Here is a 1,066,807-nt window from a genome sequence, read left to right as displayed (position 1 = left end):
GTCTATCCTTGGATATCAACCTTCCTACAACTGGATTCGGCGAAGAACTGCTTCCCACAACCAACATAGAATTCTCCAAGAGGGGGAGCATGCTCATTGATGGGAGGAGAGTGAACCAGTCTAATCGCAAAAGCTCACCGAACCTTGCCCCGATCATGGATGAAGAAAGAAAGACGGGCGGAGAGCCCACTATCCCAGAAGCGACGGCGAGCGACGAACCATCGGCACCCGCAGCCGTAGCAAGGACTCCGAATGCCCGCCCTACGGGCAAGATCCTCTCCGCCGACGAAGAACTCTTGTCTGAAAAGGTCCGCGCATTCTACGCCGCCGGAACGGACGGTCAACTTGACACCGATTCCAACGTCAACTTGGCAGTGCGAATGGGAGCTCGATGGCAGTCGACACTGGCGACCGATGCCCGCAGTGTCAGCAATCCTTCCCTGTCACGCGCCACTTCCACCACGGATATTTTCGAAGAAGCCAACAACTCGAGGCAACCAAGCATGGCAACATCGACCTCTCATTCTTATCTGGTTCCAGATCGCGAGGAGAACGAGCTTGCAGGCGGCTTAGAGGACTGGAAGGATGTCGACAACGCCGATGTGGATCGCTACGGCTTTATCATCGCCAGGGCGACCACAACCGCTGACGGCACCGACGATGCCAAAGCGCAACGGCTGACCCGAGTATCAACCAGCTTACAGCTCGCCAGTGAGACGCCCCGGAGGAAGAACACTCTGCGCCGCACTCCGAGCAGTGCACACGGATCTCTGCGCTCGTTGCAGAGCAAACATGCGAGCCCCGAGAACACTCCACCTCGTCCCGTGAGCTCCCAGAGTGCCTATGCGCGCCCACAACGTCGGAATGCCTCGGGCAGGATCCCGATACCAGGCTCCAAGAACCGTCGTTTGATGGACTCGGCCATGGATATGCTGACGCTGCCAAACTCGGCACAATCGGTGGTAGAAAATGGCCACGTGCGCATAGACAATGCACGGGCGCGGCGGAAAGAGCTCGAGCGTGAGGCGAAATGGCGGCGAATGGCGAAAGCCAAAAGTCCCTCGAAGGACCCAAAAACGGGTCTACCACTGGTGGGCGCCGGCTCGGAGAGTGAATACACCTTTGACACGACAAATCCCAAGCTCGTCGAGCGAACATGGAAAGGCGTGCCTGACAAGTGGCGCGCAACCGCATGGCACAGTTTTCTCAGTGCGTCGGCTTCGAAGCGGAAAAACTGCCTCAGCGATGCCGACTTGATCTCCCTCTTTCATTCGTACCAGGACCAAGCAAGCCCGGATGACGTGCAGATCGACTTGGATGTGCCGCGGACCATATCTTCGCATATTATGTTTAGGAGAAGATACAGAGGCGGCCAGCGTCTTCTGTTCCGCGTCCTCCATGCTATGTCGCTTCACGTTCCATCAACTGGGTATGTCCAGGGCATGGCAGCCCTCGCGGTTACATTGCTAGCGTATTATGACGAAGAAAAAGCCTTTGTGATGCTGGTACGAATGTGGGAATTGCGTGGCTTGGGAGAACTATACAAATCCGGCTTTGGCGGGCTGATGGCGGCTCTGGACGATTTTGAAAAGGGATGGTTGGATCAAGGGGAAGTGGCGAGGAAATTGGAGTCGCTGAACATCGGGCCCACGGCGTACGGCACGAGGTGGTATCTCACTCTGTTCAACTATGCCATCCCCTTTCCGGCGCAGTTGAGGGTGTGGGATGTGTTCATGTTGCTGGGCGACGATATCACGCCGAGAGACTCATCTGCGATCCCTGCCCCGCAGCCCGGCACGTCGTCATCAAACGAAAACACCGACGTGGTTTCGTTTGGGACAACCTTGGACGTCCTCCACGCCGCGTCTGCGGCACTGATCGACGGCATGCGCGACATTCTTCTCGAATCCGACTTTGAAAACGCCATGAAGGTCATGACCAGCTGGATCCCCATCCAGGACGAGGATCTTTTTATGCGGATCGCACGAGCAGAGTGGAAGATCCATAATGCGAAGATAAAGGGACGGTGAAGGAGGAGAAAAGAAAAAGGTCAACGACAGGGGTTCAATTGGTAGGACGAAAGGAAAGGGGGAAAAATGAAAACATATGGAATGTGTATCTTGATTATCAGGACGGGGCGAGGATTCAATCAAACCCAAATCCAAGACGAGACACGCACGGCCTTCTAATTCATTCATAATTGCCATCTCCACCTCATGTCGAGACGGAAAAGCTAGCCAGCTAATCAAGATCTATTCTCGCCCAGCCAGCAGCTTCGGCTTCAGCTTCAACGAGATTTACCATGTTCGTTTCTTGAAGAGCACATGTCCAGAGAAGAAGGGGCGTATGATGGACTCGGAGTGAGTGAGTGAGTGAGTATATAACTACAGAGGACAGACAACACGGCATGGGTATGACATAGATTTCTTCTGTCCTGATATCGGAACAGGCTTTCCTTGGTATGCAAGTTCGAGTCGTGGGAGGAGGTACTGTATGTGTGGATTTACAGCTAGTCACCAGACGGGCTCGCTTGCTCTCTACCTGTCTTGTCTGCCCGTGTGCTGGCCTCTTATGTCTGTCGAATATATATATGTGAGTGACATATCGCTTCTCCCCCTCCCCCTTCGGTTTCCTGAAGACGAAAAAAAGGCATGTAGAACGGGGGTAAGTCCCAGACCTTGAGTCATTCATTCACTCGTACATAGTGGAGCTTTTGTTCGCTCTTCTTCTCGATCTCTATTCTCTTGACAATACTCGATCAGGCTCGACCAGACGAAGTACTTTTTCTCCTTCAGAAAGCAACTCGGACTTCCTACCATATCTTTTAACGTTACGATGGGAGACATCTCGAGCCGATTGTCGAGAGGGCGAGATCCTGCAAGTATCGCTACATATATATCTATATATAAAATATATTTGAATCAGTTCAAGGGCGTGAGTTCGAACACCAGGCTGGATCGATAAGAGTGCTCCTGTACACAAGGGGTGCCTTACTTCTGTAGAAGTCAAGCAGAAAGTATTTCTCTCTGTAAATACACATAGATATATAAGTCCACTTGCTCGCCACTCAGTCGGCCAGCGATGAATGGAAGATGGAGATTGATAGATTGATTACACCTCTCCATGCCTCCTGCTTGGTGTCCTCCGGGCGTGAACCGTACAAAATCAGCAGATGCATGGAGATATGGCTATATTCAGTAGGAGGTGAAATGGAAAGGTGATTCATCAACGATAGATTTCACCGACAAAGGAGCTCCCCATATTTGTCGTGTAAAAGCCATGAGGGTCAACTGAAAGACATCAGCGTAATCATACTCCTGAATGGCTGATAACATTCTCAGATGTTTTGTGCTTCCGGGACGAAGGGGCATTTGACCATTCCTGGGTTTGTAGTGTCAACAGGACTCGGCTGATAACATCACTTGTTGACTGTCAAAGCCCGCCGAGAATGTCAAGCTCTGTTTCTGTTCCGGTGCACGGTGAAGGCGCGACGAACGACACATTGCCTATGTGCTGAGCCAATTAGCTCTTCTGGTGCCACTTGACGATAAAAAGGCGCAGCATCACGGCGGCGATGCCTGCTTTGCCGCAGTCCACCAGCAAAGCGTAGTTATTATGTCATGAGGTGAAAGATTCGGTCAGTCATAGGCCCTTCCCAGGGGACGACAAGTCGACCATGCGAACCAAGGAAACCCTCTCTTTCTTCGTTGCTTCGCTTAAGAGATTGGGAAAACTCATGTTCCATCCGACCCTCCATCTCGTCTCAGGCTCTTAGATATGTGCCAAAGGGCTCAAATGCTGTGCCGCAGACTAGAGCTGGGTTCAGAGTAGGTGATTTACGTACATCCACTTTCCCACTGGCCATGATTCACCACACTTCCTCCCGTGGACATGGGTGAAAAACGTGCGACTGATCGACCGAGCCAAGCCAGGTGAAATTGAGAGCAAGCGAAAAGCAGGGTGAAGATCCCTTCCAAGGACCCAGTGATCAAGCCCAAATGGAGAGATTCTTTGCGCCTCCAATAAAAATGAGCGATGATTAAGCAAAAAGACAAATCCCCAGATGGCAGGAGAGGTGCAAACCACTGAGTCGGGACAGACCAGAATCAATGATGCTTGATCTGCGTGTCTGGGAAGCCGTGGTTGGCTGACAGTCAGGAAAGTGTGTGAGGCATGGTGACTCTGTGTGGAGGACAGCCCAGCGGCGGTTTCGTCCTCAGCTCCGTAATCCGTATTTGGGCTTTCAAAGCGACCGACTGAGCTTCGGATTGGATGGCTAAATAAGCCAATGCGGGATATTGTCCCAATCTGGAGCGCCTTACAGCCTGAATTGGGTGACTTCCGTCGTTGTCATGCTTTGGGGCGCGGAACACCAAAAGTCCGAAAGCATTTATCGGGGGTCCAAGGGTCTTTTGCATGGAGTTTGCAAATGGTGAAGTCAGTGGCTTGTTTCCGTTGAATGCTCGTCCCGGGTCGCTGCAGTGCTAGGCATCTTGAACAATGATCTGTGGCTTGAGGCCACAGCCACTGGGAAGCAAGTTGGGCAAGGGTACGAAACCCTAGCCGAAACTTATGCTCTCGCCAAGGTCAAATAGTCGGTTCGCTTCGAGAGAAAAAGAAAGGGTTCAAAGGCGGCAGCCTCTGATACTTTTTGGAACACCCGCAGCCTTGGAGCCTTCAGAAGGGACGATGATCTTCAATGCTTTGCATGGGACCGAATAAGCCTTCGCCTGCTACGCCGCCTTCGTCATACGTAGCAGCAGAAGGATAAATGTGGTTCTGCGCCGTACAGTTGACATGTAGGACAGCACGCTGCAAAGGTAACACCGCCTTGGCGAGCATGACGACAAATCGTGGTCAAGCTTCGGCGTGACGCAGGGACCGACGGAACTTGTCTGACGGTTCGTGAAGGGGATGCTTGCAATAACCTGAGCTACCTGAATGGGACGGAAAGTTCTCCCCTAGGCATCGTTTAGCTGACCGCAGAAGACCGCTCATTGCCATTTCGATAAACAAGCGTTCAAATAGGGGTTGAAGACGGCACCGTCGATCACTGCTCGCTTGCAAACATCGCGTGCTGGAATCCCTGCGGCCTCGTGCGACGATCAGTGTTAGAACTAGCACATGGCCAAGAGAGAATCGAGTGTTCCCGTTTTGTACGACCAGTTCAACGGGCGTGAGCGCAGCCCAATAAGGATTGGATCTGTGAAACGGTGGCCGATCACAAGTACGTCAAGCACGCGGCGCCGGGAGTTTGACGCGCAGATCCTCTGCACCATGACCTCTTAAGGCGCAGTCCTGGAGTCAATAACGTGGACGGGAGGACGATCTGTTGCCTTTTACGGGTGGCCGGCTTTGGCGTGCTTGCCAACAGGGAAAATGCCTGTGGCTTTGCTCGGTCTGACATGACTCGGCCAGGCGGTGAATCACGTTTCTTTCGTGCCTCTGCCCGCAACGGCAAAGAACGGACCTCCGTAGGGCCACCGGCAGAGGTCAATAGTCAGCTACCATTCTTGAAGGCGTATTGACTAAGGTCGTCAAAACCGAGTCGCAGGGAGGCGTTATTTGCGAGCTGTAGCTCAGGGAATCTGAAGGGGGCGGACAGCGGAGCTCGCCGTGCAGGATTGGGTTGTTGTTTGTTCCCTATCACTCTGTGCTGATCATCTGTGGACAGTCTACTGTAAGTAGTCCTAAGCGGCGGCTTCGCTTCCAACCCATCTTTAGTCGGCCGCTCAGACCATCCGTGCTGGAGAACGCCCGTTATTATTCGCGAATGCTGTGGGTGCCGGGCATTGCTCGAAGGAGTTCTGTTCGCTTGGAGAAATTGAAAGGACAGGGCGATCCTCAACTGGTTTGGGACATGGTGGAGGTCAGCCCAGCACGCATCCGGCCTAAGCTGGAGTGAATTCAGCCCGAATCGGGCCTGTCAGAGACGGCTCATGACGCCAACTGCTGAGAGTTTTCGCTGGGAGCTCCGGGCTTGACCGAAATGATCTCGGTTCGTTCTCCAAGTCGTCCGCGGTTACGGGTTCTTAAATTTCGAGTCCGCTGGCCTTTAGCTGCTTTTGTCGACGAAGTCCCCCTGCCGGGTTAAAGAAAGGCTTTCGAAAGTTTGGCTTTTCCACAATCTTGATTGGGCAAAACTCTCGAAACTTGGGCTGCCGGAATACGAGGTAGAGTTGCAGCAAACTGGAACAGGGTGCGAACTGGTGTTGGTGCCGTGAGGAGCCGATGTTTGCTACCGATCAAAGCAGCGTGCGAAAAGTGACAGGGAATGAAGCAATGGGCCATCTTGGTGACCCGGGCAGCGTAGTGTCACACCACTTCCGTTTTAACAGGAGCTGACAAAGGTCATATGCAAGAAGCAACGCTGTCCCAGGCTCTTTTGAGTATGTCATTTCAGCTGGTGCATGCTGCCGGAGAATTTGTTGTGATGGTGCATATGCCGGCCCTTCGATTTGCGCACAAGCGACACGGGAATGCAGGACGCCTACATTCAGACCATGCTTCTTCCGGTTGCTGGTTTGTGCTCGCTCGCCCTAAGCAACCAGGTTTCCTGTTATTTCAGGGATTTTACTCGCAACCACGGCTCTTGTCGTGTCTTCTATTGGTCTGCGAACAGGGATTGTCCCTGGGGTGTCCAGGGAAACGCTCCGACTTGAAGCTCAGTCTGCCCACGCAGCGCAAAGGTTGAGCGAACAAGGGTTCTGCCAGGCTTCTGAGTTGCGGCCAAGAGGCTGTGTTTGTAGCTACCTCAGGGGTCCTTCATTGTGGCTGTTGTATGGTGATTCTCCTCGCGTCTGGGCCTGCGAAAAAGGTGCAGTCTATGATCAGAGCTCCTCCACCCAGTGTTTCGCATTTGGAGCTCCTAAAGAATACCAAGACCCTCTGATTTGATTGTCCTGGCTCTTGCTTGCAAAGCTGGCCGATGAAGCGCTTGTAATTAGTGTGAAGGGAACCCAAGAAACCGTGGGCGACGGTTAAAGTTTGCGGTCATGGTGTAGGCAAGCAAGGACCAGGTAATTACCGCTTTGGCATTGATGCGTCTGAGAAGGGTAGCCGGTCTCCGGGTGAATACTCATGATTGAAGCTCTTTACGGGTGGTGGAATCCTTTCGCCTGTCGGCCCCAGTCAGCAACGCGGTTTCCACGACAAGCGAGACGAGCAAACAAATCAAGTGCTGATTATAGTGGTGTCGCATGCTTTTGTCAGGGTTCCAGAATGAACCACTTTCCTGGGGCCAAGCGGTGCTCTTCGAGAGATGCGAAAGGGGTGATGGTGGAGGGGAATGCGAAGCAGCACTTCGGAAGGCCACCTAAATGTTGCACCGAAGAACCCAAGATGGCAAAAGTGGAAAAGGTCATGATCGACATCAAAGAGCGCGTGGCTGCAAGGGGGGCATGTTCGTTCATGGAGGCCGCATGGCAAGCACGTTTGCGGGCGGCGGCAACGGCAACGTGGTTAAGGGCCCAGGGATGGCGGCTTTGGTGGGCTGGTGGGGGGCCCCCATTCCCTCAACGGCTAGTTAAAGGCTATAACGGGGAAGTACCTGGGTGATGATGACGGGCATTCCGAAAAGACCCTCGGCTAGGTACAAGACACTTGGAGTACTTCGGCTTTCGTAGGGGGCCGCGCTACCTAGGAAAAAGCATAGCACCTGCATTTCGGGGGTTCTCTAGGCATGGAAGATCCTCTCTTTGCCTGGTCTGGGTGGGCATCCAGATGGGCATGATGCAGTTTTCTCGCACAGCCGCCATAAGCCCGTAGGCAGGTCCCCCGAGGGATGCATGCCTGGGTCGCCAGAGCCCACACGACCGCCAGAAACCGCCCTTGGAGATTCCTTATGATTCGTGCTACCAAGACTAAGTTCAGCGTTGTTAAGTAGTCGGTGTCAACAGGCGACAGTCGACACACCCTGACAGGGGGGACGGAAGGGGGGTGACATTGCCACGAGGCAAAGACGCAATAATCGTGGGACGATCAGTCGTCGGAGTCATTGAGCACTGTGTCATGCCTGAAAAGTCGAAGCAGAGGCGGTCACGAATTCATTGAACGGACTTTTTGCTCGACGCAAAGTAATAATGCAGTGTCCCTTCTCTTTTGGGGTGTTTTCCTGTCCGACTCCGTAGGCAGACCGCGGAAGCTGAGGATGGGAGGGGCGTTGCCGTTGAGCCGGAAAAAAAAATCACTGCTTTACCGGAAAAGCAAAGAAGGGGGAAGGGCTTCTCGAAGCAATCAGATCTGGAAATGGAGACCGATCTGAGATGAAAGAGGAGGGACAATGGATGAAAAGGATGACAGCTGTGGCGGCAAGTGGCTCGGATGGTTGGTGGGATGAGGGCTGCGAAAAGTACGTACCAGTCAATGACTAGGCACAGCTACCTAGGTGGCTTTTATGCTACGAAAACTGCGAAAGCCGTATACGAGGCGTGTCCAGTTGCTGGAATCCGGACTTTGACAGACGGACTACACAAACTGAGGTAGTACAGCACGTAGTAGCAGCAGCAGATCTTGTTCCGGCCTGATCCCTGCGTGTTTTTCCTTCTTCTTGCCCTCTTTGTCTCTCTCTCTCGCTCGTTTCTTGAGGCTTGCGAGGCCCCCATATCCCGGACCTTGCTGCTGACCCTCCTCCCCCAAGCTCACAAGCTCGCTACGACTCCCTTGCTCCCTGCTCCCTGCTCCTGCTCCCCCCTACGCCCTTGTTCCAACTCTCATGCTGCTACTCACCGGTCTACCTTACCCAACGTGGCAAGACTCCATTCTTGTAACTTTTGTCTTCCCCTCCGGACTGTGGCTACTATTTCCCTTTGGGAAACTCGCACGCTGCTCCTCTAAAACGTCTCCCCTGCTGAGCCACCATTTTCTCTCCTCTTACTTCAAAGTATGTCTGGCCTTTTCTAGACCGACTAAAAATGCTAGTCCAGTTGGTCTCGAGTGCAGCAGCAATACCTTACAGCGAGCCGCCCAATACCAGTCCTCGTACGCTTCTCTTACAACTGCTGTCTTCCCCATCTTGCTCGAGTCCGCCTCATTTCCCAAACCCTTCCATACCTGGGATGCTTCAATCTATTCGTCCCTCTCAGTCCCGCCTCTCCCACTTTGATACGCCACTCCATCCTTCTCAGGGCAGATCCCGGTTCGTTACCTCAACCCTTCTCTCTAGCCTCCTCTGTCCTTCTCCTCCTCCTCCCCTCCACCCTCCAAGAGGGTCTCCATCCGTATCGTGCCTTTCGTAACACGCACTGGCAGCCCACCGAAGAAGCTCGCACCGGGCCCTATCACCAGCCCAAAACGGCCGTCTCTTTTCATTCTTGTGTATCAGAGAGTCCCTATCCTGTCGCTTTCGAACGGACCCTTACCTCGGACTGACCTCACCCCTTCACATCGCTTAACCTCTATTATTTCTCCGGTCCACTCGATCTTTGTTGTTCAACCTCTGGATTCAGGTACAAGACCCTGTTCTGACTTCGGTCCCTTTCTACTGTTGTATACTTCTGTCCGGTCTGGTCGGGTCTGGTCCCTGCTGCGGTCGCTCGAGCAAAGATCCCACTCCAAACACTTTGTCTCCATCGGCGGAAACGTAACCTCTTGTTCATCATCAAAGTCTAGTCTGGCCTCTGGCTCTTGCGACCTTACTCTCCAACCAAGTTTCTTCCAGTCGACGGGGCTCATGTCACTCTGGGGTTCTGGCGAAAAGCCCCAATTTCAACACCCTGGTAGACCGGATCCATCCACTACTACTTCCACCCCCCATAACTGCTTGGTCTTCCTCACTGTGGACAACTTGGACAGCCTCTGATCTAACAAGTGCCACCGCCGCCAATCCACGATTTTGTGGCTGCACGTCATTGCCGGTTTTCTCGTTCAACTCTATTTCCTGAGGGATATACAAATTTCAACCCGACCCCCAAGGGTGTGGACCAGACCAAAAAGCACAAGCACTACTACTACTGGCAGTCGTCTCTTGTCCTGAATGTCCGACAGCATACCAATCCATTGCGCGAACAGACCACTCGACAACCGCCTCCATGTTATTATCACTGGCCCCTCCTAACCATATGCAGCAGAACGACGTAAAGCCCCCCCATGACTATCCAATCTACCCTAAACCGACACCTTCGCGATACTCACCTCCACCCTCTCCTCGCAACTTACCTCCATTCTTAGAGGACTCGAGGATGAACAACTCTCACCGAGGGTTACCATTACCTGCTGGTCTCCCTGGTGCTCTCACTCTTCCCCCTCCAGATCGAGGTCATTCGACTGCTCCTCCACTCGGCCACCTCCCGGCTCCGCCTTCTCAGTGGGCTGGTCAGGATGAGTCGATGCGAAGCTGGCTTCATGCAAAGGCCGAGGAAGATCGCCGGAAGCAAGAGGAGGAGAAGACCCGGCAGGAAGGTCTGCGACTCGACCAAAGACGCATTGAGCAGGATATGCTGCGGGAATCACTCCAAGGAGGTATTCCCCCTCCGATGGTCCCTCTGATCTTTGCGGGAATTGGGGGAGGGAACCTCCCTGCTCACACTTTGGAGTGGGCGCAACAGTATCTGGCGAGCTTGACGATCCAGAACCAGCAACAACAGCAACAGATACAAGCCCAGCAGCAGCAAATTCATCAGCAGCAACTACAGCAGCAGCAGCAGCAGCAGATGTCGCCCGATATTCATCGAGATCGTATTATCCAGTCAAATCCCTACGCAGGGCACCAGCCTGTACAAGCACCTCCACCGCTTCCACCAGCACCTGCAAGCATACAGCCAAGCCAGGGTCGCAGTTCTATATCTGGGCCATCAACGGCCGCTCCGACCACACTCTCACGTCTCAACACCACCGATTTCATCCCTGTTTCGATACCAGGTCAGACGGGGCGACAGCCAGGCCATCCTCTGCAGCAAGCGCAGACTCCTGCAAGCGAGCAACCGTCTGGACCAGGTCTATTTTTCCACCACTGGACGCCCCCGAATCCGTCGTCTTCCTCGGCAGGAAATCAGCCTCCAACACCCTCAGGAAAGAGCACGCACGGGTCGCCGTTCTCACAGCACGCAGCATCACATCTACGGTCAGAGTACCAGAACTCGCCGAAGAAACGGAAGACAGTGAGCGGGCATGCCGTACCCGTACCTCCGACCTCTCAGCCATCGGACCCGTCGCAGCCCATGTCGTCTCGGTCGTCCAGAGAACGAGAAATGAGCCCGGGGCATCGTAATAGGGCGACGCGGCATTCACGGCAGAACAGTGATGCCTCATCCCGCGAACACGAAGTGGGCAGCCGCAACATTGCTCGACCAAGCAGTCGTCAACAGCGCAGGGATGAGCTCGGCGGCGGAGCGGGGTCCAGCCCAAGAAGGAAATTGACGGGGTCCTCCACCAGTGGCTCGAGCGAAGACAGTAATCCTGTTCGGTATGAGGGGTTAAAGCGTGAAACGCGGTAATAGCACGAGCTCCCTGGCAGGCTCGGAGATGAAGCGACCGACTACTTGGGGGCACTACAGTGACATGGCATTTCCAGGGTGCAGGTAGTGAAGCTTCTCGCTGGGGTGACGAGAACGAGCACACATCCCCGCGGTCAAGCTCCGGCTATGATTGCACGCTGTTGTTTGTGCGCACGCCGATTCCCGGGTCTCCGCTGGCAGAGACAATATTAAGAATACCAATTTGCTAATGTACCTTTCGCCTTCGACCGCCACCTCGCACTTGAGCTGAATTGGCGTTGAGATTTACTTATCTGCCAGGACACCAATACGTCTACCGTGATCAGACCGCCCAGCCATCAGCAGCTCCCAGGCAACCGGCAGATAGGTCAGACCATCTTACGAATGTTGTTCCATGCTTCCAGAGATCCTTCATCTCAGGTTTGACGTGGTTGCTCTTCTGCGACGACCTAGCTGACCGTTTAATGTCGCTTGAGGCGCTTGAGGCGTTGGGCTGGATTCGAGCACAGATTGAGTGGAGACTGGTGGTCGATTTGGCGCGACCGAATCTGGGAAGACGGTGCCCAAGCAGGCGTGGCTGTGTGGAGAGCAAGGCTCAGCAAGGTTGTCTGGGCGATTTGAGGCTGAATGATTGAGGGGTGATGGGGCACGGCACGACAGAGAATGATGAGCGGCATGGCATAAGCGAGAGTAGGCGACTGAGGGGGAAACGGAATGTGTTTCGAGGAAATGGCGCATCCTTCCGGAAGTTGCGCCGGCGACGATATGATTACGAGTGTTTGGGAGCAAGATTGGCCGACGGTGGGAGCTATCGAGGCTGAAACGCGACCGAGAGTATGTCACCGGCGAGATGGCATTTGGTGCATGGACGGTGGAGGCTCCACTGGAATTTCGGCCATCAGCCACATGTGAACGCCTTGCCGCCACGCACGGACAGGCTCCATGACGGATTGGGCGACTTGAAACACGGTATTTTGACGATTTTGATGACACCAGATGGATCAGGCAGGCAATTTGGGCGATTTGCGTCTAGACTTGGGGTTCGGTGGATGCATCACCCGTGCTGCGACAAGGACATGGGCCTTAGTGCCAGATGCTGTAATTGCGCGCCGGGCCGCATTTCTGGATTGGATCACAGGATATTGAGGATGTCAGGATGTCAGGTGGATACAAAGAGAGGCACCATGACCGTCTACTACTGTAGAGCCAGAGACTTGGCCAGAGCAGAGGAGCAAAGGAGCGCGGGAGGACAGCGAGATAGAGGGAGATTTGCCGAAGATTTTTTGGCCGGTTGAGGCAACAGACTGAGAATGATGAAACCCAGATGAACTGGAGTTGCCTGTATTATCGTAGGCGAAAGCCACCAGCTGAAAACCTGAAACGTGGTCAGTGGACGTTTCAAATTGGTGGAGAGTAGGTATGGAGTATTACGAGGTACCTGGGTAAACAACAACGATAAGCCTCTGACGCGCGTGGTACTTTTGGGGTGTGACGCTGCCTAAGCCGGTAAAGTGTGAGCGCCCAGAGGCCCTAGCGTCTGGGCTTGATGGGGCAACTTCGGAAGCCGGGAAGCGAAGTCGTTTCAGGTAGCGAGGTGCCAATTTATTAGGGACTTGGGGCCCAGAGATACATAGAAGGTACTCCGTACAGTACCTGCTACCACAGCCGCAAATTTCCCATGTCTCCCACACCCACCTCAGCTACCAAGCAACCTTCTTTGTGAGCATTGAGTAGCTTAAGCACTGTGTGTGCTCCATCCTGGTACTGAGTATTCCCAGAGGAATGAATATCAACCATGAAACCGGTGGTGGTGAGCCACAGTACCGTACCCAGTGCCCGTATGCCCACACACTCGTACCTGTAGAATCTCCTCCGTAGTAACAATTGGCCTTGTGCACACGCATCATACTATGCATATGTCACAGCCAGCCAGTCTGATCATTGCTGAGCTCCAAACTCAACCCAACCACAACTCGGCCCAGTCGGTGAGGCCGAGCTGAAATTCTCCTTCCCTTTGTGTCATTGCGCCTCTTGACCAGCTGAACTCGCACACCGCTTCCCTTTACACTTTGTGGCCATACCCGATGACTTCCTCCCAAATGGCCAAGGGCGTGACTACCTGTGGAAAGGATGGGCAACTGATGTGATGCTTGACTGGCTTCGTTGGAGAGCACTGAAGTTGTCAGCCAATGGCAAGTCGATGTTACACCTAACAGAGTGGCAAGAAACTCTCTGGTGCTGCAGCGACATACTGTCCCTCTCAACCGTCCCCGACCGTGAATGAATGAGTTGTTCCGATTCACGACCCAGTGCTCTCGTTACGATCTGATCGTCGATGTTCGTCTCGGTTGTTCCTCATTCCAGCCCCAGCACAGAAAGCCGACATAGACGACAGCCAATCACGAATCCCCGCGCCGAACGTCGCGCTCGCTCGACCATCACCACTACCAACTGTATGCCGCTCCGCTGAACTCTGTCTCAGCTGTCGAGGCCTCGTTACCCACGACCCTCCCCCAACCGACTCCTCCCTGTCAGCTGGGCATCGTCTCGGTGACTTCTGCCGCAGGCAAATACTCACTTCTCGTTCTGGAGTAAGTGGAAGAGCATCAGACCAGCCACATCAGTCAACGTTGCGGGACCGAGACCGACATACCGATCTGCTGTCACCTCTGCCTGATCCATGGGTCTGTTCGGGACAGCTGATGCTACCTCGACCGGCCTAGCCCTCCAGCTGAAGCTCCCGGCTTTGACTGCCTTCCCAGAGAGGAATCACAACCACTACTCGTCCTCCTGCGTGGAATAACTCTATCCTCTCTGCCACGTCTGCTTGAACAACGCCTTGAATACTTTGGGTTGCATTGCACTGTATTTCGAGATGACGCTGTCATGAGCAATCCCACGTTTCCTCGCCCAAAGGAAGTCAGGCGACCGCCAGCTATGAGGAGAGAAAGTTTCGCCTGCAGATCCCTCCATTGTCGTCGACCTCAGACGAATCATGGCTCTCGACTCTCCGGGCGAATAGGAAATTCTCCCTGTCCGCTACAGAGTGCCAGATCCACCTTCCAGAATGTGTCATGGAAGATCTCTAACAGCAAGATCGAGCCATGATGTACATTAAGACCCGGATTTCTGGAAGCGAGACAGCCCCGTCCCCAGCACCCATTGTTTGAACTGTCAAAATGTTCCACGATGGGGGCCGGTGTGGCTAGCTGAAAGTGCTGCGGATCGGGAGCTGTGAGCCAACCATCTTCCGTGCTCCCGCCCGCTGTGTGTTCCGTTACAATGAGGCACGCAACTGGGGACACATGATTGGTGCACAGACCACCAGGCTGTCTTTCTCAGGGGTCACAGAACGCATGATCTGGGTGGGTTGCTTGACGTGATCGGGCGATGCAAGCGGAGTCTCTCTGGCGACTTGTGTTAAAGTAAACGGGCAGCAACTCCACCCGTATCCAATGATGGAGGGCACCCAGTTCTGGCGTGCCTTGGGCGAGAATTGCTTTACAAAAAGGAGTGGGAAACAAATCTGGTTGGGTCACCCAGCACCGCCAGTGGATGACCGCCGAGAGCAACCCTTCAGCACCAGCCACATTAACGACTTGAGGCTGAAGGATCTTCCATGTCAACATACAAAGTAAGTCGTTGGGCGATCACCCCGTCATCCGCCTCAATCATTCCTTTCCATTCCTCCGGTAAGCCGCCGTCTCCTCCGTGTGCGACTGCGCATTCCTTTCTTTACCCTAGGCTTTTTACCTCGATGTTCTTACCCTGACTGTGCACGATATTCTCGAGATGACGCCGGAAACTCTCTGCGCTTGAAATGAGGATTGTTTCTCACAGAGCTGCGACGCCATGTGAAACTGGCACATCCTAAATACCTTTTCCAGAACAGCCGCGCACCTCAAGTCTGGCGGTGCAGTGACCTTTGTGAACCCTTAGGGATATTCCACGAGACAATGGCCGGCGGAATGATCGTGCGCCCTTCATCCGACCTCTCCCTCCTAGCTCGCTTTCCCTTCCTCGGCGTGGTCGCAGTCCTTGCGCACGATGTCCGCGATCACCTTTCGAGTTGCGCCGACCGGCGCTCGACGACGGCCGGAAGTCTCGTGGCGCCCACGCCTGCGTAGTCTACGGATTACAGCGTCTTCGGCCACACAGACTGATCACCGTCTCGACCCGCAGGTAAACAACTTGCCGTTAGAATTCAAGCCTTGCCTGCAGCATTCCCGCAGCCGCCACAATGTTGAACAATTTGGCTCTACCCACCCGGCCCAGGCAGGACTGAGCACTATCCAGCTGCGCAAGGGTTTTGGTTGATTCTATAACGCAATTGCAGCCTTCAAGTGCCAAAAGATTCTGAATCCTGCTTCAAAACATCGCCATGGCGTCTTCTCCAGCTGCACAGTAACGATGTGCTGGGGCTAAGCCTCACTCACTGTTTCTGCGCACTCGAACCACCGAGCCAGAAGCATTCAGCCCTCCCAAGAGTCCTGCCGAAAGGAATCTGCCACGGCGAATAGCTGAGGCGATGGCGCCTGGCTTCCAAAGTTGAAACTATACATTTTATTGCGCTTCGATCTGCTCTCTGCTATTTGTTCCGTTTGCAGCACAGGACTCCGCATTGACAAAACCCCAGATGATCAGGTGGCCTGCACCACTTGAACGATTGAGAGACAGAATCTTCTGATTGACTTTCTAGCAAGTCGCATGGCGTACTCATGGCAGCTGAGCCTCAGCCTCATATTGTTTGACATATTTGCCGCTGATTGGTGGGCTCAGCCAACCTTCAGCCGTCGCCACCAGCTTGTCTTTCGCCCCCAACTTTGGAGCTGCAGTCCAGCTGGTTCGATGTTCTTTCTCCCTTTACTTCTGCTTAAAGTTCTTGGAGCCAGAGAAACTCCTGCTATGACTAGCGGAAATAAGGACAAACGACCTCGGGCGCTGAAATTACGCCGTCGCTAAACACAGGTGATCAATCCGTGTTCAAGCCAAGATTATTGGCACTGGTGACTGCACTCTGTAGTGTTCCGGCTGGCTGAGGGTGCGCTTCACGCCTCGATCTAGTCAAGGATTACGACCTATACTGCTTCCGGGCCGATTGAACATGAACTTAGGACTTATAGGTATTTTAACCCGGCATACCAGCACTGCTCCATTCTCTCCTTCTTGTGTCCAATTCTCCCGATGAGCTGCACAGGTATGAAATCACTTCATGGTGTCCGTCCCAGGCATTGAGGGCGTGGTTGATCAACTGCCAGCGACATGTCAGAAGATTCGTGGCGCCATTCATGCCTGGGGAACAATTCGAGTACCTTTAGAGGAGCAAGTCTGCGTTGTGTCTCGTTACAGAGGGCCATCTTCGTCAGAGAAAATGGTGGAGAGAGGGAGAAGTTCGCTGGGAGTGCTTTGGTCTAGCAGGCTCTGCTACGCCAACAACGAAGGGTTTCCAAATCGCAGCCTGGAGGGGAGGAGCAGGAGAGGCAAAGGTCGAAAGAATCAAATCAACGACAAATTGATATCGAAGACCACCACCGATAGGATCCTTCAAATACGGCATCTTTATTAGCTAATACTGTAGTAGATAGCAATAGGGAATTGTAAACGAGACTCGTTTTCGTGGAGCATATGTGTGTTTTGGTTGATATATACGGCATCATGACCCGTATGATTCCCAGAAAAAGCGCACCGAAGAGGACGACGACGACGCCTGACAGCATGCAAAGCAGTGGTGCAGTGCGGTTCAGCACAGTGGGATAACCTTCCCTCCGTTTCCTTCCTTTCTCCTTTATTGACCCGATGGTGAGGATTGAAATAGAATGGAGGATGAAATGAGGGAAAAAAACAACAGCAGGCAGTTCCCCCGAATCGCGAAAAAAAGTTGAAGTGAGCCACATTTAGGGAGGGAGCATTTACCTCAACCCCTCTCTCCCACCCTCTCACCTCTCATCATCATTAACAAGATACCAGCCCCTGTAAAAGCGCGCTCTCTCTCTCTCTTTCTCTGTGTGTGTGTTACCCCCCCCCCCCCCTCCCTCTCCATCGGAAAGGTAGGTTGGGGGCGGAGGGGGGAAAGGAGGCCGCGTGTGCATTGAAACCGCTAAATCAGCCGAGCAAGGTCTTGAGGTTTGTCAAGGCCGCCTCCAGCAGCGCCGGCACGTACCCCTGACTTTTGGCGGCGTCAATGAGCTCCGTGACCTGAGGCACGACGTCCGGGTGGCCGAACTTCTCGCGCGCATATTGGCGGAACGCGGCCTCGATGCCACTGCCGCTGTCACCGTCGGTCTCCTCGTCGAACGCGCGCGGAATCACCTCGGAGAAGACGGTGCTGCCGCCCGCGGCGCCCGAGATGATGTTGAACCATTGCTTCTTCTGCTCCGGGCGCATCAGGTCCAGGGCGCGCGCGAACTGCGTCGTCTCGTACGCCGAGATCAGGTGGACCACGGCGTGCGCGGTGGCCAGTGTCCGGATCGTGCGCTGCTGCTGCTGCTGCTCTGATGTGCTGCCCGCCGGGTTCCCCGCCCGTTGCACCACCAGGCTTGCCCGGTCCGAGTCGAAGCCCAGGTAGTACTGCACGATGCAGCTGTCGTCGGCGGACGCGTGTGTCTTCATGACTTGCTTGATGACCTCGCTGGCCGCGTTGAGCAGCGGCAGCTCGACGCCCAGGCGCACCTCCTCGTCGCGGATGATGCCGACGTCCTTGTTGATGATGGCGGTCGCCGACGCCATGGGAGGGTCCGCGCTCAGCATGCGTGGGCCGCGGTTCTCGAACATCCAGCTCCACCCCAGCGGCATCTTGCCGGTCGCGGGGTCCTTGGTGGTCAGTGCGTCGTAGAACTTCTGCGTGTCGACGCCGCTGACCGCTGCCAGACCCATGATTTCCGATGCCGAGGGGATATGTATCCCGCACATGACCTGGTTCAGGGCCTTGGCCGACTGGCCCGCGCCCAAGCCGCCGGGGATGGGGAACAGCGTCTTGCCCTTGCTGGCGACGTTCTCGAGCACCGTCTTCGCATTGGGTTCCTGTAGGTTCTTCATATCGTCTGAAGACACCATGATCGTCAATGTGCCGTTGACAGATCGCGCCACACCGCCGGACACAGGAGCGTCGATCAAGCGCACATCCGGACGGTTGAATTCGCTGGTCAGCCGCTCACGTATAGTCGACGGCTGTGTTGGGGGGATCGTCGCGTGTATGATGACCGTGCAGTCCTTGGGGAGGGCATGCACCGCCCCGTTGTCGTCGAACAGGGCGGAGTGGACGTGGTGATGGTTGGCCACCATCAGACACACAACCACAGCATTTCTGACGGCTTCTGCCGGCGAGCTGGCCGTTTTGGCACGAGATTCGGGGATCTCGTCGCACGTCGCCCGCCAGCGGTCCAGCGTTGGTCCGTAAATATCGAAACCGGTCACTGGGAACCCCGTCCGGACCAGGTGCGTCGACATGGCGAAGCCCATGGCCCCGAGACCGATGAAACCCACTTGGGGGAATTGACTCGCTGTTGACATGACCGCCATTGCTGCCTGATGAGGATTCGGCAGTTCTCGAGTGACGAGAGGGAAGGATGCTGGTTAGATGATGGCGGCCTTGTCCTCTGACCAGGATTACGGAAATAGGGTGATATAGATGACGTCTAGGGGGTCAATTTCGACGGCGAAGTTTCGTATAAAGATTCAAACGGGATCTCAACAAAGGGAGCCACGTCTCGGTACGCACAGGTAGTCAAGATTGTCTTCAAATAAATACTTGCCGATACATGTTTTCCCATCCTTTCCCCTGCGGTTAAATGCCAATGGCCACTCGGTGCATGCCGGTGCAGAGACCGATGGGAGAGAGCACACCTAGGTGGAGATGCCTGCTGGAAGTGTGGAGGACGCTGGAGCTGCATCTTTCGGCTGTTGAGATTGTGGAGAGGAGGGAAGAAAATCCTGAGCGATGGCAAATGCCCGGCGGCGTCTCTCGGCAGCGATGCCGCGAAGTAGTGCACAGGGCACGTGATGAGGGGCCATGTGACGTGCACGTGATGGGTGTTGTCATTTGACCTGGGTCTGACATTTTCTCTCGTCTTTTGAAAGTGCCATCCAAGTTGCCTGGTTTTGCCTGGTAACAAGAACTTCACTTCTCATCCACCACGCTCGCTAAATATCACTTGCAGCTGCTTGTCTAGTCCAATTCCCTCAGCCAACATTCAGCGCAGCCACATATGCACCCAGGCGCTGCTGCGACAGAACTTGCAGCAGGCATTGGGCAAAGGTGAGGCTACTGTCTTTGCAAGCCATGGCGCCCCGCTTCGCAGTCCAGAGACTAGGAAGTGAGGTGCTCTCACACCCTCCCACGCCGGTTTGTGTAACCTACCGGCATTCTCCTGCAATGTCCTTCCCATCCGAGTACTCCTTGCCACGGCCGCGTGACGATGCTCAAGCTAGCCACCTCACTTCCAAAGTCTATGCGACTAGGCTCATCTACAGGTTCAATTGGCTTGATATTTCGAGCCTCACTAACCGGAGAGCTGTGCCCCTGCTCCAAAATAATAAAAAAAAGGCAGACCTCTGCAGCACGTTCTGACATGCAGCTCAGAACCCCTTTCCCGGGGCAACGTGCAGGACGGAGGATAGGATGGCGGAAATTGTACCGTCCAGCCTTGTCGGTTGCCTTGTACTCGTTCAAGTCAACTGGTCTATAACAAGGAGTTACTTCTCAGAGTGCACATTCTTCTTTTGCCACCGCTCCTAGTGTACCTCCTCCCTGAAGCAAGACACTCAAATTGATCTTTGGCACTACAGGCAATATGCCTAGCAACAACACGTCTAAGAAGATTGTCACTTATGTGAAATCCAAACACGCCGACACTCGGCCCAGTACCAGAAAGCATCATGACGACGACGACCGGTCACAGAGCGAGTACTCTTCTGTGGCACCGGCCTCAAACTACCGCAGTGAGGCGTACAAATCGCCCAAAGAGCCCCGGCGACAGGAGGACGAGGAAAGGTTAGGCTCATTGCCAATTGACACTCGATCCCAGCGCAGAGAGAACCTGTTTCGTCACGAATCAGAATCCTTTCGATCGACAGAAATGCCACCGCTCGTTCGCCTCGCAACTCTTCCTTACATGCCTGTATACGAGCATTGTGCGGTGCTACGCAACCACGGCATTTCGGTAAAGCTTGGGCCGGATCTATTTAGATCAATAGCTCAACAAGGCATCATTCAAGCTCCGCCAGTGAACCACAGTCATCATTGCAGCGCTCACAATGCTCCGCTTGATGTGCACAACCCATCCGCCCAGGAGAAGCAAGCCGTCACCGAAGCCATCGTTTTTATTGTCAGGGATTGTGGAGGAGAAGTTGAGATGCCCGGCTTCGATCCTCAGCCTGCCCAGCGATGCAGCAGTTGCTCCAGCCCTGTCTCTACCCCGACAAACAGCTCTGGACCTGTGCGAAGGGATATGGATGAGCACAGAAACGGACACCGCAACTCGTTTCAGAACAGTCATGGATCCCATCCCGGGGCTTACGACACAAACACTCAAGGCAACATCCCCATCGGCCTCGCTAGTCCCTACGAAGCTGCGAGGTCTGAGGCTCATTGGGATAGTCACGGGCGATGAGGCCGAGCCACAGACCGTTCGGGACTTGTTGGCGTTTCTCCAGGCTCCGGGCCGTCGTTGTCCTCATTTTGTACATTATTATGGCGTTATCCTGACGCCTGAGGTGGTCGACTGGCAGTCACAACGGTGTTGAACCAGTCATGGATCCATGGTGGACGTGTATTAGCACGCTGTTACGGGTGGTCATTTGGTCATGGGGACACTCTGTCTCCATGTTTTGACAGAGGACAACTTCTTGTTCCATATGTATTCTCAACAATCTATTAGTCTTTGACCAGCTCTTTCAGCCTGATGCTCGATCTCCAGACCCCTGTCGTGTGCTTAGTACATTGTGGGAAACAAGGGTGACCCTCGCCCAACGACGTCATCGCTACACTCGACCAACCATCCACGTCTCTTTGCACTTCCTTTCCACTACTCTCTTCATTTCACCTCCAACACCCGCTGGGCATCCCGTCATTTACGGGATTTGATTCGTCCTATCACCACCGTGGACCATTAATGTTCTCGTTGACATGGGTTGGCTGTGTAACCACACAGCTTGAATCCGAGGTGACGTACCAGCCACAACCAGGCTGCCCACCGTGCCACATGCCTCTGGTGTGCGCATGATGCCATCATACCATCCAGGTCCTGCCTGTGAAGGGTCTCTACACGCTGTTTGCCCTGATTTAAAGCATTAGGTTAATTATCTTTGCAAAACCTCTCATCCATCCATATTGTGTGCCAGCAACAAGTTGTACGACATCAACTCTTCAAGCTACCGTCGAGAAGGCTACATCATGGAAGGCGCAAAGAACTGGTACAACAAACAATACGAGTCCTGGGTGCCGTGGATCGAAGACAAAGTCCTCGGCTGGTTCGGCGAGAACAAGACCAGCTACGTCGCCAAAGGTACGACACAGCAGCAAGCCTCACGCAGCCAGCCCAGGCCGTCCTTCGCCATTCATGCGGCCTTCTGCTAACTAACCGCGATGTAGACAACCTCAACAAGACCAAAATCACCGGCGACGAGAACATCGATGCGATCCAGGACGACGTCAACAAGGGCGTTGGGGGACAGTTCGGCAAGGGTGGCTTGCTTGAAGGGGTGGGAAATCTGACGAGCAAAGAGGTGCTCAACCGGGGAGAAAGACAAGGAAAGAACGACAAGGGCGGATATGGACTGTGAGAAGAAAAGATGGAGGCGGATGGAACTTTGTGAAGCGCCAGAGGCTTGCGTACGGCGCCGTTCAGGATACCTGTACTCGGTTCTTGTCGGGAGTATAGTTCTGGGAAAGCCTGTCTTCTCTAGATGACTGTTCTAAATGTGATGATACCACGATATATCGACTTTGACGACCCGTTCATGATCAGACTGTTTGATGTTTGACTACATACCTCGTACGTTGATGATGGATCAAATTGTATTTTGTCTGACAAAATAAACCACCAAGTCATGGTGGTCCTCTGCCATTAATCCACGTCAGACGCAACACCTCCTTCCCACTTCTCTTCGTCGTTTGACACAACTAATTCCAGATGTCTGCCCCGACCTTCCTATTTTTTCTCCTTGCATGTGTCCATCCTCGACGCTGTGCATACTCTAAGCCTCCTCAGAATGAGAGAAGAGAAAAGGCTCATGGCCCGCATGGTAGGTAATAGGACCGCGTCTCGTCAACTCGGGAAGAAGAGAGCCGCGCTGCGATGTCTGTACGTTATGCTCCGGCCGCTGAGCATAACGCAACGACGCCCTTAGTCTTCCACAGGGCGACATAATGCACCTTGGGTACATGTATATGAATATATATATATGGAGGAGATTGTCGCTCGTGCAGTCCTCATTCTTGACTACTCTATCTACATCATCATCACCCACAGCTGAAAACCTCGACTGAATTCGCCTCTTTTCTTCTAACTGACCAATTCATATATATATATATACACACCATGTCTTCCACCACCATGACCACCCCAACAACAACAACAACTCTCCTCGACGGGCCCACACATTCGACAAGGCCGACCTACTTCTCCTCGTACGCCTTCGCGCTGCACTCCGTCCCAGCGGCGTACCTGCTCTCGGTGCCGCCCCATGCGTACCTGTTCACCAAGCTGATGGCGGCGTCGGGCTATGCGTACTCGAACCTGGTGCCGCGCGCGCAGTTGCCGACCCTGGCGCCCACGCTGCCCAAGGCCACGGCCGACATGCTCTGGCGCGCCCGCGGGTGCCATTTGAATGCCCTCGAGGGGTTCCCGCTGTTTGCGGCCGCGATGGTATGTACCTTCCCCCCCCCAAAGGAAGAAAGGAAGATGGACGATACTATTTACCACGTTCCTTTACTCCTTGGTTTTTTATCATATCATCCTTCCCTCTCCCTCCCTCCCTCCCTTCCTCTCGCGCCTACACTTGCGTTCTAACACCCATCTTTCTCTGTCCATCTACAGCTCGCAGGAACGCACGCCCGCCTCGACGCCCGAGAACTCAACACCTGCGCCGCCGAGTATCTCGTGGCCCGCACGCTCTACAGCGTCCTGTACATGACCGTGCGCAGCGAGCGGGCTAGCTACCTCCGCTCAGCCGTCTGGGCCTGGAGCGTGGGGATCCCTGTCTACGTGCTGTGGAAGGCCGGGAGGAGGTTGGTGGATGGGTCTGACGACGGGGTCGGCGATACGGAGAAGGAGAGTCTGTCATAGAACGAGAACTAAGACGGGACGGATACGGCCTGCCGAGAGAGGTTCGTTCGGTCGGTGGGAGCAGAAAAGGACCCAGAGGCTTTTCTGGACCAGGATGCCCGCGAGGTTGGGTCGAAGGTGTTAAACAACCAGGGGGGTGTGGCAGAAGGGTCAGATGGGGGACAACTACAGAAACGGCGGCAGAGGCAAGAAAATCTCTCATTGGCATTCGGGCATGGCCAAATACCTGTTCCTCTGGTACTAAAAGCCCTAGACGGCGCAGGAAAGTAGCTGCTCTCGCGTCGGACGATTTCCAATGTATATATATAATATAATAAACAACACACAAGAAAATGCTCAGGCTTGATGTTGGTGTCGCTAATCACTTTTCTTGTCCTTTTCAGATACTTCCCCAAGAGCCTGGGCACCCTTCTTACCCTTCTCCCTCTTTTCCCTCGCGTACCGGACACTCTTCGACCAGCCGGCCGTCACGGCGCCTTTGACGCTCTGCACCAGACTGGGCCACCGGATCGTACTCTCAATCACCTGTTTTACTTCTTCCCTCAGCCCTCCACCCTCGGTATCCTGAGCGATGCGTTGCTCAAAAGGCCCGCCTTCTCGCCGACGAATGCGATCTGGGTCTTCATCTTTGGTCTTTTCAAGCATTGTGTTGAATTCGCCTCGTGGGATTCTGAATTTGGATTGATATTCAAAGTACAATTTCTTTCGAAAGGCGTTGGGAAGACGGCGGACCATGTGCCCGCGGGTGACAGGGTCCATATTTTGAGCCAGCTTGGAATTGACCGTTGGGTCATCCAGCCAGTCTCGGTTCGAGCAGACGGGATCATTGAAAGAGATATTGGGAAGGTTGTCAATCAACGGTGCGTAAAGACGGCGGAAATTGGGCAACTGATGTTTGACAATGTTCTCAACCTTTCGAGGGTCATCTCCACCGATGCTCATTCGCGGATCGCCCATGTACGAAATCCCTGCGATGGTCGAGTACAATTCTTTTTCAGTGAACTCGGGTGGAAGAAGAAGCAATGCCGTGCGGACTGCGGCGATGAGGTTGACCTGATTTGCCAGGCGGACCGCAGGATTGTCCCGTAAGATCTTCACCGGCTTCTGCAGGCGGCCGGCGAGATATAGGGTGTCCCATTCCGACAAATCTCGGCAGAGAGTATCCAAGTTGACCACTCCGTACTTGATCAGAGTTCCATTGACGGTGACGTAAGGGTTAAAATACACCCCTGCCCCGAAGGACTCTTGAACTTTGGAGACAGCGTAGGATCCCAAGGAACCCACCCAACTGTAGTGGTCTCGGTGTTCTTGCAGATTTAAGGAGTGCCAGTGCTGGGAATACGAGACCCCGAAGATAAAATCAATCATTTTCTGGTTCCCATCCTGCACTTTGGCTACCGCTTCGGGAGGATTTGGGTGCAAGTTCTTGGAGCCTCCGCTTTTCCCGGCGCTCTGAGGAAAGACACCTGAGCCATAGGCAAAGGCGTAGCGAATGGGCGCCCGAAACTTCCACAGGATTTGTCTCAATGCCTCCTTAAACTCTTCATTGATGATGATGTGCTGATTGACACCGAAATCCTTACCAGGTAGCTCAGAGAACTTTGAAATGCTCAGGTCCGGATTTTCCTCCCAATCCGTTGGGGCCGAAGTCGAGGAGTGAGGTTTGGAGGAGCCACGAGAGGAAGGAGTCTGCTCGGAGGGTTCGGGGTTGCTGGTGGTCGACGGAGACGCACTGGGGCTCTGCTTTGCTTTGGAGGCATCAAATCCTGGAGGCGGAGCACTATCGCGGCCTCGTTCTGCCTCGACAGTGGCATACTGCCTGATGCCTAAGTTGAGAGGGAATCGCTGAGCTGCAGCGAGGATTGGGAGTCGAGGGGTGCCGTAAAGCTCTTGAAATCCCCTCTTGCCCAAGATGCTGGGCACGACCCGTAAGGTCATGTTTGAAGGACTGGGATCTTCTGCTCCAAGTATGCAACCATCGCTCGGATTGCTTGGGCTCACTGTAGCAAGTCACAAGTCATGTCGGCGTCCCATGGGCTGGAGGCTTCAAGCGCGCAGGAGAGCAGAAATGGGGTCTGCGCTGGCCGTAATATGACGCGACACATCCGGAAAGTCACGCGAGCGCGCACGTCATGCGCCAAGCCCAACGCGGCCAGATTCGGCAGAATCAACAAACACCGACAGCACAGCACAGCTTCAATGCACAGGTTCTGACCACTCCTGCAATCGATTTCAAGGCATGACCGACAATACAATGGAATACGCAACCTACGAGTCGCGGCTTGCGACTTTCGAGCCTCCGTCGAAACGATCAAAGCTTGGATGGCCGCATAAGACACCGACGCCGGATGAACTCGCGCGAGCTGGCTTCTACTACAAACCCTCCAGCGCCAGCAATGATAACACCATCTGCTACCTTTGTGAAAGACAACTCGACGGATGGGAGCCGGACGATGACCCAGTAGGAGAACATTTGAAACATTCAGGTGATTGCGGCTGGGCGTTATTGATGAGCACGGGACAAGATGCCAAACACGACATCAGCACAATGGAAGACCTTACGGGGCAGCTATTTGCAGACGCTCGCCGAGCCACCTTCGCCGTCGGCTGGCCGCACGAGTCAAAGAGAGGCTGGCGGTGTAAGATAGAGAAGATGGTGGAAGCCGGGTGGCACTTTGCGCCACTGCCAGAAAGCGAGGATTATGTATCTTGCGCGTTTTGCAAATTGTCTCTTGATGGCTGGGAACCGAAAGATGACCCTTTTGACGAGCACTATCGGCGATCTCCAGGTTGTCCCTTTTTCCATTTTGCAGGGACGACCGCGCCGTCTAAACGACCGAAAGCGAAGAAAGGGCGCACATCAAGAGCGTCGCGCTCATCCAAGGCCTCGACGCGGTTGTCGACACAGTCAAACACGCAAGACTTGACCACCCTATCAGAAGCTCCCAGCATCGCCAATGATTTGATACCAGATCTCGATGACTCGATAGATACTAGCACTATGTCGGCCATGTCGATCATGTCAACAGCCTCCACAGCAACAACTAAGGCCAAGCGAAAAGCTGCAGGCGGGCGAGCAAAGGCCACCAAGTCGAAGAGGACAAAGACCACCAAATTGACAAGAACGAAAAAAGATGAGCCTGAACCTGAACCTCAGGTGATAAACGAAGTAGAATTTCCGGCTGAAGTCGAACATGAGCAAATTGCGACCCAGGCTGAAGCTGTGGAACTCGAGGCAGAAGATCAAGAGCAGGAGCAACAAGCTCTACCCAGCCCAGAGCCCACTCCTCCCGCACAGGTCTCATATCCACTGCTTCATGAAAACAACTCTCCCCCGAGGATTTCCAACGAGCCTCGTCATCTAAGTCCTCTCGGCCCATTGCCTCAAGCATCGCCAACGCCCATCAAGACACGTCCATCCACATCTGGCGCGAAGACAGCGACACCGAAGCCTACCACCAACAAAAAGATTGAATCTTCTCATCCCGTATCCCCAACGCCAAAATCTACCAACAATGCTTCCCCTACTCCCTCTCCCTCGACTTCCGACATTGAAAACGCACCACCCTCTACGCGCCCTGCATCCCAACGCCCTCCTGTTCTTCCGAGCTCATCCACTCCCAGCCGCCGACCTCCAAATGCTTCCTCGTCTCCCAACGAAGGTGCCGAAATACCACAATGGACTCCACCGGATATTGAACTGATTTTCAATCCCACATCGCCACAGAAAGCTGATGTAGATATCCTCCTTGGATTGACGGGCTCCCAACTCTCCACCGACGAAAAGGACATGACCGTGCAGGAATGGATCGAATTCATTGCCAAGCAGACCGAGGAGGGACTGAGAGCGGAAGCGGAACGGGTGGTGGGAATCTTTGAACGCGAGGGTGAGAGGGCCATGCGGGTTCTCGACGGGATTGTCTGTGTTTGAACGATGTGGAACGGAGGAGAAACCGGATACTCTTTCTTTCCTCTTCTAACCGACGACGACGGGTTGGACGACACAGAAGACCAAGTCTTGATTTATGTGCTGCATGTTTTTCTACGAAGGCGACTGAGATCTTTGGGATCTCCCGAGGGCTATGGGGTTTCTGCTTGAATGGTGTTGCTCCCACACTATCACGTACTTTGTCAGCGTTACGGCAGGCACACGCGCCGCATGGAGTTTTGATGGATTTTTGTCTGCATACAAACATGCAATGCGATGTTGGATAGAAGCCATGCATGGCATGGCATAGGTAGATCCACGATGAATGCGGCCCGCGTTTCAGGGCCGCAAGTCGGAGGGAGCTGCAAAGAAAGAAAGAAAGCATTCCACGGATTGGAGTAGCACAGGAAGGACCATGAATGTGTCCGACCCAGTGCTTCACTCGGACTTAAAAAATCATATTCGAATTTTCTGGCTTAAATCTCTCCCTGAGGACTCTTTGTAGCAACTGCACATGCAATGCCTCGCCGCCACTCGTTCGTTCATTCGCTCATCACGCAAAAAGCATGTTTAAGACATATATGGCAATGGCGAACACGAACAACACAGTTGTCGGTCACGACAGCCGGTATATAGCATGAAAGTCTGAAGGACCTTGAGATCTTCTTCGTCGCCTTCTTCTGCGATACATCCAAGCACCACTGAAGGGGTGGATGGATGGATGTCACTCGTCCCGAACCCCTCCTGTCGGTTTACACAGCAATGTCCGCCCCGACAAAGTCCTTCTCCTCAATCAGCTGGCTCTTGGACTGTGTGTTCGTCCCGGACACTGCGGCGTCGAGGGAGCGGAAGTTGGCAAGTTCTTGCATTTTAGCTAGACCCCGTGATTAGCACGACTTTCGATCACTCGGGCGATCCCGTTTCACTCACTCTCGCTGACGGGGCTCGTGGTGAAAATGGCCTTCTCCCGCTCGCCCAGACTCGGGTAGATGCCCTCGTTGATCAATATCTCCGCGAGCGATCGCCTGTTCGCGTCCGTCGATTTCCCCTGAGCGATCAGCTCTTGACGCGCTCTCTCCAGACACTCGCGGTAGTATTCGGCGTGGTTGATGTTGCAGACCTGATCCCAACTGACGGATTTGTGGATGGGGCAGAAATGCCGCGAGCACAGCAGGCAGGTCTCGAGGTACTTGGTGGTGGGGGAGAAGTCGCCTGGGTTCTGCTCGTCGCAGAGGTAGCATTGTTTGACGAGAGCGGGTTTCTGAGGCCGCTCCTTTGCAGGTTCGCTTCTGGGAGCGGAGATGGTCGAGGTGGGCGCGCCGGGAGTGTTGATCACAATAGTGGGAGGTGCTGGCGCGGAGGCGGACATCTTGAATAGATTGTGCGAGCGTGGACTGTGTAGGTCAAGCAAGAGACCAAGGGTCGCGTACGTGGAATGAGGTTTCCGCTCCAGCAAGGACACAAGAGAAGGAATTCGAGAGGCGAGCTGGGCGATTTGTATAGTGGTAGGACCGTGGGGGAAAATACGAGGGATATAGCAGGCCTGACAAGCAGATTCCGAACTCGATCAGTGTCAATGTCTTACTCTTTTGGCTTTCGACAGAAGGGTGAGAGAGAGGTTGACTGGTGGTACAAAAATAAATAAAGTCAGCCTCTAGGCTCTATTTATTCGGTCCTCGGGCATCGTGCATGAAGCATGTTGGCTGGTTGCTGCTTCGTGTTCAGCTTTGACGAGGCCCGCATGCAGTCAGTGGCACAACGACAAGCCCCGCAAAAACTCGGTAGCTCAAGGCTCTAGGTTACGAATGTGGCTTGCCAAGGGGGGTCTGGCCCTGAGATGGTGAAGAGGAACCAAGAAGTATGGTGCGAGCGGCTGAGGCGGTTGGTGTTTCGGTGTCCGAGCAGGGTAGAGACAAACAATGGCCACGACGATGGGGGCACTGGGGGTTTGGGGCCCGGGACAGAGAGACAAATGGTGACATGCCGTTGGTCCTCCGCCCAGAAAGACCCTGATAGACAAGCGGCGGCCAAGGGAACGAGGTGGATGGCCTTGGATGAGATGGTGGTGTAGATGTTTGCTTTGCCTTGCGCAGGGGGAGGCCGCAGGGCGCAGGGGCGGGACTCATCATCATTGGAGGTCGGAGGTCGGCAGTTCTGTGGCGCCGACTCGCCGTCTGCATCCTACTGTACATGCGCATCCAGAGACCAGCTTCTGGTTTTCGCTTTTTCCCCTTGACAACCCCCTGGTTGCCCCCAATTGCCCCGCCTGCTGACGTCGTCGATGCCCCCAAGATCAGCAGGGACGCTTGCAAGTCGTCGATCCTGTCCCTGACCAGTGCACGTCACCCTTCGAGCTCCTACATACGGCATGCCTCGAACCCTGTGGGCATTACCGCAGAACGGCACGTTTCGTCTTCAGGTCCACAACCCATACCAGACAGATGATCTTTGAACAAGCACGGACTCTCAGACTCTCTTGCACACGGTGATGAATGGTGACACGACGCCTGTGAGAAGTTACTCAAAAAACCATCGTCGACAGTGTTGGGGAAAACATCGCTTACCACTCATAAACAGTGTTCCTGTCCGAGCGTCATGGATCACCGTCGTCATGACGGGCAACACCTCTCCCTCGGCGTCCTCGATGATTTTCGTCAGTTCATACTCATAACTGTCTGGGTTCTCTCGGTTCAACCTTCGAACCCGCCATACAGTTGCTGGGGGGCTCTTTGGGTTGAGCGGGTCGTCAAAGGCAGCCAGCGTTTTGACTGATTTGGGCAGAGTCGCGGCGAAGATGTCGCCATTGGCATCCTCGGAGAGGTTGTCGATGGGATAATCAAGGTCGATTTTGTGCACCTTGGCCACAGACCCATCCGGCTTCGGTTTGAAAACGGTGACGCCTCCCACGGCTGCGCTGGGCACGTAGACGAGGCCATCACTCCCGAGATGAAGTCCATTGGGGAACTTGAACCCTGAGGCGACCTTCTTGCACACACCGGCCGCAGTGCAATATGAGACGTCTCCCGTGCCGATGAAGGAAGAAATATGGTGTTGCTTCGCACCGAGTTAGTGAGAAAGACAAGACTGTGGCTCTGGACGGCTCCCTTACCAGGCCAACCTTGTGTGGACCGTGGTCATTCGTAAAGAAGAATCCACCATCTGGCATCACCGCGACGTTGTTGGGAGTCGCAATCTGGGAGTTCGCATACGTTTTGACATGTTTCATACTATAAGATTTCGGTGTCGTGGCGAAGACCTCGATGGTCGAGTTGGCCCCAACGACCGCATTGTCAAGTAGGTCTCCTGTTTCTGGATTGACCGAAGGTTGTGCATTGATCAACCACAGCTGGACATCCGAGCCATCTGCAGAGGTGGTGCCGGTCATGCCGATGAGGTGAATTCGACCGTCGCCATGTACGCCCGGAAACCCCTGCATCTTCAGTACACGGTAAGCGTAGCCTCCTGTTTCAGTGGGACTGTCAATATCTAAGGCGACGACATGGTCATGCAACGCTCGACCGGACGCATTGAGGCGATGGATACTGGCGACACTTCTTAACAGCCTTGTTCCCGGACCATAGCTGGGGACACCTACTTTGGCAGCCAGTCTTTCCTGGCCAGCGCGTCCGAGCACGCCAGATACAGTGTTCGGGACTTCTGGTCCAGCCACATGTCCTCGCAGGCCTGGATGTTCGGGTCGCCGCTGATGCGGTGGCATTGGTACGGGAATTCGGTGATGGGCTGCACCGTGCGACCCAGTCCCAGCCCGTTGAAGAGGGCATCGCGCAAGATCAGTTGCCAGAACACGGCGCAGAGGCCGAGCGAGATGGCGACCAGGGGGAGTTTGTTGGCCATCTCTCTATGGTCGAGGTATGCAGCCAGTATCGTTGTTTCCAAGCTGCACCTGCTATGGCTGGACGCGATTATCGAGTCATCTCTCGTTGGGAGGAGCCTCCTGTGAATGCAACGCCGGCACGAACCTGGTCTCGCAGCAGCAGCAGCAGCAGCAGCAGCAAGGACGTTCTGGATTCGTGAGACAGACGTGCCTAGGTAGTCTACAGGAGGTAATGCATGTACGAGGTATTCCATATGGGTTCGGGAATGGCAAATCCAAAGCCGAAGGTCAAACCCCACAGCCGACCGACCCCTCCTCCTCCTCCTCCACCCATCCTCTTCTTCTTGTCCTGTATGTATCTTTGTGGCCTGGCATTATTGCCTTGCGTTGGCTAGTGACCTTCCTCGGCTCTTGGGAGCTGAAATCAAGAGCTGCCCAGACATGTAAGTTCGAGAGCTTACCCACCTACACATGTATCTCGTCCACTGCGGCCTAAATCTGTATGACCTTCTCGGTCATGGTGAGTCCGAGTCACCACGAAGGGTGGTAAGTCAAGGGGATGTGACGACGGGCTGACAGGGTTCCCTTTTGATTTGCATCTGGACAAGGCCTAAATAATAGATGGTAATAATCAAGCGTACGGATATGGGTGAGGAGGGTGGGGTGTGGACAGTTCCACGATTATTAGCTGATTCGAATGGGGGCGGACAGAGTGGTTGTTGGTGGAGATATTCGTAGAGGATCTACTAAGTGGTTAGGATACAGATCAAAGTTGTATTCAGGAGATAGGTAGAGATAGGTAGTTTGGGGAGCCAAAACAATAACTGGTCAAGTCCGTCGAAAACGAAGATGTCATGGGCAAAGGGTCGACAAATATGGACTCATTCGTGGCCAAGGACATAATACATGTGAACAAAGACAGTTTATTTTCAAGTCATGAACGGGTATGGATAAAGACAACAACATCCCCACGAATTAACAGGTGCAAACCAGGTCTCGAACCACTTCGCGTTCGATCGCTGTTTGTTTTCTTCTTCTCACCGCCGAGCAAGTTGGGTCACCTCTTCTTCCCTCGCTCACTTCAAATACTCATCTCCAACCTCTTGAATCATGACATCAAACAGGGGCTTCGCGCTGAACCAACCGGCTCTCGGTGTGCCCACAGACTTGTAGGTAAACGCAGCATCCTCGTCATCAATCTTGACCGTAGTACCTCCACGACCGGCAGCAGCGGCATCGGCCATGAGCTGGGCATGGCAACACTTCTCCAGAGAGCAGAACCAGAACACAGCGGCCTCGATCGTCTGTCCGCATGTCAAAAGACCGTGGTTTTGCAGCAAGCACGCCTTCTTGTTTCCGATGGCACGGGCAATGTTTTCCCCTTCTTCCTTGGCCAGGACCACACCCTTGAATGAGTTGTACACCGCATGGTCGTTGTAGAATGCACAGCTGTCCTGCGTGATGATGTCAATTGGTCGACCCAGGGCGCAGAAGGCGCGGCCGTAGATGCTGTGAGAATGGGCGGCGCAGACGACATCGGGGCGAGCCTTGTGAACCGCGGCGTGAATCATGTAGGCGGCTTGGTTGAGCAGTCTGTTTGGTCCGCCGTCGATGACTTTTCCGTCGTGGTCAACGAGGATGAGGTCTGATTTCTTGATCTGCGAGAAGGCCAGGCCAAACGGATTGACCCAGAAGGTGGTGGGATCCACAGGATCTCTCAATGTAATGTGGCCTGCGACACCCTCATCGAATCCAAACTTGCCAAAGAGGCGGAATGCGAGCGCCAGACGGCCCTTGAGGTATTCTCTCTCCTCGTACTTGTCCGTGAATCGAGGTGGGGAGGGGAATTTCTGCATCTGCACTTCGGCATTGCCTTGCTTCAACTTGGGCTCATTGGGTGCGGTGCCTTCGGGTTGGGCGTCGGCTGTGTCGAACCCAGCAGCGGGGACATGGGAGGTCTCAGTGTATGTTGCGGTAGGAGGGGCCATGGTGACTGCGATGTGGTCTCTAGGTACGAATCTTCGCGTGAGGATATGTGCACAACACTACCGGATGGGCTTGAAGAGTTTTGCTGTAGAGCACGAGATGGGAAGAAAAGAAGGAATGATGGGAGAGATCCAGCAGGAAGGGCGCTGGGAGGGATTGTCCGTTGATATAACCGCGGGCAGATTGTGCTGGTCAGACAGGTGACTGGGGAGAGTGGAAAGTCACACGTGGGGAAAGTGCCGACGGGCGCTCAGTGGCAAAATATCCCAAACAGATAAACATCTTCGCCCATGGCATCTAATGGCGATGGGTGCCTCGGATTTGTGAGCTTATCCTCAGACTTCGGATGATCCCATGCAGCAGCACTCAACTTCGACGCCCTTCGGTCGATATTTGGAGGAGACTGCGGGGAGTCAGCAAAATGTCGCCCATGTCCCAAACACCCTTGGCTCGCCGGATAATACGCCGAGTCTAGCGAAAACACTCCTGAGCGAATGATAACACGGCAAATATCAGCTGGCCACGACTCTGCGTGAGGAGACATCCTTTTTGCTGCTGGGGGCCACCCGAGAGTCCGACGGAAGGGCGGCTGTTCGAGGCTTGGGTCGGTGTCTCAGAGAGTCCATCGAATTGCGCAACCAACGACGACAACGAAACAATTTGGAATAATGGTCAATGTTGCCCCAACCGAGGCATCAACTCATTGGTGGGCTATAGCTGGTGCTCCCGAACGTCTCGTTCAATGAAATTCCACCGCCTTTGCCTTTGTTTAACCGACTGGTTCACCTCGAAATGCTGGTCGCTGTTAAGACGACTCGCTTCTAGGATGCAGTTCGGCCGAGTCATGCCACGAACGGCAACTGTTGCGCAAGGGTTCAACATAAACAGGCCTGGTTATCGTCGGCTCAGACCAATATCATACTCTTCCTAACCCTCTGCTGGCGCTTGAGGTCGATGGTCAAAGCAAAATCTCCGAACTCCTGTTGCGTCTGCACATGCCTAATCTGGACCTTCATGTTTCTCAGAGACTTTGCACGCTTCAGTCCACTTCCAGGGATGGACACATGTGGCTTTTGGTCGTCAACAATGTCATGTAGCTTGAGATGTCGGGCGTCGATAGTCGAGGGTTTTGGCTTCTCGTATCCCCGTATTGATTACGGTCATTTGCGTAACCTTCGTCTAAGGCGGCCCAGTCTTTGGCAGCGCCATTCAATAGCCCATGGGCCAGAGCTCGATGCGGGAGTGCCTCTGACTCAGAATGTTGAGGGGCCTGAGGATAACACTTGAGATGTTTGAAAGAGACTGATCGATGAAATGTTTGCACGGACTCTCTTCGCTTGGCTATCTTTGCTGCCGGAGAAAGCTTCATCAGGATTTGCGGCATCTTGCCACACCAGGCAACAGACAAAAGCTTGATGGAGAGCATTCCAAACGCAATCCTGTAAGACTCAGCATCAATAGGACGGAATAACAGGCTGAAGAAAGTGGGAGGTAGCTCTCAATCACAACTTTTCAAGTGTAAGGCGGTATTGTCCAGAACTCTGCTCTGTATTGAACCATTGTACTTGGATTTTGAGTGTTGACCTCTATTCGAGCCTTCGTCCTTCCTGGGTTCCTGGCCGACGCCAAAGTGCTGGAAGGCCTCGTACATGAGAATCAATCTGGCCGTACCACAGGTGATCGATTAGCCTCTGGACTGCTGAGCAAGTCGTTGCTCTGCTTCGATCCGCAGCGTCGGAGGACGCGGTTGAGAAGCTCGTTCGACACACCAGGTTGTGTAGGCCACCTGATGCTGATCGAAGCTTGACGTCAATAAATAAAGTTTCTCATCACACTATCGATGACAAGCCTAGTGTTGATTCTTCGAAAGCATCTGTCCAATGGTTACAGATATTATGGAAGTGCACAGCACGAGGGGGAGCTGTCGACAGGAACAAAAGGAGAAATATTATTCCGAGGGTGCGATCCCCTATTGTCCGAAAGCAGTTAGAGGATCCGCTCCTGCAGGGTCCAATCGCCGCAGCTGTTCGCGAGTCCCGTAGAAATTTTGTATCGCAGTGTCGGAATCAGGTGCATCCATCGCTTTTCTTTACCCCCTTCACCATCTACACTCTTTCTCTTCTAACACATTTTCTCCTGTGTTGTCTGCGGAGGTCCTTCATTGCCCATTTTTCACTCGCGTTTTTGTTCTGTCATTTGCCTCCGCCATCATGTATGGCGCCGCACGGCAAGGGCGCCATGTCCTGAGAGCATTTCGAATCGTTCCATCCGTCTCGATATCCTCCCCACGGACACAATTTGTCCCTTCAAGCTTGCGGACTATTGTCGCCAGACCCCTCGGCGTCAGACACCTTTCATCCACATTCCATCGATGGCAACAAGCCCTTGCTGAAGACCATGCCCGTGCGGAAGATTTCGGCGCAGAGGACATCTCGGCCGTCAATCGAGAGTTCACCAAGTTTTCAGAGCTCGGAGATGCAGGCATCATTGACAAAAGAATCATTGAAAACCTGGTCAACAAGATGGGCATCCACACAATGACCGAAGTCCAGAGAATGACCATCAACGAATGTCTCGACGGCACGGATGTCATTGCTCAAGCACGTACCGGTACTGGCAAGACCTTGGCTTTTCTGATGCCTATCGTGCAACGTATGCTCCGAGAACCCGAGTTTGGGCGCCGACAACCCTCAATCGGAGACACAAGAGCCCTGATTATCTCCCCTACTCGCGAGCTGGCTGAGCAGATCGGAGAGGAGGCCAGGAAGATCGTCCGGGGCACTGGCGTCCAGGTACAATTGGCCGTCGGAGGTACGCAGAAACAATATCATCTTAAGCTTATGCAGAAGATGGGTTGCCACATCCTTGTCGGCACGCCGGGAAGAGTTAAGGATCTCTTGTCCGACCCTTATAATGGCCTGAGCCTGGAAAACATCCAGACTTTTGTATTGGATGAGGCCGATCGACTCCTCGATATCGGATTCGCCGACGAAATCAGAGAGATCCAGAGTTTCATGCCCAAACACACCCGTCAACATCGTCAGACTCTCATGTTCTCCGCCACCATGCCACGGAGTGTGGTGGGTCTGGTGAGAGAGACCATGAAGCCGGACTTCAAGTTTGTCAGGACTGTCGACCCGGAGGATGCCGCTACACACGAGTCCGTGCCACAACACATTGTCTTTCTACCGGGACTCCAAAATCAGATTCCAGCACTGACCGAGATCGCCTGGAACGCGATGGAGGCACATAAGAAGGACCCGGAAAATAATATGCCTTTCAAAGCGATCGCCTTTTTCAGGTCGCTGAACGAGGTCAAAATAGCATACGAAACCATGAAAAACTTGCGCGACCCGTCGACCAGAGGAGGAATGTTTGCTCCTCACCCACTCGCACCATGCAAGATCATTGAAATGTCATCTCAGCTGGACCAACGGCAAAGAACTGCGAATTCTCAAGCCTTCCGGAATGCTGACTGCGCGCTGATGATCTCGTCTGATGTCACAGCCCGAGGTATGGACTTTCCCAACGTGTCCCATGTCATTCAAGTGGGTGCACCTCATAGAAGAGAAGATTACGTCCACCGTCTGGGCCGGACTGGCCGTGCGGGCAAACCAGGCCAAGGCTGGCTTCTGCTACAAAACGACGAGAGGAATGATTACAGACAACTAGCCAACAGCATTCACGCCCACAATATCTACGAAGATACGAGCCTGGAGACGGCAAAACTGGACATGACTCAACCCTCGCAACTCTCACCACAAACGGCCAAGATCATGCAGATGGTGGAATCAGGTGTCAGACAAGTTTCCAGGCTTGACAAGGCAAAAGCGTACCAGAGCTTGTTGTCTGTGCTCAACCAGGCGGGCAATTCCTCGAGACAAGAGATCGTCAACCAAGTGAACGAGCTTGCGACCTATGGATGGGGCCTCGACTCTCCACTTTCGGTGACGAGAAGCTGGGCTGACAAGATAGGATACAGCGGTGTCCAAGGCCTTACTTTCCGAGAGGAAAGTGGTCCCGGTGGTTCGTTTGGCGGTGGCTCGAGACCGCGGTCTGGAGGTCGTCGTGACAGGTATGACGAACGCGATCCATTCGGACAAGGCGCCTCAGGCTCCGGGCGGGGCACATTCGGCCAAGACGGCTCATCATTCAACGATCGTGGCCGTGGCAGATTTGGTGGCGAGCGAAGGTCCCGTTAGGTGGCCTCTGGGGGTGGGCGATTAACTAGATGCCCAAGGGGAATTGTCAAGGCAAGATTGCTTGATGGACCACCCGATCTGACTCTACGGATCTTACCGGTATCGTCTGAGCCGATTCTGGATGGCTTCCTTCAGGTCCATCTGCTGATCGGTATTGATTGATGGTACTGCAAAGCCAGGCATTCTTCAGCCTGGGAGACCGGCGTCATTCTCCAAGCACCACCAACCCATGAAGATTGCGGTCCGAGGGACTCAATCCAGTGGGCTGGAGAGGGTTCTGGGACAGAAAGGGATGCCGATATTGACGACATTCCATGGAGACGACCGCGCATCCTATCAAAGCGACCGCCAAACGACTCACAGCTGAAGTCAATTTACTCGTCTTATATCTCTCAGCCCTCCTCGCCAGCAGCGACGCTTTTATGGCCTATCGACTTGTACATGCCTGTTTGAATACACATGGTGCGGTGTGGTTTTGTACATATACATAGACGGATGGATACCCCTTTCACACGTGTATCATTATGTGTGTTTCGAGTGGAGAAAAGGGGTTGCCTTGACTGCCCCCACGTGTCGTTCCATCGCATTTGCAACATTGTGGAATGGGCAGAAGGCGATATCTGGCTGGAATCAAGTTACCTGCCGGTCTGGCGGTAAGGGGTTTGCGACAATTGACATAATTACGACGAGCAAGACGAGAATATTAGGTCGAATACCCGGACTAGTCACGAAAACGGAAAGAATCTCCTCTACTCAGGACCATGAAGAGTTCCGAGCATCGGAACCTGTAGATAGAGGCTTTCGTGTTGCGTTGTCCCCTTGTGCGTTTCTACTCAATTCGCCCGTTGGCGTCCTGGAGATCATTGCTCACTAATAATAATGGGGTTTTGTAGGATTTTCAGGGAGCTAGACTGCGACATTACATTTCTCGCTCCCCGGCCAAGCTCCCGGCTCTGAAAGTCTCGTCGAAAGCCCATTTTCTGTCTTCCGCCGCTACTCGCTGCGTGTTTCTGCTTTCTGTACGAAAATGCACCCGCCTGGAACTGACAACTACTGACTGAACTGCAGCTGGCTGTCATCCATCCTGCTTGCTTCTTTTTCTCTCTCTCTGTTCGTGTCCTTTCCTAGCACTGGCCACGAGAATGAATGGAGAGGTTTAAGAAGAGAGGAAGATTCCTTCTCTAATGTGACCTCCGCCACTGCTCCATCTCCTGCTGATCGATCTCGCGCAGTTCGTTGACGTTGGCGACTTCGCCGGTGACGGCACCCTTGACCATCTCGACGCCGCGGCCAAGCATGGTGCCCTTGGGCAGCGCGTACGTGGCGGTCAGCGCCTTGACCTTGATGACGCCGATGCGGGGATCGTTCTCGCTGCCGTCGTGGGTGCCGTCGCCCAGGTCGCCGAGCCAGGTCTTGAGCGTGGGCGTGTAGTATTTCTGGACCGTGGCGCGGTCCGTGATGATGCTCGCCGTGCCCGAGATCGACGCCCAGCTGCCCGACGGGGTCAGGAACGAGATGTTGACGTGCTCATCCGACGACAGGTCCGAGGTCTTGCCCGACTCGGTGTTGGTGTGGAAGAGGAGATCGACGCCGCCAGATTCCTGCGAGCGGAGTAGAAAAAAAGAGGGTTAGCACGGAATGGTATTCATGCTCTTTTCCTCTTTCTTTCCTTGTTTCTTTTTCTTTTCACCTTCTTCCTTCGCTCGTCTGCTGGATGCTGACAGGGCCATATCGATCCATATGAAGACAGTAGGAAGGCGGGTGGTGAGGTATCCCGTCAGATGTGTGACATACCTGTGCAGCCAGAGCCATGCACCTCGAAACCAACAAACCCGAGTCCGCGATACGTGTGGTCATCATGCCGAACTTGGAGGACCTCACAAAGTCATTGAGGGCGTTGACCTTCTCTTCGAGACCGGGCTCGTCTTTGTTCTTGGCCTTGTACCTGTGTTTGCCATGGATATGGGTCAGTCTTTTGGTTTCGTCTGCAGGTAGCATAAGAGGCGATCAGGTAGGAGGGAGTCTTCCCAAAGGACGACATTGCCCGGCCGTGAAGGACATGTGAGGAGGAATGGGGCAAGGACATACGGATCGGATGCCATTTTGGATGGTTGGATGGATGGATGGATGGATGGATGGGATAGATGTGATCTCTAATATGAGAAATTCAGTTTACAGAACAGAAGAATTCTGGGATTGTTAGGACCATGTGAAGGGTATGGTGGCAAGCAAACCGAGGATGGACCTGAAAGAAATAGAGAATACTTCGGGCCAGGAGAGTGACGTCGATGAGGGTAAGGCAAGGAACATTACGTGCCACCATTGGTACCCGAAAGGTAGAGAGTTTGTCACTGAACACACAATGTGGGGTTACAGAAGCCATCAGATGCTCGATCGAGCCGAGGGGAGAGAATGAGGGCGCATGATGATGATCCAGGAACAATGTGTGCGTCACTCGTAGATGGGATTGCGATGTCGGTGATGCTGCCAAGCAGTTTGATCAATTGTCTCCTCTCTTCCTAACCTGGCTGAGGGAGAAGTTGCCATTCTACAAGGTGCCTTGCTGTTGATATGAGGATCGTGCTATGGATTGTTGGGTCCATGTTTCATCAAGTATTGCCTGTTGGTTGCAGATATGTCGGGTGTATCAATTGACGAGGCTGTGATGCTCCATGGAACTAATATCCAGCCAATGACGTCAGTAGTTCCGAGCTGATGCCACCGAGTGCCTCTACAGACTGCATTGCTTGTCCCACGAGATAAGCAGTCCAGCAGCGTAACAGGAGACGTTCACAGTCCTTGTGCCAATGTATGGCAATGTCCTGACGCTGGATGACAGTTTCGTACAGTTCAACCAGGGACCCGGGTCTCAATGTGGCATCATTCGTCACCAACCTCAGTCAGAGTCTTTAAATGCACCAGGTACTGTATCCATTGAGTGATCGACCGTGTTTCTGAAGTGAACGGTCGATCTGTGTCGTCGTCTTTGCATATTGTCAGTTCCTTAGTGTCCCTGTCTGATTTTCCGGCTGTTGGAAAGGGCAGAACTTCCACCAGGTCCGCAATAAACTCATCGAGCTGACTCGAATCGTTCGCCACTGGTGTGCGATGGTTCTTACTCTCGGACATACTTTTGATGTCGAGGACAACTTAGAGGCTGAATCCTGCAACAGCTTCGCGCCCCTGTATACAGCGGATTTGTAGAAGGCCGTTGACGACGCGGTCGAAGTTGATGCACTGAGCAAGTTGAGCAGTCGTTGAGACGGTTGCTTGCTATTGCGATCATGCCAGGTCTGATTTGTCGTAGAATCAGCATATAATGCATGCTTTCCATCCCATCCAGGTCAAGAGATAATCCCCAGTCGTCCCTCCCACTCATCCTCCCTTTTGACACCCTTCTCTTCCTTGGCCGCTCTCCTTTTCTCATTCCTCTTTCTTCTTTTCTCCTCCCTTTCTGCGGCGTCAATCTCTTCGGCCTTTTTGATTCTCGCCTGAATATCGACCTCGCCCAGCATTTTGACCTCTTCCTCATGTTGTCTCTTCCGAGCCTTGAGCATTTCTAACCTCTCCCTTACATCCTGTAACGTTGCTCTTTTCACTTGCCCGGACTGCCCCGTGTTGATCAGGTGCTGCTTCGAATTCAAATGTTCAATGTACTGCACGTTATCCTTGTATGTCAGGTCGCACGCCTCGCAGTAGAAGCCTGCGCCTTTTCCCCTCCTGCCAACTCCCGCACCGGCTGGCACAATCGTACTCTTTCCAACCATGCTCGCCACATCCAGCCTCGAGCCACGCGCGGTCGTAGAGTCCAAAGAGGAGAAGTCCACGGGCTTGTGCCATTTTTTGCCCTCGAGTTTGGCTTCGTAGCGCGCTTTGGCTTCTTCGCGACGTTCATCTTGCTCCTTTTTGGCCTTTGCTTCATATTCGGCGCGGTCCCAGGTACGGCGGAAGTCGGTATCGGAGGCGGCAGCAGTGCCGTAAGCGGACTTGCGGTCGCCCATGATGGCACCCCTTCGATGATGCAAAGGAGATGCTTCAAAAGTGCAGATATCTCAAGCTTGCGAGAAGACAGGGCGGTTCGTAGAGGGTAGTAAAAGGCAGATGCGGAGAAACACAAGATGCGAAATTTAGAGAGCTGCGATCGGAGGACATTTCCGTGCGGGAGGTGGATACACAATTACATGGTGGCACCCACCCAGCAAACTTGAAGATAGACCAGCAGCTACGATGAAAAGCCTTTCTCAGTAATTTAACAACGACTACAAAAATAAAAGCATCGGTTGTGATATCAAGCTAATTTGTATTTTTTAGCAAAAGCAGTGTTATCCTGACCATTACTGAGAGATTAGGGCAGAGCAGCCAAGGTGAGCTTGCCGTCCTGTCCAGCTACCTGGTTTCCACATCTGTTCCGCCGACTCCTTCGCAATTGTCATCAACAACGACACTCCTGCGCTCATCTGGAACAGATCGCCCATGCCACTTAGTAAGACACTGCTGGCGGCACGGCCCCGTCGTCAACGTGCGTTGATTAGTGCTTCGAAGTTCGTTTCATTCTCATCTTTGGATTGTTGAGGGATTTGCTCAGCTGCACCGAGTACTCAAACTTGCTTCTGCAGGACTTCACCATCTGCGGGCTTTTTCGGACCTTACTGGTGGAAATCACCCACAGTAGATGTACTGCATGGTGAGCTGCTTCAACGGATCGGCATTGTCGGTGATGGCGTATCCAATCTCGACCGGCAGGTTCATATTGGTCTCCGGACTGTCATCGATGTTCAAGACCTGCAATTGAGCCAAGAATGTGTTTTGGTCACCAGGGAAATCGGCCGGCCCTTTCACGATGAATTTGATGTCGCGGTAACCGTACCCCTCGGCGCTGATCGGTGTGAGAGTGTCAGGACAGAGATAGACGAAGTTGACGTCCTTGCTGATGGTCTGGGGAACGGACGACGAGGGTAAGGTGACATAGTTGTACAAAGCGTTGCAGGAGGTGCTGGTGTCGCCGACGGAGCCACGAGACTCGACATTGATGTTGACTTCCCAGGTCATTCCGCACGGTGGGCCGATTGGATTGGGACTGATATTGAAGGTGAGATCGTTGGTGGAAGCAGCTGAGCCAGAGGTTTCATTGCGGGCCACCAAGCTGACAAGAGGATCGACACCACTGGCAGGCCAGGGAATTGCCGTGGCATTACTAAGGACCAGAAACATAAAGAAAACAGAGAGCAGAAAGGGTTCCATGTTGCTGCCAAGTCAGTTGATGAGCTTGCAATTCCTCTGAGAGCAAATATTGTGTTGAGAAGCGTTTGAGCTCGGTGAGGGAAATGTGTGTTGCTGTCTAAAGACAAAAGTCGAGATCTGGACACTGGACTGAGTACATCTTATATCTGTGACCTGTCCTTGTAGACTGAACGTGAATTCCCCCACGTGTCAGTCTGTGCAGGCCAAGGTGACAAGGTGACACCGAGTACTTCACATGCCGACCGTGAAATCTTCACAAAGGATCACTTACACGTTAGTCAGGCCGGATGCGAACGTCCAGCCCAGGGGCAAGTGTCCCTTTCTTTCTTATCTGGCACTCTATGGTGAAGTCTGACCAAAGACCTATCTCACAAGGACCTGTCACGGTAACGCAATGCTTAAGCCTGCTATAGATAGCAAGTACATCGAGTCTAATATACCGTGACAATCAACTCAACTATAGCCGCTTACGCACTGAGAAGTGAGGCGAAATAGTGACCACCATTAGAGATATTGTCATAGCGACAGTCGAGCGACTATACATGACATTGTGGAGGAAGGAGGTCAATAGTAGAAGAGACGGAAGTCTACAAGTAGCCTTAAATTGAGAGCAAAGTTACTCAGGGTAGTCACTGGACAGCCCACGGGGTACTATATACTGAATTCTAAGCTGGGATATCGTGGGGAGCAGGGAATGACTAGTGACAAACCGAGCCAGGCACCAGGTACTGTACCTGTCCAGCTCGCCGGATTCCAGGGATTTGCACAGGTTAATTAAAGCACAAATAAAACGACGAGTCTTTTAAAATGAGTGTGCACCTGTCACCCATGGCGTACCGAGATCCACCTGGTGCCACCAGATCGGGTCCCTGTCACTAACCACCAGTCGCCCACCGTCCCGGGCTCTCGGCTATCAAGTATAAGTGAAGTCAGGCGTCACTGGCGTCTCCAGCCTTCACCAAGTGACAGGCTAGCGGGAGTCTCCGCATGCGCCAGGCACTGCGGAGAAGATACAAAAAGGTTGGAGATATTTTTCTTTTTTAATCAAGATTCGACTCACCAGTTCCTGGAACATCCGTTACAGCTTGACAAAAAGACAAGATGGCACCGAAAACTTCCCCGTTCGATCTCTCCAAATGCGCGAGACCCAACATCCTGAAATTGAAACCGTACCGTTGTGCGCGAGAGTATGTCTGTCCAGGCGCATCGCTGGCTGTTCACTGACTCACCTGCCCAGTGACTACAAAGACGACGGCACCAATGTCCTCCTTGATGCGAACGAGAACGCCTATGGCCCGGGGCTAGCTCTCGACAAGAATGGTGTGCATGGCAAGGATGACAATACGACGGTCGATTTCCTGGGTTTGAACAGATACCCCGATCCACACCAGGTCGAGCTGAAGGAGTTGTTCTGTCGTCTGAGAAACACACACACCCATACAGACAAACAGTTGAAGCCAGAGAATATGTTCTGCGGAGTCGGTTCAGATGAAGCCATCGACGCGCTGTTGCGCTGCTTCTGTGCGCCTGGAAAAGACAAGATTCTGACCTCTCCTCCCACGTACGGCATGTACGGAGTCAGCGCAGATGTCAATGATGTTGAGATCGTTGAAGTGCCCCTCGACCCCGAGAATGGCTTTTCACTGCGCCCCAAACAAATCTTGGACAAACTCTCCTCCGACCCTTCCATCAAGATGGTGTACGTCTGCTCTCCTGGAAATCCCACCGCCAGTCTCATTCCGAAGGAAGACATTCAACAGATCTTAGAGCATCCAACGTGGAATGGCATTGTCATTGTCGACGAGGCGTATATCGATTTCTCACCTGATGGGTCCAGCTTGGCGGAATGGGTGTTGGAGTGGCCGAACTTGGTGGTGATTCAGACATTGAGCAAGGCATTTGGCTTGGCCGGCATCCGTTTGGGAGCGGTCTTCAGCAGCCCAGAGATTGCAGCACTGCTCAACAACATCAAGGCACCATACAACATCTCAAGCCCAACTAGTGCCATCGCCATAGCAGCTTTGCAAGAAGAGAATCTGGCAGTCATGCGACAATACCGCGAGAAAATCATCCAGCAACGCGAACGACTCCTTCGAGAGCTCCCACGCATTCCAGGTGTTGGCCGTTTCCGCGGAGGGTCTGCTTCGAACTTCCTGCTGGTCGAGATCTTGGACAAACCGCGTGAGGAGGGTGGAAAACCCGACAATGCGACGGCTTTGAATGTTTACGAGACCATGGCGGGGCAACGTGGAGTGGTTGTTCGGTTCCGGGGAAAGGAATACGGGTGCACGGGCTGTCTGAGGATCACAGTGGGCACCGAGCAGGAAGTGGATCGCTTTCTGAAGGAGCTCAGATCTGTTTTGGGTCACATTTACTCGGCTGCATCGCAAGGCTCGAAGGTCAATGGCATCGACAAGGAGAGTCAGAGTGAGGGGGAACGCGAGATGGCCGCCAACAGTGTGATATCATAGGCGTCACGGTTCGTCCCTAGTGGATGCATACGGTGGGTGCACGGGCTTTTCTAGGGGCTGCCTGGCTTGTGGCTGCTTAGGGCGAGTGGGGGGGTGCTTAGACTTTTCTTTTTGGCAGATCCCAGGGCCGGAAGTGCCCATGAGCGGAAGGGGTCTTTTAGTGCCTTTCTCCCAATGGCATTGCCTAAACTTTCATAGCTATGCCCAAAACTGATAGAAAGAAACAATAACACCTTGTTTCTCCCTGGCCCTGTTACATCCTGCCAACACATCGCCCTCGACTCCTTCAGAGTAATCCAATCCAGCACCACACCGCCTCGCCTCTCTCACTCTCAAATTGCAGATTTGCTCCGATTCGCTTTGCAGCCTGGCGCTCGAGGTATTGCGCAGGAACACGGAACCACCCTCCCATATCTTTCGTCCCCCAACTTTCTGCCTTTTGTGTGCCTTGCGATAGGCCACACCCTGATCACAATTCTGATGCCCTATGCTAGTGACTGAGCGAATGATATGATGGACATGCTTTGAAGCGGTACAGCCACCGTAGCCACCTGCCTGTCACATCCTGCACCTTGATCTCATCATCCGCCCTGCGTCTACGTGGAGTCAGTTCCTCCCCCTCCGTCTCGAGCCTCCGAATTGCTGCCCTTCCCTCTCGACAGTCGCTACTTCGTCCCACTCTCGTCACTCCTCGGCTGCGGCTGAATTGTCAATAAGTCTGGTCGATTCACTCCTCCGTCACTCGGCCTTCGCCAGGATACGCAGACACTGGCGACCCTCGCTTTTGCGAAACCATGTTGATTGATTTGAAGAGAAGGCTGTTGATCGTCGCATTGCAATTGTGAGGAACCGTTGCCCGAAAGATATTGGTGAATCATGGTCAAGGCGGATGTGAAGCGGGATTACTACGCGGACTTGGACCTCCCTCCTACCGCCGATGCAGAGGAGATCAAAAGGCAATTTAGACTTCTGGGTAAGAGAAACGAACGGCGTCAACACCTGACTTGAACTCACAGCGCTATAGCGAAACAATATCATCCAGACCGAAACCCTGGCCATGAAGTCGAGGTCGTCCCGAAGTTTCAAGCCGTCCAAGCCGCCCACGAAATCCTGAGCGACCCGGTAGAGAAGGCTAAATATGATGCTGGTCGTGCGAGACTGGCTGCGAAGGCCGCTGCGACTGCCTCAACTGCGTACCCTCCCGATCCCTACGGTTTCTCTAGACCGAACAACGCCAAACAGACTCCTGCAACGAAACAGCAATTTCCTTTTCCCCCGCCTCCCAAGGCGGCGCAAAATCGTGCGCCGTTCGCTACGCCAAATCAGAAACAGCAGGCATCTTCCGGCGCCGACAAGTTTAATGCGTTTACTCGAGGAGTACCACAATCATGGGATCGGGCGAAATACGACGAGGCTCGAGCGGAGGCCGCAAGAGTGTTCCCTACCATGAGGCCTACATCCTCCGCTCAACCAGCGCCACCTCGCTCGACGCCGAGGCAGGCCCCTACTGCTCCCAAACCCCCTACCAGCTCGGAAATGCCATACGTCCCGAACATGCCGCCCACAGGTTTCCCGGGCTTATCGAGAACGGCGAGTTCAAGAAAGTCGGAGTACCACGGGGCAGACGCGTCGCAGTTTTCTCGTTCGGCTTTTTCTTACGTTCAAGGAACGCGTGGACAGCCTCCGTCGAATCCACATATCCATATGCCAGAGGGCCAGTCCATGCGGTCGCCTCCTGTTTCTCGAGCTCGGCCTGCGGTCAGTCCCCTGCGGCATGCCCGATCTTCCGACTATGACATGAGAAAAGATCTTGGAGGCCGTCCATCGGCAAGATATGCTGGCGCTGGCGGGGAACGAATCGACATCAACGGAGACGGTGTACATCGTTCGTCCAGTGTTCGCAATTCTCCAATTGATGATCGAGGGCCGTTCGGCAAGCCGTCGACTCGCTACGAGAGTGTTCCACGCCATCGGAGCGCTAGTCCCGGGATGCGAAAGACAGGGCGACATTCAGATTTCTCCGAGACTTCGTCGAGCGAGGAAGAATCACTGCATATGGACTCCAGGCCGAAGGCGGTCCCTCGGAGCCGACCACAAGTCAGAACAGGACCCAGCTTCAACGCAGACAACAACCCGGGCCTGACGGGTCAATATCCCAGTACTAACTATACTAGAATCGTCGATGACAGTCGTTATCAGTACCCTCCTCCCGAAGCGAAAGAACCGATCCGCAAACCGTTCCCGAGCATGGCGTCCCCGGATATGGAGGCACCCAAGGCCAATGTGTTGCATGGTGACGGAGGAGGTTCGGACAAACACAAGTATGCTCCCTTTTTCCTGGATTCCCGCACATGGTCCCGAGCAAATAGATGTGATGGTTCTGCCCAGAGAGGACATTCCTTCAATGGCTTTCCGTCGTGGGCAGTTCCGTCGACTGTTTTCCCGCAGACCACGCCTCCCCGGTCTCATAAGCAGAACGATGAAGCCCTCAAGGCCGGAGGTAGCCTTCATTTTGTTCAGTCGTGGAGCAATAAGACTAACCCAAGCGTCAGTAATGACCCAAACCAACCGAAAGTTCAGACGACATTTTCGGCGGCGGATTGGCACGATAAGGTGACAGCCGAAGACATCTTCCGGCCCGATGAGTCTCAAACGCGCAAGTCCCCCTCGAAACTGAATCGAAGCAGTAGTAAGCCCACATCGCGGGGAAGAGCACAGTCACGGTCCGCAGAGCACGATTCAACTCCTTCGTCAGAGATTCCCAATGGTCATGGAGAGGACAAGTCGAGCGCATTCCAACCTGGAAAGCTGGCGGATGATTGGGCTGCTAGAGCATCGGCGAAGCCAGGCCCTCGCAATCCGAGAGCAAGCCCCGCATCCGACACCACGGATGACTCGAGAGATCGTTACATTGTGGTGGAGGAAGATGCAATGGACGTCGACACGCCGCCAACAGCCCACAACATCAAGGTCCCAGCCTCGAATGGAATCAAACATCCAGTCAGTGCGGGACCGCCCCGTCCCGAACCGAAACGGCGGTCGACGAACGGGGGAGTAGACCTGAAGGAATTCACTCAACAAGCTCCATTTGCGCCAACGTCAGCCGGGCTCAAGGGCATGAAAGACGACCTCGAAACCTTCCTTCCGTTTGAGTCACGAGCGTCACAGGATGTCAACCTCAACCGTGCGACGACCGCACGCATCCGGGCGTTGAACCTTCCCAAACCACCCAAAGTGGTCACTCCGCCGGCCGAGGATCGGTTAGACAAGACCAATTTCGCGCAGTACGTCGAAAATATGGAGAACTACATGCGTGAGTGGAACAAATTCAACGCAAAGATGATTGAGCATTTCCGATCCCGGCAGGATCGGATCTGCGGCACGATGAGCCCGCACTGGATCTCGCAGCCGAGCGATGGGCCAGAAGCAGATGCTGTGGATGCCGATGGCTCTGGCGACACGAAGGCGGGCTATGGCGCGTATATGCAGTGGCTGCAGGACGACGCGCAATGTCGAAACTGGTGGGAAGAGGCCAACGAAAAGCATTTACAGTGTCTGGAAGACCTGGGAAGAGCTAGGCAGGCTGCGAAGCGCAAGCTGCGGACGTGACGACGATGGCACAAAGTTTCGGGCCATTGATACCCGCAATCTGAGGTCAATAGTGGCTTTTTGGAGCGAAGAAATCGGGCGCAGTGCGGATAAGATACCCTTTTGACCTTGTGGCGCCTTTTGTTGGCGTCGATAGTAGTGGGAGACGGCTGAGAACGCTTCTGAGACCGTAGTTTTTGGGAGATTCTGGATGTGTACTCGGTACCTCGTATGTATGGAGATCCCATGGTGTCTCACGTCGCTGGAATCTTGTGGTCGCCGGCAAGCTCGGACGACGGAGTAACATAAGCTTCTTCAAGCATGCGCCAAGTACGCCAAGCTTTTCGATGCTCACTCGGACAGTGCCATGGTCCGATGCTTGCTGATGCTTGCGTCCACTTGCTTATCTTATCTTGGCCTTGGATCCTGGGGCTGGAAACGGCAAGAGGGCGGACACACCACTTCGTCAACCTATCGCCGACGCCAATTGGAGCACCTCCTGGGAACAGAGTTCCCAGCTCACTGCATCGGATGACTGGCTAAATGTTGGATCGTCCAGTCAGGCCGCGCAATCCCGCCTGGTGGCATGGGTCCGAAACCTGGAATGTGCCAGGAGTTTAAATTGACAGCTCAGCTACCAGTTCACATTCAGCTCCCCTTTCTTTTTTCTTCTTCTCTCATAAGCTTCTTGAGGGAAAACCAGCCGTTTGTCTCGACAACACTCTCTTTTCCAACGATACTTGCTCGTCACGACAGACTATATACGTGTCACATATCCAGCACAATGGACGCCGAAAACCAGCAACAGAAAGTCCAGGCTCCTGAAGCCCAGGCCGGCGCTGACAGTGCCATCTCTCAGCAACCCGTGAGTGACAGATTTATCATGCATTGATCTCGCCTTCCTCCCTATTCACCTTCCGGTGGCTCTACCGCTGCCTTTTTGGATAACTCTGGGAAACTCATCTGCTGACGTGCCTCGTACACAGGCTGCTCGTGAATCCATGGATGCCAGCGGTGCCAGCAACAAAGTTGGTCTTCGAGGCGGTGGTGAGGGAGAGGACATTTGCTGTGGCCTGTATGTCTTTCTACTCCGTGCTTTGACTCTATCGCGATGTGCTCCAAATTGGACAGTTTTCCACTGACACATTTCATGCAGGTGCGCCGGGTTTTTGTGCTTCGAATGCTGCAAGGACTGCTGCTAGATGCGCTGCAATTTCACAGCCAACTGCAAGGCCGGAGAAGGCATGGAGACCAGTACCATGAAGCAACAATCCATCGATACCCCATAGTCCATTCAGCAAGCCCGTTCTCGCGCTGCTTGACAATTCAATCAACCTACAATTCAAACTTGTCTCTGACCGCTCCACCACGCAATGGTTGTGCATTGATATTTCCTTGTTGTGCTCGTGGGATCCTCATCCTTTTCGAAAATCTGTGACTACGTGGATTTTGTTCGTCTTTTTGCCGTAACGGGTAATCCCCACGGTGGTGATGTGACGCGACCTCCTTCTGAGCTAAGACCTAAGGAGGTGGCTGTGTTCGACGCTCCCTGCTCATTCCGAACTACGCCCTTTTGGATTGGCAAGATCCTACCTGCGCAAAATGTGAGACATGTCGCAAGGGGCGGGAAATCGTATGTTGGTCGTCTTCGTCTCGTATCCATGTTACCCTTTCGTTGTCCTCGTTTTGTTACCCTGCATGCCAGTTCCAGCGAGCAAGGTGGAGCTAAGAGATCTTGAGTGAACGGATACAGAACCATGTGTGCATCGTGACACTCTCGAAAAGTAGCAGCTGTGCCTGCTACGTACGCAATGTCTCTGCGGAATGCTGCTCTGTTAAACTCCTGGGATAGTGCATCTGTCCTGGGTTGAAGATGTACCACTGCTCGCATTACTTTCCATTCTCGGAGCTATCGGCTCAGTTTCCCTACAAGTCGAGTCTGTACCAGTATTAATACAATCATTACACAATCATTTCAATGGCAATATCTCGGTGAATCGGATTTCTCCCTCAACATCACCCCTGTCGCCCTCCTCACACGCAGGTCCCTGAAATCTCTCCACGCAACAGCTCGGAGCAGAATCATACTACTGCGTGTTCCTACAGGAGCTCGTCCATTGAGTGGACTTCAGCTGCTCTGGTACATATCGCCCTCGGCAATCCCAAGGTTCTAGGCTTCGAAGATGCGGGGGACGGTGGACGCCACGGCACGACCCCCCTGTCTTGGTCAATGACCTGCTCTACGTTCCTTGCGAGTCAAATATCGACATCTGTCTGCTCAGGTATTCTGACTCAAGGTCTGATGACTCGGGACCTGGATCGATTGGAAACTTGGCCTTCGATCAGCCACGCCAGTAACACACTTTGCTTGACCCCAGATTGTCTTTACCCCAGATGCTGGAGAATTGGATCCATTGTGGAGGTGGGCCTTGACTCGCAACTTCGTAGTCAATGGCCCATGCGAACCAGATCATTCTTCCGTTACCCCAGATGTCGGAGACTTGACCTTCACCTGAAGATAGGTACCCCATCAAGAATTCGGAGATCAGCATCTGGGAAAAAGACACGGACGGTTGTCAACAAATCTTGAGTAACAAATTGCTCAACAGGTTCCCTTACCCGAGGTGTACAACCCAACTCGACCCAGCTCAAAATGTTCAGGTATACCTATAAGTGGCAGTCGAATGCCTGCCTTGGTGGCAGAGCTTCCCCAACACTCCTGTTGTTGTACAACTGCTCGCGACGATGGTTCTAGGAATCACAAAACTTCTTTGGTCGAGCGGCAACTTTGCTGGTCACTCGCGGAAACGACTCAATGCCTACAATGCATGGATGATATTGTTTGTGTCTGTTGGCTCCCTCACTTATGGTTATACTGCAAATGTTATCAGCGCGACTCTCGGTCAGTCTCTTTCCTTGTGTAGCCCTGTAACAAACCTCGCCTGCTGACTGTGGTTCGCTTGCAGCGCAGCCAACATTCATCACCTACATGCATCTCGACACTCGACCAGATGCCACGGCTCTTCTCTCGGCCACCAATGGAGTATTCCAAACAGGCGGCGTGCTCGGAACACTCACCCTACCGTTCTTCAGCGACAAGTTCGGCAGGAAAGGTGGTCTCGCAATTGTCGGTTTCCGCCTGTCTTCCCTTTGAACAAAACGTTCTGTTAGGATGGCCGACTGACAAGCAGTCCAGAGTGCGATATTGTGCATCGTCTCTGGTGCTGTCCTCGCCGGTAGCGTCAACATGAGCATGTTCCTCGCATTTCGTTTTTTCGCCGGAGCAGGCGCATTCATGATCCTCGCCGCGGTGCCTATCTGGATGGCTGAGGTCGTCCCGCCCTACCTGCGAGGTGCGCTGGTGCAGCTCCACGCTGTCGTTCTCGTCATCGGGTACATGTGCGCCTCTTGGCTTGGATTTGGTATCTTTCATTGGGAAAACGGCGGATCTGCCACATGGCGGATTCCCTTCGCGGTCCAGTGTTTCTTCCCGCTGTGCTTGCTGGTGGGACTGTACTGGTGCCCTGAGAGTCGTGAGTGTCACTCTAAGGATCTACCTAGGCTCTGATGGAGAAAGAGACCGCTGATGTTGTCATATACAGCTCGCTGGCTTATTCTCAAGGGACGGACCGAGGAAGCGCGAGAGCTTCTGCTGCGTTTGCACGATGATCCGGACGATCCACATCACACCTTTGCTCGCACAGAATATCTCCAGATCACCAAACAGGTGATTCAGGTCCTTGATCGTTGTTCAGGACCGTTTCTGACTTCTATTCTCTTCTGTACAGCTCGCCATTGACCGTACCTTACCGAGCAGTTGGTTGCACATTATGAAGAAGCCATCCTTGCGCAAACGTGCCCTCATCACCATGGGCACCACTGGTTTTATCCAGTGCTCCGGCATTCTCGTTGTCAATAATTACGGTCAGTGGCTTCAGGTCAGCGTCACATATGGGTGAGTGTATGTGTTAACGCGGATCAAGGTCCGCTATTATACAAGAACCTGGGCTATGACACGGCCACGCAACTCTTGTATGGCGCGGCTTGGCTCACCTTTGCGCTGGGACTTGACCGTAAGCTACAGCAGAGACCACCCCATCCTCGATTACCCACTGACCAAATCTGCTTTTTGCAGTGATTGCCTGTTTCCTCAACGACCATTTCCCACGCAACAAGTTCCTTGCCACCGGCGTTCTCGGATGCATGATTGACTTGTCCGTCGTGGCCGCCATCGACGCCAACGTGCAGAAATTCATCGCCGACGGCAACACCGGCGCCCTTAAGGCCGGTGTCGCGTTCCTCTTCCTCATCGAGGTGCCCTACGACTTCTTCCTGAACGGCATGCAGTTCATCTACATCAGCGAAGTCTGGCCCATGCACCTGCGCGCCAAGGGCATGAGTCTGGGCGTGGCCATGATCTCGCTCATGAACATCGTCTGGCTCCAGTCCGCCCCGATCGCCTTCCAAAACATTGGGTGGTATTTCTACCTCTGCTTCATCATCCCGGGGACCATCGGTGCCGTCATCATGTGGTTCTTCTTCCCGGACACGCTGGGTCTGCCCCTGGAAGAAGTCGCCGCCATCTTCGGCGATCACGAAGAGGTCGCGGGCTACATGCGCGACATTCACATTACGGACGACGAGATCGACCATGTCGAGGGCTTTGGATCGGCTGTCGAGGGTGAGAAGAGCGGCGCCACTGCCCAGAAAATAGAACATGCAGCCTAGTCGTGAGCCTGACTTACCGCTTGCTGGTTGATCCCCCAGGGGAGCGAGAGGTGGCGGGTTACCAACAAATTGTTCCGGCCGAGATTCTGCCCGGCTGGGCGTCCATAGCTAAGCAAAGGAGGAAGGAAGAAAGGTATCCTAGTTAGGAGGTAGACAGACATCCTCCATTATGAGGAATGAACTCATCCAATCCAAACAAACACACAGCCACTGGGCTATAACAATGTTGTTATGAATCGATCTGAGGTGGGTCCGTTCCTGAGCAAACAGAAGGTATAGTGAGACATCTATTTGTCTAGTAATATCTGTTCTTGGCCTTGCGAGACACTCTAGATATACGTACAACGCAACGAATTCAACCGAAGGGCGGCAGTGGTGAGTTGGTGGCATTCAGTGCGTATGCGTGCTTGCTCGTCAGGCCATGGCCACCACGACCTCCCACGGTCTCAGCAAGATGGCCCAGCCTTTCTCACCGTCTTTGCGGACCGCATTGCCTTCCTCCCCGGTGCGCGTGTAATTGCGAAAGTCTTCCAGGATGGCGCCTCGCCTCAGCCCCGCGCCGTCAAACAACACGCCCTGTCCTGCCCCCGGAGGAGGTGTCCACCAGACGTCCTCGTCGGAGAAATTGGTCACGACGAGCCCGGTGGTGGCGGTCCTCGACTTGTTGTGGTGGACTTCTTCTGCGCCCGGGGCCGCCGCCGGCGCCGAATTGTCGGTCCGCACATACGCGACCACGGCCCCGCACTCGTCGTTGTCCACGTCCACGTCCAGCATCTGGAAGGCGCCGTAGACGAAGACGTCCGTGTGCCGCTTGCGCAGCGCGAGCACGCGCCGCCAGTAGTGGAATGCGCTGTCGTGGTCGGCGAGTTGCGCCGCGGCGTTCCACTCGGCGAAGTCCGGGTGGATGGACATCCAGGGCTTTGCATCCGGGGGCGCCGCGTCGGGGAGGAAGCCGGCGTAGGTGTCGGCGTCGGCGGTCCACTGCATCGGCGTCCGGGCGTTGTCGCGGCCGATGAGCCGGTACTGCCTCCTGTAGGCGGCTTGTTTCTCGGTGTCGTGCGGGAAGTCTCGGAGCACGGTCTGCCAGTGGTTGAGTGCCTCGATGTCCTTGTACTCATCCATCCCCCAGCTCTCCGGCACGTTGACCTGCGCCAGCTCTTGGCCCTGGTACACGAAGATGGTGCCGGACAGGAGCCCCATGTGTGCGGCGAGCAGCTTGGCCGATTTGGTGCGGTGGGCCTCACTGTCGTCGCAATACCGGGAGACCGAGCGTCCCTGGTCGTGGTTCTCCATGAACACGGCGTTCCAGCCGGCGTTCTGGAGCATGAACGATTGCCATTTCGACACGACGTGCTTCAAGGTCCGCGGGTCGAAGTCCCGGTGGTCCCACTTGATCCCGCCGGGCTGGACGTCCATGCCGACGATGTCGAATTGAAACACCATCGCGAGCTCGCCCCGGTCTTGTCCCACCGCCTTGAGGATTTCCCGGGTGTCCTCGACGCCGGGCATCTCGCCCACCGAGAACGCGTCGTATTGTCGGAGAATCGCCCCGATGTCGCGCAAGTATTCGTGCAGCCGCGGACCGCAGGCAAAGTATTTCGCACCCGACTGCAAGTACCCCGGCCGCGTGACCTCGCCGTCCGGGAGGTGCGGCTCTTTCGATATGAAGTTGATGACATCCATCCGGAAGCCGTCGACCCCGCGGTCCAGCCAGAATCGCATCATGGCATGGACTGCGTCCCGCACCGCCGGGTTCTCCCAGTTCAGGTCGGGCTGCGCACTTGCGAACAGATGCAGGTAGTATTCATTCGTGGCGTCGTCGAAGGTCCAGGCAGACCCAGAGAACGCCGATTCCCAATTATTGGGTGGGATGCGATTGCCGTTGTCGTCGAAGCGTGGCGGGCGCCAGATATACCAATCCCGGTATGGACTGTCTTTCGAAGAGCGCGATTGCTGGAACCACTCGTGTTGGTCGGACGTGTGGTTGACCACGAGATCCATCACGTACTTCATGCCACGATCGTGCAGGCCCTGGATCAGCTCATCGTGGTCCTCCATCGTGCCATACCCCGGATAAATGGCGCGGTAGTCAGAGATGTCATATCCCATGTCGACCTGCGGGGATTGGAGGATGGGACTGAGCCACACAATGTCCACCCCCAGGCTGGCAATGTAATCCAGCTTGGAGATGATGCCACGGAGGTCACCTTTGACCGTGCCCGTCGCCTCGTCCACCGTACAGTTGGCTGATTTGAAGGATGCCGGATAGATCTGATAGACCGAGGATTCTTTCCACCAAGCACGACGGAGAGGTGGCTTCTTCAGCACTGAGACTTGTGATGTATCTGCCATTGTGTCCTAGCCAAAGCACTCTCCTCCCACGGGGGGACAACGGTGCAATTCTTATGGAATGTCTAAAGTCAGCTCTTTCTTTGACATGCTGAAGACTCGATCTCTGGGAGGCTTTGTCAGAGTCGGGGGGGATTGCCCAAGACAGCGATCATGCCCTCGATATGCACAGGCACCCGAGGAAGTAAGTCGAGCAGCGAATGACACGTCATGTCACGCAGTCATGAATCAGAATCTGATACTTACTGGCTTGGACTGCCACCATTCGAAGCCGCCGCAAGGCGAAGCATGCAGGAATCTCCCTCGCCGCCGAGAATTTCTCCGAGCTCGAAGGATGATGAGGTCAGAGTATTTATACAGTATCTTCTCGGAGGAGCTTACCTCCGAGACTAATCACCCAGTGCCATTGAATGTACTCTCAGAGGTACGTACATACACTGGACGGCGGTCAATTGACCAGACATATGTAGCAGACGTCACCACTCCCTGTTTCTCGTGAGAGGCTCTGAGCATAATTGCTATATGGTAGTTGCTAAAGACAGGACAAGACAGGACAAGGGCATTACATTGCACTCCACACACATACAATAGAGTCCCATGGCTGGCTGGCTGGCTCTAATTATGGCTGTATACCATACTCTACGTAGGTAGGTAGGTAGATAGATAGATGCCAGGCTAAGGCCACGACATGAACCTCTGCCTGCCTGCCTGTCTGTCTGTCTGAGTTCGTCGCGTTTACTATCACCACCACTACCACTACCACTACCACCACCACCGTCATATCCAGGTCTTTCTTTCTTTCTTTTGGGGCCTCCCCGAATGGGCGATCATCTTCATTTTCATATGGAATCCGTTCCCCCATTCATTTTACACATCGATCGTAAACCCCCAGGGAGCGTGGAGAGCGTCGCGCCCGCGCAGATAGTTGGTGTCTGTCAGTTACTCATACTCTTGTCCTTTTTTTTCTTTTTCCTCTTTTCCTCCCCCTCTCCTCCTCTGAATCTCCTACTCGTCCCCTCCCGCACCCCCCGCCAATCCACTGCCGCCGACCTGCTTGGCGCTCTTCGCCCCGCAGATGTCGTCCACGCGCAACAGCAGACACGCGCTCTCCACCGCCGTCTTGATGCTCTGCAGCTTGACCGCCTGGGGCTCCCACACGCCGTACTCCTTCATGTCCACCACGTTGCCCGTGTCGCCGTCGACCCCAAAGGTCGACTTGCCCTCCGCCTGCTTGGCGCGGAGTTGGGTCAGGATGCGGATGGGGCTGGCGCCGGCGTTCTGGATCAGCGTCCGCGGGATGACTTCCATGGCGTCGGCCACGGCCCGGTACGGCCACTGCATCACGCCCTCGATGGACTTGGCCTTCTGGGCGAGCCGCACCGAGACCGCCATCTCGGTGGCGCCCCCGCCGGGCGAGAGACGTGGGTGGAACATGACGTTGCGCGCCACGGACATGGCATCCTGGAGGTTGCGTTCGATCTCGTTCAGGATGTCCTTCGACGGTCCCCGGAGCAGGATTGTACACGCCTTGGGGTTCTTGCATTTCGTGAGAAACGTAAAATACTCGTCGCCGATCTTTTCGATCTCAAACAGACCGCAACCCGTGCCCACGTCGGACTCGACCAGGTCGTCGACCCGGTTCACAATGGTGGCACCCACAGCCCGGGCAATGCGGTTGTTGTCCGTCTTCCGCACTCGTCGTAGTGCCGTGACGTTTGCCTTCTGGAAGTAATGCTGTGCCAGGTCCGACACGCCCTTCTCGGTGATGACCAGGTCAGGCTTGACCGCCAGAACGGCGTCGCACATCTTCTTGACCTGCTCCTCTTCGATCTGTAGAATCTTGTTCCACGAGTCCTCGTCCGTGATTTCAATGTTGGTCTGGGATTCGCCCTTCTTGTACTCGAGCGGGCAGTCTAGCAGCACGATCCGGGGGTTCTCTATCCGTCGCCGCATCGAGGCGTGTGTAATGTCCTTGTTCAACATGACTCCGTCCAACACTCTCGAGTCCTCGATTTCTCCCCCGGGGATCTTTTCCACTCGCGCGTATCGCTTGATGTCGATCTCCACGGGTCTCACAGGAGCCGGCGCGGCGGCGGATTTGGTGGCGCCGTTCGCTTGCGGGGCATTGGAGATAGACGTCTGGTCCTGGGAGACGGTCCGGACGGCGTTCAAGGCAAGGGAACACATGAGTTCCGAGTATCGGGAGATGGTCTTGGTGCCGATGGAGGATTCAATGAGCGAGATCATGGCCTTGTCGCTCGAGGTGTCGACGGGTACGGAGATCTCTTCGACGATGGCCAGCGCGTCCGCCAGCGCCTTTTTGAACGCCTGGATAATAACCACGGGGTGGATATTTCGTTCGAGTTGGGGGAGTGCTTGTGCAAGGATTTCGCCCGCTGTTCCACCGGATCTCGTCAGTACTGACCTGTTGGAGAATGAGAACAACAAGTATACCTAATATGATGACCGTCGTCGTGCCGTCGCCCACCTCCTCGTCCTGTGTCCGGCTCAGCTCGATCATACTCTTTGCCGCAGGGTGTGCGACCTCGATCTCGCGGAGGATGGCGTGGCCGTCGTTCGTGAGGACGATGCCGCCCATCGGATCAAGCAGCATCTTCAGCATCGCTTTGGGCCCGAGACATGATCTGATGATATCCGCCACCCTGTGTTGTGTTAACGACGATATTTTTCTTCCCTCCGTGGGGGATCCTCACGTCTTCGCAGCGGTGATGTTGGATATCTGCGCTTTTCGACCCACTTGTCTCTCGCCGTTCGCCGTGTCTGTCACACAGGTCAGCGTCCGGCCACGGCACCAGAATCAATAGAATCGGGGAGTCTCACTCATAACCACCACAGGCGCCTGCATCCTGCCTGCGGTCGAGGCCTGTGGCCCGGAAACAGATTTTTCAAGGAAATTCCACCTGCGACACCGGAAGAGGGGATCCCGAGAAGAGGAAGAGAAGACTGTCACAGGTCAAAGAGCTTGCAGAACGGTCACAATGAAATGGCCCTCCGTGTGTTGTGGAATGTGGCTAATACCCAATATGTGTGAATCGGCAACTTTTTGATAATTTACCACTGGTCAAGGCTGCGCTAGTCTAGATTCGGAGAACTGGGATACCCCTCAGCCTTGCGACTGTAGCCAATAGCAGCAGGCGGCACTTTCTATGACTGATCATGTGTGGCAGGAATATGCTTCCATCGTCCTACGTCCCCTCTGTGTCAAAGATATTACGTCTCACTGTGTCTGGGGCCAATCCTTTTATTATTTATACTACCCTTCCCGTCTCCCATGTTGCCGCTCGCCTTCCCCTCATAACTAATGCAGCAGAAGTCAATGACCCTGACTTTTGGACCTACCACCCCTATGTAGCGCACAAAAGAAATGAATTCCCCATCTTAATCCTCTCGAGGCTGTCCCCTCCAGGCAAGGGAGGCTGTCTCATAAGATGCATCTCCAGAGAGCAATGATGCGTTCGTGGGGTTTGTAGAGTGGTGGGCTCAAATCGGCTCCTCCCTCGGCTCGATCAAGATCTCATTCACCGCAACATGCTGGGGCTGTCTCAGAGCATAGACAATCGAATTGGCCACGTCTTCTGGATCCAAGATCTGCGCACCAGTCGGCTCCCCATATTTCTTGACGGCTTCAGCGTCCGTGGACATGCCGAAGAGGTCGGTGGCCGTGTTACCAGGCTGCACGCTCGTGACCCGCAACCCGGTCCCTGCGGTCTCTAAACGCAGGCTCTGCAGCGTGGCTTCGACAAAGAACTTGCTGGCCGAGTAGACACCGAGGCCAGGAAAGACCTTTCGGCCTGCGTCCGACGATATGGCGACAATGTGGCCACCACCGCGTGAGATCATGGACGGCACGACCGACGAAAGGCAATGGAGAAGCCCCTTGCAATTGACATCGACTGTACGGTCCCAGTCTTCAACGTGCGCATTTGCCATCATGGTATAATACATGACTCCAGCGCAAGAGATCAGGATGTCGACCGGCCCAAGCTCGTCAGTCGCTGCTTGGATAAGGTTCTCAACCTGCTTCCTGTCGGTCACGTCTGTCATTCGGACGATCACCCTGCCCTCACGGACCACGAGTCTGCTCTTCACAGCCTCGAGAGCGTCGGTGCGGCGAGCACCAAGAGCGAGGTGGAGGCCTTCGCGTGCCAGAGCAGCCGCAACGGCAGCGCCGATTCCGGATGAAGCGCCAGTGATGACAGCCACGCGACCGCTTAGGGGTCCTCTCCGTATGGGCTGTGCAGTGCCGCCGAGAGCGTGTTGGCGTGACGGCGGATGAGGCAGCCATCCTCGGGCAAACCAATGGCGGGCATACGTTTCGAGTAATACACTGTCAACCTTGGGTCGTTCAACAACGGCCCGCAAGGGCCTGGTGGCAGCGTTGTTCAGCACAACAATACCCCTCAAGAACTCGACGCTCGGCATGCCGCTGCGGAGGATATCAATAGTAAAGGCTCCGTCTCCACCTTTCAAGGTGCCTCTGTTCTGCTGCCATCGACCGACCCAATCGTCCCAGGGTAGTGGTTTTGTGGGGTATCCAAGCTCTTCGAGGTCTTTGAAGACTGACCGAGTTGGGACTGGATCAGGATCGCCGAGGTGAAAAACGACCTGCATGGTACTGATCTGATTCGAGAGATGAATGATGGCTTTGCTCACAAAGTCGACTGGCGTCATCTCAGCGCGCCAGCCTTCCACAACCGGAGCATATCCAAGATTGATGGATTCGACAAGGATCGCATTGAGCAGATCCCACGCGTTCCCTGCCCCTGTCGTACTGTGGCCGCTGATTGTCCCGGCTCGGTGCACCTTGACCGGCAAGCCTCGACGACCAGCTTCCAGCACAAGCTTCTCCGCCACCCACTTGGACTGACCATATCCGTCGGCCAGCTTTTCCGGCACATCGTCCACTTCCAACATGGCGTCTTCATTCCAGCCCTCTCGAGATGGCGGCAAAACACCATTTGTGGAGATGTACTGCACTGTGGCTCCAGCGCGACATGCCAGACGCAGGATTTCCCTTGTTCCGCCCACGTTAGCATCCCGGAGGGCAGCATACGGGTATACAAGATTGACGGTGGCGGCAGCGTGGAAGATAACTTGGACACGACCCGTGAGTTCTTCAAAGGCGTCCGGGGACAGACCTAGTCGAGGCCGGGATAAGTTGCCAGGGAGGATCTCGACGCGTTCCATGATTGAATCCCGCCACAATCCCAAATCGAGGAGGTGCCTTCGCATCCTTGCAATACCTTCTGGCAGGTCGGCTTCGGACGGATCCGGGAAGCGTACAAGGCACAATATCTTGGCCGACGTGCTTTCCAGCAGATCATTCAACAAGAATGCGCCTAAAAAGCCAGTGACACCGGTCAGTAAGATCGTATCTGCTTTGTTGGCGGCACATATAGTAGCATTCGTCGGCCGAATGTTGTCCTCCAGGGTGGAATCTTTCCGAAGGACGTCAGGGAGATGAGCTTGCACTGCTGCGGCGTGACCGTCTCTTACCGATCGCACCGTTTCCAGGTGGCCATTAAGAGTCGCCGGGTCGACGAGTCGTGCAAGAGGCACCTTGACGCCGAGAACTCGAGAGAACCGTGCAGACAAGTCTGCAAGCGTCAAGGAGTGACCGCCCAGGTCGAAAAAGCTATGCTCCGGCGTGATTGTGCTGCGTGAGATCTTGAGACTGGCCGCCCAGATTTCAGCTATGGCCTCAATGTCAATGGGATCTTGGTCTCCCTTGTGCCCATTCAGCGGCGTACTGCTGCCATTGACAGCTTTCGGACTTGGGGGTGGGGGAAGCCGTCTGAGATCGACCTTGCCAGACACTGCATTGGTCGGCAGCTCCTCGACTTCCACCCACAGGGCTGGAATCATATAGTGGGCCAGGTAGGGTGAGAGTGTCCGTCTTGCGGATGGGCTGTGACCCAATTCATTGACCTCCAACTCCGGGCGATCCGCAGAAGATTCCTTGTCGCGGACAACATATGCAACGAGTTGCCGTTCCAACGCCTCGCCATGAGCCGTGACGGCACAATGTCGAACAGCAAGGTGTTGGACAATGGCGTGCTCGACCTTTCCAGGCACGACGGAGTAGCCACGAAGCTTGATCATGGCTCCGACACGGCCGGTGATTTCCAGAAGGCCGGACGGGAGTATTCGTGCTTGATCTCCCGTTCGGTACATGCGTGCTCCCGGCGTTGAATCAAATGGGTCGGGGGTGAAGGCTTTGGCAGTTGTCTCGGGACGATTGATATAGCCACGGGCAAGGAGGGATCCGCCCACGAAAAGTTCACCACTTTCTCCAGCTCCCACCCTTTGGCCACTCTCGTCAAGAATGTAGGTGTGTTCTGCGTCTAGAGGAGGGCCGACCGGGCAGTAGTTTGCCTCGTCGTCCAGCATCTCGGCAATATCTCCACAGGCAATTTCGTGAGTCTCGCAGGCGCTATAGCAGTTGAGCAGGGTGGTGTTGGGGAGCGCCTTGATTGCTCGACGGGCCAGGTCGGTCGTCACGACCTCGCCATTAAGCCACAAGGTCCGCAGCTTCGGCAGACGAGCTCCGATCTTCGGATGGCGCGAGAGCACGGCGGCCAAGAGCGTCGGGGTCATGAGGGTTTCGGTGATGTTCTTGGAAGCGAGCAGGTCCACGAGCGCGGGAGGGTCATAACTGGCCTCGTCAGGCACTGCCACGACGGTTGCTCCTCGCAGCAAGGGACGTAGAATCTCCCAGATGAAAAAGACATTGCAAGCCACACGATCACCGGGCTGCAGATCGCGCACCCCGAACCGCAGGTTATACGAAAGGACTGGCGCTCGATGGGGGTTGGCAATCCCCTTCGGTTTGCCCGTTGTCCCTGAGGAGTAAGAGACGAAGGCGAGTCTGTCCAAGTCATCGTCCGCAGGGGCCGGAGGTAGGTCTTTCACATCTCCATTGGTGTCTGTCTGCTCCTCATCCAGCGTGATGAGAGGGATACCCTCCTTGATCTTACCAACCTCGGCCCGGTAGGTGACGACTACAGCTGGTTGGGCATCGTCAATCACGTCTGCTAGGAGTTCAGGAGGGTAAGCCAGCTCGAGGACGAGAAACGCCCCGCCCGCCCGGAGTGCGGCGAGACAGGCAATGACATAGTGGGCACTGCGTGGAAGCAGCACGCCTACCAGGCTGTCTCGGCCAACTCGGTGCTTGCGGAGGCGATTGGAGAGGTCTTCGACCGTTCGGTCCAGTTCGACATAGGTGTATGTCGATGTATCGTCCTCCAACGCCACTGCATTGGGCGTGGCTTGGGCCTGTTTCCGGAACAGGGCCGACAGGTCCTTATTGATGTCGATGACCGGCATGATGTTTTTGTCTCTTCTCACAGTTGTCCTTTTACAGGGTAGATGTTCCAACCCGAGCTAACCCTGGGTGGTTCCCATGGTGTTTTGTGTTGGTGGTGATGATGGGAAAAAGGAAAGAACAGACTCACCCTCTATCCCTCCCACCTCTTGGGGGCGTCACAGGATTTTCCGATGGATTTCTGTTGAGAGGGTCACCAGCATGTTCAGTGACCAATGGTGGTTCGGGATCCCGAAGACGTCATCGCGAAAACTTCGAGAGATGGGCTTGGATAGACGTTTGTAATTCGCCGAACCGGGGCGAGAGATCTGGCGATAGCCAATACCTCTATACTGCTTGTACTTGGCCGGATTGGCGTCCCGCAGTCTAGGCTTGCTGGGAAACTGTACAGGTAATACCTATTGTACCAATACTGGGCATCTGTGGGCAGCGAGGCTGCTCTAGTACTGTTTCGACCGGGACCGAGCACCTGGTTACACGGAACTTGTCGCTTCTACCGAGTAGGGTGTCACGGTACAGAATAGCGATTGGACAGGTGACACTGGGCAAAAGACCGAGATTACTCTCCCACAATGCCACCCGAGGGAACAAATCATCAACACATTTACTGCTCCACTATCCTTCGTCTTGGTCCATATCATCTCGGCTCCGCTTCCCACCCACGCCCTTTGCCGTCCGCTTGTGTCGCAGCGTTGCACCTTTCTTGCCCCGATTGTCATGCAGCTCCTTCATCTCCATTGCTGCCGCCCGTTGGGCGTCTCCTACTCGTTCTGCCAACACCATGACCTCTTCCTTGACTGTTTCGTACTCGTTCAATTTCTTGCCCAGTGCCCCCTCGATCCTCATCCACAGCTCCACATCATACTGAGTGACAAATGAAATCGCTTTGCCGCTCTTGCCCGCTCTCGCCGTACGCCCGACGCGGTGGATGTATGTTTTGCTATCGTGGGGAAGATCGAAGTTGACCACGAGATCAACGGATGGAATGTCGAGGCCACGCGACGCCACATCTGAAGCGACGAGCAGATTACGAGACTTTGCGCGGAACTTGTTGAGAGCGGCCAATCGCGCCTGTTGAGATAGCTGGCCGTGGATTGGAATTGCGGAGAAGCCCAGGGTCCGAAGTAGGATCGAGATTCGCTGTGCTTCGTTGACTGTGCGTGTAAAGATGATCCCTGTCTGGCCGGCAAGTTCGTTCAAAACATGTATGAGGTAAAGGTCTTTGTGCTTGTGGGGGATGAAGAGGTATGACTGGATCAGCGTCGACACGGTTTGGTATTTGTCCTGGGAGACCGCCACACGGAGGGGATTTGACAATGAAGCTCGTTGTAGGGATTCGACCTTGCTCGACATGGTAGCAGAAAACAGATACGTCTTTCTCCCTTCCCTTGGTAGGATCTTCAGGATCTTGTCCAGGATGGGCCCAAAGTCCAAGTCGAGCAGTCGGTCGGCTTCGTCCATGACCAGGTACTTTAACTGGCGCAGGGAGAATCCCTTTGTGTTTTCCAAATGGTCCAGCAGGCGGCCGGGCGTGGCAACAATGACATGGGGTTTCTTTCCTAGAGCAATCGATTGTGGAATCATATCCATTCCACCGACCAGCACAGCGCACCGGACGGCGATCAGCGAGCCTAGGGCTTCCACCGCCTGGGAGATCTGGTACGCTAGTTCTCGTGTCGGTGCCAGGATCAACGAATGGAGTTGTTGCGGTTTGTCCATGAGTGCTTGCAGGATAGGCAGGACAAATGCAGCCGTTTTGCCGCTGCCTGTCTCTGCCAGCCCGATGAGGTCACGACCTTGCAAAGCCAGCGGTATGGCTTCAGCTTGGATTGGAGTAGGCGCCTTGTACCCGAGTCTCTCGCATGCTTCGCACAGGGAGTCAATTATTCCCAGCTCTTTGAACGTCGTTGGTTTCGTGGACTTTGTGTGCATTTCTTCTTCTTCTTCTTCAGCATCGCTGGTCGGTGCGCTCTCGGACCCGACAGGCGACTTTGCAGACTGATCATCATTATCGGAGGAGGATTCATCGTGGCTCAACTTCCGTTTCTTGAGGGGCGGCATCTTTCTGGTGGAAGGGCGGACAGGAAAGGAAAGTTTCTGGGAGATAACGTTGAAAATGCAGCGGGAAATTTTGTCGCACAGATCAGAGGGCTTATCTTATCGCCTCGTGATCTACAGCCTTGTGCTTGTGGGCACGGGGCAAGGCCCTGATTCCGGCTCGGAAAATCTTCGGGACGGAAGTAAACAACTCGCCGACATCAAACTGACTGATGGAGGAGAAATTACCGCGTGGACAGCCAGTTGTGATTGCAGACGTTGTATCTCTTTGGCGATTGTGCCCTACGTCAATTTTCACTGCCCAATCACCAACGTGTGGCTGAATGTATACATCACCTAGAGGGTGGAAAACAGAGCAGATAAGATGTACGAATACAGTCCTCATTGACATGGACTCCAATGGAGACTCTCAATCTAGATCTCTCGAGAGAGCCACATGTCGAAAAAAGGAGTTGGGGGTGACTGGAACCTGAAACCATGAGGTGGACTTACAGTAACGGCCCTGCTTGCAAGCATCACCCGCGTTATGCCCGAGGGAGGCAGAGTTTCTCAACTCACCCAGAGAGAAGATTGTCTTTTCGATAATTGCTGATGTGACTACCATACCGATGCTATGTCAGGTTAACATCTACAGGAAGCACCCAGGGGTAGAGACAGTGATGTCATAATGGCCAGTGGGAGCAGGATCGACCAAAAGAAAATCATGTTACTTCTGGTCGGGAGATGCATTGGAAGATATAAGTTGACCGGCGCTGATGTGTTGCCACTGGGCATGACGGCGTGCGTTTTCTTGCCCTGCTATTCCCTCCGGGCCGAATGTGGCCTGCCACTGACTAAGGATGCGAGATCCAGAATCCTGAGGGCTCTTAATGCCCTCGATGAGACGTCGATGTCTCGCAGATCTGAGCACGTCATGGGGAAAAAGAAAAAGCACGACATGTCGCTGCCGCCGACAACAGATGGTGGGAAACTCTTGCTGGAGTTTTTGACGTCATTGTATATTAGTTTATGGCTTATGGTGGTGATCCAATACTGTTGTCTTCCCCAAGCCAAACTATTGTTGCGCGATGAGATAGGACATTCCACACCCGACCTCGCTTGCAAAGTACGAATCAACATCACATGGAGGACTGGTTCCCAAACAAAGAGACCGACTTTCGACTCGAGCACGATTTTTCGTCATACACTCACACACACATACACACGCTCAATCCCTCAGACTCTACAAATCACTCTTGGTGGGGGGCGCATTTTCGACCTGCACCGAGTGTCTCTTCTCGTCCATCTCGTGGTGTTGAGTGACGGTGGCGTCGAGACCCATCTCGGCCGCCAGGACGAGACCCTTGTTGGAGGCAGCCGCGCCGGCAACCAATGCCTGGTCGCCATCGAAGTGCTTGGCAATTTCTTCCACTGTAGAGAAAAAGAAAAATCAGCGGCAAGAACAGTGATATACCGGGGATGGAGGGCCACTTACGAGGCGTGTTGCGGGTCTCGACGTAGAAGAAGTAGACAATGGCCAGCTCGAAGCCGAGCCACACGCAGTAGAAGATGTAGTACTTCCACCCGATGTGGTCCAAGGCGATGGGATTGATGTACTGGTTGAAGAAGAGCGCGGCGTCAACCATCAAGAACATGACGGTCAACCCCTTGGCTCGGATGTTGTAGGGCAGGATTTCGGCTGTGTAACCGACCAACATGCCGGACCAGGCGATGTTGTACCAGAAGTAGTAGATGTAGATCATTCTAGTCGAGGCAGTCAGCGATAGTTCAGGGAGCCGCCACAGCAACAAAAGAATCACTCGCGACTTACCCGACAACGGCGTTGGCGGCGCCCTTGGAGCCAGAGATCGCATATCGGGCCGAGCAGATGGTCCAAACGATGAAGGTGATCAACATGCCGGTGGTAGAGATGAGGAAGAGCTTGCGACGGCCGACCTTGTCGACGAAGAAACAGGCAATGACGGCGATGAAGAGATTGAAGATTTGGAGAACGCCATTGATCAAGTTCTGGGTTAAGGTATCGGTGTAGCCAATGTTGTTGAGAATCTTCGGCTGACGTTAGCAAGGGATCTCTTCTGGCAGCAAGAAACGGCACGAGGGTGACGCTTACCTTGGTGATGTAGTATGAGACGAGACCGTTACCAGACCACTGGGAGAACAGACCGGCGGACAACAAGATGATGAGTCTGCGGCGGTTGCCCTTGGTCTTGACCAGCTCGAGCCACTGGTTTCCCTCGACTTCCTTCTCGAGTCTGATGGTGTCGCGGATTTCAACGAATTCCAGCTGGACCATCTCGTCGTTGCGGTTGCCGTTGGCATGGACGTTGTACAGGATGTTCAGACCCTTCTCTTCTTTGCCGTGCGCGATGAGCCATCTGGGAGACTCAGGCACGAACCAGATGAAGGTGATCTGAATCAAGGAGGGGGCGGCCTGGACGATGGTGGGGATACGCCACGCCCAGTTGTTGGTGATGTGGTCGGTTCCGTAGGTGAGCCACGCCGCGACAATGCTCCCGGCGTACCAGGTGGTGTTGTAGATGGTGGTGAAGATGGCTCGGTGCTGGGGGTGCACGAGTTCGGTGATCAACAGAGGAGAAGAGCCGTGGGCAATGGCGATACCGAAACCCAGCAGGAATCGGGCGCCCAAGAACATGCCAAAGCCCGCCGAGATGGACTGCAGCACCACCCCGACCAGCATGATCAGGCAGCCCACGAGGATACCCATTCGACGGCCCAGGAAATCGGCGACGTATGGCACAAAGGGAATGGCGGACAAGGAACCGATGGACATGATGGCGTTCAAGATACCAATCTTGCCGCCTTTCGGGTGATCGAAATGCTTTTGCCAGGGGGGAAGAGTCTGGAGACCGTTCATCATGGAGCCATCATAACTGGGATCACCAAAGTCAACACGCGGTCCTTTCTGGTCGTACCAGGCATATCATTGGCACACTCACCCGTTGGTGGCACTGGTCAGAACCACAAACATAAGACAGATATAGGTCTTTCTCAAGGCAGGATCCTTGTACCAGGTCACTGCGGGAAACTGGCGCCCTGCCAGTTCAAAGTATGCTTTCCCCATGCTGACAAGAAGACAGTGATGGCTGATGGGGATTTCTTGAACAAGGATGAACCAAGGACGTAGAGACAATATCTACGTGAAAGTCTTGATGAAGAAGGGAAAAGAAAAAAGGACAAAAGCAAGAGGGAGCATGGCAAATGCTTTATATATACAAGGTGGCATCGTCACGGTGCATGTTTTATCTCACACCTCAGGGCCGTATGGACGAAATGCTACCGCAGTACGTTTCGGGTGATAGCGTTCTAGAAAGTCTGCATTCAACAGCTGACCAGGGCTGCAGGAAGCCAATGACGGACTGGATCAGCCACCCAAATCTTGCCATATCGGTGGATCGATTCCTCCAAGAGACGGTCTGGGTTGTGGACGATCAAATCCGAGGCGAAAGGCTGGGTAAACAGGCCCGCCCACTGGCGGAGCGAGTCATGGTCTGAGAGCCTGATCGATATCGAGCCCGCAAGACCCGAGTCTGGATACCGAAAGCGACCAGGGGAGTTTTACCGGTCCGGCAGCCAGAAGCAGCATCGAGCCTCTCGGAATGGATCGAGAGACCGACAAAGAGAGCGACAGAGATTCAAGCCGGGGGGTCGGGAAGGGAGAGAAAACACATTGGGGGGGGTGTGGCTCTCTCCTGGATCCCGACCAACTGAAGGGACTTTGGTTTCTGATTGATCTAACGGCAAAATTATGGGCGAATTCACTGCTGAGCACATGTCCGAGTGGATTCAGGTGGGTGGATGGATGGGCGTGTGGAGGACGAGGAGAGGACGAGGAGAGAATGTGGGATTTCCAGGAAACAGACCCCATGTGGTGGCCGAACGGGATATTCGACGGGGGCGGCGGTGGAGGATCTTCGGGCAAACGAGGGCATAACAGCCAGGCCAGACGATCCAATTTATCCTATTACCCGGGCAGCACAGGAGAGGGAACGCCATCAATCAATTATTCCATGATCCATCCCTGGTATCGCCACCTGCCTGGAAAGGAGCTTCCTGTTCCGGAGACAGGATCAGACTTTTCTAGGCTCCATGCATCCATCCATGCATTCATCCACCCAACATCAGACTCGTGGGTTGCGCGATCGGCTACGTTCTGGGAAAGGAAGAGAGACTCCCTTCCAGATCGACATGGCCGGGGCGCCCCTAGGCTCGTCGTTTGCTATACACAGGACCCTCTCATCGGTAAGTACGCAGTGCAATATACTATAGCCAAATGAGGACTCGTCCTCCGGCCGGGAAAATAGGGAATGGAGATCGTCCACATGGGTATGGCCCCGGCAAAGAGCTAGCCAGAACATCATCCGCAGAAAAACGGATGGAACAATGAGTGACTGACTAAACGCCATCCATGCTCGCGAGGCTGCTTAGGTGCAGGTCAGGATGGGATCAGAAATAGCTACCACTATACTATACAAGGCTCTCCTCCCCAGTCTCAAAGCAAAATGAGCTGCATATACGGAGGTACCTCTATCCCCACCACAACCTCCAGCCCGGGGCATTGGTTCGTGAACCTGTTCCGGGGGAATTGGCGACTAGGTTTAGTTGCACTCCAGTGTCAACGGTGCCCGCATTCGCTACCTACCTCAACCTGCATGACTCCTGGCCATCGTCGCCGAACAAGGAAGGTCTATAATCGTGCCTCTCTCTTGTGTGACGACTACATCGCCGGCTACCTGATCACTTCTTCCCTCTCAAGGCCCTGTTGCGGGGTTCCGGTTGATATCAGAGAAATTGAACAATGGCGGCAGTATCCCCCATCTGTCCGTCTCCTCTGCCTGACGCGCCTGCTGGAGTCGGTGTAGTGAATATATGCCAATTTCGATCCCTGGTGAGTTGCTCCAGCGGTTATTTGCCGGTGTGGAATATAAAAAGGTTGCGGGGGAATGCAAAGGGTGCCGTGGTAATGCTGGTGGTTGAGCAAAGTGTAAGAGCTTCGTGCCGTTGAGCTGCTGTCTTGCGTCCTTCTTGTCCTTCGCTCCGCCCCGTGAAAACCAAACATGTCTCTTGCCAGGCTTGTCTCTGTTGTCTCTGCCCTCGCGGCCCTTGGTCTGGCGAACCCGACGTGGCAAGGATGGTCACCGCATGGAAACTATCCACCACCACCACCACCGCCGCCGCCGCCGCCGTCTCCTCCTCCTGCTTCTTCGCCAGTAGTGACGACAAGCTCATCAGCCGTACCACCGCCAGCAACCTCGTCCTGCGCTGGATACTTTGAACCGTTGGCACCTCCTTTCCTCAATGATCTAGCGCAAGCAGCCGGCAAGCTGTGGTTTGGCAGTGCGACCGACCAGCCTGTAGGTATTGGTGTGAGCAGAGAAAGAACGGCAGAACTGATAGAAACCACGCAGGGAACCGGTGAGGACACCAACATCCTCTATCAAGAGATCTTGAACGACACGCACATCTTCGGCCAGATCACCCCGGCCAACATGATGAAGTTCCAGCTGAGTGAACCGGAGCCAGGAATCTTCAACTTCACGGGCGGAGACATCAACGTAGCCCTTGCACAAGACCACGGAAAGTATTTGAGATGTCACAATCTGGTCTGGGTCAGCCAAGTTTCCGATTGGGTCTTGGACGGGAACTGGACTGCCGATGGACTCACGGCGGTCATGAAAAACCATATCCAGACCATGATCGCCCATTTTGGAGGCGCCTGCTACTCGTGGGACGTCGTCAACGAGGCCATTGCCGCCAACGGATCGTTTGCTGAAAGCATCTGGGTCGGTACTGGTGGTTTCATGTTGGGTCTGATCTGTGACTGACTCTCTGCAGTTCGACGTGATCGGTCCAGAGTACTTCTTCCTGGCGTATCAATTTGCCCGTAAGTCGTCCTGAACCAGCCTTGAGGAGCTGAGAGGCCGTGAGAAGGGACGTGCAGGGACTGACGACCGGCGCAGAGGAGGCCGTGGACGCCCTGCCAGCCGGCACACGCAAGCCAAAGCTGTACTATAACGATTTTGGGATCGAGTCTGGCAACAAGTCCGTGGCCGTGCTGGGCCTGATCCAACAGTTGCGAAACCAGGGCCTTCGCATCGACGGTGTCGGGCTCGAGAGCCATTTCGTCGTCGGTGAGACGCCCTCGCTGGAGGACCAGATCGCCACGAAACAGGCCTACATCGCGGCGGGCGTCGAGGTGGCCATCACCGAATTGGACATCCGTTTCGAGCAGGCCAATCTCACCAACGCCACGGCCTTTGCTCTCCAAGCAGAAGAGTACTACAACTCGACGGCCAGCTGTGTGCAGGTGGAGGGTTGCGTCGGGATCACGGTCTGGGACTTTGACGATCAATACAGGTACGTTACGGGTTGCACTTCCCCCCTTTTTACGGAGGAGAGAGGGTATCGCGAGGAGGAGGTGACTGACTCCACTCACTTGAACAGTTGGATCCCGTCGAGCTTTCCAGGGCAGGGCTTGGCCGACCTCTACAACGCTGACTTCAGGGTAAGCAAATCCTTCCCTTGAGTTCCCCTCGTACCGAGTACAGAGGATTGACTCCACTCGCTGTTGCCTGCCCCTGAGGCTGTTTCGTGTCGTTGTTATGCTGACGAGTGATGGTCACAGCGTAAACCGGCATACTACGCTGTAGGCGAAGCGTTGCAAGGTGTTCCGTGCACGGTGTGTTCGGCTTGATGCTTCCACACCGCCAGACACCGGGGAATGGTGTGGCCGTATCAGGGCGTCTCACACAGGACACCACGTGCAAGTACATACAAACTTACATATGACAACTAATACTCAACTGGAATGGTTCATGATTCCCCCGTCCGTCGTACGAGCTTAGGAGCCCCGTGGAGATGGGTCACTCCCAGCCCTCCTCCCTCCTCTCAGCTGGCCGCACCCACCGATCTTCTGTCCAGTAACGAATGACCCAACGATGTCTCAAATTTCGGTGACTTGTCCTGCAGGCGCCTAGTATTGTTGTCGTTCTCCATCTGTGTCACTTGCGTGATCTCGCCAAACCGCCTGAACCACGGCTTTTTTCTGGGCGGGTGAAGGGACCCAGCAAACCGGGAGTAGTCGCGAGAGCCGAAGATGAGCCGCTGGAATTCTCTAGCGCAGCACATCACACCTTGCGGGTTTCTCGTCCTCGCTCGTGGGTGACGAAGTCAGCCTGAGAGTGCGGGTGCATTGCGAGTAGGGGTGAACAAGCGTGTCCCTTGTACGTATGTCCTCCCGAACCCGAGCCCCGTGGGCAGGGTGGAGTGATGCACGCCTAGTTAACAAACACCACGGGGCGAATGGTTCAGTTGTTTGGTTGGTCACTTCAGGGCGCCCTCGACATCTCTTGCACACCTCCGCTCGGGGACGAGCGACGAGTCTGGAGTTCTGGGCACGGCACAGAGCTTCGTAAAGCTTCGATTCGACGTCAAGGACAGAAATGTCGATAGGGTATCGATCGAAGATGATGGGTTTGTTTTGCATTCATTGCCCTAGGGCTGTGACGAGGCTGCGATGTCCTTGCGAGCAAGAAGCATGCATGCATGCATGTCTGATCGCCTATCCGGCACCAGACTTCCTTCCCAGACCCTGGTCATTACTGGGGATGGTCGTGGGATAGATCATTGCGACGGATCATCAAAAGTGCGTTCCATCCGCCTCTTCCTGACCTGTCCCAAAAGAAAATGGCGCAAGTCTGGTCCCCTTTCACCGAAGCACCTCCGGGAGACTTGCAGAGGAGGAGTGGAGATGTCGATATGCTGCGATAGGCATGGTCCACGTACCATGCATAGCGATGAACCCTTTGATCATCGCACATTCAGGGTGCTTTCGAGGAAAGGCAAGCGAGGGCGAGAAACAGGCGAGTGGGTTGGCAGAACAAGTGGACACCGTCTCCCCAGCAGGGCCAGAGGCAGACTGTGAATTCAGCCAAATATGTCCCGCTGGCCAGTCCAGCCCAGTCCGGCCGGCCATCTCGTGGTCTGAGACCCGTTTCCTCCGAGGATCTGCTGATCTGCCCGCCTGCCTGCCTGGGTACCATCACGACTAACTGAATGACTGGTCCGAGCAAGCTTTTCTTCGTACATGCTCTGCATGGTCCAAGACGGGGCGGCCGGACTGGGCGCTCGTGGGATAGACAATGGAACAAAAGGACCGGCGATTGGAGCACGCGATCGCTCGTACGGATACGGGGTACGCTTGCGAAGAGTGGCGTGAACGTCGTCCCTATCTCTCTTGTTTGAGTCTGAAGAAGAGTTCACCGCCCCGGACGTGGAGTTAGGGAAAGAAATATTGGTTCCTCTCCACGAGAAGACCGACCGCAACAGGAACGACCAACTTTCCAGTCCGAGTAGAGCAAGCGCTCTTTTCACTTGACTCCCAGAATCCTTGAGTCCGACGGCCAACAGATATTACTACCACGGGTTACGGAATATACCTCTTCGATCCAGCTTTTTTTTTTGGCAGGTGGCTTCGTAACCACGTAGGCCGCCTCTTTTGTCTCAGAACAATAGCTCTACAGGCGGTCTTAGAGAGATATCGCTCACCCCTCCAATATCAAGCACAGATTTCGGCACAACAAGGCCGGTTCGAACAATCACAGATGCAGAATGTGAGCACCGGGCCCGCCAACGACATGACATACGGATGCCTTGTCAATTGGCACCTGGATCTACGGGCATCTTGAAGGTTCATGAAGATAAGGCGCGGTTTCATGATAACACTATTGCAGTCGTTGTATTGATGTCGATGGAAGACATCGTAGATCCCTTTGGTGCATTTGCACAGTCAATGGCATCGACCGGTCGCGAGGAAATAGCTGATACGGTTTCTGAAGTACGCAAAGCCAATATCTCTCGTTTCCGGTATCAGAAGGGTGGAATGCCTACGGCAATTTGAGCGGCCACAATTGGCCAGCATTGAGCCTCTATATCAGGCGAGCCTGCCGTTCGTGCCCTTGATGCAGCTAACTCCGGTCCTTTTGTAGAGAAATAGTGTCGATGCACGACGGTCGTCGCGCGGAGTCGGACAATATTCACCCATACCAAGAGGCAGATCTGTTCAATTGCTCGAAAATGCCATATATATCATATAACAAGCTTCGTTTATCAGCACCAGCAACTCCCACCGCGCTGCTAGGCCGTCCACAGGCTCCGACACGACCTGTGCTTGGACCAGAGCTTGTACTTAACCCATTATCTCGAGCACGAGCACTCACAGCTGGCTGGACATGGTCCATTCATTTTCACTGACCGAGATCGTCAGTGCCAGTCGCGGAAACAGCTGGCAAAGAGCCTCGGACAATTCACCGAGGCCAGACAGTGTTTGCTGCGTCCATGTCATCCCGCCACATCAACAGAGAAGCAAGACGATGGAATACAGGGCCGCCACATTGAAAAGGGCCCTTGAGGAGCTTGGTAGGAAGAACAAGACCTCCCACTGTCGGCGTTGCCCAAACGGCGATTTTCTCCGCGAGGTTGAGATCACAGTTGCCTCTGGACGTCGAGATCCGTCCACGCTTCTTCCATTCAAGGGGAGCGGATCAACAGCAGCCACAATCGTCCTAGATCTCCGGTGCCACTTTGCCTGGCCAAGAAAAGGAAAAAACATTTAGCCAGCTTGCTCAAGCTCTGTAAAGATGCGGAGATGGCTAGGGTGTCTGGAGGACCCGGAAGAGAGGTGCCCCGGGATCTTGGAAGCGAGTTGCTTGTTTCTGGCGCGGAGGCAAATCTTGAAGGCAATCAATCTCAGGTGCCGTAATGCCGTTGAGCCCCTTTTGGCAAATGGCTAGTGACTCTGATCTTTAACAATGCCAATAAGCTGCCGGCGTCATTCAGCCTAATTCCCAGTGTTGCTGGATCTGCACACGCATTAAGGTGCCGTCGTCATAGATTGTTCTTTTTTAACACCTCGAAAAGCCCCTCCACGGCAATATGCCAGATGTTTCTTCTACCGAATGGTCCTGTCGACTCAGTGGTCCAAAGGCGATGACCTTGTCTGCATTCAACCGGCATCGACGTGACCACCTCCGCAGTTTGACCAGTCATTGTGGGACAACAGCTGTTCGGACGCAATAGCTGCCTTCCTGACTTGGAATGGCCGTGTGAGGAGTATTGCTTCACGACCGGTGTCCGTCGTGAAATAGGATGAATTGGCGGATTTGTGCCTACGGACCGGCGGAAGCTGGTTTTCAGACGATGATGGAATGCGCTCTCGTCGAACTGAGTATGATTCTGGTAAGAAGACCATGCTGCCCTTGTTGCTGTGGCACCTTTTCTACCACTCTCTCTCCTCTAGCTGCTTGTTGAATCGAATCGACGTCCTGTGATGACCATGGCCTCGTTCTTTCGGGTGCTGTTGCCCGTGGCTTTGCTCGTTGGGCATGCCCTTGGCCATCCTCAGGATATCGCTCGCCGGGCTAACGTTGTCGTGTCTAATACTGGGAGTTCACTGACATATGTCTTTCAAAACAACCTCAATGCTTCAGACGACGTCAATCATGTCGGCGCTATCCTGCTTGACCCGATGCCAGCATCTGCCGGTTCGGCTGCTTGTCAGGCGTTGAGCGAGACTCTGTTGACTCAAGCGACCATTCAGAACTACAGCAGTGATTTCTCTTCCGCTTTATCATACCTGGCGTTCTCTGGGAGAGTGTCTCCAAATCAGGTGTACCACATTGCCGGTGGCGCTTTGCAGGTCTCCAGTCAAGCACAACTCTCCTTCCCTGCCATGGCACAGAACGACTCTGCGTTGCCTGTACTCTGCACCCAGTCAAGCAATGCAAGCCAGCCTCCAAACTCGACAGCAAATGCCTCAAATCAGGTCGTGGTCGCGGCAGCCGACAACACTTATATCGGCTATCGAAACCAGAAATCGTTTCGCTTCCTGGGCATCCGATATGCTGACCCGCCACAGCGATGGGTTTACTCCCACCTGTACACGGGAACTGGCAAAACGGTGAACGCCACTGCGTATGGCGCCCAGTGTTCTCAGCCGTTTGTCAATGGGACGAGTGAGGATTGCTTGTTCCTCAACATTCAAACCCCGTACATCCCCAAAGCTGGATCATCCGGGGGTCTGAGACCCGTCTTATGTGAGTCTTCCCTGTATTGAATGCCCCTAGATGGTGCAGCAAGGCTGACTGAACTAGTTTGGATCCACGGTGGAGGATTTACTGGAGGCACTGGAGCCGATCCGCTCAGTGATGGTGGCAACCTAGCTTCTCGAGAAGATATTGTGGTCGTGACCATCAACTACCGACTGTCAACGCTGGGCTTTCTCGCCATTCCCGGCACCAACATCAAAGGAAACTTTGGCATTGGAGACCAGATCGTCGCCTTGAACTGGACTGTCCAGAATGTTGCCAAGTTCGGCGGAGATCCGACCAAGATCACCATCATGGGCGAATCTGCTGGAGCCGGCTCAGTCCGAACCCTGCTCGGCAGTCCTCCTGCCATCGGGTTGTTCCAGGGCGCCGTCGCCATGTCCAACCTGGGCGGCGGGGTCACCCTCGGGCTTGAAGGCAACTACGGTACCACTTACTCGTCATACTACACTGTGAACGAGTCCTACACAGTGGCCGGACCTCAGATTTTCAACTCGTCAAATTGCACCCAGCAAACATTGAGCGGCAAGATCGCGTGTCTCAAGAAGGTCAATGCCACCGACCTGGTGAATTTCGAGACTGTGGCCAGATACGTGGTCCAAGACGGCACCATTGTCAACTCGTCTGAACTCAACGTGGTCAAAAGGAATGCGGGAAGTGCCTATGTCCCGATCATGTTTGGCAATGCTGCCAATGACGGCGCCTCGTTTTCCACCCTATCCCCGACTCCCGTGCACAACGAGACCGAAGGGCTGATGACTGGTCTGAGCATCAACGCCTCTTACGCGCAAGCCATCATAAAGTCGGGCCTGTTCCCCTACTACAACACAGGCAATATGACGTTCGACTCGTTCAACGTCACGCAGCGCGTCGCGACCGACACGACCTTCCGCTGCATCGATCAAGCGACCGTCTACGCCGGGGCCGAGACCGGGACGTTCCCTGCCGCGTACTACTACGAGTTCGAGCGCACGATCAACGGATACAACCCAGAGAACGTGCCGGGCGCCCCGGTCACGCCGGGCTATCCCAATGGCAACCCGAACCTTCCGTACTTCAAGCTGCACGGCGCCGACATGGACTGGGCGTTTGGCAACTTCTACGTGCCTCTGCGCGACGCCAACGACCTGTACTCCGTGCAGTTGGTCAGCGCATACTTTGCGGAGTTTGTGAAGAGCGGACAGCCGAATCCGCCCGTCCCTTACCTGCAGGCCAGAGGGTATTCCAAGACCTTGCAAGGCGTGCAGGAGTCCGGGCCGTGGGAGAAAGTGTCCAACGCCACGGGTCCCATCAAGCACTTCAACTACCCGTCTCCAAACGGTCCTTTTGTGGATTTGCCCCAGTGTGCGTGGCTCAACTATAGCATCAGCTACTATCTCGATCAGTAGATCAGAGATTACCCTGCAGGTATAGACCGAGGAATGAATGTAACGAATTTCAATAGGCCTTGGGTCAACAGTCTATCACAGGATCATGTGTAGTGTATGTACGCAGCCTCGTCCCGACGAAAGGAAAAAGGGGATAGCATAAGCCCACGAATGGGTCGCACATCATCAAGCCCATCCGGTTTATGTATCTGGACCCCATCTCCGCAATGTGTATTACATTACGAGACAACAGACGACCGGACATTATTGGATTGATTGGATTAGATCTGTGTAATGCCAAAGAGGCTATACGGCTAAAAGGCCGATCGATGGCGGTCATTGTGTGCCATTTCAACACCCACCTCCGCCGGTGTGTATATCAGGCGGGTGACCACCCCAAGGGGCATTTAGCCGGTCCGCTTTTCTCGCACCACAATGTACTCGGTAGAGAAGCCCGTCCGAGACTGAGAGATGATAGAAGACGCTCCTCACTGGCACAGGGCGCTTCAAAAGTTCTTTGTGTCCGTCCTCTGTTTTCTATTCGTTACATGCGTGCGGATCAAGAAAAGGTACTGGTACGAGGTACTAACTACTTCCTCTAACAACCCCCCCCTAAAACCCCTCCCTCCGGCCCAATGCTCAAGAAGTCAGAAAAGGCCTTCGTTTCGTCTCGTTACGCACATCTCTCCTTTTCCCTGACTTACCCCTCCTCTCCTTCTAATTACCCGGGAGAGCAATAAGGTAAAAAAGAAGCAAGGGACCGCTTGCCTTCGCAGCAAGAGTCAGAGTCAGAGTCAGAATCCACCTTTGATCCGTGGTTTACAACAGTAGTGCACACAGGATGGCGACAGGCTACCTCAAGGTCGATGGCGACAAGGTGGTGGATGGCAATGGGCAGCAGGTGGTGCTTCGAGGAGCGGCCATTGGAGGATGGATGAAGTAAGTCGGTCCTTTGCGAGAGTGAGAAAGGCCCGGGCCCCCCAAATGAAGAGGTGACCAGCTGATGATGTCCCTCCGCCCCTGTGGCAGCATGGAGAACTTCATCACAGGCTACCCGGGACACGAGTTCCAGCATCGAGCATCGATGAAGAAGGTGCTGGGAGAGGAGAAGGCCGACTTCTTCTTCGACAAGTGGCTCGAGTACCACTTCACCGAGGCCGACGCTCGCTTCTTCGCCAGCCTGAAGCTGAACTGCATCCGGCTCCCATTCAACTACCGGCACCTGGAAGACGACATGAACCCGCGAGTGCTGAAGGTGGCTGGATTCAAGCACCTCGACCGAGTGATTGATCTGGTGAGTCCATGGTTGGTATTGTTCTTATGGTTGGCTGGAGGGAAAAGGTGATGCGCCCGAGCTGGAAACTGATCTGTCTGTCACGAACCTCGCAGTGCGCAAAGCACCAGATCTACACGATCCTCGACATGCACACCGCGCCCGGCGGCCAGAACCCGGACTGGCACTCGGACAACCCGACCAACTACGCCGCGTTTTGGGACTACAAGGACCACCAGGACCGGACCATCTGGCTGTGGCAAGAGATCGCCAAAAGATACAGGGACAACACGTGGGTGGCCGGGTACAATCCGATCAACGAACCCTGCGATCCCGAGCACGTCCGCCTGCCGGTATTCTACAAACGCTTCGAGGCGGCGATCCGTGCCGTCGACCCCCATCACATCCTGTGGTTGGACGGCAATACCTTTTCGATGGAGTGGAAGGGTTTTGACGAGGTCTTGCCGAACTGTGTGTACGCGCTCCATGACTATTCGGTGCGTCCCTGAGGTCCAGGTTGAGAGTCGCTGTGCTTGTGCTGATGAGACGCAGATGATGGGCTTCCCGACTGGCGACCGCTACAAGGGCACCGAAGACCAGAATGGCAAGCTGGAGCGACAGTTCCTTCGGAAAGCCGAATTCATGCTTGAACACAAATGTCCCATATGGAACGGGGAATTCGGCCCCGTCTACGCGGACCCTGCCGAGGAACAAGACGCAGCAGGCATCAACCAGGATCGGTACAACATGCTCGGCCAACAGCTGAAGGTCTATGACAAGTTCAAGATCAGTTGGAGCATCTGGCTATACAAGGATATCGGTGTCCAGGGGATGATGCACACCAGCCGGAATTCCAAATGGAACCGAACCATCCAGCCCTTCCTGGACAAGAAGAAGGCGTATCGACTGGACGCGTGGGGAGTACACCACTCGGCCGAGGCGGAAGCCGCGTTGAATCCTCTTGTGCAGTGGATTGACAAGATCTGTCCGACGGCGAAGGATGCCTATCCAGGTCCATGGCAGACCGAGAGGCATGTCATGCGCGCCGTGATCCACACGTGGTTGAGCGCCCAGTTCTCAGACGAGTTTGCCAAACAGTTCGAGGGCATGGATTTCAAAGACCTGGACGAACTGGCGCACAGTTTCCACTTCGACGAGTGTGTCCAGCGAGAAGGATTGAACAAGATCTTGACTGAGCATGCTCCTCAATGAGGAGCAACTGACTCAAACTGAATCATCCACCTGCTGTGTGCTGCACAAGCCTCCAAGTCCTCCCGGCAAGCTCAAATACGGTGGCAAATCGATGCTGATTCATCAGTGGCAGACTTGGCGCGGTGTACGACTTCGAGGATCACCCGGCAAATGTTAGACATCAAGCGACGCAGATGTGAGATGAGACAGGCATTATCTGCTCGCGAAAAGAGGATATCAACCAGAATATCGGCGACCAATTAGGCATGCACAGATTGCAAAAGACAGGTTTGGGAGTGATCCTGCAGAGTCCTGCAGAGGTACTAGTATGGCGCAGGTCGCAAGAGTCTGGGCTGCTCAATATCAACATTCTCCAAAACGGGAGAAGGTCATGTCGCTCCACTGTTGCATGACCTGTGCACTCGGTAAGCTTGGTAGGGGGTTTCGTTCCTTGGACAATCGACAGTGGCCGGGACCACAGCGGTAGGTTGCACACCGAACTGTAGAGAACAGGCCTTTCTGGAAGATGGTGCTTGACTCCTGTTGAAACCTGTGATCATGGAACTTTTGCACTTGGGTAAACTCTGCTAGACATTAGAAGAATATCTCACCAGCTACAAGTCACTGACAGCTAACTTCAACGCTTTACTGCTGATTGGGCTGTTGGTGGCAAAGATTCCCACCTTGGGAGCAAGCAGTCAACGCACAAAGTCCGACGTGTCGGCACTTGTGGGCAGCTGAAAAGGTGGTGAGGTCGAGGAAAGTGTGCGTAGTATTGAGATCACGAGAATGCGACATGGGCCGAGCAGGATGTGGTTGGACAGCAGAGCAAAGGTGATGATGTAGTGGGATTTTGGTGGCGGAGGGTGGGGGGTTAGAGGCGGGTTAGTGAGGTCTGCTAACCAGGTAAATTGGCTGCGGTAGGGCGTTGTTTGGGGGCCCTCCCTTACCTGTGCTCGGTCGGTGCGAGGTACTCCCAGGTATGGGTTCTACCTACGACAGCCCGAAACTGCCTGGGACGGCGGTTGCCCCGCATCGTGCGCCCTAACTCCACGAGGAAGCTGCGAAGAAAGCAACTGGGAAAAGACGCACCCACACCCTCTCTCCCCTTTTCTCACTCATCTTAGCAAATCGCCATCCGCCCACCGTCTTCGAGCAGTACGTGCTGTCGAATCACTCTGAAGGCGGAAATTCAATCCATGGTAGACTTGGGCCATCACTCCGGGTTACACAGGACTCCGTATATACTCTATGCCACCAGTCACTCGCCGAGGCAATGCCTTTCAGCGGCAGAACGTTGCTGGTCGTGAGCCCCACCCTCTTATTGCGAGCATCCCTGCACGAGTCACCAGCCTCCAGGCGAAGCCAGTATCCTGCCAATGAAGAAGCCCGTCCTGGAGTCCTCTCCTACCCCGGCTTGCCTAATAGGCTTAACGGGGCGGGCCCCCAGCTTCCAAATGCCCTTAGCTACGGGTCTTCACCCAACACCGAAACCACACAGAAGAACGATTGCCCAGACCTTGCTTTTGACCAGCAGTCCTCGCCTACACGCCCCCAGCTTCTGCCAATCCCCCGCTGCATCCATGCTCATGGTCGAGGCTTAACTCGCCCATGTGCCGCCTCCTCTTCTGATCCTTCAATCATCTCATGTGAGCGAAAAAAATCTCCACACGCACGCTGCCCTTTCTGCTGCTTGCTGCCGCCCACCGCTTCTATCACGCCCGAGGATACGGGTCCTGTCTCCGGTCGCTTGCCGTCGACAACCACCTCGATGCTCTCAAACTGCGTATCTTCTCCTGAGAAACAACTAACCACCCGACAACGACGGTGCATTCCAGTTCTCGAGCTATGACAGTGGCTTTGTGCTGCTGTCGCCAGCGAAGCCCGCAGACATGCTCTCCCGCATTCCCCCACAAACCCACAACTCATACTCGGAATTTCACGACTACGCTCAAAGGTCCGACTTAATCACCCCCCAACCTCAGCAGCTCGCCTCCATGCTTCAAACCCAAACCAAACCATTCGATAATGAGAATCTACAAGCCGGTCGCAAGAGGAGGGAGTCGGAGCTCGATCAAAATGATTCCAATGATACCGCCGCGGTTCGACGAAGGATAAGTCGGGCATGCGATCAGTGTAACCAGTTGCGTACCAAATGTGACGGCAAACAGCCTTGTGCCCATTGTACCGACAATTCTCTTGTTTGCGAATATGCCCGCGCTCACAAGAAACGAGGGCGGGCTCCCAAGAAAGAGACGGATGCCACTGATGAGGCCAACTATATCAACTCTACTCAACCGTCTTCCAACAATGCGTCCTCTGTGCACCCATCGGCCGGACCTAGAAAGTATTCCACCCCTTCTTACAACGGTCGCGATGGCATGCTCGATGGGAATACCTTGCCCACCAACAACACACCCCCAAGTGCTGGGTTTGAAGCCAACCCTCATCAAGCCGCCTTCTTTACCAATTTTGATCCTTCTACGGGAGTGAGTATTTCTGCCCCGCGCCAGTTGCACGAAATGGATCAGTCTATGGTACCGCAAATCACGCAGAGTCAGGCCATTGATTTTGCCGTCCCCAACCAGGCGTATGCGCCGTCCACCCTCGACTCCATGCACGTGCAAGGGGCGGCACAAGGCTTTGGATTTCCGCTGGGAGACGATTACTCCGTCGCGTTCATGGGCAAAGCGCCGATGGTCGAGTCGCCGGATTGGCTTGCTCTCACATCGCCCATGTTCATCAACGACCCTTTACCAGCTCAGCCTCGCATCACAGATACGCTCAGATATCCCGTGCTTCGTCCGCTACTGCCTCATATTGAATCAATCATCCCCCAAGCTTTGGCGTGCGACCTGTTGGAACAGTATTTCACGAGTTCGACTTCGGCTTACCTGAGGCCCGCCAACCCGTACATATTAGGCTACATCTTCCGAAAGAAATCTTTCTTGCATCCTACCGATCCCAGGCCTTGTACCCCGGCACTCCTGGCCAGCATGCTCTGGATCGCGGCACAGACCAGCGATGCTGCTTTCTTAACAAGTCAGTTAGATGCCAGAGCTCGGATCTGTCAGCGACTGTTGGAGCTCACCATCAACATGCTCAAACCTCTTATTCACAGCCACCCCAACACCTCCGCCCCTACGCCAAACCCCAATTATCCGCAGATGGCGGCTAACGATGGTGGTCTGGGTGCTCTTGTCGTCCCAACACACTCAGGAGGTCACGGTGTCGATCGGGCACAGGTTGACAACCTTGCGACCTACATCCACCTGGCCACGGTGGTATCCGCAAGCGAACGGAAGGCAGCGAGTCTTCGGTGGTGGAATGCGGCTTGGTCCCTCGCTCGGGAAATTCGACTGGGTCGTGAGCTCCCTCCCAATCCACCGGAACAGGATGGCGAGGAGAACAACCCTGCGAGTAATCATGCCGACGGCCACTCGGGAGAGAATCGAAAGTCTTCCGTGGACGACACACGGCGCAACTCTATCGGCTATGTGTCGGAGGAAGAACGAGAAGAACGACGACGGACATGGTGGCTGTTGTACATGCAGGATCGGCATCTAGCGCTGTGCTACAATCGGCCCATGTTCTTCCTCAACAAGGAATGTGAGGGCCTGCTGCAGCCATTGGACGATGATGCTTTCCAGGCAGGCCGATTTGACAAGGCCTCGGATCCTGCACATCGGAGAAGAGGGTTGAACATTGAATGCACATCACATAGCGTGTTCGGCTATTTTCTGCCTCTCATGGTGATTCTGGGGGAGATCTTAGATCTCAATCATGCTCGCAACCGACCACGGTTTGGACCACGAGCTAATAAGGCTAAGAACTGGGACGACCACACAGACGAGATCACTCAACAACTGGAGTCGTATGGGCAGAGTCTGAAAGATTTTGAGGCGGCGGGCGGACATCTTCAAGATACCAGCCACAATGATGTGGTAACCCCATCAGTGGTATCGGCGGGAACAAATGAGTCCCACAGTGCTTCAGAGCTGGCGCTGCAGACCAAAACAGTGGTGGCATATGGGACACACATTATGCACGTGTTGCATATCCTCCTGACCGGCAAGTGGGACCCGATTGCATTGCTGGATGACAACGACCTCTGGATCTCTTCCCAGTCATTTGTGACTGCGACGGGACATGCGGTGAGTGCCGCCGAGGCAGTGGCCGAAATCATCGAAGATGATCCCGACCTGAGCTTCATGCCATTCTTTTTTGGGGTCTACCTGTTGCAAGGCAGTTTCTTGCTGTTGTTATTCGCCGATAAACTGCAAGGCGACGTCAGCCCCGATGTGGTCAAGGCTTGCGAGACGATTGTTCGAGCGCATGAGGCATGCGTGGCTACATTGGACACCCAATATCAGGTGAGTGAATTCCCCGACGCCCAAGGCGACGATGAGATGTACAGAGACTAACACCAAGGCCAGCGTAACTTCCGCAAAGTCATGCGATCGGCCCTTCAGCAAGTGCGAGGGCGTATTCCGGAGGATCTGGCCGAACAGCAGCATTGGAGACGCGAGGTGCTTGCTTTGTACAGGTGGACTGGTGACGGCACCGGCCTTGCATTATAAAGACAAACACACCAAAGCCCGGGGAGGCGAATGTACCTGAAATCGGGAGGATTCTTCTGCTTGTGTGTATGCCACCCAAAAGCAACTACTGCAGTGCGAGGCATGTTTGCAAATGTTTTGTTTACGACGAACGACACCATCCCCCCTCCACGACGGATGGGGGATTTGTTATGACGGGAGAAATTCACGATACGGAAATTGGACGTGGAAAACCCTTGGGTGATGGCGCGTCGTCGCCTGCCTCTGGGCTACGGTACTCGGTGATGTACTTCGGGACCTTCCTAGAGGCACAGGATCTGTATATCGGTGCGCCACGGTGTCGTGTGCGATAAGGTCGATTTCGTTGATAGCTCAGACACCCATATGTACCTATGTAAGCAAGCGGACGAGGCGAGATTTGTTTCTTATCCAAGGCTCTGACGAGTGGCGAATGATTGCCGGATCATGGAGTTCATTGGGCTTTCTCAAGGCACACAAATCAGGAGTAGTACCTGAGCACACGCTCGGCAACCTGAAGTTGTAAAGAAAAGAAAGCCAGGATCTGTGATTGAATGCTGCGCAAGGATGACGGCTGGCCCTGGTCTGCCCATGTAATATTACTCCGTACTATGGGGAGCACTCGTCAGCAAGGGGCAACGGATTGTACTCGGTACCTCGTATCTCCTACGCCACCAGGGGACGAGGCTGCTGCACGCACTGGTTGCCACTGAGACCCAGTGAGACCCAGTGAGTCCGGGAAACAATCAACATTTTCTGTTCCGGCCTTAGACAATCGGCATGCGTATGAGGCTGTTGCATTGTTTCACCCTGATCCTCTCTCCAGAGTCAAGTGAGCAGTTGCGTGGCAGACAGGGTTTGGGGCTGTCCAAGTGGCGCCCAGTGGGCGCTGAGGGAGCCGCAGACGCCCGTTTGATGCCCAAGTAGTGACTTTTTTTACTTGTAGAGAAGTCCGGATGGGCGGCTCATTTCAGTTAGGCAGTAGCCTAAGCCCGCCTAGGGTCCCCGACTATTGTTGTGGCGAGCTCCCGTGGGCCCTCCCCCCAAAAACCACGGCCCGCAGAGCGGATTGGCGTGGCTCAATTTGCCCAAGCCTGGGTGACATTTTATTGGAGGGTCGACGCCGCGAGCTTAGACAGTCCCCAAAACCTAACCAACGACTTCGCTAGCATCTCGCGCCGCAAGACTCCATCAAGCCCATCCACCTGATCCCGCCATTCGTCCCAGTCCATGCTCAATCTGGCCGATCCTCCATCACCATGGGCAAAGAACGAGGGGTGGAGAAAAGGTGCAAGATACCAGAGGAAGAGCAAGGACGAGGAGCAACAACAACAATAACACAAAGGAAGAGGATGGTGGAAGACTGTCAACAACAGACGAAACAGAGAGAGCAGATGCTTTGCCCCGTTCAAATACTGACCATGAATCATCGCCGGCGCCATCAGAGAGTCCATCGGTAAGAATGCGACAAGACACCATGTCTGCTCTGGCAGCCACACCAGTGTTCAAGCTCCAGGTCCAGGTCCAGCATCTTGGGTTCCGTCGCCAATGACCACTTGCCCCTCTCTCCCTGCGATTCCCAGACCACCATTATTTCCATCCACGGCAATCCTCCATCCTTCATCCATCCGTCGAGCCGTCTATCAATCGATCGGTCGTGCACACACGGCACCTCCTCTCCTTTCGTTTCTTTCCTTCCCATCACTCGTTCAACATCCAACAACTTCGCTCTTTGTCGTACCCATCGCGCCGTCTGGCGACCCGACGCCACTGTTCCCTCGCAATCGCTTCTGACTCCGTCCACCAGCTTCCTGGGTCGCAGGAATCCCCAGCCGAGAACGCCGCTTTGGGAATGACGATCGCACCGCCATTTCCACACCGCAATCACTGAGTCCCCTTTCCTGCATCCGAACACCGTTTCCAGTTCCCCTCGCAACAGATTGGGCGCCGGGCTTGCTGCAAGTTAGCGACGACGTCGTGCATCCGCGATTGAGATTTTGCGTAAAATCGGAGCAGCTTTCGCCTTTTTATTCTGTGCTCGCCTGAAGCGCGAGATCGTCCGGAGTCCTGGGGGGGCTGGGCCCGAACGCACGACTGTACCACTGGCTGTGCCACCACAACCACCAGCTGACCGGATAGCCTACAACGGACTCGGACGGAATCTTCTAACCAGCAGAGGCTCTCGTCCAACGCCAGCCATGCCGGCGATGGCTACCGTACATCCATCGGGTGGGTATCTTTTTCTTGTCTCAGTTGGGAAGCTTAGTTTGCAGAGGTCCAACGTTCTGTTTGGGCTTACCACTGTCATCTTCGCCAACCATTCCGTTGACTGACCTCACGGACCCATCTTTCTCAGCCCTGCCCTGCCATCTTCTGCTGTCATTATTTATTTGGTTTAATTCTTTTCTACCAGCTCTATCCATGTCTTCTCCGACATGCACTGACTTATGTATTTTATTTTCATGCAGACGAGTTTGATATGGCCAAGCTGCAAAAGACGCTGAAGCAACGACAGCGTCATGCAGCCCGAAACAGTGCCAACGTCACCAAGCTAACGCCCGCGGAAATTCGATCGCTTAATAATAGTGCCCTGGCTTCGAAGACAGGTAGTCAATCCAGTTCAAAATCGACATCAACTCAATCCCGATCGAGACGTTCAACCAATGCCACTCCTCCCGCCACTCCTGATGAGCTTCCTGCCTACGGAGCACAGACTCAGAGAAACGCGGTCTCGAGGAATAACAGCGTCAATATCCCGACCCCTCCTCACACACCCATTACCCATCGAAGATCGTCTCAATCAAGCACCCATGGCCACCATTACGGCCCTCACGTGGTCCATGGCCACGCCCATGGCATTATCCACGCCCCTCGACCTCGAGGATCTGCGCAAGCTGCATTCATGTCTGCGAATGGCTGGTCTTCCCGTCCATCAAGCTCTGGATCTTCGTCATACCGTGGGCTTCCCACCTATCGAGGTCCTGAGGTTACACGTACCGGATCCTTGACCATGCTCCAGCACCCGTCTCACCAGATCGTTTCTAATCCGCTTTCTTACTTTTCGAGACCGCGGCAAAGCCAGGTCAGCACGTCACCAGAGCATGGAAGGCATGAATCCCCAGATATCAGCATTTATCGCGCCCAAAGTCTACGGAACGTGCGATCCGATTCTGTGCCGACCGTCAGCGCTCCGTCATCGAGGCCTGCGAGTCCACCCAGGGTGACCGACTCACCCGTCTCGATGATTGTGGATGGAACGGACAAGTTCCCGGTCGTAGACGCGGCGGATGATCCGCACAATCAGCCCAAAGTTCAATTTGATGAAGAAATGGCTCCGAACGAATCTAACCTGGAAAGCGTGGACCCTCAGTCCAAGCAGGCGACCGATTTGCCCGTCGAACCAGGAAAGCAGATCGTTCAGCCCGAATCGCCAAAGAAGGAAAAGGAAAAGCAGAAGCGGTTCACGTTCCATGCGGCACTCTTTGGGGGAGATAAGAGCCACCAAGAGAGCGCGGAAAATGTAGGCAAACTCAAAAAAGGGCGAAGAAGGACTCTATCTTTCAGCAAAAATAGTGAGGCGGAAAAATCAGAGAACAAGACTGCGACACCGGCCGAGGCGAACGACGAAGTCAAAGTGGACGGCGCGACGATTGAAACCGAGGACTTTTTGACACATTCGGCAGTTCGTCCACTCTCACTGATCATTCCAAGCGAGTTTAAAGGGAAGGAAAAGGAAATCGTCTGTGCCCCAGTCTATGCTCGATGTGCCTGTTGTGGGAAGTTGAAACGGCCTTCAGGGTACTCCGGCGAACTCAGTCCGGTGCTGGAAAACGAGAATCTCCGAACCAACTTCAGCTTCGAGATTGAACGAACATCTGGTTCGTCTGAGAGACGAAGTTCCGATGCGAGCCGCCATAAATTTGTACCCATTATCCCGATGGAAGTCGGTGAAAACGAAACCCGCCAGGCGACGATTGAGCCATACACGGGTCCTTTCAACAGCCACACGGATGAGCATGAGCAAATATCGCAGACGGACATGAATATCGCTTCTTCGAGTCCAGTCAAGCAGCCTGTTGGGCACCTGAGTTCAAGTCCACGAAGAATGAAGAGGCACTCCACACCGGCTCGATTTACTAGGTTTGCCAGCTTGCATGGACGACGAAATGTGGATTCAACCGTGATCGCGGAAGAAGACGAGGAGGCTGAAGCGGAAGGGGAAGCGGCCGAACATCAACCTCTTATGAGCGAGGTGACGGGGCCTGAGACCCCTGGTATCGTCAATCAAATTGTCGCTGCCGCCGCCGCCGCAGATGAGGATGTGATTGCGAGCAGTCTACCACTGATTGAACCGATTTCATCAGCCGACCGAGCATTCATCGAATCAGTACCCAGGATGGCCACTCACGACGCTCAACTTCTGACCAGCGAGATTGTCGAGAGTATTCCTCTCAGAGGGTCGAGTTCACGATCAGGATCAGAGATGTTCTCCACACCCACCCGGGGCACCACCCCCGTGCCCGAGAATGCTACGGCCACGGAAGGCACTCCCATCCAGCCTGTCGCCGCGACTCAGGCTCAAGCCATGGTGCAGGAGAAGGTGGAATATAGTCCCAGCCCTCCCTCGATGGACGACACACCTACCTCAACCACTACCGCAACGACAACAACCATTGCTACGCCCTCCGATATTCAAAACCCGGCTTCACCGAAGTTCGCCCCGGAGTTTTCAGCCTCTTTCTTTGATTCACCCGATTTATCTCTTACTTCACAATTTGAACCAGGCACAAAGCCAGCTGGAATTGTTGGGAAGTCAGAGAAAGGAAAGGACAAGGCCACCGGAAAGAGGAAGTCAACTGCGACCGAATGGGTGGCCGAAATGATGACTGTGAATGCTTAGTTGGCGAGTTGGAGGCAGCAGTAGATTTCCCAATGGGGGAGCGGCTGGAAGACCTTTGTTGTTTCGAGACATGGGACACGAACTCATGAGAGACTGAATATGCATATATTTCGTAGACTACATATTAGCGATTTGACGTGGGACGGACCACTGGAGGATTGGAGATCAGCGATTTCAAGGCTAGTGGTCCATTTGGGTATATATGGGTAGATGCAGCAGCATCTCTTCAATCAAGACGTGACGACGAAGGACTGTGAGAGATATGGCGTCCGAGAAGGATTGAGAGACACATGCTGGTGTGGAATTGACGGCCATGTATGTGTGTATGAATATGTAATATAGGTATGTCTATCCGTGAAGCTCAAGTTGAACCACAAAGAGTTGGTGCCACGTCTATTGTATCTGTAGGATGCATGTACCGAGTATGATGTGCTGGCCTTCTCAGCCACATCCGCAAAGGCACTTGCCTCGCTGCCGTTTCAGCCTCACCGACTGAACAGCCTCCTCTCTAGTGTACTTTTTTGGCCCCCAGGGACAGAAGGCAGAGCGTGAAGCACTCCTCGAGCTTGACTTGAAGGATGCGACTCCCGCGTCAAACTCGCACGAATCAGTGAACGGGCACTCTGGGCTGGGACATGTGTCTCTTCAATAAGTTCCTGTATCATATGCCCCGTGTCTGAATCACTGACAAGGCCGTCGATGTGCCTGATGCATTCACCATCACTCCAGCACATCTGATACATGCGTACAGCCTGGGACTGTTGTCGATGCCTCCATCAAAAGGTCCTCGTACATCCACTAAGTTGACCAACACCAGAATCAGACACGTTGGTAGTCTAAATGGACGGCCTCAGCGACGCTGCCAGCCTCATCGCTGTCATTAAACTGTCATGTGAAGTGATCGGATTCGTCGGGACGGCAAGCGGAGCCACGAAGGAAAGGAAGCGCGTTCGCGAGGAGGTCCAAGCCTGCCAAACCATCCTCCAACAACTCAAAGATGAGGCTGACGAATCCGAAGAAGGGCAGACGTGGACGAAAATAATCAACGCTCTTGAGGAACTTCATGCGCCACTGGGTCGGCTCTCGATTGCTTTGAACCTCCTCAAAACGAGGCTGGAGCCCAGGTCCGGCCAGAGGATCCTCACATCCTTGAAATGGCCATTTCAGGAGAAAGAGGTGGCAAGGATCATCGACGCCATCGAACGAGAGAAAGCATTGTTGGGTTTGGCATTGATCAATGATTACCGGAGACTGATCCAAGATCTCCAGAAGAGCTCCAGAGAAAACACACGCCATGTCCTGGAGCTCATCGACGTAGTCAGAAGCAGCTCGCAGGGCACTGAGGGCCAGCTTGCCGAGTTGAGAGACGGCCTGGCCCGTATCGAAGTGCTGCAGGCTGATGTCAACGACGGCCTCGGTCGTCTGACCGGTCGAGATGATCGGCGAGAAGCTTCTGAAGAGCATAAGGCTGTCCTTGACTGGCTCACCACCGTCGACTATGCTTCTCAACAGAGCGACTTCATTAGTCGACGACAGCCGGGGACTGGACAGTGGCTTCTCGACTCGACAGAGTTCAAGACGTGGGTGGAGACCGACAGGCAGATATTGTTCTGCCCAGGTATTCCTGGCGCAGGGAAAACAATTCTTACATCAATCGTTGTCGAGTATCTCCACGACAAGTTTCGAGGGGCACATACCCATAATACCGACCATCACTCAGGCGGCAATATTGGTATTGCATATCTCTATTGCAACTTTCGGCGGCAATACGAACAGGAGGCCAGTGACCTGCTCGCGAGCCTACTCAAGCAGCTAAGCCAGGCGAGGTCGTCGTTGACAGAAAGTGTCAAGCAGCTCTATAGCCAACACAGACACAAGCGAACACGACCCTCATTCGACGAAATATCAAGAGCACTCCAATCTATTGCCAGCACGTTTCTCCGAGTCTTTATTATCGTCGACGCAATTGATGAGTGCCAAACAACTAATGGCAGCCAGACGAAGGTCTTAACAGAGGTTTTCAATATCCACGCAAGCTCCGGAGCCAACATCTTTGTGACCTCGAGATTTATTCCGGACATTACCAGAAAATTTGAAGCGGCTACCTCATTGGAGATTCGTGCCAGCGAGGAAGACGTGCGAAGATATGTTGACGGCCACATCTACCGACTCCCTGGATTTGTTAGCGGTAATCACGACTTACAAGAAGAAATCAAGACGGGGATTGTCCGGTCGGTAGGGGGAATGTACGTTAATATCACCCGGGATATGAATATACGCACTAAATCATACTCAGGTACCTCCTCGCTCAGCTCCATCTTGATTCCTTGGTCGGCAAGAGATCCCCCAAAGCTATTCGTGCAGCGTTGGCAAACTTATCCACAGGTCTGAAGGCACAGGTATATGATCTCGCCTATCAAAACGCCATGGAGCGCATCGAAGGTCAAGTAGCAGATCAAGCCCAGCTTGCCAAACAGGTTCTATCCTGGGTCACCTGCACAAAGCGACCGCTCACCACATTAGAACTGCAGCACGCTCTTGCAGTGGAAGTTGGCGAGGCTGAGCTAGACGAAGAGAACCTCCCCCAGATCGAAGACATGGTCTCTGTATGTGCTGGCTTGGTCACACTTGACAGAGAAAGTGGCATCATCAGGCTAGTGCATCATACGGCACAGGAATATTTCGAGCGGACCCAGAAGCACTGGTTTCCGGATGCTGAGGCTGAGATAACGACCTGCTGCGTCACGTACTTGTCCTTTGACGCCTTCACATCCGGCCACTGCGCAAGCGACGAAGCGTTCGAGGGGCGGTTGCGGTTATATCCATTCTATCGTTATGCAGCGCATTATTGGGGTATCCACGCCCGTCAGGTATCAACATGCTCCACGCTCCTGATCGATTTCCTGAGGGAAATATCGAATGTGGAAGCAGCCGCGCAAGGACTCTTCGCCGTCCGAGATTCGTGGGAACCGCAGTACAGCCAACGGGTCCCAAAACAGCCGCTGGGCCTCCATTTAGCAGCACACTTTGGAATCGAAGAAGCAACGGGTATCTTGCTGCAGCATTGCCAAAGTGTAGAGGCAACAGATGCGAGCGGCCGCAAGGCGCTGTCTTATGCCGCAACTGGTGGGCACGAGCCCACGGTGCAACTGCTGCTCGACAGGGGCGCCGACATCGAGGCAACAGATGACAACGGCCAGACGCCCCTGTGGTATGCTGCCAGGGCCGGGCACGAGGCAGTCGTCCGGCTGCTGCTCGAGAAGGGCGCCAACGTGGAGATTCAAGACCGTCACGGTATAACGCCACTACTCCTGGCCGCCGGCAGAGGGCATGAAGGCGTTGTACGGGTTCTGCTCGAAAAGGGTGCTACGGTCGAGATCAAGAACAATCCTGGGACGACGCCGCTCATGCTTGCCGCCGACCAAGGGCACACGACCATCGTGCATTTCCTGCTCGACAACGGCGCCGACATCGAGTTCAGAGACGCCGTGGGCATGACACCGCTGTCCTGGGCGGCCGAAGGCGGGCACGAAGACACCGTGCGGCTCCTCCTCGACAAAGGTGCCGACCTCGAAGCACGGGACCTGCACCGCAAGGTGCCGCTGTGGTACGCCGCCCGGGGTCGCCACGAGGCCGTCATGCGGTTGCTGCTCGAACGCGGCGCTGACGCCGAGCCACGCGACCACCCGGGTGCCATTCCCATGTGGTATCTCTGGCAGATCAGGGACAGGGTCATCGAGAAGCTCTGGCGCGAACATGGCCACACTTGAGTCGACCTTTGCTCATGCATGCGCACGCGCGCCGTGTGCTGAATCTGTTAAATGTATGTGTTCCATCGAAACAGTTGTTGGATTTAGGGCCAGCCATTGTGAAGGGGGCAGACAGAGAAGGGCGGAATAATGTGCTAGTATAGCTCTGAAACTGAAGGAAGGAAGGAAGGAAAGCGGTATTATGCATGGATAACTATTTATCTCTCTATCTATGCATATATATACATACAGGCGTGGGATGAGGTTCCATGTAGCGCAATGCAATGCAATGCAATGCATACCTGCGTCAGTCTTGACCAGCTTATACAGTACGTCTCTTTCCTTCCTTTCTTCCTCCTTCCTTCCTACCTGCCTGCCTGCCTGCCTGACAATGCCCCAATAAGCCCATACACGTAGATAGATAGATAGATAGATAGACAAATATCTTGTCTTTTTTCTTTCCTTTTTTCCCCAACTTCTTTCGCCTTCCGCTTCACTCCTCATGACGACTCACTCACTCACCCACTCACCCACTCGATCGACTAACCAACCTCTCAACCTCTCCTGTCATTTTTTCGTATGGGCGAATCCCAGCCCTGGGATTCCACCAAGGCCATCCGCCCATCATCTATCTATCTATCTATCTATCTACGGAGGCACTTGTTCGGACGCAAACCCCATAACACTGTCGGTCGATCGGTCCGCTGTGGGTGGTGTGTCCATCTGCCAGGTACGACAGGGCTTGGTGTAATACATAGAATAGACTTTGTGGTGTAGTTGAGCTAAAATCTCCTACGAGACACACATACACACACATCCAGAAATGCATGCATACACATGTATATGTATGTATGTGTGTGTGTAACCTAAGCAACCTCTGCTTCGTCGTCCCATTGAGCTTTCTCCGCCCTAACCCAATTCTCCTGTATCATCTCCCTCATATTCATATTGGCCGTCTCAGACAACACAGAAACCCCATGAAAACCCTGCCCAGGGGAGATCTGCTCTCTCCCCTTCTTCTTCGAGTACTGGCTAGACAAGAACCCAACTCGCCCAGATCCAACCGACCTCGCTGCCCAGGCCGAGCAGGAGGACGACGACGCACAAGACGAGCCCGACGCCGACGCGGCTCTGGGCGTCGCGGCGCCAGCTCAGCGTGTACTCTTGGCCCGCCACCGTGGTTTCGCCGTTGCCGTCCGCGGCGCTGCGGCCGGGGTACCCAAAAAGAACCCAGAATGTGGCAGTGAGGCAGGCCAGCAACAGGACGACGAGCGTGAAGAGCAAGATCGAGAGGAGGGAGAAGGTGTGGTGCAGGTGGATTGTGGGTGGGCCTTGGTGTTGTTTCTCTTGTCGTTGGAGAAGGCACGATGTGTGAGGATTGGTGGCAGACGGAGAGGAAGCGGAGGAGGAAGAAGAGGAAGAGAAGGGGATGTGAGATGAGGTCAGGGCCGCGAGGGATTGGGTCCGGTGGAACGACATCGCAGACGAAGGGGGTTGGAAGGGCATTCGCGGTAGAGACAACGAGGGTTGTTTTGCGGTCAGCCCTGTGCCTCCTACTGTGCCGACGACGCTGTTGAGACCGTGTGCCTGGCTGATCGGCGACAACTCGTTAGGGCCCACCACACCGTCACTGTTGTTCCGCGAATGCACGAACGAGAAGACCGGGCTTGTCGCAGTGGCGTCACCTTGAGGACTGTAGCCGTAGCCATATCCCTGCGCGTAGCCGCTTTGCTGCTGGGGCAAGTAGGACCTGCGGCTACGGCCGCGACGTGCTAGATCGTTGGCATTGCCGTTGTTGATGCTGTTGCTGGTGCCATGTGAGCCGAGGGATTGGTTGTTGCGGAGCCAGAGCAGCCACATCTTCCGCCGCCGGCCAACGCGAGGGTTGAGCAGATGCCGGACAAAATCTGCGCCGTCAAATTCGGCTCCGTTATGCTGCAGACCGTGCCAGAACGCCGCTCCGGTGCAAGGCTGCATGATCCCGGTGCTAGCACCCTCCAACGTCCTTGCGCAGAACCACCGTCTCCCCCACCCCATCAGCTTCGTCACGTAGCTGTCCCGCACGAGCGTGAACAGCTGCTCGTCGTCAAAGGTCGCCTTTTCAGACACCTCCACCTCCACAGTCACGCGGGCGGACGGGTGGCGGGCCAGACGCAGATCCAGGAACAGGATCTCAGGGGCAGACGGGGACGGGAAGCGGTCAGATTTGGCCGTGGGCGCCGGCACGGGAGTGGGCGAGAGGAGGGTCGGCTTGGTGGAGAATGGGATGTCGGGGGCGATGTCCCTTTTCTCGTCATCCTGGGAGTCCTGCACAGAAGTGCTGTTGTCGTTGGTCTCGCTCTCGGCGTCTTGTTCCGCCGACTTTTCGGTGTGGTGAGAAAGTGGCCTCGCTCGCTTCAGCTTGGGCGTCGTCTTGTTTCCCGTTCCTTGGGTTCGGGGACCGGCAATCTCATCAAGTTCTCCGATACTGCTGTGTCTTGCCGGGTAGGGGGTGCTGACGATACTCTCGCGGAACAGCTTGTGGTCGTGGGCTCCCTTATTGATGATCAGGTCTGTGGGCCGGATCATCACCCGACGTGCTGGGTTGCGCACCGGTGCGGAAATAGCACGGGAAAGCTTCCTGTCGTTCTCGGTGGGAGGATTGGAGCGAAGACCATCGGTGATGATAGAGGAAGGAGACACATAGGTAGTATTAGTGCTCCCGCCGGTCGAGTATGTTGCGTCGGAAGTCCGAGGAACCCGTACAGACCCAAACCCGCCAAATGGTGTGGGCAAAGTATCGAGCGCTTCAATACGGCTGGGAGTGTCTGGCCACTCGAGGATGGTTTCTTTCATCGTGTCACGCGGCTCGGTACTGACTTCGACAGGAAGTTGTGGGAGGGTGGTGAGATTGTCACCTGTTGATTGCGGCTCCTCTTGGCCTTCGAGCGCCTTGAGGGCTTCACTGGGACCACCTGAAACAACAGTCGTCTCGCTCTTCTCAACAGCTGGTGTCAGCTCGTAGAGATTTTTCAGTGCTTCACCCAAGGTCTGCGATACTTTTGCTATGGATGGTCCGTCATCCGTCGATATCGGGGTCGATTGAGGAGCGTACAGTTTGGGCACCGAGCCGCCAGAACTGTTGCTATGCTGCACAATATGCGGCTTGCTCACACGGACGCTGCTTGCTCTGTGGATGATCGGGCTGGTCGGGTCGAGCTCAGACGAACCGTTCGAATCCGAATCATACGTCGCTCGAGGCTCTTCATCTCGGCTGCTGGAAAGGATGGGAGGAGTGTCCCCGATCGAGTGGAGCTGCCTGGTCACCGGGTCGTAGAATGGGTCTGTTGGGCTTGAATTTGTTGTGTCCTTCGATTGCCTCTTCAACTTTGATTTCTTCTTGAGGAAGCTCCTTCTCTTGTGTGACGGTGACGATGACGAGGGGGGTTCCAAAAAGGCATCAGATATCTCCGATTCTGTGGTGGTTCTGGACCAGCGACTGACCTCTTTGGGAGGCGTATGTGGTCGGTCCTGGGACGGTCGCACGAGGCGAGCAACCCCTCCGCGCCAGCCAGAAGTCGGCGAGCGTGATCTCGGCATATCGGTGGCAGACATTTCGTTGGTCTTTTTGGCCGTGGTGGCTTTTGATCCCTCTTTGTTAGTCTTCGGAGTCGCTCGATGGATAACGACTGGTTGCCAGGCAAAGACTCGAATCGGGCTCGAAGGATTGAGGACCATGAGTAATGAATGTCCACCACTAGAACGATGTCGAGGAGTTCGAATTTAGTATCATCGCTGGAGGCTGTTTTAAGCGCCGCCATCTTGGGTGGTTGCTTGCGGTGAGCGCTGTTGAAAGAATATTTTTCCGCTTGCGGTAAACTCTCAAGACCGTCGATGAGGATTTCAGAATCCGGCGTAGTCTGGATAACTTGACTGCTTCGGATAGAACAAAGAGAGCAGTCAATCGGATTCTTTCTGCTAACATGACGGGAGCGCCGGCAAACCTGTTTGCAGGTCCAATCTCTGACGGTGACACAGGATGGCTTCATCGAGCCGCATTCCAGCCTCAGCCCCGGAACTTGCCTTGGCAGTACGGGCAGACATCGAAGTGGTCGAATAGCGCTTGACTCAAGCTTGGACCATCGGCGCATTCCAGCTTGCCAGGGTCGAGGAATTGCCTACCGCATTTAGAACAATAAACGGAAATTCCAGGCTCTTGGATGGCAACGAAGGAAAGACTGCACCGACTGAAATGATGGCCCCGATTGCACCTTGCTCGACTTGGGTCTGCTGAAAATGGTATGATGTCACCGCAGAGCTCGCAAAATTCGTCAGCCAGAACGGTATTTTCGCCGCCCGATCCAGTAGTTGCGGCATGGTCTGTGTCATTATCAGACGGTCGCTGATCAAAGCTACTGGGGTTTTGACCGGAAACTTTCGTCGGAAGTAGATTCAGCAGATCATCTGCCCATTGGGTGAGTGACGAGAAACTTGTGGAATCCAGTTTGATCAGGGCAGCGGCGGTCCGCACAATATGTTTATCCAGGTCGGTTTTCACCAAACCAAGTGGCAAGTCCCTCAGAAACTCAAGAATGCGCTTCTGCACCTCTGACGGAGTTTCTGAGCTGTTATCCGACGTCAGTGGCTCGTGCAGGCGCATGAACACCACTGTCGTCCGTTGGCTTGAAGGGATGCCGTACTCAATCATGTCTGAAGGGTGCAGTGAGATGCATGCCGCTGCAAGAGTACGGTCGGGAGAGAATACAGCACCCCAATAGTGTATGCGAATCCTACCCCCGAGCCCAAAGTTGCGGTCGAAATCTGAACGAGGTTTCTGAATTGCCGAATCAAATTGGCTCTGGTTGGGCATTTCCGAGTACGAGAAGCTCGACGCTGACTTTAAAGGTGTAACCGAAAGCGCCAGCTCACGTTGATTTCTGCTATTGGCTTCATCCATCCACTTGACTCGTAGGGACAGATACTCCGCCTCACTGCACTGGCCAAAGCTTACCTTGACATCCAGAGCTGCTGTTCCTGAGGGCTTACTTAGGTCATCTTCGAATCGCCATTTGCTTGTCTCCAAATTCGAGATGGGTGAGGATCGAGCCAGAATGGTTCGCAGACCGAGCCTTTTCATTGCACTTGCATCCAAGTGCTGGAGACCGGGGAATCTGTACTGCGCCAGAAGCTTGCATGACCAATCTCCGTATATAGCGCCGTTGGTTTTGTAAAGGTGAAAGAACAGGACCGTGAAATCATCATCGGCCAAAGCCACGAGTTGAGAGCCCCACCTGAATCCCTTGGACAGCGAGAGGGCCGGTAGCCAGTGGAAGGCTCGCACTCGTCGCTTTTCTCGGGGATTATTGAGCTGCTCGTCACTAGGAAGATATTGATTGATAATCGCCGTTCGCTGCCAAACCCCAAGTCTCCCATTCGACTCCCAGAGCGAGAGGATGAGATTTGACGTCAAAACAGCAAGGACACTTCTTCTGTAAATACCCAGTCCGGCTGGAGACCATGAAAGTGACACAACTGTAGACTCAGACAGTTCCTCTCCTACGGAAAACTGCGTAATAGTGGCCAATTCCTGAAAAGGCCATTCGGACGGCTCGAACTGGTTGACGCGGAGAGTAAATGTGTGCCACTGCTTGTGCCCTGGATCACCCAGAGAGCGGGATGCATCGCGAGGCGTTAAGATATGCACCAGCTCACCTGCAGCGACTGCCAAATCCTCGGGTGACCAAGTCAGCGCATTTTTGCAAGTTGGCCAGTAGGGCAGAGTGACGGGCTCCAGATGGCCTCTGAGAGTTTCCATTCAAGAAGGAAACTTAGATTGGCTGACTGCAGCCGAGCGGTGAAGGCCTTGCTGCACAGGGAGAAGCGAGGAAGTGGCTCAGTCTGACTGGCTTGCCAACTCGAGATTTTGTGGACGACGAAAGCAGGTGTCGGCGTCAGCTTGGCGAAGGTGTCTTGTCCGAAGGGAATCCTGGCATAAATTTCACGGATAGAACGGCATGTGCATCTTCATTGCGAGAAACAGAGTCATCAAGTCGTACAAAGACATTCGAAAAGAACTGTCCGGAGACCAAAACCGTTAGCATGAAGACTGGAACGCCAAGAGATCTCAGCCTTGCACGTGGTTAGTTTGGCGAAGGCAAGGCTGGCGAGGAGAGATTAACGCGGCTCCCCGATTTCCGAGAAGTAATTCTGGGGGCAAGCCTACTACCACATGCGGTAGCTCGGCAAGTCAAAGAAAGGAGACCGTGAACACCGTGGGAGCCCTTGGTGGTGGAGCTAGAGGGCTCATTGTCGTGGGGAGACATCTAATTTGCTCCTCCTGGCGATGAAACGGTTCTCGTAAGGGAGAACTTAGCTGCCGGGCCTGAATACTCCTGTCAGCACGGGAGACTTGAGACTGGGAGCAAGGAGGAGCAGGAGAGATGTGGTCATACTGTGTGCCTGTTGAAGCCGTTGTCTGGTGATGATATGGCTTCGACGCGATGCGGCGAAGGATCTGGTGCTGCACATTGGGATCCAAGGTTTACGATGTTTCAAAATTCGGCGCGTGTTATTGGCGGGTTTGTGTAGTGGCGGATGATTAAACGGGAATCCACTCGGTATTGAGATGGTATTGATGAACACCAGATTAACCATACGAGCACGTGATCTCGCCTACCGGAGGGCATCTTGCGTCAGGCGGCACCAAGCTATCCCCGATGCAGCTCTTAGCGCCACTACGGACATACCAATCTTAGCAAGGCGGCGTCAGGGGCTGTATCAGGGGAACACTGCGGATACCCCGTGGCTGTACTGCTCGCGTTCCAAAATTGGAGACACCGGGGCCCACTATTTATCTCTTTTAGGTATGACGGTGTTATGATTGACAGCCACTAGTTTTGCCTAACGTGGGCTAATGGATTGTCTCGTCCATTTTCAACGCTGATGCTGGGGGGGCTGAGGGCCACCTCCTGGGCAGCCAGCCCTGGTAGCCACGGACAAGGTCTGACTTTCTGTGCTCCCAGTCCTGATTGCCAAACTGCGCCCTCCTGAACGCACCTATCAGAGGGTCGAGATTGGTTGTCCTGAGTAATTGCCCAGTGGGCGGCCCAGCCCAGCTCTGGCTTTTCCCTTATGGCTGGCTCTAGGCAATATATGCCCGACTCCCTGACGCCCACATTTCCCACCCCGGTCCCCTTTTGTTGTCCTCCTTTATCTATTCATCACTTCCCTTCGTTTGGTTTCTGCTTCTCTTGCAATTGTCAGTTGCAGGGCAGTTCCCCTTTTTGTTCTTGTTGCCTCCCATGGCGGCCTCTATCTCGCCGTCGGTCATCATGACCCAGATCTCCAGCTATCTCAATGCCAACGAGACCTCCAACGTTCTTTTCCAGTCGCAACAGGCGGTCAATGCCATTGGGACCTACAAATGGTTCATTGGTACTGGCATTTTCGTCCTGGTCACCACTATCCAGATCATTAAATATATGCTCCGGGACCGTCCTCCCCCAGGACTGAAGCTCATTCCGGGCCCTACAAGCACAATCCCTTATATCGGACGTGTCCACGATGTCGACCCAATGGCACCTTGGTTTGCCATGAAGAAGTTCTGTGACGAATATAATGGTATTTTCCGCTCCACCATCTGTGGTGAGATGCATATCTGGGTCGGTGATGCGAAGATCGCCTACGACTTGCTCTGCAAGAAGGCCAGAATCTACTCTTCTCGCCCCATGGTGCCTGCTGTCCCAGGAAGTGATTCTCAAGGACAATACCTGCCCCTTTTGGCGCATGACGGTAAGTCTAGAAGTGCACCGAGTCATCGAGGGGTTTCAATTCTAACGCTCAATGCAGACCACTGGCGCAACCAACGCAAGTTCGCCCACACTGTCCTGACCCAGGGCTTCAACCAGAAGTACTATGGCTATGTCAGCCACGAATGCAAGCGATTCATGTACAAACTCCTCATGGACCCCAAGGACCACTTCGCTTTGACCGATCGATTCTGCGGTCGCATCAGTGCTCGTCTCGGTTACGGTAGCCCGGCCTCTGCCGCTGCCCACTGCAAGAACGCCGGCGAATTCATTCCTCAGATTTCCCCCTCAGGTCCCATCACCAACCTTCTGCCTTTCTTGGGCAGCCTCCCCGAATGGCTGAACCCATCGATCAAGCGCGTGCGTGAGCGACGTGAAAAGGAAGAGAAGCTCTGGAAGGGTCTCATGAAGCAGGTCCGCCTGGAAATGGACCAAGGTATCGCCCCCATCAGCTACGCCCGTACCTACTTTGAGCGTAAGGAAGCCGAGGGTGGCAACCGATCCTTCGGTTTCGACGACCACGAGGCTGCCTACGCTGTTGGTATGTTGGTGACTGTCGCTATCTTCACCATTGGTGGCCCTCTGTACTGTTTCTTCCTCGCCATGGTCCTGCACCCCGAATGGCAAGAGAAGGTCCGCAAGGAATACGACGAAGTCATTGGTGACCGTGTCATTGAGGTCTCGGATGCCCCCAATCTTCCCGTTCTCCGTGCTGCTATTAAGGAGTGCGTCAGATGGCGACCACCAGTCCCATTGGGTGTGCCCCGTCTTCTCGAAGAGGATGATGAATGGAACGGCTACTACCTTCCCAAGGGTGCCGTTATCCACGCTGTCGATCTCGCACTTGCCCGCAACCCTGAGCTCTACCCTGACGCCGAGGAGTTCAAGCCCGAGCGATGGCTGGAGAAGGAATACCCCACCTACAAGGAGCCTCTTACGGAACATCCCAGACTCATGGGCCACCATGGTTTCGGAATGGGTCGTCGCATGTGCCCCGGTATTGAAGTCACTGAGGCCGAGTTGCTCGTCGCTTGCGGCAGCATTGTCGGCTGCTTCGAACTGAAGCCATACCTCGATGCGAATGGTCAACCCAAGTGGCCTGATTCGAATGCTTTTACCCCTAATTTGATTGGTGGTCCCCTGCCTTTCGAGATGGATGTCAAGGTCCGAAGCCCCGAAAAGGCTGCTCGCATCAAGGCTTGGTATGAGGAGAGTGTTGCAGATGAGGCTGCCGGAAAGATCGCCGCTGGCTTGTGAAGAGGTGATTGATAATCTATATCATATGCAAGGGCAGCCTTAGCAGTCCTTGGTGATATTCGGCTCACTTTCGATTAAATGCAAGGCGTTGTTGGGAAATCCAATTTCAGACATGTGTTGGATATTTGAGGCCGCTGGCATACTTGCGCGCTGATGAGAATGACTCGACGCTCAACGCTTCGTTGGACAATGTACAGATACTGTCTGAGATCTCGTGGAGTGAGATGTGTTGGGAGCAGGAGTAAGCAAGTTCGCAATTTTTTGGGTAGAAGCAATTTAACGACCATGTAATCTGCACCATTTAACTATTCCATTCTACTTCACGTCACAGTACAGTACGTACAAGGAGCACAGCAGCTTCAAATTATTCTATCTGCCGAGTGCTTCTTGCTCTGCTGCTGATCGAAACCCTCGTTCATGGCCACGTTCGTCGGGTGCCAGTCACTGTCGGTAAGCATCCATCCTCTTTGCCAGGGGTCAACGTGTCGAAGTCTGGATCTTCTGCCCACCCTCAACACTGACAATCAATCTTTTCGCGTGGCTTCCGTTGATAGCTTTGGCCGGCTAACCTCGACCTTCCTCAACGCTTCAAGTGCACAACGAAGGGTACCTTGTAACTCTGCATCATGATTGAGCACTGGCCAGTTCTGGACTCCTTGAAGTCCCCGCAAGGGATCGTCACCTCTCAATGGCGATTTGTCAAGATCCGTCAAGCCTTCCGTCAAGGTGTCGCCGCGTGCAACGCTCTCCAAACGATTGCGCTATCTAGACTACAATCCATTCCCCTACGGTGGCTACAGACCTAATGTAAAATTGAGTCCTTGGATTTTCAATCACTCATGGGCAGCTGGGGGAGTTTCTGTCGTCCCTTTAGATTCCATTTGTTGTCGATACAATCGTCTGGTTCTTCAAGTCGTGGAACTTCAATCGCTCTCCTGCAATATTACCCAAGATATCTGAACGCCGTAAGAGCAGACCCGTCCTCAATTGCTCAAAATGAGCGTTTAGGATGGGATGGAAGTCCCTCTCCGTCATGACAGCAGCGGAGGCGACGGGACTTACACTAATGAGAAAACACACGACTCGAAACTCATCTCAGCTACGGACGAAGAGTTTCTGTCCGACAGCAGCGGACAAGAAAGTCACCATGGACTGTCTGGTGACACCGCTCAGGATATCAGGGATATGTTCAGATTCGGCAAGCGCCAGGAATTCAACCGAAACTTTTCTCTCATTTCAACACTTGGATTTATATCGATGTGAGTCGAGTAGAGTGTTCGTCGATCTTACTCGTAAACACTTCTCGATATGTCATCGTTGGCCCTGTCCTTTGTGAATGCGCTTCGTTTCATGTATTCAGCTCAGCCAGTGAGCTAATATCAATATCAATCACTAGATACACGGCCACATGGAAGTTTGTCTTTCTAAGCTCTTAGCTTTCTGGTCACGATTAAACCACTCTGAGGTAGGTGACATGCCTCGAAGTTCACAGAATATAAGCACGGCTGACTTGCACCCTTCTTCTGAATAGCCATGTGTCCCAAGAACGGCGCAAAAGATGTATTCGGGACCTTTATCGATAATAGAGGCTGGGGAAACGTCGGAACTGCGTGTGATGTCTCACCAAGTCACTATCTCATATTGCAACTTGGTTAAGCACGTATCATATGGTACGAACCTCTAATCAAGTCTGATTGCCTGTTGTCGGGTCGGATAACGCATGCCGTATCCCAGAGAAAGTCGCGGATGCCTTGTTGAACGTTCCACGCCCAATGTGGTCGAGTTACCTTTTGGACCTCTCCATGGGAATCATAACGCGAATCACGATGCTGCTCTGTATTGGAACACTCGATGACGCGATCAACGCCGGGAACACCCTATCTACAGCTCTTCCTCAACACGGGGTCGAATGCTGTCGCTTACGTGCTGTCCCTTTTGCTCCTGGTGCTCATCTTCAGTTGCGGTGTCACCGCGCTTGCAACGACCAGCCGCGAGGTCTTTACATTTTCACGAGGCCACGAATTCCCCTTCTCACGACGGCTGAGTAAGATCGAACGAAGGCGAAACATCCCATTCAATGTAGTTTACGCCACCTCTTCTGGTCAACGGTGCTCTGCGTTGTCATCATTGGCTCAACAACTGCATAACTATACATTCTAAGGATAGGGCTTTGGAGAAGTCATTGTATTTTCCCTGCAATGCCAGAAGGCTAACGAGGACTTGCAGGTTCAACATTATAGTCTCTCTCACCTTACTGGCTTTGCTGAGCACGTACATGGTCTCGATTGGATGTGTTTGTCTCAAGCTGATACGAGGGGAGCCACTGCCAGCGGCGCGGTGGAGTCTGGGACGCTATGGGGCTTGTCATCAACATGTTGGCTTTCCTTTATTGCGGCTTCACCATCGTCTTCTGCTATTTTCCATCAGCCTCACCGGTCGACACGAGCATGGCAAACTGGACGCCGGCAGTATGGGCAGGAGTGATGTTCCTCAGCGTACTGTCCTATCTCCTGCATGAAAGACATCACTTCAAGCCACCAGTTGTCTTTGTAGAGGGTAAAAGAACCGGGGGCTTCCAGGCAACTGAATGATTCAAGGACGGGACAGGTCATATTGCTGGGGTTGGGTGCAAAAGATTACATTCTCAATGAGCTCCGCTAAAGCCTTTCCTGACCGCCTTCTCGACCTCACTTCCCGCTGTGACTATCGCTAACGAGGTTATTTTGTCGATGAAAGAACATCGAGACAGTCTTGGCCTGCTTGAGCTGAAGCCGACAGACAACCCGCTCCGTGGCGAGAGCATAGGAAGCCCAAGGTCAGTCGAGCAAGGCTTCTACCCGCCTCATTTCTAGGCTCCTTGGCGTCCGCCCTTCCGTAGCGAAGGGTGTTCCGCTGACATGGAGCTGTGGCAATGGCAAAGCGAGAGGGCAATCAGCTGAACTATGGGAAGTAAAGAGTCTGGCGGAAACTCCTTCCTCCTTCCACGCTGCATCTGCGCCGAGATGCCCAGACGCCCAGAGTCTTGGCAGCTGAAGTCTTCTTTCCTCCGCCTTTTGAGCTTGAAGACGCTTTACTTCTTCTTGATCCAACAAGACATAGACCAAGCCATTTTTTCGAAGTCCTAAGCGAGGCCGTTCCAGGAAGTCCCGGGCCAGGTAACCTTGTCGTGCTTCTTGAAAAAGAGACTCTCTATTCACATAATTTGTGGGCTCGATCTCGCACTATGAGCCTCCTCTTCTTTGTCTGACCCAGACCCCGTATTTCCGGACGAGGCCTTTGACTTTGGCCAGATCAAGGTCAAAAAACTCACATGCAATCAGCGTGGGAGTCTAGTCTCGATACATGATTTAATTGTGTGCCCAATCAAGCGATTCGGCCAGCCTAGAGTGACCTGTTTGGTTGGAAAGGTTTCGTGTTGAGCCTCGTATCAATTGGGGTCCAGACTTGGATCCACCAATCCGGGCCAATACATTGTCGCCGCTAGAGTCGAGCCATGGGCTACCTGGCACTGCTTGTCGTCGCCTAGACGTCCAGCAGTGACAGCGCAATCGCGAGTCCATTGGGGCCATCTCTTCGTGTTCGTGCCACTTACACAACGGCTCTGGTCTTGGAGGCTGGTAGCTTTTCTGAGACGGTTCGAGTGCAAGGTAAGGGCCTGCTTGCCCCGGCTGTGCAGGTCAATCACGAGCCATCCCGGCCTCGTGGTCAAGGGTATATCGAACCCGACCGCCGCAGGGCTGCAGATCTCCTCTTTTCCATTTCGGTTTTCCTCTCTTCCTTCATACAGGACAGGGCGCTGCCCTCAAAATTTGAGTTGCTGATACCAGTATCGAATACCTGTTGGCCGTCACGATGGGGTTGGGAACGGCTTCTCTTTTATGTTTGCTTGCTTTACCCTCTGTGGCACTCGCGCAATCCGTGGTCTACACCACCGATTTAAACGGAAATGCATACACAACCACAGTGTACACTTCAGGTAGCACTTATGATGGAGCAACCACCACCTCCGGTTATTCAGCCCCGAGCTATGTCCCTGCTATCCAGACCGTACCATTCACAGGCCAGGCATTGCTCGTTGGAACGTATGTTAACGTGTCCGCGCTATTGGGGGTATCCGTGTTGATCTTTCTTGATCAGGTGCAACATTGCTCGATTCACCCTCCTAACATTCCCTGACGGCAGCTCGGTCGAAGTTCCACTTGTGGGATGTTCCGACGACCGGCCAGAATGCTGTCCATCATTGAATTTCACACATTCCGAGCCAGAAGAGACGGGTTCTGCTGCTTCGTCGGCCACAGATGAGGGAGACGAACATGAGTCCAGCACGTCCTGGACAGGCACGACTCCCAGTCCGACTCCAACGGGAATCATCTCCATGCTGAGCAATGCCCCACTTACTATTTGTCCAAGGTATCATCAATTCTCGAAGTCATAGGGCGGAAGGATGTCATCTGATTCTTTGCTTACAGTGATATGGTTGACATCGACCCAGTCTGCTGGTGAGTCCCGGGCCTTTTCACTACTGTCCCTTCATCGTGTGGTATGTACTGAACGAATCTCCTAGTCCAAGTGGCTTCACCACTTATGGCGAAAGCATCATCGGCAACCTCCCTTGCGTAAGTACACTCACGACGACGATCTCGCCCGATTCGGCCGTGCTGGCATCCATAACCTCGATGGTATCAGCTTCCTTGGCCGCCCAGTCGACGGTGTCAACCCCGACTGTAAATGTCATCGTGAATCAGTAAGCTCAACCTCGATTCACGGATTCTCCAGAACCGGCCTGCTGTATTGGAACTAATGTAATTTCCAGAGTGTGGGCATTGGGCCTTCCTTGCGCTGACGACGAAGATGAAGAAGACCACACTCATTTAAGCACGGGCGCCAAAATTGGGATCGGGGTCGGGGTCGGTGTCGCCGGTCTTCTCCTCATCGGCTTGTTCTGGGCGTGTCTCGCCGTCCGCCACCGCCGGCGGGCAAAGATGCGGAAACTCGAAGCTGCCAACACCGCCGCTGGTGGCCCGATTCGTCCTGAGTCGACGGCGTATGCCGCCGCACAGGAGAACCCCAAACACATGTCCGTGGCGACGACCATGGCCCCGTCTCCCTCAGTAGGCAGCCCGCACATGATGCAGCAACAATACGGCTCGCCCACGCACGGCTTCAGCCCAGCGTTCGGGTACGCGGCGCCGCAGCAGGGCCAGCCGCCGCAGATGATGCAGGTACAGGACCCCTACGGTCATCCGTATGGCATCCAAGCTATTCCCGAAGGATACCCACCCATGGGCTACCCGCAATCCCACTCCCCACCGCCGCCATTCTACCCCTCCGGCGGCGGCGGCGGCAGTTACAGCCAGGCCGGGCCGTACAAAGACGCGCTGCCCGCCGAGGTCGCGGGGGACGAAGTCCGCCATTTCTCACCTCAATCGCACCGTGAGAGCATGGGCTTCTCGGCCAGCGACACCCGCAGCCAGGTTACGTCGACCACCGCGGTGGGCAGCTCGCAACCCGGCGCGGAGCCGCAGAAACCGCCTGCAGAACTGAGTTAGCAGGGCGAGAAGCTGTGCAATATGGAAAGAAAAAAAAAGAGAAAATGAGAGAATGAGAAAAACAGAGCGAACATTTCGCGCTGTACCAGGATGGAGGTACGGATACGTCGAGAGATGTCCGTTAGCCGGATGGTCGATGTAGTTTGTGTGTGTTTTTGGGGCCAGGAGCCAGCGGGCAGGCAGGCAGGCAGGCAGGGGACCAAATGCCTCAAAAATAGAGGGAACAAAGGGGAAAGGAGGAAGGGGGGTAAGAGTCAAGAGAAGGAAAGGCAAAGGCCAAGGAAAAAGGAAGATTTGACCAGATATCAACAATACGACTCTTTCTTTCGTTCGTAGTGAATTTCGAATGGTGTTTCAAAACATCGTATACATGGATGGTAACTGGATCTACACGCGGAAATAACGGCAGCGACTCCAGTTCTGTATCACGGTAAAGGAAACTTGTTGTGGTCCTGCAATGCTATGCAATTCCCCGATCAACCCATCAAATTGTGTTCGTGAAGAATTATCATTAAACACGTCAGACCGTACATGAAGCTTTGCCCTAGGGCTCATGCTTTGGGGCTCTTCTGCCCTCCGCCGCACCAGCACCGTTGTTCCCCTTCCCTTTCTACCTGAACCACGACATCCATTTTTCTCTGGCGTAAATACATCGAGACCCGCTCCCTGACATCCTCCAGGTCTGCATTCTGTGAGGCGATGATGTGGATCACACCCAACACCGTAGGGTCGGAACTTTCGCCGTCACACTTCTTGCCATCACTATCCTTATGAGAGTGAGAATGCGCGTGTGAGTGGTCGTCGTGTGCATGGGAATGGCCATGATGGTGGTGATGACCGGGCTCCTTCTTGATATCTTCGAGCCAGAATTTCGGCACCGTGTAGCCTACCACGCCGCGAATTTCGGCCACACCACTGAGAATGTCTCGAAGATTGTATTCGATGTCGGAGTTGAGTGACAAAAGGAGGATCTTGGTCGTCGCGGTGACGAGGGGGATGGTGGATGCAAAGATGAGAACCGCAATGATACATGATGCGAGGGGATCAAACCCGCTCCAGCCGGTCCAGCGGACAAGAAGCGTTGAACCCACGACCGCCAAAGAGCCGAGCGCGTCCGCCATGATGTGGAGATAGATCCCTTGCATGTTTTCCCCACCATGGTGGTGGTCGCTTGCTGCTCCTCGTTTGTTTTTCATTGGCGAAGCCGACGCCGTCATGGGAGCTCCGACTATTTCGTGGTGGCTGTGATCGTGTTTATGTCCATGATCATGATCATGGTCGTGGTCGTGGTCGTGGTCGTGGTCGGTGTCGTGATGGGAGTGGCCATGGCTGTGTCCTCCATGACTATGCCCGTGCCCGTGGTCGTGAGCGCCATGAAAAGCAAAAATGCCGACCAGGTTCACAAACAATCCGATCGTGCTGACCACAAGCAGCTCCGCAGTTCGACTGACATCGGCACCGGAGAACAATCGTTCGATCGCCTCGTAGACAATCTCAATGCTGATCAGCATTAAGAAAATGCCATTGCCTAACCCTGCCAGGGTGTCAATCTTCCCGTACCCATATGGAAATTTGAGACTGGGCGGCCATTTGCTCATGACTGCAGCGCACACTCCGACCAGCAAGGCCACGCAGTCAAAGAACATATGGATGCTGTCGCTGATCAAGCCCAGAGAGCCCGTAAGAATGCCATATGTCGACTGAACCAGCATAAAACAGAGGTTCAAGATCATGAAGTAAAAAATCCGCCGGGACTCGTCGTCTTCAAGTATCCCATGTAGTAATGAGTAGTTCTCGGTCGAGTGTAGTAAGAATTGCGTGGGTTTGGAGAAATTCCTCTTGAAAGTCGGCCTTCGCGCTACGGCAGGGGATGGGTATGAGGTCTTCTCTGTATCCCTTCTCTTTGGCGAAAACTGCGGACCCGAGAGGTCACGCGAGGGGGCAGGGCTGACACGTCGGTGCTCGTGAAAATGAGTGTTTACGGGAGGTAAACGGTTCACGCTCATGGCGGCCTCATTCTGCTGAATGATCGATTCGGAGGGAATTCGTGTCAAGGGGAAGGGGGCTGTGAGGCGGCTTCCTGTCCGACTTCGTTGGTGAGAGCGTGTATTCAAGCTCGGATTCGAATGTAGAGGAGAGTGGGAGTGGGAGTGAGAGTGGGAAGGACCATGAGGATGCCCATGCTTGCAGTTGTCGGCAGCAACGGGCAAAGTGAAAGTGGCGCTCATGGTCCTCTCATAGGGTCCCGAAGGTCGAGGGGACACTTTGATCGAGGCTCAGCAGACACACTCGTTGTAGCCTCTGCAGGCAAGACTCGACAGACGAGGTGTCAGTGATATTGCCGTCTTGACAGGTAGCAAAGGGTTGTTGACGCGACCAAGCTGATTTCCGTCGTCCGATACCTCGATAGGCGCAGGCGGGGAGGGGGGAAATAGAGAGAGAGGTGGTCTGGGGAAAGAGATTACAAGGATAGCTGTGTACACATTTCTTGTCTAGTCTGCTGCCCCTGGCCGACCGTGTCAGTGGGCAGCAGTAGCAACAGTGGCAGCAGCAGCATCATATTTCAAGGGGTAGCAAACTCCCAAGGGGTGGAGTCTTTAGGAAAGGCGTATCCCGCCTGATGGATCTTGTGCATTTCGCAGCTCGGGCATGCAACTTCTCTTGCTTCCCATGATTGGCTGCGGTCCAGGCGAGGATGCCCCCTTTTTCGGCCTCTCGAATCTTTCAAGCCTCTTTTCCACCCTCGAGTCTAAACCACTTCCATCAATCTGACCACCCTGGACAATCTGACTGGTCGACGTCATTGTTCTTTGACTTCTGGTGCTCTGATGCAGCACGAAAGAAACAGCAATACCTCCCAAGAGGATGCTATTGACCATCTTGGTGGCCATATCCACCCTTGTCACCGTACTGTTACTGCTGTTGCCATCTCCGAGGCAGGCTGATGATCCACAATGTTCGGTTCAGGTCGTGGTGCTGGGCGATCTGGGCCGTAGTCCCCGGATGCAGTATCATGCTCTGAGCATCGCGACCCACGGTGGTCGTGTCCAGCTTGTTGGCTATAGAGGTGAGGAGTAGAACTGTTCGACAGCTACTTCTGGCATCAGTCTAATTGCATGTGGTCCAGAGACTGATCCATTGCCTGAGCTCGTCGCCCATACTCGTGTCACGCTTGTTCCATTAACACCAGCTCCTCGATGGCTTCAAACCGGCAACAAGCTGCTGTTTCTCGCAGTTGGACCCCTGAAAGTCCTCCTGCAGACATGGACGCTTTGGAACACCTTGAGCTACACTACTACCGCTTCTAAATGGATGCTGGTCCAGGTTCATTTGTCCTGCGTCCTTGTTTGTGGGCTATACTAATGATTTCATCTCCAGAATCCGCCCTCGATACCTACTTTACTGGTTGTTGCGATTGTGTGTTTCTTTCGACGAACCCGGCTCATCGTCGACTGGCATAATTTTGGGTATTCCATCCTGGCTCTAAAGCTCGGTGCAGATCATCCGCTGGTCAGGATATCCAAGTCGTATGAAGTCAGTCTGGCGAAAGCAGCGACCACAAATTTTACCGTCACAGATGCAATGGCTCGAGTTTTGAAATCCAACTATAAGATCACTGCTCCGATCTTAACCTTGCATGACCGCCCAGCAGAGTTGTATCAGCCTCTAACAGCTTCGAAGCGGCTGGCCTTCTTACAGCGTTACCCCCTCACTCAGGACCATTTTAATGCAATCGTCGAGTCAAAGGTCAGACTGCTCGTCTCTTCGACCTCTTGGACAGCGGACGAGGACTTTGGTCTTCTCCTGGATGCTCTCTGTAGCTACTCTGCCAGCGCCGCCTCGACGCACCCACAGCTTCCAAAACTTGTCGTTGTGATTACAGGAAAGGGCCCTCAAAAGCAATTCTACCTCGACAAGATTCGAGAGCTGCGGTCAACACAAGCTCTCGATATGGTGAGCATCTACACCGATTGGCTTAGCTTCGAGGATTACGCTCTTCTATTGGGATCTGCAGATCTCGGTGTGTCCCTCCATACCAGCAGTAGCGGAGTAGACCTGCCCATGAAGGTGGTTGACATGTTCGGTGCTGGTCTGCCCGTCGCGGGCTGGAGCAGGTTTGCTGCATGGCCAGAGTTGGTGACGGAAAACGTCAATGGCAAAGGCTTCGGCAGCTCGGAAGAACTAGCAGACATTCTTCGTGAATTATTTGATCCCGGTTCACGACAGCTCGCAAGACTAAAGGAGGGGGCCATAAAGGAGAGTCAACGTCGATGGAATTCCGAATGGGATCCTGTGGCTGGCAAGCTCTTCGGTCTGGCGGATTGATCCCATGATACGTCCAGTCTGGGACAAGGCATGCTCGATGTAACGAAATCCTGTGGGATTGACAAGGAGTGTTGTCAGGAGGACAATTTAGCACACACTGCGCTTAGAATGAGGCTCGGTTCATGACCACATGTTGCTGGCTACGAGGCTCAAACGTCAATGGCTTCGGCTCCTTGCGTCGTTGAAGCAAGTATAGCCCAGACGACTGGGCGGAGAAGCATCGTCCGTGTTTTGGCTCTGATCAGTATATTATGACATTGGCAACAACGAAGTACGGGCTTCGATAGGCTTTGACCCAGTGCGTTTCCTTTCCACGTTCCAAGCTCATCGAGAGACAGATCTGGTCAGTACCCGCGTCGCTAGTCTAGATTTGGTTGATACCTGGTCAAGTCCTCCTCCATCTTTTGCTTGCTTTTGGGTCAAATCCAAACGATGCCTGGTCATGATGTATTGGGTGAGCAGTCGGTTGCTGGTATTAGTTATAGGAGCATCCGAGAATCCATTTTGACGTGAGGATGGGTTGCTGCTGCAGCCAACGATGAAGTTGGTGGTTAAAGCGGCAATGCGCACCACATGTGTTTAGGAGCGTTTTGCCATTTTCTGCCCCGTATCATACTGCATCTCACTTGCACACAAACAACTTCTTCAACGGTCAGCAGTCAGATCAGATAGCAGGGAGCATGACAACTTCATCCCAGTTGACACTGTCTGACATATGCAGGCCCAGGAGAAGTTGAGACTAATGAGGTAACATCCAAGTGTGAGCATATCCGACTGTGAAGACGGCATTCGAAAACGCCGCAAAGATTCCCCCTTCACCATGACGAACCCGTTGAAGCAAGAAATTAGAACTGCAGACGTCTACACAAAGCAAGTAGCAGATCGTGGAAATGGCATTTTCGCAGCACACGACATCGCACCCAGGTCAGAGGTTATCTTCGTTGCCCGTCCGTTGATGGTGGCACTGTCGACTTCAGAACTCCAAAACCGCTGTTATTATTGCTATAGCTCACCGGGGGACTTGGACTACTCTCCTGAAGCCGCCAATAACCAGGCGTTGAAGGCTTGCAGCGGATGCAAAGTGGTTAAATTCTGTGACAAGGTAGGTCTGACGTCTTCCTACGGGGATGAGTTCAGGGGTCGGAGGCTCTAATTCCAAGTGCAGAGGTGCCAGGCTCGGGCATGGTCAGAGTATCATCGGTTAGAGTGTAAGCTCTACGGCAGACTGCAGCCGAAAATCCTTCCAACCACAGCCAGAGCCATCATTCGATTGCTGAAGCAGCACAGGGCCAATCTTCTTCCTCATTCTGAGTGGGATCAGCTTCTGGCGCTGGAGAGTCATCAGGAAGACCTGCTCAAAGCTGGAGGCGAGCGTTGGCAAGACGCCTTCATCGCGATGAAGGGCATCAAATCCTATTGTGGTACCGAACACAGCGAGGCGACAATACTGCGAATAACCTGTATGGTAAGCATGCCCCTACCCGTCGTTCAACAAATGACGACTGAGAACTCTCAAGTTGCTTATCAACTCTTATACTATCACAAACCCGACATTCGACTCTTTTGGGCTCATTCTCCATCCCAGACCAGCTCTTCTGAATCACTCATGTGATGCCAATGCGTTTCTAAGATTCGACATCCCGGCATGGAGCGATCAAGAGGGCTTTCCACCCTACGGAAGCATATCTGTGCATGCCCTGAGGCCAATTGCCAAAGATGAAGAAGTTACGGTTTCATACGTTGATCCGACCTTTCCCCGTGACAAAAGGCAAGAAGAACTGAAGGCTCGGTATTTCTTCACTTGCAGCTGTAGCTTGTGCGCTAGAGGTCGAGACTCTCCTCTCGACAGGTTTCACCAGCCTACACGTGCCATGACGACAGATACAACACAGCCAGCAATTAACGCCATAATTTCTGAAACCGGTGACCTGGTGGAGCAGTTTCTCATGAGCCAAAATTCTTACCGTGGACGTGAGCACACCCAAATTGATACCATCAAACAGCTCATGCACCGCCTGGCTCAGACGAAAAGCTGGCCGCTGCATCGGTACCCTTGGCCTCAGCTGCGGCAGCAGTTGCTCCTTGGACTGATCGCTTCTCAGAGGTTTTCTGAGGCCCTGTTACAGTCGGCGGTGTTTGTCAGAGGAGTTCATCCTGCTTTGTTCGAGCAAGAGCACTATCCAATGCGAGTCGTGCAGATGTGGACGCTCTGGATTTTGTGTCGGCAATGCCTGTTGGCTCTCATGCTGCGAGGGCGGTCGCCGCACAACATCCAACTCGACCCCCAGATGCTCGGGTTCTTGAGCTGTGCCCTGATTGACGACATTCGCAGAATCATGAGCCAAGGGACCAAATGGGGCGGAAAGCTGGAAAAGAAGTTTGATCGGGGGTTTCAGGATCTGAGGAATGAAGGTCGCTTCTGGGACGCATACCAGCAAAACAAGGCAGAGACACGCAAAATGGTTTTTTCGTGGATTGATGATCAAGTCAGGACTCTATTACAGCAGGAGGGTGTCTCCCAAGATATCATCGACTCGGCCGTTGAACCACAAGGCTGAGTGTTTGGCCCCCAAGCTGGAGGGATTGGGGGCTGTGCATCTGAAACATCCATGGAAGCGATCGACGCCAGAGCTTGAAGCTCCCTCGCCGATCAATGCTGGTGCCTGGGAGAGCAAACTACCTCGACTTATTCATTCCCTCCGTATTCCATACCTTCCGACCGCTATCAAGTCCAGGCTCCCAATAGCTGTTGAAGAACAATGGATTTCCATAACGCCCAAGAATCCGCGGAATCCGTATCCGGCGCCTTTTTCCGCAACGCTTCGGCATCCCGCGTCGACACGGATGCGGTCATCTTTGACACCATCTCGAATGCCCATCCCGGCATTCCCATCACCATCGTCCCCGAATTCAATTGTAACTTGAAAGCGTACGCCGCAGCAGGGCAGGCGTCAATCGAAGTGCTCCAACAAAACAACATCGACCCCAAAATCTGGCCGGACTCGCTCAGATGGACCTTCTTCGTCCCGCCAAGCAGGCGCATGGACGGCGGCAATGGTATTGTCGCCGAGGAGGCCTTCTTCGAGAGCTACATCTACAAGTGGGAGCATCTGACATTTCTCGTGTACTTTGCCGATGGTAGAGACGGATCCATGTCGTATCCGCAGATTCGGAACCAGTATATCCTGGGCGACAAGGCCGCAGCGCAAACGTTGGTGGCCACCGTGGGACGCTGGGGATCTGTCTTGCACGACGAGATTTGGGTCTTCAACCAGGGATACTGGCAGAAGGATCCTCTCCTGTACCGGAGCATTTTGAAATCTCGCTGGGAGGATGTGATTCTCGACAAGAAATTCAAGGATGACCTCCGAGATACTGTGCAACGGTTCTTCGATTCGAGGGATGAGTACAGCCGCCTCCGCGTCCCCTGGAAACGCGGCGTCATCTTTTATGGTCCTCCAGGGAATGGCAAGACTATTTCGATCAAGGCCACTATGCACTCTCTGTACAGCCGGGACCCGCCCGTACCGACACTCTATGTCAAGTCCCTAGTCAGCTTCTTCCCGCCCGAATACAGCATCGACACAATCTTCCAGAAGGCCCGACAGGAGGCACCCTGCTACCTGGTCTTCGAAGATCTCGACAGCCTCGTCACCGACCGAGTGCGCAGCTTCTTCCTCAACGCGGTGGACGGCCTCTCTGAAAACGACGGCATCTTCATGATCGGCAGCACCAACCACCTGGAGAGATTGGATCCGGGTATTGCCAAGCGCCCGTCCCGGTTCGATAGGAAGTATCTGTTCGACAACCCCAACTTCCAGCAGCGCGTCAAGTATTGCCAGTTCTGGCAGAAGAAGTTGAGCGACAACAAGGACATTGAGTTCCCGGACGAGATCTGTACCGCCGCCGCCAAGATCACCGATGACTTTTCCTTCGCGTATATCCAGGAGGCGTTTGTGTCTGCGCTGCTGGAAATTGCGCAGGACAAGGACAGCGACTGCGCAGGAAAACTATCTGTGACAGACGCTAGGATGGTGGAAGAGCTGCAGGAACAGTGGGATCTATTGGAGATCGAAAGCGAAGACTCCATGGTGTCAGCAAAGAAGGAAAAGGACTTGGATGACTATCTTCTGTGGAGAAAGCTGAAGCAACAAATCGATCTCTTGAGGAAGCAGATTTCGAAGGACAACCCGGCCACTGTGCAGGAGACTTAGCCCCTAAGTCAATGGAACTGCCTCAACCAACTTCTGTAACAACTTGTTCAGATACGGCTCAGGGCTCTCGAAGACGCTTGCGACGGAGCTGTCTCCTCTGCCCCAAAGCTTTGCAACTTACAAAAGAGAACCGCGTCCAAAAAGGTTGAAGAGGATTACCTCCAGACTAGTAATTTGACTATTGATTGCAAGGGATATCGCTCTTGATCTGTCGGGATAAGGATATGGAGAAAAAGGATAAAGAGAAGTGGAAGTTGACTTCAAAGTGGACGATTGGTAAAGTCGAACGTGCTTGACATGCCTCTGCCGATGAGGTCGATATCAAGACTGTGAATACTGTTGGATTGAGTCCGTATATCTGTCTGGCTCTATGCAGATACCCCTGTGGTTCTCTCAGTTAAACTCCAATGCAAAAATGCACGTGAAAAATAGCCAGCTGGCCAGGACAGAGGAAAGAAGCCATTGGGGAGTATGTGCATATTTGGCATGAAAAGGAAGAGTGTCCCGGATCCAGCGTGCCACCATGAGACGTTCGTTCTCTTGACTGCAGATGATAACCCTGGCCGCCCCATGCAGGCTGCAGCCGTCTGGATTGCGGTGGTTCAGTCCAACATACAAATGCTTAGATGTCGCAGTCGTGCGTGCCATGTTCAACATGTATGGAAACCGGACCGAGATGCAATACTGGGCTTCTCTTGACCAACCATTTGTTTTCCACCGGTATCCAGGTCTCGTCACAACTTCTTGTACAACCACATCTTCGGGGCCTTCACCTGCCTGTCCTGGCATAAAGTCTGCCTCAACTTCATTTGGTGAAACCGGACAACGCTTGGGTGTAACGGGCGGAAGGCGTGGCGAAAACAGGCTGAGGAGAACGTGGAGAAAGAAGGTAGGCAACGGAGGCAGACGTGCTATCATGAGACAAGCCCAAGGAGGGAATGGGCATGGGATTTTGATCTGCCAATTAGTCACTGAGCATTGCAATAAGACCACAGAGCACAGAGGTAATGGGACCAGAGATCGAGGTTCTTCCCAGACATTTCTCTGAATGCGCAGGCTGATCATTGCAGGGGATGTCGGGGGCGGAATATGTTTCGTGCTTGGGTCCTGAGATAGATATTGTCTAGAGACAGCTGGAAAAGAATTGACCAGAGTAAGCAGCCAACATGTTTGATGCTATACCGATTACCTTGTACCAAGCAGCAGCGGACGGAACTCGGAAGTGAGGAGATGCAAAGTGCGTTTCACAGGACAGTGCTCTGCCCTGCCGATGCTACGGAAAATCATATCTACCCACGCCGCGGTGGGTTCGAACTTCAAAAATCGGGTCTTCCAATCACGCCTCCGCGACCTTTGTTCAACAAAAGCGCTGTGCCCCCGTCTGACCGAAACATCACCCTGTGGTTCATCCTTGGACAATATTTAGGGTCTCGCATGATGTTGCCTGCGTCGCTGGCAACAATTTCTGCTGAGACGAGTGCGACACAAGATGGATGAAATGACGCCGACTTCGAGGAAGTCCAAGACCACTTGTATGCAATGTCGTGCTCGGAAGGTAAGCACCGAACAGATCGCTCCAGGCAGTGTGGGTTTTTAGCCAGTGGCTGAATTTGCGTGGCAGGTTCGTTGCGACGGACGTCCTAATTGTTGTCGCAATTGCGAACGCCTGAGGTTTGACTGTTCATTTCAACCAAGAGAGGCTGGTGTCTCGGGCGACTCGCCCTCAGGCGACCAATCCCTCGTTCAGCTGGAGCGAAGACGCGGGATTCGCGCCTGCACAGAATGTCGTTCCCAGAAAATCCGATGTGGCGGAGAGTCTCCTGCGTGTTCCAACTGTCTTCGAAGAAATCGACCTTGCGTTTATCCTGCTCTCAAGCGGCCGCATCGGACGCCACAGACTTCTAGCTTACCGTCACCGGCCGTGTCGCAGCGCCCTGAAAATCAGTTGCAATTTCCATCTCATTTCGAGCAGTCGACCACCGAAAGTGGCCATACTCTTCTGTCGAATGAAGGTGCTTTGCCAGACCGTCAGGAAGTCGTTTCTTTGATCGAGGCCTATTTTCAGCACATCTACGCGCTGCCCTGGTATGCGTTCTTGCACAAACGATCGGTGATGCAAAGATGCCACGAAGGGACGATCGAAGACTGTTTGACATTGGCAATCTGTGCAGTGACGAGTCAACGTCTCAAGATCGAGCCATACGCTCGGGAACTGAGTGCCCAATGGGCTCAGAGAGCCGAAGACTTCCTCCTGGAGAACTTGGAATGTCCTTCCACTTCTCGACTTCAGGCCCTTATCTTAGTTGTGCGATACAGGGTGGAAGTAGGTCACTTCTCGAGAGCTTTTATGCTTGCTGCACTGGCTGGCCGATCTGCTGTTGCGCTTCGATTGAACTATGAACGCCCTGAACTGCGTTTTCTGGCCCAAGAAGTCCGTCGGCGGCTGATGTGGTCATGTTTCGCCCTCGATGGCAATTTCTCTGTCGGCCTGCGCGAATTCGAGACGTGCCCGCCAGAGAACGTCTTCCTTCAACTTCCATGTCCGGAGACGGCATTCGAACAGGATGCGCCGGTGGAAACAGCCCCATTGAGGGCAATCTCTTTCGACAGACCTGAGCGCATTGGCACCTATGCTGCATGCATAAGGCTGGCGGCCATAAGAACAGACATCATGAGGTATGCCGTAAGCCGTTGAATTCGCCGTTCTACACTGACTGATGCAGACTGACTCGCCGGCTTGCGTCCTCAGTGGTTCCTCCGGGGGAGCTCATGCATACGGTTCGGCGATTTGAAGATGAATTGCAGCACTTATACCGCAGCCTTGCCGACTCTGATCGATACAACTCTAAGATCTTCTCCTACTGTGAAAGACCAGCCAGAATCCTCATGGTACACGAATGTTGGCACCAAGCATATACTGATTTGTATCGAATCTTTTTGACAGGGTACCGAGAGGCTGCCCCTCCGACGGCCATGGAAGGCATCAACCGTGAGGATATTCTCCGAAGGCGTACTCTGTGTTTGAACCACGCATTGTCAATTGTCCAGATCTTTGCAGCATTCTCAGAGCAATGCAAGGTCCTGACCATTGACTTTGACACGGCGATTTGCGCGTACCATAGCGCTAGAATCATCCTCTTTAGCGCTCAAACAGATGTTGTCACCCAAAGCCTGAGCATGCCTGCGGCTCTGGAAAAGGCCCGCTTTTGTCAGTCTATCATGAACAGGTTTTTCCGTACCTCTCCCGTGGTGGAGCCGATGAAGAAAGAACTCGAGATGCTCATCGCGCGCCATTCGTCTCAGAGCACCAGCGCTGGCATACAACTACCTCAGCCCGAAGAGGTACTGGAGGACCACTTATCAAGACTCGCAGATGAAGCTAGGACCAGACAACGCCTCGCGATCCACAGTCTAATAGGCCGAGCGGATTTTGTTGACGACAGCAATGAAGTGACCAGTCCTGCACCACCCCGGGACAATAATCTTAACGGCAATTCGACCGCTTCCTTGAGATCGCAACGCCAGCGTCAGCTAAGAAATACTATGACCGTCAAACCAAATCCTCAAATCCTCCTTTCTCAGAGTGTCCCTGAGCCGACCCCACCGGCACAGGCCAAGCAACCAGATGGAATCATCGAAGGCGTAAGCAACGAACCAACGAACCACGCTCAAGAGGATCAGAGCCAGTGGCTGGATGGTATGCGCCTCGCCTTTAATCCTTGGATGGGGTGGCCCGAAACGTTAGAAACATATGGATTTTCGCAAGATCTAGACGATGATTACTTCTAGCCGATATTTTTCCAATCTAATCTCAACATCGTCGACAACGGCTTGCTCCTCATATTATCAAAACCAATCTGCGCCTTCGCTAGCAATAATGTCAACATACGATCCTCAACGATGCTACCACATCAAAGCCAAGCCACGGCAGCATGGTGCATTCATGATTGTCACACGATACTCCGGGACTGCGGTGCCTTCTCTCCTTTGTTGAGTAAGAACATGAAGGTCACTATGAGTTTCCCAATTGCTGAAAACAAGACCGAAGTTGCCGTGCCTATACCCCTGTATATGCCCGCGCCAAAGAAAGCGCCGGCCACAAGGGCTACAAGAAAGCTGACTCGACGGTTCCGAGGGCGATTCTTTGCCGTGAGCAGACGAGGATCCGTTAGCAGGTCAACCCATGCCGCCGTCGCCATCGCTGTGCTGATTTCAGTGATTGCCAATGCTCTCGATAAGACGACTTGGCTGCCGGCCGCGAAAGCTAGCAAGCCGATAACCACCATGGTTCTTGTGCCTTCCAGCTCAATGCCATAAGCGTATTGAATTGCAGCCGCAATGAAGACCAGTATACTCTGGATCAAGTTGCAAAACACGATCCAAAGACGAGATCGCGGCCCAACGATGTGACCAACTTGACCTGTTATCCATCCTGCGGCCAGAAAGAAACCCAAAGCAACTCCGATATTTTCCGTCCGGAACAACTTGTCAGTTAGGTCCGGGAGGAGGATGGCCACTGCCAGCATGACCGTGTTGCCTGTCTGGTTGGAGGCAAAGCAATGATAGTCAGGGAAGGTCGTCGCGTCTTGCATTCCCGTACAGAAGGTGAGGATTAGGAGTTCGGTCTCGGCGAGGATGTTGACTTCGACATGGCTTGTCAGGTGTTGTTTTAGACGTGTCCCGACGGTCGTTTGTTGCGTTTCCTTGACCGCGAGGTCTACCTGCGCCGCGTGATCTTGCTCTTTCACTTCGCCCGAGACGGAACTATTATCGTTCGTGGAAGGCATCGCTGAGATCGAAAGAGCAAACGAATGGCTTGAGAAGAGGTCAATGGCTTGAAAAATGGGTCTTCGAAAGGCTTGCCAGCGGAAGAAAGAAAGAATTATGTTTCTCAAAAGCAGACAAGAGAATCTGCCAGTATTTGTGGGAACCATATAACGGCATACGAAGTCCTCGGAATTCACCTTGTTGGGTTCGCCCCTACTGCGTGGCCAAGGGACCCGTCCCATCATCGTGCAAGGCTTCGAGTGTCCGCTCAACCTAGAGATGTCCTTGTCGTCAGTCCGAAGTGATATCTGACAAGGATACTGTCATTTACACACAATTACAACACGAGCCGTGAGTCGATACCGGAGCCTTGCGCTCTAAACGAATCAGATCAATGGCCGACTACCGCACCGAAAAGCGACTTGCCACTCAATACCTCGATTGTCGGGCTGCACAGCTGTTGGCATCCCACCGAGAGGCCGTCCGACTCCCGGGTTGACCCCGATTACCGTAGCAGACCGTTCAACTTACCTCATTCTATGAACCGTGGTTCGACTGTCTTCTAGTCTCATGGTCGGATCGCCGGATGGTTGGAGCATGCGGAAGGGATCGATCGCTTGAATGCCGTGCCTTGGCGTTCAGCCCAGTAAGGGAAATTCTGGCCTCAGATGAACAGGAGTCCACGGTTGCACTCTCAATCCATGAAAGGATAGGGGATGCTGTCTGTGGCACTGGCTCGATATCGATACCGAAGGTGGTTTTGCGAGCCAACTCGATTCATGAAAAGGCGACAATGGAGACCGGTGCTGCATCATTGACCGCCCACACCGGGAAATGTGCAAGTCGGTCTGCTGGTGGTCCCATCCTGAGAGACAGAGTTGGTCGATTCCTCTACTGGCTCCACGTACCATTGACCCTTTGTCTCGACGGAATGTTTGGTTCGGATTTGGTCCCGCGCACCCGGGTTCAGAACAACAGTCTGCATGCCAGGGAGTGAGTCGAACACTAATCTCTATGCAGGGAAAGGGACAATGGCGGCAAGGAGCAATTGCTTGCGTAACCGCAACCTCCTTCACGCTCTCTCGAGCAGAACTCTGGCTCCCTAGCAAGACAGACGGCATAACGCCGGTAGAAAGCGAGGCGACTCTCTTACCTTGCCGTTGTACTGCCGGAGCGGAGCAGAAGTCCACACCAAAGTTGCAGCCCCATTCCTGCAAGAAAGTTAGGATAGTGCTTCAGCTCGACTTCTTGGACAACCAAGATTAAAAACGAGCTCGCGTGGCGAGCTGCTTCGGGTGAAAACAAAATATCTCATCCAGGACAAAACTTTACATATCGCAACCTTGAAGTACACCTGTGTGCAGCAATTACAAAACTGAGTTGGCTGTCCGTTGCAGTCAATCTTTCTCGCAAGTTGGTCACAGGATTAAACCCCGATGGCTCAGCGTGAGCACACACATGGGGTCTTATGCCCCAAAAAGACGGTGAAACGCGCACCACCGAAGCATCCTGAAACTCCACATCGTCCTGTCTCCGTCCTGTGTCTCCGTCCTGTGCAATGGGGAAGCCGACAAGAACAAAGTCCCCCAAAGAGCAAGATTTGGCCTTCAAGCACCAGGATTCGGCAGTCGGAGGCTTGTGTCGGTAGTCGCGATGACCGGCTGTACGGATTACAGTGGGCACACAAACCTAGTTACGCCGTTGGAAAGCGAGAAAAAATTACGTCGCATCCACTACCGACCAAGACTGAGTCAGTCGACGTGGGCTGGCCGCGATAACCAAGGCTGACTGACTGCTTGAATGACTGTAAGGGGGCACTGGTCGACCATGATCCACGGCCCCTCGTCATTCCCCGAATGTCGCCTCAACCTCGAAAGCCCATCGTTGTGAGATTGTAATGACACGTCGAGACTGGCACTGGCGGGACTGGAGCCACCTTCGCCTGTTGAGAGACCCTGGATGATTATTATTGGTGTCGAATCAACGTTCGCTTCTTTTCTGCTGGGGCTTTGATCGAGTCGCGTGAGCAGCGATTCCCGAAAGCCATGCCGCACCGCAGTCTGCTCTGAGACAAATCATTTAGCCGTCAGGTTGAGAATTTCTTGCCTCCACACAGTCGGGGGATTCCTGCCCTTGTTGAACTCATTCGGTGTCCATCATGCTGCCACCGATGAGCAGCATGCTTTCTGTGTCTATCGTTCCGCTAGGCACATGGCTCGCTGTTCGAGCCAGCACCAATTTCTTTCCGTGTCATTTGTCTTTCTTGAAAGGGTCATTGATCAAAAGTATGGAGAAATCCCCCCCTTTGCACAAACAACCATCTTGGAGCTCCGGCCGAAGGAATGTCGTACAAAGCTCTGAACGTGCGGGACCTGGCTCACAACCCAAGTTTAAAAAACCTTCCCGTTCCCGTTCGATCCTAGTACATTAGACGCTTCAGAATTCGGGGTATTTGCGGCAGGAAGTTGGCTCTATTGTTATTATTGCATTCCTTGTGCAGAGAGTTGCGAGCCAAGTGTCAGTCACGTGCGTATATAGTGAACATATCAGGTATTAGAAGAGCGGGACACGAGAGGGAAGGATATATATAATGGACATTGATTCTCCCTCCCTACTTAACCACTGACCTTGTGTTTCGCTCATTCTGTGTCCTCTCCCCAGCAAGGGGGGGCCCGTTCGAGGGTCAATCGAACGCCCTGTACTCAGACTTGATGTACGTGTCCGCCAGCGCCGGCTTCAGGTCTTTGGTGGTCATCTTTGCGATGCCGCGCTTGCGCTGCTGTAGCACCTGGATGTCTTCCTCGACCGAGTTCTCGACGACGTAGCGCGTGACCACGACGGCCTTCTGCTGGCCGATGCGGATGGTGCGGCCGATGGCCTGGGCCTCGACACTGGGGTTCCACTGCGGCTCGACGAGGAAGACGCGGTTCGCGACGATGATGCTCAGACCGAAGGCGCCCACGCCCGTGGTCATGATCAGTACGGGGATGCACGGATCCCTCTCGAAGCATGCCAGCACGGCTTGCCGGTGCTCGACCGAGTGCTCGCCGTCGATGCGCGCGAACGCGATCCCCGCCGCGTGCAGATGCTGGCCGATCAGGTCCAGCGTTGTCGTCCAGCACGAAAAGACGATGCTCTTGTCGCCGGCGGCGGCGGCGCTCGTCAGGTCTTCGGTCAGGGCGACCATTTTCGACGAGTAACCCTTGGGGCGGAGGCCGCCTTCGTGTAAGCGCGACTGTGATATCTCTCCGGCGGTTGTGTGGTGGCGGTGATGTTTCAGAGGTCGGAATGTCGCCTCACACACAGGACAGCCGTCGCCTGTGCCCTCTTTGCACTCTGCGCACAAAACATGTGCACACTGGTCGGACAGGCCGGAGGCCCGGTTGGAGAGCATCGCGTGCACAGTCTGTTCACAGGCCGAACACTTGACCTCGCCGTCGGTGCCCGCAGAGGTTAGCGCATCTTCTCTAGCATCCCGGGTGTTCCTACTTCTGGCCCAGTGGAACTGATGCTGGAAAGTCCCGTGGTTGCAGAGGAGTCGTAGTTGTAGCTGAGCTTGGAACATGCTGAATCTGCTCCGGCTCTCGGATGCCCCTACGAGATGCTGCAATGCTCGTTTCATGTCCTCCTTCGTCTTTTTGTACTGCTCGCGCTCTTCAGGAGAAAACCAGACTTTGCGTGGCGTCTCAACAGGGACAGTTAAGTTCAGATGTTCCTTGGTACGTCGGATGCAGATTGAATCGAACAGTCGGACCAGATTCTGTTGGCCCTCCAGGCGCCGAATTCCCCCTTCGTTGAACGGGGCCGTGATGTATTTGCGGAAGACTCCCAGTCTGTCAAACGGAAAGATCTTGATGAAAGCGAACAGTGAGCCGATGTCATCCAGGGTGTTTTGTATAGGCGTGCCGGTCAGACACCAGCGAAATTTTGCGTCGAGCTCGGCAACTCCTTTGTGTAGAAAGGTGGAATTTCTCCGGATGAAGTGTGCCTCGTCCAGGACGATGCGATACCAAGCGATCTCGGTGGCAGGATCCGATCTGTGCTTGTCGGCGATGATCGTATGGTAAGTGGTCAAGACAATGTCGGAATCGGCCATGACTCTCGGGTCATTGGTTCTCGCAGAGCCGTGATACTTCAGGATCTTCAATGGCAGGTTGACGTGACTCAGGATCTCACCTTCCCAAGTATCCAGTAGTAGTGGAGAGGGCACAACAACCAATGTCGCCCTCGAAAGAATTTTGGTGGGCAGGATTTCCTCTGCAATGTGAACATCAGGTTCGTTCGACCACTTCGTTGCCTCATCCAGAGTCCGAACAATCAAAGCCAACATCGAGAGGGTTTTCCCCATGCCCATTTCATCGGCCAAAATCCCACCACCTTCTTCAGCTGGGACAGTCCGAGATCGTATCCCTGTGATTTTGTGGCGGTACCAGGGCTCCGTTTCAACAGTTGTGGCCTCCCATAGCTGAAATTCCACTGCAATAGGACCTGTCTCTCGTTGTATCATGAAATCAAGCGCCTTCTCCTGGTGGTGAAGAAGCGGGGTGCGAAGGCGAGCATCACCAGCTAAGCCCTTGAGATGCGAGTCGCGCGTCAGCATCGAGTACATCTGCTCAACCGAGCCTTGGAATTCTGAAGTTCCAGAGGTCTGTTGAATTTGGCTAGGTATCTCCAGTTCACTCTGATGCTGGCCCGTGCCAAACTTGAAGACGTGCGGATTGTCATATGTAGAATTCGGCCTTATCCAATCAGGTCGTTGTAGCCATATTTTATTCACAGATAAATGGCGTCCAACGGAGTCTTGTGATTCTTCAGTCCCATAGACGTTAATATTGATGGTTGTGACCGCCTCCTTTGCTTTTGTGGCAGCTCCGATATCTCTGGATAAGTCAGCCTAGTCTCGTAAACTCACGCAACGCTAACGTGATAGGGACGGCCGATTCTACATATTGGACGGATGGAAAGTGCGGGCGCAGCAACGAAGCCACTGTCACTTGATCCTGTATCTTCAGACTGCATTTCCCGCACGCTTAGGTGGGGAACTTACTCGAATATCGTCCTTCGGTGGACGAGAGCTTCAAGTCGGATCGTTCGTGCTTTGACCTGCTCCACCAGTGCTACGGTCAAGTGGACGTTGAGATTTGCAATCCGCATGCCACCTGGAATGCAGACATAAAGCTCATCGTGAACGCAAATAACGTCCAGGATAAAATGTGTCCCAGCCTGACATCCCTGTTCCCTCAGAGCTCGTGACACGTCTGACATAACCCCCTGAAGCTTAGATTTGGCACGGTGAATCTGCACAGGAAATATCAGAGAAGGAGTTGAGAGAGCGAACGTTTCCAGAGCGGGCAAATTCACTGACCATGCCATAGCACCGATTGAAATCGTTTTGCGGCTGACCGACCGTGTCTCCCTGGTCTATTTGCAGTCCATCTGCATTTTCAAAGAGAGGTATTCCAAAGTCTTTCACTAACAAAGATTCGATGTTGTCCTGCACATTGTGGATAGCAGGAAAGAAATTGTTTGCTGTGAGGTCCTCGTCCGCATAGTAGATGCCGGACTGGTAGCTTGGATCTCCAATTAATTCGTTCCAGACATGGTTCCAATCACGAGCACCAACATCGAGATCTGGTGATGAGCCGTCATCGAAGCTGTGTGACTGCTGTGAGGAATAAGATTGAGACGAGAAGGGGTCGTCGAGGTCGGCGGCATATTCAAAGTCATCGAGGTAGTCGGCGGTTCGTTTGAATGATGTCATTCTGCAGGCGCCCTTAGGCCGAGCTTTCTCTTGTAAACAACTGCGGTAATGGTACGAATGTTCGTGGGTGCTGCTGCATCCGTTTCCAACACCTCTATACAAGTGAAGAACCTGCCCATGCCGGTGTCCAGAATGTTTAAGGGGGTGGCGAGGCTGCACAATATGCAGCCATGGCGTTGGGCCACTCAGCCTCACCGTGGACGCCTTTCGCTTGCGGGCGAGTCTGCCTTTCGGCGCCTGTACCTGCGCCTTGCTCCGTCAGCCTGATCGTGCTCCTGCTCGACATGACTCTCCGAGCCATAGTGGTCCTTCTCCGAACGATCCAATGCATCAAAGACCTGGGCTTGATGCGCAACAATTCGCTCATGTGCTCGTTTCCGCATCTTTTGAGACCCTTCGAGACATACGGCGCCTGGTTTGAAGAGATCAGGGATACTGAGCAAGAAATGGCCTGAAAAACTGGGAAAATACCATCGATCGGGCTAATCTCTTTGCCCGCCATATCCTCGTTGTACGCAATGGCTGCTGCAACACCCGCCCCTTCGGCTGCGTCTAGGATTTTCGAAGATGAGTTGAGGAAGTTCAAAAATCGTCTTGACGGGAAGCAATTACGCGGCTTCGAGTGTACATCTCTCAAGAACGTTGAGGATGCATTAGAAGATATACAGAAGCGTCAAGAAGCACAGCGGGAACTACGCAACTTGACTCGAATTCGGCGATTCCTGGAGGCAATAGAGCAATTTGGCAGAGTGATTGAAGTCTTCACCAATTCTAGTCAATACGTTGGCTACCTCTGGGGCCCGCTGAAATTCCTCCTCCAGGTGTCAAGTACCTGGGCAGATACCCTCGATCAGATATTGGATGCCTACGAGCAAATTGGAGAAGCATTGCCCCTGCTCGCGCAGTACGAGCCTGTTTTCATACAATACCCGGAGACGCAAAGAGTACTCGCCTTGATGTATAAGGACATTCTCGAGTTTCACCTGCCCGCAATCCGCTTTCTTAGCCGTCCAGGTGAGCAAAAGTACATCACCCACGATTCTCCCTGACTGATATTCCGCGAGCCTGGCGACAGCTTTTTCGATCATCATGGAGTGACTTCAAGGCAAAGTTTGATGGAATTCTTCGAAACCTCGCTCGGCATAGACGTTTGGTTGAATCGCAATTCATCCTGCTACAAGCCCGTCAGCATGAAGCACATCACACGGAGGTACTCAAAGAAATCCAGGCGCTGGAGTTGGAGATGCAGTTTACACGCGGGTTACTGGAGGGCGAACAAGAAGCTCGTAGAAAAAGGCAGCGGTCCGCGATATGTGAGTGGATCGCAGGAAATAGTACTTACGACTCCCACGAAAGGGCTCAGAGAGATCGCAGGGACTATGCTCAGACGGGACTCTGGATTATACAGAATGAAAAAGTGTCCTCCTGGCTCTCGGACGATCTCCCCCGGTCTTCAATGCTATGGGTGCACGGCATTCCAGGAGCAGGTGAGGAAGCCACCTTTCTGATTGATACCAGCTGAATCGGATTAGGGAAAACAGTATTGGCATCGATCATTATTGAAGCTTGCCAAAAACAACCGAACAGCCAGACAGCATACTTCTATTGCAGACATGACGACGATACCACCATCACATGTGTCTCAATCCTCAAAGGTCTTCTCGCCCAGCAAATCGGTTGGTATCCGGATCTCGTGCCTTATTTTGATGAAAAGCGGGCACACAGCGGTGAACCCGTCCTGACGTACGAAAAAACCGCAAAGAGTCTGTTCGAGACCATTTCCAAAGAACAACAGCGCCAATATATAATCCTCGACGGTTTGGACGAATGCCGACCAGAGGAGCGGAGGTCGATATTGCCGTTTCTCACCTCCCTGGTCAACCGAATTGACCTTATAGAGACGTCAAGGCTTCGTGTCCTCATCGTCAGTCAGGAAGAGCCTGATATCAGAAGATTTGTATCGTCTGCGGAAGAGTTTCCGATCAAACGCGACGATAACAGCCAAGACATTCGCACCTTTGTGAAAGCATGGACAGCCAGGATTCAGCAGAAGTTTGAACTTGATGATGATACGTCAACTCGACTAGAGGATCACACATGCCGGAATGCAGCAGGTACGGATACTCTGTTGCTGATGGGGACTGGCTCACTGATCCTAAAAGGTCAATTTTTGTTCGCCAAACTGGTTATGGAACACCTTCATAAACAACCCAACCTTCATCTTCTCCAGCGTGAAGTTGATACTGAACGCTTTCCGAAGAAGTTGGCGGAAGCGTAAGCATCTACCCCTTCGGTTCCTGTGGCTGGGAGATTACGGGTGTTCACCGTCCGTACACACTTCTACAGCAAGCGTAGACGTCGTTTGCCTGTGCTGACAGTGTGATGTTGACAGGTATGATCGTATCATTGAACGCATCAAGCTACGACTCGGCGATCACGAATGGGACATTGTGCAACAGTTTCTGGGGTGGATGACATGTGCCGCTCGACCACTCAAGTGGCACGAGATTCAGGGTGCAATGGCAATTTGTCGAGAGGAGCAGGAAGTCGATTTCCACAGATATCAGATCCGAGCAACAGCCCACGACCTGTGCGGCCCGTTGGTAACAGCCTATGGGGACCGTATAAATCTCGTTCATGGTACAGCTAAGAGGTATGTACAGCCGTGTTGTAATCCTCGAGACTTGGCAGCATTACTTTGGAATTCCCTTGTGACGTTTGATCTTGGGTTGAATTAATAATCGTTAGATATATCGCGGAGTCAGAGCACGTGGATCTTTTGACCGTGGAATGCCGGCTTGCAAGCTTGTGCCTGGAATATCTCGCTTTCCCTTGCTTTGACCAAGACATTGACAAAGAGGAGGAGGTGCTCAAGGGATCCTACGCATTTGCAGACTATGCGGTTGCCAAATGGATGAGCCACTTCGACCATATGCTTGATAAACTAGGCAGTCGAGTTGACCATCGCGAATCTGACGCATACGAGACTGTGGTGCAGGAGCTCTGCGAAGCCGTGGAGAACATGGTACGGGAATGTTCGGACAACCTTCAGATCAGCCAGGCCGTGGCTGAAGCGCCACAGCTGGAAGTCGAGCTGGCGCCCGAGATCCGCCGCCGACTCACGGTATTTGACGGCGCCGAAGTTGGATTTCAATCCCTGTGGGCACACATCGTGCTGCACCGGTCAAAGGATATTGTCAAGCGCAACGAAATCAGTTTGGACAGGCTTAAAACAGCGATGGAGGGCATTCGAAACATCCTGGAACGGCTCTTCAAGGACAGAGCCTTGCCGGCGGAAGATCACCAGAGGCTGAAGTCACGTTACGGTTCCAAAGTTTTCCGATGCTCGAAAGTCACTTGCTTCTACTTCCACGAAGGCTTCACCGACGGGCACACGAGAGACATGCATGTGATCCGACACGACCGGCCATTCCAATGCGTCGCGGCCGATTGCGATATTGGCGACATGGGGTTTGGATCGAAAAAAGAACTCGACAGCCACATGCGCAACTTTCATGCAGACGTCGAGATGAAGGCTGAGATCTTCACTGAAATCAAGCCGGCGACCCCCAGCCACGCAAAGTATGGCTGCGGCCAGTGTGGCAAGAGTTTTGTGCGCAGGTCTATATTGCGAGACCATGAATTAGCGCACAATGGTCAGAAGCCGTACGAGTGTGCTCGTTGTGGGAAGTCGTTCACGAGGAAAAACGATTGCACGAGACATGAGAAGATTCACGAAAACCGACGCTGAGGCGGAGGAGGTGTTCGGGAAGTACGTACTAGTTTTTTGTTTCGGTAGATCAACGACGTCCCAGACTTGAACAAGGATCCTCACCATCAGATACTAATAAATCGAGCAAACACTGCACTTTTAGTGTCCTCGAGCGCATGTGATGGAGAGCCAGGAGTGGCTCCATTGGACGATGACTTTTGCCTCCCCAGGGTAGCCTCTCGATCACTAATTATTTACCCCTTCACCGGTTAACAGTTGTACACTGCACTTTTAGCGTCCTCGAGTGCCCACGAAAGTTGGTGGGGTTGAGCCCAGTAGCCTCACGACTTGCACAGCCTTTTTAGTGTACAAGACCGCAGATCCCGCCACCCAGCGAGCCAGGTGCCTGCGTGCCTACCCGTTTTGATTTTCGGCCATGAGGCCACGCATGGGGCGTGTGCTGTCGTTCTATCTCCAAAGGCTGGAGCTCAAGGGATTGCTTGCTGAATTGCTTGTCTGCTGCTGCTGCTGAGCTTGTTGTCTTCTCCCGTACGTATACATGTACACAGATATTAGATGGGGGGACGAGATAGAGAGGGCAATGTCTCTCTCCCCTCCGAGGGAAAACATCACATACGCAGAGATGCAGGAAATGCAAGAGCACTTAATACCAAGGCTGAGCAGGGCCACAGGCTGCTTGCTTGCTTGCAGCCGGTTGGTGGGTGGGTCGGTCGGTCAGTTGGTGGAGCTCCAAATACTGCTGTACAGGTATTCGAAAAGACTAAAAGTGCAGTGCTACAACCAGCCTTACTAAATTACTCCCTCCCTCCCTCCCTTTGCATTCCCAACCCGATGCTCCCACCCTGGTCGACCCAAGCCTTAGTCTTCATCTCGGTTTAACCAGTCTTTTGACCTTTAGCCCCGTGCCTGTCCTGCCATATTCCAATTCGGCGATGAACAGAGCTCGAACCCGACAGCCGGGGCAGACTTTGCCCTCGTACCATTCCCGGCTAATGTCCGCGTGGAACGCCATGTATCGACCATCTTGAATCACGGCCGGGCCGCCAGGTGCGTAGAGCTCCACACCCACACCATCAGGCTGTCGGAATACACCGGATTTCAACACCACATCGTAGTGGTTGTTGATGGTGTCCTTCAACCCCAGGAACGCCTGGCCCCAGGATTTGTAGCTGTCGGGCTGCATGGCCCCAAACGTGCAGTCCCGGAAAAAGGGAACGTACGTGGGGTCGTGCGTAGTCCACTGCGTGGATACCGCGTTCAGCTGTGTGGCGCGGCAGACAATGTGTTCGATCCGATACGACTCGTCCGCGAAACAACCGGCGTTGTAGATCAGATGGTACGCGGAGGTATCCTCGGCAGCAGCGAATCTGCCCTGAGCATTGCCCCTGTAGAAGATCTGGGGACTTTCCACGTTGGGCCCGTCACTCCGATCGCTGAACAGAATCCACGTGGCATTGCCCACCGGGGTCCAGGTGTCGTTACCAATTCGCGTGGTATAGTCCGCGTTGTCGACCATGTTGAACTGAAACGACGTGGGCGTGTTCGGCCAGTTGCTGTTACTGCAGGCCCCACCAGATCCAATGGCGTTGCCGTCGTTCTTGTAGACGACGAACGACATGTTCTTTCGTCGGTCGTAGATGAAAGTGGGGTCGATGGCGCCGCCTTGGTCAAAGGGACAGGTCAGTGGCTCTTCCAGTGCGACGTACGGGCCTGTGACGTTGGGAGAGGTTGCTGCGCCGACACAGTGGAAACGACTGTTGGCGTGCCATGATGCAGAGAAATAGAGCACAAAGCTCCCATCGGGCTTAAGCTCACCGTTAGCAAGATTGGAACCACGAGGCCTCATAGAGGAGACTCTTGACAGGCAAGCCATGGGTCAAGATACTGGACCATTGAAATGATTGGTACTTACCCGCTGCACCACTTCTGGTGCCCACACAGCAGCATCGCCCTCTTGTACGGCCCATTTCGGGAGGGTCGGCAGAGCATCATATCCTTCATGCAGAGTCCAATCCGATATATCCTTGGCACTTGCAACCTGAATATGGAGCGACGGCTTAGGTCGCGTTGCAAACGCGTAGAACATGCCGTCCACACTCAGCAGGCATGGGTCGGCGAAGTCCGACTTGATCACCGCATAATGAGAGGGCGATACTGTCTCGACCTTGGAAGTAGAATACGTGATAGCTGTCACGGTGGAGAGAATCGTCAAGAGAAATACGACGAGGCCGATTCCTCTCATCCACGCCGCTCGAGGGTGGTTCGTGAAGAATGTCGAGAAGCGTTGGCACAACGTGGAAGCCATTGTGCCCCGAACTCACCGAGCGACGACGAACAGGAGCACTTTCTCTTGAGCAATCTCACAGCGGAGCTGGCGAATGTGGTTTGAAAAAGCCCCCTCCTGCCATCAGAGTCGATTGGGGCCCGATATGGATGGCTATATTCGACGGGAAACAGCCGCGTCAACAGCCTGGGATGACGCGTGGCATGTTTACCGTTTTGGGGCCTTTATCTGAACCGACGGGCAAGTCTTCTTGGTCTCACTCATCTTGACTGCCAGAAGCTGGCCTCCCGTTGCCGATCTCCCCACGTATCAGAACTCATGCAGGATTATCACCAATTACATTAGAGCGTTGGACGTCGTATACTACCTACCCTCGCTACCTAGATAATATTCATCAATACAAGGGGAGGGGGTCTCCCCCTTTCGAACGCCTCTGGAGCACCAGCGTGACTGTCATTACAAACCTTGGCAGCCACCGCAAGTCCCTGAGACAGATCTGCCTTTTTCTCTCTCCTTGACTCTCAGATGACACCACTCCACAAGAGAAAGCTGTGGCTGTCTTGACAACGGATGTGCTCTGTAGACGCTCCATTAACGGAGAAATGCATTAGTCCGAGCTATGTGTGGGGAGGAGCAACTCTTCCTCGCCTCTTCAAAGATGGGGTGGATGAATAGAAAGACCTTTACTCGACCCCGACTCCGGATTAACGCCCTTTCCCATCTAATCTGCGGCTTTATCGAAATTGCTAGGATTCTCTGCCTGCGGTATCTCTGGGTCGACTCACTGTGCTTCTTACAGGACGATCTCGAAGACCGATGGGAAAACATTAAAGACGTGGACATGATATATGAGGAGGCATACGCAACCGTTGTCGCTGCGAACACAGTCCCGCTGCAAACGATGGGCTTACAGGTGACTGAAATCCCGTGTGCCGAATCCGATGGTCCAGTACATCAAGATGTAGGTAGGTGCATGTAGGGATATGGGTTGTACGGCCATGGCGAACATGATTCTCAACGAGACCATAACCATGACCATGAAGATAGTGATGTTGATGATGGTCATGATAATGAAACGATACTCCGCAGATGATGATGTCCCTCGTATTGTCATTGCCTCATTACACACTTTTCTTCCCAATGGGATCAAATTATAGAATAAGTATTCTTCTCTTCCTGTTCCGCGTTCTTTCTCCTTCCCGTCCATACCCGGCCCTGTCCTCGAAATATCTTCCGGTTCCCGCCTAATGGAACGTGAAAAGAAAACATGGAGACAAAGACGCAATAGGACGGGGATATATATAACAATAAGCTGAAACCCCCAAAGCCGAATCCCCAACCCCCGGGAAACTGAACCAGAGCCCAAAGTTTTGGGCAAAAGGCAACGATGAATTAGAGAAGAAAACAATTATTCTGGCAGACAGGTCCTGTTGTTCCCCCCTTTAAAACAGGTAAAAAGAAGGAGAAAATATTGGATATCGATACCACCAACGCCATGCATGCCATCCATAGGATCAGAAGTCGGTGCTGGACTGAAATCCCAAAGCATTATTTTTGTCCAAGCGAACCAAACCAATGAAAAAGACAAAAAGAGAACAAGCAGGGGAAGGGGAAAAAGAACCGACAAAAGAAGCAAAATCAACCGGTGAACTTGCTCCGGGCTCTCAGCTTGGCGCCGTAGAAGTACAGGCCGTACATGCCGACGATGCCGACGACAGACAGGGCTGCAACGAGGGTGACGCCCTTATCGATGCCCAGGCGTGTGTACATCTGCCGCGAGAACTGGACGAAGGCGGCGGCCAGCAGAGAGCGGGCGCAATCATTGGCGGCAAACAGGCTGGCCACATAGCGCGGGTAGGACAGCGGCACGTAGCAGATCAGGGCCTGGAAGATGAAGAAGGTCGAGAAAGCGAAGATACTGATGCCCAGCGTCGGCACTATCCAGTGGACACTGGTGTGCGCCGTCCACGCGAACAGCAGTAGGCCGACCGGCGGGCCCCAGACGCCGAAGAGTCCCGGGAGCAGCCACTGCTCTTGTGCGACGGGGGTGCCGTGCTCTGCGTGATGTGCACGCGCGCGAGGGATAAAGTAGTGTGTGATGTACAGGTAGTAGATTATCAGGCCACAGATACAGCCGACGGTGAGAGAGGTGAAGATGAGTCCCATGCCGCCGAGCGACATGCGGTAGGTGCCGAGATAGACCAGCGGGAAAGCCTCGAAGAACGAATAGTAGGTGGCGTAGACGATCGAGCCGTAGACACAGGCATACAGGATAGCCGGGTCTTTCACGGTGATCTCCAGTGGCTTGTTGAGTGCCTCGTGGAGCATCTTGCCAAAGGCGAGAGGTTTGAGTTCGGAGGGGGCTTTATAGGCGTTGTTGCCGGTGGCCTTGCGAAGTCGTCTAGCCCTGTTGAGGAGGATGGTCTGAGGCGATGTCTCGGGCAGGAACGGGAGGACGACAAGGACCAGACCGCCCATGATAACCACTTCGTAGAGCGGCCAGCGCCAGTTGTCCGAGACAGCGTAGCCCGCCAGCAGGGGCCCAAAGGCCGGCCCACAGTACATGCTGGCCACCCACCAGATATAGCCGTAAGGCGCGCTGTACATGTCATAGACGTCTTCAATGGAGGCGGCACCGCTGGCCAGACAAGGACTGCCGAACCAGCCCTGGAGGAAACGCAGGATGATCAAGCCTGGGAAATTGTTGACGAATGCCAGCCCAATGGAGACGAGGAAAAAGGCGATGAACGAGTAGAGGTATGGAGGGTTTCGTCCTATGGTTGGGACTTCACTGAGAGGAGAGAAGAACATCGGGCCTGTCCCATCTGCATATCCATCAATAATAGGTTCTCAAGGAACAAAGTGTGGGAATGGGTTCAACTCACAACCAACGACATACATCGATAGACCGAGACTAGCAACAACCACCGAGACATTGAACTTCTCAACAATGATGCCAGCAGTGGGGGTAATAATCGACGCCGTGCAGTAGACAACAAAGGTGTAGACATTGATCAGAGTGACAGTCCACGTCTTCTTCGCGGCTGACCAGTTTCGTGGGTTGCAGCTGTCGTCGTCGGTGAAGGAGACCACAATGGGATCCGTTAGGGCCTTCTGGGACATGGCGCTCGAGACTTCATCGGGAGGAGTGGCCAGTCTGAGCGAGACGCTGGAGAGACTCTTCTCGATGTCCTTTTCGCCGGTAAGGTCATTCAAGGAGGGAGGTAGGATCTCCTCCGATACAAAAGGCAAACTGGGTAGTTCGAAGCCAGTGACTTCCTCCGGATAGTACAGCCATGACTTGAAGCCGATCAGACGTAGGAACTGGCCGGCCGGCGTGTCTCTGATGGACGACATCTCGAAGACGGCTGCTGGGCAGAGAGAGCTGGGGCGGAGGAGGTCTGATGGACGTCCCATCGTTGTCGCCGCGTCCACCATCTTTTATTAAGACAGACAGCCATCACAGTGGACCATCACGACATGAGGAAGGATTGCATGGCTCGATAGCCGTCGTGGACCCTGAACTCCCCTCTTCCCAAAGCTGAGGAGCTGTGCCAACGTGGAAGACTAACTAGGTTATTAGCTTCCCTATTCCCTGCAAGGCTGGCGGGAGGACGTTTCCAATGGAAATTCGCCTGTATTCTGCCATGGATTGAGGTGAACGAGAGTCTCGACTCGGGAAGATGGCGCAATGCGTGTTCGGCTATTGGCTCCAGAGTCACCTGTGCTGTGCTAGACAGGTGCCCGAAATTGACATGACCGCCACTGTTGCCCGTGGCGGGTCCTCACTAGGTGGTCGATATCGATTTCGATTATCGCGGGTCAGTCATTGGTTCGATGAGGAATCGAGGCCTTGTCACTGCGTCGATGGGAGGGTTGTGTTACTATTGTAGTTCACCTTAGTCGACCCATGCAGCCGGACATGCTGGGTTTCAAAAGGCCCCAGATGTGGCGTGCTGAGGCATATCTTGGCAGCTGGTGGAGCTACACAAAGCTGGCATCATCGGGGGAGACGGAGAAGGCTTCCTTGAGTGGCGGCGGACGACGGCATGAACGCTCCTTTGTCTGGTTGGAATTTGTTTCCCAGAGTGCACAAGTTTGGTTCAATATTGAACGTGGGGGAAGGCCATGAACAATCCAGGCAACAAACCCGGCTGCAGGAGCTGTCTTGGACAAAGGATCAACCTGCAAGTATCAGTCGTGTCTCTCGGGAGGCACGGAGGAGATGCAACTCCCAGCTGCATTTCCTCTTTCCGGAGCGCCCGAGACAGTCCGTGGAAGGGCCAGCACGAGGCGAGGATGGGGAAATCAGACCTCGTCATCCCAGGACACAACCAGGACATCAACAAAAGGTGTTTTGAGGAAGATGGCGGTCGTGGTAAGTTCGGCTAATTTCCACTTGAACGGCCCACGACGCCATCGGTCAAGCCACATCGAAGGTGTCGGTGCAAAAAAAGTACGTACATACATCGAATGCATGGACTCGGGAGATAGAACTTATCCCTCTGCCCCCCAGATCTCATGATGTAAGTCGTTACGAGTACGAGTACGAGTATGAAGGTACCAGAGTGTGTTGCTGAGAGATGGAGTCAGTCAGTGTTGTTGTAACTGTGGATGTGGGATGTGTTCCACGGTGACAGGGTGAGAGACGGTACATGTTCCTCCAATAGCATCTCTTCTTCTGTATATTTCTCGTGACCAGTCACTCGTAAAATATCAACGACGACACGTCCACGCTCGTGCTGGTCGTGCACAAGTACTGGTCCGCTTTTCACATCTGAAACAGCCACCAAGCCTCGCCTCTTTTGTTTGATGTCAGATGGTGCCATCGCCTGTCCTGGATTGGTGGTAGGGGGCCTTAGGTGCCTTGCTCGCCCAGGGCCCGGGGCAGCCACGGCTAGTGAGGTTTCTGCAGGCGGTCCCAAAACAGGCGAGATCGGCTCGCCATGTGTGCCTCGCTAGCCCGCGATTACCAGATATTCGGAGATTTTCCTGCCAGTCGGGGGTGCAGAAGTACAAGGATTTGGGTTGATTTCCCCCTTTCATGAGTTTTGGTTTCCTCGTTGCCACCAGTTCGTGCGCACGGCACCCGTGGCACCCATGGCACCTGCTGAGATGGCTCCTCTACAGTGTCTTTCAGCATAAATGGTATTTCCGTGCGAAGGATTCATCATGCCATGACGATTTCGGAAAGTACGACCGAGATTTGGCATTAAGCAGACATGCGGACTGCCGCTTTCAGCTTTGCCACGGCTGGACGCCAGTTTGGGCTTTGGAAAGAATCTACAAGGAGAAGCAGGGTGCAGCACCTCGTTCTGACACTCGCCAAATTGCTTCGACCACGCAGTACTGCCCAGATACGGAAAGGGACAACCCCGGAACGGCTTATGAGTGGACACGTTCAAGCTTGATCGAGAAGTTTTTCGGCTGCAATTTTTGGAAAACCACAGTCCACGGCTCCACCTCGTCCCGTGCGTCCTTCTCGAGTACTCCATAGCTTGGGCCGTGTGTACCTGCCCAGAAATGCAAGTCAAATCAGTCAGGCCGAAAGCCGAGAGCGAAGCCCGTGTAGTCAGTCAGTGTGGGCTTTTGAGATCCGCCATGCAAGATATGCCGTGTTTCGATTTTCCAGCAGAAACCAATGGCACGGCACAACGCTCCCAGACCTGAGATCCATGGCCCTGTGGCCTGAGCTCTGTCAATTAGAGGGAAAACCCTCCATAGATGTAAGTTTACGAGAAAAAACCACTTCCCAAGAAGCTTGCGCGAACACTCCTGGCGTCGCATTAAACTTCGTTCAGCCGAAGTTCACGAGAAGATGGCTGCTGGGAATCCTCGTGCCAGTTGGGGGAAAGACAAGAGGCATGTTGATGAGATGCCAGATTTGCCGTGGACCAGTGCATATCTGTGCACACTTGCACAACGAGTAGCAATACGCTTGTTCTGCCGGTGAGTCTCATCCAGCTGAAGCAGCTCGAACGAGTTTGGTGAGCCTCTTCCATGACGGTGTTTTCCGGGTACTTCTCCTGACCACGTCCATGATGCCATCAGACCATGAACAATTCGCATGGTGAGAGGTGCCAGAGTTCGTACCAGTGCAGTCAAGCCCTGTCAACTGTTTCAATGGAGGTCATGGCGAGTGCGACAACTCGGGCCAGTCTTGAAGATTTAGAAGGCGATGGAGCACAGGTTTCCATTGAGAACCATCACAACTCTTGCATGGGATCTATATGCTTGGGTGATACGACAGCGACTCGAGATTTGTCGCGCTCTGCTGTCGAGATCACTCCCTTCCAAGTCTGGCGTCGCTATACATGGCCAGGAGCGAGACCCGGGTGAGGACGGTTCGCACTGGACAGGTATCCCGGAACGCTCATTGGTCTCACGGGTACATGTACCCGACCGGCCAACAGCACAAGCGGGATTTCCCACCGGCGGTAATGCGGCTGAATATGCAGCGGGTACTTGTACCCGTGACATATGTCTGAGCTCCGGACTCTGAGACAACACGACGTCCACTGTAGTGCCACCAGGGTTGTGGCTATATCATGTTGACAAGTCCCATGTCGTCCCTGTCGTGATTTTGTTTTTAAATATCGGTTCACGGCTACCTTTCTAATTCACCTCTGATCATTCAAGCATACTGGAATCAACTCTCATGGAAGATATCACAACTCCCTGGCGTGCTCCGTCTCAGCCAAAGTATGTATTTCAGAGGGCCAATCTTGTCGATCCAGCCAAGGGTATCATCATCGAAAACGCGACCATCTTCCTTTCCGGGGGCGTCGTGGTGTCCGTGAATGGCTCACGTGAAGAGTGGGAGAACGACTCTCAAACCATCAAGATCGATCTGCAAGGAAAATATGTGTGCCCTGGGCTGATCGACTGTCACGTCCACATGGCTGCTGTGCCACGAGAAGGGGGCCTTCGAGCCTTGAAGGAGATGAGCCCCGCCGTGTCCCTCTTGCGCCAACCCCAGGTGTGCAAGGCCATGCTCGAACGAGGTTTTACAACGGTGCGAGACTGTGGGGGTGCCACGCTCGCCCTGAAAGAAGCAATCGCGGACAACGTGTTCCCAGGTCCCCGCCTCTTCTTCGCTGGGCACGCTTTGTCTCAAAGTGGTGGGCACGGAGACATGCGCCAGAAACACGACAGCAGTGAGTGCTGCTCTGCAAGCATACTGAGCATTGGGAAGGTCGTCGACGGTGTACCGGAATGTCTCAAATATACCCGAGAAGAGTTGCGTCAAGGGGCTGATTTCATCAAGATCATGGGCGGCGGTGGAGTGGCCAGTCCGACAGACAAGATCGAACACATTCAATTCTCCGACGAAGAAATCAAAGCTATCGTGACAGTGGCTTCAAATGCGGGTACCTATGTCACTTCTCACTCATACACCCCTGAGTCGATCCAGCAGGCGATCCGACAGGGCGTGATGGGCATTGAGCACGGAAATTTGATCGACGAGGAGACAGCCAAGCTGATGGCCGAGAATGGAGTCTTTCTGACTCCAACCCTCATCACATATGCCACCATGGCCCAATTTCCCAAGTTTCTGCCACCAGCATCGGTTCGCAAGAATCAAGAAGTGCTAGACAAGGGATTGCATGCCATCCGCATTGCGTCCGATGCAGGAGTCACGATTTGCTTTGGCACGGATCTCCTGGGGGTGCTGCATTATGCCCAGTCCCACGAGTTCGGATTACGCAGCAAGGTGTTGTCTTCGCCGGACATTCTAAGAAGTGCCACGGTCAACGCCGCTCGCTTGCTCAGGCAAACAGACTTCTTGGGCCAGATCGCTCCGGGGTTTGCGGCTGATCTGTTGATCTTGAAGGCTAATCCTCTGGAGGACATTACGGTCTTGGACCAGCCAGATCAAAATGTGTTGGCGACGATAAAGGACGGCCGGGTTGTGGCGTCGCGATGGTCGCAGCTCCAACTCGACGTCAAACGGCTTGCTAAGCTTGCATAAGAAGGATTGCCATCTTGAGTCTTGATTTCATGTACCTGCTATTTCCTTTGATAGAGCGAAATGTTTTCACACAACTCCATGCAGTATTATATCTGCACCGTATCGAGAGAGGTGCTGGGCTGTTTAGAACGGCGATTTTCTAATCTAACTAAATAGGTTAGCTCAGAGAGTTAATATGAAAGCGGCGCAATAACTTGTCCTCCTGGACGTGTGCTATCTGAATGCCAGCAACCAGTCAAGAATAAACCATCAATGGCATTGTGTCGACGTCATCACGATAAGCTGGCTCTCGCTTCATTAGCTCTTCCCCAGGAGACTCTCTTGAAGCTGTTGGTGCGAGTCACCGCAGACACCGGCAGTAATGCAGCCAGGCAAGCCTCAATCTTCCAAGCGATATCGTCCACATGTGCCCTTAGACCAGAGAAAAAGGGCCGTTAAGGCTTGTGTCCCGTGCCGCACAAGTAAGATAAGATGTCGACCTGGACCTCGAGATCAGTGTGCGAGTTGCATACAATCCCACCAGGCGTGTATTTTCGAAAATATATCCCCACCAAAGGAACTGGCAACTCCACCCCGTGGATCCCTCAATGAAAAGGATCTTTCTAGAGCTCCATCTAGCTTGATCTTGTGGGACAGAGTCGCCAGTGACGTCTCGAGCAAATTCAACGACATGTACCCCGGGCACGGCTTGGAGCCGTATCACTTCTCAACCTTGTCAGAGCTCTTTCGTCAAGCGGTCACACAGGCCATGCAACATCCCCATATCGAGGATGACATGTCTGAAGTCGAGTCGGCACGCTCGGGTCTGAATGGCAAACCTGTTGGTAGGCAGATCCATCTTCAAAAGGGGCTATTGACTGACCCTATCTAGATGACGATGCGCGGTTCTTGGCCGCCGTGTCCGAGGCTATCTCTCCAGAGGATGTTTCGCACTACAGCACGCAACCTCAATTCGATGAAGTGAGTTAAACCCGACTAGTGAGTTGCTACCTGAGCGGCATAACTTATTCTTGGTCAAGGCTCCTTCTCGCGTCAGGGTTTCCAAATTTGATGATGACCCGACGCTACTCTGTGGTGCTCTGGCCAAGCTTCCACCGTATCAAGAGTCCAAACTTCTCACCGATATCTTCTTCAAATATCTCGAATCCAACTGGTACTACTTTGACGAACGTTGGTTTCGTGACTTGCTTGTACAAATCTACCAAGCGACTCCTCCCAAGCCACAACTTCGGTGCACGACCGTCTGCTTGGTCTTCCTCGTGCTGGCTCTGGGCGGATCTTTCGCACATCTGGATCAGTCGGCTACAGCAAGTCTAGTTGATCACGATCATGCGTCAGAGGAGCTACCAGGTAGCGAGTTCTACAGCGTTGCAAACGGATTGATTCCCGGTGTTCTCGCTGCCATCTCGGTGGAGAGCGTGCAGTGCTGTGTCCTGATGGGATTGTATACCCTTCCGATGGAGAGCGGCGCACACCATTACACATATATCGGACTAGCTATGCGCCTCTCAATTAGTTTGTCCCTTCACCTCAATAAAATGGACGGTCAAGTTACGCCCCAAGCCCGCGAAATTCGAACGAGAGTCTTCTGGACAACGTATTGTCTTGAGAGGTTAGAAGTATTCCTTCGCCCGAGGATCAGAGCTGACCTTCCTCAGGCGAATGTCGGTGATGATGGGGCTGCCGACGATGTTGCAAGCGAGAGATATTACTGCCCCCCTCCCCAAGTGGACACCGGATTTGGATGAGCTGCATCCTCAAAAGATTGATCGTCTTATCGCCTTCACAAAGCTGACGATGGCTTTGAACAAAGTCACTGACGCCAGGTAGGAGTTCCCCATGCGTCAAAATGGCACTTACTTATGAAACACACAGCCCAGTCGACGAAACCCCTGGAAAGTTTGCCCTCGCGTGCTCGACTCTCGAGGAGTGGAAGCGCTCTCTCCCAGTTCATTTAGTGACCCAAGACGACACTACTTTGCGGGTAACCGCTCATCTAGATATCATGTACCAAATGATATGGATCTACATCGGCCGAGGGGCTTCGCTCCGACTCGCTCGCGAGCGAATCCGCCAGTTAGACGGTGTTAGCGACCCTAAACTCCCGATGATCCCTGTGTCGCAAAAGCTTTCAGAAAGATGTACCGACGCCGCCTGCACAATTGTTGAGTGGATCGACCTTCTGAGAAGTCGCAAGCGACTCGCCAAATTCTCTCACACGGACTTCCACTCTTGCAGCTCAGCCATTATCGCCCTGCTCCTGAACGAGATGCGCGACCCTCACATGCGCTATCGGTCAGCCATTGAACGAGGCATTGAGGCTCTTCGCTTCATGGCGAGCGGCAGCCAGCTCGCGAAGGACGCGCTACGCTTAGTCGAGGGCTTACACGCGGGTATACAAAAATCCAAAGGACATAACGAATGCACGTCACATAGGCAAGACGAGTCCGCTGCGCAGGATTTATACCACCAGGTGGCCCAGAGTGAATCTCTTGTGGCCAACGACACTGTGGAATACGCTCCCGCTGACTTTGCAACACTTGACTCGATGATATTTAGCGACCTGGAGCCCTCGCTGCTGCAATATCCAGATTCCGATCTCGCCCTCTTTGGATTTCACGGGTTTTATTCCACGTTCGAGACATGTGAATATGAGGGCGAATAGCGGCCACCCAAGCCCCTTCTCCAACTGACTTCCTTGACCCGCGAGGGTATCTGCTTAGGTTTCAACTTGCAACTGATTTCGACTTGACTGACGATGGACTCTGGAAATGTGGATGGCATTCGCATTACTGCTGCAGGGATAAGGGAAATTTTTCAGACTTCTACGTCCATCTATAAGCGAGGCGCCGGGGCAAATGCCTTCCGCCTTTTGGCCAGGAACGCATCGACTATCTCGAGGGCCTTGTCCAAATACTCCGGCGTGAGCGTGAAGTGCATGCGCACATAACCGCAGAAATCACTCTGCTTTTCCGTGCTGAAGCACAAACTGCCGGGGCTGATGAGCACGCCCTCCTCCTTGAGGAGCTGCTCGCAGAATTCCACGTCATCCACCACTTGCCCATCCGGAGAGGAGAATCTGACGAAAGCAATCGCTCCCGCCGTCGGCCGCACCCAGGAGACCATGTCGCTGTTCTTCCTAACGAACGCGTCCAGTACGGCCAAGTTTCGCTGTGCGTATTCGAGGTGTCTCTTCAAAATCTGCGGGCGACACCGAGGGCCCAACGCCTCCGTGGCGACGACCTCGTCGATCAGGCCGGTCGACATGACAGTGTACTGGCGCGTGTTGAGCAGCAGGGCGAGGATGTCGCGGTCGCGCGACACCATCCAGCCGATCCGCACGCCGGACATTCCCCACACTTTGCTCATCGAGCTGGTCACCACGACCCTGCTATATGTATTTTCAACCAGGGACGGCGTGGTCGTGGCCGCTGGGCTGTGGAACAGCGGCCGAAAGATCTCGTCCGCGAACACGATGATGTTGTGTTCGCGTGCAACCTCAAGGATTTCCCTTTGGAGCTTCCCGTCCAGGTGTACCCCCGTGGGATTGCTCGGATTGTTTAGGATGATCATCTTAGTCGATGGATTGATCAACTTGCGCAGCTCGGCGATGCTGGGCTGCCACCCATTGTCCGGATCTAATCGCCAGTAGGAGAGGTCGCACGGAAAGCTCTCGGGCAGGCCGAGCAGTTGCGGGTACGTGGGATACTGGCAGATGGCGTGGTCGCCGGCCTGCAGCAGGCTCTGCAAGACGGTCAGGTTCGCACCTGTGGTGCCCGTCGCGGTGATGACGTGCTCGGGCCGGATGGTCTCGTTGTATAGACTCGCGATCCGCCCGCGCAGCTCTGGCGTGCCCTGCGGTGAACCATTATTCATCTTCATGGACCGGAATTGCAGCGCGCGCTCGGTGGCCTCAGGGTTGCTGGACAGAGAGACCAAGTCGTCTAGGGATATGCTTGGAGCGGCACTCCCACCGAGGACATACTGAGCATTGTCTTTGTTGCCTTCGATCCACTACATAGACAACTCGCAGAATGAGTCATAGGCTGTCGAAGAGGTTGGTGAGAGGAGCGGAGACTTACATTCGGAAGCTGGAATGTCGCGAGTCGCACCATTGTGTGCGTATCAATGTAACGAACGCCGTCTCGCTCTCGGAAATTTCAACGAGTAAAGTGTCCGAAGCGTCGAATCTGTCGACCGTGGTGATAAATAGATAGATATAACTCGACGAGGCCTTGGCCATTATGTATACGCGCCCTTGGCTGACATGTGGCTCGGCTATACTCAATACTGCGTAGCACGAAGACAAGGCGCCCCAGCGTGCACCTGCTAGTGACTCCTTGACATCACCTACGCAATATTATGGGCCTCGTCCCTTTGAGCGAGATCGACACCGCCGTCGCTAATACTAGCCTACTTAGCCAGTCTAGTGAGCCCCAAGAACAACCCCAATCTCTCATATATTTATGTTCGAGCTCATCGCGCTCATATCCAGGCTCGGGTTTCGGAGATGTGATTCTGATACTCTTCCCTACAAGTACAAGGGGTGGGGTTGATTGCAGAATTTGCGAGTCCGAGATCCATGATCACTATATCGAGTTAGGCGACACGTGGGCATCGCCCAACCCAGCCCATGCTTCCGACCTCACTACCACGGAAGCGGTCCTTCTATGGATGTAAAAGTGCCATTCGGCCCATCCTCGTCGGTGCTGATGATCAACCTGCACGCCTCGACGGCCCCCTCCGCCGGGTCGCCGCCGTACTCGTGAAACCCATTCAAATTGGTGGACCGAAACCCCGGGTCGACCATGTTGACCTTGAAGCCGCCGCGTTTGTTGCCGAGCTGCACGGCATACTGCGCGCCGAGCATGTTCATGGCGGCCTTGGAGGTGAAGTATGGTTTCGCGTCGTAGCCGTAGAACGGGCGCGAGGCGTCCAGACAATATGTGATGGAGCCGAAGTTGGACGACATGAACACAATGCGTGGGTGGGGTGACTTCTCCATCAACGGGATGAAGGCCTCGGTGACGCAGGCCGCGCTGATGGCATTGGTCTCCATCACTCCTCTCAAGTCATCGCGGAAGCTTTTGGCGCCTGGCGTCGACATGATTCCGGCGTTGTTGAGGAGGGCTGTTGACGGGAATTAGCTTGTCATAGGGGGAATCTGGATCTATAATAGATGGGCGAGATGGGAGTCATACCGAGACTGGAGGAAGAAGGGAACATGTCACTTACCATCCAGTCGGTCATACTTCTCTTCGACATACTTCGCAGCCCGCGCGATCGATTCATCGTTATTGATGTCCAGTTCCAAAGCTTCGACAGTTGTGTTTTTTGCGAAGTGGGTAACCGCAGCGGCGGCTTCCTTGCCCTTTTGAGCGTCCCTAGAGCAGAGAATGATGCGGTAGTTGGGCTGCTCGGTGGCTAGCTTCTTCACACATTCGAACCCGATACCCTGATTTGCCCCGGTGATCAGGACGACGGTGTAGGATGAAAGCGACATGGTGACGGTCAGCTAAAACAATGTCCAAAAAGCGGTATGGCCCTCCGGCGGCAGTGAAAAGGGCTGTAAAATAGTTGGGAAGAAGATTGAGGACATGAATTCGCAGCAAACTCTTCTCGAAGTGGGAGTCTTTTATAGACATGGGTCGCCGTCATCCGCCCCAGTTGGCCTTCTGGATTGTTAAGCAAGGGAGCATCCATAGACCCCGAGGCGAGCAGACAGCATCCCTCTTTCGGTGGCCTGTGCCACAACGAAAATTCTCCTCGAGACTGTCGATGGCACCGTGGCAAGAAAGGATAACCACATAACCATATTCGGAGATGGCGAGGCTCTGGTAATAAAGATCGGAAATGCAAGGTGGAGGCCCGCGAGCTGCAGCTAAGGCTTAGTTTCGCGAGCGGACGAATCGTCTTCGATGCTGCTGACGGCGACGACATCAGCGCTGATGAGCATGTGGTCCGGTGAAAGTCGGTATACCTCTATATGCCGGTTGTCTCATGGTTAATGGGCATGTTTTTGCGCAGCCGATGGTTCCGATAATCCAAACGAGTTGCTGCTGGATTTTGATGGTGCTCATACAACGATGGGGTAAAATGGCTCTATCTTCTCCGGGGGTAATATCGAGGACAACCCATTTGCAGTAGTGCCAGCTACTATATTATTTGGGTGAAGACTCAAGCAGACAATCAGCCCTAACTCCAATCAGATGTCCCAGAAAGAGAGCGTCTCATCAGGTGCACAAGGAAACCCGCATTTCCATCCATTTCTGCTCCTTTGTTCAGCCGTCCATAGTTGAATCACAAGATAGGGGTTATTCCTCTCAATATCAGTGAGAGATGCAGATGTGACACGAGAATACCCGTAAAGAAGGTAGGAGAAATTCCGTCGCTGCATCGACAAACAACATCACAAAAGGACGTTCAAGAGCAGGACCTTGAACACCCGCCTGTACGACCAAAAGCTCCTCGCAAATTGCTTTCCGAGGTGAAGCCATCCAAGTAACACCCACTTATCTTTCCCTTCTGTGTCAAAGATATGGGGGTCCAGGCTGCCAAACCAGCAGTCAAACTCGTCTTGGATGTTGATTTCATCATCAATTGATTCACCCAGATAATCACTCTGTAGCGAGGACTGGCCGAATGCATTTCTCTGGTCTGTTTCGCCGGAGCCAACCAGCCAATTGATCTGTTCTTTTCCGCCGAATGATCGAAGATATGGTCGGACAGCCTTCTGGGGTGTTCTGGAGGCGGTGGATGAGAGAGGCCCATTACCGCCTGATGGGTCTCCCTTTCCCAAATAATCTGGCAGATACTGGTGTGCGACACAGCTGGGTCGAAGTCCTTTGTCGCCACTTGACTTAGTGGCACCAATTTCCTGGAGGAAGTCTCGGTACCTTTCCAGGTCGTGCATGCATTCGACCCAGCATTCCGCAAATTCTGGGAAATTGGCATCGAGTTGCTTAAGCATGTCGAAGGACAAGTAGACATAGGAAATCATATACTCCGCGTTGTCTGGGATTCGATGCATCAGCATATCCAAAAAGGCCTTGTTGCCATTCCGCCAAAGTCTCCCTGGCAAATCGTGTCGGTGGGCCAGTGTTCGAAGGTCATCAGAAGCTGAACGGTGACGACACGCCAGGAAAAAGTCATGTTGTTCGTGGAGTAGGGATCGTTGGAGGGCTATTAGTGCTTGCCACAGTTTAGGACTTAATTTTCTGTCGTTGTAGACTTGCTGGGTTTGAATCTCGATACATGTCTTCTCAATCATAATGAGCCGCCGATATATTTCTGCCAACGTTATCAGCATATGGTTGGGAGTCTTGCCCACTATAGAGAGTCACCTTGGACCTCCTTGACAAGTTGTTCTGGTGAAATTGGGCGGGTTTCTGGCTGTAAGAGCATTTGAGTGTCTTCATCAGTCTGCGAACATTGCCCATTGCTCATCCTTTCCAACTCTTCCATTAGAGGATCATTTTCGGAAGTAGAGGAACAGCTGTGCTCGTCTTCCCAAGGTTTTGTCCCACATTTGCTTGCCAACAGACTGTTCCATGCCGGTGGATCCTTTCTCTTGGCCTGGATAATCGGTACTTCTTCAAGGCCTCGATGCATATCCCACACAGAAGTGCCTGGGGTTGGCGGTTTTAACGACCACGGCCTTCCAGTTCGTTTTCCTTTCTGGCATGCTTGTGCAGACTCTTGCAGAATTCTTTGTCGTATACTTCCCGAGCTCAGAGCGGGACTAGTGGAGAGTGATGCACATGGGCGTGGGATGCTGAGGTCCGCGTCCATGGTTAACTTGGGTCCTATGCTGGCCAGAGAAGATGGTGACGTGGAATTAGCGGGGCGTGCACGGAGAGGCACACAACTTGTTCTAGGGAAAGAAACACGAGTACACGCATCGAGGCATGTGAGGGATAGAAGAATGAAGAAGAAGGCGAGAACTCAAGAAGTGTGGGAGGTATCTCTTATATAGTGCGAAGGTGGATTGATTGTTAGGGACCTGCGACGGGGGGCTTTGACTGGAACAACCCCAGAGTCACTATGTCGGGGGGACCGGGGATGATATGGCACTAGACCGAAATGAGCAGATTTCTCAAAATAGTCAAGTGCGATAGGACGGAGTGGCCAATCAGAACAGCGTACAAGGTATCAGATGGGACTTCTGTATGCTGCAACGTCTTCTAATTGCCAAATACAGAAATCATCCTGCAGCAAGACCTCAGTACTGAGCTCAGTGGCTGTCGATGAATAACGATGCTCGGGGTTGGAGACTGGATCCGAGCACTACGCTCTTTAGCTCATCCGGTGTGTGCGCTGTACGACACGAATATTGCCAGATGCACCGCTGAGATGCATTGAGGCATAGCGCTCATTTTCTATTTTCAGACTGATCTTCTATCCAGGGAATCAGGACACTGCGACCTCAGGCGAATGATGGCTGAATTTTTCCACAATCTCTCTGTTTCAGTCGCTCGGGTAGATTCGTCTCATACCTGGAGGGAGTCGTGATCAGAAAGGTTTAACAACAAATATAGAGTAGGGATCTTCTTACATGTCCTTTGTCCATTCACAGACCAAAGACCGTGTCATGGCCGGGTCGATGATCTCTTCGATCCCGAAATAGTTCGCCGTGCGAACTGGATTCATCAGGTTGAGGTACTCCGCTTCGAGTCGGTTGTAGACCTGTTTGTAGTTGTCTCCGGCTCTTCGAAGCTCGGCTCGATGGTTCACTATCGCTTGTTAGTGCATTGATTCATTATGGACGGGGACAGAATTGCACACCTTCAATCCCACCATCAAGTGGGAGTGAACCCCAGTTCACTGATGGCCTGAAGACTGTTAGTTGAGTCATTGCAGGATGTTATCACGGTCTCACCATGCAACCCGGCAATTTGGATTTCGGTTGTCGACGAGAATCGCTCCTCCAATCCCATAGCACCGCCGGGTGATGATGGTATAGATAGGGATTGTCGTGGAAAAATAGGCCTAGCTACTGATCAGTAAAACAGTGGGGAGATGTCAGATGGCGCACCTTGCACAGCTCCATTGCCCATTTCATGCAAGCACTCCTCTCCGCAGCGGTGCCGATCGCAAATCTGGTATATTGTTAGAAGAAAAGATCTGTGCTAGGAAAGACATGGCCGTCGGAGGAGACTCGCCCTGGTATATCCAAAAGTTGTATCAAGGGAAGGCCCATCACATCACAAAGTTTGATATGCTTCATCAATTTCTGGCAGCCTGGTGTGTCCATGGCTCCGGCATTAAATTGAGGATCACTGAGAAGTGGTGTTAGCTTGTACCAGTGTCGTGGATTGAACGCTGTTCCTTGAACGAAACGAAGGAGTTGTAGAAGACACGTACTCTGCAAAAATGCCTACTGGCCTGCCCCCCAATCGAGCCAAGCCCACCACCACTGTCCTGCCCCATAGTCGTCCGATCTCGAAGAATGATTCCCTGTCAACAAGGTGGTTGATGATTGATCTGACATCGTAGGATCGTTGGCGTCGTCTTGGTATGGACTCCCTTAGCTCAGGGCATTTTCTGTTCGGATCGTCTGTTGCTGGCACAACAGGCGGTAACACGCCGCCGTGGTTCGGGACATATTGCAGAAACTGTGCTATTTGATCGTAACATCCACGCTCGTCTGCCGCCAGGTTATCGATAACTCCATTGCAGCAATGGATTTCCGCTCCTCCGAGCTCTTTCGGACTGGGACAGCGTCAAACATGCACCGAGAACCACGGCGGTCAACAGCACAAACCTCAGATCTTCTTCGAACGTGGCTCCTTCCACCACCTTTGGGCCGGCGTTGAAGAGTGACCCAATGTCATTTGCCATGACTGAGAAGTGACATCCGGCTGCTCGCGCGGCACCCAGACCAACGGCTGGGCCGACCACGGCAGCGCAATTCGGGATGCCCTGGTCCAATTGCCGCATCTGACTGTCTGTCAGTGAGGTCTCAATGCTCTGGGCTCTGCACTACTGACCACCCATGGCAGCAACTCCAATTGAGGGATGTAAGACGCTTGCTGAGTTCGGTATGTGGTTATTGATCCGCCGCCTGTGGTGTATCAGCACTCGAGGACGCCACTAGAAACACGGAAGTTGCCCACTTACCCGAAGAGCCGTCGACCAATTTGATCATGGGCAGCCTCATATGTACTGCAAGCTTCTCCATGTACAGGGTCTTGGCCATGAGCGCCCCGTCGGCATGGCCTGCGCGGAGAGTGAAATCGTCCGCCGTCAACAATACCCGTCGATCCCGGATGTTCCCAAATCCTGGCCAGCTGTCAGTTGACGTTGCTCTCATGAACTGTTCGCCATCTTGCCTTGGACATTATTGCTAGGCACAAAGTCGGCGATGATCTCCTTTTCGGCCTCGACGAGGTTTTCCGACGACGGATTGGCCTTGACCCACGTCGCCGTGCCGGCCGCACTCCCGACTTCTCGAAAACTGCCCTGATCGAGAAGCATTTCAACCCTCTCTCGGACCCATAACTTTCCTGCCTCTTTGTGCCGAATGTAGCCCGTCGTGTTGGTCTTGGGGGTTTGCGCGAGTTTGCGAACTTGATCCAGCTCCGCAAGCACGTCGGACCAGTCTGCCGGGCCTTCAGACGATTTTGTCTTCTTCGGCCGGCGAGCGTTGGGCTTCCCAGAGACCTGCTGCTGGATCTGGTCGAGTCGGGCATTCGCCTTTGTCTTGCCTTTGGCGGTGTCGTCGATTGTCATGATTGGCTTCCTTGATATATTAGGCCTAGCATAGACCGGGATTGTGTTATTGTGCCAAAAGGCTTCCGGATATGTATTCGGCGTCCCGCAGCTCAGCTCATTCGACACAATGTGCTGGAATTTAATGTTTCAATGAGGCGGATGCGAAGGATGAGCTCAATGACAAGGCTGTACGGAGTACCAGCCTCATCATACCAATCGACATGCCTCGGTAACAGACAATAGCCCGTCCAAGCGCTGGCACGGCCCCTCACGCTTATGTTATTGACTCGTACCGACTTGCCGAGGGCGATCTTACAGCCGAACTTATGATGGTACATACCTACCGGCAAATCCGCCTTTGGTTTAGTTGTTGATCACCATCACTTTTGACAACTGTGGGAATCCCGCGTCCTTTTCATTTCGACGCAAGGACAAGTTGTGCATAAGAAAGGGATGAACGCAAACTGTAACGAGAGACCAAGTTGTGACCCAACGCATCTACTGATTGGAGGGTAAAAAGGGACAGCGACTTCGAGTTTTGATGAGATACATACAGCTTTGATCATTCAAACAAGATACTTTACGAAAACTTCGGCACATTTCGTACCCGCGTCGTCCACCTTGTCGTACAGGTCGGCGTGAGTGAGACCATCGATAACATACAGCTCTTTGGGTTCCTCGGCCTTCACGATCCCGTCTTCGCTGTACCACTTAGTTGCCGCCTTGGTGCCGGTGATTAACAAGATGGGCCTGGGGCTGATCAAGCTGTTGAACGCAAAGGCGTCGAAGTTCCCAACCATGTCCCACTCACGAGGGAGAGTGATGTTGGACGCGTGTGGGTACTTGCCGCGGGGCGTGTAATAGTACTGGAACAGGTCCGTGAAGCTCCCTGGCAGGGCGTCAGCATCTTTCGCATTATTGGGCAACATGTGCACCTCAGGGCTCTTCAGCCCGCCGGCGTCGCTGTTTCGATCTTTCGTGGCAGCCTCGAGCCGGGTGTGGAGGACGTCCACATTGGACGAATCCTTGTTGAAGCCGCGGCGGGACATCGTGCCCACACAGACCGCCGCCGAGGTGGCCACGGCTTTGAAGCGAAGATCAACCTGTGCTGCCATGGGCGCGTAGCCGCCAGAGGCGCAGATACCAAGCACTCCAATCTTGTCCGAGTCGACGTCGGAGCGGCCGACGAAATAGGTCACGGCGTTCTTGACGTCCTCGATGCGCTGATAGGGGTCTTCGAGGTTGCGAGGTTCGCCTTCAGACTCGGCCTGATAAGCGGCATCGTATGCGAGGCAGGTAAGCCCAGCTTTACTCAAGACGCGAGCGTAGTTGGCCGGCGCTTGCTCCTCGATGGACGTCCATGGGTGTCAGATACCGAAGTCTGCCCCTTTGCGGTCTGGTGAGCTGGGTGCAGAGTGGTATAGGTGTGCAGCTAGCTTGTAGGTACGTGAATAGACGAAACATTCTCTGGCTTTGGGATGGAACTCATGAGGTGGAAGTCAACTTACAAAAAGGGCTGGTACAGTGGGTGATTGTGTCGAAGTTTAAGTATTGCTGGCCCTTCTACCACGATAATACCTGCGACTTTCTCTCTCTTTAATACTCAGCAACGACGAACTTGATCCCCTACGCAAGCTGCGGGATTGATAACCCATAGACAGACCTGCACCTGTATTTGGCCTGTGTCCGTGAAGCTTCGGACTCCACTTTCTCGAGGGCGACGGATTTCGGGCGCCATTTGGTTACAGGGTTTTCAGCTGCTTTACGCTTATCTCCTTCGTTTTGTATTTCGCGGACATTGAGGCGCGTGGAATTTGATGATTCGATAGCTGTCTCACCACCAGAGTTACCTCAAAGTCCTTGTCTCCGTCGCTTCCACCTGGATGTAACGATGTGACATGTGTTCTATCAGTGAGTCGAGGCTTGAAACTCGGCATATTCTTTGAGTCGGTGAGTCTGAGTGTCTTATTACTCTTTCGCTAGATTTGTGATCTGTCTATGGTATGCCGCGCTGAGTTGGAAACCCGAAAATCTTTCTTTCCTTCTAGTATGTTGAGACACAGTAAAAGGGGTGGTGGGCGCTTCAGGCGCCGTTGAAGAGCTGTCGTTTCCACGTCTATCTGAGAGCAGTCTACCAATGATATTCAATGCGGACAGCCCGCTCGCGTCTTCAGAAGCCAACCACGGAAGCGACGATTGGCCCCTTTCGAGGCTGGTATGAGGTAATTTGAAGCGGTATCCCAGTCTGCTTCCACCATTTTTCAATAACCGAACCCGCCGCTACGGGAAAGATTTTCATCGCAGCATTGTGGATGACGATATTGCACATGGGGAGAGAGAGGGGTTGATTCTGCACACTTTCTACGCCAGCCAATCTTGAGGTTTCCCACGATGATCTCGTGGAGGAGCAACGGACGAGCTAGAAAGCTTGAGAAGGCTTCGCTGCAGATCCTGGCTGATCGAATGCCGCTACCCGCAATGAAAGAGTCGACCTATCCAACAAGACAGTGTTGATGGGTCTGCAGACGTAATGCAGTTAGTTGAATTCTTCCGAGACTTTCGCCGATCGCAACGTCGCTGCTCGACCTGGTAAGGTTGCTATTATCCTGACCCTGGTAGCAATGAGAGAAAAAGGGTGCGAGGCGTGATGGGGCCACGAGGAATCTGCTGGAGGCTGCCGCTGGGAGAGATATAAAGACAGCGGAAGCCAAGTTCCATGAAGGGCGTAGAGCATCTGACTGGAGGCTCTTCATTTCCAAATATCGCGCTCCAGGATTGCTCCTTCTCTCTACCAAGATGGACTTCGACAAGCCCCTGGACCAGGCTCATGAGGACAGAAAGGGATCGCAACTCCGAGCGATGCGACATCAATCAGTGGCATCTCGGCGTCTGAGTGAAGCCCAGGCCATGAAATTGGCAGAGGACGACACCGCCATCGTCGACGAGGAAATTGCAGAATTCGAGGCCGATCTGGAGGCACGGCCGGTCAAGAGCACCTTTCTCAATCCGCAAATCTCATTCAATGACCCCCGTCACTTCACCTGGCTCCTCGTCGGGTTTGCCTCGATGGGCGGCATGCTCTCCGGCCTTGACCAGAGTGTTATCTCTGGTGCTTTGCTCTACATGCCCGACGATCTACATCTGAGCACGTCCCAAGTCAGTTTGACCAGCTCTGCTGTACCCCTTGGCGCCATTGGAGGTGCTCTCATTCTGGGTCCCATCAACGAGCTGGTCGGTCGAAAGATGGCGATTATCATTGCCTTGATCCTCTACACCATCGGCGGCGCGCTGGAAGCCGGTGCGATTAACTTTGGTATGATTGTGGGCGCACGAGTGGTCCTCGGCATGGGTCTCGGTCTTGAAGGAGGTACCGTTCCCGTCTACGTTGCAGAATCGGTCCAGAAAAAATACCGCGGCAACCTGGTCAGCCTGTACCAATTCATGATCGCCTTTGGAGAGGTCATCGGCTACGTAGTCGCTGCTATTTTCGTCAACGTCCCGTCCGGATCCTGGAGGTATATGCTTGGCTCGTCCCTGGTCTTCAGCACCATTATGCTCGTGGGTGTAAGTGTCCCTCATGAAATCATCTGCCGTTCGCGAAAGCATTATTTCCAATGAATTTCCTATCCCATCTGTTCGATACTGATGATAGACTAGATGCTCTTTATGCCCGAATCCCCACGAATGCTGCTGCACAAGGGCAAGATCCTGGAAGCGTTCGCCGTGTGGAAACGCATCCGAGGCCTTTCCAGCGCCGAAGATCGCAAGGAGTTCTTCATCATGCACCATGCCCTCGATGCTGAGATCCACGAGGGTGACGCAGAGCGCCGGAGATTTGTTTGGCTTGATTTCTTCACCAATCCCCGTGCACGACGAGCCATCGTTTACGCAAATATCATGATCGCGCTTGGCCAGTTGACCGGGATCAATGCAATCGTAAGTCTTCGTTGGGCTGTTTTTGATCTGGATCAAAATTGCTAATTGTGGTGCCTTTTTCCTCATAGATGTACTACATGTCAACCCTGATGTCCCAGATTGGATTCGACAAGAAGCAGTCCGTCTTCATGTCCCTCGTGGGAGGTGGATCTCTCCTCCTAGGCACCATCCCCGGTGTGCTGTACATGGAAAAGTTCGGCCGTCGCTTCTGGGCCAACACTATGCTCCCCTGCTTCTTCATCGGCCTCATCTTTGTCGGCGTCTCGTACCAGCTGCATTCGGTCACCGCCACGGAAGGGATGTACCTCACGGGGATCATTCTGTACAATGGCTTCTTTGGGTCATACGCGTGCCTCACTTGGGTCTTGCCCAGCGAGGTCTTCCCCACATACCTACGATCCTACGGTATGGAGTCCACCGACATCAACCTCTTCTTCGGCAGCTGGTTGGTGACCTACTTCTTCTCCGACATGCAGCGGGCGATGACCAAGACCGGGCTGACACTCGGCTTCTACGGAGGCATCGCGGTGCTCGGCTGGATCTATCAGCTTCTGTTCATGCCCGAGACGAAGAACAAGACCCTGGAGGAGATCGACCTCATTTTCAGCCAGCCGACCGGCCAGCTTGTGAGACAGAATATGCGAAATGTCGCCCGCGGCATGAGTGATATTGCACATTTCAGATTTGGCAAGATCCTCTCACCGGTGGAAGAGAGTCATGAGGTGGAACGGCACATCGACGAAATCAAGGCGTAGTGTGCGGTCGAGACACGACATGGGATAGAGCAATGGACCTGATGCGATTCTTTAGATTTTACTCTCACCATGATAACCAGATATCTTCCACATTTTCTGCAGTGAAACCATGTGTGCCACCATCGGTCTCAATCCGTCACCGCTGCCGCCGTCACCTGTGCTGCACTGGCCACATCCTTACCAAGGTCCACATGACCATTCGCGCCGCCCTTCGCGTCCCCATTCGTCGCGTTCTTCTTATAGTACTGTGTGAAATCATGCTTCAGCACATTTGCACCGTACCGGAACTGCCTCGCAAACTCCTCGTCGGTCTCGGTGCGCAGGCACATTTTTAGGAAGTCGTCGTTCTCCAGCGCCTTGTCCGGATCCTGGCCGAACAGGCGGACGATGTTCGCGCTCGAGATCGGGTCCACGACCTCGTTGTACTTCTGCCGCCGGACTTCCGAGTACTTGTCCAGGATCGACTCGTCCGCGAGCCCCTCGTAGATGCCCACCAGGCAGTCGTACAGGCCGCCGATGTCGACGATGCCGCCGGTCAACCCCATTCCGCCGAAGGGGTTACACACTGTCTTCAGAGTCAGCAACAAGGCAGGCGCCTTTCTAATCTTTTTCTTCTCTTCTTAATTGCTCGGGCACGTACAGTGTGCCGCATCTGCAGCGAGACAGAACCGTCCGACGCGCATACTCGGTGCGAGTCGCTGGTGGATGCGGTACGGACTGAAATTGACGACCCGATATTCGTCGGGCTTGGGGTGTCCAGGCAGCATCGTCTCGAACTTCCACGGCTGTCTCTCCCGCAGCTGTTCGTTGGTTAGGCCCGGTTTCTCCCCGTATGTGACGCGGTACAGGCCGTCCTTGCCGATCTTCGCGGCCATGTACCAGTGCTCCGGGTGGATGATGAAGTTCGAGTCGAGCCAGCCGAACTTAGAGAAGTCGTAGTATGTCTTGCCATTGTCATCATCAGCCTGAGCCATAATTACGTGCCAAAATTTCTCGATATAAGACAGGATCGGATCAGAAGAAAGAAGCTTACATTGGTCGCCACAATCTGCTCGTCCCACGTTTTGCCGGGGAACTCTTTATCCCCGAACAAGGACCGCCGCACCTGGCTGTTCGCGCCGTCGCAGCCGATGACGTACTCGGCCTCGAGCCGCTTCTCGCCCTCGGGGGTCTCGCAGATGACCCAGGCCTTCTGGTCGTCCTGGCCGATCGAGACCACCTTGTGGCCCCACGACACCGTCGCCGAGGGCTGACGGCCAATGTGGTCCATGAGGATCTTGCCTAGCCGGTTCAGCGGCAGACAGACCATGCGGTCCGGGTCCTCCTCGACGCCCATCTTGACGCCCGCCAGGTACGTGCCGTCCAGCTTGCGCCAGCACACCGAGTCCGGGTGGAATCCCTGGGCACGCAGGTCGTCGACGATGCCCGCCCGTCGCAGCTCGTACATCGCCGGGGAGCCGTAGTGTGTGGCCCGCGGCTGCTCGTCGAGTTTGACGGACATGTCGATGAGGTGGACGGGGATGCCTTTCTTCGCGAGCATGAGCCCGAGCAGCAGGCCTGAGGGCCCCGCCCCGACGATCAACGCCCACGGTTTTGATGTGGATGACATCCTGTGAAGACGAAGGAGGATGTCTCTTCGCAGGTTACAATTGGTGAGGGACGGAAAGATAGATGCTGGTCAACTCGTTAGATAGAAAACAATAGGGGCGACATCCAGAATTATTTGCCGAGTTTTCATGCCATCTCCATTCGCTTGAAAGCAAGATCGAATGACTTCTACTGTACGGAGTAGTGGCACCTGCTCGCATAATGTGGGGTAGACCCGAAGAAGGAGTAAAAGGGGGTAATTGTGGGGTAGAGAGGTCGTGGGGAAGGGGAGCTCAGCCTTGCGGACGGACTAACTGACCACAATCAAGTCCTCACACTCTCTGCTATATCGTCCACGTCAAGTACATTACCAAAAACCAAGACCATAGAGAAAGACAGTTGGGGTATTGGGCAAAGAAGGGACTACACGCATACTGAGCTGCATGAGAGTGGATGCTTTTCGGTTCCAGGTTCGATGTGCATGCGTTGAAAGAGCCTCTTGCTTCATCAATCGTCGAAGGAAGTGTGTTATTGAAAGTCACTGGCAACGACGTTCGATCGGAACCAGTAGCTTTGGCCAATTGCAATAGCACTTCAGACGGTCGAAAGTATCAAGATGTTGCTTTCGCATCCTTTCTTATAACGTCGAGAATGCGCAGCGCACCGCAGTGCAGTACGTATGCTGCAGATACTCCTGTCCATACCTTTCATTGGCTCGAACCGCCGTTCTTCATGGGTATTAGATGCGTGTGTATCTCGATTTGATTCGATATGCATGTCATGACAACTTCGGAGTGGCCTAGCTCTCGGGGCGATGCCTGGAGAGATAGAGGCAACTAGGCATTGTCCCGGGAGTGTTGGGCTTCTTGTGCACCTCCCAGATATCCTGTGTGGGCTCACAGGAACAGCGTTTCTGGAGGTGGCCTGATATCCAGTTGTTCTTTCTCCTGACAAGCACCGAATAGGTCCGAAATATTCCCCAACCTCTGCGGCTGGACGCCCAGGATGTGGACTAGGGCTTGGTCCTGACTGTTTCAATCCTCATGGTCCCGAGCGTGGCCACATACCCACGGCCTGATACCCTGGCCTGGACCTGATATTTAGCAACCGCCTCTCTCCGCACTTTGGTAATGTCTTCACTGCCCTCTTCATATGTCCATGCCGCCGTGAGAAAGCCCCCAAGCTACAACATGCTACCGTAGACATTGCCGGTCGCTGCCGGAACGCCGGAGGTTACTGAGTAGGAAACAAAATAGTATTAGACTATGGGACCGGACTGACAAAGAGCCGTTGCTTGCGCCCTGGTTCTGTTCTTCGTACATAGTGCTCATTTGTCCTTAGCTCTCGGAGTCGTTCTGCAATATTGTCCACGTTCCTTGCGGGGCCTTCACGGAGGCGTGGGCGGCCGAAGCTTAGCTGGCCCACAGGCCCCTCCGATCAGCTCAGCCTCCGAGCGAACCGCCAGCGACGTGTGTGACGGATGCAGCAGTTCAACAGAGCCACAGAGACCCGAGGGAGGACTTTCCCACAAACCGACTACCAAAATGCCGAAGCGAAGTTGGTCGTGGTACTCTCCATCCTTCGTGGCGGTGGGAAAAGATCGTCTTGTAGGCGTGCTGTGCGTGCCACCGTCAACAACCGGCCGAAGCGGAGTCAATTGGAAGAGGAAAGAAGCGACGCTCAACCTGTCGAAGAAAGGGGCAGCCTGCGGGATGTGCTCGTCCTTGGACTGTGGACAAACTTGTGGGAGACGACTCCCAACCCGTCCGTAGGGGCCTCCTTTGCAGAGTTACAATATCAACTCCTTTTGTGGGTGAGAACATCAGACTTCCAATTGAATAGGAATGCCCTTGACTCTGAGAGAAGACTAGACGCAGGGTTGGTGGTACGAATAGTGGGCTACTTCAAACGCTCCTCGGTATCGCACTCCGCGTGATTTCTATCTTTCATCGAAGCGAAAAGATTCGTTTCTCTTGGTGCGCGACATCTGACAGCTGTATGTTGTTTTGTTGATGGAATGCATTCCTTTCTTCTTAACAGCTATCAAAGCTCTTTCCAACACGCTATGAGCATTCTTCGTCGTATCTTACCTTGCCTCTTGCGAAGGATATCATCATTTTCAATAGCATCCGCCCGTTCTGTCTCGATTTGAGATAATGCTTGTCCATTGCATTGCACTACTCTGTCCTCGTTAGGAGGGGACTGCTGTCCGCCTCCGCGAGAAGATACTGTTCAGGAGGACAATTCGTCATCAAAATAGTGCTTTTGCGCGTCTCCTCGATTGCTCTGTGGAGGAGCGCTCACAGACGGTACTGTCTTCTCGGGCCTTCACGTCTGCGTGCATAAGGATGTAATGATCCGCGAGGGACGAGAGGATCCAACTCCGCGGTATTGATCAGTGCTGGGTCGGCTTCGTCCAGAGATTTGAGGCCCGCTAAACGCATGGCCGTCTCGACTTCATCTTTCAGAACTGGTCATGAGAAAGGCCAGATTAGCGGGATACGAGCAAGGTGGCAATCAAGAAGTAAATGATGGCAGAGGAGAAAAACTTACTGTTGACAGCATGGATCACGCCTTCTTTGCCGTAGTTGATGGCATACATGAAAGGTCTGCCTAGACCGACGCCACTTGCCCCAAGACAGATTGCTTTGAGAATGTCCGATCCTCTCCTGAACCCTCCGTCAATGAACACCTCCATGTGATCGAATACCTCAGCACACTCTCTATGGAGCTCCAACAACACGAGAATGGAAGCCGGAGCACCGTCCAGAGCCCGACCTCCGTGATTGCTCACCACGATCCCTTGACAGCCCATGTGCATGGCGATTCTAGCATCAACTGCTGATTGAATACCCTTGAGGACAATCGGCAGATTTGTTTGTCGACGCAACCAGGCAAGGTCGTCCCAGCAGAAACCGGGGTCAATGAATGATCCCACGCTCCTGGCGAGGCCCGAGCCCTTGTGGTCGCTCCCAGGAGCAGCGCCTCCGATACCACCGGAATACAACGTGTCGATCTTTATTCGTTCGTCTGCTTCTCTCTTTGACACAACGGGGAGGTCGACGGTGACAAAGAGAGCTTTGATCTGCGGCCGGCTGTTGATAACTTTGAGAAGTTCTTCGGTCTTTGATCTGTCTTTGTTGATATATAATTGGAAGAAGAAGGGGTAGTCCTTGCCCGCAGCATCGAGGATCTCAAGTAATGGGAATGATGCCGTCGTCGATATCTGAAGTATGTCAACCAAAAAAGCCCGCAACGGCGAGATGAACTAACCGTCTGTATAATTCCGGTGGCTGCAGCGCCCTTGCTCAGCGCCAGCTCACCCTCTGGCCCAGCTGTCTTGCCAACCCCGGCCGCTGGTCTTCTGTTAGCATTATAGAATTACCGGAGACGGCGACCTGCGCCAAGTTTCAGGAGACTTACGTGCAATCCATATGGGAAGCGACACTTGGCAACCCATCATTGTCCCTCTCGTAGATACCGTCGAGACGTTCCTCAATATCCGAGGCCTGAACCATAGTTTTCTGAATAGATCGTGATTTGCGTCTCGAGTGATGTTGTCGTTCGAGGCCCCCGAGATAAAAGTCCAGCTCTTCTCTGAGAGAGATTTCTTTGCCGCATCTTCGAAGTCGTATATGTTGATGAAGGTGTCCAGTGATGGCTTACCTCCTTTTTTTGGACTTGCTGTCAGGCCTTGACCAGGCGGCACGTCTGGAAGCCTTGTCCCTGGGTCGAGGTCCCCGATTTGCTCTTGAGGCAAGAGGTTGGTCTTGATGAGATTTGGTTCGTGGACCTCCGAATAAGCCTCGGTGGCATCTCTACCAGCATATGCATATATGACTATCATATCTCATGAGTGTTGCGCTGTCTCCAAATATGAAGTTCCCTTACTGTCTGCTCCACCTGGGTGCTCTGGCGCGAATCTAGTCATGTCGTACACTTTTCCCTCGACGACAATCCAGCAGTCATTGCGCGTGGTATGTGATTGGACATCAGCGGCGGAGATGGATTTCGTTGAGCTTGCCATCTTTTCCTTTCTTCGCGCATGCAGTCTAGCAAGGCCTCTTCATCGAACAGCTCACAGATCCCCAGAATGAAGGTTGGCCGTCGGTAACAGTTGAGAGCGGAAATCCGACGCTGTATCTCAATGTCTTCTCCAATTTTGCGCTGAATCTTCCCCCGCATCTTTCACATCCTCGGTCGGATCACTCTCCGTCACCGGAGACAGCCAGTGCCCTGGTGGATCAAGGTAAGCCGAAACAACTGGGAGTATGGCATTGGCTGCCTGCTGAGAACCCATCAGGCTGAGATAGAATCTCGAGACTTCCTTGGTTTGAGACATGGTCAGTGATAGACGAGGATGGATTACCCTTTTCACAGCCTCGAACAGGCAGCTCGATGAGCTGGAAGCTGAAGGATTCTTGGAGTTGACGGATAGTGCAGACAGACGATTTGATTATGTGAGGCTTGAAAGATAAGTATCCCAAGGCCGAAGGGGGACAGAGGACGCAGGTCCCTCGCCTCATAATGTCCCTCAATTGCCCGCGTTGTGACGAATTGCTTACTGGGCTCTGGGCCAGCAGCATGGGCGTATGAGGACTAAATCGCCTTGATCACACTGCACCTACCTAGTGCTAAGCGTGCCGTGCTGAGTCTCAAGTTCAGGATCGAAGTCGGTGAGAACTTGAATAGAGGGATTAGAGGCGAATTGGATGTGATGGACAAACTACTATTACAGCGAAGAGATGAGGCCGGCCAATGTTTCAGAGCCAAGCGGCAGCATGCTAGTGCCTAAGCCAACGCTAGTAAGTGCCCCGTTAGATCCCTGATGCCCCCCAACGACCAAGCTAGGTTCGCTCCCCGGCGCCGTCAGCCACCCAGTGATGACAGACCCAGGGCCCGGGTTCATGGTTCCCGGGTGCACCTTCCCCAGATTTTGGGGGTTTGATTTTGTCGGCCATCAACGCCAAACAATTCTCCGCCCACCTTGGACATCTCCCCTCCAACTATCACCTCGAATATCGATCGACCTCTTGCAGCTTCAGGCCCATCGACAATTCGCCTTCGTATTGCAGTACCGACATTGTGCCTGCCACTGAAACATTGAATCTGTCTATGTTCCTTCTCACGCAGGACACTGCAAGGGAAATGGCCGTTCCGTGGGGGGAGATTCCGCCTCTCTCGGAGTAACCGCAGTGGATGACCATTGGTGCTCGACAGGATTTGCGAATTATCTGCCATTGCCTGAACCTCTCTGGATACCATGGTTCGATATGCCTACACGCCCCTCGAAAACGCATCGCACACACTGACTGAGGCTTCCAATAGTCTGCTCCAAGAGCCCCACGTACGCTTCGCTGCCCGAACTGTGACCTCGTTGTCGCTCGCCCCAGTCACCTCGCTCGTCATGTACAGTCGCACCTACATCCTTCCCAACGTGAGCACTACTCTTGCGACCAATGCGGTCGTCAATTTTCGCGGAATGATGTCCTTCTTCGGCATCTTCGCACTGCCCACCAAGCAACCATCTCTCGAAGGAGATCTGCGCAAAAGTCATGTTTCCGCTGTGTCAAGAAAAAGTTGAAGTGCGACCGTTTACACCCATGTGCTCATTGCACAAAATCTGCTTCGCTTTGCAAATATCCGACAGACGACGAAAACGAGCAGAGGGGGACTGGAGAGGGCAAGATTGAATCACCAGCTCCGTTGTCAACAGGGCTCCAAGAGCAGCAAGCATGCCAGAACAACTCTTTCCAGAGTACGCCGGGCTATCATCACGAAACAGAAACCCATCTAGGGGTCATGAGTGATGATTCAAGTCTGATCCCCAATGCGGCCCAGAGACCAGCCGGTGACCGGGCTTTCAATGGGAACACGCCTTTCTTCCAACCAACTCCAGAAAACAATCCGATAGATATGATCTCTCCAGATCTCGTGTCTTTCCCGAATACCAGCCCTAATGGTGGCGCCGAGTTCAACCACTCCATGATGGGGTTCGATGGATTTCTGCCTGGTGATTTCAATTTCATGCCTTACGACCCAGCCCCAAGAATTGTCGGTGGAGTGGACTGGCTCAACCTGGACCTTGACTCCCCGGGTAATGGCGGTCTACAAGCTCATTATCAGAATGGAGCTGTCATGCAATCAATGTATTTCCAACCACCAATCCAACTCGATCCACAAGATGTATTGCAGCACAGAAACCATCAAGGCGTGTCTGCACAATTAATGCCAATGCGAAATCAAGAACCCAAGGGCATCTCGACCAAGTCGTCCGAGTCGCGAGCTAGTACTCATCAATGGCCCTTTGACCAGACACGGAACGTTGAATCTCAGCGGTACAGGCTTCCGCCTCTACGCGATATTTTGCAAGGCACTGTTGCCTCAAGTGAAACTAACAACGGAACTACTGTCAGAAGCCTGATTCAGTTGCTATCGTCGCCATACTTACCAGAGAAAGACATCTCTCACGACGCAAGCATGAAGTCTGCTATGGAGCTGCTGAGAAACTCTTTAGATTTGTACTTCGCCGAGTTCCACAACATTTTGCCTTTGGTACATGTTGCTACCTTTCAAATGACCAAGGTTCCCACTGTCACATTGGCGGCCATGGCTTGTATTGGGGCAATGTACTCAGACGATCAGCAGGGGACGGAACAGTCGTGGTCTTTGAGTGAAATGTGTGGTCAGATGATTGCATGGCTGGTAAGTTCTCGACCCCAAAACGAACATGTGAGTGTAACTGATTTATTGAGACAGGGCGTGGGAGATAGCACTCGCTTCTACAATTCACCATATCTCATAGCCTGCTGTCTTCACCAGATATATTCTCTTGGCTCGGGGAATATGAGGCTATACGCAAACGCCGATTGTTCGAGGGGTATATTAATGGGTTGTCTCCGTGGTATGGGCTTGTTAAAGTCTCGTATCAGCACCGAGGTTGAGTGGGAAGACTTCAAAACCCCTCTGCCAAACGAGAATGCAGCAACCGAGTGGCTAAGATGGAAAGACCAGGAGCAGGAGAAGCGCATTGCTTGGTCTTCCTTCGAATATGACTGTACTTTATGTACGCTGACCTCGCGACGAGGGGCGGCTGACTTACAGGAGCTTCCATCCTTTTTGCCCTGCGCGGAGCCTTTGTGGGATGCGAGGTCGCCTCAAGCGTGGGCAGCACTTTACTCTCGACTTACTCCGACCGCCCGGGGAGCATCGACCGCCAAAGTTCTTCGCAACCTTCTGGCTGGAAAGGGTGTCCCTGAAGACCTGCCGGCATGGGGTAAAAGGCTGTGCGCTCAGAGTATCGGCCGACTTCTTTGGGACATCAAACAGCTGGATATCATGGCGACAACCGAGTATCTGAAACTCCCTTCTCTAGCCGCGGCTCAGAGACAGACAAAAAGCACTCTTCTCCAAGGACTCAATTCGCTCTGCGAGAGTATGTATGCTCTGTCTTCGACGGCCGATCTCATCCACTACAAGTAAGTTTTGTTCATATACAAGCAATTCGAAGCTGTGGTTGACTAAATCTCTGCAGCCTGACCGCGCTTATCTGTCATTATTCCCATTTGTATAGCGCCGACGAAGCTATGGACCTCATTGTCCATATTTTCCGCTCTTCTGCTTCACAGTCAAAACAACTCGATCAAAGCCTTGTGTCGGCCAAGCGACGCCTACGCTCAATACTCGTGAAAAACCCGACAAAGGCTCGTAACCTGGCCTGGCATGCTGCTCAGATCATTGCCGTGGCAAACGAGTACCTGGTCTCCGCGCCTTGCGAGATCATGCGAACGTTTATGGGCTACATCTTCATCCTCGCCTTTGCCAAATTCGGGCCGCAACCCTGTTTGGAGCCTGGTTACGCCCCATGTCCCGTCCGACTCGATTTACCGAATCGGATTGACGGTCAGAGGACTGCAATTGCAACCTGGATCGAGAACGGAGGGCCCGCAAGTATTGGTTCTGTCGAAAACGTCTACAGCAGTGGCAGTCTCGAAGCAATAAGCCACGAAGCTCAAGCCATGTTGCGGAAAATGCGGTTCTGGAAGCTCTCCAACAAATTCAGCCGGATACTCGAGAGCTTTGACTTTGATTGCGATTAGACGACTACCACGAGCGAACTTAATCATTACTCGACACTCACAGTCGAGCAACCCTTCCAGCCACAAGGTGGACGTCCCGACCTCCATGCGGAGGGATTGCCCGTGGTCATTTTGAGTCCGACTGTTTCACCAGCTATTGACGAGGTGGCACGCATTCAGCGCGGACCTGGGGGCGGGGTCAGCCTAGACTTCGACAGCAACCCTCGACGCATTCGATCCAGTAACAAGTTGTCCATCTCCCGAACAGCAGAAGCTTGGAGCAACCTCCGGTCTTGTGTACCACCGGTAACAAAGCGTACAACAATGTCGTTGTGGGACGTCCGAACTCCGAATGCAAAGCGAGAAGTGGAGATGAGGCGAAGTCTGCCACTCTGAACAAGTGGGCTATTTGCCAACATGGAACATGCCACCACAGCGGTGAATTGTTATGATTCGACCAAGAGAATTCGGAGAAATTCACCGTCGAACTTTGTGCCCCAACTTTTCGAGCTTCAATGGAGATGCACGCTTTCCACAAGCACACCAATTTACCCAATTGAGGCTTGCAGACCCCGCGTCCACGGAAACGTGTTCTGCACATCAGTCTGCACAGCTGACATCTCTCGACAACTTCCTCGATCATAGCAGACTAGGTCAAACTAAACGTGGGGTTCTGGCTCCCGTTGGCTTCAATTCCCTTCGATCATGGGCTCAGTTCAAAAGAATGTTGATCACAAAGACCCTCAAATACACCCTCTGCACTTGACGCCATTTGACGCCCTGCTCGACAAGAAACGGGTATGGCCGAGCGAGCCCAATACGAGAGAAGAGGGTCTGGGACGTCTCGTTTTCCTCACGCCAGACGTTGTCGCCTCTGCGGCAGCAACATGCATCCGAAGCGGACATCGTGTGAATCTAGGATGGGAGTTGAATAAACTGGAGATCGCCAATTTCGGACGATTACCTTGTAAGCACCAGATTGTCGACCTTCTCGACGGCGCCGCTTTTGACGACATTTATACATTCAACCCGCAACAAAGTAGCCAATGGGATGGGCTCAGGCATTTCTCGCAGCCCGATCCAACCGAGAGTGAACCAAATAGGAGGGTTTTCTATGGTGGTGTGACGACTCGGGAGATTCTAGATCCAAAGAACCATCGGATAGGAATCCAGTATTGGGCGAACGAAGGGATTTGTGGGCGAGGTGTGCTATTGGACTACGTTTCGTATGCAGAAAAGAGAGGCATTGAGTATTCGACATTCAGCGACCACTCAGTTCCTCTCAGCGTACTTCTCGAGATTGCGCGAGAGGAGAATCTAACTTTCAAACGTGGTGACATCCTCTTCGTACGCATGGGGGTGACCAGGGAATGGGATACGCGCATGACATCCGAGGACAAGAATGCGTACGCCACGACCAAGACTCCTCAACACGCCGGCGTCGAAGGAACCGAGGAAATGCTACGCTGGCTGTGGGATACAGGCTTCTCTGCCGTGGCGAGCGATGCGATATCATTTGAAATCTACCCAGCCAAGAAGAGTTATCCCCGCGGTCAAGGGGAGCCTGAGGTGGAGGGTGTCTTTATGCACGAATACTTGTTGGCGGGCTGGGGCATGCCCATTGGTGAGCTTTTTGACCTTGAGGCATTGAGCGAGATGTGCGTGAGAGAGCAACGCTGGGAGTTTTTTGTTGCGAGTGCGCCATTCAACATGCCTGGGGGTGTTAGCAGTCCGCCGAATTGCATCGCGATCTTTTGAGCAGTTACTACGGAGATATTGGACCCGAAGAGATGGAATTACAAGCCGATTATGTATATGAACATAGTTCCAAGGGGTCAGGTCTCAAGGATAGGAGCCAATCTAAGCGGAAGAGTGTCTGCATCTGTTTGCACCTGCAAAAATAAAGAAGCTACGTTCGGCTTTCCTTATATCGCATCCTCGATTATTTGCGTTGTAAGCTATATGTACGCATTGAAGAGGTAGAAAGCGGATGGTCGAAAGCGGAGTGAATTCTTTAACTCGATAGTGACTCGTAGCGTCAACTGCTTTACATTATTTCTCCCCCTTTTCTCTTCATTCGCTACTCTCCTTTTTTGGCCTTCCGGTTCGTGGTCGTGCATACACTGATCGATCCGAAATTCTCCATTCGTATGTGTTTTGTGACCACAGCCCCAATGCAGACCCACGCACGCACGTACGCAGGGATAAAGCTATTTTGTCCGGTTTTCTCAAGTAGAAAGCGGCGTACCCTTCACATAGAAGTATACCAGACATCAGCCACGCTGTCGAGCCTCTAGACTTTCTCGCTGGCCTCCTCCTTGATTTCGGTTGCCGGGGAGCCTGAATCGTCAGCTGCGGTGGCGGGCGACGACGACGAGTGGACCAGATCCTTGGACTTGAGGAACTCGTCGAGCTGGCGGCGCTGCTCGTCGCTGATGTCGTTGACGTGGACGGCGACGTCATCCCCAAACTGCTTGGAGATCTCCTCGAGCGAGAGGCGGGCGGTCTCGGGCCAGAAGAAGTAGATCATGGGCAGGTAGACGGCGCACCAGCACACGATGACCAGGTAGTACTTCCAGCCGACGGTGACGAAACCGATGGGCGCGGTCTGCAGCAGGATGATGGTGGCGGCGAACTGGCCGAACAGCGAGAAGCCCATGCCGATGGGGCGGATCTCGGTCGGGAAGATCTCGCTCACGTACAGGTACATGGTCGTGTCGCAGAAGGTGCCCTGGAAGGTCAGGTACAGGAACACGATGAACACGCCGCCCGCGTTGCCGCCCTTGTCTGTCGTTCCCGCGTACGTCGCGAGCAGCGCGCACAGGATCGACGTCGTCACCAGGCACCCCGCCGTGCCGAACATGTACATGAAGCGCCGGGAGTTGACTTTGTCGTGGAGCCACGCGCCGGTCGGGTTGTAGATGACACCTAAAAAGAGGATAGTTGATTAGTGGGGATGGCTCATCGGAAAAGCAGGCGGAATGTAATTGCTTACCGGCTGTGGTGAGCCAGACGGCCGATAGAAGCAGAGGCATGGATCCTGTCTGCCCGAGATTCGTGTATAGAATGACCATATAGTTGTTCTCGGACGGTGTTAGCTGTGGCAAGCGAACGAAGGGAACCTCCACATACAATGACAAGCGGACCAGCAAACTCGGCTCCCCACTGCGTCAAGAAACCAATGATCATTCTCTTGCGGTAACTCTTCTTCTTGATACAGGCCATCCACGGCCCATAACCCACGGCTTTGAGTTTGGCGGAATCAAGTGCAATTTGTTCCTTGGTCTGGTACAGTTCCTCCTTCGCAACAAGATCGTCTGGGTCGTCGGGAGAGCGACGCAGGGCCCGGATCACGGTCCAGGCCTCTTCAGTCCTCCCCTTTTGGAGGAGCCATCTCGGTGACTTGGGGATCCAGATCGAGGTTACCGCTAAAACCAGCGGTGGCAGTGTCTGGACACAGAGGGGAAACCTCCAGGCAAAGGATGGGTTTTTGTCTGTCGCGAAATAACATGCATATCCCAGCCACCCGGACAGCATGTATCCAAACACCAAGAATATCGCATGATGACCGACTAACCAGCCACGATTTTGCGGAGGAGCTAACTCGGACAGATACATGGGACAAGCAGTGACGAGAATGCCAATCCCTAAACCTGAGATGACTCGGCCCACGTGGAACATGCTGGCGAAGGTATCAGAACCATTCTCGGGAGAACCAAGGACACACAGAGGGGCAACTTACGCAAGTGCTGCTGCACCACCTTGGAATGCGCCGCCGATGATGGCCAAGAGGGCTCCCAATTGAATGCTTCGTTTACGCCCAATTGCAGTCGCCGACCAAGCAATGAAGAGGGATCCGACCGCTCCGCCTGCACTGTATAGACCGTTCGCTGTGGCAATTGCATCGGTGGTCTTCCCACCATACCCTGGTTCTCCCTGCATGGGCAGGTCGAAGAACTGATACCATCCCGGTTGCCCAATGGTGCTCCCGATGATGGCGGAACAGTAGCCATACGTCTGCCATAAGTCAGTCACTTTCTCGCAGCCCCAATACACAGGGATCGTGAAATAGTGTATGGACCGCCACTTACCATAGAACCAAAGGCGACCGCCACCGTCACCAGTCTATTGTAGGCACTCGAGTGAGACGAGGTATGCTTCTTTGCAGCCCCCATGATGGTCGACACCGCTGGAGTATACAGCAGCTTAGGAGGTATTGCTCAAACGAAGACCAGCAGTCCTGCAATAAGGACAGGTTAGGGGGAAGGAGAGATGACAATTCGAGTGATCGGTCCAGAGGAGGAGATGGGGATAATGTGGTTTGCGGCAGCCAGTCGCCATGCTACCGGAGACTGAAGAAATCTGGAGAAGGCCTTCTCGAGTCCCTGACAGACCCATCCATCCTTTTTCCTGCGGGGTTCTGGGGCTGGAGGGCGTCTTGAGGCCTCGGGGAATGATGCTAGCCTTCCCGGGCATGAATAATCTCTCGATTTCCCATCATCGAGGTTGGGGATGAGAACCGGCCAGAGGGTTTCGGGACTCAAAACCCGCTGTTCAGGCCAATTGAGAATATGTGCAAGATTGCCACCGCTGTCTTTACCTCGGATCAAACGACAGCAAGGTTGAACATTTCCTGCTGCTCCAGCCAGAAAGGCCCGGATGGGGACCACAACAATCTCCGGCAACACCTGAAAGCCAAGAACTCCGGGCACCTCCATGAGTTCGTCGAAGCTTGCAGGGGCCTTGTCGCGCCCAAGCGTCTGGGCCTAGTGTAGCCTGGCCTGGTTGACCGGGAAGAAAATCTTGGACACCGAGCGAGCGAAGCATACCCAGACCGACTTGCAGCCTTCTTTTGGAAAAACGACGTCGATGATAAGAAGGCAGGCAGCCCATATACCGGCACATTTGTTTGTCTTCTGTAGATCTGTAAAGGACGCTGAGACATGCGCCTTGGGTTTTGACGCCTCGCTGGTATTGGACTGCCCAACCGGTACCAAGCCGTCATTGGTGCCTGTTGAAAATCCATCGGCGCGAGACGGTGAGCGGCGCCAGTCAGGAAATAGTCTCCTTAGCAACCCACAGAAGCATCAGCAACGAGCGGACCGGCGTTCTGCCTGGTGTTTCGGTCTAGACTTCTCGTGGGAAACCTCCAAGGCCTTCCTTCCTCTTGGACGACGGGTCAGGTGGATTAGGAGTCAGTGTGCAGCTGGACGATTATCTCTACCCTTAGCAGCAGTAGAGATGCCAGACGAGTTTTCCTCCAGGTCATTGATGAAGAGCTTCAAGTAACCATTCTTGACGGTGAGACCTGTGGAAGTGATGGTCTTTTGTTTTTGGATGCGTTTGATGGCCGTGGCATGAAGCTGGGGAAAGTTGACGCCCGCCAAACGCAGCAACAACGACATCCCATTGTTTTGCTCATTCTCCCAGCCACGCAGGCCATCTTCGCACTTCTCCTACCATTCGCAAAGTCAGGGGAGACTGCTGATCTGGTCTGGAGCTGGTGCTATGGAGGCTATATCCGATGCAAGCAACCGGGTTGACCCCAAAGTGAAAGGCTCCCTCCACGGTGTATTGCAATGCTGGGTTGCACGGCTGAATCTGCCTACATGCTTCATCCAGCTTGTGGTATCGATAAGTGCCGTCTAGTCTCAAGAAATTTGCTGTCCCCTTCTTCCTTGAAGTTGCACCTCCTGGTTGACATGAGCCTGCACCGGGTAATCTATCGGGCTCCCTCATAGTCTCTGCGGTCGAGATTTGATCCCGATTCTATGCCATCTAACCCACGCCGAATCATCCGGACCGTATCCTATTTCTTTACCTCTTCATTTCTTTTTCGACATCTTGCAAAACTTTGATCAATCTGGCAAACGACAAAAGGTCAGCGCAACGTGATCCACAGTCTTGGACAACGAGCCAGGCAGGAAGAGCCGCAATGTCATACCTGTCCAGGCCCAGACTCAGCTCCTCTCGGGGTGTCGCGAAGGTGATTCGAAAATTGCCGTTCTTTTCGCTGGCAAAGCTCGCCCCCATGGCTACCCACACCCCGCCATGGGCCATTTTCCAGTTGAGTTCCAACTCCGCCTCGACGCTGTCCTCCCGGAGGTACTTACTCAGATCGACCCAGATGAAACTTGTCACGCTCGCCTTGTTGTACGGAATACCGTGCCGTTTGAGAAATGAGGTGGTGAATTCATACGCGTCCGTCATCCTCTGTTGAAGGGTCGGGAAATAAGAATCCAAGAACGGACGGTCGGTGAGGAGATTCAGCCAGGCGTGTTCTGCAAGCTGCGATGCGCGGCTGAAGCTCGCCACGGCACGGAAGCACTTCATCACCGTGCCGTTGGCGGGTGAGATGAGAGCACCGACGCGGATGCCGTTGGCGCAGAAGTCCTTGCTCATGGCGTAGATCACATGCACCAGTGACGGGTCGATGTAATCGTCCAATTTGAATGAGAGGACCGAGACGAAGGGAGGTGGGCTGGGGACATCGGTGCTTGGGAAGTTCGACCGCGCATAGACCTCGTCGGAGATCAGGTGGATGTTGTACTTCGAGCAGAGTCGCATGATCCCGATCAGGAAGTCGTTCTCGTATGGTCGGCCGAGCGGGTTATGCGGGTTGGACAGGAGGATCGCCCTGATGGGCACGCCCGCAGCGTTGGATTGCTGGAGAGCGGCTTCGTAGAAGGGCACAGCTGCCGCCGAGGTGGGATCTGTGTCGACACCAAAGGGGACAAGGACGGGCTTGACCCTGGCGTCCTCGACTCATGGTAAGCTTCAAGCTTCCAACCAGACGGACAAAAACTTCCGGCAGCGTCAAGGTCTGGGCTCTTACGGTCGACACAATCCTGTATCGTCCTTCCGATAACCCTTACGAAAGGAAAAAGAGAAAGATAGAAAAGACGTACTTGGCCCGCGCCTCAATGTCCGGGAAGAATCCCACGTACAACGGCCTGCCCACGAGAATACCGTCGCCGGGCTCCCCCAGACAGAAGGAGAGATTGTCCACCGCGTTGCCCGCTCCCAGACAGATGCAGACGTTGTTCTCGTCGATGTGCATACTCGGCCGGAACACCTCACGGACGAACCCGGCCAGCACCCTGCGCAGCTCGATCGCCCCGGCCGGCCCGTGGCCGTACGTCAGGTGCCAGGGGGTGATGTTCATGTGGGCGTTGATGTGGGCGCAGATCTCCTCGCGCATGAGCTTGTTCTCGGCGATGGCCAGCGCCACGATGCCCCCCGGATTGGTCGCCGGGTCATACTGGTTGTAGAAGCAGTGGGCGCGGACGGCGTGCAGGTCCGGCGTCGGGCGAATCAAGTTGGACAGAGCCCGTTGCGAGACGTAGCCGTCGGGCATCTTTTTATCTTTGAGCGTTTCAGCGCGAGCACTTTCGCTCTCAACCACACTCTCCCTGCTCGTGTAGGTTGAAAAGGTGGCAGATCGAAAAGACAGACTCGTCCTGCCACGAGGACGCAACAGACGAGATCGTATGAACATGTATATAATTATAGCCTTGATTGGAATTGCTCGACGATGACGGAATATTTGTTGGTAGATGTCGACGCTCCATTAGAGCTGATACCAGATCCCAGAAGTCGCCCGTGCGCCAATGAGAATAGAGGCATGTCGTTAGTCAGATATCAATCCCTGTTGGTGTGCCGGATGTCGCAATATCAACTGTCACCTCATGATACATATATCCTGGTCTGATAGGTTGTCGTTCTTCGCATTTCGCACTTCGCACTGCGCACTGCGCATTTCGCACCTGCGACAGGGCAGCTGGCTCAGTCAAAGAAGCCTTCATCTTGTTCAATGCTTAATTTCCTTCCGCTTTCTCCCGGCTACGTACAGTTAGTTACTAGACTGAAGTTCTCCGCCTCCCACCCGTACTGCTTTACGATTCTACTACCTTTTCGTTCAGACAGACCCAGCCGCATAGGCTTATAGCTGACGAGATTGGCAAAGTAAAGGGTAGCCGTGCCTCTTATGGCTCCAACTCCTGGTCTTTCAAAACCAGTTGGCTACCGTACGAACCATTGAGAACCTCCTTTTAGAATAGGTCTATCTATGTCCAAGGACGCCACTCCAAGGCCATCCACAAGTGGAAACTCTTTGTCCTGAAAGTCATCACGAAGGTAGGCCATCAGAGCTTCGCACCGCCTATGAACCAGTCTCCCCCGAGACCGAAGCCCTGGTGCCATCCATTCGCCCTCATTCTTTTCTCGCGGATGCGCCAGAACAGCGATCCCTGCGCCAGCGAGTCAGGATTCGGCCGGCCACAATCAAAAGACGTATGGAAAGGAAGTGTACTTACGTCATACAACTGGCGCAAATCCTCCTTGTAGATCTTCCCATCCTTTTGCAAGAGAAGCCAGGTAGTACCCCATTCGAAGAAGTTGGCTCCCCATCCATATGGATCTGCTGCGCATCTGTGGCCTTTTATCATGCTCGCTAGTTCGCTTAATCGCAAGGCGCCGTCACCGTCCTTGTCCCATTTGGAGAATAAGTTTTCGAACAGTTGTGGGATGAAGCGTCCTTCGGAGTCGTAGACGCCGCTGTCGGAGCCGTGCTGGAGATTCCGAATGTCAGCCTTCCTAGAATGCAGCGACCAGGCAGTGCAGCGCACCTACCTTTGCTTTGTGTATACTGTCGACATATACCCGGAAGAAGGGATCCGGAAGGTACGAATGAGCGAGCCGCGTGGGGTAGGAGAAGTTGATGTTGATAATAAGGACTGCAAGGATACAGAAGAAGATGTTGAAGCCCAGCTCCCGGAACCCGACGTACGTGTCCCACGGGTAGATCAAGCCGTCTCCGTCTCTATCCCAAAATAGAACATGCTGCTGAAGGACAGTGTAGTCTTTGTACTTGGCGCCATGCTCTTTGGAGCCGTGAGGAACTTCAGTTGAGACTGCTAGGTTCGCACGTGCGACGCCCGGTCGGTCGATGGATTTATATAGTTCGGTTGCGGGAACGCGGGTCTGGGAAACAGGACAGGTTTTGACGGTGACTGCGAAGTCCACGCCGTTGGCCAGGCCGTCTGCTTCCTGGACCATTTTCCTCGGTAGAGACCAACCTGTTTGCTACCCGTGGAGGAGACATTCTGATGCCCGAGCACGCTAGCGATGTGGCAGCTTAAGTAGCCAGCTTTTCCTATGTTGAAGAGCTTTTCCCACGCTATAGTCTCACCTTTCTTTCATCATTAAATGGGGAATCTCCGTTCTACCCGACAATCCGGTATTAAGGCAACGGATATCATTTCGACGCATGTGAAAATGGTCCTAGTAAACACAAGCGAATTGGTTCTCCGTGATGTCAAAATACCTTCATGTTTTCGAACTGCGGCGTGCGCAGTCGACTAACTGGGATGGGATTGGCCGGGCAATGCTCCGAGGCGACCTGACAATCCAACCTCCACCGCGCTTCTTCGGGCAGCGGTCCGGTGAGAGACACGGTTTTGATATGCGTCAGACGTGTTGCATTCCGGCACCACGGCACAACGAACATGCGATGGACCTTTTGTGGAAACTATCATGGGCGGTATCCAGCAGACAAGGATCTAACGTGGAGGCGATTCTGCCGGCAAAAGATGTTGGCAGCTGCAACCATTCGGGCGGCTGATTGTGACTCTGTGACGCGGCTTAACGGGTGCATTTTGACGTACTCCTGCATCTCAAATGGTAGCCTCCAGATGATCAAAGGCATAGTATGCGTGAGGTGAAAATTGACATGTGAAACTGAAAGATTAGCATCTATACTTGAAAATGTTGGAAGATAAGTCATGTCCCTGAGAAGCACTGTCTCTGAAACACAAAGAGCAGTCCTCCATTGACTGCGTCACGATACTGCTCCAGTCATTTGACTCGACGGAGAAACAGCTCATCACTCTTCCTGTACCACGGTCAAGGCTTTCACCTTCTGTGACCGGGGCTGAATAATGGACGTCAAGACTACTTACGATTTCATTGTGGTCGGAGGTCTCACATTTCCCCTCCCTCGGTGCTGCTCGATCCTTTACTAAACAAACACAGGCGGAACTGCAGGCCTAGTCGTCGCGGGTAGACTGGCCGAGAATCCCAAAGTCCAAGTCCTCGTGGTCGAGGCAGGTAAAGGGTCCGTTTGCTCCCCTACCGCCCATGATGAGAATGGCCAGCATTGACTTGACAAAAGAGACCCGGAAAAGGTCGAGGAGATCATGACTCCTGCACTTGCATTTCATCTTCCCGAAAGTGAATATGACTGGGCCTATGAGACCAAGATGGTCAGCAAGCCCGGCTACGAACGAACCGAAGCAAAGAACACCCGAGGTAAAGTGCTGGGAGGAAGCAGTTGTTTGAACTACTTTACCTGGCTGAAGGGCAGCAGTGCTACATATGATGAATGGGTCAAGTATGGTGGTCCGTCGTGGAGCTTTCAGAACTGCTGGCAGTATTTCCGCAAGGTTCGTCGACGTCCCGTATCTCTAAGAGGTATTCCGTCTCGGAAGATTGACGGCTTCCCAATAATTAGCCAGCGTCATTCTACGACGAAGACCACCTATTGAGTTTCGATCCGCCAGATGTGGGTGAAAACGGGCCAGATTCCTTGCTTCATGTCTCCCCAACGCGGCCTATACCACTAGCAGAGAGGCTTTTTCAAGCATGGCAAAGCCGTGGTTACTCGGTATCGGGTAACGTCTGGGGCGGCAATGTCGACGGCATGACTCATCTGATTCGCACCGTACACAACGGTGTCCGATCCACCAGCAATTGCTTCATCAGAGGGAAACGCAATATAACCGTACTCACATCTACTGTGGCAGAAATGATTGTCACGAAAGACGGCGCGGCCGAAGGTGTTGTGGTGCAAAGTCCTGAAGGCAAAGCATATTACCATGCAAGCCAAGAGGTGATCGTCTCCTGCGGAGTGTTTGAATCGCCTAAACTTCTCATGTTGTCAGGCATTGGGCCTCAGGAAGAGCTTCTGGCAAGAGGCCTGCCCTGCTTAGCCGACTCGTGGCACGTCGGGAAGAATCTGCAAGACCATCCGATCTTGCCTCACGTGTTCCAGGTACCCGAAGACCTCTCGATGGATGATGTGATCCGACCAGGACCCCGGCACGATAAATATTTGCAGCAGTACCGAGATTCGAAGACGGGCCCTTTGACGAGCGGGCTGTTAGAGGTCTCTGCCTTTGCCCGGATCGAGGAACGGTTGCAAACGTGTAAAGAATGGAGAACACTGAAAGATACGGAGGGAAACGACCCGTTGGGACCAGAAGGACAGCCTCACCTCGAAATTGACTTCGTGGTATGTTGAGATCGATTTCCATCGTCCACTGCTTCCACATGCAGAAGCTCAATGCATATAGCCTTGCTTTGCAAAACCATTCCAGCCACATATACAGCCCCCGGCGTCAGGTGGCTATCTCACCGTCATTGTTTCCCTCCTCCGGCCACGGTCTCGTGGGACTGTCTCCCTCCGATCCAGCAAAGCCACAGACAAGCCACTTATCGATTTGAACTTCCTAGCTGAGCAGGTCGACGTTGTGGGCCTGAGGGAAGGCACACGTTTCGTCGATGAGATCCTGCAGAAGGGTGATGGCATGCGCGAAGTCATCTTGGGCGAGTATCCGAAGAAGATGCCTCGAGACTCGGATGAGGAGATGGGCACGTACATACATCAAAGGGTCTCAACTGGCTACCGTATGTGCGAGCCTGTCCAAGTTAATCAACCAGGGCGGGAAGGAGCTAATAGCATCTGGTCAGATCCTTGCGGAACCTGTCGGCTAGGCCAAGATATCGAGCATGGGGTCCTAGATGAGCGCCTTCGAGTCTATGGCATCGGACGCATCCGTGTTATCGATGCATCCGTTTTCCCGATAATCCCTGACGCTCGGATTCAAAATGCGGTATACATGGTTGCTGAGAAGGTTCGTGGACAGTGGGACCCCGTGGGATTCCAGAGGTTCTGAACACTGACTTTGAACAGGGAGCTGACATGATCAAAGAGGACCATGCGGACCTCTTTGGGCTTTCCGATGTGGGATCCAAGCCTATGGCGAAAGCGAGAGGTATCTGGAACGCATTCACGACCGTCGTGACGGCGAATAGAGAGCTTTGGAGACAATTGTGATAGAGTAGAGGGGGGATGGTTTTCCTGGTGTAATATTATCAGATATCGGGCTCCAATGTCACAATAATTGAATAGGACATCAAGCAGTCACGACTCACGAGGAGATTTATTCAAGCACGCCCCTGGCTTGGACCATCCGATTGCCTTGTCCTTTGCGAAATAATAGCTTTTTGGGCCCCAGTCAGCTTAAAATCTTGTGCCGTTTTGTATTCACAGGGAATCTGCACCTTGTTCAGAGAGAAGATAGACTCCTGGTCTAGACTAGCAACGCACATGGCGAGAGCGTGGATAGAACACACAGTCCTTCACCTCCGGTACCTGTCAACGACCAATTAATGGGAGATTAGTACGCGTCCAGAGCTGCTCCCGCCCTTGATCGTCGTATTAGTGAGTCGCAACGACAACTATTTTCCTAACGGCCTTCAGACATTGAATATCAAACCAGATGTCCCGTCGAGGTACTAATTACTGTCCGCGTCGTCCAAACCTGCTCCTCCGGCCTTCTACGACGGTTCCGTTCGTCCTGATAAAATGATACCGTTACGCAGCGAGGTCTGGTACAGTTTGCGTAATTCCGTGCAACTTCTGTGAACCGGATGATTCCGAGAATCCAAATGCTCTTTTTGTGGCTCAGTCGGTAGCAGATCCACGAGTGCAGATCTCAATCAAGACGTGGATTGCTCCCTCAATCACTTCTACCACGCCCTCGGTCTCCATAGGATAATGTCCTGCCGTGCCCTTGGCGACCATCAACCACCCATTGTGCACCACGGAACCTGCCCCTGATCCGACAATACTCAGCCTAGGATGGGGTTGCGAGACGGTCTGCTCCGGCTGCTGTTGTTGGTGTTTGATAGATAGCTCCGGGGGTGGCTGTCGCAACTCCAACCCTGCGGGTTGTTTGGACCGTGGGATCTTCTCTTTCGCCTCGCTATCTCCCTCCGTCTTTGCGTCTTGGTAACTATCTTTCTTGCGCTTCTCCCGTGAGATCGATGGTATGGAATAGTCCAAATCTGGGCTTATGCAGGGACTGACTTTAATACTTTTCTCGAGGATGCTCTTGCAATCTGTCAACAAAGGATCGTCAGGTCCGAACACGACGAAAACGTTCTTCGGTGGAATTGCTGTTGGCGGTGAGAATGTGGTGTCATTCACGGCAGTCAACAGATCGCTTTCAGAAGAGACGTTTTCGCGGCTAATGACTTCCGCATGACTATGGCTCGAAGAGTGAGCTCCGAACCACCAATCCCTGACACTTCTGTCTCGATCGGCGAGCCTAGCCTGAGCCGTAATATTGGTGAAGCGCTCCGGCCCAAGTAATCCTTCGATGAGCCGCCAAACGGAGGTTGACCGTAGGTTCAGGATGAAGTCGGGTAAGCCGGGTACGATGTGAGCGAATCGATTGATGCTGGCCTTCGCGCTCATGGGCGTGGATTCGTACGGCCAACAGTATGCCTGTACGACAGTCGAAGTGATGTTGGGTGCCATAAAGCGCATGACCATTGACTCTGGCAGGAGCGGGCCGAGGATACCGGTGCTCAGAAACCAGAGTAGATATAGGAGGTAAGAGTTAAGTGTGATGTCGCTCGGTCGAGCTGGGAGGAATGAATTCATTAGTAGCAACCCCTCGCATCTGTGGCTCGCGGGTAAATGTGGGATGGTACAAAGCGCTACACAACCACCCCAATCATGTGCTGCTATGTAGAAGTCCTTGAGATTGAGCTTTTCGACGACGTTGAGAAGTGTCCGCATGTGCAACTCGAAGGAGATGTCGCGGACTGATGTAGGCTTATCCGAAGCGCCATGACCAAGCCAGTCGACAGTGAAGACCTCGTGGCCCGACTCCGTGAGAGGCTGGATGATGGCTCGCCAGACGAAGCTCCAGCTCGGGTTCCCGTGGAGAAGAAGTATCTGCTTCCTGTCGGGAAAGGAAGACATAGGCCTTGTGTGGACAACACGAACAGATAGGCCGCAGACAGAAACACAGACCATGGGGGCTTTCCAGCGTTTGGCGCTAGCTGAGCCTGAGATCGCGGCAGTCTTCGGAAACCGATACGTGTCATGCCACTGCTGTTCAGCAATGTGTCTTTCCTCGCGCCTGCACACCTCTGATGCGTTGCGGAGACCGCGGCGCCCAACACCACTGAATAGTCTGACGGAGTTTCGGATAATGGTGGGAAGAGCCGAGAAGATTTGGCAGTAGAAGTAGACTGGGAGTAGGAAGATGACCAAAGACAATCGGACCAAGGTATACTGTGTGAAGCGTCGGCTCAAGGTGAAGGCCGGTTGTAGGACCAGGTCAGTAATGATGTCTCTCAGTTCGAACCTGGACGACGACTCGATGTCGACGAGCATGGCGGCGCTGCCACTACGATAGATGGCGGAGGTGGCGTGGGCAAGGCTTTCGCTAAAAGAGCGAAGAGCTGAGCATGGTCAGAGGACACCCGTGGGTTTCGAGGACGCAAGTTGTAATCAGATGCTGGTGAGGTCGTGGTTCGAGTAAACCAGATGTCATCAGGCTCTAGGACACGATGATCAGTAGAGGGGACTTGCCCCTTTACTCCCGGCTCAAATTGTGCGATGTCGCTCAATACAAGCATGACCCGAGGAACCCCATTGGTACATGTCGAGTGCAAAGCGACGGCGGAGCAGACCCAGCCAGATAACAAACACCCTGTGCCGGGGTTGAGGAGGCGTTGCTCTATAAAAACGTGACCGAACGGAGTAACCGCTATTGATATGTTGCCGCTCAGACGTCATGGCTCAGGCCGAAGGGACCCATCGTTCTGGCAAGATCTTCAACGACCGGGTGATCGCACTGATCCGGTTCACGCTCTTAGGGCTCGTGAAGGCGCTGGGATCCGTTTCAGTTTTTTTGCTCATGCATTCCCACAGCAGGATCCACTTGGATGCAGCTCAACAAGCAGGAAACACGGCCTGATGTTGGGGGACTTATACGTACCGCAACATCCGTTGCCGTGCGTCTGATGCGCACGGATAGTGCGGGACAGACCCGATTTTGTTGACGCATATCGTAAGGACTGCTCGGCTCCGGGGATGAGGTGAAGAATGAGCGTATTGAATCGGGCTTAGAACTTCACGCAAAGCTATACTCTTGACAAGAGACGGATGCTAGCAGAGGAGGCGAAAGCCATTGATGAAACCAACCCCAACTACACCTCCACAGACGACCCAAACTCCAGACTATAACATGATGCATCGGTTTCTCGCTTCATTCATCCAACTCCTGTTCAACACATGGCAAGCAACTCGCTTACGGTATGCTTTTCAATACTCTCTACCGCATCCCGGATGTTCCTGGCTTTCTTCTCGCCGTATATCGGGTTCACCAGACTGAAGAACTTCGCATCTACTTGCTCCCTCGTGAAGGGGTGTTGCAACTCTCCCAAGGGATAGGGAATGTCGATCTCGGAGACCTCCCCGGTCGCATACTCGACTGTCATCTTCGAACCAAACTCCTTGATAGAGCTGTCACCCACGCACCTGATCTTGTCGGATAGTTCCCGGATCTGAGGGTCCATGAGCCGGTCCTTGTCGTAACAGCGGACGCCGTTGTCCGATCCGTACAGGAAGCTGTTCGCAGTGGTGAAGTAGGCAGAAAATTGGGCGTCGACCATGTTCTCCGGGTGGATCTTGTTAGGGATCGGTGCTCCGACAACGCTCACATTGGCAGGGCTCAGCGCCAAGGTAATGCTCTTCACATCCTGGGCTTTGGAGCAGCCCTTGTCACGGCCCAACCTCACGGCATGTTCGATGAAGCCGTGCGTCATGCGGCATGCCGGGAACGGCTTCAGAGACGTCTCGAGGAATTCCCATCTCTTGCCTAGATCGGCAGTGAGGTAGGCCAGATCCTTATCTGGTTTGGGGCTATAGGCGTGAAGAAAGCCGAATGTTCCTTCAAAGATCTTCGCCGCGCCAATAACGCCGGCTTCGGCTAGAGCCACGCACATGAAGGCATCGTGAACAGCGAAACCAGGGTGGAGCCTCTTGTTCCAGCTTCCATTCTCGAGATACTGCATTGACCCGGCGGCCTTTGAGCCCGCGAGGCCGAACGCGTTTTCGACAACCTCGACCGATAGGCCTTTGAGGACCGCGAGTGTGGCCACAGCACCAAAGATGCCGGCGGTAGAGGTATTGTGAAAGCCGCGGGAGTAGGCGTCGTTGCCGAGTTCCTTGCCCAGGCGACAGGTGATTTCGTATCCCACGGCCACAGCAAGCAGGAACCGGTCCATACTCGCCTGATCGCCCAGCAGTTCCGCCTGCGTCAAACCAGCTCCGATGGCAGTGACACCGGCATGCAACGTCCCTTTCGCGTAGGTGTCGTCGAAATCCAGAGAGTGGCCCAAGGTGGCGTTGAGCAGGCCAGCATATTGAGGGGTGAACGATTTGCCCTTGCCCAGGACCGTACACGAGCCATTGTTCTGGCCGCCCAGGGCCTTGACAGCGTCGCAAAACGCTGGTGTCGATTCCGACGAGTGGCTGGCCGCGAGGGTGACACCGATGAAGTCGATAATGTACTCCTTCAGACGGCCTCGTATGTGGGGAGTCAGATCCTCGGTACTCGCGTTGGCGACGAAGTTCGAGAATATGCTCGTGACAGGTATGTGTGCCCCGTTTGCGCCATTCTGTGCGGCATGTCCATTCACGGCTTCAGTGGTAGCAGGCATGGCGGGAAATGTATGTAAAGTCTTGAACCTTTGACTCTGTTTTGATCACTCACTCCTTAAGGACGTCTACTCCCCGGGATACATGGGATAAGATCGAAACACCTAACCTATATATCAACCATCTCCGTTCTCGTTACTTGGTGATTCCGACGTCGACCTTTCCCCAATAATTACCGACAAACCCCTCATTGTCACTTGTTTCGAGTCGCCATTTTCGCCTCGGGAACTTAAAATCTTGTTTAGTTGGAGAAAGCAAAAGAGCACACGGCGGAAGCTGGGGAGGGTTTCACTGGTGTGCGTCTCGAAACTGTGGACGGCGGGCCGATCTCGGAGTTGCGGTCCCGTGTTCGTCTCGGAACGTGTTGGAGGCGCATGAGGTGCGAGGTAAATTTAGTTACTTCTTAGCACGACGAGACTGGCCGTTGCTCGCGATCGTACCACTGTAGCAGGGATGGGAAGATGTCTCATTGTTTTGCTTTTTCTCCGTGGTCGAGTTCGTCCATCCTCTTGGACTTAGAAACCCGAAGAAGAAGAGGAAGCGTTTCTACTGCAGTACAGTTCTTCGGTGGTTCTTTATGTGAAAAGTATTTCATCGCTGCCTCTTCTCCATCTCTCATACATTGTTATGGACGATGTGCAGTTACTCCTCGACAATGGTCCAATATTCCTCTCCCGGTGAAAATCAAAGCGATCAGCAGCAGATCATTGTGTCGTGGCATAGTCAGCCAGCACCGTCTGGTTGTAGTACAGGTCACAGGCGTGCGGGTGCTGGAGACAGTACTTGGGGACGAGGGGCGTGGCCTGGACGCCGTTGGCGACGAGGTACTCGCGGAAGTTCAGGATGCGCTGGGTCATCTGGGTGGTGCGCTTGATCCCCGTGACGGGGTCCCGGTTGCCGGACCAGGCGAGCTCGGCGGCGGCGGCGGCGCGGGGCCACATCTTGGACGAGACCACGGTGTCGTCGACCTGCTCGGACCACAGAGGCACTTCGGTGCCGAGCACGTGGGCCTTCTGTGCGTCGGTCAGGTTCAGAGTGAAGTCGTAGTCGTAGATGCGTTGCCAGGTCTTGTAGGGCGCACACCACGAGCCGCCCCCGCCGCCGTAGTTGAAGGTCGGCACCGACGCGTTGGGGTTGGCCATCTCGTTGTACCGCGGGTCGTTGGTCACCCAGCCGCCGAACCCGCAGTCCAGGTAGAAAAAGTCCGACGACGACACCACCACGTCGTACCCCAGCGCCGTCAGGTTCTGGATGTTCTCCAGCCCGTTGTTCCACGCCTGCATGATGATGTTGGTGGGCACGCTGTGCGCGTGCGGGTACGAGTTGAGCACCACATCCTCCCACATCATCAGCGTCTTGTTGGACACCGAGTTGAAGATCGGTACGGCCGTATCGACCCAGATCTGGAGAAGATCGTTGAAATCCCGCGACGAGTTTTGGGCAAAGTATTGCTGGACCAGCGTGCTGAAATTGTAGCAGCCCGTTTGGATCTCGTCCGCGCCAACGTGGAAGATGTTGTCGGTAAACAAGCCCGAGAGCTCGGCGTAGATGCTCTTGATGACTTCGTACGTCTTGTTGTTGAGGATGTCGAGCTGTCCTGGGTTCGGCTCCACCGCTGTGTGGTACGCCCAGACGTCGTTGGACCACCAGGAGTTCGCGCACGCGACGATGCTTGGATCAACCTCCGTCCAGCCGGACGACGCGTGGCCAGGCATGTCGATTTCGGGAATGACTCGAACGCCCCGAGCTCGCGCGTACGCGATGACTGACCTAACGTCGTCTTGCGAGTAGACCATCTGGGGCGAATAGGCGCCTTGGGTCATCTGGGGATAGCTCGTCATCTGAATCGGCCATGACTGAGCGTCGACCAGATGCCAGTGGAGCACGTTCAACTTCGAGAGAGCCATGCCGTCGATCTGCTCGTAGATTTTGGGAACGCTGATGTAGTTTCGTCCCGTGTCAATCATGACTCCGCGGTACGGGTAGTTTGGGTGGTCGACTATCGAAACTGGTTGCTCAATCAAAAGTCCTCCTTGGCCGTCGGAAATGATGATCTGCTGGAGAGTAGTAAAGGCATTAAGAGCGCCCCAGACCGTCTGGGCGGTGATGTTGACCGATTGAGAGGCTTGGGTTATGTCGATGGTGTACGATTCGTCCACTCCTTGCTGCAGATCAGCTTCGGTGTCGACAATGGTGAGGTCAATTTCAATGAGGATTGAATTCCATCTTTTCACCCTAGACGATGGTGTTGCAGTTGGAAAAGGCGCGAAACTACTTATCGGGGCTTCAATCGCCACGGGAGTCCATTTCAGCGTGCTGATGGTGTTCCACGTTCGTGTCCACGCATCATTGATGACCTGATTGTACGGCGAATTCAGCACCAGGTAACCGGCCAACGGCTTTGGTCCCGACGTGCCCCATGTGATGTTCTGGGGCGCTGGAAGAGGGTTGGCGGCAATCGCATCTCCCAGTCCGCTGAAAAGGCTGACAACGAGCGTAGCCACGGGAAATAGGAGACGAGGATACATTTTGTATCTGTGACACGCAAGAAGAAGAGTTGAAGCCCATCGACGGTTCACCTGAAAGGAGGGAGGGATGGAGGAGTATTATGAATTTGGGAGGCTGAGGTAGCACACAGCCTGAGACTCCTTGCAGCCCGTCCAGTCACCGCATGTTTAGGTGACACAGCGTCTGCAACGTTCCGTAGATTTGGTGAGCAGCCTTTTGAAGACGACCATGTTGGCAGCGTTGAGGTCGCGATAGCGTGTTGTATCCTCTGATGTAACTATAGGAGCCGTCAACGGGTGCGGAGGGATGGTTTCTGCCCTGTTAGCGATTGGTGTTGCGACCGTGACATTGATAGATAGATAGTGGCAGTGAGTGGCTAGTGAAGCCTCACTAGCCTTGTTGAAGCGACCCAATGTGGCTGGTAAGGCTGGAGATATTGACGACTGCGGGGAAAATAGTCGGAAGGCGTCGATACTACCTCAGCATTGAAACGCTACGGCCACCTTCCTTTATCGGCTGCTATCGTAGCCCCGTATCAAGGATACGTACTGTTATAGAACGTCGGCAATCTCGTAAATGGTCGATCAAATAAGCCTTATCGTGCTTATTTGCTGAAAGGGGGAAGAGTGAGCAACCTCAATAACTCTGGTGAAGTCTATGACGATGACTGGCTTGTGGAAATAACCACCACATTGGCTACACCAAGCACATCTCATCTTCCTCCCTTGGACAAAATCATGGTGTGTGGTATTCTGCGACATAGTCCCTACCAGTCAAGCATGCACCTCACCTTACCTAAATTTGCCCCTGGAGTGTGCAGACGTCAACTCAAGTATGACATGGTTCGTGGAGACGATGCCGTCTCTGGCATGTAGCACAGCGGTCACCTGTCCGTCAAATAATCCCGATCCTTTGTGTGATCCGCATCCCCAAAGCCCCCAAGAGGATGGGTGGCAGTGCCAGAGTGTCATGGTCCCCGACTTCACCTGCTGCAGGACTTGCGACATCGCGATGATGAGATGTTGCACTGTCATAGTCTAGAGTAGATGTGAGGCGGCGAGGTCTGCAGCAATGAATACGGTGCCATGGTAAGCAGTGTTCACTGTTGTATCTTTGAAAATGTCCGTGTTCATTGTTTGCAGCCAACAGATGGGAGCTCCCAACAGCCCTAAGCCATTCTAAGGCTAGTGTCTTGGCACCTGGAAGTCGGTCTCGGCACCGAAACTCATAACAAACATCGTCGCCGATCTTGCTATGCTGCGAGAATGGAGTAGAGTCGGGCCTCCTGCTGCTGTAAGAACGGTAATGACTGCCGGTGGATAGCGATGAGCTGGCTGTTGTGCTCCAAGCGAAGAAGCTGGGGAAGAACAGTAATTTCGCCAAATGGGTGACGACAACCGCAGCGCCCTTGCGCCGGGCGACGAAGCGCCATATGACGATTCGAGGCCCGCAAAGAGGCAGCGCAACTTCATTGCCCGCCAAGCATGCGAGGCATGCCGCATGAAGAAGACCAGATGTGACGAGGACATGCCTTGTAGCCTCTGCAAAAGCCTGGGGATCGAGTGCACCTATGCAGAGCGCAAGCCTACCAAGTGAGTCACTATCCACATCCGTCGACCAGAGGCTGACTGAAAACAACAGGAATGAGATCTCGATGGGGATGATATTCAACACGCTGAGGCGAATGGAGTCGAAGATTGATCACTTGTCTGTTCCAACCTCTGCTAAGTCTGTGCATGAGCTCGACGGCAACAGAGTCGACTCCAGTCTGCCGCATACCGAAAGCCCCTACCACATGGACTCAGTTGTTTCCCATCAATCGCTTTCTTCGCCGCTGTCGAGTACGAGACAGTTGCCTCGACAGTCAAACTCCCACTTTGGAATTCTGTCATTTAGTGCTCGTCAAACGATTCATTGGCCAGGGGTGCTGCCTTTACTTCCCAGCAATCTTACTTCTGAGGTTCGCAACTTGGAAAGAAGCTATCCTACTCGGCTGGAATCAGAACGACCTTCGCTTGAGCCTGTCATCTCGGCGCAGAGTGTTATGCCCACGCTTGACTGGCTCGCCTCTCTCAGCCTGTCTTGTGTGAAAGATCTTTCGAACGCTTACTTCGACACTTTCAACCGGGTATATCCATGCATCGACCGCGACTTCTACTTTTTCAGTACTCTTGCCGTGGTGGTGCGAGAAGGGTTTGGCCAGGACATCGAGTCATGCCTCGTCCTGAATGTCATGGCGTTAGGATGCATGGGATTCAAAGCATACGAAGAAGGCGGTTTCGAGAATTCGAGTCAAGCCTCGATAACCCCACTCGTCCGACACATCATGGAAGAAGAAATCCCCGGCCTAAGCTTTTTCAACGAGGCCCGGAGACGAGTAGGCTTCTGTCTCTCCGAGCGGGACGTCCAGGCTGCCCAGTATTACCTGACGTCGGCCGTGTTCTTCGCGCAAGCCATGCGGCCGGTTGATAAATGGCTGGAGGCCGGTCGGGCGGCAGTCATCTGCACCGCCTACTGGAAATGCCCACCCGAACCCGTTGACGAGTGGCTCGCCGACATGCATGCAAGACTGTTCTGGTGTTCGCTCATGCTTGAGAGTCTGGTTGTTCAAGAGTTGGAGCTGCCGCCCAGTGGCCTGAAGGCGTGGGAAGACGACGTACCCCTCCCAAAATTTACCGTGTATCCTTATGCCAATGGCACGCGCCCGCAACATTCCGATGACTCGTTCTACCACTACCATTTCCTAGCGCAGATTGCCCACAGAATCATCCTCAATCGGATACGGGACGAGCTATTCCTCAGTAACCCCTCAACCAAAGTCGCAGAAGAGCTCCGCCACCAGCTTGAGCAATGGCGCACCAACCTTCCTCCGGCGTTACACTACCCCGGTGAACGGGAAAAGCAAAGCTTTGACTGCCCGGCCGAAGCTGTGGTTGTCGCCCTACTTCAGATGCGTTACCGGGTGTCGATTTTCCACCTAGGGCGACCATTCCTGTACAAAGCCATCCAAAATCCCACCTCAGTCAACGAGACCGAGCTGAAGTTATGTGCAGAAGCACTGGAGTATGCCATGGATTGGCACATGACATTGGATGTTTGTGTGAAAATGCGGAATTTTGCCCCTGTCAAATACTTTGCATGTGGACAATTCTTCGGACAGCTCCTCATCTTCTATGCCTTCAAAAACTCACCTGACCGACGGTTGCGAGAGAGCCTGCCGTCTGGGTACGAAGTCTGGTGCAACAAGATGCTGAGGTTCATTTACGATTTTGTCGATTCGAGTCCGACCCTTGCGAGGGATATGGAATTACTCTCCTCGCTGTATCATATTCCCAATAGATAAGTAGTGGTGTGTTACTGGGAGATCTCTTTCCGATCGTTAGTCTAATGTTGGTTTATGTCGACATCGAGCAGACCACCGAGATCCAAGAGCTCAAGTCTTGATAGTGCCGCGGGCGGCTTTAGGCCCCAAGTCGGTGCTAGAGACAGTCAATGACCTGTGCCCATCAAAGCTGCAAATGTGACATCCGATCTTTTCTTTAGCACACACGGTGCCCGCTCAAAACTGTTCACCCTCGTCTCTCTGGCGACAATAGGGATGAAGTGGCAGAGTCGTTGCATAGGCCATCCTTTCAATGTCCATCGCACTGAGAGAATATCGGTTCCATCAGAACGCTGGTCGTCCAGTGTCCGTTTCTGGTGGTCAATGGTCTTCAGGTGTTTCTAGGCTATCACTCACTTACAGTTTCTCCTGCAGCCTCCCGCGGTTCTCTTTCCTTCCATTCCCCAGCCACGCGTTCATCTCTCTGTATCCCTTTCTGGGATTTCTCCCAACCTGTCCACACGATTTGATTCAATCTTCCCCAGAGCTCGATGATCTTTTGGATACAAAAGTTCTTTTCGATGTCTCAACGCAGCTCCTGTGCCTCTCCTGTGCCATACTTAGCCGCGGCGGCTTCCGTGGACGCTGCGCCGGACTTTCAAGCACACACCTCGCTTTGCAAGTCGCGGCAGGGGTTGCATCGCTTGAGCCTGACGAGGTTCTACTGCTGCTGAAAGATTACGCCGGGTAGGTCCATTATTGGACAGAGTGCTCGACGAAAGAAGGCCATGGACCTATCCGCAACCTGAACGTTGTTCCGGGACCCGGGATTTTACTTGGTTGCGCAACCCTGGCAAAGAAGCATGGATGCTGCTGAATGTGGCGAGAACTCAAGCCCTATTTTAGAATCCTCGAGGAAAGGGCTGGCTCGCTGGCTGGCTGTAGCTGGCGTCAGTCGTGATTGAGGACGAAAACATATCGTTTAGCGTCATGGCAACGCTGCCGCTCGACACGTCACGGAATCTGATCACAGTGACCATCCTACAGAAGTCTGGAAACCTGGAATATGGCAAATCACCCTCGGGACAATAGTGGTTTTGCATTGGTCAGGTCAGACTTTCTCCCTCGAGACAGCTTGTGAAGACCGTGAGGGAAGCATTAGTCCCGGGCTTGACATGTCGGCAACCATGCGGAGGAAGCCTTTGTTCCATGCTTTTTGTCATTGTTGGTCGCTGCTTGTGATATGCTGGTCAAACTTCGAATGACAGCGAGTGGTGAGTCGTGTCGGAGCGCCTCTGTAGAGATGAGCCTCAAGGGAATAGCTATTCACCGAGCCACGTTCGTTGCCGGGCTTCTGGTTTTCCACAGTGGCCAACCTGGCTTTGTGTCGGTCCCGCTATTCCCAGCTCCTGACCCTTGCAGAGCCAGACGCTGGGAGAGGCAGCGTTACTCGGCATATGCTGAGCCCCAAAAAACGGGTGGGGGGAAGGGGTCGTGATGGCGAAGCAAGATCAAGATCCATAAGACTGACTTACCATCACACAAGGCTGAGAAATCCAAGGGGCGACGTCGACAAGCATCGCGTGTCCATCTATCTATCTAACACTCAGTACCCAGTCAAGCTATGTAATAGCGCGCCTTGATCTTGGTGTATCCCTGCATAACTCTCCATCATCTAAACTGCCCAGACGAGGTACATACACATACATACATAGCTGTATATACAGTATATCGCGGGTGCTGTTAATCAACAAGCAATTACTACCCACTTACTGCACCGTGTCAAAATCCATGACTGGCGTGCATGGTTTGTCTAGCTTCTATGACCTTCACGGTCTACAGTTTCGAGATCCATCACAGATCCCTAGTGATACGCCGCATGCATTGCCTCTGGAAATCGCAGGAGGATAAGTAAGTCCTCGTGGTGTGTGTGTGTCTGCCGTCTGCACTCTCTCGCTCTCTCTTAATGAGGCGGGCAGCGGTGAGATCAGGTCAGATCTTCAATGATTCCCATTCCAGGACGTAATAGAGATTGACTTATGTATCCAATCAACCCCGCAACGCCAGAACGCCATGCCCAACGTCTTTTTCTTTTTTTCGACAGACAGACCGGTCCTTTTAGTACTGGATTTTTTGACACCTTTCCAAACATAATCCCGTAAAAGTGAACCAGGAGAGCTCTTAAGCAAGATATGCCATGGTTCCAACCCTCACGCGCGCTCTGCAATTGCAACGGGGAGAGAAGCACCGCTGGACCAACCCCCCTCCCCTGGTCTCGTGTCTTTTTCAAGTGCTTGTCTTCTGAGCCTCGCCATTGACCTCGTCCTTGTCCTCAGCTTTGTCCCTTAAATTTGCCTTTGCTTCCGATTCCGCAATCTCCTCCAGTGCCGCGATGGCATCCTCATCATCCTCGCCTTCAAACTCTTCCTGCCGCACTATTTTCTTTCCATTGCTCTTCTCGGGCAATTCAGTGGCCGGCCCAGCGTTCTGGGGCTCTTCCTTCTGCGATGCCGTCGCCTTGATCGGTTCCTGCACGCCTGGGGCCGCGATGGGGTGCTCCGGCGCATTCAAGTCCCAATTTATAATCCCCTCCTTCCCGTAGCGTGTCTCGAGCCAGTCATTGGTCTTTCTGAAATGCCCACACGTGTAGAAGCCCCGGCTCGCACTGAGTGGGGATGGATGGACACTTTTCAACACCAGGTGGCGCGCTCCCGTAATCTTTTCACAGCGCTTCTGCGCCGGCGTGCCCCAGGCCAAGAAGACCACGCCGCGGGTTCGCAATTTGACAACGGTATCGATGACCTTCTGAGTGAACTTTTCCCAGCCATGCCCAGCATGCGAATTGGCCAGGCCCTGGCGTACGGTGAGGCAGGTGTTAAGCATGAGGACCCCTTGGTCTGCCCACGGAGTTAGTAGGCCGCCGTTCTTGGGCGGAGGCTTGAAACTGGGGTAATCATTCTTGATCGCAGTGTAGATGTTCTTCAGGGAGGGAGGCGCGGGGGTGGGTGGTCGCACGGAAAAACAGAGACCATGCGCTTGGTTGTGACCGTGGTACGGATCTTGGCCCAGGATTACAACGCGGACTTTGTGGAGCGGACAATGCCGCGACCTGGCGAGTATCGTTGTCAGTCGGCGAGCATCAGGCCACGGAGGTATGGAGGCTTACCAGCTATACACATCTTCTAGCGGTGGAAAGATCTTCTGCTTCGAATTGATTTCCTTCTGCAAGAAGCGTTTCAATTCCAGAAAGCTAGGTGTCACAATCTCCTCTTTCAACACTGCTAACCAACTCGGGTCCAGTGTATCGATCTCCAATTTGAGGAGCTTCTTCTGCTCATCAGTGAGACTTGCGACCCATTTGTCCTTGTCGAAGTTCGCGGGTTGAGGTTCGTTCGTCGCTGCGTTCGGTCCACCTGCTGAAGAGGCTTTCGGAGGACCAAAGAAGGAAGTAAGGCTGCCATTCTTCTTGGGTTTCTTTGCGTCATCGGGTGAGGAAGTGGGTGGATCTTTTCGTTTGTAGAACGACATGGTGGATGAGTGGCAATCCCGTCCTGGGACAGCTCGAGGGGAGATTGCTGAAATCAATGAAGCAAGACGATAGGACACACGAGACCTCAGCATGCACGAATGCGTGATGCTGTTATATGACCAGGAGCTGGTAAGTCGAACGTTGGATATTTGAGTACATTGGCAACAGGCAGGACGCGGCCTAAATGCCTCCGAGTGTTGCGGCGCGACTTACGGACGCGTAAACGGCAAGACTGGGGAAGACTAATTAAACCCCCACGATCTGTTCAGTCTGCTAACCGAAAGTAGCATCAGCTCTGTCATTAGAGTGGTCCCTATGATGTAAAGAATCTCTAGTCTTCATTCAAGATACAGAGTGCTGGCAGTTACTCGTGATGCCAGCTGAGAAACCTCCGTCCATAAGTATTGACTATCATAAAAGGGGCGCCAGCCACCTGTTGGCTTTGTTGTGTAAATGAAGTTATCCATCCCATTTTGGGTATATCGTCACCAACCCCCCATCGAGCTCCTCCGAGGCCATTATGAACAAAAGCAAAGGGAGAAATTGAGAATCGTCAAAATAACATTGATACACGAGCCACGTGTTGGTTGCAGGTACCAACGGCTAGTCCAGCATGATGACCTCTTGTTTTTGCGCGCTGTTGGTGTTCGCCTTGTGATTTGGAGGCATCGGTCTTCCCCCAGGACCAGTGCCTGAAGGTCGTTGGACCTTGACATTTGCCCCATTGGGGATCATACCACCAGGTGCTTGCATCTTGCCTGGGGGAGCTTTCATGGGAGCAGGAAGTCGACTGTTGGGACCATTCGGAAGGTTGGCGTTGTTTGCATTCGGGTTGCCTGGCACAGCTTTGGCTTTGTTCAGTGGCAGATTGATGGGCACTTTGCCTTCGGACGCTTTCGCCAGCTTGGCCCATTCCCATAGAAGATCATGCATAGCTTGGAGCAAAGGCTCTGGCTGGTCAGCCATGCAAGCCGCCGCTTTATCCAACGCAAGCCATTTCGATTGCCCGTCTGGACGAGTAAATATTTCCTGCTTCAGCTTCGCCCCTAACTCTGGTGTCGAATAAGCCGGCCTAGAGTATGATTGGAAGTCCTCAAGCGCTGCGCGCACAAGCCACATTGGTTTTCTCGACATATTAATGTGGTGCAGAACTTCCAGACGTGCGAGCATATGTGGTTGAGAATCGGCTTTGACATCTTTCGGCGCTTGTCCTGCCGGTGTGAAATATTGAATCGCAAAAGCTGTCGCACTCCTGACGAGGATATGCACCCGCAAGTGATCTTCTTGCCCGGGCGGATCCGTTTGCTGCTGTGTCTCGGGGTTCAGTCCATGTTTGTCCTGGAGTTTGTGGAGATAGGTTAACAGTGGGAGCGTCAAAGTCAACGAAGTGAGAAAGTCGCGTATTCTAGTGGCAAATGGGCCGCGGCTGGCGGCAATCAGTTTTGTGTATTGTGCCGCGAGGAATTGATGTGGATTCTCCCCAGCTGGGAAGAAATCAAGCTGCGGTGCTTGATTGCCGCTCGGGAATCCGATTCTGAGTTCTAGTTCGGCAGGCGCTCCTTCGTGATACGCTATCGTAAAACTGGAATTCGATATCGCATTCAATCTCAATCCTGGGAGACGATGAATCTGCTCGACTGTTGAGACGACCTTTTCAACATCCATGGCTTTGTCGACAATTTCCGGGATCGCGGCTTGTGCTATTGCAGTTGTAACTCGGATCATAACGGTCTTGTCCTCGGGGTTAAGAGAAACGCAAGCATCAAGGACAGACTGCTCGATACGTCTGAGCACCGCAGAACTTGTCTGGTAGTGATATTGAGCGACAGCCCTGACTTTGTTCGTAGACCGATCAACTCCACCAAATCGGACTTTGATCCCCTTTTGTAGAGCAGGAGGGTTGGGCGCACTGTTGGCCGTTTGCAACGCCGTGGCGGAGCCGAAAGCTGTGGGTGGTACGGGTTGCTTCGAAAAGGCTGGCCTGGCCATATCCAAATCAAATGAGATTTCGGGTAATTCATAATGCTGGTCGAAGGCAGGCAAAGGTCGTAGATCGAACTTCTCCTTCCTCTCCCTGAAGAAGTCGGCGTTGCGCTCCAAGAATATCAAACCCATTAAGTACTCCGCAAGTCGATCGAAATATGCGGAAGATAATTCTTCTTTGACCTCTATCCTCTGCTTGTGAAGAACCCTGTAACGAGTCTGATGACTCAGAGCGCCGGCAGCGACTTGTTGTAATAGCCACCAATGGTCTCCATCAGGGGCGTGTGTGATCGCCAGGGTATAGGCCATTGTCCACTGGTTCTGGCGAAACATGTTCATCCTCGACACTGGCCCTCCAAACAATGCTCTCGCCTCTGCTTGGCTAAGCTTGAAGGAACGCAGTCCTTCCCAAGAGGTGCCCAAAATACCGACAAGAACCCTACTTTCCATGATGCTGCACCTGTAATTGAGGAGTTTGGAGACAACATCATCTGCCACACCTTGGACCCGATTGACCTCATACTGAAGTCGCTCTGTCCTCTCTGTAACAGGGCTGAGAACAAGGAATCCCGTTACAGAGTCGATTTTCAGCTGGAGGTCTGAGGATCGAGAGAGTTGCATGGTCAGGAAGCACTCCTCCGGATCTTCGTAGGAAAGCGATTGTTCCAAGAAGAGTTCAACATTGGCAAACAGAGGTGTGAGGATGAGTTTGTCATAGATGTTGTCCAGGATCTGCGTTATATGCTGTGCGATCACTTGCCGGAGGATCGCTTCGAAACTAAGCAGCGCATCATTCAGGTGTAATTGTAAAGAGTCCACTCTTTTGCCTTGTCGCATCCATTTGACTTCGAGAAAAGGCGGCGAGTCCGTCTTGGTTATTTTCTGCTTCTCTCGACCACTGGCAATACCGACCTCAATCCAACTTTTCCCAAGTTGTCTCTCGGGCCAATACTGTACGACAAGGTTCCGGCGAATAAGTTCAACGCGTAGGTTGCCGGCCCATTGGTTTCGAGCCAAGTCGACCGCTTGCTTGTGGAGCTCAGCCAATTTATAAGATAGAGCCAGCTCATGCAGAAAGTCGTAACACCCTTGTAGCCCGTCTCGATCGATATTGGAATTTGCGTATAGCTCGATCTCCGAGTGTAGACTGTCGGGGATATGAGGGGATGGTTGGAAAGAAAACCGGAAATCGACCATGCGAAAGGGAGAATCTTGGCTGTCTCCTAATATGGAGACATCTAGTTCGAACTCGTTGGGTACAGTGAAAGTAGCACGTCCGTCATGAATTCGGTATCTTCGCAACTGAGGGGGCAAGTCATCCCAAAGGGCTAGTTTGACGCTCAACACCCGGTTGAGTGACTGGAGGATTCTAAGTATCTGTCTGCTGGACAAATCTTTCTGTGGTGTATAACCCAGGCGGGGCAGACTGAGCACCGTACCCCTTGACAGTACTTCAGCTGCTGTTTTGAGGTCGGGATTGGGGATCTGAAAACCTGAAGACTCCTGTTTCAGAAGGGCCATGGACCCGATGGCATTCCAATACGCTTCTCGGCGTTGCATGAGCCAGTAGTTGATTGAGATAGTCTTGCTCACTTCGTCCACGTTCTTGCTCCATTGCAGCAATACCAGAAGTTTTATGAAATCCGCCTTTTGATCATTTGAGAATTTCAGGAGCCGATCTTTCTTTTCCAAATTTGCCTTGGACTGGTTGTTGGGCAGGCCAGTAGGTAGGAGTTTTGCCTGATCAGGTGGCAGTTCGGGAACAGGCATTGAAGCCAAGTGCGTCACCAAATCGGAGAGGCCGTTCCAACATGATTGGGAAGCCCGATTTATCAGAGCGGCCATCGGCAGGTAACTGTCTTGAGAGATGAGGTGCAGGATATCGGATGGCGCTTGTTCGTGAAGGTGGGCGACATCGCTGCCCTTGTTGTCGGAGGGTTGCTGACTTGACTCAACATCTCCATTTGCACAGTTTCGCGTGTTGTCGATTGAAGGCGGCGGCGGATTTGAGGGCACCGATTCTGTTTTTAATTGCCCAGACTCGGGCGTGGAATCTGCGACGGTCTGTTGGAAGCCATTTGCAATTTGCTCCCCGTTGGCCGCGGGCCTTTCCCCGTTCATATTGAAGCGGAATCAACCATCAAGCAATGCATGGCCGGCACACCTGGGACGTGCACCCTAGACGCCAATGGAAACCCGAAATCGCAGTCACCGTTGTCTTTGTCCTTTATTTCCCACTCCCGCAGTTCAGGCGGGCTGAGCGCTGTCAGTTCGGGCGCAATCAACCGAGCCCGGTTTCGCAGGAGTTGGAATCCGCAGAGCTCTACCGGCAGCGATGTCAAAAGCTAGGTAAGTTGTGAGGGTAATCGAGCGTGGGAAAAGAGAGGCAGAATGCGCCGAGGAGCGCGAATTCGAGCGGTTGCGGTTTGGCCGTTTGCAGAGAAGCAATTTTATCGACGGTCGGCGACGGCGCACGAGGCCAGCCGGCGGTATCGAATCAGGCGCACAGGCTGACACTCTTGTGCAGCAGCTCAGGCAACTTGGTGACTGTGTCAGAAGAGGGGAACAACGGATATGTGGTTGTGTTTTCGTATGAAGGGATGACCGCGTGCAGTTGGGATGGAATGATGGGATGAATGAATGAGACCCGCGCGGAAGTCGGCTGTCAAAGCATCAGGCACAGCAAACCCGGCCAGGGCTGCAACCTAAGCCGGTGCCAGCCAGTACAGCGGGTGACACGAATGCGGATTGGACAGCGTCTAGGGCGTCTAACAAGGCCGAAAAAGCAGCAGGATTGAAGTTTAGAAATAGCCTAGCCTATATTTACATCAGATACGAGATAATACGGAGTTCTAACCAAGGCTGATACCCTAGTCACATTAGGTATGTCCCTACTTAGTGACCAGTATGCCAACTCAGTTAGAGGCACTGATAGCGAGGGCACCGCATTGCGCTACCTCTCGGTAGATGCTGATTTACATCTTATTCACCTGGGCGTGCAAACAGCAAACGGAGAAAGACTCCGCGATTATGACTTGTTTTTATCGCTGTTCTCCTTCCACTTAAACATTAATTTTTCCATTCCACATCGTTACTCGTAAATCATGGGTTTAAATCTGTGACGGGACTGCGAGACACATGCAGCCAGAAGTGTCAAAGTGCACACCCTTTCGTCGAGATGTCGGCGAGCAAGTTCCAAGGGGACATCTCTGATTGGCTACTGGCTGACCTGGACACTGCGGACATGGGTGATGGTTAAGCTACTACTGTCCAGCTGTTCGCCATCCCATGGGCGCCATCCCTTGGCCGGATGCAAGTCATTGGGGAGAGGGTGCTCCTGGATGGCCTTTGGTAGGCTGCACAGCCCATGACGATGCCAAAACAACCCAAGATCACCGCCTCCTAGCCCAGCTGGTGGTAGTCAACGGATTCTCAATGGTCATGAGATAAGTCCCCCTGGTAGCAATCTGGATATGCTTTCGGACGAGTTTGAGGTGCTAGTTACGAAACAAGAGATATGGACTCAGATATCAGCTGGCTCAAAAAGAGACCAAGGGTCGATCCTGCTCGAATAAGAAGATCTGCGCATCCCTCTGATGGTGGATCTTCTCTTGAAGCATCAACCCACGGTGAAGTCTGGGGTTTCTAACACCGCAATTCTCACATTCTGCCATCTGGTCTAAGTCGACCCACAGATTTCTCTCGCGCATACTCCAAAGATAAAGTCCCCACGACCCTCCACAATGATCGATGGCTCTCTCCTCCGTTCCAATTTGTGAGATGGAGGAAGATTTGGAAATCCCAGAAGATTTGATAGTGTAGAGAAGGTGTAGTCAGATGGTGGAGTTTTGGGGGAAGACCCTTAAGGAAACATGGTGAGTCCCCTTCCGCCAATCGCCAAACCTAGAACGCCCTCGGCATGCCTACAGGCCACCTTGAACCCTCACCATCTCGACCATCAGATGCCTCAGAGACATTGTGTCGCAGCCCTTTGCTCTCGCATTTCTTATTCCCAACCATTATCTGTTCTCATCATTACAACAGGTGCCTAGCCATGATCCTGTCTCTGCTGCCGCCCGTCAGCGACCGCCTTTGTCCCGCCAGTCGTCCCATCAGTCCCAAATCAGCTTGATCTCCCCGACGCCTTCCGTGGAAGCAGATGACGAGAGGGAATCTTCGTGGGGTTATTCGGATTCCGACATGGGTGACTTCACAGAACCTGAAGCTGAGATGAGGTACGCGGACGAAGATACGAGGCCAACAAGCCAGAAAGAGCTATGGGGTTGGTACTCCTATGGTTGGGCCGCGGAGGTCTTTGTCATATGCGCAATGGGTGAGCACAACACTGGGGAACCATTTGCACTGCACATCCCTATTGACCTCATTGTACAGGATCTTTTCTACCAATTACCCTTGAAGAACTGGCCAGGGAGCGAGGAGTCCTGTTAAGAGACAAGACAACACCCTGCAGCGCAGGCTGGAAAAGCGATGATCGCATCTCGCCGAACGCAACCATCTTCGATCCCCCCAAACACCCACACAAGGAGCTTCCTGCTTGTGTCGTCTATATCTTGGGCGCCGAAATTAATACTGCGAGCTTCGCCATGTATACCTTCTCGATCAGTGTGCTGATCCAAGCTCTCCTCATCATCTCCATGTCCGCGGCGGCCGACCACGGCAGGTTTCGGAAGACATTCCTTCTCGCCTTCGCCTTTACTGGAGCGACTGCTACCGCTCTTTTCATCAGTGTTATACCCAAGATTTACTTGCTAGGAGCTCTTCTCGCCATCGTTTCAAACACCTGTTTTGGGGCGTCGTTTGTGTTGCTGAATTCTTTCCTGCCTTTGCTAGTAAGACATCACCCGTCTATCGAGCGTGACCATGAAGAAGACGGGCCAGCAGGCGACGACGACGAATACGTCGAACACGAGGACCACGTCATGACGAGTTCGACTTCAGGCCTCCTACCTCGAGACCGCCCCGACAATACCTCTCCCGCCGAAGAATCCCCTGCCGCCATCTCGCCGGCGCTGAAGTTGTCCACCAAGATCTCATCGAACGGGATTGGCATTGGATACATTGCTGGGTTGTTCGTGCAAATTATTAGTATCGGCATAGTGGCCGCAACAAAATCCACACTCCTGTCCTTGAGACTGGTCCTCCTAGTTGTGGGACTATGGTGGTTCGTGTTCAGCATCCCAGCCGCTCTATGGCTCCGACCTCGACCAGGACCACCCCTACCAACCGAGTTAACAGGACGCTATGCTTGGGTGGCCTATGTCACATATGCGTGGAAGGCACTGTTCACAACAATTGGACACGCCAGAAAGTTGAAGGACATTGTGATCTTTCTTTGCGCTTGGTTTTTAGTCAGCGACAGCATCGCGACGGTCAGCGGGTAAGTATTGAATCCTGTCACCTCTTGGAGAGCGCAATGCTAAGGAAGTACAGGACAGCCGTGCTCTTCGCCAAAACGAGTCTTGGAATGAGTACTCCAGCCCTTGGCTTGATCAACGTAATTGCAACGATGGCAGGCGTTATTGGTGCATTTTATTGGAGCTACATCTCTCGAATTTTCAACCTTCGCGCGTCGAGGACGATTGTGGCGTGCATCTGCTTGTTTGAGATTATTCCTTTGTATGGGCTCCTGGGATTCATTCCTGCCATCAAACGATACGGCGTTTTTGGTTTGCAGCAGCCATGGGAGATGTACCCTCTGGGGGCAATCTACGGGTTCGTTCTTGGCGGGTTGTCGTCGTATTGTCGAGCATTCTTTGGCGAATTGATCCCACCTGGGTTCGAGGCAGCATTTTACGCCCTATATGCGATCACGGACAAAGGGTCCAGCATATTTGGTCCCGCCATCGTTGGAGCCATTACGGGTCGGTATGGGGAGATACGGCCTGCGTTTATCTTTTTAGCGGTACTCATCTTCCTGCCGCTGCCGTTGATGTTGTTGGTTGATGTTGATCGCGGCAAGGCTGAAGCGTATCAAATGGCGTTGGAGCTTGAAGGGCGCCGCAAAGCAGGAGACGAAGATACAAGATACAGGACGATACCTACCATAGTGCTCTCGGAAGAGGAGGATTGACCTTGGGCTGATTCTAAAAGAGAGGCTGGAGGAAGTGGTGATCTGTGGCTGGGTACCCGGGTTCCTTACCGAATACTCATCATTGCTTAGAAATACCAAGCGGGAGAGTCCTCGCTACAGTTTTGCCTACTGAGAGATGCTCAAGCACCCTAAAAGGCGAGGAAGCCCATATTAGCGGACTCGCCGCGCCTTTCGAAACAGTTCCATTTGAGATCAACACCCATTCTGGTAATGGAATCGGCAGGGGATTTGGCGTTCTCAAAGGGGTATGCTCGAGAGACACCCATCCCCACAGTGAGGAGGAGGCGAGCAGGACCCCTGAATGTGAGTTCCGCGTTTCAGGGCCAACGAGTCGGCGCGGAAAGGGGCTGCAGCTGAACCCTGAATGGGGGGCGAGGGCGCGTTGCCCGTGTGTGTGGAGTTGCTGGTGGCCCCCCCAAAAAAGTAGTTGACACCTCTCCTCAATGAGGTGACGGCGGCAAACCGCTATTAAAATACTTCATAGTTACCTGCTGGTGTTCACTTTACCAGAAACCTGAGCCTCACTAGCCTCAAGAATAAAGGGTTCAGTGTCCCCTAAACTTCTCGAAAACCTTACACCTGAATCACTATCCGATCTTTCCATTCCTTTGTGTCCCTCGAAACATCTGCGATCGCTCTTTTCCCCACTGTACACTCGGTTCTAATAGTCGTTCCATCATGCGATCCATCGCATCTCTGGCTGCGATCAGCCTTGCCTTAGCTGGCCTCTCCTCCGCCAGCGACGTCCATGACCTAAAGACAGACAACTTCAAAGACTTCATCTCCCAACATGATCTGGTACTAGCAGAGTTCTTTGCCCCGTGGTGTGGCCACTGCAAAGCTCTGGCACCGGAGTACGAGGAGGCCGCAGCCACACTGAAGGAGAAAAACATCCCCTTGGTCAAGGTCGACTGTACTGCTGAGGGTGATCTGTGTAAGGACTATGGTGTCGAGGGCTATCCTACCGTCAAGGTCTTCCGAGGCCTCGACAACATCAAGCCATACCCTGGCGCAAGAAAGGCTCCTGCGTAAGTCACAACTCAACGCCGCCAATGATGTTTGCGACTAATGTTGAACAGCATCGTCTCATACATGACCAAGCAGCAACTGCCTGCTGTCTCACTGCTTACCCCTGATACTCTGGACGAGTTTAAGACGACGGACAAAGTCGTCGTGGTAGCATACATCTCAGCCGACGACAAAGCATCTAACCAGACCTTCACCTCTCTCGCCGAGTCGTTACGGGATGAATACATTTTCGGTGCCTCCAGTGATGCCGCACTTGCCAAGGCAGAGGGTGTGAAGCAACCTGCTGTTGTGCTGTACAAAGAATTCGACGAGGGCAAGAACACATTCACAGAGTCATTTGACGAGGAGGCTATTTCGAAGTTCATCAAGACCGCCTCGACTCCGCTGGTCGGTGAAGTCGGCCCAGAAACCTATGCTGGTTACATGGGTGTATGTATTCCCTTGGCAACCAGTCACAAAAGTTTTGATATTAATGTCTTTGACAGGCTGGAATTCCACTCGCCTACATTTTTGCTGAAACCCCGGAAGAACGATCCTCTTTGGCAGACACTCTCAGACCCGTCGCTGAGAAATATAAAGGCGTCATTAACTTCGCAACCATCGATGCCAAGGCATTTGGCGCTCACGCTGGTAACTTGAACCTGCCTACTGACAAATTCCCTTCCTTCGCCATCCAAGAGACAGTGAAGAATGAGAAATATCCCTTTGCCGGCAACGACCTTACTGAGAAACAAATTGGTGCTTTCGTCAAGGATTATGTCAACGGGAAGCTCGAGCCAAGCATCAAATCAGAGCCTATCCCAGAGAAACAGGAAGGACCTGTCGCTGTGGTTGTCGCTCACTCCTACAAGGACATCGTCCTCGACGACTCCAAAGACGTGCTGATCGAGTTCTACGCTCCTTGGTGTGGACACTGCAAAGCTCTCGCTCCAACATATGAGAAGCTCGCGGAGCTCTACACCTCCGGCGATCTGTCCTCTAAGGTCACCGTGGCCAAGATCGACGCTACCCTCAACGATGTTCCGGACGAGATCGCTGGCTTCCCCACCATCAAGCTATACCCTGCTGGCGCCAAGGACTCTCCTGTCGAATATTCAGGCTCTCGCACCATGGAGGACCTTGCTGCCTTCATCCGCGACAATGGCAAGCACGGCGTTGATGGTATTGCCCTCTCCAAGGACGAGGATGTCGAGATGGAAGATGTTTCATCTGCTGCCAGTGACACCATGGCCAAGGCTGCTCCTGCGGCAACCACGGTGGCCGAAGAGGTCTCCTCGGGCGCAGCTGGTGCTGTCAAGAGTGTAGTCAGTGAAGCTGCGGAGGCGGCTAAGACGATGCTCGCAGATACCGATGAAGGTGGCGTCCAAGAGCACGATGAACTGTAAACTACTTGATGCTTTTCGCATCCCTCTGGCGCATATTTCGTCATCGCCTGCGAGGGGTGAATGGAGTTTTGACCTTTCCGAACTACTATTTATTTTCCGTGTATTGCCCCGAGGAGAATCTGCACTTTCGGGTACGGCCAGGTCAGGAAGATTCACGCCAACGAACCAGTGTACTGGAACTTCTCGACCGAGGAGGGAATGGGACGGCATCCCAAACGGGATGCGAAAGATGGAATTCGCCGGCATTCGCGAGATCCAAATGAGAAACGAATGTCGAGTGATCTTCTATGAAGGTCCGGAAGGAAACGACTTGAACCAGTCTTCAAGGATACCAGCGAAGATGACCTAGATCTTGACCCTGTGATGGATGAGGTACGTCAGGAACAGGGAAGAATTGCTCACGTCCTGGATTCGGTCAATAGTCATGAGCATATGCAGTCAGGTAGAATGAGAATTGAGCAAGAACGGAAATATTGGTTGCAAACATCTCAGGACGCCGTCAGTGCCCCATTGATATCGCAGGGACCATTCCCACATCATCAGGCAGATAATTTTCAAGGAACTCTTCCACGCTTTTCATCTTCCGTACGAGAGCGAAAATATGCCTGGGCCAGCAACGACATTTCCACGTCGACTTGAGCCAGCCTCTACTCTAGACCGTGTATCTCGTGCTGTAAGGGCGACACAATCCTTCGCAACAATGCTTTCCACTTGCACGAGGCTGAGATATCTCCGAGGGTACCGCCTTGTTTCAAGGTGCGGTTCAATCCCACCAAGGGCTCGTCGTCGGAGCGCATCAAGGCCAAAATACAATAGCGACATGCGCTGCTGAGATCTTGCAATCATAGCGGACCAAGGACTGGGAGTAGAACATCAGTATTTTTTTCTCTCGGCTTTCAACTCCCCTCTGTGGACCTGCCTTACCTGTGGGATCGCGATAAATCCAGTCACCGCCCGTGATGCCACCGCCCTGTCTGCGGTACATGGCCTCGACGTCTTCCTTGTGCCGGCACAGATACGCCTTGAACTCTTCGGGGCTCATCGTCTTGGCCTTGTCCATCAGGCTGTTGAAAGCCGTCTGCTCCTCGTTCGACGTCGTCCTCATCGGGTCCGGTTGGCCGTGACCATCCGGTTTGACCAGCGGTGCCGTGGATATCATCGAGGCGGCATCGGAGAGGAGCTCGACTTTGGTGGTAGCGGCCGACTTTCTGCGGAAGATCTTGGAGATCAAGGTTTGTTCGGTCTTGATGAGTTCGGGCGCGTTGGGGGACATGGCTATACAACACTTTATTCGGGCAATGAAGTGGTACAATAAATAAGTATATGGCGGGTTTCAGCTGTTCAGTGAGTGGATCCGGTGTGAAAGAGGATCGTATGTTCTAATTTCTCTTGTTGTTATCTGCAAACAGGCTGTGAAAAGCATGGAGCGCTTCGCTTATAAGTACTACATACTGTGTCGCAATTCATCGTATTCGCCTGATGACCCAAGCTGGGGAGAGGGCAATGATCCCCACTCCATGTGGGTGAGAGATATAATTGATTGGTACCGAGTTCGTTTAGAGAAAGCAAGCGAGAAGGAGATATGGTTAAAAATAGAGGGTAGATCTGCTGTATCACTGTCACTGCTTGTCACTGTTGGAGTCGATCTGCACCCTCGATTGTATCCTCCCCCAGTGCCGCATTACCCTGCTTCATCCAATCTCCCGCGTCACCACCGTCACAAGGTACCGAGTCATTTCTTTCTCCCGCACCACGTGTACATACGTTCCGGGGCACGACAGGGGCGTCTCGCTAATGAGGCTGTGAGCTTCTGCAGGTTGGCTGCCCACAGAAGTCCTCTCAACTGTTCAGAATTCCAAGCCGGGGCCTATCGGGAAGAAAGCTTGGATTTGACGCAGTCAAAGTCAGAAAGCAAGGCCGATACATAACGGATTCGAATACAGACTTTGTGATCCTCATCTCTTATGACAAATCCAGCCACGAATAAATCACGCAGGAGACCGGGTTTTTCCTGTTGTTTGACAACAGTCTTCTGTGTCAATGGTATACTGTCGCGCCCCCAGCAAGGGCTGCGAGCGGTGTCGCCAAAGGAAGGTGAAGGTAAGTTGTGACGTATTTCTTCAAACCCTTGTCTGTATTCACAGCGGGTTTCGACTTACCCAGACTGGCTTAATCTTGCCAGTGTGACGAAGGACGCCCGGGATGCTTGAAGTGCGCGAAATTGAAGCAAAATTGCCCGGGCTACCGCAACCTGGACGAGGTCAGGATTAGAGATGAATCCGAACGAGTGGCCCATCGACATCGGCAAGAGGACAATTCGAGCGAGGTTTGGATCCCACAACAGCCTCTGGCTCAATCCCTGTGGCACACTACACCAGCGGGATGCTTTGCGACTTCTCCTCAAGCTTCTATGACCATTGAATATCCGCTATCTCCGTCTAGTCATGCCCTCGGGGCGAACTTCTTCTTCGCCAAGTACTCCCCCAATGATGGCAGCTCGTTCAGGAACTACCATGCTTGGTTGATTCAGTCCTACTCTGAGCAAGGGCCCAACAATGTTTTGCGGAAGGCGATTGAGGCAGTGGGCATGGCGGGACTGTCGAACGTCTTCTACGCACCTAACGTCAAGTCTCAAGCCCGAGCCCAGTACTTTGCGGCCTTGGTATCCATGCAACAAGCACTGAACGATCCCGCCCAAGCTGTCTCGGACGCGACGTTCATGGCGCTCATGTTACTCGCATTTTTTGAGGTGTGTCAAGTGGCTACTTTCGTCGAACTCTGAGGGAGCCGTTACTCACTTGTCTATAGACCGTTGATTGCAACAACCCGGGTCGATATCCACACTGGGCAGCTCATGTTAAAGCCGGCACCGCCGTACTAGAGCTCCGAGGCCAGAATCAATTCGACAGTGAACGTGGTGGGCTGCTCTACGTTCAGTTTCGCTCCTACCTTGTGAGTAAAGTTGCCGACCGTTTCCCCTCAAAGGTGGTCCACGGTCTGCTGACAATTATAGCTCCTGGCCTGCATGCAGGAGAACCTTGCGGTTCCAAAAGCACTGGTCAAGGCAACCTTCAGTTTCCAGACAGGTGCTCTAAGGCAAAATTGGCAGCGTGCAAATATTGCTAGCCCGGGGTCCATAACCGAGATTTGTATCCGAGTGGCCAACCTCTGCGCAGTCTTAAAAGGTCAAGAGGTGACAAATCCACAAGCCATCCGTGCAATAGCGCTGGAGATCGACACAGACCTTGAGACCTGGAGAGCCGGCTTGCCCCCAAGTTGGGCATACGCTACAATCCAAGTTCGTGATGCTGCCAATGACACCTTCAGCGGGAAGAAACACGTCTATAACAATCTCTGGAACGCAGAGGCTTGGAACTACTGGCGCACCCTCCGAGCACTTGTCACCCAACTCATGCTGGAAAATGAAGCCCGCTCGACCGAACCTGACGACGCACTGATGACACGCGCTCTTTCCACTCTCCGGCAGTTGTGCATTGAGATATGCATCTCCACATACAGTTTTAGAGACTCTCCACGCAAGTCTCCCTCTGTCCCGCTCGATGTATGTCTCTAAGCTGACCGTATTGTAGGCATCCTCTCGCTCATGCACTCGCTGTTTCTGGTTGCTCTGGAGGAACGTAATGACCTCTCTGTGGTTTCTTTCGCTGTGGAGCAACTTCGACGCATCGGCACAGCAATGGGGGTCCGACAGGCAAGTTTTATGGCCGATGCCGCAATAGAAAAGTCTCAGGTGGTTCGGGCGAGTCGGTAGTTCCCTCACCGCCGATATCGACTTGTCTGAAACTTTCTCCCCCTTTCTTCGATTAGGAGTACCCAGGGGACGCTGATTGGGGCCTCGCAATGGTACCCTGTATTAGGCCTAGTAGAGGCTCGCTTAGCAGGATATTGCGACGCTATTGGCTGGCCTCTATCCTCCACAGCCTTGCCAAACCACCCAACATAAATATCTAGGTCTACCTCCATCCTGCTCATCTTCCACGATCTTCAACGCCGTGCGATCACGAAGCCAGGCACGAACAATCTGTTTGATTTTCATCCGGTTCTCTTCGCCTCTCTCTCTTCAACCTCAGTCTCTTCAACCTCAGTGAGGCAGAAGACCACCACCCTTCTTTTTCTGCTGCCTGCTCTTCTTGCTGAAAGCACCATGTCCAAGCCAAAGTCCGCCTCTTCCCCATTTCCGAGGGAAAAGACATTCAGCTCCTACAACAAGGAACAGGGTAAGGCTTACGCCCAAGCCCGTCGCGACTACCACCCAAAGGTGTATCAAACCGTCATTGACCACCACACGTCCACTGGTGGCGGCCTCGATACACTTCTCGATGTTGGCTGCGGTCCCGGGCTTGCTGCTCGTGGGCTCTCGTCCCACTTTGCTCACATCATAGGGCTGGATCCTTCGGCAGGCATGCTCGCTATCGCTCGCTCCCTGGACATCGTCTCATCCACGTCTGAACCGGCACGTTTCGAAATCTCCACGGCAGAGGAACTTGGATCAAACCTCTCTCCACCTATTGCAGATGCCAGCGTCGACCTCATCACTGCCTCCAATGCTGCTCACTGGTTCGACATGTCTGGCTTCTGGCCCAGTGCAGCCCGCGTCCTTAAGCCGGGGGGCACAGTTGCAATCTGGACTAGCGGCGAGATTCGTGCTCACCCGTCCATGCCCAATTCTGCTGCCATCCAGGCGGCCATGGATGAGCATCAGGAGCGAGATATGAAACCCTATATTGAGCCAGGCTCCCTCATTGTGCGAAACCGTTATGTTGATCTCCCCCTTCCATGGACGCTGGCCCACCCTGTTGCCGAATTTGACCAGACAACGTTCGTGCGGATGGAATGGGATCCGAGTGAAGACTTCTTTGTGGGCCTACCTGAAGGGGATCTGGACATGTTCGAGAAGGTGATGGCGACGGGGAGTGCAGAGACACGCTGGCGTCAGGCACACCCAGATGACGTTGGCACGGAGCGGGATGTTCTTAAGATACTTCGCAAGAAGATTGAACAACTGTTGCACGAGGCAGGTGTTGAGAAAGGACAGGAGAAAATGAAGGCAGCCGTGTACGGCGTGTTGTTGTTGGTCAAGAAGAAGGCTTGAAGATTCAACTGCGAGAAGGATTGTTAAGATCGAATCGACGCTACACGTATCAAGCTTCGTTGTTGGAAGACACATGACTCATATTTCGTCCATCTCTTCTGCCTCCATTAAATGTTTTCCCCTTCCTTTTGGGTATCCTGTGTAGCGTCTGTCATAAGACCCTTTGGGGGTTATCAGAGCCAGTGTTGGTAAAATACATGAAATCTATTACCAGCCGTAAGAACAAGCGGATGAGTACCCGTATTATGTTTGTATAACGAACGTTCGCGGCCCCTGATACACTAATTAATTACATTAAAGTACTAGTGTCTAGCTACTATAGTAGATAGCTAGCATAATATCGAAGCGCGAATAAGCTTATCTTTTAGTGCCTCCTGAAAGAACCGAAATATTACTGAAAAAAGCCTGAATTGAAATGTTACATGAAATCTTTGAAACTTTCAGTAACAATCATGGTCGCAGCCCAGTCTTCTTGTTGATTGCCGACAACAGTCAGGTGACGACCAGCCGATAGCCGATCTGTCACGTGGCGTCTGCGCGGGGCGATATCTGCTTTCAGATCAATCCGCCGCCTCTGCCCCCACCAATTCCCCTTCTTCATTAAAATCTAATACCCCGACGGGCAACTTTCAGGATTCGATGCAAGTTGTCTGGGAGGCGGACACGGCGGCCTTCGCAAGCCGCAAGAGAGCAGCACGAGCGTGTCAGAAATGTCGCGCCGCGAAGAAGCGCTGTCACCACACCTTCCAGCGCCCGCCCGAGCAGCAAGCAGACTCTGACGGGCTCGAGCGAGTCCTGCCCAATTTGACACACAAGGAACCCATTCGCTTTGTGGGAGACCTGAACCCGGAATCCATCCTGACGGATCTGTCGTCCAGGAAGCAAGGCGGCCAGAGGATCAGCCGAGTCGGCACCTGGGTTGAACAGTCTCGAGATCTCCAGGATGGGCTGCCTCCAGAGGACCTTGGCCCACCGCTCCCGCAAAAGTCGGGGGACAAAACGCCGCTCAACGTCGAGAAATATGGTCGGGTTGAAGGCGGTCGACGGACTCTGACCGGTCATCAGCGCAATTACTTACAAGCCGTGGGAGCTTTTCGAGTTCTGCCCAAGGCCACCCAGGATGCCTTGGTCACCACCTATATTGCGTGTTTTGACGGACTTCTACCCATCCTGAATGGCATTAAACTTCTTCGGGACTACACTGAGGGCCGGTGCTCGATATTCCTCATGCAGGCCATCTGTCTCGTAACCTGCAAGACCGAGGAGGCGGCGCCCTATCTCCGACTTTACGACGATGGTCCCCTTCTTGACCCCATCCCATTTGCCCGCAGTCTGCATACCGGGTTGGACGCAGCCATGAAAGCTGATCTGGAGCCTGATAGAGTCACGAAAATCCAGATCCTGACACTGATGCATCTACACAACGACGGACCAGGGGGCATCGAGGAATCCTCCCTACACTTGTCACAAGCAATCCACGATGCCTGGACGGCGGGCCTTCACATCCACACGCCGGGACGATCTCCCAAAGATCAATCAAGCATGCTGTGGTGGACCATCTGGACCCTTGACAAGATCAATGCCTGCCTCGGTGGGCGACCGATCGTGATTGCGAATCGAGACATTGATATCGCACGTCCACCCCTGGAAAGTGGCGTTCCCAGAAGCAATGTCATCAACCTGTGGCTGAGATTGGGAGAGCTTCTGGACGAGGTCATTGAATTCTACAGACCAACTGCCGATCCGGAGTGCACAGGGTGGGAAGCTGAATTTCCAGCCTATCATTCGTTGACTGAGGGCATCGATTTGTCCTTACTTCCCGTCTCAGAACAAAGTGAGTGAACTCTCAAAGCGATCCCAGCCATTTCCACATCGATATCGGTCTACCTTGGTCGTGTGTCATTAACTTTCTCTCTAGGCATCCTCGAAATTTGTTACCACGTCATCGCGATTCTTTCTTGCCGCGCAGGTGGCCCTTCTACGACCTCCTACGCCCGTCGTATCTCGGCGGCTGATCGGATCCAAGAGCTTCTCTCCAACGGTCGTCATACGTCCCTTCAGCCCATCCCCTTGGTGCCCTACGCCGTCGGCCTTGCACTCACGGTCACCTATCGCGGCCTCCGTGACAATGCATTCGAAGATGCCGATCGCGCACAGGCCGATCTCGCCACGCGCTGTGAGACCCTGGAGGCGCTGAGCATGTACTGGTGGACTGCCGACGCGATGGCCCGACTGGGCCGGAAGGCGTTGAAGTCTTTGCAGCAGACGGGGGTGAGAAAGGCCAGCGTGGCCGGGATCGCGAACGCAATGGAAGCGGAGGTCAGTGCGTGTAGATTTGGACCGTTCGAAGGCAAAGGCCATCATGGAACACGTCACTCGCACAGTTCTTCCACTCCCGCTGCAATTCTTAGCGCCGCCACCGCCAATACCTCGCCGAAGATGACCAGGTCATTGTCTTCTACCGGTTCTGGAGGTCGTCCTGGCGGAAATGGACTGCATGTCCTCTCTGATGCAGCAGCCACCCACTCGACCGGAACCGCCACGAATCTGGGCTCTGCACCCTCCGCCGTCAACACCGGGAATCCCAGAAACAGCAGCGACACCAACAAGAGTCTCGCAAACACCCCGATCGCTCGGGCCGTCACCGAAACGCCCGCCTCGCTGTTGACCACGCTCCCCAAAATGTCGCCGTCCCAGCAGTTCAACCACAGCTACGCCTCAGGCTTCAGCCAGATTCCGCCGGGGTCGGCCGTCCAATACCAGAACTACAACAAAAGCACGCGCTTCCAAACGGCCGCACTGGGCAGCAATCAGCACTTCCACCTCCACAACTACCACCACAGCCCACTGGGGCCCACGTCGTCGACGGGCACGGCGCCGACCACCAGCGCCGCGTTCGCGCTCGACATGCCGTCTTCGTTCGGCCCGAGCATCTACGACCCGCACTTCACCAACCTGGACGAACTGTTCGACGGCTTCTTCGACCTCAGCATGCCCACCATCTTCCAGGACCCGCTCTTCGACGGCGACGCCTTCCTCAACGCCGACCCGGACTTCGGCATGGATCCCCGCATGGCGACCATCGAGGGCCTTGGCTATGCCGCAGACATGAATGCCGGCGATGTTGGTGGCGGTGGTGGTGCGGGAGGCAGAGGAGGTGGTGCGGGAGGAAGCCCGCTGCATGGATTATCAGGGACCGTGCCCGCGTCGGCGTCAGCGTCAACTCCAATATTAGCATCAGCACTAGCCTCAGCGGCCACTGCTGCGTCTGCAGGACCACCTGGACCCGCGTCTTCAACGGACCACCCCAAAGCCTCCTCGCTCGGCACGGCGTATCCGGACATCAACATGTCATCTTGAATTCCAATCACTCACTCGGCTCTCTCTCTCCACGCAGTATGCTTTGGTTAATTTTTGGGTGCAGGCGAGAGAGTTCAGGGGGGCCTAATGAGGACATGAGGCCGGGGAGTATTTGTTCAGTTTCAGTTACCTAGTGTTGTTACGTGGCGTTCAGGTTGCGGAAAGGAGAAGCATGGTGACGGGTTGGTGGGTGGAAAAGGGATTCCCAGCCAGGGGGAAAAGTGAACGAGGAAGTATTTTAGTATACATATATCAAGACAGACACGACGAAGACGGGGGGCTACATAATTCTACTCTATTCTCTCTACTACTGGAACAAGATTGTTTACACCGTTGGTCCATCGAATTTTTTTTTCTCTTCTTCTTCTGCCGACTTTGCTTATCGCAGCGGCATTAATCGAGGGTGGCAGCTCCGACACCAACTCCCCATCTTCCCACCTCTAACATGGCCTCCTCTCCGCCTTCTGCCAACACACCCTTTCCCTCTCCAAGCAATCCCTCGAGGCAGAGCCAGGGATCCCGACCGCCACCCCACTTTAGAACCTCCTCTTTGAACCTCTCTCCACTGGCACGGTCGATCGCGCCATTGTCCTCACCGCTGCGGAAGACGTTTGTCCACACGCGTCGCGCGATGGCCGTGTCGAACAGGTACGAATAGTAGCTGGCGCCGTAGCCGTGAAGGTGGCCGAAGAAGCCTTGCCATGATGTACCCCACGGCTCGGGCACGGAGCCATGCTTGTTCCATACGTCGTAATATACAGCGGTCGAGTCGTACCGCCCGCTCCGGAGGGCTTGGACAGGCCCATCCCCATGGTACACCTGATCCAAGATACTCATGAGGATCTGGCTTTCGTTATTCCACGCACCCTGTCTCGACGCTTCTTTGGACCCTTCTTCAGCAAGTACCTTGAGCATCTCATCGGGCATGGGTGCATCGGTTTTCCAGTGTCTCGCAAAGAGTTTCAATACCGCTGGATCTGTTGCGAAGTTTTCCATGAGAACAGAAGGCAGTTCGGAGAAATCAGTTGCCACTCGTGTTCCCGATATGCCTTGCATGGAGGTGCGGCCTAGGACGCTGTGGATAGCATGGCCCATTTCGTGAAAGAGCGAGACAAGACTGTATTGGGAGAGGAGGGGAGGTTCGCCGGGTACGCTGGACTGTGGGAAGCCGCATACTAGAGCGATAATGGGGATTTGGTGATGAGAAGTCACGCCTGAAGTTGGGTTGGTGCTGAGAAATGTCGGCATGCCATTGTTCAGTAGTTCCTTGCGTTCTGCACACTCGCGGACCTCTTCCTCCGAGATTTCTCGTGAGCAGAGAAGCGTGAAGTGGGCGGGATGGCTCTGTTTGCCCGGTCGCGAGAACAAATCACAATACATGGTGGCAATATGCTCTTGTTTGTCGGTGTAGACATCCAACCGTCTGACGTCCGGGTGCCAGACTTCGCCTTGCTTGGTTTCTTTTGGCACAAAGCGGACTCCATAGAGAGACTCAAAGAGGCTCGACAGACCCTGCATCACATGGCCAAGAGCGAAGTAAAATTTCGCACTTTCCTGTAGACGGGACTTTGACGTGCGGGGCCCCGAAGCGCTGTCCATTTGATTTAGTTTTGCCAGGAGATAGTGGTGATCCCACGGATTCAATCCCTTCGCGCCTTGGTCCATCTTGCGCTTGAGCTCCAACAGTGGAGCAAGCTCCTTCTGCATATGTATCTTGTTATTCGCATTAACCGATTCCAGGAAGTTGTTCACAGCCTCTGGTGTCTTGGCCATTTTCTCTATCAGAGCCATCTGTGCGAAGTTGTCGAAACCCGTGAGTTTGGCAAGCTGGGCACGACGGAGGAGCAATTGTTCAAGTGTCGCAATGGTCTTCTTGGAGGCGCTTCTCTCAGCAATGTACATTTCTTTCCTCGTTGCAGCGTCTTTGACAGAGCTAAGAACCATTTTAGACCACTTACTCGAGACCGGAATCTGTGCTCTTTCGTGGTTTTTATACCCTTGGACCAGCGTTGGATCTATACCGTCCAACTGGCGTACGGTGAATGACACATACTCCTTTGCATGATCCATCTGATTGACGAAGTCGGTTCCCAGCTGTACGATGTCGTTGGACAACGACACAAACTGTCGCCTCTGTTTTTCTGGAAGGTGAATGCCCGATTTCGCGAAATCCCTCATTAGGAGCAGTGCAACCATTTTCTCCTCTTCGCTCCATTGGGTCTGAACCTCTGGCATAGCCCAGGCCCTTTTAAGCTGCTCATTTAAGCCAGTGGTCGTATTGAGCTCATTCATGTACTGGAACATGAGTGAGTATGAAGCGGATGCCGAGGCGGCGACATCGTTGCTAGGGTGTATGCTCCTGATGAAATCGGAGAGATCTATAACACGACAAAGCAGGTCGCTGAGTCTATCAAGGTCTCTGGGTATGGCTCTGTATTGCTCCGCCGTGGAAGCGGCCAGCGTCCTCTCGACCAGTCTCTTGCATTGTATCACAGACGCCTCTGCAAATTTTTGAAAGCCTTGTGGAAGAGTCAGAAAAGTGTTTCCTATCAGGCCCGAACTCTGCGTGGATGACGTTTTGGAGAGGGTCTTTTTATTGAAGATCTCACGGAGGAGAGCATGATCGCTGCGGGTCTTGGAGAAGGGAGACGCGTGGAGGTATGAAGCATCGAAGGTGTTATCGTCGGCGACAACTGTTCCAGCGGCAGTAGAATTGAATCTCTGCTGCTTGCGCAGGCATCTGGGGCAGGTCCATTGCTGCCGCCGCAGAGCCCTATGCATACCTAGACAGTCGGACGGTGTGAAGTGAGCATGTGCTGCCTCACGCACTGACTGATTTTGTTACACGACTTGGGTTATGTCTGGCCTCGGTCTTGGCAGGAAGATAAGCAACATGCGCTGCTTTAAAACAAGATCAGATAAGATGGCTTGGTAGAGTGCCACGGATCAACTATGTCCCGCTGGACCCCATCCGGCGCACCCGATGGTGTCATTGTGCTTCGGCTCATTCAGCTATTCGTTCCTAGCGAACACGATGTTAATACCTTCCAATGAGAAGATCAAGGAGCGACGGGGAAAAGTGCCAAGGGTCTGGAACACAGAACATGATTCAGCTCTAAAGTCGGTTGCAGTCTTGCAGCTGGATCTTTTACTCTCAGTCTACCACCTTCCAGGTAAGTCCAAAGTGACGTGCAAGACACACCCACAGCGGCGAACTTCGGATCGGTGCAACGTTACCCACCCTCGGCGGGTCAGACGAATATAGGCGCAAACCTATTCTTAGACCCTGAGGGTGACCTCTTTTTAACGCGCAGCCAGCCATGAATTACCTCAAACCCGTTAAATGTCTCCAGTGCCGGCAGTGTCGTCCTGTAGTACTGTTGCAGAACCGTCAATCTATTGCGTCTTATTCCGTTCATTTGGAACTCAGAATCCCAGTTGCAAGAGACAGACTCATGAGACGCGAAATCGACGAGGCTCGTTAATCTGATGGCCACCGAAGATGCGGCTAGGAATGTCGAAGCTGAAGAACGGCAAACGAAAACCCCAACGGACACGACGCAGGGGGGAAAGCGTCAGTCATGCAGCGACGCAGAGAAGTTCCTTCCGGCATCAGATTGGGTCACCTTATCAGTACGAAGAGGTCACTATCGACCGCTACAGCCGGGTCGGTTGAGGAACAGCTTGCTTGCCGGAGTCGGATTTCTGGAGCTGGGAAATGCAGGGGACTTTGCTGCCAATGTCTGGAACGAAATTCCGGTGAAGAAATGGGTCGCCGCTCTCATGGCTATTGGAGCAACAATGGCTCTGGTAACGTCTCTTTTCGCTTTTCGAGATGTCACACTCAGCTGGCGCAACATACAGGCGTTGAGGGCGGAGAGAATGTACTTGAAGCGAGAAAGGGCGCGATGCGGCCACAACAAGGCCAGGTTGCGCAGTGTGGACGCCATGCTGGGCGTCAACTTCCGTGAAAGTGGCACCGAGCTGCTGGACCGCCTCATCGTGGACGCACTGTTAGGCTTCGGTGCCTTTCTAGTCAGCATCGGAACCTATATGGCCATTGGAGGTGCAAACCATTCCGTGTTCGAGGCCAGCAATCTGCTCTCGGGTTACATTGGCAATGCAGCAGGAGCAATCTACGGTCTCCTCAACGCCGGGTGGTCCACTTATGTTTCAATACGAGCATATCATCACCGCTCTGCCGGGCTTGCCAAATTGGAATCAGATCTGGCCAAACGATTGCTGCGACACCGCACACACAGAGTACAGACTCACGCGTTGGTGCTTGCGGTGAGTGGCCTTTCCGCCGGGGCCGGAGGTCTCATTACTGCCACGATGTGGTGGGGCTATCTCATCCTCGTCCCCTGCATTGTCTCTAACATCTACTGCAATTGGATGTGGCGGCACCAGATCGGGTATGAGCGACCCCTTGCTGGCAAGATTGTCCAAATCGACCAACAGTCACTAGTCAAAGAGCTGGAATACGTTGACGCTGTGGGCAGTTACCTGGGGAAACTGGCACCTTCGAAATCTCCCAAAGATGACGTGGTTTTCGATACCACATCGATCGTCTCGATCATCCAGTTCATGCTATCCATCGATATCTTCGAGAGCTTCTGCGTCCGAGCCATGCAGGAGTGGCAGTTGTCTGCAGCTCTTTTGAAAGCATCGCAAGGAAGTCTGACGATCAGCGAGCAGACATTTCTGGACCTGGACCAGAAGCATCTGCCCTTAGTATTGGCGATCGCAGAGACACATATCAGCAGGAGGGGCCCAGTACAGCTACGGTATCGGGAGAGATACCTGCTGGAAACTCTGGGGTGTTACTTGCAGGTACAAGACGACACAGTTGTTAGCACAGAGCTAGATTCTCCCCTTTCGAAAGAACCAGTATAATAAATTCCTTAATAATTAGAATGAAGATTTCTTTTCTCCTCTTCTACTTTGCGACCGCTGTAGCTGAGACACAGTCTCCATAGAAGAACTTGCTAGCCCACAAAACCGTCTCCATTCTCTTCTTCGTCTATGTCTCGTCCATGACCTTTCTTCACATCGGAAGTATGAGGTCCTCGGCGTCGCATGGGCCTTTACAATGGGTATTAATATGAGCCGCACGGTTTCCCAATTCCTGTCAGACGTTTGAACCATGAAGGGTGGTCAAGTTCACTAGAGTCTATTCAACATAGAGCGCGATGATTCGATTCAGTCGAGAAGGAACGAGAGCTATGGGCACCTATCCAAGCAAGGTTCGGCAAAATAGGCATCTCTAGGCTACGTCATAGCCCCACCAGGTTTTTGTCGTATATATATTTTTATGGCCAAAATTTCCAAGAAAATCTGCCCGATTTTCCACGGTTCTATAGTGTAGTGGTGATCACTCCGGATTTTGATTGACATTCGAATTTCATCATTCGCGTCGAGATATTCCGGCAACCCCGGTTCGAACGTGAGTCTGACCGTTCCTGAAATGATATTCTTCGCAGGTTATACTAACATTAAAATAGCCGGGTAGGACCTCATCATACCTTTTCCTTTTTTTGATTCCTGAATGTGTTTGAATTCGAATTTTTTTTCCCACATAGGCTGGGCAAATGATCGGTGGACAGTGCTGATGAAAGGACCTGGCCATATGTTTGGCGGATGGGGAAAGAGTAGCGATGACGGAGGATGATTTCTCCGCCCCGGGATAAATATCGACCTCTTAACTTCTGACATTGTTTTTCTTCTTGCTATTCACCATCGCACACGCAACAGGACTGGTGTGACACAAGGACTCATGTCCATCAACTGTAGCAATCACGATACTCACCAGGTTGCGAAGACGTTGTCGATGCGTAAAGGAAGGGTCTAAATATTGACCTACACAATTCCTGCTATTGACCTGGTCAAATGGCTGGGCAGACAAAGCTGAAAACGGCTACAACTCATTCAAACGTAGGAATCCTCCAAGCTCCCTTATATGAAGTGCAGACTGTCCCGACTCGCGCCGCCACCGAGCACAGTCCAACCTTCCTCGTCAACTTGACCCTCATTGCCCGGCTCGGAATACTTCCTCAGATGCTCGATGGCCCATCTCGTCTCGTCCCCCAGCACGGGCGGATACCTCCCGCGGCCCTTGAGCAAGGGCAGCCCGGCCAGATCGAAGAGGCCTCGGAGCCAGTCCATGGTCTCCCCGTTGTCCCAGGGAATGTCATGGAACTTCCTTCCCTCCCTGCTCACGAGTCGCCACCTGTCCCGCTCCCATCGTTCCTGTGCCTCCCGGGGCGGGAGCGGGAGGGCGTTTCTGCCTGCGAATAGCCGCGCCAGCGCAATGGCCTGGTACTCGAAGGAGCGGAACGTGAGGACGCGCGGGACCCCGACAATGCCCAACGTGGGAAAGTCTCGGTGGTACGTGTGCCAGTAGCTGCCGACGAGGCGGTTCTCGGTATAGTCCCAGAGTGGTCCCCCGTTGGCGCGGACGTTCCAGAAGGGAAACGAGGCCTTGTAGCCTGTGCAGTAGATGACGACGTCAATGTCGGAGAGGACTGAACCGTCCGCGAACACGATGTCGCCTGTGGGCAGGTATTGCTTTACAATGGGTTTCCAGGCAATCCCCGAGGGTGGCTTGTCCCCGTCCCAGCGAGATGATGACCTGCGCGACTGATAAACGGGGAGCCGCGCGGATTCGACCAGCGCCGCAGTGACGTCGTGACCAGAGGCAGAGTTGCCGATGACCAGGACTCTTTTGCCATGATATGCCAGTGTATTGCGGTAGGATTTGGAATGCATGACCCTTTGCGGAAACAGGCGTATAAATCTGTCCAGACCGTCGACTTCGGGTACCTGGAGTTTAGGTGACAATCAGGACAGGGAAAGATCAGGGCCATTGCAAACGGGGACAGACTTACAAATGGTACGGAATAGTGACCGTTGGCGAGGATGACGGCATCGAACTCTTCCTCCCACCAAACATCCACGTGCCGGACTGAGTCTCGTCGTCGAAGTGTGAGTTTCCACCCATCCTTCCCTGGCAATCTGGACAGATCCTCCACCGTCGTATTCAGGACGAGAAACGTGTCAGTCCGGTGCAGCGAGAAGTAGTTCGCTATGTATTGTCGTGGTACCCAGTGGGGTGGAAAAGGTCCATACGGGAATCGGTCGTCTGAAAACGACATGGCAATGTCCGGCACATTGGTCCTGTCATGTCTCTGTTTGGAATCACCCCTGGGCAAAACAAAATGCTGGCTAGACTTACGTCAGGCTATCGTATATCGGTGTCTTGTCATATCGTTCTTGGGAAATGGGTGATGTCAACCTGGGAAGAGTATCGGGGATTTTCAAGGGAGGGTCGGTCGACGGTGGTAAGCCACCGGGGAAAAGCTTGAAGCCAGGCCCCGGGTCAGGATCGTATATCCTAAACCGTTTATTCTGTCATCCACAAGGCTGCGAGGGCTAGATCCGGATGGTGTAGTTCCTACCATGTACCCCCGGGCGCTTCTCGCCGTTCGAATACTCGAATGCGAGTGAAGAATTTCTCCGCAGCAAAGGCTGCCGCGGCCGCGGCTCCTGATTTCCCCTGTATGAGCGACACCTAGCTAGAACAAGGGGAGATCAGAATTCATAAGAGATGCAGTATTACCTGCGGCACCAGCGCCGATAATGGCAACAGATTGAACTGGGGGCGGTCCCATAGCTCCTAAACAAGAATATCTCGGGCCACGGACGATGTTGTGTTCAGGGGATTAGTGTGTGGTCTCAGTGCAGTACATCTAGAAGTCGATGTTCTCGACTTCAAGGTAATTGGACAAGGTATCATACAACCTGGGGTGCCTCCAGATTCGCCATCCATGGCAGGATGGCGTGCTCGATCCCATCAGAATGTGGGTTGTTCGAGATCTAAAGTTGACCTCTAAGAATTGATTGATTGATGCTCTCGCCAGAAACACGGCCTATGTGGGATATTTAGAAGGATTATCATATCAGATATTCGACGTGGCCCATAGATGGTCGATTGGGCCATTGCCTAGTAGAGCGTTTCCAAATAGATCTATTTTCACATAGCCTGTCACCAAGCATGCAGCATGCTGCCACCAGATTTAGCAGACCCACCAGCCGGGGAAACAAGTTGGATAGTTTCGCAGGAGGGAACCTGCCGTGTAGACTCGGGTCCTGGTCAAGACTGGATGGACGTAGTGCAAAGGCTTTGTGAATGCCAACATAAGGGGTAAGCAGCCCAGTCAGATGCTAGCAAGGAATTCGATTGTGAAAGCTGCCAGGAGACTAGATCCTCACCTAGATGAAGAGTATCTTTTATCTCCATCTATGGAGCTGGAGGTAAAGAAAGTAAACTCGTTACCTATTATGCTGTGGGAGATGTGTATCTTGCTGGAATGGATGAGCCCAAACATTGGTAGCCAGGTAGACAATGGCCTTGGCAGAAGACGACGTCAATACGGAACAGTCGTAGTATTTTGTTTGCCTAGGATCCAGCGGTGAAGCCATACGTACCCTTGTTCCTGCGCAGGAGGAGGTGATGATTGAGCAGGACTCACCATTGGAAGTCTGCGGAGTGCGCGCCCGGCATGTCGCCGCACGTGCATGAATCAGAGAAGGCCGTGGCATTCTGCCTGAATTTCCTTTCCTATGCACCCTAACTCTTGCATGAATTTTCCCGTCCTCGAATGGGCTCGAAAGGAAGGAGCGTACTAGTACTATAATATATAGGGATAGAATGGGGATATGGGGTGCTGGTGGGCTGCAGCCGGGGGTGGACCTGGAGGGTGGAAAGTGGTTGTCTCGATATCTATACTCCGTACTTCCGTACTTGGTAGAGTATTTCTAGTCGACCTGAAGCCCACTGAACTGGACCTGGAAGTCCTGTCCCGCACCCACCGCAAAGATGCCCATGATTGGTCCGACAAAATCTGGTCCGGTCAGGTCCAGTGTATCCAGGGACTCAAGGACTGAGAAGTCCGTGGAAAGCTGCTCGTCTCTAAATGAAAAGCGATACGTCGTCTCCGTGTATTCAATGCGTAGTGAAACAGATTCTCCCAGCTGGAAGCTTCGCTTTGATGTTCGTGCGAGGGATTTGGCGTTATTGACTATCTCGAACACCAGCAAAGATTCTGCAAAGTCGTAGAAGATCCGGGCGTAGCGATGCTCGTCCTGGTAGCACACCAATCCAGCTTTGGCATCTAGTTTGCCCTGAGCTCCAGGCTTGTGCATCGTGACCAGCGACGTGCCGCTCAGTAAGCGTTGCCGCTTTCCCACAAATGTGACCGGCTTCGGATACTGCGAAATGTCATCTGGACTGGATGTGAGAGTGATGTTGTTGCCATCGGCCGAGAATTGGTGTTTCTGGAGATCCGCATCTCGAATATAAACGTAGTCAACCATTGGCGCGGCAGTGACTGCACGACTGCCTTCAGGTCGAACCATCTCTTCCCCGTTCGGCAATTTGGGATCCAATTTGACCTGACTCAGGCTCGGCCACTCGCCCTCAGGCCACGCAGCAGAGGTAAGAAAAGTTTCACGGCCCATGATGAACCTCCCGTCAGCTTTTCTAACTCCTAGACAGACTCCCCACCATTGGCCTTGTTGGTCCTGAAATACATCACAATGGCCAGTATATCGTATATACTCGTTCGTCCCTCGAGCAGTCAGGATCGGGTTTCCGCTGAATGACTCGTATGGGCCCCAAATATGTTTGGACCGCGCCACAGTGATCATATGATTCTCATGCGTACCTCCTTCAGAGATCATAAGATAGTACCAGCCATCTTTTTTGTAGAGATGAGGACCCTCGGGATAGATATCGCCATTTCCATCCCAGATTTTCCTCTCCTCTGACAATTTCTTACCGGTCTGGAGATCAACCTCGAATTGATTGATCTTCGTCATTGGTCCAGGTGAAGCTGAGCCTTGAATGTATGAGCGTCCATCATCGTCGAAGAAGAGGCTCGGGTCGATTCCATCGAATTCGAAGTAGATGGGGTCGCTCCATTTGTTAGACCAGATGTCGTCGGTAGTGACAATGAAGTTCTGCTTCAAGTTGTCCATAGAAGGGTCGTCGTCATGAATCACGTTGGTGCATAGAATATAGACTATCCCTCCATAGCGACGGATTGTCGGAGCGTACAATCCACCAGTTGCAAGCATCACTTCACCAAGATCTTTCAAGTCAACCAAATTTGTCCGGGACCTTGTAAGGCTCAGCTGGCTTTGTCTATTAATAGCATTTCCTAACTGTTGTCAGAGCCAGGTCTGAGGGTAGATCTGTATCTTACCAATTTGTTTCCACGAGATGAGGTCTTTCGAGGCATAAATAGGGAGTCCGGGGAAAACATGAAACGAAGAATTCACGAGGAAGAATGTACCGTCAATCAACACGACAGAAGGATCGGGAGCAAACCCAGGAATTATTGGATTGACATGTGGTTCCGACATGGTGCCGGTACAGAACCGCAAGCAAAGAATGAATTTGTCTGTGTTTGTGGTGTAGACAGTTCCTTGTAGTTTACTGAATTATAAAATCCAGATAGGCCAAAGGTCTGGACGCAGTATTTCGAAAGGTGCGAGTCGAGTACTGGCAAAAAGGTCAACATGGTTAATTAGGAATGTGTAATTTTGTCAATCAGGATATAAAGAAACACGACGACCGGCTAAATTCCAGTTCACTAATTTCAACTCTTGTTAGCGGGTACTTCGAGGCGCGCTCAGTACACGGGATATGGCACTTCCCAGAATGCGACTGGCCGTAAGCATTCAACATCGCAGCTCTAGTCACGCGCTATTCGCCATGGGACGGATAATGATTGTGACTCGGATTTCTGATAGTGTTGGCGAAAGTCAAAAATACGCCGAATGATCGATCGCGATATCTTCTACTCAGATGCGCTCAATGGGACAATGGTGCTCATCATATATGATTTTCCGAGAAGACTGAAAGGAGTGTAGAGCATATTTGGACAGGTTCTGCCTGCTTGTTGAGGGTCAACACTGATTCTCCCTCTCCAGACTGCACAACGAGAGCACGGCTGTGGTCGGTCAGGTTCTCGGAGCTGGGAACCTGTTAAAACTTCAGTAAAATGTCCAGGACAAGTAGGCTAACGGTCCCATTGACATATGCTTCGCCATGAGAAAGCACAGAACCAAGCTTTGATGTTTTGTGGATTCGGGCTCATATTGCCCCGAGCCATGCAGCCCTTGTGGCTCATAGTATGAGGAAGATGGACACAATCTCGAACCGAAATCCACTCCCCATAATGCCGATGCTTGAAATACGACAAACGCGACTTGCTCAGGAACACACACTGACCGGAATATGGCTCGATATTCCACAGGAGGCCCTTCCGGGTGCTGCAAGCTAGTGATGGTTGCAAGCCGCGAGAGCAAGTTGGTTAGTAAGAAACCAAACGAGGGATAATTTCTGCGGTTCGATTAACTACCCTCAAGCAAGACATCAAGCCGGCGTCTGGCGTGTGCAACCGCTATGTTTGGATTGTTAGCTCGGAAGACGCCTTTGTGGCCCTTCGCTCTTGTCTGGCCACCGTTCCTTAAGCTTTGGACGATCCCAGGGTCCGCTCTGTACTCCAAGCACCCCGTGGTAAGCAAGAATCATGTGCTGGGTGAATGTATAGACCCGAACAAAAGCCTTTGGGTGATAGCAAGATTGTGGACAGTCAAACTCTGTGCTGGGTATCGAAGGCAGCCCTCCATCGATCGGGAAGACGTAGGCTTCACGGTGCATATTCTTTTCTCGTAGCATCAAGATTTGATCTAGTTATAGAGTCGGAACTGAGCTGTGAACGCCATACAAGGGACGATATGATAGATGCGACTGCGACCATCAAAGGCTAATCTCGAACGGTAGCATTGATAGAAATAAGTCAAGGTAGTGGCGTGAGAGGAAGTGAGAGGAAGAACAGGCGTTAGCAAGTCGCACATTGAGCTCCGACCAGTTTTCGCGCGTCCTTTGGCCGCTCACCCCGTTTCGGGCACGAGGTCGATGCCGCCCTATACATAGCTCCCGTCGTCCCCTTTCCCCGTTGACTTTCTTGCCTTTTAGTATCCCCCTCCATCTGTTTCTTTTCACTATGCCTTGGCTCATAGCTAGCAGCTTAAGGTGCAGCGTTTGGGTGAGTGTCGGGTGCATTGAAGGTGTAAGGTGAGGTGAGTTGGAGGAAGGGGGGGGGGAAGGGCCTGGCGTTTTAAAAGCGGAGCAGGGCGGGTGAGCATCAGGTGCTCGTCTTTTGCCGCCAAGACCGTATGCTCTCCCAAGCTCCGATTGAAGTTCAAAGTTGGCTCTCGAATGTCTCTAGAGCCTGCGCCAGCAGCAACACTTGCTCAACCACCCTTAACATGGCGCGACCAAGGCTCCTGCGAGCTGTGAGTGACCTATGCTGACTTCCTCAACGACACTAACCCTTGTACAGTCGAGACAGGCCGCAGTTTTCGCCCTGGGAGCGACCGCCGCGACCCAGGTCCATTCCTTTCCCTCACCATTCCGAACAGTTTATGCAGAAGCTCCCTCAAAGGACCAGGTATGGAAAAGTCGTTGCTACTACATGGATACCTCCTGATCATGCTTCTGTAGCTTCCTGACAAGAAACCCATATACTCCGACTTCCCAATCGCACCAACAACTCCGGAGCCTTCTCCTACTTCCCCGGTCTCCAAACCAAATCCGCACTCACCCACACCTACCGATCGACTCGCAGAGCAAGTGAAGAAGGGCCGTTTGTTTCTGTACCATCAGTCTCTCGCTGCCGAAACATCTTTCAACAAATTTCTATCCTGGGCATTCCGAAAGGAAACCGACTTCAGCAACACCATTGCTTCCTTAGCCCCGGCTCCCGAGACCGGAGAACAGCTCCTTCCTGGCGCTATCTATGTGTTGGTAGCGACACTCACCGGCTCCATAGTGACCCGGAATCGAGGGATCTTCCTGCGGACGACTTTCCCTCTCGCTGTGGGTATCGCGGCGGGCTGGTACCTTATTCCGGTGACGATGCGGAACACCTCGGACTTGATCTGGGAGTACGAGAAAAAGGTGCCCGTGATCAGTGAAACCCATGCTCAGATCAGTGGCTTCGCAAAGGAAGCGTGGAAGCAGACGAGGGCGCACACAAAATTTGCGACCGACTGGGCTGACGAGAAGGCGACTGAGGCAAGGAAAACGGTCGAAGAGTTGGTTTCGAAAGGAAAATAAACAATTATCTTTTTTTGCGAGAGGGGGAAAAACTTTGAAAGAAAAAAACAAGAAGACTCAGATAAGGAGTATAGCTCCCACAGGCAGGCGAGACCGTTTATGAGATTTGGTGGTTGGCCAGCTTGCCCAATGTACAGAACAACAGTGGCGTTTGTCCCTTTCATGTTCCAAGCCGTCGACTGCTCGCGTGCCCGTTCAAGGTAGTGCCTCTCCAGCGCCCGGCGAGTCCTCGGCGTCAGAACTCGGTAGATGTTATGGCACTCTTGAATCACAGTAGTGACTCGCACTGTATATTTGTTCTTCGAGCACCTTGAGCAAGCCAAAGGGATGAAGGTCCGCTGCTCGTCTATTTTCCCCATGTCAGGCTTTTATCCCTTTCGACAGTTTTCCACCAATCACCGCCCCTGGTTCTGTCAAGTAAGCATTGAATTGTTCGCGAAGCTGGCGGTAGGGTCATGTATAAAACACAGGCCAAGTATTTGTGAGACGACGGCAGGATGTTAGATCAATACATTCGCAGCAAATGCTCTATGGAGCCAATCGATGACGATATTGGAATTTCCCGACTTCAGGCTGGATTGCTTTGTAATTATCAAATCCATATCTGATGGCGTGGATATCCCTCTATATATTCCTGTCTTCTCCAGCATGTGGATGAAGACTGCTCAGCAACACCTTGCCGATTAGATGGAGAGAGAGAGAGAGGACTCCATGCACGTCCTAGAGCCCACCGCTCTCATGCGAGGGCTCAGTCTGGAGAAGACTGACGAGCGGTTCCAGATCTCGAGCTTCTTACTCCCTCTACGTTCTCGACGTTGGTCCATGTCATTTCTCCAGGTGCAGGTGGTACTAGTCGACCAGTCCATGGTCAGCAGCCCACGCAGTTTTCGCAATAAGACTTCTTCTCCCGCCCAATTGTCAAATCTATCGCTCACCATGCATCATAGCCGTGTCACTGGCTGGCGGAAGTGAGTTTTCCTCTTGGAAATCGGCTGGCAAAGGTTTTAGGCCTGTGGAGATCGTATGGCGCTCAAAGTTGCCTGCTTTTTGCTGATTCATGCTTTCGGTCCTGGCTGAGGTTCCCTGATGCCAGAAGACGAAGTGATGGGCGACAAGCTCGGCATGTCTTTTTGAGGATCTGATTCGATAATATTCCCTTAGTCTGCTGACGATCGGTTGGAGATCCTCCAATGCCGGAACTTCTGCAATAACGACATCGTCTCGCAGCTCATCGTTCAAGTCGTGAACAAAGTATCCTCTTCTCTCAGATACTCGCCAACATCACCCTGCCGGAACGCCACGATACTGGTGGGTTCCAGCTTCCTCGCCTCGGCCGTGCTCCTTGCAGTCACGCCAAAGCCCAAAGGAGTATCATCCATTGCCAGTATAACCACTCCCGAATGTTCCGGGCAGTCTTCACTCCACCGCCCAACATGGGCTTTTACCACGTTCCCGCCATAGAGAAATGGCATTTCTCCATTCGGCTTGACCCAAAGCTTGTACCGAGCGTGCGGAGCAATCACATCCAGGGCGGTGATGTGTAGACGGAATTTTCCTGTCTTGGTGAACTTTCCAATGCAGGTACCGAGAGAGAGGAGGTTGTCACGAGCAATGGAGGTCGCTAGATTGGCGATGGAGAGACGGACGTAGTAGACGCGCGATTCGTGCAGGCGGAAGACGTAGCGGTCGTCTTTGTCGGTGTCGCTCGGTGCGATGAGCTGGGTCAAGGAGCGTCCGGTGTAGTTTGCCAGTTTTGTGAAGAGAGTCTGCGTCTCGACGTCCGTGAGGGGCCTCATATTGCCTCCTGTGTTCTTGAAAGAAGCTGAGAAGCTGTAGAGAATACGCTCCAAGGGGCTGGAGAGTACTCGGTACGTGGTGCATGAAGAGTGCGGGATGTAAAATCGAGCCCGAAATAATTTTTGCGGAGCGGTAGATCCTCGGGCGAACTTTTTTCTCTCGATGCTTGACCGAAATTTTGATCCTCCGCTACTTTCGAACGGTGCGCAAGTGCAAAGGCCGCTCGTAAAGTGTAGCCATGCCTCACGGCCGTCCAGCGAAGCGGAGACGCCTCTCTCCACCCGTCGATGACAGCAAACCCTCAGAGACCATCAAGGCCTCTGACCTCTTCGTCCGCGCCGCAGATTGGGATCTCGAGCAAGAATACGAAAAGAGGTCGAGGCAGAAAAAGACCAAAGAGTCGACAAGACTCCCTATCAAAACCGCAGAGGGCAGGGTCCAGAGAGTAGAAGAGAAGGTACCGGTCGAACAGGAGGATGACTCCGATAGTTTCCTGGGATCTGGAACCGACGACGAAGGAGATGAGGATGAGACGCCTCCTACCGAGACAGAGCCCTACGTTCCGCAAGTGCCTCTCAAGCAACAGATTGTCGCGGCGAAAGAAGAAATTGCTCGCATCGCCGGCCTGCTGAATGAGGACCCCGAAGAACACGCCGGCTCTTTCAAGAAGCTGGCACAAGTCGCCGGTCTCACCTCTCCCGTGGCTGTTCAAAAACTTGTCCTCGCTGCACAAGCCGCTGTGTTCAAGGATGTGATACCGGGCTACCGGATACGATCTTATAAAGATGAGGAGCTAGGAAACAAGATCTCCAAGGACGTGCGACGAACGAGACAATACGAGCACGCTCTCGTTACTGGATACCAAGCATATGTGAAACAACTGGGCAGTCTTGCGAAGATCCGAAAGGGTGACGCGGATATGCTGTCTTTACGCACTGTTGCGATCAATTGTGCATGTACACTTCTTCTCTCCGTGCCACATTTCAATTTCCGGACTGAACTGTTGAATATCCTCGTCCACGAAGTCGCCAGCCGCGACCCCTCGCCGGACTATCTGAAATGCATCGAGACACTTGAAGAGTTCTTCTCCCACGATGAAGATGGAGCCCCGTCCCTCGAAGCCGTCAGCCTGCTCACGAAGATGATGAAAGCCAAAGACTACAGAGTCAGGGAGGAAGTGGTGAATACGTTCTTTCACCTGCGTCTGTTGTCTGAACTGCCACCGCCGGGTTCAAGTGGCAATACAGAACGGTCTGAACAGCCAACGAAGCTGCACGGACGCAAGGTGAAGCAACAGACCTCGCAGCACATATCGAAGCGCGAACGAAAACTGCTCAAGCAGCGCCGCGAAGTCGAGAAAGACATGGCCGAAGCCTCAGCGCTGGTCGACCACGAAGAGCGCGAGAAAATCCAGTCTGAAACGTTAAAGATGGTGTTTGTCACGTATTTCCGCATCTTAAAGGCCCGCGTACCCGAGCTCATGGGCGCTGTGCTGGAGGGACTGGCAAAGTACGCCCACCTGATCAATCAGGATTTCTTTGGTGACCTCCTGGAGGCGCTGAAGGAGATCGTAAGCGCAGCCGATGATGCCGTCAGAGGGGAGTTGGACATGGAGGAGGCTGCTGAAGCAGAGAAGACACTGGCAAACGTGGATGGGGAGACGATCCGCAACAGGAAACGTGAAGGCCTCCTGGCGACGCAGACTGCATTCACACTGCTCTCGGGGCAGGAGGTCTCTAGAGCTGCTTCGAGCTTACATCTCGACCTCAGTTTCTTCACAGCGCATACCTACCGCTCACTATATCCTCTCTCGCTGGACGCAGACGTCGAACTGGGGCCGAGATCGCTGCGTCTTCCCGATCCCCACTCGTCGAAATCTGCGCCGTCGTCAAGCTCTGTGAATAACAGGATCAATATCTCCACGCCGATTCTCTTGCTCACGCGTGTCTTGACATCTATCCTGTTAACACCCTCATCTCCACCGCCCACGCAGACGGTGTTGTCGTTCTTCAAACGTCTCCTGACCGTCTCCCTTCAGTTGCCTGAGAAATCCACGCTGGCCGTGCTGAACCTGATGGCCAAGATTGCGGACAAACATGGTCGCAAGATTGAGGCCTTATGGTACAGCGACGAAAGGAAAGGAGACGGGGTATATAGGGGGAACAGCGAGAGTGTAGAAGGCACAAATGTGCTAGGGACTGGTAGCGGCGTTTGGGAGGCAGAGTTGCTGAGGAGGCATTACTGTCCCAAGATCAGAGAATCGACCCAGAGGCTCGAGGGGATCATTAGAGATATGCACAGGTAGAGTGAGCAACCACCTGTTGCTGATAAACGTATCTTCTCCCTATCTGGGTGCATGTAACCGTGGAATTCTCACATGTCTGTGCAAACCAAGCAATGCTTGGTGGAATACATCTACTGGGGCCTATATAGATATCGCCTACATCTGTGTGGTCTCTGCTTCTTGTGAGAAGAGACAGAGACGCCCACCTCTGCCCTCATGGTGCCGTTCCACAAGCCCCTCCATGTCAGGAAGCCCAAGCAAATGCTCCTAATGCTAGCCAATGCGAATAGAAGGCAGTTGACGTTGTTATGCGAAAATACCACCCGACACTTGATCTTCACTTGGAAAGGATCAACGAGTTGTACCTTCAGACCACCTCCACCACCGCCACTGTGGCTGTCGATGACCGCCGGGAGTGGACAAGGAGCGGCTGATAGGCTGATGGGGCGTCGGCTGGGCTGGCATGGCGCAAACCGACGACGAAAAGCCTCCATAAGCTGCACGTCCCAACAAAAATGTTGGAAACATGGGCAACGCACATGCCATGCTTTCCACATGTGCAGCGTCTTCGCTTCCGCGCCAATCGACAACATGTCAGCCACCCTTGCAAGATGCAGATTGACATGCATTCCCGGCACAGAACCTTGCGGGCACCAAGCATTTGTCTCCGGTCCTCAAAGCTAATGCTGCTGCTGTTGTTGCTCCTGCGTGCCAGTGACGGCTCTGTTCGTCCCACTCGGCATGGGACGAGCTTGCGACTTCCGCCAGCTTGCCAGGCCTCGTGGGATGTTGGCAGCTCACACCCACTCCCCTAGAAAACTGGGGTCCGGTGGTATGACAGGTGGGATTATATGACGCTTGCTTTTGTGTTCTGGAGTCTTGACGTGTTGGTTGCTTTGAGAACTTCCGAGCACTTGTTCTCTCTCCGAGGGAGGCGTTCATCTGTGACAGGAATTCCCCGAGTTATCCCTTGATAAAATTTCCATCCCTTTCATTTCCTCCGATCTGCCTGTCTTCGCACACAATCTCGGTCCGAGAAAGCATCGGCGAATTTGTGCTGAGGATCAACCGGGTATTGCCGCTCAGATACAGCTGAGGGCTGACATCTCCTGACTGTAGATTCTCGGATTCAGGGTCCTGCTCCTCTGTGATAGCCCTGCAGCTTTGGATTTACTGCTGGTGGTCGACGACGCTTGTTGTGACAGCTCTCTAGCCTCCAAAAGATTGTCACTCCATTATCCACAAGGTACGTAGCGAATGCTAGCTCCCCATTCTCGTTATCTCTGGCTATCTGTTGTGGTTTCCTTTACAACAATGGGAGTGGAAGACAGACAGGACTGGTGCCGCTGCGTTCTCATCACTCGGACAATGACTCTGATGGTGCACATTGTCATGGTGGCTGGCCAATAAATCTGTGACTGCAACGTTCCAACACGAAGCAGAGCTTCATCCGGGCCGTGGACGGATGATTGAAGGCAATCGGTATAGCCAGGAAGGAATCACCACGAGCCTCGAGCCAGTTGCGGCTGTCTCGAGGTAAGTGACATGAATGCACTTCAGGCGCGACCTGATTGAAACCACCGATTGTCATTTTGAAAGCCATGGCAACCCAGCTATTCATGATACACAACTCCATTCTTACCATCACGAGGTCTTCGCTGATTATGATTTCTCCTCGCCTCATGATATCCAGGCACGTTCCTATGCGCAGACTCCATCCTACGCCTCATTACCGTCTATCCACGTGGTGTTGACTGTACTTTCTCTGAAGGGCTCCTCGGACTACCCGTCACGCCTCCAACCTACAAGATGGTGTCAACCACCATTACCTTCGAAAAGGACAACGTCCAGCCGCCAGTTTATATTGCTGGATCGTTCACGGGTTGGTCGCCGATAGAGATGAGCTTCGAAACGAGCGAATCAGACGGCTCTACCCATAACGTCTTCTCTTACAAGGCTGACCTCGAGCCTGGTGACTACCAATACAAATTCAGGCTAGGCCCTGGTGATTGGTGGGTTCTAGATGAATCAAGCCCAACAGGTCTCGCCTAACCCTCTTCCATCAAAGGCTCGATGCTGACTGATTCCAGTAAACGACGAACAAGGCAATGTCAACAATATTACTTCCGTCAAACCTCAGGTGTCCAGGTCCCCGCCTGGAGAACTAATTGAAACGATCTCTAAGCCGGTGGCTCTAATCCTCAACACAAAGGATGCTCACATCATAGAAGATGAGCCTGAGCATCCAAGTGAGGATGGCCTTCCACCCCAGCACGAGGACGTTGAGCCGTACCCTCCTGCTGCAGAGGTTATGTCGAATATCCTCGACTCTCACGGTCCGAAAGAGGACCAAAAGCCAGAAAATCTCAAGGGCCCTGACGTCGTGCGGCGAGTTCACTTTGACGGAGGTGTAGGTAAACTAGCAGAAGGTGATATCACCACCAGAAAGGATTCAATCCCAGACTTTGCTCCACCGCCATACTCGATCGCGACGAACGGGACGGTTCTGCCGCCTGCAGCTTCGCCAACTGATGCGACCCCCTCCGAGAAACGGTCAGCAGCATCGGCCGCCAACAGCCATCCGGACACCAGAGCTACATCCCTTATTTCACGAATGTGCAAGCCAAGGTGAACCTCTGTCTTCCACAACAACCAATCTGCCGTATCTGACAAATTCTCCAGAAACCTAGTCTTGATCGCAGCAATAGTCGCTGTGCCTGCTGCTGTGTCGTATTATCTGCGGCGATAGTGTTCTCGTGGTGTTGGCATGCAGACCTAGCCTCTATCGAGTGCTCGGACTTCTAATTTTTGTTCCTTTCATCGGGATAGGGTTGGTCGAATACAAGCAGGGGGCAGGATTGACCATGGCGGCCTTTGAGTGCGTGTCCGCTCCTGGCGGAAATTTGCGGGATATAAAAGGGGCGATCTTTCAACTCGTGCACTTTCGTTTTCGCGCCTCGTTAGATTGTTCTTCGACTCTGCAAAAGCATACAAATCTTGGACAATTAGCTGTTTTCCCTCTCGACTTCCGCTCTTGATGGCCCGACATTTCACAGATGATATTGCTTTTGCGGTCATAGCAATTCACAGCCCTCGAATTGTCTTCTTTTATTGCTCCATAGCCCGGATTTTCCAATTCCTCGTCCTGACTTTGACCTCGAATTCCCCAGCATACTTACAATACCCTCCCACCTCCCCCCCGTCCCTAGGGACCCGCATACACACACCCTTCAACCACCTCCCTTACCTACAAACGACAAAATGTCTCGACCGCCTGCTTGGTCTCCTCCTTGGTCTCCTTGACCAGGCCGCTGACGGCGCGGAACTTGTCGTCCTTGGCGTCGCCGACAAGCTCGAAGAGGATGCTCTCGCTGGTGGTCACGACAGCGCCCTCGCGCGCCAGGCGGTGCAGGGCGACGGGCCGCTCGCCGGCATTGCACGACGACACGCCGTCGGCGATGACGTAGACGCGGTGGCCGGCCGCGAGCAGGTCGAGCGTCGTCTGCGTGACGCAGATGTGCGTCTCAATCCCGACCAGCAGCACCGACAGCTTCTCGTTCGCCGAGCTGGTTAGGCTCTGCAGCTGCGACTGCAGCTCCGGCACCAGCATCGAGAACGCCGTCTTGTCGATCGCCTCGGGCGTGCCCTCGGGGACGAGCGCGGTGAGTTCCGACACGGTGTCGCCGAGGCGCGAGGCGTTCTGCGTCGTGATGAAGATCGGGATGTTGAGAATTTTCGCTGCAAAGGGCAGAGGCGACGGGTGGTCAGCGTGGCTTGCCCGGGAGATCAGAGGGGAAGGGATGAATAGAAGCATGTATGTTCTCCTCTCTCTCCCGAGGGAGAAGGAGGGCAGCTAACAGCGGTGGAGGTATGAGACGGCATGAAATGGGAGAGATGAGAGGGCGAATCCCCTTCTTCTGGTGCAACTGTACCTACCTGCTTTAACCAGCTTCTGACTCGTGGCGATCCTGTCCATTGCACACACACGCGCATGAGTATATATACGTCAACCCGATCACATCCACATTTCAATCCGCCCCCAAAGGGGGTATTGAGAGAGGAGACAAGGGGGTTCTCGAAAACCACTTACACCTTGGGAAACTCCCAGATCGCATTGCGGAATTTCTCCTGGATGTCGCAGATACTGCCGGCCACCAGACACACGAGTTAGTGAGCAAGCTTGGTAAGAGAAAGAAAGCTGTGCGAGGTTCTCCAGACTGCAATGCTCTGTCTGCCACTTGGCGTCTCAAAGGTGATGATGCTCCCCAAGACGTCTGAACCAAGCCAAGCTGGGTGTTCGTCGGGTATGTGGTGGGCAGGGCCATATATATGTATGTCTTTGAGACCGGGGAGAAAACGTACAACAAGACTGGGTTCGCTGTGACCGGTGGTGAAGCGTCAGCAAGTCGAGTCAAAGGCGGTTAGTTAGCTATTCAATCGCCACGCCAGTCCATCTTTTGTCAACCATTTTCTGCACATTATTGACAAATCGCCATAGAGATTCCCAACCGAAGAGGCGGACCTGATGGCGAACTATCGACAGGATCAAGGGCGAGAGAAAAGAACCAGAAAAGAACTGCACCCCGGGGCACACTGACCGATTCTTCGACTGTTCACCGACATGTTTCTTTGCAGCCTGCGCACACAGAACTATACTCTCTCAACCGACAAGACTAGTGGTGTTTGGTTCACAAAGAAAGAATGGTAAGGACAACAAATTCAGATGGACGACGGACGATGGAATGATCTCACTTCTGTCCCCGTCGGCGAGAATCGGGCGAACGGGATTTTCGCGGTAAATCGAATTCCCACTGCGGCGTGTGGGGGAAGCAGCCTCATGCCTCGTTCATTTTGCGAATATTTCGATATTACTTTTGCAAGCTTTGCCTCGTATGAGGCTCTTCTGAATTCTATCTGGCCGGCTTGTCCCACGGCACGACTCGACCCAACAAGGCCAGACAACAGCTTGGAATACACGTCAATTCAACTGGAAGCCTGCCATTCCAATCCTCTCCTCCGTTACCTTCATCATCATGGCGTCAAACAGGCTTCATCAAGTTCTCAGTTGAGGATCAACCATCCCGGGTCAACCTAAGAGCCCTCTCCAAAAAGAAACTCCACTCAACTGTTCGCGGTTGTTCTCCGTTGTGGCCCTGCGTTCAACCAACCAAAGGCAGTGCCTGAACCAATTGGATTACTTCGTGCTGTGGCGGTCGATTGCGCACCTTTCGACTCCCCGCTCGGATCGGATTGAGCTGCAGCCTTCCCAATGTCGTTCGCGTTTCCATGCGTTCCTTCTGTACCGTTGGGCGCTGTGGAGGACGCAGAAGGAGTTCTGGTGGCATTTGCCATTGTCTTTGCTGGCCGCAAAATTTTCATGGTTCTCTGCGTGTGAGGTCGTGCGTAACTAGACAAAGTCTTGGAGCCTGCATCGTTTGGAGTGCCCGAGGATACAGAACGCCAGGAATTAGACCACACCCCCGAACCAGATTTCGAGGTTGGCGCGGTGAATGATTTCTCGCTGCCAGTCGTGGACTTGGAATCGTCGGGAGGCCGTGGTTGAGACATATCCACACTGGATCGTCTTGATCGCTCCGAGGGTTGGTCGGCTCTATGCACATCTCCTGGTTCAGACGGGGCAGCGGAGTGCAAGCCACTGGATTGAGCTGTTGTAGGGGATACAGTCGTATGCGCCGTGTTGAGTCTCTCTGATTGGCCAATGACTCCCACTGGTGAAGCTGGCGGCGGTAGAGCCTCACCTATCGAAGACGCATGGTGGCGCGGAACCGTGCAGAGATCCTTGAAAGAGGCATCGTCTTCAGGTCGGCACAGGGGGATCGAGACCTGATTACGTTCCTCGTCAAAAATCATGACCTTGTCCTGTGAGAACAAAATGTCGGCGTTGTGTGATCTCAGAACATCGCTGCCTAGGATGATCTGAATCGACGAACCGGTCACCGTCTGTTCATCGATCACAAACTTGACCATCAAAGTAGGGATGGGTGGGATCGGGCTGGCTGATCTGACAGCGGCAGGACTGTGGATTTTGGCTTCGGTCAGATACACGGGTAGCCGAATAGAGCGATAGCCTCCGTCGTCGAATATGGTGTCGGTCAGGTTAAGTTTGGACAACAGTGACTGGCTGACAGACGAAACCGCCGAGCCGGTGCACAGGGCAGCGTAGAGTAATGAGGTATTGGAGAAGGATTGAGTCAGCCAGCATCGGATGATGGCCGGACATGGCCCTAAGATGAAGAACCCTGGTGGGGGATTGCCTGAAACTCGAGGCGAGTTGTGAATGGAACCAAGCAGCCGACTCTGTTCGAGACCAAAGCTGTTCGTACGACCAAATCCAGTAGGTGCGGGCCTCCCGTCAGAACGATGAGAAAGAGATCTCTCTGAGAGCGCATGGCCACCTAGTCCACTGCCTGTGCGTGTGGGCAATTCCATAGACTGTCTCGAGGAGCCATAGTGGTTGTTGGCACTCTCGTCAAAGCGTACGGAGTTGGCTCTTGATGCAACAGCTCTCCGCGGGTCGTCGGTGGGGTCAAGGGTCAAAGAACTTATCATAGGATCTGCATCAAAGTTGCGGAAAGCTTCAGCAGCCGGGTTGAGCGTCGACTCTAAGCATGTACATTAGTATGAATGAGTTTCCGAGAATGGATCAGCTTACCGTGATGGGAAGAGCCCAGGGGAAATGGAGAGCTCGCCCCCCACAGACTTCTAGGTCTGCTGCCATCAGGAACCTTCTGCTCCAAGCGCATGATGCGATCTGAGTGAAGAGCCTGCGTTGCCGAGAGGTCGTTCAACGTCTCTTGAATGCGCCACAGTTCGTCTCTCGTGGCAAACTCGCGGGTGTCCATAGCAATCAAGCGCGATCAAGTCCCACGGGCATTGACGTCGGAAGGAAGTGTGATAGTAGGCTGAGGAATAGAGACTGTGCGACGCATAGGCAGACACTTCAACCGACCCTGGGGCGGGGACAGACTCTCGCAGAACAGAAACAAGACAGTAGCCACACCGCCCAGCTACAATGCTCTCCTGGCTTGCGCCAGCCCGGCCAAACTCTTCCACCAACCGTTGTTTATTGGCTCAGTCTCTTTATCGTCTCATCTGTTGTTCGCTTTGGAGATATCCAATACTGCCAAATGTGGCCGAAGCGGAGAAGGGAAGGTCAAAGAATGCGCCGAAGTTTGCACAAGGGTTATCTCAGACTGTCCGATGGATTTTCTTCCGGCAGAGAGGCCAGGATCTGACAACAAGTTCTCCGGACTGAAAAGGGACACGGCAAGGGGTGCAGGTAGCGCAGAAGTGGGCTGAGAAAGAAGTGAAGTTGGACTAGGAGTGTATGTGGAAGGGTGGGATGCGGAAGGAGTTTCCCAGCAGGTTTTGGCGGTGTTGGGGTCCTGTACGCGCAGGATGGTCGCGTGTCTTGAAAAGGGTGGAAGTGAAGGATATATTCTGGTGTGTAAGAGAGTGATAATCAAAAGACAGTGTCTTGGTCTGGGAGAGACAAACAGCGACGTTGTAATTCTGGGGCAACGACGACCGTGCATCATGAATCTGCATCTCGCCAGTCTGATGACGCACCGTATATCGCCAAGTTTCTGCCACTGCAAATCCACCGTAGACGTTGAAGTGGCACGTGGTGGTGGAGTGGGTTTGATGTACTAGGCAACTGAGCCGAGGGTCTGAGACGCTGAGACAGGGAGTGGCGGCGACAAGGTGGGACTATGATACAGACATATATTCACCTGTACTGACTGGATGGCACAAATATAAGAAAATGAGCCTGTAAAAGTCCTAGTCTTAGGCCGTATCAGTAAACGGACAAGTTCGCCTCAGCCCTTGATGCTGCCAGGACGAGAGCTCGAGAAAGAAAAAGCGGATCAAATTGTTCGAGCAGCAAGCTGCTTGAGACTGTAGCAGGATATCTTCAAGCCCCTATTGCAATTCAGGCGAACTGGCGTAGCTGGAAAACACAGAGGGCTCAGATGGCTCGAGGTACCCTTCTGGTGCGTCGACCGATGAGTGGCAGAGGAATGCTAGCCAGGTTCGGAGATAAAGAGCCGTCTGTGAGGGACACTCTTGATGGAACCCGTGGATTGATCATTTTGGAGTTTCTGACGACGTAAGTATGGTGGTGACGCTGATTGGGCTCATCGAGGAGGGACCCAATCTGTTCGCGCCGCGGCCCTTCTTGTGGACAGCCTTTCAGAGTGTTGCAGATGTCATGCAACTGTTGATTCGGGGTGCCGTGCCTCGGCCGTGGGATGGCTTCGAGGGCTGACTTGACAATACTGAATTGGGTGCCTTTGGTTTCATTAACGACGGCAACTCGATAGGGCTATGTTCGCACGGACATTCGGGACGCTAGAGAGTCGGTAGAGCCTTGCAGGTCGGCTCTTTCAATCTCAATTTCTTCACCCGCCAATATGACATCTGCTTCACTACCTTCCTGGTATGAAACCCGGTTGATAACAAATTCACCTCCGGTCTGTACCTATGTATACATCTTAACCTACCCGTGTGACCTTTGGAGGGTGGATTTCCCACAAGCAGCTGGAGGACGTGCCTCGATTGGCCAGGGACAATTCAGCAGTTGCCACAAATAATCGTGTCGTCAACATTGTGAGCATGCCATCTGGGATTCATCACCCTCTGAAGATCTGGATTATATTCGCTGCGCTTTTAAATGCCACTGTCAAGAGCCTGGAGCAATGTTGCTACAAATTCTTCTTCGTGCACTATCTGGACAAGAACTCTTTCCGCAGGTTTCGAAAAATGAGTGTTCTCTGTGCTGAGCCCACCTTGATAGCACCTGGCCTCTCTTCGATATCTGCGTGGTTATCAAGGTCCCAATGGCGTGGACGCCTTCCTCATAGAAACTGAGAAGGCGACTTTCTGCAATACAGCTGAACAAAGGCATGCCGCAAAATGAAATACGTGTGTATTTATATCAGTAGTCTTTGGGCTAGAGGAAACTCCCGCAACCCTCGTGGTGCGTAACCCCCACCTTGCCTGTACCGAGTAGTGTGAGTCTATCAATTTCATGGGTGAGGTGGAGGTTGTTGCCCCGCTTTCGCGTCCCAATGTGCCTACTTTTACCTCTCGTGCCCTCCGAACTCTTTCCTTCCAGCACCAGCTCGAAGCCTTCACTTTCCAAGATAGTCCGGGACACGGTGGACTCAAGCTCTATATACACAAAGCTACTGGGGTGCCTGAAGCTATTCTCCAGTCTTCTGACTAGACAGGAAATTTTCGAACCGGTCTTCCGGCTCACAGAAATATGTTTTTGGAACCAGGAAGCTTGGGAGACATAGGCTATGCCCCGCGAATGTTGGTACCTATCAGAATGATCAATCTTCTCCAGCTGAGCGGTTGAGAAGCGCGGGGCATGTCAAATCGCAGATTGTCAACTTGTCACAGATTCTGAAGCTGACTTGGCGCGATCTCGAAGAGGCCCCATTGCAACCAGTGAAGGCAGCCATCACAACATGATGTCCACCGTCCTTTCTGGAACCCTCGCAACTGATTACGAAGAGGGGCGTTCCGCTGTCAGATTCGAGTTTTGAAACTGTAAGTGAACGATGAAGACGGCTATCTGCCGATACGAAGCGAGCCTCTTAGGGACGGCACAGGGACGATTGACTTTTCGGTGGCATCACCCTGAACCTATCGCAAGACGACACCTCAAAAGAACCTGTCATGAGGCCAGTGGGGAAGCCAAAGGTATAAAGACCAATTCCAGCAAGACTTAAGAAATCATCATGACATCTGTGCTACCTTGGCTGGCTGGCGGCGGGTTCCGGGGGATGAAAGCCACAACCTCCCACAGATAACACAGCAGGTTCCTAATCTCAGCACGAAGCCAAAGATGCAGCCAGATGCCTTTAAACTGTGTCACTCACACCTTGATCCGTTGGTCTCTGGAAGGTCTGTGCTATATGAACTAGGACTCTCAAATCCACGATGGCCATTTGCGTACCTCCCGGGGTGTCCCCGGACAAGCTTCCTGACGGCCAGCGCTGTCATGGATGGCCAAAATGGATAATGTCTGGACGGTAAGTATGGAGCCCCGTCTCTGCTTGTCTTTTGAGGCCGTCCGTAACCGTGGGGAACCGGAAACTTGAGGAGGTCCCTCGGAAGCACCGCGAGATAACAAGCTCGCGGGGTAGCATTATTCCCACGTCTTTACCACCTGTTTTTTGACAATGGGATTCTCGCTAAATCGACGTTACATTTGCCTCGCTCTTTCTCGACTAACTGGCTGCGCCAAGATGGCGGAATGCTAGGATCTGCGCTTGGCAGCGGAGGATCTGAAGCAAAGAAGCAATAGAAGCAAATTTCCAATCAGTGGCGAAGTCCACTCTCCTTTTTGCATCATCCCTTGCGTCCGCCAACCACCCCCCTCTCACCTCTCTCATCGAGATGGATGTGCAAAGCCGGTCTAGCCAAGTATACATGATGTCCCATTTCCGAGCCAGGCAACACGTCACTGGGTTGGGGACGATACGCGCTGTAATGATTAACGGGGTAAGCATGTGGCACTCGACTACCAGGAAGAGATTCTCAGATGGGTTTCAAGCTTGTCCATCAAATCGACCGACGTACCGGCTGTGTGGCTAAGAAAGACCTTTCACTGATCTCATTGCGCCTGCTGTCCCAAGAAATTTGAACCCATGCCGCCAAGTCCTTGGGATGCATCACTATTGTGGCACACGGCCTCTCATTGATAACGACAAACGACACCTTCCTCATTTGTCGGATTGCTCCGGCCCTACGCTCTAGTGATATGCAGATGAATGCTGTCGATGGCGAAATAGGATCGAGATATATATCTGTGCAGTGACGACCCATGCACGGCCACCACATCAGAGCAGATATAATTTTTGTCTCATCAGTGTTCCTAGGCACAACTTGTCAACATGAGCGCAATCGCATCTAACGAAGCTCCCATCATCGCCCAGGCTCAGGTGGATGATGCAGCTCTCGCCGGCACCGTGAGGGAGAAGCGCCTTGGGCGTGGTTCTATCGACGTGACCTCCTTCCAAGAGACCAACTCTTCATACGACGATGAAGTTACTGAAGCTGACCTCAACTCTCTTCGTCGGGTCTCGGGGAAGATACCGTGGCCGGCTTTCACTGTCGCCTTTGTCGAATTGTGCGAGCGTTTCTCCTACTATGGCACCACCGTTGTCTGTAAGCAGCAATCGTCGGCTGTTGAATCATCACACTCTCTCTAACTCAATTCAGTCGTCAATTTCATCCAGCAACCTCTTCCGGAAGGCTCCACGACCGGGGCGGGTCATTCAGGCCAGTCTGGTGCTTTGGGGATGGGCCAGCGAGCCTCGACGGGACTCGTGACCTTCAACCAGTTTTGGGCATATGTGATGCCGTTGCTAGGCGCGTGAGTCCCCTTTGGAATAAAGAAATGTCGTGTTATGATCAATTACTATTATTATCAGATCGCGTTGCTGTGCTATTAGACCACGCTGACAGATGTCCAGATACATTGCTGACGCTCACTGGGGTCGCTACAAAACCATCCATGGTGCCATTGTCTGTGCCATTGTTGGGCACGTCATCTTGACAGCTTCAGCAGCTCCGAGCGTCATTTCTCATGGAAGCTCCGCTCTCGCCGCGTTCACCATCGGTCTCATCATCCTGGGTGTCGGAACTGGTGGCTTCAAGTCGAACATCGCTCCGCTTTTGGCTGAGCAGCAAACAGAGACCAAGAAGAGGATCGAGGTGCTCCCTTCTGGCGAGCGTGTCATTGTGGATCCGACCGTGACGACCTCTCGAATCTTCCTATACTTCTATCTCTGCATCAACATCGGCTCGCTGGTTGGCCAGATTGTAAGTCCTCTCAGGCTCCTGTGTTTGGGTTACATGAACTCTTCAAGTTCTGTCTTCCCCACTTGCAATTGTCAATACTAACAAACGCCGTAGGGCATGGTCTACTGCGAGAAGTATGTCGGCTTCTGGCTCGCCTACATGCTTCCCACATGTTTGTTCCTGTTCGCACCTGTTGTGCTCATTGCATGCCGCAAGCACTACGTCTTGACCCCACCAACTGGATCTGTCATCGCAAAGTTCTGGCACTTGTGGACCTACGCATCCAAGGGTCGATGGAGCATCAACCCAGTCACGACATACAAGAACCTGTCCGCTGCCGATTTCTGGGAACGCGTAAAGCCTTCCAACATTCCCGCCGCTCAACGGCCGACCTGGATGACCTTCGACGACGCTTGGGTTGAAGAAGTCCGCCGTGGCCTTAAAGCATGTGCCGTCTTTTTGTATCTGCCCCTCTACTGGCTCGCTTATGGCCAGATGACGGGCAACCTCACATCGCAAGCTGCGTAAGTGTTCTCATCGTCACAGAATCGAGTTGTGTGCTTACAAAACTCTAGTGTTATGGAACTCAACGGCGTCCCCAATGAGTAAGTCTCACCTGGATCTGCAATGGGATCGCGGAACTCCTCCACTTCCATCCGCACAGTTTCTCCAGGCTAACAATAATCCAGTATCATCCAAAACCTCAACCCGATCTCCATCATCATCTTCATCCCCTTTATGGACTTCGTCGTCTACCCAGGCCTCCGCAGAGCACGCATCAATTTCACCCCCATCAAGCGCATCGCCTTCGGCTTCGCGCTCGCCAGCCTGGCCATGGTGTCCGCCTGTGTCATTCAAGTGTACATCTACCGCCTTTCGCCCTGCGGCCACCACGCGTCGGACCCAGACTGCTCCGGCCCGGCGCCCATCAACGTCTGGGTGCAAACGGTGCCGTATGTCCTCATCGGTTTCTCCGAGATCATGGCGAGCATCACGTCCCTGGAATACGCCTTCACCAAGGCGCCGTACAACATGCGTAGCTTCGTCATGGCCATCAATCTGCTGATGAACGCCTTTTCCAGCGCCATCGCGCAGGGCCTTGTGGCGCTGTCGGCCGATCCGCTGCTCGTGTGGAACTACGGTGTCGTCGCAGTCTTGGCCGGCGTCGGCGGTATCTTGTTCTGGCTGAACTTCAAGAAACTTGACAGTGAAGAGGATAAATTGAACATGCTGCAGGCTAGTGCTTACGTGGGCAAGAGGAAAAGCGTGGCTAGCGTGAGTGGGCCGGTGACACAGGAGACATTGGTGGAAAAGGATCACGCATAGATCTTGCATTCATTTCATATGGATGGCAGAGTCCGAGATCAGGTCCGAAATGCAATGGGCACAGCTCGTAGCCGAAACGAAAGGTTGGTGAGCCAGGATCCAGGATCGGACGGTAGGCATTGTCACAGACAATGTAGATTGATCAATTGCTGTCGTCGTGTTCCTGCAACGCAGAAGGGAGGAACTGAAGGACAGCCTAAAAAGGAGAAAGAAGACGATGAATGACATAAATAAGAGCATTTGACACCTTCTCCTCCCCTTCATCGCCATCTTTTTATCCGCAAAGAGCATTAATGGCCCTAAAGCAATACCCTGCTTGCTTGTGAACAAACGAAGAAATTCGATCTCCAACTACGATATGACCAAAAAAGCCCGAGCGAAGTCGTCAGGATCGGTGTTCATCCAGGAGATGACAACTTGAAGCTAGAATCAGGAGAACCTCCTGGGAAATGATTGAATGATCGACGTAGAAGCAGACACCAAGACCGTGATTAATGACGACATGCAACCCATTACTGGTTCGTACTCCCGTTACACCGTAGCTGGTGCGGCGGCAGAGATCCAGTATCTCAACAAGATGCAGTAATGATATTGGCTCATCGTCTCCTAGTAAGCGGTAATCCCCAACCACTCTTTCAGATATTCCAGCTGGAACTGCTGCGCCTGCAGAACGCCCGGCTTGGTCAAAAGGCTCGGACTGAACGAGTCCTCGGTATGGCCGCCCTCGGGCACGACCATCAGGCTCGACGCGTTGCGGTTGGGCGTCATGCGCGCATAGAGCAGCCACGGCGCCCAGCCGGAGACGGGGTCGAGGGTCCCGAACGTGAACAGGAGGTGTGTGGCCGCGAGCAGGTCGGTGTCGGTGAAGTGATACTTCGTCGACAACTCCTGGCGGGTGGGAATGGTGATGTTGTACGTGTCCCGGCAGAACTGGGCGCGGTTGGAGCTGGCCCCGAGCTGTCCGGGCGGGAAGATGGTGCCGTTGACGATCAGATCCGCCGCGATGGGGAAGTAGCGACACTCCAGATATTCGAACGGCGCCGCCTCCGCCCCGGACAGGCCGAATGCGTTTTGTCCGGTCCAGTCGACACAGGAGCCGTTGTAGAGCACCGAGAGGCTGGCGTTGAGGACTTCGAGAGTGCCGTTGGCCGCGAGAGTCAGGTTGAGGGCTTCGTTGAAGGGATTAGGGTTCAGGCCCGGGACGCCCGGCTGGACCCCGTAGCTGAACTGGGAGTTGGACGTGTAGGCGTTGAGGATCTGGCCCTGGTAAATGCTGACGAGATCGCTGGTGTTCTGGGGAACCTCGCAGAGGTTGAGGCCGTGAGCGAGGTCCTCGTAGTCTGTCTCTGAAAGATAAATCAGTATCCTTTCTCCGTGGCGCAAGAGGTGTCTGCTATACCGTTCTTGACGTAGCCTTCAAAGTCCGCAAGGGCTGCTTTTATCTTGGCAGCAGCTTCTGCGGAATGGGTTGAGTAGATATTGGATAGCTGCAGTTTGCGTCAGTGACCTTCTCATCATCTATCTGTCTGGGATGTGCATACCACGGTGTACCAATAGGCACGTGCAGGGTTCGAAGAGTCTGGTCCGAAGCTCTCCGTTGGTCCGGCCCAGGCAATAGAGCCATAGAAAGTCTCTGGACGGTTGAGTCGCAGCATGGCAGACAGCCAGCCGCCATACGAACCTGGAACGCGGATCAGCCCTGCCTCACCCACCAAAATGTCCTGAGAGACCGGCTTACCGCCATGTGCAATCACCTTCGCATTGCTCAATGCGGTGTTGTTTTTCTTCAAATATTCGACGAAGGTGACCGAGTCGTCGAGGACATTATCCAATGTGAGTGTCGCATAGCGTTCTGTGATGTTGGAAGCGGTACTTGGATTGCTGACCCCAAAGAAACGGTGCTCGAGTTGCGCAACGGCTGCACCCAAGGCCGACGCCCAGTCCATCAAGACCGTAAGTTCCTAAACATGGTCAGTACAAGTCAAGCTAAGCCGGCTGAAACATACCACGCATGAGATATTCGCGGTTTCTGCTCCCTGGAAGAAGAGGATCGGGCCTCCCGGTTTGTAGTAGTCCATGATAAATTGATACTGTTGTTTGAAAGTGCCACTTGTGGTGGCATTGTGGTCGATGATTTGGTCATAGAATGCGGTTGGATGAGTACAACTGACTCCAGTCTGCCCCGAGGCTGCCCTTACCACAGTCAACACGAGAATAACAACGAGAGAAGTAAACATGATGAAATGGTTTCAATATATGTGCGCGTGGACGTCGAACGCGGCTCCTGACCTGTGTACAGAAGCTCAGAGAGGGACGAAAGAAGGGATCTTTAAATACTGGATCAGTGAGATTGCATTTGCGATGCTGTCCAGGGAAAAGTCCTTTGAACACAGTCATTGTGTGATGCTCGCCTTGCTTGTGACGTAGCTTGATAGCAATAACTGCCATTCTGTGAACGACGCACTTGCTCGCAGTGCCACGGAGACGTGAACAAGTATCGACATACTTGACCTTAGGCCTCCAACATCGCTATACTAACGAGATACGAGCAGATCTGCAGGCGTATAAAACAGACGTTTCGGAGCGACAAGATGGAAAGGGGAAAACGTGCACACTCATCTTGGCGAGCAAGAGGCGGTCAGGAAATCATTGAGGCTGGTCTCCGTTACTTGTCTGTGACCACAATCTCCGGGCGCCAACAAATTGAAAAAGTTGGTACCGGTACGTGGTTACATTAATACTGTGAGGTTCTGTTTTTGACGAGACTTCGAACTTGGCAAGGCTGAAAGATTGGATCGCAAAACTAACCGCAGATGGAAAATCAGTGTCGCTCACTCCACCGAGGATGGATCCCACGGTTCCTCGTGTAGATCATCAATCAGGCCCTCCACGATCCCCTGGAGATCGTCCCGCAAGTTTCAACGTCAAGTTACTTCCCCAGCCATCAACAGTCTAAATCGAGAGACTGGAGGCTGAGAGTGTGTCGCCTACGACCAGCTCTGCTGAACAGTTGGGGTCGAAAAGATCATTGACTTGGTCACCGTTAACTTAGAAAAGTTAAGTCCACGAAGCCATCGGCCCTTCATTTCAGCTTGCGAGTCTCAAAAAGCAAACGAACAGCATGATCGCTATGTGATTCAGCCATCATTTTAGGTGATCATGGTGCCGTCTGGGGCCATTACTTGCTGTGGGTGGTTTCGACCTCATCCCCGACCTCGCTTTGCTTGAAAAGGAGAATTGTCCGGCATACCTCTGCGTGTCTTGACACAGGAAAGGACCTCTGCTTCGGGACCTTGTTGGCCTGACAGGGACGATCTTTGAGGGCAAGGCCTCTTGTCGCCAACTCCTCCCTTGCTCATATCGCTGTCATCTACGAGTATACCACCACTGTTTTATGTCATTTTCGCCGATCTGGTAGGCTGCTGCGGTCCGAATATGGCCCCAGCTGCTCCCGTCCATGTTTCATTCAGCCTCCCATTGTTACATTGGCGTCATCTTCATTTCAGAACAATTTCCCAAATACGTCTCCATGGGGCCTGTCGAGCATTGATGGAGATTGATAAATTCGACAATGACCCCTCTGCTATCAACGGCTCTAGCTTGCCCAACACGTCCTTTTGAACAAAACATCCCTCCCAGCAGAAAATCCGTTGATAGCCATCCATCATGGCACGAGTCTCCGATACAGTCGCTCTCGACGCTACGGAGATAGTTGTCTACATATTGCTCTTCCCGTTGATCATATTCCTGGGAATTCGCCATGGCAGCAAGCATGCGCTCGCCTTTGTCTATCTCTGCCTCTTCTCTATCCTCCGCATTGTTGCCGACGTACTCGGCATAGCCAACCGGAACTCGACAGATGAAAACACCATTGTCACGACTCAAGCCATCAGCTCAGCCGGCTTGTCTCCCCTGCTCTTGATTTTCGCCGCCTTCGCCCACGAAGCCCACCACTATCAAGTCAAAGCCACCCTGCCTCACGATCAGGCGCAAAACGTGCTACGCCAACTGCGGAGCCTTCAAGGAGCCTTTCATGTCCTGTCAGCCGGCGGCATGGGTTTGATTGTCTACGGGGCCGAAAAATCCGCCAGCAACGACAATAACCACAACTCCAGTATTTGGGCAAACCTCCGCAAGGTCGGAGTCGTCATGATGCTTCTTGCTGCGATCGCAGAAATCCTCTACGCGTTATACGTTTGGAGCGCTGTACATCGAACAAAGAAGGCTGTCCGACCAATTAACCTCATCTCGTTGGCAATCTGCACCTGTGTCAGTGGCTTGTTCGTCGGGGTCAGGGCGATTTACTCGGTCGTCTACACCTTCGATACGAACCCGGATATCAGCCCGGTCACGGGCAAGTTTCTCGTCAAGCTGATCTGCATCGTTCTGGTTCAGTTCTTGGCCGTCGCTTGTCTGGTCAGTGGTGCCTGGTTGAGCAGGAACATCCGGAGGGACATGGAGTATATGTCGATTCAGCCGGCTGAGCGCCTTTCGGCCAATGGTGGCTATGGAGACTCTGCCATGCCTCTTGTGCCCCAGGAGTATTCGAACAAGTGGACGCCACGGAGTTATGATGCTTGAGCCAGGCACTGTCAAACAATGCGCCATTCGAGGACTTTGGCATGGATCTCATAGATGCGGGCATACAAGAACTGCGTGGGTCTGACGGCGTTGGGGCAATGTAGTTTAGAGAGCTTGTTGAATCCTGAGGACAAGTCTGCTGCCGGTGTGGTTTTCCTGTCCCAGATATGAACGCGAATAGACTCGAAGCGTGATAAATAGCAACCTCATTTTATATGCGTGTCATATTCTCGTCCAGTCGGTGAATGGTCAGTACATCTTATCATCAGTGTTCTCCACCTAATCGATTCTCTCTCCTATTCGATCTTGTGTGCAGGACTCCCAAAGGCGTATCGTGAGCCAATGGAACATGAGGTCCCAAAAATCACCACTCAGAAGAAGATATTCATTTGCACATCTCGGAGCATTCGCAGACGATAGCAGTGAAAGGACAGACTGGTAGCTGCACACACACACACACAGATACGATTCATAGAGAATCAAGGGGAAATGGCACGGGATAGACATTCGTTCAAGTCAACTCCGTTAAAATGGGACTTCCCGACGGCACTGCTTAGAAGGAAAGTCCGACCAAGCCCTCATTTAAACCCCTCGCTCTCGTCGTGTCTAGCCCAAAACATACATAATTCATTACACCCAGCCCCATGTTCCAGTCCAACGCAGCATGCCAGCCCGCCCCAACGAACCAGTCCGCGCCTATCTCACTCCGGAGATCCCGTGCCGCTCAATTGAATGCCCAACTCAGTAACAGACATCATGGTCCGCTGGCAGGCAAGCACTTGTGACCAGTCAACCGACGTAGACGCTCCCTAGAGGTCTGGTTCCACGTTCCACAAGGGAATCGCCTACTATCAAGCCATGGTATTAATGATATCCATTCGTTCTGACCACACCGGGTCCGCGCTGGGAATAGGCAGCCGATCCCGCTGCGAAATATGGATGGTTGCATGCCGCCTTGGCCGAAATGCGATGTGCAGGGTCGTACTCGAGCATGGCGTCCAGCAATTCAAGACCGGCCGGTTCCAAGTTCGGGACGAATTTGGAGGTGGGTTCTCGGCGCCATTTGGGAAAGGAGGTTTTGAAATCCGGAAACGACGTGACGCCCGGCCAAGTGGTTTCATCCGGTGTGCCGAGTAGTCTGCTTCGTGTTAGTGGAGACACCATGTGGGTGGGCGCCGCAAGGTGGGAAGCTCACTTGAAGATTTTGAAGATTTCGTCAATCTCAGAGTCGCCGGGGAAGAGAGGCTTGCGGGTACACATTTCGGCGAAGATAGCGCCGACGGACCACATGTCTACACCCGTCGAGTACTGTCGTCCACCGAGGAGAATCTCTGGGGCACGGTACCATAGCGTAACAACCTGTAGAAATAAGTAAGCAGCGGCATTAGGCACGAGTCGCGAATTGACCAACTTCATGAGTGTATGTTCTCAGGGGCACACCAAAGGCTCTTGCAAGACCAAAATCAGCCAGTTTGAGATTTCCCTCGCGATCAATCAGAAGATTTTGGGGTTTCAAGTCTCGGTGCAAGACACGATGGCTGTGACAGTATCGAACGCCTTCAACCAGCTGTGCCATGAACTTCTTGACCATATCCTTGCCCAACCCGAGCCTCTGCATATCCAAATTTGAGCCTTCGGGCAAGGCCTTGCCTCGTCCACCCTCTGATACTGGCAATGCCTCCATGTATTTCTTCAAATCCAGGTCCAGGAACTCGCAAACGAGGTATAGCTTGTGCCCGTCGGCATGGACGATATTCAGCAAACGCACGATGTTGGGGTCGTTCATCTCCTTCAACAGGGATATCTCGCGGATGGCAGTGCTGGGAACGCCTTCGTCTTCGGCCTCCAGACGGATCTTCTTGAGGGCAACGATTCGACCGCCATTGGAGAGGTCTCGAGCCTTGTAAACCACACCATATGTGCCTGGTCATCGAGTTGTCAGTCCAACAGAGTAATAGGAATCTCTCGCAGTGTCCGCCCTCACCTTCGCCAACCTTTTCAATCTTCTGGTAGTTCTCCATCTTGTTCTGGGAACCTCTATTGAATCATCAATCTGCGGTCCGGGGAGCAAATCCTCTCTCGTCGAACGGTGGCGACAAACAGGGGTTAAGGGGTTGTGTTTGATCGTGCAATATGTGCGGGGCCTGACGACGACGGCGACGTGACGATACGGGGGAAGACCTAGAAGTTAGTATGTTGAAATGGAGGCAGCGAACAGTATGCACAATCCTTGTTCTGAGGCTACCACAGAGTTCTTCCCAGATTGATGTAAGGTTGTGCTGCATGGCTTGTCGAATGCTCAATGTTTGTTTAGGCCCGGAGACGCGTCTGATTGGCTGGGGAGAAATCGTGCCTGCCAAGACATTTCCGCGCCCGCAGTTCGGGTGAATTGCGGGCATTGGAAAATTGCCCGCCAACGACTCATCTTTGGTCACAGACAGTCAGTCACTCTGCAAAGACCACCGACTTGAGGCTGAGAGGCGTTGACAGGCGCTTTTTCCCTTTTACTTCCTGTAACTGTTCGAGTTCCCTGCCCGAGTTCGTTATTCACACTTCTGGAGTCTCTTCCTGCTCTCCACGACCACTGACGAACTCCTCTCCGATCTCACCCTGCCCACCATGGCGGGCAAAGACTTGTCACCGCACGAGAAGCTCGCACTGATCAAGGACCAATTGCAGGAAGTTCTACACGAAGACATTCTTGAACATGTTATTCTAAAAGAGCAGAGACCATTGATAATCTACTGGGGCACGGCCACGACAGGAAGACCGCATTGCGGCTACTTCGTGCCAATGATGAAAATTGCGCACTTCCTCAGGGCGGGCTGTAGGGTCAAGATCCTTCTGGCGGACATTCACGGATTCCTCGACAATTTGAAGGCGCCAATCGAATTGGTCAAATTCCGAGCGGAATACTACAAATACATCATCCAGTCCCTCCTCAAGGCCGTTGGCGTGAGTTTGGAGAAGTTGGAATTTGTTCTCGGCTCCTCCTATCAACTAAGTGCAGACTATACCATGGATATCTTTCGACTGAGTAGCGTGGTGACAGAGCACGATGCCAAAAAGGCTGGTGCCGAGGTCGTCAAACAAGTTGAAAATGCCACGTTATCTGGACTGATCTATCCCTTGATGCAGGCACTGGATGAACAGCATTTGGGTGTCGATGCACAATTTGGTGGAGTCGATCAGAGGAAAATCTTTGCTCTAGCGCAGGAGACTCTCCCCAAGATTGGATACAAAGAACGAGCGCATTTGATGAATCCCATGGTGCCCGGTCTGGCCGGCGGCAAGATGTCTGCATCAGACCCCGACTCCAAGATTGATATTCTTGACACTGCTGATGCAGTCAAGAAGAAGCTTCGCAAAGCCTATGCGGCGGCTGGAGAAATCGAAGGAAATGGCATAATATCCTTTGTCGAGTACGTGCTACTGCCAATTAGTGCTCTGCGAGACCCTGAAGGCAAAGGGACCTTCGTGTGCGAGAGAAGAGAAGGAGAAGGAGAGCCGCTGGTGTATCATGACATTGAGAGCTTGAAGGAGGATTACCGAACCGACAAGCTCACTCCACAGCTGCTCAAAGCTGGCGCTTCCGCTGCTCTTGTAGAGTTACTGGCTCCCATCCAGGCGGAATTCCAGGCGTCCCCGGAATGGCAAGAGATCGAGAAGAAAGCCTATCCCCCTCCCGAGCCCGTCAAGAAGAAGAAGCAACCAAAAGACAGAGGCTCAAGGTTCCCAGGGGCGGCCAATGTCACTGCCAAACCAGACGGATCGATCGAAGGCGAGGGAAAGGAACGAGTCGAGGTAGGAAAGACTGCAGAGCAAGCGATGTCGAACCTGGATATCAACGGTCAAGCTTCATGAGCAATAGGAAAGGGAGCCTTCCCTCGCAGGAACCTTTTCGACGTCCAGTCGCTGTCCCGGACAGGGCAAGATTTCCTGAGGAGCATTCGCTGGATATGTCGACCTGGACGACGAGTTTGACGAAAATCTCGGAAACTACGATGAGCTGTGCATGAACGCCAGGTCACATCGCTGCAGGAAATGTACCCACTGTTGAGCGTAAATGATTCGAACCAGGCCACCGCAGAACAGAGAGACTCCTCGCCACTTGATTAGCTGAAACAGGTAGAATTCTGGAACTTTGATACAACGAAGGTATTCTGCGACTGGAGTAATTGTAATTGTGGATTTTGTGAAGAGACATCGTCTATACCTGGTCCCGCTGCAGTTTTTGCGATCCTTCCTGCACACGGCGAAATTCTCGGCGCTATTTTTCGTCGCAGGCTGGCAGCCAGCATTTGCTTCTGCCAACTCTTTCTTTCCCCTTTACTGTTCCTCCTCCACTCAACGGACGCAATTTCGGTGTCTCTATTGCGACCCAAATCCCCACCGAATCTCTCTTCCTGATGTGGCTTGTTGGGACTGTCAGCGGCCTTGCCTGGTAGGGCATGTCTGCTGAAGGCAAGCCTTTCCAAGCCTTCCGGCATCGCAAGACCGCAACAAGTTTCCCGGCATGGTAAGGAGGCACACTAACCGCCAAATGGACTCCCCACAAGCCTTAGGAGGTGGCTGTCGGGTACGATCCAGGTGCAGGACTCGTAACTTGGCTGGTGCAAAAGTGGCCAACCCATCACTGACATGAGTGTAGTCTAGCGCACGGAGTATCCATTTCTCAGGCAAACATTTCCGTGCGCATGATGACGGCAGCTTGCATGAAACGATATCCCCATGAAGCCTTCACAAGCGGGTCTGCCTCGACAGCCTCGACTCTGAAACAATGGATAGGGAGCGAAGGGTGACCGACTTATGCATTAAGGCTTTGCCAACTTCTAAGCTATAGTGAGACTGGGCTCAACCATAATACCACGGAAAAAAAGAGAGACGCTGTCGGCCCAGAGCACCCTTTACAGTCCCTGATGTCAGAGCTTAGGGTAAAGAGGAGGGTGGTGTCATGGTCGCCATGGAATGCCAACCAACACACCCTCCCCAATACGAAGGCCAAGCCACCCACGCAACCTTTGTCCTTAGTCCGTCCTGAATTGGTTTTGTCTTCTGCTAGACTCGACGAAGGTCGACAGAGTGACGAGAAGATCGTCAATGATAGACACAGTTTTAGCGAGACAACATGAACGTTTCGGCAAGACGGTACCCTACAACGTCCCTGACACCACAGCCACCGGTACCCAGAGGACGTGGTGACGTTTTCTATTTCGTCCAGTACCCGGGCAGATCTCGATGCAACAAGAACCCGCTGAAGGTGGGACCTACTACAGCTATTCGAGGCTGAAGGCTCGTTCTTGCTTGTTGATGACCAGGGTTAGCACAAGGGTGTTCTGATGTACTAGGATCACAATTTCGCCGGTCGCGTCTCAGCCTCAGATAGGGAGTCAGACTCGTGCCAGCCTAGTCACTTTGATTACAGAGGTTACAACTGTTCTGTACGGGTGTCGGCACCATCTTGATGGCGTCTCAAGCGCGGATCCTCGAACACACATCAGGCAGACCCTAGTTCCAAGAAAGACGGTCAAGGTCTCTGGACGAGCGGCGGCTTACCGAGGAATGTGGGTGAAGGAGCTGATCCCCCAGATCACTAAAGCGCCGAGCATCTGCCCGCATCAAGAACGCCCGGGGATGATCAGACTTTCGAGGCAGATTGGTCCGGAGGCATGTTGGAAATAATCCAGACATCGACATAGTGGAGAAGATCTGGGAATTGACATAAGTGGGCACTTTGGGCGAGAGAGAGTGCGGGGTTTGGCTCACCATCAGCAGCTAGGGCACGACATTGAGGGTCTAAAGTCGCCCTTTTTGGTTCAGCAACCAGTCCCGCCGCGGTCGTGGAGAGGGTGGGTGGATGCTCGAGGCAATGAGGGTCGCGGTAGCGCCCCGGACAGCGACTGGGGGGCACATGGGAAAGCGAGGCTGTTTGCACTCTCTCCACTCTTTTGCCGGCGATTTCTGCGATCTCCTGTGCCTGTGCCACTGCTCACCACAAGCATCAGCCAACGACCGCTCGTCGTCTCTTTTTTCCTCCTCGTCGTTCCTTGCCCACCTGCGTTTCTGGGAAGGCTCCGGGACTATCCAAGCTTCTTGGAACCTCTTCTTTCGGATCCATTGGTCTGTGAGCTGGCAACACCTGACCCGTCTGACCTTTGACCAGCTCGCTTAACCTTGCTCAGGGAGCTCCAGAAGGAGCCAATGATGCAGTCTGAGCAACGTTGATTTGGGTAGCTCGTACCGCAGTCATGCGAGTACCAACCTGATTTGGGTTGCGCTGATTGGAAATTTCTCCGGTGACCTCTTTGCCAGCCTCTTTGCCATTGGCAGACTCAAGGCGCGACCGAGTGCTTTGGTTTACCACTGCCCTAGCGATCTCGAGCAGTCAGTGCGTCATCTGAGTTCACCAGAGGGGATGGAAAGTCGACCACGAGGCATAGGAGTATATATGTACGTGGTGAACCCTTCCTCAGAATTCAATCCCTTCGACCACAGGCCAGGTGTCGAGATAGCTGAGCTATTCTTTTGTGTTTGGACCGGGACCATCAAGTCCGCGTGCTTCGTTGTCCATATACTTGACTGAGCCTTGCAACCTCTCACGATGAGCTACGCGCATGACGAAGAGAGCGGTGGCCCTGGCGGCCGTGCTGGCCGTCACATGAGTGTCTCCAACTATGCCAACAATATGGGAGCACCAACCTATGACACGACCAGACGAAGGTCTTCTATTGTCCCTGCTGCAGCTGTCGCAGCACAACAAGACGAGACGGTCTTCAACCAGAAGGATGAAACCCTTCGCAAGATGTCTGTGGCCGTGCCCAATCTGGCCGAGCTTTCTGCCGATGCCAAAGCTGCCGCAGAGTTGGAACACAAGATGGGCTTTCGCGAGGGTTGCCGACTGTATCCCAAAGCCATCATGTTCTCCTTCTGTCTTTCTCTCGCCGTCATCATGGAGGGATACGACACCTACCTCCTCGGCAACTTCTTCGGGTTGACCACATTTGCTCGCAAATATGGGTCGCCCGCTGGGATCGTCGACGGCGCCCAAACGTACCAGGTTTCGGCGGCATGGCAATCGGCACTCACCAATGGCACAGCTGCTGCACAAATTATCGGCTTGTTCCTCAACGGCATCATCTCCGAGCGCATCGGATACCGCTGGACCATGATCGGCGCCCTGGCCTTCATTTCTGGATGCATTTTCATCACCTTCTTCGCCGTTGATGTGAAGATGTTGCTCGCTGGTTACGTCTTGTCCGGTCTCCCATGGGGTGTAAGTTTGCTCTTTTGTTCTCCCCCTCGCGGCTATCAGAGCGAGCACGCTTCGAGCAACGATGCTGACATTATTCTTCGCCTAGGTCTTCCAAACCCTGACTACCACATATGCCGCCGAGGTGACTCCAGTCCCGCTGAGACCGTATCTGACGACCTACGTCAACCTCTGCTGGGTCATCGGCCAGCTCCTTGCTGCCGGTATCTTGAAAGGCTTTGTGAACCAAACAGACCAGTGGGCATACAGAGTGCCATATGCGATCCAGTGGATATGGCCGGTTCCCATTGGGCTGGCAGCGTTCCTTGCGCCCGAGAGCCCATGGTGGCTTGTTCGCCACGGCAAACTGGAGCAAGCTCGCGCGGCGCTGCTCAGATTGACCTCCAAAAAGAACACCGAATTCAACGTCGAAGATACGTTGGCCATGATGATCCACACCAACGAGCTTGAAATCCAGCAAACCGCTGGTACCAATTACTGGGACTGCTTCAAGGGAGTTGACCTGCGCCGAACCGAAGTGACCTGCATCACGTGGTTGATTCAGCAGACCTCAGGGTCTCCCATGATCGGCTGGGGCACCTATTTCATGATCCAAGCTGGCTTGAGCGAAAGCAATGCATACTCCCTCGGTGTTGGCCAGAGTGCAATGGGTTTCCTTGGAACCGTGTTGTCTTGGTTCTTGATGCCGCACTTCGGTCGCCGCACCTTGTATCTCGCCGGGCAACTTGCCATGTTCATCATCCTGATGATCATCGGCGGGCTTGGAGTTCCGAGTCTATCCACGTCGGTTGGCTGGGCTTCTGGTGCTTTGATTCTCATTCTCACCTTCATCTACGATTTTACGGTGGGGCCTGTCTGCTACTCGCTGGTGGCGGAACTTCCGTCCACTAGACTTCGAATCAAGACTGTTGTCTTGTCCAGGAATGTTTACAATATCATGGGTATTGTGGTGGGCACGCTTCAGCCTCGTATGATGAACCCCACCGCCTGGGGCTGGCGCGGAAAGACTTGCTTCTTCTGGGGCGGTCTTAACTTGCTGGGCTTGATCTGGACCTATTTCCGTCTCCCAGAACCAAAGGTACATCACTGTTCCTTGTCGTCTCCTCCTTCCGCCGCTCAGTCGACTGACAATCTTTCCAGGGCCTCACTTATGCCGAACTTGATGTCTTGTTTGAGAACAAAGTCTCTGCCCGTAAATTCAGGCAAGTCAAAGTCGACCCATACCGCTCGGACAATCTGGTTGTTGTTCCCGACGAGTTTGGGGACTACGACGTGGTCGAGAAGAAGGGTTACTGAAGGGCATCGGACTGTCAGAGTGCTTCGACGGATAGGCGTATCAAGCACGTCCCGTTGTTGGGCCTTGCTCGGTGGGCTGTTCCGTGGCAATATTGGCTTTTCGTCCAGACAATTTATTTGTTTAAAACGGGACACATACGCAGAATCGAATTTCTATCAAGCCGATGTCAACCGCGTGAAATAAACGGCGGGTCTTTGTATGTGTTGTTGTGCACGGACATTTGCGCACCCCGTCGCCTTTTTGGGGGCCACAGAAGCTGCCTGGTTTGCCTAGTGAAGCCCAGCCACTGGTTCGTGTAAGACGCCCAGGGAATCCAGTCGAACCAGCACCAAGTGAGGCTTGTGAACTGATCCAACTAATAGTGTGTTTCGCCTGTCACCAGCCCAAAGACAAGGCATCGTGGCGTCCTCATTTCTCTCCGTCGCAAAAGTCCTGGGCTTTTGGCCTGCATCTCAGCCGCACGACCACTTCATGCGTATGGCGTATGGCACCACCAAACGTTGGCCATGGCATTGTTTGGCGCCAGCTAGTTCATGCAGTGGTCCAGAACCGAGATCCCCTTTGTGCAACGGTGCTGGCCTGACCGTTCGAGTTCAGATAGTTTTATCTGTCACTCGCTCGCTGCCTTGAGTTTGTTGTTTGTTGTTGTTTCCTTGTGTCGCCGGTTCTCAGCCTCCTTCTTCCCATTTCCTCGTCCACTTTTCACTTCAGCTCTTTTCGCTGTCGATCTGATTGTTTTTCCACGAATAAGACTAACTGCTCTCTCGAGACCCGTCCAATCCTCGTGTTGTCTGACTCAGGTATTCATTGCTCATCAGGCTCCCACTGCCGTTGGGCCTCGTGCTTTCCCCGCTGTCGTGCTTCGATCGTCTGGGGGCTGTATTTCAGCAGCCATCGAAGCTTGTTTGGCCAACGCAACCTTCCGCTTGACTCACTTGCGCCTCCATTTGGGCTCGAATATCTCTGTTCCCAACTCATAGAAAAGCTATGGATGATCGCAGAGACAACATCGGCGGAGGTGGTCGCTGGTATGGTCCTCCACCGCCCGATCTTTCTGTCGCCCCGGCTCCCATAAAGATGCGACGCAAACAGCGCAGACAGCCTCCTCAGGAGACGGTAAACCAGTTCTGGAATCAACTGAACCCCAAACACCCCGGTAAAGTGTTCACCCTCCTCCCCAACAACCCCTATGCCCGCAAGAAGGCCGCGAAGACTCCTCATGGCACCGTCTCCGGCCAGCGCGCCGCCAAATCCTACGAGGAGGCCCTCGCCGAGTGCAACAGGGACGTCGACAGGATCATCAGAGAATGCCGTCGACTGAACCAGAAGTACCGAGACATGCACTTTGACATCGAGTGGGATCTCAAGTCTGGGCAGAGGAATTGTCTCGACGGTCTCAGCACGCCTGGCGATTCCATGAAGCCCAAGGGTGTCAAAAGGGTCACGGTAAGTTTTCTGCTTGTTGCTGCCTTCTCGACGAGATCTACGATGGCTAAGAAGGGGGTTAGGAAATCTTCGAAAAACCCGAATTCTTCATTAACGGACCGACTGCTGGTGATGTGCGGCAGGGGCGTGACGGAGATTGCTATCTGATGGCAGCGCTGTGTGGATTGGGCAATATGGAAGGATTGATCGACAGAGTCTGTGTCAAACACGACAAAGATGTCGGTGTCTATGGCTTTGTCTTCTTTCGAGGTAAGACTCTCACGCTCCGGGTGAACACAAATAAAACGTCCTAATTTATTCCTGCAGATGGTGAATGGCAGCATACGATCATTGATGATAAGCTTTACAGTAAGTTTCAATAATTTTTTGCACCGATGTCTCCCTATTGTTGTCGTTACCATCTACGTGGGCGAAGACTGACAGATATTCAGCTCGAGCACCCGATTATGACGAAGCCCAGGACGAACGGGTTGTCTGGGATGACATCAATCGCGTCGACAGTGCCGAAGAATACCGTAAAGCCCACCTGACAGGCTCGAGGGCACTGTATTTTGCGCAATGCAGCGATGAAAATGAGACGTGGCTCCCGCTGCTCGAGAAGGCCTACGCGAAGGCGCATGGGGACTTTGCTTCCATCGACGGAGGATTCACTGGCGAAGCCATCGAGGACTTGACTGGCGGCGTGACGACCGAGATATACAGCACTGACATCCTCGACCGCGAGGCCTTTTGGCACGACGAACTCATGCAGGTTGGCAAAAAGTTCCTCTTCGGCTGCGCCACGGGGTTTTACGCCAACTGGCTCGACACCACCCGGGCACCCCGCGAACGTGAAGGCATCTCCGAAGGGCATGCTTATAGCATCATGGACGCACGGGAGATCAAGGGCGAGCGGCTTCTGAAACTCCGCAATCCCTGGGGCAAGAAGGAATGGACCGGGAGATGGAGCGACGGCAGCTCCGAATGGACTCCCGAGTGGATGCAGTTGCTGGACCACAAATTCGGCAACGATGGCATCTTTTGGATCAGCTACGAGGATCTCCTCAGGAAGTATCAGCATTTCGATCGAACGAGAATCTTTGGTGCAGAGTGGAATGTCACGCAGTGTTGGACCAGTGTTAATGTCTCGTGGTCAGCCGAGTATCACAGCACCAAATTCTCATTGACGTTGGAGGAGAAGGCGCCCGTGGTGATTGTGCTGGCGCAGCTGGACGACACCTATTTCGGTGGGTTGGAGGGTGGATATGGGTTTGACCTCCAGTTCCGCCTCGAGTCCGACAACAAGGAGGACGAAAACGACTACATTGTCCGGTCCAACGGTAATTACGCCATGGCCAGATCTGTCAGCACCGATATTGAGCTGGAAGCTGGCACGTATTCGGTGCTGATGAAGATTACCGCCACCCGGAACACGGACAGAGAGCACGTCGAAGATGTATTGCCCGTCTATGCCGCCACAAGACGCGAAAAGCTCATTCAGATGGGTCTTTCGTACGACCTGGCGCATGCCAAGGGCGTGTTGGTGGAAACGAAGGCAGAACGGAAAGAGCGTAAAGAGCGTGAGAAGGCTCGTCGGGCAAAGGAGAAGGAGAAGATGAAGGAGAGGGCGAAGGCCGAAGCGAAGAAGCACTGGGAGAGACAGAAGAAAAGGCATGAGCTGGAAAAAGAGAGGCGGGCGAGGAACAAGGAAAGGAAAGAGAGGAAGAAACGGGCAAATGGCCAGGTCGACCAGGAGCCTTCAGAACCGGTTGTCGAGAGGCAGGGAACCTTTAACAGCATGATCAACGGGAACCCTGAGAGCGACAAGGATAGTCCGACGATGCAGAATGGGCACGTTGACAAAAGCGAAGATTTGAACCCCGTGTCCGAAACAGTCGAGGTCGAGTCCGTCGCCGTGGGCGTGAAGGAATCCGCGGAACGGTTAGAGGAGTCCAGCGCGACCCCTGCTTCTCTGGAAAAACCGCCGGAGGAAATCACCGCCGGCGATGTTGTTCAGCCGCTGGAAGAAGTGATCAAAGTCGCCGACGCAGAAGAATACGCCAGCAAACTGGAAGATCTTTCTGACAAGAGGCCCGAGACCACCCCAGCAGGAACTAACGATGCGCTCGTCCAAGCAGACGGCTCCAATGTTGTTACCGACATCAAGCCGTTGTCGAAGCCGCCTCCACTATCTCGTCCAGAGCATGTCACATCTAAAGACATCGGCTCCGGTAACGATGCGACTTCTGTAATCACGAGGTACAGAGATCCTCAATCTAGCACGGCGAATGGACCTCATCGAAGAGCACCCCAACGCAGCGATACGTTCAACAGCACAGCCGTCATGCTGGGCATTGGGAGCGGCGCTGACGGGAGCAGGGATGAGATCCAAGACGGCGACGAAATAAGAGACTTTGACATTGACCGCGAAAACGACGGCAACCAGGAGCCAAACGAGGGAGGGCCCACGAATGACGACGATGTCTCCGACGCAGACTCCTTCCCGCCGTTCGATTGGAATTCAGAACTCGACATGTCGCCCTACATGAGCAGCGACGCCGAGTCAGATGCCTCCTCGACTCCCAGCTTCGTTCCCGGTCTAGGCCGACTCAGACCCAATGTCCGCCGCGGGCGACGCCGCTCACGCTCGCCACTGCTCAACCCGGCCATCGACATGGACGGATCGGGCATGAAGCAACCAGGCAGCGGACCTGATGACGACGGCGATGGGCCCGGCGAGCCCTGGAATGCCGTGTGCGTCGTGGGGCTGCGGGTGTATTCGACGCTGAAGGGTGAAGGGATCAAGCTGAAGGTCGTGCGCCCGAGCGAATATTCCGACGACGACGAGGGTAAAGAGGACAGACGCAACGCCACAAACGGGGCCAGTGGGAGCCCAGGCACCGAGAACAAGGCCCCCGCCGAGCCCATCTTGGACCCGGACGATATCTCCAAGGGAGCCGTGGCCGCCGAGCCTGAGAGCACGGGTGCCGTGGTGGTCGGCGAGCACCAGAGACGCGACTCAAATCTCCTGGGGGACCGCATGAAACTAAGCGGTAGCAGCAGCAGCAGGAGGATCTCAAAGCTTGGTATGCGTCCCCCTCCAGCGGACCGGTTGACGACGAACGTGAGGAGATCGAAGAAGGAGATTCAGCTTTCGCGGAGATGAGTCCGATAAAATAGTGCAGGCGACGAGAGAAGGAGGAGGAGGAAAAGAAGAAGGGAAAAGGCAAGGGTCTCTCTCTCTGGTTTATTGATAGGCGGGAGGGTTTGCTCAATTGGTCCCCAGGGCTGGAAGGGCGTGTCTATACAGTAATATACGACAAACCGGGTTCGGATATGGAACTGCTGCTCATTTCTTTGTATCCATCCCTCTCTTCCCTTTTCTTCCTTTCTCTCTCTCTCTCTCTCTCTCTCTCTCTCTCCTCCTCCTCCTCCTCCTCCTCCTCCTCTTTCCTCCATGTCTGATATCTCTCCCTCCCTCCTCTGCCTCAAAATGTAATCACATCACGATTTTGCAACATACGTATCACCGGTAGATGTCTGATGAGTTTACGAAGCAAATCAAATCACGACCTAGGTAGGTAGGTAGGACTTGACGAGTCACACAGACGGAAAGATACACATACATACATACATACATACATACATACATACACGTTTATTTACATCTTGTTGGTGTTGTTGCGTGTGCGACGTGCATCCATCCATCTATTTATCTACCCTTGCCTTGTCCATGTTGTCTAGGGACATAGGTAGGGCTTAACAAAAAAAGCCTGCCGAGGAAAGAAAGCAAGCCCTACCGATTCGAATGGCACATATTATTCTGGGCTATGCGCCTGTGCTCTTTCTCTTGCTATATATACATCTGACCATACCATGAAATGCGATGTGGTGATTAATACAGGCATCTTCGTGGACTCAGAGTGCGGAAATCTGCTGTCAAAGTTGGTAAAGGCGGTCGAAAGGGGCGTTCGTCCATAACAATTTCCATAGCTATGTAGCCGACCACATGTCCTCGCCAATTGGCATTAGCAACCCCAGTACTACCACTTGGTGGCTCAGTGACGGGCCCGGGATCATCGTAAGAGTCTGAGGTAGAGCCAACCGGGCCTTTCGTCCCACTCTGGCATGCTATGATACTGTTGTCTCCCTCGATTTCTGGGTTAAATCGTCTCTTTTGCCACCAACCTTCACGAATCTCCCGACGGAGGATAGATACAGTGTGCGACACTGCCACCAGAAGTCCTCCAATAAAACGACCCGGAGGGCCGAAGCCTGAGCTCGGATCATAAGACACCATGCATCGGTACCATCGTCCTGGGTCAACATATGCGTCTGTTGTTCGCCTGGCGCAAAGCAATTCTTCTCTATCCGACTTCCTGCTCTGAGGATGCCTCGATCATATGGCTATGCTTGTCGATGCCGAGTCCGATTTCAGAAGAGTGCCTGCGCTCCTTTCGGCCGAGTATCTTCACTGTTGTTGTCAGGCTCAATGGATGTTTTCTGATTCTTCTTCCCATCATGACAACGATATTACCCCGTCCTCATCCAAGAACCTTCAGCCCACCCTTCGTCTTCGGCTGTTTCTTGTGCACACCACCGTGCTCTACCTTTCCGTGGCCACCAGCGCCGCCTTTGCCCTTGTGTCCTGGCTGCTTTGTGCTTGTAGGTCGCACGTCTGTCACAGCTTTTTTCACCACGATCGGATGGCTGCCAACATATTTTCCGTTCATATCTCTTGCAGCACGGAAGTAATCGTCTCCGTCGGCGAAACTAACGAAGCCATACCCCTTGGATTTTGTGGTGCGTTTGTCGCGGATCACACGGGCTTTCTGGACCGAGGGGTATTGTGCAAAGGCTTTGAGGAGGGAGTCATCGGTCACTTCGCCCGCGAGATTGCCAACGAAAATCCGAAAGTGCGCCGGGTCCCATTCCAAGAGGGTCGGATCAGTCCAACTGGTACCACCACCAGAGCGGTATACCGTTTTAGGGACATCATCTTTATGTTGATTTGTGGTTTCTTTGTGGGATATGATCGTGTTTTGGGTCGGGTTTGCCGGCGCTGCCCCCACTGGTTTCGGCGTGGACGTGTTACTAACCTCTCTGCTCATGTATGCACTTTGCCACTGCTGCACTTGGGCTTCGTAATCGGCGTCATAGCCTGGATATGGGTTCGCCGAGGAAGAGGATGCGTCTGGAGTCGGCACGAAAGGGTTGCGGATCTGAGGAGCGCTCGAGTACGATGCGTCATATTGAGGTAATGATGTAGGTTGCGGATACTGCGCAGCAGGACTGTAGGTGGTGACCGGCGCTCCAGCGTAGTGTGCTGGACTGCTTGTGCGATATGCGTTCGCTATCGACCTTGGAGCAAAGGCTGTGAAAGCCGGCTTGACAGAGGCGGCGCTCGATGTCGGTTTAAATGCTGGTGCAGGGCTGACTGCAGAGGGCGGCGGCCGCGCAGGGAGTGAAGCTGGAGGTTGAGAAGTATTGAGACCTGGAGAGGCCGAATATGACATGATGAATGTTTGATCTGGCAGTGAAACCACTGGTTGATGAGACGTACCGGAGACCCTCTTCGGAGGTTAGTCTTGGACCAGCGTAATAGGGATAAACGAGCGTAAAGGCTGCTGGATGAGAAGAGGTGCACTGCAATTGTATCTTGTCTACAAGCTTGAAGGTAGGGCGGTGAATCACTGATGGACCGGTTCTCGAAATCTGTAGAAGAGCGTTTGGCGATCACCTACCGAAGCCTTTGATCAACAATCATACGTAGATCTGGACCAAACAGAATCCGCATCAAGTTTAACGAAGCCACTAGGTCTCATTAAGCATAGCTCCATCTCAACTACACGTGACAGAGCTTGGCATGAGAATATTTTTCTGGCGGAACCAGTTTGTTGAGAAAGCTCCGAGATTTTAGTCACGGGGATACGGGGAGCATGGGAAACCCAAGAGGCGGCCAGAGAACTATGAGTCCTAGCAAGGACCTGTGGCTTGATCTCCCGCATCAGTTACAATCAAAAGGGGGAGCAATATACGGAGTAGGGTGACCACAGCCTTCGCTGGTCTCCTGCGAACCGGTTGTTTTCGGACGGCTCGGGAGAATGATCTCGGAAGTCGCAGCTGGCCAGCGTCCGATGTCTTCTCGGCTCAGGGCAATGCCATGCCCAAGGCTGGAAGACTGAGCCAATGCTGAGTCACCAGTGTCCTGGTTATTCACGAGTCCTGATAGCACATGGTCTTCTGCCAGACGGTTGCTGGCTTATTGCATCGTCTTCATGAAGTCTACGTAATCCTTCATTGGGGAACTGACCGTGCCTCGATGAGTGGTCAAGACGACTAGTCCCAGCGACAGGAGTAGTCAGCCGGCGGAGGGCGACTCAGTACCCATGACCACAGTGGGTGGGTGGGTGACTGCAGCGGCCTTCCCAATGCCCCTCCAACGAGAGAAATTTGTTTGGTGGGGTTGAAGCCGTGCCTGAGCGGTAATCCATGCCCATGACCAGCTCTAATCAACATATTATTACTGCCCGTTCCGCTGTTGCAGCTTTCTTCTCTCTTCTTAACGTTCGTGCCTCTCGTCTTTTTCGGTGCATTAGACAGAGACTCGATTGCTGCCTTCAGACTTGTCCGTTGAATTTTCCTGTGAAACGTATAACGATACCTAGATCTATTCAATCATCACTTCATCACTACCGTCAACATGTCTGGTCCAGTGTGCGTACCTCTCCCTCTCGTTGCGCAACACTACCAATGGCCCCCCACCCTCATCTTCCTCCCCTTCCTACATTGAGAATGCACTTCGGAACGTTGCTCTCTGCCTCATATAATTACACTCGATTGACGAACAGGATGCTGACTTTAGAGCGCGACTGGCTGGCCTCAAGGTCGGCCCTGCGCAGTCCGAACCCAGTGGTGATTTTGGTCTCATTGGCCTTGCGGTCATGGGTCAGAACTTGATCTTGAACGCTGCCGACCATGGTTTCACTGTCGTTGCCTTCAACCGAACCGTTTCCAAGGTCGACCGTTTCCTCGAAAATGAGGCCAAGGGTACGGAACAACAATCCCGTGGGTAGCGAAAGAGCGTGCTAACCGAGCGTGCCCAGGCAAATCCATTGTCGGAGCCCACTCGATCGAGGAATTCGTCTCCAAGCTCAAGAAGCCCCGCCGTATGATGCTCTTGGTCATGGCCGGTCCTGCCGTCGACGACTTCATTGAGAAGTTGCTCCCTTACTGCGACAAGGGTGATATCATCATTGACGGTGGAAACTCCCACTTCCCGGACAGCAACCGCCGCACAAAATACCTTGCAGAGAAGGGCATTCGCTTCGTTGGAACTGGTGTGTCCGGCGGTGAGGAGGGTGCCCGGTATGGTCCCTCTCTGATGCCTGGTGGTAACGAGGAGGCCTGGCCCTACATCAAGGACATCTTCCAGAGCATCGCTGCCAAGTCCGACGGTGAACCCTGCTGCGACTGGGTCGGTGATGAAGGTGCTGGACACTATGTCAAGATGGTCCACAACGGTATCGAGTACGGTGACATGCAACTGATTTGCGAGGTGAGTTGGCTGGCCGATGTGTTTCCAGGAGATGTGCCACTGACCACGCCCAGGCCTACGACATTATGAAGCGTGGTCTCGGAATGAGCTACCAGGAAATGGGTGACGTCTTCGCGGAATGGAACAAGGGCGTTTTGGATTCGTTCCTCATTGAAATCACCCGCGACGTCCTCCGCTTCACCGACGATGACGGCAAGCCACTTGTCGAGAAGATTCTTGACTCTGCTGGTCAAAAGGGTACCGGCAAGTGGACTGCCATCAACGCTCTGGATCTCGGCATGCCTGTCACTCTGATTGGCGAGGCTGTCTTCGCTCGTTGCCTGAGTTCCATCAAGGACGAGCGTACCCGTGCTTCCCAGCGAATTGAAGGCCCCAAGCCCTCGTTCACGGGAGACAAGGCTGCGTTCCTCAAGAACCTTGAGCAGGGTCTCTATGCCTCCAAGATCATTTCATATGCCCAGGGTTTCATGCTGATGCAGACTGTAAGTCAACTGCAACGATTCTCCTCCCAGCTCACCAAGCTAACAAGATTGAACAGGCTGCCAAGCAGTACGGCTGGAAACTCAACAAGCCATCCATTGCCCTCATGTGGCGTGGTGGTTGTATCATTCGATCTGTCTTCTTGAAGGACATCACCTCTGCTTACCGTGCTGACCCTGACCTGGAAAACCTGCTCTTCAACGATTTCTTCAACAAGGCCATCCACAACGCTCAAGAGGGCTGGAGAGACGTGATCGCATTTGCCGTCAAGTCTGGAATCCCCATGCCCGCGTTCAGCACCGCCTTGGCCTTCTTCGACGGCTACCGCACAAAGGACCTCCCCGCCAACTTGCTCCAGGCTCAGCGTGACTACTTCGGTGCCCACACCTTTGTGATCAAGCCCGAGTATGCCAACGCGAAATACCCCAAGGGCGAGCACGTCCACGTCAACTGGACTGGCCGTGGTGGCAACGTCTCTGCTTCCACCTACAATGTCTAGGCGTATTGCCGTCTACGGCCCTTCCCCTCTGTCTCTCTTTTGCATGTCTTCTAGCATCGCCTTGGGAGATGGGTCTTCGAAAACATGTCCATGCAGGCTCTGTCGTTATGCGTGGTACTTGGCTTGGAGGGCTTCAGGATTGCATCTAAGGCATAGATAGTGTTCATAATTGGGCCTTGTTTTTGTGCCTGGAAAATAAAACTTGATCCTGGGACTCCCCCTTTACGGATTTCGGTGAAACTCCTCCTCCGATCGACCAATCAGATGCGGCTAGTATCCCGCACCGACTCCAGACTTTCCCTTTCCCCTTCTCGCCAAATAATAAGTTTGTCCACCAGACTGCGACCGCACCCGTCCGTTGCGGCTTCTCGCGCTCATCAACTTGGAGGGTTGAGTTGATCGACCACGCGCCTCATTTTCCTTTTCACTTCGCTGTTGCTATTCCATTCAATTTCCCAGAAGCATTGGCATTGGGCGCCTGGCGTATCAATTTTGGCTTTGCATTTCGCGCCCGGGAGCATCGTGGCAGCCGGTACGGGCCAGACCTGTCACTGCTTCACGACGAATTTGCTTTCGACCTTTCGAGGCCCACGCCGCCTCTGTTCAACCCCCACATATTCACTACTTCCCAACGCATTAGGAAGGTGATAGGTTCTGTGGGAGGGTCCTTTTATAGCCTGACCTTCTTCCGCGAGCCGCTACCGCATGATGATGGCAGCCGACACAAGACGTCAGAATGCAGGAACAAGAGTGCCAGTGGCCCTGCCCAAGGGCGAGCCTTCTCAGCCTGCAGCGTCGTCGTCGGTGTCTCAGGATATCAGTTTGCAATTAGCTATTGGAAGCCGGTAAGACTGTGGTCGACCAGATCAAACCGAGTTGGTTGCTCACTGTGGTCACAGCGTCCGCTTGACCACCACTACGCCGAATCAAACAACGGTGGAAGGTACTATCTACACAGCTGATCCCCTGACCAACCTTCTCGTTGTAAACACTGCTGCCAGCTCTACCGTGTCCATTACCTCCACCTCCCTCGCCGCACCAGCTGGTGCCTATCGAATCATCCCTATTTCGCAAATCAGCACGTTCCAGCTCCTCTCGCTCCCTCAATCACCCCCGGTATCTGCGAACACCTCCACCCTCAATACAGTCGACACCAATGGTGTGCAGGCCCGGCTTGCGAGGAACATTGCTGGCCAACAAGCGGCACGAGCTCGCGTCGGTCCCAAAGGCACTACCCCGGTTGATCAGGCGCTGTTTGATGCGCTCTCCCGGACTCATCCGGCGCGCTGGTCTGGCAACATGATGGTCATCTCAGATACTTTCTTGATCGACAAGCCGTATGGTGCGGCCAACGTTCGGCACGCCGAGGGCCGGGATGGTGACCTGGACCGAATGAAGAAGGTGGTAGATATGGAGCGGCAGAAAATCACTCTGAGATTTGCCAAGGGATCGCTTGACGGGAAGCTAGGATCTGAGGTCTCGCCGATCAAAGCGGCTTCACCCGCCGGCATGAAGAAGGGTGGCTGAGGTAGATTAATGGCATACACACCCGAACGTCTAGGGTTCGGTAAAGAGTGGGACGGACGGCTGACTGTGCGGAATCCCGCATAGGAACCAGGAGCAAGCACGGACTGGCCCTCGGTATTGAGGCGGATTATTTGGCGTCAACATCAGGATATCAACCAGCACGCCATGGAGTGCCGACGACGGTTGGTGCCCTAGTGACTGCACCCTGATCATCCCGGGGTGGCCTCATCCAGACCGAGGTCTTTACCACCTTCGAGTTATGGTGGCAGGTATCTTGATCGAGCAGCAGGATAGCAAGGCTCAACATTCTGTCAGTCCATGGAAATTGGGCCGTGAAGAATCTCAGAGGGTTGTTGTGCACAGAGCTCGACCCACCGTGCGTCGATAACAGCGTTCTGCAAATGTGCTCGTTTCTCTTATGTGTCATATTTGGACTGTCTACACGAAGTACGGAATATAGGCCAAGTATTCAGCTGGTGGACATCTCTTGCAATGATTTTCGTCTCCGCTGTGCGGGGGCAGCGGAGATCGACCCCCTTTCGCACGGCAGCCTTGCGGGTGGCTCGACCATTGACCGCCTCACGACCATCCAGACTCGTGTGGTGTGCTTGTAAAAGGGTGGTCAGATGACAACAGAGCATTGTACTCTTACTAGGCTCAAATGGCTATGGCTGATGACGCCTTTCCCAACCTAGGAACACAATGGCCATGGCCACTCATGCCCTACTCCCGGTCGGACCGGACATCTGGCTGTCTCTCATTTCCCACCCTCAACTGTCAAGTGGAGTTCTTGCGAATCTTATCGTCCAATTCTGTGTGTGATATGGACAGTGTGATCGGGATTGTATTGAAGCTCACATGAAACCCTGCAGAGTACTTGTCCCTACAGACGCAGAATCCGCAGCCAGCAGTTCCCCACTAAGTAGTACACCTTTTCGCCTTTCGGGATCAGTTGGAGTCTCCGTGTTGTACCACTCGCTACGCAAGAAACCTGGCATTGGCTCGAGAGATACTTTCAGCTCAGAAAAGCCTTTTCCACGCACTCGATGGCGTCCCCAGTATTTCCCATATGCTGATGACCGGACTCATACTAGAGCACCGACTAGCCCGACAACAGCAACCACAAAGACCTCCTGTGACAGGCCCCTATGTTCTGCTCCAGCACTGCTCGTTGCGCTTGCGACCGAGGCTGTCGCACTGGCCTGTGACCCGGTCATCGAGGCGCCACTGTCTGTGGTCGTTGCTGCCGCCCCTCCGCCGCCGCAGTATTGCGAGCTCAGTGACATCATGTCACTCGTGGAAGGGATGCTATCTCCACAGATTGACGTGTAGCAGCTATGAGAGAAGATGTCAGTGAAGTGCCAGTTGAAGGACGTGGGGGAGTCACTACCTGAGGGCTGCACGAATGTAGCTACATTCGCACGAGCTGATGACTTGGAGGTTGGTCTCCGTGGTGGCGCACTGCACGACAGATCCGAGGCATTGGAGCACGGATCTACATGGAAATTGTTAGTCATTTTTGCATCCTGCATCCACTGCAAGGGAGGTTGTTGATGATGCTGGTGGTGTAGCTCACTCAGGCCCTGGAGATCCTGCTGTAGTGCAGTCCATCTGTGCCGACACCATATGGACGGCAGCAAGCGGCATGCCCAGCAACGCAGTTGACAATCTCATCTTGAAGTTCAACAGGAGCCCTGAGATATCGAAGAAGAGAGTCTGGTGGTAGATTTTTCCCTTTTCCAACACAAGGGAGAAATGAGAGAGACAGGCCCAGTGCAAGCAGGGAGGGGGAGGGCTCTGGTCGATTTATGCGCCCTAGAAATTCCCCCCTCCCCCTTGCCTTCCCCCTTGAAAGGGGCCGTTTGAAAGCCCAGTCCACTTTCACGATCACGACCACGGCAGGAAGCACGAAGGGGGTTTCGAGACACGAGCCCAGAAGATATGGATTGGCGTCTCGGCGAGAGGCTGGGACTCACCGGTCAGGTTGTGAATGGGCTTTATAAGGTGTTTAGACTTTCCAACACCCCGACGGCCAAGTCTCTTGTTCTTTCCATACGACTTGTGTGACATGGTAACGAAGAGGTCTTTTCTGTATTTCTCACATTCCGCGGTGGCATAGGGCTTGGCGAGGTCTAGAACAGACAAGCTTTGACTGCTAAAGCTCGTGTCTGCAGTGGCCAAGAAAGCTTCCTCATGACAAGTCACAGCTTATCACCCAACAAGTGAGAGAGGAAAGGCATCTCAAGCTGGTCTTTCCCGTGTGTCGCTCGTGTGCGGCTGAGAATCGTCGCTTGGCCTCGTCTCGTCAGTCGCCAGCGGAGCCGACACGAGAGTTTTTATGACCAAGTCCGTCCTGCATCTCACACACAATAACGTGGTGGCCCGCTCGCCTCGTGTTTTGTCAAAAGGCCCAGGGCAGTGGTCATAGGGCTGATCAGAAAAGGGTCTCGTCGACAAGGCAGAATCGTCCCTTGCTAATGCCAATATGGACAGCACCGGGTCGCTACAGAAGGATAGCGTCGAGAGCTTTACCGTTTATCGACCACCTCCGACGGCCATCTGGCACGATACACGGGACGACTTGCATACTTCGTACCTTTACATGTCCATCCAGTACACCAAAAAGAGTCAACCAGCAAGCTTGTCTTGTTGGCTAAGCTTGTGTGTGTCACAAGCTTGTTGGTTGAGCTTGTGCGTGTCTTGAGTATTATTTTTTCGTGGCGTTGAGCCCGCAAGATGCCGAACTTCCAGCCCTCTCACGCGCCTGGCGAAGGCTCCTGCGGAATGATGGATCGAAATAGCTGCGTTGGAGCACAACGAGGCGAGTTTGGAGGGTGCCCATGGAAATATGTGAGTCCTTGGGTTCTGGAGGCGGAAGAGGTATATCTGCTCCAGACACCCTCCCATCCTCCCTTCCTCCCTCCCCACAGTGCTTCTTCGACACCACAATGGCTGCCAAAATGCTTCCCCGTCTGCTCTGCACCATGATATGCGTGCCCTTTTTCTTCCTCTATCTGGTCGACGCAGCCTTGATTGAGGCTCGCAGGAATCCGACCTTACTCTCGCCCCCACAGATGTATGGCCAGCTCATGAAGCGCGATACCTCGACCCCAACCAACTCTTGCTTGCCAGCCCTGGATGCGACTTCGTGCGATGGCCTAACGGGCTGTGCCGGTAGGTCTCGAGCGTCGTCTCGATATTGGAACACGCTATGATGCATCTTGCGTTCGGTGGCTGACGATCACTACTTTTTGTCTAGTATACTGCTGCCCGGCGGACCAAGCGTGCTGCAACGCCCTCGGGTGTCGTCCCAAGGACAGCATCGGCTGCGGAGTGGGCTATGCCGCCGATGGATGGTCATGCTGCGGCTCGGCCTGGCAGTATCCTAAAAGCCAGGGAGCGACCTGCTGCGGCGGCTCCCAGGGCTGGTGGTGTCCGGCCGGCTTCCAGTGCATCAAACATCTCATCGTGCAGTATAGCTGCTGTACCGACGACACCTGCAATGTCTACTGGAACGGGACGGACTCGGTCACGGTATCTGCGAACTCGACCACGCCGTCGACTCCCACCCTTCCCTCGCCGACCACCATCTCCACGCTGCCGGACACCGCCCCACCGTCCACAACACCGGTGACCACCCTGCCGCCGGCTACGACCAGGTCCACCAGCAGCGTCGTCGCTCCTGCGACGCCTACGACATGCAACCCGTCGGGCCCGCAGCCGACGTTCCTCATCCAGCAGAACAACAGCACAACCAAGGAGAACGGCACGTACGCGGTGCTGTCCAAGCCCGGCGGTGGCCGCGACAAGATCTCCTTCTACGGCACCACGGCCAACGCGACCAAGTTCACCTTCAACAGCGCGTGCAGCCTCATCGGGGCGGTCAGCCAGAACGTCGCCAACGTGCACCCGCCCGTCAACGCGACGGGTCCCGCCATGACCCTGTTCTTCGACTCGCCCGCCAACATCACCACCATGGCCTACACGACCCCGACGTTCAATGTGGCGAGCGGAGGTTTGTTGACGTGCAAGGTCAATGCCGTGGCGGAGAAGTGGTTCTCCTGCGGTGGGAACCTGGCCGTCGGGGGGAGTGCCGGCACCGATTGTGTCAAGATCGGCCTGGCGCCGTATTTTGTGAAGAGCTGAGCACGGGGGGGCAGTCATTACATTGAATTGTTCTTGGTATTTGTGGGGTAGTATCTCACGGGTAGCTGGTGACCTCCTCTAATGAGTTACAGGTAGTATGATTCATTGCGTGTTCCCTGGGATTGTACGAGCATAAAGTCGGTTTCGAGCTCTTGAATGACCTGACGCCGTCCTCAAAGCGCCATCGTGCCAGACGTCCCCGACCGACAGGACTCTTCGATATCAGGAATATCGGAGTTTGACTGTTGCCACTGCACTGCACTGCCCTGTCTTGGTTGGCCCTTGTCCTTGTATGCGTGTGTGTGACTTCAACATCCTCATGTTTTCGCACAAACCACAACCAGACCAATCTGCTCTGTTCCGTTCCTTTGAGCCTCGATACTGTGGACGAACTATTACTCGTTCCTGGATTTGGTCTCCCTGGAGAGAGATGCCTTTGAAGGGGGTTGTTCACCATCAGTTCCGGCGGTGGCTGGGCTCAAGCACGCGTTCAATTCCACCTTACATTTAGTTGCGCAGTTACCTCCCACAACTAGCAGGGGGCCATGTGGGAGGGTGAGCACAATCGATGGCTGGCTTGTGCAGCAGAGGTGGACACACCTTGGAGCAGCGAGACGAATACATAGCCAGATGCGACTGCGCTTATCAATCTCGAATCCCAGTTGAGGTACTGGGTGGGTATTCTATACCAAGTATTATTATTAATACGGTCGCTAGACAGTCTCCCTCTATACCTCTTACAGAATAGAATGTATCATACCCATCAAAATTAGCGCCATTTTGGTGATATGGCGCGGAATTGCCAGGCCCATGTTCGCCCCTTTCGTCTTGTCTGGCAGCAAGCAACCACCACAAAGGTCCCATATGTAGTCGTCGTAGATTTTCCGATGAAAGTTTAAAGACTCTCCACTTCCATGTTTCCGAGGAGGGGAGGGGGTGAAAAACAGAAGAAAAAGACTTACTTCCTGAAAGTGTGTTGGTTGCTGGGGAGTCTCGGAAGAGCCCCCGCGTCGATGATGGCCAATTCCCGAGCTCGGATGCGAGATCAGCGCCATTGGAGGCGGGCGGGCGGGCGGGGGAGAACTTGTTGCTCGATGGTCAAGTGGCGGTGGGAGAGGGAAAGAATACAGCAGCAGGATGGGAGAATTAGCTTAGCTTGATGTCGATGATAGCAGTGCATCGGGTGTGAGCTGGGGAGAGCTTTCAACATGGACATGTGAGGCCACTGACAGGGGCTCACTAGGTAAAGGTAGTAAGTATTACAAGCAGGATGCTCACAGGAGCTCATTTGGTTGAGCTTGTAGGAGTTGATTCTTCCAAGAGGCCGTGTTTCCTTGAAGAATCATAACAATAGAACAATGAGTCTGTCTGTACAAATGTTTGTTTTGAGTGCAGCTTCCTAGCTTCGATCAAACCCCTTCGGATCTGACCCACGCTCTTACGTTGGTCAGTGCTGCACAGCTAGCTCACTTCTAACACTCGACGATTGCGTCTCACGGAAGGCCCCTCGCAGTTTCTCATATGACCTGACTTGCTTGAAGACAGACCGACCCCTTCAATGTTCAATCCCGCACTACAGCTTGATCAGGAACCCCTGCAACTGCTCCGTCGTCCGCGCCCCGACGTCGTGGTGTCTGTTCTCCTCCCAGATCTCGCCTCCTTCCCCAAACTGGTTCGACAGGTGGCCCAGGAAGAAGTCCAAGTTCTTGTCCGCCTGCGGGAAGGCCGCCTTGAAGACCTCGAACAGGTCCTTCACCTGTGGCTTCTTGTCGGCATAGGTGATTTTCTCCGAGAACAGCTGCAGGTACTTCCGCATGTGCGCCATGTCTTGCGTAGCGTCCGGGACCCACCCAGCCTCCAAGTGGCCGGGGATGATCTGCACAGGCTGGAGAGCTTCGATGACGTCGAGCGTTTTGTTCCATGCCTCCAGGATCTGCGGCGTTTCAATCTCTTCAACCCTGTGACCTCGCCGTCAGCGTTGGACTGATGAAACTGTGGAAGTATTTGGACACTAGACCTACCAAACGTGGGTGCTCCGGGCGTAGACGGAATCACCGCAAATGATGACCCGCTCTGTGGGCAGCCAGAACAGCGTATGGTCCACGGAGTCGCCCTGTAACGGACCCAGAAGGACAATGGGCGACTGGGGGTTGCCTTCGAGCTGCAGGAAGCTGAACGTAAAGGGGGTGGGCTTTCGAGGCTGGGCCGGCACGTTTTCCTTGCCAAACACCGACGGCCAGTACTTCACCTTCTCGTCATATTCTCGATCGATACCGGCACAGACGTATGGTGCAGCATAGAGGGTTGCGCTGGGGAATGCTTCGAGAATGGGATTCGCGGAGAAGTAATGGTCCGGGTGGTGGTGTGTGATGAAGACCGCCTTCAAAGCCACGTTGGTCGTTTTCTTGACCCATTCGACCACAGATTTGGCATCGGGGATCAAGAATGGAGGGTCAATGAGAACAGCCAGACTCTGGCCCACAATCAGAGTCGTGACACTCGAGAGGCCTTTTTCACTTGAGGAATGAATGAAAGTCTGCAATTTTGACGCCATCGTGATATCGCGACAAGAAATCTGACAACAGTTTCAAGGGGGTGGTAGGGTACAGATCGTGTATAAGTACAGATCAAGAAGTTGTCTCCGGAGGCTGAAAGCCTCCACCTTCCATCTTGCGGAGTTGCGGAGCCCCGGAGGAGATTAGCATCATCGTCCCGGATGCGTTCTCCTTGTCCTGTAAGTCGATGTCCTGGGGGTTAATCCGAAGAAACCACATACGCTCACCAGCAGGTCCTTGGCGGAAGGACGAAAGGAGCGAATCTTCAGATATAGCTGCAGGCAGGAGAGATGGTGCAATGGGGATGAGTGCAGGATACTTGTTATAGTTCGAGATTTTTGAAAGCCTTCTTCCATGATGAGCAGATTCCAGCCAGACACCTTCTTAGGCCGATTGAAAGGCAAAGTCGTTTTATTGACAGGTAAATACGAGCTTCTTGAAGTGTGAGGTCACATTCTCACCTTGAGACAGGTGGTGCTCATGGTATAGGAGAGGCACTGGCAAAGTTCTGTACCAACCAGGGAGCGTATGTCTGCTTTGGAGACCTGGACAAGAAAGCAGGTCAAGCTCTCGCGGACGACCTCAACAAAGCCCACCCGAACTCGGCGTCATTCAAGACCACAGACGTCACGAACTATCAGTCCATGATAGATTTGTTCGACTTTTGCCTGGGAAGATACGGCCGAGTCGATAGCGCCATATCCTGCGCTGGCATCATTGAAATTGGGAACTGGTTTGACCCTCATCTAGATTTAACATCAGTCCGAGAGGTATCAGCGAGAAACTTCTACCACAAATGTGGGCAAAAACTTACAGGAAACAGGTCCCCAACCAAAAGGTTTTAGACGTCAATTTACTTGGATCGTTGTACTTTGCCAGGATCGCCTGTGTCTATCTGCGACAGGGCCGCAAGGATGGAGACGACAAGTCCCTAATTCTTTTCTCGTCCGTGGCCGGGTTCAAGGAATCGCCCGGCCTGTTCGTCTATCAGGTGAGGGTTGAAGTGCCGCAAAGCGTGGAGTCAATGGTACTGACAATTTCTCGTTACCAAACAGGCGACGAAGCATGGTATTCTTGGGCTGATGCGCTCGTTAAGACTATACCTGCCCCCCACGATGGGTATTCGCGTCAATGCCATATGTCCGTGGATGGTCCCCACAACCATGACAGCGGGGATTGAGGCCAGCTGGAGAGCAGCAGGCTTGCCTATCAATGAGACCGATGATGTAGCCAAGATAGTCGCGGGCGTTGCTTGCGATGAGCAGCAAAACGGCAAGGCCTTTTACATCGAAGGCGGCCGAGCATGGGAGATCGAAGACAATATCAATCGTTTGGAGCCGCAGTGGCTAGGAGAAGAGCAGGCAAAGTCTCTGGCGAAAGGACAAGAGGTCTTGGGAGCGGTAGGGACTCGGACTTCCATGCCATGTTTGGGAAACTGGACTGACTCGAGACTGATGACAGGGGATGGAGTGGACCAAGAAGTCCGGAAAGTAGTCAATGCATCTTCGGTTCACGAACGAGAATTGTTCACTCGCCCCGGCCCATGATCGTTCTGCCTTCACGCCTTATTGACTCTCGGCCACTTTCAGTCGTCGCTTCACACGATATCGCACGACGCATTGGAGAGGCCGACAACTAGGAACAAATGTCCCTTGAATTGTAGGGTCTCGAGGCCGTGCCGCTGAGACAAAAACGCTGTAACAATGTACAGTCACGTCTGAGAGGTTCCCTTTGATTGGTTCGTTCGTCAAGAGCTGAGGCCGTCGCTCAGCCTCAGGCATCAGAAGCCTGATAGCGATATTGACTAGGACCAATGTGGTCTAGATACACGAAAGAACTGTTCTCAGGCGCCAACGTGATATTTCTCGCAGTGTGGAGTATGCTATTCCAACCATGGGACCGATTGAACGTTCTTAGACTGGATTAAGCCATTTCTGGCAGAGCCCCTGTCATCCCCAGGGAAGAATACCATTGCCGTGTTTCCGTTGAGATGCCCGGGCATTTTACGAAAGACTCGCATGGTCAGCCCCGCATCCTGACATCGTCCGACTTGAATTCCTTTCGAAGGGATTGTGTTGAAGCCTTGTCGAGGCGCGCATCTAGCATGCATTGTGGAGCGTGTGCACGGATGCTGAGGGAAGTCCAGCTAGGACTCCTCCGAGTGCATCCAACCAAGGATCGCGTTATTGAAGAGAACGACCCAAATATATCAAGTGGGGAACATCATTCATCCTGGGCGAATCTGCTTCGTTCTGTCGAGCAGGGATGTTTCATCTGTACGGAACTTTACGAGGCTCTTCGAACGGACCGACTCGATGGGCAGCTGTGGGAGGTCGGTTTTCTGAACGGTTCCTTGAGCAGTATCTCCTATTCTTTCATCTTAGAGCTGTTGAACGGCCACATGCCACCCTCGCTCACACACGCTGCACGCTTCGAGTTCAACGCCAATCAGCGACCCGGTGCTGCGGTCCCTACGGCCTATGGGCCTTTCGCTGTCCTTGCCTCGATACCCTCTGATAGTGAGTGGTCGATGGCACGCTTTCAGACCGATTTGACAGTTGATTAGTCTTGAATCTCAACGTGGTCGGTTATTCGCCGTCGAGTCAGAATTTCCCGCCTGAGAATCCCGTCCTTGCCGCCCACTGGCTTCGAACATGTCTCGAGACTCACAGCGACTGTAATGTGAAGAGCCAAAGCAACCCCTACTGGCGCCCGTCTCGGCTGATTGAGGTCCAATACGAGAATCGTCAGCTCTCAGCACGGCTTCAGGTCGACGAGAAAGCCAAACAAGCTAGCGGTTACCTAACCCTGTCGCACCGTTGGGGGAGTCAAACAGTTTTACAACTGCGAAATGATACTCTGGTAGCCTTTCAGACCTCTCTGCCCATGGCAGAAGTTTCTCCAACTTTCCGCGACGCGATGATGGTGACCATTAGCCTGGGCTATCGCTTTCTGTGGATCGACTCGCTTTGCAGTACGTTACCCTCTCGCCCGCTTGAAACTTCCCATATTTTTTTTTCTGGAGGTTGAGCGTCCACTTGAAGAATGTCTGGCACAACAAGGGCTTCCCCCTTTGCGTTCACCTGCTTTTGTTGCCGTTCATCGCATATATTGATAGATTGAATGGGTAGTCATCCAGGACTCGCCCTCCGACTGGAACGAACAATCGATGCTCATGGACAGAGTTTACAGCTGCTCCTCCCTGAACATTGCGGCCACCGTTGTCAACGACGAGGGCTCCAGTGGTTGCTTTTTCCAGAGAAATGCTCAAGCGGTGGTCCCACCGTTGATAAACCTTGTATTCAGACTGAAAGGCACCATCGTTGAGTAAGCTCATTTGCATCTCACTGTACACATCTTACCGTGCTGATTGCCAACCTACTCTGCCAGGCAAGACATTTCATGCTATTATTTTCGCTCATACCCGCCGTGGAAAAAAACTCTCCAATCGTCTGAGCTGTTGAACCGGGCTTGGGTCTTTCAAGAGCGATTTCTGTCCCCTCGAATGCTCTATTTTGACCGGCGGCAACTGTACTGGGAGTGCCGACAACTCAGCGCCAGTGAGGTGGCCCCATGGGGTCTCCCTGGTAAGAGTATGATTCCCCTTAAACAGGAACAGGACCAATGGGATATTCGGAATTTGATCACTCGTCCGCTGGCAGATTCGCAGCCGCGTTACGTTCTCGACGACTCGCAGACGCCCAGTCCTGTACCGGCGAATTGGGCGCGAATGGTGGAAATGTACAGTGCAGCAGGGCTGACGGTCAAGAGCGACAAGGTCGTGGCTCTTGCCGGAGTCGTCAAGGCAATCAAGTCCCTCACGCGAGACGGGTATTATGCTGGACTGTGGCACGATACGATGCTATGCGGGCTCTCTTGGTACCTTGATCACCACTGCAGACCATCCGAGATTGCACCATACCGACGATCAGCCACCTACCGTGCCCCGTCGTGGTCGTGGATGTCCATGGACGGCGCAATCTCAATGAGTCATACAACCTATCCGCTTGATGCGCGCCTTGGACGGTATACATTGGCGACAATCCGCGGCGTTGACGTACACACCGTGGATGAGGATGGAAACGGGAACATCATAGACGGATCCATCACCATCGAAGGTCACCTTGCGGAATGTGAGCTGAAAGCACAACAGCTCGCAAAGTCTTCATTCCCTACGGTGATCTTGCTCCCCAGGTCTCATGAGCATACGACTGATTGCGAGCCGCCGTGGTGCATAAGTTGCATAATTGGGTGCAAGGTCCATTTTGACGATGGTTTGGACACCATCGACTGCTACGCCTCTGTGTACATCCTTCCCCTGTTTAGAGAGGTCGATTATGGTGATCGGAGGACTTCCCTTGCCGAAGGGTTCCTTGCCAAAGAGACTGTCGTTGGGTTGGTCCTGACGAGGCAGCAAGGAGGGAAATTTGCCCGTGTTGGCTGTTTTGCAGCACATTACGACGTCTCGAAATTTACCAAGTGGCCGAACGGGACAGTTGAAATTGTCTAGGCCAGCTGAATCGAGCCACCACGTCGTGCCTGACAAGTTTTGCTATATGATTGTACGCCGTTGCTTTGTTCTGCGGATGTTTGGGCTGTGCAGCACTGAAGGGAGAGTGGGAGGACTCCTAACCATTCACAGTAGGGTTGAAAGAGTCGATCCGCGGGAAAAGCTGTGAACCAGATTGGAGGAAATGCAATTGGGCGGTCTAGAATTACCGCATGAGTCCAGGACTGAAGACGAGAACGTACAATGCTCTCAAGTCTCTGTTCCGGCCAGGCGCCACACAAACAACAAAGTTTGACTGGCTAAATTTCTATTCTATATTTTCCTTTCTCTTCACCGACGGGCCCAGGACGCTGTTTGGTACAGGGTCGGTTCTCGGACCGGAGCCGGAGTCGCGGGTTGCACTACCGGCATCTTGGATGAATGAGAAATTGGCCGCCGCAATATCGCTGATCTCGTCGTCATCTTCATCTAACTCGCGATATTGCTCCGCGTCTTTTTTCTTCAATTTTTCTCTCGCCTCTTCCCTCATTTTGACAATCTTCAAATAGTTGTAGCTGGCAATGCTGACAATTGTGATCAACAAGCCAGTGATATTAACCATGGACAGCTCGTCATGGAAGACGATCCCCGCGGCACTAATCGTGACCACTTCTTTGAAGATGCCACAGATGCTGAGGGTGACGACACTGGTGCGTTGAAGCAATGTGAATTCGCTTGCGATCATGCAGAATGCAATGCACCCCGGAACCACGAGCAGAAGCAGAGCTTTGGCGATCCCGTGTTCCCTAACCAGCAGGACGACGCCTGTGATGACGGCGGATGGCGTTTCGGAAACGCATGCTATGAAGAACAGCGTGACGAACATGATGGGGGCGATGAAAAACATTGTGGCAAATGGGTTGCAGGTTGCGGGATGGCGGAGAAGAAGGATCTGCGTCAAGGCCCATCGGAAGCCGGAGAAGAAGGATGCGGACATGGCCAACGCGAAACCGAGAGCATGAAAAGCCGTTTCGCCGGCGACCATCATGAGAACTCCAAAGGTCATGGTGAGGATAATGAGGATGAGTTTGAGAGAAGGCTTTTCCAGTCGGAAGAGGAAGGCGAACACAAGAACGAAGATTAGTACCGAGGATTTACACATGGTGTAGAATGTCAAGGTGATGAAGCGAAGAGAGGTGTTGCCTAAGCCGATGTCGAGAGATGTCGTCGTCCCGGTGGGCACTAGTCGGGTGAAATAGAATAGAGGGGTGACTAGTGGTTTGGCGGGCTGTGCTTCGTTCCCATGTATCCGCGGGTGCGGTTGAGAGGGTCGTAGGGAGGGAAATATCAAGAGGATGGCGGAGGCCAAGATGAATTGGACCACCATGTGTAACGAGGTTGCGAAGAGCGGAAAGTGGAAATCGAGGTGATCGGATGAGAACATCATCTTGTTGTACTGCCAGCCAAGTCAGTCGCTTCCAGATGATCAGCAATTCGAGACTCACAATAGATATGGCCAGTGAGAAGAAATACCACAGGCCAATGAGGACGGCATTGATGACCAGGTTGCGGACGACATTTTTATCTGCCTCCCGAGCCTCGTCTTTGGATATCCCCGTGGTGCCAGCAATTCTCGCATTGAGCCCATCGCGCCGCCTCTTTCTTTTGATGTACTTGCGTCTTTCGTGTTTGTTCAACCCGCTTTCTCCGTCATCGTCGGCATCCACGTCCGAGTCCAACAGCCCTAGTTCGTGTTCTTCTGATTCCGACATGGAGGAACCTGCCTCATCTTCTGAGCCTTCGCTTTTGGTGTCGGAGATGGAGCCAGTACCTCGCCGTTTGTACTTACGACGAGGGTTGATGAACAGAGAGTTCTCGTCAGCAGGAGTTATCGGCGGAGCGGTGGAAGAAGGTCTCGAAGCCTGGTCACTGTAGGGTGTGGTGTCCATGGAAAGGATGTGAGAAGTGAGCACGCGGAAGGAGGGGATTAAGTCATTGGTACGAGGACGCTGGATGGAAGGAGCGGTGGACTATGAACGAATGACTGGTAGCCTGAATTCAACAGTGAGAGAGAGAGCGAGAGATGAGAACAAATGCAAAGGTCCAACGGGTATGCAGGACAGTACGGAGTAGATCCAAGATGAGGGTTGCCGTTGATGGGGAGACAGGGGTGAATCGGTGAAATGGGGGTGATATGGAGTCAGACTGCGGATTCCCATAATAGAAGCAATAGACTGGTTTAGCGGGGCACGTGATCAGCTTGTCTATTAGTGCCGGAACAGTTTATCCGAGCTGCTAACTCGCCTTATTACTGTACCGACTCGCCGGGTACAAAAGGGGTCTATCCACAACCCACCTCGAATCAGATAAGAACAACCAACTTCCAAGATTGATAGCTTACTTGATCCTGTGTGCGAGTGGTGGCTGACAAGTATCGAATTGATGAATCAGGCAAATACTTCGTTGTTGTATTGGGCCTCAACGGCTGCCAGCTCTCCCCTCCCTCTGCCTTAGTCATCCGTCTTTGTCTCTTTCGGCTTGACCCCGTGATCCGATGTGAAACCCTCGACGTCGAAGCTGGCTCCCCAAAGACTTGGTCTTTACTTTAGTTCCCTGCCGTCTCTCAATTTTCTCTACACCAAAGCACGCTGGATCCAGCATGGGCGAAATGGCACGACAGGTAAAACCCCTCCAGATCGAGGACTATGGGCTCATCGGCGACATGCGAACCTGTGCCCTGGTGGGTAAAAATGGGAGCATTGACTTCATGTGCTGGCCTCACTTCGATTCCCCGTCCATCTTCGCCAATGTGCTTGACACAACCAAAAGTGCGGGAGGGCATTGGAAGATCAGCCCGCAGAGTAGTACAGTGTGCAAGCAGAACTACCGAGGATCCTCCAACCTCCTTCAAACGAAATGGATTGACGAGGACGGCGTGGTCAACCTCACCGACTTCTTCGCTGTCTCGAAGCATAACAAAGTCCTGCGAGAGAAATGGAGCGGTTCGACCTTGGTGAGGAAGCTGGAGTGCGTTCGGGGGAAGATGTCCATCTATATCGAATTGTGTCCGCGCCCCGACTATGCTCGAGGTCAGGGTTCGATGAGAGCGTCCGAGGTCAAGAGCGAGGACGGCACCTATCACCAGACCCTTGCCTGGGTTCCCGACGACAAGGAGAGAGCGGGATCCGCCGACATCCCCGAATTCCACGCCACATTCTGTACCCACGACCGCCCGGTCTCCTCCACGCCGAAGATGTTCCAGCCCATCAAGCTCGGCGAATCTGCTCCCAGTGGCAGCAAGACACGATCATTCAGAGCCCGTGTCGATCTTGAGGAAGGCCAGCAAATCTTCATGATCATGTGCAATCGCCATGTGGCTCCGCATCTGACCAAAGACCTGGTGATGAACTTGGAGAACGACGCCTACAAATTCTGGACCAACTGGGTGCGCGCATGCCAATACCGCGGGCGCTTCCAGCAAGAAGTCGAAAGGAGCATGCTCATCCTCAAACTCCTGACATATGACCCGACAGGCGCCATCGTCGCGGCACCGACGTTCTCGCTTCCAGAGGCTATCGGCGGGCCACGGAATTGGGACTACCGCTACTCCTGGGTGCGGGATTCCAGCTTCACAGTCTATGTGTTGCTCAAAATGGGCTTCCCCGCCGAGGCAGAAGCATATATCAACTTTATTTTCGCCCGCATTGCCGAATGGCGCAAGAAGGCCGAGGCGGCGTCTGCGGGAGAGAGACAACATCTCCCGTTGATGTTCGGCATCGACGGCTCCACGTGCCTGCCGGAGCTCACGCTCGACCATCTCGGGGGGTATCAAGACAGCGTGCCTGTCCGCATCGGCAATGCCGCCACGGATCACGTCCAACTCGACATCTACGGCGAGCTCATGGACGCCATCTACCTGTACAACAAGCATGGGAAGCCCATCTGCTATGCCCAATGGCTCGACATCCGCTACTTGACCGACTTCGTGTGCGAGGTCTGGACGCAGCAAGACATGTCCATCTGGGAGGTGCGCGGCCGCAAGCAGCATTTCACCTACTCCAAAATCCTCCTGTGGGTGGCCGTCGATCGCGCCCTGCGTCTCTCCGAGAAGAGAAACTTCCCCTGTCCCAACCGCACCAAGTGGCTCGAGACGAGAGACACCATCTACGAGGAGGTGATGCAAAAGGGCTTCAACTACCAGATGAACAGCTTCGTGCAGAGTTACGAGTCCAACACGACCTTAGATTCCGCCGTGCTGATTGCGCCCTTGGTGTTCTTCATGAGTCCGAACGACCCGCAGTTTGTTGGCACGTTGGATCGCATCCTGCGAACCCCGGAAAAGGGGGGGCTCACGAGCGCCGGGTTCGTGTTTCGCTACGATCATGAGCAGACTGACGATGGTGAGTCCCTCTTTCTTTATTCCCGCCCTATTTCCCACACGCTGCCATCGATTCTGACTCTGGTACCTGGTAGGCGTGGGCGGCCGCGAAGGCACCTTCGTGATGTGCACCTTATGGCTCATTGAATCGTTGATCCGGGCGGCAAAATATGACTCCAAGTACCTCGAGCGCGCCAACATCATGTTCGAAACCGTCACCAATTTTCGCAACCACGTTGGTCAGTGCCTCTTTCTTGACTTGTTTCCCCCCTCCTGTGGCTGGCTCGCTGTGGCTTGCTAACTTGTTCTGTCTGCGCTCTCCAGGCATGTTGAGTGAAGAGATCGCCCTCTCTGGCGAACAGCTGGGCAACACGCCGCAGGCCTTCAGCCACCTGGCGTATGTGTCTGCGGCGATCAATCTTGCACGGGTCACCCGAGGAGATTTCGAAGGCGGCTTTGGCACGTAGCAAGGAAGGTCGGAGGAATCGACGGGCGCAGGAGATGCTGGTCGCGCTGTTTGTCTCGTCTGGGCGCATGTTGCATGGAGGATTAGGGGTATACCGACTTTGGATGGGTGCATGATCGAGCACGAGTTCTTGTGGACGATATTGGGGCATTTGAAGCTGTCTTGGATGAGTCTGTTGCAGGCTGTTGCAGGCTGCGCACAGGTCATCGTCGTCTACAAGAATCTCTACGCACGAGGAAAGACAAGAAGAAGGAGAAGTCGTGGTGATTCAAAGATCTGCTTCTGCGTGCACATTCGTCAACTGCATTTGTCTTCTCCCTGCTGCTCTCCTGGTCCTGGTAGTGTTTTCTGTACATCCTCCACCGAGTCCGTGACGACTTCATCTGTACTCTACCCTCACCTCCGCTGACTGAATGCTGCACACCTCCTCTCCTCCTTCAGTGTCGCCTGCGACATCTATCTGTGATCTCTGGCTCTGGCTGGCCCTGCGATCCCCCCCATTGTTCCTCCACCGAGTCCGTCCTGACTCTGTGCCGTGTTCTGATATCAGAATCGTGCACACACTCACTCCCACCAAATCATCCTCCACCAAGTCCGTCATGACTTTGTATCCTTTGACTTTGAATGTCCCCCCTGAAATCCTCCACTGAGTCCGTAGTGACTGCTGGTTGGTATGTTTGACATCGTCCAGGCCCAAGATCTGGGTGCGCTTTCTTCGGCGTCAGCTGTTCTGTTCACTCCTCCTCCGAGACAATGGACGATTCGTCCACGTCTTCCTCAGCCGCCGCTGCTGTGGCGGCGGTCTGAGTGGCTTGTGGAGGAGGAGGAACCAGCTGCGCCGGCGCCTGGAGGTGCTGGAAGACGTTCGCTTGAGGTGCCTGCGCCGCCTGCTGAGAACGATCAATGTGCTCTTGGTGGAGTCGGGTAGACGGCAGCACGCCTCTGTAATGACGTGCTGTCAGGATCTTCTTCTTGGTGTCCTGATTCTTCTTTTGCTCACCCGGACTGTCCTCGGCGGCGCTGCGTTTGTGCAGGCGCGGTGCATCCGGCTCGTCGTGGACCGCGCGGCTCTGCGCCTGTTGTTTGTACAGGTCGGCCTGCATGCGCGCTGCATCCACTTGGCCTTCTTTGAACTGCAAGTCGAGTTGCATGTTCTGCACCGACGCCTGTGCCTCGTCGAACTGCGTCTTCCAGCTTTCGGCCTCCTCTTGGGCCTGTCGGATGTCTTCTTTGTCGTCTTCGTAGAACTCCCGGGCGAAAGCCACATCCATGGCTTCGTCGGTGATTTGTTCCCGAAGCTTCTTGACCTCCGCCTCTAGTTTCTCCCGCTCCTGTTCGAGCTGGTCCTTGGTATCCCACAGTTGCTTGAGATCCTTGGCCTGCGAAGCGATTCTGCTTTCGAGCTGCTGCTTCTCGATCGCATGCTTCTTGGTGTCTTCCGCATGTTCGCGGACTTTGTTCTCGAACATTTTCGAGAGGGGAGTCTTGGATGGCGTGGGAAAGGGCGAGGTGCCGACCCGGTCGGACCTTGGTGTGCTGATGGCGGCGTCGGAATCCAGCTTCTGCTGGTTGATTTCCCGCCTCAGGCCCCGGATCTCGTCGTCTTTTGTCATGACCTGTCTCTGCAGGCTTTCGACTTGGCTGTTGATCATGGGGGCCTGGGCGTCCCGGGCGCGTGCTTCGCGCTCCGCCTTCAGTTGTTTCTCGAGGTCTCGCGCGGTTGCCTCGCTCTTTTCCAATCGTTGGCTCAAAGCATAATATTGCTTTTCGCCCACCTGGAACTTCTCCAGGATTTCCTGGCGGCTTCCCTTTGCTTGCACGTTCTCTGCGTGCAGGTTCGCCAGGTCTCTCGAGAGGGCTTCCGTTCGCCCTCTCCAGTATTTCACCTCTTCCGTCGCTGGCAGCTGCTTTTCGGCGGCCTCGTTGCAGCGATGGAGCTGTTGCATGAGGTTTGTAGCCTCCTGCTGGCGGTGGGACAGCAGCTCTCTGAGCTCTGCCACCTCCCGCTTGCTCTGCTGCAACTCGTGGCCGCCTTGGTGGTTCCGGGAGCGCAGCTCTGCTGCCTCCTTCAGGGCCTTCTGCAGGTCCCCGTTGCAGCTGCACAGGTCCTCCGAGGTCTTCTTCCAGGCAAACTTGTATGCCTCCAGGTCCTTGCCTGTCTTCTCAAGCTCCTTCTTGCTCGCGAGCAGCTCGGTCTCCAGGTTCACGAACGCGGCGTTCTGAGATTGGTCGTTCAGACCGATACACTCGGTTTGAGTGCCTGCCTCAACACCTACCGGCGTGATAGCCGGAGATGCCTCGACAGCGAGATCGGTCTGAACGCCAATCTCTGCGGTGGCCACCACAACCACCGCGGCTTCGGCTGTAGCCTCCGCCATCTGTGCCTTCAAGACGCTGATCTCAGCGTCTTTCTGTTCGCGAACCTGGTCCGCGGCTGCTCGTTCGGCCTCGGCCGCCTCCGTCCTGACCTTTTCGAGGAGTGCTCGCTCGGCGTCCCTCTCACGCGTGAGCAGAGCAACCTCCTCTCCAAGGCGAGACTCGAGCTTGCCAGACTTGGTCTCTTCAGCTTTGAGAGAAGACCGGAGTTTGTCAGACTCGGCCTTCTCAGCTTCAAGAGCCGCTGTCATGGCTCTGACTTTCGAAGCTGCCGAAGCAGCAACGGCCGTCAGCTCGGCCTCTAAGGCTCGGATTCGCTCATCTCTCTGAGCGGTGGCGGCACGGACGCGCGCCTCGGCGTCGTCGTCGAGGGCCTCGAGCTCGGCGATGTTGGCTTGGCAGTCCTCCCACTGCTTCCGCCATCGCTTGGCGTCCTTTTCGGCTGCCCGACAGTCCTTTTCGGCCTTCCGGAGAGCTTGGGTCTGGAAACAGGTCGGCGGTGCCTCAATGGCCCGCCGCTCCTGAATCCAGATCCCTTGCTTGTCCTTGGGCGCTCGGAGGATCTGAAGGGCCTTTACTTCTGCCGTCAGCCGTGCATTCTCCTCGGCGAGCTTGGCGTGTTTCTCTAACGCGGCTCTGAGGGCCTCGCGACCGCCCCGTAGTCGGAACAGAAGTTCCGAGATTGTCTTGACGAGGGCGGCGACGAATTGCATCGGCTTTTGGAGCTGATTCAAGACAGGACGAGTAACCGGGTCCAAGGTGTTCTTGATCGTGCTCCAGCTTGAGATTTTGGTGACGGAGGTGCAGAAGTGCCACGTCGTGGAGCAGACTCTGTAAATGGCGACGGCGACCTGGACAAGGAGAGCGACCAGGTCGACAGAGTCTTTGAATTGTCGTATGCCCCGTGACAGAAAAGGAGTTGCAAGAGTGCGCGCTTTCGTAACAGCGCGACAGTACTCTTGGAAGAAGGCGAAGAGAAGTAAGAACCCACAAATGGCAGCAAGGCCGGGCATTCCTAGCACGTACGCCATGACTAGGAATAGCCCGCTCATTTGCAGGGTCTGGAGGACGGTTTTCAGGTATTGTGACACCGAGTGTCCGAGCTGTTGGAGCCCCGTGTCGGGATTCTGCGATGCCGCAAACAACGCAGACAGGACTCCGTGTCGGGCCAAGTGGTAGACCATGAAATAGAAGAAGAACATTGTCATGAAGAACTCGAAGCCTTCCCAGTCAATCTCCGTAGCCAGACGGGATTGGATGTACTCCCGAAGGGAGGGGAAGGCTGCGGTCTCTGGCTGCATGGTGAAAGGCATTGTGTGCTTCAGGAAGTGACAAGCTGCGGAGGGACTCGGTGTGGTCTGGGCTCGTGGCTGAGCCAAAGGAGAGGAGAGGAGAGGAGAAGAGAAGAAGTGAGGTGGTGGTCGTGACTGGACCACAGAGAAGTGAAGAGTGGTGGTGGTGGTGGTGGTGGTGGGTGTAGTGAATTTGTGGTCGTGACGGGACCAACAAAGAAGAGAAGAGAAAAGTCGTGGTGGTGACTTTGCGGTCGTGACAGGACCGAAGAGAGAGAAAAGTGCTCAGAGCAGTGAATTCAGGAGCAGAGAGAAAGGAGTGATTTCTGGTGAAGTCGTGAAGGTAGAGAGAAGTGACAAGAGCAGTGAACTCGAGATCACAGAGGGACGACTTGATTCTGGTGAAGTCTTGAGAAGAGAGAGAAGTGCTGAGAGAGAGCAGTCAACTCAAGAGAAGTGAGGGAGGAGTGATTTCTGAGAAAGTCTCAAAGGTCGGCGTGGCAACGTTGCTGTGATTGTGGTTGCGGTTCTTTCAGACCTGGTAGAGAAGAGTCGAGACAAAGACAAGGGATGATGATGAGACAGGAGAGAGGAAGAGAAAGTTGAAGGCTTTGTTGACAGGATTTGGAAGGAAGAGGCAGAGAAAATTTCACATCACGCCAAGGTGTTGTTGATTAAGTGAATCGAGGAAGTGAGGCAGTAAACAATAAACAGTGAATAGTGACAAGTGATAAGTGTATAGTGACTTTGTTTGTCACCCATCAAGTGAATTCAATGCCTCACCTTGTTTCTGCCAGACCTTTTCCTCTCATCCAGCCCATTGTTTTGTGGTGATATCATTCCCAAAGACACATGGTCGTGAATTGCGCATCAGAGGCGATACAATCGAACAATATCAACATATTGTTTGGCTTTTCCATAGTGGCCACCAGCTCTACTAGTCGCCCAACAGTGGTTCACGTTCCCCCTTTCCGTTGCCGTGGCCTTGTTTCCTTCTCTGGCGCTTTTTCTTCTTGGAGTCACCATCATGGGAGTCAGGGAGATGTTCATGGTTGCTGCCTCGTAGTTTCGCTGCCGATGGATTCTTGCGTTCACCGTACGCGTGATGTCCTTTGTTGGCCCCCGAATTCTCTTCTTCCTCGTTTGACTCGCTACTTGACGTCATCTCAAGCACGACTTTTCGGAAGCCGTTAGTGTCGACAATGTTTTCTGTGATACTACCACTTCGGGCTGGACCCTTGGAATGGTAATAGGGGCTCCTCGACTGAGTTCGAGATTCCGGCAAGCTGCCAATGGTGCTCTGGCTTTCAAGTGTCTGTGCGGGGGGTCGAGCTTGCTGTATATCTTTGGCTTCGGTGCCAAGATGGTTGGACTCCTGTTCATGGACTGAATCTGTTTGCGATGACTTTACTGCACTGTGTGGCCTCCTTTCATTGGGCGAACAGGAAAGAGAGCCATATTCCTGCTTCAAAGCCTGTACGCCTCGGGAAGCAACTTTACCACCTGAGCTGAGCATGCCCTCACCAATACCAGTTTGATATTCAGTAATATTTTCAGAGATCCGCCGGGCCGGAGTCGCTCGGTTCTCACCCTCCTTGGGCGCCGTGCTGTTGCCGGGTTTGATTTTCACTGTGTTATACCGCGTGGACCTCGGCCTGCTCGCCAGGTTGGAGGGCCCTAAGTGCTTCAGATGCTCCTTGAGTTCATCCGTGCTTGCGGCTCTTCGGCCAGCCTTGCTGTCGCCAACACTGTTTCCTGCACTCGAGCGTCTTCTAGCGCCTCCCGGCCCCTTCGCCTTCTGCGGGAGAGTGTCTGCAGTTTTGGCCCTCTGCAAGTCCTCGGGCGAGAGTATTTCACTTTCATCAATGTTGACCAAGTCAGGGGCAGTGCCAGTGATTGTCGAGGGTTCGTCAGGAAGGATGTACGTCTTTGGGATACGCCTCGTTGGTGCAGGCATGGCTCGTCGAATCGCTTTGTGCACATCGACAAACACGTCAGATTCATCCACAATCTCTTCGCCAATCAGCTCCTCGATAACGTCCTCCAAGGTGACAACACCCAGGGCGCCGTGATCTTCCCCAGGATACTCTGATACAAGGACCATGTGGGATTTGCCTTCTTGGAAGAAATTTACAATGTCAAGGCAACTAGTGTCAGGTCGAGTCTCGGGGAGTGTGGCCAGAGCGAAATCTCGGACAGGCTTTGCGTCTTCTGGGTCATACGTGATGAGCATTTTGACTAGCAACATGCCCACAAAGTTGGAGTCGTTGTCTGGGTGGTGGATGGGTATTCTCGAATAGCCCTGGGACAGAATGTCGTCCATGGTGGATTCGTCTAGAACGTCATCGAGAGACAGGGTGAATACATCTTCCATTGGAGTCATGATGCTGCCCACAGGCTTGTCCTTGAGGTCAAGAACTGCACTGATTATCGTCACTTCATCGGCATTGAGCTGTTGACCAGCCTCCCCAAGATTCCTGTGCAACGATACCAAAGTTTTCAGGCCCGCTTTTTTGTATGTTGTTCCATGATCCTCTCCAAGGAGATAGTCGAGTAGCTTCGCGGTTGGCCACGCCACAGGAGCCAAGATGTACATGAGGATCAAGACAAATGGCGCCATCCAAGAGCCGATGGGGAGGCCATAGCGGACACAAACGGACTGGGGAGCTATCTCGCCAAATATGACTGCAAAGGAGGTTAGCTGGGATGGGGCATCACAATACGAAAGGTGAACATACCGATCAAGACGGTCGATCCCAAGACGGCGGGCCATCCACCGCCTAGCGACCGATCGAGCACAATGGGGAGAGTTTCATTGGTAATTACGTTGCTCAACAACAACGTAACGAGAACCCAATGCTTCCCTTTCCGGAGCAACTTAAGCACTTTGGCAGCATGGGCCCTCTCTTTGCCTTCGCCAGAATCCTTGATGACTTGAAGGTATATCTCATCCTTGGAGCCAGTATTAGTGCCGGGGTATGATATTTTGGCTTCCTTCCACTCACCTGTCCCATCAACGCAATAGTCAGTCCGGCAAAAGCTCCTCCCAACAGAACAAGAACTGCCGCAACAGTCAAGTATATCCATAGCCCTGGATCATCCGGATCTTTCCCTTCTGGTTCGTCGGCGGAGGAGAATAGTTTGGCGGCATAGGCCGGCGCAGCTCGCACGATAGGTACCTGCCCGAGGGAGAGGAATAGGATTTTGGCGAACCCCAAGACGATGGGGCGCACATGGAGGGAGGAGCATGGACTTTGTGGTTGCATGGTTTGATCAGGCTCAATTAGCTGATATCGACATCTTCGTAGGTGGGGATAGCTTGTCGACTTCGATTGGAAATGCTTCGATTCGGCTTCGATCTACTTGCAGGTTGCTGTGAGTGGTTACGTTTTGTCTTGAGGGAAACCGCGGAGGTGAGTGTCGGATACGATCTCTTTGAGCAGCGCAGATACGGGTCAGGAGCGAGAGACACAGAGGTGAGACGATTGAAGCTGGGATGCTCTAGAGACAAGTTATTGAGACTGGTGAAATGATTGGCGGAGGCAGTGCTGCGTCGAGAATGGAACAGGGTGGTGCGGCTGCGAAATGTGATTTCGTAAGGATTACTGCCGGCTTTTAGTACATGCCTGCCGGTTGCCTCTCAGTGTGCAGTGGTTATCTCATACTCTAACAAAGCTTTGTGTATGAAAGAAGCCAGTGCAAGTATAAGTCATCCCGCAGTCCAAGTTGCTCCGCGTCATGGCAAAGCATCTCTCCCTCAGCCGGTTAAGGTAACTTGTGCGAGAGGGTCCCACGTGCCCAGCCTCTCTGGTCCTCATTTCTGACCCACGCCGCTTTAGACAGTATATACTCACAGCTAGTTCGGGATCCATTATAATTAGGGGCTACTAGCATCCGTTAGAGGCGGAACGAGGCAGAGGCTGGAAGCGGACAAGGGAGATATATAAAATGGTGGTCCACAAATGCTCAACGCAGACGATAATCCAAATAATCCAAATTCCAATCCGGCATGGGGGGTTAGGGTTTTGTGTACGTATATCCCTGACGTCTGCAACAAATTCGACTCGAGCATGCAATCAGGCAGTTTGGCTCTTGCTAGGGACCTGCATTCCCTTCAAGCTGGGTGCTTGTAGGGTTGGGCAGCGACAAGCAAAACTAAAGCAAGTCGAGAGCAGCACGTAAGATGCTTAGATACATTTTCATCTGAAGAAGCTTCATTGCACCAGACACCCAGCCAAACGTTCGAACAGGGCCTCCATGTCACCACCCCAATTCCAGAGAAGGTGATGTATTGTTCCGATGATTCACCGCCAACCATAGCTTCCACGAGCACTCTTGCAAACAAGGCAGCAAATGGGCAAGATTGAGACTTGCAGGGCTCGGATCTGTAGCACACATTCGGCTATGGTTCCTTGCTGTGCAGTCTCAGAATCAAATGTGTTTTGTCCCTTTAGGACGTCTTCCACCGTAGGACACTGAGGGAATACCCCTGTTGGGATAATCCACATCACTCCAATTTCGGTAGAGCATTCTCACTTTGTCTCAACTCCGGTGATGTCTTTGTGAAAGTCTTCGATAGAACTATACTCTCCGTGCCAGCAATTTTCGATGATCCTCCCGAACTCGATATTTTCTGTCGGCTTCAGGTCGTCCGAAGTGGGCCAGCACCCTTTCTCGCAGAAATCGTAGTTGAAGACCTCCCAGGTAGAGATAGAATAGAGGACGCAGCCAATCCCAAGAAGATCCTGATTTAATACATCTCTGGGGCAAACATTCTGCATCTTCTCGGTCAGAGGATATAGGATGCTTTCGGTAAAGTCGCAGATCTTTGGCATTCCTTGATGCATAAGCACATTATCGGTCTTAATGTCCTGTACAGCGACATTACGTGAATAAATGTAGAGCAGAGTGTCGGATATGTGTCTCATCATTTTGGAACGAATCTTCTGGTCCGGCTTCGGTTTGTTGTTGATGAAATCTGTTAGGTCGCCATCACTGGCACATACCAGCTGGATCGATCCGCTGTTCTCGTCGTATCCATGATATCCAATGACTCCATCGTGGACGCCCAGGCGCTCATAGATCATCCTCTCATTATCAACAAGCCCACGGAAGATATTCCAGCTATCGTCGTACCCAACAAACACCTTTGGTCGCTTGATAACGAATTCGCAATCAAGTGTCACGTAAATATGGGCAGCAAATCCATGACTGAGATATCTTGTGCCTGGAGGTGGCCTGACAATAAGATCTTGAGAATCGGCAGAATCCATTTCAGTATGGACTTACGCGTGCGAGGGAAGTGGTGATAGAAAAACAGAGTCAGCTAAGGGGGATTAATGCCAAGATGTCGAATTAGTCCTAGTTAATGGCCCACCAGTGGGTCAGTCGACCACAGCTCAAACATTTTGGTGTTTCAGCGCGTACTGTCACTAGTATGTTGATTCGTGCAACCCCAGGATTATTTCACCCATGACATCCCCAGATCATCACGCACCAACTTTGACTGTAAAGTTGTTGCCGGGAAATCCGCCTTCGGTTTAGGCGGTCCGGCCCCTTCGGGTATGGTCGCGGGCTGGGCGCGCCGCCGCTTTGACGGCTATAAGAACCCTCGTCCCCTTCCCATGTCTCTGTCCGTCAACCTGTTTTCCTTCTCACCTCCGTCGCCCTGATGCATCCGTCGTACGTCGCGCACTACTGCCTGCATCCTTCTCTGCAGCATCAGGCCCCCCTCGATATCCACTAGCTGCTTCGAAATCCGCCTTGCCTCTCCCAATGCACTCCGATCACCCTCCCAATCCTCGATCCTCGCGGCCTTCCCTCCCTTCGACGCAGCCCTTTTCGGCCCCCTCGAGGCCTCCAACTCCCGCGTGACCCATTCAGGTCCACCGGCCGCACAATCTACAGGCAGGGCCCAGCTGATCCCGCCCATCATCCACACCTCGACCGAGGATCCTGAGGGGTACCACGGTGCGCCTCCCTGTACCGCCTCACCTGGATGATTTTCGCGATGTGGGTTTTTCTGGCGTTTGTTCCAGATTTGCGAAAGAGTTGGGAGATCGTCACCAAGAACAGCCTGAGTCTCCGCGCGTTGACACTCAGCCCTCTTGCTTCCCCGTCGGTGCCGAACGCTGGGTGGAGGATGATAGGGCAGACTGTGAAGCGCAGCTGATGCTTTTGGCACGGACCGGCACAGCAAGCTGAGCGCCGCACTTCCTGCGTCCAATCACAAAAATGCCGCACGGGTTGATCGGCACTGCGCCTGCGTTGCTGCCTACGCTCCGCCTCGAATTCGCAGCGTCGAGCGGGGGCGAGTCCTTTATTTTGGCCCTTAGCGCTCAGGGGGAAAGGGAACAAGGGTACGCGGCGTGATACCAGTGGATTTTGTGTCTGTCTCATTTGAACTGAATGCAGTACGGTGATTCCCACAATTAGCGTCGGATGACGACAAAACCCGGGGAGGGGGGGGGAACGGAAAGAAAAAAAAAATATCGGCTTCGCAAGACAATTTCGCTCGAGACGAACGCGGACGTCGATTCTCGCAGCTACCACCCATGGTGGGTGGGGGGGTGCTTGTGAGGTTGCCCGCCTACCGGTTTCGAACAAGACCTGCAAGATCGTCCCAAAGCCCGACTTGGAGAAGCCCTCGCGGTGCTCTGAAGATGGTTCTCATCGTCCTTGAGCCTTCAGGACCAGGGAGAATAAGCCACCGCCCCATGCCCACCCCTCATACTGAGACCACCGGTCGTCGCGGGCAATGCCACGCTCGGGATATCGAAAGCCCTTGTCCCTCGTCGCGTTTTGGTGGTATGACCTGCTCCACTTGGTCGCCGCAATGGTCTTATGTAGACCGCAAGGGCCCCCCCGGGAAACATCAGCAAAAGAATTGTTTGCGGGATGAGGGCGTCAATTCGGCAGTTGTGAAAACTTGAAACTTGCAGCTGGGCCTTCTTGAGAAGTCAAAACTGGGTGGTCGTTAGGCTGTGCCGACCGTCTATATGTATGGCTTCAATTCCTCTCTTATCCTCAGCCGTCAAATCCATTCTCCTTCATAATCTTTCTGAACAATTGTCGACCGCTTTGCTCGTGTTTCTTTATTTTCCAGTCATGGCGACCTTCATCGCATATCAACCTCGAGGAAATGCACCACGCTTCGACAACCATACTTTCAGCAAATCTCCCACAGTTGGGTCTTCCACTAGTGTGTCGAGCAGACAAAGCTCCAAATCTCATCAGAAAAAGCCCGTCGGCAAAGCGGGTTTCGTGGATTTCGTGGATATGACTGTCAATCACCAGGATACCCCTCGGGAGTGTCTAGTGCTGCGGGAACTTCTGGAGCCGATGTTTTATCATCCCGACAAGATCGGCACCCGAGTTACTCGAGATCGTGGTAGCGGCGCGACATGCAGTGACAAAGTCGAAGCCGGCGAGGAAGGTGACAAGAACGATGATGGTGACAAGAACGATGATGGTGACAAGAACGATGATGGCATTGATTGTGAAATCAAAGCCAGCGACCTTCCGTCTCTGCATGAGACCTTAACGCAGAACAACAATCACTTTGGAGGTAGCGACGCAATGTTCTGCAAGGTCTTCGAATCGCCAGGCCCAATCGAGGGGACGAGCGGAGAGCATGGTCGCGAGAGTGACAGTGAGGAGATTGCCAGTCCTACCGCCACGACCGTCACAAATGTACAGCTCGGTGCCAGCCAAGGTGAGTCAAAGTCTCATCGTCCGGAGGCGTTTTGGGACCATGCATACTGACAACCTTCTCCTAGACAACCCGATTGTGCTGGACGATGACCAACCAGTTGACATGTGCCGTAAAGGCACCGTTCCTCCTGATGACGAAAGGCCCGCTTGCGAAGCTGCGGGACCGCCATATCCTGGCGACGAGTCCCCAAAATTTTCTGGAGGATGTGCCGATTCACGCACGGATGATGGCAAGCACACCCCAGACTCCTCAGCGAAGTACAACACGGACAACCGTGCAAGTCACGACCAAGAAGGCAATGAATCACACAATGACAACGTTGTCCACACTCGTACTCAGGCTAGTGGTAATGGTGATAACGATCGCAGTGGCAGCGGTGCTGATTCGGATGCACCGGCGTCTGTTGGCCGAATTCACGATGTCTTTGCCGAGTACGAGGAGACCTTCGGCTTGCGTAAGTCGAAGCCAAAGGCGGCACATTCAACTCTACCTGATTGCACAGAGAGGGAGATGACAGGAGGCACTCTTCCACGTGACGTCTTGCAGGAAGAGCCGCGGGTAGCTACGGACGACGGTGTCACGGACGTTGAACAAGCTGCAGAAGCTGCAGGAGATGATGTTGCCCGCCTTTCGAAAAGAGAGATCGGGAGTGGACCTATTTTCCAGCCCCGGCAAGAAGTCGATGGACTAGAGACGAAGACCAGGGAGATTAGGTCTCAGAGTATTCACACATTGGCCGGTGACTGCCACTCCGGTAAGTGATACCGCCGCGCTGTTGAACGTCATCCCTGATTCTGATACGCGGAATCACAGAAAACATTGGTGGTTTTCTACAGCCTCCACTATCGCCGTCTCCCATGACGACAGAAGACGCTATCGGATCTGAGTCTGGCGCTGTTACTCAAGGATCACCTCATCGGAAACGATCTCGGTCATTTACCCAACCTCATGTCCTTCTCGACGAACATGTTCCCCCAAAGCGGCCTCGCCGTTCAACGAAAGAGACGCAGAAGGCTAGAGAGGCCAGAGAGGTCAGAGAGGCAGTAGAGGCCCAACGGGCTCGTACGTCATTTCGTTCATCCCGCGTAAAACAGGTTTACTTCGTTCGCCCCGGTGGCGGTGTTGCTGGAGTGGACGGCAGGGTGGCAGAGGTCGAGGACGTTTATCTAGGGGAGGATGGCTCCATCCAGTGCGTTGTCAAGTGGAAGTCTTCGTTGATTGCCATAGATAGCCTTGTTGGTGGAGAGCTGCGGCAACGTTGCGAGCAACTGTTCGGGAAGAGGTATGGCCGAAAAGAGTGGCAGAGGAGGACGGCGGCGATGAGGCAGCAGATCAAGAAGGAATGAGGCCTGGAAGGCAGGTTGTCTGCGCTTGGATCCACGAGAATTATGAACTTATTTCACCATGATATTGTGATATGGTCAATGTAGACAGGCAAACGTTAGGTCCATTCAATGAAGTTAACGGAATGAACGATCCTCTTCGACCTAGCCTTGGACAATCCTCAATCATCCTCGACAAGTCCCGGCATTCGTGGGGTGCTCCACTCTCTGCCACTGTTTTGCCTTTGTCCTGCGCCGACACCAGCAGCCTTCTCCATCAGACACCTTCTCTCCCAAGTCGATCAAATATCGAGGAATCCGCTGGGGATATATCGCTGTACCTAGAGGGTTTCTCAGTCTGGGGGCCTTAGTTCGCCCGAGTGCGATCTCGCCGGCAAGACCAAGAAGTCACGACTTGAGAAAGGTGTGATTGCATCGAACCGCCCAAGATTTTGTCACATTTCAAACGAGTTTCCTTCAGGATGGCCGAGGTTCGAGGACTGCCCTAGGAGATGGAACCGCACATCGGGTTCCGGGACACAGCCTGCTTAACCGGCCATTTAGATAGACGTCGCCTACCCTTCGACTCGGTAGGAATAGTATTACATAATTATATAGAAGTTATATTCGGAATATTCACTAGGCGCTATCGAGGGCGTTGCCGCGGCCGACCACGACTAATCACGACTATATCTGCAGCCACTTAAATGATTTCTTATGTCCTCTTATCCTATCGACTATATTGAGCCCTAGTTAATATTAATCAATAACCAATAACTTGTCACAGATTTGCCATATAGTGCGGCTTCTACCTTCAGGATGCGTTCTCAAGGGGGAAGTTGGACTGACAAGGCATTTCAGCGGTGACAACCCGCGTGGTCTTGGCACCCGTTTGGGACCGTGACCTGCCGCTTTACTCAGAGATTAGGTGACCTAGCTCAACTTCGGCTTAGCCTCAGCGTGAGCTGCTTTGGAGTTATAGTACTCAAGATCAAGCTAAAACCCGGCCCTAGCCTCTTCCCTATTTGATACGAGGAAATAATGGTGCCCAGAAGGCGTCCTTTGGGGCGGAAGGCAGCCCTTCTGCCATGCTCACTGGGGGCCCACATTCACCCTTCCGACGTCGTTCTGTGCGGAGGTTGAGCCTACATTCAGAGCAAACATCGTCGCAAGTACCCACCATGCCTACTACACTCACCCACCCACCGATGCAAGAAGTGCAGCATGGGCCCGAAAATGGTGCCCCCAAGGTGCGATCGCCTTGTCAACACTGTTTGGATCTTAACCAGCAGAACTTTCGAGACAAAGGCTACGACAGCATTAGGCCACTCTCATACACTGCGTACCAAGTGATGACCGCCGACCGTATCGATTGCCCATACTGCCAACTTCTCGCCAACGGGATGCGGGCATTTGACGATATCAACGCTCTCACTGGCAGGCCCTGGGAGCTGAAGGCGTCGTTTGGCCTGCTCTTGAAAGGCAATGACAATGGAAAAGTCCAACAGCTAGAGTTCTACGTGACGCCCGGTATGTGCTGATGTCGCCGTGGCTTGCACAGTCGTTCTCGGCCGCGCTAACAACTCTGCTGAACAGAAGAAGAAAGATCGCCAATCCTTCCCAGCGCCATCTCCTCGGCGAAACACGTCCTTCCCATCTGGGACGATCCACATGAGATTGAAATCCTAAGAGGACGGTTGGTGAAGGACCCACCTCGGCCGGCGAGATTACCGACACGAGTCCTCGACCTGGGCGTCGGCAAGGACGACCTTGATGATGTTCGGATTCTCGAGAGGCCTGCCGTAGTCACGGAGGCAATCTATGCCGCGCTGAGCCACTGCTGGCTACGAGAAGACGTCGCGGACACCAAAACTACACTCGGCAATGTGGCGGATCGGCGGGTGAGGTTGCCGCTGCACGGTCTCCCTGCCACTTTCAAACAGGCGATATCCGCCTGCCGCCGGATCGGCGTCCAATACCTGTGGATTGACTCCCTCTGCATCGTCCAGAACGACCGTGATGACTGGAAGCGGGAAGCCGCAGATATGAACAATGTCTACGCAAATGCGTGGTTCGCCATGGCAATGCACCAGTCGGCACTTGGGCAGATGCCCTTTGAGGACGTGCCGCTCACAGTGGATGGCGAGTCGACTATTGTGCATGTCAGGCGCATCCCTGAGCTCCTAGACATCGTCGAGGGCCGAGCTGCGGCACCGGCAGTCGGGAAGGTGTACGAAGTGGCCGATAACGAACACTGGAATGCGGTGTCGCAACGGGGTTGGTGCTATCAGGAGCGCGCTCTCTCGCAACGCATGGTACACTTCACCGACCACGAGTACCTGTATGAGGAGAGGGGAAGCGTGGGACGGTGCCAGTGTAACCGGCACTTTGGGTTCGGGCTTGGATTCGCAGGATCGCTGTCGCGATGGTCGGCCAGGGAGGACGACATACACCGCGCGTGGCGCACTCTGGTCCAGCAGTACACGCAGCGCATGTTTGGGCGGCGGTCCGACCTCCTGCCGGGATTCGCCGGCGTCGCCCGTGGGTTTGGTGCGAGGCGCGATCTTGGTTGCTACGTCGCCGGGCTGTGGGAAAAGGACCTCGTCAAGTGGCTGTGCTGGAAGAGCCAGGAATGGATATCCACGCACGCCAGCACATGGGCATGCGAGAACTGCCGACCACATCCCCGACGCATTGCGTGGACGACGGAAAACCCGATCCCGAGCTTTTCATGGGCATCCCGTTTCGGCCCTTGCGAGTTTGTGTACGAGTCATGGAAGCTCAACGACTGCGTCCAGGTGGCGGCGATCGAACGCATCGAGTGTCTGATGGACGAGGACAACCCGTTTCTCAAGGTGCGGCAGCTGACCCCGGAACGGTGGCCGGACGATCCTTGTGCCAGGTATCTGCGTATCCACGGCTCCTTGTACCAATGCCTGCACTTTTCGACACGTCAGCGCGGGCACGCGTTCAACGTGAGCATGTCGCTGTGCCAGAAGGAGTACGCGTGGGCGGTGCCCGACCACTTCGTGGCGAGGTGGGATCTCGGGCGGGATGCCAAAGACATCCTGAACGACGCCCGGAAGCACGGCAAAGAATACTGCATCGACGCCGGGGACGACCTGCCCCTGGATAACTCGCGGATCTACCTGCTCCCTCTGTTCGAGTTCCCCCAAGACGGGGGAAAGTTGTGCCTGATTTTGCGGCCCTGCGTGCAGAAGATCACGCAGGAGGTGTTGGACACGGTGGAAGGGTGGGACCACCCGCACTGGATGGAGAGGATTGGCATCTCGGTTTTCAACGGTTCCCAGTTCGACCATATAAACGAGATGCCGCACCAAGTGATTCACCTAATGTGAATTACGGTCGCATACCGACGTCGGTATTAGGTCGTGGAGGCGCGTTTATGCTTGTTATAGTTTAAGTAAGGGAGTCCCGAGGTGGCCACCTACTAATATACCTATTAAGGGTTAGCCGTATACTAATGCGCTGGTTAAGAATTGGTCGCCTAGTAATCTGATGGTTAAGACTCGGGTATCTACTAATATACTTGTTGAGATTAAGCCGCCTACGGATGCGCTTACTGAAAGTTAATCGTTAGCTTATATAATTATACGTTCCGTATCTTGCTGCCGCTGTTAAGGGGACGGCTCTATCTATATCGTGTACTGCAGAACGCGACAGAAGGACCTTCGCCGGGGCTGAAAGCGAAATCCGCTTCTCCGAGCCCTTATTTGTCAAATCTAGTTTTGTGGTAATGCCTACGGTCCTTTCGCCCTCCGGATCGAATTGGCGTGATTTTTTATATGATGTCGAACTTTGAATCCTGGGGCCACTTCAGCCAGATCGTTTGGAAAATCACCACAGATGTAGGATGTTTTGCCCAGTACTGCCTGGATGGATTAGCAAATTCAGGTGCTTCTCCCTACTTTAGAACTTAGTTGCGACACTGTTCGATGTCCATCGTCTTAAAACACTTGAAGATGCCACAACTAATACTTCCAAGTGGTGAATCGATCTCCACACTTTCTTAAAAGGCTAAAGTAATTGCATATTAGAAGATGAAATCCTAATATTATTAAAGATCAACAATATTTACCATCGAGTAAGAGCTTCAGGGGATAGGAGCTTGTTCCAATAGCCGATTAACAATGTGCATGGTGGATGGGACGTGAAGGGCGTCGAAGTACCGGGCGCTTATGCCGCCTCATAGGGCATTCCACTCACCGGGATATGGATTGTGGCGGCCCGCTGGGAGGAAGAAATGGGCACCGATCACAACAGCACGAGACATAGCTTTCACGTGATTTTATATCTGACTCTGGTAAGCTTAGTTAATTAAAGAGGCGCCTACTCTAAGCAGTAGATTATTTCCTAGCAATAATGACCGAACAAGAGAGTCCGAAATAAGGCACTTCTACGCATCTGAAATACCTTAAATCGGGAACCCAAGGGGCCAAATTATGGGTCCCGACGGGCTCCACGGCTATGGTCACCCTACTCAAGGCACACCTCAGGGCGCCGCCGAGCTAAGCTCAGGGCTGCGCAGCCACAGCTCAAGAACGGCTTAGTCATGACTCAGTGAAATGGCGGGTGCTCAGGTCTGGAAACAAAAATAGACTTTGGGGAGGTCGAGATTCGCCGCTGAGTATCGTGGCATACGAGCCCCTCCGTCTCGAGTTTATGGCCGTCTTGGAGAAGACCGAGCAGGAGCTTCAAGTTTCCACCCCACCGCACCAGAGACTTTCTGCCGTCATTAAACAGGCGTCGGAAACGGGGACGTTCTGGTACAGGTTGGTGCTTCGTAGCCCGATGGGGCTCGTTCGCGTCTTCTACGACCACATCCAGCCGATCCTCGCCGACGAGCACGAAGAAAACGATGAATTCTATACAGTCATGATGGACAATTGGACCGTGAAGACGGTTCCGTTCATCAACAAGAAGCTGACGGACAAGGAGGACTATGATAGGCGACTCCGTCAAGCGTCTAAGGACGAAGCCAGAGAGAGTGTGAAAAATCCCCTCCAAAATAAAAGTCTTTTCGCGTTCGTGTCTGCTCTTGCTCATGATCCTGCTCCTGCTTCTTACCCGCTTCTTCAAGCTCTTTCCTTGCCGCTTCCACGGACTATCCTGCTTGCTCTTGCTCACGATCCTACTTCTGACCAGCTTCTTCCTTCCTCGCCCCTTCCGCGGCCTTCCGGGCCGCCTTGTTAAGCGCCTTCAGACCCTCATTTCCCTTCTTTTCCACGAACATCCGAAGGAGGGAGATGATGCTTTACATGATTCTCTGAAGATGTGCCACCGCTATCCTCAACTGTCTTTCAACGTCTTCCTTCCATGTTCAGGCGTCGGGTGGACCCCAACACTCTTGGTGCTTCTTCACAGAGAGCATCATACACAGTTTCTTGGATAGCTGGTGCTGCCACACTCATAGCCGGCATTGCGGTGCAGACCCAGACCGGAATGGTAACTAACGCTCCCAATCCTGTGAGTGTACCTAGGCCAACACCGACAGCGGCACAGGCACCGTTGATACCCCAGCCCACCACCGGTAGTGTCGTGGCGGTTGAAACTCCTGCTGCTATCTTGTTCAAGCCTTTGGGGTCGAGAACGTTCGCAACACCGTCCAAAAGACTAGCAGGCGCTGCTGGAAGGTTGAACTCGACATACTCCTTAAGCTTATGCTTCTGTCCCTCAACTTTGAATGGCTGGAGGCAATCGGGAAAATGCAAGGGCCGCTTGAAGGAGATGGAATACCATGAGGGAATGAGCAGGTGCAAGATAATGTCTTGTCCACGCCCCGACTCCCTTTTCAATTGTGCCCTAACCTCTTGCATGTACTGACATAATTTGTCCAAGTCATCTGACTTAGCACAAAACGTAAGCGGAAGAGGTGTCTCCGTGATCAGTCGATAAAATGCTGGATGCCAGTCTGTGTCAGGATGGTAGACAAAGAAACGATGATTGTCCCTTTCCGCCTTCCGGATCACACCAATTCTCTCTTTGACGAAGTCGTAGACGTGTTTCGCAAAGCCGTCGGGGCCTCCGCTTCCCGACACGGTGATACCATTTGTCTCGCCAAGATGCTTTCCAATGTCGCCCAGGGCCTGGATTACCTGGTACCCCTGGGCAATTTGGATAGCTGAGAACTTCTGCATCCAACGTCCGTAGTAGTTGATATGATCGACGAGCGAATTTCCAATGACATGGATACCATGGACATGCCTGACCACCTGGTCTGCTGAATCGGCAACTCTTTCCATGCTCTCGACTGCAACTTGGGCACTTGCGGCCACGGCCTCGGCGCCATGAGAAACTGTATCAAGGGCCGCTCTTCCAAATGTGTCCGCAGCCAGCATGGTCGCCATATTCAAAGGCTCACTGGTATTTGCGGTGGCATTGCCGGCTCCGGGTGTCGAGGCGTCTGCAGCGATGTTCGTGCCTATGCGGCCAATCTGGCCGAAAAGAACAGCCAACGGGTAACCAAAGAAGGTGCCGCCTGCCTGCAACAGCTCAGGCCAATGTTGCACAACGTGTCGTAGGATAGGTATGATCTCGTTATCCAAATATTTGACATAGGCTTCTTGGAGAGGTAAGTCCGGATAGCGCGCCCGCACGAGCGGTTCTAACTCCGTGAAAGTCATATCAGCCATCGAGCTATTCAAAAGGAATTTATCGGACTATTAAGCAACAGGATTTCGGCTCTCAAACTGAAATGAGAGCCTCAGGCAACTGGTAGGTCTCAGTTGTCGCCGTTGACCCGCCTTGGAATGTCCGTCAACGGTTGATAGTATTGAAGATGGCTAACCACGTGTCGGTGGCTTCGGCTTCAATAGGAGGGATTCCTTGAGAGACTCGGCGTTTTTGGGCTGTGCTGGTCAGCATTGTGGATGACAACGTCCATCACATAGTCTTACTGACTTTCCTTCGAGGTTTTAAAGGTCTTATGTCCAGCCCAATAGCGATCTTCTATCGGTGTGATTCGTTGTTCGTTAAAGTTACGTCTTCGGAATTGTAGGCTCCTACGAGTGACTCTATTCACGACGACGTAACGTAGTCTGTCAACTATGGACATTCAGCGATGTTAGCAATGGGCAGTCACAACCAGGGCGCGATATGAAGGGTGTAGAGAACTCGCCTGTATTCTTGGGATTTTGGATCTGAGCCTAGCTGAGTTTTCGTCGTTTATAGCATGGCGCCGCTTCCTTGTATACATTCAGTTGATATTTAAAGGCTTGAGAAGACTGAGAAAGATTGCTCACTAGTTGGCTGAATTTGGCCGACGTACTGGTCGGGTTTGACTCTGCCACCTCATGATCAGTTTGTCTCTTACTCCGAACCGCCAGCAGTTTCCAGCTTTCGTGCGACGAGTTCTCAAGAAGCGAGGTTCGCAGCGGTCGGGGAAGATGCATCATCAGTCGAGAACCAACCGTCTGCTAGGGCCACGTTCATGTATAAACGCACAGCCCGTTTTGACACCAGGGGTCAAGTACCTTATTGGAGGCTTAAGGACATAAGCGCTCCAGACAAAAGTAAGTGTGCCGAGAGCCAATCATTAGGAGAGGTTAAACTGGAGTGACCGCCCCCACCTTAAGCGCTGTTGGGCCTGGGGCAACTTGCCTATTTTACCTGTCTGCCAGGCACGCTGTAACTTGACCTCGGCGTGCTTGGATACCACCTACAACCACATGCCAACGCATTACAGCATGCTTACATTCCTGCACCCGACCCCCCCCCCCCCGTCCTCTGACGCTCGCAGCGCGGCCTCAACCTGTCCATCCCGATCTCCTCTGATGTGCGACTTGAGGTGTAGGACGTGGTTTCCCAGACGGCACTCCGAATACACTATGCTTCGAGACTTCGCCGACAGCCCGGTATAGCTGGAGAGCAGCGCCATTTCCCTCTCTAAGCCCTCCGACCCTGACCAGGAGCGACGGTAAGGCTGGCTAGCCACCCCTGCGCCCACCGGCCGCCGGTCCATTTTGAAGTGTGCCTGGCGTTCGGGCGGCTTTCGATGTAGTCAATATGTGGCAGTGTGGCTATGACCGGCGCAGTCACGTCTTGGCGAGATCTTTCGAATCTGCAAAACTTTGTCTTCTTTTTTCCCAGCCTTGTCTACCAACCTTACATCTCTGTCGGCTCCTTGCTTGTGTAGGACCATGAAAATCATAGCCGGATGATTGATGAGTAATCAGTTTGAAATCTGAAGGCTTATAACATTTCGGTCATGAGGCTACTCAATACATCGACTCTAAAGCTGTGTGCTTTCTATGAGCCTAAGCTCCCCGCCTACGTAATTCAGTCTCACACGTGGCTGAGCCAAGAGCAGGAAGCAACACTTCAGGAGTTGTAAAGCCTAAATGCAGCCTTGCAGTGCCAATGTGGCAAGGAAGCTAAAGATCGTCGAATTCGCGTAAGAGAGGGCTTGAGGGAGACGGAGTCAATAGAAGATGACGAAACTAGTAACGTGCATCCCTTTGTGCCAAGAGTCCCGCCGTACTAAATTTGGACTAAATCGAACAGTCTGACCGAAGCTTCTTGGGACTGTGGGTCAGATCCACTAAATTTAGGCGCAGTTCCTGAAAATGGGCTCCAGCTATGCTGGTCCTTGACCGTCGTCTGACGGAGCTTTTGGAAGCGGTATGTTTACAGCCGGTCACGGAAGACGCGGACTACCATCTATCTGTACCACCTTCTCGTCGCCACCATCCGATGCCGCCTGTAGCGCGTTGCCATACTGGCCTCCTTGGGGGTGGACTTCGGCACCTTGGTCGAGCAGCATCTGCACCACCTTCTCATGGCCACGATATGACGCCGCCTGTAGCGCGGTGCCATGCTGGCCTCCTAGGACGTTGACGTCGGCACCTCGGTCGAGGAGTATCTGTACCACCTTCTCGTCGCCATGATATGATGCCGCCTGTAGCGCGTTGCCATACTGGCCTCCTTGGGCGTTCACGTCGGCACCTTAGTCGAGCAGCATCTGCACCACCTTCTTATGGCCACGATATGACGCCGCCTGTAGCGCGGTGCCATGCCCGCCTCCTTGGGCGTTGACGTCAGCACCTTGATTGAGTAGCATCTGCACCACCTTCTCGTGGCCACGATCCGATGCCGCCTGTAGCGCGTTGCCATACTCGCCTCCTTGGGCGTTGACGTCTGCTAGTGACGTAGACAGCATAAACCCCAATAGTTCATCTAGGCCAAGAAACGAAGCATAGTATATTACCGAGGGAGGATCTTGGGCGAACCTGTGGTAGTCCACATCGGAATCCCAAGGTTGATCTAGCTTGTGTAACCGAACCCAACGCTCTTTCATGGAACGCGTTGTCAACAAAGTGCCAACCATCTCCGTCAACTATTGAACGAACTGGCCGTTAGCTTAGCGGTAATGGTGGTACCAGAACTCCGCAGTATATCTCGCAAAGACATACTGTTTTAGTAGATCGGGGTTCAAGGTCTATTGGAGGAATTCATCATGTTACAGATATAGCAAACAAGTTTTACTGATCCGCCCGTGCTGTAATGGCCCTAATAAAGCGAAGTGGGCCGCTCGGCCACTTCGAATACGATCAGATAGTAGATACTCTTGGACCGAGAAATGTTCAATCCGGACTTCTTAAATACTATCAATCCGGAGATTGATGGCAAGAAGACTAGGACAGATTCGAAGGACGTCGTCTAGACCGCCTCTAAATCTACTCTCGGGGTCATAAGACTCGCGGACGTCGATATCAACAGCGAAAGCCTCGGTAACCTCATCGATGGACAACGGGCGCGATGCATGATATAGGAGCGACAGGATCTTCTATGCCTCTTCTCGTAACTCAATGCTGCATAGTATTCGTTCGTATGTCGCATCAAGGGACTGTAACAGCGCGCTAAGCCATTTCTTGAGATGGCTCACGATACAGAGATATTTATATAGCGACCGAAGCTGGCATTCGACCCAACGAAATCTAGGTATAGATTAGCTCTTATTAGAAATAATGAACGCTAGATGGTTAGCGACTCACACTCCGCCCGCATGCTGGGTTAGATAGTTCTTGATCTTCTCCCGATGATCACCCCAGCGTTGGAGCTGACGGTCATAGTCGACTTGAAATGCGACAAAGCGTGAGATATCTTGCTGGACGCCGTCGTTCTTCAATAAGACATACTCAATAGTCTGCTAGGGTGCTGGGACTTACAGATGGTCTCGAATATCTGGAACATCTCGACTAGTAACCAACAGGTGTAAGCCTGGTAGATGCTATTGTCGTATGGTGTCAATCACCAACAGGACTTCGGTTCGCGAGATGTCTATAGGGCTTTCGTCTAATGCATCGAGTAGGATATAAGTGTGGCGGCCCCGAACAACGGCTTGTCGTAGATACTCAAGTGCAACTGACACTAGTGGAATGCCATAGTTATATGAGTCCTTAAGGCGGCTTAGTTCTGCTTCCAGACCGGGCACCTATCCACAGAGCTGGAGAAGTAGTGCGCGTAGCATGGCGGATGCATCTTGTTTCGACTCGTCCCGAAAGTCGAAGAAAAAAAAGACCACCGCGATGTCGGCGGATGACTGTCGTCGACGAAAAGCGTACTGGATCGCTATCGAGCACAGTACGGACTTGCCACAGCCGGCGAAGTCATAGAGCTAAAGGAATGAGTTATTTTACTGTAACCAGTTGGTATAAGCTGGACCTTAGACTAACCACTGCCCCGTGCTCGCGTACCGTTTGGCGACTACGACATTTAAATTGACAGTCGCGTCTGGTGCCTTCAGCCATTGTCGCAAGTCTATATGGATACTTCGTGCCTGTATATCTCGGACGATCGCGTTGACCTCCTCAATGTCGTCCTGGGTATTCTGGTGCTCTTTCAGCTGAAGCGCCTGTACCGCGATCGATAAGTTGTCCTTGAAATCACTGATATCGTCGCTGAGATCTTCTAAAGTGCTTCTCTTGAATGGATACGCCGCCCGTCGTCCAAGCACCACTGCCTTCTTTCTCCAATCATCTGTGGGTTTCTTTTTGAACTTGTCGACCTCACCCTGTAGCGCGTTGATGGCGTCCTCACTATGGGTGATGGACTTTTCAATACTTTGTATGATCGACTGCTCGTTCGGCCGCCCGCTGCGCGTGTGCACGGTCTGGTCGATGTTTCGGAGGGATTCGAGAAGGCCGCCGAGTTGATCTGCGATCTTGGCGAGGTCTCGATGTTGTTCTCGGCATACGGTGTAGTAATTGTAAAGATACTCTGTACTCTGCAGGCCGAGAGACAGTAAGCCCGCCACGCTAGCGGTAACGGAGAGTGGATCTCCCATGACGTCGGGGTTGAGTTCTTTTCGCTTGCTATAGGGTGCGATGCTACTGTAACCAAGATCTTAATAAGACTTCATACAATGCGCAAGCTTGTGGACAGTTTGATCTCAGCAGCTGCATTTCCAGCCTCACGGCTCAAGCAGTCTGATCCCGACTTATGCAGGTCGCGACCGCAGGGTGGAAGGCGCAGTCAACGGCGCAACGTTCTTCCGTCCCGGGAAGGCTTAGCATGCAGATGTGGCCTCTACGACTGCGTGTCGTTCTGGTCGTGTCGTTGCCGTGCAATAACATCGAGTTTTTGAGAAGCCACTGCCAATCACCAACGATGACTCCGGCCGGCATTAGCAGCGAAAATCGATCGTCCCCAGAAATTCCTGCCAGCTTCCCTTTATCGAGAGATCCTCCCCGAACTACTCTACCGATCGGGTCGAACGAAATAGCACCAAGGCGGAAGAAGGCTGTCAATCAGCAGTACCTCACACCACAAGAAGAGAAGGCGCTAGTCGCCTATATCTTACAATGTGCAGACAACGGCTTCCCCTTACCGGTGAAAGCCTTGCGAAGATTGGCCCTCGTGATTCGGCAGCGTCGCGACTCTACACGCTCGACACAGACTCGGGGTAGCAGAGTGCAACCTCCCGACAAGAACTATCCCCAAGCACTGTACTCACGTCATCCGGAACTGCGGGCCCGAAGGCTCAAAGCCATTGACTGGACGAGAGCTAACGAGAATATACATGACAAGGTCCAACATTAGTTCGATGTCATTGGCAAAGAGCTGGCTAACCCTAACATCCTTCCCGAGAATGTCTATAACATGGATGAGGCAGGCGTGCTCCTCGGTTATACCACGACAGTCAAAATGTTGGTGCACAGCAAAGACACGCGACGCCACCGAGGCACAGGGGTGAAACGAGTTCTTATCACCTCTATCGAATGCGTCTCTGCGGCCGGCATCGCTCTCCCGCCTCTGATCATCTGGCCCGCGTCAACCCACCGTAATGTCTGGACCACCCATCCGACACCCGGTTGACATTTTGCGTGTTCCCCCAAAGGCTATACTAACAAACATATCAGTCTATCCTGGATCAAAGACGTGTTTGATCCGCAAACCCGTGCCCGCGCCGGTGATAAACCCCGTGTCCTGATCAACGATGGCTTTACCACCCATAAATCCGTCGAGCTCCTCGAGTTTTGCTTTCATCACAATATTATTCTTTGTCGTTTACCTTCTCATACTTCTCATAAACTCTAGCCACTCGATATCGGCGTCTTTGGCCCACTTAAGTCGGCATATCGGGAACAAGTCGAGCAATTGTACCGTGGCGGCGCTGGCATAGTCGGCAAGCAGCATTTTACATTTTTATATAGCCGAGCACGACAGACCGCTTTGACTGAGTCTAACATTATTTCAGCGTGGAGTAAGGTCGGTCTCTTTCCTTTCGACCCAACCCGCGTCCTTGCCACTATCTCCGGATCTCAAACGGATAAAAACGCACCACAGATCGCAGCTACACAAACTCACTTGTTTTCCCCTGATAAAATACAAGCCACACCCGTGACATCCGAGGATTTTGCGGCACTGCGGCGCCTGATTGAAGGTGAGTCCCAGCAAGTGAGCGAGCTAAGCCAGCACAGACTACAGGAAGCCTTCAACGCCGCCGAGCGGGCATTGACCGAGAGCAGTCTGTTACGAGATCGCAGTCAGGAACTGTTCCTACAGAACTGCGAGAAGAAATTGCGCCAGTCCACCAGATCGACAGTGATAGGGACTGCCCGAGTCATGAGCTACCGAGACATCGTCGTCAAACGGTCGACGCAGGAGACGATCAAGACAACAGAACCTAGATCAGACGCCGGGCGTCAAGGTCCAAGCGTGAGCAGACATCCCTCAACAGTTTCCAGCAAGGCTCCAAGAAAGCGTGGACGGCAGGGAGAGTTAGAGCAGGCTATCCAGGAGATTGATAGGTCGGAAATAGGCAACTACTGCCACGTCTTCGAATTGTAATAACACGCAACAAATAGATCGGAGGTAGACGGGGTTTGGTGGTTTGTCGGAGTCTTTGTGTAGCTAGGGAGAGGCATTGCTATAGTTCTAAACGATAGTTTTCAATGGACGTGGTGTTCATATCAAGCCAAACGCATATGCAAAATACCAGTCAAGTCTTGTCCTAGGAAATTGTTGTTTTCCGCGGATTGAGCTTGGCTCGCGTTCGTCGGATGGAATAGAAAGTTAAAATTGCCGGTACTGTACCAGTTCGCAAGAGTGAAGCAAGTCACAAATGGTCACGGTCAGACAATCTGCGGCTCAAAATAGGGACCCGTGCGCAGGGCCCTGATATAGGTGCAATTCTAAATTTAGTCCGGTGGAGCAGATGGTACCGGAAATAAATCGTGGTCAGACAGTTAATTTTGGTCTAAATAGGGCACACAGGGCTTCTTGGCACGTCGGGATGCACTTTACAGCCTTCGTACACAGAGACTCAAAGTCTTAAGTGTGCTGAGGCATCGCTACTTATCCATTCATCCTCTGCTAATAATGGTACGCCCCTCTAGCCAACCATATGGCAGTACCTTATTTTGTGCGGTACGTGCGGGAATACCCGCATCCTGGCCGGAAAAGCGGACACTCCTGGCAACAATAACCGACAGGGGTTCGGGACTTGAGCCTTCCGAACATCTGAAACGCCAAAAAGGGGAACCAAGGGCCCAACTTGTGGGAACCATTGCAGACTCAGGGCTGTGCTCACGCCACTTAGGCGCGTCAGGCATGCCTCAGGGCCCGTCAAGCCGACTCAGGATTGTACAGCCACAACTCAAAATGTCTGAAAACGGAGATGGATTTTGGAGAGGTCAAGATTCGCCGCAGAGTATAGTGGTATCAAGCCGCACGAAGCCCTTTACGTGGGCACCATTGGGGGCCCGGATACGGGCTCAATGGGGAAAGGAAGGTTAGTCGAATAAGATGCATCAGCACAACCTTTCACGTGAGGTGCCAGGTCCTTCCCACGGTCCTCTACCTAAATGCCGAGAGCCCAAATCGCCCAGACAACATTCACATTCAATATGGCCCGCGGTGATATGTTCTTCCCCATCCATAACGCGCGAAATGAGGCTGCCCATCCCAGAAGTCCATTTTCGGGTCCCTCGTACAGGGAGCCTGTAATTTCGTATTTCGTACAGTCTTAGTCGGTGCGACGGTCATTCTCCAAGATTCAACGTTTGAGGGGACCAGAACAGGGCTCCACCTAGCATTTTGCACGACCAACACCACGAGATGAGGGTGTGGCCGCGCAGGAAGTGGTGATCACCTCATTGGGCCATGGGGGCTGAGCACAGACAGCACTTCAAAATCCTTCCATGGCTGCTGTACCGCACAGTACTGTGTGAGGTAACATTAAGCGAACACGCATTCGATCAAGCAGTGGATGGAGTCGGCTTCGGAGTGGAATCCAGAATAGGGGAATATGACCCCGGTGGGACAGCAGGATACCCCGAATTGGGCCTTACTCTGGATCACAACACGTAAACTCTATCCTACGCAGTACTGAGAGCACAAGATTGACATTGAGAGAACGCGGGCCCGGATTAGGGTGCAACCAGCATATCCTCAATTCTTCGTAGTTTGCCGCTTGGTCACAGTCCTCTACACCCCCGGCAATGGCAATGGTCGTGCGGACTACGGCGGGGGGGGAGGGGGGACAGACTCATGCAGGCAACGTAACGCGGCAAGTCTTCTTCAGGACCAGCGCACTGCGTTATCTCTCGCCTTACTGTCAATCCTCAACACCATAATGGCCGGGTTCAACAATGCTAGCTCTTTACCATTCCAGTCCATCCCGTCTCCCCGGGTCTCCATTATAGACATCCTTTTACCCGGCTTTACCAGTATGTCTCCCGCTATCTAATAGCTTCTGACCGGCAACTTAAACAGCTATACTAGTCTGCTATATACCTATAGAATACTCCTATTCCTAGGCCGACGTACGTACGAACACTTATGGGAATTAGTAGATAAATTTCTTAGTTCGTAACCCTCTTCTAAGGCTAGAGTGATATGGCTTTCTTATAATCCCTAGTTTCGACAGTCTATATATTATATATCGATAAAGCTTACGATATACTTATTATCTAGGCCGAAAGTTAGAAATTTACGCGTGACGCTTACTTCTCTATCGCTACTGTCGATTATACGAACCTATAGGGATAGTACCGTTTATAGTAATATATACGTACTATTCTAGATAGTACTAGTTAGAAGTCTCTATATTATACTCCTTAGAATAGACGATTTTACTTCTAGCATAAGCACTATTTATTGGTATTTCGACGGATATAGAGCCTAGGAGAGTTACGGTCGGAAGAACTATCTATTTCATATTTTAGCAGGTCGATAAGAATTCTAAAGGAGCTCCTCGAAGAATATCGTTATTATTACCTAGAACTTATTCAGAATAAAACGTCTATCTTTGAACATTAAGGCGATAAATGGAAAAAGCCTAGAGTAAGGAATAAGAGAAAGATACCGACGGTTATCCTCGATAAAACGGTAAAATCTTTGTTACTAAGAGATCTTTTAGACTTCTTTAAGCCGATAGCTCTAGATTAGTATTCCGATCGAGGTATTCCTTATTAACGAGACTATTTATAATATAGACTACTCGGAACTGGAAAATCTAGCTTAAGCTTATCTATCGTAGGTGAATTTGGTTTGGACATCTATATCGTTAATCTCTCTAGCATTAATAATAAAGACTTATCGACTTTGTTTTCTGAGCTCCCGCCGCAGTATCTTATCCTTTTGGAAGATATCGATACCGCTAGCTCGAAACGGTCCGAAGTCACTAATCTAACTTATAATCAGAACGATAGATATTTCTCTCCTAAAAAACCTATCCGGGAAATAGTGTCCCTATCCACTCTACTTAATATTATCGACGGTATAGGATTACCTAAAGGCCGTATATTAATTATAACGACTAATTATCCGGAGCGCCTCGATAACGCGCTTATACGACCCGACCGCGTAGATATGAAAGTCGAGTTTTAACTTACCGATAGGAAGATAATAACTTAACTCTTCTATCTTATCTTTAAGCGCTTAGATAGCGACTATAAAGACCTAGAGAAGAGTATAAAAGATAGCGATCCTAATTAAACGAAAATCGCTAGATATAGGAAATCGGTCGCGCTTTTAGTAAAGAAGTTCGTCGTAAAAATGCTAGAGCTAGAGTTTAGCCCGGTAGAAGTGATATCTCTTCTATTAGCGAATAAGTAATTATCTTAGTAAGCTGTCGATAACGTGAAGAAATGGATTAAAAAGACTAGAGAGGAAAAGGGGAAAGTGAAAAGAGTGGAATTATAGATACTAAGTGAGTTAAACGAGAGTAGTGTGTTCTTAGTAACTAGTTAAGAAAGCAACAATAATAGATAGGTAAGGTATATCTATTCAAGTGGAGTTTCGTTTTAAGTCAATATCTAACTGACGTTTATCGTCTAGATTAAGAATTTTATGCGGATAGAAATGGAATTGGCCTCGGAGAAATGAGCCTTTAACGGTGAAGTATCTAATAGTCGCAATTAAGGTCGCAGAAGCATTCGAGGTCGACTATAAGAGGTACAGCCCAACCGTGAACTTAAGTAGGTAATTACACATAGATATATTTGATGCAAAGGGTCGTGAGGGCAGTCTATCGATCCCCGTTGGCACGATTTTTGAGATTAGGGAAGCCCTTGGGAATGGACCGCGCTGGGAGCATAATGTTGGAACCAATGGATGGTCAGACCACCACTTACGACTAGACGTCGCCAAGGCGTCGCCTATACGAGAACTTCAGCCTCGTTCAGCCTCAGTTACGAGCCGTGTTTACGGTGTACTTTTGTCTCACAGAATTGGCAAGTGGTAGCGGGAATACCACCCCAGATTGTCTATATAAACGACCCAGATTACCCATCTGAGACGTGGGAGACAGCTACAGACAGAAATCCACACATGGTCAGACAGTTCTCTTGTTACTGAGTTCCAACACATAACCATCCGATCCGAAGAAATGCGGATTTGCTGGAGCGTCAACGCAATTCCTTGCTTTTTCTGACTCTACTTGCAACGTCGCTATCACCACTACTATAAAAGCTATACCCGCTAGGCTAGAGGGACCCTTTTGCGGGCTGGTAAAGTCGCATATAATTAGTTAACTACTGGTTCCTATTTTCGGGTCCGCTGAGGCTTAGCGTAGTTAAGGTGGACTGGCTTGTGAACTAGAGGCCGTCGATCTGACGCCACACCTTAAGTGACGCCATACTTAAGTTAAACCATCTTGAGTTAACAAGAAGATCTACTTACGTGGTTCCCAATTTTCGACTCCCGACCTGTAGTGAGGGCAATCACCTAAGTACCAGGAATAGCATTTCCTGGTCCAGTGCGCTCCCCTTCGTACCAGGAATAACATTTCCTGGTCCAGTGCGCTCTCCCCACGTACTGGGAATAGCCATTTCCTGGTCCAGTGCTCTCCCTTCGTACCAGGAATAACATTTCCTGGTCCAGTGCGCTCTCCCCACGTACTGGGAATAGCCATTTCCTGGTCCAGTGCGCTCTCCCCACGTACTGGGAATAGCCATTTCCTGGTCCAGTGCGCTCTCCCCACGTACTGGGAATAGCCATTTCCTTGTACATCGTGCTCCCCTACGTACTGGGAATAGCCATTCCCACTAATCAATACTAAGCATATCACGTGACTTGCCTCTTATGGCTCCAGTAGTCCACTAATATCTATACTAAGTCGTCGGGACACCTTTCTCTACTAGACTATAGCCTACGGCCATAAGGTCACTTCGTGACATCCACTGAGGATTGCTTATCCCTTACCTCGTGGACTTTCGAGGGTAACCTCTATCGCATACAGAAGCGGAGTTATACAATGCCAGTAGTTACGGGAACGCGCAGAGCGCAAAAGGTAAGTTACGCTAGTGTCACTATGGTTGACCGAGATTCCCTATTCGCGAGCGAGGCGAGGTAGAGAAACAAATTTCGCTAGGGTATCGGAAAGACACTGAATGCACTATGGAAGGCTGTGGTCAAATTCTCCTTTGCACAACCGTTCTCCTTACAGCGAAAACGATCCCTAGAAGAGGGCCCGTTCCGGCTCTACTGTCATCTGTGGCTCTGGCTTACGTCGTCTAACCTGAATATTTCTCGAGGGCCCCGTTTTGGGCCCCGACATTTCATTCACCTCATTCACAGCTGCGGATTTGCCATTGCCTCCCAAATCGGTGACCTGTATAAGAGAAGGCAATAGCCTATTTCTCGTCCCCTCTGAAAGAGAGGATATCAGAGCTACGACAAATGAAATCCTTGATACCTACGGGACGATCGCCGCCGTCTATACGAAAGATACCTCCTAAACTTACGTCGCCACGGTCGCCCTCGAGTGATAATGCCTTCAGTATCCGTAGCTTATACGACCTTATATACTTTTGAAAAGCGAGATAAAAGAGAAGGAAGCGTCAAAAAAAAGAGTGGTGGGCGAAGAGCGAACGAGAATTTCGAGAAGCGCAAACGAAGTCTCCTTAGAAAATGCAATAAGACTATTAAATTATATAACGTAGATCTATATATTATTATCCGCCGGAAGGGGAAGTATACGGTGTATTCGAGTTGTTTCCTTTCCACTTGGCCTTCTCGTCAAGAAGATATAGTGAGCTTTTACCCTCTATATCCTATATCCTAACTAAGAATATTATAGGAAACTTACTATCCAGTCCCTGTTATGATAACTCCGGAAGATTTTCGAAGAGAGACTACGGACGATAAGGAAGCTAGCAGTTTGAGTAAGAAAGGTGGCTTCTTTGACGAGCCGACCTCGTTAAGGCCCGCCGCAAAATCTTCGGTAGTCGGAGTAGGACTCAAAAGACCTTAAAAGCTGTCGGGCGTAGATAGGATGGGCGATGGTCAGCCTTGAGTGTTTGGATGAGCGGCACAGGCAATATCAGTTATCGCACCAGCAACTTGAACCGTGCATTCGCATCCGAATACCAACGACCGTGGTCGCGAAGCTCCCCGATCATCCAGCTTGGCGCCATAGCTTAAATTAGCCGGCTGATTCTTGCCTTACTGTATTAATTGGGAACTTGCCTGCTGCAATCTGGCTTCTTGGGAATGTGTGGTCTTCGATGCCTGGCCTGAGACTAGTGGAATCCGAGTATTCCGCTTCAAACATGAGTATTGTTCTCAAAACCTCTTTTCTCTTCTATAGCCACAGGTCCTGATACAGCAACCTCAACGTCGCTGTTTCGGCCGACTAGATGTCGGAGTCGACGTTCCAGATTGGCCATCTCGATTGTGTAGCGCTTCTGCAGTATCTTAATGTAGTGGTCGAGCGGGCTCACCCCAACTTGAGTCCATTTAGGCACAGAGGCAAACGGTGGACGAGTCTCAGTCGCCAGCCTTAGTTACGTCTATCAGTGCTCGTGTCAAAGCCCGTGGAAAGAGGAATATAGGTAGAAGGACTAGGTACGTGCCTTTGAGGCACGTGGTTAGCGAAATATAGGGACGTGCCCCTTGGAAAGCGTACCTTGGAAAACGTACCTGGGTGCGTGCCCCAAGACTTCATTGGGGGTTAAGTACAGAGGCACGTGGTAGAGGCACGTGTTTTTCGACGCAGGTAGGGAAATATAGGGATGTGCACCTTAGAAAGCGTACCTCAGAAAGCGTACCTCGGAAAACGTACCTGGGTACGCGCCAAGACTCTGCATTAGGGGCGTATAGAGGCACATGGCACGTACCCAGGTACACTTTCCCGGGTACGCCCTCCCAGGTACGCTTTCCAAGGGGCACCCTACGTCTATGGTTAGCGGACCTAGGTACACGAACACAGGTAGGCGGACCCAGGTAGGCGGACCTGGGTATGGGACAGGTTATGGCTAGGGACAGGCTGCGTCTGGGGACAGGTTTGGCTGAGGACAGGTTGTGTCTGGGGACAGGTTGTGGCTGAGGACAGGTTGTGCTGGGACAGCGTACCTCCCAAGACCCTTCATTAGGAGGCACGTGGTCAAGGCACGTGGTTTATCGACGCAGGTAGGGAAGTGCCCCTTGGAAAGTGTACCTGAGAAAGCGCAGATGGGTACGCGCCAAGACTTCATGGAACAGGAATCTAAGTGGGGCACGTGACGACATCTGATCTTTGCAGAGACTTGGGGCCTTCAACGGGCACACAAACGACACAAAACCTGAACACGACCGAATTGCACCGCAACGTCACACAGCGTTTAGTCATATAAGTGCTAGTGTCTCTAGTAAGGAAGCTCTTGACCAGGCAGGTGTCCTAGCAGGATAGCTCATAGAGAACGAGCAATGGCGGCCATACCGTGGCAGTGCTGAAATCGCACAATGTAGTCGCCTAAACCGAACGCAGTGAGTCAAACATATGATCAACGCGATAAATGTAGCGAATCCTCTAATTATCCATTATATACGTACCGTCGCTAATTAATATCTCATAACCATAGGCAAAGCCGCCTTCCTCCATTGTCGCGGTCCCTACAGCATATTCCTCGAACCCACAGCGCTCGAAACGTTGTCAGGAGAAATTCTAGTCCTGTATCACACTAAGAGGTCGTATCCGACTTTAGATAGTGTAACGTTAAACAGCGGGAAATAGTTGAATATTATATAGCCTACTAGGATCCGCCCTAGTCCCGGAGATACTGTCCTGTTATTGATCCTATTTTCAAAAAGAGGTGAGTTAGTCCAAATCGATTCCGTTGTTCTCGGACCCGACCAGGTTAGGAGAATATACTACGCCCTCGATACCGTCTAAGTCAATCCCATAGTTATCTCCCATAGGTTAGCTTTTATAGATTGCACGTATTGTTAAGGTCTAGCACGCCGGCTATGGCTTCTTCGCTAGAAAGACATCCTTCCGCTTAGTTAGGCTTATTAGATACTCTAAGATCCCATAGGGTGGTTCATCTTAAACCAACTCTCGCGGGGCGATAGCGAGCGGCGCGAATTTGTCATCCTCTCCTGCCGTTCCCCTTTCTCCTTCTCGCGATCGCGCCTGATGCCAACGAACTCGAACACTTCCGTAGTGACCCCTCCTCCTTACCTTCGGTAACTTGATTAACGATTGACTCATCGATCCTAGGAACCCTCTTGCCTCCTAAAACAGCCTATATAATAGTTCCTCTGTCGGTGACAGCCAGTATTATTACTCTCTTACAGCTTACATCGAGACTCACAAGCTATATCAGTAACGCAAAAAATGCAACTACAGAGCAACAGGAGATAGCTAACGAGACCATTAATCTCTACGGACTCTTAACTAGATTGCGCTTACAAGTGGAAGAAGCCGAAAAATTCCAATCCGACGATCTAGGGTTCAATTAAGGGAAGCTAGTGGGGATTGAAAATAGCCCGCTAGAGCCTCCCAAAAATATTATTAAGACCTGCGCTCTCGGTTTTCGTAAGCAGCGGTCTTCCGTATAAACCTTATGCTCTAATGTTCGTCTAGGAATACGCAGTTATATCCGAATTATTAAAGCGCGGTATTTAGCTGAATATCCGAAAGACATCGTAATTATATATATAAGCTTTATAGTTCTTAAAGTATATATATCTACGGAGGACGATAGCGGAGACTTGACATTCGGGGTGTAGATATGGGATATTATCATTTTCCTTAAATTGTTTAAGATAGAGTTCGACATAATCCCGAGTTTTATACACTATTAAGAAGTTATATAGTCGGATTTCGTATGACTCTCTTATATTCTAGAAGTAGAAGACGCACTACGTGATTATCGAAGCCTTAGGAAAGGGCTAACGGTCTAACGATTTAATTTTCGCTTGAACTCCTTATATTCGATCCAGTTTATATCGCAGCGGGATATCCTTCTTTTAGTATAAGACGACGAGAGCGTTCGCGGTACGGATCCTATAATAGAACTTATCCTGATTACTAAGCTAATAAGTATCCTAGTAGATAAGATCTATAATTACTCGCTGTTCTTCCAAATAGTGTTCCATCTTTTTAGGCACTTAGTCGCCCTCCTCGAGATCGAGTATAGAGAGATTAAGCTACTTATTAATCTTAATTATACTAATTATATCGAAAAACTACTATCGCGCGACTTTCTTCGCCGACTTGAGTACTATCTATTTTATAGAACGAAGCGCTCGATCGGCCTCCTTATATATCTAGTAGATCTTAGTCCCTTTAGCTTCCGCGTACTTTAGAGTTCTAGATTCTTTACGCGCTTCGTTAGTTAATCGGTCTCTTAGCTCTCGAAGCTAAATAATAGTCGGGTCGGCCTTAAGACTATTAATTTCACGTAAAGCGAGCTCTATTAGTGCCCGTAGGTCGGCGTATCGACTTATATATATAACTACTTTAAATAGAGCTCTAGACGAAGGCTAGCTAAGGAAAGTAGTCTATACGTTACACTAGATACGTTAATTAATATATACTTAATAGATACTAGTATCCCTATAATATATAACTTACTAAAGCTAAGGTTAAGTTATAATAGCTATAAGTTATTAGTATCAAAACTGTTATTCTATATAACTAGTATTATATACCTTTAACGGTCTCACTAGCCCCTCTCCGGATAATATAGGCTCCTAGGATTTATATAAGTCCTACTTGGAGACCTAATCGCTAAAGATAGTAGAGATAGATATAGTAACGTAACGCTTTCGTCGGCGACGTTTAAATACTAGTGGAAGTGCGTTTAGCTTAGCGAAAGATTAGCTTTTTTATCATCTCCGCACGCTATCTAAATTCCAAACTACGTCGTAGCGGACGGACTCGAATCCGTAATATATCCTTATATAATACTACCTTAGACTCGAAAGTATCGTCGAGAATAGCGATAATAATCATCAATAGGATCGCATTAAAAACAAGAGTATCAACCTTAGTAAGGATATACGTTTTCCTACCGAAAATATTAGTAGAGCATTATATATATAATTTCGAGCAAACACTAACGGATTTGGTTTTTTCTTCTATCCCTTAGTATACTTCAGCGTTACCTCTATCGCGAGAAGATCTCGTTTTCCTTCAGGGTTCGGAAGCATAAGAAGCGTCATATCCTCATAGTAGAGAGTCTTAATATCTTCCTAATCTAGTTCTATTTTACTATTATTATTATTCTTATTATTCTCCCATCTAAGGTAGTATTCTCTTTATTTAATTAGATCGGTCACTTTATACACTAAGGCGACCGGTCTCGTTACTATATACGCGGAAAGAAGAATTAAGAAAGCGAGCTAGAGTCGTTATCGTTCATCCGGGAAGACCGATATATCTAGAACCTAGAGATAATAGAGGATAAGATATATATCGTTAACATCTATAACCGGCTTTTCCCGTACGGATATATCGAGATTATACTTAATAGTTAAGTATCTATCAATATACTACCTTAGATTAGTTATTACTCCAGAAGAAAAAACATATCTTAGTTCTTACGTTACGGACCTTCTCCATAACTTTAGCATATAAACTCTTCCCTACGGACTTTCGGTATAATATACACTATACTCTCTAGTATTCGTCTAAAGTACTTCTTTTCCGGACTCTAGAATAAACGTCTAATATCTATTTAAGGAAGATTATAATATCTTCTTTAGTAGCGTATACGAGAAAGTAAAGCCTATCTTCTCCTAGAAAATCGCAATAACTAGTTTTACTATTAGTAACTTCTCCCCTCGGTAGGTCCTAAACCGTATACACCCTTATCGTATCCATTTTTTCATCACTCCAAAAATATTTTCTTTTATAGAGTCTATATAGAACTTCTTTATAGTACCCTTCTCAGTAAGTCATTAACGATATCTTCGATAATATTCGGCCGAGTATTGGGCCGCTAGCCTCTAGTTAAGCGGCTATAGAGTTATACCGTCTCTAGGAAGATCTTTCTTTCCCAAACTCCTTCCGTCTACCGATAGTGTTGGATGATACGAAGTAGTCGCAGGTAAGTAGGGGAGGAAGGTCGGAAGAGAAATTCCTCATAGAATGCAGAATAGTAAGAATCTCGGGATCCGGTCGAGACATCAAAATTGGGTAGAGCCGTAGGAATGCACGAGGAGATGGGAGATGGGAACGTAGTTCGAGTCGAGTTTACGAACGCCCTCTCTCTCTGTGGTAGTGTTAGGAAATCCACAGGGACCGTCCCTCCAGGTCCTCGAGGCGCTATGGCTAGGGTGGTGCAGTCAAAGGCGCCTATCTTTTCGAAGAGTTGGATGGAGCCCGTTCTGTTTCTGAAAGTGGACTGTTTCTGGTCCCAAGTGATAGTTGCGTAGTGCATGAGAAGGGAACTTTGATTGACGACCAAGGGAAGGTAGACCGAGGAGGGTGCATCCTGACGTAGGAACTGACTAGGGGGGCGATCTTGGCGTCGAGGGAAGAATGCCTCCAAAAGCGGCGGCGCTGACCGCCAAATTCGGCGGGAAATTTCCCTGCACCCTTCGTTGTGCTGTAGATTCGCTCGTAATACCGCCTGACGCACCGCCACCCGTGCCTTCATCATCCTTTCGACCCTGTGGTGGCTTCCTGCGACAATCAGGACAGTCATACCTGTTGAAGTACCCTCGGCTTTTCCCCTTGTCACTTCTCTTCTTCCCTTGGCACGTTCGACCTGCCAGAACATCGTCGCACGGATGGGAAGCAGGTCTGGGTATGTCTTTCTCTGTGTGTCCACATCTGAAGGTCCCCTCGACTGATTCTTCGACTATGCACATTTCTAGCTCGTATATGTTTCTCTGATGAAATTAGCCGAGTGATATTGGCGGTATTCTTTACGGGGTTTACCTGATTCTATTCTGGATGCATAGAGTTGAGCTTTGACTGCCGCGAAGTATTTGTTATAAGCAGCCAGCCTTCACTTGCCGGAAAGTGGACGTTTAAGTATCCCGGCATTGATATTGCTGGTCGTTGTACAACCATCGGGCTGCAACAAGAACTAGCAATGGGCACTGAGACTGCAGAACAACGAATTCGCACGCTCAAAAAACTGACAGGGACTGACTCCTGGTCAACCCATGGTATTTGCATCTTCTTTGCAAGGCAGGTCTGGATGGAAAAATTTAGCGGCCTGCAATCTGGGGGCCTATCATATGCAGTCACGTCACCATTTATCCCTTCTTTCATCACATTTTTCATCCCCTGTGTAGCCTCATGTCATCTCTCACTCCACCTGCTTCCTGGTTTTAGTTGTTTGGAAAATGAGGCCGATGACTTTTTCTCCAATTCAAGCCTGGAAGACACTTCTCGATACTGCGATCAAGATAAACTTACTCGGAAGCCTGAGCAAGAAAAGAGATCCGACGCATCAAAGAAGCAGTGGATGTCTTGACAACCATCCACAAACAGCCGATGGGGTATAAATTAATCCTCTGCAGTATGCTTCACGATGCAGACCCTGGTGTGATTTTGCTTCGCACAGTCGCGCTCGGACAAGTCCGTATTACAAATTTGAAAGACCGCGAACGAGTCGACTTCTGCAATCAAATTCAGCCCGAGGCCATTCATCAGGGCGTGCTTGGTTGCACAGCGCTTTTGAGACCGAAAAGCACTTGTGACAAAACACGCTAGGATGTGTGGTGGCCCGAACCGCCGCACCTATTTTGTTATTAGGCGCTTTCCCGCACTAGGCATAGATTGAGCTACCCTGGCCATCCTAGATCTCTGTTGGCAATCGAGCGCAGAGACCCCGTTGACGCCTGTTTGTAGAGCATTCCTTGATGCTGATATCTCGTTCCGCGCCTGCCTAGCTATCGAGGCTACTCCGCCGTCATGTCAGCTGCCATGCCACGGACTATCCTAGCCATCATTGTGATGCTCATGACTGGCCAACGCTCACAAATTCAACCTAACATCAATGCTTTGGCGATTCAGTACTGCATATCGCGTTCGGTGAAAGATATGGCTTCGCTACTTTTCAAATCGTTCTACCCACTGCAAACAGATGTGCAATCCCCATTCCCGACGGCGGTTGGTGCCTAAGGTTCTCCTATCGACCAGCAACCCTCGACCACTTGCCAAAGTAGCGAGAGAATTTCCTCGCAATATACGTTGTCGGCTGGAATCTGTGTAATAGTACCTTAGCCGTATAGGTTAGGGAGAGTCCAGGCGTTCTAGTCCTAAAGCGTAGACTAGTGGAGCTGGCAATCCCACCAAGGTAAGTAGCAGGGGAGCACAGGGCGGCATCACCGTCGTCCTAAAGGGGCGTGGGCGGGGTGTCGCCGATCAAGGTAACTTGTGCGAGAGGACCCCCACGTGCCCAGCCTTTCTGCTTCTCCTTTCCGATTTCCGGAGAGACGGTGTCGAAGGTGCGCTTATCCTCGGCTCCAGGTTCATTGTGGCCATCTCGCATGAACCCCCTTCAAAATGTCTGATCGCCCTGCTTCTCCCGCTGTACCATAGACTTCAAATCACCTGTTCATTCCTTCAAGATGTTTGCCGGTCGGAGGCTCGCTACGATTCCCAGGTTGTTGAAGCCATCATCTCAGCTTCGGTACGCCAGTCACACATCTTCCGAAGCGCGTTTGAACAAGCCCATCGACTTTAAGAAGACTGCTGTCCTCCACCAATCACAGAACAGTGCCAGGTCTGCCTATGGGCTTTCTCAAGATGCACCGGTCGACTGGGTGAACCTGCACGGTGCTATCAATGCGTCCCTCCACCATGCCTTGAAGAGCGATGAGAATGTGCTCCTCTTTGGCGAAGACGTGGCGTTTGGTGGCGTTTTTCGATGTTCAAAGGGCTTGACAGATGAGTTTGGCACCAGTCGCGTGTTCAACACTCCCCTTTCTGAGCAAGGGATTGTTGGTTTTGCCATCGGCTGTGCAGCTGAGGGCATGAAACCTGTCGCGGAAATCCAATTTGCAGATTACGTCTTCCCGGCATTCGACCAGCTGGTCAACGAGGCCGCCAAGTTCCGGTACAGAGAGGGCGCAACGGGCGGCAACTGTGGAGGTCTGGTAGTGCGAATGCCGTGCGGCAGCGTTGGACACGGCGCTCTCTACCATTCCCAAAGTCCCGAGGCACTGTTCACCCATGTGCCCGGCCTACGGGTCATCATGCCTCGATCGCCCAGCCAGGCAAAGGGACTGCTCACGGCGTCCATTCTTCACTCCCACGACCCAGTGATCTTCATGGAACCCAAAGTCCTCTACCGCGCCGCCGAAGAATTCGTCCCAAGAGATCCATATACACTGCCACTAGACAAAGCAGAAGTTCTTAAACAAGGCAAGGATCTCACCGTCATCTCTTACGGCCAACCGTTGTACCTCTGCTCCGCTGCCATTGAAGCTTTGGAGAAGGAAATCAAAGGTCTGAGCATCGAGCTCATTGATCTAAGGGCCATATATCCTTGGGATCGCGACACCATCATGCAAAGCGTGAACAAGACGGGACGAGCGGTTGTGGTACACGAGAGCATGTATAACGCCGGGGTAGGGGCAGAAGTCGCCGCAAGCATACAAGAAGGGGCGTTCCTTCGACTGGAAGCTCCTGTGGCCAGGGTTACGGGCTGGAGCACGCACCCTGGGCTAATTTTTGAGAAGTTTAACATTCCAGACGTCACGAGTAAGCCTCTCCGGATGTAGAGTGTCAAGAGCTGCTGGGACTAACTGAAGTGTAGGAATATACGACGCCATCAAACGAACGGTGGAATACTGAACTCGGGTCGTCGTTCAGTAGCCTCACCTTGGACTTCCTTGCCGCGACACATTCCGACCATGTGTGTGACTCCAAGGAAGCGCTGTCAGAACTGTCAATTTCGTCCGCTACCTCCAGTGCCGGAGTGGCGGCAGAGGCCGTCCAACTTTCACGGCCAGATACGAGAGGCTAGGCCCAGCATCGTCTCGATCAATCCCCACGTGTCTGTCCCACCCTGGCCAAGCCTGGATTATACGATAGCTTATGATCGAGTGAGCCCGAGCAGGTGACCTGTTGAACTGCGTATATCCGACAAGGACGCTTTCCACCCCTGTTGGCGACCACCACGGAAGCGCAGTCCAGCCGAAACAGTCATGATGCGGGAGACACCTGCCTAAGGTGGATATTTAGGGTTAGGTTGAGAATGATCATCATACAACACCGCAACCTGAGCCCCAAACTGATGGGTTTGAGGCTGTGAGGAAACGGCATAGAGAGGAGGGAAGGAGAGGAAAAGCAGTCTCAACCTTGGGCCTGCTGCCCCTAGGGAGATTGTCATCCAGCGCATCATCTGGGACAACGTCTTGCTCGCAGGTCGTGCGAGCGGGCAGATAAAAAGCATATATCGTAGGGATAGATCTGTCTCTGCTGATGGCCAATGTATCGTTCTTACCACAGCTCTAATCGGTTCGTTAGCATCTACATCGTACTCTAGATCGTGATTATATTAGCTTTCTAAATCTAAGTAAGTATCCAAGTACCCTCTGTATGTCGGTCACCCGCCATGGATTGTAGTCAATACTCCTCGTGGAAGACCATGACTTTGGGTGTCTCGACGCCAGTTTCGTCGAGTTCGTAATATGCCCTAAACAGGCCACCGCAGTTGAAATCGGACACTACCCGGCCTCTCTTCTTCTTGTTCCTCGACGTTTCCGGCTGAACTCGTTTCTCGAAGCCACCTGGCCACATCTGAAGGGGTTCTTCTGCCTCGTCCTCCTGCTCATCACTGATCTCGATGCCGATGATGCCGCCTTGGCCTTCGCCCGTCCTACCCCAGCGATCGCCAGCTGAGCGTTGTAGTTCGCCGCCAGGGCCGGTGATCAGTTTGACTGCGTCGGCCAGGGACACAGAGGGCGGACCTGAGAGGCGACAGTGTGCAGCGACCGTGCGCACGGCGTTGAGGCGCAGAAAGGAATCCCCGTTGCCGGTGCCGCTCATGGCTACAGCGCGGCGACGTTTTCGTGTAGGTTGAGCAGAAGACGAAGAAGGGTGTCGGACATGAGGCGACGGGTAGGATTGGTATGAGGTAGTTGTTGATGCAGTATACGCCGGAGGAGCTCCGTTCAGTTGCTCGGAGGGATGTTCGGGCTCGGTTGGGCTGAGGCAAGGTGATAAGATCTGGTCCAGGACGGGTAGTTTCCCCAGACCCGAAGCCCTGCGTGACGGTGGCTTTTCCGGGGCCTGGGGCGGCTTAGGAGGATCCTCTTCCCAGGCTTCAGCCCAGAACCCAGCACCGATGGTCGGCGTGTCTCCAATCCTGCCGGCTTTCTTGTTTGTAAGTCCCCCGGTTGATGTTGCCACAGCGAGATTGCCCCAGGAATCTAGACACACGGCTCCGACTGTGCCTTGGCTGGGAATCTCATCCACCTCGGAGTCGTCGTCTTCAAAGGGTGACTCGGTGTATGGATCGATTGAAGCAACGAGATTGTTGAACGAGTAGGAGTCGTCATGGTGGAGCCCTTTCCTATGCTCCTCCCAGCGCTTTTTGGTCCAAAACCAGCGGTCTGGTTTCTTCTCGAGACCCCGCTGTCGCCAACCCCATTCCTCGAGCTGTCTCCCACTCAGCTGGCAGTGCATCGAACTCGTGCCTCCCAGGCCTCCATCTTCATCTGGTTCCAGGAGGACTTCCTTGGCAAGCAAAATCGGATGTCTCGTGTTCTTGACGAGGCTGACGGCAGCGGCACGTTTGATTCCACCTGCAGGGGGTCCGGCGGGGTCGACGGAAGATACCATCACACTGGCTTCCATCTCAATAGTTCCTGATTCGGTAAAGACGGACCCACGACCGCAATTGAATAGGGGGTCATCTTCCAGCAAAGTAACCGCATGACATGCGGCGTCAAGTGCGGATGTGCCCGAGTTGAGTAACTCACGGGTACCTGTGAGGTATTTGGTGAGGGAGGCACGGTAACGTGCATAGAGGTCCGGAGGCAGATTTGCACGGGAGAGGGACCCTGCGCCTCCGTGAAGGATAAGTGTCGGCGTGAAAGGGCCGGGTGCTGTCAAGGGGTGCTTGACGGTCATTTTGAACAATGTCGGCGAGGCTGTTGGCGAGCTGATGCGAGATCACGCCATCGGCAGGCGAAAAGGGGCGAAAGTCGGAAGTTTTCAGATTTTTCGGTTGGATGAAGTGCAGACTCGTTTCGGTCTTTTTCGTTTAGCTGTGGGCAATAATATCTCGAAGCAGGGGCAAGATGAATATATAGTGTAGTCACCTGAGGGAGAAGCGAACGAGCCGTCGGCGCCGACCTAGACGTGGTTCGACGATGTGTCAAATCGGCGACTCTGAGCCGCAGCTGCGCCCAAGTCCGTCGCCCTGGGAGGAGGATCCGGAGGTACGAGCACGTGACGAGTTCCCGCCCCAGACCGTCTCCCATCGTCTGTCTCTGTTCTGTCCCGTTCTAAATCATCTGATGCTCTCTTCCCATGGCCCCAGCTAATTCGGTCCTACAGAACGGGTCACCTCACAAATCACATTCACATTCTGCGGCGTCGAGCGAATCCGACGGCCTCGACCCTTCCGATGAGGGCATTACCTCCGGGTCCGAGGAGCAACGAACCCCGGTGAAACTTCCTCTCCATCAGATCAAGGCTCCTGGCAGTGTTCAGGCCCTTGCTGTCGACGACGACGTCATCTTTGCCGGCACCCAAGGCGGCGACATCGTCGTTTGGTCTCTCGAGACGTACGAGCTTCTGGCCACGGTCCCTGCGCACAAAGAGAGTGTCCTCAATCTCACTCTCTCTGACGACAAGACGCTCCTTTTCTCCGCCGGCGCCGATGCGATTGTCAATGTCTGGTCCAGCGAATCCTTACAGAGACTGTATTCCATTTACTCGCATTTTGAGATTGGCGATGTCTTCTGCGTGGTTCACTCTACCAAGATCCAGACTCTGTTTTGGGGCGCCCAGAATGCCAGCATCCAGTGGTACAAGCTCAGCACCGACACCGCTGTCAAATTTCCCACGTCAGCCCTTTCACCCGGCTCCCGCAAACATCGTTTTTTTGACTCCTTGGGACCCGGTGGGACAGCCAATGTCGTTGCAGATGAGGGTGCCACCAACGGGCTCAGCAACCAGGGTGGGCGAGTCTTGACCGCCCCAAGCTGCAACTATCTTCCATACGCTCACAAAAGCTATATTTACAGCATGCTCCTGGTGAAAGGCCTCTTCACCCCTGGGAAAGACGAGGAAGTTCTCATCACCGGTGCTGGCGATGGAGTCATCAAGCTCTGGTCGATTGACGATCTGGCTGAATCCGGACCAAAACAGATCACAAAATTCAAAAATGCAGACTCCAATGTACTGAGCCTCTCGTACCGTGGCTCTTTCCTTTATGCTGGTTTGTCGGATGGCCGCGCTCACATTTACAACCTCGCATCAAATCAGCTCGTGCAGAAGCTACAAGTGGGCCATGGCGATGTCAGTCAGATCCTGGTGAGCCCAGAGAGCATCTTATGTGGAACCAGCCAAGGATGGATCAAGGTCAGTCAAACACGCAGTGGCAGATAAGGTATTGACGTCTTTCCAGAGGTACGACGACCATTTCGCCGAGCTCGAATCGTGGCAGGCGGCTGCTGGGAAGATTCTTGCCATGGGCTTGACAACAACTCCGGATCACGACATGCTAGTGACAGGAGGAAACGACAGCGTCGTATCGTTTTGGAGTGGCAAGCCTGGCTCTCACGACTCTGCCGCTACTTCTGCAAGGAGTAATGGTAAGCCTTGTGGTCCCGTGCAGACCTTCCACCCCCTGCTAACCAGTACTTAGACGAACTCGTCAACGCCCTTCGGGAGTTTGTGGCATACCGTACGGTGGCGTTGAACCCAATGTGTGTTCGGGACTGTCACGAAGCCGTCACCTTTCTCCGCAAGAAATGCAATGCCTTTGGTGCGACCACCCGCCTCCTCTCACCTCAAGAAGGGGTGGATCCGATACTACTTGCACGGTTTCCGGCATCCAAACCTGGCAAATCAACAAGATCGATCCTTTTCTACGGCCATTATGACGTGGTCGACGCAGAGCTTGATGCCAGCAGCTCAAATCCAACGTGGAACGGAGATCCATTCGTTCTACAACCGCTCGACTCGTTTCTTTACGGCCGTGGCGTAACCGACAACAAAGGTCCTATCCTGGCGGCCATCTATGCTGTGGCTGATTTGGTCCAACACGGCTCTCTGTCCTGCAATGTGACGTTTCTGCTAGAAGGCGACGAAGAAGCCGGCTCCCGAGGGTTCCGTCAGACTGTTCAGTCTGCCCACGACGCCATTGGGCCGGTGGACTATATTCTTCTATCCAACAGTTACTGGCTCGATGACCACATCCCTTGTCTTACGTTTGGGATGCGTGGAGTCATCCACGCCAGCGTCACTGTCACTTCAAACCGACCGGATCTGCATTCGGGAATGGACGGCAAGTCCGTGCAGCACGAGCCTCTCAAGGACTTAACGGTGTTACTTGCAGCTCTTGTTGGTCCTTCTGCCACCAAAGTCACTATCCCGCACTTCTACGACACGGTTGATGAGCTGTCTGAATCCGAAGTCAAAGCCTATGCTTCCATCACCTCTTCTCTTCTCCCCGGCCACCCCGAGATCAAGAATGAGAAGGCCTTCGCCCTCTCGCTCATGCAACGGTGGCGGTATCCCAATCTGACTGTGCATCGGATCGAGGTGCCCGAGGCAAAAACGGCCGTCACCATCTCCGGCTCTGCGAAGGCGACCCTCTCCATCCGAATCGTCCCGTCACAGACCGCCGAGCAGATTGCCCAGTCGCTGACGGACTATCTCCACGCCGAGTTCGCCAAGCTGCAGAGTTCGAACACCCTGGCTGTCACCATCACGTCCCGAGCGGACCCCTGGCTGGCAGATGTGAATAGCGAGATCTACACGGCTCTCAAGGACGCCATCATCGACGTCTGGAATCCTGACATCGCGGCGCACCAGCAACGAGCATTCAAGATGTCCGCTGGTGGCAATAGCAACCACAACAACGCCCCTGACACCGACCGCGCTGGCGTCGCATCAACACCACCTACCAAATCCAGGCCCGCCCAGGCCGCCGCTTCTTCGTCCACTGCAAAAACAGATCCCCCCACGCGCACCTCCCACCGCCGGGCCTCCTCCCTCGCCACGACCGGCTTCTTCCCGCCCTCCACCCTCCCCCGCGAGCCCCTGTTCATCCGCGAAGGCGGCAGCATCCCGGCGATCTCGTTCCTCGAGCACGAATTCAATGCCCCGGCCGCCATGTTCCCCATGGGCCAGGCGAGCGACAACGCGCACCTGGACAACGAGAGGATGCGGGTGGAGAATCTGTACAAGGGCCGAGAGGTGCTGAAGAGGGTGTTTGCTAGGTTGTGATTTTGCTGGGGACAGACAGACAGACAGACAGATAGGAGGGGGGACTGACTGACTGACCTTGAAGTGCTGCAACGAAACGTAACTTGACGGCGGCTTGTCGCACCTACTGTACTGTACTATACCTGCCTGCCTCCGTGGCCGAATTGATTTGGAATAGATAGATACTATTGTAGATATATATACCCCGGTGAAAAGGTAGAAGATCAAAAAAATGAATGTACCCGTACCACAACTACTACGAATGCCGTAAGCCATGAACTACCGACCATTCGGGGTTCATGTCCTGAGCTGCTGAGCACTGGTGAGTAGATTGCAGACAAGCCGTCTGTCTCTCTATATCTGCAGCACATCTGGAGCACGCACATACAGTGTGTACAGAAAGAAACCTAGGTCGTCGGGACGTATGTATTATCTAGATCTCTATCGGACCGAGTAGATCTCTCCGACTCGAAGAAATCCAGTCTCAGTTCCAATCTCATTTGCTCCCGGTCCCTAATCCAAATCTCTCTTAATCCCAGCGTAATAGTTCGCAGCTCTCGATTTCCTTTCCTATTTCGTCCCAAAGTCGAGGTTGTCATCACCAACACCCCGCCCCCCAAAAATAATATTCGATACTCGGGGTTTTTTGTGACATGATATGACATGACATAATGCCTTGATGCCTGATAACATTCCCTTTTTGAAATCCAAGCTGCAAACCAAGAAACCAAGCAAGCAAGCAAGAGACGCCGGTCGCTATGCAATGCAATGCAATGCAATATCATACGTATGCCATAGGGTGAATATCCAACGCCAACAGAGGTATTTCCCGTAGTATATATAATGTGTTCAACAATTTCCATGCCGGTGTGGCCGTGTGTCATGTCGTGTCATCGTTAAAGGGTTCGTTTCGGAGGAGACGGGGCACATCCGGCCCTCCACGATTTGGTTGTGCAGTATTTCTTTTCAATGAGTTCTCCAGATCCGTGTCCGGGTTTGTCGTTCGTGGTAGTGGTGGGGTTATGGCGGCGGTAATGGGTTGTAGCCAGACTCGTTTCCGCCACAAGTTCAAGGTGATGTTCAGCCCAAGACCCCGAGCGACATATATATTTGCCATCAAATAGCAATACCGTATCGCTGGATTAGCTGTTATCCGCCTTGGATTTTCCATCTGTTCAGTTTGAGTCCCGTCCTCATATGTGGTATCTCATTTCTGGAAAACGTTGCCGCCACTCAGATTGATGCCGCCGAATGTCCACTGCCCCGCAGCCCAGATCCATGCACCGAGTTTTGGCTTTTGCCCTTCTTTGACTTCGTTCACGAGGTTGGTCACGCCCTGGAAACTCGTCTCGCTTCGATCGGAGCCCGATTTGCTATCCCTCGGAGGCACCGGGGTGCGGCCGACGGGGCTCGTGACGCCGTTCATGGCATCGACCGCGGCGATCGCAGGACCTTGGTCGAAGAAGTCAACCAGTACGAACGTCGACGGTTTGCCGTACGCCGAGTTACATTGGGACAGACTGTACCCCAGATTTCCGACGCTGTTGCCTGGCGAGTTGGTGACGGTGATGTTGTCCACGTTGGGAGTCTCAATATCAAACAGGCCCTCTTCGTACAGGAAGTGGTTGGTGAATGCCATCCGGTTAGAGGCGATGGCCGCTTCACTGTTTCCCTGGACACCTGTTGGCCGATCCGGCAGACAGGTGAAGTTGTCGGGGGAGGTATTGTCGTAAGGATTCTCAAATATAAAGGTGAATTCGTCCATCAGGTAGGCATATTGACTTGGTATGGACGCAGGGTCTGAGATAGATGCCACGAATACCATCAGTCTTGTGTTGGCATTGATCAGCTCTTGCAAGGTCGGCCAGGTGCCCGATGCAGGAGGTGTGCTCGTCGAAGAAGGGACGTAGGCGTAGTTCGTGATCTGTGCCGTGGTGAAATGTGCCCCCAAGTCCTCTGGGGTGGCATTGTCCGAGTTGACGAGGAGGACGGTGACAACCTCATTCGGGTTATTATCCAGCCATGTCTTGATCTCTTCTAGCCAGTCTGATAGAATTCCCGCATCCAGCAGGTCACAGGAAGAATGGCATAGGTGGTATTCACCATTGGACTTGTGGACCTGGGCCGAAAGCAGACGGACCCCAGCGGAGAGTTGTACTGTCGAGTTGTAGTATTGGTTGCCGGACGTCGAATAGCCAGTCGAGGCATCTCGAACGAACGGCGAGTCGTGAGCACCTAGGTGGACGATGCTATTGTAGGGTTTCGAGCAGAGGGAGGGAGAGTTGTTGCATGCGGTCGATTGACGTTTTGTCACTGATACGTCGAGGGACGCTGCCACGCTGAGGCTGACGAAGGAGACGAAAGAAAGAAAGGACCGCAGGTGCATGTTTGCGGACGCAGGAGCAGTATATTATCACACTCGGCTGTAACAGTGTTCCTTTCCGTCCGTGGCGAGGTATGTCTATCCAACCTGTGTAGCAGTTAAGTCGTCCAACAAGCACCAGGCAAACGAGTAGTACAAAGGGTTAAGGGCGACAGAACGGCACAATGCAGAAATAAATGAAAGAGAGGAAAGGTCCGAAGGCCTGCTTCTAACCTTGACACAGCACCATAGACATGGGCCTCGTAGCGGTTGAGGCTTGGACAGAAGCCAGAAGCCTTGTGTGTGAAACCCGGAGCCACCCAGCCGCGCGTACGGGTTCAGCTGGGCTGTGGCAGAGCCGAACCTATCCCCCCAAGTCTGGCATGCCGAGCGAACAAGTCTCAAACTGGACGGGATGAATCAAGCTTGAAACGGGGAATGATGTGTCCAATCGAGTCGAAGAGGTCGGCGGACATGTAAAAGTTTGGTGGAGTGGTAGGGCGGAAGGTTGTTTCGGCGTGGTACGCAGGGCCTAGTGAGCCTAGTGGCCCAGGACACAGCCCTCCTAATTTTGGATCCTCCTGGAAGAAGCCGGATCTGGGGTACAGGGCTCTGCTACGAGCTGACAGAATGCAGCCATTGACGTATGGATACACACCCCAGGAGGAAAAGCAGTATGTGCAGCTCTGTCTGGGAGAGTGGGTATCTTCTGGGATGATTATGTGCTCAAGAATATAGTGAGAAATGTGACCAGATCGAGGGCGAGAGAAACGTCTGCCACCCATCTTGCTACATCCGTTATCAATCACCTGCCCTTCCAGCGCCTTTTTGGCTCTTCGTCATCAGCCTCTCCTCGTCATCTTCTTCTCCTGCTTCTTGCGCATCTTCTCGTTCTCTCTCTCCAGAAATTTCCTCTGCTCTTCGGCACTCATGCCCTTCATCTTCCGTTCTCTTTCTTCCTTCTTCATCTTATCCAATTGTCTCAATCTCTCCTCCTCCGCCTCCTTGTCCGAAATCTTCTTGAGCTTGCTCTTTTCTTGCTCGCGAATCGTGTTGATCTTCCTGAGGACTTCGGGTCGGAGGTGGGATTGCGAGACGAGGTAATCGGGCAGGCGGAGGAAGACTGCGAACAGAGGCAGGGTCGGGAGGTAGTTGCCGTCAGAAGGCAGACGAAGCGAGATGTGCAGGCGCTTTTTCGGAACCGTTTCGTTCAAGTTGCTGGGTTTGTCCTGCGGCTGATCCGTGATGATGAGGTACTGGAAGTAGTCGGGCCCAGCTTGGTGAAGAGCGTCGATGAGTTCTTTGGTGAGCATCCAGTCACTGATTTCTGCCGATTCGCTCATGCAAGTAGCCCAGTCGGGGAGTTTGGCGTGGTCCTTGGTGAATGTGAGGGAGAGGTCGTAGCGTTCCTCGCGGAGTTTGCGCATCGCCAACTTGTTGACCACGGCGAAGACGAACGGGTCGTAGGTCGAATTCCCCACAGATTTTGCCTTGCCTGCTTCCTCGGAGCCAGGGACCGCTGGGGGGACGAATTCTTTCTCTTTGCCGTCAAAGGTATAGATAACGGCTTCCATCCGTTCGGGTTTGGGTTTGATCGACTCGATGAACATGCCCGTGATTTCTTCCGCCAGCATCATAAAGGGGTTCATGCGTCTCTTCAGGTAGATCTTGACATCCATAAACGCCACATTTTGTCGTCCGGTCGCGTACGACTCGTACTCCCATGCGGCCTTCTCCTTCAGCAGATCATCCGAGATGCTATCTCCCTTGTTCTGCACAATCTGCTTAAAGAAGCTGGCGTCCACGGGGGACACTCCACCTTCCCCAGTAGATTCAGTATTTGGGACTGCACTGTATCCCACGACTGCAAACTCCCGCTCCAAAACAGGAGCATGGACAGCCATCCATTTCTTCGCTTTGCGACGGTTTGTCCTTGTCCCCCAGAAATGTACCAAGAGCGCCAAGAGGATAAAAGGGACAAGGACACCTTCCATCATGAAGTCGGACAGCTGGGTTCGTTCCCACACGCGGTACCATTTCGTGTAAACGACTGGGCGACCTTCGACGGCAGCACCCGTTGCAGTAGCTGCTTGCGCATCGGCGGGAGAGGCAGGGATCGAGGCCGGTGAAGGCGCAGGCGCAGCTGCGAAATCTGCGAAATCTAGACCACCGGCATGAGTAAGTTTGAGCGTGGTGTTCGGGAAGAGTGCTGTTTATTCACCTGCATCATCGGCGACGATAGGCGCCTGGGAAGGCTTTTGGCCGAGAAAAGCTTTAAAGATATCCATGATGGCCAGATAAAACAGTGGTCTGGATCAAGCAAATGACCCCGACGGTTGTCCTGGCGCAGATGAGGGCTGCGCTGCGTTGCGTTCACAAAGGAGGAACGGAGAGAGGGAGAAAACCCGTGGAGTAGTAGAAAGTGCCTGAGGGCCGAATTGCTCCAGCTCCCCACAATTTCTTGCGAACACACTCCACGTAGTAATAATAACGGGTAATACGCAAACTCTACTACGTTGTATTTTCAGGGCGAACTGGTTACGAAGTCCCGAGCTTGTTGTAGCAACCCCAAAGCCCAATGGAAATGCTGCATAGGATATACCTCTGTCCTTTCAAAACAAGATATGGGTGAGCAAACAGCTAAAGAACCGAACCGTCACGAATGTGATGATATCGTTGAGATCGTATACAAGACAACGGTACATAGAAATAGTAATCAAGCCATCTCCCTGGATCCAACGACAAGATCCAGAGCCTCGCAGGGGTCTGAATTCTATTACATCAACATCGTAGCCTCATCACGCCATTAGTTGGTAGTACACAGCAAAAACAAACGAAAACTTTTGTCTCAAAGCATCGCTAAAGCAGATCCAAAATGAGTCCCAACAGCATCACCGCGCGTAGGCTGGAGGAGGATTCGCTTCTTCCTCCCGAGACACCGGTCCGAAGCTGCCTTTAAGTCTTTCCTCTTCATAACGCTGCGCCATCTCGTTCGCCATCTTCATCATCCATGCACGCTCTGCAATGCTGCCCCCGTTGGATGGATCGGCGACAAACTGAAGGAAATTCGGAAGAGCAGGCCGCGATGGGCCTGCAACGGAATGGAGCCCGGCTTTCTCGTTGACAAGAACTTTAGGCTCAGCCGATTGCTGAGACACCGATGGCTCCTTCTGATCGAGCAGATACATCGAAGCCCGAGGTGTCTCGTCGTCATCGCAGGATGTAGGAAATGTTCTTCGAGTGTGGATCCGAATGGTCGCGTTGGGATCCTTGGCTCGCGGGGTTTGGTGGATGTCCAACGGTGGTTCTTCGATCTGATCCATGGGTTCCTGTGTAGGCGTGCCTTCACTGACGCTACGTATCCCTCCCCGGCGAAGCGATTCAAAGGCTGCTGCTCGCTTGGCTGCCACAGGACTTCGGGGAGGTGTGACTGGATTGAGACCTTGAATCGGATCCGGAGACATCGTAGTAGCGGCAGGTGCTGAGAAGACGGACGCCGCAGTTGATGTGCTTTCCGACACACTAGCGGAATCAGCTGTTGAACTGTCTTCGACAACCATTTCAGGTTCCCCTGTTTCCGGGTGAGGCCGCAGGTCCACCACACGCTTCTTCCTTCGGCGCGCCCTGTGCGCTTGCCCATGTCTGCCACTGCCCATGCTTAGACCGTGACTTGAAGAAGCAAAGCTCGACAGAGGCGGACGAGACCAGCCACCATCAAAGGTATATGCCGTCGACGCACTGAGACTTCCAGCATACGAATGGGTGCGAGACAGGGCTGGGGTTGTTGTCCTGGTCAGAAGCCCCGTCATCTCGCCCCTTTCCAATGGACCGGTCCAGGCTCGGAAGACGGCATCCCGAATGGATGGAGTGAACAACGACAACGTACGGTGTGAATCGGTCAAGGTAGCTAGCCGGACCAGGTTTTTTCGTGAGAACAGCGACTGGGTCTCGATCGACGAATCCAATGACAAAGACGCGACTTCTGCTGGGGTCAACACCGCGCCGGTAGAGTCAACCGGGTCTTGAGGTGGGCTGGCCAGCGGATCAACCACCACTTCATCTTTTGAGACCTGTGTGGCCCCAAGCTGACGTTCCTCTCGTGCTTTATCCTCTGGTACCAACAACTGCAGTGAAAGTCGATGAATGATTGCAGGCAGCTCGTCCATCAAAAGTCCTCGCAGCTGACTTTCAATCTCCTTTTGAAGGAAGTTGGCCACAAAGGGGATTGAGTCAAAAGTCGACGACACCCGTAGAGACTCCAAAGGGTCGTTGCGAAAGACCAGTGTCAACCCTTTCTGTCTCGAAAAGACAAGGATAATAAATCCCGACAGACGAAACTCGGACAAGGTGATTTGTAGTGGTATAGTCAGACCAGTATCGGCAGCCAAGGGCCGTGGTGTAGCAAACGCCGAGCGAGTGCGCAGGTATGTGTTCAATGGATTTGCTTGAACTTTTGTCTTGAGGGTAAGATATGCGTTCCCATTGTACATCATCTTGAACGTGCCGCGGAATCTATCCTCTGCCAGGTCCCCAATCTCCAAGATCTCCAGCTCGGGAGGAACATCTCCCAGGTTGAGTTCATTAACGATAATGTCATCCACAATAATGGCGGGCTTAGGGTCGGCTCGATTGAGAGCATTTGTGAGGAGTTCTTGGGCGCGTGGTAGGAAGCCGGCGTCCGTGGACAAGGGAGACCAGTTGAAGTTGAAGGCCATTGTTGGAACGCAATTGTGAAATGTGTTTTTTTTTTCGCCTTATGAAAGCGGGCGACGACGTCTAGCTGGCATTGTTTATCTTTTGTGCATCTGTGTTCTGGTTCGGGGTGCCTGGACTGCTCACTCAGGCAGAGCACATGCGCGCACCCGGAGGTGGGAGGGCCAACTGATATGATCCGGTGACGCGATCGGCGGCCTTGCAGAGTCTGCGGACGCCTCACCAGCCGCTGGAAGAAAACAGGACAAATAGACTGAAATCAATAGCAATGGAAGATATTTGCAACGCAAGGAGAATGTCGTTCAATCGTGGTTGTTGTTGTATCCTGGATGTTGAACCACCAGGACCAAGTACCGAGATTACGACCAAGAAATTCTTGTCATTGCAATTCCATCACCTGAGATTCGGAACAAGCAGGCGAGTCACGTGCAGCTCGTCCGGGTTGCCCTTCTGGGGGCATCACGTGTATGACATCATCCATCAGGCCACAGACAACACGACAGGGGTGGCATAAAGGACCTCAGCCTTGTCACAATCACCGATTCTTGGGAGAGACAGTATATCAACTTCGTAATGTGTCGGTAGGCTCCCTCGGATAGACATCTCAGACGGTATTGTACCCCCGTGGACCGCTCTGTAAAGGTAATCCTGCAGAAACACTCGAATACTATGTGAGTTGGTCCATCCAAGTTGTTCTGCCAGACCCGGACCTCATCCTGGACAATTCTTCACACAAAGTGAAGGGAAAAAGCGGGTCCCACATGAGAGTGTAGGAGACTCAATGGATATTATTTGGATTCGCAGAAATTTCTCTAACAATCGCAAAGACCCCTACTCAGGAAAGAGACTACAAAGAGTCAACAAAACAAAATGGGACAGAAAGAGACTTAACGAAGTCAACAAGCGAAGAAACACTGGTTCTAGTAGGCGATCCTCCGATGAATCCCAGATATGTCTGGTCAAACTAGCACCGGGCTAGCAGGCAACATATCTCGATTCGAACCTCCTCCCCTCGAAAGAGATGTATCAGGTACCTGGCACTGACCAGGAGTCAATACATCTCGACCGGAAAAAACCTGCCCCCGCAGGTTTCACTTCCCACCACCTCCTGCAAAGGGGCTGGTGGAAAAAGTGTTTTTGTTTTTTCTGAGGAATCAGAATTTAGATATTTGAACAGTACTACCTTGTCTCTCTGTGTGTGTGGGTGTTGAGATGAACGTTGTGCCCTAATGCTGGTTGTTTTTGGCGGGCTCCCGACTCAACAAGGATTCACAACAACTAGACCTTGTCACCAAGGACCACACCTGGCAGGGCCTCAGACCGGTACTTGCACAGGACTTGACTCACCTGTACCCGCATAAGGAAGCCAGCGTCATTAATCCACAGGTCTGGCGAAAGCCGTTCATCGCGCCCTCGTGCACAGCCACTCTATCAAGTATAAACACTCTCAGAGCATATCAGAGTCCCATCAATGTCGATATTTTCAGATCCCCAGGCATTCTTCGGGCTGTATCTATTTAGGCCTATGCTCGATCCCACACATCACAGTTTCGCAGACTGTTGCACACGCAGAATACCTTCACAAACCATTTCCCATGGGCCACCTATAGGACCATTTGTATCGCATTGTTTTCAAAGACTCCGTTCTAGAGAGGGAGCTGACATGATGTGACCGCGGCACGGGCGTGGAGTGCTCGTCTTTGAGCAAGCGACTTGCAGGTCCGGAAATGGCTCCCAAGGTATGTGACCGCAAGTAGTTCAACTCAAGAGCCGAAACAAGAGCACTGGGAAAGAGCAGGAATCGACTTATCCTGCCTACCAAACGGAATGTCAGAGACCAAACAGCTACGGACCTTTACTGGGCGTATTGTTCGCGGGAGAAACGTCTCGCAGCACAGGTCAAAGTCAGTCCGGCAGTCCGCTTCGGGCTCAGAGAGTCAAAGAAGGTGACAGGTCACCTTATGCATCATACACGCCACAATGGACCTCTCGCCCTCTGCCACACGCCACCTCCGGCTTATGTTGCACCTCCACGTTCACCTCCACACTACTCCGCCCCGTGCTTGATGGGGGTAAATTCATTGCTACCGCGGTCAAAGCCGAACGAAAAGCCGAATCTCAAACACGACAAGCAGGAAAGGTAACATCTCTTGCCCCCTCTTACGAGTGTCGTCTTTCTGTGATCGCGCCATTCTCTTTGTCCTTCGCACAATCTTTCTGCCTATCGAAAGAGCGAATATTCATGTCGTTCAACGTCTTCGTGGGATTAGCCAATTAACTATGGCGTTCGGCTAAATTCGAAGCGATGCTTGGGCGGGTCGTCTCGGACAGTGCGATAATACTGATCTGCTCCTCTTTACTACCTTGGTTTCCGACCATCCAAGCGGGAAGACTGAATAATGCTCGAAGATGCAAACACCGCGGGAAGAGGCCGTATGTTTGACGCCCACCGGCACCTATGCATGCTAGCAGGGCCGGCACTAGCACCAACAGCATCTTGACAGGGGAGAAATGGGGGTCGCGATCGCCACCCGCATGGTGCTTGTTGATGACGGGAACGTGGAAACGAGCTCTGTCTGTATTCTTTCTTGGCAAGAATGAACGATAGATACCAAGCGACGGCCTTTTCGACTCGTGCAATGCAGTGCCGTGCATGCTGAACGAGCGCGCGTCACCAAAGGTGAAAAGGCGTGACAAGAGCAAAGGCTCCGCCACCGCTGCTGCTGCTGCCACACAAAGCTTGTCGGTATGCATGTATGTTCCTGATCTCGAATCTCGAATCTGCCCATCTCTCGCTCCACCCGTGCCCCCCCCACCCACATCTAAGCATCTTTGTCTTGTCAGGATCATGCCGTTGCGATTGTACCATCCATGACCCATCATCAGCACGGTGCCATTCAGCCTGATATGGTATGCCATAATACCATAAGCAAGCCACTGACTGAAAGACTGACTGACTGACTGACTAATCGGATGGACACACTCACTCACTCGAGTGAGCGAGCGTGCATGTTCATGCGCATGCGCATAGACATGGACATGAACGTTCACATCTCGTATCTCGCATCTCGCATCCCGCCCACGGCATATTTCTCCCCACCGTTGCCGTGCCACCGTGTGTATGCGTTGAGAGAGAATGGAAGCGTGCTTGCCGGGGCGAAAGGGGGGACTTGGAAGTGACACACATGATCCACAGCGCGAATGCGGTCTGTATACGAAGGAAGCGCCTTATACCACGATACGAGACACGACATGCACCTCGTATCATATAACTAGCCACGCCGGACAATAATGAGATGTTCATGCCCCATTTTTGGTATTTGTATGCCATGCACGCACGCTCCTTCACCGCTCATGAGCAAATGTCCCATAACACGAATCTGTGTGACTGAGACAGTATTGTATTATACCTTTTACAAGGTGTCACAGTGGCGGAACATAATATAGTAGAAAGAATTAAGGCTTTGTGTTCTATTGAATGATTCATCACGCTTCGGACTCGTTGCGACTTGGGCTCCCCTGGCTCACTCACTCTTGCAGTCGATCTGGCGAGGCCTTGCATTGGGTATCCTGAGTTTGCCTCTATTGTCTTGTCTTGTCTCGTCTCGTCTCGTCTTCACGCGCATTTGTGTACATTTCCCTGTGCAGGCAACATGCCCACACCGACTATCGTGTCTGTCCACCTCACAACAGACCGTGCCGTTCCAAACGGTATCATGACCACGTGAACAGCCATTACAAGCTCCAGCATATCTTTCCACAAACCCATGCGCAGGCATACACGGGCAGAAAGGATACGCGTGAAAGTGACAATCTGGCAAAAGGTGACCTGACGCAACGCGGGATAACAAAACACGACGTGGCGTGCCGTGGCGTGGCGTGAAGCGCGAACCTATACCACGTTGCGATGCTCGACGACAGCGGCGGCGTCGATCTTCTCGGAGCCCGAGGCCAGGGCGGCGAGTTTCGGGTCGATGTCGACGTCGACGAGGCCGACCTCGGCGTCCTCGCCGTCGAAGATCTTGGCGATCTCCTCGAGCGTGGGGCCCTTGGTCTCGACGTACAGGAAGTACACGAACACGAGTTCCAGGGCGATCCAGCACTATAAATGTTAGTTTTCGTGTCTTTGTCTATCGAGTAACCACGGCGAGGGAATGGACATAGGGGGTTAACGTGAAAGGAGAGAAGAAAGGGGATACAGGAACACTTACGGTGTAGATGGTATACAGCTTCCAGTTGGGCTTCAGATGGTCAAAGCCCAACGGGTTGACATACTGGTTGATGACCAGCGCGACCTGGACCCAGAAGTTCATGACCATGAGGCCCTTGGCGCGGATCTTGAACGGCAGAATCTCGACCGTGTAGGCGACCAGCAGGCCCGACCAAGCGAGGGCGTAGGAGAAGTTGAAGATCCAGATAAAGGCCACAACGGCCTGGCCCGCGCCCTTGTTGTGGTCATCCTGGTAGATGGCGGAGCAGATGGTCCAGATGGTGAAGCACACGAGCATACCCGCCGTGGCGGCCAGGAACAGCGGACGTCGACCGACCTTGTCGCAGAGCAGGGCGCATGTGCACGACACAATCAGCGACATTATGGCCAGACCGCCGTTGAGCCCCAGCTGGGTGTCGGAGCTGGTAATGCCGATCGAGTTGTAGATGTCGGTGGCATAGTACGACACCAGGCCGTTGCCGGACCACTGCGAGAACAAGCCCAGCGACGCAATCAGCAGCAGCCGGTAGCGGTTGCCGCGCGACTTGAGGAAGTCCAGGTAGCTGGACGATTTCTTGGCGATGAACTCGAGCCGCAGCGTCTCCTTGATCTCGGCGTATTCGAATTGCACCGTCGGGTGCAGCTCGTTGCCGTTGGCGTGGTACTTGGAGAGGATGGCAAGCGCCTCGTCGGACCGGTCGCGAGATATCAGCCACCGCGGTGACTCCGGGATCCACCAGATGAAGATGATCTGTACGATGGATGGGGCACCCTGGACGATGGTGGGAATCCGCCACGACCATTCGGTCGGGATGTGCTTGGTGCCGAACGACAACCAGGTGTTGATGATGGATCCCAGGTTCCACAGGCAGTTGTAGATGGCCGTGATCCGCCCGCGGTGCTGAGGGTGGCACAGTTCGGTCAGCAGCAGGGGCGACGACAGTTGGGCCATGCTGTTGCCGAAACCCATCAGGAACCGCCCGCCCTTGAACATGGCGAGGTTCTGCGAGGAGCCCTGGACGGCGGCGGCGATGATCATGAGAACGCAGCCGACGACGATGGCCACCTTTCGACCAAAGTGGTCAGCGACGAATGGTCTGGGGTGTCGACTCGTGTCAGCCAACGGAACTCCTCCAGGATTTCACCAAAAAGCATGGACAGCTCTCGACTTACACGACCGGCAAGCTCGCAATGGAGCCAATACTGTACAGCGCAGTCAAGAGGCCCAGGTTGGACCCTTGGGGGTTGTCGAAGTAGTCTTTCCATTGATCCAGAATACGGATGTTGTTCAACATAGATCTATTCCTCCGTCAGTCGCCGTCCCATCAAGACGAGAGCGTTTCGCCCGTCAATGGGGCATTTTCCCACTTACCCATCGTAGCCCGTGGTCGCGGAAGCCACACAGATGATGGCGGCATAGAAGTAAAGCTTCCTCAAGCCAGGATCCCGGAACCAGTTGACTCTTTCGAGCTGTGGTGCTTCAGCCTGAGCGATCTGGACCTCGTTGGCGTGCGAGACGCTCTTCTTTATTTTAGGAACCATGACGGCGTGAGTGACCAACTCGAGAATGAGTAAGGAGGCAGTCGAGGATGTTGCACTCGAACTTGGGAGGGGGTGGCGCGTGAATCTATCCCAGCGGACATGGCGATATATGTACTGTTCGGGTCGAGCACACCCATCACCGTGGGAAGCATTCCTTCCTCCCAAAGGAGACCATCGAGACTATCTGCCGACTTAGCCAGGAAGCCGGCTGAATTGCGGGAAAGGAATCATTGAGCCACGGAGCCAAAGGAGCATCAGCCTGGCACGTATTGGACTAAGGTGACAGAGCAGAGTGGATCGACGGACAGACACAGGAGGTGCCATCGAACCCTTCCCCCCCAAAAGAGGTCTGTGCTGAATCACAGTGCCGCCACCGTCCTTTCGACCACTTGCTCCCGGGGGGAAAAATGTAACCAGGGAAATCCCAAGCTTCGATAATAATCAAAGTGCTGGGGTGGCGGATTGGCGGCCATTCCATTCGTTCGCTTGCCGTCTAGCGCTCCTTCTGCAACCTAGGAAGCTTCCCAGAAGGCATAGCTGGGCACAGCTGAGTCCGCTAACATGACACAACTCCTCTAGGTAGAGACCGGGGTGCTGCAGCCAGTAAATAGTGGGCTTTCGCTGTCGTTGCTAGGTCGATCGGTACTTGTAGATTTGATTGATTTGATTTTGTTTTCTTTTGTACTTGTCCCATATTGATAATGCGGAGCCTTGCGGAGAGAGGTGGATACAGAGGCGAAGGATGATTGTCCACCCCCCTTTCTACCCCGTACTATCAGATGGCGAATATTAATGCCCCAACTTTGGCCAGCTGCGGAGAGATAGGGAATCATAGGGACGTCGTACTGGGAACACGAGCAAAAGTGTGCCGGTGGCGTTCATGACGTCGCTAAGGCACGAAATCTTCTGGAAGGGTGTGCTGTCTTTTGGGGGCCCACGAGCCCCTGCATGTGAACAACAACACCAATCGACGAGCCGGAAGTTGCATGGAGGGAACCAATACGACTGGAACAATCTTCCCTCTCGGTACCCCAGATCGTGGGCAGACGGGACTGCTCCATCAATCAGAACACGCCCTTTCGTGGCCGTTCACTGTCTCCTTTCCGGGGCACGAGAACTCCCCAGCTTGTGGGTGAGGACTTCCGGCTAAATTCCCATCAGGCTAATCGTCGGGCAGGCTGTGGGTAGCCCCCACGGGGTGGTGGTGGTGGTGGTGGTGGTGGTGGTGGTGGAGAGACAACAGCTGCAGCGTCGTCTAAACTCGGGGTCCGGCTTATCCCGTACCTTCTTCCCTTTAACCTCGAGAATAATAAGTTCGTGAAAAAAAAGAAACGCCTGTATTGGCCGTAATTGTTGCAGCTGGTAGAAGTCCGATCTCGGGCAGTGTACCTGCCGGATCGGGAAGCGTGAGGCTAAATACAAGGTAGATAGGGAGAGATGCTGGTGGTGTGGTGTTCATGGATGCCGAAATACTGGACGCCAGACCCTCGTGGTCTCTGGGCATCCTTCAGGTCTCACTCAACAAACATGGGCATGCGCAACCAGCCACATGGTCCAAGTGGTTGATGGTGTGGTCGAGTGGTAGCGAGGGGACCACCAATAATACCACAGCTCGGCCACGAGATGTAATATCACACAAATCCTTCCAGATCAATTAGACTCTGACACGAAGACGCGAGAGCTTGTTTTCTTCCAGAGTTGAACCGAGAATGTACCACAATGGAGGAAAAGCTCCCCGAGGCAGCCCCAGGGTAAGGGGGATCTTGAATCTTGATGACGGACGACGGTCGACGGTCGACGGCGCGTGCCAAGTTGGTAACGGGGTCCCGGGGATCCCTCGTACCTCGTTCTTTCGGGAACCAGTCCAGGCGAGGCGAGCCACACATTACCCGGGGAGTAATCACCCTTGGCTCTCAAATTCTTTTCCTGCTTGGTGTGTGCATCGAGCAGCTTAGTGGTGATATCTGTGCTGGACGGCGGAAGCATGCGGGATGACACCTCCAGCTAGCTGATCGATCTAGGTCACTAGAAATGGAATGTCGCAAGACGACCACAGTGGTCAGACCACATGCTGGCTACGAGATAGTGACGGTGTCTCCCCTTGAATCGGGATTAGCACCATCCCAAAGCATATAGGCATCATGCAAGGGAGCTAGCTCAGCACAGCCGAACATGCTCAATCAGACACGGTGCAGGCAGGCAGATGGATTCTGGACGCAAATGTCCTGGTATCAATTAACACTTTTTAAGCACAGTTCTATACGTAACCCTGGGGTAATGTTCACTGGACTGTTCTGCACAGCACAGCACCATTACCATGGATTTTACACAATCTCCTTGGAGGGCACGTCCACGGCAACCTTCTTCTGGGTCACCTCATCGACCGAGGCACCGGCGTCGGATCGACCCTCATCCTCCATTTCCTTGGGGCCCTCCTCGGCAGGAAGGTCCTCGATTTCTTCAGGCAGAGTCAGGTTCAGGATCATGGAGACCATGGCGGTGATGGCGAAGCCGGTCTCGCAGATCAACTCAATGGCATCATAGAAGCCGCGGAGCGCGTGGTTGGATCCGTTGTAGGTGAACACATAGCTGAACCAGGTCGGAACCAACGTTGCTCCGTAGCCCAAGGCCAGCGCCGCAGTGAGGATGAAACGTGTTCGGCGGTTGAAGGGGACGCGGTTCACGATCGCCATTCCAGATACGGCGCTATCATTCCAATGTTAGTTTCAGGGAACTTTTTCTGAGGGGACGGAGACTACTCACACCGCACAGAACAGGAATGTGGTCATGCCTCCAATAACGGGCGAGGGGATGGCAACCAGCGCGGCAGAGAATTTGGCGAAAACACCGGCCACGATAAGGAAGACTGCATGAATTGGTCAGTCACGCGCCACGGCTCTCATCGTGAGCTTGGAACTTACAGCAGCAGAAGTATCCCGCCTTGCGGTTTGCACAGCGGGTCAGGGCAATGACGCCGTTGTTCTGGGCGAACGTCGACATGGGCGTGATGGTCATCAAGGCAGCCAGGCATCCGTTCAGTCCGTCAGCCAAAACGCCGCCCTGGATACGAGACTCAAATTGACGACCTTCGACCTCGAGGCGGGAGACATCGCAAGTGGCGGTGATATCGCCGATGGCCTCGCAGGCGCAGATGATGAAGACGACCATGATGGGCAAGACGATGGGCCCGTAGAGCGAGAGCTTGAAGGTCTTGACCCAGATGAAGGAGCCGACGGGGGCCGCGGTGATGCCTGAATCGTCAAAGTATCCACACGCCGCCGCCACGATGCAGCCCATCAGCAGACCGATAATGACGCTGGTCGATTTCATGATCGGGGAGCCAAAACGCTCGCAGATCAAGATGGTCACGAACACCAAGAAGCCCAGACCAATGTACTCGGCGCTACCCCAGGGGAGAGCATGCGGAGCACCCACTTGAGGGCAGACGACGAAGGGGCCGCTGTCGGGCCGCGACGCGCAAAGGCCGGACCCGCCAGCCCAGTTCTGAAAGCCCGACTCGATCAGCGACACACCGATGAGGATGACCGTCGGTCCCGTGACGATGGGCGGGAAGATCTTGCGCAGGGCCTTGGGGGGCAAGAAAGAAAGCGCGATTTCGACCAGAGCACAGAGCGCGCATGTGCCGATGAGAGCGCCATACGCATCCGGGCAAGGCAGGCGGTTTCCATCGGCATCGAGTTGACACTTCCCGTTGGCATACATCTGCGAGAAAGCGCCCGTGGCAACGGGGATGATGGCGAAGGACGTTCCCACGACCGAAATCAATCCCGTGCCCAGAAAGTACGGCGTCCTCCAGATATGGAACCGGGTGATCTGGATCGAGGACAGGATGCCACACACGATCAGGGATGTGCTGACCAGGTATTGCTGGTAGTCGGCCGTCAGGTTAACACCTCCTTGGCCGGCGAGGATGATGGGCGGCGTCATGATACCAGCCAACATGGCCAGAGCATGCTGGAAGCCGAGGAGGAACGCCAGGACAATGGGCATGGGATCATGGAGGCCGAAAAAGGGTGCTGCGCGACGAGGCTTCTTGAGAAAAGGGATGTTCGGTCGGAAGAGGAAGGCATAGTCATATTCGCCCACCAGACCATGCTTGGTGAAGAAGGTCTTGCGTACGCCGTTTAAACGGTCGGCGAAGGTCTTTTTGGGGCTCATATCTGGCCCAATGCGGTCGGCTTCACCCATCTCTCGAGGAAGTCGACGTGAGGAGTTGAGTTCACCGAGGACAAGGATAATGCTGGAGGGGCGTGTGAGGGGGAGCTTGCTGTGGTCGCGTGCTCAATCGAGTGAGGTCAGTTCGTGTGGGAGCATTTCCACAAGCCTCTCAGCGAAGCCCGGCTCTCTCTTTATACCGATTCTGCTTCAGCTGCCATCGGAGCGCAGACTCTGCCTCGGCGGACCATGGCCACCTCCGCCCAGGAGCTCCAAAGCCACTTCTCGTTGATCAGGCGCTGATCATGATGGCGTCGGGCCAGATGGGGGTCTGAAGAACAAGCCATGGCGAGAGTTCTGAAAAGGGTGCGGGACCCAGCAACGGCGGGCAGCGGCGACGAGCAATCAGAAACAACATATGCTCGGCACTGATAGATAACTGGGGTCCCTTGGGCATGGCCAGCGACCATGAAGAACTTTCTCCGACCACCGGGACACCGGAGTTCGCTGGGTTGCGTCGGGACACGCCTGTGAGGGGAGCCGCGTTATCGACGCACGCTGATTGGCTCGGAGCCGACCGACCGGCCTGGTTGACCAATGCCTGCGACACATTTCTTTTCCTCGCTCCCGCTTGCTTCTTTGCTTGTAAACGATCTATTATTCTAGATCGTTATGTTGGCGACGTAGTGCCCAGACACCACTGGCGTTCGGATAGCAAATCCTGCCTCGAGTATCGACTGCCCAGAAAGATCAGCTGGTGTGGCCTGGTCCGTGGTCGGAGTTCCCCCAATCTCTGCCACACAATATACCGAGTACCATGCCCACACACCATTTTCCTGTGATCCATCGATAGAGAATTAAAAAAAACCACCAAAAAAAAAACAAACGGATCACGCTAGCAACCCTAATATCAGATCTGCATCGGCGCCCTCCTATTGGCCCCTCCGACCTAATCACACGAATCCCGTTGTCATGCGTTTGGTGTAAGAGCATCTGACAACGCGGTCTCGGCATTTCTCCCGCTGCACACAAGGCTCGTGATGTATCTGGGGTTTCTTTTTTCTGATTTAGCAGTCACGAACTAACATTTGCTGCTTGGGGCCAAGGATCATGGTCAGGAATGGTTCAAAGTTGATTGTGTTCGTGATACCAAAGCTTAAAAAGACTGACGGTGTTCACTGCGCGCCTTGGCGTTCAATCTTGACCACTCCGCTTATCTCGATCATCCTGTTGTTCTATCTGAGTGATTTGCTTCGCTTGACGTCTCGTCAAAATGTTCGGGCCAACGGACTCCACCTTCTCAGCGTCGGACCGAAGAAGAAGAGGACATATACCAAGGCCACCAACCCAATAGAGATAAATCCCAGGGTCGAGAACGCCCACCTGATGTTCATGTTGGCAAACATGGCAACACCGGCGTGTGCACAACCTGCGGCGATCAGGAAACTCGGGATGAGGAAAGCTGCAATGGCGCTGGCGGCCACGTTCGGGTACGAGTCGGTGATGTAATTGAGCATGGCCAACCACAGAAGCGGATCGCAGAAGCCAAGCACAGCGCCCGCCACGACGGGAGACCAGTATGATACAGATCCTAACCACGGTTCGTCAGGGCTGAATGATCGGCAGAACAAGATTTCGAGATGTCGATACTCACCATCGCACGTCCAAGCAAACCAAAACAGACTGATGGGGAACAGCCACACAGTCACCAATGAGGTGAGGAAACGAGCTTCGGGCCTTTGGCGTCCGTGCTTCAACCTGTCTCGGCGGAAGAGGTAGGTTTGAACAGGCACGAAAATGAACGTCACCGTGACACCTATCTTGGGTTTAGCGACAAGTCACCCATATCTGAGCGCAATGACGTACCAACACAGAAATTAAGGTAGGTCAACGAAGCGCCAATGTAGCTGAGACCGTTGTCGAAGACAAACACGTCGAAGACGCCGTCGAGGTAGAGGAAGAGCAATCCATAGGCAAACCCGTTGTATCTGAGCCCATCAGTCAGTCGAGGAATCTCCGGAACGCGCAATCACTCACAGGCCAAGCGAGATGACGATGGGTTCGGTGAACATGATCCTCAGCGCCATTGTCGCCACAAACTTGAGCTCCCGAACGGCGGACAGCTTGCTTGATCCCATCGCGATGTCGAGTTCGGTCTGGTCGACGCTCCCCCGTCTCTTGACTGCCCTCGCAATGACGATTCGGGGCAGGGTTTCCGGTATGAAACACATCCCAAAGGCGAATGCGCCGCCAATGATGATGTTGATGTAGAAGATCCAGCGCCATCCCAAGCTCTCATTCTCGGCGATCCACTCTCCGATCGGAGAGCCCAAACTGGGCCCGAAATTTGCCGCGAGGACGAAAAGAGCCATGGGCTGCGCCGCACCGTCGTGGTCGCCAAACAGATCGGCAATGGTTCCTGCCACATTGCACAAGGCGACCGAGCCCGCGCACCCGATAAGGAAGCAGAAGATGACCAGCATGGGGAAGTTGTCGGCCAGCGCGGTGCCGATATTCAGGATCGCATAGAGAGCGATCGAGACCACGTACACCCATTTCCGGCCTCCAATGTCGGAGAGAGGACCAAGGAATGCAGGCCCGACGGCAGTACCGACGATGAACATGCTCTGGCCGAGCGTGGCCACCTGTGTGTTGCTGGTCCACTTCTCCATGATCAAGAATTCGACCGAGACGTACGTCGTCGATGTCAGGGTGACGAAGACCTGGAGAAGGCAGTACACGAACGTGATATACCACTTTTTCCAGAGCGGCCATCGAATCGGATGTGCATCCGAATTGGTTTCGATCTTGGAGAGCAGCGCAAGAGGATCCTCCTGGTCGATGGTCGCTTCAAGATCGGTGTTTTGTCGTATACTTTCTTTCTTTTCGAGCATGTCCGGAGACGGCTCCGGTGGAGGCGTCGTCGTAGCACCCGTCATGGTGAAGACACTCTGCGTAAGGCCCGAGTAACAGGTCCAAGGGGTCCAGATATGCACCGTCCGTGGGAGAAAAGATCTGTGCCCAGGACGCAGGCGCGAATCGACGTCGTTATGGTGCCACGAGACAGATTGACGGAGCAAAAAACGTCCTCCCACAGAGAGGGGGAATGTTGATGAAATATGAAAAGCCCACAAGTGGATTTGTGGAGCCTGGGGCGAGCGATGCCATGGCCACACATAAGGATCGAAGTCGAAGCTTGCGAGTGCTTATCGCAAGGCTTGAATGTAGCCAGTGACGTGGTGGTGGGAGAGTCTGGGCAGGGATCGCCTCAGCAAGCCCTGATGACTCGATGAGGGAGCTACTGCCACCCACCGTTGTTATCGATGGAGACGGCCACGGGGCGAGCTCAACGAAGACCATGATGGGCCAGTGACGGGAGCAGAAATCCAATGTGCAGCACTGATAGCGGCACCTGTCGGAACAACTGGCGCGGTGGCTGCAACCTTGGAGCCAAAATTCGGGTTGCGATTTTGTGTGATGACGTGAAGTCCAAGCTTTGGCCTGCACCGAATAGGAAAGAGGCGGACCGGGGTCTCGGGATTAAGCCAGCCCATATACGGCCTAGTGGCTCGGCCCCAGGCGAGCTGCGTCTCCCGAAATCCCGCTCCCGAACAGAGCGAAGGGGTATTATTACTCGACATTCACACAGCTGCTCATCTAAGAGCCAGCTGAGGTCTGCACACCAGTCAGCATGATAGATAGACATTGGCTAACTGATTCGTAGATGGCTCGGGGCTTAACCTGCTGGACGTTAAAAGCAACTCCTGACCGTCTCGGCGAGCTCCTACGAATATCTATTTCGTGCCGACAGCAGAGACAAGGACGTGGTCTGGATGTGTAAGTTGTCATCAAGGATTCCACAATCAGTCTGTGGAGGAGGGCCCGTGTGAATATACCATGACCCTCTGCGAACTGGCATCCATGACTGGAAATAGGATTAGGATTCAGCCCTACCTTGCAGTGCATGCATAACCTGACGAGAGACGGTGTGTCTGTCAACAACTGGACGATAAGAACGTGGCCCCCCCGCAATCCCCACCAGACTCATGCTCAGTGCTTCTTTGGGAGAAGGCTTGTCTCCTGTCTCATCAGGATCGAGAACAAATGGGTCAACATGCTTCTTGCAGCCGGAGCAATTGGCGTCTGCTATCATCGCTCAACGACCTGACACAGGAGAACCAGGAAGCACGCCAAAGAAAACATCGTGTTGAGCTGACAACACACATGTAGTTCATCCTACGGACACTACCTTTGAGGGTGATGCCCCACATACTTATCAAAGTCTCTTGCATCATGAAGCAAGAGCCTCCGTCCTCGACTGACTATTCGGATCCAGGTACGGGGCCTCGCCAATCCCGACTGCGCGATGTCCAAATCTTTCGCCCAATCCATCATAGTCAAATGTGGCACAGTGGAAGACGCATCGATTATCCCAGATTGCTGTTCCCACAGATAACGAATCAGTATGGGAGGAACCTCCGACTAACCATAGTCTAGAGTCAAGTGTCCAGGGAACTCACCGATATCATTCTTATTTCTCCATTTAAATCTCACCTGCAAATCGTGGTTGTTCACGATCATACCGTGCAGTTTCTTCGACAGCTCTTCGGTCTCCTCGGCGTTTAACTCGTTGAACGTTTTGGGGAACGTCCCGATCGCATAGACGGTCTTCCAGCCGGTGACCGGGTTGGTCCTCACTACCGGGTGCACAGCGCTCAAATGCTTGCCCACATTCAAGGGTGACCCTCGGGGTTGATCGTACAGCGTCGCTCTCCCTTTCTGCTCGGCTCTGATGAACCCGTCCCCAATGAACGTCGCCGTCAATCCCTCGAGGAATTTCTGCCACGGACGGCTCATGCGGTCGTATATCTCATACCCACTCGCCCAGAGGGTGTCTCCTCCCGTCTTGGGCAGTTGGGTGAGTCGCAAGCTCGTGTAATCCGCGGGCGCGGGCTCGAACTGGATGTCGCTGTGCCATTGCGCGGCGTCGTATTTGCGCTTGTTCTTAACTTCGTTGACATCGAAGAGTTTCTTACGGGACACCGACGAGATGTTGCTAATCTCCAAGTCGTGTCCAAACTCGCTAGTGCCGTTGAGGATCGGATGAATGTGCAGTGTCGACGAGGGCGGCTTGCCGGTCAGTTCCCCGAGGCGCTGGATGAACTTCTTCTGCAGATCGTCCGTCAAGTTGTCCTGTTTGCGAAAGAAGACGACGCCACGCTCGCTGACTGACCATTTCAGAGCAGAAAATATTTAGCTTGTAACTTCCTTACACGGAGTGCGAGGCTCTGCATAGGCATGGGGAGTGGAGCACAGAATACGTACTTGTGATGGCGAGATCCCTCAAGAGTGTATCTGCATCTGCCGAGTTCACCAAGTCATCCACGATATTGACATTCGGGAACTCCCGACCGATAATGGGCGTAAGGTCTTCGGACTCGAATTTCTCATTGAGCAGTCCACTCTGCCTGAGCGGTGCTCGGGGCCCCTGGCCGTCACCAGCGGTGGAAGCGGCCGAGTAGCCGTTTGAATAGCTCTCGCTAATGGAGCCCATCGTTCCAAGCACAATCTTTATCTGTGGTGGAGATCTTTGTCGACAATGGAACCCTCTGATTTTCTATAGTCGACACGTATCCGATGTACCCGTTGACAAGAAGATACAAGGTATCGACGCACTGAGGGGGAAAATTATAGAAATCAAGAATGATCAGATAATAGGAGCAACGATCAATTCGCCAGTACAGGCTGATCACGCAATCCACGTTGGAGATGACCGAATTCGGCTGTTTATCTTGAACTTCTCCTCGCTGCTCGTCGAACCGATCATCTGGCGAATGAGGTTCGCTATCGGCGTTCTCGATGGAACCGAAAGTCCACGTGTCAACAATATAAGTGTCGTTATGTTGTGCGTACTCGGATGCGCTGCCGGTCCATATCAGATCCTCTTGGATGCCAAGGGTCCGGCGGAATAGGGTCAGGAAGATGGTTTGATCCACGCACTGCTTCACGACGCACTATATGGACGCTTGCTAAGCCTCTGGCCATGCTGTTGCTGCTAAGGGACAGCATAGCTCATGGTCAAGCATAGTATGTGTGAACATATAGGACTTTGCGCCCCCTTCCTTCCCAGGCGCCTCTCCAATTCCTGAGTTTGCTGTGGGAACGGTTCAACTTTTATTGAAGTCGGTACTCAATGCCAATATTGAGTCTCAGTTAAGGCTTTCCACCTTCCATGCCACTGGGACCGAAGATCGGAATGTCCAAGGTATGAAAAAGACAAAGGCACAATTTCCAGATAGCTAGCCTGTGTGAAGCGTAACCGCAATACTCTCCAATGGTGCCGGACGATCATGAAAGGCCATGCATCACGAAGTCGAACGACATTTGCTGCACGTCGAGCTGCACATTATCCATTTGTGCATGAAAGATCTAGCGGCACCCTGGGACAAGTCGATATTCTTAGACAAAGAAGCTGCAACTGCCTGACATGCTCAAAACAGGCTCTGACGATGTTGGGTGTTGGTGCGACATGTTCTTCATGCAAAAGTATTTTCCTGGCCTTTTCTCTCCAAGCCACGGAAGGACCTCGTACCAAGGATCCCAAGCTTTGAAAAGGCAGGGGGGAGAATATAATAGAGGGCTGGAAATGGCAGTTAGGAAGCCTTACAACCTTGGCACCCTAGCCTACTAGTGGCCGAGATACTGTATCTTCCGCTGAAGGCCCTTCCAGGAATCCATAGTAGTCAATCAATCAAGGACGACGCGGGTCGGGGATTATGTATTATATCCACGCGATATATACATGTTATGTATACGCATGTACTAGCTATTCCTCGACTAACCCGTCGTCTCTCGTAACATTTGGGTATGTTATGTTATGCAATGCAATGCAAATGATCTTCCCAACCTCCCTGGGGCTGGACGACGACCGCTTCGTTTCTTTCCTCTCCCTCTCTTCTCTTCTCTCTAGCTGTCCGATGACTCTCTTTACTTCTCTTCCATCCCTCCCCTTGCTGGGACGCGTCATTCTCACATTCTTAGCATTTCCCGACCTATAACAACATATCGAGGCTACGTAAACCGTCCAGTCACGTCCCGGATGCCTGTTGGGATGTCTAATCGACGTCCGGCACGGGCAAGCCCTGGACGATCTTGACGCGGCGACCCAACCGCTCGAGGGCGCGTTGCGAGTTCTGCGCCCGCAGCTCGGCGCTCTCCTGGTCCGTGACCAGCACGAAGTCGTACGTCAGCAGCGCCGTGCCCTCCTTGACGCCGTACTTCTGGGCGACCGCGGCGTCGCACTTGCCCAGCTCGACGATCAGCGAGTTCTTGACCCCGAACACCGCGTCCGACGTCTCGTACGGGTCGTTTTTTAGGTATAGGGCCCTGTTGCGTCAAAGGACGGAGGTAGGTGGGTTAGTTGACGGATCCTTCCAGAAATGCTTTGTGTGGGGGATTTGGGAGACGTGTCTGTAACTCACGTTATCAAATGATCAAACCCTTCCTTCTCAAACATAAAGTGCATGTGCGCTGGCCGCATGGGATGTCGACCCAGCTTCTTCAACAGCTGGCCCACGGGCCCGTCGTGCGGGATCGGGTACGGCACGGGCACGATGGCGTTGAACCAGAAGATGCCCTGCGCGTCGCTGGTCATGATGCAGCGGCCGTCCGGCCCGTCGCGGTCGGGGTGCTGGACGTCGTATTTGCCTGACGAGTCGGTCTCCCAGATGTCGATCTTGACGCCCTCGATGGGCTTGCCCGCCACATCTTTCACCGTGCACAGCACCAGCAGCGGCTCGCCGTTGGCGTCGTGCGACATGACGCTGCCGTGCTCCAGGGTCTCGGCCTCGTGCGTATGGAAGGGCCCCAGCACCGTACCCTCGGTCGACCCCGCGGGTTTGGGGTGGTCGATACTGTCGACCAGGAGGGAGAGGCCGAGGATGTCGGAGAGGAGGATGAATTCCTACAACTCGAGCTAAAGCGTTAGCAAAAAAGCCCAATTCCCTAACACTTCTCGATCGTTGCTTTTGTCCTGGGCTGGGTCTTTGGGGACAACATTACCTGTCTCACATCGGTGCAAATGTGTCCCGTCTTCGTGAGGAATTGGATGCCCGCCATCCACTCCTGCGTACTCAACCGGGTCTCCCGCGCAAATTCATGCAGGTGCACCACCAGCCGTTCGAGGACGTACTTGAACCGCGGGTCCGGGTTGGCCGAGTTGATCAGGTTGACATTCTCGGTGATGTTGTCGATGGTCAGGTCCATCAACGGCGGGATCTTGACCTGGGAGGGATCCATGGTCCGTGTGTGTGAGTGTGTGAGTGTGAGTGTGTGTGTATGTGTGTATGTGTTGATGTGTGTGGTCTCGGGGTTGGTGAGTGCCGTGGGGAGAGGAACTGTTTTTCGGGAGCGGGAATCGAGAAAGGAATCAAAGTCAGGCCAGAATCAAGGCAGAGCTCAACGAGGAACAAGAACGAGAAGAAGAAGACACACACACAACCAACAGGTAATATAATGAAAGAATCCTCCTGTTCTTTTTCTTTGTTCCCTGTCTGCGCCCCCGGCATCGTGGGGTAATCTGCTGGATGGGGGGGTATCCGAAGAATTCGAATGATGAGGTGCACACAGGGTCCAGATCCAGGCACCACGGGGGAAGGTAAGCAATGACAGGCCACACAGGCCTCCGAAAAAGCACTCCCCGGAGTTCGAGACGGTCATATTGCTTATGCGTTAATTGGTCACAGAGGCACGAGAACAGGTGATGGTGGAGTAACGGTGATGGCGGGCATCCGACAACATGCCAATGCTTCGGCAAAGGGAACACGAGTCCCTCCCCACTATGGATTTTGGTACAGAACGGGTTTGGTTCACCATCTCCACGGTCGTCATGGTCCGTTCTCGCCGTCTCTGACACGATGATCGGTCAATAGGAGCTGACAAAATGTCCTCGTACACATCCAGCCAGTGCCACCAAATGCCCGTCGTACAGCTGTGCCAGCTGTGGAATCTATTCCGTCACATCTTCTTCCCTTCAACGAAAAAAAAAACACCCCCATAAAACACAAAACACACAAAGTACATCAAGAGGCTCTATTGAAATAATAAAACCAACGCTCGATGCTGCATTGATGCCTTTTCCGTCGTCGTACCAATAATAACTGCCAATTGCTACAGCCTTCTTTTTCCACAAACACCCTTCACCTGCTGGTAAACCGGACGCCGTTCATGAATGCTCTAGATTCCTCTTCTGAATTCTTCCCAGAGCTGTACAGACCACTCCTAGCGATGTCCGCTTTGAGACGCGCTTCGGTAGACTCGTGCTGCAAGCGCCTGGAGTCGATCGCCTTCATCGTCGTCGTCATCACGGTGATCCATGTAGTCCTTCTCTCGGGGTGAGAAGGTAGGCGGGTAAGAAGAGCTGGGCCCACTGGGTGATCGGTCGTCTGCAGCAGCATCCTGCAATTGCTGCACCAACGGCGGGGGCCGAACGTCAAATCGGCCTGTCGATGCGCCCAATGGCACCGTCTCCGGCTGTGCAGTCGACTCTGCCTGCGTCTCCCGCATTCCACCGTCCACTGCAGTGAGAGCCTTTTCGCCTGCCAGATCCAGAGAGGCTCGAGCAATGCTCGCCGACCTCTGCATTTCATCAGCCTGACGATGGGTGTCGAGGGTGGATCCCGCCGAGTGGGGTGGTGCACTGTCCCGCCCCATATCTTCCCGTGCGGTGGTTTCCCTCTCGGGTGAAGTCGACCCAGGTGCTGCCAGCTGCAATTCCTCCGCCTTGACCTCCTTCCACGAACATTTAGCATGTTTTTTGGTGCAGCCCATGCACGCCGTGAGGTTCTTCAGGCAGTCCATGTGCAATCTGCGGCAGCGATCGCACGGAGGGATCACCCGGTCGCCTTTCCACATGTTATCCATTCGCCGCACCATCTCCGCCTTGAATGGCCCGCCGTCGTCCCTGTCCAACGTGACGGGCTTCATATGAGGCATCAACGACGCCGGAGTGTTGGGTATGGCCACCGTCGACACGCTTGCAGCCGCCAGTTCGATCGAATGGGATCGTGGTTTCTCTGCCGAGGACGCTTGCATGGCCTGTGTCCGAGCAGTACCAGCCCCCACCGACGAACGACGAACGGTATCTTCAGTCAAACCGGCTTCGCGCTCGCTTGGGGTCAGGAAATTCTTCATCATTTCGGCACGCTGGGACGGAGAAGCATCTTTGATCGACTTGCCGTTGATGATGGTGACGTTCCCCGCGCCGGACGACCCATAAGAGTCGTCGGCAGTGCTCCGTAGAACGTCCGTGGAAGATGGACGTCGTAGATCTGATTCCGCCCCCGTCGATTGTCTCAAATTGATCGCGGTAAATCCGGGAGGCGATTGAGAGACCTCGATGCTCCTCATGGGTCGGGCGTTGCCCACTCCGTTGGTATCGACTGGAGACATTGGCGGAGCTTCGGCTCTGGAGACTTGCCTTTTGGCCTCGGCTTCGTGCTCGCGCCTGCTCAAGATGGCTGTGCGTCGACCTTTCATCTTGTGGATCAGTTGACGGGCTCGGCCAGACACTAGTCGGGGTTAGCATCGCTGTCTATCTATATATAATATATACCTGTATCATCACGCTCGAGCGACGTACCTTGATCGGCAAGCTGAATGACCTGGCCGAGATTGCGGTCTAAGAGATCCATGACGCCCAGTTCCTTCTCTTCATCCTCGAGGATGGGCTGCGGGGGGATCAGTTTCTGAGGCATACCACTGGCGATGAGGACGAAATCCTCTTCCGAGATCTCGACCCGACACTGCTTGGTGTAGAACTGGCAGACCCGCACGCCGTTGCGAGTTCTTTCCAGGTTGAACTGCTTCGGATTGTTCTGGGCAAATTCGACCACGTCCAACCAGCTCACATGAGCGTCTTTGGCGTGAGACTTGAGGATCTTCGGTGGCCCGTCAAACATCTTCTCGAACCGCTTGACGAGAATCGGGCCGACAGGACAAGCTCCCAAGTTCCCTGCCATGCTCTCGTGGCGTTGTAGAACCCCATCATATTCCCCCAGCAGGCGAGCTATCTCGGGAAGCTTGTCGTTGACCGTGACGAGGGGGATGGTATCCTTGTGTTGGCGGACCAGGTAGTTGATCTGCAGGTGGTTCGTCGCCGTCCGGGGCATCTTTGCTGCGGGGAGGGGCTGGGGCTCCGTCGGGGAGCGAGGTCGCTTCAGCGACGACGACTGCTCGGAATTCATGGTAGCGGGCGATTGACGCTCCATTGCTTTGGCATAGAGGATGGAGGGCGCCCGAGTCGCTTTTGGTGCGCCCGGGCTGCGTGTGCTTAGCTAAGTAGCTCTCGGAGGCTCTAGTCGAGAAGGGCGCGGGCGGAGATTCGTGGAGGGGTTGCGGGATCAGCCTCGAATAGTTGGCCCAAGAAGGGACAAAGCTATTCTTGAAGCTGCAGCGCCGTGAGCGGAGGAGAAACCCAGGTCGTGGTCAGAAATGTGTCGTGGGAAGAATGTGCGGAAGGTGAGGAAGAGCAGCAGGTGGGAGGAGAAAAGGGTGGAAGAAGTGAGGGAGGGAAAGCTGCGGCACGTGGTTTGGGGGCCCGTGGTGCGAAGTGGGAGACCCAGCAATCCGTTCGGGCGGAACAAGGGAAAGGGTATGACCGATCGGCCGAAATTTCACTAAAGGGATGGACAGACGAAGGGGAAAGAAAGAAAGGTCGTGAGCGAGAGAGGGCAGAAGATGGAATGGAGAGGAGAGGAATAAACAGCTCCCTTCTCTCTCTGTCCCCAAGGTGGAAACGAGCGAGGATGGCGGCTGAGAGCGGCCAAGGAGCGGGTTCGTTGGGAGGAGAGGTACGGAGCACGGGTGTGGGTGACCAACCATTGTCCAGGACTCCAGGAGGCCCTTCCGGCCCATCAGCCGCCAACAACTGCCTAGGCAAATGAGTCGATGGGCGTACGCGGGGCTTATCACTTCCCCTCGTCGAGCGGCACGAGGCCTGGAAGCTTGGGGGGAAGGGGGGAGGAAGAATCTCCCAGGGAGAGGTCTCCCCGACATGGCTCGGTGGCTGTTGTTGGAGGGGAAAGGACGCGCGGACGTTGTTGAAAAGGGATGAGGACCACCAGCACACACCAGGACTAGGAACCAGAGCGAGCTAAACTCTCTAATAGATGGGGGGCACAAAGGGGGATGGAGGTGACCAGCAGTGCTTTACGATCATTGATGCTCTGCGTTGATGAGAAGGGAGGAGAGGAAGGGTGGCTGCTTCAGGTAGCTCGCAGGCGAGACTCCAGTGGGTGATGCGCGGGGTTCAAGCACCAAAGTTCTGCGGGCGGGAAGGACGCTTGGGGGGAGGGGGGCGCGCAGAGGAGCACAGAGGGTGCTAGGTAGATCTACTGTACCTAGTTGTCTGCCTTGTGACTGGTGGGGGGAGAACTGTGCCCTTCCTTCCACCACGACCGTCACCCACTTGTTTGCCTGCTCCAGACAGGACTCTTTTTTCTTTCTTTCTCTTTCTTTTTTAACGTGGTCCTGCCTCCCGCTCTCTATTCGTCTCTCCCTCTCCCTCACTCGCTTGTGACCAAAGGATGGTGCAGGATAAAAGGTGGAGGCAAAAATCCGTGTGAGCCCAAGGGCGCCGCTCCGCCCAATAACCAGCCCGCATCCTCCCAGAGGCTTCGGCGGAACTCGTAGCGCTCCATTCACATCGGACGCTTTGTTACCTTCACCTTCCCCCGACAAGAATGGCCCTTTGCTGACTTCCACACATCACTCCACCATTTTTCCAGCACCAACCTTCGGCTTTGCCAGATTCCAGATCACCGACTTGTCCGTTCCCAGACCAGAGACGTCAGGCACGCACACCCCAGCTTGGCTCTGCTCCTCTCCCACTGGTTCCCCTACCAAAAATTTTCCAGCTTCTCACCACCGAACCGACTATTTGCGCACTAGACTGTTTACGGCCGGGGCGTCCGTTCGGTTTTACTTGGAAGCATCATATTTTCTCAGGACCTATCAATAGAACACCACTCAATCTCAGCAGCAAATGTCCGAGAGAGGACATTTTCGTGGAGGTGGCCGGGGAGGCGGCGGAAGAGGAGGTGGAGGAGGCAGGGGCGGAGGTGGTCGAGGTGGTGGTGTCGCCGGCGCCTCTTCCCAACAGTCCAATCAACCACACGAAAAGCCCAAGAAGGAGAACATCCTGGACTTGGCCAAATACGTCGAGAAGCAGATCACTGTCAAGTTTAATGGTGGAAGAGAAAGTATGTGCCTCTGTGTACTCTGAAGTCTTTCGAAAGAGGCAAAAGAAAAAGCAAAGAAAGATTTCCCCCCATACTAATTCGGCGTGCTAGTCGTTGGTACGCTCAAGGGCTACGATCAATTAATGAACCTCGTGTTGGATGACGTCAAGGAGACCATGAGAGGTGAGTTTGCTCTCTCAGTCTCCTGAAATGACCATGGAGAAGACAAGACACCCATGAGGTTTGCTGACGACGTTGGCAGATGACGAGGGCAACGAGACAACACGATCGCTGGGACTCGTTGTTGCCCGCGGTACGTTGCTCGTCCTGATATCTCCGCTGGACGGCAGTGAAGAGATCGAGAATCCCTTTCAACAGCCGCCGGAAGAGTGATTGGGACTGCAACAGTATTGGATGCTTCCGACCTTCGAACTCGAACTCGAACTCTGTAGAATCGGTCTCCATTCTGCCTTATTTTCTCACACCAGAGATTCAGCGCCCAGCCTGAGGTCGCCCGGCCCATCGGATGCGTTCACCGCTTGATAACGAAATGCCATATAAGGGACATTTCCATCCAGGCCAAACTCGAATGCATTGTTGGCGCTCAAGGCTTGTGGAACGTGGGACGTGGGGAGCATTCCGGAGCAATTTTATGACCAGATGCGGTAGAAAGCGGTGGGAAAGATATCCATCGAGCTTGACAGCCTAGTGACAAACGGAGCTTTACGATTTTTTTGGGTTTTATATGTCCCGCTGCTATCTTCCTAATGTTTGGTCGCTCGCTTCCAAAATCATTCATCGTTCCTCTCCCATATCAAGTTCCATCACGTTTTCTGCATTGAGTATCGGTCCTCTTACTCTCTCTTCCTCCCACAGATCCCCTTTGTGTTCACCTTGGCAGATCCGTAGTTGTCCAAGCAAAGGGTTCTCTTGTATCACTCGTTGCATTCCTGCTTTCTCTGATTATTCCCTCGGCAGGTGTAGTTACCGTCAACTCTCCTTTCCAGCTTTATCCCCCTGCCTCATCTATCGCAAAGGGCCTCCTCTCTTTGCTACCAGTTCCTGAAACGCACTGTCCACCCCTTTTTTCAACTCGCGATAGCTCACCACAAACACGCTCTGTTCGTCTCTACTCACCAGCATGATCTTCTCCTCCGTGCCCACATCCAATTTGTTGAGACACGTCAAGACGTGGCCCAGGTCCACGACGGGCCGATTTTGGGCGTCTACCTGGTGAAAGACGTAATCACGGAACAACTTAAGGAAATAGCGTTCCCCGTTCTCGCTCCATGACTGGTCATGATTGTATTCAGGTCGTTCGGTGATGAAGTTGATTTTGGCCAAGAGGCGGACCAGCCGCGCATTCTCAACTTCGCGAGACAGTTCAGAATATAGTGCATCATCGGTGTGAAGAGCGGCGTTAAACGTGGTAATCATTTGATTCGAGATCAGAGTGACAAATGTATCAATTGTTTTCTCCGAGTTCTGCAGTGCAGAATATAACCACACCACGGCGTTTTGGAGATCGGGCTTGAAATAGCGTTTGAACGTGTCCATACTGCGGGCAAAATTTTGGCCCGCATCGAGTGACCCCGACCCGACGGCAAGGATGACGAGGCCGAAATTGGCGAGGTCTTGTCGTTGGGCTTGGGCCAGAGGGGTGTGAGTGTTGGTGTCGTATTGTACCACATCGAGGATGCCACAACCGTTCAGGCGAATGCGATTCTTCCCAGTAACGAGGATTTTGCTGGGGTCCAGGACCCGAGCCGCTAAGCCGGAGTTGTGAATGGTTTTCAGGGCAGAAGCAATTTGCACGACATAACTCCAGAGAGCAGGCTCACTGACTTGGTCTTTGTTAGTGGAGCGGGCGGGTCGTGGATTGTATGAATGTCCAAGGTGATGGTGTTCCAAAAGAGTTCTGGAGAGAGGATGATATTCGGTGGCGATGAAGAGGGATGAGTCGCCGAACCCGCGATTCGTGAAGACGTCGACGATCCGCACAACGTTCGCGCTTATGATATTTTTCCAAGCTTGTCCTGCGCGGATTGCATGTTCGTTTGTTAGACGGAAGCCTGCACGAGCGAACGTCAGTTCCTGAACAACAACAATGATTGGACAGGAGTGGTGATGTTAAAGGTCATACCCTCAATTCTTCGGAGGGCGAAGAAGTGGCCGTTGGCACTTGACTGGGCTTTATATACCCAGGAAGTATAACCGCCGAAGATATTAGAGCTTTTGTGGGCTGTATCGAGGGGAACAAGGGAGTGGTAACTCTCAATGTGACTGGGTAGCTGCGAATCTGAAGGGGGAAAATCAGCTCAGCACCTGGCAGCGATAATAACTGACGCGTACTTGGTAATATCTGAAGAGCTGCTGCGGATTTCTTCTGAATTTCCTCTCGAAGATCGTTGGGGATAAAAAGGTCATGCACTGTGCGCTGATATGGAGTGAGAGCCGCGTTATACTGCCCAATAGGCGCATATTGGTGGTATTGAACCTGGCAGAGCATAAGCATCACGACCGTAACCTTTGTATGAAGCTGCTCACTGGCTGCTGAAAACCCGGGGGATTTTGATAGAAAGTGGCACCATTAATGCCATGATCGAGATATGGATTCGGGGTATGGCTAGGTTGGAAAGTCTCAAAAGCGTGAGGGACCGAAATCTCGCTTTCATTTGTCTGGAGAGGACTTGTAAGCATCGGATGCAAACATATCTGCTCTGAAAACTCACCAGAGACGGTTCTTGAGCTCGCCGGGGCACAAACTCTTGGACGTCAGGCAGAGCCCAGTCTGGAGTTTTAGCATCTTGTCGAAGAGGAGTAGAGTTGGACGATCCTGGCATAAGTTGTAAGCCACCGGCGTCGTCTGATTCCGACAGACTGGACATCTGCTCACGGGAGATGATGGCTTTTGGCATGAACGGGGCAGCACTTGCTGCCTTTGGAGATATGCCAGTGGTTTGTTTCTTGGTGGAGGAGGTAGTGGTGTTGGTAGCGGTAGTCGTGGTGGCTGCAGCTGCGGCGCCATTGGGAGACAAGAAAGAAGGAGTGAAACTCGGCGAGTCGACGTTGAGTGTCTTTTTCGACTGACTACTTTCCCGAAGGCTCAACAAACAGGTCCTTAGACTCAGGATCGGCGTCACCATTCAATCGTACCTATCAGTTTGTCCTCCCTCAGACGCCGACTTCTCTACGGTGTGATTGAAAGCACACCCTGAGACAACGAGTTAGCTGTATGAGTTGCAAGCAGCGGTCGAAAATACCTTTATCTTCATAGCGACATTTCCCGTATATTGTGACATTGCGACATAGAGTATCTTTCGCATTTTCTGTCCCGGTACGGATCAGCACTCGATCTCTTCCACTCAACAAGCCTCAAGATGACGTCCGACATACCCCGGCCTTTGAGTCTAGGGGACAAGGCGGCCTGCTTTGTATCTTCTGCATTGTTCTTGATCACTGCGGCCATAATCGTTTACTGACTGCGGCAGAGCATGCTGCTCCATCAGTCTTGGGGACGGGTTTTCGGGTTCCACTCAGGATCGAGGCATTTCCTGGGTCTGCGAATGCTGAGCTTCAAGGTTCGACACACGATCTTGACTTCGAGTCGGATGGCAGGCTAGATGTCCGGGGCGGTTTCTGTGATGGTTGGGTGGCGAGCGAGGAGCATGTACATGACGACTTAGATATCCAAAATTAAGAAACAATAGACAAGCGAAGATGATGGCGCAGTAGCCAGTCAGGAAACGAAGTGACACGACACAAAAGGGTGTCCAGAGGGATCTTTGAGCGCAGCCGCGCCCTGTCCGGAATGCGGTTTGTCGAGTCTAGGCTCGCGCAGACAGTAAGTGATACGGGGGTGGGAGATGGAGGGATGTGGTCGGCGGGATCGTCGAGGGAAACAAAGGGTCCAACCAACGGATTACATACATCCACCTCCTTCCACTCCGCAGTCCACGCGCACTATTCACTGTTCCCTATACCGTACACGTCAACCATCTGCACAGAAGGTCTCAGCCCTTGGCTGGCGCAATCTAGCTTCACCTAACCTACCCACTACCTATACACAGCTGGTGTCGTCAAACCACACCAGTGACCCCGCAACTTGCCCTAGGCAGGATCCATAGGTGAAGCTCCGGCTTGAAGAGGAGGGAAGAAAGCATACCAGCTACTCGACATGTTTATTCGATCGAGACGATAACTCCCCGACCGTATCCGTGCCCCTCGACCTTGATCCAGAAGATGTCGACCCCCGACATCTCCCAGTTAACGGCATCTCAACAAGAAGCTCTACAAACTTATACCTCCGTCACCGACCAAGACCCCATTGCAGCAATTCCGCTCCTGCAGCGATGCGAATGGAACGTCCAGATTGCTGTGGCCCGCTTCTTTGACGGTGAACCTCCAAGCGATCCTCTCGTCGAAGCACAATCGCAGCTGCCTACTGCCTCCGCTCGTCAAACTACAAATTTGCAATATGAGTCTCTTCTGGCCGCAGCTCGATCGCCTACCAGAACACCACGGGCGAGTTCTGCGGATATAGTCACGCGGGTCGACACGAGTGGTACAGTCAATGAACCGGTCTATCGTCCTTCGACACTGTTCTCCATCATATTTACACCCGTGAACATCCTCTACAGAGTATTTACAGCTGTTTTATCACCCTTTGGGTTTCTCGTTCCCACGTTCCTCTCGCGCCTTTTTCGTCGCCTTCTGTACCAGTCCCAACCGCAATCTCGTACTCAAAGGAGAGCCCTACCACCAGCCGAGAATGCCAGGAGGTTTATACGAGAATTCAGTGAAGAGTATGATTCCGAGAGTCATGATGGGGAATCATCTACACCTCTCCTCCCGTTTACAGAGTCGGGGTTTAACCTGACCCTCGACACCGCCAAAAAGGACCTCAAATTCATGCTTGTGGTCCTGCTCTCCCCTAGTCACGATGACAATAATACCTGGGTTCGAGAAACCTTACTCTCGTCGCAATTCAAATCATTCCTCGACTCGCATCGTTCTGACTTGATACTTTGGGGCGGAAATGTACGAGATTCAGAAGCCTACCAAGTGGCGGCTAGTCTACAGTGTACCAAATTCCCCTTTGCGGCGCTCATATGTCAGGGCTCGGAGCCCGGGTCGGGTTCCCCGTCAGGAGCAATGACAGTCATCATGCGCGCAGCGGGACCTACGTCGGCAGCAGACTTGGTGGCGAAAATAGCCACGGCGATGACCGCCCATCAGACACAGCTTACTGCGGCACGGGCTCAGCAGGCAGAACGACAGGCTACCCAGAACTTGCGAAGGGAACAGGACTCGGCCTACGAGAGGTCATTAGCCCAGGATCGTGAGAGGGCCCGGCGAAGACGGGAAGAGGAGGAAGCGGCAAGAAGAGCTGAGATGGAAGCCCAAGAACAGGCCAGATTGGCGGAGAAGAGGAAGCGGGATCTTGAGCAGTGGAAAAGGTGGCGTGCTCAGTCACTTCCGGGAGAACCGGACACGGAGCTCAAGGATGTCATCCGGGTTAGTATTCGCTTGCCAACCGGGGAACGAGTTATACGAAGGTTTCGAGCGGATGCCGACATGGAAGAACTATATGCCTACGTGGAGTGTTACGAGGTGATCACGTCTCGAGATGCGGAAAAGCAAAACGAGGAGGGTGATGATAATGATGATGTGGAGGAGCCTGAGGGCTATGAGCACGAATACAGGTTCCGCCTGGTGTCACCGATGCCCCGAACAGTGTTTGATTTGGAGAAGGGTGGCTCGATAGGCACACGGGTGGGCAAGAGCGCCAACCTCATTGTTGAACCTGTTGACGAGGACGAGGAAGACGAAAACGAAGACGAAGCCTGATGAATCACCGGTCGCCGTGTTGGGTTCCTTGACATACTGTAGATCTGGCTGACACTAGAAAGATTGTGTAGAGAGGCGAACGGACACTCACTGCAGCCTATATTCATAGAAGAGCGACGCCGACGTCAGAATTAGGAAGGTATCAATTAATGAATGGTATTCATAGGTCATGCATGTCCTCCCACTTTTATTGCTGCGCCAACCAACGTGTCATTGATGCAAATGATGGTGTTTGGAAATGATTCCTTCCCCGTTAAGAGTCACTGCAGATGTGGCCGTTGCCGTTGCCGTTGCCACCGCTGTCCTTAATCGAACAATCCAGCGGCTCCTATGCTTATGCCGCCAAAGTCATTTCGGTCTCAATGCCACGAGCGTATTCAACCTGACACGTCGTCTCGTCCTGCTAAGCTAAGCTCCTCCTTTGCGCCCTCTGAGATCTATCTCCTCATCTATCTCGCAAGCAACCTCGCAACCGCCGCCAGACCGATCACAACCAAAGCCACGTCGCCTTGATACTCCTTTCCTGCCTGCACCTGCATCGTCAATCCGATCACGAAGAAGAACAGGCTGACCGACGCAGCCAGGAGCTTGAACGCGTGCCTTCCGAACAGGAGAGTCAACCCCACGAGGGCGTCGATGGCGGGTGTGACCTTCGCGACTGACGAGCCGTCATCTGGCATGTGGTACTCCTGGAACGCGTACCATGTCGGCGTGTACGTGCCGTGGGTAAAGCGAGAAAAGGAACCGAGGAGGGCGACGGACGCGAGCACGTAGACCGGGACGGTTTTGAGGGCTGCTGCCATGATCAGTGTGGCTTTCGATCCAGCTTGTTGCTGAAGAGATGGGACGCGATGGTGGTGAGGGTTCGCTCGGCCTCCGAACAGACGTGAGATTGTTTAACTGCGCTGTGCGTCTTTGTTTCCCAATGCTCCGCAGTACCGGGTTGTTCCAGTGGTACGGAGTTCGACAGACAAACATGGTGCACGGTGGATGTGTATGGATGTCTGCAGCCTCTCAACTGCATGTCCTCTTCAGAGAGATTCTCCCGTGAGTGCGAGTGAGTGCGAGTCAGTGGTAAAGGGGATGCAGATCACACCGGATTCCAAGTCCGGTGATTGCAGGGGTCAAATGCCACGTGCTATGTGCCACATTGCTGATCTTTCACCGCACCATAATGCATGATTTTTGGGGGGGAGGGGGGAATATAGCTTTTGAATACTTTCTTTCCAGCTTCACCCCACTGCCGCTCCAAACCTTGGAACTGGAGACGAAGGTTGGAAGCTACGGGGAGCCTGATTCAAAATGTCTTAAAAGTGATGCCCTCATGAGGTGGAAGCCATTTCGAGTAATTTCCAGAGCCCAGGACAGAGAACCTAGTATTTGCGTTTGGTCGTCCATCTGAATATGTATGCAGCGTCGCAGAGCCCGCAGTGTATCATATCCACAATCGTTATAGAGCCTTCGAAAGGCGGAGGGTAAGCGGCCTTCTTTTCCTCCCCTGTAAATGTTGCTGGGACGACTTCTGAAATTGGCTGGTAGTTGGGCTCGTAGACATCGGAGCCGCATACCAGTCCAGGATCCTTCTGCTGTAGTCTTCTCTCCTGGAACGGCCCGTAAGTATCTTCGCTGATCGTCAGGGTGCAGGGTTAAGCATGTCAATGTGGCTCGGAAAAAACCGACAACATGGATGCCTCGTCCCGGAAGACCTCTTATCTGTATAGATTTTGGGATTCAAGAACAGGGTCATCCCGAATTCTCCTCAAGTCAGCACAAGAGCCGACTCGAAGCGAGCGAACCGGGACTTTTGCAAGTGGTGCCGTCGAGGGCCAAAATCGGTGAGAAGCCGTGGCAGATGTCCGTGGGAACGACCATGCATCTTGGAGGACGCTGGATAGCCTTGAGAAAGGGCTTGATGAAACCTGTCAGCGCCCAGTGAATCGGAGGCCCCTTGCTCCAGCCTGGATGCTATAGGTTTATGGCATTCCCCCGAGATGGGAACCTACCGATATGACAATCACTGTGGTCCGGATCTTTTCTAGCTAGAACCCCGACACTTTGACAGTACCTTTGGGGCAGTCGGTCACAAAGTTTGATCCTTTGACAGCTGCGTAGATCGAGACAACATATCATCAGCAACGGATAAAAAGATAGTTGTGATAGCTGGCGAGGGGTTGAAGATGACACGGCGGTCCCCAGTTTTCTGGCTGGAGGTAGATACCTAAGGCAGGCATTCCGTACATCGTGTATATGGCGTATGCTGAACCCCACCACGGCTCGACAGGAGAACTTGTTTCAGATGTCCCTCCACGGGACAAAGAGCCCGCCTAGGTGATAGGGCCTCCATTACTTCATTTTCAAAGCTTCCCAAGCATCATCAACTTCGCTCCACGCGGAGATTGCCACCTTTGCGACGCCTCGAGGTTAGCATTGGAATTCCTCGCATAAAAGGCTCTCAGGTGTGCCGAGTAAGAGGGGATGATTGCCCCTTTCTCGCGGAGTCCGGGGAATTAGCCAGAAGCTCACAACGCCACGCAGCGTGGTCAGCAAGGATAAGTTCGCTCTAGCGAAGCTTGAGAAACTTTCAAATTGGGCGGGCCAGGAACGAACGTGACCGAAGGGAGGGACATGGAGGGCATTGTTGAATGTTGAGAGGTACCGAGGGAGAGCTGAAGCTGGACGTTAACTGAAACAAGAAGGAACCTAGGCTAGACAGTTGTCAAAGTGCTCAATCGTCAGGGGTTGTCGTGAATAAGAAGTCAGTGGTGGCGGGCCCCTTCGGATATGCATACTGCACGTAAGGTTAGCGAAGAGGCAGGTGTCGAAAGCTATGAACATGGGTTTCCCGTGGCTTTTGAACATCTTTCACATGCAAACTTACCATTGGGTTGGGAGATTGATGATTGACCACTCGGGTGACGATGCTAGATGAACCAACATCTACCGAGTAGAGAGCGCAGACCACTGTTTTCTGTTCCTAACAAATCGGTTAGTTCTGCCGTCACTGGTGGACATATCACCACATAGAAAGCAAGCGCATGATGTTTCCAGAAATCCACCTGTTGGCCATGTCACCGGTCACTGATCCCAGGACATATCGATCGATAGCCAGGAGATCGACAATGAGCAACCCCACCATGCTGCCAGCGTGGAAATTGGAGTGAAGCCACTCACCCAGCCACTGAGCGGAGGAATGAAAAAGTCGGGGAGCATTTAGCGATGGATAGCAGGGCGCACAGGGCGGGTGGGAAGAGAAAGTTGCATCTTTAGCCAGGCACCTGGGGCTCCCATGGGTGGGACCACTGCGCCAATGCACCAACGCACCGCTAAATGGAAGGTGAAGTTCTTGTTCCTGTGCCTGCGTGTTAGGGCTGCCTGAGAATGCCTGCCTGCCTCAGTGCCTGACGATGATGACGCCTGGCGTTATAGGTCATCCACAGGGGCCCCCCATCCTGGGTCGATGGTACTTATGAACTACCATGCCGACGCTATCTGATACCTCCGTGCCCCATTTATCGGGCTCCCGGGCTCGCGTGCCAATGATTCTCATTTTCCCGCCCTTCTGGTAACTCCTCTGATTCCTCGTAGGCTCCCTCAACCTAAAAGCCTTTGCGCCAAAAAATATCCTGTCGGCTCAGAGAGCCCGCTTCTGCCTCGTATAGCGAACAATAGCGACAAGCGAACCTCCACCACCATCTTGTCCAATGCCATGTCTCTACCCATGTGTCAATTCACCACCTCTGTCATCTGGAAGCCTGTCTTTGGGCTCCTCTCCAAGCCTGGTCCCTGTCAGAATTTCTATCCACAATCCACCCATCCCACTACAGGTTCAATTCCATTTTTTGCTTAACCCTGCCTGTGTTCGTTCGACTTCCCGCCTGTGTCTCTGCCTGCCCAATCATGACCTCGACATCTCAGGCCTTACAGATGACTCCCAGTGCCTCAAGGGGATAGGAACTTGCCTGTCGGAAAAGACCTTCCCCCTAGCATGCAACCCTGATTGAATGCATTGTCCACCCTTCCTTGACCACATTACTGTGCGGCATTCCTCACTGACAATCGGACCTCTCTCCAAATTCTTGTGGCCCTCCCACCTAAATTTACCCTGCAAGGCATATACGGTGCAGGAGGTCAACTTAAAATCGATTTCGGTGATAGGCCCTCTGAGAAATCCGAGAGCTGGGGGGACGATTGTGCTGAGCGCAGGTGATATTTTGCTATAGCTGCAACCCATCCCTGTCGAGAAGGAGAAGGATGATCTCAGTGGATCCTCGGTCAATAAGTAAGGAAGGGGTTGTGGAAAAAGATTGCGCTTCTGTCCATCATTCGGATCAAAGCTAACCGTTGATTTAGATATCATCTTGCCAGTTCGCAGACTTCCATGATCGGCGGACCGTATCCGGGTCCCACACCGAAGACGAATATCCCGAGCCTGTCGTCGCAGGAGTTACTTCTAAGGTTGGACAAGAGGAGGTTATCACTCACAAGAGATTGCCAAAAGCAATCAGCCTGGACATTGTGATAGGGCACCCTGAGCCTTGAGGCTGAGACCGGTCCTCCGAGCGAGCACCAGGACCCGGTTCTTCATATCGAAAGTTCTTGACCACGCCCTCCTTCGCTGCAGCCTCGAAGAGACTTTGACGTTGAAAGGGGTGGTCACTTTCGGTTGCAGAGGACACCCAGTTGCGGTGATATACACGCTGAAGTCCCTGCGTCCTTTACCATGTCTTCAAATCAAAAGCCCTCGATGGGCCCCCCAGAAACACCGAGCAGATATATGCAGCAACAGTCTCCGGGCCTTTTTCCAACATTGCAGCTCTCCCCAGACATGTATGCTCACCAGTTCTCCGCAGGGCCGGCTACGGCTCCAATATACACGAGTCAAAGCCTGTTCTGGGACCCCTCCAATGTGGACTTCCATTCCCCCTCTCTCTCCCAGCAATACCAAGGGTCATTTCACTATAGCCCGGTGGTACTAAGCAGCTCTTTTGCCTCTTCATCCACGGTGGTACCAAGCTTTGTTGCACAAGATGTGCTCTCAGAAGAACAGCCTTATGACCTGCCTAGCCTACCACGCTCTGCCAGCTACTCCAATATCGACAGCTCTGCCTTTCCTGCCCCATTCACAACCTCACCGCGTGTGTTTCAGCCACAGATGGAGAACCCAAGCATGTTTCTGAGCTCACCGGCACGGCGATTCGGCGCTACTGACCAATTTCCGGGACGCCTCGCACAGAATTCTGTTCCCGAGCGACCGGCTTATGCGCATCAGATTGAGGAATCCAGGCGAGAGGAGGAACTGAAGCGAATGAGGCGTGGGGAGATGAAGAAGCCGTCCATCACTCGATCGGTAATGGAAGCTTTAAGACGACCTATTACCCCCAAGAAGGACAGCAGGCCGGGCCTCAAGCGGAGTTTGACACATACTGGAGTGCGGAACGACCGGGGCCTTAAACTTCAGACTCAGGGCGCCCGCGAAGGACGCAACTCACCCGCCCTCTCCGAACACAATCGGCACCGATCAGGGCGCTCGTCACCTCTCAAGCCGACCGCAGACCCCGTCTCGCGGGCACTCACCAGCAGCCGCAATGCTAAGCGAGCATCACTCTCACTTGCAATCGACGAAAATGGCGTGGCCAAGACGGTCATGACTCAAGATGCTCGAGATATGGACCTTGATGAGGCATCAGATAGCGGGGTCGAGTCCTTTGACGACGCAGACCTTAACATGCTCCACAGCCAAAGCAATTCTTTCGCCTTCGGGAGCTATGAAGATCCGGCACAAGCGGACAGGTTTTATGGGCATTCAAAGACTAGTTCCCGTTCCACCATGGCCTCGTTCAGCTCTGCAAGACAGTCATCTTACCAAAGCTCTGCCTCTAGTGCAACAAAACCCAGAGGATCCGAAGGATATCACGTTCGAAGGCAACGGCCTATTCTTGGCTCTACGATTGAAGACGACACCCTGATGGAAGAAGAATCTAGTGGCGATGCCCAACACGCATTGCGAGCCATTATCCAGGATCGCTCTCGGTCAACATCGGCACAAGGGGACAACAACAACCCCATGCAGCTGCATTCCTCTCCCCCCTTGCAGCAAGCCCAATATGCTTTATATAACGCCTCGCCAACAACAATCACGGATCCGGATCTAGCCACGCCGAGCACCGACAGGGAGAGTCTGGCCAGCAACGTGAGCATGCGTTGCTTGTGCAAGTCTCCCATGCTTGACGGATCGGTGCCCATGATTCAGTGGTAAGCCATTCATTCTGCGATGTTGGGAAGGGCTTCGAGCCACCCCATTCCAGTCAGTCGCACTCGCTAACGCGGCATACTGCAGCGATTCGTGCTCAAAGTGGCTACACACCACATGTGTGGGCATAGACCATCGGAGGAGGCCCGAGCCATATATCTGTGGTTTCTGTACCCAAACCCCTGTGCGCCCAGGCCATATCTCGCTTCGACCGCCGATTCTCCCGTCGACCGCAAGCCCCCTGGCACACAAGGCTAAGCGTCAGCGATGAGGTTTATGTTGATGAAGATTTGCCAATCATATTCGCAATGTTGGACTATATTGTCGTCTTTGAATTGAGCCTCGTTGCACATTCCCTGAGCGACATCTTTACATTGGATAATTCTTTGTATTGAAGAAGTCTATATATAGCGGCCCGAAGCAAGGAGCGCAGCTTCTGTACTCATATACCCCTGGCCATATCGGCTTTTGTGCGTTTTATGCCCGCACATGTGAAACACCAATTTTAATAGGAACAGGATTACGAATCAGATGCCGGGGCGGAGGTTTTGTCTTTGAGGCTGAACAAAAATCTCCTGGCTTGTTTTACAAAAGAGCTGCGTGGTGGCTGAAAGAATGTCGGAGTTCAGGTGACACGACCATTTGTCTGGACTGCCATGTCTCAGATACCTCGCGGCACAGTGCTCAAAAGAAAAAAAGGGATTGGGATATATGTACACTCTGCTATAAAAGTTGCAAAACCATGGTCGCGAAGCTCTGTCTCGTGGACGTCGAACGGGTGGCTGATTCCCTTCTTCAACACCAAGCATGTGGTCCAGCGCCATTGCAGTCCTTTTTCTGGCATCGGCCTCTTCAGCTGCTTTCTTTGACCTGCTTGTCCGCGCGACCAAACCTTGTCCGTCGGTCGCTGATACCATTATCGCGACATCGACCTTGAGTGTCGTCGTACCACCCGTTACCGTCACTGTTACTCCCAGCGTTCCTCTGCCCACAGCCTCTGACCTGCCACCCACCGGATGCCTGAGTGATGCCCAAGCGACAGATATAGTCAGTGCGTGGAAGACTATCCTGACCTCGCCAGACCGGGCGAGCGCAAGCGCCGCAGCTCAAGCATTGATTGCGGACGAGTACCTGGAAACAAGTGACTCGATCAATTCTCTCGCCGGAAATTCGGTATGTCTCATCAACGCAACTCGTTTTCGAGTACTTGTCCACGTTTGATCAATCCATTGACATGAAAGTAGTTGGGAAATGCCACCTTCTCTGATAAGGACAGCTTCATCGCCGCCGTACTGAGCAACCCACCTATTCCACTCTTGACCACCCTGGACCTTTTCCACGACTGCAGTCGAATTGCCTTCTACTGGGCTGCCAGTGGAGTCGGGTCAGGAGTCCAGGACGTCAGAGGCGTCGATCTGCTATACGTTACGGACGATAGGGAGCATATCAATATGGCCATGGTCGAGTTCAACAGTCTGGCATGGGCGAAGGATGTGGGATGGCAGATTGTGAGGGCGAATGGAACAAAGTATTAGCAGGCGTTCGACCAGAGAAATGGGGGACGATCTGCCCACAATGTAACACAACTTGGATAGCCCACGTCTCTCCATTCCCAAGTCTGTAGAGGAGCTGAAGGAATGATCCTCGGATAAAAGGAGAGTTCCAGGCCGTTGCTCGTAGGCGCCTATTAATATATTGCGGTGACAGGTTGACTTTGTCAGGCGAGCCAAGCATTTCTAAGGCCACAATGCAACTCACTCCATTAATATTCGCAGCACGCGCCATGTGAATGAACGGCCGCCACCTCAACGGCTGCACCAACATTGTAAATTGTCTTGCCCCTGCCTTCACCAAGCCCTCCAGGAGCTTGGTATCCTCACTCCATCCCATGATCTCCTTCTGTTCTCACCCCTCCTCCACCACCACCTTCAACCCCTCTCTGACCGCCCTATCGAATATCCAGACGAGGACAGCAACGAGATTCATCGCCTGACTCTCTTTGTCTCGTCGTTACCATGGCGGTAGGGGCGTATCTTGTCGAGCCACCACACGGCAAGACGGGACCAGTGAAAAGTGGCACCTGGCTCGCCTCATCGCCACGGGACCGGTCTCGATTGGTCCTCAGGTATGTATACCAAGAAAGACGAAGTCATCTGCCCTCAGCTAGTAATTAGCGGCTCCACTGCTGCTTCTATGCAGCTGACTGCATCGAAGCTAGCCTCCCACATGCCAAATGTCCTTCTCGCAACTTCATCCTGTATCTCATGCCATTTTGACTGTTCAAATATCCGTCTCCTCCTCGACTTTGGAATGAACTGTCCAACCTACAGACAAACATGGCAACTGCTACCGTCACCGAGTTTCTCACCAAGACAGTGAATGCCACAGCCGCGACAAGCACCTCTAGCGCTCGAGCAGCTCCCCAAGGCGGTGTCTTTGAAGGCCTCAATCCCACTCATTATGACCCCAAAAATCCCATTACACTCTTTATCATTCAGGCATCGATCGTCATCATCCTCACACGTATCATCCATGTGCCCCTGGCCTATCTCCGCCAGCCTCGAGTGATTGCCGAGGTCATCACGGGCATTATACTGGGTCCTTCAGTCATGGGGAGGATCCCCGGATTTACAGCTGCCATCTTCCCCACCAGCTCCATGCCAGCCTTTACACTGGCTGCCAACCTTGGATTGGTGCTGTTCTTGTTTCTTGTTGGCCTGGAAGTCGACTTGCGATTTCTCGCCAGCAATTGGCGCATCGCCCTCAGTGTGGGTGCTCTTGGAATGGCTGTTCCTTTTGGGCTCGGTTGTGGCATTGCATGGGGCCTCTACCGTGATTTCCGGAATGATGCTGGTCTGGCTCCCATCAGCTTTGGCGTGTATATGCTTTTCATCGGTGTGGCCATGGCAATCACCGTAAGTTCTCTTTCTCCTGATGCCTAAAATTCGGCCACTTACCAAGCTCAGGCATTCCCTGTCCTTTGCCGGATCTTGACTACCCTCAAACTGCTCAGCACTCCTGTCGGAGTTATTGTGCTATCAGCCGGAGTTGGAAATGATGTCGTTGGGTGGATATTACTCGCCCTGTGTGTGGCTCTCGTCAATTCGGGTGTCGGTCTCACTGCTCTATGGATCCTACTCGTCGCCGTCGGTTACACACTCTTTCTGGTCTTTGCCGTCCGACCAACCGTCATATGGTTCCTTCGGAGGACCGGGAGTCTCGCCAACGGTCCGACGCAAACGGTAGTCGCGTTGACAATTCTACTCGTCCTGGCGTCCTCATTCTTCACCGGAATCATTGGCATCCATCCCATCTTTGGCGCCTTCATTGTCGGGCTAATGCTGCCTCACGAAGGAGGCTTCGCTATCAAGCTGGCAGAAAAAATCGAAGATCTGGTTGGCGTTCTCTTTCTCCCTCTTTATTTCGCACTGTCAGGGTTAGGCACCAATCTCGGGCTTCTCGACAACGGCCTGACATGGGGCTATGTGGTTGGCGTGTGCGTAGTCGCCTTTGCCGGGAAGATTGCTGGTGGAACCTTGGCGGCCCGATTTAATGGCCTAGTATGGCGGGAATCCTTCACAATTGGCGTTCTGATGTCGTGCAAGGGCTTGGTCGAGTTGATCGTCCTCAACATCGGCCTACAGGCCAAGATCCTCAGCACCCGAACATTCACCATTTTCGTTGTCATGGCGCTTATCACCACATTCGCGACGACTCCATTGACGACGTGGCTATACCCGCCTTGGTACCAGCGGAAATTGGAGCTTTGGAAGCAAGGCAGGATCGACTGGGACGGCAATCCCGTTCGCCGGGAAAGTGACATGGAATCCACCAGTGAGGCAGACATTCTTCGCAAGACCAACGTTGCGAAGAAGGTGTTGGTCTATCTTCGCCTTGATGGTCTTCCCAGTCTGTTCACCATGGTCTCTCTGCTTGCCCATAACCCCGAGGAGGAGGCTGCCGAGCGTCGCGATCACCACCAAAATGACGAACCGTTAATGTTGAACACACACGCCCTGAGCTCAGTGGTCAGACTTCGCCGCCCAATTCAGGTACACGGTCTGCGCCTGATGGAACTCACGGAACGAGAGTCCAGTGTAATGCGCGTCTCGGAGATCGAGGAGTTTGCCGGGCGAGACCCAGTCATAAAGGCGTTCGGCACTTTCGCACAGTCTTGTGATATGGCAGTGGGTGGACAAATTGCCGTGGTGCCTGATCACAGCTTCTCGGGCACTTTGTTGTCTCGCGCGACGGATCTCCAGAGCGATCTTGTGTTGGTCCCCTGGTCTGAGACTGGAACGTTGTCCGAATACCCTGTCTGGTTCGATGCAAAGCCGGGTGATCCGCTAGCGAACAAACAGTTTGCGACACTGGCGGCAGAGATTTTCGAGAAGGCGAGGGTGACTTGCCCCGTTGGTGTGATTCTTGACAAGACAGTTCTGTGTACGCCCTCGGGCCCTTCAAACACCGCGTCTCCAGTTCCTGAGCGATCGACACGTCAACTGAACAGGACACTTACCGGGGTTAGTCTTGTGGATCAGATGAACTCGACTGTCCACTTCAAGTCGGCCGAAAGTAGACGAGCTCGGCTTTTCGTTCTCTATCAAGGCGAAAGCGAAGACGATCTTTTTGCCGTGCGTCTCGGTCTACAGCTGGCCAGAAATCACAAGGTCGATCTGAAGATTCTGAACGCAAGAGTTGGGCTCGACAGTACCGACGCCGATCAGCACGCCGACAGCATCGAGCATGATAACAAGGTGGTCACCCCATCAAATATCCATACCCTCCCGAAACCCATCGACCTTGAATTTGACACCCTCCGGTCAAGCATCGCGGATTATGGCTTCGAAAACAGAGCGACAGTGATAGATGTGCAATTGTCGGGTCTGGAGGCAGTCGTGGCCGCGATCTCCGATCCTAGCCCTGCAGAGACGCTTGTTATTATCGGTCGAAATACTCTCCCTTCTAAATCGGCCACCACCGCGCTGGGTAGCAGTACAGCAGAGTCGTCAACCTCCGGCTCGAGGGTCATCACTGGTGCCACTGGGCTGGCTTCTGCGCGTGATGACAATCAGGCTTTGGGACCTCTGGCCACACAGCTCGTGAAAGTTGTTCGGGAGAGACAATTGCAGACTGGACTACTAGTCGTTCAAACCCGCACAGAGAATGCGTCGGAAGTCCCTGACGCAGTTGGAGGATTCGGAGCACCGCTGAATCCAACGGACACGAGAGGTCTGAAAGGAATGGCGCTGGCTAAGAAGACGAGCACGTTGAGTGATGACGACTAGGTGCCATTATCCTCCTTTCTTCTATCTTCTTGCCAGGACGGACCATCGCGTCCCTATCCGTTTTTCGAAACGTTCCCTGTGGACTCATGGCACAATTTGGGTATATTAACTGGACTCTGCATACAGCGAGCTAACCCACGTTGCCATCTACTCTACTACGCTACTTTTATCCGCCAGCCGGTCATATGAGTTCACGACATGCGGGATTAGAATTGGGAAGCATTGGGGGTTAGGATCTAGGCGGGATGCATACTAGGGTAAAGAACAAAAATATTCAAAATGTATAGGGGGGATTCATGAATGAACGAAAACCAGGGGAATGGAACGGCCGGCCATCTGATGTATCTCGACATATATACACTACCTCACCTATTTCGCGGTCGACCCAGCCGCCTTTCCAGCACGGTGGCAGGCCGGGGAGGAGTAACTTATGGAGTTTGATGTGTTGATGTGTTTGCTGCACGAGTCATGTGGCTGTGATCTGAGTCGGAACCATTTGAGGTTCTGACTGCACCATGCCAACGATGAGAACATGATTGTGAGATATGGCATGGACATATCGAAAGCCAAACCTATCTGTCCATTATCGGAGCAAGAGCAACAAAAAGACCACAGTTGGGCAATGGGAGGAGATGTTGTTGCTCCCGCCATTCCAAAACTCTCAAAAATGCTGGTGAAGAAGGGCTTTTTTTTTCGCTTCGTGGAGTACACTTGTTAATAGAAGGATGGGATAGAAGGAAGGATAGAGGGATGGGTGAATGAAAGAATGAATGGGTGGATTAGATAGAAATATCGCTTGCGAAAATCCTATCGTAACGGTCATGAGCCATGAATGCTGATTTCCGACGAAATGTACTCAGACATACGCACATAAAGCAATAACCCTCTTCTCTTCTCTTCTCCGCCGATTTTCTGGGTACTTCTTCTTCCTCGTCGTTCCGGCTATCTTCCCCGTAATTCTTACCTGCCCCGGCATTGGATTTTTCCCTCCGCTACATCCCCACCAGCGATTTCAGCTTTTCTTCCCACCCTTCTACCGTCCCATGCGGATGACACCTGCAGCGATCAACTTTTGGACCTTGGACCGAATGCCAGGGTTCTTCATGTGTTCGTTTAGCGCCGCCGGGTCGGACTTGGCTTGTTGCAAGATAGATTGCATGACAGGGTCGGAAAGGATTTGCACTGTAGCAGGAAAACATGTCAGTTGTCACGTCTTAATCAAGTGCAGCAGGCAGGCATGGGATGTGGTGCAGGGTCTTGGAAAATCAGGGTCACTTACTTATTTCGGGATCCTTCTGAATCCTCGCACTTGTTTCTTCTTCCGTCTCCCCTTGGCGAGCAGCGTACATTGCTTCCAGGGCCTTGGCCTGCTGCTGCTCAATCTCTCTGGCGTTCTTGCCGCCTTCATCATGCTCCGCGGCCTCCTGACATACATCCAGGCACTTATTGTATTCCTTCATACCAAACAATGCCTGTGCTTTCCGGAGATAGGCTTTAATGAATTTAGGGTCGCGCTTGATGGCCTCATCACAGTCCTGAATGGCAGTTGGGAAGGCAAGGAGCTTGATAAGTGCAGCCGCCCGGTTGGAGTAGCCTCGTGGGTCGTCCGGCGCTCTTTTGGTGAGTTCGGTATAGGCTTCCACGGCGCCTGGCCAGTCTCCGTTCTTGAATTTCTCGGCTCCCAGCAGGCGGGCTTCTTCTGCCTTTTCTGGGTCGACGTATGCATCTCTTTCAGCTTTGATCTGAGCCTTTTCGGCGGCCTTAAACTTCGCCAAGATGTCTGGTGTGCGATGCTCGGTGAGAGATTTTTGATAATTGATGAGGGCTTTGGGTAAGTCACCCATTTTCTCATATGCAGACCCAATACGCCCGAAGGCTTTGGCAATGATCTTGAAGTCGGCGAGCATGGCGCGGCCTTCCTCAACGGCCTTCTCACAGGCCTCAATGCATCCTTGATAGTCGCCCTTTTCGAATTTGGCGGCGCCGAGGTTGGTCAGATAAGTGATATCCTTGTGCAGGTCCCAGGCTTTTGAGTAGTGCTCAATAGCTTCGTCGAATTTTCGCTTCTTGTAGCTTTCTGTCCCCAGTTTCTTTTCGTTTTCGGCTTCTTCTTTGGCCTTCTTGGCTGCGATGGCCTCTTCGTCTTCCGGTTCAGGTTCAGGTTCAGGTTCCGGTGCCTTTTTTTCGGCTTGCGGCGGAGGATTGGATTGAGGTCGAGCATCTGGCATGGGGACATCTTCTGCCTCTTCCGTGGCTCTCTGCGCACCAGAGGGGCCACCTTCCGGCGGCATACCCATCTGCATATCGATGCCCAGCATCACACCCATGACCTCGAGAAACCTTGGATCGGCGAGTTCCTGGCCCATCTCTTGAGGGTTCTTGGCCAGTCGCTGCAGCTTGGCCATGAATTGGGGATCCGCGAGGTATTTCGACGTTTTTGGGTTACTCGCGAGCTTCTGGATGAGTTGAGGGTCATTGAATATGTTTCCCAGACCACCCAAATCAGCACCGTCTGCACGTGCCTCTGCCTCGATGGCTCTGTTGACAGCATCGAGGCCTTGCCGGGCCTGCGTGTTTGAAGGTTCGAGCTTGAGGGCTTCTTCGAAAGCATCTTTTGCCCCGACGAGGTCACCAAGACCGTGCTGAGCGGCTCCTTTCCGACCCCAGCCTTTTGCCCAGTCGGGCTTAAGTTCTGTGGTCTTGTTCGCATCGTCGAGGGCTTTCTGGTATTCTTTGAGGGAGGCATATGCACCGGAGCGGTTGGAGTAAAGGACATGGTTTGTGGGATCGAGTTCAATAGCTTGAGAGAATTTGTCACTGATAGCAAGAGTCAGCCGACAGATCAAGGAGCTTGTTGATGGCTGGGGCACTCACACGGCAGTCTGAAAGTCTTTGGCCGCAAAGGCCTTGTTGCCCTCGGCCTTCAGAGCATCGGCCATGGTTAGGACACGGGATTGGAAGACCAAATTAGAGTGAAATCAAAGATTTTCGAGGACGTAGGGTTGGCAGATAGGATACAGTTGTTGTAGAGAAAGAGCTTTTGAGTTGTACACAAGATCGACAGAGCCTGAAAATGAGTTGGAGAAATCGACAGCCTGATGTACTCTTTAGTTTGTCAAATGCGGGCAGCGAACAGAATTGCTAGAAAATTCGGTGCACGGGCCACCACCATCACCGAGGCGGGCACCACAGGCACTCAGTTACAGGGCCCAGGGACCTCAGGTGAGGGTTCGAGAAGCTTGAAGCCTAAGGCGCCTAAAATGTCATCAGCTGCACCGCCCGCACGAGCTACCAGCGGCAGCCTCGTGCTCATCCCCACTATTTCGCATCCCACTGCGCCAAAATTTCCTGTGTACGAGGTAGATTTCATTATTCACCCAACTTCATACTCAGTTCCACTTTTCGCACACTTCCCATCCACGCCGTTACAAAATTTCTTCTACTATGTTGCGGTGACATCCGACTGTGTTCTCAGCCTTTCCTCCTTCCCTCTTGGTCAGCAGCCTCTCTGCTTGACCCATCATGTACACAGATCTCTACCCCCATCGGTAGCACATATCCCTCCAAGCCATTGCTTCATAATGGCGCCTCCGAAGAATACCACCGCCCTGGGTCCCGATCCTTCGACGGCCGCCTCCCTTCGAGATCGCACCGCGGAGGCTCTTCATGCTTGGTGCTGTAAGAACTACGACTTCGGCTATGTCTTCTCCCAAGCCGAGTTGTTGGATGCCGGTATCATCCCAAACCAGGACCTCCAAATCCTTCTCTCCTCCGTCGAATACCTTACCAAAAATTCGCTCTTCAGAGTCCACGATCGAGCGGGCGGTGGCATAGGTTGGGAGTTGGTAAACCCAGATGTAGCAAAAGAGTAATACTATACCACATCGAACTTGCAGTATGTGCTTAAGTCCTGACTGTCCTATTCTACAGCTATGCCAATCTCAGTCGCAATGAGCAAATCGTCCTGCAGGTCATCGACGGCGCAAAGTCCTCGGGGATGTGGACCAAGCAGATCGGGTCCAAAACCGCCCTCCACGTGAATATCCTGGAAAAGGTCTACAAGGTCTTGGAGGGAAGAGGACTGATCAAGCAGATGAAAAGCGTCAGCCATCCCAATCGGAAGATGTACATCTTGGCTGGCATGACTCCCTCCGAGGATGCGACGGGTGGCTCTTGGTTCTCTGAGGGACGACTTGACATCGGATTGATCGACACCATCTCCACGGTGATCGAGCATTTTGTTTCCACACAAAGCTGGCAAGAAATCAAGCCTGACGATGCGGATGACATCCCAGGTCAAAAGCGCAAGCGACCCAATGGTGGATTTGAAGAGCATGGTGATGACAGGGGGAAATTGACCAAGACTGGGGAGGGACAGAACAACAAGGCCAAGTTGTCGAAGCACCAGGCTTCCTTCCAGAAATCCTACAGACCCTTCGGCCCTGGCCACAAATTCTATCCCACGCTCCAAGACATAACCAAGCATATCCTCAATATCAAAGTCACAGGTTCCATGCTACCGCAGAACGCCATTGCACAACTCCTCCAGGTGATGGTTTATGACGGTCGCCTTTTCAAACTTCATCGTCCACCCCATGGCAATGAGCTTCCTGACGACCACATCGCGAATACCATTACTATGTACCGCTGCTTTAAAACCCCGCACGACATCACGGAGCGACTTCAACTTGACAAGCGCAAAGTGAGCCACCACGACGATGTTAGAAAAGCCGCATATCGGCAGGAAGAATTGGAGAAACTGGGTGCGGGCGGGTCGAGTGAAGTACCTTGTATGAGGTGTCCTTCGTTTGACATCTGTGGTGACGGTGGCCCGGTCAATGTGGTTACCTGCAAGTATTTCGATGAGTGGTTTGAGAGAATTGAAGAAGCGGATAGGTGGAAAGGGGAGAACGAAAAGGCGAAGGAGAAGGCCAAAGACCGAGACAAGGGCAAGGGCAGGAGCAAAGATAAAGAGTATGCAACGGTCAACGGTGATCGAGGACCCCGTGTCGACATTGAACTGGAACTGGAGCCTTCATAGCAGAAAGCTCTATTCTGGCGTCGAAGCCCCGACCTACGCCCTCTCTGCTTCTACACTGGCCACCAAGACGAGCCGTGAATGTTTGCGATGGCGTCTCCCCCTTGCGGCTCTGACACGAGGCAAGCGGGCTTCTATCTGTCAGCGATCCATCGAGCTGGCGAATCTAATGGAGCAAACGGGAAGAAAAAAGAAATGGATACAGCGTCTTGATATTTATTCCCTGAAGAAAGCGGCTTCATAATAGTAGTAAAGCCTGAACAGCAGCGCTATCTTCTCGTACGACTGCAGTAGTAAGGAGAGAAGAGTCATGGTATGGATCTGACCGACGACGTACCGAGAATACTACAGGCACACATATTGTAACACCCCCTTACCTACCTACCTACCGACCTACCCACCCCCAGCTGTGGCTTTGCTCACCCAGTAGTACAATACTTCGATTTGCAGAGCATAACCGTTCGCCCTAGAACCCATCCTTCCCCGTTCTTCGCCGTTCGTCCATGTCGATATCCGCGAAACACGACGCCGTGGATGGGATGGATGGTGATGTTGAAACAGGTATTAGGTAGATGAATAGAAGGCTGAGCAGACCTTTTTGGCTTTGATGATTGGGTCTTGGGAACAGAATAAGATGGAGGGAGTCCAGTCCGGTCTCTCCTCGGCCCAAGGAGGAAAAAGACCATGAAAAATCAAGCAACGCGCGACTCCGGCGATGCTGTCAAACTCATTGTGTCCGCCCACCGCCTGTGATGTGTGCCCCTTCCTTTTTCATCAGCTCATAGTGTCCTGGAGGTTCACGCTCGCGGCTCCGCTGGCCATGGCCGAGCTACCACCACCTCTTCTTTCCAGCTCTCTCCGCCGGCTGAGCTTGGCCATCAGGCTTCCCGCCCCGGCCCTTTCCTCCGCCTTCTCCTCCCTCTCTAGCCGCCTGGCCTTCAGGTCCTCCTCGACTTCGTCCCGCCACGCCTGGATGTCCGGCGGGATGTATTTCATCTGGACGCTCGGCGCGCCGCGGATTTGCGCCAGCTGTTCTTTCACGTGCTGAATGATGTTCTCGATGTCCTGCCTCGAGTTGGTGTTTTCCTTTTTCCAGCTGCCGAGATTGGGAAACAAAGTGAAGCCCTCTTTCCGGAACGCCTCGCGGTGGGGCAAGAACTCAGGTAATTGCGGGTTGAGCGTGCGATCCGCGCCGATGCAGATTGATGTCTCGTGTGCCCACGCCCGTGCGACATTACGTGGTGTATACCCGCCACCGCCCACCACCAACAGTGGGAGCTTAAAGGATTTGACGAAAGACACGCAGTTGCCGTGGCCGCGGATGTTCAGGTTGAAGCAACCTAGACGATCGTGACCAAGAGAATCGGCGCCGCACTGGAGCACAATGGCGGTCGGGCGGAAGGTCGTGATGGTGGGTTCCACGACATTGCGGAAGAGGTAGTCGTATGTTTCGTCGTCAATGCCGTCGCTGAGGGGGACGTTGATGGTATAGTTTTTCCCTGCGTTGTCTTCGTGGACCGGACCCGTGGAATCCAGGGGACCAGTCCCAGGGAAGAAAGTTTCCTTGTCGTACTTGTGGAAGGAGACACACATGACCCGGTCGGTGGACCAGAATGCTTGTTCTACACCGTCCCCATGGTGTACGTCAATGTCGATGTACATGACGCGCGGGTGGTACTGGAGCAACTGAAGAATGGCGAGTACGATGTCGTTGACATAGCAGAATCCGCTTGCTTCTGCCTTTTTGGCGTGATGCAGGCCGCCAGACCAGTTGATAGCGATATCGGATTGTTTGCTACAAAGTTTTCGGGCTGCGTCGATGGAAGCACCCGTGTACATCGAGCAGAATGCGTAGAGGCCGTCGAAAATAGGGCAGTCCTCCCCGACACCGAAAACGTGGGAAGAGTACCCTTGAGTCCCGTCGAGCTCAGGGTACAACTCATAGATATTCTTGGGAGTGGCGATGCTGAGAAATTCAACGTACTTCTCGTGATGGAATTCGGAAATTTCTTGCATGGTGGCTGGACGGGATGTGTAACAGTCCATGGCCGTGTGCATGCCGTAAGACAGGATGAGGGACTTTGTCAAGGTCAGACGCCAGGGCTTCATGGGATGGGTTTGACCAAAATGATGGTGTTCCACAGCTGGATTGTAATGCAGTGAGACGTTGTAACCCTTTGGGCGGACGATGCCGTTGGCTTCTACCTCACGTTGGATTTTCTCGGAGAAAGTGAGGGTGGGGGTTGGGTCGGAGGACGACGGGTCCTGGTATTCCTGCACAATGGACATGATGTGGTCGTTGTCAGAGAAGGCGTGATGCAGAGCTGCTGTCGAAATGAAGTGACGGGGGCTCGATTCTGCCCAGGCTCATGACGCCGTCGGCGAAATTTAGCGATCTCTCGACCGATGGAACACCGCCTTCAGTTCTGCGCCGACTTCGTCCTAGCAGAGTGACCGGCGTATGTCCTTCGCACGCTCAATGCGGCTGAATTCAGATCTGGAGCAGGTTTGTTTGAAGGGCGTGAATTGTTGAAAGGGTTTGAAGACGATGGTAGTGGTTGAAAGCGACGATGCAAGGCTGAGAGCAGAATCTAGAATCTGGAACTTGATGTGGCGTCAAATTTGCGCCACCCTGCGCTAACTCTATATGGTTTAGCCTCATATGGGCTTTCACGTGAGTTTCAAACTGGGGCTAGTGAGGCCGGCTGCCTCGCTGTCCTTCTGCTTTTCACACGCCCACCGTCGTTCTGGTTCCATCACTCATGTGTGACAATCACATCGAATTTCATCAAAAGAAGTGTCACATGTACAGTACTAGCAACCATTCGTGGATGGGATGCAATAAAATCGTGGTTCAGCCGTCGTTGGGGGTTGTTCATCCCTTTCGTTTTCCACCGAGAAACCCGCGAAAGCAAAACTCATAGGAGAGAATCAGCTATTGCTCCATCCCAACTGTTCACTGTCAGCCGATCGACTCGCAGTAGTCAGAGATGGCCACAAATGAGGACTGTGCATCGGTGCTGGAGCAATTCATTCACGATGCGGCCAATCTACCCGCCGAGATCACCCACATGATGGAAGAGATTCAGGCCAAGGACAAAGACTTGCAGAAACACTTGTCCGTCATCAACCAGAAGGACGCCAACATACAAAAGCATCTCAGGACCAACGGAGTACTCGCTCCGCACCCAAAGGAGAACGAGTATGTCGAGCTTGTGAAGAGAAACTACGAGCTATGCCTCGGACTTCAAGACCAGAAAGTCGCACTGAGTGACAAGGCCTGCAGTCTCTTGGAGCGGCAGGTCAAGAGACTAGACATGAAGATTCGGGAACTGCAGAATGATGGGCAACTCCTCGACGGCCCGCCCCTGCCCAGTGTTTTCAACCGCAAGGCTGAGACGCAGAAGCCCTTCATCGACTTACCCACCAGTCTACCTCTACAAAACGCGTCTATCAGTGCACTCAATGCAAATGCACACAAGATCAACGCACACATCTCTGCGACCATGCAACAAGCACAAGCGAGGCAGCTGCCACAGATTACAACGAACCACGCACCCGCTCAACGGAGCTCCGCGCCAGCAACACCTGCTTCGGCCGTCCAGCAGCAGCGGCAACGAGAGCGCGAACATTCTCTGGGTGCTGAGAACAAGCGGCGAAAGTTGGGAGGTCCAGTTCCAGGCACAACCCTGCCGGCCCAGCCGTCAGGTCTCCGGCAATCCTCACTTGGCCCAGGCACCCCAAAAGCGGGCACTCCTACGGGCACAGGTACAAGCCGTGCTGGCAGCATACCTCGATCTACAGGAGCACAGCTATCGGCGGCGCCTCCCAAGAAGTCAGGCCTCTCAAAGAAAGTCATCTCACATCAGCAGGTCAATAAGCTCAAGCAAAAAGGCTCGATTAAGGGAAGACTATCCGTCGGGCGCAAAAAAGGTCAATCGCCCTCAGTACGGGGTGGACGTGGCGGGACGGCGGCCTCGGAAGATGCAGACTCCGTGTTGTCATCCGCAGATGCCTCTGAAACCGATGCCTCACAATCGAGAGGACGGCGCGGCAACAAGAAGCACCAACAAGCGACGTCGGAGGAACCTGACGCCGATGTGGGCGAAGATGAAGAAGTGGACGATGAGGAGGGAGAAGACGACAAACGCTACTGCTTCTGCAACCAGCGCAGTTATGGGGAAATGGTGGCGTGTGAGAATGATGACTGCCCTTACCAATGGTTCCACACGGGATGCTTGAACATGAAGAAAGTGCCCGATGAGGACGAAGACTGGTACTGCCCGACGTGCAGGGAGAAGCCAGAAATCATTGAAAGGGTCAAGATGAAGAAGAAAGCTGGCAGGAAATAGGTGAAACCTGGACGTCGTGGAGAGACACGCTTCCCAGACAGCAGAAACCCCAACCGCGTTGGCGTCGGAGACATGTAATGATATGATATTTTCCATATGCTCGACGAGCAGCCAGCTCGTTGTGCTCCACTGAACTTTTGGTGCACACCTCGTCGCATGGATGATGATCGGATGTAATGCCTGCCTTCGACCCAGCATCCTCTTCCATGGCACAGTGTGCGATTGGTTGCACACGGAGTAGTACTTTATGGGCGTGCAACCAAAAGATCGCAAGGCGATATTGCGCAATGAGTGGCATTGGGCTACCCTCGGACGGGCGCCTTGTCGCACTGGTGGTCCTCCATTTGGCATTGAGTAAGATGAAGGGGTAACTCGTAGGAGATCTCCCGATACCGTCAACCGGCCGCAACCCTGGTCCTGCTGAGAATAAGCTAGCCTCTGATGCCGTCAACCGGAGCCCAACTTCCTTTTTCTTGATTTTCCCACACGTGGGGACTCGCAAAGCCGAAGGAACTACTGGACTCGAGCTTGCTGGGGAGGGATAGTCAGAAGTGGACTAAGGTGAGGACGACAGCGAGATGCATTATCTCTTTGCAGGGGAAAGGCGGAAAGGGGGGTGCGATCGTGGAGGTTGGCGAATGAAAGCCAGCAACTGGCAGGACTCCAGCTTGTTTGACGCCGTCAAAACTCGGCTGGGTAGGCGAAACTGGGCAGCCAGGGCACGTTGAAGAACCGTAGGTGGGCCGGCGGTGAAGCTAGCGGGCGTCACTAGGCCTGGTGAGCCCCAAAGCTGCGCTCCCTGGGCGTCTTGGGTGCGCCTGCGTGGGCCCTGCGCTTCCCTGCAAGCTGAAAGTCACCTTAAAGTAAAGTTTAAGCTGGAGCTCTCCGCATCTCCGTCACTCGCACTCGTCACCAGCCGACCGCCGTGTCGAGCAGAGACACCACACAGAGAGAGCATTGGCCGAGCACCTTTTCCTCGCAGGCTCACCACGTCTGTTCCCATTTCTCTTCTCGACTTTTTCTGTGGCAGAGGCCGAGTTGCACAGGTGAATTGACGTTTGCCCTGCCCGCCTACTTATTCTCCGTCTTCGATCCTTATTCTCCTTCTCTCCACATGCCCTCCGAAATCTAGAGCAGCTCGGACCAGGGTCGGTTGATCGTCCTTGCCCAATCACCATGAGCTCCGAGAGGGAAAAGAACGAGCTCAAGTCCCAAGGCGCCGTCGAGGCTGCCCGCGACCCAAATAGCTCTGTCACGGGCGATGATGCTCAACGGGTTATCCTAGACGAGAGCAAAAAAGCTGGTTCGGCCGCCCTGCATTTCAACCCTAATGCGTCTCCAGAAGAAAAGGCCGCGCAAGCCAGAACAGTAAGATTGTGTTTCTCCGACTCGCGGCAAAACCATATCACTGACGTGCACTAAAGCGGCAGAACGATATTCGTCGCCCACCCAAGGGAGTCGGAGTAGCCACGGATCTGGTGCGTGATAATACTCTCAAGTCTGACCCTCTCTCGCCCCCTGATTGACAGAGATGATAGGACGACGGAGAGCCTTCTCAGTACAACCTACCTCCGCCCGAACCCATTTCCGTTGCCGCGAAGGTCGAGCCCCCGACTGACCAGGCTGACGCGGCGAACGGGATCGCCCCAGAAGAAGAACAAGAATGGAGGAAGGTCGGGTGGGCTCCGCGCTTCGGATCTGGTGAGACGGAGGAAGAGCAAGAAGAAGGTAACCTCTTAGACCATCAAACGGCCCTTGAAGGGAGGTTGGATGAGAGGTTCTTCGGCGGTGCGTACACCTTGGCTTCCAAGATACATGGCCGCGTCGCTAAGGATTCCAGATTGGTACCATAACACGGCTGTGATCATCTTTGCCTGTATCGCATCATGGCTCGTTGCTACTCTCGGCGGCGGTCTAGCATGGGTCATCATCATCATGGCCACTTGCGGCACCTACTACAGGACCTCCATTAGACGGGTGAGACGAAATTTCAGAGACGACATCACGCGGGAACTGGCCAAAGCACGTCTGGAGACCGACACCGAAAGCCTCGAATGGCTGAACAGCTTCTTGGTCAAGTTCTGGCCCATCTACGCCCCCCAGCTTGCCAAAGCTATCATCATGTCCGTCGACCAAGTTCTGAGTACCTCCACGCCGGCGTTCCTTGACAGCATGAGGCTCGAGACGTTCATCCTGGGGACCAAACCACCCCGTATTGAGCATGTCAAGACCTACCCTAGGGCCGAGGATGACATTGTCCTGATGGATTGGAAATTCAGCTTTACTCCAACTGACACCCTGGACATGACGGCCCGCCAGCTCAAGACGAAAATTAACCCCAAAGTCGTCCTGGAAATCCGCATCGGCAAAGGTGTTGTCAGCAAGGCCATGAAGGTCATCGTCGAAGACTTCGAGTTCTCCGGTTTGATGCGAGTCAGGATGAAGCTGCAAATTCCGTACCCTCATATCGAACGCGTTGACATCTGTTTCCTCGGTCGACCGACAATTGACTATGTCTGCAAGCCTCTAGGTGGAGACACTTTTGGCTTCGACATCAATTTTATCCCGGGTCTGGAGAGCTTTATTAAAGAGCAGATCCACGGCAATCTTGCTCCGATCATGTACGAGCCGAATGTCTTCCCCATTGAGGTGGCCAAACTGCTATCGGGCAACCCCATCGATTTGGCCATTGGCGTTGTTGCCGTTACGATCCACAATGCCACTGGATTGAAGAACCCTGACAAATTCTCCGGCACACCGGATCCCTATGTTATTGTCTCGTTGAACAGCGCCAAGGAGCTGGCACGTACCAAGACGATTCACGAAGACCACAACCCTCGCTGGAACGAGACCTTGTACATCATCATCACGAATTTAACGGACTCCCTCACGCTACAGGTCTACGACTACAACGATGTGCGCAAGGACAAGCACCTCGGCACCGCTACGTTCGCACTGGATCGACTGGAGGGCGCCTATGAACATGAAAATTTGACACTGGATGTGCTTGCCAACGGGAAGCACCGTGGAGTGGTCAGTTGTGATGTTCGTTTCTTTCCCGTCTTGGAACCGGAGAAACTTCAAACTGGTGAGATTCTACCACCACCGGAGTCAAATACGGGCATCGCAAGAATCACCATCGAACAAGCCAAAGATCTGGACGGAAGCAGAAGTCTTGTCGGCGCTTTGGACCCGTATGCGGTGCTTCTTCTGAATGGCAAGGAGATCCATATCACCAACAAACTCAAACACACCAACAACCCTGTATTCTCGGACAATACCAAATCAGTCCTCATCACGGACCGGAAGAAAGCGAGGATCGGACTGGTCATCAAAGACAATCGCGACCTTGCAACCGATCCGATCCTGGGCACCTTCCAAATCAAATTGGACGATATGCTCAAACTTGTGGATAAAGGTCAGGAGTGGTTCAACCTGCACGGGACCACAACAGGGAAGGCTAAGTTGATGCTGGATTGGAAACCGGTAATCTTGAAGGGTACCATCGGCTCTGGCGGCTACATCACCCCAGTAGGCGTGTTGCGCATCCACGTCCAGAGTGCAAAGAACCTCCGAAACTATGAGACGATGGGCAAATCCGATCCGTACGCAAGAGTCTTGTTATCAAGCATCCCCAAGGGCCGGACAGTTACTTTCCAGAACGACCTCAATCCCGTTTGGGACGAGGTCATATATGTGCCGGTGCATACACCTTCTGAACGATTGATACTTGAGGTGATGGACGAAGAAAAGCTCGGCAAAGATCGATCTCTGGGCTTGGTACAGATTGCCGCTTCAGATTACATGAAAGAGGCCGATGAAGGGGGATATGAAGTCCACGACACCAAGACCGTGCTGTCTGAGGGATTGCGAATGGGTGGTGCCGGGGAAGCAAAGGGCACAATCAACTACACCGTTTCATTTTTCCCAACTCTGAACGTGATGGATCCAGAAGAGGAAGAGGAAGAGCGAAAGGCTCAAGCAGCTCTCGAAGCGCCCGAAACTCCAACACCTGGAACGCCTTCGCACAGCAAGAAATCCTCGGTTGATGTCAAGACGTCGAGTGACATGGCGAGACTAAGCGTGGATGGTCGCAAGAGCCTCGATAAGGCGGGCCGGCTTGGTGCTCTGGCAAATGGAGCCGCGTCTATTAACGGCTCTGTTGCTTCCGGCGTGAAACAGTCGCCCAAAATAAAGATCACCCCAGAAGATCTCCACAAATACGGTAAGCCTTTTGGTGCTGAAAGATGGTCGTGGCTAATTGCAACTAGAATCCGGCCTCATTGTCTTCAGCATCATCGAAGGCCATTTTGCCCAAACTGACATCAACCTCGAGGTAGTAATGGACGACCATGCTTTCCCGGCTTACACATCCTCAAAGATTCGAGAAAAAGACCACCAGTTCGGCGAGACCGGTGATGCCATGGTTCGCGAAATTGAGATGTCGCGAATCACACTCCGGTTGACCGAAAAGGTCGACCGCACCGGCAAGGGAGACAGCGACGACATCGTGGCTAAGCTGACTGGCCCTACTCTGTCTACCCTACAGCAGTGCTTGTACAAGCCCACGGAACTCACAATAAGGAGCAACAACGGAGCTATCAACAAAGTGGTGGTCAGTCTCAAATATCTTCCAGTGAAGATGCAGCTTGATCCAAGCGAGAGCATCAACAACATGGGTACTCTCCGCGTCGACGTGATGGATGCTGCCGATCTTCCGTCTGCCGATCGAAATGGCTACAGTGATCCCTACTGCAAATTCAAGTTGAATGGCAAAGAAGTGTACAAGACCAAGATTCAGAAGAAGACACTCCATCCTGCCTGGAACGAATTCTTCGAGGTGCAGATTCCATCCCGCACGGCAGCTGACTTCAAGGTTGACGTTATGGATTGGGATTTTGGCGACAAGGCGGACCATCTCGGCTCTGCGGTGCTGAATTTACAGGTGCTAGAGCCATTCCAACCGCAAGAGCTCAAATACAATCTAGACGGAAAGTCCGGGGTCCTTCGACTTAGAATGTTGTTCAAGCCCAACTACATCACTCGAGCGCGGCAAGGGACATCAACCTTTTCCGGCACCTTCGCGCCCGCTGGAAAGGTCATCGGTGCGCCCGTTAAAGGTGTCGGAAAGGTGGGGGGCGGTGTGGTCAAGGGAGCCTCGTTCATCAAACACGGCTTGACGAGGGGGCGAAGCAGTAAGGAAGACACACCACCGAGCACCAACGGAACGCTGGAGAATGCCGATGCTGCCGTCACGCCACTGGCAACCCCATCTCGAGCGCCTCCCATGGTTGACGGCAGCGCGACTCCCGTCACCCCAGCCACGCCCTCTCCCATGATGCACTCCCGCACCAAGAGTAATCACTCAACCATCACGGCTCACAAAGGCGGTGATACCGGAACGGCGAGTTTTATTATCGTCTCTGCCACCGGGTATCCTCCCAAAGCTGATGTCCAGGTTCTCATTAAGATGATCGGATCCAAAGGGGCCAAAGAAGTGCACAAGACCAAGGCCATCAAATCAGTGTCGGGGACAGTGGAGTTTGACGCGAACCACGAAAACTTCAAGGTCGCCTGCTCGGCGGACACGCAGTTCCAGTTGCAAGTCAGAGATCACGACATGCTCAGATCCAAAGATCTTGGGGAGGGCTTGTTCTTTGTATCTGACCAAGGCGCAGGGTCCGACCAAGTTGTCAAGGCTGGATCGGGATCGGTCACGATCCGCAGCAGCTTTGCCGCCAGCAATGGAGTTGCTTCAGATAGCCTCCGACCCGTCACCAGCGGACGGGACAGCCCGGACTCGAAGCGCGAGGGGCGACGAAGTTTCTTTGGGAGGAGGGATGTTAGCGCCAAATACGAGGGATCCTGAACAGATCAGGGCCATGGTAGGCGCGGCTTGTGAATTGTCATGGTTTCAGCGAGGTGGCGTTTCTGGAGGAATGATGCGGTTCCTAAGGGCTGCCCGCCTGTCCGGCGAAGCCTCGAGGGCCTTGTTCCGTCGCTATATTATAGCTTTTCCTTGATTCAGAGATACCAGATATTGTTTTAATTCGCGGCTCACAGCCTGCGAGGGGCTCGGCGGGCCACTGATCCAGAGCCTCAGAAAAATGGCGTACAAAAGGGAAGCGTTTCACGAAATACCGTCAGTATTTCTTTTACCTGCATGATATCTCACCTTACGTCCATTCCCAGCTGTCTACGATTCCCCACAGGATGTACTAGTATGCTTGTGGTTGTGGTCCTGGGAGGAGGATTCCAGGTCGGACTTCAGGGTAGCAGGGGTTGACACGATTGGCGGATGATCTGTGTGTGTTTGAGGCGAATTCATCAGCCAAATGCCTGATTGCAGCGGAAACTGAATCCCTTGCGTCAAGTCGGTGAGACTAGCCAGGGTGCCCAGGCATAAGAACATCCGCGAGAGAACCAGGACGCAAGCAGAATTCAATCGCGGGCGCAATGCCCGAGGGGAAACGTGAGAGGGTAGTCTGGTTGGTATTCAGTGAGATGTTTTTTTTTTCTTCTAAATTTTCTTTCCTACTATTTCCTCCGATCGACCTGGATGTTGGGGGTTGAAGGACACAGGCGGAGGCAGACAAATGATACCTGGTCGGTGAAACACGCAATTTTGGCGGTCCCTCTAAACCGAAATGGCAATAGGTAGCTGCGTATGTGAGGTGTGGCGTCGGACGTGGGAGCGTCTAGCTGTGGCGGACTTGGGCAAGCAAAGAGGGGCAGGGCGTGGGAGAGGGCGGGCGGTCAAAGTGGTGGGATGGGTGAGAAGAGGGGGATTGTCGTTCCAGATCGTCGCCGAACGTGGAGCAGAAAAATAACGCTTCTCGATCAATCGATGCTACGTTGATGGTAGAACAGAGAATGGCCCGGTGGCCCAACAAAATGGAGCAGAGGGGAGAGAGAGAAGGAGCATATATTTGGGCAAGACGGAGAGATAGACAGACAGACTCGTGACGGTACAGAAACCTCCACGTCGTTCCGTTCGACCACCACCACCGATTAATCGGGATTCATCCCAATCCCATCACGAGAGGGTTAGTTACATCCTGACCGCCAGGCTTTCCTCCCCAATTGCTACTTCCCGTGCAGCCCTCTGGAACGGAGCCCAATGGTGCCCACTTTTGGAGCTTCATACCCGCTGGTCGTCATTTGCTGCAGCCATCGAGAAGCTGCACAACTACATCACCCCTTGCTCGCCCATCCACCATCCACACCAGGTCCTTGCCCACGCCACATGCAGTGATGAAATCTTTGGGTCGCTCTTGACGTGCCCTGGGGACCGTCTTTTGCGGCGCCAGAAGCTCTCGCTAAAGCTTGCTGTTTGCATCACCGCTCGACTTTTTTTGCCTGCCCAACTCTCTCACCTCTCTTTATTACTCTACCCTCATATCTATCTCCCCACCACCAAATCTCTACCACGAGACTGTCAGGTGGAATTTCGAAGACACAGCTCGTCGCTAATTCGTCTCCAGACCTTTACAGCTAGGCTTCGCAAGAGTGAGCTGAAACTGTCTCTCGATCAAATCTCCTTCCTCCGTTTTCGTATCCTGCAGAAAGCAAACCTATCGTCACAGCTATGGCGTCGAAAGCAATCCCTTCCCACCTCCGTCCTCACGGTGCAGCCAACGGTTCCAATGGTCCAGCACCAGCTGAGAAGAGACACCACGGCAAGACACAGTCTCATGTGGTAAGCAAAATATACATTCCTTGATTTCCTGCTGCTCGTCGTATCACATCACCTCCGCCCACTGTCTGGCATGACACGACGGCAACTCCCTTCTCCCTTCTCCCTTTTCCATGGCGCACGGACCCGTCTTCCGCATACCCCGGAGTCCATTTTGGTGACTTGCCGTCTCGTCTGGAAATAAATCCTGCGAGACCACAGTCGGTCCGTCTTGAAATGAGGCGTCAACACTGTTTTGGACTCGTCATCTCATACTTTGCGCACCGTTTCCACGAACTTGCTGTTTTCTTCAAAAGCAGCCTTGAGCAGTTCTTTGCTCCTTCCCTTTTTTCTTCTTTTATTTTCTGGCTTGAACCGCCTTCCCTTGTTTAAAAATGCCGCTACTTGAATCTCCTCCGCCAATTGAGTTGCACACTTCTTTTTCCTCCTCCTCCTCCTCCTCCTCCTCCTTCCGCCCTCTCAATCGCACCCATTCTCCGTCAGAGCTCCAGCTAATGAAGTCTCACGCGATGCAGGCCTTTGAGAACACCTCCACCAATGTGGCTGCCAGTCAAATGCGCAATGCCCTCAACAACCTCGCAGACACGGTCAAAGATCCGGCGGAAAAGAAGAGATTCGAGGCGGAAATGGACAACTTTTTCTCCTTGTTCAGAAGATACCTCAACGACCGAGCCAAGGGCAACACCATTGACTGGGCAAAAATAAACCCCCCCAATCCCGACCAGGTCGTCGCCTACGATGACTTGCCCAACACCGATGCAGTCGAGTTCTTGAACAAGCTCGCAGTGGTCAAGCTCAACGGTGGTCTGGGTACGTCGATGGGTTGTGTTGGTCCCAAATCGGTCATTGAGGTCAGAGACGGAATGTCTTTCCTCGATCTTTCCGTCCGCCAGATCGAATACCTCAACCGCACCTACGACGTCAACGTCCCGTTTGTTTTGATGAACAGCTTCAACACCGATGAAGACACTGCATCCATCATCAAGAAATACGAAGGCCACAACATTGACATCCTGACATTCAACCAATCCCGCTATCCCCGTGTCCTCAAGGACTCTTTGCTCCCCGCGCCCAAGTCGTACGATTCTCAGCTTTCCGACTGGTACCCTCCTGGACACGGTGACGTTTTCGAGTCTCTCTACAACAGTGGCATCCTTGATCAGCTCTTGGATCGTGGTATTGAGATCATTTTCCTGTCCAACGCCGACAACCTGGGTGCCGTCGTGGATCTACGCATCCTACAGCACATGGTTGAGACCAAAGCCGAGTACATCATGGAGTTGACCGACAAGACCAAGGCCGACGTCAAGGGTGGTACCATTATCGACTACGAAGGCCGCGCACGACTACTGGAAATTGCACAGGTGCCCAAACAATACGTGAATGAATTCAAGTCGATCAAGAAGTTCAAGTACTTCAACACCAACAACATCTGGATGAACCTGCGCGCAGTCAAGCGGGTGGTTGAGAACAACGAACTGGAGATGGAGATCATCCCCAACGAGAAGTCGATCCCGGCCGACAAGAAGGGCGAGGCGGACGTTTCCATCATCCAGCTCGAGACCGCCGTGGGTGCTGCCATCAAGCACTTCAAAAACTCACACGGTGTCAATGTCCCTCGCCGACGATTCTTGCCTGTCAAAACCTGCTCCGATCTGATGTTGGTCAAATCGAACCTGTACACCTTGTCACATGGTCAATTGGTCATGGACCCCAACCGATTCGGGCCTGCACCGTTAATCAAATTGGGCAGTGACTTCAAGAAGGTTGCGCAGTTCCAAAAGAGAATCAGCAGCATTCCCAACATCGTGGAGTTGGATCACTTGACTGTCACCGGCGATGTGAACTTTGGCCGTGGAATCGTCCTGAAGGGTGAGTGCCTACGCTACACACGTTCCTTGTTTGGGGCGATTTTGCTTACTGACGGCCGTGACTACAGGTACCGTCATCATTGTAGCTACTGAGAACAGCACCATCGACATTCCTCCGGGATCAATCTTAGAGAACGTGGTGGTTCAGGGATCCCTGAGACTGCTTGAGCATTAGGTTGACTTTTGTGTTTGCCTGCGTTATCTCCTGTATGGATATGTCAATGGGTCACTACCATGCTTCGACACAATCTGTACGGTGACATACGAATTGTGGGGTTGGATGGTGGGGGGCGCAGCTTAGACGACAGATGATATCATCCTCTTACTTCCCAAGAGGGCAAAGCAGAAATAGCAATGGATTGGCGGGTTGAAGTTCCCCGGTCGCGTACCAATGAAAGGATGTGGCTCATATCGAAGCATGGAGGGAGACTGTTCTTTGTGTACTCGGTAGCATGAAGGCTCTAATATCAAAGACAAAATTGGCAGTCGCTGGCAAAGACCAGAGTGCTCTTGACAGAGTAAACAAGTATGACATCATGCAGCGTTGGAGAGTGTGCGCCCTAACCTTCCCTTTTTGAGTACGCTTTCACGTGTCAATAATAAAATCCGCCGGATAAATTACGCCGATGCCATTTATTCCGAGAATCGCTTTTCTCCGGGAAGGGGCGGCACATACAGTCAGTCGAGACAACTGTTTCGTCAAGGCATAGTGAATGTGTTTTGTGATCCTCCTTCCCTGCCTGACTGTGTGTCAGCAGATTTTTATTCCCCGTTGTCCCTGTCTCTCCCCCTCTTTCTTTTTTTTTTTTTAACAAAAAATCAAACCGCTCCCCCACGGCTTTGAGGGAAGGGAGCAGGCCAAGGAGTGCGGGTGGCTGTGCTATAGCTAGGAAAGGCAAGAAACAGAGAACAGGTTATTTGACTTGAAGGAGGGTGGCACCTCATTGCGGACGGAAGGAGAAGGCAGACGGTAATCATAGACCGGGGCCGGTGGAAATAGAGAAGAGAGGTCGAGTTGGACATAGGTAGGACCCACCCACCAACTGACCGACTGACTGAGTGGCTGCGCGAGTCGGGTCAGGAGAGAGAGGGAGCCAGCCCTGCCTGCCCTTACAGCGAGAGAAGGATATACGAAACCAAGAAGATATAGGAAGGAAAGGACAGGAAAGGAAGGGAGAAGGGTCCTGCATTACAACAAGGCTCTATCTATCTGATTCTCTGGACGAGGGGGATCGTCAAAGTACCTGCAAGGGATCAATCATTGTCTCGAGGACAACAACACTATTTTTCTGCCTCGCCACGCACTGAGAGTGAGTGAGTGAGTGATCGTTTCGGCGGCACCATCAACATCGACATCGACATCCTTCGATTCGATTCGACTCGATTTCGAAGGGGTAGAGCAGAGCAGAGCAGAATCTCAAGCGAATCATTCATTACGGAGGCGAAAAGCACCGACCGGACTCGACTCGACTGAGCTTTCGCAGTACAAGGTACACGAGCACATAAGCCCAAGTCGCTCTCTCTCCTTTCTCACACACACACACACATACGCATCTCAAACCATGTCATCCATCATACCCACACCCACACCCACATCCACAAATCCCGCCAAGGGCACATGCACCGTCCTCCTCTTCGCCTCGGCGAGCACCTTCGCGGGCGGCGTGGAGACAGTCCGCATCCCCGTGCCGACGACGCTGCGCGGGGTGTTCGCCGCGCTCGAGGCCCGCTTCCCCGGCATGCGCGACAAGGTGGTCGGCAGCGCGGCGGTGACGGTGAACCTCGAGTACGTTGATTTTGATTTCGAGGCGCTGCTGGTGGACGACAAGGCCACTACCCACCAAGAAGAAGGTCCAGGTGGCGGCGGCGAAGGGCTGGATCTGGTCATCAGAGACGGCGATGAAGTCGGGATCATCCCCCCCGTGAGTAGTGGGTAGGGGAGGCTCGTCTGGAGGCACTTAGAGGCCTCTCTCAGAGAGCAATGGGGAGGAGGACGAAGAAGGATACTTACTGCAGGATCTGGGCTGGGATCGGATGGGAGAGATGATAGGGTTAGCTCCGAGGACGTCGATATCTGCGTACCAACGACCCCTGTCATGTATTGACACCACTGCTTCGACCTGGAAGACATCCTGGTCAATATTGCCGACTGCACGATGGGCAAGAGCAACAGGTACCCTCCACTCTGTCAGTGACAGGTGTATCGAAGTGGCGCCGAAGTTATCTTCCAGTCTGTAATCGTATGGGGCATGGTCTAATATTCGAAAGTCTGCCGTCTTTTCTTTCACCATCACAGTTTGTGGGTTGACCAGAATAGACACCCCAGGGCGGCCAAGATTGCCGGATGATCCTCCATCTGCAGTGTATGACTGACTGCATAGTGTCATTCAGTCACATCCCAGTTCCCATTCTACAGAACGAAGCAGTCGAGTCTAAATCAGACTCCTCAAACATGTGATCAAACGACCCAGCGGCACAGGCCGTCCATATCTACATCTATATCTACATCTGTGACAAAAAGTGACGATTGTCGTCTCTCGGCGGATGATGGAATCAGCAGAGACTCGCGTTCACGCTCCGATTAGCTCATCATCGACTGCGCCTCGTTTTGCACACACACACACACACACACACATCCGGGATGATGGACACGACAGAGATACACGACGCAGGTACGCGGTGAGAACTCGAAGCCTCAATGTCCCTGCCTGTATTATGGCATCACTCTCAAACGGCCCCTGTCGGCGGGCTCAAGCCGATTTGCAATCTTACCTGTAAGTCGGTGCCGTCTCAGTAACCATATATATAGCCCTCGAAGGCCTCGTCCAGGGAGAGCATCAACTCACTCCCTCAGACCAGTCGAGAGAGAGCTCCGAGTAATTGACATCTCCCCATCTTCCCGTCATGGCACACACGCTTTCCAGAGAAGTGAAGTCGCTGTTCACGTCGTTACGCTCTCCTCATTCCGGGGGGGTTCAGGGACCAGATGCTGTCGTGAAACATTCCGACATCACGGGCACCAAGTCAGGTGCTTCCTCTGTTGCACAATCAGCGATCTCATCACCAGCCTCGTTCGAGCAACCCATTTTGATCGAACTCTTCCAGTCCCAAGGCTGCAACTCCTGTCCTCCCACCAACGACAATCTCATCTCCTTTGTTCAATCCCACCAGTCTTCGCACCGGGATACGCCGTCGCCTCGCTTCTCCGCCAACCGATCTCCAGCCTCGTCCCTGACGGCCCTCCCGAATTCGTTCCCGGGGCCAGAATACTTGCTGCTCACGTACCAAGTAACGTATTGGAACTATCTGGGCTGGGCAGACACTTTCAGCTTACCCATCAACGACGCCCGTCAGCGAGAGTATGTGAGGAGGATGGGGTTGCGTGCCGCGTACACGCCGATGGTGGTGGTGAATGGGCGAGGCGTCGGCGTGGGTAACACCCCAGGGGAGCTGGAGCGCATTGTACGGGCAGGCCGAAAGCCCGCGGACGAGACGGGAAGTGTGGGCTTCAAGCGATCCCTAGAAGGGCAAGACAACGGAGAGCTGGGAGTCGACGTCGACGCAACAAGCCTCCCACCGTCGTCCTCGCAATCTCGCGCCCATCCACTCGAGGTGTGGGAAATAACATACACGCCCAGCTCACAAGACGTGCACATCCGTCGCGGTGAGAATGCTGGACGCACGCTCGCACATCTCAACGTGGTCAAGGACGTGCGGAGGATGGGGACTGTCGAGCGGGGGACCACGCAGCGTTTCACAGTCCCATGGCAGGGGGCCGAGAGGCGGGCAAGCCTGGGACTGGGAAAGGTGGTGATTGTGCAGGACGGGAAGGGCGGTGAGATCTGCGGTGTCTTGAAGCTGTGAATTTGCAGGAAACTGCTGAAGCACCTGTTTTATTCTGAATAGGATATTGAAGCTTTTGATTAGTCTATGATGCTTGCTTGATTCACATCTGTCCTGATTTTTTTCCGCGCCCATCAAGCCAGAACCTATCGCTGCTGTTTCGTTGCGTTGCCGTGCTAGCCAGCTAGGTATGTGCTTCAATGCTGCTGTCTCCCCCGGCCTCGGACGTGTCATTTCCAGCAAATGACCTCCCCCTGGAGCGCGACGTACCAGGCTTCCGGGCTGTCCCCCCAGGCGGTCAGGCCGGCGACCATGGCGTCGATCTCGTCCTGGCTCTGGACGAGCTGGAGCTCGTGCAGCCACTTGTGGCCGATCTCCCCGCGCAGCCGACCGACCTGGACGCCCGCCCACCACCGCGACTCGTCGGGCGCCGGGTGGCACGTGGCGCCGGCGCGCACCTGCATGGTGGCCCGGTCGAACCCGGCCTCCTGGGCCCAGCGGTGCACGCGGCGGCCGGACCCGATGCCCTGGGCGCCCGGCGCGACGGCCTTGGCCATGGTGGCCCGGTACGCCTCGGTGCCCGGGTTGGCCGGGTGGTAGATCAGCGAGTCGGTCTCGCGCATGGCCAGCAGGCCGCCGGGCTTGAGGATCCGGCGGGCCTCGCGGATCACGCGCACGGGGTGCGGGATGTGGTACAGCACCTGGCTGGTGTAGACGACGTCGACCGACCCGTCGTCCCAGGGCAGCCGGGCCGTGATGTCGCCCACGCGGAACGACAGGTTGGGGTATTCGTCCGGGGAGGAGCCCGCGCGCGCGAGGTCAATCACCGCGGCCGCCGCGTCGATCCCCACCACCGACCCGTCGGGCACGTGCGCGCAGAATCCCCGCGTGATGGTCCCGGGGCCGCAGCCCAGGTCGACCACCGTGAAGTGCGGCCGCAGGTGCGGGAGCACGAAGGCGGCGGAGTTTTCCACCGTGCGTGCCGCGTGCGAAGCCACCACGGCTGGGCTGTGGCCTTGGGTGTAGGTCGACATGATGGTGGTGGTGGTACTGCTCGTCGGCGGAGGGAAAATTGAGAGGGAGGGATGAGGGAAGGGACGGGAAGGGGGCCCGTATTCTTCTTCTCTGGGTGTTGTGAGGGGTGGTGGTGGTGGTGGTGGTGGTGGCGTACCTGAGGCGGTTGTCTGTCTGTTCGTCTGTCCGTCCCGTGTCGATCAATCAATCAATCAATCAATCAATCAATCAGTCTGTCGAAGGTGTACGGATTGTCCCAGCCTGCCGAGCCAAAGCTTGCTCTGATTGCGAAGAACCAGAATTCTCCTACAGTAATTGCTTCCCCAAAGTGGGCACACACATCAAGCATACACGTGTGAGAGCAACACGGAATCAACCAGTTGGGGAGGAGGCAAAAGAGGAAGTGGAAATGGAAATGTCTGGGAATTGATGGAGGGATGGATGGATTGATGTATTGCTTTATGTACGTATGGCTATGGCACGATTTCTTGTTGTTCGGAATTCCTTTGCTTCGAGGTCGGAATTCCGTGAGATAGACGCAACATACATCATACATCATGTTACATGATTGGTACATGCAATATTGGTATGTACCTTGATTGGTTGACGGTGATGCGAAGAAAGTCAGGTTTCCTACCGTCCACTAACTAATATTAGTTATACCCGAATAGTATTCCTGTACAGAAAAGCACTTGGCATGCGGATTTGGAAATGACACAAATAGTCAAGATACTCAGGATATCCAGTCATGTACGGTGTTACCTCGTACATACAACCATCGTTCCCTATATATCTCTCTTCAAACACCGCCTTTTGACGAACAAGGGAATGCACCGAGTACGTACTCACTCTGCTATCGTTCGTTGGAAAACCTTGGAAGCGACCGAAAAAAGCAAATTGTACTCGGTACAGTCCCGGGGAGACATGCTCTAGACAGGTCATGCCATGCAATTCATTAGTCCGTCAAGAAGTATGCCAAAAAGAATGATGCTTTCATCGATCATTTCAAATCGCCCCGAAGATGTAGGAAACCATAGGGTGGAAACAAGGGAAACGAACACCTCCCCCCTCCACCCGAGCTTGTGCAATACCATCTCTCTCCTGTGCCTGAAAATCCTATATGTGCATACCATTGACTTTGTTTGCTACCGTGGGAAATCAAACATCTGCTAGCTCCCGTACATTACCACCTCTCCATTCCTCCCAAACCCCCTGGCGCTTTTTACATACCGAGGCCTAGAGCACGGGCCCTAAGGGCAGCTGAGCTCGCGACGGTGGGTGGGTTCGTGGCGCACTGCAGGCCGAAAGACTGGAGCCAGGCACCATTGTCGAATTCAGCATAATTCTTCTGAATCTTGCCTTCGCTGTTGATGATCATGTGGTTGATACCGTTGACGGGGAAGCGGGTCGAGGTGATTCTCCATCTCCAGGTGATGGTGTTGCAGTCGTGCCAGATGTTGAGAGCATTCACAGTAACCTCAGGCTGGTTAACACCCTGGCCAATGTCGAAAGCGGTCTTGCTGGGGAAGGTGACGGAGCCAAGCTGAATGAAGTGTTAGCAAGTGCTATAGAACCTGATAGAGGATATTTTACTCACCGGGAAGCCGGCCATGAAGTTGATCGAGTCCGAAATGTCGCTGAAGTCGTCGGCCAAAGTGGCGTCGGAGACGTTCTGCTGGTAGCCACGGCCGGGGGGGCCTTGAGTACCATTGTACGAGGTGAACTCGAGCAAGATCATGAAGTTGTTGACCAGGGTCGTGGCCAAAGCATCGTCAACAACGCAAGACGAAGGAGTGCCCGAGGAAGTGCCCGAGGGACCACTGACGGTGACTGTGACCGTGGTGGCAGTGGCAGGCGCAGCGCTGGTCACGGTGACGGTCGTAGCGGTAACAGGGGCTCCGGTGGTCACGGTGGTCGTAGTTCCGGCAGGGCACGAGCTGTAAGTCGGAATGACCTTGGTCGTGGTCTCAGTAACGGTCGAAGACGTGGCCACTGGGCAAGTGCTGCCGCTGACGACGGTGGTGGTACCAGTGACCGTGCTGGTCAAGGTCGAGGTGGCGACGGTGCAGCTGGAGCCAGCACCACCGGTAGGCTTGACCCAGATAGTCTTGGTGGTGGTGGTCGCGGCAACAGTGGTTGTCTTCACATCAGTGTAGCCAAAGCACGAGCAGGCGCTGGTATAGGCGGCCTCGTCGCAAGCGCTGGCGTAGTTGGGGACCTCGTTGGGGCAGAGCGCAACGGTGGCGCGCTTCCAGTTGTCGTGTCCGTTGCCAGTGATGGTCTCGGTGACAGTGACGATCGGGGTCACGGTCGTGGCCAGGAAGCTAGCGCAGTGAGAAGCTCGGAGCGCACCATCTCCCAAGGCAGCTCGGCCAGTCACAGCAGCCAAGCAGGCGTTGTTGACACAACCACCGTGCACAGGATTGGCGAGGACGCCGCTGGCCAAGGCAGCCAGCGGCAGGGCGACGGACAAATATTGCATACTAGAAGTAATTGAGCGAGTGGGAATGTTTGGAAAACGAGTGGAACAGGTCACAAAGACCCTAAGGAAAACAACGACGAGCTCAAAAAAGAGTGGATGATTGAAAAGTCAATCAAGATCGTGAGGTGTGGTAACGAGCTGGGAAGAAAGAATAGAAGGTGTGAGAAAGGGGGGGGATCATCAGAAGTACTTATGCAAACCCTGCCGTCTCAACTCGCGCCTTGGTGGAGCCGGTGCACTATGACCTTTCGGTGCACCATTAACCCCAGCCAGCCACGAGGGCGGCCTGAGACTTGGGCCGTAGCGTGGAATCCGTAAGCTAATTTCGCAAGCGAAGCTCTAAACCAGTGAGAGATTCTGAAAAAGGAGGCACCTCCCAGGAAAATACTAGACCCGGGCAGAGAAGCCGACAGATCCAGAATCCCATCGGTAGCAGGTCTTGTGAGGACATTTGTGGCAGTGACAGACCGAGATCCAATGGCAGCGTGTCATGGGTAGATTGCGGTCGAGGGTCGACCCATCTCTGGGGACAACAACCTTACCGACATCGATACACAACTGTCAGCCACGACAACGTGGGACGTTTGACTTCCATGGTCATCCTGCGGGAAGGAGGATGACAATTGCCAATCTGATTCGAATAATATGCTTTCCGAGTTCCTTGATTGCGATGGTACGTCAGAGTGGCATCTGCGGGCATTCGTTCTGCGAAGTAATTCCCTTCCAGACCAGGGGCAGCAACTCCGGTGGTGGATATATTTCAGGGGAGGTTAGAATCGAGGCGTGCCTGGCGGGTGGATCGTCGGCTCAGGGTGGCTCAAACAGCGGTAGCGCCAGGCTCAAACAGGAAAGGGAGAAGCCAATCAGTGGTCGATCTTGGCGTTTATGCGGCTGAAAGCCATCGACACCTTTGGTGTGTTCTGGCCCCATGGGCTCATCGCGCCGAACCACAATGCAGCCCATCCCCGGGCGTCTTGTTTTCAGCCCAGACGCGTGCGAAGTTGCGATGTGGCACAACGGGCTCGTTCAAACAACGTGTAGACTCTTCTGGATTTTTGCCCATCAACCGGTTGGATCGACATTCCCAGCACTGACACCTCCCACGCCCTCTTGTGTGGCTCAACACAGCCTTGCAGCATGCACAATATCTGTCTCACACAGCTCCATTGGCATGCATGCCGAGTGCTGGCCTTGTCTTGGATCCTTCAGCTGGGCCACCGTGTTTCCGGCAGGTTTGATTTTCCATTTTCAACACGCAAACGAGCACTGAGCATAAATGGGGAAACCCAGGCGATTCAACCAAGGCAGCTTCCATCGCGGTCAGGGGTGGGGGAAATTGGGTGCTGGCAATGTGAGGGGTTCCAGACAGGGGGTTACAGCGTGTTTGGTGTGGCACCCTGAAAAGGTTTGGGAGGGAGGATTCTGCCCACCCACATCTCGTTTGCGTCAAGGCATCCTCTGCTGCAGCAAATTTGCCATGTAGACTCCTAGGTGCTGAAATAGTCATGGCAGAGAGTTTGCGTTCACGTTGCTCGGAGAGGATCTGATAGGTAAATCCTCAGTCAGCTTGCAGTGTGAAGGTTTGAATTCTCCGGCCGATGGAAGAGGAGGAAAGGAGATGTTGGGTTTTAGGTTTAGCGTCAACACCAAGCAGCGGCTAAAGTGCCAAGATCTGATGCCAAGAACCCTCTCCGACCAATGATGTTGGGCCATCTTTTCTTTCCCGACCCTCAGGGAACAGTTTTGTCCCTGCTAATTTCCACCACAATCCATGTCAAACCCACTCCTGGAGCGCCTGGAAAAAAGTCACACTTCCTTTTTTATTACTCCTACGAGCACCACGGGCGTGGTTGAACCCTCATCAACAACGGCGGCAGCCACAGCCCGAAAAGTGATCAGCACTCCAATCACGTCATTTTAATACTGTTTGTTTGTCTCCGTGATGAGAGTCAGTCCGCCACCACCAAACGAAAGCCGGCAGTCACCAAAGACTTCTACCTTCAACGACACATACTTGCAGGTCACCGAGGCGCCACCACCCTCCCAGGATCCTCAGGAACCGGTGATGCTCCATGGTAGGTCCAATTCGATTTTCCGTCACAATCCTTCTATGTCTTCCGTGTTTCGTTTCCAACCGCGAACTATGCAGTGCATGATTTGCCGCAACTCTATCAAAGGCCGTCAGCATCGGCGCTCCTTCATGTTTTGGGCCTTCTCGTGTCAGAGCCGCCGAGTCTTTCATCTGCGGGGACTGCCAGCCGCCCTAAAGTCAGCGAACAGGGAGTCCCAAGATATCTCACGTCGATTGTCTCGTCTGGTCTGAGTTGGATTGAGGATGAAGACCAAAGAGATGCGATATGGGCCGCTGCAAGTGCCCGGCTAAGTGAACGCTCGGGAAGAAACGCAATGCCTGCAATGACACGCGCATTTGAGATTAGTGATCGTCTCACTGTCAATTTACACGAGCCTACCTTAACAGAAGACAATCTGGGGTTCAAGACGTGGACCTCATCCGTCTTACTGTCACGCCGACTGCAAGATTGTCGTAGGTACATTCCAAATGAACCATCTCGGGTGTTGGAGCTAGGTGCAGGCACTGGCTTGGTGGGAATTGCGGCTGCGTGCACATGGAAAACACATGTGCTTTTGACTGACCTGCCGGAGATTCTTCCAAATCTTCTGCGGAATCTCGAGCAGAACCAGGAGTTGATCACAACAAGCGGGGGGAGCACCGAGTCACGGGCACTTGACTGGGTTGATGAGATGGACTCGCCGCAACGCGACGAGGACAAATTCATGGTCATTCTTGCGGCTGATCCTATTTATTCACCCGAGCACCCTAAGATGCTTGTGAATGCTGTCAGGCGCTGGATCTGCCACTCCCCAGAGGCCAGGTTCATCGTTGAACTTCCGTTACGTGATCGCTATGACGAGGAAAGACTAAATTTGCGAAATACGTTGCAGCAGCAAATGTTTGAGTTGCTTGTCGAAGGAACAGACGTCGGGTTTGACGACTGGTACCAGCGAGATGGTACTCCATCAGAGGTCATATGTTGGTGGAGTATATGGAGACCCATTCTTCAAGTCTGACCGGAGCCGGTCAAAGAATCTTCATATGCCTTCATCAATCAAACCACCAGCACGCGTCGACATATCTTCCTGATGCTCTGGGACTTGTTGCACTCTGTACCGTGCGCCCGTCAATCCCGTGATTCCTTCACTCCCAACTGGAAATACGATGAAATTTGGTATGGAGGCTTCGATCAAACGAACTGAGGTTGGACAACGCATGACCTTTAGCTCCCACGAATCCCTGGGCGCACCACCGATCGAGGTATTGAGTGCCGTTTTTGTACTGCTGCTGAACCGCTTGCGCATGTAAAATTCTAACCCTCCTCAAGAACGCCGATATCTCTACGGTTGGTGTGATTTTGCCTCGTTAACTCATGACTGGGTCTTGATTCGTCGTTCAGAAGGATCGTATCTGTCCAACACTCTGTCAGCCATACTTTTCTCTTCTCCTCTTTTATCCTGTCGTTGTCCTGCACCAAAGGAAGCCGTGTCAACATACTGGAGCAGTTTTTCAATCAGATCGACATGTGTCATCAGCATGCGCCGGCAGCAATACCGTTTCGCGCCCACTTGGTCCATCGCCTCGCTATAACCCGAAAGAACGAACGGTTAGAATTTGTTCGCGTGAACAGAGCCAAGGCTTGAAAGTACTAACCCATCAGCCATGCCACCCTCGAGCAACTTCATGTATCGTTCCCAAATGTCGGCGATGACCTGAACGAAACGCAAGTCAGTTGCCATCCCGATCACCCAAATTGTGGTGCAAATGCGCTATACCTTCCCGCAGGAGAAACACCGTATGGGGATAATCATTTTGACCACGCGCAGAACAGTAGCACCAAACACCTTAGTGTCGGCAGCCTCGTGATGTCCGTTGTGTTGCTGGAAAGAATGGCGCAAGGATGGTCTTTGAAAAGTCGCAGAAATTCTTCTCCGCAATTTATCAACACGTGATCGATGCGGCAAACCTTCCATGCAGTCGGTGCGGAGAAAAAAGTTTCTGATTTCGCTAACACATCCTACAAGGCAATTGGGAGCGTGCGCCGCCCTGCTTTTCTGCCCAAGTCTGGCCGTCTCAGGATGTCGCAGCCTGCAAAGCGAGACGCGGATACTGCCTTTGAAGGCAGCCATAACGGCGCCCCACACAAGCAAAAGCGCCAGAGGAGAAGAAAAAGCGGAAAACTCGACCTCGAGAACACTGCGTCGTTGTCGAAAGCGACAGAGTCGCCTGCTGCGTTGAAAACGAAAACCTCGGATGAGTCCCCGGATTCCACTCCCAAGGTCAAAGACACAACGGAGCCAAATACTCCAGCTTCCAGTAATGGCAAACTCAAGGAGCAGGCACCTACGAAGACCCCAGCCCAGAGACTGACTCCCAAACAAAAACCGGAAGATTCGTCAAAGAAGCCAAAGAAAGACAATGCCACATCGAGCAGGGAAAGAGGCGGAAAGCCACAAAATTCGAGCAGACCAGACAGGCAGAAGACCAAGTCTAGCCACGAACAGTCCGAACCCACAAGTGCCAACGGTGGAAATCCTGAAGGGTCCAATCTGAAATCGAAAGTGTTGGTCAATGAATTGACTTCAGCTGGGCAAGGAGTGCGATCCAAGAGGCCGAGGAAACGCAAAGACAAGTCGGTCAAGGAAAGAGCGACAAGCACCGAGAATCAAAAAGCGGATCAATTGGTCGAAGGAGACAGGCTAGACCAGCTCGTAAAGGCAGAATCAAAAAAGCAGTTGGTCAAAAGCAATAAGCAAAAGTCCAAACTCGTCAAGCAGTCGAAGACACAAAACTCAGTCTCGAACAACAGCGGGTTCAGATTATCCTCCGGCAGCGGTGGCACATTTATCGATCAAGATCCAATTCTGACTGCCGATGATCAGTATCTGATCCTACCAACACACGCCGAAATCAAAGTCTATTCGACCAAGACGTCCCTGCTCGTCAGAAGCTTCCGCATCGAGCCCTCATACGATATTACCAGCTGCTCCTTGTCGAAGGCAGATCCCAAAAAGTTGTACGTCTCTAGTTCGAAAGGACTGGTGTCTCTGTGGGATTGGACGACTGCCACCGTGATAGGTAGATATGACGCAGGAAGTGTTTCACAACAAGTCCTTCCTTTGTGCCATCAGGACGGTGAGGAGACGATTCTGGTGCTCCAAGACGACGGACAAGGCTTTAAGCTTCTTGCTTCTTACTCCGTCAATACGCTTCGAGGCACGTTCACCAAGACCAGCATAGTGTTGCGGAAGAATAACCTATCAGCCTGCTTCAAATCTTATGCCCAAGGGACCGTACTGTTGGCATGTGTAGAAGACCAACTACTGGTCGGTCAGTGTCAAGTCACACCAGAAACCCAATTGGATTTGACCTACACATGGAGGGAGATGACACTGCCAGGGTTCATAACGAGCTTTGACGCACAAGTCAATTCGAGCAAATCCAAGACCTCACGGAAAGTCCCTTTCCTCGATGTTGTGATTGGTCTCAGCGACGGGGTCATCATGCATTTTGAAGACATACTCTTCAAACTCATTGGAAAAGAGAAAAAGAACAAAACTTCGACGGAGGACATTGTTGGTCGCAAGCTCCATTGGCATCGCAAGGCCGTCAACACCGTTAAATGGTCTCGAGACCGGAACTACATCGTATCTGGCGGCAACGAGACGGTGCTTGTCATCTGGCAGTTGGACTCGAACCAAAGGCAATATCTGCCTCATCTTTCGACTCCGATCCTGAACCTCAGCGTGTCAGCTGCGGGATCCTCCTATGCACTCCGCTTGGGTGACAATTCTGTCATGATCTTGTCGACAGCCGATCTGCTTCCCTCAACGAACGTCTGCGGCTTGGCTCTGGGGCTGTCTCAGAAGAACTCGAGCCTCATTCTTGCTCACCCGAATGTTCCAAACCGAATATTGGCCGCTGTACCTTCCGATGCCGCCGCGACAGGGCCGTTCCACGGGCGATACTCGACCCTTCTACAAGTCTACGATGTCGAATCAAACCTCCAAATCGGTCGTCAGGCTTTAAGTCGAAACATGGTAACTACATCCAACGTTGCGCCGACCGGACAACCAGTTAGGGAGCCCACCGTCACCCATATTGCTATCAGCCACGACGGTAGGTGGCTAGCAACAGTAGATGAATGGCAGCCCAATGAACAAGACACGGACAGTATGTACATCCGCTCCGACAGTGCGGATCTTCGCGGCCGATCAACCGAAACGAGTCTGAGACTGTGGTTGTGGGATGAAGAGAACAACAACTTCGAGCAAGTGACCAGGGTTGATGAACCTCACACAGCGGGTCCAAATTCTGTACTCGGTGTGTCGTTCAACCCCGCCAAACTGGAACTGGCTACGATTGGCAACGATGCGACTGTTCGCGTGTGGTCACCCAAAGCACGTCACCGGAACGGCGTCTCAGTCAGAAACAAAGCGAATGAGCAGCTTTACACCTGGAGCTGCTCAAGGACGATTCGATGCGATCACGATGCTCCCCTTGAGCGCGGAGGCATGGAAGCAAAAGCAATCTCTGCCGCCCTGGCCTATTCGGACGACGGTTCAGTAGCTGCGGCCGCATGGTTCTGGCCTGACAACCGGTCCAAGTTTTCTTCGGAATCTGCTACCGACGCTTTCAGATTGCCTCAGCCGCGCTTCGTGCATCTCATCGACCCTACCACCGGGAAAATCGTCCTCTCCGAGCCGTCCCTTCTCCCTGGTTCGAGTAGCGCAGCCAAACTCCTCTTCCATTCCCGCTATCTCATATGCCTCTCGCAGACTCTCACAATCCTGGATACAATCACGAACCAATTGGTCTCCTCGCCCATCCAGCTCGACGAACAATATGTCCCTCCAAAGAGCTGGAGTCCGTTTCACATTGCAAAGAATAAATTCGATGGAACCATTGCAATATGTCTTTCCCGTTCGGAAAAGCCGCGGGGAAGCAAATTGGTGGTGTTGAATTTATCCAACGACCGTGATGCTGTTGCTGGCAGTGAAGTCACCTCCGGCGTGCAGGCGAAGGTTGTGTATCAGAGGTCGTTCCCTGGAACGGTCAAAGGATTGCTTGCCCTGACTACAGGGCCGGGGTATTTGCTTATTGACGACAGGAATCAATACCGGTTTCTCAGACCGACGACTGGGGCGTTCGCAAGGACAGTTGTGGGCGCCGTGGAGAGAGAGCAAGTTACGAGGAGTCTGGACAGTATTTTCGGTCGACAAGGGCTGTTGGCACCAGCTGCCACGGCCGCGCACGCTGAAGTGCCCAAGCTGATCGCCAACAATGAGCCCGCTGGCGCCGGAGGAGAGCTTGCCGCTGTGCTGAGGTTTCCTTCATCGGCACAAGCACCCAACCCGACAGAGTTGTTCCACAGGGTTGTGGGTATATTGGCCCAAGGCCGTGAGAATGAGTTGGAATAACCCGGGCATGCGAGTTTTACACGGCTGAGACAGATACGGAGTGGGAGAGAGCTGTTTTCAATCACCCGTACGGCGTATCTGGTTGGTCCTAATCGAACGACAATTCCGTATGAATGGTTAAAGGGAAAAGAATATATCTTGCAAAGTGAATACGGAGTCGATGCTTGGGATTGACGAGGAGACCGAGGTCTCTGTGAGCCCTGTATAGTGACTTCGCTGTAAAACTGTCTATCTGCCCTCCAACCTGTCTATTACAGACCTCAGCTTGCTGGTCTTGAGCCCTCCATCTAACTTAGCGACAGGGGGATTTCGTGTTCTGTGATCTCATCTCGTTGTGCCCAGCGAAGTCCTATCCTTTCGTGCTGCCATGGCATGAACTGTCTGATCGAATCTGGGCCAGGCAAGCTGATTCGCCTGTGTGTGTGTGCGTGCGTGGGCTGTCGACATTTTTTCTTCTTTTTCCCTTCCCTTTAGGAAACCTCGGCAAAACCCCAGACGAAAAGAAAGACACTCATACCTACCTACCTACCAAGCACGCAGGCCCGCGCGGACAACCCAGGAGGAACAGGAGGATGGACCAGGGCCTGGCGCCCCGTTCTCAGAGTCGACTAGTCCAGCGTGCCCAGTCAAGCTAGTGCGGGGAAAAGACTGGAAGGAGATAGAAGGATTTTACGAGTCGAGCATGGCGACACGGAGCACGGCCGACAGCGAGGGGAGTTGTCGGTCGTAATTAGAGAGAGGCCCCGAGCGAGGCCTTACCGTCTAGAAGCCCCTCATTAATGACTGGCACATTTCTCGTCCGTGAGGCCGAAGGGTCGTCGAGAGGGGCAGAATGAGGAGGAAGAGGAGGTCACGGACGGGGTTTTTCCCTTCTCGATAAATGGATGGATGGATGGATGGATAAATGCAACTGGAGGTAATGAATGGGTGATCTTGGGTGGTGGTGGTGGTGGTGGTATTAAATCATTCAATAAATATCACACCCTTTTCTCTTGTCCCTCCTTTTCTCCTTGGGACGAAGAACTGATAAGAGTGACTTGGTATCTACCTGCTCGACTCATTCACCAGCTGCCAGTGTTTAGTGTCACTGGTCCTTTGCTCTTCCCCTCCAGCGCACTTGTGTGTACATACACCAGTCCTTTCAACACACAAACAAACACAAAGCCCCTCCCTCACTTCGTCCGCCAGTTCCTCCTATCACCACCACCACCACCAAACCAAACCAAGCAACCCGAAAAAATGCCCGTCAACGCGACCGTGCTCTACCCGGCCGAAGCGGACGCCACCTTCGACCTGAACTACTACCTGAAGACGCACATGCCCTTGGTGAGCGAGAACTGGGGCCAGTACGGCCTCAAGGGGTGGCAGGTGATCCAGTTCCAGCCCGCGCCCGACGGGGCCAAGCCGTATTCCATCGGCGCCCTGTTGACCTGGGACGACGCCGACGGGCTCAAGAAGGCGCTCGCCAGCAAGGAGGCGGCCACCGTCTTCGGCGACGTGCCCAACTTCAGCAACAAGTCCCCGCTCTTCATCGCGGGCGACATTGTTGGTTCTTCGTGAGTACTGCTGCTGCTGCTGCTGGTGCCGTCGCTACTCTTCCATATGGATGGATGGATGTGTTATGGATGAGGAGCCAGCCAATCAATCCCCCCAACCATCAAAAAAAGAGGTATATATATACGATATCAAACGTTTCCCCGATCCCCATTGCGTTGTCTGTGTCCTGACGAATCGATCTAGGTCTGCGAAGAGTCGGCTGTGAGATGGGTGGCGATGCAAGGCGAAGCAGCAAAGTGTGCGTGCACGTGAGGAGAGGTGGGAGTGTCAGTTGCGAGAGGATACAGATGGAGATCCCCTTGAGCCTCATCACCAACAGGGGAATTTGACCTGACATGTTCAGCTGACTCGTTGGAAATTCAATATCTTGACAAGTTGAACTCATGACGATACTCTGTCACCGTCCCTCATATGTCGCTGGAATTTGGCTTCTTGTGGTCAGCCTGCTGTGATGTCGTTGCAGAACCTCGCCCCAAAATCATGCTCGCGAGTCTTCCCGGGAGAACGAGCCAGAAGCTCCTTCTCGTCCAGTACCACGAAAACTGTCCTCCAAACGCTGCCCTGCCCTGCCCTGTCCTTTGGGGATCTTGTCGTCAATAGAAGATGGCACTTTCTGACTGTATACCCACCGTCTCCAACTCGTAGACGGCTCGTAAGCCTTGGTGAACTCGACAAAAGGACCACGTCGGAAATGCCACGTTCTGCTCCACCTCGTCCGGCCTACGTGCCTGTCTGCGACTTCCTGCAACGAGGCTGCATCTGTTATCCCAACCTATTTTCCCTTGGGGGAATGCATTCGCCAGGCCGAGTCACATTCATTGCGATCCCCTCCTGGATCCGGCGTTTGCTGTTGGTGTAATTAGCGCGGCTCACCTTTTGCACACCATCCGATTGTCGCGATAGACTTCTCACTGTGCTTGTGTTCTTGCTTCTGGCTCGACAGCCTCCTCCCCCAGGGCATGCCGGGTAATGGATCGATCAAACGCCAGCCGTGACACCGGAACAACAAGCTCCTGGGATGATGATTAATAAACACGAAACGATGCCACCGGGCACATGTCAAAGCATGCCGGGCGTGGGCATTTTTCCATTCCACGTCTGAGTGAAACACTCTGGCTTCATTCAGGGGCTCTGACAAGGGATTCCAGGACATAAGACAGACCGGGCGGAGAAGTTTCGAAGCGGAACACAGGAGAGAATGTATGCTTTGCGACGAGGACAGTGAGTGAGCAGTGAGCACCACTCAGTATTCCGTAGTGGTCGACCGCTCCTTAATATTCCGGTCACACGGCGACGAGCAGCACCATGACATGGAGGAAGATTGACACAGCCCACCAGGCGGGGCCACACACACAGAGAGGAGAGAGAGAGAGAAACGACACTCTGCCCAAGCAGCTAGCTGGCTAACCACGCAGCCACCTATTGCTGGATCGAGGTTGGTGCTCTTTTTTTTCTAGACGCCATGAGTAATCTTATCATCCTCCGTCAACGAGGCTGCTGCGACGTCCATATACCGAGTATGTACTCCGGCTGACGTCTCCGCTTATCTGTATGGACATCTTATATTCTCTCGCCGACGTCGGCGAAACTGCGGCACAGGAGCTGATTAAGCGTTGCAATTCGCCCCCAGGCGACGACGGTCACGGAAGGGCTTAATGAGACATTGTGGATTAAGGAATGGAGCGGTGTGCGCGTATCGTGGGTGATGGGAGAAAGATGCTACATATCAATCAAAGGCCAGACGATGGGCGGCGCGCCATTCTCTCCATAAAGAAAAAGACAGAGCAGAGCACACAAGATTTCATTTGTTTGTCAGTGTTTTCTATCCGACCAGGCTGAGCCCCCATGCCAGACACTAAATAACCCTCCGGCCTTCTGATCACTATCATATCATGATCCCTCCTCTTCTCACGCTCCCATATGAACTGCGCCTGCAGATATGGAACTTCGTTCTCGGTCCAACTGAAGTCGAACCGTGCAGATGCCCCTCGAAACCCGGCAGGTGCACGCCAAATCACCCCAGCGGATGCTGTGAAGGCTTCAGCGTTTACAAACAATTCGACAACCGCCTCCTCAGGGTGTGCCGCCAGATGCACGACGAAGTTCGTCCGCTGCTCAGTCCTCCCAAGCGATTTATTGTATGCAACGGACTCTGCCTGGAGAGTCTGTTCTTGGGCATCCAGCCTCGCCATCGCAGATGGATCAAGAATGTGAGAGTGGGTTTGTACGTCGGCAACTCCACGCGAGATGCCCTGCGAGGCCATCGCGGTCAGGAACTGGTGCACAGAGCAGAGGTGTCTTGTGGACCCTTCGTCCAATGTGCATTGAAGTGTCAGGGAGTCGGGCGTGTAATAGATGCAACTGCAGTAAGAGAAATCGAGGTCGATGATACGGGGAAAAGAAAGCTATACGTGGATCTGAGCCTAGGTGGATGCTGAATATGTGATGGAATCCATCGGTCTGTCAGTGCACTTAACCAGCCTACTCCTCAAGCGGCCTTGGGTCAATGCTAGGACGACAGGTGGAGAGATGATGGCTCGCATACTGGAGCCAAAGTTGTGCTGAGAACCCAGGAGGGACTCGGTCTGGATGATCACCAATCTTCAACCTCCAAAGTGAGAACAAATAGCTTGATGGCTTCAAATAGGCATTGGGGCCCGAGACGAGAGTCTGAACGGGCGAGGCAAGTAAACGATAGCTAGAACCACGCACTTGTTTGTGGAGTGCATACATTGTACATGTTGAGTTGGGGCCGCTCATTAGAAGATATGGTTGGCGCATGTTGCAGGTCCTTCGCCATGGCTGTGGAAACAAATCCCGGAAGGTAAAAACACCTCCTCGCATCGTTAGTCTGCAGGGTGACTGAGCAGGTATTCTATTGCGCCGTTCACATTGCCCCCAGTTCTTCGCAGTGCCTGAACATTCCGGTCAAAATCATAGAACCCCATCTCATTCAATTGCTGCAGTTGCTGCGCATATCGCTCCTCAGGTGGTCGGGTGTCTGGGGGTGACATTGGTCGGCCCGCACCACCCAGGAGGTTAAACAGGTCGCCATAGTCCGGAGCCTGGCCGCCGCCGCCGCCGCCTCGGGCAGCATTCATGTCCTCTAGAAATTGTTGCAGTGCTCCGGGGTTCTGGAGAAATGGGTTCTGCTGTGGATTGAAAGGGTTTGATGGCGGTGGTGAGGTGCTGCTGGGGTTTCTGGCTGGGTCACCAAACAGGGCCATGAACGGGTTCATACGCTGCTGCGTCTGGTTTGCCATGTTCCCGGCGGCTTGCGGCTGTTGTGCACCGGCTCCTTGGTTATTGGACCCAGCTTCTCCACCTTGAGCTCCTGTCGTAGCGGTGTTGGGGACGCCATAGGCGTCGGCAAGGGCCCGAGTCGCGTCTCTCATTTGATTTAGAACGGACAGCATGTGTTCGGCCTGCTCTGCCGCCCTTTCGGCTGTGTCTCCGGTGCCACCCCGACCCTGCATTGGCAGCCCCAGTGGGTTGCTGGGTACATTTTGAGGAGTGCCACCAGGAGTGCCCTGTTCCGTTGTGTTGGTGACGCCGGGTGCAGGAAAGGCCTCCTGCCCACCCGCACCACCGAAAGGACCCATACCCATCTGTTGCTGCATCTGCATCATGTTTCGAAGCATTTGAGGGTTCGTCATCATGGATCTGAAGTAGTCAGAATTGAGCATTTGTCTTGCCTGGGGCCCCATCGCTCTAAGATGTGGATTCTGGTTGATGATCATGTCTTGGACTTGGGGGTTGCCCATGGCTTCACGCATCATCTGCTGGAAATGGGGGTTATCCAACTGGCGCAGGAAGTCGTCAGGTGTGAGGTTTTCTTGGAACATGCTGGCGTTGGGCAACTGCGCAAATCCCGCGTACCGGGCACCTGTCAAACCGGCCAGAGGATCATTCCCAGTGCCTGCTGCCAGGTTTTGAGGCACTCCCGTTGCGACTTGTGGTGCAGGTCCCGAGGTAGCGGTCGAGGTCGAAGAGGATTGTGCGGCCGGATTCTGTCTCTGATTGCTGGGAGCGCTCTTGACCAGATGCATCGTATTGCCATCTTTTACACCATGAGAAGCGAGGGTTTCGTGGTCTTTCAGCACCTTTCCGCTGTAGATCAGCCGCTGAGCTGATGCTGGAACATTGGCGTATTCTTCAGAGGCGAGTTTGCCCTTTAGCTCGAGCGCTGTGGTCGACAGAGGCACGGTCAGTGTCCATTTCTGGCTCCCCGAGGACTTGACGTGGAAGGTCACAGTGGCATCTTCAGCGCCAGCAGCGTCGGCCATTGTTGAGACGCCACACAGGCAAGGATATTTGTGTTCGATGGATTTGTAATTGGAGGGAGGTGATGCTTAGATCGGACCACGGAGCCCACAGCAGGGCAGCTTGCTAGATAATGGATCTGCCAGAGACAAAGGAAGAGGCGAAAAGCCCAGGCGTTGACGATCTCTAAAGGCAGTTGAAATGATTGAGGACGAAGGATTGGCAAGAGCGTACGTAGAGTGGCATATCAAGATTTCTCGACAAGAGCAAGTCAAGACTGACCACCTGGCCGATGAATCGATGGCAAGAGTGACGAAGTCGAGTTGCGCCTGCGCTGGGTTCCTGACTGCGCAGTTGCAGTACCAGCGGTGTTTGCCGCATGACCGATGCCCTCTATGGTGCCGTTAGGGAGGGGGTGGAGGCCGCCCGCGCCACCAGAACCACGGAAGAGAGGGCCACCTAGGTACCAACCACCCAAGGGCTATAGTAATACTGGCGTATGGGCGGCGGATGGCTCTCGGCGCAGTTACCTCATCAGGACCGCAGCCAGAACTAGCTCTTGGCGAGCTTGAACTTTTTTGCGCCCGCTCACCTTGCTGGCTTGCGAAATACAACACGACCCAGGTTTACGATTTCAGACCAAAAAAGCACTCTATGAGGATACTCTAGACCTGAGATTCTGCGACAATGCAAGCAGCCATGTCACTGGATGTCTCCTAGAATTACACCACATCCCAAAAAGCGGTCCAAAATCTGCTGAGACCAGCGCCCATCATGGCGACGACGAGCTCTATGTTTATGTATAGCTTGACTATACAGCCGCCTTCAGCCATCACTCAAGCAGTCCTGGGTCAGTTTGCCGGTACAAAAGAGCAACAGATAATCACAGCATCGGGCTCCAAGCTCACCATCCACAGACCCGATCCTACCCAGGGAAAAGTCTCCCCTCTCTTCACCCAGGATTGCTTCGGCATCATCAGGTCTCTGGCCGCCTTTCGACTGGCGGGGAGCAGTAAAGGTCAGTGGTGCCTTTTCATTGACCGGCGCATACATTAACATGTCTGGCAGATTATCTGATTGTCGGCTCCGACTCCGGGCGCATCACCATCCTCGAATATCTTCGCGACCAGAATCGTTTCAATCGCGTACATCTCGAGACCTATGGAAAATCAGGCATTCGAAGAGTCATTCCCGGTCAATATCTGGCCGTCGATCCGAAAGGACGAGCGTGTCTGATTGCATCCGTCGAAAAGAACAAGCTGGTTTATGTCTTGAATCGAAATGCCCAAGCAGAGCTCACGATTTCTTCGCCGCTCGAAGCCCACAAACCTCAGACCATTGTCTTTGAATGTATAGCCCTTGATGTGGGTTATGAAAATCCCATATTTGCGGCACTCGAAGTCGACTACACAGAGGTGGACCAGGATCCCAGTGGGCAGGCTCTGGAAGAGGTGGAAAAGCTCCTGGTCTACTACGAGCTTGACCTCGGCCTCAACCATGTCGTTCGCAAGTGGGCTGAACCTGTAGCAAGGAGTGCCACCAAACTCTTTCAGGTCCCCGGTGGATCTGACGGTCCGAGCGGCGTTCTCGTCTGTGGGGAAGATAACATTACGTACAGACACTCGAATCAAGAGGCTTTTCGTGTACCAATTCCGAGGAGAAGGGGTGTGCTTGAGAATCCCGAGCGCAAGCGTCACATCGTGGCGGGAGTTATGCACAAGATGAAAGGCCAATTTTTCCTGCTTCTGCAAACCGAGGATGGTGATCTCTTCAAAGTCACCATAGAGATGGTGGAGGACGACAATGGCCAGCCGACTGGTGAGGTGAAGGCACTGAAACTGAAGTACTTCGACACGGTCCCTGTGGCGAACAGTCTCCTTATCTTGAAGAGCGGATTCTTGTTTGTGAGCAGTGAAAGCGGCAACCACCATTTCTACCAGTTCGAAAAACTTGGAGACGACGACGACGAGACAGAATTCACGAGTGACGATTTTCCTTCAGATCCAACAGAATCCTACACCCCAGCGTACTTCCACGTACGACCCCTCTCAAATCTCAACCTTGTACAAAGCATAGATTCCGCGAACCCGCTCCTGGACTGTAAGGTCGCGAATCTCCTCGATGAAGATGCTCCACAGATCTACTCGATATGCGGATCAGGTGCTCGAAGCAGTTTCAAGACCTTGAAGCACGGTCTGTCAGTATCGGAGATTGTGGAGTCAGAGCTTCCGGACAAGCCTGAGGCTGTGTGGACGACTAAATTGGCAAGGGAAGATGAGTACGATGCTTATATCGTCCTCTCGTTCCGTACGGGAACCCTGGTGCTCAGCATCGGAGAAACGGTGGAAGAAGTCACAGATACGGGGTTTCTTTCAACAGCCCCGACCCTCGCCGTGCAGCAACTGGGCGAAGACGCCCTGATTCAAGTCCATCCCAAGGGCATTCGACACATTCGCGCAGATAAGCGGGTGAACGAATGGCCGGCACCCCAGCATCGATCTATTGTCGCTGCTACCACAAACGAGCGACAAGTTGCCGTCGCCCTAAGTTCGGGCGAGATTGTCTATTTCGAGATGGACACCGATGGATCCCTGGCAGAATACGACGAGCGGAGAGAAATGACTGGAACCGTGACCTGTTTATCACTTGGAGAAGTGCCTGAGGGTCGCGTTCGAAGCTCATTCCTCGCGGTTGGATGCGACGATTCTACGGTTAGGATATTGAGCCTGGATCCCGACTCCACGCTCGAAAATAAATCTGTGCAAGCATTGACCTCCGCGCCTTCCGCGCTGTCCATCATGGCCATGGCAGACTCCACATCTGGCGGAAGTACTCTGTATCTCCATATTGGTCTCTACTCTGGCGTCTACCTGCGAACGGTCCTGGACGAGATCACTGGTGAGCTCTCAGACACGCGGACGCGCTTCTTAGGTCTCAAGCCAGCGAAGCTTTTCCGGGTTTCGGTGAAGGGACAGAACGCCGTCATGGCAGTAAGTTCACGCTCATGGCTTGGCTATACCGATAAACAGACCAACGGCTTTATGCTCACTCCCCTCGACTACGTTGGTCTACAACATGTCTGGAATTTTACTAGCGAACAATGCCCCGAAGGAATGGTGGGCATTCAAGGACAAAATCTAAGGTGAGTTTCCACGCCCTCAAAGCCCAAGTCTTTTAAGTGATGAAACCATAACTATGCTCTTTCCGAGAGTCAATGACTCGTGCGGACTCCAAAACTCAACCAATTGTTCCTTCTGATGTTCTCCAAGCCGCAATCTGTTCGAACTTATACCTGCATGCGTCTTTTTCTGACTATTTGCTCTAGGATATTCACCATCGAAGATCTCTCCCGGAATCTACTCCAAGAGAACATTCCACTTCCCTATACCCCAAGGAAATTTGTCAAACACCCCGAACAACCCCTATTTTACGTCATCGAAGCAGACAACAACGTTCTTGCACCCGCCACAAGGGCAAAGCTGCTTACAGAATCTACGGCAGTCAATGGGGACGCCGTTCAACTCCCTCCAGAAGAGTTTGGATATCCTCGCGGGACTGGTCACTGGGCGTCATGTATCCAAATTGTGGACCCAGTCACAACCAAATCGGTTGTCTTTACACTTAACCTAGAGGATAATGAGTGTGCCACTAGCATCACAGCGGCCCCATTCGCAGCTCAAGATGATGAGACCTTCCTGATTGTCGGGACGGCGAAGGATCTGGTGGTGAGTCCTCGTTCGTTCTCGGCAGGGTTCTTACACGTTTATCGCTTCCACGAGGACGGGAAAGAGCTCGAGTTCATCCACAAAACGAAAGTGGAGCAACCTCCAACTGCCCTGCTCGCTTTCCAAGGCCGGCTCTTAGCAGGCATTGGAGCAGATTTGCGGATCTATGACCTCGGAATGAAGCAAATGTTGCGCAAATGCCAAGTCCAAGCGACACCGAACATCATCGTCGGCCTCCAGACCCAAGGAAGCAGGATTATCGTCAGCGACATCCAAGAGAGTGTGTCATACTGTGTATACAAGTACCAGGAGAACAAGCTCATTCCCTTCGCCGACGATGTCATTGCTCGCTGGACGACTTGTTGTACAATGGTCGATTACGAGACCGTGGCCGGCGGCGACAAGTTTGGCAATCTCTGGTTATTGCGTTGTCCCACCAAGGCTTCCGAAGAGGCAGACGAGGACGGCTCCGGTGCGCATCTGATCCATGAACGGGCGTACCTCAACGGTGCACCCAACCGGTTAAGTCTCATGGTCCACTACTTTCCTGGCGACATTCCCACCAGTATCCAGAAGACGAGTCTCGTGGCCGGTGGTCGAGACGTAGTGTTCTGGACAGGATTTCAGGGCACAATTGGCATGCTCGTGCCATTTGTGAGTCGTGAGGACGTTGACTTCTTCCAATCTTTGGAGACGCAACTTGCGTCGAACAATGGCAATCCCCCAATTCTGGGCAGAGATCATCTCATCTACCGGTCGTACTATGCGCCTTCGAAAGGCACCATTGATGGCGATCTTTGCGAGACCTTTTTCTTGCTTCCGAATGACAAGAAACTAATGATTGCGGGAGAGTTGGATCGAAGTGTTAGGGAGATTGAGCGGAAGATTTCGGATATGAGAACACGAGTGGCTTACTGATTTTGCCATATGATACTAGGCACAGGCCGGAGTCGAATGGCGCCGGGAATGAAAGCTGTTGTTGCTATCTATGGGGTATTTGAATCTGGGTGGCAGCCGGCTTCGATTGACGATACCCTCCCCCGTTAGAGAAGTGACGGGCAAAAGAAAATGTGAGTCGACCTACACTGTGTCGAACGAATACTGTTTCAAACAGGCACTTCTTTGCCTCATGACTGCGTGGCAACGACAACCCGTTATTTCTCTCTCTCTCTCTTTCTCTTGTTTCGAAATGCCTCTGTCCCCGAGCCCGTGCCATGTACGTCTCTTACCTCGCTCGATCTGCATCTCTTCCCTATTGCCTGATCTTGAGCTGGATGCTGTGATGGCGGCGGTCCTTGACTGGATCGCTAGTATCACACGCATGAGACAAGAACAAACCCACCTTTTGTTTTGGTTGCCGATCTTTGAGTACGATTCCATCTTTCCCCTCTGGGTGCGTGGTGGGCGTTGTAATTTATACGGCAGGACATGATGCGTGCATACATAGCTTTGTACAACATCGTTGGATGTGATGAGGAAGTACCGGGGGCAAGGCCGGGGTGTTCCATGCTGCACCCTTTCGAGGTATCTCTTCCCCCTAGACCAGCTCCGTGATCTTCCATCTACTTCTTCCGAAGGCAAAAGAGGTATAGGTTAAATGCTCTTTAATTTCCGCGTTGGTTATACATATATAGGTTATATCTGCCTCGTTCAAGGGGGCGGGATCAACTCCAGCCCCTCTACCGTCAACTTGAACGCGTCTGGGCGCGCATAGTGGCCCGTGGCGTCAAAATCCAAATGTCCCCTCTCGCAATCGTCGAAGTCGACCTCTGCCCACAGGAGTTCGTTCTCTTTCTCCCAGATGGGCCCGGCGATGGTTCGGCCCAGCGGGTTGACGATGCAGGCGCCGCCCCGGGAGACGAATTCTTCCCCGTCACTGAGCGCCGAGGGCGTGCTGGCGTCCAAATCCAGCGTGGATGATTCCAGGGGTTTGCTTTCGTCGATGGGCGTGTCCTTGCAGCGCCATGCGATCTCGTGGTTTTCCTCCGTGCGGGTCATGGAGAGCCTTCGGCCACCACCACCGGTCGAGGGATGATGGTTCGGAGAAGTCGTGCCGTTCATCAACGTCTCGGGCTTCGAGCGTTGCGACAACCACTCGCGTGGGTTGCTCGTGATCCACGTCGGCAAGTCCTTCTTCTTTATGCATTGGTTGGTGGAGAGAACGAAACACCGGCCTTCCCCAGCGACAGTCTTCATGAGCGGCTCCCATGTATCCCTCGGGTCCGCGGTCGGTGCTAACCATAGATTCACACCTTGACTGTAAAGGCTGTACCGTAACAGGGGCATGAAGTTCTCCCAGCATATCGCACATCCCATGACCACTCTGACTCCCCTAATAGTCGTGGCTACCGCTTTTAGTGTGGATGGCTGCCCTTGTGCCCACACCAGCCGCTCCGACCCTGTGGGCATAATTTTCCTTCTCTTGCCGATGATGCCTCTCTTTGGGTCGACATACACAGCCGCACAATACAGACTGCCGCCTGCTTTTTCGATGAGTCCAGTAACGACGAACACACCTGTCTCTCGTGCCACGTCTTCGAGGAACTCTCTTGTCCCGTCTCCTCTTCGGCCCGTCTCTCTGTTCACTGGCAGCCTCCGCTCGATCCAGTCATCTCCTGCCCCTTGCGGTGTATCTCCCAGATCCACTGCAGATTTCGTGTAGGCGAGGAACTGGTCACGGCCTGTGTCTGTGCGTGCTCCAATGGCCGCGCCGAAGGAACACGTTCTCGGATACCCGCCGAGATAGGCTTCGGGAAAGAGGAGGATGGACACATCTTTCTGCGCCGCCTGCTGGGTGGTCTCACGAAGGGCGGACAGAGTTTCTTGCAGGGACGAGAGCGTATGCGATTGGGACACCCCAATTTTCAAGAGCTGAGGCATGGCGTCGAGAGGGTGGGCTGGGAGACAACGTTTGAGAAAGGAGCAAGCTGAATCAATCGACCACACGAGTGTCGCTGTCAGCTCATTGTAGCACCGAAAGATTACAAAACTTCAGTCAAGGACAGTATACGAGGTAAACGGAGTAGTGCGTTGATCAAAGACTCGAGAGGATCAAATGCGGGGAGAGATACTTACCACAATGATCATACTTGCCCTTCTGAGGCTAGTTAGCCGAGACGGTCAGGGGAAAGTAAGCCGATGAGAGAACTCCACTAGACTTTCTTCATCCTTAAGCTGCACAACGATGAGGAATGAACAAAGCAATCTGTTGCACGCAAGGGTGAGTGCTGCTGGTTCTGTCGGAATGATCTGCTCTCATCTAGTCACGCCTGCACGAAAAGGTAATGAGACAGCTGTTCTGATAGCCGAGCTGCTTTGATTTGACAAATTTCCATACTCACTTCACGGACCATTTGAACCTCAGTGAGACAGCCTAATCAGCGTGCCTGCCGCGTTCTAGACCTTGTCACTTCTATGTCGCAAAGAAGCTAAAGCTCTACCTGACTCTCACTATCGAGCTAGTCAATCTCTGGTAGTATCGAAGCATGTCTGAGCTTCACATCCATGGCCGAGTAGCGAGTTCGCTCGCAAAGACGACATTGCGACGGGAAGACTTTTTCCTGTCTCCTGACGCAGCAGCATCTACACAAGATGAAGGTGGTGTGTCCGGAGCGTTCGATGAAGGAGTTGCAGTATGCGACTGCACCGTTGCCAGTCAGAAGCTGTGGCAATCTCGATTGACTTTTAGGGACTGGCATATATGAAGACAGATCGAGATTTTGCAGGGAATCTTCAGTCATTCATGATCTGGCTCCCTCGCTTCATTACCCCGACGGCCGACATCGACGACGTGTCAATTCCAGGAAAGCACACGCTTCCGGGCACAGGCTCACACGTCCTGCGCCGTTGCACTACAATGGACCCGACAACGCGGTTGCTGTGCGACGACTTTGTTTCAGATCTACTGTGCTTCGAGAATGATTCGAAGAAACCAGGCTACGCACTCATCGATCAATGCTTCTCGGGCATTTGTGACACAGCGCTTGATAACGATGAGAAGGTGCCTGTTGATGAATAGGGGCCAAAATGCCTCCAGGTACATGGCAAGACAAAAAGTATAAATCCATGAACCATATCCTTCCGGTCAGCTACTCAAAGTCATCGAAACGCGCTTCAAGTATCAGCCTCTGATATTTTCGTTATACCTTCAATTTCACCAGCTACCAGTATCGAACCCTTCTCCGATCACAAGATGAAGGCCCAATTCAATTCCTCCTGGCAATCGTGCCTTTGATTGCGGGCATGGTAAGCGCTACTCCTGTTGCGGAACCCTCACCTATGGAGCCTCAAGGTCAGTCCGCCGCAGGCTTTCGCTGCCCCCAGATATCTTGAATATAGGAAGCTATAGGAAGCATATCCGACTAACGTGACCAGCGCTGAGTGGCCTCGTCGAGCGTCAAGGTCTCCTCGGCTCCCTCCTTGGCTCCTTGGGAGCTGAAACCGGGATTCTCCTCACCGGCCTGGGCGTCTACGAGGTTTCCGTTGAAGGTGCCATCGTCAACATTACTCAGACTCTGGGGATTTTCCTCTGAGAGCAAATCGTTCGGCTTACCAGAATGGGAAGGGTGGCTGCGGGGGTTTCCCACCACTGTCGGCCCTGCGATGACGAGAGGTTATGGGTGTGGCTCTTCGGGAAGGGAAGACCGAAAGGGTCCAAAGGGAAGGGGCGGGATCTCGTTTTCGTTGCCGTGCACCAAATGGAGTTTCGGGGCGTTTGGGGGAGTTCAGGAGAAACAAGCTGGATGCGGGTAAAGATGTGTTTGTGTGGTTGGAGTTGGAGGCTGGCATTGCCTGGGACATTCATTCCATTCTCCTGTTGCGGGCATTGGCTACGACGACGAGCAGTTAGTTAGTTAGTTGGCCAGTTGTTTGTTTGTCTGTCTCTGGACTTTGGAAACCCTTCCACACAACACCCAATTGTTCCTTGTTCCCTGTTCCCTGTCCTTGCCGTCCCAGTAGTTGGTTCCTCTGTACGAGGTAGTTCCAGCTTGACTTGCGGGATCATGTCCCCGTCCACCCAAGCCCAAACTCCCCCATCTTCGATTCGCCCCATCCCATCCCATCCCATCCCGATCCCACCGGGCGGCCGAACGCGCTTGCTCTCCCGACATCGGGATGATGCATCATCTCGTAACCCCGCATTTTTACCAATCCCTGTCCTCCCAATGGTTCGGAAAACGATATCCAGTGGGGCAAGATGCGTAGCTGTGTGCTGTGCGTCGACGGCTTCCGGCTCTTTTTCATTCTCGCAAGGTTTCTCTGTGGAGAAGCATCAACAAGGTAATAATTAGTTAGATAGTTAGCACCGAGGTTATGCTGTCCATGGCTAGTCGAGATCTCTCTTTTCTTTGAATGATCGATTGACAATCAGGGAGAGACGGAGGGAGGGCGGGGCTGCTGCTGCTGCTGCTGCCTGTCTACCCTGGTGTCCTCGCTCGTAAGAATTGTCCCACTCTGGCATTTCCGTCCGTTGTTGCTCGCTTTCTGTCTCTCTATCAACGAACAAGGGTCCTGGGTTGAGACAGTTACGTCTCCAATAAAGAAGGAGGGTGGGTGGACGGCTGACAGACATGGGCGATGGGCGGCCCAAGAGAACTAACTCACTTACTCACCCACTGGCTTGCACCGTTGACGGACGTCTTTGATAATACCAAATATGAGCTTTTGGCACATTATTGGGTTGGCACGGGCAAGGACAAAAGTAAAAGACATTCGGGGTAAGTGGGTCGTGGAGGAAGGACGGGTGTGTGTGTGTGTGTGGGTTGTGAAGGGAGGCAAGGCGATGATGGATTCGGGATGGATCTGCCGTTTTGCTTGCTGCGCGCGAGGAAATAGTATCGGAGATAACGATGCATGGGAGGAGCAGATCAATCAGAGATCATGCAACGAACAACGACGAGGCAGCACGGCGCGTCTTGCTGAAAACATGAAAATTCTACCGTCAGTGTAAAAGCTGAATGAATATATTCCCGAGATAGATATATGAAATTGGCGTTCTTTGCTGTAATCAAGCCCTTGCTTTTTCCATTCTCGTTCTTCGTCTCCATCAATATTGTCTCTCGATTGCCAGGCTGTAGGCTAGAAAACCTCTTCTCACACATCTCCTTCCCTGTTTCTCTTCGAGTCAGGGACCATCATGTAATTCGTACAGGGACATCGACCATATCCTTGCCCAAACGCGGCTTACTGTGCTTCATAATGACAACAAAGGAAAAAAATTGCAATCAACTCCCTAAGCGTGACCGGTAAGGCTGTCGTGGTATTAAAACATGCTGAGCACATAAATTCGTGGTGAAGTCATCATCAGACGAGAAGTTCGCCTGGGGCCCAGTACATCAACGATGCAAAAAAAGACCGTTCAAGTGTGAACTATAGACGCAAAGTGCAACGCGAGGGACCTAGTTGCCCAGTCGCAAAAATTGGTGCTCGGTCTGTGGGCGTTTGACTGCCTCGACAGGAGACTCGACAATGTCGGATGGTAGAGCGGGCTCTTCAGCAGCAGAGTTGGATTCGGCCGAAACACTAGAGCTGGATCGTCGGGTCTTCTGGAGTGCAGGGACTAGTGCTTCGTCGCTGGTGGCACTGTCGATGGGAGAAGTGAAGTCGGAGGTGACATGGACCCGGTGGGCAGCGGGGATGAGGGTGAGGAAGTTGTTGGTTGAGCTGGACATGTTGGACGTGAAAACGAACTTTTGGTAGTGTTCCGGTGGAAGAGAATGTGCAGGTGCCAGGAGCTGGTGATGGAAAGGTTCAGAGAAGGAATCTGAGGTCGAATGATGCAGATAAAGAGTGTTGCGGTGTTCTTTATGCGAGTCCTTTGTTTCCAATGACGCAACGACGACGTTGGTTGTTAAGGTTGCCTCGGGACAGCGGAGGTCACACGTGCGAGACTTATGCTTATGTTATGTCGGCGAAGGCTGATTGATGCAGTTGTGGCGTCAGTAGATTGGAAATCAAAAATGTGCCCGTGATTCCTCAGGTTTTTGCAGGATGGCAAGAAGTGGGTTTGACAAATGGAGACTTCCTGATCGAAAGAATGAAAAAAAAGGTGGGAGGCTTCTTGGGCTTGGAACCTTTCTTATAGACTTCCACTCTCCAACAAGTCCTCTCATACGATCCCGAGATTAGGTCAGAAAGACCGAGTCAAAGATGGTATTGTCCAGGGGGCCCGTCCTTAGCATTCGCGCCTGGACGATGTCGAGGGCGAATTGAATGCCTGTAGATCACGGATAAAACCGGTAGCATGGTGGTGAGCTCTTGAACGTGTTTCGATGGGCATCATGGTCAAGGCTTCGAACTTGGACATGGACATCGTCAGTGGTGGATCCCCTCCCAGTGGTCCCAAGCTAATGTAAGACCGGGAATGACCGTGGTTAACCTCGGTTAGTGTGGCATGATAATCAGGGCCTCAACAAACCGCCTGTGGGTGGCCTGTGTAACGCACGCTGATGACGGAGAATTGTTCGATGCACGTTGCCCGTATTCTGCTGCATGGAAGCTCTCGTTCAAGTCGAAAGGCCTCTACCTGCAGGGAAAAGTTGGCCTTCTCTCGGTGTAACACTTCGCTGGCTGTCAAAACCATTGGTCATGGCGCTTTGCCGGACCTTAGGCGGCATGATCTCACTCAAGCAGTGGTGGCACGTGGTAGGTGGCGACCTGAAGGCTGGATTGTGCTCCCACACTACCTGGATGTGATACGAGACAGGCCGTGCGAATATCTGAGGGAAGTCCCCACGGAAAGCAACGGCAAGGCGACTAGGCTCTCCCAGCAACTGGATTGCAGGGGGCTGATTGCCTCAGAACATTCTTTGTTGGCACTGAGAAAGCCGGATTCGGGAAGTGTGACATTCTGCTTCCTTCAGTCCGAAGGGGAATCCGGTCCCCGGAGATATGGTTCCGAAGGTGATACGTGCGATATGGATATGGGCTTACCTTACTTAGCATGTGCGACGGCGTTTCAGATGTCATCTGTAGCAGGCACGGTCTGGTTGGTCATCCTGATACATTGACGAGACGATGGATGAGTGAAGGAAAGATGAAGCTGAGGATGGTGGAAGAGATTGAAGAAGCGGTGAAATGGTGCAGGAAAAGCCCGCAAATCTGTGGGGCTTGGCATTGTCTCCTGCGCTGCCACCTGCCTGGTTTTTCCGGGCTTCAAATAATTAACGCAGGCCATCACCGGTGAGTCAACCACCGCCAAATCCCCATCTCTATCTCTCTACATGTGTACTGTATACGACTCGCGTCCGCTCCTCGATCCTGCGTCATGCTGCCCTTGCCAAACCCTTCTGCTGCGAGGCTTGATCGTCACCATGTCTTTGCACCGCCTCGTTACTCCAGCTGTGTCGGAGGAAGAGCGGTCAGGATAAGAGAGTTGATCGTTGGACTTGGTATGCATGAGATGGCTGGGAGCCGAAATATATGGACAATGTGCACACGTTCCTAGAAGAGGAGCCTCCAGAGGTATGAGGTCCATCGCCTCCATCCCTGAAAGACCTCCGGGTAGGCGTCTAGTATACCGCTTTGGGAAAGCTACCCTTGTCTTCTTGCAAGTTGCTCTAGCACGGTGAGGACCCTCCCACGCTATTTCGTCGCCGTCTTCTTCTTCTTCTTGCGGGTTACATCAGGCCAGTACAATATTACTGGAATGTGGACGAGTGGGATTTACGAAACTTGACAGATCAATCCGAACAACAGAACCAATGTCTTACCCACCATTTCTACCTCCTACGTACTGTTCTGGCCGCCGACACCTCCGCGCTTGTGATGTGGGCATGTCTCATGAGGTGGGGGTTTCCGTCACTCATCAGCTTTACCAATACTGCAGGGTTTTTCTTGGAACTCCGTTGCTGGCGGTGAATCAATGACTGGACATCCACCACCTTGGGAGTAACCCACTTGGAGTGTGGGAAGGCATAGCAGGAATGTCTTCTGGCCTGGCTTAACTTATGCTCACGAGAATGCTACGAGGTTGAGCCCCTGGACATTGTCAGAAGTCGAGAGCTATCTACTCAATTGCCGGTGGGCTGCTCTTGAAGGGTCTCTGCTTGCGAAATTGGGCAGAATACTGGACATGCTGCTTCTGGTGCAGTATGTTTCATCTACTGTTGGCCAGTATTGATCTGCTTTGCACACTGTTTGTTTCTAGCGTACCGTCTGAAGTAAGTAGATTTTTCGTGGGCTAATGGCAGAATTGTTTGAAGCGGTAGACAGTAGACAGCAGTAACCAGAAAGGCCAAGTGACTATTGAGCCGCAATATCCTCCCAAATATCCTCCTTTCTCGTCTGTAGGCTGTGTGATCAGGCGTAAAGCTGCTTTTCCATACTGGAAGAAGCGTCACAGCGCCAAGCCTCGCCACCCTAGAGAGCCTCGTCGTGATCACAACATCTTCCTTCCACTCTATTCTTTGAATCCCCCCCGAAGATGCGACAAGATGTCGGTGGACATCGGGTGGGAAAAGATCACGTCGGGCCCTGATGGCGCCGCCCTTGCTGAAAAGATTCGGGCTTTCGTCCATGACAAGTTCCAGCAGATTCCCCTTCCCCGCTTCATCAATGCCGTCCATGTTCACTCATTCGAGCTCGGGTCGGTCTGTCCCGAGATCGAGATCAAGGATATCTGCGACCCGCTTCCTGACTTCTATGAGGATGAAGAAGAGGACGAGGAGGGTGCCGAACGAGACGTGGACGAATCTACCCTCGGGTCTACGCAGAACGACGGCCCCAAGACCACAAACCGCTTTGACGCTCAAGAGTCCACCTCGTCTTCTCAACAGTTACGTTCGGCGCCACACCTATCCAACTTTATCACGGGCCCAGGGTTTGCAGGCATCAGCCCGGGCGACGAAGCTTTTGCAGGCCCTTTCCCACGAAGTACAACCCCCGGCATCCCCGGCGGGACATCCAATCTCAATTACTTCCATTTCCCGGGCGGTGGCCTTTCTGGAACTCAGACTCCGCTAGCAGCGGTTGCAAGCGGGACTCCTTTCAGTCCTCGGCCTTGGTCGTACGATCCCTCGCACCATTTCGCCATGATGCATCAGATGCCTATTTATGGACCAGCACATAGGAAGCCACCGAGTCATGGCGTGACAGGTCACGACGATCCATCGACCAGGCCTTCCACCGCAAACAGCATCTCGTCTCCACGTGGTTCAGAGTCCACGCCTTCATCACCTCGGTTGCCTTATGGATCACAGCCAGCCGGTGAGAACGGCCAGGGCGATACTACGCTCGATGCACTGGAACCCTTGTCGGCATCCCGGCTTCAGAGCAGGCAGGCGTCAGATCTGCAAGTAGTGGCAAGGGTCAAGTATTCCGGGGACGTGCGTATGACTCTAACAGCCGAAATACTACTTGACTATCCGATGCCGAGCTTCGTCGGAATTCCTCTCAAATTAGCCATCACCGGGTTGACGTTTGACGGGGTCGCTATCGTGGCTTGGGTCAAAAAGAAGATGCACTTTTGCTTCCTCGATTCCGAGGACGCAGCTGCACTGGTCGGCGAAAGTGTGGCAAACAATCCACGTAAGAAAGCGGGTAGCACAACAGGTTCAGGCACCGGTCTGCCTGGGCCACTGCAGGAAATCCACGTGGAGAGCGAGATTGGACGGCAGGAGGACGGCAAACAGGTACTCAAAAACGTGGGAAAGGTGGAAAAGTTCGTTCTCGAGCAGGTCAGGAAGATCTTCGAGGAAGAATTCGTCTTTCCAAGTTACTGGACCTTCCTGGTATGATGTTACGTCAACCTCGACGGTGGCCCAGCCGGCCAGTAGGGTTGTCTATTGACCATGATCCATCCACGAACTGTGACAGATCAACCGCCCCTGAAACGCTCTTCTCAATGTTTCGGGAAGTCTGCTAACAAAACCGGGAATTCAGCCTTGACTAACACAAAAAGGTCTCCTCCCCCAGACCGGTCGTCCTCAAGGGGAATTACCCTCATGATGGCCACGTCACGGGTTGCTTCTTCCTGCCTTGTGTGGCTGCCCACGGTGCAACCAGGAATCAGGCGATCACAAACTTGGTCATCCGTGCTTGCGGCTGGTCAGGTACACAACCAATAGCGAAGCGGCGGACCCCGGGCAAGATCTGATAGAGCTGCCTCGGTTCGTGCCACGTTCCTCGATAGGGCTGTTATCGTAGGGATTAGGGTCCCTGAAGCGAGATGCGACGTTCGAACTTTTGTTTTCCATTAGCAAATGAGCATCAGACGACAATAGGGCATGATGGCTGCCTTCTGTGTCGGCCGGTTTGCAGGAAAGCATGCTGAAAGCCATATCAGACATTTACGATTTGGCTGGCAAATGACGTCGCCATCTCGTCGGAGAAAAAGCAATAAATACACGAGCATATCTCGACATCCCTCGACATCGATCAATCAATCAATCAATCCTCCATCTTCTCATCACAACACAGCGGAACACAATACAACTCTTCGTTTTCTGAGACTCAACTACCTGTAACAATGCAGCGCCTCCAACACTTCCTTCGACGGCCCAGCTCTGAGCAGTCTCCTGCAACCCCTCAAGCTCAGGTCGCGGTTGCGGAGTCAGCTCAAGTTCAATCATCGAGTCTGCAAATTGCTTTGCAAAATCAGACAAGCTCTAGCACCGTATATGCCTATGTCACAGGTCAAGCCCTTGACCGCGGCAATGCACTGTTTCTTCTTTCTGCCGACGGAAGAACTCCATACTATCCCACCTCTCCCGGTGCGGTCGGCTCGCCCATCCCACAAAACTGTGCCATTGCTCTCGGAGCCCCGGGACATAGCGTGACTGTGACGGTACCCCATATCGCCGGAGGCCGCATTTGGTTCTCGATCGGAGCACCTTTGAAATTCCTGCTCAATCCAGGACCGGCTCTCGTTGAGCCATCCGTCACTAATCCTTCCGACCCCAACGCCAACATCGACTGGGGCTTTGCCGAGTTCACGTTCAACCAGGACCAGCTGTATGCGAACATCAGCTATGTCGATTTCGTCGGCCCGCCCATCGCATTGACCCTCACAACCCAGAGTGGTGCCACTCAGCATGTCTCCGGGATGCCCGCCAACGGACTGGATATCGTTTGCAACGGTCTGCGCGCTCAACATGCCGCCGACGGCCAAGGCTGGGACAAGTTGATCGTCTCTCACAATGGGAAAAACCTCCGTGCCCTGTCGCCCAATCAAGGCATGGTGACCAACCCGTCGTTGTTTGCCAACTACTTCGATGGCTACATCAACAAAGTCTGGCAGAAGTTCGGTGGCCAGTCCATGTCCATCGACACCCAGGCCTCTTTCGGCACCGTCTCCGCCAAGGTCAACAACCAAGGCACCCTCAACTTCGGTGGGTCGAGCTTCTCGAAGCCTTCCACACGAGACGTCTTCACCTGTTCGACCGGACCGTTCGCGACAGGCGCCAATGCCGAGACCAACACCATCATTCCTCGACTGGCCGCGGCGTTCAATCGCTCGACCTTGCTCGTGTCGAATGCGTTCCCCGCTCCGCAAAGCACATACTACAAAGACGCCACCACCAACCACTACTCGCGGATCGTGCACTCGGCCAATCTGGACGGCAAGGGCTACGCTTTTCCCTACGATGACGTGCAGCCCAACGGCGGTGCCGATCAAAGCGGCGAGGTGCACGCCGGCGATCCGAAGTTGTTCACCGTCACTGTGGGAGGCACGAACGCGACCGTGAAGCCCCCGCCCAAGAAGGAGCTGTGAGACGACAGCATCAATGGTCTTGGGAAGAGGGAGTAAGAACGGTGGTGGTGGTGGTGGTGGTGGCGGTAGCGATGGCGGTTGAAGAATCTGCCATGATGGATTTCTCTGATCTCGCTTTATTTCTGGGTTCGGGTTTGTTTTGTGTTCGTTTCACGATTGCTGATTATTTTCTTTTGTTTGTTTGGTCGGAACGCTATAATGAGAGGAGAGAGTCCTCCTGGGCTTGGACTGGAATGGATTAATCGAGGAAGGGAACGGTCACTCATTTTTTCTCCTGGCTTTTGGGCTTTTTGTTCGAGGGATACGAGATACGAGATAGATAGACTGGGTTTTGGTTTCGTTTCGTTTCGTTTGTTTCGCAGTGATTGATAGATTTTCAGCTATTATAGAATTTTGATCATAATGATGAATTGCTTTCCTCATATGGCTCCCTCTACTCAGGTTTGCTCAGTTCAGTTCAGTTCAGTTCAGTTCAGTTCAATTCAGTTCAGCTCAGCTCAACGATAGGGTTACAAATAGATCGCATTGGCTACTTTACAGAATCCTCCTCCACCTCCTCCTGGTCGCCCTTTCCCCTTGTTCGTCGGTCCCTAGCTGTGTTCCTGACGATAACGTACGGAAGAGCGGGAGGGTACATCTGACCTTGGCTCACGCCTTGAGTCTCGCTCAGCTCGTGTCCCGTACTAGTACGAGAGAAGGTCTGTTACGTCCCTGGTAGCTTGTCAGACTCTTCACTCTTCACTCCTCACGGTCTCGAATTCGATTCTCCTTCCTACCCGATCCCGAAGGTGTAGTGTCCGTCTCTCCCCTGAACGGGAGTCATGGCTAATAGTAATATTAGTACTCAAACCGACCATTATTCACCCCCGCGGATGGGATTGTCAGCGCCGTTCGAATCCAGGGCGGCATAATGGGGTGCGGCGAAGACTGTCGCAGTCGCGTGTGTTTGCAGGGGTATCGTATCATATGTATGTAGATACAGGAGATGATGGATTGTCTCGCATACGCCGAAACACACATGCATACTGTATCCATTTCTGACGGGCCAGTTCCAGAGACCGATGTCATATATACAGTATGAAGGCAGAGTCCTCGAAGTACTTCCTGCGATCGACGCGGCCGTGGGTGTCTGTCAACTTGAGGAACGTGGGCCCCAGAGCCACCCGAGCTCACCGGTCGGCTTTCATAGTTGAGAGAGCGGCAGCGGCTCGAGAAGACCATTGAAACTGTCACATCTGAGTCGAGGTTTGTTGGGAGGGTCTGAAGAGGATCGCAGAAGTCACAAAACAAACAGCGGTCTCTAGGGAAACGATATTTTTGTTCGTAGTGATGACCTGTTTCCACCCCGATGATGATGCTCGCCCTCCCACGACAGCTGCAGGCTCAGGGGCCGTGCGGTGGCTGTTCGTGGCGGTTTTTGTGCTCCCGCGCGACGGGAACAAGGTTGCAGATGGGCTGCGTGAATCTGTAACCAATACCTCGTTGCCCCTGCAATCCATTTTCTTGGGTACTCTCATGGGCCCCGTGTCAAGATTTCGGCTTTTTCTTCCAGAACTTCTTGAGAGGGCTGTGATTCTTGTTCATTCATAAGCACCTTATCGAGTGGCAGCCGGTAGAGGAGGTCGTTTGCTTTCGGCACCCGGTTCCTCTTGAGCACCGCGTTCCATATTTCTGTTACTCGTACGGTCTTAGCCCCAAAAAAGGGCAGCATAAGCCGGCAGATGCTTGTTTGTACCGCAATTGTTTCTCGAGGTCCCGGGTTCCAGGATGGGAGAGATATAGGTATGTAATATTTATCCAGGATCTGGAGACGCGCTGCGCTGGGCGTATGTATTCGGACGAAGCACCCGCCGCCTGGGGCCATCGACGGCTAGTGAGGCCTAATCCGCCCCAGGGGTGCGGAGCCGGGCGTCTGGACACTGGTTTTCTGTCCTTCTGATACGAATAATGCGTTGGATATCAGCGTTTCCTTTCATGTATAGTAGCACGAGATCTCGGAGCTTTTGGAGAGACTGCGACATGCCGACTTCGACGATAGTGTGAAGTCTCCTGTTGCCGGTTATCGAAACATAGCACACCGGGATCTGTTGTATATCCTCCGCCGAGGTGTGCTTTCATTCAGGCTAAGGCAGGAGGAGAACTTTTCTTTTCTGTATCGTCAATCCACCCGGACACACCGTCACAGATGAAAATTGCCGACTCAGTGACTTCCGAGGCTCCTTGCAGGCGAATCGAGTATGCATTGTCTTTCTGAAGGTGTTTGTGGGAGTTGCCCGACATATTCTTCTTTCCTCTGGTCCAGCGGGGATTGAGTTTCCCACGGGCGTCGCCGATGTTAGATAGAGTGAGTCGGTCGCCGCTCTGTTTGCGAGAGGTATGAATATATATATGCATCATGGGCTTGTTGTTCGATCAACCCAAGAGGTCGTCCGCTCGGTCCTGTGTAACAGCGTCGCTTCTCAAGACACCAGGGCCGTCGCACGGAGTCAGATCCGCCTGGCTTTCTCTCCACGGGTGTCAGGACTTGTCATGATAGGAGTAGATATATAGATAGATATATTGCCGGATGGAGGTTTTTTTTCCTCGTTCCCGCCCCCTGGCAGGGACAAGGCAGAAATGTGAGCTGCCAGAAAGGCAAAGGTGGTTGGAAGGGAGAAAAGAAAAAGGGACAGGAGAAGCATAGGAAGAAGCAATTTAAATAGTTCCCGTATACCGTGGCATGTGCTGGCGCGGCTTGCGGCGTCGGGTAGCTATCAAGTAGGTGAGTAAAGGGCCAATAGGGCTCAGGTTCTCCCGGGCCGTGACATGTTCGCTTCCTGTTTCATCTGTCCTTCGCCATGGTCACCCGTCTCTGAAGTGATCCATCAAGGGAGGATTGAGCAAGGGCGAAGGCTTGACAGATGGAGTGATAGAGAGAGATGCTGGGGAAGTGAATGGGTGAATTCATAGTATAATCAGCAAATCGGCCTCCGTATCATGTCTCTGAGCGAATTGGGCCGATAGAACGTGGTTCTGGAAACTGTGAGCTCTCAGCTGCTGCCTAACTCCACGCATCTGTCAGTATCGGCCAGTTTGTAACTCGTGGCGACCTGCAGAAATAGTTACTGCTTCACCGCACATTTGACACTTCCTAGCCAATCCTCTCGTCCTCATCCAAGATGGGACTCAGCAAGCCAACAATGTCCAGCTTTTTGACGGACCTTTTCGCCACACACACACCTTGCAAAAGCACCCAGCAACTCGTATTTCTCATCTCGTAACAAAAGCCGAAGACAGATTCTCCGTCGGATTCAGCATACGTAGATCGAGGTGTCGACATCTCTCTCGAATACAGTTCACAAGCCCGTCCACCATCACACAATACCTTTCCCCCTCTCCTCTCATCCCCTCATAACTCTTGCTCTCTTTCTTCTGTTATTCCCCCCGCCGCCACTGACAGGAACGACCCGAGAGTTGTCGATCGCCTCTCGAATTGTATGCGCAATCATTTCGGCAACGATCGGAGGGAGGGCTTTGCAGACAGTTTCGTACTGATCTTCGATGGACCCGGAGAAGGGCAGCTCATCGGCAATGCCTTGTAGTCGCGCAAGTTCACGGACCGTCACTCTGTCGCGTCGAACTGCGGTGGCAGGTCAGATAGCTGGTACAGAAATCAAGAAGAGGGTGCCAGGGAAACTTACCTGGATGAATCCACACCTTCTGTCTACTGGAGATATACAGAGCTTCACTGTCCATCGAGATATTCGGGGCGCTAGGCGCAACACGAATCCCGGTGTAGTGATTGTAGACAGGCTTCGAGGCTCCCGCGGCCGACCCCGGACGAGTGGGAAGCTTGCACACAAACCCTGTGTTCGGCTTGCTCTGTAGGCGAGGATTCTCAAAGGCCAAGTCTCCGATCAAACTCCCAATTGTGGCGGGAAGCTGGCGTCCAGCGGTGTAGTCATCCAACTTCCAGGGCATAGGCACGCCGTCCGGTGACGCGATGGTTGCAAGAATACTCCTCTCTTGCGGAACTCCGTAATCGCTCAGTCGAATCAGCGTGGAGTGAACTGAAAAGCCCATTTCCAGAAAGTTGAAGAGCATCTTGGAGAACCTTGCCATCGCTGATGGATGACGAACCGCGGGAGGTAGTAACATGACGAGAAAGTCGGGTCTCAATACTTCAACAGCTTTCTGGACGGCATCCAGGGGTTTCAAGAACTGATGCAAAGTCGGCATTTGACAGTTCTGTGCATTGAGTCGGAAACATGTCTGGTCGTGCGCGAAAAGGAGTACCTTGGGAAGCGCTGGATTTTGGTGTCGGATCGGCTGGAGCTTTCCAGAGTCGAAGTCCTTGAATATACGGGGAATCGGTCCATCAAAACATTGTGCGATACCATGTCGATTCTGAAGTAGTTAGCATCTCACACATGAGCGGGTGCGTCTTTGGAAGGCTCATACCATCCACGTAGTATGTCTTCTTTCGTCGAGTCCGAACGCTGCCTGAATAGTGAATCCACTCGCTGCAAATCCTTCCGAAACACCCAACACAGAAGGGCTCAGATCAAACGCCACGGGCGGCGTCTCACTGGGGAAGCTGGATCTCTGCGAACGATTTTCTTGATGCAGTAAGAGATGAGGCGCCAGAGGTGTCATTGAGTTGACGCGTCCATCTGCGCTTGCTTCAGAAATGCCAAACCGACAGAAGAGCGTCTCGGACTTAGTGTCTAGTTCTATGTTAGCATAATTTGAGAATTCGGCAGCGGGACAAACCTGCGCGATGGCGTGGAATATGGCTAACGCTGTCCCTCCCAGTTCCGACCCGGTATGCAGATAAGATGTCGTCAAGAGATATCGCTTCTGCATCCTGCGGCGCCCGCATCTTATCAAAGTCGCAGAAGTGCAAGATTACCTCTTGATCGTCGGCTATTGGGGTTACAGACGACGGGGGGTTCTTATGTGAGAAGATGGAGCTGAGAAAAGAGTACTTGGTGACGAGCAAGGAATAGCCGTGTCCAGATCGAATGTTGATGAAGGAGGTATTGTGAACAAAGATGACCTGCTCGCGTTCTTCTCCTGCCAACAGGACATGATAGTAGCAGCCTTGCTCTAAAGTCAGTCTGAGGCGCATACAGTAAATTGAAGGAAGAACGATAGCGTCCACCTTGAATATGTCAGTCTGTATCCTCAAATAGATGAGCTATGGGGTTATAGTTGAGAACGTACCTCGAAAGCCTGATTTGGCGGAGGAGAAACTCGAGTCTGGTTGCTTTGACAATGCTGCTGATGCCACTCCTGCCATTCATGTTCGTCGTCTTGCACCCTCGTGCTTTGCAATACAACGGCTTCTGGTCGAGCAGAAGGTTGGGGATCTCGTGCTTCGAGGTCGACAGTCTCATCAGAGTCACTGTCCTCTTCTTTCAAAGTATCATAGCTCGAGCCGTAATTCGAGCCGGACTCCGAGGCCGATGCTGTAAGGTGGTGAGATGAGGGCGGTGGTAGTCCAAAAAATGATGGTGTTTCGGCTCGCGACACCATTGGGAAGTAAGATGCATTGGGGTCTAGTCCGTCAAAGATGGCCTTTGAGAGAACTTGAGTGACGGTTCGGGTTGGACAATCGCAAAGGTCGTTTACTTGAGCTGGTTGTTCGGAAGCTGGATGAGTAGCTGGTATCTTAGTGTCTCAAGCTGCCACATGGCTCCCGATACATGAAAGGCACTGGACTTACCGGCAACATTCAGAACCTCCGTCTTTCTTCGCCCACATGTGCTCTCTTTATGGAGTGTGACACAGTACTGAATATTTGCTCCGTATCTGACCGTGAAGGCTCCGCTCTCGTTGCCGACCCACTCCACCTTCAACTTCTTGCCAGCATCCAGAAACCTCATGCGGATAGCGCGTGGCATCTTCCGGAGATATTCGTTTGCATTTCTTCGAAGCCAAGCAGCAGTCGCCAGCGTCAAGCCGAGCGGAGTGCGGACTTCTTCGAAAGCAGCCGCGAGCAGATCTTGAACGACGTGGTCGCAGAAGAAGGCACTTTCGCTGGTTAATTGTTCTCCTGCAACCTTGAAAAACTCGCAACAGGATCCTTCGTGTACCCGCGCAACGTCGAGCCATTTTGCGTGTATGCGAAGCAGATTCCGGTCCGCGGCATAGAGGAGATCAATTGCGGTATCAGCTCCGTCCACAAACTCGATGTTGACATTGCTCAACTCTGGGTGCAAGGTGAATGCACCGTTCAGAGCGCGGATAATATTGAGGCCGAAGATATCCTGGCCTGGTTCTATCCTCTGTGAGGACTCGAACAAGTGATTTCTTTCTTCAAGGGGCGTGCGCATCAACGGTGGCTCTTTTCTGAGGATAGACCAGATTTTTTTCCCAAGCTTCAAGGGCCGTTTTTTGAGTTCTTTCGAGATGATGTCCTCCTTGAAAGAGTGTTAGATCTTTTGTTGTCGACAACCCAAGTTATAATACTTACATCTGTAGTGGCATTCCGTTCCGACTCACCTCTATCGGCGTAGAAGAATGCTTCCGGATGAGACTCCTTCAGGCGCCGGCAAAGATTCTGTGCTGTTACCGGCCCCATGTACCGGTAGGCTTGCACAACATCAGAAGCTTCTTCGTCTTCGGCAAACAATTTGATATAGGCATCGATGACAAAATTGCCCCTCAGCACGATAGCCTGCTCCCAAATACTGGCCAAGGTTCTGGCCTCTTCATCTTGATCTGTCATCCGCTGTCTATCCCGGTTGATTTTTCCCCGGTGGAAATTATAGCCAAAATGGTAGGATTTCCCACCTTGCGAATCACCAGCGGACTCAGAGACGAGGAGGCCATGGAGGTAGATTCGATTTCGAAACCGTGGGTCAAATATGAGGTGTCCCGTGATTGTAGGAACACTTTGAGTTGGGTCTGGAGGGTCCAGATCGATTGACACTCTCATCCACGCGCGAAAATCTTGTTCGGAGACTTTCTGAGCACCTTCCCTGTCTCTGGACTTGCCTATTTTGACTGTCATGTCTTCCCAGATGTAAGAAGTGAGTCCTCGGTGAGCATCACGTGCCGACCGTTGTCGTCGTTCATATTCATCTCGCTGCTCGCGCAACAGTTTGGGTCTCGGATTGTTCAAAAGACAACAAAGATGTGGGTCACTGCCTCGGAAGCTGAAGTTCCAGCGGAAGGAGTTCGTCTCAAACATTACCGAGTGTCCGTTCCTTCGCATCACGAGTGCAGCCAGCTTGAAACCTTCACCGTGACCTCCTGCAAATGTGTCGTTATTCCGCTTACTTGTCGCGCCCAGGGCCAGGTGTTTTCGGTCGAGCTTGGCCTTGAAATTGGTCAGCTCCAGAGTGCCTTGTTTGCCGTTGAAGCGGATGTAGCCAAGCAGATGACCACTTTCTGTGCGAGCGGTGATGTGGATCTCCCGGTCGTCGTTTCTGTCAAAAACCGGCTTGAAAAATCGAGGATCGACTCCGAACGACGCAACAATTCCATCCTTCCTATGCCGTGTCAGCTAGCCGCAATGTAGAAACCACAAACGTGGTGATTTTATCCTACCAGTTTTGATAGAATTCCCTGAATGCATCCTCTCGCCGCCACTGCGGAGTGTAATTCTTGGCCAGTCCAAGATGGTGAAGGGACTTCTTCAGAACCTCGCGGCCGTCGTCAGCTTCGAAGTCGGGATCCGATTCGTAGCCATCGTAATCATCGTCTTCGGGACTCGTGATAGCGTCCAACTGTCGAAAAGCAGGGGAGGGGAAGAAGTAGTAAGACATCGGAGCAGGGGTTTCGTGATTACAGGCCGATCAAGGTGGAGCGGATGAGGCTTGGAAAGGGGAGGCTATAATGTGTTGTGAGCAGGATTAAACAAGATACAGTTCAGGCACAAAGGTGTTCTGTTGTTGAGACAGTTGGCTGAGTGTTCGCGGAATGAGCCTTTGATGAAGAGGAGGTGAGAGATACTGGAGAGAAAGTGACCGATGAGGTATGTCTGAAGGAAAGCTGAAATCTTGATGCAGGCAGAATCCACCCTGTAGTCTCCGGATGCCCGATATTGCCATGCTTCAGAGGTGTGGCAGTATCTGGCAGCCTCAGGCACCTGAAAAGCATGTTTCAAATTCAGATGGTGCAGGCGACCGACACTGTCTCCTCTTTTTGGTGGTCATTTTATGGTAGACAAATGTACATTATTGCTGCTGCCGCCCTTGGTTCGCCAGGACGCCGCCATAGCCCTCTTCCAGCCCGTGGCACAATTAGAAGCAGAATCCGTCCCACGACAGAGCAGCACCAAGGGGTGAGGTTGGTCAGGCATATTTCTCTGCCCATCGGATCCCCAAAAAGCAAAGAAGGAGAAAGGAAGGTAGAGCGAGGAGCACTCTCACACTCTTCTCAGGCATTGATGATGGTATTTTTACGAAATGAGAAAGCAAAGGTGACACATGCCATGCGAATCATATATATCCGGAAGTTTTCTGATCCGGTCCAAGCTTTGGATCTCTAAGTTTCTTCGGAGCAAATCTTCCGGGCTATGCTTATGAACAGTCAGCAATTCTGCTGACTTAGCATCCTCCCTCAAGCAGCCTCGTCGTCCGGTTCCACTTCCCGATGCGGGTTAGAACAAAATCTCATAGCCTCGTGGATAGGATGACAGAAGCCGTTATAGTGAAGCAGATGGGCACTGGCTCGAAGTATATGAAGCTTGCCATTGCCCCTTCCTGTATGAACTCGAACCAGACGTCGACTCTAGCCATTCAAGCATCCCGTCTAGCCTAACATCTTCCCAATGTCGCCGGAATCACAGCTTCCGTATCCTCTCCCGCGAAGAGCACATCAAAAGTCACGGACGGGATGCAAAAACCGCAAGCTGAGAAAAGTTAAAGTAAGCCGCCAAAGCCATAAAGGTCATCATTTCTTCCCGGGCTGATTTCGCACGCTTCGCAGTGCGATGAAAAGCGCCCCGTCTGCGCCAAGTGCGCCGTCCACTATGTCAACATTCAAAGGTGTGAGTACGGGGACCAGAGTCCTATGATAGACAAATCGACGACGACGACAATACCAGCCGCGGATAAGATGAGGAGTAGGGCATTGAAGACGGTCCCCATCCTGTCCAGGTCTCGTCCACAGCACAGAAACACCGGCTCTTTGGTCCTGGCTGGGACGGGATCGTCGACATTTGACCCCTTCACGCAACATCCCCCGTCTCTGGAGCCAGACATAAACCTTCTGATGGGGACATGTGAGTCCTAAACCCCAGTCTGGCCGACAGTGGCTGACACCAGTCCGCCAGATTTCTCCTCACACATCTTTAACGTCTTCCCATACTATCCCACGCCGACTCTGAATCCCGTGCTGGAATTTTTCGCTCCCTTAATCACAAAGGACACGGCCTTGTTCCACGTCACCCTCCTTGTGAGCGCCTTTTGGTTGGAACACCACCTTCCTCCGAAAGAACGAGTGAGGTGCATACGGCTCTCCAAGATCTGCATGGACCTGATACAGAAAAAGATCAACGAACCGTTCCCGGACTGTGTCTCGGATGAGACATTGGCGGCCGTCGCAGGGGTGGCAGTCATTGAGGTAGGTCTGGACCAACACAAAATGACTGCCTGCCAAAGGGAGAAGCTGACAAAGTCGGCAGCATGAAAAGGGCAGTCTGCGGCTATCGCGTATTCACGTAACAGGCCTGAAACAGATGCTGGAAGTCCGAGGCGGTCTGGAGGCAATCCGCATCTCGAATCCCACCGTGGCGAACATGCTGTTTTGGTAGGTAGAACCACTGATCTGACCAGATGTTATCTTGGAAACTGATCAGTCATGTCCAGCATGTTCGTCGCGACAGCCGATGTCGAGTTCCCATCCTGCGACACACAAGCGGTCGTCCAGCGCCCTCCATGGTTCTACGAGAGCCTCCGATCCGACCAGTCCCTCCTCGGCACTGGTGAAGAGCTCCCGGACCCGAGTCCAATCGACTTTCAGACCCATGGCGTCCTGAAGGAGTACTCTGAGCTCATGCTGAATATCCGCATGCTCGCCATGACCTATCAGACCGCCCACGACTGCAGCTCGGCCACAGAATACCAGGAAGTATTGACCTTTCTGTGCGCCACCTTGCAGCGGCTGCTGACCCTGCCGGTCCCAGACCCGCTGCTGTGCAGCTATGAGAATACGGTTACAGCAGCATGTCGCCATGCTCTGATAATCCACGTCTTCGCCCAGTGGTGCGGCCACCAGCCGGACCCGTCTCTCCTGGTGAGCACTGCCCAGCACGACCTGCTATCCACGCTCCGTCCCCTAACTCAACAACGTGGAGTAAGCACAAAGCTACTTCTATGGCTCCTTTCCGTCGGTGGCACATGTCCATTTGGACCGGCACAACACAAGTGGTACATAAGCCAGCTTGCAGACACAGCCACCGACTTGGAGGTCCACTCCTGGAAGGACATGAAGGCTAGTCTCAAACAGGTTATATGGCATGAGTACCAGGATGACAAACTGCACAAACAGCTGTGGGATGAAGTGGTTCAGCTCGGAGATGGTGAGATTCTTCACGTTTCGCAGATGATATATCCCGTCTCTACTGGTGGTTGAAGGCACCAGGAAAGTCAAAAGCGACACCGGCAATGGTGAGTCCGGTTCTAACCCTTGTGCAGGCAAATGGGATGTATCCTAGCTGCGTGAGCGCATAGGAGTGGGAAGAGCTGCATCCGTGGAGTCGGCATAGAAATCGCGACTGAAGTGGGCGTGCATCCAGACTGACGGGAATCGCCCTGGTTATGAACCGCGCCGCACCCGAGTTGAGCCACAGGACGAAGGGGAGTCGAAGTCCACAGCACTGACTAGGAAGGAGTTATTTGTCCCAGAGACCGTAAATGCATTCTCTGTCTGACCAAGTAATCCTTTATCGTCGAAGCCAGCAAAACCGCGCAGCGCAGGTTCGACTTCGAAACAAGCGCAATCGATTTCTCCATGACACACTTCGCAGTATTGATTCTTTGAACGAGGAGTTGAAGCAGACAAGAATTCAGCGAGATTATTTCAGACTCATGTATGAAGATCTCGAGGCACAGTTGTTGGAGACGGGCAAGCGAACTCGAAACTCCAAAGGAGCTCTCCTGTGCAGAACTGAGCTACAAATTATGATTCCACAGACACGATTGACGGGATGAGCTCAACAACTGCGTGAGGTCGTCAGAGGTGCTCTGCGTCGGTGGAAGCATCATTGCTGGAAATACTGATCTGCGAGTTGACTGTCATACGCATACGCCGCGGGATCATCAAAGGCCAAGTTCTGTTCAAACCACTGCAAAACATCGATACCACTCATGAAGGCGTCGTCCGTATCATTTTCCAACCACTGTGCACTTTCTGCTTGGATCTGTGTATCCACAGGGACCTGGTTCTGGGACGGTTGAGTTGGAGGTATGCTAGTCAGATTACCGAAATCATACGCCTGAGATTCTGTTCGGTCTGCCTGATGGTTCTTGTCGGCGTGGACGCAGGGGTGATCGAAACGTTTATCTGAGGGTAAGGAGGAGACAAGTGTCGGACTGACTCCTGATTGACTAGTTGCAGTGTTGTCTGTTTGTTTTATCGTAGAAAGTAACCTGGACGAATTGAGTCCATGTGTCTTGATCTGCGAGATAACCAAGCAGAAAGCTCTCGCCACGACAGAGTTACTTAGAGCATGGACTCTCCTAAGTACATCGATGATTGCAGTCAGGTACTCTTCGAATTTCAAATCTCGGACGTCGATGTGGGATCTGCCTTCAAACTCTGCTTGGCTGTCGCATATATTGAGTAATTTGCGGAGCGCTCGGGCTGCATAGCCGGTGCGTACCAAGAAAATGTTCGGCAAGCTACAGATGGAAACCAAGCTCATGGAGAGAAAAGCGTCGAAGCATTCGTGAATCGCAGCGAGGCAAGTAAACAGTGCCTCAACCCTTGCGGGAATGAAATATAAGTCTTTGAATTTTGATGTCATACTCTCGACTGCTGCAATAGGGGGCTCTGTAGCAGCACGGAGTGGTGAGCGGAGGTCGTCGATATCGTGTTCCGGATGCAGGGCTATTTCGTGGATAAAGAGGTCGGTGCATGCCACAACATGGCGAACGTAGGCTTGAAGTCGCCAGAGTCAGCTTCTACAAAATATCTGTGTTCCGTATCACTCACGCAGGCTCAAATCTGTTCTGGCATGCCGGCGCCAATGGTCCAATTGCTGACGAAAACCTCTGATCTGATATTGAGTCTTGACGTCGCGGAGTGTAACAACTGCACCAGGGTCATCCATGGAGAATGTGATTGAGGCGTCTTCGGCAATACGTTGGATGCGTATCAAGTCGCATAGCCACGTATCGCTCGGTAACACAGGCTTCTCAGCGGAGAGAACATCCAAACATTCCTCAGTGTACACAGACCAACGTACGAAGGCAGGGTGGCGGAGAGACATTGAAACACTGAGCAGATCTGTCAGTTACCCGCACTGGAGGATTGGTAGTAGTCTCACCTCGTTCCCATATAATAGCATCCTAACCATGCTCGTCTGCCTGCGAGTGATTCCAATTGATGAGGGTCAGTTCTTTGAGTTAAAGTTGATTTATGAGGTCGTCTGCCCAAGCCGATGTCAAGCGCCATTGTACTAGCGATATGCACCATCTGATTGAAATTGAGATCTCGCATGTTTTTGGGCCTGCCGTAGAAAAAGGTGTGAAGGAGTAAAGCCTGCACTAGTTCAAGAGATCGTTCACCACTGTATACGACACGTAAGGCCAGATCTTTGACGAGCATATCGCATAGTTCGACATCCGCCGTTGTTTGCATTGAAGCCAGTCCAACTGTAACGACAGCGAAAAACAAGAGCGGTTGTTGCTGCTTGACGGTGACAGCATCTGAATCAGGCGCAAAGACCACAAAGGGAAAGTAGCGAGACATTTCGTTCTGATATCGGCCGAAAGCCTTGCAGGCAGTTTCCCAGTCTACGAAGCCGCGAGACAAGGCTTCAGGGATGAGGGTATTATCGGGTTTGGCTGATGTTTGTTCCTTGGATGCCAAACTCCCAGTCGAATCGCCACGGGTATCGGTGATCTTCTTGTGATCTCCAGGGCTATTTGTCGTATTTGCGGCCAATAGAGCCGTCAGCGCATTGATCTTCTGCTCGAGATCTGCAACCCGTTCGGTAGTCTTTCTTTTCCTTCGTCGTGGGATATCCTGCATAATGCATTGCCGACGGGCTCGAATACACAATTTGCACGCGTTGCCTAGTGCTTCGTCGATTTCGCACCTCGTTTTCATCCGTCGGCAAGTTATACACGCACGACTGGACCTGACTGTCCTGGTTTTGGGGACAGCAGCATCGTCGCTCTCCTCGCTGCCATCACTTTGGAATTCAGGGTCATCAGAGGGATTCATGTTTCAATCATACCAGAACTTCTAGATATCAAAGACTATTTATATCAAAGACTATTTCCGTGACCAAATAAAGTAGCAGGAGTGTCGACTGGCGAGCGATGCTGTCGAAACGAAATGTTTTAATTTGTCAGGCGCACGTTCTGGCTGCCTTCGGAGGAATATTGTTCCGAAATCCCTACACAGCTTTGCGAGGTCTTTAGCTCAGCGATGATTGGTCAAGCTCAGGCAGAGCAACGTTCTATTGTTGCAGAGTCTTAAATCTTTCTATGACATCCAGATCTATAGAACAATCCATGTGAGAGCTTCAGAGACATAATCTAACAAACTGAACCTCAGCGAGTTCAGTTATGATCTCCTGTTCCTCCTTGGCTTATTTTTTTGTGGCCGCACCATCTTGATCCCCCTTCGTACTGACAGCAGCTGACTTGAGGCTCCCTTCTGGTGACCCATTATGGATGACAGCTTTTGGCTCAGCGTTCTCAATATTCACGGGAAGGTCATCAGTCTGCACGCCGTTCCTCTTGACCAGTCCAAGCTTCTCCAAACGGATCTCCATGGCTCGTCGATGGGCATCAAGGCCTTCACATCTGGCGAGCTCCATGACTGCGTAGCCTACTTCCCCGACACCCTGTTCCGTCACTTCGCTGCTCGTGATGTTCTTCATAAAACTGCCGAGGTTGACACCGCTGTATTGCTTCGCGTAGCCGTATGTCGGCAAGCTGTGATTCACGCCCGCGGAGTAGTCGCCGACAGACTCGGGCGTCCAACCTCCGAGGAACACGGAACCTGCATTTTGAACATCGGGGAGCACGGCGCGAGGGTTAGAGATTTGCAAAATGAGATGTTCAGGTGCATAGTAATTCGACCACTTTAATGCTTCCTTGAGAGTGGGCACTGAGATAGTCACGCTGTGTTCGATTGCCCCCCGAACAATATCCACTCGGGGAAGTTCGTGTGCCTGCTTGTGAACTTCATCTTCAATCGCTTGGAGTTGCTCCTCGTTCAGGTCAACGGCAATTAGGACGACTTGGCTGTCTGTGCCATGTTCTGCTTGACTGAGAAGGTCACTGGCAACAAAGGCTGGGTCGGCTGTTTTGTCCGCTACAACTAGCACTTCAGACGGACCAGCTGGCATATCAATTGATACTGCGGCGGAGGTATCGTTGCTGACGATCATCTTCGCGGCGGTGACAAATTGATTCCCTGGCCCCAGAATCTTATCAACCTTTGTGATAGATTCTGTTCCGTAGGCCATGGCGGCGACAGCCTGAGCACCGCCAGCCAGAACTATGGCCTCCGCTCCGACTTTGTGTGCGATGTACACGATCTCCGGTGTGACGGTGCCGTCAGATCTCGGAGGCGATGCAAGGACGATGTTCTTGCATCCTGCAGCCATGGCTGGGACACCAAGCATAAGCGCCGTGGAGGGCAACACTGCGGTTCCGCCGGGAATGTACAAACCAACCTTCTCAATCGGTCTCGAAAACCGGGAGCAGGTCACGCCGGGCATTGTCTCCACAACCAGCGGTGCTGATGGTTTCTGGGCAGAATGGAACTTGAGGATATTATCGTATGAAGTGTTGATCGCTTTGATGGTTTCTTCAGGAAGTTGCATGAGCGATTTAGGAAAAGGTGCTTTTAGTACAGGGGATTTGAGGCCGGTGGCTTTTTCGAATTTGTGGGTATATTTCAAGACAGCAGAGTCGCCGTTGGCACGAACGTCAGCAATAATGGGATGGACAAGTGACATGATTTTCTCGTTGGACTTTTGCGAAGGTCGTTGTAGAGCGGCTTTCAAGATGTCGTCTGAGAAAGTTTGCGAGGTAGAAAATCGTTTCAGCTGTATCCGGCCAGATTCTGTCCTACCAGCAGGATCTAAGGGGCCTTTCGGAATAGATGCGGCCTCCTTGACTTCTTCATCTTTGTGGCCGCCGATGCCGTTGGTTTCGGGAGGTGATTTTTCACCGATAGGTGTCTCCTCGACATACTGTGGTTTGGCATCTCCTTTTCGTCTCTTTACCTTCAGACTCTTCAAATCAAGATTCTTCTCGATGTCTTCCAAGGTGACGTCCGCGGCAATGCAACGGGCAAGGGCAAAGTACAGCAGGTCAGCTGCCTCTGAGGCAATTTCCTCCTTGGAAGCAGCAACGCAAAGCTCATCCGCCTCTTCTTTGATTTTCGCATTGACAAGCTTCGGATCGTTGAACAGTCGAGCAGTGTAAGAGCCTTCAGGCGCGTCGACCTTGCGTTGTTGCAATGTACGCTCGAGCCTCGAGAGCCCGGAAACCTTGCCCCAGCATGACATTGTTTTAAGATGGCAGAAGCCGTGGCCCTTCTGATGCACCCTGAAAATCAAGCAGTCCTTGTCGCAATCGAAACCGATACTGATGAGTTCCTGGATGTCCCCACTCGACGCACCCTTGTGCCAAAGACCCCGTTTTCGACTTTGGTAGACGCCTGTTCCGGTCTTGAGTGCTTCGGCAATACTTTCTTTGCTGCTCCAAACCAAGCCCAGCGCAACACCGCGCTCATCAACTACTGTAGTCGCATAGAGGCCCGTCTTGCGATCCGCGGTGGCCCCAGCGACGATCAATTCTACCGCAGGGATCAAACCCTTGTTTTCCTCCTTGGAAGGGTCGAAGGTCAACTTTGTAGAGGAGACAATCAGAGCATTTCCGGGATACTCGTGCAATAGGTTCCTTCCTTCAGTCTCGCTCGCGACCGAGACAAATATTGTTTGATCATGGCTTGGAGGATAATTGTCCAGCTCTTTCAATACACTATCCACATACTCGTTGCCTTTGTCGCCATCGAATGCCCATTCCGCAGTTTTCCATTGTGGATTCTCATCAAGAAAAGTCTTGAGTTTCGCGATATCGGTTTTCGGATTGACAAAGGAGATAGTCAACACAAGGCGATCCGCGGAAATGGTAGGCTCTTGCGACAGAGCTTTCAGTTGCTCAAAGGTGACGAATATCTTGGATGCACCATTGTTGAGGACGTCAATAACATTGTCCCAGCTCTTCAGTTTCCGCACATCGAGGTATATGTCGAGCTTGGAGAAATTCTGACGCAAGAACGCAAGATTGGATTGGAATGTTTCTGGAGTGACTTCGATCAGACAATGCCCAAGGTAAGCAACTTGGTCAAGAGTGAGGCCGCGGACGTCTTTGCTGAGAATGTCCTCTGGGTCGACCGAAGCCAAGAGACCTGTACCCATCTCTAGGAACAAATTGTCTGGTTTGATTGTCGAATGCAAAACGTGGAGTGAGGGAGTAAAATCGCCAGGAAATAAAAAAGTGACTGCGGCATCGGAAGCTCAACAATTTGCAGTGGCTGCGCAGGTGGATCCTGCGGCCCCTCGACCCGTATCGATAGCGTCGATAACGATAAGACAGGAAAGGAAGGTCATCCGAGCAGCTCCGGAGCATTTTCTCCAATGGGATGGCTTCTCGTACTTCTCTACCACCTCCAACACCACCCAATCATCCATTTACATTCCTCTACTCCGACCGCGTGGCTCGACCTTAGATGCATATGTTTATCAACCTTCACATGTCAACAAAATAGTATTGGCGGCATTGGCCATCCTTCCTATCAGACCACTTTGCTGGATGGATCAGGGGGGGAAGAAAATGCAAGACATGTGAAAATCATCTTCAAATTGCTCTACGCACCACCGAACTGACTTACATTCCTGTGTCAAGACAAGCCAGTCCTCAGCATGTCCTTTTCCACAATCTCCTGCTTCCTTGCAATCAGCTCATCTACATCCCAGTTTGCCCAAGCGAAGCGATTCGCCAGAAAAGATGCCTCTTCGCTCGCAGTCCAGACAACAAACTCTGCCGCAAGCTGAGCGCTTGTTGGTTTGATCAAGCCTGCTAGGCCAGATTTGTCCGACATTGCAGACTTGACAAATCAGGGATGAATGGAGATTATCCTAGCCCCGCCGGATAGTTCTGTGGCCGCTTGAATATCCATGGTTATCAGCTCCATCATTCGCCACATTGCAGCCTTACTGGCCGCGTATGCTGAGAGGGACGGCACCAGAACATTGTACGCGCCGGAAGTGTTGATATTCACGATGACAGCCTGCTCCGTTGCGTTTTGCTTTGCTCGTGCCTGTAAGAATTGCTGTAGCACGAACGCAGTGCCAAGGACGTTCACCTCGAATGCTTTCCACCACTCCTTCAAATCTGCCTCGACAAAATTCTCAGGCTGGGCGAGGTATCCGGCGTTGTTGATGAGCACATCGACTGGCGAGTCCAATGACGAGAACATGGCCTTGACTGATTCCTCCGATGTGATATCGACCGTGCGGTACTCTACAACGGTCCTGGGATAAGCACTTTTGATTTCCTCAGTTGTGGCCTTCAATTTCGACACTGTACGTCCTGCAAGGACGATGCCGGCTGCATGTGCTTCCGCGAAGGCATGTGCAATGGAGGCCCCTATGCCATACCCGCCGCCACTTATCAAGATATTCTTCGACGCAAATCCGGAAGCCAACTTGGCTGGTGATAGTCGACCATAAGGTTCGAGGTGCTCGACTTTGGTGGTAAACGTCATGACGATCTCGTTTTGATTTCTCTGTGAAATCGAAGGGGTAAGATTCAACTCAGTTGTACAACTTCTGCAGTTGTGGACCCAGATGCCTTTTGGATGTTTTCCTGCTCGACTTACTGGTGCTGGTGCTGGACCTTGAAGTGAAATGTTGAGCTGCCTTCTTCCATCGATTCCACTTCAGATATATAGATACATCTTTCGTCCGTTCGTCGGACGCTGACGTGGTCCCATTAACACCACCGCCTCCTTCGACCATCACTGATATCCACAGGGTGCTTCGTCCGAGCCAAACGTCGAAGCTATGCTACCACCATGCTATCTCGCTAGGAAAAGTCTCAACTGATGATTCGACGGGCTTGTCTTTGGTAATAACCACCACTCAGCCGGAAGGGTTAAAGGCTCCGACGTCCCGTAGCAGAGCCCCGAACCACAAACTTCTTATGTAAGCTTCCCTCGATGAGAATGCCTTGGGTTACCCATCGTGCCATATCGACGGACGCCGGGAGACGGCCGAAACGTTGGCTATCAGGAGTTTCCTCCGTGTGTCGGGGCCGACTCAGTCGACTCGACTGAGTAGTAGTCAGGGTTTTCAAGCCCAATATTTGCCAAACAGCTTCGGTCAACATGGAGTTGGGGGGCAATGTGTCTTTGGGTCCCTGTGTATTCTCACCAATACCAACGCCAGAAAATGAAGCAAAGTTTGCAATCCGACCTCCAAATGAATCATGGTAGTATCCCTGAACAGGCATTCTTTCCATTGTCGTCTGGGTATGCCTCCACAGTCGCAGCAAAGAAAGGCCCTGCACTCCAGCTAAAGGAAGGGAACCTCACAACCAAAGAACCTGCTATCCATTGATGTTCCCTGCTAACTGCATTTAAAGCGACAGTTCGGGGAGTTGGCTCATATACATCGCGGAACAGACGATAGCGTCGTTGACAATGTGTTTCGCGAAGCCCATACCGTCCCCTAAACAAATGGCCTCTTCACAGAGCTTTCGCAGGAATTTTTCAGTGTCAATGAGGACGGTCTTGATATCTTCGTGGGGCGAAGAAATTGTGGAAGGTTGAGACCAGCATTGCTTGACGGAGAATAACCGCAGTTCGAGCGTGTTGCCATCAAGAGTAGTCCTCCCTTTTGTGGCCAGATAGTCATCAAGCTCCTCGGCGCGGACAATGTCGGACAGGGTACCTTCAAGCTCGAGGTCATTCTGGATAGCAGCGGCAAGTTGCTGGTGCCTTTCGTCGTCAAAAAACCCGCTGCCAGGGAGCTGCCTTGGCGGAGAAGCTGGACCATATGATCTTCTGCGGACTTTCTGATGGCTCGCTTCGACCATTTTGTCAAGCCCAAGCCTGGTCAGAAACAGAATGTCCCACTTGTTTGAGTGGCGAAAGCTGAAGCGATGGACTCTGGCACACCATGAGTATCGCTTGTCCTGCTCCTGATCGCAGTGCAAAGCTTGGTAATTGAGTAACATCCCATTACGAATGAGTCTCTGCTGCAACGAAGACCCAGGAAAAGCGAGCTCCTTGATGTTCGAATAATCACTAGAGAGTCCGGGGTTCTGAAGAGGCATCGAGATGAATGCCGAAGACAGGAATCTGTGCATACTATACGCGGCGGCTGACGGCCATTTGTCAACCACCTTGACATTAGCATTAGAAACCGGAACACGCTGGGAATTCCCCGTTTTGAACGAAGTATCAACAGTCGACAGCGGTATCGACTGTGGTCGACTGGATGGCCGAAGGATACTTTGAGTAGTGGCCTGTTGACTGTCATCAGAAGTTGAGTTTGGAGACCGATCCTGGCGACAGGAGATATCTTCATCAACTTCAGCAGCCAGATCCCGAAACCTCCTCACGGTTTCATGATAAGCTGTTCCTAAATCTCCAGTTTCATTAAAAGTTGGAACAGCTATCGATAGCGAGACGTGGTCTCCGAAGTCCAGAAAGGCACTGATCATCCCTTGAACAACGGATTCCAGCTTTTTAATTCTGCCCTCATTCTCGGCTAATGTTTGTTCTTGCCGATGCCTATAACGGCGCTGTGCGGCTCTTCCTCGGGCTCTTCGTAACTACATTCGGAACAATATTAGCGCCTTTTTGTTGACTTGTGGTAAAAGACATACAGTTTCATCCAAAGGAGCATTATCATCGACTTTCAATGGCCGCCCACGCATGCTTGCAAAGTTTTGTTGCTGAAATGAAAGGCTAAAATCTGGCGAGATTGGGATAGGACAGTCAACAGAAATTGTAAATCAGCAGCCGGCACTTCTGAAGGTCAATAACTTGGACCGAACGATTGACCTTGACGAGATTCGCAGGTTTGATGTTTCAGCGTAATTCCAAGTACATGGATTATGAACAACATCAGGCGTTGTCCTTTCCTGCAAGTGCTGATGGCGTTGGGGGCGTATGAGTAATCGGGGCGATACCGCGGCCAGACCACGCGGACAATCGACACAGTAACTCCAGAACACAGCAGTGAAGACATTGTTGTTCTTATTGGCTATTTTGACAAAGTGATCTTCAAGCTTCCTGGTATGTGTGAGAGGTCACAGCATATAGCATCATGCCGAATTCGTCCACGGATGACAGCCAATTATCGATCTTTTTCTGTCGCACCAGCGACGGATTCGGATCAGATTGTGGCCAGAGATCATTGATGAGTAGCTCTCCGTCGCTCCAAAGGCCCAGCTGTTGGTTATAGGCCGTATTCCAAGATCGACGATCCCGCGCATTCCACAGAGTCTTGCTCGCAGGCGCCGGGAGGCCTGTGAGCTCTACGGCAACATAGGATGGAGAGCCCACTGTGAAATTGACGAGATTGTCAAGTAGGTAGGTAGCGAAGAGCGTCCTCCTTTTTGTAGAGGCGACAATCCAGGATTCCCAATCGGGTCTGCTACCGTTCGTCTCCGCAGGACATAACGTCCCTCTGCTTGCAAGGTCGCCCGCTAAATCCTGGAGCTTGATCATGATATCTTGTTCGACGAAGCTAGTAGCATTCGCCGAACAGAAGAGCATTATGGCATAGAGAAGGTAACCTTGTAAGATGGCCAAGAGCTCCAGGTGTCCGGAAAACGCACGCTGTTCGCCCCTTTCAGCCCCGGAACCAGTTCGGAGGATGCTTGTACCTACCTTTTGAAATATTCGTGACATTTCCTGTCCGATGACCTCTCGGACCATGGCAGCGCTCTCAGGAGTCTGTGTCACCCACATGCGTGCTATGTTCATGCAATTTGCCAACGGCTCAGCAATCCGATATGCAATTTGAGACCAGTGAATGAATGGAGGCAGATTCTCAGTCAGGAACATTCTAGGATAAGACTTAAACACGCGGGTCACGAACGCCATCGTCGATGGATGAAACGGCTTCGGTCTCTGGTCCATAGAAGGCAGTAAGCTCTCCAGCCAGCGGCCGCGGATCCTGTGTTCATCCACGGTGCATACTAGATGGATGTTGTCGAAATCAAGCAACTCGGTCGCGAGGCCTTCTGCGGCAGGCGGAGCCGAAAGCCAGGCCTCATTGACAGTAGCCGAGAAATGCTGGCTGATATCGCTTTCTGTGTCGAGCTTTGCGGCAACGTAGATGCAATCAAGGCTTCGGTTGCGGCATCGTGTGCAAGACGGTCTTTTGAGGTCACACCGCGCTTTTGACTGATAGCAATGATTGCAGGATTTCTTCCTGGGTACGGTTTCCTTGGGAGTCATGACGGCGACAGGCTTCGAGAATTAGAGCAGCGAGGCAGAGAAGCAAGAGGCGTCGGAGATCCGAGGATGGAGAGGAGTTGATCAGTTTGAGGCTTTGCCTATTTTGGAAAAGCCCCACCTCTCGGCTGAGTTGCCTTGGATCTCCCAATGTCTTGGCGCTTTCGAACATGGCCGGTTGCCTGCCCTCTCTCTCTGTCCAAACATCGGACGTGGTCGAGCTCACACGACCTAGACATGAATATCCCGTGCTATGTTCAATAGGCTGCTGGTGGTCTTGAGTCTCCCGTTGGCCCAGCTCACATCTTATCGTCCAGGTTCCTGGACATAATCATAAGAGACGCGATTCTCGATGATGACGAAATTTTGGGTTGGATTCCCATCCCTTTGCCTCAAGACATGTCGAACCCATATAAGGTATAGTGGACGTACTGGCCCTCGACGACAATGAAGATATACGCGGTGATTCTTGTGTATCGAGCGTCAGGTTCTGCTTCGGAATTACCCGAGTGAGGCTGTGAAAGGGCTTCCTGAGTGTCGGTGTTTTGGGTGTCGGAACTCCGATCATCCCTGTCTCGGCTCTGGAAGTGGCGTTGCCTGAACCTCTCGCGGGCATATATGGACGCTCAGCACCTACGCAATCTGCTTTCTTTCTTCAAGTCTTCAACATCAAATTCAGAATGGCTCAAACAGAGCCTACAGCACAGATTGGCTCCTCAGAGCCGTACACAATCTTTACAGTCCCCCAGAAAGCTCTCATTGTCACGATCGTCTCATTCGCAGCTACGCTTTCTGGCTTCGCCTCGAATATCTACTTTCCCGCTCTTCCTCAGGTCGCTAATGACCTGTCAGTCACAACCAGCCTCGTCAACCTTACTGTGACGTGCTATTTGATATTTCAAGGCTTGTCACCTACTCTATGGGGTTCGTTGTCCGACACCAAAGGCCGCCGCATCACCTATGTGTGCACACTTGTCATATTCCTTGGAGCATGTATAGGGCTTGCAGAGACACGAAGCTACGCACAACTGTTGGTCCTTCGTTGTGTACAAAGCACGGGAAGTGCAAGCACAATTGCATTGGGTGCAGGAGTTATTGGGGACATTACCAAGAGAGAAGAACGAGGTGGATATATGGGCATCTTCCAAGGCGGACTTTTGATGCCTGTCGCTATTGGGCCCGTGATTGGCGGTGTTTTAGCAGACAAGTTGGGTTGGAGATCAGTATTCTGGTTTTTGACCATCTATGGCGGGGTGTGTGTCCTCGTCATTGTGCTGGTCCTGCCTGAGACACTGAGGTCGATGGTGGGAAACGGATCACAAGAACCAAAGAGATATGCGATGTCCCCTCTGGCACTATACCAGAGAAAGAAGCATCTCAGTCAAGACACCACTCCTTCCGCAGGGGACGGGAAACCAGCACCGAAACACATCGACTTTTTGGGTCCGGCGAAGATCCTATTCCATCTCAATACGTTTTGTGCGATATTCTACGTCGCACTCCACTACACAGTGTGGCAAATGGTTCTCACCGCCGTTTCCACACTCGTCCAACATAAATATCACACGTCAGAAATCCAAGTCGGTCTCATCTTCCTCGCCAACGGGTTAGGATCTATCATTGGAACAGTTCTGGTCGGCAGATTCTTGGACTATGATTACAAGCGCATTGTTCGCAAATATGATGGCGATGAACAGCGCGTTCCTATCGAAAAGGCTCGACTGAGGACTGTCTGGCTGTGGAGCGCACTTGAATGTATCTCCGTGCTGATTTTTGGGTGGACCGTGGACCAAGGTGTTCATATTTCTGTGCCCATTATCTGTTTTTTTGTCCTGGGATGGGCGGCTATTTCTCTCCAAAGTGTGATATCGACCTACCTTGTCGACATCCATCATACTCAGAGTGCTTCCGCAATGGCTTCTTTAAACCTCGTCCGTTGTTTGTTGGGTGCCGGGGGAACTGCGGTGGTTGGGCCTCTGATCAACAGTATTCATGTTGGCTGGACTTTTACCCTATTGACTGGTCTCATGATCACACTGGGAGGTCTTGTTCTGGTTCAGATCCTGTTTAGGCAGGCCCGGAAGCAGAAACTGAACCAAAATCCACCGGCTGAAAGGGAAGGCCAGAGCAAGGTTTAAACGACACTGCTGCACCACCTGCCAGGCATATGATGCAGAGGGAGAATAACGGGTAACAGTGACTTTCGCTGGCATATGGAGGCCACAGATACTCAAGTATATTTCTATGTACAACATAATGAATAGATTAGTTTGCCTTCTCTGCTGGCGAGCTGCCTATCCTCAACAAGGCTGCTGTTACGAGGTTGAAATGCTAAAGCGGCAAGGATATGTATACATTTTAGGATTCGGCCCGCCGGCCGCATTTTGGAGTCATGTCTCAAGAACTTTGGAGTCAGAGTCGAGGGAACACAAACATATTTCTTCTTGCAACTGCCCCTCCTCTTGGTCTTGCTGTCCTCCCACTAGGTTCCCTCGGCGGACGCAATCATGGCAGAGGATTTGACCGCGAAAGTGCTTAACGCCCTGAACTCCGCCGACGGTCCTGTTGTCACATCGGAAATCTTTCCCAATGCCACCTTTGTCAGTGTCAAGTCTGCTGTCGACAAATTGCGATCGAGGAATTTCATTGAAGCAGAGCAGATTGACCGGTTGGAACTCGTTCTTACAAAAGAGGGGCTTGATATCGCAGAAAATGGCAGCAATGGCGCAAGGGTTTTCGAGGCAGTCCGGGCGGCGTTGGAAGGACTGAAGATCAAAGATTTACCCTCTGCCGTTGGAGATGCAAATGTGGCCAAGTTCGGTTCAGGTGATGCCTTCAAACTCAAGTGGATCAAGAAAGATGGGGACACACTCAAGGCAATTACGGACAAGATCCAGGACGAGGTCCAAGAACAGTTGCGCGAGATCCAGTCCAGAAAAGGCCTGAATAACCCCAAAGTCGTGGCAGACTTCAAGAAGAGGAAGTATGTCACCGAGCAGAAGACCATCGCCTTTAAGATTTCCAAGGGCCCCCAATTCTCGACAGAATTTGTCAAGGAGGAGGCAGATCTGACAGCCGAAATGCTGGCGTCCGGGGCGTGGAAGACCGTCCAATTGAAACCATATAACTTCAAAGCAAAAGGTGCACCCACGCAGTCCGGAGCACTTCACCCTCTCAACAAAGTGCGTCAAGAATTCAGAGAGATCTTCTTTGAGATGGGGTTCGAGGAGATGCCAACAAATCGTTATGTGGAGACCGGCTTCTGGAATTTTGATGCTCTTTTCGTTCCTCAACAACATCCTGCTCGCGACCTCCAAGATACCTTTTACATCTCAGATCCTGCAAGAGCCGATCCCCCTCGAGGAGATCCAGAACCTCCGGCTGCCGGGGAAAAACCCACACCTTCCCCCTCCCACAAGAGAACAAGGTCGAAGGAGAAGGCCTTAGACTTCAAGAAGTACTGGGATGATGTCCGCGCGGTACATGAAAACGGGAAATTCGGTTCAATAGGCTACAGATACCCGTGGTCAGAAGACGAGTCTTTGCGACTGGTTCTGCGGACTCACACCACAGCAATTTCTACATACATGCTCCACAAACTCGCCCTGAACCCTCGGCCGGCACGGTACTTTTCCATCGACAGGGTCTTCCGAAATGAGACGGTCGACCAAACCCATCTTGCTGAATTCCACCAGGTGGAAGGTGTGATTGCTGACTGGGGCCTGACATTAGGCGGGCTAATCGGTTTCATGGAAGTCTTCTTCGGTAAGATGGGTATCAAAAACCTGAGGTTCAAGCCCGCGTACAACCCTTACACAGAGCCGAGTATGGAAATCTTCAGCTACCATGAAGGATTGAAGAAATGGGTAGAAATTGGAAACAGCGGCATGTTCAGGCCAGAAATGTTGGAGCCTATGGGCTTGCCAAAGGATATGCGGATATATGGTTGGGGCTTGAGTTTGGAGCGACCAACCATGATCAAGTGAGTTTTCGATTCTCCAAGCGGTCACTATGCTGATGTCTGTGAACAGGTATGGCGTCAACAATATCCGGGAACTCCTGGGACATAAAGTCGACCTCAACTTCATTGAACAGAACCCTGCTGTCCGCTTACACAAAGATTAGAACATCCGTCACAAAGCGATAAAATCAGCATGTACGACGACACGTGAATCCTACGCGCTTGAGACATGTGTTGGCAACTGAAAGGAGCATCGCCGAAAGAAAAGTTCTAGATTTCCGAGAAGAGAAAACTAGAAATGATACCCAATTGCTTCAACTCCATCTTCACCTACGATTGCTACTCATCGTTTTCTGGGTTGCTTGCTTCTATTGCAAGCGGCGTTGTTTTTCCCCACCGGCACATCAAGGCTTCCTCAGGCTCCCTCTGCCATGACTGTGGAAGTAGAGATTTCATCGTACATACACCAGCCGAACATTGAGCCTAAAACGCCGCCTTCTGAAGAGCTGTGATTTTATTTTCCGAGATTGAGAGTCAGAGCACAGATACGGGTGGCACATTTTCATGGAGTCTTTTGTAGATCGGGGAACCATATGATATATGAATGAATCTCTGGTTCCCGTACCAGAGAAGAGAACCACCTATGCGCGTGTGTGTTTGTGTGGGAATGTCTTGAATTGGATTTTTTTCTTTTTGATTTCCTGGGCTGTCCCAGTCTGCACTTCTATCATGGCTGATCATGCAGAATTACCGTGTCCGCCTCCCCCTGCGACCAGACAAGCGAGTTCGTTCGCCTTGCGTAATAACATGCGTCTTTTATCACCGTCCCACAACAAAAGCCGTGTGCCTTCGAGGTGCTCCGTGTATCGCTTGCCTTAGAGGTCCCGATGGTTGCTAAGACGTCAATGAAGCCTTTACTCGGCACTTGTTCTCCCTTCGGACACACTCTCTCCCTCTCCACCCTCTGCGCACGAGGGTTAGTAGTCGTCCCCTCGAGCCACGCGCAAGCTCATCCTGATCCCCTCTCCCCCACAATCATCACATTTGATTATTGTTGGTGCTTCATCTCGTAGCCTGCGCACTCCAGACATTCTTCAAGAACCCGTCCTTCTGCGCCAACCGGTTCAGGCTGTCGTCGCTCTCGGCCCGGGACCGCACGAACCCGCAAAGCGCGTACACCTGGTTCTCGCCCGTGTACCGGCCGTTCTCATCGACCTTGCCCACCGAGATCTGCACGCTGGCGTGGTCCTTGGCCTTGATGATGCGGTTGGTCGCGCTGCATTTGCGGGGCACGTAGCTAGAACGGACGGGAAAGAGAGCCCCTTCTGTCAGCGCCAAATTTCGATACACAAAAAGATAGGGCTGAGAACAAGGCGGGTGCAAGGGGAAAACTGAATGGAATTTGAAGAGCGCACAGGCCTTATGTGAGAGCATTCTGTGTATGAGGGAGAGAATAGGACGTGAGGAAGCGAGGACGAGGACGAGGGGGAGCTTACAGATCGACGATTTCTCCCTTCTCGTTCTCCATGGTGGCTTGGTCGGTGCTAGGACACGGGTGTTGGTTTTCCTTCTTGTAGCGGTACGGGAATTGATTGTGGTGTGTCTAGGTGACGGTGACGGTGGTTAGAATTTCGTGGGTTTCAATCTCGTCGACAAACTGCGCCCGGCGGGGGAAAATAATCGTCAAATGTGCGTTGGGTCGGAGGCTACGAGGGCCGATCTGCCAAGATATCTGCACTGGCCTCGCCAAGAGGACCGCCGTAGTGATGAATTGATACGGAGAAGTAAACAGCCGAAAGCGGAGTCTCAGCTTGTCCTCGACGCCTTGCCATCGAGCCGTTGCGAAACGATACTACTATAAATACTACTGTAGGTACATCCACAGCTCCTGTGGCTATTGTACTTATGTCAAAGAGAACTAACGCTGCTCAAAAAGCCCTCAGAAAATATTTAATCATGTTCACCGAGAGCATATCTCTATCCTCATTTCTTGTCCCCGCGCTGCGGGTAGGTAGCTTAGGGAACCCTTCAGCATGCACTACCTGAAGAATATTTGCATGTTCATTTCTTAGCCCATATTCGTGTTGGCAACCATCACCTCGATCTTAGTCGGCTTTGAAGGCTGTCACAGCCATGCTCAAAATGCCTGCAACCGTCTCAATCACGGGAGGTGTCCTTGGAGTCTACCATGTCTCTTACCAAGATGTATCTTTCTAGTTGTCACCATGTCTGCTGATGCTCGAATGGCAGGACGACTGTATTGAACAAGTCTTCAAAGCTGAATTGCCCAGGAGCCAATGGCAGATGAGGCATAGCACCGCCGAGTGTTGCAGTCGGTATAGAATCTTCGACCATGCCAGGATCTCCTGCATCGCGGGCTGGCAAACCTGCTGATGGTTGGGTTGCAGCGGCAGCAGGGCCTGGCGGCGGATTGCCATTCGTATCCAAACCCTCGAGATCTGCGCTGCTTATCGTCGATTGGCCGAGCAGTAAGGACACCGTCTGTGGCCCTGGAAATGAAGATGGATCGCTCTGGTCAGTTTGAAGCCTAAGCATTTCTTTCGTGTGGTACTCTCTCGCAATATAAGTGAACTCGGAAAGTCGAGAGGTCTGCATCGCGGCGTCGGTCACAAGCTCGAGGCGACTAAAGTAGCCTGATGCCATGTCCAGGAAGAGAAGGTTGGTTTTGGCGTCTGCACTGGTGGGGTCTTGAATGACAAGGTCAAACAAGATTAACATGGCGGCGAGAGGCATGGTAGTCAACGCCCTGCCGCGATTAGCGTGTTCTCAGGGTGGCAATGTAGTGCTTACCAAAGCGAAGTGTACGCCTTGAGATCGATCAAACTTGTAAGTTCCAAGATCGCCCGTGCAGCGCGCCGAAGCATGACCTCGCCAGTGCCGAAACCCGAAAGATCTCCCTCGATTCCACAGTGTATTGCCAGCCTCGCCAGTGCGATGACGATGCTATAGTAAGTAAAGTTGAGGTGAATCAAGACGGCTCGGGACTCAGGGCCTTGTCCGTCTGGGATGCCAACAATAATGTCTGGTCTCCATTGCGCAGGAATGCTTTCTTTCCAGGTCTGTAGTGCCGTATAGAAAGTCTGGATCTTGGACCGCTTTTGGTCCACAGTAGACATCGTCGCTTTCACAGAAAAGAGCTCCTCATAACAGACTGATAACAACCTGGCGAGTCGTACGCTGCTCAAAAACCAGTCGTGGCCACTGCGTAAAGGATCTGGGGTTGTTGGCGGTAGACAGTCGATATCGAAATCGGCGATGAGCTGGCTACCCAGTAAGCTCCATGACCATACAAATGGTGTTAATGGCATACGGAGGTCCTCGAGTTTTGGAAACACCAAGACTTCTCGAGTTGGTATATCACCCAGAAAGTCCTGGATTCATCGGCCTGATCTGACTTGTGCAATTGGAGACACCTCGCGAGCCTGGCAGCTTCTGAAAGAAGGTCTTCTTTAAACTGGAAAGAACTCATATTCTGAGAGAAGATGGCCTGGATTTTGATCAGCTCTCCGTCTGCTATGGTAAAGCTGTCAATCTCATCCCTACCATTGCGGTGACAGTCTTTTTTGGTCAGCAATAACATCATATCTGAAAAGGACCTAACTCACCTGTACATGAAGCAGCGTCGGCATTGGTCCCAAGGCTTTCGGGAAACACTCCCGCGCCTTCATGAAGAAGTGCCACGCCAGACCTTTGCCTGGAAAGAACGTCCCTCTGCCGTGGTATTGGCAGCCGAGGGCGAGTACAGTGTTATACAGGGCAGACCACTCCGGGTGATTGCGCTGAAGCTGCCCGAACTGAGGATTGGAGACCTCCTCAAGGAACGATTGCTGGTCAAGAAATGGATACACCGGATGCACGTAACGAAAATATGCTAAAAGAATTTGCATGTCAGTCAATCCACGGTTCAGGGACATGGCAGAATTCACCCTGGATGTACTCCTCTCTCAGATCCTCAGACAGATCAGCATCCCTACGCAATAATGCCGAGCCTGGACTCCAAAAGATCTTGGTGGCATTTTCGAGACGCTCTGTCACGACCGAGCGAATTTCATCGATCATCTGCCCGACCCTGCCATGTCCGAGAACTCGTGCCAACGACTGCAATCTCGTTTCAGTAAAGACACAGTAGCTTGAGCACGTCACTCATGTCGTGTCAGACCATCACGTTTCAATTTGAAATGGGGATATCGAATACCATGATTTTCATCGGCCTAAGATAGCATTCAGCGTGTTGGCCCATCGTAGGGAGGAAGTTGGGCACGGCCAAGCTCACCTCAAACAGTCTCTTCTGATAAGTCCTCTTGCCAACCATATGTCGGTCATGGTGGAGTAATTGGTCAATAAAGAGGCTGTTATCGCTCAGCGCTGGCGAAGTGTGATGTGTGGTACTGAAATTTGAATCTGCACTCAACGACACTGGATCTGTAGTGTGCTGCTCTGCTTCGGGGCCGATGTGCCAGACATGGACCTCTTCGAACTGTGCCGAATTTGGCTGTTGTCCTTCACCTACAGTCAGAATATCGCCTCAGCATCTTCTTGCTGCTGTTACGTCTGTTTCCATTCGTACCAGTTCGCCGCTGACGTTGTCGCCTCTTGTCGCGGGAAAAGTGACAGTTTTCCCGCCTGTTCTGTATATGCCCAACTGAAGTCAGAAAGGGGAGCAGCTCTACCTGAAAGAGAGAAGAATTACCTGGCAGTTCAAGCAAGCTGCATCTCCTGGCTGTCGTCCTTCAAACAATCAACCAAGAGCCCTGGTAAGGCCATACATTGAAGGTTCGGCTGGCACTGATAGGAACTTACTACAGCGAACTTTCCTAGCCTGGCAGTTCTCGCATGTTCGCAGGAGATTGTCGGTCGACATGGGCACACATGTGTGTTGACAGAGTGGTGAGTTCTGCTTGATCAGAAAAGAAGAGAGTACAGACACGTCTCCCCGCTGCCCCAAGCCTAACCATTTACCGGGGTAAACCACAGATAAGGGATTTACGGGGCTTGCAGGGTTCAATGGGGGCCTCACTAGCCCGGAGTTGAAGTTTAAGTAAACCGGGAAGCTCAAGCTTGCCAAGATACAGGCGGGCCTAGTGAGCCCAAAAGGTCCATTCTCTCTCAAGCCTAATCCGACTGTACTCCCCTACTCTTGTGTGCCAGGCCACAGAAACGTCCAGCTACGGAGTATGGGTCGAATCCTACTTATCTTGACTCGTTACATACCCGTGAAATCATTAAGCTGCCGATGCTGCCGCAAAAAAGCCTACCTACAAAAATGTATGTGGCACATACAAATCACTCATGGTATCTTCCCAAGCCTGCCCTCTTCACCACGGCTTTACCCTCTTCAGCGTCACCTTCAGGCCGTCTCTTGGTTTCGACGTGATTACCCCGGCTGGGACGACTTCTTCGTCGGGATTGAGCAGGGCCCATTCAAAGGCCCCAGCAAAAGCAGCCACCAAGGCCCTCAGCTCTGCCCGTGCGAAATTCTGTCCAATACAGCTTCTCTGGCCGTGGAGGAACGTTAGGGTGGCATAGTTGGTTGATGCACCACCCGTTTGGTTTGGCTTTCCGGTCTCGAGGTCAATCCATCTTTCGGGCTTGAATTCGTGAGCGTCGGGACCCCACAGCTCGGGATCATTGTTGACTGCCCACGGAGACATGATGAATTTGGTTCCCGCGGCAACTGGGTGTCCCATCAAGGTAGTATCTCGCTTGGTTGTTCTCATCGTGACCGGCACAGCGGGCATGAAACGAAGGGCCTCGCTGCAGACACCGTTGAGGAGAGGCAGCGATTCCAACACCGAAGCTATGCCCGTGTCCTGAGAATCGGTGGACGAGAATCCATTCGGAATTGCAGCATGGATTTCTGCACGGAGGCGGGCTTGAATGTCGGGATGAAGCGCAAGAAGATATGCTACCCACGAGAAGCTCGAGGAGGTTGTTTCATGGCTGATTGGTGATGTTAGTGATCAGTCGTTCTGTGGCTTGGAAGTGGCACTCACCCAGCTGCTATGATGGTCAATAGTTGGTCCACCAGCTCTTCATCCGAGAATATGTCTGACTTGATCAACGAGGCCAGGGTGTCGACAGCTTGATCTTGTGAAGTCTTCATTCTTTCCCGCTTTTCTCGCACAAACTGCCTGCATATTTGCCTCAGTTGGGCATTGAGCCGATCATAGTGCTGGGAGACAGAGCGGCAGAGCACCGATCCAAGCTCATTGCTTCCAAGCAGAGAAACAGCCGCATGGATTTGCCGCCCTACAGAAGGGCGCACCAACTCGTCATATATTTTGACCATCTCGTCGTCCGAGTTGCCCAGCGTGTTGAAATCTCGGCCCAAGCCCGCCACGCCGATAATGTCCAGCGTTGTCTTCGGGGCGTAATATTCGATGTCCACCGCCCCCGCCGGCAGGTTTTCGGCGCCTCCGTGGCCACGGTCTGGACCGAAGGCTTCAGCATCGATGACCTGCGTCATCTTGACAGACTTCTCCCAGAACAGGTTGTACAGGAGTTTGATCTGTCGGAACGCAAAGCTGGGCATGCTGTGCTTGCGCTGGTGCTTGTGCTGGTCGCCTTCAGCTACGACCAGGCCGTCACCGATCAAGCGACGGAGAAAGACCCGGTCTCGATCTGGCTTGGGGAACTCGTACGACCTGGTGACCAGGATCTCGGCCAAGGCCTTCGGGCTGGTCACCAGCACCTGGTCGGCGTTCAAGAAGCCTCTGAGGCGAATGAGCCCGTCATTGGGGACTTCGCGGGTAAATTTCCGATAGTCGGCGCCTCGAGGGGGCTTGAATTGCGACAAGGCGTGGCCAATAATGGGGTAAGAACCCTGAATGCACTTGTATCAGTCCTCGCAACCTTGGACCCGTGATTTCATGCTCTACATACCGGGGCAATTGGAAGATCTCGAAGCGGGCTGATGAAACTAGGGTAGATGACTACCAGGTAGAAGAACCACAATGCCCAGTTGACCAGTGTGCAGTAGAGAAAAACCAGGTTGAAGCCATCAAAGGGGGCATATTGGGGAGCCGCTGCACGCAATACCACAGCTTGCAGCGCCGCAGAAAACACCAGCAGCAACGGTGTAGGGATGTTCAAAGCCATGGTGGTTTGGACGAGAAGACAGGAACAGAAAAGAGCAGTTGATACCACAAAGATAAATAATGATGCCTACGTCCCTTGTGTATACAGGGTCTCTTAATGCTTCATGCCAGTACCGGAGAGACGTGTCATATTGAATGTTGTCCAAACTACGAGATACGAGATACGACGGGCCACTGCGTTCGGTGGTATGCAAAAGGACAAGCGGGATCGTCGAGGCCAAAAGGACAGCACAGGTCGCCGTCGTGTCCCTCTCTTTAGTGCAGAGATCAAGGGCCCCGCCTGGGGTCGACGGGGCAATTTTACACCGGCTCCCCGCCTTCTTGCGAGCCAGTAAGATCTGTGCTGTTGATCTTTTTGGGTATTGTGTCGGACGAATCACTGACAATCACAAGCTCATAAGCTGCCGAAGAAGGAAACAGACTTGCGAGACAACCGCTTACGGGTGATGTCAGCTTCATGGCCATTCACTCCGGCTATTCCGTTACATAAAGCAGCTTTGGGAAGCGACGGAAGCCTCAACCTGGAAGTGAGGACATGGAAACTACCGAGCTAGAAGTCGTGCAGATGGGGGTGGTACATGAAGCACTGAAGAATTATCTCATCGGTGTGTCAAAGATGGGTTACAATTGAACCAACGTATATGCTCTACCAGGAAACGACGTGCCTCCGGACTCGATATACAGTGGTGCCCGCGCAGGCCAATCCTCTATCTCTGCTAACGATTTCCCTGGATAATCAACGAAACAAGGACAAAATCCCAGCCCTGGCACCTAAACCCCCGAGCGCTGCAGCATTTTCGTGACCTGGCCTCGCACCGCTCCCTGGATCCAAAATGGCAGAGCTCTGAGGAGTGCCGCATTGGACAGGTGAGGCGGGAGGATAATCTGTCCGCTGCTGCCCGAGACGATTTGCTTGACGATGGCATCCGCGACCGTCTCGACGCGAAGAGCCGTTCGTCGGAAGCCCTCGTCGACGTCTTGTAAGAGCTGGGTCATCGGCGTGGCAACCCAGCTGGGGTGGACAATGCTGTTATGGCGGGAATCAGTAAATATAGCACCGCTATACGATTGTTGTGCCTTGCCAGTACAGGAGCGGAAGGGGCTCAGACTTCATGAATCAAGATCGACGTACCTGGTGCGCACTTTCGGAGCGTTATAGCAGTATTTCAGCTCCTGACCGAGCCCTTCGTGAAATGCGAGCGCGCTCGCTTTGGAGCACGCATAGTTGACCATACTCCCAGCGGTGACGAAGCTGGCCATACTCGCGACCGTGACCACGTGGCCATGGTTGTTGCGGACCATCTCGGGCAAGAATTCCTTGACCAGGACGAAGTGGCTGATCGTGTTGACGTCGAACGTTCTCCGGACCGTCGCTTCCGACAGATCCAGGATCGTTCCCGTGTCGCCCACACCCGCATTGTTGACGAGGACCGTTGGGTGGCCATGTGCCTTGCGGATTTCATTGGCGACTTCTCTTACGGCGTCTGAGGATGTGATGTTGACCTGAAAGAAGGCAACATTTGGCGCTGGACGGCACTGGTCAGCTATTTCACCGAGGACAAGCTCCGAGGGTACCAACGCAGTGGTGTTTTAGGTGTATTGACGTCGAGGATAATCACCTTGACGCCTTTTGTCGCCAGGCTTGCAGCCACTTTCTCACCAATGCCGCTCGCTCCTCCTGTGACCACGACGAGTTCTTTGCTGGCATCCCAGCGGTTGCTCCGTGTCCAGTTGTCGACCGCCCGTCGTGCGAGGAACCTATTGGTCTTTCTCAAGATCCCCAGGATCAGAAGGAAAGTAAGAGCGCTGGCAGTGCGTGGCGATCGAATGACGCTGTAGATGCTCGGAGGGAGCTGCTCGAGAAGTGATGGAGGAAGCCTGGGCAGAGAAAACAACAACGGCCCAGTGACCAGTGGCTCGAGGGCCGTCGCTTTCAAGATCGACAACATCGAGTGAGGCTGGAGAGGGGGTTTCTTCCTCTGCGATGAGGATTACCTTCCCCCAGAGGAGCTTTTGGTGCTCACGGAGCCCTGTTCCCAGGATTTAAACTGTCGCGTGTCACGACGAGGTTGTCGCAATAATACACATGGCAGCGGTCGTCAAGCAAGCCTGTGCGGGACCATACAGGCAGCCATTCAGAACGATGAACCGAGGCCGACTTCAGGGGTAACGAGCCACCGCGCCTAGAGGGCCTCTCTGGGTAAGCTTCGGATATTGGCCTGAAAAGGTTAGCCCAGACCCGCCCCACATCGAACCGGTCGAGGTCAGCTTGTCATTGGTGGCATTGTTCAAAGCGATGGATGGCCGGCTACCCCACCAGCCAATCAATTTGAACGACGTCCGGGCAGTACTTCCTGGTACACGAGCATGCCTTCCACCGTCGCGATTTACAGATGAGGATTTCGAAGTATGTCAGTGAGAAAACACCAGGGCAAAAGCCGATATTACGTCGAGTGGGGGCCGTTAATTTCTGCCTTTGCCGCCAGCAAAAGAGGCCTCATACTCAAAGGGACCCTCAGGATCTACGTTCCACAAGCGGAAGGCTTCACAGAAGAAGACATCATGACGGGAGAAGACCGGGCGCAATCACAAGCCATCCACGAGGGTCTCAGGTCATTCTAGGGGATAGCACTGAGACTTGAAGGCACCGGCATTAACACGGCTCTCACGGAGTCATCGGAGAGCATCTACCAGTGCTGCGTTGACTGAAATTAGACTATTGTCTACAGTCCTGACATCGCTGGTAAGGTTGTTCTTTTGCAAACGTGATACAGGCCGACATGGATTTCTTTGAAGCAAGCATAATACTCGGGCCAATCCGGCTTGGGATCGAAGGTAAATGCTTTGAAGAAATATATTAGCGTTGTCCCGTCGGTCTCAATCTAGCCTTACTATAGATATGGGCAGGTATTTCACAAGCACACCCCTGTATATCTATTTTCTAGCCACTTTGTTGGATTCGATGTTGCGATTCTTTCAAGTTCCATCCCGGCACTTCTTGCGTTCCACCGACATGGTGATTCTTCTCGTGGATTGTCAGCTGGAACAAATCCGGCTGTTCTATCATCTTGTATGCGAGACATAGTCCGGAAAGGCCATGCTTATCACTTTAATTGGTCCAAGTACCTCTGAAATGGTACCACTCTGGCACCCGGTAAGTGCCCGTCGAACTCATGGCCGTGGAGTAATCGTCTTGGTCAAGCCAATATCGTATCAATGCCAAAATCGCAACAGTTGAGAAGATCCTTCCTTGAGGGAGGTTTGCTACGCCACTCCATTATGATAGGTTTTAAGAGCATATCGGTCTCGTTGACCGAGCTAGGCGTCGTTGTGACGGAGCCGATCTTGGGGGTCCTCAACTGCTCGTCATCCCTCCGCAACCCCACCATTGCCCATACTCTCGACACTTGGACTCTTGAGCCAGAGACACCGTTATAATTGGACGCAGTCAAGGTTAAAAATTGTCTCTCATGACCTAAGCTACGGTGGTATGTTTCTGTATTGTTGCCGAAATAGCCTCGGTCAAGCTGTTTCGACGACTGTTGGATTTAGCTTTTAGACAGAAAGGAAGCGTTTTCAACGGGTCAAGGCTTGTATCTTTCTGACCCCGTCACTCCACATCTATCAATTTGTCGAATTGATGGTCTCGACAGGCGGGAAAAGTAGACACGGACAAGCTCGTGGCTCGGAAGTAAGGAGACTCCTTTGATATCTCCCATGTGGATTGTGAATGGTGAAAGGGGTAAGTCCAGAGAAATTGGCGAGCACCCAGCCTTTCGAAATAAATCATCAAAACTCGCAAGGTACGGAGCAACGGAGTATAGTCCAGCCGGTCTTCCAGATCGACACGTTTTTTGCGACCTTGCAAGCCTCGGAGGTTTTTAGGGCCATGGAAATATGCCTAGGCATGGACATGAAGGGACGTCTCGGGCAAAGGTCTGATTGGGAATAGTCTCGGTCATGGCCTCTCGGGGATCTGCAGATTGCGGTTAAGATCACAATCCCTGGGAATATCCTACATCTTACCTCGCACTGGGTATTATTTCCTGCTTCCTTCTTTCGTCCTGTTGCCACTTTGGCGCTTCGTCCTTAACCGCGATATCGACCTTTCGAGCTTGCTTGTCTTTGTAACCGCGGTGTCGTCCGCCTTGTGATATCTGTTCGGACGAACCCTCGCCCGGTTGTGACGGGTGGAGTCAGATCATTCCATGTCTCGTACTGGCAAATTTCGAGGCTGCTGTTCGTCCTGGCATCAGCTCACAAAGTTGCCTGACAGCAGCAGTTCTAGTCCTCCAAAACAAGCAGCACAGATAGCAAGGAATCGTCACTCGCCGAATCTACAGCGTCCGGAAATCCTTGCCTTGTGCCTCCAAAGGTGGGTCGGAGCTTCGTATTCTCTTATTCTTCTCGCCATCAGGACCAAGCTGGCTAATTACCGGTAACCTGGAAAAAACCCCGGGTTTCGGTCGAGTTAAGGTACGACTGACTATGTGCAGAACATCACCAGCACCCACGCACTAATCGTTTCATTCATCGCCTCTTTTTCCTGTTACCGGCTTGTTCCGACCCAGTTCATACTGGAGTCTCCAGTTTGCCATCCACCAATATCCCGTTTCACACCCTGTTGTTGTGCTGCCCCATTTTGCCTCGGCCCAGACACGTCCATGCTCCAGACTCAGGAAGGTGAAGAAAAAATATAGATATCAACATGTCTTGTCGCCCAAAAACGAGTAAGTAACTAACCTTTGTTGTTCTTTCAACTTCCCGTGACCTCGTTCACGACCCTGGGTTTCAACGGCCTGAATCGTCCACAATGCACGGCTCTACCACCGAAAGAGAGAAGCACTTCGTCGATATCCTCATCATCGGCGCGGGCATCTCTGGCATCAACGCGGCGTACCGGATCCAGACCCAGCTGCCCAACCACAACTATGTCATCCTCGAAAACCGTGGCGAGATGGGAGGCACCTGGGACCTGTTCCGCTACCCAGGTATCCGCTCCGACTCGGACCTATTCACCTTTGGCTTCGCCTGGCACCCGTGGAACCAGAGCAACCCCATCGCCGAGGCGTCGGCCATCAAGGCGTACATGAACGACTCGGCGCGTCTGTTCGGTATCGACCGACACATTCTGTTCCACCACAAGGTCCTGTCGGCTTCGTACTCGTCCTCCGACAAGCTGTGGTCCTTGTCCGTGGAGTACAAGGGCGGCGCCGTCACAACCTTCCAGACCAGGTTTCTGATCTTCGGCACGGGCTACTACGACTACGAGCAGCCGCTCCAGACGGAGATCCCGGGCATCGACCAGTTCCAGGGCCCCGTGGTGCACCCGCAGTTCTGGCCCGAGGACCTCGACTACTCGGACAAGAAGGTGGTCATCATCGGGAGCGGCGCGACGGCCATCACGCTGGTGCCGTCGATGGCCAAGACCGCGGCCAAAGTCACCATGCTGCAACGCAGCCCGTCCTACATCGTCTCCCTGCCCAACCGGTCCAAATCGATCTTCGCCTCGATCCTGCCGGGCCGGATGGTGTCGCTGCTCACGCGGGCCCAGCTGATCGTCAAGACGCGCCTGTTCTACTTGTTCTGCCGCAACTTCCCCAACTTCACGAAGCGGATGCTCTTGCGCGGCGTGACCCGACAGATCCCCGAGAGCATGCCCGTTGACCCGCACTTCATGCCGCGGTACAACCCCTGGGACCAGCGCCTGTGCCTGTGCCCGGACGGGGACTTCTTCGAGAGCCTGCGCAGCGGCAAGGCCGAGGTCAAGACGGACCTGATCGACACGGTGCAGGCCGACGGCATCCGGCTGCGGTCGGGCGAGACGCTCCCCGCTGACATCGTGGTCACCGCCACGGGGCTCAAGCTGCGGCTGGGCGGCGGCATCCGGGTCGACGTCGACGGCACGCGCTTCGACCTGGCCGGCAAGCTGATGTGGCACATGGTGCTGATGCAGGACCTGCCCAACGCGGCGTTCCTGCTGGGCTACACCAACGCGTCGTGGACGCTGGGCGCCGACGCGTCGTCGCTGTTCCTCACGCGCCTGCTGCGCCTGATGGACCGCAAGGGCGTGGACGCCGTCATCCCGCGCAAGGACGACGCCGGCGCCCCCATCCAGCCCCGCAAGTTCCTAGACCTGAATTCCACGTACCTCCAGGCCGCGGAGAAGGACCTGCCCAAGACCGGCGACCGGGGTCCGTGGAAGGGCCGCACCTACTACCTCGCCGATCTCCTGTTCTCGAAGTACGGCCGCATAGGGGAGTCGTTGGAGATGATCCGGGCTAAATAAGCGCGTACGGTGTCGCTGCGTTAATGGAGGAAGACATGATGTTTTGTTTCTGGCGTTACAATGGTTTTCTTTTTGCGATGTTGGGGCCTCCAGGATTTCCTTCTCTTGCTCTGTATATTTGTACAAAGCGTGCGTCGTCTCTCTTTGTGTAGTACTGCTGGATTCGTCCCTGGGAGTCATGAAAGTCGAATGATAAAAGGAAAATGCTTTCTTGAGCAGCAAGCTCGAGTCGAGCAAGTCTGAATGTTATTATCTCTCCGTCCGTCCGTCCGTCCGTTGGGCACCTCTTCTCCCTCCTCTTCTTCTTTTTCTTCGCCTTACAATCTGATAGAAAGCTCACGCAAACAACTATTTTCCTGAGGAGTGCATAGTCAGCATATAATAATACTGAGATGATATGGTAACGCTTCTGAATAAGTAGCCATGCACCCTATCAAACCAGCCTGTTAGAAGTTTGGTTTCACTAATAAAAGTGGTGGTGGATATCGAAGTAAAATGTAGGGAATTTAGTTATTTGGGCGCCTCCTAGAAGAAGAAACCTTGAACTACAGTATGCATATCTACTTAAATCTTTGGCTAAACCTTCAAGTAATGTTTTCCTCTAGGTATGCTTTACATAGTACCTCGTACAATATCTGTGTGATCCTGTCCCCGCGGCTAGACCCAATCAGTCCGTGCGAGGCTGAATTCACGTGTCCGGCCCCTTTTGATGACATCTAGTCAATATAATAAAGAACGAGGACGCTCTATAACATATCAGGCAGTTGAAACATGCCGAATCCAGAAGTCGTACAAAAACAAACACTCATATCATAAACATGTTCTGCAAGAAATCTGGTCCCCATCGATGCCCGCTCGGCGTCTGAGGAGTGACCAGGGTATTAACTTGACTTCGTGTATTCCATCTCGCCATGACCATTACCAGATACCTCTCAGAACTCCGCCATGCCCCATGGATCTCTGCCAATGCGCCTATACACTGAATACTGACCCAGAAGTATGCGACCGCGCCGTCCAAGGAGAAAATCGAATAACAAACCCATCGTGACCCAGCCGCATGCCTGCGTGACACAAATGACAATCTGAACTCAGCCTCATTATTCATTCCTCATCCATTCTGTCCTTCCCTTGCATGTGTCCACCTCCCTGTTGTCTACCTTCGTATCACTGAAGGTCCGGTCATCCTTCCGCCGCCACTCAGAAGACTCTGTCTCACGATCAAATCGGCCGCCGCTGCGGCCGCAAGCCTCTCTTTCTGCCTACTCCGATCCCTCAAGTATCCGGCGGCCTCAGGTCTCATTCTCAAAATTCTCAATATCATGTCATCATTCGGCTCTGCCTGAGCAGCTTTCCATTTTTCTTCTTTGGCTTTGCGTTTCGTGCCAAGGTTGCGGGAGAGCAAAATGCTCTTAGCGCGGCGTGCTCCCGCGAGATTGCCGGGGTCGAGGAGACCGCCCGCACCAAGGTGATTGCTCAGATTGGCCGGAGCAGAAAATCTTGACCGGTGCATTTGTTGGTTGGCAGCCGTGGCGCTGGCCATTCTTTCCGATTCACGGATGAGAGAGTCCGTGGGCTCGAAGTAGAAGAAGTTGAGCATTTGCAGTTCGTGATACTTTGGGCTCTTCAGGACATTGAGAGGCACGCCATTGGCTTCTCCAGTGTCTTCATCGACGGCGTTGAAGAATTCCAGGAGAGATTGCAGCCACTTGAAGACGATGTCCAGTTCCTGTTGCGTCAGGGCTTTCTGTTGGGAAGGCTTGTCTGACAACGGCGGGACAAGGAGAGCCTCGACGGTGACGAGAACTTCTTTCCAGATGCGCGTCATGACTGCAATCATGGCTTCCGACGTTAATGTTTGTTGCATGATGGCAAAGTTGTCGTCAAAGTAGTCGAAGAGCGGTTTCAGGGCGTTGACAATCTCTGCTTCGGTTGGCATGGTCGTCGTTGGTGCCACCGACGCACGGTTGCGCGCAAAGAATGACGAGACATTGGCAGACACATTGGCCATGGAGATCCCCCGATTGAGTAAAGATCGGAGTGCACGTCGAGAGAGACAGTGATTGATGTACGCCGACAATTTGTCGGTGATCTTTCGCGTCATGTCCCGCTGGGTTCGTTGAAGACTCCTGAAGGCTTTGCCGAAGTAGAACTGAATGTCGTCCCGCTCTCCTTCCATGCTGACGCGGATCATGACTCGGCCCTGGGTGTCCAGGTCCAGCCAGTATTCTCGAGGCAGGAAGTCGCTAAAGTGTGCAGGATCCAGTTTGAGCGAAGTTCTTCCCACGTAGTCGTGATCACCCATGGCGTCCCAATCCCAGATGGTAGCAATGAGATTGAGGGGTCCTTGCGTAGTAATGTCCACGGATTCATCCCATCGTGGACTCAGATTCCGATAGACGATCCTGCTCTTGAACAACCGCTTCTGGTATTCATCCGTCAAGACAACATAAGGATCGCTGAAGCCACTAACGTCACAAGCTTTGAGATCCTCAGCTTCCACGATCTTGATCGTGAAAACATAATTCGACGATTTTTTCGGCCGTTGTGCGAGTGGCGGAGCATACTTTTTGATAACTTCGGCACAGGCATCAACGTTGACCTCGGTCTCCAGTTTATCCCATTGTTGAACGGCGAACAGGATGTCGTTGAGTTTGACAAAGGATTCCGGGTAGAAATTGAAAGGCTCCACTCGTTCTTTCTGGTTCCACGTGTCTTTCGCCAGTTGAACCCATTTCTCTTGTCTGGTCATATTGGCAGCAGCTTCTTGTTCAGGCGTCAATCGATCCATCTCTTTATTGAACATTTGGTCGAGCAATTCACAGTATCTCGAGACGCCCTGGCCGATAGCCTTGGAAAGTGCTGTCATAAATTTCGCGTAGCTGAGATCATCATCCCAATTGAGTTCACTGATTTGGTTGATGACTTGGTTGAAAGAGCTGAAAATATCGAGAACAGACGTTGAGTGGCGTTCATCCTCAGTGGGCGTCTGGTCCGGCAACTGCGTCCTGATCTTGAACTCATCTTGCTTGACTGCATTCTCGACCCAGCCAATGACTTGTGTCTCAGTGGTCTTGATCCAGCGCCAGACGAAATCAGCCAGTAGGTCTTCGATTTTGTAGGGAAATGGTATGTGTGGTAAGGCATCAGCGTGGACGCGACGGAACTCGCTCAGCTCCTTGTACAAATCAAACCCATCTTGAATAGTGACTTCAAATCCGTCTCTCTGGGCAACATTCAGGATTTGCTCCACCATTGCCTTTGAATCCTCCGCAAACGTGGGCAGGGTACAATTGATCAGTATCATCAACGGGTTGATACCAAGGATTTCTGGATTCTTTCTGAACCTCTTCTGGACTTTCTCTGCAAGCTTCAATACAGCCTTTGCCAATTGCTGAATATGATAGAATTCCCACTTGTCATTTTCTTGAGGGAGTTCGCGGTCCAGAAGAGAGTCATAGATCTTCCGCGCTTCCGTCGCCAACCCGTCAATGGCAGCCTTCTTGAAGTTTTCGAAATCTTCGGGGCTTTGATTGAAATTTGGGTCGCTGCGAATATGCTCGTCTATCACGGCCATGATGGCCCCCAACCGTGGCAACTGAGCCTTATCGGCATAGGATGTCATGATAACTTCGTACAGGTCTCGAAGGAGTGTCTCATAGATGCTGTTGAGAAGCCTGCCCATCAAGGCAAAATCGGTGACGGTCCAATTATTGCGATCGTACAGGGCCGTACTCATGATCAAAGAACTTCTTTTATTCTTGTGGTCATCTTGCAACGGCTCTTTGACGTAGTTGAAGGCAGCGTCAAGCATTTCCAGACTGAGCTGGTTCTCTGTAAATTTCTCACGAACAACATCCAGAAAGAGGACAATACGAGTGAACTTGGGTATTCGCCATCTCAAAGCAATTTCATTCAACAGCTCTGTAGTCTCCTTGGAGAACAAGCGGCCATCCCCGGGACCGCCGTCACTGCCGTTCATCTTATCGTTAAGGTCATGATTAAGGGCTTGAAGCATAACATATCGAAACATGGCTCTAGGATCGGGAGGTATAAAAGTATAGACTTGCGCCGCATTGTCGTCGTGCTGAGAGGGATCGCCCGAAGTCAATTGAAGGGAACTGAGATCTGCCGGCAGATCTAAGACGTAGGATGAAGAGGCCCCGGACTGGGACAGGGCTCTGGAGAGTTCGGCGTAATGAGAATCCGAGGGGCTAGAAGGCTCATTCTGAGGGTTGAATTGAGGCAACGCGCCGCCCGGAGTGCTTTTGGCCAACTCGGGATTCGACTGGATGATGGCCAGCATCAGTTGGGAGAGGTCCGGCCCTTCGGTCCTTTTCCAGCTCTCGTATGCTTCTTGGGTGTCGAAGTCGTGGGAATTCAACGTCAACTTCGTCCCGAGGGTGAGGTGTTGCTGGTACGTCTTCAGATCCTGAAGCGCTGCCTTTTCTGTCCAGATAGGCTTGTTTTTGTTAATGTCGGACTGCATCATAGTGTTGGTCAGACCAAAGATGCGCCCCACCACCTGAACTAGGGGCATGTCCTTGACCTCATAGGTGAGAGGAATCACCTCCTCGACGGTGGTCCATTCTCCATTTGCCTGTGATGCGGCGAGATTTTCGTCGCCCTTCAGCAACTTGGACTCGAGAGTTTGCAGTCGAGCTGCCAGGTCAGGTTTGTCCTTGGCCCAGTCACGATCCTGGAGGATCAAAGACAAGAGGCGAACGAAGAGGGCGACGTGGCGATCAACCAGACGCTTGACAGCATCGTCTCCCGCAGGATGACCCTTCTGTAACTCCTTGGTGGCCGTGGAGAAGAAGATGAGTACCAGATCTTCAGCTCTTCGATCCGCCTCCATGCGCTTTTTGAAAGCAGGATCGGACAGAGTATTGAGAAATATGGCGAAAACCCTTTTGACCACAGGCTCATGGTATTCCTGCCGCCTCTCTTTACCAATAAGGATGCCCTGCAGCCTCTTTTCCAGCTCTTTGATGAAATCATGGGGGAATCTTGCGCTCTTTGCATCTCGAACCATGGTAAAATCTTTCATCAAGTCATTGAAGGAATGGGAAGTGTTCGTGCGATTGATCGCCGGCCTGGTCTCGATATGTTTCTTCCTGGTTTTGCGCGGCTGCAGCAAGTACGACAGGTAGGCCACTCGGAGAGCATAAGTGTAGGCATCGTTGGGAGTGATAGATTTCCGCCGGACCCTGGAGGAGTCTCTAGAGGCTCTTCCTCCATTCCTGAGGCTGTGGACGCTCCGGTTCGGTAGCGGTTTCGAACGGCTGGACGAAAGGGACATATGGCGAAATGGTCATGAATTTGGTGTCTGCTAGAATGCTCGCACGCAAGAAGCGGAGGAGTGTGATATGATGTAGGCAGGATCCTGCTCAGCTGCCCAGCACTGTATTTGAGGGATGTGTGGACAGGTGTACGTGGTCGGACCAGATCAGCCTGGTTCACTTGGAGATGGATTGTGCTTGAGGCTTGGGGGCGGGGGAAATTTGGCGTATGAACTTGTGTGCCGTAACGAGACCACAGTGACGTGAGGGTGAGGGTGAGGGTCGGATCAGTATGGATCATGCGTTCAAGCTGTTCAGACCGTGGGTGTCAACGCTCTGCACTTGGGGATTCCTGAGTTGCAGAGTGTTCCATTGACATGTCATCCCAAGTTAGACATTTATGAGCGTCCTGGGAACAATCAATAATGTTTCAGGGTCGGCCTCCGCGCCCACAAGTGGCAGATCCAGGACGGTGGGCGGCGGGCAGTTGCTCATACGCTCATACCGTCCGACACCAACTACTGGTGCGGGTAAAGCTTAAGGGGCGCTGGGTACCACTGGGCTATTTACTGGTGGCGGCGCCGTGGCTATCACCCGAGTGGTACTATCACGTGCTGGAAGCTTTATTTAGATAATGCTGGTTACACCTCTGTTCATTGCGCTCTTGCCTGTCACTGGGGGATCACGACTGAGGCTCCAGCACCCTTCACTCTGCAGAGCAAATGCCCAGGGGGGATTCTCTTCATGCGACCAGGCAGAAGAATCTCCCACGCAGGATCAACAGTGTTCAACATTGCTGCTGAGTGACGATAGCCGCAACAAGCACATGAACTTCAACCACGCTTTGAACCGAGGTAGGTCCTTCGGCGTTCTAAATTCCTCTCTTTTCTGTCCTCCATCTCTACTCTGGACTTCATATTTCCTCCAGGTCTACCCTCCAATAGAGCAGCCATGCAGATCAAAGACCGTACCTTCATTGTGAGCGGAGGCTCTTCTGGCTTGGGTCTCGCAACTACCGTCATCTTCCTCCAACACGGCGCCAATGTCTCCATCTTCGATCTCAACCCTCCGCCCTCAGACGCCTCTCTCGACTCCTCCCGAATCCTTTTCACAAAGACAAACGTTGCGTCGACCGAGTCACTACAAGCAGCTTTGCAAAATACTCTAAACTGGATTCAAGAGACCACAAAACCGTTGTCCGGGGTCATCTGTTCCGCAGGCATAGGCACGGCCGCACTGGCGCTTCCTAAGCAGGATCCCTCGGCGAGCCATGAAAGCGTCAAATACATGGACATGTCTGGCTTTGACCGCACCCTGGCCGTCAACCTCCGGGGCACGGTTGACCTGATCCGCCTCACTCTACCGCACATGGCGCTCAACAAACCGTGGGGTCCCGATGGCGAACGAGGGATAGTGGTTGTTGTCTCGTCTGTGGCGGCATATGAAGGACAGGTCGGCCAGCTAGCCTACAGCGCCAGCAAAGGTGCGGTGCGCAGCATCGTCCTCCCACTGGCCCGCGAGCTGGGCCAAAAGGCAGGGATTCGAGTCATGGGGATTGCACCTGGTGTCTTCCAGACCGGCATGACCATGCAGCCGAAGAAGCCACAGCCGGCACAGGGACAGAAGTCACCATCAGCAAAGAAAGAGGGGGCTGAAAAACCGAAAGGGAGCACTGGGTCGCGGGCGGGCATGAATACCGAGATGATCCAGTACCCAATGCGCATGGGTCAGGGCCATGAATTCGCACGGCTGGTCAAGGAGATTGTGGAGAATCCCATGCTGAATGGGTTTGTGATCCGACTCGACGGCGCCGTGAGGATGCCTAGCCGGCTGTAGACGTCTCTGTCAGGGGCCTCTACGCACATGCCGAAGACACATTTCGCAGAAGTAATAAAAAGACATTCTCCAACTCTAAGGGCCAAAACACAGCATGCCCAGCACTCTCTTCCCCGTCCCCCCGCCGCCCTCCCTTTCCCTCTCCCTGGCCGCCTCGGATTTCCTCCTCTCCTTCTCCTTCCGCTTGGCTTCCTTCTTCTCCTCCCGCGTCAGCTCGGGCGGTAGTCCCAGACTGACCCGCCGCTCGCGCTCCTCCTGCTTCTTGCGCGCCTCCCCTTCGAGTACCTGTCGCTTGAGGGCGGCGTACTGCGCGGCCTCGCCCTCGGCCACGCCGTCTTTGGCCACCACGCCGTTGCCGACGGTGATGAAGGTTGCCATGAAGACGTTGGCGACGGATAGATAGATGATTGATGGATATATGGATGGATGGAAGAACCGATGTAGATGGAGATGGAGATGGAGATGGGCCGACGGCTAGTCGTTATGGATCCTTCCTTCCTTCCTGACTTCCCCCCCCCTTTGGCCTTGGGACCAAGTTCGTAAGGACCCGACCGCGTCAGAGGTTGATAGAGAGACAGATGAGAAGGGTTTCGACTTGATCGGCTGTCCTTCCGTAGACACGGAGGATGCTTTGGAAAAGGTCTGTTTGAAGTTGACTGGAGTCAAATCGAAATCAAGGGGTGGCACGGTAGTAGGATTTCCACAACGCAATGGAGTAGTTGTATTGTAATAAAAGTACCGTCGTCAAATAGTCCCGTCTTTCTCAAGGGAGTGTTATTCCCGAGCCACCAGGTATGCGAGCCGTCCGTGTATCTCGGCACGACCTTAAGAACGGAGGGAGTATGCAGCAAGGAGACCAAAGTATTCCGAAGTCTGGTCACATACTGTAGATATGAGTATAAATACGAGGGCGACTGTGTCTGGGTACACCGCAGGGATGGGGACATTCTAGTAGTAAGTATTGATACAAAATGGGGCGATCCGAAGCTGGGGCCATAGGTAGGTATAGTACCTGGTTAACTCCGCTCATTCAACCTGTGCCGTGCCGTGTTGCCCGTTCTGCTTCCAGGTAATTGGGCGTTGACTAGCAGAGCAACAGGGCGGTGCAACTGCAAAGCCTTGCAGTAGAAGCTGTCTGGCTATCACGTTTCTCGTTCTGAGGCGGAGTCTCGATACGTGGGGGCAATCCCCAAGCCCCGTGTCGTTAGAGGAGCATACGGGGCATTGGAGCGGCGAACATGCAGGAGGTCGCGGGTCTTAAGCGATCAAAGATTCATACTCTGTAAATTGCTATACAACACACTCAATACATCTTTATTGACAAGAACTGCGCTATAGAAAACCGGAATTCCCCTCTCCATGCTTAAAGTTACTTCAAGTCCGGGAATGGTCGTCGGTAATGCGCAGGGCAATGGTACAAGCCAGATGTGTCCTTGCCTGGCTCCGGGATCAAATATTTCTGATGGTAATCCTCCGCATCATACCACTGCGTCGCTCTTCGGATCTCGGTGGTGATCTTCTTGCCGGGATACCATTGTTCGCCCACCTTCCTCTTAATCTCCTCGGCTATCTGGAGTTGCTCGTCGTTCTCGGCGAAAATCGCAGAGCGGTACTGCGTGCCGCTGTCGGCGCCCTGGCGGTTGAGGGTGGTCGGATCATGTATCCTGAAAAAGAACTCGCAAAGTTGCTTGTACGAGAGACGGTCCGGGTCGAAGACTAGTAGTAGCGATTCGGCGTGGCCGGTACGTCCAGAGCAGACGTCGTGGTATGACGGGGCCTTGGTCTGGCCGCCGGTGTATCCAACTCTGCAGTCCAACAGACCCTTGCCGTCGCCGAAGTGCTTGCGATATAACTCTTCCAGACCCCAAAAACACCCGCCGGCGAAGATGGCTCGCTGTGAGTTGGGAGGGAATTGCATAGCCGCGAGGGCGTCGGGCTGGAGGGACACTGAGGCCGCAGTGCTCAACGGGCGGAGGAAGCGGGACAGGAACGAAGGCAGTTGGAAAGCCATGGTCAGCAAGAGGACGAGTGCGAGGATAGTGAGGGGAGAAGGGTCACTGATGTTGAGCTGCAGGTTGGCGGTGTACTTTGGGATTCGTATGTGAAGAGATTGTTGAGTGATGGTCGGGATGGCGATATATATGTGAGTGTCTGATTCCAACAATTCCAGATGTCAAACGACACAAAAAGCCTCTTCACGCCGTTGTCGAAGTTTCCCTCGGGAAGGAGGTGAAGCGGCGACATCAATCACGTCATTGGAGGAGGGGATAGAGAAGTGATGACAGTTTCTGGGTGGCAGTGCTTGGCTCCCCCATTCGCTGGGTGATGCCTAACATTTGGGGGCTTAGGCGTACTCGGCACTGTGTAGGGGGCCCCCCCTCCCTGTTCAGGCCTATCACTGCCCCCAGCCCTTCTCCAGATAGACTCTTTTCATGTGTGATTCCGTTATCAAGCTCGTCGACCGTGACAAATACGCACACTCAGCCAGAAGAGGTAACTATGTCTGCTAGGAATACGCCCAGATTCTATTTCCATTCCATATCATGTGTTCGCAATATATTCACTGCGATTGATGATTCCATCGATATTGGAAGCCACTTGATTTTGTCGACTAACAAATCTGACCTTCAGTTCCCAGCACAACTTTTCCTCGGATTGGAATAGCGGAGCCTATCAACGTCCGTTGGATTCAGACTTGATCGCGGCTGAAATGTCCTGCTTTCCTTTTCCACAGACTCGGATGAATTCCCAGCCGCCAACGCACCCTCGGCGTCACATTTGCCCTGGGCCCTCCCAAACAACCGGGGAAGCCTGAGAAGCTCGAAAATCCCGAGCACATCTTCGAATCGAAATTCCAAGCAACAGAGAAAAGCCCTCACTCTTCGATAAGCTACCACCGCCAGTTTTCAGTCGACTGATCGAATGGATACTTCGATCACACGGCCACCACAGGGCCGTTTGTACCGAGGGTGACTGCCTTCCGTTTAATGTTCCTTTGTCTTTGTCTCAAATTGATCATCGAGGACATCTTTTTTTCTTTGAAGAGATTCATTGCTCAGGACCGGAACAAGGACCACCAAAGTCGCATTCATAAAAAATTGCAATTCGTTTCTTGGTTTTACGGACGGGGGTGGATGGAGTATATGGTCTCCTCTCCAAATAGAAATGTTCTTACTCGATTGGGTGAGACTAACCTTATCAGGAAGACCTCGCAGAGCAGAACGCGAGCGTATGGGACGGCTCCTTGGGTCGCAAACACGAGAAACAGAAGCCCTAAATCATGCACACAACTCATCTCCCGGTCGGTATTTCCTGAAAGGCTCAGGATAAAAGCAACGAGCTCTCGCCAATCGTACGATAAGTCCAGGTTCGCCACATCCTGGGACTAAAAATCCTTGTTCATGAATATCCCCATCCTTGAGTCGTCCCAACCAGTCCGTGTCCAAGACCTGTATCCCCAATACCCTGTGCTCAGTCCCTCCTACCGGTCGCAAACCCAACCACAAGTCTGTAACAGCGAAATATGCGAACGCCCAGATAGAAGGCGTACAACCCATCAAGAAATGACTTTTCTTCTCCCCAACTGTCCCCGAGAGATGGTCCCTTGCATCAACGCCACACCGCTTTCCCAGAGGGCATCAAACTCCCTCTGCTGGCGGAGTGTCCATGCCCACTTGATCCAGCCGTAATGGAAGAGAGCCTCACTCCTCCCGCTCGCTCAGGACCACCACTAGCACTGTTGGCCCCTCCACGCACATCCATGCCACTCATCGTCGTTCGCCGCATGGGATTCGAATACGCCCCCAAAGAACTCTTCCCGTGACTAACAATCCCTTGGACGCGGGGACTAAGTACGCCAACTTTCCAAGACCCGGCGTCGTTCTCCTTCAAAAGCTCGTTCCTTGTGCCGTGGACCATTCTCCTAACATGGCTGGCACCAAACATCGACTCGCTGGTGGGAGAACCGGCGCCTGCTGCCGTCGCTGCCGTCGGCGATCGGCGTCGTTGAGTCCGAGAACCATGGATGCCCGAACGGCGGAGAGACGAGGAGCGTTTCACTGCCTCGCGAATCTTGAGCACGTCTTCCTTGTCAGAGGCGGTGCTGTTGTGGTTTTCGCTGTCGGAGTTTGTCGTCGAGGAGTTTGGGCCGGCGTCGCCGCACATATCTGCTGTGTCTTTACTTTGCTGCATGGGGATGAAGGATCGGCGGTTCGACGCTTTGCTTGCATCGATCTCTCTTAGTGGTGAGTCCTCGCTGTCTGATGACGAGAGTGGTGTCATCTTCGGAGGCATCATGCTTGAGACGAGTGGCGAACCATCGTACTTTTTGGAGAGAAATCCGGCTTGGAAACGACTATTCTTCGGTTGGAAGTTGAGAGTAGCCTCTGGCGGAGGAGGAATGGGCGAGGAACCAGGAGATTGTGTTTGCAATTTCGAGAAGGACGAGGTCAGGTCTGACACCTGGGGGATGGAGATTTCAGTGGTCGATTCGTCCGACGAAGGAAATTTCTGTGGCGTCTTCTCAAACTCCGCAAGTGTGCCATCCTCAATGTCGTCTTTCCACCGCACGACTCGTTTGACGCCCTTGAGCGGGCCCTTCCTCTTCTTCGGGGTAAAGTTCACCTGGACGCCCTTCTTTGCGCTTCCCAGCAGACCACGACGTCTAGGCGAGGGTCTGGCTGGAGATACCGTGAGGTGATTCGCCATCATCATTGGGGGCTTCGCTCTCACAGGACTTCCTTCCAGAATCGAGTTGTTCACACTCTGTTTACGTCGTTTGGGAGTGCCTGCTTTGGTTGGTGCGAATGCCTCAACGGGAGCGAGACTTCCATCTGGTTTGACGACATACGATGCTGCGCTTGACGCAGAGTTGATCATCTTCCCCAAAATTTGAGTGGCAGCTTCGACTGCCTCCTCCACGCTCATGCGGTTCAAGCTTTCAATGGCAGCGATGGTCTCAAAGTGGGCTCGTAGGAGAACCTGAATCGTGGGTGCGTCCCCATTCTTGTCTTGCTCGGCCAAGGCTGCAAAAGATTCCCGCTCAGCATTCAGCTTGAGCATCTCCACTTCGCGCCGAAGCATCTCAGAGTCAATCATGTCGCCGGTGTCCACTTCCTTCAGTTGTTTCAAGCTATGCTCCAATGCCGTATTCATGGGACGATCCCAGCTGCTCTTGAGAACCTTCTGTTGGCAGTGATGACGGCCGCTCTCCAGTTCCATCATAATGCCTTGAGCGGTCTTCTTCACAGCCTGCATGTTCCTCATGAGATCGTCTTCTTCTAGGTTGTCACAGACTGCATCGAAGGCAGAGATCCAAGAAGACAGCATTGCAATTCTTCGGCCAATTTGCTTCAGTTTGATCATGTTGTTGGTCCGTTCTTGTCTCTCCAGCCCAGAATTTTCGTATGCGGCTTTGATTCTTTGCACTCCTTCTCGAGCAATATTTTCCTTCTTCTCGTTTTGCTTTTTGAACTTGGCAAAAGCAAAGGTCTCGGCGTCCTTCAGTTGAGCTTTGAGTTCGTTGATCTGCGCCATCTGTTCATCAATCTTGACCAAGTAATCTTTGACATGACGATTAACGTTGTACACATTTCTGGTGACCTTTGTCTGGATGTTCTTCGCGCGGTTGGCATATCGGAGGGTGTTTTGCGTTTCGTCGAAGTGCGCACTTGACGGACTGACGCAGACGATCATTACAGTCTTGCAGTTGCCGCCCAAAGAGAATTTGAGTAGACGCGTGAGTTTCGAGTTTCTGTAGGGTACGTGATTGCGTTTGCGGGGGTCGCAGAGGGCATTGATACAACTGCCTAGTGCCAGGAGGGACTTGTTGATGTTGGCACCCTCAAGCAACCGTTCGCCTCGATTCTTGGTGGCACTTGCACGCTCGCTGCCAGCAAGATCGATTATGCTCAACGTGGCCATCGTGTGGGGCTCCTCGACGCCAGCGTTTCTGTCTTTCTGGGCAACATTGATCTGCAACACAGCATGTGAACGGGACGAAGTTGCGTTGGCTTCTGTGGGTGACATTGTCCGCATTTCATTCCCTCTCACAATCATCTCCATGACCTCTTCGACACTTTGGGGGTGGTGGCTCGAGAGGCCTGCCACTGAGACGGCTTGGTTTGAATCCTCTCTCAACATCAGCCCGCCTTTCGCGGTGCTGGGGACGAGCAGATCACGGATGGTTTCGTTGTAGATTTCAAGGTATGATAACGATATCTCTGTAATCTTCTCGTTTGACTGCTCTTGGACCCTCTCGAACAGCTCTTTCATAGCCGAGAAGATGATGCCCGGTTCTTGGGCGGTGCCCGTGATCGTGTGAGTCTTTCCACAGCCCGTTGCGCCATATGCGAAGACCGTTGCATTATATCCATCCAGGACGCTATCCAGCAGCGGCCTTGTGGTGGCTTCGTAAACTTCGCCCTGGGAGGCATTTTCGTCAAAGATTCGATCGAAGCCAAAAGTCTGGTCTTTAACTCTTTTGCCGGAGGGGACGACGGATCGTGAGAATTTCTGGACTGGATTGTCTTCGGGTGGATCAAATATTCTACCAGGAATGAGTCAATCTGTGGAAAGGTTCGATCGAGTGACAGGTGGCGTGCACGTACAAACACTTCTCATCAACGACTTTGATGACGGACCGCAGGCCCTTTTGAGAGAGCTTTGGAGTTGGGGCAGCAGCCAGCGAACCATCCCCCAGGAAAATCGTTGTATCGTCGCATTTTGTTAGTTGAGCAGCTTCTCGGATAGTGAATGGTCGGACTCGAACGGTAACTGAAATCGACGAGGCGCCGTCGGAGGTCATGTTGGCAGTGGTACTGCTCAAGATATCGGATCATGCACGGATGGAGCTCATCAGGTTAGGTGAGGGGAGGCTCGGAGGCAAAGCAGGAGATTAGGGATGGTACAAATGATGACGCTCGTAAAGATCAGAACGCAGGTCGGATACAGTGGTCGAGGCCGTGGCTTGTTGAAGGTGTGTGTGGGGAGCGTTGATTTCAACTGCACTGAAAGTACGCATCGAAGTCCAATGTTGCGACCTTGGCCAAAATTGGATTAGTCTCCTTGGCGGGTTTGGTTGTCCAAGCAACCACATTATCACGTGAAACCCCACGCTGCCCAACACTCTACCACCAATAATTACTTTGCGCTTTGTTCCATCTTTATCTCCTCTCCCCTTTTCCTTGAGAGTAACGGCAGCTGCTACGAAGAAGAGTCAGTCTACTAGGTATAACTTGTCCTTGTGAAATGTACATTTGTCGCTGCGACCCATCTTGGTGAACCTCGGGTCCTCCTTGCCGATTGTTCGGCAAAGGTTCCCCTATGTCGCTCGACGGTTCAAAATTACAGTACAATGTTTGCCGTTGAATGATCACAAGGCGTGGACTTAGGACTTTGTGTCTTGGTCACGAGATGTCGAGGTGTCGAGATGTCGGCACCACCGGCAGCCACCTGCGCCTCTCAGCTCAGAAGTTGATGTTATACAAAAGCTTCTGTGGCTTTCGCCTGCAGCTGCACGGCTATTCACGGCCCAAGTCCAGTCGATGAGACCCACCCGTTCCTCTTTATCTCGGAGAGGTGGAGATGGGCGCTGACGTATCGTCACTGCACTGCACGGTACTATTCAGTACCCCCCTCTATCTGGTCAATTAGTCCACTGGTATGTACCATCACCTGTGATTTCTATTGAGATGAGTCTGCTCGTTCCTCCCTAATTCTCTATTGTTTATCTCCTGTTCTTGCTGTAAACCCATACGCGCCCTCCTACTGCCTGTTGATATCCGGTATGGACCTCTACTTGTATCGCAGATTGGGGTCACGAGTTTCATCGAGGCACATCCTTCACACACAGTCCTTCCCTGCTCTCTCTGTGTGTTCGCGACACGAGACGTGCCTGTGGGATCGAGAAAGTCGTTTCGAGGTCAAGAGTCTCCGACCGACACAGCAGCATCGCAAAGCGCATACACGGCGCAACATCACATCCACGGCCTACGACGCCGCAGAGACCAATGCGCAGGCTTCAGACATGCGCTCACCCAGGCCGTTGGCATGCGTCCCCTTAGATTCTCTGATGCGCTCATATATCATCACCACAATATCATCCGTACCGTTCCTGCTTCGTCCTTCCTTAGCCGCCATGACCTTCCTCGCTCACACAAAGTCGCCTCTCTTCAACCCCGACCGTAACCCCATCCTTCACTCTCTCCTCAAACGCACCTTCTACGCCCAATTCTGTGCCGGCGAAACTCCCTCGGAGGTCCAAAAAACAATTGCAAAATTGAAGGAGACCGGCTTCAAGGGTGTCATATTGGGCCACGCGAAAGAGGTGGTCCTCAGCAAGGAAGAGGCGGATGGCCTGAATGTGCCCAAGAATGCGGCAGAACAAGCCCACATTGATGCAGAGGAAATTGCAACGTGGAGGCAGAACACCATTGACACGGTGGATCTTGCCCAGCAGGGCGACTTTGTCGCGCTGAAATTCACGGGGGCTGGACGGCAAGCGCTCCGACATCTCCAGGCGACCATTGCATGTTCACCAGAGTTCGAGGAGGCTGTGCACGACATCTGCAAGCGAGCTCAGGAGAAAGGAGTCAAACTTCTGTTTGACGCCGAGCAGGCATCGTTGCAACAAGGCATCGACAACTGGACAATGTACTTTGCAAAAAGGTATAACCGAGAACAGGCCTTGGTGTACGGCACCTACCAGGCCTATGCCAGAAGAACTCCACAAAATCTGGCACGCCATCTTGAGCTAGCTCGAAGAGACGGCTTCGTCCTCGGCGTGAAACTGGTGCGAGGGGCCTATATGGGCAGTGATCCCCGGGAGCTGTTCTGGCCCACCATCGAGGAGACGCACAATTGCTACAACGGTCTCGCGAGGAGCATCCTGCAACAGCGATACCAGGGCATCCTGCAGCCCGTCGAGGGAGGATCAACTGAATTCCCGCGGGTGGCCCTCGTGCTCGCCACCCACAATGCGGAATCGGTGAGACTAGCCAGCGAACTTCGAGATGAGCAAGCACGCACTGGTCAACCCCGGATCGAACTGGCATATGGCCAGTTGATGGGAATGGCGGACAACGTCAGCTACGAGGTGGTACAACGGGCAAGGACCCGTCTAGCGTCGCACGACAGCAACGGCAGCGTGGAGGTTCCCAAAGCATATAAATATTTGGTTTGGGGCAAAATGGGGGAATGCATGAAATATCTCCTCCGCCGCGCCCACGAAAATCGAGATGCCATGACAAGAACAGTTGAAGCAAGGCGGGCATTGGGCCGAGAGTTGGGCATCAGAATGGCGTTCTGGCGCTGAAGGACACCAGACACCACGATTGGAAGGGGAACCAGGAAATATGGATCATACTACTTTGGCACATGTGAAGGTTCCCACGGCTGTACGAGGAGCTGGTCGGAGACGGTTGATTTTTTTTTTCTCTCTCTCTTTGGCTCTTATCTGCAGGTTTGGGGGTATCAAAGGGCTGAGATCCAGATGTCCATGGACCACAGACCATGGACCATGGGGGCTGGTGTCTTGCGATGTGGAGCAAAGGACCGTGGTGGCCAGACATACAAATGCGAGGAGATTCCCACCGGGACTGGCAGGAGCAAACATATTCCCACACCCTCTGCTCTAAAAAATCTAAAGGAACCCAGTGCATTGCAATCTTGAACACCTTGAGAGAAAAAAAAGAAAACGAGCTCTTTTTATCTTGCTTCGGGTAGCTGCTGCCGGGTGCGAAAAACCTGCACTGCTGTCTCTGATCTGTAGCGGGAGCCTTCGTTGACTTCTTTGTTTCCCAAGGCATCCAAAGTGAAGTGACGACAGGAAACACCATTTGTTTACGGCCTGGGTTTTGTCGAGAAGCTCTCTTGACACTTCACACGCGCCCTGTCTTTGTGCCGGACCCCTTCAGAGTTGCTGAGACACATCTCGTGCTCCTCCCCCCTCCCTTTCCACCATGATGCTCTCCAGATATTCCTGCTCCTCTACCACCTCCAGCCCAACCTGGCGCAGCCTCGGCCACCCCTCCAACCACCCACTCTACTCTCCTTCTCTCATCTACAGTGACGCCAGTAGTGAAGACTCTGAAGTTCGTGGCCACCCTCCCCCTCCCCTTACTACCCTTGACACACCATCCCTTTCGACCATCACTCCATCCTCGTTCCCTCCAGATGCCGCGCAAGGCGAAGGCGAAAACCGTGCTAATCAGGCATCAACACAGGGCATGATGGCAATCGGAAACGACCCTCTTCATGTCAGCGATGTTATGGCGGATGCCCTGAGCCACTTGAACAGGGTGGTGGAGCATGTAAGGAACGGCTCTTCCCATGTTGCAGCACGCTGGACTAATCATGGAACAAGTTGCGAACCGAAGGTGAAAATGAAGCAGCGAATGGCATCGCACGAGACGTCCACTCCATGCTTGACACGTTCAATCATACCACGGCTCCTTGGTCCATTGAGAAATTTCACATGAACTCTATCCCTGCCGCCAAAGCTCAACTCCTCCCCCAAAATGGCAACGCCGGTCGTGCTCCTGCAAGATCCAATACTTCCTCCACTTGGGCCGCCGTGGCTGCAACCGACATCCCCAGCAACAATCGTTTGGTCAAGTTTGGACCATCCGATGGATTAAAGCGACACATCACCGAGCAAGCCTCGAACAACGGCCAGCCGCGGGAAGAGGACTTCCGTTGCATCTGGATCTACGGCTGGTCCAAAGATAAGCCCTTGAGCATGGTGACGGAACGAATCAGCACCGGTGCCATCTTTTCCATGGCATACGTGGAGCAATATGAGGCCGTCTGTGTCATCTTCCAGTACGCCGGCGCGGCCATGGTGTTCATGAACGAGGAAGCTGAGGCCGTTCATGACTATGGTTGTGGCTTGTTCGGAAAAGGCCATGACGTGAAGTATGGCGAGCCGTACCTCGAGAACGATGACCTTGCTCGAATGCAGCCTCCCTCCAACGAGCGCCGCCGTCTGACCTTTGCTCGTCAACAACTCTTCACCAATGGCTTGACCGAGGAGAGATTCCGGAGGGATCTGACCGAGCTCGTCGGTCGACATAACGTCGAGTTGGTATGGTTGTTTAACACCGGCAACGGTAAGTCGGCGTCGACCTCTGCTACAGCTCTTCTTGCTGGTCTAACTGACGTCCCTTAGCTACTGCCGTCTTTTCATCTACTGTCATTGCACGTATCGTCCGCGACGAGTTTCTTCGTCGATCAAGGAGGCCAGGACCCTACCAAGAGGTCCAGGTTGGGTTTTCTCACGACCCCTGCGAGCGTCCCATGAACTTGATTACCCAGATACCTTACCCCGGAGCAGGCCCCCGAGATCGCAGCAACAGTGGAAAATCTGTATCAAGTTGCCGTTCCTACAACCCCAACGCTGCAAAATTTATTCCTGGCGCTGGTCTCCGTGCCAGGAAGGGGACCGACTCTGATGGATGGCAGACCGTCCAACGCAGACGCTGAAACAAGGACGTGACTTGCCTTTTGTTTCTTCGGATACTCATTCCTTTCATCAGGGTCTTTTTCTTTACACAGATTGTCATGAGGATGGAGTAGCGCAGGCATATGGACAGCCCAAGGCATTTCTCTCTCACGGGTATACTGCAGGTCATTTCAGCGGAGAAGCATAGCGAAACGCAGGGGAACATGGTGCACAGACAAGGCATTTGCTCAACGGGGACATCTGGACAAGGGGATATCAGCATATCGATACATACAGGACAGCTGGCTCGAATGCTGGGATGGACGACAGAACGTTCGAAGGAATGGTGTATGGTTGATTTCCCTCTTTCCTTCTACTTGTTTGCATCCAAATTTGGCAGGGTCATAAACCCAGAAGGGGGCCAGAACATCGTTACTTTTTCCCTCTCTCTCTCTCTATCCCTTCTCCTTGTGTTCGCTTCTTCGGCGCGCCTCTGCCGGGTTCGCCACTTCCCCCTAGGGTGCTGAAGCGCTCTTCCTACTGAACTTTGAGATTGGTCGCCGGCAATGTTGTATCTCGTCCCGTCGGCCTTGCAATGCGAACACTGGTTCTTCCGGCCAGCTTCCGCCCCACAGAATATGTTACTCCATCTCTCCCTATTCGCTTTGTTTGTGTGGCCTCCCTGTCCCGGTTCTGTAGCGTGTCATGTTCAATAGGGGATCGAAATGGCCACGACAAACGACAGATATGTTAGTAACAGCAAGGCAAGCTTGCAATTGACGCAGCTAAGCAGTAGCAGTAGCAGTAGCCAAGAGAAAAAAAAAGCTCTTCGTCATGAGCGTGAGAGATGAGGAGTCCTGACGGCTGCCTTGATCCTGGCGTGGGGGTTTGACTTGCTCCATTTGAGGTTGTGTTGTTGTTTTGCTTGGACGTCGTTCGGGTTTCGGGTTTCGAGAGGGAAGTGATGGAAGCATTCACCCGTACAGCCTCTTTGCCCCCTTTACTCCATTGTGCTAATGACGAGACCAGTATCATTTGCAGGTTGATGTGATTCCTCGGTCTCTCTCGAAAAGGTCGTCTTTCTTTCCCTCCTACCTGGCCATCAACACACGGTGCTTCTCCCTCACCATCTCCCGGATCTATTTCCTTTCAGAAATTTGTGGAGCTGACAGCCAGAAAGACATTCCTATCCTCCTCGTCTCTAGTCACGAACTTTGCCAACCTCTTATGGTTTCAAGCCAGACTGTTCTACGTACTGAGTGATTCTGTCACAAGGGGCCGGCCTTGACAGATGGTCGAAAGATACGTCCTGGCCCCTGCGTGCACGGTGGTTACCTCTCCCCCCTCATTATTTCATGCATGCTCTATCATCGAATGGCACGGGAGAGACGTGTGAACGCCGCTGTGACGGGATTTGGGGGAGGCTGGAGCTCAAGCAAAGCCCTTCAGGGACCGCGGAGGGGAGGCAAGGAGGCAACAAAGGGAGGTATCCAAGCTCGTCTCAATATGAATTTTGAACTTTTCCAGAATCCACCAAGACTTCTCTACCTTTTTTTTTTTGCTACAGAGTTCTTTTCCTCGATCACACATCTTGCTCTCATTCTCTTGCTCCCTCATCCCTTCGTCCTCCTGATCGAGGCTGCGTAACTATCCTGTCCAGCTCACTGACCCAACCGCCAGTGAGCCTCTGCAATCTTCCAACCCTTGCGATCCACCGTACCTCTCTCCTCAACCGGGCCTGCTTGTTTTCGTCCTATGGCTCTGTGATGCATGAGCAGCAGCAGTTGGATCTCCCCTGAACAAAGAACTCTGTCGGCTTGAGCAGATACTCCCCTGTGACGTCGTTGGTGGCTGTCATCGAGGGCCCTCATGGCGGTCAATGACATGGGGGAACGGCGAAAGGGGAAAAGGGGGGAAAGGGAGGCGAGAACGAAGAAGAGCAGCAGAAGTGAGACTTTGACTCCGAGACGGTCTTCAAGCTCGAGCTCCTATGCCTGGGCCTGGCCTGTTGCGGCTTCTGCCTGCGTGCCTGCGTGCCAGCTGCTTTTCCGCACACACACCTCACCGTGCGGGCCTGGGGAACACAGTTCTTTGTGTGCCTTTTTTGGTTCTGAGTGGCTGAACACGCCATGTCGATAGTACCTGTCCCGAGCCGCCTCTACGTGTCTGCCCTTGAGGACCATAGGCTGCGTGCGTGTGTGCGGTAGTCGTCGCTGGACCTGTGTTGCCCGGCACCCTTGTCTCTTGCCCTTCACCACATGAGCTGTGTAGCTCTCCTTTCTGAACACGGGCATCTCATGTGTGTGTGTGCGTGAGTGTGAGAAAGTCGTACTGACTCTGGAGGCCAGAGCAGCAAACTTGTCCTTCTCGCCAATGGGCTAGAGGCATGAATACTCTCTTTTCCCTTCAACATCGACGCCGCAGACGGGGGACAGGCAGGCTCGCCCATGATCCACGTCTCCGACCTCGAATTGGCAAGCTCTATGCCGTGCAGTGACATTCAATGGGGTTGGGGAGCGTGAGGTCAGTGGTTGTGCCCACTTTGATCTTGAGGCCTCATCCATTGTTCGGCGATATATGCTGCCAGGGGGGACGGAGAAGAATCAGCCTGTGTTGCAAGCGACGGCGGTGATGCAGAAGCTGCAACATACGTTCTTATTCCCCCTTGAGGCTCGGGACACCTTGCAGACGCGCCTGGGAAGCCTGGTTTGCATCACGGGGCCAGGCCTTCAACTTCCTAGACAGCAATAGTGCTGCCCTCAGGGCTGGTTGGGGTGACCATTCGGATAGAGACACTGCAGAGGATATGCAGGGCATGCATCCTCCCATGAAGAATTGCAGACTGCGTCGTTGAAGACGAACGAAAGGTTTTTGTTTTCCAGACTTGGTCAGTTTTGCAGGGAGACTCCCTGAAATCTGGAACTCCAGTCCCTACCGAACATCTGGCAAACGAGGCTGCCGTGACGAGGGAGATCTCAGTTGCAGGTTACGAAGAAACGGTACATACCGACAGCGGTGTTTTGGTTTCGACTGCTTCGATTGCTAATAGTTGTAGTCACTAAATTGGAGACTGTCCACGACCACAATACACCAACTGCACAATGAAGCAGCTCTCTCCCCAGCGACTTTCAACTTGGGGGATCTTCCAGCCCCGGAAGCCTTGCTCCTCGTCAATGAGAGCTGGGCATAGCTTGTACAGGTCGGAATTTCTGGATACCGCACAAATACCAAAGGAGTGGACGTGGCAGCCACAAGACGCTCTCCACAGTTAAGCTGAAGAAGAAAAGCAAAAAAAAGTTATAAGTTGGTGACGGTCTCTCAATGCAGGTATTCTCGGAACCACGCCGAGGCGGCGTTCTTCGCTCGTTCCAGACCCTTTTTCTGAACCGGGTTGCTGGTGTCGCCGCGTGTCGCAAAGCCGTGCGATAATCCAGGGAAGTATTGGTAGTCCCATTCAATGCCCAACGTAGGCAGCACCTTCAGAGAGTACTCCTTGAGTTCGGGCGTGTAGAGGGGATCATCCTCCGGCGCGAGGATCTGGGTCGGGACACTGAGGGCGTCAATCTCGGCCTTTTCAAGCAGCGACGGGTGTGCCGTGGAGACGCAATCGATGATGTTGTTTCCTGTTCCATGGTTTTTTGTCAGCCACAGCTCAAGACAATTCAAATGATTCATTGGGCAGTACAACCCAAGTAGGTGGACAGGAGCTCTCAGGAGGAAGGGCCCAAGACTGACCTTTAGCAGCTAGTCGGAAGACGGCCCAACCGCCATAGCAGAAGCCAATGGCGCCGACCTTTTTATAACCCAAGTCCTTCTTCAGGGCGGTGGCACAGGCAAAGATTTCCGGTTGCCTCGTGTCCTTGCCATGTCGGCCCAAAAATCCCATCACATCAAATGGCTCACTCTTTGCATGCTCACCAGTTCCCATCAACCGGTCAGGAGTGACGACTTCGCCGCCAAAGCTAGAGCAGGAGGTTAGAGAAAGGAGCTAGCAAGTTTTTGACCACACGCGACAGGGACAGGGCTGGAGACTAGGTAACAACGTGTCCTCACGACACCAGCTCTTCCGGTCAATTCAGGTACTCACAAATCAGGTAAATAGACAGTAACGTCTGCCTCCTCGGCATAGTGGTCAGCCAACAGTCGGGCGTTGGTCAAGGACCAGCCAAAAATGTCGTGGACGATGAGAACCGCAGCGTCCTTATTGGTGCCGGTTACATAGGTCTTGTTGCTGCCAAGGGTTGCTTCATGGCCTTTGGGGCTACCATCCCACCGAAAGCCGGTCGTGCAGCAGCTGGAGAGGGCCATTGTGTGGAAACTTTGGTGCGTGATATATTGCTCAAGAACCAGACACCGGGGGGGAACGTATTCTAGATATATAGCAGCGAGACCACGGATAAAAAAAATACTTAGAACAGATATGGAGGAGACAGCCGGGCAAAGTCCTGAAGAGGGGCTCGGAGGGGTTGCTCTCGGACACCACGTCCGCGATCGGTATTCCGTGTACCGGGTCGATTGGTATTATTAATGGCCTATCGCCGAGAGCACGAAACGGGAAGTCGGGAAGCCGGTGGTGACCAATAGACAGGGGTGAAATCCAGCCTTGTAGCCCTTTACCAAAACCAGTAGCTTTGCGAGCGTGTTGTGGTGGGATTCCCAAGGATACGTCTACCATCATGATGGCTCTTGGACTCGAATCGAGGTCTTCCCGGCACCAGCCGGCTGCTCTATCATGCACCAGCATAGCTAATCCGGCCAGGAATGTGCTAGACCACGGCTGACGACGCCTTCGATCTCAGACCCAAAGCCCTTTTCTGGAGGTGCTGTCCTTGTACCTGGCATGAAAGGGGGAGTCGCAGCCATAGGAGAATAACGTTAAACCGGACTTCCCGGGCCGTCGAGCAAGAGCTGAATCACACAGGAAGAATCATGTCAGGGAGCGCATCACATGAAGGCCATAAGGCACTGGTGTTTCCCTTGAGGTTCGCCTCGAGCTGTGGGTGCATCCTCATAAGAAGCGCTTCCCGCCAAATCTTCGTAGGTCGAGACTCAACAAGATGAGACCAGAAGCCACTGTGACAGTGCTGAACCTCTGGACGTTTCCCGTTCACAAGGAAATGCTCTTTCTTGCGGACCGGCCGATCAGAGGGCCACGACGCCTGAGCGGTGGTGGCGGCCGCGCGTAGTCAGATCCCCCAATCACAAGGGACGGAGCTCTCTGTCAGCTCCCCTCTTAGCAGACATGCATACGCAGTAGTGAGCTTCTAGGACGAGGCGGGTTGTGGCTCATGGGTAAATATCTTGACAAGCACTCTGGATGACGCTGGTGCGGGCTCAATCGCTGTCAGTCTCCAAAGCATGTCGGAACTCCCGTCAAATGTCGTGATCCCCGAAGAGAGCGACAATGAGCGAAGCTAATCGCCCATTGCCTTTGCTAGAGTAGGCATCCCATCTAGCCGAAGACCAATGAGGGCGAGCTGGTGATTTTCTAGCTTCGAAATAGCTGGGAAATCGAGGCTCACTAGGCTCACTAGGCCCATCCGTCGACGCTGAGTGGCTGCTTGAGGGGCAGAAGGAACACTCGAATCTCGTATTCCTGCTGAGGCCATCTGGGGGAAAGCACTTAGCTTGGGGGAGATGGTCACAGGCTCCCCCCGAGATTTCACCTTGGCCTGGGGAGGGGAGCGTGGCAAATGCCTAGGCATGACGGAGTTTGCTTGTGCCCTGTTTTTGAGGGAGAAGTTTAACTAAATCCAAAGGGGGTCGTCCAGAAACCCCCCGGAGCGCCCTTGTCCACTAACTCTTGCTGGTACCCCGCATCCCCGAACCCGACTGCCTGGCCAGTGACTTGATACGCCCAACTAAAGGGTGCGGTTCCGCGTAAGACGCTCGTGTTTGGCACAGTCGTTAGCAAAGCCTACTCTAGCATCGCAATTGATTTCCCTTCCCCATCCTCATTCCACCTCAACAACCCTCTTCAGTCGTTATGCGCCAGTCTTCCTAACCACAACCTGCCCATCCCTACCATGGCTACGCATACTCCCACGCTCAGTCAGGCAGTCAGGGCTGCAGCTCAGCCACCCGACACCCACGAAACTCCAGGCGTCTCGTCACGCCGCTTGAAGAAGCGGGAAATCGACCGACGATGCCAACGTCAAGCTCGCGAACGGACCAAATCCCGCATCGCCTACCTCGAGGGCCTCGTGGAAGAGTTCCGCCGCCAGGACTCCAGCGGTCAAGTGGCCACACTGTTGAAGCAATTGAAAGAGGTGGAGTCGGAGAGAGACCTCATGGCCAAAACCCTGAAGGACATCCAAAAGGCCATGCAGTCACACAAGCCACTCAAACCGATCGAGGAGGAGGAGGACGACAAGAGCTCCTTGCTCATGGCGAGGATGGCCTACGAAGGGGCCAGTGTCGAGCGGAGATCGAGTCAGACGCCTGTGCGAGACGACGCTGCTCTCGCCTTCCCGCCCGAACCTGCTGAAATGCCGTCAGGAAGCAGTCCGGCGAGGAATTTCGACCTCGCCACGTTCTCGCCGGCACCGAGCTTACCATTGCAGTCTCAAGATCTTCTCTTTGCACCGGAAGTGGTGCCCCTGCAGTCCGATGGGATCCACTCGCCCACCCAGGTCATGGTGCAGGCGAAAGGGGTGCAGGAGCCGAACCCGATGCCGAGCAACTGGAACGAGAACTGGGCTGTCCCGCGACGCTCCTGCTCTTGCAACAGCTGCCACGATCGTCGCCCCGGCCGTCGTTCCGTCTGGCGGGGAAACTACTGGCGCTACGCGAACGAAGTGCTAAGCGAACGCTTTGACTGGAACGAAGAAGTGGCCCCAGAATCCGATGAAATGTGTGACGACGTCCCAATCCGTGCCATGATCGAGGGATGGGATGCCGTGGCCAAGAGAGCTCCCTTGCACCCGTCGTGGAAAATCCTGCGCCGGATCGACGAGACCTTGTTCGCCATGTGTCCCAACACCGAGCGTCTCGCCATTCTGCGAGCCATGCACACGCTGTTACAATTCCACACGGCCTCGACCTTCGACCGCTATGCACGGCTCCCACCATGGTACATGCGCCGCCCGTCCCAGAAGATTGCTCATTCCTACGCCATCGACTATTTCGCGTGGCCCGGCGTGCGGGAACGTTTCATCTTCAACGAGCACGATTACTGCGGCAATGAATTTTGGCACTTGTTCTGCAAGTCCTTTCGCATCCTGTGGCCGTACGAGTTCCGAGACTGCTATACTCGAGAAATCGAGACCGGGCTGTACAAGTTCTCGCCCATGTTTGATCAGCGACTGAGGGACATCAAGGCTTGGACCATGGGCCCAGATATCTTCAACAGGTTTCCCGAGTTGTATAGCGACATGCCAACATTCAATCACATTCCCCAGTCTCCATGTTCGTCTGCAGGCAGCGTGATGGCTACACAAGGGCAGCCTCACACGCAGAAGACGAGGTTGCTTCCACCGACTGCGTCGCCAAAGACGGCCCAGTCCCAGACGGGCTACGTGATCGAGGAGGATGAGGACGAAGTCAAACCACCTCCGGCAGGCAGCCAATTCATCCCCGTCGAGAACCTGCATGCACACGTCGTCCAGACACCTCAGCAACATCCCCACCACGAACACCACCGGCAGCAGTCTTATCACCCAGGGTCAGCTTTGAATCCCCATGCGTACAACCCAGCAGACTTCAACACGGTGATGGCTCTCGATGCTTTTACATACGGTGCGATTAGTGAGGCGGACTTCGCGTCTGCATATCATTCTGACTCAATGGAAGGGTATCCGAATCTGATCTTTTGAGCGGGGCAGTGAATGCTTAGCATCGGTGTCAGGAACTGGCCGGAGTGAATAATATCGGTATATCGGCCACATGAGTGGCGCACATGGTGCCTGACAACTCAAAGAACGACCATCAAAGGCTGCGACCGAGAAGACCTGACCCGGACACCGATGTCGGGAGTTTCCACAAGTGGGTTCTGGTGAGCACCTGTATATTCGCTGTGAATAGGCATGATATAAAAAGCGATATGATTTTGGAATTGTCCATCAGACAACAGATGTGAAGCTCATCCATTCTCCATCCAGTCGCTCGCTGACGACCCAAAATGCGCGACACCGCTGGATAAACTTGTCGTTTTAGAAGAAGCCCGTCAAAACGTTCTCGCATGTCTCCCGGGTCGTTGGAACCTGGGTCTCAACCCGTGCATGTTGTTCATACCTCAGGGGAGCAAGGGCTCGCTTGAAGTGCGCCACGAGTCGACGGGATTGAACCAGGTCCAGAGGAGGACGTCTTCTTCTTTTTCAATCTTTTCAAGCTTCATGTCTCTCCAGCTTCCTTTGCTGATCATTGGTCAATTGCGCCACATTTTCTTCGGCGTCGAGTGGAGGCCTAATCCTCGAAGTGGAGGATGAGAGCCATCACTGGTGTCCGTCTCGCGCGTCCGGGGGCCGTCCATCGTCGGTTTCATCCGGTTCCCATTGTACATCGCCGTCACGGGCTCTCGTGTGCGACAACGTGTGCAGTAACAGCGCCAGGACGATCAACTCTCCAGCTTCGCCATCATCGTCGTCACCGCCTCTGCGCTCGCCACGCCATCTTCGACACGTCCTTTGGGGTTTACTTCGTCTGGCGTACCTCCCAGAAACCCTGGAAATCGCCGCGGCTTGGTCCGAAACATGTCAGAGGGCGTGACGATCGTGCCACTCGGCATCTGTTCGACCTGTGCTTCTGCCGTGCGGGAGTGGACCTTGAGCTCGGCGGACACTGAGGTCGATACGCCGGGTGGTGATGATTCTGACAAGCCATGGACGTGCCGTGAGGCGTGGGCCTTGGAGCCCTTCAGATCCTGGTCCCGCCTGGACGAACCCACAGGCAATTCTTGCACGAGATGGAGGCGGGGCATTCCTCTTTCTCTCTCTTCCTGTCTTCACTTAGTATGAATCGATGAGCATCGCGTGAGTGGGTGGCGTGTTTGGGGACAACGAAACGAAACATGATTCGGGCAGGAGGGAAAGGGAACAAAAGACCCGTTCTAAAGCGACCTGCAGATTGAGGGATGTACACTCCGTACACTCGGTCAGAGGAGGGTTGTGAAGCTAGTAACGGGCATTGGCCTCAAGGCCGGGGTCGAAATGGATACCGGCCGCCATAGACACCTTCTTGAGCTCGTTGGATGGAGAGGGAGAGGAGAGACATAGATATCTATATTGGCTGGGAGGAGGACGTGGACTGGCTGACCGACTTGGTGATTCACTGACGTGACCTATCACCACTAACCACAGCTGCTGCTCTTCGTCGTTGTTGTTGTTGTGGTACACTCAGTATGTATACGGACGGCATGTGGCATTCCTCTCTTCCAATCCTGCCACGAAATGTCATTTTCAGTATTGCGCGCATCATACCGCCTTGAGCAAAAAGGAGGGAGATATCATCGCTGGATCCATGGTGTGTCGTCCAGGAGAAGGGAGTGGGTATTATTTATATTATACAGTGTTAAATCAGATCGTGAAAAATATCCAGGCGAGACGCCAGGACGATGTGATGGAGCAGCTGATGGAGCTGAGGGAGAGTCGATGTGGATGAATATCTAAAGTAAAAGCTGGATGACTCGGGCATGTAGAGTCGATTAACCAATCAATCAATCAATCCATATCGATCGATTCGATATGACGAGCTCGTCAAGACATCCATCCATCCAATCCCGAGGCTTGTCTGATGGATGCAATTCATCAAACTGTCGGGACTATCGGGGCCTCGGGTATCACTTTTGTTCGCTGTTACTGCTTGGACATGTAATACTCTACTCCCATTGCCAGGTGGGAGACACATCGCTGCCATCTTCATGCCTCTTCTCTATCTTACAAGAACATCACCATCCAAGGTACGACCCACCTTCCTGAAAGCCTCCCTGATCCTCCGGGACATATAATCCCCTTCAGTATCCACAATCACCACAGCTCACGCAAATGCATCCTCCCGATCAGCCCAAATGTCTTCCAACTCATTGAAGCTACTGAAATGCACCGGCCGGTGCAGATCGTCGTAGAATCGTCGCGGCGTATCGATCTTGACGTACACGGGCCGCTTCTCAACCGTCGAGAACTGGGCCCCCATGAAACTGTAGTTCCACACGTCCGTCTCAGGTACCAGGAAATAGCCCCGGATCTTGTCAGACAGGAGTAGTTGGGTTTTGACGCCAAACGATGTCGAAAAGCCCGCCGGATTGTCGGACTGTGTGTCCTTGTTCGAGGCCCCCCAAGCGTATCCCTGTGGGGTCAGTGTCCACGAGCTGAGCGAGACCGAACCCGGTGTGAATGACACGGTCAAGGTGATGGTCTTTTTGTCCCAACTGGGATGTTGGGCCATCAGCCGTGAATGCATCGTCACATCTGCTGCGCTCATGTAGGGCGTCTCATTACCACTGACTGTATGAATGATTCCCAGTGGTTCCATTGTCTTGAGATACTCGTGTTGCGGAAGTTGGTGAGGTAATTGTACCTCTCGTGTGGACCCAACCTGCGGGACCATCACGATGGTGCGGATTTCCTTGACCTGATCATTGTCCGGCGGCGACGAGCCGTACAGATATCCGGCCACCTGCACCCGCAGGTCCGCGATGGCGATGAATTTTTTGAGTATGTTCTTCGGGAGCACATACGTGTACGAGTCGTCCACTTCGTGAATGTCATCGCTCGAGATGTAGATATTGTTGGCACGCGTCCTCAGGTTCGATGTCGCAATCGCCCGTGTCCGCCATTCGGTCTTGGAGGCGAAGGACTGTTGCTCGTATTGCGATGTCGTCGTCACAATGATCTCCTCGCCCCGAACATTTTGCGTCTTGGTGGTCACCGCAGTCAGTTGTTGCTGCTCTTGTTGCTGCTTCTCAATCTCGGCCGCTTGTTGGCGCTGCATCGACGGTGCCGATATTTCCATACCCAAAATGATGTCTCGCACTTCGCTGCTGGTGAGGGACTGGACGTTGACATTGTTCTTCTTGCCGTAATCGTTCAAGATAAGATCTCGCAGCTGAACTTCGACTTTGATCCAGTCTTCGTCCGAAAGAGTGGGCCAGATGTGATGTGCTTGAGTAATGACGGTCTTGTCAGGTCGGAGAAGTAGCTTCGTCTTGTCCGTGTTCACATGCAAAGCACGGAGAATGAGAATCAGTCTGGAAAACGCCGTGTACGACGATATCGACTTCAACCAGTCATCGTACAGGTTGAACAGAACCATCTGTGGCTCCTTGGCTTGCAGAATCATGTCGGCCAGTTTTTCCACCTTCATCGCAGCCTGGAACGGCAGCTGGAGCTCCGAAGCTCTAATCGAAACATTCGGGAAGTCCAACAGGTGTACTTCGAGGGGATCGAGGAGACCTTTCCGAGTAACAATCAGTTGCTTGGGCTGTTCTTCGACGGGCAGAGATCTGATCAATGCGGCCACTTCTTCGGCAGTCTTCCATTTAGCCAATTGTCCAAGACGCTTTTGACCAGCCCACACGCTGGTGTGGATGATTTTCAAGAACAACTGTCCAGTCTTCGGGTTGAACACGAAAACGGCACCGTTGATAGGCTTCGTCGTCAGATTACCCTCAAATGTCTTGTGGATAGTGACACGATAAACATTGGTGTCATCAATGAACAGTTGAGTCTGGTTGCTGAACAGCTCCGAATAGTTCTGAGAATTCAAGAACTCTTGAGTGCTTTCGGACGCGTATAGCTGCAGACCCTTCCTGATACGTTCGCGGAGCACGTACAGCGCCGGATTCGCTTTCATAATCTTGGCCATAGCCTGTTGGACCAACGCCTTCAGGCCAGGGAAGTATTGCCCATATGCAGAATAGAGATTGTACGCGAGGTCAATACCAACCATCAGACCAGTCGCCGAAGGGTAGATGCTCATGCTGTCAGTGGTGTAGTCGAGGTATTTGGCTCGGACGTAGCGTTCAATATCGTGAGAATCGTAATCACCGTATCGCAATTGGACGTCGACCCAAAATTTATTAGTTGTCGTGGCTTCGATTTGATCTTTCGTGTCGAAAAGAAGAGAAGGTCGAGTCACGTTCCACTTGTGACTCGCCAGGAGGAGAATATCAGCGCAAGAGCTGTTCATTTTGTACGATTTTCGAGGGTGGATCGTCTCTTTCTGCACCGTCTCGATGCCTAATTGCTCCAGTTCCTGATCGAAAACTTGACACAAGTCCATGACCACGGATTCGTGGATTTTCTGCCACAAGTGGGCTCGGAAGATTTGGCTAAGAATATCCGTTAGCAGGAGCTGGGTGGGGAAGGGGATAAGACTGACATCAAACTAATTTTCAAGGTAGGAATTTTGCCATGAAGGAAAATGCCGGTCAAATCGAGCTGCACCTGGAAACCAACGTAGACATTTGCTCTGTTTATCTTCGCAATAGTTAGCTTGTACTCGGGGTCATTGGAGCGAGGAAACTTACAGTGGGCGACCACCACAGGGTGAAGCGACGGTTGGGAATTTGATTCAAACCGGAACGTTGAGCGTTCGTGAGTTTCTTGAATTTCATCGACTCTTCAAAACCGCTGTTGTGAAGCACGAGGTAATCATGGCGAAGATAGAGTTGATCTTTGTCAACTCGGAAACCAGCCCATTTTGTGGATTCTGACTCGAGGAAAATGTCCTGAACGATAAAGCTGTGCGCTTCTGGGTCGACTGCCACAGTGTGCTTTGGCAGCGCAAACCCAGGTGATCGGAAAAGCCTATATTGAGCCCTCTGTGTAGGCTTCAGAGCCGCGAATTCTGCCGCTGTAAGCTCGACAGTTTCATAGCGTCGAGCGGTCTTGACGAAACTCCCAGGCCGATCAGTATCGGCGAGATCAGAGCTGGACTGGCGGAAGTCCTCAAAGTTTCTGGACCCGGTGTGTTGGCTCCCGCTGTTCTTCTCATGGTATAGGACTAAAATGTGGTTAGGCGTGACAACGAGATCCTCCACATCCGATCTGATCTTGATCCTATACAGACGGTCCGTTCCGTTGACAATGTTGAAAGCGCGGCGAGGACCACCATCAGGCCCCAGAAGGAGATCTCCTTCCACAACCTCTTCGACAGCGACCTGGGAGCCATCATAGCGCAGCAGCATAGTGCCATTGGCAAGACACGCTCTCTCCCAGAAGAGACCCTCCCAGGATGGGAAAGCTGTTGCCTTGAACAAGGTGTGTTCCAAAATTGTCTCGACACCACCCAGGGCTTGGATGACGTCGGTTCGATAGGCGTTCAGGTTCCAGAGCTTCCCATCGTGCCTCTGACTCGTCCACCAGAAAGGATTGCTCTTCATCAGTTGATATTGCTTGAATTCGGTACGGGTTCTGAAGCCTTTGTCGAAGCTCAGAGTGCTCCGGTCCTTCTGGAAGAGAGTATTGATCCGCGGGAGACCTCTGTCCCAGCTGTCCTCCAGATCTTCGAGAGTAAGTCTTCGATTCTGCTGATTGGCTTCCATCCGCTTCTGGGAATACTCTGTCCAGACTCGTTGGGAGTCGATGAATTCGGCCTCCCAAGGGATAATGTATCGGAAGATATTGGGAATCAAGGTTTCTTCGTCGTGAGACATACCAGCTCGATAATGAGTAACACCAGTATCGGTTTGCTTGGACCATCGCTTGTCACTGGTGGGGATCAAGATATGAGATCCTGAGATCATGCCGAGACCACCCAGCTCCTTCGGCGTATAGAAAACAGCCGGGGGAAAGCGAGAAGGCATCTTAGAGTTCAAGCCAATCTTCACGCGGGTTTGAATTTTGGTCTCGCACTTGACAATGGTGTCCAGCAAGTTGACAGTGGACACGGCGGCCTCTCGGTAGTAGGTAAACAGAGCAATCAACGTTGTGTTCCACTTGTTTGCGATCTTGGTAAATGTTGTGGAGCCGGAGGACATCAAGATCTGCCTTATGCGGTTATTGAATTTCTGGATATCTTCTTCAGTGACCTGCAAGAATGCGTAGGCGGTCCTCTCTTTAGTTTCATTGTTGGCTAGAGCCCAAACGCTGTCTTTGATGGGGAATTCGTCATTCTGGTTCCGGATCTTGGGCAAGATCCTGACTTCGAAGCCGCACATTGAGAATAAAAGGTTGGGATTGTCCCGGGAATAGACACTCGCGAATGTGTCATCCCACTCGATTGTGGTGATTGAACGAGGTAATCTGTTCTTCAAATCCCAGAATACGGCCCGGCCAAGGTTGACGTCGTGCCTCATTAACCTCATTCGGGAATCCCTAGGCCAGCATTTCTTGTTCCGATACCCAATCACGTTCTCAAAGTTTGGATCTGGCTGTTCGGTCAAGAAGCGCTGGATCAAGTCCTTCGACTCTTCTGCGGTGAATCTGAAGAAGACCCAAATCTTGTCAATATATCGTGTGTACAGCCTGATAGGATGTCGAGTCTCCGTTTCTCTGTCTCGGAATTGCAAGAAGTCGTTCGGACTCTGAGGCGGTCCGGCGAGCTCACTCGCTCGTTGAAGGCCAAGGAGAAGCAGGTCGATGACCAGCCCGTAATATTGGAAAACGAAGCCTGAGAACTGAAGACCCCTGATCATGCCGTAGCTGTTCGTATGATTCATATCTTTGTAATTCAGCTGGACATTGTTCTTGGAAGTGATATAGTCAGCCAAGTTGTGATCCATGATCAATCGAAGCAGCCGGTTGAGCAAAGTCAGATCAATCTTCTCGTACACTTTGGAAAGCTGCGTTTCGATCATGACGTTACATTCTCCATCAGCAGTTTCCCAAACATTTGTCAGATTGTTGATACCCTGAGCCCACTTGTAAACCAAAAGCGGAGGCACCTCTGAATCTGAAGGCTTGACCCACGATGGGAAGAGATGGCGGGTGTCAGCCTGATACCAGAGATATTGGTCAAGGTATGCATCTGTGATCTTCTCGATTGGCTCAACATCGTATACGGGGTTGATCGAGCTGTAATTGTCGTTCATGTCGATGCCGACTTCTTTGAACGCCCGTTGAGTCAACAAGAAACGCTTGATTCTAGCGAGGGTAGTCCCTGGCGAATCGTAAGCCTGTTCGATCAAGGCAAGTTCTTCTCTCTGACTCTGATTCAACCTGCCCTTTACAGAGTATGCCTCCCTCAGTCTTTCCAGGGCCAGGATGAGAATCTTCGTGTCATGCTTATAAGACACACTGGGGAAGGGAATAGGTGAGAACTTCCGCGACTCAAGCCAGTGGACGGTGGTTGTGTAGATGGCAACAGCTTCCTCCGAGGAAACATATGGACCGTCTTTCATGTAATTATGCTGTCTTTCTTGTTCAGCTTTCAACCACAATCGCGTCAATCGACCTAGATTCTTCTTAGCCACTGTCTTGTCGACGGTTGCGCCTCTCCTGATGCGCTCTCGGTTATAATGAGCCACAGAGATCCACCAGTCAGCCTTGCTTTTGACATATCGCAAGATGATGTTTTCGATTGGTGCTGGTAGGCCCGGGACTTTCCAAGGGATATTGCTCTTCCAGCATCGCCACGCTTCGGAGAGATGCTGAAGTACGGTATTGACTTTGTTCTGCCTGATACCTTCAGGCATCATATCCATCAAGTCTGCCATGACCGATGCTCGAAGTTCAAGGTCGAAATGAGACTCAACACGTTGCTTTGTGACCGTCTTTGCCACGCCCTTGCTGTGACGGCCTTCAAATTGTCTGGATAACAAATTCCCAAGCCATCTCTCAAGAAGAGGGATAATGCCGCGCATGAAGAAGAGCCACACTCTCCAGGCCGGCGCCCAGAAGCCGCAACCCGGCCCTTTTCCGACTGGTCCAGAGTTGAAGCGATAATAAATCAAGTGCTTCAGGTCTTTGCACGATCTGATCTGATGCATGAGCTTGTATTTGTACCGGTACATGCCCGTCAACTGTCCGACGTGGTTGAAAGCGTAGAGGATGCCATCAGCCAGTTGGAATGCATCGATGTTGCCAAGTCTGTATTGGACTTGAGCATCGACAATGAGCTTGGTGAGTCTCAGGATCTCACGCATCAAGTGGAATGCATTGCCGAATCTCGACTTCTTGCGTTCTTTCGTCGTCAACGTCTTGACAGGTTTAAGATTGAAGTTGTAATCCAAATGTAGATACGTCAAGTTCTTGCGATGGATAAGGAGGTTTAGCATATTGAATCCTTGTCGGCAAACCTGCAAACCCGCCTCTACCCAGTCAATGGTCGTTTGCTGGAAGAACTTGGTGGATTTCAGCGTCTTGAGAAGATCTTGTTTATTTTGTGCCTTGGGCTTCTTCCGATGCAGTTCATTTAGAACATAGGTCTTCAATAGTTTCTGGTAAGAAACTCGGACTTTGACTGGCTGGCCGGGCGGGCAGTGCTCCAGATACCACTGCTTGACCAGAGGGACATCCTGGGCACGAACCATTCTTCCGGATCTCCGGTCAAATGGGAAAGGCGCCCACCATAAAGCGATGGCAGAAGCTGTCTCGCTGGTGTACAGTTCCTCGTCCGCGAGGAATGGCTCAACATTGCCTGGAAGCTCGAATTCGTCGTCCTCACTATTGCCTTCACCGAAGATTTCGTCCTCATGGCTGATAGTGATATTCTTTGGCGCCACCGACCTCGAAGAGATGGGGTTGATGACGGGATCAAAATAAAACGCTGGCAAGTTGGGATCCTCTGATCTCACATAAACAACTTGTGGGTGGGAATACCACGAAAGTTTGACACTCCGTGGCAGCGAGTTGTACAAATATGGGAATGCAACTCTGTACTCGGTCCGGATCGGGGCGCGGAAGATGATTCGATCGATTGCGTTGAACTCGCCGAAATCCTCGTCATTGGGGTCAATATCCTTGTACAGAGGCTCAAATCTCGGTCCGCCGGGAATGGCAACGTTTAGAGCCTTCGCGGTGAAGAAGCTTTCACGATCGAACATGTGGAAATAATTCTTGTCCACCACGTCGCTCAGCAGCTGGTGAGAAAGTCGGTACAGGGTAGCCATTTGCGGCAGCGTCAAGTTCCACGTTTTGTAACTTGGACCGTTAACGTGCGGCGTGTCCAGAAGGGGCCGATGTTCGTAGAACCATTCGTACACAGGGCCATCCTCGTTCTCATCTAGTTCCATCTGAATAGGTTCCAGCGGCTCCACGTCTTCAATATTCTCCGACCAAGACAGCGGCGGTTCTTCGTCGTCGAAAGGAGGGAAGCGCATCCGCTTGAAATGACGTCTGTCGCTCTTTTCTCGTCTCATCGAAACCCACATGGTTGCCCATTGCGCGTGAAAGACCGGCTCGATGACCCGCGGGATCTCGTTTACGAGTGTCAGGCACCCGTTGACATGGTACAACACTTTGACTTCCCTTGCACTCTCCCAGGGCATAGGCATGTTTTCCAGCAGCTTGAACACTGCGTGCGGCATGTACTTTAACGCGCCTAGATAACTTCTTTTGTCGCTGCTGAACTTCTTTTGGCTGACGTCCCCAATGTCCTTGACAATCTTCCTCAGATGCTCCGGCGGCATGTCGGCCTTTTGCGTTTCCACGAAACCACCCTTCCTCTTTTCGCCATAGCGATTGCGCTGCGTCCGGAGCCACTCTTTCTTTTTCTGTGCAAACTTTGCGACTCGAGGGTCGACCGGGGGACGATAACCTGGAGGTGGGGGAGCCATGCCAGGCGGAGGAGGAGGCGGCGCTCCAGCACCCCATCCCGGGGGAGGAGGTGGTGGTATTGAGGCCATTTTCACGCTAGGTGGCCGACGGTGACTGTTTTGCTAGAGATGAACTCGTCGTTCGGTCTTGGAGATGTCTTTGAAAGTCGCTTACCATTGACGACCCGTAGTCTACCCTCTGCTTCGGCCTCGGGTGCAGTATTATTCAGCCGCACAGTCGTCTCAGTCCTACCGCCCACCAGCCGGAGGTCTTACAAGATGAAGTGGGTGAAGCAATTGTTGACCTGAGAGATGGGTTTGTCGCCTTCACGTCTGCAGGAAAACTTACAGTTAGGTCGATTTTGCCCGCACACGTGACTGGGGACTTGAGTGCACATGCTTGGCGCCAAGTCGGAAGATCATCGGCAGAGAAACTTCGCACACGGATTTTCACTGAAGCGATCTGGGTAGTTCAACCGCAGATTCAAGACACTCAACGACTTCCTCGCCTTCACCCCGTTCCATTGCCTATTCAATACCGTCGCAATGGCAGGCGTCAGACTCCAGTACCGTCGCCGCAACCCGTACGTACTCTCGTCACCTCTTCTACAGTTCAAGGATGTTGCAAAATCGTGCAAGATTGATACGAGATTCAATGGCTGACGGGAATTCGCAATGTCTACAGATACAACACCTCCTCCAACAACGTCCGAGTCATCAAGACCCCAGGCGGAAAACTTCGTCTTCTCCACATCAAGAAGCGCGGCACAGCCCCGAAATGCGGTGACTGCGGCATCAAATTACCAGGTGTAAGTGATGGCCAGTGAAGGACCGAGATACATCTGCACAAATTTTCATGCGAGGCAGTTCAGTCGAGATTTGATTCTAATGAGGGTTTTTCGGCTTTATAGGTCCCCGCCCTGCGGCCACGCGAGTATGCCACGACGAGCAGACCCCAGAAGACTGTACAGCGTGCCTACGGCGGCTCGAGATGCGGCAACTGCGTACGGGACCGAATTGTTCGCGCTTTCTTGATTGAAGAGCAGAAGATTGTGAAGAAGGTGCTGAAGGAGACGCAGGAGAAGAAGACGGGAAAGAAATAGAGAGTTGTCAGCAGAGCTGGAGGGAGACAATCACCACGTCTTGGTGATAAGACTGGTGTCATGCATATGACCGAGGAGGCTTGCATGGGTCTACCACGATGATGGTCGGAGAAAAAATGGCAGAAGCAGAATTTCGACGTGTCCATGATGACCATCATGGACGGTGGTTCCTAGTGTCACCCGGGGTTTTTGGGGCTGGGATGGGAACATCTCAAAGACAACATCTACGTGTTGAGTGGTCAACAGTCACTACGATGGTTCCTCTACACCAGGAAATGTCTCTTTCGAAGTGCCAGTAAAACAGGTGGCGTTAGCTGTTCACTTAAAGAGCCAGAAAGTCTAAATATCATTGCGACGGTCTGTGGCTTGTGTTCGCCGTTTCCTGCCGATGTATTTCTTGTTCCCTACGCCCGACAGCTCCGTGTTACTGTACTATCGTTTCACTCAACCCGCGTATGATCACCCTGAGCAGTTGCTCATACTTGCGAGACCTACGACCCAGGAAAATCGACATCTCAACATCACCGACGCTCCACAGGACCACTTCGAAGAGGTATATCGCCTCCGCAACATTCCTTGTCAACAGCACCGCTTTGGGAAGAGCAAGAGTGCTGAGGTCTCTCCTCTTGGAAGGCTAGCGGTGCACAAGGCAGGAACAACTCCGGTAACAGGCCCATACCACATATTTTACAGAGTCTGACAACTTCGTCTTCCTCAAATATATTAGTACCTGAGGGTTCTTTCTTATCGGCGCATGCTCACCTCAGCGTACCGCAACCGTGCTTGCAGACTCGTCCAATGACTGCAGGTGCGAGCAGTGATACCGGCCATAACCTGCTCTTGAGCGGTGTAATGAGTAAAATAGCAATTGCTCAAGGCGCATTATTCTCCAGTTGCGAGGACATTTCTGTTGGCTGATGTTCATAGTTGCACTGCGCAACGGCTTACAACGCTTCACCAGGACAAAATCAAGACAAAATTTCCTTGGGCAACGTCGCTCGTGCTTCCGCAGCTTCAGCTCGTTGCAAAGCAGTTGTATCCAGCCGTTAATGAATGGCTATAGTGACCAGTTATGCGATAGTAGGTATGCGCTTAGTGGGAGTTGCTTTTCGGGCGAGACTCGACAATGCCTCAGACATTGCAAGAAGGGGTCGACATTAGATCGCACTCTTCAATGGGAAGGTGATACAGAGCCGCTGTCAAATCTGTCATATCTGCAGGATGCCAGGCTGGCGAGCCATTCGCGGATTCACCACGCAATTTTGACAGGCGATGGGCCCGCACTTGTACAACCTCCTTAGGTAGCTGCCGGGCACTGCGGGAATATCACTTGCGGACTGGCAGGGGGAATGAAAATATTGAAAAAAGGGCCCGTAACGGCTCGGAGAGCAGCGTCCGACGCCAGGCACGGCCTATACGGGACGGCGAAGACCATCCCCAGGAGATTGTAGTTCCAACGCCTGTGGAGTACGAAAACGGTTGAGAAAAGAGACTCGGGGTTGGTGGGGGCGAGCGTTATGGTGATACTGACGCATCTGTACAACAGAAGACTTCTCAGTCACAAGTTCTGGTGGCTGTGGGCTGTGAGGGGGCAGAGCTTCAGAACACTCCGCGAGTCCCTCGAATCTAGTAGTGACGGTAATATATCAAGACTCAAGTCTCTTGCGAATAGCGTTTATCTCACCTTCTGGTCGAACCTCGCGTCCATATCCATGAAATGAGGACAATCCCGAGGAACAACCTGGGCGCTCTCTTCCAAAAACAACGTCTGCGATGTTGGGCTGAGGACTTCAGCGCCCAGAACCGTTGTTGTGACATCTCCTAGCCAGGTGCTCTGGGTAGTGGTAACCTGTGAGACCAGTGGCTGCTGGTACCAGGGCCATTCAGTGACACCAGTTTCTGCGAGGTCCAACGGGCACTAGCGACAGCGACGAAGCAACCATCATCTTCGACAACCTGACAGATGATCTCGGCCAATTAAGGGCAGCCAAAATGCTGTAGACCTGGTGGCTGGACCACGGAGTGTCCTAAGGGGATTGCATCAAGTGCCTATAGGTTGAAGAAGCCTGTCTGGGGACCATGGTGCGCATCGACAGTGCGAGGTTGTTGTTTGACGTTGTGGCACAGTGCAGGGCGAGTCTTCGAAGATACTCCTTCACCCAGTCGTGATCTGGTCGATCCCAGGTTGTATTGTCATACGTTGCCCGGCATATGTCAAGCACGTTCTGAACAATTGACTGGGGTAGGGATAGATCGGAACTATGCATGACGGGTTGGCGGACCCGGACTGTTTTGCATCGGTGAATCTATCACATTGAAGTGATATTCAGTGAGTACTCCATGGCAGGACGCCAGGGATGGTGGCCAAGAGCAAGCAAAGGTTCTAGATTCGAGCAGAGGACGATGTCTGCCACACAAGACTCATCGATCCTAGATTGTTCCCAGCTCGAGTCGGGAAGGGCGTGAGCTGCTTTGCATGAATTGTCGCTAGAGAAACTCAAAGATTCGACATCCCGGAAATATCAGCCGTAGCAAATGTTGTGAGGTTGTTGAGGGATTCATGGAGCATCTGGATCAGGATCAAATCCCTGCCAGGGGTCGTATTCTGCTTTCGTCTGTCCAATGTCCTGCTTTTGGAGTTGCAAAGTTTTGTTCAGGGATTGGCCTGGTTCGCTTCGCAGAAGCGTATCGACAAGGGCTCTGATCCGGTCAGAGACGGGGAACAGCCCCTAATAGCTCATAGACATGTCTTTCAGCCCCCGGGTTGGCACAAGGAACAAGCTCTGAAGCTCTTGCGTTCATGAGCACCTGCCAGCCTTCCCCATCTTGGCGCCGACGAATCTTGCCCATATCGGAAAATCTGTTACGTATGTTATTCTTGCAATCTAGGCGGGATGGCAGAAGGAATTCGTGGCTAGATCGATCGTAGACCATCGCCGGCCGTCGCGGATATGCCAGCTCGATCACAGCATCCAGCAACTTATCCTAGCTGAGTAGTGGATCTGGAATTCCACAACCACGAACTCAAAACCGAGATTTCGAGGCACATTATGCAGCATGTACATAGTCTTGTCTTACTAGTGAGCGAGGCGAGGCCCAGTTCAAGGGGGCCAGCAATATTCCCCTTTGTGGAGTTTGGATCGGGGGGAATCGTCTCGAGACAATTGGCATCCCGTATGGAAGCGAGAAGAGGTGGCAACAAGTGCAATCTTCACCGCACGATCTCTGGGCGATTCGATCGGATCCGCGCTCCAGATGGCAAAGCTTTCGAGGTTTTGGCTCTGGTAGTGCCGGGATGGGCGGCGGAATGAGCCAATGTAGGGAGAGAGGTCAAAGCTTTTTGCAGGTTCACACGCGAGCTGACAACGAGGTGGCTTTTTGGACTGTCCTTTGCTCCGCGCAGACGCACTAACTTTTGTTGTTCTAGGGCAGCAGTCAGTATCATGACGCAGCCAGAAAATCGAAAGATCGATCAGAGGGGGGATTGCAATTTTCGTCCGCTCAACACGTCTGCTGTTGCATTAGTGTAAGGAGTCATTGGGTCTCGGGCTTTGACAGCTGTTTGACACGTCCTGGGTGTCATCCCCGGGTTGTTAATGGGCCATTTCGACAGACATCTCCTCCTCATAGCCAGATTGTCATCTCTCGCCCACGCCTGCGCTGTATGGATCGATGTGTCATTCTTTCGTGGCTAACCTACACTCGTCGATAGGGAGTAGAGCTGGCGAAATGGCTAGGGAGATCAAGAGTCTGGGGGCCGATACGAGCTTGGGCCAGCGGGCGGCAGCCATACCGGGGAAGGGGGCGGTGGGCTCGGGTCGAAGGCACTCCCGGGGAGGAGAATGGCGCCGCCATGTGCTAGCAAAGACAGTCACACATGGAACAGGGCTTTCATAGGATGAAGAAGATTTACATGACGCCGATCCGATGCTCGAACAAGCAAGGGGAGACACTGTAGAATCTGGGAGTCTGAGCTGAACATGCAGGTTGGCAAGTGTCTAGGCCTAGTGAGTCCGATGGAGCTGCCCGCTTTTCCGCCAAGATGCCCACCCCCAACCCCGGCCATCTGCTCGCTTCATGCAGCTCGCTTTTGCTATTAACCAATACATTGGTGTCCTCCTGTGAAGGGGGCACTAGAGGGGTATAGTACAATCGTAAACTAGTTGTGTCAGTCCCAGTGGCAACAATTCTCCTATGCAAAGCCTCCACCGTAGCTCATGATCCTGTGCCCATGTCCTGGGTCAGTCAATCTTTGGTCGACCTTTAGTCCTTGACATAATCCCCGATATCCTTGGTCACAGCTGGGAAGACAACTGGCCGGCCCGTTGCTCTGCCCCCAGTGGGCAAGCTCTCCTGAAGTTTGTTCATGCAAGTCATTTCGTGGTACCCAATGAGGCGGGTACATCCCCGGGACGAAAGAGGGCCTTCAGCTGCAGGCTCGGTTCCCATGGAATCTGACCAGTTCCTCCAGCTGCTGATCTCGCATCGACTGCAAGAGCGCATTCTGCAAGTGCACGTTCTCCTCTCCGTAGTTCAGGTGTTGTGTCCGGAAACCCGAGGCGCTCTGTGGGGACAGACATCGGAGCAAATTCGCTTCTTCGGCTGCCAGATTTGGCTCCACAGGGGTTATCGGCCAGCTCCTGACGGTGGGTCGTGGATCGTGGGAGTCGAAGCTTTGGTAGTCAGTGCAATCGGAATATGATGCCGTCGATGGGCTTGGGGTCGCTGTCGAGTCAGTGAAGGCATAGTGCTCTTGACACTTCCTTTTGGCTGCATGGCGCGCTGCTCGGCCCCCCTTGGCTCCGGCTCGTTGACGTTGAATGGCTGGTATGCGACCCCCCATGGACTTTTTGCCTGTGCCCGTCTTGCGATATCTTGTGGTGGATTGCACCCCATTCTTGATCGCCTCATCCGTCAGTATCCACACGCTAGTCGCCTTCCTTGAATTGCCCTTTGCGCTATCCCTGTCGTTTTCGAATGCCTGTACCGTGGTGTTAGTTGGTGATGAGAATGGGTTCACCCTGCTAACCTTGTTCATGGACAGATTGTGCCGAATGCTGTTCTGCCAACCATTCGACCCAGACTCTTGAGGTTTGGTGGTATTGTGGCGAAACCACTCGTAGATCTCTCTGAGCATCATCCTGTGGCCTGGCGCCTGCATCAGAGCTTCGTAGATGAGTCTGGCGTACGGCTTGTCGTCAACCGCATCCTCGTCTTCCTCGGTCGTGGTGAAAGATCTGCACTGGCCGTATTCCGGAGATGAAGGCCAGGCACCCTGCTCTTCATAGTATGGATATGTTGACGGAGTGAGCGCGATGGGATCTGATGTGTACTGTAGTGGAAGTCCACTGAAATCGTTGACCTGGACGACGGTGTTGCTGGGGTAGTGCGGATACAGTTGATGAGAAGCCCAGGTCGGTTCAAGTTCGAGATCAGAAAGTTGTAGCTGATTGCTTGCAGGGAAGATGTCCTCATGGTGGACATGCACATTCTCATAGCGGGCGTCGTCCACGGCCTCAAGCTTGAGCAAGGGATGCACTGCCGGGTGTTGCTGGCCGTGGTACATGAGAAAGTGGGAGGCTGCTGAAGACGACGATTGCAGGTCTTGCTGCTCATCGCATGCTCTGGTGGTCATGATGTTTGAAAGCTCAAAGTCTCCGACATGGCCATATGCTTCACAGTGATGTGTTGGGATTTCAGCTTCCATTTTCACCATTCTGCCCGTTGAGTGATGGCGAGACATGGGTCAAACGATGAACTGTCGGCAGTTCTTCGTGCGGACTTATCGATCGGTAGTGAGGAACGGATCTGACAAGGATACTGTGCAGCCCAGAGCGAAATGGACAGAACAATGAGATATTAAATGATTGACTTTCAACCGCGACAAACAGTAGAAAGCGTGGTACTTAAGGCTCAACGGCCAAAACAAAGAAAGTCAAAGGATGAAATAGTATTATTCAAAACGGCCAAGAGATGCAGAGATGCATACGATGGTACATGCTTGAAAGGGGGGTTTAGACCATGCAAACAGGCAAGGGTGGGAAGGGGTGGCAGGAACTGACGCCGGAACGCAAACAAAAGGGTTCCTAGACTGACCTTCATATCCTTTTTCTGTTGAAGAGAAGGCGCCTGGATGCACCAGCTGTATGCTAGTACAGTAAAGTACTGTATCACATCTTTCCAGAGGCATTCCGGGCTGCTGAAGGGTCTCCAATCCAATCAGATCTGGGATGGCTTGCGGAGCTTTTGTGCAACTAGTTGTGGCTCAACGGGCTGTCATGTCCGGATGAGTGCATTTGGTTGGGCCTCAAATGCCAACCTGCATTGATCCACCATCTCTTCCTGCACCAGCAAAAATTTGACTTTGTGTATTTTTCTTTGCTCCTGTGATGATACAGGGGGGGTTGACGATTAGACAAGCCATGCCGCAGGTTGGAGGAGGGCGAGACCCTAGGATATCCCGATTGGCTCACAAGCAAGACTGAACACCCTGATCTGTCTTGGGGCAAGGCTGCCGGACAGTTCTGCCGGTGAGCTCCATGCTCAGAGCAAAATGCCTTCAGTATTTCATTGATGTCAATCTATCGATCGCCTCCTGCATCGTCTCGCAAGATCTCTTGGCATATCGGTTTGTTAATACGTGCTGTCGTAGTCGATGTCTGTATGCGTCCGTTTCGCATAAGTCGTGGTTGTGAAGATGTTTTCTGTTCCAAGGGTCCCAAGTAAAACGACCTACCTACTAGAGTGGTTTGGACCAAATGTCTACCGTCAAGCATTCAGCAGAAAACCCATGTAGGTCTCTCTGATTCCGTAAGGGCCTGGCTTGTCAAAGTTTTCCCCTTCAGCCTTGACATAGAGCGAACATTGTTGCAGGGAGACATATTTTTGTGGTAGGGCTTCAATCGGTACGAGACCTACCGAGTGGCGGGATGAACGGAATGTACAAAGTCAAAGTACATGGGCAGCGGTGAGTACTGTCAATGCCTGTGTCCTGACATTCATGACGAATGTGAAGCCAAATGTGAGGTGGACGGTGTGGATTTCCGTCTGGCAGAAAGCACATTCAAAAGACGTCAGCCCCAGGCTCGGATGCGTTCAAATTCCCGTCGGGTTCCTGCTGCGGCCGCTTCTGTATGCGTGCTGAGGTGTAGGAGTTCTCTTTATACAGTCAGACTTCGCCTCCAAGGTGAGTGGGAAGACTGCTTCTCTGGTGCCATATGGTGCCATGTAATCTAAATGAGAATGTGAGATGTAAGACGATTTGCACACATCTGATACAAGGTCCACCGTATCGGGTACTGTGAAGTACTGGACTTCTGATGCATCTGGAATTAGGTCTAGGGGCCGAGGCGCTCATACGCCCCTACGCCCAGTAGTGGCGCCGCGGGCCCTACCGCCCAGTACACATATCAACGCTCAGTGCACTTTTTATGTTTGGCTGGTGGCCCCAACCGTTGCTTGAGGCCGCGACGTCCGGGAGGCTCTCTTCCGGGCCACCCAGCTGATTGCTGTAGCCAACCAATCGACATCACCGCCCGAGAGGGGCTGCCGACGTCAGTCAATCAAGCTGACCTTGCTTACTGTACTCTATGACTGCCCGTGATGGCCCGGGATCAGGTCCATTTCAGGGAAATGCCAATTAAATAAACTACAATTCCTCAATCACTCGATGCGCTCCCTGGTCTGAGGACTAACCCATCAGTGGCAGCACCCTTACATATCGTCTCTCCACTCATTTGCGCTGAATGACGGAAGCGTCAATCCCTTTCCGCGGCCTTCCACTGTTTCCTCTCGCTGGAAGGAGGCTCTCTCGCTTATAGAACTGTCACCAACCTTCCCGCAGGCATTGCGTGGGAATCACCTTCTCTCCTCTATCCCAATCTGGACCTCTCTCCCCCGTCGAAGCACAATTAATCAACATGCCGGAGGTCGTTCGAGGCAGTCGTGCCAGCGTGCAGATAGAGCGCAATGCGTCGCATGATGGAGCAACTCCCTCGACTCCCATCCGAGAACCACGCGGCGTCCATTTTGGCCCAGAAAGCCCTGGACTCGAACGAGAAGAAACCCCGACCCAGGGCCTCAGATCCTTCGACACCGGACTCAGCACCTTGTCTGCCACCGAGCGAAGAAAGAGCAGGGAACAAGCCAGAAAAGAGCGGAAAATGGAGCCCGAAAGAGACGCATACTATGACAGCCGTGCGGCGACCAAGAGAGAATTCCGAAGACGGGCGAGCACGTTGCAAGAGTACTATTCTCAGAATCCCACACTTCTGCCACAACTGCCCTTCACGTGGAGACACGGATGGCGTAGATGGAAATTGTTCTTGACCATTTTCACCATCATTGTGGACGCCTGTATCATTCCTATTGTGTTATATTATGCCATGAAATTCGCAGGACACGTTGAAGGTTGGAAAAGTAAGCTTGACATATCTGCGGAACTCTCTGCAGAGCCCTGGTTGACAATACATCTATGACAGTTTTCGCCGTCGTCGCAACTATCTGGGGCGGGCCTACCTACGTCGAGTTCGCCGTAAGAAGCTGGCGTCTGTTCAAGGCTGAGAACTTCTTCCGGCCTCTCGGCACCTCCAACCGATGGGCCTTCGACATCACTCACTGGATCTCTGTCCTGACCATCACGGCCGTCACGGCGCTGCTCGTTGTCGGCAGCGCCCCTCACATCGTGTGGCTACGAGTTCTTTCTATGCCTGCGCCAGCACTCCTATACTGCATCGCAGGCAGTGTGTTCTTACTTACCATGTGGAGTCTTGCCGGCAGAAAGGCTCCTTTCCGGATCAGCTCTACCGAGAAGGGCGGTGTGGTTTACCCTGGAGCGTACTACTTGATGGAGGATGTCGTCGCTGTTAATGCCAACGCCGGCAGACCTTTCCGTGAAGCCTTGGCTGCACGGTATAGAGCAAGCCCACGATTCCGGAGGATGATAATGGTTCAGTCTCTATTCTGGTCCATTCCGGGACTTCTGATTGCCATTGCCTGCACGGTGGTTGTATGCATTCATCCCGTACCTAAGGATGTGGCTTACGGTATTGGTGAGCTCTGCTTCAAGAACATCCTCAAGCAAGGATGCAACTAATCTATGGCTATAGGCTGGGGTGTTCCTTTCGTCTGGGTCGGCATCTGGACCGCCATCACGATTCCCTGGGTTCGACGAGACATGCACAAAGAAACTGTGACATGGGAGGAAGACTGTGGCATCGAGCCTGGCGAAAAGCAAACCGATGAAAAGAAACTGGAACCGACCGACTCCGACCGCGAGACAGCCAAAGAGCCGGCGCCAGATCCGGAGCCGTGAGTTTCGGTCTTCAGATTCATTCTGTACTACTATTTCTGTTGACTACATTTAATGGAATGGTGAGCGCATGTGGTCTGACGAGCCTGACCCAGAGTGACGGACATGTGTCTTCAAAAGCCCTTATTCGTGGATGTTTTTTTACTCGTTCAAGCGTGCTTGCATTGGATATCCCCTTGGGCATCTGGAGACCTGAACCAAAGAGCGGGAGTTTTGAGGAAGGAGTCGGTGTCAGAGTGGCACTCTGGAGAAATTCTACAAAGATAGTAGACATAATGAGAACCAAGTCCCTTTCGTTCTTTCATGTCCACTGATCGAACGTTGACAGTCGCGTGCTCTACACTCTTCCGTTTCATTTGAGATTTCTGCTCACCATGTTTTCTGGGGGGTGCCCTCAACCACCGGTTGTGGTGTCGCTGACGCTTTGCACGCTCTCGCCTCGCATACATACTTGACTCATCAGAACAGAACACACAAAAGGGGAAAAGAGGGAGCAGGAGTCTGACACACAGCCGGCCCTGCCACTTGCTGCTGAGACTTTACGCTCGCTCTCTTACTCCTCACTCTCTCACTCTCTCACTCACCGCAGTTTCTCTCTGCCCGCGGCCTGCCGGGGGGCAGGCGGCGCGCAAAAGTCAAACGACAAATGGACATCTCCATCGGTAGGTAGAGAGGTAGGTTGGCCAGGGGTCAGAGAGCAAGCGCGCTTTGTCAGCCCGACATCAACACACCGCACGGCGAGGTGGATGACTATTTGATACTGTCGCATTATTTATTACCCTGATGCCCTGCCCTGCGCGCCCTAGTCCCTTTTGACCGCCTCGGAGTTGAGCTCTTGGGCTAAGTAACTAACTAATTGATGCCGTGCTGCTAGTGGAGAAGAATCCCAACCCGCACCGACCCGGGACATCCTCCCCCTCCCCTCTCCTCCCCTCCTTCTCCCCTTCCTTTCCTTCGCCGTCCCATGAGCTGAGTTGCGAAGATATCTTCGATCTGCGAACCTGAGCCATTACCTCGCTGGCTGGCTGGCTCCCCCGGGCTTCCGGGCTTCCGGGCTCCCTTTATACATTACATAGCTAGCCTGGCTGGCCGGGCATCTATTCATCAACTCCTATGACATGTCGTCGAACTTGGAAGAGTTTCACTCGACGTCATGGGCGCCAGTGAGGGCCAAGCGGATCGACGGATCGAAATAAAATGGGGGGGACACTAAAGGGGACGGACTCGACTCACTAACCTAGGCACCTAGGTATGTCCGCAGTCCTGGGCTCATATATCAGGGACCTGGGGACATAGGTATATGGGTAGATACATGGCAAACTGACTCGCACGTTGACGACGGGAGAGTTCATCCTCCTGCTCCTCCTTTTCCATCCTTCCTCTCCTTAATAAGAGCAAGGAAAAGCGTGTCCCTTCCGTGGAGGAGAGAAGGATATCTTAAATTTGTGGAAGGGACCGTTGTAGTCTTGTTGTCTTCCCTGAGATGTGCTCGTCATGCCCGATCGGTCTACTCTAGGAGAAGGAGAAGGAGAAGGAGAAGGAGAAGGAGAAGGAGAAGGAGAAGGAGAAGGAGAAGGAGAAGAAGAAGAAATAGAAATAGAAATACATTATTTCATCTATTATACTTGTGCATTTCCTCCACGAGCAAAGTCGCGTCGGAGGACATCATCATCATCATCAGAACTCTCATCAGGCAAGCTGCGAGCTGGAGTTGTCCAGGGCCGGATCATATATGGTCCCTTCTCGAGGATTTTTGGTTTTCGAATAATCTGCGGTACTCATTACATCCTCACAGGTCAAGGCATTGTTGCTCCAGCTCGTGTCCGATACTGTGCTCGTGGGTGAGTGAGTAGGTAGAGACAGCAGGGGAGGGAAGACGAGATGCGTCTTGAAGCAATACATAAGCGCCGCGTCCGTAGGATGCCGCTTCTCGCTTCCCTCACCCTTCTTTCCTCTCCAAGGACAGCCTGAGTAGAACAGAAGGGATGACAAAGTGGACAATTGACACACGTCTGGCAAGATCCTGCCGGGCTGGCTCTGTGGGTCGATTGGTCAGGGACACCCTCTTGGATTGATTGATCGGCCTACCAACACCTGTGTCCGTCATCAAGTCGATCGGGGGCCGAAGAGATAGAAAGGTCGAGTTCGTCTCCTTTTTTGCGTGAAATGTAAGTTGTTGTCAGCTCAGATCTTCCGGCCCTAACACACAAGGTAAAAGGGCAGCCTTAAGCTCATCAGCCCAATCCTAGACAACAACGTGTTTGGCAGCCTGTGCATATCTCTGCTGACGCAAGATTCCAAAGTACATCACTTCCGATACACCACTCTCTTGAAAGTGAAATGAAGCGTCAATACTCCTTTTTCGAATGTGCTCTTGAACCCACGTTCGTGCTTCGCGCTGTAATCCCAATCCCGATCCACAATCCTAAAAGCGATGTCCTCATATGGCGGCCCGCTCATGAATCTGATGATGCAGGTATCTTCTTGTCCCGCGGGAGCCATTGTTTGGCCCTTCCTTCGACCTCCTTCACGGATGATCTTATATGTGGGTGCTTTGGTAGGGTCGATGAGATCGGGATAAAAGATGTGAAATTTGTAGCCCTGCACAACTTTCGGAGGAGGGTTGTCGTGGTCGTAGTGAGTTTGGTTGTATTTGTTCCATTCGTAGCCCATCTGGACCCGGTTGAAGTATTTCGGTTTCCGCGGACGATACTTGCCGCCATATTGCTGCATCCAGAGCGGCTTGGACTCGGACGAGGTCTCTTCCTCGCCAGCAAATATCTCCTCGTTTTCCCTGACGCCTTTGGCCACTTCTCGGTCGAAGAGGGCCTTCGTGGTCGCGGAAATATCGTCTGTCGACTGATCAAACCGGCTGGTGGGATCAATAGTTTTAGCCGCGGGACGCAATTGTGTAGAAGTCGAGATTGTCGCGGTCGAGGCGGCACTTGCTTTCGGCGCTGGGACGTAGCCCATGTTTATGACTTTCTTTCTGCTTGCTGCCACACTTTGTAGGAAGGCACTCTCATCCACGACCTCCAGGCCTTTGTCTTTGGTCGAGATCTCCAGCAACGGGTCGGGGTCCAGCCCCTTCGAATATTGGATGGCAGTTGTGGGCTCGACTCCGGCATTCCGAAGTTTTTGCTGCGCCAAGAGTGCTTTCTGCTCATTTTCCTGTTTCAAATTCTTCAACCGCGATTCGAGCACATCCTGACATACTCTCTTGAGCTTCGCTTTTGCCTTCCAGACCAGCAGGCTATCCAGCAATTGTTGCCAGTAGTCCGTATCTATGGGTTCGTCCGAATCCAGCTTGGTCCTTATTTGTCCTTCCAACACCTCCAGCTGCTCGTAGGACTTGGGGCTCAAGAGGTTGTCAATGTCCGACGCCACAGAGCTCATGGCCCTTCCTTCAGGGCCTGACGCACGTAGCTTCTTCTGCCTATCCTTGCAAATGATTTGCATTGTCTGCCAATAGTCCCTGTTTTTCCTGTTCTTCTCCAGGTTCATGTAGGTCTCGATACCCTTGCGCAGGTCGGAGAGCTGGCTTTCAGAGAGCCCATCGAAGACGCTGTCCGGGTCGACAAAATCCAAGTCTTTCTCGTCGACCTCATCATCCAGAGGATTTCGGGTCGGGTCGACAACACGGAGGGTCACTGCCAACCAGTCGATAGGTTTCGCCCGCCCTTCCTTGACGCGGATGTCTGCCTTCTTCTTAGCCTGCTTGAGAACAAAATCATCCTCTTGCGCAACCCACTCTCTCATGCGCTCGTCTTCTTGTAGCTGATTGATTCTCATCTGATCCTTATGAGACCATCGTTGAGGCTGGCCATGGTCTCGCCTCCCGGAAGCGTCTCGTTCTCGATACTGTCGGTTGTCGTCACGCCGCCGCCATGGAGGGGATTGAGATCGCTTTCTTTTGTGGGCTTGCTGAAGGTCGCTCATGTTCGCGTCAGGGCTCGGCCGTGAGGGACAGAAGTCGGCAACTACCTAGAAATCTTCGTCAACACCAGGTGTAGTCTTCGTCAGGACAGGCTTCCTGCCTGTTGAACCCAAAGAAAAAGCCGCGAGCAAAGGCCCGGCTCGGCTAAATATCGGCCGAACTCAACCCCACAAGTTTGAACCTCGAGCTCGTGACACTAGCATGATTCTCTCGAGTCTCTACATACTGTAGGAACATCGACTGGGATGAGATGTGCCTAGATTACCGAAATGCCTGCGCTGCTTCCCTGTCACATGGTTGATTTCTCATCATGCAGACCGTGGACAAAATCCAGAAATCTCGAAATAAGGGCCCGGCTTGCACTCAATGCCGCCAGTTGAAGGTAGGCTGAGCACAAAACGCGATGGTGTCCAGTGCGGCTTCTTCCCCGTGTTCGTCAAGTAAGTGAGTGATTGACGCTGCTGCAGTTGAAATGTGACTCCAGTCAAACGTTCCCTGCTCCGTGCAGTAGGTGTGCCAGGACTGGAGCTCGGTGTCTGATCGACTCTTCTTTCCGGCGAGAGAAGCGCCAGGAGTAAGCGAGTCATGTCCCCCCGGTGGCATTCCTGACTTGGTCCTAGACGCATTGAAAGGCTGGAAGAGGAGCTGCTTCAGGCGAAGCAGAAACTGGAACATGCACCGTCGACCGGTGACCGCGCCTCAGCCGAACCCCCGACTCGTCAACCTGGAGGCGAGGAGGACTTTACCACTTTCCCTTTCGCATCCTTTACCTCAGAAATCGAATCAGCGACACTAGAAGATATCACAATCAATCCCAGTTCTATTGTTGAGCTGTTTGAACGGTGAGCTCCGTCGTAAAGTCGTTCTGCACCTCACTCTAACCGTGTCACAAAGCTACTACCTCCATCACCATCCACGATTTCCAATCTTGTCGGCACCCTCGATCACCTTGAGGTCGTCCAAGAAATGGCCTCCTCTATTCTGGAGCATTATCCTGGTATCAGCAAAATGCCGTCAACATGCCAGCTTATACACCAAACTGAGCCAGCCGCTGAAGAGGCTTGTCCTGAGTCCCGAGTACCTGGCGAATCGATCTGTTGAGATGATCCAGGCTCTCTTGCTCCTCGGTACCTGGGCAGGGGGGGATGACAGAAGCTGGACCGACCTGTCGTGGACCTACAGCGGGATTGCCACGCACGCAGCACTCCAAATAGGCTTGCATCGACCGGAATACAGCAACGATTTTATTTACGGCTCCAAGTTCGATGAAGATGCGATTGTGCCGAGAAGGAAGGCATGGATTGCCTGCTTCATCGTGAATGAGATGTATGCCTTCTCGTCATGTCCGAGTGTCCGCTAATGCTTTGCGTCCAGGGCAAGCCGCAGGATCGGTGTTCCATGCACTACACCTATCGACCACACAATCCTCGAAGCGTTGTCGTCGCCCTCGCCTGCCATTCCGTCTCGACTCAAGCAACAACTCCAGATCGCGTATTTGTCATACCGAACAAACACTACCCTAGGCAACTCCGACCTGAGTCCGGCGGGGGTCCTCCAGAGCTCGATTTCGGCCATCCATATGTTCGAGAAAGAATTCTCGTTGATGGAGTCAACATCTGGCCTGCTATGGTCGCCGCACGAGGAGGTCCTGTTCCTGGGATCCAAGCTGAATCTGTATATTTATGCAATCACCTCCTCAAATACCACCAGCGAAAACGGCCGGCACTCCAATGTCGACGAGTTCATAGGTCCGGCCCTCGCGACAGGGTTGAAGCTCATCAACATCGCCAATAATGCCGAAGAAGAAATCATCTCTTGGAGCGTGCACACCAAGGAATCTCTCATCGCGGCCACGTTTTTCCTCTTGATGCTCAGGGACAGCGCGCACCCCCTTGTCGACCTTGCTGCCACGAGGAAAGCAATCGGCCAGGCCTGGAACACACTCCACGCCTGCACGGTGACGGAGCATGACTACCTGACGAGAACTTGCACCACCATCTCCTACCTCAGCCAACATCCGCTGAAGCGAGAGGGAAACGGCTTCGCACTACGGACGAAGTCGAGAATGGCGTCAAGCATCATGTGGGACACCATCCGGCGGCTTAAGGAGCAATTCGGGCTTGAGAAGCCCGCGCAATCTCTAAGTGAACGCCTCGCTGCCGCAAGTAGCCGCATGCAGACTTCTGGCGAGTTTGGCCCGCCACCGTACCCCGACAACTTGTCTTTCGAGTACTCGGGAGGCGATCTGATTGACTGGGACTCACTCTTCAACGAACTTGGGGATTTCTACATCCCGCCACCCGACCTGAGCCTCTAGTAAGGACAAGTTTATGGTCTACAACAAATATAACCATAACGCTATTCTAGACCAACCGTGCCAGAGAAGTCCTCAAATCCAGCTGGAAGAGTAGCTCGGCGGGGCTGACTTCGCGCCTCTCCCCAACCACACCTCCGTCCTCCGAACATGTTCCGGTGCGGGCTCGGCACCCTGAAGATCGCCTTCGTCTGCGATCAACCTCGAAAGCGCCGGATCCCTCGTAACTCTGACGATCGTCGAGAACGAATTCGTGTACGAAGCGCCGTTGTGGAGCAGGGCCTGCACACCGAGCAAAACACAGATCAGCGCGAAGAAGGCGCTCAGTCCATACGCGACGAGCAGTGTATGCGAGTTATAGACGAATTGTGATTCGAATCTTTGGCGCAGGGCCCTTGCGGTGGTCTGGTCTGCAGCCACATATCTATCATGCCGTCAGTCAGTCAGACAGTCAGGTAGGTAAATAGCCGGCACTTGTGGTCCCGGAGCAGTGAGAAATAAAAGACCCAATAAAATGCCGACAGTGAGTACATAACGTGGAAAAAACATACCCAGAGATGACGCTGTACCGCTTGCTCAGCGTAATGTTCTGAAACAGCATCTCATTCTGCCTGGCCTGCCGGAGCGTCAGGGTCGTCTGGTTCAGGCCTGTCTGCGCGGGATACAAGGCCTGGTTCATTCCCAGCGCATAGACCGAGTTGGTCGTCGGGAACGAGATGTCGTTGGCGTACGTGATGGGCCCGCCGATCATCATGACAAAGGCTTCCATGATGGCTTGCATGTTCATCTGTTCACGGACACGCGGGTCCTGGAATGTTCCCTGCATCGAGCTGAGCGCCGGCATTCAATTCTCGAACATTGGAGAGGTGGTGAATTGGGCGCCGGTGCTCTTCACCTCGAAGTGTGCATCGTAAGATGCATTGTACAGCGCACAGGTCATCATTTGCGCCTCTGCCTTGCCGACGAAGTTTGGGATGCGGTTTCCCGCCTCATCGACTCCCGTGGTGTTGAGATAAATGAAAACTTGAGCGGCGTCCGTCGAGACGAAATCCAATCGATAGTTCCCAATCTGCACGTCCGTGGATGCGAAGAATGAGCCATTCACGTCGGGTCCCCAACCGGGCTGCGGTGCACAGCTGAAGTAAAACACCCTGGTGTCGGTCATGTTCTCGTACTCGAGCATAGCCCGTTTCGCCCATGAAAACTCTTCGCTGCCCGACATGTCGCAACGGATGGCGGGGCCGAAGAATTGAAGATCGAAGGTCAGATTTGTGCTCGAGGACTCGAGGGGGAGCACACTGTTGGAGAGAACCGTGGCGAACGTCGGATTCGACAAGCCCGTGGACATGGAGTCGAAGGTGGTTGTGTTCCCGTCGATGATCACGCCGCAGAAGCTGTTGCCGTCCGCGGTGAAGGATCGCTGGGGGACGACCAAGGTGCCAGTTTCCAAGACCAGGACAGGCTGGACGGAGAGGGTGCCTGGAGTGATGATGGCAGAAGTGGGGAGAAGCCTGGACCCGAGGGGGGTCAGAATTTCGAATTCGCGGTGGTGGATGAATGAAAAGCCAGAGGAAGGGGGTTTTGGTTGCTCACCAAGTCACGGCCGCCAAAAAACCTAGCACGGGTCTCCGCCACCAGATGCGCATGGCCAGAAACTCGAACGCGTTGCTCAAGATGGCAAACATCGAGTTCAGAGAGCCGATCTCTTGCGGCCTCGCATGCAGATTGACCCACATCCACTGTTCGTACGCCACGCCCGTCCCGACGACCAGCCAGAGCTTGGACAGGAAGGCGAGCGCTGTGCCGGCGCGGATGGTCCAGAGCTGCAGCAGCGCGTTGTCTGCCGGTTCCCCGTCTAGGGTCTAGTAGAGGGCGTGGTGGGATGCCATGAGGATCACGCCGCCCAGGAACCCGGCGCCCATGACGGTCGGTGCTCGCCAGTGGATGTGGCGGAACCTTTGAAAGTCGCTGATTTCGCTGACGACGACGCTCTCGAAATGCTTCACCGCCATGGTGGTGAATGCCAGGTGGTGGTACGACAAGTCGCGTTGGTCCCAGAAGAGAGGTTTGTGATGCTGTCATTAACGGATGGAATGGAGGGAGACCTAGAGAGTGATCATGGCAATGTAACAGACCTCAGAATGACTTTGACCATCAGGACAGCAATAACATATACGACATAGCCGACCGGGTTTGAGAGAAACGGCAGCAGGCCGTAACAGGCCTCGATTGGGGGCTGGACGTTACGACCTGCTCTTTTTGTAGCAAATTCCATGGAGTCGCTTGCGGCGACCAGTGTCCTGGCCAGAAACAACTTGTGTCCGGTCGCTTTAAACGATGGCCACGGTACACGAAGAATGTGGATACGGCTTAGCCGCCGACCTCAGCAGGTTCTGAAACGATCCACAATTGGACACAGCAACTACTCAAGTACGGACTGCAGGACGCCCTGAACGACATCACGTACGATCTTGCCGCTCTCGCCCTCGGGGCCAAGATGACCGCTGCTTGGATAACTTCGCACCTTTCCGAGACCGTCGACCTCACATTCGGCAACACCGTGTCAGACTCGGCACGCCCAATCGCGAAACTTCCAGGCCTCCGTGAACTGAAAGGCGATATGCAAGTCACGAAGCTCGTCACGGGAGACTTCGCGTCGTCGCTCTGGCTCAAAGTCTTTGACGTGCTCTTGGGTGGCTTTTGCTCGCATCTGGCGTATTCTGCCCATACATCCGCTGATGACAGACTGAGCGAACTGCCCTAGAGCATCAAGACCATTGCTGCAAAGGCGTGCCTGCTGATTCGGAGCCGCTTGAGGCCAGCATTTGGATTGCCGGGTCACAACCGGACGAGATTCGCAGTATTCTTGGGCGGGCCTTGGGACACTAGCAGGATGAAGAGGGTTATGCGGCTAATGCATGGCGCCTTGACACCCAGTGCAACGACGTTATAGGTTAGTGTTCTCCCTGCTCCTGCCCTTACTCCTTCCACATGCTGACATTCTCGAAATTGATCAGCAGGCCATGAAGAAGGAGGTCTACCAAAGCTCGGCCCTTCAGAGGAGACATGATCCAGTGTCGCTGCCTGTATCAGCAAAACCTTGGGCCGATCTGACCAAATTCACCGTTTTCAGCATCCCGATCATCCTCATTCTTTCTGTCAAGGGGATCATAAAACCAGGGATGGTCGGTGCAGAGCGTTTTCCAGCCGTCCTTTCCACTAATCTCCCTGTGGCCTTTGGCTGGGGTGCCACACTGCCTCTTATGCTATTACCACAGGTAATGGCATTCGTTTTGATTGGCTGGTGGAACAATCTCGACACCTTTTACAGTGCGAGACAGCCTTGGGCCGGCCTCATGGTTCCGGCTCTTGTGCAGAAGAGCCTCACCTTCAACTATATGGACTGTAGATGGCGGCTGTGGAAGGCTCTCGCGAACAGACATTACCATATCGCCCTGTTGAGCATCGGATCTGGTCTGAGTTTTCTGCTCCCCGTACCCACCGCCAATATCCTCCGCCTCAAGGCAGGATCACGTCAGAACGATGTGCTCAAGGGAATCTAGAAACACATATAAGACACTTACTACCACCCCTTACCTGATCCGTCTCTCCAGTTCTCTGTCCCTATCTCGGCAGTCAACGCCCTCATCAAGCCTCCATCTGAGATCACAGGCGTCATCACGAACCACCAGTTCGCATCACTGGAATTTGATTCGCAATCGGCCCGGAGGTCATCACCGCCGGACGATACCCTACTGAAGCATCCAGTGGGTTGCCTATGGGGAAAGCAGAAGCCATGACTGGATGGTCGGAGGGGTATTTCAAATTTACATAGGGGCAGGAGACCGTGGGAACGGCGATAGTTGTGTAGGTACGGTCGTATAACTAAACTGGTCCGTCTAGGTAAGAGCGAGGTGGAGGGCGAGTAGGTATATAAAGGTGGTCGTCAGAGCGCCATTGATTGTCTTGCCGAAGCCGTCGAGCATCGTGTCTCAGGAGGGCCCCTGCAATGTGATATCTAGCCAATAAACAAGCAAGGGAGACGTAGTGTTAGTGGCTGAGGTAGTGTGCAAGCTGTTTTAGAAAGTGTCTGAGTGTTAATAAGAAGGAGAGACAATGCGTGACTCGATTGTCGTGTGAATAGGACTTCTCGGGGCTAGTCCCAAATTGGCCTAGTGCTTTGAGCATATGAGAACGAAACATTCATGACTTCAGCCTCGTGGCCTCCTGTCATCCTCATCACCAGACGCATCAAGGCAGCCCTCAAGTCCTTCTCGGCAGCAGTATGTGAGTAGCGTCGGATTCCCGAAATGCCAGATTCGGCCTGTGAAGGCTGGCAAGAGCTGCAAACCACCGCTCGCCGCCAGTGCCCCAAGCTCTTCTACTCCTTCTCCACCAAGGAACAGTCGCTCACGCTGCTGCTCACCGACCTGATCTCCATCTGGGAATGCTCGCTGGATCGATACGACATCTTGGCGGCCGCGGCACGGCAACAGACCAGCATCGACCCGTCCGTCTCGGTGGACCAGTTCGAAGTCTTGCTCTCCAAAATCCGCAAGAGCCTGAGAGACGGCGAAAGCAACATCATCCGCGATGGCCGTGGGAACTCGCAGACGCTGCTGCTGCGGACGAGGATCGATCTCCCTCGCCCGCTTCGACCCCTCGAGTGGACCTTCACCCTCGAACCCCAGAGAGCGTCGGAGTTGGCAGAACGCATTCTTCGCCCCAGCCTGCATGAAGTCTTCGTCTCCCAGAACAAGATCAACTCCTTGCTCGGCATCATCAAGGAGAAGGATCACATCATCTCGCGCCTGCTCGACCGAGTTGGCAACTCGGCCGTGGACTTGAGTTTGGTGTTCCCCGGCATTGCCGGCTTTGCTTCGCGCAAGGGTGGCCATGTCTCGGCTGCGGACGCCAAAAAGCATGTTCCCGGAATGGCGAGTTTCGACGAGAAATCATGGACGAGGCAATTTGCCAATGATGAGGGTTATGAGGGAGCAGACCGGACAGGGCTGAGCAATCTCGTCCGGGGCTGTGAGAAATGCTTCGCCCACAGTAAAGCTGAGCATGAAAGCTGGGTCAAAGATCTTCCGTCGACGGAAAAACCGCACCGAAACGATGCCGGCAAGAGCCGAATCGGGTCGCCGCCGTCAATGGATGCTACACAGAAGAAGCCGGATCTAGATCGCGAGTCAACGGATGACGAATTCGAGGTAAGTGGAACGACACAACCTAACACATGTTCATTCTCCATACCTGACTGACATGTCAACAGCGTCAAGCGACTCCACCACACCTGAAATTCAAAGGTACGAAAACGGCGACACATGGAACAACAGAGGACGAGGAGACGGGAGGAGCAGATGAGCCCGTCCCTAAACGATCAGAACTCTCTACCATCGGTGGGTTAGGTAGACGAAATGCTACGAAAGCCTTTGGCGCCTCAAAGCGCTCGCCAGATCCAGTCCTTGCCGCCAAAAATAAATCCCTCGCACGTCGTCGAGTTTCCACGACCTCGACAGAGACTGCGACGGCTTCGGAGGACGACGATGTCGCTGGCGAAGTACCCGAAACACGAGCCGCACCACAGACTCGGAGCGGCCACCCGGCGCCAAAATCCAAACTCGGCGTGCTGCGATCAAGAAAAGTATCTCCATCACCTTCACCCTCGCAATCAAGGTCATCCACCTCTTCCGCAAGGAGAGCATCCAATGAGGGCCCACCTTCCCGCAATCCACGTGTCGCCGCCGGTCTTTCCAAGACACCTGAGAACGAGGAAGACCAAGCTGAAGCCGAGGAAGGAAATGACGATTTGAACGACCTATCGTCCACCGCATCACCATCCCCATCTCCACCTCCACGTCCAGCAAGGCCTTCAACACCTGCCCATGGAAAGAGCCGTCTAGGCCGCCTGGCAGGGAAGAGACAAGTCGCAAGGCCATCGTCACGAAGCACCTCGCCTTCGCCAGGGGAGGCGTCCAAGGGCGACGAGATCCCGGAAACGCAAACCCCGACAAAAAGAAAGGTCGGTCGGCTAGGCGGGCTCCGGAAAAAGGAACTAGAGGCAACATCAACAGCAACAGCATCGCCCAAACGAGGGCACAAACCCCGTGTCCCGATCAAGGAGGAGGACCACGACGACTCAGACGACGTAACGGATACTCCCTCCCCCTCCCCCTCTATTATATGGCATGCATGTGTCCAATCTGTGTAGTGTACGCTGATTCGATCGCGATGGAGAGACAAGCAAACGCCCACAAACACACGCGCGCACGCACACAATCACAGAATCACTCACTCCTCTCCCTCCCTCCCTCTCTCTCTCTCTCTCTCTCTCTCTCTCTCTCTCTCTCACACACACACACACACACACACACATATGATCCTCATTCCCAATTCTGCCATTCCCCCATAAGGCCGCGAGGCTCCTGCATCTTTTCCTGTGTGCTTGCGCGAGCAAGATAAGAGGAGATCTTGAACAGCCCCAAGATATCCATCCGAAGGAGAAAATAAGAGGAGCAAAAGACTTTTGTACCGCCTACCAGGGCGCTCTCTCCAACCCTGAGTCCGTCGTGAGACCTTCACGCGGCCGGCGTCATCCGCTCGTCCAACCGCACATTTGTTCAAGACCTCTCTCTCTAAAGAAAACATCAAGAATAGACAAATAAACACCCTTCCAAAGACCCGAATAAGATGTATGGCCACATATGGAAGGGCACGTATCGAGCTGACCGGATACAGCTTGCAGTTGCTCAGAGGTAAGTCAAGCATAAGATCATGTCATCTCAAGGGTGGCCCGGAGGCTTTCCCGAATGGCCGTGTCCGCCATCCCCATGTCCCGTCTGGGAGGTGTCTGATCGGTCGTCACCGTCTCGATCGTGCTCATCCATTGTCCAATTCGCCCGCAGATGACTGCTTTCGCTGAAATTGACCCTCTTATGGCCCTTGGACCACTGGCCCTTGTCGCGCTTCTTGGATTGCTCGACCTCTTCTTCACTGACACTGGCACTGTCAGCCTCTGCCTCTTCCAACGCCTTCTTCGCTCGAGTTCTTAGCTCGGCAGCCTCTGCGGCGGCCTTCTCGGCTCTTGACTGCTTCCGCCACATGCTTGCATATCTGCCCCCCAAGGCGATGAGTTCCTCGTGCGTTCCGCTTTCGATCACGGTTCCATTAGAAAGAACCAGGATCTGGTTAGCGTTTACGATGGTGCTGAGGCGATGGGCGATGATGATCATCGTCCGTCCTTCAGCGAGAGTGTTGAAAGACTCCTGAATTCTCTCCTCCGTGTCCGTATCGAGGGCTGCAGTGGCTTCGTCAAGCATGGTGATGCGAGGGTTTTTGAGGATCGTTCGGGCTATCGCAACCCGTTGACGTTCCCCACCAGAAAGGCGCACCCCTCGTTCGCCAACTTTTGTGTCGTAGCCGTTGGGGAACTCCATGATTCGGTCATGGATCGAGGCCGCTTTGCAAGCTTCGAATATCTCTTCATCCGTGGCGTTTTGGTTGGCATATCGAAGATTGTACATGATCGACTCATTGAACATGTTGCAATCCTGAGGTACAACGCCGATGAATCTTCGCAATGAGTCAATGGTGATATCTTGGACATCTTTACCATCGACCTTGATTTGCCCCGAGTCTGGATTATAGTAGCGGAAAATCAGTCTCATGATAGTACTCTTACCACCACCCGATTCACCAACAAGTGCGGTGGTGGTCCCTGGCGGACAGCGGAAACTCAGTCGGTCAAGGGCCGGTTTCTGTTTGTTGTAACCGAAGCTCACATTGTCGAATATGATATCGCCAGAACATTCTACCAGCTCCTCGGCGCCTTCTCGGTCGATAACATGTGGTTGTTCTTTGAAAAGTTCCAGCATCCTCTCCGCGTTGATTAGATTGGATTGGATCGCCCGGTAGAAAGTCCCAAAGAAATTCAAAGGGCCCTGCAACTGAGCCATGTAGGTTATCAGAAGCACAAAGTTGCCCACGGTCTGATCACCTTGCGCAACTTCGAAGGCTTCAATGAAGCTGGCGATCAGCAGGGCAACCATGAAGAGTGCACCCTGCACCGTGTTCATGTAGGCCAGGGTGACGTCCACCCAGTATTCGAAGCTCTGCATGAGCTTGATCGAGGATCTGTACCGGTTAAACTCGTACTCTTCCGCGTTGAAGTATTTCACCGTGTCCCAAGAGTGCAGGGAATCGTTTTTCACTGCTTCCATCTCTCTCTGGGCATTGACGTAGTTTCGGCGCAGGGTGACTCGCCATGACGCAAGACGGATGGTGACATAGATGTATAGAAATGTGACAATGGCGACAACCAGGCCCAGGTACGCGTCGAACTTGATGGTGAGGTACACGACCGCGACCACAAGATCAAAAACCATTGGGCCAACTTGGAAAGTCACCATTTCGAGAAATGAGTTGATCGAGCTTCCCTTGTTCAAAGCCGAGATCAACTCGCCAGTGCGCTTTCCCGTGTGAAACTCCGCGCTCAGACCATGCACATGTTCGAAGGCAGCTGTTGAAATCGCGCGGTACGAGTACTGCTCGACAGGAATCCAGAGTATCGACCTAGCTGCGCTGAGGATCCCCTGCGAGCCTTGAAGCCATCTAAACATGATGTACAAAGCGATATCCAACCAAGGGGCCCGAACTCCACGGCCGTCATCGCCGGAGAGGGCATCGGTGATTTTGCCTACCATGACAGGGACGAAGACATTGATAACTCGCTGGCTGATCATGATGAGAAAGCAGCTACCCGCAAGAAGTTGTAGCTTGAAGGATTTTTTAGGCCAGAGATATGGTATCAGCAAGAGGAAACCTCTCAGATATGCAAACCAAGTAATATTTGGAACTTCAGTTGGCTTGGCCCAAGCGTCCACTTGCTCCTTGGGTTCTGATGACGGAGTGTTTCGGGCGTCTCCATGACGAGCATGACCATTTGGGCGCACCCCGGCTTCAGTGTCGCGGCCGAGTAACGGGCTCCTCTCATCCTGGGTGGCTGAAGCCGACTCCTTGGGTCTATCCCAATTAAACTTGAGGGCAAGGAAGAGTACTGACAAGCCGAGGAGGAAAATGAGTCGGCCAAGATTGACAACGACTTCGAGCGTCTCCCATCCCGTAATTCTCTCCCTATACTTGCCTCCTTGCTGGTTGCCCACCCGGGGCTCGTGATGGGGTGCGGTATATATTCGGAGACTAGCCGCGACGATAACGACCTCCAGAGGCACCGCGCAGAGCCATGTGACAAAGTGGGCGGAGTTTGGGGAGGGTTTCGTATCCAGGATAGAAATGAAGACAACGAGCCAGAGGAACGTTGACGCGATGACATAGATCTAACATCGTGAGTTACGGATTGAGATGATGCTGAGCGGACGAGAACATACCACGGCATTCTTCCCAGGCCACCACTCGTCTTTTCGATTCAGCAAGATCTCAAAAAGCAAGATCGCCGCATTGCCCAAAAAGGTCAAGATGACAATGACCTGGCCGACCTTGAATACGTTCTTGACTGCCGGTGAGAGGTCTTGCACCGCCGCAGCTTCCTTCACTTGATTGGCGGACTTCCTTCGGATTGGGAGAGGTCGTCCGCCCGGACCTCGCATGGGGCGAATTTTGACCTTGCCCGCATCATCGGGGGCAGTCTTGATGCCATGGTAGACGAACGCGACGACAAAAACGACGACAAGAATCGCAGGGTAAATCGTTTTCGCCACATTCAACACCCGCAGAGAGGCTTGGATTGCACTCCAATCTGGCTCCGCTGGCATGTTCACCCAGTCCCTCGCCCGCAACGAAGAATTTCGTAAAACAAAGTAAATCGAAAAGGCCGCCCAGAATTAAGCAATTCAAATATTAGGATCCGCCCTCTATCAGGTGAGCAAGTATAGGATTCGCTGGACTCGTTACGGTGTCGCCGTCGCGTCGACCAAAGAGTGCCGGAGGAGTCCGCTTGTCTCTTCTGCCTCGGTCGATCGAAGACCACTCCTAAGAGCCACAGGGCAGTTTGAGAGACGGCGGAGGCTTTTTCTGGAAAGAAAGAAACGTATGCTAAAGGGGGTGAGCGAAAGACGGAAGGAACAATTACAACAACGAAAGGAAAAGATGTCGAGGAGGGAAATTTAGCGATTGTCGTCGTTTGGCAAGTGATGCTTGCAGGTGTTGAGAGAGAACGTGTGAAAAATGACGACGTAAGTTCGAGAGTTGGCCTGCTGGTGGCGATCGAGCCGGGGGGAGCGATCTGGGAGGCGACAAAGCTGGGGCGGGGGGGTCTATGGTCTGTTGGTCTTGTGGTCTCGTGCAATTGCGGGAATGGTGTGGTGTGCAGTGTGCAGGTCGCTGACTAGCGTGTTGTCCCTTTTTCCCTTCGGAGGCCGCTTGCAAGGGCCTAGAAGGGGTTTCAACTCAGCTGGCAGTAGATCTGGCACATCAAAGTTCACCTCTTTCTTCGCAAATGGCGCCTGTCGCGTGACAAGCCGCAGTAGTGATTGGGCCGACGCAAGTGGTCCGGTAATGGCCCGTGAGCTGAGTATGAAAGCCTGGAGTCCTTTTTTGCCTGCTGAAGATGGGCCGAGACAAACGGCTCAGGTGGACGGGCGTTGGAGTCAGTACCTAGTAGCGGTGATGGTGGGGACTTTGTCTTGCAGCCAAGGAGGCTCTATGTAGGGACGGCAGTCTGGCGGCGCTGTCGTTGGGTGGAGGAGCTCGAGGGGAAGGCGGAAGAGGGAAGTAGTGGATGGCAGCTAAAATATGTCACTGGACCTGCGCAGGTGGTCCCGATGCCTAGCGTGCCAGTCCGCAGTACACAGTACGCATACGTGGTGCGTCTCTCAAAGCATACAGAAAGATTTGCAAGTGTCAGACGTCAGATTTCAAATGTGTGTGATGTTTGAGAAGAAGAATTCAGTCTGGTGAGACGAGGAAGCAAATAGAGGTCAACTCGGACACCAAGTCGACGGCAAAGCAGAAGTGAAAAAAAATAGGTGAGGTGGATGTGAGAGCAGCCCGATTTGCGTTGACGGGAAGACACAGAGGGGCAGTTTGCAACTGGTTGGATTGACAAATGGTGATTGATGTCTGGCAGAGGGAGAAGAGAAGAAGGACGGCGGTCCCGAAGGGTGATGCTGAGGCAAATATACAAATCCATCGGAGCGTGGTACGGGGGAACTGACAGAGGTGATGGTGAGGTACATGTTCTCGCTAGTTACGCGTGGTTTGATTGACTAGGAGGCGGAGGATGAAAGGAAATGCTGATTTGGATTTGGGACGATGTTGATTCAGACATCAGTCAGTGTTTTTTTTGCTCGACATCCGAAGGGTGGAAATGTGCGTCGCGAGTGAGGAAACCGTGGTTGTGGATATGGATGGGGATGGGGATGGGAATGGGAATGGGCAATGAGGAAGAAACGAGAACAAAAAGTCACTCACCGCCAGCCAGAACCTCCCAAGAATTCTGCATCCGAAGTCGAATATCTACTAGGTACAGTAGTCGCTGCCAACACGCACATTAGCAACCTCAGACCGTGCGAATGGCGAGGGACCAGCGACGGGATCTTCATGCCCAAGTCCAGGCGACTCGTCCGGATGTCTAGGTCTTAGAAATCCGGGCATGGATAGGTATGTAGGTAGGTTCCATTCTGGCAACCCCCCGGTCCATGGTGCTGCCGGAAATGCTCATGTACAAGGAGCTTTAACTTTTTAGCTTGTATACCAACTGAATGGTTATAGGGAAAGGGAAAGCACTTGTCTTAACCGTATTGGAGAGGGCTGCACAGTGGCTCCCTAGTTGTAGTAAGGTAGGGCAGCTAATCATGACAAGGGGAAACTCCAGGCCCCAGAAATCTCATCTAAAACGCAGCCTGGGCCTCTGAATCTAAAAGTAAACCTGTAGGTACAAAGGTGCAAACACACCTCGAGCACTCACCTATCTCCCTACCTAAAGGTAACCTTCCCAGCCAGGTATGTACCTAGACAGCTGCAGCTGCAGCTCCGGGGCCAAATACTTAGGCACCGCCCTTAGCTCGCTAGGCACCATGGAAGCCGCAGCAATAGGCCGAGAGCCTGCAGCAACTCTGACTACAGGCTTGCTTCCCCGAACACCCCAAGCGCCGCCACCTCGGCCAGGCTTGCGCACAGGGAGCGTCTTCGCTCAGCCAATTGAGGCTCTGCCATGACCCGCTCCACTTCCAGCCTTGCAACCACTCGCTCCCGCCCCCCATGTTACCAGTTCCTACAATTCTCTCAATGCCTCTTGGTTGCCCTCGCTTTGGTCTTTCCTGCATCTGCATCTCCTCTGCCGTCGCTTTCTCATCCTGCATATCCGGCCTGCAGCCACAGTGCAGCATCGCAGAGTTTCGCGCTCTTTATCCGCTCCAATGATGGCCGGACCCGACAGCCATGAGCGCAGCCCATCCTTTGTCGTCAGCAACCCTCTCGTCATCGGTATTCGGGATAGCCGCGGATATCGTTGAGTCGACAGGAGAGCATGTCTGATCCTGCTTCCTCCGAGTCGCAAAATCTTCTTCCTCCTCCGCCAGCTCCTCCATTACCGCCAGGCCGGCTGGGCCAATTGCAGAGAATCATTGCACCCTGGGGCAAGCATAGTGGTTCCAAGTCGCATGGAGGTACAGCGCAGGGCGATCGTGACGGCGGTCTGCGTCGAATCACTGGCATACACACGTACAGGCATGGCTGGCTGCTCGCTTGATAATGATATTGTTGTTGTTCGCGAATGCATTGACTGACTTCGACCAGCAGCTCGCATTCCTCCCGAACGGCCACCCATCGCACGGGCATCCCCATTGCCGCCGTCGATATCAACCGCCAAAGGACTCACGCGGTCTTGGCTGGAAAGGAGATCCTGAAGACAGTGCGTGTCCACGATGGCAAGGTCACGGAAGACCTAAACATTCGGGCGTCCATCAGCTCATACGCCTCCGCCCACTCTTCTACGCAGTCGGATAGCGCTGAGAAGCGGCGGGAATATCTTCCGGCAAGAGACGTCAAATGGTCGATAGGTCACTGGGACCACATTATAGCGACGGCAGCTACGAATGGTCGCATTGCACTGTACGACCTGAATGCACCCAGCCCCAAAACGGAGTGGGCATGGCTCCATGAGCATACAGGACAAATCAACAAGCTAGACTTTGATCCTCATGCCGGCTATCTGTTGCTATCCGCCAGCCAAGACAAGTCGGTGCGTCTGTGGGACTTGAGGCAATCTCAGCCTAACAAGTCCCGCATCAGGTTCGAAGTGCGCAGTGCAGTTCGAGATGTTCGCTGGTCTCCGAACGACCCATTCGATTTCGCCGTCTGTGCAGATGGAGGCGTCATTCAGAAATGGGATGCTCGTGCACCTGTCTCGCCCCTGCTGAGTATCAACGCACATGAGAAGGCCTGTTATGCCCTAGACTACCACCCAGACGGGCGTCACGTTGTATCAGGGGGGTTCGATAAGTACATCAGAGTGTGGGATTTTCAGACCAACAGAAAACGCCAGAAGCCTGTCTTCCAGCTCAGAGCACCCCACGCTATTAGGAATATCAGGTGGAGGCCCGCCTCCGATGTACCGGAATCCGGAGAATCGACCTTTTGGCAAAGCACCCAAGTCGCCGTCTCGTACTATCACGACGACCCTCGCTTGCACATCTGGGACCTCCGGCGGCCGCTCCTGCCGTTTCGAGAGCTCGACAGGTATAGCATACCTCCTAACGATCTCCTATGGGCGGATAAGGATTTACTATGGACGGTGGGTGACGAGGGTATTTTCACCCAGTGGGACATCAAGCACACAGTACCCTTCTACAACCAAATTGCCCCATGCACCTCGACATTCCTCCCGGACGGAGAGTACTACACATTTTCCGAGGAAAGAGATACCCGACGAGTGTCTTTTCTGGACAATGCAGCAGCAGGCTTCTTGAATGTGCCGCCAGACAAATTAAGCAGCGGTGACGATGGGGCAGCAAGCCGAAGTCTGACAGATGACGAAGGAGGACTCGATTCAACAGCTGGGACAAGTTTCCGTCGACGGGAAGGTGTAAACGTACCCTCGAGGTCTAGTAAATCTCACACAAACAGTCCATCGTCAATGGAGGATCGACCGCCAGTGCCAATCCTCCCACTAGATGCCTCCGTCCTCAACCACCAAGATCTGTTCCACAACAACCAGGTGGGTGCAACTGGCTATATTCCCGGTGTAGCAGCCGAGCCACAAGTTGTGGAATATTTGGCCTCGCACTACGCAACGCCTGCGACGGCCGATGATAATAAGTCTTCTCCAGACACAATACTCAATCGTTTGCAGAATGCTTTCCACCAGAACGCCGCGGCGTGTGATGCAGTGTCCATGCATCGTATGGCACAGTCTTGGCGGATTCTAGGAGCAGTGATTGTGCCAGAACTCAAGGATTGGGCTGACGCGAATCGTGCCAGCCGGCGAGCGGACGCCGCAAGGCGACGGGAGACTCTGGAGAGCTTTCGAGCAGGAGGACATCGCCCTGGTCTTTCTCCGTTGGCTGGACTTCCAAACCGAGGCTTCATCACAAAGTCGGATAGCAAGAGTCAGAAACTCATGAGCAGCCTGTTCAAGGGTATTGCTGCGGGAGACCGCCCGCAACAGGTATCTGAGATGGATAGCACGTCGAACATGACAACACCGTTGGCCAAACCACTACCGAATTCACCTCCGCCGAGCCTAAAGAGACGGCCTCTCTCAACCACCGAAGAGGGGCTGGACAATATTGCACCTCTGCCTCCGTCGGTCCTGAGTTCACACTCGACAGCAGCCGCAGCCGCTCGAGCTTTGATCAGTTTTCCTAACCAAAGCACAAGTTCAGACACTTCTTCTCCCGAGCTGGTCAGAGCTGAGGAAGCTTCCAAGAAACCCTCACCACATCCTGGCTCGCTGGTCTCACCAATGAAGAGGCCACGACCCGAGCTCTTCGTCGAGCAGAAACAGAGCCAAACTCGCACCCAAGAAGATCGTAGAGCAGCACTACGCGACTATCGCATCCAAGCTCGACCTATATTCTCCTTGGCCGATTCGACAACAAACGTAGCCTCGCAAAGCAGGCACGACTCGGACGAGAGTTTCCCGATGTTTTCGGTATCGACGGACAGTTCGCATCGGTCCAGGTCAATTGGACAGTCATTTGACTCTTCTCGCACAGGCATGAGGAGATCTACAGCGCACTCGGCACAGGAACCGGTCTCTAGTCTAGACGATGACTATGACTTGTCGTATTCGGACGACGCTGACGACAGGAGGCCCGGTCCCATACGAGGAATGGGTAGCTCGGCGTACCAGCGCGAAATCGGAGTGTCTGCGGTCCAAACACCACTGGAAATGAGCTTTGGGCTTGACGGGCAAGAGCATCCCCCTGCGTCATCTCCAAAAGACAAAGATATATGGCATTCGGTTCCACCACATGAATCTGCGCCTCCCTCGCACTTAGACACGGCTGCATCGTCGTCCCCTGATATTTTCCATTTTGAGGAGGGAGCCTCGATGGCCAAGCCACGAATCCATACGTCGAATCCCATTCGAGTGGAGGCGACAAATCACGGCATCGGTGACGACAATCAACGCCCCGAACACGGATCACTGAACCGCCTCTCGATGGAGGAGTTAGACCATGAAACGTACCTATACCAGGATTTTCAGCCCATCGATCTATCTAGGTATGAGCCAAAACTGCCATTCGCATGGTCATCGCTTCCACTGATATGCCAATGTGTATCCTTCGACCTGGATAACGGCATCGGCCAGGGTCAGTTTGCGGCGCATCTTCTGATGCATGTTCACCCGTACTTCTTTCATGCCAGCTTTCGCACATTGAGACGAGGAGAGAGCGCATCTGCTGACAGCCTCGCCGATCGACTGATGACGCCGCAACTGGGGCACCGGATCATCGAAGGGATCTTTGAGAACCACGTTTTATTTCTGAGGCAGATGGGCCTGTTTGAATCCGCAGCGCTGTTGAGAAAAATGTGTGTCGAATTCAATTACCCAGGAATCTATCGATCACCGTCGGATAGTAAGCACGCCGGTGGCAGTCTTGGCAACGGAGATTCAAGGACTCTGTCCATTGTTTGTAGCAATTGCCAAGGACCCATGACGGGAGAAAGGGGCACATGTGAACGGTGTCGGCAGGTTCGATCAGTTTGCCCGATTTGCCAATCGCTCAGAGATGTGGTGGAGAAGCATGCAGGTCTCGATCTGGGAGCCCGGTCGCAGCATTGGGGCGATAACCCAACCATGTGGATGTTCTGCCAGGCATGTGGTCATTCAGGACATGTCCATTGCCTTATGGAATGGTTCAGTCAGCCTTTCAGCGACGGGAGATGTCCGACGTCAGGCTGTGGTTGCGATTGTGGTCCAGGGCTTACACGAGAACAGCGCCTGCAGCAGCAAGTGAGACGAGAGGATGAAGCCAAACTGATCCGGGGGCCGAATCCTGCGAATGGCACGGGCGGCTCGACCAAGCGAGATCTGTTGAGAGCGACACCCAGCCCTGCGGTCGACAAGGCACGAGTGGCTCTCCGCAACAGTCTGGTTGGAGAGCGGGCAACTCAAAGTGGCGACGAACGGACTCTGCCCAGCAGAAGAGGCAGCAGCAGAGGGCGGACATCAGCATTCAGCAACTCCAAGAAGAGCGTTCGACTCATCACACCTGGAGAAGAGAGCGAACAATCACCTTCACGCACTCCAAATCGTTAGTGATGTCGGCGACAAGCCACTGGAGCTCGGAGAGCTTCTCACAAAAAGAGATCTCCACCACAGCGGCCGGGTGTGGGATTGTTGAGAAAGCATCTGCTTCCCGGGTCACCAACTGTTTTTGCTTGGCTCTACTCGGTAGTCTGTCTACTCCCAAGCTGTCAGCTCAACGCCGAGCAGAAGCTGGTCGAACTGAAGGGGTGTAATGTCTGTACCCATTGACAGTGGGGGGCAGCGGCGCCCGACTTTGGTCACTTCCTGCTCACGAGGTAATGCAGAGTTGGTCTAGAAGCACATAAAAAAAGTATAGTCGTGTCAGCGGAGCCGTTCCCGGACTGAAACGGGAAGGTATCGGTGGACGGACAATACATGTAGACGAGGAACCAACAGCTGGCCTGCATTAGCTTGAAAGGTGAGCTCCGTGTGAGCATTTGGGGGCAGCCTTTTTTTTCCTATCTCTTTCCTCTTCAGCTTGCGGCTTATGGTATACAGTACAAGGCCTGGAAAGGAACGTAGCCGCAACCAGAGACAGATCTGCAATGAACGGCGATATGATGACGCAGGAGATAGCCTAGGCTCTTGAAAGTATCGAACTCCGTGATCGACTGACACCGGCGGGACAGCCTTTCTGGGTCAAATCGGCCCAAGAGCTGGATTTGTACGAGGTATTACGCGGTAGAGATGGCGGACTAGGGACTAGTTGCGGAGGTCGAGGTCTGGGTCGCATGTGAGGGTGATGTAGGTGGTTGTCCCTGGCGAGTCATACTACACCAGGTTGGTAAGTAGTGGTGGTACGAGGAGGAGTTCGTGGATGGTTGTTGTGACCAAAATTGAAGGTGTGACTGACCGCATGCGGGATTGTGTGGAGAGTCAGTCCGGCTTCTTCCTTTCTGATCAAAAGTCCGATGCTTGAGGCTCAGTGGCTCCTCCGCGTGACAAATCTGCAGCTCTCAAGCTCAGCAAGCTCAGCAAGCTCAGTCCATGTGCAAATCTTTACTCGATCTTGTGCTCCCGGCTCTGCAGATCTTTGTCCTACAGGTGCCTGACAATCTCTTCTCTGCGTTTGGAGTACCTCGTACGCGTCTCTCACCGAGATTGCCATCGACATGATCTACTCCTCACTCCATACTCCATGTTAACAATTGCTCTGATGGATGTATCAAGGCCTCCTCGGTACCTGACCAGGGTGGAGGACAGCACGCCCCTCCACCGCCAGCAAGCCAGCAAGCCAGCCTCCAAGTCCGCCAACCACAAAGGAACTCATCCATCCACTCCACATCCGCCACAGCTCTCTTTTCCCCGATACACCCAATCACTGTACGGCTCTCCCTCGAGCGGAGCTGCCGTCGAGGCTGACGTGCGTCCCAACACGAGGGCTACTAGGCCGACCTCTCCATCATTCGCTCGGCGACAGGTATAACTAAGCTTTTTACAGCACATGGAGCCAAGGATCAGGCAAGAGTAGTCGATGGGTGGCCCGGTGGGCACCGTGGACATGTGTGTTGACAGGGTTGAATACGGGTCACGGCGAGCAGGAAAAGAGGCGGGGGTGGCCAATGGCACCATCAACACCACGAACTAGTATCCGAGGATAGTAACAAGGTGCTGAGCCGCGGGCTGGGCTGGCTGGACTGGCTGGGCTCACGCTCGAATGGGCTTAGGGATCTCCTCTCAAAGTCTCCCTGCGCCTCCGCCATCAGCAGCCCTCTCTCTCGCCTAATTCTCTCTCCCTCGTCGCCGGTCGCATCGGAAAATTCCCTTCAGGTCTTTTGGCATCTTCTCCTCATCTGGCTTAACGCTCGCTCAAGCTGACAAGTTCCCGATGCTCCATTGGACGCTGACCTCAGACCGATGCCAGAGATGTTCCTGCATCTAGCCCAAGGCGGTTGCCGAGTCGCCGGACACTCGTCACTGAAACCCACCCAGGCGCAGGATGACTGACCAGGATGAAGCCAGGGCAAAGAGCCTGGACAAACCTAAACTTGCCCTAAACGAGGCAAGCGTTCCAAGCTGCCAACATTAGGGAACGAAGGAATCTAGCCAGTGAAGTGGGCGGAGCGACAGAGCTTTAGCGCAACCGGCCACTGCTATTCCTATCCATTTCCCAATCCCACATGATGGAAGCCAAAAAAAAATGGAAGGCAGGCAAGGCAGCCAGCCTACCGGACGAAGTACCTCGTTCTACGTACAGCTTCCCTGCAACGCGGTTGCATTAAAGGAACTGGCCCTCCCGCTCCGACAGGTGAATTTCTTCCTCCCTCAGATCATCAGTTCAGCTCTCCCCAGAAGAATCACTCTCTTTTTTCCCAGGCCACTCGTTGTCCTCGAAGCTATATAATACTATCGCTCAAGTCCACACACTAATCCCACAACCTACACATACAAGTCTTTCTTTTCCCAAGCCAACAACCACCCAAACAGCCAACATGCGTTTCTCCAGCATCATCGCTCCCGTCAGCTTGGCCGCCCTGGCCTCTGCTGCCCCAACACTCAATGCCCGTGACGGTGGCTCATGCATTCCCTATTCGATCGCCATCGCGATTGAGACCCAATGGATCTCCACCCTCACCGACTTCAATATCGACGTCGCAACGAACCTGCTCGCCCCTGAGCTTGTCGATACTTCGGACTCGATCAACTACATCGCCGGGATCCCTCTTGGTGGGCCTACCTTTCCCAGCGCCCAGGCATACATCGCCGGCCAAGGCGCTCAGCCACCCATCGGCTTCACCGTCCTCGGCACCGACGTCGTGACCTGCGATGGTTATATTGTCCTCCGATGGGTTGGTGCCGTTGGTCAACAGATCTACCCTACTTCAGGTATCACCATCCTGAAGGCCGAGCAGAAGGGATCTGATGCCGTCGTCGGTCCCACCGGCTGGCAACTTGTCTCCATCCACACCGAGTTCAACTCCGCTGCCTGGGTTGCCGACATTGGCGGCACTTGCCCTCCTCCCTCGGGCACTGCTCGCCTGTTGAGAAACTAAGTGGTGGAAAGGTTGTGGAAGGTGGAGACTGAGGTGCCGAGATGAAATGTCAGAGAAGACGTGCACGACAAAGGAATGAGGAATGTCATCCAATGCCCGAAAAGCAGCATCATGTCGCATTAGCAACTCTTGGTTTTATTGTTTTTTCGAGAGAGAAACTCTGGAGAAAATAGGTAATGGAAATCCAGCCCCGAGAAGTCAGGGGTTTGTTTTTTGTGTGCTCGTACATATACGATCTTGCCAGCAGCATTTAGCGCGTTTTGTTTTTCACAATATAGAACATGGGTAAGGAGGTCCCCACAAGGAATACTAATGAATTGATCACCTATCTATCCCTCCCTCCATCCATCCATCCATCCATCGTTATTGTTCGACATCAGTCTGTGTCTGTTTGTGTGCATAGTTATCCATATGTTTTTTGGGAATGTCTTATCTTGTAGTTCCTGTGCGCCAAGTAAAGTGTCTAGCTATATATGTGCATGTGTTGATATACATACATATGTGTGTGTACGTGTGTTGTATATATACATAGGTAGTATGGTGGTATCAAAGTGTGTATACATATATATATATATATAAAATACGCTGTAGGGCGGCGTTTTCACCGCGTGACTCCCTAAGGCGACCTGCTAAGCGTGGCGAAAAGAGTGAAGGTGAAAAAAGACGGGCACGGGCACTACGCACTGCGTACTGGTACGGGGCACTGGGTACTGGGCATTGGCACTGGGCATTGGCACTGGGACTACGCACTGGGACTACGCACTGCGTATTGGCACTACACACTACGCACTGATACTACGCACGAGAGGCATTGGCACTGGGACTACGCACTGGGACTACGCACTGCGTATTGGCACTACACACTACGCACTGATACTACGCACGAGACACTAGTAGTAGTGGTGGTAGTGGTAGTGGTAGTGGTAGTGGTAGTAGTGGCAGTGGTAGTGGCAGTGGTAGTGATAGTGATAGAGACGCTATGAAAATCGCTGTCCGTATTCTCACCTTATTGGTCAAAGGCTAACTGGCACGTGACGTTACAAAAAACAGCCAATCGGATCTCAATATTCTTCCGCACCAATCAAATCCGCGGCTTCTTTGACGAAGTTGCCCTGTAATACTGTTTTCGCTTCGCTCAACAGGATAATCCCCGAACCGTCGTCGCTCGGACTTTTTCGCTAACTAACACCCCGCCGCTTTACTCTCCCGCTAAGAACTATTTAGTCTACTCGCTCCGTCGTTCGCTCTCTTCCACTCTCTTCCTCTCTTTCGCGCTCCCTCTTCTACTCTCTTCTACTTCCTTCTGCTCTCTTAGAGCTTTAGCTCGCTTCTACTATACTCCCTTATATATCGATAAGGATTTCGTTTTAGCTCTAGTTCTACTAGCGTTAACGTTACGTATATTTAACCTCGTAATAACTTTACTCGATCATAATTATAGTGATCCGTTTCGACTCTAATAAAAGGTAAAATCCCTAAGAGGATCGCTAAGAGAATACCTTACTCTTATACTGTAATGGGAAGGATCAGGTCACGTGCCTGTACATTGTACAGGGAGGCAATGGTGGCTCCTGATTGGACGGGTGAAGTGGAGAGCCTTTTTCTTTTCTTGCTTTGGCATCACACATAAGGAGTAACAAGCACAGATAGATAGACAATCAAGCAACCAATCCATCTTATTTGTGTGTGTTGTGTTGTGTTGTATGTGTTCCTACCGCCGCAGGGAGAGGCATCGCCTTTGGCCATGAAGCCTCGCCCCAGCTCAATACGTTACTAAATAGAGTTAATTAAATCCCCTAATTCTATAGAATAATACTTCTCTTCCTCTCTTCTTTTTACTATCCTCTCTTCCTCTTATTTCGCTCGATCCTTACCTTTTCTTCTGCTCTCCCTTCACTTCTCATATAAATTAATCTTTCTACTTAATCTTCTAACTATCTAAACGTATCTTCCTTACGTTTCGTCGTACTTTAACCCCCCCTCTTTAATCGTCTACTTTTCCTTTTCTCTCGACGCTCGTCTTTTTTTGATCTCCTATTACACTTCGGCGCTTCTTGCTCTGCTCACTATTTCCCCAATATCGAAGAGGAAGAAAACCGCGGCGGAAGTCTTTGATGAAGCGGAGGAGAACGGCTGGGAGCCGATTGCGGACGCCGGTGTGAATGGCGATCCGGTCAGCAAACTGCCGCCAAAGGTGACAGTTATGAGCTCTTCGATCAGCTCATCTTGTGTGAGTTTCCGGCCCAGAAAGGTATCTTCATTGAGCAGTAGCGGTGTCACCATGAATCTCATCGTTGTGGAATCCGACTCTGCTTCCTCGTCTTGAAACCTCTTCAGAAGAGAAGCAGTGATTGATTCCCAGAGATCGAACTGCTTGAAGCAATAGCCGGGGTACCCTGGCAAACAGACACCGTTTCTACGGCTGAGGAGCGGCAAGCTCGTTATGAGGGAGGCAGCGACCGCGCTGTCGTCCATGGCTCTCAGCAGCGTAGGGGAGTCTCCATTGACGGAATCCCCATAGCTCCGATTGAAAGCGCATTTCATGATGACTTCCAGACTGAATAGTCCACTCAGCACGTAGACGTCGGCTGTGTTCTTCGACGCAGACTCGAGGGCGTTGTTGATTACCCTCCGAACCAAACCTTCTGCTCTCTCGATGATGAGAGCCTCGTTGAAAAGTATTGCTTACTGGGAGTAGGATGGATTTTGGATCTTTCTGCAAGCTGCATGTTGGCGGTGGTCTTTCATGGAGAGCGCATTCAAGTGGCGTCCAGTCAGAGAGAAGCCGTCATAGAATGAACTCTTTCTGGAATTATTGTTGTTGTAAATTTGCCGATACACTGTCTAGTCCTGAATGGAGACTTCGTTGGGTCTCACCCGCACAATGGGTCCGTAGACATCATGAAGCATTTTCAAGGTCTTTCCACAACTCATCAGCTGAAGCCCCCAAAATTTGGAAATCACTCGTAAGTCGTACCTGAGCTCTACGCAGACTAGCTGTCGCTGGTATCATATAGCTTTGGAAGACTCGTCCAAGCCATGGCCCAGGGGCGGAACTCAAGGGGCGAAAGAAAATATTCCAGATGGTCTTGTGCCCGTGGATCAGTCACTGCAATATGCCAACTCCTCTGAAAGGTATCACTTACCTTTACAAGAAATCGTCCAATGACCAACCCCAAGATTAGGAGTACAAAAGCTTCAGGCTTTTTCTCTTTGACCCAGGCATTTCTCGAGGAGTCTGCGGGCAATATTCCCACGACACTCTTTGGCAATATCATAAGGACTGAGACACGACTTGTCTACCCGAAATTGTAAGTGAACAAGCTTAATGTCTCTGCAAGAGTGTACAGCTGGTTGAGTAAATGTCAAGCCTTGGGACTTCCTGTGCGTCACTATAGATAAACACGGCAATGATGCTCCGGGACACGGCATCCAGCGTTATGTACCGTCAAACAACAAACTCATGAAGTGCATCGGTGTATGTCTCATAAAGCAGTTCCAGCTCGCGCCAGGATCCATCGATACTATGTATCATGCTCACTTGTAGAGCACGTCGCTCCTTACGAATTCTCCCCGCGTTACTGCCATACAAGCGAGGTGTGGAGCAATGCTGGGGTAGTAAGGGGTTGACCACGAATGCATTTTTTGGCGATCATGCTTGACACACTTGGGTCGAAGAGAGACATTGCATGGCTTGCCGTTGTTCCTGTAGAACAAGTCCCGATCGGGTACCTATCGGACTGCCAATGATCAGCTAGCTATTGACACATTGGTGCCACTTATCCTCGTATTACATAAATGACGCTGTTGATTGGGCGAGTTAAGGAAACCTTTTGTCCATCATATCCGCTCCGCAAACCCGCAATCTCTCGCCTCAACCCGCATCCCGCAATCCGCAAATTCTCAAACCTTAGACAAAGAAAGATGAATTGGCGAACTCGCGGGGGAAGTGGTAGACGCTGTTCTGGAGTAAAGACCGATCCAGCCTCTGAGCCCGGTCCGCCAGTTCCGTACAATCTTACGATCTGAATCCGAAGCCTGGGTTGATGACATTGCGGAACTCACTGAGCTATACCGTGCACAACAACAGTAAGGCATAGACTCAGAGACTGTACTGACTGTTGCCATATATCCTAGACTGTCGGTAAGCACATCGCCATCAGACAGCCTTCGTTCGGACCAATGACTTCCATTCAACAGGAGAACGGCGTCCATGTGCCACCAATCAAGGAGTATCCTGATAAATATGCCAACCAGGTTGTTGTCGTACTGGAGCTGGCTCAGGAATCGGAGAAGCAACTGCTCGGCTCTTTGCTCAACAGGGAGCTCAGGTAGTTATGTTCGACGTTGATGAGAAGAGGCTCGAGAACGTGCGACGTTCACTTGATGAAGCCGGCTACAAAGCAGGTTCCCATCACTGTGATGTCAGAAATGCAGAGTCTGTGTCCAACGCCATCGAGGACACGATTCAAAGGTATCAGAAGATTGACGTCCTGGTCAACGTTGCTGACGTCTACCCGTTTCATCCACTGGTGGGCTTCCCTCTTGACGCATATCGACGCACGATATCTGTCAACTTGGACGGGTCATTCTATCTCACCCGCGAAGTTCTCCCACACATGCAGAAAGCTGGATATGGTCGTATCATCCACACAGCGTCGTCCACATTTGGGAGTCCTGAGCCAGGGTTATCCAGTTATGTGACATCTAAGGGAGGTGTGATTGGTCTTCCACGGGCAGCTGCCGTGGAAGCTGGAGCGGGAGTCACAGTCAACGTGGTAGTTCCTGGTCTCACAGAAACTCCCGGTGTTCTGTCGCACGAAGGATCTTCAGCGTTGTTCGAGCATATCTTGTCTAAGCAGACGGTGAAACGCAGAGGCCATCCGCTCGATGCGGCACATACCTTTTCATTCATCGCTAGTCCGGAAGCGGCTTTTTTCTGAGGACAGATCTTCGACTGTAGTGGTTGCGAGACTTTTCATTGAAACTTATCGAACACAACTTTGGGGTGCCTCTGCCTCCTGCCTGCGGACTTGGTAGACGGACTGACAATCGAAACATCTTGGCATTGGGTATGGCTCCCACCCGAATCGGGTGAGAGTCATACAGGATGGACGGATGTGAAACATATGTGAGGCAATGAAGCAGCATTGCGCGTCGCAAATATGGAGACACGTGATTCAATCAAAGAGAAGTCTAAGAAGCTTCTCCCACCTGGATCGAGGAGGAGGAGACTTCTTTCCTTAAGCGTTGAGTCGTTGTCTATAGGATCATACAGCTAGTGATTCAATTGCATCCAGTTATTCTATTGTCAGCTCCCGATCACGTGGAGGTCCTGACAGTGCCATTGAGCATCAATAGCTAAAAGCGTTGCCGAGGGGGGAACTCGGGGAATAGTAGAGGATCCATTTGAACTTGAATCAAAGCTTTTCAATTACTTCAATTACATTATTAGAGCTATTTCCAAGTCGCGTAGGCCTTTCGGCACAACGTAGTATCAGTGCTTCTTATTGGTGATTCTGGCACAACCGTGACGGACGTCTTCTGATTGCTTCAGGCGACTTAGCCAAGTCGTCGCTACTAAGGCTGTGGCTGTTGAGGTGCAGAGCAGACGCGTAAAAAACTAGCGTAGGCGAAGTGGCCATAATAATGAATTTTTGGTATGGGCTATCTCTGACTACGTACGAGAGAGGAGAGAGGGGCACTACCCAACGACACCGTGCTTTGCACCTTTGCGGTTGACCTGATTCATGCCGACCTCGACTGATCATTTCATCGTACTTCCAGTCTCGTAGTTCACTTGACCAATGGGCCCACGAGGAACATTTGGCATGCTTGCACCAGCTTGTCCAGAGACTCTTCGCCGACAAGGTCCACAAGGTCAGTTTTCCTCCCTGTCTTCGCCGGATCCAGGGTTCGTATGTATTCTGAAGCGTCCCGCTCGGCCTCCATCGAGGCGAAATAAACCATTGACCCCGGGCGGTGCCGATCGTATGCTGGCCAAGGTTCTTCACCATTGACAAAAGCAATCAAGTCCTTCGCAAGCCTCTCAGAGCACTGCTGCTGTCCTGCTGAAAGATAACCTCGATAATTCTGCAGCGCAAATATTATGTCAAGTGCATGTGTGGCATGGCCTTTCCATGGGCCATCCCAGGGATTTGGACAATTGAAGTGGCAGAGGTAGACCTTGTTGTTGCTGTCATCAGCAGCCGCAAGAGCTCGCGTCAAGTAGCGTGTTGGAAGTGCAAACAACACGTCTGCGGCAAAGTCCAGACAGGGCTTGGTACTTTCCAGGGAATTAATCCTGGCGTTGACGTCAAGTCCGTAAGCAGATGCAATGGCAGGTGCAATATTCGTGTCGATGGGGTCAAAGACGCTGTGCAGACACTCTGCCAAAGTCTGGGGCAAAATGTCTGTTCGAGGCGCCAATCGTGAATGAAACCCAAGTCCCTGGGGGAATACAAAAGTCAATTCTTGATACCTGCGACTGAAAACTTCAGACATCGGCAACTCACATCCATCTGACAATCGCCCGTGATGACCCTCTTGCAACGCCGTAGGCCAGGGAAGAGTTTCGTCATGTTCCTTTCCTCGCCATTGATATCCGCAAACGTCGGGGGCGTTCGGACAAGGTCGCCGTCTTCGAATGGTCCAACTGGGATTTTCCTGCCGAGTTTCGAAATGAATTCATCTTTAGGTGCCTCAGCGAGCTTCCTCACTTGCTCTTCTGGGGATGCAGTTGCAGCACCAAGTTCCGCCGCTCCTAGGGTGAAGCCTTTCTCAAGCAATGCAAGTGGTCTTGGTTTCAAGAACGAGGAGCCGCTCAGGGCGACCAATTGATGGAAAAGTGGCTCGGGCGATTGTAAGTGGAACCATCCCGAGACTACTCGAAATGAGATGGTGTTCAGCGAGCTCTCTTGATTGCTTTTGACATACCTGCTCCTGCGCTCTCACCCACGAATGTCACGCGATCAGGGTCGCCACCAAAGCCGGAAATGTTATGCTTGATCCAAGTAAATGCCAGTCTTTGGTCGGCCAATCCGTTGTTTGGCAGATAACCTTGATCTCGCAAGGCTGACGAGTACATAAACCCTGGAGCCCCAATACGATAACTGTTAGACGAAGTGTCAGATGCTTTCGATAGACACGCTGGTGCGAATACGAAAGCCACTTACTTCACCCCGACGGAGACCATAGGCATATTTGCCTGGACACCCAAGTCCGTGATGTTGGCCAAATCATATTCTGGATAGTTGCTGCTGCCACTTGTGAAGCCTCCACCAGGGACGAACACGAAGACTGGGAGGCTCTTCGGACCATCTATTGGTACACTCACATTGAGTGTCAGGCCTTCGGTATCAGATTGTTCCCATTCTTCAATGGGCAGGTTTTTCTGGACTATTGTCTTCTGATGGTCCTCACAAGCATCAGGGGGGAGCAAGTGACTTGGCCTGAACAGCAAGTGGTCAGTCAGCGAAGGTTCTCTTGCCCGGCTTTCCTGACTACAAGTATAACCTAAACAGAGGGCTTGACGTACCCTTTTCTCGTTGCATCAATAACATTTCTGGACCGACAAATGTGATCAGCTGGTGGATTTACTACCAACTGCGCCCGCGAGAATCGGTTCTTTAAACTTCCATATTGAATTCCCAGGTATTGAACGACCCCAGGAGTCTTCCTGATGCCCTTAATGGAGCCAATAGAAGGGTGCTCGAGTGTGTGTTCCACCATTTCACACGCGCCTGGGATGATGCTGCTACGACATGCTTCTAATGGAGAAGGAGTTGGCGCCGACAAGCTGCCACCGAGCCTAGTCGAGTTATAACGAATCCGACTTCGGCGGTGATGGTCTTCGTCTTGACCGAAACTGACGCAAATGTGATGATGGAGTTTTTTCATGTCTTAGGCTAGGGTAGGGCTTTAATGATAAAGTCCGCGGTTTCCGCAGAGACACCCTTCCCGCACAACGTCCGCACCTACAACTCTTACGATTTCTCAGCATGCTACAGCGGGGTTTCTGCAACCTGTTCTCTATGTCAACTGTAAAATGGTTCGTCAAGGCTACCACCGATGTCGGATATGTTGCATACAAGGTAGCCTTTTCGAATGACTGCTGCCAGTCGAACGTCTTCTCCAACCCCTAGTATTTCTGGAATCACTCGAGTGCGAAGTTTTTGGAGCACAAGACGGAGTTCTAAGTTGTGAAACCCCATCATCTTGAAGCTATGTCGTTTCCTTCAGTTCAAGAAGCAGTTATTGTGAAAGAGGCCGGTGGGCCTGACGTCCTCGATTTCCGGACCGATGCTCCTGTACCGACACCCAAAGAAGGACAAGTCCTGATCAAGAACACCGTTTCCGGTGTCAATTTCGTGGACACCTACTACCGCAGCGGATTCTACAAGTCTGAGAAACCGGAAATCCTGGGCCGCGAGGGAGCCGGTATAGTGGTCGGTCTCGGTCCGAACACCAGTGGTGAGAAATATGGTTACAAAGTGGGCGATCGTGTGATGTGGCTGGGCACTGATGGATACGCCCAATATACGGCGGCCAGGGCCGATAAAGTCATGAGACTGCCGGAGGGTGTCTCTGAAGACGATGCCGGAGCATGCGCTCTACCCGGCCTCACTGCGCTCACGTTGGTCGAGGAGAGCTATAAGGTCCAGCCAGGCGACTGGGTCCTGCTACACGCTGCAGCAGGGGGTGTGGGCGTGTTGCTGACACAGATCCTGAAGAACCTCGGTGCGACAATCATCGCTACGGCAGGTGGTCCGGAGAAAGTCGCACTGGTGAAGAGCTTAGGAGCGGATCACGTTATCGACTACCGCAAAGAAGGTGTTGACTGGGTCTCAGAGGTCAAGACTATAACGGGTGGACGGGGTGTCGATGTGGTATACGACTCCGTGGCGAAAGATACATGGGAAGGCAGTCTTGCGTCCGTCCGGCGGAAAGGGACCATCATCTGGTTCGGAAACGCGAGCGGACCGGTACCCCCGATGACGTTACAGTAAGTGTTGATGATGAAAGCTTTTCTTCTTTGCGAGTCCATCTGTGCGAATCCGAGCCCGCTGACCTAGTGTTTGTCTCAGCACTATTGCCCTCAAATGCGTCAAGATTGCACGCCCAACGCTTTTCGGATATATCGAAACGCGCGAGGAATACGAGTACTACTGCAACAAGCTTTTCCAATTGATCAGGGAGCGAAAGTTGAGACTCTTCGTTCACAAGATCTATCCACTGTCAGAAGTGGCACAGGCACACATGGTAAGACTTTTGCTGGTCATCTTTGGTGTGTGTACGTGCTAATGATATTTGATTTTTAGGACCTTGTGGGCAGGAAGACGACAGGAAAGCTATTACTTAGACCATAGATTTTAAGATAATCATGTGTAAGGAGTGCTATTCTGAAATCAAAGATACAATGCCACCGATCTCCAGGAGATTGCAAATACCGATTACTATATAAATCTAACGTAGTTCACCATCGAGCGGGACACTGTTCCTCCACCACCACCACCAAAGTTTAAGACGCGTTTTTTCCACTAACAATAATGCCCTTTCCTTCAAACGAAAGCCAGATTCTTCTCGCGATTAATGCGATTCGAACGCCCCCGGGATTAGGTATCCGACGCGCCGCTTCGTTCTATAATATCCCCTCATCCACCCTTCATGTGTTATGAATCGCTCCGAGAGGGCCGCGATCCAAGGTGGGTTGTCCTTGGCAAGTAGAAGTATAGTGTAAATATCTACAAGAGATTGCTATAGTACAGAGCGAGTCCTGATATACTAGAGCGAAGCTAATCAATTCTCAAACGTATGGGTAAGATCATTAACGAAGTTGACTACATCTGTTCAGACCATGGGTCAGACTATGGGTCAGACCAGATCTATATAGTCCTCTGTTAGCCCTCCCTTGTGACTCATGGAGGACATGTCCATTCTCGAAAGGGTCTGGGGAGACGCCTGACCGATCGCTTCGTTAACCGGCGCCCTGAGCTAAGGAAGCGTTTTTCTCGCGACTATGACTACCAGTGAGCCCTCTGCGAAGATCCCGACGCGTTAAAGGCTTAGTTTCAGCTGGCTAAGAATACACGCGACAAATACGGTATCCACGACCGCGACTTCTATAACTTCGACGAGACTGGCTTTATAATGGGTATAATCCAGCCTAAGACGGTCGTTACACGTTCAGATCCGGTTGGGAAGCCAAAGAGTATCCAGCCGGGTAATCGGGAATGGGCAACGGCCATCTGCTGTGTCGCCGGCGACGGCTACACGATGCCACCCTTTTTTAGTGGTTCAGGGCCGCTACCACCTTACCAGTTGGTTCGCTAATGGCCAGATTCCGGACGGCTGGGTAGTCAAAACGACTTCTAACGGGTGGACGACCAACGAGACAGGGCTAGAATGGCTACAGCACTTCGACAAGCACTCAAAATCCCGTTGAATGGGTGCGTATCGGATGTTAGTACTCGACGGCCACGAGAGCCACGTTAACGCCCCTTTTTCCCGACACAATGACCGAGGAAAACGTCCTAGGGGGTTTTAGAGGGGCTGGTCTTATCCCTCTAGACCCAGAAGCTGTGTCTTTCCAAGCTAGATGTGCAGTTACGGACACCATCGCTCCCTGGGACCTCTAACGGAACACCCGAACCTTGGGGCTCTAAGACCCCTCAGACCACAGAGGAGGCCGTTTCCCAGTCCACACTGATCAAAGGCAAGATTACTAATCACCAGGGAAGCTCTCCAACCCATATCGTCAACGCTGTCGAACAATTTTGGAAGGGTATGCTGGCAATTTCTCATAAGTTAGACTTAATCCTAGACAAGGTACAACATCTTGAGAAGGCAAACTCGACCCTTTCGAAGCGTCGGAGGGCCAAAAGAACACGCCTACAAGATGGAGGGGTTCTTGGAGGATCCCAGGCAAGGGATTTGATGGCCGAGAAGCGTGTTATAGAGGAAGAGGGATGCGACGAAGAGGGAAAGAGGGGTCCATCCAAGCGGTGTCGGACCGGTTCACCGCTATGTGGCATCTGCCGCAAGGCCGGCCATAATGCAAGGACATGTCCGGAGGCCGAAGAAATAGATAGCTCAAACGATTCCGAGTAGCTTTAATTAATTTTTGGGCGGTTTGGTGGACTTTTGGTGGTTTAAAGTGGTAAGGGTCGAAAAAGTGTCCCGCTCGATGATGGTGTCCCGCGCGATGGTGAACTACGTTAGCTTTCCATGATGCTCTTAAGTGCCTACTTCATTGGAGAAAACCCCTGTATGCCCCCTTGCCACGCTCAGCCTTGTGTCGTTCTATGGCTTCCAAGCAGTCCTCCAAGGCAGAGCAAATCTTAAGTCTCAAGACTAAGTGTATCCAGAGGCTCGTGCTGTAGATACGCAGTATAATGATCGTTCTTGCTGCTTTAAATCAATCAATCATATTTTGTCTTCAACTATCCAGGAATTAGATCTATCCCGAGGCACGCGAGCAGCCGACCACGGACCTCATCCAGGACAAGCTAACCCTTATACTTGTCCGCCTCCTGGAAATACAGCGAATTCTCCCACCTGGTATGCCTCTTCCCAATCACGGGTCTCTTCTTGAGCTCCTCCTCCGTCTCCTTCCCACTCCTAACCCGCTTCACAAAGTCTTCCGGGACGAAATCGACCCCGATGGGATTCTGCCCGTACTCCTCCGTCCTCATGAACGCGTGCGCCTCTTCAGCCGTGTCGAAATTGTCCACCTGCATTTCAAACTCGTTCTTGTCCGGGTCGAAGTAGTACATGGAGGTGCTCATGCCGTGGTTCACGGGCCAGTGCGGCAGGATTCCTCGCGCCTTTTTCTGTTCGTAGCTGACGGCGAGCTCGGTGAGAGATCTCAGCGAGAAGGCGATGTGGTAGATGCCACAAGCGGCGGTTCGGTTTTCGACTGGCTTGTGGTTCGGGTCCGCGAGGATGACCAGTCGATGGTGCTCGTCGTCGTAGCGCAGGAATGCCACGGTGGGTAGGCGGTAGATGACCTCTGCGCCGAAAAAGTTGGTGTGCCATTCCACCATCTTTTCAAAGTTCTCAGGCGTTGTGCGCATGCCCCAGTGGCCGATCGATGCTGGAGAGAGGAGTTTGCCGTTGATCATCTTGTCGATGTCGACGGGCTCGGAGGTACTGATGCTGCCCATTGTGATTGTCTCTCAGTGGTGCTGTTGTATGCTGTTCGTGCAGAAGTTCTATGATTACTTTCTTTACTTTTTCCCTCGTCGTGCGTGGCGTCGAACGTGGTTTGTATCTTCTTTTTCCTGAGAGAATTGACCCTCCGACCGAATTCAATCACGAAGATGGGCGTGAGAGTGAGAGTGATGCACAACAACTTGGCCCAGTTGTGAGTCTTGTGATTGTTGCGGTGCTTCCGCTAATGCAGGCCCGCATGGCTGCGGCATTCCCGCTTTGATCGGCTTAGGATGTACCTGTATGAATTGGGGCAAAGTAAAGCAGGATTCGCCTTGTGATCTCTGGATGTCATGCGGCCACACTACGTTGTCGAATGATCGGTGATCTAATTTATCTGGTTCAAGAGCGCCGCCATCATAAGTATTCTGACAAAAATTTGAATCTCGCCGATCTCATCATCGACCAGATTCGTATTGTTCTATAGATTGCATGTCTGGCAAGCATTAACTAAACATGGAGCCTGGGCGACTGCTGTTTTCGCGACATGCCAGCCCTGTATTTGTCGGCATGGGTGTTGATCACATGAAATTCCACCCTTCTGTTTGCAGAGGGTATCTTCCGAGCGGAGAGGTGGGCGGTAAGAAGGCCCACGATGGACACGAAATGGGCGCACCATTTCGTGCATCATAGCCTACAAAAGTTGGGAGCTGGAAGTCTGAATCGTGGAGTTCAATCGAATGGTAACCAAAATCGCTCGGTAGCTGGAAGGAAGTGTCACTTCCGAGAAGTCTGTTTGAGACCTCATCTGCCGTAGAGGGTTGAGATGTCTGGGTAGCAAATTCAGTCGTCTCGTGATCAGCTTGCGCAGTGATTTTCCAGGTGTTGTTCGTTGTCTTCTCTGTGGCAGACCCATGATGCTCGTCCTAATGTTGTCAGCAAGTTGTCATACACCTGCGTGACATACACACGAGAGAGGCGATTCCCAATTGTGAGACACGCCTTGCACTTTCTTTTAGTAGTTGAGAGGATTTCTCAGCCACGATGCTGAGTTTTTCATAGCGACTCAGGTAGTGTAGACACAGCTCCCAGCTAGAGGGAAGCAAATCTGGTGGTAAATTTCTGTTGAAGAAGGTGCATAGACGGCCTAACAAGATTGTACTTCCAGAAGTATAAAGGTCTGCCGTATCATAATGAGCTGATAGACGTGGAGAGTTGGGGGCTGAAAGGCTTACAATGAATATTATACCACCAGCAGACGAAGTGTTCCGTCTGTATTTGTGCTGCTAAAAACTCGACTAGCTCAACAGCCATCAATACGCATTGTTCGGCTATATCAATCATCATAGAGTCGTTGAGCCTCGCTCTCGCTATGTTTAGATCTGTGGCCGGAAGACGTTTCCCCGCTTGCTGCTTCTCGAATAGTAGATCCAACGCTGGCCGCAGGACAAGCTGCCGAACGCAGAGATATCTATAAGGTCTTTAGCTCCATCGATACTCCTCGGATTAGTTCAGTAGTATTTTCATACCTGCAGTGTAATCTGCGTGACAGTGCCGGAAAGTCGAGAACAAATTCAGACTCGGTGGACTTCGACCCATCGGCTTCCAGAAGTGAATCCAAGCTCACTGATGAGGGCTCATACCTGAGGTATGGAGGTAGATTATCGCGCCATTCCGCGATTTCACTATCAAGACTCAGGATTGCTCGAACAGTGGTGGCTGTATCAGCTCGCGTCTCGGATCTTGCTTCTTGTCTGTTGAGGACTTGACCAAGGATCCCGTGAAGCTTCAATGCATGTACAAAATACTCCATCAAACTTGGGACATTTCCGGGTTGCACGTTCCATTTGCCAACCTCATTGCTCAGGCGACTGTCATCGATCGCTTCGGGCGATGCGATCAGCTTCCCGCCGTTGGGGATCGTTAAAGGTTGCGCAAATGACATGGACACCTCTCTGGCCAAGGATTATTCTATCAGACAACAGCCATGGATCCAAATAAGAACAAAAAAGTACAGGGTAAATGTACGGGCGAGTGAAGTCAGAGGCAGGCACTTACGTCTCCAGGAGGATGCAGGCATGCCACACGCGTGTGCGCATCTCGCATTCGACCTGCGTTGGGAAGGGACCCAACAAGCCTCTTTTCTGGGCTTCTGTCACACTGTAGCGCAGGCCCATTTGCTGGGCCATTCTCAGGGCCAATCCAGCCATGTTCCAGCACTTGGAAAATCGTTCTGTACTTTGTAGATAGAAAGCCATGATGAGAACCAGTTGGACGAACTCGAGTCCGACTTCTTCGTTCAGCAGGACGAGAACATCGATAGCTTCGGCATCCCGGTAAAACTCTGCACTGTAGGTGGCGTTGCGTTCAGGGCATCCGGATGAGAAGATTGCACCAAGAGCGAAGACTGTGTTCAATGTCGCGGGAAATAATTTGCCCCTGCTCTTCTGCCTACAAAGGCTCACGCATTTCTGGCCTACCTTTGCTGGATCTGCCCTTGCTTGCCACAGAGCCTCATATTGCTTCATTAAGGTAGGGCGGTGGAGAACAGGAAACATCCGTGCGTGTCTGGCAAAGTAGACTGCTACAAGACGGTCTGCTCTTCTCCGCAGTGGAAGATTCCAGCGTGTAGTCTCTAGCAAACGATCGCAGTCACAATGCGCTTGCTCTTGTACCGAAGAGCCTGCTTCTGGCGAGAACGATGGAGTACCATCTGCTCCTGCATTGACGGTGGAGATGTTGGGACTTTGCTCGATTGCAATGCCGATTGGTTTCATTAACCTCTCGAAGATAGACATCCCAGTGCATTGTGTCAAGTGTCGCTTGTTGTTGATGCCAGTAGGGGGTAATATGGGTTCGTGCGCCTCTTCACTCGTGACCTCCTTACCCTCGATGTCTTCTGCGGCATATGTCGCTTGTAAAGGATGAATTGCATCCGATGCGCTTTGTGATCCGGCTGTGTCATTGTCGTACGAAGCCTGGGTTTGCGGAGTCGCCTCACAGGCGCCTGGTGACTGCTCTTGTGCATGGCTAGAGTCACCGACACGAGGCTGTTGCCTTTCCGCAGCCCTTTCCAACTCCTGCAGTCGTTTTCTGAGCGACTGTATCATGCTTTGGTTGTGTTAGTGATGTATAAGACCCCTGGGGTAGTGGGTACGGCAATTAATCACCTTTGATTCCAGTCCCTCGCATCAGTCTCGGCAGAGTAGATGCATTGGGACTGACGCTTGGTGCATAGCCCACAAGCTGGTACAACCCCATCGCAGCGCCTCTTTCGAGTCCGGCACTCCTCGCAAGCCAGTATGGTCCGTTTGCGGACTTGTGTGCGGACAGTGGTCTTTTCGATTCCGCGCTTTTGCAGAGTACCCTTCATCCTGAAGATAGCGGTGCTCGGATTGTAGGTCTGACTCTGTGCAGCATATCAGGCAGTTAACATGTGTTTTGCGTAGGGTGAGAAATTTAGAGCTGACAAAATGACAGACGTCGCGAGGAGCCTCTAAGAGCATGCGGGATGCGGGGGAGTCCACGCCGACCAGAAGGGGCCGAGGGGCTCCGGGGCATCTAGAGGACGGTGACTCTTAACCGCCGTGGGGCTTACGAGGTTATGCCTAGGGGTGCCTAGGTATATCTGGGATGTAAGATGATTGACCAGAGCTCTGTACCTGCAGTGGCGAGAGCACTTGACATTGGCTTGGCGATTCGACAACTTTGCGGATTTAATGCGGAACACATCTCAGTCTCGTTCTAACGCTGAAACATGCCGCCGGTTAATGCTGAGGTGTTCGGTAAACTGTCTTTTCACTCTGCTCGAAAGCCACTAAGGGTGATTCTGATTCTGATTCTGATTCGAGTGCTAGTAGTCATCTGTCTTGCCTATCAGTAAATGCCCAGTGCGCGCTTGATAATTTGTCATTCCCTCGAAGAAGGCGTCCGGTGCATTGTCATGGTGGAAGTAAGTAGCACTTTCCAGACTTCGCTCAATGACATCGATGGCAAATTCAAACATTTCCTTCTCATAGGCCGCAATTGCCTCGGTGGTAATGCCAAATTGTTTCAGCTTCTCCACCAGAATGATGGTGTCGCGCATTCCCAGGTTGACTCCGTCGCCAACATGAGGTGTTGTCACATGTGCTGCGTCGCCGACCAGGGTCACTCCTGGCTTCGCTTGCCAGTTGAGGCTCTCTACGGGCATATACCACAGCGGCCATAGATGGAAAGGACCAGTCGTGCCCTCGATCAGTTCCTTGAATATTGGGGCATGGTCCGAGTATGGCCCGGTGAGCATCATCTTCCGAACTGCCGCCTCGTCGCTGAGGTCGAGATCCTCGAACACGAACTGGCCAGCTCTTGCAAATCCGTAGTCGATTCTATATTTCTCATCGGCTTGCATCTGGTTCCAAGTGAACGTTCCCTTGCCCAAGATTGCTTGCGGACCGACTCCAGCCATCTCCTTTACCTTAGGGTAGAGCGGGTTGCTGGGAAGGATATGGCCTGTAACGAAGCCGTAGCCGGAATATTTTGGCTGCGCATCAGTCACCTGCAGGATAGAATCATCGGTTAGTCGCTTATCTTTGCATGCGTAATGGATCTCGGAACATGAACGGGTCTCACCAGATGTCGAATTTTGCTGCGCACTCCGTCAGCTCCCACCACCAGCTTGAACCCAGAAGCACTTGTCCCGTCCGCAAAGTGCAGCGTCACAACCCCCTTCTCGTCTCTGGTCGAGTTGGTGACATCAGCCTTCCATCGTATCTTCGAAGGGGTGATAGTGGACAGTAACGCATCCTTGATCTGCCAACGATCAAGCTCAGGCGCGTCACGACCTTTCCCCCATGAGGCGATCTTATTGCCTGTATGACTCCATACCCAGGCTTCCGTGGCATCGCCAACCCGACCATACTTTCGCATCAGGTCGAAGCAGCCTGCCTCGCGACAGGCCCTCTGCCCACTGCCGGTGTGAAGATCTAAACAGCCGCCCCTTGGGATTTCCTCTCGCGAACCACGCTCATAGAGAATGTAGTTGTCGAAGCCATTTCTTTCCAGGATTCCCGCCAATGCTAGGCCGCATGGCCCACCGCCTACAATGGCGATGTCGGGTGTTCTTGTTTCTGCAACCATGGTGATGATATCTTTTTTGCCTGGTAGGAAAAATCAAGATCAATTCCAACGTGGGCTCCTAGTAAAAATGCACACGTTCTTCAGCCCCGGCTTTCGTTTTTAAAATTCTCTCATTCCACGACATGCAAGATGCCAGCATATTGACTTTCAGATTTACGCAGAAATACTTCAAAATAGACACAAGTGACACAAATTGTTGATGAGAGGTGGAGATAATGCGGAGGACAGCTTGATTTCTCCAGACGTACCCCTTTCTCCCTCCAAACGAGAATCTGGGGCTCGGAAAGCTTCCCAACAAGGAGTATCGATCGGCTGGAGCATGCGAAACAGGTCTTTTTCAAGGTCGAATATTCTGAGGTTTCTCCTTTGGCGAACGACAGCATTAGTTCTTGTCACCGACCACTGTCACCGTCGGTACTTAGTATCCGCGGTTGGTGACCATGAATCATCTGCCCAACAACGTGTGACAAGCTGAAATGGCGCCTCCCTGGCTCGCACAAAGGCGGAAATGCCGCATCCGCCTAGACGGTACCTACCCGGCAAGCAGTGTGAGTCTCGAGGCAACCGCCTCTACCGCGACAGCGTGGTCAAGTTATACCGGCTTCAATATCAGAAGGCTTAAAGTACCTGGCCCATAGATGTGTCAATATGCCGACGTTTATCAATGTCACTGTCTTACGAACGCCACAAGTGTCATATCACGTGGACGGGCTGGGTAGACACACATCAGTATCCTTCCCATCCTGCGTCTTGCCAATCGAGCCGATCGAGTAGGAATATATCAAGCTCTGCCAATGTGTGCAGCTAGGTACGTATGTGCACGCTCCATGTCTTGCACGTGATTCTCCTTGTCCATCGACTTGTCGCTCTGATATTAGACTATTCCATTCAGTTAACCGATGTCTTCTCACACAGGCTGGATCGCGATGGACTTCGCACACGGTTCGTGACTGCCTTGTCTGAAATGTACCGAGATGAAGTACCTCTATATGGTGACCTCGTGAACATTGTCCGAGAGGTTGATCAGTCGCTTGTATCAGCTGGGAATAGTCAGAGTCTTCCTACCCGACATGAGCTCGAACGGCACGGCGCCATTAGACTCGGGACAGAGCTGGAGTTGCGGACTATTAGACGCTTGTTCGCCATCTTTGGTATGTACCCCGTTGGGTATTATGACCTAGGGGTCGTCGACCTACCTCTACACGCCACTGCTTTCCGACCAGTGACGGAGGAATCATTGAACAAGAATCCATTCCGGGTGTTCACGACTTTATTGATCAAGCAGAGGTTGTCGCCGAATATTGCGGCTCTCGCCGACAGTATTATCGCTCAAAGAAATCTGTTTACCCCTCGACTCCTTGAAATCATTGACAGCATAGAATCCGACCCGGAACGGGCACCAACTGTGCAAGAAGTCGATGAACTCGTCCAGAATGCGCTGCAGATCTTCAAATGGCACTCGAAAACCACCGTCTCGATCGAGCAGTATCGAGCGTTAAAAGAGGAGCATCCGATAGTGGCTGATATTGCTTGCTTTCCCAGCGCACATATCAACCACTTGACTCCTCGGACTTTGGATATCAACCTCGTGCAAGAAGAGATGATCAAGCGCGGTATGCCAGCGAAGGATAGAATCGAAGGCCCTCCTGTCCGACAATGCCCCATTCTACTTCGCCAAACGAGTTTCAAGGCTCTTGAGGAACGCGTCGTTTTCACCACTGGTGACGGGTCTTTCACTGATGGAACGCACACAGCACGGTTTGGAGAAGTCGAACAGCGAGGTGCGGCAGTCACTCCCAAGGGTCGTCAACTCTATGACCAGCTTCTCAACCTCACGATCCAGAGTATGGATGCCGCCACCAGTGGTAACAACGATACCCAGCATAGAGGCTTCGATGTCGTACTGGCGGAAAATTTCTCAAGAGGTTATCCCGATTCGTGGTCCGAACTCCTAACCCAGGGATTGGTGTATTTCCGTTTCGAGCCATCGGCTTCATCATCTTCTGCTGAAGCGCGCCGCAAACTCCAATCAAACAGCAAGATCAACCTCTTCGAACTTCTGAGCCTCGGCCTGGTTGAGTCCGAACCCATCACATACGAGGACTTCTTACCTTTTTCTGCCGCGGGGATTTTCAAGTCGAATATCAGCGAAAGCTCTGACGAGACTACGGAGTCCGAATCGGTATCATCGGTGCATGAACATGGCGCCATCCCCGAAAGTAAGGCTGGATGGTCCGACAAGCGAGAAGATTTGGAAAATGCACTGGGATGCAACATACTGGACGAATTCGAGCTGTATGCCTCGTTGCAGCAGGAAAGTATCAAAAAGTGCGAGATGGAGCTGGATTTGGAAGAGATCATCATGCCTTGACAAAGATGCGCCCGTTTCGACGCGATATCGGCAGCAGGCTTGGCGAGGGATACAGCTACTGTAGCAACTATAGCCGAGGCCTAAATGGGTTCCTTGGGGCCCGAACTGGCTTTCTGTGGGTTAGAATCGGGGCAGGGTGGAAGCGCGGGACATCAGTTTTTCCGCTCCGAGACAAAATCAAACCCCTCAGAAAACTGAGGCATAAACTTCAGGCTTCCGAGGTGTTTCATTGCTGTTCGATCGGAATAAATGTAAACCGCATCGACCCAAATGGCCCTTTCCTTCTCCTCGTCTCGTACAGTGACAAGGGCAGCCCGAAGGCTCATTTTGATCGGCCACTGGGAATCTCCGATGAGAAGAAGTCGTGGGTCGGTTAGGTCTCCCCACGTATATGATAGCGCTTCGTAAACGTGGATGCTAATCCGGTAACTTCGTTATCAACCTCCCCTCGTGGCCGCTCCCCCAAATGTTTCGGAGGTGCGAGAACGAAGAGCCTAATTTCTTGTTTCGGTGCGTTGAGAGGCTTCCATATCTGGGAGCGCGAATCTATGATCGACGCCGATACTTGCCAGGGGGCCAAGGTGTCAAAGTGTTAAGGTGATGTTGACAAGGTTAAAATTAAGGCGACGAGAAACCATCAGGCGGAAGATGGCGGGGAAGTTGGCCCATGAGCCCAAGGGTTTCCAACTAACCAGCGTACCAGGTTAGCGGGGTTCTCAGTATAACCTCAGCCCTCCAGCAAAGTTGAGTATTGAGCTTACTGAGGCTGACGCCGTTTTGCAATGTGGACGGTGCCGGTGACACCGTCTCGATGTGCTATGGTTGCTCGAGATGAGGGAGAAAGGAATGGGTAGCATCAAGTTGTTGCAAGCGAAGTGCCGTCGCGACCTACGATTCAACCGCGCGCCCTATCGCACCGGTAGGCCCACAGTCACAAGGAAATTTAGGTAGCGGCGTAAGGTCAGGGAATCTGCTTAGGTTCCCTAAAGCGGCCGCGCTCCCTTTCCTGAACGAAAATGGTAAAGGACAAAGCACAGTTCGGGGTATATATAATGTATATATATATACACACCTCAGGCGCCTCACCTACATGACGAAGAAATAAATTTATCTCCCCCACGGAAAACAGCTGCCCAGATCCCCCGCAATCTCCGGCCTTGGGCCTGGTACCTGACTCCTTCATGATCGATCTGGATGATGGAATGTCTGGAGAGAATGGGGTCTTCATGGTGATCCGATCGGATCTGATTGTCAACGCGTCCTGCAGGTGTCATCTTCTGACCTCCCTCCCATCCTGTGGAAGGGGAGGCGAGGAAAAAAACGTCTTACTTGTACGAGTTAGGTATATACGAGGACCACCACGCCACTCCACTTCACTCCCCGCCCTCTTTGCTCTTCTATGCATGTAATATGTATCTACACTTAAAAGGACGTGTACATCCTCCCCCGCCCACTATTCTTTCCTTGCCTTTGCTTCTACTCTGCACTGGCTACAGTATTCCTTTCTCCCCATGTTTTTTATTTCTGGCAAGGAGGTCCAGTTAAGATTGTGGCTGGCCGGTCGGCTGGCTTGTTCACGGGGACAGGGCTGGCTGGTGGGCTGGGGTGTTTAGAATTTCCCCTGCCCGCCGCCGCCGCCACCACCGTTGCTGGTCGTGGCGGCAGGACCAGGGTTTTTCGTAAGGTTTGTGTGTGTATGTGTGTGTGTGTGTGTTCGTGGGCGGTGGGGAGGCTGGGGGAATACGGGGAGCGGACCTCACCTCATCTCGTGGATTATCGAGTACGAGGTATACGAGACGATGCGCCCACACCACGAGACGGTCATGCGAGATCTCTGCACCCCGTTCTTACGCTCACCCTGACCCTCACTCTTACTCTTACTCTCACCCTCACCCCGCTGCATCTGTTACCGCCACCCTCTGCCTGCCTACCACCACCACCCCGTCGACCCCTCTCTCTCCACCTCCTCCTCCCCTGACACCACCTCGGCACGCCACGAGGCTCGAGCCACGAGGCAGGCAGGCAGGCAGATGGAGCCAGGAAGGAAGGAAGGAAGGAAGCAGGGACGTGGACATGGACATGGACATGAATAGCGGGATGGAACGGGGATCCAAAATATCAAGTGACGCCGACTAGAGAACCATGGAAGAACGATTAAGAGAGTTTCTCCTCTCCTCTCCTCCCCGTCTCGATAGATTCGTGAGCTCGCTCCACATCCGGCGATGTATGTATGTATTTTACATGTGGGAGACTGAGGCTGGCTGAGGCTGACATTATACTCGGACTACGGCCGTGAGGGCAATGCCCACACAGGGGAGGGACTACATCACAGTATGTTCCTTATGCCCATCGGAACACGGAGTAGTGAATTTGATCATTGGTCAACAACACCTGACTTCAGGGGAGAGGGAGGGCTTGCTGGATTAATCAATGCTTCTGGTATATCAATCTGGCTCATATATCTGGTTTGCATTCAAAACCTAGTGCTCGCCATCGCTGGAAGAAACTCGGTTAATTCTCGACGAATTCTCTGGTAAAACGCTCGGACATATGATCTCCTGTGTGATAGAATATGCTGGCTGGTCCCTCGCTTCGCATTCCCGTCAAACGCCGGATGCCTGGTCAGAATGAACACGCTTCCTCCGGGCTCATATTACTAGTGCTTCATGCCGCACCCGCAGCCTGCAATTCCCTCGGCCTCGCGTTTCCGATGCTTGAAATCCCCGTGATATGCATCCAGTGCTACCAGGCTTCCATCCAGGTTGACGGGTAGACCAGGAGGACCCATCCACTCCCCCCAGTCCTCCTCCTCATCTCCGCCCAGAGACGAAGTCTTGACCTTTTTGCTCTTTAACTCTGCCGTAATAACTCCAAGGTCCAGGTCGAGATATTCCGCAATAAATTCACCCACTTCTATGTTCTCATGATTGCCCACTAACATTGGTGCGTGACTCGGGTGCGAAGCGTAGATGTTCACATCCGCCGCCGAATGCCCATGCGTAGACCATCCGATCTGTGCCCGACGAGAGATTATGTCAGAGAAGTGGTACAAGGGAGGCCAGACCGGGGTGGCATCGATGATACCATCAATCTCTTCCTGGCTGAGATCTGATATGCCCAAATCGGAGGTTACTAGGTCACGGAGTTTGGACCCTTTGTCCTTGCGTGGAGCATCAGCACTGGACGAGAGATACTGGTTCCACTTGCGCGCGAGGTATTCAGTCGAGTGTGTGGCGTTGGCAAGAACTTCGGGGAACCACAGGTACGCCGGGTATGTCTCATGTAATTGGCGAGCTGCAGCTAGACCACCAGTCTCATGGTCAGAGGTGGACACAAGGATGCCCTCCGTCTCTTCGTTTTCGAGGAAGTCCAGAACGGCACCAAAGGCTTCGTCGTGGGCCAGGACCTCTCGCACTTGGGCGCCTGGGTCGTTGTAATGTCCAGCATGATCGATCCTAGAACCTTCAATCATGAGGAAAAACCCCTTTTCAGAGTCCTTTGTCGCAGCCGACAAGGCCTTGAGTGCGAGTCGGGCCATTTCAACCTGGCTTGGATAGACGTCAGAGACGTGCACTCTGTCGATTTCATAGGGGACGTCTCCGTCTGCAATCAAGGCCAACAACGGCAGTTGCACGTCACCAGCCTTGAGATCGTCAAAGTCTTTCCGGTTGTCAACGTATGTAAAGCCGTATTTGTCCTTGGCCATGGCCACGATATCCTTGTCATCGGCTCGGCACGAGCCCTCAGTTGTGTTGGGCAGGAAGTGACATCTTCCACCACCGACCATCAGGTCCACCACGCGACCGAGAGGATAGTGACCTATCATTTGTTCTGCAATGAGATCCTCATATTCTCTTCGATTCGCGTGGGAGGCAAAGCAGGCGGGAGTAGCGTCGGTGATTCTCGTCGTCACGACCAATCCAGTCATGTAGCCCGCTCTTTTGGCAGCCTCCAGGACTGTTCCGCAGGGGGTGTGATCTGGAAGGACCGCAATGGCACCATTGTAACTCTTGAGTCCACATGAGAAAGCAGTGGCGCCCGCAGCCGAGTCGGTCACCAGACTGCTGCTGCTTCGGGTCCTCGAGGAGCCGATATGATGTCTGTCAAGAATCAGAACATCATCTATGGGTAATCCGGTCGTATATTGTCTGAAGCTGCGTGTCATTGACAGCGACGTTGGTCCCATGCCATCCGAGACCATAAAGATCATATTTCTTTTGCCAGATGGTCTTCCATCCGGACCCCATCCTCCCGTTCTGGGCCGTGCCCGTCCGACTGTGGATTCATGCTGATATACCACACCGAGAATGATGACGGCGATGGTTGCAAGGAGAGCCCAGACGAAGAGGCCAACTTCTCTCCATTTCCGCTTGCTATTCGCGTGAGATCGATCGGTGGGCTGGCCGGTGAGGAGGGCGTCTTCCTCTTCGATGCCGTGAGTAGACGAGTTGGGCGAGGTAGGCCGGGCGAGTAGGGGTTCCTCTCGCGTCATGGCGACGAAGACAGCTGCTACTCTTGTTTGCAGACTCAAACCTGCGAAGTCAACCTGATAAAGCCATATAACAGCCTAACATCAATGAGTTGTCGCCTTGTGCGGATGACTGTGACTTCATCGAGTCAAGCGCAGGCATCACAAGGCAATCAATCTGCAGGCGACGGAGAGACACCGACTGCGCCTTTGGTGGTGAATCACGTGCGCAGAGGACGAGCACCCCGAGCCCATGTGAGCTGTGCTTTTCCATCTTCTGACACGACATCTTGCTCTGTTGTTCCCTGCTTCTCAGTCCCGTAATAATGTCATGATCTAACCCCTCCGGTGCTGAGCCGCTTGGGAGTCGCCTACATCGATTTTGATTTTCTATCACACCTCGCGTCTGCTTCTACCAAGCCATACCTCGAATGTTCGAATGGCCGCAAGATTACCTTGGTTAGCTTTTTATCCGCTTTGACAGACAGGAGTCAATGTCTTTGCCTGTCCATATGGTCACCGTCGATGCTGTGCCATTTTCGATGTTTGGATCCTCCGTTCCATGCCTCCACCCAGGTTGTCTCAGGGTGAGCGGGCGCTCAATTGAAGACGTGGTTTCGGTCAATGGATGGAGATGAGGAGTGACAAGTATTATTAGGCATGACACGCCTCAACAATGCTATGTGTGCAAATAGCCGTGCGAGTATGTCTGTCTTCGACTGGGTCGGCACGTGGCCACATGGCAAATGACAAATGTCTTCACAATGTCTCCCACTTGTGGCTGGCTGTCCCCTGCTTCAAGGCCCAAAGCAACCGCCACGTCTCAGCCTGATGGGTAAACAACACGCCTGAAAGGTTGCCGACTTGAAAATACGAGCCTAACCACATTCTCAAAGCAGTTCTTGGATCCTGCCAGATTGGGTATCAGCTACACTACGAAACCGGATGGAGGTGCTCACTGACGTGGGGCCACGGAAGGATTGGTAGGAGCATGCATTTCCATGCGACCAGACGAGTACGTGGAAATAGAGCAATCCATCATGGATCATGCCCACAAGACTCACCGGCATTTTTCCAGCCATACCGAGTATTGACAACCGCTTGGCGGCTATTGCGCCATAAAAGGGGATGTCTGCGTAATTGATTGATCGTAGTTAAAGCGGACACAGACCTTGCTTTCATTCATCTCCCCTCCTTACCAGCTCTTCTCCTTGTCTTGCCAGAGCGTTTCTTTCCGAGAGTTTGGCCCTTAACATTCTGCGATGTTGGGTTTTGCAGATCAATCGCTTCTCGGGACGTGGAGGGCGAGAGTTTCTCAGCCTCACGGAGTGAGGAACGAGGCTGAGCGTCTGAACGTGGACGATCACCGGCACCCGATGCACTCATCTACTCGTCCCGGAACTGTTTTAAGGAGATGCATCATTTCACTCAACATTCAGGCATTACAAGAGATAATCATAGCAGCTCCAGACCTGTCCGCAGAGAACCCCGAGGTCCATCTATGTGCCACCAATCTGGGATGTTCAATCATCCACAGCAACCAGGAATAGTCATTGACAACCGTTGTCAAAACACGCCGATCATTCTACCGTTTTGTTCCTCCCCCATAACGCCTAGTAAACTGATGTCCAACACGTCAACCATCTCGAAACCGACCGAACCATCTGTGCACCCTTTCATTCCAACTGCCGGCATATGTCTTTGCCTCAACATGGGGTGACGATAGCAGCCATGGTCGCATATGAAAAATACAAGGAAGCCTCCAGCAATCAACATTCTCCTTTAAATCAGGTCGACGTATCTCGCAGCTGCAAAGGCAGCAGCACCAGCAGAAACAAAGAGACCGGCCCACACCATCATCCCCCGCTGGGCGCTCTTCTTCATGAAGCCCTCCATGGCTTGGGCATCGTTCAGCTTGGGGAAGGGAACGTCCTTGGGCACGGGAACCCCGAGGATGGCGCAGAGGGGCTCCCAGCCATCACGGACGTCATAGAAGAACAGCTTCTCCTTGGGGACGACCTTCTTGAGGTGCTCGATGTGTCGATCCCACATGGCCCTGGTCGGTCTCTTGGGCTCGCCGGGGCGGAAGTACAGTTCGCCGACACGGCCGTCGTCAAGGGCGTCGTGGTACGTTCGGAACCACCGCAGCGTGGGGAGAGGTGCCAGAATCCAGGACAAGACGGTCAAGTTTCCCTTCTCCACGATCGGGGCCAAGCTGTTCCACCACTTATCGGGATCACGCACGGTGCAGATGACCTTGGCGTCAGGGTAGATCTCCATGAGCTCCTCGACGAAGGCGTTGGAGGGCAGATCGGTACAGGCAACGTAGCCATCCAGCATCTCCTTGACACCTTCCGTCAAGGCTTTCCGGTCGGCTTCATCCTTCACGGGGGTATGTTTGATGATCTCGATCCAACGCTTGATGTGAGCCTCGGGCGAGTTCAGCATCTGGGTGCCGCCGTGGTAACAGGGGCCATCGAGGAGGTAGGAACAGGCTGCTCCAAACGATGTGGTTCCTGTTCTGGAGAGACCGGCGCCGATGACTTTGAGAGACTTGCCCGTCTCGGGTTGCGATGCTGTCTGACCCATTTCGGTATATCGAGGATGTTGAGGTGGGCAACGTCAAGGCTGTTCGAGAAAGGGGAACCGGAAGGTAAGACGATGCAACGGAGGGCTTGGTCACTGATAAGTTTGACAGGTTGAAGCAGTCCCAAACACAACGAAGCGGGCAGGCAGACAGACAGGCAAGAGAAGGAGTAGGGGGAATTGGATTGATGAAGTCGGACCACGAGGGGCTGGAGCAAGACTTATCTTTCTTTTTATCGACGACGCGCGAACTCACGGATCATTGGGGGTTCAAGGAGGACCAGCTTCGCTGGACCAGGGTCGCGATGAGAGTTACCACAACCCTAAGGAGAAACTACGAGATTTCCTGTGTCGCGCAGATCCACTTTTGAACATGCACGGCCCCAACCAAGCCGACTATACTGTGTTAGACCATCTCTCAATCGCTTGACCAGGACCAACTCAGAAGATGGGGTCACCGACCGCCGTCTGAGAGGATCCCTCAATTTTGAGACGGCTGATCTGACGAGAAACTCAGAAGCACCGTGTCCGGACACCGCAAAGAGAACCAAACACGAGGGATAAAGTTCCACCAATCTCTAGCACGACGATCAGATTTGCCTGCGGAAACGTGCACCACGACCAGCTCAGCCTCGGGCTTGTACCCTCTCACTACTCTACGACTGTGTGTTCCTTGTGTCCCGAGCATTTCTTTACGAAGCAGACCTCCCGTGTCTTTCTTTGGCAGACGGTGTACCTGGACAACCATATCTTCCCCGGCCCCCCCTGTTTGACGGGCAAAATCCTTCGAGCGATTTCTGGACGCACGGACAGCAGTGATGAAACAGGAACGAATGATGGTGGCGAACAGCTCGAACGAGTGGAGGGCCGTCGAGAGGAACAGGTTAGCGAAAGAAGAGGCGCGATAGGTAAGGTACCGTGGTTGAGGCTTGATGGACAAATGAGCGGCCGATGATCAGAACCACCGACATCCGAAAGCAACCTCTGTGGGAAAAAAAAGGGGATGGAAATGATACTAATCACTACCCGCCGGACGATAATCAGTTACCTAGCGAACCCTTTTCTTCAAGCGTGGAGGGGAAGAAGCCGGTGGAGTCTGGTCGACGGTTGGCTGCTGCTTGGCTGCTGCTTGGCGTCTTGCCTAACAACGGGCAGTGCGCGAATTCATCCCTGCGACACCCACAAGGACCAAATACCCCGTATCGTCAAGTCGACCTTGTCAGCTCTCCCTAGGCCCCCCGCAATGCCCCTTGCTCTCATTGTCAGTATACTGGCCCATTTATTACGAGAGAAGCAACACGAGAAAACAAGAGACGAGGCGCAGGGAACGGATGTCGGGGAGGAGACAGCATCGTTAATCTCAGTCGCGCTGCCGCGTCGCGGTCCTTGTACGCCTGCAAAGCCACAAACACCCCAAGTTACATCACGATCGGCAGCCTCCATTCCGGAGCTCGGACGGGCGACCTAGTGCCTACCTTCCTTTTCACCCTCTAACCTTCGCTTGTCTTGGCCTGCATATTGGCCGAGATCAGAACCCTTCCTCAACCAACGAGTGCCCCAAAGGCCGAATCGCAAGACATACAGTTGGGGTTTATCTGGTCTGCCCGTTGTACCACGCCGAGACTGGTTCGTTTCTACACGTCGAGCTGGACGATGCTAATTCAGGAGGATCACACGGCAGATGCTTGAGGCAAAGAAGCAATACCCTCTTTTTTGTGTCCCCTGCAGGTATTAGATGGTCTACGGTACATGCATTCCAGATTCAGCGGGCAACCTATCTGGGTAGTGCTTATCCTGGCGAACCCCATGACCGAACGATTGGTACCTGATCTTATTGTCCAATTCGACACCCGGAGTGGATGGGCGCGTCCAATATTGCTCACATATCTAAGCAGCCACATTCGGCTCTCGCACAAAAGGGCCCTGCGTTAGCAAGTCGAGACAACGATCGGCCCCGACCCCGACATGTTTGTGCCACCCGATGACCGACTCTCCTGAATGGCACATACCGCTAGCCACCGCGAGGACCTCAGGCTTACTTCAGGAAATTGTTTGACCAGCTTCAGAAGAACAAGAAATTCAGCTCGGAGTCTTGGCCAATGCTTGGAAACGGCTGTTCTACCATGTGGGGTGGGAGACCTTGCTGGGCATGAATCACCAGCTGCGGACGACGAGGTTGCAACAATGGCTCACTGTTGAAGATGTGGTCAGACGACCACACATCTGCTAACCATCCATGTTCACACCAAAGGTTCTCACGACGAATGCTACGGAATGTCCGGCGGCAGATTACTGGGAACTTCCGCTTTTTCACAATATACTCAGTAGAAAATCCGTACATGTGCGAGACATTTATCTACAGTAAGTGCTCCGTACCCCATGTGAGTGAGTATACGGAATCTGATAGGGCACGCAATCTAATCTTTGGACTGCCGACAACCGACCTTTGCCCAGCCACCGATTGCCCTAGGTACCGATCTGAGATGGGAGAGCGACTAACATCAGCTGGCAACCTGCTAAAGCTGCAGCAGCAGCACCACCACCACCACTGCTATCAGCCCCCTACATGGCGCAGTCTGAAGCCGTGCACCGTCACAATGGACAGTGAGGCTCTCTAGCTGCATAAAGTTGTCGCACCAGTCTTGGCGCCTTCGAATCCATTCACCTTCTTACCGCTGACATAAGGTCAGAGTGAGGACAATTGCAGGCGGCAAATGCCAATCTTCTTCTCTGAAACATGACGTGGACGAGGCTATAAACTGGCCTCTCTTGGCATGTCGGCCCGGACAGATCCTCGCTGGAAGAGATAGATATACAGTTATCAAACCTTTTCCAGACTCTGGTAAGTTCACGATCCACCTCCGGATGCTCTACGGACAAACCCTTGCCTAGGACTGTCCGTAGTGCAGCTTTTGAGTCAGCTTGTTCCTTCCTGCTCTGCTGTCTGCTTTCTGTATCTTGCAGCCAGAGTGTTACGTTAGGCTAACTCCATAGTCGGATGTCGGAGATTGCCCCCGACTATGGCCAAGCGACACTGCATACTGCATGTGTCTGCCCGCATGCGAGATAGGTATGTATTTGCTATCGAAGGACCGCACGCTGAATGCCCGCGGAATGCTCTCGTACAGTATGTCTAAACTCTCCCCAGCCACAAGTCCCCAGCCGTGGTGATTAAGACAAGCGCCAACAAACGAGTCCACGAGGTCTACGGAGTACTCGTTAGTCAAACCAAACCGGCACGAGGATGCAGGGGTGTCTACTCTAAGCCTGGCTCACGGAGAAGACAAAAACCAGTTGCCTCGTCACCAAGCACAGAGTTAAGCAGGCCAAGACCGTTGGCACTGCGAGGACCATGTGATGGACCCTGAAACGGGCTGGCAGACTGAGTCGATACCAACACCAATATCAAGTGACTTCGTCTCAACGAGAGAAGTTTGCACGGTCGTTCCTAAACCACAGCACTACAGACAAAGCAGTTCAGCATATCCTACTCATTTGCCTTCGTTGCTGACACCGGAAGGAAGAGCATCTAACCGCTCCAGATTTGGACTCGCTCACAAGGAGCGGCTTTCTGACCCAACAGCGGGTTCTTTTCTCGTATTATTAGTTCCCAGGCTCGTCAAGCTTCTTGGTCTCCTATTCCCTGTTACACTTCAATCAGGGATTGTTACTACGCCCTTTCTGGTCCTCCAAGAATCGCGAAGTATCACTAGTCTATTTGCTATGCTTCATGCGAGCACAACCATTTATGCCCCTTTTTCCATGGTCGAGAACAACGGCTCGTGGAAGCCAAGATACATGTCCCCCGTCAACAACGTGGTCTGATTCCACAGTAGCTTCTCCTTTTCAGCCCTCCTACATTTCCTTATAGTACTGAGTGAAGTCGTGTTCGATGCTGGAATGTTTCTGAGGAGCCTGGTGAGCACATTGCATCTGAACACGGCGAGAAAAAACTAAACGTACCAACAGAAATGCCCTTGTCGCCTCCTCGTCTCCTTCCAGCCCTTTGAGCAGTTGCAGGAATTTGTCGCTCTCCAGAACCGTGTAGGGATCGGTGTGCATGATCCTGTTCATGTTCTTCATTGACCTCGCGTCCACATACTTCAGGAACTTCTCGCGCCGGATATCGGCGTACAAATCAAGGATGCTGTCGTCCGCCTTGCCCTCGTACAGGCCGATCAGGCAGTCGGCCAGGGCACCGACATCCAGAACTGCCGTCATACAACCATAGCCACCGAATGGGTTACACACGTGGGCGGCGTCGGCGGCGAGGATGATTCGTCCCACCCGCATTTTCTCGACGCAACGGTTGTGGATCCTGAAATGGTCGGTCTGTGTGATTCTGTACTCGCTGGGTTCGGGATGGCCTGGTAGTAACTTTTTGAAGGCGGTGTTCCGCCGTTCCAGGTACTGTTCATCGGAAAGACCGACCACGCTGTCACCGTAAGTGACACGCCAGAGCCCCCCTTTGCCTCGTTTCGCGATCAGGCCCCAGAAGTCCGGGTCGACCATATAATTTCCTCCATCCCAGCCATGTTTCTCGAAGCCGTCGTACCAAACCTGTTCTGATCAGTCTTTGGCGTCCATATATAACGCACAAGAGAAGGCTCGGAAGGAACAGACATTTTGGACCATCAAGCGGAAATCAAACGTCTGGCCGGGCCATTCTCTGCCAAACAGAGATTTCCTCACTGCACTGGTCGCTCCATCGCAGCCAATAACATAATCGGCGGTAAATCTCTTCTTCTCCTTGCCTTCCCCGTCTTCTCCAACCTCGACATCAACCCAGGCAGAGTTGTCGTCCTGACCTGAACCCACGACCTTATGATTGAATTTGACCTCGACCAGCCCGTTGGTCTTTTCCATACAGTGTCGATACATGATTTGGATGATCTGGTTGAGGGGCAGGATCGTCATGCGGTCAGGGTGGTTTTTGACGACGGAGAGGTCAATCCCAGCCAGCTTTTGGTGATCGCTGACTCGACGCCAGCAGATGCTGGGAAAGCTCGCGATGCTTTCTGCCCGCAAGTCGTCGAGGATTCCCGCACGCCGGAAGACCCTGGTCGCGGGAACTCCATATTGGGTCGCCCGGAGTCGCTCGTCCAGTCGGTTCCATGATTCCAAGACGACAGAGGGGATGTTATGTTGCGAGAGCAGCAGGGCGAGGAGCAACCCGGCGGGACCGGCTCCCGCGATTACAACCTATGTTTTGTTGCCGGTAAGCTTCTTGACAAACGTCCGTCCGGCACGCAAGTGGGACAGTCTGAGGTTGAGCATGGTCTGCTGCCCATCAGTCTCACCTTTTCAAATGGTCTCTTTGGTTCAATCGACCCCATCGTTATTACCTGGTTGTCGAACCCTGTATTGTCGACGCAGTGGTAGATGGGATGCTTTGGTGACCTTACCTTGACTCTTTTATCTATCGCAGAGAGGTATGTGCTTATGCCAGGACCAGTGCTGACAAGCCACCTGGACACTGACAGATGATAATGCGGAAATTTCCGAGCTTACTGTTCTTATAACTTCTGTGGTCTATACTGAGAAGCCAGGAGATGTGAATACGAGCTATGGCAATAAGAGAAAAGGGTTAGAACAGCCATGTCAGGCATAGGTACTTGGAAGTCAGCTTCGGTAGCAAAAGGAGCTCGTGTGGATGACCGTGATGACTTAAACATGCTGCGTCAGGTGTGGTCGGTTGAATTCCTTCCTGGAATCAGTGAGATTGTGATTGTGAGGATCTTGATATCTGACGGACTGACACGCATCGATCCGACTGTCAAAGGCAGTGGTGGTGGTGACGATCTCGTCGTTTATGTCTTCTGCATGACTCGCATTGGGACCCACTACTGCTCCAGGTATTAAGTGGCCGTATGTATGGAGTCGTCGAGTCGTACGTACGAGGGAAGGTCGACACGTGAGGTGCGGGAGTATGCGAGGCTTCGAGGTTTCATGCTCCGCAGTGGGATTTGACGATGATAACGGTGGTGGTGATGGTGTGTTGAGCGGCAAGCCTCTTTGTACATGGGTGGCGCCGACCAAGCAACAGGTTGGGGTATTCCAGCCACAACTGTCCATATGTCACGGCCATCGAGGTGGCAACCTGGAATATCATGGTATCCCTTGAGAAGGGGTGCTATGAGTCCTCTTGGCCTCGATCAATTGCCCACCTTCTGAGACATGTTCTACCAAGTACATTTTTATTGACAAAGACGATCGAACATCTGGTGACTCGCAGCCACAAAACCCCGCCAATCACCTGAGCCGCAGCCACCATCTCTTAACCGATCTTGGATTAATGGGGTCGTCGAAGTCCCACCCAGCACCGCCGGAAGGGTGCCTGGACTGGACCCAAGGGCAAGGGCTCCCGGGCACCACTGGGCATTTCTTCGCCATGTTTCACGCGCCGCGTCACGCAATGCAACCCCTGATGACGCCCCGAACCAGTCAGGACGCCCATGGGCCTGGATCTCGGGGCCTAGAGAGCTTCTGGTACTGATCCAGAGCCACTCACAGGCACCTGCGTCAATCCAAGCATAGTAACACCAGTCGACGAGTCTCTATTTTTTTCGCCTCGCCTGCGCCTGCGCCAGTTCCGTATCACTCGCCTCCCTCTCCCCCTTCAACACTCTTTCTCTGCATCCTGGTCCTTTTCTTTGCACATCAGCATCATCAGTTGTAATACCTCCTTCGTTGGCCTCTTCCTTTTCCAGAGCGCACACTTCACTCTCGCTAACTTCGTTCATTGCCCTTCGGCACCCAACGCGTCCAGCAGGTCATCTGCTGCTGGCGGGAGCTGCTCGTTGTTGGCCCTTTCTTTGTTCGATTTCGACCCCCAATTTCCCACGGCGGATTCCATCTCTCGCTCGCTCGCTCAGCAACATCTGACGAATCTTATTGATCTCGTTCTCTTTGTACGACCAGAAGCATCCCCGGCCTGTTGTGACACTCGATTTTCCACGGTCGAATCTCTCTTTGCACCGCGCTCCGGGGTCATTCGTTCGTATACCCGTTGTATGGTGTTGCTGCCGTCGCCCTTTCATTGACGACTGCATACGCCTCCAACCGACCGACCTTTTAAACCCGAAGAAGAATAAAAACAAAACACGCAATGGCGGGCCGAGTCTTGTATTCGCTCGTTTTTGTGGCTGCCGCGTTGGCACCGGCGGTCTTTGCTCAGACCACTTGTGGTGGTGGTGTTCAATGTCCTTCAGATACCCCATGCTGTTCGCGTATGTTCATTGATCCGCTCTAAAAGTCAAGACGCTGACGACCGACAGAATATGGTCAATGTGGTGTTGGCGCCTACTGTCTCGGGGGATGTGATCCCGTCAATTCATTCAGTCTCGATTCTTGCGTTCCCGCGCCCGTCTGTCAATCGAAAACCTATGACTTCAGTAACCTTGACGGTGTCGTGCCCAACACTAAGTACCTCGGAGATGCCACGCAGGCCGACTGGGTGTCTTCCGGCAGTCCCTTGGAATATAACAACTCGGTGCTCCTGACCATGGCTGAAGGAACGGTGGGGACACTGCTGGCGAGCACACGCTCCGTGTGGTATGGCAAGGTAAACGCCAGGTTTGCCACCTCTGCCGGTGCCGGTGTCGTCACTGCATTCATCCTGCTCGGTAACTCCAAGGACGAAATTGATTTCGAGTTTGTTGGTACCCAGTTGACCAGTGCCCAAACAAACTTCTACTCGCAGGGTGTTCCTGTCTGTAAGTAACGTGGTGTCGATTGGGAGTACGAAGGAATATACTAATCGAAACTCTAGACACCAACGGTGGCAATACTACCGGCCTCTCGGACGTACATGCGAACTTTCACGACTATGAAATCGACTGGCAACCCGACAGCATTACCTGGTCGATTGATGGCAACGCAGTCCGTACCCTGAACCGTGAAGATACCTGGAATGCAACAGCAAACCGATATTACTATCCCCAAACGCCGTGCCAAGTGCAGCTGTCATTGTGGCCGGGTGGTCTCCCGTCCAACGGTGAAGGCACCATCGAATGGGCTGGTGGTCTGGTGCAATGGAACTCGCCGTACATGACCAACGGCTATTACTACGCCCAGTTCGACTCGGTGTCCGTCCAGTGCTACGATCCACCTGCAGGCGCCAATGTGCAAGGCAGCAAGTCTTACATCTTCACGGACCCGGCTATGACCAACAACACCGTCGAAGTGACCAACGATAACACCGTGCTTAAATCGTTCCTTGGTACCGGCACCAACATGTCAGCCGGCAGCAACACCGCCAGCGCCAGCGGTTCGTCCAATACCAGTCAACCGGCCACTATTCCCGGCCTTTCTGGTGTCGGTACTGGCAGCAACGGCGGCCGTGGCGACAACACCACAGGCAACGATGGGAGTGGAAGCGGTGATGATTCTGGCTCGGGTAGCAACAGTGCCAGCGCCACCGGAGCTGCGTCGACAGGATTTGTCCAAGGTGATGGAGGCGACTCTTCCAACGGTGCAGGCCAGATTGGCGGCAAGAGTGAAACCGTGCTCAGGGGAAGTCTGTTTGCTGTTGTCGTTGCTGTTGTTGGATTGTGTGTGTTGTAAGTTTGCGAATTTGGACCACATATTTGATAATTTAAAAAACGACGAAGCATGTGAAGCAAGAAGGTCGAAGTCGGGCATGTCTGATTTAATGCTTGTTCTTTTTGTGCATGGCGGTGTGACATTACAACTATTGTCCAAGGCATGTAGGCTGGTCGGTGCATTGTTTGAGGCATCGAAGACAAATCAATATGAGTGGTTTTGAGTTCTGTCGCTTTCTGCTGGGCATAACAACAAGGGAGGCTATGTGATGATGGGGCAGATGGACGCGAACATATCATTGTGATATATGAGGCCAATCTGCAAATACGAGGTACATATGAGAACAAAAAGTCCTCTACATGCAATATGCAATGGCAAATGCTGGTACGTTTGATTGGCTGTAGCTGTAGCTCCGATGAAGTCATGAACCCAACTGCGGACGCATTAATTATTATTGACTGTCATGACTTTTTGTCTCTCCTTACTCCAATGGCGCACGACGACAGCCACGAGTCTATGTGTCGATGAACGCCTGATGATGGTGATGATGCCTCCTGCCTCGTCCTAAGTACCGTCCTTGGTCACAACATACTCAGCCCCTCCCCGCTGGCGCCCAACTCCATTGCTGTTGGCCGTGTTAGTATACCCATCGTCACCACGGCGGCGTTGAAATACCACTGGAACAGCGAGAAGCTCTTCCTCCACTCCAGTGCTTAAACTCGACCGTGTCTCCCTACATAAAAGAGTTCAGGGAAAGGGGGAAAAGACGATGCGAGCTCCGTCGACAGATCTCCTCCGTGCGTTGCGTCGCGCAACCACCGCATCACCGGGACTCCCTCTCCTCCGCCCAACGAACCCATCCTCTCGACGAGCGCAGCAACATCCCCTAGCCATCGGCTTCACACGAGGTCAAACATGCAGCTCCGTCCCACAATCCTCTTCCTCGACGAGACACGCGGCGCGAGCCCTCTCGACGAGTCGTCAGGCACCATCATCCTCCTCCTCGGCCTCGTCCACATCTAACCCAAGCACTTCCTCCTCCACCAGCCGCGCCCGCCCCCAACGACAGATCAATCCACGCGCACCGAGAAACCACGACCGCGGGCCCGTGTCCAAGGAACCCACGCAGACCGACTTCGCCAAGATGGACATCCTGGCCAGCGCGGGTGTCGAGGAACCCGCCACCTCGATCGACGCCTGCACCGGCGACGGCTTCCACTTGAACAACGGCGTGCACACCTCCGGGGGGAAGGGCATCATGCTCGTTGCCGGCGAGGCGTTCGTGTGGCAGCCGTGGCTGTATACGAATAGTAGTACCACTGATACTCCGACAAGCAAGACAAGTCCAAGCCCAAGCACGGCAGGTAGAGGCGGAGCCGGCGATCATTCCCAAGGCTTCACGGCCTTCCTCGACGCGCGGGGGCTACTGAATTTCCCGCCCTCGACGCTCGGCCTGCTCGCGCTGCTCTACCCCAAACCCGACCTCCTGCTCCTGGGCACGGGACGGAGGCTGTGGATGCTCTCGCGCGACACGCGGCGCTACCTGTCCGAGGAGCTGGGCATCAAGGTCGACGTCATGGACACGCCCAACGCCGCCGCCGCGTATAACCTGCTGGTCATGGAGCGCGGGGTCGAGGAGGTCGGCGCGATCCTGGTCCCTGAGGGGTGGGCGGGACGGTAGAGAAGACAATAAATAGTAGGAGACAGCACAGCGAAAGATGCAGCGGGGGGCGAGTGGTGACCACGGGAGATATCTACGGAACAGGTGGCCGCCCTGCTGTCGATCATGGATCAGCAGCGCCTCGTGGAAGAAAAGAAAGTATGCAAGTCAGCGGAGGAGGATGGATGTAAGAAGAGAACAGAGAGAAGAACTGGGGCTTGAACAGCGTCAGATCAGAGCCCATTAAAGGGACAACAAGCCAGCAAAATGCAATCAATAACAGCAATGTCCTTTCGTTCCGTCCAGTATTCGCAGTTCCTTGACGTAGAGCGCGGCGGCAGTGGAGCTACGTGTGTGCATATATCGGTCCCGTGTCAAGGGTAATAAATATACACATGCCGAAAAACACACGTGGCTGTTTGTGACTTGGTGCCCCGTGGACGTTCTACATGTATACTTGATTGAATGGATATATGGCTCTTCTTGTGTCTCGGATAAACATATTTATTCATTCTCCTGCCCTCGTATATCACAACAACTGCCCCTTCCACCTATTTATTACAGACCCATCTACCGACCTACCTACCGACCTACCTACCGACCTACCTACAGTAACAACATACTGTTATCAACCCAAGCAGTTCCTTCAAAGCATTCATTCAGTCTCTCTCTACCTCATGCAGCTCAATCTCCCCGCAGACGCGCAGACGGCGAACTGTCCATGGAAATGTGTATGTATATAGATATCTATACATACATACATACCTACACAGCCCTAGGAATGGTGGTGTATCGACCTCATCACCGTCGCATACATCTCGACCCTCGACACAGCCACCGATACCTCCCGCAGTTGTAGCAAAACTGGGTGCCGCACCGACAGGTCATATGGAGACAGCCCGAGTAGCGCTCGACCATGGTCTTGCAGTGCGGGCAGCGCATCCACTTCCGGGTCTCGCTCAGGCCCAGCAGCGCCTGGCCCGCGGCGTCCTGCTCGCAGACGACGCGGCCGTGCGCCTTCTGCTTGCACAGCCGACAGGTCACGCTCGAGCAGCGCGGGCACCGGGCTGTATCGCCGACGTAGTGTGCCGTGGGTATGAAGGCCGAGCACAGCCAGCTGTGGCAGTATGTCGGGTCGGGTGTGGACAGTTCCTCGACTACGGCGGTGTAGGCGTTGTACATTCGTGCGGGCAGCCACCGGCCAACAACATCGGGCTCGGCCTGCTTGCTGCAGCATCGAAAGGCCCTCTTCTCCTTGACTGCCGTCTGGATGGCTGTCTCCAGACATGGCCGACAGTAGTAGTGCTCGCACTCCAATCGACACATTTGGTGTGTTGGGAGAAGCTCGATACAGGCGCTACACTTGGCCGTGCTGGCCAGGCGCGTCCTCCGTGGCTCCTCTTGTCCCATTTGCTCTGCCTGAATTGGCTTTCCTCCCTCACGACGGTGACGCTCCACTCCTCGACGTGTTCGTCGTTCCCTGGAGCCGGCTTCTTCTTGAGCATGACGTGTGACGCCTTCATGCTTGTGAGTTTCTTGTCTCCACGTCCTTTGCAGGTTTCTTGCCATATTCAAACTCGTTGAGAGGGTGCCCAGGTCCGCAGCTGGCGACATTTCTTTTCCTGGAGTTCTGCTTGCGTGTCCAGTCCTATCAGAGCTCGGAGCCGGCAAATGGTTGACCGCAAGTCTCAATGCCCTTTTGAACCACCGGAACGGATTGGGTTCTCGGCAACGGCGTCGTGGTCTGGTTGGAAGTTGAGAGGTGTTCCATTCTAACGCTACTTCCATCTCGTTCTCAATCTCGGATAGAGCGCGAGCGAGCAGGAAATCCTCCTCGAGCCGGCGTTCGTCCTCTGCCTGCATGTTCGATGTTTCTTTTCTTTCTTCTTGCGCCGTAATTTGTCGTGCCGTCTTTTGGCGGACCACTGAGTCGGCTTCCAAGTCCAATTTGTCCCGCAGCCTGCGGACAGATTCGAACATGGCCTCCATCTCTTCCTGGTTGGGGAAGTCGGTGTCGTCTTCAGCCGCCTGCATTGGTCTTATCCCCTCAAGAGGCTCGGGACGATCTTTGCGGATGTCCTCGGTGAGGTCCATGGCATGCTTGCGACCCTGCTCGTACTCATTCTGCTGTTCGCCCTCTAAGTGACGAGCCCGCCGTACCTCAGACATCAGCGTCAGCCCGGTATGGTGTTCACCCTTTGAGACAACATTGCGATTGTCCAAAGATCGATTCCATCTTATCAATCCCGGTTCCTTCTCAAAGCATTTCACCGGACGGTCAATACCTTTCCCGTTCAGTGATGATTGTCCTGGATCCTCGGTAGCGCCAGTCCGACTCAGGGGAGGTTCAGCACTGGTTGAGCCGAGCGACGTGCTCTCAGCTGTTCTTGTTCTTGTATCGGGCGGGTAGCCCGTTTGTGCTGATGGCGGTGATCTGTCGAGGCTGTGATGTTTAGCTGAATACCCGGAAAAACCGTCTAATGATCTATAAGTTTCCTCCACTCCAGAGAGCTGGCTTCCATGCGAAGCAGAAGAGATATTGGGTATGCAGCAAAACGGACTTTGCTTATCAGGCCAGTCAGATGTCACCCATTGACCTGTGATTGGATTAATGTAACGCTTAGAGTCGTCCAAATGACAGGCAAGTGGAAGCTCGCTGTCCAGAGAGAAGGTATTCGCCGACTGCCCGCCTCCCAAGAAAGTCTCCATCCAGGCATCTATCGCTTTGACTCGATCTAACACTTTTGGCGTATTGTCGTCATGTATCAAGTTGGAAATGGCCACTCCAGTTAGTGGTGACTTTGAGGCGGGATTGTTGTATTGATCTTCAATTTCTCCGTATGGTAAAGTAGGTGCACCGTACACCAACTCGCTGTGTGCTCCTCCGCCCATCCTGGATAGCTTGGCTGTTCGAATGGCTGAACAAGCAGATCTTCAAGCTCGACTCTCGTGAGGCTGACCATTGCCCCTGGGACAGTCATACGCCAGGACCCAATGTTTTGGAAAGGCGCTCACAAGGCTGTTGATAGGCAGAAATTGTGTCGTAGTGTCGAGGCCAACCAAGGCGCAGTCACTTCACAGCCACCACTATTGCCTCGTGGCTGAACGGACATCTGTTTATACCGTGAGAGATAGGAACGGCTAGCAAAGAGGAAAGAAGGAGAATTCTCAACGAGGATTTTAAGGCTGTGCAGTCATAGGCACAATGTCTGCAAGCAGTGCCTGTGCAATGTTGTGGATTCACCTGGCCGAGGCTGTCAATCACGCCGCGAAGATACTCTGCTTACAGTAGAGATTGATGCTAGACAAGTGCCAGTTGAGGCCTGCCAGGCAAAGAACTGTCACAGAGTCCTAGGCACCACACCATGTCAAAATGGGCCCTGGATGCGCCCTGCTTGTGTCTTTCTCCTCCTCTCATTGACAAGGCGAGGGCAGCTAGAGTATAGCGACCAGTAAACTTCAATGCATGAAACGGCTGATTCCGTTTTCAGTCTAGTAGCAGCCTCCTCGTCAAGCACTCAAGAAGTTGGCTGACTGGGGGGGGGGGGAGTCCCAATAGCAACGTTTTCTCTGCGTTGGACGATCTTATCAGGCAATGGGATCATTTGGCTAAGGGGATCGAGAACAGCCCACCAGCCTGGTGTATCCACCGGGGACTGTCAGTAGGGGCTTGGTTAGGCTGACAGGTTGGCTGCATCGAGGCTTTTTGGGCAGAACCGGTCAAGGAGATACTGGACTGTATTCCGTGAATGGTTCAAGGTCAGCCGACAAACCAGACTAGAGATAGCCTCCTGCTAAGGTCAAGTCCTCTGGCACGACAGATGACGCATGCTTCGAAATGTCCATCCAGTCCCTCGATTGCTGAGCCTCTTATGGAGATTCTAGTCGATTTGTCCGGCGAAAGAGGCAATACCGCAGCTGTGCAGGGTACTGGGAGTTGTTTCTGAACTAGCAAAACGCGTGTGTCATTCTGAGGAGGTGAGGTGAGAGACTCGATGAGGACTTGTGGAACAAATCTAGGTGACATGCTCGGCGTTGTCGGTTGCGAATCTGGGTCAATCAATTCCGGCCGGCAGGGCTTAGCAGTGCTTGTCTGTTTGTGGTCTGTTGAGCAGCAGCTTCGACTTGGAAGGCATACATACGTACGAGCAGTGGACACAGAGAATTGTAGGCTTGGGTGGTGAATTGTGGACTGGCAGCGAGGAGTTCTGGTGTGAACAATTCAATTGCTTAGCGCAGTCACCCGCGAAACTCCTCCAACTTCCAACCTCCAACACCATCGAATTCAACAAGCAACCATCCTCATCATCATCATCATCAACAACGACGTTTTCAACCGTCCCCCTCTCGTTACCGTCTCCTTTCCCGGACCTTCCCGAGAGATTGACAACTTTTGTCTTGTCGTATGTGCCTTGACTCACAATTTCCGTCCACAGCTATGCGAACACAAATCCCTCCCTGCCTGTGACTACACTGCCAAAACGTCCTTGTCGACACAGTTCTAGACCCTTTCTCTCCGAGTCTTCTTCCAGCTGATCACCTGCGCACGAAGATTGGCTCTCTTTCGACGATGTTGACTCCAGGATAGTACCTTGGCGGTCTGTCCCCCCACAATGGACTCAAACCACGTCGTCCGCTGCGTGGCCCCAGAAATACTGGTCGAGGTCGAGTTGGAAACGAGCTGGTCGTGGTGATCTCTTCCCAAGGTAAGCCTGTCGGCAAATGGCGTGATGGTGTTCTTCCTCTAGGCTGTCGTTCGATATAGTCGTCACCGCGGCACAATGGGCAGCAGACCACAACAAGAAAGATGATAATACAGCCAACAACCGTCATCGGTATCCATATTTTGGCGCTGCCATTGTCGCCCATCTTGCTGGCTGAATCTTCGTGGACTATAGAACGAATTGTCGTCTGCGCCCCTGGCGTAAGATATTGCTGTGATGACTTTGCTCGAAAGGGGCGACTGATGTTACTTTTCTTGAAAGTACTGGTGAGGAAAACATCAACGAACGAAGATCAGCTTGCTCATGCACCCCATGCACCTACACTTCCCTCTTATATGGCGCAAATGTGTTGACCAAGCAGCCAAACTGTTTGCGTCTGTCAAACGGCCGTGGAAACCGCCACAACGGGAGACTTGCATGCGGCTTTGTCTCTGTACTTTAAGTCTGGCTGCTGAGGTATATCAGCTATAAGATCCTGCTTGCACACAACCATTGTGCGGCAGGAATTGTTGACGAGCTTTTTCCAACTGCCCCAGCATCTTTTTGTCGGATACTTCCAGTCCCATTGTTTCCGTTGACAAAGGTTTGAACCAGGCGACTAACCGGTTCAAGATAGAGTCGAGCCTCCAGGATGCCTTCGCTGGATTTTGGCCCACGATTGCTGATGTTGAGTCTGCTTTCCGTGTATGATATTTCAGCCAATCTGGTTGCCTCTTGTGCAATGGAGTGTTGAACACCCTTTTGGTACCTCCTCGTATTCAGGGAACGCTACAAGATTTCTCGATCTGGAAACACCTCCACACCACCTTGTCATTGCTTGTTCTCAATCTAGGCGAACTTTGGATCTGGTGGAAAGAGTCAGCCAGGAACAACATTTCGCACCCCCGGTGAACTTCTAGGGCTGTGTCATCGTGTCAGACTCTTCCTAAACACAGACGTACTTGCTTGCTGGTTTCATCTCCCCACAGATGGAAGTCCCAAGTGCCAGATAAGATGAGGCCTGGCCCGTTACTCCGTTTGGAATCAAACACGCCGTCGGACCAGATCAGCAGGTGAACACTCAATCGTGAGGGGGTGACACAAGTATCCACATTGGTAAGTCTCGTTTTCTGTGTCACCAGCATGGCCGTTTCCCATGATCGTGTTGGGCCTAGCCACCATGCCCCTGGAAGAGGAATCGATCTCTGAACAGATTGGCTTTGGACGACGTAAGTCATGATGATCTTCCAGTTCCCATCTTACTCGTACCAGAGACCCCGGGAGGGAGGCTGCTCACGACTAGTCTTGTCAGACCACAGGGCTTTATGGAAAGGAGAATGCTTGATTGAGTATCGACGTATCTACTCGTCGTCTAGCGGTGTTACGCCAGCTGGCGTACATCAATCGGCTCAGTCAGACATACCCTATACCGTTCGGCATACATATTACCACGCGTATCATGCTACAAGTATGAGACCCATCACAGCGGTACACTGTGTGCTGCTAACATGCTTAGCCCACTTTTCCTACGTGCGTATGCCTACCTGCTGCGGGCCTGGATATAAGCTATAGGCAAAACGTTTTGCACTGCACCAGAGACCTGATGGAGGCCGCGAATACCATCAAGACGAATATGTGAGACGGTCGATTGATCGAAAGGACTGGAGATCCCACAGAGACTACGAGAGACTATTCGATTACGCCCGTATACCCGTTCTCGAACAATGCTCCCCACCCTTTGTCATGCCGCTCACATATCTACATATAAACCACAGGGTTTCCCCATGGATCACGATGGTCAAAGAGCAGAAACCCCTTGGAACTCCATTCGCACCGAGGTCTTTTCACAATGCACGGATCCTGCAACTGTGGCGCTGTCACCGTCGAAGCCGACATCGTTCATGACGGCAAACTCAACGGAATCACATGCCACTGTCGAAACTGCAAAAAGTCTAGCGGTGCAGGTATGTTATCGGCCCCTAGCACAGCAGACACGGGCGCGGAGAGGACTGATCCTGACCGAGGGGGCTGTTTCATCATGCCTGTCCCGCTGGAAAAGGTCACCTTCGCAGGCCCCATCATGCACTACGCCGACAAGGACACCGACAGTGGGCGTACCGTCGACCGTCATTTTTGCGCGGTCTGCGGCAGCCCGATATATGGATTGGCTAAGGAGGCTATCCCCGGCGTGGCTCGTGAGTATATATACAGACATTCGCTGTCCTCTTCGCCCACGGCCATTTCACTCGGAAATGGGGGGCCCAGCAATAGTTTCAAACAGATGAACTGACGTATTTTCTCCTGCCTTGGCCGGGTGGTGTTATAGTGGTGCGCATCACGCTGTTCGACGAGTTCGCGACATCGCCGCCGAAACCGGCCGTCGAGCTCTACACCCGGGACCGCTGGGTCTGGGACGAACCCATCCCGGGCGCCCAGCAGGTCCCGGTCTCGATGGAGATGTAACGACTTGAAAAAGGACCCTCTGGCGAGACTGTGGGCGCGAAGCATGTGAAAGATATCGCGAATTAGGAGTGGCGGGCGGTCGGTCGGGCAGGGAACAGGGTGATGAACAGCACCCAGCAATGGGCAAAGGCACCCACTTTTAGGAGACAATCATGTGTTGAACATCACGTCCTCCCAATTTTTCAAACGCAAGATTCGAGAATCCGTGTGGTTCGGCGCTCCCTAAGAGGCACATCTAGAGGCATCTCCATCAAATATGGTCCAGTCCACCAGAAGGGATAATTTAGGGTATTACAAAGTCATCAACATCGTGAGCCGTCACATCGTGGTCTTCTTCATGAGGAAGGTCCTGTGTACCCATTTCCAAGAGCGAACATCAAAGCTCGTCATCTTCATCCTCGCTTGCCGCCTGGACGTCCATGAGGCCTGGATCGTGTTCGTTCTTCACGACCGTGGCCATCTTGACCCTCGACACGTGTTCCGTGGTGTCTGGGTCAGCTTGAACATTCCCATTCGCGTCCTCTTCTTTGACCTTGAACTCCTCATGTTCCTCCTTAACCCCTTCCTTCTTCACACCCTCGCTTGAGCTCCCCGACTTTACAAATCCGCGAAGTACATCTCGCCGATAGCGATAGAAACGGTCAAGACACTCTCTTCGTTCTGCCTGGGTCCAGTTTTCCACCACCAACGCGAAAGACACCACATCGTCTCCGTAGCCGGCCCACCTAGCCATGCTGCAGAACTGTCGTTTCCGGACGGTCTGGGGTGGGCGGTATTTGTATCGCACACTGCTGCCATCGGGCGTGAGGGTACCATCGTGGTTGTCTTCGAGGTAGGGATTGTCGTAGGCGAAGTCGTACACGTCTTCATTGCGGCGTTGCGGTGGCGACGACGCGTCATCCATGAAAACTTTCGCTTGTTGCTCTTGGGTATCCCAGTGGATATTCTTGGCTGCGGCTTCTTCCGCTCGCTTGGACAACAACGCTTCGACTTTGGAGGATCCAATTACTTCGCTGTTCTCGTGCGTATATGACACACCGACAGAGGAGAGGATAGCTTGGACCGGATCATGTTTCTTGACGCCCGGTTTCGCTGAGCCAAAGGGCGTTTTGGAGCGTGAGCAAGACGATCGACCTTCCTCTCCGACGATTTCAGCTGCGAGTTGGGACATTGCTGCGTCTTCCGAATCTGGATCGGTTTTCATTCGAGGCGCCACACCCTCTTCATTCTTGATTCCGTCTTCATCGGCGTTGACGTCTTCGAGTTCATGCTCTTCAAGCTCCAAGTTGGCGACCCGGACGTCGGCCTTTGACTCCGCAATATTGGTCTTGTTCACAATATCGCGCAGAACCTGGTTCTCGTTCTGATAGGCGAAAAGATTCTTCATTCCAAAGATCTCGCCTTTCTGGTCTTTGCTGTCCTGCACGCCCTGAAAGTACCGTCGCTCAGATGTGGCGTTGTAACCAATGTTTGCTTGCTGCTGCTTGTAGATCTGGCGGGCGTAGACGATCTCTTCGAGAGTTCCTTGACTGACCAGACGAAAGACTTCCACATCCCTCGTCTGACCAATTCTGTAAGCTCTATCTTGTGCTTGTAAGTCATAGCTGGGATTCCAATTCGGGTCGACGATGACGACTTTGTTTGCGGATGTGATATTCAGCCCAACACCTCCTGCTCGAGTACTGATGAGGAAGACAAATTGTGTTGGGTCAGTGTTGAATTCTTTGACAGCTGCGTACCGATTATCATATTGCATGCTCCCGTCGAGATAGTTGACGTTGAATTTTGTACTGATGAACAAGTTCTGTAACATTCTGAGCAAGCGGACGCTGTGCGAGAAGATCAGTACTTTGTTGCCACCTTGTTCATACCAAAACGTAAGAAGTTTTTTCAGTATTCGCCATTTGCCGCAATACTCGGGGTTGCCAGTATGCATGATGCTGTCCCGTGTTTGGTAAATCTGTCTCCATTCGTCCGGCATTGCAATCTGGAGCATCTCAAGATCCTTCGCCTGTTTGTCCGCTGGATCCGACCCTTGTGGGATAAGAATGGCTAGATGATTCGACAGATTTCGCAGGGTTGCGATTGCAGGGAATACCCAACTCTGCCAGGGGCTGCCATCACTGAGTTTCATCTGGCAGCACCATCCAGCCTTCTTCTGCGCTCCACACATGCACGGATCACCGTTTGTCTTGATGTATTGCACGATGTCACTCTCGAGGAAGCTTTCATATGCTTGTGCCTGAGTCGCTGTGAGAGGGCAGAATACCACCCGATCTGATTTCTTCGGCAGTTGGTCTTTGATAAGGGCTTTTGTCCGTCGAAGGAAGAATTGCGGAAGCAGGTTCTGGACAAGCATCTTCGCTGTCTTCCTGGCTCTCGCCAATTGATACTGTGAAGCGTCGTGGCTTTGGCCCAACTTAAGCGGTATACAAATAGATTTTTTCCACGTCGAGACCGGCCCAAGTCTGCCAGGATTGGTCCAATTGAGGAGAGTCCATAGTTCTTCGTACTTGTTCTGAATTGCGGTTCCCGTGAGACCGATGCGGCAGAGGGCATTGATTTCAGTCATGGCTTTGGTGGTGTCAGATCTTCTTTCTTTGATGATATGGCATTCGTCGGCAACAACACAGTCCCACTGGATCATGTTGATTTCCTCTTTATTGGCTCGATAGGTGTGGTATGTCGTGATCATGACTTCCAACATGCCCGCCTGAGCTTGCAAGAGTACATCATGTCTCTGTGAAGCGCCCCCGTGGTAAAGATCAACATGCCACCAACCCCAACGGCGAAATTCATCTTTCCAATTCTCCATGAGTGTGCCGGGGCAGATAATGAGAGTTCTTGGGTACCACCGCTTCGCTCTGCGCATCTTTCTCATCCTTTTCTGATCGCGTTCGTCCCCGGTCTTGCCGTAAGCCACCGTCAAGAATGCAATCACCTGTACCGTCTTGCCCAACCCCATATCGTCACCCAGGATTCCGCCTTTCTGGTACACGAAAAGTTCATGCATGAATGCCACGCCCTTAACCTGATATTCTCGCAAAAACTGTGCAATTGGGGCGGGGATGAGACCAAGCGAATAATGCAGTTCGATATCCTTGTATTCCCTGGATGCAGTTGATAGGGGAAAATCCGGCCGCTCCCTCAATTCCCTCAGCTTCTCGTTGTCCGAGAAATCCACATCGTCGTATATGGGTGGGAGAGCCAAACCGCCTTCTCGCAATTGCTTTGCGCGTTCGTCAAATTTTGCTCTTCGGTTCCTGACGTAGTCTGGCATGGTCCATTCCATGAGCTCCTCCTCCGAGTCGGAATCGCCGTGCTCTCTTGTCCTCCGGCGCTTCTTGCTGGGCCCTTTTCTGCCGACTCCAGTTGTACCTGTCGCCTTCGTAGACCTCGGGCGAGGAGCGATTTCATTGTCAACGGCGTCGACGATTTTAGCAGTCAATCCTCTGCTTTTTCTGGTCCTTGATGTCTTGTTCTTGGCCTTCTCTTCTCCAACTTCCGTCCATTCCTGCTCCAGTCGATCAAGCTCTTCATCGGCGGAATCGTAAGGATTTTGTGTGGCTAGTGCTCGCTCAAATCGAGGTCGCTTCGGGTTTTTTTGATCGTCGTACCCTGTTATGCAGTCTGTGGTCTCGTCCTCGTCGGCCATGCTTAGACTGGCTTCAGTCCTCTCACCTAAGCTCTTGTTTACCTCCTCTGCGATGGTTTCGGTACGATGTGGACCTTCTCGCCTGATGCGCGGGGCATCCAAATCGTCGTCTTCAGTATCCGTGAAGACCATTTTGGACCATGAAAGGCCGAGAGGCTCGGGAACACCCCCGGGAGACCATCGACTTCACCTTTGGAGACAATCAGCCAGGAACCAAAGGATGGTCGCGGCCACTGAGCAAGGGTGGGAGGAGACAGCAGCCAGCAGTGAGACGTGCCACCCACGTGCCGTGCGCGCTGGATGATGACGCGATGTCACATGACACGCCACCCACGCTCTGCTCTCACTTCTCGCAATGTCAGCGCCATGGAGAATCCCACATTCTGTGGCTCTCCGTCCTCTCCCCGTACATCTTCTCCAACGACACTCTCTGCCACGAAATGCTGGTCAGGCACTGCTAGAGCTAGCATGAGGATCAGCCGCAAGCCAAGTCGCAATGTGAGTGAACGAGCCAGTCACAGATATCTCGGCAGTTGTATTTTGCTGCCAGGCCTCAATCGGAAAGTGGCCGTCACATCCAGCGCGGTTCCTCTCGACTTCCTGGCTAATTGCTCCTCCCTCACCAACCGTGGCCATTGTCATGTGTTCTACGTTCCTCATTGAGCATGCTCAGCGTGGCTAGCCGAGTCCTCTGCGGACAGAGGCGCAACCGGAAACGCAAGCCAACATTTCCCCTTCGTGCCTCAGATTTTCGGCAGATGGAGCACCGTCAACAAGCCCCATGGGGAAGGCTCTTGCTCCAATCTGACAGTTAACGCCCTTCCCCACATCAATGTTGGTGGAAGACTCCGCATACGGTTCATGCCAGAGACATGGCCTGTGTAGCCCCACGTTGCTGATCGTTGATTGATATTGAGGGTAGGGAGCATGTTTGGAGAGCTCGTTTCTCAACGTCGCCGCAGTCCGCCCTTCTTTGAGTACTTTGAGACCAGGAAATCATTTTACGGTACAGCAGAACACATAGTCACGCATACAGTCAGGAAAACGATGGGTTCTATATCACATATGAAGTTACGGCGCGCCCCGCTGAAGAACTCCGGGTCCATCGACCACCTCGAATATGTCGACGTGACACCAATCATCGGGCGTGAATATACCAAGGCTAAACTCAAGGACATGCTCAATGCCCCGAACTCGGAAGATCAGCTTCGGGATCTCGCCATCACCATCTGCGAACGTGGCGTTGTTTTCTTTCGCGCGCCTCAAGATGATTTGACTGTTGAAGAGCAGAAGAAGATCACGTACCTCTTGGGCAAGTTGACGGGCAGACCTGAGGACCACGGCTTGCATGTCCATCCTCTTTACAATGACCCCAACAACATTCCCATGGCAGATGGGACAACAGACGAGAACATGTGAGAAGACCTCCCAGATCAATGTCGCCAGAGTGCTGACAAGGAATAGCTATGTCATCAACTCGGAAGCCATGAAGAAACTATATGCGACGATGAAAAATCGGCCAAACAGCACGGGCGAGCCCAAAGACCTGAGCCGGGAATGGCACAGTGATTGTTCGTTCTCCACCGTAACCGACCGCGATATACTGGGCTGACCGTGATTTATCAAAGGTCTCTTCGAGGAATGTCCGGCGGATTTCAGCTTCTTGCGCATGCAAGATACGCCGCCATCCGGTGGAGATACGCTCTGGGTTTCTGGATATGAACTGTATGGCCAACCCTCCTTCTGCTCCTCACAGCTTCCGCTAACATCATTTCCTACCCAGCTACGACCGCCTCTCTCCACCTTTCGCCGCGTTCCTCGAGACCCTGACTGCCACCTGTGCGCAACCAGTCTTCAAATCCGCAGCTGATGCAGGTGGCTACGAACTGAGGTCCCCCCGCGGCTCACCCTTGAATGTCGGCGACAAATTCGCCCCTGTGCACCCCGTTATCCGCACACACCCAGTCACAGGGTGGAAGTCTCTTTTTGCGGGGGTCGGATTACATGTGACACGGATCAACGATGTCTATAACTATGAGGACCAGATCATTCGCGACTACGTCCTCAGGCTTATCACACGCAATCACGATTGTGTGGCGAGAATGCATTGGACGAAGCAGGCCTGTGCCATCTGGAGCAATGCATGCACTTTGCATGCCGCCACGGTATGTTGTCACCGCCCTTGTTCTGAGATCCCGGTCGGTGCGCTTCAGCTTGGCTGGCCCCTTTTAGCCTCAGCCTTGCCCAGCACCTGAATTTTCTCATCACAACATCCAAACTCAATACAGAACGAGCATGTCGCTAACAGAATTCCTCCATCTAGCCTGACACTCACTTGGTCGACGGAGTCAGAGTCGGTGTACGTGCCTCGGGTGTTGGGGAGAAGCCTTATCTGGATCCCGCCTCTACGGGAAGGAGAGAGGCCCTTGGCTTGCCAAAGGTCTGAAGGGCTTGAGGTAACTAGGAACCACTTCCTACTCCCGGGCGAATATCGGTGCCAAGTGGCCCCTAACCGTCCCAGAAAGTACTCACAGTCTCGAGTCGGTGTGAATTGGAGTAGACAAATCGATAAATAGGGACCTAAACTGCTTGGTTCCCACACTGCTCCCTATTCTGTCGCTAGATAGTCTTGTTAGGGGCAAATAGATGATAGGGGGGGTCCTGCCACGCGATTATTCGTTCAACCCACCATTCCGCACTTCTACTTGTATCGAAATGTGTATACTCGAAACAGTCCGTCACTGTCTTCCCGGCCCCCAAAATACTGCGATACCTCCTGACCAAGCCAGATTCACTATCCTGGTCCTGTGTCAATATCACCACCATACTCTGCCTATCCCGCCGCTGCTCGGCTCCTACCGCGCGGGTGAGATAGGAAGGAGGGGGAACCTGTCAAGATATTCGTCCATCCATCCATCCATTCATCCATTCACTTACTCCACTCATCCACTCATTCCGGCGCGTCCTTGATGGTCCCGTCACTCCGGATGACGACGTGCTTGTACGCCAAACTGGCCTGCTTGGGGTTCTGTGCCTCGAACAGCTCGTCGAGCTCTTCCAGGCTGCGGCCCCGGGTCTCGACGAAGAAGAAGTAGATGACGACGACGCCGAAGGCGTCCCACACCACGTACAGGATGTAGAAGCGCCAGCCCGAATTCGCGATCGCCACCGGCGGCACGTACGTGTTGAGCACGTTGACGCAGTTGACCATGAAGTTCAGGTATGCCATGCCTGGATTTTTTTTTCAGTCAGTCGTCGGTTTCAGTCAGTTTCTTTGTGCCAAAACAGGGGCGCACGTGTGTATGAAAAGAGGAAACACAAGAGACTTGCCTTTGGCTCTGGCGGTGAATGTGAGGACTTCTGCTGGGTAGAGAGACTGCATGGGGGTCTATACAAGGTAAAACCGTGGTCGTTAGCGAGAGGAAACCCCCCATTCTAAGAGCGAAGGGTAGTGTGGAGGCCACCGCTTGCTTACCCATGCAAAGGCAAAAACGACGAGAAAAACGTAGAGGAAAGCAACTCCCGTGGCTCCCACTGCAGGTTTCCCTGCCTGGTTGGCGGTGCACGCGGTGATGATGGCCACCGACGCCGACATGCCCGCGCTCGAAACCATCAGGACCTTGCGACGGCCCAGCTTCTCGACGAAGCGCAACCCACAGAGGGCCGCAACCATCATGATCGGGGTCTGCAGCGCGTTCAGGAGCAGCTGGGTGTGCACGCTGGTGATGCCGGCCGTCTTGGCCATGAGCGGGAAATAGTAGCTCGTGGGCGGGAGGTCGAGCTGGCCGAACCAGGCGATGCAGGTGACCAGGAAGGTGCGATATCGCGCGGCCCGCGTGTTGAAGAGCTCGCGGAAGTCCCAGAACCGCTTGTCCGCGCCGTCTATGCGGATCACCTCCATCATCTCCTCCAGCTCAACTCGCACCACCACCGAGCCTGGGTCACCGTCACCGTGGTACTTGACCAGCACGGCTTTCGCTTCTTCAATGCGGTCATGGGCGAGTAGCCTAAGAAGGGGGGACCGTAACGTCAATCCAACTTCCTTGTGGGTTGGATCATGGGTGTTAACTTACCATCGAGGCGTCTCCGGGATAAACCAGACACAGCAGAGGATGATAATGGACGGCAGTCCCTGCACAGCCAGCGGGAGCCGCCAGATAAACGACGAGTTGGTGTTGATATAGTACAAGCCGTACTCCAGCCATGTGGAGATGATTGTGCCCAAGAAGAAGCAAGCCTGAAAACCCCCCGTGAGCTGCCCACGGTACTTCGGGTACGCCATTTCCACGACATAGCTGGGCCCGGCCGTCTGCACGAGAACGGCGCCCATGCCCAAGATGAACCGGCCCCCCTCTAGGGTGGCAAGGTTCTGGGCTGCGGCTTGGAGAATGGTGCCAACGATGCAGACCGTCGAGCCGATGGCCATGCCCACTCGCCGGCCGTACTTGTCGGAGCAGGGACCGGCGAAGAAGGAGCCGGCCACATTGCCGATGACATACAGCGCCGCGATCAGGCCCTGGTTGTTGGAGTTGATGCCGAAGAAGTCGATGAAGGGCGGCATCGCAGACAGCCCACCTGGGATTCACGTTGAGCGCTGGGGAGCCTTTCCCTCCTTGCAAGGTATCTGGTACATACCAAAAGTGTTCGCGTCAAAGCCATTGGTCGCCGAGCACAGATATGCGATAAAGATACAAGCATACAGTTTCAAGAAGCTCTTGCGTAGTGGTCTGGGTTTCTCTTGCAGGAGTGCCTCCTCCATGCGTGAGGCGTGTATGCGCGCCGTGCCTTGAACGTCGCCATATTCGTGCTGCTGCTGCCCTCTCCCGGCAACGTCCTCAGAGTGGGTGATGTCGTATGCCTTGGTATCCATATCAGTATCGGCCACTATTGGGGTGAACCTCATGGTGGAAGAGGAGCGTACACTTGGCACTCGTGTGTTTTTTATGGTTGCAGCCCTGGCAACAGCACACCTGCCGCCGATGTACGATATAGGCTAAATGAATGGAGCCCATCAGCCGCATCAAGGTCTGTGAGAGGTCAAGCAGCACCATCAGGACGAAAGGGTCTACAGTCGAGACACCCCAGACGTAGTCTGCCTCTTCGAGCTCGGAGATGGGCCATGCCAATGGCCATGTACGGGTTTCATGTGAATCCATGGGCCGGCGATTCTCCGATAGGTGGTGCTGTACGGTAAAACAGATATATAGGCAGAATATAGACATTCCGTGGGCGGCTATGTCGGCATTAACACGGATGGCCCCTACCGTGTCATAGCCTTAGATACCATAAGTGGTCCCAAGGTATGGGAGAACTCCCAACGAGAAAGAATGGCCTTGCTGGAAGTGGAGAGTGGGATCCATGGCTAGCATGGCACCGTGGATGGGACTGATGTAAAGTATCCCCACGCGGAGTATCGGCTCAAGATGGATTTTGCGGGGGACCCTTGTAACAACGCCAGTCCTTCTGGCGCAGTTGGGAGCAAACATTGACGACAGGCCTGTAGCAGCGGTGTGAAGAAGAAAGTGGGCCAGGTTATGTGTATGAAGAAAGACAGATCCTTTTCCACATCGAAATACCCATCTCGTTCTTCTGCCGTCTATACCCCATGTTCATCACTCGTCATAGGGATGCTGTATCGGGTTTCAAGCCATATCCTGGTCTTCCTCCGTCAACAGGTCCTGCACACATCGCCCTGGCCATGCGTAATGCATCCATAGGAGAGAGCTGAGGGGCAAAGAAGAATCCATCGGTGCTCTGGTAGCCGAATAACAGCTCGTTGCTGTCGTTTCTGTTCCTTTCAGCCTTGACAGCAAGAATTTGTCGCCTTGTATCCCATTACCATCCAGCTGTACGGATAGAAGGCGTTCTCTTCGTCGTCGAGAGAAAATTCTTGCGGGATAGTGAGATGCTTCAGCTGCATATCGCCCAGCAGCGATCAGATGAGGCCATCGAATCCTTTGAGTCGAATTGCAGGACCTGTAATTGCTTCCAACGCTCGCCAGCTCAGTACCTGACGCCAGATGCACTGGTCAGATCGCTAAATTTGCAGCATCAGACAGTCGTAGGATATGCAGATAACGACAACAGCAACTCGTTCATTTTGACAGTCAGTCCTCTGGTTTTTGGCCATACACGACGTATCTCAAATACAGAGGTCAGCTCGGCTGCAGCTTCCCACGCCGACTTGATACTCACATGGGCCAGTACGAGTGGATTCTGGTGTCACGCAAATCCTTCCGCACCTGCACAAGGAATACTCGAATTTCCTCGGCCGTCATACCAAACGCCGTGGTCCAGAGTCGAACTGTGAAGCCGTCCAGTCCTTCGAGCATGTTGATCATATTCCAGACACCAATTTCCTTCAGGCTTTTGTTCTTCGGCCAGGGGTTGACGGGCCACCTGAAAACTTCCTGCCGAACCCCTGTAAATCCCGCCTCGACCATCCACTCCTCGTACTTCGCAGTCCAGGAGGGATCTCGCCCAAGCTCTACACAAGCCTCTATATATCTGTCGTTCCACTCCCCGAAGGCAGTTCCATCGAGTGTGCCATCGTCACACAAGAATGGCATGTAGAGGTCCTGCATCTCTAGCCATCCACCAGGCTGCAGGGCATTAAAGGCGCGGCGGAAGAGCCTCGGAAAATCAGAGCAGGAAGTGAGAAGCATTCTCCCATGAATGAAATCGAACTTTCTATTGAACGTCCAGGGGGTATCAAAATCGTCAACTTCGAATTTGCAGTTTGGAGGGACAACACGCGGCTGGATTGCGCTAAGATCGTTGCCCAGGACATTCGATTCAGGATGCTGGTCGGCAAATCCGATTGCCCAAATGCCAGTCCCTGTCCCTAGGTCAAGGACCTCCTGCATTGCTCGCTGAACAGGGGCAAGGAAAAGCTTTCGACCAAACGTAGTCAAAAATATCTCGTGCTGTAGATCCAGGCGTTCCTGCTCGAGGTCGTCCTCTGGGAGGATGTAGGAGCCATCCTTGTACCTGTGGTAGGCCCTACCATTCTCCTGTATGCCTTGAAACAGACTCGATCTGAGAGAGCGCGTGTAGGTCGACAGGTCGTCTCCAAGAGCAGAGTCAACGTCGTCTGCCTCGATGACAATGTCTGGTTGACGTGCCTGGGTTTCTGACAAACTCATCTCGCAGGGCTGCTCTGTTAGCGAAAGCCAAAGATCTAGTTAGGGTAGCAGTAGTAGCTAGTAGAGGCAACGGCGGCATAGGCAGGGGGGGCTGGAGTCGCCTCGAGTAGGTATAATTACTGGAAATAAACTCCCGAATATTGTCGATGGGATGGAGAGCAAGATTCAGCAGATTTATCGGAGCGGTGAGGACGGCTCCCTGGGGATGCATCGCTGGCTCGCTTAAGCATGTAGGGCGACCGCTATACCTGTTCGAAGCCCTCACTAAGACAAACAGCAACAGTGCGACAAGCGATTGGAGTAAACATCTTTACCCTGATTCCAAGGCAGAAATTATTTGTACCAGTGAGCTGCGACGTCTGAGAGATCCAAGTTCGAACATCATATTGGAGGGAGACAAGTTAGTAGACTGCCAAGGAGCCGCTTGACTTGGCACTCGGCTGACCTGCCTCTTTGTTGGTGTGATCTGGATATAGATTTGATGTTTAAATGAATGGAAGGGAAACAAGCCCAACAATCTTCTTCAATTCGAACGACAAAGAGGCCGTTTTAGTTTGGCTAGATGGACGTCCAGAAAGGTAACTCTGCAGTCCATCAGACGACCTCAGTGATCTAGACGTCTCGATACCTGCGACAGTGGCTCCGTGGTGGCTCGTTCTGATCTGAAGTTAGGCGTTCTTATTGACATACGCCACAGGGCCAACATACACATGTCTTGCGCGGATGATATAGTAAGTGAAAGCAAGCAACACAACTCCTCCGTACACGGCACAGGCCCAGTTCATGGCTGCTGCAGGTGGATTTGGCAGTGGAGGGAAGAATGAGAAAACGTAGACCACCGCGCAGAAACAAAGTGCGGCCACGTTGATCCCCAGGCCAAACTTGCCGAGAGAGAACTTGGACGGAAGAAGAGGTAGGCCACGAATTCGCCTCCAGGTCATGCTGCCAATTGAGGTCATGTAACTCGTGATCAGCGCCACCGTGCCAATGGACATGATGATGTTGAAGGCAATCGACGAGCCAATGTTGATGCAGTGGAAAACGCATGAGCAAAGGGCCGAGACAATAATGGAGTTGACCGGGACGTCGTATCCAGGTGGAACCTGAGACACCCAACGGTGGAAAGGAACTCCCTTGTCTCGAGCAAAAGAGAACAGCTGACGAGAGGAGCCCGCCATGGTGGTGAGGTTGGCACACACGTTGAGGATGATGAGGATGGCGGTGAGGCCGACTGCACCACCGTTGGACTCAGTAGCCGTGGCGAACACCTGAATGACAGGGTAGCCTGTCGGTGATGCGAGGTCGTCGTCCAAGTTCCCCAACGTATAGAGGAATGTGCTGGAGCTTGATTAACGACACAATCTCTGAATCAAAGGAAGTCCCACTTACACAAGCATGACGAATCCGAGAAGTCCGTTCACGACTATAGTCCAGATCATGGCCCTTGGAAGGATTTTCGAGGCGCTCTTCAGCTCCTCGGCCATGTGCGCTGCGGCATCACCTCCAACCATTGCACCAGCGTTGGTGATCATCCCGACAAGACAGGCGACACCGACTGCCACTGGTTAGCTGAATGCGCTTCAGTCAAACTTTTGAGCAAAACTCACTGCTCCCCCATCCATTGGCATCCGTGAAGGAGGTCCACACTTCAGAGCTTGGAGTACGCGGAGCCATAACCCAGAGAGGCACCAAGATAGCCACGAACCCGGCGATGTGAAGCACCAAGATGAGCCCCTCGACCAGTGGCAGGTGGTTCGCAAGGAAGATGTTGAATAAGGCCACACAAACGGTGATGGCCATTGCGATCAAGGTTCCATGCCATCGTTGAGGGTGGTATGTGTCAGGGTTGTTTAAGATGATACAGCCCTGAATCATGGTGCCAGCAACAAATGCGCCAATGGTTGTGCCAATCTGATAACCGAGGATGCCAAACCAGCCGATGAAATAGGACAGCAATTTCTGGACATTTGGAGGAGCAAATTCAGAGACCCAATGATATTGTCCGCCTTGTCACGCAGCTATGTTAGCATTGTTTTTCTCTCCAGGGTCACGCAAAGCCGTCATACCAGAGGTAGGAGCCATGGAAGCCATCTCCGCCATGGAAACACTGACGAGGACGAAGCCGATATATACCGCAACGAAGGTCCAGATAAGCCCCCCAGGCCCGCCATTGCCCAGCCCAAAGGCCAGTGTCGACAGAATCGTTTCCCAGGTACTCATGATGATAAGGGCAAACCCGAAGATAGACACGAAACCAAAGTTACGCTGTTCATCTGTCAATAACTCGCGTCCAAGACCAAGCAAGGATTTGAACTGGCCTTGAAGAGCTGTTCCTTGCCCAAACGCGCCATGGCGTTCCTGTCCGCGACCGTTCCTGTCTTCTCATCAAGGACGAGGCCCTCGTCGTTGACATCCTCGGTCGCATCGATGCTGTAATTGATTGACTTGTCCATTTTGTGAGGTTGGGATACAAAATACTTGTGGGAAGAGAAACGAAAGAGAGAAGAGAAGAAAACAGTTGAAGAGAAGGAGTAGATCGGGTCAAGATGCCTCGAAGAAGACTCCTGCAGGGAGACCTTTCCCGTCTAAGGAGTCCTCCAATCCCCACATAGGGCTTGCCACGAGGCTCAGTGGTTCAACGATTGGGGAAATCAGCAAACCTCTCCAGGGCTTGGACAGCGTGGGCTGGAAACAGGACCGATCTTTCAAGCGAAGGGTCCTACAACCGACTATTTCACGCTCAGCATGACCTGATTCCACGCAGCGAGATTGAACCGCCTGGAAGCTGGTCGGTAGCATCTCTAATCGAGGCAAAGAGATAGCTGATTGGTCGAGAAGCAGGATATCAGTATCCCAGACCAATGTGCCAACACAGCTGCATGAGCTACTCGGACTAAACTGGTCCACCATTGAGATCCCTGTGATCATGTCGCGGTGTATCCACCATCCATCCCTTGTTGTCCGCCGTCGGAATTACGGCCTCTGCATGATCCTGGGCTTTCGACACTCCTGGTAGCATGATGCTGTATCGATTGACGTGGTCCCACTTTGAAAGCAGGCTAACCTGAGGACATTGATCAAGGAGAATGGGTTCAGTAAGTCTTCATTTGGCAAAAAATCCTGGACGAATGCGAGACTAGGGGAAATGCGGACTACGAGAACGCCCGAGAGCTCGCAGCAACGCAAACAGAATGTCCCCGAAAACCCCTATCACTGGAACAGCAAAAGCTAATCTCCTCTGGAGTAACTGAGCGTCGCACAGGAACTTCTAAGGAAATGTCTGGTTTGTTGAAGGACCACTGAAGAGCTTCAGTCATTTGGGCAGAAGTCAGGACGGCCGCCAGTGTATAGTCACTGCAACGAAGTAGTCAACACAGCGTTGGGTACTTATAGCAGAAAGTGTCGTGCTTGTTTCTGCCCTTCATCACACTCAGGCACTGCGGAAATGCGTTCCTAGTCGACAAAAGAACTCTCCCGCACGGGTACAGACGGTAAGACGCAACCTCCTCAAAACTTCGCTTGCAGTCGATCTAACCCACGGGCGGCGCGGCGGTATAAAAGGTTCCTTCCGGCCCTAATGTCTGGGGGCGAATGAGGGACCATCATTGCCTGTATAGGTGGGCTACATGGCCCCCGTCACATTCACTGGCCCCAGTGGGTAAAGCAGAGATATGCCGGGGCAATGGCAAGTGGGTTCCGGAAAAAAGGCCGACACATGGTCTGTGCGTTGTCCTCCCAAGTACGTACGAGAACTGAACTCTTTGAAGTCCGTGACGAACTGCCTTGCTCGACGGCAATCTCAACAGCCGACAGGGTATCTGGGAGCCTTCAAAGAGACATCCTAATGACGCTGGTACACCTTCATCATGCTTTAGCGATCTCTAGAGGGATGATTCACCACGGTGCCATCAGGGGAATCAACCTGGCTACTGCAGAGACGAAGGCTCAGCAACCAATCCTTGGCCCTGGTAGACCTCTCATGACAACCTAACTTGCCATAGTGTACCCCAATGGTGCGGCCTTCCTGGAACCATCAGCTGAGTAGATGCAAAGGGTGCAGGCTTGAAGCTTTCAAGGACAAGCTTTGCAGCCTCGAAACCCTGTCCGAAATGTCCCGTTTCGACCAGGTATCGCGCGACCAGGCACTGTCAGAGCCAGCCACCAAGGATTTGGCGCAAGGTACCACCATAAGAAAGGAAACGATCTCCTGCACTAGTGCTGCCTCCAACTTGCGGCTTCTCGAGTGACAGGGAGCGGGAGCCCTGCGTGCCCTAGGACAAGACCTCGCTTCCAGTCCCTTGAGAGCTCGCACGCTGGACATATAGAGTGCAGTGTCGCCAGAGAGCTTCATTCAATGATATCGAGCCCCAGCCTTGAGAATGAGTACCTCCTCCGAAGCAGCACCTGCCTTGGGCCCGCGCCCTTATCACCACACCGAAAATGACCACCGTGGGATCGTTCTGACGATGACCATTCTTTTCCTGACCTACTCCCTCATGGTGCTGGCAATGCGTATTGCGAGCAAATACAGGCATATGGCCATCGAGGACTGGCTCTCAGTCGCGGCAACGGTTTGTTCAAAGACCTCACCATGGCAGTTCTGCACAGGAAGCTCATGATCGACAGACTATCGCGGTGGCACAATTCATTGCCATCATGGTTGCAACTGTCGACGGCGGTTTCGGCTCTTCGTATACGTTATTGTCTCCCAGTGACACACATACAGTTGCCAATGTATGTCTGACGAAAGCCTTGACGCAGATCCAAGCTGATACGATTGCTAGTCGCTGAGAGCCGGAGACGTTCTTTTCCTGTTAGCCCTCTTCGGGGGCAAATCATCCGCCATCTGGCTCTGCAGGCGTCTGTTTGCCGTCGGGCAGCATGAGAAACATCTTTACTGCGAAATAACCATTGCTATCTGCGGAGTATGGTGTTTAGGGTCAATTCTTGCTGCCACAGTTGGGTGTACGGCGACTGAAGTTATTCGATCGGGTCCAGAGAAATGCTCAGGATTGGTGAGTCAAGCCCAGATGCTTGAGATCCAGAATCATTGACCAGATATCAGGTCACTCGTTGGATCGTCATTGGCCTATTCGACGCGCTGCTGGAAGTGGTCATTTGGTGTCTTTCCCTCGTCGTCATCTTCCCACTACACATGACTCTTCAGAGAAAAGTCCAAGCGTCCATATGCTTTGTTCTCAGATTGCCGTACGGTGCGAATCCTGCATGGTCGTTGCATATGCTGACTGATCGGTTGTAGAATCATTGTCCTCATCGGCCTGCAAATCAAATATGTCTCGGATTTCAGCTCGGCATCCAACGCAGGCATTGCACTCACACGTCCTGTGCTCTTTCGCCAGGCTGAGGTCGTCTACTCCCTCCTCTCTGCCGCCATCCCGGCCTTAAACCAGTACCTGCGCAAATTCGACACAACACAGGCCACCGTATTCGGATACAATGCCGGCCAATACGGTTCGGGCGGACACTCCTACCAGATGGACTCTCTGGCCGCCCAGGGGACCAAAAGTAACGACACGAGGAACTATACCCGGATGGAAAACGACAAGGCCGGCGAAGTCTTGGGGAAGAGCACAAGCATCAATTTCTGTCCCCCAGACCACATGCGGTATCACGCTAGCGTCGAAGGACCACACAACGAGGGATTCAACCACGACGGCAGATCGAATGTCTCGCATGAAGAGGATTCGCTCGGGAGACACAACAGTGAGGAGTTCATCATTCGCAAAGACGTGGAGTACACAGTTCGTCACGAGCAGCGTTAAAGAGACTTCCTCGTCACTTTCGTGTTGCGTCAGTCACTGTACAACATTGCACGTCGATCACACTCTCGGAACAGATTCTGATCTCAAATGGTAATTGTCCAGATTTCCGGACCAAAAACCATTCAGCTTGGTGGCTACACGCTGATGAGAAGAGACAGACATGCCAACCCCGGAGTCCACTAAGTTTTCGCAAAGTATATAACTAAATAGGCTGACCTCGTCTTCGGTGCTTGGTATAGCGCCAGTAGTCGTAACCTCTGCCTGGATTACTCTCTGTTCCCCCTTCTTCGACATCGGGTCTGAGGATCCCTCGAACCCTTGCCGACTATAAATGTGAATGTCGACTTCATATTAAGGTTTCTCTTGAGTTCGAGAGAGCTATTACTAGCAAAAAGTATACGGGAGACGGTAACGGTTCCCGGAGACATGCTTTCTGGTCGGGTTGAGCGAATCAGACTAGGACTTCCTGTCTCTTAACACCACCCGTCCTTAGCGGAGTAGAGGCCGCCCGATGTGGGCTCGTGAGGATAGCGAAATGAACTACACAGTACCCACAAACTCTACTAGCCAGCCCTGGCGCAGATAACATCATGCTGCGTGCTGTGTAGCCATCTGGACTGGGCCCACCCCTTTATTGCGTGGAGATATGTACCCCATCCTTCCTCTCTGAGAGTATTAAAACAGAAGAACTTTTGTTCGACTTGAGTGAGCAACCTCCGTCTTTTTTCGACCTGATAAGAACTGCTAGTACTGCTGTCGATCATTAGCTCTAAAAAAACCCGAAAACCACCAGCTGGCCCCTGCGAACCTCGACAGACAACATGCCCGTCCGGCGAGCCGTAGCGGCCGACATCCCCGTCATGGCGACGGTCCTTGCAGCAGCCTTCGGACCTGATCGTCTGTTCCAGGTCTTGTTCCCTTTCCAACAGCAGCACCCGGCGGATTTCGAACGGGCATTGCGCGAGAGCCTGTGGCTTTCGTGGTACGACTACCAGAAGGTGCTGATGGTCTCGTATGAGACCAGAGCTGGCGAGGAAACTCCTGGTGAGGCACTCTCACACGATGAAGCTCTCAAGATATCGTCGTCGAAGCCGAATTCATCCGTCCAAAAGGATGGCGAAACTATCACTGGTATCGCTGAGTGGGAACGTGCCGGCGAAGGAGCATTCCACATCAATGGACTCTGGGGACGGTGGGATCCACGTGAGTCCGTCCAGTCAATCGTTCTTTCTTAACGCAAGAATCGCTGTTCCACCTAACATTCGCGCTCTCTCTACATAGGTCGATTGGTGAAGCCCATCCTGTCCACATATTTTCGCCTCAGAAGGTTTCTCTTCCGCAATAAAGCTGCCGTCCGCCCAACAGCCGAGAACCCTCGACCGCTGACGTACTGGGCACTGGGCCCGACGCTGATGCCATTCAGCATACGATTCATGAGCGCGCCGCACCGGCAGACACACTGGTCGCTCGAGATCCTGGGCGTGCACCCGAGCTTCCAAGGACGCGGGTTCGGGAGGGAGCTCGTAGCGCGTGGACTGGAGATGGCGCGATTGGATCCAATGGGCGATGTTCCTGCGTGCGTCATGGCCGCCGACGGCAAAGAGGCTTTTTATCAGAAGTGCGGCTTCACGGACCTGGTCGGATATGTGAGCAAAGCGGAGGACGGCAAGGGGAACGAGAACCCGTTGCAGAGGAATGGTGTCGGTGGTGGCGCTGTGTTGTGGACCCGGTGAATTATGCTGCCTGTAGAGTATAGGACTCGTACTGATCCCGGAGGAGGAGAAGGCTCCTGAGGAGATAAGTGACAGGATAAATATGGGGCGATTAGGGTCGAGTTCGGCCAGTCTGGACAACTTTGAAGGTACGGTTGGAGAAGCAACTGTAGCTCCATCTACATCAACTCGTAGTTGCTGTTGCCTACTTGATCGTGTTGGTCGGGCTAGATGCAGGCGCAAGAAAGACTTCAATCAAGATTAAAAGCTATAAGGTCGTGGTTCTCACGGTACGAGACTACCAGATACAGTTTATCATGGGTTCTGGAGAATGTTTCGCCAGAACTGCTGGCAATAACCCGCGCTCAGGGATGTATATAGACGGTCCTAGAGGCGGCACTGGGCCTTTAACCCAGACACATTCAGCCACTGCAGCTATGATCAGGAACGCTCATGACTGTTGGTCGAAATGCGCTCTCAGGGTTCGCTACAAGAGAGCCCATTGCCCGCCGTGAGCTCGCTGGGCAGCCCCCGCCAAGAATATTTCTATGGGCCGCGGGACTTTTTGCCGATGTACAGCCACCGTTCATTGTGTGGAACGGGAGATTGGAATCAGCTTCGTATCATATCATATCATAATGCGCGGCAACAATTGACTAACATACAATGTTGTAATAAACCATTCTCAAACGCAGCACCTTAACTTCCGTAACAGGCTTAGCTTAACCGTGGTGGCGTTTCCGCAAATAGAGCCACAACGCAGGAAACTTTATTTTCGCCTTTTCCAGCCACAGACTTAGGATGTTCGCGCCTTTCGCGGCTTGCAGGCAGCACGGTGCCATTTCTTCTGTCTGTGCGTTATTGCTACCAGGCAGACCCCCGTAGCAATAAATAATACGTATGAGCTCTTGTCTGCACAGGCGAGTGTCGTTTATGAGGGGAAGTTCGAGGAGATGGTAATACCACCTGGGCGCATCGCACGGTTGATAACGCCTGCGAACTCGCTTGTGAGAGAGCCCTTTCGTGTAGTAGGGTATGAGATTGGCCATGCGGATCAACCAAATTTGTCGAGCATTCGTTTTGGGGGGTTCCCTCATACTGTGAGGTGTTCTCCCGTTTTCTTGCTTGCCTGGGGGCATCTCAAGCTTTTGCGACGTTACATAATACCAGTATCTCAAGAAATCGCTGCGGAGCATGAGCTGCTGTGACGGGAACTCGACTCATACTAAGGAGGTGCAACGAATCTACATGATTTTGATCGTGGTGCGGAAAGCATTCTGGAGGGACACCTACCAATAGCCATTTGAAAACTTGAAAGCCGCCGGCTAGTGACGTTGTAGTACTCCATTAGTAACTAGCCAGGAAGAGCTAATGCGTAGGTAGTATCCAGCTTTGCAGTATCGTCACAACTCCTTCGTCGAGCACGAGAGGAAACAACGGGTTGCCCTCTCGGCGGGCCGCAAGAAATTCTATTCTGGCTTAGTGTGTTCCAGAAGTGGCTGGATGCTCTCTATTCTGTGCCGGGAAATTTTAGGTTGTTGACTGTCAATTTGCTAAGCGAGAAGAACGAGCAGGCTTGATGGATTGCGACCAATTATCCCCCAGCTTTTCGCTAGAGCTGGATGGAACCACTGTGATGCGCCATGCCCCGGTGTCGGCGAATAGATTATGGATCATCTTGCCGCGCTCGCGAGATTTGGGGGCTGGAGATCCCTTTTTCACTCACAGGCTATGGTTGCCTTTTGCGGAGCTATCGCAGGGCTATGTTCCCCGCTTGTGACCACAAAACATGAGATGACAAAGCTGCGGCTCAAGGCATTAGTCGCCATAAGATCACCACAGTCACAAAACGCCATAGGCAAGGAGGATTACATGTGACAGATTCCGGCGGTGTTACATAATGTAAACCCGTGCCAAGCCCTTGGCATGGCCTGACTAAGCGAGTCTTGCCCCGATCCCGCCGCCGTCAACCAATGGGAGCGGAGCGCCTCTTGCCTATTTCAACCGCCCTACGTTTTGCTGTTTTCAGTCAGACGTAAATGGCGATCTTGCTGCACCGCCGACCTGCTAAACATTACACGACGCGAAGCAAGGCCCAGGATCTCGCCAAGGGGGGAAAGCTTTGATCGAGGCTTGGACCCCTCCAGGAGGCACAACGGCGTTACACACCCTAATCACATATACCGTGTACACATTTGATCTGGAATTCACGGTGTTTGTCTGCATACCGTCCTCCGTGTGTATCGATGTCTCTTCCTGCTTGCCTGCCTGCCTGCCCACTTCCCACGACCGGGCCGTCACAAATGTGGTAAACGGTAACAGTACCCTCTTACGGCACGCCCGAGTGCGTCGAGGGAGTGCCTTGGTGGCGATGGAGGGAGGGAGGCAGTGGACGGGGAGCGGGCCAGGAGTGCTTGTGGCCAGAAATGTAGGGGATGGAATGATATCAACCTTCCTTCGTTGACGGCAAAGTGGGGACCGTGAAATCCATTAATTAAGAGGGATGGAACAGGTCGATTTCTCAAGGGGTAGTAGAAACCTCTCAAGGTAAATAAGTCTCTCACTCTTGTCAAGTTTACTAAACAGCCGGTATTACACACACCCAAATCAAGTTGTCGGGTGCAAAAAGATCATGGCTCCCCATGCCGCTATCCTTCGAAGGAGTCATGGTAAATCCAAGGACGGATGTAGAACCTGCCTGTCCCGGCGGGTGAGATGTGATCAGGCCAGACCTACGTGGTGAGTAACTACCCCAAACAGCAACTCCGACACTAACGGGGACACGAGCCAAAACTGTGCTCGAGGCTCGCGAGCGTGCGTCTACCTAAGCTCATCAGCAGGCACCGCTTTAGACCATGCGAGGTCCATCGCCTGGGTAGAGTCGATCGAGAGTGCGTGTCGAACCTGGAGGGAAAGCGGAGAAACGCCATTCCCAAAGCTGAAGGTTTTATCATCCCTCGATTGGCACGGCCTGGATCCGCGAGGTCTCCGGTATCTCTACTACATTGCCTCCCTCGGAGATATTTTGGACCAGAATAAAGCGCGGAAATTTGCCCTCTGGTACGATACCTACGAAATGTATGCATGCCCCCCGCTGCCCCGAAGCCGACTCTCGGGGCCCAAGTTTCCACTAACGACCCCCAACACAGAGGTATCCAAGCCACAGCAAAGTATGACTTTGTCGCATACGCGCAAATAGTGGCCGCGGCTACCCGTATCGGCAAGTTGACCAAGATGGCAAGCGTCATGGAAGACGCGGTGTGGTACAGGTCATTGGCTCTGAAAGGCTTGCAACAGGCGCTGGCATGCTTCTCCAAGGAGAATGCCGACGGCGTGTTGGCGGCGTCCATCAGCTTCATGTTCAACCAGCCAACCCCAGCCGATCTGCGGAGAGTCCTGCAGGGTACAACCGCCGTGGTCGACGCCATGCGCCCATGGGCCGCATCATCCGGAGTACGGGCGCTATACGAACTCGTCTATACTGACGAAGCAGAAACCCAATACCCCGACCACCCGGAGCAACAAAGCACTGGTTCTTATTGCACCGAGCCAGCAACGACGTCTGCTCCTCTGGTCACGGTGCAGTCGGCCACAGCGGCTGTCGAGTTCCTGCTGGAGCAGGGGTTGACCGCCATGAACCGGCTGACCGTGTGCATCAGGCACATGAAAGAGCTGGCCACCACGGCGCGGGGTCTGGCAGACATGCTCCGGATGGCCCAGGCAAAACACCTGAACGGCCAAAAATACGACCCATTCTGGCTCGTCCACCCGTTCTGCGGGATGACCAGCCGCGAGGCCATCTCCTTCAGCGACATCCGCGGCTCGAAGCCCTTCATCCTTCTCTTCCTGGCCCACCTGTACAGTGCCGTGGTCGTGGTGTCGATGCTGTACCCAGAACTTGACACCGCCGGGTTCGTCACCGTCCGTCTATACTCCTTAGATGCCCTGAGACGGCATTTCGAGCCCATCGCCACGGTTGAGTGCGACACCTGCGGGGAGGCCCACCGCTGCCAGGAGCTTATGGCATTCCCTTGGAATGTCCTGCAGACATACCGAAAATGGCGAGTCGATCGGCGAAGCCTGTCACCACGGTCGTCGCCGTCTCCTGCTCCCGAGCGGTGGGAAGAGAGCTCACTCAACATGACGTTTGATGCGAAGGGAATTGCCACCATCGACAAAGCTACCCATAAAGGCCCGACGGCTGGTAGAGAGCTGCAGAGAACGCACCAAAGCTGGCTACGGGAATACGCAGACTCTAGCAAGCATGTGCCGGGAGACGCTTCACACCACAGTTTCATGGACCAGCTCTCAACCATGTAGCGAGCAGAAAGACCTCAAAGTTGTCGGGTGGCAAGGCTGTCAAACCATCATGGTGGAGGTTTTATGTTACGTCCGACTCAGTCGATTCAGATCGAGGACACTATGACACGAATGGAGGATCATCTACCGCCTCAAATGGTCATTAATGCTTGTAGCAGCGCACTGTGAGCCAGCTAACTGGGTGTGTTCGCCCTGTTGCGCGTCAGGTTCTGCATTTGTCCCATCGTCGATGCTGTACAGCCAGTATGATGTTCCATAGTCCCACTCCTTATCTGAATGACAACTGTGGCTCTCCGCTGTTTCATGTTAACCGCCCTTTCTTGCCGGTATGACAGCTTCCTTCGCGGCGCCTGTCTCAGGCCTTGACAGTAATAATTAAACCATCAGCCTTAACGATAGCCTCATCTCCAGACGTCTCGGGCTTGTGCTCCCCCACCACTATCTTCTTTTCCACATTGTCCTTTGATTCGATCACGCCATTGACCGTGCTATTCGTCACATCTGCCTTGTTTCCTTGCACCTCGGAGTTCATGCTATCCTTTGGCTTTTGCAAGGGGCGTCGGTTGTTCCAGGCCCGGCGGCTCTTCTTCCTATTGAGTTTTTGCTGAAGTGATTGTAACTTGTGTTGCTGGTCCCCGCTGACAGGTGGAGTGTTTTCCTGGTTTGGACCGGCGTCGGCACTGACTTTCGTATTGTCAGAGGTTCTTTTTCCATTTGACATGGCGGACTTGTTCCCAGCTCCCACACCACCTGAGGAAGCCGTGCGCGAGGAACTGTTCTTCACGTCCTTGAGTGGTCGCTCAGCTTCCTTCTGCGCACGGCGATCACGTCTGGCTTGGAAGATAGCACTGCGAGCAGAAAGCTGACTGTCACCTCTCATGTAGGCAATGGCGCGAACGATGGTGTCAGTGGCCTAAGCAAGGTCAATCAGTCGCGCAGAAATCAAGCAGATGACCAAGAAAGAGCACTCACAATGAAAGAAGCATTCATGAGCTGCACGAGATTCGTGGCCAGCAAAGCCATGTCCTTGGAGTTGTCTCCTGCCTCACTCGCGTTTCCATCTTCATGCAGCACTCTACGGGCCTGATTCATCATCCCCCGGACGTGATCCTCCGTAGCAACACTGAATGTCGCTGGGGTGCGAATTTGCTTCCTGGCACTTCCTGATTGCTTGGTCAAGCTGCTCTCCTCTTTCTTAGGCGTGGCAACCTGGTGATCTGCACCCCCATACGGAGGTTCGGCAGATTCTGTGCTGGTCTCCTTCTGTTTAATGTCGGCTGTGACTGTCTGGGCAGGCTCAGCTTTGCCGCTGGTGGCGTGGTCGGTCATGGTCAAGGGTTCGCTCGACACGGCACAAACTGGCTGGAAAACCAATGAGTGGGATGAACATCACGGGGGAGTGTGATACTGACTCTGGATTCTTTTATGTTTGATAAAAGGACAACGTCGTGGCAGGGCGGGCAGAGCAGATCAAGAAAGGTGTTTGGTCGAAGGAAGGATGAGATGTGATGAGGAGGAAGCAGGAAAGTCTAACTGAGGAGATAAGAGCGAAGACGAAGCAACTTCACCCTTCAAACAAAGGAAAGTACCTACCTGTCCCATCCTCGGAAAAGGCAAAATGGGAAGTGCGAGAGACGAGGGTCTGGCAGAGCTGGGACAAACGAAATGTGCATTTTGGTGTAGTTCGGGTCTCACGATGCTCACTGTAGCAATCACTGAACTTCTTCACTCTCCCTCAGAGATCGCTTGCCATTCAGCTACGCAGTTCGGATCCATCCTGCGCGTGAAATGCCTGATCCCTCGCTAGCAGGCCTACTGACGGTCATCTGCAATGAACCTCAAGACGAACCGCCTCCTTGTTGCATTGAAGGCGGCTGTCAGATGGTCATCGCCAAAAAAATAGATGATATTGAACATTCCAGACCGCTGAGGACACTTGAGGTAGGTGCGTTTGGTCAACTTAAGGGCCTCAGTGAGGTGGAGTTGATGCTCGGTCAACCTTCTCTCTAGCCAAGGACCCCGCAACCAAAACACTCGGCTTCTCCGTAACGTTGTCCAGCCACTGATCGTCTTGCATGAAGTTCAAGAGAAGCAAACCACCTCTGAAGTATTATATCCTCTTTACTTTCACCCTAGCAAGCCTGCCCAACGGCTCGAACCCCAATCCATGGCAGGTCTACTGAAAAAGCCCTTCAAGCTTGCGCTCGTGCAGCTCGCGTCAGGTAAGTGGTGAGTACCTTTTTCGAAACTGGACCCGAAGAAATGATCCTGATACGTGTACAGGAGGTGATAAAGCAGCAAATCTGGCACATGCCCGCTCAAAAGTTGTCGAGGCCGCAAAGGCGGGCGCCTCCATGATCGTCCTCCCTGAATGCTTCAACTCTCCATACGGCTGTCAATATTTCCCCAAATATGCCGAGACCATCCTACCTTCGCCTCCCTCCGAAGAGAAGTCACCCTCGTGGCATATGCTATCCAAGGTTGCCGCAGAGACCAAGACCTATCTGATCGGCGGAAGTATACCAGAATTCGTCCCGGAGACGAAGGAATACTTCAACACCTCCCTTGTCTTCGCGCCCTCAGGAAAACTTCTGGCAACGCATCGAAAGACACATTTGTTTGACATCGATATACCAGGAAAGATCAAGTTTAAGGAAAGTGATGTCTTATCCCCTGGAAACAAAGTGACCATCATCGATATACCGGAATATGGTAAGATTGGACTGGCAATATGCTATGATGTTCGCTTCCCCGAACTCGCCATGATAGCTGCAAGGAAGGATGCTTTCATGTTCGTTTATCCCGGGGCCTTCAACACGACGACGGGTCCCATGCATTGGACATTGCAGGCCCGTGCGAGGGCGATGGACAACCAGATCTACGTGGCCATGTGCAGTCCCGCGAGAGATATGGAGGCAACCTATCACGCCTATGGGCACTCGATGATAGTCAATCCCAATGCAGAAGTTTTGGTGGAGGCTCAAGAGTACGAGGATATTGTCTATGCCGAAATTGATGGCGCAAAGATTGAAGAGACGAGAAAAGGCATCCCGATCTACACTCAGAGAAGGTTTGATGTCTATCCGGACGTGAGTGCTGGAAAAGTTCGATACGACGAATGAAAGATAGAGGTGTCCTTGCCAGCCAAACGCACAGCAGGAAAGACGAGAATAGATACTGGAGTAGATCTGATCTTTCAACAGTCGAACTGGAACGACTTGCTCCCGCCCAATGGTGTTCATTTCTCCGCCTTTTCAAGACACTCCCAATGACGAATTACAAACTTACCATAAAGTACGGGTTCACGTGACTGAAATCTTGGCACCACCTTTCCCCTTTTGGACTGACTGCGCACATCCAAATTTCAATCCCAGATGTCTTCTTCTGCCAGCCAGTTCACCATCCCGCCAGTGTCTCCCATCCTTCGCGCCACTTCAGACAGTATGTAAAAGAAAAACCACACTCCTCTGCTCGCCCCTGCACCACCCATTTTCCTCTTCTGCGTGAGATCTTGTCAAAGGTTTCCGCAAAGATCGCCCAAAAAAGAGAGCGAGAGATTCTTCGAGCAAGGAATCCCTGCAGCTAACCCAGACTTTCGACTTTAGAAGACCCCCCTTCCTTTCAAAAATGGCGAAAGACAACCCCAAGACCCAGCCGAAGAAGACGACGGCGTCCAAGAAGTCCCGGTCGGCGATTGGAGATGTCGTCGCGCGCGAGTACACCATCCATCTGCACAAGCGAGTATGTCTCCTACCACCTGTTCCGTGAAACCGCTCGAAACCCCCGGAAGAGGGATAAGAAGAATAGGAGGAAGGGGTAGAGAGGAGAATGGATACACCACGCCATGAGGGAATCAGTTTTATGAAGTCCACCCGAACGGCTTGCTCGCCCTGCCTCGTCTCAATTCCTTTCCTACCCTCTCTCGTCTATATTTTCCCACCTGCAAGCATTATGGACGGAAGACTGATTATCACTCTACAAAAATGAAAGGTTCACGGCGTCAGCTTCAAGAAGCGAGCGCCCCGCGCAATCAAGGAGATCCGAAGATTCGCGACACAGGCTATGGTACGTTTTGACTCCCCTGCCGAGGGTACCGCACAAAGGTTCCCTCTCTCTTGACCCTGCGTCTGTCCTGACTCATCGCCTATTCGAGTCACTCTCCCCAATGCTGGAACTATGATACGGTTTGCTCACTTTTCGTTTCTTCTCAATTTCCAGGGAACCAACGACGTGCGCCTCGACCCCCAACTGAACAAGAAGGTGTGGGAGTCCGGCATCAAGGGTGTCCCCTTCCGCCTCCGGGTCCGCATATCGCGGAAGAGAAACGACGAGGAAGGCGCCACGGAGAAGCTGTACTCGTACGTCCAGGCCGTGAACGTCAAGGAGCGGGAAGCCAAGGGTCTGCAGACCGTCGTTGTTGAGGACTCGTAGGCGAAAAGAAGAAGAAGCAAGGATTCCTTGAGCGAGCTAGCGAGCTAAGCTGCACCGTATGTGAAAAGTTGCTGCGGGATTGTGAGGACAGGACCTGGTGGAGAGTGTGACGTTCGGCGGTCAAAAGGAACTCGATTCCCCCTTCGCAAAAATGTCCTAGATCCGTGTTGGGAGAGAAGAAGGGGGCCAGCCAGATGGAAGACAGACGAGGATGAGATACCATGACCACCACAAAAGGTTCCGCGTGCGTTAGTAACTATTATTGGCATGTTTCCGCGACGGCAAGAGGTGTTGTTGCGAAAGCACCATCGCAGAGAAATATCAAAACTTCGAGGAAGCAGTTATCCTTTGATTCCATATTCTGCGTAGACGTGTATTCCTCTACGGTGCATCCCATGCCTCGCCTACATCGCGACGCTCAGGGAGCATCAAGTGTCAAGAGACTCCGCTCAACAATCCCTGATGGCATTCAAAAGAGACAATTTCTGTGCAAAAGAGCTCGACTTGGCAGACATATACAATATCGTCTGGTGCGATGATTTAGATGCGGTGGCGCCATATCACACATATCTTGTTGCTGTACATTGATAAAAAGGAGGGCCTGAAAACTCCATCGCTGTGCAAATCTCCCCGTCTGGTACATGCGATGCTCCCTTCTTGCTCGACCGTCCATCCTCAAATTAGAAACACATTCTCGGGAAAATTTCAAGCACTTTTGTTCTCCTCCAGAATCTTCGCCAACTCGTTCGCCATCTCTGGCGTTTTCAATTTCAACACTAACCGCACGATCTTTCCCTTGTACATCAATGCCCCCCTGACTGCACCACTCTTGTTGCTTGGAACACTTTCGTAGCTCGTACTCCCCACAAGGTGAGAATTGAAAAGAATATTAGCGCTTGGGTCCACGCGGAATACCACACGGGTTCTGTTGGTCTCTTTGTTTTTGAGAACTCGGACCTGGCCCACACCCATCGAGTTCCAGTCGTTTGGAGTGTATTTCTGTTTGGTGTCCTTTGCCATTTCCTCTGTGAAAAACACGAGGGCTTTGGACCGGCCAGTCCAAAGGCAATTTTCGTTTTCTTCTCCTGCTCGCGAGTCCATCAGCGAAGTTTGTGGATCTTCAGTGCTTTCGTCGGTCTCGTTTGTAGCAACAGATTCGTTATCTGTCAGGCCAGGCGAGGTGGCGCGAGATGAGACAGCAGAACTAGCCACGGAGCCGCCTCCAAGATGAGAAATGGCACCCAGATAGCCAGGCGCCGGTGAGGGAGTGGGGGCACCGAATGCAAAGCCCAAACTCGGTGTGTCGGAGCCTCTCGATCCCGGGGTCGCCGTGCCAAAGAGAGTACTGAGCGGCTTGAACGCAGCCGAGTCCTCCTTCTCCTTCTCGCCGGGCGAGGCTGCCGTCAATTTGAAAACAGGGGCACTTGATTGCTTGTCTCCATTTGCGAAAGAGATAGGTGCAACTTCCTTCCACGTGTTGTCGGTCCCTGCTGGAGAAGTGAGAACCGATTTGGCGAGGCTGGTGTTCTTGTCTGCGTTGCTCGGCGTACTTGGTCGAGAGCCAAACAAACCCTCTCCTGGAACTGGACCCTGTCTGGTTGCTCCACCGGAAAAGATGGAAGTACCAGAGGCAGGTGTAGGTGTTGTACTTCCTGGAGTTGGAGTATAGTGGAACCCGCTTGCTGGCTTGAGAGTCGATGTACCAGTGGAGGAACTGAAGGGAGAAACCGACGGCTGTTCAGGTGTCGTTTTGCCCACTTGAGAACCCCAGGTCGATGAACCAAACGAGGGGTACTTCGGGGCTTGCGTAACAGTAGGCGTTCCCGCTTCAGACTTAGTTTTCTCGCCGTTCGTTGGTGTGGCTTTGTCTTTGTTGGGATTTGGCTCAATGCGCTCCCATAAACTCTTTCCAGCATTCGGGTTGTTTTTTGCCCTATCCATGGCAGCCTGCAGGTCGTTGTCATCCTCATCCTCTTCGTCTTCTTCGTTTTCTTCGGCAACTTCATCTTCAGGGAGGTCATCTTCAGGCTCGTCTCCTTCATGGCTATCGTCACCAGTCTCTTCTTCGTAACTGTCTGCGGCTTGGTCATGACTTGATGTGCTGTTCTCGTTCTCATCTGCGTCTGTGGCTGTCGATTGTTCAGCGTCTGCACCTTTGGATGCGAGCGCAGCAAAGGGATTAGAAGACACCGAGGAGGAGAACCCCGTGAAGGAAGCTTTGGTAGCATCCTTCTCCTTCGAAGGCTGGACGGCATTACTAGTACCAAAGATCGGTTTGAACCCCGCCTTTGCGACGGCATCAATCTTTGCTTTCTTTGCTCGGTTTTCCTCTTCAATCTTTTTGCGGAATGTCTCCTCATCATCCTCGTCCGAATCGAACTCCTCAGCCTTGCGCTTTTCAATCAGATCTTTCTCGAACTTGTCAGCATTTGCCTTTGCTTTCTGCCCAAATGCAGCAAGGAAGTTTGTGTTGCCACCTCCAAACTTGGGAACTTCAAAGGTTGGTTGCTTCGGTGGTGGTTTCGTTGGCGTTGTCGAGGGCATGGATGAGGGCATGATTTGTGTCTGATTCGTTTGATAAAGAGGGAGAGCGCTTCCAACCGGGGTCGGAGTGAATCCTGCAAATTGGGTTGACGGTTTAAACCCTGGAGTAGCTGGCGAACTACCAGAGATGTTGTTCGCTTCAACCCCAGCGACCTTGTCCTTGAGCATGCTAGCCGCCGTGGCAGATGCCTGACCACCATTCGCAGCGTTGTTTGTCACGGGCATGGCCGCATCTGATGATACAGTGGTAGTTTGGGGGCCAAACAGGATCGATCTTTGTGAAGAGCTGGTTTCTCGGGTTCTCTTGTTCTGATCGGGTTCTGCTTCACGATCATCGACTTGATCGGCTTTGCGTTTCGTTCCTGCGACATTGCGCACAAACAATCCCAATGATGCGCCAATACTCTCACGTGAAGCCACATAATGCCTGATGATGTGTTCAAAGTCTTGCGAGCGCGGGTCCAGAGCAGCTATCTTCTTCTGGAAGCCGTAGTTCAGAGAATGAAGACGGTAGTCCCGGTCAAATTCTTGGAATTTCTCGGGAGTAGTGTGACCAGGAACGCGTGAAGGGGCCTTTGTGTATACAGGTCTCTTTACCGGTTCCAGATCCATGGCAGATTTCTCTGCATTTTCAGAAGGTTTTTGTACCGTCCCGCTCGTTGCAGGAAGGGCTGGCTCTGACGCTGAAGGACCGCTGGCTTGCGCAGCGGTGGCGGACAAGACATTGGGTACGAATGAAGACTTTTGAATTGTTTGAGATTGCTGAGGTTCCGGTCGGGACAGACCACTGAATCCATGGGGAGCCGAAGACGGCTGTGGAAAAGTTGGCTCTGCAGAACTCTTATTTCTTTCGGCGCCCTTATTTCTTTCGGCGCCGGAATTTGGCGCACTGGGGAACGGGCTCATATCTGGTGTTTGAGCCTGACTGGACTCCTGCATAGCCTTGGGCTGTGCATTGAATGCAGGTTGGGATGAAGCCTCAATTGCCTTATTCAGTTTGCTTAACAAGTTCGCATTAGCGGCCTTGCCGTCTTCAAGACCTTGTACAGTGGAAAACAATTCTCCACCAAAGGCAGGCGTCGACGGGCTGGTAAAGCCGAACAACGAACTCGGCGCAGCATTCTTGGGTTGCTCGGCAGGTTCCGACGAAGGACCAGCTTTTGGCACCTCCGGTTGAATGGCAGGCCGACTAAAACTTCCGGATCCCCCAAAGATACTCGAGGTCGTCGATCCGGTTGCTGGCGTCGTGGAGCCAAAGTTAAACATCGTACTTGATGGTTTCGGTTCGGATGCGTCGGTCGCTGGCTTGGGTTGCGCGGAGGTTCCAAAGACGACGGGCGACTTACTCGTGGTGGTTTCTTGCCTCTCAGCCGTGGACGTAGCTGTCTGACTTGTGGCGCCAAGGTTAAATATGGGTTTTGATACAGAAACAGCCGGAGTTGGGCCACTGGCACCCGTAAAAAGCCCCGCGAAAGGGTTAGCAGACTGCTCAGCGGATCCTGAAGCAACTGGCTTCTCTGGAGACGAAGGTCGATGTTGCGCCTCGACCGCAGGCTGAGAAGTGTTCTGACCGCCAAACAAAGAAGTGGCCGGTTTGGCATCGTCCGCTTTCGTGGCGCTGGAGTTGACAAAGGAACTGCCCGATGGGGGAAAAAGGCCGGAATTTTGACCGAAAGAAAACTTGTTAGGTGCTGATGATGGGAATCCAGTATTAGATGACTGATTTGGGGTAGAGCCAAACATATTGCCAACATCGCTTTGGGTTGCTGGTGTACTGGAGCCAAAGAATCCAGTGCCTTGACTCTGGGACGTAGCACTGGTTTGCCCGAAGACAAACTTGGAGGCCGAGGATTGCGTATCAGCATCCTGTTTGGTGCCGAAAGCGGGAAGGGGACTTTGTGCAACAGATGTGCTTTGGCCGAAGTTGAACGTCGGTGTCTGGGACACCGCCGTCGACGACGACTGACCGAACCCGCCGAATACTGGCTGTGTTTGGGAAGGCTGGGCGAAAGGGTTCGTTGCAGCAGGGGGCTCTGTGGGCTTTGAGGGCTGCCCAAACAAACCCGTCCCATTTGTATTTGCAGTCTGAGTTCCACCGAAACTGACGGGTGCATTGGACTGTTGTCCTGACGGCTGGCCAAAGGAAAAATTGTTTGACCCGAAAGCACTCCCAAATGAAGGCTTCTTCTGAGGCGATTCCATTGAGATATCCTGCGCGTCCGCAGTTCCATTCAAAGTCGCGAAGGGATTGGGCGTATCAGTGGGCGCACCGAAGCTGAAGGAGCTCGCCTGCGGAGGCTGAAAGTTGAAAGAACTGCTAGTGGCAGCAGACCCTTGAGGAAAAGACTGGCTTGTGCCAAAGGCGACAGCGCCATTCATCGTAGGAAACGCTTGTTGTTGGGTTGTGCTTTGGGAAAAAGGATTCGGCGTGCCGAAGGAGGAGGAGGAATGAGACGTGCGGCTTCCGCCTAGCCGACCTCGCGGCGTGGCTATCCTGAGAGAGAGTCAGTAAATGATGTTGATGGAAGGCGTCAGTAAACGCGAAGAGGTCCGGGCAAAGTAAAGGTGGCGAGTGCAGAGCCTATGGGTAACTGCAGCCAAGCGACTGGAGCAGGGTGCCCAGGGCGGAGGAATGTATGGATTTTTTGAGGGGATCGAATTCAGGAGCGCAACAACAACATAAGCGCGACAAGGTAATGGCATCAACGGGTGTACTGGACAAAACTACTCACTTTCGCCGTGCCTGCTGAGCGGCTGTTGACATTTTGGGTTTGTCGTCTCCGGTGGGGGTGTTCGCTGTAGAGCCGTTGTCTTTTGTGATATATTCGTCTGCGACACGTTTCGGCATGTCACTGGTTGGTTGGAGAAGGTCGAAGGGAGGAGGATGAGGGCGAGGGTGAGGACGAAAAAATACAGAATGAGAGAACCTGGACCATCGAGACGGGACGCGTTGATGAAGGACTGGGATGGGACTGTGCTTGGAGTGAAAAGGGCTGGATTCAATGCCTGCGCCTTTGATGAAGAAATATTAATTAATATTGCGATCGCAGTTTCGTAGTCTCAGTGTTGCAAGGACTTGCTGCCAGATTCCGGGGTCTCGGGTCTTTTGCCCTTTTGGCTGGCGAACTGCCAGCACCGAGTCCAGCTGCGCCCACGTGACTGTTTCCACGTGACTGTGATGGGGGCCGAAATATTTGGTGCAGTCGTCCACTTCATTTCCCTGCCTCCTGAAGAGTGAAGGGCATAATATCACCAGCTTTCTCTACCTACTTCGAAGCTCCGAAAGGCAGTGTCTGCGTTGTACTTGTAGGCAAGCTCCTCATTTGTGAAACTGTCTTATCAAAGGTGCTACTCCACCTCGAGATGAGGATTTCAGTTCAGCGACAACACACGGCCAGAACTCGCCGGAGTCCTCATCTATGCCTACCGTATCAGGATCTGGGACATCATCTCCCTTTAGTGAATCGGAAAGATGAAGAATGACATGCCAGCCCAGCTCCTTCGCCGTGCCCGACCGCCCAAAAGAAGAGATACCGTCTTGGCTTCTTGTACCGCAGCTTGAGTATCTCCGCCTCTCTCGCTCTTCAGAAAGACTTCGCCGTCAAGGACACCACCCAAGACCACCCGTGGCAATGCGAAACCCTGGACGCGATAAAGTCTCATTTCACTTCCAGTTATCCACTAGTATCCAGGTGCCTTGGGAATTGAGATAATAGATGTGGCGCAAGGATTCCATGCGTGGCTGGCTCATGTGTGGGACACCTCGATTCGTTTCTGCGGTATCGCGTTCCACCCACATTGACACATCCCTTTCCAGCTCATTGAAATTACAGGCAAGTTGAAACTACCTGAATTTTGTATAATCTTCGAAAGGTGCCCCGAAGCTGTTTGAGTTTGCCCCGGCGTTGACTTGGCTTGCCGCCATTAGAACTGATGAACACGCCAGCCGTACGAACAATATCAAAAACCCATGACGAGGACAACTGGTTGGCATATTTCTCCGATATGCGTTCCACGGAAGATTCAACTACGGACATATTTCTGATTACCCGGTGGTGGGACCTTCTAAACCAGTAGGGCATCGAACACACATGGCGTGAAGGCCGCCTGCATACAAAGGGGACAAATTGACGTCTCGTCCATGCCAATATCACCAGGTATTTCAGCACCAACTGACGACTCAAGCCACAGAGATCCACTTCTCCTGCCCGCGCTTTTGGTGATGAATGGGGTGGTTTTTCAAGCCCACCAATCGAACCGCGTCAGCTGTGCAACTTGGTGTGCCAGGAACCATGCCCTGGTGCGCATGTGAATCTATACGGCGACAAGTTCAGGCCACATGGGCCGACCCCGTTTGAGCCCTGCTCACTTGCCGGAGACAGATACATCAACCTTCAGCGACTGACACAAGTCAGTAAGCTACGGAAAGGAAGATCAGGCCAGACCCAACCCTACGTTTGCCAAGTGTCGGTGCCACCGTGCTACTGCAGCAAGAACGGTTTGCCGTGGGCATCAGAGTCCCACTCGATGGTGAGCGAATGTCCGTGTCTCCACCGAAACTTCGTGCCAATCTTGAAGAGACTGCAAGGCAAGTACGAAGAGCAAAGTCTTTTCCCCAGACCCCACGCGGAGTCGGCGTGAAGAGTGGGTGTGAATCAATGGAAGGCTGAGCATGCCGGACCAGCCAGACGCATCCCCCGCATTGACCACACGACATTGACCAGCATCGATGACTTTGCCCTCGCCAAGGAACCCCAGTCTTTCTGCGAACTCTCAGAGCGCAGATGAGGCCCGGTTAAGCTCATGGCCAGATACGAACGCCTAACCAACAGTGGCTTGGCTCTGCTCCCAGCGGTGGTGACCTTGGGGAGTTTGAATGGTGATCAAGGCGTCCAGCCTCCTCAATTAACCCTGTCTGTTACCCTCAACAATGCAAACCGCACCTCCTTCACAGATCCTCCACTTCTTCTCGCCCGCCACAAAAAAAGAGCTTTCACATACGCGGACCATTTATGCACCTCGCCTGCCGTTGCTGCTTACACACGGCTAGGTGCTGCAGATTTATCAGCTATATCGGAGAGCATGCTCGACGCGTACTGCCACTCTGCTTTGTGACTTGACTCGTCTGATATTTAGGTCTGAGTGTCCTCCCGCCGGTCGCGGACATGTTTTTCCTCTCGAAAGAATAAGTACAACCCCGTTTCGCCGTTGTGTTGCTGACCCTCGCTATTCATACACGGGCACACCGCACTCTCGCTTACGTTGCCTATCATGCTACACCCGCTCTTGTCAATTTTTACTACTGCCGCCTTGCTGTTCGGTTCGTTCAGCTCTGCACTGCCCTCGAGACATGTTGGGAGAGGGGACTCATCGTGTACCCCTGATAACATCAGGACCCGGGTGGACTTCAACGGCATGCCTGTCGCCGACCGAAAAGCATACACGGACGCCGTCAAGTGTCTCATGGACCAGCCGTCTCAACTCGACCCTGTTCAATATCCCGCAGCCATCAACAGGTACATGGACTATGCCGTCATCCACGTGAACCGTACACAATATGTCCACCTTGACGCCTTCTTCTTGACCTGGCATCGGTATTTCCTCTGGATTTATGAGACAGACCTTCAAGAGACCTGTGGCTATACCGGAGCATTCCCATACTGGGACTTTGCCGCCACGGCTTCCGACCCTACCGCGTTCCCCATCTTCGACGGCTCCGAATACTCCATGTCTGGCGATGGAATCTACAACGACACCGGTCCAATCACCCTTGGCTCACAGTTGACCATCCCTCATGGTACAGGTGGTGGGTGTGTCACGAACGGGCCTTTCGCAAATATGATTGCGCCGCTGAAATTCATCGACCCAACGCAGCTCGCCACCGGCACTCTACCGGCCGACGCGTTCACTTACAACGAAATCTGCCTGATGCGCGACCTCAACGCCTACGTCTCTCAGACGTACACCAACACCACGGAACTTATTGCTGCCGCACATGCGACCAACGCCTCAAACTTCGAGTTGCTCCTCAACGGGGTCATTGGATCTGCTTCTCTAGGCATCCACTCAGGCGCACATTTCTCCGTCGGAGGTCAGATGGACAGTATCCACGTTTCGGCCCAGGATCCTGTTTGGTATCCCCTGCACACAATGATCGACAGGGTCTACTGGAGTTGGCAGACCAACTATCCTGACCTGGCGGATCAGTTAGACGGTTCTACAGGGACTGCGCTGAACACGCCGGAGTCACCGGTAGTCACCCTGGATTCAGTTGAGCCGGACTGGGGCTACTTTCAACTGGATCCCATCACGGTGAGGGAGCTGATCAGCACCACGGCGGGCCCGTTCTGCTATCAATACGACACCGTTGTTTCATGATGACGGCACGCGGCTCATCGATGTGTCGTTCGCCGCTCACAGGGGGAAATATGAACTCGAAAAACGATTAATCCAGTGCTTAGTTGGCTACATGCTTAATTCGGCTCTTGCCATACAGGAAGAGAATTGGCTGGCCCTCCTCAATCAGTCTTTTCTCTCTTTGCTCCCTTCCTTCCTTCTTTCTTCCTCTCTGTCTTCTCAACCTGTGAGGTTTCACCGCTTAGCGGGAGCGGCAAGCAATACACGCATGCATGCGTACATGGCGTGTGGAAATGAGCAATGACGAGATTGAAGGACCAGCCACGGCGGCATGGGGGATCTGCATCCGACCCGAGCCATGACGCGCGAATGTGGTGGTCGATTTGGAATTGGACTCGGACCCGGGGTGGCGAGAGGGAGCAGGGATCGGGGGATTGAGCGAGCGAGCGTCGTCGTCGTCGCCGTGGTACAGGCTCGGGTAGCTATGTAGTTGGCTTCTGCAGTGTATGTATAACAGTACAACCAACCAACCAACCAACCAGTCTCCCTAGTCATAAGGCCGCTTGCTCGGAGGAGGGAAGGGTGGAGGACATATGCTGTGATTTCCCTCTTCCCATCTCAGCGGGATGGCGATGGTACGTAAGACGGGAACGTGCTGGGAGAAGAAAAATAAATAATAATCAGACTGGAGGATGTGTGTGTGTGTGTGTAATAGTCAATGGCAGGGGGTTCTATATCTGTCTCGTCTTTTTAACTGTCCAAAAGTAATAACTAACCCCAGCCGACACAATTTTGGGGCGGACCGGGGGGAGGGTAAGCCAAGCCAGCCTCGTGCTACCCATCCATCCATATACGCCCTCAGCCGAGCGCCCAAAGAGAGTGTGGAAGGGGTGGTCAGAAATAATCTCTCCTCTTCAGTCTGAATTGGCTCATCCACCGCCTCTCGTCGGCCTGCCTCTCGAGGGCGCGGCGCATGGTCTTGGAGTACTCTTCCTCCTTCTCGCGCTCCGCCTGCCGCCTCTTCTCCTCGACGTCGTCCCCTCCCTCGATCTCGCGCACCATCTCCTCGTGGTCCAGGAATTGCGGGTCCGAGGTGACGATGCCGATCTTCTCGCCCGTCCACACGAGCAGGTCGGCGTCACCGCGGTCGCCGCGCTCCGAGGCCGACACCGCCGTCAACGGTACGATCTTACGTGCGACCGCGTCGCCGTGGACGGACGCTGAGGTCGCCGCGACGGCGCCGCCGTTGCCCATCTGATACCCGTTGATGTTCCACCGGCGCACGAGGCTGTGGCCGTCCCGCTCGACCCATTTCAGGCCGCCCTCGGAGTCGGAGAAGACAATCTTAGTCCCCTGCGACGCCACGGAGAGGAGCTTCGATTTCGCCGCGTCCTGGCGGTTTTTGTAGCTAAAGAGCCCGTCGGAGGAAGTCAGGTTGCGATTCCGGCTGATGTCTAGCTCGTCGTCTTCCTCGGAGGGGCTGGAGCTGGTCGAGATGTCCTGTTTGGATTGTCTTTGTCCGGGCTTGACGTGAGGCAGGGAGTAGAGCTCCAGAGAACCACGACCCCTGTATTCGCCGCAGGCCACGAGAGTGGCGTCGCCTGTTACATTGGGAGATGCCCCGGCTGGTGGGTAGGGTATCGAGGTCAGAGATGAGAGACTCGCGCTTGAATGGATGACATATTGAAGACGGGGGAAATATCGGCGATCGTAGGATAATATACTGGGGAATCTTCCACAAATGAGAATTTCATTCTCGGCGTGGTGTAGAATCGACAGCGGTCCAGGCTCGACGCGGGCATAGCCCATCCATTGAGGATTCTGCAAACGATGGGAAGGGCGCCAACTGGGTGACCCAGAAGAACGTGTCGAAGGTCCAGCAATAGACGATGAGGGGGGCGACGTGCCGAAGATGGCAGGTAGCATTGACGCATCTCCTGACATGTCGGGCAGGATTGCCGTCGAGCTTCCCGGTGTACAGGTCACTTCGTCTGTCCGCTCATGGGAAGACTGAGAAGTCGGACTGACGGGGATTCGAGGGTCGACGATATGGAGGCTCCACTGAGTGCCAACTGTCAGGGGCAGGTCGGGATAGGCTGACTGCGACAGGGCAGTGATCTGGAAGGGATACTTCGCGTGTGATACCACAGATAGAGTGTTAAGATCGATCTCATTCAACACATCGCCCACGGCGACGAAAGCCTTTTGCTGTGACGGGAAGGTGCTCACACAATCCACCACCAGCGTCTCGCTTGGCTGATTGGTGTCGGCGAACAGTATTGATGGTTTGCTCCGTCCCAGCTCTCGAAATTTCCTCCTTCCCGAGGCACCTCGACTGAGATCCCAGATACAAACGCTGCCGTCCTCCAGGTAGCCCAGGGTCGCATCCGTTGTGCCGAGCGAAGCAACACCTCTGATCTCGAGGTGTCTTGTGGGGTCGTCGATGAGCCAGTCAACACTCAGGGGAGCATGTCGAGACTTATACTCCGAGTACCAGTCCACCCTTTCCCCTGCGGCGGAGAGATCCCACTGATTGACAGCCCGGGCCCGGGCGCTTTCTCCTATGCGTTCCGGCACATGGCCGTTTGAAGGAGACTCGCGAGATCGACTAGGGCGCTCTGATAGAGTCAGACCTTGCAAAGCACTAGTGAGGGTATTTAGGATACTGTTCGTGGCCCTCATGGAGGCACTCGGAGACTTTTCGAAGCATTTGTGCCTCCACAGAGGGTTGGCACGTGCCAACTTGGACAAGGTGGAACATGTGAGTTGGATGGAGACAAGTTCTTCAGGGTCGAGGTAGTCGAGTATCTCAATCAGAATCTCTTCCGGTAGCTTGTCCATAGCTGTTGGTATCTTGGGGGGTTATGTAGCAGTCAAGGCTGACAGGGGTTCTGATGTCGGGGAAACTCGCTTGGAGAGTCGAGGGCGATGCGGGACATGGGGATGTACTTGTAATGATGGGAGCGCAGGCTGCTGGGGATCGGCCGAGGCTCCGTAGGAACGTATGGCAGTCATAGATAATCATACATATTTAGCAGGACAACCCAAGGCTGCCCGTGATACAAGGAGGAAAGGAAGGCTCTGGAAGAATGAACGGGGATGTTGTATGGAGTAATCGCTTGATACGGAGTCAGGCGAACGGCATCGGGAGAACTAAAATCCGCATCCGGCCTGGAGTGCCAAGGCTGCTCGGAATATCTGGATATTCCCATACCGATTACAGTGTATGCACATACTCCTCAGCTTCAGCCACGTGGATGGATTGGGGACAAGCTACTTATCCATGGACTTGGATCTACATCAGCATTCCTTTGCCCCGTCTGCAAGGGTGCCGAAACCCCTGGTGAGCGGTGTCATACAGGAGCAACGAAGCTTATCAACGGGGCCCCTGTAGGACATTAGATGCGGTGCTCCTATTGGAGGTTGAGGTATCGATATCAACAGCCACAAAGCTCAGATCGTCTTCAATAACAACAAGCGCCTTACCCTTATGACGTCTTCAGGGTTTGGAGACACACGCACCCTCCTCAAATATGCCATGTTGTGTCGTGCCCGAATACGCAATGATAACGGTAAGGAAGTGGCATTGAACATCTTCATTCTAACCAGAGGTCTCTGTGACAATCAGGCAACGACATTAGTTCACCGAAACACGCATCCAGCCTGCTTGCGTCATCAACATGTCCTCCTTCTTCGATAAGTTGAAGGTGTCCAAAAGCGAAGGCATGTCTGGCATGGGAGCTGATCAGGGCGCTTTGAGAGACAAACTCGAGGCGTCAGATCCCCAGTATTTCAGCCCCCAGAATGGGGATGCGCCAGCAACAGATGCTCATGACGAACTGGGCAGTGGCAAAGGCCAAGAGCTAGACCGGGCTCCCAATACCTTTGGAGGGCCGTCCTTTGGTCGAACCAGCGCCATCCAGAGACACAAGTCTGAAGCATGGAACAAGGTGGACCCTAGGGTTGGGTATGATGCAGACGAAATCCGAAAGGAGGAGCTGAAGCGTTATGAGTCAAAATATGGCAAGCCCTCTGGTGATGTCTCCGATGCACATATGCGTGGAACCGGCATGGCGGGTATGGTGAGTTGCCATCATTCGTTTCCGTTTCGTTCGTGTCGAGCCTAACAGCGAGACGTAGGGCCCAGACCAGAGTGTGCTCGGCCAAACACCCGACTTTCAAGACAAACCACAAGAAGAGATGATGGCAGATCAATTTGGAAAGTGACGCTGGTCTCCAGACCAAGTCACATACAAGACTGGAGGCGTATACTGAAAATAGTAGGGAGCCTTCAGGTGGAGGGGTCGAGGATCACGAACTTTATTTTGCGAAGCACACATGTACTATGCAGGCAGTTCTATAGGGTTCATATCAAAAGTCTTTTGTTCATATAGCTCCATCTCCATCTCCATCTTGATTCCATCGACCCTTTTTGCGTGGGTTGGATGACGTCACTCGCCCTTCTTGCTTCACCCACCCTCGATCGCGTCCTTTACAGAAGCACGTTGATTGAGATTTCTCTACGGAGCAACGACTCTACCATGTGGTAGTCCAATTGTATCGAGGCTGGCAGCCTGTTCTGGAGTTTCTCTACAGTCATGATAACCCAACTAGTATCACGCGGGTGCCGACGCCATCTCTTCCCCCGACACCGGAATTTCAGCAGGAATGTCTTCACAAAAGACCAAATCAAGACAGCCGAACTGCAGAAGACTCCCCATACCCCGAACCAAGTAGTGACAGAAGTCCCACACTCAATCGAAGCTTCGATCATCGACGTCCCCAGTCCGCTCTGGTATCACCGTCTCGGCCCTGTCAAGGACTTTTTCTCCTGGTTCAGTCGGATGCAGAGACGGAGGCCTCTGGGGATCGCCCTGACAACCTCTGTGAGCACATATCTTTGTGGCGACCTGCTCGCGCAAGAGGTCGGTGGAGAACCGTATGATGGGCTGCGGACGCTGAGGATGATCACGGTGGGCAGTCTGGCGGCTATACCAGGCTACAAATGGTAGGCTACAGAAAACCACCAGACATCAGGGGGAGGGCAGAATATTAACACTGTCTTGGTTCGAAGGTTCCTCTTCCTGGGCACCCACTTCAACTATGCCTCAAGATGGGCGTCGATTACGGTCAAAGTTGCCATCCAACAATTCCTCTTTGCGCCCGCCTTTAACACATATTTCTTCGGCATGCAGGCTCTGTTGTCGGGCGAAGCTCCCTCGGTCGTTATTCACCGAATTGTCGCAGCCGTGCCAGAAAGCGTGGTGAGCTCAGCGAAGTTCTGGCCTGCCGTCACCGCAGTGAACTTCACCGTTATCCCCGCCCATCTGCGATTTGCCTTCTCTGGGTTCTTTGCCGTGATCTGGCAGACATACCTGTCATTCCTCAATCGACGCGAGGAAAAGACTGGACCCCAGGGCACACTGGCTGACCAAGCTCGCCAAAAGTTGTATGAAGACGCCCCGTCGGCCTCGGTCGCTGACGTCTTGGATGGCGCTGACTGAGGCGCCACATTTGTCCGGTAGAACCATCATATCGCGGGACAAACTATAAGGCAACCAATGTCTGCCTACTGCCTCAAATGACAAGGGGCAACGGCGTTGGCAGGTCTTCGGGATACGGTAAGTGAAGTCCTGCCGGACTTGAAGTCGTTCGCGCCGTTCAAGCCGTCTGTGAGTCACCCAGGCGAGTCCACCAGAGGCGCATGCTTCGGAACAGGCAATCATTTGCGACCAGGTTTGGAACAAGGCCATTGGTTTCCGGAGACCACGTAGCGGAAACTGCGGTCATGAAAAATCCCGTGGCGGCAGCATGCCGCGGACGTGAGCTCCCTAGACCTGCAGGGGGAGAAGGAATAAAATTTCGCAAGGCTGGTGGTTCGAACTTGGCCTTTCTTGCAAGCCAACCGAATTGAGTCGAGCGCTGCAGAAGGAGGGGAAACTTATTGCTTTAGATGGACGCATTCTTCCACGAGGCTGGATGGGAACAAGCTCTTGACCACTACTCAATTCTACTGGCAATGGCAGGAGGGGTTCAGTCGATAAACCTCGACATGGAGAGAGAAAGGCCACGGTTCCCATCCACCATCTGACATTGCCTTGTTTCCCTAGATGTCGCCACCTACGATAATGACCAGATAACCACCTACACTGTGAAAACAGGTCCAAGTTGCCTCTCCCAAGGGGTCTTGAGGAACCAATGGCGCACGTCGACGGAGACCTCCCCCCCGACCACCCAACGCCAGCGACACCAGCAATACGTGATGGTAAAGCGGGAGGAAGGGTAGAGATAGTTGGTCTATGAAATCTGGTAGACTTTGGGAACATGGAGTGGTGGATATATTACGCGGTGCAGGGGAAGAAGGGACCGGCAACAGAGTTTCTTTTCTCTTCCACCACCACTAAAATAAAAAGACAGTCTTGTATCCAACAAGGATGATAGTCCTCTTTTTGGCACTGCCAGTGTCTCCTTGGAACTCATTCCCGAGAGATGTTGGGTTCTGTTATAGGTTGATCGCCAAACTTCTTTGTGGCCCTTTGTGATAAGCCTCCTTCACCACTTTCATCAATGAGTATTTGATGTCAGCTGATGTTACTCGAATCCACCGCCCTGACTATCCCGTAGCTCGCCCCTGCAGCGGCAGCACCGATACACAGCGTCTGTACCGCGCCCCAGATTGACTGTCTCCGACCACACCCGGCAAAGGCGCACTTGAAGTACCCGAAGACGATCAGGATGATGGCGGTGAGGCCGATCGATACGAAGAGAGCGTTGGTGGCGTGGTGGATGGCGAAGTATGGAATCATGGGCAGTAAACCTCCTTGGATAGTGTGGAAAATCCCTGGTCAGCGGCAAGTTGATAAAGACAAGACTGAAGAGCGTCGGGGAAGAGACGGGAAGGACAGGAGGAGGATTACCGATGAAATAGGAAATTCCCATGACAATTGCTGAGACGTATGCGGAACGCCGAGCTGGTTCTTCCAACTTCAACTCGAAATCCATCATGAACTGATAAGTCAGGGTAAGTAGAAAACCCGATGTCGAAACTGTCACTGGAGCGACAGCAAGCAACATACCTGAACCCATTGGTCGGGGTACGATCTCATGGCATTGACGAACGGAGCCACGTCTGCTCTCTGAGGGCCATACGAGCAGAGAATGCGGTATATCTCCTCCATCTCCTCTTCCGGCGATTCCCGCACCTCCCTTTCCTCCCTCGTTTTTTCCGTGTCATAGTGTTGCCTGTCGGTAATGGAGGCCAGATAGGCTCCTAGCCCCATGGAGATGGAGCCACTGAAGAGTTCGGCAAGACCACCAGTTATGACAAGTTTGGAGGATCCAAGACTGTAGCAATGTTAGTCTCGCCAGGGAAAGAGCCCGTTTTGGTTTCCCGCCCATGGCCTAGAGTTCTCTGTCCCACGTACGATGATAGTCCGGCGCAAAGAGCAAACGGAACCGTAAGCCCATCTGCGAAGCCAATGATAAGATCACGCAGCACTGTGCCATTTCCTCGGTGTTTTTCATTGCCAGTGTGTGGTAAGGTCGAGGAAGTCTCGGCCATGGTCGAGTAGGATACTCCGCGAAACGCATCGCGACTCACAGCCATCGCTTATATGATGCTGCTCAGATGCTCTCCAGCTCCAGTGTATGCTGTCACTGTCTCAATAACAGTGGTCTGGTCACGGCTGAACACGTTCCTCTACCGACAAGAGGGAACAGTGAACCAATCACGTCTCATGTATTTGTCAGACCAAAGCTCGCACTCTTCGTGATCATTCGCAGCGATGTCAGGGATAAATGAGAAGCGACATAATTCATGCTCGTCAGTGCGTATAGGCTGTGGCTGTTTGCATTTCGTGCAGTGAGGTCGTGATACGACGAGATCTATCTTCATCTGGAAACCTGTGGCTGCTGCACCCTTATTAGTGAACTACCAGAGCGGGTCCGGATAATCTCGCCGAGGGCGGATTCTTTTGTTGCTGAATCGTTCGATCAAATGTCAACGGGCACCCAACGGGCACCCGCGGGCTCAGGTGATTGCGGATCACGTCTCAGGCTTCTACGGCGTTTGTCGGATGGAGATGCATGTCAGGAAGCGGTTTCCTGGGGCTCCTACCTTATGGGGGAAGCTAAAACCCTATCCGGTGCCAATGGCAGTCATGCCTGCCTCTGACCATTACTGAGGCATATGGATGAGAGACTGCAAATCAGTCCTTAGAGGACGCAGGGAGCAGATCTGATATGGAGGGGATTTGTAGGCTGGCTCTCCGTCGAAACGTACCCTAGTTAATTAGAGTACGTACTGTAACAGAGTCGGTGGGCAATGAAAAATTCTTGGCGGTTCCGCTGCACCGTTGCGTAAGGAAGCTCGGCATGACGAATGACATGTTTCTGTTGTTGTTGCTTCGTTCCTCCCTCACAATCTGCACGACACAACCATAGTGTGGCAGTTACCATCTGCAGCAATATGGCTCCCCCAAGCTCAACGGCCAGAAGAGGCCCTAGTGTTTTGGTTCGTCCCCCCCAGGCACTCCCAACTGCCACCCAGCTAGCATGTCGGCTGATGCGATAACTGACATTGAGCTGGGACAGGTGTCCGATCCTCGCGAAAGCAGGCCTTTCCCCCAGACCCGCCGACAACAACCCGCTCGCTTCATCACCGTCGACAGTGTCCTCCAATATGCCTCCGATGTTCCCTCGGCCCAGAACCGGCACCCTCAACGCCCGCGAGCCTTTCGAACAAACTCCGGCAGGCCGGTCGATCCAAGACTCACCGGCCGCTATGTCGGCCCGCATATGCCATCTCGGTCTACGAAGACGTCCGAAAAGCTAGTTCTCTTGCCCGAGGCCGTCGAGGAAGAAGAAGAGAAAGGTGACTTTGGGCCTGATGCCGACAAAGGTCCTCCTAGGGACGACGAGGATTATCGCAAACCCGGGAAGGAAGGTGTTAAAAGCTATGCGGAAAGGTTGCCCAAGGCAAGACGTACGGAAAAGGAGCTTCCCCGAGTTACGGCCTATTGCACCGCTCAAGCATATAAGCTGCAGTCTACGGCCACTTTTGTCCGGCAGCGACATGGAGCCAGAGCTAAGCTGTACGATGACTGCCTGTATTGCGCATATCACCTGCCACTGTTACCAGGAAATGAAGGTTACCGCATCCGAAGCAGTCCGCCCGTCCAGAGCGCTAAAGGCGGCACGGTCCTGGATGAAGAGATTGCCCGCAGCGAGCAAAGAGACTACCGAGAACCATATTATGCAGAGGAAGAGGAGGAGCATTCTGTGAGAGGTAATTACACGCCGGACGAGCAACCCTCTGAGTCCAATTCCGCTGATCTGACCGACCTGGACCGGCCACGGCTCAACGGGCAGCGGAGAGAGAGTGACCACTCACAACGATCGAACAGTCCCGGCGCCAGTCTTCCTGCAGATGCATACCGCTTTGCGGAAATGTTTGTGTTCAGCTATGGAGTGGTGGTATTCTGGAACTTTAGTGAAAGGCAAGAAAAAGATGTTCTGGCCGACTTTGCCTTTGCCACGATTGTGGACCAGAAGACCAATATCGTGTCGCCGATCACCCTAACAACAAATGCCCTGGACGAGGAAGATTTTGAGACGGAGGACTTCCACTTCGAGTACAACAACGAGATTTTGCGGCCACGAGTGTACAACGACATGATTACACTCCGCAGCGGCGACCACATGATTAAGCTCGCCATCAGCCATGCCATTGCCCAGAGCACCAAGCTGAGTTTCTTTGAAGAAACCATGGCTGCACAGATGGAGGCGGCGAAAGACGTTCCTGGCAAGTTGGCCAAGACAGGAGAGCTAGGACTGAAACGAGAAGAAGTTATCAAGCTACTCGGAGGTCTATACAAGAGTCGAGTGGAGGTCAATTTGTGTAAGGGTCCCCCCTCGGCTTATCTGTCAGAGACACATGCGCTGACCCTGTTCCCCATCTAGCATCCAATGTCCTCGACGTACCCAACCTGATTTGGGATAGCGAGCCTACCCTGCATCCGCTGTACAACGCGGTACGTGAGTATCTTGAGATCAAACCTCGGATCCAGATCCTCAACGAACGTTGTCGAGTGTTCTTGGACTTGACCGAGGTCTTGTCCGACTACATCTCTGATGATAAGATGTCGCGGATCAACTGGATTATCATAGTCCTGATCGTGATCTCCATCCTGGTCACATGCTCCGAAGTGTTTCTGCGATTTGGAATCTTGAGCACGAGAGGCGAGGATAAGAGTCCCCAGGCCTTGCAAGGGTCGTTGCTTGGCAGCGAGCTTTGAGTTCACATGGGACCCGTTCACATCTACTTTTGTACTGACTTGGTTGATAGCGAGGAGTTGGGAGGGCAAGGGCGCGGCGAGAGAGAAAGCACATTGATTCCTGGAACGACCGTACACACCAGTAATGTGTACTTCTGCTCATACAACGAAGAAGCAGCTTTCCACCGCAGTGAGCATTTCTATCATCCCGGCTATCAAATGGTGCTTTCCGAACCGGAAGGTCGTCTGGGAGGGGCCGAGGCTACAGGCACGCTCCATAGATTGTGGCCAATGTCAACAGGAGAACGGCGTATACGAGCCTTCGTTTATCTCTTGGTGGCCTCATTATCCACCTTCGTCCTCCACGAAATGGGGTGCCCAAGAATCCTTGGGTCTGCCCAGAAGGCGGAGGTGACCGAAGTGTGGACTGGAACACAGGCTGTGACCAGGGAACATAAAAGGCAGGAGATCGTTGATTCGACGGAACAGCGAGAATCACCGTCAGTCCAAGACTTGCCATGTTGCATCGCATCAAGTGGTTATAGAAGCAGCACGGTCGGGGGGAGAGCCGCACGTGACGCACGATGAATGCCAAGACCTGTAGACTTGTAGCGTTGCAATGGATGAAGCGCCAGTGGCGTTGAACCACCATCCCTCCGCCTATATCCCACCACTCATCTTCCTCAATCTTTCCCTCCTCCGCTATATCATGTTCCTCGGCCTGGCAGATCACCACGACGAGCCACTACCTCTACGATCCACCCTGCATTGAGATTCGCACATACCCCTGCAACTCGTCGGAGCTACCATCCTGTTACGGATGCTCGAAGACCCCAAACCCTGTAGCATCGGTGCTCACCACCCACTTGCTCACGGCCTGAACGAGGCAAAAAAAATACATAATTCATACCCCCAACTCCGCCATGTCTCCCTGGTTGATCACCTTTGTCGCTTTCGTTCCTGTCCTCCTAGTTGCGCTTTCTTTCCTGCGGTCCACTGTACTCTCCAAGTACCTTGACGACAAACACGAGCGGAGACAACCTGCAGGATGAGCTCAGACCCAGACTCCATCAGCCCCAAGGAGGTCAAGGTTGTCAATGACGACGCTGTCCATATGAGCTCTACCAATGCGCCCATTGAGGGAGAAGACTACCACCGATCGCACCGCGACTTTCCCGCCCATGGACACAACCCTTCACTCCAGAGGGACGTCGATGAGAACCCGGACTTGGCTCTGCACTACTCCCACGAGCATCAACACAGGCACGTCCACCACGGCCGGCCTTCGTTGACCGGTCGCCGTGACGAAGTCCTCTACGCGGATGGCACCACCATCGATGAACATATTGGGAGCAAAAATCCTCAAGACTATGTCAAACACAAGCTTCGGGGACCCTCGGGACCAGTCGACGAAAAGGACTTCATCAGTACCGGCGATGCGGAGAAAGGAGACGTGGATGCCACCCGAGTTCTGTCCAACGGGTCAGCAGACGACGGGAGGAGGCATCGCTTTTCAAGAGCATATGGGAAATACAAGATCTTTGTCCACCTCTTCATTTGGTTGCTGTTCACCGGGTGAGTTATACTGAGCCGTTTGTGATGATAACCCCCCTCATTTATGGCCGCAGATGGTGGATCGCTGGGTTGGTCCTGCACCGCCACGACCTGGGCTGGCTGAAACCTTTCCTCCTCTATCTCGCCATCACCTTGCGCCTGATCTTCTTCTGGGTGCCCATTACCATCGTCACCCGACCAATGCATTTCGTCTGGAACAACACGGGTGTCAAGGTCTACCAGGCTATCCCAGAGAAGCTCCGCATCTGGCTTGCCGCGCTGGTGGCTCTCGCGGTCATCCTGGTGGGGTCATTTGTCTCCGAAGAGTCTGCCGATAATACTCGTGGAAATCGTGCTATCTCCCTCCTGGGGCTTGCCGTCATGATCGCCCTTCTTTGGATTACTTCGCGTGATCGCCGCAAGATTCGCTGGCACACTGTCATCGGCGGCATGTTGACGCAGTTCGTCATTGCGGTATTCGTGCTCCGAACACAAGCCGGTTACGACATTTTCAACTTCATCTCCTTCCTCGCTCGCCAGTTACTGGGATTCGCAGACCAGGGTACCTCGTTCTTGACGGCGGATAGTGTGGTTGATCTGCACTGGTTCTTGACCGGAGTCGTCCCACCGATCATCTTCTTCGTCTCCCTCGTGCAGGTTCTGTATTACCTGGGTATTCTGCAATGGTTCATCGGCAAATTCGCCGTGTTTTTCTTCTGGACCTTGCGTGTCTCGGGTGCCGAGGCTGTCGTGGCCGCAGCTTCTCCCTTCATTGGTCAAGGAGAATCGGCCATGCTGGTGCGCCCCTTCGTGCCTCACTTGACCCTGGCCGAGATCCATCAAGTCATGTGCTCTGGCTTCGCTACTATTGCCGGGTCCGTGCTAGTCGCTTATATCGGGCTGGGATTGAATCCCCAGGCCTTGGTGTCTTCATGTATCATGTCGATTCCGGCGTCGTTGGCGGTGTCAAAGATGCGATATCCGGAAACGGAGGAGACCATTACCTCAGGCCGAGTGGTCATCCCTGACGACGATGAACACCGCGCAACGAACGCCTTGCACGCTTTTGCCAATGGCGCTTGGCTTGGTATCAAGATCGCGGGCATGATTGTGGCCACTTTGCTTTGTATTATCGCACTGATTGGGTTGATCAACGCCCTTCTCGGGTGGTGGGGAAGGTAAGTTGTCGTCTGATATCGACTAACCAATAGTCTGTGATATTCCGAGAACCAAATCCACTGACGGGTCTCTCTACGCAACAGATACATCAACATCACCCAGGATGGCGGACCATATCTAACCCTCCAACTGATCCTGGGGTACATATGCTATCCTGTGGCCTTCCTTTTGGGTGTGCCTCGTGATGACCTGCTCCAAGTGGGTCAACTCATCGGGATCAAGGTCATCGCGAACGAGTTCGTGGCGTATAACTCTCTCACCAGCGAGCCACAGTATATCAATATGAGCCCGCGGTCGAGGCTGATTGCGACCTACGCCTTGTGCGGTGAGTCTCCCAACACTTGCACGTCTACGTGCGATGTGGACTGCTAATTTCTGTTCATGCGACTGATGCTCATTGTTCATTGCAGGGTTTGGCAACTTCGGCTCCCTGGGTACCCAGATCGGCGTGCTCAGCCAGATCGCACCTTCTCGTGCCGGCGACGTTTCTCGTGTGGCGCTCTCGGCCTTGTTCTCCGGCGTTCTCTCGACGTTGACCAGTGCAAGTATCGCCGGCATGTTGGTGACGGATCAGGTTACCTTGAGTCAGAAGAGTTCTTAGTGGGTGCTTGTGGCACGCCACGATTATGATCATGAACAAACACATGGGAGGTGCCGAAAAGGAAACCCCCGTGGACAAAGCGTCTAGATACGTTTATGACAGGAATATAAAATGTAGTTGTTAGTTCTGCTGCTTGCTCCCCGTCCCTGACGCTGCTTCTCCAAGACAAGAACACCCCCAGATGACTCTGTCATCCATCACACACACACACATTATATATCTGATATGATATCATCCATCTACGCGTATGTATGTAAAATCACCTGGCCTCCTCCGCAGTGCTGACACCGCCGGCACGAGGTTGAACACCGCTCCCGCTCGCGCCACCGACAGTGGGAGAAGACACCACGGGCGTCATCGTGCCAGCGGTATTAGTTCGGGACACGACGCCCCGCTCGGCCGCGACCTTCTGGATCTTGGCCTTCTCGCGCGCGGCCTCGATGGTCCCCATCTCGCCGAGCCCGTACCACACGATGGTGGCGACGCCCAACAGACCCGCGACGATGCTGAAGGTCAGGGCGACGATGCCGCGCGTCGTGAAGCCGTCGGGCAGCGGCGCCGGTGGCACCGCCGCGCCAGTCAGGTCGAGCAGCGACTCTGTGTTGGCGGCTGCGTTGCCGGCCGTCGGCATCGGAGGGTCCAGCGCCGCGCATGCGGAGAAGTGGTCCTCGGGGATGTGGAGTGTTTCTTGCAGTTTCAAGGGGGACTGTGTGGTGGAGATTGGAAAGGGCTGTCAGTATCACAGACGGGACTGGTGGGAAACGGAGGAAGGAGAGGGACAGGCAAAAAGGGAGAGTTGGGGGATATAAAAGGAAAGGATGGATGGACGGATAGACAGATATCTGTCGAAACATACCTCGACAAACGTCATGACCAACCCTGAATCTACATGCCACTCGATGTGGCAGTGGAACAACCACACGCCGGGGTTGTCGCTGCGGAACCGCATGACGATGTGTCCGTTGGGTCTCACCAGGAGCGTGTCCCGCCTCATGGGGCGGCGGGGCAGGACCAGGCTGCCGTCCATCACGGCGTTGGCGTCGTAGTCGCCCGACTCCTCCTCGCCGCGGACGATGGCCTGAAAGGCGTGGCCGTGCAGGTGGAACGGGTGCTTGCCCGGGTCCTGGTTGTTCAGGACGATCTCGACCACCTGGTTGTGGCCGAGCACGTACGGGTGTGTGTTGACGCCGTAGACGGTGGGGTCGGCCGCAAGGTCGCCCGTCGTCAGGGCCGTGTAGAGGGAGGGCACCTTGGGCCGGACGTAGGTGATACCGCTGAAGAATGCATAGTTCTAAGCCGCCGTGTCCGTCAGTCAAGTTCTGCTGCATCTATAGGGGACTGTACTTACGGCTCCGTCGCCCAGATTGTCCATGGCCACATCGAGCTGGACAACCAGATCAGGATCTTCAAGCAGCTCTTCTCCATCGGTGGGGATGAGCTCCATATCATCAAATGGCTCAAATTCATCAATGAACTTGGGCTTTGGCAGGGGCTTGTCCGCGTCATAGACCAAGAAGCTCGTCACGTTCTCGTTCAGCCCCTCGGGGACGACGTCGAACAAATCTTGGTCCATCGAGCCCATGATGGCGTAATTCGCGTCCGTCTCGTTCTTTGTGGTGAGCAGAATACCATACCGCTGTGCCGCAGTCACGTAAATCATGCTCGCCTCGGCGGGCTCGTGGTACACACCGTCCACCTCGATGATGCGGAAAGTGTGCCCTTCGATCCAAAAGTATTGGGCGGCGAAGGCGGCCATGTTGATGATGCGCAAGAAGTAGGTCTTGCCGGGTTGCACGTGAATTTGGAGGTTTTGGGTGTCGTTCATGAGAGCCGATTGTGGTACTTTTCCGTGGACTCAGCGCAATGAAGAACCAAAACGGTTGGTGTCAACGTACCTGGCTCGGCACCTGTGGGATTGGTAACGCTCATGAACTTCTTGATCAGCGTGGGCATCTGCTCATGGTACCAGTCTGAGAGCGTCAACACCAACTCCTCGTCGTAGAGGTCTGCATATGGGTTCTCTGGATCGTGAATGATAAGGGGCCCTCTAAATCCATCCGGATACTGCCCGTCAACATGCGAATGGTACCAGTATGTGCCTGGCTGAGTGACCTGATTTCATTGTCAGTCCAGGGGGTCAGCTTTTCAGGGGCAGGAGTTGGGCAAACGTTGAAATCATAGGTAAACAGGGCTCCAGGAGGCACCGGACATTGTGTCGTCCCCGCAACGCCATCCATGTGATTGGTGCCGTTCATGAATAGTCCGTGGAAGTGAATCGAGGTAGACTGGTTTCCCAAATCGTTCTTCAGATGGACAATCACCCTGTCACCCACGTCGGCCTCGATCCGGGGCAAAGGCCACTGGCCATTGATGCCGATGGTCGTCCTGTTGAACAAGCCATCGGGATTGGTGGTCACCCAACCAGCAGTGAAGTTATACACGCGTGTTGCAGCAGAGGCAAAAGACAGCAAGAAGGCTGTGCATAGGAAGAGGAAATTTGACAAACACAGAGCCATGGTTGCTGGCTTTGAGACGCGCTCGTCAGATGAAAAGGGAAAAAAGATATCGATTATCAATATCAGATAAGATCTTTTGAAAGGGAGGGTTCGAGCGTTCTATGCCGGCAGAGCGGAAACCCTGCAACGCTCTGGCCACCCTCGACGTCGCTCCGATACTGCTCCGGCGCGGCAGAAAATTTTTGAACAGTCAGGCGGACGATCTGATAAGATTATCAATCGACTCGCCCGATCATCAGGGCAAGAAAGACCCATCAATTCCTTCGTGGTCTGAGGGATTTCCGCTGGATGGCGGGCTCGTCGGGCTTGGACAGTGGAGAGCGACGCCGGGAGGTGAAGCGCTCAGCCAAGACGAAAACCTTCGACATGTAAAGAAGAGCTTGACGGCGCAGGGTTCCCTTGGCAGAAGTGGCCCAGAGCTCCAGTGCGCGAGGACAGGCTGATGCTTGGTCGTCGCCAAGCTGGTCCGCCGAAGCGTGTGTGCTGGCAGGTCTTGGGATCAAGACATGGGGAAGCTCATGGGGATATCGAGCGAAAAAGGTGGGAGCTGGCAGAGGTAGGTATGAGAGAGAGAGAGAGAACAAACAGAGGAACAGAGACTCGTTCGGCGGACTGTCGTGGAAAGCGACAGCGTCGATATAGAGGATGGAGGTGGCGGAAAGCCAGCCAGATTGAAATTGAATAGTAGCATCAACCGCTCGGATCTAATCTAGTGGATCCGTGCGCAGCTGAGCTCCGGTCAGTTTTCTTTATCTGATGAGGATTGCCAAGTGTGTAACGAACCTTGCTGTCGAGTGCTGTCAAGCGAGAGAGGTACCCACAAGGGCATCGAGTCGAAGCCAGCGAGCAGTAAGGAGGGCGGAGAATTTCTCTTGGCTGGCAAAATTTCACTCTTGTTCCAGACCAAGCCGGGGTATCAGCCGACGGAGGAATTCATCAGAAGCTGGGTATCCCAATTAGTCAATCGGCCAATCGACCGACTCTTTGCTCGCGGGGGGAGCGGCCCTGCGGCGATCGTCAAGTTTCTGTCCAGTGAGCGGGCTTCTCCCGTCGCTTGTGGGAGCCAGGTGGAAGTGGGCCTTGACGGCGGGCCAGAGGAGAGTCGAGCACAAGGGGATTCGTACATAGGTAGAGCAGTCTCAGAGTCTTGTTCCGGGGAGCGACATCGGCAGAGAGTGGAATGATGGATGGGAAGGGCGCAGGCTGGCATTTACTCACAGTAATGGATTGTGACATTTTCGTGGCCAAGAGTTTCGAGTCCCGCACCGCCGCCACTTGCACCATGCACGACGCACGACGTACGACGCACCACCAAGACACTGGCTCAATGCTGTCTCTGCCCAAAGCTCATAATCTTATCAGATGCGATCCTCCCAAATTCACGCCTCCCAATCCTCTCTCCCATCCTCTCTGCCTCCTCTTCAAAGGCGCGACGAACCAATCCTCTCGGGCAAGGCGATAGAGACTCTATAACTCACCTACCTGGACTGAAATCACACATCCACCCACCACTCACCCATCTCCAGCCATGCCTCAAGTTTTTGCCCTCCCCGTCTTCTTCATCGTCTTCAGAGAGACGTTGGAAACCACTATCGTCGTCTCAATCCTGCTATCCTTCCTCAAGCAGCAGCTGGGCCCAGATCGAGACAAGACCGTCTATAAGAAACTGCGCAACCAGGTATGTTGAAGCTCCACCCGACACATTGAGTGAGTGGTCGTGTCCTTACCGTCGGTATCTGGTAGATCTGGTACGGCGTCTTGGTGGGGTTCGTGTTATGTCTGATCATAGGCTGCGGCATGATCGGCGCCTTCTATGGCATCGGCACCAACACCTGGGGCACCACCGAGGACGTCTGGGAGGGTGTCTTTGCGCTCATTGCCTCCATCATCATTGCCATCATGGGTGCCGCTCTGCTGCGCGTCTCCAAAATGCAGGCCAAATGGAGGGTCAAGCTGGCCAAGGCCCTGGAAGCCAAGGACAACAGACACGGCAAACTCAGTGGCCGCATCAAGAGCTGGGCCGAGAAGTATGCCATGTTCCTCCTTCCCTTCATCACCATTCTGCGCGAGGGGATCGAGGCCATCGTCTTCATTGGGGGCGTCAGTCTCGGTGTCCAGGCCAGCTCTATTCCGCTGCCCACAGTCTGCGGTCTCGCTGCTGGGTGCGCCGTGGGCTTCATCATCTACAAGGGTGGCAACATGGCTCCCCTGCAGATCTTCCTCATTGCGAGCACCTGCTTCCTCTACCTCGTCGCGGCCGGTCTCTTTTCTCGGAGCATCTGGTACTTCGAAACTCACGCCTACAACAGGGCTAGTGGGGGCGACGCCGCCGAGAACGGCTCCGGCCCGGGGTCATATGACATCCGGGACAGCGTCTGGCACGTGAACTGCTGCAACCCGGTGTTGAACGGCGGCGGTGGCTGGGGCATCTTCAACGCCCTCTTGGGCTGGCAGAACAGCGCCACCTACGGCAGCGTCATCGGATACAACGTGTTCTGGATCGTCGTCATGGCGGGCTTTGTCCTGCTGAGGTTCAAGGAGACTAAGGGCCACTACCCCTTTATGAAATCCAGGGCCGCCACCGATGTCGCAGTCACCGAGGAGAGATCCAGTGACGGCGAGTCGAGCGGCTTCGGCCCGGCTGAGGAGAAGGTGGTCGTAGGTGCCAACCCGAAAGCGGCCCGTGGCCATGCGTGAGAGCCTGCCATGTACTGGGCCTCCTATGCGTGGGAGGATGTCGTTCAACCGACTCTCATCATTGCCAACGAGAGGACCTATCGGCATAGAACTTGAGTGATCAGAGTCTGCATCATCATTATTTCGAGAGATTTCGGGTGGAAAACAGGAGGAGGTGTGGAAGTTGGGTCGAGGGGTTCGGTCCGTAGGTTAGCCTTTTTATATTCGGTACACGTACCATATCGTTGCTCCGAAATAGCCATTCCATGATTGGCTGGGGCGAACGTCTTCCACTCTTTCTCGTCCCTACGTCCCTACGATTATTGCGTGGGAACAAAGCTGAACGATGACAACACAAAGCTATTGCCTCGAGAACCTGTGCAATGGAGAATACGTGCATATATGTATGCGAAATCCCATAGATCAACCAGTTCAAAATACGGCCCTGTGTCGCCCAGCAAAAGATACTGCCTGCCCGGTTGCCCCCTCAAACCGGCGTCCAGATCTTCTCCTCTGTGTGAAGCTGAAAGCCCAAGACATGGCCTGTCGTCCTCCTCCCAGCAAAGTGCCTACAATAACAACACCGCAGCAAAATGAAAACATGACTTTTCTTCGCTTCCAACACCGCTACCCCACCAGACCCTTGCCCCCATCCTCTCCATCTCTGTTAACTTACAGTGAACTGCAAACCCACCCACCCAACCATTGCAGTCACGGTAAATTTCGATCGTGTCATTGTACATGTTCCTCCCAATCGACCTTATGTTTTCAAGCTCGTAAGACACCTGGCATCATAGGTCAAGGGTGGATGTCGAGTAAGCCTCGATGAAACTCGACGCAGAATGCCGATTGTGAATGCAACAAATCTATGGTTAGTAGCACAGGGGAATAAAGGGGAAATTTACTGCAGAACAGTGACGTATGGCCCGCGCTGAACACATGCGTGGATCGCTGTGGTGTGCCGAAGAAATAGAAGGGATCCTACGCCGGAACCTAAAAGGGTTAGATTCTGCCGTGATTAGTAGATGTGGAGGTAATTTGGCTGGCGTCCTGGGGTCGTGTGGCAGGTGTATCGTGTTGGACTGGGCCATCTGCTATTGCCGGTGTCCGCCGAGAAAGGATAGTGAAACGTTGCAGAGATCGACAAGGTCCATCATGAAGGTCGTCGACGCTTTGGATCTGGTGTGTCAAGATCAAGAAGAAGCTCATCATCTTCCTCGGCTTTCCGCTTGGCTTGATTGCCTTTGACAGGAGTCATGGGAGGACTAAGGTTGCCCGGATATTGTGCGTCACCAGCCGAAGCTAGGTGCGAGGAATCTTCATTCAGGGTGTCAGCATTGCTGGAGGGCAAAGGTTGCGTCTGAGATACGTCCGTATCGTCTGTGTTCTGGAGCGTCGGAGTTGGGTCGTCTTCTTGATTGGTTGCGGAGAGATCTTCCAGCACGTTTTCACCGAATTCATCTTGAGTGACGAAAAGCTCTTCATCGCCATAAGGTTCGTAGTTGGACCCCGGCTCGGGTCGATCCTCTTCATGCTGGAAAAGATCCTCTGCTTCTTCATTGGATTGCCCAAGACCTTCTACGTCAGCGTCAGATGCCTTGGTATTCTGAAGGTCCGTCTCGCCCACGTCGGCCTCCACTGTATGTGAGCTGTTTGTTTCATGCTCTTCTTCCTCTTGAGGTTGATCTTGAGCTCCAGCCCGCACCTCATGCTCAGACCCACCATCTTCGGGCTCTCGAGTTTCGTCATAGACGTATTGGGGCTCATCGACCTCTTGGTCGGCTCGAACAAGCAATTCTACCTCTTCAGCCGGCTCATGCGCTCCTGTGCCCGCAAGGGTCTCCGATCGGTCCACATCGCTCGCCTTAGGCACAATGTCGTGGGTGACATTGTCGGGAGGGTTCTCAGCCTCCGCACGCTCTTCTCGACCCAAGGTATGTGTGTCGTTGGCATGGGCTGTAGACGGTTGGCTGTGCGTGCTTTCTGCAGCGGCCTCTGTCTCTCCTTTAGCTGGTGAATGATCGCCTTCATTTTGACGTCCTTCGTAGTTTCTGGCTTCTTGTTCACTTCCCCCTAGCTCCGGAGATTCGGAATGGTCGGCGGCTATCTCGGCATAGGTCTTTCCTTCAGCTCCTGCAGAGCAGAGATAAGCGTATTGCGATGCCAGGCTCACTCGGCTGCTCAAGTGACAGTACAGAGGTTGCGCCGCTTGACCTGCGTGGTTATTGCATAGCTGCAAGTAGACGTCGAGAATTTGAGATAGCGTAATTTGAGTAGCATATTTGGAATCCTCGCAGATGTGCAGACCTAGTCCAGGCACGTCAAGCACGAGCTCATCATCATGATCCAGCGTCCCCGTCAGAATCTCACGGCAGGCTGCCAGTAATTTGTCCAGGGGCTCGAAGGCCAATGAAGCATCAGGCAGGAAATACACGCTAGACGCGTCGCCGATCATGGGCGGGAAAAGCGACATTTCTTCTTCTAGATAAACAAGCGTCACAGGGTGCACGGTGGGAGATGCCCTGTCGTCTTCGTTTTTGACCGTCTCCTCATGTTGGTCTTGGGGCTCGACTTCATTTGCTTCGGTGGTGGGTTGAGTGTCAGCTCCGGGATGACCACTTTCAGAGAGAGAGAGAGCAGGTTCACCAGTCGCGGCCTCCGGATGTTGGTCTAGGGGTTCTGCAGCATCATCACGCTGCTCACCTTGCGCTTGCTCGGGATCTTGGTCCGCCTCGGGTTGAAGAGTCACAATTTCTCGGGAGGTGTCCGGTATCTCAGCTTTTGAAACCTGATTTACATCTTGAACTTGCGTGGCGTCTTCTCCTGGGGTCGCAACGCTTGCGTCCTCGGCGAGAGTCTTATCTGGATTAGTATCTATATCCGTGGGGTTTTGTTGTTCAGGTTGGTCTCCAAGTTCTTCCAGGATGATGTCTGTTTCCACCTCTTGATAAACCTGTGGCTGATCCTCAGTTGCGTTGTATTCAGCAACTACTTCGGTGTCTTGTATAACGGCACTGATGTCTTCCTCATCTTCATACAAGATATCTTCGTCTTCATCACCTTGAGCATCTTCGATAGAGGCATCCATGTTGTAGTCCAGATCAGCTTGCTCGGTTAGCATCGATACGTTCTGTTCGTCATTCATATCATCATCCGGCAATATCTCATCGAGTTGATCTTCCATAACATCGGGAGCGGTATTCAGAGGCTCCGCAGGGTCATCAACCATGTCGTCGTGGGGGGAGCCAATTACGGAAACATCACGGACTGAATCGAGGTCGATGTCGATATCGTCGGGCTGTCGAAAAGGCGAAGAGGCTACGTCCATCTTGTCATCAAGCTGCGACGCGTCCATGTCTGGAAAGGCAAATGATGGGATTGCAGCCATCGCGAACGGGACCAGGAACTCCACCGGTTATGCGACGCCCCAAGTCTTCCCGTACTCTTTTATTCTTTGCACTGCTAAGGCTTTCGTCCGTCGTGGGAATGAGGGTTGTGGCGCTTGGTGGTGCAGGCAGACCGATCCAGGGTGATAAATCGAAGGGAGCGGTGCAGCGAAGTTCATTTAGGTTCAGTTGCTCAGAGCGAGGGACAGCTGGAAGAGACAACTTCACGAGTGGAAGAATGTGCCCTCTCGAGAATGCTTCACGATCTTTAAAAATTCAAGGGTGTTCGTGGATGAGTCAAGGGGGACGACGAAATGCGAAGGCAACAGAACTCCAAGTTGAAGTCACTTGGATGCTGCCTGCCAAGCATCATGTGCGCAAGAGGATTAGTGTTCTCAAAGGCTTGCGGTTGTTTGCACTGTTTGCACTGCAGCCTCACCAAGCATTGTACACGAAAGTTCAAAGATTACAATACACAATCATTCCTACGCCGCTCTGGTGCCTGTCCAAGGCTAATCTGGCGAGGTGGTTATTTTGGCATGATCAAGTGCAAAGTGCACTGTGCACAATGACGATGTATTGAGTGGCCACCTGAAGCTCTGACTCTAGAACCTCAGCTATGCGGTACCCGGTTCATTGTTTCTATGGTTCAGGAACGCAGATGTCTGACACAGGATAGCCACGATAGGTGATGTGAGTATAGAGAAAATCCAAGGGCCGGTGGCGCAGAATGGAGCCCTCGACAAGAAAAATATTGAAGCCCACGATGCCACCACACTATCGTTGAGAGATCGTCGATGTTCAAACAAACCAAGTGTTATTCAGACTATTTAGAAACTCGACATCAATATTGGCGAAGCTTTTGCAGAAATCAATGTCCAGCCGCCAAGGCCGTGTCTGCACAATGAAGGTGGTTGCAGACGCGAGTTTCAAGAGTTCCTCTTCGTTCTCTCCCATCACAAGAACAACATCCTTCCGGACTTTGAGTCCGTTTCCCTGTCCGAATTTAGACATAAAAGGTCTAAACCTCTCAGTCATGTTGAAGTGGACGCTGTGTTCCGACTAAGGCATATCCGTAGACATGAACTTCCACTTCAAGCACGACCAATGCAGTCGACAAAGGCGTGTGCTGGGCGCTTGGACCAAGAGACCATGAATGGATAGAAAAATAAGGTGTTGACCACAGCCGGAGCAATGCAAATCGCGCGGCGGACTGTGATGCTGCAAATTTTCGAGCGTCGTCGCGCAATGAGTCGATACTGAGAGCATAAGGACTGACCATGACCCTTTGCTGCATTTTGAGCCTAGCAAGGGAGGCCCGATAGTCAAAGAAGAGGTCCAAGGGGCAGCCGTCTTCTTCAACCGCAAAGGCAGCCCCAGAATCTCTACATCTCGAGTATATGAAACGCAAATCACGCCGTTCTTGAATACTGGGGAGTCTTGTCAATATGTGTACAACCGACGAGGAGGATCATAGCGGTACATACATTGTGCGATCTTAGGGCCAATATAAATGTCCCATTCGGAAGGAAGCTCATCGTACTGAGTCGCCGGCTTCTTGGTACGGGCCGCCCGAACTGCTTCGTGAAATGGTTTGTAGAATGACTCATGTCGGTATTTGGTGCTCTGGCAACTTCGATGGTCAGGGAGTTGTTTTGAGGGTCTCTTTTGATCGAGGAGGTTGGAGTTTTTGTACTTGTTACCGGATCTGCTTTCAAGGAACGGAGTAGCTTTGGAACCGAAGAGCAAGATCACGGTGCAAGCACGTTTCATGTCCTTGGTCACCCGAGGGTGAGTTTCTGGATGGTACTCCAGCTGCTTAAGGGTTTGTGTAGAGAAGAGGGGAACACTTCACTATAGAGCGCTGGATCGCTTGCAGCGTCGTGACGAGTTGGAACGTAATCGCGTCGGCTGTCCTGAGAGCCGGCTTCCAAATCGCATCCGTGCTATGCTTCTCTGAAGACTATGAGCAATTAGCACCTCTTCTAGGCCCCTCGCGAGGTGGAGTTTACAGTGGGACAGGGCGTATAGATAGGAGATCTCATGAGCAGTTACGATGCGTTGTTGTGAACCTTATCTTTTGATTTATACATATCATTGTACATCAGGTAACCCTCTTCCTGATCCAAGTCTTCCTCGCTGGGCCCGGGTCCAATGAATCCAATATCTCCATGGCCAAGTCATAGTGGGGAAGGAAATCAGACAACGATATTGAAGACCTGGACATTGTTAGCATCGAACATATTCCGTTACTTTCCCACAGAGTAGCTGATGAATGAGATAATGACTTCAGTAAACACTCTCACCTATTAGTCACACTTTCAGTCACCCCAGCTGCACTCTTCTCCCATTTTTCTTGACCTCCCGGCTCACCGTTCGCTGGTTAATGAGAAGACGGTTTTAGCTGACCCTCTCCTGTGGTACTGTCTTGTTTAGAGTGGTCGATCTGATCGGCATCTTCCTGGATAGATTCCCAGTCTACGTCATCGGACTCGTCGTCGCTGAAGTCGCTGCGCTCAACAAACTGTTTCAGAACATTGTCCTTCATCCGGCCTGCCTCGAATTTGGTCAGTTTGCTCTCGATGGGTTCCAAGGGTCGACTGCCGGAGGAGCTTGAAAAGTCGCCTGGGAAGAGGATCTCGTCTTCGAGAGCATCCGCCTCAGTGCATGCCAAATGTTTTGGCATCTCGATAGAAACATGACCACTTGATGTCAGCCACTCAATCCCGCGCTGCGTTAGACGTTCCAAAGCTTTCAGCACTGTCAATTTCTGCGTGATGAGAGCATTGGGATACTTTTCATGGCCATACTCCATCCATGATTTCGGCGTAGAAATGGCTATAATGAAGGTTTCGAGCCTTGATGACGCGATCCAGGAGAGCGTACTTTCTAGGGAGATGATTGTGAATCTCCACAAGGGACGTCCTTGTCATCAAGTGCCGCGAAATCCTCATTGGCCAATTTTGTCTCGCATTCTGCTAGATATGCGGGAGGAGACGCTGGAAGGGCATCAAGTTGCGCATTGCGGCGTTTGTAGCACCTTGTACAAGCCTAGTGTCGATCCCAGATGTCAGAGCAGACAAATCATACCAAGTCCATCCTTGGGTACGTGCACATACCATGGCGTTGCCTGGCGTGAAAATGACAAAAGTGTGAATTGACAGGGTTTATTGTCCGCAATGCCCAAGGCTCTGCATTTCTGTTCCCGGGGGAACAGTGGATCCATGCTCCGCTGCTGGGGCGGTGGCCATGCTCATGATGGCAAGGCCACAAGGCTCACAGAAGCCAATATGAAAGCAAATGACACTTTGACTTCATTGTCAACAGTGAACCTGTGGTGGTGGCGGTGTGATAACCATGCAGATCCCGTGCAGACCGAGTCGCGCTACGCGTCGTGACACGTGTCTGTCTGCCAAGACCAAACCCTGGAGTGAGCCTCAAAGAGCACTTTAAGAACAGCGCTATCCATTGTCGTAATATATTCGGAATTGTCGGGCGAGCGAACTGACTGCCAGTCACGACGATCTTGCAGAGCCAGTTCCTGGTAACCATCGGCTTGTCTGAACCTCAGTTCTGCGCTCGTTGACCCTCTATAAGCGAGTTTCTCTTCCGAAATTTACACTTCACGCGCCTGGACCTTCCAAGGGGTGCTACACCTAGGGATGGACAGTATCCAGCAGTACTACAAGAATTGGCATTCACCCGGAAACCGATTGATCTGAGTGGACGCGCCTCTGACCGGCAACAGAACCAGTCAGTTGCACGAGGTGCCTGCATCCACGATTGTAATGCAATAGTCGTCTCCGTGGGCATTTGCGATAGCATGGGCGACTGTATGCTCTGAAGCATCATACTCTCTGTGGCCAATACGGTCTGGCGCAAAGCAATACCGCCTACAGCTGATGCGGCAAATGGCTAGAAAGCTGTGGTGTTTCATTGGAGCGTCATGGATAATAAGCTGGCGAATTGAGTTGGGGCCTTTTGAAGCTTTGACAAGGCAGAGTCGCGGCTGGGAAAAGACCCAGCGTGTGTCCGGTCTTGGTTCACGTTCACGCATATTCCCGGCAGCTCAAATCAACTTAATCCAAAAACGACCTTACCAGACGCGCCAGGGCCCTCACTCACTCACTCAGGCACCCTCAAAACGAAAGGTTCAGCGAGTTGCTTCAGCTGCTAAAGCTTCACACAAGGTCTTCTTGGCCTTTTCTTGTTCCTAAACTTGCTGTTTCTCATCGGACTGCCCAACCGGCCTCGGTTATTACTGAAGTAGAACTCAGTCACGGACGGACACTTTCGAGAGTGCAAATCAGCCCCGAACACTCGGCGTGAGGTACGGCTGTGTTCTCGCTCATCATTTGTGCCGCAGTGCATTCAACCGTGTCTGCTGACTGCAGGGTCGACAGCATAGATCATGAGAGCGAGCACTTGATTCTCTTTCGGGACAGAAGACTTGCCAAGCTTCTGACACCTCTCAGGCCCTTCGCTTAGACTTGGGCTTCGTCCTAGCCAGTAGCTCCCCAAGACACCAAGACATTCCGCTCGGCGAGGCTTGACTAACGAAAACCGAGCCTTCTCGACTTCTCGGCCCTCTTGGCTCCCCTCCGCGCTTCGAAAAGGCACATGTCATGGGATCAGCCTGGTGTTCCCTCAGCGATACCTCCCAAATCCATCGTGTACGAGGAGGACCGGCCTCCCGGCGAGATTACGGGGGATCAGGGATCATTAGGATTGGATTTAGTCGTAGGATGTAGTGGATTGTGGTGGGCTCGATCCTTGGATGACAAAGCAAAGTCCTTATTCTGATTGGCCCTGTGTCTCTAGATTTGTTAGGCTAGCTCCGTATGAACATTCACAACCAGTTATGTGACTCTATCGTACATGTGCAGCCAATCACACTCCTCCTGTCACAGGCCAAAGCCCTACCAGGAGATACGCTAGCCCCAATATTAGGGCTGGCCCAATTCCTGCGGACTCTGGACCGCTGCTGACGACAACCGGTCCCCTATCTTGGCCCTTGTTCAGCTCGACGATGTCTCGTATTGTTACAGAGAAAGGCTCCTCCAGGAGCCCACAATGGCTGTGCAGCTCCCGGTGGCTTTTCAGCTCCGGCACGACAGCATGTCTATTTGGTCTCGCCCATTCCCTTCTTAGTCGCTTGCCCACCATCTCTGGTCTTCCTGTTGTTTCATCTTCGTTGACATTGCGCCTTTGCAGCTGAGAGTTGCTGCGCCAAATCTTGCCTATTCTACCGCGTGCCAGGTATTTCAAAATCTGGGCTGTGTCTAGTTGATGAGGTTGCATCTCTTGTGGTCATAAGAATTCGAGCTTCACGACAATCTACACCACGAATCAATCGCAGAGGGGAGGGAGCTCTCCAGCTGTCATACACAAGCTGGGTCTTATTTTACCCAGGATACAACTTCACACAATGTCTCTCATGGGAAGAAGTCCCCGTCTCGTGATCATCAATAACAACGATGGCCATAACACCAAGAAGAGTAAAGGGTGGTTGATAGCGGTCATCGTTCTCAGCAGCATCAGTCTTTTCTGTGGCATCCTTGCAATGGTACTCCGTATGCTCGCGCGGAGGAGAGCACGGGGCGCCAAAGATCAGCCGAGCATCGCCGGGCCGTCTGAAGAAAGTACAAACCTTGCGGATGCTTCTATCGTCGATTCGAGGCAGAAGGAACACCCATACTACAAGAGCACCGGATACGAGGCGACTCCAGATCAAAACCAGACTCTGCTCGGCAACGACGAAAGGGATCCGGTCACACGCTGGGACAGTGACTCTGGCGTGGCTGCAGGCGTCCAGCGACCTGAAAGCATTGCCAGCTCTTACAATGCACCGCCTCCTCGGTATGAATAGGCCGTTCGAAGCACGATGGAGGCTCCTTCAGTGCGCATTGCTGGATATGAGTAAAGGAGCGTGCGTTCCCAAGATTGGATGACCCGGCACAAGACATGCTTTGGAGATGTCAGTCCAGAGTAGTAGAGGCCGGTTGAGGTGCACAGGTCTTTCACAAGGAAAATTACAGGACGAGAAGACCAAAGGAAAGGAGACATGCGCCGTACTGAGTACCTGCAGGTTGGCTCGTGGAGCGGCGTCAGTTGGGCGTTGTTGGGGTGTGTATATACTATGCTTAGAGTTATTCGTCCCACTCGCCTTAGTTATTACTTCGACATTGGTGTCTCCTGCGATATTGCTTGCTGTAACTCTCCTGTTGAGTGGTGTTGTGCTGCGTCCAGCAGATTGCCATCGGCGTGCATCACAAGGACAAAGGACTGATACACCGACATGTAACAGAAGAATACCAGAATGACAATAGGTATAGGACTGTTGAGCTCATGTGATGGTAACGTGGCATGGGTTGCTCATGCGCACAAGTCGGCCTTCAATTCACACCGCGTCGTGTCCTCAAATCCGAGGCTTGGCGTCTGCGATATACACATCTGGCCTCACTTCTCCCCCAAAGTTTCCCCGTCACCGTCCACACCAACGAACATAATCCTCCCCCCGCCTCCATCATGGTTGTCCTTGCTGCTTCGATATGTACGCGAGGCGGGAAGCCTCTGCTCTCTCGCTCATTCAGAGAGATCCCAAAGTCTCGCATTGAAGCCCTCCTCGCCTCGTTCCCCAAGCTCGCCGACTCCTCCACCCAACACACTACCGTCGAGCAGGAGAATGTCCGATTTGTCTACCAGCCTCTCGACGAATTGTACCTTGTCCTCATCACAAACAAACAGTCCAACATCCTCCAAGACATTGACAGTCTGCACTTGTTCGGCCAGGTCGTCACATCCATCTGCAAGAAACCCGAGGAGCGGGAAATCCTGCGCAATGCATTTGAACTTCTCTCCGCCTTTGACGAGCTCGTCACGATGGGCTACAGAGAAAATCTCTCCCTGAGCCAGATCAAGACCTTTCTCGAGATGGAATCCCACGAAGAGAGAATTCAAGAGATCATTGCCCGCAATAAAGAGCTGGAAGCGTCAGAAGAGCGGAAGCGCAAGGCGAAACAACTGGAACTTCAGCGGAAAGAGGCTGCGCGCTCTGCTGCGTACGGACGTGGCGTCGCACCCAAAATGCCCCAGCAGCCTGTCTATACACCCCCAACCCGGCCAGAGACCACGTACGACACCTACGAAGCCGAGAAGAACAAAATTTCCAACAAATTTACCTCACGCTCCACAAAGGGTATGCAATTGGGCAAGAAATCCAAGACATCCAATGCCTTCGCGCAGGTTCAGCAGGAAATCGGCACAGAAGAAGTGTCCGCAGCCGAGCCCTCAGCGGAACTACCTGTGCGCGGGCTCCCTACCGCGAGCACCCACGACCCAACGCTGTCCTCCCCTACCACGCCCATTCTGATCGCCATTACAGAGACACTGTCGGCAAAGCTGTCGCGAGAAGGCGCCCTGAAGTCTCTGGAGGTCAAAGGGGATCTACAACTGAAGATTACTGATTCAGCCTTGACGAAACTTGCCTTGTCCGTGCAAGCTGTCGAAGGGCCCCTGAAAGCCCAGTTCCGCACACATCCCAATGTGGACAAGAACCTCTTTACCAGCCAAAAGGTCATCCAGTTAAAAGATACCTCCAAACGGTTCCCCCCGAACAACAGCATCGGTGTGCTCAGATGGCGCGCCACCGCCCCGGCCGACCACAGCACCGATGTCCTTCCTTTAACCTTGACGGCGTGGGTGAACAAATCCTCCTCCGATGGCACCTACACCATCACAATAGAGTACGAGCTTACCAACCCGGCCTCGATAACCCTCCGGGACGTCACCCTTACCATCCCCTACTCTTCATCAGAACCCAGTGTCTCATCTTTCGATGCCGTATATCAAGTCACAGGCGACTCATTAGAGTGGACCATTGGCGTCATCGACGCAGAGAACAGCTCGGGCAGCTTCGAGTTTGAGGCCCAGGCTGATGACGATGCGGAGTTCTTCCCCATGACGGTGTCTTTTGAGATGAGCAGAACGTTTGTGGATGTGGACGTGACGGGTGTGAGGCTGTTAGAGGGAGGATTGGATGAGGAGGTGAGCTTTGAAAAGGTGATTAAGGCACGGAGTGAGGGATTTGCCATTGAATGAATGCAGTCACGAAGATAAGATCCGGGGGTTCGGCGGAATGTTCAAGTTCGCCTAGTGATCCGCGGTATGGCATTTTGATATCTCGCTAGCGATTGTGGTTACGTGGAAAGGGAAACGGTGCACGATGAGACACGGAAGGATTGCCATTTTGGCGCCGCAAAAATCCAGGTCATATCATGTCATGCGCGGTACTATTAGAGGAGAAACCCAGGACACAACCCTCTAGAAACATGCCTTTGGTTTCCTTTCCTTTCATTCCCATGTCATGTGCGCATACAATGCCCCGGCATCCTTTCCTCCTAATCAATCAAGATACGGTAGGTATCTAACCATCTACCCGCCAAGAGGGGGGTATGGTATACAGTAGCAAGGGCACGAAGTGAGACGCCGTCATGTGATGTGATGTGATGGGATGTGTATGTGTAATGTGATATATCGATTATGTTCCAATGGCCTCCTTCCTCCTCCGCTGCTGCTGCCGCCGCCGTGTGCAACCGCCGCCCCTTTTCCCGACCACAGAACGAACCACCTACCTACATACGGTAAGTAGTACCATGTATCTAGCTAGGTATCTGTCTTTTGATCTCTCTCTGCTGCCGCTTTTCGGGGCTGTGTAGCTGTCTATTGTTCTGTCGAGACCGTCCCGTCCCGTCCACTCCAGAAACGAACAACCAGCCCAACCAACTCAACCCATATTTGTCGTTTTCTATTCGATTCCATTCTTTCATTCATTACATCGTTGAGGAGAGGGGAACTGCGAAAAGCTAGGTAGGTAGGTAGGTAGGTAGCTAGCTAGCTAGGTACAGAAATACCTACCACATACATACCTAGCTGAGTACATGCATGTAATTACAGCACGCCACCGCGTTCCGCTTTCACATTTATGATTCCACATTCCGCACTCTGCCTTTCAGCAGCATCCCGTGTTCCGTGTCTCCTGAATCGCGCGGCGAGCCTCTCCCGTCCTGCTGACGGCCGTGCTGGTCCCACATGCATTGACAAACGAATGAATGAATGAACAAAGAAAGGGATGGATGGATAGATAGATTCCGCGGCAGTTTTCTCACCGCCCAGGCAGGAAGCGGGTACGTATGTAGTATGCCTAAGAAACTAGATCCGTCGGCCCCTTCTCTCCTTTCTCGTAACGTCATTAAAATCGATTATTGTATGTGTAACTAAAGTCGTGGCGATGGCGGAACCGCTGCAGCATTCAAGGGTCTTTCGTCTGTCGATCGGTCGGTGGGATTTGTGGCCATTTTCGCGTAGATTGGGAATGAAACCCTATGGGTGGGTGCGTTTGTGAAGATGCCCAACCGCTCGCTTAGCTGAGCGCAGGCCACACGCCGGCGTCAATCAGCCTGAACAGATCCCACTCGGCGGCGGCCTCGGTCTTGAAGTTCCAGAAGAACCAGCCCTGGATCTGGCTCTCGTAGACGTCCCGCTGGGCGCGGATGTAGTTGGCGGTGGAGGTCTTGTTGTAATCGCTCCACTGGTCGATGAAGTTGATGTTGGCGCACGAGCCGACGTAGTTGGAGCTGGTGTAGCTGCCGTCCGAGTTGCGCTGCGAGTAGGTCCCGTCGTAGCGGCGCCGACGCCGTAGCCATTGATGGCCGGGGCGCAGTCGGTCATGGCCGCCGTCCACTCGCCGCAGATGACGAACTTGTCCTGGCCCTGCGCCCACGAGCTGGCCTGCGAGTAGACGTAGCCGACGTGCTCCTCAGGAGTCATGGCCACCTCATCGTCGTTGAAGACTTGGTACTCATGGTGGTCGACAATGGCCCCGTTGCTTCCCTGGCCGGTCAGGACCCCATTCCACGAAGACGGGTTGACAAAACCATCGTGAATGATCACAGCCGTCTGACCCGATTGTCGAACAACGCCGAAGCCTGACTGGTAGTAACCTTGTGTGGCGCCCCGTCCACCGGCCAGACTACCCATCGACGGCTCGTTCAGAAGCTCGATGCCTGATATCACGTCTGCATATGCAGGACTGGCGTATTGCTGGGAAATTTGTCTGATGACGTCGAGTGTCGCATCGATCGAATCGCCTGTTGTCCAGCCGGGCGTAGAGGTACGCTGGCCTGAATTATCTTGACCGTTTTGCGAAAGAGGCGCACCTAGCGTGAAAAATGAGTTCGGCGTCCCACAAGTGTTTGAATAAATGATCTTGCTCACCGTGGAGGTCGATCCAGACTTTCAGGCCGGTCTGACGAGCCCAATCGATGGCGGTCTCGAGGTAGTCCGCTGCACCTTGGATGTACGGATCACCTTCGTACTTCTGAAACGCCCAGTACCCTATCGGGATTCGAACGGTGTTGAAGCCATTTGCTGCAATTTTCTGAAAGTCACCCAAAGAAACCCAACTGTCCCAGTGGCTGCGAAGAATGTCTCCAGCATTTGGCGCTTGCTGACATAATGTATATTCGTCGACCACACTGCCTCCGAATTGTTGGAATATCGATGGCGTTATCCAGGGTTCGAGGACGAGCCAGCCACCAATGTTGACTCCGCGAACTGGAGTTGAACCATATGAGAACTGCCGTTTGTGCAGAGGCGAGCTGAGAGAGCCATCAATAACGTTTCAGACACAATAGGAGGCCTTGCAAGACTTACGTGACTGCAGCAGTAGCTAGGAGAACGACGAGAATGGCATTCCCAGGCCCCATGGTTCAGTGACAAGGACTGGGGAGAACAATGGCAAACGTTGACAATTGACTGAAGTCTCGTATAAGACCAACTTGCTGCTCTGTGCTGGGACAAAAAAGAAACCGAACTTGAGATCAAACAACTGTGTACAACCGTAGACCCTTTATCGTGCAAGGTCCAGCAGGCAATGACGACTGTGTTGGTGACCTGACTGGTTCAATGGAGAAGTACTGGAAGGAAAAAGCGGGGAAAGACGTTGGAAGAGGTCACGATTGCACATCATGTGGTATAGAAGAGAAATGGACAGCTGGGAGAGGGACATGCCGTGAGGTGGTGATCGACGAAAGTGGAGGGATGGGAACACAAGATGACGGAGATGAGGCTCGACAGGGACTAGATTCACCATGAGATCGCGGTGGAATTCTTGTCACGTAATGGATCTTTGAGAGCACAGATCCTGAATGTCTGGACACGACTGGTAAATGTGGGTATAGCATTTTCTTGAAGTGGTGGGCTGCATGGTTGGGTCAAGTAGTTGTCTGCTCGAGCGAGTGGTGGGCAGAAAATGAGTGAAACCAAAAACAGGTATCGGTTGGCGCCTCGGCCACATGATTGGAGGTCTATGTTGACGGTAGACTAGCATTGTAAAGGGATCATGCTGGAGGGGAAGGAGGAGGCGAAGTAACAGAGAGGCGAGTCGAGAGAAGCTAGAGGGCCCTCTTGCTGTCTCCTCTTTTGGGCTCCGCTGTGATGGACCCGGCAAACAACACTCTCGGAAGTGGATAAGTCTGAAAGCAAGAAGAATCGAAATGGCTGAACTCAGGTTCGGGGTAATCGCGATGGGATGAGGCTGCTTTGAGAGTCGGCCCAAGCGAAACCAAGGTGAGCGGCTGAATCGAGACTGACACACTGGAAGCCCAAGGCCCGAGCGTGTGGCGTGGCAAAACGGTACCAGGGAGAGACCAGGGAGAATTTGTCGATGTTGAGCAAGATGGAGAATACTGGGGGAGAGTCTTGTTGATTTGCTGTCGATCCCGAAGGCGAGGGCTCCAGATGACCAACCATCGTCTCTCGTGTCAAGGGGCAGTCCCAGTCTGGTGACCAGCAAGGAATTTGGGCGCATATTTGTAGACAGCAAGACAGCTTCACCGCCCTCTCCAGGAAACGTAGGATGCCTCTGTTCCATGAATTACTTCCATATTGGTCGGCCCATTCGAACTTCGATGCTGGAAAAATGAGTGTCGCATACCGAGCTTCGCATTATTGCTTTGTGCCTCTCGCAGCGCCCCCCAGGAGGCAAGGCGCTTGTGTCTCGCTTACCTTCGGGGTTAGTCTTGGGCGCTCGTATTGTTGGAGCCCCTCCCCTCCCGGTTCGTGGTCCCTTGCAGCGCCAGCCACTGACACCCATGGTCCACTGTTTGTCTCCTGGCACTAAGCCTCCTAAAGGTCAAAGTCCCCAGCCACAAGTCCAGGCGCTGTCACTTTATTTTCACCTTTTGAAGCCCGTGCCAAAAAGGGTGCACATGCCTGTTCCATTCCTCGGGTCTGACTACACTGTCTCACTCTCTCCATCAACTCAACAAACTCACGTATCCAGCTGCACCTGGGTCTTTGGTTTGTTGGCAATCCTCTTCGAACGCGCTCCAGTGCCACGTCACTTGTTTCAGGTACCATGGCGCCTCCGAGAAAAATAGTATTTCGCCGACCGGCAGAATGAAAATCTCCTGCCAGGTACCGACCTACTCAGCGAATGATAACGGTGCACATGGCATGCGTATGAAAATGTCTGGACAAAAGCTCACAGAACTTCTGCGATGCTTTGTCGCTCGATGATCGAGTTTTGGGCCGAGTCTCGCGACACTCGGTAATAGGTCCCCGTGAATTTTGAACATTCCATTTGTCGCAAAAAGTCTTCGTCGTGGGTGATCACCACGAGCTGAAAGTTGGACTGTTGCTGTCGGTACTCGATGATCTCCTTCAGCGACTGGGCGAGACTTTCGATGTTGTCGCGGTCGAGATTCGTGGTGGGCTCATCCAGCGCAATCAGTCCGCAGTGTGTGCTGAACACCTCCGCCAGGGCGAGACGGATGATGATGCTTGCGAGGACTTTCTGGCCGGCACTGCAGCGGCCTCGCATGTCCATTTCTGCACCTCTCTTGACCATAACCACCCGATAGTTGTACGATCGATTGCCTCTCCCCGACTCATTCTCCGCTCGAATCAGGATTGTGTCCACATCAGTGCCACGGTACGTCTTGCGCCACAGCTCCTCAATGATGGTGTTGATCTCCTCCATTTTGAGGCTGTGGTATTTCATGATTGCCTTGTCCAAAGCTCCCCCATATCGTCCAAGATCTTCTACAGCCGCTTTGGTTGCCTCTACCTTGATGTGAGCTTCCTTGTACCGTTGCGGGGCGTCCTTCAGATCCGTCTTGTAGTCCTCCAGGATTTCCGAGAGCTGATTATCCTTAGACTTGACTTCACCCATGAGACCGCCTTGGAGCGTGGAGAGTCTGTTGTATTCCATGCTGTACTTTTGTGATTCCTGCTGGAATCGGTCGCGGTCAACTTCGGCGTTATGTCCTTCAAGCTCCTCAATTTCCTTTTGCAGGCGTGCAAGAGCCCGGCTCTCTTGTCGAAATCGAAGATTGTCAGAATACCGTCTCCGTGTAGACTCACCATCCCGGATGCGTTCATTGGTTTTGTTGATTTCGCGCGTAAGTCGGCTTTGCTCGCTCTGGAGATTCTCCAGCTCCTGCTCCAGACTCTTGAGTTCCCGGTTGACACGCCCCAGTTGATTTGGCCCGTCACGGACCACGTAGGCCTGGATCTGGTCGTTGAGGAGATCCAGGTTGTTGACCGTGTCGCTCAAGCTGGAGAGTTCTTCTGACATTTCGCGTTCTCTGGCAGTTGCACGCTGATCAACATCCTCGTATTTGGCCTGGGCAGTCGCAATCTGAGGGTCTAGCTTCTCGATTTCCTCGATGAGATTCTCCATGATCTCTTGCTGCTTTTGGTTGTTTGCTCGGAATTCCTCCACCCGGGCCGCGAGCGCAGCTTTCTTGTCAAGCTGGAATATAATATCATTCAATACGCTTTTCAGGTCGCGTAGCTCAAGCTCCATGCTGGAGATGCCGGCTCGAGATTGCTCTTGCTCGGTTCTCAGTCGGTCGATGGCATTTTGCATTCCTCGAGCATTTTGGTCAGTTGAACTCAACTCCTCTTGAATCTCTTCCAATGTCCGTGTATTGCTTTGTTGGCTCTGTTTGGCAGACAATTCCTCCACCTGGGTGGTCAGCGATTTAATTTCGATGTCACATTTACTGATTGAAGAGACAATTTGACCGATGGACTCGATATCACGCTTGACCTGCTGCTTTTGGACCACGTTCTTGTCATGATTCTCCAACTTGGCCAACAGAGCCTGTCGCTGAGCATCCAGATCAGCCGTCTCGCGCGTAGCAGCTGGAATTTCAGAGTCAACGAGCTTCTTCCAGGTTTGATGAACAACACCAAGATCTAGAACACGCTTGTATTCTACTTCCGCCGCTTCAGGGTCGGACTGTTCTGCGTGCGCCTTCGTCTTCGCAATCAACTTGTTGATACGCTCTCGAAAATCCGCTAATGTTTTACTGCCGGCTGTGAAACCCCGCATACAAGTGCGACACGCTGGCTTGTCTCCCGAACAGGCGTCGAGGACTTGCTGGTAGTAATCGTGAAGACCGCTGAAACCTGAGCTGTTCTCTCTGGCTTCTTTGACGTTTTCTTCTGCTTGTTTCAGTGCTTCTTCATAGCCCTCGGGGCCGTCTTCGATAACAGCGCGGAGTTGTTGTTCACACATCTTGACCTCGCTCTCCTTGCCCGAGAGGTCTTTGCGCACGGTTTTCTGCTTAAATTGAAGCTGTTCCAACTCTCTGTTGATCGAATCTCTTTCTCGTTCAGCCGCCAAAACTTCATTTGATGCGCTTCTGAGGTTGTCCTGGTGAGCTTCTTCGATCGTATCAGCAGACCATGTTCCATTGCCAAGGAGAACTGTGATCCGGTCACTGTGAGCATTTAGCAAGGTGTCAAGCCGCTTCTGTTGGTCCTTCAAGGCTTGCTTCGAGTAAGACAATTTCGCGAGCTCCTGTGCCTTGTTTGAGGATCGAACCATTTCATCCCTCAGTCTGGAGCTCACGTCCTCGAACCCTCGGAGCTCTGTATTTGCGCTCTGGATCTTCCTGTCCCAGTCGGCCGCTTCCGCAGCCTCACGTGTCTTTTGCAGTTCTTTTTGAAGATCGTCAATACGCGACTCAGCTACTGCCTTGCTGCCCTCATCGGCCGTGATCTGATTAACTCTCCTCTGAAACTCTGCAGCTTCGCGGTCATTCGAGTCCATCTGTCTTCTTGCAGTGGCTCTTTGTTCCTGAAGGGCCGACTTTCGCTCGGTCAGTTTGTTGATCAGAGTCTGCGCGTCCCGTCGCTGCGCGGTGTGTTCGAGCTTAACCCGATCAAGACTTTCTTTTTGATGTTTGGAGATCTTCTTGATTTTGGCCAGAAAGTCTTCGACCTGGGTGTCATCGTCCAAGTACTCGTACTCCCGCATTTGATGTTTCGCTGCAGCTTCTCTCACCATCTGTTTGCGTCTTTCAAGGTGACGCTCGTGTGCCTCCTTCTCTTGTTCGTACTTGCCCTTTAACTTCACCTTCTCCTCTCGCTGTTGACCCAGAAATTTCATCTGGTCTTGTTGCTCGATGTATGCCTCTTGCTCCCGACTCAGCTCGGCCGCTAGCTCCTCTTGTCGGGTTTGGAATTGTGACAAGGTCGTTTGTAGCCACTCGTCAGTCTCAGCAACTTCCACCAAGTGGAGCTTGAGATCGTTGATGGTAGATTGTCTGCCTTGGGCCTCGATCCGTTTCCCTTCCAGCGCGCCGAGGATCTTCGAATATTCTTCGCCCTTCCTCCAAGTCTCGTCTGCCATCCGACGAGCGTGAGATATCCTTTTCTCCAGTTCCTCACTTTTCTTCCGGAGTGTCTCTATCTCATCTGAAAGAGCTTCTTTTCTCTTTTGGGCTTTGAGGGCTCGATCCTTGTCCAATTTCGCGTGCTCCTCCAAGATTTTGTACTTGCCTAATTCCTCATTGTGCTTCTTCCGGATCTGCTTGATGTTCTCGATTGCCTTTGTATACTTTTGTGCCTCAAAGATCTCATCGAATTTCTTTTTTAGGGTGGTGGGATCACTCAGAGGCCAGTAACTTTCATCTTGATGGCAAAAGATGACATTGTCAATGATGGCGGTGGAGACACCGAGATATTCTGGAAGGATCAAATCCAGTTCGGCCACCCGGGATGACATGACAGTTCTCTCGCCGCGCCTGCTCACGACCAACGAGCATTCCAACGTCTTCAAGGAACGTGTGGTCTTTTTGACGTTGAGTTCCAGCCGCCGAGAAACAGTTAGCGCCGCTCCACTGGCCGACTTGAAGGAAACTTGGACCGACGCCTTGACCTGGCTGTCACCGTTCAATTTGGGGTCATGGACGAAGGCACCTCCCACTTTCGTGTTGGGAGGTTGCATACCGGTGAAGGCAAACTTGAGGCACTCGATGATGGTAGTCTTTCCTGAGCCATTTTGGCCCACGATGAGGGTTAGCGGGGTTTCAAACTTGATATGTTGTTCCTGGTTGTTGTCGAACGAACGAATGCCGCAGATCTTCAACACATGAAGCCGGGACATGTTTGCTAAGGCGAATGGACAGTCAAGGTCTGAGGATCTGATGAGATGCCGCTCGGGGCAAGAGGAAGGTAAGGAGAGCTGTGGTCATCAGTAGGAGACACTCGGTAACTTATGCACAACGTACAAAGAGTCCTCAATCAGGCAGGATGAAGCCACCACCACCTTCTGATCTGTCTAGGCACATGGAAGAGCCACAATTGATGATCGTCTCGCTCCGAAAGTGAAGAACGCGATGTATTACACACGGCGAAAGGCCTCCGTCGCATCTAGCGCGGCCGCCTTGAGTTACCCCCACACCCCCACAGGCGCCATGTCACGTGATCTTGGCAAGGACAGGTTGTCGGCAACATTCAACCCGGCAAGATCAGATCTGTCAGCCATCTTGCGATCTTGATTCTTGTCGGCGTTCCATCGTTGCAGCGAGTTCCATCAGACCGCAAGTCGTCGCTATCATCTCAAGCCCTGGATTACTTTCCAGTGGGCACTCCTCGGCTGTATTTTCCGTTTATATGAGTGTGCTCCGTGTCCCCCCGAGCCCTCCGTTGCTGGTTTCGCTGCACCAGCCTCCCCCGCGTTTCTAGTTGGTGGCACCTGTGGGCGTCCTGTTTGCTTCAGCAAGCCCCTTGGGCCAGGTACCGACGAACTGTTGGCTCCCCGAAGTCAGGGAAAAAACAAGCCCAAAAAAATCTGGACATCGTCCGTCAGGTGTTGAGCATAAGACCCACCGTTGCTTCGTTTGTGCAGAATGGGGACGTTCCAGCCCGAGCCAGCTCCTATGATGGACTCCTTCAGTCTCCAGCCAGCCATGCTAGATGCGTCGATGGTTGGCGCCACAGATATGAGTGTCTACTCTGACACTTTGTCCCTCGACATGGCCTCTATGCAACCTACACCTTTTGATCCAATGGATTCCGTACAGTCGAGCTTGATGCAAGATGGCTCGAGTAAACCTGACACCCCTGACAGCTCTATGCCCGCCAATGGCATCGGTGCTGGACCTTTACCTACCACTGACTTTGCCTTCCAAAACCCTCACAACTCTAACACCGTGACCGAATTTACGAGGAGAAAGAATTGGACCCAGCGGTTACTAGAGGAGCTCAAAGACTTGTTGTATATTCTTACACCTGACGGCCGACTTCTTTACGTTTCACCCTCGGCCAAGCACCTAACCGGATACGACCCAGAAGAACTGATAGGCAAATCAATATCAGATTTCATTCATCCTGACGACTCTTCGCTTTTCATTCGCGAGTTCAATGAAAGTATTGCTACTGGAAACCCTGTTCGGTTTTTCCACCGGTTCCGCGACGCTGAAAACAAATACCGAATATTTGAGTGCCACGGCCATCCGCATCTCACCAACGAAATCACTCAACTCGAACTTTCAGGAGCACCTCTGGCTCACACAGGGTTCTGCCGGGGCTTTTTCATGATGGCCCGGCCGTATCCAACCCGAACCTCCGAACTCTTGGATTCATTCCTGGAGCACAAGATTGAAAATTTCAGGCTCCAAGCCAGGATTGCAATTTTAAAACGCGAGGAAGCCGAGGATGCGGACGCGCAACAAGAGCATTATCACAAGCAGGCTGCTGGAGCCTCAGCGTCCCGAGCTTCATCAAACTCTGCCGACCTTCCGCCTACATCACCATCCACGAGTGTCAGGCCAGATTTCCCCGACTATGGTGGCATGCCACCGCCTGCCAAACCAACCGTATCAAATATTGCCCTCACCCGCGAGGCTTTGGACGAGGCCAATGCTTTCGCTCGTCCAGACTCCATACGGGATAAAATGGCCCGATACGAAGGTTCCTCACATGTTGACTCCATTGAGATGTTGACTGGGCTCCGCTACCGCGAGGGCGAGAGATCCCACGGTATATCAACTGGTGGCACTTCTCCAGCACTTATTCGTGGCGACGCGGGTATTCACATTCCCATTGATAAAGCTGATGCACGATATTCATACATCGACAAGAAGCACAAGAAAGTGAAAAGCACGGAGGAATATGTTTGCACAGATTGTGGAACGCTCGACAGTCCCGAATGGAGGAAAGGGCCTAATGGTCCGAAGACGCTATGCAATGCTTGCGGGCTGAGGTGGGCAAAGAAGGAGAAGAAGAGGCATGCTGCAACAGATGCAGTATCATCGACTGCGGCGGGCAACGCTAGCCCTGCAGCATCTAACGCTAGGACTGGCGAGATAGAAGCTGCCGATGCAGCCTCCTCTATGGCGGTGGGAAATGACAGTCCAATGCTGGTCGGTCGGAGGAACGGCGAGACAGCGGACGCCGAAGCAGCATCCACGGAAGTGGGAAATCGCAGTCCTGCTGTGGCATGGCCCAAATCCACGGCTAAGGCTGAGGCAAAGGGAGAAGCCGAAGGCGTCAGATCAACTCCATTAGAAAATGGCGGTTCTATCGGAGCGGCGTCGGCAAGCGTCAACAATGAAACGACGGCCACAAAAGTCGCCTTGTCTGAAGCAATGGAGAATGACCATCCTCTTCAACTCGACGGTATTTTGCCAGCTACTGATATCAAGCGAGAGTCGAGTTGAAACGGCGTTGACGCAAAGAACAAAACCTCGAATCGGGTGTTTTCGGTCACGCTGAGACTTGACTCTACGAAAGGGCCATTCGGAACGAACCAAACGGCTCTGATGTGATGGACAGCGGCTGTACAAGGATGCGACAACCTTGTACATTCAGTAGCTCACGCTAAAACCCGCAGAGTGTCCATCTCAGGTCGGCGTGGCTCGAGGAGCACCACTAGAACTTGAATCAGCATCTCTCGAAGCTGGGCGGCTGGCATTTCCGCTTTGGCTCGACAATGACAAACATCCGCAGGAACGAACGTTGCTGGGCCGCCCTAACCCGGCATATTTCGATGTACAATATTAATGAATGAATGAAACAGGGACATAGAGAAGAGATGGAGAGGGTGTTGTATTTGCACACGCACACGAACACGAATGGGACCACGCGGAGATATATACATATATATTTCGATGTTTGCATGCAATGAAAGTGGCAGTTGTTTCAAAGTCCAGTCTTGTTCTCCCCATCTGGGACGTCGCCCATGCCTCTCTGCCTTGTTCATGATACGTATCGGCAAGCTATTGAGGTGTAGATACTTCTTTGGCAGACCAGCGATGGATCCAGCCTCTCCGAAATCGGACTGACCATTTTCCACGTCCTCACAGAAGTGATCAGGGAATTCTCTGCCTTTTGTTTTTCTTCCACACTCTGATGCCACGGCAAGTCTCGAATGCATTCCAAACCTGGCAAAGCGGCACTGCAGGTCGCGCCAGAGTAAAGTCGTTGGAAGGATACATTTCACCTCAGCATCATTCTCTGCGTGGTTGAGGTCGACGCAGTACAGATCCGCCCGTGGCGAGGTCGAATTTCCCAATCGGTAGATTCAAGCTTCCCAAGCCCTGTTTGGAGATTTGACTCGAATCAGAATAGTGGCTTTTGTGTCTTTTGCACCTGTCCCTGGATCCAGTGCAGAGAGGCTTCTGTTCAAGTCACAGTACTGGCATCCACAGCATCCGGTCCGACGTTCTCGCCCGAGTTTTCGGCCTTTGATTCGATCTCGTCGTCGGTCTTTCCGTCCGCATCCACAAGAACGATGTCGCCGTCTTCCGTGGGCGACTGTGACTTCTGCTGCTTCTCGCCATCTCCGCGCCTCTCATCGACTTGCATGGCATCCGCATCGCCGCCCTCAACGGCGTCCTTGAGCACGATTTCGAAATCATCGGAATCAGCCGCTGATCCAGGTCCGCTTACCGATATTGCACTTGTAGGTGTAGAACCCAAAGTATGAGTTTCTCCCGGAAGGACTGTCTGTGCATCATTCGCATCTATTGCCCTCTCTTGTCCTTCTTCGCTGGGAGGGCTTCCAATGTGAATTTCCACGTCTTGACCGTCGACCCTGCCCATATCCACAGAGCCTACGAGGTCAGGCCCACGGGCGTGAGGCACCACATCCCCTTCATCAATGAGCGAATTCTCTTCCATCGTCCCGCTCACGTGTGTCTCTGGTGGGTTCCGGGTCACAGGCACCACGCCAGCCTCTTGTTCCATGCGGATCAACTCGCCTTGGGTAACCGCGCCATCTGGCCTTTCCGGTACCAACGACTCTGCATCGCCCTGTGTTACTGGCAAGATGAACGAGTCATCCAGGCAATCTGTGCTGGTACTGGTGTTTGAATCCAGCGGACCTGAATCTTCTCCAGAATCCTCGCCACCATTGATCCCATTCCGCAGCCACGGTATCGGCGTCAGGAGCGCGCCGCCTAGACTCTCATCACTGCCCAGCGAATTGCTGTCATAACCGTGGCGCACGTCGCCATTATTCCAAAGGATCCCCCCACCCCCATCCCCATTGACACCATTCACCACAGGGGGAGTTTCGGAAAGTGGGAAAATATCCGCAGGACTGCTAACACTGACGACTCGGTCGATGGCCCGCAACCACGCAGGGAGGGTTTTGTAATGTTTAGTAGGGTATAGGATGAGCTCTGCCAAACGCTGTATTGTATGAGGTGGTCTTTCTGAGAATGATGATCGAAGGGTATGGATTACGCTATTGAGAATCTGCAACAGCAGGGCAGGGAGTTCATGCAGGGCGGTAACCTCAGCGTCTTGGGACGGAGGAAGTGAATCAGGCACATGGCTTGTTGAGGTTGCTGATGAGGTTGGAAAGGGTGGAACGGGAGGAAGGGTCCGCACAGGTGTCGATGGTGTCTGCGAGATGGGATTGGAATCACCCATCTGAGTCGGCTGTGTTTGAGTTGGCGAAGAAGGAGCCGGCCGATTTATTATTGGATATGGCCGTGGCATAGGAAATTCGGTATACACGATCTATACATTGAGTGTCAATTGTGGGAAGACCAATACTCATGGAATGGCGTACCTCATTGAGTCGTTGGAGCAGTGGTTCGATGATGGCCGGCCATTTTTCACTGGCGCTAAGTAAGTCTCAGAAATCCCAATCTCGCGCGACAGAAGGAGCATACTAGTCCATCTCGCCATTGCTGGCCACATGTTGGAGGGTCTGCTCATCCAAGGCTGGTGGCACAAGTCAGCGTTTCTGGGTGAAAAATTCCGTGGGTTGTAAAACAGTGTGTGGCGTCCGTGGATATCCACACGAGCGAGAGTGCGGACGTACCTAGAGACATATTGAAGGCTCCGGAGGCAGATCAGAAACACAAGAGTCCAAGCATCAAAATGGATATATTATTGAAAAGATGCGCGCTCGACGAGGCTGTATGCAACATGGACAATCTGCACAAAAGGCGGGCGTTTCTCCAGGTGGGTGAGACCAACGGGCTAAAGAGGCGCGAAGCACGGGACTTTGGCGCAGCTAAGCGCCTGCGGTCGCTGAGTTGCCTGCTGCAAAGAATAATAATACGAGTCACTGGGGGCTGTCCGGGCACCTGCCGGGGTCACCTCCCGTTTGGTTTGGTTTCTCATCAAAAGCCCCAAACCCCTCCGCGACCCCGTCCCTCTCGGTCACCCCTGGCCCACCCCGGCCGCGGTTTGGGCACACCTGTACCCGCCCTAGCGCCTCCTGCACTCTCGCCGTGCTACCTGCAAGGTGATGAAAGCCCAATGCAACACCGTTATTAATATTCTTACCTTCTGCACAAGTTCAGCACGAGCAGGCATCAGCGCCCTCGGAAAGGAAGAGGGTGCTCTGGATTTGTGTATCTGCTTTATCACGATAACTTGGCTGCTCCTCTTCCAACAATCCTGAAATCTAAGGTCTGGGCAGACTGGCACACTGGGGATGTTCTTGCCAGGATTTCGCCTGCTTATTTGTCAGGCACAATGCGTCACAGTTGTGATTTTTCCTGCATGTCCAGCTGTGTCTGGCCCTCTAGCCCAGCGTACCTGAAATGGAAGGTCGATTCAGCAACGGTCCCGTCAGCATCTCCAGAGTAAGATCTTACGAAGGCACAGTTTTGTGTTCGGAATATTGCAGCACGATGCATGACCCTTTCCTTCTGTACGTGCGGTCCTACCCGTAGACTGGAAGCCCTCAATGGAGAGGAACGGACCATTCGCCACCCACATAAGTAGTGCACTGGGTATCGTACCTCTACAAGTACTTGTTCCGTCCGTATTAGCTCCAGTGGCCTCACACCACATTTTCCTAACACAGAACCTGTCAAGCGGCAAGACTAGAAACCTGTAGTCGACCTGTTGGTTGCGAAACCTTGACATCAGGTTGACCTCAAGGGGAGCAAGGGGAGCGAGCGAGCCCGAGCCGAACTCAACCTTTTGGGGCACAAATGGAGGGTTGAGGGTCGTCAGTGGCGAAAAACCTGCTGGCGATGGATGCGCGGTCCCCGGCCCCTTCGATTCTATCCAATCCTTTTGACTGTGCCCGTTTTAGACGCCTTTGCACGGCTGAGACTCCGTCAGGGTCGGAGGGTTTTCTAAAACATATCAATCTGATCCAGCCTTCCTGCGTCGCGCTGAAACACGCCTCTCTTGCATCCTTTCGGAAGCAAGTAGTTAACTTTCCGATCAGTTTTCGAGGGGTTACTGCACACTCCCTCATCCAGGGCCAAGAACGGGAGAAGGGAGCGGGAGATGTTCAAAACTCTCCAAGTAGCTGGGCTCGAGCCTCGGGCTGATGCTTGCGTGTGACGGAGGGAAACGCCTCCAGCTGCTTTTCCAGTGCTGACACAACGCCAGAAAGCCCCGGGAAGGCGGCAGGCTAGCCATGGCGGGCGTAGACCTGAAGAATGTGGCTCACGCCTATCGTGGGTGAGCCACTCAGAGCTGCCCGAGTTGCCGAAGACAGGGCTCGATGGGCTCGATGGGCTCGATGGCTTCTGACCCTGGCTCGTCAACTTAGCCTGGGGCGTCCCTAGGGTGCTCTTGGGCTTCCTCGAACTTTCTCCGTTGTCCTCTGTCCTCAGGCGGCCAGAGCCAAATCGGCTGTTGATCGAAGGGCAACCGCTCCCGCGCTCTGAACCTTTTCGCCCACCAACACACACCTCAAGCAAATCGCCATACACGGCCTGTCCCACTGTCCGACCGCGTGCTTCCAAGGTCGCTTCATCCTCGTCCCCTCTCCACACCTGATCCCTCCAATAATCGTCAGCATGCCTTTGTCCTGCTTCTCATCCTCGTCCTCGACCTTTGACCTCGCCTCTGCTGTGACACTTCGTGGCTTTGTTCCATACTTGGCTCTCATTGTTCAGCTTCACTGCCATTCACTTCTTTTGTTCTAATTCTGTGTCATGACGCCGTCTGCCAGCTGCTGTCACTGCTGTGCAGCGAGCCGACCGTCCTTCACGTCTATTATCTTTCCCTGACTCCGCCCTACTGCACTCTCGAAACACCAGGAATGACCCGTACAAACCCTACTACAAACCTCCCACCTTGACGACGTCCATTCCTTCTCCTCTGCCACATGGATACATTTAATATCCCCCCGGAGGGGCTTGTATTGAGGCGGGACACCAAATCCAACCCACAGGGTAAACAGACGAAAGAGCCCACCCAGGTGATCCGGTTAGACTTGATTGAGTCCGTGACCAAGGACATCCTTCAGTCTTTGAAAAATAACGAGCAAGTTCGGCTCCGATATGGCAAAAAACCAGTGGTGCAGTTCGGCAAGAAAACAGTCACCCTCGAATGCAACGTTGACGCATTTCCCACGGAGATCTACTCCAAGTCCCACGATGATACGGCCCCTCTATATTTCACCGGCAAGTCAAGCCATAGGCTCGAGGTCAAGAAAGCTGAGAAGGATACTGCAAAAGCGGACGAGGCCTTGGCTACCCTAGAGAGCACCCTCAAATCTCTACAGGAAGAACGAGCGTCGAATGAGACAAGCTTGAAAGAGGACCTGAAGCAGGGACTACGGAAAGATGCGAAGCCATCGCCCTTGTTGGGACAAGGTTCTGCTTTAAGGAAAGACCATTTGTTAGGGCCTTTGAGCAGATCTACACCAGGGAGCCCTTTCCTCAATGCCTCGTATTCTCCGCGGCTAGGCCCTACCTCGGCCCCCCTGTCCTCTAGGATGTCGACCAAAGATCAAATCCGACTCGATGCTATCCGCATACCCCTCGTGCATCTTCTTGCCGTCCGGCCAATGACTCCGAAAGCGATCTGCGATCAACTGCATGCTACCAGGGATGACATGGACAGACTGCTCGATAAGGTGTCATGGGAGTCGAAAGCAGAGGAAGGGAAAAGAGAGCTGAAGGAAAAGAGTTTCCGTGAACTGGATGTCTGGAAATTCCCGTATCGGTCGCAGGAGGACAGACAAGCAGCTATTGATCATGCCATTACAGCATATGACAGGATGAGAGTAGAGAAAAAAGACCCTCTCTGGCAGCTCTTACTTCCTATCGAGGAGCGGGGCAAGGGCAAGATCTTGTCAAAGCTGAACTTCGACAAACCAGTATCCAGTCACGCCACCCCTCGGCCTGACCGTCCGAACGAGGACGGCAACGAGAGTAAGAATGAGGTGTCAGACCGAGATTATGTCAAGGCACGAGCAAAGAAAGACCGAGAGCCGGGGGGTGCAGAAAAGGCGCGCAAAGAGAAAGCCCCCGCTAAGGTTGCAGCGAAGGGCGATCCAAGTGGTACTGTCAAAGGTAGAGACAAGGATTCCGCGCACCTGAAATCTGCTAAGCCAGATGCCAAATTCAAGTCCTCTGAACGCATTGAGGACTCTGATGAAGAAGCCGAAGCTGCTTCGGAAGTTGTCGCCAAGCCAAAGAAGCCCGATGCAGGAACCGTGAAGTCGACGTCCACGGTGAAGAGAAAACCAGAAGCCGGTCCTTTGAAATCAGCCAAGTCGCCTTTGACCACCGCCTCTCCCAAAAAGACTGCCCACAAATCCTCGCTTTCGAGCTCATCGTCAGCCAGTGGTAGTAACAGCGCGAGTGATAAGCCTCGTTCTGCGGTCACAGGCTCGTCCAAGTCATTGAAACCTCAAAATCATCAAAAACTGGAAAGTACGGCTTCTCGCATCTCCCCACGGCCTCGAAACGACAGTTCACCGCAGAAGCCATCACCTCTTGGCTCTTCACCTCCCACCACCTCGACCGATCTAGATAACTCCAGCTCCAGCAAGGCATCCAACCATTCTTCCGCCCCATCATCTCCGCCGTCCAGCACCGACATGCCCCAAACGAAGCAAGGCAACAAATACTCTCCCGTCATCTCGGACAAGAGTAGGAACGTATCCAGGGGCAGAAGCCCTGGCTCAGGCGCTGTGAAGCGCAAGGCGGCTCCTCCCGACGATGAGCGTCCCACTAAACGGCAGCATCAGCAACAGACGTCCACTCCAAATCACTCAACTCCTCTTACGAATGGTGTCACTAATCACCCCACCCTGAAGCGCCCCGCTGCTCCTGTCCGAACGGACTCTGAACGGTCCTCGAGCCCCGAGAAACCAGGACCGAAACGGGCAGATGTGATTGAGGAGGCAAGACGCTTTCAAAAGTATTATAAACGATACAAAGATCTCTACGACAAGATATCACAAATGGAGGAAAAGGAGCGTGACGATAAGGACATGAGTGACCTGTGGAAGATGCACAAGCGACTGAAAGAGATGAAGGCCGATATTTGGGCAAATTGGGGGAAACTCGAGAAGGTTGGCACGGCTGACCCTAATGGAGCTGTTCGAGCGATGCTTGCTGTTGCATAAGAAAAAGTGCTTTATGATACCAAGGATATCGGAAACCAGATCTACGAGTTTGCAGGGGAGACAAGGAGTCCATTCATTCATCTACCCTTTGTGAGTACAAACGGCCTTTGATGATTCTACCATAATTCAGACTCAGATAAATCCGATTCTAAGAAATGAGATTCGCTGCCTTTATGAGAACCCTGCCTTGGTCCCGTTTTGCAGACGCCTTTACCGATGACGAATTTAAAAAGAAACAAAGAATGGTGCACTTCTTGTTCAGATTCAATTCACATTTGGTCCTTGTTCGGAGGGTCTGGTATAATCCTCTCATAAGTTGACCAACAACAGCCAAACCACTCCTACAGACGTTTCAGAGGAGTCTACTTCCTCCCCAGCTGCCTCGACTTCATTCCCTGCATCTGGTCCCTGCTTGGTCAGGATCGAACAACAGGTACTTCTTCCTGTCACCAGTAGGTACCGACTTCATTCCTGCGCCCTCTTTTCACTTGACCTTGGCGTGGCCGCTGACTGAAAACCTGACTGCATCCAGGGCCTCTTGACCTCAGTTTTCTCTCTCTTCTCACTTTGGTCTGAGCAAAGACTCGGTGACTATTTGCTACCTCGCTTCTCTGCTCCAAAATGGCCCGAGACAAATCACGAAAACATCCACATGGCAAGCGCCATTTGAGTGTGACTCCACAAAAATCCCACAGCCTCACGCAAGATATTGTTGATCTCACCAAAACTGATCCATGGGCTCACCATGCTAGACGAGCACGATCTGTGGCGCCAGCCGCACCTGGCTCGGCCTCCAAATTGTCAGCACTGTCACCAGCGCTCTCAGGAAGAAAGAGTGTAGACGTTGGATCGGCACCGCGCTTGACAACCACGATCGATGTCCCCCAGGATCCGAAATCGAACCCTAGCTACATCTTTCAACAGATGGCGTTGGCGAAAAATCGTGCGAATGCTCGGCCTTCCTTCTACGGAGCGGTAGGCACAGATGACGATGAATCTTCAGGCAGCAGTGACGCCACGGAGCGTGACGAAACTCCAACTCCAGGCCACAAGGAGGCGACGGAAAAAGACAAGCCCAAGAAAAAGAGAAAGTCCAATGAAGACAATAGCAAGCACAAGCTGCAAGACAGGGGCAATGACAAGAGGCCGGCGGACATCGGCAAAGGTCAGCGTCACGGGGACGAGGCTCGACAGCGAGAAGACAAGAAGAAACACAAGGACGAGAAGAAAAAGAAACAGCCGGCCAAACCGAAGGACACACCGACAGGTACGAGAGCAAATCCCTTGATTTCGCGCCCTCATAGACACGCAATGTGACTGACTCCTTCTCCAGCTACTACAGTGGAATCACGGAAGCGTAAACGCGATAATGAAGAGGCCGAGGCCTTCAAACGCCGCGTCGAAGTCGAAGCTAACGCGGTCAAGAGACTGCGCGAAAGCCTTCCAACAATCCGCCTGAATCGCGTGTTCCACAGACTTGAACGGCAGGAGGGTATCAAGCCCACCGAGATGGCTGTCCTTCTCATCACCGCCAGAGAGACAATCATCGACCTTGCGAGGCAGCAGGTGTTGCAAACTGAGAGGGCGCAAAAGACTATTCAGGACGAGTTGCTGAGGGTACTGAAAGAACAAAACGAGAGGCTGGCCGAGCTGGAGGGAAAGACCAAATTGAGCGCCACTCAGGCGTCGGAGAGACATGGTCCAGAGCCTCGGGTTGAGGTTATCGACGACAGCTCTTCTTCTTCTTCCCTGGACGACAGCAGCAGCGACGAGGACAATGTGCGGAAGCCAGGTGTCGGAAAGAAAGTCAGAAATTCTTCACCACTGCAGAAACCGCTTGACAAATGCCCGCCCCAGTAAAGATTGGGACCACCATGGGCCGATCACGAATGTGTGCACAGCGTCTCTCCCACAGTGCAAATTGGCTGCTAGGCCACACGTGCTGCCAGATAACATGTACGCATGCGGTGAAGTCAAGGCTGAGCAGACTTTTTGAGAAATGCTGGACTGTGTATCGGCGGCACCGAGAGAAGCACTCGCCAGAGGATGCAAGGGAACTGATCTGTCAGGGGACGAACAGGCTGACTGTCAAACTGCGTCTCCTTAAAATTTGAGACATGATGCATTCAATGTGAACCAGAAGGATGTGAAACCACATGTTCCGTGCGGCTGACGGCCCTGGACAATTGAATACCGAGAACAATGTCGCATTTGCAACTTTGTACCCACCAAAACAAAACTGCTTGAGACGTCTGGTATTAATTATTACATAATAAGGCAACTGACTGGGCAAGGAAAGCGCCTCGGGGCGAACCTTAGTTACGTTAGGGCTATGCTCATTGCTAACTCCTTTACTCCTTTACCAAGCCTCCACCTCCAGCTCCGCCCTCAACCTCACCAACCTCACCATTCAGGGTGATGTGATCTCATCTCTCCCGTCTCTGCTTGCCTCACTCATATCCTGGATCCTGCAGTGCAGACCTTCGTTCCCGCACCCCTCCCCCCAGTTCCAACTTCTGACAGTAATAATTCGTTAGTTAGTTAGTTAGTCAGTCAGTCAGTTGGTCTTCCCAATCAAATCTCCCTCCCTCCGGACAAACAATCCCAGACTGGGCTATAATTAATTAATTAATCAAGTAATAACAATATATAATAATGGCCGCAGAGGCTCACTATATGTGAATTAGGCTGGCTGGCTGGCTCTCTTGGTTTGGCGAAGCGGGCAGCTAAACTAGTAATTATTAGCACGAAAAGGTGGCACACTGCGAGAGAGGAGGAAGGAGGGAGAGTCGAGAAGAGCATACATAAGTCAGAGATTAGACTATGGATGGATACAGAAAGAATAGCGCTCTCTGAACATGAGAAAAGAGCCGCACAATTATAGCTCGTCTCGTGTGTTGATACTTTTGGAGCCGAGACCTTGTTCTGGTTCCTGGGTCCAATTTTTTGGTTTCCTCAACTCTTCCCATCGAATCGTGCTCCCTCCCAACACCCCTTCTCCCTTGTTCGTCTCCTCTAGCCAGACGCACTACGCCGTCAGTGTCCAGTTTCCGCTCCAGACTTTTCTTCCTAGCGCATTGCTCAGGCCGGTGATGCTCAAGGCCTTGCTCGCGGCATTGTACGTGGCGTTGGCGACGGCACGACCGTTGATGGTGACGGAGGTGTTGGCCGGTGCGGTCTGCACCCCCAGGAACGTGACGTTGGCCAGCGGGAGGTCGAGACCGGTGTAGGAACCTGAGACGGTCACGTTGAGGCTGAACGACGACCCGTTCTGTGCCGAGGCCGAGCTCGTCAGGGTGACTAGCTTGGTCGCGTTGGGAGACAGGCTTTCGCCGTCGTCCAGGTATAGAGAGCCGTTGGCGGAACCATCCACACCCGGGGCGACGATGATGCTCCAGGAGGTGTTGCGAGCGTCGCGCGTCGTCATGGCCATCTGCTGCGTCGCCAGGATGCTGCCGCCGCGGATGAAGACGGGAATGTGGCCCAGGGGGGCGTCGATGGTGGTGTTCTTGCTGCTGGGGACCGCGACGGGCGACTTGTTGTACCAGTCATAGTACGTGTCGGTGCCTTCCACGAGGCCCGGGAACACGCCGTTGACGGTTGTGGCGCCTTGCGTGAGCACTGGGGTGACAAGGATCGACGGGCCCAGGAAGAACTGCCTGTCTGCGTTTGCGAGGCTAGGATCGTTGGGAAACTCCCATGCTAGGGCACGCATGACGGTGTCACCCTTGGTGTGCGCATTGTAAAATAGGGTGTACAAGTATGGCAGTAGCTGGAATCGCACGTTCATGGCCGTCTTAGTGGCGTCGATGACGCTGCTCCACACATATGCCTCCTGGGAATTTGCAGAGAGGACGTTGTGGTTGCGATAGAAGGGGAAGAAGGCGGAGAGCTGCATCCAGCGATTGCAGAGCTCTTCGTCCGAGTTGCCATTGAAGCCGCAGGTGTCGACGCCAAACATGGGGATGCCGAAGAGGCTGAACGAGAGGGCCTGGGGGATGGAGAAGTACATGTAAAAGAACTTGGAAGCGTTGTCGCCGCCCCAGTGGCCCGCCACCGTGCCAGAGCCGGGGAACGTGGACCGGCCGATGACAAAAGGCCGCTTGTTGGGGATCGCAGCTAAGAGCGCAGCGTACGTAGCTTGAAGGATTTGATGGCCGAAGAGGTTGTGGACGTCGTATTCTTGGATGCCGTTGTGGTGCGTGGCGTTGGGAGAGACGGCGTGTACCGCTAGATCGTGGTTTCCTTGGACGTGGTTGATCACGTAGGGGGGATAGTTGACATTGCGTTGTCCTGCCGTCGGCGTTGAGCGCAGATAGCTTACTGTGGTTGAAGATGAGCTTGAGCTTGACGCTGTGGCGGTCGACGTCGGGGTAGCCTGGGCTTGGGAAGCCGAAGAAGCTGATGAGGCTTCGGTGGCATTGGTCAAGTTAAAGCCTTCTGGATAGTCGTAGATGATGTTGCCAGGTTCGCCCGGAAGGCCGAACGGTGGGTGCACTGGGTTTAGGGTGAGATTTCCAGTGCCACAGCTTCCGACGCAGAACGAGGAAACTTCGCTCATGTCGATCCAAGCACCGTCGACAGGAAGCTTTTGATGCCACGTGACAATCTGGTTCTTCCACCATGCGCGGGCGGATGGTTGGAGCCAGTCGGGGAAGACGGTATAGCCAGGCCAGACCTCGCCAATATAGAGTGACCCATCTGGGTTCAGGAGGAATGAATTGGTGTCGTTGCCGTCATTGAATGGCTGGTACGCATCACTTGCATTGGTTGGATCGGGAACATAGATGGCAGAGTCAATGATGGGGACATAATGCTGGCCTCTGCTGTGGAGACGTTGGAGGAAGGCTGTGCCGTCCGAGTAGTTGAAGCGGACCGGGTCATTGTCAAAATCCCGGTATTGAAACATGTAGTCGATATCGTTCCAGATTGTTTCCAGCGGGATGCCGAAGCGTTCGTAGTTGTCAACGACGGCTTCCGTGACGGTCCAGTTTTGATAGCCCCATCTGCACTGATGGAAACCGAATCCCCAGTAGTTTTGCAGCATTGGCAAGCCTATGACACTGAGATATTGACGTGTCACGTCCGGCTGTGTTGGTCCGGAGAAGAAGTACAAATCAACACTGCCTCCCAACGTTCTCCATGTCACATTGTTGGCTTCTAAGAGCACTTCCATGCCATGGGCATTGCGGAAATACACACCATGAGTGAAGGAGGTATAGTTGCTCGTGGCATCGGTCGTATTGAGCTGCTCAGTCAGAAGAGTTGTACTGTTGTCGCTGTCGACCTCGAAATACTTGGTTTGGAGATAGAACGGATGGCTGCCGTACAAGTTCTGGTCGATTGGATCACCCACGTCGGCGGCATAAATGGTCCGAGTGAGGTTGTTGCCCAGTCTCAAGCCATGAATCACCTCCCCAAGACCGTAGAGATTGTAGTTCTCTTGCTGGTGGGTGACAAGTTCAATGAACTGGTTTTCAAAGACCAGTTTTGTCCCTGTCGTCGAGAACAGCACATCTCCGGTGCTGTTGCGAGTTACGTTGAACCCAAATCCCGTGGTGTTTGCATTGGCCCAGGAGAACGTCAAGTCGCTGGTGGTCATCGAGCCACCACTCTGGGTCCCAGCAGGAACATAGTCGGTGGACAGCAGATACCAGCTCTGGTTCTGGGACGTGATATGGGACGGCCGAATATTGACGTGGAGCCGGGACGAGGTCTGATACTCGACCGTCAAGTCCAAGTCCTGGACGTCAGTCCCATAGAGGTTGCAGGCAGTGCCAGCAAGAGTCAAATGAGCCGTCAATCCCGTTGAAGACGTGCTCACTTTCGAGGCCGTATAGCCCGGACATTTCACCTGGGCATTGGCGGCAGTAGGGTCATCGATGTTAGGGAGAAGGGTGACGCCATCGTCAGCACTGGCTGGGACAGTGAACTGCGCCTTCACGCTGGTCGCTGTGGAAGACTGGGCTGCGACGAGGCAAGGCGCAAGAACCAGGACGGAAAACACAGATGTCGATCTCATCTTGCAGACTTGCTCGACAAGCAGTGGATGCTGAAGACACGATTGACAAAGGGCTTGCGCATGTCCACAGGGAAGAGGGAGGATCACGGGGATTTATCTAGCGAGGACGAAGGGGACTGTGTTGAGGGCAGCCGGAAACTCACTGTGACATTTGCTTACCAGCGAGATGATGGATTTGGCAGTCCTCGTCAGTGGCGCTCTCGTCCACTGCGCCCCTCGTCACCAGGCAGGAGCTTGTGGTAGCTTTGTATTGCTCGCCATGTAACCTCCGTAAAGGCAAACAGCCAGTTGGAAATTTCCCCGCGGGGCAACAGACCCTGTTTGGTGTGTCCAGCAGCAGGTGACGTGGTGATTGAGTACAGACTTGCAGATTGCGGGGAGGAGGTCAGCGCCTAGTGAAGAAACAGGAAATGGTGACGGTGCTCCACGGCGACAAGGTGGCAGTCAGGACGATCCAGGAACAAGAAAAGCTCCACGAAGCTTGACCGACTCGGCTCAAGTCGCCGCTTGGCAACATTTGAGATGGAGCGCACCACCACCACTGCACATGGACAAAAGAATATTACCCCGAGCAATATTCCGAGGACAATCTGCTTCGCCACGTAGCTATGTATCTCTGTTATTTGGGGGGAGTTGTGTCTGCTTGTGCTTGTGCTTCTGCCTGTTCATCCTGCCTGTTCAAAACACAATCATACAATGCTACGTAGGGGGGTATCCATCTTTCCGATCCCACGAGACTCTTCACCCATCCGTGCCTGCAATGAATCAAAAAACCCCCAATGTCAAGACCCACGTCTTGGGAAGCTCCAGCATAGTCTCAACAGTTGGCTCTCTTTGAATCCTAGTAGTCCCTTCCCAGCCAAGATCGAACGCCGCCAGCTAACGACATGAATCTGACGTGCTTTGTACTCTGACACAAAGAATGACCTTTCCAAGTCCAATGCCATTCACTGGCCCAATCTTTCAGTGTGGAAGGGAGACAAAATGGTGGTTGCTGAATGCAACGGCCTCTGCCAAAATTCGCACCCAGGTTGATACGGGGTGGAAAAATAATGTCCGCCAATTGATTAATTGATTACAAGAAAGTCGATATCCACCCCTTTGCACCCATTTCCACCGGACCCTTGGTCGAATCTTCATTCTCATTTCTGCAGAACAGGAACACGACTTGTCTAAAGCGCAACCGGCTCGTTCATCGGTAGTCGGCGTCCGTGGGTGCTCGACGTCGACGGAAGAAATCTTGGACTTTCTTAACAGCCCCGGACCTTCCGCTGTGATGCGTCGGCCCCTGCTCGTGGTCGTATGCTTCAGTGAACTTGCGGTTGTTCTTGACCAGTACTCCTCGAGCTGGGCGCCCCTGTTGCATTGATGGTCGACCGCTTGGTTGAACAGCTTCGGGATACGCCATCATGTGCGCCATAGGCTCACTTTGTTGACGTTGATGGACACTCTGTCCCTGCGGAGCATACACAGCAGTTCCACCATAGACATCGTTCATGGTCTGTGTTGGCGGGACGCGTGGTGCCTGATATTGGGACTGAGGTGGTCGTGAGAAGTTGTTGTATTTGACCGCCCTCGGTTCGTCATACTGTCCATCTGTATTCGCAATGTGTTGATTCATCTGTTCCTGGCTGGCGGTGGCTCGACTCGAAGCCGCCGGAGCAAAGCGCTCACCTTGCGGGGTGCTCGGTTTAGAGGAATATTCATCCTTAACTCCCCCCATCAGACCTTTGAATGACATCGAACTAGGAATAAGTGAAAATCGTCGTACCGGCTTCTCTGTTTGCGCCTGATTCTCCATGTCCGTGCTCCTCTTCTTGCCTAGTCCAAAAGAGAAAGATCGCTTCGAATCTGTTGACATGCGAGGTTGTGCATCCGATGGATACTCTTTCATGCTGGTAGGCGGGTACTTTCGCGAATTCTTTGGTCGCTCGACGTCCTTTTTCACCACAGAATTGGATCTGCCAAAGAGTCGCTCTCCGAGCCCACTCAATGTACTCGACCGTCGGTGGTGAGCGGCTTTCTGTGGTTGCTGCGAGCTAGGCGGCGGCATCGGCGTCGTCATCGGTTGTCCAATGGAGTTTTGGGCGCCCGATTGTGGCAGAGGACCAGAAATGTTGTAACCCCGACTGGTCTTGGTTGGTTGCGTAACCCGACCCTGGACGTTGGTTGCAGCCACTGTCGGTGCCACTGGCTGACCATACGATCCCCGGGACGGAAGACGAAGATCGGATCTGGTGTTGACTGGCCCACTTGCAGATGTCATCGATCCTTGGGTGCTAGGCCTGGTCACGTATTGGTTCGTCGGTGCTGGAATGCTGCCAAAGGCGCTAGTTGAGTCCGAGACCGATCTTGGAATCTCCCGAACGGGACGGACAGGCGGCATCTTCTGTTGCGAAGCGGTTTGCACTCTTTCTCGCGTAGACTCGACAGGTGGATCCTGAGGTAGCGGTTTTGACAACGATATTGGCTGCATGGGGGCGACAACACGAGTTGCCTCTTGTTGAGTGTGACTGACTGCTGGTCCTGTTGCGACGCCAGTTTGTCCACGAGCCGTATGAGTCTGGGGAGGGACATATTCGGGTTGCAGTGTATGACGGGTTCTCCGTGAACCGGTGGATTCCTCGTCGCCTTCGTGCAACAGTCCCTCTGGGGAGCGCACAAGGGCGCCGGGAGAAGCCCGACTATGTTTCGCTGGTACTTCACGTACTGACGCACTTCTATTGACGGCGGGCCGTTCCTCATCTTCTGCCACGGGTTAGTGATGTACTACAACAACACAAATGAATAGCTTACCAGCTCGAACACTGCCCTGCGGAATCTCGGCGACATTGGTGGTACTGCTGGTCATATCGGACACCACATGCTGATATTCACTGAGCCAGCTGTGTCGGGCAACCTCAAACAAGTCGGCCCGCTTTCGAGGGTCTGGAACTAGAATTCGGCGAAGAAGATCTCGCGCATGGGGCGTGACATATTCCGGGAACGTCAATGGGGTGGTGGTTATGTACTTGTAGAGGAGATTGATGTTGTCACCTTCAGGGTTTGCAGGATCGTCGTCGAAGGGTAAGTATCCTGCCAGCATAGCGTACTTGAAAAGCCATTAGCATCACAGACAGTAGGGATTTTGCGGTTACAAGTGCTCACCAGAATAACTCCACAACTCCACACATCAACTTTCCGGCCGGTGTAGAGGGAGTCACTGACCACCAGTTCAGGGGCAGCATAGCAAGGGCTGCCACAGCTGGTTTGCATCAGGTCGCCTCTTCTCATTCCGCGGGCATCCAGTCGATCGAGTTTGAACTTCCGGATAAACTCCTTGTTACCAAGGTTGTATACAATTTCATCAGACAGGTCGTCTTTGGGGTCAAATGTGTTAGCGAATCCAAAATCTGTGATGATGATGTTGCGATTCTGGTCGAGCAGGAGGTTTTCCAACTTCAGGTCACGATGGACAATGCCTTTCTTGTGGAGGTAGCCGACTCCCGAAACAAGCTGCGCGAACAGTCTCCTGGCCGCGGGGTCTTTGAGATATCGGTTATTCAAAATGTAGTCGAACAGCTCGCCTCCAGAGGCATATTCCAAAATGATGCCGATGTGTCGTTCTGTCTCGACCATTTCATGGAGTCGGACGATATTCGGATGCGCCAGATCACGCAAGATGGAAATCTCGCGATAGATTTTGGGAAGTCGTGTCGGGTTTGAGGCGACCGTCTCTCTCCTAATGAGCTTGATCGCCACCTGAGTGCTTCCGTCCTTCTTCCAGCCTAACTTGACCTTACCGAATTCACCTTCACCAAGCGTCTGACCAAGCACGTAGTCCCCGAATTGGACGTCCTTGCGCCGAGATGACTTGGAGTAGTCTTGGCGACGAGCTGGTCCTGGTGGAGGCAGAATATCATCATCGAGATCGGGGACGTTTCGGGTATCTGGGTTCATGGGTTGAGCTTCGGCAATTCTTTCTTGGGCTCTTTCAATATCTTCTTGTGGATCAGATACGACCACTCTGTTGATCACATCGCTATACTCGCGTGCCAGAGAGGCGGCGGTGTTAGATGGGTGCATGGTGGCTTCAGACCGACTTTGGGTAGGCGCAGTGTGTGCACCTCGTTCTCGTGTGCTTGCGGCACGGTGTGGACCGTCGGGACTGGCAGGACCCTTTCGTCGGCTACGTGCAGTGGACGCAGCGGCCGTTGATGTATCATCCCGAGACCTATCTCGTGTTTCTTCATTGTAATCTCCGACACGATTCTGAACCCGACCAGCGTGCGAATCTGGTGCATTTTGTCTCACCTGTCGTGCTGCAGCTACTCTTGCCTCCAATGGAGCAGTTGAAGGAGCTACAGGGGCGCGTGGAGAGCCCTGCTGCTGAGAAGATGTCCTAGGAGGAGGAATGGGCGCGCCATCATATTGATCATGGGCAGTAGACTGATTGCGGATGTGATACGGCAAGGTCGTGGCTGGGTTGTCGTAGGAGGCAGTGGTGATAGGATTGTGATCTTCATGAGACGAGTAGTTCAGACCGTCGTCTTCGTGCGAGGGATAATACTGAAAAGCGTGCGAATTAGTGTCATCCCCGAGCACCACGGTCGAAATTGAATCAGGGCGCACTCGACTTACCGGTTGATTGGTGTAGTAGCGTTCAGGATCTGCGCCATGTTGGTGTTCGTAGTGAAGGCTTTCGGGTTGCGAATACGCAGCAGCGCTTGACATATGTTGCCGGTATTGACCTGCGGCCATATCCATAGACATCCTTCAACCACCCAGAGTCGTGGCCTCAACCACGCACCCACTCCCTCAAAGAACCACGGTCAGGATACGTCAAACGTGAAGGTTGAGGGGAGGTTGTCTGAAGGATGCAGGAACGTGTAGAAGTGGAGGGTTGTACACTAGATCGAGCGAGGAGGTTAGTGCCATTCTCTAAGCTGAAGACTCAGGACCTGCTCACCGAAAGACCGTTCCAACTCATTCAGAGGCGCGAATTATGAACAGGACGGCGCGGTTTGGAGGGCGTCGAGAGAGCGATTTGTTGTGAGGTCGGAAGGTCACTGTTGGCACCAGTGAAGCAGGGAGCTAGTGTTCGAGTGTCCAAAAGGACAACAAAACGTTGGGCGAAGGGTCAAGGGCGAACGCCGAGCCTGCGACGTCTGCAACGAGGTGAAGGAAGGCCAGCCGGCCAAACGTCAACAAGTAGGGAACAAAGTGAGGCGAGGCACACGCAGGACCGCAGTCATTATCGCGAGTTGCAGCAGATCTATCGAAACCGAGCGAGGTGAGGTGAGGTCAGGTTAGAATCGACTTTAGGCGCTCAAGGAGGTGGATCGTTGTGACTGGCCAGCAGAAAAGATAGGCGGTGAGGCAGAAAAGGAGAGTCGTATGTTATTTTTCCTGCTTCTAGGGATCGAATAAAAAGTACAGTGCTGTTGTTTGGTGGGAGAAGTGCGGCAGAACAGATTGTGAGTTGTTGTGGTTGACCGGTGAGAAGACGGACAACGCAGCATCCCAGTACCAGCAGCGCAACTCGCTTGTCCACCCAAAACCCCCCAAAAGGGTGGCCGGAAAATTGGCAACGCTAACCAGCAAGCGATTTCTTGTTAATCATAACCTGGCTGCTAGGGTACCGAACACCTACTCCGAACTTCTACTAAGCTGCCCTTCTTCTGCTGCGTACCTGTTTGTGCCCTCCAACGGTGCCTGCTTCCTCTATAACTCTAGGCACTGCAGGGTGCGTCGCGTCGATGCCTCATAGTCTCCGAGAATCCACCCACATTAGGCACGGGATGAACCACATGGACCAGCCTCATGTCAATGAGAAAGTCAAACTCCCTCGGGAGCGTTGTGGCATAGCAGTGCCTCTGTCCGGGCCCGAGCCCTGCGCCCTGCTCGAAAACTTGAATCTGATTGTGTTCCCTTCTCAATTGAGCCCAGACAGCCTGTTCCCTCCAACAAGTCTTTGTCCAAACCCGCGTCTTTCCCAGTTATTGAATGGCACTTGACAGTGACGCCGAGAATAGGGGCCCCCAGCCAGATCCACTTAATCTGAGGTCAACAATCATCAACCCTACACGTGAACGTAGCTGATCATCGCGTCAACGGCGTTAGAACAATCTCATGGCCTGCTCCCTCTTCTTGTAAAATGATGGGTCTTTACACTCGAAGGGTTACAGTGATGGTGAGATGATGGAGTTGGGTTTTTTGGCTGCCTCCAATTACGAGTAACTTGATTTCTCAAGCGAAATTCATTCGCGCGAGGATCTCGAAACGCGAGTCTCTGAGGGGCCCTTGACGCGCAGACGCAATGGGCGGAATAACGCCCACCAGCCCATGTGCCCAAGGGTGTGACTCGTGATTTGCTTGGGGTTACGGGCGAGCCACCGAGACTCGGGGCCATCCAGAGTGGCTAGTGGGCTGCCCAGCCAACCACGCGTCGGGGGCCAGAACAAACTCCTTCTGGGGCCCTGGGGGGTTCCGTCTGGGCCAATACAGTTACGCCACACCTACTCTTAGAGGCCCCTCCAGATCCCAATCCCCATATATCTCCCGGCAGGTCCCACCTGTATTATTGAGCCTCGAGATCGACGTGCGCATGTGAACTTCTGCATACTGCAGCACATCGGCGCCGGTGCTTCTGTGCATAATGCAAGTCTAGGTCGTGCAGCGAAGACAATTTCGACGTTGGTGGGCTGGATTTACAGGTGCAGACACAGTCGTCAATATCAAGTGCTGTGTCCAACTCCCAGGCCGTGCGACAGGCATGGTTGAAGTTTACCGGCACCAGCGGCAACCCAAAGTGACGAAATGGCGGTGAAGCATTCGGGTAGAGTCAAACGACGTCGAATCTCTGTTTCAGCCACTTTTGCCCGGCAGATGTCGTGCATGCAATGCGGGAATCCTGTGATCCATGCTCAATCCAGCCCAAAAAGAGAGAAAGGCGAACTGCGGGTACATGGCAGATATTCTCATGTGCGTGCAAGCCGGGCACGGGCCTGTTTCATCCAGCTTGAAACAGGATGGCGCTCGTCTTCGAAAAGTCAACCCCCATCACTAAGCAATGCCCTCCATTATCTCACGAAACGTCAAAATACAAGTATCTGCAGAGTGTCATCACTTCTCCCGCACATGTTGTCCCTGCAGTGTTGAACCCAAAGGTTCACCGATCCCCGAAGGATACGAAGGCGGCGCATTGGTCGCATTGCCATAACTTTCGACTCCATATCCCGCCTGGCTCACGCCGCTCTGCGACGCCCCTGAGTAGGAGGAGGGATAGTAATCGTTCCGCTTTTCGTCGGGCATGTATGCTTCAGCCGGCACAACTCCTCCATCGCCTGAGCCGACGACAAGTTGCTGTCCGTTTGGCATCCGGCCGACCACCATGCCCTTAGCCACGGACTTGATTACTGCTCGACGTGACACTCCCATTGCGTCAATGTAGACAAGGCCCACGTTTTTGACACCACCAGCCAGACCTTGCGCTACGGTGCCAGCCTCCTTGCCGTACTTGTGGCTCACTACATTGGTCGCCGCCGCGGAGCTGGAGGCCAAGAGGTTGCGACCGGCCTGATCGATGCCGTCAGCAATGGTAGAGAAGGCAATCATGGATTTGTTGAGAATGCCGGGTTTATACTCCTTGCCCACCTCCTTCTTGGTCTTCTCCCCTTTTCGAGCGAGTGAGGCCCCAAAATTCTGGGCATATCTACCCAGTTGACCGACCGTCTTTGCACTGAGGCCAACGGCGCCCTGAGTAAAGGAGTGGATTTGACGGATGCGCGCATGGGTAGCAGGTGAGAATGTCATGGGCTTGGGGTTAGGCTGGGTATTCTTTTGGAACGAATCTGCCCCTGATGACAGCTTATTCGCCAAGTAAGTGGAACTCGTCACAATGAGCCTTGAGGCGGTCGCAGAGCCTTGCACGACTCGCGACTTCGCATAAGCAGGATGTTTCGATATGGCAAGGTAGTCTTCAGGAACGTTGTCGACTCGGATCTGGTTGCCTTGCCCTTCGACAGGTAGCTGGATCTGGACCGGAGCTGTGTGAATTTGTCAGTATCGGCCAAAGATGGGGGGAATGAAGCCGTGCACGTACTCTTTGAACCAGGCTTGACCGATGTCTCCTCCACTAATGTGTAGTTATCTTGCAGCTCGCCGATGACGCTTCCATTCTCTTCGTCAATAAGCACAATTTGCCCATGCTGCTGATTACGATCCTTTTCCGGCTTCGGTGTTCCGATGTAGCCCTCTCCTGGCCGATAGTTGCCCGGATCGTAACGCTCAAATCCCGGAGGTGTACTGTGTACTCGTTCGAGGAATGCCGTACACTGGGCGAGGATGGTCTCAAATGTGTCTATCTCGTCTTGCGTTACCTTTCCTGGCCCGTTGCCGATGGAAGGAAACTGCAGCCGGATGAAGGCACCCGCATCGGGTCCCAGATCCCAGCGAGGTATCAGGTAGCTGCTGGGAGGTTTGTGATAGATCTGGGTGGTTGCAGGCAGCGGAAGATCTAGTTCAGGCGGCAGGTGGAGGTGGAGGTAGAAGTCTTCCTCGGGCGCCGCGCTGGTCGGTTCAGTGGTTGACAGGTCGGCAAATGGTGATGCAGTCGGCACCATCAAGAGCGACAAAGTCTGGGGGCCTGATGTCGTGATCAGATGTTCCTCTCCATTCTGGACGGAAAATGCAGAGATGTTGTTGACGCTGTAGAGCACCTGCGGCTCGGAATGGCCAGCAGACATGATCACAATGCAAGATGGTACCTTGAGTCTCCGGTGACTTTCGAGAGCGCTCAATGGGCAAGGATAGAAGAGGGCGGGAGCAAGTCTGGCGAGGGAAAGATAGGAGACAAAAGGAAGAAACAAACCTCAAGGTCGCGATCTTGGGCGGCTATCGCAGATTCTTAATATATCCATTGCTTGGACTTGAATCCTGGGCATCATCGTTTTGTCGCCAGTTGAATGGACGACTGCGTCAGAAGTGGGCGCCAAAGGGTCGCACCTCCTGCGAGTGAGCGACGTCACAGTCCAGCTGCGCCACAACTGTGTTCAAGCCACATAAAGCATCAGCCACACGCTGCTGGGCCCTTGGGTGTTCTAGGCGGTGGTCAGGAGGGATGCAGAGCTGGAGACGAGACGGTTAAGTACTCGGACTCGGCAAGGTCGTGACGTGCCGGTACTATTGGCGACCCGGACAAATAGCATATACTCTATCAGTTTGGAAAGCCTACTCGTATTCTGTAGGTGGCTCTGATGGCGCTGCTGGCTCTCGTTCTTGGCTCGTAAAATAGGATCCGAGAAGTCGCCGATCCTTAAATATCCGCGTGTTGCCCGCCTGCAGGGGGGCAGCTGCTGGTGAGCCGAGCACCGAGGAATCACATCAAACCCCCAAGTGCGCAGCACAACAACGAATTGTATTGAATTTTGTTCACCGAGCCTTTGCCCCGGTGTCTTATATACAGATCCGTTCTGGACTTGAGCTCGAATCCCTCAGTCCTTGTCTTCCTGCACCTTATCCCCGACGTCAACATGGCTGCACTCCCGAGAACATTGCGACCCCTCGCGAAAGCTACCACGTGCATCAGACCTCTTTCTTCGGCGACCAGGTCACTGCCTCGAAGGAACCTTCTACCGTATGCTCTACCTCCCCTCTCGATCTCTACTCTGGCTAAATTGAAATCAGCAAGCGGACGTTCACTACGACCTCAAAACGGCGCTATGCTGAACCTTACATGCCCGATGACATCGACACGACCTCCCTGTCTCCGACACCCATCACCCACTTCTCGGAGACCGAGAGAATGCTGGCAGAGACTGTCTCGAGATGGGCGAGTGAAGAGCTCGCACCAAAGGTGAGGGACATGGACGAAAAAGAACAGATGGACCCGGCCGTCGTCGAGCAGATGTTCGAGCAGGGCCTCATGGCCTTTGAGATCCCTGAAGAGTATGGGGGTGCGGGAATGAACTTTACATCTGCAATTGTGGGAATTGAAGAGATTGCCCGGGTCGACCCGTCAGTGTCGGTATTGTGCGATGTGCACAACACATTGGTGGTTACCGCCGTCCTCAAATATGGCAGCGAAGCATTCAAGAAGGAGTGGCTTCCAAAGTTGGCCACGAACACTGTCGGATCGTTCTGCTTGTCTGAGCCCGCGTCAGGCTCCGACGCCTTTGCATTGAAGACCAAAGCAGAGAAGACATCAAGTGGTTACAAGGTATGTCTACCATCCTCTAAACCGCTTCATCGTTTCTGTTTACTTACAAAGACTAGATCAACGGCTCTAAGATGTGGATTACTAATTCAATGGAAGCTGAATTCTTCCTCGTTTTCGCCAACCTTAACCCCGAAGCCGGATATAAGGGTATTACGGCGTTCGTTGTTACCAAAGACATGAAGGGCTTCAGCATAGCCAAGAAGGAGAAGAAACTCGGGATCCGAGCCTCCAGCACCTGCGTCATCAACTTTGACGACGTCGAAATCCCCCAGGAAAATCTCCTCGGCCGGGAAGGTCAGGGCTACAAGTATGCCATTGGCCTTTTGAACGAAGGACGGATTGGTATTGGTGCCCAGATGACAGGGTTGGCTCTCGGAGCATGGGAAAATGCTGCCAAATATGTCTGGAACGATCGAAAGCAGTTCGGCAAGCTGGTCGGCGAGTTCCAGGGCATGCAACATCAACTGGCCCAAGCCTACACGGAGATCTGTGCAGCCCGGGCCCTGGTCTACAACGCTGCTCGAAAGAAGGAGGCAGGCGAGGACTTTGTCACAGATGCCGCCATGGCAAAGTTGTATGCCAGTCAAGTGGCTGGGAGAGTCAGTGGACTCGCCGTCGAATGGATGGGAGGCATGGGTTTCGTCCGTGAGGGTATCGCTGAAAAGATGTTCCGGGATAGTAAGATTGGGGCCATTTACGAGGGTACCAGCAACATCCAGCTCACCACGATAGCAAAGGCGCTGCAAAAGAAGTACACGTCATAAGGGGGTAAGGGGGATATCTCGGGAACGTCGACGCTGTACTTGAGTTGAGGACTCGCACTCTGGAATATTCTCACGTTGATCTTGACTTTGGCGACTTATCTAAGAAAGAAAAAAAAACCGCCACTCACCGGATGTAAGGTTCTCGGAGAAGGAACTGGCGAATGACTTCCTAATTGGATGCTCTTGGCTCTTACATAAAGGGAGCATGGGTGTGACTTTCTTTTAACCCCACTGTACGAGTATTTCCGGTAAAATCGAACTATACGCCACAGGGGATATTGCGGGCTTCTCGAGCAGTCTATAAACGATGGTACAGAAGGACCCTTTGCATGCGGCCGCATGACCGCCAACCTCCTCACCATCCACGTCTCCGTTCGTTTCAAGTGGGCTCAACGGATTTCTTGAAAGACCTTGTGTGTCACCACATCATGGAGGTTGACACGGCAGACCAGTTTGATAAAGCCCCTCAAGCCTGCGTTTCCTGTCGGAAACAAAAGCGAAAATGCGACAAGTTGCTGCCCAGCTGCTCGCTGTGTACGCGTATGTCCCGACCCTGTGATTACTCGGAAACCGCCCCCAATCCCACCTCTGAAGACTTTGCTTTGATGCGACAGAAGATATCCGACCTGGAAGCCCGTTTGGAAGGCCGACGCTCGGAAGGGTGGCATGGCCCGATACGCTCTTTCAGCAGGAGTCCGGGCACCGGGGGGGAGGCGGCCTTTGCGACCGACAGCAATGTCATCTTCCCGGCTGCGTTTTTCCTCGACGCCGAAGTCTACGCGCAGGCGCAGCTGACCATACCTCGACCCAACATCGCCGTCCCGGCAGAGGTTGCGGCGACGGTGGGAGTCTCCATCCTGGACATCCAGGATATTGTCGACCGGTACTTTGCGAATATTCATACCTGGCTTCCTTTCATCTCCAAAAAGCGCCTGCAGCTGACCCTATCCAATCCTGCAATGGAGCTTACCCTCGACCTGGCACTCCTACTCCTATCGATGAAGCTTATCATCCAGGTCCCCCAAGGGGGCTCCCAGAGCATTCGATCACCACTGTACAATCTCACCAAGGGCTATGCCACCATGGTTGAATCGAGCGGGTTGATGTCCCTACAGTTGCTGCAGGCGAACATCTTGATCGCCGCGTACGAGGTAGGCCATGCGATCTACCCAGCCGCTTACCTGAGTACGGGACACTGCGCAAGGCTAGGACATGCACTGGGCCTGAACGACAGACAACACGCTCCTCAAATGTTGAAGAAGAGAACGGGGGCGTGGGCAGAGCTGGAGGAATTCAAACGAACGTGGTGGGCAACTATGCTCTTGGATAGGTGTGTACACCCGTTACCCCGTGCGGATCAGACGCTTACCCTTGGTCAAGATATGTCAATCTCGGTTCCTCAGGCCACCCCTTGGCTACCGACGACCCTGTTGTCAACGACACGCTGCCGGCCGACGACGAGCTCTGGGACGAAGGCCAGATAACGACGAGTGAGCCTCTCTACGTGTCCTCGCCCACAAACGTAAAAGCCGGAGCATTTACACGAACGTGCCAAGCGACGCACCTCCTCGGCAGGCTCGTCCGGCTTCTCAATGACAGGCTTCTAGATGCGTCTATGCGATTTTCCGAAGCAATCCAGCTCCATCGGACGCTTCAGGCCTTGGCCAATCTACTTCCCAACGACGTCCATCACTCGCCAGAGCGCTATGGAACACCCTTGGCCCTTTGTTACAGCAGCCTGCTACACCTCAGCGACCCGTTTGCTTGTACTGAATCCAACCGCGGCTACCGGACCGTTGAAGAGACCGAGATGCAGACAATCGCAATTGCAGGGCTGAAGTCGGTCGCCGCAGATGTGCTTCGTTTCAGCCAGCTGTGGCACGTTGACATGACTTCAAACCCAGCAGCAGTGAGTCCTTTGCTTGGGGACTGTCTGTACTTCGCGGCGACCATCTACGCATGGCTTGCCAACGAGACCGGGCAACAGGAAATGGGAGATGCATACCACATTCTCCGGAAGGTGTTGGAAACGATGGGTTCTCGGTGGGCGGTCGCACAACAGTATCTGATTCTGCTCGACATGAGCAAAGAGCATCTCTACGCCGATTCACTACTTGTCTGAAGCAAGGCCAGAACACTATCAATTGGCACGTATATTGAGGTTTGATCTCGGATGCTACCACGATGCACACACAGCGAAAGCCCAAAGACCAAGGCCAAACGACCGAATGAGATTTCCCAGATGCTTGAAAAGAGGATAAAGGTAGCAGGTTTAGATTTCTGGAATTTGGTGCAGTGCGATGTCCCCCTTTTGCCATGTCATTTGTCATTTGTCATTTGAAACGAATTGTAGAGGCTGTGGCGTGTCATTTCATCACATGTGCTGCCACCTGTCAACAACAACATTCTTCTGAATTTCCCTGCATCATCATCATCACCAACAACGCCCATTATTATACAGAATGATCTAAATAAACCCCAATTCTCTTGCCATGGCCGCATCTGCAGCAGCTTCTTACAAGGCTCGTAAGGAGGCATTCGTGTCCAACCTCTATGGAAGCTCCCTGACAGAGATCAACCTGGTCACGCTCGTTGCCGCAGTATGGTTCTGCTGGCCTTCCACTCGAGAACAATCACACTAATGGATATTGGCAGGCCGCCGTGTTTCTCTGGACTGCTTTGCAGAGAAGATACTCATTCTTCACGCCATACTCTCCTGTCGCTCTGGTGGCCGACTTCCTGCTCAATGTCTGCGCCATTTTGTTCGCCATCACCCTGTACTCATCAGCTCCCCTGGCCTTGAATCTCTTTCTCATCACCCCTGCTGTTCTGCTTCTCTTCCTCCAGTCCGGTGGACAGTCGGCTTCTTTCTCGGACGGTCCAGCAAACCCGTCATCAAGGACAGCGAAGAAGCCAGCAAAACTCAACCCTGTCGCTGTCAATGGCACCGCTGCCAGCACTTCCAATGCTCCCCTGGCGCTCCCCGTCCGACCATTCCTCACCCATTACCGCGGGTCCATGCTCGTTGTGACCTGCCTGGCCATCCTCGCCGTCGACTTCCCCATCTTTCCCCGCCGCTACGCCAAAGTCGAGACTTGGGGCACCTCGCTTATGGACCTGGGCGTGGGCTCTTTTGTCTTTTCCGCTGGTGTGGTCTCTGCCCGAGCTGTGGTACGCGCGAGCTCCAATGTCTATGCCGTGTCATCCTCCACGACCAACTTTGCCAATCGTTTCATTCAGGCCTGTCGGCGTTCCATCCCCCTGCTCGCCCTCGGCCTCATTCGCCTGTACAGTGTCAAAGGCCTTGACTACGCTGAGCACGTCACCGAATATGGAGTCCACTGGAACTTCTTCTTCACACTGGCACTACTGCCGCCCTTCACAGAGATATCTGACAGCCTGACCCGCAGGGCATTCAAGTCTTACGAGGCCTTCGCCCTCACTATTGCTGTCATCTACGAACTTGTCCTCAATAATACAGACCTGCTGTCTTACATTCTGATCTCACCTCGCGGACCAGGCCTCCTATCCAAAAACCGAGAAGGAGTCTTTTCTTTCACCGGATACCTGGCCATCTTCCTCGCAGGGCGAGGAGCCGGACTGCTTTTGGTCTGTTTCAACCAGCCGGCCCCTGGGGTTGCGAAGCAGTTGAGTCCAGTGGAAGTCACGCGTCGCGAGAGACAATTGGTGCTGAGGAGTCTTTTCATCAAGTCTCTCATCTACGCGTCGCTTTACTGGTTGACAACGAGCCTTTACACGTTCAACCTGACCGTATCGCGCCGCCTCGCGAACCTCCCCTACGTTTTATGGGTCTTGGCCTTCAACAATGCCCAAATCCTCCTCGTCGGGGTGGTGGAAGCCTGCGGGCCGAGCTTCTCATATGAGGCGGAAGACAAGGACAGAGTCCGATCTGCGACCAGCCGCATTCTGGCGGCTTACAACAGCAACGGACTCGCCGTGTTTTTGATCGCGAATCTCTTGACGGGGCTGGTCAATTTGAATTTCAACACGCTCGACATGCCTCCACTGGCGGCAATGGGTCTGTTGATGGGTTATGCCGTGGTCGTTACCGGGGTCGCCATGGGATTGAACAAGAGCGGCGTGAAGATCAAAGTATGAGGCGCGTGCGATGCCCCTGATGAGAATGCAAAGAGAACCGCACAGTCGATCGTTTGCGGGCGGACAGGGACACTCCATGTCCACAGCATCCAAGGTCTAGCCTCGCCGATGGTCTCTGTACATGCGTCTCCGCCTCCTCGAGATGCCACCCTTCTCTTCAGCGTCAGTCTCGCACGAGACGGCCCCCGTCTGGCAGGCAGGAATAGTTGAATGTGTCAACTCCCAACACCAAACGAGCAGCGGGTTCTGGGACTTCAGACAGCGACCAAAACAAGAGCCACCCGTGTCGCAAACCCCCTTGGGAATGGCCGTCTCGATCTCGGTGTACATACAACAACTCCTGCACTAGCTCAGGCCAGCAAACGCTCCTGTCCCCAATTCCATATGTACAATCACCGGCCCATCCATATTCTGAACACCTGGAAGTGGAAAGGCGAGCGAGCGATCAAGGGGAGCTGCCGTGTTCGTACAACTGCACGGTGTTTGGTCTGTTCATATGCGCACGCAATGTGTGCCTGCGCGTGTCCGAGAAAGAAGGGTAAAGGATGCACATATGATGGTGATATAGAGCCAGCCATGCTCAGTGCTCAGTGCTCAGCGGGTGGGTGGGTGGTCACGGATGCATTTCTTCATTCATTGTGTTCAATATTGCGCGATAAAAACCGGACCGAAGTGGTGGTGCCGCTAGGCGCCTGATATGTGTGGAAACCGGAACCAGAGAGAGAGAGAGAGAGAGAGAGAGAGAGAGAGAGAGAGAGAGAGAGAGAGAGAGAGAGAGAGAGAGAGACAAAGAGCGATAGCAATAGATGAACCATATCGTGCCTAAGAGAGAGAGTGATCCAGAATCCGATACAGAGTGAGATATAGCACCGCAGTGCATTTATTCAATGTTGACAGCGGCGGCGCCCTTCCTGCCTGTCTGTCTGTCTGTCTGTCTGTCTGTCTGTCTGTCTGTCTGTCTGTCTGTCTGTCTGTCTGTCTGTCTGTCTGTCTGTCTGTCTGTCTATCCAGACATGTAATATGTACAAAGGTAGGACAGAGGAATGATGTTTGATCCCTCTTCGGAAAGATGGTCTATCTATCAACAGCCAATGAATGAATGAATGGGTGAGTGGGGTTTTTTGCCTTTCCTTTCCTTTGCAGCATAAGAGTCATGGTGTGAAGACGGACCAGGTCAGATCAGATTACCAGACCAGAACAAAGAAACAGAAAGAAAGAAAGAAAGATGATATGACATACCATAACATAACATAAAATGTGGTATCGTCGATCTATGTACATGTCTGTATGTGTAGGCGGGCCTCAAAACAACGCTACATAACATACATAAATACATACATACCTCATGATATAATAGCCCGTCGTCGTGATCACCTGCGTCCAATCCCTGTCCGGGGGCTGGCTCTGATTGCCTCGCCTCCGGTTCCCGCCCAAGCATTCATTCATTCTTCTGTCCGAAAAACCCGATGTTGAATCATAGAATAAGGAATTGGCTTGTTGTCTGGTTGACGAAAAGACCTCGCGAGACGCCCCCTGACATCTCGACACCACCATCAAAAGGGTGAGGTAACGCCCGACGCGGGAAACCAAAGAACATATCCCATAAATCACCCTTCATTCGTGTGTCATACGGTACGGTACATTCGCACCTTGTACTGTACTGTCCATATACCTCACAGCCCGCAGCACTGGTCGTTCTTCCCGGGACCTTGTGCTCCAGCAAACCCCTTGCTCCTCCGTGTTGCAAGCAAAAAAGGAAACCCGACAAACAAGCCCATTTCTCAATACGGCACAACCTTGGCCCTTCGGACGAGATCTTGGGGCAAATCGGCCTCCGCGACGAAGCCGAGCCTGAGGCAGTCGCCCCAGAAAAACATGGCGCGCTCCTGGGCGTAGGCGAGGTAGTCGAATTCCTCCTCGGCTTCATCATCGACGGCGGAGGGGGAGCTTGAGCGGCTATCATCCGGGCGAGACAATCCGTCTTCCGGGGTCGTTTCTGCGTGACCGTTTTGGAGCGGTTCGGTTTGAGGTTGAGCCTGAAGTTGGGGGTGCAAAGGCACCGCGCCACCGTTGATCGTAACCGCTTGTTAAGATCGGCGTTCCCTTCGGTGTTCTCGTCGATGGTGGTATGGCTAGTGGAAAGATGGTCAGGGGCGTCCGCCGGTTGCTTCACGACAACATCTCCATTGCCCTCATGGCGTGCCTCCTCTTGTGCTCTTCCCTCTGGTCGGTCCCAGTGACTCTCCACCTGTAGTCGTTTCTCTTCTTCAGTGAGAGGGTCGGACATTGGATTGGCATGTTCGACTTGATGGCGTCCCCCAGCGCCATCCTTACCCACCAAATTTTTCATCTTTTCGACAATCTTCTGCTCTCCCGCAGATACCATCTCTGTCATGCCTTTCCTCCTCTCTTTGATACGTTTGCTCAGGCTCTTCTCTTCCTTTTCCCTTTCCTCCAACGCGTCCAGCTCCGGCACCTTGGCCTGCACAATGCCCCAGGCCACCCACTGGGCCGAATTGGCGACCCGCCACAGCCTCGTTTGCTGCAACAACCTATCGATTTCGGCTTCCTGAGCCTTTTCCCTCTCGTCCTCCTCTTTGTCATAGTCGGATTCAGATGGCCCCTCGAACCCGCTGCTCCCTCCCCATGCATTGGGGGTCCCACCTCCGGGGGTCCGAGCGTCAAGCATGAAGTCGCTGATATTGGTCTTCTCCCGACCCTCCATCTTGGGTGTCGCACTCGCCGCAGGGTTGAACTGGGGTCGATGCATGACATAGCTCCTCACGAATCTGTGTTGCTCCTGCTCATCCGGATACCGTCTCGTGTCACACTGATAGTTCTTGTCAGGAGGATTGTGATAGTTGTAGCACCATTCGGTAAAATGGTTTGCGAATTCCAACCCTACAGGGTTTTGTGCTGCATATTCGAAGTCGATGACGACGAGTTGTTTGTGTTGGTTGGACGGTCTCAGAAGAGGTGAGGTGCCAGAAGGTTGTAGCCGCATGAGGTTTCCGTATTGAGTGTCGTTGTGGGCGAAGACGAGCAGCTTGCGGATTCCCTCGACGCCACCATATTTTTCAAGCAGTCGTTGCCGATATGTGTCGTATGCCTTGCGGAAGACGGGCCATTCGACACCGCAGATCAACCCGCGCCGGACGTAGCGTGCATTGATTCTCGACTTCCGCCTTGCTGTTCCGTCTGCGAGCTCCTTCACCGCCTGATGAACCTGTTCGTCGAGCCAAGTGATGACTTTCTCGCACCGGTCGACCCACTTATCCCAATTCACGAAAACCGCCGGGCCGGCAGCGAGCTCAGATTCGAGCAGATCGATACCTTCATGAAGCTCGCGCATGCGCTTCGCGATTTGCTTGGAAGTCTCTGGGGTCCGCAGATCCTCTGCCGTGAGGGTTATGGCGTGGAGAAATTCCTCGAAACGGCCATTTTCGAAGGAGCCCAGAAGGCGAGGTCCAATATTTTTCCGAGCGAGGCGGCGGAGAATGCCCAGTTCAGCCTCGCGGTCGATCAGGTGTTCGACCTGCGGGCCGTAGATACGAAGAAGGAGGGACATAGGGCGTCGCCGGGAGACCGGGACAGGCGCAGTAGTAGGATCAGAAGGATTGTGGGCATCGTATTCGGACATGTCTTTGGGGGGGTGGACGACATAGACGGCGTTGGTCAGGGCACCGCTCAGACGCGCAACATCAATATCGGCAGCTCGGTCGATGGGTATGCGCCGCCAGCCCTTGAGCTTAAGCGTATGCGTCAAGCGGACAATGTCCTTCTTGAAGGTCACCCAGTGCTCGTAGTCCTGCTTCCTCGCACTGTCGCTCGTGTCCGCGTCTGCTGAACCGCCAGTGAAAGCCATCGTCTTGGTGTTGTCCAGCTTCGCCTCAACATTCGGGACTAATATGTCGTCGCCATAGAATTCCGTGTCTGATGAAGCCGGAACGGAGCGAGGCTGCTTGTATTTCTTGCCCACGGATCCCCTTCTCAGGAGAGAGCTCGACGACTTGCGCAGGAGCTTCGAAGGATGGCCGGACGAGAAGTTTTGGAGAATGCTCTCCAGCCTCTCCAGCGACATATCTTGGTCGCCGTCGAGCACAGCATCATGGGTTTTGGAGTCGTCGCTCTGCTCGTCGGGTGTCTTCGGACGCTTGTTATGATGATGGTGATGGCGATGGTGCCTTCGCTTCTGCCGCTTTGCCTTCTCATCTTGAAGCCAGTCGGCCACCTGGGCCAGGATGGCACGTACGTCGGGCGTTTTACCCTCTGCTGCCGGTCCGGTAGTGATGGTGCCCGGGCCCTCAGACCCTGAGTCACGAGGGTTATTAGCGTCGAGACGGAGATGCGACATGGGCCTGTGGAGGGAAGCACCGGGAGCAGAGAGATGAGAAGAATAAGAATTGGAACCAGGCAGGGCGGGTCGTCCGGTCATCTTCTTTCCTGAAATACTGGCGCGGTGAAGTCTGGGGCTGGACGAGGCGACGAGCGTGGGGGAGGTCCCGGCACCGTGACCCTGGTCATCCGCGAGGACCTTGATACTGGACTCGGGGATATGCTCGGGCTCGTCAAAGATGGTCACACCTAAGAATGCGTTAGAGGTCCTTGTAAGTCGGGTTGCATCGCGCTGGCCAACGATTTTCTCTTGCAGCAGATACCAAACAGACAAAGGAAAAAGCAAACACATGGGCAGGTACCGTCGCGTAATGCCCGGAGCTCGATCGTTCAATGGAGCCTCTTTGTTCCCGCCGCATCCCACTGTCGTGTGCCCCGGTGTCGCGTGACAGAGAGCCGTGGATGTGCTCGAGCGACAGGAAACGGGCAATAGCGCACGTGCGCGGCTCCTCCTATCAGAGACGCCGTTTGCTCCAGGAAAAAGCATAGGCTGAACAGTGGCACCAACAATGGAATCATGCAGCAAAAGAAATAATTAAGGGTGGGCGCAATGGCAACGCAAGCAACGCCTTGGATCAGCCTGTGGTGCGGCCTTCTTGGACGATGCAAACACGAGGCGCACGGGATGCATGGGATTATTGTTTGTCATGGGCTATAGTGGTGGTGGTGAGGCGTAGTCGTACCTTTTTGGGGCCCTGTGCGTGGCGAGATGGATGCTTTGAGACTTGGAGATGGATAGGAGGGTGCCATGGTGAAACGGATGGCTCGCCCTGTTGGGGCTGATTGTGTTTGGAACGAGTGTTAGCTTCTTGTGGCCATGGACACGGGAAGAAGAGATGGTGGGAATAATATACAGATACAGTAGAAGCAGGTTGGTGGTGGAAAGTCGAAAGTGAAAAGTGGATGGAGCCAACGCCACAAAACAAAACACGTGCTCACTGTCACCCAGACTTGGAAACTCTCAAAGGCCAATACAATCTTTGCTGCATCATGTGTGCCCAATGCCAATATACAGTACAACCTTCCTCCTGGCCTGACGGCAAGCCCCCGTGCATGAATCAATCCTCCCCTTTCAGTTGCCCGCCTTTTCCTTCCTTGGTCATACCCTTTATCCTGGCAAATGCTGGGCCTAGTGAGCCTGTTTCGTCGCTAATGAACCGTTACCTATGCATGGATATCGTTACAATCAGAAGAAACTCTCTGATCCAAGTCTAGTCGAGATCGATCAATCACCAATGTCACCGATCCAGGCTCTTTTGATGAGGTCTATCGTGTATCCTCGTCACTTGCTCCCCTCCTACTCTGGGACTCCCATGTCGACTCGAGGTCGCCCGGATCTCCTCTGGATCTTCCACCAGATCCGACAGTCCAAAAGCACCGTGCTCGACATCGTAGTGTTGCATCAGCCCTGCACTCTCGGCGCTCACGTGTCGACTTCCGCCCGAGAATAGGCCTCCCGGGCTGAATGTGAGGCTGCTGCTCCGTCGGTGCGGATCCAGACTCCTTCTCGCCTGCATGCTTCTCCGCGTTTGCAGGCCTGCCAAGGGGTCGGTCGGGATCCCATCTTCATCTGCAATTTTCCCGTTGAGCATTCGATGGCCATCAGGGTCCCCTCGCGATAGATTGAGTAGGTACACCCCTGAGAAGATGACCAAGAACCCGCAGAGGAGAGAAATGGTGTTGACAGCATCGGTCGTGTTGAACCCCTGGAATAGAATAAACGACGCGCACAACGTGGCAGTGGTAAATGTGACATAATACAAGGGGTTGACGATCGAGGTCGAAAACTGGCTGAGTGCCTTGTTGAAGTAATTCATCTGCGTGAGAATGCAGACGATGGTCACCACCATAAATACGTAGGTCGAAGGGTGTGTAAATTGGTTGTTGCCCGCAAAAGTCAGCTTGACTGCAATTCCAAAGGCCTTGACCGACATGACCGACACCGATCCGACAGTCGAGCAAATCGAGATGTAAATCAGGGGGTTCTTCTTGCCGTACACCGGCGCAACCTTGTAGATCATAACGGTCGAGAAGACAATCGCGGCCAGACAATAAATGATAAACGCTGTGAGGGAGAGTTAGCCATGCTTCTTCCACTTCATGTGCGCCGACCGGAGTCGCATATTTCCCATACCTGGTTTGATCGCGTACGCCAGAATCTGATCTACCGTCTCTATCTCCTTGTCTGGCGGCGCATGAAGGACGATGATGACGCTCCCGAGCAGACAGATCGCACATCCCAGCTTTCCCAAAACTCCCAACTCCTCGCCCAGGAAATAGGCACCGAGCACGGCTCCAATGAGCACACTGAGCGCGCCCAGCGGTGTGACGAGAATGGCGGGCGCAAAGGCGTATGCGGCGAAATTGGCGATCTCGCCCACCACCAAGGAGCCTATCCCTGCCCACCACAGCGGCGTTTTCATATACGCAAATCCTTCTCCTTCAAAGCCGTGCTTATCTGCGGCGTCGTTAAGTCCCTTCTTGGTGATAACAAAGCTGGTTCCGATGGCGAGCGTGGATACGATGGCCAAGGCGAGGCCGATATATTTGTCTTCGAGCATATTGAACACCATATGTGGGGCATTGTTGCTATCAGCAGTGTCCACCATTTTTGCTCTCTGCCTTTCTCGCCCACCCTCTCAGGCTGTTTCAACCTCGTCAACTCGAAGATCGTGACACCAAGGGTTCCGTATCCACCAACGACAACGCCGATGTGCGAGACGCGGGAGAGCAGTTTACTTTCTTCTTCTTCTTCTTCTTTTATTGCCGATGTTAATCAGAGAGGAGCGATGTTCACTGCGCCGTCGTTGTTGTGATTCCGTGCATCTAGCAGACTCTCTGACTCGAAGGTTCGCAAAAAGTCGCAAGCTCTCGTAAAACCGACACGGCTGATCCGACTCCGTGAAGGACTCGTGAACTCGAGGCAAGGAATGAGCCAGGAGGGGTTTTGCGGGCTGTTTGAAAAGGATCGTTGAGGTTTCGCTGGAAGTCGACACTAAACGAAAGACTGGATGATTTTGTCGTGTGTGGAGGAAGGCAAAAGGAATGGCAGGTCGATATTACTTTGCTCCCAAGGGAATGGCGTAGAAGGACGAAGGGGAGGGGCCGGCGGTGGTGGCGGCGTTGGACGGCTTATTAGCAGGGAGGATACGCAGTCGCAGGGAGATGCGACGATGGTGTTCTTTCGGCCTCTCAAAAAGCGTGTTGGATTATGCGGTAGGGGTAAATAAATGACATGTAATCGTTAAGATTGTTGCAGATCAAGATGCCAGGTTGCGTTGCGCCAGGGGCAGAATGGGCGGCTGGAGGCGGTGGTTCCACGGAAGGGCGGGCGTGGTACAGTAACTTTGGTGGTTGTTGGTGGTGGGTGGTGGTAGGTCTTCTTCGTGGAGTACCTTGTAGTAGCACCAAGTAGCAAGGAGCACTGCGTAGGGCGGTAGTCAGAACCCAGCTCGCCAGTTACCGCCTGTGGTGCCCCCGCCCATGTCTGAGAGCTTGGCCGAGCGCTCTGAAACAAGCATATTAATCGCCCTGGCACTGTGGACCGCGGCGACGCGTCGATGCATCCACTGTCAACGTGAGAGGGAGCTGAGAAGACTCCGTCTCCATCTTCTGACCACTCTACTCATCCTGAGCTGCGCCTCTTTACTTTTTACCACGAACCGCGCCTGGGGGCTTATGGCGCGCCTCTATCCATCTCCATCAGCTGCTCCAGTAGAGCTGTCTCGAACCTGAAGCCGTCCACGCCCGATCAATTGAGAGCCCCTTTCAGTTCTCCGTACTCTCTCTCTTTCTCTCTGCGTGAGCACCACTCGGAGGAAGGTCTCCTTTGTACAAGCCCTACGAATCAACAACTACGAACTACTGCTATTCAATGCAATTCCCTCGAGATCACCGAGAACGAGTACTCGGTACAGAGTACATATCACAAAGTACCTCATCCTCTCGCATGGCCCCTGTTTTTGGCGTAATGGGCATCCCACCAGCTCAGCCCACAGCCTCAGAAAGCCTTGATCCCTCCCTCCACTCCCTCTTCCCGAAACCATTGAAAACTCTGTCGCCATCTTGCACTCAACATATGTAGCTAATCCAGAATACCTACCGATACCCTGCAGCCACGTTTCTCCAGAACATTCTGCTCCAAAGACTTCAACCGTCCGAATCCCTTCACATTGCTCGTACATATGTGTGCACTCGCCTCCGGATGGGGAATACTAAGCCCTACGGAGTACAAGGTATTCCTGTGCGTGCTTATCGGCCGATCCCTGCCAAATATTTGGGAAAGGCTGCACCAAGCGCGACACCAGTCGAGTCAGGTGGACTCTGGTTCGTGTGCTTTGTCACGAGCTTCCACCGAAATAGTAAAAGCGCTGACCAACAAGGCACACTGAATACTTGGCTAGGTGCTTAGGACTCGCCGCTTTGCTCTAACGACTGTGATTGTCTGTGATTATTCACTGTATCCAACTTGCAGCTACGCGATGCTCTATGGTGCAACAACTCTTGCTGAAAGATAACTCATGCTCTTGCACGTCTGTCAGGCACTCATCCACCACAAGACTCAACTAATCTCTTCATCATCCACACCATAACGCTCCAGAAAGGAGACTGACCTTGCTGCTCGTGAGTCGTTCACGCACACACATCACCCTCCAAAACCTCAGCCTCAACACAACGTAGAAAAGTCTCTAAATCTGAATGTACCGAACTGGCCCAAGCCCACAAAATCCACTCTGCACGTACTCGTGTACAAAGAAACACCGTCTTTCAACCAATCTTCCGCTGGGAAGACGTGGGCTGTCAGGAGCTGTCGCCGAAGTCTTCTATCCAGATGTCCTGTACCAAAACGCCGTTGTGGTCGAGTCGAGAAAAGGTCGAGACCGAGCAGTTTGCCCCCAGTCGTGCTTCGTGGCGCCGGATCTGGACACCCTGTCCCTGAAAATTCGAAGCACTGTAAACTTTTTGAAGATAACCCCAACAGCACCTGTCTATGATTGTGTTGCACAAATTCCAAACATTCAGTCGGAGATGGGCCGTCCGAATGACATCTCTGTCTGAGCCCTGTCCAACCGGGAAAGAGGCCTCTGATGATCGCTTTTGCTTGTCATCACGTACGATATTGAGCCTGACCGGCTTTTGGTGTCGTGAGGGTTGCTCTTCCCGTCATGCATGTTCAGCCGTCTCTCATCAATTAATAATATGAAAACGAATAGTGATCCCAATCCAAAACGTGACCAAGTTGCTTGGGCGCATCGGATGGTCGTAGCCTCTTGTGGTCGTTACATGCTGGGTATCTTCACATCATGGACAGATCACCCGAGAGACCAGCTCCCATATTGCCTGTTTGTTGACCAGCAATCATGTTGGGCATACCGAGTGACGGAGTCTTGTTCGCATTCAGTTGAAGTTCCGGGTTGCAAGGCGGTGAGTGTGTCTTGTGGTACTTGAGCCCGTTCAAGTTCTTGTACCGTTTCTGGCAAACATCGCACTTGTAGGGTTTCTCCTTTTCCATTCCCATGGTGCCAGGATAAGGTGCCTGGGTATCGGGATCGACGATGGAGAATGTGCCATCCCCGTTCTCATGAAGTCGCTGGTTATTGTGACCATGCTAGCTCCAGGTTAGTTAACTGACACATCGCGAGTTCGTGATCACTTACCGCTTTGTGATATTTCAAACCGTTCTGGTTCTTGTACGCCTTCTCGCAGCCAATTACGGGGCATCGGAAGGGTTTAGGTTCTTCGTGCGGAAGAATGTTTGTTGTGGTGTCGGGTAGCCCGGCAGCGGCTTGCCTTTCGCGTATTGTCCTTGCAATTTCGCTGTTGGCTCCGTACTGGCCCGTACCAAGTCGATTCTGCGCAATTTGTTGCGCGCTTTGCCCTTGACTCACGCCCTGGTTACCGGTCGAGAACAGACGTTTGGACGGCTCGTCGATGCAGAGATCGATCATGTCGTTATTCATGCCGAAATTATAGCCCCCCATCCCGTTCGGGAGACCATTGTACAAGGCGAGGTTCTGCATCGACATGTCGTCGATACCATCCATCATCCCCTCACCCATCTCGCCAGGCGTGCCGGGAGCGGACGAGTCCGGGGTACCTCGATATCCGGTCTGCAGGTCTTGAAACTGCTGCATGGGGTTTGGCATCAGCGTGGATGAAGTGTTACCCGGGAAGCGTGTTGCATTGCGCCCTGCCGCCACGGGTGTATTGGGAGTGGACTGTCTGTAGGCTTGATGCCCTTGCATCATGGTAGTGTTGAGTTGAGGTATTTGGGGCTGTTGCACGGGGGATGCAAAAGAGGTCTGGGGTGAAGTCTGGGATTGGTTCTGAGTGTACAGGTTCGGCGGCGGCGTCGTTTCATCAGCTCCATCAATGTCATCCATTTCCATGTCCTCAACTGTGTCCATGTCCGGGATAGTTTGTAAAGTGCTAGAAAAGCCCGACGGTCGGTGGATATTCTGCGCGGCGTTCTGCTGCGTCCCGAACGGCCGACCGGGGCCATTGTGTGACTGTTGCTGTTGATTGCGCTGTTGGGCTTCTTGCTGAACCTGTGCGGCTGTCGTGGCAGCAATTGCAGCTCGGCTATCCGGAACGGCTTGTTGGTTGGTGCTGGACTGCTGGGGATCCTTCTGCGCGTGTGCTTCTTCGTAGTGCTGTAAAAGATCGTGTAAGGTGGGCAGGGTAAGGCCACAGCAAGAGAAGTCTTTCATGAAGTTGGCCTCGAGTTTGGGTAGATAGGAGGAGGAATGGAACGAGGGCGAATTGAACGTGAAGGGCGAGGTTCCAGACATGACCATACTTCACACACATATTAGCACGCCAGACGTTTCAAAGAGCGTCAATCATGGGACTTACTCGTCTCGTATCCAACTTCCCACGGATATTCCTCCCCAGCTCATGCCCGCGTTGAGGCTCTGAGCCAGGCTCTCGCGTCTGGCCCGATCATGCGCCATGCCCTTCACCGAGATCGGCCTCGCTCCGTGCTCAAAATTGGCAAAGTCATTCGAGGAACTGGACGGCATCTGGGGCAAGGGGCGGTTGAGCGCTGTCTCCGGTGTTGGGTTGGCCATCATGCGCTTCTCTTCACTGTCACTCCGCTGCAGCGCGGAGGTCAAGTTGGACGGCTGATTGCCACGTGGCGAAGTCGACGTCTGTCTCACGGAGATATCAAGAGGGTTGGCTACGCTCGCCATACCCTTATGTGGTGGCGAGGCGCCGAAGGTTGGAAAGGAGTTGTCGTCAAAGTCCGGGGCGAGGAGGGAAGAGTCGGTGTCTAAACAAAGTCTCGTAGTGGTGCGTCCGACGTCGATGGGTTTCCTAAACCACGGAAGCGTATCCTTCTCTGTCTTCCTGCCAAAACACGGCCCGTTACCGACGGGTGTAACTGGGGTCGTATCTCGAGAAGTGAAATGCGACCGGTCACTCGGAGAGGGCGAGTGATTGAGTGGCGGAGGACTCTCTTCGTATTCTAACATAGACCTGCGGGAGGATAAGGTCGGAGCAGATGATCAAGAGGAGGCTGCCGAACGTAGCTGTCGTCGCCGGGAGTACAAAGTCGAAGAGAGAGTCGGCGAGGACGGTGACGTGATGAGGTCGCCGTGAAGAAGGTGGTGGTGAAGGTCGTGGCGACGGTCCTGAGGGTTGGAGATGGGGCAAAATGAGCGACGATAAGGTGGGGAAGCTGCTTGGGGGAGTTCAGTGCGTGTAGATAGAGTCTACAGCACAGGCGTCGTCGATAAGTGTTGGGCGTGGGAAGGCTGGAGGGCAAGAGGATAGAAGGGTGAGTCGGCGATGAGGATGATGAGTAGTCAGGTATGTAGTTTGATACAGGCTGGTACGTTGTCTGTACGGGTTTAGTCCCATGCGAGTCGAGTCGTTACGAGCAGTGGTTGTCGTGCTGTGTACGGGCTCGATGGGCACTTTCGGCTCCCAGATCCTTGCGCCTGCCAGGCTCCTCCCACTGCCGCTAGGCCTTCATCTTAGCCAACACGTCAAACTTACAATCCGCATCCACAATTGCAACTCTACTCACAACCCGGACCCTCGGTAGTGGATGGTGGGTGCAGTGGGTGCCCACCAGCGCTCGAGCAGAACGAGGGACTCGCCCTTCGCCATTCTGGAAGCCCGGACCAACGACGTCCTCGTCGTCAATCCCACCTGCACCTACGAGTTACCTCATCCCAGCATCTTCGAGATGAACGAATTGCTTAATCCCTGTGACGATCGACCATTCCTCCTCCTCCTCATCATCATCATCCTCCTCCTGTCTATCACGTTGTAGAGCTAGGATTAGCTCTGCAGACGACAACTCGGCGGTGTGATTTCGGCGTCATCGAACACCCTCGCTGCCCACCAACTCATACCGAGCTCTTTAGCATTCTCGAAGTCTATATTGGTTCGACCTGCCCGAGAGGCCTCGTTCCACAGCCGTGACAACTGTTGGAGGTCGATGCTGGAAGCCGAAGGAAGACTCTGAAGGAACCACCGGAACGGCCAGGGAACCGGAATCGCAAAAGCTAGCCTCGTATTTGGACTCGGTGAATAAGACGAATCTTCAGCTAGAACAGTTTCATAGTTATACAGGCAAGGAAACATACAGCCTGAGGCCCGGTTCAAGCCTGGGTTTTCCTACAACCGGTGCGACTGGGACCTCTCCATGTCCCACACTGTACTCTGTACACTACAATTTGCTTCGAAGTATCGTATGTAGACTCATCTCTGTCCTTGGCGTCTCTAGCCAAGCCACGGGCCTACCGAGGACTGTGGTTGAGTCTTCTTCGTCCACCGTGACTACGAATCTTTCTCTTCAGAGAACCCGGCCTGCACCGATTCCGCGGTACCAGAAAATGTAACTTTTCGGGGTCTTGCCGCAAAAGGAGTCCCCATCCCATCACTCCTGACCGTAACTGCTGCTCCGTGGGTCGGCCGGAGCACCCATCAACCCTCTTGGGTAAGGCGTGATGGGCCTGGCGGCCCCTCTCAGTCGTCTGGGTCGTTTCCTCTATTGCCAGTGCCCTGGGATGCAGGGTTCTCAGCCAATGTATCCACCGGTTGTCGGTCAAGATGCCCTTCTGACGACTTTTTTCAAGCGCCCATCCCACGTCGTGGGAGGTGGTCAAAAGGCGTCGTGCATCCGCTCAATCGGGCCTCTGCCCGAGGAGCATCAAATCCGCAGTTTATTAATTGTCTCTCGACGCTTTTTGCCTTTGACTTGTCGCTGACACTTACAAACCGGGAATGGTGGTCCAGCAAGGCGAGATTTTGTGGCGTTCGTGTGGGCATCCATGTGGCTTTCTTCGAAGTCAACGGGCAGCCGGATGCCAAATGAGCTCCGCCATCTGACCATGGCCAATAGTCTAAGCATTTTCTTCAGGCCAATAATCTGGTCATCTCTCACTTCGGGTATGGGAAGTTGCTTGCTACACGAAACATCCCGTTAGCATCGGTCCATCGCCTGCCTGCCGGCCTAACAGACTGAACGAATATGGCTGGTGCTTGATCGCATTGTGATGCAATCGAGAGTATAGCTTCAGCATAGTACAAAGTAACGAGCTTGATATCGGTGATCCCAGCATAGATAAAGCAAGAGAGAGCTTCCTCCGGAGGTTTACTTTGAGCTGGTTCGTCAACCGATGCAATGGCGATGACCTCCAGAGTCGGCAGAGATTGGCTGCTGTGAATGGCTAAAATATCCGTCAGCAAGGGTCAACCAGCCAGATTGCGCGCCTGGGAAGCCGAGCATTCGCCAGATGATCAAATTCCTCTTTCGTTCCCAGTTACGTATTGTATTGATGCTTATTTGCGAGAGGGTGGGCGAGGCTTGGGCGATTCTGCCGAGTCTGTCTCTCTGAATCAGTTGGGCCAGTTCGACCATAGCTCGAATCCCGTGCCCAGCGCTCTGTATTCGATCATATTGCATGTGGCTAGCAATCTCTGCAGGCAGGTATTGGGCATGCTTCAAGATCCTCGCTTCGTCATTGCAGCTCGCCCATTGTCTGCATATCATTTCGAGGCTATGACCCCATTCTGCATGGGTCTTGTTCGCCAGAGGGGAATGCCACTCTGGATCCCGGAAGTTTTGCCCCTCCTTTCGTTCACAGTACAACAGTAAAGAATTAGAACCTTAGGTCAAGTAAGGGTAAGAATTAGGGCCACAGAGCGAAGTATGGATGGCAGCCGTCCGCGGGGTCGCCGAATTCTGATCAATATTTACTCACATCACCCTTTCATCGCTAGCGGGACCCAAGGTGGGATAACCCGGCGGGAGTCCCATCTTGCAAGGCTGCATCAGAACTTGCGTCGCCTTCGACGCACTGGCGGGTGGCATTTCGATGGCCAACAGAAGATGCGGCATTTGTAGACAGCCTTGCGGAGCATGGTGGAGCCGTTTGATGCGTGTACAACGCCTCTCGATGGAGCGGGCATGTGTCATTCTGCCAACATCATCTCTCTGCAAGGTACGGGGTACGCTGGAACGATGCATCAGAGCATGGGGTTTGAAAAATGTTTCAAAGCCTTGCGAACGTCACCCTTCGGAGATAGTTCGATCAACAACATGAAGCCCTAGCCACTGTTCGCCCCTGGAAACCTCCTCCATGCCTCTTTCAGACACCCTATAGACTCATGTGACCCTGTGTGCCTTCTTCGTATTTTCTGCCGTTCTATGTAGGAACCTTGGAGAACGGAAGCGCGAGATCTTGCCTGTTGGGGAACCAACCCGTGGGCTTTCCAGGGGAATTTGCCGGCAGAAGAGTGCGGTTGCAAGCTTCGGCAGCAGTGTACGTCAATGCTGTCATCGACCAACGGGATTCGTTCTGTCGAAGTCAGCATTCTCGGAGTTTTTGCCCCAAAGGCAGTGAGTGGCCACTCAGCCACCCAGGGTTCAGATGTTCCCCTTGCGGCTGCCAAAGGCTTCTGGAAGGCGTGGAAGCCGATGGTACCAGAGTGGCGGGGACCTATGAGACTGGGGACAGGAGCAGTGCTTCAGGCTGAACTTTGCAGACAGGGGGCAGTGACAGGCTTGCCACCTGGACTGAGACAGACGAACTTGCACATTGGTGGGAGATGAAAAAGGTTGTGGATGCCCTCGTTGTCGGTACCGCAGACCCCGAGAACCCCCTAAAAGAGAAAATCGCTCCCGCCACGTGACTCGTTCCAAGCTGACGGCACCGGTGCCTCCATGGTCAGCATTCTCGATGGTGGCCATGTACGAGGTACCTTCTGCTGTATGCAGTAACACGAGCTTGCCTCGAAGGCGCAGTGTGGTTATTGTTGCTGGCTTTCTAATCTCCCATACGCATCTCACACGTCACCACCATTCCTGCAATGACACTGTCTCTCATGGCGCTGTGACGGTGACCATTACGGAGAGAAGAGACCACTAAATGAGCGACTGGCCTCTTACGATTACCTCGCAACATCTTGGGACTGAGAAATCCCTCCAAGGTCAAATGAACGAATTGAAACCGCTCTGAAATTGTCCTTCCACCGGACCTAGACAACTCGACCTGCTGCTTATCCGCCGCCCCTACACGAAGACTTTGAAACACGAGGTGAGGCTCCTCAAACAGCTGCCATGCACTCAGTGAGCCATGCCGATTGTGGCGGAATTTGATGTTGAAGTTGATGCTGCACTCAAGTTCTGCCCCAAGCTCTTTTGAGTCAAGTCTTCATGATCAACGTGTCTGCTTCGTTTTCGCCGACCGAATTCGCGGAGAAGCTTTGTCTTGGAAAAGCCGGTCCCTGGCACCCTTCACTGGCTGACGGAGGTAGGGCAATTTGTGGCCCAACAATATTATTAATTGCTCGATGGCAATGCGGACACCGTGGGCCTAGGCTCTGTCGATACCGAATGTATCGGTTGAGATTGGTGACAGCCACCCAACTATGCATGAAACTGATAGCAATTGTCAGACGTGATGTGTCAAAAGCCTCAAATGACATCAAAAAGTGGCACAGCGTCCAGCGTGTCCGTTCTGTGAGGGTTTGGTTGACTTACAAGGCGACTAAGGCTCCAATGGATGCATATGCCATCAGCAAGGTTGGGGACCATCTCCAGCCGTCGGCAGTTGCGGTCTCGATGGTGCTGCAAACATACAGTACGAGGAATGCAAGGACCCCGAGCGTATCGATGGCCAATTGTACGATGGATGGGCAACGGAGATCCTCGTCGCCGTTGCGGTTGTTGTCGCTCCATCTTGGAAGTTTTCGACGGATTCCGAGCAGGATGACGCCCAGATTGTAGAGGACGGATACAGCCATCACAGCACCCAAGACGATGAAAATCGGAGACATTACGGCGAAGCTGAGGCTGAGAGCTATGGCATTGTTGAGAATGAGTAGGAGACGAATAGTCGACTCAAGATCAAGTGACGGTAGGGGCTTGCTAAATGAAACCATGATGATATCGAAGCCTCGACGGCGAGAAAATGCTATCAGAGTGGTGAGGAAACGGGAATGGGATGGATGGAGAAAGGTAAGAATCTTTTACCGAAGAACCTAGACGCTGTCAAACAGGACTCACGCGGATATATAACCCCCTGAAGCATTGATTCATGGAGTCGTCGGTACTGGTAAGACATTCAATTGTCAATCACAAGATGAGTGAGGCTGTGTAGGGAGTTGAAACGCGGTTGCCTAGGGACGGGTGGGGACTTCGAAGGTGTCCGTATACTAAGTAGCGTTCTTTACCATATGCGGGAGCATCAAGTACCAATTGAATCGTCCTGGATGGATGTTATAATCCTTCGAGACGACAACGACCACTTAGAAGTGCAGGAAGGGCATCAAGTAGCTTCCGCTCTGTTGTCGACCGCGCAGCATCCAATCCACTAGGGCGCCAGTTTATCCTTCAAGTCAATATCAATAGATCCAGTACTGTAGAGGGAATATTCACCAGGACATCCTGTCGTCACTTCCTCCACTTTTGTCAGATACTTCTGAACCTGCACACGGAACTGTCCAATCGTGCTCTCGGGGAACATCACATCTCCTGACGCTCAGAGCAGACTTAGACTAGGGCCAGCGGTCTTGGGAGTTATCATCTTCGCCGGAGGCTTAGCAGAGTCGATGGGGGCTAGCAGCAGAACGCGTTCGCAACTTCTTGTGGTGCCACAGGCTTTAGAAGCACCAGGCATTGGGCTTTCAGAGCGTTGGAAAAGTCAAGCAAAAACAATTGGACAATGCCGGATAAACAGTCGCGTAGATTTTCCGAGGCCTTGGCGAAATTTCTCAAACTGTCACTGAAAATGCCCACACCTTACAATCTCCCGATTTCATATTGCCTACCACCCTCGTACCCAGCCTGTTCCTTGTCTTTCAAGGTGCTATCAAGGTAACATCTCACGGCAGTCTCAAACAAGGAGGCTTGAGTTCACCTGAAACGTTGAGCAGTGTTTGGTCACTGTGTGGCACGATGGAAAACTCTGCAGACCAGCATCAACTTGACGTCTCGGTTAATGGCACGTCGAAAGATGTTTCTGCAAACGTCATATCTGTCCAATCGTCGGATGGGGCCCCGGCTATAGTTAAGCGCAAGGCTGGTGAGATCGATCCGACGACACAAGCACAGGATAGCAAACGGAGGAAGGGAACAGTACCTATCAAGGAAGAATTCCTGCTCCAGTCTGACGTGGTTGGCTCGGAACTGGCTCACGAAATACCTGATGATGATGCCGCTGAAGCGTTTCACCACAATGATCGGCCACCTACGAGCCAGAACAGCAAAGGTAACCGCCGTCGTGAGAAGAAGAAAGGCCAAAACAAGGCCCGCGAATTCGGCACGTCGAGAGACGAAGTAGGGTTGTGTTCCAGTCGAGCTCTCAGACCCGAGTTCTCCCCAAATCCATGTGCCTACGGAGACAAGTGTCGTTTCGAGCATGACATCCGAAAATACCTCAGCCACTACAAAAGAAAGGATCTCTCCACCTTTAACGGACTGTGTCCTGTATGGGAAGTGAAGGGGAAGTGTCCGGTGGGATGGAAATGCCGGTTTGTTGGATCTCATTCTAAAGAAGTAGACCACGGTGACGGCCGAGTGGAATTGGTCTTGGTCGAGGATGCTGAACGAATGGCCAAATATGCCGAGACTACCTCCGAAGACGAGGAGGCCGGGGTGGCAAATTCCCTCACTTCTCAGCAAAGGATCGAGCTGACAAAGAAGAAAGTCCCCACGCCCAAGTCAGATGAATATCTGCGGTGGCTCGAGCAAAACACTCAAAACCCAGCCGACCAAGGTCGAGGACGAAACAGATCCTATCGCAACTCCTCCTCCCCGGAGCCCGAGTCGGGTCGGAATGGAGCAGGCGAAGAGGAGGACACGCAAGATTCGAGGGCTGGCTTCCAGGATACTCCCCTCCGAACATCAGAGAAACGTCGTTTGTACTTTGGTCCTGAGACGCCCATTTTAGCACCCTTGACCACGCAGGGAAACCTGCCATTCCGGCGTCTGTGTACTTCTCTAGGTGCAACGTTCACTTACTCGGAAATGGCCATGTCTTTACCGTTGTTGCAGGGCCAGAAGTCGGAATGGGCTCTCCTTAAAGCACACGAATCAGAGGTCCAGCCCCCGACTTTCTCGATCAAAGGCAGCGACAACATAGTCTTCGAATATGATCAGAAGCGGGACCTTCGATTTGGGGCGCAAATTGCGGCCAACAAACCTTGGCTAGCGGTCAAAACCACCGAGATTCTCACCACATTATTGCCTCGAGGTCTTCGGGTGGTCGATCTCAATGTGGGTTGCCCGATTGATCTGGTCTTCAAAGATGGCGCTGGGTCGGCTTTAATGGATTCGGCACCTAAGCTAGAGAAGATGCTTCGGGGGATGAATGTGGTCTCGGGCGAGACACCCGTCACCGTGAAGATTCGAACAGGGACTCGGGACAAGCAACCGACTGCACAGAAATTGGTCGATCGACTGGTCCTAGGTAGCGGGCACGGAGAAGGCAGTCCTTGCGGTGTCGCGGCTATAACTCTCCATGGACGGTCTAGACAGCAAAGATACACTCGCTCTGCAGACTGGGATTATATTGCAGAGACGGCATCTCTGATCCAGAAACTTAACGAGAAGGCAGATGCTTCTGCTGACACCATCCACGAGCCGGACGAGCGCGATCAACCTAACGGCCACAAAGGCTCCCGCAAGAGCAAAGTCTTCTTCATCGGCAATGGCGACGTTTTCTCACATGAGCACTACTACGATCACCTTCAACACGCGGGCGTCGACGGCGTCATGACCGGTCGTGGGGCTCTCATCAAGCCGTGGCTCTTTGAAGAAATTGCCGCCGGGCAGTATTTAGACAAGTCGTCCTCAGAACGGCTGCAGCTCATCGAGCGTTTCTGTCGATACGGCCTGGAGGCGTGGGGCAGTGACGAGATCGGCGTGGGACAGACTCGACGGTTCTTGCTGCAGTGGCTCAGCTTCGCGTGCCGATACGTGCCTATCGGGCTGTTGGAGTACCTGCCCCCCAACATTCAAGATCGACCTCCTCGATACCGCGGACGGGACGAGCTTGAGACGTTGATGGCGAGTGATAATTACAAGGACTGGATCAAGATTAGGTGAGTACTTTCCCGAATCCGTGTTTTCGCAGCCCGAACCACTAACAAGGATTGAAAGTGAAATGTTCCTCGGTCCTGCTCATCCTGACTTTCGATTCGAGCCGAAACACAAATCCAACAGCTACGAGATTCAGGCCGAGGGCTGATTGTGTTGAGCGTGTGCCAAGTTATGAGGAATGCGTCGAAAGACAATGCCCATCGAGTCTATGCCTTTTTGATTTCAGAGACGGGCCGTTCAAACGGACCAACGGCCGCTCTCTGTCTGGGGGTTGCTGTGTTCAGGATCGGACCATCCAATGGACTGCGTATTGCCATAAGCAGCGGCCGCCCGACCGTGCCAGCGTTCTCTCTTCAACAGATCAATAATCTAGTTCAGGTATACGATAGCATGTTCGGCATAGCATAGAAGAGAACCCGTTTAAGTGCTGACACGTGCTACCGGCCCCCCATCACAATTGTCTACCGAGTAATTTAATTACGACGTACGCTGCGTATATGTCAACACCTATCATCCATCGGCGTCTCTGCAAGTACATAACAGGCCGTCCATAAGCTGACCCCAAGGCCAGTGGTATGCCCAATGCGAAATGCAAACTACAGCAGTTAATTTATAGACCTCGTGGTTTTCGGTCTCGGCGCAAGATCAATACAAGATATCCACCGGCCTGATTGTTCTCCCAGTGCCAACACCAACACCAACACCAACAACAAGCTCTTCTGTCGCGCCAGAGTCTCGCAATGTCTCTGACCGAGAACCTGTCCCATCTCGCCTCTCTTCCTGCACCTCTGCCTCCAGCACCCGAGACTGAGGTTTTCACCGAGGAACAATGGGACACTCTCTTCTCGATCCTGGAAGTCTTCGTCCCATCTATCCCTGCCACCTCAAAAGCAGGCCCGTCTCCAGAATTTCACGAGGCACTTTCCAAGCTCAAGTCGTATCTGCCAGAAAGTGCCTCTGAGGATGTGGCGCGAGCATACTTGTCCGAGGACGCCGTCTCGGATCCTGAATACAGACAACGCATAGTCCGAAAGATCAAGCTCTACATCCCTCCGTCCGACGCACAAGCACTGGCGTTTGTTCTCTCCCTGTTCAATACCACTGTGGGCTCCTATATCCTGACCGGCTACACCACGCCGATCCACAAGCAGGACCTCGAGACCCGTTGCAGAATCGTCTGCCAATGGTCCGTAGCCAGGTTACCTCCACTGAGAGCGGTACACAAGTCCCTCAGCGGCCTCGCGAGACAGGTTTGGCTTGCAGCTTCCCCCAATCTGTACCGTTTTCTCGACTTCCCAAACATCCCCAAGCACATCGAGCGCAACCCCAGCTACGATTTCAAATTTCATGACTTCGCGTCTCCAGCGACGTCCACGACACTCTCGGCCGACGTGGTGATTATTGGATCTGGATGCGGCGCCGGCGTCGTCACCTCACATCTATCCCGAGCCGGTCTGAAGTGCCTGGTCCTCGAGAAGGCCTATCACTTCCCGTCGACACACTTCCCCATGTCCGCTGCCAACGCGGGGGAGCATCTGATGGAGAACGGCGGCTTGATGGTGTCGGATGATGCGTCCATCGGCATCTTGGCGGGGAGCACGTTCGGCGGCGGCGGCACAATCAACTGGTCGGCCTCGTTGCAGCCTCCACGACCGGTGCGCGAGCAGTGGGCGGCCGACAACCTTCCTCACTTCCTGGGCACAGAATACCAGGACTGCCTCGACACCGTCTGCGAGCGCATGGGCGTCGCCAAGAGCACAGATCCAGAAGGTCTCAGAAAGATCGAGCTCAACTTCGCCAACAGGACCCTGCTCGAGGGATCCCGCCGACTCGGTGTCGCCGTGCAGATTGTGCCCCAGAACACGGCGTCCCGGCGCCACTTCTGCGGCTACTGTACCTACGGGTGCGCCAGTGCCACCAAGCAGGGGCCCGCCAACTGCTGGTTCCCCGACGCGGCGGCCCACGGCGCCGAGTTCGTCGAGGGCTGCTGGGTCGAAGAGATTGTGTTCTCCGAGGAGGCGAACAACGGCGTCAAGACGGCCACCGGCGTCAGAGCCACATGGACGTCCCGCGACCGGAAGACTACCCGACAACTCGCCATCTCGGCCAAACGAGTCATCGTGGCCGCCGGAACGCTGCAGTCGCCCCTGGTCCTCCTCCGCAGCGGGCTGAAGAATCCTCACATCGGCGCCAATCTGCACCTCCACCCGACGAACACGGTCTGGGCGACGTGGCCGCACCGGACTGACCCATGGGAAGGCGCTATTCTGACGGTCGCGATGACGGGGCTCGAAGACCAAGACGGCCAACACCACGGGCCCAAGGTGGAGGTGATCTGCTCGACGCCGGGCTTCGGCCTGCTCGCCCTGCCCTTCCGGCCGCAATACGCCCTGGGTGGCACGACGAGCAGTGCACCACTCTCCGCCGCCATCGACTACCGGCTCAACGCCGCCAAACACGGCTACTCGACGGGCTTTGTGTGCATCACGCGCGACGCCGACACCGGCAGAGTGTACATCGACCCGAAGGATGCGACGCGGCGACGCGCGCGGGTGGCGTACACGCCGTCGGCGCGCGATCGCCGCCACCTCCTCGCCGGCATGGTGGGCGGTATGCAGGCGGCGTTCGTGCAGGGCGCGGTGGAGATCGACGCGGCCCACCCGTCCGTCGACCGCTGGGTGCGGCCGTCGCACCGGGACCCCAAGGCCACGCCGGCCATCGACGAGCTGTCCTTCACCGCCTACCTGGCCGAGGTGCGCCGCCGCTGGGTCGCCGACCCGGGGCCCTGCACCGCCGGCTCGGCTCACCAGATGGGCTCGTGCCGCATGGCGTCCTCGCCCAAGACCGGCGTCGTCGATGCCCGGGGCAAGGTCTTCGGCACTGACGGCCTGTATGTCGCCGACGCGAGCGTGCTGCCCTCGGCCAGCGGCGTCAACCCCATGATCAGCACCATGGGCATTGCCGAGTGGATTGCCCGGGGGATCGCAAAAGAATGTCAAAGTGGCCCAGGGATGAGTGAGGGATTGTGGTGAGAAGAGAAAATCTCAATCCAGGTAAAGGCAATGATAGAGCATCATATGTACCATCCATCGTGACATATAGTATATTAATATGGAGGTAGGCCCTTTGTCGTTTGTTGTCTCGAGTGTAGATCAGGATGGCCAAGAGAAGAGGTTTTCGAAGCCTCAACTGTAGCTGCCACCGGCGACGAGCAGCTCAGACGAAGAAAGGCCTTTGGAACCGAGAGAGGGAGAGAGAGAGCGCTGCTTATGGAAAAGATGGTCTCTCATTCGAGCCTGTCATTTCTGCCTGTATACAAACACAATCCCAATCCTCCATTCCGCGTCCTATCCAACCCCAACTCGACTCAACTCACACCACAACCGCCAGTTCGATCCCCAAAGCATGATTGTAAAATAAGACAATGCCTCTCTTCATCAGTCCAGCCATCAACGAGTGAAAAGCCCTCCCAAAATCTCCTAACCATAGAAGCCAAACGCCGCACATTTTCCCCTCATGACATGAAATGTATTGGGTCATCAGGTCGATATTCCATCCGAGGTCAAACACCGCTTGCTTTGAAAAAAAAAACCGACACAACACATGATAAACACGCAAAAACCAGACGATCTCGCCTTCACTTCCCACCTGCCGTCTTCCTTGCCACCCCAATCTTCGTCTTCGATACCTTGTCGGCAAACTTCAGACTCGTGAGCGTCTCCGCGAGACACTTCTTCTCTGGTGCGACCATGACGAACATCAGGGTCTTGCTGTTCCCACCTAGACTGTACTGCAACAGGTAGGTGAGTTTGCTGTTTCGGTAAGGGATGTGTGTTCCGCCTGCTCCTGTGGCGGACGACAGGTTGGAGCCGGCACTGTTGCTACTCTCTCGAGAGGCGAATGCGCCGTTGGCCTGCTGCTGGCCAAGTGCCCCAATGACGTCGCCTAGACAGGAGAGCGACTTGTTGATGTTTTGTGTCTCTCTGAGCCGGGCACCTTCGACCTTGGAATGAGACAGTCTTTCTGATCCGGCGAGGTCGACCAAGTTTAGCGTGCCCTTGGTCCTCTTGCCCGTCACTGTGTTATAGCCGGCAAGTTTGAGGATAAAAACAGAGTGGCTTCGAGAACTGCGCTCGTTAGCTTTTGTGGCGGCCACTGAGCGACGGGACATCGCTTGCGCAAGGATGCCTTCGACTTGATCTTGGCTGTCAAGGCTGACGGTGGTCACGTCGGTGATAGTGGTTTCACACGTCGTGCTGTCATGAAGAATTTGGTGTTTTTTGTTCACGTTGTCGGAGTCTTTCCCCAGAAGGTCTCGCAGCTCTTCGTTGTATACTTCAACAAAGCTGCCTTCCATGGTGTATTTCCAACCCCGAGATTCTAGCTCTTTGCTTGTAGCGTATATCTGTCGCAAGGCTCGTGGAATCATGCCGTCTTCAGAAGACATGGTGAACGTCTTTCCAGAGCCGGTTTGCCCGTAGGCAAATATGCAGACATTGTAGCCGTCCAACGCGGACTGAATGAGTTGGCTGATCTCTTCAAAGATTTCCGCATTGCTGCTGCACGGGTCGAAGACTCGATCAAATGTGAACTGATGTGTCTTTGTCGTCACTTTTCCGAGGCTGTTGGTCTCCTCAGGGCCTTTGATTTCAATGTCTCTGACTTCTTCGTCCGACTCGGGAAATGTGATCTTTGCCGTCTCTTCGCCGGCTTCACTTTCGTTGGTGGGTCGGACACGACAGAAGACTCGAATATTGCCTTTTAATTCTTGCACTTGGTTGTGCAGTTTGCGTCGAAGGAGTTCTTCCTTCCGGAGCTTCTCTTCACACTCTGTCGCTTTCTCCAAAGCTTCATTCATCCTTCTCTCCATCGCAGCATACGCTTCAGACTGAGACTTGCTGTCTGATTCCAGGTACTCAATCTTAGCCTGGAGCGCTTGGCGGGCACTTTCCATGCTCATTGCGTTGTCACCTGCCGTGGACAGATTGCGGCGGAGATCATCGTTGAGGAGTTTTTCTCTCTCAAGATCCGCCTTGAGTCGATCAATCTCCAGATGATAACTCCGTATTTCGTGTTCTTTCGATTCGAGATCCATTTGATGTCGTTGTCTCTCCAGAGCTTCTTGTGTGGACACCTGGCTCAATGCCTGGATCCGCTGCGTCCGTTCATGTTCGAGTTCGTCTTCCAACCGTTTCTTCAACTCGCGAATCTCCTCTCTGTGGTCCGCCTTCAATCGCTCCACATCCTCTCGATGGGATTGGCGAACACATTCGAGCTCTGTTCTATGCTGATGTTTGACGGTTTCAATTTCGGCCTCTTGGTCTCGTTTGAGCTCCTGGGTCCCTCGCTCGGCAGATTGCAGGCGAAATTTGGTAGTTTCAAGTTCACACCTGAGAGCGATCATAGCTTCGGTGGCATCTCTCCGATCTTGCTCAAGATTCGCGATGGTGGACTTGTAAGTGTTGTTGATCTCTTTTGCTTCCATGTTGTCTTCCATGGCTTCCTTGTAATGTTTGCAGACATCTTCATACATTCTCTCGATGTTGCCAAATTTTTCTTCGGGGTCCCACGCCACTAGATTAGAATCTTTTGTTAGAAATGCTCTCGCTTGAATTTTGTGAGGAGTAGTAAAAAGATCTTTGGGAAACGGTGCTGGGGTAAAGAACTCCTTCAATGGAGGTGTTGGCTGTCGAGGCGAAGCACGAGGAAGCCTTGAAGGACTATCTAGCCGGGGTGGTCTGGGGGTCGGCGTCTGAGAAGTCAAAGACAGACCCAACATCCGTTCCGTAATGGATGTTGCCGAGACATTCCGGTTGAGCGGCATTGTAGACGCGTTATACCTCCTCAGTGGTTGAATATTCCGAGCATTTCTTTTGGGTACATTGACAGGTCCAAGCCTCACGGGAGCACAAACAAGAACGGGAGCACGGGCAAGAGCGTTTCGTTTAGGCTGGGAGAAAAGGGAAACCATACACTTATTACTCGGGCCATCCTGATTCCTTCCACGGGTTCCTAATGATGTCGCGGGCCTCGAGTCGGCCAATCGTGTTCCTCTGTCTTTTGCGAGTGATGATTTCGGACGGGCGATGTTTGATGTTGGGTGAACGGCAGGCTGCCGAATAGCAGTACCCACGCTAGCCGAGAACGTAGACACCGCCGAAGAGTTTGAGGTGTTTCTGGAGGTGCTCCGGTATGATTGCGAGAATGTTGAAGGATTGCGAGACTGAAAGGTGGGCAATAGTCCGGTACCCGTGCTGGTACTGGTCTTTGGAGCCGCAATAATGGTTCTGACAGGTTCGCCGGCGCGCTCAGCAAGTGTCTTTCTTTTGGCACTCGGCTCGGGTACTATAGTCCATGTTAACACATCTTCCATCTCTTGCAGCAAACCAAGCGTACGATTTGAGCCCTGTCGCTTGTGGCCGGTGAATCCTGGAGGTGGCATGGCAGTTCGGGAGTTGGTGGCCGATGCTGTGACTTCTGCCAGAGCTTTCTGAGGTGAAGGGACCCCATGCCGGGTGGGCTGGGGGAGTTGAGAGACGAACTGCAGTTCCTGGTCAACGCCATATACTCTGAATCGGACAGGGACGGTCATACATTCTCGGTTTCTGCCATGTTGAAGAGGAATCCGTGTTGGACCGTGACAAACCACCAGTTTCTGCTACTCAAGAAGGGAAACCATGACCAATTCCCCCACAGGGACCGATGTTGTCGAGTGTCGGTCAAATGACATGCATTTGGAGAGTAGGTCATGGAGGTCTTCAAGGATGGAGCCATTGTAAACAATTGTTTGTTTTGGGCTTAGTGCGCTCTGCACGTGATGAAAAGAGCTTGGCGTCGGCTAACTTTCCAGTCCAGGCGCCAAAGCTCTTCACGTGAAAAACCCCGTGACGCGAGCAACTGGGCTGAACTGACACGATTGAATGCATTCGAGAGGGATTCAAGCTGGATAATATAGGAGAGATGTTCAATTGATCAGTGGCAGAAGGCCCGCTGAGCCAAATTCTCTGACCATGCTCAGCTTCAAAGTTTGCTCAAGTTTGCTGCTCTACCAGGACTCCCACTGGAGGGTGAACGCGAACCAGCGAACTAGGCAACGCGTATTCAAATTATGGACCCCTACCAGCCTCTTCGCGACATGAAATAAAACGACCCAGTCATTCGGCCTTTACTAGCCCCTCTTCAAATACCAATACCAATACCAATACCAATTTCACCGCCAGTGACAATTCAGATGAGAACGACTCAAAGCTCGCTCCTCTTCTTGGTGCCGGAGGGGCAGTTGGTGGGTCGAACAGCCAACACATCGATACCGTTCTGGAGGACGTCCCCGACCGCTTGGAAATACTGGTCAATGGCCGGCAGAACCTGAGCGCATCGAACATTGTTGATATCACCGACAAGACCGGCAATCTCTTCCGCATCGAAATCTGCGCCGAACGTCACAAAATTCTGCAGGTTGGACACGACGCTTTCGAAGGTTCCTTGGTTGACAAGAACATTGTTCGCCTGGACGACCAGGGAGTTGGGGTTGGCGACATTAAGGAACACAGCATCGAGGGCGGCCTTGTGTTTGAGCTCGTCGTTTTCGTGATCAAGAGCATTTTGAGCTTGAGCCACGAGATCCGCCCCGCTGAATGTGACGGCGTTCGACAAGAACGTCGACACCACGCCGGTGTCGGCTGCCCAGTTGTTCTGTGCAGTCGAAATGTCCTCGACCTGACGGGCAGTAAGGTCATGGCATGCCACCAGGGGTAGAGCCCCCACAGCACCCAGGAGGGCGACTAGCTTTCCGGTGCTGAGGAACTGCATGATGCAAGACTCGAAGATTTTGGCACGTATCTGTGTGATGTAGACTTGGAAAGGCGACTGTGGGCGCTCACGAAACAGAGAAGATTGATTTGAACTTGGGACAGATGGCTTATTGGGAAGCAACCTCTTCAACATGAGAGAGTCCAGCTCTTTTATACCCTTGCACACCTCAAGCCATAGCCACATCCAGTATGAAAAACCCTCGCATGCACCACAAAGTCCCTGAACGGCCGCTTGTCTATTTTCGCCGCAGTCTACATGCACGAGGATGGTGACAAACAAAGGTCGGAGTCGAGACCTGCAAGCCAGTCAGGGTGTATCTAGGGGAGATTTTGGCCCCTCGAAAATATCCCCTTCGGGTAGCAGCCGATTCCCCGTATACACAATCTCCAGAACGAGTTGTGGTCGTCGTCCGATTTCGAGCTCCGAACTCATTATCCTAGTCTCCATACGGACTTATTAACGAGTCTAAATTAGCTAATCGTCAAAAGTCCTGAGAAATATCGATAGGTTTGTCTGGAGGTGGCTGCTTACAGGTGGAAGGCTGCCGGGCTCTCGGCCGTTTCGTTGCTGTCAAAAGGTAAGAAACCGCCCACCGACGTCAAACTGCTCTCGGAACAAATTTATGCCAGAAATGTGGTAAAATCGAAGCGGCTGAGATGTCTCATGAGTCGCTGCCTCGTTCTACGCAAATCCTTACCGGAACTAGACGAGGATGCTGCTCAAGTTGACATCTTCGGCTGTCCTAGGCGCTGCTGCGGCCTGCTGTACAGGATCGATCTTTCGCTCTTACCGGTGCTTGTATACCTAATGGGGCATCGCCACGAGCAGGGATGCAAGCCTCGTCTCCAACGCGATGCCTGCACTGACGCACGGTGTTGGATCTGCAGGATGGGCTCGGTCTACATACAGTCAGGCTCCGAAGCTGAATGGGATCTTTTCTTCCTTTCTTTTGGCGAAAGGAGCGCTGAGGCGGTGAATTGTGTCATGGGATGATCGGGAAGGAGTGGTCTCGGTGCCCATCGGAGTTGGTGCCAGCTTGACGCAGTCACCAGGTGATACAAGGGAACAAGGCTATTAATGCAACAACCTGTGCATACCCTAGTTTTCTTACGACTTGCATGGTCTTCGAAGCAGATCTTGACCTTCCACCGGCAAACAATGATGAAGCAGGGCGAGATCTCGTACGGTTCGGCATGATTTCGCCGGGTGTACAGCAACAACAACAACAACCACAACCAAAATCTTTGCGAGGGCTATCTATTTTCTGCAGGGGGCTGTGTTACCAATTCGCGACATTCTTCCTCTCCGGGTCCTCGACGTGCTTCCCTGCTCCTTCCTTGATGACTTCGTCCAGGACTTTGACCAGACCTTCAACTTCCTCGACCGTGTTATAGTGCAGCAATGAGCATCTGACCACCCCGTCATCGCTGTCTGGGATGCGCAGCACGTTGTCGCAGAGTCGCTTACTGTAAAAGTGACCACTGCGGCAGCCGAAGTTCGACCTCGCCTCAATGGCATCAATAATCCCCAACGAGCTCTGACCCTTGACCCTGAAACTGATGACCGGCACCCGCAGCTTTCTGTCCGAGGACGGCTCGCCATAGATCTTGATTTGGTCGGGCTTCGACCGCAGATATGCCAGCAAGATCTCCTGGATCTTCTCTTCCTGTGCGGTGATGGCGCCCCAGCCCACTGTGTCGATATATTTGGCTATCAGAGGCACCGCCTGGATGCACTCGTAATTCCCGGCAGCCAGACCCAGCATCTCCTCCAGCGTGTCGCCACGCTTGAAATAGTGTCCCAGACTCTGGATCTGTTTCTGTGCCTTCTCGCTGACGTACAGCATAGAGACGTGCGGCCCATACACCTTGTACCAGGAGAAGGAGTAGAAGTCGACGCCGAACGCCTTGACGTCGACCGGGGCGTGCGGTGCGTACGCCACGGCATCGACACAGAACAGCGTGTTGGGGTTGGTGTCATGGATGACCTTGGACAGCGCGGCCACGTCGGTCACGGTGCCCAGGATATTCGAGGTGTGCGTGCAGCAGACCAGCCGGGTCTTGTCGGTGAGCAACTTCTTCAGGTCCTCAGGCTCCAGCTTAGGATTAGAGTCGGTGTTCTTGGTAGGAATCCACCACTTGACCGTCAACCCTTTCCACTCGGCCAACTGCACCCAGGGCGCCAGGTTAGCCTCGTGGTCGAGGCTCGACAGGACAAACTCGGCGCCCGGCTCGACCTTCAAGGCGACCGAGAGGTTGCGGAGCAGCTGCGTCGTCGAGGGGCCAAACACCACCTCCTTGGGCGACGCGTTGATGTACTTGGCGCCCGCGGCGAGGCCCTCGTCGAACTTGGTCGTGGATATTTGCGACACCGGGTACGACGCGCCCAGCTGCACGTTATTCCTGGACAAGTAATCCGAGATGGACGTGATGACCGTCTGGAGCACCTGGGCGCCACCAGCGTTGTCCATAAAGACCTGGTCCTGGGCCAGGGCCGGGAATTGGCCTCGGATGGCCGCTACGTCGAGGGGCGCTGCCATGATGATCTTTCGACAAGAACGGCGTTCCTGGAGCGTGCAAGGTTGGTCTGGGCGTGTGTATTATTTTGGCCGTATGTATGTACCGCCCACCGAGAGAGCGAGAACCGATACGAGTTGCCTTACCGTGTCAAGAAGTCTACCGTGGGCATGAATGAGGGTCAGGGTCATTATTATTGAGGTGGGATGGATGGATGGATGGTGGAGTCATAGAATCAATTAACAGCCTCTGGGGTTGCTGGCAGTACTGTACCTGAAGGGGCAGGTCGCTCAACTCCGCGTATGGAGGGTCGTGGAGAAGGAAAAAAAAACCGACGACGACGACGACGTCTCCACCATTCCTCTCTCGTCTCCCAGATGGATACCGACCTTCTGCCGTTGGTAGGGTATTCCGTCGAACTATAAGGTTTGAGAATGGCTGTATTTACATATGGGCCCAGGAGAGGTACCAGGTAAGTATGAATCAGGTGGATACCGTACAAGGTGCAGCCTGAGGGGGGTCCGGGCAAGAGGTCTGCTTTGAAGTGAGCTGCTAAACGTATTGACGTCCTGTATTGTTGAACTAGCTCGTGCCCATCGTAATGTGTCTAGCATCACAGGTGCTCAACCACCAGGGAGCCTTGATCTATCTCTTTGAGCCGTGGATTCGCGCACTCCCAGACCACAATGTCCCGCTATTCTTCAGACGACATAGTGAGAAGCCCACAGGCGATGGTACGTGGTGTCGACATCCGTGGCGGGAAGCACATGAGTGGGACGGTGATGCAAACTCTCAAGTTGAAATGCCCTGCTGGAATCTGTGCCACTTTGTGCCCTGGAAGCGAATCCTCATCCGTCCTCGTTGACAATTGCCTCTCCTCAGTCCGCTCGGCCACGAGTCGTTTAGCTCTCCTTCTCCTCCGAGACATGGTGCTTCTTCATGGCCGCCAGTACCTCGCCATGCTTCTGCTCTCCCTTGGGAATCTCCGGCTGCAACCTGCTGCTCGACCCAGACGAAGACGGCTCCCCCATTCCCGATCCGTTACTCGTCTGCTGATTCTCAACCCCGGCATTCTGACTTGTCATGGCTTGATGGCCTTCACCAATCATCTTCAACTTCCACATGATGTATTCCTTCGGCTTCTCCTTGTCGAGATATTCGCCCCAGGCGGGAAATTCCTTGTTGGAAATTGACCGGAGAATCTCAGGTGGGGGTGGACCGCTGTCCCCCAAGCCTTCTGACACGCTTTGTGGCGATTTGTGAGTGGTAGCTGGCTGGGTTGACTGGAGCTCGTTGGGTTTGCCGAGCAGAGGGCTTTTGCTTTCTTTGAGATCGGACATGATGGCAACACTGAGCTTTCGTCCTCGGTAGTGGCTATTCGGTGGCTGAACAGGTCTTTTCGAGCATGCTATGCCTTCGTCACGCCTGCAAAATCTCAAGTTTTCCTGGAGGGGCAGTGTCTGTTTGTTTCCTGGTTTAGATTAATTCGACAAGGTGCGGACAGTTCCAGAGACGGTCAGCTGAGTGAAAAACCGCGACAAATAGAGCGCTTTTGCGCCATGTTAGGACACGTCTCGTCGTCCATGGCTGTTTCCACAACGGGTAATACATTGTGGCTCTGTCCATCATGAACAGCACCTTCCAATGATCAAACACACTTGGTTCTTCAGTGCATAGCCTTGGAGAAGGCGCGGGTTTCCCGTTATAATCCTGCCCCCAATTGCCGGCAAGGAACATTATAGAGTCGCGACGTCTGGATTATGCAAGGCTCGCCCAGCAAAGCCACAAGTGGGCTAGGCTGAGGGAAAGTCTGGATATAATGTCCGTCATGCCACATGCCATGGGCGGTTGACGATGGTGAACGAAGCTCCTACGCTCCAAGGGGGACCCGAGTGGTGAGCCGAATTGACCGAATATGTTGGGACGGCTGCCCATGCATGAACGCATGCACTCACTCACATGCCCTCTTTCCCCCCTTCACAACCCCCTTCCCACCAGAAAAAGACATGGGCAAGTCTAGTACGAGATACGGGTGGACAGAAAATACCCTGCCTGGTCCGAAGAGTGTTCAAGCACTATTACACCATGGAGAAGGGTCGAAGAGGGGCCGGACGCCAAGCCACTGGACCACCTCGCATCCTCCATGTCATGGTTTTGGGCTGCAATAATAGCGAAATGGCATGTGCTACGTTTTCTCACCTTTCGATTCCCACTATTACTGTACATGATCGTACCATTGACCCAAACATGTTGCTCTGATGACTTGCTGTATCCACACAGCCTAGGAAGCCTTGCACTCTGGTCCACCTGTCGTTTATCAAACCTTGACCGCGAAGGTACCCGGTACCTCACCTGAGTCGCCCTGGTGTTGGTTCGCCCACGCACAATATGACCAGATGACCTCCCGATTATTTGTCACTCAAGCTCTCCATTGTCATGGTGCACCTGTGGTCTTCTCGCATTTCTAGCATCTGAAACTCTTGCGGCGCATTTACGAAGCCCTTCCAGGACCCTGTACAACGTGTCTAAACCTAAAGAAAAATGGAAAAGTTCTCACAGTTTCGTGACAAAGGTATCCGTCTGCTGCGAACAGAGAAACAGATGGAACGGTGTGCTGATCTGTCTTCATCCTTAGGTTCCGGCATCGCTCCATTCCTTCCCATCCCGACCGAGCCTGCGGGCTTCGCTTTACCCTTGCACATATTCCTCTTCGTCTGTCGTGTGCCTCTACTTCTGGTCTTTGCGCTCTCTTACTTCCTCGTTCTACAATGGATGCCTATCGGTATTTTGGGCAGAAAAGCTTCTCTGTGGTGCATATTGGGCATACCCGGGATATGGTGGATCGATCTGCAAATCGACGGGGTGAAGAAAGGGTATGGACTATACGAGTGTCGCTGAAGCACGTGCTGATGTCGTGCAGGTCTCTTGCACAGAACAAGTCGAGAATTCCTCAAGAAGGATCAGTGATTGCTTCATCAAGCGCTTCACCCATTGATCCGCTGTATCTGGCCGCCATCTTCGACCCGGTGTTCGCAGCCGCCTATCCTTCCTCTCGGCTGGTGGAACCAATATCCCTCTTTACAGCCATCCGCCGGACTTTCTGTCACCCAAAGCTGACACCATCGCCTGGGGCCAAACTAATTGACATTGAAACAATGCTGAAAAGAAATCCAGGCCGCGTCGTGGTGGTCTTTCCAGAATGCACAACAACGAATGGTAGAGGCATCCTGCCCATGAGTCCAAGCCTTCTGGCAACACCTCCACGGACAAGAGTGTTTCCCGTTTCCCTCCGGTACACTCCCGCAGATGTCACGACACCCATCCCCCACGCTTACCTGACATTCCTCTGGAACCTCTGCAGCAAACCGTCCCATTGTCTCCGAATCCGCATTGCCGAGGCTCTATATAATAGCAAAAAGTCCCCAGACCCAGATATTGCCGTCGCAGCAAAAGTTTCGTCTTCTTACACTGCTAACTACTTCGACACGTTGGTTTCGTCAGATGGTGGCGCCAGCAGCGATGCCGATACCCTTGTGGGAAGCGGGCTCGAAGACCAAGAGATGTCCATCACCAAGGAGGAAAGAGTGTTCTTGGACAAGGTTGCCGAGGCTCTGGCGAGGTTGGGACGTGTCAAGAGAGTGGGACTGGGAGTCAAGGAGAAAGTTGAGTTTATCGCCATGTGGACGAGGTCTCGAAAGCGATGACAAGGCTAGATGAATAGCCGTGTGGATGAATTCCCGACCAGCAGCGGGGTGCTGCACCACCGGTATCGAAATAAGTTCCTACCCAAGACCGACGGGTGGTTCAGACGGGAATCTCTGTCCTGTCTCTCTCTCTCTCTGCCTCCGACCCTTGTTCGGAAACAGTCCGAGGCATCTGGGGACAACCATTCCTGACCTCTTTTTATCCTCAAACATCGATATGTTTTTATATCTTGCCAAGTAACTTGATAGAAACGCAGCCTCATTATTCTCTCGAAAGAATCCCAACAAGGTCAGAATCCGAATCCTCCCTGGATTGCAGTCATTTTGGCTAACTTCAATCTTAGAGATCTATATGCGAGGGCTGCCGGTGGTCAGTCCGAGGATCCCGCAAAACTCAATCAGACTGCTGCTCGCTGCAGTATTGCTCATAGGTTTCCTGGATGATTGCAATGCCTTCGAACTGGCCGGCTAACCCGCCTGGTCAATGACGCTTCAGATCCTGAACCTTCCAAGAGGCAGATAACTGTTGCTAGGACCATTCTGACACAGGGTCCGGCGCCAGGAAGTCCTTCGCAACTGCTTGTCAACGGCAATTCAATGAGGTCCACCCGATGCCACGCATGTTGGATGGACCCCAAGTCTGTTAGACACTGTCTTCGGACTTGATCAAAGAGGTTGGGGGAACGTGAGATTTCTGCACAATCCGTGGAGATGTTGGTCGTATGTTACCATCGCTTGGAGAGGAGATGGTCGTTCCTGATTGATGCTCTCCCCTTTGGAAAGAGGTCAATGAGTTTGGGGCCGGAAGAGCTAGGCGAAGAGATCTGATGCTCTCTCTCCGGAGAATGATCGAGACGAGGAAAGGGATGGATGGCAACCTCGCATCTCCCAGCCTTTCCAGATACTTGGTGGCCATATCCCATCACCATCCACACATCTGAGCAAGTCCAGCCAGCACACTGTAGCATTACTCATGGTTTTCCTAGGAGGAGAGCCGAGAGAGTGGTTTGCGGAGTGTTACCGCGAACAAGGGAGAGTATGCTGGCGTGGCGGGTTGGGCAGGTGGTGCTTGCGCTCTTAGTAATATAGTTGTCACCTGAGCCGATTTCTCGGCCCCATGAACTAAACTGCATCCAGTCCCAACATCATGAACCTCTTTCCCCTTACAACTGGTTGCTGCTGCAAGGCGAGAAGATAGCGCCTTACAAATGCGGACGACGGCGGGGTTCCGGGCCATTTTCCGTCCATCAATGCCAACATGCAGCTCGATGAGCCTCACCAACACCACCAATGTGCGGGTCTTGATCGTCAGGTGGCTGGCCGAGATGCAAGGATACCTCGACTTTCTATTCTCTGGATTGAGGTAGAGAACCACATCTTCTCTGAATCACGAGTTGACGGTATTGGGTCTGGCTGAGACTGTGAAAAAACCACCTCCAACACGAGCATTGCGTCGAGTAATTGACACGCTCCTGTTGGCTATCAACGACATCAAAGTTTCTTTGCCGAGACCTCACACAGCCTCGTGTGATTTGATCGGGACGCCTAGAAGTCCGAGTGCCTCTCTCCGAAAATGGTCAGTAAGGGTCGAGGGGTTTAGATTTCACTTGCTCTGATGGCATTATCGGAAGACGGACTGAGTCTCAACAGGCTCCGACACACCGGGATTTCCTTAAACCGATCTATAGCCCAGAGAGGCCAAATTTGGAGTGAGCGGAAGCTTCTCCCAGCGTTACTGGCTGACCCGGCTTGCTAACTCCATTGAGCATTGTCGCTGTACACGGCCTCAACCCGATCAACGTCGAGGACCACGCCTGTAAGACTTGGACAGCACCGAATGGAGCTCTCTGGCTCAAGGATTTTCTTCCCGCCGCATTAGAAGAGAAAGGTGTCAGAGCCAGGGTGCTCGTGTTTGGTTACAATTCCAACGTGGCCTTTGACACTTCCGCAGCTGGAGTCACAGAACAGGCTGTGAACCTGCTGCATCGGCTGAGTACAGAGAGAGCGCAGATAAATCCGCCGCACAGACCAATCATCTTTCTTGCCCACAGCCTTGGGGGTATTGTCGTGAAGAGTGTAAGTCGAATGTATTGTCTTCTACAGACCTCAGGAGTGTGAATTTCCTCCGAGTTACCCATTGTCAACTCCTGGACCCCCAATCCGATGAAAGATATCATCACGAACCGAAACCATGGTCAATTCTGTGATAGGCATCGTATCACAACCCGCATGCTTCGCAAGTCCCTCTTACGCTGACTCCAGCATCGAGCATCGAATCAGGCACTTGTCCACGCGAAACAAAACGACACCTATACCAACATCTGCGAAGCCACTTTCGGTCTCGCTTTCTTCGCTACTCCGCATCGAGGGGGCGAACATGCTAGAATTGGCAGGGTAGCGGCTGAAATTGCAAAGTTGGTGACGGGCAACACGAAGAATAATTTTCTCGATCATCTGCAAAAGAACTCCATCCTATCAGATCAGCTTCGTGAAAATTTCAGGAATCAAATCGGGAAGTACAAGATTTTGAGCATCTGTGAATCATTGAGAATGGAAGGAATTGGGCTGGTTCGTCTTTGGCACTGTGTCTGGGTTCCTGGAAATTAACGCAAGACAGATAGTGGACCAAAAGTCAGCTACGCTTGAGCTTGACCCGGCTATCGAGAACGTCATTAGTGTTGAAGCAGATCATCGAAATGTCTGCAAGTTTGAAAGCCCAGAAAGTCCAGCATATCAGCTTGTCGCGCCCAACCTTGTCAAACTTGCCCATCAGGCCGTGAAGAAATTCAGAGAGGAGATGTTTCGAGATCCGCAAGGTGTCTATGCATCTCAAAGAGGAAAATGTGCGGTATTGCTTTTCGAGAAAGAACGTCTCCCGGACTGACAAGATACACAGGGCTTGTTCCACACGGGGCAAATCTACGATTCTCGGGTCGCAAGGAGGCTTTGAGGAAGTTGGATGAAGATCTAGAACCTCGATTAGGGTCACAACAGAGAGTGGCCTTGTATGGACTCGGCGGTGTTGGGTTTGTTCTCGGATTTCAATGTGAAGGGACGGAATAGAACCATCACTGACTGGCACAGAAAGACACAGATCGCCCTCAAATATGTTTACTGGATCCGGAACAACTATGATAAAATCTCGATCTTCTGGGTCCATGCCAACAGTCGTGAAAGATTTCATCAGTCATACCTGCAGCTGGCCAAGGAACTCGATATACCCGGTGCCGACTCCCATCAAGTCGACACCCTGGCCCTGGTCAACGAGTGGCTAGGCCGGGAGAGGCTCTGCGGCCCGTGGCTCATGATCCTACAAAATGCCGACGACGTGACCATGTTCCAGGACTGCCCAGCAGACCGTGATCAGGAGACTTTCGCGGCGAAACTGACAGACTATATTCCAAATTGCCAGCACGGTGCGCTCCTGGTCACCGCGCGAGACAAGAATGTCGGCGAAGCTCTGGGAGCGTTCAATCACCAAATCCTGCCCATGGACTCGTCTGATTCAATTGATATGCTAACACAGATTCTTACAGGGGACCAATATACACGGGGTGATCTTGAGAAACTGGCAAATTGTCTCGAAAGAGTACCTCTCGCAATGACTCAAGCGGCCGCATATATCTCGAAGAACTCTATGAGGATCAGCGCCTTTTTGCAGCTATTTGAGAAAAAAGCAAACGCCCTTGATATCCTGACTCGGGACGTCCAGGGCGTAGACAGACCAGTAGCGGCTACATGGCAGATGTCTTTTACGCAAATTCGAGAACAGAATCGTCTTGCCGCCGATATTTTATCTCTCATGGCCTTCTTGGATCGAAATTATGTTCCCGACACTCTCATTGTAGGTCATGACGAGAGTAGGTTTGACACCTATTTTGAAGATGCATGTGGGCTTCTGAAAGCATTCTCCTTGATTCAAGAGTCAGAGACGACGATAGCCGGTGAGGAGCATCAAGCTTACAGCATGCAACACATCGTTCAGTTGGTTACGCGGCATTGGCTGGCCAGCGAGGGCACCGCAGATGAATGGGCAGAAAAGGCTCTGTTTGCGGTTGCCACCGTATTTCCTCCAGGAGAGCACGACGACTGGGAAAAGTGCGAAGCCTACCTGCCTCACGTTCGAGTAGTTTTGGACGTGGAGATCAAGTCTAAGGCAGGGATCAGAACCAAGGCCGAACTGCAGTACCACTCCTCATCCTTCTTTCGAGTCAAGGGCTATCACGCTCGAGCTGAAGAAATGGCCCGTCAATCAATTACCAACTGGAAAGAAGCCCTTGGGCCTGACAATGCCTCATCTTTGGCGAGCTATACCAGTTTATCTCGAATTCTCCTTGAGCAGGGGCAGATTCAGGCCGCAAGGGAAGTGCAGGTGGAGGGACTGAAGGCTGCCGAGCCCGGTGTGGAGGAGACGCATCCTGCCATGCTCCGGGCACGACGCCATCTCGCCGCGTTGGATGGTATCCAAGGAAACTTCGAGGAGGCGTATACCACGCTACTAGCCGTGACGGAGAGGAGCCAAATCAACCCGGGCAAAGAACACGCGGACACGCTTCGAGCGACACGCGACCTGGCCGTCACGCTCGGCCACTTGGGCCGACACGACGAAGCCCAGACACTGTTCGAGCAAGTGCTGGAGATTCGCAAGGACGTCCTGGGCGAGGAAAACCTGGAGACGCTCATCAGCATGTTTGACCTGGCCGAAGCGTACAAACTGCAAGACCCCGAGGCCAACGCGGCCAAGGCAGAAGCGCTTGAGAGAAAGGTCGTCCGGGTCCGCCAGAAGACGCTCGCCGAGGAGCATCCGGCGACCATCCTGGCGATGGAGAGTCTCGCCGACAGTCTGAGATGGCAGCACCGCGACGAGGAGGCCGAGGCCCTGGCCAGCAAGGTCGAGCAGATCCAGAGCAAAAGCCGGCGCGAGCGCGGCGGGGGAGGAGAGAGAGGCCTCCTGAATCGGCATCCCCGGTCGGCGCCGGTGCACACCATGAGCTACACGATCCAGACGTACAAGCTCCCGCAGCCACGGCAGTGTCCCTGGCCCAAAGCAGTGCGAACGGGAGGGTTGACCCATACCAGGCAGGCTGTCTCGGAAAGCCATCCCCCCACCAAATCCTCTCTCTCCTCGTCGTCCCTGTCTTCCTCGTCTCGGCCGGCTTCCTCATTGCTGCTCTCTCCCCCAGTGGTCCCGGGCGGCGGTTCCCAGCGCCGGCGATCGAATCCCGTGGGCCGCATCTTTGGGCGTTTGTCGAAGCTCAAGACCAAAGTCGGGGCGGCGTCGTATGAGGCGGTTCATCAACCTCAACCTCAACCTGAACCTGCCACTGCAGAGGCCGCCGCAGTGGCGGCGAAACAACAGACCAAATGAGGCGCGGCACGAGGTTGTCCACGGGAATGCAGGGAGAACTCTTCCCCGGCAGCGGAATATCACGGATACGCACGATGCTGAATGAGCGTCTGTGTATTTGAGACAACGACAAATCAAAAGCACAAAGAGGAATTGACGATATATAATATACCAGGTGAAAAAATAAACAACGAGCTAGCTCATAAGCAAATGTTCTGGGAATGGATTTATTAATATGTATTGGCTTGAGCTGGCTTTGACTGGCTTGAGCTGGCTTTGATTGGCTTGAGCTGGCTTTGATTGGCTTGAGCTGGCTTTGATTGACTTGACCTGAACCGAACCGAACCGAGGATTTTGTTGAAAAGATTCAAATCTCGAATCATCCATCGCCTCTCTGCGCCAGACAGAGTGGTACCGAGTACAGTACATCCATCCCCAATTGGCTCCCCTCCCATCCCTCGCGTACAGGGGAGCTTTTCGCTTGAACCCATCCGTAGAAACGTACACACGTCGTTTGTGATATGAAAAAGACGAATGATAGAAAACCGTGGAGCCGAGTGAGTGAGTGAGTGAGTGATTGATGATGCCATGCCGCTGTCGCCCCCCCTCCTAAAACCCTTATCCCCCGGATCCCACAGCCCGTCGCAGCTCGTAGGAGCCGATAATAGCTCTTCGATAGTCCATTGTGCTCGTGTGTGTCCTTGCGCCTCCCCAAGGGTATTGCGTTGCCTATGTATGTCAGTCAACCTCCCGCCTCCCGCCTCCCGCCCTGGGCAAAAAATTGAATTCATTACACACATATCCGCAAATCAAGTGTGCCTTTTTTGGACTTTTTCTCGTCTCTTCTCTTCTCTTTTCTTGTCTTTTCTTTTTCTTCTCAATTATCTGGCCCGTACAAGGCTTTCCTCCGATGGGATTCTGAGCAAACACGATTCGTAAGTAATGTGGCATGACAAAATGACGCCCGTGAATCATAAATCAATATGTGCCGTTTCATCCGTCCATCTGCAGAAACACGTGGATCGGTGCCGCTCACTGGCTTTTCTCCCCAGCCGAAACCAAGAGCGTGAACGGGACAAGGAACAATTCATGAGGGAGAAAGGAGCGGGAGGGAAGCATCCTCAGCAGCAACAACATTCGGATCGTCTCTGTAGACCATCAGGATGCGATGCTCCAAGCCTTCCCCAGGCACAATAGATACCGTGACAGCGGCGGTCCTACCTCCACCGTCTCCCATGGCTTTCCCTTTCGCCTTCAACCAGCCCTCTCTCGAGGTCCTCTTCGTATTTGTATGTGACTCTTCTTCCAGCTGCACTGCCGCCGCCGCCAGAGGATGAAGCTTGTTTGGCTGCCTTCTCGCGCCGCTGTTGTTCTTTGAGCATGCGTTCACGGTTCCTCGCTTCGCGTTCGAGGGTGTGTGGATCTTTCTCTTCGAGTTGAGCGGACTGCGTTGGCGCTGGTGTTACGGTGCCACTGGAGCGGTGAGAGTGTGAGCGTCCATTGACCATTGAGCCATCGATGCCGTTCGGATCCTCGACTTCGCGACGATGATCTTTCTTGTGACGCCGGGAGCGATGTCGCGACTCGGGTTCATCCACGGCTTCATCCTTCTGCTGATCGTGATCATAGTCGTAGTCGTACTCCTGGTGCTTCTCCCCGTCTTCACGGTGGCGGTCATGTCGAGAGCGCTTGCGATCGCGGTCACGATCACGGTCACGGTCCCGATCTCTGTGTTTGTCGTCTCGGTTCTCCCGATCTCGCTCTTTGGTTCGCGTCTTGTCACGATCACGGTCACGGTCACGGTCACGGTCACGGTCACGATCTCGGTCTCGGTCTCGATCGCGGTCTCTATCTCGATCTCGATCTCGCTCCCAATCCCGATCCCGATCCCTGTCCCGATCCCTGTCGTCGTATCGAGAGGACTTGCTACTCCGATGTCTGCTCTTAGTATCTACCTCGTAATCGTCTCGATTGGACCTTGTCGAATCATTGTAATCGTTCATTTCGTAGTCGCCATTAACATCTCCGTCGTGATGTCGCCGCGAAGAGCGAGATGACTGCTGCTTTGACGCTCTCTCCTTATTGCCTCGACTGCGTCGCGAAGTCGACTTGTGATCACCAGAATCCGATTCCGCATAGGAAGGTTCTCGCTCGCTCCGATCATAATCATCATATGTACCGCGTCTTGATGATTTCCTGGATGCCCTCTCGGAGTCACGATAATCTGCCTCGTCTTGCCCCTTTCCTTCGTATTTCGAGTTGGCCATCTTGTCCTGAACGGATTGCCGTCTGGACCTGTCCGTGTCTTTTTCAGGGGTCCTGCTACGACTTCTCTCGACATCTCGAGACTCCGAACGCGGAGGGGCCGGCATCGACGCTCTTCCCATGATTTGAAACCCGGCTGCGGCAGGTCGCGACGGTGGCCTCACCGGTCCAGCTGGTTCACGCATCGCTCTAGGACCTGTTGGCGCACCGAGGACGCCCACCCCCTTTGATTCCACGGGAGAAGATGTCTGCGGAAGTGGCTTTACTGGCGGAGTAAGATGGCCATTTGGCATCGAAATGGAGCCACGGCCGCGAGAAGAGAATCTACCATGTCCTCGGGAGCGGAAGCCATGATCACCATATTGAGCCGAAGGACCAAGTGGCGCCGACGGTGGTGGCATTGGGCCTTGCAGGTCCTCGCTGTAAGCTTCCGGTATCAGCTTTTCTGCTGGAGCTGTTTTCACAGGCTCCGAGACCGGTGGTGAAACATTTTCTGGGTCATCGGTCCTGGCTGTCACATTCACTGTGTCAACATCCGCAGGCTCATCTTTCGACGCAGGTTTCACCTCTTTCACAGCTTGACCATCTGCAACAGCGGAAGTTTCAGGAGGAGCGGTGGTGCTCGCAGTCTTCTGGTAGTCTTCTCCAAGGGCCTCTTGAACCTCTTCCTGCCCACCAGGAGCGAATTCATCATCTTCATGACTCTCGTCGATGGGATCATGGGTGCTGTCGTGGCGTTCTTCATCGGCGGCGGCTTCGTCAGCGGAGCTGGTTTGCATCATTGGAGGCTGCCCGTTGCGGTTATCGAATTGCTTCTGACCGGGCCAGTTTTGATATCCCTGTTGCTGGTATTGCGAGTATTGGTTGAAGTTACCCCGACCTCTCGCAAAGCCGCCACGGCCACGGCCACGGCCTCTGCCATAGCCGCGGCCGTGGTAGCCGTTTTGAAAATCACCAGAGGCATAGGGCTGTTGAAAGTTGCCAGAGGGGCCCATATTGAAACCATAGTTGGAACCGAAGTCATTGCCCATGCCATTCGGGAATGCATTTGCATTATTATTCTGCCACATATTGTTGTTCTGGCCATCCCAGCCATACATTCCTTGGTTGGCATTGTAGTTCATAGCCATGTTCATGCCATTCATCCCATTCATGTTCATGCCTCCGTTTGGACCGCCAAATCCGCCAAACATGCCAGCTGACATTGGATTCATTCCCATAGGCATACCTATTGAAGCGCAGTCAGAAAATGTGGTGGCGCCTTGAGACAGTGGTCGAACTCACCCATCATTGGATTGAAGCCCATCCCGTTCGCCGTCATCATTTGCATCATCTGGTTGTAATCCATGTTGCCGAACCCGTTCATCATGTTTGAAAAGTCCATGCCATTGAAACCCTCGGTGTTACTTTTGCTCACATCTTGTGAGTTCGGTTTGTTCTCGAACGAGTTGACGGATTGGGGTTGAGGAGTGTCTTCTGTACTCTTGACTCGGGTGGGAAGTGGTTGGAGATGCTCATCCTCGGCTTCCACCTGGATCTCAATATCGTCGTCGTTATCGGCCGGTTCAAGGTCAGGTTCCTAAAAATGGGAAAATTAGAAAAAGTGGTCATCGACGGATTGCAGGTTGAGCGATTACCTCGATAGACGGCTGGACATCGACAGCAGGCGTCTCGTCCTTCTCTGGGGTGTCTCCTGGTGGCTGCTCCTCTAGCACCCCTGCCACAACCCCGTCTGTTTGGCTGCCACCGTTCACGACGGGTTTGCCAGTGTCTGATGGGAGGATTGCCTCCTCTTGCCCATCGGATTTGGCCCGCTCCTCCACTTTCATCTTCTCTTGTGTCTTGAGGTACACCTTGATGGTCTTTTGCATGGCCTTACTCGGCTTGCAGATGTCATCGGTAAATGGTGAATGTTCGCATTTTGGACAACTGGAGCCGCGGGTAGTGCTGAAGCCTGTCTGGTCTAAGTCAAATGCCAAGTGGAAGAGCTCGCGGTGCTACTAACATGATTCGCAGATGCCGACATCGCAACAAGACGTCTTGTACGGATTGAGGTTGAAGTTGTGGCAGCGCGTGCATTTCAATTTCTCGGGCACTTTGTCCAAATCCAAGGAACTACAAACGTCAGTGACAACCAGCCAGACACATCAAGTGTCTAAACATACCTCAGGACATTGGCCAAAGAAGCGTCTAATGCAACGGCGGCCATGTTGGAAGAGGGTATGCAGACCAGCTGGCTCTCGTTGATGGTGAGGGACTGGACCAGGCTTGCGATGTCGACGAAGGAATGGAAAGATCAAACGCCATTAGAGGACAGGAGGCAGGGGCGTCGCCAGTCACTTGTGACACAATCGCTAGACTATAAATGACCATAGATTCACAAGCATATCAGCGTCAAGGTATATAAGGCGTGTCAAACTCAGACGGTGGTGATGGCGAGGAAGTTTTCAGCGGCACCAGGTGGTGTTTTTTGCGCAGCCCGGGAGCCAGGCTGAGAGCCACCAGAGCCTAGAGCCTAAGGGCCCTAGACGAAGCCTCCGAAAGGCAAAAAAAAGGGCTGTCGCGGCTGCAGGAGCGTCTCCAGCTTCCGCTAAGACAGATCAAGCTAGCGTCCTTGGACCCCAAATCTTTCGGCTGAGTTGCCCACCAGAAATGCATGAAATGGCTGAAATCCCACTCCGATGCTTGTTAGATTCTCTGACGCTTACACTTTCTGCATGGACTTAGTTAGAATAGACTCCAATCATCCTCGTACCACCTTTTCTGACAGAGTAGATGTCCGAGGGCAGGATAAAATATACAAAAGGTCGGCCAAAGTTTCAGTATTCCAACCTCACTCATGCTACACAAATAGACCACGATGATCTTAGGACCAGTCAGCGGAATTGATTGCGTCGCTTTTGTCCTGTTTTTAATTCCACAGCTGCTTTACCAAGTAGACATTGGCGATTTAATTGGTGTGATCCTCAGAGTAATCCCATTCCTGAGTGCGGAAACTCCATGACTCTAGAAAAATCGCAACAGACACTGATCCCGGGAGACAGTTTTCCACCTTCCATACCAGCTTGTATGCGAACGATATTGCACCAGAAGACACCTTCGTTCGCCCTTCTCACAACATGCGACGCTCTTCCAGGACGTGGTTATTCACTGCGTTAGATATGCCTTTGCACAGATCCCTGCCCGTGTAGGGAGAGCCTTCTTTTCCAAATGGGTCGCATATCCATTCTTTCGGTTCCGTCTGTTGCGACATGGATTTCTGCACTGCCCCATGTTTTATCGAGAGGTCATTAGACACGGCGCCAGAGGTCTGTGGATCGTGGATGATCCAGACTGCGACCCTGATATCATCATTTACTATGCTCATGGTCAGTCACGGGTGTCTTTCGCCTGGCAACAAAGTCAGCTGATGTTTTTTTCAAGGCGGCGGGTTCTCCATGGGTTCGACATATTTCTATCTCGAGTTTCTCATGGCCTGGGCAACTCGACTGAAAGAAAGTGGGTTCAAAAACCCTGCGGTGTTCGCTTTGGAATATACCCTCGTTCCGGATGCGCAGTGGCCGGTCCAATTTAATGAGACGCGTGCTGGGTACACTTTTCTTCGAGACACGTTCGGGGATGGTTCGGCAGCGAAGATCTGCGTGAGTGGTGACTCGGCAGGGGCAACACTTATCCTGAGCATGCTCCTCCAGCCGGGCCATCTTGAACAAGATCCTCAAGTGCAGGCGCTACGTCGACCAGGTTTAGCTATATTGCTTTCGCCTTGGACTCATCTGGTGTCCGAATTGAACCGGAACACACCCAGTGATTACCTGGATCGAAATAGCCTGCATCTGTACGCAAAGCAGTATGCGGGAGAGGCGACAATGAGTGACGGTATAATATCGCCAGGACTCTGTACCGGGCGCTGGAAACAGGCCTCACCACTGAATGGGTTCCGGATCATCTACGGGGCTGAAGAGGTCTTTGCACCTGGGATCCAAGCTATGGCTGAGCACATGAAGAAGAATGGCGCTATAGTCAAACTTCTTGAGCAAGAAGCAGGCATTCATGCCTGGCCTGTTGTGAATTTGTTCCTTGGAGAGACTCGAGACGAGCGTCTGAAGGGGCTGGACATCATGACCGAGTTCATTCAGTCCTCTAGCCTCGCCTCGAGTTTGTAATGTGCGATGGCTCTGCCTTTCATCTCGGTTGAATCCAGTCATGCCATCAGATTAGATCAAGTTTGGAAAGGTCTTTCATCGATGACAGTTGGACTAGCAGGACAACGACCACGGCCACGTTGGCTGGGTTGTCGCTTTGCAGAATTGTCTTCAACCACCATCTCCAGATTGCTCTGTCATCACTTGGCAATCGGTGATTCAACGAGGCTGCAGGGCACCTAGAGTGTCATTCCTTGTCATTGCTCTTCTCATTGGTCTTGCTGAAGCAAAAGCGCGCGTATCATGGACGCGCGTCTGATCATTGATTAAGCTCGTCCCGTAGTTTTCAAAGGGGACGGGGGGCAAAGTGGATTGTCGTTCTGTTCGCAGGGACATACAGTAGGACATTTGCAGAAAAAGGGTCATTCGGACGCAGGGGCCCCAGTATGCGTCCATGGATAGCAAAGTTTGCAAAGCGCAGGTGTGGTGGGATTGTGGATTCGCGAAAAAATGGCAGGGCGCCATGATTATTGCACGCGACTCAATTGATTGGCCCACATACTTAGCGTGTTTCCGGGCCTGTTGATCTGATCAGCGGATGCTGGACGCCTGCAAGGCCTTGACCTCAGCTTTTATAAGGCCCCTCCGACCCCTCCGCTGCACGTCTCTGAATCGCATGACTCGTCTGCTCAGAACAACAACATCCCACCCAGGTTCCGGACTTATATTGTTCCTTTTCCCACACACGTGACCCCTCTTTTCGCTTCGACCTCCCTGTCGTCATCGTCATTGTTGTATCGAATAGTACCGCTTGATACCAGCACTGCACTTTGCACTGTACCACTTCGCCCTCTATCAACCTCGACCAACGTGACGGCTTGACTGGTCCGTCCTTCACATATTCCTCCCTCCCTGTCATTCCCAGCGTCAACAATGGAGGTCGGCGCGGTCTGAATCACCCAGACCCTGTTGCCCATTCAAAATGACTTGTTGCCCATTGCACACGCTCCACTTCACCGTCACCAATACTACTAGTACGAGGTACTGACCAAATATTACCCCGGGATTTCTGCACCACCATCCAGCTGCACCCTTCATTCGCCGAGCAATGAATGAAGAACACGACAACTCCAACTCCGAGTCATCCTACCGTCCTTCCAGTCCAGATTTATCAGGCTTCACCTTTGCAAACGCCCCACTGCCCAGGCTAACCCGAATCCCAAGCTACCACACACCAGATCCCAATTTCTCTTCGGGTTATTCATACACTCCACGAGGCAGCTACGACGCCTCGCCCTTTTTTTCCCCGTCAACAGCGACATCCACCACCCCGTCGACGTCGTATTTTGGCTCACGCCCTCAACCACAAAGCTCTCAAGCCCACTTTTCTTCTCAAACTTTCCGCACGCCGAGCTTGCCAGGCCAGACTCCCACTCAACCTTGTCCACCTGGTCAATTTCAACAGTCGGGTCAGGCATATAGTAGTCCGCCATCGTCCTACTACTCTCAATCTGCGTTTGAGCCTCGTCAGAGCACAGGCCAGAGCCAGCCATCACAGTCGGCTGTTCCCGTCTCCCCTTACGGAGACATGCCTCGAACCCGGCAACAAAAAGCCGCCGAGGCGCTGGAACAAGAATACAACCTAAATGCAGCAACAAGGAACGTTATCCAGCCCAAGGTAGAGCAAGTCCAACCTGTACAACCAGTCATGCCCGTCGCCACGGCAGACCCTGCATTCGGGATCGATGTGAGGACCAAATTCCCTGTTGCACGCATCAAGCGTATCATGCAAGCAGACGAAGATGTCGGCAAAGTTGCCCAAGCCACACCCACGGCAGTTTGTGAGTTCTGGGATCTATTCTCCGCAGCCCCCTCCGTTATTCTAACCCTTACATAGCCAAAGCGCTGGAGCTGTTCATGATCACTCTTGTCTCCAAGGGCGCGGCCGAAGCCAGAGCAAATAATTCGAAACGAGTTACAGCACAGCATCTCAAGGCCGCGCTGATGAAAGACGGGCAGTTCGACTTTTTGAACGAGATCTGTCAGGCCATCCCCGATGAAGGCTCGAAGAAAGGCAGGGCCAAGTCGGAGGCTAAGAGTGAAGACAGCGAAGAAGATATCAAACCCAAAGGCAAGGGGAAGGGAGGCAAGAAGCGGAAAGTGGAGACTGATGATGAAAGTGACTGATGTGAAACCACTCGGTCGATGAGCTATGAAGAGTTTTGTATGATTATGAAGACGACCTTAACAAGCTGGTTATTTTGCCGGAGCTGCAGCTGTGGAGAGAAAGACTGCTGCGTGAAGACAGGTATACCTGTCCGCCAAAACTTCACGATCACGTATCGCACAACACATCTTTCTTGACCCACCCATCAAGGTCCTTCCTCGGTATCACGTTCGTCGTGGCCACCTGCGCTGCGATGTCTTCGGCTCGGAGACGGCGTGTTATTCCGCCACGGCCACGGAGCTTGATTCATCAGTGCCAGAAAGATGATAACTCCAACAAGGCTGGTAAACCCCAAGGCAATCCAGCCGACCACAGCGGTGTATGCAACAACCACCAGGCACAGCAACACGAACGCACCGATAATGAGACCGCCCATCAGTCCAGCAGCAACCATAGCGTACCTCTGAACACTCTGTTGCGAAGTTTTCCCGTTCAGCCCGTCCCAGTCTGCAATCCAATGGTCTTTGAAGAAGGTCAAGATAGTCGAGCCAAGTGAGGCTATAGTCAACGCAAGAAGGAATAAGAGCCAGCTGATGGCCAGGAACTCTTGTATCTGTTCCACCCTGAAGACTGGCTTTCCTGCTCGTGGGGTGGAGGTGTTATTGGACAAGACATAGGAGAAGGTAATACTGGCACCGAGCGTCGATATGCCGATGATCGTGGTGAATAAACCACTGAAGAATGTTGTGACCGATGAACCAGGATGCTTGGTAATGGGTCGGACGTGAGAGAGGGAGTGGCCGTGCTCAGAGAAGAATCCCGTGTGCGTTTTGGATGGTTTGATGACACCGTGGGAGTCAAAGGGTCCCGGTTGGGCGTGTATCCTGTCGAGTTCCTCCTCTTTGCCGGATTCTTGCCCAAGTGCTCGAACTGCAGGTGTTGTGGATGACTTGAAGGTTACACCTGGGCCTTTCAGACTTGAAGGGCCCTCCATGGCGGTGGAAATACAACCAAGATTCTCTGATATAATAATCCGATGTTAAATGCCGCTGCTTTCGCGCCGGGCTGACTCAATAGTGGTACAATGGAGTCTAGTAATTGAGGAACGCTGTGGCAGAGGAGGAGAGCACAAGGACAGTAGGGGAAGGTAGTCCTTTATCCATCGAGGAACCCAGCAGAAAGAGCGGCTGCTGGTCTCAGCGAGGGAGGCACGACAAAAACATTGGGCTAGTTAGTCACAGGGACGCCTCCGACATTTGCTGATTCAAATCCATTTCTTCATCTGGCTTCTTGCTTCGACATCACCATCAGACATACCTGTTATCCCAATGTTCGTTTCAAAATGAGGCAAAAGGCATGGATATCGTGAGTTGCTTACCCAACACGCGTGCATTGCGAGAAATTGAGCGGTCTAACATCAAGATGGCTGGCTAGCTCACTCGCCTGATTGCCGGTACTGGCTCGTACCAAACAAAACAAAGGACAAATACACCAGCTGAGCGCCTTGCATCTTGCAAGAGCATCTGCAATGCCTTGACAGTGAGTGCGCCCCTCCTCTCAACGAACTTGGTCTCATTGACGCTGTGAAGCACACCTGGCGCAGCGGCAGCGTCGAGCGCGATGACGAAGCCGCATTGAGCTACACTGTCAAACTCCTCCAACGCCTCGAGAGCATTCTCCACGATGAGTCGCGCAGAGCCGCACCGCACTCCTGCCTCCGCTATGTCGCCTCGAACCAGGTGTACATCATAATCACGAAGCTCGCCGTTTCCTCTGCCAATGCCGATATCATCAAGTCCTCTGCACAACTCTTCCATATCCTCATTAATGGCGAGGCCGAAGGGTTGCTGGACAGCAAGCTGTTCACGAGGTCTTTGTTGGACCTAGTATGCTTTGCTACAATAGGAGGAAGGCTTATCGTCGAAGAACGTCTGGAGACAGACCTGGTGGAATTGCTATTCGAGATCGCTACCAAGATTCGGCTCGACCCAGACATTCTTCCAGCTTGGTTCTATCCGGACCGAGAGCCAACACGTGGACGCAATGCGGCAGACGACTCTAGGAGAAGTCAATTCCCATTGTTTCATGTGCTGGTGCAGTATGTCCATCACGACGGGCCGGTGGGCGACTTTGCTCGCACAGCGTTGTTATACCTGACGGAAACCGCCTCCAAATTTAAGCCATTGGAAACATGGATGCTCGAGAGTGATCTGGCACCCCAGATGGCTAGTGGTCTGGGTGCCCTATACAGCAGGCTCAGCAGACAGTCGACTCCCCTTGGTGGCCAAGTCGCCGCACCTCCTATTGTCTGCCTCTCGGATTGCTCAGAACCACCTGCGTCACTCACTGCGGTACCGCAAGTCTTTCGGCAGGACATGAAGGCCTTCTTCACCTATCTGGCGTTCTGGCAGGATACCTTGAACCACTGCAAGTCAGCGGAAGTCAGTGATACTTTGCTCGACCATTTCCAGGTTCTTTTTGTCCAACAGCTCCTTTATCCATCGCTCTTGGAGTCATCGGATGTCGAGGGTGGCTCTACCGCCGCGGTCATAACCCACCTATCCCGTATCCTCCTTGCTCTTGACCACGATCAGCTTGTGGACCGCATCTTACGTTACCTTCTGGCGTCACCGAGTATGCCCCGTGGGCCTACAGAAAGAAGCCATCGAAGACAGAGGATGTCTGTTAGTAGACGAAAGTCTATTGATCACTTGAGAGCCCTTGCAGAAGTCGCCGACAGCCCTTCTCCAAATCTTTTCAATCTCCTCGACTTGATGGTAATGAGCCTCAGATCACGACACTCGGAAACTGTCAATGCTTGTCTCAAGCTCTTATCAGTCATCATTCAGAACCATCACAGCCACGTTCTCACCAGTCTCTTCAAGCTTGAACCCACGTCTGCGTCTCCAGGCCAACACGGGGTTGAACGGCTGAACAGCTCCTTGCTCAAATTGTTTGATTATGCTGCTGCGATAGCCAACAGTTCCGAGATGGACGAGTCATATCAGGCAGCCTTGCTAGACGAGCAGATTCTCCTGGAGCAGCACAGCTGCTTGCGTATGAACCTAGCGGACGTGGAGGGAACGGACGAACAAGACTTGTCCATTGCCCAAGAGTGCAAGCTCTTCGAAGCTCTACTCACGCTACTTCGAAACTTTTTTGCGAATGACACAGTTACGAACCTTTATCTGACTGAGGCTGTCATGGCTTTGGCTGCCTGTGAGCATATGAACCTGCAGGGGTGGCTCCTGCGCTCAGGGAAGGACACGAATAGTGAAGACTGCTCTACAACCAACGTCACCTTCATTGTTGGCGAACTTATTGAGCAAGTACGCCAATGGCGTTCGCAATTCCCTGAATGGGATGAGCTTATCTTTCGAAGAAGACTGGAACTGTCAGAGGATGACCCGCTCACCGCTGCTCAGAATCCAAGGACTTCCTCATGGCAGCATAGGGAGACTGATTCAGGCACCAGAAGCGTCTCGCCTTCTGCTGGAAAGTCTCAGTCACCACCGATAACTCCGCGAGGGCGGAAGATAGCGACGAAGGACTTTGGGTCCATCGACACTGCTTTGTCCAAGTCAGAAACGCGTCGGGCCGGCACCACTGAGCACACAGTCGGTCATTCGCCCCTTCGACAATCAGTCCCAACACAATACGAGGAAAGCGAGGAATCAGCTCAGCAGCCGCCATCTTTGGTGCCACCGCCATCAATGCCGCTTCTGAAGACACAAGTTGCGCTCTTCAATTTCAAGGCACCGGAAGAGGCTTCTGAATCCCTACCCGTACATGCAGGCCGCAAGCAGACATCAAGCCCTGTTGGTGATAAACGTCCCGTCTTGTTGGACGCGAGTGGCGCATCCGGAACTGCAACTCCAAGCGGTCCAGATGCCTGGTCGTTGGGCTCGAGGAACCAGGTCAGTCTCAGCCATATATTGACCAATGCCATCATTCTTCAAGAGTTTATTCTCGAGATTGCAGCAAGTGTGCAGCTGCGGGCGACGTTCTTTGGCGAGGTCGAATTTACCACGAAAATGTCGGATTAGTGGCTGTGAAAAAGACCAGAGCAGGAACTCACGCAAATGCCGATGTTGACTTCTATGTTTATTAGCGTAAAGATACCCTTTGGCCATGTCACTTGCTGCCTTCGGGCGGTTACAGATTAGGTCAGCAGTCATCAAACTCCGTTTACCAGAGCTTCTCCCTCTACATTGCCTAACATCTTTCTCTCATACTCGTCCAACATCTGTAAGAAATGATTCCTCCGCCAACTCGAGATCCAGCTGATCATGAACGCATTTCTTTGGAGTTGAATCAACTCCTTCTTCGTCACATCGGTCCCCTCGGCTATCTTTAACATATTCTCATTCACATAACCGCGGAAATAGGCTGGGTCATCACTGTTGATGGTGACCTTGACGCCCTGTCGCAGGAGGTTGAGAATTTCTCGCCCTTTGAAATCAGCAGTGACAACGGAGTTGGAGATTGGACAGCAAGTCAGTCCGATGCCGCGGGTCTTGATCGTGTCGACCAGTCCTGGAGCGTCAATGATGTTCGTGCCGTGATCTATCCTGTCCACTTGGATCTCGTTGATCGCCTGTCCAATATGCGTCAGGGTGTTGGGCTGATCAATGTCGCAGTGCATAGTGAGCAGATAGCCCTCGCGGGAGGCACGCTGGAAGACGGACGCGAATTTGCTGGGAGGGTTGTCCCGTTCGTCGCTGTCCAGGCCGACGCCGATGATGCTGTCCTTGAACGGGAGCGACTCCATGAGGGTCGACATGGCGTACTCCGCACTGTGGTCGCGGAGGAAACACATGATCAGACTCGCGGAGATCCCCAGCGTCCGCTGTGCGGTGACGATCCCGTGTCGGTAGCCGCGGACCACGGTCGGAAAGGGCACGCCACGCGACGTGTGGGCTTGCGGATCGAAGAACAGTTCGACGTGCTTTACGTTCTGGGAGTGCGCGATGCGGAGGTAGCTCAGGGCCAGGTCGGAGAAGTCCTCTGCCGTGATCAGGACGGCCATGTTTGGGTAGTATATCTGCAGGAAGGAGGAGAGGTCATTGAACGCGTAGCCCGCCTCCGGGTGAGACGGTTCTATGTGGGCGAGAGACGGCGGAACAGGCAGGTTGTTCCGTGCTGCGAGGGCGCGGGCAAGAACAGGTGTGAGGCACCCTTCGAGGTGAACGTGCAGCTCCGCTTTGGGCATCTGCGCAACAAAGGTTTTGAGGTCGACCTCGGCAGAGGATTCAGGTTGGGTTGGGGCGTCATCTGCCATTCTGGCGGTGTTGATACTCGTTCCTTTGGTTTCAATTCTGACTCCTTTTGTGTCGCGAGGCTGGTGGGGGAGGTGGACAAGGCTATACACTTCTCCTTTCTTGTGGAACCTCGGACTTCCGGGATATGTCAGAGTTTGGGGGTTTCGTATTTGAAAGACTTATCACTCCACTCTGCGAAATACCCCTCTAGAGCGTAGCGTGTCTAAACTATTTTGTTCTGTCCCCAAGACCAGAGCGCCGCCCAAGAGCACTGTTTAGATTACCAGGAAGGGCTGGAGGTTTGGCAACGTCGTATCCGGCATCAGTTTGATCTGGGACAGCGCTGGTGAAACTGGATATGCAATGATCTCGACTCCGACTGATAAGAGTCCAGGTGACCAGCAGGAGTCCGGTGAGTCAGGTAAGTTTTGTAAAGGATGCACACAAATGTTGGCTGGCAGCCGGTACCAAGCAGTGATTCGTCGTGATGATTTGTCTATGGTCAGACATATATCGTTTGGAGGGCTTGTTCAAGGCGATGGATGTCGTCAAGGTGGTAAACGAGTCCTCCAATCATCCTGGTAAAGGCCGATCGACAATCACGTGCCGCAATCGTCAGCCCCGGAAACCTTACCAGAAAGGAAGTTCTCCTCAACCAAGGCACAAGAACGCAGAGAGCCTCACTAGCCGCAAACTTGCGGCTGAGATAGCATCATGATGGGTGGCGGCGAACACCACGAACAAGGGAAGTGTGGCGTTTGTCTTTCCCTGCCACGGCGTCAACGTTGAGGCTGCAGCCATAGGATGGAGACCTAGCAGAAGATCAAATGCATAATAAGGGGGGAACATATTTTTGAGCTGCTTGTTTAGGGCCTCATGGGCGCCAGAGACGCATGGAAGAGGAGCCGGTTAGCGGTGAGCATCTCGGGGCTAGACTCTAACCAGCCTCCTGAAACATGGCTTGGTGCCCGGGATTGGGAAGTTGGAGCATCCCGGGGGGCCCTCAATCCCTCCAAGGGTGCCGTGGGTGCCAAACTGCCCAGTAGTCTCTCGATCGGCCGGTGCCAGGGCTGCGCAGTGGGCGACACTGCTCTTGTTCGACCGAAATAATTATTCTCCTGAGCCCATATTCTTCCTCGTCGCCATCATCATCACCAGTTCTGTTCCTGTCGCTTCTGTTTCTCCTTGTCACTTGTCCGTGTGGTACTGGGCCCTTGCCTCGGATTGGCGATTTTTTCCCGCACTGACTTCTTCTGCACGAGCGCGTCCACCAGCTTGGATCGCGTTGGAATTAATTGGGGGGCTTCCGGTGCCTGCATAAGCCTACCCTTGGCAGCCAGAACTGCATCTGGCAGAGAGCACATCGACCACCTGGCAAAACCCATCGACCTTGTCGCGGCCGCGGTCCTCGAATACGGTTCCCGTCCTTTCTGGCCGCCCCTCGGTGTCTGCCGAGATGATGGATTGTGCTTGAATGAGGTGGATGATTCGCTCCGCGCAAGTCCTGCGCATCTAATATACCGTGTCTCATCTGGCCCTGCCTCCCGAGTCTCAACACTGCGACACCACGAACAATGGCGTTTCTCTTCAAAAGCAGGAGGAACGCGCCGCCCGCGTCGGGCTTACCCCCTGCCAGTCGAAATATTCATACCTCCGACGGCACTCCCACCCCTGCCTCTTCGGGCCCGAACGGTTCAATAGATAGCACAGGCGAGAGATCAACGCAATCCCCTCCTCCTAATTCTAATCCCTCTTCCAATCCGAATGGATCCATCAGTTCAATGAACTCGACCTTGGTCGGTGGTCCCGCTTACCCGCGGCGCGAAAGATCAGAATCAGAATCTGGGGTTCGTCAACACTTGTCTGGTATGGGGATTGAATGGCAACACTGACAATGGTTCTTCTGCAGACACGACCCTCAACGGCTTCACAGCCGACTCAAGTTCCCAATGCTGCCCTGTATCCCTGGTCGCAGCGGCGGTTGAATTTCCCTACTCCGCAGTCCAATCCTTTCCCTCGCTACGGTGCGGCCGTGAACGCGATTGCCTCAAAAGATGGTGACATTTATATCATGGGAGGCCTCATCAATGGTTCCATGGTCCGAGGCGACTTGTGGATGGTCGAGTCTGGCGGTGGAAATCTCTCCTGTTATCCCATCGCAACAGTGTCCGAAGGACCCGGCCCCCGCGTCGGACACGCAAGTTTGCTGGTTGGCAATGCTTTCATCGTCTTTGGTGGTGATACCAAGATGGATGATAACGACGTGCTTGACGACACTTTGTACCTGCTTAATACTTGTAAGTGGACTGATATCGCGTTCCTCTGTGAGTGGGCCTTGCTCATATCCTCCAGCTTCTCGACAGTGGTCCCGGGCATCGCCTCCGGGTCCAAGGCCTTCTGGGCGGTATGGCCATACCCTCAATATCCTGGGCTCCAAAATATACATATTTGGCGGTCAGGTTGAGGGTTACTTCTTCAATGACTTAATAGCCTTCGATCTGAACGCTTTACAAAACCCCCAAAACCAGTGGGAGTTTCTGCTGCAGAACACGGGCGACGACATTGTCGGCCCGACCGCGAAAGTGCCTGCTGCAAGAACGAATCACACCATTGTCAGCTATAACGACCAGTTATTCCTGTAAGTGACCCCCAATGGTCGGTGGGATTTTGTCTAATCAATGCGATTATAGATTTGGAGGCACCAATGGCACTCAATGGTTCAACGACGTCTGGACCTACAGTCCCGTCGCCAATGTCTGGACGCAGCAAGACTGCATTGGATATATTCCTGCGCCCCGTGAAGGCCACTCCGCCGCTTTGGTCAACGACGTCATGTATATTTTTGGCGGTAGGACTGAAGAAGGCACAGATCTTGGTGATCTGGCGGCCTTCCGCATCTCATCAAAGCGATGGTACACCTTTCAGAACATGGGCCCGTCGCCTTCACCTAGGTCTGGTCACAGTATGACAGCGTACCGCGACAAGATCATCGTTCTCGCTGGGGAGCCCAGTTCCGCGCCCCGAGATCCTGCAGAGCTCAGTATGGTTTACGTACTAGACACCGCAAAGATTAGGTATCCAAACGATGCACCAGCCACCGGCCAGCCTGCAGATTCGAGGCAGCCCAGCAGCCCAACTAGACGACCAAGCACGGAAGCCAGGTCTGTGATGCCCATCCGCTCAACATCTCGAGAAGGGGCAAGGAGTCAGAATGCAACTCGCGAACAGTTCTCAGGTGGTCCGGTCCAACGGCCAGACCCCGCCGCCCAAAACAACGCACAGTCACGACTACCACGGGCCTCCATGGGACAGGCGCCGGCTGGACCTCCACCTCAAGGACAAGCGCCAACACCACGTGCAAATGGTGTCCATTCTCCTCCAAATGCGCCGAACGGGCCGAAGGCGAGGTACAATGGCCCTCCACTCGACACAAGGGGTGCTGCAGCTGGTCCTGATGGAGTTCGAACCGCACCTCCAGATGGGGTGATACAACCTCCGGCAGTGAGAGATGTTCAAAAAGAGAATATCAGACCTAGCCGGGAAGGCAGTCCGAGCACTTTTGGCCGCAGGACTCCAACTCAACGGACAGAGTCAAAAGCAAAAGCCATGGAAGCAGGTGAAGCAGCTCCTCTCATGGGTAGCGGGGTTGCCAGACAACGATCACTAAGATCCCAAAGAGCCCAGAGCTCCATTGATAGCACCGAGGACGGGTTGTTGGGACGCTCGTCATCGGGCAGACATCATGGGGAACCACAAGGTGATAATCGAAGCTTACGTAGCATGCCAGGCGATGAGCCCAAATCTCCCAAGATGAATGCCCATCAAGAGGCGCTACTGAAGGAGCTGGAAACCGCGAAAAAGACGAACGCCTGGTATGCCTCGGAATTGGCCCTGGCTCGTAAGCAAGGCTACCACCCTGGCACCTCCTCCAGCCCTACTTTCGACGATCGTGCCGTCAGCCAAGTTGCGGATGACGATCGGCCGCTCATGGAAGCATTCATGATGATGAGGACCGAGATTGTCAAGATGCAAGAGGCTATGGAGTCACAAGCCTCATCCATGGCAAGACGAATCGCCGAGGTCGAACATCAGCGCGACGCCGCCGTCACAGAAGCCGCATACGCAAGAGCCAAGCTTGCGGCTCATGGCGGAAGCCAGCGCAGTACGCCTCAGCCGGACGCGACGCGTGAACCCGATGAGCAGGAACGTTTCACGGACCTTACACGCCGCCTCGCATTGGCTCTCGCTGCACAGTCTGAGCACAAAGCTAAACTTGATTCTTTGAACAACGAGCTTGCTTCTGAGAGAAAAGCTCGAGAGTTAGCAGAAGAGTCTATGGACGCCCTGCAGCTCCGCTACGATGAGCTGAGCAAGAATCGAAATCCGGCAGAACTTGAAGGTCTACGCGCGGAACTACACGAGGCTCAGAGCTTAGCTCGAGCCGAGGCAGGCCGCAGAGCTGAAGTTGAAGAAGAGTTGCGGACACTGCGGATCGATCACGACAGCTTGGCGAAGACACACGAGGACGCAGCGTCTCGGCTAGCGAGTCATACTGCCTCCATGGCAGCTTTGGAAGCCGCCGTTGCCGCATCAACTAGCAAAGTAAGCCTTTACGAACGCCAAATTGAGGAAGAACGCAGTCAAAGAGAAGTTGCTGAGAGAAAGCTATCTCAACTGAGAGCCGAGCATGAGGACAGGACCACGGAACTAGAATCCGTCACGAAGCGGCTGCATGATGCCGAAGAGTTGGCTGAGACTCACGCCAGAGAAGCTGCGACTCATCGCGAGGCCCTTCTCGCCGGTCTAGCCAAGCTGTCATCTTCCGACACCGGCTCTCAACAAGACGCTGTGGCCGAGCAGAAGATGGCAGCTCTTCGCGAATCCGCGGAGCAAGCTTCGAATTTGGCCAAGCGCAATCAGGAAGCTGCGGATAAGGCTGCACAGAAGCTTCGCAATGCCGAAGAGCGGATTGCCGGGCTGGAGGCGTACCAAGAGCAGTCCAGTCGCGAGGCGCTCCAGATTCGGCGACAATTGCAGACAGCTTTGCGAGATACACAAAACTATCAAGCGGAGATTCGAGAACTACGATCTAACCTCGAAATGCATCAACGAGACGCCAGTGCACTCGCGGTCCAACACAGTGCACTCAAGGATCTGTTGGGTGAGCGCGGCATGAACGTTTCCGACGTGAGACGGTCGCCCATATTTGATCACTCTCCCAGCTCTCGTTTTGGCACACCGGAGCAAGCTCGGCTCCGAGAACTTGACCAGCAGTTACAAGCCAGTATCAAAGCCCACGAAGAGACAAAGAGTCAATTCGAGGCTCGTATGCAAGAGGCTGACAGCACCTACAAGGAGAAGCTGGAGCAGCTTGAAAACGATTATCAGTCTGCTGTACACTACGTCAAGGGCACTGAGAAGATGTTGAAGAAGATGAAGGAGGAGCTCACCAAATACAAATCCCAGAACGCTCAGCTGACGGGCGAATTGGAGACTGCTCGAAGCACGAGTGCGGCTTCCGGCACAGCGGCAGACACTTCGGCCTGGGACGACGAACGGAGGCAACTCCAATCTTCCATTGATGAGATGAAGACGCAGACGAACGAGCAAATTGCTCAGCTTGAAGCGAACATTACTTCGCTGAAGTCGGATCTTGCAACCATACAGGCAGAAAGGGATCGGCAGAAAGCCAGCTATGCGGAACTCTCTCAAACCGCGCAGAGACTGAGCACGGAACTGGAACAGCTCAAGTCGGAAAATTCCATGCTCGAAAAACAGGCGGAAGAGGCAGAAAGCCGTGTGACAATGCTCCTTGATCAAGTGGGACAGTCTGTGGGAAACTACCGACGGCAATCGCAATTACAGCCGGTGGCCCCTGGGATCAATGTGGCCGGGCACAACCGAGAGGAAAGCACCTCGACGCTAACCGATGTCTCGGTCAACGATGACGCCTTGTCTCCGGACGAACGAGGGTCTATCGCACTGGACAACCTGGCTTCCGAACTTGAGACGCTCCGGTCTCAATGGGAGAGTACGAGCAGGAACAATTATCGGCTCAGCACAACTTTCGACTCAGAGAGGACCCCTACAACCGAGAGCCATGGGGCAGAGCTGAGTGATAATCTCGCCAACTGGAGACGACGACTCGAAGAGGAGGAAAATGGAACAAGAGAAACGTCGGCAGTCGTTTGATGGAATCCTGATCCATGTTCATTCATGTTCAATGTGCCATTAACGAAAGGGTTTGGGAATGTGTGTACACAACCTCGACCTTTGTTTTTACAGTCTTATTGGAGTTGTTGTGCCTTCTGGGAGCCCAATATGCGGATGACAGTGATGAAACACGTTTCATGGAGCTGTCTACTGGCTAGGAGCTCAATGTAGTTTTATAATTGCCAGGTCGTTAAGCGCAGAACTGTTAGATACGGGGTCAGAGCTGGAATGTGGTTTTACGGGGGTTTGGCAGGAAGGATCCCCAAGTAGATGAATGGATGTCAAATAAATAACTACATGCGACCAGGATCAGCAGGCGCACCCATCTCGTATATGTCGGACGAGTTTAGAGATGAGAGCTGCAGTGAAGGCCGACATGTAAGGCTGCGAGATACTCACGTGACCGTGACTCGCTGGTTCTGCAAGGCTGGGGCACTTACGCCTCCCCGCATCTTGCACGAGGCAGGTTTTCTGGTCAGGCGTCTATGTGGTCACCAGGCATGGTCTACTCTTTGGAATGCGCCGAATTCACATGACTCTAAGCACGCGTTACCATCTGTATCCAATCACGAAACTACGAAACTACCACGAATCCCAGACCGGTCGGCAATTCTCAAGGGACGACCTTGAACGACCAGTCTGTTCTCTCCCGTGAGCTGCCATCTCTCTCAAATCACCGCCATTTTTGTCAAGCGGTCGATCTTACCGATGTTTCGACGCCCTGAGAAGCTTCTCACTGTGATATGAGGGCTCCAAGTGCCCAAGTGCCATGATTCGTTGGACATGCGCCAACCGGTTCTAAATACACTCGTTGCGGAGACCATGGCTTCTCACAATGGCCCAGTGTCTGGCGGGTTGGGGCGTCTTGACGTGAACCGCCGCAGACCTGCAACTCAAGAAGGGGACCAGTCTACACCTCACGATATGCTCGAAGATGGGGTCCGCTTTCCCTCGAGCTCCGTCCTCAAACAGTCGTCGCTGCTCAGTACCCCCAGTCGAGGACAGCAAAACGGGCAGTCCACACCAAGAATAATACCTCAAGAGGCGGAAGACTACTTGACAGCGAGACCCAGTGCCTTACTACAGCGTACCAAGAGCGACCTTGGACCACGGCGCAAAGAGGGACTTGCGCCGACGAAAGCCACCGGAGAAGATAAGCAGGCGCACATTCGGCATGGCTGGGATGATGAGTACACGTCGAACGAATACCTGTCACTGTTACACTCGACATTTTACATGTACTACACGGAAAAGCGCCATGAAAGCAATGGTTCGTTGTCGGAGGAATCCAAACAGTTTCCCAGCGTGGACTGGCGCATGAAAGATCGTATGAAGACCGTTTCTGCAGCCTTGGCCATCTGTCTCAACATCGGTGTGGACCCTCCTGATGTGATCAAGACGAATCCCACGGCAAAGCTCGAAGCCTGGGTCGACCCGACGGGAAGTAGTGGAGGGACGACCAAGACGATGGAGCAAATCGGTAAACGCCTGCAGGAGCAGTACGAGTCCCTAAGTCTGCGGACAAGATACAAGCAGTACCTCGATCCCTCAATTGACGAAACGAAACGGTTTTGCATTTCCTTGCGTCGTAATGCGAAGGATGAGAGGGTGCTTTTTCACTACAACGGCCACGGCGTGCCGCTGCCTACTCCCTCGGGAGAAATTTGGGTCTTCAACAAGAACTACACTCAGTATATCCCGGTGGGGCTTTACGACCTGCAGGCGTGGCTGGGAGGGCCCAGTTTGTTTGTCTATGATGTCTCTCACGCTGGAAATATTGTCTACAACTTCGACACGTTTCTGGCCAAGCATGAAAAGGAAGCCGAGGAGCTCAAGAAACGAGATCCGAACGCCCCTGTCCAGAACTATGGAGATTGCATCCAGTTGGCGGCTTGTGGGAGAACTGAGATGTTGCCCACCAATCCAGATCTGCCCGCTGATCTGTTCACGTGTTGCTTGACGACGCCGATAGATATTGCCCTGAGATACTTTGTGTTGCAAAATCCACTCCCCAACGGACCTGCCATTGAAGATGGAAAAATACCTGTTCCCGGCAGGTTACAGGACAGACGAAGCCCTTTGGGAGAGCTCAACTGGATCTTTACAGCCATCACTGACACGATCGCTTGGAATATCCTGCCACGACATTTGTTCAAGAAGCTTTTCCGTCAAGATCTTATGGTTGCAGCACTGTTTCGCAATTTCTTATTGAGTGAACGTATAATGAGGGCAAATCATTGCCACCCTATATCGTCGCCACCCTTGCCAGAGACACACCGACATCCTCTCTGGCAAAGTTGGGACCTGGCCATGGAGATGGTGTTGGCGCAGCTTCCCATGCTCCGTGAAGCCGAAGAAGGGAAACGAGTCTATGAATACCAACACTCGACATTCTTCTCGGAGCAGCTTACAGCTTTCGAGGTGTATCTCAGCTCGGGCCCTACCAAAGATCGTGCGCCGGACCAGTTGCCGATCGTTCTGCAAGTTCTCCTCAGCCAAGTGCACCGACTGCGCGCTTTGATTCTGCTCAGCAAATTCCTGGATCTCGGACCGTGGGCCGTTCATCTAGCTTTGAGCATTGGAATCTTCCCTTATGTAGTGAAGCTTCTCCAAGCAGCCTCGTTAGAGCTCAAGCCGGTGATGGTCTTCATCTGGGCGCGAATCATGGCGGTCGACTACACGGTGCAGAACGATTTGCTCAAAGACAACGGCATTCACTATTTTATTTCCATCATGAATCCGCGGTCGGACATCCCGGTCGGCAATGCCAGCGAGCATCGAGCCATGTGTGCATTCATAGTCGCCACGTTCTGCAAGAGATATCCTCCGGGGCAGACAGTCTGCCTGTTGCCCGAGCTTTTCAATGCCTGTTTGCTCAACATGGCTGAGCCTGAAAATCCCTTGCTCCGGCAATGGTCTTGTTTGTGTCTCAGCATGCTGTGGTGCGAGTATGCGGATGCGAAATGGATGGGTATCCGTTGCATGGCTCACGCCAGACTCTGTGAACTGTCACTTGATCCCGTTCCCGAAGTTCGAGCCGCCATGCTCCATGCTCTAACCAACTTCCTCGGCATTCCAGACCTCACTGATCAGGTGTCCCAGATCGAGGAAGGCATTGCCTCTTCGGTCCTTTTCATGACAGCGGATGGCAGCACGTTGGTGAGGAAAGAGCTGGTTGTCTTTCTGTCCCATTTTGTGAAGCGCTACCAGAACAAGTTTGTCGTGGCTGCGTTAGAGCAACTCGTGGATGAGAGAGACAGACATCCGTACAAGCAGTCCCAGTCGAGCGGCTTTGGAAGTGGCGACTCTTCCAAGTGCATGCCCGTCTCTGCAAACACAATTTATGGCTCGATTTGGATTCAGATCTTGATCTTGTCGGCCGACCCACATCCAGAAATTGCGCGGAATGCCTCGATCATTGTAGATCACGTGCATGAGACATTGCTCAATACGCCCATGAATCAGGAGGCTATGGCGGTCACTGATGACCTGCTGCGGTTCGCGAAACAGGAAGAGTCCCAGGTCAAGAAAGTTCCATCCCGGGACTCACTCAGGCTGGTCGACAAACAGCCCGGCACTCCTCCTCCGACATTGGCGAAGCAGCAGAGCTACCTGTCGCTCAGTCTGAAGAGGGCAGGCAGCTCGCTCCGCAACCTCGCCTTTGGTACGGGCTCTCCTAACCCGTCAGCCTCTTCCAAGGAAAACAGTCCTCAAACATCTCCCACCAAAACGAGAGAACTGGTTCAACCTGTGAACACTCCTAGAAGTCGCCTCCCACCTGAGTGGAGCCGTCCCCCGGAAACATCTGATGCGAGAAACACCCCCGGAACGTATCACTCTGCCGTTCTGCCTACCTCGGCGGGTTTCGTTCCTCTAGACCTGGGTAAGCGACCTGGCTTTCCACTTCAGAGTTCTTTGCTAGACTGGTCCACCGAATACTTCCGCGAACCGCAAATGAGACCCAATGACCCGGACGAGCCCGGCTCTGCCGACTACAATTCGAGGCTTTGGCGGCGCAACCGCAACGAAAAGATCATCGCCGACAATCAGCCCCTGAAAAGCGTCGCGGGGAGCTCCAAATGGACTCGCTACGAAGGGTTTCTCAACAACCAAAGTCAGCCCATGAAGCTGACGTTCCATCAATTTGACAACCACCTTGCCGTCACCGACGACAAAGACACGGTCACTGTTTGGGATTTTCAGAACAACGAACAACTGAGTCGATTCAGCAATGGAAATCCCACAGGAAGCCGAATCAATGACGCCAAGTTCTTGAATGAGGATGATCAGCCTCTTTTGATGGTGGGTAGTTCCGACGGGGTACTCAAGGTCTATCGGAACTATCAAAGTTCTACGGACGTCAAGGTGATCACTGCATTCAGAGCCTTGACGGAGCTGATCCCGAGCAACAAGAATGCCGGGCTGGTCTTTGACTGGCAACAAGGGCAGGGCAAAGCGCTCGTGGCAGGGGACGTCAAAGTTATCAAAGTGTGGAACGCCGCGACGGAGCTTTGCGTCGGGGACATTCCGGCACGCAGCTCTAGCTGCGTCACCAGCCTGACTAGCGACCAGGTGGCAGGACAGATCTTCATCGCAGGGTTTGGAGACGGGGTGATCCGCGTCTTCGACCAGCGGCTCAATCCTCGGACTGCGATGGTCAGGCTCTGGCGCGAGCATCGACAGTGGATAACGAATATTCACATGCAACGTGGTGGCGTGCGGGAACTGATTTCTGGAAGCCGGAATGGTGAGGTGAAGCTGTGGGATCTGCGGAATGACAAGTCCGTTCTGACGTTGAATGCGACATCGTCGACTCCTTCGCCCTTGAAGCTCGAACATGGCCGAGATGGTGCGAGCAATCTTGGGAGTACCAGCTCCGCAGCATCCCTGCTGGCAGGAGGTTCGACGACCCTGCTCCGCAGTCTCTCCGTCCATGAACACGCTCCGGTTTTTGCTGTGGGCACCGACAAACACGAAGTGAAATCGTTCAATACGAACGGGGACACATTGGGGACCTTTGAACCCTCAAGCAGTCGGATGGCGCATGTTGTGGGCGGCAGTCTTGCGGGCAGGGGGCATCAGGCTCCAATAGTGGCGACGGCATATCATCCGCACCGCATGTTGCTGGCGTGTGCAGCTTTAGGCGATGGACACGTGAGTTTGGTAACTTACTGAGAAGGTGGCCGATGACTGTGGAGGGTCGTCAAAGACCAAGTTCAAAACACACTGTCTCTTTCTGCAGAGAGACATGCAAGCAAGACCCGTCGGTGTCGATGTTCCGCGCAGAAATATGTGCTATTGCTCTGACTGGATCCGCCATAATTGAATTCCACTCTCTCGAGTGCTCACCGTCCCATGACGAATACGACAGTATTATTAATACTGTTCCTGATCTCTTTTGCCAAGGAGGGGGGTAACTGTGGCATCAGCAGCGGCAAGGAAGGGGCGTATGGATGAATCGATGCTACCGCTACTAATACCGCCGCGGGACATGGCGTGGGGGTCAAATTTGGTTCGATGGTTCAAGAGCACACACACACACACACACACATAAAAGTGATCGTGATGGGAAGAACAGAGCAAGTAAATGGCAAGTGAGTTGCGATTACATGATTAGTCCTTTCAAGCCGGAGGGACTTGAAGGGAAGGAGGAGGCGTCAAACAACTTGTGCTGTATTTATTGTTGTGTGCAATATCCACACCCACCCAACCATTGAATTGCATGACATTAATGTTGTACGGAGCCTGAGTCCACGTAACTAAATCCAATTGCTCCGTCCTCGTCGTCGCTCCCTGTGTACATACACAGTAGAGAACAAGAGGTGTTATTGTTACGAGACTGCCGAATCGTCTTACATACAGTAGTATTAGTATGTATGTATCTAACCTATCTTCCTTCCTTGATGTAAGGATTGGTGTTCAAGTTCCGGCCTACGTTCGTCTTGCTGGGATTGAAGTAAGTAAGCCACCTATTATACCTATATAGTCAATGGTCATTCAGTACTCGCACTGTTAGTCAAGGGAGAGGGGGGCGGGCGGGCGGGCCTGAAACATGTACAGTACATAGAGTATGTATACATGTACTCGGACATGATTCGCCGAGGTACATAACGCGCGATTTCATTGGCATTTTCTGTCATGCACGGGGCGGGACACATATATACATACAGTACAATCCGGCTCGTTCATCGGCCAGTCAGGGAATACGGAATACGGCACACTCCGCTATCTGTAAGTAATTACCTCGTTCAGTACTTTTCATCTGGCCGGGGAGACTGAATAAGGGGGGCGTCCAGAGAGTGGTGGTGGGCTAATATTCTATCTATCTATCTGGGCCAGGGTCACTGGCAAGAGGAGACACAGAAGAAAGAAAGGAAGGAAGAGGTAAAGAAAAACATTAATTAGTCTCGAGCAATGCAATGCATGCATTTCGTCTATCTGATTTTCTATCATGATAAGCTGGTGGGTGGAAGTCGTTGAATGCCGGAGGCATACGAGGATGCTAGTTACTGGTAAGTATTACAGGCGCACACTCAAGGAGGTGCAAGGTCAGGAGGAACTCCCTCTCTGAGAATCATAAATATACAAAAAACCTTCCTTCCATCCATCCCTCCACCCACCCACCCCTTCATTGATCCAGGATGAGTAAAATCACTTTTGTTTTGTCTTGCTGCCTTGCTTACACATGGCGCCGATCCCACCGTCTGACCACGCTGCCCAAGCACACCTTCAACAGCCCCTGGGCGGTGAGGCCTTGATCTTCACCGTCCTCGCCGCTCCAGGGCACCGTGTCGACCATGTCCCGGATGTGGTATTCAGCGCTCAACGTGTCGTCCAGTTCGCAGAGCATGTCCCGGGCCTCGGGCTCGCGGCCGACCTGGAAGAATTGAATGCCCACCTGCCAAGGCTCGGCGGACAGGGCGTCGAGCTTGCGGGCGGCGTGGACGATGACGCTCTCGACGTCGTCCGAGGGCACGCCGTCGGTGATGACGATGATGTTGAGCGGCTTCACTGGGGCCTCGGCCTCGTTGCTATTGCGGGACTGTCGCTCGAGCGAGTCGGACAGTTCCGAGAGGTAGGGCTTGAGGATCTGGTTGAGGCGCGTCCCGGTGGGTGTTCCTCCGAGGGGTCGCACGTTTTGGAACAGGCTCTGCACCGTCGCCGTAGTGGTGATATTGGTGTACCCACCTAGGCCGCCCGCGGTGTGTGGGTTGCGGTGATTCAGGAAGTAGACGTCGATACCGTCCGGGTCGTGGGCCGTGCAGATCGGGGCAATTGCGGCCAATGCTGCAGAGGTCTCTCGCCACGAGCGGCCGGCCATGGAACCGGAGTCATCGATCAGGAAGATGGTGTCGAAAGTGCGCAGGAAGGCGTAGGGCGAGTCATCCGCGACTTGCATGGGAGTGGACAGGTCAGCTGGCGAATAAGGTACGTTGGTGTTGGTATTGGAATCTGAGCGAGGAGAGTAAGGAGGGGGTGGCTCAGCGGCTGGCGGACGACGCGTGGGAATCGTGGTGGGAAAGGGGTTGGTGTTGTTGCTGTTGTTGTTTCTGGCCCGAGCGATGGGTGATGCAGTCGGTCTTGGGGTAGAAGCAGCCGTCGAGGGGGAAGGGGCTGGTGTTGACTGTCTGGAATACACAGTGGATGGACTCCCTCTGCTGGTCATCGAGGACTTTTTGGAGCTGAACCGGCGAAGAAGGTGGTCCATCTTGTTGTGGGTGGTGTGGAAAGAGTCACGGGAGAGAAGGATGGGGGTTGCCATGGTGTTTTGTTTTCTGCTTCTGTTTTCTTTGTCTCTGATCGTGACGTAAAGGGAGAGTCACTGGGTGACGCAGGCGCAGGCCACGTGAAACGAGTAGGAGAGTGAAGAGTCAAGAGTGAACTTTGCTCGTTCGATTGTCTACTACTACTTACTGCAGCTGTTTCATCCTTCTTCATTTTATATATAATTCGAGAGTAACGTGCTTTTGCCATTCCCCCATGGTCTCCTCCGACAGCCAGCCGGAGAGTCTGCCCTGAAACAGCCTCGAGGGGCTGTAATGAGTCGGGTGAGAAGCAGTTCCTCACACAATAACAGTTTTTGATTGCACTCCATTCTGGATTCTGGCATTTCTGCCGTGAACGGCTACGAGCGTTGCGTCAAAAGTTACACAGCCTGTCATTGGCCCAGCGCCGGGCGTGATCAGTTAAAGGCATTTAAGCGAGGCGCCTGGACTAAAGGCTAGTGTTCACTAGGCCAGGTACGAAGTAGGCTTGTGGCTGAGCGGGGCTGTGCCGTGTCCGCAGTCATTAGGGAGAATCCCCCCCAACAAAACACTGCCTGTGTCCGCCTCGCCGCCTCCACCAGCGCTTACCCGCGACTTCCAGACCTTCTAGGGGCAACACTTGCCAAATTCCGCACTCGGTTGCCCGTGAAATAATGTCATGACGTGCATCATCTACCTCTTGTGCGCGCGTCTGGAAGAGTCACTTGAGACAAGGCAGAGACGTAGCGTCCAAAGGTAGCCACCAACAACCACGGCGATTGGACAAATTCAAATTGTGCTCGGTGCATATACACGCATGTACCGAGCATGGCGTTTATCCTTTCTCACGGGAGCGCGAGCATATGTACATAGACGCGAGATGCGGGTAATGTGGGACCGCAGGCATGTGTGTCGCCTCCCTTAGGGATCTCCGAGGAAAACGCACTTACTGTATGGAGCGGACGGAAGGGCAGTACGGGGTGTTGTCTGTCAGGAGTCGTTCGAGGCAGACTCGCTCGCTGTGCTGCTTCCTCCCCATCACTCCATCCTCCGACGATATCAGGGGGTGGTCAGATATGTCCACAAACCGGGGAGTGCCACCTGACAAGACAGACAAGCATATGGGCAGTGGAAGGCTAGTGACGGACACAGACACAGACAATACCCTCGTATGTGCGGCATACGGCTCTGGTGAACTACAGTAGGTAGGGACTCAACCGTCGTCTTTCGCCTGGCCTATCTGAACACCCATCCAATCCACCATACATCCAAGCCACCAACGCCATGCAAAGGTTGTGTACCATCGTGACATGCACATTCTGTGATCGTTCCAATTTATGTTCATATCGTTGCCCAAGAGGCAATGTGCTCTCTCGTTTCATTCGTGGCGCCGTTTCATTCACCGGTCACTTGTTCGCGGACCATCATGCAAGGAAAAACACGGGAAAAGAACAGCAAAGCTTCCTTTCGCTCCGCCCATGCAAACATCTAACGCCATGTTATATGCTGGTATCCGCGTACAGCAAACACATTTGCCACCCAACGCCCCGCTCTGTAAACATGTCCCTGCGGAACGGAGTAGTTAGCAAACAAATACCGAGCAGGACCGGGCAGCAAGGGACCTCAATGCCGCTTGTATTTCTAAGCCGCTCGTCAGTATTGATCCGTACGCATCATAGGACGGGGGACGGCGGCTCACCTCATCAATCCTCCTCAAATTCTGTTTGTCCAGCATATTGCCTGCACCCATCAGTGTCTGCCCAACCGCCTTCGTGGCTCCAATGGCAGGCCGCAGAATGATGGTCGGACTCTGTTTCAGGATCGCCTTGGCCGCTCCCTTGGCAGAAGAACTGGCCATGACTTCGCCGGGGACCGCCACGACAGCGTCTCGGGCAATCAAGAGATCTCGTTCCAAGCTGGCATATGCCGTTCTGAGCCCTTGCTTGATGCCAATGGGCTGATCGGCATACAGAGATATCTGTTTGCGAGTCTCGTCGTCCTCGTCCAGGTCGCCCTGTAGTTCCCGGGCCACAAACAGGTCTTCCGTATTCTGCAGGATCTGCTGCGTGCCAATCGCCATCTTGGCTCCAAGATTGACCAATTCAGTCGCTGTTGTCTTTGCAAACGCGAGGGCTCCTTTTTGAATGCTGCGGACCAGTCTCCCGTCCTTGCGATATTCGCGGATGGGCACTGCGATGAGGTCTCTCACCCCACTGGTGACGTCGACCAGAGGTCGGACGGGTGCCAAACCGGCCAGCACTCCGGGGAGTTGATTCCGCCTGACGTCCGGCGTCCAGATGTTGTTCAACATGATACCCAGCCGGTCGAACCCAGACACTCCGTACAGGATAACCCGTCGGAGGACCATATCTGCGCGGTCGAGGACGAAGAAATTCATGAACTCGGTCGTGCGTCCAGACCGCAGCCCGGCATAATCCACCTTCTTGGGCTTGTAGTCGAGTTTGAGCTGCACAGCGTTCACCTCCACGCGCTGCAAGAATGGTGGACTGGAAGACCCGCTTGACGCGGGGGCGCTGTCATCTCGGAACTCGAAGAACCGGGTGAGGAAATCCAACGCGTCCTGGTCAACGTGCAGTCTCAATGGAAGAACGCTGACCTTGAGCACTATTTCCGAGGCCGATAGTTCGGCGACCGGTTTCACGTTGAGAACTTCGATATGAACCATGCTGGCCCCGTGTTCGCGTTCACCGGCATCTTGCATGTAAGTGGCGAACTTCTTCCAAGTCGACGTAGGCACGTGGTCAAAGACCTCGATCTTCTTGATGCGGACGTCGATTGAGCTCTGCACCTCGCCACTTCCGGGAGGGAATGCGAGGAAGTCGGCTGAGACGCCTTCCAGTTCAAAGGTCATCTTGTGATGTTTGCTGCGATTGAGCCGGAGCTTCTTTTGCCTCGGGACCGTGCCTGACGTGCGCCGCGACGTGGTCGCAGTCACCGTCGTCCCAGTGGCGTAGCTTCCGGTCTCACTCACCAAGTCGTCGATATCATGATTGATAGCATTCGCCAAATCTCGGGGGTCCTTGTTTGCTGGGATGCCGATGTAGATCGAATTGAACAAAAAGTCCCCAATCACAGACTCATCCTCATCGTCCACGCCGGTCGTTCGGCTGCTGCTCCGCGGACGTCGCGCCATAGCTTTGTTCTCAATCTCTTTCACCGCATGCGAAATGGTATCTCTCGTGGCTTGCCAGTCGTATCCATCAAACAGGTTCCAGATAACGTGGACGTCCCTCACGCGAAGCTTCAGTGGAGACCGTTCAAAGATCGCATCGCTTGCTAGACCATAGGTGTTGTGGACCGAATTCCAGCGATGGGCCGTGCCACCAACCGTTGACTTCGGAATAAAATGGTCCGCTCTAAAATCTAGCAGGCTGTGCATCATCACGCTCTCACCAGCATCGCCGACGTCGGAACCAGTGGCATCAACTGGGGCAATATGCACGCTTTCAGACATAATGGAGCGTCCTAGATCTGACTCAACATGGCTCGCTGTCAACTCGTCGTCAGCATCATCGGCGTCTCCATACATGCCCGCTATGAACTCGTTTTCGTCTTCCTCCTCCTGGTCAGCTTCAGTCCTGCCGTTCAAAGAGGTTTCGCCAGTGGAGATACTGCTCGAGGCTTGAAGGCCGAGCAACGGTCCAGGTTCTGAGACGAAAGCGTTCCCGGTAAATGACGCCAACATATCCTGAATTGGGACGACCTCGGTTCGGTATTGAGCCACCTTCGAAGGCGGTGACGGTGGCGCAAGACCGCCCAAAATTTGTATCATAGTCTGGGTGGAATCGGCGCAAGTCTCGATGAAGAGAAGGTTGTTGCGGAACTCTACGTCCAGTCGAGTTTCTGATGTGACTTTGTCCTCAACCACTTTGATGAGGGCAGATGCTGAAGATATTGACCCTACTGGAACGAATCCGGCCTTTGTGAGTTGTTGGACCTGGTCATTTTCTTCGAAATACAGCTTGTGGTCCACATTTCCCGATTCCAGCCCGACAGTCGAAGCATCGTTGATGATGAGAAGGGAAGCTTTTTTGATGTCCAAGTTGTCCGTCGAACCCCTTTTCTGATTCTCATGCCGGATGATAGCGTCCGTCAGCACGAAAAGACCCTTGGCGGGGCCCTTGTCAGGGTTAAGTGCTATCGCCGAGTCTCTGAATGTTATAGAGAATCTGATCTTCCGCGCTAGACTGCCTGCATCTCCGGTGGTTGACAATGATGGACTTGAGGGCTGTGAGGAAGCAATCTCCTTGTCAATGCCTGCGTAATCGACCTTGAGACGTTCGAATAGCGAGGTAAGGGCAACAATTGTCGGCACTTTGTACTCAATACAAGTGTTTGAGAGCTTCATTCGAACCGTCGGTTCCATTTCGTCTGCTATAAATCGACACATGAACATGGGCGGGCCCATGACAGTCTTGCTCTGAGACAGCACATCGCCAATCAGCACATCTTCCTCGCTTCTCGACACTGACCAGGTTGCAATCTGAGCAGCAGCGAGGGAGGGGACGTTGATGTGAGCTCCCTCCATGAGGTCGGCCTGGAGTTTGATCGGCCCAAACTTCTCATCGACGTCGAATCGGAAATTCAGCTTTTTCAAAAGCCCAAAGGTGAGGATACCTGGTCGATCATCTTCGGGCAGATATTTTGTAACTGACGACAGTTTCGAGATCTCATCGGTGAGTTTGGTGAGATGAGGGACCCACCGCAGACCTGCAGCACCTGCTTGAAGATCTCCGATAGCCAATCGCAAGACGCCGCCTTTCCGCCGCTGTCTCAACAAGGTATCAACCATGATATCGTCGTCTTCTTCGTATCTGTCGCTGGAAGGTGTGATCAAAGACAAAAGTCTGTCCAGATCATCATCGTCTGGGGAATTCGAGTAGTGCACCTCGATATTGCGAATTTTGGCGTAGATGTCTCCGCGAGCTCGGGAACCGGTGAGCAACGGACCCTCGAGCGCAGCTCCGTCTATGACCACCTTCACATTGTTGTCTCGATAGACTGTTTTGATAGCTGAGGACTTGATCTGCATAGAAGATTCGGACCCAATCAAATCCAAAACTGCTCCTGAGACGCGAACATCGACCTTGGGCAAAGTTGAGGAGGGATCACTGTCTGCTCTAGGTCTTCTCTGAGGGTCATTAAACCTCACGGTGCGTAGTTTCGAAGTTTCCGGGGTCGGTGGAGGAGCCGGGCCTTTCACAGTTTGTGTTGACATGATGGAATTTCCCAAATCTAGCAAAGAGCTCAAACCGCCGCTTCTGCTGAGCACATCGTCAATGACTAACAAATCTAGGACAATGTAGACGGGTTTGATTTGGACCTCATATCGATTTCCTGTCACGTTGACCACGACATCATGAGGCCTCAGCATAGAGCTGGTTGCGATCGAGTCTCGGACATTGATAGAGTCAACAAACGTGAGCACCTCCCGAGCGCCATGGTTCACGACAATCTTTGAGACGGATAGTCGCTGGCTCTTCTCCGGCGTGGAGTTTGCCGTGTAGCTTATCGAAGTGATTGACACCTTCAGAAGAGCTTCCTGACTGGAGAGAATTGATTCAATTGTTTGGACTCCAACTTTGCTAGGAGGCTTTCTCTGGACGGATTCGCAGAAATTGAGGGTTACACTCTTGATGATGATATCGGGGATGACAGTCTCGCGAGGAGCTGGTGTGGACACTTTCGATTTCTGGGGGGGCTTCGTTGGAATTGCGTCAGTGACGGCCTGCGAGGCTCTTACGAGAACTCTGCAGAGCACAATATCGAGGTCCACTGAGATCTCTCCAATGTCGATGCTCAGCTTGTCTTTTGGTCGCTCCACAGTCCGGCTCTGACCCATATCGCGTATAGCTTGGAGTCGGGATTCGTTGAGGAAGGTGCTTGGGGAACTTCTCCCACTCATATGCATCTGGCGGATCTGAGAAGCATGGCTCAAACGCTGTGGATGGATTGGTTGCTCAGCTTCTGACGGGGCTTCTTCGTGATGGGGTTGGGGAACCTTGAGGTTCACGGAATTCACGCGTAGAATTCGAGACCGAAAGCATGAGGCCAGGCTATTATCCAGGACGCTTTCGCCACTCGATCCTTCGGGTTCGTTGATGGATTGTAGGGGTCCGGTGACAGAGGCACCGGACAAATCACCCAGTGGTTCTGCTTGCTCGTTCACCGGTGTTGATACATCTTCATTTTCTCCAGGCTGTTCGAGCTGCTCTGGTCCAGCTTCTTGGATAGGTTGGGACCAAGCAAAACCACCCGGCATACTCAGTGGCCCACTCATGGCGCTCATATACATGCTCTCGGCCTCGTCATGAGTGAATGTTCTAGATTCCGCTAAGTCTTCCGACTGGTTGTCCAAGGTTCCAAACGTTTCATCGCTGTCTCGGCGGATGGACCGCCGCATTTCTTCGGCATGAGCTCTATTGTCGATCGATTCATATTCATGCGTCGAGTCGGGTAGGACAGGGATGGTCCTGGACCGTCTTCCGAAGACGGTGGACTCTGACAGCGCTGTATCTTCGAGTCCAAGACCAAGTGCAGAGTTACTCGATGACGCCGGGGAGAATTTTGGGTAGTCGGTATGCTGACTGAGGCTGGTGGTGCTTGATCTAATGAGATCACTGTTGTCGCTCCGTACACTAGCAGGGTGTGACAATGGAGGCCGTGACCTGGCTATCTTCGGCGAACTGAAGCCAGAAAATTCCGAGAAATTCTCGGACTCGGACAGGACAAACAGCTGAACTTCGTCGATGGATATTGATCGTCTCGTATCTGGCTCGACGTCTGGGTCTGCCGGCTTGTCTATGGCATCCACGGCGATGTTCCCAACTGATAACATGAACTTTGTGTTCTCAACCGGGCTAGCGTTCCCAGATGACAGATCCGTTTCCAAGACGACATTAACGTCCTTGATGCTGACAGACAATCGGTCTGCCACACCTTTCAGAAAGTTGGCGACAAAGGTAGGTAACGAAAGCCCTCCCGGCATGCCGAGTCCAACATCCTCGCTCGAGGCGGAAGACGTCACTGATTCTTGCATATGCATCTGAGACTGTGACTCAAGTGCAGCTTGTAGTTCATCTCTTTCTCCCGGCGACTCGGCCTCCAGGAACGACGCGGCCAGATCTTCTGACGTGGGAAGGACTTGAGACAACTCCAGTGGTCCGCCTGCCCCTCCATATCTGCCACCAGGGTCATGGACGGGAGGAGAAGCCGACCTGGGCAGATTTGCACGGTCCGTTCTGCTCGGAAATCCTGCTTTTGAACGAGACTTTCCCACCGCCGTAACTGCTGTGGTATGCTCTGGCCGAATCGCCACGATTATCTCAACCCCTTCCACTTCGATTTCGATGCCGCTAATGTGAAGGTCCGCCGGGAGAGTCAGGCGCAGAAGCTTAGCAGAGGCATGGGTCAGGGCGAAGGCGGCAGGAAGTTGGAGGACGTCGATGATTCTCTTGACTTTAATTCCAACATTCTTGAGTTCGATGACGGTCCGTTGGCCCCACTTCAGTCCCAGGTTATCGAGGTCGAACTCGTCGGAGTCGATGAAGTCGAGACGAAGAAGGGCATATCGAAGCAGCCGCTTCTGGAAGTAAGAAGGAAGGAAGTACGACATGGTTCTTCTTGGGCACGATCAGCGCTTCCCAGCTCCTCCTAGGTACGATGGCTATGAGGGCAACGTTGTCATCGTGGGTGGGTCATGGAGGACGAGAAATGATACAGACGTCCAACGGTGAAGGAGTAAAGTCCAGGTGTTTGACAAGGACATGGACGTCAACATGAGGGACAGGGAAGATCAGAGATCAGCACAAAGGTGAGGTTAAGAGGCGACGGGGCTTTTCTCTCGGCGTGGACCCGCGTCTCCCTGTGTTTGCTCCAATCAGACGCAAATAGACGTCTTTTGCGTCGTCCAGGCCAGAGGAAACATATCAGCTGTCCTCCATGGAGGCAGTGGAGGAAACGTGTCGACTGCTCGGTCAAACGCAGGCACGGTTGGAATGAGGTACGGGGGAGTCGGAGAAAACAGGCAGATCTCGAAGCACCTCCCACTGACAGCATCCACTGGCTACCCTACTCCACCCATGATAAGTACCGGCGGGATGATGCAGCTAGCAGCCAACGAGGGGCACCCCCAAGTGCTTAGGTAGCTAGCGTTGGGCACTGTGAGCCACTGAATTTGGGTCCTCAGCGGTACAGTGGGGGCGTTCCCTCGGTGGTCACACGAGGCGCCTCTCAGCGCTCAAACACCCCATGACAATGTCCGAACGAGAACAAACGGGCACGAACCACCCCCAACACCGTCGACAGCAAACGGTGCAGGGGTCGGGCCGGCCAGACTTAAGAGCCCTGAGCGTCACAGCCTGATGCGCCTTAGTGCTCAGCCTCTCCACCAGTCTATTGACTTTGAAACAGTCAGATTGGGAAACAGGAGAACAAAAAAGAAGAGTGTGTCCTTTATCTGTCAAAAGTGAGCATATCCCGCTGAGTACCTTGTCATTGTCGTTGTTGAAGACCATCTAGAACATCGCCACATTCAGTTGAGGAGCGAAATACAGGCGACCAAGAGAGACGGCACGGTTGATGTGCTGTTGCCTCTAACCACCAACATCACCAACAGCAAAATGCCGGCGGCAGTCAGTCTACTCTTCATCGTCTTCGTCGTCCTCATCTTCTTCATCCTCATCATCCTCCTCGGACTCCTCTTCGTCTTCATCCTCTCCATCCTCTTCCTCGGCCTCTAGGGGATACTCCATCAATATCCATTGACACCACTTTTCGAACTCGCTCCTCCATTCTCTGAGTAGCTTTGCCTTGACGCCCTTACCCAGATAACCGTCGGTGATACCCTTGGTCCACTCACCCAATTTCTGATCCTCCACGGCGCACCATTTTAGAGAGTTCTCGGCCATCGTTGCTAGACCTTCCAATCCGAGGTTCTCAAAGGCCATGTAGGCTTGCCAGAAATCATGACTCAAGCCATTTTTCCCGTGTCCCAAGATTGCCGGGTCGTCGTTGTTCAGGGACACCGCCACGCCTCGTGAAAGCAGTGCCGGAAGAGAGTGTGACAGAATAGAGCTGGAGAGTCGTAAGATCTCATTCGAGATCGGGCAGCTCTCGACCAATATCTTCTTCTCCTTGACCATGTCAATCAGCAAAGGGTGCTTGTATAAAGAGTACCCATGTCCAATGCGTCGAGTCCCCAGCAAAAGTGCATCAAACAAGTTATTGTCCGTACTGTCGCCGTCACCTAGGCACTCGCCTGCGTGGAAAAAGAAAGGCAAATCAACACCTGCTTCCGCACACTTCTTCTTGAACCAGAAGATGAGTGGGGTGAGATGTTTCAGCGTCCTTCCCTGGTCTTCTTGAGCCACGAAGTCAAAGCCGCAAATCATGTGAGGGAACTTTTGCTTCATGCGAATGCATTCCTTCATCGAATCGACGAGTGTTCGATTGTCCGATTTACGGATGACGGTCCATATCATACGTGCACCTTTGAAGGTTTTGCCAGCAGGCGACTGTTTGAACTTCTCGATCTCTTCGCCCAGAGCTGTGAAAAAATCTTCAAATTTGCCCACTTGACCCGTGGTCCGTCCCTGCCTTCGGAATTCGAACTTGAATGCGATCCTAAAATCGACGTAGATAATGCCATCCGCTGCCAACTGGCCGAGAAGACGCTGAATGGCGCGGCGGAAGATGGGTTCATAGGTGAACATCCAAGTAATGACCAGAAATGTACTTTGAAACTTCTTCCAGATAGCATCCAGGCCATGGTGGTGGCATAACGACTCCTCGGCGGTAATGGTGCATCTGCTGATCAGCCATTTCTTAAAGGTTTGATCATCGTCCGGGAATGTCCTCTGTGCTTCTCGCATGGTGACAGGCGTATTTGGCGTGTACCCTGCACTCCAGATGCTCCCCGTGCTTTTCTGTTTCTTGACCACCTCGTCAGGATAGTATCTGAATTGTAGTGCACCGGACGTCCGTTTGCTCTTGTCACTCAGCCCTTCAGGAGCAACCATACAGAATCCCTTCTCCGCGAGAGCCTGGTCAACTAGCCAGTCAATGTCAATCATGGCGTCCAGATGGGCATGAAGCAGGGCACCCTTGGGCATCTTCTCGACGATCTTCCACAACTCGGTCGTCTCCATACGATCCCGAGCCAGAGTGAACATCATGCCGGGATAGAGGTTGCCGCCATTCTTATCGGCGAGGCTATCCTCAAACTCGGAGGTCCAGACGGTCTGCAACTCTCGTCGTCGAATCGAAGCCATGATCTTGGCTGCCTGTTTTGCCATCGGGGACATGTTCTGTTTGAATGCTCGGTCATGGCGTTGCTTTTTCTCCTGTTCTATCAGAGCCTGGCGCCCCGCCATGTATTTTTGGATGAACGGGTCATCCACCTGCGGGATGCCTTGTTCCACTTCCCATTCCAGTTGGGAGTCATCAGACTCGTCGCCTGATATTTCTTCTCTCGGTGCCATGATGAAGGGGAGGCTTAACTCTGGCAGGGACAATTCTGCTGGGACCAGGTTGTTTACACCGTCGTGGTAAGCGCTCGTGTGATTAAATCGATGACTGATTTCGGCCCAAAGAAACGTTAATCCGATGCCTTGGCACGGCACGCTTCACCCGGCTTCCCCGTTTACCAAGTTCACGTATCGGTCTACTCCGTACCTACCGTGTTCCACGTCCAACCACATCTAACATCGATAGTGCTTTGCAGAAGAACGACAATCGAGTCTTCAAAGATAGATATGGATAAAACGATCCTGGACCAGCGAATGAGTCAAGTATAGAGAGCGAGAGACTCTGTCTTTGCTACACCACGGAAGATACCCAGAGACTGACCATCTACTTGAAGAGGGTCAAAAACATAAATATATGCGGCTTGAGTATTTCAACCACAAATTCTTCGACCTTTTGTGTTTTCTCCTTCAGAAGCCGGTTTTGATTCAACCGAGTCTTGTTTCCTGATTGGTGCCGTGTAACTAGTCCAGAGAAGCCCGACTGCTTGCACTGGGCGAAGACGGATGGTACAAGATTCTCCCAGAGATTTGGGTGTCATGATTTGGACATCGAGCCCACCCACCTTCTGCATATTTGAAGCCATTTAATGGCAGGGCCGGTAGATTGAGCTTCTCGTAGGCACTACGGTAGCCAAGGGCGCTACTCAGCATTCGAATCCTTTTTCAATTCTCGAAAAGCCGACACAAATCCAACCGCCACGAGAGTTGCAATGTTCCAAATCAGGCAAGTCGGCAGCTGAATGGCAGCTCATGCTCATGTACGTCCGACCAAACCATCTTCGCCTCTCGTTCTCTTTCTTAGTTCAATGCAAATTTTCCACATTGGCAGATTCCACACTTTCGGCTACCATTTCGTCGCCGAAACAGTATCACAGAGTATCACGTTTTTGTCGGTGAGTTACTCCGTGGCGGGGAACTTTTCGACAGCCCGACACAACGGCCCATATAGTAAAGCCGGAGCCGAGGAGATCCGGGTTTCATATCGCTGTTATCATAGCCGAGGACACAGTAAGTGACCACGAAGACAACTCCTTGTACCGGCCAAGGACGCTTGAATCCAAGGGCTGAGGCGCTATCATGAACTTCCGATTCCCGGGGCGTAGCGGGACGCCACGGGCAATGATGTTTACCGTGGGGTCCATGAGTTCTGGATGCCTGTCGAAGAAATGCTCGGCGAGTAAGAAGTTTCCAACACCCTTATGCATGCCCATCAACTTGAATGCTTTGAGGGCGAGTGCTTTCGAGCCGAAAAGGACACTTGCGTTAGGCGCAGGCAGAGAACTAGCACCGCTGCTCGACTCTTCCTCTTCATCGAAATCGTCAATGACCTCAGGAGAATTCTCAAAATCCGGCTGAAAAAGGTTGGTGGCGTCTGAAATTGATGTGGCTTCTGGTGCAATCGCTCGCACAAGATCCCAAACCCCAACATAGCCTCGAGTAGAGGGTATGCCGGCGATTAACCGCGCAAGATCAATTTCCATGACATATGAATTGCCGATCTCGCAGATCAAATCATCTAGCTGCGGATTGGCAGAATGATAGATGATCAGCTTGTCACGCAGAAAAGCAAAGGGGATCCAATCAATAATTGCTGGGTGGTGGACTGTCATCTGAAGTTTCGTCGGAGTCAGAGCAGGGTCAATGGCCGCATACATCTCTGGTGTCGGGTTCAAACGCCACGCCATAAGGCTGCCGACAGTACCATGAGCTCGGGTGTAGGTGTGCCAGGCCGTCATAGTCGGCCATGATAAACATATGAACGAGGACAGCATGAAGCAAACCGAGCTCGGAAGACTGAAGGTCCGATTAGTTAAGCTCCACGGATCAAAGCAAAAGCGCCTACGTACCCCTCGAATGGAATAGTTCTTTTATTCCTTCGAACAGCTAATGACTTCCACTTCTGGCGTAAGAAGTATTCGAGAGTAACGATATGGTCTGACCAGGGAGAGCTTGTCCGATATAGCCGCCCGTGAGGGCCCCGCACCAAGACTGGACCATGAGTCTCAGAAGCAGAATATGCATTCGGACCCATTTGAGGGAGAGTAAAAGATATTCTTTGTTGCATAATTGGGTCCGCCATCATGTTCTCCCAAACAAAGGAATTGCTTGCGTCTTTGACGGCCGCGCCGGTATTAGGGCTGGAAGAGCTGAAGAAATCCAAGGAGGCAAAAATATCAGGATCGTGACTTATTGCTGCTTGGAGGGCGTCCTTGAAGTCGTCGGGGATCTCATCGTAACCTGCATCCGTATCAGGCCAATCTGCTGCAGTCGCGGAGACTACTGAGCGGTGTTGAGTGGCATCGACAGTCAGACCGGGAATAACGATGTCTCCCTCGCCCGTTGACTCTGCCCCCAGTCCAGACATAGTGGTGTCTCTCGTGTTCGGCGATGAGACATCTGAGGCTGATGAGGGCACAGAGTTTGGGCGAGGAACGTCGTCTTCTACCTCTTCGTTGGCATCAGAGTCCTTGATTTTGTCCTTGTTGATCTTTCGCGGAAAGGATCAGTCTTGTGCGAGATCAAATGGAAGTCGAGCTAATCGCGATACTTACCACCATGTCAAGCGCTTCTGCAGTAGTCTCTGACAGGGCTTTGATAGTAACCTGAAGGCTTTCGAGTTTCTTGTGGCACTCGAACAGCCTGTTGGCGAGGAAAGCATTTCGCTCCTCGAGCTCTGCGATGCGCTCGGTTTTAGACGATGGCCTTGATTCCAATCTGTCCTCCAACTCCTTGATCCGCATAGCCTGCCGGGCTCGGAAAGCTTTCTGCGACAGGCGATTCCTAAGTTTCCTATCTTCATTGCTCATCCGGCCTGAACGGCCTCCCCGGCCGCTCTTGGACTGGTCACAGTCGTCCTTCATGCTGTTAGACTGACCCTTGAGCGTTCGTCGGGGTGTTGATGACATAGGAAAATCTGAGTAAGAGTTAAATGAGGACGTAGAGCCAAGATGAAGGGAAGTCCTACCCTTGTTTCTTCGTCTTGCACGACGCAATTGCGGGGCTGGCTGCTACAGAGAGCATAAGTACGACGGGAAGCAAGGGTCCTAGGGAGTTCCCACAATAACCCAAACCGTGTTGAGAGAAAAACGGAGACCCGAAGAACCAATATCCTGGAGTAGATGAGCAAGGCAACCCCAGATTTGCTGGACCCCGCCACTGGGGCAAGCAGGAAGAGCTCCATCCATGGATTCGCTCACTGCTGCTGGGGTTGCCCAATAGATGCGGGAAATAGTGTATGGGGAAATCAGGGTCAATTTGCTGGATTCCCAGTGGCCGCAGTGGAGAGCCGCGGATATCCAGAAAGGTCTGGATTGAAGGCTAGATCAAGCAAAAGTTCTACAACCGAGGGTAGCTTTTCTGTCCTCCACTGAATGCTCATCAGCAGATGTTTAATTGCGATCGGGGTGCCCTAGGTTGATATCGATTCGATTGAGACGAAATGTTCGGAAGTCTAATAAAACGAGAGATCGGGTCGTAAGTCCACTCGAGTCAGAAAGATTTGAATCAGCATACCGTCAATGACTGCGGGGTTCCATCACTCGTTGAGTGATGGACTGTTTCTCAGGACACCGTCTCTTTGTTGGTTGGACTAGTGTGGCGATGAAGCCGAAGCCTCTTCCCGTCGTCTCCATGACTGCGCAAAGCATGACTAAGGTGTTACGTGCCGGTTGGGCTGGCAGCTGCTCCTGGGTATAGCAAAATATCATGGACGAGGTCCGTTCCGAAGATGAGGACCGACTGCTATTTTCAACATTCGAGACAGAAGGACTCAGGTGAAGATGAACGCCTCACGCCCATCAGAAGCGGTCAATCACCCAAACGGTGTAACGAATGGCTCTCACACCGTAGCCACAAACGGAATTGCCAATGGGATGAAAAGTTTTCCCACGTCAGGCTTGAGATATGGCATGTTTTCCAACTGGAAGCCTCATTCCAAGAAGAAGGACGACCGTGAGGAAGCGCTCGAAGTGATTCGAAATGGATTGCCCAAGATGACCAGAGTCAAGGCTGTTCTTGGGTTGGATATTGGTTTGGAAAGTGGGCCAATCTACATTGACACGCGAGAGGAGCCTCGGATCCTGCAGAAATTTGATGGAGAGCCTGACTGCCGCGTGAAAATCAAGCCTCGCTATATCATTGCCTTCGCTCAGGGTCTGCTGGAGCCGCGATTTGCTCTGTTCAAGGACGGCTTCTTCGATGAATCGACGCTACCAAAAGGCGATATCAAGGTTGCGGTCAAATTCGCCGACGCCCTTTGCCCTGTGGATCCAGTACACCCTGCTTCACCCAAGCCTGGAGCCAGGTTGCCTACTCCAACCGAAGATATCGATCAGGTCAGGCGAGACCTGAAAGAGTTTGGCTACGGGTTGGTGAAAAACGCTTTGACCCGAGATCAAGTCGATGTTCTGGCGGAAGCCATTCGTCAACAAGGATGTGGGGAGGTGGAAGCCGGGGTTGCTGCGAGAGACGGGGGCCCAAACGGGCCCAATCAAAGGATCTGGACGTTGATCAATAAAGGACAGGAGTTTCTTGATCTGCTAGAACATCCCCTTATTGATGAAGTCATTCCGGAAAACTTGGGCGATCACTTCCTGGTCCACAGCTATAGTGCGAATATTGCACGGCCAGGCAATACGCCCATGATGTTGCATACCGACCAGGTTGGCATTCAACCGCCAGTCCGGAACGTGTACTTCGGCATCAATATCATGTGGTTCTTGACCGATGTCACGGCAGAGAATGGTGGAACGCGGGTATTTCCAGGCAGTCACCTCGGTGCCATTGCTCCAGATGGTAAGTCAATCTTTCGCATACTTCGCGGTTCGATTGCAAAGTCATAGATGACGACTACCCCATTGGGTGTGGAATCGTAATCTCAAGGACACTGCTGACTTTTCTCGTGCCCCAGATCCTTTCAATATAGACGGTACAGTAGCGGCAGAAGGGCCAGCAGGGACAGCACTCGTCTTCGAAAGTCGACTTTGGCACGCCACAGGTCCAAATAGGATGACGAGCGGGGAGCGGCCGGTGATTCTGATGTTCTTCATGCGGTCGTTCATCCGGCAACAGGAAAACAACTTCCTGTCAATCAGGCCCGAAGTCGAGGCCACCATGTCGGACCGTGTTCGGAGGATGATGGGATGGTGTACAGATGGGGCATTTGGCGGCATCGAGGGGGAGATTAGGGAAGGTCAGTTTGTCAAGAAGATCGCCAACCCGGTTGGACCTTTCAGGGACTCACACCGATATACACCATTCCGAATGGATACGAGAGCAAATGCTGCGAGTGGTGTGCGTACTGCCGAGCTTGTTGGAAACCGAGCCATATAGCGATGGATGGCTCCATAGCAGTCACTCATTACATAGGTTTGAGAACAAGCGTTGTCAAGCTGCAAAGCTGTCCATATTAACATCGGAAGCGAAAAGGTGAGACCTCGTCACACCTTCCTCATGAGTATTAGTACGTGGAGCTCAGCAGCTGTACCCTGCAAGCCTGTACTGTAGACCGCCCCTCCGAAATCGCAGTGAGTAACAGAATACTCGGTATAGTGCACACAACCCCGACGTTCTTTCATTTCCTTTCCTCTCGCAGCTCATAACGACACTAATCCAGGTTTCCTGACCTGCCTCTAATCCTCTCACACGTCTTCGCGGTCGCATTGGGGCGCTGGCGCCACAATGTCCGCCTCACTCCCCGGGAATCGAGATCTCCCAGCATCTCAATATGACCTCTCGACGTACTGGGGCCGTGTCATGCAGTCGGCACAGATAGCAGATCCGAGGTGAGGACAGAAGCAAGCGTGTCACTATGAAGTGTCGATCTGAAATTTTCCGGGCTGGCGGCCAGTTGTGCCATCATCAAATGGTGCTGAAGGTACAGCGCAACTGACCGCAGCATATACACCCGCCGTCCTTTCCTGAAGCCTTGGGGCTGACCTTTGCTTGACTCATAGGACACTATTCGTTTCCTCCTCTGGCCTCGAGAATGCAAAGCGACTGGTGACGTCCTATAAGACTGGGGAAGCAAAAGTCATGACACCGGAGATATGGAATGCCAAAAAGATCGTGGATTCAACACTACATCCAGGTTGGATCATGTTTCGAACCCCTCTCAGAGAGAGTGTCTGACGGTGGATAGATACCGGCGAACCAGTCTTCCTGCCATTCCGCATGTCCTGTTTCGTGATCTCGAATCTAGTCGTCACCGCGGGTATGCTCACACCCAACCTGAGCAACACCGGCACAGTAGCCTGGCAGATTATCAACCAGTCGCTCAACGTCGCTATCAACTCGGCCAATGCGAATAAATCTTCACCGCTTAGCACGTCAACTTTGGTGAAATCATACCTGATGGCAGTTTCTGCCTCTTGCTCTGTCGCTGTGGGATTGAACTCTCTTGTCCCGCGCTTGAAACGCCTCTCCCCAAATACCAGACTTGTCCTCAGCCGCCTCGTCCCCTTCGCAGCCGTGGCCAGCGCGGGCGCATTGAACGTCTTTCTCATGCGCTCCGAAGAAATCCGCCGTGGCATCGACATCTTCCCCGTGCAAACCGAGCAAGAAAAAGCCGAACGTGAGGAGACTGGAAAGGAAGTCGCCTCTTTAGGTAAATCTCGCAAAGCCGCCATTCTGGCAGTGGGTGAAACAGCGATTTCCCGCGTCCTCAATGCAACGCCGATCATGGTTCTTCCTCCCCTCATCCTGGTCCGGCTCCAGAAAACAGAGTGGCTGAAGTCCAGGCCGCGCATGGTGCTCCCCGTGAACCTGGGTTTGATCCTCACCACCAGCATCTTTGCCCTGCCCTTAGCGTTAGGGGCATTTCCGCAACGACAGGCCGTTAGCGCGAGGAGCTTGGAGGAAGAGTTCTGGGACAAGGGCGGAGAAGGGGGCTTGGTCGAATTCAACCGCGGGATATGATGTTTGAATTGTGAGCTGTGGTCGGTCGATTTCTGTCAATGGGCCCCCAGCTGGCCCAGGCAGGGGTTATTTGTGGCTCGGAAAAAGGCATTCACACGATTCTGCAGAAACATGGTCGACTCGATCATGTTCCACTACTCGGTGCCTATCTGTTCATCCTCAGTCTCTCTGCAACGGTGACGGGTGGTCGGCTTGTCTCGGGCCTTTGCGTGCGTTGATATATACAGGAAAAGCCCTGAGCAATAGAAGGCAGGGAAGGTAACAAAATGTGACTGATATTATTAATTCTGGAGGGACGAACCGGGACAATCTGAGCTCGGTCAGTCGCTCTGCTCTGGCTTGCCTCCCTAGTAGCTAGCCAGCTAGCTATGTAGCTCGCGTATCTTCTTTCCTTCTTGTTAGGTGCCTGACCGATTGATTGATCAGGAGGGGGTACCTGGCTATCTACCTGGTACATACATACACAATAGGTAGATCAATCCACTTGATGGCCTCTCCTTGTCTGGAATTATTCATTAAATTGCCTAGGAAGGTAGTTCTTGTATTATTCGCAGGCACTGTTTGATGTCGGGAGTCCACGAAGCCTCTGACACGGAGTCCATCGAGTTGGTTGCAGCAGAATTCATTGCCCGCCTCGTTTGCGTGGCTGATGTGGAAACCACTTCGGTGAACCAGTCTCGCAGCATACATGGACCGTATGCGTTCGAGAGCCCCGAGGTTTGGGTGAATGCTCCCGTGTGCACTTGGGCACAGGAGTCCCCAGACATCTCCTTTCGAAATGTCTGTTGTCGAGGACTGATTCCGTCTCCGCCCTGCTCGCTGCGGTGTGCATCGTGCTCGGTGATCGACTCAGATTCCCCAACCCTCCTTGTCTTTGTCAAGTTCTCCTTCTTTTGTCTCTTCTTTTCCTTCCCCATTGGAACCCTTTTTAACAACTTCCGCCCAGCTGCGTCCCTCTCCGTTCGCACCGCCTTCATCCTCATCCTTCTTGTCACCGTCGACGTCCACATCCTCATCCCTTACCGCCTGACTTTCATCTATGATCTTGTCCTCTTCCCTTTTCTCACTGTTGGCTTGTTCACTCTCGCGCGCCCCTACCCCCGTCGTCTCCTCAGACTGTGTTTGGTTCAGATTCGCGCTGGGACCAGTCTCCTCTTCGCCGGCGGTGCCATTTCCGTTTGGGGAGTTCGACTCAGATGTGAATTTTTCTACCGATGATTGAGATTGCGCCTCTTCTGTTGTCGTGTCTTGTGCCGACTCCAAATGTTCCTCGATCTCCTCTTTGATAGACTCAGCCTTGCTTTCGGCTTCTTCTGGTTCTACTTCTGCAGTGTCTTTCTCTTCGTCACCTGCGGTTCCTTCTGACTTTGTGGCTTCCTGGGCATCTTCTTGAGACTGGGAGTTCGTCATCTGGGACGCCTCAGCGGCGCGTTCTTTTAGTTCAGTCACTTTTTCAGCGGCGTAATCAGGGGCTGGTCCGGGCTGTTCTTTCAGATTTCCGGCCTTGCCTGTGGCGTAGTCAACAGCAGGTTGGGCTTGTGCTTTCAACTCTCCCACCTTCTCCGCGACATAATCGACAGCTGGCTGGGTTTGTTCTGTAGCAATTTGCGCCGTAGACTTGACGCTCTCCATGGCCTTCTCCACCGTTTCAGCGGTAGAGTCCGCCACAGCTTGCGCCTTTGCTGAGATACTCTCTCTCGTCTCATCGTCCCCGACCTTTGCAACAGTACTCTTGACCTTTTCGGCGGTATCGTGTAGATTCTTCCTGGCCTTTTCCATGTCACGCTGAAACTCCTGTCGCACCTTTTCGGAGTTAGCGCTGGCCGCCTGCTTGGCCTTTGCTGAGTGTGCCTGGACCGTGCTCTTGGCTTGTTCCGCAGCCTCTTTCAATTCTCTCCTGACCTCATCACCATCCACAATCACAGTGTCGTCTCCAATATCTTCAGAGATGCGATGCATCTCTTCAACAGCCTCGCTAAGCCGTCGCACCACGCCTTTCGATGCATCTTGGAAGCTCTTTCGCGCGACCATCGCAGTGTCGCTGGCTGATCGACTACGCCGCCTCTCGACTTGTTTGAGGTAAGACGTGACGAAGAACTGTAAGAACAGCCACGTCAAAGGCAAGAGGTACATGCAATTCAGCAGGATCGCAAAGACTTGGCCACTCGTGTCCAGACACTGAACCCATTGCAGCTCCTCCCTGTACCTTGTCTCTTCTCTCTTGATGACATCTTCAACAATGTGGACAGCATCAACTCCAAATGGCTGGCCCTTTTCGTTCAACACGTTTTCTGCAAGACCCTCGTAACCTGCACCTCGTAGGAGTGCCTTCTTCAGCCAAGCTCCCATACCGGCTGAAGCAGTCGAGATTGCCGTTGACACACTCGAAGTGATCTCTGTGGGAGCCTCTGTCATGACCTTCGAGGCGACTTCTCCAACATGATGGATGTAAGGGATGCTGACTGGAATCTGATAGGCAACAAAGAGGTGTAAGAAAGCATATGTGGCGCCAACAACGAATTGTGTGATTTGTAGTGTCGTCAGGGTCTGCTTGAACCATTTGGGAACCTTTATTCCAACTGCTGAGCAGAGATAGAATGTGTACTATACTTATGTCAGTGGGAAATGTTCAATCACGTTTTTGGGTCGACTTACCATAATTGAGTGGATGCCAGAATTGACGAGCACAAACATCCAGATGGGTGGAGACATATACCTAATTCCAGCCCACATACACAGCATCGCTCCAGCGTGATGATAGGTTTGCAAGAGACTGCTTTTCCTGCCCTTAGCTAAGATGATCAGTGTGTCCACAACTTCATAGAACTTGGAAAGGTAGAAAAGCCATCCATAGAACGCCAGCCCTTCATTCCAGATACGGCCCACATCTGTGTTGTCAGGACCAAGTCCATCAGCAGCTAGGTGCAATACGCGATTCGTCATTTGCCATGCGCTGGTGGTTGCATTGTATGTCGCAGCACTTCCGATTCCCCTTGGTCCGTGGATTTTGCAAAGGGCGTCCACTGTTCCTGCGACCTTCCAGTCTTGATTCCATTCCGGCAGAGACAAACGCAAGGCATTCACCATACCCACGCACGTCCATGCCGAGTAAACAGCCAGGAAGATATTGTGGACAATGACGAGAAATTTGAAGACATATGTCCTACTGAACGCCCATGGCTTGTACTTGCGATTCGCGTTGACCGAGTTCAGGAAGGAAACCAGTGACATATACACCAGTGCGACCGTGATTGGAACATGTGGAGAGAGGAGGGCATTATACACGTCCGTGGGAATCGTGAATGGGTGCGCAAGGGTCGGTTCGTTTACTGGCGGAGGAGGTACAGTCGTTGGTTCTGGTGCTGGAGGGAATTTGAAGTAGGTGATCGGGAGGGTCGTGACCTTGACCTGCGGCGAAGTCTTGCTTAGACTAAGCCAGTCAATGAGGTCTGAAACCGACATAATGGTCTGTCGAGTTATGGTCGCGTGAGGAGGTAGGCAACGAGGGCAGAAGCGCAGGCACGAGGGGAGAGGGAGGGAGAGGAAGAAGAAAGGAATGGTCAGAGGCTAGACAAGATGCATGATGGAAACGAACAACAAGAGGCTTGCAAACCTATCACGGTGAAGTTGCAGTGATAGAACTTGAAAGCTGGTTGTGTGTGCCTGACAGCAATGCGAGAGCTCCCACACACCCACGTCAAAGCTTTCTGTCCAGCCACACCAACGTCATTCCGCCAACCACTACCAGCTGTCACCAAGCCATCACCCAGCGGGCCCCCAGCCTAGTGGCCTCACACCTTGCATCATAACGAAGTTTCTGGGTGTTACCCGCCTTTGTGGGGGACCCGGCATTCGGAAAATCCATCCGCAACGCCAAACACCACTCGGATACATACTGTAGCTTGGAGTAGCTTGCATCCATCATTGTATGCATTTTTGCCATACATATAGATCCCTCTCTAACTGGGATCACTGTTTATAAATGCAATCCGTTGAACCTGCCCACAGGCTCGTTGGAACTAACATGCAGGCCATGGAATCCGAACCCAATCACGCCGTCCACATGCGCACGGCCAACCTCTGTCATCGTCTTTGCATCGAGCACAAGGAGATAACTCTTTCCTCCAGGTCCGTCGAGGACGACCGACAAGAGCACGCCACCGTCTTCGTCCTGAGATCGAGGGTCTTTCACGAATATTGGCTCCCCGGGGCTTTGGCCTTGGACACTCCATCGAGTTGTCGCATGTGTCTCGGCATCGTATTTGACAAGACCGTCGACGAAAGTCGACTTCCCAGTGTCAGAAATGCCATACATGTACCGATGCTTCCTTGTCACCACTTTGGGGTTGATGATGGGAAGCTCAAGGCCATCGGTCTTCGTGCTTTCGTACTCTAGCTTGGCATTTAACGGCCCGGGCTTTGGTGTCGATGGTATGACCGACAGCCGATATCGTCGATAGCTTGGGCGTGAACTGGAACTCATTGAATCTGCATAGGCGTGTGCTCGGGGGTGATCACTCATCAGGTTGTCGAGATAGAAGTGGTGGAGAACATCCATGTTTTCATATGCCGCCAGGTCGCACACGACGTCGATTGCACCTTTCTGGGATCTCGATGGTTCCTCGTACGCATTGATGGTGTGAAACGAATAGAACGCATCGGAAATATATTTGGCGACAACACCCTTACCACCGTCCTCCGGCGCCCGCTTGTCAACCACAAACCAGGTGGTTGGCCGCTTCCCATCCCACACCATAGCATCCAGAAGATTTCGGTTCCATAGAATAGAAGCACCTCCCGCTTTATAGAACGAGTTCCAGATGCACAAAATCACATAATTCTCTGTCAGAAAGAGAGAATGAAGGTACGCCGGAGCGTATTGAAATGTCGCCAAAATGGAAGTCTTCCCAGTGGCTGCCGAAGTGCGCCACAGGCGGTATGTACCAGTGCGTCCGAATTCAAGATTGTAGTTGAAGACGTCACCTGTTTCGGGGTCCGATTTCGCATGTGCACCGCTGGCCACGCCCTTGAGGTCAGGATGAAGGACGGCCTGGTAGGCGATGCCAACGGGCTCCAGAGTTTCCGGTTCAAGAAATTGGAAAATATTGGTATCTGTTTTATTGCATAAGGTCATCGCAAGGCCGGGGTCCCTCGGACCCTCTGTTCTATGGCCATCTCTGGTAAAGCCGGGAAAGTTCACCGACATGGTTACCGCAGCGCTCACCTCGTTCGGCTTCGGTGGAGGGGTTGACGGCTGGAAGACGGCCTGTACTTTCTGAAATAAGGATTTGCAAGGATCGTACTTTGCAGCGAAAGTGAATCCATCTAGCTTTCCGGTCTTCTTGATCTTTTCAATCAGTCCATCGCTCACCAAGCGAGAACTGTAAGTGACCCGCACGTTCTTAGAGTCCAGCTGAGGGGCGTGGATCTGGAAACGATGGACCTGGGAGAAATTGTCAAACCAATGATTGACTTTGAACTCTGTGTCCTTCGATGTATGGATTGACCTTGGCCCAAGGCCTGTACGAAACAGAGTGCCTGCTGCGTAAACTGGAATGATGCCTTGCACTCTTAGCTCAACCGGAGTCTTCTCTTCATAGTTTGCATCGAACTGTAAACGCGACCAGTTAGGACTGTCCATGATGCAGATAGATATACTCACTCCCATGCTATTTGGCCAATCATTATAGTGGGCAATGGTAGCCTCCGTCATACCCGTGTTACCCATTTTTGTTTTTGACAGTCTAAGACTAGTAAAAGACCTGGATAGCTTACTACTGTAGATGTCACAGTGTTTTGTACTCAAGTAAATCTGGTCGAATGAGCTGCCTTTCTTACCGATACTCATGGCAAACACCTAGCAGACTCTGCTTTGGATGATTTCCTCACCTTTGCTTTATAAATTTGGCCAAGTGCGACAACCAAGACGTCCTGCTTTGAGTCTCTCCGTTTCACGTCTGTTAAGGACGTAAGGAAGCCGACACTTCGTAGACTTCTTTCTTAGCAGTTACCTGCAAGATCTGTGAGAGACCGAAACGGGTATAATGTGCGATGTTGCAGCTGTGACAGCCTTGCTGGTATGCTTACGGCCGAGAGCGGTGGCGGCCTTGCCAGGTGATTCGCCTGGCTGCGAGCTGTGAAAGATGAAACGGATCGGGCACGGAGGGTTTGTGAATCCTTGTCTCGTATGCAGGATGGGTGGAATTTTAATGTGAGCCAAGGGAAAGGGACGCTGGTAGATTGGTGAATTGGTAACAGCATAGTCTTCGCGTCTCCACGTTCAGCAGTGCTTGTCCCTCCAGTAGCCAAGTCATATGCACAACGTGAAACAAAAAAGATGAATGGTCTTATCAAGGAACTGAATACTCATAATAGCTTTTGTAACAACTTCTGTGCGTCCTAAAGACGATAGCGACGCTGCCCCGGAGGACAAAGACCGGCTTGATGCCAGCACTTGATCAAGAGCTTCGGCTAGCCACCACTGCCTACCGGTCCACATTATTGAGGCGAGTATCGGACACCTAAAGTTCATAGGTGAGGGTAGTCATGGACGGTCTGGATCTTTGTGTTTGACGTTGATGGTCTTGCGTAAGACGTCGTGACCGCCTGGTCGCCAAGCGGATTGCTCGCTTATTAGCGAGGCGGTGCATCCATGATTGGTTCGAATAGTCGGCATACTTTCCCACTCTTCGTTCGCCTACTACCAAAGCTGGTGTTTGGATCTCTCGCCTCTCTGTACCTTCAGTCCACGCGTTGGTGACCCAAGTTTTCACCCCTCATCGACCACTCTGACTTGGCGCCATGACGGATCCACAAGATCATGACATGAACTTGGAGGAGGAATATGACGAAGAGGCTGACAGTGACTTTGAGGTGGATGGCTCCGGCCCCGAAGGCTTGACCTCTTCTTCTGAGGACGATGATCGAGATGCCGATGATGCGCCCCTTCGACCCCGAAAACGGCAGAAACTCGAAAACCTGCAGGGACAGGAACACCTGATCACGGAACTCGACTCGGGGGACGAAGCCACAGTACGCGAACACAAAAAGGGCCAGAGGAAAGGCAAGAAAGATGAGCATGGAGTCCCAGAGCAGAGTGGACACGACTCGGAAGGATGGCGAGCCCGCACCCGGGGCATGCTGACGAAGGAAAAGGAAGAGAGAAAGAAAAACAAACTCGCTTCAAGCAAAGGAAGCACAATCGACGTAAACAAAATATGGGAGGAGATGAATCGGCCAGGTCCACTTCCTCCTCCCCGGGTGGAAGGTGGTGCTGTTGACCAGATGGTGCAGCCAAACGAAACAGCAAGGCCTCCGGATGCCGCTTCTGTGAGTAAGGATACTGACAAGGAAAATGTGCCTGTGGTCGGTGGTGACGAGACTATTATGATCAAGCGTACATACAAGTTCGCAGGTGAGGTCCACGTTGAGGAAAAGAGGGTGCTTAAGTCATCGGCAGAGGCCCGGCTGTGGCTGTCTCAGCAAGATTCCTCAAAGGCTGGGAGTCCAGCAGCTGATGGTAAAGTCGTGAATCGGCCGCTGCGCAAGGTGTCCCGTTTCGATCCCAATTTCAACAATTCAGACGCCTTCAAGGGTTCTTGGACGTCCAGAACAACCCGAGAAGTCCAGTTCAAAGGCCCTAAACTCAATGTTGTTGAGAAGAGCAAGATGGACTGGGCCGAACATGTTGATACTGAGGGCCTCCAAGAGGAGCTGGACACACATGCCAAGGCAAAAGACGGCTATCTGACAAGAATGGACTTCCTGCAGCAAGTTGCAGAGCGCCAGGAAGCTGAAGCGAGGGCGGCAAGAGTCAAAGGCAGTTAGAAGGAGTCTGCTGCACCTGCCTGTCTAGGCATTCATGAACCTCAGAGTAGATCCCTCTTCTCACTCACGGGTCATCGTACACACTGCCGCTTCTGTTCGGTCTTACTTTCTCTTCCTTTTGCGCTACTGCTACTCGTGGCCATGGACACATGAGACTCGCTCTCCTTGATCCTCGATTCGTTCACACAGTCAGTTTCGCACTCATCACCGCAAACGAGTGATCCTTCTTCCGAGGTTGTCTCTGCACTCACTCGAGGTTCGCATAAATCACAGTCTATCACTCGCCACCACCACCTACATTTACCGAGCCTCCCTCCTCAGTGCTTCAGCAATTCTTTTCATGGAAAAGTCTACTTTCCCGGGTCACCGGATGCACGATCGCAATCCACGGCTTCCTCCTTCCTCCTTCGTCGGTCCACGTTCCACATCGCCGTGTGGAAATGTAGGCAAAGGCATAGGCATCCCTACGAAAAGAATGGCATCTGCATCGCCCTTGAGGACGATGGCAACAAACACCTGTTCCCCTCCTCCTTTTCGCCCAGCCTTGTCCGCCAGAGCGTCGATAACCTCCCGAACAAGCAGCATCCCGAGCACTCCTCTCGACGAAATACCGGAGAAATTGTGGCCACGAGTCCTCCGCACAACTACTGCCACTGAGACGAGTAACCCCGAGCTTTCTATTGAAGAGATTACTTCCACAAGATTGTCTCTCGACGACCAGGCCATCCTGACAAGTTTGCCTGGGGAGGGTAGTCGAAAAGAGGCACGATCCCGCAAGTTTGTCATGAGGATGGCATTTGGTGGCATACTAGGAGAGAATAATGACCGATTCAAGAAAATGACACAGAGGTTGAAAAAAATACCAAATGGCTTCTTTACGCGCAAAGAACGAGAGTCGCTAGAAACATCGTCAGATTCGTCAAGTCATTCGCAACACGTCTCCAGGCCATCGCTGCCACAATTGGACCTCACAGCAGATATCTGTGTCCAGGACCCCTGCGCGTCGTCAAACGGGGAAGATTGTGGCGAGGGCAAGGCGAACGCACCTTTGGTATGCCATCACGCTCACGTCGAAAAACCAGCTTTTGCTAACCGGTGTGGAGCAGATGGACTACGACTGCAAGCTCAAGGAATCAGATTCATGCCTGGAAGAGATGGCAAAGGTAGGGCGATAAGCGTCAGCCCAAGAGGTTTCATCTAACGACGTTTCGAGATCTCCTCTCTTATTCGCAGAGATCTTCATGAAGTTACAATTAAAGACAGTATTACGCCGTCTTCAGGTTCTGGAAACCCCCAGGTTTTGTCCGCCCAACCTCTTCCTCTTCGCTTTCACTGACTGATGTAGCGTTTACCTCGTCACTTCACGCATGCCCCTACTTATACCTACGCCGCCTCCACTTCGACGGTCAACTCGATTCACGTCGCCGAAGATCGCTTGCTGCATGGCCCACGCTCGTTGAAGGCATTCTCTCGTCAGGGTCTCACGAGGGCCTCTTCCATTGGGAGCGTGGAAGAGATGCGCAGTCACGCCTTTGGAAGCCGAAGAGTCAGTCGACCTAGCTTGTCTAGTGGATCGGCCAGGCACAACTCTGCCCCAAGCATCGGCCGGACATCGCAATCGACCTCTCGCCCTGTCACTCACGCAGGATCAATCTCATCCGTAAGCGCTACGATAGTCCCTCCACGGAGACCAGTGGTGTACATGGACGCGCCCAGCTCGTCTTCTGAAGTCATCTGGAATGGCCATGACTCGAAGAAGCGCCCCTCTGCATCCTCTACAGCGCGGCCCGTGTCCAAAGGGGCTTCCGTTCGAAGCAGCCAAGAGGATCACGCGAGTTTATCTTCAAACGTGGCTCCGGAGGTCGAACTCGGGTTGGGGGAGTTGCCTGGGTACAACAAGGTCCCGCTTTATGTGCCTAGGAGAATTGAACTGGCGGAAGTTGCTGAAGCCTCACCACTTGACGAGACCCCCGATCACAAACAGAGGGTTTTCCTTCACTCCAAGCTGAAGAATTCGAACCCAACCATTTCAGACGTCTCATTCGCGTCACTGCAGGGGCAAACTTCCATCCGGTCACATCTTGAGAGAGAAGCTATGGTTCAAGAACGAGAAAGCGAGTCCGAAAGCCGTCCATCCATGGGTGGTTGTGAGAAAATCTCCAGAGCTTTCTATAGTGCCTGGTCAGAGACCACTAACCGACGTTGGCAAAAGGGTTACAAGCGGCACTGTCTGTAGTGCATGCAAGCACAACCCAGCCGACCTTAGCAACAAGATGTAAGACGAGGGGGTGGAGCACATGTTCTGTGCAGCGTATTTCCCTTCCCGGGGAGCTGGGGCGGACGAAGACAAGTGTATCATGTCAAGCAGGAGCAGGAAGAGTCCAGATGATGTGGTGGCTGATAGGATCCAATTACCAAAGTTGTATTACCCTGTCCATAGCGGAGAATGTACTCTTGTGTAGTGAACCTCGCTGCATGCAAAGGCTCTGTCTCCATCTTGGTTGGTTGATGCGTCGCGGGGACCGCAAACGCGTCTCAGGCGCGAAAAGGCTGGGCACGCGTCACCATCAACCGCGCAAAGTTCTTGCAATCTTTTGTCTCACTTTCGGCTTCACCATTTCTGGCTGACAAGAATTGCTAAAATATCCTACGTGGACAGGGTTCTTTACAAGCTCCATTTTGGTTTCTAATTGCCTTCTTCAATTTGTGTCAGCTATTTTACACATTGTCCTCGAACAGAGACAGTTGACCCCCGCTCCCCCCGAATGTTACGATGAAGTCAAACAGTGTCCATCCAATGCATTGTTCCTTTCCCAGTACTCGTACAAATGCAAAGTCACAATGCCGACTTCGAGAACTATTAAATCACAATTTTGCCACGCAACACAAGTTTTCCACCTATTGATACATTCAAGCGCCATATTTTCAATCACACATCACTGGAGACTGAACTACAAGCGGGCATGGAACGGTCCGCGTCACTCCGTCACTCCAGAGTGTCTTTTTCAGAGATACCATCATCCGTGGTGTGGCACATCGAAGTGAACATGATAAACATGTACCCTGAGGGCGATGTCAATGGATCGGATATCCGTTCTTGTCAAGCTCGCCAACCCAATCTGGATCATAGAACTCGCTGTTCTTGTCCAATGTGGCGACGTATCGGTTTCCCCGAACCCCGGGTTTTTTGGAGTGAGTATTTCTCAGATGACTTTTCAGGTTGTCTGTTCTCGAGAATGGTCTATTGCATTCAGGGACCCAACACTTGTAAGTTGTGTGAGTAGACTTTTCATGTACAGTCTTCTCATGACGCTTCTTGTGCTCTTGCCTTTTGAATCGCTTCTGTTTTCCGGTGTGTTTGTCGATACATCCGGGATAGCTACAGGCAAATTCATTTGTTGTGATGATATAGTCGCAGTTCATACCGGACTTGATGGGTGTTGCTTTGGGTTTAGATGATGGACCAACAGGACGCTTTCGCTCGTAAGGGCGCCGATGGAGCCGATCAGTGTTTGTTGGTTGTTTTTTCACTGGACTGACGATATGCTGCAGTGATTCATACGGTAACTCCTCCACCCCATGTTGTGACGGCAGCATTTGCGGCGCTATTACCGATAAGGGACTGCTGCTCAAGATTGCAGACTGAGGTATGTGCAGCTTCGGAGGCGTCGACGGGTCAACCTTGTAACTTGGGGAGCTTGTCAAGGTTGCACGAAAGGCAAGCCTTGGTGCTATCGTCTCTTCAGGAGGATGGACGGCTGCAGAGTTCCATGGAAGCAGATCGTCGTCCGTTGCTGTCATCATTGCACATGCATTGGGGTTCGATGGTCCAGCAAATATCGCTTTTGTCAACACTAGATTGGTGTTTCCGTAGCTCAGACCTTGTATGTCGGGATGGTACAATGGACGGCCAGCCTCCCCAGCAAGCAGCTCATGAGTACCATCCAGCATTGACAGACCAGAGTATCTGGGAGTCTCCCACAAAGATCTGCGAGGGCAGGGCTCATCTTCTTGCGCATGATGGAAGATGTGGCGATTGTCAGTGAGGTAAGATGCGGGCTTTACATATTCTTTCGATCTCAAATATGTGCTGGGCTCGACCAGCATGGGGGTCATGGGGCTCGCCGCCGGTGCTGATGGAGTCCAGAATGCTTCGGGCGAGGCCGAGTAAGTGGAAGAAGATGTGAGCGACGGCCGACGTACGCCACCAGAGTCTGTACTGGCTGCATCGGAAGAAAAGAAATCGGACGAGAGTAAGGGACATTCTCCCACAAGTTCCAGCGAGGCATCTCTGTCGAATTCTGGATGATCCAGCTCATGCAACATTTCGAAAGCGCTATCTTCGATCTTCAGATGCGGCTGATATGCTGGACACCCGAGAGTTAGCATACTGTCCTCCGGTTATCTCAGAATCCCGAGGTGTTACGAACCGACTGCTCGGCTATCAAGAGACATTTTCTGCATTTGTCTGTGGAATCTCGTCGGCGCTCGATGCGAGGGAAGAATTGGTGAGGAGGGATGTGAGAAAGCTGGGAAGGGGTGAGAATAAAAGGTCTGCTGCGTCCTATTTGACGTCTACACACAGGGCGCGTATGTCTCGAACAGAATGCAAGGCGAAAATATGTGTCTCGCACCGAATGGTTCGCGATGTTCGCGAGTTGTGGTCGCCCGCTCCACCTGCGTGTGTTGACGAGCTTAGGCCTCTGCGGTTATGGAAGTTTGAGTCAGTCAAATCCAGATCCGTCGACCCCGAATTCCTGAAAGAGGTCTCATTGAGACATGGAGAACCCAACCTGGAAGGCCTCTCTATAGGGTCGGGCTCTAAGGTTTGGTACAGCCGCAAGGGGCCCTTGTTCGATGGGCAGTCGAGAGCACAGATCAAACGGTCGGTGACAACCTCCGGTGATCGACACAGGGGGTTGGCGATCGGGTTCTACGAGATTGTCGCGCTTGAATAGAGGTTGTACCGCCTCTGGCAAGCCCCGCCACCTTGATACTCGCAACGGGCGCGAAAAGCGGGAAGTCTACAAATGAAGGTTTCGTAGGCGCGAGAGGGATTGACTGTTTCCAGACCACCACAGATCTCTATGAACGACACAGGTGATAACAGAGCTCCCCGTGCGCTTTCGTTCCCTGGAGGTCAAAATTGAGCAGGCTGGTCATACGCATCCACAAACAGTTCACCACAGCCTTGCACGATGCTCGATATCAGGGTCAACGATTCACGATTATGCAAGCCCGCATTGTTATCGATTGCTCAATCAGTTGAAGTGCTTGCATTGCAGTGGTCGCCTTGCAGCATGTCAATTTTCTCAACATGGAATGACAGAGGCGGTCACCGCCAGCAAATGGAGGGGGGTCGACTGCTGCAAGCGTACATCCTTGTCTCAATCCACATATGCATCAAAAGTGGGGTGGCTGTCAAATGCAAACCCGTCGACAGGCGGCGAGCTTCTGGATGACTTGTCCTCAGGGAAAGCAAAGTTGTTCTCTCTAACTTGAGGATCGATTCACATGGTTGAGTTGAACAATCAGTGCCCCAAAAATGCTCTCTAGCCTGCATTTTGACATCTTCAACTTCAGGAGGTATCTGGGATGAGGTTGAGAGAGCTTTCTGGCCTGATTCTGGTCCAAAGAACAACGACTCCACTGATTCTGGTCCAAAGAACAACGACTCCAACCCGAGGATGTGTAAGGGGGTGGTGGCGTTTCATGTTTGAGGCATTCTCCATTTCTCCCATGCTCGGTCAAGAAGGTATGTGCTCAACAATGTCCACAACAGCCCAAGATGGCCGACGGTGGCATGAATGCCAAGTGCAGGCAATGCAGGCGCATTGACCATACTGCAGGAATCCAGCGAGCCTACAGCCAATACTGGTCACGGGCTCGAACCCACCTCCAGCACTTGACAGTCATCAGGGGGCTTGATGTCGTGCGTACTGACATCACCATCTCCCAGGATATTCCTACTGCTAGCCCGCATAGTCGACGCTGGAATGAGACGTGGTCGAGTATTCTAGATCACGACCTGTGCATCGCATTCCCGCCTGCAGATCATGCATCTGCAGGAAATGTCTATGCAAACTGCCTGCGAACTCATGGGCTGGGGAATGCAGTCAGAATGGGCTTTCCACTCAAGCTGTGTCTCCACCCACCCTTTACAACGAGGTGTGTCCTCCGACCTCAACAAGCTGGTTCCACAGCATTTCCAGCCCATCCATTAACGATTTGCGCCGATGGTGGTGTACTGCTCGACTCCAGAGCTCCAGTACGATACAGCCAGGTACATGTCTGGCAGGTCCTGGAAAGTCGCATGTTCAATCCCACTTGGAATGAATTCCACCGCGTCGCGTGTATCTCCTAGCGATCCCACAAGATTGTCCTAGATTTTGATTCCTCGGCTGTCGATGGCAGCCACCGGCATGTCCAAGCGCATGTCCCTAGAGTTTCGCCCACAACGAATGAAGATCCACCAATCCGAATCATGTCAGCCAGCCCTCGGAAGGCCAGACACTCGAGTGGATGTCCACTTGACAGCAACCCCTCCAATAGGATTCCATAGATTGCTCATCCTGGCGACTGCATCAGTTCAAGTTCTTTCATGTCAGCCGATGCTCGGTTGTGTGCAGGGAAAAGTCGCCTTGCCGGCTACCCTCGTTCCAACTTTGCAGATTCCACAGCCTTATGCATTTCGCCCTTGATTATCTCTTACATTTACTGGAAGCCGGTGACACGTCTCTATCAGAATGAGGCACTACCAACAAGCGTCACAAAGTTTCCCAAGGCGAGTTGTTGGAGGCCCACGACTAGATCTCAAAACCCAATCCGCATCAAACCCCCGGACCAAGAGTGCGGTTGGTGTAATCCTGGCCAAAGACACGCTCACGGGCATAGAATATTCCGATAGCAGCAGCCCTGGTGTGGAGATCTGTGAAAATCACACAAGGCTTTCAACCCGTCATTTCCAAAAGCTTCGATTTGCTTGACAACCCTTGTAGGGAGGACTGGTAAACATGACCTTGACCACCATCTTTTCATTGTTCCTTGGTGAAGTGACTGGCTCACCGTGCAATTCTAGCCAACGCCTATGCCCACCCTGCCATTGAGATGTGTCCGTCTGCGGCCTGGAGAAGCTTTTCTCGGCCACTGTGCAGATAGGACCAAGGACTGGGACGTTGTTACGATGGACCCTGTGCTTTCAGTCCTGCCCATGAGGGGAGGTGTCCCAGAGCAGTATAAGGTAACAGCAGCTGCCTATTACGGCGACGGATGTCCAAGCAGAAGGGCCACATTCGTTCGCCCCTCGCTGATTCTCTGGGTTTTTCTGGATTTCTGGAGTTCCTACCACCACGGAGCCCCGCATCTCGGCCATTATCGTAGTCCCCTTTGGCGGAAACCGCACCCTGCAGGTCAGCTGTAGTTCGCCGAGCGGACCCACGTCAGGGGTCGAGTCGGAGGCGCCTGTCAAAAGCTCGACTATTGCTTTGCAAGGGTTGTGACATCCTTGGTCCGGTCAGTAAGGGTCAATTTTGGCTGGGTCCTCCTGCCCGATCAGTCTTGACAAAAGCCTAGGTGACAGCTCCTATGGCCCTTCTTTCGGCGACTTGAAGCCCGAATATCATGTCGAGGAAGCCAAATGGTGCCAGGCGAAGGTTGACATTTGCAAGCACTTTGCGTTTGCTGGTTGAACGTGGGGTTGGGTCGGCTTCACCCAATAAGTGCACTAGGGGGTGATTGCTTCCCAAACGGTGCAACACTCCCACGGAACGCCCACCACGGGCATTTTAATATGGGAGACGGGGCAAATAGCAAATGATTAAAAACGGCCGTGGTATTGGTGGCGTCGGGACGGCGTGACTGCTGTGGCTGCTGTGGCTGGGCACCATTGGGATACCCCAGAGTCACGTGCGCTCAATCGCCGTCGATGACGTCAGATCCCTCCACCACGCTTTTTCTCCATCGATTGTTGTTGTGTTGCCAGCCATTACGCTGCGCATCCTCGCCAGGTTCAAACGTGGGCCATATGCTTCTTCTATCCAACGGGCAGAAGGTCGACTCGATGACCCGAAGTCGATAGCCCATAGACTTTCCCACCTCATCCAGCATTGCCCCCGATGGCGTCCTCGTCGTATAACCCGGCCTGCTACTTGCCTCAATCATGGGCGTCCTACCTCCCTGACGCGATCTCCTGCCCTCCGCCGCCTTCATACGCCCAGACTCTCTACAGCTACACCATCTCCCCTTTCTCGTCGACATACACAACCTTGCGCACCATGATGGACGCGCTCATTGGACTGCCCATGCTTTCTTTCCTCCTCATCCCCACAATGTCCTCGTACTCGACGTCCCTCAATATCCTATTCTTCTACTTGACCTGGTCAACTTTGGTCCTCTCACACCCTCCGCTCCGGATTGAGATCGTGGCCACGCTGGCAGTGCGCGTATTATTCTACATCGCCCCGTCTCTTTTCTTCTTGGGCTTCGATGTGCTTGTGCCCTCTGCCGCCGAAAACTTCAAAGCACTGGGCGACTCCGCGTTGCCATTCAAGAAGGCCAACCGGAAAAGGACACTGGCTCTGCTACGCATGCTGGGCTGGTCAATGTGTAACATCCTTCTGGGTGTTCTGATCCAGGCCCTGGTGGAACTCCTCTTCACACGCGTCCTTTTATGGCGTTCTGCGCTGCGCGTGACAACAGCGCTCCCTTTACCGTGGGGTATCATCAAGGATCTTGCACGGGGTTATCTCCTCCGTGAGATCATTGCGTACGTTTTGCACAGATATGTGCTGCACGACTGGCAGCATACCATCTCCCTGAGCCGGGCACACAGGGATTGGTACCACGCCCTCGCTGGTATCTCCACGCCTTTTCCGCTCAGCGCCTCTTACGACCATCCTGCTGCCTATCTCGCCCGCTCCTTCTTGCCGACTTATATCCCCGCGGTGCTCTTCCGATTTCACCTCCTGACTTATATGATCTACCTTACCCTCATTTCGGTGGAGGAGACATTTGCGTATAGCGGATACTCCACCATGCCCACCAATTTTATTCTCGGAGGAATAGCACGCCGGACCGACAGCCACCTATTGTGCGGTGGGGAGGGCAACTTCGGTCCCTGGGGCCTGTGTGACTGGGTGATGGGTACGTCTGTTGGAGCGGACGTCTTTGACGATGTGGTCGCCGAAGCAGAGAAGCATGACGTGCCGGAAAGGATGGAGAAGATGAAGGACAGGGCGAAGAAGAGGGTCAACGGGAAAATCAGTGATGCAAAGGGAGGCGTGCGGAGGAGGACGAGGAACCGAAGCGACGACGATTGAAGCAGAAGAGTCACTGGCCATCTAAGGGGAAATTAAACTATATGTCACGCTTGTCGACATCAAAATGGTTGGAAATGCGATTTGGCTCGATTGGGCGGGAATGTTAGCAAGCGATGTCAATGGAGCAGCTATAGTCCACGACGACATTACTACTACACACGGGATGGATAGCATAGAACTGATGGAGGAACTCAGCCAGGTCCTTTGTTTTAGTCCCAGGATGGATGTAGCGGCCCGTTCAGTAAGCCTTGCCGTTGAACGACTTGACACACATTTCTTCGTACCTAGAATCTGGGAGTTTCCCTCTCTTTTGGGGGGCCAGACGAAGAGGAGGAGAAAAAACAGTGTCATTCATTACCGGTCAACTCGGCCATGGAATTTATTTGCAAGAAGCTCTGGAGATCTTCGATGTTGTTGGGAGGAAGGGTAGGGAAAGGGGGGGCTTTATTCCTTTTCTTTTTTTGTCTCTTGTCTCTTGTCTCTGTCTGGATCGCGCAACATCATGGATCAAACCCGCCCCTCGGCCCTCCACTATGCGTGCCACTTTTTGTCTGTCACAGCTCAGCTCAGCTTGGTGGTAATATCTTTTTTTGGTTCTGCTTTTTCGCCCGTTTCCCTGAGTAGTGAGGAAGAGGAATGGCTGGCTGCTAGCTTTGCTTGAGAAACATCGCCCCGTCCATCCCATCCATCCATCCAGCCATCCATCCGTGCCTTTGGGTGGATGTGGTTGTGGTAGTGGTGGTTGGTGCAAGCAGGCAATACACACATCATAAAACGCCCTGAATCTCGGTATTTCTATCTCGGTCACCTCCCAGTTCCATTCCACTCCACTCTACTGCCCACCTGTCGGATCTCATGCTGCTGGCAACCCGCGCACGCAAGCGAGCAAGCGAGCAAGCACCCACACACTCCCCTCCGCCCCGTCTTCCAACCAAAAACACCACGTTTCGGCTCCCGCTGGGCTCCCCACCAAAGTCGAAATGACCCTGGCTTGTGCCCCAGCTCAGAACGCCATCTCGTGGGGCTTCTGGCCGTGTCTCAGGCTGAAGCTGGACTTGAGGTAGCTCGCGAGGAACTCTTCGTTCTTGATGGCGGACAGTATGGGCTTGTCGATGGTCTTCTGGTCGGCGGCACGTTGGGATGCGGGGGCCTTCTTCTACAAAATTGTCAATTTCTGCAGTTCGAAGTCTCTTCGGTTCGTAGGGTGGATGTATGTAGATGTCAAGGGGAAGGGGGGACGTTTGCGGGCTTTGCCTTACCTCGGGCTTCTCTCCCTGCTTCAAGAACGCCTCCTCACCCTTCTGCTTCCTGCTCTTCTTCTCCCGCGCGAAGTACTCCGGGCTAGCGATCTTGTCCAGTGTCGACTTGTCCAGGCCGCTGATGTCGACCTTTGTGGATGTGGCAATGACGTATCGGGCGTTCACGCGGCGGAGAGGCACGCCATTGATCTTGAAGGGACCGGTCACGAGAAGTGCGCCTTCCTTGAGATTCTTGAGGAGGATGACTCGCTTGCCGCGGAATCGGCCGGCCAGGAGGATCAGGACCGCGCCAGGTTGTAGCGAGGCTCGAGGTTTGGCTGGGTGAAGCGTCTTGCGGGCCTAGATTCGTTCATCCAACAAATGTCAGTCGACGGAGTTCGTTGGGAGCACATGAAGTCGCAACCAACACCAGCCTCTTCCCCGGTGTCCAGAAGGTGTCGGGGGCTTGAGGTGAGGGACAGTGAACGGGAGATGCTCTTGGGAAGGGTTTTCCAAAATTTTCGGGCTCTGGATTGACTTACCTTCTTGCGTTGAGGCTCGTCGTAGGCGGGATACCACTTTCTTGCCTTCTGGGAGTGATGGGGCACAGATCGCTCGCCCGATCCGAATTTCTTGACGACGGCGGGGTTGGCCTCCGTGGAAGACATTTTGGGACCTTCAACCTTGACCACGCGGGCTGGAGATGCGAGGATGAAGTTTCGTGGTGTTGTTCGTCGGATTGTGTGGTGGGAGAGTCGATATGCAGCGCAGAATCGGGAAAGTGTGCGCTTTCAGGTCTTGGCGTGGGCCGCACAGGCGCCGAATCTTGGGGGGGGCGATGGAAATTCACCTCACGTGACTGAATGCCTGCCAAGAAAGCTGTTTGCTATTGCATTCTAGGAGGTGTGTGGTTCACCCTACCAGGTCGTCCCTACAGCATAGCGTATGAACCAAGGAGTGCTAGGCTTCACCTGTTGTCGTCCTCTATCCAAATTGCCATGTCATTGCAAGCACCTCTCCAAATTCAGGACCGTGGCGTGTAAACGCATTTCAAATTTACGTCGGAGTTCCAGAGAGGTCACAGTCCCCGTCAATATTCCTTTTTTTTCTCTCATAGAACTTTTGCGCATTTGCTTGCCTTTCGTCATACGCCCAACATGTCGGTTTCACCCATCTTAACGTTCAAGGCCGGGATCTGTGAGGTTGATGTGAGTCGTTGAGGTCTCCTGTTTTTGTCTGTTTCGGTCTGCTGACGCCTAATTTTTTCTTTTTCAACAGACGAGCACCGACCCTCAACGAGTTACACCTCTCCCAACTCCCGGATACCTCTACCTCTACGCAGACGCGGATGAACTCCTCCACTTGTGTTGGCGACCGAGGTCTGCTCCGTTGGATCAACCGCAACTGGACTTGCTCATGGTGCCACTGGATGGGTCGTTCACCCCCTACTTGCCTACCAGCGCGGAAAATCCTTCCAACCCAAAGAGCCCCGCAGGCGGGAGAATCTACGTCCTCAAATTCACCTCCAGCTCGCAGAGACACTTCTTCTGGCTCCAGTCGCGCAGCCAGCACCCGCAAGGCGATCCAAAATGGTGGTCCGCTCGAGACCTGAAGCTAGGCCAGATCGTGAACAATCTCCTTCAGGGCGAAGAGGTCGATGTCGACGAACAAATGGCGAATTTGCCTCCAGATGACGACGGGGGCGAGCCAATGGAGGATGTGGAAGGGACCAATCACAACCCCAATCGTCGCCCGTCGCAAGGCGGTCCCGGAGCTGGCCCAGACGCCACAGGCGGGGATTTTCGAGAGGAGGGCGAAGAGTCACGCGAGGGCGGAGCGGACGGCGGACGAGCGTAGGTACTTGTCCCCCATGCCGTGCGCTGCAAAGTCACCTGTCTGACTTGCCACATCAGGGCGGCTGCTGGTGGGGCAGAAGCCAACGCCTTGGTTCGGGGTTTTCTTCAAGCCATGGAACAAGAACGAGAATACAGACGCCGGCTACAACAAGCTCCTGAGGATGACCTGTTCGCGAGCCTTGGAGACTTGCTGGCCCCTTCGGTGACGGTGCCAGTAGTCGAAAAGGCCGACGACAGGGTGTTGGACCGTCTACTTGCACGTCTCCCTCCTCTGCTGTCGGACATGGTGCAGGCCTCGGTTGACACGTCCGCCTTGCAAAATCCAAACGCAACTCCCGAGGAACAGGATGCGGCGAAGCAGGCATTGACCAAAGCTAAAAAGGCGATGTTGCGCAGAGTGTTACACTCGCCGCAATTTATGCAAAGCATGGCCAGTCTGACCATCGCACTGAGAGAAGGCGGTCTGCCGATCGTGAGCGAGACTCTCAAAATCCCGGTTCGAAATGGTGGCTATCTGAGGCATGGCGGAGTACCCATGGGTTCGGGCGAGGCAATGGAGGCTTTCCTAGAGGGCGTAAAAAAGGACATCGAGGACAGAATGGCAAGAGGCGACGATGATATGGCAGGCGACCTGATGGATGACTCCTGAAGATCTGCCTACTGGTCTATCTCTCGAGAGGATGTGGTCAGAAGGGTTCGTCTATGTTCTCGCTCTTCAACCAATCAGACCAACAGGTTCTCGTAATTAGCTTCAACGTTCCCCCAATATACCAACCAGTATTACCTTAACACCACTTCACCACTTCACCACTTCTCTATCTTGCTGGCTTGTACAAGTAAGTGCCTCCCACGTATCCCAAGATGAGCCAAGAAGCTCCAGCAGGTTTCCATGTGCCAGCCGCTTGTCCCTACACAATTGAAGTGATCCAGACCAGCGGCTGCACGAACTCGAAGACGTACCTCATCCGAGAGTTTGATCGGTACGGCGAATTCCCGCACATCTACGCGAAGATATGCGGCAGCCCCTCCTCGTCGGCCACACTGAGCAGCCACAGCCCTGGTCTTGGGCACAGCAATGTCTGTTGGGCACCTGGATCGGAAGGAGACAGAGTCATCATCCTCAGCGACACGGGGTGCGGGACGGAGACGCCCCGACATCACAGTTCAGCCCCTCCAGCGCAGAAGTCCCACGGGCGTGCTGAACCGGAGGTCTGGAATATCCGCACGTTTCTCGAGTACACGATCAACCCCGGCGGAAGGATACCCTACCTGATTATGACCACTCACTGTCACTACGACCACATCATGGGCATCGGGAAATTACCGCCCACCTCAACCGCCCCCCGACCAAGAGACTTGCTGACCACAGAGTCTGCTGCCCGCCCTCCGACGACCGTTCTCTCTTCCTCTTACGGCAAATCCTTCATCACCCCCTACGCCAATCTCCAGGACCACAGCCTGTGCGACAAGCTCGGTCTCCAGGCACCGCGGTATGATGTGGGAATCTGGGCCCAGGACATGTCGCGTGTGGTCTTTACACCTCCGACTACGATCTCGTCCCCCTCGCCTTGCAACACAGATCCCTCTCTGTGGCCCACGCTGCCTACCAGTATCATCACAACGTCGCTGACGATCCTCCACACGCCCGGACACACGCCGGACTCACTCTCGTGGTACGACGCAGACCTCCGGCTCCTGTGTGTCGGGGACAGTTTCTATGTCAAAGAGACATCGGCCACGCACGACGCAAAATGGGGCCCGGAGCCCCCGATGCCGGTCATTTTCGACCTGGAGAGTGATCTCGGACAGTGGTGGAGAAGTCTGAAGAAGGTGCTGGATTTTGTCCGGGCAAGGAATGCCGAGTTCGAGAAAGGCGAGGGCCCTGAGGACGAGAGATTGAGTGGTGTGAATGCCAAGGGAAGTGACGAGGCTCATGCTGAAGCTGAAGCGGCGGCGGCGGAAGATGATAATGATGATGAAGGGTTCGTGTACATCGACGCCGACGAGGTGGCGCGTGCGACGTGGAAGAACGACGTGGAAGGGGTTTCCCAAGAGAGAGCGGAATCTACCCTACCGTCTCGTCCAGAGACAGAGAGAACTGTCACGGCGAAACAAGAAACGGCACGAGCACCGGCGCAACCACAGACGGGCTTCGACATCCCGTCGCCCAGCAAGCGCGGCGTCATTGCATTGCCGATCTGTCCCACACCCAACGGCCGTCCACTGGGAGGAGATCAGGGTGCAGCTGATGACGACGTGTGGATGGTCGTCGTCGACCCGGTTGCTCGGCCTCGTCCTCACCGTAATCCCGACCACCACCCACCAGCTCGTCTCCGTCTGGATCCCATCATCACGTCGCACCGGTTTCACTCTCATCTGCCGACCTCTTCGTTGAAGAAAAAGAAGAAGGACGGAAACCCCTTCCTCCCTGCTCCGCGCATCTCGTCGGCGCGACCCCCAAGCTCTTGCTCGCCCTCGATCCCACAACCTTGCAGCCGGGCGAGCACACGGCCCCGAGTGCGCCTCTGCGCCGCGCACACGACGGTCTCGGTCGACGCGGAGCGGGCCATCCTCACCATGCAGCGCTTCATGTTGCGGGTCCTCGAAAACGGCGTGCCCCGCCGACGCGCCTCGGACGGCCCTCGCGGCGAGGAGCGCTGGCTGTGGGACGACGCGCTCTCTTCTTCTCCTCCGCCTTCTTCACGCTCGAGCGGGCGTGGTTCCACTGCCGTGAGGATGATGCGCCACGACGCCGGAGTCCATATGGTTCGAGATCTCGAACGCGCAGAACGCAGATCCGGATATAGTAGTAGTCATGAACATGACCATGACCATGACCATGGCTATGGCTATGGCTATGGCTACGGTCATAGAGGAGAACGGCGGCCTGCTAACCTGACGAATAATGGGAGCGCACCACCGGCGTCTTCTGCTGCTCCAGCCCCGAGCACCGACACATTCAGGAACGGGAACGTGGACATGGACAGGGACAGGGACAGGGCCAGTTTCAGTTACAGCGTCCTCGCGCCGCTGAGCGTGATCGAGGAAGGCCGGAGAAGCATTCTCGGCCGCCCAGCCGGGGTGGTATAGAATAGATCGAGTAGATCTCTGTCTATCTATCCTCTGCCAGCCAGTCCTGCTGCTCAATCCAATCTTACTTTATTTTACTTTACTTTACTTACTTTGTCTTCCTTTCCCATTCCCTATGGATAGATAAATAGCTAGATGGTATAACCCACCGATCGACCCGGGTAGGGTAGGGTAGGGTAATCTTGCAGAACGTGCTCAGTCAGTCAGACACTTATGTACTTCCCCAGCTGCCGCATCTCATGTGAACCGTCGCCGGACATGTGACACTTTTGGAGGGAGGGAAAGAGGGAGGGAGAGAGAGCCCAAAAAAGAGAGAAAGGGATGTATGTCGTGGTAATAGTATTGCCGGATGTCGAATGGACTGGACAACAGACAGACAGACAGGACATAACAATATCCCAACTAGTATATATGTATGTACCATTCATTTCATTTCATAGGGTTTTGCAGCCATGGTCGTGACATGAGAGGGAGGGTACATAGTAGCCAGTACAAGTAATAAGTAGAGACAAGATTCAGGAAGCGGGCGCGAGTTGCGAGTCCAATCAATCAATCAATAAATCAATCAATAGTCACTCTCGTCCTCGCTTCCAATCTCGACGTTGCCGTCGGGCAGCAGTCCGACCCTCCCTGTTGCCCGGCCATTGGCTTGTCTGGAATCGTCGTCATCGTCGTCCTCCTCCTCATCGGCCTGTCCTTCATCCTCGTCCTCGTCCTCATCTTCATTCTCATCTTCTTCTTCGTCCTCCACCTCCTCTTCATCTTCGTCCTGCTGCTCCTCGTCTTCCGCCCCGTCGTCGGCGTCCTCGACGTCCTCATTTTCGGTTCCGTCGGCGGGTTCTGCATCGCCTAGTTTCACTTTATGCTTGTCTTTCCCCTTGCCATTCCGCACCACCACCGCGATCCCCTCCTGCTCCCGACTAGTCCTCTTGGCTTTCCCTTTCCCGGCGGAGGGGGCCTCGTCGGCCCCCGTGGTTCCGTTGAGCTGTTGCGCCAGCATCCTCTCCTCTTCGTCCTCCTCTTCGTCCCCCTCCTCCTCCTCGGCGCTCATACGCCGGATCTTCTTGTTACTGGGCTCTCCCCGGTCTTCGGCTTCCCCGTCTCCCTCCGCCCCGCCGGACTCCCGGGCTTTGACTTTCTCTCGGTATCCCCTCCTCTTCCGACCGACCATCTCTTCATATGCCTGCACCTCCCGCTCCAGCCTGCCGCCGGTCCTCCCGTCCTCTCCCACTGCACCCAGCTCCATGACATTGCCAAATTCAATCTCCTTCAACGCCGCCATGACATCCTGGACCCCCACTGTCTTCTTGTGCCGTAGTTGCGATTGTTCATTCGCGTGGTGGGCTAGGTAGGAGATGAAGACGGTGGCGGAGCGGGTCAGTGCGAGAAGGGCGTCTTTTTGTAGCGAGGTGTTGGGTGGGAGGACCCCGCGAGAGAGACGGGATATCAGGGAGCGAGGGAGAAGGAGGTCCTATGGCCATACCGTCAGTGTACATAGTTGCAGCTACTGCTCTGATACTAGGGGATTTTCCACGCCAGGCGGGTTGCGCAATGCCAGGATATCAGAGGCGAACGTACATCAATTCCCACACCATCATCTTGTCTCCCCGATCCACCTCCGGACTGCCTTGATGTCTTCGGATGCGCGTGCTGCGCAGAAGACGCAGCCGGGAGATTCGTTGCATTGGACAGCGTGGAGACGTCACCATTGGTCTCTGCCGCGGATACCGTCGAGGCACCGCTTTTCCGTGGCGGCATAGCTGGCCGTGTCGGTCGGTCTGCGAAGGTTTTCCTTACTAAATGTCCCAGAGCTGGGTCTGTGCAATGGGCTTTTCTTTTCTTCGGGTGAGACCTCGTTTTCGGGAGGATAGAAATTGTCGATACACCGCCTCGTGCGTGCTGTCGATCTGTCCTGGTCTGGAACCCAAACGTCCTCACTTCCAGGCTGGGGTCCTGCACAGGACGAGGGAGGATTGCAGTCTAGTGCTGAGGACCAGACCAGTCCTGGATTCGGTGAATGCAGCGATCACGCGCTCGCTCGCTCCAATTTGCAGGAGATAATTTGCAGAGATGAGGGGCGTGGTAATTTTACTTCCTGTCTAGAGACAGATGGGGACCATGGGACAATGGTCTTTGGATCATGTTCCCAAAGTTGAGAGTTGAGGAGTTGAGACGCGGTCCAATCGCCCCCTCGACGCGACCGCGAAAAAAGGCCGGATCAATTATATTGTTGTGCGAGGAAGGAATTCTCCGACCACAGCTCAAGGACAAGCCTTCCCGTGCAACATCTACCAACGTTTCGCCATGAGTTAGTTCTTCAAGGACAGCAGGGATTGTTGAATGTGAACTTTTGACGTGCATTGATTTGCCTGGGATATTGATATCATCGTGTCCGAGAATAACGCCCAGAAGAAACAGACTCATGACTCTATCTGCATAACATCGTCGCCCCCAGCAGCCCCCTTCGCATTTGCAGACCCATCCCCCCAAAGGCCCTCTAATTTGAACTCGGCCGCCCATTCCTTGACAATCTGCTTTCGGTCCACGCCCGTGGGCAGCTCCTTGCTGCTGTCCACGCCCTGGCCTTCGACCATCTCCTCGTCGTCGGCCACTTTCAACACGGGCGGGTCCACCCATCCTTGGATCCTCCCATCTCTCCAGTCGTTGATCACCGTCATCGCTGCAGAGCTCAGATTGGGCACACCGCCTTTCCCTAACCTGCCTCGTTTCCTGGCGACCTGAACCAGAAAATCTGTTGTTTCGTCTCCCCGCGCGAACGGCCCGAGTGCCACGATGCCATAGTACTTCAAGAGTTTCTCGTACAGCGTTTCCGAAGCGGAGAGTCTCTCAAGCAAGAGCTTCACTGCCGGAATGGGGTCCGATATCTGACTCGGCGGTAGCGCATTCAGAAGGATCAGTCGCGCCTCATGCTCTGCTTTTCTTCGCTGCTTGTCTTCTCTGCCTTCACCGTCCACCGTCGAGGGGAACACGATTCCGGGCGAGTCCAGGATTTTCAATTTGCTGTCGATCTTGACTTCTCTCAGGCTGGTTGTGACACCCGCCTCAGAGCCGACGGGGCACGCAAAGCTTTGCGTCCCCTTATTCAGACGGGAGGTTAAGGCGTTTATGACGGAGGATTTGCCCACATTGGGGTATCCGATGACTCCCACGGAGATGGATCTTTTGAGCTGTTTCGACGCGGCATAGGACTTCAACGAACGCAGGAGTGTCTCCGAGGTCGCTTTCAGGGTCAGTTGCTTGTGGTCGAAGGTCTGAGCGTTGGACGCCGGAGCCGATGCCCGGAGTGGTAACGTGGGGAAATATCGTCGTAGATGGGTTAACCAGCCTTTCAAAACAGACGGGGGGATCAGGTCAATCTTGTTCAACACAAGAATCAGTCTTTTCGAGCCACCCTCCGCAGCCATGACCTGCCGTTCGACCTCTCTGGACCTGGTACTCTCAGGATCTCTGGCATCCAGGACGTACAGGATAACGTCTGCAGCGTCGAGAACTTGTTTGAAAATCTTGTCGAACGCTTTCCGTGATGAGTCCGGGTTTCGGTGGTCCGAGGCTATCGTCTCCGAAAGTTGAACTCCCTCCGCGACGACGTCGCCATCTGCAGTTTCGATGTCTCCTGCTAACGCCCCGCCGTCGTACTCGGCAGCTCTCGCTTGTGCGGACGCCACAAGAGCTGCAAGAGGATTTGCACCGTTGTGGTCGGCATCCTCCTCGTCGTCCTCATCCATGTCGTCATCTAGCAGCTCGTCCTCGTCCTCGTCCTCCATCAGGTCATCCTCGGCCTCGGCCTGCGCATCTTTTCCGCCATTCTTCTTTTCTTTGGCGGCCTCACGTAACCTCTGCCCTTGCTCGGCTTTTAAGCGTTTCTTCTCTTCAAGTTCCTCGAGGAGCTTTTCTTTGAATGGGAACAGGTTGGGAATGCCGGGGTCTTTCTTTAAACGTGATTTCCATTGAGGATTCTGTATGACTGACATCAGCAAGAGCATATCTTGATGGGAGACCACCAGCCGACCTTCTTTGCTTCTTTTCGTAGTTTCCTCTGTTTCGCCGCACTGGCTTTTTCGATCTTATGCCGCAGCCGCACAGGCGTGCGCTTGGATTTAGAGACTGAAACAAGTCAGCTGGACCACTTCAAGAGACCATACTACACCTACATGGCTTCACCATCGCCGGAGACAATATTCAAAGCAAGAACTTTTATGGCTGGCAGGCTGATTTCGATGTGGAAAAAAGTTACAGATCGCAGGCTACGCCAAGAATCCCTCCGGGCCATCTTCAACCCGAGGGCGAGGTCCCAATAAAACCTTTTACCGCCCTTGTTGGGCGGAAGGGTCCCAGATCAAGTAATGCTGCCGCCACGGGAGGAACCCTTTCGAACATCTCTCACCCAGGTCGTTTCCGGTATCTACCAAACATATATAGAGGCATTCAACGTACTCAACATCGGGTGGGCAGCGAAATACTTTATAGACATATAGACTCCTTTATTATCTCGTTGATATTTGCAAATTTCGCCTCGCACTTTTCCCTTCTTATACCCTGGTTGTTCGAGCAGAAGCCACACCTACAATGGGCTCAGTCGAACAATCCAACTTTTCTGCGCCACCCGTGGTCGCCTCAGCCAGAGGTCTCCTGTTGGATTTCGATGGTATGTACGGTTTGCTGGACTCACAAAGGGTTCCGGCTGAGTCACTTGACAGGCACAATCATCGACAGCACAGCAGCCATCATCAAGCACTGGCACAAGCAAGGTGAAATCATGGGTGTTGATCCCAACGTTATCCTCGCCAGCTCACATGGACGGAGGAGCATTGATGTATTCAAGATGTACGATCCGTCCAAAGCAAATTGGGAATGTAAGAATAGTCTCTGAAGGCGTCGGAATATGCCCGCCAAGGTGGCCGGTTGCACACTGACAAACGAGTTGCAGATATCATCCACCAAGAGAGTCTCATACCCAAAGAATTCGGTCAAGATGCCGTCGAAATCCCCGGCGCGCGCAAACTTCTGGCAAGTCTCGACGACGTGAATGTGCCCTGGGCAGTCGTCACTTCAGGAACAAGAGGCCTTGTGAACGGCTGGATTGAGGTGCTGAAGCTTGCCCATCCACGCACCATGGTTGTGGCAGAGGATGTCGAAAACGGCAAACCCGACCCGACCTGCTATTTACTCGGCCGCCAACGTTTGAGGCTTCCTGAGAATGCCGAAATGATTGTCTTCGAAGATGCTCCCGCAGGAGTCCGCGCCGGAAAAGCTGCCGGGTTCAAAGTCATAGGACTGGCCACCACCCACACTGTTGGCCAGTTGAGAGACGCAGGAGCCGACTGGATCGTGGAAGATCTGAGAAGTGTCAAACTGAAGGACTTCAAAGATGGAGTGGTGCAAGTGGAGATCGTCAATGGATTGGTTGATACCTTTTGACGAGCGAACTTGGACCCCTTGCTGGTCGGCTTGTTCGGCAAAGGTGCATGCATTTTCAGCATGGCGTTTGGAGTCTGGGGTTTGGGCACCGGGGGCTGGTTGTATATAGAGCCAAGATAAATGCGACAATAGACGATAGAGAGGGTAGTCATACCATTCATTGAAACATGCGCCCGACATGCACCTTTCCGTCACACAGCTCTAGCCTTGGTTCGAATCTTCCACGCAGGCATGTCATGCTCCGTAAAACTTCCATGCCACCACGGACACATCCCCTCTCGGATCTATCAACCCGATTTTGAGATTTGAAGGGTCAGTAACTTTGGCTTCTCTTGTTTTCTGAATGAAACACGCTTGTGTGAGATTTGCTCTCATGACAATCAGTAGATGTTCCGCGGTCAGCGACACCTTGAACTACCATCACGTCGCTTCTGGCCTCCTCGCAGTTGTGAAGTTGTGGGGAGCTTATTCGATTCATGTCATTGGAACTGCATCGGTTTATGTGATTCCAGGGACAGTGGACTGGACAGAATAAACTCACAGCTGTCTACTCGTACATCCCGATATCGCTGAATGCGGTCATCTTGCTCGTTTCGCGAGCTCCCAAGGTAGTACTTGTCCGGGGAAGACCCAATCACATGGTCTTCAATGTTCCAGATGGCGACAGCTCTCAGAAAGATGCATCGAGAGAGGAGAGCGCAAGTAAACCTACCATTAGGATATGTGACACCAGATGCCCGAAGAGGAGAAAAGGCCCGGTCATAGTTACCACTGCCCGGTAGCCTGGGTCTGAGATTGAAGCAGTACTTTTCTTGTCCTACCATGGAGCCGGGTCTTCGTGCATCGTGCGCTCCGTGACACCGTGCACCTGACTCGTTGCTCCAAGGAACATTGTTTACATATAGGCACAGCAGCACGGTTACACAACGGAAAATGCCGAAAGCCCATGATCCCACGAGGTTTCTATCGCCCGGAAGGTTATTGTCAATCCCCATCGAGATACAACGTCACGATCCTCAAGGGACATAAATGTCTATTTTTGTACTGATGTCTTCGAGTCGACAAGCAATCAGCACCAAGAATGAAAGTGAAAAGACGAACAATGGCGTCGACGACAACACAGAGGGTCCAAGACATGGAGCGATATGTGCTGCCAGGGACACCCCAGGAAAGCGTTGAAGTGCAACGTGGAAACCCGATTGGTTCTAGCGATAGCGGGAGGAAAATTAAAGAGTCGAGGCGAGACTCCTTAGGGCCGGAAAGGCCTGAAGGTAACGAGGCTCGGCTACTGGGCTAAAGCCCGAGTGGCAGACAGGCTGGCTTCCAGTGGATGCCGGACCAGCAAGGCTCAAGGCGTACAAAACGGCTCACCATCAAGCGAGAAGCCCGGAAGATTTCTGGAGGAGCGGCGGAGAAAAACTGACATGGGTCGCCTATCTTAGCCTCAGAAACATCATTGTCCGGGAGTGCCCAGGCAGAGAAGGGAAGGAACTTGCGCTACCGAGATAAAAGGGAAAGCAGGCGTCGGCACCAAGGTGTAGAAGTGCTCTAAGGCTGACAGATTCCTTCTGGTGACTTGAACGAAGGCTGAAGGCAGCACTAGTTAGTAGTTGGGGCGATGCGAAATTGCTGTCTTTGATTTTGTGCTCCCTGTGGTTGAACTCCAAGTCCCAACTTCCTTGCATATGTCAGCACGTCTTCAAGGGCTGATTTTGAAGGCCCGGAAGCAAAAGGGAAGCAAGGGCCGGAAAAGCAAAGGGATAACACGGTGCCGCGTGGCACGTATCATACGCACAGGGCCTACAATCTGCAGCTGAGACGACTGTTCAGGAAAGAAACCCCCTGCATGAGTGCCATCTCTGTCTGTTGTCGCGCGTCTCGAAAAAGACGTGTAAGAGGACAAAATTTCGTGCACCTCGATGCCTGAGCGTGTAACGGCCAAGTCTAAGTGGTGCAGAGGCGGTGGTTCGTGATGTACATGCGTGATAGGGTGATTTACGCATGGCGACCTCTGAGTGGATGACGGCCCTGACGGGAGCACCAGGAGTGGACTTCGGCTTACCTGTGCAGGAGGTGGATTAGGGTTCAGCTGCCTCTGTTGCTGCGGGATCCTCCGCCACAGCTGCAGGTACAGATTGTGTTGTGCATCTCTCTGTCTACATACGGGGTAAGGATTCCGTCGTACACGGGTCGAGTCGAGATGAGCCGAGATCCAAGGCCTCGGGGACGGTAGCTTGTGTATCTTTGACTGAGGATCACCATCCATTTGGAGCAGAATGATCGTCCAAGATTTGCATGTCTACTTTCGCAGTTGCGGGGGTAATGAGGCATGGAGGTGTTGCCTCGTCTTCGGGCGCGTTGGCGACATGTCGACTCGCCTTCAGAGTCTGCACAGTGCGTCTGAGAAGGGTTTCGACGTATATGAGGCCATGCAGAGGCGCCCGGTCTGCATATAATCGATATCGCTTCGCAGCATGATGTGGGTAGGAGGCCACAGGAGAATCGAGACTCAATGGGGTCTGTGGACTCGGAGCGGCCAGACTGTTGTTTTGTTCGCCAAAGTTCCGAAATCCCCTAACAACAGGCGACCGGCACGTCATCCATGTGACAGATCTTGACTCTCGACGCGTCCGACTCTCGGGTCCAGGCGAAAATAAAATGGCACAGTCTGACGACCTCGCTGTGAGCCTGGCAGTGTTTGTTCTTTAAGCTTTTTGTCTTTTGGTGGTGATTTTGTTTCTGCGCATTGCCACATCTCATCTCGGCTCATCTCCCTTCGAACGCCTCCTCAGCAAGGGTTTCGGATGTACCCTTCTCCCACTGGTAGGGCACCTCCACGGCCTTCCTTGTTTGGTGTATCGTTGTGCCACAGGAGGCTCTCTGGGCTGAGACCTGTGCAAAACGGGTTAGAGCAGGTGAAAAAGTTGGCCAGGAAGAAGCCAGGGTGTTTGAGGGACCGGGTGGAGCTCGATTACTTAGCCTGGGCCCAAATTGCTGCCGCAGACTGGCTGACTGTGAGCATGGGGATCCCTTGTTGTCGATACTGTTCCTGCATTGGCGCCGACCAGGTCCGACCAGGGGACGTCTGTCAACGTTCCCATTCCCCGGGACGAGGCGGCAACTATCGAAAAGTCAACGCAGGTCGAGAACGAAGCAGGAAAACAAATCAAAGCAAAGCACACGCACAGGAAGACAGAAGCGCGGGAGTGACGAGAGTCAATCTGTTTGGTGTGAGAGTGAGTTTGGGGGATGGTGCTCCGAAGACGTGCGCGTAATTGTGCCCAGGGACCAGCAGCCGAAGGAGGGGAGGGGAGGGGGTGCAAATGGGGGGGATGCAGTCGCTCGTCTGACGTGGTTTCAGTGGTCAATTCAGTGACTGGTCCCTTTCCCGAGGGCGCTTCGTTCCGCCGTAGGCCAGCTTTGCAGCAGCCTGCAGCTTGGGACAACTCGACTGACTCACGATTCGTACGAGGTCTTCTCTTCACCTTTTGGTGCCCTTCTCAGCGCCTATTTCCCCCCATCAAAACCACCCCCCCTTCAAACATCAACTCTCTCTGAATGCTTAACCTTGATGCCCGTAGGGGCTATCAGGACCTTGATGGTTGCGGGCTAGCCTCCAACTCCACCCACAATGGGTTCCGCGGTGGCTGACTGGCTCGTCTCCGCTTCATGGATCCCCTGACGCCCCTGTCGTCTTCGAGGAGCTTGACTGCTGCTGGTTCCTCCACTACGATTCTTTGCAGTGGGGAACTGGCTTGCTTGTCTCTTGTTGCTCTGCAAGAAAGTGAGTCTTCTCCTCTCTCGCACATCGCGATTGATCAAAAGATCCAGAGCGCGCTCTCGATGGTCACAGACATTTTGTTTTGTTGTGTGCTGGGCGAAGGGCGATCAAGACATCCTCTTCCATTGCTCCAGCGACTTTCCCGTGTCACTCTCCCCATCACCATCTCATTGAACTTGAAAAACGCCCCCTTCGGCGCCTTGACTCAAATTTTCCCATCTCCCCCGGTCTTGGAACCTCGTTAAAGGGTGCGACGTACCCTCCGTACCTTTCGCCTGATCCCTCGCGACCGCCGCCTCTAAATCTAAAAATCCCCCGAGTCCGCCCACTTGTCTTGCTCCTCTTGGACTACTTCTATCGAGCCTATCTATCAACTGCTCCATCGTCCTGTCCGTACCACTGCTGGACCACCTCAACCCTCACTGTGTCGCTATCGTCGACACCAGGTCTCGACTCGAGCCACCGATTGCGACGTCCTCCACGTCGCCTTCCTACACAGATCTTCTACCTATCCGTTCCTTCCCTTCACATACTGAGGGACAAACTTATTTTCTTCACCGTCTCTCTCACCTCCAGTCGCTCCTTACCCTCTCAGCCAAACCAACATTACTACTGACTCCGAGCCCCGACCCCTCAACCTGATTCTAGCACCTTTTCCTTGTCCCGCCCATGGAAATGCCGCATGCCTGATCAATCCAACTGTCTCACCATCTTGATACCACTGATACGCATCGGCTAGCTTCGACTGTTTTTGCTCGCAGACAGGAAGGCCGTTTTGGGGGAAAGAAGTAGCGGCTCTGCAACCTAAGCAGACGATATCGAGTCACTGCCGAGGGACCTCCTTGAAGAAAGCCTGTCGTTATTACCCACCAATTCTCACAGGCAGCCAACATGGACTACATGCAACAAAACGCATTTGCGTTTGCCTCCCAACCTCAGTCACAGTTCATCTACCCTCAAGTCCAGTACCAAGCCTACATGAATCACGCCCAGCAGCCTGTTGATGATTTCTATATGCCCTACAACGGAGCGGAGTATGCAGATTTCGCAGACGCCGGCATGATGCAGGATGAATTTGGAGAAACCCAGGAGATCTCGACACGCCCAAGACTCACCAAGGAACAAGCTGAGATCCTGGAAGCCCATTTTCAGGCGAATCACAAGCCCAGCTCCCAGTTAAAGAGGGAATTGGCAATACAGACCAACTTGAAGCTTACCCGGGTCGGAGTACGTGTTAACCAAGTGGCATGAACATGGGTTGTCAGCTAACTGTCAATACAGAACTGGTTTCAGAATCGTCGAGCAAAAGCAAAGCAGCAGAAGAGACAAGAGGAATACGAAGCCCAGCACGCAGCACTCAAGTCTGGCTCAAAAGAACCGAGGGATCTCGTGTTGGCCGAAGTCTCCGCGCGGGAAACTGCCTCTCCTAGATCCTCCGTTCCTTCACCTACGAAGGAGTCGAGCACGAATTCAACCGCGGCATCAGTTTCCACCGCACAAACATCACCTTCGCCCATTAAGGTTATCGACAACCCAAAGGAGGCGAGCTGGAAGTCTTTGCAACGTGCTCTGGGTCAAGCCAAAGCAGCACAAATTCAGCAACTGACTCAGCCGCAGCCTGCTGTCATGTCCTCTCTAGATATTCCGACGCAAGCTGTATCTATGCAGCTTCCTATTCGGCTAAATCATCCACACACCACTTCGTCGACGGGTAGCCTGGCAACTTGGCCAAATCGTACCGCTGGAGCCGTGCCATATCCCTCTCCGATCACGTTTCAGGACACATCCTTTGATTTTGGCTTCGACGATGAGGTTGCGGAACAGCCCCCTACTCAAGACCCGACCACCGGTGATCCGGTAGCGGACTATGCGCAGGAGTCTTTTGTAGTCACACCTGAAGACTTCCGGGAGAATCTCGCTACGCCGAAAGGCATGCACAGCCAGCATAGTCCCATAACGGCACTGCCTTCCCCAGGTCTCGCTATGCCTTCATATCCCGATTCGCGGCGTCCTTCGACCACTGAGGATCTCTCGACAAACTTCAGCCACTTTGCCCTGGCAAGCGATGCACCCACCTTGCTGGCAGACCAGCGGATCTCGGAGGGAATCTGTCCTCCGCAGAGTGGTCCTCTCGATATTGCCGCACGACGCAAGCGACCTCGACCAGCAGCTTTGACGTCGGCCTCGCTGCGAAGCCGATCCTACGGGGCGATGACATCGGCTTCCCCGACATTCCGCCAGGGTATCATGAGCCCCCAAGCACCACATAGTGTTCGGCACGTGAAGTCGGCTGGCCAAAGTCTTCACTCGCGATATGCAGGAATCCGGAAAGCCAGCTCAGCTCAAAGGTCGCCCATGTGCGCCTCAACTTTTGCCGAAGCAGACGCTTTTAATCAATTGATGGCTCAACAGGCGATTGCAACAACACCACTGGGAGAATTGTCAGAACCCTTGTTGTCGCCGGACCACATCTCCAACGGTTACGTGATGGATCCAGAAAAGAACCCATACTTTGCTGCACCAGCCATTGACATGTCCAGCCAATATTCTATGCGACCGCCACAAAGCCTTCCGATGGCAACAGCATCTCCACCAGTGACACCGATGATGGCTGCCTTCATGAGCAGAGCCCAGTCGCAACAGTCCCTCATCCCCCCTGCCTCTGCTCCCCCACAGTACGCGGCATTTACCGATTACACACCTCCTTATTCAGCTGGACCACTCACCAACAGCAGCTGGTCTGATGCCCCGTTGACGTCTCCAGAGATGCCCTCGTTTCCGGTGACACATATCGCGTCCCTTGGGTTTCCTCAATGTGATGCCCTCAACGGGCAATTTCAACAATTTGTCCTGCCCTCGGACAATAAGTCTGAAGTTGATTTTGTATCCCACGTCGAACAAAAGAAGACGGAATTCTACATTCAAGAGTTTCCCAATCAAAAAGAGGAACATGCCCATGTTGCTCAACAACTTGCTCAACAAAAGCCTAAAAACTACGTGTTTGCAAACACAGCTCCTCAGGACTACACCGGCACCTAGGCGGATGCATTCATTTCCAGCGTGTCGGTATCCGGGTATGAATTTTGACTTCATTGTTTTGAGCGTATTGCGACCTCGCCTGGCGGCCTGCTGTCGTGGGAGGCAATGTTTCAACTGTTATAATCAGGATGGATGAAAATGCATGAAAGATAGACTTGAAAGGTTTAGCATTGGCGCTGAGTGGCCGACAAAGACGACAAGGGAACATGTTTATTGAAAGACTTGATGGAAGTACAGGTATAATAGTATGAGGCACCTACGGGAAATGAACATGAAAATCGCCTTGGGAATATGATTTGAGATGGTTGAAATGGACGGAACCAAATATTCATTTTGTAATTTATTATCACAATCCAATATCTTCTTTGTCACTGACCATCAATCAATTATGGTTTCCCTGATTTGTAGTTGCAACGTGTGCGTAAGAAGCGACGAAATGAGAAAAGTATTACAATGAGCGGGTGAATCGTCATTTGTAAACAGATATCTCGAAAAGTGACTTAACATGGATGCAGATTGCATGGCCACCTATCATAATTTATCTTGCTCTTTGGTATACGTGGTGACGGCAGAGAGTTAGTCTAGTGCCGTTGGGCGCAATCTAGCCCTACCCGGTACATCTTTGCTTGCCCGCCACATCCACAGTCAATTTTCATCCCATTCCACTTTCTCTCAGATCAATCAATTTCAAGAATCCTGGTTCATCTTCAGACGCTGGTCTGGCTCGCCGTCCTTGCGCAATCCCTCACCGCCCAGATGAGCCGCGCCCTGGGGGTTGTCGCTGCTGCCGCCGGAGCTGGATGAGTCCGAGGTGCCGCCGCCCGAGGAGTGGCCTCCCTTCTTGCCCGCCTCATGCGGGTCGACTTTGCCGTGCGCGAAGCCTGGCTGGTTCACGCGCTGGTCGGGTTGGCCGTCCTTGCGGAGACCGTCGTGCTCTGTTCGTTACAAAGACGTGGGCGATAGGTTAGCGTTGGAAATTTTCAAATTGAAAAATGTGTAGGTTGGAATGGAATGAATGAGGTCATGTGGAAAAGGGAAGATGGGGGAAGTGGGAGAAGGGTCGAAGCTGGGGTAAGCCCCAGAGACAGCGTAGGGATGAAGCAGGGAGGGAGGGACTCATAGAAGACGGGTCGTACCAGTGGGCTTGTAGTCAGACATGTTGGTCGTGGTTGAGTTTTGATTTGGTTTGCTTGTGATTTGTGAGTTCGGCTTTGCTTTGCTGATGATGATGATGATGGTGATGGAGAATGATGGAATTGTGCTGCAAGACGGGGAGAGTCGACAGTTTATATAGACAGAATGTCTGCTCTTTGGTCATAGCTTCTCAGCTCATCAATGGTTTGACAATGGCCTGTGCCTCACGAAGGTCCAATGCATCCATGGTGACGTCGGTGACGTCGGTGATGTCTCATTCGCTGTTCTTCGTTCCTTCTCTGTTCTGTATGAACAGGAGCCTGTTGGCAACTCGGGATTCGTCATCACTTCAGCTACCCAAAGCAGAACATGTCTGAAATCATCTCCTGATGAATCATTGTTTTCCTTGTTTCTAGGGTCTGTCCGTGCTGACCTGGCTCAATTCCTTGCTGGTGCCTGGTCACTTTGCAGATCGATCTTCGATCTGAAACATAGCGGTGAGATCAATTCTCAGCCATTCGACAAATGCTTGTTTCTCCAGGAACGGGCTGTTCGAGCATCGATCACTGTCTGGAGCAAGGTACTCTCAAGCCATGACGGCGGATATTGTTCCCCTGGTGAGGCCCAGAACCTCTAGATCTGAGATGTTAGTGCGATCTGGCGTTGGAGCCTGGCGATCGTCCAGAAACAGGGTGCATTTGGAACATGGAGGTCTAACACGGGGAACAAGAGACTTCCCCGCTTCTGGGATTGAAACTATGGCAAAGAACAGCAGGACGTCATGATATGGTGGACCCAAGGTGCGGAGCTGGAGGGCCGTTTCAATCAGGAAGCGCAACAGCGGTATGGTGATCGCGTGAACCAGAGAAAACACGGCACCCTTTAGGAAACGGTCAAACCCGTGAGGAGACTCCCCAATAGCAAACATTCCATCATGTCAGGTGCTCTTTTATTAATCGAATGTAGAAAGGCTTGATGCGAAAAGCATCATCACATGTGTAATTTCGGGAATGCAGGCAAGCTTGAAGCAGGAAGCCACCTCACTAGCCAGCTCTGCCCTGTACCGCTGAGATCACTGGGAAAGCTGGCTGCCGGAAAGAAATCAACATGAGACATACCCTGGGCATTGGAAATTGCCTGGAGTGCCTGGGTGGGTAGGATAGTGAGTAAGTGAGGTTGCACGAAAATACACAGCAGCGGACTGGTGATTCGTCCCTTGGAACATACCGGGTGAAGCTCCCCGCCATGCTGCCTCAGGGGAAACGAGAGATCGGCCAGATCACAGTGGATATGCGGATTTCGGTTGCTGGCCCGTGCTTGAGAGGAATCCTCCATTTTGTGGATGGGAAAGGTGGAAGCTGAGAAGTCATGACGCCAGGGCGGAAAGCCAATGACACAGGAGGTTAGATGAGTGGAGTAAAAAGGGGGGCAAGTTGAAGCCGTTCAGCCTCGTCATCATTGACTCGTCAATGCAAGGCTTGGCAGGAATCGCGCAGCTTTGTTTCAAAGAAGGTATTTGCTCATTGACCATCATACTCATCATCATCGTCAATACTATCATTATATGCTCCCGAAAATGTGACAATATGCCCTAAACGCCAACCCCGAAACTTCGCCTAGAAAATCTCTCGGTGAATCCCCAAGTTCCTACACTGCTGACGGCCAGCCGCCTTCATCGCGTCCTCGGGGGTTGAGATAGGCTGTTTTCAAGGACCCGATACCAGCATCTGGGCTTGCGTATGGATGCTGGAGCGGGATTCCATATAACTCCTCTTGAACTCTCCGACCTCTTGCATTGTGGCCATCACGAGGCCGACTCTTCATCAAGATTTCCCAGGTGGACCGTCTCTGAAAGGCCTTATACCCGTTCTCGCTGACGTTTCTACCCTCTAACAACATCGCCGCAGGACCACCCGGCATTCTCCGCCGGATCCTCTCGTGAAACTGTTTCCTTTCAACCTCTCGTTCACGCAGATCCATCTCCTTGCTCCGTCGAAGATAGCTGACCCATGCCAGCACTAAACCCAACGTCAACACGATGCTCACCGTCCAGTATATCGCGAAAGGTAGGGGCACGATAACCTGTTTGTGATTTGCAGGTATGGCAAAATTGAAGATCGGAGTGTCAAAGAACGAAGCGACAAAAGTCCCCGGAAGGAAGAGCAAAGAAACGAAAGCAATAGTCCTCATTGCCTTGTTGGTGTTCTTCCCTTGCCACGCGAGTTCATTATTGATGTCAGCCACGGCAAGACTGGCACGTGAATCACGTTGTGTCGTCAGTTGAAAGACCGAGGCCATGGCATTATGGAGTCGTTCGCCCAGTGAGTCGGCGTCAAACAGATGAATGAATGTATAGTCCCACATCACATTCATGAAATGGTCGAGTTCCTCACACTCACGCCGAGCTGATTTATAAGATGGTGCGGATCGGTCGAGAGACTGCCGATATTGATTATTACATCTCGAAATGAATTTGATTTGCTGCTGGAAAGTCCTGAGTCGAAACCGAATATTGGTAAGTTTGCCCGAAAGGATATTGAAACCTTCGACAGCTTGATCTTGCGTTTCACCTACACCACGTCCTGTTTCCACGCGATCGAGTACCCAATTCCAGGTGGGGAACCCGATTTCTTGCTCGAGAGCGAGTGTTTCTCGATTCATATCGTCCAACATGTCGAAGGTAAAGCTCAAGGATACCTTAGTCTTGATATAACCCAGGAGCATAGGATGAGACAGATGGGTTTGCAGACGAAGAAGGTCCGTCAGTACCTCATTCTTTCGTTGGTCTCCGTCACCCTCACGATACCACATGACGGCTGCAGTGTGACGAGTTGCACGGTTATAACACCACGTAACCGACCAACTAGTTCCGCTACAGTAGTAGGCTGTAGTTGTCTTTCTGGGACGATTATTGGATTGGGAATATGAGGAGAAGGTGGGGACACAGACAAAAGTTAAGTGTGCTTTCAGGTATGCCCCGAACGCGGCTAGTGGAAGGTCGACATTGTTGAGGATATCAATCACAAATTCGGCCTGTTTCTGATGTTGGAATGTCTGGGTCGGAGGTGGTTGTTGGGATGAGGGAATTGGGTTCGACAGAAGATTCACAGACCGCTTGGCTGTGGACTGATTATGAGTTTGAATGAGCAGGATTTTCATGGTGCCATTGTTCGAATTTGGATCTGTGCCAGGCTGTGTGAGGTATCGGGCGATGTCTCGAGGAGTAGCTTTAGAATCCACGGGAATGGCCGAATGGTCATTTGGGGGACGAGGGAGTTCGAGGGTGTGTAAGGCGTGGTGACCATTGTACCTCTGAAAGTCGGAGAAAGATATGATAAGGCTGTCGAGACTCTCGGAGGGCATATGATTTGTAGAATGGGGTTTCTGTCGTGATTTGGGATTATGGAGACTGTGTACTCGCCAGAAGGGCTTTTCCTTGTTGTTTTGGTTGCAATTCACAGGGCGAATGGGTAGAAGAAGAGGCCAACTCTGGAGGAAAGAAGGAGATTTATGTAATTGGGACAGTCAATCCTTCCAACATCGATATCATCTGGCAGGGCAAAGGGCAGTGTAACCGGCAGGACAGCCTCATCGGCCAGGTCCGAAGCAGCGATTGACGAATCACATCTCGTCGTGTCAGGCACCCAGGCGCCCGGACAAGCTATCAAGACGTAGAAGTCCTTCAGAACGAAAGCGAACCAAGCCGCCAAGACGGAAATACGAGTGGTTGCCTGGTCCAAGAAGAGAGAAACAAGCCAGCAAGCAAGGTCAGAGTCAGAGTCAGAGTTAGAGTCAGAGAGGAGCCTCATTTTAGTTTACCTAGGTGAGATAGAAGGGCTTTGGAAGGGGATGGTTGCCTTCTAGCGTGGGGGTTTGCTTTCATCCGTGTATACTATATGCATGTGATATGCGGAGTACTTACAGACCAGGATGATAGTCAAGAAAATAAGTTTCACAAAAGGGACATTTGGGAATATGAAGAAGTCAGTCATCGGTGAAGGGGTTCGGATTATCGCTTGTTGCATTGTGGCTGCCGACCTGCATGAGTTAACTAGCTCTGCATCTCAGCTGCAAGGGAGCTGTTGGGTGAAATGAATTCCTCGTGTGACCCCCACGCTGCTAACCACTATTCGCCTATGCTTGCTGCTCTGGCTCTCTAGGCATGTTGGTAGCATTCTAGGACTCCGAAGGACAGCGCCATGAGGCTGGGCGTCCGACTCATCCGGCACTTGATGCAGGGTCTATTTTTTTCGGCCGTGCAACTCACGGACCAACGAGAGCCACCAGACCGTCCCATCCTCGACGAGACCAATGAGGTCATGGCTGCCTTCGGCGCCTCACTCGCTCTCCCAGAACCTGCACAAAGACAGGGCGTTAGGCCATGCTGAAATTGATGTGTCGCTTTCTCATGACGAAGTGCAGTCCAAAGGGTCCGTAGGCGCGCTCGTCCTCGTCCTCCCACAAAAATTCCAACAGGTTTGCCGCCTCGCTCACCTGAGAAATATCGATCTTGGGTTTCGTCCGCAGTACGTGGATGTATTCTCGGCGCTGGTCTTCGCAGATTAGGCACGACCCGATGATCATGATCGGCCATAGCAATACCGTGACGAACGGAGACCGGGCCACGGGCATGAACAGGTGGAAAGCCATGTCGATGTGGCGCTGGATGGAGACGATGACCTTGGGGTTGCTGACCACCGAACCGCACATGGATGCCTCGATGAAGATCAAGAGCGCGTGCCGGTAGATCTCTCCCGTCCAGACGTGCTCTGCCTGCCACTCCGTCATTTCGGGGGCCACGGGGGGTGACTCCCATTGGGTGATCGCATTGATCAAGCGGTAGGAATCTTCTCGGGTGTCCGGGCTTTTCACACCAGATTCTTCTTCCGTCAGTATCTTAGTCGCCAGCATCGAGACTTGAGAAATCATCTCGAAGAGGCCTTGTCCGCAGCTGAAAAATACCCCAAAGGTCTCGTATTCCTGGAGAAAGTCCAAGGACGAGCACAACGAGTCGACCGGGAGCACGCGGGCTTTATCGCGGCCGTAAGGCGTGATGCTGTTCACCAAGACCAGGTAAAAGTATACCTCCAACGCAAATCCTTTGACCAGCTTGGTGTCATCGTGGAGTGTCCGTTGCGGCTCTTGTAGGAGCTTGAGAACCAGTTCACGGCCGGCCCGTAGGTGTGGGAAGATGCCGCCATGTGGTTCACCAGAGATGGCCTAAATATTACTGTCAGTTTTGCCATCCTTTCACTGTATGGAGGGCCTCACACCTCAACATGACATAGTACAACCAACACCAGAAGCAGGCGGAGTGTCCTGCGAACATCATCATGAGAAGCCTCGTCTGCAAACAACGTCCGGAGATTCCGCAGCAGCAACGAATAATGCTGACGAGTCGCCAATTGGATCTTCAAATCCTCCCGCTTCTTGTAGCTGAGATGGGTCCCGCTCAAGGCCAATACAGAATGCATGAGGAGATCATCCGCGTAGGCCAAAGGCAGGACAAGTGTGATGAAAGGGTTGCTCGAGAGGGGCTTAGCCACCAAGAAAGTGGATGTGGCTTCCAGATAGTGTTGGAGCAACAGCAATGAGCTGGGATTGAGCAGAAGAGCCCGGTCGGTGCTAAGAAAGGACGCCGTCACCGGTTGCCACAAGATGACGGACTCGGGCTTCTCGTCCCCGTCATCGTCATCGTCCTGCTGCTCAACATCAACGACTGGTGTTGCGCAAGGAGAAGGCACCTGTGCCGGTGGCGACTTGGGTGAATATCGGTCAAAAACAAACGTGAGTTCGCCCCGTTGACTGGCGGTACTGTGAGTGCTTGCACCGACACTCGTGCTCCTCGATGTCGGTTGCCTCTCCTTGCGCCTCACGCCGCCGGAGATCGACTTCGTTCTCTTAGAGCCTTGGTTGTCTGAGTCTGGTGGGACCGGCCATTGGCAGTCGATGAAGTTGCGAGCACAGCCCGTGCAGGTCGGTCTGATTTCGTCGCACTTCTTCTTCCTTAGTCGACACGTGAGGCACCCCGTTTTGGTGCGAATGTAGGCCGACTTGTCGCGCCTCGGGGAAGAACCCATTCTGTCCGTCATGGATCGATAAGGAAGTGTATTACCTATTCGTCTGGGGACTGCGAGAGCGACGACGCCATTGTTCTCCACGACGGATTTGGCGGTCTGGGCATCTTTGACAGGACCAAGCGCGGTGTGAGGTTCGATGGCGGATCAAGGATGGAAGAAGAGAGAAGAGTTGGAAGCGCGGATCGCGATCCGTCTCATTATTTAGGGTATTTACTCAATGCTGGAGGTGGCAAAGATATGTAGGAGAAGAGGGAGAGACTTGTTCCCTTTAGCCGCGGTGCAAACGTCGAACCGGCGCCGCTTATCTGATCAGGACGGAAATCATCGCGGCAACCACTTCTCTGCCCGTGACCTCCAAAGATTGCAAAATGAGCTGCCTCATGGCACCGTTTAGGCACACAGGGGAAAGAGGATAGTGGAACAAGACTTCAATATCCTAGGGACACAGTTCTGCGTATGGTCGCATCTCGTGTTGTTGCTCGTCGACTTCCTCAGCGTGTCACTTTCTGGAGCTCTCAATGCAGAGGATATAAATATGGTGGTGGTGTTTCAACATTTCCAGTCTCTACCTTGAAAGGACGGAAGAGTTTCTTTACTTCTTCAACCCGGCGCGTTTTCAACACTACAGCTTCAGATCTTGACCACTCGGGACAGTTTCAATCCCCCGAAATGGCGCCTCGCGACGACAGACCCGAGGTGAGGTTCAGTGACGCTCCTGGCATGCCCGACCCGGGCTTCTACTCCCACGCCGTCAGCCTGAAGCAATCCAACCGCTTGGTCTTCACGTCGGGCATCATCGCTCAGCGACCAGACGGCAGCTTTGCGGAGTCGTTGGAGGAGCAGGCCCAGACGGTGTACGAGAACCTCCAGCAGGCACTGGAGAAGTCCGGCGCGTCGGCGCGAGATGTGATCAAGGTCACCTTCTACGTCGTCGACTGGTCCCTTGAGCAGGGCAAGTCGTTCATCTCGCTGTTTCTCGACTTTATGACCGACGAAGATGGCACCGTGCGTCGCCCACTCACGACTCTGGTCCCGGTCACGAAGCTTGCCATACCGGGAGCCAAACTTGAAATCGAAGTGGTGGCCGCGGCCGGAGGGCATGCCTCGCGGTACGCAGGGCCCTCCGTTCGCTCCTTCGCTCGACCCGCCACGCCGTCAAAGGTCGACGTGGTCGTTGTTGGGGGCGGCTTCAGCGGCGTGCAAGCGGCTTGGGACCTCCAAAAGGCCGGCTTGAGCTGTGTGCTTTTGGAAGCGAAACATCGCATTGGCGGTCGAAGCCGGTCGCAGCAGCTGCAGAGCGGTCCGGGCATCGTCGAGCTGGGGGCAACCTGGATCAACAAAAAGACGCAGCCGAAAGTGTACGCCACGGCCAAGCGGCTCGGTCTGGACATTGTGGATCAATATACCGACGGAGACGAAATCTGGCAGTTCAAGGACGGGACGGTGGTGAGGGCCAGCCCTGGGTCTGTAAGTTGTGTTTCGATCAGTTGTTTGGAAATGGTGTGTTTGCTGATTGATTCGTGACCCAGCCCGAGGCCGAGCAGGTCGCCCAGTTCAACATAGCGTTGTGCGAGGTCATCGACGGGGGAAGCGAGAACATTGACATCCGCAAGTCCCATGAATTCCCCACGAACCTCGACGTCTCGATGGAGACGTGGTCCGAAAGCAAAGGGTTGACTGACGATCTGACCAAGGCCGCGATGAAATTCTTCACCGGCGCCGTGGTCGGTCGCGATCCCGCCGAGATTGGCATGCATTATTTCCTGGATTACATCAAGTCAGGAGGGGGTTTCATCAGTATCGCGACCGAGGGCGAAGAGGGTGCCCAGTCACTCAAGATCAAGCAAGGTAATGAATGAACGACCCAAGGATCGACGTGAGAGACTTCCCCCCCCGCTTACATGTCTGGCAGGTACATCGGCTGTGGCGACTGGTCTTGCTGATGAGATGAAACCTGGATCCATCTTCATCAACAGTCCGGTCGACAACATCCACCAAACGGCCGCAGGAGCCCTCGTCCACACGGCGACTGGGGAAAAGATCTTCTGCCGGAAAGTGGTTATTGCTATCCCGACCAACACCTATGCGGGGATCAACTTCTCACCTCCCCTGCCCCACGACAAGAGGGCACTCGTCTCGCGCACCAAGCCCGGCGTATATGCGAAGATGATTCTCACGTACAGTCGGCCGTGGTGGAAGGAGCTCGGCTTGGTGGGCAAGTTCTCGAGCTTCAAGGGGCCGATCTGCTTCTCCTGGGACATTTCGGACGACACACGCCAGCAGTACTCTCTGGCCATGTTCATCGCGGGCGAAGTGGCGGCCAGATGGGCGACGCTGAGTGAGCTTCAACGCATTGAAGTCGTGATTGATCACCTTGCGGAGCTACTGGGGGCCGAGCACGCGCATCTCGCAAAGGACGACGTTCTCGAGGTCAACTACGTCAACTGGTCAGAAGAGGCCTACCTGGGCGGCGCACCCACGTCGACCATGGGACCGGGCATGCTCTCGCGGTACGGCACGGCGCTGCGACAGCCGTTCAAGCACATCCACTTTGCGGGCGGCGAGACGGCGTACGAGTGGAAGGGGTACCTGGAGGGAGCACTCCGAGCGGGTTCCCGTGCAGCCGACGAGGTCATCGCATGGGCCAAGGATGAGGGACTGATCAAAAAGGTGTCGGCGAATCTGTGAAAAAGCTGTCACATAGTCATCAACATTACTCGTATTGCGTATTTGATACTCCGTACTCCGTATTAATATGAGATATATACTAATTAGGCAGGCAGTGCTGGGGTCCCCGTACCCCGCGTTGCACTAGACCTATTCGGGGTTCTTGATACTCACTTTTAACCGCGGTGTCTTCCTAGTTCACAGCTATCACACAGCACACGCACTTCGCCGATCTTACAGTTTGTATTCCGCCACTTCTCCCTCCCAAAGAGCCCCGCCTCCACATCTCACGTCTAACATTCGGGAAGGAACTATGTTACCACATTAAGTTTTTGCTAGTGTGATCCCTGGATTTATACAAACACTTGTTTCTGACTAGATGAATGAATCCCCAGGGCTACGCGGAACAGAAATAAATACAGTGGCGACAGAAAGGAGTGAGGAGATGTACGAGGTCTCTGCCCATTCGACACTAGTCCACCACCTAAGCTCGGGGGAGGGGCGGTAGATAACACCAGTGTCATCAGGTGGACACAAAGATAGCGGTGCCAGCAAATGGACAACGACCAGACAGACAAAACAGACAGGTAAGTTGATATCATTTCGTGGCGGGGTTGATTGAGAGGAGTGTTGGCGACGAATGGAGGGGATATCCTTGCAGACGACGGGATGATGATGGCCCTGATACCGAATCGGAACTCAACAGCCTGTCCGTCCCTGCAAGCCAGCATCGTGCAGCTATTAACGCACACACGCACACACACACACACACACACACACACACACACACACACACACACACATATGCGCATATCTCGGCCCAATCCGGTGACGGGCATTACATGCATCGAAGCGCGGTTAAATGTCTCCCCCTTCTGCACTGCAATAATGGGTAGCCCTCACACGGGCCGGCGAATGAAGCGAAGGGCCCGGATCTATCAATGGACCATTCTTATATTGTTATCCCACCCTCTCCCCCAGATGTGGCCTTCCTCCTTCTGCGTGGTTTGTGGCACGATTTCTCTGGAGCCTTTACACCATGGACAGCAAAACCCCCAAGACACTAGAAAGTGGTCAGTACTTTCACACACCACCCACTTACTCCCTGGATAGACTTCTTTCCCATTTCCAGAACTAACAGATTACCCACACTACAGAGCAAGACCTGCAGCAATTCGTCAGCGTGGGCGATGGGAGCCTCCAGGGCGTCACGATCGGGAGTGCGCCGGCCAAAACGCACTTCACGAAATGGAACATCGTCGCCTTCGCCTTTGTCATCTGCAACAGCTGGGCCGGCGTGGCGGGCAGCATCCAGCTAGCCCTCTTACAGGGCGGGCCGGCCACGCTCATCTACAGCATCATCGTGTCGTCGATCGCCTACATGAGCATCGCCATTTCGATGGCCGAACTGGCGAGCGTGTACCCGACCGCAGGAGGGCAATACCACTTCGCCTCGATCCTCGCGCCCAGGAAGATCAAGCAGGGCCTGTCGTACGCCTGCGGCCTGCTGTCCATCTTCTCGTGGATCGCCATCGGCGCCGCCGTCACCATCATCCCCGCCCAGCAGATCATGGCCCTGGTGGCCGCCCTGAACCCCGGGTTCGAGACCAAGCAGTGGCACGTTTTTCTGATTTACCAGGCCATGGCGCTTTTTGTGCTCCTCAACAACCTGTTTTTACTCAAACGCGCGCCGTGGACGCATAACATTGGATGTACGCATTTTCTCTCCCATATCAATCATTCTTGTGTTTGTCGTCGTCGTTGTTGGTGTTGGATAGTCCGAAAGCTGACTTGTCTGTCAAATAGTCGGCCTCACGATCTCGCTGTTCCTGGCCAGCTTCGTCGCCCTGATGGTGCGGGCGTCGCCCAAGGCCCCCGCCCGCTTCGTCTGGGCCACCTTCATCAACTACACAGGCTGGTCGGACGGCGTGTGTTTTCTCATCGGCCTGTCTACCTCCTGCTTTATGTACATCGGGCTGGACGCCTCGATGCACATCGCCGAGGAGTGCAAGGAGCCGAGAAAGACGGTGCCGATGGCCATGATCACCGCCGTGCTCATCGGCTGCACCACCGCGTTCGCGTACACCGTGGCCCAGCTCTACGCATTGACAGACATCGAGGCCATCATGACCACGACTGAGTACGTATCCACATGCATGACATGTCCCCCTTTTCTCTCAATCGAAGATTCAAGCGCCAATCAATGAAGCAAATACATATTATCTGTCACTGACATTCACACAAACAGATACGTCCCCTGGGTCGTGATTCGGCAGGGCCTGCGATCCACGGCCCTCACGGCGGCCTTCATCATGGTTAGCATTGTTATGGCGGTCTTTATCCTCAACGCTATCCAGGAGACATCGAGCCGGCTCGCCTGGTCGTTCGCCCGCGACAACGGCCTCGTCTTTTCGTCCCGCGTCGCCCGCATCCACTCGACCCTGCAGGTCCCCGTCTATGCGCTGTTCCTGACCTACGGCATCCTAGTCGTGTGTGGCTGCGTATTTGTCGCATCGACGACGGGTGCGTACTTATTTATTTATCTATTTTGTCACTGCCTTCTTTTTTTTGGCAAGCCGATTCCATTTCTTTACTCTGGGGTGTCTGCTTCTTCCCCCGCTAACAGGTATGGGATTCAACAGCCTTCAACGCCTTGATCGGCTCGTCGATCGTGCTCCAGGAGATCTCGTTCCTGATCCCCGTCGCCCTGCTCCTCTACCGGCGGCGCGGGGAGAAATACCTGCCGCGGACCCGCTACTTCGCGCCGCCGTCGGTTGTGGGATGGACCGCCAACGTCGTCGTGGTCGTCTTCGCCCTCGTCACCACCGTCTTCTTTAATCTCCCGCCCTTCCTGCCCACGTCGGCGAACACGATGAGTGAGTATTTCTTTTTTCCCCGTCAGATCGCACAATTCGTGAGAAAGATATATATCATACCAGGGATACATGCACATTCGCATATATATATATATATCTACCGACCTCCCCTTCCCCCACCCCATCGTGTTTCTTCCTCTCGACGTGCGTTTAGATTTTTACTGACCGCTCCACTCCTCCCTCTCTCGTGGCAAATAACAGACTACACCTGCGTCATTCTGGGCATCGCCCTCCTGCTCGGCATCGCGAACTGGTTCGCCCACGCGCGGAAACACTACCAGGGCCCGACGATCACGTTCGAAGGCGACGACGAGGCCCGGTGGGCAGCGATGGTCGCGGAGCAATAAGAAGAGACTCAGAGAGAGGTAGGGGGAGAGAGAGAGGTTCGATACGGTGTGAGGAGCTACTTCCGGGACTGGTATGCCTGTGTATCTACCTGTGTGCCTGCGTGCCTGCGTGCCTGCCAGAGGTCGAAGGGGGGGTACATGGTCGAGGTGCCGTCCGGGGTGCATTCCGGGGTATATGTGGTTACGGATCTGCTTGGAGAATGACCACTTCCTCCCTCCACGGACTATTACCTTGTTCCGCATTGACAGCCAGCTTGGACAGAAACCCTACAGTAAATGGTTGTCGTCGTCGTCGTCGTCGGGTGGTCACGAATCTAACGGGGGAATATATATATAAAACATTAGGATGTCAATGTAGGAGACAAAAACACACACACACACACACACACACACACACACACATACACAAACACATACACACACTCTCTCTCTTTCTCTTACACATACATACATACACACAAACCATACAAAATCCTCGACTCCCTGCGGATCTTCTTTCCCGGGGTTTTTTTTGGATCTTCCTTCCTTGCCTCTTCCTCCCTTTCTCCTCGCTCTGCTCTACTTTATTCAAGCACTCTAGCACTGTAGCTAGTTGGCTAGCTAGGTAGCTACATAGATACATACACACGCAAGCTATGCTACGCCACCAGCTCCCAGAACTGATCAAAATCCAACGTCTGCATCATGGCCATATTCTCCCCACGGCCCTCGGCCACGGTATGCCCATTGCCCAAGTACGCAAACCGATTGGTCCTCCTCCTCCTTCTAGACCCAAACCCACCACCACCGCCACTGGCATCATCACCACCGTCCCCGTCCCCGTACTCGTAGTCATACTCATACTCGTAGTCCTCCCAGCGCGGCTCCCGCAGCGCCTCCATGAAATGCGAGCTGGTGCCGGCGTAGATGGCGACGACGCGCCCGTCCGTGGTCCCGCGCTTGTACCAGCTGGCGCAGGGGGCCGTCCACACGCTGCGCTGCAGCCAGGTCTGCGAGTGCTCGTTGAACTCGCGCACCACGTCTGGCTTGATTGTCATGCACCGGATGCTCTGGGTCTGGAGCTTGTTGATCGCTTTGTAAATGTACGCCGCGGTCGTTTGCAGGCCGCCCACGAGCGTGCCGTTGGAGATGGGGCTGTTGGGGCCGAGGAAGGCTGGTTTTTTTCTCGTGGTTAGGTAAGGGGGCTTCTTATTCTTTTGTACCGAGGGGGGCGGCAAATGAAGCATATGCAAGAGCAGGGTTCGGGAAGGTATCTTACAGAAATAGTTGGGAAACCCCGGCACCGCGATGCCAAAGTACGCCTCGGGCTCTTCGTCCTCCCACTTCTGGCGCAGATCGACGCCGTCCAGGCCAACGATGGGAATGCGCGGTTTGAACGTGGTGTCAAACCCTGTGGCGCAGATGATGGCGTCGAGTAGCCTCTCCTGGCCGTCCTTGCACAGAATCCCGCCCTTGGTGGCGCGGACGATGCCGTCCTGAATCACCTCGACGTTGGGCCGCACGAGGCTCTCGAGGAACCCGATGCCGGGCGTCTGGCGCCGGCACCCGATGGGGAAGTCCGGAATCAGCATGTCGGCGATGCGCCGGCCCTGCTCAGTCTCCCCGAGTCGCTCCTTCATCGTCGCCGCGAACACCACCTGCGCCTTGGCCTGCAGGTCGCTGGTCTTGATCGCGCGGTCGAAGATCTGCGCGCGGCGGTCCGCCAGACTGCGCCGGTGATGTAGCAGGTATTCCGGGTCGTTGTTGAACCGTGCAATTTCGTCTGCCGTGTACCGGTAGTGTTCGTCCATCTCGGGGTCGCCGTCGACGGGCTCGTTGATCCCTGGACCGGGCGAGATCCAGGTCTTGGAGCGGATGAAGCTGGTCAGTTTGTCCACGACTGGGATATAGTCAGTATACACATCCCGGTTTATATGTTAGGGATGATGGCACATGGGCACCTTTGACGATCTGCGGCACGATCTGTATCCCCGACGACCCGATGCCAATGACGGCGACGCGCTTGCCCGTGAGGTCGTACGACTCGTCCCAGCCGGCCGAGTGCATCAGTTTTCCTTCATAGTCGGCAATGCCGGGAATGTTGGGCCACTTCCAATTGCTGTAGCGTTGTTGTTTGGTTTGTCAGTCTTCTGGACACAGATTCCCACTTCGCGTTTAAGAGAGACCTTACTTGAGCAAGCCCCCTGCGTTGATGAATATCTCGCAGTGATCATCGAATTCCTCGCCGCTGGGCTTCCTCACCCGGAGATTCCAGCGCCCCCGGTCCGCATTCCAGACCGCACTCAAGATCTCGTGCGAGGTGTGCATGTACTTCCCCACGTCGTACTTCTTGATGACCTGCTTCATATAGTCGTGGATCTCCCGTGAGCTAGCATAGTAGCCGGGCCAGTTGGGGTTGGGCTCGAAGGAGTAGGAGTAGTTGTGCGCGGGAATGTCACATTGGCAGCCCGGGTACCTGTCATACACGCACAGACGTTAGGGGTCTGCAATCACCTGGCGATGCATAGTGAAATGTAGGTGGGTAGGAATTCTGGCAGGAGAAAGACATGCCTGTTCTCCAGCCACGTCCCGCCTATGTCGGCATTCCTCTCGTATATGCAGAACTCCACGTTCATGTCGGTCATCCGCTGCGCATAGACAATACTCATCACGACCCCCGAGTAGCCTGCTCCGAGGCACACGACGCGGACGAGCTTCCTCGTGCCCATGGGCACCTCCCTTACAACGTACGGAGTCTCCTTCGTGGTGAGTGGTTCAGACTTTCCGTTTGTTGGGCGCTTGACGGGCGTGTCGGGGACGCCATCGGCTACTTGCACTTCATTGATAGCGGCCGCTGCTTGCTTCATGTCGAGAAATCCGCTCGAGAAGGGCGGGTCGGAATTGATATCCAGGAGGGGAGCCATGGTCGTGCTTGGAGGGAATTGCTGTCTGCTTGCTTCTAAACACTGGCGAACCTGGTCTTGTTTAGAGATCGATAGCAGAGAGCGAGACGTTCAGAACTTTAGATGTCCTGCGTATCTCCTCCTGTCGATGGATGTAATTATAAGGATCGAATGAACGCAGATGCTTCCATATCCAGCTACTCCGTGTCCAGGAGATATTCATCCATCGACTCCACGTTCTTCGTCGGTCGGAAGAGAAACGTACCCTTCCCCTCCTCCTCTGGCACGATGTCGTCTTGCCATTTGACTCGCATCTTAAACCTCCGCTGGTACCCGCGGTCCAAAGTGTGTAGGAGATGGGAGAGGGGAATGGTTGCCCGGAAGCAGCGAAGCCGGAGTTGTACACCTCCGAACCGACGGCGCCATCTTGTTGGCGCTATATACCGGCGATCACTGCTCGATGCCCGGAGGTCTGAGTTGCGGATTGCCCACCGCTTTCTCCAATTGATGCCTCGTCGGGACAGTACCATCGGCCACTTGCCGCTGCTAATTGTTCAGTCGGCTGCGTGTACCATGGTCACTTGGACATCTCTGTATGTCTCTTTTGGGATCTCGCATTTGGAGATAGATAAGCATTGCCGAGGAATGCGCCAATTAGCTCGACAAGGCTTGACCGTTGTACGTAGCCTGTATGACCCATGAATGACCAGCTGGGCACCTGGAACACAATCCATTATAAAGGACCAACAAGCATCATGCGGGTTACTGCAATACCAAAACTAGCAATGTGCACTCGCGCCAGCTTGGATACCAGTGACTTAACAGCTCCCCCATGAGGGCCTCGGGTCGGCACGAAACAACTTTACAGTGCACATCAGTCCTCGCCGTTCACTTATAGACCTCAGCTGGTGTTCCCTGTCTGAGCAGAGATCTATGCCACTTTCTCCACCATTTGAAAGACGGCTTTCTCATTTTGTGAGTCCTCCCCTTCGACCGGTGTATTCGACTCACTCGACTTTCCAGCTTCAACCATATGGATTGCATCATCCCGCCGCACGACATCAGATGGGAGCTTCTTAGCACGACGGACAACGTCAAAGGGACTGCTGGCGCCCTTGAAAACGGCATCGATAGCCTCGAGCGAATGTCTGCGAGTTTCAGGGAAGAAGAAATATACCACTAGGTAAACGAATCAAGTCAGTCATGAATGACTCTCTCTGACGTCGGACTAGGGTTCTGAAGGAGACAAGGAATACTCACCAGGGAGAATGATGCACAGGTTAGTCACCGCAAAGATGATAAAGAACTTGTTCCCCAGGTTCGTAAACCCAATCGGCGTAATCTCCACCACGAGAAAGTTGAAACTCCACAGCGTCGTCGAGGTCAGGCTGTAAATTGGTACGCGATATGCCAAAGGGGCGACTTCCGTGCCGTAGAGATAGTTCACCCCCAATGCGCCGACGGTGAAGAAGAAGCCATACAAAAAGACACACAGGGCTGATACGATGGAGCATGCGCGAGAATCTGCGGCGTGGCCAACAGTGCCAACAAGGATGATGAATACAACGCCCATGCCTGCGGCACCGAGAAGCATGAGAGGGCGACGACCGATGCGGTCGACGGTGTAGATGGTCAAGAAAGAGCAGACAATCTGCCAGGTGTACACCGAGCCCGACAGAATGCGGGATGTGAGGGGCGGCAGACCGACATATTGTTCGAAAATGGTTGTCGTATAAAACCCAATCACGCCGGCGCCGTTCATCTGTTGCGAAAAGGTGCTGAAGCATGCCAAGAAGGTGCGATTGAGCAGCCGGTCACCCTTGTTGCGGAACAGACCCAGAAGGCTGCCTTTGTCCATTTCTGCGAGAGAATTTTGCATCTCGTGGATCGAGGCCTGAATCTCAGGTGAGTCCTCCGGCAGGTCTTCGAGGATGGCGAGGATGGAGGTCGCTTCGGCAATGCGTCCCTTCTTGACCAGCCACCGCGGTGAATCGGGTAGGAACATGCAAGCTGCGAGAATCCAGATGGCGAGCACAATGGGAAACGCCCAGGGAAACCGCCAGCTCACGCTGCCCGGCGCGAAAAAGAAGCCCAACTCGACCCACTGACTGAGCGCCAGGCCACAGCTCGCAAACATCCCCTCGAGTACGACCAGTGCTCCACGGTGTTCGGCGGGCGAGCACTCAGACTGCCATACGGGCACCGTGGCGCTGATGGCGCCAAAGCCAAAGCCGAGGACGACACGGCTGACAAGGAGCTGGCCCAGAGAGAAGGACGTACACATGATGGTGGCGCCGACGATTTCGATGACGGAGCCGATCATGATGGTGCGCAGGCGGCCGAGTTTGTCCCCGAGCTTCAGACATAGAAGAGAGCCGAACATGCAACCCACGGTGTACAGTGCCACAACGGTGCCTAAGAGCGTTGTAGCATATTAGCCTCCCTCGTATTGCGCAACCAGACAAGAGCTGGTGGCATCGATAGCGTCGACGGATAACAGTGGCGACTTGAAATCGACAGAGCACAAATGCAGCAGGAGCTTACCCTGAATCCTTGCATTATCCGCCTGCTGTTTGCCAGTCGTATTGACAGTATCAATCCTCGGGAAGGTCTCGACAAAGGATGGAAGTGTCAACAGACCACCGGCAGCTGCATTGTTATACCCGATCATGATATAGGCCGGGCAGACAACCATGACAATCAGGGCTGTTGTCAGGCGTTTGCCTCGCAGGCCGAGATAGGGTGCCTTGTCCGCCATGCTGCTGGGCACAGAGTGTGAGTCAAAGACACAGCTGGTGTTGAAGGCAAGGGTTCAAGCAAAAGGGGTAGGCTAGGCTGTGTCAGAAGTGACAGAAATACTCTGGAAAGGAGAGCTGGGCCAGGAGGTCGTGAAGAACTGCGCAGTCTGGAACATGAGCTGGAGACATCAATCATGAGATCGAGACGGCAGACGCCATGTGTTATATCCCCTGCAACTTGGGCCGTAGCCTGTCTCCCTTTCCCCATCTACATTCTGCTTCTCCGGGTTTACGTGTGGAGAAGCTGGAGAAGAATGGCGAAGAGTATAGCGGTGCTGCACCCGCCCCAGTGGCTCGCTTAGACGGAGGTCACACATGCGAGATGTGATCGACATAGGGGAAGCTGTGGGTGAAATGATGGAGATGATTCATGGTCCCGGGCTCTCAGCCGATGGAGCCGAGTTAGCCGGGCCCCTAGCCGGTGTGATAAACAGGCTGGGAGGGTGGCGAGATGAAGACGGCATCTGAGCCTATATCGAGTATTGCAATGGTGGCAGATTGGAGGTCTGAGGTGATTGTGGGTGGCGGAGGATACATCAAGAGAGGGCGAGGTTGGCATAGCATTGGAGGCCAAGTGATGTGACGGATCATCTGTTGATCCGTTGCCGTGGCACACCGACTACCGGACCGAATACGAGGTATTACCTCGCAGATATTTCTTGAATAGATACCTGCCCTTGTCGCCTCAGAGAATTACGAGTAGCTGAAGCCGAAATCTCTATCTCAAACCTCCTCAGCTCGCACTCGGCTGGAGTATCCCAAAGAAATCGTCGTCGTCGTACAACCCGAACCCATCAAGCCCGGTATTCCAACTCCAGTCCATGTTCCAGTCTTCGTTCTCCTCTGATCCATGGGACCCCGCACCATCAGTCCCTTGCACTCCTTTAGAGAAGTCCATAGGCTGGGGTGCTGGCAGTGGATGGCTCAGAGTTTGTCTGGTTCCTCCACCTACTTCGCTGTGACTTGGATGTACCACCTGGCGAGTATGTGAGTGGGACGAATAAGGGACGCCAGGGTTGTTGCTAGGAGGCGGAAAGGAGGCGGAAAGAATGTCCCTCGTGCGTGGGTTATTACTCCCCCCCGCGTTCAGCTGTCCATGCCCTGTGTCTCCGTCTGAACCCGCTCTCCCCAATCCACCACTCACTGCTCGAACTTGCTCCGGGGCTGTATCTTGTTCGAGCCCCAAATATTGCACCAGACCCCTCATGATCCTCAAGGGCTTCCTGAGCCCCAAATTTGCTGGGGTGGTTTCCTTCAACGCCTCGTAGCAATCTCTGATCTCCTCCACGTTCCTACTCGGATCTTTACTCCTTTGGGCATCCTGCATAAACACCATGACGGCGTTAAGTATGCAATATGACAAGCGGATCGGAGCTCGACCTAGGGTGAAGGAGCGACGGTAGGAGGTGACAAGAGCGCGGATGGACAGGGCTGCCGAGTAGCAATCGAGCCGAGCGGCGGTAAGGAAGTCTGAAGGGGCTTGTTGGGGTGGGGGCGACGTTCTCGTTGAAGTGAGTCTGGAAGTACGGTCGGATGAAGGGATAGTGGTGATTGTGGTAGGGTAGAGGTGCCCCCCTGGAAAGAATGGCCTCAGGAGAAGAATCCTCAACGCGAAATAGGTAGTATGCAAGGTAAGAAGATGTGGTGGTGCTGGGTGATCATCTTCTATTCTGAGGTGTACCGGCAGCTTCCTTTCCCATGTTTCTAATGCTTCGGCGATGCGTTCAAACGCCCTCACTCTGTCTTCTTCAGCCATCTTCAAAGATGAAACCGCATATATCGAACTGATGAGCATCTCCGCAATCTCCGCCAGGTCGAGAAGTGCCCGGAACGTGCTGACCGCATATGTGGGCCGTGGGACGTACGCCGCGAGAAGCTTTGAGGTCGGGCTGGAGGAATAGAGCGGATCGATGTACGGTTTCCAGGGCTCGGTCTCTTCATAGGTGTCGAGGAGTCTCTTACTGACGTCGCTCTCAGACACCTGCAAGCAGCACGGTCGTCCCAAATAGAGACTCTGGACTTTATCGTTGGCATACGCGGTCCAGAATACACGCTTCCGGATTTCGATATCCAATGCTGTCAAATGACCGCAGTTGCCGTTGCTGCTGCGTGACGACTTTTCCAGGTGGCATCCAAGGTCGATTACCATCCGATACGCAATGCCACAGTATACCCATCCCGGTGAGGTCTTCCCAATCGACACCAGGGCGGTGCCCATGAGGATCAGGCCACATATGGAAGGTACACTGGGAGTTTCGATCCCTTCCTCTTGCAGGCACTCTCTGAACCGGTCAAGGAATTGGGCAGCAACAGTCTGCGGGTCATCTTTGTCCCTCCGCAACGAGATACTCCGTTCGCTGTACGTGGCAGAGGCAAAATATATGGCGTTGAGGAGGAGTTTATTGATGTACGGGCCATTGTTTGCGAGGCTGTCCATCACCGCTGGACGGTAAGTAATCAGGTATGAGAGATGAGGACGGTTCCAGTGCAGATCGAAGAAATGCATTGCCATCTCAGGGTCGAGGCCGTCGAAGTCGAATCGTCGTTCGTACAGATGAGCCACCTCACGATGTCGTTGCAGCGCGGCATGAGCAACGAGTTGGGAAATGATCGATTGAACTTCAGGAGTGAGAGTGTCGTCGTCAGAATCTCTCGATGCAAGCCTCGTGTCGCTGGAGGCACTGGCGAGGCGCGAAGCGGAGGTGCCTTCTTGGGAAGGGACGGAATATCGGTGGTAGGGGCCGAAACCGATGAAGTTTGAATGCTCGGGAAGGGTGCCGTCGCCGCGGTTGGAGAGCTCGTGCATAGCGGAGGAGGGTCCGTGGAATATCGGGCTGTCTTCTGCTTCTTGATCATCTTCTTGATGGCGGCTTTGATCTGGGGTTTCGGGGGGTATCGACGTGGCGCGGTGATTCCACTCAGCTTCAACAGATCTGTAGCGTCGCGTCGCTGCGTGACCTTCGTCATGGGGCCGTATCTCTGGTATGGCTGAAGGAAAAGCACCGTGCGCCGAGAAGGTGGTTACCACTCTTTCCGATTCGGTCGAGGGATGGTGTGATGGGAATGGAATGGCTCTATCTGATGCTCCAGGGATTCTTGTTGTCCCACTTGCGCCTAACACCCTTGCCGGTGCCTCATTCCTTGTGACGCGGTCGTTAATCAGGCTCTCGCAGGCCTCATTGCTGTCGGTAATATCATCCGTGGGGTCACCGTGTACCATTCGCTGGTGCTGGCCCAGGATATTTCTAACATCCTCAAGACTTTCAGTCTCCCTCAACGTCTTGACCAGCAGCCTCAATGAGTTGATCTCTTCATCTTTCCCTTGAATCTCCGCCTTTGTCGGCCGGCTGAACTGCCGCCTATCTTCCAGGTAGTGGCATGGCTGGTTGTATTGTGTGCAGAAGCCGCATTGAGGCCGCTTGCCGTTGCATTTTGCCTGAGAGAGATGTCAACTGAGTCAATCGCGGATTCACAATAATGCAGAGTCATAAGTAGTCTGGAGGGACTGTGGTAACATTGACTTGAACAGCCCTGGCTCAACCATCTGTGATCAAGATGGAAGATCTCAGAGGGCGTCGATATACAACTCTGTGGACGGCCAAGAACCTCGTACGGAAGTGACATCTGCGATAATCAGGGGTATGGACGGACCTTACGCATCCGACATGCTTGACACGCCTTCCGAACGGCTCTTCGAGGCACTGTTACAGGTGTTGGAGCAACTCCTGGGGGGCCCATCCTGTCAATCTGCTGATTATTAGAGCTACGGTCATTCTCTAGCCTCTGATGTTTGGATATGGTCGTTGGTGTACGATGGCACTTACATCGCCGTATTCTTGGGGGATAGGAAGAGTTCTGAAGACGCCGAAGACGGAAAGCGGAGAAAGTAAATGCGGGCGGCCCCAGCCTCCTGTATGAGGGGGGAAGAAGGTCTTTTGCATACGACAATCCTCTTCCGAGGGACAATGAGCGGAGTAGCAGCCCGGTCCACAGAACCAATGAGGGAATCAGGAAACTTCCCTTTGACTTTTGCCGTAGGGAGGAGTTGTGCTGGATGGACTCGTGACTTTACAATGGCTGGCAAGAAGATGAGCAAGCAGATGAACGGATTAGGAGGTCGTGGGATCCATTCACGGGGAGTGCAGCACGTTGAAAACAGCCAGCGAGAGACGGGACGAACCTGATCTGTCAGCTAGAAGACATCTACCAAGAGCCCCCCCCGGCTCATTTCTACTATTCGTGTAAACATTGCTCCTCGTGAAATCTACCCTTTGGCTATCGACAAATTCGGATACCGTCCCAAGACCCTTGGCATGGCTTGTCTTGACTTCCTCTTCATCCGTTCAAAGCCCCTTTACATCTACAGCCTCGCCTGCTCTATCGCCCCACACGAGACTCCTCCGTCCACCACGATCTCGCTTCCTGTTATATACTTTGCTTCTGAACTGGCCAGGTAGAGGACCGCATGTGCCACATCCCACGCGTCTCCCATTTTCCCCAGGGGCACCTTCGCATCCCGGCTCCTTTTCAATTCCTCCTCCGTCACACCCGGAGGCAGGTGCTTTAACAGTCTGCTCTGCACGAGCGGCGTGTTCATCAGCCCCGGCACCACCGTGTTGACTCTGATGTTTTGGGAGGCGTGGGCAATGGCTGTGGACTTGCTGAACTGGATGACGGCCGCTTTGGACGAGGCATAGGCGATATGGTTTGTGCTTAAAGATCGTATGCCCGCGATAGAGGAGAGATTCACGATTGCGCCACCCATTGGTTGTTGTTTCAACATTACTTTGATCACAGCTTTGCAGCACAAGAAGACGCTCTTCATGTTGACCGCCATCTGCTTGTCCCAGACTTCTTCCGGCATGTTTTCCGCCGATCCCGGTGCGGAGAGACCGACGTTGTTCACCAGCACATCTATCCGTCCATACTTCTCCACGCACTTCCCCACCTCTCTGTTCACATCCGTTGCCGAGGTGACATCGCACTGCGAGACGGTGATGCGGTCTGCGATCTGGGGATTTTCAGAGAGGATGTAAGAGCGCGTCTCCTCCGCCGCGGTGAGATTTAGATCCACACCATAGATAGTGCCCCCTTGTCGCGCGAACAGTATGGCGCTTGCTCTGCCATTGCCAATGCCGGCGCCGCTGGAGCCGACACCGGTGATGAAAATGATCTTGTTGTCGAAACGAAGCATTTTGCCGTAAACCTGAACGAGAGGATGACATGTTGAGGCTCCTGATCCCACGAAGAAGTGAGTTATATGGGCTCCAAGCGACGGAGTTAGCGTCTTCCCACTGCCTAGGTAACTTTTTGGTACTTTTGTCGCCCCGCAGCCCTCGCAGGCGCGTGGATGCCGACGGAGACCAGACTTCCGCTTTCGTACAGAAAACTTGCCTCTCCAAGGACCATTTACCTAGTCGAGGTTGACCTAGTGCCTTCTTGTCCAGACTTTGAGTTGGGTGAGGCTGTGAACCACCTACGTCCTCAGCCTTGATGGCTTCCACTTGATATCCTGAACGTGGAACAAGCTCGGAATGGTTCTGGCTTCAGATTCGAGTCCGCTTCAGTGGCTTTTCCTTTTAGCTGCAAGTCGTCTACCCAAGAATGGGCGACGTAGAATCCGGATAATTTGTGGATACCATGAGACCATATTTTGTCTTGTGTCGTGATTCCCACTTGTAAACCATATCTCAAGTAGGTCTCCAGGTCGAAGATATATGGACCATAATGATGAGAAGTTGGCGCTGAACGGGCCGGTTCAGGGCCGATTTGATGTAACGGCCGACATATGTCGACGTCATTTCTCCATCGCCTTATCTACGCATTGTACACGTTCCCCTGTATATTTTGCACCTAAACATCTGTTCTATTATCGTCTCGACTAGCGGTTTGATATCCCTCGTGGAAGTGTGCGCAACTAGCCAGCCATGTCTCTGTCACAGCTGGACGTGGTGAAGTCGATGTACGATGAGCGGAGCGAGCAGTACGACGAGAACGACGTCCACGTGCGTCAGGCGCAGGACTACATCACCTGGGCGGATCTGAAGGAAGGCGAGAACCTACTCGACCTGGCCTGCGGGACTGGCCTTGTGGCCATCGGCGCCAAGCAGGTGGTCGGCACGTCAGGGCGCGTTGTCGGCATCGACATCAGCGAAGGAATGTTGAATGTCGCACGACGCAAAGCCCAAGCCGCAGGGTTCGATATTGCTTTTTTCAATCACGACGTCGGCGACCTCACTGGCCTGGACATCGTGCCAAAGGGCTCGGACGGCTTCTTCGACGTGGTCACCTGCGCTTCGGCACTGATCCTCCTCCCCGACCCGCTCCGGGCCGTCAAAAATTGGAAATCGGTGCTCAGGCCCGGTGGGCGCCTCATCACCGACGTGCAGACCAAGGACGCAAATCTGGTCATGAACATCTTTTCGGCCATCGCCCCGCACGTCGGCGAGACCGTGCCCTGGCACTCGCATCTGTGGCAGTCTCAGCAAGCCCTGGCGGCTCTGATGGTTGACGCAGGGTTCCATGTCGAGAAGATCTTCGAGACCGAAGCCTACGCGAGGGCACAGTATCATCTCGACGCGGCGCAGGAACTTTTCGACAAAGCTGTCGGCAAGGCCATGTACAAGGACTTTGGTCGCGCCGAGATCCGCGAGAAGGCCAAAGAATTGTTTGTGCGGAAATTCGCAGAGATTGGAGAGACAATTGAGGAAGAGACAAAGTACTGGGTCATTGTGGCCACGAATCCGAAATGACGAGCAAATCAAGAAGCGTGACCGACTGTGTGTACATGCTGGTAACGGACTAAACCATCAGTAGAAGGACAGAAACCACGCTAATCAACAGTCATTATATCTACCCAAATTCACGCCTTTTGTCCACATCAATAGTACAGCCCGTCAAATCCTGTGCTGACAATTCTCCTGGCTATTCTCGTCTGTTGGTTTGAGTCGAATTTAGAAAAATCGGCGTCCGTTGGGTGGTGTGTCATTTACGGTGGCCTCTGCAAGGGAGAGGTTGACATGTCAGAAATGTTTAATCCCAAGCAATTCTGCTCCCTAACTGGGTATACATAGAAGATGATCGCAAGAGACCAATGTGGCAGAAGGAGAAGGAAAGGCCAAGGACACACTTCACGACCACTTGACTCTTTTTTAACTTGCCATACCTTGTTCGGCGACCGGTTTTCGCTTGAATAGCTTTCTCAGACTTGCGGGCTTCTCTCCTGGGGAACGCTCTCGTCCCGTTACTGGCGGCGCCATCTCGGGCTCGGTTGCTGGAATGGGTTCGTGGTGTACATATCCGGGTTGAAACCCGTCAGCTTCATGAGTCGGCCAGCCGCCAGGGACGCCTTCCATTTCGGCGCGACCTCGTTGGAGAATTTCATCGTTACGGGCGTTGATTCGGGCGGCATTTTCGGGATTTTTGGATGGGAAGCGGCGGTCGATTGTCGAGCTAAAAGTGCCTCGAAGAGTTTCGCCAACGCCCTGTTGAGTAATGTGGGTCAGTACAATGATTTCGAAGTACCCGAAACAGTCGGGGACAAAAACTGACGTGAAGTCCCTTAGCCGCTGCCCGCAAATCGTTGATTGTGCTTTGATTATGTTTCATTGGCTGATCAGCCGTTTTTAGGGATGACCGAGTAGGGTAGCTGAAGTTGTGCCTTGAGGGGCTGGCGGGTATTTCTCCGCTGTTGCGTCTTGCATAAGGAGGATCAACGGGGCTCACGGGGCCATTGTCTGCAGGGTATGCATCCCGTGAGAAGTCACCGGATCTCCTCATGGCACTTTTGGCCGGTATGGGAGGCGAGTCAGCCGCAAGCAATCCTCCACTTGTCATCACAGGTGGCCTTCCGTTTTGGGCCATGCTGGTAGATGTCATGGGTGGTTGATTAGAGGGTTCTGGGGTTGTGGATCCTGCGGGCATTTCCAGCAGTTGAGGTTGCTGGCCCGGACCGGGTTGTACTTCGCGTTTGACATCCTTTTGCACATCTTGATGCTTCTTTCCGCCTCTTGTTGTGGTGGTGGTCGTGGTAGTCGTCTGGCATGTCGTTAGCATTCGAACGAAAAGGACAACCCACGGCGTGGTAAGTATCCTGGGCGGACTCACAGTCGTAGTCACTACAGTGACCACTTCCCCGGTATCTTCATCGAAGACCTCCCCAGTCGAGGGCTTCAATGCGAGATTCCTGCCCTGGTCGATGTTGGCTATCTCGCTATCCTTCTCCGCAGATATTATCTCATTCTGGTTTCTTTCTCCTTCGGGAGTTATTCCTCCCTGAACACCATCTGCACTATTGGCACCGCTTGACGCATACGCCGAGTCAGGGCCGACATCTGGCTGTGGCTCCGGGGTCTTCTCCCGCTTTCCGAGGAGACGGCCTAACTTTCGGTGTTTCTTCTCCTTTTCGTAGGGAGGTGCGGTCGAGTTGGCAAAGGCCGCTTGGGACATTCTCGAGCAAGATCAAGGGGGATTGTGTATATGAGATATCGATGACAGTAAAAGCTGTGGTAGACGACAGACGTAGTGACAGGAGGAGAAAGCACTTCAGAAGCTCATGGAGGCAGTATTTCAGGGTTCTGGTCCCTCCTTGGTATGATGAGCACGCCGCCCAGTTGATCGTCCCCAATGATGTCATTTGCAAGCCATGATCGGCGCATTAATCGAGAAACGCCACGATTCTTGCACAGCCACAAGCCGGTTAACGGGTGAGAGGAGGAGAAGAAACGGCTCGCTAGAAGCGGGCAACCAATCAATCGCCTTCGGAAACCGGCCGCCGTTGACGCAAATGCTATGGGTCTGCTCTATGTCTGATAACCGATCCCATCCCTCCTCTCCGGCGTAGATTCGTATAAGCGATGTCTAGTTCCAGCTCGATGTCGCATCGGACTTTTAGCTCACAGATGTATGGCCACGTACACTTCTCCCCTCGAGCACTCCATTTCTGCAATTTAGCAGGTGTAGGAGTGTCAAAGGTGCGGAGGAAATCCCACAGCCCGAGTTGGGGTGTGATTGATATTTTTGACCACGAGGCGAGAGTTGGAACGACTTCGTCCATCAAGACCCGCTGGAGGAAGGTTGGAAGCATACCAAAGTGATTCAAAACCTGCAGCCAATGCAGCATTTCGTCCAGGACGAAGCGAACCACGATCCCAAGAGGTTGGTGACGGTCGGCAAAACTCTGCAGTTGGATGAAAGGAGCTATGTAGGGTCTGGATTGAGATATGATGAAATGATTGACGTTGAACAGTTCACCTATCCGTGTGAGCGGTGCTTCCGGGTGGACGGTGGCTTGCCGGTGCAAATTGCAACCTTTCTCGGAGAAATCGGCAGCAAAATACAAGGTGATATCGCCTGTAGCACTTTTGCACAGTAAGTGGACAGGAGCGTACATGGCTTTGGAAGTTGCTATAGACGCCACCACCGCAGATCGAACAAGAACGTGAGGTGCCGTCAGGTAATTGAGGAGTTGTGGTGTCCCGGCCACTTCAGACATGGCGATGGTTATGTTTAAGATTCTCCCGGTTTTTGCATACGCCTCTTCAAATGTGATATCGCCCAGATTGTCTCGGGTGCATTCATGGAGCACGTCGATATCAAACACGTGGTGGGAGGTACGATAGCGTTGATACCGCCGTTTGATGGTGGCGAAGAAGGAGGAGTTGAACCAAGATTTGAGTCCACCTGTGGCACATCTTTCTTGAGAGCGAATGAAGGCGTCGAGGTTTATATTGGTGGCTTCCAGCACGCCAATCAGGTCTTCGTCTTTCGTCACACATATATGTGCAGCAATCAGAGCTCCTGACGATGTCCCTGTGATTATCCGGGGAAGCAGCCGCTGCAGATAGAGTGCTTTGACCACTCCAAGATGGCACATACTGATCATAGCGCCCCCTTGAAGCACCAGACTCGTACGTCCAAGTGCGGTCCGCATGTCAATAATGGCCTGTCGCTTCTCCTGGGCCGGAACAATGGGAGCAGCCCCATTGGTGACCGGGTTTCGATCCGCAATGTAGGTGATGCAGTGGCGCACCTCCATCACATAGTCATGGATCAGTCGTTTGGTTTGTATCTGTGATTTTCGGTACAAGGCGGGGGATAGAATGCGACACATGTTACGGGAGCTTTGAGCTCTGAGCTGACTGCACAACCCTCTCTCATCTCCGAGACGTCGACTTCGTTCAAGGTCTCGCTTCAAAGTTCGGAGGATGTGCCAGTCGTAGCTCGAGTGACGGTCCACCTTAACCCACTCATCGACTCCATGGATGGCATCGTACTCGAACTGTCCGGTGTACCAGGCTTCATAGGTGGCGGGCGTCGTCTCGCCGTTGATATGAGGCTTGGCCCAGGGCTCGACCCAGACCAAGAGAAACATGTACCGAAGGACGCTCCATAGGGTGCTAAAGATGCGAGAAGGGCCGTCCATTCTTGTAATTCATGGCAATTGCAAGCTGCCATGGGAGTTTTGCACTCTCCTGCACCGACAGAGCACTACTCTGGCAGGCAATATTGGAATATCGAGGAAGGGTAGAAGTCCGACGACAGCTGAGACCGAGATTCATGGAAGAGGCTCGGTCACGCTGCTTTTGAGCTAGTATTCCCCCTGCACTCTGAGTTAGCGTCTTGGCACCAGCAGCCTAAAGCGGCACTATCACTGCCCCTTTGCGCCGGTCAAGCCTTCGCCGTTCAATCCTCAGTACACATCATTCGCATCTTCAAGAGTGCCATCCCAGTGCACTCCTTGACATCCGACTCAGCGAATCCAATTCGTCTCCAACCGCGTCTGCGACCAACAGCAAGGAGCATACAATCAGCCCCTGGACGACAGTCATTCAGTGGAACAGAATGCTGCCGATATCGGCTTCGCTGATCGATTCTCCAATATATTGTCATGAAGATATAATGGGTTCTCATACTCCTGTTCTGCTGTCAGGCCCTGGGTGTCTTTCATCTTTCTAGTGTCGGATACAGAGTATAGTGCTTCTGATAGGTGACATAACTTGGCGAAGCGTGCTTCGAGACTATCTGATCCGCCATGGCAAAAGAGCAAGCCGTCTATTCTCACGGCCATCACAAATCAGTTGTCGACGACCACGCGCGTCGTACGGCTCAAGACTCAGCGGCGTTCCTTCTGCCCCATATCAAACCAAACCACGTCATTCTCGACGTGGGCTGCGGTCCTGGTACCATCACTGCAGATCTCGCGACCTTTGTACCAGAGGGCAAGGTCATCGGTGGTGACGCGGTTGAGTCTGTCCTCGAACAGGCGTCTCAGTACGCCTCGTCAAGAGGGCTGACGAATCTCACGTTCCAGAAAATCGACGCCAATGGCTTGCCGTTTGCGGACAACACCTTCGACATTGTCTTCTGTCACCAGGTCCTGCAACACGTGAAAGACCCGGTCGCCATCTTGAAGGAGATGCGCAGAGTCGTCAAGCCCGGCGGTATCGTGGCTGCTCGGGAAGCAGACTACAAGTCCTTCGCTTGGTACCCAGAGACTCCTGAAGTCGCTCGGTGGGCGGAACTGTACCAGCAAGTTGCAAAGGCGAACGGAGGCGAACCCAACGCCGGCCGATACTGTCACGTCTGGGCACGACAAGCTGGCTTCTCGCCGGCTGATATCACCGCCACGTGGGACTGCTGGAGGTACGCCGGGCAACGGGTGGCTCAGTTCTCTCAGAGCTGGGCGGGGAGAATCTTACAGCCGGGATTTACGGGGACTGCCGTCCGGGAGGGATTCGCGACGGAAGACGAGATCAAGAGCATCTCGGAAGGCTGGAAGACATGGGGCACAGACCAGGATGCTTTCTTCGCCATTCCTAGCGGACAGATATTGTGTCGTAAGACATAGCAAGGTGGACCAAATCCCGTCCGAGGATGCCATGCAAAACAAAGGTTGTGCATTCAGAGCTCGGCAACCCCATCCACTGCACTTGTCTTCATGACAAAATCTACTTCCATTCCTGAGGCCTCGGGCTCCCAATTGACTTGGGACGCCCTTTTTGACCTGTCCTGTCCATACACTCCCCAGTAAACAGGGATCTTCCTCCACCATCGGCAAATATCCGACCGTCCACAATTGGCTCACGTCAGAAGGCAGAGCTCAGAATGAGGAGAAGCTCGCATGATCCCCCTCATGATATTGACCCAAATGTCGCCATTGCGTCTGCTACTGGATGGCAGGGGACTGCTTAACATCACATGCTCACCACGACATCCTGAACCACTCTCCACACATGTTATGTTCGCTGACCAGCCCAATCGCCAGTCAGACATATCGGTTCATGCTACGACTCTTGCAAGCACCATGTTCGTCATCTGGCCATAAAGCATCCACCATTCTCCGCATTTCGTCTGCAATCCAACAAACTGAAACATGGGGGATAAGTATAGAACCAACATTCGCAATATGGCAACGGCGTCCAAGATCAGTCTCTCTACCGACGTGCCGGCCATCGTGCATGTCGAGACCCTAGACCGAGACGCCACCGACACGACCAGCTCGCTCTTGAATCACAACCACACATTACACGACATTGTCTTCGACGCAGTCGGCCGCCACAACCATATCGTCCACCACATTCTCGCCTCGTTCGCTCTGGGGGCAGACGCGGAAACACTGCAGAAGCAATACGACCAGAATGCATCGTACCAGCGACCTCCCCCGCCGGCGGATGACGACGTCGTCAACGCTCTGGGCGGCAACTCGAAGGTGTTTTTCGATACCATGGCCAAGCCGGAGAACTACTCGACTTTCCTGGCCTTCTTCACGCGCAAGCTCTCTTCAGCATCCATCCCCGACGTGCTGAACGAGTACGTCTTCGACGAGACGCAGCTGGCCACGACCATCTTCAACCGCTTCTTCGCGGGATACTACCACCCACTGATCCACCTCGGGTACGGCGTGGAGTTCAACCAGCCGGCCATCGTGGCCGAGGCGCTGGCCCAGGCGTGCGTGCATTCGACGTACCTGGACGCCTTTTTCGAACTCACCGCTGCAGCCGCCAAGACCGCGACGCCCGACACGATGGTGAACCTGCTGGACAAGATCCGCGAGGACCCCATTGTCTCCACGGCCGCGCACTGGGAGGACGGGCAGAAAGTGCGTGACGGCGTGCTGGCCCGTGCCAAGTACGAGATGATCGCCTACGCGGCACAGTGGCGGCTTTCCGCACCTTACACGCAGGAGAGCCTGGAAGAAGCCGCCGCGGAAGTCATCAATGCGGACGCGTACTTCACAGGCGCGGCGCAACATCCACCGAAAGTGGTCAAGATGGACTTCTTCTACATGCACGCGGTCAACTCCAGCATCTTCCTGAGCGTCTTCCTCGCGCAGGAGTGGATCGCCCCACCCGCGAAGGCCAAGCTGGTCGAGTGGAAGGGCCGGCTGGACCTGGCGCTGTACGCGTCGCGGCGGGCGCCACGGCTCCTGCTCGACGAAATCGCAAATTACCCTGCAAATGACAACGGCCGGGAGGCTTCGCTGCTGCTGTGCTGGGACGACATGTTCGCGGCGGCGAGCCGGTTCATGGACGACGGGCACACGGCAAAGTTCATCCGCGCGCTGGCAAACGGGGAGAGGGCGTGCGCCCCGTATGAGAATAACGGTAGCAAACACGCTGGTTCGTCTGTGGAGGACGGTGGACATGGACATGTTAATGGGCATGCCAACGGGGACAAACTTAATGGAGAAAACAAGCACGACGACCGGTGGAAGATCAAAGGAGACATGTGGCGGCGGCTGGCCATGATGGTGTTGGACAGCGTGCAGCCCGAGAAGGGGGAGAGGTGGGCGAGGAGCGTGGGCTTTGACGAAGCATGGAATGACTTCGGATTCAGGAAGAACTATTCCAGCAAAAACGGAGCCTAGGATGCGGTTGTGGTGATCAGTCTTCTTTTTGCAGGAAAGGTCGATTCTTGATATATGAAGCAAGGGAATCCATTACACGTGCACACCACGGAGAGGCACCTTGGCATTTCTGTGAAGGCTTCATCAAGCCGTCCCCAGAGCCATCTCCTGGTCTCGCTGTTTATCGCGCTTTTCCACCACCTCTGTGCCCGACTCCAGACTCCCTCAAGCGCCAGAAACAACGCCACTTCAGCCCTCGTATGATCCCGAGGTGAGATTCCACCATGAAAATCATGCTTTGCCCCAGCCCATTATCCTTGACAATGCTACAGAGGTCCTTCATGGTATCTGATCGTACAAAGGAGACAATCGTCCGAAGAGTCACAAGGTTCAGGCCACGGATGGAGGTGGCGAAGACCGCAGAGTCTCGTCTTGGCAGTCTCAGGTCCGTCCCTGTACCTTGACACCAAGACGCATTCGAAGATACTGTCATCTTGGTGCTGCGGTCCAAATCTGCAATGCAAGGATACTCTCGCTTCCGGGGTATTGTTGCTAATCGCGCGTAGATGATGCAAATCCTGATACACAGATTGCAATTGAATAATCGCATATAGCAGGAGAGAGTTCCAAAAGTTGGACTCCCATGCCGACTGTTGTGCAAGACATACACAGCTCAGCTCAAGTGCCAGAGTGTAGGAGAGGTTGAAAATAAATTGTCGGTGTATTTCCGTAGACGGAGCTGGCACGACACGTTCTGTTTTCCAGAAGCTGAACAAGGTGGAAGCTATGGTGAAAAACGTTCGTGCCACCGATTCCGAGTGCAATTTCGATTCACCAGGAACGAGTATGAGGATGGACTCAGTATAGAACAAGGCATAGTTGCAAGTCAGTGAAATGCCAACATTACCCAAGAAGACCATACCCTGAGGTTGAATGTTATGGAGGGATAAACGTCGAGTGAGACCGAAATCGTGAAGGAGATCACCATCAATGTTGAATGCAAGTGAGAGATAATGTGACAGTAATGTGGTCTCCACATGGTCCCGCTTCATTTTATGAGATCCGGACGCGCTGGGCAATTCGTAGACTCCTTCTGAGTCACATTTCAACCCCGACAAAAGAAATGCGAGATCAGTCTCCGCGACTTTAGCGTCAACTCCCTCGACGAAGAAGCGAGGGTTCCCACACGTCGGTATCTGTTTGTCCATATTCTCCGTAAAAGCGGATAATCGGTCGATGCTGTCTCGAAATAAAGCCACCAGGTAAGGTGGCTTCGGAATGACTTCTATCTGTGCTGCAATCGCCTCGGTGATGTGTTGTAAATTTGTGGAGATGTCACTGCAGTGGTCCAGGTGCCGTATAAGACCAATCACCAATACTAGGAAACGTCGCAAAACGTACATCGATTTTAGGTAGAGAGTCCGTTTCTGGGCGGCAGTTGTTTCTTTGCTGGCCAAGCGGTTGTCATGCAGTTGTTCACCAAGTTCAGATATTGCCAGAATGCTGACAAGAATATTTTGAACGAGAAACTCGAATCCGGAGAAAGTCTGGGCTCTCTGGCGGAACGCCCTCCCGGCCAGCACGCAAGTAGCGAGAAAAGAGGTAAATACCCGTTCTGGAATCCGCCTTGGCTGGTGTACCAAAATTTCGCTGCGCCATTTGGAGAAGCCGTTTTGGCCTTCTAGCGAGGCGATATCAGCTAATTCATATACTAGAGGTCGCAAAACAGGCTCAAGACACTGAAAGAGGTCGAGTGAATTCCCGTGCTTGTGGCCGCACAGAGGGAGATATGAACTCCATTGAGACAGCTCGATGACATCGGACAGCCTGAAGTGAACTGTGCACGCGTACTTGAAACCATACGTCGAGATCTTGGATCCATTCAGGGCTTTTCGACAATTGTTGCACGGGCGTGTGCCTGAACACTGGAATTTTGCTCAGAATGAGATCCAGTAAAGGAAAAGGCCAACTTACAGCCAGTTTCATCCATCGACACCGAAAGCATGCGCCCCCGTAAAGGTCAAGATCTTTCTTGTTCTGCTTTCGGGCTTCAGTCCACTTCGGTCGTTTCTTGGTGTCCTGCGCCCCAGAAAATGCATAGCATGACATGTGGTAACCCCCTTCTAGTTGCTGTTCGAACGGTCGTTTCCGATTGATTGGTAATCCTATAGTGGCCTTGGATGGTTCTCCCACGTGGGCCGCTCTCTCACCGATTCCTGGTAGGTGAAAGGTGGCATTGGATGCGTAAGCCGTCTTGCTGGAAGCGTTTGATTGATGCGGCGAGAAGGGAAGTTGGCTCAGACCAGAACCTTGGGGCATGGAGTTCGATAGTAATACCATTGGCTGTTCATTGACGCTTAACACTGGGTTCTGGGACGGGGCATGTATCGGTGTTTGATTGGAGGCAATGCGAGCAACATTGGTGGGTTCGAACGGGGAACACATGAGAGCTGAAGGCACGCATGTGCTCGGAGGTGCTGGGGGCTCATTTGAGATTGGGACTGCCAGAGGGCTCCATACGGCCGTGTTTGATACGATATTCTGGAACTCTGGGTATGGCTCAGGAAGTGTGAGTTGTGCGGACAGATTGGGATACTGGATACGCGGGAGTGCATGGAGCGGGGAGTTGTCAAAGCTGTTGTCTTGGGTGATGATAACTTGGGATAAATCGGGCAGAATAGGCTGCTCTGAGAAGGGCTCCGTTTCGAACAATGATGGATCGAAGGACTGCATCCAGTGTAATTCTTCGTTTGGGGATAAGGCTGGCAACTCAAAGTCGCTTGGGTCAAAGTTGGACTCCATTGTCCAGGACGGCCTTCGAACAACGCAAAGACGTGAATTGGAAAGAGCACAGAATTAGCCTTCTGATGCCTGTCGGTGAGGTAGAAGAGGGAGAAAGAGATGTTGAGATGGGAGACGCCCGATATATAGGGCAGCTGTGATGTGTTATTACAAGCAGCAGATTCCAGGAGGCATTTGATTGGGCAGAGGCGCAGGGCACATGGCTCTAGGTCGCGAATAGGTTTAGTCGTTTGTTCCGAGTGCTAGAAGCAGTTAGCGCGTTTATTCCGAGTCCTTGATGCGGCATAGTTCCAAATGCGCACTTTCATCCAAAATGGGACTTCGGAACATTGGATATACGAGTATAAGGCAGACTGTCGTTCCAGCACAGGAGAAGGTCAAATGAAAAGACACGACGACCGATGAACAAGTACATTTCTTCCAATGTGTCCTCCATGCCCATTCCAGAGCATCGCTCCCAACGACACCGGTCCACAGACCCCGACCAATACTTCCACAATCAGCCCACCATCCCATTGGACTAGAAGCGACATCCTTTCCTTCCTGCAACTACTGGCAATGCTCCTCTTACCGTCCGCAAACTGGACCGTTAGAAAACTCCACAGTCGATGTAAGTTAATTCCTGGCCAACTTTTTACATAGAGACTAATCCACTCCATCAGTCACCAACCGTTCCCGCGAACAGGAGGGATCACTCTCCATTGTTCTCGTTCGGATGGTTTCCATTTTCAATGGTCAAAACACAAACGCTGCCACTGCCTGAGGGGTTGCTGCGCACAGGCCCTTCTCTTATTGCTGTAAGACTTTAAGAATTCCACGTATGCACCTGTCCAGCCCAATAAATATCAACAGGCTAATATACAGAGGCTTTAGGGTCACGCTCCGTGTCCCAAGAACCTCGAACCCTGGCCTACAGGTGGCGTAGGCTGGCAAGAGTGTGCATCCTGACCTTGCTGTGGTCGCGCGAGCGCCATCTTACCCGACTTTCCGAAGAAATGAACGGCTCCCTAGTCTTGATGGACGCGTAACTAGATTATAATATACATTGTCCCCTCCCTTCCTCCCTGCCTCCCTGGCCCCCAACCGAACCAACCCTGGCCCGATCCGGCTGCTTCATCGTGCGCTCAACGAAGAGTGTTAACTTGAGCTTCCCAGAAGCCTTGTGGTAGTCTGGGAATATTGATCTTTGGGAATGAGATCCCGCCGCCAGTACTAGACTCCCTCTTCGGAAGACTCTTGGCTGGCGAGGGGGTTGATGGCGGCGTCGTCGAGTTCTGTCGACTGCCCATACTTATCCTTTTGTTTTCTCGGATATTCTCGAACGTAGTCAGACTTTCGTTGAGTCCCTGCTGTAGTTGGAGGCGCGCGGCTGTTTCGTCTGCAGATTCCGGTTCGGCATCATCGGTACCAGGTGTTGAGCGTTGGGACGTATCATCTGCCGCGATCGTCAAAGGTTGGGGCGAACTATAAGCTCCCTCACCAGATATACCGTTCTCTTTTCCGTCATCTCTTGGACCATCCAGCTCCACACCCATTCTGGCATCATCCACTGGAGTTTGTTTCGGGGTAGGGATGAATGCAGGTACGACACCACCAGCCATTCTGGCCCAAAATAAGCGCTCCCTCAACCGTACCAATTCTTCCCATGCGTCCTCCTCATCTTTTTTGTCGCCGACCTTGACCACGCCCTCGCGAACCATGCGGACATAGGCGACCAGGTCACCCACGCCACGCACCTTTTCCAAGCAGAGTGTGCAGATACACCATCTAGTCGCGCCTTCGCCTTCACGAACACGCATGGCATGCGTTCGAGGATTTTCTCCTTGTTTCCTGTTCTCTCCGCAAAGGGCGCAAGGCGTGTACCTCCCGTACAGCTTGATGGATGCCTCGGGAATTGGTTCGACGATGAGAGTGGAATCGCCCATGGCGGCAAGAATGCTGCGTCGATTCAACCAGGAGAGGGATGGTGAAAGGTCAAGACGCAGCGTCGGCTCAATATCTTCGACCAGGAGACGCTTGAAAAATCGGGTTTCTCTCAGCGGTACAGGCCCCTTGGCATCTGGATTGGGACTGAATGACCCAGGCATATTCGGGGAATTGGCGAGCTTCGACGTTGCGGGCTGAGGGATCTGTGACAGGTTTGGTTGCGAGTGATTACTGAGTGAGCCGAGACCCATCACGTTTAACCCGCCATAGGAGCCAGAGCCAGCTCTGGATGGGGCATGAGAAGGATTATGCGACCGAAAATGCGACGTTTGTACCAAGTTCCTGAAATCCTCATACGCAGGGATATCTGTCCGGCAGAGCGGTTTGACGAGGTGTGTCAGTGTGGTCGATGGGCTCGGCGCAAGTTCACCGTGCTCAAGGGTAACAGGGGACAGGTTCATCGCTTCGAGAAGACGAGCAAGATCGGCCCCTTCTCTCGTCACGCCAGGGCTTGAAGGTGCCAGAGACACTCGGGGGGAATCAAGTTCCCTTCGGTAGTCTGGAGCTGGGCCAATTTGCTGCATCAGGGTTTTCAACTCCGCCAATTGCTCTGTCTGAGAAGCAATCAAAGCCTCGCCGTCCTTGATCTGGTCGCGGAGCTGTTGATTCTTCTTCTCGATAGCGTCCCGGTCTCGGTTCGCCGAAGCTACCATCTTGTTTGCTTCATCGAACAACGAGGCTGTCAGCGTTTCTAGTTCTGACTCTATTCCACGCTTTTCTTGGAGGACTTGTGCCCTTTGTTTCTTCTCCTCCACCAGCTCCGCCGTAAGCTTATCTTTTTGTTCGTCGACCTTTTCCTTTAGGAGCAGGTCTCCTCGCGAGATCCTCTCTTCGTATGCCCTAGCTTCTGCCTCCAGTTTGGCGATACGAGCTTTTGAGGCCTCCAGCTCTTGTCTCGTCTGGGCAAGAGTATCGTCCAGGGTAGTTTGATGGTTGATGGCACTGATGAGTTTGTCGCTCAGAGCGGCAACTTCAGCATTGACATCGGGATGCTTGGAGGGCGTTGAGTTGGATCTAGACAGATTTGACGCATTCCTCGGATCTGCGATGGTTCGGAAGGAGTTATCTGGAGAGGCTCCCTGGGGTTTCGGGGGCTCGGGAGGAGAAGAGTCTACGGTCGCCATCGTTCGCAGGTTGGAAGCGGACTGCGCTTTGGATAGGTGATTTCGCGGCGCGCCCATAGGTGGCCCCAAAGATATTGAACGAGAATGGCTGGGTGCGCCAGCTCCTAAGAAAGCCCCATGATATGCCCAAGCATTCATAATCCCCTAATGGAAGAGAAACGAGGGCGATTTGTTTCATGCAACTGTCGTGCAAGGCATGCCGGTTGCCGCTAATTGCGTAGGGCAAGCTGCAGACAAAGGAAGTACGGCGCAGGAGAGGCGACGCGAGGAGTGATCGGGTGATGATTCAATTCGGGAAAAGGTGACCAGACCTGAGAAGTAAGGAGTAGGTAAGTATATCAACCCGAACGCGAGATCAGGACCGAATAAGGCGACCTTGAGGGGATCTGGGATGCCCCGTGGCCGACGTAGGAGCGAAGTATTTAACAACCGGAAGATCCTCGAAGGTTTCAGTCAGCCGAACGATGAGATGTACAGTACCTGTCGGTTAACGCCCGGTGAAGGAAACGGGATGATACAGTTCATGTGCCGCGTCATAAGCGGAGGGAATTGGGCGGTTAGGGTGTTTGTGGCACCCAAACCGCCACATGGGCTCGTTAGCTAACGAGCAGCGCCTTCTGGCACCACCACTGGCACCCATCTGGGAGATACAGCCCCGCTTGCCATTCAGTGGGCTTTTTTGCTGCAAGTCTCTCTCTTCTCGTTGTTAGGATTTCATGTTCTGCAACCATGGCGGATGATGATTTGGCACAGGTATGCTCCTCGAGAAAATGATCCACCCCAGTTAACTCATTCATACGCACAGATCAGGGCAGCACGCCTGGCACAACTCAAACAACAGCAGGGCAGAGGAGGGTCAGGCGACAACGGCGACGATGAAGAGAAGAGAAGGTTTGGAAGAACCATGACCTTGGTCGATGACACACGGACAGACAGAAAACTGATAGACTGTTTACAGAAAACAAGAGTCGGAAGCCCGATCCCTCATGCTGTCACAAATCCTCGAACCAGAAGCTGCGGATCGACTGGGGAGAATACGCATGGTCAAAGAGTCACGCGCCACGGACGTCGAGAACAGGCTGATCATGCTCGCACGGTCAGGTCAACTACGGCAGAAGGTCACCGAAGATCAATTGAAAGAGATGCTGGCCAGTCTTTCCGAGCACGAGAAGCAGACGGGCCACACCATGGAGAGCGTGAAAGTCGTCCGCAGAGGTGGATGGGACGATGATGACTTGGACGACCTTCTGAAGGATGTATAATTGGGAGAGGGAAAAAGCCCTCACGCATTTGCATGATACCCCGTGGTGAATATTGCTTTTTTGCATTCACGATTGCGCCTCTGGTCGAGGAGAGAGAGTAGACGTCGATGCGACCTCTGCTGCGGCTGCTCTTGCAGCCTTCGCAGCTTTGCGTTCTTCTCTCACTTTCCTCCGAATTGCCCGCAGGTCTGGCGGCTGCTCGATGCCTAGCCTCTGGCGCAGTTCACCAACATCCGTCTCAAGCTCCTCCTCCCAATACACATTGATGAGGTCTTTGCTCTTCCATCCGTTCGAGAACGCCCATGGCAGGAAGATCTGGAACATCCTCTGCCTCTCCAGTGGTTTCAGCCGAACAATTGCAGCTAGACTGAGCCCTGTCATAGGCAGTCCAGTGTTTGCAAACTCGAACGCCTTCAAGCCAAGCTCTCCCTCTACCCAGACCGGCAGACCAGTCACCGCATGGTAGAAATCATGACACTCCCGGTATCGCTGCATGACATAGGCCTCCTCTTCGTCGTCAATGTATCGTACCGCATCTCTCGTGTCTGGGGTGACGCCTTCCCTGTCCAGCCAAGCAGCGTACGTTCTTCCGACGCTGTTCTCAGGCAGCTGCCGTAACTTCTCGAGAGACATCGTCTTGGAGGTGATGCGGGGCCGGTCCCGTAAGATTCTTCGCCCGGTTGGATCCGACAGCATGCGCTTCCGCAACCAAGAGATGAAGAAAGGTTGGGCTGTCGCTTCGCCCAGCGCCGCGACCATGTCATGTCTGTAGGGGTCGATAATGGAAGTGACTGCGCTACCAATTGCTAAGCCAACCCGCTCTACAGCAGTGAGAGGGACGTGACCGGGATAGTTCGGTGGTGGTCGGTTGAGCACTGAGAATGGACGCCTTGAGGATGCGCTCGAAGAAGCATGGGTGTCAGATTGGGGGGGAAGATGAGCACAACTGGTGCAAAGGGGCTGTGAGATGCGGAGTATGGAAGACAGCAAAGCGAGATCACGGTGGATAGTTGATCTGAATAGCTTCATCTTGCCCCTTGGACGTATGAAGAACTCTTGAGCCTGCGGTGGACACTTTGAAGCATTGGTGTCCGGAGCACGAAACAATTTGGGCTTCGGTTAATCATCGGAAGACGCAGCGCAGATCATGCATGACTCCTCATTGGCTGAGGCTGATCTAGGCGCCAAAAATGCCTTGGAGCGTTCTGGCATCCTGGGATACTGAAAAGGACTTCCTGGTGACATCGACTTCTAATATCAGCGCCGTCATCATTACCCTTTGGGCATCTCAATCTTTCAGCCCCTCGCAGCCTCTATCTATGGTCTTCGGGGACTATTTTCTCCAGCTTGCAGAGCAGGTTCAGCACGCGAAGACTCAGCAATGGTGGCATGCAGTCGGTAAGGCATTTAAGAAATGATCTAGGGAAATCTCAGAAGAAAGTGAAGTTGAGCACGAACGCGCTCAATGCTGGGTTGCTCCTTCTTGTGCTTGTAGACAGTGCTTACTCGCTTCGTCAGTGAATTGTTACTCAATAAATGTCCTCATAAATACCCTGCCGCCTGATTTCCTGTCTCATTCCAACACTCACCAACAGCCCCTCTGTACAATCTCCTGCTTCTGTGCTGCTTGCCATATCTCTCAAAGTTCTATACTGCTCACATTTCCAAGACTCAGCCTCTACTTTCCGCTCCGCCATCCTTCAAAACGTCCGATCCAGTCCTCAATTCAGACACAATCTCCCCCATCACAGCGGCAGAAGAGGAGATCACAGGCTCTGACAGTGTCGTCAAGGGTGGTCCTACAGCTCAAGCCCAGTCTCATGTTGGCGAGTCCATCAACTCCCAAACCCTGCACGATATCACCGAGGGCGAGAAGAGACTCACTAGCGGTGAACGGATGAGAAGTGGCCCCACGGCCACGGCTCAAAGTATCCTCGTTCAGGAACGCAATGAAACGTCCCCCGCCTCCGCCAACGAGCAACATCCAACTGAAACGCTCAAGCGATACCGTCTCGAAGATTACTGCGGCTGAGAAAGATATCACTGGCTCCACTGATCCGGTTCGAGACGGTCCAACTTCTCAAGCTCAAAAGCACGCGAATGAGCCTCTCAATCACCACACCCTCCATGACATTACAGAGGGGGAGAAGGAGAGCATCGGGGAACAACACCCAGTTGCTGGTGGGCCTACAGCTACCGCTCAGAGCGAGTTGGCGAGCAGTCGTTCTTGAATCCCAGGATATCATAGGCTAGCCACAGTATCAACACTGATATGACCAGCGAGCAGACACAGAAAATTCAGGGGTACAATAAGGGTCAAAAATGCAGGCTTGAAACAAAAGTTCTCGAAACACATAGGCCTGTCATCAGCTTAGTATAATTTACGTGAGTATAGCATGTCATGGTATCATACTCTTAGACGGAAAACATTACTCTGGAAGTATCAAAAGGCCAAGGCACAAGTAATAGCTCATCTGCATTGAATCTTTGCCTCATTTGTTGTTCAGTCTAAATTTTCATCTTTTAAAAAGACCAATTCACGAATCCCGTTCCATATCTCGACGGTTGTGCAGCTTGGGCGTCTGCTTTCAGCCTCCCCGAACGAGCTCGAAGCACAGGATCCACTTCAGGCTTTCCCACGCATCATACGTGCTGAAGATGTCTGCACCATCAGCTCACCTCGTTCCTGGTTCTATGTCGGTCTCAAGGTCGCAATAAGGGCACAAGGGGGGAAGGCAGAAGTGAAGTGAGAGTGAAGTTGCCTGATGACTTCTTGGCGCACAAACTGCTGTAAGAACGATGTCAACAGGATGAGATTGTGAACTGAGTGAAGCGGATGGACAATTCAGAAGGTAGGGTGTATGGTAGGCTAAAGCTTAAGAAAGGTCACAATGATCTCGCGCAATCAAGTCTCCGTGAAGTCGGGTGAAGGTCGACTCAAACATGGACAAAGGCAGTGTTGAACTGGGGCATCACTAGCATGACAGCAATGGACAATCAGTCTTGAAGACTTCAAAGAACAAGATCTCGCTGTTTGAAGAATGAACCGTATGTACACAGCAGATGGCAGGTCTGGTGACCATGCTCTCTAGATGTCTTTTGGGCAGAATCATTTAACGAAGCGGTCCGTATCCATGTACGGGCGATAGGAAGGTGTGTTTGATTAGTGGTGTCGACATCTCAAGCTCGCCTGGCTGCAATCGGCACAAGACATAACTGACGCGAGGCGCGTGGAATCTGTCAGCACATTCCTTGCCATAAAAGGATCCCTATGTACCTTATTGGAAGAAGAGAGGTGCAGATTGTAGAGCGGGACACTCCGGAGAGGCTGTGGAATCTTTATAGGCTCTGATGAGACTGGCCTTTGGCGACTTTGCGAAATTTTGGCATGTTCTGGACAATGATGATGGACAATCTGCTTCATTCCCTGGAAAGTATGTACACTTTGGGTGCCAGCCTCGGGATGCCTGTCACCCATTGTTTTTCTATTTCGCAATTTTCTTCCAAGACACCTCATGAGGTGATACACCATAGACCGCTCCTCAATAGTTCTCCTTTCCCCATTTGTTGAATGCATCGTGAACAGCCTAAAACAACCTGTTAGAGTGATTCGCATGTGGCAAGAGTGCGGCACACCTTGGGTAGGGTCACGTTGGGCACAATAACCGTGTTCAAAGCACTAGGTGCGTTCCGGGGGGTCTGGTTCGTGTCGCCCTTGGGATGATATTGATATTTGAAGTGCTTGGAGTGATCCTCGTGGTCATGATCCACCTGCCACGGCATGGAGCTCTGAGCGACCGAAACTTCGGCTTCTGAGGTGGCGGAGGTAGGCTTGCGACCGAAGTAGAATCCTGCGAGACCAAAGGCACCGGACATGATACCGAGGAGGATCTAGTCATCGTTAGGAGCAGCTCGAAGCAGGAGAGTCGGAGTGGGCGGAGAGCATACATAAAGCTCAGGATCTCGGCGGGCGCCCCTCTTCAGCACAGTGTCTTTTCCAGCTTCCCCAGCTTTTGCAGCTGCTCGACGAGCCAGTGTTGCCGCGAAAGCCATTTTGAAAGGTAGTCAACAGAGGAGTGGTGGATGGTAGCTCGTGGTTGAAGATCCGGAGCTTGTCGGTGGTGTGAGGTGCAGATGGTGGACGAGGTTCGACTTGAAGTTCCGCAGTCTGATTGACTGAGCTTCACTGGGACTAGCGTACCATGTGACGTCCACGTGACCGTGCCTGGAGATTGTGTCATCCCATCTCAATCTTCCCCCCTGAATCCCCAAAGTCGAATTTCGGAAACGCGCATCCGATGTCTTGTTCACGTTCTTCGTGTCTGGCTGCAATCAGCCTCACTTTTATTGATCGCCCGGCTTGTAAAGCTTCACTTTCACTTTCACCAGCATCGTCATGGCAGATCCGCTCATTCCTAGACCCCTGCGACGATAAATTCAAGAGCATCCTCTTTCCTTGTGCGACTCATTGCGACCTGGGCCCTGCGACCCAGATTTTGTCTACCCACGACTCAGCAACGTCACCCCTGTGCCTTGCTCTGTACCTGTCATACAATCTCGATATGCGCCGGACGTTGCGTTCGTGACGCGACTCTTCCGTTTCTCTAGGAGATCATGGCTGTCAGACCCTCGACCGCTCGAAGCGAAATCTCGTCGGCCATCTCTGAAGATGGGTACGGATCCAGACCCCCGTCGGGTGTCCCTCTCCCTGCGCTGCCCAATCCTCCACCTTCACAACACGGTTACGCCCATCTTAGAGGGATCACACAACCTACAAACCGCTCAATAAGAAGCAATCCTTCCCCGGCCGCTCCTGCCGCCCCGTCCAGCACAGCTGGCTCGAGTCGGCCGCAAAGCCCTGTATCTCAGGGCAGTCGCACTCATGTCCCCTCGTTAACGGCACAAGGCTTTTTCAAGCCAATGAGCTCCCAAAGGCTACAAGCACAAAGGTTGAGGAGACCTCTCGGCGCAAGAACAATGCAGCCGCCAGCGCCCATTCCAGACGGGGATGTGGATGAAGATGCTCGGAGTGTTGCGTCTAGCAGACAAGGTCCCTTCCATGCGATGCCTAGGAGCCATCGTCCCGCGCCATCCATCACGACCGAGTATACTCAATCGGAAGCACCAGACACCGCCGATGCCGCATCTCCCGATTTTGTCTCGCAACATGACGGTGACACGCAGCTCGTCAATGGAGCCACCTCGCAGAAACCGCACCGGCCATCTCGGCTTAATATCGCTACCACTCTCAAGGCTGGCGACCCGCCTCAGAAGTCGCCTCTCTCTTTTCGATCTGGCTTGAGCCTAGCCAGCAAGCATCGCTTGGAGGCTGGACATCTGCCTTTATCTTCGAATGCGACTTCTCCCGCGTATCCACCCGACACCAACACCGAGGTTGCGGTAAAGAGTGCTCTCGGCAAGAATTATGAGTATTTTGAAGGCAACACCATCTTTTGGCTGGGAGGGCGCATTCAAAACGCTCGAGATCGTCCCATCAACATCGCCACCGGCATATTCTTGGTTCTGCCCGCGATCTTGTATTTTGTTTATTCGTGAGTTGACTTGGTCTCAGTCTTGATTGTAACAGAGCTGATCGATGCAGGGCCTCGTGGTTGTGGCATCATGTCTCTCCTGCCATCCCGATAATATTTGCTTATTTGTTTTTCATTTGTTTGTCTTCTTTTCTTCATGCTTCTCTTGTTGATCCGGGGGTAAGGACACAACCACACCTCTAACCCAGGCTTACCGGCTAATGGCAACTAGGTCTTTCCTCGAAACATCCATCCGTTTCCGCCGGAGGACAACCAGGACCCTTTGGCCCTAGGACCTCCCACTAATGACTGGGTCATGGTACGACTAGCCACCTCGCAAACAGCGGCGATGGATGTGCCAGTCAAGTATTGCAAAACCTGCAACATCTGGCGACCGCCACGGTGTTACCATTGCCGAGTCTGCGATAATTGTGTCGAAACCCTAGACCACCACTGCGTGTGGCTCAATAATTGCGTGGGCCGTCGCAACTACCGGTACTTCTTCACCTTCGTCAGCACGGCAACCGTTTTGGGTCTCTATTTGGCTTTTGCGTCCCTGGGCCATGTGATTGCCTATCGAAACCAGAGACACGTCTCTTTCGGGACCGCCATAAACCGAAATCGCGTCCCTTTCGCCATGTTCATTTATGGATTGCTGGGGTTTGCGTACCCGTTCGCATTGTGGATGTACCACCTGCTCCTGGTTGGCAAGGGCGAAACTACGCGAGAGTATCTCGCATCTCGAAGATTTCCCAAGGCTGAGAGGCATCGACCTTTCACACAGGGAAACTTCATCAAAAATTGGATCTCGGTGCTGGCACGGCCCAAGCCACCTACGTATCTGCATTTCAAGAAGCGATATGAAGAAGGTGACCAGCGGTTTGGGATGCGGAAGGCACACCGGCAAGCGAGGCTGGGCAATCGGCTGCAGAACGGTGAAATGGAGATGAAGCCGGTTCAGGGGCCACATAAGACTTTTGAAGGCCCTGCAGGCAGGAATTTGCCCAACAAAGACCCCAAATGAAGGTGTATATACTAGTGTAATTGAGCCCTTGCTGGCGGAGAATGTATACCAGACTGGGAAAAAGAGAATCCAAATATGTTGTGTAAGCGGGCCCCCACACCAAGCTGGATATGGGCAATCAAAAGCTCGGACCAGAAGCATGGCCAATGTGTCTCACACTCTCCGGGTCGCCCTAATTAGTGGGAAGTCCATTCCAGTTGGGGACTGTAGGGTTTTGGAATGGTGTTGTTGTGCTGTGGTTGGCTTTGTTGGCCAGGGGCCTGCGATTGGCTCAGGAGACGAGGCGTCTTCCCCTGGGCGACTAGGCCGAACTGATATGGTTTCCCAATCTCGCATCCAGCCTCTTGTTTGTTGCACCCCTCTCACAACTCACTCTGTGCACGCGTCTCTCAGTCCATGTCCTTTTTTCTCACAAGACTGTGCCTTCCTACAGCCCTATACACCGCTCGCTTGAACGTGGTTGACGCGTCAACCCTGTTACGCTTCGACGCCGGGCTCAGCCCGTGATTACACGATGCAGCTTCGTCAGACCCTCCTCAGCTTCTACCGCTCACGGATTGAGAACGTAAAGCCTGAAGCTCGCGGGCCCTCAGAGTCTCGCCCACCGCTCGCTCGTGCCGTAAGCTCTACGTCTTCAGACAATGACCCAGACGCCATGGTCATTACGCCGAGGGTCAGCAGACAATCACAACGACAGCTCCCTACGCCCTCCGAGAGTTCCCTTGACCTGTCCCTTCAAGATGTCCCACTTGCGACCATGAAACAGGTCCCGAAAGGTCGGGCCCGACGCGTCAGTCCTCGACTGATGAAGACACGAAGTCACAATGGGCTTCTGGAGGATGCGGAAGATGAGGACGCCAAAGGAAGGACCGTGAGCGGCGAAACCTTGGTCAACTTGGAGAACGCGAGTCAGTCGACACTGGTCAAGGAAGGCATTGCCGCATTGGACTTGCCGTGGAACGTGAGCGAGGTGTTCACCAAGCAGGGCAAAGATGATATACTGGGAGAGAAGAACGGCGCAGCGGGCCGGTCTAGGGAATTGACAGTGGGGACTCTGGAAGACGACGATGAAGAGGACCAGCGGCTCCGAGCAGAGAATGCGGCCGCGAGGAAGGCGAAAATGGCCGAGAACAACAAAATATGGGAAAAACGCCGTAAAGTCGCACAGAAACTGGCTACCAGAAGATCGTCCAGAATGCCTGTCCTGGAGAAGGCGGGAGAGGTTATGTCGACTATTGCTAACAGCGTGCTTGGAAAGAGGAAGGATAGGGCGTCCGATTCGCGCAACGGAACACGATCAAAAAGCTTGGGAGGGACAGAGCTGGCTGCCCCAGAACCTGTTCTGAAGAAGAGACGCGTCAGCGAGGGTGACGCTCCTAGGGAGGAGCTTGCCCAACCGACAGTGCCCGCTCGACGGCGGCGCGAAAAGAAATGGCTGTCATTCGGGCTCTACGCTGGTCAGCCGCGGGAATTGGATATGCGTCCTTCCGGAAGCAAAAGCAGGCGCAAGAGCCTGGCTCCTCCCGAACCTGTCAAGGAAAACTCTGTCTTGCCTCTGCCAATGTTTGCCGGCGAGCGTCTGTTGGACCATGGTCGAGACTTCAAGCTGCCTTTCGACATCTTTTCCCCTGTTCCTGCCGGTCAGCCGAAGCCTGACGAGTGGAGAAAAGTCAACAAAAACGTCTTTGTCGGCGACGCGGCACAAGCATGGCGGGTGTCGAAGTATGAGGATTCCGCCTGTCTGTGCACGCCTGAGACGGGTTGCGACCAGAATTGCATGAACCGATACATGTACTATGAATGTGACCGCCAAAACTGTAATTTGAAGGCGGAAGAGTGTGGGAACCGTGCATTTGACAGTCTCCAGCAACGAGTTAAAAAGGGCGGCAAATACAATATTGGCGTGGAGGTGATCAAGACGGAAGACCGGGGATATGGCGTGCGAAGCAACCGCACGTTTGAACCTAATCAGATCATCGTGGAGTACACGGGAGAGATCATCACCCAGGAGGAATGTGAGCGCCGCATGAAGACGATGTATAAGCATAACGAGGTAAGAGGAACACTGGATGGACGCTCAGCACCGACACTGACACCGAGCAGTGCTATTATTTGATGCTCTTTGATCAGAACATGATCATTGATGCTACTCGAGGATCCATTGCACGATTCGTCAACCATTCTTGCGAACCCAATTGCAAGATGGAAAAGTGGACAGTCAACGGCAAGCCCCGAATGGCACTCTTTGCAGGCGACCGAGGAATTATGACCGGGGAAGAACTGACCTATGACTATAACTTCGATCCTTATTCACAGAAGAACGTTCAAGAATGTCGCTGCGGGTCCCAGAAGTGCCGTGGAGTGTTGGGACCCAGAACCAAGGACGAGCGCAAACCCAAAAGCCCCGAAAAGGAGCCCAACAAGGGCCACAGGAAACTGGCAGGCGCAAAACGAAAGATCGCGGAGGTTATCGAAGAGAGCACCAGCCGAATAACCAAGAAGACCAAGGTGGCGGTTGCACCAAAACGCAAGGTCTCGGGTCGCTCACAATCCAGCAGCCCGGTCAAGGTGCGAAAGATGAAGCTCATCAAGAAAGCTGTCACGCGAAAGACCAGTGCCACCATCGTGGGAGGCCTCGCCAGACGTCCCTCGAAACTCAGGACTCTTGTGGCGAGCGCCAAGAGCAAGGCAGCCAAGCAGCAAAGACGAGTTGTGTCGACGTCGTCTTCGACCGCTTTGATTGCGAAGACGAGCCCAAAAAAGATCCCGACTGCGCCCGTCAGCCGATCATCGAGCTTGCGGGAGAAGGCATCCAGCGTCAAAAGTCGGGTCGTGAAGAGTGTTCGCACCACTCAGAGAGTAAGGACCAAAACTATACGAGCGATTGAGGCTGAAGAGGGGGCCGCATGAATGCGACGGCCAGATACGAGGGACGGTGATACGCCGATATATATTATATGAGGAGCTTGAGGGGAGGTGGAGAGAGAACCATGTTATACAATTGACGGCACCATATACAATTGCCGTCTTCTATATAAAGGGGAGGCTCGCCAATTGGATACCAAGAGTGGCTTGGTGAGTGGACGGCGGACTTCTCCTTGATCGTCGATAGTGCGGAGAACTGATGCCATGACACCACATGAAGCGAGCATCCTTTGAAGCTGGGGACGTTATATTCTCATTGCGAGTCACGACATATTCAGCTGGTTTGTTTTATAGCTGCTTGCGAATTCTCAGCCGGACCGATCATGGGTGAATCAACTACTGCACAATCCTCCTTTAGTTCCATCATTGAGAAATACCGTCCTGATCTCACCCCGTATGAGGAGCTTTACAAGCACTGCCATGCCAACGGGGAACTCTCCACACAGGAGAAAGAAACAGCCTCGTTGATCACAGAGCATCTGAAGAAACTCTCCGACGACTTGGACATACGCACCGGGATCGGCGGACACGGCCAGATCGCCATCCTGGAGAATGGACCGGGCAAGACGATCCTTCTCCGGGCCGACATCGACGCCCTCCCGGTGCAGGAGAAGACAGGTCTCGCCTACGCCAGCACGAAAACCATGCGCGACACGGACGGACTCGTCAAGCCCGTCATGCACGCCTGCGGGCACGATTTCCACATCACCTCGCTCCTGGCCGCCGCGGAAACACTGGTCGCCGCCCGGTCGACGTGGTCGGGCACCATCGTCTTCCTCTTCCAGCCCGCCGAAGAGAGAGGGTGCGGCGCCCAGGCCATGGTGGACGATGGACTCTACTCGGCCGACAAACACGCCTGCCCCATCCCTGACGTTGTGCTGGGCCAACACGTGTTTCCTCTCCAGGCGGGAAAGACAGCCACGCGGGCGGGACCGGTCATGTCGGCGGCGGACAGTTTCAAAGTGACCATCTACGGCAGTGGCGGGCACGGCAGCATGCCCCATCGCACAATCGACCCTGTTGTCATCGCCTCACATGTCGTGGTACGCTTACAGACGATCCGCTCGCGGGAAGTACCTCCCGATGAGACTGCCGTGGTCACCGTGGGCGCATTGCAGGCGGGCAGCACGGAAAATGTCATCTCCGACGAGGCCGTGTTGAAGATCAACATCCGCAGCGTGAGCGTCGAGTGGCGCGAAAAGGTGCTCGCCTCGGTCAAGAGGATCATCAAGGCCGAGTGTCTCGCAGGGGACTGCCCCAAGGAGCCCCTGATCGAGCCGACCTCGTCGTTCCCGCTGACCATCAACGACGCCGAGGTCGCCGGCGAGATCAACAAGTCCTTCACCGCGTACTTTGGCGAGAAGAACCACGACCCGAACCTCAAGAACGTGCTGGGGAGCGAGGACTTTGGCATCCTGGGGTCCAGCGTCGGGAGGCCGTACTGCTTCTGGTTCTTCGGCGGCCACGACGCGGGCATGTACGAGGAGATGGTCAAGAAGGGCGCGGAACACAAGATCCCCGTCAACCACAGCCCCTTCTTCGCGCCGGTGCTGCAGCCGACTTTGAATGTCGGGGTGGATGCGTTGGTGGTGGCGGCATTGACCTACGTGGGCAAGAGGTGACGGCGAGGCGGGATCTGTTTGATGCTTGGACTAACTATCTGGATGGATCGGTGGATGTATGTATGTATGTATGTACTGTATGGAGGATGTACATATGAAGGACGCATGTGATATCGAGACCCTTCGTCCAGCTGGAGTCTAGCATTGCTCGGGTCGCTTGACCAGTGAGTGACAAACAAGGCAAGACGAGCTCAATCCATATCAGTCTCACGCACACGCATACATACACATGCACACAAGCCCTCCAAAATAGATTATGTAGAGAGCGAGGCCTTTCTCTGTTCTGACTGACTTGATATTCCCCTCCCCGACCTGTTCAACACCACGCAATCCCTCACGGACGGGGCATTTGTAATCAGCGCAAGGCTCTCTGGATGAGGGCAGGAAGAGCCTGTCGGTTTTGTTTCCCCAAAGTTTCTTCTGTTCCGTGAGCGAGCGAGCCAGCGAGCGAGCGACATCGGCATTTGCGCCTGAGGCGTGTGCTCTCTTCCTCTTCTCCTCAGCGGAGAATCGCCGACGGGGGTCTTCTCGAGAACCACAAACGTTGCGCCATGGGGATCGCGTTATTAATATTAAATATATGGTAGCCGCATCGTGGTTCAATTTCTTGGGGGCTCTATTACTTGCACTATCATACATATATACATACATATATGTGGGGTTTGTTATAATCTTTCCCTAGACGAACGAGAGCTATATATGAGTTTCACAGGCAGAGCAGCAGTCCACAGATTGAACGCGACGACCAACATCCTTGTTGCGCAAGCACGCCCGAGTACTACAACGGCGACGACACGGTCGGTCCCCGGTATAATAAACCCACCCCAGCGAGCATCGGTATCATCGACCATGTCTTCTTCTTCGTCAACTCCACTCAAACTGGCCATCCTGGATGACTACGCCTCGATCGCCCTGCCGCACTTCCAGTCGCTGCTGTCGTCGGCACCGGGCCAGGTGCAGATCGACTCGTTCCCCAGCACGCTCAATGCGCGGATCCCGGCCGAGCACGCGCAGCTCGTGGAGCGGCTGAAGCCGTACACGATCATCTCGAGCATGCGCGAGCGCACGCTGTTCCCGCGCTCGGTGCTCGAGCAGCTCCCGAACCTGAAGCTGCTGCTGACCACGGCCATGAAGAACGCGGCCATCGACCTGGCGGCCTGCAAGGAGCGGGGCATCACGGTCGTCGGCACCGCGCCCAAGCCCAACGCCGTCAAGGGCTACGACGCCACCAACGAGATCACCTGGGCCCTGATCCTGGGGTTCGCCAAGGACCTCGTGCACGGCGACGCGCTGATCAAGTCGGTTCCCGGGGGCTGGCAGACCCACCTGGCCGTCGGGCTGGCGGGCAAGACGCTCGGCCTGCTGGGCCTGGGCAAGCTGGGCACGCAGTGCGGCGTGACCGGCGTGCTGGGCTTCGGCATGAAGGTGGTGGCGTGGTCGAGCTCGCTGACGCAGGAGAAGGCCGACGAGGCCGCCGAGTCACGGGGCCTGCCCAAGGGGACGTTCCAGGTGGCCGCGTCGAAGCGCGAGCTGTTTGAAAAGGCCGACGTGCTCAGCGTGCACTACGTGCTGTCGGACCGCAGCCGCGGCATCGTGGGCGCCGACGAGCTGGCCGCCATGAAAAAGTCGGCGTTCCTGGTCAACACGTCGCGCGGACCGCTGGTCGACGAGCCCGCCCTGGTCGCGGCCCTCGAGGCCGGCCAGATCCGCGGCGTGGCCCTCGACGTCTTCGAAACCGAACCCCTCCCCACGGACAACACGCCCTGGCGCCGCAGCGACTACTGGGGCACCCAGGGCCGGAGCCGCGTCCTGCTGAGCCCCCACATGGGCTACGTCGAGGAGGAGACCATGAATAGTTGGTACGAGCAGCAGGCTCGTGCCGTGGCCAGCTGGCTCAAGGGCGAGGAAGTCAAGGGCATTATGCAACCGTAGGAAAGGAGGTGAGAGTGAGGGAAGGGATAAAGGGTTTGGAGCAGGCACTAAGCTTCGCATATAGATAGAGGAGGACAATTCTGCCCAGGGAGAATAAGAAAAGAAACAAAGAAGGCTCTTGCGATATGGTTTATTGCAGAGAAACGTGTGCTCTCTCGCAGCTTCCGGGCCATCTACCAGTGTTTCAATGCGGTCTATATGCCATAGCCCATCCTATGCCCCCTTTGTGGCCCCTAAGTTGTCCTCCTCGCTAACCTGCCTCCTTCAATCATAAACTGTCGTCGTTCTTGATCTGGACCTTGATGGCTCCGCTCTTCGGGTCGCTCGCCGTCTGGAAAGCAGCAACCGCGTCGCTCATGTTGAACCGATGTGTCACCAATTTCTCCAGCGAAATCACCCCGCTCTCCACCAGCCTGATCGCTTTCGGCCACGTATTGCTGTACCGGTACTGGTACTGAAGGTCGATCTCTTGCGTGGACAGCCTCATGAAGGGGATCGTCATCTCGTTCTTGCCGACGCCGATCACGAACACTTTGCCGCCGAACTTGACCGACCAGATTGCCGAGTTGACACTTGATTCGACACCCGTGCATTCCATCGCGACGCGGGGCCGGATGCCGCCCATTGCGGACACAATCTGCTCGGCGCATTCCTCTGCAGAGACTCCCCTGGGGACCTGGAACGTGGTGACTCGTGGTACCAGGGATTTGGCGAATTTTAGCCGTCCCTCGTCGATATCAGTGATCAAGAGGGGACATGCACCGGCTGCAGCGCAGCACAGCAGTGTCACCAAGCCAATCGGTCCAGCGCCACACACCAGCACAGGATCCCCAAGCCTAATGCCGGCACGATCCATCCCTGCCAGAGCCACGGAAAGTGGCTCTAGAAGACTGCCGTTCTCGTAACTCATATTCCCAATCTTGTGACACCACACGGCAGGGTGTTTGACGTATCTCCTCAGCAGGCCGTCCACGGGTGGCGTGGAGAGAAACTCGACATTTTCGCATCCATTGTATCGGCCAGTCAAGCATGGCTCGCATTTGAAGCACGGGATATTCGGCTCAATGGCCACTCGATCACCTGGTTTCAAATTTGTGACACTGGGGTGGACGGATAATATGATGCCGGCAGATTCGTGACCGAGGATATGGTCGTCCGTGACGATCATAGGGCCTATACACCCGGCGTGCCAAAAGTGTACGTCTGAGCCGCATATCCCTGTGCTTTTGATGCCGATGTAGACTTCTCCTTCTCTTAGGTCTTTTCCATCCTGGACTTCTGCAAGGGTTGGCGACGCTTCAGCAACCCAAAGGTCATGTTTCGGGTTGGTGAAGACGCCAATGTTGGACTTCGTGGTCTGCAGCCCCGAGGAGTCTTTGCTTGGACTGGAGGTGCCATTCGTGATGGCTGCGGTCATGTCACCATGACCGTTAGAGGTCGGCATCGCGAGCAGCACGACTCTGCGTTTCCACTCAGGAAAATGCCAATGCGGGGTGGGACAGAGCGATGAGGTAGAGGCGAACTGCCTGAGCGATTCGAAACGTGGCTTTCCCCAGTGTGAGAGACACGGGCGACCCAGGTTCCCAGAGATATATACTGGGGAGTTTACAGTGTCAAGCACACTCAACACATCCGGGTGCACAGAGAGTGGTACAGAGTCGCTCACCAGGTATAACATTCCTCAACCCCACTGCAGTCGGCCATTTCCTTCCTGGGGCGTGACCGCCGCGACATTTCCTCTTCGGGCATTCCTCCGCTGTCGTCGTGGCGGGCATTCGGCGCCGTCGGGCCATGTCAGTCCGACGGGAGAATTTCCAGTCAGTGTGTTCAGTCAGAGGCCATAGAGCTACGGTTGGAGAAATCATGGCGTCGCTAGTATGTGTTGGCATCTCCAGCGGGGGATGAGATGCAGGCTCAACCTCTGTAAGCAAGCCACGTGACTGCATGTGATCTCACGTGATGGGACTTGGTGTTCTTAAGCTTCGTCCCAGCTGCCAACCACCACCACCACCACCACCACTTTCACTATTCACCATCTCAACCACGGCGCAATGTCGAAATGCGAACGAGAACGTGGCTATATTCATCCTACTTGTTATTTGCGTTTCAGGCACCGGACATAGAGCTGCGAAGGTCTGAATAATGTTCCAGACTCGGCTCCCTCACAGCAGACGGACACGGAGCCAATATCAACGGTGTCAATGCTGGTTGAAGAGGGGGTAGACTTATGCAAACTCTCCCTTCTGGCCAAAAGCTGTTGTTGTGGGCAGCGAGGAACCGATGCGTTGACGTGCCAAAGACATTGGACCGTTGCGGATTCGACCTCGAGGCTCCTTCCGATCCGTAGGGGCTTACCGCCCTCGACTTCGCCTTTGAACGCGGCCACGGGAGCGTAGTTGAGTTCTGGATGCAACGTTCGACACAACCAGATGTATTTGTGAGTGGTTACATTTGACCTTTTTGCTAATTCTGTTTACTTTGAAGCTATATCCCCTGCGACAGGGCCGTAGTTCACGTGACTTGGCCGACAGCGAGGATTGATGCCCCTTTCTTCCCAGCCGTGTGCGGAAAACTCAAAATTATGTTTGCACAGTCTTCAAATGAATGGCTTTTCCTGCATACGCACCAACTACCTCAAACAGCTCCCCACTCTCACCACGCCCATAGAAAGCAGCAACGGGAGCTATATTGGCCCGCTCAGGACGGAGTTGCCGAGTGATTGTCCAGCCCTGGCACATCCTCCGACGTGATGCTGTCAATCTTGTCATACGGGGCCTTTATCGTCCAGATGATGTCGAATCTAGAGTTTCACATCTGTCAGAAAACCTGATCCCTTTCTAGGAACTCGCAGAGAACTGAAGAGGACTGTCGAAGACTTACCTTTTACCCGGGTAGTCCGGCACGTCCTGCACGCCGATGGCCGCCGCAACCTTCTCCAACGTCTCATGTTCCCAGCAGATCAGGACATTCCCCTTGCCGATATAGTCGCCTTTGCCCTTGATGTAATCGTGCACGGCGTCGGCGACCTTGCCGACGTGGTCCCTTTCGATGGTGTAGTTGAAGGGGACGTTGTATTGCTGGAGAGACTGAGCGAGGGGCGACACCGTCAAGTACGGGCGGGTTTGTCTGCCATCTGTCGAGCCACTCAAGGGTTAATTTTCCGCGACTATTATCATCTTCATCATGATCATCGAATCTCTGGACCTGCCATGTTCGGCGACGCCGGACTGAGGTACTGTCACCATGCTATACATACCGGACTTGGGTTTCTGCGCAATAATGTATCCAATATTGTACGGGCTGTCGTGACCAAAGACCTGTACGAGCCCCTGGGCGCGCGTGATGCCTTGGGCCGAAAGACCGGGGCTGTCGTCGCCGTCGGCCTCCTTGGGAGGCTTCTCGCCGTGACGGATGAGGTACAGGATTGGGGAGTCGTGAGGCTGTGGGACACGGGCAACACGAATGAGTTAGTATGTGTACATGTAAATGTGTGTGTGTTTGTGTATGAAAGAATGCCTCTGCACTGGCACATCAATGGGGCGGATGGGGGAAAGGGGACCAGGGGGTTTGGTTTACCATTTTGTTCTGACGACAGACTTTTGGATTGATTGGTAAATAGTGGAAGCAAAGTGACTGCTGTAGAGAAACTTCTGCTGTGACTCTTTCTGTTGCTTTTTGTTGGGGGACGCAGAAGAGCACGCGACAGGGCAGCTCGCTTTATATCGCTGGCTGTTCAGACCTGATTCTGTGGAAGGCGTCCAGCAGCATGGATCCTTCTCCCTCTGGCTAGGCTGGCTGGTCACACGCTTGGAGCTGCTGGTGCAGGAGCAGGTGCAGGCGCGGGCATGGGGGTGTGAGCGTGGCTGGCTGGTTGAATACGAGGGAGAGCTGAGGCTGACATCCATGCATTCAATTCCATGCCATGCAATGATACATGTACCACTTTCCTCCTACTTCTCCTCCTCCCTCCTCTCTTCCTCAGAGAACGCGTCGTCACACTATGGTCCTCGGGACGTGATTGGTTCTGTTAGGATGGTTTCTTACGCTGAAGCTCGTAAAAAAGGTGTCGCGTGCTTCGTGGGACCACTATTTGTTGTGCTCGCTTCAGCCGCACGCTCGACATGCCATCGACGGCTGACTAGGCTGACCAGGCTGACCAACGGGAAGAGAGGAACTGGTCTTTCGGGCTATATGTTGGCAAGGTCTCATGCAGCACGTCTGTGGTACAGTTCCATGCGAACTGCCCAAAAAGAGACAGGCACTTCTTTCCGAGACTACTACTATGCGTATATATAGATCTGTGGTTGCTCACTGTGCAGCATTTCTCAAGCTGCACATCATTGATGCATGTACATATGTAATAAACAGGCAGTTCTTCCGAGAAGAGCGATCTCGTGTCGAAGTATTCGAGCAATCAACCGATTGAAAGAACTTCCCGCAGCACAACAGCTTACCTCTACCCGTCGCGAGGATGTCATTCTGCAGGGACCTGCGTGACAGGTGGGTGTGTGATCTCTCGCCTGTTGGCTGCAAGGTCACGGTCAAGGAATCGAGGGATGGACTAAGCCGACAGCGTAGTGTGCAGTAATGCTCTGCTACATCTTTGGGGAGAGAGGACTTATGAATGAGAACATACACTATTCAGGTTCTCTCCAACAGTATTTCAACCCGCAGAAGCTGCCTCAATATGCTTTTCTTTCAAATCCCACTCCGGGGCCTCAACCGCAATCCCACGTCTCCTTCCCTCACCAATTCCACATTGACCACCTCAGCAGCGCTCTTCATTGTGCTGAGGCGTTCCCCATCCCCACCAAGATCGTGTCCCCCTGCGATCTTCCCTTCGCCACCACCAACTCCTCCTCCTCGCATACCATCTTCCACAAAGGGCCCCCTGAACACCATCGGCAACAGAGCCGTCTTCCAGATCCCAATCCCGCGCCGCTTGGTCGAGTACATCGTGGCCGCCAGCGAGACCATCGCCATCACCACCACGGCTGCGGGTAGCGAAATCCACCACCACCGGGTCTGGACAAAGTTCTCCGCCCCCACCGCAGAGCCCGTGACGTCGACGTTGCCGTAGCGCTGGAACAGGTCGGTCGTGGCGGCGGCGATGTTTTCAAGCATAGCCTCGACGCCGCGAGGGGTGGTGTCGATAATCTGCATCTCGGTCGACGAGTATACCGTGCCGTCGAACTCGTCTTCTGCGTAGCACTCGGTCACGACCGTCCTGTTGGTCGCGTTGTCCTGGTCGACCGTGCAGTCGAGGTGACCCATGTAGTACTTGTTCCCGACGGTGACGTCGAGCATCGTTTGGATGATGCCCGTGAGCTGCTCGCCGTCCTGTCCGGCGCCGTTGGGGTCGTTGGGGGCGAAGTTGATGCCGTCGCCGAGAAAGTAGGTGGTTCCGTTGACCTCGGCGGACCAGGTGGCGTACCCGAGGCCTGAGTGGGCTTGGACTTCACCATACGTGGTCGACAGGATCGAGGACGTGACTGTCGTGCCGTTGACTTTGGTCTAACCTTTTATTAGGGTCGTCCGAGACGATACTCTACAGATCCTAAGCGTGGTCGGGTGCACTCACTTGATACTCGTTCACACAAAGGGTTAATGCACATTCGGAGGCGGACTTCAACTCAACTTGTGTGCCGTCGGTGTTCCAATACATGCTGATGCTGCCAAGGGCCAGCAGGGGGTTCTTGATGCCGGCGTAGGTGCCACCCAGCCAGGTGTTCGGTCCGAGCTCGAACAAGTCCAGCTGCGCCGGGTCGGGGATGTTGAGCGGCCAGACCAGGCCAGTGGTGTAATTCATGTCTAGGCCGCATGAGTTCGGGATCTCCGCCGTGCCGTTCTCATTGTAGATGGCGGGCCCGTCGACATCGACCGAAAAGATGACCTGGCCCGGCACGCCGTTTGGGAATTGGACCGATTGGTTACGCAGCACGACGACTGATTGATTGCCATCGGTTGCCAGTGTATAGGCCGAGATGTACGGCACATACTGCTCAATGATGCGACTGGCGTTCAAGGGCACCAGGGATCCCGGTTCCGTGGTCATGGTGACATGGTCCGTCATGTTGACACATTTGCTGCAGAACGCGAGCGAGTGGTAGACGGGCCACTCACAGCTCCCTTGGGGACATGAGGGGACCGAACGCGGGCTCGACTGGCCGTCATAAATCCCGCTTTGGACGGCGGACCAGAAGGGGAGATCCAGAAAGTTGATGGACGAGGTCGACTCTAGAAAGGAAGTGGTAAGCAGCATGCTAAAACTGCGACTTCATGAAGTCTAGTCAGGGACACTCACGATTTACCATGGTCCGTATCCGGGCGAGGTCGGATTGCTGCGAGGTTTGTCGCAAAGGGTAGGTGATCAGTTGCTGGACGAACGCATCGAATCCGACGGAGAGCAACACCGCCGCGGCTGATATGGAAGCGAGGAAGCTAGATCAACCAAACATCATGAGAGTAGACTCATGCGAGGTTCTGATAATCAAATACTCACCCTCCCCGTCGAGTCGTGAGCATTTGTACGGCGCCCATGGGGCCACGGCTGGCCGCATCCAATGTTTGTATATCTCCGAGCTTGTGACTGTTGAGGAACCACAGCCACTTCCCTTGACCGATCACCGACGCCAGAGGGACAAGCAAGCACGCTTTGGCGATGGTCGCGAGAAAAGACACGATGGCGTTCAGCTAATGCAGACAGATCAGCCTCCGACCAAAAAAATGGTATATGTGTGCTGGGCTGGGAAAAGAGCCCACCGTGATGCCATGCGGCAGGCGAGGCGCAGGTTGTCCATCGTAGGTCGCGAGGACGGCGCAGATCGCCCCAATAGCGACGATCCCGAGGATTAAGCTGGCAACCTCGTCGAACCAGTAGTCATTCCTCAGCTGTGACCATTTGCTGCTGCTGTGGCGGTGGCCGACGACGGCAACGGCAACGGCCTCATGTGCGTCGACAGATGCCGTGCCGCTGGGTTTGTAGTTCTCCGTGGACGGCGTGGTTGAGAGGCTGTCAACCTGGTCCTGGTGAGGTACCTTGGAGTAGTCGCTTCTTGTGCCCATAGCAGCAATTGAGGCTCAGAGGAACGTGGACTGTCCTACGCAGCCCACCGCGAGCAAAAGAATGAAGGGTTCCTTTTCCTTCGTAGCGAACAACGACAGAACACAAACGAGCCATGTCTCTAACAATATTCTGGGCCGGCCATGAACTGAGAAGAGCACACACGGTCTGCAGAGTTCCAGCCTCAAGCCTCCAAAGTCTGTCTTTTCGACTACCGAATCGCCTCTTCTCGCCCAGCCGAGCGTGCAGGAGACTTAGCCTCCATTTCTCGTATTGAGCGCCCGTGACGAGCAGTGAGCAGTCAGTGAATGCAGCCCAAAGAGTTAGCCTAGTAGCCTGTGCCTGTGCGGCTGTCTCATTTCTGGGGGCCAATGAATAGACAACTTGTACCTAAGCTTTTCGCAAGCTTCAACGGCTAAGGCGCGGAGAAAGGGCAAATCTTATTGTCGGCCAAGATGACGCCGCGTATTTTGTTGGGGATTTTGTAGGCGATGCTGATTGCCGTGCACACGAGGCGACCGCAACGGGGCAATGTGGATGATATTATATTAACAATATTAATTAATAGTGCCCATTAGGGGTCGAAGGGGATCATTTCTCCAGGTTCTCGCTCCAGACTCTTTCTCCTCCTCCTCCTCCTCCTCGTCGCTCCTGGCTTTCCTTGTCAAGAGCCTCCTACATGGTTTATCCTTGTCCACTACGATAATGCCCCGCACATTCGTCGCCAGTGGTCATGATGCACCCCCTTTTTTGGTTGTAATTTGCTGCAGAGGACTCACTCATTCAAAGGATTGAGGCCACTATCTCTTCCCATACCTGAGGCAATAATAGCCAGGTACCTACAAGTAGGTGTTACTTTCCATCAACTTCCTAGCTACCACCTGTCACGGTCTGGTGAGCCTCAACTCGACCCTCGTAAGATACCTTATCCCAAGTCGTGAACTGGAGCCGTCCATCCAAGATATGGAGTGGCACATTGTAGCACCTCCCCGCCTTCCCACCTTCCCACCTTCCCGCTTGTACGCATGCGGCTCATTTACTGTGCACTGCTTTTTTATTTTCCCACCGTCATAAGTACGACTCCGTTGGAGATGCAAAGCCCGAACTCTTGTCCATCATCACCACTTCTGACGCAGACATACACATACCGCCAACCATGGACTCGACGCGCACCAGGTCGACAGTCACCACCAAGGACGGGATCACATGGTATTACGAACAAGAAGGCTCAGGCCCTCACGTTGTGTTGATTCCAGATGGACTGGGTGAATGTCAGATGATGGACAAGCCCATGTCCCTTATCGCTGCTGAGGGCTTCACTGTGACGACGTTCGACATGCCTGGGATGTCGAGATCATCTAACGCGCCGCCCGAAACGTATCAGGACGTTACTGCCCAGAAGCTGGCTGCCATGGTGATCGGCCTGATGGACCAACTAGACATTCAATATGCCTCCTTCTGGGGCTGCAGTTCTGGTGCACTGGCTGTCCTAGCGCTCTGTGCGGACTATCCGGAGCGGGTTCGTAATGGGTTGCCACATGAGGCGCCGACATTTCTCATGGGCCATATCGCCGACCTCCTGGCCCAAGACGACTCCTCCATCGCAGCCATTACGGCGCGTCACACCAGGGCCGCTTCGGGAAATGAAGCCGCATGGGATGCTCTGGGTGATGAGGTGCACGAGAGGCTGGGCAAGAACTATCCTCGCTGGGCCCATGGCTACATCAACAAACTGACCCAGTCGGCGCCCATCAGTGACGACGACCTGCACAAGAGACCGATCGACTGGACCGTGGGCTCGGGCACGCCCATGTGGCAGTTCTTCAACAATGTCGTGATCGCAACCAAGGCTGGCATCCCAATCAAGATGCTTCCGGGGAACCATTTTCCCTATGTTTCGCATCCAGAGGATATGACCAAGTATCTGGTCGAGACAACCCGAAAGTATCTAGAGAATAAGTAGATTTATCGGTCAGCCGGGGAGTACCAGGAAGGGTGAGCTCGCATGTGGTAATCTTGGTGCGACATCTCTCAAGTAAATCGTCACGAGGTAGAGATCGATCTCTACATGAGCTATGCTTGATCGCGTGGTGATCATTGTGTTGTCGAAACTGAGATGCCTGGCTCTGAACAAGGATGTCCCCTTCTCACTCGGCTATATACCTATCCTCCGAGTTGTCGTGCCCCGGCAGGCTGATATCGCAGGCTGATATCCAGTCGTATCTGCTGCTCACTCTGTCTCACTGCCAGTCAACAGAACACTGATCAGGTGGCTAGGCCCGTGACACTGGGCGCACAACCCCCACTGACTCTTCTGCCCTCTGCTCCAGTTTGTGCAGCACCAGCGCCTTGCCTTTCCCTTGACCGAGAAGATGAGGCGCGTCGAGTCGGACTGGCACCAAGTGACTAGACACAATCGTGAACCCGGGCGGCGCATATTTCGCTGGTCCGGACCATCCTTGCGTGCTTGTTGTTGCTTGGAACCTTGTGCGCGAGATCCAAGAATAATCAAACCTGGAACGAGGCCGGCCTGAGTGCTGTGCTTGGGAGGTAGGAAGGAGTCTCGTCGGAGGCTCAGGCAATATTCAAGTCATTTCTTCTATCCGCTAGAATCACTCCCTGCATCCATTATGGTAATACTCATGTATTTAAAATGCTCTGATGCTCTATGCCCTGACAGCATGTTCACTGCCCGGCCCGCATGCCCGTTGCCGTATCCAGTAGCCAGAGTCACCTAAGACACAAGTGGAAAGTCCCGGCGGGGTGTCTAGCTGCTTACGGGGCAGCGTGTGGAGAGAAGGCCTCATCGGGTCTTCGAGGGCGGGGAGTGTAAAAGACTCGAGGAAGTTGGGGCTCAGGACGGTCCGTTGGCTGCGTGGTGGCGTTCACACAGGATATTTGACGACAAAACAAATGGACGGAGTCTGGAAGCCAGCCAGGATCCCTCCTCTCTGCATTCCCACGACAAGGAGTAGAGAGCGTCGAGTCGCCTTGAGCCGGAATAGTCCTGAGCGCCGTGGTTGACCGATCGTAGTCATGTCAAGCATGTCTCGCTCACAGATATGCAAGTTGTTCGAGGACATTAGATGCAGCGTCAGGGCCCGGGACGCGATACTTCGCAAGGCTCTCCTCCTGGCTGACGCTCTCGTCGATAACCTTGTACAGCGTCTGAAGTGTCAAGTCACACTCTTTTCCCCTGGGGAAAATCAGCAGTCCTGTCCACGAGCTGGACATAGGCATACTCTAGGCGAGGCAATCCCGTCATTAATTCTTTTATCTTCGTTAGTCGTCTTGGTCTCAACTCTAGTGTGTTAAGTCAGCCACTGACCTTTCTCGCTGGACACGGACACTGATTGAGGGATGGAAGGCAACGGTCCGGTTAGATATAATTTTCGACCCGCACTTAGAGGGTGGATGGATGTTCAATGGCAACAGACACAGCCCAATCAACGCAGTCTTTCTGTTCTTTCCAAGCACTTTCTGATCCTGTCTTGCCCCGACCAGATGTCAAATTTTTCACCGACCAACTCCTCCGTACTCGTACGTTGGCTCAACTTTCGCGTCTCCCAGGTGGGATCCAAGGCCGCTATGGGCGTGGCCCTGATGCCCTGCTCGATAGGTTAGGGAATGTCCTCGGTCATGATGAAATGGCGGCCGACGTTCTTGACAGCTACAGGGTCGATACTCGCCAGAGACTTTTCGACGTCTGTGATGTATCGGCCTAAGCTCGTGGTCAGAATGGCTCCAGGGTGAACGGCATGGCAGTGAACCGGAGCTTGTCAGCCAGCGTTCGGGTGGGGAGGATGTTTGCAGTCTTTGCCTGACCATATCCCGACCAGGGATCATACTCTTTGCCGTCGGTAAAGTTGTAGTCGTCGAAACGGACGGGACTGATCTTGTAGCAGGGGCTCGTAGGATTCAAGATGGGCGCACCAGGAGCCGAGGCAAGGATCTTGGGCATTTGGAGCTTCATGAGGAGGAAGTGGCCCAGGTGGTTTGTCGCAAAGTGCAGTCCGATGCCATTCTTGATTTCTCTTATTTCGAGACGTATGCTGGAGAAAGTTACACTGCCCGGCTGCCCAGTCTTCAGCAGGGAATTTCTTCCATCAACACCAGTTGGCCCTCCTGAAAAATCTGCATGTCATAGGTGCTTGGAGTCCGAGAGGGAAGAGAGTGGATGGAGCTGGTATCAAGTCACGCCAGAAGCAGTGCATAAGACACCTCCTGTTACCTTGTTCTTCTTACTGTTCACATCGATGCCATGACCAGTTCTTCTCAGAATAGGGCCGAATTGAACTTCGGATCCCGGAGCTGAGCATCTTGGTATTGACCTGGATGCCGACATTGAGCTGCAGTCCAGGGTTGGATCATCCCTCGTGAAAGGCGTTGTGGAAAAGTCCGCAGGACGTACGCGCTACGTATGCAGGAGAGATGGAAGTTGGAACGATAACATCAGGCGTAATATGTAATCTCTCCCACCTCTCTATTATCTCTCTCGTCCCCACCTCGACTTTTATTAGTGTAATCAACACCCCCCCGACCACTGACTGCCTGCACAGTGTCCTCGACTCGTGACAATTGCCACCTTTAATGGCAATGCCCTCAGGTCTGGAGTCAGTCAAGACCAAAAAGCTAATCGACTTTGCCCAGACCACAAGAGATGAAAGAAAAAAAAAACCAGATCTCAAACTAGTGACCAAGCTTTCGGCGAGCCCACACAAGCAAAATGCTTGACAATCCACCAAAGACCCGCCACCCTCCACCCTCCCTCAAGCTCTGCCGAATGCTACCTTGCCCCGTTGAGGCTGTCAGCCCGAGAGAGGATCGTCCAGACAGCCTGCCCCTCCAATGGCAGGAGTGGCTGCTATCTCGCGCACGGCGAATCGAAGACGTTCTGGAAGTGATGATATACCGAGGGATTAGCGACATTGGGCAGGTGGATGCGCCCTCCAACAACGGGCCGCCGTGAACGTGGCATGGGCTCCCTGCACGGGCATCCCACTTCCATGACAAGATAAATACGACGGCAGGGGGCGCCACGGCCATGGGGATTGCTCTCTCACCCCCGCAATCGCAACCGCAGTCTCACGCGACACCTGCGCCGTGGTCTTCCTCTTCTTCCACCGGTCGCCTTCTCAAGCGATCCATACGGGTTCCCTGTGCACCAACACAATGGCTATCGACGAGGAGAAAGGGCTCCCGTCTGCACCGGCCATGATGACCAGCAAGGCCTTTGACGGCGAGAAGGGCTTCGACACCACGTCCAGTCCGACGTCGGAGGAGTCCCCTCAGCTGTACAACAACACCCCCGTCCGCCAGGACAATGGCCTCCTGTCTAAGCTGCGTCGGCTTGAGGCTCGCATGGACGAGAAGTTGGGCGTCGAGAGCGAGGCCATCGACCGCAAGCGTCCCGAGGACAAGAAACCCGTGCCCTGGCACGAGCAGCTCACCATGGCGCTGCTCTGGGCCAGCGGGACCATGAACACGTCCTGCTTCGCCACCGGATTTTTGGGCTGGGAGTTTGGATTGAGTCTCAAGCAGTCCATCCCCATTTACATCCTGGCCTCCATCCTGGGCGGCTCCGTGACCGGCTACTGCGCGACGTTCGGCGCCGCCACGGGCTTGCGACAGATCTCGGTCTCGCGGTACAGCTTCGGATGGTACCCGAACAAGATCATCGCCGCCCTGAACACCGTCCAGCAGATCGGCTGGGCCGCCGTGTCGTGCATCACCGGGGGTCTGGCACTCAACGCCGTGGCCGACGGGCACGTCTCCCTGGCCGTGGGAATCGTCATCTTGGCCATTGTGGCGCTGTGCATCTCATTCGTCGGCCTCAACGCCATCCTGGTCTACGAGCGCTACGCCTGGCTCATCTTCTTCGTCATCTTCATGATCATCTTCGGCGAGACGGGCAGACACGCCGACAACACCACCCCGTCGTCCCTGCACGGCGCCACGCTGTCCGGCACCGCCCTCTCGCTGGTCGCCATCGTCTACGGCTCCTCGGCCTCGTGGTGCACCATGGCCTCCGACTACTACGTGCACTACCCGGCCACGGTGTCGCGGGTCAAGGTGTTCCTGATGACGACGTTCGGCATCAGCATCCCGACCTCGATCGGCATGGTCGCGGGCGCCGTGGTGGCGTCGGCCCTCAACAACAAACCTAGCTGGGAGGCCGCGTACGAGAACCAGGGCCTGGGCTTCCTGATCCAGGACATGCTGCACCCGCGCGGCTTCGCCAAGTTCCTGCTCGTGCTGCTCGTGCTGTCCGGCATCAACACCAACGTCATCTCCATCTACTCGGCCGCCATCTCGTGCCAGCAGTTCGCCCGGCCGCTCGCCCGCGTGCCGCGCTTCATCTGGACCTTCGCCTGCTTCGCCGCCATCCTGGGCATCGCCCTCGGCGGCCGCGAGAAGCTCAACACCTACCTCGTCAACTTCCTCTCGCTGCTGGGCTACTGGTGCACCTCGTACTTCGTCATCCTGTTCTCCGAGCACGTCATCTTCCGCCGCCGCAACTTCGCCAACTACGACCTCGACGCCTGGAACGATCCCCGCCGCCTGCCCCACGGCATTGCCGCCTTCGCCGCCTTCGGCCTGGGCATCGTCGCCTGGTGCATGGGCATGGTCGAGACCTGGTACACGGGCCCGCTGGGGAAACTGATCGGTGACTACGGCGGCGATGTGGCCAACGAGTTTGCCTTTGTGGTGACCGGATTGGTATACACGCCCGCGAGATATCTGGAGCTGAAGTACTTTGGACGATAGACGCCAGCGTAGTTTTTCTTTCTTCTTCTCTCGAGTCAATCAGAGCATTGAACGTCTTAGCTTGCATCGCTTCGATCGGAGCAAACACACGAATATATGATAATCGAAAAAAAATAGCTATGTCGTTTTATCGTTCACATTGAATTTATTCCTGTTCGCTTTCCAAGATCCTGCATCCAACTGGAGAAGGTCCGATTGGAACTCGAGAACGCCGGATTTCCATTTTCGTGGAATCAAACAAGCACCAGCGCCGTAAGAAAAAGAGGCTCAGGCAGGCCAAACTCCATATTCCCATGCCTCAGCCTCGGAGATCAGCCTGTCGGCAAGCCCCGAGCCCGCCGCCCAGTTGACCACCTTGGTGAAGCTCACGGTTGACCAATAGCTGAAGCATGTCCCCTTGGGGATGAAAGCCAGGTCGCCAAAGATCAACTGTACCTCCTCGCCACCGATTTCCAGATGCAGCTGGCCTTCAGTGACTTGAACGGCCTGATCGACGTCGAATTGCAGCTGAGACAGCATGTGATGCGGCTTGATGGCGATGCTGGCGACACTGAGCTTGTCGTTGGTCTGCTTGCCCGAAGCGAGTTGCGCGATGACCTGGCCAGAGCTCCGATGCAGGTATTTGGGGCCGCGGTTGCTGGAGACGAAGTATGCTTGGGTGGGATCATCGGGCAAAGACTGATCGGCGACGTGCCAGGTGTCCATGCCATCTGCCGTGGTGCCGTTTGTCCAATCGAGATTGATGGTGTTGAATGGCTCAGGGACAATGTTGTACTGAGGCATCAGCCCCAGAACTTTGGTCACGTTGAGCTGCGAGGTATCTTGTGGATCGAACGGGGCGGCGGAATTGTAGGGAAGGCCAGCAGCAGCGAAGAACTGGTCAATGCCCCCCGGAGCCATCCCTAGGGTGAGTTGGAAGTCGAGATCATTGGGACGATAGGTATGGTTGTTGCCCGGAGCCAGGAACACAAAGTCATTGGCACGCAGCTCACGACCGGTGTCCGCATTGTGGAAGACCTGCACACTGCCCTTGAGGGTGTAGAAGGCCTCTAGTTCTTGGTGCCGGTGGACGAGGTTCAGAGGAGCTGCACCCGAGTTGACACCAACGAGAGAAAAGGCGCCCGACGACGTTGTATTGGGGACCAGAGTTCGGATAATCAAGCCCCCGAAATCCACGGCGTCACCCTGCAGATTCGGCAGCACGTACGGTTGAGGCGTTCGGGGCGCTGCGTCCACCAATAAGCCACCGGATGAGGGTGTGGGGGTCGCGGATGCAGCCACTGAGCCTAGGATTGCCCCGAGAGATGCAGCCACCTGAAGAGACGGCGTCGCCAGCATCTTGCCGGGTTGCAGGTCAAGTGATTGTGTAGTGGAAAAGCTCAAGCCATGGAGGATGATTTGGAGGAAGTTGGCAGGGAACATGGCGGTCGAAGGTCAAGAGGGGGGAGAGAGAGAGAGAGGCTCAAACTGTGAGTGACATGCGAGTGACACTTCTCGGTGAGGCATTGCGGTGAACAAACAAACAAACAGACACAATAAATACAAGAGATGCTTGACTGCACCGACCTACTCTGTCTGCTGTCAGCACTTCAGTTCTCCGGTGAGCAACTAGTAAGCTGAGGGTGGGGAGAGAGATTTAACCCCAGGCCTGACTCTTGTTTGACGAGGCATTGCTAGAACAATGCTGTAGGTAGGGCAGCAAGGAGACGAGCAAGTTTACTTGATGTTGCTTTGTTTCCTACCTGCGTCGGTATTGCAGTGATGGTGGATGGGGGCTGCCCATTTCCATATGCAATCTCTGTGGTCGTCGGTGTGAGCATTGAGCCGATATGTCAGGTGGCAGGACGGAGGAGGATGACGAGTGCATTGCCTGAGCTTTGATGTGTTGAGTGATGGCCGCGAGGAATAGTAATAAAGAATTCCCTTGGCTTATTGTATTGTGACGCCCTGAGAGGCTGCCACGCTGCCAAGATAAGTAAAACTGGCTCGCCGCTCACCCCGGATCGGGTCGGGGTGACGCCGCCCTATGCTCACCCAAGGCTCCCCTCGCTTGGCGCGAGCTGGATAGTGTATAGTACGTGTTACCACGGCCTGGGCAAAGGATACTTGGATAACGGCAGCAAACCGTCCGTCGAGTCGCTCGAAGTTGATCTTCGTCGGTGGGGATGTGGGTTCACATCCTGCCAGGATCAAATTTACTGTTAGTCCTCTAGTGAAAATGCCAGCGGCCTTGGACTCCCCACGACTTGCTCAACACGTGAGATTTGATCTGTGTCTCCAAGGATACCAAGTTAAAATTTGCGACAAATCCTCATACGTAATGGGTCATGAAGACTTCTCAAGTCATATTCGCTAATACCCCATGGAATACAAGTTATTCAAGTCAGACAGGACAGGGGAAGATACGCAATGTCTAGACGTATAACTCGCACAACAGAAAGATACTGGCTAGAGTCTCTCCTCGTCATACACTTAAGATGTAATCTTGACATACTTCTATGTAGTGCTGTCGTACCATTTCCACAGTCGTCTAGGGTTGTCCACAAACATGCGCTGGATCTGCTCTTTACTACTTGCATACTGCATCGTCTGCAGGATCATGGCCATGTCGTCGACGTCTCGGAAGTTCTGAGGAACCATGCGGTCTGCAGGGTCGATGCTGGAGGCACTTATGGTATGGGGCCAGTCGGATCCCCAGACGACCATGTCCGGTCCGTTTGCGATCAGAGCCCTGGCCACCGCTTCCAGATCCTGGTAGTACGGGTAGAGCTTGGAGTTCTGATAGGGGGCCGATATCTTGACAAAGAGCAGACGGCGGGACACGAGGTCAATCACCTGGGTGAAGCCGGGGATCGTGTACGGGTCGATGGTCGAGGAAGTCTGGTTCGACGCCGATGCGACCCGTGCATGGGCAAAGTGATCTGCCACCACTCGGACGCCTAAGTCTGGGATGATCGCGTGCAACTGCTGGAAGATTTTCAGGTCAATCCAAAGCTCGAGGGCCCAGTCCCATTGTCGGGCAATTACGGCGTTATCTTTGACTCTCTGTATCACTTCCTCCGGGGTTTCGTCGCCGCCTTGATTGATCCGAAGACCAACGACGCCCGTGGCATTGAGGGTGGCGAGCGTCTCATTGCTCACAGTGTGTGGGTCAACGACTGCCACACCCCGAGCTGTGCCGTTGAAGTGATTCAGCGCATCCAGCAGCACGCTATTGTTGCATCCGTAAAAGCTGGGGAGCACAATGACAAAGTGAGACTGGCCGACTTTCTTTTGGAACGTTGTCGCATTCGCGGCAGTCGCGGGTTTTGGCGTATACTCTGTCAACCCGTCAGTCTAAGGGCTATGCATGTATCTTTAGGGAGGTTTTGTATACTCACCACGAGCCGGATCCAATGGGAATCTGTCGGGGTCAATGATGTGAATGTGCGAGTCCCTGCTGCCTTGTCACTATACATCCCTACTTGTCCATGACTAGACGTTTGTTACCAGGAATGGGCCGGCAAAGTGGCAGAGTTAAGTTGAAACATGGTCCAAGCCGCTGTCAAGCAGAATAGCACCCTCATGTTGTCCCCAGGGCAAAGTCCAACAAAGGATGTTAGGATGCCATGGGCTAGATGGGCCGTCCGAGTGACAGGTTTCTGGCCTCGACCGGGATCTTTATAGTTCTTCAAGCCATTTCACAGGTCGGCAACGCCACTACGGCTTTATTTCCCACTGTCTTTAGCGGGATGTCCCATGGCTCTTCTTCCGCAAAAAGTTCAAACCCAGCGACAATACGGAGCAAACAAGCTTTCTTCCCCACGGCACATACAGTTCCCCACGAGCAAGGGCTGGTGAGCGTAGACAGCTCCAACACTAGGACGGCTACCGATGGTCTGGGTCAGATGCTCGGCAACACGGAAGTTCAACGGTCTATAGGACAGGCAACGATCTCAGAGCATTTCGGGAGCGGACCGAGGGCCGACATGGTATAAGTCTGTTGACTTTACTGAAGTTGATTCGTGTACGTTATCACTCACTAGATTGGGCATGCAGATTAACGTGTCCGAATACTCCTTACTGAGTACGCTCCTGACCATCTCAATTGACCAGACCAATCTCACCCTTGATCACTGAGTTGATGAGGAATGCTTGACCAGGATAGAACGACCTTAAATCGTCATAACACTTCGTCGGACAATTCTCCTGAAAGCTGATCTCCGGACGAGCTCCTGAGCCTCTGATGACAGCTGAGGTAGCGCATCGCAATCCTCGAGCTCCTCGTCATATTTCTGCGGCGGCTCAAAAGTAGAGAAACCAACCTCTCAGAATTCTTTCCGTCTATGTAGCCAATGGGAGCTCCGAGGGTCCTCTTTCAGCGCCTTTTATAGCGCCTTTGACCTTGGACACTAGTATTTCGTCCTGGAAACCAAGGTGGAAATCTGCCAGACCAAGGTCCTGTAGCATGTCACATTATCGTAGTGATCGTGTCCCGCTGCTCGTGCCAAAAGACTCCCTTGTAGGGGATGCACGTTAGTGCGGATTGCAGCTCAATCGAGGTTGTTGCGCCGGCTTTCCGCATCGGCAGAACGAGATTACATGTTATCCGATCAGACTGGGAGGAGTGAGCCCATATATGGATTCTTTGCAGTTTGTTGGTCCGTGGTATATTGATCTGCCGGATGTTGTTTTGGACTATCTTGCCCTTCTTGATTTAGCGGCCTTTGGAGCCAGAGGTGTGCAAACAACAGGCAGGCTGTCGTTAGTGGAATCGCAACAGCAAAGTAGACAGAAAATCTCCTCCCATACTGAGTAGACTTGTCGCCAGACCTAACGGTAAGAAAATGCCGCCCAGCACATTTAGCATGTTGATGCGCCTGTCAATCTTCCTCTCTCTCTCTTATGTGCTTCTTGTTGTCGCTTCTCTTTGTCTTCAGTCGAAAAGGTTTCATGGTATAAGTGTATCTGAACGATGATTTCATCGAGCCCGGCGAGAAGATACGACCAATTGTCATGCTCCCGCTGCAGTTCAGGGTCGAGGCAGGCTTCCCGAGCTCCCTGCAGTCCAAGCTGTCGTATATTGGATGAAACTTCCTCCCTGAAATCTCGACATCGGATGGACAATGTTGACAATTTCTTGATCCTGTCGTCATACCACTTCGCATTCCAGTCAACCTGGTGAATGACTTTTTGGAGATATTGGATCAAGACCATCCAGTTTGCCACAGCAATACTTTTTGTAATCTGGATAGCCACTGTTGGCTCCAATGACCTTCGGTCGCCGCTGTTGGAAAGAGTTTTCTGGTATTCTCGAACATAGCTTTGGATATCTTCGAACAAGCAGTGACGCTTGAGGAGTCCGGCGACGGAATGAGGAAAAGGCGCGTCGCTGTAATGATGAGTTGGCCCTTCGGCAATGTCAACATAGCCACCTTGGTACGGCTTCCCCAAACTGCAAGGGTGTTCGTTGGATCGTTGAGGGCTCGAAGTTTGACTTTTGCCGTGTTCGTGTTTGTGTCATTTGGACGCTTGATGTCGTTTATTGCACGCTTCGAGCTCAAGACTGTCTAGTTCTGATCGTTCGGGTCGCCCTCGATAGTCTGTCCGGCCTCTGTGTCCTGTTGCCGGATCCACCAACAAAACCCCTGTTGCAGAACAAATTGAGTTATCGTTCTCTTAGCTGAGATGCACAGGGTTCTTACCATCCCATGTCCCGCCTTCGTGAGGCTGGTGCCAAAAGCTTACGATACGATTGGGTCGCTGCTTTTGTCGACGTAATTCTTGTGATAGATAATCGCAGTTCGGATACCGTTGTTAGAGTGATGAGACCATCTCCAAATAGGGAGCTCACGGTGAACGCGTTTCTGTGGCCATTGCGACTGCTTATTACTATCCTACCAAAAAACAGAAAGACCGACACATGAGAGTATGTTATGACATCTCAACATACATGTATTTATTCAATGACGGTGGGACTGCACCTTCTCGCGGGGTTCCGTGTGGCGCTGCTCGTCCAAGTGAAAAAAGACATCAGCTGATTCTTGTTGGAGATCATCTCATCCTCATATGATGTGGACTTCAGGAATATCAGAGACCAATTGAGAGCATGAGGACCGAACTTAACGAGTAGGGATCCACGGTCACCTTTTGGAAGCGATCCTGCATCGCAGGGGGCAAAGTTGGAAGGACCACTGCGTGCTGATAGCGAAGAAATCTTTTTATATGGTTCTGTGAGCCCAATAACGACTGCTAGTCCATATTTTGTCCACACTTGAAAGATGGAAACTCAGGCAAGTGGCGCCGAGCTATAGTCGTTAAGCCAATCTGCCAAAGAAAACCAGTCCGGGACGTCGAGCAGCTCTTGCGGCCAGGCGTTGGTGTTGTCGTATTCGAGATCGAAGCTTGACCAGTCCAGGTCATCACTGACTGATAATCCATTTTGCGGGACGGTTGGCCACGGCCCTCCTTGACCTTCCTTCGCAATCGAAGGGTTGACAGGAACGGTTTCTGGCATGTTTAACTGAGACGACGTTTCGGTGAGTTGGACCAAGGCCTCGAATTTCTGTAAAGCGCTAGAGGCAACGGACCAGGTTGCGCTTAAGGTGGTCAGCAGTCGCTTTACCGTGTCGGCGTAGGAGGTAAAGGTAGTTGACGCCGTGACGCCTCTGATCTGTGGGCTGACCCACAGGCAGTAGCAGATGGTGATGCCCGAGATGAAGACCGTGTGCGCGTTCAACCAGGAATTTGCAAAATTCCCGAAGCGCTGCAGCTCGGCCTGGGCTAAGATGGTGCCAACTGCACTTTCGAAACAGTACTTCAGGGCCAATGCCGTTGGCCGGGGAATCGCCGGACTCGGTCGATACAACAGCATGATGGCCTGATGGTATTTGAGCTCGAGTGATACCACGGCAATATTGTGGACTCCACGAGAACGACCGGGAGCATCCAGTCGGTCAAGGTCTTGTTGAGAGTCATCCAGGATCCTAGACAAGGCGGCATGGGTCTGCCTTTGCCATTCTCCAAAGTTGGTCGGCCATGGGAAGCGCGAAGGCGATTGAGCCACTCTGTGCAGCATCAATTTGATCTCTGCGAAGATCCGGTCAAAGCGGAATGAATAAGCCGCCGGAGTGGCTGGAGTGAGAGTCAGCCGTTGTTTCTTTCGGGAAGGCCCCTCCTGCGTTTGATGAGCAGTCAAGTACAGATTGATAGCCCCATGGTCAACTTCTTCTGATCCTATTGCATCAGGAAATTCAATATCAATGGCTTCGTCACGAAATGTTAGAGGTCGACCCAACGCCACACTTAGTGTTCGATCAAGTGAATAAGCAGACCAAAATATGCCGCTACGAATCCGATGTTCATCCAGTCTTGAAGGCGTCAACCCTGCTGCTACCACGAGGCACTATTAGAGGCTGTCAGGGAAGACGAGGTTGGAAGAAAATTTACTTACAAGGAACGATAATCTTCCGTTGCAAACCCAGGTCAATGCAACCAGCCAGAATGGCTGATTTGAGAAACCAGGCATTCAATCCATGAGGAGAGTGAAGGCTGCTCAAGGTGAGGAGAAGAAGGGTTTGTAGGCCCCGAAGGCTCTCGTGAAGGCTAACAAGTGAGACATGAAGCATGGCGGTGGAGAGGTAGCTCTCGGCCCTGAAGTCTTGAGACAGTCGTGTTTCAAGAAGACTGGCTCCCAAGAAGAGGACCAGGAATAGCTGAGCATAATCAATGTGATCGATTGATCTGGTGTCTGGTGCGCCCGGTATTGACCTGTCTGTGGCGGTAGATGGTTGAACCTCTTGATCAGGGAGATGTCGGATTCTTTCTGCAGTTTTCAAGAAGTTTGATTCGCTCAGAAATGGGTAAAGGCAATGGATGGTCTCAAAATATGTATCAATGAAGCGACGCATCTCTCTCACATCTGGTAGTGACGCCCTGGTATTCTGTTCTTGGCTGGGGCTGTTGGTACTACCTTGTTTGCTTCCGAGTAGAGTGACCGGGAGGCCTTGGGACTCGGGAGCAGCAGCGTAAATCAGTCTCGCGAAGGTGAGCCCAGACGACGGTCCAATATACTTGGGCTCTACGCTGTTCGATAGTGACAGCATTCCCACCTCGTGGGCTATGGGTTCCTGCGTCCCTATGGTGGGTGCCTCTGTCGTACAAGGGGAGGTGGAAGGTCCATAACTGACAGATGCATCATAATGTGTCAATGCGGGCGAAACAGGCCTTGCAACAGGCTGTCTTCTGTTGAGGTTAGGTGCCGGCGCAACGCCATGGACGGAGTTTGGGTTCGCAAATGTCTCTGCTGCAGAAGGTGCACCTTGTTGTTGAGGCAATGGCATCCGTCCGATGCTAGGATCAGACGTGGTGCTTACCTCTGCCTGCAGGTTGCTCTCTAGCCCGTGAGTCTTCACGAGCGACTCGAGATGATGGAGTCTAGTGAGAAGGCTTTCTCGTTGAACGAACTTAGTATGAGTGTCTTAACATGGCCATGATGACCGGCAGGGTTAGACATCGGAATATGGCGCATTATGGGTGTGATGAGAACCTGTAATAGGACTGACCTTTGGGTAGAGGAAGTACCAACATCACATTCGGTCCCAGCTTTCAAACAATTACTGCAGAATGGAAGTTGGCCATCACACCGTACCTTTCGGTGTCGACACCGAGTGCACGCTCCAGGTCTTTTTTTCTTCGAACCAGTCCCCGTACTTAGGCCCGGCCCTTCATTGGGTTGGTCAGGATCCGTGATCCTGTTCGAAGATGCCATACTTGGTATAAAGAGATTCTCAGGGGAAAACAAGTATTGTCAAGTTCCCTGAGGATTGACCAAGTCCAGCTCGAGCTACCCCTCGGAGTTCGAAAAGTGTCAAGAGATAGCACACCACATGAAAGCCAGGAGAGAAGGGGTGGGAAGGGTGTCGGAGTTTTTCCGCATTTCCCTCGGACAGGTCCGAGCGGGGCCAGTGGGATAGCAGCAAGGTTCGCGGGGGTTGGATGCATCATCCGAGACTCATGATACTTGTAAAAGGGATCTTCTAGAGTCATATGCCGTCATCAGCAATGGGTGATTTCCCTTGGAAGGACTTGATGTACGGTCGGAAGGAGGGGTCATGACGAGCCCTAGGGACTATACATTGCACAAGTATCTCCCATCTAAACAGCTTGAGAGAAACGTGGCCTTTTGAGGATGTGGTATTTTTCTAGATGCCAATGAAAAGTTAGTCTACACGTTTGTGCCGAAGCGGCAAAGAGTGCTTGTCAAAGGACAACGCTAGGAACATCCTGCATATTTTGACGCCGTGCATGATGCCTATAGAGAGTTCAGTTCAACATATATCACAACTCAGAGATCCATCATGCTTTGCCCGACGAGCCGAAAAGATCCATAATCCGCTCCACTGATTTTGTATGAATCTCGACTCCTTGGGCTTTCAGCACGGTCAATTCCAACCTCCCCGCGTTATCCGCCACAAATTTAGTGTATTCATCGCGGACCGTCCGATTGACGTTGATCTTGCTGACCCCACATTGGATGGCTTTGGAAAACAATTCATCCGCGACCGGATGGGTGCCGTGAAGTGCAAATGGGATCGTATCAGGTACAGCCTCTCGGAGGGATCTCAGTCTTGGGCGCCCCGGCGTCAGCGGATGAGGAAAAGTGGTATCTCATCGCGGTGAGCAACTTACAAAGGCAGATTCCACGATCTCTCCGCTCCCCCAGCAGGATAGCCGCCGTGAATATTGCCGAAGCTGGGAGCGAGAAAGTGGGCGCCGGTACGGGACATGAACTCGGTCGCTTCCTCCGGCTTCGTCAAGACCGTGCCTTGGCAAACCTGCGGTAAGCCGTCCTCACCACCATCTATCCGGCCCATCTCGACCTCCACCGTGATGCCGGCTTTGCTGGCTCGTTGAATGTTTCGAGCGCACATTGCTACGTTCTCAGTCTCTTCCAGCGTCGATGCATCAATCATGATCGAGTCGAACGGCAGGGTCAATGCCAAGTCGATGTCTTCTTGTTTGATGCAGTGGTCAAGGTGGACTGCGATGGGCACCGAGGCTGCATGTGCCGCGTTCACCACATATTGGACGAATTGAGGCCCCTGGAAGTGCAACGTCCACGGGAACAGTTGTATGATTGCAGGAGACCTCTTGTTTTCAGCTGCCCGGATGACCGCCATGACCCCGTCATCGTTGTAACTGCAGCAATAAAACAGCACACTCTTGCTTAGATAGTCTTCACATGGATGGAGAAAGAATCCATGACTGCACTCACCAGTTGTAGGCTCCAACGGCATATTTGCCCTTGGAAGCGGCTTGTAGCACCTGCCACGTTAAGTTGCAGCTTGGAAAGTCTGACATCCTGAGCGATCAGGTATCGGGAGTCTCGATCACACGGAGGGGAGCGACCTAACAAGTCCAAAATAGTCCAGAAGACCAAAACAAAACGAAAAATAAGAGCCGAAAGAAGAAGATAAAAAAGCGTCTAGATGTGCTGCTCGCATAGAATGCAAAGATACTCCATCCGAAATCATGCTCAAGCACAGCTGCCGGTGCTATCAATTTCAATCCCACTATTTCGGATATTGACCGACTGCTACATATCAGCGGTCCGGCATGAACTGCCTTTGCTCACACTTCCAACCGTGTGACACCATCTGCAAGCGCAGGAATCAGGGCCATTCCTACAATCCACGTGTGATTACTAGCCTCGCTCCTCCGAGAGTGGTGGCCCTAGCATACTTATATTGCTCTAGCGGTATTGCTGACTTCTGTTCAGCTGGAATACGTTTTGTTGATCGGGAAATTATCGAAAGACGCTTTGAAACTCTGAAATAGACACTGAAAGCATTGAAGTCCTAAGTACTATTGCCGCCGAAAGCTGACGATATACCCGTCACAATGGCTACGATACCGCATGCTCCAGGGTCGGGGACGCCACATGTGGGATCCTGAGTCTCATCGCCAGAAATACCTGACGCAGCCCCTACATACGTCGAGCGACCGAACGAAGACCGCATGGTCTTGGTCGCTTCCATGCCGCGCTTCGCAGCTGCCAATGACTCTCCCAGAGTCTTTGCAGGGCTACTGTACCGGGTAGATGTCTCCACAAATGTCCGAACGAAGGGAATAAGAGCGTCCATCAGAGTCCTACTTCCCTCCCGGGCCGAAGTGTACCGCTCGAGGGTTTCCAGGGCATCTTGTGCGCTCTTCGCGAACAGTAAAGAGGAAAGGTGCCGGTCACGCTTGTAATGCTCTTGAACGGCTTTGGCAAAGGCACCGAAGAAAAGGCCGTACAGAGCTCCAGAAGTTCCGCCCATAGTTTCTCTCACAGCGGTGGCGACCTGGATCAAAAAGTGTGACAAGCTATCATTTGACTCCAATTGCATCACTTCGAGAGCCGCTTGTGCCCCAGACAACAAGGTCGTGCCGCAGTCGCCATCACCAATCAGTGTGTCAAAGCGAGTAATTTCGGGCTCCTGTTTTGCGACTTCAGCATAGATGCTGAGTATCAAAGTTGATATAACTGAAGGGTTACCTGCTCCACCGTCAGTTGACATACTGCGAGTGCATGATGGAAGATGCTTGCATGGTATCTTTTCCACTCTTGATAGATCTGCCTTTTTGACACCAGTGACTATTCTGCTGCCGATGGAACTGAGCTGTGGGGGCTTTGACAGCAGCGAGGGCGTCCATGCTAAGGCCTTTGTGGGAGCATCAAGCAGTGACAGCAAATAGGTCAGCTCTGGGCTGCCCGTCTTGCTTTCCAGATTAAGCAAACTAATACTGAAGCCTGGAGTATTAAGTGCTGTCAGATATGTCCCAACATACAGTCTTTGCGGTTGGATGCCGTAGATTTCCTCCAGTCGCGAGAGGACGACATGGGTGACTGCATGTATCTCCAGGACCGATAAGGCTCCAAGATTGTTGATCAGCAACACGACCTGGTTGTTAGCGTTCAACTCCAGATATGCACGTTCAGGGTCATCCGGGTCCAGGAGATGTTGCAGCATACTGTCGACGAGCGTAATGACATCCGGTCGAGGTGATAGCGTTTTCGAACCTGGTTCATTATGAATCCCCATCCCAAGCTCCATCTCATCGCCCGAAAGAGGGCGCACTTCGTTTTGCCCGGGCGGAGTGCAGCGGTCCAAAGACACTCCAATGGTGACAGTATTGTCGGCCACGTACTGTGCCACCCGAGCTACTTCTTGCAATGAATTGCCCTTCGAGGCCGCGGCCCCAGCTACTTTGTGGACGAACACCGCTCCGGCCAGACCTCGTCGACCAACTTTCTGGTTGCGCGATCGGGGCACCGAAACGTCGTCTTGCACCATGACCATTTCTACAGGATGCCCTGACGTCGCCTGGTAGACTTCGGCAGCAAGACCGAAGTTGAGTTTGTCGCCTGTATAGTTTTTGACCACGATGAGAGTTCCTTTAGGCGAGGACACGTGTGCTAACCCTTGAAGAATCTGCTGCACATTTGGCGATGCAAAGACCGAGCCACAGACAGCAGCATCGAGCATGCCATCTCCGACGTATCCGGCGTGGGCTGGCTCATGGCCGCTGCCCCCTGATAGCGTGAGCGTTTGGCACCAGTAGTGGCGATGAGTATAGCTTTAACGTACCGCCACTGATGAGAGTAACGCGTGGCTCCTGCTCCCCTTTGATCTTGTCTTGGAATACCACTGGCAACTTGTCAGTCTTGGGGCGATTTGATTTGGAATAGGAGTCTGTTAGTCACCTTTGTACTGCGAGTCATATTTAAGCGCAGGATTCAGGAGGAGCATCGACCTGCACATTCCATCGATGAGCACAGACGGGTCGGAAATAATGTTTTTGCCAGCCATGGTTCAATACCAAAGGGAACCTCCTTAGGCTCCAACTCTCAAAGTAGGTCTGTTCTTTGTCTTGAGCCATTTCGAAAGGTGTAATGTTGCACTCTTTAATGGTAAACATAAACTTGTACAACCCGCAAGCTAGAGACCGTAATCAGGACATCTTGCACCATCAGCCCAGGCGAGCCCGCACAAAACCGGCCACGTTTGAAAGCGTGGCCGCCTCGTTGCGGAGTGTATTCCGATACCAGTCGGTTGCTTCCGATCGCAAGGAAAAAAGTAGAGCGGCGACTACGCGAAATTAAGGTAATCAACAGGGAACCGACGATCGCCATTAGTTGCACGTTCCCTTTGTAGCTAGAGATTCCGGTCAGATTCACAGAGCTCGCAAAGTCTAAGCAGGAGGCTTTACTTGGTACCCCTGCATTCTGCCTTCTACATCTATGAATCCGGGAATCCATTGCTATGGTCAGGTTCGACTCGCTCACGGAGCCTTGGGCCAAGTATCGTGTGGTAGCTCGAGCCTCATTTATTTCTCAAATGCCTTGCTCTGTAACGGTTTCGTAGGTGCTGCCCGAATCTTCCGAGCCCCCAGACTCACTGTTGGCCTGACTGTCCTCTCCAATCCCACGTAGACTTGTACCAACCATATACTCGTCCTCAGGCGACACTTCGAAGTCGAAGCGGCAAACATCGTCTATGAAAGGCCACATGAGCCGGCTCGTGACACTGTGAAAGCACCTGTGAGCTGTAGTCCCGCTGATAATGAAAGAGGGTATTCCGACAGGGACCAAGTCCAAGCTATGTGAGAGGAGCTTACTCATGATGTTCCTTGCTGGCCTGATACTCTTCCAAAGCCTTCAGATTGTGGTGGTAGCTGACCAGGCAATAATGGAAGCCCTGACTGCGTGCGATCGGGTCGGTCACTGACGGACCGCCGACTAGCAACCGGTTGTCCTTGACGCAGGATAGGTTCTTCAACTTCTTCAATTCTCGCTGAAACATGTCTTTGTGCTCTTGGGTGATCTCGGGCCGAAATCTGAACATGACTGCATTCTCGTCCGACCACAGGACATTTGGTTAGTCGTCTGCATAACATCCGGCTATAGAAACGGTCGAGGGCGCAGACTCACCAACGTGGACAACAGTCGCCATGAGGAATATTCCTTCCTGATCTCCGGTATAATAGAAAGTAGTGGTGGGATTCGGGGAATGAGGGTGGTGGAATAGAGTCTTGACAGTTCACAGACAGGGGAATGAAGAAGCTCAATTAGACCCCGAAAGTAAAGATGACTCGGTGGAATTTCGTGAGACGACATGGCTGGCCAGCTTGACCCTTCGCACTTCTCGTGGGAATAAAGGCATTCCAGGTCTTCATGCGGAGCGACACGACTCACCCAGCTTGCGGATAATGGGTAACTTACCGCATCGCTCGGTCCTCTCCGGTGGACATCTCGGGACAGCCACAAAATTCGGCACGGGCAGAAATTATCCATCTTCTTGTGACCTAATACCGTCACGAGACAAAAGAAAAGCATATTATCGGGACTAGAGATGAGAAACTAAGATATAGTGTAACATGTACTATGATCCGAAAGAAAGTAGAGGCTAGGTAGAGTTGAAGCGTGGTCGAGGCCCTGCTGCCATCTTCTACAATATTTCGAGTATCTAGATAGAGTCCCAGAAGCGCAGCTCGCGGGCCTCTGTTGAGAATTTGAAGTGCTTTGCTGCATCTAGATATCCTTTGCAGAGTGAACCTTTATCTTGCCTAAACGGCAACTGCTTCATACATTCACTTCTTCGCACGGTACTATGTTCATCTCAGACAGCCTCCTTCCTTACCAATGCATAGTCTGTCTCACTCAATCCTTTCCCCTCAATCTTGCGATGACCTTCCTGTGGCAGGCCTTACAATTAACACATTCACAATATCTTCCCAATCCGTGCTCGCGGTGCGTGGTCCCTACACTTCTGACTTGCGCTCTTTAGTATCATATTCAACGTGTTGAATGGTGACCTCGGCCTTCTGCACGGCCTCGTTGTCTGCCAGCTTAGCATGTTTTTGCCCATAAAGACCAATCTTATACCACGGAAGGTCGAACAGGCTGCCCATATCCTCCAAGGCCCGCCCGGCAGTCTCAGGAATACTCATCCAGACCCAGATGCCGCCAAAGATGGTGATAGCACCGAAGAACCAAAAAGTACCGGCGGGGCTGAGACCTCCTGCGGAAGTCGGCAGCAGCATGTTGGGCACTGCGCGAGAATTGCCGTACTGATTGGCGAAATGAGCAGACATGATGACCGAAGTGCAAACTGCCCGGATTCGAAGGGGGAACAGTTCAGCCACGATGAGATATTGCATCGAATTCCATCCCAGCGCCCAGCCGAAGCCTGAGAGGTACATCATGAAAATGGCACCTTTGCTAGCAGCCTTATCTGAGGGAGTCATGGGGATGTCTTCGCCTTCCGTCGGACTGGGCGGGACAACAGTCAGGAATGCTGCGAGATAAATCATGGACAAAGCCTGTAAGCTAATACCGGACACCAGCGAACGCTTTCGGCCAATGTAATCGACCAGAACGAATGCGCAAACCAAAGCGGCCACCAATTTGACGATGCCGAAAACCGCAGTGGCAAGGAGTGCTTCGTTACTGCCTTTGATACCGAAAAGCCCAAATAGATCGACTGCGTAGATTGTAATGGAACCCGCGCCAGACCACTGCGAAAGTACTTGCGCCCCCAGCCCGAGATAAAGGCGGTAGAGGTTTCGAGGAATTAAGAACATCTCCTTGGCAATTCCCAGGGGTCCTTGGCCTTTGGTGGCTTCTTGCTCTTCATGCCACTGAGCTGTGATGGCGGTGATTTCTTGCACGACATAGTCATGATCAGTGGGTAGATTCCGGATGCGCGACATGTTGGCGATTGCTTTCAACTGCTCGCCTTTTTTGATCAAATATCGGGGCGACTCGTACTGGAAGAAGGACAGGAAGAATATAATTCCAGCAAACATGAAATTCAGACTGGTGGGAACCATCTATGCGTTACTAGCGTTAGAAAAAACGTGACAAGGTTACATTTTGCCGCTGAACATGGCAAGAAGGTGGAAAGAAGGGTGTCAATCTTACCCATTGAGCTTGCGTTCCTTTCAGATGCTTCGCGCAACCGTAATTGGCGAAATAAGCGATCAGGATGCCGATATAGTTGAATCCGGCGAAGACACAGGTGCAAAGGCCACGAATTGGGGCTGGTGCTATCTCTGCCAGGTACACAGGGCCGACGACGACGCTCTGTCCGACTCCAAGGCCAGCAATGAAGCGACCGGCGTAGACAGCTCCCAGATGGCCATTGTTACCCATGAATATGGCGATGCCCAGAACCCAAAGGGCACAGAGCTGTCGTGTGGCCCAAAGACGTCCGATGCGGTCACAGACCAGGAAGGCGCTGTCAGGCATAGTCAGAATGAAGACTTCGAATAGAATGGAGAATTCTTCTCTCTCAAGGACATTCTCTGAAGATGCTGCACCACTTACAAGAGAGCTCCGCCGACTGACCCAATCTGAACCATGGCGGTGACATTGCCTTTGATATTGGTCTGCTCGACCTCACTGTAGCTCTTGAAGTTGATCAACTCCTGGAAGTCAGGCGACTTGAAAGCTCCGCTGATAAGGCCTTCGTCAATGCCACGGGCAGCGCCCAGGACGGCGAATGCAGCGACGGCAAACCACAGTCTCCAGTTGAGAACGCCCTGAGGGACGTCGAGGGCCTTCATCCGGAAGATGTTGATTGCTGTTCCTCCAGCCATTTTGAAAATTTCGTACTCGTTCCCCGGAGTCGTTCCAAAACTTTGGTCAGGTGAATTGAGGAGTAGGGAAGTTATGATCAAAGCAACTCGTCTGCTATCCTTTACGTGCAGGATGGTTTCCAAGGAGTCGATCACTTGACGCCCGTGGGCAGGGTAACCGTGCAGTCCTTATATAAGTCTTTGAGCAGGATAGAGGAGGGAACAGGTCAACTTGAAGTCGTTCCTTCCCCGTGGGGTTCGAGTGCCACAGGCGGCGGTCCAGAGTCCGCAAGGTGATGGTCTACTATCGGTGCTCAACCGAACACACGGTGCGTCAAGTCCATGGGCTGTGTTGGCATCCAGTCGGCTTCGAGGCGAGGCCTTTTTTCTGTCATTTTGGCAGAAACCATACCACCCGAAGGTAGGTTTGAACTTACTGTACCTAGGTAACAAACCTCGCTAGGATGAAAAGGCATGTCCAGCCTCGCCAAGTAGAGCCAGTGGGAGCGGGGCACCGACGGTTGTGGACCGAGTCCGAACTCGAGGGCGGAGGAGTCCGCGATGGCAGTAACATCCAACCCTCCAGCAGCTCTAGGTTGGTTCCGACATACGGCCTCTGAGAGGAACTTGTTTCTTCATGACTGTTGACAGGACAATAACCATATAACAGTGGAAGACTCCTGTGTTCACCGGTTGAACAGATCGCGTTGATACTAAGCTAGTCTAGCAACTCACATACGCCACGAATACCAGAGATCATCATGGGATCATCTGCAGAGAACGCCCAGCAGGTGCACTACGTAAAGCCCGAAGATCACCAGAAATTTGTTCAAGATGTGCTGTGCGCCAACGGAGTTCCTCGCGAGAATGCAATCATCATATCCAATTGTCTGTTACAGGCTGACCTGCGCGGCGTCGACACTCACGGGGCCAACCGCATTCCCTCATACATCGAACGAATTCGCCACAAGATTCTGGATCCGGCCGCAACGCCGACGCTGAGCCAAGTTACTCCGGTCGTCGCCTCAGTGGATGCGCAAAACGGGTTTGGGTTCATCGCGGCGCACATGGCCATGAAACGTGCCATCGAAATGGCCCAGGAGTATGGTATTGGCATGGTCTCCGTCAAACATTCGAACCATTACGGCATGGCGGCCTGGATGGTGCAACAAGCTGTCGACGCCAATATGATGTCGCTCGTGTTTACCAACTCTTCTGCCGCTCAACCCGTGTGGGGAGGGAAGACCAAGAGGATGGGCGTGTCGCCGTTGGCATGCGGCGCCCCTGGAGGCACCGAGGGGCGCCCTTTTATTCTCGACATGGCGCCATCAGTTGCGGCCCGCGGCAAAGTGTACAAAGCACTCCGACGTAACGAGAAGATCCCCTTGGACTGGGCACTAGACAAGGACGGAAAGCCCACGGACGACCCGGCCAAAGCCCTAGAGGGAGTCATGCTTCCTATGGGCGGTCCCAAGGGCTCTGCTCTTTCTATCATGATGGACGTATTTTCAGGTGTCTTATCTGGGTCTGCATATGCGGGTCACGTCGGGGGGCCGTATGACTTCAGTAAGCCTGCAGACGTCGGCCATTTTCTAGTGGCTATCAAACCGGATTTGTTCATGAGCCTCGACGACTTTCGGGCTAGAATGGAATATCTCTACCAGAGGGTGGTGACCAGCGAGAAGATGGCCGGAGTGGATAGGATCTATTTCCCGGGTGAGATTGAGCTGCTGAACAAAGAGAAGCGATTGAAGGAGGGTATCCCGTTCACAGACACAGAGATCAACAACATGAATAAGGAGGCGGAGATTGCTGGCGTGGAAAAGTTGAAGTATACCTAGGATTTGCGGGAGTCCTGGACCATAACCCTGTAGAAGATGTGAAATGTTTGCATACTTTCGAGTGCAGTGTGAAATAGAAAAACTGCTACGAAGCAACCAAGGCCGACGCTGCATATTACTAGTGGAAAAAGGTCTGAGGGCGAGACTAGATTGACGACGGAAAAGATAAGGGTTTATAGTAGTACTTTTTACGAAAATCTCGTGAAATTAACAAGATAGTATTAGGGAGGAACATTCAGCTAGTAAATAGACCTGAAATACATATATAGTAAATTGATTCGTAGCGATCACAGCCGACATAAGCGTGTGCCCCTACTTGCCTATACAAGCTCGCTGTGCTACTCCTGATATGCCCTTGCGAGACTCAGAGCTTTCATTGTGGGCCTACTCAAGGACATTTATTTGCCCCTGAACTCCTTGAAGACCTCCTGTACCGATCGACCGCTCCGAATTCCTTCTGCACATAACTCGTCTGCCTCCAGCTTGGAAGGAATCGCGTCCAAAACTTGATCCGCCAGATCCCTGGGCAGACAAACCACACCGTTCAGGTCGGCCACGATGAAGTCGCCCGGTGAAATCAACACGTTTTGGAGGTCAGTCTGTAGCTGCACTGGGACATTCACCTCGGACACACGGTACGCTTCGTTAGGTGCTGTGGTCCCGACGGATCGGGCAAATACCTGCACAAAGAAGCTCGGATCAGCACTGTGGGGTTTCAAGTATAGATGGGATTAATTTATCAAAGCTCACTGGAATGCCCAAAGCTCGGTGTTCTCCTAGGTCTCGTATTTTCCCATCCACGACGACGCCGGCGGCGCCTAGCTTTTGAGCGCGAAGACTCATAAGCCCACCAAAGACCGCATGGAGGTGTGGCGTGGGTTGTGATATGAACAGCACGTGGTTGGCCGGGACCATATCAAGCTGAGTAATTGTTAAGTGCAGAACTCGCAGATATACAGTGTAAGGCACGAGGCGAGGTGTCTCCACCAACATACATAGTGTCCATTCAGTGAAGGCGCATTTGTGTCCGACTTTGGCACAAACTTGACCGTAAACGCCTGTCCGACGATCTTGGTGTCGCCATCTTGGAATTTGGGCGAGTACATGACAAGTCCCTCGAGGTACCCGCCACAGTGGTGTTTGATCTTTGTCAGACCATCCGCAACCTGAGAGTAGCCAGTAGCCAATTTTGTGAGCCTAGACGCCTTCGAATATCTTATTGGCGCATCATAAAGTACGCTTTGGGACTCACATCGCAGGACCCGTAAGCCTGAAGCTGTTGGATGATTTCAAGAATCGTCCGCCTCATATTGATTCGACTCTTCCAAACACTTGAGCAGATCACCCTGACCCGGGGCTGAGCGTGGATGTAAACAAACGTCCAGAGGTCAAGGGATGCGCGGGTAAGCTGGAGATTCTCACAAGAGAAAACTGTCGGCGACTAGTCGTTGCCAACATGATAAAAAGCCTTCTGAGCCAACTAAGACAAAGGTATCCTTATTTTCCAGGAAAGAAAGACTTGGACGAATCTGGCTTGCCTCATACTTGTTCGTTCTCGGTCTCGGTCCGAAAGCCGAATTGCTTGATAGCTATTTTTCTCATGCTCCCGCATACTTGGGATTCCCAGACCACCGTTTAAGGATTGACCAGATATCCGCACGGCAAATACCGAGTTCGGTCTCTTCAGGAGAAAGATATTTGGAGAAGGACAATGCCGAAGCACCTCTTTTAAGTTAAGAGTTTCTTTTTGAGTCTCTCTCGCTACCGTACAGCCAGTATCGTGGTTCCTCCAGGGCAAAGTCAACAAATTGCTGGCTCTCGCCACTGTTTTAAGAGGCTGAAATCTCAGTCTCCATTAAGATCAGCCCTGTGTACTACCGTACGGCGACATACACCATTGGGTCTTGGTGCCTTGCTGATGACACTATGTCCGACCTTCAGGACCCCAATTTGAACAGCAACCCCCCTTTGCTTTGCGCCTATGGCGACACGGTTGCCAAATGGTATGAACTTTTGCGAAGAGAGCTGGTCGTGGCTCAGGTCTTAGCCTCGCCGTCCACATGCTATAGTTTCTTCGCATGAAGATCCTCCACTGGCGCCTCCACACGATAATTCATACAATCTTTCAAGGGGTCGATGAACAAGACACCCAGGGTGGCAAGGAGGCAGAACGCGGCGGCAATGATGAAGATGAGCCTGACAGTGTGGACGAACGCTTGCCTAAAGTCGGCCAACCCTACGCCGATGATAGTCGGCGTTACACCAGAACCGCCGTAAACGCCGCCGGATCCTGGGCGTTAAGGCCCGTGAGAAAGGTGGGATCGACTATAGTAGGAGACGGGCGCCGATGAGGGCTGGTAGAACTATACTCACGACCTTACCCGGGAGGTGATTATTAAGGACCGCAGAGTAGATGGCGGTGAAAATAGTCGCGAAGACGGCGCAAGAGGACACAGCGACTGCCCGTAGCGATGGCGATAAGCGAGTGGGGAGTCGAGAGGATAAAGGGCGAGTGTGAAGGTGAGCGAAGTGCGTAGGTGAGTAGTTATAAAAGCGGCACGGCCGGGGTGAGTCGCACGTGAGGTCCGAGCAGTTTTAAGTCGTCTTTCAGAGCCAAGCGCCAGGGGCGGAAGACAATCTGCGCTTCCTTCTCGTGTCTCTCGAATTTCCCCAGAATTTCTGCGGCGTCGGTTTCGCAAAGTGTCCACAACTAATTAATTCGCTACCAAGCCGCAACTACTTTCTGCTCTCCCCAACTCCCTTGCCCACGACTTACGCGGCTTGATTGAACCTCTCTATCCCTTTCAGAGCTCCTCTCTCTCTCAGCTGTTGTTCTTACTGCGGTTGTTGCGGCTAGCACAGCACGCACGGCATCCTCGCATTTTCCTCCCTACACCCCCTTAGCGGTGTCCTACGCTCACAACCATGGTACGAAACCCTGCTTCTCCTTGCTGGGCGAGGTCAACACTCGTGCAGAGACGACCACCACACAGGAAAGAACTGACAGTGTTTCCAGGCCTCAGCGAGACCAGCATCTCCCATGACCTCTGGCCCCGAGTCTGGCCCCGAGTCAGCGACATCTGCGCAGAAAGCCAGCGGATCCTCCTCTATCGCACGCGCCGGCTCGCCTCCTGGCGGTCCTCGATCTGCTATCCGTCGTCGTGCAGCCGCCGATCACAAGGAATCCGTCAAGAATGCCAGACCAACCTCCACACGTGCCGCAGGGGCGGGTGGCTCGTCAGGGACAATGTTGAGATTATACACCGATGAGAGCCCTGGGCTGAAGGTCGATCCAATGGTGGTCATGTTCTTGAGCTTGGGCTTTATTTTCAGCGTTGTGGCATTGCACCGTAAGTCACCCAGCATCCACGAGAGAAGACCGTGCTAATTGTGTCTACAGTCATTGCAAAGGTCACCAAGCGATTCTCATGAATGTATTAGAACAGCGGATCATGACGGTGTTCGGATGAAGAGACAAAAGCATTGGGTCAGCGGTATCATCGATGTATAATATCCCATTCGAGCATGAAGAACGCAGAGAGATTTGTTCACCATGTGGACTTGTGTGGTATATGCTAGAAGAGCTCCAGATCTCCAGTCTTTGGCGGGTATCAACCGTGAAGAAGCTGCACAATGATTTTCTGCCTTGGATGCTACACATCGCTCTTGTCCCTGACCCTTCGTCGTCTGCGAAAGGAAGCTTGCAGCATCCCGGACGTGACTCGTTGGTCTGTGTTTATGATGTGGGTGCAAAGTAAAGGAGCTTTCGACGCAGACCCCATTGTGCAAATGTCACACAGGCGGTCGGAGAGACTGTACGTAGAATGGGTTGAGTAACCTAGATGCGAGGTTCCCTTATTCTGTTATATTGTGTACAAATCGTATGACGGATCTCCAATTTTGATGCGCGTGGCCAACATTCCCTCTGGCCTCACCAAGAACTGACTTCTCCTAGAAACCATTTACTTTGGTAGCCTGTCGTACTTGCTCCCATATCCCTCGCGAACTCTGAGGTGCTCTATTGAACTCACTGACATTCTCCCTGCTGCAAATCAAACGCATTTGTATATTGCCGCCATGACGGAACGAGACCGGGATCAGAATCCTGCCCCTCCAAACAATTCGCAGCCTGAAGTGGACGGCAACGACGAAGACAAACACGCCCACATCGAACTTCCGTCCCCCGAGTCTACAAAGCATCAGTCTCCTTCCACGGCGCCTCTCGTCAACAGCAATGGCTGGGATGGCAAACTGCGCATGCCTCCTCGCAACGCCGTCTTGACCAACCCCGAAATCCTCTCCGATCCCGACTACTCAGACCCAGATGCCCCTCCGGTCGATCAGATCGAAGCCGACGAGGACCTGTTGGATGACTACCCTCTCGACTCTGAGGATGTCGACCTGGTACATTGCCGCATAACTTCCATCCCTGCCCTCAAACTCGAGCGTTTTGCGCAACTGAAAAGACTGTGCCTGCGTCAGAATGCCATTACTTCCATCCTGCTGCCCGAGAACTTGGGAGAGACACTGGAAGAGTTGGACCTGTACGACAATCTCATCTCGCACCTCAAAGGTCTCGAAGACATGAAATGCCTCAAATCCTTGGACTTGTCTTTCAATAAGATCAAGCACATCAAACACGTCAACCACCTTCACACACTGACGGAGTTATACTTCGTCCAGAACCGCATTTCCAAGATCGAAAACCTCGAGGGGCTTTCGAACTTGACCATGATCGAGCTGGCTGCGAATCGCCTGCGTGAGATCGAAAACCTGGACACCCTAACTCAGTTACAGCAACTCTGGCTGGGCAAGAACAAGATCACCGAGATCCGGAACCTGTCTCCTCTCCAAAACCTGAAGCTGCTCGACCTGAAATCCAACCGTCTTACATCAATAGGCGGGCTCTCTGACCTGTCAAACCTAGAGGAACTCTACGTGTCTCACAACGCCATTACCTCCATCCCGGCGGATGCCTTGTCCAACAACAAAAAGCTGCGCATTCTAGACATCTCCAATAACCAAATCTCGCACCTCGAGAACATTTCCCACCTGACAGAACTGGAAGAATTGTGGGCGAGTTCCAACCAACTGAGCGACTTCCGCGAGGTCGAGAACGAGCTGCGGGACAAGGAGAATCTGGAGACGGTATACTTCGAAATGAACCCCTTACAACTGCAGGGGCCGGCGGTATATAGGAACAAAGTGAGGTTAGCCTTGCCGCAGGTGAAGCAGATTGATGCTAGTAAGTTATGGCCCCTTTCGTGCACATTTCAGCGTTGGATTTGTTATAAGACAAGACGACTTTGCTAACTGTGCTCGCTGTAGCTTACGTCAAGGTTTGAACTGCGAAGCGTGCTGATGCAGAAGGTGAACCCGTCGGTTCTCCAGAGGCACGTCGCTGTTTGCTTGGGTGCCGAAATTCGTCAACTCCTGAAAAAGGAGACTGTGGGATGACTCCAAGCGAACAGCCTGCGCTGTTTGCTGGTAGCTGTTTGTAATCGCACCTGCATCACAGCCGGGGGGTTTCCTACAAAGCGTTTGAATGCTCCTCTTCTTTCTGCCAGCATTGCATTCATCCGGCCCTGTTTGTGCTCAAGGTCCGAAAAGCATTGTGTGTGGAGTATCTTCGATCCTGGATTTCTTGTTTCTCGAGGATGAGCCTCCCCATCATACGTGGGAATGGAGCGGGTCGGACAACTCAACCCTTAGACGAGCCTCCGGCTCAACGAAGGAAGGAGGAAAACCACGCTCCTTATGAGACAGGATGGAGAACGGAGGCAATGACAATATTCCGATATGCTTCATACATGCATGCTTGCATCTGTAACAGGCGAACGTACTTGCACTCGGCCACAGCGAAAGGAGTTCTGGTCTCCATCAGTCGACCAAATCAGAACACCCTCGCGCCGAGTCACGAAGGGGGAACTGTGATGATACTGTGCGCGGAGAAACTGGCCCAAATCATGGAGAAAGAACAGAACAGGGTGGACTTGCACGCGAGTGAGCTGGGAGATGTGTTGAACGCCATGCCACGCACCCCGTCAGGCACGATTCTGCCTACAGAGATAGATATCAGAGGTCTACTCGGTGGGCTACGAGTGTGGCAATACAAGAAGGCAAGAGCCGAAGACCTCGAGATGGTCGTGGGAGAGAGTTTGGATCACGAAAAGATGTTGTTCGCTCAGTATGATCAAGAGCTGAGCAACTAACCATCCAACCAACTAAGCCCCCGATTCCCTTCTCCTTCTTCTTGTTCTTCTCTTCTATGCTCTTCCTTCTGCTCCGGATATGGACGAACTGCTTATCACACTCCATTTGCATGTATCCTCATCCATATCCTCATTTCATCCATCCATCGATTCCATCCCCAGTCACAACTGGCTGACCGATTTGAGTCGTTGTTCGTATTCCGCGGAACCCAGGGGGGTAGCTTAACGAGTAGTAATAGTAGTGGTGGTGGTGGTGGCGGCGGCGGTGAATCAACCTTCTGCTCCTCCCTGAGACCGAATACCAGAGAGCCACAGAAGTCATTGGTGGCCTGGGGACCGGGGACGGGGAGCAACGGAAGCAGGCAAGCGAGCAGGCAGGCAAGCACTCCCTCCAGAGACTTGATGGACGAAAAACGGCTTTTAAAGGTCACACGCAGAGCCGAGCCGGTTAACGAAGCGGGTTTGTGGGGAGGGGGGAAGCAGGAAAGGAAAGTCATAATGGCATTGCTTTTCTTTTTTTCGATTTCTTGGGCCTGAGAGACAAAAGACAACGCCGTCCTTTTTACATGATCGAAGGCTTCCCATCCTTCCTTCCATCCAGCCATCCATCCAACCTTGCGCCGAATCATACCACCGGAACCCAGTAACACTCAACTAGGCGATCATTGCGCGGTGTGATGGTAGATGCCTGCGACAATGCAGTGGTCTCGCTCAAAAGGCTCTGTGGGAGGGGCAGAAGTATTAGCATGTGTTGTACTCACTCACCTTCGATACCATGGATGGGCGGCAAATCAACAGCGACAAACAATGGAAATGCAATACGTACCCAGAGTCAATTGCTCCTTGGGCTTGATGCGCTCCTCCCTCATCTTCTTCACTTCGTTTGCAAACACCACCTCCGGCTTGGCCGTCGAGTCGATGCAGTTGGCCTTGATACTGACCAGCACGCCTCCGCCGACCTTCAAGAATAAATGGGCATTGAGACCCACGATACGTGCCTGGTCGGGCTGTGCCACGTCGGCGAAGATCACATCCACCATCCCCACAAGCATGCGGTATCGGAGCGGGTGGCGGGCGTCTTCAATGATGGGGATCACGTTGGTGCGGTGTGTGGCCATCGTGATGAGATCTCTTCCAGAACGGTGGGAGAATTCGACGGCGTACACGCGGCCAGTCGGCCCGACAATGTCGGCGACGTGCGAGACGGACGTGCCCGAGGCGGCGCCCAGGTACAGCACCGACGCACCCGGCCGAATGTAAATGTCGTCCAAGCCTCCCAGGATACCGGCGGCCAACTTCGAGCGGAAGGGATTCCACACTCTGTACTCTGTCTTGGTGGGCGGGGCATCTGGGTCGGCCGGGTTTGTGCTGGGTGAGTCAACGCTGATGCGCTTCTCGCCGTAGACGCTTTCGCCGGGTGTGAGGTTCTTAGTGACCAGCAGATCTTCTTTACCGCCGCGTGCGACGAAGACGCCGGGATGACGGTGTGGTTCCTGTTGCGATAGTAGATATTTTGGTCAGCCACGTAATTTTCTCTCAGCTTTTCCGTCTCTTGGTCCATCGTGGGCAAGGGGAATTCTGATCGGTGGAGGGGACATACGATGATGACTTTCGCTCCGCCCTTGATGCCGGGCTTTGCGCCGCCTCTCCCGCCACCTCTTCCTCCTCTGGCTGGGCCACCTCGGCCACCTCCTCGGCCACCTCGTCCGGGGGGGCCACCGCCTGTAGATTGACAAGAACAATGCGTTAATCAAGCTGTCCGCGCATTGTTTCGAGTCTGCGAGTCTGCGAGTCTCCAACTCGAATTGCAGACGGAATGTGTCTCTCACCTCTACCACCACCTCGTCCGCCTCTTGCACCTCCCCTAGGAGGGCCACCTCGGCCACCACCACGACCACCTCGCGGCGCACCGCCAAACGCCATCTCTCTCTAGGGCTTTTTAGATAACTCGAGGCCCGTTTCTGGGGGTTGGGTGCGTCTGTTTTCGCAGGGGTCGAAGCTGATCGCCGAGTAGAAACGATTGATCAAATCAATACAGTTATGCACGTAGAAAGAATTAGCGACAGAGAACGATGAGAACTGCGCAGGGCAAAACTGCGATTTTTTGGAGAGGCGCAAAGCATCTTTTTCTCTTTCGCCCAAGGAAATTTTGGAGCAGTTGCCCCGAAGCGGTTAGGCAGCGGGTAACTTGCCAAGGCCGGGTCCTATTGGTGGAATTCACTTCTTCTTGCTTGCTACTACTGCGAGATTCTGTCTTCACTCTCCTGATTCCATTCAAGTGTCCATCTCTGAGTATCCGATGGTGCTGTCTCTTCCCTGATCTGAAGACCTATCATGTCCTGCTACAAACGTTTAATTGGAGAGGTCATATCCATGCCTGCCGCTGGAACCAGAGGCACTCTTTTGAGCCACGTCTCTCTAGTTAGGGAATGTCGAGTTCGTTCCAGAACAGCCCTAAATCCCCCACTTCTACCCAATACTCCAGGTCCTCTGAATCAAGCTCTTGTGCAAATCCCTGCAGAGGATTTTCGCGAGCGGGCAACGGAACGATGTCCTCAGGGTACACGACCTGTTGAGCCCTGTTCTCAGTAAGCCCGCCTCTCTTGATGATCATGCCCAACAATGCCACGTCGGCTTCCATGTCGCTCGCAAAGGCCTCCTCGTCGAACTGGTAGAATTCCTCTACGGCGCGATCGAGGCCGCGGTACGTAGTCATGAACTCCTCCGGCAACTCCCACAACAAATGGTCGTTAACGAACGGGAGGCCCTCGTGAAAGAGCTCGTCCCGTCGCAGCACCTTGTAGGGCATTCGCTGGCGCACGAATTCGTCGGCGCAGACAATGTTGTCGTCTTGGTCGACGTCGGTGCTGACCTGGTCCAGGGGGGAGACTGCGCCGCTCATCATGTCGTTGAAACCGAGGACGTATTGCTCGATGGCGACGAAGGGGAGCTCGGCGTTAGCGGATGTCTTGTTTTGGACTTTGTTGACAGGCTCTCGAGGGATGGGTTCGTAGCCTTCTGTGTTGTCTTCGGGGCGGTCGTTGGGCTCTTCGTCGATGGGAGACAACAACACATCGACCGTCGATGTTGACTGCTGTGATGCCGGACGAGTGACGAAAATCACATTGTCGTCGCCTTGTGAATGGTGAGGCGGGTCAGATTTGGTCGAATGAGACGATTGATTTGACTCCGGCAGATGGACACCACCGTTGTCATTATTGTTGTTGTCGTGGTTGCTGTGGAGGTCTTCGTCCTCCTCAGCGAAGTAGAACATGTCCATATCGAAGGTGTGCTCGTTGTTGTTACTGTGCACGTGATACGACTCATGCTGAAAGGGTTGCTGAGTGTGGAAGGTTGGTGAAGAAATGGTGAAAAAGTCACGTTCACAAACGGCAACAAACACCCCAAACGTACACTTTGGGAAATCAAGTGTCGACGACAAAGGTGAAATTTCAGTCTGGGCGTGTGTGTGTGTCCGCCCTTGGCTATTGTTCTCTCCTTTGTTGCAATATCTGAGCCGCGAAAATGCTTGGACAGACGAGACGCAAACAAGATGTCTCTTTATTAGACGCCCCTTTGTTCCCATCCCACCCCACATCCAGTCTATACGTTCAGTTTGACCCAAATTCGAGCAGGAGAAACAGAAGAACCTCTCTGAAATATCATCCCACATCAACAACTACTGTTCTACCCTCGCCACACCGCCGGGCTCACCGTCGCGGTCTCTCGTCACAGTTTTGAGGCGCTCAGTGGGACTTTGTGCTTGGGCCACCACCACCCAACGAACCGCTCCAGCTCACGATCGGTCACGCCCGTCTTGACATCGTACGGCTCGCGTTTCTGGAGATACGCACGAATGGCGGTTTCCGCGTCTTCCTCTGCGTCGTAATTGTACACGCTGGTTTTTAAGTCAGCCAGTGCCCATGGTGGAATGAGCTTTGGATCTCGTCTGAGTGAGGCAGAGGGGAAGCTGAACTGACCTCAATGTTGTCACGGGATCTCCGTAAAGGTTCGGCGAGCGCATGAATTGCTCGCCCTTCAATTCGGGTGCCATCGCTTTGTCTCGTGCCTACACATTCTCTCGCATCAGCAATCGGGCCCAGAAGCCTTTTTTTCCCGCTCATGAAACAATTGAGGCCGGGAAAAGTGTTGTTTACCTCTTGAATGGGCCCATCTGGTACTTGCCAAATGGCTCCGTTGATAAACGACACTTGCTGCTTGTAGTACACGAATGGCATTCGCGTCTTCTCGTAGATCTCGATTGCTTGCGGGATGGTGATTTTGTCCTCCACAACTTTCGCCAGTGTCCGAGCTAGAAAGGCGCCGTCCTCCATTGAAGTCGCGGCACCCTGCGCCATGTGGTTGGTCATGGAGTGTGCCGCATCCCTAACGATAACTCAAGAATCAGTACGGGAGACCGCTGACGAAAGTTTCGATGCCGGGAGGCAGCTATACATACCCCATCAGAACGATATTCTTCTCTTTACTCGACCAGCTCTCCAACGGTCCTGTGACCAACAGTGGCCACCGCCTGGCCGATGTCACCATGTCGACAATCCTCTTGATCCTCGGATCGTAGTCCTTGTAAGTTTGTCGAAAGTCCTTCTCCATGTCAATATCCTGGACATCATCCACGAGGTGGTCCACGTGATGACTCAGAACCATGTTGAACAGCTTGCCGCCCGAGATGGGGTAGGAGATAATGTACGACTTCTCGGCCATCCAGACCTCCATGGTGAGTTTCTCGACGAGTTCCTTGGCGACAGGATCGCGTCGGATCTCGTCATAGGGGACCAGTGCTCGGTATGCACAGTTCCCTGTCGGGGGCGCCGGTTTGACGTGAGGCATGATGGTTTTGCGGACCGTGGACCGTACTCCATCTGCGCCGATGAGCAGGTCAAACGTCCGCGATTGGCCTTTCGCCGTGGTGACGGTGACTTTGTTAGAAGGAGACGAGGTCCAGTCGATTTTCTCCACTCGAGCGTCGATAACGAGGTCGGCGCCCTCCCGACGAGCTACTTCTGCCAGGCCGGCGTGGAGATGCATTCGATGGACTAAGTACTCGTCAGGCTGAGTAATAAAGCTCTAAAAAGGGGCGCTGTTTACCTAGCCACCAAGGTATACCGTTCAAATAGCTTGGAGATGTTAGTATACACCATGGTCATGGCTCTGGCGAGTTTAACAAACATACTTGCGAACATTAGGCATTGTCTTCGTATACCCAATCATGGTGCCATCCTTCCTCCTCATGTTCAGCTCCTCGAATTCCACGAGATCGTCGCCAATTACTTTGTCCACGCCCCATTTCATGAGTAGTCTCGCCACGTTAGGCGTCATCTGGATGCCAGCCCCGATCTCGCCGAGCTCAGGAGCGGCTTCTAGGACGGTCACCTTTGCACCTGCTTTCCTGATGGCAATGGCCGCCGCCAGTCCACCGATGCCGGCACCACAAATCCCGATATTCAATTCGGGCATGTTTTGGTCTTTGGAAGGGGGATTTGGTCTTGTTGGTTGTTATTTCTAACGGACTTGTGAGACGACGGCGGGAGTGGGCAGATATGTGTGTGTGTGGATTTGACGTCAGACAAATAGACGATCTAAAGCACCAGGACAGCGAGAATGCTTCTTTTCTCGGGCCAGTCTCCTAATTGAAAATCAGGCCAGCAGGCATTGAAAGGTTTGAACAGATGCGTCCGCACGCATCAGATAGAAATATCGAGGGTAAAGTCCGTGAACACATATATTCGTACATAATTGTGGAGAGGGCGCTGAGTAGCACCACCATGATGCTATGCGCCACGTTCCCATCTCCGTCACGAAACAGCTCTCCGCATCAGCAGGGAGTTTTTTCGGGTCGAAGCACATGGGGAAGGGGTGAGGTGATCGCCTACGGTCGTTGCGAGAGGACCAATCGCAGTGTTTCAATGTCGACCTTAAATGAGATACCTCGAGGCTGGGCCGGACAAGCTCCGAGTCCGGCAAATGAATCCAGCTCGAGGCAGTCGTAATCTAGAAGTCCGTATGGCTGCAACGAATTACCGAGAGCAGTTCCCGGGTCCCCGAGGCGTGAGAAGAGAAAGGATCTCACGGCGTGGAAACGAGAGTGGAGGCCACATCAACTGGGAGGTACATGAGACTGAGGGGAACTAATCTCGAGAACCCCAATTTGGAGATTCCGAGGATGCGTCCACTAGCTGACAGTCTTGGCAAATGCTTGCTTGTACTTCGTACCTCGAGTCTCTTTGACGTCACCATCTTTGCATATTCCAGCAGTTATCCACGTCTCACGTTAGCGGTGGTGACAGTCCTTGTCATCGGTTGATTCGAGGGTCGAGTATTGAGAGCCTCGTTCGGCATCAGCGCGAGACGATTCGTTGAAAAGCAGTGGATGAATTGATGCGGCCGACTCTTACATCCGCGCGTCTAGTCCGCAACTTCAGCCTCTGGCCAGGTCTGAGAGCGCGAGTTCTCCAAATTCCCTTATTGGGCGCTCTTGGGAGGACGCATCCTCCGCCGCCGCCGCCGGTAGTCAAGGAAGAAAGGATGACCTCTCATTTGAATGGTGAGCCTCGATACAGGGTTGAGCGGCACTCTCAGTGTGCAGTCTTGGCTAGCCATACTAGTGCCAACCCTACTAATCCCTCGCAGTATTCAGGCAGCCTCTTGCCTTCTTTTCCAACCGACCTATCACCGGATTCTATCGAGATGGATATTGTCGAACAGGAGCTGCAGACTTTGGCAACCACGCCGTAGCTGGTGTGGTGAGCGAAGAGTTTCTGGACTTCAGTGCTTCGCAAGGCAATGATCTGCGCACAGCAGGTCTGACCGGGGGTTGCAAGTGGTGTCTTTGCACGGCGAGATGGCTCGAAGCGTTTCAGGCATACAGAGACGGGAGAATCAGTAGGAATGGAGTGCCGAGAGTGGTGTTGGAAGCAACCGAGGAGAGTGCCCTGAGACAGGTGGATTTGGACACGTTTAGGCAGTTTGCAGCCGAACCGCAGACGAATGGTGTGAATGGGGTAAATGGCGTGAACGGTGTGAACGGGCACTGAGAGATCCCAAGACTGAGTAAAAGTGGTGATGGAATTTGTCACAATGTCAGCAGTACCCTATATCTTTGGGAAGCCAGAGTCAACAACTTACGTGGAAAAGAAAAAGAGGTGGCGCCGCTCTCCAGAGTAATCGGAATCGAATTGAAACCCTATCAATCCCCAGGAGAGGAATGATAGGTTTCCGCTGCGATTGCACTAAAGTAAGGAAGGACACCCTCGGTGACCCCCAGACAATCTCCGCAACGGCTCTTCCAAAGGGAATCCCTCAAGACACAAACACCGCGTGGGTGCCGGTCTCGAGGCCCTGTACATTTCTGATGCCAAATTGCGAGCACGGGAACAATCGTGCCGGGCCCTCGCGGGCAGTACCATGTGCCTCGAAAATCACACAGTGACTCGAAGACAGAGGTCCAAGGTTGAAGATTACTCCGAATTTCTCATCTGCAATGAAGAAAACGAGAACTCGACTGTTGGGAGAACAGGAGCAAGTCGTTGTTTGTAGCAGAGAACGCAGCGGATGGAGAGCGGCGCGCAGGAAGGGAGGAAGAAGAAACTAGTTGGTGTGGTTTGTGTTGATAAAAACTAGACCAAGAGCCACAATTATTCTGCCGCGTCTCACCGCCTCGGTGCGCGGGCTTGCGATGGCACGTGACAATCATCGAAGTCTGCCGTGGATGTATGTAGGGAGTACGAGGCAATGTTGATTTGATGAAATATAGAACTAAGAGTGCATAAAGGATACAAGGTACATGCGAGACCGCTCATATATATTACATGCTGTTGTGAATCCCATGGACTCCTTCGCTGCATAGACCCGCCGATTTCAACCAACACCAGCCAACATGCGATGGAGATACAAAGCTGTGAACCCTTATCCAGAACCCACAGTCGTTGGCGCCCCGGCTTGTAAAGGACGAGCAGAACCCATCAACTGGCCAGCCATCATAGCTCTGGAGTATGGTGGTCCTCACAACGCTCAGCCACCAATCTCCCCCAATCCAAAAGGCGGGCCGGAGGAAGTGCCGGTGGATGTTGTACATCCTTCTTGGTGTGCTAAACTTAGGCTGGAGGCGGGGAGTAAAGCGGAAATGATGGTGCTGAAGGTTGTGGTCCGCAGTGAGTGAGAAGGACGTGGTCATGACCCGGCCAGTCTGACCTGGATGCCGGCTTTCCAGTCCGCATGTGAAGAGTTGGATGTCTTGCAGCCTAAGGACAAGACCCATAACGAAAATCCCTAGAGGACGTGGCTCTGGAAACTTTTGGGTTGCGCATCCAACGGATTCAATGCGCGCAGCATGGTAGATACTGCATCGACTCCGTGCAATACAACCATTTTTTTTTGGTGTGAACGCCAGTGCCATGGCTCGTCAACCCCAACAATGGTAAATGCGTCATAGGGAAGAAGGACGACGTCGTGAAGGAAGTAAAGTAGCGATGAATGAGCGCAGGTTTCCCAGTATCATGCATATCGACTCCACAACTCAGCTTGTACTTCTTTCTCTTGCGATATGTCGCGTGGTCTCACTTGTAATTCTGTCCTTGTCCTGGGGGAGGGCCGCCCCATCCCTGCGGAGGTCCTTGTGGAGGCATCATAGGTCCCTGACCCTGCATCGAGCCGACATCAGGTCGATTCCTAGATTCGAGGTTAGCCTGCTGCGTGTCTTGAGGCGCCTGGTTTGGAGTGATCGTCGTACCTCATGTCTTGACGGAATCTGCAGATAGGGCAGGCGAGCTAGACTCACGGTTAGTAAGTAAAGCATAAAGTCGGAAGGAGTTCCTGAACCAACCTCTTGATGTTTCCCTCCGAGCGGGATCACAGGGACAAAGCAGAAGGTGAACCAGTCCCACGATTGAATTGGATGCGCCGACCAGTTTCCACAGTTTTGACACTGAGCAGTGACTCCCTCGTAGCCTTTCAAGGGGCTTGTGAAGTCTAGATCGACTGACAGTTAGCGAGCGCAGTTCGCCAGGCCGAAAAGTGCGCAGGTCGAAACAAGCTCACCTTTGGTGCCGACGACGAAGAAGAAGGCCATGGTTTTCGTCGATAATTGGACGGTTCAATGCGAGTGGTTTTTCAACGGCTGCAATATACGTAGGAAAAGAGGAAACGCAAAGCTTGCGATAGAGAGCAGCAGGAGAGGATGTATTTGTGCTCTGGTGATTGATGAGGCGATGCTCGACAGTGACGCGCATACCCGACCTACGCCGCTTTTAGACAGCACGCAGCTCCCCGCCTAATAACTCGCCCATAATTCCCCGAAGCCTATCTCCTCCCTACCTATTTAATAGTGACTTTTACTTCGACGCTAGATTAGAATATTGCTCGTGGTGAAGGAAATAGATTCTGTAAGTTTTATGCTCTTCTTGTCCCGGAGGGTGCGTCGATCTGCTGCTTTAGCGCAAAGAATCTGAAAATCCTATCAATTGTGGATAGATATCTAGACGCATAGTAGGTAGGGGTAGAGGCAGGATATTCCTGATAGTAATATAGTGCTGTTGGTCCAGAGGGTGATCTGCAGTACGTATGAGCTTCTATGTAGGATGGTCTCCTTCCGCAGAGGCTGACGCGGTGCGCCGAGACCGTATTTCAGCAAGGGAATTCAACCATGGCGCATGACTTGGCTTCTTACCTCGGCCAAGGCGCCAGACGCTGGTCAATTATTATTTTTGTGTATAATTCGTACGGAGTACCGAGTACTCGTGTGTGATATACGCGGTTTGTGTGGCTGCGCATCCCACCACCATTGAAACGGTGAGAGGAAAGGCCACCAAGGTGACCGACAACCGCCACCCTCCCTTCTCATCCTGCTTGCTCTCTGCTTTCATTCATTCACTGCAAGACTCTGTCGAGTCACTCCGAGTCACCATGGCATTCACTTCTGCTTCGAAACCGCAGCACTTCATGGAGCTCACTCAAAACCCTCACCACCACCATCGGTCGCTCCCTCACGAACTCTACCAGCCCATGCCCAAGCCTCACCTCCTACACGGCGAGGCGAAGAGCTCCGCCGCTTCCGCAGCCCTGCAGAGTGATGAAGCTATCATCTCCCGCCATCGAACCGCCTCGACCTTTGACACCGAAAGCCAATCTCCCACCCAAGCATCCCCATCTGATCCTCTAGACCTCACGCGCCGTCTCAAATCCCGGTCGGAGCTCGAGCACATGACAGCCAACACAGCCCGGAAGCGGAATGCATGTAACCCGCTTCATTTGGCGGGGCAGTCCCAACAGTCAAAGATCGCGAATTTCTACGAGTCACAGAATGAACAGATCCAGCGGCTGCTGAAACCTGTCGATGAGCATGTGAGAGAAGCAAGAGATACACAAACATCGACCCTGCTGCGATTCCAAATTGCGGTGTATGGCTCGTTTGTGGCGAACATCATTCTTGCGGTGCTACAGGTGTATGGCGCTGTTAGTTCAGGCTCGCTGTCCCTGTTTACAACCATGGCGGATGCCATATTCGACCCCCTTTCCAATATCACCCTCATCTTATCCAACAAGGCCGTCAACAAAGTCGATGCTCGCAAATTTCCCGCCGGGAGAGCACGAATTGAAACAGCCGGAAACATTGTGTTTTGTTTCCTTATGACCGCCGTCTCTTTCATCTTGATTGCCTTCTCTGTGCAGGAACTGGCGAGAGGCTCAGAGGAAGAGACCAAGAGGTTCCATCTCCCGTCTGTTGTTGCTGTGGGCGTTGCGTTCAGCACCAAACTTGGGCTATTCCTGTACTGCTGGGCACTCAGGAACCAATATTCCCAAATCCGCATTCTCTGGGAAGATCACCGTAACGATCTATTCATCAATGGCTTTGGTGTGTTGACGTCTGTGGGTGGGAGCCGGCTGCGTTGGTGGATAGATCCCTCTGGTGCCATTGTGCTCTCAATCTTGATTTCCGTGTTGTGGCTCCATACCGCATATTCGGAATTTCAGCTCCTCATCGGTATCTCGGCCGACACCGAGACACAACAACTCATCACCTATGTCTCTATGACACACTCGGACCACATCAAACATATTGATACCGTTAGGGCATGGCATAGTGGGCCACGATTGGTGGTGGAAGTGGATGTCGTTATGGACCCGGAGGAGTCACTCCGAGTGAGCCACGACATCGCCGAAGATCTGCAGATGAAGCTGGAGAGTCTTCCCAACGTGGAGAGAGCATATGTACACGTGGACTATGAATTTGAGCATCGACCGGAGCATTTCTTGAAAAAGGAATTATAGCACGGTGAAACCTAAGCCAGATGGGCGGTGGCGTACATGTGCCGCCCTCTTTGGCTATTCATTCGAGGTAATCACACGGCCCCAACCTAGACAGCGATGCAGGAAGCCTTGGGAGGCATACTTGCTTGGACATGGTTGATGACAAGGCATTGTCCAGCTCATGGACGGGGTATATTGTCGAGCTGATGTCTCGCATTCTTCTGTCAGACTGGTGTGGTTGATAAGGGTGACCGGTTCTTCTCCGTCCCTCCGTCATTCAGTCCCTCTACCAACAACAGCGCATGACACCTGCGCCAACTCCACAGCTCCGCGGTTCCGGATTTCAAGGGGGCCGTCGATAGGGATACTTTCGCATCATGCAGCCAGCGTTTCGTTGCCTCCTCATCCGAGGCGAGGGGCTTGCTTTTCGAGTCGTTGCCTGAATCACCGCGGTTGCTCTCTCTCTCGCTCGCTCTTGACAGAAAGAAGGCAATGAATACTTGAAATGCATGGGACAGACAGATCCCAGCATGGATCTGCAACAAACGACGTATGTAATAGTACACCGATCGGTTCCAGTCGGTTCCGACTGCTCATGACCATGTCCTTCACGTCTCCATCAGACTCGAACGGCTTCCTGCTTCCCAGTCAGTTTGACATGATCGACGTATGCACAACGCATAAATACCGGATGGTGGACAGACACAGCACGTACCTTCAGGGAGACTGATTAGTTGCGTGCTTGCTTGCTTGCTTACTTGCTTGCTTGTGTGGGGAGGGGGGGGGGGGGGGGCGTTTCTCGAGTGCAGACGATTTACCCATCTCAGCTCACCTGTACCTGTCGATGTAGATGCGGTACACCTATCTGTTCGACTCGTCCATCGACAAGTCGCAGAAGTATGTAAAATATCTTTTGGCAACGCAGATTGAGTCCCATTCTTTTCTCCAACTCTAGCAATCTCCTTGGAGTAATATGTGGCCCTCAAAAAGTCGCCAGTGCTGCAGCTCACAGACCGTGTTTCTTGCGCCAGGCAGGTATTATGTGATTGTCACTGACCGAGAAGTCGAGTCGAGTCCGTGACCAGCGTCCCAGTCGAGAACTCGCCACTATCCTGTTCTTGCCTCTTCTTCTTTGCTTGCTCTTTTCTCTTTGGGCCAGCAGCAGAGTGGCCAAATCACACAGCACCCCCGACGGCACAGGGTGGTCTTGACGCCTCGATCTCGTGCCACAACTCCATCCCGTCGGCGTCATTGGTGGTGGGCAGCCACAGGAACTCGAGCAGGACGGCGTCGCGGAGGGCGAGCCAGGAGTCGATGCGCAACCGGCGCCGGCAGCGGTCGATGACGCACACGAACCAGGCGCGGGTGTCGTCGTCGTCGTCATCGTTGTTCGCGCCCAGAGATGCCACGCCGCCGATGAAGGTGATCCATAGCGTGAGGTGCGGCGCGGCGGCCCACGCCCGCGCAACGTCGCCCCGCGCCAGGCACTGTCTGATGCGCCGGGCCAGCCGCGCGAAGGGGGCCGCGGGCAGCGGGAACACGCACAGCATGCCGTACGTGAGCGCCGCCAGCTGGCACGTCTGCAGCACCGCCAGGCCCGTTGGGCAGGGCGCATGCGGCAGGTCCGGAGGAGTGGTGAGAGACAGGATCCCGTGCATCACCCAGCACCGCAGCTCTTCCAGCACCGCGAGACTGGGTGCCTCGGGCCGGCCGGCCAGGTAGTCGTCCACCGCGAGCGTGTACTGGCTCAGCCCGTGCAGCGCGACTTGCAGGTCCAACGTGTCCAGCAGCGGCGCGCCGACGTGATCTAGTACGGAAAACCCGCGGCCCAGGCGATGGAGCGGGTGGTCGGCGCGCCACACGCCCGTCAGGACGCTCTCGAAGTTCACGCTTAGGCAGGGGGCGAAGGGCAAGCGGGGACGCTGGATCGTGCGGCTCGCGAAGATGAGGTCGGCACTAAGAAGGGGTTGTTATGGGTCAGAGTCTGCTTCCTGCATGTCTCTCTGGCCGGTCTTCTCCTCCCAAAACTTACTAGCAAAGAAGTCCCCCCAGTCCCGGCAATGTGAACTTTTCAATCCCGCCACGGAGCTCGATCATCTTCAACAGCCCGTCTCGATGGATCGAAGCCGCCCCGAGAGGGCCGCCGTAGAGATTCAACAGGCGCAGCGAGGCCAAGGGCCCTTGCGTCGGAGCCCGTGGCGACCTATGACTTGGCTGCGGCCGCGAGTCGAGCGTCATGGAATGATAGGCCAGCGTGAAGACGGCGAGGAGCGTGCTGTCACTGCACGCCGTCGCGTGGTCGGACAGGGCCGTGTTGACGTACGTGATGGTCTCGGCGTAGGCGTGCAGGAGCTGGCGTTCGGCCTTGCGGTCGAGGTCGTGCTTGTGCTTGTTCCGCATGAGCTGCGAGAACATGTACGCATACAGAAGGCCCGGGTCGGACATGATCGTGCGCACCCATGTCGCCGCCAGCTCATTCTCGCCGGACGAGAGAGTCGGGAGGGCCTGGCTGAAGGTCTCGTAGAGCTGATTGAGGAGCAGCCGGGTCTCGTGGTCGGAGAATGAGACCAGCTGGGGCACCGGCACGGGGAGAGGCAGGCTTAGGATGTTAGGAGAGGTGGAAGAAGGGTGGCTCAGAAGCATTCGAGCGTCTCCCTGTTCCTGTTGCTGCTCCTCGTCCCACAGCAGCGGTGAGTGGTGGACGGGCACCAGTGCCGCCGCCGACTCATGATTAGTGAGCCGGGACTGGGTCCTATCGTGGCCTACCTGATGCGGCAACTCAAGCTGGCCTGTGGTTGGCGGGGGTATCCTTCGTGGTGTAGGGTGGCCAGGGCTTCGCACAGGAGCGGACGCGATGGCGCTCTTTCGCCAACGGAGCCTCGATGCATTAGCTCGGACCGCGCTACGAGACTGAGCCTTCTCGCTTTTCGTCGTGGGATACCCGACGATGAAAGTGGGTGCAGCAGGGGGGCTGCTGGGTGTTGTCCTGTTTGGGTTGGGGACATTCGGGGTCAGTCAGTTACGCAAGGGCCGGGCGGGCAGAATAGATAAGGGGCCGAGCTACATAGCTGCCCTGGGCCATGTAGATACTGCGTCTTTAATGCCAGGGCTGCTCTATTCGACGGATCGGAACAGATCAAAAAAGGGAACACTCACATAGCTCGCGGTGGGATTGGAACTGGTGGGTGGGTGGACTATTACTCCTCATCGGTGGCGTTCCTCGTGTGGATGCTGCCCCGTCGAGGTCCATATGCTTGCGCAAATCTGGCCAGGGCACCGGATATCGATATCGATATGCGCAATGCCTGTTCTCGGCCAGAGGTAGAGAACCGTGTTTGGATTATTGCGGAGCAAGAGATTACCATCAGATGACCAGAAAGGAAAATAAAAAGCGGCGTCTGACAGGTACATAAATATTTAGTTGGCGTCATCCTCGTTCGTCTTGTATTGTATGTTCAAGAGATGCCAGTCCGCAGTTCTCTCTGTCGAGGTACATCTTTTTGAAGATCCTGGCGGCCTCACATCCAGAACTATATGCCAGACCATTTGACATACCTCTTCTCCTGTCTGGGCTTTGAGATCGTGGGGCTGCCGACACGACACCAGCGAGGTTTTCCTCCCAGGACACAAAACTGGAACATATTGAGCGAATGACAATTTCGCTGTATCGTATGTACTGCGAAAGCCGATGGAGAACTACCAAACACCATTCTCCGTGACAATACAGGACAGACCCTCAGGTCTCTTCCAGGCAGTGGTTGTGAGAGATGAGAGGAAGGTAGCGTAACGAAGCCAGAGAACAACCTAGCAATCTTTGCGGTTAGACCACCTTCGAAGCTGGGAATAGCTCGAAGAAACGAATTGCGTGAGAGTTTTCGTCTGACGAGCAGCAACCAAAACAGGTTGCTCGAGGTGTAATATCTTGTATACATACACGACGAGATGACGACGCAATAGCAATCTCCAAACGAGTAGCAAGTCGAAACGCTGGTGAATAGATCCAGATAAGGGTCCCAATATGTCAAAAGACTAGTTTAGCAATATACACAGCCAGGCAAATAAACCATTGACCTGGAAGACTATCTGGGTATCAGTATCGCCTCCCGACAACCCAACCACATCGCATCGCATTATGCTATCAAGACCCATCTGCGCGTAAACTCAACCCCTGTTCATCACCTCACTCCGCCAGAATGCAGTCATTCTTTTCATGGACATCGTAGATCGCCTCAAAGCCCGCACGGGGCAAGCAGCAAACGGAACACGGTGCTCCAACACCAATTCCCCCATTTTCGGTGGATAGTATATCGCGGAGTTCCCCCGTCTCGTCCAATCCTTGTCGAACCCAAGTTGCCGTGGGACTAAAGAAGATCCGAGAATCAAGCATCGCCTGTCACGGTCCCAGACTCCGCCAACCGGGTCAGTGTAAATCCAGAACGTCCACCCAGTCGTGAGAACCTAAGCAGAAGCTGGTGTGTAAAGCAATAAAAACAATGTTTCGGTGAAAAGCACCACGGCGCATCCTTCCTTCCAACCCTGAACCTCGACCAAGGTGCCGCACCGGCTATCTCTGCTGGAACTGCATGTTTTGCTGCTGCTGCTGCTGTTGCTGTTGATGTTGTTGCTGTGCCGCCATCATCTGCTGTGCATGCTGCATCTGCATCTGCTGCATATGTTGCGCCTGCTGCTGTTGCAACATCGCTGCCATGCTCGGGTTGACTCCCTGCACATTTTGCATATTCATCATACCGTTCTGCATTCCACCGCCCTGTTGTGCCATTTGTTGTCGCACCTGAGCTTGTTGCATCTGCGCCATTTGACTCATGGCCGCTTGACGCTTCTGGATGGCAGCCTGTGCGAACCTCTGGGCTTGCATTTGCACATGCTGCATTTCCTGCGGTTGTAACATTTGCACGTTCCCGCCATACTTCTGAGCAGCTTGCTGGGCGAAGCGTTGTGTATAGCTCTGCAGCGTCTGCTGGAATATTTGCTTGAGTTGAGGGTCCACTTGGGCTCGTTGTTGCGGAACGGGGACACCTTGTCCCATCATCTGTCCCTGCGCCTGGGCTTGGGCCGCTTGCATCATTCGTTGCTGTTGTTGGACATGAGCTAGCTGGGCGGCTTGCTGCTGAGGCGTCATATGAGTCGGCGCCGGAGACCCGTGATTTTGCGCTTGCTGCAGGCTCTGTATTTGAGCCTTGACGTGCTCGGCAACAGATTGATTGTAGGCCTTTTGACTTTGGGCAGGATTGGGGGACATGTGTGCGCTTTGTGGAGTTCCTTGCTGCTGTTGCTGTTGCTGCTGCTGCTGCTGTTGCATCGCCTGCTGTTGTGCCTGCTGTTGTGCCTGCTGTTGTGCCTGTTGTTGTTGTTGCTGCTGCTGCTGTTGAGCGGCTTGGCGGGCCATTGCAGCTTGCCGATCCACCTGTGCATGCTGTTGTGCCTGTATGTGGGCCACTTGAGCAGGGGACATTTGCGGAGTTCCGTTGGCCAATTGCTGCTGCATCGCTGCTTGCTGAGCATGTGCGGCAGCCTGTTGATGCAATGCGTGGCGTCGTTGCATCTCAGCTAGTTGCTGAGGATTCAGCTGTCTGGGCACGCCATTCGGCATCTGTGCCTGTAGTCCCGACATCATCCCAGCAGCTACCATTTGAGAGGTAGCTCCATGAGGGCTACCGTGTGGAACCGGCTGCGCAGGGGTATTCTGCCGCATGATAGGAGTGGCATTCCTTTGAGCAGGGGTTCCGTGAGGTATCTGTGGAGTACCATTTCGACTTGGACCTTGGGTACTCGGAGCCCGGGTCATAGGTGCGCTGGGGTGGCCATGCTGGACGGCTGAACTTGGTCGGGGCGGAGATCCGTGCCCCTGTTGCGAACCAGATATCGCCATGGAAACGCCACCCTGAGCCGCGCTCGTAACAACAGGCGAGGACGCTGCATGTGGGGTGCCCTGACGGATGATAGGCGATCCCCGCTGTTGACCAGCCATGATTTGGCTCTGCATGTTCGGAGGTATGCCGTTAACTTGTTGTTGAGAGGGTGGCCTTTGGGCAGCTTGAGCGGCCGCCTGCTGCTGCTGTTGAAGTTGTTGCTGGATTTGTTGCTGCTGCTGTTGCTGGGCTTGCGCCGCCTGCGCGGCCTGCTGGGCTGCCATTGAGGCCACCATTTCTTGGTGACGAGCTCGCACAATCCGGCTTTCGTGAGCACGTTGTAGCAGGAGTCGCTTCTTCTCCTCTTCCTGCATCCGTTCTTGCTGGCCCCTTCTATTTTCGTCTTCTTGAAGCTGCCGATCCTTCTCACGCTGCTTCCGCTCGGCAATTTCTCGCTTGATACTATCAAGGGCATTGAACTTCTCGAAACGGGGCTGGAAAAGAGCCGCACCCGCTTGGCCGTCCACACCCGCAGCATTTGCTGCGCCATTGGTACCCGTAGTGCGCTCATCCATAATGAGCATAAATCGTTCCTGTTCCTTGGCGTGCGCGTCATCTGCCGCAAGTTCAGCAACTGTCCTTTTCCGGCTCTTGGGTGACGGTGGTCGTTGGTCGTGAAGTGGATCCTTCAGCAGGCTAATAAGGGTTTCCGCTTCCTCCAGACTCTCAACGGGCTCTAGATACAAAGGAGGTGCCGTGGCGTTTACCACTCTGCCTTCGTATTCGAGCATATCCTTAGGATCAATCTTCAGCTTGATCTTCTTGAAGGGTGGGCCCTTCTCAGCCGAAGGAGTCGGTGGAATGCCTGATATCGGGGTCTGTGGAGCACCAGATCCCGGTGCACGGCTATTGACGTTGGCTTGTGATTGCTTCCGATTCAGCGATTTCGGATCTGGCGTCATCGCATCAATAACGAGATCCATGTGCCGGGAGAGAATGGTAGGCCGCAGGGCGACATGATAGACCTTCGGTTGCGGCTTTGATGATTTTGGGGCGATATCGACGGTGTCGTCGGAACTGGGATGAGCCCTGCTGTCGCTCGAGGTCTGTTCGTGTTTTAGGGGAGGAGACTTTGCAACCGACTGTTCCTTCGTAGGGTATGGCGCGTAGGGAGATGGAGTTATGTACTGATTATAGTTGTGGATTGAGAATGGTTTTTCGTCGTCTGCACCGGCCCCAGAAGCGGCAGCAGCCTTTGCGACTGACTTGTGGTCGACCACCCGAACAATGAGCCACCCATCGTAGTATTTTACCTCGGACTTCCGAAACTCTTCAACCATGTCATGCGGAATCGTGCCTCTGGCCAGATGTTCAATAAAGACACGCATCTCGGAGTGGTAACTGAAGCTACCATCTTGCTGGTCGAACCGGAAATGGGTGGGATGAAGATGTACGATGAGAGAAGGCGGGCAACCTTTGAACTTGCGGAGAATATGGGATTCTTTGGGGACTAGAGAGCGCGGTTTGTCAGTGTCGCTGCCTCGACAATTCGGACCTGCGGCAGCATACCATGAGGCTCAGGATATTTCTTAGTAGCCCGCTTATCCAGAGATCCACCATCAGCCGTGTTATTTCTTGTTGTCGGGCGCTGCACTCGTCGATTCGGTCGGGCGGCGCCATTTGTCACAGCGCCGTTACCCGTGGTAGACGTGGGGGTCTGGTTCTGTCCAGGAAGAGTCTTGGGCGCACTGGAAGGTGAAGAAGACGGCGCAGTGGGCTTGACACCGTTTAAATTTGTCTGGACAAGAGGCGGAGGAGGTTTCTTCATCTTGGTCGCCGTAGCCGCAGGCTTCGCCATGACCGCAGCCATGATGGCACTCCTCCGGACGCGATCGAGGTTTCACGGTCTCCCGCGCACTGAGATCGTTACTCCGAAGGAGATGAAACCTTCTCAAAAGCTCCTCGGCCGTGATGCGACGCAGTTGGGCAAACGCGCATCATGAGGGGCAGAGGTCGGTCGGGAAATGCTTCGGAGGGGTTCCGGGAGTATAAGGGCTCAATCTCTGCGACTCGGCCGTTCAATGAAACCCAGGGCTTAAGGAAATAGAGTATACAGGGTCAGAATAGATGGAATCGTGAGTATGGGGGTTGCTGGCGATGCCCAGTGCCGACATGGTCGAAGTCGCATTAAGGTGAGAATGCACTCCGCTTGGCACTCACCTGCTCACGTGCCGAGTCAAGGACAATGCCCGGTGCCGCTTTAAAGACTCAAGTCCTTAAGCCGAGCCGAGATAAATTTCAGCGCCCTTCCCCTTTTCCTCTTGTCGACGATATCTCTGATCCTTCAGCCCTGGTGAAGTCAATAGGCGGGTCAATGACTGGCTGGGGGGACCTTGGATGTCTAACGTCATGTCAAGCTGCCCCGATTGCCCGAACACCTGAAAGTCTTCCTAAATCAACGCCACCTTTATCGATGTCAAGGAGGTGGAATTGTCGAAGAGGAATGTTCCGAGACTACTCACAGATTACATAGGAAGCTTATATCCTGGATTACTACCAAATGCTCTGAGCCGGGCCGGGATCGATTCTGTGTTGTGCTTCTGCGAACCTGTGGCAGAAATCTTACACCCCAGACCGACTGTCGAATCCGGGTACTATTTGAGTCTGCCACCAATTTCCAAATGCTGGGTTCCATATCTTGCAGGGAGTAGCGAAGACTGGCGGACGATAAGAGCAATTCCAATGCAGCGTGAATTGTTCCTGGCTGCCGATGGTTGCAACTCATATTCTTTGGAACGTACTTAACAGCCACGACGACTGAAATTGTGGAGGGTGTGGTCTGTATTTGCCTATACAACACGCGGTATCAAAAGTCAAAAATCCGCCCGAGATATGGTCACCATGTTGTTTCATACCTCTTGTGGCACTTACCCTCCTTCCGTCTTACCTTGAAGCTTGCAAAGGTTAGTGAATAGCGCAATGCTGCCTCTTACCGACCAGATGGGGAAGAGCCGGTCGGCCTTCTACATGGATATACTCAAACGTTTTCGACGGACTAATTCGTGCTCCTACAATACCCACCACGCAGTTTTGCAAACTTAACAACAATGCGGAAAAACTACCGAAGAGCCTGGGGCCTTCCCTTGCTGCAGCCTCAGGCACGGAGTGTCAGATGGCTCATGTCGAGATTGCTGGGTTCAGAAAAATTGAGCAAGGTTAACAAAGTACAGGAAGCAAACTGAGGTTTCTGACGGCATACCTTTTGCCTTCGGCTTCAATACTGATGAGGTGGATTAAAGGTAACTCCGATGACTCTTAGGCAACGGTTCGTGCGGTGCAGTGCAGGTTGGTCTTTCAGGAACACATTTTCATCACAACTGTAAACATCAGCCTATTGGAATTTCTCTATGCATATTGAGCCTCTCATGGAACGCGTCCTTGATCTGGAGTGCCAGTGATGAGGTAGTTGTAATTCATCAGAAAGCATCGCTTGGTTCCCGGTGTAGGAGAAGAATTCGTCGTACAATCTTTAACGGGCAGCGAGGGAATGGACTTGATATACCCGCAGGTGTCAACCTTCAGTGACCTTCCTGGCTAGGAAGCTGGAGCCGAAACTCCCGCATCTCCTTAAGGCTATGCTTATGTTGGTTAAGCATTGTTCCCTATCTGCTCCATGAATCGTCAGCCACCATTGAGGACTTTACAATCGATCTATCTTCGATCACCTTCTCACTGAACGAGATACGCATCGCCTGGCGTGCGCTTGTACTAATAATGTTCTCCCTCGTCCCAATCAACCAGATGTCTGCCACAGAGCACCGTCAATCTGCAACACTTACGCTACAATAGACTAAAGTCTGTCGTCGTGGGGTGGGATTCTGGCGACACCTCGTGCTTACCCCAGTCCAATCGAGCACGCAATCTGGCGGCGAAATTTTGCTGTCGTACTGGAATTTTGATACCTCAACCTTCTGCCTCAGCTGGTATTTTAACGCACGACGCAGCACTTCCTGCAGCAAGTGTCAATTATCAACCCGTGCTTGAATCTATCCATGGCGGATACAACACAGAAGCAGGTGCAAACAAATGTAGAGCCAGCTGCTCTCTCCCCGCCATACGTTGGGGAAAGGTCTTCGAACCTCGATGAAAGCGACTTTGTGACGGCCACAGAGGATCGTGAGCTTAGACGGGGTCTTCATCAGCGGCATGTGTCACTCATCGCTATCGCTGGAGCGATTGTATGTTTTCCCACAATTCCTTTTCATATGTTCTTTGCAAGGCTGATTGATGTACCAAGGGAACGGGCCTCTTTCTCGGTCTCGGGGGCTCAATCCAGACCGCTGGTCCTCTAGGGGCACTGCTTGGCTATGCGACTATCGGCCTAGTGGTTTGCGCAGTACAGTTTGCCCTGGGCGAGGTGACGGCTCTTTTGCCTGTCACTGGTTCGTTCGTCAGGCATGCCGAACTCTTGATCGATCCTGCTTTTGGCTTTGCAATCGGGTACATTATTCCCTCCATTCTGAGCACTGTCGCGTCCTAACATGCAGCCAACAGCTATAACATTGTGTACGGCAATTGTCTCTCTATCCCGGCCGAAATCACAGCGCTCTGCGTTCTCTTCCAGTATTGGACAGATGTCAATCCTTCAGTTTGGATCGTGACATTCATTGCTCTGACCGTCATTGTCGGCATGTGTTTCATCGGTATTTATGGCGAGGTCGAGTTCTGGTTCGCTCTACTGAAGATCCTGTTCATCATCTTCCTGATCCTGCTCGGCCTAATCATCGACCTGGGCGGAGTTTCGGGTACCCCTCGTACCGGCTTCAGATACTGGAAGAATCCTGGCCCGTTCGTCGAGTACATAGCCACCGGTTCTTGGGGCAACTTCTTGGGCTATTGGGCCGTCATGAGCAACGCTGTATTCAGCTTTGCCGGAACGGAAAGCATTGCTATGGCGGCAGCCGAGACGCGACATCCACGAGTGGCCATTCCCAAGGCGTGTAAGCGGGTCTTCATTCGTGTTTCAACGTTCTATATCCTGGCTGTGCTCATCGTGGGCATGCTTGTGCCCAGCGACGATCCCCGACTTGATGATGAGTCCGGCACCGCTGCGCAGAGCCCGTTCGTGATCGCAGCCAGCGCAGCAGGCCTCAGGGGCGTTGCATCACTCGTGAACGCCATCGTGATCACCTCGGCGTGGTCCAGCTCAAATCAAGCATTGCTTGCCGGTACCCGTGTCCTGTACGGCCTTGCACTGAAAAACCAGGCGCCTAAAATCTTCCTGCGCACTACACCATGGGGTGTTCCCTACGTGTGCGTGCTGTTTTTCACAGCCTTCATGTTCCTGGCTTTCATGAGCCTCTCGGACGGTGCGCTGACGGTGTTCTGGTGGCTTGTGGACTTGACGGCGTGCGGTGTGCTGATATCGTGGATAACGGTGCTGCTGAACCATTTGCGGCTGCTACAGGCTATGAAGGCGCAAGGATTAGACTTGAAAATGCTCCCTTGGCATTCAAGATGGACGGGTATGTCTTGATATACTCCCGGTCTGCGTGCTTTATGCTAATGAAACTTTCATTACAGAGTTTTCAACTCCTGCGGCACTGCTCTTGTGCGTTGTGATTCTTTTCACTGCTGGGTTTCCCGTCTTCACCAAAGGGAATTGGTCCACCAGTGGTTTCATCTCGTCATATTTGTAAGTGCAGTATTTCCGACCCTCTTTCAGTAAGTCTACTGACATCTCTGTCAAAGGGACATACCTCTCGTGATCACTGCATATGTGGTATGGAAGATATACAAGCGGACGAAGATTGTGAAACTCTCCGAGATCCCTCTTGACGAGGCTCTTGAACGAGCTGCCGAAGATATAGGGCCGGAAACCAAAACACCGAGATGGCGGCAGATAGTAGGGTTACTCTGGGACTAATGGGATCGTGGGAGATGACAGCATCAGGCTACTTCGTTCACATGAGCTCTATAATATATATCGAATCGTACAGCGGGTGGAAGGAAGACCTTAAAGAGGGCCAATATGCGACGCGATCTTTTCAGAGAACTACAACCTGTTCGCACCTGCTGGAACAAGTCCGAGATGATCCGTATGAGAGAATCTCATGATAACACGGCAGAACGGAGAGTTTTCCGCCACATGCTCTCAGATTCGACAATACGAAGCACTAACTACAAGCAGGAAAGGAGTGAGTGGCGATCCAAATGCCCACCGAAGGACGATCATGCCACTAGGCAGAGGTGCCCATTGCCCTAAAATGATCAAGCATCTCAAGCTTTATCTCGTGCCATCGTGCAGGCGCCAGGGCGGGCCCAGCAAGCCCTGGCAAGTTCCTCAAGCTACCCATTTAGTGGCTCAACGGCTATCTCCCAAATGCATCGTACGGTCCCCTTGGCAGCCCCAGCAGAGCCATATCAGGACTAGATTTCTTGAGCCAGGCCGTCTTCGCATGCAAGACGAGGAATGACGCGAATAATGGGCAATATCACGAACGACTATAGGACAAAAAAACTCATAAGGCACAGCAGTCCTTGACCTGGTCTGAGTATCGGTCTTCAAAACCTGTCTACCATTAGACCTCCTTCTTGATACTGGTATTTTTCTCACGGCTTGGATCACAATGGCCGAGAAGCTCGTACTGCCCGGTGTGACCCAGAAGCCCGAACCACATATCTCAGAGAAGGATGCAGATGTGACTTTCGGCCTAGTGAAAGAATATGGAGATTCAGCTGGCCTCACCCTAGATCAGGAGGGCGTACGGAGACTCAGGCGAAAGCTGTACTACGGCCTTGTGCCACTCTTGTTGGTCATCAACTTGATGCTTTTCGTATGTTGGCGCGGAAAGATATTCCCAAGACGACGAAACACTAACATATTATGGCAGATCGATAAGGCGACCCTGGCGTATGCTTCCATCCTGGGTTTGTTCGAGGAGACTGGCATTGGCAATGGACAATATAACAACCTCAACACGCTCTTCTACGCTGGTACAGGCAGAACCCACAGCTTCGAGGTAGCAAACGCAGCTAATTCTTGTTTCAAGGATATATCATCGGCCAAGTGCCAGGCCATTACCTCATCCAGCGAGTTCCTCTTGGCCGCTTCATGGGCGTGACTATCTTCCTCTGGTCGGTCATCATCTTCCTCCACTGCACGGCAGGAAGCTACGGGGCCTTGGTCGCCCTGAGATTCTTCTTGGGCTTTGTCGAGTCGGTTGTTGTCCCGGCAATTGAAATCACTATGGGCATGTTTTTCGTCCCACACGTCCAGGGCCTCCTCCAACCGCTGTTCTGGATCTCCTGTATGGGCGCGCCCATCCCCGCAGGTTTCATCGCGTATGGTCTCTTGTTCAGCCACAGCTCGGTGTTACCCTGGAAGCTCTTCATGATCGTCACCGGAGGTTCAACTTTCTTTCTTTCGATCCTGGTCTTCTACATCTATCCGAACAACCCAGGCGAGGCAAGGTTTTTAAATCTCCAAGAGAGACTGTACCTGGTCAAAGAAATCCACGATACGACTACGAGCTCTATCGAATACAAGAAAGTCAAAAAGAGCCAGCTGCGTGAAGCCATTCGAGATCCCATCTCGTGGCTCTTCGGGCTCCAGGCCTTCACACTCATGATCTCCAATAACATTGCATACCAGCAGAATCTCCTCTTCGTCGCCATAGGTGTCTCCGACCTCGGATCTACACTTGTCAGCACCGCGGCTGGTGGCTTTGCCGTCGCCTGTTGTATCGTCGCCACCATTCTGCTCCACTATTTCCCATGGCGCAAGGCCTATTGGGGAACTATCTGGTGCCTTCCCGCCATTGCAGGCGGCATCGGCATGGTGGCCATTCAATGGGGCAAGACGATCTCTCTGCTGGCATGTTTGATCCTCGCGGGCAATACCTACGGCATCACCTACATCATGGCTCTGGGGTGGACCACGTCGACGGCCGCCGGATACACGAAGAAACTAGCCCGCAACGTTTTCTTCATGGCTGGCTACGGCATTGCAAACTTGATCTCTCCACAGATCTGGGTTCCACGAGATGCCCCTCGGTATTATTCTGCGTGGATCGTCCAGATCGTAATCAGCTGGGTCGGTACCCCGGCTATCCTCCTGGTGATCAACTGGATTCTCTCCCGTCGGAACAAAGAGCGTCGCACGTGGATCGCAGAGCAAGAGGCTGCCGGCAAGACGAGGACTGGAGTGATCGAGCAGATTGACGCTGACGGCAATAGAACAGAGGTGGAGGTGGACATTTCTTTGCTGGATTTGACGGACCTGGAGAACAAATACTTCATCTATCCCCTCTAGATTTTGGCAGAGACTGAGCGAGAGGAAGAAAGTATGTAATTAGCCGTTGATAGAAAGAGTCCTTCACCATCGTTGGCACGAGATAACGATAGTAGAGTCATGATATGTATTCAGAGGGTAAAATCCCTTTTATTAGAGGAGAGCAGTCTGCGCACGTGAGATTTTTGTCAAGGTGGAACGATTCATGCATAAGCGGACAAAAAGACTTCCAAACGGAGAGGGCATAGGCTACGTCCAAAAGAGCGCGTCCTCAATTCCACATATTGCTCAGTTCAGGTTCAGTCGTAAGACGCAACAGCCAATCAAGAGCCATTCACACTGTCGTGTCCAGAGAAGTGGATCGGCGACGATGGCGTGCCATGAACCGAGTATTGCGACTGTCAACAGTCTCCGAAACCCCTACGAATGGCATTCAGACCGGACGAGGTGGGAGGGAAAATAATATATCGAGACTTAACCTCACTGTGCCAAGTCACCTTCTAGCAAACCAATTCACACGATTTTGAGACGTGGAATTCGAGCAGCCTTCTCACAAACGATGGCAGAAATACCAGAGTCTGTGACCACGAATGGCGCCGCTCCCACTGGCGATTCCTCGGGACAAAAGAAGAAGAAAGAGATGATTCTCAATGCCTTCGTCATGAACACGCCGGGCCATCTCGCGCCTGGGCTGTGGCGCCACCCTCGCAACAAGACGGACCAGTACAAGAAGCTGTCCTTCTGGACGGATCTGGCCCAGCTGCTCGACCGGGCCAACTTCCACGCCATGTTCATCGCCGACACACTGGGGCCCTACGACGTCTACAAAGGTCCGGCGAACGTGGTGCCCGCACTGTCGTCGGGCGCGCAATTCCCCGTGAACGACCCCCTGTATTTGGTCCCGGCTATGGCGGCCGTTACGAAGAACTTGATCTTCGGGGTGACGGCCAGCCTGACCTACGAGAAGCCCTACGCCCTGGCCAGAAGGCTGTCTACCGTCGACCATCTCAGCGAAGGCCGTCTGGCGTGGAATATCGTCACTTCGTATCTGGACAGCGCCGCGCGGAACCACGGCTTGAAGGAACAGATCCCCCACGATGAACGCTACGCCATCGCCCATGAATACATGGAGGTGGTATATAAACTGTGGGAGGGCAGTTTCCGCGACGATGCCGTCCTCGCGGACAAAGACGCCGGTGTCTACATCGCTGCGGACGCCGTCCGGCAAATTAACCACAAGGGCAAATACTTCGAGGTGCCAGGGCCGCATTTCTGCGAACCGTCGCCACAGCGCACGCCCTTCTTGTTCCAGGCAGGTGTATCCGAGGCGGGGAATGGATTTGGAGGCAAGCACGGCGAAGCAATCTTCGTCGGTGGTCAGACGCCAGAAGTGACCCGGCTTACCGTCGAAAATATTCGCAAAGTCGCTCAAAGCGAGGGACGTGACCCGAACCACATCAAGGTCATTGTGGGTATCAACGTGATAGTGGCACCTACCGACGAGGAAGCGTACAAGAAGAGGGAAGACTACTTGAAGTACGCCGACCATGAAGGCGCTCTGGCTCTGTTTGGAGGATGGACCGGAGTCGACCTCTCAGGCTACTCGGACGACGAGGACTTCAACTTGTCTGACTCTCCACGGGTCCGCTCAATTGTGCGGCGGTGGTCGGCTACTGTCCCCGGCACCGATAGCTTACCCTGGACGAAGAGACGGATCGTGGAATACCTCAGTGTAGGCGGACTCGGGGCAAAGGTCATCGGAAGCCCGACCACGGTGGCCGACGAACTGGAGCGCTGGGTGGAGGTCTCCGGGGTGGACGGATTCAATCTCGCTCATATCGCCAATCCCGGGACCTTTGAGGATATCATCGAATACTTGTTGCCGGAGCTACAGCGCCGCGGGCTCTTTAGATCTGCGGTGGACAAGGAAGGTGCCACAGCGAGAGAGGTCTTCCTGGGGACGAGAAGGCTGCCCGATGATCACCCGGGCTCCAAGTACAAATGGGCTGCTGGCGACAAACTTCCCAAATATCAGGTTGAGGAGACTGTTTCAGTTGCTGCCTGAACACTCGGTACTAATCCCGTCTACTGGGGCTTGACCTGAATGGGTTCTTCTTTGGATGACACCGTCAAGGCATCAGAAATGGAGACAAAATGCTATACTAAAATGCCAAAGTCATAGAATAAAACTTTCCTGCATTTATATCTGTTGCTTTGTATAGGCATTGTTGGCGTAAAGTAGCACCATTCATGTCCTCCCTGGTCGGAGCCGTCGTCCGTAAAAGTAGAACAGCGGCGCAAAAGCAAGGAGAGAGTACTGGATGCCAACTATCTGGCTGAAAGTTGCTTTCAGCCTAGCTGCGGCGATCTAGTCGGGGGAAATCACAGTTCGACATTCTTTGGAAAACCGCCGAAAGGCTATTAGGGACACCGGATTTCGTCCACCCTCGTGTCCCGCGCCCAGCGAACCTCAGAGTGCTTGAGCATATACCCATCGTCCACGGCGCGCCGTACGGGTCCGCGAGAGCGACCGTGAAGCATATTCTAAGGATAATGTACTGGGGTGTCTTCGACCACTTCCCCGAGCTGAAGATTTGCCTGGGCCGCTGCGGCGAAGGCCCTCCTGGATCCTGCCCAGAACCGACACGACTTTCCGGATGGACACATAAGGTATGAGACATGTGTTTTGTCGTGCATTTTTGGCTCTCTGGCTGACCACGGTAACACAGCGGCTCAGGCACCAAAGGCAAAATCCTTTCTTCATTATTTGCAGAATAACACCATCTGCGATACCAGCGGCATGCCTCCAGCCTTCGGCGCCGATGAATCTGCTCTCGGAAACAAAGATTCAAAATGTGACTTTCTCCGTCGACTACCCGTACGAGAGTGTCGTCGAGACGAGAGCCTGGTTTGAGACTGTTCCCGTCTCTGACGAGACGTGGAGGACCACTGGCTATCGGAATGCAATCAGAATTTTCAACCTGCCGTTTGGAGCCGGCTGAGGCTGCTCCTAATTATCTATCGGGATAAATAAATCCATTCCCTGAATGTCTCTTAGCACATACTGTTGTTAAGGAGAGTATAAGTGTCTGTGATGGCGATAGCACCGCATTGTCCGCCGAGTATACCTCAATTGCGCAGATTGAGCGTGTAATTCAGCCGGACTTACCTGGAAGATTGCCAGCTCTCTTTGATCAGAGCACAGGCCATTCGTCAGTCTCTGCCGATTCGAGGATTCGATCCGCTATTCTGCTTCCAAGCTGGGCAGTTTCAGAACGGAACCATTGTTGCTGCTTTTGATCGATCCGCTCCAGGCTCGAAGCGAGCGTCAATTGCCACACCGTCAGGGCCGGAAAACACGACTTTGGATCACTGTCTGGCTCTAATATGACGAGGCTGCTCTCCGTTGTGGACTCTTCTGGCACTTTGATCCTTCCCAGCGCAAAGGGAATGGTGAACGCCAGACGGTCCGCCATGCTCTTCAGCAGAATAGATGATTCAAGCCATTCTGATTGTCCAAATTGGGGGCCAAGACTGGAATGGCGTCGGCATATCTCCAGTAGTTTCAGGCGCGTGCTGTTGATCAGCATTCTCGTCGCAAAGTATTGGCTCCAGACACTGGCGTATCCAACTGTCTGGAAACTGTAGACTGTTGGGCTGTAGAAATGTCTTTTGGGCCAGGGACCTGGGTTGGCGAGAGTGTGTCTCTGGTAGGTCCAAGCAAGGGGCAAAGAATTTGTCCAATCTCGTATTGAATCGTCAAGCTCGCGCGCCTCGTTCACCAGATCGAGCACCACGGCAGACAATCCATCGTCCTGCAGTGAGAGTTGTCCAGAAGCATGATGCAGATTGACAGCGGCAACGAAGACGCGGTCGAATGCCAGCTCGAGACCACGTTCGCCAAATCGCTCACCGTCGAGAATCCATTGCGGTAGATGGAGGTTCCAACGCATTAATGATCTGATCAATCCTCTACGTCCGTACCTGATGATGGGCGTTGCTTCAAGCACTGAATCCTGACTCTGGGTCCAGATCTTCAATGTTGCAAGAGCTCCCTCGTGGTGCAAGGATCTCTGCCGCAGCGCAGTTGAGCTGGTTATGGGCATTGCAGCCTCGTAGCGGCCCATGAGGAACATGGTCAGCAAGCAGGCGTCAATGACCTCGATAGAGGGGACACATGTCGACGAATCGAAGGCTGCGATGCGTTCCTTGACCATCCGCAGAAGGCGGGAGTATCTACGCGATGCTTCTACGCCGGCTCCCGGGTGCTGTTTGACTTGCGAAAAGACAGCCAGCGCTGTGGACGACAAGGCGAGGTCCACCATGGGTGACTCTGTCCCGGAGGTCTTCCATGCACTGATGCACGCGCACAGGCTCTTGGCCACATCTGGAACGTCGTCTAGTGCAGTAACATGGTCCTGCCAAAAGGATGCGAGGGCACGTGCTTCGAGGTCGAATTGTGGGCGTAGCGAGGTCAAACTTGACCGTGGCCCTCTCGGCCGCTTGACCCTGCCGCTTGCGTAAGCGTTCTCGACGTTGATCACGAAGCCTGGTTGCTCCACCACGCTGGTTATGAGGCATATTTGGCCGCTCTTCATGCATCTGAGGCACGTGGGCTTGGTCTCGTCACACTGGAGCCGAGGGTCAGTCGATGATCTCGGTTGCGAGGAACAACAATGCAGCGACGGCGTGCCTACCTTGACCCGTCGGATTTTGCATGTTTGACATGCTCTGCTGGAGAATGACATTGGTTGTGCTCGTTCCAGTCTCAGGTCATGTAAAGATTGTTGGATGAGAGAGTTGACGTCGGTAAGGGAGGAGGGCAAAGGAAGTAGCTCGTAGATGTGGTGGTTTGTCGTGCTCGAAAAGTTTCTCCCGAAAAAGCCTAGTTCAGTACAGATTCCCCACTGAACCATGACAGGTTTCCTCCTTGGGCCTAGACCACCTTCCCAACGTCCTCGCACCACTGGCAAGAGACTGGCAGAGTGGCAAGTCTAGATTGCTCCTGTGGCAGCTTGTGTTGTGTCGGTGAGTCTTAGCAATCCTTGGAGGAAATCCCATGCTCTCAATATCTGATCTAGTCCCTCATTGGAGAATCTTTCCGACAGACAGCTCTTGCCTTTCTCATCTCTTACAAATGCTAAGAGAACTGTGGTGCAATTAATGACTGCTGACAGATGACCAAACATGCGATTGACATCGTCAACGTATATGAGAGATGTGACTTCCACAAATACATGCCTGCACGGCAACCGGCTGTTCTTCCTTAACAAGCGTGAGTTCATCCATTCACCCAGTCGCAAACACGTACCTTTGCTCCTCCGGTATCCAAAACAAGCCTTAGAATGCCATCAAACCTGAAACCAATCAAACTATGGGGTGAACCTCGAAGTCCCAACCCTGCCAAAGTGGCTATCATTCTCGAGGAACTGCAACTTCCCTATGAAGTGATTCCGGTCCCGTTCTCCGATGTCAAGAAACCCGAGTATCTCGCCATCAACCCCAATGGACGTCTCCCGTCGATTCATGACGCCAATACCGGAGTCACGCTTTGGGAGTCTGGTGCCATCGTGGAATACCTCATCGACACCTACGATCAGGAGCATCAATTGAGCTTCGATGCCGGGACGATCGAGTTCTGGCTCGCAAAGCAGTGGCTATACTTCCAGACTTCGGGGCAGGGTCCTTATTACGGCCAGGCGGGCTGGTTCAAGCTGTTCCACCAGGAATCGGTGCCGAGTGCCCTTGATCGGTACCTGAAAGAGATTGCGAGAGTGACGGCGGTCTTGGAAGATCACTTGGGTCAACAGAAGCGAAAGGACACCAGTGGTGATGGTGATGGACCATGGCTCGTCGGCAACAAGCTGTCATATGTCGATATTGCCTTTATTCCTTGGCAGCACACGATCCTCAAGGTCTTTGGTAATGACGAGTTCGACCGGAGCAAGTACCCGTTGGTGGATGAGTGGTATCGCAAAATTACTTCGCGACCCGCAGTCAAGAAAGTGTGGGTAGATTTTGATGCTAAGAGGTGAAGAGCGTCGAATATTCCACAGCTGGGTATCTTTGCAGCTCCGAATGCAGTCCGTCTCGTAAGAGGGTCCAGGGCTTACATTGACTCACACTGCGATTGAAAACACATGATCAAGTCTTGGGATGTAAGAAGGGTATTTGTTCCCTAACTCGCCCTCCGATCAACAATCAAACTGATCAAAGTACTTTGACCTTCTCTTGGCGGTGGCACAGGACATGAACGTGGGAGTGTTGGAAGAGAAAAGAAGAAATTAAAAATTACATTGCCTTACTCACAATTGATAAAGGAGAAAGTTGGGTGACGCACGGAGCAAGAGATGTTAATATCCGCAAGATAGAATTTCTGGAATGGATAAAGTGCTACACTCCATCCTCTTTGGATCCACTATGTACTACCGATGAATAATAGTTAACGTTAACATAGAGTAAAAAGCATAATAACAAAAAGGAGGAATGCCCGTCGGCAATAATATGGCCGCCGCCCTTCCGCCGGCGCCATAGAGGAATCTAGATAAGGCGATACCCGCCAATGGAGATGCCCGGTGGACAATACCTGACTTGGATATAGACCTTTTTTCGAGAGTAACTTGATGGTGTATGTATGTTTGAGCGAATAAACGACAATTCAACTCGCTTCATACTGTACAGGTAACAGATCTGCATCTACATTTGCATCGCCAATTGGATTGTCTTCCCCATCCATTGGCATTCTTACTTCTCCTCGGTGCAAATCTCGAATAACTAGCAGAAACAATTTAAGAACAGTTGCTATATCGTTCCGGGACTCCGCCTTGCGTCTGCATACGGTCTCTTACTGCGGGAATGGCGGCCGTTGAGATTTTCAAGTTCCCCACGTCGTCCCCGGCCGATACCACGCCGCTGGACAGGTTGAAAGAAGCTGGATACGATGCATCCCAGATCCTGGCCGTGGTCGGCAAGACGGAAGGCATGTTCGCCCCATCCCCGTTTTTCTGCTCCTCAGACACAAAGGGGCACAAGAACTCTATCTTCACCAGAAAGGGAAGAGGGCTGACGCAGAGCCACTTACTTCGTAGGGAACGGCTGCGTCAACGACTTTTCTCGAACGCTCGCTTCCGCCGTATGGGAGCCCCGGATTCCCGAGGACGCCGTGACCATCTTCTCCGGCGGGACCGAGGGCGTACTCAGCCCGCACGTCACCTTCTTCGTGCGAGCACACCGCGGCGTGACTACTAGCACGGGACTGGTGACTTCGATCGGGCGCACGCGCGTGCTGGAGCCACACGAGGTCGGGACGGCCGAGCACGCGCGCCAGGTGGCGGCGACGGTGCGCGCGATGATGCAGCGCGCGTCGCTCACGGCGGGCCACGTCCACCTGGTCCTCATCAAGTGTCCGCTGTTGACGTCGGGCAAGATCGAGGCCGTCCGCGCGCAGGGCCGCGTGCCCGTCACCACCGACACGTATGAGTCGATGGCCAAATCACGGTACGCGAGCGCCGTCGGCATCGCCCTGGCACTCGACGAGCTTTCGCAAGACATCCAACTGGAGGACGCCTTGGATTCGCAGCAGACTTGGAGCGCTAAAGCGAGCTGTAGCAGTGGCGCCGAGCTGGAGGATTGCCACGTATTGATCCTGGCGACAGACCCGGCGGCGGGTGGAGGACAGCAGCAGCAGCAGGGTGGTCATCTGCGCGCCGTGTCGCGGTACATGGCCGACGCCATTGACGCCCCGGCCGTGCTGGATCTGCTCAACCAGGTGAAGAAGGATCAAGGCAAGGTCGTCCAGGTGTTCGCAAAGGCCGAGGCGGACCCCAGCGGCCGTGTGCGGTCGTGGCGCCATACCATGAACACCGACAGCGACATCCACAGCACCCGCCATGCAAGGGCTGCGGTTGGAGGACTGATCGCCGGGCTGGTCGGAGACTGCGAGGTCTACGTCAGCGGAGGGGCAGAAGGACAAGGCCCGTCCGGTGGAGGCAGTTTGTGTGTAGTGTATAGAACTGAATAGATAAAACTCCTGTACCTCCCTACTTTCTCAGCCTTGGGAGACTACTTACTACCTTACCTAGAGCCTTTCTCAGCTCACCCGTCTTCATGCATGATAGCTATATACGACGACATCCATGTGTCTTTTTTTGTCATGTTCATTTTCGCATTCGTAGTCGTGCCCATCCTCCTCTATCGTCCCAACATCCCCAATCTAATGGGATCCTCTCTCACGGATCCTCACCATCAATGGATCCCTGATCCTGGCGAAGAAGTAACTTTTCGAGGCTGGGATTTCGGGCAGCTTCTTGTCGCCGAGCCCACCGAAACCGACGTTGTCGGTCACCAGCTCGACGTCGAAATACAGCAAGAGTGTTCCGACAAGTTTGATCAACTAAAGCGGCAGAAGTCAGCGTCGTTTGATAAGGAAAGCAAGCCCGGGAGGGAATTCGAGACGGGCCGCGGAATCACTCACCTCCATCATGGCCACGTTCTTGCCGATGCACTGCCTCGACCCGTGGCCGAAGGGCATCCAGTACCGCTGCATCTCATCAGGGGTGATCCCGCCCGACCCGCTGATCCAGCGGTCAGGGTTGAACGCCGCGGCGTCGGGGCCAAAGTTTTCCTGGTTCAGGTGGACCGGCAGCGCGGACATTCCGACGATTGTCTATATTTTGCCCCAAAAGTCAGGGCCACGGATCACCAATATTGCTTTCTGTTTAGGGGGAGGAAACAAACCTTGGCAGGGAAATACGTCCCGGCAACGACGCGCCCACCTTCCGGCACATAGCGCGGCAGGTTGATCGTAGCTGGTGGCGTCAGACGGAGACTCTCCTTAATCACTGCTTGCAGGTAGGGCAGTTTGCCAAGGTCCGCATATGTTGGAGGTGTCTCGTCAGTCTTGTAATCGCGACCGGGGAATGCATCGCGCAATTCTTTGGTCAACGCCTTGTAGACAGTAGGATGGCCCAAAACGTGATAGAATGTGTAGCTCAGAGCCGACGATGTTGAGTCGCTGCCTGCAACACTACACGGATTATTTAGCATGGGCCAGGCTCGTCGAATGATGGGGGCAGGCTTACATGCTAGAGAAAGCCTCGGTCCGCAAATCAATAGAATCGAGCATCTGGCCAGTGACCGGATCCTTGGCCTCGATGAGCCTGCCGAGTAGATCTTTTCGGTCGCTGACCTTTTCTTGTCTCCGTTCCACACGAGATTTTGTAAGCTAGAGGGATAGTTAGCCAGATGTATACATTAAAGGAACCTGTAGATACCAACCTCCTTCAACCTTTCACGGCCCGCCTGGAGACTCTGCAGCCAGGGAATTGGGAGCCAGGTCCATTTCGTGTACGGAATGAGGGACGGCATCATTCCAATCGTAGATCCGAATTCCATCTGGTTGTTGATGAGACGAATATGCTCGTCCTCTACTCCGGTCTCGAGCATGCCGAACCCCTCGCTGAAGGCCTGGAAGAAAAGAATCAGTCATATTCCCACGACAGGCGTTACCAAACGTACCAACTCTCCAATGACATCAAAGGCAAAGAAGTGGCACCATTTTCCCAAGTTGATCTCGCCTCCAGAGGCTGCAAAAGCGGACATCTTCCCCATGAAGATTTGGAGACGCTCCTGGACAAACTTCTCCATGGCCTGGAGTGCGTTCATGCTGTACCCGTGGGACACAATCCGTTTGCGCTGAGCATGTAGATACGGATCCCTTTGACCAAAGATGGTTGGTCGGAAGGCGGTAAATGCACTACGAACACCATTAGCTTTGTACGGTTTTGGGCGGTTGCGAAACCCACTCGTAGTATGTTGTCTGCACATCGATTAGACACTGCCAGCTTTCCCATGCTCAACTGGAGACTCACCTTTAGAAAATCTCTGCCTTGGACGGTATTATAGATTTCCCGGATGGCCGACTTGTCAGATATGATGACCTCGTTCGGGGCGATGCGGACGATGGGTCCATATTTTTCATGGAGAGCCAGAATTGTCTCATGGAAGTTGCCATTGTTGAAGGCCAGCAGCTTCCATAGAGGGCTGAGGGACGCCCAGAATGGTCCGTTTATCTTGGCCAAAGGTGAGAACCATCGTTGGTAGACGATGAATGAGAAGAGGCACAGGAAAACACCCCCCACAGGAATCACCCACGAGAGCTGGCGGGCATAATCAAGCACCAGGGCAGCCACGGATGTCGCTTTTCCATGCATCTTGAGGGTCTTCGTCCCGTATACGCTTTGTTATCCTTTGTTTTAGTGGTTTCCGTGCTTTTAATATGCCGAGCCACCCTTGTAATGGTGGCTTCTCTCTCCTCCTCCACGACGTCGGCTCCCAGCCGCGGCTCCATCGGGTCCATGCCGAACGGATCCTGGCAGCTTGAATACCCCATTTTGTCGTCGCCTCGCCTCCGCGAATGTGGCACCAACTCCAAGAACTCGGAGTCTCCGCATCGGCCCCTTCATCACATGGCATGGCTCGTGCGGCATGGTCACAAGGCGGCTATCCGATCATATAGGATCAAACCCCGACCAATCAGCGGACAGCAAGTCTCTTGGAAGACCCGTGCCAAAGAGTAAGTCGTCAAAGTCGATAAGATCCGAGCTGAGTCCCAACTGACCTTCGTCCTGCGGCCGTTGCCAGGGAGTCCTGTCTGACGGGAGCAATGCCGGGTCCGAACTATCCGATTGATGCTGCGTCATGTGGCCGTGGCTGGACAGCTGGCCGGGAAGGGGTGTTTCCCGACCACTCGTTTGGGTTTGAATGCGCTCAAGCAGAATCAGGTACCTTGCTGCAAGGGTGCTTGTACCACTGGCTACCTTCAAAAATTCCATGCCCAGCTCCAGTGTCTCATCAGGCCCGGTTTGACCTAACGCTTCCAGCTTCCATCTTTCCATAGTCTGTAGGGTCAAGAGAACCCCGATGGCAGTGAAAACATCTGGGTACATGAGCTGAAAGTCTTTGCATGAGGATTGAGACTTACAGTGAAGATTGTACCACAGGGAATTCAGTAGTCCGCGACGGTACTGGGCGTAGATCACCCTGATAGTATCACGGGCAGACAGGATACAACGGTTGCATGAAGCAATGGCAACATCTCTATGGAAACCGTCCTCGATTTCTTGTCGGCTGAAGATGAGAAAAGATTGGCGATGGAGCAGCAGGCGAACATTCAGAAACCTGCTCTCACGTTAGTCTTCGATTCAATCTTATTGCATGGGCGTGCGCACCGGATGTACATGACATTCCGTTGTCGTTGGAAATCAGGGCCGTCCGGGTAGTCGGGGTCCTCCTTCAGATGGGGTGGGTTGCCATTCCACCAGGACAGCAGTTCTCCATCCAACAGAACAGAGTGGCCAAAGATCTCTGTGAAATGATCCTGCTTGTTTGGCGACGGAACTGTAGAGGTCCATGGTTTGGTCGACGACGAGTAGAGTTTGAGGAGGACGCTGTCGATGATATGTGCGAGCTTGATCGTCTGAACGAAAAAGGACGTCAGAGAGGGCCGATTTGCAGGTTGGCGCGGAATGACTGAGTCGTTCATGATATATTGATCGTCTACTGGTAGTGGCAACTCAACATCTGATGCATTGCCGGTGGGAATGGAAGGTGGTCGGCCAAACTTCATACTCAAAGTGCGGTCGATAACGAAACAGCCCCACCACACGCGTTTCCTGACTTCCCTTTCCACGGCAGACATAGCAGGAGAGGGATTGAGATGAAGCCCGATGCTGATAGATGTCCTGATCATTAGTCCACTTAGGCTCCAGCACTCGGTCAACTCCAAGGTTCCTTGAAGATAGTGGCACATCAGCAGCAGTGACTGGACAAGCTCCAAATTGCCCTCTTTGAAGATATGGGCAAACACTATGTTTCGAGCCCGTACGAGAAAGCGTGTTGCCGAATGCGAGGCGCTCATTCCTTCAATAGGCTCGTGAAACTCGCACCCATGGGCGAAAATGAGATTGAGGAGTGCCAGCCAAGTAGCTTTCGTGTCAGAGTGACTCCCATCGGGGATCCACATGCGCTCGTATTGGTTCCTGAAGCTGGGCTCGTGAACAAAGGGATAGAGACGATGCACGTGGTTGAAGTATAAGTCCACAAGACTGTCGGCCAAATCTCTCGAGGGTAGTTCGTACGTATCTTCGGAGTCCCTGGGAGTGAGGCCCGGGTCCAGACTGTGGGTTCGGGAGCTTCTTGAACTTGAAAGGCGGCGTCGTTTGTGCGCCGGGGTCAGGGCTTGTCGAGGTACGTTCGTGGTTTGAACTTTTGAAACAAAAGCAAAAGTTGACGACTCCCCAAAGAATGCCTCAGGATCTTGAGATTCGGATGGAGTGGCGGTGATAGGAGTCTGGACGTTTGCGGCATTGCTCTGGGTTGTGACATCGGCCGCCGTAGCATCAGCAGCATCGTTGTCAAAGTATTGACGTTGCTCAAGCTGCTCTTCTGCGCCTTCACTGAGAGGCTCAATGTTTGTTCGTGCCTTGAGGTCTACGAGCGACCTGAGTCTGGAAAGCAGTTAGACAATGCAACAACAGGGCATCCAACTCCTTACTCGTCGAGGCTGAGCTCGTCAACCAGGGAAGGATATACGCAACGGGCCCCACGGCTCTGGCATGACGCACAATTAGGCCGACCCCCGTCGCACCGATTCTTCCTCCTTCGGCAGCTTGTGCATGCTTTTCCAGATGCAAGTCTTTTCTTCAGTGGCGGATCCGCCATCCTGGACGACACAGAATTGCTCGCATTCCGCGGCTGGAAAAGGCCGTGGTAGGGTAGAAAGAGTCTTTGCTTCTGTTACTAGGTCCGTCTGTGCACCAAAGCCCTATCGCTTAGCGGCCCGGTGTGGTCAATGTGGTGCAGGGGGATGTGATAGAATGAAAGCGAATGAAAAAGCCCCGCAACATTTGGAGTTGGAAATCCGGGGAATATACGGCACTGGGGGCAATGCACGTGACGCCATGATACATGTGGCCGGGATGAGGTGCCGGTCATGGGGGGGAGGGACTAGGGATTCCTTTTCAGAGGCAGAGATGATTTATTTTTGGCTTCTGAAATGGTCTGTCTGGCTGCTTTGGTTTAGTTCATATAATAGGTAGGTACACATTGATTGCTCGGAAGACTGTTCAGAAGACAAATATAGAATGATTTTTTCAGTATATATTGGGCCTCATCGTTCTACTCCTCTGATACATGTCGTCGTAGACAGATCATTGTCAATGAATATGAGATCGTTGACCCCCAGCTTCTCAGCTATATAATATATAATATGCCAGGCCCAATCCTTACACTTGCGTGCAGCCTACTAGGGATGCTCACAAGATCAGATATCCTTGTGGAATTGCGGCTGACCGAGCCGTTTCCTCCACTCTTCACCCTTGAATATCAGAACAACAACTCCCACGGACGTCACCGCTGTAATGAGAGCAAGGGTGACCCAAGCCCATTGAATGGTGATCTCGGCGGCGAACGGGAGGCTATTGTGGATGTCAGCCTGGATCTTCCAGGTTTCAGAGAAAATCGATAAGCACTTACGCATAAAAGCCCAAGGGAAACGCAAAAGTCTGCCGCCAGAAGTTGTACAAGCTGCTGATTTCTCCCGACTGCGGCTTGTAGCAGTCACTGCAGTACGCATAGCTGACGGTGGTTACCAGCTGAAGACCGAAACTGGAAATTGCCATTCCCATCACCGGGCCCATCCAGTGCGTCTTGTGATACAGGCAGACTCCGTAGATGATGATTCCAGTCGGGCAGAGGAGAAGGCTCCCCAGGCATGCGGGCAATCGAGCTTCTGGCTTCCTCTCTCCACCGTGCTTCTTTGCGTACCGGTACATGAACCAATCTGAAAAGGGTCCGGACAGGAACTCTCCAAGTGCCGAGCCGATCAAGAGTGGAAGACCAAGCATAAGTCCAATGGCTCCGGTTTTGAAGTGATAGATCTTCGTGAAGAGAATGGCGACCGTCACTGCCGGTAGGATTGAGGAGAATGCGAACGACACAATGTAGTAGAGACACGTCAGCGTCACCGAGGGATAGTACATCATCTCAAACGGCCGAATAAAGTCTCGCAGGTGAACTCGTCTGTCCCGTAGCGCATTCCGGCGGAAGCTGAAGAGCATCTGCATGTAGGTTCTCTCCTGGTGTTGTGCGAGTACCTTCTCAGAGCGAGAAAAGAGGGTCTCGGGCATGGCGAAGAACATGATCACAAAAGTCACCGAGTTGACGATAGCGGGGAAGTAATATCCCCATCGCACTCCGGCTGTCTGTACCAGGTAGCCTCCTATGACGGGGGCGACGTGAGCACCGTTGGTCAAGAAGACCGTAAAGATGCCCATCTTCAAACCTCTCTGGATTGGTGTGTTAGCATGCCTTAACAGAGTCTGAAAAGGCTGTAGGAAAGCAGTACCTCATGGAGAAAGAACAAATCGTTGACGGTGGCGGCACCAAGAGCCATGGCTGCGCCCACACCGACACCACTAAAAACTCGAGCAATGATCAGAGTGTGCCATGTTTTCGCAACACCACTGCCAACGGTGGCGACAATTCCGATGAGTGTCGAAATGAGATAGACGGGCCGTCTTCCATAGACATTGGCAAGCGGAGTCCAGAACAAAGGCGAAATGCCCACAGAGATGATGACAGAGGTCGTCTGGTACGACGCCTGGCCGACGGGGATGTGGAAAAGCTTTGCAAGTGGCACCAGTCCAGGATTGACGACCGCCGAATTGAATGGCCCAAGCATTGCCAGGAATGAAGCCTGGAGGAGCACGAGCCACTTCAACCATGTTGGCCAGTTCTGCAAAACTCCTTGTCAGCAATTCAAATCGTTCATCAAAAGGGCGTTTTCTTCTCTCACCAACGGATCGTCGCGAAAACGCGTCGGTTGTGGGAGCAGTGGAAATCCATGACGATCACGTCGAACATCATCTGGCTTCTCGGGGACGGCATTTTCAATCGCCTGCTCAGAGCCGTCGTTGGAGACCACGACGTGTACTTTGTCCTCGGAGTCCATCTTGTCGAGGAGAGGAAGAAGCAGTTGCGAGGGTGTTTGCGAGTCTGGGGTAAGAGTGCAGCATTTTCAGACACATGCATTCTGTGGGGTATTGTTATATCTAATGGTCTCGCCTCCTCCCCCAGAGTGTCCCCGACCTCGACAAGGGCCGTTTTGTCGGAGTGAGCCGCGGACCTTATAAAGTGGTGCCGAGTCGACTAGAGCGCCCGGATCGAGACATTTGCTCGTTAAGGGTCGAGACTGTGTTCCAATAGCGCCTCGCCCCGGAGACTCTCCGACGGTGACGGGGAGCCGAGATGGGAGTATACCGATGGGAACATCATGTACAAAAAAATAAAGAGGAACAGCAGAAAAAAATACTCTCCACACCTTTGAGGGACAGCTAGAGGGAGCGATACTGAGAGATTCAAACTCGCCCGCCCAACATGGTGCTCAAGCTATCCTTCGCATGCTGGGATTACGACCGGATGAAAGCCATTGAAGATGGAAGAGTCCAAGCAGAGGGAATTGAGCTCACCTTTCTCAACTATCGGGTCGAGGAGACGTAAGCCGATCCTATATTCTTCTCAGCAAAGCAAACGGCTACAGCGAGAGTTATGGAATGACTGACGTGGTCCAGGACAGCTTCTTCCGCCAACTTCGATTCCAGGAATTCGACCTTTCTGAACTTTCCTTGTCCTCTTATGTTCTTACCCTGAACCAAGAGAATCCACCATTTATTGCCCTACCAGTCTTCCCATCACGCTTCTTCCGGCATCAATCGATGTACATCAACTCCAAAGCCGGCATCAAGAGCCCGGAGGATCTGCGTGGAAAACGCATTGGGACCCCCGAGTACCAAAGTCGGTGGCCCCAACTATTTTATTCCAGCCATTTTAGAGAGAAGCTCAACGTTGCTAATTGTTTTGACGAACCACAGTGACAGCAGCAGTCTGGCAACGTGGAATCCTGGCTGAAGACTTTGGTGTCCCTCTCTCCAGCGTGCACTTCTACACTGGGGCTATTGAGCCTTCGGACAAGCCCCGGCATTCCAAGGTTTCTCACACCTACCCGGCTGACATCAAAGTCACGGCAATCCAACCTGGGCAGAATCTGTCACAGATGCTGGCTGACGGGGAGCTCGATGCCATCTTCAGCGCCACCAAGCCCTCCTCGTTCGACACGTCGCCGGACACGGTGACGCGGCTGTTCGACGACTTCAAAGCCGTTGAAGCCGAATACTATGCACGAACCAAGATATTCCCGATCATGCACGTCGTGGCCCTGAAACGGAGCGTGTACGAGGCTAATCCGTGGATCGCAAAGAGCCTGACCAAGGCCTTTGCCAAAAGCCTCGAGATGGCGTACGAACCCCTGAAGGAGCGGGCGGCATTGCGGTATATTCTGCCGTGGCTGGAGGACCATGTGGAGGAGACGAAGAAGCTGATGGGTGGCGATGATCGCTGGTGGAAAGACGGCTTCGAGGCGAACAAGCATGTCTTGGACAAGTTCTTGCAGTATTCCTTTGACCAGGGCTTGGCCCAGAAGAGGTTCAAGCCCGAGGACCTTTTTGCCCCGAGCACGCTCGAGGACTACGTACTGTGACACCATGGATGTGTACCACTGCAGGTAGCCGGCACGTGTAGATCGCAATTTGTGACGTTGTTGCCATCCTTCCGTGCCATATTCCCTTTTGCAGAGCCTCAAGGCGGACAATCGAGCTCCGTTTCCACCGGTTACCATGGGCTTCGGACCTTTTCGACCGAAAGACCGTGTTTAGACCGTCGTTGCATCGTCCGTGTCACTCGGTGAGCAGCTGGGGTTACTTCGCCTGATCTGCGGAGGAACCAGTCTCTAAAGCTCCAGGGAACATTGGCTCTCACTGACGTGATGGAGCTTGACATGTCTTTCGGTGCTGTTCCGCTGACAAATATTCGAAAAGGGGTCTTGGTGGTCAGGTGACGCCGTGCCAGAGAAGGATAGTTACCGCGTGCATTATATGAAGGTCAATGGATGGCAGGATGAATGAAAGTCGTAGAGTTCTGGTTCAGTTTCGAATCTCATTGTGAAGAAAAAGATAAGATGGCTTCAAGTCAGGATCCCGAGAGAGCGAAAATTCAAAAGTGGCTCGAAGATGTAAGTGCCGCCTACAAGAATGCATTCATTCACTCAGCCTCACACTCACGCCCTACCCTTCACCCCTTCACACCTCGAACCATATGACCCCTTCTGTTCGAAGGCCTCGTCTTGCCTCGCAATAGGCTGTGAAACACGGCTAATTGACTTGCACAGTTCCACGCCGCCTCCGCCACCCTCTCGGCCTCGCACTGGTGCAACAACTTCTTCTCGCCGGACATAGTGCTGCAATTCGGCAATTACCCTCCCATTCAAGGCTTGGAAAACGTCCGCGACACGTTCTTTCCGCCGCAACTAGCCCGTCTGGATCTGATGGAACATTACGTCGAGTATTTCGACTACGTGCCGCCGAGGATCTACCAGGCCGCGAGGATAAAGTATCGTGTCAAGGGCGATGATCCGAGCGGCAAGGATGATGTGGAGGTTCCAGGCTTCGCGACGTTTTATGTCAGGGAGAGAGGGGAGGAGGATGGAAATTTGGGTGACGGAGGGGACAAAGGCGGATTGATTTGCTACCGTATGGAGACGTTTATCGACACGAGGCCGTTGGAGAAGAGGATGCATGAAGTTTTCGAAGGTGAACAAGCCAAGGGCGCATGAGAAACACGTATGAAGCATCCAACACCCCCGATAGACGCTACCATGATCAGCTAGGTACACAATTGCATATCCACGATAAGAAAAAACAGGCTTCATCACAACATTACCGGTGCCGTCAATCATCATGCTTTTCGCTCCCACCAAGCTTCAATCTTTTTCGTTGATCCGTCTGTCCCAGTCCTCCCCAATCTTCAGACTCTCCACGACTGCTACTCTCTTCCCAAGTCCCGTCCTCTCTTCTTTCTGCCACCACTTTTCGGTCGCCTTGTGAGTCACGGATTCGTCATCCGTATCGATCAATCCGCCGTGGCCACCTTCGTCACCGATGACAATAACAGTTTGCTTCACCCAGCCAGACAGGTCTGAGACGATCTCGCCATCTCGACCGCAGAGCGACTCTTGGATATACACAACCTCTGGGGAAAGGCTGCGGAGGATATGTTTATGGCCATTCGTCGAGGTATAGGGCAACACCATGGTATCTTTGTCCACAACGTTCATGGCTTGATTATATAGAGTCCTGAAGAGTGAGTTTGATTCGTCGATCGGAGCCGGATCCACCTGAGTCAGAATGGCATCATCGGGAAAGTCCCCTGGTGTCTGGGCGGGAGTGTGTGCATCTGCATGGCTGATGTTGGAGAACGAAGATGCCATGGACTGCGAGGGTCGTCGTGTTGGGAGGCTGAGCGGGTGCGATTTTAACTCTGGTGCGTAGATAAGGACGAAGACTCGTGTCGACTCGGGTTCGATATACTCCGGTAGATGTGAAAGGATCGACTAAGAGCCTATTAGCATCCTTGCTCCGCAGGCCTGGAAATGGGATATTGACTTACCGCATGTTGTTCAACGTCCGACTCGGTCTCTGGGTTTAATCCCGCGGCTGAGACAACTACAGCCACAGTCTTCCTTTTCCCGATGGCAATAGATGCAGACTTGGGCAGCTCTATACTCCCAGAGAAGAACTCGTCCGCTGTTCCACGCCTTTTGATACCCTGTTGGATCTGCCGGTCATTGTCTCGCTGTTCTGCTTCCTCACTCCATCGCTCATGGTCTTCGTAGCCTTTGCCGCCTCCGCCACTGAGGGTGCTGAGGGCAGCATCGACCATCTTGCCCGCCGCCGCCGATGCGGAAGCAAATGGCTTGTTGGCCCAATCATAGGGCTGAGCCGGGCCCTGGCTGCGCGATCGATCGCCTGAAGGAGTGGCTGATCGACCGAAACCCAGTGCGCTAGACATGCGAGCCACTATACCAGTCTCTTGTTGCTCTTCTACTCCAGTCGAGCGCGCGCGGTATTCCTCTTCTGTCCCACGCCAGCCTGGAGGAGGAGGGCCGCCTTGAAACTCTCCGGGAGCGGGAGGTCCCTGAAAACCACCCGGTGGTGGAGGCCCTTGGTAGCCGCCGGGAGGAGGAGGCCCAAACCCTCCAGGTTGTTGCGGGCCGGGTGTCATTGGAAAGGGAGCGCCACCTGGAGGAGGCGGTCCTCCCTGGAAGCCAGCCGCCATTGGTGGTCCAGGAGGAAGACCGCCGCTCATTGATGCATAGTCTGGAGGAGGAGGCGCTCCTTGGTATTGTTCATCTTCGCTCGATTCCTCGTCATCCTTCCTCTCACCCCAAACCCACGCAGCAAGGCCGATCGTTGCTGCCGTCACAGTGAGAGCAAGGGGGACCCAGTATCCAAATGTCGACCTGCTGCCTGAGTATCCATACCCACCAGAGGTTGTCGTTTTTCGTTTGCGCTCCGTCACCGTGTACGAGTAGGACATGGCTTTGTCGGCAGGTCGCTTGCAGTCAAAGTCTCGAGGGCGCCTGAAAGGGGAGAGCCTTGAGCTCGACTGAGGGTTGGAATAACGACGAGTTTGGAATGGCCGTCGTAGGGTGGAATGACCGATCGTCCTTTTGTTTACTTTTGCTTCAGCCGAGGCTCGTTCAGCACAGTGACGCAGCAAGTCAAGAGCGTTTTGTTAGAGAGCGCAAGATATTGCACCACAATAGACCGCGTCTGCGATTCTCACGAGGGCAGAAAGTGGAAAATGAAAGGGTGGAGGGAAAAAAGAAAATAGTCGAGGTGGTGGTGAGCTGAGCACCTCGATTCAATCAATCCGCGTGGCTGGAAGTTGCATGTTCGTCCCCAGCCCGCAGTTTCCCCACACGGCCCAGCGCTGTAGGATGACGGATTGTCTGTTCCCTGCACTGTTCGACCCAAGAAAGGGGATTTCTCAGAGGATGCGACTTCAGTTAATGCAGCGTTGCTAGGATTCTTGTTCTGATATAGTATAATGGCAAATGCCTCATCAACACGCCGACGACCCCCTCGATCTCAGCCCGAGACCTCGAAGTCTACGGCCACCGCGCCAACAACAACATCGCCAGATGAGCTCGAGGACACGACGTCCCGTGTCATTTCCCCCCTCGATATTCTGCGAGTTATACTCACCTTAATATTCGCCTCCTGCCTCCTCTCATACTATCTCACTTCCGGGACATCCCTGATCTTCAAATATGAACCGTGGTTCCTGAATCCCTCCAAGTTGGCTCACTGGTGGGTGGGACCAGTAAATCTCACACCAGAGCAACTCGCACTCTACGATGGCAGTGACCCTGCGAAGCCTATTTATCTGGCGATCAACGGAACCATCTTTGATGTTTCCGCCGGAAAGCATACTTACGGACCGGGTGGGAGTTACGAAGTGTTTGCTGGCAGGGACGCTACCAGAGCCTTTGTGACCGGATGCTTTCTTGACGACCGGACTGGGGACTTGAGAGGCGCGGAGATGATTTACATTGCTATCGAAGACGATCCGGATGAAGACATCTCGAGTAGTGCGAGAAAACTGCGTGCGGAAAAAGAAAGACGAGAAGCCAAGAAGAAAGTCTTGGATGAAGTGAGAAGATGGGAACAGTTCTACAAGAACCATAAGAAATACTTCGAGGTCGGAAAGCTGGTTGGCGTCCCAGAATACACAGGCGAACCACCGAAGCTCTGCGAGCCAGCAGAGAAGGGGAGGCCAAAGCGCAAGAACATGAATTCGAAAAAGGAAAAGAAAAAGGACGCACCTGGAAAGCCTGTACAATAGAGAGCGATGTTACGATCACGATAGGCACGACAAGAATAGACCCCAAGATGGAATAGACAAGTTATTGGTGGCTTCGGTATCTTAGACTGCTTGCGTTTAACTGCTGTTTGACGACTGTACGGAGTACCAGGTGGTTGCGAGCTCTACAGTTGGCGAGATTCACCACAAAAGAGCACTCGAGCCAGGATATCGCGAGCGCCAATGATTGATGGTGACAATGGTATTCGTCCGCGTCCAGCATTTGTTGGACATGTTCGATTTCCTCTTTGCAAAATGGATCCTGAGCCCGGTCTACTGACCCAGCGTTTTCCGTCCCTATCCCATGCAAGATCATCAACATCATTTCACGCCGAAGAGCGTCTCGTCGAGGTGGTTCCCGCCGTGGCTCCCGTGTTCAATTTTTCTGGCCAATCATCCACACCCCCTTCGCTATCGACGCATCTAATCACCGCCAGCAGCCGCTCTCGTGTAGATGCTGCCCTTGCTGTGTGCGACAACTTTCCTGATCACGCCTCGGTCCTCGAGGTCTGCGAGCGCCTTTCTCGCGAGCGATCCATTGATCTTCAATCGGTCGACCAGCACGGCGACAGTGATGAGGCGGTACGATTGAACGTCCTTGTTGAGCTTGTCGGAGGTGGCTTTGTCGAGGACAACTGCGTGGTTGGCCTTGTCCTTGACTGTAGGAGAAAAAGAGATACAATTGTTAGCAAATATTTCAGAATGGGGGACCAAGCACGAGAGACAATAATCCCGGTAGAATGCGTATCAGAGAAATGGTGATTGTGTCGGTGGAAGACGTACCCTTTCCCTTGGACCACTTCTTCTTTTGCTTCTTGCCGCCGGAGGATGCTGCGGGCGCCTGAATATGTCAGTAACGGACATTTCAAATTGATTGATCAGATACTTGGAGGGGTGCGCATACCATTTTTGCTGTGGTTGATCGTTGATAGAAGAAATGAGTGATGAGTGGAAGTTCCTGTCTTTGAGTGATAGAAACTTGTTGCGCCCCCGCAGGGTCCCGATTTGGCAACTAGGGCAAAGGTCTTGGCATTGTTGGAGGTCAAAATTCTTTCCCAAGAGGCTCAATTTATTTCATGCCTGGACAAGGCCCTACGGAATACAGAGTCATGGTTAGGGATGGTTTCGATTCATTCAGGACGTTCAAATCCCCTAGATCTAGCTGGAATCATCTGACCTCTCCCGAAATCAGGATCTGAAGCTGCATTCAAGACTTTTTTCCGGGTATCACAATTCCCTCGCTCATGCGTACCACATGCAGAACACGTTTCGATATGTCGTCTAGTAAAAGAAGCCAATGATCTTCCCTGAAACGTGCTTCCTTCTGGCCTCCTCGTGATCCATAATTCCCGCGCTGGTAGTCAGAACGATGTAGCCGAACTGACGGGAAGGCAACAACTTGACGACCCACTTCTCGAGGTCTCGGAGCTGGACGTTGTAACGAGGGGAGATGACACCGGTCTTGTTGAGACGGCCATTGAGTTGGATAACAACTTTGCCGCTGCGGTGGTCGTCGACCTCTTCAAATTCGCCAATGTAGCCTGTTCACAAAATACAGCCGTCAGTCCAAGTTGGAGACCAGGCGAGAGATGTTGCGACCAAATAAACATTAAACAAACACGGATGAAATGAGCGAGCAAATGTGTAAGAATCAGTCGCAGAGAAGAGTCAATCTTTCGGGCACTTAAAGGGCAAAGGTCGTGGGGTGCAATGCTTGAAACCGCCGCCTAGTTATCAACCCGACAAATCTTGGAAAGTGTGCCGTGTGCCAGAATCCTCCTCTTTGCAAGGCAAGGGGAACCGTAGGTGCGAACGTACCGTGTTTTTGCATGACGGACAGGAACTTGATGATGACCTTGGAGCTGGGTCGGATCATGACCTGGCGCTTGCCGGCCTTTTCGGCATTGTTGATGCTCTTAAGAGCGTCGTTGAGCACGGATGTCTTGACCATTTTGGCGGTGTTTGAGAGTGTGTGAGATTCTCAAGTTCGTCTGGATGTCGTGGAACTTGAGGTATCTAGAGAGTGAGGAAACTTGTTAGTCTTCAGAAGCCTTCGAGCCAGAAGAGTGCCCAGTGAAGGGTTCTTCAGCTCGTGTCGCGAAGGATGGAGCGTATCCTAAACTGCAGAGATCCTGGAAATGCTACAATTCAGGAGTTGCGGTCGGATTGCTCATCCTAGGCCAGCCGAAGAAGGGCCACACTGTGTACATACCTCGAGGTAGAGATTGTGTGGTGATGTGAGGTAGTCGTAGTTAGAGGTGCAGAGAAATTCTGACTGCGGAAGCCGATTGAATTTCGGTTGTGCATCACGCCAAGAGTATCACACGCCAATCTCAATTTGGTGCGACGAGGCTCGATCACAGCCTTGCGGTACTAAAAGCCAACAACTGCTCGAATGATACGAGAATCGTCTACTTTTGCGTACTTTCACCAAATAAAACGAAGATCCTAGACCTAATACCACTCACTAGCGTCTCGTATTACTGCAGACTGCCTTGATGAATGAGAAGAAAGTCCGGACATGTCGAGTATGGCGGGGCCCCTAGCTGTACAGAGTGTCCGTGACGATACAGCAGTCTCTCGCTTGACAAAATGGGGTGTGCCCTTGCGGTCGATGTCATAGATTGGTATTGACGATGATGGTGAGGATCAGGAGCGCAAGGAGCAACTAAGAATCTCGTTCAGGAACAGCCTTTTCATCATCTCCACAGAAAGGCTGATGGGCCAGAACTTACGAGAGCCACTACTGGCATGAAGACGAGCACCACCCACCCACTAGTGACGATCTGCTTTCTCTGAGCCATGGCGCTCTGGCAGGCGAAGAATCTCCACGCTCCGACCAGCGTGATGGCGAACCCGATGACAAGTGTCACCACCGCAAGCGGAATCCCCAAATTATAATCGCTCAACTCGCCTGGGGGAACTGGATCGTGCTTCAATCTGTAAAGCTGAAGAATTGTGATAGCGAAGTTGGCGAGAGCTGACGACGTGCGGATGTATCCCAGGAAGACGCGTTCGTTGGCAAGATGATCTCGGGCGGCGCGGAGAGGTACATGATGAATGGACGCCGGGAAGAGATACCTAGTCCAAGTCCGCCATTTACGCTCGCGGGATTCTCTCGACGATGTCCTGGAAGGGACAGCATCGGGTGGCGGACCAGCTTGAGCTGTCTCCCTTCTCAATGTGTGTAGTTCATGTTCCTCGGGTTGCTCGTGTTGCTCGCCGTTCCGCCTTGCTGGGTCGGTCACACAATTCCTCGCACCAGCCATGGATTAAACATGTGTTGCATGGAATCCATTTCGTCGTAGTTGGTGACGGGGCAATCTCAGAGGATATATGTTCTGCCACCAGGGCTAAAACTTGTATTTAGACCAACCCAGGTCTCTTCCTTGCCATTGCTTTATGTGTACTATGCTGTTCCGTATCCGATGTATGGCATGGCCTACGGCGGAGTAATTGCCCAATGCCGCAAGACCTCATATCGCTCAGCACCATCCCTTCATAGATGACTTTGGTTCCATCATTCGTGTGGATTTTTATTGTCCAAGACCCAAGATTGACCGCACAGGCAGGGGTCCGACGCCCTCCTACGCCCAGCCGAGCCCACTTTTGCCTTTTTGAGCTTCTTAGCGACCCGCCCGTGTCTCGAGATATCTATCCCCGTCGCCAGAATTTCAGGCCCTTTTGTTTTAGTTTCTTCTCCGAAGATTCCATGTACTCAATCACCTGCAATGGTGTCGCAGTAGCCGTTGGAGTTACGACAGGGTTAGGTCGGGCTTTTGTGACCCAATGCCCTGGCTCAGGCAACGTTGCCTGAGCCAGGGCAGCCCCTGTGATGCCAAGGTAGGACGTGAGATCGATCGACGAAAGCGTCTCCTTTGATAGAGCCGTCAGCATGGGATTCAGAGAATGCCCCCAGAGCCTACTCACCGAACCAGACCAGAAGTAGGAGCAAATCGAGTAGCCCATGATGTTCGACTCCGCCGCGGTGGTCCGCTTGCACGATATATTCCCATTGTACTGGCATTCCGAGAAGAGCGAGTACACGGGCGGCTGACATACACACGAAGCATATGACAGACTGGATGAAGGCAAATATTTGTCCGAACAAAGCCGCGTTTCATAGTCACCCCTCAGACAACTCTGGTGCAACCTGCTGCAAGCACCGAAATCGTAGGTCTGTGTGATAGTAGGGAGCGGAGGGGTCGTCATCGTTGAGCTGACACGGCTATCGCACCTCCTGTGCCATTCGTCTATCTCGGCTTGGAAGCTATTGTCGAACATATGGCTGGCCAGGCACTTTTGTACGTCGCTTTCACAGCTGCCAAATGTCAGCCTGCTGCCTCATGCTAACCGTCGAGAGTTGCGTTCTTTAAGCTTTGTCGAAAAGGGTCACTGAGAGGGAAAAGCGCTCTGTTAAAAGACAAACTCACTTATAGAGTGAAGAGAGATACTCCTGAGTGCAGACGCACTGAATTTTTGCTTCTTCCGAGTCCTTCTCTCCGCACTTATCTCGAAGGTCGGTCCATTTGATACAGCCTGAGAGCTCCTTGAGGCCGGAATCAGGGAGACAGAACTCGGCCGGCGGGACGAAGCCTGCACTGCAAAGACGGACTACGAGGGTGACAAATGTAAGTAGAATCATCCTTCCCGTGATGAAACTTGTGTGCAACTCAAAGTTTGTTACAGCCCAAAGGGGGGTTTTACTACCAGATCGCGCCGTCAATGTTCTTAAGGCTGTGAAGCTTATGTATGCCAGAAGCCACGCTCGGCGCACTACGCCCCTTTGCTGTCTGGTGCAGATGTTTATTATCTGCTCTTCCCTCTTTGGCGCTGAGCCAAGACAGTCTGTCTCGAGATAATCAGCCTTGGGATGGTGATGAGCTATCTGATTGGCTCGAGACCGGGATCCTGAGTGGAAGGCTAGCTACTAGAAACGCACTTACGGTGGCAGTGTGCGTTCGGCACGACTTGCTTTTCGAACGTGATGCCGAGCCTGATTTCAGCCTCGCGGGCTGATCTAGACACAAGCCATCAGAAGAGCAGGCGGCTCGTCATGGCTTCGTACACCTTGCTACCTTCACGCTCGGCCACGCTCAACCTGTTTGATCGACAGGTCTGCTGGATGGGACAGAGGAGTGAATGCCAGCCCGCATAGTGACATGGATCCAGATAGCAGTGATCCTCCACAAGCATCTGGCGTTGCAGCGGATTCAAGTCAGGTCTCTGTAACACTTTCACGAGAAGATGACGGTCCCACCACCGAACAAAATGAAGGCGGTCGGGATTCCGGGGAAGAGGCAAGAGCACCCGTTCCCTTTCCGGCGCCCACAGCAAACGGCACAGCAGCAAATAATGAAGAAGAGACGATCGTATCCGCAAGCCTTGCTGCGAACAATGCGCCCGATGTTGACAATGTGCCAGACGGTACTGCCACCTCAACACAGCCATCTTCGCCTCCGACTGCAGGACTTCAGTCAATCAATGTTACCACTGCAGCATGGAAGTCATGGAAGATCCGTCCGCCATGGCTGACCCTCCTCTTCACGCTGAACATTGCGTTTGTCACAACAATTCTCACTCTTGATTCCTTCTCGAAACGCAACCATGGCTTCGTGGGATTGGGGGATGCTCCGGGATTCCTGGCACGCGATCCGAGCCTGGAGCAGGCTATATGGACGCAGGGCATATTTTACACGGCCCTACCCGCCTTCATCATGACCCTTTTCCAAACCGCTTGGCACGCAGCGGTCGCCGCCTTTGCCGAAAGGCAACCCTACGTCGAGCTGAAGACAGGCGGACCAGCCAGGACAACCATCCTGTTGGAGTACACCGAGCCCTTTGCGCTGAGTTGGTATACGGCGTTCAAGAACGAACATTATCTGCTTGCGGCTTGCATGTTCTCCTCGGCCACGTTGGTGTTTTTGGTCGTTCCATTGACCTCGTTCCTCTTCACGACAGCACAGCCCAAGTCATCCCATCCTCTCCGCTTGTCGGCAGAGACTGCTTTCAACACGAGCATCCTCGGCCAATACCCTTCGTATCCAAATCTCAGGTTCATGGACACGGCAGCAGCCATTCACATCCAAGGAGCGAGTCCGCCTCCATGGACCGATGGCTTGCATGCGTTCCCGTCAATGGCACCCTTGAACCCCTTTGGAGGAGGCAATGTGACCTTCGATAGTGTGGCGTATTCTGCTCATGCTGATTGCGTGCACCTGGAGGAAAAGTCGTACCGCAGGCTGATCCAGAGGCCAGAGGACACAGGACTACCCGCCATCACCATCACCGTGTTCGCCAACGACCGCGGTTGTCAAATCTCAACCAGTTCCAACTTCCGGCTAAGCCCCGAGGCTCCCAAGATATCCATCAACAGCTGGACCACGACGACTTGCCCACCACACGCAGGTTGGAGCCGTTTTAGTTTTCTAGTCGCTCGCATCACAGAAAGCCACGAGATTGTGAACCTCAGCTTCGTATCTTGTGCCCCGTCTTATCGGACGAGCAAGGGAAATGTGACGGCCACTTGGGCAGTAGGGTCAACCAGTCCAGCCATAGCGTCATTTCAGGTGACCAATGTTTCCGAGTCAAGGTCTGCCGCCGTATGGAGGTTCTTCGAGATGGGCTTTCAGGCTGTAGGCTGCTATGACCCCAGTGCTGATATCGACACAAACGAGTTTGGCAGGCAAGTATATCGTCTTGCCAGCCACAAGTCATCCGCATCAGCATTGCTTCCACAGACAATCATCGAGTCTGCCCAGACCATGTTCACCACAATGTATGCTATCTTTGCCAATCTGTATCTTCTTCAAAAGACCGATGCACCGACGATAACGGTGGGAACAACATTTGTTCAATCAACTCGCCTGACTGTCGTATCTCCCATTGCATATATCATTGTCGGCATATTGCTTTTCATCGAGGGTTTCAATGTGGCACTCTTTCGTCTCGGCACGCAGGAATCGATATTGGATGAAGAGCCCATAGGAATTTTAGGTGCCGCTTCGATCCTCCATGGAAGCGAAGACATCGAGGTCGCCATTCGCGAAGCCAAGTTGGCCTCCAAGTACAAGAACAGAGTTGTGCTGACTCCTTCAGATGATTCTTCGAAGCTGTTTGAAGGATATATCTGGAGATACAAGCAGGGGAAGCTGGGACGGGACTTGGTTCCCGGCTCTCGAAACCAAAATCCCTCCAGCACATATATGCTGGAGAATCTGTCCCAAGGAGAAACGCAAGATAATGCCCATCGCACCCCAGATGGAAGCAGACAACCATGTGCAGGAGTTGTCGCTCAAAATGGACCTGGAAGATCTTGAAAGGGAAAGTGAAGAGGTGAATTCAATATAGGGCTTCAGAAGGTCTGTTCCCCGCCTGCCACACAGTCTGCCTCACCTGGCAGTGAAGATAAAACGCAGCCAAACCTCTTCACAGCAAAACGCTCACAAGCGTGTTCTCAAACACCAAACACCCTCACTCGTCCAGTCACCGCGCCATCCTACCGTGTTTGCTCAGCTTTCTGCAAACAATCAAGCACGATGTGCGTGCCTCCTGTAATGACAATGGCGGTCCGCATGAAAGAGCCAGACGCCGACCAAGTGTACTTCTGCGAGAATTCATGCCCTGCGAGTTACTCTGGCTGTCTGGATGAGGATGGGTCGTCGATGACAGAGCAGGAAATCGCGGAGTTCATCAGATATTCGAACCCACGTCTGTATGAGAAGCTGAAGGGCGTGCGGTTCACCAGCTCGCACTTACCTTGTGATGATCATCCAGAATCGGATGACATATTCGGCGACGGCAACACTACAGCTAGTTCATCCGATGTTGATTGCCCGTATGAGGTTGACTTCACAAGCCCTTCCAGCTCGGGGCCGTACCCTGCAGCAGGACCCATCGTTCTCGGTACGCAGAATCATCCCACAGGCGGCAGAGAGACTGACATGTCAGCAGAAGGCAGGTACCACTTTACCTTCTACCAGCACTGCGAACCGCGCATTGTGTATTGCTGCTCTTCACCTACCTGTCCAAACCCTCGCAACGTGATCCCAGTCGGGAACTACTTCGCCATCGTCCGCGACACAGCGTTGTACGAAGACGATGATCGACTCACCGACTACAATCGTGTTGCGTATTATTGTCTCGACTGTCTCGACTGCATCGAGGAAGTAGTGGACCGCGAAGAGCACCCAGGACATGGGCAGAAGATAGGCGCTCCGCTTGTCGATGGCGCGCAACCGGACCGGAACCTGATTCTCCACAAAGCCCAAGAGATCTATCCGGAGCTGCGACCGAAGGACTTCTTTTTCATTCGCATCCCCTCTGAAGATGAGCCGGAAAGTGAACTAGGAAAAGCCTCGAACTCGAAAATGGCCGTTCGTCTCCGTCGCCAAAAGCAGCTTGAGATCCACCGCATTGCAGAGGAGTTGAGAGAGAAACAGCTCACAGCCGTCTACCGAATGTCCGATAGAATGCCCAAATCTGATCCGTTCGGCCTGAGGATATCGGGTCCGTTGGAATCGCAGCCATACAGGGAGCGATACAAGAAGCAGGGCCTCGAATGGATCAACCGGCTTGAAGGATTCGAAGTCAAAGACGCCCAGGATAAAGACCGAGCAACCACAAACCATGCTCCCGCTTCAGATCTTGAGATGGTGGATGTACCGGTCTGCTATTGCAGGGAACCAGCTGACGATGAGCCCATGTTGCGCTGTCAGTCTGCATCGTGTATGCTTGGGCCGATCCACTTTCGATGTTCAGGCCTCGATCGATTGCTGCTAGATACCGACGAATACTGGTGCGGCTACTGCGTGAGTGATTTCACAGGTGACACGAAGCAGATCCGCGGAAACAGAGTGCTGGGAGATGGTATCTCGGGATCGGAAAATGGTCTGAGTATATCAGATGTGGAGATTGGTGACGCAGATTCCGGAGACATGGCAAGCGGGGACGAAGAGGACGACAGTGAAGTTGAACACCACCACATGCCGTCGGCGTACGGGTTTGTTGCGGTCAATCGTTTTCGCTCCCAAGGTGAATGATTGATCATGCACTGTCAGCGGTCCAGTTCAATTGGAGGGACGTCTTGTGATGGTGACAAAGGTGTATGGCATTGGGTAACAACGCTGTGACAGTCGACCGAGGTTGGACTATGGTGACGGAAGAACAAAGGGATACAAACCAGATGGTGGTGTGTCACGTCTGCTCAGAGACAGACGGACGGCATGGGGCTAACTACTTGTCTGAGGCAAACGAGATGAGAAAGGTTGTCATTGTCTTTCAACTTGTGCTGTGGTGATAGGGACTGGTCTCGGAACCCGGATCTGTCAGTGATGGCCAGCAGCGAAAGGCTCCCTGCGAGGATGTTTTTGGGTGAAGCACTGAAACTCGGTTGTCATGCTCAGCATCCCAGAGCAAGAGGGAACCATTTTCCCGTGAGAAGTGTTTAGCCTCTAGTAATAGCTCAATTTCATGATTGGAAAGCCTTCTGTCGGACATTGTCGTAGAGCTGGTCGAGGTATACGAGGAGATTTCGCAGTCGCCGACTCCGTCTGAGGCGTTTTGTACAGGAACATATCTTTCTGAACTGTATTGTTGTTCGAGTCGGGCCATCCACCCAAGGCGTTCGGAGCCATGCTACAGCTAATGCATCTAGCGGCAAGGGAAGTCCTGCTGCTCTTGAGTTCTTCTCCAAGGGTCCGATGGGAGAGTATGACCGAGGGCTATTCAGTCATACTGGGCTAACCTGGGGAGTGTTACCGTACGTTGAAATACACAGGTCACAATGGAATCAGTTATTTTATAAAGAAATTTTGCTCCTTTGCTTTAGCTTCGATCTTTCTTGACCTCGCGGTCTCATCCCATGGTGTCTTTTAACATTCATCAAACGGGAAATCAAGCGCAAGGCCGACCTACCGAGCAACATTACCAGCCTTTACACTCAGTTCAAGCAAAGCACGCGCGATGTCCTGCTTCCGAGCTGGCCGCCAGCAACGCCCAGATATCGTAACTAATGAGCAAGTCAATAGAATTTCTGTCCCGACTGCAAGCAGATGTCCAGCGCATTCAAACCTTCCCCAGTCATCAGCAGAAATGTGTTGACGAAGCACAATTTTCCGACTCCTAGGTAGACGTCAACAAAAGATACACCTTAATCCACACACTTCATCCTCAGCGTTCCTCCACAGAGATCGACTTTGGTTGTTAAACTCTCCAGTGGGTGCGTTGAGCCAACTGTTGACGATCAGTCGTACCCGCTGCTTGCTTTTGGAGGTACAGCCGCACATTTAAAGATAGATTTTTTCCCTGGAAATTCCGTCGTTACTGAGGTTTGCAAAGGGACTCGAGATGAGCTTGTACGCTGAAGGTCTGTCGTCGAGCCAGATTATAGCGCTTTCGTCCTAGAGAACAAACTGCTGTACACGGCGTCAACGACGGGCTGCGCGCTGATCTGCCTACCGCCAAAATAGCGTCCGTTCAATCCTTTGATGGCGTTTTCTCCCCCTGAGACGCGCTCAAACTTTAGGTAAATGTCGCCTTGGGTGTTGGGGTCGAGGGAAATGTGCACGACGTGGCCGTACTTCTCCTCGCATTCTGCGCGGACGTCATCTTCCAATTCTTTGATCCAGGAATCACCTTCTTCCCTATTCGTATGACGTTAGCAGGAGGTACAGCTTGGAAACCGGTGACAAGGGATTGACTTACTCAGCAGGATCAAACATGTTCCGAAGCAAAACACATCTGCTTGCCTGGCTGACATTGACGGGAAGCGGTTTGCTTTCCTTTTTTGCGGGCAGAGCAGCGCGCTTCGTGTCGGTATCTGCAGATGTGTCATCTGTCCTAGCGAGTTTCCGCATCAATGCATCTCGGCTATAATTGTTGAAATTCACACCAGCGACGTCTGTATCATCCAATGCACTGGCTCCACCTGTTCCCTTTTCATTGTCGCGACCACCTGCACGATCAAATGTGCCTCCGGCGCCTCCGGCGTGAGAGCCACGGCCACCGGAGCCTGAGAATGCGGATCCTTGATTCTGGCCTACGAAGCGTTGCAAGAGGTTGGCAGTCGACTCGGGCGTGAACTTGTCATTTCCGAGTCCGACTCGGATTGGGCGGCCTGCGAGGTCAAAACCATTCATCTTTTCGAGGGCCTCGCGTGCTTGATTTGGGTCACGGAACCTAGTCAATATTAGCATAACCCGGAGCCAGATCTCTGGGAGAGACTTACTGCACAAAGCCGTAACCACGACTGCGACCACTCTCGTCCTTCTGCAGTTGCACAAACTCGAGCTCACCAAATGGCTCAAATACGTTCTGTAGATCTTGTTCAGTAATGCTGAAGTGGATGTTGCCCACATAGAGACGATGGAAAGGGATGCTGTTGTGATTGTTGGTAGTAGCCTCCGGATTGCGAGCTTGTCGATTCTTTTCTGCTTCAGTGAGTTGTGCAATTATAGGGATGCCGAGGAGTTTCTGTCCGGTCATTTGGATGGCTAGTGGGACGGACTCTTCGTTCTTGAACTCGACATAGCCGACACTTTTATACGTATTAGTATGAGACTGCACCATATTGGAAGGGGGTACATTACCCTTTAGAACGCCCGCTAACTCGATCCTTGACGATCTGGGCCTCTGTTACGGGTCCCACTTTCTCGAAAAACTGGATCAACTCCTTTGTACGCAGACGAGCAGCAAGTTGCTGAACAAATACGGTTCTCCTGTCACGCTCGTCCTCAGTAAGTTGTGTCTCAGGAGTCTTGCTCTTGACACGCTTTCTGGGACTGGCCGAGCGACGGCGGTCCCTGTCGCGATCGCGTCGGTAGTCATCGTCTTCACGCCTGGATCGTCCGGTCGGTCGGTAATAGCGATCATACTCTGGAGATCGAGAGCGTCTGCGATGATGGTCATCGTCACGTTTGGACCGTCTCCTATCGTCATCCCGGTCACGGCTGCGGCTTTTCCTCCTGCTGCTTCTGTGACTGCCGTTAGCACTGCCATGCTCGCTCCTAGGACTCTTCATCTCATCATCACGATCTCGACGGTGGTCTCGGTCTCGACTTCGATCTCGTCTCTTGCGGTCCTTGTCGCGATCACGGGAGCCATCGCGGTGTTTGTCTCTGTCACGACGATCGGAGCGGTCACTACGATGACGGTCGTCACCCTCGCGGGGGGAGTCTTTGCCTTTGACATCGTTGGTGGCGGTCGAATCGAGCAACGCCTCAACATCGAGCCCTGACATTTTGAGGAGGAGTTGGCGAACTGTTGGACACAAAGGGCTGATTGATGTAGGATGGAGTAGTTCACTTGGATGTGGTCAGAGTCGCACTCGGAAGCAGGGCGTGCGCAGGCAAACCCTTGCAATGAGCAGTGTCCTGAAGCACTCGACTATAAAGCCGACTTCACCGTCAAGGGTCTTGACAAATGGGGCGAGTTTCAAAGCACTCGCTACAGACAATTGATATATTGAACGAGGGCGGTGGGAAAGGCTCTCTGCTTGATACTGTCTAGAGTGAGAAGTTTCTCGAGTCACGAAATCTAAGGCATACGGGACGAATCTGGGCTTGGCGGTCTAAAGGCCGATGGGCGTCCACGTGGGAGTGACAGAGAGTGAGTCACGTGGCTCTGGGCCGTGAAATCGCCCCAACTACGCTCGCCAGACCTTCCCCTGTAATACAAAGACAACCTTGTCCCATCCAGGGGCAGCCTTGCTACAGTACCTGCACCCGTTACCCCTGGTAGACATCTCGTGGACCAGAGACCCTTGCTACGGCGAGGCATGAAAGCTGCTCTCAGAACTGCGTCGGGCTGGATGAATGGAAGACTGATCTAGGTTTTCTTGGACTGGGAATGGAGAAAGACGGAGTTTCTTGTGAACCTCGGGAAAAGAGCACCCATCTCCACCTTCCCGGGTCCTTGGCCTTTCCCCAGGAGATAAAAGAACGGAAAAAGCTGTGGTTATGTGGCTTTTCCGAATGCTAGGAAATGATTTCCTCTGGAGATATAAATCTTCAGACTTGCGGCCGGGAACTAGAGCCTGATCTTTGACCCATCGAAGAACAACCAAATCCAATATATTCATCCCTGCTCACCATGGCTCGATCCCAAGCCCATGAGGAACGCAACCAGATGCTGCGGGGCGGCATGAGCTCTCTTGAAGCCGCTCTAAGCCTTACGGTACCTACTAAAGACACCGTCGTGTCCGAGACCAAGAGGCTGGGTCAAGCAGTGAGGACAGAAGATATCCCAGACAGCAATGGAGCAAAGATTCATTGGATAGGAGACAGCTCTGCCCCAAACGTGATTCTTTATTTTCACGGTATGCGAATAGTTCCAGTCTGGTTTACTACCTATTCTCTCGTTGTATTTCAAGCGTCTTGCCGGGCATGGCTGACGTTAGAACTCATGATCAGGCGGAGGTCTCGGCATTCCAGCTATGCCAGGGCATATTGCATTCTGGGTGGATACGCAACAAAGACTGGCGAAGGAAGGCAAATCGTTCTCGATTGCTTTTGTGGAGTATGGTGAGATTCGACACGGAAATGCCGTAAGGATATAGCTTTGACGATTTAACTGCTACCCCCTAGGTCTATCGCCTGAACATCGATTTCCGACGCAGTATAAGCAGGCTGTGCAGGCCGTAAAAACGGTTCTGCAATCTGGTCGCAAACCATCAGATGTGAGCGACATGTTGTCCTTCGCAGAAGGAATGTTTGAGGACGGCCTTATTGATAAGATCAACAGGTCATTGTTGGCGGCGACTCTGCCGGTGGCAACTTGGCCGTCGGTATTCTGTCTGCAACATTGCATTCTCGTGCAGGAATCCCTTCTTTGAATCTCGACACTCCCCTGAAAGGAGCTCTCCTAATCTCGCCTTGGGTCGACCTCTCCGTCGGTACAAGCAAATCCTGGGTCGAAAACAAGGACAAGGACATTATTTCCGCAGCTATCGTCCCTGCACTGGTCAAGAATCTCATTTCCGATGACGATCGCAATGAATATACAGACCCCATCCGCGCCGACTCGAAATGGTGGGCTGGGGTGCCGGTTAGCTCTATCCTTGCATTGGCTGGGACGCACGAGATGTTTTACGATGATATCACCAAGTTCTCTCAGAAGCTCAAGGATGGTGGGCTGAATGTGGAGGTCGTCGACTGTCCACAGCAGGTGCATATTGATTGTATACTTGATACTCAGTCAGGTTTGGAGCACGGCACCATGTCTCATGCAATATGGGATTGGCTGAAGAGGGTGCTGTAGAGGACTTCCGGATCCACATAATTATGGTTTGAACATCCCTATGTTAACGGTCGCCACCCGACAGGTATCTCTACTCCGTCTGTTCTCGGTTCAGTGAATGGTTGTGTCTCCGCAATCCCTCCTTTTCCGTGATAACCCACAGCCTTGTGGAAGGATTAAGCCCGAAGCTGTAGGGGCATAGAACGAGCACATTACTGTCCTATATCATTGCTCCGCTCTCGATCTTCTGGTCATAGATTCGGCGCTTGCGATGAGGTAGAGAGATATTGCTCTTGCATAACCGGCTGTTTCTCAACTGGTTGCTGACGATTGTGGCTAACAGGCCTATCTTGAACCGAGTGTTCCTGCCGAGAATGACAGTTTCACTTGCTCCAATGTAGCTCTGTGTTCCTGAAATCTATAACAATCAGCAAATTTTCGCGTATCAAACCGTTTTTTGCAATTCAGAGGCGTGTGCAGAGCTCTGATTTCCGATTTGCTCTGGTCCGACAGGGCAATCATGAAGAACAGCCGTTGTGCGATATACCTTGTCTCTGCTCTCTTTGAGACATAGCACGATGGCTTCTGACACAAATCCAAGGGAAATGAGCCGGTCATGGGGTCTGAGGGTTTCATGTCTGACGAAGAGAGCTGCTCAGATCTGCTCCTTGGCGAGAGATCTTGTGCCCATGGTGACAGAAGGGGATCGAACAGGTCAGGAGGAAATCAGGCAGCGTTGGTGCAGTAGTGGCTGTTGCTTTTGGACTCCAACACGCATGGAAGCATCCATTTTCATATCATGATTGCGATCGTTCTCGAGGAACACGGACAGGGAAGGGATCACAATCACATGATCTGTAGAGTAACAGTCAGCATGAGGCAATGACTACATATCTGATGGGAGAGCACTCGTCCTTTGAACTCAATGCATTGATTGGGGTCAGTGTTCGCAGCCAGAGGCTGATTCTGCCTTGTGGGTTGCTCGCCAAAGTGTCCTTGCGACGGGCCTTGATGGTGAAAGATACCAGGGAAGACAACAAAGACGAACGAAGGAGATTGAAGTGGCTATGGTCGTCCACTTGTAGTCGCGGAAGGCCAGTAAAGGACACAGAGTGAACTCCATCAGCCGCGTGCGGCTGGCTCCCCCTGCTCTCTCCTCGTTCTTGGCCACCCCCGTCGCCTCAGCCGCGTGCCTAAGCCGCCTTGCTTCCCTCCAAGCATTCTTCTATCGTGTTAATGTGGCTTGGTGAGTGTCAGGGACGCCCAGAATCGGTATAGCCCACGAAACCGCATCACTTCAAACACAAAAACCAAACCGCCAACTGGCAAACTCCTTCTTCCTTCCTTCATCAACCACCTCTTCCACCAACCATCTCCATCCACGTCAACATCATTACATTCTTGCGTTCCCTTTATCTTTTCCTCTTCTTTGAGGGGCTGGCAGGCACACGACGTTGAGACAGAGTTGCAGGATAGCCTGCAAGACCAGTATGGTCCCTCTGTTTCAACGTTGTGTGTTTGCCAGCCCTCTCGATCTGCCCGAGCGACAACAGAGCACCCAGTGCTCAACAACAAAATGCAATGTAAACAGAACCTGTCCTTGTGATATGAGCCTTTGACTGACCATGCACAGAGTATATAAATAAAGAGGTGCCGGTTCCGGTGAGTTCTTGTGCCGCCCTGCATGTTGCCCCTTTGCCCCCTTACCCTTGAGTGCACATTACCTTGGACGACGTGGAAGGAGGAGGAAAGACAACACCATGCCTTCTAGAATGCAAAAACGACGCACAATTCCGGTGCCTGAGAGCTGTATCAGCTTCAAAACAAGCATGTCACACAGCCTGGATCCCACGACTCCTCACACGACAGAGTCACCTAGCTCTGCACTTTGGCTTGCAGTGAAAGCAAAGTGGAATGCCCTGGCTCTGCCTCACGACACAGCACGCACATGGATTCGCCAGCAAGGCCCTCTCAAGCCTTCTGGAGTAACATTTGCCAGCGCTATCCTTCCCGATGCCAGCTGTTCCAGAGGCTCAAGCATCACCCATGGCCCTGTCACAAGTTCTCACACGTCAGCCATAGCCTCAGAACTCACCTGAAAGGGTGCTGAATCTTTGGGCGCATGTGTTCTTGGGCAACGGTGACTATGCTCAGCCTGCAGTGAAGTGACAAGTCGTTGTCACCGATGTCCAGATGTCCGAGCATGTGCAGTTCCTCTAGAGGGGTTCGGGGTATTTAAACCTCCTGTGCCTCTCTAGATTGTTCTGTTTCCTCATCCTCTCGGCATCTGGTTGTTGTTCTTTCTTTGGCCTTGTTCATCGTCCTTCTGAAACGCTTGTCCAACACAAAAGACACATCATAGGACATCAGTTGATCAAAAACATTTCTCTGGCTCAGCGAAAATCACTATTGTGCGGCAGTTTGGCAGTTTGGCAGCTTTCCACGTCGTCCAGCTCGTCTTGGCGTCAGGAGTGATAAAACCGGCCTCTGACTTTTTCTGTCACCTTCAGTCTCTTTTCTTCCTTCCGGCAAAGGTTGCTCTTCTGACTCTTCACGGTAGGCCTTCTACTCCTCTTCTGTTGCCGTTGGCTTGGATCTCCAGTCGTCACCTTGAAACTCCCATCATTGTCATCTCACCGCCGCTGTCAACAACAAAGCGCTCCTTGAGCCGTCTTGTTCTGAGCCAGCAGCAAGAGGCCTGACATCGTTCTTGGTGTGCAGACCTAGGAGACTGCACTGCACCTTGCTGCAAGAAATCTCTGATCCTCGGATCTTCCAACTCGTCCTGTCTCTCGACTTGTCAACTTTTTTTCACTTTTACCACGTCAAGCCCCGCCAGCCTGCCTCACCTTCTCTGATCCAACCTTTGCTCACTCATTTCTCCTTTGCACAGATCGAGATGGCCTCTTACCATGGCCGTGACATGTCGCTAGCGGCCTCTGTCACTTCTCCCATCATTGAGCAAGCGCAGACCAGACTGAGCCAGTCTGAGCGCAACTACTCCAGAACCCAGCAAGATCTGCAGGATGCCATGCGCATTCGAGCAACAACACCAATGTCGGCAGTTGAGAGCAACACCAAAGACACCGAGATCGCGTCATTGCGGCGCAAGCTGCTTGACCAGGAGGCGGAGATGAACGTCTTGAGGGAGGAAATCGAGAAACAGCGGAAGACCATCAAGACCCAGAGCGAGGCCATCGCCCACCCCAAGCAACACTACGCCACACCAACGCCCAACCGTTTCGGGGGCAACCAGCAGTATGGCGCAAACCCGAACATTCAGCCACCTCCACCTCCACCAGCACCGATCTTCGCCGCGGGAAATGCTATCACATACACACAGCCTCGTCCTGCGATGACTGGACCTCTCCAACAGCAACCCGGAAGCACTCCTTCACCCTTCGATGACTCCATGACCCAGCAGTTCTCCGCTCTCTCAGTCAATCCCCCTCGCGGTCCACAGATGCACCACCCACAACCGGGTCCGTTCCGACAACCTGGTCACGTCAACGAGTTCGGTTCTCCGGAGCCAGGGAGACCATACAATACCAGTATGGTCACCCAGTCAACTCCCATGGGGCCTGCGAAAGGCAGCAATAGAGCTCCAGCCCCAGGTTCAGCAGCCAGGATGCATGCTCAAGGCATGCACAGCACGGTCCTACCGCCTCCACAGATGCCCACAATTCCCAACCCTGTCCCCATGGTCACCGGCGTGCATCTCGTGGTCCCAGAAGCTGTCTCTCGTATGTTCGCCCACGTGCTTCACATGGCAGAGATGTATGCATACTCCCATGTCAACACACCAAGCACACAAAAGGACAATGGAATGCCACAAGAGGTCAAGGACCGACTGATGAGGGCTGCATCCACCACTTCGGCATTCCAGTTCATGCAGACACCCTACACGCGCTATATGCTCGTCTACAAGATCATCCTCCAGTTCATGATCAAGACCATTCTCAAGCATGACTGCTTCACCGGATTCGACCCAGAGGCTGACCGTGTCATCGAACACTGCAAGAATCAAATGTACCAGAGTGAGTACCTAGCTGGCCTTCCCTCCATCTGGATACGCGAGCCGTTACTGACATGACCCTGCAGCAACCCCGGCCCAGGTCAAGTACCAGCTGCTCACCACCATGGCAGTTCAGATCCAGAAGATCAAGATGAATCCCAACTTCCAGAATTTCGTCAACAACATCGCCCGCACGCGCGGCAACGAGATCTGGAGAGTCCTCAAGCCGATGATGCACACCAAGACATCACGGGACTGGGACGACTTGTACGAACTGATGATCAACGCCCACCAGCTTGCCCAGATGATGTTCTCTGGTTCGGAAGAGTACAAATTTGACTTTCCAACAATGGGACAGCTGTTCCAAAAAGACTGGATGGAGCCACGGGACCCATTCAAGAACGTGCACACTCCGGAGCAAATGGAGGCGATGGGAGCGACAATCAGGCTTGGGATTACGCCACTCATCAGTGTGCGGACCAGCACTCCAGAAGGACTGGTAAAGTCGTGCATCATTCTGAAAGCATTTGTTTTGATCAAAGCAGACAAAGGAAATTGAGGGAATGTGTGAGACTTTGATGGCGGTGGTGGTAGTGGTGGTGGATGTTGGGATGGTGCAAACTTTGCTGAATGTGATGATCCATAAGGATCGATTTCCAAAGGCGGGAATCAAACATGCCAAGAACATGGCAAACGTGTGGAGCCACCATAGAAAAGTTGTGCTTCAGATATGCACTCTGTCCCGAGACAGAAACACAGAATCATGAGTGATTTTTTTTGATCAATTTGACCAAGTCCCTCCTTGTTTGCTCCAAGTTGGTCCTCCTCTTCTCTCATCTTGTCGCCATCCATTCTGTACGGCAGTCTCTCCCTGCCCATCGACCAAGCCCCCCTGGTGATGTGGCATGACGACGCTCTTGGGCTCATCGTCCCCACACACATCCCGGTTGAACGGTCAGCTTCCGTCAGCCGCAATCACGACGACACGAGGCTGAAAATAGCCTTGTCGACCACCAAAAGGGGGGCAGAAAATCCGGGGAATCACCGCGATGACCGGACTCTGCCCTGTCTCGTATTGGGATGCGTATGCGTCATATAGGGCAGGGACAGCCAGGGGGCTATATAGGTCGATGCCTTCAACAAAGACCTCTGTATCCTCTCTCTGATCTCCAACCTGCCCATCCTATACCTGAGAACGAACACCAAATATTAACCAAATAAATCAATTCTCTACCTATTTCCAGCATCATGCGCAGCAGCAGGTACGCTCTCCTCTCGCTCGGTGCCGGTGCCGCCGTAGCATCGGCCGCGACGATTGACGTCAACGTGGGCCAAAACGGCTTCACCTACTCTCCGGACACGGTCATGGCGGCGGTGGGCGACGTGGTCAACTTCCACTTCTACCCGGGCGAGCACACGGTCACGCAGTCGTCGTTCGACAGCCCGTGCCAGCCGGTGTCGGGCAACGCCATCAACTCGGGCGTCATCAACTCCAACTCTGGCCAGGCGAGCACCATGTTCTCCATGCGCGTCAACTCCACCGACCCCATCTGGATCTATTGCGGCCAGGTCGGGCACTGTGCCGCGGGCATGGCCATGGTGATCAATCCACCGTAAGAGAGCCGTCACTTTTTATGTGACGACGCCTCTGCTGACAGGTGTACAGATCGAACGGCAACACGCTGGCCGCCTATCAATCAGCCGCCAGCGGGAAGTCGGGCCAGATCCCTTCCAACGTGTTCGGAGGCGTCATTGTCGCCAACGTGGACGGTGCCGGGGCCAGCTCGAGCAGCAGCAGCAGCAGCTCTTCCGCCTCTGGCTCTAGCTCCATCACCTCGGGATCCTCGTCTGCGACCTCGTCCGCTACGACGACAACCGCGGCCGCCAGCTCGACCAATTCGGCCTCCTCGGCACAGTCGACGGGCAACGCCGCCTCGTCGAGCTTCGGTGTTCTGTCCCTGGAGTGGTCGCTTGTGGGCACCCTGTTGGCTCCAGTCGCGGCATATTTATTCTCTTAAAATGGTGGCGCTGGCTGCGAGAAGGAACGGAAAGAGCACGTTGATCTGGTCCTATGCAGGTGGTGGAGACGTACCCGTCACTTTCGACGCATGCAGTATCGGTGAATGCAAGGGGGCGGAACCTGGATGGACCAGGGCCACCCCCAAAAAAGAAGAAGAGATCGCAATATAAAGCTGCAAAAACTGAATCGCTGATTGAAATGTAAGGTTAGAGAAGCCAGGATTTTATGTTTTCTGTAATGTACCATTGATAATATATGTCTAGACTACTAGGTACTGAACGACTTGAGCTTTTAGAATAAGATTCTCCCGCCACCCTGGCCTCCCTTTCATTTATTCTTCCCCTTTCCATCTCCCACTGGCATAAAGAATAGATCGATGAATGAATAAATGAGTGAGTGATTGAGTGAGCGAGCGGGTGGTGCGAGGCCTACCGCGGCGTCACAAATCCTCAGTTAAGTAGCCTCCCATCCACGCCTTGGCTACCTGCCTGCCACGTCCGCATGTCACTTTCAAGCAAACCAAGTCTACAGTATCACACCAAACCCAGGGCCTTTTGTTCGCCCGCGGCGGATGTCTGGTACGGTATGGATGCCCGTAAGGCTCTGTCGTGCATTGTTATCATTATTATGCACGAATACGGAGGTATGTATGTATGTACACATGCATGCAGGCATGCACGCACGTAGTTCAGAAAAATCCCCGGCGCGATCGATCGGATCCAATCTACCGAGGAAGTACAGTAGTGCGTAAGTGATCGACTGTGCATGTGTGCCCTCATGAAGCATGGCTGGCTACTTCACACCATCATCTATATTTAGCAGAGGCGGACGTTACATATGCTAAATAGTTCAGCCAGTGCTAGCTAGGCAGGGGATATAGCCGATATAATTATCAGCGAGAGATGACACAACCCATACCAACAAACAAACATGCAACGTCATCAGCTATAATTACAGAGCTGATTCCTGGGGGCATCTATTGCACATTGTTGAAACCGCGCATCGTCATTTGTTATGTGTCCTCGTCGATCTACTGGTTCCTGCCCTCGGACTCGGGTGAGTGGTTATCCAAACCTTCCAAGCAGAGCCAAGTACACGGGTGCAGGTGTGTGTTCCTGGGAGGAATCTGCGGTGCTGGGAGAGTGCAGCAGCGATTGTGTTCTCAAATTGGTTTCTGAGCATCTGGCTCTCGTCCTCGGACAGTTGTTTCGGCCTTTCTCTTCTCATAATCGGCATCTCTGTCCTTCCCTTTCCTTTTCCCCCCCCTCTCTTACAAAGTATATCTGTAGAACGGGCTCCTGTCGCCCAAATCCAGCAGCTCCTGCTCGGTATACTTGGCCTTGATGGCCTCCTCGCCCTCTCGGGCCACCAGCTCGTCACGCCTTTTGTTCTCGCGCTGGTACGCGACTCGGAGCACAAAAGCGGCGATGATTCCCATTACGCAGATCCCCAGACTGACGCCGAAGCCCGTCGGGTATTTAGGTGCCTGTGCCGAGAAGTAGATATTGCTTCCACAGATGCCGCCCAGGTTACCGACACTGATCAGCAGGGCCATGCCTATGGGGTGGGAGCGTACGTTAGCAGCTTGCAATACGCTATCGCCGAAGCTGAGATGTAGCGATGCCTCTGAAATGGATGAAAATCACTTGGCAGAGGAGAAGGAGCAACTCACCGACTGCGCGCTTGGAGGACGGCGCCAGATTGTTGGCGATCAAGGTCACCACACAGGTAAAGGGGCAGTATAGGCCTGTCGCCACAAAAAAGAGGAATAAGTAGGACACGCCGGAATATCTGGGGTGCGGGATTGCTAGCTGGGCGATGAAACCAACGACACCAATGGCAAAACCGCCCATGATGAACGGAGTTCGTTGATGAATATAGTCGGCCCAGAAGGCCACAATCACTGTGGCGATCATTCCAACCACATAGATGGGGATGGTCATGAGCTGTGCATTGGCGGAGCTGTAGCCCATTTGCTCGATTACAGAGGGCACCGTTGCCGTGAAGCCGTAGGTGCCGATACTGCATGCCCAGAAGGGAATGACGGCGCACCAGATCTTCCAATCCGAGAACCCGGCTCTGATGTAGGCCCAGCTTATCTTGTCCACGTTAGTCACTCTGCCTTGACCCGAGCCGGTATGCAGAGCAATGCGATTGACAATGAATTCTCGCTCTTGTTTGGTCAGGAATCTTGCCGTCTCGGGCTTGTCAGGCAAGAGGAAGAACAGGGTGAAAGACACAGCAATGGGCGCCAGTCCCTCGAGAATAAAGATCCATTTCCAGCCCGCGAGGCCAGCAATGCCATCCATCTTCTCGATGGCGAAGGCCAAAAGCCCTGAGAATGCGCCGGATAGAGAGGCTGCTGCGTAGAAGACAGCCATGCGACGTTGGACCTCATAGCGTTGATACCAGATGGTGAGCACTGAGGCCAGAGCCAGGGTTAGCGTTGTATTCGTCATCTAACTTTGGGTAGTCGCGAGCCTCTCAAGGTCGCCGCTGTTTGGACTTGACAATATGCTTCGCGTGCGACAATAAAGGTTGACTTACAGTACGTCGCTGCCGGAAAGAACCCTGCTTCGGTCAACCCAAGGAAGAAACGAGCAGTCACAAGCCCCCTGTAGGTAGTAACGATTCCCATCAAGGTCATGACGAGACCCCATAGAAAGCAGAGAATGGAGATCCAGATCGATGGCCTGAGTATCTTGAGGACAATGTTGGAAGGCACCTGGTTTTTTCTTCTGTCAATTCAAATTCTTGCACAGACAGTTTTTCTTAATTCCATACCTCGAACAATGCATACGGCACGAAGAACACGGTCAGGGCAGTATTGTAGCGCATTCCGTAGAGCTTGAGATCGTCGTACATGCCCGCGATCTTAGCATTACCGATGTTGCTTCGGTCGATGTATGCAAGACTGCACTTGGTCAGAACCCGGGTCACACCGCAATGATCCCGAGGGAACCTTGTCCTTACAGATATAGGACTCCAAGCAGTGGAATCAGTCTGTAGTCGACCTTCCTCAAGATCCTCTGAACTTCCTTCTGGTCGTAGTGAGGTTCGACCTGCTCCGCATCGTAGCCAGCGTCCACGGTACGGAGCCCGCCTGCGTCATCGACATCAGCAGAGGTTTTTATACCAATCTCCTTCTCTTCGGCGCCGCCGTATTCGACCTTCTGTGTATGCTGCTTTTCCGTCATTTTTTGCTTTTCAGAGGAAATTTCTTTGAAAACGAGGAGAAAGGTCACACGAAGAACACAAAGCAAAACTGCCGTGGAGCTGGAGCAGACATCCCATCACCAACAAACCCTCAAGACGCCGCGCTGGTTATGAGCCTGACGTGCGACTGGTGAGGGTATTGGCATGCAGCTTGAGACCCGGGGTGCGATGTCCACCGGAGGCCATCTAACTCGAAGGTCTCCATCCATCCACCCATCCATCCATCCCCGTTTTGGTAGCAGGGGTGCAGGCAAGGATCACCGCCGGACTCAGACCACGAGGGGCTTGCTTTTCTAGAACCGAGCCCGTTCTTCACAAGGAGACACAAAGATCCTGTTCCAGGGACTATTGGCGGATCCCCAACTGCCGAGTCTGCCTGCCTTTTGATATGTGGGAAAAGGTCCCTTGGCAAATGCAACGTGGGGATCACAAACGTGCCCAGGCTTTAGTGTTTCTTCCACCGGGGCAAGGCAACTTGGCTGGCGCTGCTCATTTTGCCAATGTTGCGTGATAGACTTGTCTTTTCTCGGTTCGGGGGTGTCGGAATCTTTCAACTTGGTGTTAACAACCATCCACCGATTGCTCTCTGGTCCGAGGCCTGGGGATCGTACATGGAGAGCGCATTGTGTCAGCTGATTACATGGTTGCTGTCGTCCTTTGATGGCCCCCTATTTAGGATCAGCCTGGTGGGGCTGACATGCGCCTGCAGAATAGATGTGGGGTATCTCAACATAATGCGGAGATGGCGGTGACGACACCCATCGAGCCAGATCGACGTTGCTCCCGAGGCTCCCTTGGCGGTTGTAACTATTCAAGATACTGGTCACAGTAGTCTTGGCGATCGAGTTCGATCAGTCAAGTTTGGTGAAAATCGGCCAGAGAATGTGCACTGGCCCCGGTTGAGGCAAGTCTCCAAGAACATCACAACCAGGACTGGGGAGAGCTTGATGTCACAGCAGGTCTGGCTTCTCTAATCGTTGGGTTGTCTGGGTGTCTGAACCACTCCGGTGGGACTCACTAAACAAATGGCCTTTGTACAGAATGCAGGATAGAATGTTGTAATACATGGCAAGGCCTTGATTAGTGGCCCCCCCCCCCCCCCCCCCTCCATGCAGGAGTGGTTAACTGATCAGAAAATGTCCGTCCGAGCTAACGATGTTCTCTTCACCTCCGCTAGTCCCGTCTTCGGCGACTAGTCGACGACCACCGGGGATTACTCACGTTGGCGTGTAGCTGGGATATATTCTTCTTCCTAGTCGGACTGGCTTCCTTAGGTGAGTGCGGTGGAAGGTGCTGCCTGATAGGAGGTTACAAGACTCGTTCGCCTCTTGTCTCGGATGTGGTGCGGCGATGGAGTGTAGAGGACATGCTGGGGGCGGAATTGGAGAGTCCGTTGGGCTTTTTGTCGGAGAAAACGTGATATTGGCCGGTATCTGCAATATTCAAGACGACAATCGCATATCTCTAACCGTGTTGCTACCAGGGGGATGTGTAGGACGTCACCCTAATTGCTATCGATGACGATATGAATGGCGAAGTGTCCGCCTATACTTGAGGAAGACGAACGCATGTGTTGGACCATTGGCATGAGCGAGATTGGGTGTGAAAATATGGCCGAATAAAGTCGACGTTGAAAAGAGCAGAAGCTTGTATTTCTAAGGTAAGATCAGAGGTAAGAACGTTGTGGATAAGAAGCCTCAACCGATCAAGTCTCATGATCGAAATTTGGAGCTTCCGAGAAATCCAAAAAAGAGACTGGCTGCTGGTCACTCGTGCTCCGAGAAGCCATCGGGCTCCGTGTACCAGGGACGGAGACACCGACATGATGTGAGTGGCAACCACGAATACCGTACCTCAAGAAGATCCGTCACCGTAAAGCAGGTGACTTGATCAATGCCAAATGCCTATGACAGCCCTCTGTCACCGGTGTCTTCGCACGAAACAAAGCAGCAAGCATGAGAACTGGAACTGGAAAATACTTCAAAGACACACGAGATTAGTTACGATGCGAATAAAAGCAAGAAGGTCCATACCGCTCTTGACGCGTTTCGCTCGTTTAAGGCCGAGATTGTCTGAGGATCAGAGCAATGCAAGGAGGACAAGAACGTTTGTCAGCACATGACAACATCATTGGGGGAAAGAATGAGGGCTGCAGCACGGTAATCAGGACGAATGGGATGTTTAAGCCATAGCAAACAACACAGAAAATGCACTCGAAAAGCATTGTGGTTCATTGTTTTTGCATAGTCGAAAGCCCGGCCACGGATCTGCAAAGGTCCTTTTCTCACTCAGTCGCTTTGAGCGAAGCGTGCTGGCAAATCGGGGCAACGAATGAGCTCATCTAGGATCATTTCGTGCCGACCTATCGCTTCTTTTTCCATGGACTCCCCGATGCCACGTAGAAAGCCCTCTTCGTATCTGCTCAACGTCCCCATTCAACCAACATCCGGAAGAGTAAAGGACACAATGAGCAATTTTCATCAACCCCCTTTATGCCGCCGTGATAGCCTTCTGTCTCCGAGCAGCTCGCTGTCTGGTGGACAATCTCGTTCCTTTGGCAACGCCCAATTCCTCAGCCTTGGTAACGGCCTCCTCAGCCTCCGTCAAGATCAGTTCGATGTGGCACGGATTGGACATGTAGGGGTTAATACGACCGTGGGCACGGTATGTGCGACGTCGCTGCTTCGGCGCCTGGTTGACTTGGATGTGCTTGACAATGAGTTTGGAAGTGTCGAGACCCTTGGTGTCGGCGTTGGCTTCGGCATTCTTGAGCAGACCCAACAGGAACTCGGCCGACTTGACGGGCCAGCGCGCTTTCGACACTCCGAATTGTTTGCCTGCGCAAGGGAAAGTGTTAGCAACCGCCATTGGCATTCATATAAAGACCGCTGAGCAACAGACGAGCATCCGTCAGTAGTCATCCTCATCCTCTGGTGAGAATTCTCTCCAAGCTCCCTATTCAGTGCGCTTGTAAGAGAATCCTCGCAGAAATGATCCACCTCTTCTCACGAAGAAATCTGATTATTTTCGTACCTTGTGCGCTCCGTCCAGTGCTACCCGCATATCTCCTCATTGGCACAGCCTCCTTGAGTTGTTTGACGTTCTCGAGGTACTGGAGGGCGCGGTCGAGTTTCCATCCGTTGATAGCTTGAGCGGTTTCGCGGGTGTTCTTGAAACTGACTCGCAAGTAACTGCCACGGCTTCGAGCCGAGCGGGCGCTGGGAATACGGTCGGCCGGGGCGTAGCGGACCTGTTGCGTAGAAGTCAGTCATCGATATCGGTGAAATCTCAAGAGTCCAATTCCAAAAGAATCGGCACATACCATCTTGACAGGTATGGGAGCGGTGAGATGGTCCTGTTCGTTGTTGTCAATTCAATCTCGAAAATGATGGCCGCAGACTACGGGGAAATTTTGGTTGTGGGAAATGCCAAGACTGCGATTCTGCCCTGGCCCACGTTCTCTGCACAGGCAACTTTTCCGATAGCTAGCATGTGACTTGTCTTGGCAGTTTTTCGAGCTAAGCCGTTTTCACCTTTTTCCATCTGAGCCTCTGATACATGATCGAGACTCGTATTGTTTGCGCTGTCTTTTGATATCTCTGTGTGGACTCAGGAAACAGTCCAGTCCACACCAAACTTCAGCCCTTCTTCTCCAGAAACCATGCAGCTTGAGCCAATACCATGCTTCTCATTACATTTGCTAACCCTGCTCGCCGCGAGGGTCGTAATCGCCACCTTCTGTCTCTTCCGTTCCTCCTCGAGCGAGTGGAATGCGATCATTTAACCAGTCATCATCCTCAGAGATCTCTTCCTCCTCAATCGCACTGGCCATGATTTGCGCCTTTGTCTTGGACTTCTTCTGATTTGAAACAGACCTTCCATCTCCGACAATCGGAATTTCTGTCGTAGCCTCTAATGTATCATACCAATTCTCCCTACGTTCTCCTGAATCTTCCTCTTCTTCTTCTTCTTCTTCTTCTTCTTCTTCTCCTTCTTCGTCGTCGTCGCCGTCGTCGTCTGTGGACACAAGCGCTGCTTCCGCCAACTTACTGCCTTTTCGTTTGCTTGGAGTTGATGCGTGTTCGACAACGTTTCCGGCAACAATATCGTCATATCCGGGATCACCGGGCTTGTATAATTTGCCGTCAATGACCTTTGAGCCTACTGGCCTCCCTCGTTTGGGTCCATCCAGCTCGATATCGCCGAAATTGGAGGTGTACTTTGAGGCAAAAGTGTCATGCGACAATTGCTGGCCATTGAGGATTTTCAAATGCGTCCTCCAAAGTTCCAATGTGTCCTTGTCCCGGGTCCTGTCGTATTTGCCGACTTCAAGTCCGTTGATCGTCCGTAGATCCAATGCTTCGGCCCTAGTGTCGGCCCAGTACCAGAGCACTGAGCCCTGCTCTGCCTCGCTTAATCTTTCATCTGCTTGCGTGGCATAGATCCGACCTTCTTCGATGCCTTTCCAGTCGTAATCAAGGGATGGTTTGATGCAACCTTTCCTGCTGTTAGCAGAACTGCGTTGCAGCAAACCCGTCCACAGCTGCACAGCTGCAGCTTCGCATAGTCTTCCGACAATCTGGTCGTGCGATATCTCATATCGATTATGAGGTGAATGTAGACGATACCAAGGACCATAGGTTGCTGAGCCAACAGGGCGAAACAGAGTCTTGACCTCGTCTTGAGGTACTGCTTCAGCATCACCTGGTTTCGTGTTAGCGTCTGTGTTTTGAAGCTGGTAATGACGGTGTCTGTCAGTTGTGTAACCTCTGCCAACGAGAGTTATATATGACTTCGTCGATAGTAAGGGCGACTCTGGGGACACATGCTCTGGTTTGATGTCGTCAAGATGGAGCCTGATTGATTCAACAACAAGCACATCAGTGCACCCTCGGCCTTTTTCGCATGGGGCGATTCTGACGGCATCGCCAACAGTGATCAGCTCCGGTCCTATGTAAATGCCCTTGCAACGAATGGTAGCGTAAGGGCCATCCCCCGTGAAATACCATTTCTCCAGAAGCGAGATACTGGTCATACAAGTCAGAGCGTATTCAATTGATGGGTGCCACTTCGTCCTTGGAATCCCGCGGAGCAACATCTGCCAGTGACTCAAGGGCCGGATATTTCGCAAAGGGAGGTACCGGTATTGTTTGGACATTGATTTGTCGTTCTCATCATTAGGATCTGGGAACGTTTCCACTCGGAAGCCTCCAATATTCAAATTGGTCTGCTTTGACGGAAGATCTTGAATGTCAGGAAAGTCCACCCGCCCATCAGTTGCAGTAGCGGACGGCACGGCCGCAACAACCCCACCTCTCCATACCGGTGAACCATGAAAGCATTTCTGATCAAAGGAGTAGAACTTGTATTCCTGTGTCTTTTCTTCGAGCATAAGGTAGTGCTCGTGGAGAAAATTAGGGCAGAACAACACAAGTTCTCCGATTCGAGGCACAAACGCGTGTTGCTGTTCGATCAAGGTCAAACTTCGCTGAACATGGTCGACACCTGTCCAATGATGAACATCTTGAGTGGTCCATGAGTGCTCGGCTCTCCAATCAATGGAATTGGGCTCCCTGATATCGTCCTCGATCCCCGTTTTGCCTCCCTTTGTGGCCTCCAGTCTCTTTAGCTGGCTTTTAAACACATCTTCCGTCCCTTCTGGATCCAATGCATAGGGAGCTCCGACAGCCTTGATCTGGCGCTGGGGACGAGCTGAAAAAGTCCCGTTGGCACGACTTGCAGTAGAAGTCGACATCGATGAGAGTCCACCTTTCCGAGAGGTGAGCGCCGTTTTGTTGTCCCTTGTAACTGAGAGCTCCCGCATCCCAGAGTGCCGCTTTCGACGCTTGATCGGGTCCGTTTTGGGCCTGCCGCAGAGTACGCATTCACAAGGGCCCTGCATTCCCGACATCAACCAGAGGAAATGCGGTCGAAATTGAGGAATGGAGTCGAAGTACTTGCCAGACTGATGGCCAAAGAGTCGCTTATAGAATACGCCTGTGTTGCCGGGCTGGGCTATTTCGAACAGCTCATAACCAAGAGGGAGTTTGTCGAGATAGTAGTCCACACCTATGTCAAGAGTCAGTGCAGTTCGAATGTCGTTTCGTCAACAGCTTCGTAGCACATCCAACAGAGTCGGCCGAGCCAGTGACAGTGTGAGGTTGGGCACAGGCGTGATAATATTCCTTACCTGGACGCGCAATCCCGAGCTTCTCTGACCAGGCTTTTGCCAGGGCGACCAAGTGGCGTTCAATAGAGCTGGGCCGATACGGTTTGGGAGGCCAGTGTCTTTGATCTCCATCACTGTAGGGCATGATTGAGAGGACCTGCCATTGCCCTTTCTTACCGATTATGTCCCACTTGGACTCATCGCGGGACGCGCCCTTTGCTGGCATGGTAGGTGTGGATATTTCAGAATGAAAGGACAGAGTGGGCTGGGTAGGTGAGCGTAGTAAATGAAGGCTTGGTGAGGTTGAAGAGAAGTGCTGGAAAAGTAACGTTTTGGGGAAGTAAACAATAGTGACGAATACCTGTATCTTGGACGGCCGACCTGGCCGCACCACGTATCCATGAAACCCTCTACTTTTCCCGAGGTCTGGCTTTTAGAGGAGCCAGAAAGGGGGCCGGGAAGCGAGAGCAACAGGTAATATGATATCGAAGGGAAGGATAAATACCCATTCACATAGGTTTGATCTACAAACGTTTCGTAATTATAAGTACATAAGCAATCATTACTTTCCGCCCTCTGCCCCGGGTATCAAAGTGCGCTCCAGGCTGATCTGGAACTTCGGTCTTCCTTTTGGTACGTAACGACTGAGTCCGTCATTATCCATGTCATAGTATAGTTGCCACTGCCGCGTCGAGGGGTCTTCGACAGCCACAAACGCCTCAGTTTCATCAAAAGTTATACTCTCTTCGTCTTCCGTCCAATCCCACGGTCCGACGTGGTGCTCTATGCTTGCCGATTTGTTGCCATATTTCACTTCCATCGTGTCTTTGTCCACATATATCCAGTTCAACAGTGGAGGATCGTCCCGAACTTGGCTGACGAGACCAATGGGGACGGGAACTCTCTGGGATGAAGCCGTCAGTCTGATACCCGCTTGAAAAGACACGACCTTGGTAGAGAATCACTTACTTCGTTATCGGGATACTCGATATAGAACGCTTCCACGACATACCCTTCTTTACACGGATTCAAAGCTTCATGCGGCCCTATCCAAACACGGTCATCTCTCAAAACAAGTCTTTTCTCGTGGATTTCCCGTGTCCTTGAGCTCTGAGTTTCACAGTGCACATCGATGTAGAATTTCTGCATGCGCTTTGCATCTTTCTCGCGCTCTCTGTGCTTCTTTTGGCCATGGATGGCTTGGGCGACACCTGTCACGGTAGGAATGGAGGTGAGGATGAGAAGGCCGATGACCATTTTTGGCAGGGCGGCGCGTCTTCAAACGGGCAACGAGTGACTTCGGCGAGTCTTTGTGTCATCTGTCAGATGTTCGGAGAACATTTCGATCTCTGCCTTCAGATTTGTTGATGCCGGAAGAATGAGGGTGAAACAATTGCGATAATGATGGGATAGAGGGGCAACTGCAAAAGCGTCAAACATGCCGCGCCATCTCCCTTACTCTGTATTTCGGCTCCAGTTTCCGCCATTCTCATGCGCCAGTGAGTCTCATATGTTGCTACATAACCATCGCCACGTGATATGATGTCTTTGTGGTCGGGCCCGCCTCTTCTAGCTTAGAGAAGATCGGTAAGAGCAATGGCAGTATCGCTGACTAGTCTATGGTCGGGTTGAGATGCCTCATAAACCGCAGCCACGTTATGGGCACTTGCAGGATGACTGTTCTACCTCCAAACAACGACTCAGCAGACAAGTTCCCCATCTCCTCGATCGAAGTTGACGCTCCCACGTTTGAGCAGCATCACTCTGGCTTCGTTGTTCAATTTTCGAGGCCCAGAATCTCATGGCGGTTTTCTACCACCAACGTTCGTGTCTACAACTGGGTGCAGACGGCCTATGACCTTGAAATTTGTCTAATCGATGCCGATGAGGCTGGGATATACCATGTCGACGGTGCACAGTCGGTCCTCGTCCCATGGCCTATCCTGTGCAGCAGTTTAAGATCCAGAGAGCAGAGGAGGGTTCGAGTTCGGTGTTATGGCACTCGTCGAGATGAGGGAACCACCCAAAAGGTAATGGAGATCTCCAAATGGTCAGATTGGAGCATTGTTGAGGCCGCTCTGCTCGACAAGAATGACTGGGCTGCCAGCATGATCACGCTCAAGGAATCAATCTTGCCGAACGATGACGGATCGGCTCGTCCTTTGACGTTTCGAAAACTCTTCTCCTTACCCTCCGGTAGGAAGATCAAGAAGGCCCGACTGTATGCCACCAGTCACGGGGTCTACTATGCTAGCCTCAACAATAAGCCGGTAGGCGACGAATGCATGGCACCAGGTTGGCAAAGCTACAAGAAGCGACTCCATTATCAAGTACATGATGTCGAAAGCCTCCTGCTCCCTGGACTAGACAACGTCCTGATGGTCAATGTGGGACCTGGGTGGTTCGCATCTGCTTTGTCCTGGGTTTGCCGGAGGTTCGTCTACGGCACCGAGCTTGGTGTTCTGGCGCAACTAGAAGTGGAGTTTGATGAGACTGATGAGGCGTTCACTATCTATACGGACTCCTCCTGGTCGGCCACCACCTCGGCCATTCTAAGTAGCGAAATTTACAACGGTGAGGTCTATGATCAGCAACGAGCAATGGAAATTAGCACGGAAAATTCGGAGTGGTCTCAGAACATATGGGGAAAGTCCAGAGTCTCAAATACTGCCGTCGCACCCCTGATCTCCCCAAACGGGCCCCCTGTACGCGTAACAGAACGCCTGCGACCGAACACATTTTTCAAATCTACATCTGGTAAGACGATCATCGATTTTGGACAAAATATAGCTGGCCGACTGTGTATTAGGCGCCTCCTCAAACCGCCCGGACATAGAGTCACATTCCGTCATGCGGAAGTGATCGAAGACGGCGAGCTGGGAACAGGGCCGCTACGAACAGCAAAAGCACAAGATACCGTGATATGCGCAGGAACAATACTGGCAGATTGGCATCCCAGTTTCACATTTCATGGTTTTCGGTACGTCGAAGTGACGGGGTGGTCTGAGGAGGATGCCGAGATGCCCTTGACTGAGGAGAGCCTCGTCGCAGAAGTGATGCACTCAGATATGCGAAGAACAGGCTGGTTCTCTTGCTCTAACGATGAGGTGAATCAACTACACAAGAACACAGTGTGGAGTATGAGAGGCAACTTCCTCAGTATACCGAGTGAATGTCCCTCTAGGGACGAGAGACTTGGCTGGACTGGTGACCTGAACCTTTTTGCGCCTGTGGCAACATTTCTCTACGATACTGGCGGGATGCTAGGGGACTGGCTGCAAGACCTATACGCCGACCAAATGGACGAGCATGAAAGCTGGAGGAAAGGAATGGTGCCGCTATATATACCAAATTGTCTGACGGGGCTCGGTCCTCGAGACGATGGATGGCATCACATGCCCAATGGTGTCTGGGGTGACGCCGCAATCATGGTACCCTTTCAACTCTACATGATGACAAACGACACTGACATCCTGTCACGCCAATACGATAGCATGATACAGTATCTTCAAAACGGTGTCCGACGCGGCAGAGATGGTCTTTGGAATAGCTATCAATGGCAGTTCGGTGACTGGTTGGACCCCTCTGCGCCTCCCAATGATTCGGGAAGAGGTCGGACGGATGGTACTTTTGTCGCAGACTGCTTCTTAGTTGAGTCGACAAAAAGAATGGCCATCATCGCCAAGCAACTGCAAAATTCGGACGACTTTGCTCACTTCACTACCGCTCACCTCCAGCTGTTGACGGCTTTTCAGACGAAATATGTCACACCTGCAAGACTTCTCGCTCCTGACACGCCCACGGCTGATGCACTCGCCATCGCTTTTGACCTCCTACCATCCTCTGAAAGCTCTAAATCTGATTCGGGGGAACATGCAACAGCCGCACGCCTCTCCCGTGCCCTACGCTTTGACGACTTCTGTATTTCCACCGGCTTTGTCGGTACTTCCGTTCTGCTTCACAGTCTCACTAAGACCCGCCAGGACACCCTTGCGTACCAGATGCTTCTGTCGCGGTCCACTCCCTCGTTGCTTTACCCGGTTCGCATGGGCGCGACGACGATTTGGGAGCGTTGGAATAGTTTGAAACCTGATGGACACATGAATGAGGCTAGTATGACAAGTTTCAATCACCATGCCCTGGGCTCAGTCACAAGCTGGCTGCACGAATGCGTTGGCGGAATCAAAGCCGCTGATCCTGGCTGGAGTACTACCTCAATCGAGCCGTGCGTCAACAGAATGCTGTCGTATGCAGAAGTGATATATGAGTCTGCTTACGGCCGCATAGAATGTAGGTGGAAGTTGGATGGCGATACATTGAGCATCGACGTTCTGGTACCCCCGAATACCCACGCTCGTATCGTCTTGCCCGATGCGCGCGACCGACGAGCTCAGGGTATGGAAGTCGATGATCTCTGGGTGGGTTCTGGGCGATATCATTTCGAAAGCGAGTATAAACGAGCAGATCATCCCGTCCATGCTATCCTCCCACCTTGGGGAAGATCGAGTTTCTAAGCCCCGACGGCGAGGTCACTCGACCTTGAGTTTAGCAGGCGGGCTCTTCCCTCTCCACCCCCTACTGGAAGCACCATGCTGCCCAGTGCAACGGACGTATGCAGCCTAACTGGATCGTGCATCCATGGATGAATTACGGATCAACCGGTGCGGGAATGCCTCCGGACGGCGACTACCACGGCGACTTTGCTAATAAAACTAACTGGCTAAAGTCCTATCCAACAGCCGCCCAGCTCCACCGCCCAGCCCTCTCCTTTCTACAACAATAACGAGCAGAGAATGAGGAGCAGCGATAGTTAATACGATTACAGTGAGATCTCATCATAGAGGCGCGATAGGATAGTACTGGCACTGGCACGGGCACGGCACTGGCGGCGGTACTGGTAGTGGTGGTGGTGGTGGTAGTAGTAGCAGAGGCATTGTTAGAGACATTGGCAGTGGCAGAGGCAGAGGTAAGCGAGTCCGTAAACGAATTGCTAGGCCAGTTGAATCAAAGCAGAAGGGCTTCCTAAGTAAGCTCAAACAAACACCAAGGTTAGCTATACAAAACAGGCGGCGGCGAGGTCAAGGATAAAGCGAATTAGTAGATCTGTGTGATGGAGAATTAATTCCCATACAAATTGAGTGTGGTTTGATTCTACCGAACATTAACCGAAGTAGCCGTCCTCGCCGTACTACGAAGTCGCCGTGATAGGTGCCTCTGTATGTACCCTCATTCGTGGATTTGTTGATGTGACCAACACCAGGTCGGATGTTAGAGACAGAGCAAATCCTTGTAGATGATTCGGCACCATACAATCAAAATCTCTAAACGTTTTTGAGCACTCACAGTCAGAATAGGAGAATCACAGTGCAGAGGGCGGAAGCACTCATCGGATCCGCAAGATCAGATAATCCGAATTCTTGGCATCGAACCCAAATTGTAGCGACCCTTCAAAGCTTTTACCACTTTGACTTATGCAGCAAGTTCTAGAACCCGCAACAAAAGGACATACGCCCTGCCTCCACGGGTGTTGCGACGCTTCGATATAGTCCTACGCTAGAATCGGTGCTCCGCAACCCCATACACCAGCCATGGATGCGCTGAAACTGCTATCCCGCTCTACCGCCCTGAAATCAAAAATTTCGAGACCGTCGCCACAGAATATCCCTTCCGCATCAGGGCAAGCACCCATCCAAGATGTAACAGAGTCTAATACGGGTCGAAAACGGAAGAGAGAATCAAATGAACGAGATCATGATGATATCCAATCAACAGCATCTGGCCAGCTATCCGAACAGGAAATCCGCCAACTTCACAAGAAGCACAAAATTAAGATTGTAGACTTGAATCGGTTCCGATCCATCGGCAAGTCGTCAGAATCACGAAAGACGCAGAAAGAACAATCGCGCCTATTCCCTCAGCCGCTTACATCCTTCGGTCAACTGCGTACGAAATATGGAATCAACGCTATTCTGGCACGAAATATATCAGCCCAGGCGTATTCTGAGCCGACCGAGGTTCAAATCGCAACCCTGCCCTTGCTATTGAAAGACTCAGGCGAGGAACTAGAGGCTGAACCCAATCTCTTGACCATCGCACCAACAGGAAGTGGCAAAACTCTCGCTTTCCTGATTCCCTTGATCGAGAAGATCTCGAGGGCTCATCGACTCGCTGGGTCAACTGTTGACAGACATGTTCGCGCTATCATTCTGGCCCCTACAAAAGAACTGGTTTTCCAGATAGTCAGTGAAGGCAGGAAGCTGGCAGCAAAAACGGGCGTGACCATTACCGCGGTGAAGAAAGGCATGAGACTTTTTGAAGGACTGGCACTTTCCGATGAGGAGGAGTTTGGAGATAACGGAGAAGTTGATCAAAGCGATGACGAAGGCGAGTCTTTGAAAAGGGCCACTCTCGTCAAAGCTGATATCTTGGTCTCGACCCCGCTAAGCGTGGTACATCTTCTTTCTCCGTCTTGGGAAGAAGAAGAAAACTCGGCTCTGCAATCGTTACCCAACGTTGAAAGCCTCATATTCGACGAGGCGGATGTCCTTCTCGATCCGCTCTTCCGATCTCAGACGCTTGCTGTTTGGTCCGCCTGCACCTCACTTGCCTTGAGAGTAAGCATGTGGTCTGCAACCATAGGATCGAATGTCGAAGAGCTTGCGGTACAGATCATTTCAGACCGGCAAAAGAAACTCCAACTTTCTCGGCGTCAATGTCTATCGCTAATCCGAACCATTATTGGTTTGAAAGACACGAGCCTACCAACAATCTCACATCGACTGGTTTACACTGCAACAGAATCTGGAAAGCTTCTCGGTATGCGGCAGTTGCTTCACCCATCGCGGTCCCTGTCCATGTCGAAACGTCAAGACAATGAGGCGGCGCCGCTCCGGCCGCCATTTCTGGTCTTCACACAAACGGTGGACCGTGCCCAGGCATTGTATAACGAACTTCAATACGACATTCCTGCCCAAGCAGGCGGTTCATCCCGAGTGGCAGTACTTCATGCTTCCCTGTCCCAGCGTGCGCGGTCATCCATCATGCAGGAATTCCGACAGGGGAAAATATGGGTTTTGATCACTACGGACCTTCTGTCGCGTGGTGTCGATTTCCGAGGAGTGAATGTGGTGGTGAACTATGATATACCGACCACCGTTGCTGGATATGTCCATCGCGCAGGAAGGACAGGAAGAGGCGGTAGAGAAGGTGGTGTCTGTGTCAGCTTCTACACTAAAGAGGATATTCAATACGTGAAAGGTATAGCGAACGTGATTGCTGCCAGTCAGAAGATGCGAGGAAACTCGGAAAAAGACAATGACGGCACACAAAGCAAGGAGACAAACTTATCCGCGACGACGGAGATCCAGCCTTGGTTGCTCCACGCGCTTCCCAGCGTCTCCAAGTCAGCAAGGAAGGACCTCAAATTACACGGAGTGAAGACTCGCCGAGCCATTCATGTGGATGATGACGAGAAAACCAAACGGATGAAGCGGAAAGCAAGGATCGGAACGCAGAGCGGTTACGAGAGAAGGGAAATGAACCGCAAGCGCGGTGCCCTAGAAGGGAGTCTAAGAGCGAAAAGAAAGTCGCGCCAACAACAGGAGAATCCAGATTGGGAAGGCTTTGAGTGAAGCAGCCTTCCAAAGGAAAGTCCTGACGTATTCGGTCATTACAGCTTCAAGATTTGTTCCAAGCCGCTTCCACTCCGGGTAGAACTGACACGCGATCATTCCGAAGAGATAGCACGTTCCGGTGTACGGAGCACTCGATCTCGTTGGTGTACCACAATGCGTCCGTCGGGCGAACCTCGACAACTGAAAAGGAGTCCACCGGATGGTCGATGGAAGTCGAGTCGTATCAGGGTGGGTTTTGTTACCCATGTAAACGCTCTCCGTTTGACTTCCGGTGTCTATCATTCCGTCGGAGTGTACGCCCTCAAAGCCGACGTGTGCCGCAGCGACGAGGTGATGTGGTGGCTTGCTGGAGCGTAAATGACACGGTTTGAGGTGACTGTCTAGCTGGACGCTCGTGGGCGTAACTACGCAGGTCGTTTTCATTCGCTGCCACCTTTTCAAGGGGTCTAGAACACTTCAGCAGCGTTCGAGACTACGGATAGCCAGCTATACTCTCTACGGGTAGCTTCCTGTGGCTTTGCAGCTTGTGGCTTGCTGGTGGGACACTTCGAGTACGACATAACACGAGTCTTTCTGGACCCAGCGAATTTGGCCGAGATCAACAGCCGACATGGCCTTCCTGAGGCTTTTCGTGGTGGCGTGAAACACGGAAATAAACGCCAAATCGTTCTTCCAGACGGCATTGAAGATCCCCATCGCAGTGGAACATCACCCATGCTTCCACACATGCTACTAATCGAGTCATTCCCTTGCGTCAATAGCCGTCTCGGAGCACAATGCAACACTCCGAGCGGGTCGCTCCGCGATCCAGCCGGTTATTACTCCACCAGATCTCAAAAAAATAACCTGCCATTGCCACCCCCAAGAAATGCCTAGAGCCCGATTCAGCCAGGGAGCATGGCTCGGGTCTCGGGTTAGAGCCTGTAGAAACCGGAATGGCAGACGGCTTTTGTCTTTTGGGGCACGTGTGCTGGTGTTGACGGCCGCGCTTCACAACTCCGGTAAACATTGCGGATGGTTTCCTCGGTTTAGCCAACACTCAGCGTCTAAATGCTCCTTGAGTCCTTTCCACCAGAGAAGAAACAACGCAGTCCTCCGTCCCAACTCCGACGCCACTGCATCGGCGATCCAACGTTGATTCCTCCAAACCCTTCCAGGAACAGAATCGGTACCGCTTCCCAGTCTCCGCTGAACGTCTAACTTCATCATGAGATGTTTCGCAGACCAGAGGACTTGAGAACACATCAGTAAAAGTTGTCCGAGAACTTTCGAGCTGTTCTCCGTCCCTGCTCCGTGGTGTTTGCGAAATACCAGGAGAGCTATGCGCGAGAGTCCGAACACCGACCTCCTTACCTTTTGAACCCGCTCCATCTCCGTGATGGCATTTACATCCTTGTCTGTGACTCGTTTGACAGCGGAGATGTGTAACCAAAAGTCTCAGCCGGAGAACTTCAGGAGTTCATCGGGGTATTGTGTCTGCTCATCTCCAGTATATGCCCAAGGCCACTTAGAATTGTGTAAAGAACATCTGGGAAGGTAAAAGGGAATTGGAGTGTGCGGATATTATTCCCAAGTGGTTTTTTCTTTTCTCTATGAACAGTCCCTCCCATGGAGATCTCGAGGTTGGGACCACAGGCACATTATTAGTGAGTTAATAGAGCTCTCTTGTAAATATTTCCCCTCCGCTGTCTGAAGTAGCAACATGGCCGTTCCCCTTTCATGTTTTCGGGGATGACCACGGCGCATTTTGGGTACTTGGCTTGGCCTCGAATCCTCAAATCCCTCCCTCTCCTGCTTGCGTGAGGAAGCAGCCAAGGTATCCACGCCCGGGCAACACGGTACAGGCGACAGGTACCTTCTGCCCTTCAAAGAGCGGACTTGTTCTTTTGTCGATGCCACTCGACTCCGCTCTCGCTCGGACAAAGCATGGAGCTGTGCCAGCCCTCCTCAATACCTCTGTGGTCTTGCTGTGTTGTGACCTACTGTACATACGCAACGAGTATGCTATGCGATGACAGCTTTGTCACTCACGATGAGTGTCCGAGCAATGGAGCGACGCAGTGACGCCCGTCTTCTCGCTCCGAAAATTCTGCTGCTCTTTTTGGGACGACGGAACAACCACGGAGAAAGGAAGGGAGCAAGCGACCGTGCGAGGCTTTCTCAACTTCTAGGCCAGGGCCTTACTCGGAGCGATCGCCTGCAGTAATTGCCTGCAGCGGGTGACAATGCCAAAGACAAACAATACTGTACACAGAACAGAAAGCACAGGAGACAGAGTCAAGACTCGACTCGGGTCCGCTCAACGACGTTGCGTCCGTGTTTGCCGTGCGTGTATACTGTATACGTGCGTTGCGTTGGATCGTTGGACTCCTCTCCCTCTTCCGAGAAACCAGCGAACATGCGACTGACTGACATCTTACCACATTCAGACAACAGGTGATGTGGTGATCACGATATCACACGGCAGCCGCCTTGCAGGATCTGGATCTTCCAGCCGGCCATGTCCCGCTCTAGGCCGTGGTGCATCTGGCTTATTCATCCGCGCGACAACCGCATCGAGGTATCGCAGTCACAGTCCCAGTTAGAGGGCTGGCTAGAGCGCTATCTTGCTAACTGCAATAGGGGGTCACTGGAACAGCTTTTCCGCGCATCGTTCGAAATCTAGATTCGAGATTCCAGATCGTAACACCCCTTTGTCAGGCCTGGCATCAGCAGCACGCTGACAAACTGTGGGCTCTTTCCTTAATTCGTCGCTCGGAACAGACGGCCTTGAACGGCGCGCACACAGGTGAAGCAGGAATAATGCAAGCTCGCTCCGACGGTTCATCGAGCTTCGAGCGAAGTACGGAATATACGAGTATCACGCGGTGTCGCGCTGGTGATCTGTTCGGAGAAGCCAGGAACGAACAGTCATGGCGGCTCCTCGCACGGAAGCGCGGAGCCAGCGTCCTGTCAGGCAGGCAACATCATCCCGAGTGGGAATACTAACGTCGGTGTCGGCCTTTGCACGGACAGCTCATTCAGTCTACAGATTCGACTCTCCAGGAACTCCCAGAACTCTCCGATACATGTCCTTTCATCGTGCCCAAGGCACGGAGATTTTGTTTGTCAAGCTCCTCGCGGAGAAGATACGGAGCTCCTCGGGCAGCCTTGTAGGCAGCATCACTCTGTTCGCTTTCAAGACGGATTTTAAATTATCTCTACCTCGGTCATGGCACTGATTCTCCGCGCCCCTTGTGAATAGAGCTGCAACTGGAACTGTGGAAGATCTATTCTGTGGTCAAGCCACGGGAGATCTACCTGACCGAATCCGAAATTGCGGTAATCTGTGATCTACAGCCGCACGATTCGAATGTCTTGCATGGACGATCTCGATGAGGACGCGCTAATCGAAGTCGATCGGACTCGTCACGCACAATACTATACTGAGTTATGGTGCGGCATTGCACATGTCCAGCTCTGAACCACGATTGTGGCTTGACATCTGTTTTGTTGGTGAGGAAGCATACCTAGGACAGTTAGCCACGACACAGGCACAATCAAAGCTACCCGTGCCCAGGCGACTGCGGAAGGTTGTGACATTTGCTTCATGCACGATGAAATGCAGTCCCTAGTCCGGTTGGACATGTCCTCTGCATGCACAAGTATCAGAGAAGGTAAAAGATATACAGCTCACCAACAGAAGAGGTGAACTTCAAGGCCATTCGGAAATCGAGAGGAAGTCCGGTCGAAGACCTATTTGGATCTTCATTGAGAATATCCTTGCTGGTCCAACAAGCAGGCCGCCTTCTCCAGACATCGGACCCTGCTCGAGGTTGGAAAGAACACAGAGAGCGGCTTGCTATTCAACGAAGATGTGGAACGAACTGTGCTTAGAACCCAGACCCATGCATGGCTTGGTCTTCCTTGTTTCCTTGCTTTCTCTCCCTTCCCTCCTCAATCATTTTTTCATACCGAGCGATATCGGCTTTGGCAGTTTTTGTTTCCCCCCCGCCCAACTCATGAACAGTCCAACCTGTCCCCCACAACTCCACACGCAAATTCTTTCTAGGTGCATATGCACGGGCCAGCTAACTTACTAACGGTTATACTATACCAGATGCCTAGCGAGTACCGAGTGCTGGCCAGCTGGGCAGTGTTTCTGTGGGGGAAGGGGCCCCTTCGAGGCTGGGAAGGGGGAAGCAGACCAGTTTCTTTCTATACACTGAATGGTTGTACTCTGGAGGCAGGTGAACACGAAGTACGAAGTCATGGCTAGAGTTCGGATGCTGTTTAATCGTTCTAATTCTTTACTCCTCCCCTTCCCCCCCCCTTTCGTTTCCTATGCGCCCCGTCTCTCTTCCTCTCCAGAACATCCACCACTTCATCATAATCACCAACTCCCCCACGAGCGGAGAAAAGTCTGGCGGGGTCAGCTGTCGTGCTAGTGCGAGATAAGGAGAGGAGGAGGAGGAGGGGGAGAAAGAAAATTTGCTAGACCGTGGTCGAGTGTTAGCCCACTTAACGAGCTACAAGCCCAAGCACAGCTCATTTCTACAAGCCCACTAAGCAACTGCCCAGTTTCGTCGGCGTCCGACCCCGACTGGCGGCGGCCCCAGCTACGTATCGGCTACAAGCAAGCACACACTTCGTATTTTGTGCATACGAAGAAACAAAAAGCAACTTCTCGATCGTCTTTCGTCCGGGCCTCGGGTCGAATTTTTGCAAGCTATTGTTTTCTTTTCTTTTTCCCCCGTTCGTGGGTCTTTTCACTTCTCCTTTTTCTTCTCTCTTTTTAACATTTGTCCAACAGTCCCCGGTGCATGATGCGGGACGTGCATGCCTTTGTACATACGCAGTAGTAGTACAGCATGAGTGTGGAGGAGTACCCGGGCAAAAGTGTCACGGCACTACCTGCCTACAGTATGTATCACAGCAAGAGTACCTCGCAGGAAGAGTGGTTTCATGAAGCTATTAGCTGCTAGCTGCTCCCCGTGCGTCTCTACAGACAAGAAGACGACCCTAGGTAGTGAGTAGCTCGCTCCAGGCGGGTCAGACGCATCGCTCGACGCCGATCAGCACCTAGTGGGCCTAACCACTCTACTCCTAGGTAGGTACTTGGTACCCCTCATCCCTCGTGTTAGCATCCTTCAATGGCAGCAGCGAGCTAGAAAACTAGCTAGCTAGCTAAGGAGGCCAGTAATATAGGTAGGTGCGCCTGTGGATCTTACATCCGTATATGTATGTAGGTGGTACCGACAGGGAACCGATGTATACTGTAGTCTAGGTGTCGGATGTCGGCCAACTCCACAGAATCTACCTTCTACCTGGCTGGCTTGTGTGCTTGCAAGATCGATCGCCACCGTCTCGAGGGAGAGAGGGAGAGAGCTTCTTCAATTCCTCTGGCTCGTGCCAGTGCTCGTGACTTCAGCCCTCTTCGCTGTGAGGAGGGGCCCACAGGTCAAACTCGCAATCGGGAAGTGTTGCAACTATCTAGATATGTAGAGGCTTGCGCACAAGGACTAGGACAGTTCCATGTCCTCAGAACATCGGTTCGTAATTGAGGAAGATTACTTTGTGTATATACATATGAGGTAATGTATGGTCATCGTTACCATACAGAAGGCATACCTAAACCAGCCTAACCACAACCACAACCACAACCGTAACGCCTCCGCGTATATACATAAGATGCAAGTCCATGCGTCGCTACCTGCTCGTGAATATTCGTAGCCCTTGCGACTCCGTACAGTAGAATCACCCAAGACGCCTGCCATGTGCCGCTGGACTGTACAATCCGCCCCGGGTCTCGCCGCCGTGACCAAAAGCCTCCCGAGGGCGACTCCAAACCGTCACGCCACGAATGGTGTTGGTACCCAAATTCTTTTCTCACTCGGATCAGAGCAGGGTTGAACCGACCGAATTCTTACCTTGCGATCGTTGCGCCGGCAGGAGTGAATCCGCCACACTACCGTACACACAAACCAGTCCTATACACATCATGAGCAATGGATCAACTGCCCCGAGTGCAAAGGCTGCCGTGCTTGTCTGTTGGATTCCCGGGCTCGACTGCCGCTGCCACTGAGAGGAGGACTTGTCGGCAAAGTGTGTTATTCCGTCACTCCATGGTGCTCTTCATTGCACTTGAAATAGCCAGAGGTATCTTTGTCCGATCGCCGGTGGCCCACTGACCACGTCCTGCCATGGCCGGTGACGGTGGCGTATGACCCTTGACTGGCTGGCCTTCAGTTTCAAGGCAGAAGAAGCTTGGCCGTCAGGTCATGGGTTGGCCACATTAAATTCTCGTAATCCGTCCTCACTGCCGTCTCCACCAAATTAATCTTCTCTGATTTTCGTCAGGGTCATTTCCCCCCACCAAGAACGGAATCATGGTAAACCAGATATCGGAAGAGCAGAACGGCCAGAACGGCAAGCATGTGGTTGAATCACGTTGCATTAAAGCTCCTGTTTCACTTTTGGTATTGGTATCACGCCATATCATCGTAAACCGCCCTTGATCACCCAATCCCTAGCTAGTCCTTTTCCTCATCCTCGGTGCCTTCCTGACAACGGCCACAGAGCCGCTCCGTTCCTTCTCTATCCGTCCCGAGCTCGTCGTGTTTGAAGACAACCCTAGTCCCGAAATACCGCACGAGGAATCACTCCTTCCCTTGGAAGAGTTGTAAGCCTTCAGGATCGCCGTCTCCAGCGGCAACGAGGATGGATGGCACTCTTCGATGAGCATGGCTAGGTCTGGTGTCCGGGTCGCCAAGCATTGTAGTCGTACCAGAGCCTGCCGCTGCCGTCGCCGCATCGTGTATGACGATAGTGCTTGTGCTTCGAGCGACAGTGAGGGCCGAGGTGAGGATGTAGCCACCATTGTGTCCGACATGGAAAGATCCCATAGCGTCGGATCAATCTCTGGGGAATCGTACGACAAGTCAGACACCGTCGTAGCGGGTGTATCTGGTCCTTCACAGTATCCTTCATCGTCAAGCGTCGTGGAGTCGGAAGGGGAACCCATTTCACAGGGTGGTGGTGAGGGGGAACCCATCTCTGTGTCGGTTAAGGCTTGGGACTGCAGCTGTGCCGTCAACGCGGTGATAGAGGGATGACGAGGAGCCGATCTGTATGCGTCGAAGCGAGAGTCTCGACGAGTGGCAGGTGCTTGTGAAGAATGTGGCGAAGAGCATCGTGATGTGAAAGGAGAGATCTCTGCTGAAGTACATTCTTCAATGCTATCCGTGAAGAAGCCCGGGTGCGGGGACGTTCCGAAGGAGAAGTTCTCGTTGAACATCTTGGCTGATATTCGGATCCCGACAGCGCAGGCGGGATGTCGTTCAGCGCGGTGGAGTTATGAAAGACGAAAAGAATGGAAAATCGTTCGAGAACTGGACGATCGCAGACGAAGAAGTGAGTGAAGGCGGACGAAGAAGGCAGTGGGAGGTGTGTATGTAGCGTCGAGAGGGTGGATTTCGCCGGTCGGCGGCTTTGGGTGTCTTGCTAACGAACTCTGCTGCAGAAAGAAGCCGCTGCGGGAGCCAACACTATAAAGCGAACCGTGGGGTAGCTTTAAATGTCGAGCATGAGCACTTCTAAACCTTTGGCTTTCCTTCTGAGGCCTTTAAGCAGTGGCCACTGAGTGAGACTGAAGTATCACCCGCCGCCGCGATGCCGGACTGAGGGGAGAAGGCGTTGCAAATCGGATACGGGCTCTGAACTGGGGTAACCACCAGGTGGATCAAGGTGGTGGACGAGGGCAGAGAAAATCCGAGGGCTCCCCTGAGGTGGATTCGTTCGCTAAAACTCGTGGGTGCCATCGTGCTGTTGAGCGAAAGAAGCAGCGAAGATTCGACCCAACGTTGCGTGCCTCCTCGGTGTCTCTTCCGCTTAATCGAAGGGGCGATCGGATGGCGCGTTCCCCTGTGCGGCAAGTCTTAGACGTTGGCGTGGTCTAGAGGGGGCCGCGCCATGACGGAAAGAGGCGAAGGCTGCTTTCTTTGTTGCCTTGCTGAGGTAGGCTAAGGCCCCTGTCGACTGCGTTGTGCCGATGCCCGCTAGAAATGCCCAGACGGATCGCAGAGGCCCAGTTTAGGCGTCGGGATGCCACAAGGGGACATTTTGCTCCAAGACTCCGCCCGCGAAGATCTTTCCACCCTGCCAGTTGCGACGTTGTGCCGTCATCGTTCAATTCTCGACCCTTCTAGTGACAATCATTTCCTTTGTTTCATTTCGTGTCTCGTTGCCTGTCCAGCCCTTGCGTGTTTGGAGAGATCAGAAAGCTCGACGATCAGAATCAGGCCCAGTATTATAGCGCAGAATCCTCCGTGCTCCAAAGAGGTCTCAGGTGGCAACGAAGGCGTCCGAGCTATTATTCTTTATCATAAAATTGCCACTCCGTTGCAACCGTGTTCTGCCATCGACGGGCATGCTTATCTTGCTGCAAAGCCCTAACAGAACTTCGGCCTCGTTTCGGCACGACAGGAGGATGCAGGATTTGCACGGCTGCGTGCTGCTGCTGCTGCTGCTACCACATCAATGGCATCCGGTAATCCACGAGGAAACAAATCCACGTGATGGAGTTTGCCGAATACATTGGACTACAATACATCCGCTTGTCCAGTCCCTGTGGGCCCCATTTTACGTGCATGTTGAATGGCGTATCTCCAGCTAGAGATACGCTTAACTCGGCCATTTGCTGCGCACCCGTGTGAGAAAGGTGTCCGTTGATATATTCTCTTGTTGAGTAGAGCAGAGGTGAAACGTTGCAAATCTCGAAGCAGGTGTCATCAAGTGGAGATTTGCCTAAAAGGAAGAAATCCGAATAGAGCTCCTGCAGGTCGCCCATAAACTCGTCCAATACCTCATCCACGGTACTGCTAGCCGTCGACGTGTGCGATGCATTTGATCTTGCAACCTGGTTGATCTTCGGCGTCGAGCTGGATGCGTTCCTTTTTGACGATCTTCTGCTCCTTTCCTCGTTCGCCAAATTCAGCCAAATATCTTCTGACGGCTCGTCTTTCTCGGGTGGTCTCATTGCCTTTTCTCGGTCGCCAGGTAACATGCAGCCGCCAAGGAGATCCTCGGCAGAGAGTTTGTAGCTGCGGCCAGTCCAACTGAGATCCTTCCGATCCTGCACCGGCGTCTGCACTTCGCTTTCTATGGTGGATGTGTCGTGTTCGTGGTCGAGTTCTGGAAGTGACGCCGTGTCGTTAATGAACTGGGTGACGTCGATCAGGCAAGCTAGCATGAATCTGCTGCGCCCACTGCTGGGAATGATGAGGGGTGTGAATAACACAAGGTGAGTAACTGGATCACCTGCAGCATCTTGACCAGTTACAATGTCCATCGAGGCACCTTCGCATTCACGGTTGTTAAGGAAGAAATGTTCCCCCACCTCAAAAATGTAGCGAAGTTCTTTGGACGTGGCGATAACGGGGAGTCCAGCCACGGCGGTGTCGAGAATGCAAAACGACTTGAAATGCTCAACCAGTCTGAGGCCGATTGGATCGTCACTCTGTTTGGCGGAATCCGCCATCGAGACAGAACTCGCTGTGGGTGAATGCAGCCACGAGACATGTTTGGTTTGACGCTTGCTCGCTGGTGCCTGGGGGTTCCGATACGAACTCGCTCCCACTCTTGGTGGCGCAAGCACGTCACGAGACTCCTGGATCCTCAGTGTGGAAGCACTGGAAACGGTGGACAGGGTAGAGAAACTGGCCATACTCGCTTGCCGACTCGCAACAGATAACAACGGAGACGCCATGGCATCGTGGACTGCTCGTTGTGGACCGGTAGATGGGTGAAGGTAAGATTGATGGAGGTTGAACTGACTGAGGCTTGTGGCAGGAAGTAGTGACTGGCGGCCAGGCGATTTGCGTGGCGATACGTGCGTGGTGGACTGAAATCGGTTGGGAATGGCCCGCGAGATGGTATATCCTTCAAGACTCGATCGACTCACGGGCAATTCGATGAAGGAGGAGAATGTGGTCGTCGAAGGGAAAAAGGACCCGGATGATTCTGCCCGCCGCAATATTCCAGAACCAAGGGAGAGTGTCTCAGCCTGGGGCTCGGACGATCTTCGTAGAGTTCGGAGAAACACATCTTTGAGCCCTTGCCTCAGTGATCGACGTGGAGGATTCGATTGGGCAGGCTGAGGTGGGTGGGATGAAGGTTGTCTATGTTTGGCAGCCATGGTGTTGTCGTTGACCTTTTGCACCCCTTGCCGTTGTCCGGAGTTTCGGCGTTTCTGTTCTTGCGGAATGTGAACTGAGATGACTTGAAGGTGCCAGCAAGAGAAATTTGAGGCGGATGTGAGAGAACCCGGCATCAACAGGATCGGCAGGCTCAGCAGCTGTGACTTAGCACGTACAAAGACAAGCAGTTACCCGTGTACTATTCAACAACAGCTCGCATGCTGAAAGCGACGGGCAGAAAAAGGACAAAGAAGTCACCACCCAGGCATGAAACCAGAACGCCTACCAACAAACCGCTCAGATACTGTTCCAAATGAAGAATGTCTTCGGTGATGGCCGTCCTCTACATGGCAGCATGGCTTGAGGAAGTTGTCTACAAAAAGGAAGAATGGCACGTTACAAGTTCATGATGGACGAACTTTTGGGATCTGCTGCAGGGGCTCGGGGGCTTCAAGAACGTTGGTTCCCGGGGAACTCGGCTGGGGGGAGTTAGGGCCTAAACAGCTTGTTTCAGGTTTAGTGAGAGAGATCCAGAATACCGGTATTGGTCTGCCAAGGGGGGAGGTGAGACCCGTGAGAATGGGACGAAGGGAGATGCAACCAACAAGAAGTTGGTAGTCGACATGACGATTCTTCTAGATGAGAGTCACAAATCTTTGTGACCGTCAAGTGAGGTGGATGTGGAAGGCGGGACCTGTTACGACGGAGTTGAAGTCCCAGGCCGAACCTCGATGACAATCCCGACAAAAAAGGCGGATGATGAATGGAATTTCCAATCAGCTGTAGACAGCAATTGAATGCACATATACAAATTGAAGCTGATCCAGTCCAATCGACATCAATATTTTCACATTATTCTTTGTGAAGTCGATGAACAAATTGATAGAGGAGAGTTTTTCCGGCCAGGTACCAAGCCGACATCTGACCAATCAGCAGCTCCCGTGGCCCGAAATTTTCCGGCCCATTGAATTTGGACTTTTGGCCTCCGAACAGCTTTGACCCTTTTTTCACCTGTCTCGTTCGACCACCACAACGCAACACAATCACCACCACTGCTTGAGGAGGTGCGTCGCCGTTCTCACCATCCTTATCTTTTCACCCGTGAACATCCTTCTGGAGCTCCAGCAGTCATGTCGGCGGCTTCCACCTCTCGCGCCCTTCTCCGGCAGTCCAGATTCCTCCTGCGCCGAAACAATTTCAGACAAGCTTCCACCACCTCAGAAGCAGCCTCAAAGGCGCAAGAAAGCTCAAAGCAGGCCGTGTCAAAAGCTTCAGAAGGCTTGAGCCGTGTTTCGAGCTCTGCCGGCTCCGCAATCTCCAAAGTCGGCTCCTCCGCATACAGTGCCCTGAGCAGAGTTGGCGGAAGGACGGGAAGAGTTATTTCCTTTGTCGAATGTACGTTGCCAGATACTCTGTCACAGATATGCGGGCATCAGCTAACCTGAACACAGCGTTAATACCGCCTACGGTCTACTACTCTCGCGTTGGATGGGAGCTCGCAAGGATCGTTTTCAAGGGTCAACAGATGGCTCCTCCGTAAGTCGGGTCTGGAAACAAACGGTACCTGCAGTTTCGAGCTGACCTTTCGCAGCTCTCTGGCCCAGTTTCAATCTTATTTCCAGCCCCTGATCAATGTCTTCCGGACTCCGGCATCCATCACGTCAAGCGCAAGCTCTGCACTCAAGTCCGTCAACCCGAATGCCGTCCTGGCCCCTATCCGCAACGCAGACAGCAACCAGTTGACCACCTTCGCAATTGTCTTCGCTCAGGTGTTGGGTTTCTTCACCGTCGGTGAAATGATAGGGAGATGGAAGATTGTCGGATATCACGGCGAGCCACATCATGAACATTAAGAGAAAACCCAAAAGGATCGACTGCCAAACATTGGTTTGATGGCTGCGCCTTGTAATCTTAGGAGTTTGTCGCACGAAAAGACAGGTCAATACATATCTTCGGGTCGATACTGTGCTTGGGCTTTTGCTCTGTGGTGGCTGTTTCAAGTGGTACAGCTGGCGATTGGCAGGAGGAATGTTGTCCCGTACAGAGACGCTCACGACTTGACAGGCTTGCTATGCACCAAACTCTCTGACAAAAACTCACTGCTACGCCAGCCAGAAAGTTCTGTCTGGTTACCGAGTCTCCTCAGCGTAATTTGCTAGGTATTGCTCACTCCGGCGAAGCGCAGACATTGTCTTGACCCTCGCCAGCTGCTCGCCATCTCTGTCCTTCAATCTATCTCTCATTGCCTGCTTCTGATCGGGCCATTTGAGTAGTCCCTCAAGAGAAGAGAGTATTTGGCAGAGTTTCCCGCAATCTCTTGTCTTCCGCCATATATCGCCGTCCTCTTGCCACCCCGGGACTATCCGCGTAGCCATTTTTGACTTGCCTAACATCTTTCGGCTGTAAGGGCCAAGATTGTCCAAAAGAGAATCGTTGCTTTCTCATGCTTATGGAACAGTGAGAGGTGAATGGCTAGCGAGCGGTGGTGAGTTTGAACGATGGACAGCTGACCGGTATGTATGGATCGTTGGGCTTTTTGCCCTGTGGAACGCAGCTTTCAGACTGGATGCGGTGCCGCTTACATACCCTGTTGCTCTTGTACGGGTATCACTGTTGGTGAGGGGCGGGTGAAGGCTCAGGTGTCGGCATCACGGCCAAGGGCATAAGGCTAAATTAAGGCAGGCGAGGGCGGGTGGCGCCCGGGTATCTAGGTAGCCAATTGATGCCCATCGATCGGCTTCGGTCCAGAACTTGGGCTCGAGGGTCAACCCCATCTCCACAAACTGACCAAGGCGATCCAACGCCTACTCGAATGCGTACTTGACCCATTGCCATCACCCATTCTTCATCGGCTGCACCTCACCTTGGTTGTTGTCTTCATTCGCAGCCTGCCTACTCGTATATCCAATGTTTCCCGATCCTTCCTCTTCATCTACCGTTGTCAAGACGCCGATCTTTCGTCCTTCTCCCAGTCCTTATCCTTCGATTGAGCAGTTGACAGCCCACACAAGGCCACCGTCGACAATTGAGCCCACCAGCCCGCGATGCCTGACCAGCTGCATCTGACCCTACCTATACGTATTTAGAGGCTCACTCATAGACCCACAAACTCCTTCCGAGTCCGTCTCAGTGTCCAAGACGTCTCAGCATCAAGAGAACCTCACTTTTCGTATCTGAGCTGGCCTAGTCCGCGACTTAACCGAGCATGGTAGACCGAACCTCTCTGCGCCCGACGCGAAATTCATACCGACTACACTAGAACATGAGCTGAAGGAGACAGTGACAAGGGCGAAGTGTCAAACTACGAAGAAAGAAAAAAATACCGGGGAGAAGAGAAGGTACGGAGCACGCATATTGTCTGTTCCGAGCAAGAGCCTATCTTGTCTTTGAGATTTGGACTCCAGCATCTGGCTGTCAGTGCTGTATCGCTTCCACTGTTCGCTCGGTGTATTGTGCGCTTCTCCCCTTGCTTGCTGGACATATTGTTCTTTTTCATTCGTGCGCTCCATCAAAAATGCTTGAGACATCGCTGCTCAGTTGAACTGACAAGGGGTCTCAGATCCGTAAACGTCCTTGCTCTCCCATTTCCCGCCATGTCTCGTTCGAACGAGGTCGCTCCATGGGAGGCCATACCCACACAGCCAATGCCTCCGAAGGCCATGGCCATCTTTGGAACCGGTACACCTCCGAATGCGCCAGCCCGCCCACAATTCCAGCAATCGCGAGCAATGCATGATATAGCGGCTTGGGACACCCCAAATTCTAACGATGACGATATAGCGCCTTGGGAACGAGATCCTCAGGCGCATATCTCAGGCTCGCGGCCGCTGAATTCATCATATTTTCACGACTCCAGCGGTCGAGATGGTCCGGGCTCGTCAAGGCGTCCGGATACTGCGAGAACAAATACCTCAGATTCGCCAGAATACGATGGGGATGCAAGACGGCCCTCTATAGCTAGTGCCACAACTGTCAGCAGTACGGGTTCAAGGAGCAGCACCGCCAATGGTCGATTTCATAAAAGCTTGAAGGGTTTCTTCGGCGAAGACCCTACAGATTCTCGGAAGGGGTCAACGGCAGACCTGGCAGAGCAAATGCCCGCCAGCTCATCGGACAAGCCTTCGCAGCGGAGTGGTTCGGTCCAGACTCAGACGACCGTCGACGACAGACCCAAAACCCCTGCTCCTCCCCCTTCCAGCGATGTTACCCCTTGGGCTTATCAGAATTTTGAAGATGTCTCGAATTTTGGTTCCGCACCGATTCGGCAGGAGCAACAGCAACAGCAGCAGCTACAGCACGACTCTCTACACCCGAATCCGCCACCGTCTACTCACCGGCGTGGTCTCCTTCACCGCCACACAAGAAGCAAGGAAGACCCACCGAAAGGCCAGCAAGTCCCTCCATCAATGCCCAAACGGCCTTCGACAAGTCGCGAATCATCGACGAGTAACCTAGCATTCTACCGAAATACACCACCAAACAGCACGCCCATGAGCTCTTCTACAACGCTCGCTCGTACTGCAAGCCCTGCCCCTCAATCGCGCAAGGAACCTCCATCGCAATCGGAAAAGAGATCGATATTTTCGAAACTCACCAAATCGCGTAAGGACAAGCATTCGCCCCAGCCTGAACCAATTAAGGCCAATGTTGAGCTAGCACGGTCACCGGAAGAGCAGAAGAAGAGCAGAACACAGTCGACCAAAACCACCACCTCGGATCTTTCAGATAACAAAAGAGATAGAGAGACGAGCGTTACATCAGTGGACAGCGCATCGACAATCAAAGCCACCGACCCTTCTCCCAAGCTTGACCGGACGCAGACGGCTTCATCGAAGACAAGTAGGTTCACTCGGCATGGCAGGCATCGTGGACCTAGCATCCAGAGTGATACCTCTGAAAAGGGCAAAGCAACAAGTCAACAAGCTCCAATGCAAGCGGGCGTCTTCAGCCTTGACACAAACTTTGATGACATGTCGGACATCATCTCTCAGCCGGCGGCTCCCAAAACCCCTGGAGAGGCTGGAGTTTGGACGGGAAAAGCTTCTGCGACGCCAATGTCGGAACTCTCTGCCCCGGCATGGGATGCCCCAGATAGCTGGGCAGTTAAAGGGCAGGAAGACGAGGTCCTTGACAGCTTGCCGGAAGCCAATGAGGACGGCCTGCCGGCCATCCAGGAAGAGGATGGCATATCCTACTTCATGCGCGTCTTCAGAACGGATGGCACATTTGCGACTTTGTCCATGTCGATCAATGCCACTGTGGCAGAGGTGCTTCAGTCTCTGGCCAAGAAATCCGTTCTACATGATTCTATTGAAAACTACCAACTCCTCATGCGCAAACATCAGCTGTCCAGACAACTGGGCTCAGGAGAACGTCCTGTGGCTATGCAGAAGAAGCTCCTCTATCTTGCAGGCTACACAGAAAGAGACAGAGTTGAAGAAGTCGGTAGAGATGACAATAGCTACCTCATTCGTTTCACGTTCAGCCATGAGAAACAGACGGGTTATGGCAGCGGTCTTGACAAAGACCCGGCATTCAACAAAATGCAGAAATTCAGCCATGTGGATCTCTCGGGGAAGTCGCTGGTGACAATACCGATTATCCTTTATACAAAGGCGTCCGAAATCATTTCCATCAACCTCTCACGGAACCTTGCACTCAAAGTGCCAAAGGATTTTATTACAGCCTGCATCAACCTTCGCGAGATCAAATTCACTGGCAACGAAGCGTGGCGACTACCACCCAGCTTGGCTTGGGCAAGCCGTCTTACTGTGCTTGACGTGTCAAACAATCGGCTGGAACAATTGGAACACGCGGAGCTACACAGGTTAATGGCCCTTGTGAGTTTGAAACTGGCAAACAACAAATTGTCGGAATTGCCGCCCAATTTCTCGTACTTCCGCCAGCTTCGCAGCCTCAATCTTTCGTCCAACAACTTTACCACGTTTCCCGAGAACATATGCAGTTTGAAGTCCTTGGTGGACCTTGACATAAGCTTCAACAAGCTCTCCTCGCTTCCGAAAATCTCACATTTGGTTACTCTCGAACGCCTCTGGGTCACGAATAATGATCTGAAAGGCCCGTTCAACGAGACTTTCGCAAGTCTGATCAATCTGAAGGAGATCGATGCAAGATTCAACGCAATAACGAACATTGACAATGTAACAAGTCTTCCAAATCTCGAACAGTTGCTCGTTGGTCACAACAACATCACGACATTTAAAGGCTCGTTTCCAAAGTTACGGGTCCTGGTCCTGGATCACTGCCCGATCACGTCTTTCGAGTTGGATCAACCTGTGCCAACGCTTTCTAGCCTTAATATTGCTTCAGCGAAACTCGTCGAGTTCAAGGAAACGATGTTTGATCACATGCCTAACCTGCAGAAGTTAAATCTGGACAAAAATCATCTCTCGAACATGTCATCCCAGATTGGGCGCCTGACCAAACTAGAGTTTCTGAGTATGGCCAAAAATCCATTGAACATAGTCCCTCCTTCCATTGGAAATCTCGCGGAGCTCAAATTCCTGAATCTCAGGGAGTGCAATGTCAAGAGTCTTCCCCCCGAAATCTGGTATTGCAGGAAGCTGGAAACGCTGAATCTTTCCTCAAATGTCTTGGAGACTTTTCCTAAGCAGAACGCAGCTCCCCCTCCAAGTGAGCCCAAGGATTACACACCAACGGCAACTCCAGGGCTGTCAACTTCTCCCAGCTTTGACGACCTTGGCAAGCTGGAAGACTTCCAAGCCCGCCGACCTAGCCAGGCGTCATCAGGAATGATGAGCATCGGTAGTTCTCCAGGTGCACGGAAGAATTCTGTTGTTTCGCTGAGTGCTCATCGAAAGCAATCGGTGATCTCGAGAACAAATACAGAGTATTCGATGTCAACCGCTACTCGGAAGGATTCCAACATATCACAAGCCCGGCTACACAACACATTTGCAGGATCCCTCCGGTATCTCTACTTGGCTGACAATCGGCTCGAAGACGACGTCTTCCGTGAGCTCGTTCTCTTGCCAGAGCTCCGCGTTCTCAATCTCTCATACAACGAACTGGACGACTTCCCTCAAGGGGTGTTGCGACGTTGGCCTCAACTGAATGAGCTCTATCTTTCTGGAAATGAGCTAACATCTCTGCCCTCCGATGACCTCGAAGAGAGTAGTAATCTGAGAATATTGCATTTGAATGCAAACCGTTTCCAAGTGCTTCCGGCCGAGCTCTGCAATGTGCACAAATTGTCCACCCTTGATGTTGGGAGCAACTCATTGAAGTACAACGTCTCCAACTGGCCATATGATTGGAACTGGAACCGCAATACAAATCTCAAGTATCTGAATTTTTCTGCCAACAAGCGCCTGGAAATCAAACCGGCTGCACACCAGAACCAGTCGCATTTCCATTCAATGAGCCGCACTGACACTACAGACCTAACAAGCTTCAACACCCTCAAATACCTCCGCGTGCTGGGTCTTATGGATGTGACACTATTGACGAACACAATTCCGGATGACAACGAAGATCGCCGTGTACGAACCTCAGCTTCTGTCGTTGGCGCGTTGATGTACGGCATGGCAGACACTTTGGGCAAGAACGAGCATCTGTCGACCTTGGATCTTCTGAAACCAAATTTTCGAGGCCAAGATAGTGAGATACTGATTGGCATGTTCGATGGCCAAACAATGTCAAGCGGCGGATCTAGGGTGGCAAAGTATCTGCACGAGAACTTTTCGGCAGTCTTTTATGAGGAGCTGAAGAAGGCCGAGACCATGAAAGATACTCCGATAGACGCACTCCGACGGACCTTCCTAGCAATCAACAAGGACATGGCGAATTTTGCGAGCAGCAATTTCGACACGAAGGAGCACAGGTTGGCTAACGGCCACAGAGGTTCGACTGTTGCAAACATCCTGGGCCCCGATGATTTGAGTTCCGGTGGCGTGGCGGCAGTCTTGTACATCAGTGGGCAAGATTTGCACGTTGCGAATGTTGGTGATATTGAGGCTATACTCATTCAATCCAACGGTCAACATCGGCAATTGACGAGAAAACACGACCCAGCAGAGCCCAATGAACGGGAGCGGATTAGGGAGGCAGGAGGGTATGTCTCTAGGCAAGGCAGACTCAACGATGTCCTCGAAGTGAGCCGAGCATTTGGCTATTACAGTCATATGCCGTCAGTCATCGCTGCGCCCCACACGTTCAAATGCCAGATAACCGAGTCGGACGAGCTCATCGTCGTGGCCACGAAAGAGTTTTGGGATTATGTGACGGTTGACGTTGCCGTCGATGCTGCTCGAGCCGAAAAGAACGATCTGATGCTGGCGGCACAGAAGTTGAGAGATCTCGCCATGGCGTTTGGTGCGAGAGACAAGATCATGGTCATGGTCCTCGGCATTTCAGACCTCAGAAAGAGAGGCAACCATCGTTTCCGGGGCACCAGTCTGTCCATGGCGAAGGAGATGGGACTTGATGAGGGTGCCATATTCCCCAGTTCCCGGAAAGCTCGACGGAAAGGTGAAACGCTTGTGGGGGACTCTCGACTTGCCCGGCTCGAAGAGCCAGAGCCGCCTGTAGGTGATGTCGCGATATGCTTCACTGACATCAAGAATTCGACAGCATTGTGGGAAATTCTCCCAGTCCCGATGAGATCGGCGATCATGATGCACAACGAGCTCATGCGGCGACAGCTTCGTATCATCGGTGGCTACGAAGTCAAGACCGAAGGCGATGCATTCATGGTGTCTTTTCCAACTGTGACATCGGCGTTACTTTGGTGTTTTAGCTGTCAAAGTCATCTCCTGGAATTGCCTTGGCCCCAAGAGATTCTGGAGACGGTCCATTGTCAGGAAAAGCTGGATTCCGAACAGAATACCATCTACCGTGGGTTGTCAGTAAGAATGGGTATGCATTGGGGGCGACCCGTGTGCGAGCAGGATCCAATTACCCGCCGAATGGATTACTTCGGGCCTATGGTCAACAAAGCTGCCAGAGTGTCCGCCGTGGCCGACGGCGGCCAGATTACCGTGAGCAGTGACTTCATTGCCGAAGTACAAAGGACGCTGGAGAGCTACGCAGATGACGACCGGCGGGATTCTGTGGGCTCAGAGGATACCGTTAATGACGACCCATTGTCAGTCCAGATTCGTCGTGAGCTCCGTCAACTTAGTAGCCAAGGTTTCGAGGTCAAAGACCTTGGGGAGAAGAAGCTGAAGGGCCTCGAAAATCCCGAGTACATCTACCTGATGTATCCTCATTCATTGGCGAGCCGACTGGAAATCCCACCTGGGGCCGAGCAGAAAGTCCAGCTTGGAGGCGATGCTCCTGCTTCGGTTGACGAGAAAGGCCAACCAGGTACCCTCGGTAAAGACAGCCAACTGAAGGACTTGCAGCTGGATGAGGTCTGGAAACTCTGGGATATTGCTCTGCGTCTGGAGATGTTGTGCAGCTGTCTAGAGGTCCCCGAGCGAGCAGCCGGACTGCATAAGCCTGAATTGAGCCTGCTCACCAGAATGAAAGAGCGTGGCGGTGTCCAAACAGATGGCTTCATGATGAATTTGCTGGAACACCAAGTGACACGTGTTGAGGTAAGCAGATCAGCTACTCCTGTCATCTATGAGAGACACAAAGTTAACATTCCACAGGCATGTGCAACTACCCTGCAGCTTCGACACATGTATCAGCCTTTCCAGAAGGGAGTCAGCCTCTTTGAGCAGGCAAAGCCGATCAGCGAGATCCTACGCGAGATATCGACGATTCTTGCCGAAGTTAAAGAAGAAAAGCGAAGTCAGATCCACACTCCCGATACTGGGGAGGAAACGGACTCAGAATGAAGGTAACTAGCACACCTTCTCGATGTCGACGACGCAGATGTCCCTGGGGAGCCGCTGAGCTTATCACGCAAGATTTCACAAGCTCGAAACCCTAATTACCGACTGCATATATCGACATCTGTAAAATCAGGGGCTCATCGCTCAGTAATTGATACTTCCACATCACGGAAGGGTTTGCTATTAGTATTGGGAGGGCATTGGGATGGAGGTTATGAACAGGTTCATTGGCACTTTGCGATTCAGGCAAAACGCCTAAGCAATGGGGCTTGGGATGGGTCTGTGTGGTTTGATGAGAGTTTCATACAAACGACAATGACTAGGTGCGGGCTTTTAGGAAGGGATGAATGCCGTTACGAACAAACCGAAATGCGTTGTCGAGCGTCTGGAAGCTTTGGATTAGGACCGTTTGCACATAACTTATTACTTGGGTACTCGAGAGGAAAGGCCAGGGTTATTCAGGATATGCTGTGTTCTGCGGATGTTGCTTCTGGTCAAGCATTTGTTGCAAACGCTGCATGAGTGCTGAGAGAGACAGACGCACCAAGAGGGTTTGGGACACGCTTTGAGGAAGACGGATGAAGTAAATAGTTGGGGACAGGACAGGACAGGACGGCACAGCACAGCACAGCTCCAGCTACGGCTTTCCTCAAGAGACGACTATGGAGTTACTTGTTTTTACCAGCCAGTTGGTTATTCATATATTTGAACGTGGCGATTTGATCTTATCATACCAAGCAAGCCAGCCTCAGCCTCAGCCTCAGCCTCAGCCTCCAGCTACAACTTTACGGACAGGATATATGATCGGCGTCTGCTATGACCGCATAACCATGCAAGGATGTTGTAACTGGCTGGCAAATGGTCGATCAACTGCGTTTCCCCGAGCAATACTCCGAGTGCCCTTTATCCAGCCATGGTGTTGTAAGTTGTATGATGACGTCCCGACAACATTGTTACCACATGAATCTCGTCTCTATTCTTTGCCTTTTTTGAAACTTCAAAAGAGTTGTAGCCGTTTTCCGGCTGCGTTTTCAAAGTAGACAAGGTGGCCGACGTTCGCCGTACTACATACACTATCCGTCGGATACACTCCCTTACCATCTTCACCCCTCCTACACCCTCTTTATATGAACAGTGTCTTGAGTTCTTATTTCTCGTCCTCAAAATCTTTGGCACGAAGTAGGATAGCCTTCCAAATGAAACACTACCACTTTGAAAGCAAGCCTGTGGCGCATCCCGATGCTCTCGTCTCTGGGCCTCACTACCGCTTCAGCATCCTCACCGACCGTCTGATCCGATACGAATGGTCATATGACGGCAAATTCGAGGATCGAGCCTCTACCTTTGCTATCAACCGCGAGTTTCCCGTACCCAAATTCCGGGTGGTCGACAGGCCTGAAGAGCTCGAGATCATCAACGATCACTTCCACCTGAGCTACGACAAGAAGCGTTTCAGCGCCAGCGGCCTGCTGTGCAGCTTCTCAGCTAAGGTTACCCTATGGGGAGCGCAGTGGCGGTTCGGTGCCGAGCCCAGCCATGGCCGTCGGGAGAATCTGGGCGGGACGGCCAGGACGCTGGACGAGGTTGACGGGCGATGTGACATGGGCAACGGCGTGCTGTCGAGGTTTGGCTACGCCTCACTCGACGACAGCAAATCGATGCTGTTTGATGGCCAGGGCTTCGTGGCCGGTCGACGACCCGGTGATCGCATCGATGGATATCTCTTCTGCCATGGGCACGACTACAAGGGTGCAATTCGGGACTTCTATGCCGTCAGTGGCAAACAGCCACAACTCCCCCGATGGGCTCTCGGAAATTGGTGGTCGAGGTACTACAAGTACCGTCAGGACGAGTACATCGGCTTGATGGACCAATTCAAAAGCAAAGAAGTTCCTTTGTCGGTCGCCGTCGTTGATATGGATTGGCACATGGTCGATGATCCTCAAGTCCCCCATGCCGGGTGGACGGGCTATACCTGGGACAAGAAGCTGTTCCCGGATCCCGCGACGTTTGGACGGGAGATCCATAGTCGGAACCTGAAGATTACTCTCAACGACCATCCACACTCCGGCATCCATTGCCACGAAGATTCGTACAACGAGATGGCCAAGTTCCTGGGCCACGACACCTCCAACAAGAATCCCATCTTGTTCGATCCGACAAGTCCCAAGTTCATGGAAGCATATTTGGGAATCCTCCATCGCGACATTGAGAAAATCGCCTGTGACTTTTGGTGGATTGACTGGCAACAGGGCTCGCATACCAAGGTGCCAGGGGTCGACCCTCTGTGGCTGCTCAATCATTTCCATTTCCTCGACAACGCCCTCGACGGCAAGCGTCCGCTCATCTTTTCGCGGTACGCTGGCCCCGGCAGCCATCGCTACCCCGTGGGCTTCTCGGGGGACACGGTGACCACATGGGCCTCGCTGGAGTTTCAGCCCGAGTTCACCGCCACGGCGTCGAACATCGGGTATGGGTGGTGGAGTCACGACATTGGCGGCCACTTTTTCGGCAAACGCGACGACGAGCTGGTGACGCGATGGGTGCAGTTTGGCGTCTTCAGCCCGATCATGCGCCTGCACTCCTCCAACTCACGGTGGACGTCCAAGGAGCCCTGGCTGTATCGCAAGGAGAGCGAAGATGTTATCGAGGAATTCATGCGCCTTCGCCATCGCATGATCCCTTACCTCTACACGTGCAATGTCCGCGCCTCGACCCAGGACGAGCCGCTCGTGCAGCCGATGTACTGGCTGTTCCCCGAGCGCGGCGAGGCTTACCAGGTGCCCAACCAGTACTTCTTTGGCTCGGAGCTCGTCGTGGCCCCGATCGTGAAGCCTCGAGACCCGCGCACGAATCTGGGGTGCGTCAAGGCCTGGCTGCCGCCGATGCATCGCCACGTGGACATCTTCACCGGAACCGTCTACGACGGGAATCGCGAGTTGAACATGTATCGGCCATTGCACGAGATCCCGGTGCTGGCTCACGAGGGCAGCATCATTCCTCTGGACGCGAACAAGGCACCCGCCAACGGTGGTCTCAACCCCGAACACTTCGAGGTGCTCGTGGTCATCGGCCGCAACGGACAGACGTCCATCCTCGAAGATCCCGCCGACGACTCCGACCAGGTCAAGAAGGAGAGTCCCCAGACCGGCGAGCGCGGCTCCCTCATCCAATATGACCAGGCGAAGGGCGAACTCACCGCCCACGTCACGGGGCGGATATGGAGTTTCCGTTTCCTCGCGATGACCGAGATTCCCCCAGACCTGAAAGTCACGGTGGACGGGCAAGACCGCACCAAGGACACCGAAGTCGCCATCTCCACGTTCCCGGACACGCCGTCCATGCTCGTGCACGTTCCGCCCGCGCCGCACATGGACAAGTACACCATCACGGTGTCCCTGGGCCGCCGCGACCCGCAGCTGAGCGTGCTGGACCACAAGCCGCGCATCGAGAAGCTGCTGCTGGACTACCAGACCGAGTTCGACATCAAGGACCGGATCTGGAGCATCGTGGACGACCGCGAAAGCGCCATTAACGTCAAGATCGGCAAGTTGATGAGTTTGAGCGTGGACGAGACCTTGACCGAGCCCATTGCCGAGTTGATCCTGAGCGATGTCCGAGGCATGCATTTGTGATCTATGAACGAGTGAGTGGGTGGCGGGCGACCAAGGGGAAACTAACTGGAGAGAGGTGATGGTGAGAACAGCTGGACCTGTTAAGGGCTTGTAGAATATAGCAACAAAGGTAGAAGAAGGGAACCGCGTACAGATGATGAATAAGCCTGACGCAGAGTCTGCCGAGAGACCAAAAAAGCAATTGATATTCGTTCTTGCTCTACGATCCCTCTCAAACAGCGTTAACAGTACCTCGAAGGCGACAAGACCAAGAAAACCTTGCACCACCTCTCCAGCCAAGTGTGCCGGCCGGCCAGCCAAGCGACAATATCATGGACACCAGAGACTTGGAACTCCCCTTTTCCGTTTCAGGTCATCTCGCGAAGTACTGCAGTTCTTCAAAGGCTCTCCTTCCTTGTTCATTCACAATTTACTCTCCCTGCCCAAGGTCGGGAAGACCTTCTCCTCCAACCACTCGCCGATGAGCCGGTTGCAGTCCTCGGGCCGTTCCCACAGAGCCCAGTGACCCGCGTCGACCTCGCGCCAGGTCAGGCGCGGGATGCGCTCGGGCATCTTGGCGGCCATGAAGGGCTGCAGGGCCTGGTCCTTCTTGCTGAGCACGAACAGGATCTCCTGGTGCAGGGTCTGGTCCTTGTCGGCCTGGACGGGGTCCTTACGGCCGTTGTCGTAGAAGTCGCGCCATTCGTTCATGTAGTTGACCTCGCGGGTGCGGTACCAGTTGAGCGGGCCGTAGACGCCGTGGCGCGCGTACTCGTCGACGTAGTAGGCCAGCTCGTCGTCGGCCAGCAGCTTGGTCGTGCCCATGCGCGCCTGGCGCGCCAGGTCGAGCCCCTTGTTCGCGTCGAAGGCCACCTCGCGCGTGTCGGCTGTGCGTCCGCCGTACATGTTCACCAAAAACTGGCGGATCTCGGCCTTGGACTGCACCGCGTCCTCGATCTCGCCGGAGATGAAGTGTTGCTGGTAGCCGAAGTTGGGCAGCCGCTTCTGCACCAGGATCCCCAGCGGCTCGTACTTGTGGTTGGGCGGGAAGTAGGGCGTGCAGATGCTGAACACGGCCGCGATCAGGTCTGGGTAGTACTGCGCCACTCGGTACACGATCGATCCGCCCCAGTCGTGGCCGCCCAGGATGATCTTACGCAGCCCCATCTGCCGCGCCAGCTCGGCCATGTCGTCGGCCGCCCGCCGGTAGCTGTAGTCCTGCAGCGTCCACTTGGGCGCGTCGGTGCGGCCGTAGCCCATCGAGTCTGGCGCCACCACGTCGAGCCCCAGCTTGGTGAGGAAGGGGATCTGGTACCGCCACCCCATGCTGATGTCTGGGAAGCCGTGGATCAGGAAGATTGTGCCGCGTTTGGGCACCGACGGCGACGCCGGGCTGAACAGGTAGCCATACGTCTTGCCGTTCAGAAAGGCCGAGAGGAAAGATATTCGGGGGTCGTTTTTGACCTTGATCTTGTCGACGGCGAAGCGTTGGTTGTTAGCCATGGTGGGAGGAGGGAGGCTTGTGCTTCTAGATTCAGTGTTTCTCCTTTCGCCTTTCCCTTTTCCCTGTGCTTGTTCTTTCTCTGGTCGAGGAATTGGATCCTGCTGCCTCCAGATATCAATACTGGGATGTGATTATATATAATCAGCTTCTTCAAGGCTGACTCAGCCAATGAGAGGCTTGGCTGGCTCCCTTGCTCAATTGAAACGTACCCGAAGGTTGCCCTCGGGTCACGGCCAAACTGAGGACTCTCCCGTCCCTAATGGTCAAATAAGTTGGAAAGCTGTTGGCTCGTGCCGTGTGCTATGGCATAGCAGATATCCTGGAGATGAGTCTTGAAAGAAAAGAAAGGCAAACAGTTGAAATTTTCAGGTTGATATATACAGGTAACCCACCGTTGCTGTTGTTGTATCAACGAGTTGGCCGTGTGGTGTGTTTAGTGACCAGGGAAGTTAGAGCTGGAGGAACCGAGGCTTTGACTTGCCACCGGATCTATTTTTGCGGGGAAGGCTTGGCAGCCGCCGAGTGGTTCTCCGGGCCGCTGTTTATCCGGATGACTAAACAAGGCTTGGCAATCCTAAGCAGACGAACCTCGCCTCCAACAAGGAGCAAGTCGTCCGGATAAGATGGCGGCGACTAGGGGGGAGAAGAACATGGATGAGCTTGTATCAGACTCACTTGTCCCAAAGGTGCCTCGAAAGATATCCCTCGATGCCCTTATTTGGCACCCCTGCGCGAGTATTGTCTGGCCTGGCCGCGTCAGAAATATCACCCCCTGAGATAAGAGGTTATGGCGTGATGAAGGCCCCAAATGAGCAAGCCCAATCATTTTCCCTCCTGGCCACAGCACCCTGACGCGACTGACCCGCGAATTGATGCGATACATTCGGTCAAATATGTTGACATTTCGACATGTGTCCCCCGGTGTGCTCAGTTTGTCAGCACGGGGAGGCCTGTGCGATAGCATGTTTCGCCCTCGCTGGTCCCGTACAATCCCAGCCTTCTCTTATATGCCGGTGGTGTGCTGTGGTCACCTTGTCTTTCGGATCTGCCTTTGAGGCCGTCTTTTTTTGAGTGCTGAAATTTCGATCCATCAATCTATGGCTCCCGAGATGCAGGACCTCGAAACGTCGCCTCTCTTGTCCCCTAGCCCTGAACAGAGCTCTGTGGACGACTCCGAGAACCTGGCTGCCAGTATTGCAAAGGACAAGAGAAATATCGACAACGATGTGCTGCCAGAGGACTCGACGGTGGGGAGGAACATCGGGTGGGGAAGCGCCTACATCCTGGTCATCTCTCGAGTCATCGGATCAGGCATTTTCGCAATGCCCGGCACAATCGTCCAGAACGTCGGCAGCCCGGGCCTGGCGCTGGTCCTGTGGGTTGTAGGAGCTCTCGTTGCATGGGCAGGATTGGCTATCGACATGGAATACGGGTGCATGCTTCCTCGTTCGGGCGGAGTAAAAGTGTATCTGGAGTATACCTTTCGCAAACCACGGTTCCTCACCTCAACACTGGTGGCTGTCCAGGCCGTTCTGCTTGGATTCACGGCGAGCAATTGCATCGTCTTTGCAAAATACACTCTTTTCGCCGCCGGCGTTACTCCCAATGATCTGAATACCAAACTACTGGCGGTCGGATTGTTGACTTGGATCACGATCGTCCACAGCTGTTTTTACAAGACAGGCATCTGGATCCAGAATGTCCTGGGCTGGGTCAAGGTCGGGTTGATTGTGTTCATGATTTTGACGGGATTGTTTGTGGTTCTGGTGCACCCTCATACTTCATCGAGCAGCCTTCCCGACCACGTCTCGGTCACGGCGTGGGATGACCTGTGGACCGGCTCCGACTGGGCTTGGAATAACTTGTCGACGGCATTTTTCAAGATTCTCTACTCTTACGCGGGGCTCAGCAACGTCAACAATGTCCTCAATGAAGTGAAGAATCCCGTCCGGACTCTCAAATCCGTCGGCCCAGTTGCGTTGCTGACGGCTTGTACCATGTACGTGCTCGTCAACGTTGCATACCTGTCGGTGGTGCCACTTGAGGAGGTCAAGCGCAGCCGAGAGCTCATAGCAGCGCTGTTCTTCGAGCGAGTCTTTGGAGCTGGTTTTGGCAACAAGTTCCTTCCCCTTGCTATAGCCCTCAGCGCTGTAGGGAATGTAATGGTGGTCACCTTCAGCTTGGTATGTACTCTCTCCGTCGAGCATTCAGCGTCCTAATTGTATGACAGGCGCGAGTCAACCAGGAAGTTGCACGGCAAGGATTTCTCCCCTTCTCAGAAATCCTGGCCTCTTCCAAACCATTCGGTGCACCCCTCGGCGGACTTATTGTCCATTATGTGCCGTCTGTTCTGGTTATTGTCCTGCCACCCTCAGCAACGGTGTACGCTTTCATCGCCGATGTGGAAGGGTACGCGGGTCAATTTTTCGCTCTGGCTGTCGGTGCTGGCTTGCTCATTCTCCGCAACAAGGAGCCCGACCTGCGACGACCGTTCAAGGCCTGGATCCCGGCGGTATGGTTCAGAATTATACTATCCGTGGCCTTGATTGGGGCTCCGCTGTTCCCTTCCCGCAAGGGGTCTTCGGACGTCAACTTCTTCTACGCGACATACGCGTTGGTCGGCATTGCAATGTAAGCAGCATGCCCACCACAACATGACATTTGCTGACCATGTCTATAGACTCATCTTCGGAGTGGCTTATTGGTTCGTGTGGACCATTGCTCTCCCTCGTTATAGAGGCTACAGGCTGGAGGAAGAGGCGGATGTCCTCGGTGACGGGACAACAATCACGAAACTCGTCCGCAAGGAATTATAATCACCGCAGTGTATTGATAAGCATAACGAGGGCCGATTGGAAGGGCGTGAACACAGCATTGCGCATGCGTCGCTTCACTGACCATAAGACCCTGAATGCCTGAGGAAGTCGGGCACGTCATCCAATGGTATAGATGCCCATTGGCCTCGGGTATAGATACAAACGCGTTCTGAATGGCTTACCCCACACTCTATCTGACCATCGCGTGTATACAACCCAGGATGGCGTGCTATCTGACAAATCAGCAAATGCCATGGCATTAAGCATAAGTACGGGGTGTCTGCACTTGTTGGTACAGCTCCAAGAGACATCCGGCAAGGAGCAGCAGCAGCAGCAGCAGCATCATCGACCATGGCATCGGCAGCGGTTCAACAACCCGGCGGGCACTCGACCTCGTTCGAACCTTTGACGGCACAATTGAAGAGCACATCTGGCCTTCAGCCAGAGAAACATCATGTCCATACGCAGTTGAACTACTACAAGGACCCTGGTGACGGAAGCCCCCCGGCTCCAACTTATGTTGGCAAGCCCGAGACCTACGAGAGGCCCGTCCAACCCCTGGACGTGACGGTACATGATATCCGGGGCGAAGAGAAGAACTACACACTGGACAAGAGTGGGTTCGAGATATATCGTCACACGAGCAGCGAAAAGGACTTTCTCGACGATGACCAGATCCGGGCCAACTACTACCCAGAGACGGAACAGCTGTTGAAAGATGCGTGAGTGACAGTCCTGTGTGTATCCCTCTTGGATTTGACTCTAACTGACGACTGGTGGGTTACAGAACTGGAGCGTCTCGCGTGTTGATCTTCGACCACACGATCCGGCGAGCGTACAAGGACGAACGGGGCACCACTCCCTTGCGCGGGCCCGTGAACCGCGTGCACATCGACCAGAGCTACAGCGCAGCCAAGTCGCGGGTACCGTTCCACCTTCCCGAGGAGGCCGAGGCGCTGCTCAAGACGCGATACCAGATCATCAACGTGTGGCGGCCCATCAAGACGATCCTCAAGGACCCCCTCGGAGTCGCTGAGGCGCACTCGGTGCCGGACTCGGACCTCGTCGGCGTCGGCCTGATCTACCCCAACCGCCAGGGCGAGACCTACACGGTGCGACCCAACCCGGCGCACAAGTGGCACTACCTGTACGGCCAGACGCCCGAAGAGGTGCTGTTGATCAAGTGCTTCGACTCGAAGCTGGACGGCCGCGCCCGCAGAGTGCCGCACACCGCGTTTGTGAACCCCGACACGGTCAATGAGTACTCGCGCGAGTCGATCGAGGTGCGGGCTTTGGTGTTTCATGAGGACCAGACCGCAGAGTGAACGAGCGAACAAAGGGTAGTGAGGTAGTTGACTAGTTCTACGGCGCTAGGTCCCGGTGACTCTGTGAAATCATACAAGTACGAGCTCGTATTGCTTTCTTCATCATCACCATCATCATCATCATCATCCTTTCTCGAGTATCCTCATTTCTTGTTCGTATCTATCTCTCAATGTTCCAACAACTAGTGTCCACTGCAATGTTCATCCTTGGAGTTCAGCCCCTCCTCCCCGATTACCGTTTCAATGACCAAGATGATGAACCAAAAACTCACGACGAATAGCCTCTTAACATCTATCGACTTCTACCTCCCCCCGATCTATGCGAAGGACGACGACCGGACGGACGCGCCACTTCAATTTCCACTCGCCAAGACTGCGCCACGGGGCGCAGCAATATCACGTGATGGCGCTTGGCTGCCATTAGTCAGGGTTCGGAAATGCTGTGCTGCCCTCAGCCACAGTTCTTGGCGGGCATCATTAGGCATCCCGCCGCCCCTCCCCTAGAGTGCCCCTCTCTCTGCCTCTCTCCCTGTCTTTTCTCTCTAGGCATCCACCTCGCTGCGCCCACCACCACTCGCTTGTGTGGAAGTGCTGTATGAGTTCGAACACTTTCCTTTCCCGCCCGCCGTTCTCCAACCGTCGTGTGCTGCGTCATCCTCAGCTCTTACGCGAATTCTGCCTTGTTGTTTCTCTTGGAAAGGGGACAGACAGACTTACATATATCATCCTAGTCCGCCCAAAAGGCAACCAACCTGTCTGTTATTCGTACTTTTTATCTCGTTATTCTTTTTTTGGGGCGCCTTGAACCGTCATTGAAAGCGAGAACCCCTCTATTCACTTATCCCACCTTGTCGCGAAACCCATCCTTTCCGATCATACTCCTCTAGCTCCTTGCTTTTATCTCACATACAACAAAACGTCGCAAATGTCATACGGCCCGCCGCAGGGTCAACCTCCCTACGGGGGACATCCTCCTCAGGGACAGGGCTACGGTTATCCTCCTCCCCAAGGAGGACCGTATGGGGGATATCCTCCTCCGCAGCAGGGAGGATTCCCCCCTCAACAGGGAGGCTATGGCGCTCCTCCTCCTCCTCAACAGTTCGGAGGCCCGCAGCAAGGTGGATGGGGTCCTCCTCCTCCCCCTCCCGGCGGTGGCCATTTTCAAGGACAACAATACGGCGGACCTCCACCACCACAGAGCGGCTTTCCTCCCCAGCAATACCAGCAATACGGCCCTCCCCCGCCGCAACCCTCACCGGGCTACGTCCTCGGCGCCCAGGCGCAAGGTGACGCGTCGCGCGACGCCGAGGCCCTGCGTGCAGCCATGAAGGGTTTCGGCACCGACGAGAGAGCCTTGATCCAGATCCTCTCGAAACCGGACCCCTTGCAGATGGCCCTGCTGAGAAATACCTACAACCAGCGCTTCCGCCGCGATCTGGAGAAAGATATCAGTTCGGAGACATCCAAGTATTTCCGCGACGGGCTGGTCGCGCTGGTCCAGGGCCCCCTAATGCACGACGTACACAGTGTCCACGGCGCGATCAAGGGGCTGGGCACGAAGGAGTCGGTCTTGAATGATGTTCTCCTGGGCCGGTCGAATGCCGACATGCGCGCGATCAAGCAGGCGTATCAGCAGACGTACCGTCATACCCTGGAAGCAGATGTCAGGGGCGACCTATCCATGAAGACGGAGAAGCTGTTCGACTTGGTCATGTCGGCTACGCGAAACGAGGAATCCACGCCCATAATACCCACGGAGCTCGAGCGTGATTGCACTGAGTTACATCGCGCCATGGACGCGCGCGTGGGCACCGATCAGCTCACCGTGTGCACCATTCTCAGTAGGCGGTCGGATGGCCAGATCCGCGCCATCGCGCACCATTGGCACCAGATGTACCACTCGTCTCTCGAAAAGGTGATTGAATCTGAATTCTCGGGACACATGAAAGATGCCCTGCTCCTGATGGTGCGGCGGGCCAGTGATCGCGCCATGTCCGACGCCACGCAGCTGGAAGATGCCATGGCCGGACCGGGCACGAAGGATGTTCTCCTCGTCCAACGCGTGGTCAGGGTGCATTGGGACCGAATGCATCTGGACCAGGTCAAGCGTGCCTACGCACATCGGTACAAGAGGGATCTGATCCAGCGTGTCAAGGGTGAAATTCATTTCGACAAGCATTACGAGGGCCTGATGGTTGCTCTCCTGTCTTGAAGCAGAATTGACGATTGATGATGTCTTCCCTTGCCCTCTGCTTTCTTCCTTCTGGATTAGGGAGGTTCGGGCAGGCTAAATGAGGTTTCGTTTGGGTGGACACCGTCAGACTTTTTGCGTGAACCTAGCCACGACTCTATTGGGCCGGTTTTGTACTTGTAAATATCAATTGGCTCACGGCACAGACAGGTCAATCTGGCCAACGATATCAATATCTTGCAATTGACATCTTGCTCTTTGCGATGCATCTCGTCCGAATCGTGGCAAATAAAAGAATTGGAGTTACACTGGTGGTGGCGTCCTTTTGATAGGCCTGATGGTCAATTCTTGTCGCCGCAGGAAATCGGCATTGTCCGCTTTCTTCCTCTCAACGTACCCTTCGGACAAGTTCATTCACCTTCTACGAAAGCCGTACATGGCGCCATCTTCGCTTCTGCCAATCTGGGCGGCCTCATGATGGCCAAATCAGGCTGGAAGATGGAAGACGGGCATCACATCGAGACTGGCCACTCTGTTGTCAGCTGTGACTGACAACCCCCCTTGGTGCCCCTAGCTTCGTCCACGGCGTCAATTGGCCTAAGAACAGTGGGTGTACCCCCCCTCCACTCCCCACAAACAAGGTCTGCCATGTGTCTGCCCTAGCGTAAGGCCGCATGCGCCGACGCGACGCTTATCACGACCGACGGATGGCCTTCGCGCCAACCGCTGGCACCAAGGTCGCTGCAGGCCCTGGAAGTTCTTTATCCCCTTCGACTCCCCTCTTTTCCCTCCACCACCACCACCACGACGCGAAAGTCCGATGCTCTGGAGGCTAGGTAATCGTGTAAGGTTATCACCAGCTACGGACTGCTGTCTGTCTTGAGCAAGGTGATTGCTAGGAAGTGCAGCTTGCATTTTAGTCGTTGCCCTTGGGCAAGGCAAGCAGCCCCGGGGTCCGGGTCTTATTATCGAGTACCATTGTCTCATGCCTTTCTTCCCTCCTTGTCTCTTCTACCCCTGATTCCCCCCCTTTCGGGTGCCCCCTGGAATCTTGTCCCCATGTGGCCATTCGCACCCATTTCTTACAAAGCACGATTACCTGCGGATATGCATCTCTGAGATGCCCGCGCACAACAAGGCCGGTCTTCTCTTTGTCAACAAGACGGCCTCGTCCAAGTCCCTTTCCAACAGCAGAGGTGACCTCGAGGGGTCGCGCCAGATCCACAAGCACGTCCAGAAATCGCGCGACTACGAACAGGAGAAGGAGAACCGGCGCAAGTTGAAGAGGGCCAGGCTCTTTTCGCTGGGATGGGCTCCTGTTTCTGTCGCTCCCAGGCAAACGCCCGCCTCGGCACCACTCTCAGACGCACCTCCTCCCAGCCCGGGGATCCGTTCTGTCGCCCTTCGACCCCGCGTCCTGCAGCGCCGTGAGACGGGCTCTGATTGCTGCACCACTCCCGATGGATCCAAGCATGATACTCCCAAGCATGACACTCCCAAGCTCTCGCTTATCATGCCCGCAGCGGGCTCTCTGGATCCATTTGGCCAGTTCACGGTGCCCATGAACCTCGAGAAGCATCGCATCCTCGAATACTTCGTCCTGAGGTTCTTCCCTGCAGTGACGCGGAGCGACATCGTCGCATTCATGGGCCATCCTCGAGCAGCATCATCCAGTCCTGCTGTCCAAGTTGTCCGGCGAGCGTCGGCCGACGAAGTGCATGTCCTGGCCCTTTTGGCCGCCGCTAGCGCTCGCATGAAGTTTGTTGATCGGTATCATTTTTCCCGAGCGGATCTACCCGAGCGGTTGGCAGATGCAACTCTGCGACTCCTGAGGAGCTATCTGGGGCACGCACGACCAATCACCCACGAGTTGGTGCAAAGCATCCTGTATTTGTGGGCAGTCGAGAGCTACCGAAGAAATTGGGAGGCGGTGTGGACGCACGGGAAGATGATCATGTATCTCTGCAACCAGCATCTCGGCGGCTTCCACAATCTGAACCCTTATATGCGCCGGATGCTCTGGCTTGCTGACCGTTTCCAGGCCGCTGCTACACAGAGTCCACCGTTAATTAAGGAGAGGTGGGAGACCGAACGACTTACGCCCCAGCAGCATACCTGTGCGGTAGCTGCCTTGCGCCTTGAACATGGCAAGCAGCCAATGGGTTGGGGTTTTACCGAGACCAACAGCGTCTTTAGCGAGCATTTCCAGAAGCTGCTGGATGCCGTCGTGGAGCTTTCTTGCGTCATTCATTGCCATTGGATCGGCGTCACTGAACAAGCACTCATTCCCAAACAAGATTGGGCTGTTGCTCGGAGCTATTTCGTCGCAGACGAATTAATCAACTTCAGGGAGGACATTGCTGGGGAAAGCGCCAAAAGCCCCATTTCCGGGGAGCCGCATCTCCAAGACTGCATTCGGCTGGCTTTGATTGTTTGGATGGCATTCATACCGACATGTGTTCCGTATGCGGCTAGTGCGGCAATCCTGGCCCTGCGTGCGGCTGTCGATGCGAAACCTCTGCGGGACCGGCTGGGAAGGATCATTTCAAGCCGACATGAGCATCCGGCAAGTCTGAAGGAACAGACGATGCTCTTGTGGGTCGCTGGCCTGGGCGCCGTCGCAAGCGAACTGGTCGACAATCAAGAGTGGTTCGCGGTGCAGTTCCAGCGACTGGCAAAGAAGCTCGGGATTTCCTCCTGGGAAGACTTCATGCCAATACAGGAGAGATTCCTGCTGCTGGAACATCTGAAGGCGGGCAATCTCGTCAAACTGGAGTGGCTCTTACAGCGGGCCGTGCACGGCTGACCTAGGAGACTGAACATTGGGTGTGAATTGGCCGGGGCATATACAGCCTGAGGAATTGCGAAACTGGGCACCTGTGACGCCCTCATAAAGGGACTACTATACCAGTGAAAGTGATTCCTATGCTAACCCAGCGTCGAAGAGAACAGTCTTCCTCCTTTGAGCTGTTGTTTCCGGCAGTCCTACGCCAACCATACTGCAAGCCCGAGCTTCCTAGTGTGTCCCTGAAGGAGACGGGACTCAACTCAACAGCCGGGGTCATCAATTGCCACGGATACTTGTGACCGGGAAAAGCCACATGAAGGTCACGGATCCTGGGTACTCGGTAGATACAGTAGAATTTGGTACTTCGGCCTTGGGACCCCGGAAAATATCGGAGTCACGAGACATCAGCAGAGAATAGAACGAAAGATAATCGGAAGGTTCGGGTATTGTTCGGTGCCTGGGGCGGAGGATCCAGGTCACTCCGTCCTCGGGTGGTAGTCCAGGGACGTGTGCACGGCGAGTGCGTTTCTGTGTCTGGGAGGAGTACCGTGTGCCCGAGAGCTGAAGAAAAGTTGAATCCGTGTATGTTGTTAATCACGGAACAGACGGTGTATTCAGACTGTCACGTCCATGAGCATATCAAGGAAATGGAAAAACAGATTTGCCGAGGCAGAAGCACCGGAAGGGGGAATGCACATGCTTGGCGGGGGAATTTGTCCCCTCGTGCGTTCGTAATGACACGTCATTCTTGGTTTCTTTTTTGCTGTTTTCCCCGCAATGACCGACGCTGGTGCTTCATTTCGAACTGGGCAAAGATGAGCACTGTCTCAATCCCCCCTTGTAAAATATGCGTCACAAGGTACATATTACTTTCAACCCAGGCTACTACTTGGTGGGGGGGGGCGCGAGGGCGGCAAGTCTTGGGGTCGCTGACTCCATCCAGTCCCCGTGCTTCCACTCGTCCATCTCGTGCCTGGACTGGAGGGGAGAGCTTGCTTCCCTCCCTTACATAGGTCGGTCGGTACGTAACTCGCCAATACGCTAATAAGCTGCTGGACTGGGCAATGATGAAATCCCGTTTCTCGTTTTCTCGTGGGCTCCATCCCCTGCTCGGGCCCTGAGCGGGCTTGACCCCAAAGGTGTGCCTCGGCGGAAGGGGACAAATACAATACACGCTATGTAGCTACCTACAACAAATCGTTGTTTTTGTCGTGTGTGTGTGTGTGTGTGTTTTGCCTCTCGGAGGGCGCCCTCTGAGAAACTCCCCAAGCTTGTGCAATCTTCGATGATTTTCCGGATTGGAACGGCTACCGACGTCCTCGCTTTGGCTCTCTGGGGATTGTCATAAGACTAGCTGTATTTCCCTGGGCTCGTGCAGCAGCAGAAAAATAAAACTGACCTCACACAACTCTCTGATCTAATCTCTCCTCTTTCTTGGAGAGGGTTGAGTCACGATCGTCCGTCCGTCTGTCTGTCTGTCTGTCTCTCTCCTCTCACTCTCACACACTCACGACGGAAGTGTTGGCGTTGCGCCCTGGGAGCTCAGCTGCATCTTTTTGGCTCATTCCTTTTTTTTGGTTTCCTTGTCCCCGAGCTGGTCTGTGTTCTCATAAGCACTCACTCTCAGAGCCGACCTTGCTCCTCCTCAGGTGATCTGTCGAGTCGAGCAGCTCACCAGCCCTCCGCTTCGGACCCTTCGAGAATCGTATTGGCACTCTTCTCAAAAGAGCGCTCAGAGAACTCGGGGTTTTGCTAGAAACTTGCTTGAGCAGGTGGCTACATCACTCGAAAATCTCTCGTCGTCAGCATGTCCGCCAAAAGCGTCAAAGGTGAAGGCGGCAAGAAGCCGGCCAGCGCCGCCACCAACCTGATCGCCGGCGGCGGCGCAGGCATGATGGAAGCTTTGGTGTGCCACCCCCTCGACACGATCAAAGTGCGAATGCAACTGTCCAGACGAGGGAGGACCCCAGGGACGAAGAAACGGGGGTTTTTAATGACCGGGAGGGACATCGTCAAGCGGGAAACGGTCTTTGGTCTATATAAGGGTTTAGGCGCCGTTCTCACGGGTATCGTCCCTAAGATGGCCATCCGGTTCACCTCGTACGAGTGGTACAAGCAGCTACTGGCCGATTCAGACGGCAAAGTGAGCTCGCGCGCGACATTCCTAGGTATGCTCCCGTCCACTCGCAGGCAACGGCGCTCGGAACATGGACTAACGCAACATCCACAGCTGGATTGGCGGCCGGGGTCACGGAAGCAGTCGCGGTGGTGACGCCCATGGAGGTGGTCAAGATCCGCATGCAGGCCCAATACCACAGTCTCTCCGACCCGCTCGATGTTCCCAAATACCGAAGCGCGCCTCACGCCCTCATGACCGTCATCCGCGAAGAAGGCATCGGCGCCCTCTACCGCGGCGTCTCCCTCACTGCGCTGCGCCAAGGCACGAACCAAGCCGTCAACTTCACCGTCTACACTGAATTGAAAGAGATGTTGCAAAGGTGGCAGCCAGAATACGACAACAAGAACCTGCCCGGCTATCAGACCACCGTCATCGGGCTGATATCTGGCGCCATGGGTCCCTTCTCCAACGCTCCGATCGACACGATCAAGACCCGACTGCAAAAGACCCCGGCGGAGCCCGGGCAGACGGCCCTATCACGAATCATGAAGATATCCAACGACATGTTCAAGCAGGAAGGCCCCAAGGCGTTCTACAAGGGCATCACGCCCCGAGTGATGCGTGTGGCCCCGGGACAAGCGGTGACATTTACCGTCTACGAATACTTGAAGGGCGCTCTCGAACGAAGTAATCTCTTGTTTGTGGGAGGCAAGTACGAGGAATGATCTCGCTGCGCGGGTCGTTGAGTTTGGACATATGTCGAAATGCCATCCATCGTTGTTGTTGTTGCATCTTCCTGGAGCAGGAGGTTTAAGGATAAAAAGCAGGGGGGCGAGGAGAATCCATTTGACTGGCGCCCACAGGACCATTTTTTCCCCTAATGTACATAGTTGATGTGAGATGCGAATGTTTATCTATTTTTTTGCAGCCAGAAAGCATATCTGCATCATTCTTGCCTGCGCTTCTCGCCGTGTCCAGCGTTTCCCCGTCTCCATTCTCCAGCCGAGGACATATGCAGTTCAGCATCTCGCGACAGTCTGGAGAGGGCTCGAGGGCTAGTCCTGATATTCGGGAGCGGAACGCGTGGTCTGAGGGTTCACCCGGCCTCGAACGGGCTTTGACAAGAGTCAAGAGGGGAGAGAGAGCTTGAGCGAATTGGTTGGGAGAGGCAGGCTGGCAGGGTTGAGAAACTCGTCTGGAGAGACGCAGTGCTGTGCTGTGCTGTGCCTTAGAAGTTAGTGACACGAGCGAGATCACCAGCTGATCTATTCCATCAAGAAAGAAGCGGTACCACTCAGTCAGCGTCAAAAGTGAGCTGCTCGTGGTTGAGTAGAATGGATGGATGAGTTCTGAGAAAAGGTGCTTTGCTCGCGTCGCCGCATCTGGAGCTGCAGCTTCTGGCGTCTCGGAATTTAGTTATTCCGTTACCGACCTTTACTGCGGAACAAACACAAATGTGTGTATCATTCAAACTTTCAATTCGTATGCTCTGCAATACTGTAAGACTCTTGAGCTCACGCTCCTTCACTAGCGTATCTAGCCCTTCTCGGGCAATTCGGAATAGCCCAGATGGACTACGAACTGCACGAGAAGATCGATGTCCGAAAAGCTCAGACTTGTTCCCCCGTCTGGAGAGATATTCGATTTGATTGAGAATGCAGCGAAGGGCTGGTAACCTTATCTCGTCCCCCTAAGTATAGAAAATTTCCTTTCCTTGTATATTGCCAATCTCCTCGCGAAGACGAATCCTGGGAGTGATTCGCAAGGTAGGAAAGCACAGAGGTGAGATATGACTGCTCCGGACCTTTCAAAGGGGGCCCAGATACCTGGAGCAGGTTCCAAGGGACGATTCTAACCCATCTATTTCTTAATATGCCAAACGAAACGCCACCATGGGGACAGGATCACGAGCTAACGACCACCTCCTTCTCCCCCTCGCTCTCTGCTCTGGACAAGAACTCTCGAATGACATTCTCTGTCAGCTTCGCCACGTTGTTCTGGTAGTCGTCCCAGCCTAGCGAGCAGTACCAGTTGATGCTGCCGACCGAGAACACAGCACCGCCCGCGTGCGTCTCGTAGTAGACAATGTCGGAGCGGATCTCGTCCGTCTGCGTGCCCAACGTCTTGGTGATCGGGAACATGGTGATTTCCGGCACGATGCCGAACGCGTCCGGGTGGCCCGTGCTGGTGGCGACGACGACCCCGTTCGTGGGACTGCCGCACGCGAGGTCGAACGAGTCGATTTCGTCGCCGCTGGCCCCGCCCCCGAGGCCAAACTCGCCAATGAGCTCCTCGGGAGAGATGTCCTTGAACATCCATTCGAAGTCGGGGGCGAAGCTCTTCTCGGTGCGTTTGAACGGGACACCAGGACCGACTCCCTCGGCGCAGAAGGATATGCCAAAAAGCCCATGCGAAGATCGGCCACGGCTCTTCCACAACCCTCCCTGGGTTCCATTGAGACTCATGATCCTCTCAGGACCGGGCAAGGTATACGTGCGGACGCCCTGATCTCCGCGGCGGACCTCCAGGCGCCAGGGCCGAGCGGTGTCCAGGGCAGAAACCCAATAGAAGCCGTTGCCGCCGAGATACATAATGTTACCGCCTCGACGGGCAAAGTTTTCGTACGCATTGTACGATTCCACCGTGGGGTATTCGGGGTGAGACCCGGTGATGACGGTGTGGTAGGGAGCCAACGCCGCAGCCCCGTGGAAATGCAGGTCATGGTCCGTCACAATATCGTACGGGATCTTCTGCCGTTCCAGGAACCCAATCATCATGGAATCGGCGCTGAGCTCGCGAGGCCGTTCAAACGCCCACATGACGTATCCCGGCCTGAGGTTCAAAATCGGCCGCTTCGCAGACGAGAAGACCGTGCCGGAGTCGTCGTTGTGGACGTCGTAGTTCGACAAGCCCACGTCGCGACGCCGCGTGAGACGGTTGAAGTCTTCTGTCCGTCGGATGGCTGAATGGTCGAAGCCTGGTCCGGCGTCGATCGAGCTCGAGCGGTTCGGATCCGAAATCTGCTCGTTGGCGTACGCGAGGTATGTGAACGTCGAAAGCACCAGCGCCACCTTGGCACCGGTGGCCGCCGTCGTTTGCGGCGTCGAGCGGACGATGAAAGTGATCATGTCAGAGGTCTTGCCGTTGGTCGAGATGACTTCCACCGAATAGATGCCTGACCGCGCGTCCGGCGGGATCTTGATGGTGAAGTCGGTCTCCCACAGCGCGTCATCGAGGTCGTCTTCGTGGAAGTGGATCGCGCCATACCCGTACTTCGCTTTGGTCCAGTCCGACTCGCCTCCGTTCCAGTCGTGGCCGGTGACGGCGCGCGTGGGCGCGTTGACCAGGATGCCGTGGAAGTTGTTGCCTGAGACGTCGAGGATGCTGTCTTCCGAGATGTTGCGGGAGAAGTCGTATCTCGCGATGACTTGCTTGGCGGCGCCTTTGAGGATGGAAATCGTCGGGCTGTCGATGCGGCCGTTGAAAAAGTGTGTCGCCCGGGGGAAGACAGAGGTTGGGCTGTCCGCGTAGGTCGCGGCAAACAGGAGGTCGTCGGAAAATGGCGTGGAGGCGGCGACGACTGGAGCCGCGAACGTGGTCTGTATTGTCGCCGCAGGAGGGGCCTTCTCCATGATATACACCACCGGCTCAAGCGTAATGGTGCATTCGGCTCCCTTGATCACGATAAGCAGCTTGATCCAGCGTCGTCGTGCTGGGCTGAATCCCGTGTGGACAGTTTCCACACTGGCTTCCGTCCCGATCCAGGCCTCAACAAGGCCAGTCTCGTTGATCAGCACCGCGAGGCCGGTCTTCGTCTCGGCATTCAGGTTCGAAATGATGGCCTGCTTGTGACCCGCCTTGGAGGGCAGATGGGCTTGAAAATAGAGTGCCACCTCCACGCCGTCCACGGCCGACGGCAGACTCAGCCGCTTGACGATGGCATACGAGCCCGGGCGGGCGTATTGAAACCGTCCCGGCGCCACGCCCGTGGGGATTTGCGTGATTGCTTCCAGGTGTTTCACGGGCGAGTGCTCTTCCTGCACGCCCTGGACCACCCGCACGGTGCGGTACGAGTATTCGGGCTCCGTGCAGGACACCTTGATGGCGACGTCGTCTCCGGGACTGGCGATCCAGGGCTCGGCATATCCGGTGATTTCTGGGGGGTAGTCCTGGGGAGGAGTGTCGATTGTGCCGCTCATGTTGACTGATCGAGCCACAAGACACTATTGACCGCAGTGGCTGCTTTTTCCTATCGAGTGTTTCTATCGAGTGGTTTGAACGGAACTTCTTTCCTCGGCGATGTATGTTGTCCCCGATGACTCGTTTACAATGCTCTGCTCGTGTGGATGTTGTTGTTGCTGTTGTTGTCGTCTACTCCGACGGAGAAGGTTGCCAAAGATATCTATCTATCTATCGCCTTTGATCAAGAAGCGACAACAACTATCTCGCTCAGACAGCAGTCACGATCATTTGTACTGTGCCCCGTCAGTCAGTCAACGATAGGAATAACGATTCGATGCTTTTCATTCACCTTCTTCTTTCTCCATTCACCAGCCGTCTTTCCGGGCCGCACAGAAGCGCTTGAGGCATGGAGCATTCGACGAACTTTTCCTGCACGAGTGATTGCCAGGCCAGGCGCGCTGATCAGCGAGCGGTATCGTATCTCGGAGAGCCAGACAGAGCGTGCATGCCCCAAACCTTATTGGCGCGAATTCAAATCGAGGATCTGCTGTTGGCCAGCGACCGGGAAGGAGACCGGGCGCGGATTGCGCTCGGGACTGGCGGTGATATCCACCACCAACATGTGTGCGGGGGTCCAGCATAATGCTACATACAATATTACGATTATGGAGAGTATGGCCCGAATAGGTAACCGAGTTCATATCACATCACACTCACGGGCGGAGGGCCATTCATTATCTATCACTGATTGGCGTTGGGATTGGGCCCATCCCTGGTTGGTATTCTGGCGTCGTCGTACTGTAAGTACTACCGCTACCATTACCACCACCTAGTACCTGCTTCGTACTGACTCGACGAGACCTGATATCAGTCAGGCTCAACTCAAGGTAGGTAGGCTACGGAAGATCCACTCATCCACTCACTCATTCACTCGATCACTTGCATTGGGACTATTTCCGAGCCGCACACGTCTAGTTCCCGCTGTGGTGATGCGTTATTAGTGTTGGACTGGGACAGATAAGGACAGTTGCTCTCGTGCGGAGTCTGTGTTGGTGTTGGTTTGTGTGTGTCTGTGCCGCATATCAGGGCGCCATCAAACGTATGTATGTACTACTCACCCCTGCATGTATTTCTATTTCCCAACCAGGCAACAGAGAGAAAGAGCCTTGGCCCCTTGGCCCCTTGGCCCTTTGGAGGAGGAGCAGGACTCTGTTATCGTCGTGGTTTTCGGCAGACGTCCCATGGGGACTCTGAAGGCGGAAGATGGTGCGTGAGTAGGATGCTGATACTACATACTGCCCCTTTCCTTCCGCAGTATTCGAGACCCGGTCGGTATTCCTGGTGTGGTTGGGATATGGATGGATCAGTCAGCCGAAGTGATGGGCATGGTCTACCATAGAGTAAACCTCTACTACGCGGTCGATCCCTCTGTTCAGGTGTTAGATACGAGACTCACTCACTTCGTGTATTTTCTATACGAACGTTGTTGGCTGAAGAAAGTATTGTATTGTGCTTCAGCGACCAATTTCTGGGCTGGAGGCGTGGTTTCTTTCCTGGTGGCTTTTCTACCTCGACCTCTACCTCTACATCCTGGAGACCTTTACCTCACAGTCCTAACCTACCTACCTACCTACCTCGCTCCCCCCACTATATACTGGCAGTAGAGCACCATCTCGCCCATCTAACCTGCACTCTTGAGCTTGCCTGCCTCGATCCATGCCACAACCTCGTCGACCTCGAGCCCGTGAACCGTGGGGCTTGGCTTTGGCTGGATCCTAATGCGCCGTGACGATCAAGGTGTCGACGTATTCCCAGTACTTCTTCGCGGACAGACGCCTCAGCTTCTTGCCCCAGACCGTCATGAACAGGAAGCTGAAGTTGCAAAACAGACACAGGAAGGCCACGGCCACAAAGCAGTTCTGCGTGCCCGTGTTCTCCAGCCACGGTGTAATTCCGTAGTTCATCCCGAAGCCCATCTGTTTGTGACAAGTCAGTCAGTCAGTCAGTGACGTGCTATTTCTCTTGAGAAACAGGTCTTCGAATCGTGTTCTGGGTGCTGAAGACGCAGGCAGGTAGGTCGCGTGGTCGGAAAGGTGAAAAGAGAAGAGAGAAAACTTACCGTGTTGCGAATGACGATGACCAGCACGACAGTCTCGCCGGCAATCTCCTTGAAGCAGTCGACGTCGTATGCCAGGGACGTGCTCCCGCCACTCACAATGCCAAAACTCGTCATACCCAGCCCGATGATCAGGCCCATGAAGTGAATCTGATGTGCCGCGCCCACGCCCCAGAGGATGATTCCGGCGGCCGCGAGAGTCCCAGAAAAGGTCAGCAGCCACAGACGGTGCTCTGGCTCGCGGATGCCCCTGTTCCGCCGGGCGACGCGGATGGCGATCTCGTCACCCGCCCAGCCCGCCCACCACCAGGCCACGCAGCACCCGATGAGCAACGACAGGTAGGAAATGCCCACAGCGCGGGCGGAGAAGTTGTACGGCGCGGCGTTCAGGATCAGGGCCATGGTGGCGTTCTGCACGTTGTACCAGCACAGCGACGCTCCGTAGAGGAATCCCGCCCAGTCGACGTTGGGGAAGTAGAAGAACATCCACAGCGGCCGGACCATCATGATGAACATCTGCTTGACCGACGGCCGGTCCCTGTCGAGACGGAACAGCTGCAGCTTCTGCCAGTAGGTGCGTTGGCGGGGGACGACGCGGTGCATGGACTCGGCGATCGGGGAGACGGGCTCCTCCTGGAGCGGTGCGCTCTTGGAGACGGCGTCGGTCTTTTCGCCCAAGGTCGTTTCCACGCCAGGAGAGGAGGTCACCTCGGCGGCCCCCTCGTCGATGCCTTCGATGGTGTGGCGGAAGTACATGGTCTCTTCCATGCCGAAGTAGATGATCACGGTGCATACGCCGAGGATGATGGTGCCGAACCAGATGGCGGCCTCCCAGCCCATGGAGTAGGTGACGAAGCCAGCCAGAAAGGGCGCCAGGGCATTGGAGCCGAACACCAGCAGCGTGTAGATGCCCATGTAATTGCCGCGTTCGTGGGCGAAGAACAAGTCAGAAACGGAGATCTCGCCCAGCGACTCCACCGGCGCGACGATGAGGCCCAACAGGCTACGGTGAGCCCACCATATGCTCGTGGAGGTCGTGTAGACCGTCCAGATCATTGGGCCGATGGCCAACAGACTGCTCAGGATGTAGACGCCTCGTCGTCCGTACGTGAGTGCCACCGGCTGCCAGAAAAGGCATCCCCAGCCTGCGAACAGGAATTGCTGGAGAGTGGTAAGAATGGACAATTGCAGCAAGATAGGAGGACTCTGGACAAGCTTACCAAGCCAGTCCCGGTATTGATATCCGCGATGGAGATGCCGGTCGCCTCGCCGATATTGGTCAAGATGGAATACTGCACCGTGGTTGACATGCCGATACCCAGGATGTAGATGTACGCCATGGTGATGGCCCACAGCTTCCTTTTCTTGGTCCAGTTCAACGGGTCTTCCGGGTCTGAGCTGGGGCGTGGGTTGAGCACGATGTCCTTCTTGCCCGAGTGTTCGGCCGCCTCGGTGTCGACGAGGTGGATGGTCCCAGGGACCACATTGCGATTCGCGTCTGCCATCGCTCTAGGGAAGCTTGCCTTCGCCCTGCTGGAGAATGTGGGATGGAAGAAGATTGTCTGTCAAGAAGCCACTCGAATAGTAGTGTCTTCCCTTGATCGGTCTTGTTTGCAACTCCTGGGATTGGATAGACATATATTCGTCGCTCGGGACGGTGAGCGAGCCACGAGGCTAAGCACCTATCTCTTTCTTCCTCTCTCTCTACCTCGAGTTGTCGAGCCGTGCCGCGTGGTCGGAAACCCATCCGTCCCGTCCTTGTGTTCCTCAGTGCCCGCAAGCCTGCACAAATATCGTCAAATGCCCCATAACTATCGGGACCAGCAACAATCAAAAGTTCAAATGGGCCCAATGAACTCACAGAGGTATCTCAACCATCCTTCCCAGACGGGCAATCCGATAGCAACAGTAGACCCTGTGACCCAATGACGATGCCTATCAACATGCTGGATCGGACAAGCCCACGGGTCTGGTGCGTGTCGATCATCGCCGCACTTGCGTCGCATGCATATCGCAACGGGGGTCACAAATTACCTGAACAGGCATGAGAGATAGACAGATACAGCAGGGGTGGGTTGATTGGTTGGTGGTAATCTTCGAGAGGTAGGTGTCTTTCCAGCGTGTATGATTGCAATCTGCGACGCTAGGTTGCTACATATCTCATCTATAGGCCTCCGTGTCGGCAAGATACCTATCAGGGCCGGCCCCTGACATGCATGTGGACCGATAAACAATGTCAAGACCGACTGACTAGCTTGCATCCCCCTGCTGCACAGCTGGGGGCAGCGATCGTTTCCAAAAGGGTCGGACGGAGTTGCCCTGTGGACGGCCATTCATTATCTAAGCCAACTGAGCGAGAATGTCGAGGACGACGCTGGCATCCGCTCGCTGAACAGTGTCAGTTTCCTTTCTTCGTTGTGTTGTTGTCAGTCATGTCTATGGGAAAATGTGAAGAGGGTACTCAGTACTCCGTACGCTGACAACAATGGCGGTAGGTCAAGACGGAGACCAAGCCGGACAAAGGCAGGCCTCGTAGATCGTCAAAAGGACCGGATGTCACTCCCGGAACTTTCCCCGCCGGCTCAAGCCCCCCCGGTCTTTTCAGCCTCGCGGAGGAATACACAGTACAAGTAAGAAGTCCTCCAGCTGAACAATCGACTTGTTGTCGCCACCCTGGTAACTGGGATCTTGATACATTGTGAAGTGTTAGACCTTTTACACCCGTTCGATCACTTCTCCATCTACTTACAATATGCTGCAACTTCGCAGGTGGCTGTTAGGCTCCTGACGCCCGTCTATTCTCGATCCTTCACCTCGTATTTCAGCTGACCAGCACCAAGGTAATGCAGATATTCGGACCCCAGACGACTATAGTCCACAAAAAGATAGTCTTCAGGTGCTTGGCTACAAAGAACTGGGATAGTCGTGCCGTCGTCTCCAAATCTACCTCCTTTTTTCACCATCGGAATATTCCGAATGAGATTTACTCGTGTTCCGCTTGTCCCATCATCGAAGCACATCCAGCGTAGATTAACGAGGCAGCGCTGGAGCACCTGCAAGCCGTTGTTTCTACCTGAGACAGTCCTCTGCAGCTCAATGAAGGACGCAAGGATTAGAGTCAGGCCTCAGTCTTCGACCGGATCATTTCTTGCCTTTATCCTGTCTCCTAACCACGCGACAGATGGCTTTGGATCAAGAGCTGAAGAGACATTTAGGATGAGCCTGAGACTTGCCAGTGTCCCGTAGCTCAGAAGGAGCAGGGAGGGAAGTTTGATACCTTGGTTCCTCGGCTTAAGCTCTCACGTGGGAAGTGTGATGCCTTGTGAATGTGTCGCTTCAAAGTTGTGGCTAGCATCACTCTGTGCACGGAAGCTCCTTGTTCCATTGGCACGGCGGGAGTTTACCAGGCTCAAGGCACGGAGGAGGTATCAAACGAGGGCTAAATTACAAAAGCCAGCGCCAATGAGGTCGCCGATAATCTGGATCGTCGCTCAAACTGCAGCTGTGCGCACGGGTAGGGTGTGTAAAGTGGCGGGTGGGTAAATAGCAAGCAGCGGTCAGAGTAAGTTGGCTGGAGATGGGGAAGATAGTTGTAGACGGTCGCGCTGTGAGCGAACTAGGCAGGACTGGTTTAGTGAATCATCCCCGCGGCCCTATATATATATATATAGGTGATGGTGTGCAGAGTCTGCTTACAACTTCGGAGCTGGGAGTCGATTACAGAACCCAGTGGCCGCAATTGTCCTCTGCCCGGTCTAAATCTTGGTTTCGTAAACATCCGACTCCACAACCTTCTGGTTCGTGGGATAGCCAAATTGCTCCTCCTTTTCCTTGCCCGACGTCTCTTCCAAAAGCGCGACTCCAAGCTTGGCAGCCTCGTCGCTGGTGAAGGTGCCATAATAGTCAACGTCATCATACTCACCAAGACCCTTGGGTGGGAAGACCTTGTTGAGGCCGAGGTACAACGTGAAGCTGATGGTCAGCCCCAATGGAAAGGCGAGGTAAAACATGTCCGTGCAAGCCTTTGGCACGCTCACTGAGGGATTGACGTTCGCGATAAACCCCGGCAGCTGCGGCGCCCAGCCACAGACCCACGCCACGAATGCGCGCGGGTTGCAACCGTGGAAGTAATAGTAGATGCCTGACGGGGAGGGCCTGTATAGGTCCGATAACTTTACCCGGCGATCGCGGACTAGAAAGTAATCGCAAATCTGGATGCCACACATGGGTCCGAGGAAGACGGAGTCTGTCATGGGCATAGATTAGCTAGTTGTTCAAACACTGAAAGACAACTCAAAGGAAATAAACATACAGGCGCCCATAACGCTGATAAAAGTCCCAGCCGAGGCAAGCAGCTCCCATGGGCACATGGCAATAGACAGGATGAGTGCCAGATAGGATCCTCGCCTGATGTTGAAATACTTTGGCAACAAACCAGCCATGTCCATTCCAGCAGAAAAGGCGTTGTCGATGGTGTTGATTGCAAGCTGGCAGACCACGAGGCCACAGCCCCCAAAGAAGGCGGCAGCCCGAGACTTAGCATTGTAGTCATCATCGAGCCAGCGGAGGAGGAGATCAGGTGGATTCCAGTAAGCTTGGCCGTAGAGTTTGATGGATGCTGAGCTTGTGAGACATCCAAACAGCGGCAGGATTGTGCCCAAGGTCAAGATGGAGAACCACTGGCCGAAAATCTGGTCACCTGGTCGGCGAGCGAAGCGAGAGTAGTCGGTTTGATTGGTGAGTCCCACTGCAATACCCCCAATAACTGTCGTTATACCCTGCACAATTGCCCAGCCTAATTCACTGCCAGATTGTGCTGCGGCGGGTGCTGACAACAATGGACCGCCACCCTTGGCAGTGGACAGGACGTATATCATCATCGAGATGAGTGTGGTGACGGAGATCAAGTTCATGACGAACAGTAGCCGTCGGGTCTTCTCTGGGGGGATGTAGAGCATGGGTATCGTAATGATGTTGTAGACTATCCAACCAGTCAATGATTTTGTCGTGGTATTTGCTGATGCAGGCAGGGTGTTATGCATGTGCTGGAAGCCGGAGAATATAGAGGAGAGAACTGCAGTGACACAGAGACCCCCGGTCCAGGACTGTACACAGAACCAGGTGAGACTCAGAACAATCCGCTGGATGATAATGAGGTAGGATCCCCAGACACCCCAGATGCCACGCGACATGACTGGGAACCCAATATGCCAGGTTGCGCCGATCATTCCATTACATATTGCCACTCCAGCTATGATAATCTTGCCGATGATAACTGCAATCATAGTCTGCCAGACGGACAAGCCGACTGCAATGAGGGATGCTCCGAGTTGCCAGTTACTTAGGGCAATCTGATTGATGGCCCAGAATGAGAGGTATGCCCATGTGTCCCAAAGGCGCCGTGATGGAGGGAGCGGTCGAATGTCATCGTTGATCCAGATGGAGGATTCGCCCTGAAGCTGCAGGTGGAACGAACGTGGTCTCAAATTCGGCATCTTCATCGTGGAGAACTGGGGAGTGGAACGTAATGCAAGTTGCAGAAGAAAGTGGTGTTCGGAGGAAGGTAGGTCAAATTTTCGCGGATTCTCTGAGAGATGTATATAGCGACCTCGTCCGCTGGCTGTTGGACACTTTGTGCGACTAGCCCCTCATTAGAAGCAAATCCGTTATCGTTCGTCCGAGAGGCACCGTAAGTCGAAGATAGGGAACTCTCTTGAGCATCGCTTGTCCATGTAAAGTAAATGTAGTTTTGATATCGAATGTCTTGAGAAGCAGTCTAGATTCAAGTCAGCGCCCAGACGCCACCCGCGGCCAGAGCAAGTATCAGACTCTCGAGAATACGATATGTATTAACTGGATAGTGGCCACACCCGTTAACAAGCAGCGTGCCAAACCCACGCGAATGTATCCTGAATTAGGTTTTGTGGGGCGGCGATCGCTGTCACCTATCTTGAGGAGTAGTGGACCAATGAGGAAGTATCAAAGACTGCGGACATTGGCGACATGCCTATCTGAACCTATCAGTGGACGTGCTTGCCGTAATCGAACTAGTCAGGTCGCAAACAGATAGGCCAATGCTTTCACGGATCAACCTTTTTGCTTCGGATAGTTCTGTAGATGGGGTTTGGGTGCCGGAAGTTGTATTCTAGACTCGGCGGGCCTGCCTCGAACTCCATCTGCACGAGGTCAGGTACCGAACAGCAAGGGGTTTTTTAGTCAGGAATATGACACAGTCGTAGGTGACTTTGACTGTCGGGCCTACATATCTGATCCCAAAACTCGCTGCCGGCCACATGCGTGGTCGATCTCCTTGATATAGACGAGACAGATTTTGCGAGCTGTCTTCTACGACAAATCGTACACGGCACCACTCTCGATTCCTCGAAAGTAATCGTTTTTCGCGGGCTGATCTCGCATTGAAATGGGTTCGATTCGGGCAAAGCGAGCTCTGAGGATTGGTGTCGATGTTGGAGGCACAAATACGGATGCTGTGCTTCTCGACTTGGATGCGGTTCATCAGCCCAATCGTGGAGTACTGGCCTGGCATAAGACACCAACAACAAGTCCCGATGTGACTGACGGCATCGAGACGGCCGTAAGTAACGTACTGAAACAAGCCGGAGATCGAATTTCAGATATTTCCTGCCTCATTGTTGGAACCACACACTTCTTGAATGCGGTTATTGAGCGCGATGTACATCGACTGTCGAAAGTCGCTGTAATTCGGCTGTCCAAAAGTTTTACCAAAGACATTCCTCCCTTCTCGGACTTTCCCCCTGTACTGGCTGACCTCCTGCATGGCTACCACGGCTATGTTGACGGAGGTCTTCACATCGACGGCGCTCAGGAAGCTCCGATCAACGTGGAGCAAGTCTTGAAACAGTGTGAGGAGATTGAGAGGCTCGGGATCAAAGCCATTGTGATCTCTGGAATTTTCTCCCCGATCGATCAGCATTTTCACCAGGAGAGCCGGGTTCGCGACATAATACAAAAGCGACTGGGCAATGTCGACGTTGTTTGCTCATCTGAAGTCTCGAATATCGGATTGTTGGAAAGAGAAAACGCTTCCATATTGAATGCATCTATCCTGAGATTTGCGAGACGCACAATTCGGGGCTTTCGTAATGCCATGAAGCGGTTAAACCTCGACTGTACCCTATTCATTTCGCAGAACGATGGTACAGTCCTCGACTCTGTCTCGGCCGCAAAACTGCCGATAAAGACATTTTCATCAGGTCCCACAAATTCCATGCGAGGGGCGGCTTATCTTGGTCTTGGACAACTGGGATTACAGGGCGAGGAACGTACATCGACAATTGTAATCGACGTTGGCGGTACGACGACAGATTGCGGCGTTCTTCTACCATCAGGATTTCCTCGCGCAGCATCGGCCTATGTCAGTGTCGCGGGGGTGACGATGAACTTCCCCATGCCTCATCTCGAGTCAATTGGCCTCGGAGGAGGGTCGATAATACGCGAACGGGGAATCGACGTCTCCATCGGGCCAGATTCGGTTGGATACCAGCTGACCACTAGATCGAGGGTATTTGGCGGTGACACTTGTACAGCTACCGATGTGGCAGTTGCTGGGGGTCTTGCTGTTGGAGATCCAGCATTGGTTAGCGATATTCAGCCCGAAATGATACAGCGCGTACGGGCCCGGACGAAGAAAATGCTTGAGCGTGTCATCGACCGGTTGAAGCTTACTCCAGCACCACTGCCAGTTCTTTTGGTCGGCGGAGGCTCTGTTATCTGTCCACTAGAACTCGAAGGAGTATCTCAAGTCGTGGTGCCAAAGTTTCATTCTGTCGCGAACGCCGTCGGGGCTGCGATTTCGAGAGTTTGTGGCTCGGTGGATGCTATATACAGCATCACAGATATGTCTTTATCTGAAGTCATGGAGGACGCAAAGGCTCAAGCTATTGCAAAAGCAATGAAAGGAGGTGCCGATCCAAGTACTGTGACGGTCGTTGAAATAGACACCTTGCCGATTCCGTATGTTTCTGGACAAATTCGCGTTCTGGTCAAAGCGGTTGGGGATCTCTCTCTGGACTATGTTGCCGACAGCAAAACAGTGGCTGAAGAGGAAGATGAGCCAAATGAAGTTCTTGTCCACCCAGTCAAAGGCCTCTCATTATCTTCGAAAGAAGAGATTACCAAAGGCAAGTTCGACTTTGACGCATATCGACCGTTGGTCAGACGGAACGCAGACACGGGTGTCCACGAGTGGATTGTTTCGGAAACCGACATCGAGTGGCTTAGTGTGGGATGTTACATCCTCGGGTGTGCTGGTGGTGGTTCACCCAAAGCCGAATTCCTCAAACTGCGCGATCAAATCCGAGGAGGCAATACGATTCGCATTATCGATAGCTCTTCCTTGAAGGAGGATGCTCTCATTTACTGTGAGTCCGATAGAACACATCGTTGCTGCTGATGCGCTGACAAACAACAGGGGGTGGTATGATGGGATCGCCTGCAGTGTCGATTGAGCGATTGAACTCTTCGGAATGTATAACTGCTGTGGCAGACCTGATGGAATACCTAGGTCACAAATCATTCGATGCTGTCATGGGCCTGGAGATTGGAGGAGCCAACGGTTTAGAGCCTTTGCTCATTGGCTCTTCCCACGCGTTCGATCGACCAGTGATCGATGCAGACTGGATGGGTGCGTCTCCCATCTTTGCCTCTCAGAAATATCGATGAGTTGCTAACACGATATCAGGCCGAGCATATCCGACGTACTGGCAAACAACAATCGCGGTCTATGAAAGTGGACAGCTGACACCGTGCGCAATTGCTTCGGGTGACGGTAAAACGATCATCATGACGAAGTCGCCTGACGATGAAATAGTTGACCGCGCCTTACGAGCCTCTTGCTCGGAGATGGGATCTAGAGTGGGCATGGCAGCCAGGCCCACGACGACTGACCGTGTGAGATCTTATGGAGTCATCAACACTCTTTCGCTCTCCTGGCGAATTGGTAGGACCGTGGCCCGTGCCCAACAGGAGAGCACCATTCATACCGTTGCGGAACAGATTATAGACGAAGTTGGGGGTCCTACCACAGCAAAGATCCTTTTCCGGGGGAAGATAGTGGCAGTCGAACGAAGGGTTTTCAAAGGACATTCTTATGGGGAGATAACCATAGCCCAAACGGACGAAGACGAAGAGGAACAGACTCATGAGAGAGCGGCAGTCGCTGAAGGAGGCGTGGTCAAGATCCCGTTCAAGAACGAAAATATATATGCAAAGCATATCGCCGACGACGGAACCGAGACGTACCTGGCAACGGTGCCCGATCTAATCTCAGTTCTTGACACCCAGTCTGGATGCGCCCTCGGCGTTCCTGAGTTTCGATACGGGTTGCTAGTTACGGTACTTGGAATTACCTGCTCGCCACGATGGTCAGACACGAAAAGGGGTTTGGAGTATGGTGGACCAGAAGCATTCGGATACAGCATAGATTATCATCCTTTGGGCGTGTTTGTTGAACCGAAGAGCGTTGTTCTCGAATACGCAGAGGCGATGACAGGTGCAGCGTGAGAAGACTTGAAAGAGAGACAGAGGCATCTGAGATATTGTCTGGTCGCGTCCTGTTAAGACAGATACCCAGGAGCATATTAGGACACCATCACCTATCAGTGCTCGCAAGAAAGTGCGAGGGCTCGTTTCCAACTCAAAAGTTTGAATTCTTCAACGGAGCCAGCTTCAAATAATCAGGGCACAGCTGCAGCCATATGCACCGGACCAAGTCGTCTAGATGTTAAAAGCCTAAGTAGCCGGCAGCTTCTCAGCTTGACGAAAGGCCATAAAAGATGCTGTGTGTTGGACATGTTGATGTCAAGGGAGGCACAATTAAGCGTAAGCCCTAATCCCCTTCAAACGACCTGCCAAGACTTAGCGCAATCACGTGGATGCTATCAGCTGCAGTAGCCCTTTTCCGATATGCCGAGGACGCTGGCGACAACCATTTGCCAGTCCAGGCTCTTTATCGACTCCCCCCTCCGTATCGCATTCCATATCCACAGACACGACATATCGATCAAATGTATCTATGGGAAACTAGAGCTCTTGGAGCACTCCTCCATGCTCTATAGTGATGCAGAACAGCTCCCTGGGCGGGAAATGATAGCTTATCGTGTTTGCGACAATGTGGCCGGCAACACCCATACCGCCCTCAATGCCATCGGTGACATTTAGTGAGACCTCTGCTGTACAAAGGCCGGAGCCGATATACTACACGCCGCGTAGAAAACAAGCGTCTGTTAACCTCAAGACCTAATCTTCTTGTTTGCACAAGATCGACTCTTCTGAGCTTTGAAGTACTGACAGCTAATGGCAGATGCTCGCGGTGTCACACGAAAAGAATAAAATGCCTCGGCGGTATGCGCGAGTCAATCGAAGCTTGATGCATCTGAGACTAACCTGGTGGCTAGGGGTTCCGTGCAGGAACTGTACATTATCCGATTCGCCGTGTATCTTTCCGCCCCCTCGCAAATCAAGATATTCCGTGAGCCAGCAAGGACCTGTCTCGCCTTCGAACAGCCTCAAGGAGGAAAATTCGACACCATCAACTGCGGCTAATGGAGGCTCGATACCGGCGACATCAAAGACCGGTAGCTATAGACGTTCCGAGAAGGATTTCAGCTCACGTCGATCGGATCAAGGCAAACGAGCTTCGAGGCAGACATATCGTGCGAATCCTTCCTGTCGCACGTTTGTGGAGCAATTCATTGCCTGGGCTGCGGTGCAGAAGCTCCAGCTTGATCCATTCGACGAGGCCTCCTTCAATCCTTCATGGGCTTCCCTAGGGCACTTAGATCCTGGCTTGATGAACCCAGGCTTGGAGATATCTATTGACACCGAAGTATCCCGTTCCTCGGACCGATCCGATGCCAGCCGACCAGTGAAGATTCGTATGCCGCCCTACAACCACAGCATACATCTAATTCAATGCGTTGAATTCGCAATTGGCCACGACCAGCACTATTTCCGACGACAGCACATTCGCGCCAGGGTAACACAAATGTATCAGCACCCGGAATCCCCTCGAAGCAAAGATCGAGGTTGGCTATGCTTTTGGCTTGCAGTACTTGCAGTCGGGGAGCTACACAACAGCAATGGATGCAGCAGTGCTGACAATGGCCTGGCGTTAGGCCGGGCATCCCCCGACAAAGAAGCTCCTGGAGCCGATTATTATTACCAATCCGTTGCATTTCTTCAGCAGGTGGCCGAGAATCCTGACGTACTGTACATTGAGACCTTGTGCCTGCTTGCGGTCTACGCGTTTTCGATGGACAAAATTAACACGGCCTACATGTACAATGGCCTCGGTTTACGTGCGGCGCTTTCACTCGGCTTGCACCGAAGCCCGCTGGATGTGCCGCTAGAAGGCTCTGATCTCCGTATAGCTGAAAGCGAACATCAGAGGCGGGTATTCTGGACCGTGTATTATCAAGATCTGTATGTTGTTAGCACGTTAACCTCTGCCAGAGCGAGCTGACCTTTTGCTTAGACTTACTTCCTCCACCACAGGTAGGCCGTGGGGGATCCTGGACGATGAGATTACGATTGAATACGCAGACTCCAGTCGTATCTCTGGCGAATCAGTGATGGAGTTCTTTGACTCTGAAGAGTCCAATGCACACCTTGAACTCATGCGCCTGAGAGGTCAGGCTTATTCTTCGTTATACGGCTACGCAGGCACCGCGATCAACCCCTATTCACATATCTCGCTGTTCGATTTTGACATGGGCAATCCTTTATCACAACAACACCTGGATAAGATGGACGAATTCCACCAAGGCTTGATCGCCTGGCAGCAGGAGCTCCCGGAGAAGTTGAAGCTCGCCAGGAGTTTCGAAGGGTTGGGACTGTTCCCGAGCCGAGTGACCGCGAATTTGCATCTCATCTATCATCAAGTCAGCTCGCTCTCTCCCCCACGCAGACTTTTTAGTCATTCCTACTGACTGAGACTAGACCATCCTTGTGCTTCTCCGGCCCATCTTGGTCAACATCCACAATGACCGCTTCGACGCGCGGACGAAGGACCATTTCGACACGAACGACGCCTATCCTGGGTCAAAACCGATGCTCCGAGCATTTTACAGCGCCATCCTGGACTCTGCGCGAGAGACAGCAGGTATATTAGAGTGGTTACAGTACCAAGGGGCACTATGTGAGAACCCCAGTTTTCCAAATCTGGGAAAATGCTAAATGGATTTATGTGCAGCCACTTATTCCTATTTCGATGCTAGCTACGCCTTCACTGCTGCCATCGGACTCCACCTTGCCAGGACCATGCAGTCATTTGCGTATCCCAACCAGGACGCTCTGCACTTCACAGACGACGACCTGTCTGCCCTCAGTACCACGGTCGGCATCCTCCGCCAGCAGAGCTTGGCAGGCAATGTACCCGCGAAACATTTCGACAGACAGCTGCGGCTGCTGGAGAGCAATATGCAAGCCCTGCAGACCTCTCTGGACAACCGTGTGAATCTGGGTGATCTCAATTTTGATCTCGATTACCTCGACCCAGGCCTACCTTCGTTATCGGATAGTGTTGGCGCGCGTCTACGGGGAGAACTATAGTCGACGCCCTTACATCGCAACTTTGCACCATCGGCACGGAAACTTCTCTACGGTGTGGTTCGCAGCCTTTATATCAGGGAGTGACACTGTGCAACCGATATGCTTGGAACTGATCCGCCATTCCTCTACTGAAGTGCGGAAGCTAAAACTGGGCACTGACGATCCTGTTTCTATCTAGAAGGTGTATTAAGAGAATATTACTCATGGCTCATAAAAGCGGGTTCCTTCAACAATCGCAGATGAGTGAGCGGCGAGCATCCTCTCCGAACACATATCCGTTTCCAGCTTGACCACCTCACAGGCGACCCAGATGCGCGAGGAAAACAACCTGAATCGTACCTTGGGTTTCATCCTATGCTCGACGTGGTAACCCGGAGGCGTTGCCTGTTACAACTCCGAGCTGTCCATCTGCTGAGAACGAGGGACATGGTTTTTTTGGTCGCTGCTCACGAAAACTCGGAAGCAGGTCAGTTGGACGTGGTATAGCTTTCCTCTCTCCCACAGAACCGTCAGCTGTCTTGAACCCACGATTTCGTGCCCTCGTCGTATCGAAAGCCACTTTTTGCGAGAGCCCACTCCCATTGTGACCACAGTCCTTCTGCTGTGGCGTAGTCACTGGGGGATAACCCTGCATTGTCGAGCGAGTTGGGGCAGCATCCCGCTTTTAACAAGGCAAGGAGCTTGAGCCGGATCCGCGCCTTAGACAAGTATAGTCGAGGTTCTGGATCGTCGGCTTCTGGCATGTTGAAGTCGTCAACATCTATACGCTCGCAGTAGCAGTAGTGTTGTAACGGAGCCCAGCCATCAAAATTAATCTGTAGCTGGGCTCTATTACCGCACCAGGGACAAGTTTCTCGAAGCCCCGACGGGTCATCAGAGACAGAGGAAACCTCTTCGTTATCACAGGTAGCAGACTCCCTGCCAGACTCTTCGCCAGGTTGGCTATCACTGTCCTCCGAGGACACCACTTCTTGCATGGTGCTTTCAGTGTCCCGGACACCAAAAGCCCTATTTCTGGAGCAGTTTGCTGTGTTAATATGGCGTTCAGCGCTCAATCGGCAAATGAAGCTGTAATTCCTTTTAAGACTCTCAGAAAACCAGAGGCACAAATGAAGAGCGCCTCGGCCGTGGCCATCAACGGCATATATATTTGCGCCTTCAGCAATCAGGAGTTCCATTGCTGTCAGAGATCGTACCCCATGCGTGAAGGCTGCATATAGCTGAGGCGTTTGTCCAGTGTCATTCCGAACTTCTTTGTCATATCCAAGACGAAGCATGGCCTTGATCGTGCCTGTGAGCCGGGATCTGGTGAAACTGCCCTGGCATGCATGGGTGTAAAAAAATAGTGGTGTCGGTGCGCTTTGGTTCAAAGGTATAGATTCTCCAGGAACACATCCGCTCTCGATCGCAAGCCTTGTCATGGAACGACAATGATCAATATCGGCGACACGCTCCCATATGGAGGCCTCAGCACAGTCGAGGTGGACCGCCTCTTGAACATGTGAATACCAGATCGTATCAATAATGTTGCATGTTCGGCCACCACTAGCAACTCGGGTTAGTTCATTGAATGGTAAAAGGCACTGGGAATGGGTGCCCGTACAATTCACATTGCTCTGTGCTCGCCCCCCCTTCCATGAGCAACCGAAAGACCCCTGAGCAACCTGAGAGCATTGCATACTATCGCCGGTATTAGGACTAGTGAAACGGAATATTCAAAAAAAAAAAGGTCATACTTACCGAGAGGAGTGAGACACCGCATGGATCGACGTCCCGCGGAGAGGCCTTCTTTTCTCCTATCAGCCTTCTCACACCCTCTAGATTGTTCTCCTTGACAAAAGTGATGATTTCGGAGCTCTCTGGAACCACATTGAATGTTCGAATTGATGTGTAGAGTGGAGGCTGCTGAGATCTCCTACAAATTGGGGGGATATTAATGTAGATGCCATTTATTGCGTAATTTCTGACCTCTGGGATAACGCAAATAGAGATAGAATTCGCAGTACTGTCTTTATCGCTGCCCGAGATCTCCTTGGACATTCGACGCAATTGTAATTGAAGAAATCCGCCGGTCGTACACCAAGTTTGGACATCACAGTAGGCAATGAGCGTGCCCCCATTCGACGCAGTCTGAGCCTGATATTCTGAAATCTGCTGATTGTTTTCATTCCTCTGTGGCGTGGATAATTCGAAATTCGTGGAGGATGACTGGCGAGCTGCCCTTTGCTGTTGGATCATCTTTATCGAAGCCTGGTATGACCAAAGCGCAATACCATCTACCTTAGCGAGCAGGCGCTCACTTCTTATCACGTCCGTCAGGTTCGATCGGAAACTGCCATGCGATCTCATATGGTGTTCTAGGAACACATTTTCTTGGAGACTATGGAGCAGCTTCCTCAACATCTGGACTGCAGGTATGGTGTCCTCAGGATTCATGCCGTAAAATATGATTTCATCCGAGAGAGATATCGACTCCAGGTCATGTTTTGGGGAGGGTTGGCGGTCATCGGATAAAATAGTTGGACTCAATCCAATTGGTAAGGAAAAGGGTGAAGTGATTTGGGAACTGGGAACAGGGGTTGGCAGCGTCGGACATAATGCTGGCTTTTCTGAGCTGTCTCCGAAAACTGCCATGGCAGAGTCGTGGGAAGAGTCGAGCGGGCCGTCGACGTTATTATCAAGTAGTTTGAGGAAAGAAGAAAATTCAATATCATTGCGAGTCGTGGAAGCGAACGATGCAGGAGCGCGAATAGTCAACTCCCCTTCATGGTAGTTAGTCTGCGCAAAATCGAGGCTCCATTGGAGATCGTTTTCGAAATGTTGGAAAAATAGCGGGTCTGCCTCAAACGTGGTAATTGCAGTACCTTCTTCACCAGCTGCGAAGGTCGGTGATTTCTCAAGGAAGTGATTGCCGGAAGGGGTAAGGTTACTCGAACCAGAGAAGATGTTGTCGATTCCAGAGTTTTGAACGATAAATTCACTCAGAACTGGACTGGGAAGTGGACTCCGACGTGGTGTGTTCGGGCTGAAGACCTCAATGTACGAAGGGAGCGCTATCGATGTTGAATCAGTGCCGGGTGGCGAGGATAGGAGAAAGAAGTCTCACCAGGGTTGGACAAGGGTGGAATCTTCCATCGCTTTTCTGCGCGCTGCATTTTTGCTTGATCCACAATGTGCCCATGATATATGAACTCTGTCGACTTGCCGCCTTCTTCACGTTTTCTCTTGATTGTCAACATATTTTCCATGTCTATGCTGCTAACTTTCTTTTTGATGCACCATTTCATCAGAATATGTTTGAGCTGCTTCTCACTTTCTAGGGGTAAGTACGCATTCGTTGAGACGACAGTGCCAGGTTTGCAGCAAGATTGAGTACTAGAGGGTCAATTGTGTTCCCAGTACTTACGTGACGAGAAATCCACCTTGAGCCAGTTTCTCAATCACTTCTTTTCTCGAATGAGCTTGCTCCAGGTAGAGCTTCTCAATCTCAGGGCGCAAGGCTCTCCACTCTCTGTCTTTGATGCGACGTGCTCGAGGGGTTGGAGGTTGGCTCACTTCACAGGTTCGAGACTGTTCAGCCATTCTGGACAATATCCGCAGACCATCGAAGCCTGAGAATGATTAAAGAACGTAATGCGCTTTTCGATGCCAGAGGTGCGACATTGATGAGGAACAGAACAAATCTCCTCGTCAGGCTGAGAAGGATCGATCGATGAAGTGAAATAGATGCACTGGCCAACTTGGTACATAATGAGGGCCAATCAGAGGCTAAGGACAAGATGGTACATAGGAGAGGGACCAATCAGAGATCAGGCTCCACCAAAGCGGCCCAGCACAGTGGCACGTGAAAGGGATTCGTCAGGGAGGAGCCGCCCATTGGTACATGTCGGGCACAATTAGAGGTCTGAGCTGTCCAGTCCAAAGTAGTACAGGGCCTGAAATTATAGAAGAGCTTCGCGGGGTTCTATATGTGCCACTAGTCCAGAGGGGTTTGTCCGGACGAGAACAAGGCTGAACATCAGAGCTGGAACTATAACACCATGACTTCTACCCACAGGCTGGAATGACCATATTAGGTCAATCTTGTGGATAGTCCAGTAGGTGACCAGGGTTTCGGGTAATATATATATCAGATTCAATCCTTGTGAACCGACATGGTAGCAACAGAGATATTGCATCCAAAATGGCGGGACCCGTAAGCTTAGTGGGCGGCCAGGCGAATGAGGCTGAAGATTCAGGGGTCAGCAGCCCATAAGTCGCCCCAGAGCTGACTCTTCCCCCCCGCGGATAGGCTCCAAACTCCCCCGCCCCCCTTTCATGTTACAGTACAGTATACCTCGTAGTGTGGCAGCTTCGGTCCATTTCCGCGTCGACTAACCGCCCGCAGTTAGCCGCAATTAGTCATATATGCACACCCAGAAAACGAGATGTAAGCTGGGACGGGTTCTATCCTTCGCCGTCTCTGTACCTTTTTCTGCTTTCAACACCCCCGTATATTGCCTTCAACAATGCCTGGACAACGCGAAGTCTCTGGCGGTAAAGGCACAGCAGGAGCGACGGCGACGGATACTGAGACACAACAAGCCTCGTCCCAACGCCCTCGGAAGAGAAGTCGATATACGCCCCATGCGTGTGAAAAATGTAAAGCCGCAAAAGTGAGATGTGATGGACGACTGCCCTGCAAATATTGTGCTTCTCGAGAAGCTACTTGCCTTTACAGCGCTCAGGCGCCTCCCAACTTCCAAGTCCACGAGCATCGACCAGAGTAAGACACCTTCATTTATCCCGGCAATATCTGACCTCAGTAGGGACGATGAGCGCAAATTCGAAGCAGAGGTTTCCTCGCTTCTTCGACAGCAGAACGAGAAGCTGGATCTTTTGATCAAAAAGACCGTAGCCATTCAAACGGCTTATGAAGCAGCCGAGAATCGTCTCACCAAGCCCGACACGAGGCTATCCACGCAGAAGCAGCCTTTGCCACTGTTTCAAACATCCACCAGCGCTTTCTTTTGCATCAACGTCATAGATGCAGGTGTTAGAAAGCTGGGGCTCGACTTCTCACAGGCCCAAACCACGCCGAATGGGCCCGCTGCCACGCAAACACGTACATCCTTGTCCATCATCCACGGCGAGGTGTTCGACGGTGAATCGAGTGACATCAGCCGAAGCGAAATCGAGCATGTTGCAGAATCAATTTCGGAGTCGAGCACGAGCGGTCCAGATACTTCTGCGCCTACTAGATTTACAGATCCGCTCACCGACATGGACCACAACCTGATTTTGCAGGGAGTGCAGGCCTTTCACAATCTAGAACTGGTAATGTATCCTATCCTGGATATTTCCGACCTCGATGAGGTCATGAACCACCTCTCAGATACGGCCAGCGGTCGATCAGGCCGCGGAAGAACATGCGCTGTCGGCAAAGGGGACTTGGCCATCCTGAAAATGGTCGTGGCGATTGGCCTCCTGGCAGAAGGTGATACCCATCAAACGTTGACCTCGAGGCTGTTACAGTCTCTTCACTCCGAGATCGAAACTATGATTTGGAGTGCTGCAGTTGATCTGAAAGATTTGATATTGATGACATTGGTGGTATGTCTGACTTCGTCTATAAAGTATCCGGGAACAAGTTGATTAATTCTTGATGGACCAGATTTTATACCATCTGCATTGTGCTCGGTGGAGATTAGCATGGAGATTCACAGTGAATGTCAGCCGCATAATCCTTGAGCTGGGTTTGAATCGCAAAATGGTGCTTGATCGCTCTTTCGCCGACATCAAGAGCCGATCACAAGCAATCAACACCGTTTGGACGGTCGTGGTCCTCGAGCAGCATCTCAGCTATGCCTTGGGTTTCTCGAACGCAATGCAAAACCTCCACCCGGAGCCGTATTTTCCTCAACCGGTGAGTTAGACCCATTCGTTGCAGGAATGCATCAGCTTTTCGCGGCATATCTGGAGCGCAGCCCACTAATGTCATGGCCTACAGGTCGATGCACCTTTTCTACAGCTCATGATCGAGTACGCAAGTATTGGAAAACAGTCCTGCGACGCCCTCCTGAACGACAAGATCTTGAATCCCGAGCAACTTTCCAACTTCCAGGATGACTATTCCTATTTTCTCTACCGAGTGAACCTGTGGGCGACTCGAGCTTCCGAAAACTTCGAAGCACTCGCACTCGATGAAGACGCCAGCCTCGGACTCCAAATGGTGCGGACGACTCTACAAATACGAGCCTACCACCTCAGGACGCTGATCGCTCGAGCCTTCCTCTGCTCTGGCCTGCGGAGCGCCGCGCCCTCGGACATCTGGATCACCTCTGTGGACATTGCCGCGGAGACGGTCAAGGTTCTGACCCAGCTGGATTCTTCCAAGAAAGAATACCTCTTTCACCAGGCACAATTCAATCATTTCCTCGTTTCTGCTATGGACATCCTCCTTTTTGCCACGACACACAAGTCTTCCGGTGTGGGTTCGCCTTCAGCCAACGGTGAGGAGCTTTCAGTTCCCGCCGACATCGCCAACAAGGCTCGGCAGAGCTCGACAGTCGCGCTGGCCCGGCTGCAAAGGCTGGCGGAGACTTCGATTCAGTCCCAGTACTTGTGGGAAAGAGTTCGACGTGTGGCGTCACGCCTCAATCTCTCCGACCACCTCTTCCCTGCAGCACGCCCGGAGGCCGAATTCCTTCCTGCGATGGGATCTGGGACCGAGCTTGCCGAACACAAAAAGACCGTCACTGAAACGGGAATCGGGCTCAACGCGCTGCCGCTCGCCGAACTCGGTCCAGGGAGCGGCGAGAATGGCTTGGTTTTCCCCTTCCTATCCGAAGATCCGAGCCTGTGGGAATTCCAGCTGCCGCCCTCTTCGGAACCGGACTTTGGCTTGCCTCCAGACCTGGGGACCTTGGTCAACAATTTCTGGATGGCTTGACGCAATGCCAGAGAAAAAGCGGCTTCGTGCTACCAACACGTCCAAAACGGAACAGTCCGTTTGGCTTGGAGGACTTGTGATTGAACTACTATGAAAATTGTACTACCGCCAGATGCTCCTATGATTTACCTAACTAGCGTGCTTCGACTGTCAAAGATTCCCTTTCGTGAGCCCTTTCTGAGCACTTCCGCACTCCCAGACGAATCAAGATTCTGTCTTCCCATTGTTTCCTACTCCCTGCTTGTGAATCTTATCACGGGTCCCGACCTCCCAGCAGCAAGATGGTCAAGCAATTTGTACTCTACCACTTCCGGATTCTGCGGAAACCGATCATCTTTCCCACCTGAGACGTACTCAATGTCGTATTTCCAGACAGCCTGGGCGAGAACGAGATAAAGTTCAATCACCGCGAGTCTCCTGCCGATGCATTGTCGAGAGCCGTAGGAGAACGGGGTCAAGGCGTCGTGGCACCGTTTCACGGCATCCTCGCTCGTGTATTCAGGCAGCCATCTCTCGGGAATGAACATGTGCGGGTCGAAGAAGACGTCGCTGAAATGGTGGACCGCGTAGATGGGGACCGAGAGCTCGACGCCGGCGGGGAAGTGTTCCCCGACCGCTGTGAGGCCACCCTTAAGCACCTCCCGAGGCAGGACGCCGGGGAGACTGGGACTGAGGCGGATGGTTTCGTTGATGACGGCGTGGAGATAGCGGCAGCTGTCGAGGGATTTCCCAAGGCGGATCTCGTCGGCGGAGTTGAATGTCGACCGGATCTCTTCCACGAGACGCTTCAAAGCGGGGGGGTTGTTTGTCAGATAGAAGAAATTCGCCGCCAATTGTGTAGCCGTTGTATCAGAGCCTGTAGGTCACAGAAGATGTTAAGTACTTGTGAGTTTGACGTTCTCTCCTGGATCCCTGTATCAGACACGAGGCATTGGGGATGGACATACCACCGACGATGAGTCCTCTCGCTTCAGCAAATACCTCCCTGGATTCAGCGTACGCCTTGGTGCCGTCCTTGTTCTCGGCATTGGTAATGTATGAGAAGAAATCCTTGCGGTTCTGGTCGGCGTTCTTGCGCAGCTGGACTTGCTTCTTTGCGTAGACGAGCAGCTGCCGGCCGCGGCGGACAATGTCTGGGAAGAGGAGCTTGTCGAGGTTCCATCTGAGCATGAAGTGGCTGCATCCGTTCTGCGTCCCATGATTTATCAGCCGAGGGTTCTCTCGATTGTTGTTACTGTTTTGGCTCTCCATCTCTCTCTCTCCTCCATCTTGTCCAACACATAGGGGGAGGTGTAGAACTTACAAGAAGCTGCCGATGCACCGCCGCGTCAATGACATTGGGGAGGTCTCGACTCTCGTCTCCGCGGAGCATGCCAAAGTCCTTCCCGAAGACGAGATCGCCCATGACATCGAAGGTCAGGTAGTTACCCCATTTTCCCAGGTCGGCAGCCCAGCAATTGCGTAGTGCCGAGCAACGCTCTTCCCCCGACGCGGCGTGGAAGAATTCGTCAATGTGCGGGAGGATGTACCGTTCCATGGAGGACAGGTTCGCTTCGGTGAATGCTGGGGCGAGAATGCGGCGTTTGCGGGCGTGAATCTCGCGGTCCCGCGCGGAGAAAATGTTCTGGAAGCCATTGTGCGCGATCGAGGCTTCGTAGAAGACGGACTTGCGCACGTTCTGGTTCACGCCGTAGATGTCTGATCAGGACAGTCAGCGTTGGGGTCGTTATACAAGCCATCGGCTCTCCAGCGAAACAGTATCTCTGGGCAAGCATACGTACCTTTGATGGCCGCTGGGTCGTTGATCGTCACAAGGTTGGGGGCAATACGGACGAACTTGCCTGGCCGGAAAACAATACTTCGTCAACGATCGTCTCTTTTGGTTACTTCCATATGTTTCGCATTGGTCTTTTTGTTACAAGAATCTCTGGCACTACCACAGACTTCGATAATACGTACCATATTTCTGGTGAGCCCAGTAAGTCTGCAGGTGTCTGTCGCCGATAGCAGCGTGATACACCGAGTACCAATTGGAAATCCTGGCCCAGAATGGACCGGGGTACTTGGCGAGTGGGTGGAAGTAAAGCCGATATATGACCAGCCCGAAAGTCTGTAATTTGTGTCAGATTCGATGGGTTTTGGAGGGCTGATCCAGCTCTGCTGGAAGGGGACGGCATACATAAAGTACACTCCCGAGGGAAACAACAATCAGCAGAGGTGTGAGGGCGTGATAGAGTAGTTTGCCCTTCTCTGTGGCAGATTCTCCTACAAGGTACGTGACAGCCATTTTGGTAATCGATGTTAGCAAAACAATATCTTTCTCACAGCTGACAATCCGATGTTAGAGCCGTTTAACTCCTTATACAAAACTTCACTTCCATGGTAGCCTGTTAGTCTTAGCTTGATCATGTTCCGAACGTGATTACTCTCCGGGTCATTGTCAAGTCCGAGGTTTCGTTCTGAACTGCATATCTCGGTGCCTTTCCTGAAGATCGCAGGACTCAACAGGGCTTTTCCGTGGAGGCTTGCCACAGCATGAGGGAGGCAGAGGATAAAGTGTCCAACCTGATAGGCTCCCACACTTTCTTCACCCACAAGGTTGCGGGGAGTGATCGTCCAAGGCTGATTTGGGGTGCTGACCATGGTCGGAACATTCCGACTCCAGTTTCTGGGACTTGTTGTGCTACAGCTCTGACAGTACCCACAGAACGTCGGACCTTGGGAGTTAAGTGTCTGGAGGAAACGTTGTGGATAGAAGGAGAGCCACTGATCTATCACTCTGCCGCCATGGGCATCTCATCGATGGTTTGACGTTCACAGACAACACAGCTTCTCCCTTGTCCTAAATCGAGCTGATGAGCTTTCATGTTGAACAAGTTTGGCCTGGGCACATTAAATGTAGAAATCCCGCGGCAGAGCGATCCCGATAGAACCTTTGGTGCACTACCAGAGATGTCTAGTTGAAAAATGGCGGTCAAGGAACTGGTAGTTGGAGTTGACGAGGCTGTCGTTTGTCAAATCAGGCAAAGTGCAGCCTCGGGCAGGCACCCCACGGAGGGGTCTCAATATGTGGCATTCTTACATACAATGTAGTTGGTTTTTATGATATCTCGAAGACCGAGCAGACAAGACCGTGAATACTCGGCATCATTGATGACTTCTGTCCTCAGCATCCGGATTTCTTCCCTTCCCTATCTGACACTCCAGCTCCTCACACCAAAGTAGGAGCCTGGCTGCACGCCTGCTGCAAGACGGCAACCAGCTCCATTGTATTGCCTCTTAAGGTCTCCTTTAGAGGCAGAAATCCACCATCATGCAGTCCGGAATCACAGGTGACTTATGACTGTCCCTTGCACTTGGGATGTGGTAATTGTGAGACTGACCGTTGCCTATTTTCTGCTTGCAGCGTCCTCCGACCTGCACTCGGCCTTCAACACCTTTACCAGCGATACCTCTCTCTTCTGCCTCCCTGCTGGCATCACCTCTGAGTCACTCACACCTTTTCCGGCAATCCGCTTCCCTTCCTCTCATTCCGGCCTCTTCAACAGCATCCACACGCTCTCCGACATTCTGACGCTGACAGATCCCCTCTACTTGTTCCTGCGCCGTGCTCCTACTTCAAACGAGCTGATAGCAATAACATATGTCCCTTCACGAGCCCCCGTGCGGCAAAAGACTCTCTTTGCATCGACACGGAACACTCTTATGCGCGAGCTCGGTTCAGAAAAGTTCTCCGACACTGTCTTTTTAACTGAGAGGGAAGAAATCCTCGATCCCGCCCAATGGGATGAGCGCTCCAAGGGCTCTGCAGCCGCAAGTGGTGGTGTTCCCACTCCTAGCGCCCGGGGAGCTGTGGATGCCGGGCTCCTCAGCGCAGAGGAAAGAGAATTGCAAGCCGTAAAACGAGCTGAGGAGGAAGAGAGGCATGGGACACGAGGGAGGGATCTGATGGGCGAAGGAGGAAGCGGTGCAGGGCCGGGAAAAGGCGGTGTGATGATGAAGATTGCAGATGAAGCCAAGTCTGCCCTGACAGGATTCAAAGATACTAATAACTCGGGGGGCAATATGGCCGTCTTCGGGATCGACATCGCGACCGAAGAGATCCGGCTGTTATCCACCAGTTCTGATGTTCACCCAGGTGCAGTGGCTAGCAACATACCGGGCGATCGACCGAGCTATACGTTCTACAACGCACAAGGTGTTCCCGGAAGCATATTCATTTATGTATGTCCGGGAACGAGTAAGATCAAGGAAAGGATGGTTCATGCGAGCTCAAAGTTGGGGTTGACTAAACTTGCGGGATTTGAAGGTGTTGAAATTGTCAAGAGACTCGAGGCCGGAGACCCGGAGGAGTTGCTCGGTGACAGATTAGAGCATGAGGTCAAGAATTTGGTCGCAGCGGGAGGTGTCACTGGTGGAGATGCTGGTGTAGAAGGCGGCGACAGCTCGGCGCCTGGATCGGGGACGGCAACGCCCAGAGGAGGATTTGCCAGACCAAAGAGACCAGGGAAAAGGTGACGAGAGACGAATTTTGTGCGGCAGCAGGGCTGGGCCACTGTCGAAACCGTATGCTGCGTGACAAGACTTGCAAAATAGCTTCTCTTTTTCAAATCATATGAGGCGGTAGGAAGACTTCTACGACAAAAGCAACCAAGATCCATGCTCAAAGGGATATGACGGTAAAAGCGATGAATCAATTGAACCATCCCTAGCTCATATTCAAAGCACCTCTTCCCCAGCCGTGATAATGCAATGGCTCCTACACTCGGAAATTCCAGTTTGCCTCCATCTCCGCATTGATCTGGCCTTCGAACATTCAATAAGCAACATCCATAATCGTGCTCTGCTCAGGAGGTGATCTCCTCTTTAGCTAGTAGGTTTCGATCCTTGACTGATGTCGAGTCTTGTCCTGCTTAGGGACGGCACTGCCGATGCTGAAGGCAGTATCAGATCCGCATGGTGCCCCGTTCGGACATAATTCTCAGTCGGAAGGACCAAGCGCACACGCTAGGTTACCACAGGACTCGAAGAGTTCGAGATGCCTCGTGTCTCATTCGACGTTTCTGGGCAAATAACTGGGCAAATAACTCGAACAGCCTCCGAGTCTGGACAAGACATGAAGCCGTAACCAGTTTCTCCTTCGGAACCAGATACAGCCTGGAAGACTCGGATATTCGCTCCTTTTGGCCCACGCCGATCGATGTATGTTTGGTTGCCAGAGCCAGCTTCCACCTGGAAGGCGGCGCAGCGTCTTCGTACTCCTAATATTGTTGATTTCTGAAGTTCTTCTTTTGATAGAACAGATCCGTCCTCGAGGATCCCAGATTGATGATCTTCGGGCACCCGTCTCTATCCTTTTCCAGCCTCGTACACTCGAAGCAATAAAAGGCGTCGGATATGCCTTCTCCGCCGCAGACGATGCATTTGTTCTGGTAGTTGCCAAAGGAGCATTCGTCGCAGATGCGGACGAGAGTCGTGGGACGTACGTAGGAATCGCAGACGGGACATTTGCCGTCACACTTGTCACACAGGCGGCCGATCGAGATGCCGGGGGCTTTGCGACACATGACTAAATCGGGGTGGTGGCGCGACATTGTTGTGGTTGTATGTTCAGGATTTTGTGGAGGTGACTAGAAATTGTGTGAGTTTCTCGGTAGTTGGTACAGAAGTGAATCAACACGAAGCTTGTCGACAACGCAGAAAGGGAAGAGGCCGTAAATATTAAGGTGGGACAGAGGAAACAGAACCGCATCGAAAAATGCTCAGCCTTGGGCGAATTTCTAAGCCTCATGCCCCTTTCCCCGCACACGCAAAAGCAGCACGTGCAGCAGGAAAAGAAAGATCTGTGGAGCTCCGCCTGCATCTCATGTACACATCCAGACAGAGCCCGGGTTGCTAGACCAAATATTTGCGGGAGTAAGCAGCAGGTGCCTCCTTCACCAGAACTCCACTCTTGAATCCCTTTCGCATTGCGAATGATGATATCCTCCGCTGTCCTCATTCCCGAGGAGCCTCAAGTCGATCCTGCAGAACAAAATGGCTCACTAAAACGCCGTCAATCCTCCGTCTCGGAATCCTCAGAATCAAACAAACGTCCCCGCCTCGATTCTCAGACATCAACGACCGCTTCTAGCCATGGGGATGTCTCCCCGACGGCGCCATCAGCAACTTCTCCCGCTGCAGCAACCGCCGCAGGAGGACAACCATCGGCCATGTCTCCTCCTCCGCCTCGCCGGCGACAAACATCTTCAGCCCTGGAACAAGATAAATCTCGGAACAGAAGACTCTTTGGTGCCCTTCTCGGCACCCTCTCGCAATCATCGAATACTCCCCGAAGAACTTCCGCTGGAACAAAGATAAACAACCAGACAACGACGTTAAACGCGCGTCGCGAAGAAATTGAATCTCGTCAACGGGAACGCTTAAAACGCGAGTCCCATGAAATCGCCGAATCTGCGCGCCTCAAAAAGGAACACCTCGAGCACGAACGCCGGGTCGAGCAGGTGCGCTGGGATGAACAAGCTATGAGATTAAGACATAGAAATATGAGGGTGTCGGCTGGATTTTTACAGACCAAGGCCGAGCCACGACTTTATTACAAACCCTGGGAGTTGCGCGACTTTGAGGAAGACGAGATTAAACAGCAGATTGAGGATGCAGAGGCGACGATTCGGCGAGAGACAGAGGAGTTTGAGGAGAAAAAGAAGTCGAGGGAGGAGGAACTCAAAAGGGAAGAAGAGGATAGACAGAAGGACGGTCAGCAGCCGCCGATTTCATCAACAAGCCTATCTGGACCTACCGCAGCAGATGAGATGGACGATCGACACGAGACAGAGGACGTGGCCGACGAACCCGCAGCCAGAGAAGAACAGTCGGATCTGGTTAACGATGAAAGGAACAGAGATGACCATGTCTCCCTGCGCGACTCTTCCGACCCGTTACAAGATAGCGAAACTTCAGCACAAGCAACGAAAACCGAGGGGCGGCGCAGCAGCGTTAGCAAAGACCACGACGACCACGATCATGGCGGCGAAGAGCTTGAACGGGGGCAGGAAGATGATGTAATTTACTGAGACCGCATATTCAGGGCTTTTTGGTCAACAATACCGCCAACTATCCCGGCGTTAGATGTTGCTCTGGAAAGAGCAGAGAAAACGCCTAAGAGGGCACGGAGCAAATACCGCCTAGGGTACATGTCTCTTGGCAAGGCATCATTCAGATGCCATTAATCGCCTGCAAGAGCCTTCACACTAATCGGCCATCCTGGTTGACAATGTAATTTATGTGAGATGGCCATGCAGTCCCATTACACTGCAAGCTGCTGTGGGTTGATAGTATGCAATCTTGCAGGCGTTTAATTTCCAAAGAGGGTTTAGGGCCGTGCTCTCGTATGGCTGGACGTGGTGGCTGACTGTGGCTGACTGTGGCTGGGGCTTTATGTCATCATTAACTAACACGTGCCGGCCGCGCTTTTCCTCTCGGGCCGAAGTTCGTCATCAAATCAATCCTTCTGCTTTTCTTTTCTTCCTCTTCCAATTCTATCTCTCCTAGGCGTCGCGGCTGTAGCAGGGACCACAGCAAAAAAGGCTTGGGTCCTTTTCCCAGGCCATTTTACGGTCGTTTGGGTTACAGCTTTGTTACACTACATCATGTCATAATCCTTCAGTTCCGGATATTTGATCCATGTCATTGTCCTTGCATGCTTCACTAGTTCATCGATCAAACTGCTTGGCGTTCGGTGGTGCCGAGAGGGATTTCAATGCTCTTCGACCTATCTCGATCTAGTTGTCACATTCGTCAATAATGGAGCCACGTCCAACATCAGGCAACGAGGATTCTCGGACTTCATCTATAAATGTTCTGACCTTGAATTGCTGGGGACTGAAATATATCGCCAAATACCGACACGAACGATTGTCCGAAATAGGAAATCGGCTTGCCACTTATTCTCCTCAACTCGATATCGTCGGCTTGCAAGAATGCTGGACATTTACCGATTACCTCGCCATCCGAGACAGCACTCGGTCTTTCCTTCCATTCGGCAAGTTCTACCATTCTGGCATCTTTGGTGCTGGGTTAGCTATCCTTAGTCGATGGCCAATTATCGAATCCTCCATGTATCGCTATCCTCTCAATGGCCGACCTCAGGCTTACTTCCGCGGCGACTGGTTTGTTGGGAAGGGTGTCGCATGTGCGAGAATTTCTTTGCCCGATGGGACCAATATTGAAGTGTTCAACACTCACTTACACGCCCCTTACGAAAAGGAGCCAAACGACAGTTACATTTGCCATCGGACAGCACAAGCCTGGGAGATTGCGAAACTCATGCGTGCGGCGTCTGATAGAGGCAGTCTTGTCATTGGCCTGGGAGACTTCAATATGGTCCCGTTGAGCTTTGCACATGTCCTGGTGGAAAGCCGTGCTGGAGTTCAGGACGTTTGGCGGGTCATGAATCCTGGAAGCAGCATTGGAGCAAGCGTGGATCCGCCTGAAAAAGAGCGCCGAAAACGCATGGGCGAAGAAGACACCCCGACTGTCGAGACAAGTTTAGGGAAACACGGACACACGTGCGACTCTGTGTTGAACACATGGCGATGGAACAAAGCTCATCAGAAGCAATTGGCACAAGGCCATGATCGGAAGATATCAGGCACAGACTTTGACCCTAAAGCGAAGCGGTTGGACTATATCTTTTTCAGTGGCATTGGCAAAGGTTGGAGTGTCGCCGATGTGAAAGTCGTGCTTACTGAAAGACATCCAACCCTCCTCTGCTCATTGAGCGATCATTTTGCTGTGCAGGCGACGCTAGAAAGAAGCCCTAGTCGGCCATCTGGTCCGACCCAAGTCGAAGCTCATGCAGCCGTGCACGACTCGAGTACCGGTGATCCCAGCCTTCAGATCGTGGATTTCGAGGAGAAAGATTTCGACAAGGCAATATCAGACATCCCCACACGAAGCCAGATCAGCCAGGACTTCTATAGAGACATCCTCACCATGATCCACAAGTACAAGTTGCGGGAGAGGAAACAACGACGTTATGGGCTTGTGCATTTCGTTGGCTCTGCCGTGGTCTCGATCGGCTGTTTCGTCGCCATTTGGTGGTCACCTCGGAATTTCGTGTCCTTCATTTTGATTTTGCTCAGCAGTCTGGGACTCATGGCTGGAACGCTACACGGTTTGATCGGGGGTCTCTTTGTGGGGTCGGAATTGAGAGCCCTGGCCGAGTTTGAGTGGGAAGTTCGAAATGCGCTGCACCTTGCCGGCGGTCCGGCCCTGGAAGATCGATCCCTAAAATTAAAAGACTGGTACGACTGAAGACGACAAGAATTGTGTTGACACCAAGAATATCAATGGCTGGTCGAGAAGTGACCATACAAGTGTGCCGTGACAAGCGCCCGGCGACGGTGGCGCTTAAGGGGTCAAGTAACCAGTGGCAGCTGCAGTGGACGAATGGAAAGAAACCAGCTGCGAAACACCAGGCACACACACCATGGGGCGCAGAATTGATGGAACGGAAATTGTGGATGGTGAAGGTTGGATGTTGGATGTTGGCAGGGTTGTGTGGTGTGGTATTGTGTGTTCTTTCGATCATCCGGGCAACTTCGCCTTCTTGGCCGTGTCGTTCATTATTGGATTCGCAAACCGCAGCTCGACACTTCAAAAAAGGGCCCGACTTGCCCAACTTCGCACCCTCGTCAATCGCCTCAACCTTTCCTCCCTCCAATTCCGCCCACAACACCTTCTTTCATTCTGTTCTCTACCTCATCTTGGTCGCCTGGTCGTTGTTGATCAGCCGGATAATTTTCAGGAAGCAGATACTCTTGCATCCCAAGGTACGTAAATACGTCTTCCCTCTTATCCGTTGTTGTCGCCTTCCACCCTTGGAGCTGGCTGCCTGCGAACCACACCTCCCACCACTCATTTTCCATTCCTCTCGTGACTCACATGTTGTCGCGAACAACTTATCTGTCGTTGTTCCAAGCCTTATAAATATTCCTCGTTTCCCCAGGAAGTTGTGACCGTATCTTCTGCGCGCGCCTCACCGGTCACCTTGTCACCCCCGCTTTTTCAGCAGTTCACCCACGATTCCACTCTCTTTACAAACTGACACCTGGCTTGATTTAGTTCTCAAGACCACCTCGCACCGTCACACCTCCGTACAACTACCAGAACCCATATCCACACAACCCGGACCGCAAACCAGCACCAACAATGGCCCAAACACGCGGCGCGACTGGCAACGCTAAGCCAAGAGTCTTCACCTCGGTCTCGACTGAGCCTGTCCGCAAACGGAAGACCACCAGCGCCGCCACCACGGATGGCACCACCAAAAAGCGCAAGACCGCTTCAAAGAAAGCCGGCGCAACCACCGCAGGCGTGACCAAGAAGCGCGCCCCGGCGACGCAACACAAGAGAAAGCCCACCGTCACAGACAAGGTCGAGGGCGCGGTCGAGAAAGTCGTCGGCGCTGTGGAGGGAAAGCCTGGCAAGAAGGCTGCAGGCACGAAGAAGATGAAGGGCACAGACGGCAAGGGCGGTAAGGTGCCGAAGGCCGCGAGGATCGAGGTGTAAATCGTGGGCCCTGGGAGAGCGAGACATGTTCTATGGCAGCATATTGACCACAGAGAAAGCGCGAGTTGCTGTTTCCATTTTGATATGGTTGGGAATACACGCTGGGATTGATTTCGCCCCTTGCCTCACTGGCCGGATTGGAGTGGAGAGGAGGACATGGGCACTGGGGGGGGATTTTTGGCTGAGGAGGCTCGATCCCCTTTCCTTCCTGGACCTGCTGTCACGGTTCAAACTTTGGTATCAGGCTCAGGCTCATGTTCACGGAACGACACGACACGACACGATGACAGTCGAGGTGCTCACCACGGGGGCCTCTGCTACGCAATTAATTCTTGGATGGACTTTGGGGATGCTGGATTGAATTCTTGGAGATTGATTCTGTTACTGTGAGCTGGGGATGTCAAGGCAGGGCAGGGCAGGGCAAAGCTCCGTGCGTCCATGGTGTTTTAGCTTTGTACCCCGGATAGCTATCTGCCTCACTATGTAGCCAGGTCATAGGCTAGTGAACGCAGAGTACGTCCGTACCTCCCTCAACCCTGTCTTGTATGTAGTGAAGTATGTACCTACTGTACCTACTGTACCTACCTATCTCTGGGTGTGTGACGCACGGGCTCACTCACCTACGTTGGCACGCTCACCCACAGATACATACATACCTACCTGCTTACCTACCTACGAAGAGAGCCACGGCTTGACCGATTTTCTCTTCTTTCCAGGGTAGCCAGCCAGGCAAGCCAATATCTCACAGCCCTTTTCTGCTGCTTTTCTTTGCTTTCCTCTCTTTTCCCTTCTTCTTTCTTTTTGTTTTCTTTTTGTGGCCTTGACAGTATACATATATATACATATACCTATACATATTCCTATACATATATATGTATGTATATGAATGTACCTCGGTCGTAATTACAGTATATTAGTCGGCAGGCAGGCAGGTAGGTAGGCTTGCATCCATGAACGGGATAGGATCCCATTGACGCATGAGCGAGCGAGCGAGCGAGTGAGTGAGTGAGTGAGTGATTGATCACTTGTAAATGTACCCGAGTCCTCGAGCAATTACCTCGCGCTCAAGAAGTCCCCATGTACGAGGGGTACTCAAGTACTACTGCAAACAGCACGATTGAACCCGAATCCGACTCCGACTCCGACTCCGACTCGAGTCTGAATGAACTAACTAGCTAACTAACTCAATGGTCAAGATAGACGGACAGACAGACAGACGGGGGCGAGTAGGGTGGATGGTTGGCACGGGCTACATATTGTATGTACTCGGCAGAAAAGATATGGTGCTGGTATGTCATTACATATGTATCATGCTCATTCACACTCAGAATGACTCTTCTCTGCCACTGTGAGGACATTGTACTGGTGAGTCATGTTTGAATTTGTACTCCCGTACTTGTTATTTCTATCTGCTGGGCACAATATCTGTGCATGCTAATGCTCTTTGTGGGTATTTGTATTCGCTTGCAACAATTCTCGACCTTAGAATGTTCACTTAATGCAGTTTTGTCCATGTCTGTCAAGACGCTTTCATTATTCCCGTTTTTTCCATTTCCTTTCCGTCGTCAACCATGTGGGGGTTTTCATCCGTGCCCTTTCCACGAGCCTCGTTGCCGTATTTCAAGTCCCAAAAACGCCATTTCAGGACAATCTTTCCCTTGCCCAATGTGCAGCAATGTCTGAGTTACAATACAGTCTCGTCGTCACTTCATACGTCCTTCTCGGCTGTTGCCCTATACCGCACCATTGAAGTTGCTCTCATGGGGTTGGAACCGACCAAGAGGCCAGCCAGACCTCGCAACTTCAGTTTTTTGGAGACACGATCATGGACACCCCGCCAGTCATCAGTCATCAAGGCTATCTCGCCTGTCCCGTCTGTAGCCACCAGCCCTTGCGGGTCCTTGGCCGCTCAAGCTGGGAAGGGGATGGTGGTAGGTCTTTGTATGCTGACTTTGAACACTCTGAGTCTCAAAATCCTGATTGGCATGGAAGGAACCAGGCACCGTGCGGATTGGACGTTGTGGGCTGGAATTCTTGTTTGGTGAGTGGTATCTTGGTGGACGAGGACCAGGCGATGGTGCAGCAGCTGGTGGTGGAGTCGAGACGCTGAAGCTACTCTCGTGGCCGTACGAAAAGTCGCGGCGTGTCTGACGTTTCTCAGGGCTATGTTGGCGAGAAGACGGTGCTTGTCGGTGGCTGTTGCTGGCGATATCACTGCCAGAACGTTCGGTCGCAGTGTAATCAGTGCCGTAAAATTGGGCGTCCGAATCTCTGTTGAGACCTCCCACGCGCGCAGGCTTTTCATGTCGGTACGCGCGGACGTCGTAGTCATGGCCTCCTTCCCAGCGGGCTTCCCTGGCTTCTCGAATCCTCCTCTCTTTGGGGGTTTCCCTCTTCTTGGACTGTTTCTCTTTTATGATGGGTGCTTCGGAAGACAGCTCTGTCATGGTCTCGGTCATAGCTTCGGTCATGGTGTCAGGTATCGTCGCTGTGTCTTTGTCTGAATAGCCGTCTCCCACGACGCTACCACCACCCAGCTTCGTGCTCTTGGTTGCATTACTGAGAGTCGTTCCGTTGGGACCCTTGCGTCTCAGAACGGTGGATTTGTACTCATCCCAGTCACCCTTCTGCCATTTGAAGCCGCCATTCTTCGCCCAAAAGAAAAACCAAATGGCACCGAGTACAAAGGCAGCCCCGATAATGGCAAAGAGCGCCTGTATCCCTTTCATGTTGATGTCGTTCGGGTTAATTGACCCGGCACCCGGGTTCGGGTCCTTGGTGTTTTGGGCATCTCTTGCGGTAAGGACGTTATAGGTGTCCATTGGAGAGAGGATCATGGAGTCATCGCTTCGTGGGAGAAGAGGATTGTATATCTGTTTGGGGAAGATGCTTCGCCTGGTAAAGGATGCCGCCGTCATTTCATCAGGGTTGGTTGAGCGTGCATCGAGTTCGAGGGAGGAGAATTTGAGGTCGGGAATGTCAACTTGAGCGCTGACAGGAGCCATGACGGCAGGAAGGAGAGCAGTAATGCTCTCAGGGAAATCGCTCGGTCAATGCGGCAGCTGTTTCTGTGCCGTACCCAGAAGACGCTCGGTGCTTGAGGAGAAGGTGAGGGTGTAGTTGTTTTGCAGATGGTTAGATATGAAAAGTCCAGCAGTGTGTGGAAGAGAGACTCACCACTGCGAACAGGCTTTTGTTAGTGAAACGCTCTTGTATGTATGGTGTGAATATGAGGTGGCAGGAAAGTACAGGAGAGGCTGGGCGAGCAAGGCTGGGCACCGGCCGGGCGAGGCTGCACCTTAAGTTTTGGCAGGTGACAATGACGTAACTGTTGATTGATTCCGTATTAGGCATAGCATCGTTTCCACGGCACCCTCCTTCTATGGAGATTCATCACTATCTCGACTTGCTCAAGAATTCCACCAGTCCAACTTCGTTATGCTGGTAACCCAATTTCTCTGCCCGTCGCGACACAAACTTGACACTGCTCGACATCAGCATCGGCAACTCACCCTCGCCTGCTTCCTCCCGCGTCACACTTCTGGCCTGAGGACTCGACACGATCCCGTCCGCGTACAGAGCCTTTGCAAAAGCTGCTGATGCGTCCTTCCACGCAATTTCGGGCCCCCCAATCACGAAACACCGCTCATAGACAGACCCTTGAGGCGTATCCTCGCGTAGTGTCAGGTCCAGGACCTTTAACATGAAGGGGGCAATGGCGTTGACGTGGAGGCAATTGAAGATGGCACTTCCCTCTCCGACGTACGGCACAAATCCCAGCTCTTTCGCTTTCTCCCGGTAAATCAGTTGAACCACCCCTAGGGCTGGAATTGGCCCCGCTGCGTTGCCATAGATGCCTGAAGGGAAGACAATGTAGGTCCCGATGTTACCTTGCTTGCCAGCGTTCAGGACTCTGCACGCGTCGTGGATTGTCAGCCAAGATGCATGGTGCTCTAGGCCTTAGGGATGATCTCTTACACAGTGTCTGGCCCACCATTGAGCATGGAAGGGTTGATGAGCTTCATGTCTTCTGGATTGCTGTCCTGTCACACGTCTGTTAGCTCGTCGCATACAAGCGTGTAGTCGGTCATTTCACTTACATCCCAGACCTTTGCTTCCGCGTGGAACGCCCCATCTATCCACCTCTTGTCCACAAAATTGCCCGCTCCACTCATGTGGATGAGGGTCTTCTTCTTCTCTTCCGGTTGCTGGCTCAATCCTTCCACAATCGCCTCGCTCAAAGGCACATCCCATGACGAACCAACGTTGATTACAATATCGTGCTCTTTGGCGAGGGCGACGATTTTGTCCTTCTCGTCAAACGTACCATGTACGATCCGCTTCACACCGGCAGTTTCGTACAGATACGTGTCGAGAGTTTTGTTGCGCAAGAACACGGTGACTGGAAGATTGGGGTATTCATTCTTGAGGGCCAAAATAAGATGTGCTTTACTATATGTCAGTCATCGAACCTCTTCGTGCGTGAAGCATAGAGGCAACTCACAGCCAACAAGGCCTGTTACGCCAAAAAGCAAGATCGAAGGCATGGCTGAATGACACCGCTGGTGATTTTCTCTATCGTCCGTATCGACGATCAGGGGCATTCGATACTCAAATTTGTGAATCGCTCTGTTGGAGGCTCAGGTTCTTCAACTCGTCGATGCAGCATCGAATCTTTATACTCACAGCTCTGAGCGAATTTGCTTTAAATAGCTAAATCTGTTCTATAGTGGTGTTGAGTCAGAATGTTGGCCTTGCCCCCCTCAAGAGCTCTCATTCATTGCCTTACTGATACCGCCAGAGTCTACACATTCAGCAGCAGGCGGCTCTTGTCCATGCGGTGGGTGACCAAGCGAGCCCTGGGGTTGCGGGCCAGCGGACTGCGCAGAGCATCCGACGGAGCAACATCTCGTGGTCCTGCACGGCTCTATTCGCTCACCACAGCTCTGCACACGAGATTGTCTTCATAAGCAAACAAAACAACTCCTTCCTGACTTCTGTTGGTATAAGTCTCTCGCGAGAGCAAAAGGAAAGGCACCCGCCGTGCTCTCATTGGTGCCCTGAAAAGTTGCCGTTTCGAGCCATTGGGACACAGGAGTCCGAGAGATGAATGCTGTTATCACCCAAGCAGTCAGGTATCTAGCCGGATGGAGGGCTCTGACCCCCAAAAAACAACCAGGATATTGCTCTCTCTTTCTACACGCGAGCTGGACAACAAGCAGGGAAAGGTTCATTCTTGATCACAAATACAATTTCATTTTGGGGCTCGGTCGTGTCATGTACTTGACTTTCTTTTTCAATCACCTGCTCTCTCTCTCTCTCCCTCTCTCTCTCTCTCTCTTGCCCCCTCTGGCTGTCCGTCTGCCTCACCTCTCTCTCTGTCTTCTTTTTTTCTCTCTCATCTCATTTTGTTGTGTCTACACGCGTCTACTCCATCTGCCTATT

The 1,066,807-nt window shown here is 53.2% G+C and overlaps 374 protein-coding genes across 374 annotated transcripts in view; 183 read left to right on the top strand and 191 right to left on the bottom strand.

Moving 5' to 3' along the window:
• Positions 1–2,030, top strand: part of AYL99_09602 (hypothetical protein) — a gene marked incomplete at both ends in the record, with an annotated part of 2,562 nt that extends 532 nt beyond the window's left edge. Inside the window, one exon of the mRNA XM_018841109.1 lies at positions 1–2,030. This exon is cut by the window's left edge and continues 532 nt beyond it. Within this exon, the coding sequence (XP_018689790.1) occupies positions 1–2,030 (2,030 nt within the window).
• Positions 2,031–10,058: 8,028 nt separating this feature from the next.
• Positions 10,059–11,432, top strand: AYL99_09601 (hypothetical protein; the record flags this gene model as incomplete). The annotated part of the gene is made up of 1 exon (XM_018841108.1): positions 10,059–11,432. The coding sequence occupies one exon, from the start codon at positions 10,059–10,061 to the stop codon at positions 11,430–11,432; it is 1,374 nt and encodes a 457-aa protein (XP_018689789.1).
• Positions 11,433–15,388: 3,956 nt separating this feature from the next.
• AYL99_09600 (hypothetical protein) lies at positions 15,389–15,618 on the top strand (the record flags this gene model as incomplete). Its single annotated transcript, XM_018841107.1, has 2 exons — positions 15,389–15,555; positions 15,615–15,618. The coding sequence occupies 2 exons, from the start codon at positions 15,389–15,391 to the stop codon at positions 15,616–15,618; spliced, it is 171 nt and encodes a 56-aa protein (XP_018689788.1).
• A 1,916-nt stretch (positions 15,619–17,534) lies between these two features.
• AYL99_09599 (hypothetical protein) lies at positions 17,535–18,950 on the bottom strand (the record flags this gene model as incomplete). Its single annotated transcript, XM_018841106.1, has 1 exon — positions 17,535–18,950. The coding sequence occupies one exon, from the start codon at positions 18,948–18,950 to the stop codon at positions 17,535–17,537; it is 1,416 nt and encodes a 471-aa protein (XP_018689787.1).
• Positions 18,951–20,221: 1,271 nt separating this feature from the next.
• AYL99_09598 (hypothetical protein) lies at positions 20,222–21,040 on the top strand (the record flags this gene model as incomplete). The annotated part of the gene is made up of 1 exon (XM_018841105.1): positions 20,222–21,040. One exon carries the CDS (start codon positions 20,222–20,224, stop codon positions 21,038–21,040), a length of 819 nt encoding a protein of 272 aa, XP_018689786.1.
• Positions 21,041–21,822: 782 nt separating this feature from the next.
• On the top strand, positions 21,823–22,211 carry AYL99_09597 (hypothetical protein; the record flags this gene model as incomplete). Its single annotated transcript, XM_018841104.1, has 2 exons — positions 21,823–21,934; positions 22,021–22,211. The coding sequence occupies 2 exons, from the start codon at positions 21,823–21,825 to the stop codon at positions 22,209–22,211; spliced, it is 303 nt and encodes a 100-aa protein (XP_018689785.1).
• Positions 22,212–22,969: 758 nt separating this feature from the next.
• AYL99_09596 (hypothetical protein) lies at positions 22,970–23,716 on the top strand (the record flags this gene model as incomplete). The annotated part of the gene is made up of 2 exons (XM_018841103.1): positions 22,970–23,296; positions 23,468–23,716. The coding sequence occupies 2 exons, from the start codon at positions 22,970–22,972 to the stop codon at positions 23,714–23,716; spliced, it is 576 nt and encodes a 191-aa protein (XP_018689784.1).
• Positions 23,717–24,073: 357 nt separating this feature from the next.
• On the bottom strand, positions 24,074–25,654 carry AYL99_09595 (hypothetical protein; the record flags this gene model as incomplete). Its single annotated transcript, XM_018841102.1, has 1 exon — positions 24,074–25,654. The coding sequence occupies one exon, from the start codon at positions 25,652–25,654 to the stop codon at positions 24,074–24,076; it is 1,581 nt and encodes a 526-aa protein (XP_018689783.1).
• Positions 25,655–25,970: 316 nt separating this feature from the next.
• On the top strand, positions 25,971–27,647 carry AYL99_09594 (hypothetical protein; the record flags this gene model as incomplete). Its single annotated transcript, XM_018841101.1, has 1 exon — positions 25,971–27,647. The coding sequence occupies one exon, from the start codon at positions 25,971–25,973 to the stop codon at positions 27,645–27,647; it is 1,677 nt and encodes a 558-aa protein (XP_018689782.1).
• Positions 27,648–28,396: 749 nt separating this feature from the next.
• AYL99_09593 (hypothetical protein) lies at positions 28,397–29,013 on the bottom strand (the record flags this gene model as incomplete). Its single annotated transcript, XM_018841100.1, has 2 exons — positions 28,397–28,518; positions 28,575–29,013. 2 exons carry the CDS (start codon positions 29,011–29,013, stop codon positions 28,397–28,399), a joined length of 561 nt encoding a protein of 186 aa, XP_018689781.1.
• Positions 29,014–30,110: 1,097 nt separating this feature from the next.
• On the bottom strand, positions 30,111–31,499 carry AYL99_09592 (hypothetical protein; the record flags this gene model as incomplete). Its single annotated transcript, XM_018841099.1, has 4 exons — positions 30,111–30,151; positions 30,209–30,698; positions 30,754–31,186; positions 31,240–31,499. The coding sequence occupies 4 exons, from the start codon at positions 31,497–31,499 to the stop codon at positions 30,111–30,113; spliced, it is 1,224 nt and encodes a 407-aa protein (XP_018689780.1).
• A 1,056-nt stretch (positions 31,500–32,555) lies between these two features.
• On the bottom strand, positions 32,556–33,467 carry AYL99_09591 (hypothetical protein; the record flags this gene model as incomplete). Its single annotated transcript, XM_018841098.1, has 1 exon — positions 32,556–33,467. The coding sequence occupies one exon, from the start codon at positions 33,465–33,467 to the stop codon at positions 32,556–32,558; it is 912 nt and encodes a 303-aa protein (XP_018689779.1).
• Positions 33,468–35,675: 2,208 nt separating this feature from the next.
• On the top strand, positions 35,676–37,667 carry AYL99_09590 (hypothetical protein; the record flags this gene model as incomplete). Its single annotated transcript, XM_018841097.1, has 1 exon — positions 35,676–37,667. The coding sequence occupies one exon, from the start codon at positions 35,676–35,678 to the stop codon at positions 37,665–37,667; it is 1,992 nt and encodes a 663-aa protein (XP_018689778.1).
• A 1,181-nt stretch (positions 37,668–38,848) lies between these two features.
• Positions 38,849–39,769, bottom strand: AYL99_09589 (hypothetical protein; the record flags this gene model as incomplete). Its single annotated transcript, XM_018841096.1, has 3 exons — positions 38,849–39,268; positions 39,462–39,612; positions 39,756–39,769. The coding sequence occupies 3 exons, from the start codon at positions 39,767–39,769 to the stop codon at positions 38,849–38,851; spliced, it is 585 nt and encodes a 194-aa protein (XP_018689777.1).
• A 1,242-nt stretch (positions 39,770–41,011) lies between these two features.
• AYL99_09588 (hypothetical protein) lies at positions 41,012–41,668 on the bottom strand (the record flags this gene model as incomplete). Its single annotated transcript, XM_018841095.1, has 1 exon — positions 41,012–41,668. One exon carries the CDS (start codon positions 41,666–41,668, stop codon positions 41,012–41,014), a length of 657 nt encoding a protein of 218 aa, XP_018689776.1.
• A 658-nt stretch (positions 41,669–42,326) lies between these two features.
• On the bottom strand, positions 42,327–42,908 carry AYL99_09587 (hypothetical protein; the record flags this gene model as incomplete). The annotated part of the gene is made up of 1 exon (XM_018841094.1): positions 42,327–42,908. The coding sequence occupies one exon, from the start codon at positions 42,906–42,908 to the stop codon at positions 42,327–42,329; it is 582 nt and encodes a 193-aa protein (XP_018689775.1).
• A 1,101-nt stretch (positions 42,909–44,009) lies between these two features.
• Positions 44,010–45,379, top strand: AYL99_09586 (histidinol-phosphate transaminase; the record flags this gene model as incomplete). Its single annotated transcript, XM_018841093.1, has 2 exons — positions 44,010–44,095; positions 44,146–45,379. The coding sequence occupies 2 exons, from the start codon at positions 44,010–44,012 to the stop codon at positions 45,377–45,379; spliced, it is 1,320 nt and encodes a 439-aa protein (XP_018689774.1).
• An 876-nt stretch (positions 45,380–46,255) lies between these two features.
• On the top strand, positions 46,256–48,988 carry AYL99_09585 (hypothetical protein; the record flags this gene model as incomplete). Its single annotated transcript, XM_018841092.1, has 2 exons — positions 46,256–46,352; positions 46,404–48,988. The coding sequence occupies 2 exons, from the start codon at positions 46,256–46,258 to the stop codon at positions 48,986–48,988; spliced, it is 2,682 nt and encodes an 893-aa protein (XP_018689773.1).
• A 763-nt stretch (positions 48,989–49,751) lies between these two features.
• On the top strand, positions 49,752–50,169 carry AYL99_09584 (hypothetical protein; the record flags this gene model as incomplete). The annotated part of the gene is made up of 3 exons (XM_018841091.1): positions 49,752–49,832; positions 49,954–50,042; positions 50,124–50,169. The coding sequence occupies 3 exons, from the start codon at positions 49,752–49,754 to the stop codon at positions 50,167–50,169; spliced, it is 216 nt and encodes a 71-aa protein (XP_018689772.1).
• A 1,543-nt stretch (positions 50,170–51,712) lies between these two features.
• AYL99_09583 (hypothetical protein) lies at positions 51,713–53,695 on the top strand (the record flags this gene model as incomplete). Its single annotated transcript, XM_018841090.1, has 7 exons — positions 51,713–51,869; positions 51,934–52,094; positions 52,164–52,500; positions 52,570–52,694; positions 52,756–52,891; positions 52,951–53,040; positions 53,103–53,695. The coding sequence occupies 7 exons, from the start codon at positions 51,713–51,715 to the stop codon at positions 53,693–53,695; spliced, it is 1,599 nt and encodes a 532-aa protein (XP_018689771.1).
• Positions 53,696–54,109: 414 nt separating this feature from the next.
• On the bottom strand, positions 54,110–56,047 carry AYL99_09582 (hypothetical protein; the record flags this gene model as incomplete). Its single annotated transcript, XM_018841089.1, has 1 exon — positions 54,110–56,047. One exon carries the CDS (start codon positions 56,045–56,047, stop codon positions 54,110–54,112), a length of 1,938 nt encoding a protein of 645 aa, XP_018689770.1.
• Positions 56,048–57,049: 1,002 nt separating this feature from the next.
• AYL99_09581 (T-complex protein 1 subunit gamma) lies at positions 57,050–58,910 on the bottom strand (the record flags this gene model as incomplete). Its single annotated transcript, XM_018841088.1, has 4 exons — positions 57,050–58,440; positions 58,499–58,707; positions 58,759–58,825; positions 58,886–58,910. The coding sequence occupies 4 exons, from the start codon at positions 58,908–58,910 to the stop codon at positions 57,050–57,052; spliced, it is 1,692 nt and encodes a 563-aa protein (XP_018689769.1).
• A 635-nt stretch (positions 58,911–59,545) lies between these two features.
• On the bottom strand, positions 59,546–63,391 carry AYL99_09580 (hypothetical protein; the record flags this gene model as incomplete). Its single annotated transcript, XM_018841087.1, has 1 exon — positions 59,546–63,391. One exon carries the CDS (start codon positions 63,389–63,391, stop codon positions 59,546–59,548), a length of 3,846 nt encoding a protein of 1,281 aa, XP_018689768.1.
• A 613-nt stretch (positions 63,392–64,004) lies between these two features.
• On the bottom strand, positions 64,005–65,450 carry AYL99_09579 (ATP-dependent rRNA helicase RRP3; the record flags this gene model as incomplete). Its single annotated transcript, XM_018841086.1, has 1 exon — positions 64,005–65,450. One exon carries the CDS (start codon positions 65,448–65,450, stop codon positions 64,005–64,007), a length of 1,446 nt encoding a protein of 481 aa, XP_018689767.1.
• A 1,219-nt stretch (positions 65,451–66,669) lies between these two features.
• On the bottom strand, positions 66,670–68,529 carry AYL99_09578 (hypothetical protein; the record flags this gene model as incomplete). Its single annotated transcript, XM_018841085.1, has 5 exons — positions 66,670–66,857; positions 66,922–67,190; positions 67,258–67,493; positions 67,558–68,338; positions 68,405–68,529. 5 exons carry the CDS (start codon positions 68,527–68,529, stop codon positions 66,670–66,672), a joined length of 1,599 nt encoding a protein of 532 aa, XP_018689766.1.
• Positions 68,530–70,522: 1,993 nt separating this feature from the next.
• On the top strand, positions 70,523–72,159 carry AYL99_09577 (glycosyl hydrolase family 10; the record flags this gene model as incomplete). Its single annotated transcript, XM_018841084.1, has 6 exons — positions 70,523–70,819; positions 70,874–71,248; positions 71,301–71,349; positions 71,426–71,822; positions 71,910–71,970; positions 72,091–72,159. 6 exons carry the CDS (start codon positions 70,523–70,525, stop codon positions 72,157–72,159), a joined length of 1,248 nt encoding a protein of 415 aa, XP_018689765.1.
• Positions 72,160–75,798: 3,639 nt separating this feature from the next.
• AYL99_09576 (hypothetical protein) lies at positions 75,799–77,958 on the top strand (the record flags this gene model as incomplete). The annotated part of the gene is made up of 2 exons (XM_018841083.1): positions 75,799–76,558; positions 76,616–77,958. 2 exons carry the CDS (start codon positions 75,799–75,801, stop codon positions 77,956–77,958), a joined length of 2,103 nt encoding a protein of 700 aa, XP_018689764.1.
• Positions 77,959–78,778: 820 nt separating this feature from the next.
• Positions 78,779–80,422, top strand: AYL99_09575 (hypothetical protein; the record flags this gene model as incomplete). Its single annotated transcript, XM_018841082.1, has 4 exons — positions 78,779–78,876; positions 78,967–79,231; positions 79,327–79,707; positions 79,763–80,422. The coding sequence occupies 4 exons, from the start codon at positions 78,779–78,781 to the stop codon at positions 80,420–80,422; spliced, it is 1,404 nt and encodes a 467-aa protein (XP_018689763.1).
• Positions 80,423–82,293: 1,871 nt separating this feature from the next.
• AYL99_09574 (hypothetical protein) lies at positions 82,294–84,981 on the top strand (the record flags this gene model as incomplete). The annotated part of the gene is made up of 2 exons (XM_018841081.1): positions 82,294–84,774; positions 84,838–84,981. 2 exons carry the CDS (start codon positions 82,294–82,296, stop codon positions 84,979–84,981), a joined length of 2,625 nt encoding a protein of 874 aa, XP_018689762.1.
• Positions 84,982–87,457: 2,476 nt separating this feature from the next.
• On the top strand, positions 87,458–89,878 carry AYL99_09573 (hypothetical protein; the record flags this gene model as incomplete). The annotated part of the gene is made up of 1 exon (XM_018841080.1): positions 87,458–89,878. The coding sequence occupies one exon, from the start codon at positions 87,458–87,460 to the stop codon at positions 89,876–89,878; it is 2,421 nt and encodes an 806-aa protein (XP_018689761.1).
• An 840-nt stretch (positions 89,879–90,718) lies between these two features.
• Positions 90,719–93,648, top strand: AYL99_09572 (hypothetical protein; the record flags this gene model as incomplete). The annotated part of the gene is made up of 2 exons (XM_018841079.1): positions 90,719–92,124; positions 92,175–93,648. 2 exons carry the CDS (start codon positions 90,719–90,721, stop codon positions 93,646–93,648), a joined length of 2,880 nt encoding a protein of 959 aa, XP_018689760.1.
• Positions 93,649–94,659: 1,011 nt separating this feature from the next.
• On the bottom strand, positions 94,660–97,344 carry AYL99_09571 (hypothetical protein; the record flags this gene model as incomplete). Its single annotated transcript, XM_018841078.1, has 1 exon — positions 94,660–97,344. One exon carries the CDS (start codon positions 97,342–97,344, stop codon positions 94,660–94,662), a length of 2,685 nt encoding a protein of 894 aa, XP_018689759.1.
• A 328-nt stretch (positions 97,345–97,672) lies between these two features.
• On the bottom strand, positions 97,673–99,421 carry AYL99_09570 (hypothetical protein; the record flags this gene model as incomplete). Its single annotated transcript, XM_018841077.1, has 1 exon — positions 97,673–99,421. The coding sequence occupies one exon, from the start codon at positions 99,419–99,421 to the stop codon at positions 97,673–97,675; it is 1,749 nt and encodes a 582-aa protein (XP_018689758.1).
• Positions 99,422–100,907: 1,486 nt separating this feature from the next.
• Positions 100,908–102,671, top strand: AYL99_09569 (hypothetical protein; the record flags this gene model as incomplete). Its single annotated transcript, XM_018841076.1, has 2 exons — positions 100,908–101,397; positions 101,455–102,671. The coding sequence occupies 2 exons, from the start codon at positions 100,908–100,910 to the stop codon at positions 102,669–102,671; spliced, it is 1,707 nt and encodes a 568-aa protein (XP_018689757.1).
• A 3,852-nt stretch (positions 102,672–106,523) lies between these two features.
• Positions 106,524–108,220, top strand: AYL99_09568 (hypothetical protein; the record flags this gene model as incomplete). The annotated part of the gene is made up of 5 exons (XM_018841075.1): positions 106,524–106,753; positions 106,809–107,081; positions 107,141–107,170; positions 107,236–107,415; positions 107,485–108,220. The coding sequence occupies 5 exons, from the start codon at positions 106,524–106,526 to the stop codon at positions 108,218–108,220; spliced, it is 1,449 nt and encodes a 482-aa protein (XP_018689756.1).
• Positions 108,221–108,771: 551 nt separating this feature from the next.
• On the bottom strand, positions 108,772–110,226 carry AYL99_09567 (hypothetical protein; the record flags this gene model as incomplete). The annotated part of the gene is made up of 1 exon (XM_018841074.1): positions 108,772–110,226. One exon carries the CDS (start codon positions 110,224–110,226, stop codon positions 108,772–108,774), a length of 1,455 nt encoding a protein of 484 aa, XP_018689755.1.
• An 859-nt stretch (positions 110,227–111,085) lies between these two features.
• Positions 111,086–112,546, top strand: AYL99_09566 (hypothetical protein; the record flags this gene model as incomplete). Its single annotated transcript, XM_018841073.1, has 3 exons — positions 111,086–111,287; positions 111,348–111,544; positions 111,599–112,546. 3 exons carry the CDS (start codon positions 111,086–111,088, stop codon positions 112,544–112,546), a joined length of 1,347 nt encoding a protein of 448 aa, XP_018689754.1.
• Positions 112,547–113,366: 820 nt separating this feature from the next.
• On the top strand, positions 113,367–115,104 carry AYL99_09565 (hypothetical protein; the record flags this gene model as incomplete). Its single annotated transcript, XM_018841072.1, has 3 exons — positions 113,367–113,648; positions 113,712–114,011; positions 114,064–115,104. The coding sequence occupies 3 exons, from the start codon at positions 113,367–113,369 to the stop codon at positions 115,102–115,104; spliced, it is 1,623 nt and encodes a 540-aa protein (XP_018689753.1).
• A 201-nt stretch (positions 115,105–115,305) lies between these two features.
• AYL99_09564 (hypothetical protein) lies at positions 115,306–116,760 on the top strand (the record flags this gene model as incomplete). The annotated part of the gene is made up of 1 exon (XM_018841071.1): positions 115,306–116,760. One exon carries the CDS (start codon positions 115,306–115,308, stop codon positions 116,758–116,760), a length of 1,455 nt encoding a protein of 484 aa, XP_018689752.1.
• Positions 116,761–118,249: 1,489 nt separating this feature from the next.
• On the top strand, positions 118,250–120,549 carry AYL99_09563 (hypothetical protein; the record flags this gene model as incomplete). The annotated part of the gene is made up of 3 exons (XM_018841070.1): positions 118,250–118,315; positions 118,733–119,436; positions 119,484–120,549. 3 exons carry the CDS (start codon positions 118,250–118,252, stop codon positions 120,547–120,549), a joined length of 1,836 nt encoding a protein of 611 aa, XP_018689751.1.
• Positions 120,550–120,710: 161 nt separating this feature from the next.
• On the bottom strand, positions 120,711–121,547 carry AYL99_09562 (hypothetical protein; the record flags this gene model as incomplete). The annotated part of the gene is made up of 1 exon (XM_018841069.1): positions 120,711–121,547. One exon carries the CDS (start codon positions 121,545–121,547, stop codon positions 120,711–120,713), a length of 837 nt encoding a protein of 278 aa, XP_018689750.1.
• A 2,663-nt stretch (positions 121,548–124,210) lies between these two features.
• Positions 124,211–127,288, bottom strand: AYL99_09561 (hypothetical protein; the record flags this gene model as incomplete). Its single annotated transcript, XM_018841068.1, has 3 exons — positions 124,211–126,407; positions 126,575–126,825; positions 126,893–127,288. 3 exons carry the CDS (start codon positions 127,286–127,288, stop codon positions 124,211–124,213), a joined length of 2,844 nt encoding a protein of 947 aa, XP_018689749.1.
• A 518-nt stretch (positions 127,289–127,806) lies between these two features.
• Positions 127,807–131,039, top strand: AYL99_09560 (hypothetical protein; the record flags this gene model as incomplete). Its single annotated transcript, XM_018841067.1, has 6 exons — positions 127,807–128,302; positions 128,353–128,775; positions 128,821–129,402; positions 129,451–129,562; positions 129,681–129,941; positions 130,037–131,039. 6 exons carry the CDS (start codon positions 127,807–127,809, stop codon positions 131,037–131,039), a joined length of 2,877 nt encoding a protein of 958 aa, XP_018689748.1.
• Positions 131,040–131,886: 847 nt separating this feature from the next.
• Positions 131,887–133,326, bottom strand: AYL99_09559 (hypothetical protein; the record flags this gene model as incomplete). The annotated part of the gene is made up of 2 exons (XM_018841066.1): positions 131,887–132,825; positions 132,934–133,326. The coding sequence occupies 2 exons, from the start codon at positions 133,324–133,326 to the stop codon at positions 131,887–131,889; spliced, it is 1,332 nt and encodes a 443-aa protein (XP_018689747.1).
• A 1,617-nt stretch (positions 133,327–134,943) lies between these two features.
• AYL99_09558 (hypothetical protein) lies at positions 134,944–136,662 on the bottom strand (the record flags this gene model as incomplete). Its single annotated transcript, XM_018841065.1, has 2 exons — positions 134,944–136,130; positions 136,191–136,662. The coding sequence occupies 2 exons, from the start codon at positions 136,660–136,662 to the stop codon at positions 134,944–134,946; spliced, it is 1,659 nt and encodes a 552-aa protein (XP_018689746.1).
• Positions 136,663–139,963: 3,301 nt separating this feature from the next.
• On the top strand, positions 139,964–141,277 carry AYL99_09557 (hypothetical protein; the record flags this gene model as incomplete). Its single annotated transcript, XM_018841064.1, has 1 exon — positions 139,964–141,277. The coding sequence occupies one exon, from the start codon at positions 139,964–139,966 to the stop codon at positions 141,275–141,277; it is 1,314 nt and encodes a 437-aa protein (XP_018689745.1).
• A 670-nt stretch (positions 141,278–141,947) lies between these two features.
• Positions 141,948–143,942, top strand: AYL99_09556 (hypothetical protein; the record flags this gene model as incomplete). The annotated part of the gene is made up of 5 exons (XM_018841063.1): positions 141,948–142,101; positions 142,149–142,237; positions 142,297–142,874; positions 142,936–143,103; positions 143,153–143,942. The coding sequence occupies 5 exons, from the start codon at positions 141,948–141,950 to the stop codon at positions 143,940–143,942; spliced, it is 1,779 nt and encodes a 592-aa protein (XP_018689744.1).
• Positions 143,943–144,112: 170 nt separating this feature from the next.
• On the bottom strand, positions 144,113–145,392 carry AYL99_09555 (hypothetical protein; the record flags this gene model as incomplete). Its single annotated transcript, XM_018841062.1, has 2 exons — positions 144,113–145,291; positions 145,360–145,392. The coding sequence occupies 2 exons, from the start codon at positions 145,390–145,392 to the stop codon at positions 144,113–144,115; spliced, it is 1,212 nt and encodes a 403-aa protein (XP_018689743.1).
• A 533-nt stretch (positions 145,393–145,925) lies between these two features.
• AYL99_09554 (hypothetical protein) lies at positions 145,926–146,780 on the bottom strand (the record flags this gene model as incomplete). The annotated part of the gene is made up of 2 exons (XM_018841061.1): positions 145,926–146,407; positions 146,513–146,780. The coding sequence occupies 2 exons, from the start codon at positions 146,778–146,780 to the stop codon at positions 145,926–145,928; spliced, it is 750 nt and encodes a 249-aa protein (XP_018689742.1).
• A 906-nt stretch (positions 146,781–147,686) lies between these two features.
• AYL99_09553 (hypothetical protein) lies at positions 147,687–148,723 on the bottom strand (the record flags this gene model as incomplete). Its single annotated transcript, XM_018841060.1, has 2 exons — positions 147,687–148,567; positions 148,621–148,723. The coding sequence occupies 2 exons, from the start codon at positions 148,721–148,723 to the stop codon at positions 147,687–147,689; spliced, it is 984 nt and encodes a 327-aa protein (XP_018689741.1).
• Positions 148,724–149,827: 1,104 nt separating this feature from the next.
• AYL99_09552 (propionyl-CoA carboxylase beta chain) lies at positions 149,828–152,008 on the bottom strand (the record flags this gene model as incomplete). Its single annotated transcript, XM_018841059.1, has 9 exons — positions 149,828–150,009; positions 150,062–150,108; positions 150,156–150,265; positions 150,312–150,375; positions 150,641–150,988; positions 151,041–151,216; positions 151,267–151,340; positions 151,397–151,558; positions 151,594–152,008. The coding sequence occupies 9 exons, from the start codon at positions 152,006–152,008 to the stop codon at positions 149,828–149,830; spliced, it is 1,578 nt and encodes a 525-aa protein (XP_018689740.1).
• A 548-nt stretch (positions 152,009–152,556) lies between these two features.
• AYL99_09551 (hypothetical protein) lies at positions 152,557–153,728 on the bottom strand (the record flags this gene model as incomplete). The annotated part of the gene is made up of 2 exons (XM_018841058.1): positions 152,557–153,336; positions 153,654–153,728. The coding sequence occupies 2 exons, from the start codon at positions 153,726–153,728 to the stop codon at positions 152,557–152,559; spliced, it is 855 nt and encodes a 284-aa protein (XP_018689739.1).
• Positions 153,729–154,786: 1,058 nt separating this feature from the next.
• Positions 154,787–156,681, top strand: AYL99_09550 (MFS transporter, SP family, major inositol transporter; the record flags this gene model as incomplete). Its single annotated transcript, XM_018841057.1, has 3 exons — positions 154,787–155,554; positions 155,648–155,926; positions 155,995–156,681. 3 exons carry the CDS (start codon positions 154,787–154,789, stop codon positions 156,679–156,681), a joined length of 1,734 nt encoding a protein of 577 aa, XP_018689738.1.
• Positions 156,682–156,809: 128 nt separating this feature from the next.
• On the bottom strand, positions 156,810–158,290 carry AYL99_09549 (hypothetical protein; the record flags this gene model as incomplete). Its single annotated transcript, XM_018841056.1, has 3 exons — positions 156,810–157,246; positions 157,322–157,646; positions 157,715–158,290. The coding sequence occupies 3 exons, from the start codon at positions 158,288–158,290 to the stop codon at positions 156,810–156,812; spliced, it is 1,338 nt and encodes a 445-aa protein (XP_018689737.1).
• Positions 158,291–160,568: 2,278 nt separating this feature from the next.
• Positions 160,569–162,295, bottom strand: AYL99_09548 (hypothetical protein; the record flags this gene model as incomplete). Its single annotated transcript, XM_018841055.1, has 5 exons — positions 160,569–160,738; positions 160,822–161,494; positions 161,542–161,624; positions 161,692–162,108; positions 162,160–162,295. 5 exons carry the CDS (start codon positions 162,293–162,295, stop codon positions 160,569–160,571), a joined length of 1,479 nt encoding a protein of 492 aa, XP_018689736.1.
• Positions 162,296–163,531: 1,236 nt separating this feature from the next.
• AYL99_09547 (hypothetical protein) lies at positions 163,532–166,367 on the top strand (the record flags this gene model as incomplete). Its single annotated transcript, XM_018841054.1, has 4 exons — positions 163,532–163,820; positions 163,919–164,973; positions 165,028–165,746; positions 165,803–166,367. The coding sequence occupies 4 exons, from the start codon at positions 163,532–163,534 to the stop codon at positions 166,365–166,367; spliced, it is 2,628 nt and encodes an 875-aa protein (XP_018689735.1).
• Positions 166,368–167,051: 684 nt separating this feature from the next.
• AYL99_09546 (hypothetical protein) lies at positions 167,052–168,104 on the top strand (the record flags this gene model as incomplete). The annotated part of the gene is made up of 1 exon (XM_018841053.1): positions 167,052–168,104. The coding sequence occupies one exon, from the start codon at positions 167,052–167,054 to the stop codon at positions 168,102–168,104; it is 1,053 nt and encodes a 350-aa protein (XP_018689734.1).
• A 535-nt stretch (positions 168,105–168,639) lies between these two features.
• AYL99_09545 (hypothetical protein) lies at positions 168,640–170,521 on the bottom strand (the record flags this gene model as incomplete). Its single annotated transcript, XM_018841052.1, has 5 exons — positions 168,640–169,274; positions 169,342–169,429; positions 169,479–170,028; positions 170,089–170,363; positions 170,438–170,521. 5 exons carry the CDS (start codon positions 170,519–170,521, stop codon positions 168,640–168,642), a joined length of 1,632 nt encoding a protein of 543 aa, XP_018689733.1.
• Positions 170,522–172,163: 1,642 nt separating this feature from the next.
• On the bottom strand, positions 172,164–173,703 carry AYL99_09544 (hypothetical protein; the record flags this gene model as incomplete). Its single annotated transcript, XM_018841051.1, has 2 exons — positions 172,164–173,097; positions 173,255–173,703. The coding sequence occupies 2 exons, from the start codon at positions 173,701–173,703 to the stop codon at positions 172,164–172,166; spliced, it is 1,383 nt and encodes a 460-aa protein (XP_018689732.1).
• Positions 173,704–174,490: 787 nt separating this feature from the next.
• Positions 174,491–175,403, bottom strand: AYL99_09543 (hypothetical protein; the record flags this gene model as incomplete). Its single annotated transcript, XM_018841050.1, has 3 exons — positions 174,491–174,595; positions 174,662–174,916; positions 174,978–175,403. 3 exons carry the CDS (start codon positions 175,401–175,403, stop codon positions 174,491–174,493), a joined length of 786 nt encoding a protein of 261 aa, XP_018689731.1.
• An 881-nt stretch (positions 175,404–176,284) lies between these two features.
• Positions 176,285–178,461, top strand: AYL99_09542 (hypothetical protein; the record flags this gene model as incomplete). Its single annotated transcript, XM_018841049.1, has 7 exons — positions 176,285–176,324; positions 176,379–176,460; positions 176,518–176,788; positions 176,857–177,636; positions 177,698–178,031; positions 178,119–178,258; positions 178,318–178,461. The coding sequence occupies 7 exons, from the start codon at positions 176,285–176,287 to the stop codon at positions 178,459–178,461; spliced, it is 1,791 nt and encodes a 596-aa protein (XP_018689730.1).
• A 630-nt stretch (positions 178,462–179,091) lies between these two features.
• On the bottom strand, positions 179,092–180,816 carry AYL99_09541 (hypothetical protein; the record flags this gene model as incomplete). Its single annotated transcript, XM_018841048.1, has 1 exon — positions 179,092–180,816. The coding sequence occupies one exon, from the start codon at positions 180,814–180,816 to the stop codon at positions 179,092–179,094; it is 1,725 nt and encodes a 574-aa protein (XP_018689729.1).
• A 403-nt stretch (positions 180,817–181,219) lies between these two features.
• On the top strand, positions 181,220–181,671 carry AYL99_09540 (hypothetical protein; the record flags this gene model as incomplete). The annotated part of the gene is made up of 3 exons (XM_018841047.1): positions 181,220–181,306; positions 181,463–181,495; positions 181,555–181,671. The coding sequence occupies 3 exons, from the start codon at positions 181,220–181,222 to the stop codon at positions 181,669–181,671; spliced, it is 237 nt and encodes a 78-aa protein (XP_018689728.1).
• A 41-nt stretch (positions 181,672–181,712) lies between these two features.
• Positions 181,713–183,149, bottom strand: AYL99_09539 (hypothetical protein; the record flags this gene model as incomplete). Its single annotated transcript, XM_018841046.1, has 1 exon — positions 181,713–183,149. The coding sequence occupies one exon, from the start codon at positions 183,147–183,149 to the stop codon at positions 181,713–181,715; it is 1,437 nt and encodes a 478-aa protein (XP_018689727.1).
• Positions 183,150–183,851: 702 nt separating this feature from the next.
• Positions 183,852–185,675, bottom strand: AYL99_09538 (hypothetical protein; the record flags this gene model as incomplete). The annotated part of the gene is made up of 1 exon (XM_018841045.1): positions 183,852–185,675. The coding sequence occupies one exon, from the start codon at positions 185,673–185,675 to the stop codon at positions 183,852–183,854; it is 1,824 nt and encodes a 607-aa protein (XP_018689726.1).
• A 1,363-nt stretch (positions 185,676–187,038) lies between these two features.
• Positions 187,039–188,998, top strand: AYL99_09537 (hypothetical protein; the record flags this gene model as incomplete). Its single annotated transcript, XM_018841044.1, has 2 exons — positions 187,039–187,247; positions 187,297–188,998. 2 exons carry the CDS (start codon positions 187,039–187,041, stop codon positions 188,996–188,998), a joined length of 1,911 nt encoding a protein of 636 aa, XP_018689725.1.
• Positions 188,999–191,263: 2,265 nt separating this feature from the next.
• AYL99_09536 (uracil-DNA glycosylase) lies at positions 191,264–192,505 on the bottom strand (the record flags this gene model as incomplete). The annotated part of the gene is made up of 2 exons (XM_018841043.1): positions 191,264–192,086; positions 192,144–192,505. 2 exons carry the CDS (start codon positions 192,503–192,505, stop codon positions 191,264–191,266), a joined length of 1,185 nt encoding a protein of 394 aa, XP_018689724.1.
• Positions 192,506–193,109: 604 nt separating this feature from the next.
• AYL99_09535 (hypothetical protein) lies at positions 193,110–196,610 on the bottom strand (the record flags this gene model as incomplete). Its single annotated transcript, XM_018841042.1, has 1 exon — positions 193,110–196,610. The coding sequence occupies one exon, from the start codon at positions 196,608–196,610 to the stop codon at positions 193,110–193,112; it is 3,501 nt and encodes a 1,166-aa protein (XP_018689723.1).
• Positions 196,611–198,689: 2,079 nt separating this feature from the next.
• On the top strand, positions 198,690–200,580 carry AYL99_09534 (hypothetical protein; the record flags this gene model as incomplete). The annotated part of the gene is made up of 3 exons (XM_018841041.1): positions 198,690–198,822; positions 198,882–199,887; positions 199,941–200,580. 3 exons carry the CDS (start codon positions 198,690–198,692, stop codon positions 200,578–200,580), a joined length of 1,779 nt encoding a protein of 592 aa, XP_018689722.1.
• Positions 200,581–201,279: 699 nt separating this feature from the next.
• Positions 201,280–203,015, top strand: AYL99_09533 (protein disulfide-isomerase domain; the record flags this gene model as incomplete). The annotated part of the gene is made up of 3 exons (XM_018841040.1): positions 201,280–201,629; positions 201,681–202,059; positions 202,116–203,015. 3 exons carry the CDS (start codon positions 201,280–201,282, stop codon positions 203,013–203,015), a joined length of 1,629 nt encoding a protein of 542 aa, XP_018689721.1.
• A 647-nt stretch (positions 203,016–203,662) lies between these two features.
• AYL99_09532 (hypothetical protein) lies at positions 203,663–204,288 on the bottom strand (the record flags this gene model as incomplete). Its single annotated transcript, XM_018841039.1, has 2 exons — positions 203,663–203,850; positions 203,940–204,288. 2 exons carry the CDS (start codon positions 204,286–204,288, stop codon positions 203,663–203,665), a joined length of 537 nt encoding a protein of 178 aa, XP_018689720.1.
• A 767-nt stretch (positions 204,289–205,055) lies between these two features.
• On the top strand, positions 205,056–206,589 carry AYL99_09531 (hypothetical protein; the record flags this gene model as incomplete). The annotated part of the gene is made up of 4 exons (XM_018841038.1): positions 205,056–205,115; positions 205,198–205,764; positions 205,824–205,967; positions 206,029–206,589. The coding sequence occupies 4 exons, from the start codon at positions 205,056–205,058 to the stop codon at positions 206,587–206,589; spliced, it is 1,332 nt and encodes a 443-aa protein (XP_018689719.1).
• Positions 206,590–207,180: 591 nt separating this feature from the next.
• On the top strand, positions 207,181–208,128 carry AYL99_09530 (hypothetical protein; the record flags this gene model as incomplete). Its single annotated transcript, XM_018841037.1, has 1 exon — positions 207,181–208,128. The coding sequence occupies one exon, from the start codon at positions 207,181–207,183 to the stop codon at positions 208,126–208,128; it is 948 nt and encodes a 315-aa protein (XP_018689718.1).
• Positions 208,129–208,767: 639 nt separating this feature from the next.
• Positions 208,768–211,488, top strand: AYL99_09529 (hypothetical protein; the record flags this gene model as incomplete). Its single annotated transcript, XM_018841036.1, has 2 exons — positions 208,768–209,962; positions 210,047–211,488. The coding sequence occupies 2 exons, from the start codon at positions 208,768–208,770 to the stop codon at positions 211,486–211,488; spliced, it is 2,637 nt and encodes an 878-aa protein (XP_018689717.1).
• A 393-nt stretch (positions 211,489–211,881) lies between these two features.
• Positions 211,882–214,269, bottom strand: AYL99_09528 (hypothetical protein; the record flags this gene model as incomplete). Its single annotated transcript, XM_018841035.1, has 1 exon — positions 211,882–214,269. The coding sequence occupies one exon, from the start codon at positions 214,267–214,269 to the stop codon at positions 211,882–211,884; it is 2,388 nt and encodes a 795-aa protein (XP_018689716.1).
• Positions 214,270–214,977: 708 nt separating this feature from the next.
• AYL99_09527 (hypothetical protein) lies at positions 214,978–216,384 on the top strand (the record flags this gene model as incomplete). The annotated part of the gene is made up of 1 exon (XM_018841034.1): positions 214,978–216,384. The coding sequence occupies one exon, from the start codon at positions 214,978–214,980 to the stop codon at positions 216,382–216,384; it is 1,407 nt and encodes a 468-aa protein (XP_018689715.1).
• A 1,059-nt stretch (positions 216,385–217,443) lies between these two features.
• AYL99_09526 (hypothetical protein) lies at positions 217,444–219,158 on the bottom strand (the record flags this gene model as incomplete). Its single annotated transcript, XM_018841033.1, has 5 exons — positions 217,444–218,310; positions 218,376–218,664; positions 218,723–218,881; positions 218,946–219,033; positions 219,107–219,158. 5 exons carry the CDS (start codon positions 219,156–219,158, stop codon positions 217,444–217,446), a joined length of 1,455 nt encoding a protein of 484 aa, XP_018689714.1.
• Positions 219,159–220,305: 1,147 nt separating this feature from the next.
• On the bottom strand, positions 220,306–221,913 carry AYL99_09525 (hypothetical protein; the record flags this gene model as incomplete). The annotated part of the gene is made up of 2 exons (XM_018841032.1): positions 220,306–221,708; positions 221,754–221,913. The coding sequence occupies 2 exons, from the start codon at positions 221,911–221,913 to the stop codon at positions 220,306–220,308; spliced, it is 1,563 nt and encodes a 520-aa protein (XP_018689713.1).
• A 1,914-nt stretch (positions 221,914–223,827) lies between these two features.
• On the top strand, positions 223,828–224,677 carry AYL99_09524 (hypothetical protein; the record flags this gene model as incomplete). Its single annotated transcript, XM_018841031.1, has 3 exons — positions 223,828–223,854; positions 223,902–224,009; positions 224,063–224,677. 3 exons carry the CDS (start codon positions 223,828–223,830, stop codon positions 224,675–224,677), a joined length of 750 nt encoding a protein of 249 aa, XP_018689712.1.
• Positions 224,678–225,912: 1,235 nt separating this feature from the next.
• Positions 225,913–226,473, bottom strand: AYL99_09523 (hypothetical protein; the record flags this gene model as incomplete). The annotated part of the gene is made up of 1 exon (XM_018841030.1): positions 225,913–226,473. The coding sequence occupies one exon, from the start codon at positions 226,471–226,473 to the stop codon at positions 225,913–225,915; it is 561 nt and encodes a 186-aa protein (XP_018689711.1).
• A 239-nt stretch (positions 226,474–226,712) lies between these two features.
• Positions 226,713–228,779, top strand: AYL99_09522 (hypothetical protein; the record flags this gene model as incomplete). The annotated part of the gene is made up of 1 exon (XM_018841029.1): positions 226,713–228,779. One exon carries the CDS (start codon positions 226,713–226,715, stop codon positions 228,777–228,779), a length of 2,067 nt encoding a protein of 688 aa, XP_018689710.1.
• Positions 228,780–230,567: 1,788 nt separating this feature from the next.
• AYL99_09521 (hypothetical protein) lies at positions 230,568–231,390 on the top strand (the record flags this gene model as incomplete). Its single annotated transcript, XM_018841028.1, has 2 exons — positions 230,568–230,763; positions 230,849–231,390. 2 exons carry the CDS (start codon positions 230,568–230,570, stop codon positions 231,388–231,390), a joined length of 738 nt encoding a protein of 245 aa, XP_018689709.1.
• A 615-nt stretch (positions 231,391–232,005) lies between these two features.
• AYL99_09520 (hypothetical protein) lies at positions 232,006–232,572 on the bottom strand (the record flags this gene model as incomplete). Its single annotated transcript, XM_018841027.1, has 1 exon — positions 232,006–232,572. The coding sequence occupies one exon, from the start codon at positions 232,570–232,572 to the stop codon at positions 232,006–232,008; it is 567 nt and encodes a 188-aa protein (XP_018689708.1).
• A 1,307-nt stretch (positions 232,573–233,879) lies between these two features.
• On the bottom strand, positions 233,880–235,621 carry AYL99_09519 (hypothetical protein; the record flags this gene model as incomplete). Its single annotated transcript, XM_018841026.1, has 2 exons — positions 233,880–235,381; positions 235,432–235,621. 2 exons carry the CDS (start codon positions 235,619–235,621, stop codon positions 233,880–233,882), a joined length of 1,692 nt encoding a protein of 563 aa, XP_018689707.1.
• Positions 235,622–239,686: 4,065 nt separating this feature from the next.
• AYL99_09518 (hypothetical protein) lies at positions 239,687–241,922 on the top strand (the record flags this gene model as incomplete). Its single annotated transcript, XM_018841025.1, has 6 exons — positions 239,687–239,960; positions 240,015–240,168; positions 240,269–240,617; positions 240,711–241,120; positions 241,172–241,201; positions 241,286–241,922. The coding sequence occupies 6 exons, from the start codon at positions 239,687–239,689 to the stop codon at positions 241,920–241,922; spliced, it is 1,854 nt and encodes a 617-aa protein (XP_018689706.1).
• Positions 241,923–242,528: 606 nt separating this feature from the next.
• On the bottom strand, positions 242,529–244,159 carry AYL99_09517 (hypothetical protein; the record flags this gene model as incomplete). The annotated part of the gene is made up of 5 exons (XM_018841024.1): positions 242,529–243,268; positions 243,322–243,409; positions 243,464–243,603; positions 243,661–243,883; positions 243,929–244,159. 5 exons carry the CDS (start codon positions 244,157–244,159, stop codon positions 242,529–242,531), a joined length of 1,422 nt encoding a protein of 473 aa, XP_018689705.1.
• A 1,429-nt stretch (positions 244,160–245,588) lies between these two features.
• On the top strand, positions 245,589–246,503 carry AYL99_09516 (hypothetical protein; the record flags this gene model as incomplete). The annotated part of the gene is made up of 1 exon (XM_018841023.1): positions 245,589–246,503. One exon carries the CDS (start codon positions 245,589–245,591, stop codon positions 246,501–246,503), a length of 915 nt encoding a protein of 304 aa, XP_018689704.1.
• Positions 246,504–247,367: 864 nt separating this feature from the next.
• Positions 247,368–248,524, bottom strand: AYL99_09515 (cyclin-dependent kinase 1; the record flags this gene model as incomplete). Its single annotated transcript, XM_018841022.1, has 4 exons — positions 247,368–247,641; positions 247,699–247,862; positions 247,915–248,426; positions 248,488–248,524. The coding sequence occupies 4 exons, from the start codon at positions 248,522–248,524 to the stop codon at positions 247,368–247,370; spliced, it is 987 nt and encodes a 328-aa protein (XP_018689703.1).
• Positions 248,525–249,122: 598 nt separating this feature from the next.
• AYL99_09514 (tyrosine-tRNA ligase) lies at positions 249,123–250,367 on the top strand (the record flags this gene model as incomplete). The annotated part of the gene is made up of 1 exon (XM_018841021.1): positions 249,123–250,367. The coding sequence occupies one exon, from the start codon at positions 249,123–249,125 to the stop codon at positions 250,365–250,367; it is 1,245 nt and encodes a 414-aa protein (XP_018689702.1).
• A 2,737-nt stretch (positions 250,368–253,104) lies between these two features.
• On the top strand, positions 253,105–255,069 carry AYL99_09513 (hypothetical protein; the record flags this gene model as incomplete). The annotated part of the gene is made up of 3 exons (XM_018841020.1): positions 253,105–253,776; positions 253,862–254,851; positions 254,914–255,069. The coding sequence occupies 3 exons, from the start codon at positions 253,105–253,107 to the stop codon at positions 255,067–255,069; spliced, it is 1,818 nt and encodes a 605-aa protein (XP_018689701.1).
• A 988-nt stretch (positions 255,070–256,057) lies between these two features.
• Positions 256,058–259,661, top strand: AYL99_09512 (hypothetical protein; the record flags this gene model as incomplete). Its single annotated transcript, XM_018841019.1, has 4 exons — positions 256,058–256,516; positions 256,579–256,765; positions 256,823–256,864; positions 256,948–259,661. The coding sequence occupies 4 exons, from the start codon at positions 256,058–256,060 to the stop codon at positions 259,659–259,661; spliced, it is 3,402 nt and encodes a 1,133-aa protein (XP_018689700.1).
• A 1,378-nt stretch (positions 259,662–261,039) lies between these two features.
• On the bottom strand, positions 261,040–262,011 carry AYL99_09511 (hypothetical protein; the record flags this gene model as incomplete). Its single annotated transcript, XM_018841018.1, has 1 exon — positions 261,040–262,011. One exon carries the CDS (start codon positions 262,009–262,011, stop codon positions 261,040–261,042), a length of 972 nt encoding a protein of 323 aa, XP_018689699.1.
• A 1,187-nt stretch (positions 262,012–263,198) lies between these two features.
• Positions 263,199–265,032, top strand: AYL99_09510 (6-phosphogluconate dehydrogenase, decarboxylating; the record flags this gene model as incomplete). Its single annotated transcript, XM_018841017.1, has 5 exons — positions 263,199–263,212; positions 263,361–263,545; positions 263,602–264,053; positions 264,107–264,535; positions 264,592–265,032. The coding sequence occupies 5 exons, from the start codon at positions 263,199–263,201 to the stop codon at positions 265,030–265,032; spliced, it is 1,521 nt and encodes a 506-aa protein (XP_018689698.1).
• A 711-nt stretch (positions 265,033–265,743) lies between these two features.
• On the top strand, positions 265,744–266,559 carry AYL99_09509 (hypothetical protein; the record flags this gene model as incomplete). The annotated part of the gene is made up of 2 exons (XM_018841016.1): positions 265,744–265,877; positions 265,932–266,559. The coding sequence occupies 2 exons, from the start codon at positions 265,744–265,746 to the stop codon at positions 266,557–266,559; spliced, it is 762 nt and encodes a 253-aa protein (XP_018689697.1).
• Positions 266,560–267,644: 1,085 nt separating this feature from the next.
• AYL99_09508 (hypothetical protein) lies at positions 267,645–268,233 on the bottom strand (the record flags this gene model as incomplete). The annotated part of the gene is made up of 3 exons (XM_018841015.1): positions 267,645–267,894; positions 267,950–268,054; positions 268,136–268,233. 3 exons carry the CDS (start codon positions 268,231–268,233, stop codon positions 267,645–267,647), a joined length of 453 nt encoding a protein of 150 aa, XP_018689696.1.
• A 1,274-nt stretch (positions 268,234–269,507) lies between these two features.
• On the top strand, positions 269,508–270,705 carry AYL99_09507 (hypothetical protein; the record flags this gene model as incomplete). Its single annotated transcript, XM_018841014.1, has 2 exons — positions 269,508–269,733; positions 269,819–270,705. 2 exons carry the CDS (start codon positions 269,508–269,510, stop codon positions 270,703–270,705), a joined length of 1,113 nt encoding a protein of 370 aa, XP_018689695.1.
• A 1,573-nt stretch (positions 270,706–272,278) lies between these two features.
• Positions 272,279–273,259, bottom strand: AYL99_09506 (hypothetical protein; the record flags this gene model as incomplete). The annotated part of the gene is made up of 2 exons (XM_018841013.1): positions 272,279–272,663; positions 272,727–273,259. The coding sequence occupies 2 exons, from the start codon at positions 273,257–273,259 to the stop codon at positions 272,279–272,281; spliced, it is 918 nt and encodes a 305-aa protein (XP_018689694.1).
• Positions 273,260–273,617: 358 nt separating this feature from the next.
• Positions 273,618–277,770, top strand: AYL99_09505 (hypothetical protein; the record flags this gene model as incomplete). The annotated part of the gene is made up of 9 exons (XM_018841012.1): positions 273,618–273,681; positions 273,732–274,030; positions 274,084–274,251; positions 274,316–274,660; positions 274,722–274,750; positions 275,622–275,779; positions 275,827–276,234; positions 276,392–276,587; positions 276,651–277,770. The coding sequence occupies 9 exons, from the start codon at positions 273,618–273,620 to the stop codon at positions 277,768–277,770; spliced, it is 2,787 nt and encodes a 928-aa protein (XP_018689693.1).
• Positions 277,771–278,077: 307 nt separating this feature from the next.
• On the bottom strand, positions 278,078–279,698 carry AYL99_09504 (hypothetical protein; the record flags this gene model as incomplete). Its single annotated transcript, XM_018841011.1, has 2 exons — positions 278,078–279,205; positions 279,255–279,698. 2 exons carry the CDS (start codon positions 279,696–279,698, stop codon positions 278,078–278,080), a joined length of 1,572 nt encoding a protein of 523 aa, XP_018689692.1.
• A 710-nt stretch (positions 279,699–280,408) lies between these two features.
• On the top strand, positions 280,409–282,594 carry AYL99_09503 (hypothetical protein; the record flags this gene model as incomplete). Its single annotated transcript, XM_018841010.1, has 3 exons — positions 280,409–282,149; positions 282,223–282,366; positions 282,452–282,594. 3 exons carry the CDS (start codon positions 280,409–280,411, stop codon positions 282,592–282,594), a joined length of 2,028 nt encoding a protein of 675 aa, XP_018689691.1.
• A 733-nt stretch (positions 282,595–283,327) lies between these two features.
• On the bottom strand, positions 283,328–286,282 carry AYL99_09502 (hypothetical protein; the record flags this gene model as incomplete). Its single annotated transcript, XM_018841009.1, has 1 exon — positions 283,328–286,282. One exon carries the CDS (start codon positions 286,280–286,282, stop codon positions 283,328–283,330), a length of 2,955 nt encoding a protein of 984 aa, XP_018689690.1.
• Positions 286,283–287,198: 916 nt separating this feature from the next.
• Positions 287,199–289,527, bottom strand: AYL99_09501 (hypothetical protein; the record flags this gene model as incomplete). Its single annotated transcript, XM_018841008.1, has 3 exons — positions 287,199–288,946; positions 289,000–289,213; positions 289,267–289,527. 3 exons carry the CDS (start codon positions 289,525–289,527, stop codon positions 287,199–287,201), a joined length of 2,223 nt encoding a protein of 740 aa, XP_018689689.1.
• Positions 289,528–290,793: 1,266 nt separating this feature from the next.
• AYL99_09500 (hypothetical protein) lies at positions 290,794–291,534 on the bottom strand (the record flags this gene model as incomplete). Its single annotated transcript, XM_018841007.1, has 1 exon — positions 290,794–291,534. One exon carries the CDS (start codon positions 291,532–291,534, stop codon positions 290,794–290,796), a length of 741 nt encoding a protein of 246 aa, XP_018689688.1.
• A 1,834-nt stretch (positions 291,535–293,368) lies between these two features.
• Positions 293,369–295,321, top strand: AYL99_09499 (hypothetical protein; the record flags this gene model as incomplete). The annotated part of the gene is made up of 4 exons (XM_018841006.1): positions 293,369–293,975; positions 294,040–294,429; positions 294,478–294,729; positions 294,789–295,321. 4 exons carry the CDS (start codon positions 293,369–293,371, stop codon positions 295,319–295,321), a joined length of 1,782 nt encoding a protein of 593 aa, XP_018689687.1.
• A 1,157-nt stretch (positions 295,322–296,478) lies between these two features.
• AYL99_09498 (hypothetical protein) lies at positions 296,479–298,656 on the top strand (the record flags this gene model as incomplete). The annotated part of the gene is made up of 2 exons (XM_018841005.1): positions 296,479–296,827; positions 296,894–298,656. The coding sequence occupies 2 exons, from the start codon at positions 296,479–296,481 to the stop codon at positions 298,654–298,656; spliced, it is 2,112 nt and encodes a 703-aa protein (XP_018689686.1).
• Positions 298,657–299,980: 1,324 nt separating this feature from the next.
• Positions 299,981–300,511, top strand: AYL99_09497 (hypothetical protein; the record flags this gene model as incomplete). The annotated part of the gene is made up of 1 exon (XM_018841004.1): positions 299,981–300,511. The coding sequence occupies one exon, from the start codon at positions 299,981–299,983 to the stop codon at positions 300,509–300,511; it is 531 nt and encodes a 176-aa protein (XP_018689685.1).
• Positions 300,512–300,618: 107 nt separating this feature from the next.
• AYL99_09496 (hypothetical protein) lies at positions 300,619–301,950 on the bottom strand (the record flags this gene model as incomplete). Its single annotated transcript, XM_018841003.1, has 1 exon — positions 300,619–301,950. One exon carries the CDS (start codon positions 301,948–301,950, stop codon positions 300,619–300,621), a length of 1,332 nt encoding a protein of 443 aa, XP_018689684.1.
• A 2,003-nt stretch (positions 301,951–303,953) lies between these two features.
• AYL99_09495 (hypothetical protein) lies at positions 303,954–304,613 on the bottom strand (the record flags this gene model as incomplete). The annotated part of the gene is made up of 2 exons (XM_018841002.1): positions 303,954–304,261; positions 304,301–304,613. 2 exons carry the CDS (start codon positions 304,611–304,613, stop codon positions 303,954–303,956), a joined length of 621 nt encoding a protein of 206 aa, XP_018689683.1.
• Positions 304,614–305,981: 1,368 nt separating this feature from the next.
• On the bottom strand, positions 305,982–306,602 carry AYL99_09494 (hypothetical protein; the record flags this gene model as incomplete). The annotated part of the gene is made up of 1 exon (XM_018841001.1): positions 305,982–306,602. One exon carries the CDS (start codon positions 306,600–306,602, stop codon positions 305,982–305,984), a length of 621 nt encoding a protein of 206 aa, XP_018689682.1.
• A 323-nt stretch (positions 306,603–306,925) lies between these two features.
• Positions 306,926–308,608, top strand: AYL99_09493 (hypothetical protein; the record flags this gene model as incomplete). Its single annotated transcript, XM_018841000.1, has 4 exons — positions 306,926–307,345; positions 307,406–307,598; positions 307,678–307,727; positions 307,856–308,608. The coding sequence occupies 4 exons, from the start codon at positions 306,926–306,928 to the stop codon at positions 308,606–308,608; spliced, it is 1,416 nt and encodes a 471-aa protein (XP_018689681.1).
• A 13,449-nt stretch (positions 308,609–322,057) lies between these two features.
• AYL99_09492 (hypothetical protein) lies at positions 322,058–323,285 on the top strand (the record flags this gene model as incomplete). Its single annotated transcript, XM_018840999.1, has 2 exons — positions 322,058–323,192; positions 323,248–323,285. 2 exons carry the CDS (start codon positions 322,058–322,060, stop codon positions 323,283–323,285), a joined length of 1,173 nt encoding a protein of 390 aa, XP_018689680.1.
• A 774-nt stretch (positions 323,286–324,059) lies between these two features.
• On the bottom strand, positions 324,060–325,568 carry AYL99_09491 (hypothetical protein; the record flags this gene model as incomplete). Its single annotated transcript, XM_018840998.1, has 1 exon — positions 324,060–325,568. The coding sequence occupies one exon, from the start codon at positions 325,566–325,568 to the stop codon at positions 324,060–324,062; it is 1,509 nt and encodes a 502-aa protein (XP_018689679.1).
• Positions 325,569–325,810: 242 nt separating this feature from the next.
• AYL99_09490 (hypothetical protein) lies at positions 325,811–328,898 on the top strand (the record flags this gene model as incomplete). The annotated part of the gene is made up of 4 exons (XM_018840997.1): positions 325,811–325,879; positions 325,998–327,026; positions 327,073–327,259; positions 327,313–328,898. The coding sequence occupies 4 exons, from the start codon at positions 325,811–325,813 to the stop codon at positions 328,896–328,898; spliced, it is 2,871 nt and encodes a 956-aa protein (XP_018689678.1).
• Positions 328,899–330,084: 1,186 nt separating this feature from the next.
• Positions 330,085–331,263, bottom strand: AYL99_09489 (hypothetical protein; the record flags this gene model as incomplete). The annotated part of the gene is made up of 1 exon (XM_018840996.1): positions 330,085–331,263. The coding sequence occupies one exon, from the start codon at positions 331,261–331,263 to the stop codon at positions 330,085–330,087; it is 1,179 nt and encodes a 392-aa protein (XP_018689677.1).
• Positions 331,264–332,081: 818 nt separating this feature from the next.
• AYL99_09488 (hypothetical protein) lies at positions 332,082–333,527 on the bottom strand (the record flags this gene model as incomplete). Its single annotated transcript, XM_018840995.1, has 2 exons — positions 332,082–333,400; positions 333,461–333,527. 2 exons carry the CDS (start codon positions 333,525–333,527, stop codon positions 332,082–332,084), a joined length of 1,386 nt encoding a protein of 461 aa, XP_018689676.1.
• A 603-nt stretch (positions 333,528–334,130) lies between these two features.
• AYL99_09487 (hypothetical protein) lies at positions 334,131–335,954 on the bottom strand (the record flags this gene model as incomplete). Its single annotated transcript, XM_018840994.1, has 1 exon — positions 334,131–335,954. The coding sequence occupies one exon, from the start codon at positions 335,952–335,954 to the stop codon at positions 334,131–334,133; it is 1,824 nt and encodes a 607-aa protein (XP_018689675.1).
• A 3,890-nt stretch (positions 335,955–339,844) lies between these two features.
• Positions 339,845–341,704, bottom strand: AYL99_09486 (hypothetical protein; the record flags this gene model as incomplete). The annotated part of the gene is made up of 4 exons (XM_018840993.1): positions 339,845–340,054; positions 340,164–341,259; positions 341,336–341,461; positions 341,535–341,704. 4 exons carry the CDS (start codon positions 341,702–341,704, stop codon positions 339,845–339,847), a joined length of 1,602 nt encoding a protein of 533 aa, XP_018689674.1.
• A 2,324-nt stretch (positions 341,705–344,028) lies between these two features.
• On the bottom strand, positions 344,029–345,913 carry AYL99_09485 (hypothetical protein; the record flags this gene model as incomplete). The annotated part of the gene is made up of 3 exons (XM_018840992.1): positions 344,029–344,410; positions 344,468–344,570; positions 344,626–345,913. The coding sequence occupies 3 exons, from the start codon at positions 345,911–345,913 to the stop codon at positions 344,029–344,031; spliced, it is 1,773 nt and encodes a 590-aa protein (XP_018689673.1).
• A 1,235-nt stretch (positions 345,914–347,148) lies between these two features.
• AYL99_09484 (hypothetical protein) lies at positions 347,149–348,819 on the bottom strand (the record flags this gene model as incomplete). The annotated part of the gene is made up of 4 exons (XM_018840991.1): positions 347,149–347,471; positions 347,535–347,696; positions 347,747–347,868; positions 347,918–348,819. The coding sequence occupies 4 exons, from the start codon at positions 348,817–348,819 to the stop codon at positions 347,149–347,151; spliced, it is 1,509 nt and encodes a 502-aa protein (XP_018689672.1).
• A 1,543-nt stretch (positions 348,820–350,362) lies between these two features.
• On the bottom strand, positions 350,363–351,434 carry AYL99_09483 (hypothetical protein; the record flags this gene model as incomplete). The annotated part of the gene is made up of 2 exons (XM_018840990.1): positions 350,363–351,108; positions 351,206–351,434. The coding sequence occupies 2 exons, from the start codon at positions 351,432–351,434 to the stop codon at positions 350,363–350,365; spliced, it is 975 nt and encodes a 324-aa protein (XP_018689671.1).
• Positions 351,435–352,995: 1,561 nt separating this feature from the next.
• Positions 352,996–354,178, bottom strand: AYL99_09482 (hypothetical protein; the record flags this gene model as incomplete). Its single annotated transcript, XM_018840989.1, has 3 exons — positions 352,996–353,266; positions 353,362–353,843; positions 353,951–354,178. 3 exons carry the CDS (start codon positions 354,176–354,178, stop codon positions 352,996–352,998), a joined length of 981 nt encoding a protein of 326 aa, XP_018689670.1.
• Positions 354,179–355,159: 981 nt separating this feature from the next.
• AYL99_09481 (hypothetical protein) lies at positions 355,160–357,123 on the bottom strand (the record flags this gene model as incomplete). Its single annotated transcript, XM_018840988.1, has 2 exons — positions 355,160–356,448; positions 356,520–357,123. The coding sequence occupies 2 exons, from the start codon at positions 357,121–357,123 to the stop codon at positions 355,160–355,162; spliced, it is 1,893 nt and encodes a 630-aa protein (XP_018689669.1).
• Positions 357,124–358,922: 1,799 nt separating this feature from the next.
• AYL99_09480 (small nuclear ribonucleoprotein) lies at positions 358,923–359,511 on the top strand (the record flags this gene model as incomplete). The annotated part of the gene is made up of 3 exons (XM_018840987.1): positions 358,923–359,139; positions 359,230–359,301; positions 359,381–359,511. The coding sequence occupies 3 exons, from the start codon at positions 358,923–358,925 to the stop codon at positions 359,509–359,511; spliced, it is 420 nt and encodes a 139-aa protein (XP_018689668.1).
• A 633-nt stretch (positions 359,512–360,144) lies between these two features.
• AYL99_09479 (hypothetical protein) lies at positions 360,145–362,587 on the bottom strand (the record flags this gene model as incomplete). The annotated part of the gene is made up of 8 exons (XM_018840986.1): positions 360,145–361,190; positions 361,262–361,417; positions 361,471–361,615; positions 361,666–361,797; positions 361,851–362,208; positions 362,275–362,332; positions 362,382–362,447; positions 362,515–362,587. 8 exons carry the CDS (start codon positions 362,585–362,587, stop codon positions 360,145–360,147), a joined length of 2,034 nt encoding a protein of 677 aa, XP_018689667.1.
• A 773-nt stretch (positions 362,588–363,360) lies between these two features.
• On the top strand, positions 363,361–364,968 carry AYL99_09478 (hypothetical protein; the record flags this gene model as incomplete). Its single annotated transcript, XM_018840985.1, has 1 exon — positions 363,361–364,968. The coding sequence occupies one exon, from the start codon at positions 363,361–363,363 to the stop codon at positions 364,966–364,968; it is 1,608 nt and encodes a 535-aa protein (XP_018689666.1).
• A 449-nt stretch (positions 364,969–365,417) lies between these two features.
• Positions 365,418–365,771, bottom strand: AYL99_09477 (hypothetical protein; the record flags this gene model as incomplete). Its single annotated transcript, XM_018840984.1, has 1 exon — positions 365,418–365,771. One exon carries the CDS (start codon positions 365,769–365,771, stop codon positions 365,418–365,420), a length of 354 nt encoding a protein of 117 aa, XP_018689665.1.
• Positions 365,772–369,688: 3,917 nt separating this feature from the next.
• Positions 369,689–371,224, top strand: AYL99_09476 (hypothetical protein; the record flags this gene model as incomplete). The annotated part of the gene is made up of 1 exon (XM_018840983.1): positions 369,689–371,224. The coding sequence occupies one exon, from the start codon at positions 369,689–369,691 to the stop codon at positions 371,222–371,224; it is 1,536 nt and encodes a 511-aa protein (XP_018689664.1).
• Positions 371,225–372,025: 801 nt separating this feature from the next.
• On the top strand, positions 372,026–372,753 carry AYL99_09475 (hypothetical protein; the record flags this gene model as incomplete). The annotated part of the gene is made up of 2 exons (XM_018840982.1): positions 372,026–372,391; positions 372,463–372,753. The coding sequence occupies 2 exons, from the start codon at positions 372,026–372,028 to the stop codon at positions 372,751–372,753; spliced, it is 657 nt and encodes a 218-aa protein (XP_018689663.1).
• An 801-nt stretch (positions 372,754–373,554) lies between these two features.
• AYL99_09474 (hypothetical protein) lies at positions 373,555–376,506 on the top strand (the record flags this gene model as incomplete). The annotated part of the gene is made up of 2 exons (XM_018840981.1): positions 373,555–374,133; positions 374,185–376,506. The coding sequence occupies 2 exons, from the start codon at positions 373,555–373,557 to the stop codon at positions 376,504–376,506; spliced, it is 2,901 nt and encodes a 966-aa protein (XP_018689662.1).
• Positions 376,507–377,539: 1,033 nt separating this feature from the next.
• AYL99_09473 (hypothetical protein) lies at positions 377,540–379,445 on the bottom strand (the record flags this gene model as incomplete). The annotated part of the gene is made up of 3 exons (XM_018840980.1): positions 377,540–377,688; positions 377,786–379,323; positions 379,381–379,445. The coding sequence occupies 3 exons, from the start codon at positions 379,443–379,445 to the stop codon at positions 377,540–377,542; spliced, it is 1,752 nt and encodes a 583-aa protein (XP_018689661.1).
• Positions 379,446–380,087: 642 nt separating this feature from the next.
• Positions 380,088–381,547, top strand: AYL99_09472 (hypothetical protein; the record flags this gene model as incomplete). Its single annotated transcript, XM_018840979.1, has 2 exons — positions 380,088–380,374; positions 380,437–381,547. The coding sequence occupies 2 exons, from the start codon at positions 380,088–380,090 to the stop codon at positions 381,545–381,547; spliced, it is 1,398 nt and encodes a 465-aa protein (XP_018689660.1).
• A 771-nt stretch (positions 381,548–382,318) lies between these two features.
• Positions 382,319–383,833, bottom strand: AYL99_09471 (hypothetical protein; the record flags this gene model as incomplete). Its single annotated transcript, XM_018840978.1, has 1 exon — positions 382,319–383,833. The coding sequence occupies one exon, from the start codon at positions 383,831–383,833 to the stop codon at positions 382,319–382,321; it is 1,515 nt and encodes a 504-aa protein (XP_018689659.1).
• A 701-nt stretch (positions 383,834–384,534) lies between these two features.
• Positions 384,535–385,896, top strand: AYL99_09470 (hypothetical protein; the record flags this gene model as incomplete). The annotated part of the gene is made up of 1 exon (XM_018840977.1): positions 384,535–385,896. One exon carries the CDS (start codon positions 384,535–384,537, stop codon positions 385,894–385,896), a length of 1,362 nt encoding a protein of 453 aa, XP_018689658.1.
• Positions 385,897–387,072: 1,176 nt separating this feature from the next.
• Positions 387,073–391,765, top strand: AYL99_09469 (hypothetical protein; the record flags this gene model as incomplete). The annotated part of the gene is made up of 5 exons (XM_018840976.1): positions 387,073–387,264; positions 387,321–387,374; positions 387,435–387,684; positions 387,737–390,121; positions 390,168–391,765. The coding sequence occupies 5 exons, from the start codon at positions 387,073–387,075 to the stop codon at positions 391,763–391,765; spliced, it is 4,479 nt and encodes a 1,492-aa protein (XP_018689657.1).
• Positions 391,766–394,101: 2,336 nt separating this feature from the next.
• AYL99_09468 (hypothetical protein) lies at positions 394,102–395,638 on the top strand (the record flags this gene model as incomplete). Its single annotated transcript, XM_018840975.1, has 2 exons — positions 394,102–395,464; positions 395,532–395,638. The coding sequence occupies 2 exons, from the start codon at positions 394,102–394,104 to the stop codon at positions 395,636–395,638; spliced, it is 1,470 nt and encodes a 489-aa protein (XP_018689656.1).
• A 1,387-nt stretch (positions 395,639–397,025) lies between these two features.
• On the top strand, positions 397,026–397,400 carry AYL99_09467 (hypothetical protein; the record flags this gene model as incomplete). Its single annotated transcript, XM_018840974.1, has 1 exon — positions 397,026–397,400. The coding sequence occupies one exon, from the start codon at positions 397,026–397,028 to the stop codon at positions 397,398–397,400; it is 375 nt and encodes a 124-aa protein (XP_018689655.1).
• A 967-nt stretch (positions 397,401–398,367) lies between these two features.
• On the top strand, positions 398,368–399,327 carry AYL99_09466 (hypothetical protein; the record flags this gene model as incomplete). The annotated part of the gene is made up of 1 exon (XM_018840973.1): positions 398,368–399,327. One exon carries the CDS (start codon positions 398,368–398,370, stop codon positions 399,325–399,327), a length of 960 nt encoding a protein of 319 aa, XP_018689654.1.
• A 209-nt stretch (positions 399,328–399,536) lies between these two features.
• AYL99_09465 (hypothetical protein) lies at positions 399,537–400,340 on the bottom strand (the record flags this gene model as incomplete). The annotated part of the gene is made up of 1 exon (XM_018840972.1): positions 399,537–400,340. One exon carries the CDS (start codon positions 400,338–400,340, stop codon positions 399,537–399,539), a length of 804 nt encoding a protein of 267 aa, XP_018689653.1.
• Positions 400,341–401,542: 1,202 nt separating this feature from the next.
• Positions 401,543–402,802, bottom strand: AYL99_09464 (hypothetical protein; the record flags this gene model as incomplete). Its single annotated transcript, XM_018840971.1, has 2 exons — positions 401,543–401,863; positions 401,918–402,802. The coding sequence occupies 2 exons, from the start codon at positions 402,800–402,802 to the stop codon at positions 401,543–401,545; spliced, it is 1,206 nt and encodes a 401-aa protein (XP_018689652.1).
• A 2,406-nt stretch (positions 402,803–405,208) lies between these two features.
• Positions 405,209–405,892, top strand: AYL99_09463 (hypothetical protein; the record flags this gene model as incomplete). Its single annotated transcript, XM_018840970.1, has 1 exon — positions 405,209–405,892. One exon carries the CDS (start codon positions 405,209–405,211, stop codon positions 405,890–405,892), a length of 684 nt encoding a protein of 227 aa, XP_018689651.1.
• A 1,062-nt stretch (positions 405,893–406,954) lies between these two features.
• Positions 406,955–410,296, top strand: AYL99_09462 (hypothetical protein; the record flags this gene model as incomplete). Its single annotated transcript, XM_018840969.1, has 1 exon — positions 406,955–410,296. One exon carries the CDS (start codon positions 406,955–406,957, stop codon positions 410,294–410,296), a length of 3,342 nt encoding a protein of 1,113 aa, XP_018689650.1.
• A 1,239-nt stretch (positions 410,297–411,535) lies between these two features.
• Positions 411,536–411,856, top strand: AYL99_09461 (hypothetical protein; the record flags this gene model as incomplete). The annotated part of the gene is made up of 1 exon (XM_018840968.1): positions 411,536–411,856. The coding sequence occupies one exon, from the start codon at positions 411,536–411,538 to the stop codon at positions 411,854–411,856; it is 321 nt and encodes a 106-aa protein (XP_018689649.1).
• A 2,843-nt stretch (positions 411,857–414,699) lies between these two features.
• AYL99_09460 (hypothetical protein) lies at positions 414,700–416,139 on the bottom strand (the record flags this gene model as incomplete). Its single annotated transcript, XM_018840967.1, has 1 exon — positions 414,700–416,139. One exon carries the CDS (start codon positions 416,137–416,139, stop codon positions 414,700–414,702), a length of 1,440 nt encoding a protein of 479 aa, XP_018689648.1.
• A 751-nt stretch (positions 416,140–416,890) lies between these two features.
• On the top strand, positions 416,891–420,759 carry AYL99_09459 (pre-mRNA-splicing factor rse1; the record flags this gene model as incomplete). The annotated part of the gene is made up of 3 exons (XM_018840966.1): positions 416,891–417,134; positions 417,185–419,258; positions 419,442–420,759. 3 exons carry the CDS (start codon positions 416,891–416,893, stop codon positions 420,757–420,759), a joined length of 3,636 nt encoding a protein of 1,211 aa, XP_018689647.1.
• Positions 420,760–421,491: 732 nt separating this feature from the next.
• On the bottom strand, positions 421,492–422,721 carry AYL99_09458 (hypothetical protein; the record flags this gene model as incomplete). Its single annotated transcript, XM_018840965.1, has 1 exon — positions 421,492–422,721. One exon carries the CDS (start codon positions 422,719–422,721, stop codon positions 421,492–421,494), a length of 1,230 nt encoding a protein of 409 aa, XP_018689646.1.
• Positions 422,722–423,326: 605 nt separating this feature from the next.
• AYL99_09457 (hypothetical protein) lies at positions 423,327–424,373 on the top strand (the record flags this gene model as incomplete). The annotated part of the gene is made up of 4 exons (XM_018840964.1): positions 423,327–423,473; positions 423,530–423,841; positions 424,009–424,132; positions 424,216–424,373. The coding sequence occupies 4 exons, from the start codon at positions 423,327–423,329 to the stop codon at positions 424,371–424,373; spliced, it is 741 nt and encodes a 246-aa protein (XP_018689645.1).
• A 4,902-nt stretch (positions 424,374–429,275) lies between these two features.
• Positions 429,276–430,577, top strand: AYL99_09456 (hypothetical protein; the record flags this gene model as incomplete). Its single annotated transcript, XM_018840963.1, has 1 exon — positions 429,276–430,577. The coding sequence occupies one exon, from the start codon at positions 429,276–429,278 to the stop codon at positions 430,575–430,577; it is 1,302 nt and encodes a 433-aa protein (XP_018689644.1).
• A 731-nt stretch (positions 430,578–431,308) lies between these two features.
• AYL99_09455 (hypothetical protein) lies at positions 431,309–432,553 on the top strand (the record flags this gene model as incomplete). The annotated part of the gene is made up of 1 exon (XM_018840962.1): positions 431,309–432,553. One exon carries the CDS (start codon positions 431,309–431,311, stop codon positions 432,551–432,553), a length of 1,245 nt encoding a protein of 414 aa, XP_018689643.1.
• A 3,380-nt stretch (positions 432,554–435,933) lies between these two features.
• Positions 435,934–440,307, bottom strand: AYL99_09454 (hypothetical protein; the record flags this gene model as incomplete). The annotated part of the gene is made up of 8 exons (XM_018840961.1): positions 435,934–436,172; positions 436,234–436,939; positions 436,994–437,259; positions 437,306–437,696; positions 437,759–438,198; positions 438,261–438,957; positions 439,011–440,031; positions 440,090–440,307. 8 exons carry the CDS (start codon positions 440,305–440,307, stop codon positions 435,934–435,936), a joined length of 3,978 nt encoding a protein of 1,325 aa, XP_018689642.1.
• Positions 440,308–441,314: 1,007 nt separating this feature from the next.
• AYL99_09453 (hypothetical protein) lies at positions 441,315–443,119 on the top strand (the record flags this gene model as incomplete). The annotated part of the gene is made up of 5 exons (XM_018840960.1): positions 441,315–441,410; positions 441,473–441,767; positions 441,819–442,108; positions 442,170–442,294; positions 442,354–443,119. The coding sequence occupies 5 exons, from the start codon at positions 441,315–441,317 to the stop codon at positions 443,117–443,119; spliced, it is 1,572 nt and encodes a 523-aa protein (XP_018689641.1).
• A 628-nt stretch (positions 443,120–443,747) lies between these two features.
• On the bottom strand, positions 443,748–445,936 carry AYL99_09452 (hypothetical protein; the record flags this gene model as incomplete). The annotated part of the gene is made up of 3 exons (XM_018840959.1): positions 443,748–444,646; positions 444,701–444,984; positions 445,035–445,936. The coding sequence occupies 3 exons, from the start codon at positions 445,934–445,936 to the stop codon at positions 443,748–443,750; spliced, it is 2,085 nt and encodes a 694-aa protein (XP_018689640.1).
• Positions 445,937–446,306: 370 nt separating this feature from the next.
• On the bottom strand, positions 446,307–449,156 carry AYL99_09451 (histidinol dehydrogenase; the record flags this gene model as incomplete). Its single annotated transcript, XM_018840958.1, has 1 exon — positions 446,307–449,156. The coding sequence occupies one exon, from the start codon at positions 449,154–449,156 to the stop codon at positions 446,307–446,309; it is 2,850 nt and encodes a 949-aa protein (XP_018689639.1).
• Positions 449,157–449,854: 698 nt separating this feature from the next.
• Positions 449,855–450,505, bottom strand: AYL99_09450 (hypothetical protein; the record flags this gene model as incomplete). The annotated part of the gene is made up of 1 exon (XM_018840957.1): positions 449,855–450,505. One exon carries the CDS (start codon positions 450,503–450,505, stop codon positions 449,855–449,857), a length of 651 nt encoding a protein of 216 aa, XP_018689638.1.
• Positions 450,506–451,377: 872 nt separating this feature from the next.
• AYL99_09449 (hypothetical protein) lies at positions 451,378–452,682 on the bottom strand (the record flags this gene model as incomplete). Its single annotated transcript, XM_018840956.1, has 2 exons — positions 451,378–452,577; positions 452,632–452,682. The coding sequence occupies 2 exons, from the start codon at positions 452,680–452,682 to the stop codon at positions 451,378–451,380; spliced, it is 1,251 nt and encodes a 416-aa protein (XP_018689637.1).
• Positions 452,683–453,031: 349 nt separating this feature from the next.
• On the bottom strand, positions 453,032–454,213 carry AYL99_09448 (hypothetical protein; the record flags this gene model as incomplete). Its single annotated transcript, XM_018840955.1, has 1 exon — positions 453,032–454,213. The coding sequence occupies one exon, from the start codon at positions 454,211–454,213 to the stop codon at positions 453,032–453,034; it is 1,182 nt and encodes a 393-aa protein (XP_018689636.1).
• Positions 454,214–454,890: 677 nt separating this feature from the next.
• Positions 454,891–456,348, top strand: AYL99_09447 (hypothetical protein; the record flags this gene model as incomplete). The annotated part of the gene is made up of 1 exon (XM_018840954.1): positions 454,891–456,348. The coding sequence occupies one exon, from the start codon at positions 454,891–454,893 to the stop codon at positions 456,346–456,348; it is 1,458 nt and encodes a 485-aa protein (XP_018689635.1).
• Positions 456,349–456,717: 369 nt separating this feature from the next.
• AYL99_09446 (phenylalanine-tRNA ligase, alpha subunit) lies at positions 456,718–458,335 on the top strand (the record flags this gene model as incomplete). Its single annotated transcript, XM_018840953.1, has 2 exons — positions 456,718–458,192; positions 458,242–458,335. The coding sequence occupies 2 exons, from the start codon at positions 456,718–456,720 to the stop codon at positions 458,333–458,335; spliced, it is 1,569 nt and encodes a 522-aa protein (XP_018689634.1).
• An 898-nt stretch (positions 458,336–459,233) lies between these two features.
• On the bottom strand, positions 459,234–459,699 carry AYL99_09445 (40S ribosomal protein S21; the record flags this gene model as incomplete). Its single annotated transcript, XM_018840952.1, has 2 exons — positions 459,234–459,468; positions 459,668–459,699. The coding sequence occupies 2 exons, from the start codon at positions 459,697–459,699 to the stop codon at positions 459,234–459,236; spliced, it is 267 nt and encodes an 88-aa protein (XP_018689633.1).
• A 692-nt stretch (positions 459,700–460,391) lies between these two features.
• AYL99_09444 (hypothetical protein) lies at positions 460,392–465,290 on the bottom strand (the record flags this gene model as incomplete). The annotated part of the gene is made up of 10 exons (XM_018840951.1): positions 460,392–460,938; positions 460,983–461,452; positions 461,503–461,679; positions 461,736–461,750; positions 461,798–462,063; positions 462,119–462,290; positions 462,388–462,684; positions 463,523–464,132; positions 464,186–465,015; positions 465,075–465,290. The coding sequence occupies 10 exons, from the start codon at positions 465,288–465,290 to the stop codon at positions 460,392–460,394; spliced, it is 3,600 nt and encodes a 1,199-aa protein (XP_018689632.1).
• Positions 465,291–466,060: 770 nt separating this feature from the next.
• On the bottom strand, positions 466,061–467,238 carry AYL99_09443 (hypothetical protein; the record flags this gene model as incomplete). The annotated part of the gene is made up of 3 exons (XM_018840950.1): positions 466,061–466,316; positions 466,422–466,815; positions 466,869–467,238. The coding sequence occupies 3 exons, from the start codon at positions 467,236–467,238 to the stop codon at positions 466,061–466,063; spliced, it is 1,020 nt and encodes a 339-aa protein (XP_018689631.1).
• Positions 467,239–470,102: 2,864 nt separating this feature from the next.
• Positions 470,103–471,578, top strand: AYL99_09442 (hypothetical protein; the record flags this gene model as incomplete). Its single annotated transcript, XM_018840949.1, has 1 exon — positions 470,103–471,578. The coding sequence occupies one exon, from the start codon at positions 470,103–470,105 to the stop codon at positions 471,576–471,578; it is 1,476 nt and encodes a 491-aa protein (XP_018689630.1).
• A 1,153-nt stretch (positions 471,579–472,731) lies between these two features.
• Positions 472,732–476,877, bottom strand: AYL99_09441 (hypothetical protein; the record flags this gene model as incomplete). The annotated part of the gene is made up of 1 exon (XM_018840948.1): positions 472,732–476,877. The coding sequence occupies one exon, from the start codon at positions 476,875–476,877 to the stop codon at positions 472,732–472,734; it is 4,146 nt and encodes a 1,381-aa protein (XP_018689629.1).
• A 931-nt stretch (positions 476,878–477,808) lies between these two features.
• On the top strand, positions 477,809–478,693 carry AYL99_09440 (hypothetical protein; the record flags this gene model as incomplete). The annotated part of the gene is made up of 1 exon (XM_018840947.1): positions 477,809–478,693. The coding sequence occupies one exon, from the start codon at positions 477,809–477,811 to the stop codon at positions 478,691–478,693; it is 885 nt and encodes a 294-aa protein (XP_018689628.1).
• Positions 478,694–478,768: 75 nt separating this feature from the next.
• Positions 478,769–479,071, bottom strand: AYL99_09439 (hypothetical protein; the record flags this gene model as incomplete). Its single annotated transcript, XM_018840946.1, has 1 exon — positions 478,769–479,071. One exon carries the CDS (start codon positions 479,069–479,071, stop codon positions 478,769–478,771), a length of 303 nt encoding a protein of 100 aa, XP_018689627.1.
• Positions 479,072–480,062: 991 nt separating this feature from the next.
• AYL99_09438 (peptide-methionine (S)-S-oxide reductase) lies at positions 480,063–480,704 on the bottom strand (the record flags this gene model as incomplete). The annotated part of the gene is made up of 1 exon (XM_018840945.1): positions 480,063–480,704. One exon carries the CDS (start codon positions 480,702–480,704, stop codon positions 480,063–480,065), a length of 642 nt encoding a protein of 213 aa, XP_018689626.1.
• Positions 480,705–482,302: 1,598 nt separating this feature from the next.
• AYL99_09437 (hypothetical protein) lies at positions 482,303–485,498 on the bottom strand (the record flags this gene model as incomplete). Its single annotated transcript, XM_018840944.1, has 2 exons — positions 482,303–485,240; positions 485,302–485,498. 2 exons carry the CDS (start codon positions 485,496–485,498, stop codon positions 482,303–482,305), a joined length of 3,135 nt encoding a protein of 1,044 aa, XP_018689625.1.
• A 1,332-nt stretch (positions 485,499–486,830) lies between these two features.
• AYL99_09436 (hypothetical protein) lies at positions 486,831–488,006 on the top strand (the record flags this gene model as incomplete). Its single annotated transcript, XM_018840943.1, has 1 exon — positions 486,831–488,006. The coding sequence occupies one exon, from the start codon at positions 486,831–486,833 to the stop codon at positions 488,004–488,006; it is 1,176 nt and encodes a 391-aa protein (XP_018689624.1).
• A 646-nt stretch (positions 488,007–488,652) lies between these two features.
• AYL99_09435 (hypothetical protein) lies at positions 488,653–490,174 on the top strand (the record flags this gene model as incomplete). The annotated part of the gene is made up of 3 exons (XM_018840942.1): positions 488,653–489,003; positions 489,057–489,801; positions 489,861–490,174. 3 exons carry the CDS (start codon positions 488,653–488,655, stop codon positions 490,172–490,174), a joined length of 1,410 nt encoding a protein of 469 aa, XP_018689623.1.
• Positions 490,175–493,451: 3,277 nt separating this feature from the next.
• On the bottom strand, positions 493,452–494,441 carry AYL99_09434 (hypothetical protein; the record flags this gene model as incomplete). The annotated part of the gene is made up of 3 exons (XM_018840941.1): positions 493,452–493,756; positions 493,869–494,095; positions 494,221–494,441. The coding sequence occupies 3 exons, from the start codon at positions 494,439–494,441 to the stop codon at positions 493,452–493,454; spliced, it is 753 nt and encodes a 250-aa protein (XP_018689622.1).
• A 1,718-nt stretch (positions 494,442–496,159) lies between these two features.
• On the top strand, positions 496,160–497,947 carry AYL99_09433 (hypothetical protein; the record flags this gene model as incomplete). Its single annotated transcript, XM_018840940.1, has 1 exon — positions 496,160–497,947. One exon carries the CDS (start codon positions 496,160–496,162, stop codon positions 497,945–497,947), a length of 1,788 nt encoding a protein of 595 aa, XP_018689621.1.
• Positions 497,948–498,687: 740 nt separating this feature from the next.
• Positions 498,688–499,050, bottom strand: AYL99_09432 (hypothetical protein; the record flags this gene model as incomplete). Its single annotated transcript, XM_018840939.1, has 1 exon — positions 498,688–499,050. The coding sequence occupies one exon, from the start codon at positions 499,048–499,050 to the stop codon at positions 498,688–498,690; it is 363 nt and encodes a 120-aa protein (XP_018689620.1).
• A 1,055-nt stretch (positions 499,051–500,105) lies between these two features.
• Positions 500,106–507,855, bottom strand: AYL99_09431 (pre-mRNA-processing-splicing factor 8; the record flags this gene model as incomplete). Its single annotated transcript, XM_018840938.1, has 3 exons — positions 500,106–502,398; positions 502,449–502,546; positions 502,597–507,855. 3 exons carry the CDS (start codon positions 507,853–507,855, stop codon positions 500,106–500,108), a joined length of 7,650 nt encoding a protein of 2,549 aa, XP_018689619.1.
• Positions 507,856–508,311: 456 nt separating this feature from the next.
• On the top strand, positions 508,312–508,868 carry AYL99_09430 (60S ribosomal protein L34-B; the record flags this gene model as incomplete). Its single annotated transcript, XM_018840937.1, has 3 exons — positions 508,312–508,349; positions 508,451–508,574; positions 508,677–508,868. The coding sequence occupies 3 exons, from the start codon at positions 508,312–508,314 to the stop codon at positions 508,866–508,868; spliced, it is 354 nt and encodes a 117-aa protein (XP_018689618.1).
• Positions 508,869–513,294: 4,426 nt separating this feature from the next.
• Positions 513,295–514,575, bottom strand: AYL99_09429 (hypothetical protein; the record flags this gene model as incomplete). Its single annotated transcript, XM_018840936.1, has 1 exon — positions 513,295–514,575. One exon carries the CDS (start codon positions 514,573–514,575, stop codon positions 513,295–513,297), a length of 1,281 nt encoding a protein of 426 aa, XP_018689617.1.
• Positions 514,576–516,787: 2,212 nt separating this feature from the next.
• Positions 516,788–518,181, top strand: AYL99_09428 (hypothetical protein; the record flags this gene model as incomplete). The annotated part of the gene is made up of 3 exons (XM_018840935.1): positions 516,788–517,286; positions 517,349–517,918; positions 517,976–518,181. The coding sequence occupies 3 exons, from the start codon at positions 516,788–516,790 to the stop codon at positions 518,179–518,181; spliced, it is 1,275 nt and encodes a 424-aa protein (XP_018689616.1).
• A 2,304-nt stretch (positions 518,182–520,485) lies between these two features.
• Positions 520,486–522,117, bottom strand: AYL99_09427 (hypothetical protein; the record flags this gene model as incomplete). Its single annotated transcript, XM_018840934.1, has 1 exon — positions 520,486–522,117. The coding sequence occupies one exon, from the start codon at positions 522,115–522,117 to the stop codon at positions 520,486–520,488; it is 1,632 nt and encodes a 543-aa protein (XP_018689615.1).
• A 364-nt stretch (positions 522,118–522,481) lies between these two features.
• On the top strand, positions 522,482–524,432 carry AYL99_09426 (hypothetical protein; the record flags this gene model as incomplete). The annotated part of the gene is made up of 4 exons (XM_018840933.1): positions 522,482–522,555; positions 522,736–522,957; positions 523,010–523,441; positions 523,490–524,432. 4 exons carry the CDS (start codon positions 522,482–522,484, stop codon positions 524,430–524,432), a joined length of 1,671 nt encoding a protein of 556 aa, XP_018689614.1.
• Positions 524,433–524,504: 72 nt separating this feature from the next.
• Positions 524,505–525,198, bottom strand: AYL99_09425 (hypothetical protein; the record flags this gene model as incomplete). Its single annotated transcript, XM_018840932.1, has 2 exons — positions 524,505–524,853; positions 524,981–525,198. The coding sequence occupies 2 exons, from the start codon at positions 525,196–525,198 to the stop codon at positions 524,505–524,507; spliced, it is 567 nt and encodes a 188-aa protein (XP_018689613.1).
• A 75-nt stretch (positions 525,199–525,273) lies between these two features.
• AYL99_09424 (hypothetical protein) lies at positions 525,274–526,441 on the bottom strand (the record flags this gene model as incomplete). The annotated part of the gene is made up of 3 exons (XM_018840931.1): positions 525,274–525,940; positions 526,023–526,252; positions 526,328–526,441. The coding sequence occupies 3 exons, from the start codon at positions 526,439–526,441 to the stop codon at positions 525,274–525,276; spliced, it is 1,011 nt and encodes a 336-aa protein (XP_018689612.1).
• Positions 526,442–526,702: 261 nt separating this feature from the next.
• On the top strand, positions 526,703–527,193 carry AYL99_09423 (hypothetical protein; the record flags this gene model as incomplete). The annotated part of the gene is made up of 2 exons (XM_018840930.1): positions 526,703–526,775; positions 526,820–527,193. The coding sequence occupies 2 exons, from the start codon at positions 526,703–526,705 to the stop codon at positions 527,191–527,193; spliced, it is 447 nt and encodes a 148-aa protein (XP_018689611.1).
• A 259-nt stretch (positions 527,194–527,452) lies between these two features.
• On the top strand, positions 527,453–527,992 carry AYL99_09422 (hypothetical protein; the record flags this gene model as incomplete). Its single annotated transcript, XM_018840929.1, has 1 exon — positions 527,453–527,992. The coding sequence occupies one exon, from the start codon at positions 527,453–527,455 to the stop codon at positions 527,990–527,992; it is 540 nt and encodes a 179-aa protein (XP_018689610.1).
• Positions 527,993–528,739: 747 nt separating this feature from the next.
• Positions 528,740–530,643, top strand: AYL99_09421 (hypothetical protein; the record flags this gene model as incomplete). The annotated part of the gene is made up of 2 exons (XM_018840928.1): positions 528,740–529,642; positions 529,705–530,643. 2 exons carry the CDS (start codon positions 528,740–528,742, stop codon positions 530,641–530,643), a joined length of 1,842 nt encoding a protein of 613 aa, XP_018689609.1.
• A 571-nt stretch (positions 530,644–531,214) lies between these two features.
• On the bottom strand, positions 531,215–534,202 carry AYL99_09420 (hypothetical protein; the record flags this gene model as incomplete). Its single annotated transcript, XM_018840927.1, has 2 exons — positions 531,215–533,767; positions 533,819–534,202. 2 exons carry the CDS (start codon positions 534,200–534,202, stop codon positions 531,215–531,217), a joined length of 2,937 nt encoding a protein of 978 aa, XP_018689608.1.
• Positions 534,203–536,916: 2,714 nt separating this feature from the next.
• AYL99_09419 (hypothetical protein) lies at positions 536,917–541,155 on the top strand (the record flags this gene model as incomplete). The annotated part of the gene is made up of 3 exons (XM_018840926.1): positions 536,917–537,110; positions 537,189–540,525; positions 540,835–541,155. The coding sequence occupies 3 exons, from the start codon at positions 536,917–536,919 to the stop codon at positions 541,153–541,155; spliced, it is 3,852 nt and encodes a 1,283-aa protein (XP_018689607.1).
• Positions 541,156–543,578: 2,423 nt separating this feature from the next.
• AYL99_09418 (hypothetical protein) lies at positions 543,579–544,139 on the top strand (the record flags this gene model as incomplete). Its single annotated transcript, XM_018840925.1, has 1 exon — positions 543,579–544,139. One exon carries the CDS (start codon positions 543,579–543,581, stop codon positions 544,137–544,139), a length of 561 nt encoding a protein of 186 aa, XP_018689606.1.
• A 2,037-nt stretch (positions 544,140–546,176) lies between these two features.
• On the bottom strand, positions 546,177–546,683 carry AYL99_09417 (hypothetical protein; the record flags this gene model as incomplete). The annotated part of the gene is made up of 1 exon (XM_018840924.1): positions 546,177–546,683. One exon carries the CDS (start codon positions 546,681–546,683, stop codon positions 546,177–546,179), a length of 507 nt encoding a protein of 168 aa, XP_018689605.1.
• Positions 546,684–548,476: 1,793 nt separating this feature from the next.
• On the top strand, positions 548,477–549,082 carry AYL99_09416 (hypothetical protein; the record flags this gene model as incomplete). The annotated part of the gene is made up of 1 exon (XM_018840923.1): positions 548,477–549,082. One exon carries the CDS (start codon positions 548,477–548,479, stop codon positions 549,080–549,082), a length of 606 nt encoding a protein of 201 aa, XP_018689604.1.
• An 853-nt stretch (positions 549,083–549,935) lies between these two features.
• Positions 549,936–551,870, bottom strand: AYL99_09415 (hypothetical protein; the record flags this gene model as incomplete). The annotated part of the gene is made up of 5 exons (XM_018840922.1): positions 549,936–550,589; positions 550,655–551,022; positions 551,076–551,251; positions 551,315–551,590; positions 551,677–551,870. The coding sequence occupies 5 exons, from the start codon at positions 551,868–551,870 to the stop codon at positions 549,936–549,938; spliced, it is 1,668 nt and encodes a 555-aa protein (XP_018689603.1).
• Positions 551,871–552,364: 494 nt separating this feature from the next.
• AYL99_09414 (hypothetical protein) lies at positions 552,365–553,507 on the top strand (the record flags this gene model as incomplete). The annotated part of the gene is made up of 3 exons (XM_018840921.1): positions 552,365–553,143; positions 553,226–553,400; positions 553,460–553,507. The coding sequence occupies 3 exons, from the start codon at positions 552,365–552,367 to the stop codon at positions 553,505–553,507; spliced, it is 1,002 nt and encodes a 333-aa protein (XP_018689602.1).
• Positions 553,508–555,646: 2,139 nt separating this feature from the next.
• On the bottom strand, positions 555,647–556,303 carry AYL99_09413 (hypothetical protein; the record flags this gene model as incomplete). The annotated part of the gene is made up of 1 exon (XM_018840920.1): positions 555,647–556,303. The coding sequence occupies one exon, from the start codon at positions 556,301–556,303 to the stop codon at positions 555,647–555,649; it is 657 nt and encodes a 218-aa protein (XP_018689601.1).
• A 567-nt stretch (positions 556,304–556,870) lies between these two features.
• On the bottom strand, positions 556,871–559,662 carry AYL99_09412 (hypothetical protein; the record flags this gene model as incomplete). Its single annotated transcript, XM_018840919.1, has 6 exons — positions 556,871–557,215; positions 557,261–557,469; positions 557,525–557,760; positions 557,819–558,244; positions 558,348–559,400; positions 559,460–559,662. 6 exons carry the CDS (start codon positions 559,660–559,662, stop codon positions 556,871–556,873), a joined length of 2,472 nt encoding a protein of 823 aa, XP_018689600.1.
• A 480-nt stretch (positions 559,663–560,142) lies between these two features.
• AYL99_09411 (hypothetical protein) lies at positions 560,143–561,407 on the bottom strand (the record flags this gene model as incomplete). The annotated part of the gene is made up of 2 exons (XM_018840918.1): positions 560,143–560,826; positions 560,901–561,407. The coding sequence occupies 2 exons, from the start codon at positions 561,405–561,407 to the stop codon at positions 560,143–560,145; spliced, it is 1,191 nt and encodes a 396-aa protein (XP_018689599.1).
• A 964-nt stretch (positions 561,408–562,371) lies between these two features.
• AYL99_09410 (hypothetical protein) lies at positions 562,372–563,778 on the top strand (the record flags this gene model as incomplete). Its single annotated transcript, XM_018840917.1, has 1 exon — positions 562,372–563,778. The coding sequence occupies one exon, from the start codon at positions 562,372–562,374 to the stop codon at positions 563,776–563,778; it is 1,407 nt and encodes a 468-aa protein (XP_018689598.1).
• Positions 563,779–566,434: 2,656 nt separating this feature from the next.
• AYL99_09409 (hypothetical protein) lies at positions 566,435–568,270 on the bottom strand (the record flags this gene model as incomplete). The annotated part of the gene is made up of 1 exon (XM_018840916.1): positions 566,435–568,270. The coding sequence occupies one exon, from the start codon at positions 568,268–568,270 to the stop codon at positions 566,435–566,437; it is 1,836 nt and encodes a 611-aa protein (XP_018689597.1).
• A 1,758-nt stretch (positions 568,271–570,028) lies between these two features.
• AYL99_09408 (hypothetical protein) lies at positions 570,029–570,835 on the bottom strand (the record flags this gene model as incomplete). Its single annotated transcript, XM_018840915.1, has 1 exon — positions 570,029–570,835. The coding sequence occupies one exon, from the start codon at positions 570,833–570,835 to the stop codon at positions 570,029–570,031; it is 807 nt and encodes a 268-aa protein (XP_018689596.1).
• Positions 570,836–574,687: 3,852 nt separating this feature from the next.
• Positions 574,688–576,168, bottom strand: AYL99_09407 (hypothetical protein; the record flags this gene model as incomplete). The annotated part of the gene is made up of 4 exons (XM_018840914.1): positions 574,688–574,738; positions 574,796–575,392; positions 575,456–576,034; positions 576,133–576,168. 4 exons carry the CDS (start codon positions 576,166–576,168, stop codon positions 574,688–574,690), a joined length of 1,263 nt encoding a protein of 420 aa, XP_018689595.1.
• A 1,772-nt stretch (positions 576,169–577,940) lies between these two features.
• On the top strand, positions 577,941–579,397 carry AYL99_09406 (hypothetical protein; the record flags this gene model as incomplete). The annotated part of the gene is made up of 3 exons (XM_018840913.1): positions 577,941–578,061; positions 578,110–578,547; positions 578,604–579,397. 3 exons carry the CDS (start codon positions 577,941–577,943, stop codon positions 579,395–579,397), a joined length of 1,353 nt encoding a protein of 450 aa, XP_018689594.1.
• Positions 579,398–580,145: 748 nt separating this feature from the next.
• Positions 580,146–581,057, top strand: AYL99_09405 (hypothetical protein; the record flags this gene model as incomplete). Its single annotated transcript, XM_018840912.1, has 1 exon — positions 580,146–581,057. The coding sequence occupies one exon, from the start codon at positions 580,146–580,148 to the stop codon at positions 581,055–581,057; it is 912 nt and encodes a 303-aa protein (XP_018689593.1).
• A 780-nt stretch (positions 581,058–581,837) lies between these two features.
• On the bottom strand, positions 581,838–583,205 carry AYL99_09404 (hypothetical protein; the record flags this gene model as incomplete). The annotated part of the gene is made up of 1 exon (XM_018840911.1): positions 581,838–583,205. The coding sequence occupies one exon, from the start codon at positions 583,203–583,205 to the stop codon at positions 581,838–581,840; it is 1,368 nt and encodes a 455-aa protein (XP_018689592.1).
• Positions 583,206–587,588: 4,383 nt separating this feature from the next.
• On the top strand, positions 587,589–588,202 carry AYL99_09403 (hypothetical protein; the record flags this gene model as incomplete). Its single annotated transcript, XM_018840910.1, has 3 exons — positions 587,589–587,703; positions 587,764–587,934; positions 588,066–588,202. The coding sequence occupies 3 exons, from the start codon at positions 587,589–587,591 to the stop codon at positions 588,200–588,202; spliced, it is 423 nt and encodes a 140-aa protein (XP_018689591.1).
• A 376-nt stretch (positions 588,203–588,578) lies between these two features.
• AYL99_09402 (hypothetical protein) lies at positions 588,579–591,989 on the bottom strand (the record flags this gene model as incomplete). Its single annotated transcript, XM_018840909.1, has 1 exon — positions 588,579–591,989. The coding sequence occupies one exon, from the start codon at positions 591,987–591,989 to the stop codon at positions 588,579–588,581; it is 3,411 nt and encodes a 1,136-aa protein (XP_018689590.1).
• A 915-nt stretch (positions 591,990–592,904) lies between these two features.
• On the top strand, positions 592,905–594,303 carry AYL99_09401 (hypothetical protein; the record flags this gene model as incomplete). Its single annotated transcript, XM_018840908.1, has 5 exons — positions 592,905–593,272; positions 593,322–593,428; positions 593,486–593,582; positions 593,641–594,022; positions 594,181–594,303. The coding sequence occupies 5 exons, from the start codon at positions 592,905–592,907 to the stop codon at positions 594,301–594,303; spliced, it is 1,077 nt and encodes a 358-aa protein (XP_018689589.1).
• A 504-nt stretch (positions 594,304–594,807) lies between these two features.
• On the bottom strand, positions 594,808–596,760 carry AYL99_09400 (hypothetical protein; the record flags this gene model as incomplete). The annotated part of the gene is made up of 5 exons (XM_018840907.1): positions 594,808–595,088; positions 595,154–595,292; positions 595,333–595,864; positions 595,931–596,432; positions 596,493–596,760. 5 exons carry the CDS (start codon positions 596,758–596,760, stop codon positions 594,808–594,810), a joined length of 1,722 nt encoding a protein of 573 aa, XP_018689588.1.
• A 1,288-nt stretch (positions 596,761–598,048) lies between these two features.
• AYL99_09399 (hypothetical protein) lies at positions 598,049–599,002 on the bottom strand (the record flags this gene model as incomplete). The annotated part of the gene is made up of 1 exon (XM_018840906.1): positions 598,049–599,002. The coding sequence occupies one exon, from the start codon at positions 599,000–599,002 to the stop codon at positions 598,049–598,051; it is 954 nt and encodes a 317-aa protein (XP_018689587.1).
• Positions 599,003–599,670: 668 nt separating this feature from the next.
• Positions 599,671–601,455, bottom strand: AYL99_09398 (hypothetical protein; the record flags this gene model as incomplete). Its single annotated transcript, XM_018840905.1, has 5 exons — positions 599,671–600,340; positions 600,392–600,557; positions 600,610–601,008; positions 601,069–601,267; positions 601,300–601,455. The coding sequence occupies 5 exons, from the start codon at positions 601,453–601,455 to the stop codon at positions 599,671–599,673; spliced, it is 1,590 nt and encodes a 529-aa protein (XP_018689586.1).
• Positions 601,456–603,381: 1,926 nt separating this feature from the next.
• On the top strand, positions 603,382–604,785 carry AYL99_09397 (hypothetical protein; the record flags this gene model as incomplete). The annotated part of the gene is made up of 5 exons (XM_018840904.1): positions 603,382–603,573; positions 603,629–603,736; positions 603,787–604,017; positions 604,068–604,210; positions 604,263–604,785. The coding sequence occupies 5 exons, from the start codon at positions 603,382–603,384 to the stop codon at positions 604,783–604,785; spliced, it is 1,197 nt and encodes a 398-aa protein (XP_018689585.1).
• An 821-nt stretch (positions 604,786–605,606) lies between these two features.
• Positions 605,607–606,518, top strand: AYL99_09396 (hypothetical protein; the record flags this gene model as incomplete). The annotated part of the gene is made up of 2 exons (XM_018840903.1): positions 605,607–605,988; positions 606,067–606,518. The coding sequence occupies 2 exons, from the start codon at positions 605,607–605,609 to the stop codon at positions 606,516–606,518; spliced, it is 834 nt and encodes a 277-aa protein (XP_018689584.1).
• Positions 606,519–609,139: 2,621 nt separating this feature from the next.
• On the top strand, positions 609,140–610,817 carry AYL99_09395 (hypothetical protein; the record flags this gene model as incomplete). The annotated part of the gene is made up of 3 exons (XM_018840902.1): positions 609,140–609,207; positions 609,258–609,575; positions 609,647–610,817. The coding sequence occupies 3 exons, from the start codon at positions 609,140–609,142 to the stop codon at positions 610,815–610,817; spliced, it is 1,557 nt and encodes a 518-aa protein (XP_018689583.1).
• Positions 610,818–611,172: 355 nt separating this feature from the next.
• Positions 611,173–612,146, bottom strand: AYL99_09394 (hypothetical protein; the record flags this gene model as incomplete). The annotated part of the gene is made up of 2 exons (XM_018840901.1): positions 611,173–611,730; positions 611,790–612,146. The coding sequence occupies 2 exons, from the start codon at positions 612,144–612,146 to the stop codon at positions 611,173–611,175; spliced, it is 915 nt and encodes a 304-aa protein (XP_018689582.1).
• An 838-nt stretch (positions 612,147–612,984) lies between these two features.
• Positions 612,985–613,939, top strand: AYL99_09393 (hypothetical protein; the record flags this gene model as incomplete). The annotated part of the gene is made up of 2 exons (XM_018840900.1): positions 612,985–613,039; positions 613,101–613,939. The coding sequence occupies 2 exons, from the start codon at positions 612,985–612,987 to the stop codon at positions 613,937–613,939; spliced, it is 894 nt and encodes a 297-aa protein (XP_018689581.1).
• Positions 613,940–614,444: 505 nt separating this feature from the next.
• AYL99_09392 (50S ribosomal protein L31e) lies at positions 614,445–615,248 on the top strand (the record flags this gene model as incomplete). The annotated part of the gene is made up of 3 exons (XM_018840899.1): positions 614,445–614,558; positions 614,808–614,882; positions 615,036–615,248. 3 exons carry the CDS (start codon positions 614,445–614,447, stop codon positions 615,246–615,248), a joined length of 402 nt encoding a protein of 133 aa, XP_018689580.1.
• A 705-nt stretch (positions 615,249–615,953) lies between these two features.
• On the bottom strand, positions 615,954–620,640 carry AYL99_09391 (hypothetical protein; the record flags this gene model as incomplete). The annotated part of the gene is made up of 2 exons (XM_018840898.1): positions 615,954–620,286; positions 620,525–620,640. 2 exons carry the CDS (start codon positions 620,638–620,640, stop codon positions 615,954–615,956), a joined length of 4,449 nt encoding a protein of 1,482 aa, XP_018689579.1.
• Positions 620,641–623,063: 2,423 nt separating this feature from the next.
• Positions 623,064–624,170, top strand: AYL99_09390 (hypothetical protein; the record flags this gene model as incomplete). The annotated part of the gene is made up of 1 exon (XM_018840897.1): positions 623,064–624,170. One exon carries the CDS (start codon positions 623,064–623,066, stop codon positions 624,168–624,170), a length of 1,107 nt encoding a protein of 368 aa, XP_018689578.1.
• An 873-nt stretch (positions 624,171–625,043) lies between these two features.
• Positions 625,044–626,990, bottom strand: AYL99_09389 (hypothetical protein; the record flags this gene model as incomplete). Its single annotated transcript, XM_018840896.1, has 1 exon — positions 625,044–626,990. The coding sequence occupies one exon, from the start codon at positions 626,988–626,990 to the stop codon at positions 625,044–625,046; it is 1,947 nt and encodes a 648-aa protein (XP_018689577.1).
• An 839-nt stretch (positions 626,991–627,829) lies between these two features.
• AYL99_09388 (hypothetical protein) lies at positions 627,830–628,289 on the top strand (the record flags this gene model as incomplete). The annotated part of the gene is made up of 2 exons (XM_018840895.1): positions 627,830–628,231; positions 628,284–628,289. The coding sequence occupies 2 exons, from the start codon at positions 627,830–627,832 to the stop codon at positions 628,287–628,289; spliced, it is 408 nt and encodes a 135-aa protein (XP_018689576.1).
• A 458-nt stretch (positions 628,290–628,747) lies between these two features.
• AYL99_09387 (hypothetical protein) lies at positions 628,748–629,653 on the top strand (the record flags this gene model as incomplete). The annotated part of the gene is made up of 2 exons (XM_018840894.1): positions 628,748–629,157; positions 629,224–629,653. The coding sequence occupies 2 exons, from the start codon at positions 628,748–628,750 to the stop codon at positions 629,651–629,653; spliced, it is 840 nt and encodes a 279-aa protein (XP_018689575.1).
• A 1,077-nt stretch (positions 629,654–630,730) lies between these two features.
• AYL99_09386 (hypothetical protein) lies at positions 630,731–631,710 on the bottom strand (the record flags this gene model as incomplete). Its single annotated transcript, XM_018840893.1, has 4 exons — positions 630,731–630,990; positions 631,067–631,157; positions 631,226–631,493; positions 631,574–631,710. 4 exons carry the CDS (start codon positions 631,708–631,710, stop codon positions 630,731–630,733), a joined length of 756 nt encoding a protein of 251 aa, XP_018689574.1.
• A 992-nt stretch (positions 631,711–632,702) lies between these two features.
• Positions 632,703–634,444, top strand: AYL99_09385 (hypothetical protein; the record flags this gene model as incomplete). The annotated part of the gene is made up of 2 exons (XM_018840892.1): positions 632,703–634,047; positions 634,110–634,444. 2 exons carry the CDS (start codon positions 632,703–632,705, stop codon positions 634,442–634,444), a joined length of 1,680 nt encoding a protein of 559 aa, XP_018689573.1.
• Positions 634,445–635,471: 1,027 nt separating this feature from the next.
• On the top strand, positions 635,472–637,757 carry AYL99_09384 (hypothetical protein; the record flags this gene model as incomplete). The annotated part of the gene is made up of 4 exons (XM_018840891.1): positions 635,472–635,998; positions 636,052–637,155; positions 637,240–637,481; positions 637,567–637,757. The coding sequence occupies 4 exons, from the start codon at positions 635,472–635,474 to the stop codon at positions 637,755–637,757; spliced, it is 2,064 nt and encodes a 687-aa protein (XP_018689572.1).
• Positions 637,758–638,016: 259 nt separating this feature from the next.
• On the bottom strand, positions 638,017–640,273 carry AYL99_09383 (hypothetical protein; the record flags this gene model as incomplete). The annotated part of the gene is made up of 5 exons (XM_018840890.1): positions 638,017–638,463; positions 638,614–639,048; positions 639,106–639,599; positions 639,653–639,869; positions 639,926–640,273. 5 exons carry the CDS (start codon positions 640,271–640,273, stop codon positions 638,017–638,019), a joined length of 1,941 nt encoding a protein of 646 aa, XP_018689571.1.
• A 1,528-nt stretch (positions 640,274–641,801) lies between these two features.
• AYL99_09382 (hypothetical protein) lies at positions 641,802–642,970 on the top strand (the record flags this gene model as incomplete). Its single annotated transcript, XM_018840889.1, has 2 exons — positions 641,802–641,951; positions 642,017–642,970. The coding sequence occupies 2 exons, from the start codon at positions 641,802–641,804 to the stop codon at positions 642,968–642,970; spliced, it is 1,104 nt and encodes a 367-aa protein (XP_018689570.1).
• A 1,132-nt stretch (positions 642,971–644,102) lies between these two features.
• Positions 644,103–646,337, bottom strand: AYL99_09381 (hypothetical protein; the record flags this gene model as incomplete). Its single annotated transcript, XM_018840888.1, has 1 exon — positions 644,103–646,337. One exon carries the CDS (start codon positions 646,335–646,337, stop codon positions 644,103–644,105), a length of 2,235 nt encoding a protein of 744 aa, XP_018689569.1.
• Positions 646,338–648,718: 2,381 nt separating this feature from the next.
• AYL99_09380 (hypothetical protein) lies at positions 648,719–649,150 on the bottom strand (the record flags this gene model as incomplete). The annotated part of the gene is made up of 1 exon (XM_018840887.1): positions 648,719–649,150. The coding sequence occupies one exon, from the start codon at positions 649,148–649,150 to the stop codon at positions 648,719–648,721; it is 432 nt and encodes a 143-aa protein (XP_018689568.1).
• A 2,613-nt stretch (positions 649,151–651,763) lies between these two features.
• AYL99_09379 (hypothetical protein) lies at positions 651,764–652,204 on the top strand (the record flags this gene model as incomplete). Its single annotated transcript, XM_018840886.1, has 1 exon — positions 651,764–652,204. One exon carries the CDS (start codon positions 651,764–651,766, stop codon positions 652,202–652,204), a length of 441 nt encoding a protein of 146 aa, XP_018689567.1.
• A 659-nt stretch (positions 652,205–652,863) lies between these two features.
• Positions 652,864–654,435, top strand: AYL99_09378 (hypothetical protein; the record flags this gene model as incomplete). The annotated part of the gene is made up of 1 exon (XM_018840885.1): positions 652,864–654,435. The coding sequence occupies one exon, from the start codon at positions 652,864–652,866 to the stop codon at positions 654,433–654,435; it is 1,572 nt and encodes a 523-aa protein (XP_018689566.1).
• A 1,321-nt stretch (positions 654,436–655,756) lies between these two features.
• Positions 655,757–657,101, bottom strand: AYL99_09377 (hypothetical protein; the record flags this gene model as incomplete). The annotated part of the gene is made up of 4 exons (XM_018840884.1): positions 655,757–655,996; positions 656,029–656,552; positions 656,611–656,993; positions 657,049–657,101. 4 exons carry the CDS (start codon positions 657,099–657,101, stop codon positions 655,757–655,759), a joined length of 1,200 nt encoding a protein of 399 aa, XP_018689565.1.
• A 1,778-nt stretch (positions 657,102–658,879) lies between these two features.
• On the bottom strand, positions 658,880–662,797 carry AYL99_09376 (hypothetical protein; the record flags this gene model as incomplete). The annotated part of the gene is made up of 1 exon (XM_018840883.1): positions 658,880–662,797. One exon carries the CDS (start codon positions 662,795–662,797, stop codon positions 658,880–658,882), a length of 3,918 nt encoding a protein of 1,305 aa, XP_018689564.1.
• A 745-nt stretch (positions 662,798–663,542) lies between these two features.
• On the top strand, positions 663,543–665,354 carry AYL99_09375 (hypothetical protein; the record flags this gene model as incomplete). Its single annotated transcript, XM_018840882.1, has 1 exon — positions 663,543–665,354. The coding sequence occupies one exon, from the start codon at positions 663,543–663,545 to the stop codon at positions 665,352–665,354; it is 1,812 nt and encodes a 603-aa protein (XP_018689563.1).
• Positions 665,355–666,318: 964 nt separating this feature from the next.
• Positions 666,319–667,979, bottom strand: AYL99_09374 (hypothetical protein; the record flags this gene model as incomplete). The annotated part of the gene is made up of 4 exons (XM_018840881.1): positions 666,319–667,662; positions 667,715–667,763; positions 667,818–667,869; positions 667,970–667,979. The coding sequence occupies 4 exons, from the start codon at positions 667,977–667,979 to the stop codon at positions 666,319–666,321; spliced, it is 1,455 nt and encodes a 484-aa protein (XP_018689562.1).
• Positions 667,980–670,228: 2,249 nt separating this feature from the next.
• AYL99_09373 (hypothetical protein) lies at positions 670,229–672,481 on the top strand (the record flags this gene model as incomplete). The annotated part of the gene is made up of 1 exon (XM_018840880.1): positions 670,229–672,481. The coding sequence occupies one exon, from the start codon at positions 670,229–670,231 to the stop codon at positions 672,479–672,481; it is 2,253 nt and encodes a 750-aa protein (XP_018689561.1).
• Positions 672,482–673,102: 621 nt separating this feature from the next.
• Positions 673,103–674,341, top strand: AYL99_09372 (hypothetical protein; the record flags this gene model as incomplete). The annotated part of the gene is made up of 2 exons (XM_018840879.1): positions 673,103–673,748; positions 673,815–674,341. The coding sequence occupies 2 exons, from the start codon at positions 673,103–673,105 to the stop codon at positions 674,339–674,341; spliced, it is 1,173 nt and encodes a 390-aa protein (XP_018689560.1).
• Positions 674,342–675,509: 1,168 nt separating this feature from the next.
• AYL99_09371 (hypothetical protein) lies at positions 675,510–678,503 on the bottom strand (the record flags this gene model as incomplete). The annotated part of the gene is made up of 1 exon (XM_018840878.1): positions 675,510–678,503. One exon carries the CDS (start codon positions 678,501–678,503, stop codon positions 675,510–675,512), a length of 2,994 nt encoding a protein of 997 aa, XP_018689559.1.
• Positions 678,504–679,695: 1,192 nt separating this feature from the next.
• Positions 679,696–683,255, bottom strand: AYL99_09370 (hypothetical protein; the record flags this gene model as incomplete). The annotated part of the gene is made up of 4 exons (XM_018840877.1): positions 679,696–681,251; positions 681,300–681,594; positions 681,651–683,051; positions 683,124–683,255. 4 exons carry the CDS (start codon positions 683,253–683,255, stop codon positions 679,696–679,698), a joined length of 3,384 nt encoding a protein of 1,127 aa, XP_018689558.1.
• Positions 683,256–685,607: 2,352 nt separating this feature from the next.
• AYL99_09369 (hypothetical protein) lies at positions 685,608–687,229 on the bottom strand (the record flags this gene model as incomplete). Its single annotated transcript, XM_018840876.1, has 2 exons — positions 685,608–686,530; positions 686,587–687,229. The coding sequence occupies 2 exons, from the start codon at positions 687,227–687,229 to the stop codon at positions 685,608–685,610; spliced, it is 1,566 nt and encodes a 521-aa protein (XP_018689557.1).
• Positions 687,230–688,015: 786 nt separating this feature from the next.
• Positions 688,016–689,465, top strand: AYL99_09368 (hypothetical protein; the record flags this gene model as incomplete). The annotated part of the gene is made up of 3 exons (XM_018840875.1): positions 688,016–688,119; positions 688,170–688,701; positions 688,758–689,465. 3 exons carry the CDS (start codon positions 688,016–688,018, stop codon positions 689,463–689,465), a joined length of 1,344 nt encoding a protein of 447 aa, XP_018689556.1.
• Positions 689,466–689,893: 428 nt separating this feature from the next.
• Positions 689,894–691,587, top strand: AYL99_09367 (hypothetical protein; the record flags this gene model as incomplete). The annotated part of the gene is made up of 2 exons (XM_018840874.1): positions 689,894–690,795; positions 690,846–691,587. 2 exons carry the CDS (start codon positions 689,894–689,896, stop codon positions 691,585–691,587), a joined length of 1,644 nt encoding a protein of 547 aa, XP_018689555.1.
• A 370-nt stretch (positions 691,588–691,957) lies between these two features.
• AYL99_09366 (hypothetical protein) lies at positions 691,958–693,584 on the top strand (the record flags this gene model as incomplete). The annotated part of the gene is made up of 2 exons (XM_018840873.1): positions 691,958–692,065; positions 692,121–693,584. 2 exons carry the CDS (start codon positions 691,958–691,960, stop codon positions 693,582–693,584), a joined length of 1,572 nt encoding a protein of 523 aa, XP_018689554.1.
• Positions 693,585–695,365: 1,781 nt separating this feature from the next.
• On the bottom strand, positions 695,366–700,588 carry AYL99_09365 (hypothetical protein; the record flags this gene model as incomplete). Its single annotated transcript, XM_018840872.1, has 4 exons — positions 695,366–695,620; positions 695,653–698,168; positions 699,301–700,044; positions 700,114–700,588. 4 exons carry the CDS (start codon positions 700,586–700,588, stop codon positions 695,366–695,368), a joined length of 3,990 nt encoding a protein of 1,329 aa, XP_018689553.1.
• Positions 700,589–703,275: 2,687 nt separating this feature from the next.
• Positions 703,276–710,273, bottom strand: AYL99_09364 (hypothetical protein; the record flags this gene model as incomplete). Its single annotated transcript, XM_018840871.1, has 6 exons — positions 703,276–703,587; positions 703,637–704,777; positions 704,835–705,252; positions 707,208–707,398; positions 707,455–707,652; positions 709,978–710,273. The coding sequence occupies 6 exons, from the start codon at positions 710,271–710,273 to the stop codon at positions 703,276–703,278; spliced, it is 2,556 nt and encodes an 851-aa protein (XP_018689552.1).
• Positions 710,274–711,393: 1,120 nt separating this feature from the next.
• On the top strand, positions 711,394–713,686 carry AYL99_09363 (hypothetical protein; the record flags this gene model as incomplete). The annotated part of the gene is made up of 2 exons (XM_018840870.1): positions 711,394–713,540; positions 713,599–713,686. The coding sequence occupies 2 exons, from the start codon at positions 711,394–711,396 to the stop codon at positions 713,684–713,686; spliced, it is 2,235 nt and encodes a 744-aa protein (XP_018689551.1).
• A 592-nt stretch (positions 713,687–714,278) lies between these two features.
• On the top strand, positions 714,279–716,570 carry AYL99_09362 (hypothetical protein; the record flags this gene model as incomplete). Its single annotated transcript, XM_018840869.1, has 1 exon — positions 714,279–716,570. One exon carries the CDS (start codon positions 714,279–714,281, stop codon positions 716,568–716,570), a length of 2,292 nt encoding a protein of 763 aa, XP_018689550.1.
• A 605-nt stretch (positions 716,571–717,175) lies between these two features.
• On the bottom strand, positions 717,176–720,150 carry AYL99_09361 (hypothetical protein; the record flags this gene model as incomplete). Its single annotated transcript, XM_018840868.1, has 4 exons — positions 717,176–719,112; positions 719,668–719,883; positions 719,935–720,079; positions 720,133–720,150. The coding sequence occupies 4 exons, from the start codon at positions 720,148–720,150 to the stop codon at positions 717,176–717,178; spliced, it is 2,316 nt and encodes a 771-aa protein (XP_018689549.1).
• A 630-nt stretch (positions 720,151–720,780) lies between these two features.
• On the bottom strand, positions 720,781–721,347 carry AYL99_09360 (hypothetical protein; the record flags this gene model as incomplete). Its single annotated transcript, XM_018840867.1, has 1 exon — positions 720,781–721,347. The coding sequence occupies one exon, from the start codon at positions 721,345–721,347 to the stop codon at positions 720,781–720,783; it is 567 nt and encodes a 188-aa protein (XP_018689548.1).
• Positions 721,348–722,629: 1,282 nt separating this feature from the next.
• AYL99_09359 (cysteine desulfurase) lies at positions 722,630–723,889 on the bottom strand (the record flags this gene model as incomplete). Its single annotated transcript, XM_018840866.1, has 1 exon — positions 722,630–723,889. One exon carries the CDS (start codon positions 723,887–723,889, stop codon positions 722,630–722,632), a length of 1,260 nt encoding a protein of 419 aa, XP_018689547.1.
• An 879-nt stretch (positions 723,890–724,768) lies between these two features.
• On the bottom strand, positions 724,769–725,206 carry AYL99_09358 (hypothetical protein; the record flags this gene model as incomplete). Its single annotated transcript, XM_018840865.1, has 1 exon — positions 724,769–725,206. The coding sequence occupies one exon, from the start codon at positions 725,204–725,206 to the stop codon at positions 724,769–724,771; it is 438 nt and encodes a 145-aa protein (XP_018689546.1).
• A 1,201-nt stretch (positions 725,207–726,407) lies between these two features.
• Positions 726,408–727,570, top strand: AYL99_09357 (hypothetical protein; the record flags this gene model as incomplete). The annotated part of the gene is made up of 3 exons (XM_018840864.1): positions 726,408–726,438; positions 726,502–726,739; positions 726,787–727,570. 3 exons carry the CDS (start codon positions 726,408–726,410, stop codon positions 727,568–727,570), a joined length of 1,053 nt encoding a protein of 350 aa, XP_018689545.1.
• A 2,191-nt stretch (positions 727,571–729,761) lies between these two features.
• On the top strand, positions 729,762–732,938 carry AYL99_09356 (hypothetical protein; the record flags this gene model as incomplete). Its single annotated transcript, XM_018840863.1, has 5 exons — positions 729,762–729,785; positions 729,833–730,138; positions 730,188–730,413; positions 730,467–730,596; positions 730,655–732,938. The coding sequence occupies 5 exons, from the start codon at positions 729,762–729,764 to the stop codon at positions 732,936–732,938; spliced, it is 2,970 nt and encodes a 989-aa protein (XP_018689544.1).
• Positions 732,939–734,134: 1,196 nt separating this feature from the next.
• Positions 734,135–737,391, bottom strand: AYL99_09355 (hypothetical protein; the record flags this gene model as incomplete). The annotated part of the gene is made up of 5 exons (XM_018840862.1): positions 734,135–736,410; positions 736,467–736,761; positions 736,820–737,136; positions 737,188–737,297; positions 737,348–737,391. 5 exons carry the CDS (start codon positions 737,389–737,391, stop codon positions 734,135–734,137), a joined length of 3,042 nt encoding a protein of 1,013 aa, XP_018689543.1.
• Positions 737,392–738,453: 1,062 nt separating this feature from the next.
• Positions 738,454–739,345, top strand: AYL99_09354 (hypothetical protein; the record flags this gene model as incomplete). Its single annotated transcript, XM_018840861.1, has 2 exons — positions 738,454–738,550; positions 738,606–739,345. The coding sequence occupies 2 exons, from the start codon at positions 738,454–738,456 to the stop codon at positions 739,343–739,345; spliced, it is 837 nt and encodes a 278-aa protein (XP_018689542.1).
• A 1,567-nt stretch (positions 739,346–740,912) lies between these two features.
• On the top strand, positions 740,913–741,511 carry AYL99_09353 (hypothetical protein; the record flags this gene model as incomplete). Its single annotated transcript, XM_018840860.1, has 2 exons — positions 740,913–741,165; positions 741,222–741,511. The coding sequence occupies 2 exons, from the start codon at positions 740,913–740,915 to the stop codon at positions 741,509–741,511; spliced, it is 543 nt and encodes a 180-aa protein (XP_018689541.1).
• A 185-nt stretch (positions 741,512–741,696) lies between these two features.
• Positions 741,697–742,485, bottom strand: AYL99_09352 (hypothetical protein; the record flags this gene model as incomplete). The annotated part of the gene is made up of 1 exon (XM_018840859.1): positions 741,697–742,485. One exon carries the CDS (start codon positions 742,483–742,485, stop codon positions 741,697–741,699), a length of 789 nt encoding a protein of 262 aa, XP_018689540.1.
• A 362-nt stretch (positions 742,486–742,847) lies between these two features.
• Positions 742,848–745,537, top strand: AYL99_09351 (hypothetical protein; the record flags this gene model as incomplete). Its single annotated transcript, XM_018840858.1, has 3 exons — positions 742,848–742,856; positions 742,926–743,030; positions 743,081–745,537. 3 exons carry the CDS (start codon positions 742,848–742,850, stop codon positions 745,535–745,537), a joined length of 2,571 nt encoding a protein of 856 aa, XP_018689539.1.
• A 131-nt stretch (positions 745,538–745,668) lies between these two features.
• AYL99_09350 (adenosine deaminase) lies at positions 745,669–746,772 on the bottom strand (the record flags this gene model as incomplete). The annotated part of the gene is made up of 1 exon (XM_018840857.1): positions 745,669–746,772. One exon carries the CDS (start codon positions 746,770–746,772, stop codon positions 745,669–745,671), a length of 1,104 nt encoding a protein of 367 aa, XP_018689538.1.
• Positions 746,773–748,326: 1,554 nt separating this feature from the next.
• AYL99_09349 (hypothetical protein) lies at positions 748,327–752,944 on the top strand (the record flags this gene model as incomplete). The annotated part of the gene is made up of 4 exons (XM_018840856.1): positions 748,327–748,599; positions 748,662–749,049; positions 749,105–749,390; positions 749,443–752,944. The coding sequence occupies 4 exons, from the start codon at positions 748,327–748,329 to the stop codon at positions 752,942–752,944; spliced, it is 4,449 nt and encodes a 1,482-aa protein (XP_018689537.1).
• Positions 752,945–753,787: 843 nt separating this feature from the next.
• On the top strand, positions 753,788–758,140 carry AYL99_09348 (hypothetical protein; the record flags this gene model as incomplete). Its single annotated transcript, XM_018840855.1, has 1 exon — positions 753,788–758,140. One exon carries the CDS (start codon positions 753,788–753,790, stop codon positions 758,138–758,140), a length of 4,353 nt encoding a protein of 1,450 aa, XP_018689536.1.
• Positions 758,141–759,644: 1,504 nt separating this feature from the next.
• On the bottom strand, positions 759,645–760,727 carry AYL99_09347 (hypothetical protein; the record flags this gene model as incomplete). The annotated part of the gene is made up of 1 exon (XM_018840854.1): positions 759,645–760,727. The coding sequence occupies one exon, from the start codon at positions 760,725–760,727 to the stop codon at positions 759,645–759,647; it is 1,083 nt and encodes a 360-aa protein (XP_018689535.1).
• A 1,606-nt stretch (positions 760,728–762,333) lies between these two features.
• Positions 762,334–768,346, bottom strand: AYL99_09346 (hypothetical protein; the record flags this gene model as incomplete). Its single annotated transcript, XM_018840853.1, has 2 exons — positions 762,334–762,351; positions 762,410–768,346. The coding sequence occupies 2 exons, from the start codon at positions 768,344–768,346 to the stop codon at positions 762,334–762,336; spliced, it is 5,955 nt and encodes a 1,984-aa protein (XP_018689534.1).
• Positions 768,347–769,370: 1,024 nt separating this feature from the next.
• AYL99_09345 (hypothetical protein) lies at positions 769,371–771,212 on the bottom strand (the record flags this gene model as incomplete). The annotated part of the gene is made up of 1 exon (XM_018840852.1): positions 769,371–771,212. One exon carries the CDS (start codon positions 771,210–771,212, stop codon positions 769,371–769,373), a length of 1,842 nt encoding a protein of 613 aa, XP_018689533.1.
• Positions 771,213–772,234: 1,022 nt separating this feature from the next.
• AYL99_09344 (hypothetical protein) lies at positions 772,235–774,118 on the bottom strand (the record flags this gene model as incomplete). The annotated part of the gene is made up of 3 exons (XM_018840851.1): positions 772,235–773,051; positions 773,105–773,745; positions 773,810–774,118. The coding sequence occupies 3 exons, from the start codon at positions 774,116–774,118 to the stop codon at positions 772,235–772,237; spliced, it is 1,767 nt and encodes a 588-aa protein (XP_018689532.1).
• A 918-nt stretch (positions 774,119–775,036) lies between these two features.
• On the top strand, positions 775,037–776,588 carry AYL99_09343 (hypothetical protein; the record flags this gene model as incomplete). Its single annotated transcript, XM_018840850.1, has 2 exons — positions 775,037–776,051; positions 776,167–776,588. The coding sequence occupies 2 exons, from the start codon at positions 775,037–775,039 to the stop codon at positions 776,586–776,588; spliced, it is 1,437 nt and encodes a 478-aa protein (XP_018689531.1).
• A 348-nt stretch (positions 776,589–776,936) lies between these two features.
• Positions 776,937–778,172, top strand: AYL99_09342 (hypothetical protein; the record flags this gene model as incomplete). Its single annotated transcript, XM_018840849.1, has 3 exons — positions 776,937–777,040; positions 777,212–777,345; positions 777,397–778,172. The coding sequence occupies 3 exons, from the start codon at positions 776,937–776,939 to the stop codon at positions 778,170–778,172; spliced, it is 1,014 nt and encodes a 337-aa protein (XP_018689530.1).
• Positions 778,173–779,021: 849 nt separating this feature from the next.
• Positions 779,022–781,634, bottom strand: AYL99_09341 (hypothetical protein; the record flags this gene model as incomplete). The annotated part of the gene is made up of 2 exons (XM_018840848.1): positions 779,022–780,776; positions 780,828–781,634. 2 exons carry the CDS (start codon positions 781,632–781,634, stop codon positions 779,022–779,024), a joined length of 2,562 nt encoding a protein of 853 aa, XP_018689529.1.
• Positions 781,635–782,148: 514 nt separating this feature from the next.
• On the bottom strand, positions 782,149–783,900 carry AYL99_09340 (hypothetical protein; the record flags this gene model as incomplete). The annotated part of the gene is made up of 2 exons (XM_018840847.1): positions 782,149–783,783; positions 783,835–783,900. 2 exons carry the CDS (start codon positions 783,898–783,900, stop codon positions 782,149–782,151), a joined length of 1,701 nt encoding a protein of 566 aa, XP_018689528.1.
• A 1,073-nt stretch (positions 783,901–784,973) lies between these two features.
• On the top strand, positions 784,974–785,999 carry AYL99_09339 (hypothetical protein; the record flags this gene model as incomplete). Its single annotated transcript, XM_018840846.1, has 1 exon — positions 784,974–785,999. One exon carries the CDS (start codon positions 784,974–784,976, stop codon positions 785,997–785,999), a length of 1,026 nt encoding a protein of 341 aa, XP_018689527.1.
• Positions 786,000–786,501: 502 nt separating this feature from the next.
• Positions 786,502–787,946, top strand: AYL99_09338 (hypothetical protein; the record flags this gene model as incomplete). Its single annotated transcript, XM_018840845.1, has 5 exons — positions 786,502–787,050; positions 787,106–787,162; positions 787,213–787,296; positions 787,345–787,889; positions 787,940–787,946. 5 exons carry the CDS (start codon positions 786,502–786,504, stop codon positions 787,944–787,946), a joined length of 1,242 nt encoding a protein of 413 aa, XP_018689526.1.
• A 1,128-nt stretch (positions 787,947–789,074) lies between these two features.
• AYL99_09337 (hypothetical protein) lies at positions 789,075–790,454 on the bottom strand (the record flags this gene model as incomplete). The annotated part of the gene is made up of 2 exons (XM_018840844.1): positions 789,075–790,366; positions 790,430–790,454. 2 exons carry the CDS (start codon positions 790,452–790,454, stop codon positions 789,075–789,077), a joined length of 1,317 nt encoding a protein of 438 aa, XP_018689525.1.
• Positions 790,455–794,113: 3,659 nt separating this feature from the next.
• AYL99_09336 (hypothetical protein) lies at positions 794,114–795,316 on the top strand (the record flags this gene model as incomplete). The annotated part of the gene is made up of 1 exon (XM_018840843.1): positions 794,114–795,316. The coding sequence occupies one exon, from the start codon at positions 794,114–794,116 to the stop codon at positions 795,314–795,316; it is 1,203 nt and encodes a 400-aa protein (XP_018689524.1).
• Positions 795,317–796,319: 1,003 nt separating this feature from the next.
• On the bottom strand, positions 796,320–797,222 carry AYL99_09335 (hypothetical protein; the record flags this gene model as incomplete). Its single annotated transcript, XM_018840842.1, has 3 exons — positions 796,320–796,472; positions 796,576–796,914; positions 797,097–797,222. 3 exons carry the CDS (start codon positions 797,220–797,222, stop codon positions 796,320–796,322), a joined length of 618 nt encoding a protein of 205 aa, XP_018689523.1.
• Positions 797,223–797,711: 489 nt separating this feature from the next.
• Positions 797,712–799,059, top strand: AYL99_09334 (hypothetical protein; the record flags this gene model as incomplete). The annotated part of the gene is made up of 3 exons (XM_018840841.1): positions 797,712–797,762; positions 797,833–798,407; positions 798,468–799,059. 3 exons carry the CDS (start codon positions 797,712–797,714, stop codon positions 799,057–799,059), a joined length of 1,218 nt encoding a protein of 405 aa, XP_018689522.1.
• A 212-nt stretch (positions 799,060–799,271) lies between these two features.
• On the top strand, positions 799,272–801,500 carry AYL99_09333 (hypothetical protein; the record flags this gene model as incomplete). The annotated part of the gene is made up of 1 exon (XM_018840840.1): positions 799,272–801,500. One exon carries the CDS (start codon positions 799,272–799,274, stop codon positions 801,498–801,500), a length of 2,229 nt encoding a protein of 742 aa, XP_018689521.1.
• A 565-nt stretch (positions 801,501–802,065) lies between these two features.
• Positions 802,066–803,258, bottom strand: AYL99_09332 (hypothetical protein; the record flags this gene model as incomplete). Its single annotated transcript, XM_018840839.1, has 2 exons — positions 802,066–802,971; positions 803,079–803,258. The coding sequence occupies 2 exons, from the start codon at positions 803,256–803,258 to the stop codon at positions 802,066–802,068; spliced, it is 1,086 nt and encodes a 361-aa protein (XP_018689520.1).
• A 662-nt stretch (positions 803,259–803,920) lies between these two features.
• Positions 803,921–805,685, bottom strand: AYL99_09331 (hypothetical protein; the record flags this gene model as incomplete). The annotated part of the gene is made up of 3 exons (XM_018840838.1): positions 803,921–805,477; positions 805,531–805,625; positions 805,673–805,685. The coding sequence occupies 3 exons, from the start codon at positions 805,683–805,685 to the stop codon at positions 803,921–803,923; spliced, it is 1,665 nt and encodes a 554-aa protein (XP_018689519.1).
• A 402-nt stretch (positions 805,686–806,087) lies between these two features.
• AYL99_09330 (hypothetical protein) lies at positions 806,088–806,939 on the top strand (the record flags this gene model as incomplete). The annotated part of the gene is made up of 3 exons (XM_018840837.1): positions 806,088–806,166; positions 806,219–806,374; positions 806,449–806,939. 3 exons carry the CDS (start codon positions 806,088–806,090, stop codon positions 806,937–806,939), a joined length of 726 nt encoding a protein of 241 aa, XP_018689518.1.
• A 4,672-nt stretch (positions 806,940–811,611) lies between these two features.
• Positions 811,612–813,759, top strand: AYL99_09329 (hypothetical protein; the record flags this gene model as incomplete). Its single annotated transcript, XM_018840836.1, has 2 exons — positions 811,612–811,947; positions 812,002–813,759. The coding sequence occupies 2 exons, from the start codon at positions 811,612–811,614 to the stop codon at positions 813,757–813,759; spliced, it is 2,094 nt and encodes a 697-aa protein (XP_018689517.1).
• Positions 813,760–814,446: 687 nt separating this feature from the next.
• AYL99_09328 (hypothetical protein) lies at positions 814,447–814,917 on the bottom strand (the record flags this gene model as incomplete). Its single annotated transcript, XM_018840835.1, has 2 exons — positions 814,447–814,694; positions 814,896–814,917. 2 exons carry the CDS (start codon positions 814,915–814,917, stop codon positions 814,447–814,449), a joined length of 270 nt encoding a protein of 89 aa, XP_018689516.1.
• A 1,623-nt stretch (positions 814,918–816,540) lies between these two features.
• On the bottom strand, positions 816,541–818,256 carry AYL99_09327 (hypothetical protein; the record flags this gene model as incomplete). The annotated part of the gene is made up of 1 exon (XM_018840834.1): positions 816,541–818,256. One exon carries the CDS (start codon positions 818,254–818,256, stop codon positions 816,541–816,543), a length of 1,716 nt encoding a protein of 571 aa, XP_018689515.1.
• A 1,011-nt stretch (positions 818,257–819,267) lies between these two features.
• AYL99_09326 (hypothetical protein) lies at positions 819,268–820,973 on the bottom strand (the record flags this gene model as incomplete). Its single annotated transcript, XM_018840833.1, has 2 exons — positions 819,268–820,113; positions 820,167–820,973. 2 exons carry the CDS (start codon positions 820,971–820,973, stop codon positions 819,268–819,270), a joined length of 1,653 nt encoding a protein of 550 aa, XP_018689514.1.
• A 669-nt stretch (positions 820,974–821,642) lies between these two features.
• Positions 821,643–823,661, top strand: AYL99_09325 (hypothetical protein; the record flags this gene model as incomplete). Its single annotated transcript, XM_018840832.1, has 3 exons — positions 821,643–822,440; positions 822,503–822,821; positions 822,886–823,661. The coding sequence occupies 3 exons, from the start codon at positions 821,643–821,645 to the stop codon at positions 823,659–823,661; spliced, it is 1,893 nt and encodes a 630-aa protein (XP_018689513.1).
• Positions 823,662–824,679: 1,018 nt separating this feature from the next.
• Positions 824,680–826,863, top strand: AYL99_09324 (hypothetical protein; the record flags this gene model as incomplete). Its single annotated transcript, XM_018840831.1, has 6 exons — positions 824,680–824,713; positions 824,798–825,352; positions 825,447–825,780; positions 825,889–826,163; positions 826,283–826,516; positions 826,718–826,863. The coding sequence occupies 6 exons, from the start codon at positions 824,680–824,682 to the stop codon at positions 826,861–826,863; spliced, it is 1,578 nt and encodes a 525-aa protein (XP_018689512.1).
• Positions 826,864–827,501: 638 nt separating this feature from the next.
• Positions 827,502–829,766, bottom strand: AYL99_09323 (hypothetical protein; the record flags this gene model as incomplete). Its single annotated transcript, XM_018840830.1, has 5 exons — positions 827,502–828,016; positions 828,122–828,742; positions 828,804–828,961; positions 829,034–829,318; positions 829,357–829,766. The coding sequence occupies 5 exons, from the start codon at positions 829,764–829,766 to the stop codon at positions 827,502–827,504; spliced, it is 1,989 nt and encodes a 662-aa protein (XP_018689511.1).
• A 910-nt stretch (positions 829,767–830,676) lies between these two features.
• Positions 830,677–832,503, bottom strand: AYL99_09322 (hypothetical protein; the record flags this gene model as incomplete). The annotated part of the gene is made up of 3 exons (XM_018840829.1): positions 830,677–830,924; positions 831,006–832,160; positions 832,290–832,503. The coding sequence occupies 3 exons, from the start codon at positions 832,501–832,503 to the stop codon at positions 830,677–830,679; spliced, it is 1,617 nt and encodes a 538-aa protein (XP_018689510.1).
• Positions 832,504–833,276: 773 nt separating this feature from the next.
• AYL99_09321 (hypothetical protein) lies at positions 833,277–836,087 on the bottom strand (the record flags this gene model as incomplete). Its single annotated transcript, XM_018840828.1, has 2 exons — positions 833,277–835,979; positions 836,085–836,087. The coding sequence occupies 2 exons, from the start codon at positions 836,085–836,087 to the stop codon at positions 833,277–833,279; spliced, it is 2,706 nt and encodes a 901-aa protein (XP_018689509.1).
• Positions 836,088–836,903: 816 nt separating this feature from the next.
• Positions 836,904–837,737, bottom strand: AYL99_09320 (hypothetical protein; the record flags this gene model as incomplete). Its single annotated transcript, XM_018840827.1, has 1 exon — positions 836,904–837,737. One exon carries the CDS (start codon positions 837,735–837,737, stop codon positions 836,904–836,906), a length of 834 nt encoding a protein of 277 aa, XP_018689508.1.
• Positions 837,738–838,470: 733 nt separating this feature from the next.
• On the top strand, positions 838,471–839,295 carry AYL99_09319 (hypothetical protein; the record flags this gene model as incomplete). The annotated part of the gene is made up of 1 exon (XM_018840826.1): positions 838,471–839,295. One exon carries the CDS (start codon positions 838,471–838,473, stop codon positions 839,293–839,295), a length of 825 nt encoding a protein of 274 aa, XP_018689507.1.
• A 399-nt stretch (positions 839,296–839,694) lies between these two features.
• AYL99_09318 (hypothetical protein) lies at positions 839,695–840,991 on the bottom strand (the record flags this gene model as incomplete). The annotated part of the gene is made up of 3 exons (XM_018840825.1): positions 839,695–840,027; positions 840,095–840,580; positions 840,650–840,991. The coding sequence occupies 3 exons, from the start codon at positions 840,989–840,991 to the stop codon at positions 839,695–839,697; spliced, it is 1,161 nt and encodes a 386-aa protein (XP_018689506.1).
• Positions 840,992–841,331: 340 nt separating this feature from the next.
• On the bottom strand, positions 841,332–842,966 carry AYL99_09317 (hypothetical protein; the record flags this gene model as incomplete). The annotated part of the gene is made up of 1 exon (XM_018840824.1): positions 841,332–842,966. One exon carries the CDS (start codon positions 842,964–842,966, stop codon positions 841,332–841,334), a length of 1,635 nt encoding a protein of 544 aa, XP_018689505.1.
• A 609-nt stretch (positions 842,967–843,575) lies between these two features.
• On the top strand, positions 843,576–844,391 carry AYL99_09316 (hypothetical protein; the record flags this gene model as incomplete). Its single annotated transcript, XM_018840823.1, has 1 exon — positions 843,576–844,391. One exon carries the CDS (start codon positions 843,576–843,578, stop codon positions 844,389–844,391), a length of 816 nt encoding a protein of 271 aa, XP_018689504.1.
• A 558-nt stretch (positions 844,392–844,949) lies between these two features.
• On the top strand, positions 844,950–846,410 carry AYL99_09315 (hypothetical protein; the record flags this gene model as incomplete). The annotated part of the gene is made up of 1 exon (XM_018840822.1): positions 844,950–846,410. One exon carries the CDS (start codon positions 844,950–844,952, stop codon positions 846,408–846,410), a length of 1,461 nt encoding a protein of 486 aa, XP_018689503.1.
• A 3,905-nt stretch (positions 846,411–850,315) lies between these two features.
• Positions 850,316–852,301, bottom strand: AYL99_09314 (hypothetical protein; the record flags this gene model as incomplete). The annotated part of the gene is made up of 1 exon (XM_018840821.1): positions 850,316–852,301. One exon carries the CDS (start codon positions 852,299–852,301, stop codon positions 850,316–850,318), a length of 1,986 nt encoding a protein of 661 aa, XP_018689502.1.
• A 729-nt stretch (positions 852,302–853,030) lies between these two features.
• Positions 853,031–853,563, top strand: AYL99_09313 (hypothetical protein; the record flags this gene model as incomplete). Its single annotated transcript, XM_018840820.1, has 3 exons — positions 853,031–853,054; positions 853,107–853,192; positions 853,260–853,563. The coding sequence occupies 3 exons, from the start codon at positions 853,031–853,033 to the stop codon at positions 853,561–853,563; spliced, it is 414 nt and encodes a 137-aa protein (XP_018689501.1).
• Positions 853,564–853,629: 66 nt separating this feature from the next.
• On the bottom strand, positions 853,630–854,322 carry AYL99_09312 (ubiquinone biosynthesis protein coq4, mitochondrial; the record flags this gene model as incomplete). The annotated part of the gene is made up of 1 exon (XM_018840819.1): positions 853,630–854,322. The coding sequence occupies one exon, from the start codon at positions 854,320–854,322 to the stop codon at positions 853,630–853,632; it is 693 nt and encodes a 230-aa protein (XP_018689500.1).
• A 431-nt stretch (positions 854,323–854,753) lies between these two features.
• On the top strand, positions 854,754–855,595 carry AYL99_09311 (hypothetical protein; the record flags this gene model as incomplete). Its single annotated transcript, XM_018840818.1, has 2 exons — positions 854,754–854,961; positions 855,159–855,595. 2 exons carry the CDS (start codon positions 854,754–854,756, stop codon positions 855,593–855,595), a joined length of 645 nt encoding a protein of 214 aa, XP_018689499.1.
• Positions 855,596–857,105: 1,510 nt separating this feature from the next.
• Positions 857,106–857,616, bottom strand: AYL99_09310 (hypothetical protein; the record flags this gene model as incomplete). The annotated part of the gene is made up of 3 exons (XM_018840817.1): positions 857,106–857,150; positions 857,200–857,454; positions 857,512–857,616. 3 exons carry the CDS (start codon positions 857,614–857,616, stop codon positions 857,106–857,108), a joined length of 405 nt encoding a protein of 134 aa, XP_018689498.1.
• Positions 857,617–858,177: 561 nt separating this feature from the next.
• Positions 858,178–860,118, top strand: AYL99_09309 (hypothetical protein; the record flags this gene model as incomplete). Its single annotated transcript, XM_018840816.1, has 3 exons — positions 858,178–859,115; positions 859,166–859,274; positions 859,327–860,118. The coding sequence occupies 3 exons, from the start codon at positions 858,178–858,180 to the stop codon at positions 860,116–860,118; spliced, it is 1,839 nt and encodes a 612-aa protein (XP_018689497.1).
• Positions 860,119–860,632: 514 nt separating this feature from the next.
• On the top strand, positions 860,633–863,028 carry AYL99_09308 (hypothetical protein; the record flags this gene model as incomplete). The annotated part of the gene is made up of 2 exons (XM_018840815.1): positions 860,633–862,171; positions 862,222–863,028. 2 exons carry the CDS (start codon positions 860,633–860,635, stop codon positions 863,026–863,028), a joined length of 2,346 nt encoding a protein of 781 aa, XP_018689496.1.
• A 338-nt stretch (positions 863,029–863,366) lies between these two features.
• Positions 863,367–864,665, top strand: AYL99_09307 (hypothetical protein; the record flags this gene model as incomplete). The annotated part of the gene is made up of 1 exon (XM_018840814.1): positions 863,367–864,665. The coding sequence occupies one exon, from the start codon at positions 863,367–863,369 to the stop codon at positions 864,663–864,665; it is 1,299 nt and encodes a 432-aa protein (XP_018689495.1).
• An 849-nt stretch (positions 864,666–865,514) lies between these two features.
• AYL99_09306 (hypothetical protein) lies at positions 865,515–866,597 on the top strand (the record flags this gene model as incomplete). Its single annotated transcript, XM_018840813.1, has 1 exon — positions 865,515–866,597. One exon carries the CDS (start codon positions 865,515–865,517, stop codon positions 866,595–866,597), a length of 1,083 nt encoding a protein of 360 aa, XP_018689494.1.
• Positions 866,598–866,865: 268 nt separating this feature from the next.
• AYL99_09305 (L-arabinitol 4-dehydrogenase) lies at positions 866,866–868,041 on the bottom strand (the record flags this gene model as incomplete). The annotated part of the gene is made up of 1 exon (XM_018840812.1): positions 866,866–868,041. One exon carries the CDS (start codon positions 868,039–868,041, stop codon positions 866,866–866,868), a length of 1,176 nt encoding a protein of 391 aa, XP_018689493.1.
• A 1,253-nt stretch (positions 868,042–869,294) lies between these two features.
• On the bottom strand, positions 869,295–873,662 carry AYL99_09304 (hypothetical protein; the record flags this gene model as incomplete). The annotated part of the gene is made up of 8 exons (XM_018840811.1): positions 869,295–869,397; positions 869,478–869,730; positions 869,854–870,037; positions 871,347–872,111; positions 872,179–872,834; positions 872,902–873,038; positions 873,100–873,290; positions 873,360–873,662. 8 exons carry the CDS (start codon positions 873,660–873,662, stop codon positions 869,295–869,297), a joined length of 2,592 nt encoding a protein of 863 aa, XP_018689492.1.
• A 1,154-nt stretch (positions 873,663–874,816) lies between these two features.
• Positions 874,817–875,623, top strand: AYL99_09303 (hypothetical protein; the record flags this gene model as incomplete). Its single annotated transcript, XM_018840810.1, has 1 exon — positions 874,817–875,623. The coding sequence occupies one exon, from the start codon at positions 874,817–874,819 to the stop codon at positions 875,621–875,623; it is 807 nt and encodes a 268-aa protein (XP_018689491.1).
• A 1,091-nt stretch (positions 875,624–876,714) lies between these two features.
• On the bottom strand, positions 876,715–877,633 carry AYL99_09302 (hypothetical protein; the record flags this gene model as incomplete). The annotated part of the gene is made up of 5 exons (XM_018840809.1): positions 876,715–876,856; positions 876,903–876,963; positions 877,205–877,268; positions 877,320–877,381; positions 877,486–877,633. The coding sequence occupies 5 exons, from the start codon at positions 877,631–877,633 to the stop codon at positions 876,715–876,717; spliced, it is 477 nt and encodes a 158-aa protein (XP_018689490.1).
• A 1,199-nt stretch (positions 877,634–878,832) lies between these two features.
• AYL99_09301 (hypothetical protein) lies at positions 878,833–880,428 on the top strand (the record flags this gene model as incomplete). Its single annotated transcript, XM_018840808.1, has 1 exon — positions 878,833–880,428. The coding sequence occupies one exon, from the start codon at positions 878,833–878,835 to the stop codon at positions 880,426–880,428; it is 1,596 nt and encodes a 531-aa protein (XP_018689489.1).
• A 267-nt stretch (positions 880,429–880,695) lies between these two features.
• Positions 880,696–881,850, bottom strand: AYL99_09300 (hypothetical protein; the record flags this gene model as incomplete). Its single annotated transcript, XM_018840807.1, has 1 exon — positions 880,696–881,850. The coding sequence occupies one exon, from the start codon at positions 881,848–881,850 to the stop codon at positions 880,696–880,698; it is 1,155 nt and encodes a 384-aa protein (XP_018689488.1).
• A 1,074-nt stretch (positions 881,851–882,924) lies between these two features.
• On the bottom strand, positions 882,925–883,994 carry AYL99_09299 (hypothetical protein; the record flags this gene model as incomplete). Its single annotated transcript, XM_018840806.1, has 3 exons — positions 882,925–883,748; positions 883,809–883,864; positions 883,918–883,994. The coding sequence occupies 3 exons, from the start codon at positions 883,992–883,994 to the stop codon at positions 882,925–882,927; spliced, it is 957 nt and encodes a 318-aa protein (XP_018689487.1).
• Positions 883,995–886,696: 2,702 nt separating this feature from the next.
• Positions 886,697–887,625, bottom strand: AYL99_09298 (hypothetical protein; the record flags this gene model as incomplete). Its single annotated transcript, XM_018840805.1, has 2 exons — positions 886,697–887,541; positions 887,610–887,625. 2 exons carry the CDS (start codon positions 887,623–887,625, stop codon positions 886,697–886,699), a joined length of 861 nt encoding a protein of 286 aa, XP_018689486.1.
• A 2,139-nt stretch (positions 887,626–889,764) lies between these two features.
• AYL99_09297 (hypothetical protein) lies at positions 889,765–890,769 on the bottom strand (the record flags this gene model as incomplete). Its single annotated transcript, XM_018840804.1, has 3 exons — positions 889,765–890,035; positions 890,098–890,607; positions 890,684–890,769. The coding sequence occupies 3 exons, from the start codon at positions 890,767–890,769 to the stop codon at positions 889,765–889,767; spliced, it is 867 nt and encodes a 288-aa protein (XP_018689485.1).
• A 497-nt stretch (positions 890,770–891,266) lies between these two features.
• On the bottom strand, positions 891,267–893,261 carry AYL99_09296 (dihydroxyacetone kinase; the record flags this gene model as incomplete). Its single annotated transcript, XM_018840803.1, has 3 exons — positions 891,267–892,984; positions 893,040–893,099; positions 893,156–893,261. The coding sequence occupies 3 exons, from the start codon at positions 893,259–893,261 to the stop codon at positions 891,267–891,269; spliced, it is 1,884 nt and encodes a 627-aa protein (XP_018689484.1).
• A 524-nt stretch (positions 893,262–893,785) lies between these two features.
• AYL99_09295 (hypothetical protein) lies at positions 893,786–894,404 on the bottom strand (the record flags this gene model as incomplete). The annotated part of the gene is made up of 3 exons (XM_018840802.1): positions 893,786–893,978; positions 894,070–894,298; positions 894,383–894,404. 3 exons carry the CDS (start codon positions 894,402–894,404, stop codon positions 893,786–893,788), a joined length of 444 nt encoding a protein of 147 aa, XP_018689483.1.
• An 808-nt stretch (positions 894,405–895,212) lies between these two features.
• AYL99_09294 (hypothetical protein) lies at positions 895,213–897,051 on the bottom strand (the record flags this gene model as incomplete). Its single annotated transcript, XM_018840801.1, has 3 exons — positions 895,213–896,283; positions 896,375–896,690; positions 896,780–897,051. The coding sequence occupies 3 exons, from the start codon at positions 897,049–897,051 to the stop codon at positions 895,213–895,215; spliced, it is 1,659 nt and encodes a 552-aa protein (XP_018689482.1).
• Positions 897,052–897,791: 740 nt separating this feature from the next.
• AYL99_09293 (hypothetical protein) lies at positions 897,792–898,871 on the top strand (the record flags this gene model as incomplete). Its single annotated transcript, XM_018840800.1, has 1 exon — positions 897,792–898,871. One exon carries the CDS (start codon positions 897,792–897,794, stop codon positions 898,869–898,871), a length of 1,080 nt encoding a protein of 359 aa, XP_018689481.1.
• A 398-nt stretch (positions 898,872–899,269) lies between these two features.
• On the bottom strand, positions 899,270–900,180 carry AYL99_09292 (hypothetical protein; the record flags this gene model as incomplete). Its single annotated transcript, XM_018840799.1, has 4 exons — positions 899,270–899,551; positions 899,622–899,792; positions 899,867–900,037; positions 900,124–900,180. 4 exons carry the CDS (start codon positions 900,178–900,180, stop codon positions 899,270–899,272), a joined length of 681 nt encoding a protein of 226 aa, XP_018689480.1.
• Positions 900,181–900,797: 617 nt separating this feature from the next.
• AYL99_09291 (hypothetical protein) lies at positions 900,798–902,303 on the top strand (the record flags this gene model as incomplete). Its single annotated transcript, XM_018840798.1, has 4 exons — positions 900,798–900,911; positions 900,941–901,177; positions 901,888–902,221; positions 902,272–902,303. 4 exons carry the CDS (start codon positions 900,798–900,800, stop codon positions 902,301–902,303), a joined length of 717 nt encoding a protein of 238 aa, XP_018689479.1.
• Positions 902,304–902,948: 645 nt separating this feature from the next.
• Positions 902,949–904,233, top strand: AYL99_09290 (hypothetical protein; the record flags this gene model as incomplete). Its single annotated transcript, XM_018840797.1, has 2 exons — positions 902,949–904,116; positions 904,226–904,233. The coding sequence occupies 2 exons, from the start codon at positions 902,949–902,951 to the stop codon at positions 904,231–904,233; spliced, it is 1,176 nt and encodes a 391-aa protein (XP_018689478.1).
• A 1,512-nt stretch (positions 904,234–905,745) lies between these two features.
• Positions 905,746–907,006, bottom strand: AYL99_09289 (rRNA 2'-O-methyltransferase fibrillarin; the record flags this gene model as incomplete). The annotated part of the gene is made up of 4 exons (XM_018840796.1): positions 905,746–905,804; positions 905,910–906,576; positions 906,684–906,805; positions 906,913–907,006. 4 exons carry the CDS (start codon positions 907,004–907,006, stop codon positions 905,746–905,748), a joined length of 942 nt encoding a protein of 313 aa, XP_018689477.1.
• Positions 907,007–907,505: 499 nt separating this feature from the next.
• Positions 907,506–908,363, bottom strand: AYL99_09288 (hypothetical protein; the record flags this gene model as incomplete). Its single annotated transcript, XM_018840795.1, has 1 exon — positions 907,506–908,363. One exon carries the CDS (start codon positions 908,361–908,363, stop codon positions 907,506–907,508), a length of 858 nt encoding a protein of 285 aa, XP_018689476.1.
• Positions 908,364–908,812: 449 nt separating this feature from the next.
• On the bottom strand, positions 908,813–910,558 carry AYL99_09287 (hypothetical protein; the record flags this gene model as incomplete). Its single annotated transcript, XM_018840794.1, has 6 exons — positions 908,813–908,981; positions 909,064–909,152; positions 909,241–909,469; positions 909,543–910,137; positions 910,190–910,218; positions 910,275–910,558. 6 exons carry the CDS (start codon positions 910,556–910,558, stop codon positions 908,813–908,815), a joined length of 1,395 nt encoding a protein of 464 aa, XP_018689475.1.
• A 3,098-nt stretch (positions 910,559–913,656) lies between these two features.
• AYL99_09286 (hypothetical protein) lies at positions 913,657–914,168 on the bottom strand (the record flags this gene model as incomplete). Its single annotated transcript, XM_018840793.1, has 4 exons — positions 913,657–913,768; positions 913,830–913,867; positions 913,923–914,068; positions 914,138–914,168. 4 exons carry the CDS (start codon positions 914,166–914,168, stop codon positions 913,657–913,659), a joined length of 327 nt encoding a protein of 108 aa, XP_018689474.1.
• Positions 914,169–915,001: 833 nt separating this feature from the next.
• AYL99_09285 (hypothetical protein) lies at positions 915,002–916,366 on the top strand (the record flags this gene model as incomplete). Its single annotated transcript, XM_018840792.1, has 1 exon — positions 915,002–916,366. One exon carries the CDS (start codon positions 915,002–915,004, stop codon positions 916,364–916,366), a length of 1,365 nt encoding a protein of 454 aa, XP_018689473.1.
• A 1,154-nt stretch (positions 916,367–917,520) lies between these two features.
• AYL99_09284 (hypothetical protein) lies at positions 917,521–918,988 on the bottom strand (the record flags this gene model as incomplete). The annotated part of the gene is made up of 2 exons (XM_018840791.1): positions 917,521–918,301; positions 918,378–918,988. The coding sequence occupies 2 exons, from the start codon at positions 918,986–918,988 to the stop codon at positions 917,521–917,523; spliced, it is 1,392 nt and encodes a 463-aa protein (XP_018689472.1).
• Positions 918,989–920,909: 1,921 nt separating this feature from the next.
• AYL99_09283 (hypothetical protein) lies at positions 920,910–924,085 on the bottom strand (the record flags this gene model as incomplete). The annotated part of the gene is made up of 2 exons (XM_018840790.1): positions 920,910–923,725; positions 923,785–924,085. The coding sequence occupies 2 exons, from the start codon at positions 924,083–924,085 to the stop codon at positions 920,910–920,912; spliced, it is 3,117 nt and encodes a 1,038-aa protein (XP_018689471.1).
• Positions 924,086–926,267: 2,182 nt separating this feature from the next.
• Positions 926,268–928,141, top strand: AYL99_09282 (hypothetical protein; the record flags this gene model as incomplete). The annotated part of the gene is made up of 5 exons (XM_018840789.1): positions 926,268–926,453; positions 926,513–926,715; positions 926,770–927,740; positions 927,799–927,910; positions 927,967–928,141. The coding sequence occupies 5 exons, from the start codon at positions 926,268–926,270 to the stop codon at positions 928,139–928,141; spliced, it is 1,647 nt and encodes a 548-aa protein (XP_018689470.1).
• Positions 928,142–928,844: 703 nt separating this feature from the next.
• Positions 928,845–930,529, top strand: AYL99_09281 (MFS transporter, ACS family, allantoate permease; the record flags this gene model as incomplete). Its single annotated transcript, XM_018840788.1, has 3 exons — positions 928,845–929,051; positions 929,109–929,211; positions 929,268–930,529. 3 exons carry the CDS (start codon positions 928,845–928,847, stop codon positions 930,527–930,529), a joined length of 1,572 nt encoding a protein of 523 aa, XP_018689469.1.
• Positions 930,530–931,067: 538 nt separating this feature from the next.
• AYL99_09280 (hypothetical protein) lies at positions 931,068–932,573 on the top strand (the record flags this gene model as incomplete). The annotated part of the gene is made up of 1 exon (XM_018840787.1): positions 931,068–932,573. One exon carries the CDS (start codon positions 931,068–931,070, stop codon positions 932,571–932,573), a length of 1,506 nt encoding a protein of 501 aa, XP_018689468.1.
• Positions 932,574–933,061: 488 nt separating this feature from the next.
• Positions 933,062–933,510, top strand: AYL99_09279 (hypothetical protein; the record flags this gene model as incomplete). The annotated part of the gene is made up of 2 exons (XM_018840786.1): positions 933,062–933,178; positions 933,238–933,510. 2 exons carry the CDS (start codon positions 933,062–933,064, stop codon positions 933,508–933,510), a joined length of 390 nt encoding a protein of 129 aa, XP_018689467.1.
• A 192-nt stretch (positions 933,511–933,702) lies between these two features.
• Positions 933,703–935,256, bottom strand: AYL99_09278 (hypothetical protein; the record flags this gene model as incomplete). Its single annotated transcript, XM_018840785.1, has 2 exons — positions 933,703–935,139; positions 935,206–935,256. The coding sequence occupies 2 exons, from the start codon at positions 935,254–935,256 to the stop codon at positions 933,703–933,705; spliced, it is 1,488 nt and encodes a 495-aa protein (XP_018689466.1).
• Positions 935,257–935,853: 597 nt separating this feature from the next.
• AYL99_09277 (hypothetical protein) lies at positions 935,854–936,543 on the top strand (the record flags this gene model as incomplete). The annotated part of the gene is made up of 1 exon (XM_018840784.1): positions 935,854–936,543. One exon carries the CDS (start codon positions 935,854–935,856, stop codon positions 936,541–936,543), a length of 690 nt encoding a protein of 229 aa, XP_018689465.1.
• Positions 936,544–937,363: 820 nt separating this feature from the next.
• On the top strand, positions 937,364–938,528 carry AYL99_09276 (hypothetical protein; the record flags this gene model as incomplete). Its single annotated transcript, XM_018840783.1, has 2 exons — positions 937,364–937,491; positions 937,580–938,528. 2 exons carry the CDS (start codon positions 937,364–937,366, stop codon positions 938,526–938,528), a joined length of 1,077 nt encoding a protein of 358 aa, XP_018689464.1.
• A 192-nt stretch (positions 938,529–938,720) lies between these two features.
• On the bottom strand, positions 938,721–940,719 carry AYL99_09275 (hypothetical protein; the record flags this gene model as incomplete). Its single annotated transcript, XM_018840782.1, has 8 exons — positions 938,721–938,900; positions 938,982–939,173; positions 939,245–939,533; positions 939,589–939,731; positions 939,785–939,973; positions 940,025–940,262; positions 940,312–940,325; positions 940,378–940,719. The coding sequence occupies 8 exons, from the start codon at positions 940,717–940,719 to the stop codon at positions 938,721–938,723; spliced, it is 1,587 nt and encodes a 528-aa protein (XP_018689463.1).
• A 297-nt stretch (positions 940,720–941,016) lies between these two features.
• AYL99_09274 (hypothetical protein) lies at positions 941,017–945,518 on the bottom strand (the record flags this gene model as incomplete). Its single annotated transcript, XM_018840781.1, has 7 exons — positions 941,017–941,444; positions 941,490–941,686; positions 941,737–943,014; positions 943,915–943,983; positions 944,042–944,853; positions 944,913–945,302; positions 945,363–945,518. The coding sequence occupies 7 exons, from the start codon at positions 945,516–945,518 to the stop codon at positions 941,017–941,019; spliced, it is 3,330 nt and encodes a 1,109-aa protein (XP_018689462.1).
• A 425-nt stretch (positions 945,519–945,943) lies between these two features.
• Positions 945,944–947,102, top strand: AYL99_09273 (hypothetical protein; the record flags this gene model as incomplete). Its single annotated transcript, XM_018840780.1, has 3 exons — positions 945,944–946,062; positions 946,143–946,360; positions 946,438–947,102. 3 exons carry the CDS (start codon positions 945,944–945,946, stop codon positions 947,100–947,102), a joined length of 1,002 nt encoding a protein of 333 aa, XP_018689461.1.
• A 477-nt stretch (positions 947,103–947,579) lies between these two features.
• AYL99_09272 (hypothetical protein) lies at positions 947,580–948,233 on the top strand (the record flags this gene model as incomplete). The annotated part of the gene is made up of 2 exons (XM_018840779.1): positions 947,580–947,633; positions 947,790–948,233. The coding sequence occupies 2 exons, from the start codon at positions 947,580–947,582 to the stop codon at positions 948,231–948,233; spliced, it is 498 nt and encodes a 165-aa protein (XP_018689460.1).
• Positions 948,234–948,380: 147 nt separating this feature from the next.
• On the bottom strand, positions 948,381–949,996 carry AYL99_09271 (hypothetical protein; the record flags this gene model as incomplete). The annotated part of the gene is made up of 2 exons (XM_018840778.1): positions 948,381–949,010; positions 949,067–949,996. The coding sequence occupies 2 exons, from the start codon at positions 949,994–949,996 to the stop codon at positions 948,381–948,383; spliced, it is 1,560 nt and encodes a 519-aa protein (XP_018689459.1).
• A 513-nt stretch (positions 949,997–950,509) lies between these two features.
• Positions 950,510–951,307, top strand: AYL99_09270 (hypothetical protein; the record flags this gene model as incomplete). Its single annotated transcript, XM_018840777.1, has 1 exon — positions 950,510–951,307. The coding sequence occupies one exon, from the start codon at positions 950,510–950,512 to the stop codon at positions 951,305–951,307; it is 798 nt and encodes a 265-aa protein (XP_018689458.1).
• Positions 951,308–951,748: 441 nt separating this feature from the next.
• Positions 951,749–952,232, bottom strand: AYL99_09269 (40S ribosomal protein S25; the record flags this gene model as incomplete). The annotated part of the gene is made up of 3 exons (XM_018840776.1): positions 951,749–951,984; positions 952,109–952,166; positions 952,230–952,232. The coding sequence occupies 3 exons, from the start codon at positions 952,230–952,232 to the stop codon at positions 951,749–951,751; spliced, it is 297 nt and encodes a 98-aa protein (XP_018689457.1).
• Positions 952,233–952,606: 374 nt separating this feature from the next.
• On the bottom strand, positions 952,607–953,276 carry AYL99_09268 (40S ribosomal protein S22; the record flags this gene model as incomplete). The annotated part of the gene is made up of 2 exons (XM_018840775.1): positions 952,607–952,866; positions 953,144–953,276. The coding sequence occupies 2 exons, from the start codon at positions 953,274–953,276 to the stop codon at positions 952,607–952,609; spliced, it is 393 nt and encodes a 130-aa protein (XP_018689456.1).
• Positions 953,277–953,942: 666 nt separating this feature from the next.
• AYL99_09267 (hypothetical protein) lies at positions 953,943–954,594 on the bottom strand (the record flags this gene model as incomplete). The annotated part of the gene is made up of 2 exons (XM_018840774.1): positions 953,943–953,993; positions 954,061–954,594. 2 exons carry the CDS (start codon positions 954,592–954,594, stop codon positions 953,943–953,945), a joined length of 585 nt encoding a protein of 194 aa, XP_018689455.1.
• Positions 954,595–954,979: 385 nt separating this feature from the next.
• AYL99_09266 (hypothetical protein) lies at positions 954,980–955,294 on the bottom strand (the record flags this gene model as incomplete). The annotated part of the gene is made up of 2 exons (XM_018840773.1): positions 954,980–955,201; positions 955,256–955,294. 2 exons carry the CDS (start codon positions 955,292–955,294, stop codon positions 954,980–954,982), a joined length of 261 nt encoding a protein of 86 aa, XP_018689454.1.
• A 1,193-nt stretch (positions 955,295–956,487) lies between these two features.
• On the top strand, positions 956,488–958,644 carry AYL99_09265 (hypothetical protein; the record flags this gene model as incomplete). The annotated part of the gene is made up of 1 exon (XM_018840772.1): positions 956,488–958,644. The coding sequence occupies one exon, from the start codon at positions 956,488–956,490 to the stop codon at positions 958,642–958,644; it is 2,157 nt and encodes a 718-aa protein (XP_018689453.1).
• Positions 958,645–958,887: 243 nt separating this feature from the next.
• Positions 958,888–960,366, top strand: AYL99_09264 (hypothetical protein; the record flags this gene model as incomplete). The annotated part of the gene is made up of 2 exons (XM_018840771.1): positions 958,888–959,230; positions 959,279–960,366. The coding sequence occupies 2 exons, from the start codon at positions 958,888–958,890 to the stop codon at positions 960,364–960,366; spliced, it is 1,431 nt and encodes a 476-aa protein (XP_018689452.1).
• A 1,343-nt stretch (positions 960,367–961,709) lies between these two features.
• On the bottom strand, positions 961,710–963,563 carry AYL99_09263 (hypothetical protein; the record flags this gene model as incomplete). Its single annotated transcript, XM_018840770.1, has 4 exons — positions 961,710–961,968; positions 962,030–962,503; positions 962,553–962,861; positions 962,914–963,563. 4 exons carry the CDS (start codon positions 963,561–963,563, stop codon positions 961,710–961,712), a joined length of 1,692 nt encoding a protein of 563 aa, XP_018689451.1.
• An 851-nt stretch (positions 963,564–964,414) lies between these two features.
• On the top strand, positions 964,415–965,581 carry AYL99_09262 (hypothetical protein; the record flags this gene model as incomplete). The annotated part of the gene is made up of 4 exons (XM_018840769.1): positions 964,415–964,640; positions 964,735–964,845; positions 964,909–965,000; positions 965,066–965,581. 4 exons carry the CDS (start codon positions 964,415–964,417, stop codon positions 965,579–965,581), a joined length of 945 nt encoding a protein of 314 aa, XP_018689450.1.
• Positions 965,582–968,459: 2,878 nt separating this feature from the next.
• Positions 968,460–970,134, top strand: AYL99_09261 (hypothetical protein; the record flags this gene model as incomplete). Its single annotated transcript, XM_018840768.1, has 2 exons — positions 968,460–969,597; positions 969,662–970,134. 2 exons carry the CDS (start codon positions 968,460–968,462, stop codon positions 970,132–970,134), a joined length of 1,611 nt encoding a protein of 536 aa, XP_018689449.1.
• Positions 970,135–970,823: 689 nt separating this feature from the next.
• On the top strand, positions 970,824–971,593 carry AYL99_09260 (hypothetical protein; the record flags this gene model as incomplete). The annotated part of the gene is made up of 2 exons (XM_018840767.1): positions 970,824–971,188; positions 971,242–971,593. 2 exons carry the CDS (start codon positions 970,824–970,826, stop codon positions 971,591–971,593), a joined length of 717 nt encoding a protein of 238 aa, XP_018689448.1.
• Positions 971,594–972,865: 1,272 nt separating this feature from the next.
• AYL99_09259 (hypothetical protein) lies at positions 972,866–974,792 on the bottom strand (the record flags this gene model as incomplete). The annotated part of the gene is made up of 5 exons (XM_018840766.1): positions 972,866–973,152; positions 973,268–974,017; positions 974,143–974,320; positions 974,380–974,509; positions 974,569–974,792. The coding sequence occupies 5 exons, from the start codon at positions 974,790–974,792 to the stop codon at positions 972,866–972,868; spliced, it is 1,569 nt and encodes a 522-aa protein (XP_018689447.1).
• Positions 974,793–977,301: 2,509 nt separating this feature from the next.
• AYL99_09258 (60S ribosomal protein L17) lies at positions 977,302–978,136 on the bottom strand (the record flags this gene model as incomplete). The annotated part of the gene is made up of 3 exons (XM_018840765.1): positions 977,302–977,648; positions 977,845–978,061; positions 978,134–978,136. 3 exons carry the CDS (start codon positions 978,134–978,136, stop codon positions 977,302–977,304), a joined length of 567 nt encoding a protein of 188 aa, XP_018689446.1.
• Positions 978,137–978,511: 375 nt separating this feature from the next.
• AYL99_09257 (hypothetical protein) lies at positions 978,512–981,206 on the bottom strand (the record flags this gene model as incomplete). Its single annotated transcript, XM_018840764.1, has 4 exons — positions 978,512–979,313; positions 979,361–979,515; positions 979,733–980,880; positions 981,002–981,206. The coding sequence occupies 4 exons, from the start codon at positions 981,204–981,206 to the stop codon at positions 978,512–978,514; spliced, it is 2,310 nt and encodes a 769-aa protein (XP_018689445.1).
• Positions 981,207–981,542: 336 nt separating this feature from the next.
• Positions 981,543–982,237, bottom strand: AYL99_09256 (hypothetical protein; the record flags this gene model as incomplete). The annotated part of the gene is made up of 2 exons (XM_018840763.1): positions 981,543–981,884; positions 981,950–982,237. The coding sequence occupies 2 exons, from the start codon at positions 982,235–982,237 to the stop codon at positions 981,543–981,545; spliced, it is 630 nt and encodes a 209-aa protein (XP_018689444.1).
• A 416-nt stretch (positions 982,238–982,653) lies between these two features.
• AYL99_09255 (hypothetical protein) lies at positions 982,654–985,494 on the top strand (the record flags this gene model as incomplete). The annotated part of the gene is made up of 1 exon (XM_018840762.1): positions 982,654–985,494. The coding sequence occupies one exon, from the start codon at positions 982,654–982,656 to the stop codon at positions 985,492–985,494; it is 2,841 nt and encodes a 946-aa protein (XP_018689443.1).
• Positions 985,495–986,568: 1,074 nt separating this feature from the next.
• On the top strand, positions 986,569–988,611 carry AYL99_09254 (ATP dependent RNA helicase; the record flags this gene model as incomplete). The annotated part of the gene is made up of 1 exon (XM_018840761.1): positions 986,569–988,611. The coding sequence occupies one exon, from the start codon at positions 986,569–986,571 to the stop codon at positions 988,609–988,611; it is 2,043 nt and encodes a 680-aa protein (XP_018689442.1).
• A 6,511-nt stretch (positions 988,612–995,122) lies between these two features.
• Positions 995,123–995,890, bottom strand: AYL99_09253 (hypothetical protein; the record flags this gene model as incomplete). Its single annotated transcript, XM_018840760.1, has 1 exon — positions 995,123–995,890. The coding sequence occupies one exon, from the start codon at positions 995,888–995,890 to the stop codon at positions 995,123–995,125; it is 768 nt and encodes a 255-aa protein (XP_018689441.1).
• Positions 995,891–997,120: 1,230 nt separating this feature from the next.
• Positions 997,121–998,788, bottom strand: AYL99_09252 (hypothetical protein; the record flags this gene model as incomplete). The annotated part of the gene is made up of 1 exon (XM_018840759.1): positions 997,121–998,788. One exon carries the CDS (start codon positions 998,786–998,788, stop codon positions 997,121–997,123), a length of 1,668 nt encoding a protein of 555 aa, XP_018689440.1.
• Positions 998,789–999,919: 1,131 nt separating this feature from the next.
• Positions 999,920–1,000,642, top strand: AYL99_09251 (F-type H+-transporting ATPase subunit G; the record flags this gene model as incomplete). Its single annotated transcript, XM_018840758.1, has 3 exons — positions 999,920–1,000,184; positions 1,000,241–1,000,325; positions 1,000,381–1,000,642. The coding sequence occupies 3 exons, from the start codon at positions 999,920–999,922 to the stop codon at positions 1,000,640–1,000,642; spliced, it is 612 nt and encodes a 203-aa protein (XP_018689439.1).
• A 1,740-nt stretch (positions 1,000,643–1,002,382) lies between these two features.
• AYL99_09250 (hypothetical protein) lies at positions 1,002,383–1,008,616 on the top strand (the record flags this gene model as incomplete). Its single annotated transcript, XM_018840757.1, has 2 exons — positions 1,002,383–1,008,370; positions 1,008,428–1,008,616. The coding sequence occupies 2 exons, from the start codon at positions 1,002,383–1,002,385 to the stop codon at positions 1,008,614–1,008,616; spliced, it is 6,177 nt and encodes a 2,058-aa protein (XP_018689438.1).
• Positions 1,008,617–1,009,809: 1,193 nt separating this feature from the next.
• On the top strand, positions 1,009,810–1,012,248 carry AYL99_09249 (hypothetical protein; the record flags this gene model as incomplete). Its single annotated transcript, XM_018840756.1, has 1 exon — positions 1,009,810–1,012,248. The coding sequence occupies one exon, from the start codon at positions 1,009,810–1,009,812 to the stop codon at positions 1,012,246–1,012,248; it is 2,439 nt and encodes an 812-aa protein (XP_018689437.1).
• Positions 1,012,249–1,012,650: 402 nt separating this feature from the next.
• AYL99_09248 (hypothetical protein) lies at positions 1,012,651–1,013,730 on the bottom strand (the record flags this gene model as incomplete). Its single annotated transcript, XM_018840755.1, has 1 exon — positions 1,012,651–1,013,730. The coding sequence occupies one exon, from the start codon at positions 1,013,728–1,013,730 to the stop codon at positions 1,012,651–1,012,653; it is 1,080 nt and encodes a 359-aa protein (XP_018689436.1).
• A 1,098-nt stretch (positions 1,013,731–1,014,828) lies between these two features.
• AYL99_09247 (hypothetical protein) lies at positions 1,014,829–1,016,547 on the top strand (the record flags this gene model as incomplete). The annotated part of the gene is made up of 3 exons (XM_018840754.1): positions 1,014,829–1,015,914; positions 1,015,962–1,016,362; positions 1,016,412–1,016,547. 3 exons carry the CDS (start codon positions 1,014,829–1,014,831, stop codon positions 1,016,545–1,016,547), a joined length of 1,623 nt encoding a protein of 540 aa, XP_018689435.1.
• Positions 1,016,548–1,016,898: 351 nt separating this feature from the next.
• On the top strand, positions 1,016,899–1,017,872 carry AYL99_09246 (hypothetical protein; the record flags this gene model as incomplete). Its single annotated transcript, XM_018840753.1, has 2 exons — positions 1,016,899–1,017,269; positions 1,017,335–1,017,872. The coding sequence occupies 2 exons, from the start codon at positions 1,016,899–1,016,901 to the stop codon at positions 1,017,870–1,017,872; spliced, it is 909 nt and encodes a 302-aa protein (XP_018689434.1).
• A 925-nt stretch (positions 1,017,873–1,018,797) lies between these two features.
• On the top strand, positions 1,018,798–1,020,084 carry AYL99_09245 (hypothetical protein; the record flags this gene model as incomplete). The annotated part of the gene is made up of 1 exon (XM_018840752.1): positions 1,018,798–1,020,084. One exon carries the CDS (start codon positions 1,018,798–1,018,800, stop codon positions 1,020,082–1,020,084), a length of 1,287 nt encoding a protein of 428 aa, XP_018689433.1.
• A 1,099-nt stretch (positions 1,020,085–1,021,183) lies between these two features.
• Positions 1,021,184–1,022,869, top strand: AYL99_09244 (hypothetical protein; the record flags this gene model as incomplete). The annotated part of the gene is made up of 1 exon (XM_018840751.1): positions 1,021,184–1,022,869. The coding sequence occupies one exon, from the start codon at positions 1,021,184–1,021,186 to the stop codon at positions 1,022,867–1,022,869; it is 1,686 nt and encodes a 561-aa protein (XP_018689432.1).
• A 1,789-nt stretch (positions 1,022,870–1,024,658) lies between these two features.
• Positions 1,024,659–1,025,695, top strand: AYL99_09243 (hypothetical protein; the record flags this gene model as incomplete). Its single annotated transcript, XM_018840750.1, has 2 exons — positions 1,024,659–1,025,019; positions 1,025,082–1,025,695. 2 exons carry the CDS (start codon positions 1,024,659–1,024,661, stop codon positions 1,025,693–1,025,695), a joined length of 975 nt encoding a protein of 324 aa, XP_018689431.1.
• Positions 1,025,696–1,026,874: 1,179 nt separating this feature from the next.
• Positions 1,026,875–1,029,169, bottom strand: AYL99_09242 (hypothetical protein; the record flags this gene model as incomplete). Its single annotated transcript, XM_018840749.1, has 1 exon — positions 1,026,875–1,029,169. The coding sequence occupies one exon, from the start codon at positions 1,029,167–1,029,169 to the stop codon at positions 1,026,875–1,026,877; it is 2,295 nt and encodes a 764-aa protein (XP_018689430.1).
• A 1,758-nt stretch (positions 1,029,170–1,030,927) lies between these two features.
• On the bottom strand, positions 1,030,928–1,032,773 carry AYL99_09241 (hypothetical protein; the record flags this gene model as incomplete). Its single annotated transcript, XM_018840748.1, has 3 exons — positions 1,030,928–1,031,128; positions 1,031,272–1,032,429; positions 1,032,489–1,032,773. 3 exons carry the CDS (start codon positions 1,032,771–1,032,773, stop codon positions 1,030,928–1,030,930), a joined length of 1,644 nt encoding a protein of 547 aa, XP_018689429.1.
• A 2,250-nt stretch (positions 1,032,774–1,035,023) lies between these two features.
• AYL99_09240 (hypothetical protein) lies at positions 1,035,024–1,036,769 on the bottom strand (the record flags this gene model as incomplete). Its single annotated transcript, XM_018840747.1, has 2 exons — positions 1,035,024–1,035,514; positions 1,035,581–1,036,769. 2 exons carry the CDS (start codon positions 1,036,767–1,036,769, stop codon positions 1,035,024–1,035,026), a joined length of 1,680 nt encoding a protein of 559 aa, XP_018689428.1.
• A 920-nt stretch (positions 1,036,770–1,037,689) lies between these two features.
• AYL99_09239 (hypothetical protein) lies at positions 1,037,690–1,043,859 on the top strand (the record flags this gene model as incomplete). The annotated part of the gene is made up of 8 exons (XM_018840746.1): positions 1,037,690–1,039,670; positions 1,039,721–1,039,933; positions 1,039,991–1,040,807; positions 1,041,611–1,041,651; positions 1,041,705–1,042,731; positions 1,042,784–1,043,189; positions 1,043,248–1,043,410; positions 1,043,501–1,043,859. The coding sequence occupies 8 exons, from the start codon at positions 1,037,690–1,037,692 to the stop codon at positions 1,043,857–1,043,859; spliced, it is 5,007 nt and encodes a 1,668-aa protein (XP_018689427.1).
• Positions 1,043,860–1,044,368: 509 nt separating this feature from the next.
• AYL99_09238 (hypothetical protein) lies at positions 1,044,369–1,047,441 on the bottom strand (the record flags this gene model as incomplete). Its single annotated transcript, XM_018840745.1, has 5 exons — positions 1,044,369–1,045,404; positions 1,045,463–1,045,539; positions 1,045,600–1,046,912; positions 1,046,966–1,047,171; positions 1,047,266–1,047,441. The coding sequence occupies 5 exons, from the start codon at positions 1,047,439–1,047,441 to the stop codon at positions 1,044,369–1,044,371; spliced, it is 2,808 nt and encodes a 935-aa protein (XP_018689426.1).
• A 926-nt stretch (positions 1,047,442–1,048,367) lies between these two features.
• Positions 1,048,368–1,050,790, top strand: AYL99_09237 (hypothetical protein; the record flags this gene model as incomplete). Its single annotated transcript, XM_018840744.1, has 4 exons — positions 1,048,368–1,048,624; positions 1,048,668–1,049,451; positions 1,049,513–1,049,764; positions 1,049,849–1,050,790. The coding sequence occupies 4 exons, from the start codon at positions 1,048,368–1,048,370 to the stop codon at positions 1,050,788–1,050,790; spliced, it is 2,235 nt and encodes a 744-aa protein (XP_018689425.1).
• A 230-nt stretch (positions 1,050,791–1,051,020) lies between these two features.
• On the bottom strand, positions 1,051,021–1,053,077 carry AYL99_09236 (hypothetical protein; the record flags this gene model as incomplete). The annotated part of the gene is made up of 6 exons (XM_018840743.1): positions 1,051,021–1,051,646; positions 1,051,738–1,051,978; positions 1,052,094–1,052,488; positions 1,052,572–1,052,631; positions 1,052,750–1,052,900; positions 1,052,970–1,053,077. The coding sequence occupies 6 exons, from the start codon at positions 1,053,075–1,053,077 to the stop codon at positions 1,051,021–1,051,023; spliced, it is 1,581 nt and encodes a 526-aa protein (XP_018689424.1).
• A 1,026-nt stretch (positions 1,053,078–1,054,103) lies between these two features.
• AYL99_09235 (hypothetical protein) lies at positions 1,054,104–1,055,308 on the top strand (the record flags this gene model as incomplete). The annotated part of the gene is made up of 2 exons (XM_018840742.1): positions 1,054,104–1,054,122; positions 1,054,197–1,055,308. 2 exons carry the CDS (start codon positions 1,054,104–1,054,106, stop codon positions 1,055,306–1,055,308), a joined length of 1,131 nt encoding a protein of 376 aa, XP_018689423.1.
• Positions 1,055,309–1,056,051: 743 nt separating this feature from the next.
• AYL99_09234 (PHD finger-like domain-containing protein 5B) lies at positions 1,056,052–1,056,384 on the bottom strand (the record flags this gene model as incomplete). Its single annotated transcript, XM_018840741.1, has 1 exon — positions 1,056,052–1,056,384. The coding sequence occupies one exon, from the start codon at positions 1,056,382–1,056,384 to the stop codon at positions 1,056,052–1,056,054; it is 333 nt and encodes a 110-aa protein (XP_018689422.1).
• A 384-nt stretch (positions 1,056,385–1,056,768) lies between these two features.
• Positions 1,056,769–1,057,863, top strand: AYL99_09233 (hypothetical protein; the record flags this gene model as incomplete). Its single annotated transcript, XM_018840740.1, has 1 exon — positions 1,056,769–1,057,863. The coding sequence occupies one exon, from the start codon at positions 1,056,769–1,056,771 to the stop codon at positions 1,057,861–1,057,863; it is 1,095 nt and encodes a 364-aa protein (XP_018689421.1).
• Positions 1,057,864–1,058,593: 730 nt separating this feature from the next.
• Positions 1,058,594–1,060,105, top strand: AYL99_09232 (hypothetical protein; the record flags this gene model as incomplete). Its single annotated transcript, XM_018840739.1, has 1 exon — positions 1,058,594–1,060,105. The coding sequence occupies one exon, from the start codon at positions 1,058,594–1,058,596 to the stop codon at positions 1,060,103–1,060,105; it is 1,512 nt and encodes a 503-aa protein (XP_018689420.1).
• Positions 1,060,106–1,061,002: 897 nt separating this feature from the next.
• AYL99_09231 (hypothetical protein) lies at positions 1,061,003–1,061,362 on the top strand (the record flags this gene model as incomplete). The annotated part of the gene is made up of 1 exon (XM_018840738.1): positions 1,061,003–1,061,362. The coding sequence occupies one exon, from the start codon at positions 1,061,003–1,061,005 to the stop codon at positions 1,061,360–1,061,362; it is 360 nt and encodes a 119-aa protein (XP_018689419.1).
• Positions 1,061,363–1,063,206: 1,844 nt separating this feature from the next.
• On the bottom strand, positions 1,063,207–1,064,367 carry AYL99_09230 (hypothetical protein; the record flags this gene model as incomplete). Its single annotated transcript, XM_018840737.1, has 1 exon — positions 1,063,207–1,064,367. The coding sequence occupies one exon, from the start codon at positions 1,064,365–1,064,367 to the stop codon at positions 1,063,207–1,063,209; it is 1,161 nt and encodes a 386-aa protein (XP_018689418.1).
• A 391-nt stretch (positions 1,064,368–1,064,758) lies between these two features.
• Positions 1,064,759–1,065,909, bottom strand: AYL99_09229 (hypothetical protein; the record flags this gene model as incomplete). Its single annotated transcript, XM_018840736.1, has 4 exons — positions 1,064,759–1,065,275; positions 1,065,341–1,065,405; positions 1,065,463–1,065,809; positions 1,065,867–1,065,909. The coding sequence occupies 4 exons, from the start codon at positions 1,065,907–1,065,909 to the stop codon at positions 1,064,759–1,064,761; spliced, it is 972 nt and encodes a 323-aa protein (XP_018689417.1).
• Positions 1,065,910–1,066,807: the final 898 nt, after the last annotated feature.

The sequence above is a fragment of the Fonsecaea erecta genome (genome assembly GCF_001651985.1).
Source record: "Fonsecaea erecta strain CBS 125763 chromosome Unknown Scaff9, whole genome shotgun sequence".
Lineage (NCBI taxonomy): Eukaryota > Fungi > Ascomycota > Eurotiomycetes > Chaetothyriales > Herpotrichiellaceae > Fonsecaea > Fonsecaea erecta.
Note: the sequence above shows the minus strand (reverse complement) of the source record. Positions and strands in the feature narration are given on the sequence as shown.